Source organism: Rhinatrema bivittatum, chromosome 7 (assembly GCF_901001135.1).
Source record: "Rhinatrema bivittatum chromosome 7, aRhiBiv1.1, whole genome shotgun sequence".
NCBI classification, from domain to species: domain Eukaryota; kingdom Metazoa; phylum Chordata; class Amphibia; order Gymnophiona; family Rhinatrematidae; genus Rhinatrema; species Rhinatrema bivittatum.
In genome coordinates this window covers 107832004-108860837 of record NC_042621.1, presented here as the reverse complement: position 1 = coordinate 108860837, position 1028834 = coordinate 107832004, and the positions used below count along the sequence as shown (strand labels likewise).

Sequence of the window (1028834 nt, the reverse complement as noted above, 5' to 3'; positions counted from 1 at the left end):
GTCAAATAAATAAACAACTGGAATGGGATCAAACAGGCCGCAGCTTTATTACCCAAACACCCAGGGGCCTGAACCAAGTAATCATAACAATAAACCCCCACCGCCCATCCGCCACAGTCCAGCAAGACAGGCTTCCCAGGCTACCCACCCTGAAACAGTGACATCAATAAGGCACATCCCATGAGCCCTGCCACCATCCAGCAAGGAGTCGTACCAGCAACAACTGCACCTGGTTGTTCTGCTAGGAATCCCTGACATGACACCCGTCAAGTCAGACAGCCATTAACCAAGCTTTAACCCCCCCAATCAGCTCGGGCTACCCGCCACCCCCCAGTGTAGCTGCCACAACATAACCCTTGAACAAGAATGTGAACAAATAGGGACAGGCGGGATGTCGCGTCAATTGCAGCAATACAAAAAATAAGGAATCCACAAAGACAGGAAGTCAGTAGCAAGAACTACAAAAATACAAATCCTGAGACATGAAAGGAGTGGGAACCAAAGCTCAAAGAGACCTCATATAGAAATGCCAAAAGGCTAAGTGATTATGAGCTTATGGTAGCATTAGGATGTTGTAATCATTGGTCTCTGAGGGCTATGTATAAAGGGCGCTTCTCCATGAGGCTGCCCAGTATGCACTTTAAGTCTGTGAAGTACTTGAGGTACGGATCGCTTGAATATTAAAGCTTAAGTCTGACGATGTACTTATCTTGTGAAGTAATGTCCGTTGACTAGCCTTGGAATGATAAAAGAGTGGTAGACACCGACATAATCCCGACACTGAGTGTTTCGGAGCAGACCTCCTTCTTCAGGGAGTCGGGTGCCACTGGGACCGGCTCTGTCGTGATCCGGAGAGTGAATTGCTTATAGTGCAGAAGTAAATTATTTGTGCGGTGATGCCGATTATGTCCAAATGTAGCTCTGGTCGCCACAAGATACTGACTTATGCGATGCTGGTCTGTAGTCATTCGCTTAGCCGTGAGACATCTGTCGGCGGTGGCGGCGATTGTTTTGCGTCAATTGCAGCAGCAGGCAAGTGACGCTTGCTCGGCTGCACACCAGAAGCCCAACCCCAACTCCTCCCACTCCCAACTATACCAGCCCCCAGGGAACCAATCGGTTCCCTCAGAATCCCAGTGGTTTAAATTTAAACCACCACTACCCTACCGGCTGCCAACAGTCAACCAGCCCATGATGGACTGCATGCACGGCCCCTCCCCACCCCAACCACCCTGGACTACCTGGCTAGCAGCGAGCCTGGCACCATATTACATTGGCCAGGCAGGCACGGGGCCTGCCTGACCTCCCAGTCTGATGAGAAGGGGCCAGTCCAACCTGAGAGAAAGGAGGTAATGAAGGAGACAAGTATGCCTCCCTGCATGTTTGCCCTATCATTTGGTTTAATTTATTATTCCCTGTACGCACCCGGATCAGTCCAGACTCCTGGGTTTTGCCTCCCTTCCAGAAGATGGAGACAGAGAGGTTTTGACAGACTCTGCCTTATATCCCCAGGTGCCACCTACAGTCCGTCATTATTTCTCTGTCTCCAGCAGATGGTGGAGGTGCAAAACCTACAGTCTGTTCTGGTTACTTAGTTAAGATAATTTTTTTTGTGGTGATAAGTTAGGCAGATAGGTTGAAGTTGGTTAGCAAAAAAAAAAATAACATAGACCACAGGGTCTAAGAAGGCACTTGTTGGCCTCCCAGGGGGTTGCCAGGTTCTGAGGGGACCATCCCCACTGGATGCAGAGGCAGCTGCAGCTAAGGGCTGAGAGCTCTATTGCTGGGAGTACACAGTACTGGGTGTGATACCGGGGAGCTCGGCTCACTCATCCCAGACAGTCCAGGACCCGCAGCAGACCGGGCAAGTGCAGTTTGATTGACTTAAACTTTGGAAAAAAAAAGTTTTTCCTTTCACTTCGGGCTCTTCTTCTCCTCGCGGTCGCGGTCAGGCTTTAGTCGCTGTTTGGGCCGTCGAGGTGCTTACCATTTTCGCTGGGTATAAGGTCTGATTTTTTACTTTTTCTTTTCTGTTCCTTATACCGCGGAGGTCTGCTTGCCGTGTGTGTGGCTCTCCGCGCACGCACCTGTCCGGCAAAAGGTTGTGCTCCATCTGCCTCCCGGGGGGAAGAGGGAGCCTCCACAGCCCCCAGGAGGGTAGTAGTTCGCGTGCAGACCGTCACCGGAGCATTTGGGGAGCTAGAGCCTCCTTCGTTAGGTCAGTTCCCGCTAGGAGCAGGAACAGGCGCCATTTTGGATTTTTTCATGCCTACAACGAGGATGGTGTCACTGATGGCGGTGGGGGAGGGGAATCCTCCGCCACCATTATCACCTCATCCTGCGGCTCCTGAGGGGGGCAAATCGCTGGGAATGGCAGCTAAAACTGCGGAGGACAGCCCCGAGGGGTTTCAGACGATTCATCTGCCTCATCCTTTTCTTCAGAATTTGTGCTCTTAATGCACAAAGCTTTTACGGCCAGAAGGACAGGCAAAAAGAGGACAGCTAAATCCTTTGATTCTGAACCACTTGCTAAGCACAGCAAGAAGTCCAGGTCCCACGATAGCGCTAGGCCCGATAAGGGAGGACGTCCCTTAAGGTCAGTGGCGCCCCAGACAATCACGGAGTCGTCTTCAATGGAGTCCGACCAGGATGATCCAGACCTACCGTCTCAGCCCCCAAGAGGGGTTGAAGGAGATATAGACCAGCCACAGGGAACTGTGCGGGGGTCTCATGCTGTGGACGGAGATTGATGGTTCGGCTCTTAAGAACTGGACCCCCTTATTCCCATGATTTTAGGGGAATTGGGCATTTAGGCGTCCCCTGAGGAATCCAAGTTAGAGGCCATAGATCCAGTGTTATTGGGCCTGTGGGGCCCCCCTACTTCCTTTCCATTTCATTTTTCTGCCACTGACTTACTGTTCCGAGAGTGGGACACCCCTGATTTGGGATTAAAGGTTACCAAAGCCATGGATAAACTTTATCCTCTCCCGGAGGATGCTTTGGATCTTCTTCGAGTTCCGAAGGTGGATGCGGCGGTTTCCGCGGTCACCAAAAAGACCACCATCCCGGTTACGGGTTCAACGGCTCTCAAAGACTTGCAGGACAGGAAGCTGGAGCACCAACTTAAGAAAATTTTTGAAGTTTCCGCCCTGGGAGTCCGAGCCGCCATGTGTAGCAATTTTTCCTTAAGAGCGGGTCTTCACTGGATCCAACAGCCTCAGGCCAGTGACTCATTGTCCGAGGCAGAAGCTCTTCAGGCAGGTCGCCTGGAGGCATCGATTGCTTACAGCACCAATGCCCTTTATGACCTGTTGCGAACTTCGGCCAGGTCCATGGTGTCGGCAGTCTCGGCAACAAGGTTGTTGTGGTTAAGAAACTGGGCTGCGGATGTTCCCCCTAAGTCCCAGCTGAGTTCCCTGCCGTTTAAGGGCAAGTTGCTGTTTGGAAAAGAGCTGGAGGATTTGATTCAGTCTCTGGGTGAGAATAAGGTGCACCGGCTGCCGGCGGCTCAGCCACGGCCGCGAGCTGGTGTTTTCTTCTCGTTCGTGTTTTCGCGGAGGTAGTCGATTGCGAACATCAAGTTCGTCCTCTGCCTCTTTTCGGCAAAATCCAGGCAGACAGTAGTCCTGGTCTCAGTCCTTTCGTGGACGATGATTCTCCAAGCCTGGTGTGGCCCAGACTGCCCAAGGTACTGAGTCTTCACAATAATGTGCGGCCGGTCCATTCTTCGGTTCCACGGGTAGGGGGCAGACTGTCTCTGTTTTACGAGGAATGGACCAAGGTGACATCGGGCCATGGGTCCTGTCCATGATAAAACACGGTTACGCTTTAGATTTTGCAAGGCGTCCCCAGCATCGTTTTCTGGCCTCCCCATGCGCTTACGACATGAAGCATCGGGCAGTACAAGACACTTTGCAGTGCCTCCTCGATCTTGGCGCTATTATGCCCGTATCCCTAGCGGAACAGAGGAAGGGCGTTACTCCATTTACTTTGTGGTGCCAAAGAAGGAAGGGACCTTGCGGCCCATACTCGACTTAAAGCGATGATGGACCTTAGAGTCTTCGTATACTCCGCTTCCATATGGAGACTCTAAGGTCCATCATCGCTTCAGTTAAAAGCGGAGAGTTCCTAGCGTCGCTAGATCTAAAAAGGCGTACCTGCACATCGGCATTCGGGAAGACCATCGGAAGTTCCTAAGATTCGCCATTCTCGGACAGCATTACCAGTTCCTGTACGTACCCGGATCAGTGCAGACAGTGGGTTGAGCCTCCTTTCCAGCAGGTGGAGACAGACTAAAACTTGCAGGATGCCCTATATCAGGACAGAGCCTATCCTCTAACCCTTCAGTATTCGTCTGTCTCCAGCAGGTGCAGCATCTCCCCTTCGGTTTTCTGCTGTAGGCTAGTCAGCCTCTTCTTTCTCTTTAGGCTCAAGCAAGTACTTCTTTTGGTTCTTGTTTAAAAAAAAAAAAAAAAAAAAAAAAAAGGATCTCTGAAGGAAATTTCTGCTTTCTTTAGTGCTTTTCTGTTTTTTGTGTGGGAGACGTCCGTCTCCCAGCTCTTGCCCGGCTCAGGGGGGCTTGTCCCCTTTTGCAGGAGGGGGTTCCCTGCATAGTCCTGAGTCCGTGGACGCTTCCAGGTGTGGGGACCAACGCTCTCTGGGCCTCGTTCCCCCTCTGGCTGCCGAGAGGGTTTTGAACCTGCTGCTGCGCTCAGTAAAAAAAAAAAGGAGTTAAAAGGTGTTAAACTTTCAATAAGTTGCAGGTACTCACCTACCTCTAACTTATTTGCAGCAGTTGACCAGCTTTTTTATTTTTTTCTGGTCAGAGTAGGGCTAGAACCGGCAGTCAGAGAAGCAGAAGGCAGCAGGTGTCCCGCCTGCTCTCTCCTGCTGTGCAGGCTGTCAATCAAGCTTTTTTTCAACTTTTTTTTCTTCAGCCGAGGTTTAGCTATGTCCCGGCTGACAGCCTGTCTTTCTTGTGGGCTGTCCTCTTCGCGTTTTTCGCATCAGGGCCTCTGCACTGCTTGCCTGCCGGGTGGGGAAGGTCCCTTCTCGGCAGGACAAGCAAATTTAGCCCGGGGCTCCACTCCTCCCGGCATGGCTAGGCCTTTCCCGGGTCGGCAGAGCCCGGGAACGGCCGCCATCTTGGATTTTTCATCGGGGCCGATTTCAGTGCTCCCTGGGGCTGGGGGGGGCCAGATTTTTTTGATTTAACCCCCGATTTGGCCCCCGCGGGTCCCCAGGAGGGGGGTCCTGACCTTCCCTCCCCCCCCCCCCCCCCCCCCGGCAAATCCAGGGTCCCATTTTCCACGGATTTCGTCCTCCTCATGCACAAATCTTATCTAGCTAGCCTGCATGAGCTGCCCCCCCCCCCCGTCAAAGATCCCTCGTTCAGCGCTGTTGACCACTGGACCGGCCGCGAAGTCTCGGGGACCAGTTCGGGTGTGGGTGGTCCCAGGGGTGCCCCCCCACCCCCACCCCGGTGTCTCCCAGGTCTTCGGACCCCGCTGCTTCCTCGGATTCGGCGGATGCCCCCCCTAGAGGAGGATGACCCCAGAGCCCTTCGTCTTTTTCGTAAGGAGGAGTTAGAGCCCCTCTTCCCTTTTGTTTTGGAGGAGCTGGGTCTGGAAAGTCCCTCCGTGGATAATCTCATGGCCTCACTCCCTAAGGATATGAACCCGGTTTTGGGAGGGCTCCGGCCTCGGCCTTTCCCTTCCACCCCATGCGTAAGCTCCTTATCCTGTGGGAATGGGAGGCTCCTGAGGGTGCGCTCCGGGTGGGGCGTGCGATGGATAAGGTCTATCCCCTCCCAGAAGAGGGCTGGAGCTGTTGCGATATCCATCGGTGGATTCTTATGTTGCTGCAGTGGCCAAGCACACCACGATTCCGGTGGAAGGTTCCACGGCCTTGAAGGATTCACAAGATCGTAAGCTGGAGGCTCACCTGAAGCGCCTCTTTGACGTCCTAGCCCTCGGGGTTCGGGCGTCTTGCTGTAGCAGTCTCATGATGCGGGCGGGCCTCCAGTGGGTCCAACAGTTACTCTGCGCCCGGGAGCTTCCGCCAGGTGAGGCAGAACAAGCCGAACGTCTGGAGGCGGTAATCGCTTACGTGTCAGACGCCCTCTACGATTTTGTCCGTGTGCAGGCGAAGGCGATGGTTTCGGCAGTGGCTGCCCAGAGGCTCCTTTGGCTACGCCACTGGTCGGCTGATCAGTCCTCGAAGACCCGGCTGGGCACGCTTCCCTTCAACAGTAAGATGCTCTTTGGCGAGGACCTCGACAAGCTTATGGACTCCTTGGCTGACAACAAGGTCCATAAGCTTCCAGAGGACCGCCCTAAGTCTTCTCAGTCCTTCGCGGCCTCTCGCTTTCGCTTCAGGGGTCAGCGTCGCTCCGCTTCTCGCGGGCGGGGTGGTGCTGCGAGGGGTTCTTCTCGTGCGCGGTCCTGGTCACAGTCCTTTCGTGGCAGGCGGCCTTTTCGCGAGGGCCAGCCCGTGCGTACCACCGCTAAACCTGCCACACAATGAAGTTCAGCCTACCCATTCCTCGGTCCTTTACCTCGGCGGACGCCTCTCCCTGTTTTTCGAGGAATGGGTCAAAATCACGTCGGATCAGTGGGTCCTTGACATTTATTTTATTTATTTATTTAACATTTTTCTATACTGAACTTCATGACAAGCTTCATATCAGGCCGGTTTACATCAAACTTAGGGGTTAACTTAACAAAAACCATATAACAAGAGGGCCGAAGCGCAGATACAAATAACAGGGAGAATGAACTTGGAGGCTAGAGTAGCCAGGAAATAAAGGGCAGAAAAAACTGGAGTATGAACATAAATGAATATACAATTACTGGGTTGGACATTTAGTCTATTGAGCTAAATGAAAGCATTATTGCGATGTTGAGCTTAAGGGAAGGCTTGGACAAAAAGCCAAGTCTTGAGTTTTTTCCGACATTTTCTGACATTATCTGACATTTTCTGACATTATCAGAAACAGGTACGCTTTCGACCTCGTCAGGGAACTTCCAGATCTCTTTCTGTTCTCCCCTTGCGGCCGGGCCAAGAGGGACGCGGTGGTCCAGACTCTCTCCAAGCTTCTGGATCTGGGGGCGGTGGTCCCAGTCCCAAAAGGGGAAATTGGCGCCGGCCAGTATTCTATTTACTTCACCGTGCCAAAAAAGGACGGGTCCTTCCACCCAGTCCTGGACCTCAAGATGGTCAATCGGGCCCTCAAGATCCCCCACTTCCGCATGGAAACCCTACAGGCGGTCATTGCGGCAGTCAGTCCCGGAGAGTTCCTTGCTTCCCTCGATCTCGCAGAAGCATATTTTCATATTCCCATACCACGACTACCAGAAGTATATCCGATTCCACATTCTCAACCAGGACTTCCAGTTTCGAGCTCTCCCCTTCGGCCTCGCGACCGCTCCTCACAGCTTCACGAAGGTCATGGTAGTAGTAGCAGCGGCCTTGCGCCGGGAGGGGATTCTCGTCCATCCCTATCTGGACGATTGGCTCATCAGGGTCAAGTCGGAGACCTCTTGCCGGCGGGTGGTGGATTGCGTCTTGGAGCTCCTTGCCTCCAACTGTGTACACTGCCGGGAGAGAACATTCACATGTGGGCAGTTATTGATACATCAGGAACATTGAACAATGCGTCACACACATTTATCAGTGCATGTTACAGTGGTGCTCTATTTCCTGTGTCTGGGATGTCTAATGGTTTTCAATGCAGCACACACTGCAGTTCTGTGATGGTAAATAACAGCTACTGACTGAAGAACCCCATTTCCTGGTAGAACAGGTTTCTATCCTCTTATGCATGTGTGAAAGGTTGGCAGGCACCTATACAGCTGAACTCTTTGCTGGGTTGCGAGGCCCTGTCATACAATACCTGCTTTGCTAACATCAGATGCTGTTGTAATGCACAGATCACCTCCCTTTGTGTACATTTTGTTATTTAAAGTTTATTAAACATATTACATTAATGTAACATTGTACAAACATGTGCAGGTAATATCTTTGCCATAAGATACAGCATATTAATGTAACTAAGATACAAAACAATCAAATAACCACGGTGCGTCATACAGTACGCTTAAATTGTCTGAGTGTCATTAGCATTACTTGCCGAGGATAGAAATTGTCTCGGACCTAAAGTCACTGCAAGTGGTAATCTGCCCCTCCATTGCAGATAAGGATTCCACACCTGGGTAAAGCGAGGTATTTTGTGGTGTTGCTGAGCCGTCATCTTGTACAGAATACACATATTGTCCAATTTGTGAAGCAAAACGTCCAAAGAGGGCACCAGAGCCTGCTTCCATGTAAACGCCAATATCCATCGTGTTCCCAGACATATTTGAGTAAATAATACATTATCTCTTCTAGAGTCCTCAATTGATGCATTCAATAACGCCCTTTCAGGTAGTATAAGAATGGGTCGACCCAGAATCCTTTGTGAAATATCCGACACCTCCTTCCAGAGTCTTCCCACTTTAGGGCATTCCCACCACATATGAATAAAAGTTTCCTATTGACCACATCCTTTCCAACATAACTCATCGAGACTGATATGAGCACAATGTAGTCTATGTGGGGTAAAATTGACTTTGAATCCATTTTCCATAAGGGAAGTGGAAATAGAACATCTTTTAGTATTCCAAAATATCTGATCCCATTCATCTTTAGAGAAAGACTTCCCCAAGTCCTCCCAGGCTTGAATATAGTTCAAAACTTACAAAACCCAAAAGCAGTCCTCTCTTAATATAATCAAATACCAACAAACAGAGGCCCAAGTGTTCTCTTATGTACATGGATGTCCAATGTTACGATTCAGCCTGGTTAACGCCAAGGCAGCCTCTCACCTCCTTTTTTCCAGCTTCTTCAGCGGCCCGGAGGCTGCCGACTTCCTTTTTACACGGCTGGAGCCACCCCGGTGCTGCCTTGCAGTCAGGGGGCTGCCGATGGTGCCCCCATGCTGTCTGGAGACTGCCGACGTTCCAGCTACTACCCGGCTGCAGGGAGTAATCTGGGTGCAGCCCTGGCGACCAGGAGATCGCTGTCAGCATTCCCATGTGGCCCGGAGGCCGCTGACATTACCTTGTCCCCTCCGTGGGGAGGGGCCTTCATCTTAGGCCTTACCTGCGGCATGGAGCCGCCTTCGGTGTCTTCTCTGCAGCTTGGAAGCCGTTTCCCGCGTCAGGGCCTGTTCCGCGGCCCAGCCCTGCTTCTGCACTCAGCGGCAGGGACCCGCTCTCCAAGGTCCTGCCCACTTCCTTCCTTATGCGTGAGACCGCGCTTCTCTTCAGTACTTAAAGGGCCAGCGAGGGAGTGGTGCTCCAGATGATGTCATCGTGGGAATCTCTCTTCAGCCCTATAAAAAGGGCCTGTCTTCATTGCTTTGTTGCCTTCGCAAGGAGCCAGTCCTCCTTAGGACTTCTCTGCAATCCAGCTTCTCGTTGGCACTCTATTCCAGGTTGGAATTCCATGTCTTCATCAAGGTCTCTCGTTGGATCCTGTGGCTTGTCCGTCCAGATCCTGATGTTTCGTCCTTCAGATCCCCTGAAGTCCTGTTGTCCTATTCTTCTGATGTCTCCACGTTCTGATCTTCACACATCCAGATGTCCATTTCCTCGACAGCACAAGCCTCCTGAAGATCCCGGCTTTTAATCTTCCTTGCACTGAGTTCCGCCTCAGTGTTCTTGCTCCGAATCCCATCTCTGGGTTCTTGGCTCCGAGTCCCGTCTCCCGTCTCCGAGCTTCTTCTTATCCTGAATCCTGTCCGGGCCTTCGGAGTTCCTTGCATCTGCCTCCGTCCATAATGAATGAACTCTGCATAAACCTGTTCCGTTTCAGCGTAGTCCGCGCCTGGCCTTGACTGGCTGTGGAGAGCGTGCCTCGGAGCAGGCCTCACCGGAGTCTTTGTCCTGAACCTCCAAGCAACCTGAGTTGGGAACCACCAGCATGGTCCATGACCTGCCTTAACTGGCGTAGGGAGTGTGGTGTGGCAGTACCAATTCAGTACTCTTGATTTGTGACTCTTTCGGAGTCCTTCTTCAACCAATCTCAGACCCTCGTCAATCAATCCGAGTCCTGTCTCACCTGTTCTTCAAGCAACAGTGAGTCCTGTCTCACCTCTTCTTTAAGGAACTGTGAGCCCCGTCTCACCTCTTCTTCCAAGCAACCGTGAGTCCCTTCTCACCTCTTCTTCAAGTATCCTGAGTCCCTTCTCAGCCCTTCAAGTCTTCGTCTCAACCTTCAAGTATCCTGACTCTTCGTGTGTATCCCCCACATATCCTGAATCTTCGTCTGAGTCTGATGTCTTTGCCCTTCAGCCTCTGTCCGTCCTGTCGCATTTGCTTTCCGTACGGCAGGTCCGAAAGGGCTATCGAGTGGCCGGAGGGCTACCCCAGAGACCAACATTGATTTGCTGGGTCTCTTTTATGCGATCGGGTTCGGCAGAGGCCAGGGTTTAGCATCTCCATCCTGTGCTTGGACACTCCTCGCCTGCCTCGGCGCTTTCCGGAGCTCCTCTGCGGTTGCGCCGTGGCTGAAGGGTACATGAAATCCCAGAAATGACAGCATAAGAGAAGATCACTTCTAACTAAACAGAGCTAAGTACAAAGCAATTTAAAAATTGGCGAAATAAGGAGGCCGCATAAGAGAGTGCTATTGAAATAAGACCATTAGCAATGTTTTAAATATACACCTTAGATGAAGGTATATTTTCAAGAACAAGAGAATTATGTTGCTGAAGTTGAAATAAATATAAAATAAATAAAATAAAAACGGTATTTACACTAAAAAGGCTGTCACCTATTTGTGGTGGAGCTGATTCAGTAGTACCGGACATCCGTGTACATAAGAGAACACTTGGTCCTTTGTTGGTATTTGAATATAATTCAGCCTGCAAGGGGTCGTGTTCTGTATAAGGCCATAGATCTTAGAGAGCCTTCCCTTAACCCGATCCACTAACCCATACCACCCTTCAAACTTGCCTGCCCTGTCCTAGTTCCCCTTCTATAGCTTCCTACCATATAAAATGTCAAATTTGATGATAAGGGTATATATTTGATGGTTGTAACTGAAAAAGGTCTCGACAAAAGACACACACCCTCCCGACCCCACAACTGTCCCAGATTGATAATGCCCTTAAATTTCCATTCCCGAAACAGAGAAGTGTCCCAACCCGGAGAAAATTTCCTATTGTGAAACAGATAGGTATTGTGAAAGTAATTCCTCAAGCCAACTATTAAATGTTTCCACTGAGCCCTAATGCGAAGCATGGTGTTTAATGATAATGACATTGTGCCCTGAATCCTCCAGGTCTCGCATGGTTGCCAGAAAAGGGCCCTAAGCGGTATTGCTCCTACCGCCGTCTGTTCAATGGCAACCCAGCTGGGAGACTCCCCTTGTTTATGCGAAGCTAGTATAGCACTGAGCTGTGCTGCTGCATAGTACCCCTGAAACTTGGGAACCCCCCATACCTCCTTTTAATTTGTGCCTATAAAAGCATATTTTGGGCCACCTTGGGTGGGTCTTTGTTTCCAAATAAATGTGAATAATCTTTTCTACCAGCATTTCAACATCGCTGACGGTATATGGATCGGTAAAGACTGGAAGAGATAGTTGAATTAGGGAAGAATATTCATTTTGATTGTAGCTTTTCTATTCTCCCCGTCTACGTGATTGAATAATTCGTCCAGTTTTCCAGATCTTTGAAAATCTTAGCAAAGGGGTATAATTTAACTTGAATAGTTCTTCCAATTGACTACTGAGCAAGATACCCAAATACTTAATATGTTTCCTGGCCCATTTAAAAGGAAATTGTCTCTTCAAAGGGGCGATATGCTTGTTAGGTATGGAGATATTAAGCACTTCAGATTTGTCAAGGTTGAGTTGGAATCCTGACACCGAACTAAGAACATAAGAAATTGCCATGCTGGGTCAGACCAAGGGTCCATCAATCCCAGCATCTTGTTTCCAACAGAGGCCAAACCAGGCCACAAGAACCAGGCTACTGATGCAATTAGAAGCAGTGGCTATTACCTAAGTTAACTTGATTAACAGCCGTTAATGGACTTCTCCTCCAAGAACTTATCTAAACCTTTTTTGAACTCAGCTACACTAACTACACTAACCATATCCTCTAGCAACAAATTCCAGAGCTTTATTGTGCGTTGAGTGAAAAAAAATGTCTCCAATTAGTCTTAAATGTGCTACTTGCTAACTTCATGGAATGCCCCCTAGTCCTTCTATTATTCGAAAGTGTAAATAACCGATTCACATCTACTCGTTCAAGTCCTCTCATGATTGTAAAGACCTCTATCATATCCCTCCTCAGCCGTCTCTTCTCCAAGCTGAACAGCCCTAACCTCTTCAGCCTTTCCTCATAGGGGAGCTGTTCCATCCCCTTTATAATTTTGGTTGCCCTTCTCTGTACCTTCTCCATCGCTACTATATCTTTTTTGAGATGCGGCGACCAGAATTGTACACAGTATTCAAGGTGCGGTCTCACCTTGGAGCGATACAGAGGCATTATGACTTTTTCCATTTTATTAACCATTCCCTTCCTAATAATTCCTAACATTCTGTTTGCATTTTTGACTGTTGCAGCACACTGAACCGACGATTTTAAAGTATTATCCACTATGATGCCTAGATCTTTTTCCTGTGTGGTAGCTCCTAATATGGAACCTAACATCGTGTAACTACAGCAAGGGTTATTTTTCCCTATATGCAACACCTTGCACTTGTCCACATTAAATTTCATCTGTGATTTGGACGCCCAGTCTTCCAGTCTTGCAAGGTCCTCCTGTAATGTATCACAATCCGCTTGTGATTTAACTACTCTGAATAATTTTGTATCATCTGCAAATTTGATAACCTCACTCGTCGTATTCCTTTCCAGATCATATATATATATATTGAAAAGCACCGGTCCAAGTACAGATCCCTGAGGCACTCCACTGTTTGCCCTTTTCCACTGAGAAAATTGACCATTTAATCCTACTCTCTGTTTTCTGTCTTTTAACCAGTTTGTAATCCTCGGAAGGACATCGCCTCCTGTCCCATGACTTTTTAATTTTCTTAGAAGCCTCTCATGAGGGACTTTGTCAAACGCCTTCTGAAAATCCAAATACACTACATCTACCGGTTCACCTTTATCCACATGTTTATTAACCCCTTCAAAAAAATGAAGCAGATTTGTTAGGCAAGTCTTCCCTTGGGTAAATCTATGTTGACTGTGTTCCATTAAACCATGTCTTTCTATATGCTCTACGATTTTGATCTTGAGAATAGTTTCCACTATTTTTCCCGGCACTGAAGTCAAGCTCACTGGTCTATAGTTACCCGGATTGCCCCCTGGAGCCTTTTTTTTTTGTGTGTGTATAATTATTTTTATTGAAATAACAGTCACACTCCATTACAATATACAAAGCTTAAGATTGCAAATGAACATGGAAAAAACATTGCAAAATACAAGGACATGTCACGCTGGAGATTCGCCTCTCTGTACCCCCTTGTGTTAACAAGCCTAGCAAGGACTGGAATATTAGAGGGGTCTTGGCATACCCCGATGTCCACTTGGAAAGAGCGTGACAGTTAACCTTTTTGTTTTTATAAGTGTACCCCTACCATATCCCACACAGTCATTCCTTAATCCCCCCTTTACCCTACCTCCCACCCCTGAACCCTCCATCCCACCCACCCTACCAAGACACTGGTAAGTTATAGATCTATATTACTATGGTATGAGCTTCAATAATGGAGATGTTGTCAATGAAAAACAATGGCTTAACTCTGGGATGTATTGAACTATAAGTAAAACTGGAAGTTAATAGACATGCAGAGACGACACAGGAAAGGAATGTATTAACAAGGAAGGTTATGAAAAGGATTGCAGTGAGGCAATGCGCTTTACTCCATGTGAAGCAACATCGCGGTAGAGCAGACGTATGTTATGGCAGAAGATTAGTCTCTTCATTGGGGACAAATTTCACATAAACATCCCAAAGGTGCGTGTCTTAGTATATTGTGCCATCAGTTTATGCCTGGCAGTCAGCAGCTCCAGATGCATCAATCTGTGGAATTTGGTCTGCCAAACCTGTTTGTATAGCGGGCTGGATTCGTCCATTGGGCCAAAATAGAGTCCCTGGCAATAAGAATAATTTTCTCCAGGAGACATAGCTGTGTGTCTTCTAAAATGAGAACTTCTTCGCGGATCGTACCAAGGAGCCAGATGATAGGATCCAACGGAAGAGCATAGCCCCAAAGTTTCCGAACCAGTTGTTGCAGATATGTCCAGAAATATTGTAATGATGAGCACGACCAAAAACAATGATAGAAATCGGGATTCGAATGAGCACACCTTTATAAATCTTGTAATAGGCATGCCGCTGGGAATAAAATGCTTGGTGAAGAAATTTATACGTCTTATCTCGCAGGTTAACATTTTCCACAGTAACAGGTATTCTCTGAAAACAAGATTTGAATTCATTCCGTGAAATGGCTTGTAGGAGCAGCTTGTTCCATTTGTTAACCACATAGTCTAAAGCTGGAAAAGAGGCAAGGCCCATCAATGCCGTATAATATTGCAAGCAAGACTGCCGTTTACCGTCTTCTCCCAGCAGAAGTCCCGCAGACCCTGATAGTGAAAGAAAGTAGGGTTGACTCTCTGATCCTCAAGCATAAAATGCCTCAATTGCAGATATCCATAAAAGTCAGTAGCAGGAAGGGCGTAACGGGTTCTAAGCTCCTGGAAGCTGCAAATCCGGGGTTTGTCAGCTCCTTCATCCAGTAGTTGAAACATAAACTTCAGGCCCAGCAGATACCATTTTTGAAAAAGTACTTGAGTCATGCCCGGTTGAAACAGCCAACAGCCTCTTATGGGCAGACATGCCAATAATCCAGTCTGAGCTTTAAGTTTCCGGCATAAGAGTTTCCAAGTCAAACGAAAAGGACGAACCACCACACTACTAGTTATGTATTTGGGAAGTAGTGCATCCTTTAGTTGTAGTGCAGCCCCAGGCGTATGTGGGGATAGTCAAGTTTTATAAAGGTCCATAAGAGAATACGAGGCAGTGTTGCAAACCCAATCTCTGATATGCTGGAGGAGGCTGGCATGATTGTAACTTTCCAAGCTGGGACAGTTAAGACCTCCTTCCAGTTTTGCTTTCATGAGAATCTTTAGAGGTATGTGGGCCTGTTTACCATTCCACAAATAGGCAGTAAGTCCCTTATGAATGTCATAAATGCCCTTCTTTTTTAGCCACACAGGTAACATATAAAAAAGATACAACCATTTGGAAGTTTCCATCATTTTTAACAGTAGTATTTTGCCTGATAGAGACAGAGGCAAACCTTTACAGGCTGAGAGGTTTTTAAGCAGCTTCTGTTTCAAAGGGTTAATGTTCAAAGCATATAGTTGACTGGGGAAGCTGATATGTAAACCCCTAAATACTTAAGACTGGACCCACTTCAAAGGAAAGACACCCTGCCAGGTAGGTTTTAGGGTGCCTAGAATATCTAATGCCTCCGACTTGTCCACATTAACTTTTAACCCTGCAAATCTCCCAAAGGTGGATTGAAGATGGAGCACATGAGGCAAGGAGACAGCTGGATTACATAAGAATACTAACATATCATCTGCAAAAGCAGCCACTTTAAAATTGCCGTGTTTATAAAGCATCCCCTGAATGATGGGCATTCAACCAGCTTGCGAAGTAAGGGGTACAAGGAAAAAATATATAAAATCGGTGACAAGGGACACCCCTGGTGCACACCCCGCCTGATGAGGACCGCCTCCGAAAGAGTGTCATTTGCCACAATATGAGAAAATGGATTAATATATAAAATAGAAATGGCATTAATGACCTGGTTGGGAAACCCAAAATGCTTGAGAACTGAGAACATGTACTCACACCACACACGGTCGAAGACTTTCTCAGAATCAAACCCCACCGCCATAGACTCAACATGTAAATAGTGGGAAGTTTCAATGGCGGAGAGGAGTCTTATGACATGAGCCCCAGCATTACAGCTACCAACAAAACCAGCTTGATATGGAGATATTATTGTGGGCAAGACTGAATTCAGTCGCATGGCCAATATTCGTGCATAAAGCTTTAGGTCACAGTTTAACAGGGATATAGGGCGGTAGGAGGAGGCCTGAAGGAGGTCTTTCCCTGGTTTAGGTAAAACTGTAATGTGTGCCTTATTAAAGTGTGGGGGAAAGTGGTTAACCTCACAAGCATGGTTAAAAAAAGGACACCATGGGGCCTACAATGGAAGAACACAAGATCTTATAATACTCTGAGGTAAGACCATCAGGGCCCGGCGACTTATGATTTTTACTAGAGCAAATTACTCCTCGTATCTCCCCTTCCGTAATGGGTCTACTCAGAAGCTCCCATTGTGCTTCTGGGATCTGAGGCAACTTTAAATCTTGAAAAAAGGACTCTTCCTCGGCTTATCCCCCCAATCTATCCAAGCAGTAGAGCCCTTCATAAAATAGTCTGAATATTTCACAAATTTCCTTGAAAAAAGGACTTTTCCTCGGCTTGTCCCCCCAATCTATCCTAGCAGTAGAGCCCTTCATAAAATAGTCTGAATATTTCACAAATTTCCTTACTCGTTGTAACATGTCCCAGTATGGGTTTTAAGGCTGCCAATAAATGTTTTCTTCTGCCTAATAGCCACTAGTCTCACCAATAATTTACTGGATTTATTCCTGTGGCGAAAAAAGAAGTGCTCCAAGGCTTTAAGAGATCTTTGCGTACATATGTGGAGATGTGCATTTAAAGCATTAAGACAAGCCCTATAAGCGTCTCTGTGGGACGACGTGGGAGATGTTGCTAATAATTGTTTTGCAGCTTGAAGCTGAGTATCCAATTGTAAAATAGTGGCATTTAATTTTTTATGTTTCGCAATAGAGTAAGCTATTAATATCCCCCCAGAGCACCACCTTACCCGCCTCCCAAAACAAAGAAGGGTCATTACTATGTTGCTCATTGTTCATAGCATATTCATCCCACTTCTGTCTGATATACTGATGGAATTCCTTATCATTTAAATGTCCAGGAAAGCACCAAACCTTCTGACCTGTCCGAGGCATGGACATCCACAAGTCTACCCACACCGGGGCATGGTCAGCTATCACAATGGATTCTATATCTGCCTCATCTACGCTGGCAAATAAAGTGTCAGGTAACAAAATATAATCGATACTAGACATTGTTTAATGTGCCCTAGAGACGTGTATATTCCCGGATTTCCGGATGTAAAAGATGCCAAACATCCAAGAGTCCTAAGCATTTACAGAATTGCATAACACCAGACTCTGAGGGTGTTTTATAAATCTTGGGCGGTTGGGATTTATCCAAACTGATATTGAAAACACTTAAAATTGCCAGCCAAAAGGAGCTCACCCTGAGAGTTAGCCAATAGTAAATTAGACAAGTGGGTAACAAAAGCTTGGTCTGGCAAATTTGGGGCATAAATATATAGAAAATATATATATAAATATATAGAAAAATGTGAAATAAATAAATGTTACAAATAGTCATACTTTTCCCTGCTAATGTTCCCATCACTATGATGAATCTACCTTCGGTGTCTTTAATTTCTTGAGTAACTGTGAAGGGAGTGTTCTTGTGGATTAAAATCGCTACCCCACCCTTCTTCCCCTTGGCTGCAGAAAAATAACAAGCAGCAGCCCATTCTTGGCATAATTTCATGTTTTCTGAGTCTGTTAAATGGATTTCCTGGAGGCAGGCTATGCTAACCTGTAAACGCTGCAGATGTTGAAATTTCTTCCTCTTAACAGGTGTGCCCAGCCCATCAATATTCCAAGAAATCAACCTGCACTTACTCCCCATATTGCCATAGCATAGGCGGAATCCTGTGCATATAAGAAGAAATCTATGAGGGCAAGCTCCCAGCTAGCCTAGCCCTCACGCCCTTTACTTGTTCCCAGCAGCTAGAAGAAACACCCCGATGACCAGTATACAGAGATAAAAAATAAAACATTATAATCCCAATCAGCCAACAATACCAGTGTCTTCTCCTCCCTGTCTCCTCCTCCCTCCCCTGTTCCATCCCTAGTGAACCATCTAAACTCGAGGAGCCTGGAGTAGAGATCATTCATGAGTGATCGAGAAGCACAGAGCCCCCGCCCTCCCTCCAATAAACATAGAAACAATATTCAGGTGCCTTCCAATAAATGTCACTTATTCAAGATATCTATAAACTGAATTGCCTCTGCGACGCTCTCATAGGTTTTCCATTTTCCTGCATGATTGATGTGTAACTTAGCTGGGAATTGCATCGTAAAGTAAATATGTTTTTCAATTAGGGTACTGCATATGGGGGCGTATGCCTGACGCAGTGCAGCCACTTTCGCCGAGTAGACTGGTGCCAGGCATATAGGTGCGCCTTGGTTTTCACACTTACGTGCAGCCTGCATAAGGAGCTGTTTATGATGAAAATTGAGGATTTTTGCAATTACTATGCAGGGGCGCATTGGGTCCAGGCCCCGAGCCCCCATGCGATGCACTCGTTCAATTTCTAAAGTCACACATAACTCCTGGAGGCCTAAAGCGTCTGGCAGCCATTTTAGGAGAGTAGGTCGTAGCAGATGATCTTCTAGGGCAGTGGTTCTCAACTCTGTCCTGGGGACCCCCCCCAGCCATCGGGTTTTCATGATATCTACAATGAATATGCATGAGAGAAAATTTGCATGTTATGGAGGCAGTGTATGCAAATTTTCTCTCATGCATATTCATTGTGGATATCATGAAAACCCGACTAGCTGGGGGGTCCCCAGGACAGGGTTGAGAACCACTGTTCTAGGGTCTCTGGGATCCCTATAAAACGGATGTTCGATCTCCATGCTCTGTTTTTGAGATCATCCGCTTTATCCGCCTGTTCTTGAAGCAACTTTTCTAAGTTGGTCACCTTCCCAGTTAACTCAGACATAGCGTTCTCAAGAGAGGATGTCCGTTTTTCGACTTGAGTCAGGTGTGGGGCATAGTCTGTGAAAGCTTCTCGCAGCGCAGAGATTTGGTCTGAGATCCCCGTTAGTTTGCAGTCTAAAGCTGCAATTACCGCGTCTTTAATGTCATTAGCAGTGGGGGGTAGAGAGGAGCTAACCTGTGAGTGTTCGCTGCCCGCAGCATCAGTCGCTCCCGGCGCCATTTTGAGATCGGGCCCTCTGGGTTTTTCCTTGTTCCATTTTGCCAGTTTAGGAGGTATAATGAACCAAAAAACTGCAATCTTGCCTGTCAATCATGCCCGCAACCTTGGAGTCAAAACTGACAATGAACTTTCCTTCAAGAACCACATCACTACTAAAATCAAAGACGGATATCACAAACTCCTAACCCTACGGCGTCTAAAACCTTTCCTTTCCCCCATAGACTTCAGAGCAGTCCTTCAACTACTCATCTTCTCCAACCTGGACTACTGCAACTCCCTGCTATTCAACTTACCTCTCAACACCATCAGACCACTCCAAGTCCTCCAAAATACAGCCTCCAGAATGCTCACTGGAACTAAAAAACATGATCACATTACTCCTACACTTATATCACTACACTGGCTCCCAATAAAATTTAGGATAGAATACAAAATAATATCCATATTACACAAAATAATATACAAAAACCAAACAAACTGGCTAAGTACATCCATAAAATTGCACTCGCCAAACAGAAACCTCCGCTCAGCTAATAAAGGTCTATTAAAGATTCCACCTGCTCGTTCCAAACAACTTACCTCAACTCTGAAGAGAGCCATATCCCTAGGAAGCCGCAAACTCTGGAACACCCTCCCAATTGAACTTAGAACACAGCAAAATTTAAAAACCTTCAAAAAAGAACTAAAAACCTAGATGTTTACCAAAGCCTACCAATTCACCCAATGAATCTCAAACATCGCTTCCCTCCTTCTGACCCTAAGCAAACATGTGGAACCAATGCAAGCACGTAATATAACACATAACCAAAACTGTATAGTTTGACATCCAAACTACATCTATAAAACCTACAATATCTATGTTAACAATCACAGGAACCTTTTGGAAACTCTGTTAAACATCAAAACTTTGTAAACCGTTGTGATGGCGAAACCAAAAGACGGTATATAAAACTCGATAAATAAATAAATATTCGATGGCGATTTCGACATAAAAGACATGATCGACATATGCAGGTCCCTTTCTTGTCAGAACGAGGCATCTCAGTTTATTCTTGCAGGCAGATGGAGGCGGGAGGAGGATGTGCCATCCAAAGCAGGATCAGAAACGTCAGACTGCGCTCACCACATCACGTGATCTCCTCCCCTGGAGCCTTTTTTAAATATTGGGGTTACATTGGCCACCCTCCAGTCTTTAGGTACAATGGATGATTTTAATGATAGGTTACAAATTTTAACTAATAGATCAGAAATTTCATTTTTGAGTTCCTTCAGTACCCTAGGATGCATACCATCCGGTCCAGGTGATTCTTTTAACATGGCTATTACTCCTGCCAAAGATTGTGGGGGCTCAGACAGGGTGACATCTGCGAACAGCAATATTTTATAGTCTGTGCCCCTGACTCGGATCCCAGAGACGGAAGCTGCCCTTCTAATACTCATGGTAAACGGTTCCAAAAATAGTGCGAACAGTAATGGAAATAGCGGACATCCCTGCCTCGTAACCCTATGAATAGGAAAAGGTTCTGAATAAACACCGTTTACTTTAACTCTGGCCTTCGGGTCCTCATATAATTTAAGTAACCATTTACAAAATTTGGGGCCAAAATTCATTTTTTCTAAGATTTTAAACAGAAATTCAGACAATATCGAAGGCCTTTTCTGCATCGATCGCAAGTAGTACCCCAGGGGTGTCATGCTGTTTAGCCCACCATAAGAGATCTATAATTTTTCAGACGTTATCTGCAGCTTTCCTCCCTGGAATAAAGCCCGCCTGGTCTGGGTGGGTCAGCTTTGCCATGACCCTATTGAGGCAGTTAGCCAAGATTTTGGCTAATATTTTCAGGTCAATATTTATTAAGGATATAGGTCTATATGACCCACATTCCAGGGGGTCCCATCCTGGCTTGGCCAAAATGGTGATCCCAGCAACATTGGTTCCCAATGGCAATGAGTCGTCCGTCCCCCCTCTTTGAAGTGCATTATAGACCTCCATTAAATGGGGAACTAATTGGTCTTTGAACCTTTTATAAAAAAGACCCGTATACCCATCGAGCCCTGGGGCCTTATTAGTCTTAAGCTCTTTTATAACTTGCCTAATTTCCAGGGGAGATATACTATTTTCAAAAAACTGTTTTCCACCTCTGTTAGCTGGGGTAATTCTATTTTGTCTAAATATTGTATAATTCCTTTCTCTTGAATATTAGAATCATCTGCATATAAAGTACCATAAAACTGCTGAAATCTCTGTTGGATTTCAGCCGGCAGTACCAGCATGGAGCCATCCTTGGCCTTAATTCGTGTAATTTGATGCTGGGCTATCCATTTTTTCAACTTACAGGCCAACAACCTTCCAAGCCTTATTGCCCCACTGAAAATGTTCTTGCTTTACCATTTGAAGTTGGAAGGCAATATCGTTGGCCTGGACCTCTTTTAAAGAATTTCTAGCCTTTTGCAATTGGGCATAAATATGCGAGGATAAGGATATTTTATGCTTCTCTCTAGTTGAGAGATTTCAGCATGCAGGGCAGCTATCATTGCCTGTTTGACCTTTATTTGTAAGATGCTTGGGATATAAATCTACCCCTGAGAACTGCTTTTAAACAGTCCCAAAATAAAAATTTAGACTCTGTGGTGTCCCTGTTAAACTGCTGATATTCCTCAATCAATAATGTGTAGTTTAATCTCCAATACCTCATCCCTGACTTCATATCTTGTAATTGAATTTTTATCCAGATCAGTGCATGGTCCGACCAGGTGATGGAGCCTATATCCGTCTCCCAAACCCTTAAGCATATAGCCCCATCCACTAAAAAGAAATCAATTCTAGAGTAGGAATTATGAGGATGAGAAAAGAATGTATAGTCCCGTTTCGTGGGGTTTCTATGTCGCCATATATCCTGCAAGTCTTTCTTTAATACATTTCTTAAGGCGGGTATGCCCCAACTTGGCACCCACCCCACCTCTAGATGAATTGTCAGTTCGAGGTTGGTTAGTGATATTAAAGTCCCCTGCGATGATCAAGTGTCCCACGTCTATGCTATCCAACAGATGTCCCACAGTATCGAAGAATACCTGGTGTTCAGAACTGGGAGCATACACATTCCCGATCCAACTCCAATTCAACAGTATATAATGTCCCATGGGATCCTCCTGAGCTTTTAAAACTTGACACTGGAGGTCTTTATGTAACAGTATGCTCCCTCCTGCATAATGAAATTGAATGATAATGAAATAAGATATTATATGGACAATTTTCTCAGTGGAAGGGAGTGGGCAGTGGAGTGCCTCTGGGATCTGTATTGGGACCAGTTCTTTTCAATAATCTGGAAAGAAATACGACAAGTGAGGTAATCAGATTTGCAGATGATTAAGCGGATTGTGATAAATTTCAGGAAAACCTTGTGAGACTGGAAAATTGGGCAACCAAATGGCAGATGAAATTTAATGTGGATAAGTGCAAGGTGATACATATAGGGAAAAATAACCCTTGCTGTAGTTACACGATGTTAGGTTCCATATTAGGAGCTACTAAGAGATTTAGGCGTCATAGTGGATAACACATTGCACATTGAAATCATTGGTTCAATGTGCTGCGACAGTCAAAAAAGCAAACAGAATGTTTGGAATTATTAGAAAGGGAATGGTGAAAAAAACGGAAAATGTCATAATGCCTCTGTATCGCTCCATGGTGAGACCCCACCTTGAATATTGTGTACAATTCTAGTCGCCGCATCTCAAAAAAGATATAATTGCGATGGAGAAGGTACAGAGAAGAGCAACCAAAATTATAAAGGGGATGGAACTGCTCCCTATGAGGAAAGACTAAAGAGGTTAGGTCTTTTCAGCTTGGAGACATGACAACTATGCATGCTATTCAATAGTTACATATGGAAAGACACACCACAATCACAAAGATGGAGCTCAGTAATAGGATGTTCCACATGCCTGAGTGAGGAGTGAAGGTTGCCAAAGGTAATAACCACCCTCACCCTCAGACAGAAAGCAATGCACTGCCAAACTTATATACATGCTGTGTGTTTGACTGCATTATAGTGTACTTTCATATAAATCTTGGGTATCGTGCAAGCAGAATGTACTAATTTAAGTGCCTGTTCCATGCTTCATATCTTTACTATGAAAGGGCACATTGTTGCCTGTCACGAACATCCTCGAGGAATTCACAAGGGTCAGTGGCATAGGTCACTGTGGGTAGGCTGGACATCCTGTAAGAACAAATGCACTGTTTACACTGCTAGGTTTTGATTAATAATGCACATAGTGCTTATGGGTAGGGAACAAACAGATGTGCATAATGCAGGAAGAAATGACTATCACTGAGACCTAAAACAATATAATGTTCCTGAAACCTGCCATCTGCAGATGACACTGAACCTATGTGTGACAGGGAAGTAAAAGGTATGTTAACCCTTGGCCTCCATTATGTCAAAGGTTTAGGAGGAAAGATATGGCTGTAGTAACAGTGTTTATGAAGTGTACAGCCACAGGGCCATAGTACTGAAGACATGAAGGCAGGACAGTAGATATGCGCTTTCCTGCCTTCATTCACCTGCGAGTGCATACTCTTGGATCTTTCACAAAAAGGTGGCAGCAGCAATATAACATAATGAAAGGGAAGGCACTCAAATTTTCAGTATCCGTTGTGATATTTTTCCACGCTTTATGTACTCCAGTACATGCATGTAGGTGTTACGATTCTGTCCGCGGACGCCATCCCGCGGACAGGCTCTCACCTCCTCTCCCTGCTGGCCGGACGCTGCTACTTCTCTTCGCGGCTGTGGCCTGCTGCCGCTCTCCTCCTGCGCAACTGGAGCCTCGCCACCTACTCCTCCTACGAGGGAAGTCCCGGCCAGGATTCCCTCCTTCTTCAGGGCCCGAGTGCCGCTGTCGGATCTCCTCTTCAGTGGCAGGGAGCAGCTGCCGCCTTCTTCTCTTCTTCGGGGCTGCAGTCCAGCCGCAACGTGGCTCCTCTTTGCGGCAGGTGCCGCCTCTGGCCCCCTTCCTCTTCTTCCTTGCGGCAGGATGCCGCCGCAGGCCTGGACTCCGCCCACCTTCCTCTGGGGCTCCTTCTAGGTGCGGGCGCGCGCCTCTCTTCCTCCTTTAAAGGGCCAGAAACAGGAAGCACCCTTTGGCCCCTACAGATGACGTCCTTAGGGCACTTCCTGGACCTGCCCTATTATAAAGGCCCTGCTAGACACCACAAGAGCTGCTGCTGGTAAATTCAAATCAGCCATAAATGGCCAGACTGCAGCCTGTGTACACATATAGGGTCATTTACTACGTGTTTTTCCCATTACAGAATAATGGCAAAATGCGTTTAGTAAAAAAGCCTCAGACATTGCCATTAGAGGCAAACATTGGCCTTCATTCATTAAACATTTTTCCCATACACACAGAATGAGAAAATTGCTTTACTGAGTCAGGCACTGTGAGTAAACAAAGTACACCTCTAATGGCAAAAAAATAAATATTTTCAAATGGTAGCATATGTACTTATGTACTTTTTTTTTTGTCCCTTCTCTATTTCCACAACTCTCGAGCAGGAACGTGCCAGTCCCAGCCAGGAACGTCCAGGGACGAACCGGGATGCTGCAGATGGAGACGGAGACACAAGTAGAGATGGAGGAGGAGCAGCAGGAAGCACAGGAATCACAGGGCCTGTTTATCATGTTTATCATGCAATCTCCATCATCACGAAGTTCCCTAAATGTAGACCTGGATCTGCAAACTTTCATAGACTAGCAACATTCCCAGGAGCAGCTCCGAACCAGCACCCCAGGCGAATCAGGCACCAACCCAGCTATGCCAATATGGCAGCCTCTCAGTCCCTTATCACCAATATCTACAATATCTGCACCCTTGCGCCAGGCACCGCCAGCACCCACACCACCTCCATCAGGGCCCCCACCAGCAGACCCCACACCTGCTCCAGCAGGGCCCCCGCCAGCATCCCCCATACCGCCAGCATCACAGCCACCAGCACCAGAAGGCGTCACGTCATCCAATGGCTGGCTGTTGGCTGAAATATGGAACCTCCGCAGAACAGGTCAGCGAAGAAACTGCATCCTCCAGCAAGCTATGGCAGCCAATAACCAAAGCACTAACACCATCGTTGCAGCTATTTGTAATCTCATGAATGTTATGTCCCAGATCCTGCAGTGAATGCCAGAACTCCCTTCAGAATCATCAGCCACATCTATGGGATCAACACCCTGCAGCAGTCCAGCAGAATCACAATTGGGGGGGGGGGGTAGCCAAGCAAAACAATGCCCCTCCCCCCCCCCCCCGAACTGGAAAGGGGCATAGAAAGGGGCGTTGAAGAGCAAAGGCTTCTTTTTGCAAGGAAAGTCCATGTGCTCTTCACAGAGTTGCTGTGCCATCTAAATGGAAAAAAACTGCCTCATCGTCTACAACCAACAGAGTTCTGTGCTGTCTAGATGGAAGAAACTGCCTTTCTCCATGGTGCGGCGTGTCATCCCTTCTCATCTGCTGCAAGTGCTGGCTGCATGCTGCGAGGTGACATCTCTTCTCATCTGCTGCAAGTGCTGCTCCTTCTCGTCCTAGGCCTCCTGCCTCCAAGCTGCTCCTTCTCGTCCTAGGCCTCCTGCCTCCAAGCTGCTCTGTCTTCTGCTTCTGCAATGCTGATAGTGCTGTCTGCATTCTGACTCCTGCTGCATGCATGGTGAACAGTTTAATCATTCTCCTACTGCTGACATGTTTTACTGTTTGATGTTGGTCCTGCTGACTGCATGCTGAGCTGTACTGGCCAGGGCTTCTCTCTGTTCTCAGAGTGCACTTTTTGAACATGCTGTATGTGGGGCCTTTACTCACAAATTGCTGGTCTGGCCATTTGCCTTTCCTCTTAAAGTGCACTCTTTCAACATGCACTGTGAGGGGCCATGACTGTCATTTTGGTGTCCTGGCCTTTTGCTTGTCCTCTTTGAGTGCACTCTTTTAACATACACTTTCTTTGGTATTATCATGTACACAAATGTGTGTCATTTATGTTGCTGTGAGTTAACAGCTATGCTATAGTATTAGGGATGCCTCTTCCTCTTTTGGGGGCCTATTTACTGAAGGATTTTTCCAGGTATTTTTACATGGCAAGAATGCTTAGTAAATATTCCCCAGTGTAATAGGTTGTAATAATCATTCCGCATTAAGGATAACATGCAATACCTGTATATGTCCTGATGGTGTTTACATATATTACTGTTCAGTTTAACACAGAATGTGCAGTGAATTAAAATGTAAATTGTTCTGTGCTATGACCTAAGTTGTCTTTGCAGAATGTGGTAAAGAAAGCAAATGGCATTATTTCAAGCAGTGCACTACAAATTGTTATACCAATAAAGATTCCTGAATTTGTCAGATCTCAAAACTAAGCATAGTAACATAGTAAACAGCAGCAGATAAAAATGGTCCATCAACTCTGCTCAGCAATTTGCTTATATTGTAATTGCCACTCCATGCAGGTACTCTCCCCTTTCCCTTCCTCCATACCTTCTATTAAGAGTAGTAACTGTCTCTCTCTATGTAAATTACCCCAATCAGAAATGTTACATTTAAAGTTAGCCAAAAGTTAACCCTTTGCTTCATTTCCATCCTCTAACCATTTAGGGATCCTCTATGTTTATTCCATGACCTTTTGAATTCCATTATTGTTCTGGTCTTCACTACCTCTTCTAGAAGGGCATTCCATACATCCACCACTTTTCCTGTGAAGAAATATTTCCTGATAATGCTCCTGAGTCTACCTTCTTGGAGTTTCAGATCATAACTCCTTATTCTACAGCTTCCTTTCCATCAGAAAATGTTTTGTTCTTGTGTACCATTTATACCTTTCAAAAACCTGAAAAGTCTGTATCCTCTCCTGTCTTTCCTCTCTTTCAGGGTATGCATATTTAGGTCTACCAATCTCCTCTCATAAATCTTCTGGTACAGACTGCACACCATTTTGATTAGATTTTCTCTGGACCACTTCCATCCTCTCTCTATCTAGGTGAGGCCTCGCCAACGACCTGTACAGGAGCACTGCCACCTCTTTTTCCCTGATGGTTATGCCTATCTCTATGCAGACCAGGATCCCTCTGGCCTTCACCACCACCTTGTCTATTGCTTTGCTACCTTCAGATCATCAGACACCATTACCCTGAGGTCTCTCTCCCAAGTCCATTCACATCAATCTCTTGCCCACTATCACATACAGCTCCATTGGATTATTGTACCTCAAATTGCAATTTTTGGCATTGAATCCCAGCTAATCAACAAAATCTAAGGGACTAAGACCCTTCCAAGATGCCTTCTAGTATCATAGAGAGTATAAATACCCAAACATTTGGCTAAAACCACTTAGATATAATGATTTACCATGAGTCAGACCAGCATTAAATAGTGCTTCAATTATTTTAGTTATTTTTTATTTATTTATTGAATTTTTCCAAAACAAATTTACAGAACAACTGTTCAGAAAAACAATAATATTAATGGCAGTGTTAATCAAAAATCGAAGAAATAATACAGTTTAATCGGAAAATAAACAAAACCTACCCCATTTATACATCATAGCTTTATAGGAAACTAGGAGACAATGTATTTTTAAACAGATACATAAGAAATTATATCAAATTTACAATAATCATTGCTTGGTAATTAACCAGTGTATTCCCCCTTTAACTACTAAACCCCCTCACAAGTTAATTGGAGTGCGAATCGAGATACACACAGAGCTGTTCAGGTTCTCTAAATATATATCGAGAGTTTTGATATATGATAATACAATAGCATGGAAATCTAAGTATAAACTTAACTCCTCTTATCTAAACTTCTTCTCACATTGCTAAGAATTTCTTCCTCTTTATTTGAGATAATTTTGTTATATCAGGAAATATCTTTATTGCATACCCATAAAATTTTTGGGATTGATTTCGAAAGAAAGCTCTCAAAACTAAGTCTCTTCCCTGAGCGGTAGTAAACTGTATAAACAACGTTGCTCTTTCCTCAACAACCAAATCATGAGATTTCTCCAGAATGGACTTTAAGTCAAAGGAGTAATTTCCTTTCTCCTCTTGACTTGTGTTTTCACCCCGTTGAATTTTAGGCAAATAATAAATTTTTTCAATAGATGGAATATCTCGCTCGGGTATTTTTAAGATGTTAAGAAGGTAACTTCGGAAAAGTTCATGGTGTGCTAGTAACCTCATCTTTGGAAAATTTTATATTCTTAAGTTATTCCTTCTTAAGTGATTTTCCAAGTTTTCCATTTTCACCATTTGAATGCTTTCTGACTTAATCAAATTTACTTGAACCTTTTGCATTTCATCCATTTTCTTTTCTAGCCCATTAATATCCATTTCAATTTTCACAATTTTATTTTCTGTATTGTGATTTTTCATGATACTTTCTTTAAACCATAGAAGTCAAGGATAATATCGATCTCTCCATAGATGAAATTGCTTTTAATATTTCTTCTAAAGTCACTTTTAGAGGAATTGAATTTAGAGACTTTACATACCACATGAATATCTGCCTCTTGAACTCCTTCCTCTGAGGGTTTTTCTCCTTCTCGGGCTCGATCCTGTGCTTCACCGGAGAAGCTCCTGGAGCCCTCTAAACCTGGGCTCACTGAGGGTTGTGTACCATCTACACTCCCTCTCTGGGCATTCGCCACTTCCAAAGCGGTTTTTTCTTCCAGGAGAGCAGCTGCAAACAGCTCGGGTTCCAAGCTCCCGAGCGGCGGTTCCAGAGTGGTTGGTGCACCTGGGCTTAGCGATGTCTCCACGGCCAGAGGTCTCAGCGTCTGCTCTACGCTGACGCCCCCAACAGCCTCTCCCTCAGGCTGTTGCAGCACTGGTCTGGTAAAAACGTCTTCAATCCGGAGCTGTCTTGAGGTAATGGTTGGAGTTGAGGTAATCTCTCTAATCTTTGCTTTTTGTTTAGTATATGGCATGGTATATTGCAAAGAGAATTATTTCGAGGAAATTCAAGCAAAGTGGGAACAAATACAACCAGCTCCGGAGCTCAGCGTTTAACCATTCATTCCTCGGTGGCCATCTTGTCTCTCATATTTTTTTTAGTTATTTTTATGTAAAAAAATAATTTACTCCCAGCTTGAAGTTCCAGCAGTACGTTAGCATATCACTCTAATCATTTATAAAGGCAGCCAGATTAAGTTATCTTAGTATAACTGTACTGTAGTTCAGGTTTATGCTCCAGTTGTATTAGAAAATCTCATTGACTGCTGTTTACCTACAAATGATTTAATTTGCACAAAATAACTTAAACATTGAAGCACTTTAATGCTGGTCTGACTGAAACCACATTGGTAAATGATGATACCTAAGTGGCTTTAGCTGAATTTTTGGCTATTTACAATCTTTATGATACCAGAAGTTGTTCTTGACACGTCATAGTCCCTTAGCTTTTGCTGATTGGTTACTTGTGTAGGGACAAGATATATGGAATAAAATTATTTTGCTGGGTAATTGAATCCCAGCTGCCAAACCTTTGACCAATCCTCAAGCTTTCTTAGATCACTTCTCATTCTCTCTACTCCTACACGTGTGTTCACTGTGTTGCAGATCTTGGTGTCATCCACAATTTTAGGGGTCAATTTTCAAAAGGATTTACATGTATAAATGTAACCTGCTATTGTAGCAATTTTCAAAAGCCAACTTGTGTATTTACACATGTAACACCCATTTCAAGTATGTAAATGCTTTTGAAAACCAAGCCCTTAGCCCTCTATAGTATTGCTAATAAAGATGTTGAATAGAATAGGTCCCAGAACTACCCCTTGAGGCACTCCACTTTTCACCATTCTCTCTTCAGAATAGTTTCCATTTACCACTACTTGCTGCTGTCTGTCAGTCAACCCATTTGTAATCCATTCCACCATTTTGGGACCCATTTTATTCATGAGCCTTCTTTGTAAGACCATATTAAAAGCTTTGTTGAAAGCCAAGTAAACCACATCACGTGCTCTTCTTTGATCTAATTTTTTAGTCACCCAATTAAAAAAAATCAAATCAGGTTTGTTTAACAAAATCTTCCTCTGTCAAAACCATAGTATATACCAGCAGGAAAAGACCACATGGTCTATCCAGTCTGCCCAGCAAGTTTCTTATGGTAGTAACGGCCATTCCGTGCAGGTTATCCCTCCTTCTTTCTTTAACGGACACCATCCTGATGGGCCTTGACAAGGGACAATCTTACCTCCTAGCCCTACTCGATATTTCTGCGGCGTTTGACACGGTAAATCACGACATCCTCATCAGCCGTCTAATGGAAATAGGCATCTCTGGCTCTGCACTGCTCTGGTTTAAATCCTTTCTGAACAACAGGCACTACAAAGTTAAAATAAACGACAAAGAATCCCACCCCGTCCCATCAAAACAAGGAGTACCACAGGGCTCTTCTCTGTCCCCTACCCTGTTTAACATATACCTACTTCCTTTATGCCAGCTGCTCAATAGCCTCAACCTCACCCATTTTATATACGCAGACGATGTGCAAATCATAATCCCCATCTCGGACCCCATCTCCTCAACTCTAAATTTCTGGAACGACTGCCTACATGCCATCAACCAGCTTCTCACGAATCTCAACCTGGTCCTAAATACGTCCAAAACGGAACTCCTGGTTATCTCCCCTAGCGATAACCACCCCTTCACTAATAACACAATAACCCCACTAGCAAGCCATGTCAGAGACCTTGGGGCCACCCTTGACTCCAGAATGAATTTCAAAAAATTCATTAACGCTACAACTAAAGAATGTTTCTTCAAGCTACAGGTCCTGAAGCATCTAAGACCGCTCTTACACTTCCAGGATTTCCGTTCTGTGCTTCAAGCAATACTGTTTTCAAAGATTGACTATTGCAACGCTCTTCTACTCGGTCTCCCCGCCTCTTCGACCAAACCTCTACAGATGCTGCAAAACGCAGCAGCCAGGATCCTTACAAACACACGGCGCAAGGACCACATCACACCTATCCTAAAAATCTTACATTGGCTTCCTATTCAACATAGAATACTGTTCAAAGCTCTCACTATCATCCACAAATCGGTCTACCAACAATCCTCTCTCCAACTCACCTTCCCTCTGGAACTACTTACATCTTCAAGACCAATAAGAACTGCCTACAAAAGTAAGCTCAAGGCCCCTCCCAACAAATCATCAGTTCACAACTCCATCCACAAGCGAGCTTTTTCAACAGCAGGTCCCCTACATTGGAATTCGCTTCCTCAAGACTTACGCCAGGAACAATGCCATTTAACCTTCAGAAAAAAACTTAAAACCTGGCTGTTCACACAAGCCTATCGCTGAAGGATTCCATATTAACCAACTCTCTCTCACCCTCCAACCCACCCTTCTCCCTCCCCGCACTCCCAAACTTTTTTCACTTTTTTCCCTTTTCCACTCGCAACCTCAACCCACCCTTTTCCCTCACCCCCGCCACTCCTCCCATCTGACATAACATGTATATTCCAGCTGTATGTATTCCATATATGTATATATATATATGTGTATGTATATGGAATATATATATATATGTGTATGTGTGTATATATATATATGTGTATAATATGGAATGTGTATATATGTATATATGTGTATATGTTCCATGTGTGTATATGTTCCATGTATATATATTTCCATGTATATTTCCGCTGATTATAATCCATGTTTTCTGTATTATTAATTTATTGTTTTATGTTAATTTATAGTTTGTAATTTTGTTAACTTATTGTTCAATTACTTAATTCTGTCCTATCTTCCGACATCCATGTTTTTACTCTCCCTGTTTTAATGTAACTTCTCTTTTCCACTTATACGTTAATTGATTTTTCCCCTTGTTCTAATGTAAACCGGTACGATAAGACCTGGTCTTGAGTGTCGGTATAGTAAAAGAAGTTAAATAAATAAATAAATAAATAAATAAATGTTGCCTCAGATCCTGCAACCCACCAGACTGTAAATAGTTAACAATCCTTTCTTTGAGAAGGGGCGCCATTAATTTTCTCACAACCAAGGTAAGGCTAACTGCTGCACAGTTTATAAAATACTATGGTAAATCTCCATATATCCACTTATGCGCATAAGTGGAATCGGGAACTGATTTTTTTTTTTTAACACTTTTAAAACTGTTTGCTGACTTATATCAGGTCCTCTGTTGGGGGCATGTTGCTATAAGAACCATTCCTGCTTTAAAAAAAGGCCCTTTCTGCTAGGTCCCCCTCGCCAAATTATCAAGTAAAACTCAGATAAAAAAAACACATTTTTTTAAAATACTTTGTAGGGTGTGATATCTTACTGGACCAACATAAAAATATTATAGCTAACGTTCTTGCACATAAGCTTTCAAAACCTTGGTTTCCTTTCACCTTGAAATAAAGCAGTGTTTAGAGTCTTTTTAATAATTAACCCAGGGGGAGCCTTAGTCTCTTTGAGCTGGAATCTTTCCCTGTCTGTAGGTCAAGGATGCAGGTAGCAGGACAGAGAAACAGAAAGTTGCCATTTTATTTTAGAAAGCAAGAAACAAAAATTAACACGTTCCTCTTCTTTCTCCAGTTCCATTCAACCTGAAGGTGCATGTTGTATGCAAAAGCCAAAGTGCGACTACTGTACCCTCTTCTCTGCCTTCCATAAGTAAGCCTGGATGCGATTTATAGAGAAAATTGTTGTCCTGACACGTTAAAGTTCTGTTTAATTAAAGTACCTGCTCTTACATCCTCTGTCTTCTCAAGAGCTCTTCCTTGTGTCTCAGAGACTACTGTCTGTTTAATTAAATTCAGGTTTATTTACTTTAGATGCTTTTTATCCAATAAAAGATACATAGATTTGGAATGCTTTTCAACTTTCACTCAATTGAAATTTTATCAGCTCAATGTTATTTTCACAGGGTTGATGTTTCCTGTACATTTTGTCATCCTCATTATTTCACAAATTATTGTGCCTCCATTTGGATGGATTTAACCACTGCAGAGGTGAGGTGCAGGGTGGAAATTCTGCTCCTCTTATTTTAGAGATGCCCATTTTAGATTTCACAGAGGCAGTTACCAGATAATATATGATTCTGGACATATTTAAGACTTAATAACAATTCTGCTACACATCGACAAAGAATTAAGAATAAATAATATTTTAATTAGTTTATTAGCATGGTCTGACCATCATTTGCCTACTTTTGAGTTGGTTGGTACTTTGCGCGCACACACACTCACCCCAGACTCCCCCAGTGACTCTGTGTGTTTTTCATGGAGAGTGTAGTCTAGAGGTAAATTTGATCAAGACAGATTTTTGGATATGGTTAGGGCCATTTTCTTTAGAAATAGAAAATAAAATCAATAGCTACCATAGTGGATTTAAGTAGTGATAAATTAAGTACCGCTTTAAATAATGTTACCCCTGAAAAACTACAGAGGTTCAGAGATCAAAGCTGGCCTGTGATATACTCGAGACCTCTGTGCCTTTAAATGGAAGCATGGGGTTTGGGAAAAGAATATGAAACAATTCCCAGAATGGAACAGATAGGGTAACGGGCGTGGCCATTGTAAGATCTATAGGATGGAAGTGGAAAAGGTTAAAAGAGATTATTATGCTGTGCGTATTATGAAAGCAACACATAGCTCCCGAGAATCATTCAGGGCTGTAAAAGATTTTAGTTGTTCATCTAAATCAATTAATGAAACCAACTATCCTAGACAGTAATTTCATACAAAAGTTCAGTCAGAATCAGCTAAAGCTGGAGTCAGCCCCTAATAAAAATATGGTTATAAAGAAGCAGCATTTGTTGTCTACTCACGCCACTGTTCTGTGACTTTTAGTCAGTAGAGCTAATGCTCACTATAGAAAGATTAATCTTGTATATGAGACCTACAATTGTCTATACAACCCCTGCCCATCTTGGCTGTTGAAATCTGGGGATTGTATATCACAGTGGCAATGTTTTTTGTTTTTACTTCCCTCTTCCAAGAATGCAGTAATTCAACCAATAGTGAAGAAGTCCAATTTAAATGGAAAATTTTAGACCTGTCTCCAATTTGCCATTTCAGGGAAAATTTGTAGAATGGGTTGTAGCCAACTGTAAGTGTATTTGGAGAATAAGAACATAACATAAGAACATAAGAAGTTGCCATACTGGGTCAGACCAAGGGTCCATCAAGCCCAGCTTCCTGTTTCCAACAGTGGCCAATCCAGGCCACAAGTACCTGGCAAGTACCCAAACATTAGATAGATCCCAAGTTACCATTCCTTATTGTTTAGATTAATAGTTTATGGATATCTCCTCTAGGAACTTATCCAAACCTTTTTTAAACCCAGTTACACTAACTGCTGTAAGCACATCTTCTGAAAATGAATTCCAGAGCTTAAATATGTGCTGAGTAAAAAATAATTTTCTTCAATTTGTTTTAAATGAGCTACTTGCTAACAATGGAGTGTCCCTAGTCCTTCTATTATCTGAGAGAGTAAATAACCAATTCACATTTACCTGTTCAAGTCCTCCAAGCTGACCAGCCCTAACCTCTTTAGCCTCTCCTCATAGGGGAACTGTTCCATGCCCCTTGTAATTTTGGTCGCACTTTCTCCAGTGCAACTACTGTATATCTTTTTTGAAATGCAGTGACCAGAATTGCACACAGTATTCAAGGTGCGGTCTCATCATGGAGCGATACAGAGGCATTATGACATCCTCCGTTTTATTTGCCATTCCCTTCCTAATAATTCCTATCATTCTCTTTGCTTTTTGACTGCCACAGCACACTGGGATGACGATTTCAATGTATTAACTAACCACTACACATTTAGATCTCTTTCCTAAGATGGAACCTAACATTGTGTAACTACAGCAAGGGTTATTTTTCTCTATATGCATCACCTTGCACTTGCCCACATTAAATTTCATCTGCCATTTGGATGCCCAATCTTCCAGTTTTGCAAGGTCCTCCTGCAATTTATCACAATCCACTTGTGATTTAACTTCTCTGAATAATTTTGTATCATCTGAAAATGTGATTACCTTACTTGTCGTATTCCTTTCCAGATCATTTATAAATATATTGAAAAGCACCGGTCCAAGTACAGATCCCTGAGGCACTCCACTGTTTACCCTTTTCCACTGAGAAAATTGACCATTTAATTCTACTCTCTGTTTCCTGTCTTTTAGCCAGTTTGTAATCCACAAAAGGACATCACCTCCTATCCCATGACTTTTTTGTTTTCTTAGAGGTCCCTCATGAGGGACTTTGTCAAACGCCTTCTGAAAACCCAAATACACTACATCTACTGGTTTATCTTTATCCACATGTTTATTAACCCCTTCAAAAAAAGTGAAGCATCTTTGTGAGGCAAGTCTTCTCTTGGGTAAATCCTTGCTGACTGTTCCATTAAACCATATCTTTCTATATGCTCAGTGATTTTGATCTTTAGAATCGTTTCCACTATTTTTCCCAGCACTGAAGACAATGTAATTGGTATATAGTTTTCCAGATTGCTCCTGGAACCCTTTCTAAATATTGGGGTTACATTGGCCACCCTCCAGTCTTCAGGTTCAATGGATGATTTTAATGATAATTTACAAATTTTAACTAATAGATCTGAAATTTCATTTTTTAGTTCCTTCAGAACCCTGGGGTACATACCATCCAGTCCAGGTGATTTGCTACTTTTTAGTTTGTCAGTTTCGCCTACTACAACTTCCACATTCACAGTGATTTGGTTCAGTTCATCACCCTTGAAAACCATCTCCAGAACCAGTATCTCCCCAACATCCTCATTAGTAAACAAAGAAGCAAAGAATTAATTTAATTTTTGTGCAATGGCCTTATCTTCCCTAATAGCCCCTTTAACCCCTTGGTCACCTAATGGTCCAACCAACTCCTTCACAGGTTTCTTGCTTCGGATATATTTTTAAAAGTTTTTGTTATGAGTTTTTACCTCTATGGCCAACTTCATTTCAAATTCTCTCTTAGCCTGCCTTATCAGTGTTTTATACTTAACTTGACAATGCTTATGGTTTTTCCTATTTTCTTCAGATGGATCCTTCTTCCAGTTCCTGAAGAATGTTTTTCTGGCTAAAATAGCCTCTTTCACCTCACCTTTTAACTATTCCACCTTCCATTGACTTTTCTTAAGAGCTAATTTTAAAAGCTCTGCATGCACAAAAACTGGGAGATACGTGCGTGGCTAGGTTGCGCGGATCTTCATAGGTCCGCAGCCACGCTAAGAAAGTCCCTGTACGCTAAGAAAAATAGGTTTTTAGAAAAGGGATGGGCTGGAGACGGGGTCTTGTCAAGGTGGGACAACAGCATTAGGCACTGTCCTGCTGAAGCATGCACCAGGAGCCAACTGGCCTGTGCAAGTTGCTGTTGCTCCGGTGAGCAGGTAAATAAAAAAAAAATTGTAGGGTAGTTAGCGGGGATTTAGGGGTCAGGTTTATTAGGGGAAAAGGAAGGCAGGTTAGGTAGGGGGGTTAGGAAGTTCCCTCCCAGTCCGCTCCTTTATTGGAGCCTATCGCGTCATCATGCACATCTAACGAAATACCCCCCACTCACGCGCACATGCGTGTGCTGATATAAAATTGTGCGCACATGTCATGCGGGTAGCCGATTTTATAACATGCAATCATGTTATAAAATCACCGCGTCTATGTGCATGTGCCGTCAACCATACGCACATGGACAGCTGAGCGCGAGTTTGAACGTTACCGTCCCTATGCGTGGAATATATCTGGACTGAGCTTCTAAGATTGTATTTTTAAACAATGTCCATGCCTATTGTATACTTTTAACCTTTGCAGCTGCACCTTTTAGTTTTTTTCTAACCATTTTCCTCATTTTATCAAAGTTTCCCTTTTGAAAATTTAGTGTTAGAGCTGTAGATTTACATAATGTCTCCTTTCCAGTCATTAGTTCAAATTTAATAATGTTATTATCACTATTGCCAAGTGGCCCCACCACTGTTACCTCTCTTATCAAATCCTGTGTTCCTCTAAGAATTACATCTAAAATAGCTCCCTCTCTTGTTGGTTCCTGAAACAGTTGCTCCATGAAGCAGTCATTTATTCCATCCAGGAACTTTATGTCTCTGGCATGTCCTGAGATTACATTTATCCACTCCATATTGGGGTAATTGAAATCTCCCATTATTATTGCACTACCAAATTGGTTAGCTTCCCTGATTTCTCTTAGCATTTCATCATCTGTCTGATCATTTTGGCCAGGTGGACGGTAGTATACTCCTATCACTATACTCTTACCCAACACACATGGGATTTCTACCCATATAGATTCTACTGAGCATTTAGTCTCTTGTATGATCTTTATTCTTTTGGACTCTATACCCTTCTCCTGGACATAAAGTGCCACACCCCCACCAAGTTGATCCTCCTTATCATTGCAATATAATTTGTACCTTGATATAGCACTATCCTATTGGTTATCCTCCTTCCACCAGATCTCTGAGATGTCAATTACATCTATCTCATCATTCACTGCTATACACTCTAATTCTCCATTTTACTTCTTAGACTTCTGGCATTGGCAAACAGTCATTTCGAAGTGCATTTTTTGTTTGTATTAACAACCTGCTTTTCAGTTGATAGAGATAATGTGGAATTCTTAACTTGTGATTCTTTACTAATAGGCACAAGGGCTACTTTTGCTTTTATTGGAACCACTCTGTTGGAATTCCCCAACTTTCCTGTTTCATTAATATCCTTCAAAGATACATTCCTCTGAACCATGCACTGCTGAGTGATTGTTGGCTATCCACATTGTTCTAGTTTAAAAGGTGCTCTATCTCCTTTTTAAAAGTTAACATCCGCAGCCTGGTTCCACTCTGGTTAAGGTGGAAACTGTCCTTTCAGAAAAGTCTCCCCCTTCCCCAAAAGGTTGTCCAGTTCCTGACAAAACTGAATCCCTCTTCCCTGCATCATCTCATCCACGCATTGAGACTCTGGAGCTCTGCCTGCCTCTGGTGACCTGCACATGGAACAGGAAGCATTTCAGAGAATGCCACCCTGGAGGTTCTGGATTTCAGCTTCCTACCTAAAATCCTAAATTTGGCTTCCAGAACCTCTCTCCCACATTTTCCTATGTCATTGGTGCCCACATGTACCAAGACAGCCAGCTCCTCCAGAGCACTGTCTATAATCCTATCTAGGTGACGCATGAGGTCTGCCACCTTCACACCAGGGAGGCAAGTTACCAGGTGGTCCTCACGTCCACCAACCACCCAGCTATCTACATTTCTAATAATCGAATCACCAACTATGATGGCTGACCTTACCCTTCCCTCCTGGGTAGTAGCCCTGGGACACCTGTCCTCAATGCGAAAGGACAATACATCACCTGGAGAGCAGGTCCTTGCTGCAGGATCACTTCCTACTACACCAGGGTGATGCTCTCCAATTGGGAGACCTTTCTGATCCAAGCCAGCACCGGGGCTGCCAGACTGATTAGGGACTTGGCTACTATGTCCCTGAAGGTCTCATCAATGTACCTCTCTGTCTGCCTCAGCAACTCCATGTCTACAACTCTAACCTCCAGAGATCGGACTCACTCCCTGAGAGCCAGGAGCTCTTTGTATCGCATGCACACATACAACTTCTCACCTGCGGGTAAAAAATCATACATGTGACACTCAATGCAAAAGACTGGAAAGCCCTCCTCTTGCTCTGGACTGCTGCCTTCATCTTAATTTTGTTGAGTTTCTAGTTAAGGGAGTTGGAATTAGAGGTCTTTAAATGTATAGGTGTATTTACTAATTAATCTGCTAGTGACCTACAAGGGGATGATTAAGGGCTGGTGCAATAGTATGATTTAGATAAGAGCCTGATTGATTTTTAATGAGAAAGTGTCTCTTGCCTAAAAATCAAGGGTTGAGCTAGGGGTGGGTAGAAAGGAAAGACAGACACTAGAATTAACTCCTTCTGGCTCTTCAAACTAGCATACCCTGACTGACCCAATAACTTCGGATATTCTGTCTGCCCCCTAACAGCCCCTGAATTCTGAACCTCTCATCCCACCCTCCTGCCCCATGCCCTCACTTACTGCTCCGCTCCTCCCCCCCCCACTGGATGCCGCCTCTCACTCTTCCTCCACTTTGCTGGTATACATCCCTGCTATATATCTCCTTAGATATGCACTAACTCTTATCATTCTAGCTAACACCTCTTGTTGAACTGCGAATGTTAACCAAATATTTAACTTCCCCCTGTTTTCCTATATTGAAATGTCCCAGTTAGCTCAATCCCTGTTAGATATGACATTTATTGTAAAGCCTGTTGCTATGTTATGTTACACTGTGAACCGAGGTGATGTTACTAACATGCCGCGGTATATAAAAACCCTTAAATAAAATAAATAAATAATAAATCTCAGACACTCACAAACTCTAAAGAATATATCCCACTATTTCACCTCTCTCCAAACTTTTTTAAGTCCTAAGATTACCCAAAGCTTTACTTGCCAATCCTTTTCAACCACCATTAATTTGATCTTCATTCAAAGGATTGAGAGATTTGAGATTTGCGCGCCTAATGGTGTGCGCTTCCGGTCCTCTTCTACTGCAAAGGGTGCAGGGCCTCTGGAAGCTGGGGCTGTGGAGTTCAAAGCCTGGATTGCTCACTGTGACCTCGGGAGTTCTGTCCTGGGGGATGCTGGGAACAGGATGCAGGTGAGCCTTCCGGTCCTCTTCTAAGCAGGTTCTTACTTGTTGATTTTTACCTGTAAATAATAAAAGTCTGTAGAACAGCTGGAATCCAATTTATTCTGTTCTCCGGCAAGCCAAAGACTGCTCATGCTGTGTTACACACTTATATTGAACCTTATACATTTTAATATATGCATACTAATTATTTAATAAAGTGATATTTTTACTCATTTCTTGTATTATTTATATATATATTTTTTAAATATATTTTATATATGTTCATTTCTTGAATAGCATATTTATCTAATCACCTTTGTTCATTACTGCTCGCATCCACCCTTGTATTATATTAGTTTGCAGTTTTGTGCCTCTCTTTTTATTCCTGAGGGAATTCTGCACACAAAAATGTAAAATTCTGCATACTTTATATTAATCAAAATAATTTAAAATGTAATGCAGAAAAGTTTGTATTCAAAGATGCAGACTTTTAAATATTTTGAACAGAATTTCCCTAAAAGTACACTGTAAGAGTTTCCTTTCTGTTTCTCCTTACTCCCCTGGCCAAACCCCTTTCACTATGCCCTCACAGACACCAACTCCACTATATCTTCTGTTTCCCTCCATGCTCAACCCCTTCCACGCTAGCTCCACCCCCTAGCTCTCCACTCCCAGAATTTGACCTCTCATACAGCCCCTCCTGCAGGCTCCCTCCCTCTCTTACATAAACACACCCTCCCTCTCTTGTACACATACTCACCCACCCTCACAGAGACTACCTCTCTCACACACATGCACTCTTCCTCACACACCCAATCTCTCTCTCACACATACAGGCTTCTAATCTCTCACTTACATATACACTCATCCTCACGCGTACAGTGCCATACTTGTCTCTCACTCAGGCCTTGTTGCTTCTCCTATTTTCTTCCATGAGCAGAATGGGCTCTGCTTGCGGTCCACTTGGGCTTTCCCCAACTTCGGCCATGAGCGGGATAGGCCCCGCTCATGGCCCACAGGTCTTTCTCCAAATTGTGCTCATAAAATACAAATTCTGCACAGGAGGGGTATTCTGCGCAATTTTTGCATTCCGTTTTAGTACAGAATTCCCCCCAAATTATCTTTTTTGGTATATCTGTAATGATACTGGCTACTAGGTGCCCCCCTGCCAGAGGGGCCCACACACAATCCTGCTCTAGCTTCCACCTTGAAGGCTGCATGACACAGCAAGGTCAGACCTATATAACCCTCCCTCACTCTTAGCTTAGGGCCTCATCATTGAGTCACTTTGGCTCCTTGCTCTGACCCACCTTGTGCTTTTCTAGCCTTGCCTTGTGCTTGTTTTTCTGCTCTGTTAGGTCTCCCTGTGCCCTAATCCTTGTTCTTGTGTACTTTGCCTTGTTTTTGTCCTATCTAGATCTCCTGATGACCTTCCTTGCCTTTGTGTCCCTTGCAATGTCCTTGTTCCTATTGTGGCCTATTAAAGGCCTTCTTGTGTTCTGTCTTGTTCCTGTTTGTCTGTTTCCCTTATTCCCTGTGGGCCTCCCAGTAGCCTTCCTAATCTGTGTGTTGCTCTGTGCTGACCTGTCCGGTCCTGGCTCTCTTTTGACTTGTTCCAATTCCTGTCCCCTGGTTTGCTCCGTTTCCTGTCTAGCTCTGCCCCTGACTTGTGTTTTTTCCACAGCTGTTCTGTCTTACTTCGTTTTAACTCAACCTGTTCCAAGCTCAGCTTCTCCTAGGACTGCTTCCATTTCAGTGGCAATAAAGTCTGCCTCGGTCTTCCAGAAGCCAACACTTGCCAACCTCGAGCTTTTCCAGAAGAAAGATCCAGTCCTGCTTTTGTGCCTTTGTCTCAGCCAGCAAAAGCTGTTCCTAGCTATGAGGTTAATTTTCTGTCAGACTCTGTCTTTGTATCTGCCATACTGAATCCGGATCCATAATCCAGGTCAGGTTTTGCATCAGTCTCTGCCACAAAAGAATCTGTCCTATGGAGGCCTTAGGATCCAGATTCCAAGGCCTGCATCTGTCTCTCAAAGTGGAGTCAGACTGTGCTCCAGGTGATACATCTAGTGCAACTCCAGCTCCATAGAATCTGGTCCAAGCTAGTATCACAGTACATTTAAAGACCCTGGTCCAAGTGGTCCTGAAATTGGTCCTGAAATTCCAGCCCAGACTTCTTCTGCAGCCTTTAAGCCTCCATTCCAGCCAGTGCTTACAACAGATTTCAGAATTCATCAATCACAATGCTCAGAAAGACTCTTCTGCAGGCTGAACTCACTGCAGCAACAAGAGCTCTCCTCCAGACTGCCTCTTTAGCATTCAAATCTCCATCCCAAGCTGTGCCAGTTCCAGCACCAAGTACCTTGTTCCGATACTTCTTTTGCAATGGTACCAGAGACCTTGCTATAGGTGGTGGTGCCCACAGATCCTAAGACTTTGTTCACAATGAAGTCAACTGCCCCTGCCCAGCCATCATGGAAGTTGACAATGTCTACGATGCCTCCAGCTTCTTCTGCTATATCTTCACAGCAAGCTGAGCTTGTTCCTGCCACAACTCTGTCCCAGGCTGAGCCAGCTTTTCCTGCCATGTCTCTGCAATGTCAAGCTGAGCCAGGCGAACTCCGATCTAGCTTCTCTGCTCCAGGTGGACTCTGATCCAGTTATCCTGTTCCAGGTGGACTATGATCCTGCTACCCCTATCCTGGTTCATCCTGCAGCATGTACCAAGATCCCAGTTCAGGCTACATCTATAACAGCCAAACCTTTGTTTCTGATGGCACCTGCAGCTTCCAAGTCACAGACATTGATGAAGCCAGTGCCTGCTGCCACCACTAATCAAACCTCTGCCTTTGCTTTGGTGAATTTCAAGCCAGGTGTTCAGAGCTATACTCTGGCTCCAGGCTGCATCTGCAGCTCCTTGGCCTTTGTTTTTGGTTGCACTCACAGCATTCACGCCCTTGCCCCAGGTGGTACTTAGGGTGTTCAAGACACTGCTTCTGACAGATTTCACCCTAGTTCCAGGCACCTGGTTTCTACCTTGCTCTTCAGCAGATTTCCAAAGCCCTCCTGCTTTGGAAGGGGGGAGGGGTTCCTTGAAAGAGGGGGTACTGTATACATACTGGTTGGTAGACAATGGGCCACACTCAGTCCTGCTCTAGCCTCTGCCTTGAAGGCTGCAATGCACAGCAAGGCCAGTCCTATATAACCTCCCTCGCTCTTAGCTCAGGGCCTGATCCAGCTGGGTTTAAATGGCCTGAAGGGCCTGACATGGGGAGGTGCCGAGTCATGTTTCCTATATGAGGCGAGCCAGGATGCGAGGGCGTGCCTAAGGAGGGTGGCAGCGAGGCAGCCGAGAAGCAGCGCATTGGAATCCTCGGTGAGTGTGGCCAATTGTGGGCAGAGCCCATGACCAGCCAGACGTTACACTGGTGCCAATGACCAGCCAGACGTTACACTGGTGCCCATGACCAGCCAGACGTTACACTGGTGCCAATGACCAGCCAGACGTTACACTGGTGCCCATGACCAGCCAGACGTTACACTGGCGATGGCTCTAAAGTTCAGGACTGGAGTCTTAGGGCTTGATTTTCAAAAGCATTTACGTGCTTAAAACTGGGTTTTACATGTGTAAATTCACTTTACCCATGCCTGTGGTTTTTTTTTTTTTTAAATTGCTACAGTATTGTTACATTTACATGTGTAACTCCTTTGAAAATTCACCTTTTAGCCTTTAGAACAGCCCAGGCACCTAAAATTAGCAGAAGAGAAGTCTGTGTCAGCGAGCCCTGGAGACCATATCCCTGGCTAGGGCTCAGCTGGAAGGGTTTGCTGGGAAGCAGGACATTGTTTGCAGCAACCTGAAGGGTGACATCTGCCTTTTGCTACAGAACCTGCTACCTTTTTTTTTTATTCCATTTCAAATTAACAAAGCATAAAAACTTTGTGCAGTAACACGGGGATAAAAAAAGGAAATCTTTTTCCAACAATGCACTTATTTTATCCTTCCAGGTAAATAATCCCCTTTATGAAAGAAAACAATAAGGGGGAAGAGAGAAATTAAGGAGAATATAAGCAAAAAAAAATACAAAGAGAGAATAGCAAGCCAAAAAAGATTCCTGTGTTTAACAAAAAAAACAAGGCTACTCATCACTAACAGATACATTTTAAATTAGACAAGTGACTGGAGGAGGGGGGGGGGGAGAGAAACTCTGTTAGAGAGACAATCTGACACTCTATATATCTCTCCTAATGTAAGAGGAACACTTTCAACTCGGGGTGGGTTTTGGGAGGGGGGCGGTGTTACAAGGGTCTACAGATCCCTGCGCCCTAGGCAGACTAATGTAACATCACCCTCCCCCCCAAAACCCAGCTGAGTTGAAAGTGCTTTTAAAATCTACCTGGTAAAGGAGCAGCAGGAGATGTTAATACCCTTCTAGCATCTAAAAAAAGATTTAAGTTGCTCAGGGGATAAGAAAAGAAAGAAATCTTTAGGATATTCCAGAAAGCATTTGCAAGGATATCGTAAGGTGAGTAAAGCAGCCAAAGCCATGGTATCTTTCCTGAGAGCCAAAAAAAGCTTTTCTTCTCTCCTGTGTCAGCCTTGATAAATCTGGGAACATTCTTACTTTTTGACCAAGAAAATCTACATTTAAATTAACCTGCTCCTTTTTGAAGGTGCAGCTTATTCTTGATTCCAATTCCTGGTCTGCCAGTCAAGCTTCTGTTCCAAGCCTGCTTTATTGCGATCCTGTTTCTGACTCCAGTTTCTGGCCAGTAAAGCCAGCTTCCAAGGTAAGCCTGTTTCTGTGTGAACGGTTCCAGAGTACAGTTTTAGCCAGCAGTGCAGCTTGCTATTCAAGATCGCTACTGTTTCTGCGTGCAACCTACCGGGCACCTGACTGCTTCCAGACTGTCCTAGATAAAGTCGGAGAACCCTCAGCCCTGCTCCATGTCTGCAAATATCCGGAGGGCAGTAACCTGACAATGGACCTGCAAACTAATTTTCAAAATTCAGCCCAGTGTAAACATCAGAAGTACAGAAGTACCCATGGACTTTGGACCTGCTTCACTGCACCTATTTCCTAAGAGTACCTACCACAAATTTCAAACTGTGCTTCTAGATGTTTCTTTATTTACAGCCAAGTGATGTATAATAGTTATTTATATTTTGCTCATGCCTTTTCATTATTTAATTTTTATTTAATTTTTTTTTTATATATTTTGCTCATAACAGAAACACTATGCTAGGCGGTTTACAACAGAGCATAAAGCATTATAATATAAAATACAATAAACATGATAAAAATAAACACAATATCAATAATAACATAAAAATTAGTAGTTCAATGTGAGTTACATTTAAGTATTGTAGGTCTCCTATTCTGTGTCTATGGGAAAAATGCTTAGTAAATGAGGCCCTAAGTTGTCTGTGAAATAATGGAAGGTGAAATGACTTGCAAAAGATTACAAGAAACAAAAGTAGGTTTTAAACCCTGACTTCTGCTGCTCTAACCACTAGGCTACACCTCCACTCCACTTTGATGAGTTGATAACCTGACATCTCTAGTACATTTGGAAAAGAACAATTACAGTAATAAACCCAGAATGTTTTTTGCTTCGGTATCAAGAAATTAATATTTATATATTATAGAAAAGAAAAGAGTATTCATTATATAAACCAGCTCTGCTATATAGAAGCTCTGCTGTTCACTGTTCACAAAACAAAGGCAGAAATACAACTTACAATTCATCAGTATTCTCTTTCTCTAGGCTTCCTTCTCTCCTAGGGCCTCCTGTTCCCTCCCTGGCCTGGCTAGTTATACTTCTTAGTTATACTTCTTTCCTAGGGGCGTCTGCCCAGGACTCCTTGCTGTATTAGGTTTAAGGTGGAATGGGCAGTTGTCTGAAGCCAGTCTTAAGATGTTCTGGGGTTTTCTCCTGTATACCCCTTCTTGTCATTAAATAAAGAAGTTTATGAGAGATTTGTCAGCCTGAACCTGTTCTCTGGCTATCCCAAACACCACTCATGTTGCCATAGTGCCACACTATTATCAAAGTTACAGTAAATAATTATAATTTTCTTTTAAGAAACCTTCCCCCCTTTCAGACATTTCGCTTTGTTATATTTAAAACAATGACAGCAATCACAGTTTTCAATAGCAACCAAAAATGGACCATAGTGTAACTTGTAATAACTTACAAGTATCTACCCATCTAAATATCTTTTAACACAAAGTATTGCTTGCTTTATGAGAAACAGAAGAAATATATGTATCCCAGGTATCTTAAAAGGCTTCCCCCAATAGTCTGTTCATCTATTGTGTCATGAAGGAGGTTTAGAAATGTACAATTCTGTAAACTAGATTTTTTTTTAGGCTTTCCTAAATTCAAATATTGCAGTCTTATTAATTTAAAAAATGATGCAATCTTGGAGGTGTAATTGTCTAAGAAGGATAATATGGACACAGTTTTTAAAAAGCTTTTGGGTTTAAAATCATTGAAAAATATTAGTAAAAATCATTTGGAGGTTTTTAAACTAATCCTGGTGCCCTAGTCACCTGATCATGAGCAATTTATTGCCCAGATCAGGCATCTGAAGTTTTTCCTCCTATGTGAGCAACTCCCAGTGCGGCTGAGCATGTGTAACTGAGGGGGTTTTTTTCTACTTATTTTAATATTCACTCAGTTTTCTCTCTCTTCATTTTGAATTAACTTCTCAGTTCCACCACACCCATGCATTGAAAGGACAGGAAGACCAGTTACTTGGTACTCGTTGTCAGACCAGTTTAAGAGCACAATACTTGCTGTGAGCTTTTGGACGTGTTCAACCCTACTCTAGCCCATGGCAACAAAAGCTTGCTTGCAGAGGGTTCCCCACAAGTCGAGCTGTGGCCATATCCTTAAACTCCACAACTTTGTGTTAAAGCTAAAAATACATTTGGATCTGTGCCTGAAACATGATAATGCAGCATCCTGCTATAAACACTGCGTATTATGGTATGTTTGACTCTTGTTAGGTGGTGCGGTAACATACAATACACACTGTCAGGGCCCCATCTAAGAAGAGCCAATACTATCTCTATGATGTTGCATGTAAACTGCTCCCATACATGGAGCAAGAGGAGAAACAAACTGCAGGGCACTGACAAGTATTACCTGATATTCTTGTTGCCTGCATAATATTTCATAGGGACCAGCTATCAATATACTTTCATTCATTTCTTTATTGTTTTCCAAACACGACAAACTTTAAGGTACATGAGATTAATTTTGTATGGCTTTATTCTTCTGATGCTTTTTATACTTTCTTGACCCACTAAGTCACTTGGTATTACCAATCTTAGACCTAGTAATGTTGCCTGTGTCAGTAATCGTACTTGATCATGCTGCAATGTAACAAGCCTGTACATCAAACTAGGTAATACTACTTGAAGGGGGGGCCAAAGAAATCACTGCTGCCATCTGGCCAAAGTTTATCATCTGGGCCACTGTCTCACTCTTATTTATTTATTTAAACGCTTTTTTTATACCGGTATCCGTGGGTACATCATATCGGTTTTCAGAGAACTCAATGAAATACATATAACAGCGAGGGAGGAACACGGAACAAAAAGGGGGAAATGCAATAGGGAAAATTTGAGAAAGATAACAAGCAATAAAAAATGGCATAAAGAACAGTAACTACTGTACACTATAAGTGAGGAACAGGGTAACAAAAGATAAAAATTTGAACTACGAGGAGAAGTATACATTATACAGGGAATTAGGGTGAAATGTAAAATGTAAGGGTTCTTCCCTGAAAGAACCCTCAAGAGTTGCATGTGTGTCCATTCCATGAAATGTCGGTGAAGCCACAGAGTGGAATGACTGCATTTGCATGGGCTAGTGCTGTGCCTGGGACTAACGCTCTGAGATAAGAGGTGAAATAAAGGCAGTGATAAACCAGCAATACAGGTTAGAGCATGAGAGGAGCACAATGCTGTAGAGATGTCTTGTACCTAGTGTTAAGCATCTGCATAGGATACTGATGGGAAGAAAGAACCACAGACAATTTTTGGATTTGTGGAATATATGATTTTTTAAATAAATCCCCAGTCAATACCACATAGCCAAATGGAAGATCCCAGCTTAGAGAGAAAGGCCAGAGCTTGCAAATGGATGCTAATGCCTTGTTCAGTCCGACATAATATAAGGCGGCAATTAACTCAGAAATCCTGGCCCATGGCATGTCAAAGAGCAGTGTGACCAAGTGGTGGGCTGACCTTTATCAGATCTGGAGCTGTGACTCAGTCATGATAAATTATGTGATGTATCAGGATAGACCTGTTGAAATGTAGACCGTCAACTCTGGAGGCGTTGCAGCAGCAAACGCAATTACTACTATGTAGTGTAAGGTTGCAGAGCCACAGAAGACTATCTGAATATATTAATCACAAAATAGCACTGCTGCCATCAGAGCTCTGACATCGCAGCATGACGGGGCACTTGGGGGAAGAACTTCACCGCCTGGAAACAAAAGGTCATTCACTGGGGCAATAGCTTGTATCACATAAAGTGAGCCTGACAGATGGAAAATGCATTCTGCAACATGGAAAAGGAACAGCTTATAAAAGTAACTTCTGCTGAGCTAGAACAGCTGGCAATGCACATTAAGAAATGCCCAACAAGACCCATATTGAAACATCCGAAGACGAAAGAGCTCACATGCTGCATCAGAAAAGAGGTGCCTGGATGGAGTAGATGACTCGCTGAAGACGAGACCACTGTGGATTTAAAGTGTACTGCCATGCAAACAGCTTGCTAAATAAAAGGATGACAAGGATTTTAAAGGTATGGCAGATAATGTTGCCATTCAGACGCTTATATGCATACGCTGTCAGGATGGCAAAGTGACATAAGCACCACTGCCAGGGGCAAAACAAAGCAGAACAGGGGGCACACATATTCTTGCTGGAGATAAGCCATAACTGGGCAAGTTGCCCATTCCCTGCTGTCAGCAGCAAGCCCTAACATAACAAGTCAACCGCTAGAGCTGATCCACAATAATCTGTAGGGCCTAGTCAGAATAGTGAAATCTTCTGAGCACAGGTACCCCCAAACTTACCTTGATACTCTCTCAGAGATCCCCCATGTTTTTCCATGCTTTCTCGAATTCAGATACTTTTTTTTTTTAGCCCTCATCTCATGACCTCTCATTCCAGAGCCTCACTTCCTCCTGTCATGGAAACCCTGAAATAGGTGAGGTATGGCAGAGACATCAAATATCTCATATGTGCGTGTGCTAACTGAAAAGGCACAATGACATGTACCAGAACTTTAGGCAAGCCACAGCAGAGAAGAGATGCCCCGTGCAATAGATGATTTGCGAAGAAAAATCATAGCAGATTAGAAATTATGACCATGCCCAAAAAAGCTGATTCTCATGTACAGGCTGGGCAAGCAAAAAATACTCATCGAACCCCAATGAAGATTAAGGAGTACATGGCAGTATGTGCATTAAGCCCAATTTAACACCCCTATAGGGGTATGGGTTGGCTCCTTTATTTGCAGTATTTCTATACAACTGAACAGTGGAAGATGGCCAAACATATTCTCAGATCTCGTCAAAGAATAAAAGAACTTGTTTTACGAAGCTTCCAAAGAAAGACTTGATTATTCAACTGCAAGTTAGTACTCTTGCTGAAGATGGAAGATGTATAAAAGCTAGTACAAGCAGCAATTAGCTGGAAAGCTGTTAAAACAGATAATGTGCTTTTCTACTTGTGAAACTGAATACATTGCTCTATTTGAAACTATTAAAAAGAAAAGTGTCTATTATTACATAATTAAAAAAAAATCCTTTGTTAATTAAACCACATAATATAAAATGGGCAACTACTGCATTTAGATAAACACAATTTCACATAATCATGTTGGTACATGAACTTGGATTAAAACCAGCTGTTGTGTGTAGCTTTGCATCATTACCAAAGAACTAGGAGTGGAAAAAAATAACTCATGATAAATTAAATCAAAGCCATTAACAATTATGGGTGAGTGGATGAGTCACACTATATTACAGTAAAGGCCAAAACCCAGTGATGGTACATGTTCCTGTCCATAATTATATAGTGGGAGAACTAGGTACATGATCAAAATTAGATTTGTTGAGCATAAGAACTGTTTACATGCTGTCATGATACATGCCCCAATGGTTGATCATTGTTAAGGTAGTGTAGCATAGTTTCAAGATCTCCAATGCGGCATTATTTAATAAGGTTTTGGAATGGACATATGGATGTGATCATGAAAATGAATTCAATGGTCGAGAACAATACTGGATTTTTTCTCTCTCAATTGCATGGTGTACTTCATTTGTGATGACATATGCATGTTAGGTTTGGATGCTGATTGACTAGCCTTTGGGCTGGATTTGGAAGCTAATTGGACTGACCAGCACTGTTTGGAGGATTTTATTTTTTATATTTCTTTATTAGTTTTCAATAATCAAACTAAGAAAAGAAAATTCTTTATAACAAAAACACGTAGTATTCTACATTGATCTAAAAAAAAAAAAATGGTAATTAAAAAACCCCCCAAAATGAAAGAAACAATATACAATGGGGTAGATTTTAAAAGAAGCGCGATCAGCCTACTTTTGCTTGCGCATCAGACTCAAGCAAAAGTACGCTGGATTTTAGTAGATGCGCGCGGAGCCGCGCGTATCCACTAAAATCCTGGATCGGCGCGCGCAAGGCTATCGATTTTGTATAGCCTGCGCGCGCCGAGCCGCACTGCCTCCCCCCGTTCCCTCCAAGGCCGCTCCGAAATCGGAGCGGCCTCGGAGGGAACTTTCCTTTGCCCTCCCCTCACCTTACCCTCCCTTCCCCTACCTAACCCACCCACCCGGCCCTGTCTACACCCCCCCCTTACCTTTGTCGGGGGATTTACGCCTCCCGGAGGGAGACGTAAATCCCCGCGCGCCAGCGGGCCTGCTGCGCGCCGGGCCGCGACCTGGGGGCGGGTACGGAGGGCGCGGCCACGCCCCCGGGCCGTAGCCACGCCCCCGGACCCGCCCCCAAAACGCTGCCGACACGCCCCCGGAACGCCGCGACGACCGGGCCCGCCCCCCGACACGCCCCCCTCCGAGAACCCCGGGACTTACGCGAGTCCCGGGGCTCTGCGCGCGCCGGGAGGCCTATGTAAAATAGGCTTCCCGGCGCGCAGGGCCCTGCTCGCGTAAATCCGCCCGTTATATTATATAGTCATGATTGTACTACTACTGAGGTATAGGGGAGGAGGTTACCAGCCTAAGAGCCTCTAAAAATGATTTCAGCTGCTCAGGCTGAAAAAAAAAAAAACACTCATTGTCTTTCTTGACCACACATTTTCATGGGTAGTGGAGTATAAAGGAAAAACTAAAAGTTACAAGTGCTTGTCTTAAGGCAAGAAAACTCTTTCTCTTAATTTGAGCAGCTTGAGCAAGGTCTGGAAATATCTTAACATTTTAACCATAAAAGGGGACAGATAACTTACGGAAATAATTCCGCATCACATTATTAATATCACCAGAAGAAATGAAAAAACCCCCCCCAAAAACAATAAGGTACTTCTAGCCAAAACATCTAGAGTGGAATCTTCAAGAAAATTTGTCAAATTGGCTTGAAAGTCCATATTAGAAGAAACAGCAGGAGATCTTTTCGGAAGAAAAAAAACATACAGGCATTTGGTCTGCAGCAAAACCTAAAACCTCCTGAAAGAATCTCTTTAAAGTAACATATGGAATTTCCCCTAAAACTTTGGGGAAATTCAGATTTAAATTTAAATATCTCACACTGTTCTCCAGAAACTCAATATGCCTGGAAATAGCATTGCGATCTCACACCATGGCGGCGTCAAACTCCTGTATTGAGTGAACAGTATCTTCAGCTTTAGAAATATTAATTATTGTCACCTGTTCCTGCAAGTCTGATGATTTTTTATTACAATTAGAAGAGAAAAGATCCATCTTATCATTAAGAACTTTGAAAGAACTCCCAAACCCAGCAACCAAGTCCCAAATAGCCTCGAGAGTCACCATCTCTGGGCACGATGGAAGAGTGAAGAACTCACTGCTGTCAACACTCTGAGCCTCCTGGGGCGCACCAGACAAAGGAGACCTGACCACTGGCTCCATATTTGACCAACCAGTTGCAGCAGGGGCTAGGGAAGGACTCCTGTCTGCTTCCTCACTGACATCAATAGGAGGCCTCGAATCCAACGGCAAGGTTCAAAGGATACAACCGAAATGTCATCGCCGTGCCATGCATTTGATCATCACTCTGCACCGGGGGCCCAGAACTTTGGGGGGCAGCCTCATCCACTGGCACTCGCAGTGCTCCCTCACTGCGAGGCACATCAGGGTCTTCAGTATTTGCCGTAGCCTGTTAGTTAATAGATAATGAGACCTCATATATACTATGGCAGGGTACTGGTGAATTAGTCCCTGGGTGCCAATAGTTCAGTAATGCGGTGATAGACTCTGCGTACACCGTCACAAAGTTATAATCATAGGTCTCACTAGATGATCAGAGTACCGACAACGTGTTGTCGGTTACTAGGTATTATAGGCAGTAGAAAGGATAAACACTTATCGTAGCATGTTTGGCTGTTATTGCAGTCAGGGACTCAGTACTGGCGTGTTGGCCCGACACGGCTCGTGTTTCTGGGGAACACGCCAACACGCCAGTACTGAGTCCCTGACTGCAATAACAGCCAAACATGCTACAATAAGTGTTTATCCTTTCTACTGCCTATAATACCTAGTAACCGACAACACGTTGTCGGTACTCTGATCATCTAGTGAGACCTATCATTATAACTTTGTGACGGTGTACGCAGAGTCTATCACCGCATTACTGAACTATTGGCACCCAGGGACTAATTCACCAGTACCCTGCCATAGTATATATGAGGTCTCATTATCTAGCTAACTAACAGGCTACGGCAAATACTGATGGTATAATATGATGTTGTTTTGAATAATTGTCATAGATTACATCATACATTCAACAGTCTTTATCTACATCAGGGTCTTCGGCATCCTGAAGAGCTGCTGATGAGGTCGTATAAGCTGTGATAACTTGCTGCCCTGATAAAGAGGAGGAGTCTGGAGGGAAGATCCTCACTTTTCCCTTTCTCTTCAATGCCATTACTGAAGAAATGGGTAAATGGTATCGTAGGCAGCTCCCCTATGAGGAAAGGCTGAAGAGGTTTGGGCTGTTCAGCTTGGAGAAAAGACGTCTGAGGGGGGATATGATAGAGGTCTTTAAAATCATGAGAGGTCTTGAACGAGTAGATGTGAATCGGTTATTTACACTTTCGGATAATAGAAGGACTAAAGGGCACTCCATGAAGTTAGCAAGTAGCACATTTAAGACTAATTGGAGAAAATTATTTTTCACTCAACACACAATTAAGCTCTGGAATTTGTTGCCAGAGGATATGGTTAGCACAGTTAGTGTAGCTGGGTTCAAAAAAGGTTTGGATAAGTTCTTGGAGGAGAAGTCCATTAATGGCTATTAATCAAGTTTACTTAGGGAATAGCCACTGCTATTAATTGCATCAGTAGCATGGGATCTTCTTAGTGTTTGGGTAATTGCCAGGTTCATGCGGCCTGGTTTGGCCTCTGTTGGAAACAGGATGCTGGGCTTGATGGACCCTTGGCCTGACCCAGCATGGCAGTTTCTTAAGTTCTTAGGCAAGAGCAGCAAGCAAACATACCGCCATCTTGCCCCCACCACTGTTTTATTTATTTATTATTTATTTATTTTTAATTTTTATATACCGAAGTTCTTGTATCAGATACAAATCACTCCGGTTTACATAAAACAGTGAGATGCCCAAACGGAAGGGGCTTTACATATAACTATAAGACAACAGGCTTTACATATAACTATAAAACTATAATAACAACGTACAACTGTAACATGGTATAGAGATAGTTACAAGAGAAGGAAAAACTTTTGATATCAATATCATATTATAGTGATAAATAACAATGGGTATGGTAGATTTGAAAATAAGCTAAAATAAATAAAGGTAAAAGTAATGCATTAAAACAGTAAAAATGCGAAAGTAATAAGCGCAGTATATACAATAAAGCATATTATCTTAATGGGGGAACATGTGGAAGCGTTGATTTGATTGATAACTCGTATATTACGCGAGAATGCGAGCATCTAGGCTGCGTTAAGTGTCTGGGTAGGCTTGGCGGAAGAGCCAGGTTTTTAGTTTTTTTTTTTTAACTCCTGATGACTGGGTTCAAGTCTTAGATCTGGGGGGAGCGCGTTCCACTGGTGGGGGCCTGCTGAAGATAGTGCTCTTTTCCCTAGTAGTGTTTTTGCAGGTGGGGCATAAAGTGTGCCTTTGTAGGCGCTTCTGATGGGTCTGGTGGATGTATGAGGTTGCAGTTGTGTGCTTAGCCTGATGGGCGCGAGTTTGTTAGCCGCTTTGTGAACGATAGTGAGAACTTTGTAGAGGATCCTATATTTTATAGGAAGCCAATGAAGGTTACGGAGGATTGGAGTGATATGTTCTCTTTTGTTGGTGTTTGTAAGGATTCTGGCGGCAGCGTTCTGTACCATCTGTAGAGGTTTAATCGAATTTGTGGGGAGCCCGAGTAGCAGGGAGTTACAGTAATCTAGCTTGGAAAGTATGATGGATTGGAGTACTAGCCTGAAGTCATTGAAGTGTAGGAGGGGTTTTAGCTTTCTGAGGACTTGTAATTTGTAAAAGCAGTCCTTTGTGGTAGTGTTTATGAATTTTTTTAAGGTTTAGGTTGTTGTCAAGCCAAGCTCCTAGATCCCTGACGTCGGGGGAGAAATTGATGTTTGAGTTTGCTGGTTGAGAGGAGCTTGATGCGGTGGTGGAGGGGTCATGGGAGATAATGATCATTTCCATTTTGCTGGCATTCAAAACTAAGTTGAGACTGGAGAGTAGGTCTTTAATTGGCTGAAGGCAGTCATTCCAAAAGGTAATGGTTTTTTGCAGGGATTCAGTGATCGGGATCAGGATTTGTATGTCATCCGCATAGTGGTAATGGGTAAGCTTCAGATTTGCGAGTAGGTGGCAGAGAGGGAGGAGGTATATATTGAAAAGGGTGGGTGAAAGTGAAGATCCTTGAGGGACTCCTTGGTCTGTAGAGATGGGATGAGATTCCTTGTTGTTAATCCTGACTTTATAGAATCTGTTGTTCAGGAAGGACCGAAACCAACTGAGCGCTGAGCCTTTGATGCCTATGTTGGCTAGTTGGTCTATAAGTAAAGTGTGTTTTACCGTATCGAAAGCTGCAGACAGATCTAAGAGAACCAGCAGGTAGGATTGTTTTTTCTCCAGGTTTATGAGGATGGAGTCCGTGAGTGATAGTAGGAGAGATTCAGTGTTTTAGGGATTTGCGAAAGCCGTACTGAGCCGGAGAAAGAATGTTATGTACTTCGAGGTATTCTGACAGTTGCTTGTTGACTATTTATTTTATTGTTTGGAGGATTTAAGCTACCATTTTCTGTTTGTTTGCAGTCAGATATGCAGTAACACTGGAAAATATAAACGATGAAGTTCCTCTAATGCAGAGCTGATTGCTCGAAACACTGGTCCATGTTGGGACATTTACGATAAGATATTATCTTTCTATTCTGAATGTATTTAAAAATTCTAAAAAGATCAGACAACTTGGCCTATGATTAAATTACAGAACATGAGACAGGTTTTCATGTTTTACTGTACTTCCACTCCCCATATGAAGACATATTTAATTTCTGGAAATATACAGGGTTGTTCTTTATTGTGTGTTGTGCCGGTATCGAAGTGGTATTATTAAAATTAGGGGAAGGGGAGGAGTGTGGGTGGGGTTTGGGCAGAGTTATCTCTTGGCAGCGCTGAGGGTGATGATGTTTTTCACATTATCGCCCGCTGCACCACGGGAAATAACTACACCTTTTCCCATGGCGCTATGGGGGCGATAGTGTGCGGTGTGGCCTCACCGAGGCAGGCGAAACTGCACCGCTGCAATACAGCCTACTGCCCACTATCGCCCCCTGTCCCCTTTTTTTCTGCAAAATATTCTGCTATAAATAGCAGAAAGATGAATCTAGGGGTTTATTATATACTTGTAGCGGGGATTAGAACCTTCACAAATATTTTCCCAATGGTCATCTTGGGATTTTTGGAGGTAGACATTTTGCATATCCTGCACCTTCCCAGATTTTGGGACATCCTTTTTTTGGGATGTGTCTTGAGTATAAGTTGCCACTGAGCTACATGCAGTAGTCAGAGGGTTAGAAGTCACTGAGAGGACTGGTGGTGGCACAAAATTAGAGAGAATAAAGAGATCATCCCTGGATCTCACAGAGAGGAGAAAAGAATAAAGATGAGGTGGTTTTTTTTTTTTGGTAGATCCTCAAAGCCTAATCATTTGAGGAGGGGTTGTTTTTTTTTTTTTTTGGGGGGGGGGAGATTAAGAGTTTTTGAGAAGATTAAGAGTGATTTTTGGATCAGCTCCTGACAGAGGGAGGAACCCCTGGAAGGAAGGACTGAATCCCTGTTTTTGCATCTTGTGCCCCATTAACAGCAAGGTGACAGATGAGAGTTTTGAGATATTTGAGATTTTGAGAAGTGTTTTTGGAGCTGGGGCAAGCTTTTCTATTATCCCTGGTATATGTTGGAACTGGAGGAGAACTTACCTGTCCTTACTGGGGGAAGGCATCTTGGACCTGGACAAAATTAAGAGCAGGAGGGTCATTAAAAGAGGCGCTATGGACAGAGAAACGTAATTTTTTCTTGATTTGTATTTTCCTCATTTTATTCATGATTTTTGGAATAATCGCCCGGATATTTTTTAAGCTTTTTATTATTTGAACACCAACCTTGGACTCTGAACGTTTATTAAAATGTTTACTTTCGGATCACAACTGACCCCCTTACTGTGGGTATTGAGCAAAGAGTTTGAGTGACTGTGCAGCCTGGTTATCTTACCACAGCACCTAGGGCCCTGGAGGCTCAGACCTCCTCCCTGCCGAGAACCCCAGCACCATGGCTGGAGTTTGGTGAAAGAGTGTTTTGGAGATCCAGGAGAATAAAGACAGCCCTGAGACTTTGCTGCAGCCCCTGCATCAGGGACCTTCCACCAGAGAGGGGGGATTTACATACAGATCTCCGAAAGAACACATTACATTTCTTATATTTGAAATTAAAAGTTCATAGGGTTGATTCCTCTATTGTTTGCACATTTTTCATCATCCTTTTTTTGAACTCTATTTATGGTGGCATAGTAAGGGAAAATATCCTTGTTCAGACCAGCCAGTCATTTCACAGATTATCTTCAACCAATGCAGTATAGATTTCTTTTAATTTATAAATATTTCCATTTTATTTTAATTTTATTTTAGTCTACCCTACGAATGCCAGCTGCCTGGTTTTGAACCAGAGTAGTTATCTGTGGATCTATACCGTTTTCAGTCGTAAGTACCAACTGGATACTAAAAGCCCAGTTTCTGCGGCACTTCCTGTAAACAGATAAAGGGGTGGGAAGACAGAACCAGCAGCATAAAAAGCAGTGCTGTGGCTCCAACCCCTCTCCCTGCCCAGTGATTAGAAGCTGTGAGCAGAGGGGGCAGAACCTCAGCTAGCATAGCTCCCTGGCAGTGGGGAGGACAGGGCCATAGCTCATTCCTCCCCAGCAGTAGCTCCCAGCTGCTGTAACCTCTGCATTTCCGGCAGCCCAGCGGCCCAGTGTCCTCTGTGTGCTGCTTAAGTCAAGGTAGGGAGAAACAGAGGAGAAAAAGGGAAGGGAGGGAGGCAAGAAAAAGGGAAGGGAGGGCGAAACACAGCAAAAACAGATAATGGAGGAGAGAGAGAGGAAGGCACAGGGGCTGGAGAAGGGAGAGACACACAGAAGAGGGCACAGGAACAGGTGGCTGGAGAGAGAATCAGAGGAGGGAAAGAGACTAAAGTGCACAGGGGATGGAGAAGGGAGAGAGAGATGGAAAGGGGCAGAGGGAAGGGAAGAGAGACAATGCTGGCCCAAGGAACAGACAGGAGAGATAAAGGAGGCATGTTCAGGGCTGAGTGGCAAATAAATGTAAATTTATGTCCCAAGTCCTGGTCTGTGGAAAAAGCTGGCAATCTAGTGTCAGCCTGAAAGAGAGCATTACCTCTTATGACCAGATCAATGTGGAGAACTAATGTAACAGGAATTGACAAAACAAAATTCCTCTCTCTTGCAAAATAAGTAGTAAAAAATTCTGTGTAACTATTGAGGATCTGTAGAACTACCTTTACTGCAACCTGTACCTGAGATGATCTGTTGTTATTGGTCAGCAGTTAGGCCTAAATCCAGTACTGAAAATGAAGTAGACACTCGCAGACAAGCTCCCCCAGGCAGAGCAGATGACGAAGGGGAAACCCATGCTTAGATATTTGAGGTCCACCACAAAATAAATAATAAAGCACAGACACAAAAAATAAACAGACAATGGGATAAAAAAAATGCTAAAGAAGATGGAAAGATTCTCTGGGAAAGCACCTTATGTGAAAATAAAGCCAGAAAAGTACATATAATGGTTTTCCTGCGAGGGTTGTACTGACATTTGAGGAAATTCCAAGGTTTATGTTGGCAAGGTTGGGGACTGGCAGAGAATTTCTTTTCTGAGAGAATCATTGATGTGGAAATAATCTGCAATTGCTGCACATTCACCACCACAAATGGGATTAAACAAAGTTTCTTTACTCAATGGCCCTAATTTAAAAAAAAATATCTTGGGGTACTGCAAATATGCATCTCCTACAGTGAGCACTAGTCCTCTTCCTGCTGACCCTAAGCTAACACAGGGGGCTTGGAGGATGAGTCTACAGGGACAGTTTTAAACTGCCCACTTTGAGCCTGTGGCCTTGTGCACCTGATTTCTGTGCAGGTAGATTTTCTCTGGAAAGCGGTGCATGTACACTTGCGTTGCTTTCTCTCACTCAACACATGGCCCCCGGAAACATCCCTACTAAATATGGATAGTATTGAAGAGTATTAAGAGGGGAGAATTTTCAGACAAGTCAATTTTCACCCGTAAATGGCTTAAAAAAAACAGTTCGTTTAGGGCCGAATTTTGAAAGTCAATTACACGCATAAAACATAGTTTTATGCATGTAAATGGCTCATTAGAAAATATGCCAGTCTTTGCATGCAAAAGTATGCATGTAATTTGATTTCATGCGTTATGTGAATGCAAAATAGAGCCGATTTAAGGGTGGAGTTGGAGCACAGTTCAGATTTACATTGGATGTAAAAAAAAAAAAAAGAAGCATGCTGGTATATCCACTTGCACAAGTTATGCCAGATCAGGAGCAAGTGTAACTTTGAGCGGGGGAGTTTGTGTGCATACTTTCTGAGAATTTTCAAAGTGCAAGTATGTTGTACTTTCACTTTGAAAAATGTAAGGAAAATCTGCGGGTAAGAAGAACCTGCAGACCTTCCTATTTTTTGCAAAATTACTGCATACATCTTGCCTGTAGACTTTCCACAAATTTTTAAAGTGAAAGTAAGTGCATAGTTTCATTTTGAAAATGCTTGGAAAGTACATGCACAAACTCCCTTCACAAAGTTACACCTGCTACTGACATGACACGGTGGACCCAGTCCTAGCAGGATTTCGAACGCAGACCCGGGTTTTTCCGGTCCATGCCATGCTGCAGCAGCTGATGACCAGGGAGTGGGATGCTCCGGATGCTGGTCTGCGGGTTGGACGAGCCATGGATAAGCTTTATCCCTTAGTTGATGATTTTTTGGATCTATTGCAGACTCCTAAGGTGGATGCTTCGATTTTGGCAGTTGTCAAAAGAACCATGATCCCGGTAGCAGGCTCGATGGCTCTCAAGGACCTGCAGGACCGCAAGCTGGAAGTGCTGTTCAAACGCATTTTTTAGGTGTCGGCCCTGGGTATCCGGGCGGCGGGTGATGTGCAGCAGTTATATGCTGCATTCGAGCCTTCGTAGGGTACAGCAATTGCTCACGTCTCAGGATGATCTCCCTCCGGCGGAGTCTGAACAGGCGCAATATTTGGAAGCTGCAGTGGCATATGGGGTGGATGCACTATATGACCTGATCCGCACTTCTTCTCGTGCTCTGTCATTGGCGGTGTCGGCAAGAAGGCTTTTGTGGCTCCGGAACTGGTCAGCTGATGTTTCCTCCAAGGCCCAGCTTGGTGCTATGCCATTTAAAGGGGGCTTTTTGTTCGGGGAGGATTTGGAGCAGTTGATCAAGTCCCTGGGGGAGAACAAGGTTCACAAATTGCCAGAGGACAGACCGAAACCCTCTAGAGGTTTTCCTTCATCCTGCTCTTGGGGACAGTGAAGATTTTGGCAGAACAGGCAGCAAGCAGCCAGTCCACGGCAAGCAGTACCCAGGAACTGCTTGCCGTGCTGTCTCGGTGTAAAGCTTTACACCGAGACAGCTTTACACTGTCTCGGTGTAAAGCTGTCTTTACACCGAGACAGTGGTGTAAAGACAGCTTTACACCACTGTCTCGGGGGCATAAAGCCTTCCGAGACAGTGGTGCCTCCTCCTCTCCTGCCTCCAAGAATACACAATGAGATGGGGCTGGCCCATCCCTTGGGTAGGGGGTCGCCTGTCCCGATTTTACGAGGCGTGGGCCAACATTACTTCTGATCAGTGGGTGCTAAGCATAATCGAATGAGGCTACGCTTTGGAATTTGCTCGGCCTCTAAGAGATTTCTACCTAATATTTCCTTATGGCCCACAAGTCAAACAGCAGATTGTTCGTCAGACTCTCAAGCACCTACTGGCTCTGGGAGCGGTGAAGCCGGTCTCCCCAGGGCACTGGGGGAAAGGGAGGTACTCTATTTACTTTGAGGTTCCAAAGAAAGAGGGGTTCTTCCGGCCTATTTTGAACCTCAAGAAGGTAACATAAGAACAAGGTAACCAAGTCTTTCAAGGTGCCATACTTTCGTATGGAGTCCTTGCAATCTGTAATTGTGGCGATAAGCAAGGGGGAATTCCTGGCCTCTCTGGATCTGATGGAGGTATACTTGCACATTCCCATATGCGAAGATAATCAAAAGTTTTTTCGATTTGTGATCCTGGGAACGCATTACCAATTCTGCGCGCTACCCTTTGGGCTCGCGACCGCGCCCCAGACGTTCACCAAGGTCATGGTGGTGGTGGCAGCATTTCGCCGGAGGCAAGGCCTGCTTATTCATCCATACCTGGACGATTGGCTTATCAGGGCAAAGTCCAGGGATGGCTGTGTGGAGGTGGTCCGCAAGGTGACCACTCTTCTGGAATCCCTCGGTTGGGTCATCAATCAGGCCAGGAGCAACCTAGTTCCCTCTCAGTCATTGGAATTTCTGGGAGTCAGGTTCGACATGGCAGTCGGGGAGGTTTTTCTTCCGCCGGACCAGAGAAACAAACTGATGGACCAAGTTCAGCGCTTGTTGGATCTTCCCTTGCCCAAGGCCTAGGACTACCTTCAGATGCTCAGTTCGATGGCACTCACTCTGGAGGTGGTTCCTTGGGTTTTTGCTCATATGAGACCGTTACAACGAGCATTACTTTCCTGGTGGGATCCCAAGTCGGAGAATTTTCAGTTCCCTCTACCATTCACCAATCATGCCAAGTCCAGTCTTGGGTGGTGGCTTTGTCCGCACAACCTGTCTCGAGGAATGGATCTGGAGATTCCGAGATGGACAGTGGTGACTACGGATGCCAGCCTCTCTAGCTGGGGAGCTGTCTGCCGGATGGTCGATCAATCACCTAGAGACCAGAGCGGTTTGCTTGGCTTTGCAACAATTTTTCCCACTCTTCCGCCACCAGGCGGTTTGGATTCTCTCCGACAATGTGACAATGGTGGCCTATATCAACCGTCAAGGGAGGCACCAGAAGTCAAGCAGTAGCCGACGAGGCGGAGTTGCTCATGACTTGGGCGGAGCAGAATCTTGCGATGCTAGCAGCCTCACAGATCGCCGGGAAGGACAACATACAAGCGGACTTCTTCAGTCTGAGGCGCATAGATCCAGGAGAGTGGGAGCTCTCGGACGAGGCAATGGATCTCATCTCTCACAGGTGGGGGACTCCCCACATGGACCCGATGGCAACAAGGGACAATGCCAAGGCTCCTCGCTTCTTCAGTCGCAGAAGAGATCACAGCGCAGAGGGGGTCGATGCGCTAGTACTTCCCTGGCCAACCTCAGTTCTCCTGTATGTGTTCCCTCCTTGGCCTCTGGTGGGCAAGGTGCTTCACAGGATAGAGGGTCACCCAGGAAGGGTAATCCTAGTGGCTCCCAAGTGGCCCCGACATCTGTGGTTTGCAGATCTCATCAATCTGGCCGAGGAAGGACCGCTGCGGCTTGGGCATCTTCCACGTCTACTTCATCAAGGGCCTATATATTTTGACCAGACAGCTCGCTTCTGTCTAGCGGCTTGGCTTTTGAAAGGAGGAGATTGAGGAAGAAAGGATATTCAAAAGAGGTTATCACTTCTTTGCTACAAGCCAGAAAAACATCTACTTCCCTATCTTACATCAGGGTATGGAGAGTTTTTGAGACTTGGTGCCGGGAGAGAGAGATTCTGCACAGGCACGCTACGATTGCTCAGATGCTAAATTTTTTTTGCAAGATGGTTTGGCCAAGGGTTTGTCCTTCAATTCCCTTCGGGTACAGGTGACTGCCCTCGGTTCATTGGTTGGTAACTCGGTGGCGTTGCATCCAGATGTAGTGCGTTTCCTCAGAGGAGTATGGCATCTGAAGCCCCTGATCCATCCGGTTTGTCTTCTTGGAGTCTTAATCTGGTTCTTTGCGTATTGTGTGATCCGCCATTTGAATCCCTTAAAACGGTAACATTGAAAGACCTCACCTTGTAAACGGTGTTTTTGGTGGCTATCTGTTCAGCTTGCAGAGTTTCTGAGTTACAGGCACTCTCTGTAGGGAACATTTTTGAGGATTTTGGACTCAGGAGTTTCTCTGCATATGTTACCGTCCTTTTTACCCAAGGTGGTCTCATCTTTCCATTTACGTCAATCGTTGAGCTTCCGGCCTTTCCTGATTTGTCAAATAACGTACAGCATGCACGAGAGCTTCATCGGCTTGATGTTTGGCGTGCCTTGCTGCATTACTTGGAGGTCACTAATTCTTTCAGACTTTCAGATCATTTGTTTGTCTTATGGAGCGGTCCCAAGAAGGGGCACAAGGCGTCTAAAACAACAATTGCTCAAAGGCTAAGAGAAGCCATATCGTCTGCATACATTTGTAAAGGGAGGCCGGTTCCTGAGGACCTGAAGGCCCCTTCGGTTTGTTCGCAAGCAGCTTCATGGGCCGAATGCCATTTGGTATCGCCTCAAGAGATTTGCAGAGCTGCTACTTGGAAAATGCTACATACATTTGCTCGCCAATTCCGCTTGGACGTTCAGGCGCCCGGAGAGTTTGGCAGTGGTGTATTGCGCGTGGGCCTTACGAGGTCCCACCTGGTTTAGGGAAGCTCTGGTAACATCCCATGGGTTTGGACTGATCCGGGTATGTACAGGGAAAATAAAATTAGATCTTACCTGATAATTTTCATTCCTGTAGTACCACGGATCAGTCCAAATGCCCGCCCAAAGACTGGGAATGGGTAACAGGGTGATCTATACAGTCCACGCGTGCAAGTTTCATTTGTATTATTGCAGCATACTAAGAAAGAAAGCTACAGTGTTCATGTTTACAGTTCTGTTCTTCCTTGATTCATTGCTAGTCCTAATTCTGCTTTGATATTCAATATACTGAAGGGATGCAAGAGGCACACCGGCTTAACTGAGGGTGCCTTTGAAGTTTATCTCTGTCTCCACCTGCTGGAAGGGAGGCATAACCATGGTTTGGACTGATCCGTGGTACTACAGGAACGAAAATTATCAGGTAAGAACTAATTTTCTTATCTTCACAATGTCCATATTTTTATTTTTTAATTTATTTTTTAATTTTGTAATCCCACAGTCCATAAAGATAAGATGACAACAGCCCTTAAAGGGAAACTGAAAAAACAGTCCAACACAGCAGATGTTTCACAATCAAAATGCTTCATCAGGGGCACATTAAACCTCTTGTGAAAAAGACTGTTGCCTGCAAATATAATAATAAAATGGTTTGAAAGATTCAAGAAACAAATTATAAAAAATACTTATCTTGCAAATGGCTACCGTTTTAAACAGGACTCGGTGTCTCAACTGTCATCTCATAGGAAGTGGAGCCCGAAGCTTGAACATAGCCATCCTTTTAAAACATGATGGACATAAACGTGAAACAGTGATGTCATCAAGGATCCTACAATATGGGTAAAACTGTCTGATAAAATTGAAAATTACCATCCAAAAATAGCAATAATAGCATGTAATAGCAAAACTGTCCATATCCCCATAATTATAAATCATATTGGTTCAATATCCAGAGTCACAATAGTTCAGAAGTTTAACCTAAGAAAACATGCAAATTGAGATCAGCATTGAGACCATTGGGGGTTACAGTATTCAGTCTGTATATCCAACGCAGTTCAAGTCTTAACAGTTGTAACTCCTGATTCCCTCCATTCCAATGTTCTTTCACACAATCAATAGCTCAAAAAAGCGGATCTTCAAAACGATGGCCAAGCTGAATATAGTGGGGTACCAAAGGTTCATCTGCACAAGCATGTTTGATATTGAAACAACATTCAATCATATGGGTTTTTAACATCCGTTTAGTTTTCCCAATATATAATAGATCACAAGGACATTTAATCAAATAAACACCCATTGTCAATGTACATGTAGTAGTATGTTTGAGCCGGATATTTAATCCAGATGCAACTTGCAGCGATCCAAAAACACACATGGAAACAGAGCACACTGAACATGCCTGACACGATTGGTGAGAACCTTCATGAACCTCATCAAAATTTTGACGTCACAAAATCAGAATGTACTAAAAGATCTCTGAAATTTGTGCCTCGTGAGAAAGTAATTCGAGGAGGAATTGGAAATAAATCATGAATTTTGAAAACATGCCAGTTCCTCAAAATAGATGTTCAAATTAACTTGGTGTCAGGAGAAAATGGAAGGATACATATATAGCGAGATGAATCTTCAGCTGATTGTGGAAGAAAAAACTACTCACAATGAGCATACTTTGCTCTTAGATAGGATTTTCGAATACAAGAATGTGGATAACCTCGTTTCAAAACCCAATCAAACAAAGGTCGAGCTTGAATCTCAAAATCTCCAATGGTGGAACTGAGGCATCTTAACCGGATAAATTGACTCACAGGAATACCTGCTTTGAAAGCCTGTGGATGTGCACTTTCAAAATGCAAGTAGGTATTGGAACAGAGAGGCTTACGGTACATAGAAGTAATAAATCCATCTGCATTCATCTCTATATTAACATCTAAAAAAGATATTGATTTGTTTTGAACATTCACTGTAAATTTCAGGTGTAAATTACAGGTATTTAACCAAATAAGAAAACCATCAAATGAATTTTCTGTACCATGCCACAAAACAAAAATATTATCAATGTAGCGTTTCCAGACTACCAACTGAGCATGAAAAGGATGATCACTTAGCCATTGATCTTCAAAGGCACCTATGTATAAACTGGCCAAATCTAGGGTCATGGTTGCCCCCATAGCTGTACCACAAATTTGCTGAAAATTTTTTGAATCAAAGGCAAAAAAATTCGTCTTAAGGTTATTGCAATCCAAAATGTTTAAGCTATTAACTTTTGACAGCGAAAAATCAAACAGGTAAAAAAAAAAAAAGAGTTAATGTTGGAGATTTGACAGGACTTTATTCATTCATTGGCACCAGAAACTAGAATTTTTCTTTATAGCTTATAACTTGTAACGGGAAACTTAGCTCTCTGTATTTCTATATCTTATGTTTCATTTCCATTCATTTATTCCACATCTGTCTCATGTTTTATATATTCCATAAGTTTTCATATATGTCTTAATTCTGGTGGGATGCTCTTTACATAGAATATATTTAGTGAGACCTCTGATTTAGTCTGAAAGGCGAATTTGTTAGGTTGTTAGGATTTCTTGGGGTACTTGAAATGTTATAGATCCACAATCTTTGATGCTTGCTACATGATGGTTGAACAGAATTGGGGGGGGGGGGGAGGTAGAGGGATAAAGGGATAATGAGAAAGATGTTTGTTTGTATGTAAATCTCTATATATATATGGTCAAGTTTGTAAGATTGGCCAACTGTGTAATGTTATATTTCCTGTTCACTATAAACCCGATAAAAATTAAAAAAATATATATGACAGTGATGCGTGCGCCTGGGGGAATGAAAGGCGTGTTCTGATGATGGTCTCTTGCTGGTGGCATCTCGCTGCGTTAAGGAGTGGCATCCTGCTGCAATGCTGGCTGGCTGGTAGCATTTGCTGCGTTCGGGAGGAGTAGGAGCAGCTCAAACGGAGGAGGTGAGAGCAGCAGTCCATGAGAGCAGCTTGCGGATTGCCAAACGCAATAGTGCCCCCACCCCTTTAAGCTCCCTCCCTGAAGCTTTGGGTTTCTTGGGGTACTGATGATGGAAGTCTCAAGGAAGTTAGGTCCAGGATGACGGAGGCTGACTCCCAAGAATATTTCTGCCAGGCCGTAGCTCTTCCATGCAATTTATTCAATTCTTTTACCCCCTATGGCGAGAGTTCAAAACCTCCATGACTTCGAATACGGCATCTCCGTCAATAGCCATATCCTGTGATTCAGGTGGAGCCCTAGAGGGCCATGAAAGTACCACTGACTTGAGTAGCAACACATAGAATATATTGTGAATCTTTAACATTGGTGGTAACTTTAATTGGTATGTGACGGGTCCCAATTGCCAGAGCATGGGAAAAGGTCCGACATAATGTGTAATTAGGTGTGTGGAAAGAAGCCTCAGGCTTAAATGCCAAATACTCAGCCACACTTTCTCTCCAGTCTTGAAATGGGTAGCTGGTCTTCTATGGATATCCAAAGATATTTTAGCTCTGTCAATGGCTCTCTCAATTCAAAATGACCGACTTGAGCCCAAATGGTAAACCACATGTCAGGGACCTCCAGAGTTGAAGTGCCAAAAAAATCAGCGGGCTCATAGAGGGAGCTAATCCGTCCTGTGAGCACTCACCTGGCTTAACAATCCGAGAATGGGCCAGATACACAGGGCCATTTTCAGCTCCAGAGCACCCCACAAGCCTCACAGCATTGGGAGGCACCGGCTAACCTCTTCATCTCGCTGTGTGGCTCCCAAACGGCAATGGCGGGGCAACACAGATTCTTCCTAGAGTTGCAGGCACCCCGAGAAGGGCCGGAAAGTCAGACATGCTCACTGTCAGCAGCTGCACTACTGTCTCCTGCCACTCCCCCTGCACACACTGGCAGGCTGCTACTGGTTGGCTTTTTTTTTTTTTAAACAAAAATGTCAGGACTGCGAACAGGAGGGAGGCGAGCAGCAAGGCCCATAGCAGGTACAAACAGGAAAGGAGAACAAGAAAAACAACTCAGGAGCGGGAAAACCCACTCAAAAGCAGAGAAGAAAACTTAGCTGTGGAGCAGGATCCTGAGAGCCTGGATTCTCCACCCCTTCTCTCTTTTTTTTTTTTTTTTTATTAATTTAGTTGCTCATGTGTCAAGCTCAATCCAACACCCAAAAGGGGCTGGAATCTGGTCCTTGGGCTCATGCTGCTCGCAGAAAAACCAGTGGCTGGCTGCCCTGGGGTCTCATCACAGATCCATTGTCGAGCTGCTACACTAGCCCAGTCCTACCATCTGCTGTAGGCAGAAAATACTGGATTCTTACTGATACCACCACCTCCTAAGTAGTGAATGTGATGTCACACTGGAAAACACTGTTGCCTGCCTCCATTTGCTGGTAGGGAGAAATAACCCACTAGTCAGGGCTGGACTGGTGTAGAAGGATAAGATGGAAATTGTGGATTACCTTTACTGGAGAAATTACTTACCTGATAATTTTGTTTTCCTTAGTGTAGACAGATGGACTCAGGATCAATGGGTATAATGCACTCCTGATAGCAGGTTGGAGACGGATCAGATTTCAATCTGACGTCAGCCCTAGTACATATACCCCTGCAGGAAGTGCAGCTCTTCAATATTCTCCTCGAAAAGCAATTGTGGATATATGTATGACTGAATAATTTGAATAACTCAGATAACTTGATTAACTTTATAACTTGATTAATTTGAACTGGTTATAGCTGGAGACCGCCAATGCCTTCAACCGAGAAACATCGACACCCGGTAGGATTGGTGTCCTAGTTGGAGGAAAGCATGGCTTACTCGTGAATCACTCGCTCTCGGGGATGTCACTTGAGAATTCCATGAATAACGGCAGCCGTGGGTGGGATGCTGAGTCCATCTGTCTACACTAAGGAAAACGAAATTATCAGGCAAGTAATTTCTCCATTTCCTAGCGTGTAGCAGATGGACTCAGGACCAATGGGATGTATAAAAGCTACTCCCAAACCGGGTGGGAGGCTGTCTGTGGCTCACTTAGTACTGCCCTTGCAATTGCTGTGCCTCTCGAGCCTGAACATCCAGGCGGTAAAACCTGGAGAAGGTGTGTATGGAGGACCATGTTGCCGCCCGACAGATCTCAGCGGGTGACAGCATCTTGGTTTCCGCCCAGGACACTGCCTGGGCTCTAGTGGAATGGGCCTTGACTTGTAAAGGCGGTGGCTTGCCTGCTTCTACGTAGGCCGCCTTGATGACTTCTTTGATCCAGCAGGCTATGGTTGCTCGCGAGGCCATTTCCCCTTGCTTCTTCCCGCTGTGAAGGACGAATAGATGATCCGTCTTTCGTACGGATTCTGACCTTTCCAGGTATCGGAATAGGAGTCTGCCGATGTTGAGGTGGCAGAGAATGCGAGACTCTTCCGAATTCTTATGCTCATCTGGTGATGGTAGCGAGATGGTTTGGTTGAGATGGAAGTGAGAAACCACTCTGGGGAGGAAGGACGGGACTGTTCGTAACTGGATGGTTCCCGGGGTGAGTCTGAGGAAGACAACTCTGGCTCCGAAGCTTGGTCGGCCGACGCATCTTCCAAAATGAGACTCACAAGGATGCCCTTCAAGGGAACCCTCCTGTTCGGAAGCGAACTAGAGAAACTAGCCAACAAATGGGGTGAACCCCACTGCCACGGCTACCGGAGAATAGGAATAAGAGAAATCAGCGACCCTTCCCCTGAACTTCCAGGGGCAGAGGATCACAGCGCTTCAACCCATACAGAAGCACATATCAAGCAGCTTGCCCCGCAGGCAGGAGCCAGTCTTTTCGGAACAAGGACAACAAAAGGGGAGTCGGCTCGGGCCCAGGCCCCAGCCGCACCTCACAATGAAAATCAGCCGACCCATCCAAAGGAAGAAGCCAAAAGGGGGCAGACTTGCCCTATTCTACCAAAGATGGGTCGAGATAACTTCGGACAAGTGGATCCTAGCCATCATTTGAGAGGGATATTACCTGGATTTCCACCACCTCCCTCTGGGCAAGTTTGTGGAATCCCCCTGCCATGACCCTTCCAAGAGGATGGCAGTGGAAGCTACACTGACCAGATTGCTAGCCTTAGAGGCTATAACACTGGTGCCCACACAACAAATAAATACTGGACATTATTCCATCTATTTTATCTTTCCCAAGAAAGGAGGAGTAGTTGATTAGCCAGCCAAGAGATGTGAGTACGGCTAAAACTTTGTTTATCGCGTGCGCGCAGAGGGCAGCGGACTTGCCCCTTACCAACCAATCGTCTAGATAAGGATGGACTAAAATCCCTTCTCGTTGGAGAGCTGCCGCAACGACTACCATGATCTTGGTGAAGGTGCGGGGAGCGGTGGTGACACCGAAGGGAAGGGCCCGGAATGGAAATGCTGGTCTAGGATCTGAAAGCGAAGGAATCTTTGATGTTCCAGACAGATGGGGATGTGAAAATAAGCCTCTGTCAGATCGAGGGAAGCGAGGAACTTGCCGGGACGGACTGTGCAATCACCGCGCACAGGGTTTCCATCTTGAAACGGGGAACCTTGAGGGCCCGATTGACCCTTTTGAGATCCAGGATGTGGCAAAAGGAATCGTCCTTTTTGGGAACAATGAAGTAAATTGAATACTGGCCGGTGCCCTATTCTTGTACCGGCACCGGAAGGTTCGCCCCCAAATCCTGAAGTCTCAACAGGGTGTGACAGACCGCAGGTCGCTTGGAACGGCCGCAAGGGGACACGATATATAGATCCGGCAGGTCCCTGGCAAACTCTAACGCATAGCCGTGTTCTATCACTTCGAGGACCCAGAGATTGGATGTGATTTTGGCCCATTCCTCGAGAAACAGAGAAAGACGCCCACCTAAGTTTCGTTCGGAGGAATGGACCGGCCGAATCTCATTGGGGAGCTGACTTAGTGGTCGTATGTTGCTGATGGCCATCCCGGAAGCCTCGATGGCCGCGAAAGGAATGGGACCAAGACCGGGACCTGGAGACACCACCCCTGGGGAAGGAGCTACGAGCCCTGGTGCCGTAACGGCGGTTACCCCTAAAGCGAGTGCGAGTCAGAAAGAAAGACTTCGACTGTTTGGGATGGTCCTCTGGCAGCTTGTGGACCTTGTTCTCACCCAAGGATTTAATAAGCTGCTCCAGGTCCTCACCAAAAAGCAACTTGCCCTTGAAAGGAAGAGTGCCTAACTGAGCTTTTGAAGAAGCATCAGCAGACCAATTACGTAGCCAGAGAAGACGTCTGGCCGAGACCGCAGAAACCATAGCCTTTGCCTGGACACGAAGCAAGTCATAGAGGGCATCTGCTCCATAGGCTATAGCTCCCTCCAAGCGTTCAGCTTGCTCAGCCTCTGCAGATGGGAGGTCCTGGGTGCTGAGTAACTGTTGCATCCACCTAAGGCTTGCCCGCTGCATGAGACTGCTGCAAATAGTCGCCCGGACTCCGAGAGCCAAAACTTCAAAGATGTGTTTCAAATAAAATTCAAGCTTTGCCCACCACAGGAATGATGGTACGTTTCGTCATCGCAGTGACAGAAGAATCTACCTTAGGAATCTGTAACATGTCCAGGCAGTCCTCAGGGAGCGGGTATAGCTTATCCATAGCCCTACCAACTCGAAGCCCCGTCTCTGGGGACTCCCATTCCCGGAGGAGAAGCAAACGGTGCATTGGATGAAACGGGAAAGTACGCAGTAACGCCCTGAGTCCCGCCTGGACCGGGTCCGTGTTTGGTGTCATCGCTGCCACCACAGAATCATCTGGTGGGGCTTCTATTCCCAGTTCCTGGAGAACGAAGGGAATGAGGCTCCAGTTTCTCCCGCTGAAATAAGCGCAGGACACGGGGATCGTCGCCCTCTAGCGGGGGAGGGGGGGGCTTGAGCCGTGGTATCATCGTCCCCTAGGTCAAGCGGGTCTAAAGGAGGCTGGGGGGGGGGGGGGGGTCTGCCGGGGGAGGGGGAGCACCTGGGACTACACGAACCCTAACCGGGCCCTGAGGGTCCGGAACAACATCAGGGGACGGCACAGGAAAAAGAGCAGGTTTCGGAGAAAGGGGGTTCCACCTCCCTCTGTAAGCTGGCCAAGTAAGATTCATGCATTAAAAGGACAAAATACGAGGAAAAACAGGTCCGGGCTGAATTTTTCACGGGGGGAGGCGGGGGAGGTGAGGGGGGGTCCGAGCCACTCCCCCCCCCCCCCCCGAGAGCGAACCGGGCTCAAATCGTGGGGGCGGGAAAAAATCAGATCACCAGCCCCCGGAGAAGCAGGAAGTGTTTCATCAGAAACACCCAAAATGGCCACCAGGACGGGAAAGGCTTAGAAACACGTCGGGGAACCCTTCCCTGAGGTCTAAAATTTGGCGGTTCAAAAGAGGAGCCTTCACCCCCCGAAATACACCTGGAGCATACCCCATCGCGGGAGAGTCGGGAGGCAGACTCTCCACAAGCTAAACAAAAAGGTGGCGGCGGCATGGAGCAGGAAAGCGGCTGCAAAGCTAATTGAAAACAGCTGAGCTGGGAGCCCCTGAGGAGATGGGCGGGAGATTGAACCCCACTCCCTCCTCACAAAATAAAACTGCTGCCTTTTTTATTTAATTTTTTTTTTTTTTTTTTTTAAATAAAGACCAAAAAATTTGACAAGTAAAAAATATATTCTGTGAAAGCTTGGGAAAACAAAAACAGTTTATTCACATTAATAATTCACTGCATTCACAGAGGCAGGGGTATGATAATCCTCCCTGAAGCTCCACCGAGGCATGGGCATCTCGGGGCACGGCAGCAGATACAAACGTGGGGAGAGGGACTGGCACCACCAGTATTCACCCACACTAGTTCACCGGGAAGCGAACCTAGCCTGACAGAAATCAAGGGGCAAAGCCCCCCTAGGAACCCCAAGAGCGAGGGAGACAGAACTGTCTGCCCTGACAGAGTCAGTCAGAGAAAAAAAATCTTTTTTTTTTTAAATTAAGAAGTAAATTAAAGAGTACTTGCGTGAGCTTGCCCCAGAGAAAGTAGAGGAAAGAAACACAGAGGGCAAGCTAAACGGGGAACCAAAGGGTGAGCTGTTCCACCTGCTGGAGACAGACAAATACTGAGGGTTCCAGGGTGGGTTCCGTCCTTATATGGGCATGCCTCAGAACTCTGGTCTGTCTCCACCTGCTGGAATGAGAGCTTAACCCATGGTCTGGACTGCTCCGGGTACGTACAGGGAACAAAACATATAAAATAATTCTAGTACATATAAAACATACAAAAATAAAAGATGAAACGATTAAATCATTGTAAACTTCATATAAAATGTTTCTGGGCATGAATGAAAAGGGGTACACAAAGCAGATGAGGGGGGTAGACAGTGGGGGAAAGAGATAGGTGAGGGAGTTGAACACAGGGTAGAAAGTGAGGAGGAGAGGTGTTGCAGGCAAGGTCAGCCAGTGCCATTTTTTAGGTTGGCTGTAGCAGGGGACAAGAGAGTCATGTATTTTTTTTCTCATTTGAAGTTTTTAATGTATCATGTATGGAAAATACAACTACAGCAAACAAAATTTCACAGATACAATCAAGCTTTCTGAAGTTTTTACCCCTTTCAAGCCCCTTAACAACTCCCCTCAACCCTCCCCTTATAATCCCCAAATATAGTTACACTAATATACTGCACAATATAATAATATCGGATAACCAGAGATACAAAAGAATATTTCCCATGGACAAACCATTAGGTATGAAGGAAATAAAGAAAGGAAGCAGGAGACGAACACAACAAAGAACATCCCACGAATAAATACAGTCAAGTGAAACCCTGCCATTCCACATCTTCCTAAACCCAGTGATAGTATGACTATGAAAAGCAGTTATCTTTCCCAAATTATTCATATGCTCCAAATGTTTATAAACTACTGTTATAGGAGGACCCTCTTTCACTTTCCAATAATATACTATTTCACATCTAGCAGCCAGGAAAATTTGTTGAAGTAGAGATTGCATTGGTCGTACTTCCTGAGTAGGTATAGTCAATAAAACCTGTTTAAGTGAAGATGTCATATTCACCCCAACAATATCAGAAATTAGTTTATAAACCAGGATCCAAAATTGCCTAATAACAGGACAACCCCTCCACATATGAAAAAAAGGAACCAACCAATCCACATCCCCTCCAACATGCCTCATCATAGGAAGAATACATTTTGTGTAATTTCTCTGGTGATATATTCCACCTAAGTAGAACTTTATAGTCATTTTCCAATAATGATATTGCGATTGAACTTTTGCTGGTTGCAAGATAGGACAAATCCCACTCCTCGTTCCAAATAGTTTCCCCAATGTCTTTTTCCCCAAGTTTGAATGAGGGTAGGGGTGTTTGATAAATTTTTATTTAACAAATGATATATTTTTTAAATCGTCCCCTTAATAGCATCTGCTGAACTACAATAACCTTCAAAAAGCATTTTACCTTTCAGTAAATCCTCCTTAATTTTTACATATAAAAAATTAATTAATTGGGAATATAGAAGAAAGTTTTTAGGATCTGGTGATAACTTCACACAATGCTTTGAAACCCTTTACCCTCTTTCCCATCCCACATGTTCTATTAAGTAAATACCATTATCCAGCCATTCCTTATTTTGCGTAAGTAACCCGGGTTGGAAATCTACATGATGATACAAGGCAGAACTGTGAAAATATCTTGTATGACCCGCATTTGTAAAGTTAATGAAGTTGTGGGAGGGACACCAGGTACATTTGGGTTGCCATATCAATGCCTGCAAAGGCATTTTGTTAACTTAGGTCTGTTCTATGGATACCCAAGATTTGGTCACTTTCTGTGAACTGCCGTAATTGTGTGTGTGTGTGTGTTTTTTTTTAATAGAACGATGGTATATAAATATAAATATTGGCTATCCTTCCCATCCAAGAAAGACCCAATCTATCCCAACCAACTATAGGCTTATTAATGTTGTGAGATAAAGGGATATAATTTAAATCAAAAGGATCATTCATATTAGAACCTAAATAAATTCCCAAATATTTAATACATTTATTGGTCCATTGGAAAGAAATTTTTCCTTTAAAGAAGAAATTGAGTACGCTGGCATTGAAAGACATTCTGACTTATCTAGGTTTATTTGAAATCCTGAGACCTTACTAAATTTATAGATTTCAGACACTAATCCCACTTGTGAGGCTTCCAGATCAGGCAGAGTAAACAAAATGTCGTCAACAAACTGATATTTTATAGGAGAAAGTACTAATTTTCACCTCCTGGATGCTATTGGAAGATCGGATTTTCCTGGCAGAAGGTTCCAAAAATAGGGCAAACAACAATGGAGAGAGACATCTGGCATCCTTGGTGAGTGCCCCGTGCAAGTATAAATGTATCAGAGTAGCCTCCATTAACATAGGCCTGTTGATCATATAGTTTAGTTATCCAATTGACATAAAAATTACAAAAATTCATCTTATGCAAAGTTTTAAGCAAAAAGGGCTAGTGCACATATCAAAAGCTTTCTCCGTGTCTATGGATAGAAGTAAAGACGGGAGGCTCTCTTTTTTGACCCACCACATGAGATCGATAATCTTACACACATTATTCACTGCCATTCTCTTGGGCATACATCCTGCCTGGTCTTTAAAGATTAAAAAGGTGATAACTCTGTTCAGATGATCAGCTAGAACTTTAGCCAGTATCTTCAGACTGATAAGAGATACAGGTCCATACAAACTACATAACGATGGATCTCTTCCTGGTTTAGCAAGTACTGTGATGCTCGCAATATTAGCACCTTTGCCAAAGAACCAGCATCCCGTACATAATTGAACATCCTAGTTAATGACACTACCAAACTAGAAGCACAAGCCTTATAAAATTTAGCCATAAACCTATCCAGTCTAGATGCCTTGCCCACCTTAAGAATTTTAATGATCTGGAAAACCTCAACAGTCTGAATCTCCTGATCCAAAAACTGACCCTGCTCCTCAGTAAGTGTGGGAAGAACAATATCCTGCTGAGTCCATTATTGATGATTCTGCACTATATATGTCTTGATAAAATTGTAGAAAGCATTTCCTGATTTATACATAGAAACATAGAAATGACAGCAGAAGACGACCAAAATGCCCATCTAGTCTGCCCAGCAAGCTTTCACAGTTATTTTTCTCATACCTATCTGTTACTCTGAGCGCTGAGGTCAGGGCCCTTATTGGTAACTTTTTGGTTCTAATTTCCTTCCACCCCTGCCCATTGATGTAGAGAGCAGTGCTGGAACTGCATAAAAGTGAAGTATCAAGTCTAATTGGTTAGGGGTAGTAACCGCCGCAATAAGCAAGCTACTACCACGCATATTTGTTTACCCAGCCTGTGCAATTTAGTCCTTGTTGGTTGTCTTAATATAAATCCTCTTTTCTTCATTCCCCCTGCCATTGAAGCAGTGAGCTGCGCTCTATATGCATTCAAAGTGAAGTATCAGGCTTATTTGGTTCAGGGTAGTAACCACCACAACAAGCAAGCTACTCCCACGCTTATTTGTTTACCCAGACTATGCAATTAAGTCCTTGTTAGTAGTTGTCTGAATGTAAATCCTATCTTCATTCCCCCTTGCCGTTGAAGCAGTGGGCTGCGCTATATATGCATTCAAAGTGAAGTATCAGGCTTAATTGGTTTGGGGTAGTAACTGCCGCAACAAGCAAGCTAATGCCATGCTTATTTGTGAATGCAAATCCTTTGTCCCACATTTCCTCTTGCCGTTGAAGCATACAGCAATGTTGGAGTCATATTAACCGTGTGTATGTTTATTGAATAAGGATATTAATCACCAGGTAGTAGCCGTCATTCCCGCAAACCACCCCCATGCCTCTTCTCTTCATTCACATCCTCAAGACTTTATGGATCCACAGTGTTTATCCATTGCCCCTTTGACATCCTTCACAGTTTTAGTCTTCACCACTTCTTCTGGAAGGGCATTCCAGGCATCCAATACCCTCTCCGTGAAGAAATACTTCCTGACATTGGTTCTGAGTCTTCCTCCCTGGAGTTTTAAATCGTGACCTCTGGTTTTGCTGATTTTTTTGCAATCTTATATTTCTGGGCTACTGGTTACTATAAGATCATCCCTGCCTCTAATCTTCACAATTTGGTTTGTATAAAGCAAACTTTCAACTTTCTCACCAGCATCCTCCCCGCCTTAATTATCTCCCTCGAAATAACATTGATTCACTAATTCCAAATGAAATGCTATGGCATCTGCATCTACGGATTGAAGATCATCTTTACCCTGTTTCATTCAGCCCATATTGCCTTTGTGAGAGTTCTTTTATGTTTAGCCTCAAGTAGGGATATTTGGTTAAGGAGCAAAGCTCTCTTTTTCTTTTTCCTTCTTTTTATAGGATGCCCTGGCTTTTACAATACCCCTTATTACAGCTTTCAAGCAGTCCCAAAGCACAGTTGGCACTATCCCATCTACAGCATTGTTTTGCAAGTACTTGAAATGTCCGAATGTAACTGCAAAACAAAGTCATCATCCAACAATAAGGCATCATTCAATCTCCAGTATCTTCTCCCTGGTCTAGACTGGAGAAGGAAAGTTCAATTCAAACAGGTCAGACCACACGATTTTACCTATATCCACCCCACCAACCTGATTAATTATTGCCTTATCCACCAATAAACAATCAATTCTAGAATAAGAATTGTGTGGTGTGGAATAAAAGGTATAGTTCTTCTCCTTAGGAAAGTGGTGTCTCCAAATATCCACTAGATGCCAATTTAGCATAATATTTTTTAAGGGCAACCCTGTATCATTTAGGTACTAAACTCACTCCTGAGGAATTATCAAACCTGGGGATCAGGGTTAAATTAAAATCCCCACCCAAAATTATGTTCCTCCACCCCATGATTTAACTCCTTAGCTAAGCCCCCTTGATTTTTATGAGGAACATAAACAATGGCCAAAGGAAAAAATTTTCCCCACCTCAATTTGGAGAATGAGAAATCTGCCAAATGCATGCACAATACTCTTCTTAAGATGAAAAATAAAACTTTTTGAAAACATAATAGCAACCCCTGAATATTTCCCCATACTAGAGGCCGGTGCAAAATATCTATATGGATAGTCAGCTGATGCCAACACATGTTCATACCGTTTTTTCAGAGGATTTTCCAGAAGAAATATAATGGTGATTCTCATCCTGGTAAATTCTCTGTATAACAATTGCCTTTCAAAGGCAGTATTTAGCCCTTTTGTATTAATAGAAAAAAATCATTTCATTGGCCGTATCTTAAGAATTCACATACATATCAACAATAGTATCTGATATAAGTGCCAACTAGCCCCAATAATAGCCACACATACATTTTAAAAAATCACAAATATTGAACTTCTACTAGACTCCAACCGTTCCCTCTATCTACTCCCAAGAAATATATTACACCTTTTTTCCCATCTCATCATCTTTGCGGTAAACCTGTAAAATGACATCCCCATCCCCTACACTCCGAAATGATCTGCACAAACCTGAATGCAGATTACCACCCTTACAGGGAATACCTGGCTAATATCCCAATTCCCTTCCCTTCCCCCACCCCCGAGACTATAGTACATTAAAATTTGTCAAATGTGCTCATCACACCATGTTAGATTGAAAAAGATCCAGTACAAAACAATTGGCAATATGAACATTGAACACAGCACCCAACCTTGTAAATACACAACCAAGTAAAAGCACCAAATTGAATGTGGACAATCACCTAATTAAATAGGATGAAATGCCAAAAAGCTCTTAGTGAGAAATATGCAAAATTATCTACATTATCCTTTTCAGGTCACTGTAGCAGTTGACTTCATTGGACTCATCTGCTGCTGTAGGCATCTATCTCCTTTTTCTACTCTCTGCCAACGTGGTTGTTCATCTCTAAGAGGGGTTGCCGAAGTGGACCATGGCCCTGCAGATTTGAAGGAAAAACCCACCTCTAGAATTGCCTCTTCAGATTGGATACTTTACGAGCAGTCACAGTTTTACTATTTATGGTGATGGCAATTCCAAAGGGAAACAACCAACGGTAGTTGCACTCCTCCCTGCATAGGACTGCAGTGACTTCTTTAAACTCATCGCTTCCGGAGGGTACTCGGGGCCAGGTCAGCTAGACTCATGATCCGATGCTGATCCCTTCTCTAGGACTCCATCTTTCTGATGCAAATAAACGTGTTCCCTTCTTGAAAAGCTGTGAAAACAAACTAAGTCCCGTGGCTGATTGCCTCTTATCTGCCCCATTGCCTGATGTTTTCACTCAATTTCAATGTTAAGTTCCTTCCCCTGCGGTCCTTGTTCAAATTCAGCTAGAATATCAGCACTGGGGATCTGAATGGTCACCTTAAGGTCCAGATACGCTGGAGTTTCCAGCACCCCTCTAAAACACAAGTTGCACCTGCGAGTACAATTCTCCAGGTGTTCAATTTTTTCCCCGACATAGCCATGTTCTCCTGTTGTAACTGAGCATTTTTCATTTAAATTATCCAAAATACCAGTATGGGCCTCTAAGCGCACATCATTCTCGTCTGCTCTCCTACCGATCTCCACAATTTCCTCTCAGAGTTCTGCCATCATAGTGAGCAATTCTTGCCAATTAGCTTTAATGTCAGCCCGTATTTGGCAAAACAATTCCCTGAACTCATCTCTGGTCTGGATCTCTATTGGGTAGCTCTGCTTGGTTGTTGGTTCCTCAGATAAAAGCATCATGCTCCTTGCAGCCTGCTTTATCAGGCCCGACGGCCCTCTCGCCCAGCGCATCGTCCATTTTTGCAAATAAAAATTGTTTCAAGTCCAAGATTTTCCTCTTAATAGATGTGCCATCCATTAGTCATGCACAGTCAACTGGGTGCAATTTCTACCAGTCACGGATGCCAATGATAGTGCCAGATATTGTCTCTCAAGGATGGGAGCTGCAAAATCAAACATCCACTATAGATGATGACTGGGAGTCATGTTTTATCCTGCCCCAATCTTTGTCTGGTTCTACTCGAAAGGGTAGGATGTGGGAAGGGGGACCAACTGGGGAAGAGAAGAGGCCTGGAGGCCCCTTGGTTTCAGGGGAGGTATGGTTTATTGGGGTTGCCAAGCCCTTGTTGTTATTCTTGTCAATGGTGGAGTATGGGTATTAAGTTGGGGCTGCCAAGTCCTCATCATTGTTCTTATACCAGGGGAGTGGGGTGGGGGGTGTTATATTGGGGTCACCAGTGTATGGGGGAGGGGGCGCTGAGGCTACTGTGCCTAGAGGTACATGAAATGTAAATCCGGCCCTTTACACCAGCGCTTTACATCAGAAACACTAATTAAGTGACAAGCCTTATAGCAATGTGAAATACAAGAAATCTCTTGTCATCTATAACAGCACAAAGGAGAACATGGGTCAAACAGTTTTAAAAATCAGTCTCTTTATTTGTGGTACTCAGTCACACCTCTTTCGAGACAGTACATTTCTCAAACGTCACTATGAATCACATTTATTTTTCTCCTTTCTTGACCCTACATGTTTTATTGTACAAAACTATATTTACAACAAAAAGTTTAAAAGTAAAATGTGTACAAAATTAAAATGGCACATTGGGAAGTGTGGATTCCCCAGAAAGGCGCACAACAGAACTGTCACAGTATCCTCTAGCAGACTTGGATGAAGGCCATTGTGGTACTGCTAGTGGGATGGGGTTTTCCAAAGCACATTGCCACCTGCCATCAATCCCTTACAGCAGGCTTAAAGAACAGCAGAGCTAGGATGCACAAACCTTGCACTAATTAACAGATGAGTCTAGTTAGTCTCCACACAAGATCTGTTTTTCCATGGCTGGGAAAAGAGTAGGACATGACTCAGTCACACCCTTAAGCTGAACTTAGTGGAAGTTGCGCTGCAGCAGGAATGGGGGTGGGGATTGTTTGTCTATATTTGTTCAAATTTCTCTATGCCTTTTAAAGGTATGTGCCATATGTTTTTGAAACACATATCCAACCCTTTAGTGTGCAGAATGGAAATGAACTGGACAGACAACAAATATAATCCAGTTTGTTATATGGAGGGCTGAGTCACTTCCTCTGCCGTACCTGGAAGGATGGGGTTCCTTAAACCAAAGACATAGTATAGGACAGAATCTGTCCTATCACTATCAGGTCAGGAAGTTTAGAGACATCACTTTCTGAGGTAACTAGATATTTCTGTTGTATAAGATCTAAACTACTACAGAACCAGAAAGTTTACAAACAATCAAACTTCCCCAAATCCCCAAGCAGATAAAAAGTACATCATTAAATTTGTTTTTGGAAAGAGTCCTCTGTAAGTCAAGATTATGTTCCTGAGGATGTCGGCTCACTTCCTTCACCATCTCTCAGAAAGCATAGCGTGTACGTATGTCCTCAAGTTTTTTGGAGACCTCAGGTGGTGTCCTGTCCAGTTCTTCAGCCACGTTCTTCTGTTTGTTGGGATCCATAGAATTAAACTGTTCACAAAGGTCCCCATCGATTACATTCTGCAGTAAGTGAACAGAGAAAGGTATGAGCTCAAGACTTCAGCAATATCACATTCCTGCTTCAAGTTGGGGCTGCTAATATCAGTTCTGTAAAATTCATCACTTACACATTACTCACTCACAAAGTTAATTAACTTAATTGCTTTAATGGACCTGTAATTGTTATCAGTTTGATTGAAAGCCTGAGCGCTTTAGTAGATATGTGAAGGTGTGAACAAACAAGTGAACATAAGAACATAAGAAATTGTCATACTGGGTCAGACCAAGGGTCCATCAAGCCCAGCATCCTGTTTCCAACACTGGCCAATCCAGGCGGCAAGAATCCAAACACTAAACAGATCCCATGCTACCGATGCCAGTAATAGCAGTGGCTATTCTCTAAGACAACTTGATTAATAGCAGTTAATGGACTTCTCCTCCATGAACTTATCCAAACCTTTTTTAAACTCAGCTACACTAACTACATCCTCTGGTAACAAATTCCAGAGCTTAATTGTGCGTTGAATGAAAAAGAATTTTCTCTGATTAGTTTTAAATGTGCTACTTGCTAATTTCATGGAATGCCCCCTAATCCTTCTATTATCCAAAAGTGTAAATAACCGATTTACATCTACCCGTTCTAGACCTCTCATGATTTTAGAGTCCTCTATTAAATCCACCCTCAGCCATCTCTTCTCCAAGCTGAACAGCCCTAACCTCTTTAGCCTTTCCTCATAGGGGAGCTGTTCCATCCCCTTTATCATGTTGGTCACCATTCTCTGTACCGTCTCCATTGCAATTATATCTTTTTTGAAATGCGGCGAACAGAATTGTACACAGTACTCAAGGTGCAGTCTCATCATGGAGCGATACAGAGGCATTATGACATTTTCCTTTTTTTTTTTTTTGTTTTCTTTATTGGAGTTTGATCACAATGATAACTGTCAGAACACTTGGTAGAAACAGTAGAGAAGTTCCACTTCTCCCCCCCTTACCCCCCCTTCCCCTTCCTGCAGGCGTCGTTTTCCCAGTTGTCCCTTTAAGGCATAGAGGCTGTCGAGGCAGAGTCTCTATACGTATATTTGGTATAGTCCAGAATAAGAGTTTTCTTGAAGCATGGGAGCGTGTTCCAGAATTTATTCCAGATAGCATTACAGGTATGTTGTGCCTCCATGGATAAGGTCTTTGCTGTCATGAACTCTTGTTGCATCAAGTTGATCAGTCGAGCATGCCAGTGAGCTCCACATGGTCTCTCGGTGGTAATTCACATGGACAGAATTGTTTGTAAGGCAATAAGTAATGCCTTGCCTAAAAATAGATAATCAGGATCCGATGCAGCAGGTAGTGAGTCGCTAAAGAGTCTAAAATATAGTTGAGGTCTCGAGGAATCGTTGTGGTAAGTATCTACCCCAAACTATTTACTACTTCCTCCCAGAAGTAGACCAGCTGCTCACATTCCCAAAGACTATGATAGTAGGAGCCCCTTGCTTTCTTACATTTCAAACAAAGATCAGAATCACATAGTTTAGCCGCAAATAACCTAGTTCTAGGTATATATATATGCATTGTATTGTCTTAAATCCTGTCTCTCTCATGGCAACATTTTTAGAAAGATGACAATGATATTTTAACACTTTAACAATATCATCGATAGCCAAGTACAGATCAGCTTGTATAACCCACTGATTTTGAATACCCCTCAGAGCTGATGTCAGGAAGGGCACGTAAGGCCCTAGAAAAGGTGGAACAAGAGTACCCTTTTGAGTTTTGGGGGTGAAGAAGTCCCATAGCTCTTCCCAGAAGTTCACCAAGGGCTGTGTCCCAAATAGTACATGGATATAATGGCGTGCCTGCAAAAATGCAAAACAGTCCTTGGACGGGAGGTCATATAAGGCCTGAAGGTCCCCAAAGCAACGTAACACTCCCGTAGCTGGGTGATAAAAGTGATAGATACTCTGCAGTCCTTTACCGCTCCAGTTTTGGAAAACCAAAGTATCTAGACCGCCTGGGAATAGTGTTTCCCCGTAGAGTAAGGAATGATGTGATACTACTACCCAAATTTAGTCTGCAGGAACATAAAAAGCACCAGGCCCCTCTCCCAGAGGAAATTAAGAGAGGTTTATGGTAAGCCCTCGGAACTTCTGGAGTTGGGAGTTGCATTATATTTCCAGGGCTATAAGGGGACAACCAGGCCCTCACAAACTCCTGAGGTGTAAACCGTCCCATCCAGCCAATCTTGAATATGTTTTAATATATATGCTAGGTTATAGTCACGCCAATTTGGGCAGCCCAGACCCCCCTGGGTTTTGTGTAATTGCAGGGTCTTCAGAGCCAGCCGGGCCATACGCCTGCCCCATAAGTATTTGCAAACTATACAATTAATCCTCGCAAGTTCTTTTTTGGTTAGCCATAGCGGGAGTTGTTGCAAGACGTATAGCCACCCTGGTAGCTCCATCATTTTAAATAAAAATATCTTCCCTATCAAGGACAACAGTAGCTTGCTCCATAACTTCAACTTATTTTCCATATTTTTCATTAAAGGGCCTATATTCACCTCATGCAGCTGCCCAGGATCTCTGGTGAGTTGATTTCCCAAGTACCTCATCTCCCGTCCCACCCAAAGCAACGGGAATGGTCCGACCCAACCCACTTTTACCTGGTTCCCTATATCCATAGCCTCTGACTTTTCAACATTTATTTTCAGACCCGCAAATGCTCCAAAACATTCTTGGTGAAATAGCACTCTCCCTAGTGAGCTTTGGGGCGAGGTTAAAAAAAACAAATCATCATCAGCAAAGGCTGATATTTTAAATTCCTGTGCCCCCCACACAAAGCCCTTAACTAAGGGATCTACCTCTATTTGAGTAGGAGGGGGTCAATCGATAGGATATAAAGGAGTGGGGAAAGTGGGCACCCTTGCCTGGTTCTTCTCTGTAAGCTAAAGTCCTCTGAGACATGCCCATTTGCTAAAATCGCTGAAGAGGGATCTTTATACAACATCCTTATCTTTTGAAGGCTATCACCCGAGAATCCATACCATTGAAGAACAGAAAATATATAGTCCCAGGACACCCGATCAAACGCTTTTTCAGAATCAAATTCCACAACCAGTGCGCTGATGCTTTGTTTCTTACATGCTTCCACTGCTATTATTAATTTGGTCAAGTTTGTACTAATAGCTCGCCCCTTGACAAATCCAACCTGATTTGGTGTTATTAGTGTGGGAAAGACCACACTTAATCGGTCGGCCAAAAGTTTTGCAAACAACTTGGCTTCAAAATTTAGGAGCGATATCGGGCGGTATGGCGCTGGGGAGGACAAGTCATTTCCTGGTTTTTCAAGGACAGTAATGTAAGCCCTTGTGACTCCCTCGGGAAATTGCCCCCTCCGCTGGGCCTCTTGAAAATATTTAAGAAGGTCCCCAGTGGCCTGATTCAGGAGACACTTAAAATATTCAGTATTGAGGCCATCCGGCCCTGGTGCCTTATTGGATTTGCTTCCCTTGATGACTCCGATAAGCTCTTCTATCCGGAGGAGCATATTTAGGGATAGCAACTGGGTCTCACTCAGTTGAGGGATGCATAACCCCCTAAAAAACTCAGCCTCCTGTAGGATTCACCTTTCCTATCCTCAGTGTATAATCGTTCATAAAAAGCATGAAATCCTGCGCAGATTGCCGGACCCAGAGTGATTGGTTTGCCTGCCCCGTCTTTTAGTTTGTCTATAATCGTTTTCCCTCTGGCAGTTCGCACTTTTGTTGCGGCTTAGCTGACATCGCCGGTTAAGTCTGGTCAACAGATTTCTTTGCGGTGGTGATCACCCATGCCCTGCTCTTCTTTTCCGACAAATTTTAGCGGGTTTTCCCCGCAATTTGTTAGCTTTTAGAGGGCCAGCACCCGGAGCTCCGATGAAAGAGGATCACTGGGCTCACCGCATCACGTGACCTCTCATTTTCCATTTTATTCACCATTCCCTTCCTAATAATTCCTAACATTGTTTGCTTTTTTGACTGCTGCAGCACACTGAGCTGACAATTTCAATGTATTATCCACTATAGTGCCTAGATATTTTTCCTGGGTGGTAGCTCCTGATAATGAACCTAATATCATGAAACTACAGCATGGATTATTTTTTCCTATTTGCATCACCTTGCGCTTATCCACAATAAATTTCATCTGCCATTTGGAAGCCCAATCTTCCAGTCTCGCACGGTCCTCCTGCAATTTCTCACAATCTGCTTGTGATTTAACTACTCTGAATAATTTTGTAATATCTGCAAATTTGGTTACCTTACTTGTCGTATTCCTTTCTAGATCATTTATAAATATATTGAAAAGCACCAGTCCAAGTACAGATCCCTGAGGCACTACATTGTTTACCCTTTTCCACGAGAAAATTGACCATTTAATCCTACTCTCTGTTTCTTGTCTTTCAACCAGTTTGTAATCCACGAAAGGACACCGCCTCCTATCCCATGACTTTTTAGTTTTCTTAGAAATGTCGAGTTTCTGTAGCGCCAAAAGCATTGGGAGCCCCTGGACCGACCTCTCATAGGTGAGGGGCGCTGTAACCGCTTTCTCTTATCTTCCGGTAGCCAGGGCACAGGAGATTCACCCCTCTTACTGGCCAGCTTTTCCAATTCACTTCCGAAGAGAGGTGATCCCTTAAAGGGCATCTTTGTGAGGTCTGCCTTAGAGGTTGCGTCTTCTGACCAATTTCGCAACCGTAGCTGTCTCTTGGCCGCTACCACTGAGGCCACTCCTCTGGCCGAGGTATGGACTAGGTCAGTGCCTGCGTCAGCTAAAAATGCAGATGAGCTCCATAGGTTCTCTGGAATGTGTCCCTGAGTCATCCACCTCTTTAAAGAGGAGCAGGCATGAACGAGCTAACAGAGCACAACAGGAAGAAATCTGTAAGGTCATTGCTGTTGCATCAAAGGCTTGTTTAAGGATGGACTCCATCCGCCTGTCATGCGCTCCTCCCTCCACTGGGATAGTTGTTTGTTTCGAAATGGCACAACCAGCGCATCCACTTTAGGGAAATGCAGGAGTTCTCTCGCCGCCGGATCCAGTGGGTAAAGAGCTTCCAATTCTTGACCACCTTTAACTCAGATCTGGGGTACTACTGGTTAAGATTGTGGCTGACCCATCCTCTGAAAGGGAGGAGCCGGGCTTAGCAAAGTCCTGGGAGGCTAAATTTCCTTGGGCCTCCTCACAGTGTTGACATAAGAATCAAAGTCAGACTGTGTAGCTCTAATATGGCAAGCAGCACAGAATGGTGCTTATGTTACTTTGCTGCTGGAGCCATTAGGAATGGTAACTGCGTGGTGCTTGAAAATGTGCGTTTACAGATTTTGAGTGCCTCTGCGGGCCACGGTGACATGCGCGTACAGTCCGTGCGCCCAGCTTTACCTAAATTCTGCACCTAAGAAGATGTGCGTGTATGGATGCATGCTACTACACAAATGTGTGCACTTTTGCACGCATGTATTTGTGATGTTACACGCACAGCGCATGCGTAGAGCTGGCACACACTGCACGTACTGACGCTCTACGGTGGGTAATGGAAGACACACAAAAACATGTGCAAGATGGTGCCGCCGCGGCCTACCACATGATATGCCTATAGAGCCTACAGTGGGGCCTAGCCCACTGGGGGACTGCTCAACCCACTCAACAACCCACTTCCCCTTACCCCAACGGAATCGGAAACGTTGTTGGTATGGCACGCCGAGCAAGGAGACCAGAGGAAGTAGAAACATAGAAATGACGGCAGAAGACCAAACGGCCCATCTAGTCTGCCCAGCAAGCTACGCACTTTATCCATTTGTTTCCCCTTTTTTTCTCTCCCACCTGTTACTATTGGCTTCCAGTACCCTCCAGCCCTAATCAATTAGGGGTAGCAACCGCTGTAAGAAGCAGGCCACACCCTTACCCCATACTCTTACCCACCCCTGTTTTTATTTTATTTTATTGAGATAGCAGCCCTCCATCCTTTCGCTCCGTGAAGGTGGAACACCAACTACTGGCCACTGGCATCCTGCTCCGTGAATGCCTCTGTGGCTACTGCCGCTCCGTGCAGTGTTTGAATGCCTCTGTGTCAACTTTAAAACCTGACTCCGTCTCCATCTGCTAAGCAGGAGAGCATATAACCCATTGGTTCTAAGTCTTACTGAAACGCCTCCATCGTCTCTGAATCAGAAGGAAACCTCTTCTCTCTTTACTTACCTGGGCTCAGCGCTTACTGACTGAGTACAGAGATGGTCTCCAGCTGCGGTGTGGGGGGGGGGGGGGGGGGGGGGGGGAGGGCTTTAGCCGTCACCGCCGTGCTCAGCTTCCTGCACCCGCTGCCTTTCAGATGCTTCAGCAGCAAAGTCCACGCCAGGAACTGTCTACCAGACCAAGGCACACCGCTGAGGGATCTCTGAATTCACCTCAAGAATTCTCAACTGGGGGAGGGCCCATTAGGTATCACCCACAGGAGAGCAGGGCTCAATCTTTCTCCAATTTAAAGGTAGAATTTCTTCTTCTAAAGAGTACAGCAATCCTGATAGGGAAAGCATGTCCACATGAGGTCACTGCAGTGGTGTATCTAAGGCGACATCAACTTTAAAACCTGACTCCGTCTCCATCTGCTAAGCAGGAGAGCATATAACCCATTGGTTCTAAGTCCATCTGGCTACAAGCTATGAAAATAAATATACTAAGTTAAATTAAACTGTATGCACTATATGTATAAATATTGTAATGCCCTGCTCCATCACCTCTCCAAATCCTGTGACTGACAGCCATGATAGCTCCTGGGCTCCACAATACACCCTACCTTGACTGGGAAGTAGTAAGAGCGGAAACTTAGATGATCCCGTCCGCAGAGAGGAGGGTGCTCTGAACGTAGATGCATTTCCACATGCTGGAAAAAGTCATGATCCTAGAGAGAGAGAGACCAAGAGAACACAGAATGAATTCATTCTGACCACCTTTTCTCCCCACATCATGTTAAGAAAACAACATTATAATAAAGCATTATACAGAAAGACAAGAGATGCAATCTCTAATATACTTCAGGGTTTTACTGGCCATTCAGTCTTCCTCTCTGACAATTCTGAGGGAAAAATTACTTTGCTACATAGGACACCACCTGTGCATTGTTTTTTTTTATAATGGTCCAATAATTTCCACCCGATCCTTTTGGTTTCCAGTTCATATCAGACTGTTGTACTATGATGCCATCAGTCTTCATTCACAACTTCAAGAAAATTGGTTCTTACCTGCTAATTTTCATTCCTGTAATACCACAGATCAGTCCGGACCAGTGGGTTTATGCATCCCTACCAGCAAATGGAGGCAGACCACTAAACTTTGAGGCACTGCTACATAATCGAGCATGCCACCTGCAGTCCCTCAGTATTGACCTGTACCCAAGCCAAGATTAAAACAATTCCCCTCTTGCTGGGTGAACTACAAAACACCCGGGGTTGGAACCCCTAAACTGGAGATCCAAAAACAAAACAAAACAAAAAAACCCAAAACAACCCCCCCCCCCCCAAAAAAAAACCAAACAAACCAAAAACCAACAAAGATACTTGGGCCCTGGTAACCGCCTAATGAAATCAACTTTACTGCAGCAACTGGCAAGGACAATGCAATATTGCACCAGGAAAATCAGTCTTTCGGCCACAATACTGGGCAGGTCTCTGGACTGATCTGTGGAATTACGGGAATGAAAATTAGCAGGTAAGAACCAATTTTCCTTTCCTGAACTTACCTAGCTCAGTCCAGACCAGTGGGATGTACCAAAGCAATCCTACACCAGGTGGGAACCCGAAAGACCTGCTCTCAGCACATTTTCACCAAAATTAGTCTCCTCCATAGCCTGAACATCCAAACGGCAATGTTTGGTGAAAGTATGAAGCCAGGAGCACACAGCAGCCCAACATATCTCCTGAGGAGACACCAATTGACACTCCGCCCAAGAGGCCGCCTGCGCTCTAGTAGAATGCGCCTTAAGGCCACTCAGGACCACTTGACCCCTAGCAATATAGGCTAAAGAAATAGCTTCTTTCAACCAGTGAGCCAAAGTAGCCATCGACGCTTTCTCCCCTTTCCTGGTTCAACCGAACAAGACAAAAAGATGGCCCAACCATCTGAAAGGATTGATAAACTTCAGGTACCGCAGAAGTGCCCAAACATCCAGAAGGTGAAGATCTCTCCCCATTGTTGGGTCCCTAGACCATTCTGGGAACCCCGGCAACTCCACTGTTTGATTCACATAGAAAACAGAAACCACCTTTGGCAAAAAGGAAGGCACCGTACTCAAAGACACCTTGTCAGTAGAAATACATAAGAAAGGGTCATGACAAGAAAGAGTTTGAAGCTCCGAAATACATCTGAACAGACTGCGACCAGAAACACTGTCTTTCAACATAAGATCCTTCAAGGAGGCTCGAACAAAAGGATCCAAAATAGGCTCACAGAGAACCTTCAAGACCAAGTTGAGATTCCAGTCCGAAAAGAGCTTGCGAACCGGCGGCTTTAAATGCTTCACTGCCTTCAGGAAACGGATGACATCGGCATAAGAGGCCAACGGCCTGCCCTGCACCTTGCCCCTGAGACAATCCAGAGTTGAAACCTGAACTTGGAACAAACTATAAGCCAGGTCTTTGGACAGACTGTGTTGCAGAAAAGATAAAATCTGCGCAACAAAAGCCAGTAGAGGATCCACCTCTCTGCTGACTCAAAAACCTTCCACACTCTGATATAAACTATGGAAGTAGAGGGCCGTTAAGACTGAAGAAGAGTAGAAATAACTAACTCCAAATAACCCTTCATGTGCAGTTGCCGCCTCTCAAAAGCCAAGCCGCGAGGCAGAAGCAATCCTCCCGATCAGAAAATAAGGGACCCTGCTGCAGCAACCCCTGCAGATTAGCCAACTGGAGAGGATTGTCCTCCGCCAGATGCACCAAGTCTGCGAACCACGGACAACATGGCCTCTCCGGCACAACCAGAACCATCAACCCTGGATGCGCCTCTATGCAATGCAGCACGCACCCAATGAGCTGCCATGGAGGGAACACAAACAAGAATCCCTGTCGGCCAAAACATACCAGAGCATCTAGGCCCACTGAGCCAACTTCTCATCTGCAACTGAAAAATCGTAACGACTTCAAGTTGGCTCCCTTCACCATGAGATCCAGCTGAGAAACCCCCCATCTGGCACAAATGTGGTTCCAGCCTTCCAGGAACAGTTCCCACTCCCTGGGATCTAGTTGTTGTCGACTTAAGAAATCTGCCTGCTCGTTGTCTACTCCCGTGACATGGGAGGCCGCAATCCCTTCGATGTGAGACTCTGCCCATGCAAACAGCTGAGCTTCCCGAGCCACAGCGTGAGTCCTTGTTCCTCCTTGGTGGTTGATGTATGCTACCATCGTCGCATTGTCTGACAACACTTATATCATTCGACTCTGAACCAGGGGCAGGAACAACTCCAAAGTCCTGCGGAACGCTCTCGTTTCCAGGCTATTGATAGACAAAGTCTTCTCTGCCATCGACCAGAGACCCTGAGCTGAGCGTCCCATGCGCACTGCTCCCCAGCTTTGAGGCTGGCATCCGTGGTCAGCACCAGCCAATCCGGAACTTCGAGAGCCATGCCCTTGTCCAAATTGGGCCGAGACAGCCACCATGCCAGACTGGACCTGGCCTCCCGCATCAGAGGCAGGGGGACATAATACTCTTCTGACGGATTCCAGCAAGACAACAATGCCCTCTGTAGCGGTTGCATGTGGGCAAATGCCCATGGAACCAGGTCCAACGTCAATCCATGGATCCCAGGACATGCAGGTAATCCAAGATGTAGCAAGTGGGCAATTTGCGCCTGCAATTTCGCCACTCTGCCCGCTGTCAGAAACACCTTGCCCTGCCGGGTATCGAAAAGGGCTCTCAGATATTCGAGAGATTGAGAGGGAACCAGATGGCTTTTTGCCACATTGATCACCCGACCCAGGGAGGTCAGAAGCTGTCTCACTCGCTGCACTGAACGATTGCACTCCTCCTCCAGCTTTGCCCGGATAAGTCAATCTGTCCATGGACGGGTGAACCAACACCCCTTCACGTCTCAAGGCCACCGCTACCACCACTATCACTTTCATGAAGGTTCAAGGAGCCGTGGCGGGCCTGAAGGGAAGGGCCTGAAACTGCAAATGCTGATCCAGCATTTTGAACCGCAGAAACTTCAGGTGTTCCTTTCGGATAGGGATATGCAGATAAGCCTCAGTGAGGTCCAAGGATGCCAGGAACTTGCCCTTGCGGACGGCCACAATCACCGTATGCAGAGTCTCCATCGGAATCGTGGCACCCGCAAGCTCAAGCTCACCTTCTGCAGGTCCAGGATAGTATGGAAGGTGCCCTCCTTCTTCAGCACCACAAAGTAGATGGAATACCTTCCCTGCCCCTGCCTGGCCAGAGGAACCAGAAGGATGGCTTCCAAGCTAATCAACCTGCACAGAGTTCCTTCCACTGCGATTCGATTTCTTTGTGAAGAACAATGCGACTCCAGGAAGGCATCACTGAGTGGGCGAGAAAATTCTAAGGTGTAACTGTCCCATACCACCTCCAGAACCAATCAGTCTGAGGTAATCTTGACCCATTCCTCGAAAAAAATGGACAACCTGCCCCCTACTGCCATCAACGAGGAGTGGGTGCCCATGGCCTCATTGGGGTGATTTACCAGTTCCGACTCCCTGCCCGGAGCTGCCTCTGGAGGACCGACCAATCCCCCAAAAGCAACGTTGATGATTCAACAACTGCTTTTGCCCCGCGGAAGAGGAGCCTCTACTGCCTGAAACCTCCTCAATTCTCGAAAGCGAGGCCAAGCAGGAAAGCTCTTCTTGACGTTCTTCTATCTTCCGGTAGGCGACTGCCCTTGGTTTCTCCCAGGGACATCATGAGCTGGTCCAGGTCCTCCCCAAAACAGCAGCTTTCCCTTAAAGGGAAGGTTACACAATTGCGTCTTAGACCACAAGTCTGCTAATTGCACAACCATAAGACTTGTCAGGTCACCACCACTGAGACCATACTTCTAGCTGTGGAGCGCACCAAATCATATAAAGCATCTGTCACATAGGCCACACCCGCCTCCAGACGGACCGCCTGTGTGTGGGATAGCACACCTGTAGACGGCTGCTCCTGCGGCTTCTGGATCCAGCACAAACAAGCACGCTGCATCATACTAGCGCTCACTGCCATCCAGAAACTCAATGCCGACATCTCAAACATGCACTTCAGTTGAACCTCCAGCTTACGATCCTGGATATCCTTCAGGGTACTGCCCCCGCCATCGGAATCGTAGTCTTCTTGGTCACTGCAGATACCGCCGCATCAACCTTAGGCGTTTTAAAGCGATCCAAATGCTCCTTCAACAGGGGTACAGCTTAGCCACGGGCCCTTCCAATCTTTAAGCCCACTTCTGGGGAGTCTCATTCCTGATTAATGAGCTTCTGGATCTTCTTCGGAATGGGAAAGGCACTGGGCAGACCCTCAAGCACTGGAATAATGCCCTTGTTGTCAGACTCCTCCTGAGTCAACTTGACACCCAGGTCCTCCAACACCTGAGGAATAAGCAGCCTGAGTTCTTCCTTCTTAAACAAGCTCTCCACCAGGGGGTCAGCCCCCTCCACGCCAGCTACATCCGCGAGGTCCAGTTCATCCTTGCTCCCATCCAAACCTGGAGTCTGATTTGAATCTGGGTCTTCCTCGAGCTCCGCCGGAGAGGATGCCCCCTCATCTTGCGGTTCATCAGAGTCCTTCAGATCTCTCGGGGTCAGATCCATAAGCATGGACCAAAACCTGCGATGCTGCTCTGGCCACACCGAAGCCACCCTGCAGACGCCAGAGGTCTCTTGGAGGACCTAGAAGGCCTCTCCGTTGGCCTTTGCTTAGCTGCCTTGCTTGCCAGGAAAGCCTTGTGCCTCAGCAAAACAAACTCTGGAGAAAAACTCCCCAGGCCCTCAGTAACTCCCTCAGGGCTACTGGGCTCGGAGACCGCCCCCTCAACGCTATCCTCACAAACCTGTGCTGCAGGAGAAAGAGGTGGAGGATATTCACCAGAGACACCGGTGGTTGGCACTCCCTGGCTGCGATACTCCTCGGGAACCGCAGGGGTAGGAGTCCCCACTTTGGCCCCCACCGCAGGCCCTGCGAACCGAGAGGGCCTCCAGGTCTTAGGATCCTTAGTGAAGGGTCCCTCCCCCCGAAGCACAGCCAATGCACAGGGAAAGGAATTCAGGTGGGCAGACCAGGCACCGCAAGCCCTACAGGGCTCTACCTACGATTTCTCGGACATACCCAACCACTACGCTGAAAAACTTTGCTGCTCTGGGAAGGCCGCACCACATTGCTAAAAACTAGGCTGCGTTGTCGCATGACCCCTAAAGGTGCGTGAGAAGGTCGACAGCGGCGGGAAGCACACGCACGTGAAAGGGACTCCGAACAGACCAAAATCGTGGTCGGCCACAAGGGGAATCCCTGCCAGGGAAGCCCTCTGAAACACGTGGTCGGAGCGGAGGGTGGGCAGCAAACGAGCGGCTAAAAACAGCCACAGCCACCTGAATTAAAGATAAATTGCGGTGCACTGGTGCGATTGGGCCCCATCAGGAAATCCCCCCCACAGTATGCTAGCCAGCAGCACGCTCCTCCTCTCTCAGCAACCTGTTACTCACCCAAGTCGACTGCCCCGGTCCTGCACCGCAGGCCCTCCGCAAACAAAACCAAAGGACAAACCATTTTTTTTTTTTTAAACAAAAACCCAACCAAAAGGGGAAAAAACCCTTAAAGGGATACTTCCCTGACAGTGTCAGTGGCGGAGAGAAGGGGACCTCAGGGCATGAAGAGGGAGCCAGTCCTCTGACTATCAGGGGCCCTAGAATCCGCGGGCATCTACAGTCAGGGGTATCCAACTCCCAGTTCACACAGCTCAACTCGAGGGATGGCCCACTAAGGAACCTGGCACTTTGAGAAGCAGCTCCAAAATTTCCAACTCCAGATCAGTCAGGACTGCACCTCTATCTGCTGGAGACAGAGAATACTGAGGGACTGCAGGTGGCATGCTCGGTTATGTAGCAGTGCCCCGGTTTTGTTCTCTGCCTCCATCTGCTGCTAGGGATGCATAAACCCACTGGTCTGGACTGATCTGGGTATGTTCAGGAACTGGGGTTTTCCCTCAGTAATTTTAGATCCTCTGCCTGCCTTACTAAGCCTAGCTGTTGCAGCAACCAATACTTGTCCAGAGGCCACAAACCACAGTTCCTTCTGGAATGCGATAATGTGGACCACAAATTTGGCTATTAATTGTCACTATTGAGCAATGGGTAGGATACTACCCCCCACCTTCCTTCCCAGGGACTGTGAATGCTGTCTCTGCAGTGTCCTCACTTGACCATAGAGAGCAGAGTCCTGGACCAAGAATGAAACCTCTGCACTACAATGCAAAATCACCAGTCTTGAAATTCTAGCCCAAGCACAACACAGTTTTGAGGTTCACGGCCTCTAATTTTGTGCCCACTTCCCATAGTGAGTGTAGCAATTGCAGCCACCATATTCCAACAGGGGAATCAACAACTCCACCAGAGTGCTTTCATTGGGGCAGCTAGTTACTGCACGGTGACAACCCTATATAATACAGGCAGGACTGAGCATAATTTCAGGCCGGAGGTACTTGGGGTGTCAGGCTGGCTTTGCAATTATACTTTTCAAAGAACATGACAAAGTCAAGATCATGCTCCTGAGGACCCAGGATAAAACTAAGAACCAGTGACCAGGGAATCAGTACTAGTGGGTGATATGCCTAAGGGAATGCCAAGAGACTACACAGAAGATGACAAGATGAATAAAAAGGCAGCAGAAGGGCCCTGTGATCTGCTGCAATCCCAGGCTTGTTTTGCAACTTTCCTAATAATCTAGCATCACTAGTTTAAACCTTTCTTGCCAATAATCTATTTAATACATTTTCTGATCCTGTGCTTCTCTTTTCCTGTATCTATCTTCAGATTTTGACATAGTATAAAATAAGCTCATGCAGATGGGTTATTTTCAGTATATACAAAGCACCAACACCTTCTGGTGGTAAAGACAGGGAATGCTTACCTCATGCGATGTGAAAGGAACCAGAATGCCAATGCCTCCTGACAAGGTGGTATACACCAAGGACTCAGAGCCTCCTGGGATCAAAGTGGTTTTCTGTAAGGAAAGCACTGTCTCTCCCACGTGGTAATTCATGATCACCTCAGCCTGTAAAACAAAATATGCACTGCTATTTGTGTCTCATGTAAAGGTCTCCAAAAAGCACGATAAGGAGGACATGAGAAATTAATTACTTGCACTGATATAGCTCAGCTGAGTTTCTGTAGCCTAGCACTAATATAGCTCTCTGTATACAAACAAGACCTCTGGGTATTCTACATACACATATGAAAATACCATCATTATCATTTATTTATTTGTTACATGTTTTTCTAGGAAAGACAGTTCAAATTGAGGTATAAAGGGCTAACATAAGAACATAAGAATTGCCAAATTGGCTAAGACTGAGGATCCATCAAGTCCAGGATCCTGTGTCCAACAGTGGTCAAACCAGGTCACAAGTACCTATCAAGGTCCCAAACAGTAAATAGATCCCATGCTGCTATCGGTACAATTTCGGAGAATACAGTAGTTTGAGGGTAGCTGCTACAGAGCATCTGCTTTATGTGCTGAAACAAAGCAAAACATTGTCCAAAGGTGAAAAGGGTGAGTGTCATTTTTGCCATATGATCTGAAGATGAACATCATGGTGGAAGAGGGTATATGTAGATCTGCTGCTGACTGTAACCTTGAGAGAATTAGTTTTCCCTATTGTGTCTTACCACAGCAAACCATAATTGCATACTAACCTTATTTCAAGTTGGGACCCAGTATGAAGACTCTGAAAGCCTCACTGCATTGCTTATAAGCCTGTTAACCAATGCTAAAGAATCCTGTATTCAATTCTCACACCTAGCCTCTGAACTGTTAAGAAGACAAGAACTAGCAACTATTAAACAGGAAAGTGACCCGAGGTCAGTGCCTCAGATGACCTGAATGTTAATAGCCAGTGTAATAAAGTGGCAGAGAAAGCTAACAGCATACTCAAGTGCATAAGGAGAGGTATCACCAACAGTAAAGATAGTATTGCTACTCTATATGTAACTAGTGAGACCTCACCTCAAGTATGGTGTCATTTCTGGAGAAGAAGAAGAAGAAGAGGAAGAGGAAGAAGAAGAAGAAGAAATAGTAGTAATAGTAGTAGTAGTAGTAGTAATAATAGTAGTAGTAGTAGTTTAGGTATGGAAACAGGTATACTCCATCACCCAGAACAATAGAGGACCAAAAAGGGGTCATAAAGCAGTTGAAGACTTGCACAGTAATCTAGTGCAGCTGCTTCACAAGCTCCCAAGAAGAGGAACCATGTTGCAGGGTAGCAGGGCCTTAGTACTATGGATAAAAAGGAGAAGCAGCAATATCATGCAGGTGTGTAAAGCTTGTATGGCTAACTCCTAGGAAACATACTTAGATACAGCACTTAAGGCAGAGGAAGATGGACCAACTGTTCCTTACCTGATAGCATCTATGCTACTATGAATGCCACCCTACCCATATATACTCCAATTCAGAAACTTGGTTTCCCTTCTTATTTTTACCTTCTGGGAGGCTCCATTGAGAAGTCCCCTGTCCCACAGTGCTTTGTTCCCTGTTGGATCCTCATCTACCTCATCATTGATGTTGGGGGGCAACCTCACCTGTGTGGACAAAAAACAAGCACAAGACAGCTACAGTTAGAAAACTGGATTTCTGGTCTGTTCTCAACCTAACTACTAAATTTACACTATGTCGTAATTCAGGGAAGGCCAAAAAAAAAAAATAATTGTAAGGGTAGAGTTGGCACCAATGATCAGAGGGAAAAAAATTGCCTTCCACACCTCAAATATGGCAATTACGTGAGGTCTCTGTATCCACATTTTTCCTTAGAGTCTATATTATAGCCAATGATCTTTTTTTCTCCACAAACTTAGCTAATTTTCTTTTGAAGTGGTTTAGTGTTGCAGCAATGCCTCATCCCTGGCAAAATGTTTCATATTGCCTTCATGTAAAATAAATAAATAAATAATTCCTTAATACATTTGCCTGCAATTGTTTTTATGAAGAAAATAACCCCCATCTTTAATGCTCAACTATATGTCCTTGTATCCCCTTCATTAGCTTTATGATCCTTTCTTGTACCTTTTCTAATATCTGGATGCGCTTTCAGGAAAGGTAGGCAAAACCAAAAATGCAGCTTGACAAAATCTTTATAGTGTGGAAGATTGACATACCTATATAGCCTACTTCCAACCTCTTAAATGTATGCCGACATGGGCTCAACTTTGGCTGCTGTTTTCTGCACAAAGTCCCGAGTTTATTAATTGTTGCTTAATGTGCTTGGCATTTTTCCCTGGTTAGAGTTAGCAAGCACTGCCCCATTCAAAATATATTGCCCCTGCTCATTCTTTTCTTCTTAAATTTTCCATTTAGTTTGTGTTTTACAATTGTACCATCATACAGGAGAATATACAGCTTTCCACGCTACATATTCCATAGGTTTGTACAACTGAACTTAACAGTTTACAAAGTATTAGGAAACTATACAAGTTTACCACCAAATTATACTTGTGCGTAAGCATACATTAGATAATTTCCATTCCTATCAGGGAAAAAAAAATATAAGGAGAGAGAATTATCATCAGCCATACAGAAAGCAATTTCTAAGTTTCAGCAGCAAATTAAGCCAGTGTTTTCAGTAAAATATTGCAGAAAAGGTCACTATACATATTCATACTTAAGATACCTTTCTTTACAATCTAATAAGGATAGTAATTCCTTTTTTCCAAGGCATATCGGATATAATCCAACCAAGAGTCTATTGTTGGCCTTGGTTGGGTTTCTCTAATATTTAAATTACATTTAAATTTAGATTTCTATTGCTTTTTTGTGACTGGGCAGCCACTTCCTAGCAAATTAAAAATAGAATGGGATGTTTTACATACTGGATAGCTTTACAAGCCAAGTCAGTGAAACAGACAAATTCCACACATATTAAAGTCAGCATGACAGATAAATTAATCATACTAGATACAGTTCCTCACTACAAATAAAATAAAAAACTAAAGGCAATGTTGTGAGGAAGGCTGAAAATCAATGATTCATACCCTCGGCCATGAGCTGAGTTCATACTGTCTAGGTTTATGACTGTCTGTTGCCTTTTGTCAGTGATTGGGGCGGTGGGGGAGATGTTTTAGCCTATAATTTAACTGAAGAGCCAGGTTTTCAGTTGGCAATGGAATGTCATGTACTCTGTGGTATCTCGCAGGCCAGGAAGGGGAGAGAATTTAACAGTTCATGTGCTGTGCCTATGAATGTCCTAGATCTTTTCTTCAGCAGAATAGCTTTATGAGGCAGTGTGGTTAGATTTCTGGTGTAGTAGTAGCTTTTCACTTTCTCAGGCATGTAAGTATGAGTGATGCCTTCCTTTGCTTTGACGGCGAGGACAAGATTTTGAATTTGATGCATGAAGAGATCGGGAGCCAGTGTAGAGATGTCAGTGGAGGAGAAGCTCGTTCCTATTTTCTCCTACCTGTGATGGTGCAATCAGAAGTGTTTTGCACTGTCTATAGTCTGGAGAAGATCATGGGGGGTAAGCCAAACTGCTCATCTGTTAACAGGTGAAATGATCCAGCTGACTAAGTAAGAGAATACAAAAATATTGTTTTTTTGTCACATGGGCAGCCACTACCGCAAGACAGTTTGTAAATATTCTTGGCATTGCTACGAGTCCAAAAGGTAGAAAACATTGGCAATGTTCTTCCACTACTGTGAACCACTGGCACTTTCTATTACTCTCGTGAATGGAATATACATTTAGACATCCTTCAGATCTAAAAGTAGTTAGCCAGTTGTTAATTTTTAAATATCAAAGAATTACCTCTAGTGAGGTCATTTTGAACTTTTTATCCTTAGGTTTTGGCCAGATGCCCGAGGTCTAAGTCAGGCTGTAGACCCCGCATCTTTTCTAGAATGAGAAAATATTTTGAGTAGAATCCCTTGGTTCCCCCCCCCCCCCCCACAGTTTGGACTAGCTATATTGCCTTCACTGTCAGGAGAATTGAACGTTTGGCTTGTAGGATCTGCAACTGCTCCAGAGGAATACACTGAGTAACTAGAAGGGTGTGAAGAGAAAGATTTTTCAGAACCCAATGGTCGGTCATGATTAGGCAAGGATTTTTGTAAAGATTGCTGAGCAGCTCTTGGTTGAGCTCTTTTGTTTGTGCACTACCTGCCCTGCTGCTGCAGAAATGGTCTTTGGTACAGGTAGGGTTGGTATCTCCTGCGAAGAAAGAAGTAATGCTGTCTATATGTTTGAAGATGATACTTTTTAGTATGAGATTTGCTGGTGTAAAGTAGCTGCTGTCAGCATTTGGCTTGTAGACCAATGATCCTTTGATACTTCCACTGTCTCCTTTAATTTTCTTTGAACAAGTTATCCCCTGTGAATGGGATGTCTGCTACATTGTCATGTACATCCTCATGCAGACTAATGCCTTTAACCAAGCAATCCTCCTATAGTCTTATTACTATGACTGAAGACCTTGAAGCAGTACTGTAGAAATCATATGAGAAACATACAGTTTTGCATTCTCGTCTGCTTCATTCCTGATGTGGAGTAAAATGACCTGAGAATTGGATGGAAGCTGAGAAGAGGCATACCTCATTTTTAGTAAGATGTTGTACATGTATTGGACCATATCACAGTGATGAGCTAATATCTTTGATGTTAACATGTAGGATTGAAAAATTTTCTTTGCTGTACTATCCAGCAGTTTTGAATCTTTCCCTGGACGAGTACTGGAATACATTTTTGAACGCTTCACTTTTTGAGTACCAACTCCATCACTACAGACTCATGTGGAAGCTGAATCTTTTTATGACAGACATGGCTGCACTTTGTATTTCAGATCCAATCTCCTTGCTATTGGAAATGTAAGCAGGATTTGACACATCCATGACTCCAACTCTTGGAGAACTCTATGGAGCAGAACTGCCACTATTTGCTTTGGAGCCTGTATGTACTTTAAGACATCAAAGATACCTTCCCTCAGTTCCATCCCTTCTAGTGAGAATTGTATAGAAGTTGCCATTTTTTGAAGAAAAGCTGGGTAGGACATATCCTCAGATGGAGAAATAGTCGTGGCTGCCTCAGGGGAGGGATCTGATGGTAATCCTGTGATTTGTCTTGTGTTTGGTAAGAACAGAAGTCGTAAGATGAATGAGAAACAGAGGATAACTGGAAGATCATCAAATGAAGGTCTGTCCCTAGGAGGACAACTGTGTGATTTTTCAGTTGACACGTCTTTCCTTCTTTGGAATGGAGGGAAGGGATATTGAGATTCCAATTGATTGGCAAAAGTTTCCAGAACAAACTCTAACTGAAACTGAAGTGATGGTGCTAGTAGGGATTTTTTTTTTTTTTTAAATACTTATCCACAGACTCCAATCACAATTTCTGGATGAAAGTATGGTGATCTGGAGCAGGAAGAGGTATTACTGATGAAATATGATCAGATTCTAATATCAGAATGGGAGAAGAATCCTTATCCTGCAATGGTAGTAGAAGCTGTGTCTTTAATGATAAAGCCCCATGCCAAGAAGAGTGCGGTGCAATGCCAAAAGGAGAATGAGCAGAGGTACTTTCCACACCAAAGTGCAATAGCACAGTGACCTTTGCCACAGACACAGTTGATTTTGATGGCACTGAGGATGGTTTGATAACAATGCCTTTAGCACCAAAGAAGTGTTGATCAGGGGCTTCTTCAAACAGGCACCACACTATTTTGATGCCAAAGATTTCTTCTCCCTTTTTTTGCCCTGAGTGAGACATCGGAGAGTCTCAGTGCTGGTCTTAAGACGACTATGACCTGCTGGTTTTAGGCACTAGTCTCTTGGATGTTTTCTCTTTTTCTCTGGAGAAATGAAGAGATACTTCAATTTTAGACATCTGTAAAATAGGCCCTGAGGAGACATCTGCACTCAAGTCTCACAATTAGAGGCAGCACTAAATGGTCTTGGAGGTTGAAGCTGAACATTTTGATGTCGCATTTTGAAGTGCTCTTAAAAGGTCTTTTACCCAATATTTAAAGGGGGGAAAATTGCTTTAAAAAAAAAAGTTTTTGAGGAGGCTTGAAAAAGAAAAAAAAAAGGGTGGGATGCACTGCAGAAAAAAATTAAAACAAATTGAAAAATAATACCCTGAAAAGAGACAAGTGGCTAAAGTTTGGAGAGAGATCAAACATATCCTCTCTCTTCAGTGGAAGAGAAAAGACTTAAGATTTGTGTGGGACTACCAGCATATGCTCAGAAAGCCTTCTGGGTCTTTGTGAGCTCTGAAAGTATGTTCCATGATAGCACCATCAGATGTCATCTACTTATATGGCCAATATTGACGCTGCTTGTCCATGGAGAAATGGTGTTACAGTAGTCTGGTGTTACAGTAGTGTAGAAAGAACTACTGATTTTGAAATCAGATGGCTGTAGGAAAGGGTGTAGTAATTTTACCATGCCAAATGGCTTTTGTAGTTACTGCTGTCATCTGGTTCTCCATAGTAAGGCTGAGTCACAAATAACTACTAAACCTATAACCTCTTGTTATGGGAATAAGGTGATGATATTAAGAGTGAGTGGAAGGCTATAATTTAGCCAGATGATCTATTGTCTTATCTTTAATTGAAGTCAACTGGAAATCATCCAAGGTGTTACTATTCTGAATTATAAATTGAGAAGTGTTGTGTTATTCCAAGAGCCTTGTAGTGGGAGATGTATGTGTATATCATTGATGTAGTTATAATCTTTACATCCCAAGCTTCTGATGATAGCTGCTACGGATGGAGGTAAACACTGAAGAAGATGGGGGGACAACAGGAAGCCTTAAGGCACACCCAAAAGTAAGGGCAAAGATATGGAGGATGTTGTGCCCTAAACTGTTTCTGAAGATTGCTGGTCAAGAAAGAGTGGAATCAGTTAAGGGCGATACCCATTACGCATATTTGTGCTAATCTGGTTAGCGAGATTTGGTGATTGACTGTGTTGAAAGTGACAAAGATCAAGAGTCCAGTTCGTCCCCATTCCATCATTAGCTGCATGCTGTTAATGAGAGAGATGGTGAAATTACTGATAATTTCCTTTCCTTTAATACAATCAGACCAGGCCAGATCAGTGGGTTATGCAAGCCAACCAGCAGATGGTCACAGAGCTAACAGGCTCACTTATGTCACTGTATATATACTTCTGTCCTGATACCAGTCTGCCAGTATTCATGTACCAAGCTGACTGCAGACAAGCTTACAAACATTCATTATCAAAAACACTGGATAAAACATACCCTCATTTTGTTTTAATTCTTTTTTTTTTAACCAGTAAACATCCAGAAGAATCGGGAAACAGAAGTGAAAGAGTATTTTCAACAATGAACTTAAACACTTATTGGCATCCAGGTAAGATCATAAGAAGTTGCCATACTGGGTCAGTCAGAGGGCGATCAAGCCCAGCATCCTGTTTCCAACAGTGGCCTATCCAGGATACAAGTAGCTGGCAAGTACCCACACATTAAATAGATCCTATGCTACTAATGCCAATAATAAGCAGCGGCTATTCCGCAAATCACCTTTATGAATGAAGAAATTACTTACCTGATAATTTTGTTTTCCTTAGTGTAGACAGAAGGACTCAGGACCAATGGAGATATGCTCCCCTGCCAGCAAATGGAGACTGAGTTAGGTTGCAAAGCTAAAGTCACTGTACATATACCCAGGCAGGGACCTCAGCTCTCCAGTATTCTCTTCAAAAGCCACTGTGGACACACTAGTTAAAGGACTTAATCGAAAATATGACTAAAAAACGGATAACCGTAACTGTACTCAACCAACCATAAACACTGAATTCCAGTAAGAATATAGGTACCTCAACCTAGGGATTAGATAAACACTTACCCGTGATTCCTTGGATTCGAAGCCCATTCCAAGGGAGAACCTGGGGCGCAGATCTTGGGCAGCCAAAGGCGGGATGCCGAGTCCATCTGACTAGACTAAGGTAAACAAAATTATCAGGTAAGTAATTTCTCCATTTCCTAGCGTGTAGCCAGATGGACTCAGTACCAAAGGGATATACAAAAGCTACACCTGATCAGGGTGGGAGGCTGCCTGTGGCCCAGTCAACACCGCCCGTGCAAAGGAGGGGTCTTCTCGGGCCTGAATGTCCAGGCGATAAAACCTGGAGGTGTGCAAGGAAGACCACGTTCCCACACGGCAGATATTGATGGGAGACAACAGTCTGACCTCCATCCATGAGACCACCTGAGCCCTACTGGAATGAGATCTAATCTGAGGTGGTTATGGCTTTCCAGCATCCACATAGGCTCCTGTGATCACCTCCTTGATCCAGAGAGCTGTGGCAGCTCATGAAGCTGTTTCGCCTTTCTTCCTTCTGCCATGAAGCACAAACAGGTCTTTCAGACCGGTTCTGAAACTTCCAGATACCGCACTAGAAGTCTCTTGACATCCAAATGACAGAGGAACCTATATTCTTCCGCATCCTTGAGTTTATCTAGGGATGGTAACGAAATGGACTGGTTCAAATGAAACTCCAATACTACCTTGGGCAAGAAGGATGGAACAGTACGTAGCTATAACACTCCTGGAGTCATCCAGAGGAAGAGATCCCGACACGACAATGCCTGCAGTTCAGAGATGCAATGTGCCGAGAATATAGCCACCAGGTCAATAAATGCAAGGAAAGACTGAGCAGCAGTCGAAAGGAAGGACCTGCCAAAAAATCCAGTACTAAATTAAGATTCCATACCATAAGGGAGATTGAAGGTGCTTCACTCCCTTAAGAAAATGGATCTTATCAAAATCAGCTGACAGGGAGGCCCCATTCACCCCAATCCTGAAATAGGAGAGTCGCTACTTGTACCTTCAAGGAGTTAAGGGCTAAACTTTTATTCAAGCTATCCTGCAAAAATTCCAGAATAAGTAGGATTTTGACCGTCTGAGGTAGGACCCCGCGTTCTTCGCACCAGACCTCAAATAGTCTCCAGACCCGCACATATGCTAGGAAAGTGGAGAACATCCGAGTGCGGAGTAAGTGACAATCACCACCACAGAATATCCCCACTTCATCAGGTGAGCCCTCTCAAGAGCCAAACCATAAGACAGAATTGAGTCAGATCCTCGTAAAGGACCGGTTTCTGCTGCAACAGGTCCTTGTATGGTGGAAGGCACAGGGGGTTCCCCATCAGGAGTCTCTGCATGTCCGCATACCACGGATACGTGGGCCAATCCGGAGTTACCAGTAGGATTAGTCCCCTGTGGTATTTGATTCTGCGAATGACCCTGCCCAGCAGGTGCCATGGAGGGAAGGCGTATAGCAACTTGTCTTCCGGCCAGATCTGAATAAGTGCTTCGATTCTCAGGGACCTGGATCTCTTCTGCGACAGAAGAATCGAGGAACCTTCGTATTGTGAGATGCGGCCAGCAAGTCGACTGATGGGAGGCCCCAGCGATCTACTATCAGTTGAAATGCTTTAGTTGACAACCCCTACTCTCCTGGATCCACACTCTCCCTGCTTAGAAAGTCTGCTCTGACATTGTCTTTTCCTGCGATGTGGGAGGTTGAGATCATCTGTAGATGTCCTTCTGCCCACTTCATAAGGAGATCTATCTCCAGTGACACCTGCTGACTATTGGCTCCTCCCTGGTGGTTGATGTAGGCTACAGTCGTTGCATTGTCCAACATCGCGCAGATTGCTTGGCCATGGAGTCTGTGGCTGAACTGTAAACATGCCAATCTGACAGCTCGGCTTCCAGGCGATTGATGTTCCAGAGGGCCTCTTCTTCCGTCCAACATCCCTGGGCAGTCAGCTCCTGAGAGTGAGCTCCCCAGCCCGGAGACTTGCATCTGTCGTGTACCAGACAGTTCAGGAAGGACAGAGACAACCCCTGCTCAAATGCGCTTCCTGCAATCACCACTGGAGGCAGGAGCAGACTTCCATTGGTAAGTGGAGACAAATTACATAGTCTTGGGACTGTGGGTTCCAACATGATAGCAGAGAGCATTGAAGTGGACATGTGCGCCCTCGACCACGGCACAGGATTGCTGCCATCAAACAGATGACTGGAGATTGCGCCACACTGTCAGGCATACCGTGTTCACCAAATGACACACCTGGAACATCAACTTCTATATCTGTGTGGTCGGAATGAAGACCTTGCCCCGCCTGGTGTCGAACCAAACTCCCAAATACTCCAAGGACTGGGAAGACTTGAGGCCGCTCTTGGTAAGGTTTACTACCCAACCGAGTTCCTGTAACAAGGAGATCACCCTGTTTGTCACCAGGAGGCTCTCTTCCACGGACTTGGCCTGGATCAGCCAATCGTCCAAGTATAGGTGCACCAGGATAACATCTTTTCTCAATGCTGCCGCCACAGCCAACATAATCTTGGAAAAAGTTCTGGGGGCAGTGTTAGGCCAAAGGGCAGCGCCCAAAACTGATAATGATGACCCAGCAAAGAGTAGGAAACATTGGTGTTCCTGTCAGATTGGAATATGTACGTAGGCCTTGGATAGGTCCAGTGAGATTAGAAACTCTCCCGGTTGTACGGCCATTATCATGGAGCGCAAGGTCTCCATGTGAAAATGAGTAACTCGCAAGTGACAGTTGACATTTGAGGTCCAGGATGGGGCAAAAAGAACCTTCCCTTCTTGTGTGCAACAAAATAGATGGAATAACGCCCCGTATTTTCCTGGGATATAGGTACTGGGATCACAGCCCTCGTCCTGAAGCGTCTTAGAAGAGTAATCTCCACTACCTGCTTCTTGTGTTGGGAGTGGCAAGGAGACATCATGAATACGTCCCGAGGAGTGCTGTGGAATTCCAGATCATATCCTTCTCGAATGACTTCCAGGACCCATTTGTCCAAAGTAATCTCGACCCATAGTTGGTAAAAAGGGAGACAGACAACTCTCCCTATCTCCTCATCCCGAAGGTGGGTCGGTAAAATTTCATTGGGGGTTCGGGATGAGCCTGAACCTAAACCTCTCCTGGGCTGCTGGGTACAAAAGGGCTGGAACCTCCCAAGGGGAGGAGACATCTGAAATGGAGAATTTCTGTAGGGGTGAAAATGCTAGAAACCCCTGGAATGACCCCTGCTAGGCGAGGGGCACTGTAGTGCTTCCTCTTATCTTCCAGTAACTGGGGAACTGGAGATTCGCCCCATTTACTGGCCAGCTTTTCCACTCGCTCACGAATACATTGTTGTAAACCACTTTGGTCAAAATCTCATTGGTAAAACGGTATATAAATATGTTAAATAAATAAATAAAGGAGTGATTCTTTAAAGGGCATCTTTGTAAATCTTTGGAGGTTGCATCAGCTGACCAATTCCGCAGCAATAGCTGTCATCTGGTCACCACACTGAGGCCTCTCCTCTGGCCAAAGTATAAACTAAATCAGAGCCTGCATCTGCTAAAAAGGCGGCAGCAGTTTCCAAAACCGCTTTGGAATTCACCCCCGAGTCATCAATCTCCTGAGAGAGAAGCAAACACAAACGAGTCACCAGAGTGCAACAAGAAGCAATCTGTAAGGTCATTGCTACAGCATCAAAGGCTTGTTTAAGGATAGACTCGATCCATCTATCATGCACATCTTGTAATGCCACTCCTCCCTCCACTGGGATAGTTGTTTGTTAAGAGTCGGCACAGACCAGTGTGTCCACCTTAGGGAAATGCAAACATTCTCTTACCACTGGGTCCAGAAGGTATAGAGCTTCCAACATCCTGCCCCTTTTAAAACTTGCTTCTGGGGCATCCCATTCCAGATCAATCAACTCCTGGATGGTGCCCATCACTGGAAAGTAGCAGGAGGCTTTCTGCAGGGAAACCAGAATGGGATTCTTCTTTTGTTCTCTCATAGAATCCACCCCTGGAACTCCCACCATCTTCAGGGTCTGGGAAACCAGGGCCGGCAACTCATCTCTATGAAAGAACCGAAACATGGTCAGATATGGTTCTAACCCAGAGGGGATTTCCCCATCTTCCAAGGTATATGGATCCTTCTCTTCATTCGTGCCACCCGGTTCCCTGCCAGGGATACCCTTTGTAAGGCAAGGCATACCTCAGGGTCTACCACTAGGAATGGGAGAGGGCGGGGTCACTGGCTGAGGTTTCGTCCAGACAGGGGCAAATGAGGCAGTAGACTGCGCCTGTCTGAAGGCTTGCAGCCCCTGGAAAAACTCCACCCAGGAAAAGGCAGCCAGGTCCATGCCTAATCCAGGAGGTACTGGGGTAGGACCAGCTGAATTTCCCTCTTTAACGGATGACTCTGTTAAGGGGATACTGAAGTCTGGCGTACTTCCAGTTAAGGCAGTGACCAATCCGTCATCCGAATGGGAGAAGCCTGGCTTAGCAAAGTCCAAGGAGGCCAATTCTCCTTGGGCTTCCTCACAGTGCTGACATAAGTTGGAGTCCAGGTCAGACTGTAAGGCTCTAATATGGCAAGCATTGCAGAGAGCAAGGCGCTTAGGTTTCTTGGTTGACGGCACCACTGGCAGTGGTAGCTTCGCTCTCTCTCTCAATCTTGGCTTGCACTTAAACTTTTATGAATACAAATTTCAAGTACTCAGGTGGGGCGGGGCGCAAGGAGCCGACGCACTGCATGTACTGACGTCCTATGGAGGGCAAGATGGCACGCACACAAATGTTCGCAAGATGGCGTCACTGTGGCCTACCACGTGGTGTGCCGATCAAGTCTACAGTGGGGCCTAGCCCACCGGGGGCTCCTGAACTTGCTTGGACGCCCAATTCCCCTTACCCCCAACAAGAGCAGGAATGTCGTCTGTATGGCCTGCCAAGCACAAAGGGGAGTCCTACCGAAAATCTGTCTAATCGTCTTTGAATCAGGAGGTAAACCTTCCTTTTTTTTTTTTTTTTTCTACTTACCTGAGCTCAGAGCTGAGTACAGAGACAGTCTCCGGCTGCAGTGGGAGAGGGCTTTGGCCGTCACTACTGCACTAGGCTTCTTGCACCTGCTGTCTTTCAGCTGCCTAAGCAGCAAAGACCATGCTGGGAACCGGCTACCGGACAAAGGCACACCTCTGAGGGATCTCAGAAATCGCCTCAGGAATTCTCAACTGGGGGAGAGACCTTTAGGTATCACAGCAGGAGAGTGGGGCTCAATTTCCTTCAATTTAGAATGTAGAATTTCTCCTTCCAAAAAGTAAAGCAATCCCCATAGGGAGAGGTACATCCACCATCTGCTGGAGACAGAATACTGGAGAGCTGAGATCACTGCAGGGGTATATGTATGGTGACATCAGCTTTGCAACCTAACTCAGTCTCCATCTGCTGAATCCATCTGGCTACATGCTAGGAAACAGAAATTTATGGACTTCTCTTCCAGGAACTTGTCCAAACCTTTTTTGAAATCTAGCTAAGCTAATTACATTAACCACATCCTCTGGCAATGAATTCCAGAGCTCAGCTGCCTCTTCTCAAAGCTAAACAGCCTAATCCTCTTTTACATTTCCTCATAGGTGAGCCATTCCGTTCCCTTTACCATTTTGATCGCTCTTCTCTGTACCTTCTCCAGTGTACACATAGTTCTTCTGAAGTACTATGTCACTTTCCTATCTGCAGACAAGGTAACACGGAGTTATAAGTGCAGATTCACTCCCAAACACTAGCAGCAGAGGGAGGGTCCTGGCTGGTCTATTAAAGGAAAGGAAATTATCAGGTAAGTAGTAGTTTCACCTTCCTGTTCATCCAGTCAGACCAGGCCAGATGTACCCAAGCTACTCCCTCAAAGGGTAGGATGCTGCTGTAGCTTCCCATAGTACCACCATTACAAAGGAAGCCTCCATATGAGCCAAGACATCAAGACAATAATGCAAATAAATATATACACAAGAATGACCATGTTGCCGCCTTACAAATCTCCAAAGGAGAGACCAAAAGCAACACTTCCCAAGAAATAGCCTGCGCTCTAATAGAATGAGCCTGCAGCTGCTTTGGCAAGAGGGTGCCAGCATCCACATATGCTACTGCAATCACCTCTTTAAATCCAGTTTGTCACCAATGCCCGAGAGCCACCTCCATCTTCTGCACATCACTGTACAGAATAAAGAGATAATTAGAATGCAAGGCTTTAAGTGACTTTTAGATATGGCAAATGAGCCATCTTATGTCCAAGGGACGAAGGAGAGCATAGTCTTCAGAATCCACCTGTCTGCTAAAGGAAGGTAAGGAAATTGATTCAAATGAGACCACCTTCAGAAGGAAGGAGGTAACCATATAAACCTGACTCCTATCTTCTGAGTTCAATAAGAAAGGTTTCCTACAAGCAAGTGCCTGCAACTCAGACACCGTCTGAGCCAAACAAATAGCTACACGAAATACTGTTTTCAGTGTAAGCAGCCAAAATAAAAAGCCTTAAGATAAGCAAACTGCGGTTCCACTAGGAAAGTAAAAAATAAGTTCAAATCCAAAGGTGGAACTGACATTTGGAAAAGAGGTCTAATAGATGCAGGACTATGGGCACAATGACGCCCAGAACACTAGTCCTCAAACCTGTACATAAGTTAATGAAATGGAGAATTTTCTATCTATCTCTAAGCTAACATAGCCTGAGAGTAACTCTTCTTGACTAGTTGTGCCTTCTCAAGGGCCAAACTAAGACAAAACCGATCCGGATCCTTGTGAAACAGTGGACCCTAACAAAGTAACTCTTTAGAAGTCGGCAGATGTTTAGACGTGTCTCAAAGCAGTTGCTAGAAAATTCCTTGTAGATTTCCTGATGGCTTGTAGGAATGTCTGCAAATGTTGTAGAATTTTCTAAATGCATTTTTAGATTTGGAAAATATTTTGGCTGCTCACTTTCAAGGTCTCTTTCAAAAACCTGCAGTTTTCTCTCAAATGTTTTGATATTACAAAACATCTTTTCTGCTGTTTTCCCTACACCTTGTAATTGTTTGTTCAGTACACTGAAGTGTAGTGTAAAATCTGTAAAAAAAAAACCAAACCAAAAAACATGAGGTTGGTAAGCCAGGCCATATCAGTGAGCTTTGGATATTTCTGCCCTTTTTCATTCATAAACAACTTAATTTCATCCAAGCAGGCTACAAATCTCTCTCCAGGACTTGTCCTCTGCTCAGGCACCGGACATTATTATACATAAGTAAACAATTATACTGTGCCTGAACCTCCTCAAGAAGTGCTTGAAACTGTCAAAAATTCAGAGCACGAGCCATGATGTAATTCACCATTTTTGTGACATCTTTGAGGACATCGTCAAATTTTTTGCTGCTTTCCCTGGCACAAAGAACTTCTTGATGTATAATACAATGGAACTGAATGACTTGATGTTTTGTTTCTTTAACAAAGAAATGTATGAAACCAGATGTTGCCCCCACCATAGAAGGTGCCCCATCACTAGTAATTGAAACCACTTTTTCTGGTCTTATGTCTTGTGACAAAAAAGCTTCCATCACAGCATTGTACATATCTATCCCTTGTGTTCTTTCAGGCAAAGACACCAGTTTCATCAGCTCTTCTCTCTTAATGTCACCAACAGCATAACACAAAATTACTGCTAGCCTTGCATGATTATTTATATCTGTGCTTTCATCCAAGCACATGGAGTAACAGGCTGCCTTTTGTAAGTCAGTGGTGAGCTGCTGACTAACATCACTTGCCATGCACTGGACTCGATCTTTAACAGTATTTCTGCTAAGTGGCATCTCAGAGATGCGTTGAATAATTGTATCCTTGTTTGGAAAATCATGAAAAAGGGAAATACTCCCAGACAACTTGGCTGTTTTGATAATATCCCCATCAGAGAAGGGCTTACCATGTTTTGCTATGCACAGTGAAATTTGAAAACTGGCAGCTGTCAGATGATTTGTTCTAGAAAGATAGTTGCAAAAACTAAGATACTGGGAATGATATTTCCTCAATTTCCCTTCAAGAAACTCTTTTCTTTCAATTTTACCAAGTTTGGCAACACTTTTGTGGTTGGTGTCAAAGTGCCGTCTGACACTTGATGTGCGACACACAACACTTTTATTACACAGAATACATAATGCTTTCCCATTGCGTTCAATCACTCCAAATGACTCGGTCCAGGCCTCTTGGAATGATCTTCCACTATCTGTTTTTGCTTTTTTTGCTGTACTCATTTTTGGGTGCTTATTTTTGGGTGTTCAAGACTTGTAGTCTACAAAAACACAAAATTAAAAAAAAAATGAAGCACCCAATACAAATCTATCCCTATACCAAAAATAGCTAACACTCAGGCCGATACAGTAAAGTCTGCGGGAGAGCGGGTGAACGCCCGCTCTCCCGGCGCGAGATTCTGTATTTAAATTAGACCCGGCAGTAACTAGCACGTCCCTAGCGCCTCCTTTTTGACAGGAGCGGCGGCTGTCAGCGGGTTTCACGTCGGTTCTCGAGCCCGCTGACAGCCATGGGCTCGGAAACCGGACGCCGGCAAAATTGAGCATCCGGTTTTCGGCCCGACAGCCGCGGGCCGAATGCAATTTTTTTTTAAAAACTTTTTTTACTCTTCGGGACCTCCAACTTAAATATCATGGCAATATTAAGTCGGAGGGTGCCGGAAGAAATTAGCGCCTACCTTTGGGTCGGTGCTAATTTCTGAAAGTAAAATGTGCGGCTTGGCTGCACATTTTACTTTTTGTACCCCGCGCGCATACCTAATAGGGCCATTAACATGCATTTGCATGCTGAGGGCGCTATTAGGTGCCGCGGGTTGGACACGCGTTTTCCTCCCCTTACTGAATAAGGGGTAAGGGAAAACGCGCGTCCAAGAGCAGGCTAACAGTGCGTTCCGTTGGAGCGCACTGTACTGTATCGGCCTGACTATTAGTTAACACTAAAGAAATGGATATTCCCTGAATCAACAATCTACAACAGTGATTCTCAGCTCTTTCACACTCACTGGCTCTCTGCCCCTCACACATACCAGGCTCACACACAGGCTCTCTCTCACACTTATTAGCTCTCTCCCCCTCACTCTCTCACACACACAGTCTCTCTTACTGTTTCTCACACATACATACATAGACTCTAGGCCTCTGTTTCAGCAGCCAAAGATGTTGAAAGTCTAGTTAGGGCTCTTGATGTTGCACTGCAGACAGTTGGGGAGATGCCCATGCCCCCAGGCCTCTTTATACTGTGCCACAGGCAGGAGAACACGATGGCCTTGCCTAGCTTTTTTTATTGCGCCTTGGGCGGGAGGAAATATATATAAATGGTCCCCACGGGCATCTTTTTATTGCACCGTGGGTGGGAAGGCGAAAATGCCAACAGCCCCTTCAGACCTCTTTCTATTGCACAGCGCAGGCTGCTTCCTCCCTCCTAGCTGCCGGTATTTGAATGAGGATTGCGGCCTTGCAGCGTGGGCTGCTTCCTCCTCCTTGGCTGTTGGCACTAATGATGTCATTCAGACACCGGCAGCCAGGAGGGAGGAAGCAGCCTGCGCTGCAAGGCCGCGATCCTTCCATTCTTCAGGAGCAGGGAGGGCGAGAGAGGGGATTGTGGCAGCGCCGCCGGGGCAAGTTGCGTTAAGGAAAGCGTGTGCCGTCCCACTGCCACTAATGAGGCTTCTCCCATTGTCGGTGGACCTCTCGCTTCCGATGCCTTTGATATAAAAAGTAGCGTGGCCCCACTAGAATCATCAGTGTTGCCGGCAGGCCATGCTGCTTTTACACTTACTGAGGCCCCACACGGCGGCACCTTTGGTTGGCTCTGAAAATCCGGACAATTTCGGGATATTTCAGCCCTCCAGCTGGCTTCCGTACACTGCCTTTAAATTCTATACTGTCCGAAGAAAATCCAGACAGTTGGCAACCCTAGCAACGGCGCGCATGCCCACAGAAAGGGCTCTGAGTGCCCCCTCTAGCACGCGTGCCATAGGTTCGCCACCACTGATCTAGGTGATTTCTGTAGCACCTGGACTACTTGCTAGGAAGTGGAAATGCTCTCCTGAAAAGACTTTGCCCATATCAGCCAATCATCCAGATAAGGATGCAGCAAAATCCCCTCCTTGCGTAGGACTGCCACTACCACCACCATCACTTTGGAGAAGATTTTCGGGGCTGACCCCAGACCAAAGGGCAGCACCTGAAACTGATGACCAACTACTGCAAATCAGAGGAAATGCTGGAACATGAAGATAAGCTTCTGTCACATCCAAAGAGGTGAGAAACTCTCCCTCCTGAATTACCATTATTACTGATCTTAAAGTTTCCATCCAGAAGTGAGCTACCTTCAAAAAGTCATTTATCCTCTTGAGGGCTAGGATGGGACAAAAGGAATCTTCCTTCTTGGGAAACACAAACTAAATGGAGAAGCGATCCAGTCCTTCTTGGTCTTTTGGGACTGAACTATGGCTTTCAAATTGAGAAGCTTCTGAAATGTAGCTTTTACCACCTCTCTTTCCTTGGCCAAGTGACATGGCTAAAACATCAACTTGCATTTGCTATAACACCTAGCCAACAAGATAGAAATGACACTCAACATGATAGCGTTAAATGTTTACAATCAAACGCTTAATTGCAGCCTTATTCGATGTTACTGTATATACGTACAATGTTTTTGAGAAAACACTGTAAGGAATATTATTACAATATAAAGTTATTATTACCTCGTTTATAAGTTTACAATATAGAGACCAGACTATTAAATTACTGTATCTATTTACAATGTTACAATGCATGAGATAATACTATTAGAAATAATATGTCAATATAAAGTAGTTATTACCTCGTTTAAAATGTTAAAATTTAGAGACCATACTGTTAAATTAATAATGTTACAATGTAAAGATAATATGACCCATTGTCATACTATCACACAAGTTCCCATGTAAACCAATGTGATACCCACGGCTGAATGCCGGTATAAAAAAAGCAAATAAATAAATAAATAAATAAAATAAACAAACATGGAGAAACCATAAAAACATTTGAAATAAGAAGGGTGAATTCCAGTTCATAACCATTTTGTATTATTTCCAGGACCCATTGGTCTGATGTAATTTGGACCAACCTCTGATAGAACAAAGAGTCAACGTCCTATCTCTTGACACTGGAGATAGGGCCCCCAAGCTTTCCTTGAGTTAATCTAGAGGAGTCTGAGCCCATTGCTCCATTCTTACTTCCTTTCTTAGAACAAAAGGACTAACTTGGAAAAAGTCTACTACTTTGTCCCGAAGGATTGTGACTCTGTTTGAACCTTCAGACAGCTTTGATATCTAACGCAAGAAGAATACTCCCTAGGTGGAGCTGTAGCCCTATCCTCTGGGAGTTTGGGGACCTTAGAGTCACCCATGCTTTCGTTATCTTTTCCATTTCTTCCCTAAATAAAAGCCGCCCTTCAAAAGGCAGCTTCAAGTTAGTCTTAGAGATAGAGTCAATCAACCAACTGCGCAACCAAAGAAGATACCAAGCTGTTACAACGGCTACTACACCCCTAGCAGAGGCACGCAATAGATCGTAGCCAGCATCAGGCAAATAAGCTGCTCCCGGCTCCAAGGGCGTAGATTTCTCTCCCAGCTCATCCTGGACATCCTGTGCAGATGAAGCCCAGATCTCACCACAATACTGTAAAACGCCACCATCTGAAAAGCCATAATCATAGCCTCAAAAGCCGAACTGATTCTATCTTCCAGTTCTGCATGTCCTTAAGAGCCTCCTCACTTTCCACTGGGATGATGGTCCTTTTAGTCACCGAGTACACCAAGGCAGCTACCATGGGAAAGCAGAACTTCTCTCTCACCTGGGGATCCAATGGATACAACTCGGCCAGAGAGTAGGCCTCTTTAAATTTAGACTGCTGAGCTGCCTATTTCAAATCAATAAGACCTTGTACCACCTAGTTCAAAGGGAAAAAAGGCCAAGACTTTTGAAAGCTGACCATAATGGGATTCTCCTTGGGGAACTGAGCCTCCTCTTTCTTATCTGAAATCTGTAAGGTGTGCAAAGACTATGAAATCAGTTCATCACTATGAAAGACACAACATGAATGCATGATCTTCTCCCTCCGGAGAAACGTTGCCTACCTCCAAATCCTTGACACTGTCACTCCCATGGAAAATAAAAAACGTCAAGCGAGTCATCAGGGTGATGAATCTCCTCACCAGGCATCCCATCGCCACTTAAGTTCCTGGCCCTTTTCTTACTCTGGGTGCCTGAACCAGACGGTGCTGGAAGGGTAGGGAAAGGAATCTCAGGGCAACTGGGTGCAGAAGGCACAAAAGGTTAAGGGCAGTCCCTGGGACTATGCCTTGTCTTTGTAAAAGACCTGGATACCCTTCAAAATTTCCTGTGAGATCAAAGCCCAGAGAAAGGAGACAGGCAGCGCAGGGGAAGCTAAGCCTACTGCAGCAACAGACGGCACAGCCACGAACCCAGAGGAATATTCAGCAGCATGCGCAGGGGTAAGAGGAAGGGGGCCCTGACCTCCATTTCAGTGCCATATGGCTGTGAAATGAGCACAGAGTCAGAAGGAAGGCAGTGCAACCTCAATCAAGTCTCCCCCTCCTCCCCCACCCCGCTGTCTCAAATTCCTGTAGTACAAGCTGTCCTAGGACAAAGAACATTAGAGACAGATCAACTGAACAGCCCCGACCGGCCCCTTTTCCCACTGTCTTAAATTTCTGCAGTACAAGCTCTCCCAGGGTCAGAGAACATTTGCGATAGACCGTCTGAATAGCCCCAACTGGCACTTTTTACAGATGACATAAAAACACAGCATGGACCATCTCCTGTGTGCTCTCCGGGTGGTGCCATCTTGGATTCCTCAGGCTGCTCGCAAATGCAGCTGCAGGACAAGACCCCCAAAAAACAGCTCCCCTCTCACCAGGAAATGTGCTCTAAATGCCTCCCAAAGAAGAGTCTTGATGTTCCCTGTACGTACCAGGATCAGTCCAGACTGCTGGGTTATGCCTCCCCTCCAGCAGATGGAGTCAGAGAGAAAAATGAAAAGCACCACCCATATAACCCGGGGTGCCACCTGCGATCCCTCAGTATTTTCTCTGACTCCAGCAGATTGAGAGGCATACCCTGCGGTCCTGATCTTTGGTTTTCTTTGGGGCTGCGCCCCACCAGGTTTGAAAAAAAAGAAGCTAACAATACATGGGCTGTATGATACAGCTTCTGTACTGGTGACTGAATCATTTAAAAAAAAAAAAAAAAAAAAAGAAGAGAGAAAGAGGTTTCTTTTTCCTTAGGTTCGTGATTGAAGCAGCCAGATTCAGGCAGGCAGGGCAAGGCTCGGTCCTGTCTTCTTTCTTTCCTGGAGTTTACGGCTAGGACCCGGTGAGAAGAGGGGAAGGATTCACCGGTGGGCCGGTCACTCTCCCCCTCAGAGACGTTTCTCTGATCCCCCTAGGAGCCGTTGCCCGCGGGCTGTATGCTGTTTTGGTAAAAAAAAAAAAAAGTTAATAAAATACCTGGCATCCGGCCCGCGCCTGCCTGTTCTCCCGGGCCTCCGGAGCGGCTGGAGTCCTCCACCTGGCTGCTCTCCATGCCTCGGGGCACGGCTTGTAAGTCTTGTGGAGAGCCGGGGATCCGGCTCTCCCATGAAGGCCTCTGCTCCCGGTGTCTTCCCGGGGGCGAGGGGCCTTCACAACACGGCGTTTCGGCGGGGCAGTTTTTTCGCGGCGTCGGCAGCCGCGTGGTGACCGCGTGGCAGGAGCCTAGCTCGCTCCCGATTGATGCGGGAGCGGCGGCCATTTTGCCTGCCTCCAGCGAGGAGGAGAGTGCGTCAGACGAGGGGGAGAATCTTCCTCCTCCACTTTCCCCGCCACACAGACCCCCGTGGTTCGCCGGCAGCACCTGCCGCCTCGGCGTCTGGGGCTTCTGGGGGGCCCTTAAAGCGGCGGCAACTATTTTCTTTGAAGTTTATTTTATTACTTCATCAGGCTTACTTAGATGCTGAATCGGAGTGGGATGACAAATCTCCCACTCTAGTTAAAGTCCCGAGGGCCTCGGGAAGGAAGTTACTGCACAGGTTGCCTGATCCCGCGGACCCGGGGGAGCCCGGTTGTCCTGATCCAGTGGACCCGGTGGATCCGGGTCATCAGGATCCTTTCGCCCTGGATAAGGGCGATTCTGTATCCCAAGTGGAAGGCGATGATCCGCAGGTCCTCCGGCTATTCCACAGGGAGGAGCTTAACCCCCTAATTATGCACGAGTTGCAGGAGCTGGAGCTCCCCGTGTCTCAGGACCCGTCGGAAGCGTCTACAGGGGATGCTGCGTTGGCGGGGCTGCGTGATCCACCGCAGACCTTTCCGTTTCACCCGAAACTCTCGCAGATTGTTTCCCGGGAGTGGGAAGCCCCGGAAGCCTCCTTAAGGGTCACTAGAGCAATGGAAAAGTTATATCCACTCCCTGGTGAGACACTGGAACTCCTGAAGGTCCCTAAGGTGGATTCCGCGGATACAGCCATAGCCAAGCACACTACCATCCCGGTGATGGGGGGCACGGCCCTTAAGGACTTGCAGAATAGGAAGTTGGAAGCGTTATTTAAGCGTATATTTGAAGTATCCGCTTTGGGAATTCGAGCAGCTGTATGTAGTAGCCTTATGCAATGAGCCTTACTCCGCTGGGTTCAGCAAATGTTGACATCACAGGTCCTTCCTACGGGGGAGGCTGAACAGGCGACTCATATGGAATCGGCTGTCGCCTATACAGCGGACGCCCTATATGATCTCCTTCGGACCTCGGCTCGCACCATGTCTTCGGCAGTCTTGGCTCACCGACTGCTGTGGCTCCGGAACTGGTCCGCCGATTCCTCTTCAAAAGCTCAGCTCGGTTCCTTTTCGTTTCGGGGTAAGTTGCTGTTTGGTGACGAGCTGGAGCAGCTTATTAAAGATTTGGGGGACAACAAGGTATACAAGCTCCCTGAGGACCGGCCTTGGGCGGCCTGGGCCGCTGGTGGTTACCGAGGCTGTTTCTGGGGGCAGCGGCGTTTTCACTCCGCTAGGGGGGCATCGGGCTATGCCCCTCGGCAATCGGCTTCCAGAGCTCAGTCTTGGTCTCTTCCTTTCGAGGCAGGCGGCCTCCGCGAGCTGGGTCCCATGCCTTTGCCAACAGCAGCAAGCCTGCACAATGAAGTAGCGCCGGCCCATTCCTCCATCCCTTACATCGGGGGTCGGCTGTCTTATTTTTACGAGGAATGGGTCAAAATTACATCCAATCAGTGGGTCCTAGATATTATAAGTCACGGCTACGCTTTGGATTTTGCTTGTCCCCTCCGGGATTTTTTCCTGATGTCCCCTTGCGGGCCTCTGCGCAAGTGACAAGCGGTGCTTCAGACCCTGGAGCGGTTGAGGGCTGTGGGGGCCATTGTGCCGGTTCCTCCGTCAGAGCATAGGACCAGTCGCTACTCCATTTACTTCGTGGTTCCCAAGAAGGATGGGACCTTCCGTCCGATTTTGGATCTCAAGCAGGTCAACAAAGCGCTGAGGGTACCTCGTTTCCGTCATTGCCGCGGTCCACAAGGGCGAGTTTTTGGCCTCTTTGGATATGACGGAGGCGTATCTTCACATAGGGATACAGAGGTGGCATTAGCGTTTTCTCAGATTCATGATTATGTGGCAACATTTTCAGTTTCGCGCCCTACCTTTTGGGCTAGCAACGGCTCCTCGTGTGTTCACCAAGGTGTTGGTGGTGGTAGTGGCGAGCTTACGTCGGGAAGGAATCCTGGTACATCCCTACCTGGACGATTGGCTTATTCGGGCAAAATCGGAACAGCTCTGCCGAAAGGCGGTCAGTTCGGTGGTGAGTCGGCTACAGTCTCTAGGCTGGGTTGTCAATTTTACCAAGAGTCAGCTCATCCCGACCCAGGTACTGGAGTTTCTTGGGGCTCGCTTCGATACGTTGGCAGGCAGAGTCTCCCTTCCTCTCGATCGCATGGACAGATTTATTTAGTCAGATTTATATACCGACTTTCAAATTCATATCAAGTCGCAAGTACGCCGCTTACTCTCTCTTCCCTCCCTGGTAGTGTGGGACTATTTGCAGGTTCTTGGATATATGGCGTCTACCCTGGAGCTAGTCCCTTGGGCCTTCGCTCATTTACGACCGTTGCAAAGGGCACTGCTCTCGTGTTGGGATCCCAGGTCGGAGGCGTACCAGATCCCCTTACCACTTCTCGAACTGGCCAGGTCCAGCCTCGGCTGGTGGCTGAATCTGGACCACCTGTTGAAGGGAGTCTGTCTCGAGAGTCCTCCATGGACGGTGGTCACGACCGATGCCAGCCTGTCCGGTTGGGGAGCAGTGGGCCAGTCAAGGTCGGCCCAAGGTTTTTGGACTCTGGCCCAATCACAGTGGTCCATCAACAGATTGGAGACCAGGGCGGTTCGTCTAGCTCTACGACACTTCTTGCCGATGTTGCGCAACCAGGCGGTACGGGTTCTGTCCGACAATGCTACGGCGGTGGCCTACATAAACAGGCAAGGAGGCACCAGAAGTCGTCCCGTGGCAGACGAGGCCGACCGACTGATGAGATGGGCGGAGCGCCACCTCGACCGGATTGCTGAGTCTCATATCGCCGGTGTAGACAACGTACAAGCGGACTTTCTCAGCTGGCAGCACTTGGATCCCGGAGAATGGGAACTGTCGGAAGAAGCGATGGGCATGATATTGAGGCGGTGGGGGACCCCCCACCTGGACCTGATGGCGACTCATCAGAATGCCAAGGCTGCTCGCTTCTTCAGTCGCCGGCGAGACCACGGATCCGAAGGGGTGGATGCTCTGGTTCTCCCTTGGCCTATACACGTTATTCTTTATGTGTTTCCTCCATGGCCTCTGATAGGAAAGGTAATACGTCGCATAGAAGTTCACCGGGGTCCAGTGGTCCTGGTGGCGCCCGAGTGGGCGCGGAGGCCATGGTTCCCCGACCTGGTCAACCTAGCAGTGGACGGCCCGCTGCGCTTCAGTCACCTGCCCAACCTCCTATGTCAGGGTCCGGTATTTTTCGAACAGGCAGATCGCTTTTGTCTAGCGGCCTGGCTTATGAAAGGAGGAGGTTAAGGCGCAAGGGTTATTCGCATTCAGTCGTCTCTACCCTTCTGCGAGCCAGGAAGACTTCCACCTTGCTTACCTATGTCCGAGTTTGGAAAGATTTTGATTCCTGGTGCCAGGGGTGCAATTTGTCCCCTTGAGGGGCCACTATTGTCCACCTACTGTCTTTTTTGCAAGCCGGATTGCAGAAGGGGTTGTCCTACAGCTCGCTTCGAGTCCAGGTCTCGGCCTTGGCCAGTCTCCGTGGCAAAATTGATGGAATTTCCGTTGCGGCTCACCCGGACGTGGTGAGATTCTTGAAGGGGGCCAAGCATTTGAAGCCACCGGTGTGGGCGGTCTGTCCGTCTTGGAGTTTGAACCTGGTTCTCTGGTCTTTTTGTGGCTCACCTTTTGAGCCCCTGAAGCGAGTGGCACTTAAAGATTTGACGCTCAAGCCAGTATTTCTTGTAGCTATTTGTCGGCTCGGCGGGTCTCAGAGCTCCAAGCCCTCTCCTGTCGAGAACCTTTTCAGCGTATTTCTGATTCCGGTATATCTATTCGCACCGTACCTTCTTTCTTGCCTAAGGTAGTGTCGGCATTTCATGTCAATCAATCCGTCGAGTTACCGTTTTTTTCCCCGACGCGGATAAGGATTTGTGGCGGTTGGATGTCCGTCAGGTCCTGTTATGCTACTTAGAGGTCACTAATCCTTTTCGTCTTTCAGACCAGCTCTTCGTTTTGTGAAGCGGGCCTAGGAGAGGGGCTCAGGCTTCTAAGACTACTATCGCACGATGGTTGAAGGACGCGATTGCTTCTGCCTATATAGGTTGCGGACGCCCAGTGCCGGAGGGCCTTAAGGCACATTCTCTGCGGTCTCAGGCAGCTTCATGGGCAGAGAGTCAGTGTGTATCACCACAAGAGATTTGTCGGGCGGCTACGTGGAAATCATTACACACTTTTGCTAAACATTACCGGCTGGATGTAAGGGATCCCAGAGGGGATTCTTTTGGCGGTAGTGTTCTTCGAGCGGGACTCTCCAGGCCCCACCCCATTTAGGGCAGCTTGGGTACATCCCAGCAGTCTGGACTGATCCTGGTACGTACAGGGAAAGGAAAATTAGTTCTTACCTGTTAATTTTCATTCCTGTAGTACCAAGGATCAGTCCAGACGGCCGCCCGTACGCAGGAGAGTCCAGTCAGCCGTTCATGAATTTTTTTCCTTCACAGATGTTGCTAACGACTGTTGTGTTTTTTTCTAGAGATAAGTTGAGTTTTAACTTGATCTAGTCACTGGTTGCAAAAGCTTATTAGCTGTTTTTATATTACACGAAATTTTTTGTCTGTAGCAAGTTCATTCTGCTTTGATATCGATAATACTGAGGGATCGCAGGTGGCACCCCAGGTTATATGGGTGGTGCTTTTCAGTTTTCTCTCTGACTCCATCTGCTGGAGGAGAGGCATAACCCAGAAGTCTGGACTGATCCTTGGTACTACAGGAATGAAAATTAACAGTTAAGAACTAATTTTCCTATCCCACTGCCATGGTGAAACACCTCTGAGCAGCTATAGTGCATAGTCATTTCGCCTCCCCCCCCCCCCCAAACTTTATATAAACAGCCAGCCAAAAAGCACTTTGAAAGAAGGCACACAAAGAATACTTTGGGGTTGGGGTATGTGGGAGTGAGAGGGATATTGGGGGGAAAAGAGATGGCAAAGAAGAGAGGAGAAATCCCTTTGAAAGCCCACAGGCTCTCACCAGCTCCACAGAGTGAGTAAACAACGGCTATCACCTCTGGAGCCCCTGCATATCTTATGCCCTGCTTTTCTTGCTGATAGATGCAGGGGCTTTGGTTCAACTAAAGGAGGGAGAACTTGTCTGTTACCTCAGGGACAAGCAAGATCTTCCAATTTCAGCCAGTCAGGCTGAGCCCACAGCATGGAATGCTTGTCAACCATCTGCTAGAGACAGAGAATACCAGAGGTAGGCTGGTGTCAGCACAGAAGTATAAGCAGCGATATCAGCAAGCCTGTTGAGCTCTGTTGCCATCCGCTGGGTGACATGCATAACCCACTAGTCCGGCCTGGTCTGACTGGATGAAAAGGAAAGAGTTGCTTACCTGTAACAAGTGTTCTCCTAGGAAAATAGGATGTTAGTGCTCACACATAGGTGACATTATCAGATGAAGCACGGCACAGAAAACTTCTGTCAAAGTTTTTAGTAAAAATAAAACAAACATAGGAGAAATCCAACTCTGGGGGGTGGCAGGCAGGTTTCGTGAGGACTAACATCCTGCTGTTGAAGAACCCGCAGCACCGCCGTTTGGCAGAGGGCCTCTGACCGCTCGAATCAACCAGGTAAGGATGAACCAAGACACCTTCCTTCCAGAACCCTGCTGCCACGACAACCATCACTTTGGTTAAGATCCTGGGAGCTGTCGCGAGACCGAAAGGCAGGGCGTGAAATTGAAAATGATTGCCCAGGATTGAGAACCTCAGGTACTTCTAGTGGTCAGGCAATGTGCAAATACGCCTCTGTCAGATCCAGCGAAGCTAGGAATTCCCCTTAGTGGACCAACCGAAGAGTTTCCATTCGGAACCGAGGCACCCGGAGAGACCTGTTGACTTTTTTCAAATCATGGATGTGTCGGAACGTGCCTTCCTTCTTCGGCACTACAAAGCAAATGGAATAGCGGCCTTTTCCTCATTCCTCTGGGGGCACTCGCATGATGGCTCCTAACTTGCTGAGGTGTCTCACAGTGTCCTGCACCTCTAGACATTTTTGTTCATAAGAGCACAGGGAGGGGCGCTAGAGAGCAGCGCTGCGAGATGGCCGCCTGAAGCGTGCGCTCCTCTCCCAACAATTTATAAGAGGCTAAATTAGGCGGCAATTTTTCACGCTGAGGTGAATCACTGGTATATTCTGGTAGCTGAACCCACTAGGATGGCAGCACGAAAGCGAAATGTGGACCTAAAACAATTCTCGTTCTCCAAAAGCGCAGGCGAGCTAGCGGTCACAGAGGAGGAGCAGGCCCCGACCCCTCTGGATGATAGTGATGCCATGGTTGAAGGGGACGGGCCGCCCAATTCTATAGTCCAGGAACCCGCGGTTTCCACTTTGGATTTTCCCACCCGATCTGAGATGCGCAATTGGTTTATAGAACTACGGGCTGACCTCAAAGCGCATAAAGTTGAACTCTTGGCATCAATGGCGGAGCTAAGGGAAGATATGAACGCGCTGGGTAACCGCGTGGATGACTTGGATGTGCGGGCGGAGACTCATAGTGAAGCAATTGAGGTCCTTACTAGTCAAAACAAAGCGATTTCCTCCGAGCTGGAACTGGTACACGACAAGCTAGAGGACTTGGAGAATCGCTCACGGAGGGCGAACCTCCGCATCAGAGGAGTTCCGGAATCTGAGCAATTTCAAGACTGCAGACTCACTGCCGAGGCCATTTGCAAATTTGTGCTCTCCCAGGGCTCTTCAGACAAGAGCGCACAAGATGGCGCGCAGGCCATTGATTTGGACCGTGCGCACAGAGCCCTTGGCCCGCGACGAGACAACCAGCCGCGTGATATAATCATTAAGTTCCATAAGTTCCGGCTTAAGGAGGACGTCCTACAAAGCGCACGCTCCAAGCCACAGTGGTCCTGGCAGGGCCACTCGATTTCTATTTATAACGATCTTGCTCCGGTCACCTTGCAAAAACGCTTCAAGCTCCGGGAAGTGGCTTTAGCTCTACGCAATGAGGAGATACGCTACCGCTGGGGATTTCCCTTTGCTTTAATTTTCCAGCGTAAGGGCACCACCTACCGCATTCAGTCTATGGAGGAAGCGGCAGAGAGCTTTCAAAAGGCGGGCTTAGCGATTTCCTTCCAACTCCCACCGCCTTCCCATCGCCCCATCCCGGCGGATTCCACACCGAGATGGCAAAGGCAGGGTCCAGGCCGTGGCCGCCTTCGTCGGCAACAGTCGTGGAAGGGAGGTCTACCGGCGGAGAAGGGCTGACGTTTCACAACTAGCTATGCTCTCACTACTGCCTGTTTTCAGGCTGCTTGGGCCTCTTGGAAGTTCGTTTTCAGAACTCCTTGTCAGTTTTGCTCTTAAGCAAGTCTTCGCATAAGCCTCTTTGTTACAGGTTTTCTGTATTCTGTGCATGTTCTTTATTCTATTATATGTGTATTGCCTCACTGCGCTTATGTTAGCTGGGAGGGGGGAGACGGCGGGTTTGGGGGGGAGGATTTTGGTGTTGCTTTATATGCGTTCCCCAATATGGATTCGCGCTATGATGGCGAATCAAATATGTGAGGGGGTGGGAGGGGATGGGAATCTGCAGCTCCACAGCAGTAATGGGGGGGTAGCTTTCCTAACGTTGAGAGATCACAGCTTATTACGTGAACCGTACGTTGATTTTCTGGGTGACCCCGGGGACTGTGCTGGAGGTGTGAGGGGCTTACCTCAGGTGGTAATCTCACCAACTGCCTTTTCTCATGGTTAACATCATTTCTCTTAATGTGAAAGGGCTGAACACCTTTCACAAACGTTATTTGCTTAAAAAAGAGCTTCAACTTTACAAGACAGATATAGCTTTTATCCAGGAGACTCACCTAAAGAGACGGCACGAACATCTGGTGGCCTTCAAAGATTATCCTCATGTTTTTTTAGCAGCCAGTGGCCATCCCGCAAAATACACTGGCACGGGTATTCTGATATCTGGGCACCTGGTGTTTGAATACCTTTCTCATGTTGGGGATCCTGGTGGAAGGTATGTGCTTCTCAAACTCCGAATAGGCACTGCAGTATACACCTTCCTTAACATTTATGCCCCTAACCGAGACCAAGGGGATTTTTGGCAGGGCATCCAAGCTCTTCTGCTCAATCATGCGGAAGGCGCTCTCATCATGGGGGGCGATTTTAATGCCACATTATGCCGTGAGCTAGACAATACCTCGCTGTCCACTCCGGCTTCGACCTTGGCTAGTAAATGCTTAAAGGGGCTTATAGAAGATTGGAACCTGGTAGATGTATGGCGTGATCGAAACCCGAGATCTCGTGTGTTTACCTACTTCTCAGCGCCTCACCAAAGTTATTCGCGCATTGATTATTTTTTAGTGGACGGGGTGCTGAGTAATTGGGTCCGTTCCGCTGAACTAGAGGCCATCACGTGGTCTGATCACGCCACTATTCGGCTGACAGTCACCATGGGCAAAGGGGACACTGGGGAGCGGCCTTGGAAATTAAACGAATCTTTATTGCAAGATGCCACTTTTAGTACAGAACTGAAGTCTGCCATGCAGGAGTACTTTCAGGTCAATACTCACCCTTCTATTAGTGCAGGCACACTCTGGGAATGCTCGAAGTCAGTAGCCAGGGGGTTGTTGATCTCCAGAGCGTCGGCGTGTAAACGTCGTAGAGAGCAGGACCGACAGGACTTGCAATCGCAGATAACACTACTGACACGGGAACATATGCACACGCAATCCCCACGTTGTTATAGGAAACTGTTAGCCCTTAAAGGCAAATTGGATCACCTTAACAGTTCTCGAGTTTTACATGCCATGGATCTCACGAAGCAAGTCTATTATGAAGGCGGGGATAAAGCGGGGCGCCTATTGGCCAGACAACTTAAGTCCAGAATGGCCCAGAATAATATCTCTAAAATCCGGGACGGGGTGGGGACCATTCACACCGCTTCTGCTGACATACGATGCACGTTTTCTGACTTCTATACAACCTTGTACAGTGCCCAACCCATGATTACTGAACCGGAGATTGTAGCCTACTTGAATAGCCTGACGTTACCGGCTTTGACCTCTGCTCAATGTCAAGCACTTGACGCTCCAATCACGGAGGCGGAGGTGACTGCAGTCATTAAATCGCTTAAACTGGGCAAATCGCCCGGGCTTGACGGCTTTTCGGGGGCATATTATAAAACCTGTGTTGATACATTGGTAGGTCCATTGACTGATTATTTTAATAGCCTACGAGAGGGAGGACGTATCGAATCTCAAGCTAACACGGCGGGGGTCACCGTTTTAGCTAAGCCCGGGCGGGATCCATTGTTGTGTAGCTCCTACCGCCCAATCTCCCTCATTAATGTGGATTTAAAAATCCTAGCTCGTCTCCTAGCTGTGCGTCTTAATCAATTTCTACCGGGTTTGGTGCACTCGGACCAGGTTGGTTTTGTCCCACAGAGAATGGCGGCTGATAATATTCGTAAAGTGCTGGACCTTGTGTGGTGGGTGAAGAAGGAGCGTATTCCGGCTGTGCTCCTCTCACTAGATGCTGAAAAAGCATTTGACCTAGTGCACTGGCCGTTCTTATTTCACACCTTGGAGAAATTCTCCTTTGGGCCTTTCTTTATCAAGTGGATTCAAAAGTTGTATGATATGCCTAAAGCTAAGGTCAAGGTTAACAATGGCTATGGGTCGGCATTTAACATCGGGAGGGGCACTAGGCAGGGGTGCCCGCTTTCACCTCTCCTCTTTGCCATCTATATGGAACCCCTGACTACCAAAATTCGAGATTCCCCGGTTATTAAGGGAGTACAGCTGGGAACGTCACAATTCACTCTCTCACTTTTCGCGGACGACGTTTTGCTCACCTTGACTGACCCAGTAAGCTCGCTTCCGGGCGTAATGAGTGAAATTGCCTCCTTCAGTAGTGTCTCCGGCCTTAAAGTGAATGCTGATAAATCAGAACTGCTTAATATTAATCTCGATCCTGTCACTGTGCAATACCTCCGGGCTGGGTTCCCTTTTAAATGGGCCAAATCCAAGATTAAGTATTTGGGGGTTCAGATCTCCCCGAATTTATCGGACTTATTTGCCCTGAATTATACCCCGCTGGTGCGCAATATTACAATTGATATGAGTAGGTGGAACAAAAGATGCTTCTCCTGGCTGGGCCGGATTGCCATAGTTAAGATGAACATCCTGCCCAAGTTATTATACCTTTTTGCTTCTTTACCAGTGTATATCCCTTCACCGATTCTCCGCAACTGGCAAAAGAGAATCTTTGCTTTCCTATGGCGTAGGCGGCCGCCGCGATTAGCCAGGCAGGTGCTTTACATGCCAAAACACCAAGGCGGACTGGGGGTCCCTAATCTTTCAAAATACTACACTGCCGCTCAATTGCGGGCCATTATCGATATTCACCGTCAGCTTTCAGTGAAGCAGTGGGTCCAAGTGGAACAAGTAATGGTGGGGCCTATGGCGTTAGCAGCAATGCCCTGGCAGCCACGGGGTACATGGAGACCCCTTCGCTGTTTACCCTGGGCGTTGAAGGTCACCCTCATGGTGTGGTCCCATAGTCGTAAGGTGTTGCTAGGGGATAGACAGTTTTGTTATCAAACGTCTTTAATGCATAATATCCAATTCCCGAGTGGCTTCCAATCTGCACGGTTCCGCTATTGGCGGGAGAAAGGGATTCTTTCCATTGGGCAGCTAATCTCCCAGGGTACACTATACACCAGAGACCAGCTCTTTGAGCGATACCCTATGGATCGCCATGACTATCTAGCGTTCGCCCAAGTATCCCATTACATACAGGGGTTGCTAAAGGCTGGCTCCCTGCGGGACGGCCGCTCCCTTCTGGAGACTTATTGTAGGTACAGTGATAAACTCCGGGGAACTATCTCCAAACTGTATCGACTGCTTTCTCCCCTGTCACTTGAGAGGTGTTCCTTTATTGACAAGTGGGAAGCGGATCTGGGCAAGCAATTGGAGAAGCAGACTTGGGAAGCAGTCTTTAATAATGCAAGGAAATGTTCCATTTCGGCCAGAATGCAAGAAAATTGCTATAAAATTATATATCGGTGGTACCTTACTCCGGCTCGCTTACACCGCTTCTCCCCTTCCGTGTCAGATGCCTGTTGGAGAGAGTGTGGGCTGGGGGGAACATTTAAGCATGTGTGGTGGGACTGCCCTCTTATTATACCCCTGTGGGAAATGGTTTTTGAATGGCTGTCTAAGGTCCTGGGAATCACATTGGTGGTCAATATCGAATCCGCTCTGTTAAACATCTTTCCTGATAGTGTTGATAAAATGATGCAACGCTTTTGTATGCAACTGTTTATTGCCACGCGAAGTCAGATTGCCCTGCATTGGAAGTCCCCGCGGATCCCGAGGCTTCAAGACATTGTAAAATTGATGCATCACTATCAACAAATGGCCTACTTGACGGCTCTCAAACACAATAAACTGGCATCTTATTTTAAGACTTGGAAACCTTTCATGGACTATGAATCCCGGTAATGCTCCCTAAGGCGCTGGGGTGCTCCGACCGGGGAGGGATGGTTGAAGGACATTCGCTCACTTACAAGACCTGCATGTTCGGACTGCCTTAGGATCACTGGGCCACTGAATCACACTGCTAGCCTGTTGTACGGGTCTTTGATAATGTGCCTATGTTTTTGCTCTTTCTCTCTCTATATTTTTATTGTGCATATTTGGTTACCTCCTCAAGATGAGGGTTCTTATTGTTCTTTCTGTTTTCACTGCTTTTGGTACTTGGGCTGTGTTTTGTGGATCTCCCATACCCAGGGAGGGGGGGAGGGGGAAATTTTTGTCTATTTTGTCTATTCTGACCATGCTTTCAGATGTATGGCGCTTGCCTATATGTTCTGGTTTTTGCTGATATATGGTTGATGAAAACTAATAAAAATTTAAATTTAAAAAAAAGAGCACAGGGAAACCAGAAAATGCTCCCGGAGGGGCAGAGCAAAATCTAAAGGTAGCCATGTTTTAAGATATTTAGGACCCACTAGTCCAAAGTTAATTTGGTCCACTCCTCGTAAAACACAGCTAACTTGCCTCCTACTACCAGAACGGAGGAGTGAACCGGCCTTGCCTCATTGGGAGGACTTGACCCCTCCCGTACCCTGGGAGGCCCTGTCGCTGCCAAGGCACCAACCACAAAAAGGCTGGTTCCAGGATTGTTGCCTGCCCAAGCTGTGTCTAAGAAGAGGAGCCGGACGATCTGGAGGCCCGAAACTTTCAATTTCCTCGGAAGCGTGAGCGAGGGGGAAAGGAGCCCCACACCTTCGGCTTACCCTCCGGCAGCTTATGGACCTTGGATTTAATCGTGTCTTCCAAATCCTTTCCAAAGAGCAGTTTGCTCTTGAAAAGCAAGGAATCCAGTTGAGACTTAGAAGAAACATCCACAGACCAAGTCCTCAGCCAGAGTCGTCTGCGGGCAGAGACAGCCGGAACCATAGACCTGGCCGAAGTTCGAAGGAGATCGTACAGCACGCCCACACTGAAAGCCACCGCGGCCTCCAGCTACCCAGCTTGTATAGCCTCCGCATCCAAGAGGGATGCACCCATCTGTAATTGCTGCACCCAGCGAAGACTTGCTCTCAGTGCGAAACTGCTACACATGGCAGCTGGCACCTCAAGAGCCGATACTTCAAAGATCTCCTTAAGCTGCACCTCTAGCTTCTGATCCTGGATATCCTTAAGGACCGTAGCACCCGTCACTGGGATGGTGGACTTTATGGTAACTGCTGTCACCGCCGTATCCATTTTGGGAACTCTGAGGAGGTCCAGCACCTCCTCTGGTAGAGGGTACATCTTATCTATCACCCGACTAACCTTAAAACCTAAGTCCGGAGTGTCCCACTCCTGAAATAACAGGTCAGTGACAGACAGATGAAAAGGGAAGGACCTGGTCGGACCACGGAGACCCACCATGACCGGATCCATGGCTCCCATCCGAGAGTCCTCCTGAGGGGCCTCAATACCCAATTCTTTCAGAACTGCGGGAATAAGCGGACTCAGCTCAATCTTGTGGAACAAACTCATCCCCCTCAACCATCAGAGTGCCCGCTAATTGCTGATCTTGACTCTGGTCGCCAAGATCTGGATCTGCCCCCGCTGAGGTTCCTGCGCCTGCGGATCATCCGTCCCCGAAGCCTCCGACGATGAGTCTCCCGCAGGCTGAGATGGCACAGTCCTTAGGGGGTGCCTGGATTTCGCAACCCTCTCTCCCTCCGGGAGTCTGGGTCTCTTGGGGGCCGAAACACCCTCCTTGCCAGGAGCTGAGGGCACTTTGGCAGGCCTTGAATGAGCACCTCTAATAGAATGCCTTCTAGTTGCCTTCCTAGCTTTAAAAGCCTTGTGAAGCAGCAATACAAATTCGGAAGAGAATGAGGAGGAGTCCGAAGCTCCCCCAGGACCCTCCTCTGAAGAAATCACCGAATCAGCAGGAAAATCCCCCCCCCCCCCCCCGAGTCACCTGGCTGCGGGATAAGGGAGGAGGGAAATTCCTCTCCCCGGCCCGCACGGCAGCTCTAACAGCAGCCAAAATGGCCGCCATTCCTACGCTCAGCGGGAATGGATCTGGGCTGATGTGCCTGATTGAGCCTCCCAGGCTCCTGGCCCACATGCAAATTGCCACCTGTTGAGGGCCCCTGAGGTGCCCTCCCCACCAGCGATGCACCCGGAACAAATGCTATCGCACGGCAGGCCACACCACACAGTATTGGAGGAACCCGAAATAAAATCAACAGCAGCAGAAGGATAGCGCTGGGGGAACAAAGAAGCCCCGGTAAGCAATTGCAGCTCCTACCTGAAAGCAGAAGAAACCTCACGAGCATGCTCCCTCTTTTTTCCCCCACAACTTAAAGCTCCAAAAGCGACCCCTGATTCTGCTCTGCTCAAGGTGAGTGAGCCGGGATCCCCGGAATCACCCCAGCTGCTGCCAACAGGGCAAGCATGCAGAGTCCCCGACCCTCTACTCCACTGCCTCAAATTCCATGGGGGATGGTCCCACCAGGACCTGACAACCCCCTCTCCCTGGGAGGCTCAGAAATCTTTACTCTTTTTCTTCTTTTTTTTTTTTTGGAATTTTCTATCTGTCACAGGCTGTAGGATTTTACACCTCCACCATCTGCTGGAGACAGAGAAATACTGACGGACTTGTAGGTGGCACCTCGAGGTATAGGGCAGTGTCAAGTCAAAAACTTCTCTGTCTCCATCTGCTGGAGGGGAGGCAAAATCCAAGAGTCTGGACAGATACGGGTATGTACAAGGTGTGTGTGCTAACCAGGCTGCATATAATGAAATCCAGTACATCAGATAGATATTGAAGGAAGTGTGGAGAGAGAGACTTTTTATCTATTGGTGATCTTTTTGAATTAAAAAAATATATTGGGGTGAAGTCCTGATGTGGATATGTGATATAACTACAGTTTTAAAAATTGCCCCCTTAAAGACTAACCCATTTACTGTATTTAACATCTTACATTATTCTATATTTATGGCGGTACCATTATGGAATAACTGCCCTAGTCCTTCTACCCCATGCTTTTGGAAAACCCCTGGAGAAATCAGGATTATCCCAGATTAGGAAGTGTGATGAAGGGAAAAAGGTGAGATTGAATTTACCAGAAATCTCCTGCTGAACTCTCTGCATATGCTAAACAACCGGATATGCAGCTTGTTTTTTTCTTTCCTGCAGCTTCTGGATATCCAGAGCCATTCTACCCTCTGCCCTCATTCACATCTAGCTCTTCTAAATGAGTCCAATGTTTTACAACCTCGGCCTGCAATTATCCCTCAGAGCTGAGATGCAAGGTAATATAACTTCTAATAGCAATCACCAGGAGTTCTGAGAAGTGACCATAGAAGGTGGGAAAGGGCAATAATGGACCCAAAGAAATCTGGGACAAACAGTAGAATATCCTTCCATCCATTTTTCCTTTGTGTTTACTTTTTGTACACTGCAGAGTTTTGTCAGGCTTATTGAAAAATGTATATAAAATTATATTTTTCTTAAACTCCCCTCCTGATAAATTCTGTGGAAAGGTGGCTATGCAACACATCTGTTGTCTCTGTAAAACAGGACTTACCACGCAAATGTTGCCAAACTTGTCAGCCCCAGCCACAGTCTCATAGTCAAGGAGGCAGGCAGTGGTGACCCAGCGAGGATAAGTGTCATCAGCGAAGATGATGAGCTGGTTCTCATTCCTCTTGTAACGAACCCAGATGAAACTTTCTTGGACGTCGGATACAATCACACGGTGACCAATGGTTTGGATCCCTGAGATGTAGTTAGCCAGGTGCTGTGAAACCAAAGCAATCATAGTTACATGGCTGAACTGGAAAAGCTGAGAATGCAAGCTCCCTTTCTCCTGTCAGCACAGAAATGCTACCATCTGCGCTCAAGCCCAAAGATAATGACCGTTCTGACTTCAAGATTCTTGCACCTCACCTAGGTCACTAGTAAGTATTACCAGCTCAGCTTTCCAATGAAGAAATTACTTACCTGATAATTTTGTTTTCCTTAGGGTAGACAGATGGGTCTCAGGACCAACGGGTTAAGCTCCCCTGCCAGGAGATGGAGATGGAGTCAGATACCAAAGCTGACGTCACCCTAGATAAACCCCTGCAGTGACCTTCAATATTCTCTTCAAAAGCCACTGTGGACATATTACTGAAAACATTTGATTTAAAATATGATTAAAAACAGATATCCGTAATTGTACTCAACCAATCATAAACACACTGAACCACAGTAAGAATATAGATGCACTGATCTAGGGACTGGATGACTGCTTACCCGTAATCTCTTGGAATCAATATCCACTCCACAGGCGAATCCTTGGCACCGTTCTTGGGTAGCTGTGGGCGGGATGCTGAGTCCATCTGTCTACACTAAGGAAAACAAAATTATCAGATAAGTAATTTTTCCATTTCCTAGCGTGTAGCCAGATGGACTCAGGACCAATGGGATGTACAAAAGCTATTCCCGATCAGGGCGGGAGGCTGCCCGCGGTCCAGTTAACACCACCCTTGCAAAGGCTGAATCCTCTCAGGCCTGTACGCCCAGGAACGGTTCCCAACAGGACAATGCCTGCAGTTCAGAGATGCGATATGCCAAGCATATAGCCACTAGGAACACCGTTTTCAAGATTAACATAGAAACATAGAAATGACGGCAGAAGAAGACCAAATGCCCCATCCAGTCTGCCCAGCAAGCTTCACACATTTTTTTTTCTCATACTTATCTGTTTCTCTTGGCTCTTAGTAACCTTAGGTTCTATTTCCCTTTCACCCCCACCATTAATGTAGAGAGCAGTGATGGAGCTGCATCCAAGTGAAATATCAAGCTTGATTAGTTAGGGGTAGTAACCGCCGCAATAAGCAAGCTACAGCCATGCTTATTTGTTTTACCCAGACTATGTTATTCAGCCCTTATTGGTTGTTTTTCTTCTCCCTTGCCGTTGAAGCAGAGAGCTATGCTGGATATGCGTGAAGTATCAGTTTTTCTTCTCCCCTGCCGTTGAAGCAGAGAGCTATGCTGGTTATGCATTGAAAGTGAAGTATCAGGCTTATTTGGTTTGGGGTAGTAACCGCCGTAACAAGCCAGCTACTCCCCGCTTTGTGAGTGCAAATCCTTTTTTCCACATTTCCTCTTGCTGTTGAAGCTTAGAGCGATGTTGGAGTCACAGTAACCATGTGTATGTTTATTGAATAAGGGTATTATCTCCAGGCAGTAGCCGTCATTCTGGCGAGCCACCCACTCTTCATTGACGGCCTCTTGACTTTATGGATCCACAGTGTTTATCCCACGCCCCTTTGAAGTCCTTCACAGTTCTGGTCTTCACCACTTCCTCCGGAAGGGCATTCCAGGCATCTACCACCCTCTCCTTGAAGAAATACTTCCTGACATTGGTTCTGAATCTTCCTCCCTGGAGCTTCAAATCGTGACCCCTGGTTCTGCTGATTTTTTTCCTACGGAAAAGGTTTGTCGTTGTCTTTGGATCATTAAAAACTTTCAAGTATCTGAAAGTCTGTATCATATCACCTCTGCTCCCTCCTTTTCTCCAGGGTGTACATATTTAGATTCTTCAATCTCTCCTCATAAGTCATTTGATGAAGACCTTCCACCTTTTTGGTTGCCCTTCTCTGGACCGCCTCCATCTTGTCTCTTTGGAGATACGGTCTCCAGAACTGAACACAATACTCCAGGTGAGGTCTCACCAAGGTCCTGTACAAGGGGATAATCACTTCCCTTTTCTTACTCGATATTCCTCTCTCTATGCAGTCCAGCATTCTTCTGGCTTTAGCTATCGCCTTGTCACATTGTTTCGCCGACTTCAGATCATTAGACACCATCACCCCAAGGTCTCTCTCCTGCTCCGTGCACATCAGCCTTTCTCCCATCGAATACAGTTCATTCGGATTTCCACTCCCCATATGCATGACTCTGCATTTCTTGGCATTGAATCTCAGCTGCCATATCTTCAACCACTCTTCCAGCTTCCTTAAATCCCGTCTCATTCTCTCCACTCCTTCCGGCGTGTCCACTCTGTTGCAGATCTTAGTGTCATCCGCAAAAAGACATACCTTACCTTCTATCCCTTCCACAATGTCGCTCACAAAGATATTGAAAAGGACCGGTCCCAACACCGATCCCTGCGGTACACCGCTTAAAACCGCTCTCTCTTCAGAGAGAGTTCCATTTACCATCACACATTGTCTTCTGTCCGTCAACCAGTTTGCAATCCAGGCCACCACCTTGGCACTCACTCCTAAGCTTCTCATTTTATTCACCAGTCTCCTGTGCGGACAGTGTCAAAAGCTTTGCTGAAATCAAAAAGAGACTGGAGCCTAAATCCAGCGCCTTAGACCGCTCGGCCATGCTACCCGAAAGTCTAGTGCAGGTGACTAATGGAATAATTAATATGCTGAATGAAATAATTAATATGCTGAATGAAATGCTGAATGAAATGCAAAGAAAGACTGCGCAGCGGCCGAAAGGAGGGCCTTGCCAAAAATTCTAATACTAGATTAAGATTCCACAAGGGAACCAGCCACCATAGGGGTGGCTGGAGGTGCTTCACCCCTTCCAGAAAACAGGCCACGTCCGGATCAGCCAACACGCGGGTTCCGTTCACCTCGCCCCTGAAACAGGCGAGTCAGTATCTGGACCTTCAAAGAGGTAAGGCTCAAACCTTTATTCAAGCTGTCTACAAATGGGATTTTGAATGCCCGAGGGGGGACACCGTGTTCCTTGCATCAGGCCTCAAATACTCTCCAGACACGCACATATGCTAGGGATGTAGAGAACTTCTGAGCATGGAGTAAGGCAGCAATTACTGCCATAGAATATCCTTGCTTCATCAGGCGAGCCATCTCAAGGGCCATACCGTAAGACAGAAATAAATCGGATCCTCGTGAAGGACCGGACCCTGCTGTAGCAGTTCCTTGAGTGGTGGGAGGCACAGGGGGGGGTCTCCACTAGGAGTCTTCGCATGTCCACATACTTCGCATGTATGTGGACATACTTCGCATGTCCACATACATAATATGTCCACATATTGTTTCCTGTTTAATCTGAATCCATTACAACTTTTGTGTTTAAGTTATTGCCCTTCTTGGGCCTTCTATTCTTCTTACTTCTAAGCTGTAAAGCCTCCAAGTTTATAGTCCTTGTTTAATGTAACTTACTGCTCTCTTCTGATTATTTTGTACTGTTCCATTTCTGTTACAAGTTTTCTCTATCCCCCGTTCGATGTAAACCGATCTGATATGGTATTTAACCATGAAGTTCGGTATAGAAAAATGCTAAATAAATAAATAAATAAATACCATGGATACCTGGGTCAAACTGGAGCTACTAGTAGGATTAATCCCCTGTGGTGTGCGATTCTGCGAATGACCCTGCCCAGCAGGGGCTACGGAGGGAAGGAGTATAACAACTCTTCTTCGGGCTAGGTCTGAACAGGAGCGCTGATCCCCAGGGACCACTGATCTCTTCTGCGACTGAAGAATCGGGGAACCTTTGCATTGTGAGATGCGGCCAGCAGGTCGATGGTCGGGAGACCCCAGCGATCAACTATCAGCTGGAAGGCTTTGGCCAACAATACCCACTCTCCTGAATTCAGATTCTCCTTGCTTAAAAGTCTGCTCTGATGTCTTTTCCTGTGATGTGGGAGGTTGAGATCATGTGTAGATGTATTTCTGACCATTCCATAAGGAGATCTATGTCCTATGACACTTGCTGGCTCTTGGTTCCACCCTGGCGGCTGATGTAGGCTACCATCATTGCGTTGTCCGACATTGCACGGACCGCTTGACTCTTTAGTCTATGGCTGAATTGTAGACATGCCAATCCGACTGCCCAGGCTTCAGAGGTAGATGGTCTAGAGGGCCTCTTCCACGGTCCAATGTCCCTGGGCCATCAGTTCCTAATAATGAGCTCCCCAGCTGAGGAGGCTCACATTTGTTGTGAGGACTAGATAGTTCAGATGAGCTTCTTGTAGCTACCACTGGAGCCGAGAGCATACTCCCATCAGTAAGTGGAGGCGAATCGAATAGTCTTGAGATTGCGGGTTCCAATGTGACAGTAGTGAGCGTTGAAGTGATCGCATGGGTGCTCTCGCCCAAGGCACTACCCTCCAGAATTGCTGCCATCAAACCAAGAACTTGGAGATAGCTCCACACGGTCGGGCATATTGTGCTCATCAACTGACGCACGTGGGACATCAACTTCCTTATCCACGTGTTCGGAAGGAAGACCTTGCCCTGCTTGGTGTCGAACTGAACTCCCAGATATTCCCAGGACTGAGAGGGCTTGAGACTGCTTTTGTCCAGGTTTACGCCCCAACCAAGTTCCTGAAGCAAGGAGGTCACCCTGCTGGTCACACAGAGACTCTCTTCTACGGACTCGGCCTGGCTCAACTAGTTGTCCAAGTACAGGTGCACCAGGATTCCCTCTTTTCTCAATGCTGCTGCTATGACCACCATAATCTTGGAAAATGTTCTGGGAGTGAAGGCTAGGCTGAAGGGCAGTGCCTGGAACTGATAATGGTGACCCAGTACCGCAAAGTGTATGAAAGGTGTTTTTGACGGATTAGAATATGTAGGTAGGCTTCGGATAGGTCCAGGGAGGGTAAGAACTCTCCTGATTCTACGGCCATTATCACAGAGCATGGGGTTTTCATGCAGAAATGATTCACTTGTAGATGTCGATTGACGCTTTTGAGGTCCAGGATGAGACAAAAGGAACCTTCCTTCTTGAGTACAATGAAATAGATGGAATAACGCACCGTATATTCCTGGAGCGCAGGTAGTGGGATTATAGCCCTCATCCTGAGGAGTCTTAAAAGAGTAGTCTCCACTGCCTGCTTCTTGTGCTGTCAGTGGCAAGGGACATCATGAATATGTTCCGAGGAGTGTGTGAAATTCCAGCGCATATCCTTCTTATATGACCTCCAGTATCCATTTGTCTGAAGTGATCTCGACCCACCTATGGTAGAAGAGGGACAGTTGACCCCTTATCTCCTCGTTCTGAGGGTGAGTCGGCAAAATTTCATTGGGGGTTCGGAACGAACTTGAACCCAAGCCTGCCCCTCTCTTAGGCTGTCTACTACGAAAGGACTGAGACTTCCGAAATGTCAAGTTTCTGTAGGGGTGAAAGCGTTGGGAGCCCTTGGATTGACCCCTCAAGCCCTTGGATTGACCCCTTGCCTATGAGGGGTCAATCCAAGTGCTCCCAATGCTTTCACCCCTACAGAAACTTGACATTTCGGAAGTCTCAGTCCTTTCGTAGTAGACAGCCTAAGAGAGGGGCAGGCTTGGGTTCAAGTTCGTTCCGAACCCCCAATGAAAGGTTAACTGCTTTCTCTTATCTTCTGGTAGCTGGGGAACGGGAGATTCGCCCCATTTACTAGCCAGCTTTTCCAATTTGCTTCTGCAAAGGAGTGATCCTTTAAAGGGTATTTTTGTAAGATATGGCTTCGAGGTTGTGTCTGCTGACCAATTCCACAGACATAGCTCTCTTCTGGCCGCCACCACTGAGGCAACCCTTTTAGCCGAAGCACGGACTAGAGCTGAGACTGCGTTAGCTAAAAAGGCAGCAGCAGGTTCCATAATCGCTCTGAATTCACCCCCGAGTATTCCACCTCCTGAGAGAGGAGTAGGCACGAATGAGCTACCAGGGCACAACAAGATGCAATCTGTAAAGTCATTGCTACTGCGTCAAAGGCCTGGTTAAGGCTGGACCCCATCTGTCTATCATTTGCATCCTTTAAGGTCGCTCCTCCCTCCACTGGGATAGTTGTTCGCTTAGAGATGGCACAGACCAGTGCATCAAATTTAGGGAAACACAAAAGCTCTGTCACTGCCGGATCCAGTGGGTACAGAGCTTCTAACACTCGTCCCCCTGTAAAACCTGCTTCTGGGGCATCCCATTCCAGGTTAATCCACTCCTGGATGGCTTCTAGTAATGGAAACTAGCAAGAGGATTTCTGTAGGGAAATTAGAATGGGATTCTTCTTTGCTTCCGTCAGAGTGCACCCCAGGAACTCCCAGCATCTTCAGTGTTGGTAAACCAGGACTGGCAATTTGTCTTTATGGAAACATTTTTAACATGTTCCGATACAGTTCTAAACCAGCGGGAATTTCCCCATTTTCCATGGAATCTGTATCCTCCTCTTTGCCAGTGTCATCGAGGGTCCCTGCCAGGGATACCCTTGGTGAGGCGAGGAATGCCTTGAAGTTTGGGAAAGGGAGGCTTACCAGCTGAGGTTCCTGGAAAAATTCTACCCAAGAGAAGGCAGCCGGGTCCAAGCCTAGTTCAGGAGGTACTGGGGTTGGTGCTGCTGAATTTCCCTCTCCCATGGATGACCCAGTCCCGGGGGTACTCAGATCCCGGGTACTTCCAGTTAAGGCTATGGCTAACCCATTCTCTGAATGGGAGGAGCCGAGCTTAGCAAACTCCGGAGACGCCAACTCTCCCTGGGCTTTCTCACAGTGTTGACATAAGTTGGAATCCAGGTCAGACTGCGACGCCCTAATATGACAAGCAGCACAGAGAGAAAGGCGCTCACATTTCTTGACTGCTGGAGCCATTGGCGGTAGTAACTGTGTGTTGTCGGATCGCGCTTAAAATTTTATGCGCACAGATTTCGAGCACCTAGGTGGGGCATAGCAAGGTACACACACAGCATATGTGCCCAGATTTACCTGTATTCTGCACTTAGTAGGTTGTGCGTACTGTGCACACCGACATTCTATGGAGGGCTATACGGCACGCACAAAGACGTGCGTAAGAGGGTGCTGCCGCGGCCTACCACGCAGTGTGCCGACCAAGCCTAAAGCGGGGCCTAACCCACCGGGGTCCGCTCAGCCCGCTCGGAACCCCACTTCCCTTTACCCCAATGGGATCAGGAACGATATTGGTAAGGCATGCTGAGCAGAGCAAGGAGACTGGAGGAAGTCTTACCGAAATCTCTCCAGTGTCTCTGAACCAGGAGGAAATCCTCTTCTTTTTTTATTTATTTATTTCTTTTTTATCTGGGCTCAGTGCTTACCGGCTGAGCAGAGATGGTCTCCGGCTGCGGGGGAAACGGGCTTTGGCCGTCACCACCGCGCTCGGCTTCCTGCATCCGCTGCCTTTCAGCTGCTTAAGCAGAAATGTCCACATTGGGAACCGGATACCGGACCAAGGCACACCTCTGAGGGATCCTGGAAATTGTCTCAGGAATTCTCAACTGTGGGAGGGACATTTAGGTATCACCATAGGAGAGGGGGGCTCAATTTTTTTCTCCAATTTAAATGCTGCATTTCTCCTTCCAAAAATTACAGCAATCCCCATAGAGAGAGGTACATCCAGCATTTGCTGGAGACGAATAAATACTGAAGGGCTGAGGTCACTGCAGGGGTGTATCTAGGGTGATGTCAGCTTTGAAATCTGACTCAGTCTCCATCTGCTGGCAGGGAAGCATAACCCATTGGTTCTGAGTCCATCTGGCTACATGTTAGGAAATGCCCTTTTAAAGACTATGACCTGCTTGGCTGGACTGCTTCTTTGATGATTAACGTAGTGTGGTGCAGTATTTAAGCCCCTGGTTTAGGCGATTGCTATTACAGAAGAGTAACCTAAAGCACAGGGAAGGAAAATAATTTGTCCAGTGTCATGCACACAGTTCCTACTTCTGCCACAAACTAAGGGCTCAGAATACACTGTCCTACGCCCAAAACATAGACTTCAATCCCTTACCTTATTTTCACATTTCCTGAGCAGTTTCTTTTTTCCCAGGTCATAGACACGCAGTAGCTTCCCAACTCCAATAAGAATGCGGCCCTGAAAGGGGGCAATGGCTGCAGGGACTTCCTCCACAGGAGTCTACCCAGAAGGAAACACCATACACATGCATTGTTCAGACATGCAGTCTGTATCTCATCAAACAGACAAACTTAGCAAAATTCTACGAGAACTTTTTTATATTACTGGGGAAAAAGAATTTTTTTTTAAAGTAAATCCCTTATTTTAACCGTTTCTATATATCCCTCTTCCCCAGCTGGCATGCCTAAATGATATTCTTACAGGCCTGAGAGCTGAAAGAAAGCCTCCTCTGAGGCTAGCATTTAACATTGCCCTCTGGCCATTAAGGACTGCTGCAGTAGCGCCAGTCAACTTCAATGAGCATATCACTTCCGCAGCACATCTGAGCCCTGTTGGTCCTTTAAGACAGGAGATTTAGACAAGTTTTTGCATCACAGTGCTGCAGAGTCATAGTTCCAGTCCAACAAAGTAAATCTGTTTCAAGGAAACAAGGTTTTAATATAAATTCCCTTCTGCAGAACAGTTACTTACAAAATTAGCAAAGCTACCATGTCACAACAGCAGGTGACATGTTATTTCAACACAAACCTCAAAACTTCCCTTCCTAGTCCTTAAACATAGAAATGTAACAGCAAAAAAAAAAAAGACACCATACAGCCTATATAGTTTGCTCTACAATCCCTCAGAGATCTCTTGTGCTTTTCACATGTTTTCTTGAATTCAGAAACTGTCCTAGTCTTTACCACCTATATCCACTACACCATCATAAGTATCTCCATAGATTACTGAATCTACCCTCCTTTCACCTTCATCCCATGGCCCCCTCATTCCAGACCCTCCTTTCCATTGAAAGAGACCCACCTCCCGTGCACAGATATCTATGAGGTATTTAAATGTGTCTATCATATCTCCCCTATCCTGCCTTTCTTCTGGGGTATATATGTTTAGATCTTTAAGTTTATCTCTATATGCTTTATGAAGATCACTGATCATTTTAGTAGCCACAAGCTGGACTGACTCCATCCTGTTTATATCCTTTTGAAGGTGCAGTCTCCAGAATTGTACACAGTATTCCAAATGAGGTCTCACCACGACTTGTACGGGGGCAATATCACCTTCTTTTTCTGCTGATCATTCCTCTCCTGATGCACTCAAGCATCTTTTTGGCTTTTGCTGTCACCTTATCTATCTGCTTTGCCACCTTGAAATCATCAGATACATTTATCCCCTGATCTTGCTCATTTCATGTATAAGAATAATTTCATTCCCTATCCTTGAGATTTTGCAGTTCATAAACCTAACACACCTGCACACACACTCTCCCAACCAGTATAAACCCCAACAGCCCCTTATTACCCTGACAGTCCAAAGCAGCTCTCTGCCAGACAAAAGTCTGTAACAGAGAGCTCTCTCCTGCCATTCAGTCACTTTACCTGTCATCTCTCTCCAAAGCTTATTTCGCATAGTTCCATCCTTTAACATCAAAATGAAAGAATTCTGGGCTCTAAATGAATCACAAATGGGACTCATGAAGTAGAATAAGTATCACTAGATGATCTACTTGCTAGGGAAACCCTCTCCTGAAAAGTCACCCTCCACCCAATATTATTAAACACCCTGCCTGTTTCCCTAGGACAACCACCCAATGACAGAAAACAAGCTGCCTGTTTCTTTCATGGGCATAAAATTGATGGTAACCTTACCTTATGTAGGAACTCCAGTTTCTCACCAGCATTCACCAGTTTGTAGGTATAGATGAAGCCACCAGCAACAGAGCGGGGGTTCAAGATCAGGTCCTTGGCCACACCCACCAGCACATACCACTCATCACCAGCATTGCTAAACCTGCACACTGCCACACTGCAGGCAAAACAGAGAAGGATTGAATGCTGACAAAGGGCAAAAACATCTAGGTTTTTGGAGTGCAAACTGTCCAGCTACCCAAAGGTTAAAAGTACCCAATACAAGTTGAAGTGTGCTTCTCCAATGAAGATTTACAATACCAGATAGTATGAGACTCAAAAGTGTTCCTTCCAGAGGATGAATAGTACTAAACATCATAAGTCATGTATCAAATTCTCCCCCTGAAGAAGAATGCTATCAGAAAGCACAAAGCTTAGATTTTTCAGGACAAGATTGATCATCTTTTTATATCGCCATTTATGATGAATTACTGAACATGAAACACAAAATTAGATCTACCTGTGTTTGGATAGGCCACGGGTCATAGAGCTTGCTGCCTGCACTACCAATTACTGAGAGACTTAAGTGTACCCCTGTTTATGCTACCATGAAGTGTTAGCACACAAAGCAAACAGGAAAGAGAAAGTTTTATTTCTGTCAATTTTCCTCTCTAGAACTCTGAACGGCAGACAGGACCTGCTGGGTGTACTCGACTCAGGGATGTAATATCAGAGTCACCAGCAGTGGTTGCTATCATACAAGCCCTCGCAGCTGCTTTTCCTCTCTGTAACATGGTTTGTTTTCCTCCAGTCTGAGCATTTCTTCAATTAAACATGCAGAACTACCAAGGGGGAGCACTTGCAGAAAGGACCACTCATCCCTCTTCCACCCACCCGAAGTCACTGGAGAAAAAAAATCATTGAAAATCACCAATATCCAAAATGGGGCCCAGCCTTGGAACTCAGTGGAGAGTGCTGCGTATTGCCATGTGGAGGACCTATGTTAGATTCCTAGGCCCGGCTTACTCTTCCCAGGCTGACAATGCTGCAGAAACATACACCCGAGACTGCCAGTGGGGTAACGTCAACCTTCAGATTTAAGTCTTGCCCTTCTTAGGTTCAAGGTAGCAGGGTAACATCACAAGATAAAGGATCTGGGCAGAAGGTGGTATTGCTAGTTGCCCACTCTGTGATTAGAGAGAAATCCTAGGAAAGTGACACTTCGAAGCCAGTACTCACACACAATAAAAAATAAAGAAAAATATATCTTTCAGCATTTGGAGTTTATTATGAACCAACTTATATTCTATAGTACTACAGTATTTTGCAGCCCATGAATAGCTAATATCTCTTCTCAGAAAATGTGGGCTAAGGTTAAAAAAAACAGTCCTATCCAGGAATGAAGAAAAAGACCCCATGAAAAAATAATGCGCGTGACTGTGGCAATCGTCCTGGTCATGATCCTCTCCCCTGCCTCACCAGCAAGTTGCACTGTCCGGAAGGGTGATGGGACAGTAAAAATGACAGGGAGCCCTAATGGGTAGGATCTGTCGCCGTCATCAGCAGAGTCTGCAAGTCTCTTGCTTACATTGTCTGACACACTGCAATAAAAATCATGCATGACCTCTCGTCTGGGATAACCGTGTTCGACATGCACACAGTTGCTGGTAGTGCCTCAAGTGGAACTACACTCACAATATACAACAAATGTGGGAATTACCACCAAAGTGCCAGCATTAAACTTGCTCAGCTCACAACATCTAAGCCTTGTGGAGAAAATCTCGATAAGAATCCAGAGCCCAAAAAACCTGTTCATTTTTTAATAAAACAGAACCTCAGCGGGGATAATACAATGGCTGAAGCTCAAGCTAAGGTTAAGGAAAAAAAAAAAGAAAATACAAATAATGAAGATAAAAAATGTGACTAAAAATGAAAGCAAAAGTAAAAATAAAGATATGCAGATATCATGAGACTTCTGTAGGGCAGACATCCATCTCTGGAGAGTGCTCCTGCAGGCTCTTTGTATCACAGTTAATCAGACTGAATTATGCAATTTAAAAAAGATGGTCTTTGATAAATAGAAGTGAAAGTAAAAATAGCCCTGGGTTTATAAATTTTAAAAACCATTCTAACCATCTGATTATCCAGAAGATCCAGCTATCTGAGGTTATAGCAGATCAACCATTTGCAAAATAACTTAATCCAGCTCAGAGAGTGGAAGCCCCATCACTGTCCTACAAATATTAAAACAAAAGGAGAGCAGGGCAAACACACATTACAATGGCTTTTGAAATTAACCAATGTGCTTGTTACAACAGGAGGATCTGGAGGCTCCCCCACTACCAGCTTTAAGCAGATAACTGCTGCTGGTTTTCTTTCTCCAACTGGTGTCTGTGAATTTACTCCCACCCACAAATGTCGAGTTTTTGTATGGCCAAAAGTGTTGGGCACCCCTGGATCGACCCCTCATAGGTGAGGGGGTGCTATGACTGCTTTATCTTATCTTTTGCAGCTGGGTCATCCCACTTACTGGCCAGCTTTTCCAATTCACTTTTGAAGAAGAGTGTTCCCTTAAAGGGCGTCTTTGTGAGGATTCGCATCTACTGACCAATTTCCCAGCCACAGCTGTCTTCTGGCAGCTATCATTGAGGCCACCCTTCTGGCCGACGTACAGACTAGGTCAGAGCCTGCCTCAGCTAAAAAGGCAGTGGCAGGCTCCATAGCATCTCTGGAATACGCCCCCGAGTCATCCACCTCTCTAGAGAGGAGCAGGACCGAGCGAGCCACCAGGGCACAACAGGAAACAATCTGTAAGGTCATTGCTGTCACGTGAAAGGCTTGTTTAAGGATGGACTCCAGCTGCCTTTCATGCGCATCCTTTAAGGCCGTTCCCTCCCTTCACTGGGATAGTTGTTCGCTTCGAAACAGCACAGTCCAGTGTATCCACTTTAGGGAAGCACAGGCGTTCTCTTGCCGCTGGATCCAGTGGGTATAGAGCTTCTAATGCTCAACCACCTTTAAAATTTGCTTCAGGGGCATCCCATTCCAGGTCAATCAACTCCTGGATGGCTTGAAAATAGCAAAAGGCTTTCCGTAGGGACACCAGAATGGGATTTTTTTTAGATTCTGTCATGGAGTCTGCCCCAGGAACTCCCAGCATCTTCAGAGTCTGAGAAACCAGGGCCAGCAATTCGTCTCTAAGAAAAAAACGTAACATGGTCTGATATGGTTCTAAGCCCGGAGGGATTTCTCCATCTTCCAAGGAATCTGTCCGTGCTGTCCGGGTCCCTGCCAGGAATACCCTTGGTGAGGCGATGCATGTCTCGAGGTCTGCCAATAGGGTTGGGAAAAGGATGCCTTACAGGCTATGGTTCCAACTGGACAGGGGCAAGGGAAGCAGATTTGCCCCTGTCCGGTTGGACAGGGGCAAACCCAACCGGACTTGGGTGGCCAGGGTATCTTGCATGTCTGAGAAAAACAGCCAGCATACCTAGAGTTCCAAATTCTCCTTCGAGGTGATGCCCAAATGCCATGCATATCAAAGGAGTAACTAGCAAACTGAGCAGCAGCTGCTCTGGGTAACTGTGGGACAGAACCTACTGCACCCACTGTAGCTCCAGTAATTATCTCTGTTCAATGAGAATGTAGAATGAATGTTGTATACTGTGCAGCCCCTCCTCCAGCAGCAATAAGGGAAGTCAGCTATGCACTCTATTCAGGGCAATTGTTAGACACCAAGGAGGCAACATGGGATCCCAAAAATCTGGAAAGTAGGGGGAGAGAATGACCCACGGTCTCTAGCAAATGATAAACCACTGAAAAAAAGGTAAAAAAAATTATAGAAATGCAAAATGACCATTGATGCATTAGTATGAATATTCTCCACAGAGACCACAGCAAAAACTGGAGGGAAGCAAACCTGCCATACAGAGAGAGTGTAGAAGGAACTGAGGTACACATGATTCAGCATCCCACAGGTCTTATTATATTAAACACGCAAGAGTATACCCAACAGTCGATTAGAGGAGGAGCACAATAGAAAGATTAATTACGAGCTGTCATTACAAGACAAAATAAGATGAGCACTGCATGATCTCCCCACCAGGCTATAAATGATTTTAAGATCAGTGCCTAACCATAAACATGATATAACATATTTAAAAGTAATTCAGTAGTGTATTAACTTTTTCTTTCCTTTTTGTGACATTTATAAAGTGAATGTTTGTGCATAAGGAAGAGCCAACAGCTTCAGTCTAAATCCTCCACCCTCAAGGTGAGGTGAGGCACTCACACAGTAAACAGTTCTCAGTTTAAAACAAATAAATACATTTCTATCATGTAAAATGTTTTTAGTAGTTGAACTTTATTCTTTTTTTTCTTAAAACCACTGACGACACCACCACAAGCTCTTCCTGCACCTTACCTGAAAGCTGCCTCATTCTGCTCCAGCTGCACCATGTCCAGAGTTGTTCCCTGAATGGGATTCATCACTCGTACTACAGAGGCCCACTGCCCGTTGCCTGCTTTCGGAGAGCCAAAGATGGCCTCCGGCAGGTTCTCATTCAGGAAAGCAGCTGCCATTTCTGCGGCCAGCTCCCTCTCATCCTCTCCTGCTGCTTCCACCATTTCCTAAAATGCATGCAACAAACATAGAAGAAATAAGGGCTCAGCATCTAATTTGTTCTACAGGACCTAAAGTCTTGAAAGCTAATGCTTGAAAGCTAACCCGGACAATTCTTATGTTAAAATATTAAAATTTACAAATGTCCATTTTACATAACAAAAGACATATGGCGCATGAAGGGCACCCAAAATAACTCCTAGCACAAAACATTGCAAGGAATTCTGCAGGTGGCTCACTAGGTTATATGGCAGTGCCACTGAAACTTTCTGAGTCACCATCTGCTGGAAGGGAGGTAAAACACAGGAGTCTGGACTGATCTGGGTACAGACAGGGAACCTTTCCTCCCTGCCCCCTGACAAATGTGCCAAGCATTCAACATTCTAATTGATTCCAGTAACTCAACTATTTTTACTTGTGAGTCAGGTAAGGGAGAAGAGTAGTTTGATGCCTTAATTTTCAGGAACTCAAAGGCTGGGAGTACGGTGCTGACATAGGGTGGGAACTTTGAGGACACTGGAGAGGTTTTAGTTCTTCAAAAGAAGATGGGCAAAGGTTTAATGGAAAAGTGATAAATCATTTACTTTGGATATAGAAAGCTACAGACTAAATGAACAGACACCATTATTTTGTGAGAACTAGAAGAGGCATTCTACCAGCCTCGTCTGTCCCTCCCCAACAAGCCTCCTGTACCTCTGCCATTTGCTGTTTACGCTGGGCCTTGGTGGCCTCAGTGTAGGCATTGTGGTCAGTCTCGATGATGATTACATTATTGCTCTCAGGGTGGATGACGAACTTCCTGGGAGTGTACTGCAGAGGAAATGACACCTGATTGAACACAGCACCCAACTTCTCCAGTGCCAGAATCCTATTCAGGATGGAGAGAGGGGAAGAACAGAACATCCCAGACATTAAATTTATTTATTTATTTAGTGATTTTTTATATACCGCGGCACGTTAAAAACATCACCTCGGTTTACAATAAACTATAATTCAGCAACAGGCTTTACAGAGAAATTGAAATAACATAGACATGAAATATATCAAAAAAAATACCAACAAAATAAAGCAAATACAATAAACCAATGGTAATCATAATCCTTTGTTAATGACAAGTCTAACTGTATGGTTCTTTTCTTCGGGAGTGGCTTGTGGGGGTTGTAGTTGAAAGAGCAACGTGTGTCGACTCGGTAGTGGTCTGACCAAGGTATGGGGGTGCATAGGGGGTGGTCAGAGCGTAATAGTGAATTCGTAAATATAACATCCAGGGTGTGTCCTGCCTTGTGTGTTGGGCCCGAAACCATTTGTTTAAATCCGAGGGCATTTAGAGTAGAGAGTGTGGCTTCACATGCCGGCGTAAGTGGAGAACGGTCAAAATGGAGATTTAGATCTACTAGGATGATGGCAGGTATACTGATGTCAATGTGTTTGGTAATATATTCAGTAAGAGGAGAAGGGTTTTTTTTCCAAGACGCCGGGGGGGCCATAGATTAAACAAATTTGTAGGTCTTTTGATTTAAAGAGACCAATCTCAATCTTGTGAAGAGAAAAGGTGGGTTGCAGAGTGAGATTGTATTTCTTTTTTGCGGTTAGGAGGAGTCCACCTCCTTTCTTTTTAGGTCTTGGGATAGAGAAAATATTGTATAAATCTGTTGGTAGTTGATTTATGTAAATGTACTGAAAAATATACTGATAAATGTACTGAAAAATATAAACCAAACCCCAAAAGCCTCTCCCTTCCTTCTAGAGTAAATGAGATCAAATTCAAACTGCCAAAAGGACAAATCCTGTCATTGCTAAAGCAGAACTCTTGGGCACACTGCACCGCAGGATCAGAGTTCTGACTCCCTAGCAGTGCCTAGGGGAGATCAGTAAACGCTGATGTGCCAATCTGCATTATTACTTCTTGCCAGGTCATTCTGTACAGAGAAGTATTTGTGCCTTGGGCAAAGTGGTGTTTTGCTCCACGGTTGCAGGCTATGGCAACAGTTACTATGTAAATGAGACAGGTTGAAATCAGCCTATCAATTAGCTATAAAAGCAAATAACATTTCCCACCAGTGTTATGACTGCTGAAATGCTGCTAAAGAATAGGAGGGAGAAGCCATGACAGCTGCTGCTTTAGTGCCTCAGCCACAGATCTAACATTACTTTAAAGCTGTAATATGGATTAGGAAAGGTTTCAGTTTCAATGCCTTGTAAAAGTCTTCACATCTTGTACATTTTTTACATTCTGCTGTCTAATAAATACAAATCAAAATGCATTAAAAGCAGGAGTTTGTTTCACTGATCTACACAATATACTATATCTACACTTTCATTGTGAAAGAACAATTAAAGAAATGGAGAAATTACTTACCTGATAATTTTGTTTTCCTTAGTGTAGCCAGATGGACTCAGGACCAATGGGGAGGGTTTATGCTGCCCTGCCAGCAGATGGAGGAGGTCAGGTTTCAAAGCTGAGGACACCCTAGATCAGTGTGGTTTTCAACCTTTTTTCTATCAGGACATACCTGAGAGATGACGATCACATGAGTGACACACTGAACACGTGACCATCATGGGACCAAATATAAACATATCCTCTGCATCCACAGGAATCTCCAACTTCCTAACAATGAGTGCAGGGCAGAACTAAGACATTTCCCTGTACAAACCATACAAAAAAAGATATTCTGATTCTGGTCTCATCTCAATAACAGCATCACAAACTCCGTCTGCTACCAGGTGCATTATAAAATAATACAAACAAACCCTACTCTGTACATATCTATCAGACCTGCCATACCTCAGCAGCACTAACTCCAAGAAATAAAACAGCAATAGCCCTACCCATGAAAAGGCAGCATTTCACCCCCAGTACAATATAATATTGAGAAAATACTACAAATAAGGATGATACAAACCTCTAGTAAAGTACCTCATCTCAGTCACATACACACAGAACACAGACAGACCTGCCTTCACCAAATGTAGACTAAAAAAATCACAAATTACAAATGTGGAAACAAAACCTGGAATGGAAACCCCAAGACCACCTTTTGCATGCAGTGCAAAACTGGAGACTAGAAACAGAAATATATTTCCTCCAACACTAAGCAAAGTTCAAAGAAAGAAGAAATTCATATTCTCAAATCTGACATAGTTTCGCCCTTGTACCCAGTCACTCCCCTCCATGCTCCCATCACCTTAATCATCCCTTCACATGCTCATATCCCTGTCCAACATTCCTGACACCCTCCACTTCTGCATCTTCTTCCCTGTGCAGCCTCTCTCCCCTGCTCAACTCCCCTTCACCTCTTCCTACGCAGCAGCTCCAACCTTCTTTTCCCCAACCATTCCTACCCAGCAGACTCCCTATCTCCCAAGGTTTTCCTGCCCAGCACATTTCCCTCTCCTCCTGGTTCCCAGTCAGCATAAGCCTTCAGTCCAATCCAGAGTCTCCCTCCTGCTTTAACAGCAGCAGAGGAGAGGAAGAAACTGAGGAGATGAGGAGGAAGATGAAGCAGCAGCAGAGGAAGTCAGCAGTGGATCTACAGAGCACGCACCTCTCTTCTTCATGCTCCTGCTTTCATGTCCAGCCCCATGGGGTGAAGAGAGCAGCAGCCTCACTGCCAGGCCAGGCAGAGGCCCATATGAACGGGAGTTGGTGATATTTCACTCTGATCTGGGTGAAAGAAAAAGGAATAAACTCCCACTGGGCCAGGAAAAGGAGAAGGAAGCTAGAGCACCTTCCTCTCATACCCAATAAAGGAGAAATCAGCCAACTCCTGTCCAGACTGATGAAGAAAAAACAGTTTTCTGCTGGGTCTGCGACACACTAGTTGTCCCGACATACCTGTTGAGAACCAATGCCCTAGATATACCCCTGCAGTGACCTCAGCCGTTCAGTATTTTCTTCAAAAGCCACTGTGGACATACTATCAAAAAAACGATTAAAAACAGATAAGTGTAACTGTACTCAAACACTGAACCCTAGTAACATTATAGATGCCCTGATATAGGGACTGGATGACGGCTTACCCATAATCTTTTGGAATCTATATCCACTCAAAGGGTGAAGCCTTTGTACTGTTCTTAAGCAGCCATGGGCGGGATGCTGAGTCCATCTGTCTACACTAAGGAAAACAAAATTATCAGGTAAGTAATTTCTCCATTTCCTAGCGTGTAGCCAGATGGACTCAGGACCAATGGAATGTACAAAAGCTACTTCCGATCGGGGCAGGAGGCTGCCCACGGTCCGGTTAACACAGCACTTGCAAAGGCTGTGCCCTCCCAGGCCTGAACGACCACACCTGGAGAAAGTGTGCAAGGAGGACCATGTCGCCAATCGGCAGATGTTGACAAGAGACAGCAGTCTAGCTTCCGCCCAGAATACTGCCTGAGCCCTAGTGGAATGAGCTTTAACATAAAGAAGTAATGGCTTTCCTGCCTCTACATAGGCTCCTGCGACCACCTCCTTAATCCAGTGAGTTTTGGTAGCCCGCGAAGCTGGTTTGTCCTGCTTCCTTCTACTGTGAAGGACAAACAAATGGTCCATCTTTCGGACGGTTTCTGAAACTTCCAGATACCACACCAAAAGCCTACTGACATTCAAATGGCGGAGGAAGCAGTATTCTTCTGCATCCTTGTGCTTATCTAGGGATGGCAACAAAATGTACCGATTCAAATGAAACTCTGAAACTACCTTAGGCAAGAAGGATGGAATGGTATGAAGCTGTAACGCACCTGGAGTCATCCAGAGGAACGGTTCCCGACATGACAATGCCTATAGTTCAGAGATGTGACGTGCCGAGCATATCGCCACCAGGAACACCGTTTTCAGGGTAAATAAACGCAAGGAAAGACTGCGCAACGGCCAAAAAGACAGCTCTGCCAAAAACGCCAATACCAGATTAAGATTTCACAAGGGAACCTGCCAAAAACTCCAATACCAGATTAAGATTTCACAAGGGAACCGGCCTCCATAGGGGTGACTGGAAGTTCTTCACCCCTTTCAGAAAACGGGCCATGTCCGGATGAGCCAACAGGTGGTTTCTGTTCACCTTGCCCCTGAAACAGGAGAGAGCTGCTACCTGGACCTTCAAGGAGTTAAGGGTCAAACCTTTATTCAAGCCGCCCTGCAAAAATTCCAGAATTAGTGGAAATTTGACCATCCGAGGGGAAACACTGCAGACCCACACATACGCTAGGGAGGTAGAGAGCTTCTGCGCGCGGAGTAAGGTGGAAATTACTGCTGCTGAATATCCTCGCTTCATCAGATGAGCCTTCTCAAAAGCCAGACCATAAGACAGAATCGAGTCGGATCCTCATGAAGGACCAGTCCCTGGTGTAGCAGGTCCCTGTTTGGTGGGAGGCACAGGAGTTTCCACATGTCTGCATACCACAGACGCCTGGGCCAATGTGGAGGTATTCAAATCTGCAAATGACCCTGCCCAGGAGGGGCAACAGAGGGAAGGCGTAAAGCAACTCCTTTTCCAGCCAGGTCTGAACAAGAGCGCCGATCCCAGGGTCAACTGATCTCTTCTGCGACTGAAGAATCAGAGAACCTTCGCATTGTGAGATGCGGCCAGCAAGTAGATGGACCAAAGACACCAGAGATCTACTACCAACTGAAAGGCTTTGGCCGATAACACCCACTTTCCTGGATCCAGACTTTCCCTTCTTAGAGAGTCTGTTCTGACGTTGTCTTTCCCTGCGATGTGGGAGGTTGAGATCATCTGTAGATGTATTTCCGCCCATTCCATAAGGAGATCTATCTCCTGTGACATTTGCTGGCTTTTGGTTCCACCCTGGCAGCTGAAGTAGGCTACCACTGTTGCATGATCCGACATTATGCGGACCACTTGACCCTGGAGTATGTGGCTGAATTGTGGACACGCCAATCTGACTGCCCCGGCTTCCAGGTAATTTATGTTCCAGGGGGCCTCTTCCTTGGTCCAACACCCCGGGCCGTCAGTTCCCGACAGTGAGCTCCCCAGCCCCACAGGCTCGCGTCTGTTGTGAGGACTAGCCAGTTCGGAGGGGACAGGGGTACACTCTTGCCTAGATGAGCTTCCTGCAGCCAGCACTGGAGCTGAGAGCATACTTCAATTGGTAAGTGGAGGCAAACTGAATAGTCTTGAGACAGTGGGTTCCAATGTGACAGCAGGGAGCATTGAAGTGGTCGCATGGCACTACTTCCAGGGCTGCCGCCAACAACCCGAGGACTTGAAGATAGCTCCACACTGTCGGGCATATCGTGTTCATCAACGGACACACTTAAGAACATAAGAACATAAGAAAATGCCATACTGGGTCAGACCAAGGGTCCATCAAGCCCAGCATCCTGTTTCCAACAGTGGCCAATCCAGGCCATAAGAACCTGGCAAGTACCCAAAAACTAAGTCTATTCCATGTAACCATTGCTAATGGCAGTGGCTATTCTCTAAGTGAACTTAATAGCAGGTAATGGACTTCTCCTCCAAGAACCTATCCAATCCTTTTTTAAACACAGCTATACTAACTGGGACATCAACTTCCTTATCTGCTTGAATGGGAGGAAGACCTTGCCCTGCTTGGTGTCAAATTGGACTCCAATATATTCCAAGGACTGGGAGGGTTTGAGACTGCTTTTGTTCAGGTTTTGCGACCCAACCTAGTTCCTGAAGCAAGCAGGTCACCCTGTTGGTCACCCGGAGACTGTCTTCCACGGACTTTGCCCGGATCAACCAGTCATCCAAGTACAGGTGCACCAGGATTCCTTCTTTTCTCAATGCTGCTCTTACGACCACAATAATCTTGGAAAATGTTCTGGGGCAGTGGCCAGGAACTGATAATGGCGATTCAGTACCGCAAAGCGTAGGAAATGTTCTTGCCAGATTAAATATGTAGGTAGGCCTTGGATAGGTCCAGGGAGGTTAAGAACTCTCCTGTTTGTATGGCCATTATCACAGAGTGTAGGGTTTCCATGTCGAAATGAATCACTCATATGTCGGTTGACGCTCTTGAGGTCCAGGATGGGGTGAAGAGACACTTCCCTTCTTGGGTACAATGAAATAAATGGAAAAACGCTCAATATTTTCCTTGGGCGCAGATACTGGATTATAGCCCTCCATCATGAGGAAGCTTAACAGAATAGTCTCCACTGCCTGCTTCTTGTGCTGGGAGTGGCAAAGAGATATCATGAATATATCCCGAGGAGTGCTGCGAAATTCCAGTGCATACCCTTCTCGTATCACCTCTACCCATTTGTCCGAAGTGATCTCGACTCACCATTGGTAAAAGAGGGACAGTCGACCCCCCTATCTCCTCGTTCCGAGGTGGGTCGACAAGCCTGAACCTCTCTTGGGCTGCTGACTCCGAAAGGACTGAAACCTCTGAAAGGACTGAGACCTCTGAAATGTCGAGTTTCTGTAGGGGCGAAAACGTTGGGAGCCCCTGGATCGACTACTCATGGGTGAGGGGCATTGTAACTGCTTTCTCTTATCTTCTGGTAGCCAGGGTACTGGAGATTCGCCCCATTTACTAGCCAGCTTTCCCAATTTGCTTCTGAAGAGGAGTGATCCTTTAAAAGGGCATCTTTGTGAAATTTGCCTTGGAGATTATGTCTGCTGACCAATTACGCAGCCATAGCTGTTTTCTGGCCACCACCACTGAGGCCACTTCTCTGGTCGAGGTACGGACTAGGTCCGAGCCTGCGATAGCTAAAAAGGCGGCGGCGGGTGCCATAATCGCTCTGGAATTCACCCCCCAAGTCATCCACCTCCCGGAGAAAGGAGCAGGCACGAACGAGCTGCCAGGGCACAACAAGAAGCAATCTGTAAGGTCATTGCTACTGCATCAAAGGCCTGCTTAAGGATGGACTCCATCTGCCTATCGTGCGCATCCTTTAATGCCGCTCCTCCCTCCACTGGGATAATTGTTGGCTTAGAGATGGCACAGACCAGCGCATCCACTTTAGGAATACACAAACATTCTCTCACCGCCGGATCCAGTGGGTATAGAGCTTCTAACGCTCATCCACCTTTAAAACTTGCTTCTGCGGCATTCCAATCCAGGTCAATCAACTCCTGGATGCTTTCAGTGCTGAAAAGTAGCAAGAGGCTTTCCGTAGAGAAATCAGAATGGGATTCTTCTTTGATTCTGTCATAGAGTCCACTCCAGGAACTCCCAGCATCTTCAGGGTCTGAGAAACAGGGCCGGTAATTCGTCTCCATGGAAAAACCATAACATGGTCAGATACGGTTCTAAAATAGGAGGATTTCCCCATGTTCCAAGGAATCTGGATACTCTTCTTCATCCGTGCCATCCAGGTCCCTGCCAGAGATACCCTTGCTGAGTTGAGGCATGCCTCGAAGTCTGCTGATAGGATTGGGAGAGGGAGGGCTTACCGTCTGAGGTTCCGTCCAGACAGGGACAAGTGAGGTAGCAGACTGAGCTTGTACGAAGGCTTTGAAAGAATTCTGCCCAAGAGGAGGCGGCTGGGTCCATGCCTAGCCCAGGAGGTACTGGGGAGGTGCCGCTATATTTCCCTCTCCCATGGATGACCCAGTCCCAAGGTTACTCAGATCCGGTGTACTTCCGGTTAAGGCTGTGGCTGATCCATCCTCTGAATGGGAGGAACTGGGCTTGGCAAAGTCTGGGGAGCCCAAATCTCCCTGGGCTTCCTCACAGTGCTGACATAAGCAAGAATCCAGGTCAGACTGTGCAGCCCTAATATGACAATCAATGCAGAGAGAAAGGCGTTTGTGTTTCTTTGCTGCCGGAGCCATTGGCGACATTAACTTAGAGTTCGGATGGCTCGTGCTTAAAATTTTATGCGCACAGATTTTGGGCGCCTACGTGGCTTCAGCGAGGCACATGCACAGTCCATGCATGTATGTGCGCACGTGGCGTTATGCGCACAGTACGTGTGCAGAGCAGACATGCATTGCGCGTACCGAAGCTCTATGGTAGGCGATACAGGCACAAATAAATGCGCAAGATGGTGCTGCTGCGGTCTACCGTGTGGGTCTGCTGACCAAGCCTAAAGCAGGGCCTAGCCCACAGGGGGGCCGCTCAACCCGCTCGGAAGCCCACTTCCCCTTACCCCAATGGGATCAGGAATGATGCTGGAACTGCGCGCCGAGCAAGGAGACCGGAGGAAGTTTTACCGAAATGTCTCTGAACAGAGAGAAATCTTTTCTTCTTTTTTTTTTTTTTACTTACTTACCTGGGCTCAGTGCTTACCGGCTGAGTATAGAGACTATTTCCAGCTGCGGGGCAAGAGGGCTTTAGCTGTTACCGCCTCACTCGGCTTCCTGCACCCGCTGCTTTCAGCAGCAAAGTCAATGCCAGGAACTGGCTACCGGACCAAGGCAAACCTCTGAGGGATCTCAGAATTCACCACAGGAATTCTCAGCTAGGGAGGAACCTTTACGTATCACCGCAGGAGAGTGGGACTCAATCTCTTCTCCAATTTAAAAATAAAATTTCTTCTTCCAAAAGGTACAGCGATCCCCGTAGGGAAAGTATGTCTGCATCTGCTGGAGAAATACTGAAGGGCTGAGGTCACTGCTGGAGTGTATCTAGGGTGATGTCAGCTTTGAAGCCTGACTCCGTCTCCATCTGCTGGCAGGAGCATAAACCCATTGGTCCTGAGTCCATCTGGCTACTCGCCAGGAAAAAAGTAAAAAAAAAAATCTCCAAAAGTCTTGATGGTACAAGTCTTCATACCCTTTTTGTCACAGGAAATCCAAATTAACTCTGGTTCAAAAAATTGTCTTAATAAGGCCCATGATAAGTAAAATAGTGCCCACCTGTGTCCAATCACAGTAGTCAAACTGATTGGAATACTCCTGAATGATGAATCAAGCGGTTTCTGTTGTATGAAGTGAATTTGAATCAAAAGTCAAAACATGGAAAACAGGATGCCGCCTAAAGAACTCATTGACAATGATATTCAAAGGTATATATTAGAGGAAGCCTATGGAGAAATGTATTCTTACCTCATACTTTTCTTTCCTCAAGTCCAGCCAAACTAGTCGAGATGCCTGTGTCATGCTTACCAACCAATAGGTGCAGACAGATATTAATAGGTTTGCCGATGTCACCACACAGTATTCCATGCACCAAGCTAAAATATATATTTTGTTTGGTTACACTTGTTAATCCCCTAAGTTCCATGTAAACCGGCCTGATGTGAATTCCATTCGTGAAGTCCGGTATAGAAATATATATTAAATAAATAAATAAATAAATATACAAACCAACCCTCTCCCCTCGCCTATAACCAGAAGACTTCCAGGAGAGACATTTTATAATGAAATCTTTATGAACATAATTCATAAAACTGCAGCTAAACTGATTTTCAAATCATGGAAATCTGACCATGTGACCCCCACTACTTCACTGGCTTCCTCTGTCCCTACGCATTCAATTTAAGACCAGATGCTATAGCATTCAAGGATTTTCACTGGGGTACTCCAGCATCTCTCTCCAGCCTCCTTATTCCTTTTCTTCCCCAATGAACTGTGTGTTGTTCTTAAGAACATCAAACTAGAAACAACCAGAGATATCCACTTCACTTTCCTAGCACCAAATCTCTGGAACTCCTTCCCATTAACTGTGCGACTGGAGAAGGATTATTTGAAGTTCAGCAGAGTCCTGAAGACCTTCTTGGTTGTACAAACTTTCCCAACCAATTAGGTCATCTCATGTTACTGCTTACCCAAAATGTTTCCTGTTTCTTTCAGGTGTTCTATTTAACTTGTTTTCAATTACCCTTGAAACGCTTCTTGCACATTGCTTTATTGTAGATTATATGGCTCTCCTGATAAGCCATTTTTTATTTTATTATTGTATTTGTGTTCTTTATTTTTCATCATTTGATTATTTTATTACTGTTTATTGTGTTTCATTTCATTTATTCTGATTTTTAGTTTGATATGTTAATTTTATTGTATTGATTTATATACTTAAGATTCGCAATCAATCAAGAACTGAATAAACAAACATCAAAAGTTCTTTATGAACAAACATTATAACTCATCAAACTGAAGAAGAATCTTCTTCACATCTAAACAATGCAGTTGTTCATATTCCTCCCTCCAAGACTCGCTCCAAAATGAGAATACACCCCACCAGCTTTAGATGACATGCCAAAACCACCTTAGGAAGTGAAGGAACCATATGAATCTTCACCGTCTCCTCCAAAATCACAAAAAGGGCTCCATGCAAGCCATTGCCTGCAATACCGAAATACTTCTAATAGAACAGACTGCCATCAAGAAAACTGCCTTAATTAAGAAAGAGCAACTTGACTGAGGTCTCTCTCAATGGCTCAAAGAGAGAACTCAACAGAAATGTCAAGACCAAATTCATATTCCATAAAGACACAGAGTCTCTCACTGGAGGCCGAATATGCTTCACTTCCCTAAGGAAGCAAGACACCTCCGGATGCAACAAAGGCCTGCTCAATGAACAATTCCTGTAACAGGCAATGGCAGCCACCAATACTTTTAACAAGTTAAGGGCCAATCCCATATCCAAGCCATCTTGCAGAAATTCCAATATTTCTGGCACTGAAGCTTCCCTTGCCTGTAAATTTCTTGCCAGCATATCAATCTTCTAAAATCCTCCACACTCGCGTACACCAACGAGGTAGAAGACTTCCTGACTCTTAAGAGGTTATTCACAACTTTCTGAGAATAAATGTTTTCAGCATCTGTGCCCTCTTAAGGGCCAAACAATAAGACAAAACTGAGCTGAATCTTTGTGCCCCTCTGGATCCTGAGCCAACAGACTCTGGCTCTGGGATAACAACAAGTGCCTCCTCAACAATATCACTAGATCCACATATCAAGGGCAACTCAGCCAATTGGGAGCTACAAAAATCTTGAGTTCAATCTCCCCACTAAGGGTCATGGAGGAAACAAAGGACAATCAGATTTAAGATTTAAAAGCAGCTTCAAAAGGTGGGTTTTTAGATGGGATTTAAAAAAGGCAAGAGAGGGAGCATGATGTACCAGCTCAGGAAGTCTAATCCAAGCATATGGTGCAGTCAGGTAGAAAGCATGGAATCAGAAAAAGGCATAGATAGGAGTGACTTGTCTGATGAGCATGAGGAGGGGTGTAGAGAGAGATAAGACAGGAGAGGTAGTGAGGAACTGCAGAATGATGCACTTGTAGGAGGAGCTTGAACTGTATGTGGGAACGGGTAGGGAGCCAAACAGTGACTTCAAAAGAGGGGTTTATATGGGTGTAGTGACTTTAGCAAAAGATAAGCTGTGCAGTTGATTTTAGAACAGACTGTAGTGGAGAGAAATGGCTTTCTGGGAGACCTGTGAAAAGCACTTTGCAATAGGATAAACAGGAGGAGATATGAGAGTGGTTAAGGGTACTGGGTAATGTGTTCAGAAAAGAAGGGATAGATTTTGGTGATGTTATACAGAAAGAAACACACATTATAGCAGAATTTTGGATATGTGAAGAGAAGGGGAGAGAGAAGAGTCAAAGATGACTCCCAGGTTATGGGCCGAGGGGACTGGAAGGATGACCATGTTATCCACAGAAACAGCGAAAGAAGAAAGAGGGGAGGTTGGCTGGGGGGGGGGGGGGGGGGGGGAGGGAAGAAGGAGCTCTGTTTTGGTCATATCTATTCAAATGCCAAGCAGAATGCACCCACTGATACGATAAATCAGTGTGGCTTGCCTACAGCACCATGCCTCCCTCTTTTTACAACTATACTGGAAACAAGCAGAGGGAGAGGGGAGAGTAATTATCTCAGACCGCCTGACTGAGGCCAAATCCAGCACAGCACCATAGGAGACTGAGAGGCAGTCAAGAGAAAAGGCTGTGCTGCAAACCTTTTTTCTTTTTTAATTGTTGTCTCCCTGTAGCTTCCCAGAATAGAGAAAGATGTGCTGTCAGTAGCTCCTGCTGCTAGACCTACCAAGGAAACAAAGTCAGGGGAAGGGAGAATCAGTCCCACCAGGACCATCACCCAGAGTACCCCAAAGACTCGGCCTACACTCCACTAGGAACCTTGGCCTAAAAAGCCTTCCTGGGAGCGGCCTACACGGTAGTTGCAGGACCCGAACACATCTGCACCATCTGCTGGAGAAAGAGAATTAATGAAGAGCTGAAGGCAGCATCAGACCCTATAGGGAGAGTGAAGTCAGCTGCGAGCTTAATTTCTCTGTCTACCTGCTGGCAGGGGGACATAACTCACTTGTTTGAACTAGTCTGGCATGGATGATAAGAATATTTTTGTTTTCTTTTAGGGAGGAGTGATCATGGAAAAGGGAAGGGGGGGGGGAAGAGGAGAGGCAATTTCACAGACACAGCTGAAAAATTCTACTTCAGAAACTGGAAGCACCTGGTCCTCAAGCAATGGTCAGCCAAAGGAGGGAGTCCAAGACTATTACCCCAGGAGCCACCAAATCCAATCCATTCCTTTACCAAGCCTAACCAGACCTCAGCTCACAGCACAGGTTGCTCACCTATCATTTGTTAGAGACAGAGAATACTAGCAGGCTGAGGCCACCCCAGAAAACTATATGTGGTGACATCAGCAAACCTGTTAATCTGTCTCTTTATCTGCTGATGGCTAGCATAATTCAGTCATCTGGAGTGGTCTGGCTGAAAGAAAAGGAAACATTTCAATATTCCTTGAAGCATTGTCAGGTCTATTATTGTAAAGTAGAAACAATTTTAAACTATAAAAACGCTGTTGCAATCCGGCCATCCCTCCAAAAGTCAGCAACCGTGGATTAAGTAAACTGTTGAAGGTCCCTGTGAGGCCTAAGGTAACAATATTTAAATCTGTTTAAGAATATAATAAATACAGAAAATACAAATCATTGTATAGAAACTCAGCTCAGCAGTTGTTACTCTGAGCATATGAATATGTAAGTACAGTACAAGAAACAGAAATCCATAACCAGCAACCCCCCTCCATCTTCCCTCCCCCCCACCCAAAATAAAAATTATAATAGAAGCTAAGATTCATCAGCTGGCTACTAATTCGTTCCGTTAGAAGCAATGTCAATACGTATTCAAAACTCAACTTCTAGCCCGAGGTGGCAAGGATGATTGATTGATATATAAATCAATCTATATCTACATATAAATATACACATATATCTGTGTGTGTATATATATATATATATATATATATATATATATATATATATATAAACGTGTATGTATATATTTACATTCCTTTTAGAATGTAAATATTTTTTCCACATATCCTTTTGACTGTAAATATTTTGTCTCTATATATGGCTATATATTTCTAAATTGCTAGCTCTAAGTTATTTAAAATCTAGTCTTCACTTCTCTATAAAGCCTGTTTATTCTAAGTTATTTAAAATCTAGTTTTCAGTTCACTGTAAAGCCTGTTTGCTGCATTTTTGACCTATGTAAACCGATGTGATGTTCCCAATGAAAGCCAGTCTATAAAAATGTTTAAATAAATAAATAAATATACATCATCAAGACAAGCATATCTAGCAGGTTAACAGAATCTGATTTATGTTTGAAATGTAATGTTGCTGAGGGTACCATGGGGCATGTGTTGTGATCTCGCGAAAAAATTCAACAATTTTAGAGACTGGTATATACATGTGTTGAGAATGTTCTTTCCCTTTCTCTACCTTTTACTCCTTTGGTCGCTATCTTTGGACTTCTGCCTATAGCATGGCAATGTTCTGCTGCACAGAACTTATGGATTACAAAGTCTTTTCTTTTAGCCAAAATGACAATTTTGCATTAGTGGAGAGAGGACACTGAGCTTTCCTTTGTATATTGGAGGAATACAATTCATAACCTTTTAGTTATGGAACTCTTGGTTGGCAAGTCAAGCTCGCCTAGAGGAAAGAAGAACATAATGGACAACCAAGAGTATATAACTGTCTCCAAAATTGGAGAAATTACTTACCTAATAATTTCATTTTCCTTAGTGTAGACAGATGGACTCAGGACCAGCGGTTATGTGCTCTTCTGCTAGCAGATGGGAGACGGAGTCAGATTTCAAAGCTGACGTCATCCTAAATATACCCCTGCAGTGACCTCAGCTCCTCAGTATCCTCCTTGAAAAGCCACCTTGGATATATCTTTGCTCAATTAACTTGACTGAACTGGTTCAACTGATTCAAAACTGGAAATCGCCAGTGGACTCAACCAATTAATGCCAACACCGGACAAACTGTGGATGTCTTGTACTAGGGGTAGACAATGTCTTACCCGTAATTGATTAGTGTCGAGGTTCCTTTTTCCAAGGTCCTCCTTTTCTGGGGCAGCCGTAGGCGGGATGCTGAGTCCATCTGTCTACACTAAGGAAAACGAAATTCAGGTAAGTAATTTCTCCATTTCCTAGGCATGTAGCCAGATGGACTCAGGACCAGCTGCCTGAGGCCCACTTAGTACTGCCCTTGCGAAGGCTGCGTCTTCTCAGGTCTTAACATCCAGGCAGTAGAACCTGGAGAAGGTGTGTAGGGAGGACCACGTCGCCGCCCAACAGATCTTGGTGGGCGACAATAGCTTGGTCTCTGCCCAAGATACTGCCTGGGCCCTCATAGAATGAGCCTCAACCTGCAGTGCTAAAGGCTTTCCTGCCTCTATTTAGGCTGCCTTGATTACTTCCTTGATCCAGTGGGCTATGTTTGCCTGTGAGGCCGCTTCTCCTTGCTTCTTCCCACTGTGAAGAACGAATAGGCGATCTGTCTTGCGCACCGGTTCCGATCTTTCCAGGTATCGCACCAGGAGTCTGCAGATATTTAGATGGCGAAGAAGGCGGGAGTCTTCAGAGTCCTTATGTTCATCCGGAGATGGTAAGGAGATGGTTGGTTTAAATGAAATTTGGAAACCACTTTCGATAGGAAGGAGGGGATGGTGCGCAGCTGTATAGTTCCAGGAATGAACCTAAGGAACGGTTCCCGACAGGATAATGCCTGCAGCTTGGAGATGCGACGAGCTGAACATATTGCCACCAGGAATACAGTCTTCAATGTTAAGAGGCATAGTGACAGACCACGCATTGGTCTGAAGGAAGCCCCTGCTAGGAAGTCTAGTACTAAATTGAGATTCCATAGGGGCACCAGCCACTTTAGGGGTGGTCGGAGTTGTTTAACCCCTTTCAGGAAGCGGGAAAAATCCGGATGAGTTGATAGTCGGATACCATCCACTTCGCCTCTGAAGCAGGACAGTGCGGCTACTTGAACCTAGAGAAAGTTGAGAGACAACCCTTTTTTCATACCGTCCCGTAGAAAGTCCAGAATCATGGGGATCTTGTCCGTCCGTGGGAGTATCCCGTGGTCTTCGCACCAGGCTTCGAATATTCTCCAGATCCGTATATATGACAGGGATGTGGAGAACTTGCGTGTGCGGAGTAGGATGTTAATCACGGCCTTAGAGTAACCGCACGTCTTCAGGCGAGTCCTCTCAAGGGCCAGACTGTAAGAGAGAATCGAGACGGATCTTCGTGAAGAATCGTGCCCTGCCGGAGAAGGTCCCTGTGTGGAGGTAGGTACAAAGGGTACCCCGAAGGAGTCTTTGCATGTCTGCATACCATGGTAGTCTTGGCCAATCCGGGGCCACTAGTAGAACTAGTCCCCTGTGGCCCAGTAATGGCCATGGGGGAAGCCGTACAGTAAGACTTCCTCTGGCCAGGTCTGAACGAGAGTGTCGATCCCTTGGGAGTGTGGCTCTTGACTGTGGCTGAAGAACCTGGGGACTTGAGAACTGGGATAGGTGGCCAGTAGGTCCATGGCTGGGAGTCCCCAGCGATTTACTATCAGTTGGAAGGCTGTGGTTGACATCGCCCATTCCCCCGGATCCAGGCTCTCTCTGCTGAGAAAGTCTGCTGAGACGTTGTCTTTTCCTGCGATGTGGGAGGCCGAGATCCCTTGTAGGTTTATCTCCGCCCATGCCATGAGAGGGTCTATCTCCAGAGACATCTTCTGGCTCCTGGTTCCTCCCTGGTGGTTGATGTAAGCCACCGTTGTAGTGTTGTCAGACATCACTCGAATCATTTTGCCTCAGAGTCTGTGGCTGAATCGCAGGCACGCTAGTCTGACTGCTTGAGCTTCCAGGCGATTTATGCTCCATTCTACCTCTTCTTTGTTCCATTGTCCCTTTGCCGTCAGCTCCTGACAGTGGGCTCCCCCACCCTCGCAGGCTCGCATCTGTAGTGAGCAAGATCCAGTTTGGTGGGGATAGGCTTACTCCTTTGCTTAGGTGGTCTTCCTGTAGCCACCACTGAAGCTGAGGAAGTACCTCTGCTAGTAGTTGGAGGCGAATTGAGTAGTCCTAGGACAGTGGGTTCCATCGTGACAGTAAGGAGTGCTGGAGCGATCGTATGTGGGCCCTTGTCCACGGAATGACCTCCAGGGTTGATGCCATGAGGCCAAGGACTTGAAGATAGTCCCATACCTTTGGGCGTGCATTGGCCATCAATTGTCGTAATTGTTCCATCAGTTTCCTTCTCCTCGGGGGAGGGAAGAGACTTTGTTTTGTCTGGTGTCGAACAGGCCCCCAGGTACTCTAGAGATTGAGAGGGCTGCAGACTGCTCTTGCTCGTGTTCATGACCCGAGTTCCTGCAGTAGGCTCTTGACTCTGCTGGTCACCTGCTGGCTCTCTTCCGACGACATTGCCCTGATCAGCCAGTCGCCCAGGTAAGGGTGTACCAAGATCCCTTCCTTCCTCTGTTGCCACCATAATGACCACCATAATTTTGGAGAACGTTCTGAGGTCGGTTGCTAGGCCGAAAGGTAGCGCTCTGAACTGGTAGTGGTGACCCAGTATCGCAAAGCATAGAAAACGCTGGTGGATCTTGATGGACTGGAATGTGAAGGTAGGCTTCGGAGATGTCCAGGGAGGTCAGAAACTCTCCTGGTTGTACTGCCATTATGACTGAGCGAAGAGTCTCCATGCGGAAGTGTAGTATCCGCAGATGACGGTTGACATTCTTGAGGTGCCAGATGGGTCAGAATGATCCTTCCTTTTTGGGAACGATAAAATAGATGGAATAGCACCCCGTATTTTGTTGGAGTGTGGGAACCAGAGTTATTGCCTTCAGACTGAGTAGTCTTGTCAGGGTGGCTTCCACTGCCAGTCTCTTGGTGTGGGAGTGGCTGGGTGACATTATAAATTTGTCTTGAGGGATGCTGCGGAACCACCAGATAGTAACCTTCTCGAATGATGTTTAGTACCCATTTGTCCAACGTGATCTCGACCCATCTTTGGTAGAACAGGGCAAGTCGACCCCCTATTTTCTCTTCCTGTGGATGGGTCTGCTCATTCTCATTGTGGAGCCGGCTAGAGCCTGCCCCTGGGCCTGCTCCTCTCTTGATTTGTCGGTTCCGAAAAGGCTGGGACCTTCCGGAGGGACGAGATGCCTGGAACTGCGAGTTCCTGTAGGTTCTAAAGTGTTGCGAGCCTCAGCCCTTGGTTCTTCTGGGAGAGGGATGCTGAGATCTTTTATTCTTATCTTCTGGTAGCCGAGGCACTGGGGATTCGCCCCACTTGCAGGCTAACTTCTCCAATTCGCTTCCGAACAAGATAAATCCTTCAAGGGCATTCTTGTGAGATTTGCTTTAGAATTCGTATCAGCAGACCAATTTCGTAGCCATAGTTGTCTTCTGGCTGCCACTACTGAGGCTACGCCTCTGGCTGAGGTACGCACCAGGTCTGAGCTTGCGACCGTCAGGAAGGCTATTGCAGGTTCCATTGTCTCACCAGATTACGTTCCGGAGTTATTTGCCTCTCGAGAGGAGCAAGCAGGAACGTGCCACCAGTGCGCAGCAGGAAGCAATCTGCAGTGTCATTGCTGATGCGTTGAAGGCCTGCTTAACTATAGATTCCAATCGTCTATCCTGAGTATCCTTCAATGCAGCCCCTCCCTCAATGGGAATTGTTGTTCACTTTGAGATGGCACAGACCATAGCATCTACTTTCGGGAAATGCAGGCTTTCCTTGGTTGCTGGTTCTAGAGGGTATAGGGCTTCCAAGGCCCAACCCCTTTTGAAACTGGCCTTCGGGGCATCCCACTCCAGGTCAATCAGTTCCTGGATGGCTTCCATCATTGGAAGTTGCATGAGGCTTTACGAAGGGACACCAGGATGGGGTTCTTATTTGATTCAGCCATCAGGTCTGTGACTGGAATACCCAGAGTCTTCACGGTCTGGGAAACAAGGGCTGGTAATTCATTCTTGTGGAAGAAGTGAAGCATGGTTTGGTATGGTTCCAGGCCTGGAGGAATTTCTCCTTCTTCCATGGAGTCGCCATCATCATCTGAGGTGTCTGGGTTCGTGTCAGGGAGATTCTTGGTTAGGCGAGGCATGTCTTGAGGTATCCGAGCAGGGCTGGGAGGATCTTGTGCTTCTGGCCGGGGTTGAGCCTGGGGTACAGCCAGGGCTGATTGTGCCTGATCGAAGGCTTGTAGCCCTTGGAAAAAATTCTAACCAGGAGAAGGTCCCTGGGTCCATGTTAATCTCAGGGTGAGTCAGCGTAGGAGCCCCTGAGGTGCCCTCTTGTGGGGAAGTCATCTCAGAGATGCATAGGTCCAGGGAACTATCGTCTGTAGTAGTTCCTGACCCATCCCCAGACAGTGAGGGACCAGGCTTTGGTTCCCCCTGGGCTTCCTCACAATGCTGGCACAGGCACGACGCCAGTTCAGGCTGCGCGGCTCTGATGTGGCAGGCTGTGCAAAGAGTGCCTTCTCGCCTTCTTGGGTGCCGGTGCCATTGCCTCTAGCTTCAATGCGCGCGTATAGTTGTAAATGCGGCTGTGCGTGTAGTTGTGCATGCGGTTATGCACGCAGCTGTGCACGTGTCTATATTGGACGCGCACAAGTTAGGGACATCAGCTGCCCGGCCTGCCCCACGTGTACTGCCTTCGAGAAGGGAAGCTGACACCCCCCCACGTGCAAGATGGCGCCCCCGAGGGTCTCCACATGGACCCATGCTCCAGATTGGGGCCTAGCCCAACCAGGGCTGCTCAACCCAATTGTTGCTCCCTTTTACCTCGCTGGAAAGGAAATTGAACTGGTATGGCAATCCGAGCCTCTGAGACCTGAATTTAAAGGTTTCTGCTTACCTGGTCTCGGTGCTTACCAATTGAGTGCCGGGACAGTCTCCAGCTGCGGGGGGAGAGGGCTTTACCTTCACCGCTGCGCTCGGTTGTGCACCCGCTGCCTTTCAGCCACTCTAGGGGCTAAGTCCACACCGGGAACCAGCTACCGGACCAAGGCACACCTCTGAGAGATATCGGAAATCACCTCAGGAATTCTCAACTGAGGGAGGGACCTTTAGGTTTCACCACAGGAGAGCGGAGTTCGATCTTCTTTAAGGTACATTTTATTTTTCTTTCTTCTTTGCTGTAATTGTTAACACTATTCTAGTGTGTGGGATAGTGTCCGCATCTGCTAAGAGATGGAGAGATACTGAACAGCTAAGGTTACTTCAGGGGTATATCTAGAGTGACGTCAGCTTTTAAATCTTCTCCCATCTGCTAGCAGAAGAGCACATAGCCCACTGGTCCTGAGTCCATCTGGCTACACACTAGGAAATTATTCTTTCACAATGAAAGTGTAGAACCAGTGGTGTAGATCAATGAACCAAACTCCTACTTTAACACATTTTGATTTCTATTTTGTAGACAGCAGAATGTGAAAAATGTACAAGGATGTAAAGACTTTTATAAGGTATTGTAAATAAAAGGAGTGGAAGAAAGGAAAACAGAAAAGGGCTTGGCTCCGTGTCAGCAAGTCAATATAGTCTAAAGTATTTAAGAACTCCTTTCATCCTTCAAATACACAGCAATAAAGTACACATTTACATCCAAAGTTAACAGTGGAACATATAATGTAGGGAGCCAAGTTTACTCTGCAATGGATAGAGTTTTTAATTCCTAAGTCACCATTTATTAAAACAGCTGGCGGTCTCTTTCAGGAGGGTATACTGGCATGGCCAACAGCTGCCATCTTGCCGTCTCTGGATTTGATGGACAGTCACCCTTCTGCAGTACTATTAGTTCTAATTGTAATTTAGTAAAGGCGGCAATTTAAGGAAGGCTGAAAAGAGGTTTTCTCATGGTATTGGATGAGTGCATAAAACAAATTTTCATTTCCAATGCTACATATAGGGGGTAATTTTCAAAGGAGTTACGTGCATAAATGTAACTACTATTGTAGCAATTTTCAAAAGCCATTTACTCACGTAAAGTGCACTTATGCGAATAAATCCTATGGACGATTCAATGGCATATATTGTAGCAATTTTCAAAAGCCCACTTACTCGCGTAAAGTGCATTTACATGCGTAAAACCCAGTTTTACGCATGTAAATGCTTTTTAAAATCAGACCCATACTAAATAAAATTAGGACACAAAGTGAGGCACCGAGAGCTCAGCATGGACCTCCTTAGTTAACATGTGGCAGAAACAGAAACACTAGATGAGAGATGTTTGTAAGACCTTCAAACCTAATTTCTGCATGACTTTCTGCTGAGAAAGACAAACTCAAATTTGGGGGGGGGGGGGAGGCAGGGGGCAGAAGAGGAAGGATTGTGCAGCTTACTCATTGTACTTACCTCAGTGTGTTTGTGGAAATGGCCACAATGCCCTCAGGACACTGCTCCGAGGCAAAGCCAGATGCAAACTCTAAAGTTTCATAGGAGAGGGGTGTAAGATGAAAGCGAGATTGATAGGCATAGCTCAGCCATGAGCGGCTCGACATAGCCAGCACCTGCATTAACAGAGGGAAATGCAATATGTTCAGCAGCAGGTGCAAGAGAGGACAATGAGCAATAATATATATATATATATATATATATATATATATATATATATATATATAGGATTCAGTTACAGATTAAATAAGGATTCAACAGACAGCATGCAGGAGGAATGCAAGATCAGTTTGTGTTGTATAAATATTAACAAAACAGCACAGTAACAAACATTTCTCAAAGGCTTACAAACAGCATACTTGAAAGCTACATCTGCCTCCAGGTAAATACATCTCAATGACTTGGTCAGTAGAAAACAGGAAAACATAAGAACATGCCATACTGGGTCAGACTAAGGGTCCATCAAGCCCAGCATCCTGTTTCCAACAGTGGCCAACCTAGGCCATAAGAACCTGGCAAGTACCCAAAAACTAAGTCTATTCCATGTTATCGTTGCTAGTAATAGCGGTGGTTATTATCTAAGTCAACTCAATTAATAGCAGGTAATGGACTTCTCCTCCAAGAACTTATCCAATCCTTTTTTAAACACAGCTATACTAACTGCACTAACCACATCTTCTCGCAACAAATTCCAGAGTTTAATTGCACGTTGAGTGAAAAAGAACTTTCTCTGATTAGTTTTAAATGTGCCACATGCTAACTTCATGGAGTGCCCCCTAGTCTTTCTATTATCCGAAAGAGTAAAAAACCAATTCACATCTACCCGTTCTAGACCTTTCATGATTTTAAACACCTCTATCATATCCCCCCCTCAGCTGAAAAGTCATAACCTCTTTAGTCTTTCCTCATAAGGGAGCTGTTCCATTCCCTTTATCATTTTGGTCGCCCTTCTCTGTACCTTCTCCATCGCAATTACGGTATATCTTTTTTGAGATGCGGCGACCAGAATTGTATACAGTATTCAAGATGCGGTCTCACCATGTAGCGATAGAGGTATTATGACATTTTCCGTTTTATTCACCATTCCCTTTCTAATAATTCCCAACATTCTGTTTGCTTTTTTGACTGCCGCAGCACACTGAACCGACGATTTCAATGTGTTATCCACCATGACGCCTAGATCTCTTTCTTGGGTAGTAGCACCTAATATGGAACCTAACATTGTGTAACTATAGCATGGGTTATTTTTCCCTATATGCATCACCTTGCACTTGTCCACATTAAATTTCATCTGCCATTTGGATGCCCAATTTTCCAGCCTCACAAGGTCTTCCTACAATTTATCACAATCTTCTTGTTATTTAACTACTCTGAACAATTTTGTATCATCTGCATATTTGATTACCTCACTTGTATTTCTTTCCAGATCATTTATAAATATATTGAAAAGTAAGGGTCCCAATACAGATCCCCGAGGCACTCCACTGCCCACACCCTTCCACTGAGAAAATTGTCCATTTAATCCTACTCTTTGTTTCCTGTCTTTTAGCCAGTTTGTAATCCACGAAAGGACATCACCACTTATCCCATGACTTTTTATTTTTCCTAGAAGCCTCTCATGAGGAACTTTGTCAAATGCCTTCTGAAAATCCAAGTACACTACACATCTACAGGTTCACCTTTATCCACATGTTTATTAACTCCTTCAAAAAAGTGAAGCAGATTTGTGAAGCAAGACTTGCCTTGGGTAAAGCCATGCTGACTTTGTTTCATTAAACCATGTCTTTCTATATGTTCTGTGATTTTGATGTTTAGAATACTTTCCACTATTTTTCCTGGCACTGAAGTCAGGCTAACCTCATTCTTGAATGTTCTCTAGCTATCATTAAAAGAAAAATGGTCTCCCCTACTGTGAAATGCAAGTAATGCCAACCTCTAATCCACTCAAATGAAAAACATGACAAGAGATGATAGCCAAGATTACGAGATGCTTAAGCTTTTGTTCTACAATCTGTTTTTTACAGTACCATTTTTCCACTAGTTAACGAAAGAAATGTTTTCTGACTCTACATCTATCTTTTGGAGGGAAAAGAGAGTTTGCCTAGAATTCCGGCTCTCATCAGTGAGCCATCACTTAAGTCCTCCCGTATTTTGTTCCTTTTCCCATATGAAAAAGAAGGAAAAAACAATACAGTAGTGGGGATCCAAGATTGTGGCTGCTTGAATGGTTGTGCAAGATGCCTTTTAATGGCCAAGAGGAAAGAGAAGAATTCTTCTCTGGTGGCTGAGATACACCAATTATCTATTCTCCCCTTCTTAGTGAAGAGGAATTCTCTGGGGCTCATTTACCAGGGAAAAAGGGCATCATAGATTTTTAGTTTCTTCTCCTGATATTTTCCTAGTCTCCAGTCCTGATGTTTTTCAGCTTTCTAAACCTCCAAGGCAGGAGGTTACCTGTGTCCGAGTTGAATCTTCTATGCAGTTTTTCCAAGTAAATTCAATGTCCTGTTCTTCAGTGGTGGAATGGCATTTTTCCTTTAAGGAGTGCCTTCTAGCAGTGGAGCAGTTTTCCAAATCTGGAAAGGAGCTGAGGGAGAAGGTGGAAACTACATCTGAGGCTTTGGAGATGCTGGGATAATTTCAGCCTATGCGGTTTGCCCTTCATGAGACTCATTTCAGAGAGTGGGGATAAAGCTGGAATCACTGAAGTATTCGTGACCTGAGAGAGACAGGAAATGATAGATATGGCAGCAATGGTACAGCCAGCTGCAAGATTGCTTGCATCTGCTGCCCCAGAATTCTCTGCTGCGGCTGCAGTGGTAGCCCTGTGGCTCTGGACTGTGATGGATAGACATGGTGCAGGATCTGTAGACCTTGTGCCCTAATCTGCTTCTTCTCAAGTTCTGGGCTCATCAAATACTGCAAATTGATGTGTTGAACTCCTCTCCAACTCATTTTGGTAACTGGACTTTGATTATGGAAGAAAGTACTAAATAACCAATTGAATTAATACTCCAAGATATAACTGAGCACTTTATTGTTTATTTATTTGCTTTAAATTCCACCTTTCAGACACTTCAAAGCAGATTACATTCAGCTACTTTTAATTGCTAAAACTGAGTTATAACATGATGTAGTGGTCAAATTTGAACAATGGATTTTATAGTGGGAAGAAGCTGTTAATAATTAGTTGTTAAAATGGTCGAGTGGTCTAAGGTGCCAAACTTAAGTGTTCCTTTTTCTCTCTGCTGGTTGTTTTATAAACTGTGGATCCATAAAGGCTAGAGGATGGGAATGAAGAGTAGAGCCATGGGGGTGGCTTGCTGGAATGGTGGCTACTACCTGGTGATTACTACCCTTACTCAGTAAGCCTTCACACGGTTAATGCAACTCCAACATTGCTCTTTGCTTCCACGGCAAGGAGAAATGTGGAAAAGAGGATTTGCATTCAGACAACAACCAACAAGGACTGAACTACACAGTTTGGGTAAACAAATAAGTGTGGGGGTAGCTTGCTTATTGCGGCGGTTACTACCCTAAACCAATTAAGCCCGATACTTCACTTTGAATTCATATACAGCATTGCTCTCTGCTTCAACGGCAGAGGGAAATGTGGAAAAGAGGATTTACATTCTGACAACATCCAACAAGGCATTGATCTGTGCAGTCGGGGTAAATCAGCATCGGGATAACTTGCTTGATTTATTTATTTATTTGGAACTTTTATATACCAATATTCATGTGCAAAATTACATATCACATCGGTTTACAGCGCAACGTGAATAGCATAAAAGAATGCATTACATCGAACAAGGGATACACGTAACTGGGATCAACATTGAAGTAAATGCCACGCTCTTCCTGCGAGCAAGAGGCTAAAAAGCGCACAATATCACATTTCCAAGAAATACATAACAGGGGATCTAAGTAAACTTTGCTAGAATATGATGACGAAAGGTACAAAACATGTGAAGCTGGGTAAGAAGGGATAGTTAGGTAAATTACAAGAGGGATGGGAATGCGGCAGTTACTACCCTTACCGATTCACCTTTGATGCAACTCCAACATTACTCTCTGCATCATCGGCAGTGGGTGGCAGGAAATTCGAATCAAACAATTACCAACAAGGGCCCTGAACTTGGTGGTCGGTGAAACAGATAAGTATGGGAAAATAAGTGTGGGAGCTTGCTGGGCAGACTAGATGGGCCGTTTGGTCTTTTTCTGCCGTTATTTCTATGTATCTATATGTATCTATATATGTATAATTATACTCATGAAATATCTGCTATTGAATATAAAGTATCAGCTATTTAGAATACAATTATCACTTTGGTAAAACAAAATGTAGCTACTTGTCGTAAACTGGATAGGTTGAAAGGAGCCATCCTTTTTGGGGCAACGAAGTAGATGGAATACTGGCCGGACCCCTGTTCCTGTAGGGGGACCGGGACCATGGCTCCGAGTGCTTGAAGCCCGTTGAGAGTCTGGCACACCGCTGGATGCTTCTGAGTTCCTCAGGGAGAGATTAAGTAGAGGTCCAGGAGATCCCGAGCAAATTCTGAAGCGTAGCCTCTTTCGATTACCGAGGACCCACTGATCCGAAGTAATTTTGACCCATTCCTCGAGAAATAGGGACAGCCGACCACCTAAGTCTGGAACGGAGGAAAGGGCCGGCCGTATCTCACTGCGAGGACTTTGTGGCGGGGCCTTGGTGGGTACCATCTCAGAAGGGCCGTCGGCCCCAAAAGGAATGAGACCATGCTTGAGATCTAGTGGAGGTGTTTCGTTGGAAAGCTCCCCGCGGCTTGTGTACCTGCGCTGCCCCCGGAAGCAGACGCGTGACGGAAAAAAAAAGATCTGGACTGTTTAGGACGGTCCTCAGGCAGCTTATGAACCTTATTGTCACCTAAGGATTTGATAAGCTGGTCCAGGTCCTTGCCAAAAAGCAACTTACCCTTGAAGGGGAGAGTGCCTAACTGCGATTTAGAAGAGGAGTCTGCAGCCCAATTCCTCTGCCATAGGAGACGTCTGGCGGACACCGCTGAGACCATAGCTCTGGCCTGCACCCTGAGGAGATCGTAGAGGGCATCAGCCCCTTAAGCCACCACTGCTTCCAGCCATTCCACCTCTGCAGACAGGAGGTCCTGGGTGCTGAGTAATTGTTGAACTCACCTGAGGCTTGCCCGCTGCATGAGACTGCTACAGACTGTCGCCCGAACTCCTACAGCCAGAACCTCAAAGACCCTCTTAAGATGAAGCTCCAACTTATGATCCTGAAGATCCTTTAATGCCGTCGCCCCCACCACTGGGATGGTGGTGCATTTGGTGACTGCGGACACCAAGACATCTACCGTAGGTACCTTAAGCATCTTTAGACATTGGTCTGGCAGAGGGTAAAGCTTATCCATTGCCCTTCCCACCCGAAGACCTGATTCGGGGGACTCCCACTCCCAAAGCAGAAGCTACATCAGCATGGGGTGGAAAAGAAACGTACGTGGCGGAGCCCTCAGTCCCACCGGGACCGGGTCCACAGTGTGTATAGTTGAGGGTTCTTCCGGAGGGACCTCAATACCAAGTTCGTCCAAGACAAAAAGAATGAGTGGGTCAAGCTCTTCCCGTTGGAATAGTTGTTGGAATAGTCGTAGGACCTGTGGGTCGCCCCGTCGACTGGCAAGTTTGGAAGCGACAAATCCGTGTCTGGATCCGGATCTGGCAGAGGAGGGTCTGGAGGATCCGGTACGCCTGGTACGGTCCTGACCATAGTGGTGCCTGGTAAATCTGGGGCTCGAGGGCCCTGCCCGGTGGTGACCCGAGAGATTTTAGCCAAGGGGAGGGAGGGGCCGGGGGATCATTCTGATCCTCCAAACTAGCCAGAAAAGACCTGTGCATCGAAAGCACAAATTCCGTTGAAAAACGGTGCTCAACTTTCCTGGGCAAGGGGGTGGGGGGTGCCTACTACTGTTTGGACTGATCCGGGTACGTACAGGAAACTGGCACATCCCAAAAAATATCTATTTTTTGTTACTCATTCCCAGGCATAGCAATTGCTTTCGCTACTCTATCTGGCTAATAATATTTTAAGGACTTTCCACTAGGAACTTGTCTATATGTCTTCTAAACCCTGCTATGCTGGTTACCTTGACCATGTCTTCTGGCAACAGTTTCCACATCCTGGCCAATTCTAGAGACAGGATGCTGGGCTTAATGGACCATGGTCAGACTCTGCACAGCATTTCTAATGGTCCTTTGTCTATCTATGTGGCCAGTAATTTTGTTATGTTTAAATCTTTTTATTCATTTTCCACCATTGTCATAAACCAGAATACATAAAAACAAATGTTACTCTTATAGTACCAGCATATATACAAATTGTGAAACAGTACTTGTAACAATGTTTACAATCTAGCTCTATCTCTTCCAGAGAAACACAGAAACATGACGGCAGAAAAAGACCACATGGCCCATCTAGTCTGCCCATCTGTCCAATTTATCCAGCCCTTACAATTCCCAGCACTCCCTCAGAGATCCCCCTGTATTTATCCCATGCTTTCTTGAATTCAGATACCGTTTTTGCCTCCACCACCTCCACTGGAGGTTGTTCCATGTATCCATTACCCTTCTCCTGTTTATATCCTTTAGAAGGTGCGGTCTCCAGAAATGTACAGAGTATTCCAAATGAGGTCTCACCAGGGACTTATACAGGGGCAACATTACCTCCCATTTTCTGCTGACCATTCCTCTTCCTATGCAGCCAAGCAACTTTTATGGCTTTTGCTGTCGCTTTATCCACCTGTTTGGCCACTTAAGGTCATCAGATACAATCACCCCCAGATCCTGCTCTTCTTTGGTGCTTAGAAGAATTTCACTTTCAATACTGTACCTCTCCCTTGGGTTTTTGCACCCAAAATGCAATTAGCAGCATTAAATTTTAGCTGTTAGTTTCTAGACCATTCCTCAAGCTTCACTAGATCCTTCCTCATGTTTTCCAAACCTTCCTGGTTGTCTAACCTGTTGCAGATTTTGGTATCACTGACAAAAAGATAAACCTTTCCCGACAATCCTTCTGTTATGCTGTTCACAAAAAAGTTGAAAAGAACCGGTCCAAGGACTGATCCCTGAGGCACACCACTAGTAACATGACCCTCCTCAGAATAAACTCCATTTATCACTATCCTTTATCACCTCCCACTCACCAGTTTCTAACCCAGTCGTTCACTCTAGGTTCCATACCAAGGGTGCTCAATTTATTTATAGGTCTTCTGTGAGGAACCGTGCTAAAGGCCTTACTGAAATCTAAGTACATTAGCACTCTCTCTTGATTCAACTCTCTCATCACCCAAAGAATTTGATCGTTCTTCTGATCAGATTTACCTCTAGTAAAACCATGCTGCCTCGGATCATGAAATTTATTGGATTCCAGAAACCGCACTATCCTCTTGTTTTAGCAGTGATTCCATTAATTTGTTCACCACAGAGATCAGACTAACTGGCCTACAATTCCAAGCCTCATCTCTATTTCCAATTTTATGACTAAGAACATCTGCCCCTCTCCAGTCCTTAGGAACTACTCCTGACTCTAAAGAAGTGTTGAAAAGATCAGCTAGCGGAGCTGCCAGGACTTCAATACCCTCGGATGTATCCCATCCGGGCCAATCACCTTATCTATTTTAAATTTAATTAAGCTCCTTAAAAACTCACTTCCTTTAATCATCCTCTCAAATCCCCTCCCCTCCCCCACACCAAGAACTGTATACCTACCTTCTGTTCTCCACCCACTCCAAAACTGTCCTCAAACCAAAATTATCAATTCCTCTATACAGGTCTAACTTACCAAGCTATGCACTGAAATCTTGCATGCTATTTTAGCAATCATTCAGTACCATGCTCCTGGAGGTAAAAATTTTAGGTGCGCATCCTGTATGTCTAGAATCATTTTCCTTTTCTTTGGAAAACCACTTTTCCCCCATAATCAAAGTTTATGTAATGCATTCTTCTACTGCATGTTTAAAGAGAGTTCAATACATCTTCAATTATGTAAGATAGAGTTGTTAGCCTGCAATAATGCTTTCCTTAACCATATGTTTTTATATTTATTACCAGGAAGAACACAAGACAGCTCAAAACAAAATTGCTTCTGTTGTGTGTTGCAACTTAAACCAAAACTATGTTCTGCAAACTTTAAGCCTTTATTCCAAAACCAAATGACTTCACAGGACCAAAAAGCATGCCCCGAAGTTCCTACATCTTTACCACATTTAATATACAGCTCAAACTATATCATCTTTGCCAAATATGCATGTCTCTGCGAAATATATCTTGTGGAGAATTGATACTATGTTTCTCGCATTCTAGATTCACTGTAATAATCCGTCCTGTAAAAACATGAAATAAGTGTCTCCAACTTTAATTGAATTTTAATTCCTGATTCCCTTTTTCTAACAGAACCGCATATTTAAGCTCCATAATAAAGTACTCTGCAGTGTCAAAATTGTTTGCCTTTCTGGGTCCTCAATAGGAGAAATTACTTACCTTTCCTTAGTGCAGACAGATGTACTCAGGACCAGTTGGTTATGCTCCCCTGGCCAGCAGATAGAAACGGAGTAAGACTGGAAAATTGGGCATTGAAATGGCAGATGAAATTTAATGTGGATAAGTGCAAGGTGATGCATACAGGGAAAAATAACCCATGCTATATTTACGCAATGTTAGGTTCCATATTAGGTGCTACCACCCAAGAAAGAGCGTCATTGTGGATAACACACTGAAATTGTCGGTTCAGTGTGCTGCGGAAATCAAAAAAGCAAACAGAATGTTGGGAATTATTAGAAAGGGAATGGTGAATAAAATGGAAAATGTCATAATGCCTCTGTATCGCTCCATGGTGAGACCGCACTTTGAATACTGTGTACAATTCTGGTTGCCGCATCTCAAAAAAGATATAATTGCGATGAAGAAGATACAGAGAAGGGCGACCAAAATGATAAGGGGAATGGAACAGCTCCCCTATGAGGAAAGACTAAAGAGGTTAGGACTTTTCAGCTTGGAGAAGAGACGGCTGAGGGGGATATGATAGAAGTGTTTAAAATCATGAGAGGTCTAGAACGGGTAGATGTGAATCGGTTATTTACTCTTTCAGATAATAGAAAGACTAGGGGGCACTCCATGAAGTTAGCATGTGGCACATTTAAAACTAATCAGAGAAAGTTCTTTTTCACTCAACGTGCAATTAAACTCTGGAAATTGTTGCCAGAGGATGTGGTTAGTGCAGTTAGTATAGCTGTGTTTAAAAAAGGATTGGATAAGTTCTTGGAGGAGAAGTCCATTACCTGCTATTAAGTTCACTTAGAGAATAGCCACTGCCATTAGCAATGGTAACATGGAATAGACTTAGTTTTTGGGTACTTGCCAGGTTCTTATGGCCTGGATTGGCCACTGTTGGAAACAGGATGCTGGGCTTGATGGACCCTTGGTCTGACCCAGTATGGCATGTTCTTATGTTCTTATTGCAAAGCTGACGTCACCCTACATATACCCCTGCAGTGACCTCAACCCAGCATTTTCTTCAAAAGCCACTGTGGACATACTAGTGAAAAAGAACTTGATTAAAAATGGATAACCGTAACTGTACTCAACCAACCATAAACACTGAACTCCAGTAAGAATATAGGTGCCCTGATCTAGGGACTGGATGACCACTTACCAGTAATCTCTGGGATTCGAGACCCACTCACGGGCAAATCCTTGGCACAGTTCTCGGGCAGTCAAGGGCAGGATGCAGAGTCCATATATCTACATTAAGGAAAATGAAATTATCAGGTAAGTAATGTCTCCATTTCCTAGCGTGTAGCCAGATGGACGCAGAACCAATGAGATGTACAAACGCTACTCCTGATCGGGGAGGGAGTTTGCTCCTGCAAAGGCTACATCCTCTCAGATGATAAAACCTGGATAAGGTATGCAAGGAGGACCATGTTGCGGCTCGGCAGATATCAACAGGAGACAGCAGTCTAGCTTCCGCCCATGAGACTGCCTAAGCCCTGGTGGAATGAGCTTTAACCAGAGTAGGTAACAGCTTTCCTGTCTCCATATAGGCTCCCGTAACCAGTTCCTTAATCCAGCAAGCTATGGTAGCCCGCAATGCTGGTTCACCCTCCTTCTGTCTTTCGGACCGGTTCTGAGGCTTCCAGATACCTCACCAAAAGTCTCTTGACATTGAAATGATGGAGTCGTCGATATTCCTCCATATCCTTAAGTTTATTTAGAGATGGCAACGAAATGGACTGGTTCAAATGAAACTCCGATACTACCTTGGGCAAAAAGGATGGAACAGTATGGAGCTGTAGCACTCTTGGAGCCATCCGGAGGAACGGTTCCCGGCATGACAATGTCTGCAGTTCAGAAATGCAATGTGCTGAGCATAGAGCTACCAGAACACCGTTTTCAAAGTCAATAACCACAAGGAAAGACTGTACAGTGGTTGAAAGGAAGAACCTACCAAAACATCCAGTACTAAATTATGATTCCACAAGGAAACCGCTACTGTAAGGGAGGTTGAAAGTGCTTCACTCCCTTCAGAAAATGGCACGTCAGGATGAGCCGACAGGGAGGCCCCAATCACCTCACCCCTGAAACATGAGAGAGCCGCTACCTGGACTTTCAAGGAGTTAAGGGCCACACATTTATTTAAGCCGTACTGCAAAAATTCCAGAATAAGTGGGATTTTGGCAGCCCGAGGGGGGACACCGCGTTCTTCGCACCAGGCCTCAAATACTCTCTAGATCCGCAGATACACTAGGGACCTGGAGAACTTCCAAGTGCAGAGCAAGGTGACAATTGCCACCACTGAATATCTTTGCTTCATCAAGCGAGCCCTCTCAAGGACAGAATTGAGTTGGGTCCTCATGAAGGAATGGTCCCTATTGCAGTAGGTCCATGTGCTGTGGGAGGCATAGGGGGTTCTCCTCCCAGAGTCTCTGCAAGTCTGCATACCACGGATGCCTGGGCAAATCTGGAGCTATTAGCAGGACTAATCTCCTGTGGTGGTCGATTCTGCGAATGACCCTGCCCAGCAGGGGCCACGGAGGGAGGGCGTATAGCAACTCTTCTTCCAGTCAGGACTGAACCAGAGTGTTGACCCCCAGGGACCAAGGACCTCTTTTGCGACTAAAGAATAAGAGATGGGGCCAGTAGATCGATGGACAGGAGGCCCCAGGGGTCTACTATCAGTTGAAAGGCTTTGGCTGACAACACCACTCTCCTGGATCCAGACTCTCCCTGCTTAGAAAGTCTGCTCTGATGTTATCTTTTCCTGCGATGTGGGAGGCTGACATCTGTAGATGTGTTTCCGCTCATTCCATAATGAGCTCTATCTCCTGTGACACTTGCTGGCTCTTGATTCCTCCCTGGCGGTTGATGTAGGCTATCATCGTTACGTTGTCTGACATCACGCGGACCACTTGACCCTGGAGTCTGTGGCTGAATTGTAGACATGCCAATCTGACTTCCTGGGCTTCCAGGTGGTTGATGTTCCAGAGGGCCTCTTCTTCTGTCCAACATCCCTGGGCTGACAGTAAGCTCCCCATCCCCATAGACTCACGCTTGTTGAGAGGACCAGCCAGTTTAGGGATAACAGAGGGACACCTCTGCTCAGATGAACTTCCTGTAACCATTACTGGAAGCGAGAGCAGACTCCCATCGGTAAGTGGAGACGGATTGAATAGCCTTGAGACTGCGGGTTCCAAAGTGACAGCAGTGAGCGTTGACGCAGTTGCATGTGAGCCCTCGCCCACATCAGTACTTCCAGGGCTGCCACCAAACTGGGGCATCAACTTCCTTATCCACATGGTTGGAAGGAAGACATTGCCTGTTTGTTGTTGAACTGGAGTCCCAGATATTCCAAGGACTGGGAAGGCTTGACATTGCTCTTGTCCAGGTTTACTATCCAATCGAGTTCCTGAAGCAAGGAGGTCACCCTGTTGGTCACTCAGAGGTTCTCTTCCATGGACTTTGCCCGGATCAGCCAATCATCCAAGTACACTAGGATTCCCTCTTTCCTCAATGCTGCCGCCACAACCACCGTAATCTTGGAAAATGTTCTGGGGCAGTGGCTAGGCAAAAGGGCAGCGCCCGTAACTGATAATGGCGGCACAGTACTGCAAAGCTTAGGAAACGCTGGTGTTCTTGACGGATTGGAATTTGTAGGTAGGCCTTGGATAGGTCCAGGGAGGTTAAGAACTCTCCAGATTAAAAAGCCATTATCATGGAGGTTTCCATGCGGAAATGATTCACTCATAGATGTCAGTTAATGTTCTTGAAGTCCAGGATGGGGGCAAAAGGAACCTTTCTTCTGCTTGGGTACGATGAAATACATGGAAAAACACCCCATATTTTCCTTGGGCGCAGGTACTGGGATTATAGCATTCATCCTGAGGAACTTTAAAAGAGTAATCTCCACTGCCTGCTTCTTGGGTTTGGAGTGGCATGGGGACATTATGAATATGTCCTAAGGAGTGCTGCGAAACTCCAGTGAGTATCTTTTTTGTATGATATCCAGAATCAATTGGTCAGACATGATCTCAACCCACCGCTGGTAGAAGAGGGATAGTCGACCCCCCTATCTCCTCATTCCGTGGATGGTTGGCATAACTTCATTGGGGAGTTCAGGCTGAACCTGAATCCGAACCAGCCCCTCTCTTGGGATATCAACTACAAAAGGACTGAGACCTTCCCGAGGACTGAGACGTCTGATAAGTCGAGTTCCTGGAGGGCCGAAAGCGTCGGGAGCCCTTGGACCGATCCCTCATAGGCGAGTGGCACTGCAACCTCTTTCTCTTAACTTCTGGTAGCCGAGGTACTAGAGATTCACCCCACTTATGGCCAACTTTTGCAATTTGTTTCCGAATAGGATAGATCCCTTAAAGGGCATCTTTGTGAGGTTTGCCTTAGAGGTTGCACCTGCTGACCAATTTCACAGCCATAGCTGTCTTTATTTATTTATTTGAAAGTTTTTGTATACCGACATTCGTTAAGAAAACATCACATCGGTTTCCAAGGAACATAGAACTGTCTTCTGGCCGCCAGCACGGAGGTCACTCCTCTGGCCGAGATACGGACTAGGTCAGAGCCCGTGTCAACTAAAAAGGCAGTGGCGGGCTCCATAGCCTCTCTGGAATGCGCCCCTGAGTCATCTGCCTCTCTCTCTCTTGAGAGAGAAGCAGGCATGAGTGAACCACCAGGAAGCAATCTGTAGTGTTATTGCTGTCGCATCAAAGGCTTGTTTAAGGATGGACTCCAATCGCCTATCATGGACATCCTTTAAGGCTGCTGAGATAGTTGCTCGCCTCGAAACGGCATAGACCAGGGCATCCACTTTAGGGAAACGCAGGCATTCTCTCACTGCAAGACACAGTGAGTATAGTGCTTCTAATGTTCAACTACCTTTAAAACTGGCTTCCGGGGTATCCCATCAACTCCTGGATGGCTTCCAGTATAGGAAAATACCAAGACGTTTTCCGTAGAGACAACAGGATGGGATTCTTCTTTGTTTTCATCATAGGGTCCGAGCCAGGAACTCCCAGTCTTCAGAGTCTGGGAAACCAGGGCCGGCAATTCATCTCTATGGAAAAATCATAACATGGCTCGATATGGTTCCGAGCCTGGAGGAATTTCCCCATCCTCCAAAGAATTTTGATCCCCTTCTTCATCTGTGGTGCCTGGGTCCCTGTCAGGGATATCCTTAGTAAGAAGAAGCATGTCTCAAGGCCTGCCGATAGGGCTGGGAGAGGGAGACCTTCCCGGCTGGAGTTAGGCCCGGACAGAGGTTAAGTTTGTGGCTGACCCATCCTTTGAATGGGAGGAGCTAAGCTTAGCAAAGTTCTGGTAGGCCAACTTTCCCTGGGCCTCTCCTCACAGTGCTGACATATATAAGAATCAAGGTCAGAATAATATAGCAGGCAGCACAAAGGGAATGGCACTTATGTTTCTTTGCTGCCAGAGCCATTATGAATGGTAACTGCGTGCTCAGCTGGCTCTCTTGAAATCGTGTGCGCACATATTTTGAGCGCCTCTTGCGCTTGAGGAGTGTGCATACTGATGTGTGTAATGCTGGAGCGCACATATGCCCAAATGTATGCACAACGTTACATGCATAGTGCGTGCGACGCTTTATACTCTATGGAGAGCAATGAAGACGCACAAAAACCCGTGCAAGATAGCGCTGCCATGGCCTACCACGTGGTGTGCACACCAAGCCTGAAGCAGGGCCTAACCCACTGGGGGGCCCTCAACCCGCTTGGAAGCCCACTTCCCCTTACCTCAATGGGATCGGAAATGTTGGCAGTACAGTGCTCTGAGCAAGGAGACAGGAGGAAGACTTACCGAAGCCCGTCCAACATCTCTGAATCAGAAGAAATCCTCTCTTCTCTTTACTTACCTGGTCTCAGCGCTTACCGGCTGAGTACAGAGGGGGTCTCTGGCTGCGGGTGAGAGGGCTTTGGCCATCACCGCCGCACTCGGCTTCCTGCACCCGCTGCCTTTCAGCTGCTTCAGCAGTAAAGTCCACGCCGGGAACCGGCTACCGGACCAAGGCACACCTCTGAGGGATCTCGTAAATCTCATCAGGAATTCTCGATTGGGGGAGGAACCTTTAGGTGTCACCACAGGAGAGTGGTGCTCAATCTTTCTCCAATGTAAAGGTAAACTTTCTTCTTCTAAAGAGTACGGCGATCCCAATAGGGAAAGCATGTTCACATCTACTAGGAGACGGAGAGATAGGGGCTGAGGTCACTGCAGGGGTGTATCTAAGGTGATGTCAGCTTTGAAACCTGACTCCGTCTCCATCTACTAGCAAGGGAGCATATAATACAATGGTCCTGAGTCCATCTGGCTACATGCAAGTAAAAGATATGTTAGTGATAGAAGGAAGTGCAAAAGTGGCATTGTGATACTCAGAAGTGAAGAGGGGAACATGCAAAGGCTGAGCAGAAAAAAAGCAAAATTGCTTAACAAATATTTCTGTTTAATGTTCACCGTGGAAGGGCCTGGAGCAGGAGTACATAAAACAAACACAAATAAGAATACTATTGCTTTTCGGAACAATGTGTTCTTAGGGAGTTAATTAAAATGAACAAGGCCATGGGACCAGATGGCATGCATCCTAGGGTACTAAGGGAACTTGGAGATAGTCTGGTATCTCTGCTGGCTGAAATGCTTCTTTAGAATCAGGAGTTGTTCTGGAGGACTAGAGATGGGCGAATGTGGTTCCTATTCATAAAAGTAAGGAGGCAGCTGGGAACTACGGAACACTTAGTCTGAATTCTGTGGTGAGCAAATTAATGGAATCTCTGTTAAAATAAAGGATAGTGCATTTTTTCGAATCTAATGGCTTGCAAGAGCCGAGGCAGCATGATTTTACAAGAGGTAAATCTTATCAGATGAATCTGATCAATTTCTTTGATTAGGTAACCAGAGAGTTGGATCAAGGGAGAGACTAGATGTAATGTACTTGGATTTTGGTAAGGCCTTTGACATGGTTGCACACAGGAGACAAACTGAGTGCCCTTGGTATGGGACCTAGACTGACTGACTGGGTTAGAAACTGGTGAGTGGGAAGCGATAAAGGGTAGTGGTAAATGGAGTTCTCTCAGGGATCGATCCTTGGACTGATTCTTTTCAACATTTTCGTGAGCAACATAGCAGAACGAGTGTTGGGATAGGTTTGTTTTTCTGTTGTTGATACCAAAATTTGCAATAGGATGGACAGCCAGGAAGGTGTGCAAAACATGAGGAGTGATCTAGTGAAGCTTGAGAAATGGCCTAGGGCAGAGCTTTCCAAACTTTTCATGTTGGTGACACACTTTTTAGACAAACATAATTTCGGGACACAGTAATTCAGTCTACTAGCAAACCAGAGGTTAAAGGTTAAACGAACAAAATGTATTTCGACAATTTACGTATGTTTCCTTAAATATATACATAATAAAATGTTTCACGACACAACCTATCTTGTGAAAACCTTTCATTTATATTAAAAATATATAATATTCCAAGATTAATGTTATTGTTATAATTTATAAATAACAATAATAAAACAAAGTTATTGTGTTATTCAATTTACCTCTTTAATGAGATATATGAGCTTGATGGGATGAACACAGCTTTTGAATATTTGGTGTTAATAAAGTCCAAAGGGTCTTCTGCGTAATTTTAAAAAGCTGGCCAGTTTCACACTATAAAATTATTGATAGCCTCATTCAACTAATTCTATGTGGCTATGAGAGTGAAGTCTGGAATTTATAGGAAGAGACAGAATGTCAATATAAATCCTGCACCTCCAGTTCTGTAACTCTGTGCATCCACTGAAATTCCCCCAAACAATGGAGCTTGAATGTTTCCCTTACAGCTCATCATACTGAAAGATATTTTCAAATGCTGGTGTCACCTCACAGTAACAGCAGCACAAACACCTTCCACTGCCAGGCACATTGTGAACTAAAATAAAACCTCGTAAAAAAGACACTCAAAATCTATACTGCAATCCCATTGTAACATAACAGTAATAACACCAAGGACTCAAACAACAATAACCCTACCTGTGAAAAAGCAAGGGTAAATATTACATTGGGTCCTAGAATACCAATACACCACCTACTGAGGAAACAAAACAAACCAGATTGCTATAGATCCCTATGCTAGCAGAATCTCTCATAATGGTCACACACACAGAGCAGAGACAGACCCTCACCAAATACAGAATACAAAATAAAGGAGCACAAATTAGACAAAAACTGAAATGGAAACCCCAAGAAGCCAGACTCTGTGTATTAACAATGGAAAAATAGAACCACCATTCCTCATAAAACAAATAAAATCAAGAAACATAAAGCATCAGTTATAATAGTAAAACCATACTAATAAAAGAATATTTTAAAACTACTGATAAATAGAATTTCTATTAATTAAAATCATATACATTTTTTACAATTTCCCAAACACCAATAAAATATTTCAAAACAGCACATATATCAAATAACACCCAATAATTAAAACTAATAAGGATTTTAAAAAGCCCCTGCTGTCCATACGTGGGAGCTCTTGATTTCCAGTCACCCTGATATTGTCCAGGATTAGGAGGTTATCCTCTCTCACACATACTCACATGTCCATTCTCTCTCACACATACACTGTTACATACATACACATACATGCTCTTATACCCACCATAACCTCTCGCTCTCACAGACACTGACACATTCTCAGGCTCTCTCCCCCTCCACACACACCCCCCACACAAACTCTTACTCCCCTGGATTTTCTCATACACACTCTCTCTGGCTCCCTCACATACACACAAACACACACACCCAGGCAAGTTCCCAATCATTCTCACACAAACACACACACCCAGGCAAGCTTCCAGTCATTCTCACACACTGAAACTGACCCCCAGGCAGGCTCCCATTCATTTTCACACCACTCTCTCACCATCCCCCAGGCATGCACACATTCATTCTCACATACACAGACCCCCAGGCAGGCACCAATTCATTCTCACACACACACACATATACTACACACTGGCCAGCACCTATTCTCACACATACAAACCCCAGGAAGACACCCATACATTCTCATACACAGACACACCCTCAGGCAGGCACCCATGCATTCACACACATACACCCCTAGGCAGATTCCCATTCATACACATGTACACTAAAGGCAAACCCCCTCTCTTTCTTTTGCCAGCAACCTCAGAGCCTCTCTCATTCCTCTGCTGCCACTGTCACTGATGCCGCATGGCTATTGGGGAGGCGCTGATTGCTGCTATTGGCACTGAAGCCCATTCTGCTGCCTCCTCTGTATGGCCCCGTGGGTTTCCACTTCCTCCATGTTGATCTTGTACATTGTGAGATCCGCATAGAGAAAGTGCTACTCTTGCACATTACCAAAGATTACATGTGCCAATCAGTAAAAAGTAATTTATTTCTTTTTTTTACCTTTGCTGTCTGAACTTAGTTTTCTAATCGGTTGGTCACAGGCTTTTTTGTTCCACCTCCTCTTTCTTATTTTTTTGCCAATTCCTTTCATATTGTCTTTTTTTCTATTTCTTTTCTCTCCATCTGTCTTCTTCCCTCAAACATTGTCAGGTTCTCATTCTCACATGCTTTCTCTCTCTCTCTCTCTCACACACACAGGCTCTCACTCTCACATGCTCTCTCTCATACAATCATTCATACAGTCTCTCTCTTGCAAATGCTGTCTGACTCTCACACACCCAGGTTCTCTCTCACTCCCACATGCTGTCTTGCTCAAGCACAGGCTCTCACTGTCACATACTATCTCTCATACAATCATTCATACACAGTCTCTCTCTTGCACATGCTGTCTGACTCTCACACACCCAGGCTCTCTCTCACTCCCTCATGCTGTCTTGCTCAAGCACAGGCTCTCACTATCACATGCTGTCTCTCGCACACACATACAGGTTCTCACATGCTGTCTCTGCAAACATTCAGGTCCTCACTCCCACATCCAATCTCTCAACGCACCTCATACACGCACCCAATCTCTCAACGCACCTCATACACGCAACCCAATCTCTCAACTCACCTCATACACGCACACAATCTCTCAACTCATCTCATGCACACACTCTACGGGCCCTCAGCCTCTCTCTTACCTCTGGGCCTCCTCTTCACGGGTCGCTGCAGGACGGGCTCTGCAGCGGCCCTGATCTTCTCGGGCCGATCGCGGGGGCGGCGGCCCTGATCTTTTCAGACCGATCCGCGGTGGGGGCCTCCTCCTCTTCTCACACGCTGTAACGACGCTGCTCCTCTTCTGCACGTGGCTGATGCTCCTCCCCCTTTCTGCCCGTGCGGCTCCGGCAACATTTTCCTTCTGGGGCCGCGTGGGCAGGAAGGAGGCGGAGCATCTGCACGTTTCCACGTGACCTTGTTCTTCAGGCCGTGGTGAGGTGAGCTCCACCACGGCCATGCCGATCTTCCTGCTGTGTGTCTGCGGCACACAGCGCAGCGATTCTTTACTGCTCAGCCGCCAGTGGGATGAGGTCCACTAGCGGCCGCATTGGCTCCCACTTGCCGGTGTGTCACGTGCACCGGGCTTGCGCGACACACCGGCACACCTCAGGCGACACACTAAAGTGTCGCGACACACACTTTGGAAAGCTCTGGCCTAGGGTCTTGCAGCTAAGATTTAATGCTAAAAAATGCAGAGTAATACATTTAGAATGCAAAAACCCAAGGAGAGATATAATATTGGAGGTGAAATTCTTCTAAGCATGAAGGAAGAGCTGGATCTGAGGGTGATTGTATCTGATGATAGCCAAACTGGTGAATACAGCAACCGCAAGAGACAGGACGATGCTTGGCTGCATAGGGAGAGGAATGGTCAGCAGAAAAAGAGAGATGATATTGCCCCAGTGTACGTTCCTGGTGAGACCTCATTTGGAATACTGTGTTTAATTCTGGTGAGTGCACCTTCAAAAGGATATAAACAGGATGGAGTCTGTCCAGAGGGTGGCTACTAAAATGGTCAGTTTTCTTCTTTCTAAAGCATATGGGGATAGACAAAGATCTAAATGTGTACATCCTAGAGGAAAGGCGAGATAGGGGAGATATGACAGAGACATTTAAATATCTCAAAGGTTTCCATGGAAAGGAGGCTCTACAACAAGGGAACAAGAAATGAGGGTGAAAGGGGGTAGAATCAGGAGTAATCTTAGGAAATACTTCTTTACACAGAGGGTAGTGGAGGTAGTTGAGACAAAAACAATATTTGGACTTAAGCATAAGATAAACACAGGGGACCTCTAAGGGAGTGATGGGAATCATAAAGCTAAATTAATTGGGCAGTCATGTTTCTGTGTTTCTAACAAAAGGATGAAAATAAGAAGACTGAGGATGCTGAATTAGGGCACACCGAGAAGTGAAAGGAAAATTGGCTCTTTCCTGCTAATTTTCTTTCCTGTAGTACCACAGATCAGTCCAGACTCCTGGGTTTTGCCTCCCTTCCAGCAGATGGAGACAGAGAAAGTTTTACTGACACTGCTACTTAACCACATGTGCCACCTGCAGTTCCACAGTATTAATCTATACCCAAGCCAAGCCCAACAAAATTTCAAAAACGTCCAAACTTTCAAAACTTACAAACTATGAAAAAATACTCTGCTATAAGTATCAGAATGAGCGGATGACTCTCCCCCTCAACAGAATGGGCGGGTTCTGGACTGATCTGTGGTACTACAGGAATGAAAATTAGCAGGTAAGAACCAATTTTCCTTTCCCTGTACATATCCTACTCAGGGTAGGACATGGAGAGTCCCGCTTGCAGAACACTTCTGCCAAAAGATGGGGAGCCCCACATCCAGATGATAGTGTCTAGCAAAAGTATGTAGCGATTTCCAAGTTGCTGCTCTGCAAATCTCCTGTGGAGAAACAAACTGAGCCTCCACCCACAAGGATTGCGCAGAATGAGCACGCAATCCATCTGGAACCAGACGACCATGAATAATGTAAGTGGAACCAATAGCCTCCTTAAGCCAATGAGCAATAGAAGTCTTAGAAGCCTGAAAACCCCTCTTCAGACTGCTCCATAGAATAAAAAGGTGGTCTGACCTCCTGAAGTCATTCGTCACTTTAAGATACCTCAGCAAAGCTCTTCTCACATCTAACAACTTGAGCTCCCTCACATGAGGCCCAGACGCGTCCACTGTAGGAAAGGCTGGAAGTTCCACTGTCTGATTGACGTGAAACGCCGACACCACTTTCGGCAAAAAGGAAGGTACCGTCTTCGAGACCCCCGAATCTGAAATTTGAAGAAATGGGTCACGACATGACAGAGCCTGCAACTCCGAAATCCTCCTAGCCGAACATATGGCCACCAGAAAAACCACCTTAATTGTCAAGTCCTTCAGTGTCTCTCACCGGAGGGGTTCACAAGGAGCCTCACACAAGCCCTCAAAAACAAGATTAAAATTCCAGGATGGACAAACCTGCCGAAGCAGAGGATGCAAATTCTTTGCCCCCTAAGGAACTGAATAACGTCCAGTTGTGCAGAAATAAAAGACCCATCTACCTTGCCATGAAGACAACCTAGTGCTGCCACTTGAACTAAGAGAGCCGAGAGACAAGCCTTTGGCAAAGCTTTCTTGCAGGAAGGACAAAATGTCAGCTACTGAAGACCTGAGAGGGTGAATGCCTTTCGTGGAGCACCAGGAGTCAAATACCTTCCATACCCTTTCGTAGGAAATATTAGAAGATCTTCTCCTGGCTTGCAACAATGTAGTAATGACCACCTCTGGATAACCCCTATGTCTCAAATGCCGCCTCTCAAAAGCCATGCCACTAGACAAAAGTGAGCAGCCTGGTCAGAAAATATGGGTCCCTGACACAGAAGACCCTCCAGATGACCAAACCGAATCAGCCTGTCCACAGCCAAGTTGACCAGATCCACAAACCACGGACACAGAGGCCATTCTGGAACCACCAATACCACTTCTTCCTGATGCTTTTCCATTTGACACAACACTTTGCCCACAAGCAGCCAGGGAGGACAGACAAAGTAGGACCCTCCACGGCCAAGGCAGAACAAGAGCATCGATGCCCTCAGCCCCGTGCTCTTGCCTCTGACTGAAAAAGCAAAAAGGCCTTGGCATTCAGATAAGTCGCTATTAAGTCCTCATGGGGAGAGTCCTACCGCTTGCGAATCAGCTGCATCGCTGACTCCGACAATTCCCACGCGCCTGGATCCAACACTGTGCAAATCAAGTAATGCGCTTGAACATTTTTGACCCCGGCTATGTGGGTTCCCGCTATCCGCTCAAGGTGCTACTCTGCCCAAAGAATTAACTCTTCTGCTTCACAGGCTACTGCTTGACTCTTGGCTCTGCCCTGAAGATTGATAAAAGCACTGCCATCGCATTGCCCGAGAGAACCCTCACTGACCGGCCTCTCACCAAAGGTAGAAATTCCTGCAAGGCTGAGCGAACTGCTCTGGTCTCTAGCCAGTTGATAGAACACACAGACTCTTTCACGGATCATCCATCCTGAGCTGATTGGTGCTGACACACTGCTCCCCAACCAGAGAGACTGGCATCCGTAGTAACTACCACCCAATCCAGAACTTCGAGGTCCACACCCCGAATGAAATTGGAAGTTAGAAGCCACCAATCTCCCGTGCGACGTCCTCAAGTGGCAATAGGAGCTGAAACTCCACCGAAACCAAATTCCATAGAGCCAAAAGTGCCCTCTGCAACGGTCTCATGTGAGCAAAGGCCCACGGCACTAACTCTATGGTTGAGACCAAAGAGCTCAAACCTTACAAATAATCCCATACTTAGGACACCTGCAACTGCAGCAACCGCCAAATCTGCCCCTGCAACTTCAGAACATGCTCCTCAGAGGTACACTTTGCCGACTAGAGTATTGAACCAAGTCCCCAGGTACTTCAGGGAGTGCATCAGTAACCGGTGACTATTCGCCATATTCACTACCCAAGCTAGCGAATGGCAGATGCGAAGAACCATTTGAACCAACTGGCAATAAAGAACCTCCAACTTCGCCCTGATAAGCCAGTCGTCCAGATATGGATGAACCAAAATTCCTTCTTTCTGAAGCATCGCTGCCACCAACACCATCACCTTTGTGAAGGTACATGGCGCCGTGGCCAATCCGAAAGGAAGGGCCTGAAATTGAAAACGTTGCCCAGAATCATGAATTTCAGGAAACACACTGCGAGTCCTGATGAATGGGAATGTGCAGATAGGCCTCTGTGAGATCCAGAGATGCTAGAAACTCTCCTTTGCGAACTGCTGCAATCACCGACCTTAAGGTTTCCATTCGAAAACGCGGAACCTTTAGAGCTGCATTTACTTTCTTTAAATCTAAAATTGGTCGGAAAGTACCTTCCTTCTTTGGAACCACAAAGTAAATGGAATATCTTCCCCTGTGAACCTCTTCGCGGGGAACTGGAATCACTGTGCAGTTGGTCCAGCATCTCTTGAACTACTACCTGTTAGTCCAAGGAACCACCCAGGGAAACTAGAAACAAATCACGGACGGGATGAGCAAATTCTAAAGGGTAGCCGTCCTTTACGACACTGAGAACCACTGGTCCTGAGTAATTCTGGCCCACTCCTGTAAAACCGCAATAGGCAACCTCCTATAATAGGACAACGGAGTGGACCAGCCTCGCATCATTTTGAAGACTTAAGCCCGGATGCACCCCCCCTTGTGGCCCTTGGAAAGGTTTTCGGGCACCCTGAAAGGATTGATTCCAGGACTGTCCCCGAAGGGGAAACTGTCTCTGAAGCCCAGCCGCCGCTCTTGGAGGATGAGTCCTATCTACCTGAAAATGGGAACACACCTGAAAAATCATCTTGCCCTTGGGCTTATCCTCTGGCAAACTAAGGACCTTATTAACCCCAAGAGACTACATCAATTGCTTGAGTCCTTACCAACAAAGGTCGACCCTTGAAAGGCAGTGAGCCTATTTGCTCCTTGGAGGAGACATCCGCTGCCCAGTTACACAACCAAAGCAACCTTCTGGTGGAAATCGAAGATGCCTTAATCCAAGAGAAGGTACGAACCAAATCATACAGAGCATCCACTCCATAAGCAACCGCCGCCTCAACTCTCAGCCCTGTCTGCCTCCTCACCTGAGTTGGGCAGGCCTTCTTGCATCTGCTGGATCCAGCGGAGACAAGCACGTTGCATAAAACTGGTACAAATAGCTGCATGCAAACCCAGAGCCGAAATCTCAAAAATCCTCTTGAGGTGTACCCTCCATCCAACTTGCGATCCTGAGCGTCCTTTAACGCCGCGGAGTCTCACAGGGATGATAGTCCTCTTAGTAACCGCAGTATCAACTTTAGGGAGTGCAAATAGTTCCAGCGCCTGCTCCGGAAATGGATAAAGCTTTGTCATGGCCCTTCCCACCTTTTAATCCAGAATCGGGGACTCCCCATTCTGCTCCACCAGCTTCTTTACTGACTTGTGATACAGGAAGGCTGTCGGGGGACCCCACATCCCATCCAGGACCGGATCTGCCCCCTCCAAATCAGGGTCCTGGGGGATCTTAACCCCCAGAATCTGAAAAGCCAAAGGTAGCAAGGCATCAAGTTCTTCTCTTCTAAAAAGACGTAACTACCTTCGGGTCATCCCCTTCAGGAACTGGGTCTAATGGATCATCATCTTGACCAGCACTTCCGGCCACAGGGTCTACAGAAATATCAAGGCCCAGAACCTCCTCTGTCCCCACGGGATCCTCGCCCGACTCATCGGACCCATCTTCCCCTGGGCCAGAACCCAAGGGGAGACCCAGCAATCTCTGCACTGGAGAAACCAGTTGTCTCCCAGAGTGAATCTGTTTTGGGCCTAATGTATGCCCCTGAAATAGCTGGGCAAGCCAGGACCACAAATTCCTAGCCACACAAGCTGCTTGGCCAGATAAGCCTCATGCAACAGCAGCACAAAATTTGTAGAGAAAGGCCTAAAAACTCCAGACCCCCGCAGGGAAGAAGCAAGAACCTGGTATTCATAAGGCCTCTTTCCTCCTCAAAATGCCCCTGATCGCGGCTGGAGATCGAACGGGCCAGAGACAAGCATGGGGGAGCATCCCTCCCCCAGCAGTACGGGAACGGCAGACAGTGAATCCAAGAAGGCCGCCGTGCCCATACTACTCGGGAAAGGATCAGCACCTCGGTAAGGGCCCTGGAGCGACGCTGAAACAGGAGCAGGAAACTTCCAACGCTGCTTCGCAGGAGGAGAACAACTGGACGAACCCTCCCCACCCTCGAAGCACAGCCCAAGCAGACTAAGCCATGACTGCGTCGAGCCGCAGCCCATCGTGCTCGGATAGAAGCTGCCTGCAGCTGTGCCCGAAGCCAAAGAAAAAAGCAAGATCAAAAATTAACCTACTTCAGATGAGGAGGAAGCCGCCCGCACAGCAGAGCCGTGCACTTGCCTTCAGATCTTTGCCTTTTGTTTTTTACCTTTTTTTTTTTTAAACTATACTCAACACCCAAACTGAGGCAAACAGTCTAAAAAGAAAAGACTGCCTCAGAAACAAAGGGATATCTGGAGCCTACAGCTGCCTGAGCAGCCTCGTGAAGGGGAGGGATCTGGACCACCAGATTTATAACCAACGGGTGCACGGTACAAGCACACACAAGGGTCACCAACCCCCGGCTCGTCTGCCTCAACTGGAAAGGGAAGAACCCACCAGGATTTATAAACCCCGGGAGGAAGGCTCAAAAAGAAAAAAATTGCCTAGACTGCAGAACTGCAGGTTTTGCACCCATCTACCATCTGCTGGAGACAGAGAAATTCTGAGGAACTGCAGGTGGCACATGTGGTTAAGTAGCAGTGTCGGTAAAACTTTCTCTTTCTCTATCTGCTAGAAGGGAGGCAAAACACAGGAGTCTGGACTGATCTGGGTACGTACAGGGAAGGTAAAGTTTCAATGCCAATCAACCACACTGAAGTAAGAAACTTACATATAGTGCTAAAATACGTATCTAATGAAATGCTTGGACTGAAGAGAGACTAAGAACAGCTGAGAAGGTCAGACTTTGAAAAGAGAAGATGTGGAGAAATGTGCTTCTCAGGAGAATGAAATGCATCATCATACATGCAAAAAAAAATAAAAATTGAGGGCCACCCCCACACATGGCAGCAGCTAGGTGCAAAGTCCCATGGATGTCTATAAAAGCATTCTAGGTTATCACAGCTTTCTAGGAAATGCTCTGCTTCGTTGCTGTTGGATGATGTGACATGTGGCTGACATCTTGCATGTCCCATGGAAAATATTAGCATTGAGTGCAATATGATTTCTGTATTAATGTATGGTAGGTATATGGCCCAGTTGTTGGCATGCCGTATTATTGTAAGTGTTGCCAGGGTCTGAATCAATGGCCTCAAGATCCTGAGTTCAGGTATTAACTTACTGAACCACAGAGCTGAAGAAAAAATGTTGGCTCCAAATAGTGACTGACTTTTCCTCCAAAACCTTCAAGGAACTTTGATTGGGCCAAGAAAGAACATAACCACACTGTGGGGCTAGATATAAATCCTGCATATTCAGGGCCCTATACTGGCACAAAAAGCATCCTAGGATTTCCTCCTGTAATTCTGCCTAATTCTCAGCTTTCTCAGTGTTTGCCTTTGACATCAGTTCTTTACCTATTGCCTAGACTTTTTGCCTGGGGGTTTTCCTGGGTCTCCCTATCGCATAGATAATGTAATCTATTTAAGCCTCACCCTGGATCACTAGGCCTCAACTTGATCAGAAGCTCCTGAATGATTACATACATCTTGGACTTAAAGGTACCTGTTTGATACTTCCTTGGTTGTGTTAATGTATTCAATGTGCTTATAAAAACTCTGTTTAAAGTGAACTTAAGATAAGGCTTAGGCTTATTAGACTATGTTAGTGCTTCAGCAAAAGAAATTTTCATCTACCTTTCTAACATATTAAATTCACAGTACCCATGGTTACATCTCACCTTTGTTTCCCCATCTCATTCTGAATAAAGTTCAAATCCCTCACTACATCTCTCCAACCTGCCCACTGCAGATTTCACACTTCATGTCCTCTTCTTTTCATTAATACTCATCCCCCACATGAACAGCTTAAGATCTTTGCTCTAACAAATCACAAAAAAACATTGCTCCCTTTGACTCAAGGAGAAAAGGGAACATTTTACATTCCCATAAACATATCTTCTTTTTGGTAGTGGTGTTTGCGGTCATCTCTTTAGCTTCCATTCTTTGGTCATCATGGCTATTCAACGAACAGTCAGATCCTGTCTCTGCCGTAACTGCAGTTACTTACCGCTTCTTGGCCTTGCATTCTGACTCTGAACAGCTTCACTGGCCGTGAGCCCAAATATCGTGTTCTGGTATCAGACAGATCGCCGGTAACTGGATCCAGGACTGTTCGCAGCAACACTCCGTTCTTTACAATGGCAAGGAAGAAAAGAAGCATTGAATATTACTGTACACAATACAGGTAGAACTCAGAGTAAGAGCATGTGCAGGGAACCCATGATCTGAAGATCCACTGCAATATATCACAAGCCTTTTTGATGGTGTGTACTTTATTGGTCTCTCTTATGGTAGTATATAACCTTGTTCTGTACTATTTATAATGTTTTACTAAAGCAATACGCAACTCTTTCAAAAGGCCAATATTTCAGAATACATGCATCAAGTAAGCATTTTCCCAGTTAAAACATATGGGTAAAGTTTAGCAAAGGCATTGAAGACGACTAGCACTATAGCATTTGGGGAAAGGGCTAGGGAGGCAGGGTTGTAAGCTGGGTTTAAGATACATTTAAAAGAGATGTGTGTGGTGTGATGTCTGTGTGTGGTGGTGGTAGGGGGTGTACAATACTGAAACAGCAGGGGAATACTGCAAAAGAGTTTGTGTATAGTGATAGAACTAGGTAAAGTGAAAATTTACCCAGTCGCTGCCTACAGAGTGTATAATGTTACCATTACAGCATTCAATCTTAGGCTTTCATAAGCCCTTAAATACAGCAACTCCACTTTTAATCAACAAAACCTAAGATGCATTTTAATGAAGGAAACAACCTCTCTCACCCCCAAAATTGAATCAAATTTCCTCTGTCAATACAATAGTTTGTTGTAGTTCAAAATACTTCCATTTTTCACACACAATTAAAAAATTGCATACTAAAGGACATTTTTGTACTATATTGCATGATCAAAGCCTTTATTCTCTTCCTAGATCACATGCTGATCACATAAAGCACTTGTGTCACAAGCTGTACAAAGCTGTTTTTGTTTGAGCATTTCGTTCAGCAGGATACAGCTGTGGTACCACTCAGTGTTCTCACCCAGCAATAGCACTTTTAATAAACAGGCACATTTTAAAATGGTGCAGAAAACATTGAATCTGCGATTTGCACTTTGTGATGCAGTTTGCTGTTACCAGTGCAAAGGCTGTGGAGTCTTTCGCCAGGAGACTGATAGTGTTTGTCTAACAACTTGCAACATTGCCCCCACAATTTGGGTCTTCTCATGGAAAACACAAAATGGCTGCATGACATGCCAAGACAGATATTACATTGCTCTCAAACCAGTGAGCACAAAAGGATATGACCCTACTCCTGCAGAAATAAACCAAGGGCTCCTCTATGTTGTATTGTAGCAATTCTGTTCATCGTGGATTATCAGGAATAGGAAAATTGGTTCTTACCTGCTAATTTTCAATCTTGTAATATCACAGATCAGTCCAGACAAGTGGTTTATGCATCCCTACTAGCAGATGGAGGCAGAGAACAAAAGTCTGAGGCACTGCTACTTAAACGAGCACCTGCAGTCCCTCAGTATTGACCTATATCCCAAGCCAAAGATTAGTTCTTAAAAAACCCCTCCTAGGGCTAACAGGGAACTAGAGGTTGGGATCCCCAGAACTGGAGTATTCTTATATGTCCATTAAACACAAAAACAGTCTTGACATCAACATATGCTCAAACTGCAAAACATCCTTGAAAACATGGTACACCGGCTATCAGGAAATTAAGTCTTTCGGCAATGATGGGGTGAGCTACTGGACTAATCTGTGGTATTACAGGAACGAAAATTAGCAGGTAAGAACAACTTTTCCTTTCCTGTTCATACCCAGATCAGTCCACACAAGTGGGATGTACTCAAGCACCCCTATAACTGGGAGGAAACCCGAAAGACCTGAACGAAGAACACGCTCACCAACAGATGCCTTGTCCTGCGCCCAGATGTCCAAACGGTAAAGCTTGGTGAATGTATAAATTGAAGACCACACCATAGCTCTACAAATTTCCTGAGAAGACAACTGACTCCCTGCCCAGGAGGTTGCCCGCGCTCTCGTAGAATGCGTCTTCAGACCCACTGGAACGACCCTTACAAATATGGCCTCCTTCAACCAATGAGGACTCGAGACTTTAGAAGCCTTATCCCTTTTCTTCATGCCACCAAGCAACACCAAAAAGGTAATCTGATTGCCAAAAACTACTGGTAATCTTCAGATACTGCACAGAATCCAACAATGCAGCTTGCTATTCTGAGAGGTATCCTTAAGACCACTCCGGAAGACCTGAAGATCCACGGTCTGATGAATATGAAAAAAAACGACACCATCTTCAGTAAGAAAGAGGGGATCGTTTGCAACGATACCCCATCATTATAGTTATGAAAAAAAGGATCTCTGCAAGACAGCACTTATAGTTCTGAAATCCTTCTGGCCAAACATATGGCCACCAGAAACCCTGTCTTCAAAGTCGCTCTTCTTAAAGGTTCAAAAGGAGCATCACATAGCCCTCGCAGAACTAAACTGAAGTCCAATCCAGGCATAACTTTTGAACTGGAAGGTGCAAATGCCTAACTCCCTTCAAGACCCAAACCACCACAGGATGCAAGGCCAAAAAAGTCCCCCGCAACATGCCCCTAAGAAGAACCCAAGGCGAACACCTGAATACGGAACAAGCTATAGGTCAATGCTTAGACAACCCCTGCTGCAATAAAAAGGCGAAGATGGGAGGAATATCCCCAGCCAGAGGATCCAATCAATGTTGCAGACTCCACGACTGGGTTGGCACTAAGTGACTATTCGCTACATCTACCACCCAAGCCAGCGACCGCAAGGAGTTAAAAAGCTCATTGTAGTGACCAAAGGCGGCACTCCTGCGACTTCATCGAATGAGTCAATCATCCAGACTGCCGCAATCACCACCATTACTTTCGTGGAGATTCATGGAGTCGTGGCCAAGCTGAAAGGAAGAGCCTGGAAGCAGAAATGCTGTCCCATACCATGAAATGAAGAAATTTCTGATGGTCCTTCTGAATGGAAATCTGGAGGTACGTTTCTGTCAGCGGGACAACCAGAGAAACACTACATAGTGTAGACAGCTCCTATCATCTCCAGAACCCCCTGATCTGTCATTTTCTTGGACCACTCCTCGTAGAAAGAAGGTCAATCTCCCTCTGACAGTCTCCACGGAGAAGGTGACTAGACTGACCTCATTGCGATGCCTCATTTCCTCCGGCCCCTTGACCGGAATTATTGTGGCCAGGCCTAGGTATCCTCCAAAAGAACTGCTGCCATCCCGAGCCTTGCGAGGAAAAAGAAGCATTCCTGTGAGGACGGCATCTCCTTGCATTTCTGACATGAGCACGTGATGGAACAGTTCTCTTGCCATTCTTTCTATCTTCCAGTGTCCACAGAGCTGTGACTTAGGGCCCTCCGAGCTGTCACCGCAGAACTCATATTCCTGGTGAAGGCCTACCAAACCATACAGCTCATCTGCCACATAGGCCGCCTTGCTTTCCAAGTGGGCTGCATGCCTAGAATTGGCAGAAGAAACAGTGACTTTCTCCTGCAACTTCTGCATCCACTAAAAGCAGGCTGGATGCATCCAGCTACTGCAAATAGCCGCTGGAAGACAAGGCCACCAGCTCGAACCTCTCCAACCTCTGGTCCAAAGCATCCTTGAATGCCACTGACCCCCTTACAAGAACGGAAGTCTTCTTGGCCACTGTCGGCAGCCTCAGGAGCTCCAAGCTCTCCTCTGGAAAAGGATAAAACTTTGCCATTGCCTTCCAGAGGAGTTCACTCCCAGAGTACCAGCTTCCTCAGCATTAGTCACAGGAACACATCTCCGGGGAACCCTGCAGCCCCTCCAGGACCGGGATCCCTCTTCATTGTTAAAACCCTCATACGTGACCGTAATGCACCATTCACCCAAAACCTGAGGGATGAAAGGGGGTACACCTCTGTCCAGAACGAGCAAGCCCCTCTAGGGACATCCTTTTCCCATCAGGGTCTCCTCCAGAACAGACAGAGGTCCTGTCCGCATCTGGAACACCATTCCTCAGATACGCCCCAGTGTACCTCACAAGCACCTCCTGAGGAGCATCAGAATCCAAGGTCCCCTTCCTGTCGAAGAAGGTCCCTTCAACATTGCCTAACCCCCCCCCCCCCCCCCCCCCCCCCCCCCCCCCCCCCCCCCCCCCCAGGGCCTAAACGATGAAGAAAAAACTGCCTGACGTCCCTGTGGCTACTTCCGCTGGGTGCCAGCCTTGTGAATGAGTGGCCTTTCTTCCTCCTGCTCCCCGCCAGGCCAAACATGCCAAATGCAGGAGCAGGACAAAGGGCGCAGAGATGGACTCAGATTCCCTGGAGAAAACCAGCTACCATCTCCTCCGCCAGCTCCCACCACATGAACCTGGGCATCAGAAGAAATGTGAACCCACAGGAACCATGGAAGTGGGGAACCTCTGAACTTCCCTGAACCATTCAGTCTCCTAACACGAGGAAACCAACATGGCCACCGCTGACTCCGCATCCATGAAGCATGCAAAAATCGGAGAAATCGTCTCTCCTCAGTCTCTAAGAGCCTCCTTCGCCCCTGGAGATGCCATTGGGGTAGAGTAATGCTGCATTAAGGCACAAACGCCTTCCACACAGGCCAGAATGAATGTTTTCTGCCATCGGAGAAGAGTGAGACTGCATTAAGGCGCAAATGCCTTCCACACAGGCCAGACCAAATGTTTTCCATGGTCCACAGCCAGCATTACGCTGTCATGCGCTCCACACAAGCACGTCGCTCAAATATCACATTGCCTGACCGAGCCCTCCTGGAACCTGGGCAGAGTGCGGCTGGATTAAGGTGTGAAAGCCTTGCCCCTCAGGCCAGATAAGATGTTTGCTGCGATGTACGGTCAGCGACATGCTTCTGTGCACCCCTCCACACGCACACCACCCAAAACTTCATAGCGATCTCAACGAGCCCTCCTAGACACAGCACAGAGTACAGCTGCAAAAAGGCATGAACACCTCACCCCGCAGACCTGACAGGATGTTTGCTGCGGCCTGTGTCATGCATTTTGCGTGCTTTACACATGCATGCAGAATAGACCTCCCAGTGCCTCGCTGAGTCCTCCTGGACCCCAGGCTCAGGACCATGGGCAGCGGGTCTGCAGCCGCGGCCCCTGATGAGCTGGAAGCCCTCTTGCCCTTTGCTAATCCAGCAGAGTTCCCACCTCCGCAGCCAGTTCAGAGACAGCAAGAACAAGCCTAGCCGACCAGAGCCTGCAGGCCCTGTCCGCAGCCAATCTTGATTTCGGCGCCATCCCCAAAGCAGGAAACAACCTCGGCTCAAGCATGTGCAACCCAAATGGCGCACGGTCTAACGAAAGTCAGGCCGCAATCACGGCTGAAAATGCAGTTCCGCGCTGCTGCCCCGCCTGAGCAGCGCACAGGAAATCCTGTGGCCGCACCCGCGGCAGACACGCTGCACCCAGCCAGCCCAAACGATACCGAAAAAACAACTTCCCTTTTGATCCCCGGGACCCCAGGGAAGGGGGCAAGCAAGCAAGCAAGTTCCCCTCCGGGGAAAAAACAACAAGCTCCTCAGCTTCTTTTTCCTACTGACCCCAGCAGCACCAGCTGCCGAAATGCCATGGTTGCCAAGCCACCAAACACAGTCTCCCGATCAAGCTTCTCTCTCTTTTTTTTTTTTTAAAACTTAATTGAAAAATAACAAAAGGATTGCTTCCCTGATCCAAAGACTCTGGCTATCAAGGCCTCAGGAAGCAGCGGGTGAACACAGACAGAGGTTTCCAACCCCCCAGACACATGGCTCAACTTGAGGGATGGTCCACAAAGGTACCTAGCACCTCAGGGAGCCCAAACTCAAACTTCTCCAATTTCTTTTTTCTTTTGTCAGACTGCAGGTATGTATCTCTACCATCTGCTGGAGACAGAGAAATACTGAGGGACTGCAAGTGGCACTCTCGGTTATGGAGCAGTGCCTCAAAGTTTTGTTCTCTGCCTCCATCTGCTGGTAGGGATGCATAAAGCACTTGTTTGGACTGATCTGGGTATGAACAGGAACCAACTTTATCCCATTTCTCTTCTAGAAATTCTGCCAAAAGAAAAATGCTATTGTTTTACTTTTGTGGTTTACCAACACATGAAAACCCTTCCCAGGCCCTAATCCGCTGCTGGCTCTTCCCTCCCTTCTGGATCCTGATTTGCTGTTGACATTTCCTCATCCCTCTCTTTCAAGCTGCTGCTTCTGCCACTGCCTCCTCTCCCCCCACCCCCCCCTTACCTCCACCCCAAACTTGCCAACAGGCACCATCCTTTTTCTCCCCTGATCAATCTACAACAGCAGGCAATTTCACAATGGTGTTGGCAAATGCTGGCAATTTTGCATTCTTTGTGCTTTTGCCTGCTTGCAATAAAGCTACGTCCTTACCTTGGTTTAGCACTCTTTCATTTGATATCCTTTCACCAGGTCTCATTCCAATTATGTCTACCTCTTCAATCAGTGCTATACATTCTAATTCTCCCATCTTACTTTTTAGATTTCTGGCATTAGCATACAGACATTTCAAGGTATGCTTTTATTTGTATATAAAACTTTCCTAGCAGGGATAATTTGGAATTTTTTTTTACTTAACCTATTTTTTTGTACTTAATAGGCACATGGGTTACTTTTGTTTTTATTGGAACCTCTCTATTGGGATGCTCTAGCTCTCCTGTTATTTTAATATCCTTTGATGAGACCTCCCTCTGAACCACGCATTGCTGAGTGACTATAGCCTTCCCCCCATGTTATAGTTTAAAAGCTGCTCTCTCTCTTTTTTTTTAAAGGTTAGTGTCAGAAGCCTGGCTCCACTCTGGTTAAGGTGGAACCCATTCTTTTGGAAAAGTCTCCCTCTTCCCCAAAATGTTGCCCAATTCCTAACAAAACTAAAGGCCTCTTCCCTGCATTATCATCTCAGCCATGCAATAATACTATGGCATTCATCTTGCCATGTCATGACATGTCATGCTTTCAAAAGCATCCATCAAACATACACTGAAATTTCTTTTTAAAGGATTTGGACATTAGCCTTTTGTCAAATAAGCTGAAAGTTCAAATAGCAGCCAAATTGGCTATTTAAATAAATAGAGGAAGCATTGAGATACTATATTTTTCAAGAAGCACATGGTTTCTATTTTTCCTGTAGCAGCACTGGACTTGAATCTCATTTTAAATGCCTTAATGAGTTCTCACTTTAAGCCTTCTGGTCTCTTTAACAGTTTATATTTTTCATCTAGTCCAGTAGTTTTTTCTAGTAGTCGTCAGTTCAGCTAGAAGAATAAACAAACAAATGTACTGTGTCTGTTTACTTGATTTATCTCTCAAAGTGGCTCTTGGGTTAGTTCCTTCATTTGCTCCAAAGGTAAATTCTTCTTTTCATATCAATAGGAAAATTAGTTCTGGACTGGTCTGTGGGATTCAAGGAAAGCAAAATTACCTACCAGCAGATCGAGACAGAGAAGAATAGCTTTACTGTACAGAGTGCCACCTAAAGTCGCTCAGTATAAACTGTAACCAAGCTAAGAAAAATCAATTAACTCATTTACACTTGAAGCAGGAGATGGTAAAACTATCAGTAACCTTGTTTCCAACTGAAAAATTCCCTACAAGAGGAGGAATTTGAACACCAAAAGAAAACAATTTCCTGATACGTATACACATAAAGGCAAAAGCAGTCTTCGGGAACTGAGGGAGGGATTCTGGACTGATCTGTGGGACTCAGAAAAAAAGGTTAGCAGGTAAGAACCAATTTTCCCTTGAAATTTATTTTATTTGATTGATTTATATTCCACTTTTGTTGGCACTTCAAAGCGGACTGCATTAAAGTACCGTAGGTATTTCCCTGTCCCCAGAGGGCTCACAATCCAAGTTTGTACCTGAGGTAATGGAGGGTAAACTGACTTGCCCAAGGTCACAAGGAGCAACAATGGGATTTTAACCCTGGTTTCCCCGATTTGTAGTCATTAAACCTGCTCGCAACACACACTCAAACACTGCAGTGTCTGGAGCTTCAATATCCAGCCTATAATGCTTGGCAAAAATGTGCAAGACCACCAAAGTGGGCACCTTGCAAATCTCCTGCAGCAACATCAACTGACATTCAGTCCAAGACTCAGCCCCAAAGGTGCACTGGAACCTGTAGCCCATTGCAAATGAAGCAGAGACAATCACCTTTTAAATCCATCTGGCAAAAGATGCTTTCAATGCCTTTACCCCTCGTTGTGACCACTGAGTAATACAAAGAGATGATCCGACTTACTAAAGTCTCAAATATCTCAGGAGAGCCTTAAGAACATCCAAAACATGAAGCTCCCTGGCACAGGCTAGAGAAGATTCCAACCTCCAAAAACCAGGTGATTTCATGGATTGGCTCAAATGGAAAGAAACCACCTTTGGTAAAAAGGATGGTACCGTGATAATGGAAACCTCATCCTCCAAAAATTAAAGGTAAGGAACCCTGCACAACAAAGCCTGAGCTCCAAAATATACCACACTGAGCAAATAGGTACAAAAAATAGACTGCCTTCAGGGTAAGATCCTACAAAGATCCCTTCTCAATGGTTCTAAAGGGGCTTACACAAATGTTTTTAAAACCAAATTAAGATTCCATGGCAGAAAAACCCACCAAATTGGAGGCCGCAAATGCAGCACTCCCTTGACAAATCTCACTACAACCGGGTGCAAGGCCAACAAAGCCTTATGCATTTTTCTTCAGTAACAGGTCAATTCTGCCATTTGTACTTTAAGAGAACTCAGGGCTAGACTCTTCTGTAAACCCCTCCAGAAAGAAAAGGATCTGCAGGACCAAGACTTAAAGGGGGCAATCCCCACCTTCTGAAACCAGGACTCTAACACCTTCCAAACTTGCATATAAGCCACAGAAGTTGAAGGCTTCCTAGCTTGAAGCAAGGTTGTAATTAGTTTGCTAGATTATCACTTAAGTTTTAACCTTCCCCTCTCAAAAGCCACACTGTGAGACAAAAGCAATCCATCTGCTCCAAGAAAATTTGGATCCAGACCAAGCCTTAAGGGACTCTCTAACTTGAGATTCACCAAGTCCACAAACCAGTCACTTGGGCCACACCAGAGCCACAAGGATCACCCTGCCTCCATGTTTTTCTATGCGCCTGACTACCCTGACCATCAGAGGCCAAGGAGAAAAAACGTAAAGCAAGATTTTGGGAGGCCACGGCTGGAATAGCAAGTCAATGTCTTCCAACCCCATCTCTCGTCTTCAACTAAAGAACCACAGAGCCTTGGCATTCAGTCTGGTTCCCATCAAATTCAACTGGGGGACCCCCTAAGCAACCCTGATGAGAGATCTGCTTCTTGCATCAAATCCCACTGTCCAGGGTCCACAGTCTGACTATTCAGAAAATCTGCTTGTACATTTTCCATTCCAGCCACATGAAACGCCAACAAGACTTTCAGATGCCACTCCACACAAATGAACAATATCCCAACCTCTTGGTACTCCCACTGTCTGTCGATGAATGCAACCACAGTCGCATTGTCTCAAAAGGCCTTCCCTGCCTTATTCTGGACTAATGGAAGGAACACCACCAACACTTTCCTGATAACTGATTGACAATGAGGCTTCTGACACCAACCAAAGGAACTGGGCTTTCTGCCCCTGACAAATGGCTCCCCAGCCTTTCAGTCTGACATCTGTAGTCACTACGATACAATCCAGAATTTCCAACTCCACTTCTCTGGATAAATTGTCCTGTAAGAACCACTGGTAGAGACTCAATCTGGCTACTCCAGACAAGAGAAACCTGACCTCGAAATCCTCTTACTGGAGACTCCACCACAACAGAAGGGCACTCTACAATGGTCTCATGTGAGCAAACACCAATGAACCAGGTCTATCATAAATACCATGGAACCCAGGACCTGAAAATAATTCCAGACTCTGGAACTCCTCAGGTGCAACAAAGAGTTTCCTCCCTGCAGTTTCAGTATCTTATCAGCAGTAAGGAACACCTTGCCCACACTTGTCTTGAAACATGCCCCCAGGTATTCCAAACTCTGTGATGGAAGTAGCTTGATCTTGGAAACATTTATGACCTATCCCAAAATCTGCAACATCTGTACTACCCTGTAAAAGGACTATTAACAAATGTCCTTTAACAATGCCCAAATAAGCCAGTTGTCCAAATAGGAAAGTACTAGGATACCCTCCTTGTGCCAGGTCACAGCCACTACCTCCATTACGTTGTAAAACATGCAAAACACTATTGCCAGTGCAATACAGAATGGAATTGTATGTGCCCTCCTTTATGAGTACCACAAAATAAATGGAATATCTTTCCCAACCTTTTTCTGTCTCGAGGACAGGAATCACCACCCTCAACAGAAGAAGTCAGTCCAACTTAGATCGAACTCTGGAGTACTGTGTTCAGTTCTGGAGACCGTATCTCCAAAGAGACAGAGACAAGATGGAGGAGGAATCTGACTCCTCTCCAGTGTCTCCCTCGTCTGCTGCAGCAGCCACATTAGTGAATGGGGGGCCCCCCCCCCAAGAGGCCCCCGCCTGAGGAGATAACGCAGGCGGGGAATCCCCCTCCCTCCTCTGCGGGTCGCGCGGGAGATCGGAAAGCTGCCAAAATGGCCCCCATTCCCGCGCAGTGGGGGAAGGGATCCCACGAGGTCAGCCACGCCGGAGAGAGCCTCCCAGTCTCCCGGCATTTTGCTAATTTCTCCCCCGGCACGTTCCCTGATAGTCCTTCCGTCCTGGGGAGGCATTGGGAACAAAGCCCTCCACGCGAGAGACGCTCGTAGGCATCCTCACACGCCGTGCCGTGCAGCATTGGGGGGAGCACCACAGAGCAGCTGAGTAGAGAAAACGGCGCCAGAGACCAAAGGAAACCAGACAGAGTCACCCGCACTGGCTTTAACAGAGTGCACTGGCTCCCAAGATGAGAAAACAGAGAAACCGTTTTTTTTTTGTTTGTTTGTTTTTTAACAAAACTTTAAAGGCATACTTCCCTGGAAATGGCTACAGGCTCTGATAAGGTCCCGTAGGGTGAGTGAGCTGGGATCCCTGGTTTCACGCTTGACCGGCTGCCGGATGGAAGAGCTCACAAGGTCCCCGACCCTCTGCTCTAAAGCCTCAGATACCAGGGGGGATGGTCCCACCAGGACCTAGCAACGCCCGGGGAGGCAGTAGAAACTCTCTCTAGGCTGAATCCTTCCTCTTGTCCCTGTATCTGTTTTGTTTTTTTTTTTTTAAGACTGCAGGCTTTGCACCTCCATCATCTGCTGGAGACAGAAAAATACTGACGGACTACAGGGAACTATTGATTTCATGGTTATGTGAAACCGGTTTAGGAGAAGTGGTTCTCAAATGGTTCGTTTTTTTTTTTAAACAAAATAGAACACGATAAGTACAAATTGGCTCCTCATTCTAGTCATGGAGAGATTTATTAGTAGGGATGCCACAAGGCTTAGCCTTTTCGCCAGTTCTTTATTTTCTTTGGCATCTATTAGGATTTTGATTAAATCATTAGGGACGTCATATTACATATATGCTGATGATTTACAGGTTTTTGTTCTAGTATGGAGGATCGTACCATATCATCAGTAAAGATTCAGGATAGTTTAAATGCGAATCATGGCTGGTTTATTTTTAAATGCAGCAAAAATTAAGATATTGTGGGTGGGTAAGCACTCTCGTTTAAATGTTGTTGTTAATTTGCAGTATGATCATATGTTTTTACCTTTATTATCCTAGGTCTGTAACATAGACTCTCAGTTAACTTTCAGAGTGCATATTCAGCTTTTAGTCAAAATTTATTTCTACACATTAAAAATTCTAAGGCCACTTTGCTATATTTTACAGTCAGACCAATTTACGACTGTTGCCCAAGGGCTGGAATTAAGCAATCTAGATTACTGCTGTACGTTGTTGGTAGGTTTACCGAGCATATTAACTCGTGCCTTGCAGGTGATATAGCATGCTACTGCAAGGCTTATTACAGAAATAAAGTATTATGAACACATTATGCTAATTATGAAGTCATTACACTGGCTTCCAGTAAAGTGGCAATCTCAATTCAGAATTTTAGTACTGATCCATAAACTCTTACATTCTGATATGAAATGTGCTATGACAAGTACTTTTATTGGGTATGATCCACCTCATGTGCTCAGATCTGCAGATGCAAAATAATTAGCTTTACCGACTGCTCATAGCTATAGATTACAGAGCACTCAAGAAAGAGTATTTTCTTATGCAGGTCCCATGGCTTTACAAGCTGAAAGTAATGTCAAATTATTCAGACAAGGATTAAAGGCTTGTATATTTTTTGAAGGCTTATATGTAATTTTAGAATGCTGTTTGATAACATTTAATTTTTAAGATGCATGTTTTTATGAATGTTTTATGATTTATTGTAATCCACACTGAACACAAACCATGGAAGCTGCAGAATTTAAGTTTGTAAATAAATTAAATCAGACTACAGGTTTTGCTCCTCCACCATATGCCAGAGACAAAGAACATTGAGCGATTATGGGTGGCATACTATCTTATGTACCAACAATACAGTAAAGCTTTTCTTCTCCGTCTCCATCTGCTAACAGGGAAGAAAAATCCAAACATCTGGATCGGCCTGGTGGACAGTAAGGAACAAGAAATTGTTTTGCTTCCATGTGCCCTCAACTGGATAACCTATATAGCTACCTAATCTGTATTCACAGAACAAGAGACTTTAGGAAAAACTAATTTATAGAGGACCAGTAACAAACAAAAACAAAACACACTTCTTGGAACCTTCAGATGGATAACATTTGCAACAAAGATATACAAATCATTGGGCAAATCTCCACCTTCTTTCATAAAGGCTCATTCAAAAAGACCTGTACCAACATCCTACACAGAGAAAGTACAGACAGCTGATGAAGAAATGAGTAAAGCTGCAACTTAAAGCTCCATTCACAGTTCATAAAGCTTTACAAATAGATAAATGGTCATCTGAAAAATATGGGGGAGGGGGAGAATAAAAATAAAGTCCTCCTAGATTCTGCAGACCCATCCTCTTGCTACTTTAACACATCTATGTGCACTGGTGTTCCTTATGGCCATCTCATGCTCTGTTGGCTCTCACCAATGCATATCATCCTGTCCAAACTTATAAAAAATAATCTATTACCAAATACAATAGTTACCCATTTTATGAGTCAATAGAAAGGTGAGAAGTGCTAACATATAAAATTATTGAATACATTAATTTTGTCTCAGAGTTTTTCAGCTGTGTTTTATAGCTGTGAAAGTCCTTTTTGATTGTTGGGTAGATATGCCTTGATGTTACCAGTGGACAGAGTTGCTGAAAGAAAACAGAGGGTATAGCTGTGGCCTCTTTCAGTAGCAGAGAGGTTTCTTAACCCTTTGTGTGCACTGAAGTGAGAACTAACAGAACAAAACAAAAGAGGACAAGAAAAACTCCCACTTTGAATGTTCATGTAGTGCTTTTGGAGGGTTTAAACCATATTATCAGAACTCTTTACAACACAGAGAAGGGCGATGGTGATCAAGGAAATCTGTCATTAAGCAAACTGATTAAGTAAAAACATCTCCTCTATTTTAAGGAACCGATGATGGCGATGATATATCAACAAGGTGCTACTGGAATCTTCAACTAATCAAAATGGACTAACCCATTCCCAGCAGAGCAGATTCATTATGTCACTCGGGGTCAAAAGATGAAGTACAGAAGTTAATGAGTTCCCTCTACCCCTGCTCACCTGGAGTCCAATGTTGAGATACAGGAAACCAATGGAACCCCTCTCCCCCAGGTCATCTCGTTTCTCTACTCCACCCATCTCGACAATACACAGTGCTTCAGGTTGAGCAGGTAGTGCCTGCATACTCAGAGGCTGCAAGCAATCCTGGAGGGGGAAAATGAGGAGATGCAGTAAAGTATCTTGACACAAGGTGGATAACCAATTCTAGTAACACTTTTTTTTTTTTTTTATTATCTCCTGGGAGAGAGAATGCTTGGACATTAGACTACAGCACAAGTTTTCCACTTAACTTGCAGTAAATGCAGTCAGTACTATCATTCATTTTGCATTAATTTTATCGTGTGGAACAAAGGAGGTACAGAGCCTAGTGGTCTGAGCACTGAATTACAAATCAGAAGAAGTCCAGGAGAGTACAAGTCTATCAAGACTACAGGAACCTGGGTGAGTCATCAATCTAGTCGACATCTCCTTGTTCATTAGTCACTGATTCTGAAGGACTTTGGGAGATTCACTGTATTTCCTTGTGTCTCAATGTACCCAACTATAGATGGGTCAGTATTTCTTTTTATTTATTACAATTTATGACTTACTTCCTCAAGTAATACAGAGCTTCTTTCCTCTTCCCTTTTATAGGCCAACTACCTTTTTGAAAAAGTCTCCAATGTTTATACTTCACAAATATTCAAATATCCGTGAGGGAGAACAGAACACAAAAATAGACCTAGAGATACTACGTTCCACCTTAAAGCCGGAATTTAAACTCTATAGTCAGAAATTTTGGCTTTATGGATTCCTTTTATATTATTTCTTCACACTTGAGGATAATGTTGTACTTTTCTATAGGAGTGAGATCAACTAAGAATCTCATGAGTTGAAGCTCTCTCAAATGGACCAGGAATATATTTGTTTCTGTTCAGATGAGCTGAAAAAAAAAAAATCCAACCACACTGAGCAGAAATCACCTCCATGAGGATATCCTGAAAAAAAAAATTGAACCCAGAGGAAAAATAATTTTACAAAATGGAGTTTTTTTGTATAAATTGATGCAAAGAACTAATACAACAGCAATTGACAGATAAGCCAAAATTCCTGTTATATTATGTTCTTTAAATGAGTGTGGACATGACAGAAATACCAAAGCCATACGGTATTGGGCAGGGAAAAATGTAATATGTACTTCTAGATTTCAAAGCGTTGTGTCTGCTTAAGACACACATTAAGAAAGGTGGAAGGAGGGCAAAACGATTACCGGCATAGTTAAAAGGTGACGTGAAAGAGGCTATTTTAGCCAAAAGATCTTCATTCAAAAATTGGAAGACGGATGCAACAGAAGAAAATAGGATAAAGCTTAAGCGCTGGCAAGTTAAATGGAAGATATTGATAAGACAGGCTAAGAGAGAATTTGAAAAGAAGTTGGCCGCAGAGGCAAAAACTCACAGTAAAAATGTTTTAAAATATATCTGAAGCAGAAATCCTGCGAGGGAGTCAGTTGGACCTTTAGATGATCGAGGGGTTAAAAAGGCACTCAGAGAAGATAAAGCCATAGTGGAAAGATTAAATGATTTTTTTTTTTTTTTTTTAGTAGTGATGAATTGGTTTTATTTCTTGAGAATGATATGTCATTTGCTACGATTTCTGGTAGAGTCTGATCTTTGTATGCCTGTACACGTTCTAAATGATTTCTTTGCTTCAGTGTTTACTGAAGAGGATGTTGAGGAGATACCCGTTTCGGAGGTTTTCATGGGAAATGATTCAGATGAACTGAACCAAATCACGGTGAACATAGAAGATGTAGTAGACCTGACTGACAAACTGAAGAGTAGTAAATCACCTGGACTAGATGGTAAACACCCCAGGGTTCTGAAGGAACTAAAAAATGAAAATTCAGATCTATTAGTTAAAATTTGTAACCTATCATTAAAATCATCCATTGTTCCTGAAGCCTGGAGGGTAGCTAATGTAACCCCAATACATCTGGGAAACTATAAACCAGTTAGCCTGACTTCAGTGCCAGGAAAAATAGTGGAAAGTGTTCTAAATATCAAAATCACAGAACATATAGAAAGACATGGTTTAATGGAACAAAGTCAGCATGGCTTTACCCAAGGCAAGTCTTGCTTCACAAATCTGCTTCACCTTTTTTTTGAAGGGGTTAATAAACATGTAGATAAAGGTGAACCGGTGGATGTAGTGTATTTGGATTTTCAGAAGGCATTCAACAAAGTTCCTTAAGATAGGCTTCTAAGAAAAGTAAAAGTCATGGGACAGGAGGTGATGTCCTTTCGTGGATTACAAACTGGTTAAACAACAGGAAACAGAGTAGGATATTAAATGGATAATTTTCTCAGTGGAAGAGGGTATACAGTGGAGTGCCTCAGGGATCTGTACTAGGACCCGTGCTTTTCAATATATTTATAAATGATCTGGAAAGCGGATTGTAATAAACTGCAGGAGAACCTAGTGAGACTGGGAAATTGGGCATCCAAATGGTAGATGAAATTTAATGTGGATAAGTACAAAGTGATGCATATAGGAAAAAATAACCCATGCTGTAGTTACACGATGTTAGGTTCCATATTAGGAGCTACCGCCCAGGAAACAGATCTAGGCGTCATAGTGGATAATACTTTGAAATCATCAGCTCAGTGTGCTGAGGACGTCAAAAAAGCAAACAGAATGTTAGGAATTATTAGGAAGGGAATGGTTAATAAAACAGAGGATGTCATAATTCGAGACTGCACCTTAAATACTATGTACAATTCAGGTCGCCGCATCTCAAGAAAGATATAGTTGCGATGGAAAAGGTACAGAGAAGGGCAACCAAAATGATAAAGGGGATGGAACTACTCCCCTATGAGGAAAGACTAAAGAGGTTAGGACTGTTCAGCTTGGAGAAGAGACAGCAGAGGGGGGATATGATAAAGGTCTTTAAAATCATGAGAAGTCTAGAACGGGTAAATGTGAATCGGTTATTTACTCTTTCGTATAATAGAAGGACTAGGGGGCAACTCCATGAAGATAGCATGTAGAACATTTAAAATTAAAAATTCTTTTTCTCTCAATGCACAATTAAAGTCTGGAATTTGCTGCCAGGGGATGTGATTAGTGCAGTTAATGTAGCTGCATTTAAAAACAGGTTTGGATTAGTCCATTACCTGATATTAATCAAGTTGACTTAGAAAATAGCCACTACTATTACTAGCATCAGTAGCATGGGATGTACTTAGTTTTTGGGTACTTGCCAGGTACTTGTAGCCTGGTTTGGCCTCTGTTGGAAACAGAATGCTGGGTTTGATGGGCCCTTCGTCTGACCCAGAATAGCAATGTCTTTTGTTCTTATGACTACTTGTCTATACTATAATATAAATAGGGATCAGACAGTTACCCTTTCAAACTGTAAAAGAACTAGGAACATATGGATACAGGAGAGAAGGCAGATTTAGTGTGTTAGGATTTTCAGAAGGCATTTGACAAAGTTCGCCATGAGAGAATCCTAAGAAAATTGAAAAGTCATGAGATAGGAGGCAGTGTCCCTTTGTGGATTGCAAAAGACAGGAAACAGAATGTAGGACTAAAGGAAAATTGGTTCTTACCTGCTAATTTTTGTTCCTGTAGTACCACAGATTGGTCTAGACTCCTGGGCTTTGCCTCCCTGCCAGCAGATGAGACAGACAGTTTCACAGACACTGTACATAACCCAGTGTGCCACCTGCAGTCTTCTCAGTATTGACCTGTACCTAAGCCAAAATGACAGCAACCACCATACATTTTCTAAGCAAACTCCCTCCCCTCCAACGAGCTGGAATAAGATGAAGTTGCCCAAAAAGACATTGAAAAACTTGTTTCCCAAATTTAACATAAGCAATCAGCATTGAAAACCTCCAACTCCGCACTATGTACAAAGCAACAGTATAAGCAGCATACTCTCCCCCCCACCCCCAGTAAATGGGCGGGTCTCTGGCCTGATCTGTGGTACTACAGGAATGAAAATTAGAAGGAAAGAACCAATATTCCTTTCCCTGTACATACCCAGATCAGTCCAGATTCCTGGGATGTACCTTTAGCTCCCCTTAACTCGGGTGGGACCTGGAGAGTTAGGCTCATAGAACGCTCTCACCAAAGCACATGGAAGCCAGAACCCCGACATCTAAGTGATAATGCCTACCAAAAGTGTGCAATGACTTTCCAGTAGCTGCCCTGCAAATTTCATGCGGAGATACCTGAGGTGACTCAGCCCAGGAGGTTGCCTGAAAAACCACTGAGTGCACTCCTAAACCCCCGGCACCAGGCACCCTATAGAAACGTAAGTCGACTCGATCACTTCCTTCAGCCACCGTGCAATTGTAGCCTTAGAGGCCTTACCTCCCTTCTTTGGACCACTCCTCAGTACAAAGAACTGATCTGATCTACAAAGAGATGATCCGATCTATGGAATCATTAGTGACCTTTAGATACTTCAATAATGCACACCTCCCATCCAATAGCCTAAGCTCCCCTACATAAGGCGCAGAGGAAACCAAATCCAGAAAAGCTGGAAGCTCCACTGTCTAACTAAGATGGAAAGCTGAGTCTACCTCAGGCAGAAAAGAAGGCACTATGCATAAAGATACTCCCGAATAAGACATCTGAGGGAGGGATCTCAACACGACAGTGCCCGGAGCTCCAAAATTCTCCTAGCTGAATAAATAGCCACTAAGAAAACCCCTTTAAGAGTCAAGTCCTTAAACGCAGCCCATTTTAGTGGTTCAAATCGAACTTCACACAGTCTTCTAAGAACTAGATTCAGATTCAAAGATGGACAAATGTTTCACACCTGAGGATGTAAGTTCTTAGCTCCCCAAAGGAACTGTATAACATCCGGATGTGCAGATAGAGGATACCCTTGCACCTTATCCCGGAGACAACCCAATGTCGCTACCTGGACTCTCAGAGAAATAAAGACCAGTCCCTTGACCAGAACCTTCCTGTAGAAAAGCCAAAATATGCGACACTGTAGCTTAAATAGGCTGAGGCTGCACTCAGTCAACAGTAAACCAGGACTCAAAGACCCTCCAAATTCGCACATATGCCAAGAATGTAGAAGGTCACCTACCCTGCAATGAGGTGGAAATAACTGCTTCAGAATATCTCCTCCTTTTCTGTCATCTTCTTTCAGAAGCGAAGCTGTGAGACAGAAGTAAGCTGCCTGACCTGAAAATTTTGGAGAAGAGTCGATTGATATCTGAATCTCAGCGGCCATCTATGGCTACGTTGATCAGATATGGGAACCATGGTGGATATGGCCACTCTGGAGCTACCAGGATCATGTTGCCCGGATGTTTCTCTATCCACCGTAATCCCTTGTCCACCAGAGGTCACAGAGGGAATACAAAGAATCCCTTGAGTCCACAGCAGAACCAGAGCATCAATTCCTTCCGGACTGTGCTCCCTTCGGCGGTTGTAAAATTGTAATGCCTTGGTATTTTATTTGGTTGCCATTAAATCCATAAAGGGATACCCCCATCTTCCGTGAACGAGACACAACGCTGCCTCCGACAGCTCCCATTCCCCAGGGTCTAACTTTCTCCGACTGAGGAAATCCACCTGAACGCTGTCACTCCCAGTGATGTGAAACGCTGCCAGCCGCTCCAAGTGCTGCTCTGCCCAGAGAATCAACTCCCGGTCCTCTCGAGCCACCGCCTGTTTCTTGGTTCCGCCTTGATAGTTGATGTAGGTTACCATTGTCGCATTGTCCAATAGGATCCGTACTGGATGGCCATGTAACCATGGCAGACATGAAGCAATGCGAAACATACTGTTCTAGTTTCTAACTGATTGATAGACCACGAGGCCTCCTGTTTCGACCACTGGTCCTATGCTGACTGATCTTGACACCCCCCCCCCTCCATCCGGAAAGGCTTGCATTGGTGGTGACTGTTACCCAATTTGGAACAATCTATTCTGCAATACGCTTGAGACTGATGCGAGTAAGCCACCACAAAAGACTGTCTCTAGCTTCCCCCTCTAATGGAAGAGGAAGATGAAATTCTTCCAATAACAGTTCCAACGGGAGAGAAGAGCCCTCTGCAGTTGCCGCAAATATGAAAACACCTAATGCATTAATTCTAATCTTGATGCCACAGAACCCAGGACTTGTAAATAGTCCCAGACTCTGGGCACTGAAAGCTCTAGCAGATACCAAATCTGACTCTGCAATTTCAGCAATATCTCTTCATGACAATCACTCTCTCTACCATCATGTCGAACTGAGCTCCCAGATACTCCATAGTTTGAGGGGATGAGAGGGGACTAAATGGTTCTTTGTTAGGTTCACAAGCCACCAAGCACAGCCAAGCACTCTAAATATAATCCACACAGAAGGTGAGTGCTGAGATAGGGTTCCACAGTCCCAAAGATTCAAAACAATTTGTAAATCCAAAAGTAATTTTATTGATTATAGCGGCAACTCCACTGTGTATATATCAACATGTTCTTAAGCAAGAGGGTCCCCCGACACGGACCCGTGTTTCGCCAGGGGCTGCATGGGGGGGGACGCACAAGAAGTTTAAAGGTATTCAAATTTGAAGTGTGCAAAAACACGTAACAGGGAGCGCCTCTTTGTTAGGTTCACCAAAAATCCTTGAGACTTCAAGTGCATCGGTACCTTTTGCACTGATTGTAGACAGAGGTCCTCTGATTTCCCACGAATGTGCCAGTCGTCCAGACACAGATGCACCAACATGCCCTCCCTTTTGCATGCAGTCGCCACCGCCGCCACCACACTGATGAATGTATGCGGAGCTGTCACCAGCCGAAGGGAAGGACCATGAACCTCAGGAATCTCTGGTGCTGCGGCCTGATGGCTACGTGCAGATAAGCCTCTGTCAGGTCGAGAGATGTCAAGAACCCTCTTTTGCAAACCGCTGCTATGACAGACCTCAGAGTCTCCATGCAGAAACGGGGAATCTTGAGAGCCACATTTACATTCTTTAAATCCAATATTGGACAAAACAACTTTTTTTTTTTTCCAGAACAACGACATAAATGGAATATAGGAAAATTGGTTCTCCCTCTTTGTAAACTTGCCTTTGGGGCATTATACTAAAGGCCAATTAACTTTTAAATTCGATACAAGGGGTAAAGAAACAGGACGCTTAACTTAAATTGACCTCCGGCCACACTGAGCGTGTTCAGGGTCTGAGCCAACAAACTTAGCAAGACATCTCTGCAAAAAAGGAAAAAATCTGAGCAGGAGTCCAATGTGGTTCTAAATCAGATGTAATGTCTCCCTCTTCTAGAGTTGAGAAAACCAACTCCCCATCAGAACCTTCCAATGTCTCATGATCCACATCTCCTGAACATTACCAGTGACAGCCTCCCTGCGGCATGTGCCTTGCCATGACTGACAAATGGGAGGCCTGAGCACGCGATCCCTACATAATAGGTTGCTTCACCTTTGCTGGGTGCCCCTGAAGAAAGTTCTGCAGGCCCTAGAAACATTCCACCCAGGAGGAGGAGGATGGATCTATCACAGAGCCCAAAGGCCCAAACTAACCTCTCTTTCTTGGGGAACAGGGCCTTTGAAGCATTAGGCCTCAAGGACCGGAAGAGGAAATGTGTTATGGGCCTGCATGGACAGGAAGAAGAATGCCCAATCATTGCAGCTGGAAGGAGTGGACCCAGAAGAAAAGATAGAGGGTTACACATCGTATCACTGGCCGGGACGCATGATTGAAGAGAGGCAGCATCAGCTGGGCAGCACGGCAGAAGAGACAAACAGCAACTGACAGCCCGTGTGGTCAAGGACAGGAGCTGTATCTGCTCAACAGTGGAGGTCTCCTGATGCCACGGAAATCCAATAAAAAAAAGCTTCTGCCTACAGCTAGGAGGGAGAGAGGAAAAAAAAAAAGTGTATGCGTGTGAGCATGTGTGAGTACATAATTTTAAATTATTTATGGGGAGGTGGGGGAAGGGGGTGCCAGGCTGTAAGGTTTGGCTAGGGCGCCTAATACTTTTGCATTGGCCCTGTTGGGGAAGCTTCTGTCCTCGGGAACAAGGGAGGGGGAGAACTGACCATTGCCTCGCCTCCCACTCCACTCCTCTCCAGAGACACCATAAGCCATGGGGATGTTCCAACATGGGCAAAAGCTGGAGCATTTAAACAGCAGTGACAAAGACAGAGAGAGTGAGGACTGAATTGCTCTCAGACGGCAAGCCTCACAGATAAGGGTGCTTGGATCTGTTCATCCCCGGTGCCTAGCTCTCCTGAACTTTGGCTCTAGGCGGCCTCCTGCGCGCACACCCCTCCAGGATGCATGCATATACACATTCAAGACTAGGTTGTGGTCGTATGCACACAAGTACAAGCGCAAAGCCATGTGCAACTAGGTCGCAGTCATACGCACACAAGTAGACATGCAAATACGTGCTCAAATTTAGGTCATGGTCTTATGCGCACAAGCACCCAGGCAAATAAGCGCTCAAATACCTGCGCAAATATGCACTTAAGTCTAGGTCACAAATGTATGCACTCAAATCTAGGCTATGGTTCATTTATAAATTTTGGTAATACAGTTCCAGCATTTGCCATCATTACTCTCAACTAATATAACACGCAGAGTTTATCACCGAACTGCTAGGCCCCACACCTCCACCAGATCAGCAGGAAATATAGCAGCCCATTTTGTCTTCCTGTTATAGTATCACCACACCCCTAATCATCGTAACTCTGGTTTTAGCTTTCGGCTATGAATGACATGCATTCTGGTAGATACTCACCGATGGGTCCAGGGAAATTATTCGGACTGTGTTATCTACCAGTCCAACAGCAAGAAAGCGAGAGCGCTGTTCTCCAGGAGGAACACTTGCCAGGCTCATGCACACCACATCTGCAGACATCTCCTTCCGCTCTGTGTACTCATTCAGCTGGCCTGACTAAAGAAAAAAATACTTGCTTATTAACATAGCATCTTAATGTGTCAGGGTACTAAAGAGCTAAACTAAGCTCCAATCACTGCAAACTGAGAGCCATAAGCTCATCTGGTTTATCATCTTGGCCTGCTCCTGTCCTTTACTTTCTCCAGCTCTTGCTGAGGCACAGAGTTGGGATAAAGTAAAGAATTTAAAGGAACATTTTTGCCTTCTCTTAAGAGAAGTAAATAGCATTTTAGTCATCCCAGCCACACTCACTCAGAAGGCTAAATCACAGGAAAGCAGGTTGGAGCAAGATACAGATTAGGAAGTCAATGAGTACAGCTGTTGAAAATAACAAAGATGGACTCTCTGCTGGTTCTGTAATAAATTACTACTTTTAGAATCAAATGCACAATTAAATGAAGCAGCTTTACAGAAAATGCAAGTGATACACATGAAGTCAATCTATATATATATATTTTATATATAAAAGGCTTGGGTGGGTTGGTTGGTCGGTCAGTCAGTCATATTGCTGTGTCTGTTTGGGGCCACCAGATAGTGCCCAGAACAATGGAAGGTGTACTGTGCAAAGACAATATGGTCTGTCTGCAAAACAGCGTCACACACTTGCACCTACACAGGCTGTTATTGACCAGATAACCACAGCAATGCTGGGTAATGTTTGTTAATATGCTCTCTCTCTCACACTCACACACAGAGACAGGCAAGCTTTGGCACACACATGCACGTGTTCACAGTAGCTCACACACACACACACTACGGTAGAGGCCCCCTCACACACAGGTGAATGCACAGGCAGACACAACCATGCTCCCAGAAACAAGCTCCCCCAAACATCCACACTTGAAAGCACAGACAGGCACCCACAAACAGACAGAAGTCCCACACGGACACATGACAGGCCCTACACAGAATAAGGCACAGGAACATACAAAGGCTATTATATACCTGACTACCTAAGAATCACTGGGCACATTTTGATAGTCCATGTATAAGCAGATATTCTCAAAACAACATTTTCTATGTCCTTTTCAGGAATTGGAAATTAAGCTTAAATGTAAGCTCAAATAACTAAAAAGTTTGATCTTCAATTGATTTTTATTTCATAAAAAAGTAAAGCTGCTTACCTATAAAAAAAAAAAAAAAAAGATCGTCTCTGAAGACAAGATCAGTTAGTCATGTAAGTTGGTCACATGATCACTGTGTGCAATTATCAGAGCTTTCTAAAAAGACCAGGAAAAGTCTGAGCATGCATGTGACTTCAAACACATTAGCAGCCCTAAAACTACCTCAGTTTCCAACTAAGACAAGAGATATGTACAGAGCACAACGCCAACAAATCTGAAGTGTGCTTGTGTGGCTGACTGATCTGCTATCATCAAATAACGCTCATTACAGCTACACAACTTTGCTTTCTTTGAAGACAAGTAGATGAATAGCCACACAAATGGGACTCCTCCAAGCAAAAAAGGAGAAAAGACAAGAATGAACAGTACACAATGCACAATAGACAACAGCAAATAAAATCCAATTGTCCTATCCAGTCTGCCCAATTGGAGAAATTACTTACCTGATAATTTAATTTTCCTTAGTGTAGAGAGAGGGACTCAGGACCAATGGGTTACGTGCTCCCCTCCCAGCAGATGAAGACGGAATCAGGTTGCAAAACTGACATCACAGTACATATACCCTGCAGCGACCTCAGCTCTCCAGTATTCCTTTCAAAAGCCACTGTGGACATACTAGTGAAAAACTTGATTAAAAATATGAATAAAAACGGATAACCATATCTGTACTCAACCACAAACACTGAACTCTAGTAAGAATATAGGTACCCTAATCTAGGAACTGGATGAACACTTAGATCACTTAGATTCAAGGCCCACTCCACGGGAGGACCCGTGGCACAGTTCTTGGGCAGCCGAGGACAGGATGCTGAGTCCATCTGTCTACACTAAGGAAAACGAAATTATCAGATAAATAATTTCTCCATTTCCTAGCATGTAGCCAGATAAGACTCAGGACAAATGGGATGCACAAAAGCTACTCCCCAATGGGGCAGGAGGCTGCCCGCGGTCCAGTTACCATCGCCAATGCAAAGATTGTTTCCTCTCGGGCCTGTACGTCCAGGCAATAAAACCTGGAGAAGGTGTGCAAGGAGGACCTTGTTGCCACTCTGCAGATATCAACGGGAGACAGCAGACTAACTTCTGCCCAGGAGACCACCTGAGCCCCAGTGGAATGAGCTCTAATCTGAGAAGGTAATGGCTTTCTAGCCTCCACATAGGCTCCCATGACCACCTCCTTAATCCAGTGAGCTATGGTAGCCAACAAAGCGGATTCGCCCTGATTCCTTTCGCTGTGAAGGACAAACAGGTGCGGTCCATCTTTTGGACTAGTTCTGAGATTTCCAGATACCGCCCTAAAAGTCTCTTGATATCCAAATGTTGGAGGAGACTATATTCCTCTGTGTTCTTGAGTTTATCTAGGGATGGTGACAAAATGGACTGATTCAAATGAAACTCCTAGACTACTTTGGGCAAGAAGGATGGGACGGTACGTAGCTGTAATACCCCTGGAGTCATTCAGAGGAACGGCTCCCGGCACAAAGCCTACAGTTCAGAGATGCAACATGCCGAACATATAGCAACCAGGAACACAGTCTTCAAGGTCAATAAATTCAAGGGAAAACATTGCAGCGGTTGAATTGAAGGACCTGCCAAGAATTCCAGTACTAAATTGAAATTCCACAAGGGAACCGGTAACCATATGGGAGGTCAAAGGTGCTTCACTCCCTTCAGAAAACAGGTGATGTCGGGATGGGCTGACAGGGCGGCACCATTCATCTTACCTCTGAAACAGGAGAGAGCTGCTACCTGCACCTTCAAGGAGTTAAGGGACAAATCTTTATTCAAGCCGACCTGCAAAAATTCCAGAATAAGAGGGATTTTGACTGCTTAGAGGAGGACACCGCATACCTCGCAGCAGACCTCAAATACTCTCCAGACCCACATGTACACTAGGGCCATGGAGAACTTCCAAGTGCAGAGTAAGGTGACAACTTCCACCACCAGATATCCCCGCTTCATCAGGCGAGCCAGAGCATAAGACAGAATTGAGTCAGATCCTCGTGAAGGACCAGTCCCTGCTGCAACAGGTCCCTGCGCAGTGGTAGGTGTAGGGGATTCTCTACCAGGAGTCTCCGCATGTCCACATAGCACGGATGCCTAGGCCAATCTCAGGCCACTAGCAGGACTAGTCCCCTGTAATGTTTGATTTTGCGAACAACCCTGCCCAGCAGGGGCCATGGATGGAAGGCATATAGCAACTCGTCTTCCGGCCAAATCTGAACGATTCCCAGGGACCACGGATCTCTTCTGCAACTGAAAAAATCGAGGAACCTTTGCATTGCGAGATGAGGCCAGCAGGTCGATTGAGGGGGGACCCCAGCGATCCACTATCAGGTGAAATGCCTTGGTTGACAGTCCCCACTCTCCTGGGTCCAGACTCTCCCTGCTTAGAAAGTCTGCTCTGATGTTGTCTTTTCCTGTGATGCAGGAGGACGAGATCATCTGTAGTTGTTCTTCTGCCCATTCCATGAGGTCTATCTCCTGTGACACTTGCTGGCTTCTTGGTTCCTCCCTGGTGGTTGATGTAGGCTACCGTTGTTGCGTTATCTGACATCACAGGAACTACATGGCCCTGGAATCTGTGGTTGAACTATAAAAATGCCAATCTGACTGCTCAAGCTTCCAGATGATTCATGTTCCAGAGGGTCTCTTCTTCCATCCAAAGTCCCTGGGCTGTCAGTTCCTGACAGTGAGCTCCCCAGCCCCTGAGACTGGCATCTGTCATGAGGACCAGCCAGTTCGGGGAGGACAGGGTCACACCCCTGCTCAGATGAGCTCCCTGCAACCACGACTGGAGGCAAGAACAGACTTCCATTGGTAAGTGGAGATGAACTGAATAGTCTTGGGATTGTGGATTCCAATGTGATTGTTGAAGTGGGCACACGTGTGCCCTTGCCCACGGCACTACTTCCAGGGTTGCTGCTAGCAAACCGAGAACTTGGAGATAGCTCCACACTGTCGGGAATACCGTGTTCACCAACTGATGGACTTGGTACCTCAACTTCTGTATCTGTGTGGCCGGAAGAAAGACTTTGCCTCGCCTGTTGTCAAACCGGACTCCCAGATAATCCAAGGACTGGGAAGGCTTGAAGCTGCTTTTGGCCAGGTTTACTACCCAAATGAGTTCCTGTAGTAAAAAGATCACCCTGTTAGTCGCCAGGAGGCTCTCTTCCATGGACTTGGCCCGGATCAGCCAATCGCCCAAGTATGGGTGCACCAGAATCCCATCTTTCCTCAATGCTGCCACAGCCACCATAATCTTGGAAAATGGTCCAGGGGAGGTGGCTAGGCCAAAGGGCAGCGCACGAAACTAATAATGCAACCCAGTACCACAAAGTGTAGGAAACGTCGGTGTTCTTATCGGATTGGAATATGTAGGTAGGCCTTGGATAGGTCCAGGGAGGTTAGGAACTCTCCCGATTGTACGGCCATTATCACAGAGCGTAAAGTTTCCATGCAAAAATGAATCACTCGCAGGTGACAGTTGACATTCTTGAGGTCCAGGATGGGGCAAAAGGAGTCTTCCTTCTTGGGTATGACAAAAAAGAGATAGACAATATTTTAACAGTAGCCGAAACATCTAATTATCTGACAAGAAAAGGAATATCCTCTCTCAAAGTTGCACATCCAGTTATGCCGGTTTTATATATACTGCCAAAGATTCATAAATTTGTGACTGATCCGCCAGGCAGACCCATTATTTCTGCCAATGGTTCACTTCTAGAACCAATTTCCATATTTGTGGATAACTTTTTGCACCCTCATGTCCCGAATACACTGTCATACGTCAGAGATTCTGCCCCATGATAACCATCCTTATGGACTTAACATTAAATCACACTAGTATCATAATGGCTACATTCACTCTATACTAACATACCCCAGGACAAGGCCATAGAGATTATTGAACAGACCATTCATGGCAGAGAGACACATACCCGCATACCTACCCAATTGGTTTTAGAACTTGCCACCATCGCCTTGACTAAAAACTTTTTTTCTTTTAATCAACAAATTTATATCCAAGTTAAGGGAATTGCGATGAGGTCAGCGATGGCCCCATCCATTGCTAATCTGTAAGTAGCAAATTCTGAAAAGATACATCTCAGTGACCACAAATATAGTAAGAACAATAGACTTTGGAAACGATACACTGATGTATTTTTATTGTGGGAAGGTAGTGTTGCAGATCTTTTAGAGTTCAAGGACTGGCTAAACAGCCTAGATGCAAATTTGAACTTTAAAATGGAATATGATACAAAGGAAATAGCATTTTTGGAAATATTAATTACAAAGTACCATACTGGTTTTGTAACAGATATATATCATAAACCCTCAGATACAAATAAATTTCTTGCATATGACAGTTGTCATAATAAGTCTCTTATATGCAACCTACCATACAGCCAATTTCTTCGCTTAAAAAGATTATGCACTAACACAGAAACATTCACACAAAGATCTCTAGAGATGAAGACTCGATTTATTGAAAGGGAATACCCTAAAGAATGCATCAATAATTGCCTGTCTAGAGCAGAGAAACAGGAGCGTTCCATTCTGCTAAAACCTCGCATAAAGTCAGTCAAGAAGGATAGAATCATCTGTCCACTTACATTCACGGGTCTGTCCCATGACATAATTAAAACTATCAAAAAACATTGGCACATATTACAAATACTCCCAGTCTTTCAAGGCAAAGAGGTTATGGTGGCAAATAAACATGACAAAAATTTAAAAGAATATTTGTCACAGTCAGCTTTACCTATTGACAAACAAATAGAAAAAACACCTATAGAACACAGCCCTTGTGGCAATTGTAGTGCTTGTTCCGTTAATCTTAAAGTGCAGATTTTATCCATTGGCAACACTGGTACGGTTTTCAAATTGCAGGGTTCAACCAATTGCAAAAGTACAGGTGTCATTTACTTGGCAATTTGTCCTTTTAACAAATTATATGTAGGCAAAACAATTAGACAATTTAGCAAAAGGATCATCGAACACAGAAGTGCAATCACTAGACGTAGTGAAGGAAAACCTTTAGTTGCACACTCAGTTCAAATGGGTCACATATTCGATGACTTCAAGTTCTGTGTTGTCCAGAAACCATTTAAGAGTTGGAGAAGAGGGGATTTTGATAACACTTTATTGAGACTTGAACAAAAGTTCATATTTGATTTTAATACTATTACCCCCTTTGGTCTTAATTGTGATACAGATCTAAACAACTTGGTGTTAGAACATATTCCAATGTACAGTTTTTATAATATTTTTTGCATAATGTATTTTTTAAACAATATTTTTAATATTATTAATTGTATTTTTCATCCCGTTTTTTCCTGTTTAGTATTTATTTTTTATGAGGGTTTTTTAGCAATTCAAGCTCTTTTATGTCACCATTTAATTTATTATGATATATTTATTTTTGATTCATTTTATACAACTCATTTTTTACAAATGTACCATATTTGATTTGATAATAACTGAGTCAGTTTGTCCCCTACTCTATCCTCAAGCAGTAGACATATTGTTTACCATTCATTGTACACATTTTTAAATCATCATTACACAACAATATTGTGGGGTAACTTCATTCTTGTTTCAGTTAAATCACTATCTCTATATTTATGAATTGGTACTGAAAGAAAAGAGCTATGATTAGTAGGGTTATCGGATAGTCCTTGCGTGTTCAGTACATAGTAATTACAATTTTTTTATTTTTATTATTTTTTACGGCATCCTAACACATTAGGTATGTGAGATATGAGCCCTTTAGTTAAATAACTTACTTGGACTTAACTTTCAAACTTTTTGCAGTTTTTTTTTTTTGGTGGGCTTTTAATTCAACTACTGCGAGATTCCATTTAAATACCCCTTACTGAGATACCTCCAGACAGTCACTATCATACTCCACGGCGCGCCGCAGTTAGGCTGCTCACAATAAGCACAAATATTGATGTTGAGGCTATCGCAACACTAGGTAAAATTTTCATATATACCCCTGGGCATTGTTTGCAATCAACCCATTTTCTTCATACTTTGTTTTTGTCAGTCATGTTTGACGATTCTTTATCATTAACAACTATAAATAATATATTAGGAGTTTTAATTTTACTATGTTTCAATGGTGGTTTATTTTTTATTTTACTATTTTTACATCAGCACTATTCGTGCCGTAGCCTGCATCCACACTAAACAGTAAAGTATGTTTAGCTAAAAATGATTGTTCCAGCCGTGCAAAAGATTTCTATACTAATTTTTTATATCCTAACTCCATTCTTGGTTTAGTAAAAATTACTGTCTTTGTATTTAGATAATGGCGCCTTGATGTGGCTGAGCCCGAAGCTCATGCAGAGTGGCAAGTTGACGTTATCACCTGTACAATCAGCGAGGATGGAGATGCACGAAGACACAGCTCACAACATTTCCACTGGCTTCAAGGCTCTTGATGTCTGAAATTTGCTGGGCCTGGTATGTTGTTCAGATGCTTCAGTCATCATACAATCCGACTCTATCAAACAGTGCTGTAGACTACCATCGAGTATGTTCGGTGAGGAGGCTTGACTGCCCGAATATGAATCGCGGGAGCAATGAAGTGGAAGAAGTTTGACGATTCAAACAAACAACGTGTGTCACAGAAATACCCATTCCTGAAGAAGGATTTAGTTCGAAACTTGTGCAAGATGGGTTCGATGAAGCAGTGGACAAACATTACATCTCAATCCAGTTAAGTTTCAGTTTTGGCAGTCTGTATACAGATACAGAAAAGCCTTTTGGGCAGTTTCAAAAATGTTAAAAAATAATTTATGTCACGTTATAAGTGCACTTTAACAAAGTATGAATTTCACAGCATTTCATGCAATTCATTTAAAAAAAGAGGTGGAAGGTGGGTAGGTTTATGATTAAAACAAAAGGACGGGATAACCTGGATGGTTCCTGCCAAAAAAAATATATGAAACCACCACTTTTCACTTTATATAATTTTAATGAAGGAATTGCTCTGTGAAATTTATAAATAGTTTACATGAGGTTCTCTGTTTTTTTTTTTTTATAATTTTGTAGACAAAACTAAGGCAGGCCTCAAAGGTGACTAGATGTCCTCAGTAACTCTGAGAACTCATGAATAATTCTGACTGGCCCTTGGGAGACCATTTTGGCCTTGGAACAGAAAGCTAAAAGAGCCTCCACATGTGGCCACTTCATAATGCAAGGCAGTTCCATACCTTCTAAGCTCTTGCAGAAGGATATGCTGTCAATCCAAAGCCTCTGCTCAAGGCTTGGTGCTCACTCATTTCGGTTTGTGTCTTCCTCAAACTCGGCTTAACTTTCAGGCCTATTATCAGAGCGAATCACCAAGGAGGCTGATGACCTCTTCAATGAGTTCCTGGCAATGTGGTCAGCTTCCTGGGCCTTGTGTCAGGCCTTTGAGTCCAGCTTCTTGCTATGCTTTAACTTACTGGTTAAGAAGGCTCAAAGCCAGCATTTGCCAGGCCTGTACTGCTCCCAGTGACACCCTCAAACAGATCCTGCAGACAGAGATGTGGTAGGCCAGCTCCAGTAATTTGTAGTATTCTTTGTGATGGTTGGTTATGGACATTTTTTGAGTGCATGTACAGCACAGATTAAAACCACCAGCCTACTTCGTAAGCAAAACTGAAAAGGCAAAATCAAAGAAGAAATTTTAAAAGTATACAGACACTCAAGACAAAGAATATAGGTGGCCAGTAGATTTGCCAGCACAGCAGAGGTCCCATGTACGTGCCAAAAAGTTTCCAGGTCTTTCTACAAAGCTCTAGCAAACATTCCAGTCGACCTGACTACTGATATTTGTCTTCTGAGTAAAGCAGTACTTAAACTGGGTATTGGATTTAAGAAATAGTCCAATCAACTGGATGAATCTGAGGTTTTGCCAAGAATGAATTCACTTACTGGGTCCATCTCAAAATAGACTAGCTCTCCCCCTGTCAGTGCAATCACCACTTGGCGCTGATTCACGGCACATTTTACAATGATCTTCTTCCCTGGTGTCTTCCACTCATTCACTCTCTTGTCTGCACGGATGTGTCTGATACCGTCTGGGTACACCTGGAAATTCAAACAGAGTTGAAAGGATGAGGGACCAGACTGTGATGTGCTGATCAAAACAGAAATCAGAAATAAGTGTATGGAAGCTTAATGCCCTAAAACAGGGGTCGGGAACCCATGGCTCTTTTGAGGGCTGCATCTGGCTCGCAGACAGTCGCCACTCTTTCCCGCTGACCCAGCTGCTCCCCGGTCCTCCTCCGCCCGGGCTTAAAATGCTGTCAGCGCGGGCGGAACGCGGCAGGACAGCTGGAATCAGCGGGACCGGCGTGCTCTCTTCTTCCCCCCCCCCCCCCCGGCCCGGAAGAGGAAGTGGAGAGTATCGGGTGCCTGCACGGCAAGAAGAGGCCACGCTAGTGCGCTCGGCATCGGCCGAAGAAGACTGCAGCGCGGCTCGGAGGAAAGTGAAAAGCTTCAACCGCGGCCGATGGGACTCCGCCTCCGCGAGGGCTGAAAATGAAGAGGTCAGCGATGGGAGGAGGCTGCTGCTGCCGCGAGTTCCCAGGGTGGGGGAGAGAGAGAGAGTGAATGAGCGAGCAAACACAGCTTGCTCGCTCATTCACTCTCTCCCCCCCACCCCCACAACTCGCGGCAGCAGCAGCCTCCTCCCAACGCTAACCTCTTCATTTTCAGCCCTCGCAGAGGCGGAGTCCCATCGGCCGCGGTTGAACCTCTTCATTTTCCTCCGAGCCGCGCTGCAGTCTTCTTTTCTTCGGCCGATGCCGAGCGCACTAGCGTGGCCTCTTCTTGCCGCGCAGGCACCCGATACTCTCCACTTCCTCTTCCGGGCCGCGGGGGGGGGGGGGGGGGGGGGGCCTGTGTGAGTGTGTGTGTGTGTGTGTGTGTGAGAGATTGCATGTATGTGAATGATTGAGAACCTGTATATGTGAAGGAGAGTATGTCTGTGATTGAGAGCCTGCCTGTGAGAGAGAGAGAGCATGAATGTAAGTTTCCCATTGGGAACCTGTATGTGTAAGTTTGTGATTGAAAACCTGTTTGTATGAAAGAGTATGTGTGTATGATTGAGATCCTTTGTGTGTGAGAGAAATCATGTGTATGTATGATTAAGAGCCTGTGTGTATAAGTAAGAGAGAGATCATGTGTGTCTGTGTGTGATTGAGAGCTGATTTAGGTGAGGGAGCATGTGAGTATGTGATTGAGAGCCTGTGTGTAAATGAGAGAGAGGACATGTTTGTAAGCATGTGAATGAGAGTCTGTGTGTGAGAGAAAAAGACAGCATGTATTTATGTGATTGAAAGCCTGTGTGTGTGTGTGTAAGCGTGAAAAGATAGACAGCATGTGTGTAAATGTGTAATTAAGAGCCTATATAAGTGAGAGAGAAAAAACATGTGTATATGTGAGTACTGAGAGCATGTGTGTATAGGTGTGTCATTGAGAGCCAGTGTGAGAGAGAGCGCTGGTATGTGACTGAGAGAGGAGAAAGTTTCAAGCAAACCACCCCACCTCCTGCTAATTCAGAACAATCTCAGGACACCTGGATATCAAACATTCCCAGGTATGCAGAGCAAAAAAATGTTTGTATCCTTATTATTTTTCATTACTGGGTCTTTGTGTCTGCTATTTTGAAATATTTTGTTGGTATCTGGAAATGTTTTATATGCGTTTTTAATTATTGGATATTCCACTCATCAGCTGTTTCGAAATATGTTCTTTTTGTTAGTACAGTTTTCCTAATAGGAGATGTATTGGTGTCTTAAGGCCTGATGTAATATTTTCAGAGACTTATTGTACTTTAAAAGTGTGATCTTACATAAAATGCACACATTTACTTGTATTTAGTTTTAAACATATTGTATGGCTCTCATGGAATTACATTTTAAAATATGTGGCGTTTATGGCTCTCTCAGCCAAAAAGGTTCCTGACCCCTGCCCTAAAATGACAGTGGTAGTGGCTAAGAAAAGCTTGAAATTACACATTTCCCTAAAAGTCATCAATCCATAAGCTGCCATGAGTAGGAAGCGCATCTACTCCTAAACCCCTATGGCATAAGCCAAGAGAAAAGAAAGCATGCCCCCAGAACAGCCTCATACTATATGAGCCAACATATAAAAGCGCATATACCATCTTTTAGGCATTTTCACAAACAAGAGACATGTACATAAGAACATGCCATACTGGGTAAGACCAAGGGTCCATCAAGCCCAGCATCCTGTTTCCAACAGCGGCCAATCCAGGCCACAAGAACCTGGCAAGTACCCAAAAGCTAAGTCTAACCCATGCTTCTGTTGTTAGTAATAGCAGTGACTATTTTCTAAGTCAACTTAATTAATAGAAGGACTAATTCATATATTCAATAAAACAAAGAATAGAATATAAGACACTAACAATCATTCACAAAATTATGTACGGGGAACAAACAGATTGGTTTAACACAGCAATAAAAATACATGTAGCATAAAAAAAACCTACAATCAGCTAACAAAGGCTTCCTAACCATCCCGTCAGTGCGATCGGCCCAACTTACGCAAGTTAGAGAACGTGCAATATCCCTTGCTAGTCCGAAGATCTGGAATTCACTTCCCTCAGAATTATGTTTACAACAAAATCTAAAGACATTTAAGAAAGAAATAAAAACTTGGCTTTTCACGAAGGCTTATAATGAACCCAACTAACCTATCCTTTCTCATGAACCCCCTATGTTTTATTATTTAATGACTTTTTCAACATTATTTAACACATTTTTTAATTGTTACCTTTTTATTTCTCCACTGTTTTATTATATTGTTCTTACCTGCCACTAATTTTGATTCTAATGATTATTTTATTATGATGTTTTGTTGCCAATCTAATTTTATGTATCTTGGTTTTACTGTATTTATCTTATTGTATTTTACTGATGTAAACCATTATGATGGCTACACAGAATGGCGGTAAATAAAACCAGCAAACAAATAAATAAATAATGGGCTTCTCCTCCAGGAACTTATCCAATCCTTTTTTAAACCCAGCTACACTAACTGCACTGACCACATCCCCTGGCAACAAATTCCAGAGTTTAATTGTGCGTTGAGTGAAAAAAAACTTTCTCCGATTAGCTTTAAATGTGCCATATGCTAACTTCATGGAGTATCCCCTAGTCCTTCTATTATCTGAAAGAGTAAATAACCGATTCACATTTACTCATTCTAGACTTTCATGATTTTAAACACCTCTATCAAATCCCCCCCTCAGCCGTCTCTTTTCCAAGCTGAACAGTCCTAACCTCTTTAGTCTTTCCTCACAGGGGAGCTGTTCCATCCTCTTTATCATTTGGGTCACACCCTTCTCTGTACCTTCTCCATCGCAATTATATCTTTTTTGAGATGTGGCAACCAGAATTGTACAAAGTATTCAAGGTGTGGTCTCACCATGGAGCAATACAGAGTCATTATGACATTTTACATTTTATTCACCATTCCCTTTCTAATAATTCCCAACATTCTGTTTGTTTTTGGTACATCCACCATGGCGCCTATATCTCTTTCTTGGGTGGTAGCTCCTAATATGGAACCTAACATTGTGTAACTATAGCATGGGTTATTTTTCCCTATATGCATCACCTTGCACTTATCCACATTAAATTTCATCTGCCATTTGGATGCCCAATTTTCCAAGTCTCACAAGGTCTTCCTGCAATTTATCACAATCTGCTTGTGATTTAACTACTCTGAATAATTTTGCATCATCTGCAAATTTGATTACCTCTCTCGTCTTATTCCTTTCCAGATCATTTATAAATATATTGTAAAGCACGGGTCCCAGTACAGATTCCTGAGGCACTCCACTGCCCACTCTCCTCCACTGAGAAAATTGTCCATTTAATCCTACTCTGTTTCTTGTCTTTTAGCCAGTTTGTAAGCCACAAAAGGACATCGCCACCTATCCCATGACTTTTTACTTTTCCTAGAAGCCTCTCATGAGGAACTTTGTCAAATGCCTTCTGAAAATCCAAATACACTACATCTACAGGTTCAGCTTTATCTACATGTTTATTAACCCCTTCAAAAAAGTGAAATAGATTTGTGAGGCAAGACTTGCTCACCTGTACCAAAGCATCTTCCCCCAACAAAGAACAGGACAGGGTGGGGGTGGTACCCAAGAAGCCGGAGTCTGTCACTTCTTCTACAGTCTCTCCAATAGACAATACTAGCGTGGCATTCACGAAAGAAACAATGATATAGGCATCATACTCATCTGGAATAGGAGGAGAAAAAAAAAAAAAAAAGAGGTGGCATAGTTAAATCTACTTGCATACTTTTTTTTTTCATTCACAGAAATATATTTTGACTAAAGCAAAAATGGTAAATGCTATGTTGCATACATGTAGGTCAGAGAACCTATAAAAGATTTGACTTGTAACTGGATCTTACTTCATTCCTCACAATTTCTGGTCACATGCGTTTGTTCTTGTACTAAGCAATTTGTGAACCCCATTTCCATATTTTATCGGTCAAACTCATATACATCCAAGAGATCTTAAAGTTCCAGGTAAGTATTAAAATCCTAGTTCACTCTCTTGCCATCACAGCAATTCTTCATTATTCCATCTGACTTTGCATTCTATTTGCATTCACTGTCTCCCCATGGCAATCTCAAATTTACAGACCTCTCCCATGGAGATTTTTGTCCAAAGGCCAAATTACCAATTGTTCTCTTAACCAAAGGAAAATTGGTTCTTACCTGCTAATTTTCCTTCCTGTAGTTCCACGGATCAGTCCAGAGAGCTGGGTTTTGCCTCCCCTCCAGCAGATGGAGACAGAGAAGCTTTTGACTGACACTGCCAGTTAAGTTGAGGTGCCACCTGCAGTCTGCCAGTATTGAACTGTACCCAAGCCAGATTAATAGAAAAAAACAACAATAACTATATACAATTTCTCCCCAAACGAGCAGAGGGAAAAAGAAACCTTGTATATTGAAGAACTCTTGCCCACACAACACACCTGAGCAGGACCAGAACCTGAAACCAAACACTGATCGAACTGGACTCTCAACTGCATATTGGGCGGGAGTCTGGACTGATCCATGGTACTACAGGGATGAAAATTAGCAGGTAAGAACCAATTTTCCTTTCCCTGTATGTACCCGGATCAGTCCAGACAGCTGGGATGTACCAAAGCTTTCTCACATTGGGTGGGACCCAGAGAGACCCGCTCGAAGCACACTGTCGCCAAAACCTGAAGCCTGGACGCCCAGACGGTAATGTCTGGCAAAAATGGGCAGATTTCCAAGCTACATAACAGAGCCCGTCGCACATCTAACGGACGTAAATTTCTGGACTGAGGGGGTGGAAGGGCCTGAAATTGGGAAGGAAGGGAGCTCCACTGACTGATTCAAATGAAAAGATGACACAATCTTAGGCAAAAAGGAGGGGACAGTCCTCAAAAGACACTCTGGAATCAGAAATCCTCAAGAAGGGTTCTCTGCAGGATAAGGCCTGAAGTTCCGACACCCGACAAGCTGATGAGATAGCTACTAGGAAAATCACTTTCAAAGTTAAGATCCTTCAGCGTCGCACATTTCAAAGGCTCAAACGGTAACGTACAAATGGCCCGCAACACCAGATTGAGACTCCAGGAAGGACAGGGATTCCGGACAGGAGGACGCAGATGTTTAACTCTCCGCAGGTAGCGCATGATGTTGGGGTGCGCCGCGTACCTTATCCCGAAAACAACCCAGAGCTGCCACCTGAACCCTCAAGGAATTAAAAGGATAAGCCTTTGGTCAGACCAGCCTGCAGAAAGGCCAAGACACCGCCCATGGAGGCACGAGTGGGGACCACCTTGCGTTCCACGCACCAAGACTCAAAAGCACCCCACATCCTGACATAGGCCAGGGAGGTAGAGGTCTTTCTGGACTGTAAAAGGGTAGCAACTACCGCATCTGAATAACCCTTATTCCTTAAGCGTTCCCTCTCAAAAGCCATGCCGCTAGACAAAAGTGGAACCTTGTCGGAGATCTGGCTGGAGCGGAAACCTCAATGGACCATCTACCGCTAGGTTTACCAGGCCCACAAACCATGGCTGCCTTGGCCACTCCGGCGCTACAAGGATTACGTCCCCTCGGTGAACCTCTACTCTGCGCAACACCTTGCCGATTAGCGGCCATGGTGGAAACACATACAGCAGAACATCCAACAGCCAAGGGAGTGATAGCATCCACCCCTTCTGCGTCAGTCTCCTGATGCTGACTGAAGAACCTTGGCGCTGCAAAAGGTCACCATCAGATCCATGCAGGGGTGGTCGCACCTGCTGCATATAAGGCGAAAGACATCCTCCAACAACACCCACTCTCTGGGATCCAGGCAGTGCTGACTCAGGAAGTCCGTCTGAACTTTGTCCACGCCTGCAATATGAGACGCCGCTATCCTTTCCAGATGCAGTTCCACCCAATTGATCAATTCCAGGGCTTCTACTCTGCTCTTGGTGCCTCCCTGGCGATTTATATAAGCCACTGTTGTCGCATTGTCCAACAGGACCCTTACCTGATGGCCCTGCACCAAGAGAAGGAGAGCAAGATGCACAGCTCTGGTCTCCAACCGATTGACCACTGGCCCTGGACTGATCTGCATCGGCAGACTGCAACCCCAACCAGAAAGACTGGCATCCATGGTCACTACTACCCAAGAAGAAACTTCCAGGTCTACCCCCCTGCGAAGCCTGTCCAGGATGAGCCACCAGGTGAGACTGGACCATGCAGATTCTGTAAGCGGAAGCGGTAGCTGAAACTGCTCGGAGATTGGGTTCCCAACAGGATAGCAACGCTGACTGAAGAGGTCTCATAGGAGCAAAAGCCCACGGGACTAAGTCCAGGGTTGATGCCCTCAATCCAAGCACCTGCAGATAATCCCAGACTTTGGGAATGCACACGGTCAACAGTAAGCGAACTTGAGCCTGCAACTTGTGGATCCGCTCTCGGTGAGAAACACCTTGCCCAACCTCGTGTCGAAGAGGGCCTCCAGGAACTCCAAGGTCTGGGAGGGAACTAAATGACTCTTGGCCAAATTGGGACTACAAGAGGCACAGGACTCAATCCACCACCTCCTGACAGACTCTGATTTCCCCCGAATCAACAAGTCGTCCAAATAAGGGTGCACCAGAACTCCGTGCTTCCGAAGGGCAGCTGCCACCACCACCATTACCTTGGTAAAGGACCTGGGCGCTGATGCTAGGCTGAAAGGCAGGGTGCAAAACTGGACGTTTTCCCCCAGAATCATGAAATGAAGGAATCTTTGAAGGTCTGGCCGAATTCCTCAGTCAAGTCCAGTGAAGCGAGGAACTCTCCCCTGTGAACCACTGCGATTACCGACTGCAAGGTCTCCATGCGGAAGCACGGCACCCGAAGAGCTCTGTTCACCTTCTTCAAATCGAGGATGGGCCGGAAAGTACCTTCCTTCTTTGGTACCACAAAGTAGATGGAGTACCTGCCTGTCCTTTGTTCTTCCAGGGGGTACCGGCACTATACCCCCAGTTCTCGGAGGAGACTGACGGAGGCCTATGCGGCCAACTCTTTTTGCTTTTAAGAGCATGGGAGACGAGAAAACGATCCCTCAGAGGCCAAGCAAACTCTAAAGCGTAACCTTGACTATCAAAGACCCACTGTTCTGATATAATCTTGATCCATTCCTCGTAAAAGAGAGCCAGCGACCCCCTATTAGTGGCACCGAAGAGAGGACCGGCTTCGCCTCATTGGGAAGACTTCGCTCTGCCCAAGCCCTGGGCAGTACCTTCTCTGTCGGGCCGGCGACCTCAAAAGGGCTGACCCCAAGAGTGCTGCCTTTCTGCCAGCTATCTGGACAAAAAACCCAATGATCTAGAGGCCCGAAATCTATGATTTCCCCGAAACAGAGGACGCGAGGTAAAGGAAGGCCTCGCCTTGGGCTTATCTTTAGGCAACCTGTGAACTTTGTTCTCCCCTAAGGATTTAATCATCTCCTCCAACTCCTTACCAAGCAGCAGCTTGCTCTTAAAAGGCAGAGAGCCCAGCTGCGATTTGGAGATGTCTGCCACCCAGTTCCTCAACCAAAGGAGTCTGCGAGCAGAAACAGCAGACAACATGGTTCTACCGGAAGTCTGCAGCAGATCATAAAATGCATCCGCAGTATAGGTCACCACGGCCTCCAGCTGCTCTGCCTGGAGGGTCTCCGCTTCTGAGAGGACCTTATCCATCTGGAGCTGCTGCACCCAACAAAGGCCTGCCCACAACATAAAACTGCTACACATAGCAGCCCAAGCCCCCAGAGAACAGACTTCGAAAATCTTTTTGATGTGAACTTCTAGCTTCCTATCCTGAAGGTCCTTGAGCGCCGCGGAACTAGTGACAGGGATAGTTGTCTTCTTAGTGACGGCAGACACAGCCGCATCCACCTTTGGTATCTTGAGCAGGTCCAGCGCCTCATCCAGAAGCGGGTATAACTTCTCCAGGGCTCTGCTCACCTTTAAACCAGCATCTGGAGTGTCCCACTCCCTGAAGAGCAGGGCACTGACCGACATATGAAAGGGGAAAGCCGCAGAGGGGCCCCTAAGCCCTAACATCCCCAGATCCACAGCCCCTAGCATTGAGCTCTCTTGCGGGGCCACAATACCTAACTCCTCAAGCACGGCGGGAATTAGGGGGGCTAGTTCTTCCGTGAGAAACAAACACACCACCCTGGGGTCATCCTGCAGGCAGCACAGGCCGCACCACATGGCATGGTCCAAACCCCGGACTGAAGAAGGCAGTGCCGAAAAAGCAGGGTAGCCAAAATACAAGAGCCGGGACGCGCTGATCCTACCTGCAAAACGGCGAAAATGAAAACTTCTTTTTATTTTTTCAACACCCTTTATCGAGTGCCCAGCTGCAGGTTCCTACCATCCCCTGACAGAGTGAGTGAACCGGGCTTCCTGGTGTTAACCCTAGCGGCTACTTGAATGGGGGTGAGCGGCCAGGTCTCTGACCCTCTGCCCGGATGCCTCAACTACCAGAGGAGATGGTTCCCCCAGGACCTAGCAACCCTCTGGGAGGCTGAAGACTTCAGAGATCCAAAATCTTCCTCTTATTTTCTTCCATTTTATCTTTTTTTTTTTGGAAACTCAGACTGCTGGATTTGCACCTCCACCATCTGCTGGAGACAGAGGAAATACTGGCAGACTGCAGGTAGCACCTCAACTTAACCGGCAGTGCCAGTCAAAAACTTCTCTGTCTCCATCTGCTGGAGGAGAGGCAAAACCCAGCTGTCTGGACTGATCCGGGTGCGTACAGGAAAACCCTTTTTAAAAGCTCAGGTTTTGCTACATACAAAACCTAATCCGAACAAGGGCAAATCAGATATGGCAAGTGATACATGTAAAACAACACAGAGGCTCTCAAGGCGTTTCTAGTTTATTCCACAGTAGTTTATAGAAAAATCAGAAACTCATTATAAACAAGATCCTCCTCAAAGAAAAAAAAATCTTACTTAGGTAAAGTTATTTACTAGTTATCGTTATATTTTTAAACTAGCAACCTTGTGCATGAAGCTATACCATCTACAGTTTTCTCGGGACTCACTGCCAGGAATGGCGTGAGAGTTTATAGCTCCTGCACTTTCAACTTTTGCCAGCAGGTGGAGCTGTAAGATTATTAGTTAAAGTGCAGCCAGTGTTGACAATTTAGCAGTTTTTACTGCTACATTTGACAGCTTTTTGAACCTGTAGGAGATTTTAGAACTGTGAATGTGACAGGGAGAAGATTTAGCTATCTTTAAAAAATGTATACTACATATCTGGCAATTCACAGCTCTAAAATTTCCATCAGGTTCCCTACTGAACATGCCTGGGAGATTCAAAGTGTTTGTGTGTATGCTTTAGCAGCGCCCCATTCTCTTTTGCTTCCTCTTGGTATCATTTTTCCTCTGACCAATCCTATGTGGGAAGGGCTAAGAGTTAGTGGGCTGTGTTGGATACAGGCAGCCAATGGGAAAACTCCACAGGTGGGTGGACTTGAAAGAAAGCTTAGACATGGAAAGGGAGGGGATGAGCCAGAGGAAACTCCTGTGCCATGATATCAATGATAGGGGTCGAGCACACTGTTTAACCCGCTGTCAGATGTGGGTTAAATTGGAGAAATTACTTACCTGATAATTTCATTTTCCTTAGTGTAGACAGATGGACTCAGGACCAATGGGTATAGTGTGCTCCTGATAGCAGTTGGAGACTGAGTCACATTTCAATCTGACGTCAGCACAACATATACCCGTGCACGAGGCTCTGTTCCTCAGTTTTCTCCTCAAAAAGCAATTATGGATATATGTGTGTTTGGATAATTTTGATTAATTTGGTTAACTTGAAACTTGATTACTTGGACTGGATGATGGGGTTTCTAGCTGGAGATAGCTAGAAGCGCCGACACCTGGTAATACGGGTGTCTGAACTAGAAATAAGGGTTGGCTTACCCGTGCTTGTGTTGCACTCGGGGGAGGTTCCCCCAGGGATTCTTGATTGTGAGGCAGCCATGGGCGGGGTGCTGAGTCCATCTGTCTACACTAAGGAAAATGAAATTATCAGGTAAGTAATCTCTCCATTTCCTAGCGTGTAGCAGATGGACTCAGGACCAATGGGATGTACAAAAGCTACTCCCGAGCCGGGCAGGAGGCTGCCTGTGGCCCATTTAGTACTGCCTTTGCAAATGCTGTATCCTCCTTGGTCTGAACATCCAGGCGATAGAATCTAGAGAAGGTGTGGATGGACGACCACGTTGCTGCCTGACAGATCTCTGCAGGTGACAGCTTCTTGGTTTCTGCCAAGGACACTGCCTAGGCCCTTGTGGAATGGGCCTTGACTTGTAGAGGTGGGGGCTTGCCTGCCTCTACGTAGGCCACCTTGATTACTTCTTTGATCCAGGGGGCAATGGTTGCCCGTGAGGCCGCTTCCCCTTGCTTCTTCCTGCTGTGAAGAACGAAAAGATGGTCCATCTTTCGTACAGGTTCTGATCTTTCCAGGTATCGGACTAGGAGTCTGCAGACATTCAGGTGGCGAAGGCGGAGTGAGTCTTCTGAGTCCTTATGCTTGTCTGGAGATGGCAGCAAGATGATTTGGTTTAGATGGAAGTGAGAAACCACCTTTGGCAGAAAGGAGGGTACAGTGCACAGCTGTATGGATCCCGGCGTGAATTTGAGGAACGGCTCCCGGCATGATAGTGCTTGAATTTCAGAGATTCGACGGGCTGAGCAGATTGCCACGAGGAACGCCGTCTTCAAGGTCAGGAGCCGTAGGGACAGACCGCGAGTTGGTCTGAACGAGGCTCCCACTAGGAAGTCTAACATTAGATTGAGAAAGAGCGCACTTGGCGCAAACAACCTTCTCCAACACACAAATCAATATACAAACACACTTTATACAAATACCGTCAAGCCACCATCCAAGCCAAAAAAGACTTCTATGCGGCCAAAATCCACAACTACCAATTCAACTCAAATGCTCTCTTCTCTTATGTTGCTGAGCTCACTACACCCCCACTACCCACCTCCCAAGAAGAAAACTCTAAGGAGAGGTGCGTTGAGTTTGCTAATTTCTTCAAGAATAAAATTGACAGCATCCTCCTTCGATTCCCTACCAAGCCCTCCCCTACCTCCCCCCTACCTACTAAAACCAATGGAAGCTATCTTCAATCCTTCAACAACACGTCTACCCTGGAGATAGAAACTATACTAAAAAAGCTGAAACCCGCCTCCACACGGCCGACACCATCCCCTCCAAAACCCTCCTCACCATTCCCACTTCCATATCAAAACTCCTAGTTGATTTAATCAACTGCTCACTCACATTTGGCAAAGTCCCAGACCCCCTTAAACTTGCGATCGTCAAGCCCCTCCTTAAAAAACCCATCTTATATACCAAAGACCCCTCCAACTACCGGCCCATATCCAACCTTCCGTTTGTATCCAAAATCCTTGAAAAGGTAGTCAATACACAACTCTCTGACTACCTTGAAGACCACAACATTCTACACCCATCTCAATTTGGTTTCCGCAAAGGTCGTAACACAGAAAACCTCCTTCTAGCAATCACCAACACCATTCTTATTGGCATGGACCAAGGAAACTCCTACCTACTCGCTATCCTAGACATCTCTGCGGCTTTCGATACAGTCAACCACCAAATCCTTCTATCCCGGCTATCAGAGATAGGCATCTCTGGCACAGTACTCTCATGGTTCACCTCCTATCTCTCCAACAGACAATACCTGATCAAAATTGACAACTCAGAATCCCCACACATCCCCCTCAGCCAAGGCGTCCCCCAATGATCCTCCCTATCCTCAACCCTCTTTAACGTCTATCTCCTCCTTCTCTGCTATCTTCTTTCTGACCTAGGTCTTAATTTCTTCCTGTATGCGGATGATGTCCAGATCCTCATCCCCATTCAAAAAACCCTCAAAGACACCCTGCTTTTCTGGGAATCCTGCCTAGCTTCCATCAACGTCCTTTTAGCCAACCTCCAACTTGCACTTAACACAACCAAAACGGAAATCCTCCTCATATCCAACAATCCTGAAATCATTTCGCAGATCACATCCAACACACTCACCCCCACCCACCCCCACCTGCCTTCTGTAAGAGACCTAGGTGTTGTCTTAGATCAACGCCTCAATTTTCAACCCCATATCAAATCTCTACTAAAAGGGGGTTTCTATAAACTCCACATCCTCAAAAAACTTAAACCCCTCCTCCACGCTCAGGACTTCCGTCTAGTTTTGCAGTCTACCATCCTATCTAAATTAGATTACTGCAACTCCCTTCTCCTAGGCCTTCCTTACTCTACAATTAAACCTCTACAAATCCTGCAGAACTCCATGGCTAGAATCATCACTGACACACGCAAAAGAGAACACATCTCCCCAGCATTAAAAGATCTGCACTGGCTCCCCATCCCTTTCCAGATAAAATACAAAACCCTCACCGTTCTTCACAATGTGCTCTACAAAAACAATCCTGCATGGCTCAAGGAAATGCCACATTTCCGTGCCTCTAATCGTCCTTCCAGAACCACCCTCGCAGGAACCCTACACATTCCACCCCTCAAAACTGCACACCTCTCCCTTACCAGAGAAAGAGCATTTACCATAGCTGGCCCCACACTATGGAACTCACTCCCCATGTCTCTCCGCCTTGAACCCTCCCTACCCCACTTCAAAAAAGGCATCAAAACCTGGCTTTTCTTACAGGCCTACCCTGATGCCAATCAAACCTAAACCCCTTCATTGCTTCCAGCCCTGCTACCCTCTAATAATGATGTATCTCAAGGAAACGTTGTCTATATAATCACTGAAATGTTGTTGCCTTAATGTTTTTGAATATAGTTCCTATCTACTTTCCTTCTCTCCTTTACGCTCTGCAACCTTTATTTTTCACGCTACTTACGCGCTTGCTCTCACCCACCCCCCTTCTCTCCTTTTTCTATTCCTGCTCCCCTTTCCCCTGTCCCTGTTATTTTGTAATTTCTCTTTCCTCGCTACAAGAGTTGATTGTAAACCGGCATGATATGTCCTATGAATGTCGGTATATCAAAAGTTAATAAATAAATAAAGAGATTCCATAGGGGTATCGGCCACTTTAGAGGTGGTCGAATGTGCTTGACCCCTTTTAAGAAGTGGGAGATGTCTGGGTGGGCCGCTAGACTGCTGCCGTCCACCCTGAGTCTGAAGCTGGCCAGGGAGGCCAGTTGTACCTTGGAGTTGAGAGACAACCCTTTGCTCACGCCGTCCTGCAGAAATTCCAGGATCATGGGGATTTTGACTGTCCGTGGAAGGATGTCGCGGTCCTCGCACCAGGCTTCGAATATTCTCCATACTCGTATATATGTTAAGGAGGTGGAGAACTTGCGCGCTCGGAGCAGTGTGTCTATCATTGGTCCTAAGTATCCACTCTTTGTCAGGCGAGACCTCTCAATGGCCAGACCGTAAGCGAGAACCTCGATGGGTCTTCATGGAGGATCGGTCCTTACTGGAGTAGATCCCTGTGTGGAGGTAGGCGTAGAGGGTTTCCCGCCGGAAGTTTTTGCATGTCTGCGTACCACTGCCTTCTTGGCCAGTCCGGGGCCACTAGAAGTACCAGCCCTCTGTGGTGTTCTATCTTGCGGATGATTCCGCCCAGTAGTGGCCATGGAGGGAAGGCATACAGTAGGTACTCCTGAGGCCACGTCTGGACGAGGGCGTCGATTCCCTGGGACAGCGGTTTCCGTCTTCGGCTGAAGAACTTGGGAACCCGGGTGTTGGACCCGGTTGCCAGAAGATCCATAGCTGGTGTTCCCCAGTGGTTTACTATCTGCTGGAAGCTGTTGTCGACTGTGTCCATTCCCCTGGATCCAGACTCTCTCTGCTAAGGTAGTCTACAGTGACGTTGTCTTTTCCCGCGATGTGGGTGGCTGATATCCCTTGTAGGTTTGATTCTGCCCACGTCATTAGGGGCTCTATTTCCAGGGACACCTGCTGGCTCCTGGTTCCCCCCTGGCGGTTGATGTAGGCCACTGATGTGGCGTTGTCCGACATGACTGACTGATTTGCCCCGGAGTCTATGGCTGAACCGTAGGCAGGCTAGTCTGACTGCTCGGGCTTCCAGTCTGTTTATGTTCCATACGGACTCTTCTTCGTCCCATTGCCCTTGAGCCGTTAGCTCCTGGCAGTGGACTCCCCATCCCTGCAGGCTTGCATCCATGATGAGCAAAGTCCATTCCGGTGGGGATAGGCTTGTTCCCTCACTCAAGTGGTCTTCTTGTAGCCACCATTGTAGTTGGTTCCGAACCTTCGCTGGTAGCCGGAGGGGGTGGAGTAGTTATGAGACATTGGGTTCCACCGTGACAGTAGGGAATGTTGTAGGGGCCGCATGTGGGCCCTTGCCCACGGGACGACTTCTATGGTTGATGCCATGAGTCCGAGAACTTGGAGATAGTCCCATGCCATGGGGAGAGTGGAATTCAACAATGCTCATAGTTGTTCCATCAATCTCCTTCTCCTTGTAGGGGAAAGGGTGACTTTGTTCCCTCTGGTGTCGAACCGGACTCCCAGGTATTCCAGGCATTGGGAGGGCTGCAGGTGGCTCTTGGGTGTGTTGACGACCCACCCGAGGTTCTGCAGTAGTTCCTTGATTCTGGTGGTTGCTTGCTGGCTTTCCTCTGGCGATTTCGCTCTGATCAGCCAATCGTCCGAGTATGGATGCACGAGGATTCCCTCTTTCCTCAGTGCTGCTGCTACTACCACCATGATCTTGGTGAACGTTCGGGGAGCCATAGCCAGCCCAAACAGTAGGGCCTGGAACTGGTAGTGATGGCCCAATATCATGAAGCATAGGAAACGCTGGTGGATGCGATGGATCGGTATGTAGAGATAGGCTTCTGACAGATCCAGGGAGGACAGGAATTCTCCCGGTTGTACCGCCCTTATAACCGCACGCAGGGTTTCCATGTGGAAGTGGGGATACCTTCAGGTAGAGATTGACTGTCTTGAGGTTCAGTATGGGCTGGAATGTTCCCTCTTTCTTGGGCACGATGAAGTAGATGGAATAGTGCCCCGAATTTTGTTGGTGCGGAGGCACCGGTGTTATTGCCTTTAGGGCGAGTAGTTTTGATAGTGTGGTTTCCACTGCCTTCCTCTTGGAGGGGTCGTGGCACGGAGAAATCACAAACTTGTCCGGAGGGATGCTGTGGAAGTCCAGGTAGTATCCTTCTCGGATAATCGATAGGACCCAATTGTCCGACGTTATCTCGACCCATCTTTGGTAGAAAAGGGCAAATCTACCCACTATGACCTCTTCCTGTAGATGGGTCTGCTGATTCTCATTGCGTGTTGCGGCTGGGGCCTGATCCTGAGCCAGATCCTCTTTTGTTGTGTCTGTTCCGAAAGGACTGCCCCTTGCCAGCAGGGCGCTTGGTAAATGTTTTTGTATGGTCTATAACACTGGGATCCTCTGCCCTTGGGTGCCCAGGGAAAGGGGCATTGGTTCCTCTTGCTCCTGTCCTCCAGTAGGCGGGGTACTGGGGACTCGCCCCATGTCGGCAAGTTTGTCCAGGTCGCTTCCGAAGAGGAGTGATCCTCTAAAGGGCATTCTCGTGAGCCTCATCTCAGAGGACGCGTCGGTTGACCAGCTTCGAAGCCAGAGCTGTCTTCTGGCTGCCACTATGGACGAGAGGCTCCTGGCTGAGGTGTGCACCTGGTCTGAGGTCGCATCCGTGAGGAATGATATTGCCGGGTCTAATGCCTCGATTGGCGTAGTTGCGTCCCTGGCCATTGCCAGGCAGACGCATGATACCACGGCACAGCAAGCAGTGATCTAAAGGATCATAGCTGATACATCGTAAGACTGCTTGAGGATGGATTCCTGCTGTCTGTCATTGGCATCCTTGAGGGAAGCTCCACCCTCGACTGGTATGGTGGTGCGCTTTGTGGTGGTGCAGACCAAGGCGTAGATGTTGGGAAACCTCAGGAGTTCCTTCATCGCGGGATCCAAGGGGTAGAGAGCTTCTAGGGCTCAACCCCCCTTGAAGGTGGCCTCTGGGGCATCCCATTCTAGGTCAATCAGTTGTTGTACAGCTTGTAGCATAGGGAAATGGCGTGAGATTTGGTGCAGCCCAGCCAAGAAGGGGAATGCCTTGGATTCTGCTGTGTTGCATGTGTCCAGGATGGCCAATGCCTTCAGACGCGTGGCTACGAGATCTGATAACTCATCTTTTGGGAAGAAGCTCGTTATGGTGCGATGCAGTTCCGTTCCTGGAGGGAGTTCCCCTTCTTCCAGGGGTTCTGGTTCCTCCTCCGAATCACCTGTGTCCCCTAAGAGGAGGTATTTGTCCAGGGGCGGCTCATCTGGTGGAGGCCGGGAGGGCCCTGGGAGGTTCTGGGCCACTGGCGGGGGTTGTGGTTGTGCCACTGGTGGTCCTGTCTGTGCGTGGATGTAGGATTGTAGTTCCGCGAAGAATCCCGCCCAGGTTAAGTTGCCTGGGACCGCATTGGGTCCAGCGGCGCTCCCCGAGGGCCCCCACTGTGAAAGGGCCGAATTGGAAATAGAGAGGTCCGGGGTAGTCTCGCTGGTAGATCCGGAGTCCTCTACAGGCTGAGGGGGGACTGTCTCGGCTCCCCCCAAACTTCTTCGCACAACAGGCGCAGGGCAGAGGACACCTCGGGCTGTGCCGCTCTCAAGTGGCATGCCGGGCAGAAGACTGGGCCTTTAGCTGTCTTGGACGGCGGTGCCATGATTTGCGCGTGTAGCCTGTACAGATGCGCGTGCTGGGAGGCCTGGTTATGCGTTCCGGGTGCGCCTACGTTGTGCGCCTAGGAACGGAAGATGCGCACGTGGCTGTGCGCACAGGCCTAGTTATGCGCTCGGCACCCTTTGTGCGCGTCGCAGTGCGCACAAGTATTTTATGCACCTGGCTCGCTGCCGTGCACACGGCTCAGTTGTGTGGACAAAGCGGCTAAGGCGGGGGGAATGGTGCTGGCGACCACGCGGGCAAGATGCCCCCCCCCCCCCCGGAGGGTCTCCACGTGGGAGGACCCTTGAGCCAGATCGGGGGTCTAGCCCAGACGGGGCTGCTCAACCCGATTAGACAGACGCCGGAGGGACAATCTGTGCAGTTATCCGAGCCTCGGAAACTACAGACTTAGAGAAAAGTTTTCTACCTTACCTTGTCTCGGCGCTTCCCGGTCTCCTGCCGGGCGATCTCTGGCTGCGGGGGGAGAGGGGAATACCTTCACCACCGCACTCGGTCTTGCACCCGCTGCCTCTCAGCTGCTCCCTTCACAGGGGGCCAAGTCCACGCCGGGACCGAGGCTTACCTCTGAGGGATTTCGGAAATCACCTCAGGGATTATCGTCTGGGGGAGGGACCCTTAGGTATCACCGCAGGAGAGCGGGGCTCATCTGTAGGTAAGATTCTTTCTTTCTTTCTTTCTCTGAATTTGGAGTTTGGTTTTCTAACGCTGTGCAAGCATGTGTGAAGTCCCGAACTGCTATGGAGACGGAAAAAAACTGAGGAACAGAGCCTCATGCACGGGTTTATGTAGTGCAAAATCTGACTCCGTCTCCAACTGCTATCAGGAGCACACTATACTCATTGGTCCTGAGTCCATCTGCTACACGCTAGGAAAAGGCGCTAATACACCCCCTAATGCAATAGGGGGATTAGCGCCTATTTAACGCGCGTCCGACACGGAGTAATCAATTAGCGCTCATCACATGCAAATGCATGTGAATGTGGCTATTACTCATTCACTCCAAATGCAAAAAGATAAATGTGCGTCCCAGATAAACTCGGCAGCTGTTTTCATTACTGGCAGACAAGCAGGTTATGAAAACTGAGGCAGAGTTTACCGGCCCCCGGCTTCATAACTGGCAGCTGCGGCGGGTCACATTAGCAAGGAGGCACTAAGGTCGCGCAAGAGACCCTAGTGCCTCCATCCTAGCGTGACCCCCTAATTTACATATTGCATGGCGCCCCCCTTGTGGGCGCCATGCGTGCGTTGAAAAGTCAGCACTCACTTTCCGCGAAGATTATTGCATCGACCCCTCAAGTAAGGCATCTTGATTTACAGTATAGGGGGCACCCACTGCAAAGTATGTCTAAGTACTACCTACAGGCCGGGAAGTTAAGCTCTGGAATTCATTGCCAGAGGATGTGGTTACAGCAGTTTGTGTAACTGGTTTAAAAAAGGTTTGGATAAGTTCCTAGAGGAAAAATCCATAAACTATTAATTAATAAGCAATGGCAGCTTGAAATCTATTTAATGTTTGGGTACTTGCCATATGCTTGCGTCTTGGATTGGCCACTGTTACAAACAGGATGCTAGGCTTCATGGACCCTTGGTCTGACCCAGTATGGCATATCTTATGTTCTTATGTAATTATGGGTGTACACTGCCTGTGTGCATCTGTGTCAGAGACAGCGTGTGTGAGAATTTCCTCCCACCCCCTGCCAATATATGCCCCTCTTAGGCAACTAGAACTTTAAGGTTTCCAGTTCCAGTGCCACCAGGTACCAACATTGTTCTAGCTGTAGGTAGTACTGTAGGTAGTACTTAGACATACTTTGCAGTGGATGCCACCTATACTGTAAATCAAGTTGCCCTACTGAGGGGTCAAGGGACTTTTCACAGTGAATTTTGGAACTTTTTTTCAAGCATGAGTTGGCAACGCTGACACCAGCTCCTGGAGGTTCTCACCCTACCAGCAGGAAGAACTGTAGGGAACTGTAGGAGTACTAAGAACATAAGAAAATTGCCATGCTGGGTCAGACCAAGGGTCCATCAAGCCCAGCATCCTGTTTCCAACAGAGACCAAACCACGCCACAAGAACCTGGCAAATACCCAAACACTAAGAAGACCCCATGCTACCGATGCTAGTAATAGCAGAGGCTATTCCCTAAGTCAACTTGATTAATAGCAGTTAATGGACTTCTCCAAGAACTTATCCAAACCTTTTTTAAACCCAGCTACACTAACTGCACTAACCACATCCTCTGGCAACAAATTCCAGAGTTTAATTGTACGTTGAGTGAAAAAGAATTTTCTCAAATTAGTCTTAAATGTGCTAGTTGCTAACTTCATGGAGTGCCCCCTAGTCCTTCTATTATCTGAAAGTGTAAATAACAGATTCACATCTACTTGTTCAAGACCTCTCATGATTTTAAAGACCTCTATCATATCCCCCCCCCCCCCCCCCCCCCAGCCATCTCTTCTCCAAGCTGAACAGCCCTAATTTACTGGAGGGTAGGGAAGCTTACAACTCTTGCAAGTCATCTCCCACAGGAAAATGCAGAATGAGGAGGGAGGCTGTGGACTGTAGCAGGAGTTTGAAACAGATCTATAGCTTTATATGCCTCCAAAGTAACCCAAAAGCACTCTCCTTTCCTCTTACGGCACTGTCTAGAACTTAACAGTGAACTACAAGACACTGGACTGTAGCAAGCTTTGACTTCTGTGCAGAACAGGAAGTGACTTGCAGGAAGTTCAGCAATGTGCAAGAGCACTGGATGAAAGTCTCGTTCTAGCAAGTTCCCACGTTCCATGTATCTAATCCCAGTCCCAGAACAGCATGCTCATTATAGCTAAATTCTGTTGCGTTCCTGTATAACAAGGGATTGCTCAAGATATTTTTAGTTCTGTTTGCACCTTTGTTCCCTGAGTTTTCTTACACTTTTCCAGATATTCTTCCCTGTTCTCTTTTCGAGATTTCTTGTACTATTTGAATGCTTTTAATCAACACTTTTCCCTCCTCTTCCCCCCCGCCCTTACTTTTATTGATTTTCCTAACAAACATTTTTTATCCTTATGATGGCTCCTTTTAGTTTAGATTTGGTTAAGTACAAATGTAAGAAGTACAAATTTTGCATATGGTTACTGGGTTGTTTTTTTTTCTCCAACATTACCCTAATCAGATTCAAGTCATTTTAATAGCGTAACTTATATGACCAAGTTTCAGATGTTATCGTGCCTCTGGACAGACAATCACTGCAATAAAGCTTTTATACCTATGTGAAAAAGCTTCAATTTATCAAAAAAGCAGAATTAAAAAAAAAAGAAACCAGCACAATTGAGGATGCATATACCGTAGCACAGGAGAACATCAAACACAATTAATACTTCCCCAAGGTGCAGGTGATTTGGAGGAGTTGCCAATTGTTGTAATTTGTAACCTTCCTTTACAAACCTGAAGACCCAGCTGACTGTTACAATGTGCCAAACATTTACAAACAAACCTTCAGCCTCCCCACTACAAAAAGAGTTCTTTCAGAACAGAGACTGGGATTCTGGTTATCTTGTCTGGATTCGGTCAAAAAAAAAATAAATTCCTGGTTTTGACTGGGTGGCCATACAAGAATCAGAGATCCTTACGTCTCAATGACGAGGCCTTGAGCCTGCTGTCTAGGATGAATAGGACTTGGAAAATATTTCTTTTGAGGAAAAACTGTTTCCTAGGGAGACTATCAAGAAACATTTTGAGATATAGAGGATAGTTCGGAGATGGTAATGGATATGACCTAAAGCAGGACACTAGTGGTCTTTCATGAATCCACTCCACTGCTTCCTTGACCTCACCTCCAAAGAGATTTCCACCAAGGCTCATCTGTAAGCTTTTCCTGCATATTTTCACAAAGGCCCAAGGCCAGAAATCATGACAGCCTGCAAGCCAGAGTCAATTATTAGCTTTTAAATACTCTTAGGACCTCATTTCCCTTTTCTATAAAAACAAAAGGAGTTCCTTAGAGCTCAGTAACTAGGATTTAAGTGACTGACAGCAATCAAAGGGGCAGAGTTAGCATGCACGACCATTTTATTTACCGTAACTCATGTGCAATGCAAATAAAAATTCCTCTAGTTCATTTCAGAAATTTAGTGCCCCTGGTCTTCCTATACATCAAGTAAATCTCTACATTTGGATTTTAGACCTGTCGTTTTTAAAACCAAACCTGTAAATCACATTCACTGTGTGATAACCCAGATGTCTTAGTATGTAGATGATTAGGATGCTGCTGGGCTAGTGATAATGATAATGAGCTATTTGGTTACTAGCAGAGTAAAAAATAGCATGATTTATACAAGCTAGGTGTATTGGCTAGGTGTTTGCTCATTGCCAACATTCCCAGCAGTGACTGAAGGATAGATCCAAGCTATCATTGCTCTAGAGTTCAGCATCGCTACAGTACAATGCTCATTAGCAGATTAATGTGGATGTAACTGAACTTAGATAAATTCGCTCTGCTCATCTGTGTATCAGCCAAGCAAATTCCAAGTGCTGATGTGTATATACAGACACCAATGCTTGGAACTCCACCATACATAAAACAAAGAACGATATGACAAAATCAGTATTGCCTTGGATGAAAGCAATTTGTTCCCTAATTCATAGGGGACTGATATGTCAGAGACCAATAAAAAAATTTCCCTAGCCATTTCCTGACAGTTCTCAGGACATTTTTATTCTAGCAATAAAATTCTATCATACGATGCTCTCCAATATTCTTTGCCAGCCCTAGCAAAACATGACTTAAAAAGTTAAGACTTCAGGAGAACTTCCAGGCACCATGCATGAGGAAAATAAAATTGTCATTAGAAATTAAAAAATGTGCATGAATTATCTCAATCTGCAGAGCACCAATAAATATTTAACATATCCAGGGGTTTATAGCTCACATCATCTAGCAGAGGATAAAACAGAGATGTGAAAACAGAAAATTCACTTCAGAACCTTGCTTAGACCAACAGGGAATTCTAGTACACTAGGTCATCATCTTCAGATCACAAAACTAAAAGCTCTACGTACCAAAGATGTCCCCACTCATCCATTGCCTAGTGACCCTCACATATGTCATCTAAGTTGCTCAAGGACAATGTTATTAACAACTATATTTCTTATAAGTAGTGGCATGTTAATCCACAAGGGAGGGGGAAAATAGGCGAAGGACCCCGAGACATCCAATGTCTAGCCAGTTGCGTAATGCACCTTTTGCACTGCTGAATTTGCAGCACAGATACAGTGCAAGCCGAGTCATTCTTCTGTAGGTCCTTTATTACTAAAGTCAGCAAAGAAGTGTGTGCTTCTGGCACTGTTTAGCCTGTGAGGAGTCCCTATCAGTGGGTACACACCTGTGGGGATCAGCACTTCCACCACCAGCCACCTGTGGAAGAGAAAAAGAGGCTTGGTATTGGTAGTGTGTATCACCACGTACCAGCCAGAGTTAGTATTTGCTTTCAAGGTGGTGCAGATGGATGAACCTGTAAAACATCTCACTTCACATCTTTTTTTCTAAAACCGATGCAATGGTCAGAAATGGTTGTGCATAAAAGAGAAATCAAGCACTCCCACACACAAAGGAAAAAGTTCCAGTCTCTCCAAGTAATGACCATTAAATACAGCAAAGATGTTTAGTTCACAAATCTGGTGTCATTCTTCCAAATGGGGACCAGTTTTTATGTTACAATTGTAAAGTAATATATTAGCTATGAAATTGCAGGAGAACAGAACCACCAGTGGCCTGGATTTCCAGCAGGAAAGTCAGACAGCCTCACTTTGAACTAGCAGATTTATCTTTTTTTTACCTGAAGATAAGGAAAAAGTATTTAGAACAGCATAAGCAAAGCTGCTTACCTGTAACAGGTGTTATCCATAGACAGGACAAATAATCAGCCAAACAAGTGATGACATCGTACAGTGCTGATGCTGAGCTCTCCGAGTTCAAGTTGTGCAAGTTTTGCTGAGAGTGTGCAGGTGCTCCCATGCAGCTACCATGCAAGTCTCCTCGGTTATTCAACAAGTCAAGATTCAATTCATTGGGGAGGAGACAGACATTGTGTAGCTGATTTGTCCTGCTGACTATGGAGAACACTTGTGACAGATAAGAAACTTTGCTTTCTCTGAGAACAAGCAAAGACAAATTCAGCCACACAAGTGGGGATTCCCAAGCTGAGGGCTGTATTCAAATATTTGTCCTTTGTTGGATAAAGAGGATGGAGGGCTAATTGAAACTATTAAATAAATTGCTGAGAATTGCTCGGCCAAAATTACTATCATTGCGAGAATCAGACAATAACACTTGATTTATTTATAAAATTTTATAGCCCAAACTCAGCAGGTTACAGCATACATACACAATAAAATATAGGTAAATACATTATTGCATTATGACCTTCATAAGACAAACTAACAAATTACACATAAGCAAGATAAGGTAGTCATTTCTCCACATTGATAAACATGCGTGGCCACTTTGCAGGTGTCTTATATTGAAGCAAATTGAAGTTGTACAAATGAAGTTGCCCTTGCTTGATTAACTTTAACTTAATTTGGAAGTTGAATTCTAGCATTAGCATAACAATATGAAATGTTGTCAGAAAACCCAAGCAGAAAGGATTTGTTTCTTTACTGGTAGGCCTTGCTTAGTAGGGTCATAAGTGAGAAACAATTAAGAAGATTTTCTGTAAGGTTTGGGCCTTTCCAAGTAAAATATCAGGGCCCGATTGGGGACCAAGTTGACCCAGACATATTACAAGGGGTGTTTTACAAGGGCAAAATCTTTATCTGTCCATACTCCTCTTAATGAACTCCAGTTCAAGTTTCTCCATAGATTTTATAGCACCTCTATGAAGGCCAGTAAGTTGGGAATCTCGGACTCTGGGCAGTGCCCTAAATGTGGACATGTCAATAGTACACTGGGTCACCAGTTTTGGACAAGCCTGATGATGCGCCATTTTTGGGCTAATGTTTGTGTGTATATTACATGAGTGAATGGTGTTCTCCTTTTCTTTTCAGGTGAATACCTTTTTCTAGGATGATATGTGGGGAGTTTCCTAGGGTAGTGCTGTTATTAGCCAAGAAATGTATACTGCAGAAGTGGATAACCATCAATCCGCTGACTTTGACACAACTCAGAAATCTTGTTCATTAAATGTGTGCGCTAGATGAATAACTGAAAAAATTGAATGGTTCAAGAAAAAGAGGGATTCTGTTAATGATGGGAGGTATATTTAAACTCTTTGCCTCTTTTTGCACGTGGGTTACTTCTCAACTATTTGCCCATAGGACGATCTCAGATGGCACTCTGCTCTAACGTGAGCAAACGTGACATTACCTTTTCAATAGTTTCTGCTAAGGTTCAGGATCTTACAGGGATGGGGAGGAAGGGGTGTTAGGAGATTTGGGGATTTTCTGACTGTGTATTTCTTTTAATGTTTTTTCGCTTAAACCTGACTATTTGCAGAACCCCCCTTCTGACAGGCAATTGCTGTCTATTCCATAATTTGGAAAAGAAATGCACTGGGTTTAATAGTTACTGTACGGTTGTTATGTTGAACAGAACAGAAACAAAAAGCAAAAAGTTAATCCCATTAAATCAGTGGAATTTAATTGGACAATGATGGTAGAAGCCTTTGATGAATTCTGCCACTATCAGATGGTGAGAGATTGGAGGAGTTGCCTAGTGGTTAGAGCAGTGGGCTATAAACCAGGGGACCAGGGTTCAAGTCCCACTGTTGCTCCTTGTGACCTTGGGCAAGTCACTTTACCCTCCATTGCCTCAGGTACAAACTTAGATTGTAAACCCTCTGGGGATAGGGAAATATCTACAGTACATGAATTAATCCAAAAAGTGCAAAAAGCAGAATATGAAAATCTAAAATAAAATAAGACTGAAACCTTGGTAGTAGGCTGCAATAGCACTCAAATGTACTCTGATGGAGAGATCTAATATTGAAGTGATCCAATGGAATGGATTCTCTTTCCAAGTGGTACATCAAATAGAAAATTTTTCTATTTAACATTGCATGAGAGTCTGGTAGGCCTTCTTGCTGCTAGAATAACCTCTTTTACATCACCCACTACCCACACTACTTCACTTTCAATATTCATGCTGTAAGTACTAGAAACTAAAGATGAGGTTCATGAGGTTGAAGGCAGCAACTCGGACTGCCATTGTGTTTTCCTCGAAGACAGATCGCATTTAGATGCATCTTTCTTAAGACCATCTAATTCCATATTTTGCAAGTTTCTTGCACAGCCTTGAAGATCCTGCTCCTTGTTTATGTAGCACACGGCTACTTGATTATCTGCCTAGATTTGAACTACTGTTTGCTTTAACCATGGTTCAATGTCAAGGAGGGCTTGGAATATAACTGTTGATGGGAAATCTTCTCTCTGGTATGGTCCAAGACTCTTGTAAGCAAACTGTGTTTAGATGAGCTCTGCAGCCTCGAAGAGAGGCATATGTTAATATTTGTTTTGAAGGATAAAATGACTGACTGCAAAGGTTTGAGGGATGAGACCACCACTTCAATAAATTAATGAGAAGTCTGGCAAGACTTATTCTGTGAGACAGCAGCTGTGAATGTTAGTTCCAGCAATGCTTTTTAAGTGCCACTAAGTTTCTCATACGCAGGCATGCAAAGGATGTGACCGACTGTGGCTTTCATGCAGACAAACATTTCTATGAAGTATTTGGCTGAAACAGATTGGTGGTTGGACAAAGAGCGAACAATGTAGATTAGGGTATTCATCCTTTGGAGATTAAGTAAAGACTTTCCTTTCTGGGTAACCAAGTGTGCTCCTATGAAATCCAATTTGTAAGTTGAGGTCAAGTAGGATTACTGGAAATTCACTTTGAAACCTAGTGAAGGAAAGATATTGTCTCAATTCTTTTGAGTATCTGCTAGATATTAGCCAGTCATCTAAATATGAAAAGACTGAAATACTGCTTTTCCTGACATGGGCAGCTACAACTGCAAGGCACTTGGTGAACAGTGTCAGAGCTGCTAGGCCAAATAATAGGATGTAGTACTGAAAAGTGGTTTTCTGAGAGAAAAATTCAGGCAATTTCTGTAATCCTTGTGAACTGGAATCTGTGTGAGCATCCTTTAGGTCTAAGGCTATCAGCTAATCTCTGAATCCTATATGAGGGAGAATGGTGCCTAAGGAATTCAGTTTTCATTTTTCTCTTTTGAGGAATTTTAAATTGACTTCTTAGGGATGAGAAATAATTGGAGTAAAAACCCTTTTCTATTTCCATGGCTGGAACTGGCTCTATGGCATGTGCTGTTAACAGGAAAACCAGTTCTCTTAAAATTTGAAGTTGGTCTGAGGAAACTGAGTAGGGATGAGGAGGGTTAAAGAGAGGTAAGGACTGAAAGTTTGGCTGCATCCTGCAAGAATGATCTTCAGAATCCTATAAAGGTGAAAAATCGAAGCCCCCCCCCCCCCCCAATGGAACAGCTTATAGCAAAGAAGAGTGAAGATATATAAAATAACACCAACTTCTATAAATGGAAATCCTAGTCACTTGTAATTATAGCAAGCCTATGAAAATCCATCCACTTTGATCCATACTCCCCTAAAGTAGGAATATAAACAAAAAAATGTGTCAAGTCATCCATTTCCAGCTTCTTTTGAGGAGCTTTATCCTCTAGAATGGCATCTCAATCTTCTGCTTCCCTTTCTTACTCAGCCAACAAGGAAAATCTTCTTGCGCTCTGTTTGTGGAAGTGGGCCGGAGGGACGAGCTCTTTACATTGAATCCCGCCTCTCTAAGGATCATCTCTGCGTCAGCCATTGTTTTGATTCTAGAAGTTACTCTCTTTATTGTAAATGTCATCCCAAAGGGGAAAAGCCAGCGATAAAGGATAGTCTCCTTTCTAAGTATGGCTGTCACTTCCTTGAATTCTAGTTGCTTTCTCATGGTAATGGGAGACATACAATTATGTCTCTTGTACGATTAGCTACCTTCTGTCCCAAGGCTCGATGTGCCCTTTCTATTTCTACATTGAAGGGTTCCAATCTCTCCTTCTCTGAGTGTAATAGCATTGTGCAAATTTCCCAAACCACTTTTTTGCAATCGCTGTATTCCGAGATTTCTGGCACCCCTCTAAATCGTACATTGCACCGTCTAGAGCGGTTTTCAAGGTCTTCCAATTTTTTTGCTAAGTTCAAGGTGATCTGTTGCCAGTGTTTTGTATTGGTTCTGCAGCTTTGCAATTCTTCTGCTTGCACATCAATCCGGATGTCTTTTTCGTCCACCTGCCTGCCAATCTCTGAAATTTTTGTTCATAAAAATCAGACATCATGTTCTCTTGTTTATTACTTTTCAACTCCCTAATAAGACTGCAGAACCATTCCCTAAATTCTGACTTGGTTGGGACATCTTTTCCCTTTCTGAGAGAGAACACGTTGCCATTCCATGGGCCCATTTCTTTGGGAGTTAGGCTTGCAGCGTCTTCCTCTACGCTGCCTGCACCAGCATCAGTGACCGATTTAACATGTGAGAATTTTTTTTAAAGTAGAAATAAAAAAATGAGCTAATAAGCCCTAATCTTACCACAAGATTCACATAGCTATACAGGACCAACACTAACTAATAAAACAGGAATAAGTATCAGATTTATCTGTGCTCTCAAACTGTAATCCACAGACTCTTGCCCGCAATGGGCTTCAACTAGTATCATTTGTTTGAGCACATAGCTTCTCTCATATACTTTTTTTTCAGGTTGTTAAAACTATTCTAAACTTTATTCCAAAAACTTTTTTTACTACTACTCTTTACTTAAAAATGTTTTGCTCCTATTCAAAATTATTTACTATGTACCTTTGTTCACTAACTATATCTTCTTTTTAATCTCAAAATCATATGTTTTGACTTATATAAATGCTGCTCTTTTTTAGCCTCCGAACACAGCAATACAACTGCAGTGCTCAAATGAACTTCCCGACATTGACAATGTTTCGGCACTCCCGTGCCTGCTTCAGGGGGATGAAATAATTATTGCACTTGACCTCATTCGGTTCAGCAAACTGCTATAGGAAATGGCGAATGTGAACACGAGACATTGCCTCCGAAAAACGCAGGAAAAGGTTCCTATATGACAACGCTTGCAGCTCAGATATTTGCCTAGCTGAACAGATAGCCACCAGGAAAATAGCCTACAGGGTTAAATCCTTTAATGATGCCCTCTGCATTGGTTTGAAAGGAGGACCCCACAGCACCCAAAGAACCAAATTCAGACACCATGCTGGGCAAATCTTCCAAACCAGAGGACACAAATGTTTTGCCCCCTTTAGGAAATGAACCACATCCGGTTGAGAGGCCAATGGTCTTCCCTGAATCTTACCTCAAACAAAACCCACGACTGCTATCTGGACCCAAAGGGAATTATAGGCCAAACCCTTAGCCAAGCCGCTCTGCAAAAAGGCCAGGATCTGCGGAACGTCCACTTGCAAAGGTTGCACCTTGATCTGCAAACACCAAGATTTGAAAACCTTCCACACTTGGACATAAGCCATTGACGTGGAAGGTCTCCTTGCTTGAAGCAAAGTTGTAATCACAGGCTCCAAATAACCTTTCAAATGGAGTCACCACCTCTCAAAAGCCAAGCCGCTAGACAGAAGCATTCCTCTCGGTCTGAAAATACAGGCTCCTGCCATAGCAATCCTGAGAAATGAGTCAAGAGAATGGGATCATCCACCTCCGGATGTAGGTGGTCCGTAAACCACGGCCGGAGCAGCCACTCAATTGCCACCAGAATCACCCTGACTGGATGAAGATTGATGCTCCGCAGCACAGCACAGGATCCCTCCTGTCTCCACAGGCCTCCAAATCCCTAGCTTTCTTGGCCGCCTGGAACTTCCTGGGTAATGGTCTCTCGCACCCTACATCCTAAATAAGCCTTATGGAGGAGAAGAACAAAATCTGTGGAATATTCCTCCGGATCAGAGGAGGAGAGTCCTGACCAACAACTCCTTGAGCGTCTCCCCTTTCCCTGTCACCTGCAGGGTCCTGTTCTGCGGGAAACAGCATGGGCGGGAAGTCCCGAGGCATCAAAGCAGCAGCCTGACCTTCCTGCACGTACTGATGGCTGCCGGCTCCTCTGACCCCCCCCCCCCCCACAGGATCTCCAGAGCCGGCCCAGCTGCCATCCACTCTTGCCTCCCACCCCCGAGGCACACTCCCAGCAAAATGAGGCCGAATCGCGTTGAGTCTGCTTTAAACTGCAGCCGCAACAAACTTTGCCACATTGCACTAGAATAGGCATGCCAGCGCAGACAGGCCTAAAAATAGCCCCTGCCAACAGAAATGCTCCCTGATGCTGTCTGCTGCTAACACCACCTGGCCCCAATCAACCACGGCAATTCAGCCCGCTCCCTCCTGCCTACCTCCCAGCAGTAAAACCAGCGACTTAACCGCTGCCTCAGTCCTGCTCACTGGGCTACCGCTATCTCTCTCTTTTTTTTTTTTTTTTTTTAAAGATACAGGCCCAGCAAAGCAATAAAGAAATAGAAATACTTCCCTGCTACTGGAGGCTAATTGCTGAAGGAGCCAGGGACACAGAAGAAGTGAAGAGCTCAGAGGGGGTGAGGGTACTAGGACCCCTGGCTATCACCCCCCCTTGCCAAGAAGGGCTGAGTCAGGACAGGGGTCATAACCTCCCACTCGCCCTGCTCCACCTGAGGGATGGCCCTCAAAGGAACCTAACACCTCGGGAAGCCAAAACTCCTTACTCTTTTCCTAACTCCAGATTGCAGGTTTGCACCTCTACCATCTGCTGGAGACAGAGAAATACTGAGGGACTGCAGGTGGCACTCTCGGTTATGGAGCAGTGCCTCAAAGCTTTGTTCTCTGCCTCCATCTGCTTGTAAGGGTGCATAAACCCACTTGTACAGACTGATCCAGGATACGAACAGGAATTATAATGCTAAAGGGCAGATGGGTAGACTGGATAGGTCGTAAAGTCTTTTTCTACCATCGTGTTTCTATGCTTCTAATTTTCTAGTAGCAGCATCTATTAATTCTGCATCCTTTCCAGGAGGGGTATTAGAATGCGCCTTGGAACTCTCTTTTTTTTTTTTTTTGGAGGGCAGATTCTACCACTATGGATTCATGGGATAGTTGATCTTTCATATGGACTGGACATACCGTAGTTGAATTTTATATTTCAAATCTTTCTCTCTCACTAACAGAGTTACGGATGCCAGATTTAAGTTTGAAGATCTTGAAGAGCTTTATGAATGGGAACAGCCACAGCCTGTTCAGGCATCTGAATAAACTACAAGACATCTGGGGAGTTTTCTGTCAATTGCATGGTCTCTTCTAATTTGAAAAGAATGATTCAACTATTTTCTCAAGGAAGGCACGGTAGGATATGTGTTCCGGTGGAGTATTCTAGGTGGCTCCAACTGGATTCTAGAAATTTGCTCCCCATGCAGGTCAGATTAACCAGCCTGTAGTTCCTAGCCTCCTACTTACTTCCACTTTTGTGAGCAGGAAGCACATTCACCGGTCTCCAGTACTCCAAAACTATTCCTGATTCAAGAAGTATTGAAACGTTCAACCAGCAGAGCTGCCAGAACTTCTCTCAAGTTCTCTTAAAAATCCTTGAATGTATCAATGTTTCCCATCTGGCCCCACAGCTTTATCTACTTTTAGCTAGCTTCTCACGAACACACTTTTCTGAAAATCATTTTGAGGTTTATTTCACTTCTAATCCTCTGTGTGTTTGTTTCATGTAGTCCTGCTCCTGGCCCTTCCACAGTGAATACTGATCAGAAATATTTGTTAAGCAATTCAGTTTTTTCCTCACCAGCCTCTACATCAGGATTGTTCTATTCTGCTCCTCAAGGGCGACAAACCGGTCTAGTAGCTCTTGAGGACTGGAGTTCAACACACCTCTCTGTATATTTCTCCCCTTCACCTTTGAGTCTCACAATGACACGTTTGCACTTTCTCTTATCACTAAATACTGTACATCTAAAAATGGTCTTGTCTCTAGATTTTACTGTATTTACTATTTTTTCTTCCATTTGCATCCCTACTTTCCCAGCTTCTCTTAGCTTTTTTGGATATTGTCACCTGTCTTCCTCTTTCTACAATCTCTTGTAGTTTATTAATGCTAACCTTTACTTCCCTTACCATTTCAGCTACCTCTTTAGGAAACTACAGCGACCATTTTTTCCTCTTGCCTTTATTTACTTTCCTAACAAAGGGTTAGCTGTCCTTACAATACCTGCTTTTAGTTTTGCCCCTTGCTTTTGTACTTCCCATAGATTTTCCCACCCAGTTAACAACTTCTTGAAGTACTCCCCCATTTTAACAAAGTTAGTTTTCGCGAAGGCTAGGACCCATGCCTTTGAATGAATCTTCATTGCTTGTGCTCTAAAACTGAACCCAGAGGATAGTCCACTACAATATCTGTAGCACTGTCCCACTGGTAAGCACCAGGTCCAATACCACATCCTCCAGTGGGGTTCCACTACCAGTTGGTAAGCCCTGCAGTTAAGAACATAAGAAGTGCCATGCTGGGCAGACCAGAGGATCATCGAACCCAGCATCCTGTCTCCGACAGAGGTCACAAATACCAGTCAGATTCCAAGTAGTTGATCTATCTCTTTTATCTCAATCCCAGGAATAAACACTGGTTTTCTTAAGTCGACCTAGCTAATAACTGTTTATGGACTTTTCCTTCAGGAACTTGTCCAATCCTCTTTTGAACCCCACTATGTTAAGTGGTCTTGATCACATCTTCCAGCAATAGATTCCATAGCTTGTTTGTGCACTGATTGAAAAATCAGTTCTGACAATTTGTTTTAAATCTGCCAGTTGCTAGTATCATGGAGTGTCCCCCAGTCCTGGTGTTGGTTAAAAGGGTAAATAACCGTTCCCTATTTACCCATTCCACCCCAGTCATGATTTTACAGATTTAATCATATCCCCTCTCAGTCCTCATTTACAAGCTAAAGAGCCCTAATCCTTTTAACCTTTTTCCATACGGGAGTATTTTCCATCCTATTTTTTATGCCCTTCTCTGTACCTTTTCTATGTCCGCTATGTCTGTTACTTTATTAACTTTCACAGGTAGTGCCACTCCTTCTCTCTTTCTTCCAATCCTGTCCTTCCTTAATAGATAACTCACTATATACATTTGGGTCATGGTTTTTCTGTGTAACCCTTTTCCATGACAAACCACACTAAATCCAAGTTGGCCTCATCTATAACTGCCTTTAGATCCAGGACTTTATTTCATATATCTTGAGCTTTAATGTATACTGCTTTCCAGATATTGCCTTTTTTCCTCATTTCTATACCATGTCCCCATTTACTTACCTGGGGACTTTGTTCACTTATCCCCAACGATACTAGTTTAAAAGGCTTCTAACCAGATCTAGATGTTTTCTCCGATATGGTGGCAAAATGAGAAAAATTAAAAGTTGGAACAAAAAAAAATGGATTTTTTTTTTAGAAGACTCGAAGAAAGAAGGGAACAAAGAAGAGAAATACTAAAAAAAAAAAAATTAAAAAATCATGGGGGTAGCTAAGGAGAGCAAAATCCTCCTTGGGCTGCAATGAATGAAAAATGACTATGGAAACTTGTGCAGAAGTGGTTGCGCAGTAACCCACACATGCTCAGAAAGACCTCTAGGGCTTCCTGAAGTCAAAAACCATATTCTGTGTTGGCGCCAAACAATGTGACACACCTGTATGGCTGAATTTGCTTTGGGTTGTCCATGGAGAAATATTCTTCTACGTAATGTTTATACTCTTAACCCCCTTCTCCTACATGTTCTGTTTGCAGGAGATCAGGAAGCGGTATGGGACCTCAGGCTTCCTTATTCAACAAAAGCCAGCTACTGTGTGTACTACTGAATAGGAAAGGACTGTGGGGAGATTCTTTGATGAGAGACTGCTTTCAAAGGCTCAAGCCTCAAAGCCCGATTCAGGATTCAAACATGCCCCTCCCTTAAAATATATGCTATTTCAGTAGAGTTCACAGCATCCTAATTAACTTTGGTGTCAGGAGGCTACACAAGTATAAACTGTTATTGAGTCTCGGTGTATATACAACAAAGGACAAACTGACATCAACCGTGGGCAGAGTCCTCTTTAACACCCCCAGAATCAACATTTCACGTCATACTCAAGGTTACCAGAATCCAGGGGGTGACCTCTGCCCAACAAAGAGGATTCTAAGTAAATGTGATGCAAGTATTGTATCAGCGTTAGGAATTCACAGCAATAAGGAATCTGTTTTCATCAACTCAGTTACTATGGACAACTATGACAAATCACTTGAGCGGGAAAACAATTTGAGATCTCTTGTGCCATTTAACCTCTTCCCCTTCATTAACTGTGTGGCATCAACCTGCACTGTGTTATATTGATTAACTGTACCGTTTTTAGAAAATGCTCTACCTGCAAGGAAAAAACTATACTCTTATTTCTAGCTTACACTGAACTGTCTCTTCTATTGTAAGTGGAAATGCAGATGCATTTGACAAATAGCAAAGCACTACCACCACCTACAGAGTTTAAACATGCATTACTATTACAAATTAATGGATTAACAAATAAAAAGTTGCATTTTCTCTTATGTGCTCATTTAGGAGTTTATTTACATCTTTTGATTTGGCTACCTGCATAAATTCTTATTAAGATACTTTGATGGTATTGCATATGAAGATTTCTAAATCCACATATGTTTAAATATAAACATTGTTCTGCTGCTTCCTCTCCCTAATGTGCCAGCAGATATTTACCAGCTCTCTTCATTCCCTGACTTGCTCATGTGAATTGAAGATATTAGGAGGTGGAGGGGGGATGATGGGCTTCCTGGAGAAAGGGGAGGTGGTCTTCCAGCCCAGAAGTGACCATTTTACAGAAATCTGGAATAGAAGCATTGCAAGAAGGACCTGAAGTATTACAAACAACTTCCAAATGAGTCAGCTGATGGCAACATCATCAAACTGAACAAAGTATTTAAAAAGACTAAGAACTACCTTGCAAGAGGGAGTCATTTCATAATACTTCTGTCTAAATTAGTTAATTCAACAAGTGGCAGTGGTTCAATTTGAATTAGATTTTCCTGCTTTCATGGATGTGCTAGCCTAGAGTATAACCATTAAAGGCAGGATTTACATTGCATTCCCCCTGCTAAAAGAAAGAGCATGACCTCATGATCCCAGTACAGAAGCAAGACTTGAAGCTTTGGGAGAGGAGTTTGCATTGGTAATTAGAAGGGACCTTCCCAAGGATGCTTTCTGGTCCTGCTGCCAGAAACTCTCAAGATGTGCGTGTGCTTGCAAAGTAGAAAGATAATAAATGAATCAAGAATCTTAGGAATGATGATCCTGCTGAAGAAAGGATAGCAGCAGTCATGGAAAAGCTGTAGATGGACTTAGCTCTGGAGAGAAATAACATGGCTGGATCAGAACAAAAGCTTTCCACAGATTGGTCTTATGGAGAAGAGACATGAAGTTACATCATTTTCCAGCCTCTCCATGCCCGAATAAAGGAATTAATCCCTCCCTGGTCCCCTTTATGAGGCCCTTGGAAAGACTGCATACCTTCGATGTGCCTTCTCACGGTCCACACAGCGTTGGGGTTACCAGGCAGCTCTGACACAGCCATTTCAGAAACCTAAAGGAATAAGGTAAAGGAAAGGCCAGTCAGAACATTGAAAAAAAAAATAATCACCACATAGAGCTCAGAATGCATTCTACAGAGTACAATACATTTTATTGAATCAACATAGGAACTACCCAAAGATGTTGTGCATGAGCTTCCAAGACCACTCAGAATGACATCAGAAAAGGGCCTATCTAGTCTTGACAGAAACGATGCATTAGCAGATAAAGACCAGGCTCATTTAGTCTGCCCATTTTCCTTCCTGTTGTATGATGCAGCTTGCCTGAACTACAGTTTTTCCTTCACTTCCCCACAACTTGGGAACACATGGTGATGGTGCCTATTCCACGCTCTTATATTCCAATACTCTTTTTGTCTCATTCACCAGCCTTTCCACCAAGAAATACTTCCTTACATCACTAACAGGCAAGCTGATGCAATACCGTGCGCTGGCTGCAGCGCATAGCTCAACTCGCAATTGGACACATATCCATAACCCAAAACAGGGGTTGGCGTGTCCAATTGTGCACATTTTTACTCACCAAAATTAACTCCTGCCCCAAGCACATAATATTGTGGCAATATTAAGTTGGAGGAACTAAAAAATTAGAAATGCCCCCCCCCCAACAAAAAAAAAAGGGTGCAGATGGTTAGATTAGGAAAACGGACGCTCTACAATTGAGCGTCTGTTTTCCTAACCAGCTGACAGCCACCTCTCCCAGGCGCCTGCTGCCAAGGAGGCACTAGGGGCGCGCAATTTCCCTTAGCACCTCCTTTTTACCGCAACATCTGATTTAAATATTAAAATCAGGCGCCCGGAAGAGGTGGATCAGTGCGCATTAAGGGGGCGGATGCTCAATCTTGAGCGCCCATTTAATGCACGCAGATATTGCATCGGCCTGAAAAAGATTAGTTGTTCAGAGTCTACCCCCTTTCAGTTTTATACCATGACCTCTAGTTTTAGAACTTGCTTTCACTGAAAAATATTGATCTGAGGTATGAATGGGAAAGGACAAACATTTTTCACCATACTCTCTTTTCTGATCTAATTCTTACATTAGCCTTGAAGAACACTAGATTCTTTATGCAATACCTTTCATTAGACCTACACAAATATTAAAAAGAAGCATCAGATTTGGTGTGAACAGTGCACCAAAACCTGTGGCAGATATGCTCACATAGAGACCTACGGTCAGGGCAGGAGAGGAGGAGGATGCACCAAGCTGACGCATAGGGCCACTAATGGAAGGCAAGCAACATGGTGCCAGATGTTCATGCTGTTCAGCCCATCTCTCCCAAAACGTGGCTGCCTCTGTCTCTGAACCCAGACAGCCATCAACTGTGTGTGGAGTCTGGCCACATGGGCAATAGAATTGCTGCGAGAGCTGGTAGAAAGCCTACTCTTGCATCTACCAGCTGGTAGAAAGCCTACTCTTGCATCTACCAGCGCCTACTGCTGATTGGTTTTATTTTTTCAGGAGCAATAATCAGCTGAAAGAAGTGGGAGAAACAGCCTCGTGCTCATAAGCATTTTTTCCTGCTCCCAGAACCACCATAGGGCTGTTACCAGCATAAGCCTGGGGGGGGGGGGGGGGGGAGGTGTTATCGGAAGAGAGGCAAGAGACTAGAGTGATAGAAAAGAAGTGATTTTGAGCATGAAGGAGATGAGAGAGGGGGAGAGCAAAGAATAGGAAATGCTGGGGTTAGGGAGGTATGGAGAAGAAGCAAGGATGCACTGGCAAGGAGAGTGGGGAACAGAGAATGTCATGGCGATGCAGAGTAGAAAGCATATGAATATAAGAACTGCCATATTGGCTCAAACCAAGAGTTCATCAAGCCCAGTATCCTGTTTCCAACAGTGGCCAATCTAGATCACAAGTACCTGGCAAGATCCCAAATAGTAAATAGATTACATGATGCTTACACCCAGTGATAAGCAGTGGCTTTCCTCAAGTCAACCAATTTGTTAATAGCTTATGGACTTTTCCTTCAGGAACTTGCCAAAATGGAGAAATTACTTATCTAATAATTTTGTTTTCCTTAGTGTAGACAGATGGACTCAGCACCAATGGGCTATGTGCTCCCCTGCTAGCAGAAGGACGGAGTCAGGTTTCAAAGCTGACGTCACCTTAGATACATCCCTGCAGTGACCTCAGTCCTTAGGTATTCTCTTCAAAAGCCACTGTGAACATACTATTGAAAAACGAATAAAATTTGAATACAACTTAATAACCTAACAACTTTATTAAAAAACTGGTGACCGTAACTGTACTCGACCAAACATAAGTGCTGAATATTATGGATGCCCTGATATAGGGATAGGGCAACAGCTTACACGTAACCTCTTGGAATGGAGATTCACCTCATGGGCGATTCCTTGGCACTTTTTATGGGCAGTCGTGGGAGGGATGCAGAGTCCTTCTGTCTACAGTAAGGAAAACGAAATTATCAGGTAAGTAATTTCTCCACTTCCTAGCATGTAGCCAGATGGACTCAGGACCAATGGGATGTACAAAAGCTACTCCCAAACGGGGCGGGAGGCTGCCCGCGGTCTGGTTAGCAATGCCCTCGCAAAGGCTGCGTCCTCTTGGACCTGGATATCCAAGCGATAAAACCTGGAAAAGGTGTGCAAGGAGAACCACACATCACTGCTCAGCAGATGTCTATGGGAGATAGTAGCTTAGGTTCTGCCCAGGATATACTGCCTGGGTCACAGTGGAATGACCTTTAACCTGAAGGGGTAAAGGCTTCCCTGCCTCTAAATAAACTCCCGTAATCACTTCCTTGATCGAGTGAGCTATGGTAGCTTGCGAAGCTGCTTCGCCTTGTTTCCTTCCACTGTGAAGAACAAACAAGCGGTCCGTCTTGCGCACTGGTTCTGAACGTTTCAGATACTGTACTAAAAGCCTGCTGACGTTTAAGTGGTGTAGGAGGCGGGAGTATTCTGTGTCCTTGCGTCTATCCAAGGACGGTAAAGAAATGGACTAGTTCAGGTGAAACTCCGAGACTATATTTGGCAAGAAGGAAGGAACGGTGCGAAGCTTTACCGTTCCTAGAATAAATCAGAGAAACGGCTCCCAACATGACAGCGCCTGCAAATCAGAGATGCAAGAGCCGAGCATATCGCTACCAAGAATACAATCTTCAGCATTAATAGGCACAGAGACAGACTGCGCAGCGGCTGAAATGAAGGCTCTGCTAAAAAGTCCAATACTAGATTGAGGTTCCATAGGGGGGACCAGCCATTTTAAGGGTGGTTGGAAGTGTTTAACCCCTTTTAGGAAACAGGCCAGATCTGGATGTGTCGACAGGCGGGCTCTGTTCACTTTGCCCCTGAAACAGGAGAGAGCTGCCATCTGGACCTTCAAGGAGTTGAGGGGCAACCCTTTGTTCAGGCCGCCCTGTAAAAATTCAAGAATCATGGGGGATCTTGGTCATCTGAGGGGGCACCTCGCATTCCTTGCACCAGGCCTCAAATATTTTCCAGATCTGCACATATGTCAAGGACGTCGAGAACTTCCGCACGTGGAGCAAGGTGGCAATTATTGCCATCGAATATCCATGCTTCGTCAGGCGAGCCCACTTAAGTGCCCAACTGTAAGACAAAACAGAGTTGGGTCCTCATGAAGGATTAGACTTTGTTGGAGAAGGTCCCTGTGCAGGGGGAAGCATAGGGGGCTCTCCACCAGAAGCCTCCACTTGTCTGCATATCACGGGCATCTGGGCCAATCCGCCGCCAACAGAAGGATTAATTCTCTGTAGATTTCGATCTTGCAAATGACCTTACCCAGCAGAGGCCACAGAGGGAAGGCATACAGTAAGTCCTCCCCTGGCCAGGTCTGGACAAGGGCGTCGATCCCTTGGGAGTGCTGATCTCTTCTGCGACTGAAGAATCGGGGGACCTTTGCTTTGTGCGTTGTGGCCAGTAGGTCGATGGATGGGAGGCCCCAGCAATCTACTAGGAGCTGGAAGGCTCTGGTCGACAACGCCTATTCCCCTGGATCCAGACTCTCCCTTCTCAAAGTCTGCTCTGATGATGTCTTTTCCCGCTATGTGGAGGCTGAGATCCCTTGTAGATTTATCTCCACCCATTCCATAAGGGGGTCTATTTCCAGAGTCACTTGGCAGTTTTTGGTTCCTCCCTGACTGTTGATGTAGGCTACTGTTGTTGCATTGTCCGACATCACATGGATCGCCTGGCCCTGGAGTCTGTGGCTGAATTGCAGATACGCTAATCTGACAGCTCAGGCTTCCAGGTGGTTTATGTTCCAGCACGCCTCTTCCTTGGTCAATCACCCCTGGGTTGTCAATTCCTGACAGTGAGCTCCCCAACTTCGGAGGCTCGCGTTCATCGTGAGGACTAGCCAGTTCGGTGGGGGTAGGTTTACATCCTTACTTAGATGAACTTCCTGTAGCCACCACAAGAGCTGAGAATACTTCCATCGGTAGGTGAAGGCGAATTGAGTATTCTTGAGACAGTGAGTTCCAACTTGACAGCAGGGAGTGTTGGAGTGGCCATGTGTGCCCTCGCCCATGATACATCCTCCAGGGTTGAAGCCATCAGGCCGAGGACCTGGAGATAGCCCCATATCCTGGATCGCATTGTGTTCGTCAACAGATGCACTTAGCACATCAGCTTTCTTATCCTCGAGGGAGGGAGGAAGACTTTGTCCTGCTTGGTGTAGAACTGAACTCCCAGGTACTCTAAAGACTGGGAGGGCTTGAGGCTGCTCTTGTCCATGGTCATGATCCAACCAAGTTCCTGAAGCAGGGACCTGACCCTGCTGGTCACCTGGAGGCTCTCTTCCAACGACTTCGCCAGTTGTCTAAGTAAGGGTGCACTAGGATCCCTTCTTTCCTCAATGCCGCCACCAAAACCACCATAATTGTGGTGAATGTTCTGGGGGCAGTTGCCAGACCAAAGGGCAACACCCAGAACTGAGAATGGCGGCCCAGTACCACAAAGCGTAGGAAGCGCTGGTGGTCTTGATAGATTGGAATATGAAGGTAGGCCTCCGAGATTTCCAGGGAGGTTAAGAATTCTCCCAGTTGTACAGCCATTATGTCGGAGCGAAGAGTTTCCATGCAGAAGTGAATTATCTGCAGATGACAACTGACACTCTTGAGGTCCAGGATGGGATAAAACAAACCCTCCTTCTTGGGTACAGCATGGAATAACGCCCCATATTTTCCTGGGGTGTAGGTACTGGAGCTATAGCCCTCAAACTGACAAGCCTTATCAACGTAGATTCCACTACCAGTTTCATGTGCTGGGAGTGGCAAGATGACATCATGAACATGTCCCTGGAAGGATGCTGCGAAATTCCAGAGCGTATCCTTCTCATATGATGTTCAGTACCCATTTGTCCGATGTGATCTCGACCCACCGCTGATAGAAGAGGGATAGTTGTCACCCTATCTCCTCGCCCCGTGGATGAGTCGGCCAAACTTCATTGGGAAGTTCGGGTCGAACCTGAGCCCGAACAGTTCCTCTTTTTGGTTGTCGGCTCCGAAAGGACTGAGACCTTCCCAAGGGTCAAGATGCCTGAAATGATGAGTTTCTGTAGGGCCGAAAGCACTGGGAGCCCTTGGTCAGACCCCTCATGGGCGAGAGGTGCTGTGACCTCTTTTTCTTATCTTCCGGTAGCCGTAGCACTGGAGATACATCCCACTTACTGGCCAACTTTTCCAATTCGCTTCCAAATAGGAGGGAAACCTTAAAGGGCATCTTTGTGAGGTTTGCCTTAGAGGTTGCGTCCGCTGACCAATTTCGCAGCCATAGCTGTCTTCTGGCTGCCACCACTAAGACTACTCCTCTGGCTGAGGTATGCACTAGGTCAGAGCTTGCATCTGCTAGGAAGGCCACGGTGGGCTCCATCACCTCTCTGGAATTCGCCCCCGAGTCATCCATCTCCTGAGAGAGGACTAAGCACGAACAAGCTACCAGGGCGCAACAAGAAGCAATCTGTAAAGTCGTTGCTACTGTGTCAAAGGCCTGTTTAAGGATGGACTCCATCCGTCTATCATGCACATCTTTTAAGGCCACTCCTCTCTCCACTGGGATAGTTGTTCGCTTAGAGACGGCACAGACCAGCGCATCCACTTTAGGGAAAGGGAAATGCAAACGCTCTCTCATTGCCGGATCCAGTGGGTATATAGAGCTTCTAACACTCATCCACCTTTAAAACTTGCTTCTGGGCATCCCATTTCAGGTCAATCAACTTCTGGATAGCTTCCAGTACTTGAAAGTAGCAAGAGGCTTTCCATAGGGAAATGAGAATGGGATTCTTCTTTGGTTCCGGCGTGATACCGACACTTAGTGTTTCGGAGACAGCCTCCTTTTCTTCCTTTCTTTTAAACTTTGTCCTGAACAGAGACTCTCCAAAAAGGGAGAAAAGCCACCAATGGAGGAAAAAGAGAACAGATAGGAGAGGGAGAAAGGGACCAAAGGAGAACAGAAATCCAAGCTGCCAGGTCCAGAGCTAGCTTCACCCATATCCAGGTGGCTCCTGCTTTAAGCTCTGATTTCTGGCTTTGGTCAACCAGGGGAGAATGAGTCCTCCAAAAGAAGGGTCACCGCAGGAGCACCACAAATGTTCAGTTTGTTTTTATCTGACCTAGGCCAGGTATCAGCTCACAACATGGGATGTTTGCATTCCATATAATGCAGACAGAAAATACTGTCAGACTACAGGAGGCATGGGATCATATAAGGTGTGACATCAGTAAACCTGTTGTTCTCAGTCTCCATCTGCTGGTAGGGGAACAGAAGCCAATGCATCTGCATTGGTTTGGCTGGTTGAAGGGGAAATAATGTTAATGTACAACACAGGCAAATACATAAAGTATTTACTACATTCACCTTCTACATTTTTCAGCACTGCTCTGAAGAAAAAGGTACTAGAAATACCATTTAACATTAGTCTCTCTCTGAAACATTGCAGACCTGTGGCTGAATTCAACAAACTTGCAATGCTACTTAATGCACAAAATAAGTTTAAGATGATTTTCATAATCCTGAGTGAAGATTTTATAAATCACACAAAATACTATTTACATTTTAATCTCTGTCTGTAAAATACATTAAGGGTTATCATCTGAAATCCAGTCTCTCGCATAATTTTGGAAATAATTGTGTTTTGTACCTCAAGTCCATGCCTTAGGACGCGCAGCGATGACCGAGGTCCTCTCCCGCATGCCACGTACAACTGAGGAGTATCTTCATTAGCTAAATCAGCAATCTGCAACAAAAGACAAAGGCAATAGTAAAGATGATTTACAGATAGTGCTTATCTGTAATGTGCTCTTTAATGATAGCAGATCAAGTCACATAGAGGGGCATGCAATCTGTTGTGTGTGCTGCTGATTTCCCAGAGCTCTCTAGAAAGACAAAGACATGCATGGGGTTTTCTGAACCCTTATGGCCCCACAGGTTATTTATTTTCACATCTAACCATCCTTAATGGAGAAAAATGACATGTATTCAGAGAGAGAGAGAGAGAGCGCACAAAAGAGCGCGAGGAAAAAATCCTCCCAATAGCCACATCAGGATGGCATGGAAGGGTGCTGGGACTCAGCACTTGGAAAAAAAAATATTCCAAGTGGCAAGAAATATTTCTAAATATATAAACAGAAAAGAAGGCCCAAAAATCACAGCAAAAAAGATGAAAAATGTTCAGTCATTTCACAGACAAAACAAGATAGAGAGGGCCTGCTTACTATAGCTTCCTCTATGTCAGATAACATCACCCATTTGTGTGGCAAATTAGTCCTGCTTGACTATGGAGAATCATAGATCCCCGATGCAATCTAAATTTTTCCAAGGATATTGTTACCAGGGAATCTAATTATTTTGAAAATGTAGGTACCAAACATTTTTAGGAGGCAGAGTTCAGCTCTTTCCATGAGGCCCAGTGGTAGGGGCTACTACGGCCGCAGAATGCACAGGGTTTATCCTAGAGAAATGCAGAGGCTGGTACAACTCAGCTTGTGTGTGAGCCCGCACATTTTTTCATGCTCGGTATTGCATCAGGCTGAATGTGTAGAGAGAGACAAAGAAATGGCAGAAATATTACAAACACTTTAGTTCGGTGTTCACTAAAGATGACCCTGGAGAAGGACCGTTGCTGGTAGACAATAAGCAAGATAGTCAATGAAGAATGGGGTACATGAAACTCCGATTATGGAACAGATTGTATGGGAAAAGCTAGGCAAACAAAGTGGATAAGGCCATGGGGCCGGATGAGGTACATCCCAGGAAACTGAGGGAGCTCAGATGTGCTGGCAGATCCACTGAAAGTGCTTTACACTAGGTCCCTGGAAACAGGTGTATGCTGTGGTGGTCCCGCTTCACAAGAATGGTACCGGAGAAGAGGCTGGAAACTACAGGCCAGTTAGCCTCACATCGGTGGTAGAAAATTAATGGAGACACTGCTGAAGGAAAGTATAATGAATCATCTGGATTGCTGGACCCAAGGCAGCATGGATTCACCAGGGGAAGGTCCAGTCAGACAAATCTGATTTTTTTGATTGGGCGACTAGAGAATTTATTTATTTATTTAAGTGTTTCTATACCGCTTTTACAAAGTTTAGTCAAAACGGTTTACATAAACATAAAAAAGCATAAAAATAACTAAAAAATTACATAAATCTCATAATAATAAAATAAAAGTTAATAAATTATCAAAATCTAATTAAATCAAACATATCAAAATCAAAAATCAGGTGCCATCTTGTAGCCACTAAGTATGTATGGGAGAGGGGAATTTGAGGGTAGGGGGTGATTTTCAAATGTATATAAGACTAATGGAAAGGGAAATTTTTTTGGATTGAAATTATTGATATAAGGTATTAGTGTTTGGTTGATGTAATTTTGAATGCAATCTGAAACAGTGTGTTTTTAAAGATTTCTTGAAGTGTATTGGGTTAGATAGTAATCGCAGTGAGTCAGGTAATGCATTCCAGAGGAAGGGACCTGCTACTGAAAAAGCCCTTTTCCTTGTAATGTCTAATCTTGCTAGTCGAGGTGAAGGGATATCCAAAAGGTTTTTTGTCAGGGATCTCAGATGTCTGGTAGGTTTGTAAATATGAAGTAAAGAGCAAAGCCAGGTAGAAGAGGAGTTATAGATGAGGGAGTTAATGATGGTAAGAATTTTATATTATATTCTGAATTTTATTGGTAACCAATGAAAAGCCTGTAGAACTGGAGTGATGTGATTTCTGATGGAAGTACCTGATAAGATACGTGCTGCAGCATTCTGAACTAATTGTTAATGAATGGATGGTATTATCGGGAAGACCTAAATAGAGAGAATTACAGTAATCAAGACCCGAGAAAATAAGAGATTGAAGAACTGTACGAAAATCACAGTGAAAAAGTAGCAGACGAAGGTGTTTTAGAAGCTGTAGTTTGTAGAAAGAATTTTTTATTACTGATGAAATATGTTGCTTCATGGATAAATCTGTATTAATAATTACTCATAAATTTTTTGCATAACTAGAGATTGGACTAGATGTACCGTTTAACAGAAAATGAGAACGGGGACCAATAGAAGACTCTGAAATGGAAGCGAGATGCACAATTTCTGTTTTAGATGGATTTAATTTTAAACGATTGTGTGAAAGTCATGTGTTGATAGAATTGGATCGAGGAAGAGCGCTCGATATCATCTATAAAGGATTTCAGCAAAGCTTTCAATACGGTCCCATATAGGAGGCTTGTGAATAAAATGAGAAGCTTGGGAATGAGCGCCAAGGTAGGCCATGGATTACAAAAAACTGGTTGACCGATAGAAGACAGTGTGTGATGGTAAGTGGAACATACTCTGAAGAGAGCCGTGTTAAGCGAAGTGCCACAGGGATCGGTGTTAGGATCAGTTCTGTTCAATATTTTTGTGAGCAACATTGCAGAAGGATAGAAAGTGAAGTATGTCTATTTGTAGATGATACTAAAATTTGCAACAGAGTGGACACACCTGAAGGAGAGAATGAAAAATGATTTAAGAAAGCTGGAAGAGTGGTTGAAGATTTGGCAGCAGGGATTCAATGCCAAGAAGTACAGTCATGCATGTGGGGTGCGGTAATCCAAAAGAGCTGTATGTTATGGGGGATCAAATACTGATGTGCACAGACCAAGTGGGGGATCTTGAAGTGATAGTGTCTGGGGATCTGAAGATGGAGAAGCAATGTGAGAAGACGATACCTTTAACTGATATGCTTTGATGCTTTTAAAGCAACTGCAAAATAAACAAAAAACCCAAAAAGTGTAAGAATATTTTTATATAAATATATGAAAGATCTCACTCGCAATCCAAGGAAAGACCAAAACACTCACATTTTTGAATGACCATCACATAGCACTGGATAGGCATTCACAAGTATATGCAAAACCCATCAATTTGCTGACTTTTAGAATCATTAGTCATTGACCATCCGAATACATACATTTTTCTGAGACTTTTTTTATATTTTGCATTTGAAACTTCATAGTCCAACTAGAAATGCACTTATCTCAGTGCTGAAAAGCAGCCAGGAATAAAGTCTCACATAGGAAACATTTGTGTGTCTGAGATCCACTTGGTTTTCACCAATTTTCTTCTTAACCCGACATTGCAATGTTTTGGAAGGGAAAACTGCCTTCCCTTCTTCAGGCATTATACAGATCACACTACCAATTTATCTGAATGTCTGGGTATTTTGTTCAATGCATATCAACAGAGACACGAGAAGTAGCTTTGGTATTCTCCTGGAAGCGGACTATCCACTGCTAGGTTGATCAAATCTGCAAAGCACGGATGCCTTGGCCACTCTGGCGTGACGAGGATCACATTACCTGGATGGACCTCTATGCGTTGCAAGACCTTGCCCACCGTAGGCCAAAGCAAAACTAAGGCATCTTCTACCCTTCTGCTCCTTGTTCTCTTCTTCGACTGAAGAACCACAGGGCCTTGGCATTGTGGAAGGTCACCATTAGATCCATGCACAGCGTGTCCCATCTGCGAATGATGAGACACATCGCTTCCTCCGACAGCTTCCATTCTCCGGGTTCCAGCTGTTGACGGCTCAGAAAATCCATTTGCACGTTGTCTGTGCCTGCTATGTGAGAGGCTGCTAACAGCATTAGATATTGCTCTGCCCAGCTGATTAGGTCCTGGGTTTTCTAAGTCACTGCCCAACTCTTAGAGCCACCCTGTCAGTTGATGTAAGCCACTTTTGTCGCACTGTCCGACAAGATTCTCACCGGCTTCCCCCACCCCATGGGCAGAAACACCTATAGAGCCAAATGTACGGCTCTCGTCTCTAAGTGACTGATGGACCACAAGGCTTCCTCAGTCAACTACTGGCCCTGAATGGACTGGTCCTGATACACCACTCCCCATCCAGAGAGACTGGCTTCAGTGGTGACAATCGTCCAGACCGGGATTTCTAGGTCCACACCTCATCTCAACTTGTCCGGAATGAGCCACCATGAGAGACTGGACCTGGCAAGCTCCGTAAGTGAAACTGGCAGCTGAAAACTGCTCAGATAATGAGTCCCAGTAGGATAGTAAAGCCAACTGTAGAGGCCTCATATGAGCAAACACCCATGAAACCAACTCCAAGATGGAAGCCATAGACCAGAGAACTTGCAAGTAATCCCAGACCTTGGGTACCTGCTTCCTCAACTATCAGTGAACTTGAGCTTGCAACCTGGAAATCTGCTCTTTGGTGAGAAATACTTTTCCAAACTTGGTATTGTAACGCGCCCCAGGAATTCCAAAATCTGGGAAGGGAAAAGATGACTCTTGGACAGATTGACTATCCATCCCAATGATCTCAGGCGCCGGAGGACTAAGTCCACTGCCTCCTGGCAAAGGATTTCTGACTTTGCTCGAATCAGCCAGTCGTCCAGATGGGGTGAACCAAGAACCCATCCTTCCGGAGAGCCGCAGCCACCATGACCATAACCTTGATGAAGATCCTGGGCGCCGATAACAGACCAAAGGGCAAGGCACAAAACTGAAAATGTTCTCCCAGAACCATGAATCTCAGATATCTTTGATGATTGGGCCGGATTCCTATGTGAAAGTATGCTACGGTCAAATCCAGAGATGCCAGGTACTCCCCCCTTGTGTACCAAGGCAATCACCAAGCACAGAGTTTCCATTCAAAACAGAGGAACCTTTAGAGCCACGTTCACCATTTTTAAATCGAGGATTGAACGGAATGTGCCCTCCTTCTTGGGAACTATAAAATAAATGGAATAGCGGCCTGTCCCTGTTTCTCCAGGGGGACAAGAACGATGGCACCCAGCATGCAAAGCCAAACGGTTTCCCACATTGCCAACTTTTCCTCGTAAGTACATGGGGAGACCAAGAACAAATCTCTTAGCGGCCAGGCAAACTCTAAAGCTTAACTTTGTTTTATCTTGTTTAAGACTCACTGGTCTGACGTGATCTTGACCCACTCCTCATAGAACAGAGTCAACCTGCCTCCTACGAATGGAACCAAGGAGTGGACCAGCCTCGCATCATTGGGTGGATCTGGCTCCACCGCCACCCTGGGAGGAGCCATCTCTTCCCGAATTTCGCCCTCGAAAGGACTGATTCCAGGATGGTTGTCCTCCCCGAGGACTGTCTCTGGGTACCTCCTAACACTCCTAGAGGCCGAAACCCCCTATTCCCTCTGAAGCAGGAACAAGGAGAAAAGGACCCTTTCCCTTTCGGCTTATCTTCAGGCAATTTATGAAACTTATTCTCCCCGAGAAGCTTGATCATCTCCTCCAATCACGACCAAAGAACAACTTCCCCTTGAAAGCCAAAGCTCCCAACTGAGACTTGGATGAAACGTTGGCTGACCAATTCCTCAACCAGAGGAGTCTTCGGGCCGAAACCACAGACATTATCGTCCTGGAAGAGGTCCTAATGCGATCATATAACGCATCAGTGCCATAGACCACCACAGCTTCCAGCTGCTCCACCTGCTGCTTCTCCAATTCAGACAAGGACCTGTCTGCTTGCATCTGCTGTACCCAGCACAAGCCCACCCTCAGAATGAAACTGCTACACACAGTTGCTCAAATGCCAAGGGCAGACACCTCAAAAATCTTCTTGAGAAGCACTTCCAGCTTCCTATCCTGAAGGTCTTTCAAAGCTGTAGAACTGGCAACTGAAGAGTCATCATCTTAGTAACAGCCGAAACCGATGCATCCACCTATGGGATCTTCAGGAACTCTGGCAATGGATACAACACATTCATGGCTCTGCTGACCTTCAGAGGCCTGTCTCAGGAGCATCCCACTCCCTAAACACCAACATGCTGACAGACTTGTGAAATGGAAAAGACTTTGTTAGACCCCGGAGGCCAGCCATGAATAGGTCCACTTCTTCCAGCTGAGATTCCTCTCGCCGGATCTTTATACTCATTTCTTCCAGAACAGCAGGTATCAAGGGATCCAGCTCCTCCTTGTGAAACAACCATACCACCTTGGGATCATCACCTTCCTGGTCAGCGCCTGATCTGGATCCTGATCCGTCAAACCCGGATCTGATCCCACGGAACCTCCTCTTCTGATAGTCAGGCACTGGTAGTCAGTGCCTAGGTCCCTGGGACCCACCAGATCCTTGTAGCCCCCGCAGCCCGAGCCCTGTTTGCCAGCCTTGGGCGCACCAAAGCCCCCATGCGCAGCTCTAAGCTGGCCTGCGGCTTTCCTGGCCTTATAACTTTTATGCAGCAGGAGAACAAAATTAGAGGAAAAGGTAGAAGAGGCATCTGAGTCCTCCATGGGATCTTCCATGCCTCCTAAGTGAGGCCTCTCAGTATCTCTACCTATCCTGGAGGTCCTAACAACTGGGGATAAAGGAGGAGGGAAATCCCCACCCCCCTCCGTGGCCTGCGAGACAGCCGCGAATGTGGACAAGATGGCTGCCATTCCCACATTTACTGGAAGGAATCATCCACAGGCTACCACACTGGTGAGAGCCTCCCAGGTTCATGATGCCTAGCCAAAGTCCCTGTCACTATCCCCGAAGTGCCCTCTCCACCAGAGAGGCACCAGAAGCATTGGCCATTGCAAGCATCTCTACAAGCAGAACAACGGTATATAAGAACTGCATAAATAAATAAATAAATCGACAAACTCCCTAGCTCTAACTTTTTTTTTTTTTTTTAAATCCTAAGCAATCAGTATAGACCGTAGGTTTTGCACCTCCACCATCTGCTGGAGACAGAGAACTACTGCCGGACTGTAGGTGGCACCTTAGGATATAGTGCAGCGTCTGTTAAAAACTTCTCTGTCTCCATCTGCTGGAAGGGAGGCAAAACCCAGGAGTCTGGACTGATCTGGGTACGTACAGGGAACTGGAAGTTTCAGATCTGGTCTGAAAGACAGACTGCCTATTTTGTCCTTCACAGTGGAAGGAAGCAGGGCGAACCAGCTTCACGGGCTACCATAGCTTGCTGGATTAAGGAGGGTGGTCACAGGAGCCTACATGGAGACTGGAAAACCATTACCCCCTTCAGGTTAAAGCTCATTCCACTACGGCTCAGGCAGTCTAATGGGCAGAAGCTAGACTGCTGTCTCCCATCGAGCCGAGCTGCGACGTAGTCCTCCTTGCACATCTTCTCCAGGTTCTATCGCCTGGAGGTTCAGGCCCGGGAGGACGCCACCTTTACAAGGGTAGTGTTAACCGGACCACGAGCAGCTTTCCGCCCTGATCGGGAGTAGCTTTTGTACATCCCAGTGGTCCTGAGCCCATCTTACTACATGCTAGGAAATGGAGAAACTGATAATTTCATTTTCCTTAGAGTAGATAGATGGACTCAGCATCCTGCCCATGGAGGCCCAAGAACAGTGCCAAGGATTCGCCCATGGAGTGGATATTGAATCCAAGAGATTATGGGTAAGCCATCATCCAGTCCCCAGATCAGGGCATCTATAATCTTACTGGGGTTCAGTGTTTGTGTTTGGTTGAGTACAGTTACGATTATCCATTTTTAATCAAGTTTGTAATCAAGTTTTTTGATAGTATGATCACAGTGGCTTTTGAAGAGAATACTGAAGGGCTGAGGTCATTGCAGGGGTGTATCTAGTGTGACGTGAACGTTGAAACCTGACTCAGACTCCATCTGATGGCAAGGGAGCATAAACATATTGGTCCTGAGTCCATCTGTCTACACTAAGGAAAACGAAATTATGAGGTAAGTAATTTCTCCACTCCTATAGTACAGGTTTATTACACCAGCACTTTAATGAAACCATACTACCTAAAACTTCAATGCTACTAATTTACCTGCGCAAGACACTTAAAGATCATAACCAGCCCTTCCTCTATGGTGCACAGTTGAACAATTTTCCTACTCCACAGTGTCCTAAACTATCAGGATTCTTTTACTAGAATAACATCTTCTGCTAAATCATAGGGTCATGTTTCTTTTTTTTAAGACTGTGTACATGCTTCTCGGTCAAATTCCAAAATTTGGAGAACTGCAGTCTGGAATAGCAGAAATTATTTTGTTTTATCAACTAGACATAAGAATGTCTAAGAGAGTGTGGGTGGATAGTGAAGACAGCTGTGGATAGGGTGGTTTCATTAAAGCATAACAAAGAAAAAAACAAAATAGAAGAGACTTTTGAGAAATGCATTTTATTCCCCCACATATTTTTTCTCTGCTATAACAATCACAATTAGTTTATTGTATATATATATATATATTTGTGTTTATGTGTGTGATTATATCGTGCATTTATGTGATGCAACTCTCAAAATACTTTGGCCTAATACAAAAAAAAAAAAAAGATCCTTCTTTAAAAGTTTGCAGAACCCCAATGTCAGCTAATGAAACCTCAGTATAGTACTCAGAGGTTGAAGATAGACTTGGCAAATTAAAAAAATCCAGTCAAAAGGCTCTAAAATCCAGGCACAAAGGCAGCAGACTGATGGTACCACGATGAATGAGTACTGTACCAATTGTTTTTACAACGTATTGCTGTATTCTATTGTTCTAACTTGCCAGGAGCACCTATTTCTTTGAAGAGAAAATAAATAACTACAGACAGAGTTCCATGTACAAACTCTTCTGCTAGAGAGAAAGCCATGACATACTCACACACCTGACAGCTCAGGATAGGGGATAGACTGTCCTGTTCATCCACAAGCACCAGGTTCTTAAGTAGCCGTGGCTGGAAGAAAAAAGTGTCTCCTTCCTCCAAAGGCATAGCAGATGAGAACTCTGGCTCCTCATCGTCATCTCCCAGATGGGCAATCTGATACAGGTAACTGAAAAGCGAAAAATGAGGGAAGGGAAAGGGACAACATATTTTAAATGATATTCTGAACAATGGTTACATAAATGAGTGAAAGCTTCTTTTAAATCACATGCATCTGTAGTAGTCCCATCATGGCCCTTGCTTCTTTTAAGATTCATGGTTTCTTCTCTCTAAAATGATGAGGGCACAACATACACTTGTATAAGGACACAGCTACATAGTACCTGCTACTGCCAACCTTCTCTTCCTCTCCCCTTACCAGCTCCACAAATCTTACACTTTACCTTATTCCCTTTCTTTCCCTTCACAGTTCTAAGATCTTCATCAGGGATTTGCAACACTCAACTGCTTTCCTATTACAAAAAAAATACTACTATAGGATCAGTCTACTGAGATGCAGTATCTCATTTTTATGGATGTTTTACACTGGGTAGAGATTTTTTTCTATACAGTTTAACTTTTACAGTGGGGGGATACCAGCAGACCTGAATTTGCAGCCTTTGTTAAAACCTAAATGGATGCTGGAAGCTGAACAAATAAAGGAATGCACTTTTTTAAAATGATCCTATTCATCCTCAATTAGCAAAGTCAGTCTCAGAGGTATCACATGGAATGGTTGGATGTTAGGGTTGTAACCATGGCTGTTCTATGAATGTTACAGGAAAACTGGTTCTTACCTGCTTATTTTCATTCCTGTAATACCACAGATCAGTCCAGACAAGTGGGTTTATTCAGCCCTACCAGCAGGTGGAGCAGAAGACAAAACTTTGGGCACTGCTACATATCCGAGAATGTCACTCGCAGTCCCTCAGTATTGACCTGTACCTTAGCCAAGATAATTTAAGAACAGGGTAAACTAATCCCCTGGAATAGATACCCCTAACCAAAGTAAATACCACCTCCAGAAAAAAGTAACAATCTTAACAGATTTTAAAAAACATCTTCTTATGAGCACATAGGCCCAGCAGTAGGACAAGCAGTCTTTCGGCAAAGATATCGAGGGCAGGTTTCTGGACTGACCTCTGGTATTATAGGAACAAACATTAGCAGGTAAGAACCAATTTTCCTTTCCTAAACATACCCATATCAGTCCAGACAAGTGGGATGTACCAAAGCTCCCCTGCAATGGGCGGGAACCCGAAAGACACTCTCAGTACGCTCTCACCAAAGGATGTTGCCTACGGGGCGTCCACATCCAAATGGTAATGCCTGGCAAAAGTGTGAAGTGAGGGCCCAACCGCGACCCTACATATCTCCTGAGGAGACACCAGCTGACACTCAGCCCATGACGCCGCCTGAGTGCGAGTAGAATGAGCTTTAAGACCCACTGGCACTGCGCAGCTCTTAGAAACAAAGGCCGAGGAAACAGTTTTCTTCGATCAGTGAACTAAAGAAGCCTTAGACACTTTCTCTCCCTACTTAGGTCCACCGAACACCACAAATAGATGATCAGATTGTCCAAAAGAATTGGTGACCTTCAAATAGCGCAATAGGGCGAGCCAAACATCCAAAATATGGAGATCCCTGCCTTAGAGGGATCACAAGACCATTCCGGAAACCCCGGCAACTCCACAGTCTGATTCACATGAAAGGCAGAAACCACCTTAGGAAGGAACAAAGGTACAGTACGTAAAGAAATCTTGTCGGTGGAGATCCACAGGAAAGGATCGCGGCAAGAAAGGATTTGTAATTCTGAGACTATGGCAACCATAAAGACAGTCTTCAAGGTAAGGACCTTTAAAGATGCTCTACCCTGTGCTTCAGGCACTCATCCTATCCAAAATAGACTACGCTAACGCCATCCTACTAGGCCTTCCCAAAAATGCCACAACCCCCTTGCAGCTCCTTCTAAATGCAGCTGCGCGCATACTAACAGGCACACGTAGAAACGATCACATCACCCCCATCCTTAAGCAACTACACTGGCTCCCCATATCCTCAAGAATCATCTTTAAGACTCTAACTCTTATACACAAAGCCATCCACAACCCAAACATGCATTGGTTCTCTGACTCCCTACACCTTCGCACGACATCAAGACCAACCAGATCACCTTACCTTGCAACAATACCCACTCCTACACCCAAACTATCCCACCTCGCTTCCACCAAACAACGCTCCATCTCCTTAGCTGGTCCCAAGCTATGGAACTCAATGCCTACCAGTCTACGCCTTGAGATCTGCCCTAAGAAATTTATTTATTTATTTATTTATGGTTTTTATATACCGGAGTTCCTGTATACAATACATATCACTCCGGTTCACAGTTAACAGTAATAACTACTGCCGGGTGGCAGTTTACATGGAACAAATCTTGGAACAAACTTAAAACATGGCTTTTCATGCACGCATACTCTTAATCTGCCATCCCAGTTCCCTTCCCCCCCCCTCACCCCCTCCCCATTCCACCCCACCTCACACCCAGACTCCCTCCTCCCCCTCCACCCCTACCCCCCCCCCCACATCCCATCCCTCTCTAATCCCAGCCCCCCCACCTCTCCCTCACCTTGTATTTTGATTGTATATAATAGAATGCATATAGAATGTACATAACTCCTGCCGTTTTGTAAATAAACCCCCCAATTCCCCCCTCCTTTCCCAGCTTACCCACTTAGTTCCAACTTACTGCCCTGCCCCGTCCCTTCCCTCCCCCCCACTGTTATAATATCAGTTATAATGTAAAGCCCTGTTGGCTGAATTTGCTGTTATCTGGAAACCGATGTGATGTCTCGTGCGAATGTCGGCATAGAAAAATGTTAAATAAATAAATAAATAATACCCAAAGGTTCAAAAGAATCCTCACAGAGAACTCGCCACACCAAATTGAGATTCCACTCGAGACACGTTCCGTAGAGGGGGATGCAGACAATTAATGCCCTTCAGGAAATGCACAATGTCAGGATGGGAGACCAAAGGCTGGCCCTGGACCTTCTCTCAGAGACAATCCAGGGCCGAAACCTGGATCTTAAGCGAGCTATAAGCCAACTCCTTGGACAAGCCCTGTTGCAAAAAGGACAAAATGTGCGGTACTGAAACCAGCAGCGGGTCTAAACTCTGCTACCCACATCAGTTCTCAAAAATCTTCCACACTCTACAGTAAGTAAGGAAAGTAGCCCGGCATCTAGCCTGAAGAAGGGTAGCAATAACTGGCTCCGAAAACCCCTTCAGACGCAACTGCCGCCTCTCAAAAGCCAGGTCGCAAGACAGACATGATCTGCCCGATCCGAAAATCTGGGACCATGATGCAGCAGCCCCTGCAAATGAGCCAGCCACAGATGTTCGTCCACTGCTAGATGTACCAGATCGGCGAACCATGACATTGTGGCCACTCTGGCGCTACCAGAACCACCGAACCTGGATGAGCTTCTATCCGTCTGAGCACTCGCACTATGAGGGGCCATGGAGGGAAAACTTAAAGGAGGAGCCCAGACGGCCATGGGCACACTAGAACATCGAGGCCCGCTGTCCCGGTCTCCCGCCAGAGACTGAATAATCTCTCCATCTTGGCATTGGCCCATGTTGCCATGAGGTCCAGCTGAGGGGTCCCCCAACGGGCACAAATGTGATTCCAGGCTTCCGGGGACAGTTCCCTCTCCCCCGGATCGAACTGCTGTCGGTTGAGATAATCCATTGCAAGTTGTTCACTCCTGCGATGTGAGAGGCCGCAATGCCCTTGAGATGGAGCTCTCCCACACAAACAAGAGCTGAGCTTCGCGAACCACTGCAGGACTTTTGGCTTCCCCCCCCCCCCCCCCCCCAGTGGTTGATGTATACCACTGTTGTCACACTGGCCGAAAACACTCTCTCACCATTCGACCGCGGACCAAGGGAAGAAACACCTGAAGGGCTCTGCGTACCACCCCGCACCTCCAACCGACTGATGGACCAAGACTGTTCCGATACTGACCAAAGTCCCTGGGCCGACCTGCCCAGACACACTGCACCCCAACCCCTGAGACTGGCATCTGTAGTGACCACCATCACCCATTCCGGGACTTCAAGGGGCATTCCTTTCTCCAAATTGCTACTTGACATCCACCATGCTAGACTGGACCTGGCTTCCTTCAAAAGAGGCAGTGGAAGAAAATACCGTTCCGACAGGGGTTCCAGCAGGACAACAATGCCCTCCTGCAGCAGGCGCATATGAGCGAACGCCCAAGGCACCAGCTCCAACGTTGGGGCCATTAAGCCCAGAACCTGCAAATAGTCCCAGACCTTCGGAACAGGGAGGTGGAGCAATCGAGCTATCTGATCCTGGATCTTGACCACCCTGTCGGCAGTGAGGAAAACTCTTCCCAAGTAATCCAGCAACTGGAAAGGCACTAGGTGAAGATCCAGCCCAGCGACTCCAGTAGAGATCTCACTCGGTGCACCGAACGCGAGCATTCCTCCTGCGACTTCACCCTGATGAGCCAATCGTCCAGATAGGGGTGCACCAACACTCCATCCTTTCTCAGGGCTGCTGCAACAACCACCATCACCCTTCATGAAGGTTCGAGGAGCCGTGGCAAGGCCAAAGGGAAGGGCCCGAAACTGAAAATGCTGACCCAGTACTTTGAATAGGAGAAACCTTTGGAGGTTCTGTTGAATGGGGATGTGCAGGAAGGCCTCGGTGAGATCCAGAGATGCCAAAGACTCTCCTTTTCGGACCGCTGCAATAATGGTACACAATGTCTCCATCCAGAAGCCCGGTACCTTCAAACTCCAATTAAGCTTTTGGAGGTCCAAGATGGGTCGAAAAGTGCCTTATTTCTTTGGAACTACGAAATAAATGGAGTACCTTTCCTGTCCTTGTTCAGAAACTGGAAATGGGACTACAACTTCTAGTCTTAATAACCTTTGGAGAGTCTCCTCTATTGCTACCCATTTGGTTTGGGAAAGACAGTGCTACTCCAGAAAGACCGACTTGAGAGGGTGAGAGAACTCAAACATAACCTTCCCTGACAACCTCTAGTACCCACTAGTCGGAAGTGATCTTGGTCCACTCCTCGTAAAAGTGAGACAGCCTGCCTCCGATCGCTGAAGACGAGGAGTTGACCTGCCTGACTTCACTGGGAAGAAAATTTTCCCGAACCTTGAAAGGACTGCTGTCTACTCAAGGACTGCCAAGTCGCTGAAGTTCTAGAACCTCTGCCAGAGTGAAATAGTCTCAGCTCTCGAAACCGGGGTCAAGAGGAGAAAGGCTTTCGCGGCGGCGTCTTATCCTCCAGCAACCTGTTGCCTTTGGTCTCTCCCAAGGATTTCATAAGCTGATTGAAGTCCTCCCCAAACAAGAGCTTGACTTTAAAAGAAAGGTTACATAACTGCGATTTGGATGACAGATCCACTGACCAATTGCGCAGCCACAACAGCCGTCTTGCCACCACCACCGAAACCATGCTTCGTGCTGGCCACATAAGCGATCCCCGCCTCAATGAAGATCTTTTGGCTAAAATAGCTTCTTTCACCTCCCCTTTTAACCATGCCGGTAATCGCTTTGCCTTTTTCCACCTTTGTTAATGTGTGGAATTCATCTGGACTGTGCTTCTAGAATGGTATTTTTTAACAATGACCATGCCTCTTGGACATTTTTTACTTTGTAGCTGCTCCTTTCAGTTTTTTTCTAACAATTTTTCTCATTTTATCAAAGTTTCCCTTTTGAAAGTTTAGCACGAGAGCCGTGGATTTGCACACTGTTCCTCTTCCAGTCATTAAATCAAATTTGATCATATTATGATCACTATTGCCAAGTGGCCCCACCACCATTACCTCTCTCACCAAGTCCTGTGCTCCACTGAGAATTAGATCTAAAATTGCTCCCTCTCTCGTTGGTTCCTGAACCAATTGCTCCATAAAGCTATCATTTATTCTATCCAGGAACGTTATCTCTAGCGTGTCCCGATGATACATTTACCCAGTCAATATTGGGGTAATAGAAGTCTCCCATTATTACTGCACTACCAATTTGGTTAGCTTCCTAATTTCTCTTAGCATTTCACTGTTAGTCTCACCATCTTGACCAGGTAGACGGTAGTATACTCCTATCACTATAGTCTTCCCCGACATACAAGGGATTTCTACCCATAAAGATTCAGTTGTGCATTAAGTCTCATGCAGGATGTTTATCCTGTTCAACTTTATGCCATCCCGGACATAAAGCGCCACACCTCCTCCCGGGTGCTCCTCTCTGTTATTGCGATATAATTTGTACCCCGGTATAGCACTGTCCCATTGGTTATCCTCTTTCCACAATGTCTCTGAGATGCCAATTAAGTCTATGTTATCATTCACTGCTATATATTCTAATTCTCCCATCTTACTTCTTAGACTTCTGGCATTAGCATTCAAACATTTCAAAGTTTGTTTTTTGTTTATATATTCATTCTGCTTTTTAATTGATAGGGATAAGTTAGAATTTTTTAGCTCAGGTGAGTTTTTAGTTACAGGCACTTGGACTATTTTTCTAACTATTGGAACCTCACTGTCAGGATGCCCTAATTCTAATGCATCATTAGTATCTTTTGAAGATACCTCTCTCCGAACCATGCGCTGCTGAGCAACTGTCGGCTTTCCCCTTTGTTCTAGTTTAAAAGTTGCTCTCTTTCTTTTTTTTAAAGGTTAGCGCCAGCAGTCTGGTTCCACCCTGGTTAAGGTGGAGCCCATCCCTTCGGAAGAGACTCCCCCTTCCCCAAAAGGTTCCCAAGTTCCTAACAAAACTGAATCCCTCTTCCTTGCACCATTTTCTCATCCACGCATTGAGACTCTGGAGCTCTGCCTGCCTCTGGTGACCTGCGCGTGGAACAGGGAGCATTTCAGAGAATGCTACCCTGGAGGTTCTGGATTTAAGCTTTCTACCTAAGAGCCTAAATTTGGCTTCCAGAACCTCCCTCCCACATTTTCCTATGTCGTTGGTGCCCACATGTACCATGACAGCCGGCTCCTCCCCAGCACTGTCTAAAATCCTATCTAGGTGACGCGTGAGGTCCGCCACTGAGGGACTGCAGGTGGCACTCTCGGATATGTAGCAGTGCCCAACGTTTTGTCCTCTGCCTCCATCTGCTGGTAGGGATGATTAAACCAACTTGTCTGTACTGATCTGGGTATGTCAGGAACTCAGCCTTCTTGAAAGCATGAAGCAACTGTACCATTATTCTCTGCCTATTGGCTTGGATTCTCCCCTCTTTAGGCCTCCAATACAGGGTCTTTTAAACCTGTCCTGGGGACCCCTCACATCCATTCAGAATTTTAGGAGTCCACAATAAGTTTGTTTAACAAATCTTCAGATTTTTCATACATATTCACTGTGGACATCCAACTGACTGCAGGGCCCCAGTATAGGTTTGAGAATCCCTGCTCTAAAGTTCCATATGAGCAAACAACTGTTAAGACCCCTCCATCATTTCTTCTACATGTTAATCCTCATTTACCCTGCCTCAAGCATTTTTAAATTCTCTCATGATTTTGAAATTTCCTTTGATAATGGAGAAATTACTTACCTAATAATTTTGTTATCCTTAGTGAAGACAGATGGCCTCAGGACCAGTGGGTTATGTGCTCTTCTGCTAGCAGATGGGACACAGAGTCAGACTTCAAAGCTGACGTCACTCTAGATATACCCCTGCAGTAACCTCAGCTCTTCAGTATTCCCCTTGAAAAGTCATTTATTTATTTATTTAGGGCTTTTTTATACCGACATTCATGATACCAATCATATCATATCGGTTTACAAGAAACAATGGTGCAATAACATTAACATCAACATGAACAATAGGCGAAAAAAGAACAAAGTGAACAAAAGTTACAATAAAACAGGGGCACTTGAACTGGGAGGAGGAAGAGCCAGAGGCATGGCTAACTCAGAAATAAGTAATATCTAGTCATATACTCAGGACTATAATAATAACATGTACTCAGGACTGAATACTATCAAATATATAAATAATATCATATACTCAGGGCTGTGATAATATCATATGTTCCTGACTAAATAATATCAGTTCATAAAACTCGGAACTAATTAATATAGAGTCAGAAGCCATGTCAGGGATGGGGTACGTCGACTGGATGACCATGGCGAGTTATTGTAGTTGGGGCAGTCATAGATCAGGGAAGGCTTGTAGAAATAGCCAAGTCTTGAGTTTCTTTCTGAATGTCAGCATGCAAGGTTCTTGTCTAAGGTCTGGGGGCATGGTGTTCCAGATTGTTGGCACCGCTGTCGAGAAGGCTCGATCTTTGGTGGATAAGAGATGTGTGGATTTGGCGGGGGGGGGGGGGGGGGGGGGGGGGGGGGGGGGGGGGGTTGTAGCGAGCTCTTGTATGCTTCTCTGATGGGTCTAGAAGAGACGTGCAGCGTGAGTGGGTAGTGTATATCGATGGGTGTTCTGTTGTAAATAGCTTTATGGATGATGGTGAGACACTTGTGTAGAATTCTAAAGTTTACTGGGAGCCAATGCAGGTTTTTCAGGATGGGTGTGATGTGGTCTCTTCTGTTGGAGTTTGTTAAAATTCTAGCGGCCGAATTTTGTAGCATCTGAAGCAGTTTGGTGGAAGAGGCAGGAAGGCCTAGCAGAATTGTGGATATATCTTGTTAATTAACTTGATTAAACTTAGTTAAAACTTGATTGAACTGGTTCAACTGATTTCAAAACTGGAGACCGCCAGTGCACTCAAACAATTAAAACCGACACAGGATAACTGTGGGTGTCTTGGACTAGGGGTAGGCAGCAGCTTACCCTTATTTCCTTAGTCTCGAGGTTTGCTTTCCGAGGTTCTCCTTCTCTGGGGCAGCCGTGGGCGGGATGCTGAGTCCATCTGTCTCCACTAAGGAAAACGAAATTATCAGGCAAGTAATTTCTCCATTTCCTAGCGTGTAGCCAGATTGACTCAGGACCAGTGGGATGTACAAAAGCTACTCCCGGACAGGGAGGCTTTGCCTCAGAGTCTGTGGCTGAATCGCAGGCACGCTAGTCTGACTGCTCGAGCTTCCAAGCGGTTTATGTTCCATTCCACCTCTTCCTTGTTCTATTGTCCCTGGGTCGGCAGCTCCTGACAGTGGGCTCCCCACCCTCGCAGGCTCACATCCGTGGTGAGCAAGATCCAATTCAGTGGGGACAGGCTTACTCCTCATCTTAGGTGGTCTCCATGTAGCCACCAATGAAGCTGAGAACGTACCTCTGCTGGTAGTTGGAGGCGAATTGAGTAGTCCTGGGACAGTGGGTTCCATCGTGACAGTAAGGGGCACTGGAGCGGTCCTCATGTGGGCCCTTGCCCATGGGACGACCCCCAGGGTTGATGCCATGAGGCCGAGGACTTGAAGATAGTTCCATAACTTGGGGCATGCATTGGTCATCAATTGTCGTAATTGTTCCATCAGTTTCCTTCTCATCAGGAGAGGGAGGAAGATTTTGTTTTGTTTGGTGTCGAAATGGGCCCCCAGGTACTCTAGAGATTGAGAGGGCTGCACACTGCTCCTGCACATGTTCACGACCCAACAGAGTTCCTGCAGTAGGCTCTTGATTCTGCTGGTCACCTGCCGGCTCTCTTCCGAAGACTTTGCCCTGTTCAGCCAGTTGTCCAGATAAGGGTGTACCACGATCCCTTCCTTTCTCAGTGTTGCCGCCACAACCACCATAATTTTGGAGAATATTCTGGGGGTGGTTGCTAGGCCAAAGGGTAGCACTTGGAACCAGTAATAGTGACCCAGTATTGCAAAGCGTAGAACATGCTGGTGATCCTGATGGACTGGACCATGAAGGCAGGTTTCGGAGAGGTCCAGGGAGGTTAGAAACTCTCCTGGTTATACTGCCATTATGATGGAGCGAAGAGTCTCCATGCGGAAGTGTAGTATACGCAGATGACGGTTGACGTGCTGGAGATCCAAGATGGGTGGGAATGATTCTTCCTTTTTCGGAACGATAAAATAGATGGAATAGTGGCCCCGTATTTTGTTGGGGCGTGGGAACTAGAGTTATTGCCTTCAGACTGAGTAGTCTTTTCAGAGTGGCTTCCACTGCCAGTCTCTTGGTATGGGAATGGCAGGGTGACATAAATTTGTCTCGAGGGATGCTGCGGAATTCCAGAGACTAACCTTCTCGAATTATGTTTAGTACCCATTTGTCCAACATGATCTCGACCCATCTTTGGTAGAAGAGGGCAACTCGACTCCCTATCTACTCTTCCTGTGGATGGGTCGGCCCATTCTCATTGTGGAGCACAGCTGGAGCCTGCCCCTGGACCTGTTCCTCTCTTGGTCTGTCGGTTCCGAAAGGGCTGGGACCTTCCGGATGGACGAGGTGCCTGGAACTGTGAGTTCCTGTAGGATCTAAAGCATTGCGAGCCTCTGCCCTTGGTTCTTCTAGGGGAGGGACGCTGAGATCTTTTACTCCTATCTTCCGGTAGCCGAGGCAATGGGGATTCGCCCCATTTGCTGGCTAACTTCTCCAATTCGCTTCCAAACAAGAGAGATCCTTTAAAGGGCATTCTTGTGAGATTCACTTTAGATGTTACGTCAGCAGACCAATTCCGTAGCCATAGTTGTCTTCTGGCTGCCACTACCGAGGCTACTCCTCTGGCTGAGGTACACACCAGGTCTGAGTTTGCGTCCATCAGGAAGGCTGCTGCAGGTTCCATTTTCTCACCGGTATAACGTTCCAGAGTTATTTGCCTCTCCCGAGAGGAGTAAGCAGGAACATGTCACCAGTGCGCAGCAGGAAGTAATCTGCAGTGTCATTGCTATTGCATCGAAGGCCTGCTTAAGGATGGATTCCAATCGTCTATCCGGAGTATTCTTCAATGCAGCCCCTCCCTCAATGGGAATCGTTCGCTTTGAGACGGCACAGACCATAGCGTCCACTTTCGGGAAACGCAAGTGTTCCTTGGTCGCTGGTTCTACAGGGTATAGGGCTTCCAAGGCCCAATCCCCTTTGAAGCTGGCCTCCAGGGCATCCCACTCCAGGTCAATCAGTTCCTGGATGGCTTCCATCATTGGAAAGTAGTATGGGGCTTTATGAAGGGACACCAGGATGCGGTTATTCTTTGGTTCCACCATAGGATTCGTGCCTGGAATACCCAGCATCTTCATAGTCTGGGAAACAAGGGCTGGTAATTCATCCTTGTAGAAGAAATGAAGCATGGTTCGGTATGGTTCCATCCCTGGAGGGATTTCTCCTTCTTCCAGGGAGTCACCATCATCATCTGAGGTGTCTGGGTCCTTGTCAGGGTAGTTCTTGGTTAGGTGAGACATGTCTCAAGGCATTCGAGCAGGGCCGGGGGGATCTTGTGCTTCCGGCAGGGGTTGAACCCGGGGCGCAGCCGGGGCTGATTACGCCTGAACGAAGGCTTGCAGCCCTTGGAAAAATTCTAACCAAGGAAGGTCCCTGGGTCCATGTTAATCCCAGAGGGAGTCAGAGTAAGGGCCCCAGAGGTGCCCTCTTGTGGAGAAGCCATCTTTGAGATGCATAGATCCGGAGAGCTATCGTCGGTAGTAATTCCAGACCCATCCCCCAACAGTAAGGGATCAGGATTTGGTTCCCCCTGGGGTTCTTCGCAATGCTGACACAGGCAGGACTCCAGTTCAGGCTGCGCGGCTCTTATGTGGCAGGCTGTGCAAAGAGAGTGCCTTCTGGCCTTCTTGGGCGCTGGTGCTATTGTCTCTGTGTGTATGCACACGTGTAGTTATAAGCGCGGCTGTGCGATTAGTTATGCACACGGATGAGCTCAATTGTCCGTGTCGAGTGCGCTCAGTTGTCCGCGCAACTGTATTGGACGCGCACAAGTTAGGAGCATCGGCCGCCTGGCCTGCCCTGCGCATATCGCCAGTCGAGAAGGGAAGATGGCGCCGACGACACCCGCGCATAAGATGGCGCCCCCCCGAGAGGCTCCACGTGTGTGGACCCTTGCACCAGATCGGGGCCTAGCCCAACCAAGGCTGCTCAACCCGATCTGTGCTCCCTTGTTAACCTCGCCGGAAGACTGAATCGGTATGGCAATCCAAGCTCTGGAGACCTGAATTTAAAGATTTCTGCTTACCTGGTCTCAATGCTTACTGATTGTGTGTCGGACGGTCTCCAGCTGCAGGGGGAAGAGGGAATTACTTCACTGCCACGCTCGGTTCTGCACCCACTGCCTTTCAGCCACTCTGGGGCCTAAGTCCATGCCGGGAACTGGCTACCGGACCAAGGCACACCTCTGAGGGATATCGGAGATCACCTCAGGAATTCTCGACTGGGGGAGGGACAATCTTCTTTAAGGTAATTTTGTCTTCTTCTAATTTTCCTAACACTGTGCTAGTGTGTGGGATAGTGTCCGCATCTGCTAGGAGATGGAGAGATACTGAAGAGCTGAGGTTATTGCAGGGGTATATCTAGAGTGATGTCAGCTTTGAAATCTGACTCCGTCTCCCATCTGCTAGCAGGAGAGCACATAACACACTGGTCCTGAGTCCATCTGGCTACACGCTAGGAAATAAGCTATTCCAGGTATTTACCACTCTCTTATTACAGACGTATTTGCTTATGTTTACTCTGAATCTTCCTCCCTGTAACTTCAAATCTTCATGATTTTAATCAGAAAACAGTCAATATGAAAGATATGCCTTGGAAGATACAGAAAATGCTTATCATCTTGGAAGTTTTATTTTTATGTTGTAATATATTACCAGAGGAATCCTCCAATAGTTTATCAAAGTCATGTTCCAGCCAAACCCAAAAGTGTGCTCATTTGAATCACTAGGCTTCACTACTGTACACTACTGCCTAAGCTTAACAGAGGTTGCTCACTGCAAAAAACTAATGGCTACAGTTTCTGTCATTTGAATCCCAGACAGGAAGCATAGTACAAATCTTTGTCTTACTGGTCTGTGGAGAGATGCCAGTCTTATAGTGCTGCTATTAATCAGAAGGAAGATATCTCTCTCCAGTCTCAGTGTCAGAGAAGAGACATGAGAACACTCATCATTTCTGCAGCAAAGCATCATGTTCTAGGGATAACGTTATGCTTCTCAAACGGGAGGTAAACTTAAAATGCTGCAAAAAGCCAACAGCAGAATCTCCTATCATCCCCAGCTCAGAAATGCTTAGTAGCGAAAGAACAACTTTTAATCATGTGGGTTGTTCCTCCTCTATTTCCCCTTGTTCAAATCAGGGGCTCTGATTTGTAAAAGGCAGAAGGTTGCAATGAGCTCCACTGGATGAGAAATTTTGATATACTTACTGGTTTCCGAATTCAGAAGCCACAAAGAGGAATCCTGTTTTCAACACACACATAGCTGCAGCTACTGGAACTGTATCAAAGTATTTCAGTCTAATTTCTGTCACCTGAAAGCAAAAGAAGGAGGTGTAATTTCTAGAACAGATGCTTTCTTTACAAGTCAAGATAATCTTCTTTTTGGTGGACCCTAAGTGTCACTGCGGGGGAGGGGGGGAGTTTTAAGAGTCCTATACCCAAAATCATTTTTTTCACATACTGAGAGTTATAACTACAGAACTCTTATAAAGAGCTTGAGAACATAGAAAATACCCAACATCCTGTCTCCGACAGTGGCCAATCAAGCCACTAGTTATCTGGTAGATCCCAAAGAATAAATCCATTCCTTGTTGCTGCCACCATGTGTCCCAGAACAAAGACCTGGGGAATCCATGAATGTCTACACCATACGAGTTCCTCCACAAAGTGCTAATGCAAAGAGGCAAAATGAGATAATGAACGATTCTCATGTGTTCAGATGTACAAATATTAATCCATCATCGGGTATCCATAAATACCTGTGCCATATACGTACCTCAAAAAAGTGTGAAAAAATTTTTTTTTATGAGAAATTACGAATAATTCACAGTCTTCACGAGTATCATATTTATTCCAGTTTCCAAATGTTAATTCACCATCCGGAACTGATGTTCTCCCACGTCCCTCAGGGACAGACTCAAAATGGAATAATCTTCAGTTATAGAAGTCTTCGATAATAGGATAACATCAACGTGATCAAATTGATCATACACCTTCTTTCATCACTATAACCTTTCCAACCACTGTAAACAGGAGGAAATGTAGATGTCCTTAATTATCAAATTCATCAAACAACGAGTTGCTTCACCCTAATTCGGGTATCCATAAATGTCTACACCATACGAGTTCCTCCACAAAGTGCTAATGCAAAGATGCAAAATGAGATAACTAACGATTCTCATGTGTTCAGATGTACAAATATGAATCCATCAATACCTGCGCCATACACGTACCTCAAAAAAGTGTGAAAAAAATTCACCATCCGGAACGGACGTTCAGCCCCGGGACTTTTAAAAGCTTACAGGCCGAAATAGTAAAGTTTGCAGGAGAGCAGGCGCGCACAGGCCAGTGTCCTGTGCGCGCGATTCAGTAAACCAAAATATTTAAGTTAGGGCCAGCGGTAAAAAGAGGTGCTAGGGACACTAGCGCGCCCCTAGTGCCTCTTTTTGGACAGAAGAGGCAGCTGTCAGTGGGTTTGACAGCCGACGCTCAATTTTACCGGCGTCGGTTCTCGAGCCCGCTGACACCCATGGGTTCGGAAACCGGATGCCGGCAAAATTGAGCGTCCGGTTTTCAACCCGTGAGCAACGGCTGATTTTAAATTTATTTTTTTTTAACTTTTGGGATCTCTGACAATATCGCCATGACATTAAGTCGGAGGTGCACAGAAAAGCAGTTTACACTGCTTTTCTGTGCACTTCCCTGGCGCCGGCAGAAATTAACGCCTACCTTTGGGTAGGCGCTAATTTCTTAAAGTAAAATGTGCGGCCTGACTGCACATTTTACTTACTGTATCGCACGGGAATGACCAATAGGGCCATCAACATGCATTTGTACTGTATCGGCCTGATAGCAAGGGCGGTGTGACGTAGACTGTTTCTCTGAACCCATAGAGAGGAACTGTACCAAACCATGTTTGTCTTTGATTTGAGCAACCATATCTCTGAGTTTATCTCCAAAGTAGCGGCCTCCCCCACTAGCTTGTCATGGATACCATCCCACAAGCTACTGGCACATAACCAAGCCATCTGACAAGCTTAAAAAATTGATTGAATAAGACAGTGTACGCACTCTTCCACATCTAGAAATGGTTGTGGATATGCTGAGCCGCTATTAATTGAAGGAAGGAATGGCTTCAGTTTTTGCATGCAATCAAGTGTTTAAACTTGTAGAATTGGTGAACAGAAATCTGTGCATTGAGCATGGAGCTCTGGTACACTTTCTTACTAAAATTGTCTAATAACCTGGGATCCTTTCCTGGTGTAATATTGTACAATATTCTTGTCTTCTTAGCTCTTTTAAAAGCTGACTTCTCTATTATTGATTGATGAGGTAGTTGTAGTTCTCTGTAACCTGCAGATTTTTATACTCTATACTTGAGGTCTAATTTCCTTGCTACTGGGATACAGGAAATAAGGTTCTCCCACATTTTTGTTTTTAACCTTTGCAGAAAATCATGAATTGGAATAGCTGCTGGTTCAGATGGGGTCTCTAGAATTTAGAGGAGGCTGAAAACTTTCGCATGAGGATTCTTGTGCTTATAGGACATAGACTCCAAGCACTGTATCCAACTTGTCCAGAAATCTGGAATAAGAAAGGTCTTCAGGAGGAGGAGATGGGTGTTCTGAAGGGTCAGGTAGGGGATCGGAGGGTAACCCAGTCAAACTCTCCTCATATCTGAGGGGAGGGAATACTAATCCAGGACCCTAGCGATAAATTAAGCGACTAAGGAAGGGACCTTGGTCGCCTCGGAAGGATGTACTGCTGGTGAACCTCTTCAGGCTGGCTGGTCTCTGCTGTGAACAAGTGTGGAGGACTAGAACCACCTCATAAGGGATCTGATGGGAGTGTCCACTTGGTCAGGGGAATCTGAGACTCCTTCCCATGAGAGTAAATCTGATATCTTGCAAAGGAAAAGTTGAAGAATACCGTCATCATCCTTAAAAGTTAGAGAGATAAATTGTTCACTAAGTCTGTCACGGGCATTAGAGGTGAAACATCCTCTTCAGAATCTAGTATAGAATCTCCTTGCATCTTTTGGACTTTGTAAAATTTGCATCAAGGGCAAATTCGAAATCAAGGGAACCACACAACAGATGGACAAAGGCTTAGATCCAATAATCTCAAGGGTGACTTGTAGGGGTAAGTGTTTATCTGTTCTTGCCCCTGACAGTCCTCCTCTGTATGGAAGTGACTGGTAAGGTAGTGAACAATTGTGACCGTAGCACCACAGCCTGGTGTGTTGACAATGGAGCAGTCTGTTCTTATGCTCTAAATGTTAGCAGTGTCGAAGTTCGAGGCCTTGTGTACTCCAGGGCTTTATGCGGAGGATTTATCCATCGATGGTGTCAAGGCTTTATGCATCAACTGTACCTCATATGTTAACAGTGCTGGATCTATATGCGTCAATGACAGTGGGGCTGAATACACAAAATGAAAGTGCATCAGCTGCATTGATGGCACCGAGCGATGCTTTTTCGGCACCAGATGCATTGCCGGCTCCACAGTGTTTTTTTTTCCTGTCGCTTTGCCCGTTTTTGCTTGCTTGACTCCAAAGAGTCTGCCTGTTCTGCAATGTGGGAGACCTCTTCAAGGAGCTCCTGATGAACTCTATGCTCAAGGAGTATGCAGAGGCCCCGCTCTAGGAGGAAGGTACACTGTGGTTCCTTATGCTTCTCATGCCCTGGATTTGTGTGACCATGGTGACATGTGCCCACAATGATAGCAGTTTGCCTGCTCGCAGTCCAATCCGAGGCAGCAGTAATAGAGATCATTTCCATCCGCAATGGGCATCTTTCTAACTCAAATACAGACTCTGAAACAACTTAGTATGGGCTTTTTGGATCCAGACATTATGTGAGGAAAATCTTCTCTTCCATTTTAATAGAGCACTTAAAAGTGCTGTTTAGGGGGCTGCTGAGGCAGCAAGGCAACTAAATAACTGAAAAAAGAAGTAAAGATATGATTAAGAGGAAAACCTTTTTGAAGAGATAAGAGTACATGTCCGTGCTGAAGCTCGGCCAAAAAAAGAGAGAAGGGATCAAGAGGAAGCATAAGGCAGGAAAGAAAGGTTGTAGAGCAGACAGGAAAAGAGGGAATGAAACATTGTAAAAAGGACAAAGGAAAGGAAAAATGTAAAAATACAAATCAGATATACACAACAAAATTGGAAAAAATATTAATAAAATATTTGTAAAAATTAGTAATAAAAAATTTGCACTGCATATTAAATCTATATTAACACGTTATATAGAATAGTGTAGGTGAAACTTTTCTAATTAGACTTCCTACATTTGTGATTAGGTTTTGAAAACTGTGCTCCCATCATCTTGCACTGATCTGATGAGAGGGGGACCATACTTCTCAAAAGCTAGTGACAAATGAATTTAAAACATTGGTCCGATAAAAGTATTTATAACTTATCCACATAGACTAACCTAAAAGAATTTTGAAAAGTGTGCTGCAGAGTATATGGCTGAACCTCTGCAGGAAACCAGAGCAGGCTCTCCCGGAAACAGTTCAAAAGATAATATCAATCCCCCCCTCCTACTTACACTCCAGCACAAGGGGGAATGGCACCCCACAATCCCCCAATCAATTGAAGCAAATACTTATCAACCTATTGCCCATTAATGAACTTACCATGTCCTCATCAGTCTCCAAGGTGATTTTGAAGATATCTCCCTGCTCAGTCTGGGCCAGGAAGAAGAACATAGACTTAGTCTTGTGGGTAGCAGAGCAGACAAACACCATCCCTCTCTCGGGGTCATCCAAATCATTCTGTCGGGGCAGACAAGCATCCCAAAACAAACAAAAAAAAAAGTGGTTTTAAATCGATAAACTCAAAAGGACAAGATATTCTAGAGCCATCCAACATTCCAGACTTTGTTTCTCTCATTATTTAAAGAATATAATATGGATCATACAGGTTCAAAGTTGTACGTCCAAAAAAGATCATAGGGTTTCTGGTTTTATTTTTGCCTTCAATAAGCTGCATAAACTGGGTGCAGCTATGGTAAAAATGATCAGTAATTAAAAAACAAGCTCTGTCAAAATTGTGGTTGCCGCAATATTAATTTGTTTTTCGCAACACAGGCTTCAACCATGAGCTAATACTATAAGGTTTACAGTTTTTGATGCAGCTTTTACTCCAGTTGGGGGTGGCAAAGACTTCTAGCATTTACCAGCGGTTTAGTAATAAGAGACCAATGCATCCCTATGTTATAGGACATTTAAGGTTAGTGCACGTATAACAGTCTTCCTGTCATCTCCGCATTGCGCTGCTCAAAAGGTTTGTGGTTCATATCCACCACTAGGAAATCAGAATTTATCAGACCATGGTTGTAACACTACTTGAACTCTTTATTTAACAAGAATTAAGGGCCTTATCCGGTGATAAATCCTCATCTCACTTCTAGTCCCTCTTTACCTCAGCCATTTTTCAGATCCTGCCTCATAGCTTTCATCCTTGCTATTTAAAACAAAATCATATGTTTAAACTTGTCTATTTCTATATTGCCTTTATTATTGGCTCAGTACATCACTCATATGCAGTGATGCATTTCCTTCATAAGATACTATGTGTACAGTAACCAAAAAGTTGCCAAGAGTAGAGAAATATTTAGTAAACAAGCATTAGATAAAGGTTTCCCCCCCTCAAAAAAGGATTATTAAGGCAAGGGAGGAGGGGTTCTCTCTTTGTTCTCTTTTTCTGTTTATTTAGTTTGCTTTCCCCCCCCCCCCCCCCCCCTTATTTGCTTTTCTTTGACGTCCTCTCCACCTCTAACCCTCTAGTTCCCACCACTCAGCCTCTGCCCCCATCCTTTTCCGTCAGCCTGCCTGCCACCTCTTCTCTGCAGCAGGGTATGATAATGGCAGTGGCTTGCAGCAGTGACTTTTCTTCCCAGTCTGGCAGGCCACAGTGTCAGATGACAGGATGCAAATGTCAGACACTAGGATTTTTACAACCCTGATAGCATGGTCATTATGTCATCACAAGATCCCTTGTCACTCTGAAGACAAGTAATTCACTGAGTCACAGGAACGGCAGATCTCAATGTGCTAAGCAAACAAACACCGTCAATTCTCCAGTCCAGCTACATCTTGAAGAGTGCCAATGACACACTGGGGGAGCTGAGGATGGGGGTGGCAGTCTCATAAGGAAGCTGAAGTCCCCCATGGCACACCGAAGGCAACTATGTTGTCTGTGCCTGGGAGGTTAAGCTCATCTTCAAATGCGACCACTTCAATCAATGCAGAATCTCCTAATGTCCTAGCTTCTCAGAGCTGTGCAAGAAGATGCATCGATGCTTTGAGGCCTCTTCTTGAGACTTGGCTCCAGATTCCTTCAGCTCCTTGATCTTTTTCTCGGCTTTGTTACGTTTGCCAGCTCACTCACCCAATGCTAAGCCAGGTCTCCACCACCTCTCTGTGGGGCCAGGAACTCCACCATCACATGCTTGGCCCAGCTCATTAGGTGCACGCGTGCCAGAGAGCTTCCTTTAAATAACCTGTGGCGGGAATTTAGTCACAGCGTGTCTGGATGACAACAGCTTCAGCCCTTATAAAGGGGCCTTCCCTCTGCCAGATGCCGCCTTGACTACCTTCGCGGTACTGTGAGTTGTTGCTTCAAACTTGCCTTAGTCCTTCAATTTTGGCTTTGTCTCTCCAACCTTGTCCAGCCCTACTTTCACCTCTAGAGCCTTGTCTTCTTTGCTCCTAGCTCGGCCTGTTCTCAGACTGATTTTTGGAATTGACCTTAGCCTGTGCCCTGACTACTCTTGCCTGCCGCCTTACTCAGACCACAGCCTGGACTACAACTACCCTTGCCTGCAACTGATCTTAGCCTGGACTCACATCACCCCTGCCTGACACCAGATCTCCTCTTCCACCTGCTTCTCAGAGACTGCCACCTAAGACCTGCCGGTCCCCGGAACCCAAAGGCTCAATCAGAGGGAAAAAGGGTTGGTACAGGCAAAGCTCCAGCCCAGTCTCTGCACTGTCTGCTCCGCCAGTTGGCGGTGAGGACCTACAGGGCCATCCCTGTAGGTTGTGTCAACTTCACCCCAATACAAGAGTCCACAATCTTAACAGGCTCAAGGAAGGTAAATGAGATTTCTCTATATGCCTAGGCCTGTCCTTGAACCAATGAACTGAAGAGGTGGAGGGTCTCTTTGGCCTGGCCACCAGCAGTCAGTGCGGCTCCGTGATACTTGCATTGTGTTTTCAACACCAGTATCGAGTCACTGGCAAGAAAGGTTCAGAGCCTGTCCTTTGTGGTTTGAACCACTCTGGACATTCACGGATAACTCAGCCAGCATCACCATGGCCTTATCCCAAACACTTTTTGGCAAACCTGGTGATGATCAGTAATGGACATCTACTATTTGCACTTGGAACCTGGCCTGCTTCTCAGACATGAGAAAAATCAATGAGGACAAATTAAACAACATTTCCCTTATCAAAAGAAACGATCTAAAGAGATGTAAAGTTTTGCTGTTGTTGTATTGTTGGGGGGGGGGGGGGGGGCCAAAAAATTATTTTAACTAGGGGAAAAGAGCAGAGTTTTGGCAGAAAGCCAGAAAATGAAAAAGATCTTTTAATCAGAAATGTGCGAAGCTGCATTTCTTGGAACATGAACCAGACGACCTCAGACAGAAAGAAACTGAGGAAAGCTGCATGGCTATTACAGCATGAGAACTATGATGCATGTGCAGTGCAAGGCTTTTGCTTTCTCAGAAAGCTCTGGAAGATGAATGATTCTGTTTGGCCCAGTGTGGCCATGTGACTCATTGTATGATTTGGTTAATTGCTGGTCACCAGAGAAAGCTTAACACAGTCTCCCCACCCCCTAAATGAACTGGACGATTGCTATCAGAGTTGTTGGATCGCTCACATATCAGCATCTACTCAGAGACTTAGAATTCATCTCCATAATAAGCATCAGAGAAGAGACATGAATTGAGACTCATCACTTAGGCCAGTGAGCAATTCCAACAGTTCTACAAGTCCATGTAGAAAAAACAGTGAGAAAAAAGTCACACTTAAAGCCTTGAACTGTAGTTCAAGGGGGCATTCTACAATGTACTCCAGTTTCAGAGGTAGGCAAGCCGCAAATTCCACCAGTAGAATCTAACCAAACGGGCTTTTGCTTGATGTACTAGTGCACAACAAGCAAAAGCAGAGTCAACTAATTAATTAGAACTACAGCCCATGGACAAAATACTGCAGTACTCAATAGATTTTACCAAAAGTAAATTCAGTGATTACAGCTCCATCTGATGAACTAAAAGAGTGTAAAAAAATAGTAAGAAAAAATATCTCAATTTGGAGCCTTTCTTGCATGCAAGTACACAGGTTACTCTGATGCAATTAGACTTCTTTAAGCTACTAAAATGTTTATTTAGCGTGAGAGGACACATAATGCTGTGAAAATGAGAAGGTAATGAAAATTTGTACCCGTCTCCTGGGAATGGGACATCGAATATCAGGTTGGTCTCCAAAGTTTTTGTATGTGATATAGTTTTCAGAACATATCAGCACTCCGCTAGGGCCATCAGAGCCTCCTGGGACTAAACCAAGAAAAAAAACATTTTTAATAAAATGAACAAATAAATACCATCTCTGCATTTAAGATGAACAAAGCTTTCATTTTTCCCTTCAGTGAACTGAGCACTGGAAAAGCAAGTTTGCTTACTGTAAATTGGATTCTCCATAGATAACAGGATGAATTAGCTATGACACAAGGGGTTACATCATCAGATGGCACCAAATGGACCTTCTCTCCTATCTCACAGAGCCTTTACTCCGAGCATGCTCGGGAGCTCCCGCACAAGTGCTGTCTCATGGACCTTCAACACACTGCAGAACTTAACTATGGCATGGTAGTCAACTCTCCAGGGAGGGAGTGGGTAATTAAGAAACACAGAAATATGATTGCAGATAAAGCCCATATGACTCATCTGCCCAATTCATTTAGTTTTCTAATTCTCATCACTCTCTTAGAGATTCCCTGTATTTATCCTATGCTTTCTTGAATTCAGATACTGGTTTTCTCTCTACCACCTCCAATGAGTCTAATTCATCCTATGGAGAACTCCGTTTACAATAAGCAATATTGCTTTCTCCATCAATAAGCAGGGCTGAACTAATCATAGCACATAGGGAATCCCAAGCTGAGGATTGCATAGCAGCGCACCTACTGAAGAAACAACTTGTTTCTCCCCAGAGAGATCGGACTACTAGATGAACAAGCTATACAAAACTGCTTGCCGAAAGTTACTGTCAATTCTTAAGATTATCCAGAAGTAATGGGGTGTGAAGGTGTAAACTAATGACCAAGATGCAGCGTTGTAAAGTGTTTGATGAACACATCTTGAAAATAAGCCACTGAAGAGGCCATAGTTCTTATTTGAAGAGCCTTAAAGTGGCTGTCTGGCCTCCAGATTACTGAGAGTATAGCAATATGCAATGCAGTCTGTTAGCCAGCTGGACAACATGCATTTGGCAAATGCTAATCCAATCTACTAGAATCATATGAAGCAAAGAGTTATTAAGATCTAAGATGTGATCAAGTTCTCTTCAGAAAATAAGCCAATGCCCTCTTGCAGTCCAATGAATTCAAGACCTTCTCCCCATCATGTGCATGGGCCTGGGAAAGAACGTAGGTAACACAACAGTTTGATTCAGATAAGGACCACTCTTATTATGAAAAAACTGCATGCACTGTGAGTAATAGACCAATGATTGAAGCTCATAGACTCTTCTAGCTAACAATCGCAACAAGATATATTACCTTTCATGTGAGAAACTTCAAAGAAGTTGACTAATAGTTCATAAGAATATTTTTTGAGTTGCACCAATGCCACACTAAGATCCCATGGCACTGGTGCCTTAACTACCAGAGGTCTCATATGCCGTAAGTCTTTCATGAATTTCAACACTAAAAGATGTATGGGTATTGGTTTGCCATTCACCTGGATATAGTATGCCATTACAGAATGGAGATACACTTTGACTAATGATGTACTGAGACCTGAGGAGAAAAAGGAGAATAAAGTATTGAAGCAACTCCCTTGGGTTCACAAGCAAACAAGTCCCGTGAACTTGCTTGACACCAAGATGAAAATATTTTCCATTTAAAACTGGTAGCTCTTCTGATTGATGGCTTCCTAGCGGAAACACAATATCCTCAACTTCTTTGGATAATGATAGCAAAGTGATTAGCGAGCCGTTAACATCCTCGCTGTCAAGTTGAGAGAGGGTTCAGATGAACCTCCTCATACGTCAGTCGGATCTGATCCCAATGAAATTGGAGAACTGACTGACAACTGGATGAGGTAAGAGAACCACACATATCTGGGCCAGACTGACACAATGAGAATCAAGCATGCCCGATTTCTGAGTGCTTTCTGCACTGTTCTGGCTACTAGTGGAAATGGTGGAAAGTGTACAGTAGATCTGCATCCCATTTGAGAAAAAAGGTGTCCGGAGCAGACCTGAACTTGCTTCAAAGAATAGAACAAAATCTATTTGCCTGTTTTCCTCCAATATGAAGAAATCAACCAATGGGCAAACCCAAAGATTAAATCTGTCACTGTTTGATCTAAAAACCACTCGTGAGGACCAAACGCTCTGCTGAGGCAATCTGCCAATGTGTTGGAGATCCTGAGAAGCTAGGTTGCTTGAAGGAAGGCCTTGTGACTGCAAACCCATTCACAAATTCCTAAGGATACTCAGCAAAGGGTCCATAACCCTGTGCCTACTTGCTTGATGATATAGAATATTGTTAGTTTGGATTAGAATTCTTTCCTTGATGAAGATTTGAAAAATCCGATGGAGTTGTGGGTTCGAATCCCACTTCTGACGTGCTCATTCATCAATTTGTTGATGATCTTGGTGTTTGGGTAATTGCCAAGTTCTTGTGGCCTGGTTTGGCCTCTGTTGGAAACAGGATGCTGGGCTTGATGGACCCTTAGTCTGACCCAGCATGGCAATTTCTTATGTTCTTAAATCTAAGTCTGATTGCTCATAACTCCAGAAGATTTATCTTCTGTGTGCACATCTCATCCTCTGGTGGATGCATCCATTGCTAATGCTACTTAACAGGGTAGGAGTCTGAAGGAAGCTCCCACCATCTTGGACATCTGGGTCTAGCCACCACTAAAGTGATCCTTTTATTTCCACTGTGGCCCTCACCGAGGATGACAAGGCTGAAGTAAACACTGACCACTGACTAAAGAATTTGCATGTTAAGGTAGTCAAATGAAATACATGTACTCCTGTTTCCATATGACCCAGGAGAACCAGCATTTCCCTGGCTAAGAACTAATCCTTCTATAGAAGGCTCCAGATCAAGATTTGAAATCAGCACACTCCCTCTGCCAGAAGAAATGCTCTCTCCTCCAGAAACAGTCTATCCATGCTCCTAAAAAGTTGATTTTTTGAGTCAGGACAAGGTTCGATTTGGCGAAGTTTATAAAGAATCGCTGTGACTGAAGAAACTAGATTGTCTTCTGTAGAGAAACCAACACACCAACTTGAGAAGATACTATCGCTAGCCAGTCATCCAGGCAGGGGAAGACGCATTACTGCTAGACATTTGGTGAAGACCCTCTGGGTCACATATAGCTCGAAAAGGAGTACACTGTAGTGAGAATCCACAACAAAATGATGGTATTGCCAGTGGATGCAACGGATGGGTATATGGGCATAGACATTGTTCAGATCCAAGGCACATATGCAATCACCCACTTGAATGAAAAGTAGGATTGTCTGGAGCGAGTTCATTTCGAATTTCTCCAGCAAACTTCATAAATTCAGGATGGGCCTCATTCTCCCTCGATTTCTTGAGGATAGGAAAATAACAGGAATAGAGCCCTCCTGCCAAGTTGGGTGCCCGATGGATGAGAAGCACTAGTTTGAGACAGAGTTAGGTCAAATGAGAAGGATCCAGATTGAAGGCTAAACCACTGGGAAGTGCTGAAAGGCAGGAGAAGTGTAATCGGCAACTAGATTCCACCATCTTGGGGACCCAATGGTCCTTGGAGATCTTCCACCATTCCTCCAGGTAAAGATGGATTCTCTTCCCTATGGGAGAGATTAAGACCAGAGAGTCAAGACTGGTCAAAAACTAGGCCTAGGTTTGGGCTGACCTTATTGTGGTATCTTTGTTGCGCAAGCCAGAAGCTGTTGTTTTGGAAGCACAGTTGGTGCATGATCCCATTGAAACTGGCGAAAAGGGCATCTCTGGAAATAGGAATACTTAAAGGTGAAGTAGGATGTCTTAAAGACTGTTGCTCAGACCTGACGAGAGAGACTGGAGATACTTACAGAAGAACTGAATATTGTTCAGCATACAAATATGTCAAAATATATCAAAAGCCATACATGTAGGAAACAATCATTCAAATGCTATAGAGACCTTATATAGAGAATGGGTGGATAATTTTTGGATTCATTTATTTATGGTTTGTCATAAACTTAGACAACCACCAGGAGTGATCACACACCCATTTAGATACTATAATTATAGGTCTCATGCAAATTTTTGAACAATGTATTTATGTAGCTATAGAATCGTTAAAGAAACCAAAAGACATCTCTTTCATAATATAATATTTGCCTGCCCGACACGACTTGTATTTCGCAAGAATTCCTTCCTCAGGGACCAAAAGAGGCACATTATCAAAATGTGCCTTGGTTACAATAAACTTAAACCATTGTTTATTGTTACCAAGACATTTTGATAACGTGCCTTTTTTGAAGGAACTCTTCTGAAACATGAGATGTCTCGGGCAGGCAGGTACTTGTGATTTGGATTGGTCATTGTTGGAGACAGTATACTGGGCTTGATGGACCCTTGGTCTGACCCAGTATGGCATATCTTATGTTCTTATGAGTACAGAGCTCTGAAAAACCTTCTTCCCAAAGTTGTCCAACAGTTTAGAGGCTTTGCTTGCTGAGGTGTTGGAGAAAATCCTTGTCTTCTTTGCCCATTTAAATGTTGATTCCACTACGACCAACTGGTGCGGTAGCTGGATTATCCCAAATCATAGGGTTTGCTCAACTCTATACTTAAGATCCAGCTGTCTAGCTACTGGGAATAGGATGCTGGATTTTCCTACATTGTTTGTAAATCCCACAGAATTGACTGTAGCAGGATCACTGCAACTTCAGCTAGAATTTCCAGCTGAACCAACCAGCACAGAGTGTCAGTGATAGAGCCAGGTGTGACAGAGAGGAGTTTAACCTGAGCTATGACAGCATAGACCTTGCCACTTGCTCAAATGCATGGCACTTCTTATGTGCCTCCAAGCCCTGTGGGGCCTGTGAAGGGCTCAAGGACTCTTGCATCCAGCACTTCTGTGCTTTGTTCAACCCTGCTGAAGCGGCAGGCTCAAAGACCTGTACTACAGAAGGGGGAGCTCTTCTTAAGGAACTCCTGCTCAACTTAACACCAGAGGAGTTTGAGGAGGCTCCACTGGGGAGGAAAACAGACTGAACCTTAAGTGACATTTTTTTACTTCTCAATTTTCCAGGTTCTGGACCTCAGAGTCCTCGGAGACATAACAGTTAACTGTATCATGGTCTGAGCCTAGACATATATAGCAAATGTCGTGGCAATCAGTGATGGACATCTTTCTGTCGCACATGTAGTCCCTGAAGCCACAGAGTACAGGCTTCTTAGAGCCAGGCAAGCAATAAAAAAAATATAAATAAATATATAAAGGTAACAGCCTAACACTGAAAAGTGCTGTTGAGAGGCTGCTGAAGCAGTGAAGCAACTTCAACAATAAAGCTGGGAAGCAAAGTTAGAAAAAAATAGGTTTAAAGAGAAAGGGTGCACATCCATGCAGCATCTCGGATGAAAAAAAAAAAGACTGAAGGACTCATGAAGCAACACCTGCATGGTAACTCCCGCACATGTTCAGTACAGCAAAAGCTCTATGAGCTAGGAAAGAAGAGTCTGTTTGGCAATGTCAGATGACATCACTCCACATGTCATAGCTAATTCAGCCCTGCTTGTCAAAAGAGAATAGCCTTCCTCCATGTATCCATGGGAAGCAGCAATAGAAGCACAACCTTGCCTAACCAAATGTCTCCACAATGTGCAACCACAATATTCAGAAGGGACCATATCTGCAATAACGTATAAGTACTGCCAATTATGAAGGTGGTTTTAGATGAACATACCTAGGAACCAAGCTACTGTATCATTTAAAAATAGATAAATTTGGGTTGGTGCTATGGCTCACGTTGCAATGCACAGGAGACTCAAATGCAACATGTTTGATTTCTATGCGGGGGGGGGGGGGGGGGGGATGGAGGCCTCTCCTGGTCATATACAGCGGTGCTGATGAAAAAAGTCTTCATAGAAACATAGTAACAGTCAGCAGAAGAAGACCGAAAGGTCCATTCAATCTGCATGGCAAGCTGTATATGGTGGTGACTAACTGCCACTCGTTCAGGCCACTCCCAAGCCCTCTTGTAGCAACTGCTGCTCTGTGCAAGTTACCCCTATTCTGTTAGGTTACTAACTGCCATTTCGTGCAGGTTTCCCCAAGTCTTATGTTAAGGATAGTAACCAAGCAAGTGTCAAACCCAAAACAAAATTACTGCCAGCAACATTTTATACAGAGATTTCTCTCCAGTCTTCAGGGCTGGCAACAGTTTCTCATGTTGCCCAAGCATGTGGTTTTGGATGGGTGCGAGCAAGATTAGAGGAGGAAAAAATATTTTTTAAAAATGTGATATTTACAAGAAACAAGAAAAGATAAAGTGAAACCTGAATCCACATCAGCAGTAACCCTTCACAATCCCCAGTGTTTGCTTCCCACAAACATTCATTTCAGTTCAGTCCAGATTTGCAGCAATCTCTGCTTTTCCAATTCTGGAATTCATCTTGGTATAGAATCACAGTTCACCCACTTTCTCTAGTGCTAGTGTCCCACACATCTCAACCAAATTTGCCTTAATCCTAACACACTGTGCATCAACAGACCTCATTCTCTCTATCCAGAAATCATCAACAACCCACCATTAAGGGAACTCCTTAATACGTGGTCAAATGTGCGTGGCTACTCAGCCACCGTAATTTATTCTTCAATTATTTTATTTCAAATTACTTTTTATATATATATATATATTTTATTTTTTTTTTTTTAATTAATTTTCTGTGCTTCCTTATTCTCTCTCTCCCCACTGGCATTTTATCCGACCCACCTATTGTTTGTCATTCTTTTTTGGTATTTATCTGAAGGCTTAAGAGCTTCAGGGTCCACGGATGAAGGCGCCGCTCACATAAACGCTGTTACAGGTTGCAAACAATAATTGTTGTGCTTCATTAAAACGAGGACCCGAGTTTCGGACATATTACAATTTGCCCCCGTGGACCCTGAAGCAGGCAGTACGCTGCCGAAACATGGCCAATGTCGGGCGGGCGGATCCAGACCCAGGTGAATGGTATTAAGTGAATAGTAGCTCTTAAGCCTTCAGATAAATACCAAAAAGAATGACAAACAATAGGTGGGTCGGATAAAACACCGGTGGGGAGAGAGAGAATAAGGAAGCACAGAAAATTAATAAAAAAAAAAAAAAAATAATATATATATATATATATATATATATATATATATATATATATATCTCAAAAAGTATTTTGAAATAAAATAATTGAAGAATAAATTACGGTGGCCGAGTAATAGGACAACCACATAAAGGGTTGTCCTAGATAAAAGCCACCGCACATTTGACCACGTATTAAGGAGTTCCCTTAATAGTGGGTTGTTGTTAATCCTAACACACGGCAATCCTACTATTGCAATATGAGTTGCACATACAGTTCTACCACTATATCTCAATCTTGATTTATGTTTACACTTTTTTATATTCTGCAACTATTATTATTAGCAAGTTGTGTGGATTTCAATAAAACATTCATAAAAAAGACATTTGACAATATAATTCAACAAATCAAACAATATTAATAAAAGCCATCTTAAAATAGTGACTTTTAACCATTTTCCTAAATATTTTTATAATGGTCAATAAACGTATTTCTATAGGAAGTTCATTCCAAAGTTCATTCCAATTTATGTAGAATAACCACAACTAATTTGATATCTCCAGACTACTGGGAGCCAATGTAAAACAAAATCGGTGAAATATGCTCAAAATAAGCAATTCCACTCACCATCCTAGCCGCAGCGTTTTGAATCATCTGAAGTGCCCAAAGAAGCTTAGCGAATAAGCTACCACAATAATCTAAATTCCTTAAGATTAACGCCTGCAAAACTGCTCTAAAAAAAGGTCTGGCTTTAAAAAAAAATGTCTCAAAGGTTTGAGCATTTTTATCTTAAAGAAAAGGCATTTAACAAGATGTTTTATCTGCAATTTAAATAACTGGGAATCCAAAAGAACCCCCCAAATTACGAACCTCAGTCTGTAACAATAGCATTTCATTATGATACCTCTTCTATGTAACCAATTTTTAATTGTGTCTAAACAATTCTCCAATAACATATAAGGTAAGCTATCATCAGTTTCACAAGGAATATAAAATTGGATGTCATCAGCAAAGAAAGCATCGAATTCCTAGAGAATTCATCATCTTACCCAATGGGGCCAGAAAAATATTGAATCCAGAGTACAGACCCTCGTGGTACTCCCCTACACACAATCACCATGCTGATTATTCTGCACCATTTACTATCCATTGCCTTCTTCCTGCCAAAGAAAGACCCAAACCAGAATAATAATATACCCTAATCCCAAAACTTGCTAAATGGGAAATTAAAAGATGATGTCCAACCTCAAACTCTGATGCAATTTCCAAAATGTACTAACAAACCAGACAACCTTTTCTCCAACCTTCGACACATCATATCTGTGAGACAGAAGGTGCTCCGAAATCCAAACTGATGATCATCCAAAATTAAATTCTCTTTCCACAAATCTTTCTAGCTGCACCAAAACACATCTACGTAGAAGTTGAGAAATTGGACCATAGTTATTTAATCTGTAACACCACCTTCAATTCCAGTCCCGTGCCACTAAACTATTCTGATCAATCCTGATCCACTGAAGTCTCTGCTCTTCCAGTACTTTTGTTTTCAAATCAAAGTCTGTCTCCAAATCTTATGCATACAAAACAGAATTATAAAGTAACACAATGCAATACAATATTCAATAATGTTCAGGTTTTGTACAAATATCACTCCAATACATTTATGTTTCATTTCTCCCTTCCCCCACCTTACCTTTACCCCTACCCTCCCTTCCCCTATGAAGTCTATGTTCAGAGTTAAACGAACTAAACTCAAACAAATTTAATTCTGCATTTGAATGTAAGATCATCTTTTATTAAAATTAAATATACAAAACAGAATGTGAAAATTCATAAAGTATATAAGGATCATAAGAAACTTTTTTTAAATTATTATATAAACATCATCTAGAAGAAAACAGAGTATTGCTTCTACTAATTATCATTTAACAAAATGACATTGAGAAATACAAGATATAGGATTTCCTCTCAGTCACCCATAATGGAAATCAGCAATCCTTGATCTACGCCCACCCACATCATTTGTTTGCTTGTATGATTTTCCAATTCAAATACGCACCCCATTACAACTCAAATTTGTGGATAGTCACTTTATAGCAGTTAGCTTGTTTCAGTAAAATATTCAGTCCAATCCCTGAACCACTGCCATTAGTGGCGGCACCTTCAATTTTATCCAAAACAATGCTATTTCCCATCATGCTGCCATATTTGTCATACTAATCTCTGGTTATATTTCTCGAAATCCTCATTGGGTATGTTCGATAATGCATGTTTGGAAAAGTCACCCCGACATCCCAATAATGTCTGATCAAAGAAGAAACGTCTTCCCAAAATTTAGATATCAATCCACATTCCCACCTACTCTTCCAGTACTTATCCCCAAACAATTATGTCAGCATATCACAAAATCCTAGCCCACAGCAGTGTTCTGCCAGAAGTATTAAACATATTGGGAGTCAAATGCTCTGATAGGATCCCAATAAGTTTTTTACCTTGCAAAAATCATCACTGATATACAGGAAGGAAAACTCCATTTATTTGATAGAGAAAACAAGTTTTATTTTAAACCATGCTTTGTGCATCACTGGGCTATTTATTTTCTTAAATGTTCACATACAGTCATGCACACAGATAATGTATACCCTTTGCTAACAGTCTGAGAGGAACTCCACTATACTATTCATTTGCCATCCTAGTACTGGACCCTATGCAACTTTCAGTTCTCTTTAGTTCTGTAGCATCCATGTTTGTCCAGCTGGACTCCTGTTACCTGTGATTAAGAAGTTCCCATGCTCTTCCAGGGGCTCACTGTATTTCCTGACCACGTGATTGAGACCCAAGTCCAACTCATAAAATGTAAGAGTCTGCTGGGTGTTGGCAGCCGCCTCACCTGTTGGATCATTGTCTGCTTCCTGAAAAACAGTAAAAATGAGAACATTTACAAGGAAAATGCAAACGAACTAAATGTCAAGGCCTAGTCCACCAACTAGTCTCAATAGACCAACTGCCTCAGGCTAGGAAATTCATTACTTTCATCTCACAGATACAGGATTATGGTGACTGGAAAGACTTCCAATACACCAGAGCACATGGGGACAGTAAGCTGAAAATAATTTACCAATTAAAATAGCATTTATCTGCTAGTTAGAGGTTTTCATAGCTGAAGTTGCTAAAGTAATAAAGTCTTTATACAGCAACCTAGCTGAAATGTTTTTATTTGACTAGGAACTCAACTGGACTGCTGGACAGAAAGCACGGTATGAGAGAACAAGTGACAGGGACATGCTGTAAGATAGTAGCACATGCAACAAAATCACATGCCATCTAAAATCGATCTTAGGTTTCCATAAAAGGTTATCAAGGAACACCACTGCTCACATCATTTCAGACTCAAACATGGAGATTAGCACCACTTCTTGTTTAATGCACTTGTATAGATAATGCATTATAACCTAGTACAAACTCTCTGTATAGAATAGCTCTTCCCATTGTAATCTGCCCAAAACAGAACAAGGCAAGACCTCCCTACACACATATTGCTGGCATTAGATCATACACAGTTCGAAGACAGCAGGAGCATGCTATTACCTCATAGTCCATCTCCAGACAGGCGAACATGGGATTTTCAAAGCCCACATCAACCCCTACCACATGGTAGACCAGGGTGTTGGCCTTGTGAGCTTCAAGCGGGGAGGATATGGTCAGACGAGCCGCGGCATCTCTGTTCAAAATGTACACTAGCTTCTGCTTCTCAATTGCACCTGCAAAAAAAACAAATGAGGTCTGCTGGGCAGCAATAAGGAAGAAAACAGGAATATTAGGATAGCGCCTGCTCTTCCACTGGGCCTGTAGCCTGCCATGGTCATTAGTCCCTCATTCAAACAACTGATCTGAAAGTTTTATGAAAAACTATTAATAAAAAAAACCCTCACAAAATGAATTTGTTTTGAAGCTGATCAAAAACATTCGTATCTGTATTACTGTGAAGGAATCCTTAATTATGTCAGCTAAGGAATGAGTAGACAGGCCTATTTTATTTTATTTTTTTTATAAACTATTCTTTTTTTTATCCCAAGATTCTTCTTCCATTATCTCCTTCCCTCTATTTTCTCTTAACAGCTTAGTCACTACATTGCTAGTCCTTTGGTCAGGCCCAGTCAATCTGCAGCTGGCTTTGGACTCCAGTATGCACAGAGCCTACATACAGCTGGTCGGGTATTCTTACTGTGCTATGGCTGGGCTTCTCTCCCTCCTGGAGAGCTGTTTTGTTTTTTTTCGGTTTCTTACTTCTTGTTTGGGGAGGGGCCTTTTGACTCAGTTTTGCTTTTCTCCTCTCCCTTTCTTCAAGCCCCTTCCTCCCAATTCTGTTCAGTCGCTCTCCCCTCCCCTCCTCCCTCCCCCCCCCCCCCCCCTCCAAGCTCTTCCATTGCCCCCTTCACTATAGTTTTTTCTTTGCTGTGTGATCCTGCAGCTAGAAGCTGAACAGGGCTGTGGGCGCCACCTCCATGTAGACTGGTAACTTCAGTCAGGCTCGTTTTACACAGCAGTGGCTTCTCTCAAGCCTGGAACAGTCATAACAGCTCCAGTCCAGCCCTCAGCAGTATCAGGCACTCAATTTCAAGGACCCAAACCTTCCAGTGCCTGGAAGTTTCTCAGCTCTGACCTCTGTATAGATGGTAATTGAGACTTTATCAGGCAAGTATGTACAATTCTGAAGGCTGTACCTCTGAAAGGATGTAAACATAGTGAAGGCGGTGTAGAGAAAAGCTAACAAGATGGTGCAAAGTCTACACCAAAAGCCCTATGAGATAAGACTGAAGGACCTAAATATGTATACCCTAGTCTAGACGGCACGAAAGAGAAGATATAATCCGCAAGAAGAAAATTCTAAAGAGTAGCACATATGAGGAGATTAAAATTGCGTAGATTCAGGAGTAGCATTTTTTCACAGAAAGGGTGGTAAATGCATGGAACAGCCTCTCAACTGAAAGTAAAGGAGGGAAAGACAACAGAACTTATGGAGGCTGTGGCAAAAAAGGACCACTGCCAACATTTTTATAGGTAGAGCCAGGATTCATAACCAGGAACCTCCTAAAATTCAGGAGAGGGAGACTAAACCTAAAACCACCCTGGGATCTTGAATTATACAGGTTTAGAGCTTTGTGAAGCCCTTCGAAGATGGGTTAACCAGATTGGTTTCAGACAGGAAGTCAATATCTAGTTCATTACAAACAGGGCTCAATCTTTTCTCCAATTTAAAAGTAGAATTTCCTCTTCCAAAAGGTACAGCGATCCCCATAGGGAAAGCATGTCCGCATGTGCTGGAGACATAGAAATACTGAAGGGCTGAGGTCACTACAGGGGTGTATCTAGGGTGTCGTCAGCTTTGAAATCTGACTAAGCCTCCAACTGCTGAGTCCACCTGGCTATATGCTAGGAAAACGGGGTTAAGCAGAGTGCCACAAGAATCAGAATAGGGACCGGCTCTGTTCAATATCTTTGGAGCGACACTGCAGAAGAGATAGAAGGTAAAGTTTGTCTATTTGCGGATGATACTAAGATCTGCAACAATGGACACGCCTGAAGGAGTAGAGAGAATGAAAAGTGATTTATGAAAGTTTGAAGAGTGGTTGAAGATTTGGCAGCTGAGATTCAATGCCAAGAACTGCAGAGTCATGCATTTGGGATGGGGTAATCCTGATGTGCACAGAGCAAGAGAGGGACCTTGGAGTGACAGTGTCTAGCGATCTGAAGACAGCGAAGCAATGTCACAAGGCGATAGCTACAGCTAGACAAATTCTGGGCTGTATAGAGAGAAGAATGACTAATATGAAAAAGGAGGTGATAATGCCCTTGTACAGGTCCTTAGTGAGACCTCACCTGGAATACTGTGTTCAGTTCTGAAGCCTATTTCTCAAAAAGGATAGAGACTGGATGGATGCAGTCCAGAGAAGGGCGACCAAAATGGTTTGGGGTCACTATCCGAAGACTTATAAGGAGAGAGTGAAGGATCTAAATATGTGCACCCTGGAAGAGAGGAGGTGCAAGGGAGATATGATACAGATCTTCAGAATACCTGAAAGATTTTAATGATGCACGACTTGTCATATTTTCCATTGGAAAGTAATCGATAGAACTAAGGGTCACAAAATGAAACTCCAGGGGGGAATGACTCAGAACCAACACCAAAATATATTTCTTCATAGAGAGGGTGGTGGTTGCCTGGAATGCTCTTCCAGAGAAAGTTGTGAAGATGAAAACAGTCAAAGAATTAAAGTGATATGGGATAAACACCGTGGATCCCTGAAGGCTAGAAGATGTAAATGAAGTTAAGGATGCATGGGGTTAACTTGCTGGTGTGTGGTGGTTACTACCCTTAAACCTTGATACTTTTGATGCATCTGCAACACTGCTCTCCGCTTCAACTGCAGGGGGAAAAGGGGAGTTGGATTCAGACAGCAACCAACAAGGGCCCCGACTTTTATGGTCTGGGGGACTGATAAGCATGGGATAACCTGTACAGAGCAACAATTGTACCCTTAACAGAAGGCAAAGGATTACTACTCTATACTCAACGCAAAAAAACAATATTACAGTACTAAAATAGAAAAATTTGCAAACAACCCAAGAACACTCTTCAGCATTGTAAATAATCTCATCAATGATAAAACGGATACTCCCCAAAACTTATCAGAAAATAAATGTAATGAAATAGCCACTTTCTTCAATGAAAAAATTATGAACCTAAAAAACAAGATTCCTAACACAACCAAACAAATCATTAAAATGCAAAAACGAGATGTTAATCAATGGTCAGAATTCAATGAGATTTCGGAACTAGAAGTCGAAACCATGCTAAAAAGAATTAACACCGCCCCACATGCCGTTGACTCTATACCAACTATAGAAATAAAAAAAAGTCAACACGGTATACCTGACACTAACAAAGATTATCAATCTATCCTTGACAGAAGGAAATATGCCAGACTCACTAAAAGGGGCAATTGTAAAACCAATTTTAAAGAAAAAAAAAACAGTGATCCAAACATTCTGAACAATTATAGGCCAGTATCCAACTTACCACTAATCGCAAAATTAATAGAAAAATCCATACAAAAACAGTTTGCTGAACATTTAGAGAATAACAATATCCTATATCCATCACAACATGGCTTTCGCAAAAACTACAGTACTGAAACGCTACTGCTTGCCCTAACAGATAACATCATGAGAGGCTTTGACAGCGGGAAGCGGTACATCCTAATGATGCTTGACCTATCAGCAGCATTTGATACTGTAAATCACAACATCCTACTAAATAGATTAGAAGAAATAGGCTTAAGTAATAAAACAATCAAATGGTTCCAATCATACCTAGACAACAGATACTACCAAGTGCAGATAAAAGATGTAATGTCAAATAAAATAAAACTTCAAACTGGAGTCCCACAGGGATCAGCTTTATCGGCCACCCTATTCAACATATACCTACTACCACTTTGTCACCTTCTAGCTGGTCTAAGCATCTCACACTACATTTACGCTGATGATATCCAAATAATCTTACCCATTGACGATACAATCGAAAAGACCCTGAACATAGCTAATATGTATCTGGATATCATCAAACAATTACTAAACCAGATGGAACTAGTGATTAACGTAGAGAAAACAGAATTCCTACTCTTGGAACGCAAAAACATTGAAATCATCCAAAACCCTATCACACTCAAAAACAACCAAAAAATTAAACTAACTGAGAAAGTGAGAAACCTCGGAGTAATAATTGACACAGAACTGAACCTAAAACACCACATATCATTAAAAGTAAGGGAAGGATACGCTAAACTCATGACCCTCAGAAGACTAAAACCTCTACTGACAACAAGTAGCTTCCATTCAGTGTTACAAGCTCTTATTTTCGCAAGCACGGATTACTGTAATGCCCTCCTACTTGGTTTACCATACACAACAATTAGACCACTCCAAATAATGCAGAACACGGCCGCCAGAATTCTGACTGGTAAAAGTAAAAAAGAGACCACATCACGGAAACCCTGATGGAATTAGCAAAGAATACAGTATAAAACCCTTTGTACAATACATAAGCTAATACATTATGAAAATGCTGATTGGTTGAATACAGCCCTCCACGTACATGTCCCTAACAGAAACCTGAGATCAGCTAATAAAGCTTTACTGTCCATCCCCTCAATCAAAACAGCCAAACTAACCCAAGTAAGGGGAAAGAGCGCTATCCTTAGCAGGTCCTATGCTATGGAACTCCATGCCCATCGAGATCCGCTTACAAAGAGACATCAATACCTTCAGAAAACATTTAAAAACATGGTTATTTAAACAGGCATACAACAAAGAGAAAGGAGAGTAGAACACTGGGAAAAAGAAAAGCGATTGGCAGCACACCCTAAACACACTACCCAAATCAACACGGGTACATATTCTATTTTAATCTTAAATTTCTAGAATAAGATGACAGATTCTCTTTTGTTCCCGCTCAAAATAAACGGACATAACATAACACATCCAATTATGAGTTTTTATAACTACTTTTGTTACCGTAAAATCTTGGCACATATATAGTGATAGAATTCATAATCTGTTCCAATTTTAATATTTGTGCCTTATTGTAAACCGTTGTGATGGTACCTAACTTAATGACGGTATAGAAAAGTTTTTAAATAAATAAATAAAATAAACTACTCTTAACTAGTAAGTCTTAATGCTTCTGACGCAACTACAACATCGCTTCCTGCTCTGACAGCAATGGCGGAGAGCGGAAGAGGAATTTGATTCAGACAACAACCACATGCCCTTTTACAGTATGGGGGTACTGATATGCAAACATAAGTGAAAAAATATATGTCTGCTTCTGATGCCAAGCCCATAAGCAAAATACGACAGCACTGTCTGAATTTTCAAGAAGGTTCATTTAATAACTGCACGGAGTAGCAGTTGATTACTTTAAGAGAAACATGAGGTAACCTGCATGGCACGGCAGATGCTACCATAAGAAGCTTGCTGGGCAGACTGAAGTGACCATTTGGTCCTTTTATGCTGTCATTACTATGTTACTATAAAATAAACAGAGCAGGCTTTCACAAATTTTCCTTAAATCTAGAAGCCAGCCAGAGCTCCCCTTCCCCAAAAATCTGAAGAGCAAAGGGAGGGGATAAGGTGGCATGGGGTGTCCTGCTCTCCAACACTGGATCTCTGATCCACCATCAGATTCACTCTCAGAGCTGCTGCAGTTCCTTTTCAGCCTAATTTACTAATTGTGTCTATGAAGAAAAAAAAGCTTAGTAAAACTAAGGCCCTTGATGCACTAGAGCTTCACCTATTGCCATGGCCTCTCGCCCAATTTCTCCCTCTCAACTCCCTACTCTCATCCCAGCAGTCTCAACCCTTCACCTGCCTCCAGCCAGCCATCTTTATCCTCCCCCATAACCCTTGCTAGCTGCCACAGTACGCTCCCAGAATAGCTTTTCTTGGATCAGGGATTCAGTCAGTTTTAGGCATGAGAGTGCCTTGCAGATTTCACAGCCTCAAGTCTCATGAGGCTAAGACCAGTGCAGAAATTCAGGAGCTGCATGATGCCCGATCAAAAAGAAGAAGAGCTGTTCCCAGAGTAAACTGTGGCAGCACATTCTGGGCAGGAAAATCTGAGGAACTACAGCATAATTAGTTTAGTTCATTATTAATTTTGATTACTCGCTTCTCTTTCAATAAATCAAAGAGATGAACAATAAAAATAAAAGTTCAAGTAAGAACATTACAAAATTAAAATAAGCAAGCAATTAAACAAATAATTCAACAGAACAGAAATATAAGTTTCCAAAAAAAAAAAAAAATGAAATATCTAAAACAACATGCACATAACAGAAAGTCAAATAATTAAAAACAGCAAAGATTGTATACCGTCAAGAATTACTACAGAAGATAGCAATCATGAAAAATAATCAGTGACCTGGCACCCGGGATTTGTTAGCCCCAACAAAAAAAAGACATATGTATAAAATCATATGTAACTTACTAATCATGACAGCTCGGCCCTTGGGATCTACGGCCAAGAACTGCCCAGGGACGATTCTGCGACAGCCACTCTTGCCAAAGGTTTCCTGGTGAATCTTTTCAAACATATTCTTGGAAGGATGATACTCCAGAATAACAATCCTCCCTGAATCACTGCCAACTACAATGTAATCCTTGGTTCCGCCGGTCAGCCTGAAGGCCATGAGGGAGCGGATAATACCAAACACTTCCACTGTCAGCAAGGTATGCACCTTTCCCGTGTTGGCATCCGGTCGCAGCAACTCCAGGATCTTTCCCCGGGACACAACAATTTCCTGCAGTTTTGTTCCTAGAAAAGAACAAAACAGTGAATCCACCGAGAAGTTAAGAAGGGGAGGAGAAGCCTAGTGGAGGAGTAGCCTAGTGGTTAGAGCAGAAAGCTGAGGACCAGGGAAGCCAGGATTCAAATCCTGCCTCTCCCACTGATATTCCTTATAATCTTGGGGCAAATCATTTCACTCTTCATTGCCTCAGGTACAAATTTAGGACCTCATTTACTAAGGGTTTTTAGATTGTGTGCCGCACAGTAAATGCCCTAACACAGGGATAACAAGAAATATTTAAAATATCTCGCGTTATTCTGCCGCTGGCACCATACATATTTTAATGGGCTGATTAGCATGCATGTTCATTAATAGTTTAAATCATGAAAACCAAATAACGTGGTTTGCCCCAAAAATCACAAATCACGTTATTTGAGAAGTTAGCTACAAACTCTTAAGATGCAGCTAATTTCTCTCAGGAGCATTGGGACACAAACATGTCCCAATTCTCCTCAGGCTATATCTTAAAAGGGACCGATGTGCCCCTTGTAAATATGCCCCCCCCCCCCACCCATTCCTGGAGGCGGCCATAGTGGAAAAAAAAAAAAACAAAAACTTTTTTTTTTTGGTTAAAGGCTCTGGGACAAGCAACATTCCCTTTGAGAATTTGCTCCCCTCATACCAGTACCCACAACCTCCCACTCTAGCCCATCCACTTTACCCCTCCCTGCACTTACTATTGTAGCTCTAGCGGTGTAGTGGGGATCGAGAGCATCCCCTAAACTACAGGCCTGGCGGCAGCCATTTTTCAAAATAGTACTGGCTGCCCAGACCGTGCCTTTACCCCTATCATGTGACAGGGCAAATGGTGCCATTTTGAAAAATGACCGCCGCCAGGCCCAGAGACTAGGGGCATTACAGGCCCCCATTATAGCACCATGGCTGCACTAGTAAGTGTAGAAGGGGTGTACAGAGGGTGGGGGTCAAATTCCTTACTCAAACGGATTGGAGGTGGGGCCTGCCCCAGATCTTTTAACTGTATAAAATCTTTTTTTTTTCACTACAACCTCCTCCAAGAATGGCAGAATGGGTGTGTGTGGGGGGGGGGGGGGGGGGGGACGGGACGTGGACATGGGGCCTATAGAGACTCCTGAGGCCGGCAGCCCCACAGTCCCAGGATTGCCATCATGCATTTTTTTTTTAAGCGTTAAACACCACCACAATATTTCTCAGCTGTATTTTACCACCAGGGAAAATACCATAGGATTCACAAAGCAGCAATGTCAAGTACTGTCGCTTTGCAAGTCATGCGGCATTTTTCCCAGAGAAGAAAATACAATGGCTAAGTAAATGAGGCCCTTAAATTTTAATTCCTTTGGGATTTAGCTCACACCTTGCGCTACCAATGATTAGGTGTAAGATAAATAAAACAAAAATAAACCCATCATTCCTCAGGTATAATGCATGACATTCTTGAGTAAACCCGTTGCCTAAGGCCTGGATTTTCTATGGTCACAGACCTTAGAGAATCCAGTGGTAACGGGGAGGCGAAGCCAGCAGCGATCGCATTTCCGCAGTGCTATTGCTGCCGGCTTTCGCACCCAATAGCGCCATCGTAAAAGGTGGTGCTATTGGGCGCGCTACTGGCAGTGTAAAGAGTTACCTTTTCACTGCCAGCAAAGTTTCCGCCGCGTCCACTCCAACAACGCCCCGATTCCTCCTCTTCCGGGTTCAACTCCGCCCCGATCTAGCTATCGCATGCGAAAAGTCCCTTTTCGTGTGCAAAAGCTATTGAAAATGACCCCCTAAGTTACTTACTTATTGATTTATGGTTTCACTAAATCACGGGATGCTACTAACCTGCCTTGCTTCCCTAAGAAATCAAAGTCTAGAAGCAGGAGGGAAATTACCTGAAAAGTTGCCATGGATAGCATAGCTGATGCCAGTGGCTCTTTGTAATGTTATGTTATATAGGAACATGATGTGGTAAGAAGACGTCAATCACTTGCTCAAGTCTTTCCTCACTTTGTATCGCAGAAGCTGGAAAGAACAAAATTAATAAATATTACATATTCAGTATTTCCTTACATCTTGTTCAGCAATGAAGTACAGAATTGTTTGGTACAATTCCTTAAATATTCAATAAAGGAAAAGGGAAAACTCTCAAGGACATCAGATTTTTTTTTAAATAGCAAAAATATCTTCTCTCTGCAAGATAAATCACCAGCTTGCAAGTGTTATCTGCACCAGCTAGAGAAATAAAATGGATGCAGAGGACAACAAAGTCTACACAATCACAAAAATTACCACAAAAGTAACTGAGACCCAAGAAAGCCCAGGAGGTTGCTGCACTTGTGCAATGAATGGAAGCATCAGTCAGACACCAAGCTGAAGTAGTGCCACTCTGGTAGTAGCAAACAGAGGTTTTAAGTGGGTGCAGCCAGTCAAAAATATGCCAAGGTCTCAGGCCACAGGAGGGATTGCCTATTTATTTACCAATGTACTGACCGCTTCTCCTGGGAAGACATCAAAGCGGTTCAGAAAGAAAACAAAGATAATAAAAGCAAATTATAACAGATCAATTCAGCCAAAGATTTTCCAAAAAGACAAACGTTTATGTATAATTCAAAAAGATCAAAACATAATAAATTAAAATCTATTTGCTAATGGGTTGGGAGCCAGGACAGGCTGATTATGGTCTCACTGCTTTGCAACTGTAATCAAATGGGCTGCTGTGTTTTGAACAAGTTGAACTTTTTTTTTTAGGAGCCCTATAAACCAGACTTTATTTATTTAGTTAGTTTCTTATATTCCGCTTCTTCCTAAAATGATTAGTCCAGAGTGGATAACACCCTTTACAATCATAAAAGTCACAGAAAATAGAACATAATAAAACATTGCACACATCTCTTTAAAACTGAGTTGCTTACAAGATTAAAAACTTTCCATGGGAGGAGTTAAGATGGCCGCCGCTGTGTCGCTGCTCTACCCTTTTACCTAGCGATAATTTTCTTTTAGAAGTTAAACCATGCCGCATAAGAGGAAGGGCAAAGTAAGAGTTTTTCCTCCGGACTTACCGAGCCCTGGGCAGAGGGTTATCACTGACTTTGCAGTCCATGGCGCTCAGTTTGGGGCTTCAGTCGCCGCTGCAGAGATCTCGAAAGGAGCGGGATTCTCGCTAGGCGAGATCACCCTGAGCCCCCCAGACCCACGTGTGCCGTTATGCAGCTCTCCACTTCCCGGTGTTGGAGGGGCTGTGCCTATCGACCCCAGGTTGGCCGAGACGCTGCAGTGCGGAGGAACCACCAGCACCGAGGGAGCAGGGTCGGGAGTGCTTGACCAGCCCAACCCGGAATATAGGCAAGAGACTCTGGAGAAGGGATTCCCCGGAACAGAGGACGAAGTGCCAGGAACATCGGGTGTGAAACCACGACGGGAGGAGGTAGGAACTGTTACTCTCTTACCCTGGGAGTTTAAGAAACCAACGGACATTACATTAGAGTCCCTCTGGGATCTAATGATGGCCAATGCCCAGACCTTAAGGGAACAGTCTCAGCAGATGGGGATTATGGATAAAAAAATGGAGAAAGTGGAGAAAGATCAAAAGCAAAGTTACCAGGAACAAACTGTGGTAATTCAAGATATGGCAACTAAAGTGAAACAACTTCAAGATTCCAATATCGTCCTTATAAAAGAACGCATGATTTCCCAGAGGAGGATTGAATCAATCGAAAATCATTTAAGGAGAATGAACATAAGAGTGGTAAATTTCCCAAAAGTTGTGGGAGAACTTCCTATGCTGACTTTTAAAAGATATTTGGGGGAGATACTAAAGATACCTGTTGAATCTCAGCCAGCTATTAAGAAAGTACTATTTCTACCTTTAAGAAGAGAAGTGTCTCAGTTACCTAATGAGGGGAACACGGTGGATTTAGATAATTTAACCCAATATTTGGAGAATTCAACTTTGGAAGTAACTGAAAGAGCAGTTCTCTTTGTTTCATTCTTTACTGAACCAGATAGATCGAGAATAATGAAAGCATATTTTCAAAATATGAATACTCCTTTTATGGGAGCCACAGTAAGGATCTATCCGGATCTGTCTAGGGCTACCCAACAGAGGAGGAAAATGTTTATTATGATGCGCCCTGAGGTTTTGGCCAAGGGGGCAAGTTTCCTATTGAGACTACCTTGCAAATGTATTGTAAAATATGCTGGGAATACGTATATATTTTTTATCCCCGAACAGTTGAGGCAGTTCCTGGAGGGTGGAACATAGACCATTTAGGGGATAAGAATGTATTGTGAGGCCTAAACAGTGGCAAAATAATATATTTTTCCTATGTACTCCTTTATTTTTCTTCCTTTTCCTCTTCCCCCCACTTTTTCCAATGAATACAATTTATTTTTATTTCCTGATATATATGCATCTATGTGTATTGAGTTAAGTACACTAGTTTGTATGAAAATTTTGATGTTATATTTTCTGTTATTCCTTACAAGTATTTTCTTGTTATATTGTTTGAAAATGAATAAAAATTTAAATTTAAAAAAACACAAAAACTTTCCATTATAATCCAATTTAAGAGTACACCTCTTCCAATAGCATGGTCTTTATCAGTTTTCTAAAACTCTTTTGTTCCTGCATCTCTCTCACTTTTAATGGTAGCCCATTCCATACAGAGACAGCTGCATGTGAAAATGCTCTAGACTTCGTGCGCTCATACCTGTGAGCACTAGCTGAGGAAAATTGTTACAGGCACATTCTTTCTGAACGTAAAGACCTCAGTGGTGTATATCAACTGAGTCCTTCGCTCTCATCATACATGGTTAGTCACATTTAAGATGTTTGAAGATTATCACAGGCAATCTAAATCTGGCTCTCCATGTTACTGGTAACAAATGTAGGCCCTTTAATGCCGGAGTGATATTGCTCCATGGTGAGAGCGCACCTTGAATACTGTGTACAATTCTGGTTGCCGCATCTCAAAACAGATACAATTGCGATGGAGAAGTTACAGAGAAGGGCGACCAAAATGATAAAAGGAATGGAACAGCTCCCCTATGAGGAAAGACTAAAGAGGTTAGGACTTTTCAGCTTGGAGAAGAGACGGCTGAGGGGGGATATGATAGAGGTCTTTAAGATCATGAGAGGTCTAGAATGGGGTAGATGTGAATCGGTTATTTACTCTTTCAGATAATAGAAAGACTAGGGGGCACTCCATGAAGTTAGCATGTGGCACATTTAAAACTAATCGGAGAAAGTTCTTTTTTACTCAACGCACAATTAAACTCTGGAATTTGTTGCCAGAGGATGTGGTTAGTGCAGTTAGTATAGCGGTGTTTAAAAAAGGATTGGATAAGTTCTTGAAGGAGAAGTCCATTACCTGCTATTAAGTTCACTTAGAGCAGAGCTTTCCAAACTTTTCATGTTGGTGACACACTTTTTAGACAAACATAATTTCGGGACACAGTAATTCAGTCTACTAGCAAACCAGAGGTTAAAGGTTAAACGAACAAAATGTATTTCGACAATTTATGTATGTTTCCTTAAATATATACATAATAAAATGTTTCATGACACAACCTATCTTGTGAAAATCTTTCATTTATATTAAAAATATATAATATTCCAAGATTAATGTTATTGTTATAATTTATGAGTAACAATAATAAAACAAAGTTATTGTGTTATTCAATTTACCTCTTTAATGAGATATATGAGCTTGATGGGATGAGCACAGCTTTTGAATATTTGGTGTTAATAAGAAAGTCCAAAGGGTCTTCTGCGTAATTTTAAAAAGCTGGCCAGTTTCACACTATAAAATTATTTGATAGCCTCATTCAACTAATTCTATATGGCTATGAGAGTGAAGACTGGAATTTATAGGAAGGGCCAGAATGTCAATATAAATCCTGCACCTCCAGTTCTATAACTCTGTGCATCCACTGAAATTCCCCCAAACAATGGAGCTTGAATGTTTCCCTTACAGCTCATCATACTAAAAGATGTTTTCAAATTCTGGTGTCACCTCACAGTAACAGCAGCACAAACACCTTCCACTGCCAGGCACATTGTGAACGAAAATAAAACCTCGCAAAAAAAAAAAAAAAAGACACTCAAAATCTATACTGCAATCCCATCATAACATAACAGTAATTACACCAAGGACTCTAACAACAATAACCCTACCTGTGAAAAAGCAAGGGTAAATATTATACTGGGTCCTAGAATACCAATACACCACCTACTGAGGAAACAAAACAAACCCGATTGCTATAGATCCCTATGCTAGCGAATTTCTCATCATGGTCACACACACAGAGCAGAGACAGACCCTCTCCAAATACAGAATACAAAATAAAGGAGCACAAATTAGACAAAAACTGAAATGGAAACCCCAAGAAGCCAGACTCTGTGTATTAATAATGGAAAAACAGAACCATCATTCCTCATAAAACAAATAAAATCAAGAAACATAAAGAATCAGTTATAATAGTAAAACCATACTAATAAAAGAATATTTTAAAACTACTGATAAATAGAATTTCTATTCATTAAAATCATATACATTTTTTACAATTTCCTAAACACCAATAAAATATTTCAAAACAGCACATATATCAAATAACACCCAATAATTAAAACTAATAAGGATTTTAAAAAGCCCCTGCTGTCCATATGTGGGAGCTCTTGATTTCCAGTCACCCTGATATTGTCAAGGATTAGGAGGTTATCCCCTCTCTCTCACACACTCTCACATTTCCATTCTCTCTCACACATATACTGTCACATACATACACATTCATGCTCTTATACCCACCATAACCTCTCGCTCTCACAGACACTGACACACTCTCAAGCTCTAAGACACTCTCTCTCCCTCCACACACAAACTCTTACTTCCCTGGATTTTCTCATACATACTCTGTCTGGCTCCCTCACATACACACAAACACACACCCCCAGGCAAGCTCCCAGTCATTCTCACACACTGAAACTGACCCCCAGGCAGGCTCCCATTCAATTTCACACCACTCCTCAGGCATGCACACATTCATTCTCACACACACAGACCCCCAGGCAGGCACCAATTCATTCTCACACACACATACACCACACACAGGCCGGCACCTATTCTCACACATACAAACCCCAGGAAGACACCCATACATTCTCATACACAGACACACCCTCAGGCAGGCACACACTAAAGGCAAACCCCCTCTCTTTCTTTTGCCAGCAACCTCGGAGCCTCTCTCATGCCACTGCTGCCGCATGGCTATTGGGGAGGCGCTGATCGCTGCTATTGGCACTGAAGCCCATTCTGCTGCCTCCTCTGTGCAGGACCCGTGGGTTTCCACTTCCTCCATGTTGATCTCGTACATTGTGAAATCAGCATAGAGAAAGTGCTACTCTTGCACATTACCAAAGATTACATGTGCCAATCAGTAAAAAGTAATTTATTTCTTTTTTTTTACCTTTGCTGTCTGATCTTAGTTTTCTAATCGGTTGGTCACAAGCTTTTTTGTTCCACCTCCCCTTTCTTATTTTTTTGCCAATTCCTTTCATATTGTCTTTTTTTCTATTTCTTTTCTCGCCATCTATCTTCTTCCCTCAAACATTCAGTCAGGTTCTCATTCTCACATGCTTTCTCTCTCTCACATACTCACAGGCTCTCTCTCATACAATCATTCATACAGTCTCTCTCTTTCACATGCTGTCTGACTCTCACACACCCAGGCTCTCTCTCACACCCACATGTTGTCTTGCTCAAGCACAGGCTCTCACTGTCACATGCTCTCTCTCATACAATCATTCATATACAGTCTCTCTCTTGCACATGCTGTCTGACTCTCACACACCCAGGCTCTCTCTCACACCCACATGTTGTCTTGCTCAAGCACAGGCTCTCACTGTCACATGCTCTCTCTCATACAATCATTCATACACAGTCTCTCTCTTGCACATGCTGTCTGACTCTCACACACCCAGGCTCTCTCTCACTCCCACATGCTGTCTTGCTCAAGCACAGACTCTCACTGTCACATGCTCTCTCTCATACAATCATTCATACACACAGGCTCTGTCACATGCTGTCTCTCTCTCACACACACACACACAGGCTCTCTCACATGCTGTCTCTGCAAACATTCAGGTCCTCACTCCCACACACAATCTCTCAACTCACCTCATACACACACACAATCTCTCAACTCAGCTCACAGACGCACACAATCGCTCAACTCACCTCATTCACACACACAATCTCTCAACTCAGCTCACAGACGCATACAATCTCTCAACTCAGCTCACAGACGCACACAATCACTCAACTCACCTCATTCACACACACAATCTCTCAACTCAGCTCACAGACGCATACAATCTCTCAACTCAGCTCACAGACGCACTCTACGGGCCCTCAGCCGCTCTCTTACCTCTGGGCCTCCTCTTCACGGGTCGCTGCAGGATGGGCTCTGCAGCGGCCCTGATCTTCTCGGGCCGATCGCGGCGGCGACCCTGCTACCGGGCCTCCTCCTCCTCTTCTCTCCCCGCTGCCACAACGCTGCTGCTCCTCTTCTGGACGCGGCTGACGCTCCTCCCCCTTTCTGCCCGTGCGGCTCCGGCAACATTTTTCTTCCGGGGCCGCATGGGCAGGAAGGAGGAGGAGCACCTGCACGTCTCAACGTGACCTTTTTCTTCTTCGGGCCGTGGTGAGGTGAGCTCCACCACGGCCTTGCCGATCAGCGATATTTTACTGCTCAGCCGCCAGTGGGATGAGCTCCACCGGCGGCTGCATTGGCTCCCACTTGCCGGTGTGTCACGTGCACCGGGCTTGCGCGACACACCGGCATACCTCAGGCGACACACCAAAGTGTCGCGACACACACTTTGGAAAGCTCTGACTTAGAGAATAGCCACTGGCGTTAGCAATGGTAACATGGAATAGACTTAGTTTTTGGGTACTTGCCAGGTTCTTATGGCCTGGATTGGCCACTGTTGGAAACAGGATACTGGGCTTGATAGAACCTTGGTCTGACCCAGTATGGCATTTTCTTATGTTCTTATGGAATTCCATTGCTTATCCCTCGGATAAGCAGCAGGGAATCTATCGTACAATTTACCATACTAGGTCAGAGCAAAGGTTCATCAAGTCCAGTACCCTGTTTTCAACAGTACCCAATCCATGTTACAAGTATCTGACAGGATCCCAAAAGGTTATTCTTATGTTATTTTTTTCTGTTCACCGTTCTTGCTATTTGTTAATCAACTCTTTAGATTGTTGGCCCTGTCCTGTCATTGACTAATGACAGAGTATTTTTTTTCTGTATTTGATTTGTAGGTGCATTTAACTATGTGGCTCTTCGGTTGTGTGTCTCTAGAAGCCACTAGGGAATAGCTTGCGGGCAGGGTACTTGCCCAAAGGGAAGCCAGGATCCAGCAGATGGGTGGGACGTTGCTAGAATAGAGGCACAGGTGCAGGCAAGGCTCAAAACTCCCTCTTGTCCACAGGGTTAACCCGGAGTGTGTTAGTGTGTTATGTGACATGAATATTACAGGCAACTCTGGCAAGACATGAAAAGACCCTAAATAACACACAGAGCTGATTTTTTCATTAACAAGGGCAGAACAAACATTAAGGAAAGATTTATTCGTAGACAGAGTAGCTGACATGAACAACCATCTAATGGAGATGGGGAAAGTAAAACCACTATCAAAATTCAAGAAAATACCAGTCTAGCAGAGGATCTTCAGTTACAAAGAAGTGAGGATAAATCCATATATCAAGTAGGGCTGCAGTTTCCAACCTGTGGGTAATGAAAAACAGAGCCACATCTTTTGCTCCACACAGATATCCATTGCACCCTGCTTCCAACACCATTAACAGTTGCAGAACCAGCACCAGGCCTGTAAACTAGTTTATAACTATAGGTCCTCCCCCTCCATGGGTTTCTCATTACACAGGAAACCTGTGTGGAGGAGCCGGGACCTGTGAAGATGGACCGACTGCCATTGCCGCTACCTTTACTCCTGTTGCCATAGCCGCTTCCTGCTTCACAGATAAGGGAAGGGGAAGCGCTAGTTAGCTTCTAGCCCTGGTTGCCCAAAAGCTCTGGAGGAGTCGGGTTTTGTTTATATTTGCCGCGTCTGCTGTGTACACTCCTCCTTCCCCTTATGGCCATTTTTTCAAATTTGAAAATGCACAAAATATCCACTGGGCTAAATTTCCATGGGCGCGTCAGACAGCCAAAGTCAGTTCTAATCTTTGAAGCACAAGGAAGGTATTACTTACAACTTGTTTGTTAATCTTTAATTCTACGGCACAAGAAAAAAAGTATCACGATCCGGATATTTCCATGTCTCCGGAGTTAATATAATAGTCTATCAGGCATATGGTCACCGATCCATGAAAGATTAATATCCACAAGAATACGATGAGCTCTCAGCAAAAAGTTCCCTAGGACTTGCCGTCTGAAGACGGGTTTTGCTGCAAAACGGCAGCTAATGCAACTCCGGGACCGAACCTTACAGTTCCACTGAGCTGGTCAAAAGGCGCTGAAACGGTTTTAGCCCACAGAGACGACGCTCTTCTGAGTTCTGCAACTTCCAGACACAACTCCGGAACACTTTCACAGCAAGACTCGCCTAAGATCACAATAAGAAGCTCCCGGCGGCCCTGCTCAGAAAAAAAAAAAAGCACGGTGCAGCTCACCTTCCCTGACCACGGGCCCACTGAGACCTTCCCGCCGCAGTGCAAAGAACCAGCAGCAAACCGCCAACCAATTCCGTTCTGGCCCCGTACTCTGAGGCGCAGAGAGTAACACGAGGCACCACTTACCTAGAGGAGAGCGAGGATGGAGGCCGATATACTGCGGATGACTCCGGTTCGGAGTTACTCAGCCGCCATGGCTGTTTCTCCACACCGGAAACCCCAGGCTAGGCCTTTGTCTCATGTACGAACAGCAATGCAAATATCTGAAATCAGCCACACGGATCAGTCCACTTTGAGTATGTTTCCTCAGATGCACGCAATTTCTGAAAATTGAAACGTTTCTAAAAACGCACAAACCGGTTTAACTTCAGTCCAGAGAAAGTGCGGGCAGCCCCACCGGAAGCACTCGACTCTTAGGGCCTAAGCGGAAAAAGGAAACGGGGGGGCCTTCAGGTTCTGCCGGATGTGATGTGTAGGAAACGATGGCGGATGCTGTCTCTTCGTGTAAACCGGCGGAGGGAGGAGAACGAGGGTTCGGTGGCGAGCGGTCCCGTTCTCAGCATTCCATGGAGTTCATTCGCTCCCTAACAGACCTGCAAGAGCTGGAGGAGGTGTACGGCCGCCTGTGTGAAGAGCAAGTAAGTGAGCCCTGAGCACTTCTGCAACTGCCGGTAGGAGAGGAGTCGTGTGTGTGATTCTCCGTGCTGGGAAAGTAGAGGGTGCAGCAAAGATGAACGGGTGGAGTTAAGCGCGTGGGTGTCAGACTCTGGGTTTGGATTTGCAAGGGGTTGCAGTGCAAGGACAATTTTGTGGATAGCTGGGCGCGTGGTTTTTGTTAGAAGAGCCTATTCAGCCTATCTTAAAGTGGTTATTAGAAAACATAGTTGCTGTGCTGGGTCAGACCAAGGTCCATGGAGCCCAGCATCATTTTTTCCGACAGTGGCCAGTCCAAGACACAAGTTTCTGGCAGATCCAATAAAGTAGATGTAATTCCTGTTACCCACTTCTGGGATAACAAATAGCTTCCTTTAGTGAGTCTACCTGGCTAATGTGTTATGGGCTTTTCCTACTGGAATGTGTCCAAACCTCTTTTAAACACCACTATACTAGTGGCCTTGATCAGTACTCTGGCAATAGATTCCCCAGCTTGACAGTGTGCTGAGTGAAAAGCAAATTTGCTAACCATAAACGGTGTTTTCGTAGATAGCAGGATGAATTAGCCATGCTGTCATGGGAACTGTCCATCAGGCCCGGTAGGCGTAGCTTCTGTAGTAGAATACAGAGCTTTGCTCTGTGTGCCTGCTGAATTAACCATGCTGTCATGGGAGTACTAAGCTCCTGATCACGCTAAGAACATAAGAAAATGCCATACTGGGTCAGACCAAGGGTCCATCAAGCCCGGCATCCTCTTTCCAACAGTGGCCAATCCAGGCCTTAAGAACCTGGCAAGTACCCAAAAACAAAATCTATTCCATGTTACCATTGCTAATGGCAGTGGCTATTCTCTAAATGAACTTAATAGCAGGTAATGGACTTCTCCTCCAAGAACTTATCCAATCCTTTTTTAAACACCGCTATACTAACTGCACTAACCACATCCTCTGGCAACAAATTCCAGAGTTTAATTGTGCGTTGAGTAAAAAAGAACTTTCTCCGATTAGTTTTAAATGTGCCCCATGCTAACTTCATGGAGTGCCCCCTAGTCTTTCTACTATCCGAAAGAGTAAATAACCAATTCACATCTACCCGTTCTAGACCTCTCATGATTTTAAACACCTCTATCATATCCCCCCTCAGTCGTCTCTTCTCCAAGCTGAAAAGTCCTAACCTCTTTAGTCTTTCCTCATAGGGGAGTTGTTCCATTCCCCTTATCATTTTGGTAGCCCTTCTCTGTACCTTCTCCATCGCAATTATATCTTTTTTTGAGATGCGGCGACCAGAATTGTACACAGTATTCAAGGTGCGGTCTCACCATGGAGCGATACAGAGGCATTATGACATTTTCCGTTTTATTCACCATTCCCTTTCTAATAATTCCCAACATTCTGTTTGCTTTTTTGACTGCCGCAGCACACTGAACCGACGATTTCAATGTGTTATCCACTATGACACCTAGATCTCTTTCTTGGGTTGTAGCACCTAATTTGGAACCCAACATTGTATAATTATAGCATGGGTTATTTTTCCTATATGCATCACCTTGCACTTATCCACATTAAATTTCATCTGCCATTTGGATGCCCAATTTTCCAGTCTCACAAGGTCTTCCTGCAATTTATCACAATCTGCTTGTGATTTAACTACTCTGAACAATTTTGTGTCATCTGCAAATCTGATTATCTCACTCGTATTTCTTTCCAGATCTGTTGAAAACAGGATGCTGGGCTTGATGGACCCTTGGTCTGACCCAGTATGGCATTTTCTTATGTTCTTATGTTCTTATATTGAAAAGTAAGGGTCCCAATACAGATCCCTGAGGCACTCCACTGGCCACTCCCTTCCACTGAGAAAATTGTCCATTTAATGCTACTCTCTGTTTCCTGTCTTTTAGCCAGTTTGCAATCCATGAAAGAACATCGCCACCTATCCCATGACTTTTTACTTTTCCTAGAAGCCTCTCATGAGGAACTTTGTCAAACGCCTTCTGAAAATCCAAGTATACCATATCTACCGGTTCACCTTTATCCACATGTTTATTAACTCCTTCAAAAAAGTGAAGCAGATTTGTGAGGCAAGACTTGCCCTGGGTAAAGCCATGCTGACTTTGTTCCATTAAACCATGTCTTTCTATATGTTCTGTGATTTTGATGTTTAGAACACTTTCCACTATTTTTGCTGGCACTGAAGTCAGGCTAACCGGTCTGTAGTTTCCCGGATCGCCCCTGGAGCCCTTTTTAAATATTGGGGTTACATTTGCTATCCTCCAGTCTTCAGGTACAATAGTCTTCAGCTTCAGCTAAAAGGTACAAGAGTCTTCAGTCTTCAGCTAAAAGAGCTTTTGCCATGTTATAGTTTTGTGTTTTTTTTACGTGATCCAATTGGTGGATAGTTATAGTAATCTATGAGGTCAGAGAATGTAGGATTGCTGTTTCCACTTTGGTATCTTCTCTTTTGTTGATCTATACAATAATGTGATGTGAATGTATGTAAGGATGACCAAGTTGCTGCCTTACAAATGTCCACTGGTGGCGGAGATGCGCTATGGAGAATGCCATCGCTCGTACCTGGTGGGCGTTTGGAGTAGAATCAAGAGATACTTTCTGTTTATGGTAACAGAACTGAACGCATTGGGCAATCCAACTAGATATTGTCCGTTTTGTGACTGGAAGTCCCGGTGCATTTGGTTTAAATGAAAGGAAGAGTTGAGAGGCTCGAGAAGCCAAATGCATTCTGGTCTTATAGTATGCCAACGCTCTTTTACAGTCCAAGGAGTGCAACATTTTTTGTCAGTCATCTTGATGAGGCTTAGGAAAGAAAATTGGTAGTTCTATGGATTGGTTCAAATTAAATTGTGATACCACTTTCGGAACGAAGAAAGGATGTGTACAAAGTACTACTTTATTATGGTAGAATTGCAGGTAAGGACTAATATGAACCAATGCTTGAAGTTCGCTGACTGTTTGCGCTGACGTCACTGCAATCAAGAATACCATCTTCCATGTGAGGTATTTCATATGAGCTGACTCCATGGGTTCGAATGGAGGTAGCATCAGCTGTTCCAGTATGATATTTAGATTCCACGGAATTGGCGGTTTAAACAATGGAGGATGTAAGTGTATGAGACCTTTGAGAAATCTCCAGATGAGAGGGTGGACAGAAATTGGTTGTCCTCTGTGTGGTCTATGGTAGGCCGCAATAGCGCTGAGATGTACCCTAATTGAGGAAATTGCTAGACCTGCGATATATATTACCTGCGATATATATTACGATATATATACACCCCTTGTTATTTGTAAACCAGCATGATGTGATTGTATCATGAATGCCGGTATGGAAAAGCTCTAAATAAATAAATATAAGGAATATAGGTAGTCTAATAAAAGTTCTGGTGTACAGTCCAGGGAGTGCAATCCTTGGGAAGAGCACCAGGCCGAGTACATTCTCTATTTAAAGCCGTAGTTTCTACGTGTAGATGGTTTCCTGGAATGCAAGAGGATTTCCTGTGCTTCTACTAAAATCCCTCTTTCCGATAATAGGAGCCGTTCAATCTCCATGCTGTTAGGTGAAGGGATGCATGCATTGGGTGAAGAAGGGATCCCCCGTCCTGTGCTAGAAAGTCTTCTTGATTTGGTAGAGGCATGGGTTCTTCTATTGAAAGATTGAGAGGATAGGTGTACCATGGCTGTCTGGGCCACGCTGGCGCTATCAGAATGAGTTGAGCTGCATCTTGTATGCATTTCTGAATCGTCTTTGTAATGAGCGGTATCGGAGGGAAAGCATACATTAGTGGTTCCGTCCATGGTATTAGAAATGCATCTTGTGCGAGTCTCCGTGGACTGCTTCACACGGAGCAGAAGCGAGGAACTTTTGCATTGTCTTCTGTGGCGAAAAAGTCCATCGTTGGCCATCCCCACGTGTTGAAAATTTCTTGCACAATTGCCTGACTTAAGACCCATTCGTGAGGGTAAAAGATCTGGCTCAATCTGTCTCCTCTCGTGTTGATTACTCCTGGAAGGTAGGATGCTTGGATTGTTATGCAATGGCTATGAGCATGTTCTAGAATCTGTATCATTTCCTTGCTTGTTTAGATAGAACATATCTACCTGGTTGTCTGTATATACCATGACTCAATGGCCTCGTAGGTGAAGAAGGAACGCACGGAGTGCATTCTTCACTGCATGGAGTTCTAAGAGATTGATTTGAAGGTTTTGTTCTGGAATGGACCACCTGTGTTTGTAACTGATCCAGGTGTGCTCCCCACCCCTTGCAAGAAGCATCTGTGGTCAGGATGATATTGTGTGAAGGCGGATTGAACAACGCTCCCTTGGTGAGAGTTCTCTTTTGTAAACACCAGTCTATGTCCTTTATTATCTCGGACGTAAGGAATATCTTGGAGAATAGTGGTTGCGAATGTTGCTTCCACTCCTCTTCAAACCTAATTGTAACCTCTGCATGTACAACCTGGTGTTTGGGACCGTGAATATCGCCGCTGCCATGTGTCCCAGGACCGTGCACTTGACGTGCTGTTGGCTTTGGAGTGGACCGGCTGGATCGTAGGAGAAGGCGCATTTCCATGGCCCTGTCCCTTGGTAAGAAGGCCCTGTTCTTTAAGGTATCCAGGCGAGCTCCAATGAACTGAAATTACCTGTGTGGGTTTGAGTGTGGATTTGGTGTAGTTGACTATTAGTTCCAACTTGTCCAAACATTGAATTGTTTGTTTTAATTGTTGCTGCAGCATCTCTGGGGTGGATGCTACTAGAAGCCAATTGTCCAGATATGGGAATATGCGGATCCCCAGTTTCCTTAAATGCGCCACCACCACTGCCATACACTTTGTGAAAGCTCTGGGGGCTGCCGAATGCCCAAAGGGGAGTACCTGGTACTGGTAATGGTTGTCCTGATATTGGAAAGACAGGTAATGCCAGGACGAAGGATTGATTGGTATGTGAGTATAAGCATCCTTCAGGTCTATGGAGCACATCCAGTCATTTGGTTGAAGAAGTGGTAGGATGTTTTTTAAAGATACCATTTTGAATTTCTCTTTGAGCAGGTGTTTGTTCAACTCCCTGAGGTCCAGAATTGGTCCCTGGCCCCCTGATTTCTTGGGAATTAGGAAGTAAGGTGAATAAAACTTCCCGTGTCGGGCATAAGGTGGAATTAAACGGATTGCCCCTGGTTGATGAAGCAATAAGATTTCCTTCAATAATTGGGGTTGAAGTTTTGAAACTCTCATTGTTGGACGGTGAGAGAGGGAAGGCTTCAATGCAAACCGTATCTGGTACCCTTTCTCCACCGCTTCTAAAACCCATTCATCGGTTGTTATCAGTCTCCATTCCTGTAGACGAGATGATATCCTGCCTGGAGGATGTAATTGTAGTGGTGGTGGTGGTGTTATTAAAAAGAGAATTGCGTCTTGGTAGAAGACGAAGCTTGTTGGTTTTGCTGGCGCAGAGCCCTTGGGCGTCCCCTTCTGTTCTGTTGCTGTTGTGAGTTACGTTGTGGTTGGGTATATGTTTGGGGACGATATGAAGAGTATTGCCTAAACAGTTTATGTTGGTAAGGGGGTTTTCGCATTGGTGCAAAGAATCTCCGTTGCGGTTGGTAAATGGATGGTTGTGTAAGCGACTTAACTGCTACAGCCTGATCTTTTAGATTGGCCACCGTTTCCTGAAATTTGTCACCAAATAGATTGTCTGCTTTGCAGGGTAAATTTGTCAGTTTGGTGTGTACATCTTCTCGAATAGCGCTGGAGCGTAGCCATGCTAGCCTTCGAGCTGCAATCGCGGAGGCGGAAATGCGAGATGAAGATTCAAAACCCTCATATATTGTGCACAGGAGGTGACTGATTCCCTCCTCCAAATCTTGCACTGGTTGATTTATGTTGCACATTGGATTGTCTGCTCCCGGGGTTGCAGTCTTTATTGTTTGTAGGTAGTCAAATAAATATTGAACGATATAGAATTGAAGTTGCTGGATTCCAGCCGACAACATTGCTCTTTGAAACAATTTTTGTGCGAATTCATCCAGCAGTCTTTGTTCTCTACCATGAGGTGCTGACGCATGCAATCTATGCTTTTTGCATAGTGGACTCCACCACCAGTGATGAGTGTGGAAGTTGAGTCACTGAATAAAAAGGGGACTGCTTCATTTGAAACTTTGTCAGTTTTTCTTGCCACTGGGGGAATCGAGAATGGAGTCTCCCAAGATTTCTGCAATACTGAGTCTAAAATTTTGTGTGACGGTAAAGATGTGGGTTCAGCAGGAACATCAAATATCTTGAGCAGGTCTAGGGTTTCTACTCTTGGATCAGGTGTTTTTTGAATCTCCAAATGAAATGTGGAACCTACCTTCTCTAAAAACTTTGGATAAGATAGATCCTCCGGAGGAGAGTATGGTTGAGGGGGATCTTCCGGAGGATCAGGTGGGTATCCTGTTGAAGTGTGTGGCGAGGATTGTGGAGAATCCGTGTCCATTTGCAAAAGTGGATCTTGGGGCAGAAGCAGAGGGTCTATCGGTAAAGGAGACCGGTCTCTGGTCGGTGATGTCGCTACCTGCTCTGGAGAGGGTGGAGTTGACAAATGCTGAGATTCACTATTGCTGTCAGATGGGGCATGCGGCATTTGAAAATTGGATTGCATTACCTCAAACAATCTAGAGAGCGCCAGAGATAACTGAGTGAATGCTTCTCGTGTCTGAGGCGGCATAGGCGGTTTTCCTCCCCTTTCCGTATCTCTAGGGGGAGAAGGGTCATGCGGAATCTGAGAAGGTTGTGTTTGCAGGGCCTCGGCTACCCTTTGTCTTTTGGGAAGGGGCCTATAGCAGTAATGAAGAGGCCTCAGACAGCTTTCATGGCAGGCAGGAAGAGAGAAGGCAAAGAGGGTTTGTCCTCCCGAGCCTCTTCCTTTTATTGTACATTCATACAAAGGCAGATGATGTATCATTACATTGGCTACTTTCCCATAGCAACAGAAGAGTCATTACACCATTGGCTTTGGCTCAGGGGGTGTGCACGGATCATATCATTGGCTGCTGAAATCTATACCTCCTGACTTTGTCCTGCCTCTGACTAGGGAAAACCCAGCCCCTCCCCCAGGAATTCAGGGCCAACAGGTATCCTTTCCCAGGCAGAGACTTAAGCACAAGTGATGCTTTTATTCAGGCAAATGTCAGGGAGAAGGGAAGTTAGTGTTTAACCCTGATGTGGCTTGCTGGCAAGCGCATATTTCCCACATCTCACCCTTTCTGTTTTTGTTTAGGAAGCTCAATAAAGCTTTAGACCCTTACTGAAATCTGTTATGTCTTGGTATGGGCTGGAAATAGGGGAAGAGGGATATGAAGAGAAGAAAGCTTTAATTCGACGTGGTGAGCCAGCTGTCGATGAGCTTCTGAATCTCCATATCACCCAGAGCTGGTGCAGGTGGTGTGCCAACTCTGCAGGGCTCGTGATTCCCTATTAGGCATCTTACAAGACATCTTTGTATCCGGGCTGAGAGCAAGGTTTCAATTTGGATATGAGGGTTGGGTATGCACTGAATACAGCATCACAGGCAAATAATTAAGACAATTATGGTCATTATAATAGAAATCACCCTTTTGAGACCAGAAATAGCAGGGAGCCAGGACCATAGCCAATCCCATGGAGAAGTTGGTATTCTGTCTGAAAATGGTGCATCAGCACCCATGGTTTCTATCTGCTCTATGGTATGTGTGAGGTTTGCTTTATAAACTGATATGTACACACAGCAATGAGATCCAATTAATGCACAAACACCACCCTTTAAGGTTAAAATGGTTTCTAAGGTATAGCTGTTCTGTAATGCTACTTCTCTAATCTGAGAGACTTCTGTTGTGAGTAGTTTTAATGCAAGGACTGTCTGATTAAATATGGCAGTCGTCCAGTTAGCTAGGATGTGTAAGTCTCTGTAATTCATAGCTGTCCCCATTGGGGAAACAGGCTTCTAGCTATCTGAGTTTCTGTATACTTTTCTATGGGATTATTTATCGCCTCCCTATTGTTACAGAGCCTTGCTTTGGGTAAATTTTTTGACTGCATAGTATGAGGGGAGGATGTAGCCTAAAGGGCATCTGTCTTTCCATCTTGGGGAAATGTACATATATGCTCTACGCCCACATAACATCCATATGTTTCCTAACAGATTAGTGGACATGTCATTGGTTATCATTTGGGCTATATAACTACAAAAGGTAAATCCTTCATCCCCTCTATACTTTCTGTACCTGCTTGGGTCTCCCACTGCACATCCTGAAATCTGCCAATTGCATACATATGTGTGGTATAATTATGTAAGTGTTCAGTGATTAATACAAAAGTTCGGTTACAATATGGATATTTCCCACCTGAAGTCCCTTTCCCATCCCCTGTATCATAGTCCCAACAAAGAGCGGCAGTCTCTTGAATACAGCTACCAATGAGTAGTATGGTATTATTAACTGGAGAAGTAATGAAAACACCTCTCTGTAAAGGATAATTAGTCCATACTGTAAGGTTAAATTGTACAGCATGCATCAGTCGTTCTCCGCAGGCTTGGGTTGGCATATGTGTGCAGATCTAACAGTCTGTTCGATTCAACAGGTGTGAAAAGTTCTGATTCGAGGATGTACATGTTGTCCTGTCAGAGTCCTTGTTCTGAAATCACCATAGCTGGAGAAATAAGGCAAAGGAGGAGGATGCAGAACACAATTGTTAATGAGTTGGCATTCAGGCAAGAAAAGACGGCTAACAAGTTCTCTGGAGTTTTCTCAAGGCCTTGCTGTTCTAAGAGTTGTGCAGATTGGTTGGATAGGGCCTTGATCTGTCCCCAGGTCATGTGGCGCAGCTTTTTGCAAGGAGTCCGGTCTCTGTCCTTCTGAGGGCTGTGGAGGCTCAGGGAGAAGTTGGGGATCGGGTCCTGTAGACCTGGACACCTTTCCATCTTTCCACGGCTTGATATCTGTGGAAGCAAGCAGAGAAACATATCCTCGTTCCCCATCTTAAGGGAACGGGATCGTACCAGACATTAAATATTCTATACAAAACTGATGGCTGTGGGTGACTAACCCTAGTCCCATAATGATTACTCATGGCTGTGTTCTTATGTGAACCTGATATGTTTAGATGATTTAAAGTAAACAATACTTTGTTCAGCCAATCCTGTTTAGGGGAAAATCCAGGGGCAATCCCCCCTTTTTTCTTTTTGTTTGGTCCAGAGCTCTTAAGCGTATGGTTGGCCCTCTCCACAATGGCTTGCCCTGTGGTGATGTAGGGGATGCCAAATAAGTATTTAATGTTCAATTATTGACAAAATTCATGTAAAGGAATGGCTGCAGTAAGCAGAGCCATTTTTAGTTTTCAGAACGTAACCCCATTATCAAGAAAGTTTTTATGCAGTGATCAATTTTCATTCAGTAAAATAGCAATAAATGTAAATTAATCGTTTAAAGGAAAAGTCATTTGCAGTAAGCTGGATCACAAACAAGTATTTCAGACATTACATTAAACATATGTTACACAAGACTGACATATATTCATTCATCTTGCAAATATTAATTTACACAAAACTGACACATATTCATCCATCCTGCAAATATTTCTTGCATCAAGACAGACAACAGATAACACATAATATGAGCTAAAAATCTTATCAAAAAGTTATCAAAAACAAAATTAGATCAAGGATCAAAAGTCAAAAGGTGTTAGAAAAATGTTAAAATAAACTGCAAAGTGTTCATCTTCACATCTCTTCATGGCAGCGTCAATCTGGAAAATATTAAAAACTGGCATACAGCAAAAAATTTACTAAGGTAAGGATAAAAGTGAAATTCTTACTTTTTTAACCTTAAAGAAATCAATTCTATGATTCAATTTAATAAAATCAATTTGGATTTGCAAGAAAAGGTTTGTGAGGGATTGCTTTAGATGTAGCAATCTCTATCAGTAAAAATTATAAGGTTCAGAATTCTGTATAAATTTTGTGAAAAAGAAAATAAAACTGAAGTGTCCTTAATACAGAAGGTCTGTAGGCCTGAAAAATAAAAACTATTATACAACAGAATTATTAAAACAATAATATAATATAACTTGTAGAATAACATAGCGCCTCCTAGTGGAGACACCATCATTACTTTATAGATTGCAACTATTGTTCCAGGTTGCAATCAGTAATACTCTGAGCTTACTTTCAATGTGGAATATCAGAATAGAATTTCTTCTTATAATTATTAGAATAGGAAATTAAACACGCTGTTTGCTCAGCTCTGTCTGCTGCATGCTAAAGTGACTGTAACTACTATTAATCTGTCTGAGTTATAACATATATAAACTAGAGAGAGAAACTGCAGTACTAAGTCCAGTTTTTTTTCTTTTCAAAAGTTCTCCCTCCCTCCCCCATGAGTGGCTAGCAAGAGTTACAGAAAAGGGGGGGAGGAGCAGTGTTTCTCAAAAGAAAAGAACTGCACCCAAGGAGTTAATCCTTCAGTCAATAGAAACTTAAAGATAGCATTGTTTAACAATTGACCACAGACAATGGCTGGCCCAGGATTTGCTGATTCTTTGCAGACAGATACTATTTTTTAATTTACTTTAGGGAGAATCACAGTAAGTTCTGTACGCTAGCAATTCAAACTATAAACTTAAATCTCAGAGAAATGGAGTCATTTTAAATGTGAGCCAAATAAACTTTGCAAAAGGGAAACTTTCACATGTAATTTACACAGAATATTATTCAAATTTCAGTACAGTTTGTAACATAAGGTTCAGCATTCACTTTGTGGGGGAAAATACTCTCAAAGTATGCAGATTTTTTGTAACTGAATTTCAAATAGAAACTACTCCTTAAGTATGCAGTCCCTCTGCAACTGAACATCGAAGACCAGGAGAAACCATTTTTTCCAAATTTGTACTGTCTGCACAGTTACTTTGCCTAATCTGGTCTGCAAGAGGTCATTGAAGTGTATAATTAAATCCTTTTTTTCATAGTGATATTTTCTTTGCTTGTAATGCAGGAGTGTAGCTGCTTGGCCCAAGGTCTTACACGCTGATTTCTTTGAAGACCTGTGGGCATAGTCACTGCACATGGCACTTGCTGCCACACCCAGCTCTTTAATCCCATTTGTGGTGGGGGAAGGGGGTTGCAGGCAAGATGGAGGAAGGCTAGTTTTTCTGACCTCAGTGTTTTCTATTTCCTGGGGTCTTTTCTCTGAGGTGGATGCAGAGGAAGCCACAGGAGCCATGTGAGTGTGTGTCTCCAGATGTTCTATTTCATTTTCTGTCCCCCTTTGTTCATGGTTCTTTTCTGGGATGGGGAAGGCTTGAAGTCCTTCTAATAATTCTGTTTCTGTAAGGTTTTCTTTCTGCAGTTTCTGCTGAAATTCAATGCTAATCGCCCCACCCAGGCCAGGTGGTGGCTCTATTGTTCTCAAGGACTGCTTTTCTGAAGAAATGGGGAAGGTGTGAATTGCTTGTGCTTTGGGTGTAGGTATGGGGAGCTGAGGATACAAAGAATTTGCTGTCTCTGAGGAAGACTGAGAAGATGGGGGAAGGGTATGTCTGCCTGCTTCTAAAAGCACATGGTTTGAAACTGCTGTTTTTAAACCTTTTTTTTCTGTGCGTTCGATGGCTTCTGTACATTTTTGCCAGATTAATCTTAGCTTTATGGGAGCTCTGGGAGCCGTATGAAGATAATTGCCGATTGAAATCCAATTCTGGGTATTTAGAGTTCCAGACTCCATGGAATACCAAGGGCAACGGCAAGCTATTTCACTTATTAATTTTTCTAAGTCCCCCAGGCTGACTTGCGCTATTTTTCTTCTGGTGATGAAATAATGATTATTGATGATTTGCTGCAGCTTCCTGGCATGTAGCCTCTGCTGTATAGTCAAATCACTACCCATGCTTACGAGTGTGGGGAACAAACTTGCTGAGAAATACTTTTAAAAATTACTAAGAAGTACTTTTTTTTAAAATTATTACGATTGCAAATCTGTTGAACGGGTACGTACCTTTAAGCTATGACCAGCCGAAATAAGCATGGAGTTTATCATCACTGTCGCGGGTCACCAGATATAGCAGTAATGAAGAGGGCTCAGACAGCTTTCATGGCAGGCAGGAAGAGAGAAGGCAAAGAGGCAAAGAGGGTTTGTCCTCCCGAGCCTCTTCCTTTTATTGTACATTCATACAAAGGCAGATGATGTATCATTACATGATTGGCTACTTTCCCATAGCAACAGAAGAGTCATTACACCATTGGCTTTGGCTCAGGGGGTGTGCACGGATCATATCATTGGCTGCTGAAATCTATACCTCCTGACTTTGTCCTGCCTCTGACTAGGGAAAACCCAGCCCCTCCCCCAGGAATTCAGGGCCAACAGGTATCCTTTCCCAGGCAGAGACTTAAGCACAAGTGATGCTTTTATTCAGGCAAATGTCAGGGAGAAGGGAAGTTAGTGTTTAACCCTGATGTGGCTTGCTGGCAAGCGCATATTTCCCACAGGGCCCCAGTCCCCTGTTGCTAAGTTGTCTACGTCATGAATGATCTGAGAGAACCCTCACAGTTGAGAAGGTTTAAGGTTTATTTATCATTTATATACCGTTGTCTCAGCATAGCCTTCACAGCGGTTAACATTTCAATAAATATATAAAAGTAAGAAAATTAGAATCGGTCGTAAAAGAATTAAACAGCTAAAATAATTAAAAAATGAAAGTTACAAAAACACATTAGCTGTTAAAATAGAATATAATAAAACAAGTATTAAATCAATAAAATACTAAAGCATAAATATAGTGCTTCCAGCATTTTAAGGTTAAAAATAAAGAAAAATCAGCTGTGGGTATTAAAACTCATTTCTCATTTTCAGTGTAAGCGGCATTGAACAGCCATGTTTTAAGTTCAGCTTTTTTTTTCCTGCTGCAGCCTTAATTGAGTTGGTAGTGTATTCCACAGTTTTGATCCTGCAATTGACAGTGCTCTCTCTCTGACTTGACTGAGGTGAGCTGATTTGATTGTGGGTATTGATAAAAGTCCCTTATTGGCTGATCTTAAATTTCCCTGCGGAACATGCAGCCATAGGGCAGCATTTAGCATTTTTCTCGATAAATTGTTATGTATTATGCACGCGGCTTTATATAGTATTCTAAAATTTATTGGTAGCCGATGTAATGCTATCAATGTTGGAGTGATGTGATCAAATTTCTTTTTTCCTGTCAAGATTTGAGCCGCAGTATTCTGGAGTACCTGTAAAGGTCTCATAGTAGTCTGAGGAAGGCCAAGCAGCAAAGCATTACAATAATCTAGGTTAGCAAACAGTGGTTCCAATAATGGTTTCAGTCTTCTCAAAGTTAGCAATTTAAAGTATCCATCTTTTAATTTAGTTGCGATATGTTTTTTCAGATTCAGTTCCGAGTCCACTATCACTCCAAGATCTCTGGCAAATGGTGAAGGTACCAAATTGATATTTTCAAACTTAAACGCTGGAATATTCTGTTGTGAATATTTTCTTTCTAATAATATTTCAGTTTTCTCCATATTAAGAAGTAATTTCATTTGTAATAATAGTTTTTTTTATAGTATTCAGATAAATAGTTATTAGTTTATACGTGAAATCAATATTTTCTATGGGAACTAAAAACTGAATATCATCGGCATAAACATTAAATTTTAAACCTATCCCTGTGAGGAGATGACAGATCGGTAACAGATATTAAAAAGGGTTGCTGAGAGCGTTGACCCCTGGGGTACTCCTGTCTGAAGTGAGATTTTTCTAGATAATTCTTTATTTTGACTTGGAAAGAGCGGTTATTGAGAAATGAGGTAAACCATTTTAAAATATTATCTGTGATTCCGATTTCTTTTAAACGAGTAATTAAAATATCATGATGGACGGTATCAAAGGCCGTGGATAAATCTAAAAGAATTAAAAAATAACTTTTACCTGTATCAAAGCCTCTTAAAACTGTGTCGGTCAATGCGAGTAAAAGAGTTTCCGTATTAAAATTCTTTCTGAAACCGAATTGACTAGAAAATAAAATATCATTTGACTCTAAAAAATGATCAAGTTGAATTTTCATGATCCTAGTTCTGTATTCCTCTGTTTTATGTAATTGCACTATTTGAGGCACTGTTATTGTTATTATGTAAACCGTTTTGATTTGTAACCTGTTACAAGAAATTCGGTATATAAAACTGTTAAATAAATTAATAAATAAAGTTGAACTACTTTTTCTAAAATATTAGTAATAAAAGATAAATTAGAAATAGGTCTAAAATTACTTAGAGTGTTGTCCAAATTATGCTTTCTAAGAATAGGTTTAATGATGGCGTTTTTCAAAGTCTCGGGAACGATACCTTCCATCAATGATAAATTAACTATCGGGCTGATATAGTACAATGCGCTCCGACGGAACGCACTGTTAACCCTCCATTGGACGCGCATTTTCGATGCGCCAGCGTTACCTCTTATTCAATAAGGGACAGAAAACACGCGTCCAACCCCCCCGAACCTAATAGCGCCCGCAACATGCAAATGCATGTTGATGGCCCTATTAGGTATTCCCGCACGATTCACAAAGCAAGATGTGCAACCAAGCCGCACATTTTACTTTCAGAAATTAGCGCCTACCCATTTCTTCGGGCAACGGGAAAGTGCACAAAAAAGCAGTAAAAACTGCTTTTCTGTGCACCCTCTGACTTAATATCATGGCGATATTAAGTTGGAGGTCCCGAAAGTTACCAAAAGATAAAAAAAAAAACCAAAAAAATTTGAAGTCAGCTCGCAAGTCGAAAACCAGACGCTCAATTTTGCCGGCATCCGGTTTCTGAATCCGTGGCTGTCAGCGGGTCGAGAACCGACGCCGGCAAAATTGAGCATCGGCTGTCAAACCCGCTGCAGCCGCCGCTCAGGTCCAAAAGGAGGCACTAAGGACGCGCTAGTGTGCCTAGCGTCTCCTTTTACCTGTTTTTACCGCTGGGCCTAATTTGCATACAGAATCGCGCGCACAGGAGAGTGGCCTGTGCATGCGCCGGGAGAGCGGGCATTTGCTCGCTCTCCCGTGGACTTTACTGTATCGGCCCGTATGCTAGCAATGATTGGCGCAATTGTGTCAGCGATAGGTTTTAATGTTTTTACAGGAATGTAGTCTATTGGGTGTCTTGCTGGATTCTTTTTTTTATGAGTGATTCAATTTCAAGTACTGAGGTAGGTTCAAATTCACTCCAGTTTATTTCAGTTTTATTGGGCATCTTGATTTCTTGATTAGACTTTAAAATAATTTTGGAGTTTAATAAATCAATTTTGTTTTTAAAAAACAGAGCTATTCCATTAGTTTTTTCTTCTGGTAAATCGACATCCTTTTCACTCGGGTTTTTTGTTAAATTCTTTACAATCGAGAACAAGATCCTAGGATTATGAACAAATTTTTCAATTTTCTTTTTGAAGAAAGGACGAAACTGAAGATGAACGTGACGTTTGTCGGGCGTAATCCTCTCCTGAGTGAGAGTGGAGACTTGTGGGGAATGGCGGCTACTAGAGGCCTCCAAAGGTGTAATCTTCCTGCCTTTGCTTGTGCTCCTCACCGCATGCCTGGATGCAGGCGATTCCTGTGAATGGCTGGTTTTGAGTACCTGTCTTCGGTGGAGGCTTTTGTTTTCTTGTCTATGCCGACGCTCTGTGCGCCAATGCTGATGCTCCATGAGGCACTTTCGACTGTTTATGCATCGTCGGTGCCGAGCCAGGCAAGTCGCGTGCCTTTGTAAGCGGTCTGTGTCGGCCTCGACCCTTTGCTTGGTCGATTTGGCATGCCTCGGTCTCGACGCTGTTTTGGGGGGAGCCATTGCACTTTTGTGCAACTGGTCTCCCGTGGCTGATTTCGAATTTGAAGTTGACGCTGGTGGGAAGCGGACCTCCGGTGTACGGCTGGCTCCCTCGATATTCGTGAGGCCTTAGAATGCCTCCCCCAACCTTTTTCATCCGTGCTTCCCCCCACTTTAATTTGCTCCATCGACGATGCCCATCTTACCTTTGGGGCCTTGTCTTTCTTGGGCCCCAGAGAGGAATGGGCCTCCGAAGGAGGAGCAGAGGAGCCCTCCATTGCGAGTTTTAACTGCTGGATCCGCTGAGCTCGCTGCCGCTGAGCTCTAGGAGACATCTGGCTGCAGTGGGGGCAAGAGGCCTGCTCATGTTCGGCACCTAAGCACCGATAACAAAAATCATGTCCATCTGTTATGGACATTATTTTTCCACATGAGCAAGACTTAAATCCAGACGGTCTTGGATCCAGTTTTTTAGACATGTTTCTTCTTCTTTTGCTGAGGAGAAAGAAGCCCCCTGTGCGATCCCACGCCCGGAAAGAACAGACTGTGGAGAATCAGTTGTTCTGCGTGGGAAGGCCCGTAGAGGCGCACAGAGTAAAGCTCTGTATTCTACTATAGAAGCTCCACCTTCCGGGCCTGATGGACAGTTCCCATGACAGCATGGCTAATTCAGCCCTGCTATCGATGGGAAAAAGTTATTTCTATGATTTGTTTTGAATCTTCTGGTTGTTATTTCATGGAGTGTCCCCTTGTTTTAGTATTATTTTTTGAAAGGGTAAATAACCATCCTTTACCCATTCCATTCCACTCATGATTTCATGACTTCTATCATGTCCACTCCCAGCCATCTCTTTTTCAAGCTGAAGAGCCCTAGCCTCTGTAACCTCTCCTTATAGGCGAGATGTTCCATCCTCTTTCATTTTTGTCGCCCTCCTCTGCACCCTTCTAAATGACCATGTTGACTCTTCTCCCTTAAACCATATCTGTCTGTATGCCCAGCGATTTTATAAAGCTTAAACATACTTGCTATTATAATTATATAATATAATCTTATGCTGAGATAATTGCTAATAGATTGAAATACATAATGCCAGTGCTTGTATCCCTGGGATATATTGGCTTTATTTGTACCAGAAGATCCAGTGCGAAGATTACTCATAGCTTTTTAATCATGTTGGGACGGCTTTATAAGACCCTATGTTAGTGGCATTTGATGCTGAAAAGGCGTCTCTTGGCCATTCTTAAAATGTTTTACAATTATATGGTTTTCAGGGTAGGAGTTTTGACTATATAATAACTTTTTATATTCTAATCCAGGGTTGAGCAAACTGGGGGGGGGGGGCTTGAACATTCCTGAAGGGGGGGCACATTGGTTGCCTGATCAGGGAAGAAAAAAATGGCTACACAGTCAAATCTAAGTGCTCTGGAAGCACTGCAAGCTCAGGAGGGAGTGAGCTGTTAGAACGTAGTGACATCATTGTAAACATGCCACAGTTTAGCTACGTGTGTCTTTTGATGAGCCAGGGAGAGGAGCTTCTTCCGCTGTGGCGGGCTCAGGTGGAGAGCTGCTTAGTCTGCAGGAGACCTGCACATGGGAGCAGTCACTTCAGGCCTCAGCCCAGGAGGAGTTCCTGCTGCTGGCAGGTCCTTACCCAGGGAGAGAGATCAGATCTGTTGACTGCTGGTGGGGGAAAAAAGTGGTGAGTTTGAGAAAGGGAATGGGCAAAGAGACCAGAGACAATGAGAAGGTGGAGAAGAGAGAATAAAGGCAAGAAGTGTAAAAAAAAAAAAAAAAAAAAAAAGTTAAGTGAATCAAAATATGAGAAAATAAAGATGAACAAACTAAGCAAAATACAAAAATATAGAGAAAAACAGGAATAAATTAGGGAAAATGGTAAAAACATGTAAAAAAAAAGTTGGACAGGATGAAACAGAGTTTTTCTCTGTATTCTTATACGTGTAAATTCTTTTGAAAATTACCTCTTATGAATGTGGAGTCGTCGAGCACTAATGTACCTCAGGATGCAGCATTGAGGTTAGTTAAGACAGTACTAGATCAGAGACCTTTTCCAATGGAGAATTCCTTCTTCTTTTATTTATGGTCTTGCTATAATTATATTGTGTGAAAATTATTTCACATTTCAAACTGAAGTTTACTTTTATAGACACATGGGGTAGGAATGAGAACCCAGATTGTACTGGATATTGTGAACCTTTATGTTGACTCATTTGAGGAAGATGTATTATATCTTTTATATATGATAAAAGATTGTCGCACTATAGGCGGGAAAAGTCCATAAACCATTGTTAGCTAGGTACGTTTGGAGAAAGCCATCATTTTCTTAGCATTTGGATAGGAGGATCCATGAACAATGGGTTATGTACCTCTACCAGCAAATGGAGATGGAGCAAAGCTGACGTAACGGTATATATACTCCTGCACTGACAGCCCGCCAGCATTCTCCATCTCCAGCAGATGATGAATGTGCATCTCCCTAATAGGGATTGCGCTAAAAGTTGTTTTGTTTTTTTTAAGAGAAGGAGAAAAGAAGAAGGAAGTTTATTGCCCTGCTGTCCTGTGGTGATACCAAATGGTCCCTCCCTCAGTTAGGGGATTTCTTTGGAACCTTCCCTCAGATGAGTGCCTTGGTCCTGTAGCTGTTTTTTTGCCAGCATGGACTTAGCTGTAAAAAAAAAAAAAAAAAACAGCTGAAAGGCAAGCAGTTGAGGAAGCTGAGCGCGGCGGTGAAGGTATATGCCCTCTCCCTCTGCAGCCAGAGACCGACTCTGTACTCAACCGGGACGGGCAGAGCTCAGGTAAAGATTAATTTAAAAAATATAAGGAGGGGGGAGTTGATCTAAGGATTCCTCTTCCCTCTAATCTCTGTTTTCAGTGCGCCGATCCAACATCCATTCCCACCTCCAGAGGAGCTTCAGGATCTCGGGCAGCCTGGCAGGTTGAGCAGCCTTCTGGGCTAGGCCATATTTCTCTAAATCATATGAAAATACAGCTTCAATACTCTATCTGTATGAAAGCAATACAACAAGAACTTTCGCAACTTTAACTTTAAACCCTAAAAAGACCGAAATCATTTGACTAACGAGGTAGAAACTCGTTAGTCAAACCACCTGCTCTCAACCTGGATAATATTCAAATTAATCCCTCAAATCAAGTATAGAATTTAATATACAGTTAGAGAACTTTACAATGAAAATGCATATCGATAAATTAAGACAGGTTACGCCAAGATGCGTATCCTACATCGGTTGAAACCATTATTAACTTTTGCTGACTTCCGATCTGTATTGTAAACACTAATCTTCTCAAACCTAGACTACTGTAACTCCTTGCTTCTAGGTATACCAGCATGTCTCTTAAAACCTCTACAGCTATTAGTAACTGCGACTCTTATTAGGATCTAGGAAATATGATCATATTACACCTCACTTATGTCACTGCATTGGTTACCAGTACATGCCAGAATATACTTTTAAAGTATTAATGATTATATTCAACATCATTAATTCTGATAACTCCAGCTTGTTAGGAATAACACTACAATCCTACAATCCATAGAGATCTCTAAGATCCCAAAATAAAGGACTATTGTATATTCTCACAATAAGGAGTGCCCATCTGACACAAATAAGAGATCATGTGCTTTCCATAGCAGGTCCAAAGCTCTGGAATTCTCTGCCTGAAACGTTAAGTATTTTACCAGATGGAAAGAAATTTAAATGTGAGTTAAAAACATGGCTGTTTAAAAATGCTTATGAACTAACCTAAAAACTGCAGAATATATTGAACCGTAAAAGACATTAAGGATAAAAAAGTAATAATCAAATCAGATGAAACCAACCGAGAGAATATACGATTCTCAAACACTGATTATAATGTGAAGACTATCGTTTCGATTTAACTTGCCATACTTCTTACCTTAAAGACTAGATCAATTATTAATATACTCTAGATAACTTCATTTATTAATATTAATTCATGTCCATGAATAACAACACTGTAACCAACCTTTGAGTAATAACTATGAATGTTACTTTGTAAACCATTGTGATCTAAACATGGAATGACTGTAATTAAAATGTCCAAGTAAATTAATGAGAGAGTTGCATAAAATGGAAGTAGTGCATGCAAATCTGTCTCTTGCATTTTCATTGTGGATATCCTGAAAACCTGGCTAGGTGTGCCCAGTGGACTGGGTTAAGAAGCACTGACCTAGAGCAGCCTTCCAGAGTAGGTTATAGGAGACAAAACAGTGGCAGAATACAAGCATGAATGGAATAGACACAGAGTCCTTAGTGACAGAGAAAGGGGGAAGAGCAAGACCTGTGACAGCACAGTAGGCAGATTAGGTGGAGCAAGTAGTCCTGTTCTGTTTCTATGTAACTATATCTGCTGATTATTTATTGTGGTCATTGAAAACCAAGCTTGTTTGTGACCCAGGAGGACTAGAATTGAGAACGTTTTGACATAAAGCATTTTAAAAAATGTTGTGTGAAAGGTAGTATTCATTGAGAGATGCAAGTTGGGCAAAGGAGGAGGGTTTTAATGTGTTGTGTTGAAGTTTCTCCTTGTGTTTATGGGAGCAAGTCTGTCTTTCTTTTGACTGAACGAATGGAGCAGGTTGGAGGGTAAATCTGAGGGTTTGAATTCTGTTGCAGAAGGAGGTGGAATCGCAGCTGGAGGTGCTTGTTGGCCAGCAAAGCACTATTGAAAGTAAGATGACAGCCTTGCAGCGCATGGGGTGAGATTTTTATATTGTTTTAATAATGTATTATTTTATTTAATCTTGATCTATCATAAGCTGCTTTGAGCCGTCTCTTTTTTTTCCCCAAAAAGATGAGATAGAAATCTGCATTGTGCCACATTGCTGTGATTAATAACAATTCATTCTATAAAAAAAATCCTTGGGAACATTTGATGATGCTTTTTATTAGGCTAATGAATGTTTGAGGATGGCAAGATGCTGAAAAGCAGTATCTTAACACATTTGCAAACCTAATAAAAGCATCTTCAATACCAAATTGTGTTAGTTTTCTTACATTGTGATTTTGACTGACTTGCATTCTGTGAAACCACACAGTGTTTCGGTGCTTATGCATTTGTGCATAAATTTCCCTGCCTTTCCTCCCTGGACAACTTCTCTCCTTGTTCAGTTGCCATCAGAGAGCCATAATGTAGCACTTAGGATTTTTTTCAGTTATTTCCCATGCACTTCTGGAGCATAAAAAAACAAGCAAGTAACCCTATTCTTTTACCGGGGACTGACCAACAATCTCATTATAAAAGCTTCGAATGTCCAGCCTGCAGGTTTCATGTGGCACACTAAGAGTTCTCTTGTGGCTCTTGAGTCAAACTGCCCAGCTGCTCTGGCTGTGACACATGTGCCAAAATCCAGCTGCAGAAGGCATCTGCTCTGTGTCTGCAGCAGCCACAGAGAAGGTCGGGAAGCGCATTGTTCCTGTACCCTGGTATAGGTGGAACCCATCCTTTTGGAAAAGACTCCCCCCCCCCCCTTCCCCAAAACGTTCCCCAGGTCCTTACAAAACTGAAACTCTCTTCCTTGCACCATCATCTCATCCACGCATTGAGACTCCGGAGCTCTGCTTGCCTCTGGTGACCTGCGCGTGGAACAGGGAGCATGTCAGAGAATGCTACCCTGGAGGTTCTGATTTTCAGCTTTCTACCTAAGAGCCTAAATTTTGCTTCCAGAATCTCCCTCTTACATTTTCCTATGTGTTTGGTGCCCACATGTATCATGACAGCCAGTTCCTCCCCAGCACTGTCTAAAATATTATCTAAGTGCCGCGTGAGGTCCGCCACCTTTGCACCAGGTAGGCATGTTACCAGGCGATCCTCATGCCCACCAGCCACCCAGCTGTCTCAATTCCTAATAATCGAATCACCAGCTATGATGGCCGACCTAACCCTTCCTCCCTGGGCAGTAGCCCTGGGAGAGACATCCTCGGCGTGAGAGGACAATACATCACCTGGAGAGCAGGTCCTTGCTACAGGATTATTTCCTGCTACACCAGGTTGATGCTTTCCGACCAGTAGACCTTTTCCAAGGCAGCACCAGGGCTGCCAGACTGGAGTTGGGACTTGGCTACTATGTACCTGAAGGTCTCATCTATATACCTCTGTCTGCCTCAGCTTCTCCAGGTCTGCCACTCTAACCTCCAGAGATCTGACTCGTTCTCTGAGAGCCAGGAGCTCTTTGCATCACATGCACACATACAACTTCTCACCGTTGGGTAAAAAATCTTGCAAATGACACTCGATGCAAAAAACTGGAAGGCCCCCCCCCCCCCCCTCTTGCTGCTGGACTACTGCCTTCATCTTAATTTTATTCAGTCCCTAGTTACATTTAGTTGTTATGGGAGTTGGAATGCATACAGAGTCCTTTAAATGTATTAGTGTATTCACCGTTTATCTGGTAGTGATCTAAAATTGGGTAATTGAACTCTTGATAAGGCCTGGGGCAATTCTGAGTTTAAGTTAAAGATAAAAGGCTGATTATTATTATTATTTTTAAATTGAAAGTGTCTCCTGTCTATAAATCAAAGGATGAGCTAGGGGTGGGTGTGCAAGGGATGGGAGGGAGGAAAAACAAACACACAAAGCTCTTAGCTCTTGCCTGCTTCTGACTAACTATTTAATACAGATACAAAAGCAGAATAAAAAATATACCCCAATAGTTAATTCTCCCCAAACGTTTTAAGTTCTAATAAGTTCCCAAAGCAGTACTTACCGATTCTCTTCAGCCACCAGCAGGTGATTCTCTCCTCTCAGGACTCCCATTCCTGATGTAAGCAGTGCTTGGCTCCAGCATTTTTATCTCAATGTAAATTGTCCTTTCCCCAAATACATTTTAAATATTATATTTTTTTTTTCATCACTGTTAGGTTAATCACTCCTCAGGGTAAGCAACTGTGGATCTTATAAGTAATATTTCTTCTGAGTTAACTTTGGGGTGTAAAAATACTTTATTAAATTGTTATATGTAAAATAGTGAATGATGGCAGATAAAGACCAAAATGGTCCATCTGCCCAGCAAACCTTCTGTTAAGGGTAGTAGCAACTGCCGCACTCTGCAGGCTACCTTACCTGTCTGCCCCACGGCTTTCTGAAAAGATTTTCGTGAAGGCGTTGGAGATTTTATTTGCTAGAATAAATTGGTAGGGTTGTATAGGCCCTTTTCCTAATATTTCATGCCCCTTGTGTTTGTTTTCCCATTAACTGAGCACTTAACCTGCATGGTTTTCTTCTAGCCCTAACTTGCAGCTGATTGAAGGGGATGCTGGGCAGCTGTCTGGGATGATCAGCTTTACATGCAGCCTTGCAGAGAACGTCAGCAGCAAGGTTCGTCAGCTTGACCTTGCCAAGGTAAATACCCATGTAGAGGAACCAATCCAATGAGCACAAGCCTCTTCAGAGTGTTAAGATCTAGTATTCAAAGACAAAAAATTAAGGGGAGCTACCATAAACATGAAGAGCCTCTCCACTAGTAATTAGGCCCTTATGAAGGCACATTTATAGCACTGCCTAGATGTGGCTAAGCTGCTGCACATTCAGACAGCATGGCATTTTCCCTCGTTTCATTGGCACATCTCTCTGCTGCCCTGTACATAAACTCCAGTGGGGTTTTTTGTTTTATGTTGGCTTGTGAAAAATGGAGGTAAATGAATGTCTGGTGTGTCTGGGCAAAACCAGTAATGCTGCCGCTGTTAGCATCTGAAAGTGCTCTGAAACTCAGTAGTGCCTAAGATGGAATTTGTAACCCAGACCCCGAGTCCCTTAGCCATGGGTGATAGTTGTGAATAGACTGAGGGATTTCCTATGTCAAAATTATGAAATTCTGCAATGTTAGCAGAGAAAAAATTTCCTGTACGTAATATCACATCACTTGCATGAGCGGAAAGATTTTTTTTTTTAACCTTTGACTAGGTCATTTGGTCTCCAGATATTATCCCTAGTATGTTGGTGATGGGAAAATTTTGCTTTAACATGTTGTTTGTATGCAAATCCCCATTAAGAATAGCCTGACTAGAGCTATCCAAAGAGGTTCCATACTCATATCAAATACACACTTTCAAACATGGCTAATTTTACATCTTATTGCCTTTATCCACTTTCTCTTTTGCTGTCCTTTTAGGCCAATAGTTCCTTGGTGGGATCTCAAATTAGTTCTGAAGGTTTAGTGTCTCCTCCATTTGGGCTTTTGAAACCAGCGTCAGTTAAGGATTTGTCCTTAAAGATGTTTTTTCTGATAGCAATCTGGCTCAGCAAATCTGAGATTCAGGCTCTTTCCTATAGAGACCCCTTTGTGGTGTTTGAGTCAGATTTGGTATCTCTTTGCCCTGTACCTTCCTTTCTTCTGAAGGTATTGTCAGTGTTTTCATCACAATCAGTTTGTTTCTTGACCATTCATTTCTAAAGAGAGATGTCAGGGCAGCAATAAATCTTTGAGATTTTTGGATGGCTGAGTTTTAAGTATTTTGAACTCACTAATCCTTTCCATAGGACAGATAAATTGTTTGTTCTGTTCAGAGGTCTGGGTAAAAGTGCAGCGGCCTCTAAAGCAACTCTGGCTAGATGGATCAAGGATGCAGAATCTTCAGTGTATTTGCTTAAAGACTGTCAGGCCCCCAGGGTTTTTCAAGCTCCTTCCACTAGACCCCAGTCTTCTTCCTGTGGTGCCAGGCAGCTGCTTGGTCATCACTGCATTCTTTCACTAAGTATTACAGATAATATATTTTTGCTAAGGAGGATGCAACCTTGTGTCCTCTTTCCCAGAATAGTTGGGCTTTGATATTTCTCATTGTCTGGGCATAAATAAACGCGAATAAAGGTGAGCCAGTTGATACAGTATATCGGTATTTCCAGAAAGCATTTGACAAATTCGCTCTTGAGAGACTTCTTAGGAAATTAAAGTGTCATGGGATAGGGAGCAATGTCCCATTGTGGATTGAGAACTAGTTAAAAGATAGAAAGCAGAGAGTAGGGCTAAATGGTAAATTTTCCCAATGGAGAAAGGTGAATGGTGGCGTACCCCAGGGATTTGTTCTGGAACCATTGCTTTTTAATATATTTATAAACAACCTGGAAATAGGAACAGTGAATGAGGTGATCAAATTTGCTGATGACACCAAATTATTCAAAGTTGTTAAATTACGTCAGGATTGTAAGAAATTGAAGGAAGCCTTGCAAAACTTGGAGACTGGGCATGCAAATGGCAAATTTAAAATCTAATGTGGACAAGTGCAAAGTGAGTCCAACAGCACAAAGCGGAAGACAATCTCATGTTGCCAGGAGCAGCAATGGTAAAATGAAATCAGTCGTCTGAGATGAAGGGAATCCTTTATTGAAATTATAAAATTCAAAATTAAATTGCCCTTGCCTGACTCAGGCCAAATTTCGCCCTAATGTTGGGCTGCATCAGGGGCTTCTGGGATAAAATGAGGGTGAAAAAACAAGGACAGTGTGCGCCAATGATTACTGTATATAATTAATTACTCAGTTCATTGTTCTTGTGCCTAGCTTGGTGGCAATCATAAATAAGTGCTACTTTTCATCACTCTTTTTTAATATGCAGGAGAGAAAAAAGAAAACACCCAAACATGCTTCCCAGCAGCTTGATAAGTCCCAGCAGAGCCTTTGTTAGACCCAGCCCTACAGGGTAGGAAGAACGCTGTTAGCCAATTGGTTGCTCAAGGCAAAGTGATACACTTAGGGAAGAGTAACCAAATTACAGTTACACAATGCAGGGTTCCACATTAGGAGATACCATTCAGGAAAAGGAGCTAGGCTTCATCATAAGAACATAAGAAAATGCCATACTGGGTCAGACCAAGGGTCCATCAAGCCCAGCATCCTGTTTCCAACAGTGGCCAATCCAGGCCATAAGAACCTGGCAAGTACCCAAAAACTAAGTCTATTCCATGTAACCATTGCTAATGGCAGTGGCTATTCTCTAAGTGAACTTAATAGCAGGTAATGGACTTCTCCTCCAAGAACTTATCCAATCCTTTTTTAAACACAGCTATACTAACTGCACGAACCACATTCTCTGGCAACAAATTCCAGAGTTTAATTGTGCGTTGAGTAAAAAGAACTTTCTCCGATTAGTTTTAAATGTGCGCCATGCTAACTTCATGGAGTGTCCCCTAGTCCTTCTACTATCCGAAAGAGTAAATAACCGATTCACATCTACCCGTTCTAGACCTCTCATGATTTTAAACACCTCTATCATATCCCCCCTCAGTCGTCTCTTCTCCAAGCTGAAAAGTCCTAACCTCTTTAGTCTTTCCTCATAGGGGAGTTGTTCCATTCCCCTTATCATTTTGGTAGCCCTTCTCTGTACCTTCTCCATCGCAATTATATCTTTTTTGAGATGCGGCGATAATACATTGATAATACGTTGAAATTTTCCGTTCCCTGTACATTCCAGGGTCAGTCCAGACAGTGGGTTGGTCTCCCTTCCAGCAGATGGAGTCAGAGAAAAGCTTGAGGGTGTGCTCTTATAGCCTGGAGCGCCCTCTGCATCCCTTCAGTATTTCTCTGACTCCAGCAGATGAAGGTTGTAGAACATGCGGTTCCCCATTTCAGCTACAGCAGGATAGAAGTTTAGATTTCTCTCTCTCATTTCTTCTTAAATTCTTTCACTGTCTGGATGGGTCAAGTTTAAAAAAAAAAAAAAAAAAAAAAAAAAAAAAGGGTTTCTGGCTTCAGTCACTTCCAAACTTGCAGGCAGAATTGGTAGCAGTATTACGTGGCATTAAGATTTTGTACTTTTTCCTTCTCAGGCTTCTCTGACTTCCAGGGGTGAATGTGGGTGGTCCACCCTCTCCCCCCCTCACGTCGGCACGTTGCCCTGAAACGCCGCCTTCCTCTGGGCAGCGTTATTGTGTGCAGTTCTGGTCACCACATCTCAAAAAGATATAGCAGAATTAGAAAAGCTATAGAGAAGTGTGACCAAAATGGAATGAGACCCTTATGAGGAAAGGCTAAAGAGAGTAGGACTCTTCAGCTTGGAGAAGAGATGGCTAAGGAGCGATATGATAGAGGTTTATAAAATAATGAGTGGCGTAGAACGAGAACACGTTAATTGGTTATGTAGTCTTTCAAAAAGAACACAGACTAGGGGACACACAATGAATTTAGTAGGTGATACCCTTAAAACTAATAAGAGAAAATATTTTTTTCCCTGTACGTACCCGGATCAGTCCAGACCGTGGGTTGAGCCTCCTGTCCAGCAGATGGAGACAGACCAAAACTGAAAGGGTATCCTATATCAGGACAGAGCCTACCCTGCACCCCTTCAGTATTTGTCTGTCTCCAGCAGATGCAGGCAGCTGAACCTGCGGTTCCCCTTCTTCTTCGTCATTTCTTCTCCCTGTGGGGATCTTGTTTCTTTTTTCTCAGGATCAAGCAAGTATTAGTTAGTTTGGATTCATATTTAAAAAAAAAATAATAATAATAATAATTCAGTGTTGAAAGATTTCTCTGTTTCTTGGAGACAGCTCTGTCTCCTCGCTCTGCTGAGGGCCTAGGGGGGCTTGCCCCTTGAATTCTTCAGCCTAGGCTTCTCATTCCTGGTGACCTTTTGGGATAATACTGGTGGTCCAGTCAATCTCCCTTGGCTTGGCTGTCCGTTTTTGAAAATTGTCCTTCCTAGAGCCCGTGACAGGGAAGTTTATTCCCCTACACTTGCTGAGCTTGAAAAAAAAAAAAAGGAGTTTTAAACCTAAGCCCTACTCAGCAAGCAGTTTAAGGACAGCGGACAGCTCCAGCAGCCTGCAGGGTTCAGTCTCTGCCTCTGACCGGCAGGGCTCAGCTCAGCTGTTTTTCTCCTCCTGACATTTTTTTTTCTGCAGCTGATGCCATGTTCTAGCGTGTGTACTGCCTGCAGCGAGCCTGCCACGCAGTTCTCCTGTGGCGGACTTTGCTCCGGGTGCCTGCCAGGTGGGGAGGGTCACTCCTCGGCACCCGCAAAAACGGCGACCCGGGGTCGGCCTGCTCGCCACATGGCCAGGCCGTTCCCAACTCGGAAAACCGCGGGAATGGTGGCCATCTTGGGAGCAGCTTCAGAAGCTGGATCGGGACTACAAGATGGAGGTGAGCCAGAATTTCTGATTTTTCCCTCCGTATTTGAGCCCTGCTCATTCTCCGTGTTTGGGGGGGGGTTCTGACTTTTCCAAACACACCCCCCCCCCCCCCCGGAAGGCTAAGCCTCGTTTTTCCATGGAATTTGTGCTCCTCATGCACAAATCTTATCTCGCTAGCATGCAGGAGGAGGAGGACCTCCCCCCCAGGGCCCCCTCCAGCGAAGACCCAGCGAGTTTCATCTCTGCAGCCACCTGCAGCGCCAGAGGGTCAGGATTCCGTCCGGGTGGTGCCAGGGGTCCCGTCCCGCTGCCCCCGGACCCCCCCCCCCCCCCCCCCCCCCCCCCCCAAGCTATCACTGGTTCCTGATCCGGATACTGATTCCCTGCTTCCAAGGAACCCCCCCGCCCCCCTCAAGGGGGATGACCTACGAGTGCTTTGTCTGTTCCAACAGGAGGAGCTGGAACCTCTTATTCCCTTCATTTTAAAGGAGTTGGGAATTTATACTCCATGAGGACACCGTCACAGCCGCTAACGTGGACCCTGTCCTTGCGGGACTTAGGGTTCCTCCACGTATGTTCCCGTTTCATCCTATGCACAAGCTGATACTTCTTCGGGAATGGGAGTCTCCAGAGGCAAGACTCCAAGTGGGTAGGGCTATGGACAAGCTCTGCCATATCCCTGAGGTCTGCCTAGACATGCTTAAGATACCCAAGGTGGATTCCTCCGTCTCTGCGGTTACTAAGCACACCACAATCCTGGTGGTGGGAGCCACGGCATTGAAAGATGTCCAGGACCACAAACTTGAACTTTTATCTCAAGCGCATCTTTGAGGTCTTGTCCTTAAGAGTCTGGGCGACAGTCTGCAGCAGTCTCATGCAGCAGGCAAGCTTCAGGTGGGTTCAACAATTACTCAGCACCCAAGACCTCCCGTCTGCAGAGGCAGAGCAGGTGGACTGACTAGAAGGTGCGATTGCATATGGGGTGGATGCCCTTTACGACCTCCTTCGGCTGCAAGCCAGAGCCATGGTCTCTGCGGTCTCAGCCAGGCATCTCCTCTGGCTGAGGAATTGGATTGTGGACTCCTCTTCTAAAGCGCAGTTGGGCACTCTCCCTTTCAAGGGTCAGTTGCTTTTTGGTGAGGACCTAGAGCAGCTTATTAAATCTCTAGGGGAGAACAAGATTCATAAGCTGCCGGAGGACTGCCCGAAACAGTCTAAGTCCTTCTTTCATTCCCGCACTCGCTTCAGAGGTAAACGTGGATCTAACAGCAGAGCATGGGGTTCCTTTCTGAGAGGCAATGCTTCCAGATCCCAATCCTGGTCTCATTCCTTTTGTGGACGTCGGTCCTTCCAGGATGGTAGCCAACAACACTCGGCCACAAAGTCCTCTTCCCAATGAAATACGGCCAGCCCATTCCTCCGTTCCAAACTTAGGTGGATGGCTGTCCCTGTTTCTCGAGGAATGGGACAAGATTACGACGGATCAGTGGGTCCTAGAGGTGATGGAAAGAGGCTTGGCGTTAGAATTTGCTCGAGACCTACTGGACCTTCACCTAATCTCTCCCTGCGGAAGTCGAAAGCGACCTGCAATCGACCAGACACTGACTAGGCTGCTGGAGTTGGGTGCCATAGTTCCGGTCCTGGGCTAGGAACAAGGGTCCGGCCAATATTCCATCTACTTCATTGTCCCCAAAAAGGAAGGCTCCTTTCGTCCAATTCTGGATCTCAAGCGAGTCAACCGGGCCCTCAAGGTTCCCCATTTTCGAATGGAGACCCTGAGGGCCGTGATAGCAGCGGTTCCCTCCAGCGAATTCCTGGCATTGCTCGACTTGATGGAGGCTTACTTGCACATTCTGATTCACCTCGAACATCAGAGGTATCTCCAGTTCGAGATCCTGGGCCAGCATTTCCAGTTTCAGGCGCTCCCATTCGGCCTCGCCATGGCGCCAAGCACTTTTACAAAGGTCATGGTGGTAGTGGCAGCCTCTCTCCGTCGAGAAGGAGTTCTGGTCCATCCTTACCTAGACAATTGGCTCATCAGGGCCAAGTCGGAGTCTCTCTGCAAGCGGGCGGTCGTCAGGGTCCTGACTTGTCTGACCTCTCTTGGGTGGATAATCAACTTTTCCAAGAGCAAGCTACAGCCATCCCAGGTCCTGGAATTCCTGGGGGCACGATTCGACACGCGAGTAGGCAAAGTGTTCCTTCCAGACACACGGGCGCTCAAACTCGGAACAAGTGCACAATTTTCTTTCACTTTCTTTCACTTCAGGTCCTGGGGTCCATGGCCTCCACTATCAATCTGGTTCCTTGGGCTTTTGTGCATATGCATCCATTACAGAAAGCTTTGCTATCCCGCTGGAAACCGGTGTCGGAACAGTTTCGGATGCCTCTCTCGCTCTCAGAGTCTACCATCGCTGAGATGCAGTGGTGGCTCTCGCCTGCCCACCTTCTGAAGGGGATGCCCCTTCAGATGCCGCAGTGGATCATTGTCACGATGGATGCCAGCCTCTCCGGCTGGGGAGCAGTGTGTCAAACCTAGTCTACGCAGGGATACTGGTCCCCAGCTCAATCCCGCTGGCATATCAATCGGCTGGAAGCTCGAGCGGTCTATCTGGCGCTCATGGTTTTCCTTCCCTTACTCCATCGCAAGGCGGTGTGGGTCCTCTCGGACAACTCCACCACAGTAGACTATATCAATCGGCAGGGAGGCACCAGGAGTCGCCTGGTGGCTCTGGAAGCCAGCAAGCTCTTCACCTGGGCAGAACGTCACCTGGATCACTTAGCAGCTTCACACACAGCAGGGAAGGAGAATGTTCAAGCGAATTTCCTCAGTCACCAGTGGCTAGATCCCAGCGAGTGGGAGTTGTCCGGAGCGATGAATCTGATCGTCCGCAGGTGGGGTCCCCCCACTTAGATCTGATGGCCACAAAGAACAATGCGAAAGCTCCCATGTTCTTTAGCCGCAGAAGGGAGCATTGCGCGGAAGGAGTGGATGCGCTGGTCCTTCCCTGGCCTCGTGATGTTCTCCTGTACATGTTTCCCCCTTGGCCATTGGTGGGCAAGATACTCAGAAAAATAGAACTCCATTGAGGCCCCATCATCCTCGTGGCACCCAAGTGGCCCCGCAGTCCGTGGTTCGCGGATCTGGTGAACCTCGCGACGGATGGCCCTCTCCGACTCAGTCATCTTCCCCACCTCTTCAGCAGGGTCCCCTATTTTTCGATCAGGCGGATCGCTTTTGTCTAGCGGCCTGGCTTTTGAACGGCGGAGAATGAGAAAGAAGGGATATATCCACACTGTTGAGGGCCCGGAAGCCATCTACTTCTCTCCCTAATGTCCGGGTCTGGAAGGTTTTTGAAAATGCGGGCGCCGCAGCAGGAGTTTCGGCTCGCAAGGTTCCAGTATCCCAGGTCCTTTCCTTCCTCCAGAATGGTCTTTCCAAGGGTTTGTCATTCAGCTCCTTGCGGGTGCAGGTTTCCGCCCTTGGCTCCCTATTAGTCAACATTGACGGGTACGCGGTAGCGGTTCATCTGGATGTTGTTCGCTTCCTCAGGGGAGACAAACATTTGAATCCGCCGGTCAGGGCTACTTGTCCCTCGTAGAGTCTTAACCTGGTCCTTCGGGTGCTATGTGAGGCTCCATTCGAACCTCTGCGGCGGGCTACACTTAAGGATTTGACTCTCAAAACCGTCTTCCTGGTGTCCATTTGTTCTGCCAGAAGGGTTTCGGAACTCCAAGCTTTGTCTTGCAGGGACCCTTTCCTACATTTTTCTGATTCAGGGGTCTCCAAGACGGTACCCTCTTTTTTGCCGAAGATCGTGTTTTCTTTTCATGTCAATCAGTCAGTGGAACTCCCGGCCTTTTCTTCGGAAGACGTAACGAACTCATCTGGCGGTGATCTCTGGCGCCTGGACATAAAACTAAGACTGGAACCCTGCCTGATTACCTTCCGAAAAAAACTCAAGACTTGGCTTTTCATCCAAGTCTTCCCTTAAGCCTAACATTGCAACAGTTCTTTCATTTAGCCCACTAGACTAAATGATCGACCCAGCCACTGTATATTCATACGTTCTCATTCTCCAGTTGTTTCTGTCCTTTATTTCCTGGCTACTCTAGCCCCCAAGTTCACTCTCCCTGTTATTTGTATCTGCGCTTCGGCCTTCCTGTTATATGGTTATGTTCAGTTAACCCCTAAGTTTGATGTAAACCGGCCTGATATGAAGTTCGGTATAGAAAAAATGTTAAATAAATAAAACGGGTCTTACTGCGCTACCTCGAAGTTACTAATGAGTTCCAGGTCTCGGATCATTTGTTTGTCCTCTGGAGTGGTCCAAATAAGGGTAGCAAGGCTTCTAAGGCCACGATTGCTCATTGTCTAAAGGAAGCTATTGCGTTGGCGTATATCTGTAAGGGCCGATCTGTTCCAGAGGGCTTAAAAGCCCATTCTTTGCGTTCTTAGGCCACTTCTTGGGCAGTGAGTCAGTCGGTCTCTCCTCAGGAAATATGCAGGGCAGCTACTTTGAAGTCTCTGCACACCTTTGCTCGTCATTACCGACTCGATGTATAAGCTCCAGTTTTTGGCTCCTTTGGACAGTAGGTTCTTCGAGCAGGACTCTCTCGGTCCCACCCTATTTAGGGAAGCTTTGGTACATCCCACGGTCTGGACTGATCTGGATATGTACAGGGAAAGGAAAATTGGTTCTTACCTGTGAATTTTCGTTTCTGTAGTACCATGGATCAGTCCAGACGTCCTCCCGTGATAGATCTGTTCTGTCCACTCAAAGTTGTTTTCTTTACAGGTTCTTGAATTATCTGAATCTGTTATTATTGCTTGAAGGCACCGGAAGTATCTACCAGATGAAAAGGATTTTCTATGCATGAACGATGTTATACAGAAATCTTTAAATGGTTTGTTCAATTTATCAGTTTTTGATTGCTTGCTTGATCTTTTACGCGTTATATCTGCTTTGATAATGGTTATACTGAAGGGGTGCAAGGTAGGCTCTGTCCTGGTATAGGATACCCTTTCAGTTTTGGTCTGTCTCCATCTGCTGGACAGGAGGCTCAACCCACGGTCTGGACTGATCTGTGGTACTACAGTAATGAAAATTAGCAGGTAAGAACCAATTTTCCTTTCATAGCTAAGCTCTGGAATTCATTGCCAGAGGATGTGATGAAAGCTATTAGTATAGCTATGTTGAAAAAAATCTTTTGGACAAGTTCCTGTTGGAAAAGTCCATAAGCCATTATTATTAATGTGGAGTTGAAGAAATACACTTCTTACCTCTTGCTTAGTACTTGTGATCTGGATTGGCCATTATTGGAAAGAGAATACTGGGCTAGATGGACCTTTTGGTCTGACCCAGTATGGCAAGTATTATGTTGTTATGGGCTGGTGTAGCAGGATAAAATAGAAGGAGAAATTTTATTATCTGTTAATTCGCTTTCCATGAATGCTGTTACACCAGTCCAGGACCCTCCCAGGTAGTTGGGCCATGTAAAAGAGAGGATGAATTATCAGGTGAATGTCTTTTGTTATTTATAACAGAAAAACAGCTTTTTCCCGCTTCTCAGCCTTTAGCTACTATCTCTTGTAAGTTTATAGAAATTTGGATGTTTTTTCACGATCTATGATCTGTTTAGTGCTTTGTCATAGGAATACTGGTTTTCTCTGTGCTGCATCGCCTGTAAGTAGTGGCAATGATTTCACAAGGAAAACTGTGAGCTCTGCCTTCACTCGTTGGTAGTGGGAGATAACCCACTTGTCTACACTGGTGTAACATAATTCATGTGACGCTATACTCGACTCACTAAACGCTCTAGGATTCAAACAATCCATTGAATTCCCTACTCACAAGGCAGGCCACACTCTCGATCTCCTCTTCACTAATGCCCTCATTCAAACAGACCCTCCTTCCCACACACCCATCCCCTGGTCAGATCATCACCTCATCAATGCATCTCTCTCCCTCAAGATACCCACATGCCATGATAACATAAATAAAACTATCCATTACAGGAAAAATTGTACCAGAGATGACCTTATCTCAGCAGTTTCAAACAATCTTGATCACTTAGACCTCTCCGACGCAGACACAGCACTGGCCTCATGGCATAATATTACAAATATTATAGCCAATTCCACGTGCCCCCTACAAGCCAAACTTATCTCCTCACAAAACAACAACAAAAAGAAACCCTGGTACTCCCACGAACTAAAACACCTTAAACAACAACTTCGAAAATCCGAAAAGATTTGGCGCCATGACCCATCTCATAATCATTTGGCACAATTCAAATCCTCCCTACACCTGTACAAAGAAAAACTCAATAATACTAAACGAGATTTCTTTGCTAACAAAATACACCAATTCCAATACAATCCTAAAGTGCTATACGAGTACGTTAATTCTCTTACCAAGTCAGCAGCTTCTGACGTCCCAGATGACGTAGCCAAATCTAAATGTGAAGAACTTGCCACATTTTTCCAAACTAAAATAGACAAGTTGATATCCAAGTTCACCAATGCATCATCCACTCCCATCCAACAATCCGAACCTGACTGCAACCAAGTCAAGACTAGAAATAACACTAATATTCTATCTTCTCTAGAATGCACCTCTACACTAGAAATAGAAATTCTCATTAAAAAAGCCAAACCTTCCACCCATCCTACCGACACAATACCCACCAAACATCTTCTCGCAATACCTAACCTGATTGCTAAACCCTTAACAAATATCATCAACCTGTCCATTAACTCAGGAAAGGTACCTGTCCCTCTTAAACAGGCAATCGTCAAACCTATTCTAAAAAAACCTAAACTAGACCCCTCTGATCTAGCCAATTACCGTCCCATCTCCAATCTGCCTTTCATATCCAAACTCCTTGAAAAAACCGTTAACAAACAACTCACTGAATATCTCGATGAAAACCACATCCTTGCACCTTCTCAGTATGGTTTTCGGAAATCCCACAGCACCGAGACTCTTTTACTCTCTCTGTCAGATCATATTCTCAAAGGCTTCGAGAAAGGGCAATCTTATATCCTTGCCTTTCTTGATATCTCCTCTGCATTTGATACCATCAGCCACTCCATTCTCCTACAGCGATTATCTGAAATTGGCATCACAGGTGTTGCCCTTAATTGGTTCAACTCCTACCTCAGTAATAGAGAGTTCAAAATTCAGCTAGGAAACCATGTCTCCAAGGCCATACCCCTCAAGCAAGGTGTCCCACAAGGTTCATCCCTCTCCTCAACCCTTTTCAACATCTACCTCTTACCCCTCTGTTACCTCCTTTCTAGCCTCAACCTCCCTCATTATATATACGCTGACGATGTTCAGTTGCTCATCCCCATTACCGACTCTCTTTCAAAAACCATGGATATTTGGAATGATACCCTCCAATCCATAAACAACCTCCTTTCTTCCATCCACCTAGCCCTTAACACCACTAAAACCGAAATTATGCTTATCTCACCTCAAAACCAACTGAACCCCTCCCCGCTTTCACACATCCCATTTGCTCAACAAGTCCGAGATCTGGGCATTATTCTCGATGGTCACTTCTCACTGAAGAAATCCATCAGTAATATAATAAAGGATGGATTCTTTAAACTTCACACCCTTAAGAAACTTAAACCTCTACTTCATCCCCCTGACTTCCGTACGGTTCTACAAACTATTATCTTTGCCAAAACAGACTATTGTAATTCCCTTCTCCTCGGACTCCCCAACAATGCCATCCACCCCCTTCAAATACTACAAAATACTACAGCACGGATTTTGACCAACACACACAGACACGATCACATCACACCGGTACTAAAAGATCTACATTGGCTTCCCATAGCCTCCCGTATACAATATAAGGCTCTCTCACTCGTTCATAAGGCCTTGTACAACCCCGAAATGAATTGGTTCAATGACTCCCTCCGATTTCACCAAGCCAATAAACCCACTAGACACATTCATCTCGCCACCATGCCCACCACTTCACCTAAACTCTACAAATTAACCTCCACGAGAGCACGTGCATTATCAATCGCAGGGCCCATTCTCTGGAATACAATGCCAGTTGAACTTCGCCAAGAAGAATGCCCAAAAACTTTCAAGCGCAAGCTTAAGACCTGGCTCTTCACCAAAGCATACACTTAAATTCTCATTTCTCTCATCTATGCCCTCCCATCTCTGTCCCCCTTGACCCAGATTTTCACTAAATGCGGATGAGTCCCCCTCGAACTGGTTTCTCCCTAAGCATACATCATTCCTCCTCTCACTCCCTTCTGTATTACCCTACCCCCTCCCTACCCCTTCTTCTTCCCCCCTCTCCTCACCCCTTCCCTTCACATTTGATATTTCATGTTATTCCCTATAATTGTACATTTTGTATATACCTGCAATCTTTGCCTACACTAATTTATTAATCTAATTTCATTCTTCTGTCACTTTTCCTCCTTTTTTCTCTTTTTACCCTCTTGTATTCATGTTGTTTTAATTTTAGATTAATGCTTTATTTCCCCTACCTTTCCTTACTCTCTAATTATTATGTTTCAATATGTTCTAATTGTATTATGTTAAACTTGTTCGATGTAAAGCGCCGCCACAGGCACTAGTTTCTTGTTTCGCTGTGAACCGATGTGATATCATTGATGAATGTCGGTATATAAAACCGTTAAATAAAATAAAATAAAATAAAAATTAACAGATAATAACATTTCTCCTTTTATTAGATACATATAATACATTACAGTAACTTTGATAATTTGAGTACCTCAAATCAGTTTCACTCTATCCAGACTTGCTTGAAGAAGGAACCTAAGGAGCCCCAAAATCTTACATCCTGTAAACAAGGGTGGAAACAGGATGCTGGGCTTGATGGACCCGTGGTCTGACCCAGCATGGCAATTTCTTATGTTCTTAGGTATTGGGGTAATTTTCAAAAGGATTTAAGAGCATAAAAGTAGAATATATTGTAGCAGTTTTCAAAAACCCATTTACACATATGCATGTAAAACATTGATAGTTCAAAAGCACATATTAAACCGTTTTAAGCATATAAATCTTTTTGAAAATTACCCCCAAAGTCTCTAACTCTCTCTACATTAATGAATGATACCAGCAGACCAGTGACAAATTTATCATCTGATCTTTGGGCAGAATCGTCTGTACCAGGCCATACAGAGAGCTGATGACATCTTGGATCTGAAATTCTGCATGGATGGAGTTCAGACTGCCCTGAGAAATGAGGACTATGAGCAGGCAGCAGCCCACATTCATCGCTACCTCTCCCTAGACAAATCTGTCATTGAACTGAGCCGGCAGGGCAAGGAAGGTATGCAAAATGATAGGAGAGAAAAAAAAGTTGGGAAAGAGTGCTGAAACATAGAAATGTCAGTCTCCAGCAACAGTGAGAACATTTTGGAGAATATGTTGGAGCATGCAAGAGAGAGGAAACAAGGGATGTAAAGAAATGAGCTGTTTATACTAATATGACATCATTATTCATTTTACATAGTAGTTGCTTTATATATTTTGTAATATATTGTTACTGATGGAATATTAGTTTTTTTGAATTCTTGATATTTTTTATTTGCTGATTTGTCTGCAAATTTAATAGTCTGTTTTGTGGTCTTAGTGTTTTTTGTATTATGCAATATTTATGCTCTGTAGATTACCTTGGGCTATTTTTGGAAAAGCAATTCATAAATAAAATTACAAAGTAACAGACTTCACAAGTAAGGTCAGTGAAAAGAAAGTAAAAAACATGATAGATAAATTATAAAAAGCAAAGACATGCTGGCAAAATTCTGTAGAATATAGGTGAGAAAGGAGTCAAATCTCCTACACATTTGAAGAATCTGGTAGGCCTGATTGACAAACTGAAGAGTAGTAAATCACCTGGACCAGATGGTATACACCCCAGAGTTCTGAAGGAACTAAAAAATGAAATTTCAGACCTATTAGTAAAAATTTGTAACTTATCATTAAAATCATCCATTGTACCTGAAGACTGGAGGATAGCAAATGTAACCCCAATATTTAAAAAGGGCTCCAGGGGCGATCCGGGAAACTACAGACCGGTTAGCCTGACTTCAGTGCCAGGAAAAATAGTGGAAAGTGTTCTAAACATCAAAATCACAGAACATATAGAAAGACATGGTTTAATGGAACAAAGTCAGCATGGCTTTACCCAGGGCAAGTCTTGCCTCACAAATCTGCTTCACTTTTTTGACGGAGTTAATAAACATGTGGATAAAGGTGAACCGGTAGATATAGTATACTTGGATTTTCAGAAGGCGTTTGACAAAGTTCCTCATGAGAGGCTTCTAGGAAAAGTAAAAAGTCATTGGATAGGTGGCGATGTCCTTTCCTGGATTGCAAACTGGCTAAAAGACAGAAAACAGAGAGTAGGATTAAATGGGCAATTTTCTCAGTGGAAGGGAGTGGACAGTGGAGTGCCTCAGGGATCTGTATTGGGACCCTTACTGTTCAATATATTTATAAATGATCTGGAAAGAAATACGACGAGTGAGATAATCAAATTTGCAGATGACACAAAATTGTTCAGAGTAGTTAAATCACAAACAGATTGTGATAAATTGCAGGAAGACCTTGTGAGACTGGAAAATTGGGCATCCAAATGGCAGATGAAATTTAATGTGGATAAGTGCAAGGTGATGCATATAGGGAAAAATAACCCATGCTATAATTACACAATGTTGGGTTCCATATTAGGTGCTACAACCCAAGAAAGAGATCTAGGTGTCATAGTGGATAACACATTGAAATCATCGGTGCAGTGTGCTGCGGCAGTCAAAAAAGCAAACAGAATGTTGGGAATTATTAGAAAAGGAATGGTGAATAAAACGGAAAATGTCATAATGCCTCTGTATCGCTCCATGGTGAGACCGCACCTTGAATACTGTGTACAATTCTGGTCGCCGCATCTCAAAAAAGATATAATTGCGATGGAGAAGGTACAGAGAAGGGCTACCAAAATGATAAGGGGAATGGAACAACTCCCCTATGAGGAAAGACTAAAGAGGTTAGGACTTTTCAGCTTGGAGAAGAGACGACTGAGGGGGGATATGATAGAGGTGTTTAAAATCATGAGAGGTCTAGAACGGGTAGATGTGAATCAGTTATTTACTCTTTCGGATAGTAGAAAGACTAGGGGGCACTCCATGAAGTTAGCATGGGGCACATTTAAAACTAATCGGAGAAAGTTCTTTTTTACTCAACGCACAATTAAACTCTGGAATTTGTTGCCAGAGAATGTGGTTAGTGCAGTTAGTATAGCTGTGTTTAAAAAAGGATTGGATAAGTTCTTGGAGGAGAAGTCCATTACCTGCTATTAAGTTCACTTAGAGAATAGCCACTGCCATTAGCAATGGTTACATGGAATAGACTTAGTTTTTGGGTACTTGCCAGGTTCTTATGGCCTGGATTGGCCACTGTTGGAAACAGGATGCTGGGCTTGATGGACCCTTGGTCTGACCCAGTATGGCATTTTCTTATGTTCTTATGTTCTTAAACACTGGAGAATTTCCAGAATATTTTTGTCATTTGTATTATTCCAGTTGCCAAAACAGAGCGCAGAGATCATATATGTGCCAAGAAGTGGCGTAGCCAGAATTGATTTTTTGGGTGGGCACAAGGTAAACATGGGTGGGCTGTAGGCATGCAGGTCTGAGACCTTCTAGTTGTTTTCTTATTGATAAATAATGCCATATACTGCACCCTAGAATGGCTTTCTAAGTAATTTGCAACAGCCATTATGCATCATGCGTGAAACTTTAAAACATTTTACCTCAATTATTTCAAACACTTACCAGCATTAAAAACTTCCTGCAGGGGTACTTTGGTGGGGGGGGGGAGCGTTGCTGCTATGCACAGGACTGGTGGAAGGGTATTAGGCACCCTAGGCAAACCTTACAGCCTGGCGCCCCCACCACCCCATACACAATTTTAAATTATGCATTTATAACATATTTTACATGAAAAGTGACATTCTGAGGTAAAATTAATATACACATTGTAATAATTTCATGCACTGTTGTGATGGCAACAAGAAAACTTTGCATCTTGGACATATTTCAGCATGGTCCTCCCGTATCAACACAGTACTATCTGCCAATACTCAAAGAATAACAACCCTACCTATGAAAAAGAATACCACAGATATTACACCAGAATCTAAAATATCAGTACACCTTCTATCAGGAAAACAGAACAGGCCAAGCTACTACAGATACCTACAGAGAAACCACATGTTAAAAGAATGCTTCATCTCAGTCTTTGTATGCAGAACACAAAACGTCACCAAATACAGAATAAAGCCACATAAAGTATAAATAGAAATGTGCAGACAAAAACTGAACTGTAAAACGCATCACGCCATACTCTACACAGTGCAATAGAAAAACAAACATTTCACCATTCCTCATGAAACAATAAATAACAAGATATATAAATCATTAATCATAATTATAAAATCATACTAATAAAATAATTTCAAAACAGCTGATGAATAGAATATCCAATAATTAAAGACTCATGCAAATTTTGAAAGCTTTACCAAACACCAATAAAATATTTCAAACAGCAGACACATCACATACTACCCAATAATTAAAATGGTAATCAAGAAAAATGAACTTTAAAAGCCACCTTTACTTACCCTGTCCATCAGTTCTCCTACTCCTTTCCCTTGCAGGCCACACCAGAAGCAGCAGTAGCTGCTGATGCTGTCCTCATGGTCTCTTCCTTAGGGACCACAACCAGTCTCTTCTCTTCTCTCTCTCTCACACACACAGACCAGTCACATCCTCAGGACCAGTTTCTGTCTCACACACCAATTGTTGTCTGTCTCTCTTTCTCTGTCTGTCTCTGTCTCTCTCTCATACACACGTCACCTCTCGGGCTAGTCTCTCTCAATCACACAATGCTCTCTCTATTTCACTTACACACAAGCTCTCAATCACACACATGTTCTGTCTCTCACAGCCACAAGCCAGCCAAAAACATGCTCCATCTCTCTCTTGCACACACATTGACACACACAAGTACCCTCCCTGACTCACATATACACCACACACATACAGAAGCATCCTTCCGGTCTCACATACACATTACACGCTCACAGAAGCACCTTCCCTGTCTCACACAGAAAAGCATCATTCCTTTCTCACATACACACACAGAAGCTCCATTACTTTCTCACATACACACACACAGAAGCACCCTTCCGATCTCAAATACATATACATACAAAGGCCCCCAGATGAACAGCTCGTCTCTGGCGACGGCTAGCAGCACCAGTCTTCTTATCTTCAGCCCCTGCCGGCCTGGTCTCCGGTGGCGGCTGGCAGCGCTTATTTTCTTTTCTTCGGCCCCCACTGGCCTGGTCTCCAGCTGCGCTGATCTTCTTTTCTTCGGCCCCGCCGGCCGGGTCTCCAGCTGCGCCGATCTTAATTTCTTCAGCCCCCGCTGGTCTTTGGGAGCGGCTGGCAGCGACGCCTTGTGCTGCAGGGCTCGTCACAGCCACGCGGTGCCCTCAATGTGAGCAGGAGCAGAGGAGGCCATATGATCAGCTAGACCGGCCCACCGGGGGAAGCCCGATTTCCCCCGATAGTCCAATCCGCCCCTGGATCCCGCGATGGCCTTGCAGGTCCGGTTCTCTACTTCTGGTTCCAGTTGGGTGGGCCTGGGTCCAAATTGGGTGGGCAGCTGCCCACCCATGGCTACGCCACTGGTGCCAAGGAGATATTGTTTGCAGATCATTAAAAATAGAATTGTACTGGTGGCTGAACAGCATCCAGATGAGACATAACTAGGATTTAGAAGGGAAAAAGATGGTATTTACTTATTGTGAACAATATCTGAGAGAGTGATTCCAGCGAAGAAAGAGCTACTTCTTAGCTTCATTGACTCCACCAAAGTTTTTGCTAATGTAAATTTTAGTAAACTGGTAGAATGGATATGTAGAGTTGCTATACTGAAACACAAAATTAGGCTATTTATATTGGAGTTAACATAGAAATGACGGCAGAAGAAGACCAAACCGCCCATCCAGTCTGCCCAGCAAGCTACGCAGTTTATCCATTTTTTTCCCCTTTTTTTCTCTCCCACCTGTTACTATTGGCTTCCAGTACCCTCCAGCCCTAATTCCCCTCCACCCCACCACCAATTTAGAGAGCAGCGCCGTATCTGCTTCCAAGTGAATGTCCAGCTCAATTAGGGGTAGCAACCACTGTAACAAGCAGGCCACACCCTTACCCCATACTCTTACCCACCCCTGTTTTTATTTATTTTTTTTTTTTGGAGATAGCAGCCCTCCATCCTTCCGCTCCATGAAGGTGGAACACCAACTACTGGCCACTGGCATCCCGCTCCGTGAATGCCTCTGTGGCTACTGCCGCTCCGTGCAGTGCTTTGCTGCCTCCTCTTTATTCATGCCCTCTAGACTTGATGGATCCACAGTGTTTATCCCACACCTTTTTGAAGTCGTTCACAGTTTTAGACTTCACCACTTCCTCCGGAAGGGCATTCCAGGCATCCACCACCCTTTCTGTGAAGAAATACTTCCTGACATTGGTTCTTAGTCTTCCTCCCTGGAGCCTCAGCTCGTGACCTCTGGTTCTGCTGATTTTTTTCCTGACGGAAAAGGTTTGTCGTTGTTTTTGGATCGTTAAAGTTTTTCAAGTATCTGAAAGTCTGAATCATATCACCCCTGCTCCTCCTTTCCTCCAGGGAGTACATATTTAGATTGTTCAATCTCTCCTCGTATGTCATCCTATGAAGACCCTCCACCTTCCTGGTCGCCCTTCTCTGTACCGCTTCCATCTTGTCCTTGTCTCTTTGTAGATACGGTCTCCAGAACTGAACACAGTACTCCAGGTGAGGCCTCACCAAGGACCTGTACAAGGGGATAATCACTTCCCTTTTCTTACTCGATATTCCTCTCTCTATGCAGCCCAGCATTCTTCTGGCTTTTGCTATCGCCTTGTCGCATTGTTTTGCAGACTTCATATCGTTAGACACTATCACCCCAAGGTCTCTCTCCTGCTCCGTGCACATCAGCCCTTCTCCCCCCATCGAATACAGTTCATTTGGATTTCCACTCCCCATATGCATGACTCTGCACTTCTTGGCATTGAATCTCAGCTGCCATATCTTCAACCACTCTTCCAGCTTCCTTAAATCCCATCTCATTCTCTCCACTCCTTCCGGCGTGTCCACTCTGTTGCAGATCTTAGTGTCATCCGCAAAAAGACAAACCTTACCTTCTATCCCGTCCGCAATGTCGCTCACAAATATATTGAACAGGACCGGTCCCAACACCGATCCTTGCGGTACACCACTTAAAACCTCCCTCTCTTCAGAGAGAGCTCCATTTACCATCACACATTGTCTTCTGTCCGTCAACCAGTTTGCAATCCAGGTCACCACCTCGGCACTCACTCCTAAGCTTCTCATTTTATTCACCAGTCTCCTGTGCGGGACCGTATCAAAAGCTTTGCTGAAATCCAAGTAGATGACATCGAGTGCTCTTCCTTGATCCAATTCCTTGGTTACCCAGTCAAAAAAGTCAATCAGATTTGTCTGACAGGATCTTCCCCTGGTGAATCCATGCTGCCTCTGGTCCAGCAATTCTCCCGACTGTAGATAGTTCACTATTCTCTCTTTCAGCAGTGACTCCATTACTTTTCCCACCACTGAAGTGAGGCTAACCGGTCTGTAGTTACCAGCCTCCTCTCTGTTCCCACTCTTGTGAAGCGGAACCACCACAGCTCTTCTCCAATCACTCGGCACCACTCCTGTTTCTAGGGATCTATTGAACAGGTCACACAGCGGACCCTCCAGCACATCTCTGAGCTCCCTCAGTATCCTGGGATGAACCTCATCAGGTCCCATGGCTTTGTCTACTTTCAGTTTCCCCAGCTCTTCCCATACATTTTCTACTGTAAATGGAGTTACATCTACTCCACTCCCCTCCAGTATCTTGTTAACTAGGGACGGTCCTTCTCCAGGGTCCTCCTTAGTGAACACAGAACAGAAGTATTTGTTTAATATTTCTGCCATTTCTTCGTCTCTCTCCACACATTGATCCTTTCCATCTTTCAATTTCACTATACTACTTTGAACTTTTCTCTTTTCACTGATGTATCTGAAAAATGTTTTGTTAAATGGCTACAGCAGGAAGCACAAAAACGTGGAAGTTAAAAACAAATAGGGAAAGATGAATACTCCCCTCTTTTATTCAGTTATTTATCATATAGTAGATTTCTAATCTTTGAGGACATGGAGAAACTGACAGGCATAAATATTAAGGACATAAATCTAACACACTTCAATATGCTGCTGCTAAGGTACTAATGGCATCTAAGAAAGAAGACTTATCAGAGACGAAGCATAGATAATGCATAACCTGTAAAATCAATGGAATGAGCTTGAACACCAAGTAGACGAGAATCATGCTAAACAGCAAAAAGAATACCAACACTCTAGGAATATTTGCTGAAGAACAAAAACCAAAATATTTATTTATTTGTTTGCACATCGTATCGGTTTACAAATAACTTGTAACTTTTCGGCAGTGCCTTTACATGGAACAATAAAAAAATAAATTAAAGAATTGTAAATATTCTAGGTAGCTGGATTACAGAAGGTGGAAGATTGGTTACCAGAACTAAAATGACTAATGGGGAAAGAAAAAAAATGTTTTTTGGGACTGTGAGGAATTTCTTAGAAGAAATTTAGATCTAAAGCTAAAGTAAAGGCTTCTAATTGCATACATGACAGGAGTAGAGCATGGAAGTGAAAGGTGGTATAGCGCAGAGATTATTTTTTTAAAAATACATTCTTTTGATTTTCTGTTGATAGCAGGGCTGAATTAGCCATGCTGTCTGGGAGCATGCACGCGACCGGGAGTAGGCGGAGTTTTCCTCAGTGAGTCACAGAGCTTTGACGCTGTGCAGTCGTCTTCCAGCGCGATTCTTTACTTCTCATCAGTCTCTTTTTTTTCCGCAAGCCGTTTCGCACGCAGGGTTTTTCCTCTCACTACTTTTTCAACATTTTTGCAATCTTTTTGTGAGAATTTGCCACCGCGATGGCTCCGAAGCCATTTGGATTTAAATACTGCCAATGTGGCAAAGTTATGTCCATCATTGATGGACATAACTATTGCTACATTTGTTTGGGGCCAGATCACAACCAAGCCTCATGCAGAGACTGTGGTCGTATGTCTCCCCAGGCCCAGCATCAGCGTGCTGAAAAAAACGTCACGGCTGCGGACGGGCTTGTACACCCCAACAACATTGGTGCATTCTTTGCCGGGACCGCCGAAGAAAGGACAAAAAACGTCACTTAAGAGGGCCTCCTCCCTCAGCCCGAGAGACTCTCTCCGCGCCGATCCAGGCGCTGGGCCCAGGTTTGACAAACCTACGGTGCCTCAAAAAAGAGCCTGGGCGCTGCCTCCAGTGCCTCAGCGGGACAAAGGAGCCACACATGTGTCGATCGGGCCACAGGGACCTGTTCCTGATCGACCCTGCTCCTCTGCGCCGAAAGCGTCGAAACACTTGTCGTACCCGAAGATGCCGACACACTCAACGCAACCAACGCACGCGTCACATTCGGAGCACACGGCGAACAAAAAACACTCGGCGCATTTGACGCATTCCATGCACCCAGCGCACACCTCGACGCATGCTTCGCTGATGACGCAGCCAGGCCAGGAAGGTCATCCACCGCTTCCCAAAAAGTCACACAAGGCCCATCTACTCACTCTGGTCGCTCCACCACACCTAAACATCCATGAGAAAGTTCGGATGTAGATGTGGAGCTCCACATCTACATCCGAACTCTGTCCGAATTCTCTGTCTTTGAGGGATGCATCAAGGATGCATTTGAGGGAGGCTCCTTCTCGGATTTGTCTTCGGTATCTCGCAGCAAAAGATTATCTCCTCAGCTGCAAGTACCCCTCCATAAAAGACACAGACCATCTCCTCTTATTCCACCGAGTCCTCAACTCAGACGCACGACACCACAGGATATCTTGTCGGTGGCACTGCCTGCGAGACCTTCCTCAATGCTTGGACAATTACCCCACAGCCAGGAACTCTAGCATCCAAAGCCATGATGCAGATTTCGCGGGCATTAAGCACGTTCTTTGAGGATCTTGAGTCTGCAAAATCCAATCCACCAATGGAGTCTCCTCGCCACCTACATCTCCTAGGCCTACTGTTCCATCTGACCTTCCATTGCCATCTCCAGCTCTCCCACGCAGTCCGGATTCACAGATCTTCTCATCTTCCTCAAATTCCTCCTCTGGCATGCCTTCTGATCCACTGGAGGGCCTTGCTTGGTTAAGAGCCAGCGCAAGTCGTGAGGATGTTCACGACAAATTGGCAGATATTCCCCATCTAAAACAGCAGTCTCTCTCTTTTTCTTCTTCTCCTCCTCCTCTTCCTCCATCTTCTTCATCATCATCCAAAACTGGTCAAGATTTGAAAACAATGATGACATAGAAACAGCAGACGAACCATAGTTTCTAATCTTTGTATCAAAGATTTCGAAAGGAAAATGTCTGAAATGGAAAAGTGAATTGACCAGTGAAAGATGAGGTACTCATTACACTGTATGCCACACTGAATTATAGATAAACCTCAAAAATCACCACTGTATACAGTGATCCAATGTAATCAAAAATAAATCAAGAGCAACTAAAAACTGCTCTGTCATAAGAAAATGCCATACTGGGTCAGACCAAGGGTCCATCAAGCCCAGCATCCTGTTTCCAACAGTGGCCAATCCAGGCCATAAGAACCTGGCAAGTTCCCAAAAACTAAGTCTATTCCATGTTACCATTGCTAATGGCAGTGGCTATTCTCTAAGTGAACTTAATAGCAGGTAATGGACTTCCCCTCCAAGAACCTATCCAATCATTTTTTAAACACAGCTATACTAACTGCACTAACCACATCCTCTGGCAACAAATTCCAGAGTTTAATTGTGCGTTGAGTAAAAAAGAACTTTCTCCACTTAGTTTTAAATGTGCCCCATGCTAACTTCATGGAGTGCCCCCTAGTCTTTCTACTATCCGAAAGAGTAAATAACCGATTCAATCTACCCGTTCTAGACCTCTCATGATTTTAAACACCTCTATCATATCCCCCCTCAGTCGTCTCTTCTCCAAGCTGAAAAGTCCTAACCTCTTTAGTCTTTCCTCATAGGGAAGCTGTTCCATTCCCCTTATCATTTTGGTAGCCCTTCTCTGTACCTTCTCCATCGCAATTATATCTTTTTTGAGATGCGGCGACCAGAATTGTACACAGTATTCAAGGTGCGGTCTCACCATGGAGCGATACAGAGGCATTATGACATTTTCCGTTTTATTCACCATTCCCTTTCTAATAATTCCCAACATTCTATTTGCTTTTTTTGACTTCCGCAGCACACTGTACCGACGATTTCAATGTGTTATCCACTATGACACCTAGATCTCTTTCTTGGGTTGTAGCACCTAATATGGAACCCAACATTGTGTAATTATAGCATGGGTTATTTTTCCCTATATGCATCACCTTGCACTTATCCACATTAAATTTCATCTGCCATTTGGATGCCCAATTTTCCAGTCTCACAATGTCTTCCTGCAATTTATCACAATCTGCTTGTGATTTAACTACTCTGAACAATTTTGTGTCATCTGCAAATTTGATTATCTCACTCATCATATTTCTTTTCAGATCATTTATAAATATATTGAAAAGTAAGGGTCCCAATACAGATTCCTGAGGCACTCCACTGTCCACTCCCTTCCACTGAGAAAATTGCCCATTTAATCCTATTCTCTGTTTCCTGTCTTTTAGCCAGTTTGCAATCCACGAAAGGACATCGCCACCTATCCCATCACTTTTTACTTTTCCTAGAAGCCTCTCATGAGGAACTTTGTCAAACGCCTTCTGAAAATCCAAGTATACCATATCTACCGGTTCACCTTTATCCACATGTTTATTAACTCCTTCAAAAAAGTGAAGCAGATTTGTGAGGCAAGACTTGCCCTGGGTAAAGCCATGCTGACTTTGTTCCATTAAACCATGTCTTTCTATATGTTCTGTGATTTTGATGTTTAGAACACTTACCACTATTTTTCCTGGCACTGAAGTCAGGCTAACCAGTCTGTAGTTTCCCAGATCGCCCCTGGAGCCCTTTTTAAATATTGGGGTTACATTTGCTATCCTCCAGTCTTCAGGTACAATGGATGATTTTAATGATAAGTTACAAATTTTTACTAATAGGTCTGAAATTTCATTTTTTAGTTCCTTCAGAACTCTGGGGTGTATACCATCCGGTCCAGGTGATTTACTACTCTTCAGTTTGTCAATCAGGCCTACCACATCTTCTAGGTTCACCGTGATTTGATTCAGTCTATCTGAATCATTACCCATGAAAACCTTCTCCATTACGGGTACCTCCCCAACATCCTCTTCAGTAAACACCGAAGCAAAGAAATCATTTAATCTTTCCGCGATGGCCTTATCTTCTCTAAGTGCCCCTTTAACCCCTCTATCATCTAACGGTCCAACTGACTCCCTCACAGGCTTTCTGCTTTGGATATATTTTAAAAAGTTTTTACTGTGAGTTTTTGCCTCTACAGCCAACTTCTTTTCAAATTCTCTCTTAGCCTGTCTTATCAATGTCTTACATTTAACTTGCCAATGTTTATGCTTTATCCTATTTTCTTCTGTTGGATCCTTCTTCCAATTTTTGAATGAAGATCTTTTGGCTACAATAGCTTCTTTCACCTCCCCTTTTAACCATGCCAGTAATCGTTTTGCCTTCTTTCCACCTTTCTTAATGTATGGAATACATCTGGACTGTGCTTCTAGAATGGTATTTTTTAACAATGACCACGCCTCTTGGACATTTTTTACTTTTGTAGCATCTCCTTTCCGTTTTTTTCTAACAATTTTTCTCATTTTATCAAAGTTTCCCTTTTGAAAGTTTAGCACGAGAGCCTTGGATTTGCACACTGTTCCTTTTCCAGTCATTAAATCAAATTTGATCATATTATGATCACCATTGCCAAACTGTGTTTTACATTAAATTATTTAATGACCTTGTTTTGTGTGAATTCAAAAATTACTCAGTTAACCTACACTCTGTGGAACTAAATTTCAGAAAATTTTTTCAAAAAAAGCTAAAAAAAAATATTTTTATGGAGAGGGTGGAAGTTTCATATATAGTGTAGGTGACTCCGCACCAATGTATAATTGGTTATAATCATCAACCTGCCGCCACCTCCAAAAGAACAAAAATTTTTTTTAGAATTGAAATTGTAATCCCAAACAATTCAAAAACATCCGTGGTAATGTTGGTGTTTACCTCACCTCGCAGAGAAAACTAATATAATCTTCAAAGTTACCCTTTAATTTAAGGCGGGTACATGGCCGACTTCCCTGTAATGTTGGTAATCTTCAAGCATTGAAATCCAATCCCGACACAAACGGTTCGTGTTTCAGATGCTGATCTTTCTTCAGGGGAGTATAATGTCAAATATGAACCGACCTCAAAGGATTCTGACCTCGCCGAGGGCTATTCTTTATATCTGCTGAAAACTGAAACTTTCTGTTCGCCGCATCGTGCTGGCTGTGTTCCGCTCTGAGCCACCGGATGAATGCCTTGAAACTCACTTTTCCCTGTTAAATATGCAAACGGGGATGCCTCTGGAGCCAATCAAAAGAGACAAGGTTATGAGTAACCTATCAACAGTTTTGAACCATTGAGGGACGGTCGGTATAAACTGCCCAATGTTTGGTTTGTTTCACAAATGAAAGGCCGGTACCTGATGACGTCAGGAGCCGACCTAACTGGGAACTATTCTCCAGCTTATTCTATTGGAGCAACGGACCTGATCGAACCAATAGGACTCTAAACGTCCTCCTAAACTGCGTTGCATTTCTGTGATAATTATATACATTACAAAACTGACAAAACCTCAAACTAAAAATGAACTGTAATTAACAGACATGATGCACACTACACGTGCTCCTAGCATATTGTAAATGCCCGTGAATAACGCAAATAGATGGATTACAATAAAATATTTCAGTTTAATTCGTCATTCATGCCCCGCGGGGCAGAAGATGTTAATGTGAAAATCCAAAATGCTTCACGGTAATTAAGTAATGCTCCCATGTCGCCACCCCTTGAAGGGGGCTTAATTTGTTCTAAGATCGTCTATTTTAGTTCAGTTATGGTATGACCATGATCTTTAAGGTGGTGTGCCATGGGTGCAGTCATCTTGGCTGTGGTGAACCTAGACTTATGTTCACTCAACCTAACTCTGATGGATCGTGAAGTCCGACCTATATAGATCTTCGGGCACGGGCAAATAATGACATAAACGACATTGTTTGAATTTGGCAGCGACAGAGCAGTTTTTAGTTACACTGAATTATAGGCCAGAAATACGTGCATACACAGTATGCACTTCACTTTCTGGCTAGAAAATTAGAGGGACCACTGGAACTCTGTTTCTCTGGGACGGCAATATCTGCAATGTAGGCAGAGAATTTGGGAGGTTGAAGGGGTGATATGGAGGAGAAGAGTTGTTTGAAACCATGGATAGGCTCACTGGTTTTGCAGTTTTGGGCCTTACCCATTAACATGGCAGTGAGTCATGTAAGGGAAGGCACCAATTGGTTTGGCAGCTTAAGAGAAGGAAGTCCATCTAAAAAGATTGGGACCATAATTATGAATCAGAGGCTATGTTTTTGCCATTAATATGCTGGCTTGCTTGCTTGCAGATGTGTGTACATGTATCTGGCTATTTGATTTTGCTTGGTCTTTTTTTAATTATTATTTATTTATTTTTGTTTTTCTCACCCCGATTCTTTTTGCTTATGCTAGGTAGCATTATTGATGCCAACCTGAATCTCCTGCAGGATGCGGAGCAGCGCCTGAAGGTCATTGTTGCTGAAAAGTTCAACATAGCCACCAAGGAGGGAGACCTCCCCCAAGTGGAGCGTTTCTTCAAGATCTTTCCATTACTCGGCTTGCATGAGGAGGGGCTGAGCAAGTTCTCAGAGTACCTCTGCGAACAGGTAACCTGTGCTAGGCCCACACTTTGAGACAATGTCTTTATCACATGCTTCAAAGCCCTGCACCAATTACTATAATGTCATCTGCTAACATAGTGTGAAAAAAAAACTAATTGCTCCTTTGTGATAGCCCATTAATAAGGCTTCGGAAAAATACCTGTCTATTCCACATCTTTTTATAATTCTATATACTTTGAAGATGTGCCATGTAAAATGCATCATTGATCTGAATTTTGCCTCACTGTTGTGAATAAGAATAGCTCTACCCAGTGATAGGCTTGCAGGTCTGCATGCCAGAAGGTGAAATATGTTGATAACCAGTTTCGGGAGGCGATTTTTTTTTTTTTTCCTGTTTTTGAAACCTTTTGGTTTCTGATTTATTTTGAATTTGCTCTTTACCTTTATTATTGACTGGAGGGGTTCACAGGAGAAGAGCACCTGTGAAACTAAGAAGCAAAAGCATATGTCCAGATACCAGGAGCAGGTATGCTCCCGCATGATCCTTTCTGTATATCTTTCAGATTGCCAATAAGGCAGAAGAGAACTTAACGTTGGCACTAGGGACTGACATGAGTGACCGCAGGGCAGCGGTCATCTTTGCAGATACATTGACACTTCTGTTTGAAGGTACAGAACTTACCTTTTGTTTGCAAATTCTTTTTAGAACCTATCGGGGGGGTGGCAGTCCTGGGCTCAATTTCCAGTTCAGGTTTTCCATACCCAGGGTTGGTCAGGGCTGTGGCGGATTGCAGCCTTATTGGCCCCTTGGGATGGAAGGAAGTCTTTCATGCAGTGATGTCACCTAGTGGCTGGATTTAGAGCCCAGGATTGTAGGCTTCTAGAAGAAGCTCTGGTGCATGGTCCACTGTTAAGGATGGTCTCTACAGTGACTGGACTATAGTAAGCTGGAGGATGGGGGGGGAGGGATATAAAATAAGGGAAAAATTCCTTGGGTTGTTATGAATGAAGACTCGTGACACTAGATCCTAGCTCCGATTCCAATTGAGCTGAAAGCCCTAAAGAGCAGGAGGAAAGCTCCGGATCTAGGGAAACAAGGAATTTGTCAGGAATACCAAATGTCTAATGTAGAATAAATTCTCTCTCATGTGATTCTGTGGAAAATACAACTGCATAAGTTGATGCTCATGTGACAACTCATCTAAACAAAATGGAGAGAGAGAAACTTCCCTGAGCATACCCAGATCAGTCCAGGTTCCTGGGATTTTCCTCCCTTCCAGCAGATGGAGAAAGAGAATGTTTTGCTGACACTGCCATATAACTTGGTGTGCCATCTGCAGTCTTCATGGGGGGGAAATAAATACATTTAGGGTATAGATGACACTTACCATCCTCAAAGGTTGGTAGGTCCTGATGGGGCCATCCCTTTGGGTGGAGGAGGGGACAAGCGGAGGGGTTGGAGACCCCTGAGTCTGTCCAGATTCTGGACTCGCTGAGGAAAGAGAGAACTGGTGGGACTAGTTCCCTCTCTTCCCTCCTACAGCCAGACAGCCGGAGCCTGAAGCCTTCTTAAGTGAGGGTGCCGTTTATAAAGTTTATTAAGTTTTCAAAAAAAAAACAAAGTGCTTAATTGTTTTTAATTGGTGGTTGTGCTGGTCACGTTCTGCAGCCGGGAGAAGCAGCATGCGACTTCAGGGAGATCGGGCGCAGTGCGAGCCAATTTTGATGGGGTGTTTTCGGAAGGCAGGCTGGTACGGCAGTGTGGAGACAGGCGTGTGAATCTCCCCGCTGCTCCCGCTGCCTCTCCGGGGGAGAGGGGAGTGCAGATAAGAGCCCAGGCAGATGGCGTGCGTCCGCCGGGAGTGAGGGGGGAGTCGAGCAGCCCAAGTATGCCTTCCCAATTTTGGCAGGAACGGCAGCCATTTTGTCAACGTTTGCTGCAGCAACTGAGAGAGCCTGCAGGGATTCTGCCCTGCCCCCACCGCTATTGCCAGCAGATCAAAGGCCCTCAGAGCACCAGAGGTCCCGGGAATCTCTGTTTGAGCATGAGGCAGAAGACGACCTGGAGCAGGACCCAGAGGAACCCCGGATTTTGTGTTGCTTATGCACAAGGCCTTTTTGGCTAGGAGGGTGGCGGGATGTCGTCCTCATAAGCCAGTGGACCTACAGGAGCCTGTTACGGCTAAGAGGCCTAGAGCAGCCTCTTAGCCGTAACAGGTTGGGGTCACCAGAGTTCGAAAAGTGCTGGGCCAACCTTTGCATTCGGAGAATTTAAGCAATCTCTCAGAGGACTCTGAGGATGGTGATCCTTGGCCTGCTGATCTGCTGGAGGTGGGTCCTCTTTTGGATAGTCTGGACCCTGATAATACCCAGGATCAGATTCCCTCGGTGGAGGTAGATGATCCGAAAGTGTTCCATCTTTTCTGCCAGGAGGAATTAGGACCCTTGATTTCATATGTTCTGAAGAGGCTTGGGAGGAAGTGACGTCACCCTTAGAAATGGCAACTTAAATGCGGCTCTCCTGACCCGACCCTACAATCAGCAAGCATCCTGACACAGCTTTGGCCATTTGCAGTAGTGCTCATCCAGGAGAGCTTTCAGAGGTTCCTCAGCAAGTTCCACCTGAAGAAAAAAACAAACTTGAGGAAGTTTTCCTTTGCCAGCCGTGATGCTGCGCAGATTGTTGGCTGTGGCGAGGAGGATGATATGGCCGCTGCTAGGCGCAATCCTGAGGCAGAGAAGGTGAGTTCTGCACAGGCGATGAAGTGGAGGGGATACCTTCGTGGCTGGATTTCCACAGGACAGGACATGGGGCACATAAAGCAAGAGTTTGGCAGTCTAGTTGCGGAGCTGTGGGGCAATGTGGCTGACCTGGGAAATCATGTTACAGAGATGGAATCGCAGGCTGAGGAGCAGGCCACAGATGCAGCGACCTGCTGGAAGAAGTGGCAGGCCTCTCTCACTCAATGGAGGAGAGATGGAGGATCGCCTAGAAGACCTTGGGAACAGGTCAAGGAGGTCTAATTTGTGCTTTAGGTATGTTCCTGAATTGCCTGCCTTTAAAGATTGCTTCCAGGTAGTAACTAGCATCTGTACACACGTGCTGGATTCAGATGATGTCACTGCACCTCTTCTGCCTGCTGTTAAACTTGAGAGAGCCCTTGGTCAATCTAGAGGCAACCTCCCTCACAAAATAGTGGTTTGCTTTCATGATTTCACCTTGAAGGAGAAGGTATCTCCAGGTCCTTTGTACATTTTGTTACCCTTGAGGCTGTGCCCAAAAGGTTGTGTTGATGGGGAGCGGGGAAGTTAAGGGGGTTGTTTTTTGGGAGCAAGTTTCTTATTCTTTTGCTGATGGGGACCCTCAAGATTATGTCTCTAAATACTAAGGGTCTCAATTCTCCCACTAAACGGAAGTTTTTGTTTAAGGAGGCGGAAGCGATGGGAGCGACGTGAGATTTTGCCAAGAAATGCACCTTAGGGCTAGATTTTCTCATCTCCTGAGCCATAAATGATAATCCTCTTCAATTTTATGCGCCAGCTTCAAAGGAAAATAAATTCTGTGGGATGGGGATCTTATTTGCTCATAATTTACTTGTAGTTGTGCAATCTGTCCTTCTAGATGTCCATGGTAGGTTTTTGATTTTAAAGTTGCCCATTCACAGGGAGTTGTTTACTTTGGGGAATATATATGCTCTGAATACCCACCAAGGTGCCTTTTTCCAAACTTTACTGGATACTTTGCATGGCTGGGCAGAGGGTCACATTTTGCTTGGGGGGGGGGGGGCGATTTCATTCTTACCCGCTATCCTTTTGTGAATAACTCCTCTGGTATTGGGGGAGTGTCTCTCCCCCAGCGATGCCTTTTAAAAATGTGATCAATACCTGGGAATTGCGAGATATTTGAAGATTGCGGCATTCTTCCTCACGGGATTATACTTTCTGTTCTGCCCCCTCACTATTCCTATTCATGTATCAATTTAATTTTAGTGGACAAAATGGTGATGGGAGATGTTATCGATACGGGTATTGGTCATATTACATGGTTCGCTCAAGCACTGATCTGGGTGGAGATTCATATGGGGTGCGTGATGCCGGGTAATAGTTTTTGGAGACTCAGTGATTCTCTTCTATTTGATAAAAAGTTTTCTGCAAGTCTCCTTTGGGATATTGAGGACTATTTGCTCACTTAACGAAACAAGGTATGTTAGTGCAGTGATCTTATGAAAGGGTATAAAAGTTGTCAGGGGGAACTTACCTCTCAAGCTTCCTTTCTTAAAAAGCAGAAGGCTTGAGCGTAGGTTGCAGCTGATGCGATGTATAGGTAAATTGGAAATTAGACATAAACGGAGTAGGGATCCCCATATTAAGTTGGTCTTAGACGAGGCTTGACAAGAGCTGCGAGCTTTGGACCTGGCAGAGATTGCATCCCAAATGCTTAGGGTAAAGCAACAATTTTTTTAAATTTGGTAATAAGGTAGGACGCCTCTTGGCCCAGTGCCTTAAATATCAAAGTATACAAAATCAGATTCTTAAAATCAAGGACCAGGGGGGCGATATACTCTCTGATAAGCAGATTTTAGATTGCTTTGCCCAATTTTATAGTGAACTTTATGCGTTGGATAGTGACATCCGTGAGGCCGACATTGCGGCTTATTTGGAGTCTACATCTCTACCTTGTCTACCGGATGATGCTAGGGATCGCCTAAATGCCCCTATATGGGAGGAGGAGATCTTTACTGTCATTTCGGAGTTGAAGATGGGAAAAGCACCTGGTCTTTATGGATACTCTGCAGGTTCTACAAAGCTTGCAGGCCGGCTATTTTGAAACCTTTGGCCTCTGTATTTAACTATCTAAGGGAAGGGGGCTCATTAGTGATGGGGTGAATGTGGCAGATATTACAGTCCTGGCGAAGAAGTGGCGAGATCTCACAGTTTGTGGTTCCTTTTGCCCTATTTCCCTTATAAATTTAGATCTCAAGATTTTAGCTAAGATCTTAGCAACTCATCTGGGGCTTATTGCTTCCTTATTAATATACGGGGATCAGTCTGGTTTTCTGCTGTGCACATTAGTGGCTGATAATGTTCGGAGAGTACTTAATCTTAGTTGGTGGGTTCAGCATCATAACATCCCGGCAGTCCTCTTGGCCTTACATGCTGAGAAAGCCTTTGATCAGGTATATTGGGCATATCTCTTTCAGGTTCTTGAGAAATTTGGACTAGGATACTTCTTTCTGATGTGGGTTAGAGCGCTCTATGAGCAATCTAAAGATCGTGTCTGGGTCAATGGGAGATATTCTGGATTATGTGATGTGGGCAGAGGCACTCAACAGGGATGTCCACTATCTCCTCTTTTGTTTGCATTAACTTTGGAACCTTTTGCGTGCCAAGTCAGGAGTTTGGCCTCAGACATAGGGGTAAATGTAGCTGGGAAGTCATATAAAATGACTCCCTTTCCCGATGACTTGTTGTTCACTCTAACGGATTTGGAAAAGTCCTTTCGGGCACTTCTTGGGGATATGAGGCAAGAATGGGCTCCTCCCGTTATCCCCCCCCCCCCCCCAAATATGTTTTTTGTACTTCCTACTTTTAAGTTACAATGTAAACCGGTATGATGTTGTATACTAATGTCGGTATATAAAAGTCCTAAATAAATAAATAAATATGAGGCGTTTTGACACTATAACAGGGTTTGAGGTCAATAAGGACTAATCTGAGATTTTGAATCTATCATTAGACGGCGCTATGTTGGAGCGTTATGTCATCTTTTCACCTTTAAATGGGCCTCTAGATGTGAGAAATATTTGGGGATCCGACTGGGCTCCGATTTGTCTTCTTTATTTGCTTTAAATTATGCCCTCCTATTCCAGGCCATTCTTCAAGATCTTGAGAGGTGGGACAGATTTCCATTGTTTGGTCTTTGTTTGGTCCGATTTCTGCTATTAAGATGAATATTCTTCCACGTCTGTTATCTTTTTCAGACCTTACCAGTATCTGTCCCGTTAAGGGTACTAAAAGATTTGCAGAAAGCTCTGATGCTTTTTATATGGAAGAGACGGCCGCACAGTGTCGTGAGATCGGCGCTGTTTAGACCTAAAAGTCAGGAGGGGTTGGTTCCGCATTTGGAATGTTATTATGCAGCAACTCTAGCAGGACCAGGGTTATGGAATGCACTATCACCTGACTTGAGGCTGGAAGCAAACTCGCAAACATTTAAAAAGAAATTGAAAACATGGCTATTCCAGCAAGCATTTACATGATGACAATATATATTTTGTTCTTATGATGAAAGAATCTTAGTTTAGTTTTATTTGTTTTAAAAATGTTTCTTATTATGATCTTATGATTTTCTGTTTTCTTTTAGATATTTTATTTACAATGCTTGTTTAATTTTATCACCTTCATTTTATGTATATTTAATCTGTTATTATTTGTATACATTCTGTAAACCGGTATGAAGCTACCACTAATATCGGTATATAAAAATAAATAAATAAAAATAAAGACAATCTGGGAATGGCACCATAGAAGCAAGAGTAAGGTATAAGTAACTCTGGAGCGGGATATGTTTGGGTTACCACCTTTGGACATAGTAATGTGGCGAGCAGGGTCTTTTGAGTTTGAGTACCGTAGGGGTTCTCCCTTTATAGCCCACTCTTTGAGGGTTTGGAGGCAGTATCGTACATGATTAATGGGGGCTAAGCGTTATTGGCACTCTACCTCTTTCCTGTACTCCAGGGATTTTCCACCAGGTCAGTCATCTGCTGCAGCATCCTATTAGAAGAGCATAGGTATTGAGAGGTTGGAACATTTATCAGGTGCTGGGTCCATCATTTCTTTTGAGTCCCTGCGCCGCTCTTTTCCCCTAGAGGAGAGAGATTGATTCCGATATCTGCAATTGGCTTCTTTTGTTCAATCTAAGAATATTGTTATGGATCTTAGCTGAAGTAAATCTGTTAGAAATGTTTTGTGCCAGGGCAGATAAATTAGAAAAGATGGTCTCCAGACTTTATATTTGTTGATTGGGGATTTTGATTATAAACCAAAGCTTATCCTGCTTTGGTAGAAAAATATTTCTACAACTTTGGAAGATGAGGAGTGGGACCAGTGTTATCAAGTGCTGGAGAAGAGCTCTGTATCCTCTCTGATCCTGGAGAATGATTATAAATTACTATAGGGGTGGTACCTCACTCCGAAGAAACTAGCAAGATTGTATCCAGGTACTTCTGATCTCTGTTGGCATAGCTGTGGGGATAATGGTCATTTTTTTCATGTTTGGAGGTCCTGTTCCAAAGTCTCAGGATATTGGGATATGGAATTGGGATTTGTGGCTGAGATAACTGAAATTAATATACCAAACTCCCTGGGGTTACTCTTGCTTTCTCTAGGCCTTCTTGAAATTGACAAGTGTTTGACGTCTTATTGGATATATTATAGTGGGGGCGAGGTGTGTGTTAGCTGCTTGGTGATGGAAAAATTAGGTCCCACTTACATTATGATATCCCAAGGTTTGAAAGTACCTGAATACCTTTTATAAACTGGATGTCAATAATGGGGTCAAGATAAGGGTTCCGTGATCTGCAGGCCACTGCTTCTAAAGTGCATAATTACAAGCGATCTAATCCTGGGGAGGTGGACTAATTTCCAGGGTAGTCAAAATGTAGTTGGAGCTATTAATCTGTATTTGGCATTGTGTTTTTGATGGCCTGGTTCTGATTTGCTTTGATGTTGATGTATGTTGTATATGCTCTTACTGCTAATAAACAGTTAATTACAAAAAAAAAAAAAACCCCAGGCTGATTCGGACCATGATGGTCTGGTCATGAAGGGCTTAAGGGGGCCAGCGAAAGTGTTCCCTTTCCATAAGTCCGTGAAGAAGCTAGTGCTTCGGGAATGCTTCAGTTTCGGTGGTCACAAAGAAGACTATTCCGGTAGCAGGATCTGCTGCACTTAAGGATATGCAGAACAGAAAGTTGGAATTACATCTCAAGAGAATTTTTGAGGTGTCTGCATTGGGCATTTGGATGCGGTTTGTAGTAGTTTTATGCACTGGGAACAGCAGTTAGTCAGACAGGATGCTGTCCGCAGCGGACGCCCAACAGGCCGAGGGGCTGGAGGCCGTGGTGGTCTATGGGGTGGATGCCTTATATGATCTTAATCTGCATGTCCCCAAAATCTTTGATGTCCGCAGTCTGTGCTAGACTGTTTCTGTGGTTGAGGAACTGGTCAGTGGATGTTTGGTCTAAGTCTCAGTTGGGTTCACTGGCCTTTAAGGGGAAGTTACTTTTTGGGGAGAAACTAAAGGACACAAGCTTCCAGAGAACAGGCCGAAGTTCAGCAGAGGTTCCTCTTCGGCACAAGCTTGATTTTGATCAAATCGCCATTTCTGGTAGTCTCATACTTTGGGAAGAAGTCAGAGACTGGGATCCGGAAGACAACAGTCTTGAACTCAGTCTTTTTGAGGCAGGAGACCGATCAGGAATGGTTCCGGTCATGGGGCCTCCGGTCCCAAGTCTTCCCAATGAAGCAAGGCCGGCCTGCCTCTCAGTTAAACGAATCTGAGGTCAGTTAACGCTTTTCCCTTGAGGAGTGGGCCAAAATCATGTCGGATCAGTGGGTCCTAAACATGATAGAACACAGTTATGCTTTAGAATTTGTTCACCCATTAAGGGCTGTTTTGTAAAGTCCCCTTGCGCTTACACACAGAAAAGATGAGGCGTTCATGAGACCATGCTAATCTATGGATGCTAGGGGCCATAACCCCGTGCCTGTCAAAATACTTGGAGGTATTCCATTTATTTCATGATCTCATAGAAAGAGAGCACCTTCTGTCCAATTCTAGATTTAAAGAAGGTGAATGTAGCTCTCAAGGTTTATCATTTTCGGATGGAAATGCTGAGGTCAGTGACTACAGCGGTGCGAAAAGGAGAGTTTTTGGCGTCTCTGAATTTGACCAAGGCGTATCTTCACATTCCGATACACCCGAATCATCAAAGGGTTCCTGAGGTTCATGATTCTTGGGGATCATTACCAGTTTTGCGCCCTGCCTTTTGGATTGGCGACGGTACCATGGACCTTCACAAAGGTAATGTTCATAGTGGCAGCGGCTCTATGGCAGGAAGGAATTTTGGCTCACCCGTATTTGGTCGACTGGCTGATTCAAGCAAAGTCAGAGGACCTTTGTCGTCAAGCAGTGATAGCAGTGCTTAAGGTCACTGGGCTGGATTGTTTATCTTTCCAAGAGCCAATTGATCCCATCACAGGTTCTGGAATTCTCAGGCGCACACTTTGACACCAGACTCGGGAGAGTGTTTCTTATCTGGATGGACAGGCTTCAGGGGCAGGTTGCTGAACAGTGCGGTTCCCAAGGTATGGGATTATCTGCAGGTTCTTGGGTCTATGGCTTCCACATTGGAGTTGGTTCCTTGGGCATTTGCTCATATGCGGCCACTTCAGGCAGCCTTACTGTCCAGGTGGAATCCATTGTCCGAGCAGTTTCATCTACCACTGCTGCTTACGGAAAGTGCCAGAACAAGTCTGCAGTGGTGGTTTTGTCAGGACAATCTGGGTCACTGTGTGGCCTTGGAGGTTCCAGATTGGATAATAGTCACGACCAATGCCAGCCTGACCGGTTGGGGAGCTGAGTGTCAGATTCAAGTGGCACAAGGTCAGTGGTCTCCAGAGGAGGTGTCACGGTCCATCAACCATCTAGAGATGAAGGCGGTCCATCTGGTGTTGCTGGCCTTTCTTCTTCTGGCACAGGGCAGGCCAGTGAGAGTCTTGTTGGACAATGCAACGGCGGTGGCTTACATCAACCAACAGGAAAGTACGAAGAGTCAAGCAGTGACACGAGAGGCCCTGGAATTAGTAAATGCGCAGAAGAGCATCTGGTGATGTTGGCAGCTTCCCACATAGCCGGGTTGGACAATGTGCATGCAGATTTTCTAAGTCACTGGCAGATAGATGCCGGGGAGTGGGAGTTGATGGAAGAAGTCATGCGTCTGATTCGTCGCAGGTGAGGAGTCCCTTGTATGGATCTGATGACTACGCAGAAGAATGCCAAAGTACCACGGTTCTTCAATCTAAGAAGGGAGTGCGGAGCAGAGGGAGTCGAAGCTTTAGTTCTTCCGTGGCCAGAGGCGATTTTCCTGTATGTGTTCCCGCAGTGGCCACTGGTAGGCAAGATTCTGTGAAGGATAGAGGTCCATCCAGGGCAAGTGATTCTGGTGGTGCTGGAATGGCCTCTGTAGCTATGGTTTGCGGATTTGATCAATCTTGCGGTAGATGGACCACTATGTCTGGTGTATCATCGCAACCTGGTGCATCAAGGCCCCTATATTTCTGAACCAGGTGGATCACTTCTCTCTAATGGCTTGGCTTTTGAAACACAGCATTTGAGGGAGAAAGGTTACCCGGAGGATATTATTGCCACTTCCAGCAAGAAAGAAGCCCACTTCTTTGTCTTATGTTCAGGTGTTGAAGGTGTTCAAGTCTTGGTGCCAGGAGCACATCGTGGATCCAACTCAAGCTTTGGTAGCCCACAGTTTGGCTTTGTGCAGCGAGGTTTGCTGAAAGGGTTAGCTTTCAGCTCCTTAAGGATACGGGTGGCGGCCTTGGGGTTTGAGAGGGGCAAAATGCAAGGCTTCCTCTGGCAGCACATCCAGATGTGGTGCATTTTCTGCACTGTGTGAAGCATTTGTGTGCCCTGGTGCAAAACGTGTTCTCCGAGGAGCCTAAATTTGTTTTTTAAGGCAATGTGTGGAGTGCCATTTGAGCCATTGCTCAGGGCAACTTTGAAGGATCTTACTTTAAAGGTCGTTTTTCTGATGGCAATTTATTTGGCTGGAAGAATTTTGGAGCTGCAAGCCCTCTCTTGTAGAGATTCTTTCCTAAAGATGTCGGACTCCAGGATTTCGTTACAGGCAGTGCCTTCTTTTCTTCTGAAGGTTGTTTCGTCTTTTCACTTGAATTAGTCTGTGTTACCAGCATTTACAAATCTGGATCAGATGGTTCATTTGGATAAGGAGTTGAGGTGTCTTGATGTGATTTCAGGGTTTCCGATCAACTTTTCGTCCTCTTAAGTGGGGCGAAGAAGGGTCAGAAGGCCTCCAAAGCTACCATTGCGTGCTGGTTGAAGGAGGCCATAGCTTCAGTGTACATTTGTCAGGGCCGGTCAGTGCCTCAGGGTCTGAGAACTCACTCGACTAGATCACAAGTGATATCCTGGGTTGAATGTTAGTTACTGTCACCACAAGTGATTTGCATGTTGGCGACTTGGAAGTCATAACACACTTTCTCCAGGCATTACCGTCTGGACGTTCAGGCGCCAGAGTCCAGGAACTTTCGTGAAAGTGTGCTTTGAGCAGGACTCTTGCAGTCCCATCTGGTGTAGAGATGCTTTGGTACATCCCAGGAGTCTGGACTGATCTGGGTACGTACAGGGAAAGGAAAATTGGTTCTTAACTGCTAATTTTCGTTCCTGTAGTACCACAGATCAGTCTAGAGTCCCACTTGGGTTTACAGAGTCTGCTCGATCTGTTTGTCTTCTATATAAGCTGAAGATGTTTTCTCAAGTGTTCTTAGGGGGCTCAGGTGATGGTTATATTTTCTGTATATTATGATAAAAGGATGATTCATATTAAGTGGTTTTCCATTTCCTCCTGCTCGTTCGGCAGGAGGTGGATTGGTGAACTGACTTTGTATTATTTGGTACATTTCCATCTTGGCTTGCTACAGGTCAATACTGAAGAACTACAGGTGACATACCAGATTATGTGGCAGTGTCAGCAAAACTTTCTCTGTCTCCGACTGCTGGAATGGAAGCAAAGTCCAGGAATCTGGACTGATCTGTGGTACTACAGGAATGACAATTAGGTAAGAATCAATTTTTCTTTGGGTTCCCCTATATCAGGTTTCTCGTTCCATGAATTAAGTTAATCCTGAAGAGGGACAGTATGGAATAGATCTCTGTCTTATTCACAGGCCCTGTTTTCTTGTTTTTGGTATTCACTAAATTGTAGCAATCATTTATCTGTGAAATAAGGCTCTTCAAACTTATCATGTGCTCAGTTGATAGGAGGGGGAAATAGTTTGGGGAGTGTTGGATATTAGTTAAAGCATTTGAACTCTGATACGCATGAGCGTATATTCCTGAGAGCTATTTTGTTCAATTAACTTTCCTAGCATGTAGCCAGATGGACTCAGGACCAATGGGTTTGTGCTTCCCTGCCAGCAGATGGAGCCAGAGTCAGGTTTCAAAGCTGGCGTCACCCTAGATATACCCCTGCAGTCACCCTAGATATACCCCTGCAGTGACCTCAGTCCTTCAGTATTTCTGTCTCCAGCAGATGCGGATATGCTTTCCCTACAGGGACTGCTGTACCTTTTGGAAGAAGAAATTTTACTTTTAAATTGGTGAAACGATTGAACCCCACTCTCCTGTGGTGATAACTAAAGGTCCCTCCCCCAGTTGAGAATTCCTGAGGTGATTTCCGAGATCCCTCAAAGGTGTGCCTTGGTCTGATAGTCGGTTCCTGGCATGAACTTTGCTGCTGAAAGGCAGGAAGCCGAGCTCAGCAGTGACTGCCAAAGCCTCCCCCTCCCTCCCCCGCAGCCAGAGACCATTTCTGTACTCATCTGGTAAGCGTTGAGCCCAGGTAATTTAAAAAGAAAAAAAAAGAGGATTTCCTCCTCATTCAGAGACTCTGGAGGGATTTCAGTAAGACTTCCTCTGATCTCCTTGCTTGGTGTGACGTACTGATGTCGTTCCCAATCCCGTTCGGATAAGGGGAAGTGGGCTTCCTAGCGGGTTGAGCGGCCTCCCATTGGCCTAGGCCCCACTTTAGACTTGGTCGGCGCACTATGTGGGACGCCACCACGGCTCGATCTTGTGCACGTTTTTGCACCTGTATTGCCTGCCATAGAGCTTCGGTATGCGCGTATCGTTATGCGCATACAAACACGCACAAATTACTACACTGAGAATACAAGTAAAGCTGGATGCACGGGCTGTGCATGCGCCTTGCTGCGGCCTGCATAGGCGCCCGAAATCTCTGCGCATAAAATTTTAAGTGCGAGCCGTCTGAACACGCAGTGACCATCACCAATGGCTCTGGCAGCAAAGAAACATAAGTGCCTTTCTCTCTGCACTGCTTGTCATATTAGGGCTGCATGGTCTGACCTGGATTCTTGTTTATGTCAGCACTGTGAGGAAGCCCAGGGAGTGTTGGCCTCCATGGACTTCGCTAAGCCCGGCTCCTCCCATTCAGAGGATGGGTCAGCCACAGCCTTAACCAGAAGTACCCCAGATCTGAGTAAACCCAGGACTGTGTCATCCATGGGAGAGGAAAACTTAGCGGCACCTATCCCAGTACCTCCTGGGCTAGGCATGGACCTGGTCCTCTTCTCTTGGGTGGAATTCTTTCAAGGCCTTCAAGCCTTTGTACAGGCGCAGTCTGCTACCTCACTTGCCCCTGTCCGGTCAGAACCTTAGCCGGTAAGCCCTCCCTCTCCCAGTCCTATTGGCAGACCCCAAAGCATGCCTTGACAACACCAAGGGTATCCCTGGCAGGGACCTGGATGGCACAGACTAAGAAGAGGATCCAGATTCCTTGGAAGATGGGGAAATCCCCCCCCCCCCCCCCCAACTCTGGATTAGAACAATATCGGACCATGTTATGGTTTTTCCATAGATACAAATTGACGGCTCTGGTTTCCCAGACTCTGAAGATGCTGGGAGTTCCTGCGGCAGACTCTATGACTGAACCAAAGAAGAATCCCATTCTGATTACCCTACGGAAAGCCTCTTGCTACTTTCCAGTACTGGAAGCCATCCAGGATTTGATTGACCTGGAATGGGATATCCCAGAAGCAAGTTTTAAAGGGGAATGAGTGTTAGAAGCTCCATACCCACTGGATCCAGCAGCGAGAGAACGTTTGCGTTTCCCTAAAGTGGATGCACTGGTCTGTGCCATCTCTAAGCAAACACCTATCCCAGAGGAGGAGGGAGCAGCCTTAAAGGATGTCCACAGTAGGTGGATGAAGTTCATCTTTAAACAGGCCTTTGATGCAATAGCAATGACCTTACAGATTGTTTTTTGTTGTTCCCTGGTAGCTCGTTCGTGCCTGCTCCTATCTCAGGAAGTGGATGACTCGGGGGCGAATTCCAGAGCAGTTATATAACCCACCACCTTTTTAGCTGACGTGGGCGCGGACCTAGTTCGTACCTCAGCCAGAGGAGTAGCCTCAGTAGTGGCCACAAGCTATGACTGTGGAATTAGTTAGCAGACGCAACCTCCAAGGCAAATCTCACAAAGATGCCATTTAAAGGATCATTCCTCTTCAGAAGCAAATTGGAAAAGCTGGCCAGTAAATGGGGCAAATCTCCAGTACCCCGGCTACCAGAAGATAAGAGAAAGCAGTTTCAACGCCCCTCGCCCATGAGGGGTCGATCCAGGGGTTCCCAACACTTTCGCCCCTACAGAAACTTGACATTTAAGAGGTCTCGGTCCTTTGGGAGATCTCAGTCCTTTCAGAGTCAGCAGCCCAAGAGAGGGTCAGGTCCGTCCCGAATCCCCCAGTGCTGTTCGGACAAATGGGTATTGGAGGTCATACAAGAAGGATGTGTGCTGGAATTTCGCAGCACTCTTTGGAACATATTCGTGATATCTCCTTGCCACTCCCAGCACAAGCAGCAGGCAGTGGAGACTACCCTATTAAGGCTTCACAGGATGAGGGCTATAATCCCAGTACCTGCGCCACAGGAAAATATGGGTCATTATTCCATCTATTTCATCATATCCAAAAAGAAAGGTTCTTTTCGCCCCATGCTGGACTTCGAGTGTCAACTGACTTCCATGAATAATTCATTTCCGCATGGAAATCCTACGCTCCGTGATAATGGCCGTACAATCAGGAGAGTTCTTAACATCCCTGGACCTATCAGAGGCCTGCCTACATATTTCAATCCGGCAAGCGTTTCCTATCCTTTGCAGTACTGGGCTGCCATTATCAGTTCCAGGCACTATCCTTTGACTTGACCACTGCCCCCAGAACACTTTCCAAGATTATGGTGGTCGTAGCAGCAGTGTTGAGAAAAGAGGGAATCCTGGTGCACCCACACTTGGATGACTGGTTGATCCGGGCAAAGCCATTGGAAGAGTCTCCGGGTGACCATCAGGGTGACCTTGTTTCAGGAACTCTGTTGGGTCATAAACCTGGACAAAAGCAGTCTCAAACCCTCCCAGTCCTTGGAATATCTGGGAGTCCGGTTCGACACCAAGCAGGGCAAGGTCTTTCTCCCGACCACGCGAATAAGAAAGTTGATGTCCCAAGTGCGTTTGATGAACCCGATATGCCCGACAGTGTAGAGCTTTCTTCAAGTCCTCGGTTTGATGGTGGCAAACCTGGAAGTAGTGCCATGGGTGAGGGTACACATGCAACCACTTGAATGCTCCCTGCTGTCACATTGGAGCCCACTGTCTCAAGACTATTTGATTCGCCTCCACTTACCAATGAAAGTATGCTCTAGGCTCCAATGGGTGGCTGCAAGAGTTTCATCCTGGCAGGGGTGTACTCCTGTCCCTGCCAAACTGGCTAGTCCTCACGACAGACGCGAGCCACCGGAACTGAGGAGCTCCCTGCAGGAACTGATGGCCCAGAGGTGTTGGATCAAGGAAGAGACCTACTGGAACATAAACCGCCTGGAAGCCTAGGCAGTCAGACTGGCGTGTGTATAATTCAACTACATACTCCAGGGTCAAGCGGTCCTCATAATGTCAGACAACACAACAGTAGCCTACATCAACCGCAAGTGTCACAGGAGATAGATCTTCTTATGGAATGGGTGGAAATATCTACAGATGATCTCAGCCTTCCACATCACAGGAAAAGACTATGTCGGAGCAGACTTTCTAAACATGAGTCTGGATCCAAGAGAGTGGGCGTTGACGGCCAAAGCCTTTCAGCTGGTAGTTGATCACTGGGGTCGCCCGTCCATTGACCTTCTGGTCACATCTCACAATGCAAAGGTTCCCCGATTCTTCAGTTGCAGAAGAGATCAGTTGACCTTGGGGATCAACGCTTTTATTCAGACCTGGCCGGAAGAGAAGCTGCTATATTCCTTCCCTCCATGGCCCCTTCTGGGCAGGGTCATTCGCAGAATCGAGCACAGAGAGGATTAGTCCTACTAGTAGCTCCAGATTGGCCCAGGCTTCCGGGGTATGCGGACATGCGGAGACTCCTGGTGGAAAACCCCCTGTGCCTCCCACCGCTCAGGGACTTGCTACAGCAGGAACTGGTCCTTCATTAGGATCCAACTCTATTCTGTCTTACAGTCTGGCTCTTGAGAGGGCTCGCCTGATGAAATGAGGATATTCGGCAGCAGTAATTGCCACCTTACTATGCACACAGAAGTTTTCTGCTTCCCTAGCTTATGTGCGGATCTGAAGAGTATTTGAGGCCTGGTGCGAGGAACACGGTGTTGCCCCTCGAATGGTCAAAATCCTCCAAATCTGGAATTTTTGCAGGACAGCTTGAATAAAAATTTGACCCTTAATTCCTTGAAGGTCCAGGTAGCGGCTCTCTCCTGTTTCAGGAGTGAGGTGAATGGAACCAGCCTTTCGGCTCATCCGGACATGACCTGTTTTCTGAAAGTGGTGAAGCACCTCCAGCCACTCCTATGGTGGCCGGTTCCTTTGTGGAATCTTAATCTGGTATTGGAGTATTTGGCAGAGCCCTTCTTTTGGCCGCTGCGCAGTCTTTTCTTCCTAGTGTTTTTTAATCCTAAAAACAGTGTTCCTGGTGGCTATATGCTCGGCCTGTCGCATTTCTGAACTACAGATGTGTCGGGAACTATTCCTCCGGATGACTTCAGAAGTGTTACAGCTTCATACCATTCCATCCTTCTTGCCCAAGGTAGTCTCGGAGTTTCGTTTGAATCAGTCCATTTCATTGCCATCCCTAGATAAGCACAAGGACACAGAAGAATACCACCTCCTCCGCTATTTGAATGTCTGTAGGCTTTTAGTGCGGTATCTGGAAGTTTCAGAACCAGTCCAAAAGACAAACCGCCTGTTTGTCCTTCACGGTGGAAGGAAATAGGACGAACCAGCTTCGTGGGCTACCATAGCTCGCTGGATTAAGGAGGTGGTCACAGGAGCCTATGTGGAGGCAGGAAAGCCATTATCCCTTCAGGTTAAAGCTCATGCCACTAGGGCTCAGGCAGTGTCATGGGCGGAAGTTAGACTGCTGTCTGTCGACATCTGCTGAGCGGTGTCGTGGTCCTCCTTGCACACCTTCTCCAGGTTCTATTGCCTGGACATTCAGGCCCAGGAGGATGCAGCCTTTGCAAGGGTGATGATAGCCAGACTGCAGGAAGTCTCCGGCCCCGATCGGGAGTAGCTTTTGTACATTCCATCTGGCTACACGCTAGGAAATGGAGACATTGCTTACCTGATAATTTCATTTTCCTTAGTGTAGACAGATGGCTCAGAATCCCACCCACAGCTGCCCAAGAACAGTGCCAAGGATTCGCCCTTGGAGTGGATATCGATTCCATGAGATTATGGGTAAGCTGTTATCCAGGCCCTAGATCAGGGCATCTATAATCTTACTCAGGGCCAGTGTTTGGTTGAGTACAGTTGCGATTATCCGTTTTTAATCAGGTTTTTTCGATAGCATGTACACAGTGGCTTTTGAAGAGAATACTGAAGAACTGAGGTCATTGCAGGGGTGTATCGAGGGTGACATCAACTTTGAAACCTGACTCCATCTCCATCTGCTGGCAGGGGAGCATAAACCCATTGGTCCTGAGTCGATCTGTCTACACTAAGGAAAACAAAATTATCAGGTAAGTCATTTCTCCATTGAGGGAACAGTCTCCATAATCTTAATCTTAAGGCAGGATTGTCATCCCTACTATGATGCACCTTGATATGAACTGTCCTTAGATAGTCTATCAACAAGTAAAACTTGGTGTATTAGTCTGAAAGCATATTTAGCATTCTGAATTTATATAAAGAATGTCTATCAGAATTTCAGTTGTTTCACTATTTGTTTGCATACCATTGGTTTTGTGCGTGTACATTCTGATCACGAGTATGCATTCTCAAATGAATGAAACGAATGAAACAAATGGACTAAACAAAACAACGAATGCCCATTCCTCTTTTTATATAAAACCGACCTGATTCGATACATGTATTGAGAATGTCGGTATATAAAAATCCGAAATAAATAAATAAATAAATACAGCCTCAGACATTGACATTTTTTTTATGCTGAACACAATAAAAATATTTAATCATAAAATTTTCCTTCCATTACTTTTCATGTTACCTGTTCATACTGAAATATTCATGATACCAAGTCTAATACAATGGTCCTTATATCATTTACACTAATATAATAATTACTAGTATGATTTCACAGTTGTATGAGACAGGTAAACATTTTTTTTTTAGCACAAGCAACATGCAGTAGGATGAAGATGACTATCTTTCTCCTCAGGGATAGCACGAATTGTGGAGACTCACCAGCCGATTGTGGAGACATATTATGGCCCTGGCAGGCTGTACACGTTAATCCGTCACCTTCAAGTGGAATGTGACCGCCAGGTGGATAAAGTGGTGGACAAATTCATCCAGCAGAGGGGCTATCACCGAAAGGTGAGATGTGACAGCAGGGACTGACATTCAGGAGCAATGAACAAGCATCTTTCCTCTTCATGCAAGTAGGCTAGTCTAAGCAACTGGGTTTATGCATGCCAACCAGCAGATGCAGACAGAGATTAACAGACTCACTGATGTTACTCTCATATATGATTGTACTAACAGACTGCCAGTATTCTGTTTCTAGCAGATGGTAGACATTGGCCTATCAGGAATAGGATGGACCGGGTTGCTCCTGAGGTAACAGGGTCTCCCTTCCTCAGTTGATCTTAGCCATGTTGTAGAGGCCAATTACAGGAGGAATATTGGAGAGGTGAAGGCAAGGAACTCTCTCCCTCTGAAAGGAGCTGAAACACTTCCAGAAGGGTAAGGAAGCAGACTTTTACTCTGTCTGCTTCCTTTTTTTTCCCTTCTTTGGTCTATTATTCTCCTCCTTCCTTTGCCTTGGCTCCGCAGACATTGGGCAATCAGGAGATTTTTGTTCTTGTGCACTGCTCTTTTAAAAGTTTATGCTGGCCGTCGAACATTAAAAAAAAAAAAAAAAAAGCTTTGCTGTGTACCTGCAGTAGACCGGAGCTTGTTGGGGAAGGAGAGAGAGAAAATTTAGCAGCTTGCCGATTGCAATGTTAAAGCGTTGGGTGAGTGGAGGAGCTTGGAGGGCTGTGCTCTGTTCTGCTGTAATACGAGGTCAGCATAGGCAGGCAGTTCTTTAAACTTATGCCTCAAGTGCTTCATGGCCCGGGAAGAGGTTGCAACAAAGGAATTTGCACCAGCTAGAGGGTCTCACTCTCAGTCCAGAGAGCCGGTGGAAAAAATCCTCTACAGGGTGGGGGGGAACCATTTGAGACCTCCCTGGAAGAGGAGAGCTAAGCCCTCCCCTCCTGTTCTCTGTCCATCCATACTCAATAGAGGTATGTTCTAGCATGGCCTTGCCTGCTTCCCTGGTGCCCAGGCATGGATTTATCTGCCTTCTTATGGGTGGAGAATTTTTAAAGGCTTAGAAACATTTGAATGGGGCAGGAAGCCCAGTTTTCAGGTTCCAAAGTGCACCTCCCTCCGATTCCACCTTCCTTCCGGAGCGAGAAGCGCTCTATTCTTCCCTATTCCCCTCTGGCGCATGATAGAAGGCAGAATAGGAACCAGGAGGAAGAAGAGGATGATCCCGGTGACTCAGAGGACCCCTTGGATGGGTTTAAGACCTCACCAGCTGGAGCTGGGGAGATTGACTTAGAGGATGGAAAGATTCCTCCTGAAATAGAGAGCACAGATCTATGCTGCGTCTTTTCCATCAGGATGAGTTATCTGGTTTGACTGCCTAGTCGCTGTGTGCACTGCAGCTGGAGGAGGAGATGGATTCGTCAAAGTCTCAAAGAAAGCATCCTATTATGGTCAGTTCGTGGAATGCATCCTGATTTTTCTCTGTACATGAGGTGGTACAGGAGCTAATAGATTTGGAATGAGGTGCTCCAGAGGCAAGATTTTAAAGGCACAAACAATTAGCAGGGTATGTACCTCTGGACCCTCAAGCGAAAGAGCAAATTTGTTTTCTGAAACTGAACGCACTGTTCTCTGTAATTAATAGAACCACCATCCTAGTAGAAGGTGAGGCTGCCCTTAAAGATTCACAGGATCAGAAGATAGAGACTATGTTGAAGCAAGCCTTAAAGACTATAGTCATGAATTTGCAGAACTCCACTTGCTGCTGCACTGTGGCATGTGCAAGTTTGCATTTGACCCAGGAAGCAAAGGAGGACCTGGGAGAGAGTGGCACTTTCTTAGAGCCAGGATGTAAGGGATAGGGGGTGTGTGAGCCCTTAGTGCTGCGGCAGAGTTGACACAGCCGCGAGGGTGAACTCCCGAGACCTACTTCGGCAGCTGGTGCGCACACCCTGTAGTGGGACAGTCTGGAGCTTCACCTTTTACCTCCACAGGTTGAGCCCTTGAATTCTGGCAACTTGCAGGACTTAGGTGGCTCCCTAGGGCGGAGGTGGTACTAAAGTCCAGAGACCCAGTGTGGCTGACAGCATTGAACCTTGGATACACCGGTCTGAATTTGGATTTTGTCTGATGTGGTCATTATTGCGTGCATTAGGGTGTTATCGCACGTGATAAGGCCACATTGCGTTTTAAAGAATGACCCCCTAGGTCTTCAGATGGGGTGCTTTTGATTACGTAATTGGTCAGTTGATGTGTGGTCTAAGGTGAGATTAAGGGAGGCTGTTCTGTAAGGAGAGACTTCTTTTGGAGAGCATTAAAGAAACTGGTGAGGTATTACAGCGATTCCAAGTTACTTAAGCTGCCAAAGGACAAATCTAGATATTCTTGAAAGATGCTTCCCAGTAGACCAGAGAGCCTTGCTGCTATTGGCCAGGGAGATCATCTCTGTCCTCTATGGCTTCATATCCACATACACAGTATGGAACTAAGTCGCAGTCCTTTCACTTGGGCCGCAAAAGTGCTAGGAATGGCATCAAAAGGGGCTTGTCGAGAAGTAAAGCGCAGTGAGTGTCAATGGGGGGCCCACTCTCCATCACTGAGGATGGGGGGGGGTGTCGGTTGGCTTAATTTTAAGAATAATAGACTCATATTACAACATGCCAGTAGTACCTGTTGATTATAAGAGAAGTCTAAGCGTTAGAATTTGCTTGTCTATTGGTGAGTGTATTGTTAGTTTACCCTCTGCGCTTCCATGAAAAAGAGAGGAGGAGTATGGATGGCTCTGAACTGATTTCTCCAGTTGGCAGTGGTGCCCATGGGAGAAGAGGCTCCAGGTTGTTGCTCCATATATTTCATAGTCCCAAAGAAAGAAAGCTTTTTTAGATCTGTTTTGGACTTGCAGAAAAACAGATACATGTTTAAAGGTTCCCAATTTTCACATGGAAACTCTGCGGCCCAGTAAGGAGAATTCTGTCAACAGATCTCTGAGGCATATCTTCACATTCACATCCATAAGGTTTCTGAGGTTTGTAGTGCTGGGAAGCCATTTGAAGTTTGAGACTCTGCCTTTCAGATTTGCCACCATCCCTCAAAACTTCTCCAAGGTAACGATGGTAGTAGCAGAGGCAGCTCTCCAAAGGGTAGGAATTATCTAAACAACTGGTTGATTCAGGACAAGTTGGAGGATGAAGATTGTCAGAACACCTCCAGGTTAATTCGTGTTCTGCAGGACTTAAGTTGAATGATAAACTTTCAAAGAGCGAATTGCAGCCTGCTCAGTTCCTAGAGAATTTAGGAGCCCATTTTAACATTCTATATGGGAAGGTATTCCTCATGACAGAGTGTAAACAAGTGTCAGTTTTGCCAAGGCATGGGACTTTCTTCTGGTTCTGGGGTTGATGGCGTTGAACCTCTTCTTGGTCCTTGAGCAGTGGCTCGTATGCACCCATTGCAAAGCACTCTGTCTTGGTGGAACCCTCAGCCTGAGGAGTACAAGATTTGTTTGCCACTTCCTCCAGAGGCCAGGCGCAGTCTGGTGGGGCAGCCCATCTATTCAGAGGAATGGAGCTGAAAATTCTTGATTGGATAGTGATTATAACGGACACACATCTGTGTCCTGGGAGTGCATTGGCAGCGACGTTCTGTGTGGAGCCCCTGGAATGTGGCAGAGAAGTCAAGGTTCGTTAGTTGTCTGGGATCCAGATCAATCAGAAGAGCTTTATGGAAATTCCTGCCCTTCATACAAGGGAAAGCAGTGCAAGTACCTTTTGACAACTCGGTTGCAATAGTTTACAATAATCAGCAAGACGAGACTAGTTATCCAGCAGAGGTGGTGGAAATGAAACTCTTACTCCACTGGGTAGAATCTTGCCTATTAGCGATCTTGGCAGTGTATATTGCTGGGGTGGAGAATACTCAGGCTGATTATCTGAGCAGACACATGTTGGATCCCAGGAAGTGGGAGGTATCGGATACAACATTCTTTCAATTCAGGTCACGTGGGAGTTGACTTAATGGCTTCAGCGGTCAGTGCAAAATGTTTGTTTCTTCAGCCTCAGAAAAGAACTAAGATTGGCAGGGATGGATGCCTTGATGCAGCATTGGTCCCAGGGACAGCTCCTCCATGTCTTCCTACTTGGCCGCTCATAGGTGAGTGGTGCAAAAGATTCAGAGGCATTGAGGGCTAGTAGTGCTCATAGCCCCAGAGTTTCCCAGATGACCATGATTTGCGGATTTGATACTGGTCAGAATGCACGGGCCCCTGAGGTTCGAACCGGGACAGGTATTATTATTTCAGGGGTTGGTAATTTGTGATTCACAGGTTTGCTTTTGTCTCGCAGCTTAGCTTTGGAGAGGAGAAAGGCTAAGAGAACAGGCTTGTAGATGGTTCACCTCTTTGGCCTATGTCTGGTTCTGGAAGGATTTTGAAATTTGGTGCAAGGAAAATGGCATTGTTCTATTCCACGCCTAAGCTTTGTTAAGCGCCAGGCCATTCTTTGACGCTTATGTCCAGGGATACAAGAACACTTAGATTTTGGTAGAAAGCATAGTTTTTTATTGAACAATATAAGTATTCTTGGGAGATGCTGATGCCATTTCTCTGACAAACTGACTACCAGCATCTCATTGTATACAGGAAGAGATCCTAATTTTATAGATAACATTCAATATTGTACAGGGGTAGAAGATTCGAGTGCGTGACTGCCTTAGAGAATAATTTACATAGGTTGTCATGTCAACAGCATGATAAGATCATCCCTAGCTACCCCTGAGTATTTCTCCAAGGTGGGGCCCATTTACCATCACTCTCTTTGTTCTGTTAGAATCTTGCTGGTCAGGGCAATTAACACATCTGAAGTTGTATTTACAGATACTGCTGAGACTAGTGCCTCTTACTGTGACAGGATAGCCTGAAGTTCCGCCGTTGGTTTCTGTTTTGTGTGACCCTATGATTGGGCATCACCTTATGGAGCCAGCTTGACTGCCTGCCCAGATGTCCTAGGAATTCTGCAAGTCATTCTCAGTAAGTCACGAAGAGTTCATACAGCCAAGGCAGGCTAAGAAACCAGAGGAGTATGGGTCGGTTTCCTTTCGCCATGTTGGTTTTCTGGTCAGGCACACTCATCAGTCTCTAGCATTCTTTCCTTTTAGAAGAGAAGGCTACAGAGGGGAATGGCCATGATGTCCCTTTAAGCGCATGTGATGGCCTTGTTCCATTTCAGGGAGGCTATTCAGAGGCACTCCATAGCATATCATTTGGATGTAGCTCGTTTTCATAATAGGTCTAGCTTTGCGACCTCCGGTTTGAGGGGTGATTGGAATCTTGAATGCCTGGGTTACAGCTCCTTTTAGGCCTTTCAGGAAGGCATCAGTGAAGACTTGTTGCTGAAAGTGACCTTTTTAATGGCCATTTACTTTTCCAGGAGGGTTTTCAGAACTACATGCCTTGTCTCATCGGGTTCCTTTATTTTGGATTACCCCGGAGGTGGTTTCTATTCACACAGTACCTTCTTTTTTGCTTTAAATGGTTTCCTCCTTTCACCTGGATTAGCCGGTAGAGTTTCCAATTTTTCGGAGATCTGGTTTAGGTAGAGAGGTGGTGGGGCTGCATGCTGTACATGTGTATAGGACACTATGGCAATATCTGAAATTGATCAATCGGATCCAACTGTCAAATCATTTGTATGGTTTAGTGGACACAAGAGGCATAGGGCTTCTAAGCTACAATAGTCTAGAGCAGTGGTTCTCAAACGGTGTGTCGTGACACACCAGTGTGTCACCAAGCACACGCAGGTGTCGCCACACTTCCCAGTCCCCTGCTGACCCAGCTGCTCCCCATACCTGTGCAAGATAGGTCTTCCATCCTGGCTTAAAATTCTGACAGCCCGGGCGGAATGCGGCAGGAGAGCTAATCAGTGGCACCGGCATGCTCTCTTCTTACCACCCCCCCCCCCCCACCGCGGCCAGGAAGAGGAAGTGGTGAGCAGCAAGTGGGTGCGTGGGAAGAAAAGATCGTGTGTGTGTGTGTGTGTCAGATAGCATGTATGTGTATGTACTACCCTCCACACAACCTCTCACAAACCAAACACTCACTACAGTCAAAAACCTTGGCATCATGCTAGACAATCAACTAAACTTCATGAAACACAACAACCACCTACTAAAAGACGGATTTTACAAACTCCAAATCCTAAGAAAGCTCAAGCCACTGCCATTCCACAAGACTTCTGAACAGTTCTACAGGCTCTTCTCTAAACCTGACTACTGCAATGCCCTACTACTAGGTCTCCCAGCCTCCACCCTCAAACCCATTCAACGAACCCAGGTCACCCGTGTGGCAGGCGATAATTCTGTCACTGAACCACCAATGCCTTCTGATTTTTGGCACTCCTTAGTTTTGGAGTACAGCAGCTGAATGAAGTCCACCAACATTTTTCGGTATTTGTGTGTGGATTTAATTTACCCCTGCTCGCTGGGATCTATTGCTTTTTGAAGGTGATACTGAGATGCTGCAGGTGGCACACTGCCTTTATAAGGCTGCTTCCAGCAAAGCATCTGCTGGTAGGGGAGAAAACCCAGGCATGTGAACTGGTGTGGTAAGACTTCAGGAAAGAAAATTAGCAGGTAAAATATTTAATTTTACCATTCTCTAGGGATTTAAGATTTAAAATTCTCTTGTATTAAGTCATTCCAATAAAAAATAATCTGCAGCCTGTTGGGTGACATATCTTTATGCATATCTAATGTAGGAAACATGAGTCTGTTTTATTTATTTATTTTCTTCTAAGAACCTCATTGATGATGGTTTGGTTTGTAATTACAGTTCCAGCAAGTGCAGAGCAGCATGATGAGAATGTCTGCAACAGACAAGATTGAGCCACGGTAAAAATATGTTCATTAAATAAAGGATCCAGCACATTTATGTGTTCTTACTTTTCCACTTTCTTAACATTTTTTTTCCCTGTTTCCAGGGAGCTGGACCCCATCCTCGCTGAGGTTGCCCTGATGAGTGCCCGCAGTGAACTGTATCTGAGGTTCATTAAACGCCGAATCAACTCAGACTTTGAGGTGGGAGACTCTATGGCCTCAGAAGAGGTGAAACAAGGTAACACAACTTGAACGTGGTCTGAGCTTTGAGGGAAAGCCAGGTACAGCATTGCATTTATCCCTGAGGGAGATGCACTACTAGGTCCATAAATGTGGTCAGATACTTTAGAAGTATTAGAGGCTGCAAATAACAGTTTGCTAATGAGCACTGAAAAGAGGAGACCTATAAATGTAAGAGTGTTTGGGGGAGTCCAGGAATTTTCATGTGTATAGCTCACCATGGGGCACCAAAACATAGCACACACAGTGGACTGTAATATTGTCTGAAGGTACATCAAAAGCTGTTTTTCAACCCCTTGCCCCCAGAATATATTTATCTGTGGGTGTACCACTGTAGCAGCTGTACTGCTTTCTTTTATTTAAATACAAAGGGGAACAGGGTACCTCGGTTTTGCACAGAGCTTAGTATGGCTGACTTATGATATAAGTTCCGCCTCATAGAATGCCTTATCCAACATAGTTGGAATTGGGTTTTACACAGCACCTTTCTTCCAAACAGGATCCTTTCTCTGATCCTGAACCTATTGCTTGCACCACATCACCTTGCAGAAATACAGCAGTCCTAAGATGGATGAGTTGCATTTGGCTTGACTCTGGCACACAGAAGGTAGAGACTTGCCAGGGTCACTTTTACATCCAAACTACTTGAACCTCCATTGCCTTCTTGTCTTGCATTTTATGTCATTCTAGATGCACTCCAGTTTGGTTTCCAGCCTAGGCATACACAGTGCAGTATAGATGCACGTAAGAGAGAGTCCCTGCTCCAAAGAGCTTACACTCTACTTGAGAAACACAGATAAATGCCTCAGAGGGTGTGAGGCAAAGGAAAGGACAGATGAATGCCTCTGGGTGTGGGGGAAAGGTGTGTGGTGGGGGAGACAAAAGGAAAGGAGGTGATGCTGGGAGCCTAGAGGTTGGGGGGAGAAGATACTGTTGAATAGGTGATGATGCCAGATGAGTAGGGGGAGAGGGAAGGGAAGAAAATATGGTTATGCCAGGGGATTGGAGGAAGTTCTCTTCTTACCTCTCCCATCACACTTTTAGCGTTTCCTCTAATGGTTCCTCCTCTACTACCATTTCACTATCAATTGCTGTGCCTCAGGGCTCCGCCTTGGCCCCTCTTTTCTTCTCACTATATGCTCATTCCATTGGTGCTCTGATTTCTTCTCATGGCTTTCAATACCATTTTTATGCTGATGACTCCCAGATCTACCTTTGTACACCAGAAACTTCACCAGATATCCAGTCCCAGATCTCGGCTTGCTTGTCTAACAATGGCTGCCTGGATGGCCCACAACCAACTCAAGATAGCTAAGACGGAGCTCCTTATATTTTCCTCCAAGTCTACCTACCTTCTTCCTCCTTTCTCTGTTTATGTGGATAACAAGGTCATCAGCCTGTAACTTTAGACCACTCTCTCTCCTTCTCTACGCATATCCAAAACACTGCTAAAACTTGTCATTTCTTTCTTTATGACATTGCCAAAATCTGTCCTTTTCTTTCTGAACACAGTACCAGAACCCTTATCTACTCTCTCATCTCCTCCCGCTTAGACCTTTGCAACCTACTCCTCACAGGTCTCCCGGCAAGCCATCTCTCCCCACTGCAATCTTTCCTAAATTCAGCTGCACAACTTATCTTTCACCACGTCACTAAGCTCACATAACCCCTCTTCTGAAGTCATTGCATTGGTTCCTTATCCACTGTTACATACACTTCAAGCTCCTCTTTCTCACTTACAAATTCCTTCACTCTGCAATACCCGACTACCTCTCCTCTTTTATCTCTCTCTACACCTCTCCTTGTGCACTCCACTCGTCAGATAAGTCACGCCTATCTGTGCCCTTCTCCTCTACTGCCAATTTCTGACTCTGTGCTTTCCACCTGGCTGCATAAGGTGCTTGGAATAGTCTTCCTGAACTGGTGCATCATGCTCCCTCTCTTGCCATGTTTAAATACCATCTAAAGACACACCTTTTTGAAACCGCTTTTAAATCTTATGCCTGATTGTCTGCATTTAGTCTTCTTAACTAACTTTCTCTTCTTTTCTTATCTTTTTAACCATTGTCTTGCTTTAAGAATGAACTCCTTTTGATCTTAAGCATGAATTTGTTTACTACTAAGCCTAATAACATGTTATGTTTTTACACCCCTTGTCAACCCCTTTATCCCTATAACCTTATTTTGTAAACCGTTATGATGGCGTTATTTTGACGTTTCCAAATGACGGTATATAAAACTCGTTAAATAAGTAAATAAATAAATGAAATACCCCAAATTTCTTGTCCTATATGTTTGTCTTATTAGATTGTAAGCTCTACGAGCAGGGACTATCTTTTTGTATGTTTGTACAGCGCTGCCTATGTCATGTAGCGCTATATAAATGTATAGTAGGAGTAGTAGTGAAGGTGATGGTGTGCCAAAATGAAGTGAACCCTGTGCTGGGTGTGGCATAACATGAAAAAAGTTGGGAACCACTGGCTGGGGGCATTCAACAACTCCTTAATATCTTTCAGTGATAAGATGAAGTAATTTCTGGAGTCTTCTCCTCTGCTTGTTTTTGGCACAACGTGATCGGAATGTCTTCTTTTATATAGAGCACCAGAAAAGTTTAGATAAACTGTTGAACCACTGCCTGCTGAGCCGCACCATGCAGGAGCTGATCGGCTACTACATTACCATGGAGGAGTACTTCATGAGGGAGACAGTCAACAAGGTAAAGCAGAACAAAAGTCCCCTTATCTCCCTCTCTGCTCCTTCCTAGAAGTCAGGGGGCATCCAAGCAAAACTGGTACAGTACAAGGGAGGGAGCATATTTTCTTTACAATATCCTCCCAGCAGCTCCCGAAAGATTGACAAAGTGTGTTGGCATGCTTTCTGTATGTCTGAATCCATCATGTACTTCTCACTCCAAAGAAAGCATTTGCCCCCCTTTGAAGCTGTTGGAACAGTTATGAGGAAACAAGTGAAGCATTCCTTTTCATGATTCCCTGTACATATCCGGATCAGTCCAGACCACGGGTTATGCCTCCCTTCCAGCAGGTGGAGACAGAGAAAAACCTGAAAGGCATCCTCGCTTAAGAGAAATAGGATTAACCGACCTCACCCTACAATGGTTTGACTCATATCTCTCAAATAGATCATTTAAAGTTAAAATTAACAATATAGAGTCTGAACAACTAGCAATAAGTCATGGCATTCCCCAGGGCTTATCTCTGTCATTGACCCTTTTTAATATATATATATGTTGCCATTATGCAAGATTTTTTCAGGATTGGGACTAACCCATTTTATATACGCTGACGACGTGCAAATTTTAATTCCAATTACCAAGACACTTGAAGCAACACTAGAAGTATGGGAAATGTATTTATCTGCAATAAGACAAGTTTTAACACAAATGAGTCTTTCTCTTAACCCAAAAAAAACAGAATTTGTAGTAATTTGTGACAAACTGACGGAAACGATTGAAGGAGAAGTAACAAAGAATACAAAAAGATAACCAGTGTCATTTAAAATAAAAGATCTTGGAGTTAAACTGGACAGTGAATTAAGCCTAAAACCTTAGATCAACAACATTATTAAAGATGGCTATTTTAAACTAAATGTTTAAAAAAAAAAATGAAAGCCTCTTTTATACAAGCAAGATTTCAGGACAGTATTGCAAGCCCTCATTTTTAAAAAAAATGGACTATTGTAACATTCTACTACTGGGATTACCTGTCACCACAACAAGACCACTCCAACTCCTTCAAAATACGGCAGCCAGGATACTAACCAACACCAAGAGAATTAAGCATATTACACCAATACTTAAAGAACTTCATTGGTTACCCATTACGCACCATATACTACACAAAGCACTATCCATGATTCACAAAACTCTGTATAATAACAAAATGGAATGGCTCACCGCATCTTTACATTTTCATGTTCCACAAAGAACCACTAGGTCAGCTAACACTGGCCTCTTACCGGTACCATCCCCCAAATTGGCTCACTTAAATTCAGTGCGTGAACGGGGCACTTTCTGTTGCTGGCCCGCTGCTGTGGAATTCCCTTCCACAGGAGCTACGACTTGAGCCAAATATGCAAGCCTTTAAAAAAGGCATTAAAACTTGGCTTTTTCTACAGGCCTTCCCTTAAGAACAGTCTGACAGGTGAGATCAGAAGTTTTCTGCTTAGCAAAGTTTCTTATAACTTTAAAGATTTTAGAAATGCGGTTTATCTTTTATTCTTTCTAACAAATGTTGTATTTCTGATCTTTTACCGTTGTTTTATTTGCCTTTTATTTTTTAAGATTGAATATTATTCCTTTTAATTTGATGTTTTAAATGCCTATAACAGGGCATGATTAGTTTATACACCGATGTGATACTTAATTTTGAACACGGGTATAAAAAAATTCAATCAATAAATAAATAAATCCCTTCACTATTTCTCTGTCTCCAGCAGATGGCGGTGGTGCAAACCCTGCAGTCTTGCCCTGTTTCTGGGGTGTAGGCTATCCCTTGAAATAATGAAGAGTGAACTAGCTATATAAAGTTTTGAATCAAGCAAGTTTAAAAAAAAAAAAAAAGGCGGCTTCTGCAGCAGGGAGTGTTTCCCAATCCTCCCAGGGGGTTGTTAGATCCTGCGGGGTCATCCCCTCTGGTAGCAGGTTATTGGAGCTGGGATTGGTATTTGTAGTTCTTAAGGGATAAGAACATAAGATTTGCCATACTGAATCAGATCAAAAGTCCATCAAACCCACTATCCTGTTTACAATAGTTGCCAAACCAGGTCACAAGTATCTGGCAGGATCTCAAGAGTTAAATAGATTCCAATCTGCTTATACAAAGAAAAAGCAGTGGATTTCTGCAACTCTACCTTTAATAATGGTTATTGGATGTTTCCTGCAGAACTTGTCCAAACCTTTTTTAAATGCAGCAACACTAATAGTTTTCACCACATCCTCTAGCAATGAATTCCAGAGCTTAATTATGTGCTGAGTGAAAATATATTTCCTAGCATGTAGTCAGATGGACTCAGGATCAGAACATAAGAACATGCCATACTGGGTCAGACCAAGGGTCCATCAAGCCCAGCATCCTGTTTCCAACAGTGGCCAATCCAGGCCATAAGAACCTGGCAAGTACCCAAAAACTAAGTCTATTCCATGTTACCATTGCTAGTAATAGCAGTGGCTATTTTCTAAGTCAACTTAATTAATAGCAGGTAATGGACTTCTCCTCCAAGAACTTATCCAATCCTTTTTTAAACACAGCTATACTAACTGCACTAACCACATCCTCTGGCAACAAATTCCAAAGTTTAATTGTGCGTTGAGTAAAAAAGAACTTTCTCCGATTAATTTTAAATGTGCTACATGCTAACTTCATGGAGTGCCCCCTAGTCTTTCTATCATCTGAAAGAGTAAATAACCGTTTCACATCTACCCGATCTAGACCTCTCATGATTTTAAACACCTCTATCGTATCCCCCCCTCAGTGGATAATACTTTGAAATCATCGGTTCAGTGTGCTGCGGTTGTCAAAAAAACAAACAGAATGTTGGGAATTATTAGTAAGGGAATGGTGAATGAAATGAAAAATGTCATAATGCCTCTGTATCGCTCCATAGTGAGACCGCACCTTGAGTACTGTGTACAATTCTGGTCGCCGCATCTCAAAAAAGATATTATTGCGATGGAGAAGGTACAGAGAAGGGCAACCAAAATGATAAAGGGGATGGAACAGCTCCCCTAGCAGGAAAGACTAAAGAGGTTAGGACTGTTCAGCTTGGAGAAGAGACGGCTGAGGGGGGGGGATATGATAGAGATGTTTAAAATCATGAGAGGTCTAGAATGGGTAAATGTGAATCTGTTATTTACTCTTTCAGATAATAGAAGGACTAGAGGGCACTCCATGAAGTTAGCATGTGGCACATTTAAAGCTAATCGGAGAAAGTTATTTTTCACTCAGTGCACAATTAAACTCTGGAATTTGTTGCCAGGGGATGTTGTTAGTGCAGTTAGTGTAGCTGGGTTTAAAAAAGATTTGGATAAGTTCTTGGAGGAGAAGTCCATTACCTGCTATTAATTAAGTTGACTTAGAAAATAGCCACTGCTATTACTAGCATCAGTAGCATGGGATAGACTTAGTTTTTGGGTACTTGCCAGGATCTTATGGCCTGGAGTGGCCAATGTTGAAAACAGTAGGCTGGGCTTGATGGACCCTTGGTCTGACTCAATATGGCATATTCTTATGGTTCTTTCATAGAGATGAATTGCCAGCCCTGGTTTCTCAGACCCTGAAGATGCTGGGAGTTCCTGAGGCGGATTCTATAACGGAACCAAAGAAGAATCCCATTCTGATTTCCCTGTGGAAAGCCTCCTGCTAATTTCCAATGATAGTTGCCATCCAGGAGTTGATTGATCTGGAATGGGATGCCCCAGAAGCAAGTTTTAAAGGGGGCAGGACATTGGAAGCTCTATGCACTCTGGACCCAGCAGTAAGAGAACATTTGCGTTTCCCTAAAGTGAACGCACATGTCTGTGCCATCTCTAAGCAAACAACTATCCTAGTGGAAGAAGGAGTGGCCTTAAAAATTCGCATGATAGCCTTTGACACTGTAGCGAGAGAGCTTGCCTGAAGAAGCAAGGATATTCTGTGGTGGTAATTATCCCCTTACTCCACGCTCAGAAGTTCTCCACATCCCCATTGTATATGCGGTTCTAGAGGGTATTTGAGGCCTGGTACCATGAACGCGGTCTCTCTCCTCTGGTGATCAAAATCCCACTTCTGGAATTTTTGAAGAGGCTCTCTCCTGTTATAGGGGTGAGGTGAATGGAATCTCCCTGTCGGCTCATCTGGACGTGGCTCATTTTCTGAAGGGAGTGAAGCACCTTTGGGCTCCTGTGTGGTTGCCGGTTCCCTTGTGGAATCCTAATTTAGTGCTAGAATTTTTGGTAGGTCCTTCCTTTCGGCCACTGCACAGTCTTTCCTTGCGTTTATTGACTTTGAAAACGGTGTTCCTAATAGCTATATGCTCAATACGTCGCATCTCTGAACTGCAAGCATTGTCATGCCGGGAGCCTATGTATTGTTCCGTACTTCTTGCCCAGGGTAGTCTCGGAGTTTCATTTGAATCAGTCCATTTTGTTGCTATCCCTAGATAAACTCAAGGATGCGAAGGAATATCTGCCCCTCAGTCATTTGGATGTCAAGAGGCTTTTAATGTTGTATCAGGAAGTCTCAGAACCAGTCCAAAAGACAGACCACCTGTTTGTCCTTCACGATAGAAAGAAACAGGGAGAACCAGCTTCATGAGCTACCATAGTTCGCTGGATTAAGAAGGTGATCATGGGAGCCTGTGTGGAGGCTGGAAAGCCATTATCCTCTCAGATTAAAGCTCATTCCACGAGGGCTCAATCGGTCTTGTGGGCAGAGGTCAGACTACTGTCTCCAGTCGATATCTGCCAGAAGGCAACATAGTCCTACTTACACACCTTCTCCAGGTTTCATCGCCTGGGTGTATAGGCCCAAGAGCACACTGCCTTTGCACAGGTGGTGTTGACCAGACCGCGAGCAGCCTCCTGCCTCAATTGGGAGTAGCTTTTGTACATCCCATTGGTTCTGAATCCATCTGGCTATATACTAGGAAATGAAGAAATTACTTACCTGATAATTTCGTTTTCCTTAGTGAAGACAGATGGACTCAGCATCCTGCCCTTGGCTGGCCAAGATCTGCGCCACGAGTCCTCCTGTGGAATGGGCCACAAATCCAAGGGGTCATGGGTAAGTGTTCATCCAGTCCCTAGCTTAAGGTACCTGTATTCTTACTGGAGCTCAGTGTTTATAGTTGATTGACTACAGTTATGGTTATTCGTTTTTTAAACATGTTTTATCATATTTTTAGTCATATTTTCAATTAAGTCCCTTCACTAGTATGTCCACGGTGGCTTCACTAGTATGTCCACTGCAGGGGTATATGTATGGTGACATCGGTTTTGCAACCTGACTTCGACTCCATTTGCTGGCAAGGGAGCATAACCCATTGATCTTGAAGCCATCTGCACTAAGGAAAACAAAATTGTCAGGTAAATAATTTCTCCATTACCTAGTAACTTCATTGCATGTCCCCTGGTCTTTGTACTTTTTGAAAGAGTAAACAACTGATATTCAAACTACCCATGATCTGGATAACCCCATGGATAGTTGTTACCTTGAGGTTTGCCTCAGTAATCAAAGCAGAACCGTGTGGATTCTGCTTTGTCTATTGCCTCCTGCCCTCCCCCTCCCAAAGTATCTGCACAAATTTGCATCTGCTTTTTGTGTGGGAACGTATTAAAGGCAGAGCAACGCACATAGTTTTGAATATCCAAAACTACACTTGTAGTTATCTCCTGCAATTTAACACTGCCCTGGGAGCATCTGCAAAACTGTAAAAATATCCATGTTGTTGACATACTTGTACACTTTTACCCATGCAGAGAATGGGCAGTAATCAAACCGCTCAGCTTTTTCCCCGCAGAACGTTCCTTCATTATTGGCCTTTAAATAAAAGAAGGTAGCGCAGCTCAGCAGAGCTGTGCTTACAGATATATATATTCTGTGGGAGAGGAACTTCTACAGGAATCGAAAGCTGGAGTCCAAAATAATAAAAAAATTCAAGAAAGCATAGTATTTACATTTCAAATATTTCAAATTTTATTCCTTATATTGTTTAAAATACATAAAACATACCCTATATTTCCAAACACTCATTCATTCATCTAAACATCATGTTATACACAATGTTTTTAAACTTAACATCAAATACATCACTATTCCACATTAACATCAAACACATAAATGTTACATAAATATTGCAACAATCCCTAATTACAATGTAAACATATCTATTTAATCCAGTTACAATATAAGCAAACAAGCCGTTAAGCCCGACACAACGGGCTACATTACATTTTTGTTTTCGGTCCATTTTCGAACACAGCACCCTCCTACACTTTTTCTCCCTCATTCCCCCTTCCCCTCAGTCACTCACCCCCTTCCCACCCCTCAGTCTTACTCACCCTCTGCCTCCCACTGCCTCCCTCCCCTCACTTTCAGTCACTCCCCACCCTCTTTCAATCCCATCCCTCACTCTCATCCCCTCCAATCCCCTCTCAGCTCATCCACAACCCCTTCCCTCTCCCTCAGCCCTCTTCCACTCCCTCTTTTTCTCTGCTCCACAACTTCTTACCCTTTCCACTTACTCACATCCCTCTGTCCCTCCCCCTCATTCTCCCCCTCATTCTCCTCCCCCTCAATCTCCCCTTCCCTCTCCTCCCCTCACCATTCCCTTTCCTCCCCATTCCCTTTCCTCCCCCCACCTCCCCTCCCCATTCCCTTCCCTCCCCCCACTCACTCTCACCTCCTCCTTCCCTCCCCCACTCTCTCTCACCTCCCCCTCCCTCGCCGCTGCTCGCTGCCGCCGATACTTCGCCTCGCTGCTGCCGCCGCCGCCGATACTTCGCCTTGCCGCCGCCATGTTTTTTAAGACCTGACGCTCCTCTCTGATCGACGTGCTCGCCCGCACATGCGCGGTAGAGCTGCTCTCTACTGCGCATTTGCGGGCCGTCGGTCAGAGCCCATTTATATAAGCAAATTACTTCAAAACAATTTTTATTATAAATGTTAATTGATCTTACTTTAGCTGTAATCCCTCTTGATCTTAATTTAACAAATGTCCCGACAGGAAGCTCCTGTTTCACCTGTTGGTTTCTTCAGGGGATTATTTTTATGCTCACATCCAGAAACTTCTGAATAATGTCTTCTTAGACATATAGCTCCACACAGATTTGCCACTTCCAAATCAAAGTTTATTGGGGAACCTTAAATGAGAAATTATTACATTACAAAAAAACTACCCATTTTTATACACCCACCATCTACCTACTAACGTGTATTCCATACCTAAATATTAACCACACTCAAAAATACTCAAACCAATTTCAATTAAAAATCACCCTAGTCATTGTTACTGTCGTCATTACACTCACCTATATTTCTGTCCCTACACAAATTCCTTTCATTTCCAGTTTCTCATTCCAATTCCTCATTCCATTATTGCCATCTTTGTCTCCTTAATTACTTTTTCACTGTATAAATTCAAAAGTAAAATACCATTTACAATTAGTTCATTAACCAACTATGTTATGTATTGAATAAGCCAGCAATCAGGAAAGTTATCCAGATAGTTACCCAGATTTTCAGCAAAGCTTAAGTATTCTACTGAATCTGCTTGGCTACAGTTACCCGGATAAAGTTAGCTGGGTAATTTTTCCACTTAACTTGTTTACTCAGTATTATAGTTAACATGGGGAGCCAAACAACCCTCCCTGCAGGATCCCTCTTCCTGTCATCAAGTTTATAAAGTAATTGCAGGGGGCCTGACAACCTCCTGTGAAATCTCATCCCCTCCTTTTCTGATCAAAAGATATTTAAAAATGTGGAGCACCAGGATCCTCTCTCCTCCCAACTACGCATCTGATGTTAAACAAAAAGCTTGTGCCCCTGCTCTCCTTCCTAATCCTGCTCCCCATCCCCGCCAATATGTAAATAAAAGACTGTAGCTCTGGGCCCACGCCTGCCCCTTCTAAAAGCCCCTCAACAAGTCGGGAAGCAGTAGAAGCTTACCCTGCTCTCCGCATCCAGCGCTGCTCTGAGCAACGCTGGAAGCACACATTACCAGCGTTGCTGTCAAATCAACTTTAGAAGCTGGGACAACTTGGCTTATAGCTGTCTCGGTGGTGTCCAGATAGGGTAGGTTTTGGGAGTTACGAGTGGCTCAGGAAAGTGGAGGTGGAGGATAGGAGTGAGCTGAAGCCATTGTATTTTTTATTTAAATATCTGGGGGTGTGAGGGAGCAGGAATGGGAGTGGGACTGAACGCATGGTTTTGCCTAACATCAAAAGGATGGGCTGGAGGGAAGAGGATCCCAGTGCCCCACACTCTTTGTATTTCTTTTGGCTGGAAAAATGGGGAGGCAGGTGACTTTTGGGGCCTTTGCATTACCTTTTTAATTCAGTGAGGTGGTAAGCAATTAAGTGGATAACTTTAGGCCAGTGAGTTCTCTGCCCAGGCTTAGCTGAGTAAATTTGATCTGGCTAACCCTAAATATCAGTGCTAGCTGGGTGAACTTAAGCCCCAGTCCCAGAAGACCCTGATGCCATTGCCTTTTTATCCGGTTACATTTTAACTGGGTAATGTATTACCCAGTTAAAATTTAGACACTGATGGAGCAGTAAATTCAAAATTCAGGGGTTTGTCTGACAAATGTTAGTTGGATAAATCCTTTTGAATATTGATTTCCTTGTATCCAAGAACAAGGCAAATGTAATGGCTGCCTTAGTCCAGTAAAAACTAGAAGAAGTCTACCAGAAGAATACAAACACCTACTTTTATTTTAGGCTATTTAGGTATTCCTTCCAGGAGATCAGTTGGGAAGTACTGAATTATACTGTACCATGGCACTCAGTGACAGTGTCTGTATTTTCCTAATCTTCACTACTAACGTTTTGGGTTTTTTTTGTTCTCATTTCTAATCCTCTGTAGGCAGTGACCATGGATACGTGTGAGAAGGGACAGTTGACTTCCAGCATGGTGGATGATGCATTTTACATTGTGAAGAAGTGCATTGGCCGTGCTTTGTCAAGCTCCAGCATAGACTGTCTTTGTGCTATGATCAACCATTCCACCACAGTACTGGAGTCTGATTTCAGGTACTGGTGTGTAGTGTATGAGAGAGAAGTAATCAAACCGTCATAAAACATGAAAAAATGTGGCAGAAAATAACATGACCATCTAGTCTTCCCATTTTTCCCTTCCGGCTTCAATACAGCAGACTGTACCCAATTTCCAACTTTACCCTCTCCGGTAGAGCCCAGTCAGAGCTATTCCTCAAGATCCACTTTGGACCCCAAGGATGGCCTCAGTTCTGAAAATTCATAATGGGAAACATTAAACTGAAGTGCTGGGAAATGATCAGATTGGCAACACCAAATATGAAACCACATTAGTTATCCCATTTCCAGCACTGCCTTTGCCCCAAGACTTGTGGTGTCACCCTGATACGTTTTGGGGCATGTCATGATTAGTTGTTGTAGGAAGGCACAAAACCTGACTTGAGACTTTTCAGAATGTGTTATAACCAAACTGCTTTTATTTTGTGCCATTATTATTGTAAGATGTATTTAGAAATCATTTCATAAAAGATTTGAAAAGATTTGTACCATTTAAACTTGAGTAATTTTTCAGCCTCTATTCCCAGTTTGTCCTCTGCTGAATCTATCTAGAGTGTCAATACCACCCGTTTTAGTGTGTGTTGAGTACACGTGCCTATTAAATTTTGTCTGGCAACTACGCCTATTCATATAGTTGATCACCTCATATTTGAGAATCTCTGTGTATCTATTAATCCATAGCATCATTCAGTCCTAGAGGTGAGCAGCTCTGACAGTCCCCTAAGCCATTTGTTCCTGAGGATGAAAGGAATTTTATGCCTATAAGTAAAACCCCTTAGCCTGAAGGCAAAAGGCTCTCCACGCCAGTGTCTGTCCCAAGTCTATCCAGTCTTAGATATGGAAGTCTGTGTTACTGTGCCAGGCCTTTGTGGTATCTCGGAGTAAATTGCTTGGAGCTAAATCATATGAAAGGTTATAATTATGAAAGATTAGTCAGGAAGTAGATGCGTAAAATACAGAATTAAGCATATAAGTCAACTATATGAGCATAATGTGGGTTTCCTAGCGTGTAGCCAGATAGACTCAGGACCAATGAGTTGAGCTCCCCTGCCAGCAGATGGAGACTGAGTCAGGTTTCAAAGCTGACGTCACCTTAGATACACCCCTGCAGTGACCTCAGCCCTTCAGTATTTCTCCGTCTCCAGCAGATGTAGACATGCTTTCCCTATGGGGATCGCCGTACCTTTTGGAAGAAGAAATTCTACTTTTAAATTGGAGAAAAGATTGAGCCCCACTCTCCTGCGGTGATACCTAAAGGTCCCTCCCCCAGTTGAGAATTCCTGAGGTGATTTCCGAGATGCCTCAGAGGTGTGCCTTGGTCTGGTAGCCGGTTCCCGGTGTGGACTTTGCTGCTGAAGCAGCTGAAAGGCAGTGGGTGCAAGAAGCCGAGCGTGGCGGTGACGGCCAATACCCTCTCCCGCCACAGCCAGAGATGGTCATTGTACTCACCAGTAAGCACTGAACCCAGGTAAGTTTAAAGAAAAAAAAAAGGAAGAAGATTTACCTTCAGGGAAGAGGGGTTTCAGTAAGACTTTCTCTGGTCTCCTTGCTCGGCACACGTACCAACATCGTTCCTGATCTCGTTGGGGCATAGGGAAGTGGGCTTCAGAGCGGAGTGAGCGGCCCACTCCCTCAGTGGGTAGGCCCCACTTTAAGCTTGGTCAGCACACCACTTGGTGTGGTGTGCGGCGGCACCATTTTGCGTATGTCTTTGTGCGTCTCGTATTGCCCACCATAGGACGTCGGTACACGCCATGCGTCGGTTCTGTGTAGGCGCCGCACGCATAACGTCCTGCGCCTACTTTACACGCACAGTAAAGTAAGCACAGGATACAGGAAAAGCCAGGCGCTTGGGCTGTGCACGCGCCTTGCCGCTCAAAATTTGTGCGCATACATTTTTAAGAGCAAGCCGATCGAATAGGGTTACCACCGCCAATGGCTCTTGCAGCCAAAAAGCATAAGCGCCTTGCTCTCTGTGCTGCTTGTCATATTAGGGCTTCTCAGCCTGACCTGGGTTCCAACTTGTGTCAGTACTGTGAGGAAGCCCAAGCAGATATGGCCTGCCCGGACTTTGCTGAGCCCGACTCCTCCCATTCAGATAATGGATTGGCAACCTTAACTGAAAGTACTCCGGATCCGAGTAACCCCTTGGCTGGGTCTTCCATGGGAGAGGGAAATTCAGCTGGGCCCCCCAGTTCCCCCTGGGCTAGGCATGGACCCAGCAGCCTTTTCTTGGGTGGAATTTTTCCAGGGACTACAGGCCTTTGTACAGGTGCAGTCTACTTCCTCGCTTGCCCCTGTCCAGATGGAACCCCAGCTGGCCCCCTCTCCTATTCCTGTTGGCAGACCTCGGGAATGCCCTGCCTGACCAAGGGTGTCCCTAGTGGGGACCCTAATGGCACAGGCAAAGAGCAAGATCCCTTGGAAGAAGGGGAAATTTCCCCAGGATTAGAAATGTATCGAACCATATTACTGTTCTTTTATAGAGATGAATTGCCGGCCTTGGTTTCCCAGACCCTGAAAATGCTGAGAGTTCCTGGGGAGAAATCTGACGGAACCAAAGAATAATCCCATTCTGATTTCCTTGCGCAAAGCCTCTTGCTACTTCCCAGTACTGGAAGCCATGCAGGAGCTGATTGACCTGGAATAGGATGCCCCAGAAGCAAGTTTTAAAGGGGGCCAGGCATTAGAAGCTCTATACTCGCTGGATCCAGCAGTGAGAGAACAATTGCATTTCCCTAAAGTGGATGCACTGGTCTGTGCTGTCTCTAAGCGAGCAACTATCCTATTGAAGGGAGGAATAGCCTTAGAGGATATGCACGATAGACGGTTGAAGTCTATTCTTAAACAAGTCTTTGACACAGTAGCAATACCTTACAGATTGCTTCTTGTTGTGCCCTGGTAGCGTGTTCATGCCTACTCCTCTCTCTGGAGGTGGATGACTCGAGGGAGTGTACTCCAGAGCACCTATGGAACCCGCCGCCTCCTTTGTAGCAGACAGGGCTCAAATTTAGTCCATACTTCAGCCAGAGGAGTGGCCTTAGTGTTAGTGGCCAGAAGATAGCTATGGCTGCGTAATTGGTCAGCCAACGCAACCTCCAAGGCCAACCTTACAAAGATGCCCTTTAAAGGGTCACTGTTACTCAGAAATGAATTGGGAAAAAACTGGCCAATAAATGGGGCGAATCTCCAGTCCCCCAGCTACCAGAAGATAAGAGGAAGCAATTGCAGCACCCCTCACCTATGAGGGGCCGGTTTAGGGGCTCTCAACATTTCTGTCCCTACAGAAAAGCAACATTTCAGAGATCTTGGCCCTTTGGAAGAACTCGGTCCTTTCATAGTCGACAGCCAAAGAGAAGGGAGCAGGTTTGGGTTCAGGATCATCCCAAACCTCCCAGTGAAATTTTCCCGACCCATCTTTGGAACGAGGAGATAGGGATTCGACTGTCTCTCTTTACCAAAGGTGGGTCAAGATCACTTCGCACAAGTGGATACTGGAAGTCATATGAGAAGGATATGCGCTGGAATTTTGCAGCACTCCTTGGGATGTATTCATGATGTCTCCTTGCCACTCCCAACACAAAAAGCAGGCAGTGGAGATTACTCTACTCTTTTAAGGCTCCTCAGGATGAGGGCTGTAATCCTAGTACCTATGCCCCAAGAAAATATGGGGTGTTCTTCTATCCATTTCATCGTACCCAAGAAGGAAAGTTCCTTTCACCCCATCCTGGACATCAAAAGTGTCAATTGTCACCTACGAGTGAGTCATTTCCACATAGAAACCTTAAACTCCATGATAATGGGCCATACAACTGAGAGCGTTCCTAACCTCCCTGGACCTATCCGAGGCATATCTACATATTCCAATACAGCAAGAACACCAATGCTTCCTACACTTTGCCGTACTGGGTCGCTATTATCAGTTCCGGGCACTGCCCTTTGGTCTAGCCACCGCCCCAAGAACATTTTCCAAGATTATGGTGGTCGTGATGGCAGCATTGAGAAGAGAAGGAATCCTGGTACACTTGTTCTTGGACAACTGGTTGATCCAGGCCAAGTCCATGGAAGAAAGTCTCCAGGTGACCAACAGGGTGATCTCCTGCTTCAGGAACTCAGTTGGGTAGTAAACCTGGACAAGAGCAGTCTCAAGCCTTCCCAGTCGTTGGAGTATCTGCAAGTCTGGTTCGACACCAAGCAGGGCAAGGTCTTCCTCCCAACCACACAGATATGGTAGTTAATGTCACAGGTGCATCAGTTGATGAACACAATATTCCCAACGGTGTGGAGCTATCTCCAAGTTCTCGGATTGATGGCGGCAGCCTTGGAAGTTGTGCCATGGGCGAGAGCACACATGCGCCCACTTCAACGTGGCTGCTGTCAAGTTGGAACCCGCAGTCTCAAGACTATTTGATTCGGCTCCACTTCCCAATGGGAGTCTGCTGTCACCTCAAGTGATGGTTGCAGGAGGCTCATCTAAACATGGGGGTGTCCCTGTCCTCCCCAAACTAGCTGGTTCTTGCGACGGACTTGAGTCTTCAGGGCTGGGGAGCTCCATAGCCCAGGGGTGTTGGACAGAGGAAGAGGACCTCTAGAACATCAGTCACCTGGAAGCCCAGGCAGTGAGGCTGGCATGCTTGCAATTCAGCCAGCAAGCAGTCCGCATAATGTTGGACAAGGCAACAATGGTAGCCTACATCAATTGCCAGGGAGGAGCCAAGAGCCAGCAGGTGTCTCTGGAGATAGACCTCCTTATGAAATTGGTGGAAATAAATCTACAGGCTATCTCAGCCACATACATCGCAGGAAATGCAACATCAGAGCAGACTTTCTAAGCAGGGAGAGTCTGGATCCTGGAGAGTGGGTGGTGTCGGCCTGATAGTAGATCGCTGGGGCCTCCCAGCCTTATGGTCTGCCTCTTGAGAGGGCTTGCCTGATGAAGCGAGGATATTCTGCGGCGGTAATTGCCACCTTACTCTGCGCTCAGAAGTTCTCTATGTCCCTAGTGTATGTGCAGGTCTGGAGAATATTTGAGGCCTGATGCATGGACACGGTGATCCCCTTGGGTAGTCAAAATCCCACTTATTCTGGAATTTTTGCAGGATGGCTTGAATAAAGTTTTGACCCTTAACTCCTTAAAGGTGCAGGTAGTGGCGCTCTCTTGTTTCAGGGGCAAGGTGATCGGAACCTCCCTGTCTGCTAATCTGGATGTGGCCCGTTTTCTGAAATGGGTGAAGCACCTTCGGCCACCCCTATGGTGGTGAGTTCCCTTGTGGAATCTTAATTAGTATTGGAATTTTTGGCAGGGCCCTCCATTCGGCCACTGCGCAGTCTTTTCTAATATTTATCAACCTTGAAAACAGTGTTCCTGCTGGCTATATGCTTGGCGCATCGCATCTCTGAACTGCAGGCATTGTCGTGTGAGGACCTGTTCCACCAGATAACTCCAGGAGCATTACAGCTTCATGCCATTCCATCCTTCTTGCCCAATGTAATCTTGGAGTTTCATTTGAATCAGTCCATTTTGTTGCCTTCCCTAGAAAAGCACAGGGACGCGGAGGAATAATGCCTCCTCCATCATTTGAATGTCAGTAGATCTTTGGTGCGGTATCTGGAAGTTTCAGAACTTGTCCGAAAGACAGACCGCCTGTTTGTCCTTCACAGTAGAAGGAAGCAGGCCGCACTAGCTTTGCAGGCTACCATAGCTCGCTGGATTAAGGAGGTGGTCACAGGAGCCTGTGTGGAGGCAGGAAAGCCATTACCTTCTCAGGTTAAAGCTCATTCCACCAGGTCTCAGACAGTCTCATGGGCAGAAGTTAGACTGCTGTCCCCGTCAATATCTGCTGAATGGCAGCGTGGTCCTCCTTGCACACCTTGTCCAGGTTCTATCACCTGGACGTACAGGCCCGAGAAGACGCAGCCTTTGCAAGGGTGGTATTAACCGGACCACAGGCAGCTTTCCGACTCAATCTGGAGTAGCTTTTGTACATCCCATTGGTCCTGAGACCATCTGGCTATACGCTAGGAAATGGAGAAATTACTTACCAGATAATTTCGTTTTTCTTAGTGTAGGTAGATGGATTCAGCTTCCTGCCCCCGGCTGCCCAAGAACAGTGCTGAGGATTCGCCCATGGAGTGGATATCGATTCCAAGAGATTATGGGTAAGCCATCATCCAGTCCCTAGATCAGGGCATCTGTAATCTTACTGGGGTTCAGTGTTTGGTTGAGTACAGTTACGGTTATCCATTTTTAATCAAGTTTTTAATCAAGTTTTTTTGATTAGTATGTCCACAGTGGCTTTTGAAGAGAATACTGAAGGGCTGAGGTCACTGCAGGGGTGTATCTAGGGTGATGTCTGCTTTGAAACCTGACTCCATCTCCATCTGCTGGCAGGGGAGCACAACCCATTGGTCCTGAGTTCATCTGTCTACACTAAGGAAAACAAAATTATCAGGTAAGTAATTTCTTCATTTTCAACAGCCTCAAAATGTGTGTGTGATTTCATTTTACTCATTTTGCACACTCAGAAATGAGGCATAAAAAAAGGCGTTTGACTTGCGCACATTACGCATATAATATTTTTTAAATTTCACAGCATGCCTTTTTCATGCATCTCTTTGTGCCACATTTATTTATTTGGCCATTTTATATACTTTCATTCCAAATAAAGATCACAACGGTTTACAACATGACTTACATATTATACATTGACAAGTACAATGACTTAATGAGGTCAAACTTGCAATTTAAAAATTGTCACATTCTTGGGAATAAGCTATTTAGTTTAGGAGATAGGTTCTTAATGACTTTGTCCTTGAGGGTGCATGCTCTGTGTTCAGATGATTTTAAGTTAGGTTATATAGGCATTTTGAAATAACCAAGTTTGAAATGGGTCACTTTATGTACATGTGTGTTAAGATGCCTGTCGACCCAAGTTAACATCTACTTTTACCTTGTATCTAAAAAGCAAGGGATTTTTGTATGTACTTGACAGTACAAGTTTAAATCTGCAGTTACAAATGCTACTGAAAACGTATGTCTAATTGAATAATCACAGTAACATCAAGAGGGCACTCTTCAAACTGCTTACTTTGGGGCAAAGTCCACATATACCTTTTACCCATAGGCTTTGCACCAGTTTTGAAAGTGAAAGTACAAATGGACTTTTTCACTTTGAAAATTACTGCAGGCACAAAGCACATGCAAACAAATACATAGATCTGAAAATGCCATCTTCGTGTAACTCTTACAAGGCACATAAAATGAGAGAGGTGTCTAATGACAGTTCATGAGCTAAGCACTAATCGCTCCGTGGGTTCACTAAACAAACATTGTTGAGTGACTTTTGTAGTGGACTAGACCCAGAAGCAAGGGCAGTATAGATCAAGCTGGACATGGAACACACACACAAAAAAAAATCCTTCTTGCCCTTCTGTAAACTGCCTGACTGGTCATAGATGCTTCTCAATGAACCTGTGCCTTGAGATTAAGGAGGGTCTCATTCAAACAACTTTTCTTTTTTTTTTTTTAATTCTAGGCTTTCAGCAGTCACATTAGAGTAATAATAAAATGTATTGATATAATGAGGTTCACAGGCTCTTACAGCATTAGAACATAAGAACATAAGAAATTGCCATGCTGGGTCAGACCAAGGGTCCATCAAGCCCAGCATCCTGTTTCCAACAGAAGCCAAACCAGGCCACAAGAACCTGGCAAGTACCAAAACACTAAGAAGATCCCATGCTACTGATGCAGCCACAGCAAAACTATATTCCTTCAAGTCTTCTCTTAATTAACAAAGGCACAACAAAATATTTTAATGCCTCTTCAAGTTAAAGTTAAATGAGATTTAGCACATCACATCTACTCACAGAACTCTTTTTATCAGTGGCCATATCAGTCCCTTTATGTTTTTTCCCTTATAAAGTTTTTCCCACCTGGTGGTGACAGTCAAATATCTTCCTGGGCCATCATTTGAATGCCTCCTAGTTGCATCAGCAGGGGATCCCACTTTCCCCAATGTCAACTTTACTGAACTGAGAAGCTCTGTGATCCCTGCACAGCTTTGAAATTTCTGACCTGTGGGATTCCACTTCAGATTCCTTGGAATTCCCTTTGAGGGGGAAAGCCATTTCAGAGCCCCCTCAGTGAAAAGAGGCACTCTTGGCTCCTTCAGCTACCTGGTGGCTCCTGCTGAATCTCCCTACCTAAATCTTTGAGCAGCAATTTATATAGAACCAAACACATTCCCTTTAGAGAGGCCTTTTTCCATCTTCCCTTAAAGGGGACACACTGGAAAGATCCACCAAACACTGACTATAATGCTCTACCAAAGGAGGAATCCTACTCATTGTGTCAAATGATGTCACCATCAAATTCCCCATAACCTATAATAGACGTTAAAGAGACTCCCCTCTCAGAATCTTGGGACCAAAAATGAGGCCCCATCATATACGTGTGTACTTTTCCTTCCTCAACCTTAACATACTTTAAATCACATGGGGAGGAAGTATGTGTATTACGAAACAAGACATGGACTTTTAGCCACATTGAGGGTGGGCAATTTTATTTATGAATCATTTTTCCAAACATAAGTCAATATTACAATTTAAATCACATAATAAATTAATTTTAATGAATTAAACATGAAAATAAAACAATCACAATTAAAGTTTAAATTGGCAAAAAGTGTATAACATCATCGCACAGCCAGTTTCAAAAAGTATGGTACATAAAAGTATCTTTGCGCAACCAGTTAAATATCCTTCCTTGAATGCACCCCGATTCTTTTATTCTGTAATATTGAAAACTTGTCTGAAAAGCCAAGTCTTCAAGTCACAGCAGAATTCAGTTAGATCATGTCCTGTTCTGAGAATCTTTGGGAGGGTGTTCCATAAATGTGGGGGAAACGACAGAAAAGGACCTGTCTCGGGTCATCAGACATGTCAGATCTATAGCAGGAATTAAAAAAAAATAGGTCCTCTTCTTTTTATAAGGACCTGAGCCTGGGGGGGGGCGGGGGGCAACTTCAATCTTCAACAGCCACAAACAGGTCTGGTTTTCAGGATATCCACAATGAATAAGATAGATATACATGCACTGTCTCCATTATATATTAATCTGTCTCATGCATATTCAGTGTGGATCCCTGAAAACCAGGCTTGTTTGTGGCTGTTGAAGACCAGAGTTGGCCATCTCTGATCTACGTGATCAGGAAAGGGCACATGACATTAGTCTATCTTGTAAATACTTAGGCCCTAATACATATCTAGCTTTAAACGTTGTCATCTGTAGCTTGAATTGACAATGGTATTTGACTGGGAGCCAACACAAAGCACAGAGAACAGGAGTTATGTGCTCTCTTTAACTCTTAGTGGCTACATGCTTTGCTGCTGAGTTTTCCGTCGATAAGCAGGCTGAATTAGCCATTATATGTGGATGATGTCATCTGACAGCACCAAACAAACTAATCTCTCTTAGCTAGTAGAGCTTTGAGCTCTACTGAGAATGTGCAGGGTTTCCTGTGTGAACCTCTTCAGTATGAACACCATATATTTTCTTTCAAAATCCTTTACAATTTTTTTTTTTCATTTTCATTATTTTCTTCAGTTTTCCTACTTTTAGTTGCCTTGCAGCACTGCCGCACTTAAAATTACTGCGTGCTATCCTTGCTTCACTCCAGACCATGACCAGGCAGACTTTTATGCCTGTGACCAGATGTCCTGCATTCTCAACTAACAGTGGCTACATGCTTTGCTGCTGAGTTCTGGAATCACTGGATTCTTTTCAAACATTTCTGTAGGAGACCAATTAGAGATCATTACAGTATTCAATTTGTGAAACTAATTCTACATTAACATTGCTCAGTCTTTTTGATTCAATATATGCTGCCATCATATCTAATAAAATCATGTCATGGTGGTACCTCTATCTAATTCCCTTGAAAGACTATCTACTAATGAAACCAGGACATTAATTTCAATGTGTGCACAGTGTGCTATGCCTCCACACATACTAATATACCCATGCATGCATTGTAATAGCAGTGGGCACAATGGCACATCATCTCTGTGTGTACATATGGGATTTGTCAGCAATGTTTTGGACTTTGATTGTGCAGTTCAGCACACTGCTGAGAAACCCCAGGTTTCAAGACACAATAGGATGTGCAGCAGTGACATGGTCAGAGCCTGACCCCTCTGCCCTGCTTGCCTGGAAGGGAGGCAGTGCCAGGAGAGAGGCCAGGCTCTGGTGGCCAGGGCAGCAACAGAAGGCCAGTGCACTTTACAGGGAGGTCAGGCCCTGCTGCCCAGGACATAGCGGAAGCTGCAATAGGACCATGTAAGGATGTGCAAGAGAGATGAAGGCATAGAGAGCAGACGGGAAGTAGCATGCATCACGTCTCACCCTGTCTTTTTTTTTTTTTGACTGATTCTTCAACTAATAAATAATAGTGAAAATTTAACCAAAGAATGGCCTGACCAGAAGATGTCTAATGTGTATTTAGTCAATGTTTTGACCAGAATTTTCCTAAAAATGAAAGAGAATTAGATCCAGTATATGGCCTGCTGAGTGTGTGTGTGTGAGGGGGCAGCATTTATACTCTGGGTAAGATTTAATACACTCATCATATTCAAGAATTCTGCAGTTTATCCCTGTGTAGATTAGGTCTGCCTGAATGTTCAATTCACCTAGTATTTTAACATTAGGTGAAACTATTACCATAATCAAATCTACCATGTCAGAAATTGAATTATATATGCAGAATTAAAATTCTTTGGCTATAATGATGAAATGGAAATGATTTATGTTCTATCATGTTTGATATTCTTAGCTATATATATTGTTTGCAGTCTCAGTCTGCAGCAATGAGGGAAGGAATGCAAATTCACAGACAAACTTGTTCTTCCCCTGGAAAAGATCATTCCATATCTGATGTCTCTTAATCAGCAAGCTAATTGTTTCCCATCTTCTACGCAGAGAAGTTCTGTGCAATAAACTGAGAATGGGTTTCCCAGCTACCACATTCCAGGACTTCCAGAGAGGGGTGACGAGTGCAGTCAACATCATGCACAGCAGCTTACAGCAGGGCAAATTTGACACCAAGGGTATTGAGAGCACAGATGAGGCAAAGCTGTCTTTCCTGGTGAGTGCCTGCTATGAAAGGGCTCCAAAACCTGGGGAAGGACTAAGGAGAAGAGATCAGTCCACTGGGTAGCTCAAAACAGCGGTTTAATGCCCAACACCAAAGGACTTTCTCTTGGGAGTAACCATGTATAACACTTTATCTCAGTTACTTGTTTCAGCTTTTGTAGTATAAGACAGATGAATTAGACTTCCCAGGCGTCTTTGTAGCTGAAGATATGTACTTAAAGGGGCACAGTTTGGAAAGCAGGAAATTTCAAATTATGAACATCATTTACAACTGCAGTGCAGCAGCAAAGCAACCCAATTATGTTGCTTCTATTTTTAGATGTTGAGCGACTGCTGAGTCTTCTTTAACTTCATTTTGCATGTTTGCTGCTGCACCACAGCTGTAGTCTTGCACACTAAGGCCCTAAATCACCATTTTCAATAAAAAGGTTCTTTAAAGAAAAGTCAAGACTATGAAAGAATGCAAAGTATGATTTAACAGCATCAGATAACATTAGGAAATTGAATTCTACTTTCCTAGCATGTAGCCAGATAGATTCAGGACCAATGGGTTTATGCTCCTCTGCCAGCAGATGGAGACTGAGTCAGGTTTCAAAGCTGATGTCACCCTAGATGCACCACTGCAGTGACCTCAGCTCTTCAGTATTTCTCTGTCTCCAGCAGATGCAGACATGCTTTCCCTATGGGGATCGTTGTACCTTTTGGAAGAAGAAATTATACTTTTAAATTGGAGAAAAGATTGAGCCCCGCTCTCCTGTGGTGATACCTAAAGGTCCATCCCCCAGTTGAGAATTCCCAATGTGATTTCTGAGATCCCTCAGAGGTGTGCCTTGGTCTGGTAGCTGGTTTCTGGCAGGAACTTTGCCGCTGAAGTAGCTGAAAGACAGTAGGTACAGGAAGCCGAGCACGGCAGTAATGGCCAAAGCCCTCTCCCTCCACAGCCGGAGGCTGTCTCTGTACTCAGCTGTAAGTATTGAGCCCAGGTAAGTTAAAAAAAAAAAAAAAAAAAAAAAGAGAAGAGGATTTCCTCCCGATTCAGAGATGTTGGAGAAGTTTCGTTAAGACTTCCTCCAGTCTTCTTGCTTGGCATGCCGTACCAACATCATTCCCGATCCCATTGGGTTAAGTGGAAGTGGGCTTCCAAGCGGGTTGAGCGGCTCTCCAGAGGGCTAGGTCCCACTTTAGGCTTGGTCAGCACACCGCGTGGTAGGCCACAGCAGCGCCATCTTGCGCACATTTTTGTGTCTATATTACCCACCATAGAGCTTTGATATGTGAAGTGCCTGTCGGCTCTGCGCACGCAGTTTGTGCAACATAATGCCGTGCATAACGTCGCACGTGTACATACGTGCACAACTTATTAGGCACAGAATACAAGTAAAGCCGGGCGCACACAGTGTGCGCGCGCGTCGCAGCCCATGTACGCGCCCGAAATCTGTGCGCATAAAATTTGAAACATAAGCCATCTGAACACGCAGTTACTGTCGCCTGTGATTCCAGCAGCAAAGAAACATAAGTGCCTTTCTCTCTGCACTGCTTGTCATTTTAGGGCTGCACAGTCTGACCTGGATTCTTGCTTATGTCAGCATTGTGAGGAAGCCCAGGGAGCATTGGCCTCCCCGGACTTTGCTAAGCCTGGATCCTCCCATTAAGAGGATGGGTCAGCCACAGCCTTAACCGGAAGTACCCCGGGACTGGGTCATCATTGGGAGATGGAAATTTAGCGGTACCTTCTCCTGGGCTGGGCATGGATCTGGTCACCTTCTCTTGGGTGGAATTCTTTCAAGGCCTTCAAACCTTTGTACAGGCGCAGTCTGCTACCTCATTTGCCCCTGTCCAGACAGAACCTCAGCCGGTAAGCCCTTCTTCTCCCAGTCCTATAGGCAGACCCCGAGGCATGCCTTGACATCACCAAGGGTATCCCTGGCAGGGACCCGGACAACACAGACTAAGAAGAGGATCCAGATTCCTTGGAAGATGGGAAAATCCCCCCGCCCCCCCCCCCCCCCCCCCCCGGTTCAGAACCATATTGGACCATGTTACGGTTTTTCCATAGAGACAGTACTGGAAGCCATCCAGGAGTCAATTGACCTGGATTGGGATGCCCTAGAAGCAAGTTTTTAAGGTGGACGAGCGATAGAAGCTCTATACCCACTGGATCCGACAGCAAGAGATCACTTGCATTTCTCTAAAATGGATGCGCTGGTCTGTACCGTTTCTAAGCAAAAAACTATCCCAGTGGAGGGATGATTGGCCTTAAAGAATGCGCATGCTAGATGGATGGAGTCCATCCTTAAACAGGCCTTTACACAATAGCAGTGACCTTACAGATTGCTTCTTATTGTGCCTTGGTAGTTCGTTCGTGCCTGCTCCTCTCTCGGGAGGTGGATGACTCAGGCGAATTCCAGAGCAGTTATGGAACCAGCCGCTGCCGTTTTAGCCGAGCGGGCTCAGATCTAGTCCATACCTCAGCCAGAGGAGTGGCCTCAGTGGTGGCAGCCAGAAGACAGCTATGGCTGCGGAATTGGCCAGCAGACGCAACCTCCAAGGCAAATCTGATATAGATGCCATTTAAAGGATCATTCCTCTTCAGAAGCGAATTGGAAAAGCTGGCCAGTAATTGGGGTGAATCTCCAGTACCCCAGCTACCAGAAGATAAGAGAAAGCAGTTACAGCGCCCCTCGCCCATGATGGGTCAATCCAGGGGCTCCCAACACATTTGCCTCTACAGTAACTCAACATTTTAGAGCTCTCAGTCCTTTCAGAATCGGCAGCCCAAGACAGGATCAGGTTCGTTTTGCCAACCCACCCTCAGAACAAGGAGATAGAGGAGTCGACTGTCCCTCTTCTACCAATGGTGGGTCGAGATCACTTTGGACAAATGGGTACTGGAGGTCATATGAGAAGGATATGTGCTGGAATTTCAAAGCATTCCTCGGGACATATTCATGACATCTCCTTGCCACTCCCAGCACAAGAAGCAGGCAGTGGAGACTACCCTGTTAAAGCTCCTCAGAATGAGGGCTATAATCCCAGTACCTGTGCCCCAGGAAAATACAAGTCGTTATTCCTTCTGTTTCATTCTAACAAGAAGGAAGGTTCCTTTCGCCCCATTCTGGACCTCAAGAACATCAACTGACATCTACGTGTGATTCATTTCCACATGGAAACCGTACACTCCATGATAATGTCCATAGAATCAGGAGAGTTCTTAACCTCCCCGGACCTATCCGAGGCATACCTACATATTCCAATCTGGCAAGAATATCAATGTTTCCTATGCTTTGCAGTACCGAGTCATCATTATTAGTTCCGGGCACTGCCCTTTGGCCTGGCCACCGCCCCCAGAACATTTTCCAAGATTATGGTTGATCCGGGCAAAGTCCATGGAAGAGAGTCTCTGGGTGACTAACAGGATAACCTCCTTGCTTCAGGAACTCGGTTGGGTTGTACACCTGGATGGACAAAAGCAGTCTCAAACCCTCGCAATCCTTGGAATATCTGGGAGTCTGGTTTGACACCAAGCAGGGCAAGGTCTTCCTCCCAACCACGCTGATAAGGAAGTTGGTGTCCCAAATGCGTCTGTTGATGAGCACGATATGCCCGACTGTGTGGAGCTATCTTCATGTCCTCTGTTTGATGGCAGCAACCCTGGAAGTAGTGCCGTGGGTGAAAGCACACATGCCACCACTTCAGTGCTCCCTGCTGTCACATAGGAACCCACTGTCTCAAGACTATTTGATTCAACTCCACTTACCGATGGAAGTATGCTCTTAGCACCAGTGGTGGCTGCAGGAAGCTCATTTGGGCAGGGGTTTGTACCCCTGTCCCCTCTGAACTGGCTCGTCCTCATGACAGATGCAAGCCTCCGGGGCTGGGGAGCTCACTGGGCAGGCAGGAGCTGACTGCCCAGGGGCAATGGATCAAGGAAGAGACCCTCTGGATCATAAACCACCTGGCAGTCATAAGAACATTAGAACACGCCATACTGGGTCAGACCAGGGGTCCATCAAGCCCAGCATCCTGTTTCCAACAGTGGCCAATCCAGGCCACAAGAACCTGGCAAATACCCAAAAACTAAGTCTATTCCATGCTACTGTTGCTAGTAATAGCAGTGGCTATTTTCTAAGTCAACTTAATTAATAGCAGGTAATGGACTTCTCCTCCAAGAACTTATCCAATCCTTTTTTTAAACACAGTTACACTAATTGCATTAACCACAACCTCTGGCAACAAATTCCAGAGTTTAATTGTGCGTTGAGTGAAAAAGAACTTTCTCCGATTAGTTTTAAATGTGCCTCATGCTAACTTCATGGAGTGTCTATAATTCAGTCACATACTGCAGGGTCAAGCGATCCGCATAATATCGGACAACACAACGGCGGTAGCCTACATCAACTGCCAAGGTGGAACAAAAAGCCAGCAAGTGTCATAGGAGATAAATCTCCTTATGGAATAGATGGAACATCTACAGATGATTTCAACCTCCCATATCGCAGGAAAAGACAATGTCAGAGCAGACTTTCTAAGCAGGGAGAGTCTGGATCCAGGAGAGTGGGCGTTGTCAGCCAAAGCCTTTCAGCTGGTGATAGATCACTGGGGTCTCCTGTCCATCAACCTGCTAGCCACATCTCACAATGTGAGGGTTCCCGAATTCTTCAGTCTTAGAAGAGATCAATTGAACCTGGGGATAGACGCTCTCGTTCAGGCCTGGCCGGAAGAGAGGTTGCTATATGCCTTCCCTCCATGGCCCCTCCTGGGCAGGGTCATTCGCAGAATCAAGTGCCAGAGCAGATTAGTCCTACTTATAACTCCAGATTGGCCCAGGTGTCCCTGGTATGTGGACATGCAGAGACTCCTGGTGGAGACCCCCCCCCCCCAGGGCACGAGGATATTCGGTGGCAGTAATTGCCACCTTACTCCATGCGTCGAAGTTCTCTACATCCGTAGCATATGTGTGTTTCTGGAGAGTATTTGAGGCCTGGTGCGAGGAACGTGTGTTTTCCCCTTAGACGGTCAAAATCTCACTAATTCTGAAATATTTGCAGGATGGCTTGAATAAAGGTTTGACCTTTAGCTCCTTGAAGGTCCAAATAGCGGCTTTCTCCTCTTTCAGGGGCAAGGCGAAAGGAACCTGCTTGTCGGCTCATCCAGACATGGCCCATTTTCTGAAAGTGGTGAAGCACCTCTGGCACCCCTACGGTAGCTGGTTCCCTTGTGGAATCTATTGGAGTTTTTGGCAGGGCCGTCCTTTAGGCTGCTATATGTTCGGCACATCGCATCTCTGAACTGCAGGCATTGTGTCGGAATCCAGATGACTCCAGGAGCGTTACAGCTTCATACTGTTCCATCCTTCTTGCCCAAGGTAGTCTGACTTTCATTTGAATCGGTCCATTTCGTTTCCATCCCTGGATAAGCACAAGGGCGCAGAAGAATACAGCCTCCTCCACCATTTGAATGTCAGTAGGATTTTGGTGCAGTATCTGGAAGTTTCATGACTGGTCCGAAAGATGGACCACCTGTTCGTCCTTTACTGTGGAAGGAGGCAGGGAGAACCAGCTTCATAGACTACCATAGCTCGCTGGATTAAGGAGGTGATCCCAGGAGCCTATGTGGAGGCAGGTAAACCATTACCCCTTCAGGTTAAAGCTCATGCCACTAGGGCTCAGGCCTAGTGGCATGAGCCCTAGTGGAAGCTAGACTGATGTCTCCCGTCAACATCTGCCGAGCGGCATCCTGGTCCTCTTTGCACACCTTCTCCAGGTTTTATCGCCTGGACATTCAGGCCCGGGAGGACGCAGCCTTTGCAAGGGTGGTGTTAGCCAGATCGCGGGAAGTCTCCTGCCCCAATCGGGAGTAGCTTTTGTATATCCCATTTGTCCTGAGTCCATCTGGCTATATGCTAGGAAATGGAGAAATTACTTACTTGATAATTTTGTTTTCCTTAGTGTAGACAGATGGACTCAGCATCCCATCCACGGCTGCCCAAGAATGGTGCCAAGGATTTGCCTGAGGAGTGAATATCAATTCCAGGAGAGTATGGGTAAGCCATCATCCAGTCCCTAGATCAGGGCATCTATAATCCTGCTGGGGTTCAGTGTTTAGTTGAGTACAGTTATGGTTATCCATTTTTAATCAAGTTTTTTTCATAGTATGTCCACAGTGACTTTTGAAGAGAATATTGAAGGGCTGAGGTCAGTGCAGGGGTGTATCTAGGGTGTTGTCAGCTTTGAAACTTGACTCCATCTCCATCTGCTGGCAGAGGAGTATATAACCCATTGGTCCTGAATCCATCTGTCTACACTAAGGAAAACAAAATTGTCAGGTATGTTATTTCTCCCTTTCTAGAGTGCTTCATCTTCCTATGTATTAAACGTAATAGTGCTTCTTGAATTTATTATACTGTTGGGCTTGTAAGGAGCAGCACTGAAAGGATTTCCACCAGGAGTGATCCTAAATGGCAGCTGCAATGCTTGATCTGTTTTGTGGGGAGAAGCAGAGCAAGATATGCATAAAATATACAATGCTTCCCTATCAGAAAGAGCTCTGATTGGATAGTGGGAGGTAAGAAGTACCTCTGGGAGTGTCGCCCAAAAGTTAGTTCCTGAGCTCTGGATGAAGGTTTTGTAAGTGCTTGGCATGGGTGACACTTTCTGTCTTCATCCCCAGGTTTCCTTGAATAATGTGGAAGTATGCAGTGAGAACATTATGACACTTAAGAAAACATTAGAGGTACGATCCATGTTCTGTTATCAGAAAGGATGCTCTTGAGGCAAGTTGCGGGATCATCCATGTTCAGGTTTCTGACTAGATAATATTTGTATGTCAGTCTACTGAGATGCACCAGCTTCTTCTCAGGTAAGTCCTGTCTTCATGCTAAAGGGAAGTGATCCTAGGCTGTGGTAGTAAATAATGCATAGGTTGTATGGTAGTGCATTGTACTGACTCTGTGTACAAACTATTAGGTACACTGTGATGGTCTCATAGTCCTAGTACATGTAAAAAAAATTTTAACTAGATAATATAGGGATTCAAGCTTTGCGTGCTAGTCAAACATTGGATTTTATTATAAGCCTTGTTTTTATTATGGTACTACATCTGTGCTGTTTTTTATGATCCCACTGTCTTGGGATTTTTTAAAAACTTTTTCTGAGTCCCATTTTCAGCTGTTTATGCTGTATTCATGTACATCGAGTAGCACTATAGAAATGTTTAGAAGTAGTAGTAGTATTCATGCTTGTGTAACCCAAGCATGGTGTTCTTATGAATTTCTTTTCTTGCTGCCATGTTTTACATATATTGGTGCGATGCCTACATGGGGTTCTTGTGAAGATCAGTGCAACACTATTATGATTTTGTAGACTGAGAATTGTAGTTGCTTAATCAAAGGAGTCTTTGAAATTTTTAAACATACTTATTTTCTCATGAATGCAGTAATCAAAATAGAAAAGGGAAAATATTTTATTGATTTTTGACAGTCTCTAGTGTTTAAAACTTTTTCCGTACCCCTCTACACCCTGATCTCTTTATGCTGCCAGGCAATACTGATGACCTTGCTTGACTAAGGAATTTGGTGTCCGCGAAGGCACCACCTCCAAAGCTGGTTGATAACTGTCTTCCCTGGCCTATATGCACTATTTCTCCTAGGACAAGTAGGATGGTAGTCCTTATATGTGGGTGACATCATCAGATGGAGCCTGGCATGGAAAACTTTAGCTAAAGTTTCTAGAAACTTTGACTGGCACACTGAGCAGACCCAGCATGCCACTATCCGTGCGTCCACATGGGGTCCCTCTTCAGTTTCTTTTTTTTCCGCAAAGTGTTTGCCTTGTGGTTTGTGGAGCTCTCTTTCGAAGTGTTTTTTTGGGGGGGTTTTTTTGCTTTCCCGGTTTTCTTTTTCAACTCTTCGCCAGGTCTCTCTTCCAGTTGGTATCCCTGTCAGCAGCAGTAGTAGGTGAAATTTTTTCCTTTGTTTGCAATCTATCTCCAGTGTGACACTCCTCAGTGGCTGCTGGCCATTGACCACTCGCTGGCTATTTTTCAAGAAATCGACCGGTTTCTGCCGATGCCCCCAGTGCCCGTGGACCATATACATTACTGATCCACATGAGGTCTGTATCCTCTGCCTGGGGGGCATCACACGATGTCCGGGAGTGTCATTTTTGCGATCAGATGACCCCCAAAGGCCATCGCACCCATCTCAACAAGATGGAAAAACTCTGGCACCAAAAAGTCTGATCTATCGACTCCAGCATTGGAGTTGTTGACACCTGGAGGCCGTGTGGAACCATTGGACACGCCATCCATGTCCACCCCTCCATCGGGACCCTCTTGAGAGAGAGAGGGGCCAGGGATAGGCCGTCACCGGTGTCGTCGCATTAGACATCAGGTTTCTCTTCATCCTCGGCGCCAGGAAAAGACCAGGCCAAGTACCAAGGGAAGTCCTGCAAGCATAGATACTGGTTGCCATCAGTACATGGCATCAGGCTCAGTTCGGCACCAGCAATTGCTATGCAGCTACCAAAGTGACCCCGTGGGGAGGAGGCATCACCCTGCATCAGACCCGGGAGGTCCCAGGCATCCTCCACTGGTGATGGTGTTGGGCACTGAGCCTCCTCGAAGCGCCAAGAAAACTCTGATGCCTTCTCCTCCTCAGTTCTCAACAGATTTGCAGGAGGAGCTGGATCACAGGGTGCAGTCAGCAGTGCTTCAAGCCCTGCGGAATATCGAGCTGCCCCTGGCACTGGTCCCTATACTGGTGCCGGAACCAGCACCTTCTCTGTTGGTGTCTCTGCTAAAGCATCTAGACGTCCTGCTGGATGTACTACCGATGCAGCCAGTGCCCAGGGGGACCATCTGTTCCCCAGTGGCCACCGATGCCCCTCTCTGGAGCAATTCCCATCATGGGGTCCTTTGAGGAGGAAGAGCCAATGCGGCCACCAGCACTATTGGAGTCGTTGATCCCAGTTTCCAAGCCTTTGGGGCCGTCTATGCCCTCTGTGCCCAAACCGAGAGGCATGGGCAGGGACTCTCTGCAGCAGCCCCCAGGAGACCTTAGCAGGAAGGATATCCCATATCCATGGGAAGGATACCTCTGACTCATCCTCGGATGACTTAGGAGATCTTTTGTTGGACCTGTCTGTTCCGGATATGAGGTGCAGGTGGCAGAGAAACATGGTCAGGTCCAAGGCAAGAGGTCAAGATCCAGAGCAACAAGCCAAGAGTAGACGTGGCCATACAGAAGACACTGGATGATACAACAAAGAAAGTGAGGCAGGACAAGGCTGTACTGGAAGGCAAGACAGGACAAAGCTGGGGATGCATAAATGCTGTAGCAACACACTCTGAAAGGCAGGAGACCCATTGAGTCAAGGGGGGAAAAGTCCAGGAAACCCTTATATAGGGCTGAAGCACTGATATCATCAGTGGGCATCATGGGCATTTTGCCACCGAGGGCCCTTTTATTAGTGCATGGTCCGGGGCGCGCACACACCTAAGAAGAATCGGAGGAGCAGCGGAGATGACAGCGTCCCGTGCTGTGTGAGGGTAGCCTGGCGGCATCCTGCCATGACCTCGCGGCCAGCTGCTTGTGGCATCGGGAGTAAGTCCAGTTGCTCACAAGGCCTTCTCGCGAGCCACAAATACTAACAAAAACTGATTGAGATTCCATAGGATGAGATTCCGCAGCATATAAAGTTTTTATAATAAGATTTGAACATTTCTATAATTGCTGCTGAGGAGTCACAAGTTTTACCTGTATATTTAAGATGGATAATCAGTTCTTGACTTTGAATTCCTTACCAACTTAGCCGATAGTTTCCCACTTTTCTGCCCCATTGATAAAATTTGCATTGGAGGAATTGTAAATTTCGTTGGCCTCTCACATCTAGTACATCATTCAACTCCTTCCTTACTGTGGTAATTTGTTCCTTAACCTCAGGAGATAGTTCATGAGTTTGAATCCGTCTCAGGCATACCAACTCAGTTGGTTTCCCAGTTCTCTGTGTCTACTGGCACAACTAGTACGAAATATGTACCTAGAAAACTGCTTTTGCAGCATTCCAGAAAACCACTGGACCTACTTCTTGGGATGAATTCAATTGTGTGTAGCTCCACCCACTTCACCCTCAAATATTTTACAAAAGATTTGTATAAAAAAAAGGAGACATTCTCCAAGAAATTGTACTGTATCCCATCCAAAAAGACAACTGGACAGATATCATGGAATAATCAGAAAATGGCAATTCAAATGTTTCAGCAGAGTCCAAAAAACACTTCAGAGAGAAATAGTCTAAATTGATATATATATTATGCCCATGAGGAAAGAAATTATATGTTATTTATATGTTTGATATGCCAAGCATCAATTAAATTCAATTCTTTGCATAATAAACTAATGCTAAGGTGGGACTGATACTTTTTGAAGATTTCGCTGAGTTACAATCAAGCAACAGTTCCCTGTACGTACTCGGATCAGTCCAGACCATGGGTTGAGCCTCCTTTCCAGCAGGTGGAGACAGACCAAAACTGAAAGGGTATCCTATATGAGGACAGAGCCTACCCTGTAGCCCCCCAGTATTTGTCTGTCTCCAGCAGGTGGAACAGCTCATCCTGTGGTTCCCTGTTAACTTCTGCTTGTTCCTTCTGGGTGTTTTTTGGAGCAATTGGTTCAAGAACTGACGAGAAAGGGAGCAATTTTAGATCTAATTCTCAGTAGAGCACAGGATTTGGTGAGAGAGGTAAATTTGAATTAATGACTGGAAGGGGGACAGTGTGCAAATCCACGGCTCTTGGGCTAAACTTTCAAAAGGGAAACTTTGATAAAATGAGAAAAATAGTTAGAAAAAAACTGAAAAGAGCAGCTACAAAGGTAAAACGTGTGCAAGAGGCGTGGTCATTGTTAAAAAAAAAAAAAACCATCCTAGAAACACAGTCCAGATGTATTCCACACATTAAGAAAGCTGGACGGAAGGCAAAATGATTAGACATGGTTAAAAGATGAGGTGAAAGAAGCTATTTTAGCCAAAAGATCTTCATTCAAAAATTGGAAGAAAGATCCAACAGAAGAAAATAGGATAATGCATAAGTGTTGGCAAGTTAAATGTAAGACATTGATAAGACAGGCTAAGAGAGAATTTGAAAAGAAGTTGGCCGTAGAGGCAAAAACTCACAGTAAAAACTTTTTAAAATATATCCGAAGCAGAAAGCCTGTGAGGGAGTCAGTTGGACCACTAGATGATCGAGGGGTTAAAGGGGCACTTAGAGAAGATAAGGCCATCGCAGAAAGATTAAACGATTTCTTTGTTTCGGTGTTTACTGAAGAGGATGTTGGGGAGGTACCCATTCCGGAGAAGGTTTTCATGGGTAATGATTCAGATGGACTGAACCAGATCACGGTGAACCTAGAAGATGTGGTAGGCCTGATTGATAAACTGAAGAGTAGTAAATCACCTGGACCGGATGGTATACACCCCAGAGTTCTGAAGGAACTAAAAAATGTAATTTCAGATCTGTTAGTAGAAATTTGTAACTTATCATTAAAATTATCCATTGTACCTGAAGACTGGAGGGTGGCTAATGTAATCCCGATATTTAAAAAGGGCTCCAGGGGCGATCCGGGAAACTACAGACCAGTTAGCCTGTCTTCAGTGCCAGGAAAAATAGTGGAAAGTGTTCTAAATATCAAAATCACAGAACATATAGAAAGACATGGTTTAATGGAACAAAGTCAGCATGGCTTTACCCAAGGCAAGTCTTACTTCACAAATCTGCTTCACTTTTTTGAAGGAGTTAATAAACATATAGATAAAGGTGAACCGGTAGATGTAGTGTATTTGGATTTTTAAAAGGCGTTTGACAAAGTTCCTCATGAGAGGCTTCTAGGAAAAGTAAAAAGTCATAGGATAGGTGGTGGTGTCCTTTTGTGGTTACAAACTGGCTAAAAGACAGGAAACAGTGAGTAGGATTAAATGGACAATTTTCTCAGTGGAGGGTAGTGGGCAGTGGAGTGCCTCAGGGATCTATATTGGGACCCGTACTTTTCAATATATTTATAAATAATCTGGAAAGGAAAACGACGAGTGAGGTAATCAAATTTGCAAGTGATACAAAATTATTCAGAGTAGTTAAATCACAAGCAAATTGTAATAAATTGCAGGAAGACCTTGTGAGACTGGAAAACTGGGCATCCAAATGGCAGATGAAATTTAATGTGGATAAGTGCAAGGTGATGCATATAGGGAAAAATAACTTATGCTATAGTTACACAATGTTAGGTTCCATATTAGGAGCTACCAACCAAGAAAGAGATCTAGGCATCATAGTGGATAACACATTGAAATCGTCGGTTCAGTGTGCTGCAGCAGTCAAAAAAGCAAACAATGTTGGGAATTATTAGAAAAGGAATGGTGAGTAAAACGGAAAATGACATAATGCCTCTGTATTGCTCCATGGTGAGACCGCACCTTGAATACTGTGTACAGTTCTGGTCGCCACATCTCAAAAAAGATTTAGTTGGGATGGAGAAAGAACAGAGAAGGGTGACCAAAATGATAAAGGGACAAGAACAGCTCCTCTGTGAGGAAAGACTAAAGAGGTTAGGACTGTTCAGCTTGGAGAAGAGACGGCTGATGAGGGATATGATAGAGGTGTTTAAAATCATGAGAGGTCTAGAATGGGTAAATGTGAATCAGTTATTTACTCTTTCGGATAATAGAAGGATTAAGGGGCACTCCATGAAGTTAGGATGTAGCACATTTAAAACTAATCGGAGAAAGTTCTTTTTCACTCAACGTACAATTAAACTCTGGAATTTGTTGCCAGAAGATGTGGTTAGTGCAGTTAGTGTAGCTGGGTTTAAAAAAGGATTGGATAAGTTCTTGGAGGAGAAGTCCATTACCTGCTATTAATTAAGTTGACTTAGAAAATAGCCATTGCTATTACTAGCAACAGTAGCATGGAATAGACTTAGTTTTTGGATACTTGCCAGGTTCTTATGGCCTGGATTGGCCACTGTTGGAGACAGGATGCTGGGCTTGATGGACCCTTGGTCTGACCCAGTATGGTATGTTCTTATAATATCCCATAACAAAAGTTTGGAAATCAAATTAGCAAAGAAACTATGATTATTGATTAGGTACATACATATATATATGTATTGGCTAACAAAAATTTAATCCCACAAAGAGATCCTAATACAATTAAATCTTCCATTAACATCAGTCATTAGTCACTCCAGTTCAAAAGGAATGTTCTTGTGAACAAGAATTACAACATCCTGCTGCCTAACAGAAAAAGAAGAGACATAGCATTGCCCTAATCAATCATGTCAAAGCTTTTAATGTTCAAGATCCTCCAAGTGAGTTTTTTTAAAGAAAAGCAGTATTAGCTTTGGGCTTACAAAACACATTCAATATTTTTTTCCTCTTGATGGGGAAATATAGCCCATTTATATTTAAAGCACAAAAATTGAGATTAGCCATTATCCCTGCAATCACATTAGAAACCTGCAGATTTCAAAAGGATACTCAAAAGGAAAATTTCCCAGCCTACATCCCCCCAGGCTGTAATATATTCATGATAAATATAACTTGACTGCAAAAAAAACTCCAACATTACAAAAGACTGAATACATATATCCAAATATACATTAATCTACATATATATTCTACTTAACTCCCTCCCTCCCAACTCCCCACCTTCCTCCAAAACTGGAACACTGTCCCCTAACCCTGAAAAAGTCTCCTCCTGTGTCATCTTTTTTTTTTCAGCCACTCCCTGGTATCTCACAAATTTAAGGGTTTCTGAAAACCAGCAGCTTAATTCTGTAACCAGAAACATCTGAACAACCAAACAAACAACTAGGCAGATTAACAAAAATTGTAAAAGCCCCAATATAAAGAAAAAGTAAGAAACACATCAGTACTGTCAAATGAAACAGACAATCTGCACAATCATAAATGTCAATCATGGATTTGAATTAAAACCCCTTCGTGGCATTTGCATAAATATTTGCAGCAAATGAAAAGGCAACCTTCACATGGAGAAATTAGGTAGTCAAAGTTTTAAGCTTTGCTTTATTATTTATTTATTTAAGACACATATGCCACTCTATCCTATGTCCTGGGCGGCTTAAAGAATAAAAATCTTAAAAATAGCAAATATTAGAACTATCAGTGAACATTTTAGTTTCATCATTGTGGAAAACTTTTAGCCGAGCTGGAAATTGCAAATAAAATTTGATTCCTGTTTGGAATAATAAGGTGACATTTCTTTACCTGAGACTGATTTTTGCTGAATAATCTGGAAAGAGCAGAGGCTTATAGCTCACTTCATCTTTTTTTTATGGTAAGCATACAATAATTTCATTTTGTCCATTGTTAAGCTATTTAACAATCACTTGTCTTGGTCAGAGGGCTTTTATATCATTTGGATCCAAATGATGCACTCTCTGTACAAGAATAGGCCTGTCAGGCACCTCAACGCCCAACACTTCCAACATTCCAATCTCATACCAACAAAACAAGGCCTCACATTGTAAGCTCTCCAGAACATCCGGAATATGTAGATTGTTTCTTCAATTTTCCTTTTCGAGGTCATCAAGCTTGTCTTCAAGAGCTTAATTTTTCTGACTCAGCTGCAATAAAGAGGTGTCCACTGTGTCCAAAGACTCCATATGTTGAACAACTTTCTGATCAATAGCAATAATGACCATGTTTTCATGTAGCTTGTCCAAAGAGGATTGTAATTTTGTAACATCGTTTACTGCGGCCGAAACCACTTGGATCACTCGGCAAAGCCTCTGAAATCCCAACCACTTTGCTCATGTTTGGCACCATCTTCTCTTCCACAGCCTTAGTTGTTTTCTCCATACCAATTCTCTTTTGCCTCCCTGACATTTCAAAATTTTTATGAATAACAAAATTGCCAATGTATACTATCAAATCTGTGGTAAATTGTCCATAAATGGTTCCTAAAACAATTCAACAAACAGCAAATGATGCCAATTTCCTAGGAGAAAGAGCAAGCGATCTACGCTCAGCACAACTTCATCACCAGAAGTCAACTTCAAATTGGATCTTTTGAGTTTATTTTATTGTAGCTTTTACTGCTGTGTAATTATGTAGAACTAGAGGGTAAAAGAGATTGATGGGAAGCAAAGATGGAACTGGAATTGGAGGTTTGAAGAGGTGGTATATTTTGAGTAATGTCATTGTTTGGTCTTGGCCTGCTGGTTGAAAATATCTCTGTCCAGACTAGTGTGAATTAATGCAAAATTGCAATTATTTTCTTTCCACTTTTCAGAATGACTGTGCCAAGCTTTTTAGCCAAGGCATTGGGGGAGAGCAGGCACATGCCAAGATTGACAGCTGCCTCACAGACTTGGCTTCAGTGTCCAACAAGTTCAGAGATCTCCTTCAGGTAAGCTTTAGTCTTAGTCCATAAAATGGCAACCTGTATCTTGCTGCTGATCAGATTGTGCAGAGGGAAGGAGATTGCTTAAAATCACAGCACTTAGAGATAGATTCTAAAAACGTTGCTTGTGCGTATGTAGGCTGCGAGTGAACAGTGTAAATTTTAAGAAGCCGGGAAAGACATGCATGCATGCATGTATACTCCTTCAGAATAAGGAGGTGGAAAAGGGGCAGGTCATGGGTATTCTGGGGCGGGGCCAAGACTGACACGTGTTACCACAAATTTTGCAAAGGCAACGCGCATATGTTTCCTGTGTAACTTTGCTACTGCTCCTCATGAAGCGCAGGAGCCTGGGGGGGGAGGGAGCCTCTGTATAAAGTGAGTCTGATAATCTATATATAGAGATACCACTGTAGAGGGGCACTTTGAATCAGGAGATGGGTTGGGGTTAAGGGGGGCGTTGTTACAGTCACATTCAGAGCTATTCATAGTAAAATTGACAAACAGTAAAGAATTACAGCCCTTATAAGTGATGAAAAGGAGAAGATCTGTACAATGCAATTAGCACTGCAGTGTACAAACCAACTCCTCTTGTTAGACTTTTCATCACTTATAAGGGCTGTAATTCTTTACTGATGTCAAGGCCAAAAAAACAGCAAAAGTGAGTTCACTCACATTGCGAGGCTTATAGCTCCACGGAAAAAGAGAGATTGGAGAGGGACTCTACATGGACATGTAGTATAGGGCATGCTGCGCATGCTCAGTGGGCCTAGTCAAAGTTCTAGAAATTTTGACATAAGTTTTCCGCATCGGGGCTCTATCTGATGATGTCACCCATGTGTGAGGACTAACATCCTGCTGTCCTCTGAGAACACCTGTTACAGGTAAGCAGCTCTGCTTTATACCAGTAGAGAGTCCGCCTGCTTAGCCTCAGACAGAGATAGCGGTCTTGTAGCTGCTGTACCCAGTGTAAACTGGCCCTCTGCATGAAACTACTGCACACAGGAGCGAGAATGCCAAGGGCATTCACCTCAAAGATTCTCTTGAGGTGAAACTCCAAATTCCTGTCCTGCATATCTTTTAGCACCACTGATCCAGCTACCAGAATGGTGGTGGTCTTAGTGTTCACCGACACCAACACATCCACCTTAGGCAGTGCCAACAGCTCAAGCCTGTCCTCAGGCAAGGATACAGCTTAGCCATTGCCCGGCCTACCTTTCCCTTCCGCCACCGGTGCCTGATCCAAACTTCAATCTGGATCTTGACCATCCAGGATGTTATCAGACACCACTAGGTCCTTGTCTGTCCCAGCCAGGTCTGGAAAAGCAGGTCCCTGCGGGATTTCTCCCTCAGAATCTTCAGAGTCTACATCTGGACCACTCAAAGGTATCCTCATCCCAAGGACCCTAGGTGCCTTTCCCGGCATCGGACCCTCCAGGTCTTTTGCCCGGCCACAGTCGACCAGGCCTCCCCAATAGCCTCCCAGTGGCTTGGTGTGCCAAATACGCCTTGTGCATAAGCAAAATTAACTCTGATGAGAAAGGAGCATGGGCCTCTAATCCTTGATTGGGAGAGCATTCCTCATCGTTTGAATCAGCTTCCCTGTGGTGAACCGAGGCCTGCCCCACTGGAAACAATGGAGAAAGGTCTTCATTCCTACAACACAATCCAGGTAAGCCATTGGCACCAGATAACATGGCCGCCTTTCCTGCGCCCAGCAGAGGAGGGGGGGGGGCCGAGTTCATCAGTGCTCCCGCGCCCATGCGCTGCTTCAGATGCTGCTCAAATGTGGTGCTTGCTAGCCCCGAACCAACCTTTCTACCAGACAGGCAGCGGAAACATAATCCGGCGCAGGACAGCCACGCATGAGTTACATGCACTTCCACATGCCATTTGCAACTAGAACGCCGCTTCGCCTGCTCGGAGGCCTGACTGCATGTGAAAAACAGTTCCACCCCCATGCACGGTAAACTGCCGCACTGCCCGCTGCCGCCCAAGAACTCATCTCCAAACAACCACAGATGCTCCAAAACAGCCATTCCAGCTGCTAGTACCCTTGCCGCTAAGCACCTCTTCTCCTGCTTTCAATTAAGTTTGTTGTTTTTTTTTGTAAAACTTGTTTTTTTAAACTTTAATAAGACAGAGGAAGGAAACAAGGGGTACTTTCCTGACTGAAGAGCTGCTGGATTCCATTTGTTCTCCTGAGGGGGGAAGGAACTGGCCCCACCAACTACTCACCCCACCCCCCTGGCAGTGAAAAGCTGAGACAGAAGGATCCACGATCCCCTACTCATTCCACCCTACACCAGCAGGGGTAGCCCCACCAGGGCCTCTGAATCTCCAGGGAGGGACCTTAACACCTATCTTCGTTCTCTTCTTTTTTTTTTTTTTTCCAGACTTTAGGGATTGCTCTTCTACCATCTGCTGGATATAGAAAAATACTGTCTGCAGGTGGCACTCCGGGTTATATGCCAGTTCCAGAGAAACTTTCTCTGTCTCCATCTGCTGGAAGGGAGGCATAATCCCAGGAGTGTAGACTGATCTGGGTATGAACAGGAGCTTCCTACAACACAGCTATTTTATGTTATAGGTGTCGAATGAGTGGGATATCGGCTCATTTGGGCATGTCCCAGTTTCTTTAAGGAGTTAAGAAGTTGCAGCTCCGCCTTTAGCCTTTGGTGCCTCAGCAGGAGCTCAGTTTGGTTGTTAGGGTGTTGGTTTCACTACCCTTTGAGCCCCTCAGACGGATTTCCCTTAAGATTGATGCTTCTGGTAGCAATCTGTTCAGTTCACTGCATCTCAGAATTGCAGGCTTTGTCGTGTAGGATCCTTTTCTGGACATATCGCCTGATTCTGTGTCCGTTTGGCCTGTGCCTTCCTTTTTGCTGAAGGTAACCTTGGTGTTTCATATTAGTCTATTTTTTTACTAGCATTCTGGAAGGACAAGTGTCAAGGTAGTAACAAATCTTTGAAATATCTGGACATTCGATGAGTACGCTTTAAGTATTTGGAGATCACTAATTCCTTCTGGAAGATGGGCAAGCTGTTTGTATAATTTGGAGGTCCACGTAAAGGCTAGGCAGCTTCTAAAGCTACACTAGCTAGATGGTTCAAGGATGCTATGTCTTTGGCATATTTGCTCAAGGGCTGACAGCAGCCTGAAATCATTCATGCCCTTTTAATTAGAACACAATCTTCTTGGGTGGAAGTGGTTGCGGTCAGGCTGCTGCATGTTTGCAAGGCAACTACTTGGTCTTCTCTGCATTTGTTCATGAAGCATTAAATAATTGAATGTGTTCGCAAGAGAAGACTCAGCATTTTAGACTGGGGTTCTCAAAACATTCTTTACTTCCTCCCTTCCTGTTTAGGGGAGCATTGGTACTTCTCCCTGTGTAGATGTGGCTGGGCTGGTGTAGCAAAATGAAATAGGATAAAATTTTTGTTTCCATGAATCCTGCTACTCCAGTCCAGGATTCTTCCGGGAAGTTGATCCTCTTTCTCAGACTTAGCATATATGTATATGTGTGTATATGCTTCCAGAGGTCAGGTTCTCTCTGCTTAGCTGTTTCTTTCCTGTTCTTCCTCTATGGGTCGATATTTGTTTCTTCTCCCACATATTGGATAGGTGTATCACATAAGAGGAATTTCTCTTCAGCTGTTTGAAGTTTGTGATTCTTAATCTGAATTACTTTGTTTTTAATGCTTCATGGATTCATGGAAAGAAAATTAGGTAAAAATTTCTCCTTACTGACCACATAGACAGACATGGTTTAATGGGGGAGAGCCAGCATGGTTTCTGCAAAGGGAAGTCTTGACTTATCAATTTACTAGATTTCTTTGACCGTGTAAATAAACATGCGGATGAGTCGGTTGATGTAGTGTGTTTGGATTTTCAGAGGGCATTTGATAAAGTCCTTCATGAGAATCTCCTCCTGAAATTGAGAGATCATGGGATCGGAGACAGTGTCCTATTGTGGATTGGTAACTGGATAAAAGACAGGAAACAGAGAGTATGGCTAAATGGTTAGTTTACCAAATGGAGAAAAGTCATTAGTGGAGTGCCTCCGGGAATCTGTATTAGGACCTGTGTTATTTAACATATTCCTAAATGATCTGGAGAAAGGAACTACAAGTGAGGTGACGAGATTTGCAGATAACGCAGTTGTTTTGGGTCATTAAAACAGCAGCAGATTGTGAATAACTGCAGAATGAATTTGTGAGACTAGGAGACTGGACTTCTAAATGGCAGGTGTATTTATTTATTTAAACAATTTTATATACCGGACATTTGTGTTAACTTCACGTCGATTTACAATACTATTAAAGGTCAAACCATTATTCTTTGTCCCGTAAACATATTAATAGAATATACTAAAAATAAAATAAAACAAAACTGAATTAAAATTAAAAAACATTGCCCTTTGGAGTTGCTAAATAAAATAAATTTTAAAAAAATATCAATAAAATTAAATTATTATAGACTGCGAATTATAAAATAATAAAATACAATAATAATTAATAAAAAATGCAATATAAATGCTATAAGAATAAAATCAGTTAAAAAAGAAAAATTAAATAATAAAATTAAACTCCTTAACATGCAATTAATAATGGGAGAGTAAATAGAACAAGGGATTAACCTGGCTAGGTGTAGGCCTGTTCGAACAACCATGTTTTCAACTTTTTCTTAAATGATTGTATGTTTGCTTCTAGTCGAATGTCAAGTGGTAGAGAATTCCAAAGTTTTGGCCCTGCCAGTAAAAGGGCCCTTTCCCTGACTGAGTTTAAGTGGGCTGACTTCGATGACGGGATGGAAAGTAGTGCCTTGTCTAGAGATCTTAAGTTGCGTGGAGGAGTGTGTATATGAAGAGACGCATTTAGCCATTCTATGTTCTCGTCGTATACTGTTTTATGGATTAAGGTCAAACATTTATACTGGATTCGGAAGTGGATTGGTAACCAATGAAGGTCTATCATTATGGGGGTGATGTGGTCGAATTTCCCAGAATTAATTAATAGACGTGCTGCCGCATTTTGTAAGAGTTGCATAGGACGGATTGATGATGAGGGAAGGCCCAAAAGGAGGGCATTGCAGTAATCGAGTTTGGACAATAAAAGGGCTTGGAGGACTGTCTGGAAGTCACTGCTATGGAGCTGGGGTTTCAATTTTCTCAATGTTTGCAGTTTATAAAAATGTAATTTAATGTGGACAAGTGCAAAGTAATGCATATAGGAAAAATAATCCTAACTGCAAGTACATGATGCCAGATTCCATGTTAGGAGTTACCACTTAGGAAAAGGATCTTGGAGTCCTTGTGGACAGTACCTTGAACTCTTCAGCTCAGTATGCGGCAGCAGTCAAAAAGGCAGCTAGAATGTTGGGAATTACTTGAATAAGAGTAGAGAATAAAACAGAGAGTATCATAATGCCCTTGTATAGATCCATGGTGCAACTGCACCTTGAGTTTTGCATTCGGTTCTTATCGCCCCATGTCAAGAAAGACATAGACAAAGAAGGGCAAAAAAATGATGAAGAGGATGGAAAAGCTCCCTTATGGAGAAAGGCTAAACAGGTTAGGGCTCTTTAGCTTGGAGAAGAGATGACTGAGAGGAGATATGATTGAGATTTATAAAATCATGAGTAGAGTGGAATGGGTAAATAGGGAACAGTTATTTACCCTTTTAAACAACAGTAGGACTAGAGGACACTCCATGAAACTAGCAGCCAGCAGATTTAAAATATCGTATGAAGTATGTTTTCACTCAGTACACAATCAAATTATTAAATCTGATGAAAGCAACTAACCTAGTAGGATTTAAAAGAGGTTTGGACAAGATCCTGGAGGAAAAGTCCATAAACAGTTACTAGCCAGGTAAATTTGGGAAATTCCAATGCTTATCTGTGGGGATGAGATACAAGATGTAGATCAACTATTGGGGATCTGCCAGGTACTTGTGATGCAGACTGGCCACTGTTGGACAAAGGATATTGGGCTGGATGGATCTTGGTCTGATCCAGCATAGCACTTCTTATGTTCTTAAGTACTCTACCTAGGAAATGGCTTAGCAAAGCATCCTTTGAACCAAGTACTAGGAGGAATCTTTTTCTGATTCTGCTGTACTTCTGACATGCTTTTTGTTTCTTCCTCTTCTCTATGCCAGGAGGGACTGGGAGAACTTAATACCACAGCAGTGAAACCGCAGGTGAAACCGTGGATCAATGTCTTCCTCTCTGTCTCCCACAACATCGAGGAGGTAAGCAACACTCACACCCTGATGTGGGGGTATGTGTGATTCAGGAAAGAGTGAACTCTCCATATACATGGCCATTTCTACCAGTAAAATCAGAGTCAACGCATACAGATGCATGGAGAGTTGTTTTGAAATTCTAAGATATACCGAAAGCTAATTTTGTCTCAGCTGTTTAAAAATAAATAAATAAATAAATAAATAAAAATCAAGCAAGGTATAGCTATATGGGCAGAGTTGTATATGATATAGCCACTAAGAATCTACTAAAAATGATTGTTCTTCCAAGGTGGTGGTTCCTCTTTCTGCATGTATCTTGCTGTATTTCTGTTTGTGGATTTAAAAGCTACACTCACTAGTTTTATAAGTAACAAGAAAAAAAATCCAGAATTAAGCTGGATAATACCCTTTGGCTTCCAGTAGTGGGATTACATTTTGAAATTTTAGATTTTATTATTGGGTAGCTAGATACACTATTAGAGAACATGGATAGGAGCAGATTCCCATACAGCTCAGCTTTCACTGGAAAGATTCCAGAGTGGGGACTTGGGCCTGATAGTACTTTTAGAATTTGCATCTAACATTCTTGGCCTTGAGAGAGGCTGGGAAGCCTACCTGGAGTGGCCATGGTTACATCCCTAACCTTAGTAATGCTGTGCATTAGGCTTCTTAAGAAGGCTAGGATACATATATAGAGTATCTTGTCCCTTCTACCCCTTCTTGTCCCTTCTATCCCTTCTACCTCTTGTCCCCTCTACCCCTTCCTCTAGCCTCAACCCTAGAGCCATTGCCCTGCACAGACAGCACTACCCCTTAAAACTGTTGCTTGTTTGACCACTTACTAAGTGATTTAAAAAAATATGTTTGTTTGTTTGTTAGATGTTCACCCACTAAATCGTTCGCCTTGTTACTATTCAACTCTGCTTGTTATCCATTCTACAGTTGTCCTGAGTTCATCACCCTGTTTCATGTAACTTTTTGCTCCTATATCGTTGGTTACCCCATGTTTGATGTAAACCGGTACGATAAGATATTTTATCTTGAGTATCGGTATATTAAAAGATATTAAATAAAATAATAATAATAACCATGGCTACAATCCCAACAACAGTGATGCGATTTCATCAGACTTCCCAAAAGGCTGGAGTAACCTGTATGGAGCCATCCAGTGGTTATAACTAAGGCTCCTAGTTTCCCACAATTCTGCAGCTGCAGGAAGGGCCATAAGATCTGGTTGTTCCCAAGGAATTTGCTAGCCCCTGAGGAATTGTCGTGAGAGACCAGGGAGTTTGGTCCAGCTGGGTTGGGTCCACTGTGTTGGGAAGTTCTTCTGTCTTCAGCTGCTGCTAAACTCTTTTCTGGTTCCTTCTCTTCTCCCCATCTCCCCAATGTGCACTATTCTCATGGCAAGGAGGAGGAAAGTGGCAGCACATCAGGCTGCATCATCATCGTCCTTAGCTGCCCATGCCTGCAGTGTACGGCCCAGTGATTGAAAGCAGTAGCTGGGATCAGGCAGCAGAGGAGGAGGATACGGCCCAACCTGCTGCTGCTGCTGCTGCTCTCCTCTTCCACATGATCAGTGCCAGCAGGATGAGGGTACAGACTGGCCTGAGGTGGGGGGAGGGGACAATAAAGAAGAGATGGAAGGTATGATTGGGGGTTTGAAGCTGAAGGGGGGGCATAAGGGAAGGAGGAGATGGAGGATGTGATGGAGGGTTATGAGAGAGATTGGGGAGTTATGGAGAAAGAGGCTGGGAGATAGCATGTGTGATGGCGGGTCTAGGAGCAGGTTCCCTAATCTGCCTTGCTTCTGTGGCTATGGGAAGGACTGCAAAATCCAGCCCATCCCGCGGAGTTCAGCATTTCTGATGGAATCACAGCATGAGATCAGGGCTGGAGCCTCTCAATCAGTGTGCGTCTCCTGCTGCAGTGCAGTACATCAAGTTGTGTTCTCCCTACTCTGCATCTGGCAAAGTGTTGCACTTTGAACTACAGGGTGCTGAAGCATCCCATACAGTTCAGTGTGTCAGAAACTCTGGTAAGTATGCAGATTGAAGCACCGCACTACCGTTGTGCTACTCCAGGATGGAAGGATAAGTGAAGGGATTGAGGGGAGGGGACAAGAATGAATGAGGGAATCAGAGAAAGAGGGTAGGGGAGGGGGATTGAATAAGGGGATCAGAGAGTGTGAGGGGGAAGAGCTTAGTGAAAAGATTGGGGGGAAGAGTGAGAGAGAGGATCAGAGATACTGTGGGATGTGAGTGTATCAGGCTTTGAGTGTGGGGATCAAAAGAGCAATGGAAAGAGAACGAGGAAATCATAGGGGCTGAGGAGTATGATTGAGGATATCAGAGGAAGGGGAGCGAAGGAATCAGAGTGGCTATGGAGAAATGTGAATGAAGGGATCAGTGTCGAGAGGAGGTGTGTGAGCGAATCATCTTTCCCACTTTCCCCAGTCCAGGATTCAGACTTTCTCTCCCCTCTCCTTGATCCCATTTACTTCTCATCCACTCATTCCCTGTACGTACCTGGATCAGTCCAGACACCTGGATTCATCTCCCCCTATCAGCAGATGAAGACAGAGAAAAAAAAACCTTGCTGACACCGTATCTAAGCAACCATGCCACCTGCAGTTCGTCAATATTTCTCTGTCTCCAGCAGATGGCAGAGGCTGTTAATCCTGCAGTTCTGCAGTTGATTAATTTTTTTCAGCTAATTTTTTTCTTTTGAGCCTTCCTTCCGGGGGTTTCTTTTATTTATTTATTTGTTTATTTTTTAGAATCCTTAGGGTTCTTCCCTGTCCGATTGAAGCGGCCGAGCCGGGGGTTGGTACCCTTTTGTGTGCTTGGTCTGGGTGCCCGTGAGGTGTAAATCTGGTTGTCCATATCCCTCCCTTCACGAGGCTGCTGAGGTGGCTGCAGGCTCTTTACGATACTTTTTTTACAAGAATTTTTAGCAATTTTTCCTATTTTTCAGGACAGGCTGTTCATTTTTAACTAAAGCTAATTTAAAAAAAAACAACAAAACCTGTTTGCACCAAAACACTGCTCTATAGGCGAGCGACTTCCTCCCCTTAGGTAGGAGCTTTTTGTGGGGCTCTGGCTGTTTGTTTGGGGGACCTTTTCTTCTGTCGTGGTGAGTACCTTCAGAGAAAGGATTTTAATTATTTCTCTACCTTATGGCTCGCGCAGAGCATGCCATTCATGCGGCTCTGATTCTTCCTGGCTTAATAGATCTGGGTTATGCATTAACTGTGCCGACAATGGGGAGGGTTCATCTGTGGCTCCTTCTTCCGCTAAACAGTGTCTAGTATCATTGTCTTTTGGACCAACTGCATCTTCTTTTTTACCTCACCCGTCCAGTGCAGGAACAGCGGACATTTTGGATTTTGCCGCGTCACCGGGGGGGGGGGGGGGGGGAAGGGTCCTCCATCTTCTGTCTCCAGCCCATTCCAGGTTGGGGAATGGGCAGGGAGGGCTAGAAGGAGAGGAAAGCTCGGTTCAGGGATCCTGGTCTACGAGACAAGGCGGTTTGCTTGGCATAAGAACATGCCATACTAGGTCAGACCAAGGATCCATCAAGCCCAGCATCCTGTTTCCAACAGTAGCCAATCCAGGCCCATAAGAACCTGGCAAGCTACACTAACTGCACTAACATCCTCTGGCAACAAATTCCAGAGTTTAATTGTGCGTTGAGTGAAAAAGAACTTTCTCCGATTAGTTTTAAATGTGCCACATGCTAACTTCAAGGAGAGCCCCCTAAGGAGTGGATAGGTTCATGGAGGAGAAGTCCATTACCTGCTATTAATTAAGCTGACGTAGAAAATAGCCAAATTGGCGCAACAGTAACATGGAATAGACTTAGTTTTTGGCTACTTGCCAGGTTCTTATGGCCTGGATTGGCCACAAGATGCTGGGCTTGATGGATCCTTGGTCTGACCTAGCATGGCATATTCTTATGTTCTCACTGCATCAGTTCTAACCATTGAGGTAATATGAGGTTGATCATGTGCATATGCTTTTTGTGGAGGAAATTTGGTATATATTCTTGCTGATGATACACTCCCAGCCAAATCTGGAACCCACTTCATATAGGATGTTGAGTTGTAGGCTTGAAGCAAAGTGTCTCCTTGCATATACGTACCTGGATTGTGAACCGGTAGTAGTGCATCCATAAGCGTACGTGTGTTTGTGTGTGTGTGTGTGTTAGAACATATTCTTTAATACGCTGAACAGGATCCTCTGAGAGAACCTGATCAATCTAAATCTTCTTGCTTTCTTGTCCCGCAGCAGCTTCAAGGCTCTCCTCTCTTGATGCAGCATTTCTAGCTCTGCATGCAGCTTCGGCTTTTCTGCGTGTGGCTGCTGGGTCTATTCTACATTTCTCTTCTTCGATTCTGATTCTAGCTAACTTTATAGCAGCTTCTTGATTACTGAAGGAAGCATGTGCACATGCAACTTCTGTGTGTGCCCTGGTGGCATTCGCACTTCCTGAGGATAGGTTCAAAAACTGATTTCAGTGACCCTGGAGTCTTGGCAAAACGCTTGGAAATGCCAGAATGCTGGGACAGTTTCCTTTAAGTTTTCAGTTTTTTACTGTGTTTGTTCAATAGCATTCCTGAACATACCCAGATCAGTCCAGACAAGTGGGGTTTTGCATCCCTATCAGCAGATGGAGTCAGAGAAACAAAACTTTGAGGCACTGCTACATAACCGAGAGTGCCACCTGCAGCCTCTCCAGTATTTCTCTGACTCCAGCAGATGGCAGAGGTGCAACCCTGCAGTTTGAGAGAGAGAGAAAAAAAATTATATTAAGAAGAGAAAGCTAGTAGAAGATTCAGAAAAAGCTCCCTGAGGTGTTAGGCTCCTTGGTGGACCATCCCTCAGGTCAAGCCAGGCGTCCAGAAGGTTGGGAATGCCCTGTCAGTTGCTTGCCTGCATCGTGCCGTTGATCTCGATAGCCAGGGGAGCGGCTCCCTCAAGACTGCCAAAGCCCCTGTCTGCCAGGCCCCGGATCCTGCTTGGTTTTTTGTTGTTTTTGCTGGCAGGTAAAGTTTTGAAAAAAAAAAAAAAAACAGCTTGAGAGCTAGGGGGCAGATGGCACCTTTTTGTGCCTGTTATGTTGTGAGGGGATTGTGGGCATTTACTAAGACTTTAGCATCTCTTGCCAACACCACAATCACAAAACATTAATTAGTCTTACTTCATTACTATCGGCTACATAAGAAACCAGCAGTGTAAGGATACAGAGTTACAATCTTACCACACACACATGATCAAATGTTCTAAGTATACACAGTCCAGATGGCCAGTTCAAGCTGCATCCAGCCAAGTACTTCTTCGTTACATGGAGAAATCTAGTGTTCTTAGGTTGAGCCAAACAGGTAATGTTAGTTCTTTGTTTTACATATGAGGGGATTATCCATAGCTCAGTATTTTACCTTGTAAGAGAATATTGACAGACCATTGTTTTACACTGAGGAGATTATCTTACTTGTCTGTGCTCCTCAGCATATTGTCCTTTTCCAGCTTCATGAAGTGGCTACCACAATCTCCGTTTTTACACAAGCCAAGCGAGTCTAAGAATTATCATCTGTGAGGCTTATTAACCCCATAGGCACTACAGGGGTATTGCAGCCAAAGGATTTATCTTGCACAGCACAATGTACCCTGATGACAGTGTTATATAATCACTATTTCAATTGGGAAGAAATCATAATTTTTAATCAACATTAATAGAAAAACAATATGTTATGGTGCTACAAAATACTCCCATTATATAGTTTAGTTCAAGCAAACAATATTTGAAAAATATCACATTTTTCCCACCATTCAGGTCATTACATAAGAACATATGAACATAAGATATGCCATACTGGGTCAGACCAAGGGTCCATTAAGCCCAGCATCCCGTTTCCAACAGTGGCCAATCCAGGTCACAAGTATATGGCAAGTACCCAAACATTAAATAGATCTCAAGCTACTATTCCTTAATGATTAATAGTTTATGGACTTCTCTTCTAGAAAATTATCCAAACCTTTTTTTAAGCCCAGTTACAGTAATTGTTTTAACCACATCCTCTGACAATGAATTCCAGAGCTTAACTATGCGTTGAGTGAAAAACAATTTTCTCCAGTCTGTTTTAAATGAACTCCTTTTTAAGGCGAAGAACAAGGAACTCTCTTCTCTTGAGAGCTGTTAATTCCTCCGCTGGACCCCACCTCATTTCCATCCAGTTTCTTGTTAGTTTCTGGAGGGTAGGACTCCAAAAATGCTGCTGCCAGGTCATCACTGGTGACCAAAAACCTTTAGCATGCACCAAACATGGCAGAAGAATGTAAAGCCCAGCATGTGCACCACAGGGATCTTGAAGGCTTGCATACTCGCCATCTCTGCAGTGGTCCTGTCTCCTCTTCCTTTTCTTGCAGTGCCTGTACCGATTTCAGAAGCCAGCATTGTGAATAGAGGAGGTGGAAAGGTCACCACAGCCACATGAGTATGCATGCATGCACTTTCAAAATTCCCATGCATTCTGCTGTTTGTCCCTGAGGGAGGATGATTGAGGCTGGGGAGTGGCACTGAGGGAGGAAAGTTGAGTCTGGATGGGGCAGTGCGGAGAGAAGGAGCTGAAGGACTGGGAAGAGGAAATAAAGACTGAGAAAGATGGAGGGCTATGATTCATTAAGCTAAGAAGATGGTAGGTTGAGAATGAAAGGCTGAGATCCAAAGCGGGGGTGAGAGGAGGACTTTCTGCTGGGAGCATTGAAGATGAGCGATGGAGAGGTGAGAATACTGGGTAATCTGTTTTGATGAAGTTTACTTTATAGCTTTTGGGGGTCAGAGTTGGGTAAGGTTGAAGGTTTAGACTGAATTTGTGGATGGTAAGCGTGGGAGGAAATATATATTAAATTTTGTAAGGACTGTATTTTATCTGTTAATATTGTAACCTACCTTGTCTTGGAAAGACAGGATATCAAAGTGAAATAAATAAAAACAAGCAAGAGGTCAAAGAGGTGAAAGAGAAAGTGAGGGGGCGGAAGATGAGATAGGAGAGGAGGAGTTGAAGGGATGAGGATAGAGACTGAGAAAGGAATGGAAAGGTATGAGACAGATGAAAGGCGAAATGGGGAGAAAAGAGGTGTTGGAGAGCAGAAAGATATAGGGGTGGAGAAAAGCAAAATAAGAATTGAGATGAGAGAAATGAATGTTGGCAAGAGGGATAGAAGGGGAGGGAGGGAGAGAGAAAGAAAACCCGGTAAGAAGTCAGAAGATGGATGAAAGGAAAGCTTGCAAAACTTATGATGGGGGGAAAAAACTCCTAGACAACAAAAAAGAAGAAAACTATTTTTTTATCTTTGGCAGTAACTGGAATATTTGAAAGTTATCTTTTTGTATCTACAAGCTTCGCATGGGGTTTGAAAATTGCCCCCTAAATGTTTTTTCCATGGAAATAGCATTGTCTGTATCAGTTAGCAAAATGTCATAAATCAATCTGGTACTCATTTACTGCTTTGACTACAGCTTGAGAAAAAGTTGAATGATTAAGGGCATCTGAAAGCCCAGTATCCACCAAAAAGGAATTAACATGTCCACTGCAAGCAGGTTCTAATAGTGCAAATATTATACATGTGATGAAATTGCATTATCATCACATGATCCTTCAGAGATAATAGCACCTCCCTGATCTATCACTTCATTAAGGAACTCCATTAAGTATGTCTGACAGATTTTCCCTTTGTGAAACCATGCTGTCAGGTGTCCTGTAATCTATTTCAAGGTACTACATTATCTTTTTCTTTAATATTGTTTTATGAGTTTTGCCTGTCATTGAAATTTGTGATGAGATGTACAGTCCACACAGTCAGAAGTAAATCAGACAGACAATGAACTCAATCAGCCAGGAATATAGAGGTTCAGTGCACTGTAACTTTTTGCTAGTACAGTACAAGATTTTGGATTTAATTATTCACCTTTCCAAACTGAGCTAAAGGCAAGTTACATTCAACTACATAGGTATCAACCTAATAAATGAAGCTTGACCGACGTGCTGCAAATGCGCAGTAGAGAGCAGCTCTACTGCGCATGTGCGGGCAAGCACGTCGGTCTCTGCGAGCGTCAGCTGAATATATCAATATGGCGGCGTCGAGCAGCAGCAGCGGCGTCAAGCGGCAGTGGCGTCGAGCGGCAGCAGCAGCGGTGTCAAGCGGCAGTGGCGTCGAGCGGCAGCAGCATCGAGCGGCAGCAGTGGCGGCGGCATCGAGCGGCAGCAGCAAGCGGCGGCGTCGAGCGGCAGCAGCGGCAGCCAGGAGGGAGGGAGGAGAGAGTGGGAGGGAGGGACTGAGTGAGAGGGAGGGAGGGAGGAGTGGGTGAGTGTGTGGAAGGGAGGGAGGTAGGGGGTGGGGAAGAGTGAGGGGAGACGGAGAATGAGGGAGAATGAGGAGGAGATGAGAGACAGAGGGATGTGAGTAAGTGGAAGGGTAAGAAGTTGTGGAGCAGAGAAAAAGGGAGTGGAGGAGGGCTGAGGGAAAGGGGAAGGGATTGAGAGAGGGTGGGGAGTGACTGAGGGAAGGGGAGGGAGGTGGGAGTGAGGGGAAGGAGGGAGGTGGGAGACAGAGGGTGAGTTAGACTGAGTGGAGGGAAGGGGTGAGTGAACGAGGGGAAGGGGGGAGTGAGGGAGAAAAAGTGTAGAAGGGTGCTGTGTTCGAAAATGAACTGAAAAAAAAATTTAATGTAGCCTTAACAGCTTGTTTTTGCATAAAAGAGACCACCGGGGGAGAATAAACGAAAATAGCAAAGGGTAAGAGTGCCTTAAGAATGAATCATTTGGTGTGCAAAGGTGAGACTCTCAGCCTCTACACCCCAAGCTGCTAATACACAAGTAGGGGACAGGAAACAAGAGGTTGCTGGGAATCTGTTTAGCCTCATTGTGAGAATGCCAATAGTGAAATCCAGGTGGTAGAAGAAAGCAGAGAGAAAATACCAGAGGGAGAATCCTAGTACAATGTAAGCTCTGAGAAGGGCTTTAGAAGTGTGTAGATGGCTTAAGTGGGACCTGCTTCGTGCTGGGACCACAAATTATGTATGAATAAAGATTCTGACAGTATTGGGTTTCTTTTTCATTATCAGTCTGAGAAGGAAGTATGCTTTATAGCAGGAGTTCTCAACCCAGTCCTCGGAACACACCTACGAGGGTGGGGGGTTGTAGTAAATTAATTTGGCAGGTCTTGGGGGGCGTCAGGAGAGTAGGGGGTTGTAGTAAATTAATTTGGTAGGTCTTGGGGGTCAGGAGGGTGGGGGTTGTAGTTAGTATGGCTCTCATGGAATTACATTTTAAAATATGTGGTGTTCATGGCTCTCTCAGCCAGAAAGGTTCCCGACCCCTGATCTAGACATTTCCAGAAGTTTTGCAGTATGTGAAAATGAAAAATGTATTTAGAAGATTGCATTACCTCTTTGTTCTTTTCAGCAGTCCCAGAAATGGTGAAGCATCTTCAAAGGTATTGATAGCAAGATTAAGAAGGCCATAGGCTTGACCTGTATAGCTAAGAGTTTGTCGGTGCCTGAGGAGCCCAGGCTTTGTTATAGGCACAGTTCCATATAGTTTTTCCAGTGGAGATTTGCAAAGTGGCTCTACATGGGCCTCCTTATATTTGTTTTTGAAGCATAATTGTCTCAATATCTGAGCTAAGGAAGAGGCACCTTGAGAGCAGGCCTGGCAGGGTCCCACTCAGATCAGGGATAGTTTGTATACATCCCATGCATCTGGACTCTTCTGGCTGGATAAAAGGGAAAGAGAAATTCTTATCTGCTAACATCCTGTCCTTGAATCCAGACATATCAGTCCAGAGCCTTCCTATTCATCAGACTATCATGTATACAGAGCAGGTTGGATCCACAGTTGAGAGGCTTACATATTGGGTGGCTGCAGCTGGCTTTGTTCCACATATTGGTCTCCTCTGGTTGGGGAGTTTCATGTTGTTTGTTCTCTCTTGACAGCTTCTAGTATGGAGGGGATATAGGAACTGGTTGAATTTTTTCATAGCTTCTTACATTGAATTCTAGCAGGCCAAGGTCAACACAGGACCCTATAAGAGGTGACATCAGCAAATCTGTTCTTCTGTCTCCATCTGCTGGTAGTGGAGCATAAACCCATGTATCTGGACAGGTCTGGCTGGACTCAAAGAAATAAAATTAGCAGGTAAGACTAAATTTCTCCACAGTAAAAACAATGTCTACCTTGAGGGATATAAGCATTTCCATGGAAAAAAGGGGGAGAGGATAAGAGAATTCCATTCCGGATTGTTTTACATTGTTATACATTTCCTCAAAAACCTCTATAATTAAAATTATCTGCCTTAGCAAATATCTCCCATATCAAAATTATTTAAAATATACATATATCATTCCAGTTATCTTTATCTCCAAAACTACCCAATTTCTTAGGAGGTATCAATGTGAAAAAAAATGACTCTGCTTTTTCTTTATAGGAAGAATTCAATGACTATGAGGCTAATGACCCCTGGGTGCAGCAATTCATCATTAACCTGGAGCAACTGATGGCAGAGTTCAAGGTGAGGAAGGAAATGAGAATGTGAGGCTGCTAAAGGCAGAATATGAGTAGCTATTTTGCAGTTCAGGTTTCAAGGGAGGAGGAAGAAGGTGGTTGCATCAGAAGATTGGAGACACAGGAGTGGGGGAGCAGGTCAGGATGGAGGAAGTTGTAGTGTCAGATTAGGCCCAAGAGGAGGTGGTGGCAGCAGTAAATTGGGACCCAGGATGAGCAGGAGGTGGTGGGAGTAACTGCAGAAGCAACATTTTGGACTTCAGGAGAGAGGGAGAAGAGGCTGTAGCAGCAGCAGCAGCAGCAGATCAAGCCCAGAAAGGAGGAGTAAGTAGTGGCTAGGGAATAATCAAGCCCAAGGAGAAGTTTCTTGATAACCACAAAAAGTAAAACAAAAAAAATGCCCCTTTCCCTAGCATGTAGACAGATGGACTCTGGATCAGTGGGTTTATGCTCCCCTGCCAGAAGATGGAGATGGAGCAAGCTGATGTCACAGTATATATTACCCTGCAGTGACCCCAGCCTGCCAGTATTCTCCATCTCCAGCAGACAGTGGATGTGCATCTCCCTATGGGGATTGTTTTGAGCTTTTTGAAAGGAGAAATTTGAAATTCTAAATTCAGGAAAAGAAAGCCCCGCTCTCCTGTGGTGATACCCAAAGGTCCCTCCCCCAGATGAGAATTCCTGAGGCGATTTCATGCTCCCTCAGAGGTGTGCCTGGGTCTGGTAGCTGGGTTTCCCAATGTGGACTTAGCTGCTAGTTCAGTTGAAAGGCAGTGGGTCCAGGAGACCGAGTGCGGTGGTGATGGCAGATGCCCTCTCCCCCTGCAGCCGGAGACCGTCTCTATGCTCAGCCAGTGAGCTCTGAGCTCAGGTAAGGTTTAAAAAAAAAAAAAAAAAGAAAGTTTTACCTGAATCAGAGACAGTTAAAGGGGTTTCAGGAATTCCTCCGGTCTCCATTCTCAGCGTGCCATGCTGATTTTTGTTCCCGCTCCCATTGGAGAACTGGGCAGCCTGGCAGGTTGAGTGGCCCCCAGAGGGCTAGACCCCACACTTAGACCTTTTTCTTGCATGCCATGTGGTAGGCCACGGCAGCTGATTTTGCTCGCTCTTGTGCATATTCTGCTGCCCTCTGTAGGCTGTCAGTGTGTGCAGTGTCAGCTCTGCGCACGTGTTGTGTGCTCATTTTTTGGGCATGCTTTTTACGCGTACACATTTTTTTATGCGCTTTACTTGGTGCATAGGTTGTGCATGCGCCTTGCTGCACTTTTTTCTAGGAACTTATTTTTTAGTTACATTTAATTTTTTAGCGCAAGCTCCTCCAACTCATGTTTACCGCAGCGATGGCGTTGGTAGGCAAGAAGCCAAAACCTCTTCCTATTTGTGTTGCCTGTCATATTAGGGTTTCTCAGCCTGACCTGACTTCTAACCTGAGTCAGTGCTGCTCAGACGCTAGGGGAGAGTTGTCTTCCTCGGATTTTGCTAAGCCTGACTCTTCCCATTCTGATGATAGGTTGGTCATGGCCTTGACTGGGGGGACCCCAGAACCTGGTTCTCCCTTGACTGTCTCCTCCGCTGGCGAAGGCAGTTCTGTTGGACCAGCTCCAGTTCCTTCTGGGCTTGGTCCAGACCGGCTGCTTTTTCTTGGGTGGAATTTTTTCAAGGCTTACAAGCCTTTCTTCAGCCTTTCTTTCTTTATCTCCCCCATTTCTGTCTAGTCAGACCCTCAGCCGGTGGCTCCTCCCAATTCCAGTCCTATGCTTAAGCGCCGGGGCTTGCCTCTGCTCCCTGCGGGTGTTTCCGACAGGAATCTAGATGGCACTGATGATGAGATTGATCCTGAGTCCCTGGATGGGGAAATTCCTCTAGGGCTGGAACCATATTGAACCATGTTGCGGTTCTTTCATAGAAATGAACTGCCAGTCTTGATTTCCTAGAACTTGAAATAGCTGGGTGTCCCTAGTTCCGGTTGCTATGTCAGAGCCAAGGAAGAATCCCATTTTCGTTTCCTTATGTAAAGCCTCTTGTTTTTTTTCCCAGTGATGAATGCCATCCAGGAATTGATTGATCTGGAAGGGAAGCCCCAGAAGCAAATTTTAAAGGGGGACGGACATTGGAAGTCCTGTACCCCCCTGGATCTGGCTGTGAGAGAGCATTTGCGTTTTCCCAAAGTGGATGCTCTGGTATATGCCATGTCTAAGTGGACGACTATCCCCATAGAGGGAGGAGAGGCCTTGAAGGATGTACATGATAAAAGGATTGAGGCTATTCTTAAGCAAGCCTTTGAGGCAGTGGTGATGAATTTATAGATTGCCTCTTGTTGCGCCTTAATGGCAAGATCTTGTCTGCTTCTCTCTCAGGAGGGTGATGAGTCTGGAGGGAATTCCAGAGCGGTTATGGAGCCTGCTGCCACCTTTTTAGCAGATGCAGGCTATGATTTGGTCCGGATCTCGCCAGAGGAGTGGCTTCAGGATAGCGGTCAGGCATCAACTCTGATGGCGAAATTGGTCAGCTGACACAGCTTCCAAAGCCAATATTACCAAGATGCTCTCTTAAAGGCTCTCTCTTGTTTGGGAGCGAGCTGGAGAAACTGGCCAGTAAGGGAGCGAGTCTCCGGTGCCTCGGTTGCTAGAGGTTAAAAAATAGCTACAGCGCCTCTTTGGTATGAGGGATCATTTCTGGGGTTCTAGATGTTTTCGTCCCTACAGAGGGCCGCCCTTTTGGTAGGTCTCACTCCTTTCGTCCCCAGCAGACCAAGAGAGGAGTGGGCTCGGGTGGTGGACCTTCTCGAGCTTCCCAATGAAGGCTTGTTGACCCACCTTCCGGAACAGGAAAAAGGGGGAAGTCGCTCTCTCTCTTATTGGAGGTGGGTCGAGATCATGTCAGATCAATGGGTCCTGGAGGTGATAAGCAAAGGGCATGCACTGGAATTTCACAGTATTCCTCAGTACATGTTCATGGTGTCCCCTTGCCACTCCCCGCAGAAGAAGCAGGCAGTGGAGTTCATGCTTCAAAGTCTCCTCAGACTGAGAGTTGTAGTTCCGGTGCCCACGTCTCAGGAAAGTATGGGGCGATATTCCATTAATTTTGTTATGCCCAAGAAGGAGGGCTTCTTTCGTCCCATCTTGGCTCTCAAGAGAGTCAACCATTACTTGAAGGTGACTCATTTTCGAATGGAAACCTTATGCTCTGTAATAATGGCAGTGTAGTCTGCGTAATTTATGACCTCCTTGGATCTGTCAGAGGTTTACTTTCGTATTCCCATCCGATTGGAACACAAACGCTTTCTACGCTTTGCGGTGTTGGGGCACCATTATCAGTTTCGGATGCTGTCTTTTGGGCTAGCCACCACTTCCAGAACATTTTCCAAAATTATGGTAATGGTAGCAGCAGCCTTGCGAAAAGAAGGAATTCTGGTGCACCCATATTTGGACGACTGGCTGATTTGAGCCATGTCTCAGGAAGTGAGCCACCTGGTGACACACAAAGTGATCTCCTTATTGCAGGAGCTCGCTTGGGTGGCGAACCTGACCAAGAGCGATCTTCAACCATCCCAGTCATTGGAGTATCTGGGGGTCTGATTCAACACGGGACAGGACAGAGTTTTCCTACCGGAAGTTCAGATCCAGAGATTGATGTCTCAAGTGTCCTCTCCAGCCTGATTGGTACTCATGACAGATCCGCATCTCCATGGTTAGGGGGCTCACTATCTGGAGTTAACGGCCATGGGGCGCTGGAATACCGAAGAGTCCCACTGGAACATCAATCGCCTGGAGGCTGGGCAGTACGGCTGGCATACTTGCAGTTCAGCCACAGGCTGCAGAATCAAACAGTTCGTGTGATGTCGGATAACGTGACGACGGTGGCCTATTTCATTCACCAGGGAGGAACCAGCAAATGTCGCAGGAAATAGACCAGCTGATGAAATGGGCAGAAGGCCATCTGTAGATTATCTCAGCCTCTCACATTGCAGGAAAAGACAACATAAGAGCGGACTTTCTCAGCAGGAGAGTCTGGTCCCAGGAGAGTGTGTGTTGTCAGCCGAGGTATTTCCGCTGATTGTGGCTCGCTGGAACCTTCCGTTCCTAGACCTGCTGGCGGCTTCTCGAAATGCGAAGGTTCCTCGCTTCTGCGGTCACAGGAGAGTTCCATAGACCCTGGGAATAGATGCTCTCGTACAGGTCTGCTCGGAAGACAGATTGCTTTATGCCTTTCCTCTTTGGCCCTTGCTGGGCAGGATAATTCACAAGATCGAAGATTACAGGAAGCTAGTACTTCTGGTGGTGCCGGACTGGCCCAGGCATCTGTGGTATGCAGATTTGTGATAACTCCTGGTGGAGGCCCCCCTTCGTCTTCTGCTGCACATGGATCTTCTTCAGCAGGGACCGGTTCTTCACAAGGATCCGAGTTGATTCTGTCTTACGGTTTGGCCCCTGAGAGGGCTTGCCTGTTAAAGCGTGATTATTCCTCTGCGGTGATTGCCACTTTTCTCCGCTCTCACAGGTACTCCACTTCCTTGGCTTATTGTGGGTTTGGAGAGTTTTTGAGGCCTGTTGTAAGAAGCAAGTGTTCTTTCTCATTCAGTTAAGATTCCTCTCATTCTGGATTTTTTGCAGAATGGATTGCGTAAAGGCTTGGCCCTTAATTCCTTGAAGGTGCAGGTTGCAGCTCTTGCTTGTTGCAGAGGCCTGGTGAATGGTGTTTCCTTGCATCTTATCCTGATGTGGCCTGTTTTTTGAAGGGAGTGAAACATCTTAAGCCTCACCTGAGGTTACCGGTTCCATTGTGGAGGCTTAATATTGTGGCTGGACCTTTTGGCGGACCCTATGGTTCCAACCACTTCATAGCCTTCCTTACGGTTGTTGACTTTGAAGACTGTGTTCCTGGTGGCTATATGTTCTGCGCGTCGGATTTCTGAGCTGCAGGCCTTGTCTTGCTGGGTGCCGTTCCTTCAGGTGACTCCAGGGGTGTTACAGTTGTGTACTGTTCCATCCTTCTTATCCAAGATAGTCTCGAACTTTCATTTGAGTCAGTCCATCTCCTTGCCATCAATGGATAAGGTCAGGAGTGCAGAGGAGTTTCTCCTTTTGCGCTCCTTAGATGGTAAGCGTCTTGTCGTGCAGTATCTGGAGGTCTCTGAGTCTTTTTGAAAGACGGATCACTTGTTTGTTCTCCATTGTGGGAGTAAGCAGGGTGCTCCGGCTTCACGGGCGACCATAGTTCATTGGATTAATGAGGTGATCACAGCCACATGTGTGGATGCCAGAAAGCCATTGCCTACTCAGGTTAGGGCCAATTCCAACAGACCTCAGGCAGTGTCAGGAGCGGAGGTTAGTCTGTTGTCTCCCGTTGATATCTGCTGAGCTGCAACGTGGTCCTCCTTACACACTTTTTCCAGGTTTTATTGTCTGGATGTGCAGGCCCAGGAGGATGCAGCCTTTGCACGTGCGGTGTTGACTGGACCAAGGGCAGTCTCCCACCCTGCTGGGGAGTAGCTTTGGTACATCCCACTGGTCCTGAATCCATCTGTCTACATGCTAGGAAATGGAGAAATTACTTACCTGATAATTTAATTTTCCTTAGTGTAGACAGACTCAGCTTCCTGCCCTCGGCTGCCGCATGAGTGTGTCAATAGTCTTCCTGTGGGGCTCTGGGTCCCAAGGGATTACTGGTAAGCATTCATCCAGTCCCTAGCTTGGGGTACATAGAATCTTATGCTAGTTCAGTGTTTATGGTTGGTTGAGTACAATTCTGGTTTTCTGTTTTTAATCAAGTTTTTTGCTAATCTGTCCACTGGCAGAATGTGGTCACTGCAGGGTTAGTGGAGTGGAGGAGTAATCTACTGGTTACAACTGTGGGCTAGGAACCAGGAGACCAGGATTCAAGTCCCACTGTCCCACTGTTGCTCCACTTTACCCTCCATTGTCTCAGGTGCAAACTTAGATTGTAAGTCCTTGTAGTCCTCCCCCATCATAATGCTTGTAGTCCTCCCAGTGGGATAAAGACAATAAACAAAAAAAATCACCACCAACCAGGTATATTATCTGAAATGTCCCCTAAGCAAAACCCAGTTGTCAAAAATGGACTAGAAAAAAAACATTGTTAAAGGAAGGGTTGCTTGTTTCATATAATATATAGTCCTCCCTACAAACATTATAATGGGATGTTGCTATCATGTGCTAAGTGTTTGATAATTTACAGAGATTTAAAAAAAAATTCAAATAAAAAATACTACTACTAGGATGGATAAAGCTGTGGACCTTGGTTGACGACAGTGTAGACTCTTCCACCACAGGAAAGAAGATAGGAATTTACTCAAAATACTTCCTGATTCCAAAGAAAACAGGAGGACTTCATCCTATCCTAGACCTAAGGACCTTGAACAAGTTTCTCAAAAGAGAAAAATTCAATATGGTTTCCCTGGGCACCTTGATTTCTGTTCTTCAAAAAGGAGACTGGCTATGCCCTTTCAATCTCAAGGTTGCTTACACCCACATAGAGACCTCAGTTTCACGTGCTGCCTTTTGGCTTAGCATCAGTCCCATGTGTCTTCACCTAATGTCTTGCCATATTGGCAGCGCATCTGTGAAAAGTTCAGGTGTATTCCTAGCTGGAGAATTGGTTGATCAAGAACTCATTACAGGTGGGTACTATAGAATTGATGTATATGACCTTGCGGATATTGGAGTTACTAAGGTTCATCTATTATCCCAATTCCCACGTGCACTCACCATCTAAATTAAAGTTTATTGGAGCTCTGCTAGACACAACTCAGGCAAGAGCCTTCCTTCAACAACAGAGGGCTATCACCTTGATAACTGCAGTAGAAAGGATCCAGATGAGTCAGCAGACATCAGCATGGGACATGTTAAAGATTTTGAACCTTATGGCATCAACTGTATATGTAACTCCCTTGGAATGTCTGCATAAGAGGAAAACCTAGTGGAGCCTCAAATCATAATAGCTGCTGGCCACTTAAACAACCACTCAGGGATTCCTGTTCTCTTGGCGGGATAATTCCAATCTGACAAGAGGTATACCCTTTAAATGTCTTCAATTGAAATTGTCTCCACTACAGAAGTGTCCAACCTGGGTTGGAGAGTTTGTGTAGAGGGGCTCTGCACCCAAGGTCTCCGGGCTGCTCAGAAAAAAGCTTTATCCAATAAACGTCCTGGAGCTGAAAATAATTCAGTATGCTCTAAAGGTTTTCAGAGATTGGTTAGCCAACAAAGTAGGCCTGGTCCAAACAGACAGCTAGTTTGTGATGTTTTACATCAACTAGCAGGGAGACGTGGGATTGTACCTCCTGTGTCAGGAGAATGTCCAGTTGTGGGACTAGGCCATCTCTCAAGGGATGGTTCTCAGAGCCACATATCTGAAAATGTTCTAGGAGACAGGATGTTCTGGGAACCACACAAATGGTCCCTAAATCAGGGGATAGCAAACTAGATATTCTGTGAGTGGGGCACACCTGCCATGGATCTGTTTGCGTTCCCTCAGGATAGGAAAATTTCACTTTTCTGATGAGGAAAAGGGCACAGGACACCATTGCCCTTTATTGGGAAAGGGTCTACTGTATGTGTATCCTTCAGTACCACTGGTTACTAAGACTGCTGAGGCTAAAAGATGACCAGGGGACCATGATTCTCATAGCTCCTTTTTGGCTGACATTTGGTTCCCACTTCTCAGGGATATATATGTCTCTTCATGCCTAGGGAATTCCTCTGATCTCATCACTCAGGTCCTTGGCTTTCACTGCCTGGATTTTGAGAGGCTGATATGTAATGTGTTTTAATCTGTCAGAGGATATGTATTGGGAAGTCCTGTGGGTTGAAGTGGAATAGATTTGCCTTGGGATGTGAACAAAAGGTCCTAGATTCTTTCACAAAACTCGATTACATTCTACATTTATCCAAGTCTGGTCTCAAGATCAACTCTGTAAGAGTTCACATTGCTGCAATTGGCATTTCTCTATATAGCTTTGGTTATCCGATTCATGTGGGGCTTGCTTCATTTGAAGCCATCCTCCTCAGGCCTCTGGCCATGTCTTGTGTCTTCAACTTGGTTCTGCCCAATTTGCTCCTATGACCTGAAGTACCTGACCTGAAAGGTTGTATTTTTGATGGTGGTCACTTCAGTGCACAAAGTCAATGAGCTCTAGGCTCTAATAACTTATCCACTTTATACCAGATTTCATCATGATAGACTGCTTCTGCGCACGCATTCCTCCCCTTAGAGTTGGCTTCTCCTTATAATGCTAAAGAACAAGACTGAAGAGGCCCCCTTGTGGACACGTGATATAGTGGCATGTCCAGTGAGACACAGTTACTCTAGAAACTTCGACATAAACATTCCAGGCTGGGCTCTATCAGATGTCACCCATATGTGAGATCTGACATCCTGCTTTCCTCCAAGAGCACCTGTTAATGGTAAGCAACTCTATTTTTTTGATACCCAACTCAAGAGCCTCTGAAGAAGGCTCAGTATTTCCATCCTTCTTAGCATCAGGAGGAAGGAGAAGGGACATGAGGACATATGTTCACTTTATTTCCAGTGTAGTACTACAGTAAAGAGCTCATGAAAGGAGGGTGTGGGGGCGGGCAACATCTTCTTATTGGTTTTTATTCTGCTAAAGTTCCAAGTAGTTGTGTAGCCCTCCCTCATCCTTGTTCTACTTATTTAAATTGGGGATATTTATCAGAGGCTACCATGTGTAAAATGTTCTTTATCCACAAGCTGTAGCAAGTATGTATCTTCTGAAAGGCAGCAGTGCAGTTCTCAAAAATGTCAGAAGACTGGATTGAAATCAATTAATCAGAAGGAAACCTTAATCGATATTAAGATTCGTCATGTTCTGTCCTGCCAGACAGATGCTGAGTTTCATGGTTCCAGGATTATTTCTCTCTCTCTTGCAGGCAGGCTTGTCCTCCGTTATCTATGATAACCTCACCAGTCTCATGACCAGTTTGATTGCTATAGAGCTGGAGAAAGTGGTTTTGAAGTCCACCTTTAGCAGGGTAAGCCAGCAGCTTTTTTCTTGGGCCTCTTTCAGGAACATTGCTTTTTTTATTTTATTAGCAATAAAAGTAATAGTACAATTTCTTATGTTTATTTATTATCACATATATTAACAGTTTTATCCAGTCAATAGATTTATCATCTCAACAAACTTTTATAGAGACATGCCTCAGTATACATTTCACTTAATACCCCCTATAAAGATTTAAAACCCAACCACATACACCATATCAATATAAAAGCCACATAATCCATCCGCTTTCATTCACATTCACTTCTCCTACTCATTCACACATCTCATATAACCACATACCACCCCTTTTAAATATTTATTTTTTTTTTTTACAAAATGCAAGATATTGTATTTAAAATACATAATTTTGTAAAGTAATTATCACAAAACCCTTCTTTTAATCACTCCTTTTATTTACTACAGTATTCATGCCCCTCTTTAGACCCCAGCAAGAAGCCCTTGTTTGGCTGAGGTCCAGCTTCTTCAGGGCTCATTCTATATTGATCCCTAATGTGACAAAATCATAGGCAAAAATCATTATAATCGAAGTGGAGTTATTTCTAGTTGCTCACACTATCTCTCAGTATGTCTGTAGAGACAGGAATACCTTTGTTCCTATAACCACGCTCATTCCTCCAACTCTCAAGACCTCGCTTCAAGTGGCCATCTTTTTCCGTTTTCACTTTTATTGTAAATATGTCTATAATAAACCCTAGAACACCCATTCTCAACGACGATCAAATTAAATTTACAATATCCCCAATCTCAAAGTATATATACAATCCCATCAAGCTTCCTTATCTCACTTAAAATAACTTATTCTCTAAAATTTCACAACCTCATTATGAACAAGCATCTCTGGAATCTCTGTCTGGATAAATATCTGAAATAAATTGAAAAACACATATCTCTGAAATACTAAAAAACTTGTGACCCCATTTCTAAATACAATCTCCAGTTCTTCAGTTCTTTCAATTCTTCTTACAGTATCAATAGGGTTACCTCTAATCTTCTTGTCACTTTTTAGAATGAAAACTAGCAACTAACACCTCTATTGTTGTTCTAATTTTGGTTCTACATGTTTCCATATATCAGTTATTTTGATGGGTTTACCTCCCTATTAATAGGAAATCTGAACTGTTCAGAGTGAGCATAGTAGGTAAGATGGTTTTTCATTGGTTTAGAAGACTTTATTGTACACTGTATTTCAATGATTATATCAGGAAGTGTACCATATGTTCAACAGACTCATGAAGAACATTAGACCCTTTGCTTCTGTGCCAGTGAGCAAGAAGAAAAAGTGCATGTTGGAGAAAGACTTTGGATAAATCTGAAAGTATTATATTTAACAAGCATATCAGATATCAGTTGAATCATCAACTATTCTTCGGGATTGGATTCTGCTTCCATCTTTTCATCATGTAGCTAAGCTAGTTTATACATTTTTATTTTTAATATAAAAAGGTAGGATTTGAGGGGTCCAATGCAATAGAGCAAGAAGTCACTGCCTCTTAAGAGTTTATTGAAGAAAACAGGCTATAGAACTAAATAAGAGAAATTAGCATTTCATAGTCAAATTAAAAGAAAAAAAAACTACAAGCAGCAGGAAAATCTTTAAAAGGAAGCTTTGTTTGATAGCCTCATTATAAAGCAAAATTTTATTTTATTTTAATTTTAATATCCCCCCTTTCCAACGAATGTTCAAGGCAGCTTAAAGCATTTTGGAACCTGGTATAATAATTTCCTGCCGAAAGAGCTTATGATATACTTCAAGGATCCCCAAACTTAATCTCCAAAGACCAGAACCTAACAGAGCCCCCCCAGTGACCCACACAACAAACACAAGAACTCTGCCCACATAGAATGGAGGCAGTACAGGCAAACCTGACAAGGCCGTGGCCTTCCCAAGAACTGAGCTCAGGGGCCCTCAATCTACTTGATTACTAGCATCCTAAAGGGGATCCAGTGACCTCCCTCAGGCAACAAGGCATGATGTAGCATTTAAATTACTAACCTTTCCAAACCTATTGCCAATATTTATAGGCTTGTCTTTTCAGGGCCAGTGAAAGAGGCCGAGCCAGCCCATACTCTACTCTTAAATTCCCTGGATGTTCAGCCTCAGCTCTCTCCCCAAGTGGAGCTAGCCTGGCTGGCCCAACCTCAGCTGACCCAATACCAAGGACTCTGGTCCAGGGTCAGAAGTCAGGCCACCATTTTAATCTGGGAGTGGGTGTTAGGCCACACAGCATCATGCATGTTATGCCCTTGGCCACATTACCATGCAGCAACTTGGGGTCTATATCAGCATATTATGAAAATTTCAAAGGTGTCTCCTATTTCTCATCATCTTTCAGTTGACAGATTCATGAAAGGCCAGCTCGCCTTAAACTATTATTTAAAGATTCTCCTATACCCTGGGATCTCAATGTATTTGTAGGTCAACTCATAAAATAGCCATTTGAATCTTTGATAAAGGCAGAACAAAAGTTTCTTTTTTGAAAAGTTTTATTTTTAATAGTTATGCCTGGCCAGAGAGTAAGCGAGCTACAAGTCTTGGTATCATACTTTCCCTATAGTCAAATATTCTATAACAGAGTAGTTTTGAAAACTCATCCTAAATTGCTACCAAAACGTGTCTCTGTTTTTCATTTAAATCTATCTATTGTCTTGCCAAGACTGCACACCAGTAAGGGTGAACCGGCTCTTCATTCACTGGACTGCAGAAGAGGTGCTTTGTTCTAGTTAGAATAAAGCCCTCACAACTGTTTTGTCACCTTGAACTCAGTCAAAGTTCTTCAGTTACAAAAAAAAAAAATAAATTTCAACTTGTATTTCTTCCTGTTATAATCAGCCAGGACAGCTTCTTCAAAAGTAAAGTAAAAGCCCATCAAGTCAGGGTGACAGCGGTTTCGTTAGACCATCTTTGCTCTGCCTCCTTAGAAGATATAGGCAAACCTGCCACTTGCTCTTCTCTACATACCTGTACTGTTCATTACTGCCTAGAAAATGCTTCATGTCAAGACAGCAGTTTTGGGACTTCTTCAACGCTTTGCTCCAACCTCAGGCATGGTTACAGGTTGCATGATTCTCTAACAACATAAGGGCATAAAACACAATTTCATGCATCTCTCAGCTTGGGGATCCCCACTTGTGTGGCTGATTGCTTTCTCCATGAACAAGCAGGATAGCTAAGTTGCTCACATATAACACGTGTTCTCTGTAGACAGCAGGACAAATCAGCCACACAATCCCATCTTCCTCATCTTAGAGTTGAAGCTCATCTTGCTATAAAGACTGAGGAGACCCATGTGTTCGTGGCTACGTTAGAATGGCCATGCATGCCCTAAAACCTGGATTTTTCTGAGTTCTGAGAGAGCTTTTCTGTCTATGCACCATCAGATGACTTTACCCCTTGTGTGGCTGATTTGTTCTTCTGTCTACAGAGAGCACATGTTACAGGTAAGGATCTTTGCTTTATAGTTGATTTTCTTTGTTCTAATTACCTGTATAAAAGAGGGTCTTGTTATAATTGGATAACATGTATTTACATGATATGTGTGTCTCATTATGGTTCACAGTTAAGCAATGTATGCATTACTATAATAATTCTTTGTAAAGTTTGGTATTCTACATTATATTAAAAAATTCTCTTTCAAAGCTTCAATTTTTCAAACTAAAAAAAAAAATGAGGGTAGCATACCAGGAAGAGTAAGGGAAAAGAATCTGGTTTTACAATAGTGCTAACAATTTCTAAGTTGTAGATCTTGCTGTTTTCCAGCTTGGCGGCTTGCAGTTTGATAAGGAGCTGAGGTCTCTTATTGCTTACCTCACCACTATGACTACCTGGACTATCCGTGACAAATTTGCTCGCCTCTCACAGATGGCGACCATCCTCAATCTGGAAAGGGTATGGCACACTCTGCTTCTTTAGAGCCTATGGTTACTTGGAGTCCATGCATTAGCTAACCTGCCACCTTGCTTTAAAGGGTATATTATGGAAGTAGCAGGTTCAGAAGAGATATCTGTTGTTCTGCTTTCTGGATAGGTGTATCATATGCATATCAGGAATGGTGGTTACAAGGTTTTAGGTCCCTCTTTTTAGGTGTCATGGGAGATATTATACAACACTACCATGAAAGGTGTGTGTGACACCACCACCGCCGCCGAAAATTTGACACACTTTTCTGAAGTGCTAAACATTGGGACTAGAGGAGCTGTAAGCTTCTTCTGGAAGAGCACAGGGTTTAAAGTGTGGCCTTTTTTTTTTTTTTTTCCTTCTTTATGGTGCCATTATTCAAGGTGCTAAACACGAATTGCAAAGGGATATAGAAAGACTATTGCAGAATATTGCATGATTAATTCTGATCACAACTAAGAGACGGGCAACAGTGTTCAGGGAGGGAGAAAAAAGACTTGGGTTTTTGTTAGATGTTTTACGGTTTAAATAGTCTGGAGAATGCATATGCAAGATAATCCAGTTGTCAGGACATGCTTGAGCTGCAGTATAAAGACAACTTTTATTCAACTCAACAAGAAGCACATAACATTTCATTTGGCAGCATCTGCTCATCTGGTTATGAACTACACTCTTCCCCGCTGGGAGTCGCATATATACCACTAGCCACTCTCTGGCAGGGTCAAACAGTTAAGCATGCACCAACACCCCCCCCTCCCCCCCTCCGTCCCTGATCTGGTTGTGCATAAACTGTGCTGCCTTGGACACTGGCTACAAGGAAATAGCCAGTTCCCAGAAACAAACATCAACTGCTTGTTAACAACTACTTAACCAGAGATGTATAACCCTAGTTCTCTCAGCAACAAAGAAAATGCCTGTTTGTTCATATACAAGGGCTTGCAAAAGTATTCAGCCCCGCAAAAAGTCAGCAGATGTGTGGATTACAAATGATACTTCCACAGAATGTTCCAGCAGTATGTTTATTGCAAACCAGTATGCGCTTAAAGTAAATTTTCAAAGCCACATTCATTACTTCTCTGCATTTTTTCTAAAATAAAATTAAAAACTAAAAAATGCTGCTTGCATAAGTATTCAACCCCTTCAGACTAGTATTTTTGTTTATTTATTTATTGGTTTTTATATACCTTCATTCGGCATAGCCATCACAACGGTTGACAAAGCAGTGCATCAATCAATATCCATTCATTAAATTAAGTAATTAGTTAAAAAAAAAAGTTAAATATTTAAAATATTGCACATTAGAATAAAAAATAAACAGGAATCTTAATATAAAAGTACAATTGTTATTCATAATAAGAGCACATTAAATTTTGAAGTTACAAGAGCATAAATATCAGTAAAAGGCAGAATTAAAAAGTTAGGATTGCAGAGGCCTCTAGGGCATATTTAAAAGTAGGGTGAGTAGTTTGTTAGGCATCTTGATGTGCTATTGAGAAGAGCCAAGTCTTTAAGTCCTTTTTGAAAGTTTTGAGATTCATTTGTAATCTTAGATCAGAGGGGAGTGTGTTCCATAGTTTGGGGCATGCGAGTGATATTGCGCGCTCATGCACTTGTGAAAGTTGAGCCGATCGAACTGAGGGGATTATTAGTAGACCTTTGTTAGCTGAGCGGAGATTTCGTTGTGGAATGTGAAGTTTAATTGCTGTGTTCAACCAGTCTGTCTGTTCTTCATATATAATTTTGTGTACTATGGTAAGAATCTTGTATTCTATTCGGGATTTTATTGGAAACCAATGCAGTGATATTAAATAGGTGTAATATGTTCGTATTTTTTGGTGCTGGTTAGAATCTTTGCTGCCGAGTAGAAAGAGGTAGGCCAAGCAGGAGAGAATTACAATAATCAATGTTGGCGAATATGAGTAGTTGTAGTACGGTCCTGAAATCAGTTGTTTAAGAAGGGTTTAAGTCATCGGAGTATTAGTAGTTTGTGAAATCCGTCTTTTATTTTCGCTGGGATGTGTGTTTTGAAGTTTAATTCACTGTCAGTAATGATACCCAGGTCCCATGCATTTGTCACAGGGGAAATTTCGGACACTTGGTCTTCAAGTTTTAATGGGGGGTGGATCATTGTTAGTTTTTCTCTGTAATGGTATGATTTCTGTTTTGTCAATGTTAAGTATAAGTCTCATAAGTTAGTAGTTTGATTATTGACAGATACATAGAGGTTTTCTTGTAAGTTGAGGCTAGGGTGTTTTGAATCAGAATTAATATTTGTATGTCGTCTGCGTAGAGAAAATGAGTTAAGCCGAGACCAGCGAGTACATGGCAGAGGGGAAGCAAATAAATGTTAAATAATGTGGCGGATAGTGATGAACCTTGCGGGACACCGGTTTTGAGATGAATTTTGTCGGAGAGGGAGTTGTTCATTTTTACTTGATAGTTCCTATTTGCTAGGTAAGATGAAAACCATTGATGTGTTTTTTCTGTGAGCCCAATTTCTGTTAGACGATCAAGAAGTATGACGTGGTTTGAAGGCGGCTGATAGGTGTAGCAAGATCAACAAGTATGACGTGGTTTGAAGGCGGCTGATAGGTCTAGCAAGATCAACAAGTAACTTTGGCCATTGTCGAAGCCTCTTAAAACTGTATCGTTGAGGGAGAGAAGGAGAGTATCAGTGTTGAGATGCTTTTGGAAACCGAATTGTGATGGGAACAAAATATTGTTTTTTTTCTAAATGTTCAGTGAGTTGTGTGTGAACTACTTTTTCTATAATTTTAGCGAGGAACGGTAAATTAGAAATAGGATGATAGTTCAGAATGGGTCAAGATTGTTTTGTTTTTTTAAATAGGGTTTATTACTGCTGATTTTAGCTTATATGAGTAATTACCTTCTGACAGAGACAAGTTAACGATTTCTGTAATGGTGTTAGTGATTGTGATTTTTAATTTATTTATTTATTTATTTAAATTCTTTTCATATACCGATGCTCAAGACCAGGTCTTATCGTACCAGTTTACAATAAACTAGGGGGTAAACCATTTAAACCAGTAAAAAACATTGAGAGCGAAAGTTACATTACAACAGGGAATGTACAACAAGGCTTTAGAAGAGAAGTAAAAGGAAAGATTAACAATTTCTAATTGGAGAGCAGCGCATGTAAGCAATGACTTCAGTGTATGCGTGGGGATGCTATCTAAAGGATGACTAGCAGGGTTCATGTTACTGATTATAGATTGGATTTTAGAAGAAGAAATTAATTCGAAATCGGTCCAGTAGGAGATTTCTTTTTTTCCCATATTGATGGGTTGGGGGTTGCTATTGAAATTGTTGGTAATTAGATTCGTGACTTTATCATTAAAAAAGTGTGCACTTTCATTGCATCTGCTTTCTGATAATGGGATTTTTTTGATCAGTAGTGGATTTGGTTAATTTCTGCACAATGGAAAATAGGGTCTTTGGATTGTTTTGGAATTTTTGAATTTTATTTGAGTATAATTCTTTCTTTGCCTTGTTAATGAGTCTTTTATAGTGGGTTAATTGTGCTCTGTAGGTCGTTAAATAGGGTATGGTTTTGTGTGTTCGCCACTTTTTTCCCTGCTCCGTTTGGCCTTTCTAATATCAGGGTTATACCATTGATTATGGTGATGGGGACCTTTTAAGGTTTTTGAGAGCATGAGGTTAAGTGTGTCTGCAATAGAATTATTGATGTCAAACCATGGCTTTGTAGCATTTTCACTATTTGAGACATCTAAATTTGCTAATTCAGATTGTAGTTTTTCTTGAAGGATATCAAGTTTATATGGAGGTTGGAAGGTGATTTTCAAGGGGTCATCTTGTTTTAGCACCATCCTATTTAAGTATTTCAAAGAGGAGTGAATCAGAAAGTGGTCTGACCACGGTATTTGAGACTGTTTTATATCTAGAGTTATCCAAATGTCCATATTGATGGATCAGGTCTAGGGTGTGACCTGCCTTATGCGTTGGGCCTTTAATAATTTGTTTAAGTCCTAAAGTTGGAAGGGAATCAATGACTGTTTCACAGGTAGATGTGAAAGGGTTAACGCCTATATGGATGATAAAATCACCTAGGAATATGGTTGGTTTGTTTAGTGATAAATTGTCTATAAAAAATTCTATTAAGGGAAAAAAATTGTGGTCTAGCAGACCTGGAGGGCAATATAACAGACAAATTTGCAAATTGGTAGAATCAAATAATGCAATTTCGTAGGGAGGAAAGATATTAGTTGATAATAGTTTTAATTGTAGGTATTTTTTCGCAATCAACATTAGCCCTCCTCCTTTTTTCCTTATTCTGGGTATAGAAAAAGTTCTGTAGGTCGGATTGTCAATCTGGTTAATTAATACTGAGTCTGTATTCTTTATCCAGGTTTCTGTAATGGCAATAAAATCAGGTTTGTGGTCCTCAAGTAAGACTGAAATAATTGGGATTTTTTTTATAATTGATTGTGCATTAAATAGTAGGAAAGTCAGGAGGATGCAATTAGTATAGAGGTTGGCTCACGATTTTGCTTTGGTCTGGGACGTGCAGGCTTGCAGTACTTGTTGGTGACTTGCTCTTTTTTGAAGATTCCGTGTCCATAACAAACTAGTATTGTAATTGTTCTCCATGGTTCTAATTCCTGAAACAAAATTAGAGAGTTACAAATAGCAGACTGAAGTCCGCACAAAGGGGGAGCCCCTTTGGCGCGCGACACCCGGCACTCGCACTTATGAACCCCTCGGCGCCCTTGATGATGTTGTGCAGGGGCGTGTTCAGCAGGCGAAGAGGGAAAGCGGCACGGCAAAGACTCGGGCCAAGAGGCAGCGGTTGGGAGGCAAAGAGCAGGCAGGTAGGGCCGGTAAAAGCAGCAGAGAGAGCCTCTTGTAGTTCGAGGCAAGCAGGCAGGCAGCAATAGAGAGTACTTTATGGAACCACCTCTTGCGTCAGTAACAGCTTTGGGTGGGGGGTAAGTTTTTCTACCAGCTTTGCACGCTGTTTGGGAGTGATTTTTGCCCATTCTTCCTGGCAGACTTGCTCTAGGTTAAAGTTGGATGGACGACTCTTATGGACTGCAATTTTCAAATGGTGCCACCGATTCTCGATTGGATTGAGATCTGGACTTTGACTTGGCCATTGTAGAACATTCACCTTTTCTTTTTTTTTTTTTCATTTTTGTTCTTCTACTCCTGTGCTGCTTTGGCCTTGTGCTTGGGATCATTGTCCTGCTGAAAGGTGAACTTTCTCCCAAGTTTTACCTTTTTAGCAGACTGAAGCAGGTTGTCTTGCAGTATCTCCCTGTGTGTTGCACCATCCATCTGCCCTTCAATTTTAACAAGATGCCAAGTCCCCGCTGAGGAAAAGCATCCCCACCACATGATGATGCTATCCCTATACTTTACTGTTGGGATGGTGTTTGCTGAGGAATGAGTAGGGTTAGGTTTGCACCACACATAGTGTTGAATCATGGCCAAAAAAGCTCCATTTTTGTCTCATCTGACCACAAAACCTTATCCCACATTTTAACTCTGATGCTCTCTGGCAAACTCCCGATGTGCTTTGATGTGTATTTTCTTCAGTAATGGCTTCTTTCTAGTCCCCCTCTCATGCAGGCCAGTTGTAAGCAGAGCTCTTGATATGGTTGACTGATGCACCTCCACTCCAGTCTCAGCCTCTGAACTCTGTAGCTCCTTCAAAGTGATTGTTGGCCTCCCTGACTTCCCTCACAAGTCTCCTCCTTGACCTGATGCTGAGTTTTCAGGGACGGCCTTGTCAAGGCAGTGCCTGGGTGGTGTGATGCAGCTTCCATTTCCTCACAATTGATCCAACAGAGATATGCAAACACTTGGATATTATTTTGTAACCTTTTCCTAGCTTATGCATATCCATAACTTTCTTTAATTTCCTTAGAATGCTCTTTGGTTTTCATTTTCACAGCTTTCCTTCAGATTCACAGTCTGACCAATGATACTGGAATTAGGGGATCTTACCAGAAAAGCTGATCTCTTTTAAAAATTTACAAGTAGAGGCCAATTCTTAGGGCAGTTTCTTTTATCTGGGTAAACTTGGAGCTTCCACAGCACAAGGGTTGAATACTTATGCAAGCAGCATTTTTCAATTTTTAATTTTATTTTACAAAAAATACAGAGAAATAATGAATTATGGCTTTGAAAAATTTACTTTGAGATACTGGTTTGCAATAAACATACTGTCTAGAACAATCTGTGTAAGTGTCATTTGTAATCCACACAAATCTACGTTTTAGGGGGTTGAATACTTTTGCAAGCCATTTATTTTACATTTAACACCTGCTTCTATAAACAGCTCGTAAATGCTTATAACTTGCATAGAAATAACAAATATTTAGCATTAGACCATTACTATTTAAATATACAGATTTGTCTGTCTGTGCATATACACTTGAACAAGGAAGAGCTAGCTCTGCTGGGGTAGGGCCTGTGGCTCACAGGTTCAAATCCCAGTCTGGCTCGCTAGCCTGTACCTTAGGAGTAGGGTTTCCTGTCTTTGCAGCACTCTGAGCAGAGGGCTATATCTAACCCATACACTCTGTTATTGTTGGTCCTAAAGTGTATGTAATTCTGTACAAGCGTGGCATCACTTGCAGTGTGTAGAACTGTGTTGCGCCCTCACTCGGTGCAATAGATGTGGGTTTAGTTCAGGTCTGCTCTCAAGAATCCCATTTGCTAAATGTGGGCAGCCTTTACAGTTTTGCAGGCTAGGGGCAACCCCTGCTGCCAGGGAAAGAGACCATGGCCACAGCCCGGGGAAGCTCCTGGCCGCCACTGCAGTCCTCTGCCCTGAAAAGGAAAAGCAAGCCATTTTTGCCAGTGAGGACAGGAAGGCTGAAAGAAGGAAAGCCTGGAGGGGAGGGAAGGACACTGGAGGAAATGCAGCAAAGAAAAGCAACAAAATGATGAATAAGACTATAGGCAAAAATATTATTTTCCTTTTACTCCTTGAAAAAAGAAAGTTGGCTGGTACCCAAGTTCTTCTAAATATTTTTGCATCGCTGCAGCGATTGTCAAGGAGCAATGTGCGCTTTCTAGTATTGCAGAGGTTGGAGGGAGTGAATTCATGCTTGGGGGTGAGTAAATCATCTGTGTGAGTAAAGCTTGACCAGGACTTCCCAGACTGTATAACTGGAACCCAAATTAGGTCACAAAAGCATTAGCTAGAGTCTCAAGTGCCTCAAACAGCTGCACTCTGATGCCAGCAGCAGCAGCAGCATTAGTAGTGGAAGTCAGGGTGGGCCCACAGGCCATGCAGTGGAACTGCCCTTGCATGACTTTCTGGGGTAACAGGAAGCCCTGCACGAGGAGGGATCGGGGCTACTGCAGGGCCCATGAAGCTTGTTCTACCCACAGGGCCCATGCTGACATTAATTAGTAATGCTGCTGCCACTTCCACATCATTGCTGAGCTTGGGACCAGCTATGAGGGGGAAGGGAGGGCTGAGGGTCTATGAATCAGTGAAGATTTCCACTCTTCCTCTCTAGGAGTAGCCTAGTGGTTAGAGCAGTGGACTCTGAACCAGGGCTGTCAAGGGTGAGAGCGGGGAAGGATAGAAAATCAACTGGGAGATGTAAGAGGAGGTTGGAAGATGAGACTGGATCAGCTGGGGGGGATGTGAGAAAAGGATTGGAGGGGCGAGGGGATGGAGTGAGAATGAAGGGGATGACTAGATCCAGCTGAAGCAGCATGAAAAGGGCTGGAGTGGAGATTTAGAGGGGAAGGTAAGAAGGAGTGATGGTTTGGAGAGGGACCTCACTCCTGCTAATTTGTTTTGGTCATCTTCTGGAATCTTGTGAATTGTCGAGTGGTAAAATGGGCTCGCATTGCTAAAAGTTTGGAAAGGCCTACATTAGAAGATGTGTAGGGGAATTTTGGAGGGTTGGTTCAAGTTGTTACACTTCCTGTGCACTCAGGACTGATTTATCTCCTTGCAGGTGACAGAGATCCTGGATTACTGGGGTCCTAACTCGGGCCCACTGACCTGGCGCCTCACCCCTGCAGAGGTCCGGCAGGTTCTTGCACTTCGAATGGACTTCCGCAGTGAGGACATCAAGAGGCTTCGCTTGTAGTTCTCAGATGGATTCCTGTGCTGGCAGTCACCCTGGGAGTTTTCTGCCTTGAATGGGTGCAGAAAGGCCTGTGGAATACAAAGTCAGGCTCCAGACTCCCCTCAGTGTACCTTAAGTGGACATAAGAGTAAGACTCAAACTGGGCATTTGGGAAAGGAGGAGAAAGCTGAACTATCCCAGGACAGATAAATCTCTTCTATGGTACAGGACATTGTCAGAAAATGTCATTGGCCTCTGCCTACCAGCCACTGTATGTATATATTAGCTGATTTGTAGGACAATCTCATTAACCTCATGATACCAGGATTCTGGTTTTTAACACTTCCAGCTGAGAGTTTTGATGTACTGTCCTCCCTGGAGTTTTGGTTGGTTTCAGAGCCCAAGGCAATGAACAGCCTGGGCAGATTGCCCCATAAGATTATAATAATCTATTTATGACTTTCTTGTTAGAATGCCATCAGTGGGTTGTATCGGAGGATGCAGGGAGTAGCATTGTATAAATTTTTGTCATATTCCAGATGTTTATCCATCCGGATGTCTCTGTAGGAGGTTTAGGAAGTAGTACAGCCTATTGCACTGGGAAAGCCTCCTAACTGTGTAAAAGCATTATTCCCCAAAGCAGTTAGGAAATAATATTTTGGAGGTTAATATTTAAAGCTTAGAGATGGTGGCCATAGGTACTAAGATGCTGTTGACCACATTAACATGATGTTAGATATCCATTAGATATCTGTTGTATACTTAGGCTTTATCTCTTTGGTACCGGTGATTGTATATACAAGGCAGGTAGACAGGCCATGCTGTGAGAATAGAGCCATAGCAGGAGAAACACAAAACCATGGCCTCAGGCTAGTGCAACAGTGAATACATAAGGTGTCTTTTACTCTCTTTCATTGGGGACCTTCCTCAAAAGGCTAGATGCTTTCTGTGCCCGGGAATTGCTCCACATCGATCCCTGCCATAGAGAAGGGCCCACTTCAATTGACTTTAGGGTGGAACAAGGTCTGAAATAGGGGGCTCCTGCTTAAAGACAGCTATGCATTACTTTCCAGCATAAATAGGAATTACATTAGCCTGCATATCTAGGAAAACTGATCAACAAATATAAGGCCAGTTATTGCTATCTCTTGTGTTTGTGTTAATAAAGTTACATAACTATCCCCAAAACAGGTCCTGTCATTGCATACATTAAGTTGTGTATTGACATAGCCTTGCTTTATGTAAGAAGGGAAAATAAACGATTTTCACACCAAGAGAAAAATAAAATAGAAATTTTGAGACTTTTATTTCTAAGAAAATACAAATCAAAGTATGACGTATTATAAAAGTATCTTATAGGCAAGACCCAAAAATGGATACAAGCAGAACTGTGATATAGTCTAAGTACATTTTCTGATATATGCACTGACTTCCAGTCTTCAAGAGCCACAAATGGGTCTGATTTTCAGGATCTCCCTACTAAATATGCAGAAGATAGATTTGCATACATGGGAAACACAGGGTATGCAAATCTGTCTCATGCATATTTGTTGTGGCAATCCTGAAAACCTGACTAGATAAGTGTGCCTCCAGGGGAGGATTGGGAAACACTCTATCAGACTATATTAGGGAAGCACTAGGCTAATATGACCTTACAATACTAGCACGGCTCTTCTCATCCGTAGCTTGATCTCGATGTGGAAAGTGCTAATGCAGATATTAAAGGGGAAGGGAAAGGACAATGATTAGGTGATCTGCACCCAAATGCGATACATTCTGACAGTATCTTGTAAATTGCTGAATCAGAAAGATGTCACCACAGCCAGCGTTAGAAAGTGTTCACTGTACTCTCTCCATTGACCTCCAAGCTCAGGCATCACCTCCCAGCAGCTGAAGAGAGAATCCAGCCGTGTCCACTTCCACGGAGTGTATATGGAACTTCCCCAGGCCCTAAAGCAAAGGCATGAAAAGAAGTCAAAGCCTCAGAAACTTATCTACGAGCATAGAACAGCTCCAAGCACCTAATAATCTCAAGACAAGCATTTGATTCTCGTTTGATTCATTGCTGACCAGCATTATATTATGCAAATCCCTGCTGTGTGATTTGTCTGCTGTTGTAGTATGTGTTGGTAATCCTATATCATGCTTCTGCTCCCTAATTTACTCCTCTCTGTACTTAGTTATTTTCCCTCACCAAGGGGCCAATGTAATAAGACCTACGTTAAAACTGTTCTGAAACTAAGTGCATGGTTTCTTAATGCAAACAGTAAAAATATTTTAACTCCTACTGCAGTAAGCTAATGCATCAGGTGTTAAAGTGCACTGGCTTAAAATTATGCATTCAGCTTTTAGAATAGGCTGCATGAACATTTAACTTGGAAAAGGAACGTTTCTTACTCGAATAACACTGGGGAACACAATTTTCATTGAGTTAGATCTGACACTTGTTTTTGACTAACTTTTGACATCTGAATCCAAAAATGACCCCAGTTTTTCTCTATCACGTCAACTTTTTAAGGTACATGATACCTTCCCTTTGCCCAAAAAATCATACAAAATGTATGAAATTTTGTAAAAGAAAAAATTACCTGAATATACTGTTAGTTATTTTATTCATACAAAGACTATATATTGTTACTGTAAGTCAAATTGTGTACAAGTAGTAAAGTTCTGCTACCAAACATACATATTAAGGTAAACATTTACGCTTATAGCTTTTCTGGCAGTGTTCAATCTGTGGACAATCTCGCCTGATGCTCCAACAATAGTATCAGGGTAGATGGACATCCCATCTACCCTGATACCATGCCTCCATGACCTTCAGATCTTGGTGGAATCGTTCACCTTGCTCATCACTGACTGCACCAAGGTTTTTCGGGAAGTCAGCAAGATGGCTATGCAGAAAATGCACCTTGATGCTCATGTTGCAACGAAGCATTTTGAAGCTCTCCAAGAGTTTCTGGACAATTTCTGTGTAATTCTGTGCTCGTGTATTTCCAAGAAAGTCCTTGACAAGGTTTTTGAATGACAACCAAGCATTCTTTGGGAGTTCTGACATTGTCCCGATGAAATGTTCATCTTTAATGAGCTACCGAATCTGTGACCCTTCAAACACAGCGGCCTTTAGCTTTGCAATAAGCAGCCTATTACCATAAAACACGCCCCTTTTCCTATTGCATGCAATGTTTAGTGCATTTTGATAAATCCAGGCTCAAGGCTGTAGAGAAAAAACTTGCCTAAGGCTAAGGCTGTAGAGAAAAAACTTGCAGTTTTGAAATCAGCATGCCTATTTAAGACTAAAACAGCTGAAAAATCGAACTCAACAGGAATTATGTTAAAAATTGTTCCCCAGTGTAATACAGAAACCAATTTATGTGCAGAAAAGAGGATTTGTGCACGTAAATCCCGAATACCGAACCTCTGTACCCATACAGTATTTATTTATTGAATTTCTATTCTGCTTTTCGGGCACTTTCAGATCAGATTACAGGCAGGGCCTGGAGGTATTTCCTGTCCCCAGAGGGCTTAACTTTGATCACACAAACTTTGTTCCACCTCTACCCAGGAGTTAAATTTGGAGTGTTAAGAAAAGATGGGCTAAGCCTATGCGTCTCTCTGCATTGGGGGAGGGGGTAATAGCTAATTCCTTCTAACGTGGGATTTGCATAGATGAGTGCTAATTTCTGCACATATGCAAAACTCCTTGTGAAATTGGGTAGTAAAGTTCTGTACACAACCCCTCGCTAGCATGTGTGTACCGCCCAGTGCACCTAATTACATTGGGCCCCAAATGTGATTACTTTATTTCCTTCCACTGCCAAGAGTGACTTTAAAACCAGCTGCATTTGGAATTATAGCACATGGAGGTGGTTTTGTAATTATGTGCATAATGGGATGCTGGGTGTGTAAACACTGTGGCTCCATAGTCATTTAGTGCATGTTGATACAGTTAGCGCGCAAGCTCCATCTTCATGTATGACACAAGCCTGTCTCTCTCACCTGTGTGTTTGCCAGAACTTTCTCAAGGGTTTCCCTCTGCCTGGGCTGTTTGGTTAAGAGATAGAGGAATCCTCCGCCTCCTGCCCCAGCCAAACTCTGACCGTATGTGTGGGGCTGTAACGCATCCATCATACACCGCACTGCCAGTGGCTCACAGCCCGGGGCCATGTTCTTCTTCTGCTGCCAGTAGCGACTCAGGCATTCCCCGACTTTAAGCAGGTCACCTGGAATGGGAGAAATGTATGGACAGGTTACAGACAGAGAAGCCGGAACGGGACAAGGGTATAGGCAGGATCTGGGGTGGTTAAGTAAACTGACAGTCACTCGGTTGGGACTTCACCTTGGCTGAAGGCACAAGCACACTCCTCAGCATTGCTCACCAGGGCATCGGCATTTTGGACGATGGCAGGCAGCCTGGCATACCAGTTCCGCAGGACATCCTGCAATGGTAAAAGGATGTCTCATCATGAGGCCCTTCAGCCTGCCTGCCTGTCTGTCTCTTTTCTAGCTCCAAGGAGCACAGCTGTCCAGCACCGTAGCAGAGACTTTCTCCTTTATTACTCTTTTTTGTCCTGATCACAGGGGAACAAAGAAAATGGCTGTAGGCCCTTTGCCCAAAAGAGTTCTTGCGGGTTAGAAGACGGTAACTGAGAAAAGTGAGCACAGATTCCTGCCACTGAAAGTACCATCCCAGGGTCCTAGCCCTAAACTAAAACACACACACACCCCATCCCAAACAGAGACTTTCTTCTGTTTTTCCTATTTTCATACATTTTAAATAACATTTTTGGCAGTGGGGGAAGTGGGATTTGAATCCTGGTTCTCAGCCCGTTACAGCCTACTCCTCTGCATGGAGTTATATAAACAGTTACACAAGTCCATGCAGACTTGTGGGCCTGGTTGCTAGAGCAGTCTCGGGGTGGGGTGAGGGCCGGTTTCTTAATTTAGTGCTAGAACCCTGGGATAGGACTTCGGGGGCAGGAGGCTGTGCTCACTTTGCTGCTGCAGACTTTTTTTTCTCTCTTACTGCCATTCCTGAATTATGTGTATTTTGTTCGATATTTCTTGTGCTCTTCACCTTGGCTTTGTTTTACTCTTTATTTTCTTTACTTGTGCCATCATCTAGGGAAGATCATACAGATGTCACCATGTTGAGGGTGCCAACAGATTTCTAAGAGTAGTGGCACTTTTTATAAATATGGAAAACATCCAATCACGAGACCACACATTGCTTATGTTCAAAACAATGTAAGAATACACAGTTTTTCTACTATATTATTTTAGAAAGTGGGCATAGTTCATTAGATATTGCTGGTCATATTTAACACAACCCAAGGGCATCCTGATTTTAATTTATTTTATTATTATAATAGTCTTGGATGTGGATGTTTTCTTGAACTGAATGCTATAAAAAAAGTATTCAGTCAAACAACGTAGAGACTTAAACGTATCATAGCCTCGGGGTCCTGTTTGAAAAGGTTGAAGGCTCTTTTAGCCAGCGCTACTTCAGCTGCTAATAAGAAAGCATATCTTTCAGTACAGGTGGCATGGAATACTTTATTACACCAAAGGGCCAAAAAGAGCATTTTTTATTACAGCTTTCAGTTGTTGTAGCAGCACAGTGACAAAACAGGGAAGCTCATATCTTCCCTGATTAAATCTTCTGCTAGGCTTAGGTACATATCCCATATAAAGAGTCCAGAAAGGACTGCTCGGTCCCTATTGACTGCCTTTGAACACTACTGTGCTACTCTACACGTGCGAGGGGTTTGACAGGGGTAAGTGCCAAGAATTTTTTAGGAAATGACCTTTGTGCTTCTTTACGGATTGCCAACTGCAAAGACTGAACAGACCCCTTAGCCCTGAAGAAGAGGTTTTCAGTATCCGTTCCACCAAAGCCTTAAAGGCCCTAGGCCCAGACGGATGCTCCAGTGAATTGATAAAATCTTGGCGGACCACTCGTCACCTCTGTTCTATTAAACATTTGAGGCACTGCTTGTTAAGGGCCAATACCCCCCCGCATGTGAATAAAGCTGTAGTACTTCTCCACCTTTCACAGTTGTCTTTAACACCTCCCAGGGAAAGAGAAGCATCAACAACAACCTTTTGGCAAAGCTTTTTAGATTTGGCGATTGCCACTGTCCAGGTTGTGATGGATTTCAATAGGACCAGAGTTGACTGTCACATGAAGTTTGAGCCTGATTGGCCTACTCTAACAGATATTAACATACCCACGGACAGATAAAACAACTGAACCTCTGCATAAGCGCTTTTAGATGTTTTAAAAACTGCTAAAAAGTAGTACGTACAGTGCAAGTTCCTCCTACCCTTTAACAAATGCAGTGGGGAAATTATCAGGGTAGTTTAGAAACTGCAGCAGCCAGGAGAAAAAACGACACAGCTTCAGGAAAACAGCAGCTTCCTGAAATAGGACAGAGGGGAGCTGCTGGTGCGGGAGACCATGCACCTTCTTATGCTAATGCTGGAGACTTTTCTGACTTCACCAGCAGTAGCTTTTGTACTTTTTCATGCTAATATTGAAGAGCTTTGACCTCACCTGCAGCAAATTTCGCGCCAGCCTCGTTTTGCCTGTGTACACCAGGAGAAGATGCTCATTCAGAGTCTGAATGAAGCCTTCGGGAACAGAGACTTCCTCCACTTCTACTTTCAGTGGCAGGTGGGCCAGTGAGCGCCCGATCTTGATGCCTGGAATGAGCCCACCCACCTGGTCCTGCCATCCACCTCCTGCCAGAAAAGAACCAGTTTTGTAAGTACTAAGACCTCTCCCATCTCATTTGGCATGCACTGTCCCTGTAACCTGAAAAACCACCCTACATATGTCAGTCACAGCTCCCATCACCCACACTTCTCTGTTTCTCTCTCCTGACTCTGACTGTCCTAGTTCTCCTTTACCTGGGGTGAGAACCTGTTTCTTCCTGACCTTGCCTATGTTGAGCATCTCTCCTTGGTTCTCTTTACCTGTGGTGAGCACTTGCTCCAGGTGCAGGACTGCATGTATGAGTGACTCTGTGCCACACGATTTGCCTGCTACCCGATACAGTGCTGCCATCACTGCACCTGCCAAGATGCTGCTAGTACCTGGAACATGTAAATACAAAGTAAACAGGGGTTCACACACCCACAGTATGATAGATAGGAACAGAGTGCCCTTCCTAAGGAGGTGAAGACAAAAGCAGGTAAGGGAATTCAAAAAAGTATGGGATGAGCATCAAGCATACATAGTGTCAAAAGGATGGAAACCAAGCACATGCGGGTAACTGCACGGAGTAGCCATTACCACACAAAACAGCAGTGGTATGACTGCCACAAGGGCTCCAAAAACGCATGGGGATAACCTGCCCAGAGTGGTGGTTATAACTCTAAACAGCAACAGCAGGATTGCAGCAGGGCTGCAGCAAAGCATGAAGATGGATTTTGGCCTTGCTTGGGACAGATATGAGAAGAGGCAAGGAAGACAAGAGGGGAGTTGGTGTTGGGTTGCACTTGGGAATTGAATATGCACATCTACTGAAAAAGGATGAATCCCAACTGGGCATATTGGAATGGGCCATTTTCGTCTTTATCTCTCATCATTTAGTAATGAAAACACCTTCATACGCACCCAAGCCAGACCCATGGGGTAGGTTAGACCATGTATGCAGCTCAAATCCTCCTCTGAAGTTTTCAAGCAGCTGGGCCTGCAAGGGTTTCTCAGAAGGGTAACTTATTATCTGAGAACAGATAAAAGCAGCTTTCAGTAGTGCCCCTGAAATGGAAGAAAAAGAAACACATGGAGACATCAAGATATCCAAAGTTTGTGACTGGGGGGGGGCGGGGGGAGGGAATCAAAGACATTCAGGTTATGGAGCTGCCATATTAGTAAAAGAAATGTCACAAATAACATCACATGCTTGGTGGTCAATTACACTAAAAAGAGCCTATAGGTGGGGTCAGCAATCTATGGCAGACGATCATTTTTACAGGCACAGCAGCAGCCATGCTTCCCACCGCTGCCTATGCTACTGCTACAGACATACAGCTGGCAGCCCCAGATACTGTGAAGCTGCTGCCACCCTCTCTCATACCCTCTACTGTCTAGGTTCCAGCCCTGGCCAAAGGCTTAAATGCTGCAGTAGCAGCATTATGGGGCTAATAAAAAGGAGGCAGGTAGTGGGAGCCAATCAGAAGGAGCCAGATGGGAGCCTTAATATGAGAGGCTAATCACAGAAAGCATCTCAATCACTGCTGATAGGCGAGAGGGGTTAGGAGTACTGGAGTGAGGCTGCAGACTGAAGCTGCCTGAGGAGTCCACAGCACATGGAGGAAGGTTGGTTGCAGGTCCAAGAATTGCGCAGGCCAGTGCTGCTTGAGGTGTCTAACTGTCTATATCACTTAAGATCAGCTGCAGCCAGCGCTTTTATTTGTGGAACTCCTATTAAGGAAGATCAGCCAGAAGAGGGAAACGTGGAAAATGGATGCACACCTCTAGAAGGAGGCACACAAACTTTCTCCTCTCCCTCCCACATGTTCTCTTCCCCTCACATATATGCATGTTCTCATACACACACATAACGAGCCTTTGCTCCGACATGTTCTCACACACGCATATGTTCTGACATGCATACTCTCGCATACGCACATGGTCTCTCTTCTACATGCTCTCACACGTTTTCTTTCTCATATATATATGTGAGAGCACGTGTGTGGGAGAGAGCGCATGTGGGCGAGAGCATGCAGGATAGCGCATATGTGTGTGTGTGAGAACATGCATGTGGGGGGAGAGGAGAAAGTTTGTGTGTCCCCCTTCCCACCCCACTCAGGGTGACTAGAAATCAGAGTTCCCAGGTATGGAAAACAGAGGATTTTTAATCCTTATTAGTTTTAATTATTAAATATTTTATTGGTGTTTAAAAATTCACACTTTTTAAAAATTTCCAATATTGGATGTCATTCTATTTGTCTTCTGCTTACAAATATTTCTTGTTTTAATTGGTTTGGTTTTACTACTATGATTGATGTTTTATATTTCTTAATTTTGTTTGTTTTGTGAGGAATGAATGTTTTTTCCATTGCTGAACTGCATCTGGAGCCTGGCTTATTGCAGTTTCCAGGTCAGTTTTTGTCTGCACATTTCTATGTGTACTTTATAGTCTCTTTGTTCTGTGTTTGGTGAGGTTGTGCATGTGTGACCGAGGTGAGGTAATCTGCAGGCTGACTTGTTCTATTTTCCTAGTGGCGAGGAACGTGGAGGAAGCAAGAAATATTTTGCTCTGCTCCTTTTAAAAATGTTTTTACGTGAGGAAAAAAATATCAGTTTCAATCATTTTTACACAACTCTTGAATATTTTGACTGAAAATTAATGTTAATTAAAAGTAATATTCAAGAACTGTATTAAAAGAATCTGGCGAATCAGGGTGCCAATCGGCTTGTGGCACTCAAGGACCAGAGTTACCTACCCCCGATTTAAACCTTGGCACTCCACTTCAAAAAGATAGCCTACCCCTGCTCGAGGGAGAGATGTTAATTAAGTTCACTTAGAGAATAGCCACTGCCATTAGCAACGGTAACATGAAATAGACTTAGTTTTTGGGTACTTGCCAGGTTCTTATGGCCTGGATTGGCCACTGTTGGAAACAGGATGCTGGGCTTGATGGACCCTTGGTCTGACCCAGTATGGCATGTTCTTATGTTCTTAATCTCCCACTAGCAACATCTCTATCTCTATCCCCATCTCCTGCCTAGCATGTCCCTTTCTCTCCCTGCACATCCAATGAGAATCCCCCCCCACCCCCACCCAACAGCATTTCTCCTTGCTCGCAGTGGCTCCAGGCTTCTCCTCTCTCCTTTGGCAGCAGCTTGCTGAGGCTCCCATGCTCTGCACTTCTGATTTGGGATCAGGGACCCCACTGCAAAGAGCTTCTGCTGGTCATGGCCCACTTCAAATGCTGCATTGGTGGTACCAAGCAGCAGGCAGTTTGCTGCTTTGGTGGGACTTGAAACAGCACATCAGTGGCACTGGAAGGTGAGCATTTTTGCTGGGGTAGGGTGGGCCTTTGAAACGCTGCAGATGTTTTTGCCCGCACTGGCTTTCGACAGTTGCTGAAGGCCTTGAGATGCTGCAGCCACAGCTCTGAAGCTGCTCTTCAATCAGTCTAAAATTAGGGTGAAAAGGAAAATTGGTTCTTACCTGCTAATTTTCATTCCTGTAGTACCACAAATCAGTTCAAATTCCTTGGCTTTTGAGAGGAGGCAATTTAAGGAAGAAAGGATATCTTTTTGCCTCTCTTCTAGCAGATGAAGACAGAGAAAGTTTTGCAGCCACCGCCACATAACCTGGTGTGCCACCTGCAGTCCCTCAGTATTACTAAGTACCCAAGCTAAAACAGCAAAACTTTTAATAAACTGATTAAGTAAATATCCCCTAACCTAGCAGAGGAAAGAGGAAAACTTATAACGGATAACTCTATCCAATTTTAGAACTTTAATTGTAAGGACTAACAAGAAACCTGTGCCATTCTTCAGAATCTTTACAATAACAGATCAAGCGGACTCTCCAAATTTCTCCCCCAGTGAGCGGGACACTGGACTGACCTGTGGTTCTACAGGAACGAAAATTAGCAGGTAAGAACCAAAAATTTCCTTTCCCTGTACGTACCCAGATCAGTCCAAACTCCTGGGATGTACCAAAGCTTCCCTAACTGGGGTGGGACTGAGAGAGTCCCGCTCGAAGTACGCGTTAACCGAAACCTCCAACCGATAGTGTCTGGCAAAGGTATGCAAAGACTTCCACGCAGCCGCCCCGCAAATCTCTTACGGCGAAACTAGCTGGCATTCTGCCCAGGAGGCCACCTGGGACCCGGGTAGAATGTCCCCTTAACCCCTCTGGGATAGGATGACTGCGACAGATGTATGTGAAATCAATGGCCTCCTTCCACCAATGCGCAATCGTGGCCTTGGATGCCTTCTGCCCCTTTTTTTGCACCACTCCTTATCACAAAAAGGTGATTCGACAATCTGAAACTGTTAGTGACCTCTAGATACCATAAACAACGCCTGTCTGACATCCAAACGATTTCATTCTTTTTCTTGAGGCACACCAACCTCCAGATTTGGGAAAGTCAGAAGCTCCGTTGACTGGCTTAAGTGGAACACCAAAACTACCTTTGGCAGAAAAGACGGAACAGTCCACAAAGAGACTCCGAAATCCGCAAAAAAAGGTTCCCTCCATGACAAGGCTTGACGTTCTGATACCCTTCTAGCTGAACAAATCGCCACCAGGAAAATCACCTTCAAAGTGAGATCTTTTATGGTGGCCCTTTTAAGAGGCTCAAATGGCACCACACACGTCCCTGAGGATCAAGTTAAGGCTCCAAGAAGGGCACACCTTCCGAACAGGGGGACGCAAATGCTTCACCCCTCAGAGGAAACGTTCCACATTCAGATGTGCAGTTAGGGTTGTTCCATGAACCTTGCCTCAAATAGCCCAGGGCTGACACCTGCACTCTCAGGGAGCTGAAGGACAACCTTTCGTCAGCCCTCTCTGCAAAGAAGCCAGAATCTGCACCACCGATGCTTGCAGAGGATCAACCCCTTGTTCTGTACACCAAGACTCAAAAGATCTTCCAAACCCTACCTACGCCAAGGATGTGGAAGTCTTTTGAGCCTGCAACAGGGTAGAAATAACATCCTCAGGATATAATTTCTTCCTTAATCACCTCCTCTTTAAAAACCAAGGATTTTGGACTGATCTGGGTAGAGACAGGGAAATCGGTTTAAACCAATTGTCAATTTTGGAAAAATGTGGGAATTCATGGGTGAAAATCGGTTTAAATTGAAAAATAAGGACCCTAGCTAGAAGTTAAAGGTTGTAGGTTGGAAGCCAAGAACCATAATTTCAAGTCCTACTTCTGGCTTTGACAATCTCTGTGCCCTTGGATAACTCACTGGCTTCCTGATCAGGTACCCCTTTATTCCCAGCATTTCAGAAAAGAAATTCACCACAGCCTTCTACATTGTACAGTACCCTGATTTATGACACCATTATACCTGCTGAAATAAGTAAATACAAATTCATCTAGCAGATGCAGTGTATGATGTATTTTGAGATATTTTTTAAAGCAACTTATCTCTACCCATGAAATTTAACTTAAACCAAAGTGAAAATTGATAATACAAGTTTAACATGGGCCTGAATCTGTACCCTAACCAGCTGCAATGTTGAGTATTTCCTCTACCTGTCCTCCCTGAGGCCTGAATGTCAGGATCTCACCTGGTGCATGAGGCTGGCAGTAATCCCGCATGTCCTCCAGGCTCTGGCACAGCACCTCTGTCACCACCTCCCTACCGCGGATCCCGCTGGCGCTGACAAGCCTCAGCTTCTGCTCAGGAATACGTCGGGCCCGTGCCCCAATGGGCCGCTGCCCATCCACCAAGATAGCAATATTCACCACGGCACCACCATGCTCATATGTGATGGGGGGGGTGTCACTCCATCCACCTGGAAAACAAGCAGCTACTTAAGGGTCTACGTTTTATAGCAATGTTCTTCAGTGTAAGGCCCGGGAGCCAGCGGTGGCTCCCATCAACCTGAAGTGCAACTCCCTGACTCTCTTTCCCCCGCTACAAGTTCTGCCTCCTCCTCCTCTGAACGCCTGCTGCTGTTTCCACCTCAGGCACAACTGCTTTGTGTTCTTCTGGGCTGGTGCAGCTCTAAATGAGGCTGAGCCATACAATAAACAGACTCCTGCACTGTTCTCACCAGACAGCTCTTTTGGAGCTCAGCAGCAAGCCTCCAGCAAAGGTGAGGGCAGAATTAGCAAACATACAGGCCGATACAGTACAGTGCTATTGGACGTGGGTTTTCCCTTACCCCTTTTTCAGTAAGGGGAGGAAAACGCACGTCCAACCCACAGCATCTAATAGAGCCCTCAGCATGCAAATGCATATTGATGGCCCTATTAGGTATGCGCACGGGATACAGAAAGTAAAATGTGCAGCCAAGCCGCACATTTTACTTTCAGAAATTAGCGCCGACCTCAGACTTAATATCATGGCGATATTAAGTCGGAGGTCCCGAACAGTAAAAAAAAAAATAAAAAATTTGAATTTGGCCCGCAGCTGTCAGGCCGAAAACCGGACGCTCAATTTTGCCGGCGTCTGGTTTCCGAGCCCGTGGCTGTCAGTGGGCTCGAGAACCGACGCCGCCAAAATTGAGCGTCAGCTGTCAAACCCCCCGACAGCTGCCGCTCTGGGCTAAAAGGAGGCGCTAGGGATGCGCTAGTGTCCCTAGCGCCTCCTTTTCCCCGTTTCTACCTCACCACCTCATTTGAATACTGAATTGCGCGCACTGGCAAGGGGCCGGTGCGTGTGTCGGGAGAGTGGGCGTTCATCCGCTCTCCCGCGGACTTTACTGAATCGGGCTGAGGATTGGGGTTGAGACTGGAAAGTATGCGCGAAAGAAGAGCTGGGGGGGGGGAGGGAGAGAGGCAGTACAGAGGAACCAACCTTTTTAGTTACACAAGTATGCTCTCGGAGTGCCTGAAAAGCCAACCCAACCCATGATCAAAGGGAAACCACCCATTCCAGGCCAATTGCATTACGGGAGGGCTATACCCCTCTTGCACAGGGTGCCATTCACTTTGAACAGTGACTGTTCTCTCACACTGAAGAGTTTTAGCCAAAGCAGCACATGCTTGAAAAATAATGAAGTCTACTGCTTTAAGTGTCAACACTTGTGATATTTAACACACTTAAGGGCATTAACAGGAATTTAATACAATCCTAACACAAAAATTATTCAAATATGCAAATGTTTGCGAAACAAGTCTTGATAATTAATGCCAGTTAATGCATTAATGTGATCTGCATTACCCCTCTGGGACCTCGCAAACTTTATTACACCTCTTAAGCTGTAGTTAAGTTTGAATGGCCATCTCAGCAGAATGATACAGCTGCCGTGATGCGTGCCTATCCTGTTATCTCAACCCTAGAATGGTGAAAACATCCTGCCCACCCTGCTTTCAAATGATAAAACTGATCCCTCTATCCCCCACATCATCTGAATATCTACATGAGAATATAGCAGGAGAGGATGACCAGGCTTGGATAGGTAGGAGAAGGACTGGTGCTTTTATCACTCAGGGGAGGAGGGGTATCAAAGGCAGGACATCGGGTCTGGCATTACAATACTGCCACTGGTAACAAACACACATTGCCAATCATGATAAAAATATGCTGTTAACCAATGTACTAAAGACTTTAAGCGTTTTGTGCCTCGGGCATTAAAATAGGCAATAATGCCCTCATTAAATCAGTATCTCGACCTGCATTAATGGCCAACTTTAATGTAGCACATCTGATTGGTTGATTTTCAGACCAGACGATTCCAATCTCACACCTGACTGGCTGACGTTTGCATTAGAAAAATCTTGGTAGGGAATCTAATATGTCAGATTCATTTCAGATGCTGCGCCAGTGATCACTTCTTTCTGTTCATGGTGCCCCTGCCTCCCATGTCTTTTCCCCCACCATCATTGGGAGTTTTTAGTTTCTGAATAAATGGATGGTTTCCTTCTTCCAGGATTCCCAGCCTTAGGTGTGCTCTATCCTGTAAATGCGGATGTACACACTACATAAATCAGTAGTACTAGAGCAATAGGATATTTGATTTAGGAGTTTAAATTTGTATGTGATTTGTAAAATATTCCTGACAACCTGCTACAATGTGTTTGCAGGGATCCAGAGACAAAAGCCTTTGGAAGCCTTGTAATGATCTGCATGTATCTGTCTGACCCCTACTACTCCAACGCACAAAAGGTTGAAATTTTGGCACCCATCTAGCCAATATAATCCTAATCAATACAGAAGTAAAAACATTACAACCATTACTCATCCTTCTCCCCTGCCCCCTCTGCAGTCGTTATGGGGTGCAGCTCTTTCGCACCCTTACCTCCAGTCACCCTGATCAGCCTTCCCCACGCCACAAGCAGCAGTTCCTCCACACCAGAATCTCCTAGACCAGTAGTGCAAGAAGAAGGGACTAAAACTAAGGATTCGTTAAGCATCTCTTTTCTCCCTCCGCTCCATTCTTGTTGTCATTAGCCTGGATGATGTGAGAACAATGGGCTGACATGTGGCCCTCTTGTCCTCACAGGAGATCCTGGTGTTGGAGTGGCCTGGGGATCTCAAGCCTGCAGCCAAATTCCGACTTGGGAGTTAGGCAGAGCTAAAGTTCTCAGCTTCATATTGTGCGTGCAAAAATGTGAGGGAAGGAGAATTATCAGAGCAGAGGGAAAGGTTATGTGCATTTCTAAGCTCCTTAAACCATCATCCCATTTCCTATGGGTTTACAGATGAATGGGAAGAGCTACAACAATTAAAATGTAGAAGAGAGGCACAAGAAAAGCCTCTGCCCTGATCTTGGATGCCTCAGTCCAATGGCCTTCAAAACCTTTCCCATCTGCCTAACTTCTGCCTTGCCTTTTCATCCACTTCCAGGGATTCTCTGTATTTTATCAAAATAATTGAGTATGGATGTCCTCCTAGACTCTGATAACCCTAACACTCGGCCATTTTCATCACGAGGCTGTGGCAGCTGTTTGCCAGAAAGACATTCACTCTGTAAGTAGGAAGAACAGCAACAGCTGTTGGAAGGATATGGGATAAACTGGAGGCAAGAGAGAAGGTAGAAAAGTAAAATGAGTAATTGTTAAAACTTGCTGGTAACAATAAACTAAAGGCCCGATGCTCTCACCAGAGATGTCAATCCGGGCTGGACATTCCACCACTACCCAGTGGCCCACGGGAGGAAATTCCACCTGACCAAGAGTGACATAGTGGCATGCTGACATCACAGCCTGGCGGATCAGGATCTGCTCTGCCCCTTCATAGTGCCGGGCCGCCCTTACCAAGAGAGATGGCCTGAAATACCAAGGAACAGACAAAAACGAGAGGGGGAAATGAGCTTGGAGACCACAAGGCCAACTTCTCAGCCAAAATGCAAACCTGATGTCTTTGTAACAATAGTGCCTCATCAATCTTATGACTGCCATGAAGTGTAAAAAGGTTTCCAATGCCCGTTAAAGAAGGAAGTAATGTAAGTCATGATTATGTTATGGAAACCACTCATGCCCAAGAGGGCAGTGAAAGTAGACTCAGACTGTGCTGAGGATGTCATGAGCCACTGACTTTATGACATTGATCACATCTGACTAGTCAACTGGGAGGCCGCATCACTCTCTTACCTTCACAGACCAGGGATTATAGGGCTGGGTTGTTTTTTTTGTTTCTTTCCTTGAGGTGTTTTGGCCTGGTATTTCCTCTTGTCTCCATTTTTTTTTTCAGCTCAATTTATTTAATTATTTCATTTATATTCAGCTTTTTGGCACTTCAAAGCGGATTATCTTCAGCTACTGCTGGTATTTCCATGCCCCCAGGGCTTACAGTCGAACTGCCTGATTCACTAAGGGTTTTTTCCCATTTAGTGTCTACAGGAAAATACCTCGAGGAATCAGGCCCTAGGTTTGTACCTGCAGCAATGGAGAGTAAAGTGACTTGCCCAAAGTTACAAAGAGCAGCAGTGGGATTTGAGCCCTGCTTTCCCTGGTTCACAGCCCACTGATCTAACCACCAAGCTACTCCCCCTATTCCAACAGTAGGCCTAACGTTAACCGAACAACTGTCTGGCTAATCTCAGAACGATTATTCCAAAGCACATTTAGGCCTGGATTCACTAATGCCGCAAGGCATAGTGAATCCCAGTGGTAACGGGGGGCAGGGAGGTGAAGCGGGGGGCAGTCCTGCGCTAGCAGGCAGCGATCACACCTGAGAATAGAAGGGGCAGTGACTATCTTTAACGGTGATGCTTCATTCTAAAGTCAAAACTTCATTGTAAACAGAATTACTTGTTGAGAAGATCCAGAAGGGATTTTATTTGAAACATCCATCAGAAGCAAATTTTGCCGGAACACAATTACTTGTATAACTGTGAAATCTATCAGAGGCGATTCAGAAGAACTTATGTAGTATTCCCGTCACTGGGAGGGGTCTTAAGATTGCACTTCCCCACCAGGGGAAATGTACCTGGGCAACGACTGCATTTATCTTTCCCTGCATCCAAGACTAGCTGCTTTCTCAGACATCACTGTGAAAATGTTAAAAGTAAGTCCTATAGAGCCTATTTAGTAGAAATGGCTTTATGGAGAAGCTGCCCATCCTGTGGTGCGTCACATGCTAAGCACCTCACTTCCAGGTACTTATTAGTGGAATATTGCGTGTGCTGCTGCTCTGAAGCTTAGTTGCCACTTTTAGAAATTGATGGCTTTTTTTTTTTATTATTATTAATTTATATATATATATTTTTTTATAAAGGTGGCATTGACAGTCTACCTCTTGCCAACACTACTGGACGCAGCTACTGTGTCCATCTCTTCTATCAGCCTGTCAGCGCTGCAAAATCTTAGCAAAGCATAGCAAGTGTTAAGGCCTTGCCTATGAGGCTGACAGGTTTGGAAGGTTTATGACTCTTTTACGCCCTTGCTAGTGCTGCACCTTTTACAGAGATCTTCCTGGAAACAGAAAAAATGGGTAAGTGTTCTTGCTGCCATGCAAGCTGCCACTCTGCTGGAAACAGAACAAAAAAAAATTAAGCATAAGAATAAATCCAGGTATTTATCCAGGAGGAATCCCTCTACTGCACACATTTTGTAATGTCTCTCTGCTGCTCAAGAGATAGAAGTATCCAGATGCCGAGAGTTCAAGTGGTACATGTGAGAATGAGTATTATCACTGGTCTCCTTTTGTATTCTCTGCCTCTGCTCACTGCACCATACCTGCTCAGCCACTTCCCTCTCTCTTCTGCAAGTTTCTTCACCCCCTGTACAATGTCCCCGTTCTCCAGATGCTGGAAGGGCACAGACCACTCTAGGTTAGCAGCTGGACCACTCCTCAAACCCCCTTCTCCTTTCGCCATGCAACCCAGAACATCTGCAATACAGGCAAGAGCACGGGCACCAACTCCGGGGTCCTCGGCAGTAGAAGCCACTGCAAAACAATGAGGCAAAACTGTTGGAAAGTACCAAAATGAATCATCAACATGTCACAGATCACAGGCTGAGATTAGAGGTTGCCACACTGACAAGTTGATCCAGTTCTGGTTTTGCAGTTCCAATTTCTCTAGGAAAGGCAAGACTAAGGCCTAGATTTTCTAAGACACCGCGGCGGCGTGAATTGCACAATACAGAGGGGGCGGGCCTGCGATCGCTGCCAGCTTTCGCACCCAATAGCGCCAACATAAAAGGTGGTGCTATTGGGCGCGAAATTGGAAGCGAAAAGGCTCCTTACCTTTTCGCTGTCCGCGCTGTCTTCGCGGCATCCGCCCCGACTCCTCCCCTTCCGGTGGCTACTCCTCCCCGATCTAGCTATCGCATGCGAAAAGGGACTTTTTGCGTGCGCTAGCTTTAGAAAATAACCCCCTAAGTATGGAGGGGCAATGGGATATCAAGGTTGACCTGGGATAGTTGTCATCCCCTAGCTGAGATTCATGAAAAAGATTGCTTTTTTTCTTTATATTCTCTTTATCAAATTGTTTCAGATCATCAGTACAATAGACACACTCTCCAGCAGCAGCATACTGAGCAGGAATAAATATCAGGAGTAAGACCAATGCAGCCCGGGAATGGTCTTGAAAAGCAAACATGTGACATAAAGACACCAGCAAGCCAATCTTAAGTATTAATGTTTTAGATTTCTAATTTGCAATCCCTGCCTCAAATGAGGTCCCCCTCTGAGTCTGTTTTGCAAGTAGAACTAAAATTCCTTATATAAACCAAGTTTCTTACCTAAGACAGTTTTCCCCCAGACACATTTCATACATTCCTAGATTTATCAGATGGTTCTGGATCCTGACGAGCAATCCTGTAGCTTGGAATTTCCAGTACTGCACAGGTTTGGGGAGTCAGGGAGATAACAGGGAGATGAAATGTGAGAGAAGGCTTGAATGTTTGCTCAATCGCATGAAACTTTAGAGGGCCAAAGAGGAGAGAATACAAGCCAATGTGCCGAGGCTGGCAGTACAGCCACCTTAAGCTTCCAAGAGGGCTGGGCTGCATGGAGTAGCCATGCTTACAACCCTATCGTCAATAGGCATGGGGGTGGCCAGACAACAGCCTCACTAGCTCTGAGAGTAGTTTGGATTATTACAAAGTGTGGTGGTAAGAAACAGGAGGGGTCCCGAATGCTGGATTAAGCATGGGAATTGTGTTAATTTTCACAAGGTCTGCAGAGCTGAAAACTCCCTGGGCGGTTTTATACACAGACTTCATGCACATTTTCAAAGATAAACTGCCTGTGTTTGTTGTTTGTTGTGTTTGTTGATTTTTGGGGGGATTTTTGTTTGGGGTTTTTTTTTTTTTTTTTTTAGAATTAGTACCTGCAAAGTATGGGGCCGATGCAAAAAATCAGCATGGAAAACGAACGTTCAGTGTTGAGAGTGCCCGCTTTCCTAACATGCGCCCAGCACCTCTCCTGGGCCCAAGATTGAATATTTAAATGAGGCCAAGTAGGCGCTAGGGATAAATGTGTGCCCCTAGCACCTCCTTGCCAGCAGGCGCCCAGGAGAGGTGGCTGTCAATGGATTAGGAAAATGGATGCTCATTAATTGAACGTCCCTTTTCCTAACCTGACCACAGCACACTTTTTTCTTTTAATTTTTTTTTAAACGGTTTCGTTCCTCCGACTTAATATCGCCATGATATTAAGTTGGAGGATGTACAGAAAAGCAATTTTGTTTGCTTTTCTGTACACCTTTTTGGGTTACTCAGAAATTAATACCTGCTCTGGGCAGGCGTTAATTTCTGAGTGTAAAAATGTGTGGGTCAGGCACACATTTTTGGGGGGGATCTGGGGAGCATAGCTAATAGCCTCAACATGCATTTGCATGTGATGAGCGCTAATAGTTTCACAGGGGGCTGGACGTGCGTTTTGGGCACTCTAATCCCCTTATAGCACAAGGGATTGTGGATGCACATCGAAAACGCGTGTCCAACCACGGGTTAAACAGTGCGTTCGGCTGTTCCACTAATGCATATTTTACTATTGAACCCCTCGAGTAACAGCTATCAATTTTGCCACCTTGCTTGTAGTCTTGTGATTATGTAGAATAATGAAAACCACCACTTGGAACTATCCTTAAATCTGCAGTCATGTCTTATTTCTTAGTTAAATCAGTTTCAGCTCCAGATATGAAGTATACTAAGAAACTCCATCAACCAATCCCCCCTGGGCCTTCCTTTTTATTCTTACCGTGGTCCAGCGTGGCCAGCAAAGGCTCAGAGTAACCTTCATGGACGGCTGTCCTGATGAGCATCAGAAGGCTGCAGTCCCTGCATTCTAACAGCACCTTTTGCACCTTCCTCTGCGCCTGGCGGAAGAAGAGCGCACGGCGCAGGGCTAGAGTCACCTCCTGGTCCAGATGCATCAGCAGCTCCTCCCAGGACATGCGCCATGAGGAATGCCACTGCCTGAGCCGCTCACACCTCTCACGGTCCTCTGACTTCAGGAACCACAGCACGTCCTCCAGGCCTAGTGCCACCAACGGGTGGAAGACAGGGAAGAGGCGGGCAGTCATCAAGCAGCGTTTGTGGGGGGGAGTCTCTGATCCCCAAATATCACTCTCCCTGGAACCACAGAAATAGACCCATTACAAATGAAGACAATTCCCATGCTGCAGACGCATGATCATGAATTGTAGTCTAATTCTATATGCAATCACATTATCCGAGCAAGAAGCTGGTTAAAAAAATGTAAATCTCAGTATTTCTTGCTTTCGTAGAGTCTGATTCTTTTTAATCCAATGCAAATGGTGTAACTCAGGAGCAGGCAATTCCAGTCGTCGAGGGCCACAAACCGGTTATGCTTTCAGGCTATCTCTAATGCATATGCACAAGAGATTTGCATGCACACTACCTCGGCTGTATGCAATTCTGTTACATAGAATTTTCATATTCATTAGGGATATCCTGGAAACCCAATCGGGTTGTGACCCTCAAGGATTGGAATTGCCCATGCCTGGTGTAATTGCCTTAGGTCCCATGGCTGGAGGGCCCTTCAGTGGTTAAAGCTGAATAAACTCAAACATTTATTTTTTTATTTATTTAAAAACTCTTCTATACCGTCGTTAAGTTAGATAACCATCACCACGGTTTACAGCAAGGCACGATAATGAAAATGTGAGTGGTATAGAATACAAATTAATCATGTGCCATCATAGTGCGTTAACAATTTATTTCAATAAACTATGTGTGTAAAATAAGCTTGTCTGTTGTGAGCATATTAGGTGGATTGAATTTAACATTAATCTGCATTTGTAGGTTACAAGTAACAACTTCTAGTTTGGTGCTTCCTTCTCTTTATGGGACAAGCCATAGAAAGAATGAACTGGGTCAGGTGCGCAGGCCCCATCTCCTCCTCCCACCGTCAGAGAAACTGTTGGCAATGAGATTCAGCATTGTTGGTCTCTGTGCCTCCCCCACCCCCTAATAAGATAGGACAACAGGGAACAGAAGGTCTAAGGCACAGACCCCCTAGTTTGCTGCAGCAGCTCAGGGGTAGATTCTGGGGCAAAAATTTGAACATTCTGAAGCACAGTGACAAACATTTCCATCTTTTATTTAAAATTATAAAAATAAAGTTGTGTTCCAACTTTTCTTGTGTCTGTATAATTTATTTTCTTATTATTGGGTGAGGAACAGGGATTTCAAGTATCAGCTTAAGAAAGATGTCAGGAATGGGGAGGGGACAGGAGAGGAGAAGGAGGAGGAGGAGGAATGGGGTGAGGGGAGTGTGAGAAGGGAAAAGGACTGAAAATGGGAGGAGAGAGGGGGAGCGAGGAGGATAAACAATGGGGAAGATTGAGTAAGGGGAAAGAATGGAGGGTTCTGGTGTTGAGGATAGGTAGGAGAGTGTAGAAGGGTTGCACTATCTTGGGAGAGGTAGGAAGAAAGGGAGGTTCCAGGATCTGGGGGATAGAATCTGAGATCAAGGGAGACAGGACAGGATTTGGAGGGAGAGAAAGGCAGGCGGGTCCCTATTGTGTTCCAGACTTTATGCCCCTTGCATCCACTCTAATCACCCAGCCAATCTGACACACACACCCACACCCACCGATCCCTTCTCTCTCACTCACACAAACACTTCCCCATCTAAGGTTACAAACATGTCCATGGAGCACGGCTGGACACTTGAAGACTGGGAGGAGGGGGTGCCCCATTCCTTTCCTACATTAGCATAAATTTGCATATATGTGTCCCCTGCTACTGTTTCCTCTCTCTTCCCTCTGTTCCTTGTGCCTTGACAGTATCTTTTCCCTCCTGCTGCCCCTCATCTCTCTCCCTCCTGTCTCCTCCAGTGTCTCTTTTCCTACCTCCTCTTGGCCCTGTGCCCACTCTCTATCCTCTTATCTTCAGTGCCCTTCTGCCTCTTTCCATCCTTGTCCCCTATTGACTCTCTCCCTCCTCCATCCACATACCATCCTCTGTGTCTCTGTCTCTCTAGCTCCTGTGTCCTCCCTCTGTCTGTCTGTCTCTCTCCCTCCTTCATTCCCTCTGCCTCCTCTCTCCCCCATCCTCTTGAGATATGCAGGAAGCGCTGCTGGAACAGCCTGGAGGAGGGAAAGACTGAGCTGTTTCCCCATCCCCTCTTGCCACAGCTTACAGACACAGTAGAGAGAGGAGGTGGGGGAAGAGCCACAGGGCAGCTGCTAAGGAGAGTGCTCAGGTGAGGTCCAACCCCCACTCCCCACAACAGCCAATCACAGCAAGGGGAGAGGAGATAGCGCAGGGCTGCAGCTCCTCTCTCATGCTGCTCATGCTGCCTTAGCTTCCTCCCCTGTCTGTAAACAGAACCAAAGGGGAAAGGAGCTGCCTGCCGCAGGGAGACAGATTTTTAGAGTCAGTACTTCTGACCGGACACTGATTAGACTGACAGACAACCAGACTGTCTGGTTCAAAACCAGGCAGTTGGCAACCCTACACACCCATCCCCTCTCTCTCACACAGACACATGCCCCCTCTCATCACCTCCAATGATCCCCCCCCCCCCCCCCCCCCACACACACACACACACACACAGCCCCTTCTAACCTCCCCAAAGTGATCCCACTTTGCTCAGTCTGCTCCAGGCTCACCCCATCCTCTCCTTACCCTGAATGACAAGAGGGGCAGGGCTGGATTAGGGAGAAGAGTAGCCCTTCTTTGCTGTGTCTCCTCCAGGCTCACCCTCTTCTCTCCTGATCCCTGCATGCTGCCTGGGAGGGAATGGGAAGGGTGGGATTGGAATAGGAAGCACAAAGGAAAATTGGTTCTTAACTGCTAATTTAGTACCACAGATCAGTTCAGACTCCTGGGTTTTGCCTCCTTGCCAGCAGATGGAGACAGAGAAAGTTTCACTAACACTGTACATAACCCAGTGTGCCACCTGCAGTCCTTCAATATTGACCTGACCCAAGCCAAGATGACAGCAACAACCATAAATTTCTAAGCAAACTCGCTCCCCTCCAATGAGCCGGAAGAAGGTGAAGTTGCCCAAAAAGACAATGGAAATCTCATTTCCCAAATTTAACATAAGCGATCAGCATTGAAAACCTCCAACTCTGCACTATATACAAAGCAATAGTACGAGCGACAGACTCTCCCCCTAATAAATGGGCAGGTCTCTGGACTGATCTGTGGTACTACAGGAATGAAAATTAGCAGGTAAGAACTAATTTTCCTTTCCCTGTACGTACCCAGATCAGTCCAGACTCCTGGGTTGTACCTAAGCTCCCCTTAACTCGGGTGGGACATGGAGAGTTCTGCTCGTAAAGCACTCACTAAAGCACATGGAAGCTGGAGCAATGACTTCCCAGTAGCCACCTGATGCAACTCAGCGCAGGAAGTCACCTGAGAACATGTCAAGTTCACCCCTAAACCCCCCAACAGCAGGCACCCTTTAGAAATGTAAGTCAACTTCATCGCTTTCTTCAGCCACCGCACAATTGTAGCCTTAGACGACTTATTTCCCTTCTCTGGACCACTCCACAATACAAAGAGGTGATATGATCTACAAGAGGCGACGCAATCTATGGAAATCATAAGTGAACTTTAGATACCTCAATAATGCATGCATCCAATCTAAAAGCCTAAGCTTCACTGCATGAGGTAGAGAGAAATCCAAATCTATAAAAGCTAGAAGCTCTACTGTCTAACTAAGATGGAACACCAAGACTACCTCAGGCAGAAAAGAAGGCACCATGCATAAAGATACCCCCGAATCAGACATCTGTAGGAAGGGATCTCAACACGACAGCTCCGAAATTCTCCTGGCTGAACAAATAGAAACCAAGAAAACCACTTTAAGAGTCAAGACTTTAACCACAGCTCTTTTTAGTGGTTCAAACAGAGCCTCACACAATCCTCTAAGGACTAGATTCAGATTCCAAGATGGACAAAAGTTCCACACCTAAGGTCACAAGTTCTTAGCTCCCTGAAGAAACCACAGAACAACCAGATGTGCGGACAGAGGATTCCCTTGCACCTTACTCTGGAGACAACCCAATGTCGCTACCTGGACACTCAGAGTTAAAGACCAGTCCCTTGACCAGAACCTTTCTGTAGAAAAGCTAAAATATGCGACACTGTAGCCTGAACAGAATGAGGCAGCAGTCTGTCAACAGCAGACCAGGACTCAAAGATCCTCCAAATTCACAGATACATCAAGGATGAAGAAGGTGGAAATAACTGCTTTGGAATATCCCCTCCATCTCAGTTGTCTCCCCTCAGAAGTGAAGCTGCGAGACAGAAGTGAGCCGCTTGACCCAAAAATATTGGGCCCTGGTGGAAAACAGTCAACCTATGTCCAAACCTCAGGTGTCCTGTATATGGCCATGTTGATCCGATCTGGAAAGCCTGGTTGATGTGGCCACTTTGGAGCTACCAGGATCACATGGCCTGGATGTTTCTCTATCCACCGTAATCCCTTGTCCACCAGAGGCCACGGGAGAGAAGACAAAGAAGAATCCCTCAAGTCCACACAGCACCAGAGCTCCGATTCCTTTGTACCATGTTCTGTTCAGTGGTTGTAAAACTGCAACATCTTGGTGTTCTCTTTGGTCAGGATAAACTCTTCTTCTGTGAGACACATTGCTGCCTCCAACAGCTCTCTTTCCCCGGGATCTAACTTTCTCCGACTGATAAAATCTGCCTGAACATAGTTCACTCCAGCGATGTGAGACACTGCCAATCACTCCAAGTCCTGTTTTGCCCAGAGAATCAACTCCCGGGCCTCTCGAGCCACTGCCTGATTCTTGGCTCCACCTTGACAGTTGATGTAGTCCACTGTTGTATCATTATCTGATAGGATCCGCACTGGAAGGCCACGTAACCATGGCAGACAGACAAGCAACGCGAAGTGCACCGCTCGTCTCTAACCAACTGATAGGCCATGAGGCCTCATGTTTCGACCACTGGCCCTGCGCCAACTGATCTTGCCACACCGCCCTCCATCCAGAGAGGTTTTACATCAGTGGTGACTATTACCCAATTCAGAATCTCAAATTCCGCACCAGAGAGATCGATGTGAACAAGCATCACAAAAGACTGTCCCTGGCTTTTCCCTCTAACCGATGAGGAAGATGTGACTCTTCCAATAACGGATTCCAGCGGGAGAAGAGTCCCCTGCAGAAGTCGCATATGTGCGAACACCCAATGTATTAATTCCAATGTCGATGCCACAGAACCCAGACTTGTAAATAGTCCCAAACCCTGGGCACCGAAAGCTCTAGCAGAACTTTATCTGACTCTGCAATTTCAGCAATCTCTCTCCGTAAGAAACACTCTCTCCACCAGTGTGTTGAACTGAGCTCCCTGATACTCTAAAGTTTGTAAGAGGTCTAAATGGCTCGTTGCTAGGTTCACCACCTATGCTACAGAATCCAAGCACATCGGTACCTTTTGTACTGATTGTCAACAGAGGTCATTTGATTTCGCATGAATAAGCTAGTCATCCAGATACGGAATCACCAACACATCCTCCTTTTTCAATGCGACTGCCCCCACCATCCTTACCTTGGAGAAGGTATATGAAGCATTCACCAGCTGAAGGGAAGGACTCGAAACCGAAAATGGAATCTCTGGTGCTCCAGCCTGATGGCTATGTGCAGATATGCCTCTATCAAGGTGAGAGATGCCAACAACTCTACCTTGTGTACCACCGCTATGACAGTCTACAAAGTTGGACCTCAGAGTTTCCATGTGGAAAATGGGGAACCTTGAGAGCTGCATTTAGGAAAAGAAACAGGATGCTTAATTTAAAGTTGACCTCCAGCCACACTAAACATGTTCAGGGTCTGAGCCAAAAGACTCGGGCCACGCCGAGAGTGTTCAGGGTCTGAGCCAACAAACTCAGTAAGACATCTCTGTGAAAAAAAATAAAAATCTGAGCAGAGTCTAAAGCAGCTCTCAATGAAAGGCAATTTCTCACTCTTCTAGAAGTGAGAAAGCCAATTCCCCATCGGAATCCTCTGATATCTCATGATCCACACCCCATTGAACATTACCAGGGACAGCTGTGCCTGCTGTGACTGACAAATGGGAGGCCCGAGCAGATGATCCCTACATAGTAGGTTGCTTTGCCTTCACTGGGAACTCCTGCAGAAAGGTCTGCAGGCCCTGGAAACATTCCACCCAGGAGGAGGAGGATGGATCTATATCAGAGTCCATAGGCCCAACCTTGCTCTCTCCAACCTCTCTCGAGGAAGCCTCTACCCTCAGGAACAAGGGAGGAAAACTGACCATTGCCTCACATCCCCCTTCAGGGACCCCATTGGCCAAGGGGATGTCCCAACATGGGCAAAAGCTATAGTAGTCAAATCGCTTTGAGCATCTAAACAGCACTTATACCGAAAGAGAGTGAGGACTGAATTGCTATCAGACGACATGCCTCACAGACGGCAAGGCACTTGGACATGCTTGTCCCTGGCGCCTAGCTCTTCTGAACTTTGGATTCAGAAGGCCTCCTGTGCACACACTAATGTCACAAACGGGGCATACACGCACACCTCTCCAGGATGCATGCAAATACACACTCAAGACTAGGTCGCGGTTGTACGCGCACAAGTACATGCGCAAATACGCTCTCATATAGGCCATGGTCGTTTGCGCACAAGTAGCTGCACAAATACGTGCTCAAGTTTAGGTTGCAGTCTTATGCACACAATTACCCGTGCAAATACGTGCTCCAGTCTAGGTCGTGGCCTTACATGCAGAAGTACCCGCGCAAATATGCGCTCAAATCTAGGTCGTACATGCTCAAATCTAGGCCATGGCCTTACGTGCACAGGTCCCAGCACATACAACCTCCATGTAGTGAGAATGTGCGCACATGCCTACGCATGCGAGAAGAGAACCACTGCACTGGCCTACCATACGGCTAAGTAAAGCCTGTCTGCACCTTAAACGCATTTAGGCCCAGAGACATTTAACATCCGGCACCAAAAATCATTGGCCTGAAGAGCTTCTCAACAGCTCAGGCCTTTTGACTGACCGAGAATCCTTGGAGGCTGGGGCCAGCATCTCGCTAAACACACTTTGTGCATAAGCAAATTAAAACCGGCAGAAGACCTCTACCAGAACCAGAGACTCCTCCTCAGTGCAAGTGTCTCTCTGCCTTTCTGTGGGACAGGCAGCTGCTGGCTATAGTTGAGGAGGGGATTCCCCTGCCAACGCTGCTAGGGAACAAAAAACGGCCACCGTTTCTGCGCTGACGGGGAAAGCCTCAGTTTCTAGACCCTGTCACCCGTGAAGCTTGTGCTACCGGTGCAGTCATGCTTGACGTAGACCCCCCCAAACGCTTTTGCTGCATGCACATGCTGTTCCTCTCCGCAGCACAACCAGCACCTCAACGGCAAGCAGGGGAACAATCCCTCAGCACCATGAAGTCAACACCTGGTCTCCTCTGTAGGCAGAGAAGCTGATGAAAAACCTCATCGCTGAACTCCCCAAGCTGCTAAGGTAGCTTCCCCTCCCGGAACTTCGCTGCTGCACAGATTCCTCTATCTAGTTCCTTGTTCTCTATTTTTTACTCTCTGAGAACAAATAAAGATACATAGAAACCAATACTTTCCTTTGGTACAGAGGTTCAGGTTCCAGGAGCGCAGGCCGCATGGCAGATCAGAAAAGAGCCAGACTTACAATACCTACTCCCTAGAATGCAACACAGAGTTGCTATCAGAAAAAAAGAAAATCAGCCAAATTAAAAAAAGGGACCAACTAAAAAAAAACAAAACTAAAAACAGCTGCCCTGAGCCTGTTGCTGCCTCAGCAGCCTCATGAAGGGGAGGGATCTGGACCACCAGATTTACACCCCACAGAAGAAAGGAGCGGGTGTACAAAAGGGTCCTCAGCCCCCAGCTCGTCCACCTCAACCAGACAGGGAAGGACCCACTAAGACCCAAAAACCCACTGGGAGGAAGGCTCATAAATACAAAACAGTCTTGACTGCAGAATTGCAGGTTTTGCACCATCTACCATCTGCTGGAGACAGAAATACTAAGGTGCTGCAGGTGGCACACTGGGTTATGTACAGTGTCAGTGAAACTTTCTATGTCTCCATCTGCTGGCAGGGAGGCAAAGCCCAGGAGTCTGGACTGATCTGGGTACACACCGAGAACTGTAAGGCAGCCAGTCTGCTGCCCCCACATTTCTTTAGCCCTAGACACAGGCCTAATGTGTCTATTGACAAATCCAGGCCTCAGTGTGTGAAAGAAGCTTGTTCTGTAAATAAATCAAACACACCAGCACACCTTTCAGCTGTGCTGAATTCACCATTTTAAAGAAATGAATATATTTACCGGATCCCTGTCCTTTGAAAAAACTCAGCCCAGGGTCTGTTCAGAAAGGTTCCAGTAGTGCTCATTCCAAAAGGATCCTGAGAAGCCAGCATATTTACCAAAATTAAAATGAGTTTATGAGAGAGAGGAGGCAGGTGATGTCTAGGAGAATATCTCTTCCCCTGCTTTATTTTTTATCTTACTGAGACACTAGTTTACAGGCTTATGTCCTAAATACAGTAACACTACCACATTGCTATGGTCTACACCAGAGCTTTCCAAACTTTTCATGTTGGTGACACACTTTTTAGACAAACATAATTTCGTGACTCAGTAATTCAGTCTACCAGCAAACCAGAAGTTAAAGGTTAAACGAACAAAATGTATTTCAACAATTTATGTATGTTTCCTTAAATATATACATAAATAAAATGTTTCACAACACAACCTATCTCATAATAAATATTTGCAGGCTTCCACTTCCTCCATGCTGATCTCGTACATTGTGAGATCGGCATAGAGAAAGTGCTACTCTTGCACATTCCCAAAGATTACATGTGCCAATCACTAAAAAGTAATTTTTTTTTTTACCTTTGCTGTCTGATCTTAGTTTTCTAATCGGTTGGTCACAAGCTTTTTTTTCCACCTTTCCTTTCTTGTTTTTTTGCCAATTCCTTTTACAGGGTCTTCTTTTCTATTTCTTTTCTCTCCATCTGTCTTCCCTCAAACACACAATCAGGTTCTCATTCTCACACGCTATCTCACACATTCTCACACACACAGGCTCTCACTCACATGCAATCTCACACATCCACAGCTCTCACTCTCACATGCCTCTCTCTCATACATACATACATACTGTCTCTCTCATGCACATGCTGTCTCACTCTCACACACACAGGCTCTCTCACTCCTACATGCTCTCTTGCTCAAGCACAGGCTCTCACTGGCACATGCTGTCCCTCTGCACGGGTTGCCGAAGGATGGGCTCTTCAGAGGCCCTGATCTTCCCTGGCCGTGACATGGGATCTGCAGCGGCCATGCTATCGGGTTTCCTCCTCTTCTCAGGCTGCCGCGACATGGGATCCGCAGCGGCCCTGCTATCGGGTTTCCTCCTCTTCTCGGGCCGTCGCGACGTGGGATCCGCAACGGCCCATTAATACTGCTCTTCTTCTGTACGCAGCAGATGCTCCTCCTCCTTCCTGCCCACGCGGCTCCGGCAACGTTTTTCTTCCAGGGCTGCACAGGCAGGAAGGAGGAGGAGTGAACGTGACCCTTTTCTTCGGGCCGTGGTGATGTAAGCTCCACCACTGCCCGCCGATCTTCCTGCTATAGTTCCCTGCTTCCGCCGGCCCTGTGGACCGGGCGACACACCTCCACACTACAGGCGACACACTGTGTCCCAACACACACTTTGGAAAGCTCTAGTCTACACCCTCATGAGAACCTTAGCAACACATAACTCAATATGCAATGATGCTTCATGCAAATAGTCAATCAAACATCAAGGCGCTTCAATTACATCGTAATCATAAAACCAATTAATGCTGAGGTTGCATCAGCAGCATAACAGTGTGGGAGAACAGGACAGGAAAGTATTATACTATATATTTGATCATCTATTTGCACTGAATTCGGTGGAGTTGAAATTACTTGAATGATACAGTTGCTTGAAGATAGGTTTTTAAAAATAAACAACAGCTCAAGACTGAGCCCACCCATTTCTGTCCATAAGCCCCTGATGCAGCACTCTACGGAGTGAAACTCAGCCAGAGTCAGGCCTTTTAAATATTTTCTTTTTACTGTATACATTTGTCTCCTCAATAAATTTTTTCTTCAACTAAGACAACTGGTCTATATTTGTTGGAATAGTTTCTCTTTTTGAACATTTCCTAGTAAATATTCTCCGATTATTTGTTTGTTGACCATCCATTACTAAACAAAGCACAGCATGCAAAACTTGTAATTGTATAAATGTCACCTTGTACAAGCCAATGAACAGAAGTAATCAGACATTACCATACACCCTTATGATCACAAAGGTCCCTAAACGTATTAGCCTCATTAGACCACAAACCTTAGATAAAACCTAATTACTTTTTTTTTTTTTTTTAAGTTAGCCTTAAGTCTAGAAGTTTCTGATTATTGGCTTATGTTGAGTTTCTTATGGCAGATTATATTTTTATGTTGTTGAATAAATTATTTGAGAATATGGGCAGGGGGTAATAAGACTACTAAGTCTTTTCAATTCATGAATAAGGCACCTTCAGGTCATCTTGGCACCCAAGGAGGGTATAAACTGTAAGCGATATGTCCCTCAGTTTGATAGAGTGTCCCTGAATGATGACATCACTCAACTGGTGCCCATGCAGCGAGATAGAAGACATTACGTCCAACCCAGTGAGAAGGCAGCCTGAGGCCAGCTGAATGGGTCCCTGGAAAAGAAAAATAGAGATGAGAAAAGTGAAATGTCTAATACATTCACAGCAAAGGCTGTCCCAGGGGGCAGTGAAAAAGGAGAAAGTATCTAATATTATACACTGAAGCCTGGGTTCTATGATTATTTCCTGAAGAACCCCTACTAAAAATTAAATCTGTAATGATTTGGAGTCAACTCTGCCCCAGATGTCAAATTGCTGGGAGCAGTAACAAGAGGCATCATGGACAGATTTAAGATTTTCAATAACATAGGCAAACGTATGGGGATGTTGGGTTTCAGTACTTGAAATCCGAGAGCAACAGAGGTAGTCAGAGTTTTTGGATGCTTTCAGAATTGGTGTCCTAGGCAAGTGCCTTTGCCTGAATCTGGTCATGGGAAATCACCAGGAAATTTTTCTTCCACTAATCCAGTTTTTCTGCATGCTTCCTAGATCATCTGTACCTGTTCTTTCAAAGGTTTTGAGCAGGCTCAGAGCGAGACAACAAGCTTTATTGTTCTGGCAGAGGCCCTCATGTTGCTAAGAGTGGGTACATGTGCAACCACTGGCTGTGTAAACCATGAAGTTGAACATGGTCAGACAGCTCGGAGCATGCTTATCAGCACAACTGTAATAATCATCAAAATACAATCTAGACATAAAATGATCACAACAAAATAAAACATAGTGGTAATAAATGTACATCACACATTTTAATCAGATTAAAAGTGTGAGCCAGTTGAAGTCTGTCCTATTCTCACTTTTAATCTGATTGAAATTTCTTTGTAAGATATAATGTGATAAAAATTATCTAATAAAGTATTGTGTCTATATTGTATTTGGTTGATTATCTTCATTGGGTCTGCTTTTTAAAAACATTTACATATTTAAAAATGGGTTTCACATGTGCAAATGCACCTTACCTATGTAAGTGGGTTTTTCAAAATTTCTACAATATATATCATTGAATTGTTCAAAGGATTTACCCGGGTAAGTGCACTTTACACTGGTAAATGGCTTTTGAAGATTGCTACAATAGGAGTTACATTTACACATGTAAATCCTTTTGAAAATTACCCCATTGTTGTTACTTTTCCTTCACTCCCTTTGCAGTTTCTCTGTCACCCGTGGTATGCATTTCATATTTATCAGCATTACAATTCACAAAGATGGAAGCAATTACATGTTCTATGACACTCTCTAATTTATGTGAGGATCTTACTGTAAATCATCAATAAATTTGCCAGCCGTGGCACTCATCAGGAGTAAAATGTCAAAGCTCTGGTTTTCCTATTAACTATATTATAGTGGGGGTTATTTTTTTTCTATTTTGAGGTTATTCCTAGGTCTCCATTTTTTTTTTTTTTTTGTATACAGATACATCCGTTTTTGTGAGCTTGTGCACCCTCTTTTCATATCTCTCTGCTCCTAGAAATTCAGCTGTGCATGCTGCAGCTATACTTTCACGCCATCAGGATGCTGCTGGGTCTTCTCCCCTCAGGTCATTCTGGAGCTCTTATACTGAATTCAGACAGTCTTCATAGTAGGAGAAACTTTTTAGAAGAAGATTTTAAAACCTTTCAACTCTAAGGGGGTCATTTACTAAAGCGATCGCACGCGAAAAGTCCCTTTTCGCGTGCGATCGCTAAATGTGGGCGGCGTCAAGACAGGAAGAGGAGGAGTCGGGGTGGACGCCGCGAAGACGGCGCTGACGGCGAAACGGTAAGCTTCCGTATCGCTGCCTATTTCGCGCCGAATAACTACACCTTTTATGGTGTAGTTATTCGGCGCAACGCCAGCAGCGATCGCACCGTGGAGGTGTGATCGCTGCCGGCTATCGTAGGACCGCCCCCCCCCCCCCGGGTTTTGCCTCCCCCCGCCCCCCTGTACCACGGGATTCAGAGAGCCCGGCGGTATTAGTAAATCCAGGCCTTAGTTCACTTCAGGAATTAAGTACAATTTCAAGGAGGTTTTTTTTTTTCTAATTACTCATTTATTAACACAAATTTGTAATAGTACTGTTCCTGTGAGACCTATTTATACAAACAATAGCCTGACTGTAAGTGAAAGCAAGACTGGTATGCATGTGAGTATTTTAAAGCAAGCATGAATGTGCATGTGTGGTCCTTAGCATCTGAGTGAACAATTATACGAGATGTTCCTTGTGTTGCATTATGTGCCCAGTACCTGTAGATGGCAGTGCTGCACCACGCTGTGGGGACCAATGCAGACCTCCCCTTCCAGGAGACTATTGGTGACTGAACAGCCATCCTCCAGCAAGTGTGGGTGCTATAAACACAAAAACAGGGCAGAAAGATTAAGCCTCCTCCCACCCATCGCATTAGGCTTTGCAGAATCTGTCCATCCTATAACGAGACAAAAATCACCAGACCCTGCTGTGGATGTGACTCTGACATTCAAATAACTCAAGAGATATAAATAATATACAAGTAGCAAGCATTTTTCAATGGAAAGGAAGTTTTAGAACAAGGGGTCATGGTATGATAAATTGTAGAGTAGCATAAGATAATAATTCTTCACTGAAAGGGGTAATGAATATACGGAGTAGCCTCCCAGCGGACGCGGTGTTTGGCAAACAGTATCAGCATTAAAAAAAACCAAGGGAGAAGCCCAATGGATTAGAGGGGAAATGAGGATAAAACTGGAGACTGGGTATGGCCTGTAGTATTGCTGGAGAAAGGGAAACTGGGCAGACTTGACCTTGCTTGCATTCATTAACTCTTGCTTGCATTCATTAACTCTTCTCATATGTGCTGAGCATGGGTACAATTTCGATGACTTAAAATGGACTATAATTGAACAAGTCACTTTAAAATCTACATGGGACGATCTAGGGGCAATTCTGAATCGAAGAGAGCAGTTTTGGATTTTCAAATTAAAAACGGAGGCACCCACAGGACTGAATGATTTGATTGACTGGTCATCCCTCCTATGAGTTTGTTCCCGGAAGGAGCAGTCTTTTTTTGACAACTAGCCATGAACACAGTTACGTGATGGTCTTTCCCTTTAAATTGGGGATGCTGACAAGGAATGAATGGGTCCGCCATCTTTTTGGAGATGGAAACGGAGGGAGCAGCGCTTGGGCGAGCTCGCCAATGAATTTAAAAAAGGCTAAAATATTATACTACTTTGGACGTTATTTGAGTGGCTTCTCCTGAAGAAGATTTGTCGAAACTTGGCCTTGTTGGGGCAAGTGCCGCTGTCAAGACGGATTCCAAGGACTTTGATTGTAACAGTACCATAAGCTAAGTAACGTTTGCTCTTTAATGAATGGCGACCTGATTTCCTTGTTGCACATCGAGTGTTTCAAATATATGCTTTTGCCTACTTTTTTCGATGAAATATTAAGATCTATTAGGTCAACATCAAGATATAATATGAAAACAGGTTAGGCGAAACTCTTTTTTAAAATATTTAAAATTATAAAAAGAGGAGTTTTCTAATAAATTATTTATAAAAAACAAAAAAAAGATTGAAGTGGTGGAGGGTGGTGCTCATGATTATATCACAAAATTGAGCCAGACACCAAGGTTTGGTGTTCTGTTCACTATATGAAGCATCACCTAACACTCATACAATATTTAAAATAAAATAATAAGAATATATTTACGAATTTTTAGGTTTTGGGACACGTAGGTGTGTTTTAATAAAATTTATTAAATAAACATTTTTTTCAAAAATTTAAAGGGATTCCTTAATTTAAAATAATAATTTTGTAGTTGTGTGGGTTATTTGATTAATGATATATGGGTTACCCCCACAGTTTGTGGATAGATAGTGATAGGTTGTAAGGTTTTGTTCTGCATATTCAGAGGCAACAAAATCTTCAGCCCTTCCACAAATTCTCCAAAACAAAACAAATGCATATGGCACTTGGATCCAAATAAAACAAACTCTATTCTAAATACGAAACCCCAAAAGGGTAAAAAGCGAACTTGGCTTCTTGGTGAGGGCTAGCAGGTTACCTGAAAGCACAATTTTGAGCTTGCCTGCATCATCAAGGGAATTCAGCAAGGAAAGTGACACATTGCATGCGGCTCAGCAGTAATCCAACACATAACCAGCTCAACTGAACATTCCTGGCCTGGGCTTTCAAAGTCGACTGGTTAGTGCAATATTATTAAGCATTAACTGGCTATATTTAGCCAGGTAACCCTGACTACATAAACAGCAGGCCTAAATCTACTCGCTCAGATTTTGAGTAGATAGAATTCAGCCAGATAATCAGCCACACAGCTACGTAGCTGGGGTAAGTGGAGCCGAGTATCTGTGGAAAGAGAACAAGATAAAATGTACCGGGTTATCTCACCCAGTCAGTGGATTTTTGAATATCAATCCCATAAAGCCTGATGTATTAAAGTTTTTTTTTCCTCAGTTTGTATCTATAGGAAAATGTTTGCATAGACCCTATAATCCAGCAACAATTCTTTCTATAAATACCTTTAAATTCATTCCAGATATCTAGGTGATCAATATATAGTGAGCCTGCAACATGGTACAGGAACGTTATCCATGTAAAGTTACTCAAATAAGTGTTCTACTGAATACACAGAGTTAAAGTTATCTGGATAACTTCAGGACAGACTTACCCAGCTGACTTCATCCGGCAGCGCTATCCAGATAAAGTGAAACCACGCACCAGCAATGCCCCTAGTACCACTTTTCATCTGCTTAAATTTTATGCGGATAATGAGTTATCCAGACAAAGTTTAGCCAGGGACCATGGCGGGAGGAGGGGTAATATTTAAATCTCGGGTTTGTCTAGCTAACACCAAAAGTTAATCGGACATACCCTTTTAATATTGAGCTCTGTTCTACCGATTCTACAACTATCTCCCCAGTTAAGAATCTTGTTTAGACCATAAATTCAATACCATGACTTTTTATATTCCTAAATTAGCCTTTCAAATCAATTATTCTTAATTCCTGCACCAAATTGTTCCTTATAGAAATAATAATTAATTTAAATCTTGCATTCAATTATATAAAAAGCATTAATGAAATATAAAACAAACTTTACAGAAACGGCACATAATCAACTTCCTGATTGCTTGTAATTTTTATAGTAGATATATATCCAGTTTTAATCTAGTCCATTACTTCTCTGGCCAATGATTTTACTAGCAAAGTAATTAAATCCACCTAATATACCAGCATGTACATAATTCATTAAAATGTCTTGCAGTAGGGTATCTAATATCATTACATTTCCCAAATGTTTCCCCGATTCTCTCCTCTGCCTAATTATTCTTGCAATGTATTTTACACAACAGCAACTGCTAAAGTCCTATTATAGTCGATAAATCTCTTAATCCCAAACTTCGAATCCTCCTCCTTTAAAAAAAAAAAGTGTGTTGGCATAACATGCGGACTTGCAATGGCGCAAAAACCAAATCATTTTTGTGGTCTGATCAGCCACACTTCTATTTCCTCCAAATGCAAACGTCAACACAGCATGCCTTTGTTTTGCAGGAAAACATTACATAAGCTCAAAGTCGGATCAGTCATCACTGTTTCTATCCATTTTTAATATCCTGTAATACAGTAGATCTTAGGAGGTTATTAGCAAAGGATTCAAACTCCCAAAACTTTTGAAAAAAAAAAAAACTCTCTCAGGAGGGAGTATTAATCTGATATCTTGCCTCTAACACCCCCACCACCTTGTTACCCTCTTTGTTCTCATCCCTCCCACCTACTTGTGCAACTCTCTTATCCACTCCCTCCCACCACCCCCTTACTATCACCTTTCTCCCCTCCCTCTCGCCCTCACCTCTCACCCCCAAGCTCTCATGTGAAGGGAGAGAGTGAAAGAGAGAAAACCCAGGATGAGGGATATGAGGTGGCAGAGAGAAGGAGAGAGAGAGGACCCAGGATAGAGGGAGGAGCAGAGAGAGGGTGAGAAGATCCTTACATAAGAAAATGCCACACTGGGTCAGACCAAGGGTCCATCAAGCCCAGCATCCTGTTTCCAAGAGTGGCCAATCCAGGCCACAAGAACCTGGCAAGTACCCAAAAACTAAGTCTATTCCATAAAAACTAAGATGGGGGAAAGTGATGAAGGAGGAAATAAAATCAGAATGGATGGAGAAGGAGAAAGGATAGTATAGGGGTGAAGTTCCGATGTGCACAGAAGAAGAGAGGAACCTGAGGGTAATCATATCTGATGATCCAAAAGGTGACCACACAGGCTGATAAGGCTGCGGCAAAATCCAGAAAGATGTTTGGGTGCACAGCGTTAGGAATAAATAGCAGGAAAAAGGAGGGGATAAAGCTTCTGCATACATTTCTGGTGAAGCTTCATTTAGAATACGGTGCACCATTCTGGAGACCGCACCTTCAAAGGACAAACCGAAGAGTTGGTCCAGAGGGCAGCTTCTAAAATGGTCAGTGGTCTTCACAATAAAGCATAAGGGGACAAACTTAAAGATCTAAGCAGGTATGTCCTAGAGGTCAGAAGAGAAAAGGGAGTTATGATAGAGACATTCAAATACCTCCAAGGAATAACCACATAAGAACATGCCATACTGGGTCAGACCAAGGGTCCATCAAGCCCAGCATCCTGTTTCCAACAGTGGCCAATCCAGGCCATAAGAACCTGGCAAGTACCCAAAAACTAAGTCTATTCCATGTTACTGTTGCTAGTAATAACAGTGGCTATTTTCTAAGTCCAAGTAATGGACTTCTCCTCCATGAACTTATCCAATCTTTTTTAAACACAGCTATACTAACTGCACTAACCACGTCCTCTGGCAACAAATTCCAGAGTTTAATTGTGCGTTGAGTAAAAAAGAACTTTCTCCGATTAGTTTTAAATGTGCCACATGCTAACTTCATGGAGTGCCCCCTAGTCTTTCTGTTATCTGAAAGAGTAAAAAACCGATTCACATTTACCCGTTCTAGACCTCTCATGATTTTAAACACCTCTATCATATCCCCCCTCAGCCATCTCTTCTCCAAGCTGAAAAGTCCTAACCTCTTTAGTCTTTCCTCATAGGGGAGCTGTCCCATCCCCTCTATCATTTTGGTTGCCCTTCTCTGTACCTTCTCCATCGCAATTATATCTTTTTTAAGATGCGGTGACCAGAATTGTACACAGTATTCAAGGTGCGCTCTCACCATGGAGCGATACAGAGGCATTATGACATTTTCCGTTTTATTAAACATTCCCTTTCTAATAATTCCCAACATTCTGTTTGCTTTTTTGACTGCCGCAGCACACTGAACCGAGCCAGGGCCTCTTTTCAATGGAAAGAAAGTTCTAGAACAAGGGGGTCTTTGGGATGGAGGGTAACATGGAGAAGAATCAGAAATAATATATGGAAATATTTCTTCACAGAAAGGGTGGTAGAAGTGATGGAGACAAAAAATTTCAGAATTCAAGAAAATCTGGGAAAAGCACAGAAGATCTCCAAGGGAGGAAAAAGGGATAGTAAAGATGAACAAGATGTGAGGATGGATAGACTGGATGGATATGGATTAGGATTATAGATTTAATTATTTCCTTTTTCAAATTGTGCGTAAGGCAAGTTATAGCCACCCCCAAGGTACCAACCCCTCCCTCCACAAGGCATCCTGTCCCCACCCCCAACATTAGAAGCAGTCCCTGGCATCTAGTAGCCCCCCACCCCCCTGGACCTCCCTCATATGTTTAATGAAATCCCTGTTATCTAGTGTGGCACAGGTCATCCCTTAGGTCCCAGGCCAGTCAATGCCATTTTCCAAAATGTTGCCAACCAGACTTTGCCCCTACAGGTATGGGGGGGGCTCAGGGGATGGGCCACTAGATATCGGCGACTTTTTCAATGAAGGGAAGGTCGGGGATAGGGGGTCACTAGACACCAGAGACTACTTCTAATGTTGGGAGGAAAAGGGGGCAGGATGCCTTGTGAGGGAGGGGGGAGGGGCAATACTGGCTCTTTTAGAAGGATGGCAGCGCCGGGCGAAGAGGGCAACCATTGTGCATTTTTGCACTTCCCTGTTGTATTTTTTCTCGCAGAATTTTTCCAAGAGAAAAAATATTGTGGGGAATGTACCATGATATTTTCTCATGGGAGGGGCAAAATATTGCAGGAATGCCCCTCCCCATGATATTTAGCCCCTCCTGCAATAAATTTTCATGGCTTAGTAAATGACCCTCTAAATTAATACCTGAGGCAATGAAGGGTGAATTGACTTGCCAGAGGTCACAAGAAGTGTTAGCGGGAGAAACAGGATATGAACTCTGGCTTCCCTGGTTCTCAGCCCCTGCTCTAACCACTAGGCCATTTTTCTAAGCCTCCTTTAGAAATTATGGTCTTTATCCGCCATCATTTATGTTTCAAAAATGAGCAGGAAGCTCCTCGCAGCAAGACGTCACCACCCAGCTGCACAATTCTTGGTGCAGATTGTGTAGGAATGAAACAGAAAACCTTAGTCAGAGGTTAAGTCTTGTGAAGCTTTCCTAGAGTAGACTCCCCAAATTCTCTATAAACTGCTCATTTACAAAAAAAAACCAAACAGTTCGTCCTGTATTTTTATACCTTTATTCTTGACAGTTCTGCTTTGATCTTCCTTACATGATACTCGTGTAAAAATAGCTAAAACATGCATATGAAAGATCAATCTTCCAAGTAGTTTGACCGTTATATAATTAACCAAAAAATAATAGTTTATCGGTGTGATGCGCAATCTTGGACTTTCTTTTAGGTACAAAACACAGCAGAAATTTGGTCAGCTTGCATCTCAGATTATCAAAAACTGCAGAGTTTCTAGAAACATAATGGCAGAAAAAGACTGAATGGCCATTCCAGTCTACCCATCCGTCCAAATAATTTAGCATCACTTCTTTAGAGATCCCCTGTATTTATCCCATGCTTTCCTGACTTCAGATACTGTTTTTGTCTCCACCACCTCCACTGGGAGGCTGTTCCATGCATTCACCAACCTCTCTGTAAAGAAATATTTCCTAAGATTACTCTTGAATCTACCCTTTTCACCATCATCTCATGATCCCCTCATTCTAGAGTCTCCCTTCCATTAAAAAAAGTTCACCTCCTGTGCATGAAAATTTTGAGATATTTGAATGTCTCTATCATTTCTCCCTTATCTCACCTTTCCTCTAGGGTATAATTGCTTAAATCTTTAAGTCTATCCCCATATGCTTTAGAACAAAGACCACTGATCATTGTAGTAGCCACCCTCTAGACCGACTCTATCCTGTTTATATCTTTTTGAAGGTGCAGTCTCCGTAACTGTACACACTATTTCAAATGAGGTCGCACCAGGGAACTATACAGGGGCAATATCACCTCCCTTTTTCTGCAGATCATTCCTCTCTCTATGAAACCAAGCATCTTTCTGGCTTTTACTATCACTTTATCCACCTGTTTGGCCACCTTAAGATCATCAGATATAATTACATATATGCACAAGGGACACTCAAACTTTGCATGCATGTAAGAGAAATACATACGGTCACATGTGAGTGCGCCAGTTTGCAGTAGGTGAGGCCGTCGAGCAGAGCTGCCTGGAATGTCAAGTTGTAGATGTGATCAGCAGCAGAATTCGTCATATAGTTATAGCATCCATCGGGTATATAGGCTGCAATGAATGACAGAGACTATGTTGGTATTCTGCTACACAGTAATCAAGAACAAGAACCTCTCTCCCATATCCACCACACTCAGAGAAGGTAGAAGATTTCTTTGGCCAATGTCAACATCTCTCAGAGCTCCGGGTATCAAAGCACTGAGCTCCAATGTATACAGGAAAACAATTCTATTTACTATTCTTCCCTTGTGAGGAAACATCTCTACCTAAAGTAAAACCATCAACTCTCTGGTCCAGAGACAGCAGCTCTACCAATCAACCAAAAGTGGCCCTCCTACTAACTTCAGCTGTAGCTGTTACTCACCAAAGGCTGAGAGAGGAACTGTAACGTTAACAAGTACAATGTATAGACGCAACCAGCTTAAACCAGTAAAGGACAAAATTACCAGGAGCCTTGCAACCAAAACATTCTCAAGCAGGATGAAATCTATCTTAAATATAAATTAAAAGGGATCCTATCCAATAGGATGGCGCCAACTCTCCCCCGGAGGTTGCCATGACTCATAAGTGCTTTTTAAATTTCACATTGACTGTGTGGTACAACTGCTTTAAGACTCTTCTTTTTAAGCTTTCCAAAAACTGGAATTTTGGAAATAATTATGTAACAGATATCAGTATATCTGTCCATTTGTCTGTCTTTCTGGAAGCAAAATAGCTCTCCAAAGGTGTGGGTTTGCATATTTTGACATTAAACACACACGTTTCAGCTCTTTTGAATATTGAGTAATTCTCTGCACTTTGGGCCAAAATGGCTAGCAGCAAATGGAGTAGTGCCTTTAGTTAAACACAGGAACATATTAATACTTTAATTTATGAAATGTCGAAAGCGGAAACTAGCACAACGGAGTTAACAAACTCTACTGTTTGGTCAGAAATTTACAATTTGCATAAAAGATCAGTCAGGTTAGAATTGCATGGTCTCACGCTTATCGAGCATTGCAAAAATTAACTTATCCCGAGGAGTCTCCACATGTTCAAAGAACCAAAGTTATTTTCTAAGGATAAACAATTTGTAGAACGTGGAATAGCATTTTAAATAAATGCTCTCTTGATCTTATGGTCTTGATAATTGAAAAAACCAAGGAAGTGGGAGACACAGTGAAACAAGAGTTAGAAACCAAATTGGAGGCTGTTAAATTATCAGCAACTTTGGAAATATATACTTGGAAATAATACTTGGATCTCAAGAAAAGTATTGATAATTTCAAGAAAGATCTCAAAAGATACAAAATGAACAAGCTTTCAAGGGACACTGAAGATTATTAACATGGTTATGTCTATCCATGGATGGCGCAAAAGAAAGATCGTAAAGTCACCTTTGCAACATCGGAAGACTCCATGAGTAGTGAAGACTCCGATAGGAACATGTCATCAAAAAAAATTTTAGAGCGAGGACAGTGCTACCGAGGGAAAAGGAACAATTTTCAAAATCAGACAAGAAAAGTAAATTGGTCAAGACCCTTCACCAGATCCCAGAAGCTACCAGATCTGTAGTAGATAGTAATTTTGCTTCAAACTCTGTACTTCAAGACGAGGGGAAGGATACAGACTTAGTCTTTAATCTATCAGCAGGCAACTAACATCTTTGGAAACAGCGATTTTACAGAAAGGTCTTTCATTTGTCATGAGCAGATCATATGATTCTTTTCAAATGCGTATAGATCTAGAAAAATTCATAAGACGATTACAACTGAGAATTTTTTTGGCACTAATCCATTGGAGTACAAAGATTTGTCTATAGTCCGTTCTAAGTCAACATGGGTTCCTCCTGGCCCTTTAGACTTCATTTTATACACATTTAAAGAGTGTATGTCACAATACATTATGAAATTAGAACAGAAGAAATCTTTTACAGCATACGATTTAACTGCTATGGAGAAACAAGCATTGGACAGTCTTAAAAATGATTCCTCTTTAATCATCAAACCTGCAGACAAAGGGGGTGGGCGTTGTTGTGCTCAATAAAGATGATTATATTCAAGAAGTTAGCAGTCAACTCTCTGATGTTCAGTTTTATAGAACATTAAACTAAGATCCTACCAAGAGATTATAAATGACTATTAAAACGATCACGAATGCAGCAGTGGCCGCAGGTTTTTTGACTAAAAAAGAGTTTCATTATTTAAATGTACCATTCCCTCGTTTAGCGACTATATATATGCTACCTAAGATTCATAAGACTTTATTCAAGCCACCAGGAAGACCCATCATCTCAGCGAATGAATCTATTTTGGAGCCATTAGCTATATATGTAGACAAATTTTTGAAAATTTTTGTAGCCCAGTTACCGGCATATATACGTGATACAACACATTTCTTGAATATTCTGGATAATATTAATTTGACTGTATCTTGTACTATGGTGACACTGGATGTAAGCTCGCTTTACACCAACATCCCTCAGGAAGAAGCATTAGGAGTCATTACTAAGATATTGGATCAGAGGCCACGTCCCCATAAAGTACCTACTTCTTTTTTAGTTAAATTAGCACATTTGGCATTATGTGAACATTTTTTTGTCTTTCGGAAACAATTGTATTTACAAATAAAGGGGCAGATCTTCAAACCTGCGCATGGGCATAGATTTGTTCGTGCAACCCGGCGCGAACAAATCTACGCCCGATTTTATAACATGCGCATGTTATAAAATCCAGGGGCATGCGCAAGGGGTGCACAATTGTGCAACTTGCGCATGCTGAGCCGTGCAGGCTTCCTCCGTTCCATCCCACCTTCCCCTCCCTTCCCCTATCTAACCCACCCCCCAGCCCTATCTGAAAAACCTCCCTACTGTTATCGTTGAAGTAATGCCTGCCTCTGGGCAGGCGTAACTTTCGCGCACTGGCCAGCTGCCGGCGCGTCATCCCCCGGCACGGCGGCTGTTCCAGAGGCCTCGGTCCCACCTCTGGAATACCCCCAGGCCAGTCCTCGCCCACGGCCCCGCCCCCGGAACGCCCCTTTTTCGGAGCCCCGGGACATACGCGCATCCCGGGGCTTGCTCGTGCCGCCGAGCCTATGCAAAATAGGCTCGGTGCGCGCAGGGGCAGATTTTCTCGGGTTACGCACGTAGCCTTTGAAAATCTGCCCCAAAGGGAACAGCTATGGGCTGTACAATGACTCCATCATTGGCAAATCTTTACATGGGTGAATTTGAATCTACCTGGATAGAACAGTCTCCCTTTAAAGAAAAAATAAGATTATGGGTGAGATTTATTGATGATGTTTTCATGCTTTGGCTGGGAAATACAACTGAATTAAATAGTTTTTTTAAATGGTTAAACTCCTGCAATGACAATAAACAGTTTACTTTTAATTATAGTCATCGAGCGATTACATTTTTGGATGTCAGAATCACTATGGATAATGAAGGCAAGTTCCATACTACACTTTACCAAAAGAACACTGACAGAAATATATATCTGCATTATGGCAGTTTTCACCCACAACCTTTGAGGGACAATTTACCCTTTTCTCAATTTTTGAGAGTTAAGAGGATCTGTACCACCCTACAGGAATTCAAAGATAAATCCAGGGCTATGTCTAATGATTTTTTTAGAGAGAGGATACCCCCTCGGAGTCATTGAGAAAGCTTACAGAAGGGCATATTTTTCACCCAGAGAAAGTTTACTATCAATTAAAGATAAGACCAAACCATCACAAGATTCGAACACAAACACATCGACGTGTGTTATGAGATATAGTAGCAGATCCAGAGATATTAAAAAAAATGTTTTTTTAAATGTATCTATATTAAAATTGCATAAACAATTGAGACACTCAGAAATCAGATTTGCGTTCACAAGGAGCAAAAATCTGAAAGAGATGTTATGTCCTTCATTTTATGAGGATAAAGTTCAAATTGGCACCTCTGGTCATTTGGGACATTATGGGGTAGATTGGTTTGCGCAACCTAGTGCAAACAAATCTATGCCCGATTTTATAACATGTGCGCGCAGCCGCGAGCATGTTATAAAATCCACAATTGTGCAACTTGTCCGCGCTGAGCCACACAGCCTTCCTCCGTTCCCTCCGAGGCCGCTCTGAAATCGGAGCGGCCTCGGAGGGAACTTTCCTTCCGCCTCCCCCCACCTTCCCCTCCCTTCTCCTACCCTGTTTCCCTGAAAATAAGACAGTGTCTTATATTCATTTTTGCTACCAAAGATGCACTAGGCCTTATTTTCAGGAGATGTCTTATTTTTCCATGAAGAAGAATTCACATATATTGTTGAACAAAAAAATGAACATTTATCATATTCTGAATAGTTGTCTGGTTATGCTGGTTTGTGATGACAACTAACTGTGAATCCTGCAGGGTAAAAAAATCACAGCTGCATGCTCTGGTGTTCTGTGCGACGGGCATGCTCCCAAATAAAAACTTTGCTAGGTCTTACTTTCGGGGGAGGTCTTATATTTAGCAATTCAGCAAAACCTCTACTAGGTCTTATTTTCGGGGGATGTCTTATTTTCAGGGAAACAGGGTATCTAATCCTCCCCCCAGCCCTACCTAAATCCCCCCACTACCTTCTGTTGTCAAGGTTACGCATGCCAGCCAGCTGCCGGCGCACGAACCTCCGGCATGGCCGCTGTGCCAGATGCCCAGCACTACCGGATGTGCAAAATGTGCAATTCATGGAGTGTCACACCTGGGCAGGCGGCAGCTACGGTGGAACGGGACCACCAAACGGAGCAGTGAGAGGCCTGTGCAGCGACCGGTGGATGTTATTCTATTTGTCATCTGTTTGGCAATATTCTTTTTTATTAGTATGGTTTAGTATAATTCATTTGCATTTCTTTATTTTATTGTTTGATGATTTATGAGGACTGATGATGTTTCTGTTTTTCAATTGCTTCATTGTATATAGAGTCTGGCTTGTTGCAGTTTCCAGTTCAGTTTCTGTCTGCACATTTCTATTTGTATTTTACGGTCTCTTTATTCTGTATTTGGTCAGGGTCTGTCTGTGTTCATCTTGTGTAAGCAAGGTGAGGTATTCTGCTAGCATGAGGTCTCTATGTAGGAATTTAGGGCAGACTGGTTTGTTCTGCTTTCCTAATAGGAGGCATTTTAGAGCCTGGTATAATATTTTTGTCTTTTCATAGACAGGGTTGCTCCTGTTTGAATGCTTGCAGTTAATACTGTTGTGGTATGGAAATTTTACTATATTGTTGTCATTCAGTTTAGTCAAGGGTGTCCAAGAGCCAAACCTACACCTAACACGTGTTTCAATAGGCCTAATACTGTATGGGTTCCAATTGTCTTTTTTTTTGCACAGTTTACTGGGTGGCACCACAGCAGTGCATGTTTTTCCGTACATAAACGGATGCCAACTACAGGATCCAGCCGGCAACAATTTTATGTACCGGTAAGTGGGGAAGGAGCACCTGGAGATACTTCCTGCACAATTTAGAAATTTTGGACATGTGGATGGGGTAAAAGAGGTTTGGGGGGTGGGATGTCAGTTTTGACAGTTTGGATTGCCGGAGGGAACAGGGATATATATATATTTTTTTTTTATGGCGAAAGGGGGCCTGGGACAGAGTGTGAGACTGACAGTTTCTATTGATTGTTGGTTAATGGGGAAAACATCATAAATTTTGTGTTAAAAAAAACAGAATGCAGGGAGCAGCACAGCAATTCTTTACACAGGGCAGAAAAAAATGCAGCACAAGGCCTGTAAACAAAGTAAAACTATAGGCGTGTGACGATGGCCCTCCCATCCCCTTCCAAAGATCATCATGACTCCGGGCCCCTCCCTCGATCTTAAAACATAAAAATTAGAGTCCCGGGGAGATCACATGATGCGGTGAGCAGGGAGGACGTGTTTGCCTCACGCTCCGGATGCCTTCCCTCTCTAAGTCCCCTTGCCATCAGGATTTTGAGCTCTCCACACCCTGCAACTTTCACCGCTCTCCTCAAAACCTGAACACTGGCGCCAGTGACATTTTCGCCTACTCGAGAACCGGTATGACCACACGACAAACCAGGAACGATGAAGACAAGCAGGGCAAACCTGAGGACAAGATGGCCGCCATGTAGTCAGCTAACTCAGACAGGGCCTGGAACGATTCTGCTATAGCGATGATTACCACTGCAGTAGTGGCTGCTTTAAACTCCCGCTTCGACGAAACCGTGGCACAATTAGCCGAGATAAAAAGCTCGCTTGCAGACTATAACTCCTGTATGGATATGGTTGAAGGCTGAGCCAGCATCGTAGAAGATGATACGACCACTCTACAACTAAAAATGTCGTCTTTGGAAAAATTGGTGGCCGCACAAGAAATGAAGCTTGATGACCTGGAGAATCGCTCCTGAAGATCGAATCTTCGGTTTATGGGTTTTGCAGAGCAAATTGAAGATGCTAATCTATCCCACTTAGCTGAGAACTGGTTGCCTGCTGAATTGCGCTTACAAGACCTTGTGGGATCGCTCAAAGTGGAGCGGGCACACCTTGTTGGAGCCTTTGCTTCGGATCGGAAGTCTCCAAGAGTAGTGGTGGTTAAAATATTAAATTTTGCCCACAAAGTGAAACTTCTGCAAGCATACCATAAACTCTATTACCCTTCATCACTTCCCACTCAACCAGTTTCTAATCCAATCATTCACTTTAGGGCCCATACATAAGGCACTTGATTTGTATTTATTTATTTAATATGTTGCCCATGCAGAACTGTCTTAAAGGCTTTCCTGAAATCCAAGTACACTACATTTAATTCCCTCCCCTCATCTAACTCTGGTCACTTAGTCAAAGAAACTGATTAGATTCATCTGACAAGACCTACCTCTGGTAAAACCATGGATCTTGTAATCCACTGGATTCTGGAAACTGCACTATCCTCTGTTTTAGCAGCTATTCCATTAATTTACTGACCACAGAGAACAGACTAACTGGCCTGTATTTTCCAGCTTTCTCCTTACTCCCACTTTTGTGGAAACAAATATCTCCTTTTGGAACCAACCCTGCCTCTAAAGAAGCACTGAAAAAGTCAGAAAGTGTGGAATGGTCAGAACTTCCCTAATACTCTCAGATGCATTCCATCCGACCCCATTGCTTTATCAACGTTTAGTTTTGTAAACTCCTCGCAAACACAGTCTTCTAAAAACCGTTTTAAGGTCTAACTCACTCCCATTCCTATTTGTGGAAGCCCATGCAGGAAGAAGGGGTAGGGTCACTAGCTCAAAGGCTCCATGCCAATTTTCTCATCTCTTGCCGCCACTGCAGGTGGTGGAGAGAGAGAGATGCTGTGCTGAGCCGGGGCTGGAGAAGACACGTCAGAGGATGCTGTCCTGGAGTTGTTGCTGCCAAGAGGAGAGAGCACTATGCTGGGGTACATCGGAGGGGAGGGGAAAGAGACCATAATTCTGAATACCTGTCCCTGGCTCAGAAAAACCTAGTACTGGCCAGAAACAGTGTACCTGGCCAACTGGAAGGAATCCGGAATCTCATTTGCCATAAAGTAGGTTTAGGTATCCACCTTTGTGGAAAAGGAACACAAAGTAAGAAAAGCACTAGCATTTTACTATGAGGTTTACAATGTTCTTGTACACTGCTTTGAGCTTATAAAAAAGCTGGTAATACATTTAAATAATGCTTTCATAATTTTCAGGGAGGGTAAGTTTCGCGTGTATATGGGCACACAATAATTTACTACTTTATTTTATAACCTGCATGTAAAGCATATTCACAGGTTATAAAATACGAGTACATACTATGTATGCACATATGCTCGTGTATATATTTATATATTTCTTGACCGACTATCATCAGAGATATCATGCCGGTTTACATGTAACAGGGGGAGAACAAAAGAAGGAAGGGAGCAGTTACAAAAAACAGGGTAAGAAAGAACTGGGATGTGCAGAAGAGAGTGCACGTATTGAAGGCGATATAGCAAACTTATATACATATTCAGGCACGCAAACTTATAAACATCAAACTTAGCAGTCAAAGAAATAACATTCCTTACACACAGGCCCCATTACTGCGAGTGGCACAAGTTCGGACTTATCTAGAAAACTAGTGGTACTTAGCCAGATAAACTCTGATTTCGTGGCTAGGTAGTGGCACTTGGCCAGGAAGCGCTTTTTAGATTTCTCCAGCTAAGTAATTAGCACTTTTTCGATTTATCCAGGTATATAAGATAACCGGATAAGTCTAAAACAAAGATGATATTTATCCAGATAAGTTCAGATTTGTCCATCTAAATAGCAGAAAAGGTTCTAGTAGCCTGATAAGTCGAAATTTAACCAGATAAGGGTGCAAGGTACTTCGAATTTTAAGGGAATATGTGAACAGATTTAAGTCACATTAGACACATTTTACCCCCCCCCCCCCCCCCCCCCCCCATAAATCGACTTTTACACGTGTAAATCAGGGGATTTTATAACATGTGCGCGGCAATGAAGTTACCAGTTTTACCAATTAGTCTACCAGTTCACCCAGCCCAACTGCAGCTCGTGAAGACCCTCCTGGCTCTTCAGTCTGAATTCCCCCATTTCACCCAGATGCCTCATGCAGTCATTTTTTTCACTTTTGCGATGTTCACAATCACTTACACCAGATGTTGAGCAGGAGTAAATGTATGCAGGTAAAAGACTTGAGCGCGTCACTTTGGAAAGCTGTAAAATAGCAACTTATTCTCGTAACTGTTGGTCCCTCCCCAAAATGCCCCCCCCCCTTTTTTTTTTTAAATGTGCACGTTTACTATGCCCCTGATATACACGCATATGTTATGGTTTTTAAGATAGCAGGCAGTGCATATGTGCCATTTTACGTGCGAACGTGCTATTTTTTATGCACACAGCTTTTGAAAATTCATCACTTGCTATTTTGTGAGTGCGTTTTAATACTGCTTTAATGCAGTAATGTGGCCCGTGTGTAAAGAATTTTATTTCTTTGACTGCTAAGTTTGATGTTTATTACCTTCTCCCTCTTATGGGCAAATAGCAATAAAAGTATTATTTTCTAATTTTCTGTTTGATGAATATTCCAATATGTCCATAACAAATACAAACAGGCAAAAATGTTTTTATACAAACAGGAAATAGAGTCTAAAATGAAAAAAAAAGAAGAAACAAAACGTGATGCAAATCCAAGGGGGATCAGCAGAAAAACATTATTAACAGTGATAAAAAGAATAAAAGGAAAATGCAACATATGCTCAGTCTAACTATACTAAATAGGAGCATACAATGCCTCCTCGGATACAGTAAAATTATATTCCAGAAAGCATCCCAGCCTTTCTGTTCATTAGTTGGGGAATTCTTTAAAGGACTATGGGGCGAATTTTAAAAGCCCTGCTCGCGTAAATCCGCCCGGATTTATGCGAGCAGGGCCTTGCGCGCCGGCGCGCCTATTTTCCATAGGCCTGCAGGCGCGTGCAGAGCCCCCAGGTGACGTCACTCGTGAGCACCCGGAACACCATAAAAACAGGCACCTGTGGAGCAATAGTCGGGGGAAGGAGGAGAATACCGGCTATTGCAGGAGTCCCAGGCGAGTGCTAATCGCTGCAAAGAGAAAGAGACATTCTATCTCCTCGTCGAGGGAAAGGAGGACGCGGCTGTGGACACGCCCCCAGGTGACGTCACTCGTGAGCACCCGGAACACCATAAAAACAGGCACCTGTGGAGCAATAGTCGGGGGAAGGAGGAGAATACCGGCTATTGCAGGAGTCCCAGGCGAGTGCTAATCGCTGCAAAGAGAAAGAGACATTCTATCTCCTCGTCGAGGGAAAGGAGGACGCGGCTGTGGACACGCCCCCAGGTGACGTCACTCGTGAGCACCCGGAACACCATAAAAACAGGCATCTGTGGAGCAATAGTCGGGGGAAGGAGGAGAATACCGGCTATTGCAGGAGTCCCAGGCGAGTGCTAATCGCTGCAAAGAGAAAGAGACATTCTATCTCCTCGTCGAGGGAAAGGAGGACGCGGCTGTGGACACGCCCCCAGGTGACGTCACTCGTGAGCACCCGGAACACCATAAAAACAGGCACCTGCGGCGCACAGCCGCCGGCGCGCAGCCAAAGCCGCGCGCCAAAGGGGCGCGCCCCTGGTAAATTTTTTGTTTTACAGAGGTTTACCATGGGAAGGAAACGGAAGTCAAAGAACTGGACCTCCTCACCAACAACTCCAGTCGTAAGAAAAGGACCAATGGACAACCATATAATTCATATGGGTGAGTCCATTGTACGGGGGGATTCTGCAGGTAGCTCCTCTCTAGGGGTTACCTTGAGCCCCCGGTCCAGTCAACCCCCCCTACAACCTTTGATGGAAGGTATTGGAGAGACTCTAACATCCGAAAACTCACGGGTGAACCCCCTAGGGAATCTAGAAGGGTGTGCCACTGGAGGGAATAGGATGTATGGTTTAAATGCTGATGGGAGAACTGAAACCGCAAGTATTGATAAGGTGCCTTGTCCAATGGTATTACCAGAACTGACTGAAGAAGTAGATGAATGTAATATAGAGCCAGAAAATGTTACTCTTTCTGATGTTTGGAAATTGTCAGCAAAAATAGATAAAAAACTAACTAGATCCGTAGTACAAACACATGAATTCTCGCTTCAGGTAAAGGCAAAATTTGAAGATCTTGATAATAGGGTTATGAGAGTAGAGCAAGTGGTTGAAACGTTGGGCCCACAGGTTAATACTATTACTGCTACCAACACCTCATTTATAAAAGACAATCTAATGCTACATAATCAGATTGAGCTATTGGAGAATGAATGTAGATCATTCAATTTAAGAATGTTAAATTTTCCCAAAACTAGATTATTGTCAGCAGGTGAATTGTTTAATAAATATGCTATGGAGATTTTATCCTTTGAGAATCATAAACTACCAATACTATCAAGGTTATATTACTTACCTAGTAGAAGGATTACTCAGGTACAAGAGGAGGGGATGGACATGTTGAACAGTCCAGGGATCTCCACTTTTTTGGAGGATTCCATGGATATCATAAATACTAGAGCTACATTGTTAGTCTCTTTTTCCTTAAAGAGTGATAAAGATAGTTTTTTCTCTAAATATTTTCAGGTCAAGGATCTTAATTTTTGTGGGCATAAAGTCCAAATCTTTCCAGATGTCTCCCGTGCTACCCAAGCACATAGGAAACAATTCCTAAATTTGAGGAAACAGGCTCTTGATATAGGGGCCAGTTATTTTCTAAAATTTCCTTGCAAATGCCTAATAACTTTTCAGACTAATAAATTTATCTTTACTGACCCTACCCACCTGGAACGATTCTTAAGGGATAAAACCCCACAATAGAAAATGTTTTGTTAGGATTTAGGGTTGCATAAGGAATAAAGGCATGCAATAGCAATGGGAAGCCTCCTTCCTACCCTTGATGTGGACTAGGAATGTTATGTAATATGATATGTCTGAAATTACCTTTTTTGTTATTTAAATTTCTTTACTTTTCTTGATTATCGCACTTGTGAAAAGATGTTATAATTCAATAAAAATATTAAATTTAAAAAAAAAAAAAAAGAAAAAACAACAGTTATAGCCCTAAGTCTACTCACCTATAACCGCATGGTTTCATGTTTGTGGCTCTGATAATTAGCACAACAATACCCAGATTTAAATTAGCTTTATAGTGGTGGGATTGGTAAAAAGCTTTGAAAAGCTTTTACATCTAGCAAGGAGCATAAGAAACACAATGAAAAGGGGAGCATTAATGATTCTGTTTGCTTTGATAGGACAGTCCTTTCCTAGGACACAGATGCTGATGTCACGGACAGTACACCTGAATGCATGCAGATTGGAGCCGAACCCCTGGAAGACTCACCAATGGTTAAAGGCAGGTCTCGCAGTTCTCTCCACAGAACTGCCCGGCTGTTCCTCACGGCTGCCGCGGTCCCGCTATCTACCGCTTCTGAGCCCTTCCTTGAGAGAAAGTCCTCCTCGCCAACTCCTTGAGCCATACACAACAGGATGTCAAAGAACAGCGACAGCTACCAAAGAGCAGGGGAAGCTTGTTACATGGATGATGTCGAAACAACGTGGAACGTTAGCGGGCTCCAGCTGAGCCTTAGCCGCGTCGAGCCGATGCACCGGCCGCAGAGACATTTCCTGTGCCTGTGGCAGTGACAGACATGAGCACTGCTCTCCCACGCGAGCTCTGCCATGGCATGGCAAATAACCATGGGAGACAATCCCTTGTGCATGTAAGCATATGCGGGTGCTTCTATACCATGCATAGTCACAACTCCCTCCCCGATTCCTGCAGCAGCAAAGAGTTAGGCTCCGCAGCAAGAGCAGGAAGATTATGTGGCAATTATGCAGCACATTTGCATACATTTTAATTGTTGCATATTAAAATGTTTTGTTTTTGCATAATAAAAATAGTTTTCCAACCTTCCTTTGTACCTGCATAATTTTCTTCTTTTACAAATTTTCTGGGTGGGGGATTTCAGGTACCAATGGGGAGAACGTGAGGAAGAGGAGAGAGAGGAAGACTATCAGCATGGAGGATGGGGATAGAAGGTTTTGGGGTCTTGGCAGGATAGGGAGAGAGGACAGAGAGGAATCCCCTTCCAAGCTCCAGACCTTCTCTCCCCCTTTTCCAATCTCTCCAATCACCCCCTTTTCTTTTGCCCTCCTCTCCCCATTCCAGGTGCCCTCTCTCTCAACCCAAAAGTTAACATGCACACCTACCCATCCTCCCCCAACTCCTCTTTCACAACTGGATCCTCTAGCTCCTTTTCACAACTGGTCCCAGCCCCCTTCCCCCATCACTTCTCACGCTGACTGGGCCAGCAGGAAGAAGAGTGAGACAGCACTTGGGCCGAAACCTCCTCCTCTATCACTCCTGTTCTCCCACCCCCTCACCGTCTCCTCCTACCACCCCCCCCCCTTCTCCTGCCCTATCCACTGCCCGTCTTCCCTTACTCTCTCTCTCTTCCCCTTCTTAGGATCCCATGTCCCACTGATTAATGGTAGGAGGAGGAGAGTGGTGGTGCCTCGGCCACATCCTCCTCCTTTGTCACCTGGGCCGCTGTTTCGAACCATGCATCTGTACAAAGTCCCATGTGGTTCAAAGCAGCAGTCAGGCCCATAGCTGCAGCGGTACAGGATGAAGCCGATACATCGCTGCTCTTCTCCTGCAGCCGAACACCTGCTACCTGCCTGACCACAGGTCTCCTGAGGTAATCCTTCAGGAAAGTCCAGATTTTGTTGGAGCTATGGCCCCTGTGGCCCACCCTATTCCGACACCTATGCCCTGAGTGTGATCATTTTTCATGCTCATTTATAGCAACAGAGTTTGTCCTACCTACTGAAGCTCCACCATTTCTACCAAGCTGTGAAGGGTAATACCTGGACAGGTTGGGCCCCAGAGTCCAGACCCATATAGGTGCAGGCATCCAATGGAGGGATGACATGGGTTGCCAGAAGCCGCTCAGCTGTATCCGATGAAAAAAAGACAATTCCAGACACCTGAAAACACAAACAGAACCAGATGTAACACAAGTTCTTTCTTCCTAGACAAAAAGCAGGAAATGCCCCTTAGTATAACTGTTCCTCATACTGATGGTGGTAGGAAATGTTCAGCAAAGAATACCAGATTCTCTTGTATCTTCCTAATCATTAGGGTAACCAGATAACTCCAGCTACAGTTGTATGCAAAAGTTTAGGCACCCCTGGTCAATGAATCTCTAACAGGCCAATACAATATGGTGTGGGGAAAACAGGCGCTCATGACTGAGCGCCCACTCTCCCAACATGCACCAATCAACCTCTCTGGGGCGTCTGATTTAATATTTAAATTGGGTGTCATGGTAAAAAGGAGGCGCTAGGGGAAATTGTGCACCCCTAGCACCTCCTCGGCAGCAAGCACCCAGGAGAGGTCAGCTGTCAGCCGGTTAGGAAAATGGATGCTCAATTTTACAAGCATCCATTTTCTTCACCGGCTGCACAGCCACAAATTAGAAAAATAGATGCTCATTAATTGAGTGTCCCTTTTCCTAACCTGACCGCTGGCACTTTTTTTTTTTTAAGGATGTTCTCCTTTTTATTCCTCCGACTTAATATCACCACAATATTAAGTCGGAGGATTTACAGAAACGCAGTATTTTCTGCTTTTCTGTACACTTTTTGGGCTCCTCCAAAATTAATGCCTGCTCTGGGGCAGGCATTAATTTTGGAGAGTAAAAATGTGCATGTCGGGCACAGTTTTTTTTTTAATTGGGAGAGAATACGAACATAAGAACATGTTCTTATGAAAATGCCATACTGGGTCAGACCAAGAGTCCATCAAGCCCAGCATCCTGTTTCCAACAGTGGCCAATCCAGGCCATAAGAACCTGGCAAGTACCCAAAAACTAAGTCTATTCCATGTTACCATTGCTAATGGCAGTGGCTATTCTCTAAGCGAACTTAATAGCAGGTAATGGACTTCTCCTCCAAGAACTTATCCAATCCTTTTTTAAACACAGCTATACTAACTGCACTAACCACATTCTCTGGCAACAAATTCCAGAGTTTAATTGTGCGTTGAGTAAAAAAGAACTTTCTCCAATTAGTTTTAAATGTGCCCCATGCTAACTTCATGGAGTGCCCCCTAGTCTTTCTATTATCCGAAAGAGTAAATAACCGATTCACATCTACCCGTTCTAGACCTCTCATGATTTTAAACATCACTAATAGCCTCATCAACGTGCATTTGCCTGTGATGAGCGCTATTAGTTTCGCTGGGGGTTGAACGCGCGTTTTGGATGCACTAATCCCCTTATAGAATAAGGGGTTGTGGATGCCAGGGGCGGACTGGCCTATCGGGGGATCGGGCATCCCCCGGTGGGCCGGTCCCTCAAGTCACGTGGTCTGCCGAGCGCGGCTGTGACAGAGCCACGCTCGGCAGACCACGTGGTATCTCCTGGGCCGGCTGGGGCGACAAATCCCCGGGCCGGTTGTCATCAGGAATCCTCCCCTGGTGGATGCATCCAAAACCTACGTCCAACCAGGGGTATTGCATCGACCTGTAAGTGAACAGAATCAGACATAACCTCTATGATACAAAGTTAAACATGACATCTTTCTACAATTTTCAATGTGAAATTATTTGCTTGCCGATTTTAACAGATTGAAATTAATAAAACAGTGAAAATGGCATGTGCAAAAGTTTGGACATCCTTCCAGTTGCTTCATTACTACTTAAAAAAAAAATAAGGCCCAAAAGATTAATTGAATGTCTAATGAATCAATCGGTTGGGTAAAGACAATTCCACAACTGAACAAATACGCTGACCCATCTAACCTTTCAAGTTGTGATTGTTCTACCTCTGGTCAGCAAACATGGGGGTTCTCTAAGCAGCTATCTGAGCATTTGAAAATGAAGATCATTCACACTTACAAAAAGTGGAAGGCTAAAACAAATCACTAAGTACTTCAGCTACTAATTTTAACTGTCAGAAGTATTGTTAAGAAATGGAAGGTCTCATGGAACTGTTGCAGTCAAGGCAAGATCTGTAAGACCAAAAAAACTCTGCGATAAAACTGCCTGAAAACTGGTCAGATCTGCAAAACAAAAGCCCACCCATCACGCCAGATGCCCTGCTGAAAAGTTAAGCTGATACTGGAGTAGTTGCTCACAGGTCCACAGTATATTGTTGCTTACACAGCAATGACGAGCATAGAAGACTTGTCAGAAGAAAACCTCTTCTATGACCTAATCACAAAAATCATCATCAGAGAGGTGTTCAAAGCAATTCTTGGGGGACCCTTGGGTTTTCAGGCTCTCTCTAATGAATGAGATTTATTTATATGCATGACCTCTTATTTTTGCAAATGTTTCTCATGCATATTCATTAGAGAGAGCCTGAAAACCCAACTGGCTGAGGAGGACCAGAGGAACAGTTTGTGCACCCCTGATAAAGCATACAAAAGAAAAAAAAGTTTCAGGCTTACAAAGGTTTGGAAGAGAATGCTTAGGATTGATGAAACGAAAATTGAGCTGTTCAGCCACAAGCACACAAGATACTTTTAACAGTTGAAATTGCTAGTTGGAAGCATTTAGAGATTTTTTTTTTTCAACAGCCATGCCCTGCTTTGTAAGAGTGAATTACCTGCACTTTCTAATGCTCAAACAGCTGCTGAGAGGAGCCCATGGTTGTTGAAAGCAGACAGAATAACCACCACAACCTAAGAGGTTAAAAGGTACAAAGTATTTGTTCAAGCATGGAATTGTCTTTACCCAACTAAATGAAGGCCTTACCAATCAAATCAACTTTTTGGACCTTAACTTTTTTTTATAAAGTTCTAATTTTCTTATTATTTTCAATCTGTTAAAATCAGCCAATACACATTTCACATTACACATACATAAAGATGCGATATTTCACTCTGAATTTACACAGCCAAAAAAATGGATAAAAAATCTTATTAAAAAATGTTTTTAACAGGTGTCATACAAATGTGCAAAGGCTGTGTTATGAAATGTACCAGTGCTTCTGCACTTAAATCATAATCATCCACTTAAAAAAAAAAGTTCCAAAAATGTTTTATATAACACAGCATATAGGGATCCATGTTCAAATGCTACTTAGCCACATAAGTCAGACTTAACTGGCTAAGTGGCTGTCGCTGAATATCTGGTTGTACCACTTAGCCGGATAAGTCATTTATTCAGCTAAATAATTAACCGGATAGTCAGTGGGAGGGCAGTGGGTGTAACTGGGTAGTGCTACCTATTTGGTTAACTTAGCCGGATAAGTTATGTAAACAAAAGAAGTGTTTTTTAATTAAAATATACACAAAATACAGCAATAAAGACAAAGTGAACATGTCAAAGGTGCATAGGACAGAAGCTTTTACAATGAGTACATTAATAAGAAGTTGTATAACAAGTGAGTACAGAATTGCCCACCGGTAATAAAAAGGTCCATCCAGTAATGAAATTTATAGGTATATGGATGAGAAACCCAGATAGTAGGTCCCAATATAAGGCCAAATTTTCAAAGGCCCGCGCACGCAAAAATTAGGATTTATGCACGTGGACAGGCCTTGCGAGCATTTTAAAACTGGCTCAGCCACGCACGTAAAGCCCGCTATGTGCACAAGTGCTGGGTCTCTCTGATGGGGCGGGCTGGAGGGGTGGGGGGCAGGCCGGGACAGCGCAAAAGGGTGCTGTCCCGATGACTCGCGCACAACTTACTTCAGTTCCGGGCCTGAAGCAAATTCCAAAACAAAACAAAAAAATGGTAGATAGGAAAAAGTTAGGGGTCGGGGTAGAGAGGGGAAGAGGTAGGAAGAATAGGGTTAGAGACAGGAAAGTTCCCTCCCAGTCCGCTCCATCTAAGGAGCGGACTGGCAGAGGCTCGATTGCATCACTGCACGTAATTTACTAAAATTCAACCCCCTTGCATGTGCCACCCGCACATGCACGTGCGGATTTTAGCGCGGCCAATGGATTTTTTAATACGCGTGTGCCGACGCGCGCATATTATAAAATCAGCGCTCCTTTTAAAGTCTACCCCATAGTATTTAACATGGGAAACCTAGCATGCAGTTCTGATGTTTGAAGTCTTACCCTCAAAATTTAGAAAAGGACCCCAAATTCGTGGTACATTGTGATATTTATCCCGGTGATAAAAAAAGTGTGAATCTCCATTGAAAAAAAACCTTCCAAACGGTTTGTATCCAGAGTGTGTAAATTGGAATATCTGCAGACTTCCAATTTTGAGCAATGCTTCGTCTTGCAGCTACCAGCAGATGAATCACTGGTGACCAGTCCATCAAGGGAGGGCCGGCTGGTCCCTAAGGCAGCTTTCCCTATTAGGCAAAAAGAATACTCAGTAGGTACAGCCAGGGCCGATGCAAGGATATGTAGTACCCTAAGCAGACCAAAGTTAAACCGCACCCCCAAAAAACAAAAACAAAAGCCACCCTGAGTTGAATGTGCACCTTGCCGAGTCTCCGTCTCTCTCACATCCGAAACACCTACTTTAGCTGCCCCCTCTGACCTTAGTGCCCCAGGCAGCTGCCTAGCTCACCTAGTGGTAGAATTGTTTCACCTTTCAAGAGAACAGCATTTCCTTTCACTTCTTTTAAATATTTTCAGAATAACGACCCAAAGCTTTTGGCTTAGAAATTTTCGACTCACATCCAGTGATTGATAAACTAAGATTTCTGAGCAGTTTTTTTCTTAAGTGAATTTTTGTTTGTGGAAGTTTTTATCTTTTCTTCATGCCCATCAAGAGTGGAGAAAGAAGAGAAGTTTTCTTGGTGAACCTGGCATCATTTAGTCCATGTGATTTCCTTACCCATCCAACAAATTTAGGACGAGGAGAATGGATGCCCATCCAGAGTCCAACAAAGGGAGAGGAAGGAAGAGGAAAGAAGAGGAGATGTGGCATCCACATACAGAGGAGAGGTAAAAATGTGACTATCTGGGTGCACACGAGAAGAGAAGTGGGAAAAAAAATCAAGATTATACTTTTGAATCCCAGGTGTGTGGTCAGGAAACTAAATTGGAAAGAGGGCTCCATGTTTCACAGTTTAGTCAAGGAGCTTCATATTCTCATCAGAAATAAAGACGGGACCTTCAGGATCATGTGATCACAGAATCACAGATTTACTATTTTGAATTTTTGCACGGACATTATCTGGAAGAGACTTGTATCGAGTGCCATATTTCAAGTTTGAACTATTTAAATTATCAAATTATGCAGCTATTGTGGTTGGCAAAAATTAAGGTCTAGGATGTGTCCAGCTTTGTAAGCAGGATTGGTTAGAAATTGTGACCAGCCCATTGCTTCCATACTATCTAGAGAAATTTCACAAGTTGTTGTTCTGGGTATGCTGTCTCCAACGATTTGAATTGGTTCAGGATCTGGGAACACTTTAGTGAAAATTTTTGATTAGTGGAGAGCAGGCTTTTTGGAATGATCCAGGTGGCAATAGACCAGACCAAGGTTTATTAGTGGTGATTTTAGAATGGCCACTTTTTAGGGAGGTTTAATCTCAGCTTTGTAGGGTTTGAGATTACATTCTTTTTTACAGATTATTAGTAGTCCTCCACCTTTCCATTTTTGTCTAGGGATGTGAAAGGTATTATAGTTGGGGTTGAATTAAAAGGACATTATCATTGTCTTTCAGCCATGTTGCTGTAATGCAGAAGATGGTGGGATTTATTTCCTCTAGCACAGGGGTCGGGAACCCATGGCTCGCGAGCCAGATATGGCTCTTTTGAGGGCTGCACCTGGCTCGCAGACAAGTGTCCCCACACTTTCCCGCTGACCCAGCTGCTCCCCGGTCCTCCTCCGCCCGGGCTTAAAATGCTGTCAGCCCGGGCGGAACGCGGCAGGACAGCTGGAATCAGCGGCACCGGCGTGCTCTCTTCTTCCCGCCCCCCCCCCCCCATCCGTGGCCCGGAAGAGGAAGTGGAGAGTATAGGGTGCGTGCGCGGCAGGAAGAGGCCACGCTAGTGCGCTCGGCATCGGCCCGAAGAAAAGAAGACTGAGCAGCGCGGCTCGGAGGAAAATGAAGAGGTTCAGCCGCGGCCGATGGCACTCCGCCTCCGCGAGGGCTGAAGATGAAGGAGGTTAGCGTTGGGAGGAGGCTGCTGCTGCCGCGAGTTCCCGGGGTGGGGGAGAGAGAGAGTGAATGAGCGAGCAAACACACATGCTTGCTCGCTCATTCACTCTCTCTCTCCCCCACCCCGGGAACTCGCAGCAGCAGCAGCCTCCTCCCAACGCTAACCTCCTTCATCTTCAGCCCTCGCGGAGGCGGAGTGCCATCGGCCGCGGCTGAACCTCTTCATTTTCCTCCGAGCCGCGCTGCAGTCTTCTTTTCTTCGGGCCGATGCCGAGCGCACTAGCGTGGCCTCTGCTTGCCGCGCAGGCACCCGATAGTCTCCACTTCCTCTTCCGGGCCGCGGGGGGGGGGGGGGGGGCTGTGTGTGTGTGTGAGAGATTGCATGTATGTGAATGATTGAGAGCCTGTATGTAAGTTTACCATTGGGAACCTGTATGTGTAAGTTTGTGATTGAAAACCTGTTTGTGTGAAAGAGTATGTGTGTATGATTGAGATCCTTTGTGTGTGAGAGAGATCATGTGTATGTATGATTAAGAGCCTGTGTGTATAAGTAAGAGAGAGAGATCATGTGTGTCTGTGTGTGATTGAGAGCTGATTTAGATGAGGGCGCATGTGAGTATGTGATTGAGAGCCTGCGTGTAAATGAGAGAAAGAGAGGACATGTTTGTAAGCATGTGAATGAGAGTCTGTGTGTGAGAGAAAAAGACAGCATGTATTTATGTGATTGAAAGCCTGTGTGTGTGTAAGCGTGAAAAGATAGACAGCATGTGTGTAAATGTGTAATCAAGAGCCTATATAAGTGAGAGAGAAAAAACATGTGTATATGTGAGTACTGAGAGCATGTGTGTATAGGTGTGTCATTGAGAGCCAGTGTGAGAGAGAGAGAGCGCTGGTATGTGACTGAGAGAGGAGAAAGTTCCAAGCAAACCACCCCACCTCCTGCTAATTCAGAACAATCTCAGGACACCTGGATATCAAACGTTCCCAGGTATGCAGAGCAAAAAAAATTTTGTATCCTTATTATTTTTCATTACTGGGTCTTTGTGTCTGCTATTTTGAAATATTTTGTTGGTATGTGGAAATGTTTTATATGAGTTTTTAATTATTGGATATTCCACTCATCAGCTGTTTTGAAATATGTTCTTTTTGTTAGTACAGTTTTACTGCTGATGATTTTATATTTCTTGATTTGTTTTATAAGGATGGGTGATGTTTCTTTTTTCCTTTGTTACACTGCATACAGAGACTCTGGCTTGTTGCAGTTTCCAATTCAGTTTTTTCTGCATGCTTCTTGTTATGCGTTTTGGTCTCTTTATTCTATGTTAGGTGAGGGACAGCACGTGATTCAGGTGAGGTTTTCTGCTGGCGTGTAGTTTGTGTGTAGGACTCTATAGCAGCCTGACTTGGTCCGTTTTCCTAATAGGAGATGTATTGGTGTCTTAAGGCCTGGTGTAATATTTTCAGAGACTTATTGTACTTTAAAAGTGTGATCTTACATAAAATGCACACATTTACTTGTATTTAGTTTTAAACATATTGTATGGCTCTCATGGAATTACATTTTAAAATATGTGGCGTTTATGGCTCTCTCAGCCAAAAAGGTTCCTGACCCCTGCTCTAGCACATCATCTATCAGTGGGATTTTTTTTGACAGTGATTGAGAGGAGAGAAAACGTTAGGTTAGTAATATGTTTCAGTTTCTTGGCTTTCTGATAAATCTCCTCCTTATCTGAATTTAAAAAATCCCATTGCCAGGTCCCTGGCTTGATTGTTTGGAGGTTTCCCAAGCACGCTATGTGCTCTCTCTCAATATCAATAGGTATACCATCACTCTATCCAGTCTCTCCAGGGGCATTTTATCCATAGGGCAAATGCAGCATTTGCCTAGGGTCCAGCTTGATCCCAAAAACAATTAAAGGAAAATTAAAATGGTAAAAAAAAAAAAAAGAAAAGAAAAGGTAAAATAAGATAGCTAACAGGTCATATCATCTTCTTTAGGTCTTAACAAGGATCGACTGAGTCCATGGTTCGTAAATTGTGCAAACATTTTATATAGTGTGGAGGGGCCCATCCTAGTGAGGTTTGCCCAGGGCCTCATAGAGCAACGTTTCCCAACTGGTGTGCCGCAGCAGGTCCCCAGGTATACTGTGGCTCCAGAGCCCACCACCACTTCCATAATGCCTGACCCGCAGACGTAGGTGCACATGTGCACTGCCACTGAGGGCCATGTGGGTGCGCATGTGCAGCAGGAAGCAGACTCACGGTCGCTGAGTGTGTGAGTAGGAGGGAGGGATCAGTCTCGCAGCTCGTGGAAGGAGGGAGAGAGAACACTGTAAGAGGGAGCACTTTCAACTCAGGGTAGGTTTGAGGGGACAGTGTTACATTAGTCTGCCTAGCGCACTACAGACTCTTGCACCCACTCTGCTGCTGGCCAAGAGCAGGGCAGCACACAGTAAAGCTCAGAACCTGCACAAAAGTAAGTGAATGCTGCTAAATAGAAAGGGGGCAAGTGAGGAAACTGTTTTAAGTCTCTGCAATGTACTTGAATGGCATGAAATCCTTCCCAGTTCTCTCTCTCTCTGCCCCTCCCTCTACCAAACCCAATCTGCAGAGCTCTTCTGTTGACTTTAGTTCCATTGGCCCATCATAGCCTTCCCCTTGGTCCTTCCGTTCCATCCACGGAGGAATGGAATGGGGCAATGGAACTGAGGGCCACAGTTTAAGCAAACGTAATAAATATAAAGTAAAAAATAAAGTATATTTTTGGTTTTTATTATTAATATGCTGGGGCCAGTGAGGAGTGTGTTGTGCGGGGGGAGGGGGGATGAGGAGCAGGGGTAGGGATCTGGTGTGCCACAATTTTATTTTTTTTTGCTTACATAAGTGTGCCTTGGGCTGAAAAAGGTTGGAAAACACTGTTATAGAGGCTTAAAACAGCCCTGAGTGTCTCCAAGTACCATTTCACAAAATAATCTCTTGTACCAAATCTTCCACTGGAACCAGAGTAGCAACTTCTGGCCCACCTCTTATTCTGAGGTCCTTTCTCCTGCCTCTGTTGTCTATAATCCTCCAAGTTATAGAGGATCTCATCCTTTTTCTTTCTCAACATTATCAAGTGACAACTTATCCGGCTAAGTAGCGGTGTTTGAATATTCGGCTGCACTGAGCGACCGCCACTTAGCCAGATAAATGTGGCCGGGATAAGTTCTGATATTCGGACTTATTTAACTAAGTTAGCTGGATAAACTTATCTGGCTAACTTTAAATGTGTCCAGGTATATTCAGTGGCACAGCTGAGCCACTGAATATCCCAGATAAACTTATCTGGCTAACTTATCTATCTGGCTAGCGTTTGAATACTAAGCCCTTAAAGTTTTTATCCCTAATTAATTTTTCATGCTTAGGATACAAATGTTTCTTGCAGGAAAATCATATCTGCTTTATAACCCAGATTCCTTAAATAACTGTCACTTTCTAGGTGAATTCAAACTTTTTACATATATAGTCATTAGTTTTATCATTTTAGCAGTTCAAATAAGGCACCTTAAATGCACTGCATAATTACAGGTATGTTTCAGCTTAAACTCCCTGTAGTTAAACTTACGTATACACAAGTTTGGTTAAATCCAGTTTGGACACTTAAATTATCTCAAAGGGACATCTTCCATAAAACACACTTTCTACTCTTTGGAAAACACATTTTATCTCTTTCAGGTTACCCAGCCATGCATGAAACTGTTTTCCTTTCACTTTGAATTAGAGTAAGTGCAATCATATATATGAAATACATATAAAATAAAATTATATATGTAAATCAAATATAATTTTTCAGGAAAAATTGGCAGGGTCATACTTGCTATCAACTCACCTATCACAGATTCTAACCCAGCTATGTTGGCAAGTCCCACAAGTCCTCTCTGGAGCCATCTTCAAGTACTAAATAATTTATATGAGCAAACATAACATCAGCAGTTTAAAGCTGAGCTGAAAGTACCAGCTTGTTTTTCAGCATGCCCCTTTAAGTGCCCCAATGTAGGATCACTCCCCAGAGCCATTTCTGTTGCTCAAGAGACACCTTATAATATCTGGAAGTTCTCTTAAGAAAGAGAAAGTCAATGCAGGAGACAACTTTGATTTCTCATATCAAATTATTGGTCCTGTTTATCTCACAGTTCATCCCCCTTTTTTTTCCCCATCGAATTGCGTATCAGTCTTTCATTTTTATCTTGAGCTGTCTGCCAACAGAACACTTTTCGCTGAGCTATTTGACTGAACTAAGCCTGCATTACATAGGGCCCTCCAGGCTTCACTAACCAATCTTGCTTGAGTAGAGACTTCTGAGATCATAAAGCAGGTTTAAAAAGATAATTTTCATCTGTACTTTGTGTTCTCCTTACTTAATATTTCAGTTAAGGGCTTCATCTCCTGCCTCTAAGCCAGGGTAGTAGCTGATATCGCTTGAAAGATCTATATCTGGTTTATTTATTTAAGTGTTTTATATACCGTTGTTCCAAAAGAAGATCACAACTGTTTACAATCAATAATCATATCCTTGTTCAGTTTTCACAATCTGGGTTAGCATTCATATATTGGCCCAACAATACATCAGTAAATGGATTCAAGGTCATATTCATTCATTCGTTTCATGGGTCAACATAACATTGTGTACAAGTTCTTATTCTTCTTACATTTCACTTTATATAGCTCTATACTATACTAATTGCTTGTTATACTAATTATCTGATAGCTAATTTATCAGCTTATTGGTGTTTTATGTTAAGTCATAAGCATTTCTAAAGTGCCATGTTTTCAGTTCACATTTGAAACTCTCTCTTTCTGTTATCAGATGTAGTGACTCTGGAAGGGAGTTCCACAACTTAGGGCCTGCTATGGTAAACATTTGATCTCTTATTTGTGTCAGGTGTGTGTTCCGTGTTGTGGGTACCATTTGCAGTCCTTTATTTTGCGATCTTAGTGCTCTCTTCGGCATGTATGGTTGAAGTGTCACCCCTAATAAACTTGGATTAATGTTATTGATATTAAAGATTAGAGTTAATACTTTGTAATGAATTCTGGATTGTACTGGAAGCCAGTGCAGTGCTATTAGTGAAGGGGTGATGTGATCAAATTTTCTTGTCCCTAGTAAGAGTCTCGCAGAAGCATTTTGTAGTAATTGTAGTGGTTTTAGTAATCCCGCAGGAAGTCCTAGTAAAAGTGAGTTGCAGTAATCTAAGTTTGAAAATATTAGCGTTTGTAATACAGTGCGGAAGACCTGAATTGTTAGTAGTGGTTTCAGCCGATGTAATATTCTTAGCTTGGAGTATCTTGTTTATATATTTTTTCATTGTGAAGTTCTCATCGATTTGCAATCCTAGGTCTCTAACTTGGTCTGAGGGAGGGATGTTAAAAATTCCCAGGTCTGTTATTTGAATATCGTTGTATCTCTTCGTAGCCACAAAATTTCGGGGTTTTTTGGATTAAGCATTAGTTTCATTTGAGAAAGTTTTTGATGTATTGTCTTCATGATGGTTGACAGGATTGCCGCAGTTTTTTTCCAGTGTTTTGCCAAAAGGGATATAGAATTGTATGTTGTCTGCATAAAGGAAGAAGTTGAGTCCAAGATTTGCTAGCAGTGTACATAGGGGTAGCAAATAAATGTTGAGTAGTGTGGCTAAGAGGGCTGAACCCTGGGGGACACCCGTATCTGCTGTGAAGGTGTCAGAAACGTGATTTCTCATTTTGACTTGGAATGTTCTGTCTTCTAGGAAGGAGGAGAACCATTTGTTAACATTTCCGTCTATTCCAATTTTTCTCAGTTGATGGCAAAGTAGGGTATGGTCAACTGTGTCAAAAGCAGTTGTTAGATCAATTAGTACCAGTATATAGGATAGGTTTTTGTCAAACCCCCGCAGTACAGGGTCTGATAGTGAAATGAGTAGGGTTTCTGTTGAGTGATTTTTTCTGAAACCAATTGCTTTGGGTATAGTATGTTATTGTCTTCTAGGTGGTTCTCTAATTGTGATAATACCGCTTTTTCTAGAATTTTAGCGATGAAGGGCAGGTTGGATATTGGTCGATGATTATCCCAGTCATCAATTTTACCAGTTTTATTTTTTATAATTGGTTTTATCATGGCTTGTTTAGCCTCAGCAGGAACTCAGCCTTCTGATAGCGATTGGTTTATTGTTGTTTTTGTCAGAGTGGTTGTGCTGTGTACTGTTTTTAGGGTACTTGCAGGGACTGGGTCCAGTGAATGGGTTGCAGGTTTGATTTTTGTTATGATTTGGTTTATTTCAAGTTTACATACTGGATCAAATGTGTTTCATTTTGTTTGTCCAGTTTTTTCTTCAGGTTCTTTTGTTAGGCTGGTAGGGAACTGTGTTTTTAATTTTTTGATTTGTTTAACATTGCAGTGGAATATTCATTGCCGGAGTTCTTTGAGAACTCATGGTTGTTTGAGGTGAAGGAAGATGGGTCCTTGATTAAGTTTTTAACTGTTTTGAAGAGTAGCTTGGGGTTAAATATTACCTCATTTATCTGTTTTGCATAGTAGTCTTTTTTTGCTTTATTGATTTTTTCATGGTATTTTGTTAATGGGGATTTGTATTTTCTAGAGATTCTGTAGTTTGCTTTTTCTTCCATTGCTTTTCTGATTTTTTCAGGATCTGTTTAGAGTGTCTTAGATCTTTGCTATACCAATGATTATTTTCTTTAGCATTATTGCCTTCATTCTGGAATGTTTTTTCCTGTATTAGGCATAGGGTATCTGCTATTTCATTGATGATTTTATCCCAGGTGTCAAAAGATGAGGAGGCATTATCGAAGGCAAAATTTGTTTTAATCTTAAGTGTTTCTTCAAGTCATTTTGTTTCTATCTTTTTTTATGTATGTGAAAGACTGATTATTGTGAGAGGTTTTTTTTGCTGTGGGTTGAGGAGGGTTATCTCTGCTTTAATTAGTTGGTGATCTGACTAGGGTACTGAGCTGTCTTTTTTTTTAAATGCTCCTAGTTCTTTTTATTTTTTTCTCTACTTCAGATATATAAATATATATTTACTGTACCTACACTGCATTTAAACATAGGCAGTTTTATGAAGCTAGAAGATCCTACTCATCTTATGTTATATTTATTAAATTAAATGTCAAGAGCTATGATCAAGGCACCTAGCTGTTTTGTCATATGATTTGATGGAGTTCTCCTGACTAAACACACAGGGCGATCAGAGATTACTAGGTTGTATTCTAATTTATAAACCCTGATTTTCAACCTAGAATAAAGTGTATAAATACAGTGAAGTCCAGTCCCTTGCTGCTGTTATGCTGCGTTCAGCATAGCACGTCACGAGGTCCTGGCTCTTCTAACTCATATATGGTAAGACCATCATTCTTGATTGCTTTATTATCGTACAATGACTTGACCCAACTTAAATTAATTGATCCAACTTAGATCAATTGGTACAATTTAGATTACTTGATCTAATTTAAATTACTTTTATATATTTTGATGTGATTTGATCAATTGAAGTTAACTATATATTTTCTCATGTAAGTAAAAATGATATTCTTTTTGAGAACATTTCTCTCTCTGAATAGGAGTAGTTCTGATTTCATAAATTTAACTGAGCTTAACAAAATACAATATCCTCAGTGGCACCGAAGTACTGATTTATGTGACAAGGAATTTTTAATGTCAGGAGAATAACCTTTAAGGGTACCCCTTACTAAAGTCTCTCCCCTTAAAAATACTGATCAGAACAGAACCGGCACACTGTTTTCAGTTCTAGAGACCGTATCTCAAAAGGGACAGAGACAGGTTGGACGCGATCCAGAGAAGGGCGAACAAAATGGTGGGGGTCTCCATCAAAGGACTTATGAGGAGAGGCTGAAGGACCTAAATATATATACCCTGGAGGAGAGAAGGAGCAGAGGAGATATGATATAGACCTTCAGATACTTGAAAGGTTTTAATGACGCACGATCAACAATAAACTTTTTCCGCGGAAAGAATCCAAAAGAACTAGGGGTCATGAAATAATGAAACTCTGGGGAGGATGTCTCAAAATCAATGTCAGGAAATATTTCTTCATGGAGAGGGTGGTGGATGCCTGGAATGCCCTGCCAGAGGAGGTGGGGAGGGCAAAAATGGTGCAAGATTTCAAAAGGGCATAGGATAAACACTATGGGCCAGATTTTCAAATCTACGCCCGATTTTATAACATGCGTGCGCAGCCGCGCGCATGTTATAAAATCCGGGGTCGGCGCCCGCAAGGGGGTGCACACTTGTGCACTTTGTGCACGCTGAGCCCTAGGGGAGCCTCGATGGCTTTCCCCGTTCCCTCTGAGGCCGCTCTGAAATCTGAGCAACCTCGGAGGGAACTTTCCTTCTATTCCCCCCACCTTCCCCTCCCTTCCCCTATGTAACCCGCCCCCCAGCCTTACCTAAAGCCCCTCCCCACCTTTGTTGTCTTATTTACGCCTGCCTCTGGCAGGCGCGATCCTCCTGCATGGCAGACGTGCCGGAGGCCTCGGGCCCCCCAGACCACCCCCGGACTGGTGCGCCGCCCACGCCCCCTTCCCGTCCCTTTTTCAAATCCCCGGGACATACGCATGTCCTGGGGCTTGTGCATGTCGCCGAGCCTATGCAAAATAGGCTCGGCGCACGCAGGGGCACTTTCTCGGGAATATCTGCCCCTATGGATACCTAAAGGCAAGGGGGAAGGGAATGAAGTAAGAAGCTTGGGGGTAACTTGCTGGTGTGGCAGATACTACCCTTAACAAATAAACCTTCATACTGTTGATGCAACTCCATCATTGCTCGCTGCTTCAAGGAAGGGGGGAAAGAGGAAAAGAGGAACTGGATTCAGAAAACAACCAACAAGGAAATTGAACTGTACAGTCTGGGAAAACAAAAAAGCATGGGGGTAACTTGTTTGTTGCGGCGGTGACTACCCTTAACCAAAAAGCTTGATACTACACTTCTGATGCAACTCCAACATTGCTCTCTGCTTCAACTGCAGATGGGTAGGGAATTTAGACTCAAACAGTAACCAACAAGAGCCCTGACCTTGGTGGTCTGAGTAACTGGTAAGTATGGGAAACTGATAACTATGGGAGCTTGCTGGGCAGACTGGATAAGAACATAAGAAATTGCCATGCTGGGTCAGACCAAGGGTCCATTAAGCCCAGCTTCCTGTTTCCAACAGAGGCCAAACCAGGTCACAAGGTCCTTTTCTGCTGACACTTCTATGTTTCTCTGTTAATATAACTAGAGCGAAAGCGATATACTGTGAACACAAAGGGGTAGATTTTTAAAAAGTGAGCCTTCACGTACTTTTGTTAGCGCACCAGGCGCAAACAAAAGTACGCTGGATTTTAGTAGATATGCGCGTAGCCACGCGTATCTGCTAAAATCCAGGATCGGCGCACGCAAGGCTGCCGATTTTGTGCAGCCGGCGCGCGCCAAGCCGCGCAGCCTGCCTCCGTTCCCTCCAAGGCCGCTCCGAAATCGGAGCGGCCTCGGAAGGAACTCGCTTTCGCCCTCCCCTCACCTTCCCCTCCCTTCCTCTATCTAACCCACCCCCCCCGGCCCTATCTAAACCCCCCCCCTACCTTTGTCGGGGGATTTATGCCTCCCGGAGGGAGAAGTAAATCCCCACGCGCCAGCGGGCTGCTAGCGCGCCGAGACGCGACCTGGGGGCGGTTCCGGAGGGTGCAGCCATGCCCCCGGACCACCCCGAGCCGAAATCACGCACCCGCGCCCGCCCCCGAAACGCCGCGTCCCGCCCCCAAAACGCCGCGCCGATCGGTCCCGCCCCCGACACGCCCCCCTCGAAAAACCCCGGGACTTACGCGAGTCCCGGGGCTCTGCGCGCGCCGGCAGGCCTATGGAAAATAGGCGCGCCAGCGCGCAAGGCCCTGCTCGCGTAAATCCGGGCGGATTTACGCGAGCAGGGCTCTTAAAATCCACCCCAATAGCTGCAAACTGTTGGCATTTCAATTACAGAAAAATAAATAAGACAGAAGCATTGTTAAAACTAAGGATAAACATGGAAAGATGTCAGTTCACTCTAAGGAAATTATAGCCAGATTTACTTAATTTTTGGACACATTATATGCAACGGATATTTCTATAACACAAGCAAGCACTGAGGCTTATTTAACTTCTGTACATATGCCACGAACAGCACCAACTCAACTGGATAAGCTGGAGAAATTATAAAGGTAGTTAAATCAATTACATCTCTTAAATCTGGTAAGGCACTAGATCTTGATGGGCTCAATGCTAAATATTATAAAAGTTTTGTATTAGAAATAGAAAACTGTTTATTATTTTACTTGAGGAGCAGAACTCCCACATCCCAAAATCGATAATGGAGGCTTGGATCATGATACCTAAAGAGCACAAAGATAATAAGACTGTGCTTTCTATTGCCCAGCATGTAAATATTAAAGTTTTGGCCAATAGGTTGGCAATTATTATGCATTCCCTGACTCACTATGATCAAGTAGGCTTTATCTCTGCAAGACAAGCCTAAGATAAGGTGTGCAGAGCAGTTAATATTTATGCATTTGGCCAAAAACGTAGATGAATAATCAATGTTCTTAGCAGCAGCTGCAGAAAAAGCCTTCTATAGGCTTCATTGGGATTATTTGCATTCTTTACCAATTAGGTCCAAACTTTAGATTGTAGATTAAAAAATGATATTCATGACCAAAAACCTGTGTCAAAACAAATGATAGTAACACTGCAATTTTTTATTTTTTTTTAATTTTGCAGGGGCACAAGACAGGGCTGTCTCCTCTCACTTCTTATTTGCAGTGGCTATGAAGCCCCTGGCTATTTCACTTAAGAGAAAATCCTAATTGTACTATCATAACCGGGGGCATTTTTGCTGATGATGTGCTTCTAATACTTTTGAGGCCTCTCTGCTCTCTGCCTAACTAATGTCTTAAAAAGAATTCCTATGCTAAAGTGTCAGGATTGAAGGTAAATACTGGAAAGGCTGAAGCACTTAATATTACCATGCATCCCCCAAAGCACTGAAATCTCTTCAGGAAAAACCTTTTCTTTTAAATGGGTTTAGCAAGTGCATTAGATTCTTGGGTATTAATCTCACTGCTAACAGAAGTGCATTATATGAGTTGAATTATAAAAGTTTAATTACTAACATTAAAACAAGACTTGACAATATGGTCTAACTTAACGATTTCTTGGTTTGGCAGAATTGCTGTCATAAATATAAATACATTACCCAGACTACTACATTTAATTGAAGTACTTCCTGTTTGGGTTCCTAAAAAGGTTTTATAAGCCCTACAAAATTACTTGTTTTAAGGCCGTGTTTATTAAAATGTTCTTTTCCCTGCCTGTCTAGGGTGAATTAAATTTCAAAGGAGATAGCCCCTGGTCACATTACTATTTACAGAGGAATGCTAATAGCAAATGTTTCCATTAATAAGAAAAGTAGTCCAAGTGCCTGTAACTAAAAACTCACCTGAGCTAAAAAATTCTAACTTATCCCTATTGTTGGTTCAGTGTGCTGCGGCAGCCAAAAAAAGCAAACAGAATGTTAGGAATTATTAGAAAGGAAATGGTGAATAAAACAGAAAATGTCATAATGCCTCTGTATCGCTCCATGGTGAGATCCCACCTTGAATACTGTGTACAATTCTGGTCACCGCATCTCAAAAAAGATATAATTGTGATGGAGAAGGTACAAAGAAGAGTGACCAAAATGATAAGGGGAATGGAACAGCTCCCCTATGAGGAAAGGCTAAAGAGGTTAGGACTTTTCAGTTTGGAGAAGAGGCGGCTAAGGAGGGATATGATAGAGGTGTTTAATATCATGAGAGGTCTAGAACAGGTAAATGTGAATTGGTTATTTACCTTTCGGGATAACAGAAAGACTAGGGGGCACTCCATGAAGTTAGCATGTGGCACATTTAAAACTAATCGGAGACAGTTCTTTTTCACTCAACGCACAATTAAACTCTGGAATTTGTTGTCAGAGGATGTGGTTAGTGCAGTTAGTATAGCTGTGTTTAAAAAGGGATTGGATAAGTTCTTGGAGGAGAAGTCCATTACCTGCTATTAATTAAGTTCACTTAGAGAATAGCCACTGCTATTACTAGCAACGGTAACATGGAATGGACTTAGCTTTTGGGTACTTGCCAGGTTCTTATGGCCTGGATTGGCCACTGTTGGAAACAGGATGCTGGGCTTGATGGACCCTTGGTCCATCAAGCCCAGCATCAAGCCCATACTGGGCTGACCCATACTGGGTCAGCCCAGTATGGCATGTTCATATGTTTCCTCTGAAGCTGAGAGAAGGCATTCTCACTTCATTGTGAAGATTATTTGCATTTCCCTTTGAGAAACTAGAGATGTGAAACGTGTGATCGATCGTCTTAACGATCGATTTTGGCTGGGGGGGGAGGGAATCTGATCGTCGCGGTTTTGTTTTTTTAAAAATCGTTTAAATCGTAAATCGGGGGAGGGCGGGAAAACCGGCACACTAAAACAACCCTAAAACCTACCCCGACCCTTTAAAATAAATCCCCCACCCTCCCGAACCCCCCCAAAATGTTTTAAATTACCTGGGGTCCTGTGGGGGGGTCCCGGTGTGATCTTCCACTCTCGGGCCACGGCTGCGTTAATAGAAATGGCGCCGGCGCTACCTTTGCCCTGTCATATGACAGGGCAAAGGTAGCGCCGGCACCATTTTGGTTCCTGTCCCCCGACGTCACGAGCGCAGGAGATCGCTCCCGGACCCCCGCTGGGTCCCCCCAGGGACTTTTGGCCAGCTTGGGGGGGCCTCCTGACCCCCACAAGACTTGCCAAAAGTCCAGCGGGGGTCCGGGAGCGACCTCCTGCACTCGGGTCGTATTGCCGTATTGCAAACTACGGCAATACGGCCATATGGCCAGCGCCATTTTGCAATACGGCAATACGGCCGGCGCCATTTTGCAATACGGCAATACGACCCGAGTGCAGGAGGTCGCTCCCGGACCCCCGCTGGACTTTTGGCAAGTCTTGTGGGGGTCAGGAGGCCCCCCCAAGCTGGCCAAAAGTCCCTGGGCGTCCAGCGGGGGTCCAGGAGCGATCTCCTGCGCTCGTGACGTCGGGGGACAGGAACCAAAATGGCGCCGGCGCTACCTTTGCCCTGTCATAGACAGGGCAAAGGTAGCACCGGCGCCATTTCTATTAACGCAGCCGTGGCCCGAGAGTGGAAGATCACACCGGGACCCCCCCCCCACTGGACCCCAGGTAATTTAAAACATTTTGGGGGGATTCGGAAGGGTGGGGGATTTATTTTAAAGGGTCGGAGTGGGTTTTAGGGTTGTTTTAGTGTGCCGGTTTTCCCGCCCTCCCCCTCCCCCGATTTACGATTTTTGACGATAAATCGGGGGAATTCCTATTGTATCGTCCCTCTAACGATTTTTGACGATTTAAAATATATCGGACGATTTTTTAAATCGTCAAAAAACGATTCACATCCCTACGAAACCTTTACTTGTATTATTTGCTTGGTCAACAGAGACACCAAGTGGAGATTACTGGACAGGCAGTATCTATAAGTTATTATTAACTTTCCTTGAAATACAAAGTTATATTTGACATGACAAATGAGCTATCTTTGCATCAGAGTCTGAGTGCGCAATACCTGCCTGGAGCCAATCAGGGGCAAGGTATCGCTTGCTAATGAGCTTTCTTAAATATAAAGGATGGCTGTTCTTTGTTTAGGGAGACAAAGAGGGAGAGATAAAGGGATGTAGCCATGAAGTGAGGCTTTAATTCTATTTTCCAATTTTCTGGCTGCTGACAAAGGAAAAAAGGTCAGATGGTTGGAAGTTTTCTTGTAGTCATTATAGAAAGAAAATGACTTTCTATTAGAAATACTGAAACATGATGCCAGAAAAAGACCATCCACACAATTGCTCAGCTTTACAATCCCTACCGTTGTATCAGAGATCCTCTGTGCTTGTACCATACTTTCTGGAATTCAGATACTGTCTTTTTCTCCATTACCTCCATTGAGAGACCATTCTATGCATCTGCCACCCTTTCTGTAAAGTAACATTTTTTTAGAATATTTTTTCAGTCTTCCTCTTTTTACTTTCATCCCATGACCCTCAGTTTCTTTTTCACTGGAAAAGTCACACATCTTTTAGTTTTGCTAGGTCATCAGGATCACCAGGCCGGACTCCAGCGTGAGGCCTGGTACGCAGTGGAAGGCCCGGCGACCGCCGCCTCGGGATGCCGGGGCCTGGAAGAGCTTGCGGCTGCAGCTGGGGAGACCGGCCTGGGACCTGCTGAGGAGCTAGAGAGGTGAGCAGGCCCATGCGTGGGTCGGACGTGGACGAGGCGCTCAACATCTCTCATGTCACCCCTCAGCCATCTCTTCTCAATGTCCTAACCTCTTTAACCCTTCCTCATAGGAAAATCATTCCACCCCCTTTATTATTTTGGCAACCCTTCTCTGTACCTTTTCTAATTCTACTATATTTTGTTTGAGCTGTGGTGACCAGAAATGCATACAATATTCAAGATAAGGTCACAACATGGAGCGATACACAGGCATTATGATATTCTCTGTTTCATTCTCCATTCCTTTCCTAATAATTCCTAACATTCTATTTACTTTCTTGGCTGCTGCTGCAAACTGAGCAGAAGATTGTTATGGTTCTGACAGTGGACCCTTGGTCCGAGGTAGAGTTACCGCTACCTAGGAGAGTAAACCCTCTTAGGTCCCTACCGTCGGAAGGCGAGGCCTGATGATGTAGACGAGGAATGAAGACTTCACCTGGAAGCTCGCGATGCCCCCAGGAGAAGCCCATAGGAACCCAGCCACTGGGACTTAGGAGACTCCTTGAAGACCGAAGAAGATCTGGATGCAGGCGCCTCCTGCAGGTTGTGGAATCCAGATAGCTGGCGCCTCCAGCAAGTCGAAGTCAATTCAAGTGTTGATATCTGGAGAATGGTCCGAAGTCGGTCCGAAGGTCTAAGCCAGAAGAATGGTCGGAAGCCGGTCCAGGGGTCAAAGCCAGAAGAATGGTCGGCAGCCAGTCCAAGGGTCAAAGCCAGAAGAATGGTCGGAAGCCGGTCCAGGGATCAAAGCCAGAGGAATGGTCGGCAGCTGGTCCAAGGGTCAAAGCCAGAAGAATGGTCGGCAACTGGTCAAAGGTTCAAGGCCAGAAGAATCCGTCTAACAAGAGGAAAATCAGGAACAAGGACCAAGAAGAACAGGAACCAGACGAGCAGGCAGCAGACCAAGAACACGAGGCACAGGAACTCACAGGACCAAGAACCAAGAAACCAAGGCAAGGTCTGAGGAGCAGACCTTGCCTTAAATACCGGAAACCAGGCAGAGTCCCAGGAAGAGGCAGTGACCATTTCCTGTAATGGTCCCTTTAACTTACCCCAGCAGCCGCGCGCGTGGTTCTAGGAGGCCCAGTGGGGGTGGAGTCAACAGGAAGGAAGAGGCGGCCATCTTAGAAGCTGTCACAGCCGCGAAGAGATTTTCAGAGGCAACTGCCAGCTCCCGTGGGCTTCCCAAAAGGAGCCCGACGCCGCAGGTAAATGACCGGCCCAGGTCGCGGACCGCCGCAATCGGCAGCCATAACAAAGATTTTAACATGTTATCAACGATGATGCCTAGATCCTTTTCCTGAATGATGAATCCTAATATGGAAGCTTGCATTGTGTAGCTAGAATTTGTGTTACTGTTCCCTAAGTGCATCACATTGCCCTTGTCCACCTTAAATTTCTTTTGCATGCCCAGCCTCCCTATCTAAAATAAGTCTTGTACCCCATTTTACTATTAGCATTTTTACTTCCATTTGCGTTTTCACTCCCCTGACTACTTTCTCATCTTCTCTTAGCTTTTCCAGATATTCTTGCCTGTCTTATTCTATCTGTGATTTCTTGTAATTTAGCACTAACCTTTTTAGCAACTTCTTTAGAAAACTACAGTGGTCTCTTTTTTTCCCTCTTACCTTTATTTGCTTTTATAAAATCTCCTTTTAATTTTGCCCTCTGCTCTTCTACTTCCCCTAGATTTTCCCATTCAGTTAATGGCTCCTTGAGGTACTCACTCATTTTAAGAAAATTAGTTTTCCTGAGTTTAGAACCCTCACCACCTGTGTTCTAACACTGAACCACACCATCTAATGATCACTGGATCCCAGATGATCATCTACTATGCCATCAGAAACACTGTCCCCCATTGGTAAGCATCAGGTCCAGTATTACCCCCTCCCATGTGGATCCATTACTAGTTGCTAGAACAGTTCTCCCTGTAGACAATCCAGAATCTCCCTGGTTCTAGAAGAGACCACAGCTTCAATGTCCCCATTAACATCCAGTTGACAGCTGATTGAAATCACCTAGCAGTAGCATTCCCCTTGCAAAGCATTTTTGTGAATATCCTTCATTAAATCTCTATCAATTTCATTCTCACAGAGATGGAGTCGGGTTATATTACACCAATATAAATTGATGTTCCTTTCATTCTTTTCATTATTAACTCACAGTGCCTCCTCTTTACCTCATAAGACCTGCTACGTTAATATTTTGTATATATAGCCCCACACTCCTTCCTTCCTTCTTTCCCTGTCCTTCCTGAATAAATCGTAGCCCACTACAACTATATCCCAGTCATGGTTTTTCTGTGAACCAGTTCTCTATGACAGGCATTACATCGAAGTCAGCCTCTTCCATAACTGCCTCTAGATCCTTTATTTTCCTTCTCCTTTGCTAAAGTGATACCTAGATCTCAGGTAACAATGCAAAAGGCTGAGAGCAACTCTTCTCAGGGCCCCTGAGATCTGTGGGTTTATTTTTTTTCAATTACATTTTTATTAATCATGGAGCACAGTACAAAACATCAACCATTTGACACTGTAATTAACCAAATTAAAAACCTGCTATGAAAGATTTTCTCTATTATAACCCTCCCCCCCCCAGATGATGGCAAAGTTTCTCAATCAGTTCAGTAGGTGGACTCCGAAATTGTATCACTAGTCATTTCTAGTGCTCTGCTACTTCACAGCGAGCTGCGCACAGTGAATGATTAATCAAAAGCCTTATTTCTACTGTCCAGTAATCTGAGTATGATCTCTGAGTTTATGAAAATGAAATCATCCATGTAGTGGATAACAATACTGAATGCCTCAAATAAGTATATGATTTTGAGCAGTCTATTGGAATGCAATAGTCAAAATATTATATAGTTTCCGATCTAAATCATAAAAAATGGAATGATTCTGGATGAATGTGTTATGATTGGCGGCTCACGGGACGGCCACGCAAGCCACTTCACTTCACTCCCGATGCCACCAGACCTGTTTTGCAGCCAGGATGCCACTTCACTCCATGAACGCAGCTCAACATAGCATGAGACACCACCAGCCGCCAATGGCCCAACTCTTAAAGGGCCTGCAGTGGGAACACAGCTGTGGCACTCGCTTATGACATTACTAGCTCCTCTCTAAAAAAGGCTCTTTCTGAGGAGCAACAGACAACTCAGCAAGACAACTCAGCAACAGGTCTCCTGATATATCTTGTGCCTCAGGGTGTGTTGCCTTCATTCTGTGCTCCTCATTCCTGCGTTCCTGAGTTCCTGCCTACCCTTGCCTTGCCTCATCCGTGTCCCATTTGTCCTGTCATGCCTGTGTCTTTGGTCCTTGCCCCATCTCTCCTTGTCTGTTCTTGGCTTGACCTTCCGGATTCTGACCTCTGCTTGGACTCTGACCATTCCTTGATTACCTCCTGGCCCTGACCTTAACCTTGGACCTGACCTGTCCTCATCTACTGCCTGCCCTGACCTCTGGCCTGGTATCCACTGTCAGCTGCCTGCTCTGATCTTCACTTGGCCTTGGACTCTTATGCTCCTGAGCACTCTTGGGTCCCATTTAAGTTCTGCCAGCCACCAGAACCCAAGGTTCAACCTGCGGGGAAGGCAGCTGGTATAGGCAAAGCTCCAGCCTGTCCCACTGTAGGGTGCATTTGCCAATTGTTGGTGTGGGCCCAGTAGCTTTGCCTACTAGGCTGCATCAATTGAGCCACAGCACCAAGGGTTCATAAATACCATACCCATTACAGAATGGGGAGAACTGGAAAGTAGACTTGGTGTTGACTTTTTCCATGAGTGCCCCAGCCCCACTTTCCCAGAGCAGCACGATTGCTTGATTGAAGAATGTGTATTGCATCTTGCCAGCCTCCAATCAAGGTGATCATGGAAACCCCCACCACCACACTGGACCATGTGGTAAGAGAGATTTTGGAAAAGTCAGAACTTTTCTAGCTCCTTTTATGGGACTATTCCCAAGGGAACTATAATCAGGTTTGCAAATGGGGGCTTCCTAAAGAGACCTACTACCCACTTTATACTAATTTCCCTATCTAGCTTTTCTTGAACCACCCCAGGCAGAGGCAGTGGCAGAAGAAGTGAGGGAAGTGCCCAATAAAGAAAGAAGAACAAGGTCTCATCCCATTGGCGGCCAAAGAAAGAAAAGAGGCCTGTGCAGCTACCGGTAGGCGCCATCTTACCGGTGGCTGAAGAAAAGAGAAGCCCACACGAGAGGATCCTGCTGGGAATGGGTTTCTGTTATAGCTTACAAAAAGTTGATTTTCTTTAATTCTCCTTTCATTAGATTTTCCAAACTCATCAGCAATAAATATAACAGTATCATGATGACATAACTGCACTACTAATAACAAATGCGGTGCTATAATTAAAGGACTCTATTAGAAACTCCAGACAGTGAACAAGTCCTCTTTATTAATTTATAGCCATCAATGTAGCCATAATAATAGGCACTTCCTGCAGAGGACTACCTTCATTTGCCTTCTATTTAATCATAGGCCTGATGGTTTGTTTTTTTTATAAATTTTTGTTAGGCAAGTAAAAAATGTACTTTTCTTTACTGTGAAACATACTCCCCAAAACAACGTGTTCTGAGCGCCTACATCAGGGGCATTTCTTATCTTCTTTCATTTTTTTGCAATTAAATAGGTGTTTACCACTATCGCCCCATTATATGCTTTGGTGCTGAAAAATACATATCAGCGATAGTGGTAAAAACCTATTTCATTGCAAAAAAACAGCATTGCTACCATTCTCACCCCTACCCCCTTCTAATGTTAAGTCACCGATGCTAAAATCTGCCATTTATGTGATGTATCCTGTAGAAATGTGCATAGCTGTAAGAGCCTAGCACAACTGTAAGAGTCAAAAGAATGACTAACCCTTGTGTGGTAGGGCCTGGCCAGCTCTGTTTCACTGGAAGAAAGACACTGGTGGACAAAACATACAGGTATAAAAAATAATAGCAACATATGGAACACCAAGGAGGCCTGGAGAACATGTGCTTTGAGATAGCAGCCAGAGTGCCTCAGTAATCACTGTGGGGGACAGGATTTGAATTCTGTGCCCGGGGAAAAGTGGGGATATTAAAAAACCTAGTTTTTCCAGAAACAGCAAAACTAAAGAGCAAACTGTAGGAAAGGATATGGTCAGCAATAAAGAACCAGTATGAACAGGTTTAGGCTGGACATTGGGGAAAGTAAGAAAGACTGACTAGCGACTATGGGCTGCCTGGCATGTACTCACACAGGATAGAAGGAGCCTATAAGATGAAACTTGAGAGAAGTGCACAGAGATATCTTGCAACTTGTAGGAGCCATAGCATTCTCTCCCCAGGAAGAAAGAGCTGGCATTAAACATTAATTATTAAACACTAAGCAGGATTGATTTTGTATGCACTAAGAAATTTGCTGGCTACTGAATACATTTTACTAAATTGTAAAATTGGCTTTATGTGTTTATCTCTTCCTGTCCATCAGGTTCAGGTAAGTAAGAGGAAATTCTAATTAAAGTAAAACCTGGGGACAAGCACCTGGAAGGTTTGGCCCATATTAGCCTTCTGTTTCTTCAGCCCTAGCAGGGAGGACAGACAAAGAAGGGCCAAATAATCCCCTGTTGGAAAGAATCCCAGGTACGGACAAACGATGTAGTCCAAGTTCCTCTTTATAGCTGTCAATCTCTGCATCTGATTGTCCCCCCACATAGTCTCTTGTAGACAGATATCATACATGGAAGTTGTTTCCGTTTCCAATGAGCTGCTATCTCACATCTCACCACCAGAAATACTTGAGTAATAAACTAAAACATATACATTTGCTGGAATACCATCAACTTGAGCAGGAGGTAAATATACTGTGGGATCACAAGCAAGGTTAACTTTAGTAATATCTTCAACAAGCTTCTGTATTCTATTCCAAAAGAGACCCACCAAATATGACCCATTATGCCTATACCCCATCTCGCCAACATCTATCGGAAGGGTAAATACGCTTTAATCTAGATTTTATTTTATTTATTTATTTGGTGCTTTTCTATACCGGCATTCATGATACAATCATATCATGTCGGTTTACATGGAACGGGGGTACAATAACCTTAGATATTAACAAAGCGAAGAGAAGCAGAAGTTACAATAAAACAGGGGTGCTAGAACTGGGGGAAGAGGAAGAACAAAGCATGAGTAACTCAACGGCAAGAAGAGCAATTATTTACATTGTGCTGAATGTGCCATGTTGAATCAGTGAGTTTCTGGAAAGGCTTGTTTAAATAACCAAGTCTTAAGCCTTTTTCTAAAAGTCATCAGGCAGGGTTCTTGTCTGAGTTCGGGGGGAATAGCAATCCATATGGTTGGTCCCACTGTAGAGAAGGCCCGTTCTCTGGATGCTAGATGGTGTGTGGATTTGGTTGAGGGTTAGGAGTGTTAGGAGGGTTAGGAGTATTCAACGGTTAGGAATGTTTCAACTTGAGGAGGAGCTAATCATGCTCTACAAGTTTGCTGAAGTTTGCAAAAAAGGACAATTTCCAAGGACCAAACTTCTCACTAGAGTACAGCTGATGACACCAAAAATTGGGGTGGATTTTAAAAGGGTTACGCGCATAAGTTACATGCGTAACCCTTAAAAAAAAAACCCTACGTGCGCCGAGCCTATTTTGCATAGGCTCGGCAGCGCACGCAAGCTCCAGGACGTGCGTAAGTCCCGGGGCTTTGCTGGGGGGGGGCATGTCGGGGCGGCGCGACATTCGGGGCATTCCGGAGGGCGTGGTGCCGGCCCAGGGGCATTCCGGGGGGCATGGCTGAAGCCTCCGGACCAGCCCCCAGGTTGGGTGATGGCGCGCCAGCGGGCCACCGGCGCGCGAGTTATGTCTGCTTCGGGCAGGTGTAACTTTTGCGATAAAGGTGGGGGGGGGGGTGGGTTAGGCAGGGGAATGGAGGGGAATGGAGGGGAAGGTGGAAGAAAAATTCCCTCCAAGGCCGCTCCAATTTTGGAGCGGCCTCGGAGGGAACGGGCAGTGTGTGCAGGGCTCGGCGTGCGCAAGGTGCACAAATGTGCACTCCCTTGCGCGCCGACCCCGGATTTCAAAAGATGTGCGCGGCTATGTGCGTATCTATTGAAATCCAGCGTACCTTTGTTTGCGCCTGGTGCGCGAACAAAAGTACCCGCTCGCGCTTTTTTAAAAAATGTACCCCATTATGAATGCACATAACGTTCCATTCAGGCATCACTTGACACAGTGCTTGAATTAGTGAGAGCTAACCACAATGTTTAACAAGGTGTTTTTTTATAACCTAGTAGACTTCCAAAGAAGTAGCACCTAACATTTTAGAGGAGGAATATCAAAGAAGATTTATCTGTCCACAACAACTATAAGATCATAGTCAAAGGTCTCGAGGCACATCTATATCCTGTACCATCGTACCATCGGCTGAACAGCTGTTGACAAGAGTCTAAGGAGGGAAAATAGTTCCAAGGGTGAACTTGAGCCCAGGCCTATCTACAGCTGGAAGGTAACAAAGAATCCACTGATGCATAGATCCTAATCACATACAGAGGAGCCTTCTCTGCTAAACATTTACAGCTAAAGAATGGATATGTTTCCAGTCAGACTGAAAAAAAGTCCTTCCATACTTTGATGATGCCTTGATTGTCACGGACAAGAAGAGGTAGGTGAGCACTTTGGAGAGGTACTACATCATCTTACTGAAGCTGGATTACGTGTAAAGATGCAGAAGTGTGGTTTGGGTCTGCTCAGCATAAAGTTATTGGGTTATTGCAGTGATGAATGAGGATTCTGACAAATGGATAAGCAATCTGCGGAGCCTCTTCATCTTGTTTCTACCTAGAGTTCCAATGTTGCCTGTACGCCTTCATTTTTCATTTAATTTCTTAGATGTAACTTTCAATCCAGAAACCAAAGTACTCTCTGGCACTATATTCCTTCATGCCTAGAAGCAGGAGGCGTCTCTACAAGCGCACAAACGAGTTCACAGTCTCGCAGCAGTCCCACGCTTCCATCTTCGCCTATGCCCCGGCGCGTTGCGTGTGGGCCACGCGCCCCCTTTCTGGGGGAAAGGCCCAGATGGGGTATAATATCACCTGTAGTAAACTTTAACAGAATTCCTGGCAAGTTGAGCAGAAAACGACGTTTTTACAACTTGTCATCTTAGGTCTTCCCAGGTTTCTTCATCTGCAACCCCAAATAAGTCCCTCCTCCATTCCTTCACATGTTTAAGCTTCCTCTCCCAGAGATTAGAATTCTTTACAAAACTTCTCAAACACCAAGTCACCATTCCATACACAATGTTTGCTCACCTAGTGGACCAAATAGTGATGAATCTACAAAAATGCATAGTGATCTCCATCCACTAAAATTATATTTTTCTTTCAAGGACTCAAAATCCAATCACCTGTGCAGTGTCCAAAGCTAGCCCAATCTACATGTGTCCTTACTTTCCCAAGTGGTAAATCTGCCCTCCCTCATTCCCCATAAGGGAATCCCCATTATATTTGATGGGCCTGAGTGAAGAATAATTCCCCCAAGATAATAATTGATCCCTCGATAGATCCCAAATCCATAACAGTTATCTAGTAAATGGGTTGGTTATAATTCAAGGCAACTGCTTATCCTCCAAAACCCAGGGGTAAAACTGAATGAGGACATTGCTTAAACAATGTTGCTCAATTCTGACCCATCGCTATACAGCAAACTCCTATGCATTTCTATCATTGCTCTAAGCTGTGCCACCTTATAGTATCTAACCACACTGGAGACCCCCGACCCACCCATGTCCTTAGATAGAGACATTATAATTTGAATACTCTAGGTGGCTTCCATCACCATAAAAAAAATCTAGAAACTTCTTTTGGATTTTATTCAACATTATACTAGGAATTTATATAGGAAGATTCTGAAACATATCCCAAGCGGGGGGGAGACATTCATTTTAGCAGCTGCTATCCTTCCTAGCTAACAAACAATAGAATAATACATCCAACCTTGTAGATCTTCTGAGATTGTCTTCAGTAAGGCTTTGTAGTTCATTTGCATCAGCTGCTGGCTGTCTCTAGTGATATTGACACCAAAATATCTTAAAGAATCCTGGGCCCATTTAAACGAAAAAGCATTCTTTACCTGTTCAGCTATTTCCTCATCCAGCATATTATTTAAGATCATGGACTTATTCATATTCACCTTGATCAATCTTTCTTCTACTATAATGCCCTATGCTCTCTTTTCTATAAGGTTTAGGGATCCTTTACAAATGCTTCAAAATGCAGCGGCGCGCATCATCACCAACACGCACCGCCACGATCACATCACTCCTGTGCTTCAATCACTTCACTGGCTACCCGTAGCTTCCCGGATTATATACAAATCGATTACTCTAATTCATAAGGCCATCTATAACCAAAACATGCAATGGTTTCCTGAGCACCTGTATTTCAAAAAAACAAACCGTCCAATCAGATCCCAACATCAGGCCAGACTGCCGATCCCTTCTCCTAAACTAACCAAACTTACATCCACTAAAGAACGTTCGCTCATCATAGCAGGAATCAAAATGTGGAACAATATGCCCGCTGATCTGCGCCAAGAACCCTGCCACCGAAAATTTAAACAGAACCTAAAAACATGGCTGTCTAGAAAAGCCTTTCTTTGAAGGATGGGAATCATGCAATTACATACTTCGCTTCTCAACCTACTCCTGATTCCTCTATTCTACCTTGCCTTTCCCACTCCCCAATGACTCCCCCCTTCCTCCCTCACATGGGGAGGGGGGGGGAATAAGAGAGTCAGACCAGCAGTGCGGGTCTGACTCCCTTCCCCCCTACTATGATTCCCCCTTTCCCTTACCCTCCTTTTCCTTACTAATAACTCCCTTCAAGACAGACTTTTGTTAATATTGTTACACATATGTATTTGATATGTATACTCCTAGTTTTTCTGTTTAAATTAGCACTTTGCCTTTTCCACTTATGTTCATTGTAAAGCCTTTGGCTGAATTACTGTTTGCTGTAAACCGAGGTGATGTGCATTACGTACCGCGGTATATAAAAAAACTATAAATAAATAAATAAATAAATAAATCCTAATGAGTAATGTAAATGTGCATGCACTTATTGTTTACATTATTTGCAATAGTAATATATTGTGTATGTTACTTTATACATATTTTAATTTTCTGCTCCAGCCTCTTCTTCCCATCCCTGTGAGACCTTTTAGTTGTATGAATGTGGTACACATGCCCTAAGTCACACAGCTGAGAGGTGGAGTTATTTATGTGCTCCTCTCATAGGTGGGAGTGGAGGGGGAGGGGTTACATTATTTCAATCTAGAATTCCTAGGTCTGTATTACTCAGAGATGAGCTAAAAGGAAAACAGTGTTGTAAATATATTATATTATAGAGCATGTCAACTTTGTCCTGCTGTTGAACAGACAAAAAGCATAGACTGAGCAATCGCAAACAGGACAATATAGTTTGGGAGTGCTGCTGTGGACTCCACTGAAATAAAGATAAGATGTATGAACAAGGAGCATGTCCATATGTTGATTTTAGATTATTGATATGGGACAGTAACTTTAGCCTTTTATTGGGGATGTCCTTAATTGTGACACCAATTCTAAGTAACTTGATGTTTCATTCAGGGATACATTTTTTAAAAATCAAACAAGTGGAAAAAATAGTAGGCTGAAGGAATATGGATAGCTGGTGGATAACAAGACTTATTAGCTTCAATGAGTTTTCAGAGGTGTTCAATCTGCTACAAACACAGCAATAGTCATATATACAGCGGATGAACCATGTATAGCTGTCAATCTCTCCATCTGATAGTCACATTCCATAGTCTTTTGTAGACCAACATCATACATGTTTCTGTTTCTGATGAGCTGCTGTCGCACGTTTCACTGCCACAAATACTTCAATGATAAACAAACTTAAATGCATTTGCTGGAATACTATCAACTGGAGAAATCAAAGAAAAACTACTCAAAATATACTTTGATAGAGGAGCTATGGTTTGTCAGTCTACAAAGGGCTTGGTTTTCAGGCTTTAGGCCTTATTGAAAGGTTAAGGTATGGTTAATAATGCAAACTGGGATAGATGGAAAATTAAATGAAAAACTTGAAATATGATGAAGATCAGTAGCTACAAATTTTCTATGGCAACAAGTATACTAAAATAGATACAAAATAGTTTACAGCTTACACAGCTGGGTTCAATAGGATGTTTAGGATCACTTCCAACAAATGATGGAGGGTGTATGGGAATGTTGGCACAATGGCAGTGCCCTAAGATAACTGAGTTTTGGCAATCAATGCAGTATAAAATCAGATGAGCTATTGAACTGGATGTTCCTTGGGACTTGGGTACCTTTTTGCTGAATTTGTTTTTGGTGCAAGCAACAAGGGCATAACTAACTTACTTGTGCACTTTTTGCTGGCAGTAAGATGCACAATTGCCTTAAAATGGAAAAATCTGCAACCACCCAGTATCACAATGTGACTGAGCAAGCTGTGGGGAGCTGCACAACATGGGACTAATTACAGCTAAATGGGAAAAATAAAATACGAAAGTTCTTTAAAAAAAAAAAAAGATCCACAGAAAGATCTCACAAATTGTGCCTATAACTCGATACTGAACATGACAAGAGACTCTTGTTTATATCTATCTAAGTATATATCATTTTATTGTGAGATTGGTTCATTTATATGGTAATTTTTAAAAGGTTAAATGAATATAAAAAGAGATATAATTTATAATATGCATTTTTATAGAGAACAATGTTATATGTTTCACTGTTCTGCTTGTAATTGTATAAACTGAACATTTCTGAAATAAGCGCCTCTGTTAAATTACAAAAAAGACATGCCCATAATAAAAAAAAAAAAGTGCATACATTATATTTGAGAAAAGTATTAAAGTAAAATAGAGTAAGATTAAAAAGTTCCACTCAGAACTAATGAGTCTACTTTCTAGGGCACGTACATGTATGCATGTGTAAACCAGAATCCCAAAATAAATGCCCATCAGAATCCTTTTGCACACCCTGATATGTCCTAAAACTCTGGTGCAGATGGGGGGCACTAAAGTAAAGGTTATTAGGGAAGGACACAGACATGGTTATCTCAAAAGCCTTCTTCCCTTCAGAAAAAAAAAAAAAAAAAAAGAGAAAGAAAGGAGACCTTGGAATAAGACCAAATGAGGAAGCGAAAAGATCCATGAAATAGGAAGCTGATAATTTAAAATATCTGGAATATAGTACTGCTTTAAATAGGACCAGCTTTCTCCTGGACGCAGCTATCTGTCGTTTATTAGCCCAAGTATCTCTAATACATCCTGAGGTATCAAAGATAGCGGCAAAACTACCTCATAACATCTTCATAGATCATATACCACTAGTACATCATATACAGTGCCATAAAGGGGGCAATTTTAATTAGCCCACCTAGCTGCACAATCTATAAGGTTGTACCTGTTATTTATGTAGACAGATTTAAATGTGAAAATGGTGTTTACCTACCCTGCCTCCTCCCAGCCCCTGGCAATGCCCCCCCCCCCCCCTCGATCTGGCTAAAAGCTGCGTGCGCCGTGGGAGCCCGCCAATACTTTTAGCTGACTGAGTGTGGGCAATTTGCCAAAGTGCCCGCCTGCCTGGCCATGATGAGAGGGGTTACCTCACTCAGCCAGAAACGATCCAGAGCTAGGGAGAAAGCAGCCAGCCAGAGACACAGAGGGCACAGCAAGGGAAGCAGCAGAGGGGGAACAAGAAAGAGGAAAGACGAATCGCTGCCTGAAGAAAAAGAGTGGCAGAGAACCAGGAGGCCACGGGGAGTTATCCATCAAGCGAGAGAGAGAGACATGATCTAAAACTAGTCACAAGGGGAAAACTTAGCAGAAGAAATATGACATGAATCCAAGTGAGGTTAATTAAGAATTTACTTAAAGAGAGCAGAGGATCTCGTGGAGGAAGAGACTGCCCAAAAGGCAGAAAGATGCCAGAGAAGCAAAGGCTGTCCAGACGAGACTCAGAGCCGACACTGAAGGTGGGGAATATCCCAGAAAGGGGACTAGCAGCATGCTGCTATGGGCTTAGCTACGTGACAAGACACAGAAGGGCATTTTGACTGCTAAACAGTTTTTGCCAGCCTGTGTTTAAACACTTACAGGCTGATACAGTAAAAGTCACGTGAGAGCGGGCGAACGCCCGCTCTCTTGTGCGCGCGATTCCCTAGCGCCTCTTTTTGGACAGGGGCGGCGGCTATCAGCGGGTTTGACAGCCGATGTTCAATTTTGCCGGCGTCTGTTCTCAAACCCGCTGACAGCCACGGGTTCGGAAACCGGACGTCAGCAAAATTGAGCATCCGGTTTTCAACCCGCGAGCCGCGGGCCGATTTCAAAATTTTTTTTTTAAACTTTTTTTTTAACTTTCGGGACCTCCAATTTAATATCGCCAGTTTTTACTGCTTTTTGTCCACTTTCCCGGTGCCCAGAGAAATTAACGCCTACCTTTGGGTAGGCGCTAATTTCTGGAAGTAAAATGTGCGGCTTGGCTGCACATTTTGCTTTCTGAATCGCGCGGGAATACCTAATAGGGTCATCAATATGCATTTGCATGTTGCGGCCGCTATTAGGTTCGGGGGGGGTTGGATGCGCGTTTTTGACGCGCTATTACCCTTTACTGAATAAGGGGTAAAGCTAGCGCGTTGAAAACGCACGTCCAATCGCGGGTTAACAGTGTGCTCCACCGGAGCGCACTGTACTGCATCGGCCTGTTACTGTGCATGCCTGAGGTGCATCTGGTGCCTTAGGGGATTTTTAAAAGACAATAAAGATGCTGAGTTTGCTGCATGCATTTGGCCAGGCTGTTTTTGGGTGATCCAGAGGCAAATTGGTTCTTACCTGCTAATTTTCATTCCTGTAGTATCACACATCAGTCCAGACTCCTGGGTTTTTCCTCCCTTCCAGCAGATGGAGACAGAGAAATTTTCACAGACACCGCCTCTTAACCTGGTGTTCCACCTGCAGCTCCTCAGTATTACCAAGTACCCAAGCATAAAAAGTCCAAAAGGTTTCCAGTACTCAACACTATCAAATTCACTGGAATGAGCAGAGGGAAGAGTAAAATTTATAATGCAATTCAAAAACTACTGAAAAGATTAATGAGAAACCTGTGCCATTCCTCAGAGTTATTCAAGAACAAAAAACAGATTGAGCAGACTCTCTAAAACTTCTCTCCACCACTGGGCAGGACTCTGGACTGATCTGTGGTACTGCAGGAATGAAAATTAGCAGGTAAGAACCAAATTTCCTTTCCCTGTACAGACCCAGATCAGTCCAGACTCCTGGGATGTATCAAAGCTTCCCTAACCGGGGTGGGACTGCGAGAGTCCCACTTGAAGAACAAAGCTGTCAACGTCTGGAGCCTGGACGTCCAATCGGTAGTGCCTGGCAAAAATATGTAAAAAGACGTCAAAGCAGCCACGCAAGTAAAAACACACCTGCTTCCCTTGATTTCCTCTTGTTACTATTCTTTCTTTTTTTTTTAACTTTATAAAAGACACAAAAGGAACAATCTTATCTGAAGTGTGGCAGAAGCTTCTCCAAATCCTCCGGGAGGTGAGGGAACTGGACTACCAGCTTTCACCTCAGGTGAAATTCAGTGAGCAATCTAGGATCTCCAATCCCTGCTCGTCCACCTCTGCAACCAGGAGGGATGGTCCCACCAGGACCTGCCAACCTCCTGGGAGAGAAATCTTCACTCGGTTGAAACCTCTGCTTCTTATTTATTTTTTTCAGGTACAGAACTGCAGGTTTTGCATTTCCTCCATCTGCTGGAGACAGAGAAATACTGAGAAGCTGCAGCTGGCACACCGGGTTAAGAGGCGGTGTCAGTGAAACTCTCTCTGTCTCCATCTGCTGGAAGGGAGGCAAAATCCAGGAGTCTGGACTGATCTGGGTACGTACAGGGAAGAGGTGTTTGAAACAGATTCTTGGTAGGGGCCTGTCACACCAGGCAATCTAGCTATTTGAATGCTATATCTATTTACCTTTAAAAATTACCCTTTCAGTACCTAAAGAAATTGCAGCATAAATTTATTTCTCTGCCACCTTTTGGCTAACCAACGGCAGGATCGGAGCTATGAGAATAGGATGCCTGTTGTGGCATTTTAATTAACGAATTGTAGTTGCCATGCCAGTCCACTTGGATATGTGGATTCAAGGGTCAAACAAGTTGTAGAGGTATCTTCTTCATCAGGACAGTGAAGAAACTGTTCCATTTTCTTTAAATAAATAGTGCAGCAGCATTTAGGTCTTTGGCTGCCTGTGTATGCCATTATAGCACAGTAAAGGGAAGTGGGGGCAGGGGGCAGTGACAGCAGATAAGACAGTAAATCTTTGCAGTTGAAAGGGTAAGAAAGCCAATGTCCTTATTGAATCTTTTTGTGTTTGTTTCAAGTCTTTGATCATCCTAATTTCAAATTTTTTTTCTGCTCTTGTGTATTCCTAATGTTCCTTTAAAGTATCCAGATTGTGAGGTTGTTAAGAGAATGATGTTCGCTGTTTCTTCACAGACCTGATGAAGGGAGAATAACTGTCACAGATATATTAAGTTAGTCCAATACAAAGGCATCACCTACACATTCTTTGTTGGTCTTTTGACTGAGAATTTGTATAATATTGGGTGGGAGGGGATTAATGCCCTGCCACCCCACTTCGTTGGGGACACAACTATATAATGTTAAAGAAAGATTAAACTAGTTATTAAAAAACAGTAAACACTGAACCAAAATTCTTACTGCTGTATTCCTGCACAGATATGTGAACTATACAGTACCTGTGTATTTCCTGACAGGCATACATTCAAATTTCATTGTGAACGAGATACTGGTGAAAGCTGACAGATTGGCAGTGCCCAACTCCCAGAAAAGATACAATGAGTTCCCCCTGTGCTAAACGCAATACCCAGGTTATGATCCTGGCTGCTAGTGAAGTAACTGGATAACGTACCAGAGGCACCTTCCCATCATGCTTTGCGCACAGTTGGATCTCAGACTCGGAGCCTTGATAGATAATGTCACAGACAAATCCCTGGAAGGAGAGAAGCACACGGACCATGAATGGGTAAGGTAGGGGCTAATACAAGAAAATGGAAAGAATCAGAGAAAGATTAGGCAAGAGAACGGAGGAAAAATCCTCCCTTATTTCACATTTCCTCCTCTTCTGTTACTTTCCGCCGAGATCATTCATGTGGGAACCTGACAAGCCTCATGCTCTGCAGCCAGAGCCCCTCTACGGCTGTTCCCACTGCAATGCCTCACATTCTGCCACCAGGGATCCCTGCTGCCGTCGCTGCACCTCGCACCCCTGCCGCCGTTACTGCCGTGCCTCGCTCCACATCTTTGCTGACCCTACTGCTCCATGATTATGGGATCTCATACCTGGTGGTCGGCGAGGTACACACCGTGATGTCTGGCATAGGACACACTCCCTAGAACGGAGACCACTTTGGCACCATGGAATCCTTCCCAGTCGATTTCTGGGCAAGTGAAGGAGAAAAAAGAAAAAAAAGAGCCGTAAAAGCGCTGGAATGAGTCCCAGCTGCACAGAGAGGAAAGCGACAAAAAGCACAAATGGAGAGGGGTGGCAGGTCTAATACAAGGAACTCGGCTGTATAAAAACTATTTACAATAAATATTAATTTTATTAAATAAAGTTTGGAGAAAGGCAGGCATACAGACTGCTGGTCACCATGCATTGTAAAATTAATCAGGCAACAGTTTAAAAAAAAAAAAAAAAAAAGCAAAATTAATTTACAGTACAGACTTCTCTCACACACCACAGAGCAGCTCCGGCATGGGCAGTAGCACAGCAAGCTTCCCCGACACACTTCCCTATCGCAGTGTAATCCCACAGGGGGCTGTAGCCTGACCATGGCCCCGCCAGTCATGTACAAAGAGGTAAACCACAGGACATGCAGCCATAGAAATCTTGGGACAGTCGCTGGCTGTTGTGAGGCATAATCTTGCTATGACCAAAGCAGTGGTCTCAAAAGCATGGGTTGTTGCTGCTTTAGTTTGCATTTGAACTATGACCTTGAATAGCCACAGATGAACTATTTTTTTGTTTTGTTTTTCATATAAACAAACAGATGCAGGTTAGTGGGTGAGAAGTTTCCAGTCAGAGTTCTAATCCCTGTGATTTAATTCTTGATTAATTTTCTTCCCCCTTGCTTTTTACAAGAAATTGCTACTTTCTTACTTTGCAATATCAGAAATAAACTGTATGCGTGCCTATCGTAAAAATAAAACCGAAAGCACAAAGCTTAATCCACCACTGAAGGAGCGAGCTGGGAATTAAGAACCAAGCTGAGTTCTACAGTTCAGGGAGCTCTTGGGGACATCACCAGCCCAGAGACCCATTTTGGCACTAATTTACAAATCACAAAATGCTGCTAATTGAGGACCTGGAGCCCTAATTAGGAAATATTTAAGCTGCATCCCAGTGGGAGGGAGAGAGCAGATCACTGAGGGTGACCAGACCAGAGGGACTGAAGCACAAGATGCCTGAGCAGGTGAAACTCAACTGGAAGCCCTTTTGCCATGACGTGGCCATACACAATTCTGGTGGGGTGAGAAACACTATTGCTTTGCTATTAAGTAGGAGTAATATTTTTAATATCGTAATTCTCTTATTACTTTGCTAATGCAATTTAATCCAGCTTTAATATGGTAATGTAGGCTTGTGTGCCAAGAATGTTATTTCTTTTGCTGCTAAGTCTGACATTTATTGCCTGCTCCTTTTCATGGCAGATATTTTATTGTATATTCCATAAGGTTTGCTACTTAGCGTCTTGGTTCTGTTATGTACAAGGCTGGATTCCTTAGCAGGCAGACTAGGCACCTCCCTAAGGGTGCCTTCTGCCTGAAAGGTGCTTTGGGCCTTTAGGGGAATGGGTCCCAAGGATCTCAGTTTCCAAGGGGGGACCTTCCTCATCACTCCTGCAGCTTCAGAGTGACATCCATAGCTTCAAAGAGGGACCCTTCCTCCCCCATACCTGGTGGTATATGAGAGGGTCACAATTTGAAGCTCCAGGGAGGAAGACTCAGAACCAATGTCAGGAAGTATTTCTTCACGGAGAGGGTGGTGGATGCCTGTAACGCCCTTCCGGAAGAAGTGGTGAAGACCAGATCTGTGAAGGACTTCAAAGGGGCATGGGATAAACACTGTGGATCCATAAAGTCTAGAGGAAGTGAATGAAGAGGGGGTGGCTCGCGGGAATGACGGCTACTGCCTGGTGATAATACCCTTATTCAATAAACATACACAAGGTTAATACGACTCCAACATTGCTTAAGCTTCAATGGCAAGAGGAAACGTGGAAAAAAGGATTTGCATTCACAAAAAAGCAGGGAGTAGCTTGCTTGTTAAGGAGGTTACAACCCCAAAACAAATAAGCCTAATACTTCACTTTCAATGCATATCCAGCATAGCTCTCTGCTTCAACGCCAGGGGAGAAAGACCGATACATCACGCATATCCAGCATAACTCTCTGCTTCAACGGCAGGGGAGAAAGACCGATGCTTCACGCATATCCAGCATAGCTCTCTGCTTCAACGGCAGGGGAGAAAGACCGATGCTTCAAGCATATCCAGCATAGCTCTCTGCTTCAACGCCAGGGGAGAAAGACCGATACATCACGGATATCCAGCATAGCTCTCTGCTTCAACGGCAGGGGAGAAAGACCGATGCTTCACGCATATCCAGCATAGCTCTCTGCTTCAACGGCAGGGGAGAAAGACCGATGCTTCAAGCATATCCAGCATAGCTCTCTGCTTCAACGCCAGGGGAGAAAGACCGATACATCACGCATATCCAGCATAACTCTCTGCTTCAACGGCAGGGGAGAAAGACCGATGCTTCACGCATATCCAGCATAGCTCTCTGCTTCAACGGCAGGGGAGAAAGACCGATGCTTCACGCATATCCAACATAGCTCGCTGCTTCAACGGCAGGGGAGAAAGACCGATGCTTCACGCATATCCAGCATAGCTCTCTGCTTCAACGGCAGGGGAGAAAGACCGATGCTTCACGCATATCCAGCATAGCTCTCTGCTTCAACGGCAGAGGAGAAAGACTGATACTTCACACATATCTAGCATAGCTCTCTGCTTCAACGGCAGGGGAGAAAGTCAGATACTTCACTTTCAATGCATATCCAGCATAACTCTCTGCTTCAACGGCAGGGGGAATGAAGAAAGGTGGATCTATATACAGACAACAACCAACAAGGTCTGAATTATTTAGTCTGGCTAAACAAATAAGCATGGGTATAGCTTGCTTATTGCGGCGGTTACTACCCCTAACTAATTAAGCTAGATATTTCACTTACAGGCAATTCAAACACTGCTCTCTACATTAATGGCGGGGGTGGAAGGGAAATAGAATCAAAAGGTTACTAAGAGCCAAGAGTAACAGATAAGTATGAGAAAAAAAAAAGTGCAAAACTTGCTGGGCAGACTGGATGGGCCGTTTGGTGGTCTTCTGCCGTCATTTCTATGTTTCTATGAAAATCCAGCCCTGGTAACTTGATAGTGACATTTTTAAAAGGAATCTATTTGTAGATGCTGGAAGTGGCACCAAAGTAAAAAAAAAATCTCTTCAGTTAATAAACTGTATCTGTCTCTCTGTTCTGGTGCCAATCAGTGTTTTGTCTGTAATCTTTCTCCCTCCTACATTGGGACAATAACACCATTCAGCTTCCTTCTCTTCATACTGTAAATGGGGCTCTGCCTGTAAATTATTTTTATTCTCATCTCATCTCAAGCCTTCCAGCTCCACAAAAGGAAGAATGCCTAAAAAGCAGATCCTATTACCAAATCCAGAAAGAATATTTGCAAGAGGAATAATCCAAGAATTTGCTGTTGAGATAAAGTCTCTCATTCTGCTATTCTCTGAGTATGAGAGCTATACGTGTTTGCATAGCCCTTGACTTGGCCAATTGGGGGCTGTTTAAAATATAGTATAAGAGACAGGAGATCGCCATATCTCTATGTATAAAAGACCACCATATCTCCTGGAAATCGACAGTGCCAATATAAGATACCTTACGCATTTGCACAGGCCTAAAGGAAATCTAACATAAATCACACACACACTTGTTTAAGAAGGCATTAGTCACTGAAGCAAAATAAGGCCTATAAGCCAGGTTAGAACGCTAGCACTAAGGAGTAATATCTCACACTTCTTATATTGTATAGATTGCAGAATCAATTTTATGTTGTATTAATAATTATTTTAATGGGCTGCTTGCTTAAATCTGTTATTTTATATTTTGAATGTAATGGTGTAAACCGCTACAAACAATCCTCTAGAGAGAGCAATATATAAAAAACTTTAAATAAATAAATTATTGTGCAGACGAACTACTTATAGCAAGAGTATCCCTTGTCATACTGGTGCAGTTTGATCCCCTTGATTATAAAGGCCTAGAAGGAACTTTGGTAACAGGTACAGCATGGGCAGTTTTAATAAAGTAACAAGCCTCATTTGAAGAAGGCTGAATACTGTTTCTGTTGGAAGCATCTATTTTGTACAGCACAAAGCAGTCATGTCAGAATGAACACTGTGGGAAGCTGCAGATAAGCAGACGACACTCCTCTGTTGTTGCTGCTGCTACTGCTCGTACAAAATGGAGCTTTTACTGTACCAAGGAACCCTTAAGATAAACTAGATAACAACCTGGTTGGGCCTAAAACATCTCAGTTAGCCAAGAGATACTTCTTACCTTACTGAACAATAAACCTTCCTGAACGTTGGGTATGAGAATTCTCTCTCAAGACCAGTTCCAGATGTAGGAAATATTGTCAGTCAGAACGTCCTTATCTTTGAGAATTGTGTTAACCAATCAGAATTGCCTCTCAGATTCAAGTAGCTTCATCATCATCTTCTGAGAAATTTCAGGGATGCTGCTGCTCAATATAAACTCACCTGGTGCAGATGGAATGGACAGTATCATGTCAGTGCTGCAGACCCAAACTCCAGGAGGTGATCCTGGACCCAGCTAAAACAAAAATAAAATTAGAACTATGAGGAACACACCTGAAAAAAAAACAAAAAACTAGACATGACTTATAACACTCAACAAATAGTACTTATTCTGATATAATGTGGGCGGATTTACGCGAGCAGGGCTTTTAAAATCCGCCCCTCAGAGTGTTAGGACAGATGCTGGCATTATCGTATTATCAAAGGATAAAAGATCTTACCAGGTAACTAAAGAGCTGCCCAATCAGATCCGGGTATCTGAAAGAATTGTTCCCTGCTGAATGGGTGAATGGGTAAATATATTTACCCTTGCATAAAAACAGGTGGTCCCGTAAAGAGGTGTTAGGATAGGAAAATGCATGCATATACTTTTCAAATCTACACATTTATTTTCTAGCACACAGCTAACCCATTGTAATAGATATGCAAGGCACATAAATACTTTTGTGCCTTCATAACCTGTAACTAATTTTCAAAAGAAAAATCTATCTACATACTACTCTTTGAAAACTCAACAAAGAGGTACATGGGAACAAAAGTGGTCATGCACCTTGCCAGGTTACTGAAAATTGCCCCGAGATGGTCATGTCTGAAAATAAAACCGTAATGGGGAAAATTAAAAAAGAAGAAATCAGGGAAGCTAACCAATTTGGCAGTGCAATAATAATGGGAGATTTCAATTACCCTAATATTGACTGGGTAAATGTAAAATCAGGACTTGCTAGAGACATAAAATTCCTGGATGTAATAAATGACTGCTTCATGGAGCAATTTGTTCAGAAACCAACAAGAGAGGGAGCTATTTTAGATTAAATTCTTAGTGGAACGCAGGATTTGGTGAGAGAGATAACGGTGGTGGGGCCACTTGGCAATAGTGATCATAATATGATCAAATTTAAGCTAATAACTGGAAGGGGGACAATAAGTAAATCTGCAGCTCTAACACTAAACTTTCAAAAGGGAAACTGATAAAATGAGGAAAATAGTTAGAAAAAAACTGAAAGGTGCAGCTGCAAAGGTTAAAAGTGTTCAACAGGCATGGACATTGTTTAAAAATACAATTCTAGAGGCGCAGTCCATATGTATTCCACACATTAAGAAAGGTGGAAGGAAGACAAAACGATTACCATCATGGTTAAAAGGTGAGGTGAAGGAGGCTATTTTAGCCAAAAAAAACATCCTTCAAAAATTGGAAGAAGAATCCATCTGAAGAAAATAGGATAAAACATAAGCATTGCCAAGTTAAGTGTAAAACATTGATAAGACAGGCAAAGAGAGAATTTGAAATGAAGTTGGCCATAGAGGCAAAAACTCATAATAAAAACTTTTTTAAATATATCCGAAGCAAGAAACCTGTGAGGGAGTCGGTTGGACCATTAGATGACCGAGGGGTTAAAGGGGCTCTTAGGGACGATAAGGCCATTGCAGAAAGACTAAATGAATTCTTTGCTTCTGTATTTACTAATGAGGATGTTGGGGAGATACCAGTTCCTGAGATGGTTTTCAGGGGTGATGAGGCAGACGAACTGAACAAAATCACTGTGAACCTGGAAGATGTAGTAGGCCAGATTGACAAACTGAAGAGTGGCAAATCACCTGGACCGGATGGTATGCATCCTAGGTACTGAAGGAACTAAAAAATGAAATTTCTGATCTATTAGTTAAAATTTGTAACCTGTCATTAAAATCATCTATTGTACCTGAAGACTGGAGAGTTGCCAATGTAACCCCAATATTTAAAAAAGGCACCAGAGGTGATCCGGGTAACTATAGACCAGTGAGCCTGACTTCAGTGCCGGGAAAAATAGTGGAAACTATTCTCAAGATCAAAATCGTAGAGCATATAGAAAGACATGGTTTAATGGAACACAGTCAACATGGATTTACCCAAGGGAAGTGTTGCCTAACAAATCTGCTTCATTTTTTTGAAGGGTTTAATAAACATATGGATAAAGGTGAACCGGTAGATGTGGTGTATTTGGATTTTCAGAAGGCGTTTGACAAAGTCCTCATGAGAGGCTTCTAAGAAAACTAAAAAGTCATGGGATAGGAGGCGATGTCCTTTCATGGATTACAAACTGGTTAAAAGACAGGAAACAGAGAGTAGGATTAAATGGACAATTTTCTCAGTGGAAAAGGGTAAACAGTGGAATGCCTCAGGGATCTGTACTTGGACTGGTGCTTTTCAATATATATATAAATGATCCGGAAAGGAATACAACGAGTGAGGTTATCAAATTTGCGGATGATACAAAATTATTCTGAGTAGTTAAATCACAAGTGGACTGTGATACATTACAGGGAGACCTTGCAAGACTGGAAAATTGGGCATCCAAATGGCAGATGAAATTTAATGTGGACAAGTGCAAGGTGTTGCATATAGGGAAAAATAACTCTTGCTGTAGTTACACGATGTTAGGTTCCATTTTAGGAACTACCACCAAGGAAAAAGATCTAGGCATCATAGTGGATAATACTTTAAAATCGTCAGCTCAGTGTGCTGCAGCAATCAAAAAAGCAAACAGAATGTTAGGAAATATTAGGAAGGGAATGGTTAATAAAACGGAAAATGTCATAATGCCTCTATAATCGCTCCATGGTGAGACCGCACCTTGAATACTGTGTACAATTATGGTCGCTGCATCTCAAAAAAGATATAGTTGCGATGGAGAAGGTACAGAGAAGGGCAACCAAAATGATAAAGAGGATGGAAGAACTCCCCTATGAGGAAAGGCTGAAGAGGTTAGGGGGGTTCAGCTTGGAGAAGAGACGGCTGAGGGGGGATATGATAGAGGTCTTTAAGATCATGAGAGGTCTTAAACGAGTAGATGTGAATCGGTTATTTACACTTTCGAATAATAGAAGGACTAGGGGGCACTCCATGAAGTTAGCAAGTAGCACATTTAAGACTAATTGGAGAAAATTCTTTTTCACTCAACGCACAATAAAGCTCTGGAATTTGTTACCAGAGGATGTGTTTAGTGCAGTTAGTGTAGCTGGGTTCAAAAAAGGTTTGGATAAGTTCTTGGAGGAGAAGTCCATTAACGGCTATTAATCAAATTTACTTAGGGAATAGCCACTGCTATTAATTGCATCAGTAGCATGGGATCTTCTTAGTGTTTGGGTAATTGCCAGGTACTTGTGGCCTGATTTGGCCTCTGCTGGAAACAGGATGCTGGGCTTGATGGACCCTTGGTGTGACCCAGCATGGCAATTTCTTATGTTCTTAATGGTTCTGAAAAATATACCAAGTACAGAACTCTATTGCTAGATCTTCTGAGGTTTTCCCACTCAAATCCAAGTTAAATTACACACTAACTGGCTGCAGTTTGATGCACCATTTGCAGCAACAGAGAAGAAAAAGAAACTACAGGCATGGTTGTGTTGCTTTGACAGAATATGGGAAAAGGAGCAGATTGCAGGAAAATATCAGCCTGGGGGATTTTTTCAAACTGGCCCATAGGGTATCTGATGCCCTCATGCCCTTTCCCTGCAGCACCTGTGTCAACAGCTCCCAAAAGCATGCCAAGTCAACCCTGGAACCTAGTAGCACTGAGCCAAAATAAACTTCATCTTTCCTAAATAACTAAGACATTCTAGAAGAGGGGTAAGCAGAGCTGCAGCCCCTGTTCCATCCATGCAAACTGGTTGGGCCCCCTACATATTTGCTTATCTTTCTGTAAGAGATATATCCTTGATTCTCAATCTGGTTCTTGAACCAGCTGCAAGTAATGACACTGCCTGCCAGTGTCAGACACACACATTCAAGCACAAACTGATTTTTAGATTGCAGAAACTTTATTTCTGACACCCACAAAGACACATACTCTTTCTCAAATCCAAAAACACACCCACACACTGAGAGAGAGAGTGTGTGTGTGTGTGTGTGGGTTTCAGAGAGAAAGATACCCACACACACACTCTCTCTCTCTCACAAAGTGTGTATGGGTGTGTGTGTCTCTCTCTCACTTTCTCTGAAACAGACACACATGCACTCTCTCTGACATGCTACTTTTGTACTGCTCACACAGAGAGCGCCCCCAGTACAACACTGCTGCATCATGGTGTAAAATTCTTGCTTGCTGCCAGCCCTTCCCCATTCTGCAGCTGCCCCCTCCCTTTCCCAAACCCATTCTCTAGGACAGTGGTCCCCAACCCTGTCCTGGGGGCCCACCAGCCAGTCGGGTTTTCAGGATATCCACAATGAATATGCATGAGAGAAAATTTGCATGCACTGCCTCCATAACATGCACATTCATTGTGGATATCCTGAAAACCCGACTGGCTGGTGGGCCCCCAGGACAGGGTTGGGGACCACTGCTCTAGGAGACTCTCTGGTTCCACAGCCACCTGCTTCTCTAAGAGCTCAGTACTGTCACCTCTGACAGAAGCCTCCCCAACACTGCAGAGGCACTTCCTCCTGCCTTACCTCTTTCCTTCCTGTGCCTCCACTTCTCCACAACCCTCCCACCACTCGTGAATAACCACTGACTGCAGGCTACACAGTCTGCTGCTTTTATGGTTTCCTAGGCTCTGTTCTACATACAGACTCAAGGGGGAGAGGGGACAGAAAGCGACCAATACAGTTCCCTGGGCTTACAAAAAGGGAAAATTAAGCCCTGACCGAGCCGGGGGAGAGCCACTAACCCAAAGCAGCATAATTACAGATGGAATCCTGCTTTCTCTTGTGGAGTCAGTGCAGCCAGGGCTGGTGCAAGGTTATTAGGTACCATAGGTGAACCTTACAGCCTTGCACACACAGCTAGCCCCACCCTTCCTACACATAATTTTAAAACATGCATTTACAGTAACAGATTTTACATGAAAAAGAATATTCAGTTTTCTAAGGTAAAAAGATCACTTATAATATGAGTATTAATTACATGCAACGATGTGGTACCAACCAGAAAACTCTGCAAAAAAAAGACACCTGCAGCCATATGTATATGGGACTATTGTAAAGCATGTCGGCTGTCAGAAAGCTTTAAGTAAACTGAATTACAATATAGTAAACTTCCCATACAAAAATCGCACTAACTGTCAGCACTCAAACAATAACAACCCTATCAATGGAAAGACAACATTGCAAATATTACACCAGGCCCTAAAACACCAATACATCAAACACCTAATATTAGGAAAACAGAACAAACCAAGCTTAAGAGCCTGACACAGAAACTACCAGCTAGCAGAATACCTCACCTCAGTTACACACACAGAACACAGATAGACCCTTACCAAATACAGATTAAAGAGACAAAGTATAACTAGAAACATTCAGACAAAAACTAAATTGGAAACCGTAACAAGACGGACTCCATATGAGGTGCAACAATGGAAAACAGAAACATCACCATTCCTCATTAAACATCAAACAATAAAATCAAGATATATAAACCATCAATAAAAATAGTAAAACCATATTCCTAAAAAGAATAAATATTTCAAAGTAGCTGATAAATAGAACATCCAATGATTAAAAACATGTAACTTTTTTTTCCCCAAACATCAATAAAATATTTCAAAACAGCAGACGCATATCAAATAACAGCCAATAATTAAAACCAAAGCTAAAAAAAAATCTCCTGCTCTCCATACCTGGGAAATTTAGACTCCAGTCACCCTGAGATTGTCGTGGATTAATCAGGGATAGGAGGTATGCACAAACTTTCTCCTCTAATATATACACACACACTCTAACATACATGTTCATTCTTATACAAACTCCCTTATATTCTCTCGCAAACATGCTGACTGGCTCACAAACATGTTCACTGATTTGCTCTTGCTGGCACACATGCTCACTGGTTTAAATAGTCTTCTTGCTCACACATATTCTTATTGACTCATTCATTCTCTCTCTCAATCACTGTCTCTCTTGCTCACACACATGCTCTGGAAACCACAGCAAGCCTGACTGTATTATTATGCCGTGCAACATTGTAAAAAACAGAATCATCATTCCCCATAAAACATTAAGCAATAAAGTCAATAAAGTCAATAAATACAAAACATCATTCATAATATTAAAACCATACTAATAAAAAGAATAAATATGTCAAGCAGGCAACAGCCAATGAATATCCAGTATTTAAAATGACTCACTTTTTAAAATATTTCCCAAATACCAAATATTTCAAACAGCAGACATGAAATTTAAAATAATAGGATTCAAAATCTCCAGCTTTCCATACCTGGGATCTTCTGATTTCCAGTCACCCCCAGGTTGTTGTGGATTGGGAGAGTAGCTTAAGTGTCATTCTAATCCTCACATGGCTCACACTTTTTCAGTTGTCATTATTTACCTTTGTTTTTCATCCCTTATTCCCAGTTCCATGTCACCCTGTTCTATGTAATGCTATTTGCAGCTTTTGTGTTTTCACTGTAAACCGATATGATATGTAAATTTTCTACAAGAATGTCGGTATATAAAATTCCAAAATAAATAAACAAACAAATAAATAAATAAATAACCTTTATCCTCTCTCTCTCTCCCCACACACACATGCTGTCACACAGCTCTCTCTCATATACATGCTCTCACATACACAGGCTCTCTTACTCTCGAACACCCACACAGTCTCTCTCATTTTCACATACATACAGACATATATAGGCTCTCTTGCTCTATCATACATTCACAGTCTCTCACACATACGCAGGCTCTCTTGCTCACATGCACCACAGACATATGCAGGCTCTCTCCCTGTCTTATACACACACACACACACACACACACACAAGCTTTCACATGCACATGCAGGCTCTGGCGCAGACATGCAGGCTTGCTCTCTTTTGCACATATGAGGCTCTCACACACTACCACATGCAGGCTGACTCATACATACATGCAGGTCTCTCTCATACATACACACATAAGCATACATACCTCTAGCTTTCGGGCCTCCCCCTTTCTTCTGGGCCTTGTCTTTGCTGCTGTTACATGGCAGCACTACTACTCACTACCGGAAGGACGGTGGAAGGAGGCCACTGCTACTGTGCAGGTCCTGCAAAGTTGGGGGAAGGGGTAGGGTCATGTGGCCTTGCACGCCTTTCTTCTGCCACAGTCCTGCAGGCCTCTCTCCTGGCCCCGCATGGCTTTCTTTCAGCTGTAGCAGGATAGGCTCTATTGCAGCCTTGCAGGCCTCTCTCCCGGCCCTGCACAGCTGTCTTCCGCGGCCCGCCAGTTTCTCTTCAGGATGCAGCAGCCCCTCTTCTTCTCTTTGGCCGGGAAGTTAAAAAAAAAAAAAAAAATCACGTGATGGGAGCGACCGACCCACCGGGGGAAGCCTGATCCCCCAGATAGGGCAATCCACCCCTGTATGGGAAGTTCTGGGGGACGGATAAACTTTGCTCATTTCCATGGAGAAAAATTCTCAAATACATACCAGTATAGCAGAGCCTTTCATTGTTAATGGCACCACTTCTTTTCACCAACCTTTGACTAATATATCATACTAAGAGTTCAATATTCAAAAGGGTCCACATACCTCATTTTTAAGAATCAAGAGTCAAGACTTTTGAAATAAAAAGTTAACTGTTTTTCGAGTCCCTAAATTTAGGAGCCTTGAATCATGAGGTACCTCTGTATATAGGCTCTTTAAAAGGGGTGGGGCCAAAGCGGGCTCAGGACACAGGAATGAAGTCAGGCAAAGACAGGGAATGACTGCCCCAGATGTCAATCCCAAGGGGCATCATCAGCAGAGCTGGTTATATCTACGGGCAGAAGCACACAAGGCTCTATCCCAATAACCCTCCCCATCCAGCTGTCATGCGGGGAAGGAACAGGACAGTGAGGGAGATGAAGCCTGGAGGAAACGGAGTGCAGGGCAAAGCCCAGAACAGCCCTCTGCTCCCTAATCCAGCACCTCCTCTTCTCTTGTTTCCCCTTCCCTTCCTGTCTACAGGGAATAGGAATGGGGTGAAGGGGAAAGGGTTACGCAGGAATGGATAGCAAATCAAAGACGTATTCAGCTTTTGTCTCATGCAGGGAAGCAATGTGACAAAGCGATAACTAAAACTAGAAGAATGCTGGGCTGCGTGTACTTTTATACAAACTGAGGGGTGCCCGAGCTGGCGATGGGGGCAGATTTGGAGACTTGCACACATACTTTTGGATTTTTTTTTTTTTAATTTTCTTTTATTAAAGTTTTAGCATAGAAAACAGTACAACCCATAACTATCAATACAAAAGGTATGCAAAATTGCAATGTCGTACATGTCCCCCTCCCTCCTCTCTCCCTCCAAAAAACACATGTCAGCTCCGTCCTAAAAGGAGGTTTCTACAAACTCAGTTTCATAAAAAAGCTTAAACCCCTCCTTCACACACATGACCTCAAAACTGTCATCCAAGCCACCATATCTTCTAAACTCGACTATTGCAACTCCCTATACCTAGGCCTCCCCATCTCCACCATCAAACCACTACAGATGCTGCAAAATGCTACTGCAAGGATTATCAGTAATGCATGCAAAACCGACCATATAACCCCCATACTCAAAGAACTACATTGGCTTCCTATCTCATCCCGCATCCTCTTCAAAACACTCACTATCATACACAAATCTATCTACAAAAATAACTCCTCCTGGCTCAGTGAACCGTTCCAACTCATGCAAGCCGATCGCCCCATCAGAACAAACCTCAAATGCACTCTGCAAGTCCCTCCCCTCAAGAAGGCCAGACTCACAGCAACAAGAGACCGTGCTCTCTCAATAGCTGGCCCAACTACCTGGAACTCACTACCATGCAACCTCCGCATGGAACCATGCCCTTTTAAATTCAGGAAAATGCTAAAGACATGGCTTTTCCGCCAGGCATTTCCAGATTAACAACCCTTGCTCTCCCTGCTTACCCCTCTCCCTTTCCCTCAGCTAAATTCCTGGCATTCCCACTAGGTTTCCCCTACAGCAATTATACCTCTCCTCCTCCCCACCCCCCCACCCCCGCACGTGCCTTTCGCGCAGTTCCCTACCACTGTAAATAGTTCTTTCCCTCTAACCTTAGTTGCCTGCACTGTGTGTAGTTCCTTCTCTCATGCTCCCCATTAGAGCTGTCTTTCTATTGTTTTTTGTTATCCCTCCTCCCCCGTCCCTGTTTATTGTATTTTCTACCTTTTTTGTTACAATGTAAACCGATATGATGTGTATTTTAATGTCGGTATAGAAAAGCTGTTAAATAAATAAAATATAGCACAGGGTTACAAAATAAACAAGCAAATGAACAGTTCGGTGCATATATGGTGACCTGGGTACAATCCATATAATATGCAGGAACATAATCTCACATGGTGTGATTCCACAAAAAGCAAAGTCCGCAATGAGCTTCAGACCCTATGGATGCCAAAAGTCCGAGTCCATAACATATACAAATGGTAAGTTACAGTCGGTTAATATAGGCCATAAATGGTTGCCAAATATTATGAAAGGAAGCAAGTTTGTCATTCTTTTCAGCAGTAAGGGAAGCTAAATGATAAGCATGCAATTTAGTGATAACATCTTGAACTTGGGGTAAGGAAGTCTATTTCCATTTAAGAGCCAGCAAGCTTCTGGCAGCTATAAATATACGAGTGCATAATTTCTTAATCCCTTTGGTCATTGAGTCAGGGAAGACCTGCAGTAAGGCCATTGCTGCATTAGGGGCAATGGATATACCCAAAATGTTACTGATCCAGGTAAAAACCTCTGCCCAAAAAGGAGTGAGTTGAGGACATTCCCACCATATATGCAGGTAAGTACCACTAGCCCCGCATTCTCACCAGCAGGAGTTAGGAATATGGGGGTAGATTCTATTAAGTTTATCCAGAGTGAGATACCATCTATAAATCATCTTGTAGCAGTTCTCTTGCAACCTGGCGGAAATGGAGCACTGCCTAGCGAGGGAGATAATCTCTCCCCATGTTTTCTCGGTCAGAGGAATACCTAGGTCAGCCGCCCATTGTAGCCTATGATTGTGCTGTGCTGAGGGACTTGGGAAGAGCAATTGATAAAGTTTTGAGGTCATCCCCTTCATGGCATCACTGCTAAGGAGGTAGGATTCCAGCATTGTCCTACCTGGCCTTAAAGATTTGGAACGTTGAATGCATCGTACAAAATGGGAGGCTTGTTCATAGGCCAAAAAGTCCTGGGAATCTAGGTGGTGTAGATCAAATAACTGATCCCGTGCAATAACAAGCTACCTTGATGGAGTAGATTGCCTACCATAGTAATACCCTTTTCCTGCCATAAGTGCATGCTTTTGGATTGAAAGCCCACTGGAGACGTATATATTATGAAATAGGGAGGTTTGATAAAAATAGTCGTGGGTGCCCACCAAGGTCTGTTTATTATGGGCCCAAATTTGCAAATTAGTCTTCAGTGACCAAGGGATACATTTGACTGGGCGCCAGGTATTTCAGGGCTGCCACACTAAAGAAGTCAATGCCATTGGGCCTACTATAGTCTGCTCTATATGTGCCCATTGTTTGGCAGTCAACTGGCGATGGAAATCCAAAATCGCTCTAAGTTGACACGCACTGTAGTACCATGACAGGTTAGGTACCGCCATACCGCCCTGTATCTTTGGTTGGTATAGCACAGCTCTGGCTATCCTCGGAGGCCGTCTTCTCCATACAAGTACAGAATATGGATGAGGGTATATAAACGGGAAGTGAAGAAAATAAAGAAATTTTGGTAGGATCGTCATTTTGATTATGGCAATCCTTCCCATCCAGGAAAATGCATTCTTGTTCCATCTACTGAGGTCATTCGTTATTTTAGTGTACGAGAGGTTTATAATTGAGAGTGAACAGTTCAGATATTTTGGCCGATAGTAGGATACCCAGGTATTTTATGTGGGCTTTGGCCCACCGGAAGGGAAATTTGCGTGCTATAGTCATCTTGTCTAATGGTTTTAGGTTAATGTTAAGAAGTTCTGATTTTTCTAGATTGACTCGGAGACCCGCTACCTTGCTAAAACTAGTTAATTCCCTCATCACCCCCTACAGAGAACGGATGGGATCAGTTAAAATCATGAGAACATCGTCCACAAACAGGGATAGCTTATACTCCTGATCACCCAGCGTAACACCGGAAATATCTGTCATGTGACGGACTCTGGTCGTGAAGGGCTCTAAGTACAGGACAAATAAAAGAGGGGATAGAGGGCATCCCTGTCTTGTCCCCTGTCCTATTGCAAAGGCTGGCCCGTACCCGTTGTTGACTTTTTCTTGTGCTTGGGGATGATCGTACAATTTTTGTATCCATTTAAGAAAAAAGGGCCCCAAATTCAATTTTTGTAAAGTATGAAATAAGAATGGCCAGTGAACGAGGTCGAACGCTTTCTCAGCATCGATGGATAACAATACTGCTGGCACTTCGTTCTCGCGAACCCACCACATCAGATCAATAACCTTTCTGATATTGTCAGCTGCCATACGCTGCAGTACAAAACCGACCTGATCGGTGTGCACCAGGCCTGGTAGAACCTTATTAAGTCTGAGCGCCAGCAGGCGCACCAGGATCTTTAGGTCTACGTTTATGAGCGAAATAGGCCTATAGGAACTGCATTGAGTGGGGTCCCTTCCTGGTTTAGCAAGTACAGTTATTCCTGCCACATTAGCTTGCTGACCTATAGTCCCATCCTCCCGAAGATTGTTAAAGTATTCAGCTAAGGGAGCTGCTAAGGTAGGCATAAATTTCTTATCGTATGCACCTGAGAGACCATCAAGCCCAGGTGATTTGCCTAATTTAAGGGTTTTGACCACAGTCTCTATCTCATTAACCGTGACAGGGGCGTCCAAAATCTGTTGTTGTTCCCCAGTGAGGCTCGGTAATGTAACAGCGTTCAGATAAGATTCTATATCGGCAGAGTGGATAGAGTCCTCCGGGTTATAAAGCCTTCCATAGAAGCTCGAGAAAGCTTCCCTAATTCCAGAGGAGTCTGTAACAATCTTTCCTGAAAAATCTTTGATTTTGGAGATGTTATTTTGGGATATCTTAGCTTTTAACTGGCGAGCCAGTAGCTTACCAGCCTTATCACCCCCTTCGTAGTATAATTGTTTGGTAATATCCAGAGCATGTAGTAAGTGCTTATTGTCGAGTTGATGGAGTTCTGTTTAAAGGGCCAAGAGCTTTTGATAACCTGTCTTAGAATGCATTAACATGTGTTCTTTAGAAAGCTGGTGGATTTGACCTAAGAGGTCATTACGGACTCGTAGTCTCTGGCATTTGCACTCGGAAGCTCTAGAGATAAGGAGCCCACATGCTACTGCTTTAGAGCAGTCCCACCATGTGCTTGGGGTTACTGAAGCAGTAGCATTTAGCAAAAAATATTCTTGGAGCTGGGAGTTCAGTTCTTGGACAAACTTAGTATCATGTAACAGGGACTCATTCAACTTCCAAAAACGGGTTCCCACATCCCTATCCCTCAAGATGACCTCAATGCTGATAGGAGTGTGGTCAGACCATGTAATGGGTTCAATGTCTGTTTTATGTACTTGATTGCTTAACATTTTATCTATCTAAAAATAGTCAATACGTGAGTAGCTGTCGTGAGGGGAAGAATAGAATGTGTATGAGTGGGAATGCGGATTGCGATTTCTCCAAACATCAACTAGCTGCCAGTCATCTATGATGCCCTTCAATTGAGACTTGTGGGTAGGGCTATTACTCACTTGCTGTTTAGAACTGTCCGTTTTGCGGTTGAGAGTGAGGTTTAAATCTCCTCCCAGAATGATGGAACCTTCCGCATGGGATAATAGGAGTGACCCCACAGTGGTGAAAAAAGCTTCCTGATCTTGATTCGGAGCTTAAAGGGATATTAGAGTGTAAACTTGTGCTCCCATTCTTATTTTCAACAATAAATATCTACCGGAGTGGTCCTCAATTTGTGAAATAAATTCAAATACCAGATGTGCGGAGATTAGGATACCCGTACCAGCATATTTATGCTGAGGCCCGCTGGCAGCTGAGTAAACATGTGGGTATTCCTTGCTGGCCAATAAGTGACAATGTCTGCATTTGAGCTGCGTCTCCTGAATATATGCTATATCTGCTTGAAGATGAAGCAGTTCTTTCTTAAGAAGGAAGCGCTTCCTATAGGTGTTAAGGCCTTTAACATTTAGGGAAACAATCTTAACCATGAGAAAAATATAAAATAGCAGAGATCAAAAGAAACCATATGGATACTTTCATTAGAGAAAATACATCAATATCCGAATGACCATGTGAGAATGTAGGCGGAAATAAACATACACATTATAATACTGAGCCTTGCTGGAAAGAATCCAGTATATACACCCGCTGTTTCCCAATCCCATATCCTCTATGTTCGCGGTTGCTTTGTGAACCAAAATTTTGGGGGAACATGAAATGCAATGCTGTGACCCCTTAACATCCACCCCCCCCCCCCCCCCCATCTTAAGAATGCATCAAAAATTGAACTAAAATCGGCATTCCTCTGCAAGCTTCAAAGCAGCCCTTATTAAATCGAGTTCAGGTAGAATTCTGAAAGTAATCAAAAAAAGGAGAAAAACCTGTAAGCATTTTTTACACCAGTGTCTTTAGTAAGAGATCCAGATGCTGTAAAAGAAGAGCTTCAGCCTTGGTCCGATTGCATAACTGCATGCTGAGAATTTTGTCGTCGCAATCTTCCACGGCCCGGTCCTGGCCGGCGCCATCTTGGTGGTAACGCTGCCGTTTGGATCTGTGGCTGTTTAGATAGCGCCTTGAAGGGGACTTCGAGCCCAGCTTGTTGGAAGCAATCAACAGCGTCGGCCAGAGATTTTATGCAGTAGGTGACCCCCTTTCGCTGAAAAAGAAGAGCAAATGGAAATGCCCAATGGTATCGAATTTCTTCATTGCGAAGCGCCGTGGTCACCGCCCGGAGCTGATATCTTTTTTACAAGGTAGTGGGAGCTAAATCATGATAAATAGCAATGGAAAGATCTTGCCATTTCCAGTTAGGGTTAGCTCTCGCCATTTTGAGGACTTCTTTGTCTCTTCCTTTACCTAATTATTTTTATCCCTGTTCGATGTAAACCGTCCTGATATGGTATTTAACCATGAAGGTCGGTATAGAAAAATGTTAAATAAATAAAATAAATAAATTCTTCCTTGATTTGAAAACGATGGAACTTAACAATGATATCTCTTGGTTGGTTGTCCCTCTTCGGCCCCAAAGCCCAGTGAGCGCGTTCCAAATCGATCTCTTGTCCTCGGGTCTCTCTGGCTTGTGACGAGCCTCCGGTGGTCAGAAGTTCCTTGCAAAGAGCCTTAACTGTCGCCATACAGTCTTGGAATTGCTCTGTTTCTGGTACCCCTCTAACACGCAGGTTCTCCTGCCTCGAGCGATTTTTGAGGTCCTCAACTTTTTCAGACAGGGTTTCAAGTTCTGTTTGCAGTATAGTGTTTTAGGGACTTTTAGGGTGAGGGACTCTACGATAGCCCCCTGACCATCAGCGAGCGTGTCGAGTTCATCCACCCGATGTCCCATCCCTTCCAAGTCCTCATTCATAGCGGAAATAGAAGCCAGTAATTCCGCTTTGTGGGATTTAAGGTCTGCCCTTAATTCCATAAACCAGTTCCAGATTTCAGACCGGGCTGGAAAATCCGGCGGGGAGGCAGTAGCTATAATCTCAGAATTGTCCACAACTCCCGAGTTAGGGTCCTCCGTTTCACCCGCGTGTTCCATAGGCTTCTCGGCCTGAGCGTCGTCATCGGCAGGCACTTCTCCTACAATTTTGCTAAAGGAGAACTGCTTTAAGTCAGTATTTCTCTTCCATCCTGGGTAGTTCCCCCACACTTCTCCTTCAGTATTATTAGCTTAGGGCTAAAGCAGCTTCTAAAAATGCCTCTAAAACGCGAAGGTGGAGAGGAGCTGTGGAATCAAGCGGCCATGTTGCTGCGCTGCTCGATAGCGCCCCTCTCTACTTTTGGATTTTTAAGATGTATATGTGTAAGTTGTCACACACACACACACACATTACTCCTTGCTTGGAGGAGGTGCAAACTCTGTGCAAGGCAGTTTGTGCACACACTCAACCCATTATCCGAAGATTTTCAAAGTTCTCTTTGAAAACCCTCTGTAAACTTCCTCTCAAGATTATCCTGAAGATTTGCTTGAAATGCAACACAAATAAAAAAATATATATTAAAAACAAAAAAACTTGTGTAAATGTACATGCAGACTTTACCACTATTCATGCCGTTTAAAAATTAACCTCATAGGGAACATTGAAAGAGGAATGAGAACACTGCCCTTGGTTTTGAGATCTGGCACTCACCTTGCGGGTCATGGTCATCAGCAGGCTGTCCAGGTTACACACTGGGGCCTCTGCCACAGCAGTGGTGTCCTCCGCAGGAAGGCAGGTGAAGGCACGTCCGCAGTCGTCAAAGGGAAAATCACGGCCCTGGGAGACACAAAACCAAAAAACAACTGACACATGACAGGAAGGAAAGAGACGCAAACAGTTAGTTAAAGGAAAGAGACAGAAAAGAGGGGGATAATGTGGGGAAGAGGCGAGGAAAGAGGAAGAAAGCCAGGAAGAGGAAGGAGAAAAGTAATAAGCCCCACCCCCTGACCCCTTTGCAAGGGGATCACACTTCAGAGATTGCTGAGTACTGACCCACTTGGGGAAGTGCCTGGAAAAGCAGGGATTCGTGCTATGTGGGCTGGAATTCCACTGTAAATCCAGGGGATCACACTCAATACAAAAACTAAATAAATACATATACAGCCCACCAAAAATTCTGTTCCAAAACATTAAAAAAAGATGTCACTAAAAATTTAGGTCATCCAATAATATAAAAAAAACCAATAGCACACAGTTCTGTTCTAGGTCAGAGTATCCAAAAAGGATTCCTCATGCACCTTGATTTCCCCATCAGCAAATAGCCCACTGACCCTTAATTCCATTCTCCTCTTCAACTTAAGCCCTCCAGAATCCAGGAAATCCTCTTCTCAGTGTATACAAAAACAAATACCTGGTTTTTCCTTCAGTCTTCTTAGCGAGATGCCTTTTCCCTTTAGAAGATGCCTTTTCCCTTTAGAAGATGCCTTTTCCCTTTTGGAAGAGGAAACTTCTAGATATAGAATGCTGTGGCACTTGGGTTTTGAAGAAGGAAGAGGGTTAAGTTTTAAACTTCCCCAGTCTCCAACTCTATGTCAGATACATAAGAGAAGACAAGAGACACATCCCTATTTAGTATCCAACAGTCTGGAAAGGATTGTCTCAGTTTTGTGAGCAATTGTTTTTGGAAGGCAGTTTTTGAACTATGCCTGGCTTCAGGAGGATTGTTCCCCTGCCTGGAAGACAGGGACAGGTAGACCTGCTTTTCCTTTTTCTTATGATAAGAGGAAAGACAGCAGTGACCAGCCACAAAAAAAGTAGTCCTGGTTTGTTTGGGGTTTTTTTTAGAAGATGTGAGTGACCCTTTTTGTGTTGGGAGGGTTTTGCCGTCCTGCCTGGGAGATGGGATTGAAGGATTTGCTTGTTTGCTGTATTTTGGGACTTTCAGACTGAGAGGTCCATTTTCAACTTATGAGAGGAGAGAGGGGAGTGGAAAGGGGATTCAGTTGGAGACCTCATCCAAATCTCCACCCAGGAACAGAGAGAGGACTAGAGTGAGTTGGACTCTGGCAGAGCATAAGAAGTGCCATGCTGTGTCAGACTAAAGTCCGACACTCACCTCACTCCCAGGGATAAGTGATGGCTTTCCCAAGACCTCCTGACTAATAACTGTTTATGGACTTTTCCTTCAGGAACTCGTCCAATCCTCTTTTGAACCCCATTATCGGACCGATACAGTAAAATCGCGGGAGAGCAGGCAAGCGCTCTCCAGGCATGCGCACAGGCCACTCTCCTGTACGCGCGATACAGTATTTTAATTTATTAAAATTAGGGCCGGCGGTAAAAAGAGGCGCTAGGGACACTAGAGCGTCCCTAGCGCCTCTTTTTTGACAGGAGCGGCAGCTGTCAGCGGGTTTGACAGCCGATGCTCAATTTTGCCGGCATCGGTTCTCGAGCCCACTGACAGCCACGGGTTCGGAAACCGGACGCCAGCAAAATTGAGCGTCCGGTTTTCAACCCAAGGCCTATTTCAATTTTTTTTTCTATTTTTTTTTACTTTAACTTTTGGGACCTCCAACTTAATATTGCCATGATATTAAGTCGGAGGGTGCCCGGAGAAATTAGCGCCTACCTTTGGGTAGACGCTAATTTCTGAAAGTAAAATGTGCGGCTTGTGGCATGTGGCACATTTAAAACTAATCGGAGAAAGTTCTTTTTCACTCAACGCACAATTAAACTCTGGAATTTGTTGCCAGAGGATGTGGTTAGTGCAGTTAGTGTAGCTGTGTTTAAAAAAAGGATTGGATAAATTCTTGGAGGAGAAGTCCATTACCTGCTATTAAGTTGACTTAGAAAATAGCCACTGCTATTACTAGCAACAGTGGGATAGACTTAGTTTTTGGGTACTTGCCAGGTTCTTATGGCCTGGATTGGCCACTGTTGGAAACAGGATGCTGGGCTTGATGGACCCTTGGTCTGACCCAGTATAGGCATGTTCTTATATCAACCAGTTCACATTTATATGCATGCTTATTTACACTGTCAAAAAAATCTAGTAAACTGGTATGGCAAGACTTCCCTTTGCATAAACCATGTTGTCTCTCCCTCATTAAATCATATGTATCTATGTGGTAAGCTATTTTGTTTTTAAGAATAACTTCTACCATTTTGTCCATCATGGACATCAAGCTCACTGCTCTATAATTTCCCATATCATCCCGGAGCTCTTTTTAAAAATTGGCATCACATTGGCCACCCTCCAGTCTTCTGGTACCATGGCTGTTTTAAATGAATGGTTGCTAATCACCAGAAACAGGTCAGCAACTTCATGTTTGAGTTCAATAACTTTGGGGTGAAAACCATCCAGTTCCAGTGATTTTTTATTCTTTAGTCTGTCAATCTGATTTATTACATCCTCCAGTTTCACAGAGATTTCATTTAGTTGGCTCATAATCATCACCATTAAAAGTTTTCCCAGTGTGAGTATGACCCTGAAATCCTCCTCAGTAAAGACAGAGAAAAAATTAATTTAGTTTTTCTGCTATTTCCTTCTCCTCCCTGAGCATCTCTTTAATCCTTTGGTCATCTAGCAGCCCAACTGATTCCCTTACAGGCTTTTTTGTTTCAAATGTACTTGGGAAAAAAAAGAGTTTATATTACTTGCTTTTACCTCTATGGCAATTGTTTTTTCAAATTTGCTTAACTTGCTTACATTTTTTTATATCTATCTAACTTGTCAGTGCTTATGCTCTTTCCTATTTTCCTCATTTGAATCTGCTTTCCATATTTTGAATATGGCTTTAAGGCTTTTAGCTTTAATTGCCTCTTTCACATTACTATTAAACCACACCAGCAGTCGTTTGATTTTTCTTCACCCTTTTTTAATACATGGAATACATTTTTCTGGGCCTTGAGGACGTTAATTTTAAACAGTTTCTATGCCTCCTGCTAGTTTTTAACCTTATGAATTGCTCTTTTTAGTTTTTTTCTAACACATTTCTTCATCTTATCATAGTCTCCCTTTTTTATAATTCAATGGTGTGGTAATAGTTTCCTTAATAATCAATCTTCAGTAATTATGTCAAATTGTATTACATTATGATCCCTGTTGTCAAGTGGATCCACCACCTTTATCTCTTGTTCCACCTCTCATAGGTTCCATGACCAACTGTTGCATGAAGCAGTCATTGAAGGCATCTAGGAGTTTTACCTCTCTTGCATGTCTTGAATGTGACATTTACCCAATCAATACTTGGATAACTGAAGTCTCCCATTACTATTGTATTGCCCATTTTACTAGCCTGTTTATAAGCATCTGTGACCTTAGGTTTTTTTTATTTTTTATTTTATTTGTATGCAATTTCAAAAACAAATACAAGGAACACCTTGTCTAGAAAAATGAGGTAGACAAAAAAAAACAGAGAAAAAAAAAAGCACAAAATATCATCTAAGAAATAAATGTATAACCCCATAAATTTTAAGAAAATGAGGGGACAAGAGAAAGCGAAGCAGAGTAATCCCTGAGGTATTAAAGAAAAAGAAACACTGAGAAAAACCACCAGTTACATTGTACACGCCAAGTCTATTACAATGGGGAATCTAAAGGTCCCCGAAGTTGAAATGCTTTGAAAAAAATATAATTGGCATTATTATATCTAAACAAACATTTACAAGGAAAATGAAGTACCGGTATGAATTTACCCCCCTTGGACTGTACCTTGGGACATAATGAAATAAATTTCTTCCAGCAGAGTTGGGTAACCCTTGTTGATCATGGTAAACCCATATCTTTTGACCATAAAATAATGAAGAACGATTACGAAAAAAGGAATGTAGAACATTATCTCTATCGGAAGAAAAGGCAAATGTAACTAACAATGTCCCTAGATGTGTAATTTCAACTTCTTGAGAGTTTTGAAGAAAGTCTGTCAGATCCAATAGTGTTCCAGAAGGGAGATTATCATCATGAGCTTCCTCAGACTAAACTTGAGGGAGAAAATAAGCTTTGGTAATTACAGGCATACCCGGAATTTTGAGAATTTGGGAAACTTAGTTCCTAAACAATTCGGCAGGAGCAAGATCTTTAATAACTGGAAAGTTGAGTACCTTCAAATTTAAAGAGCGTAGAGCATTCTCAATATTCTCAATCTTATTAGAATATATTAAATCAGACTGAGTTAGATGTTACTGAACTTTTTCCATGACAGTTAGTCGAGAGTCTAAATTTGAAATCTTGGTTTCTTGAATAGAGAAAGTAGTTGAATTCTGCTTGAAAGAGTTATTAGTTTCCAATACCACAGTTGTTAATGTAGAAATAGACTTTTCCAAACTAAACAATGCTTTCCAAAGCACTTCCAGGGTAATAATAGATGGTTTAGTTAGTTTAAATTTACCAACCTGGGCAGTTATTTCATCTCCATCAGTCCAAGGAGAACTCATGCCGAGCCCAATACGGAGAGACTCCTTCGAATCAGCGGATGTGGGAGAGATCATACTAAGGTCCCCTATAGCGGGAACCTTCTCCACAGTCTGTGCTACCACAGATATCACAGATGAAATAGCAAATCCTCCTTCAGCCTCTAGCTGATAGCCCGGCTCCAATAAACTCCCTTGGATGTTCTCCAAAGTCATTGCTGGAACTGAAGATCCAAGCCTTGGAGGAGACTGTGTTACTGGTGCTCCCAGGCTAAGGGAGATCTCGTCGGCTAGGCTTCTGCTCCACGTCCTTCTCTGCAGCAGCCACATCGGGAGCAAAAACTGGTGTCGCACCGAAGAACTCTTCGATCCTCTGTTGAGTCGGGCCAGGTAAGAGAGAGCTAGAAACATTCAGTGTGCTTAGTGTGAGGCATTTTCTCTAGGTATTTTTTTTCTTCATCTTGGGAAAAGAAACCCACTGTGGATAGTGTACCCTTTGCCTTGCTAAGAGCCTATCTTCCAAACCTTGGGAGGAGAGTTTATCTTAATGCCAGCCACCTTGAGAGACTCTCGTCAAGAGAATTAGGACTGTGAATGGTGTTAATCCGGTTTTTCTTAAATAACAACTTAGGAAGTCTTCTTATAAGTAAAGAACTTTTATTATTGAGAGGAGTAAAAGAAAAAACTACAGAAGCCTTCTTTAAAAGCAAATAAAGTACAAAGAGTTCTGTAGGAACTGGCATCTAGTCTCTGCCTGCTGCCAGCAAAGCAGCAGAAAAAAAAGATGCCAGCCAAATGTTTCCCTGTGGAGCACAACTTTATACACTTATCTTTCTCACCCCAATATTCCCTCCTTGTCCTTATATGGTATTACTTCCTGTTCTTGCTTCACAGTGCTTGATATCTGCGTGTTACTTAGCATATCTAGATAGAATCTCTTGATGTGATTAGGGTTAAAAGGTTTTAGATCTGTGCATAGGAAATGATAGGAAATAGTATCAAAGGCTTTGCATACAGGCTATTTCCTGAAACCTTTGAACTATATCTTTATCTTATTCTCATTGGGATAGAGATTTGACTAGATTTGAGAACATGTACTAGTGCCAAATGATAAACCACTGGGGATTTTCTACAGTAAACTCTTTTGTTGGAACACTTCACCAGAGTATCCAGTGTAGTTACCGACAAAGAAACTGTTCAGCATTTCAGAGACAGGTTTCACAAATGATCTCCTACTTTTCTTGATTCTGAATCTTCCTTGCTTGAATAACAAACTTGTGAAGATGCTGTGATTATAGAACCACTTTGGGAGTCATTCAAATTAACATCTTTAACTGAAATTTTGACAATAATTGTGGACGCCTGGTAACTTGCCTGCCTGGTGCGAAGGTGGCAGACCTCACGCGTCACCTAGATAGGATTATAGACAGTGCTGGGGAGGAGCCAGCTGTCATGGTACATGTGGGCACCAACGACTTAGGAAAATGTGGGAGAGAGGTTCTGGAAGCCAAATTTAGGATTTTAGGTAGGAAGCTGAAATCCAGAACCTCCAGGGTGGCATTCTCTGAAATGCTTCCTGTTCCACGTGCAGGTCACCAGAGGCAGGCAGAGCTCCAGAGTCTCAATGCATGGATAAGACAATGGTGCAGGGAAGAGGGATTCAGGTTTGTAAGGAACTGGGGAACTTTTGTGGAAGGGGGGAGACTTTTCCAAAAGGATGGGCTCCACCTTAACCAGAGTGGAACCAAGCTGCTGGCACTAACTTTCAAAAAGGAGATAGAGCAGCTTTTAAACTAGAACAAGGGGGAAAGTCGACAGTCACTCAGCAGTGCATGGTTCGGAGAAATGTATCCTTGAAGGATATTAATGAAACAGGAGAGTTAGGGCATCCCAACAGAGAGGTTCCAATTAAAGCAAACGTAGCCCATGTGCCTATATGTAAAAAATCACCGTAGCTAATGATTTCCAAATTATCCCTAACAACTGAAAAGCAGGTTGTTAATACAAACAAAAAACACACTTTGAAATGTCTGTATGCCAATGCCAGAAGTCTAAGAAGTAAGATGGGAGAGTTAGAGTGAATAGCAGCAAATGATGAGATTGACATAATTGGCATCAAGGAGACTTGGTGGAAGGAGGATAACCAATGGAACAGCGGTATATCAGGGTACAAATGGATGGCCCGCGCCATCCATTGCTCCTACCATGTGACAGGGGCCGGCCAATGGCACGGATACCCTGTCACATGCTAAGGGCCATCGGCGCCATTTTGATTAGTGGCAGCCGACGGCCCAAGAGTAGGAAATCGCTCACCGGACCCCCGCTGGACCACCAGGTACTTTAAAAATTTTTTGGAGGGGGATGCGAAAGAATTAAATGTAAAGGGTCGGGGTGCTTTTTTTTTTTTTCAGCATGACACAGCTGATTAAAAACGGGTAAGAATCAGGGGAATGAAGATTTCCCGCGGTTTTTACCTGAATTCGATACCGGAAACGAGTCCGGTACCGATTCACATCCCTACTCATAACTGGAAGGGGGACAATAAGTAAATCTACAGCTCTAACACTAAACTTTCAAAAGGCAAACTGATAAAATGAGGAAAATAGTTAGAAAAAAAACTGAAAGGTGCAGCTGCAAAAGGTTAAAAGTGTTCAACAGGCATGGACATTGTTTAAAAATACAATCGTAGAGGCGCAGTCCATATGTGTTCCACGCATTAAGAAAGGTGGAAGGAAGACAAAACGATTACCATCATGGCTAAAATGTAAGTTAAAAGAGGCTATTTTAGCAAAAAAAAACATCCTTCAAAAATTGGAAGAAGGATCCATCTGAAGAAAATAGGATAAAACATAAGCATTGTCAAGTTAAGTGTAAAACATTGATAAGACAGGCGAAGAGAGAATTTGAAATGAAGTTGGCCATAGAGACAAAAACTCATAATAAAAACTTTTTTAAATATATCCGAAGCAAGAAACCTGTGAGGGAGTCGGTTGGACCATTAGATGACCGAGGGGTTAAAGGGGCTCTTAGGGAAGATAAGGCCATTGCAGAGAGACTAAATGAATTCTTTGCTTCTGAGTTTACTAATGAGGATGTTGGGGAGATACCAGTTCCGGAGATGGTTTTCAGAGGTGATGAGTCAGACGAACTGAACCAAATCACTGTGAACCTGGAAGATGTAGTAGGCCAGATTGACAAACTAAAGAGTAGCAAATCACCTGGACTGGATGGTATGCATCCTAGGGTACTGAAGGAACTAAAAAATGAAATTTCTGATCTATTAGTTAAAATTTGTAACCTATCATTAAAATCATCCATTGTACCTGAAGACTGGAGGGTGGCCAATGTAACCCCAATATTTAAAAAGGGCTTCAGGGGCTATCCGGGTAACTATAGACCAGTGAGCCTGATTTCAGTGCCAGGAATAATAGTGGAAACTATTCTCAAGATCAAAATCGTAGAGCATATAGAAAGGCATGGTTTAATGGAACACAGTCAACATGTATTTACCCAAGGGAAGTCTTGCCTAACAAATCTGCTTCATTTTTTTGAAGGGGTTAATAAACATGTGAATAAAGGTGAACCGGTAGATGTAGTGTATTTGGATTTTCAGAAGGCGCTTGACAAAGTCCCTCATGAGAGGCTTCTAAGAAAACTAAAAAGTCATGGGATAGGAGGCGATGTCTTTTCATGGATTACAAACTGGTTAAAAGACAGGAAACAGAGAGTAGGATTAAATGGTCAATTTTCTCAGTGGAAAAGGGTAAACAGTGGAGTGCCTCAGGGATCTGTACTTGGACCGGTGCTTTTCAATATATATATATATAAATGATCTGGATAGGAATACGACAAGTGAGGTTATCAAATTTGCGGATGATACAAAATTATTCAGAGTAGTTGAATCACAAGCGGATTGTGATACATTACTGGAGGACCTTGCAAGACTGGAAGATTGGGCACCCAAATGGCAGATGAAATTTAATGTGGACAAGAGCAAGGTGTTGCATATAGGGAAAAATAGCCCTTGCTGTAGTTACACGATGTTAGGTTCCATATTAGGAGCTACCACCCAGGAAAAAGATCTAGGCATCATAGTGGATAATAATTAAAATCGTCGGCTCCATGTGCTGCAGCAGTCAAAAAGGCAAACAGAATGTTAGGAATTATTAGGAAGGGAATGGTTAATAAAACGGAAAATGTCATAATGCCTCTGTATCACTCGATGGTGAGACTGCACCTTGAATACTGTGTACAGTTCTGGTCACCGCATCTCAAAAAAAGATATAGTTGCAATGGAGAAGGTACAGAGAAAGGCAACCAAAATGATAAAGGGATGGAACAGCTCCCCTATGAGGAAAGACTGAAGAGGTTAAGGCTGTTTAGCTTGGAGAAGAGATGGCTGAGGGGGGATATGATAGAGGTCTTTAAGACCATGAGAGGTCTTGAACAAGTAGATGTGAATCGGTTATTTACACTTTCAGATAATAGAAGGACTAGGGGGCATTCTATGAAGTTAGCAAGTAGCACATTTAAGACTAATCGGAGAAAATTCTGTCACTCAACGCATTATTAAGCTCTGGAATTTGTTGCCAGAGGATTTGGTTAGTGCAGTTAGTGTAGCTGGGTTCAAAAAAGGTTTGGATAAGTTCTTAGAGAAGAAGTCCATTAACTGCTATTAATCAAGTTTACTTAGGGAATAGCCACTCCTATTAATTGCAACAGTAGCATGGGATCTTCTTAGTGTTTGGGTAATTGCGAGGTACTTGTAGCCTGGATTGGCCTCTGTTGGATACAGGATGCTGGGCTTGATGGACCCTTGCTCTGACCCAGCATGGCAATTTCTTATGTTCTTAAGTGTGAAGATTAATCTCTGCTCCATGAAGCTTTATTCCAAAGCGTTGATGAAAATAACACCCTCCGATTCACTAGCTTTATAGCTAACTTAAGACTTATTTTTCTAAGCATATTTCCCATAGACACAGAATGGGAGAAATGCCTTAGTAAATCAGGCTCTTAGTTAATATTGCTTTACCAGAAGATTACCTATTTCACTGAAAACTGCCTCAGTTCGTCCCAAAAAAACAAAACAAAAAAAACCTGCATTGGGTTGCATTACACGAACGATGGAGGCTATTGTGGGGTCCAGCATAGTTTTCTCTCCACATTTATGTTTATTAAATAGATAGTAAAAGCAAGATTTATCTAAAAACGACAAAAGACTGGTCTCGCCTTTGCTGCAAACTGGGTGACTGACAAACAGCATAATTCTAGAAGACCTCCCCAGAAGTCTCTTTCTGGTGCAATAAAGTTATTGAACTTCCAACACTTGAACAGCAAACCTGAGGGGTATGAAGCTATATGAGGGGAAACTCTGGGCACTTCATGCTCTGAAACCGTAGAGCTCTTTCTCAGTTAGTATTAACCCTGTCACTGAACCTCAGCACATTTATCCTTCTCTGTCAACCCTTCTGCACTGCTGTAACAGTATTTATTTATTTATGCAGTCTTTGTAAGACATAGGCCGGGAATTGCCAATAGGCACACTAGGCTTGTGCCTAGGGCAGCAAATATCCGGGGGGGAGGGACAGCAGGCAGCTGTGCTTAATCTCACTCGGCAAAGAACAGCCTTCTGTTTCCTGCTCCAGCCCCTTCCCTCTCTGTACAGAGACGAGGAGGGGAGGGATAAGGCTGCAAGGGATGGAGCAAAGAAAAAATGATCTACTCTATTCCAGGCCCTTCCCTCTTGTCCTGTGCCGGGAGCAGGAGTGACACCAGAGCACATAACAGGGAGCAAAGGAAAGCCACTCTGCTCCCTATTTCATCCCCTCGCCTCCTGTCATTTATGGACTTGAGCGGAGGAGGTGAAGCCTAGAGCAGAGCAAAGAAAGTTATACTTCTGACCCTCTGCTCTGTCGTCCCTTGTCCAGAAGGAGGAAAAGGGGCGAGAGAGCACCAACCGTGTCTAGGGGGCAGCAAAAATCCTAAATTCCTCACTGGTAAGACATTTGTTATCCTTCTGAGGTACTGTATACCTGTGACTGTGTCCTGAATTTGCAAAATAAAAAGTTATAAATACCCCCCTTCCCTCATTAGAGCCTAAGAGTTTGGGTCATTTTCAATCCATCTCATTTCCCCTGTTTCTAAGGTCATCGAGAAGGTTGTTGTAAAAGAGCTCAATTTTACTTACAATAATTTTTTTTTTCCTGTGACGCTCAGGTTTGACTTCAGAGTTTTCTATAATACCGGAATCCTTCATATTTCCAACTCTGAAGTATTTCTCTATGGCTTTGACTCTGGCACTCCCTTCTTTTTGGTGCTTTTAGATATCACCTCTGCATTTGACGCTATATACCATTCTATCCTGCTCAAACATCTCTCTTCAAAGGCCATTTCTTCTGTGGTTCCTAATTGGTTTTCCTCTTATTTGCAGGATCGATATCAGAGTGTACGCTTGGGTTCTTCTCAATTGACTCCTCGTATTTTACAGGCTGGAGTGCCACAGGGATCTGCTCTCTCAGGTGTCCTCTTTAACATATACATTTTCCCAGTTTGTCAGGTCCTGGGCCAGCTTAGTCAGCCTCAGAATCTATGCTGATGACATTCAATTTTATTTTCCAGTGGCATTGTCTATTCAGGATGCCATGAGCAGAATTTCTAATTATCTTACAAAAATTAATAGCTGGTTAGCTGTTAGCAAGCTGGCTCGCAACCTGAGAAAAAAAAAAAAGGGCCTTCAAGTCTCAGCTTCCCTAGGCTGCCCTGCCTTCCACCTTGACATTTCATAATTCAAATATTCCAATTTCCTACCAGGCTCATAATCTGGGAGTTCTTATTTATCCATCTCTGTCTCTGGGGGCTCATTAAAAGCAGCCTATGAAAAAGTCTTTTAGGAAAGTCTGTCTCCTTCAGAATTTAAAACCTTTCCTTACTGAAGCTGACCTTTGCAAAGCTATTCAAGCGATAACCATTACACCTATTGACTATTGCAATGCCTGAAGACCCTGAAGCGGGGGAGGGGGGGGGGACTATGCTCACTACCCCACCCTTTGGAGAGTGGAACTCCTCTATTACATAATGATACCACCACCACTCTTCCAGAACCTCCCCTTACCAGGAAAGTATTAGCTGAAATCTAGAATTGAGCCTCACCAGCTCTACAGTGAACAAGAAAGATAAAGGAGCAAAAGAGACAGGAAGAGAAGGAGACTTGAAGAGTGGTGGTGGTAGGGAATGAAGGAAAAAAAAAAAAAAAAGACTGGAGCAATGGAAACAGGGGAAGTAAAACAGCAGGGTTGCCAACTGGCTCCAGATTTTCAAGACGGGCTTATCCAGTCCTGGTTTTATCCCACTGCATGCATGGATTTGTAGTGTTGAAGGCAAATTCATGCATGCAGTGGGATAAAACCAGGACTGGATAAGCCCGTCTTGAAAATCTGGAGCCAGTTGGCAACCCTGCTGTTTTACTCCCCCTGCTTCCATTGCTCCAGTCTTTTCCTCAGGAAAATCAGAACTACAAATCCTTGTCTGCTTTGGGATAAAACTAGAACTGGAATAACCTGTCCTGGAAATCTGGAGCCAGTTAGCCACCCTAACAGACAGTGAATAGAAGAGCTGTAATGCTAAATTTAAACATGACCAAATAATTACACAAACGCCAAAGTATGTTTATCCAGTCCTGGTTTTCTTAAAATTCTTTGCCAGAGGATTTTGTAAAGTTCCATAAAGTCTTCCGGATGAAACGCGAGGACCCAGGACTGGTGCTGATGGAGCTGCCTGATTACTTCTAGTGTAACAGAATAGACCAAAGTACAGTGAAAATAAAACTGGTCAGTGCACTGTGACCCTGGTTGTAAGAAATCCCGCCCAGAATATTAAAAAAAAACAACAAAAAAAACAGACTCCTCCCACACCCTCTCTGCATCCAGCTCCAGAGAAGGGCCAGGAGTCAGATCAGGCCTTCCCTCAGCCTCGCACATCAGCCTGGATGTGAATGGGACTTATGCACTGGACAGCCGCTTCACCCGCTGCCAGCCCGCTATCCTTTTTCAGGCTTCTTGGTTTACTCTCCAACTCTTCTTCCACCACGAAGTTTGTTTGCCCTTCTTGTTCTCCTGCTTCCCACCCTCCGGGGGTCTTGGCTGCTGTTGCTCATCTTCCCTCACCCTCACTGCTGCTTTGTCACACATCTCTTTTCACCCCTTTTCTCTCTCACCGCCTTCACTGCCATGGTTTTTCTAATCTCGCCCCTCTCTCCATCCTCACTGCACCATGTCTCACAGTCCCCCCTTCAGTCCTGTATCTCGTACCTCTTCTTCCTGATCCCTCCCATCCCTGAAGCCTTTTCTCCCCCTCCCCTGCAGGCTCCATCTCAAGGGGCCGATGCAATATAAAGCGCGGAAAGCGGGCGCTGACTTTTCAGCGCCTGCTTTCCTATTGCCCGCAAGGGGGGGGGGGGGGCGCCATGGAATACCCAAATTAGGGGGTCAAGCTAGCAGGTCAAGCTAGCGGTCTTCATAACTCGGCAGTCTACCGAGTTATTTTTTTTTTATTTTTTACTTAAGAAAAGAAGTACAGAAAAGCATTTTTTTTCCTGCTTTTCTGCATTTCTTTTACCTGCACTCACTATTAACGCCTGCTCCAGGCAGGCATTAATAGCTGAGCAATAAATGTGCGTCTGAGACGCACATTTATTTTTTTGCATGCGGAGTGAATGAGTAATAGCCTCAATCACACGCTTTTGCATGTGATGAGCGCTATTACAATCACTCCGCATCCGACGCGGGTTAAATAGGCGCTAATCCCCCTATTGCATTAGGGGGTGGATTAGCGCCTATTTAACCCGCCTCGGAGTGAGCGTTATACAGTGCACTTGGCTGAGCGCACTGTATTGCATCAGCCTCTCACTGTGCCTTTATCCTCCCTCCCTCCTCATCATTGTTTTTCTCTGAGTCTTTCAGACTTAGTCTCTCTATACTCTTCCTTTTGCTCTGACTCCATGCCCCTTCATCCCTTCCATTTCGTCTTTTCCGCCCATCATCCCCCATGTAAATCTTTCTACATAATCCTCCCTCTGCTGATCACTGCCTCTGTGTATATCTTTCCATTCTATCACTCAGTGTCGCTCTCTGGCTCCCCTTCTCTATCCTGACTCCTTATCTCCCCCTCTCTCTCACTCAGCTCCCTGCCAGAGCATAAAGCACAGTATGTCCACTGATGAAACACCAGATCCCCGCTAACCAGCCCATAAATCTCCTTCAGTCTGACAGCTTGCTGCTTTAACAGCATTTTTGTCCTCAGACAATAAGACTCCTTCCTCCCTGGCCCCAATCATGCCAGCAGCATCCCCTCCACTCCTAAAAGAGTGCTCGAATCCTTTTCAGCCCTCCCCACTAAAAACAAAATACTGCTCGGTTATGATGGCTCCATGTCAAAATACCATCTCGTTCAGTAAATGAGCAACCAGCCCAATATGCCGATTTTTGCACATCTGAAAGGCATGGAGTCACTGGTGCCCCAGGTAACCTCAGGCTGGAGGCTGCTCCTCTGTGGAAGTGAGAAGGTCCCTCGGTTGTGACCCGCAACACGCTTTATTCATTAAGATCCTACATATACACACACACACACACACACACATACACATACACAGCTCAATCACGCACTGAAGCATGCTGTAATATTCCAGGACTGAGACCCCCACACACACACACACACACACACACACATACACAGCTCAATCACGCACTGAAGCATGCTGTAATATTCCAGGACTGAGACCCCCACACACACAGTTCTGCTGCTGCATCTCACTCTTGATAGCATTTTTTTTTTTTTTAATACTTTTCAATATTGTAACCCAAACAAGTCTTGATAGCATTTAATTGTTCTTGGGGGCCTCAGCATCCCAAGTGGTTTGTATATTTCAGTAGCCTAAAAGCCTGTTTTCTTGAAAAGCCTGGAATAGTCAAGACAATCCAGCTATTGGACTGGCTGAGTCACATTTCCTCTCTCACCCTTTCAACCCACCATGTACACCCTGAACACTCACCATGTGCAGGATCAGAATATGAGCATTTTGCAGGACATCGGAGGAGACCACCTGGAGAGACGGAGAGGAGATCCATTAATTATCAAATATCCAAGTCAGGCTTTCCGCTGTTCAGATCCAGCAAATATCCATTCCCTCATTAATCACTTTGCGGACAGGCCCCAAGAACAACCTGCTTCTGCAAACTGTTCGAATAATTAGGTAACATGAAGTGAAATAGTCCATCAGGACAGGCAAGGGAGGCATTGGAGCTTACACTGTAAAAAATATTTGTCTATTGCACATTGCTAGGACCCAGTAAATATATGCATACCCCTAAACTATAACTCACTCCCAAAAATCCCAACACTCAGAGTTTTTAAACCTATGTGTATTCTTTCCTGAAACAGAAATCTGAAGGTCATCTTATCCAATACAATTGTATTTTTACAGGCACAAGTAGAATAGATACACACACACAAAGAGTTAAAACAGAAAAGAATTCTACATGTCCCTCTGCCTAAGAGTCTGATCTGCAGAAGGAAGTCTTTGGAACAAAAAAAATGAACATTGCATAAATGGAGACTTAGGGTCTTATCTGCTGCTAAAGCATATTATGGAATGTGCACCTACTAATACTGCTAATGTGGCATTAGTACCCTTAATTCAGCCATGTTAAAAATAATGGGATAAATTTTAATGCTAACATGGCTGTCACTTTAAATATGCAAATATTGGGGGTGTGATGAAGCAGGAGCTTCACACAGGTTAAAAGCAGCCTGAGGTGGCAGGGCAACTAGAAAACAGAGGGAGACGCAGCTGAGCCTGATTTACAGACTGCAGGGCGATCGGCCTGCAGAGCGAGGGAGCCAGAGAGAACCAGATGGGACGGCACAGGGAAAAGGCTTACCCAGACCTAGAACTATAAATACCTACAGCCTTTGCTTATTGTTTAAATCTGAAAAGGGTACTGTTGGGTAATAAAATGCTGTGAGATCCTAGGAAACTGGGCTGACATAGACCTGACTTGTAATGTCCCATTTTGGGGTAATCCTAGTGACTCAGGAGAGAAACCTGGGAATTTTGAATGCTGATAAGTGAACGACAGCTGTGTAGTTATGATTGCAGATAGCCGGCTCTGAGAAGTCCATTCCAGGAAACCGTTAGCAGATGATGCATGGCACAGCTGGGGTAATGAGCTGATTACCATGATATTTGCCAAGGTGCATTAAATTTACTTCTCAGTTGCATTGCTGTGATAAATTTAATTACATCTTTGGACAGAACATACGTGGGTAATGGCTCACTAGCAGTTACCTTGTGGAGGAAGCAGTATCCTGGGCCTTCCCTCCCCCCAAGAGATATAGCCACCACCAAGTGAAGCTCACCCATCCCCCTTCTCCCAAAGGATGGCCCAACACCCTCACCCTCCACATAAAAGTCTGTGAACCACCCACCCTTCCATAGTATTGGAGACCGTCGCACTTCCATCCCTTCCAACTCTCCCACAGGATTCTGGAAATAACGGAAGAGGGGCATGGCCAATTTTGCTCCTGCCATTTCAATCGGTCCTCACCTAAGTGGAGGCACTGCTGCCTTGTAGTATTGACCCACACATGCATGTCAAATTGCAAGGTGGCAAAAGCCATCATTCAGGTGAAGACCAGTGACAAGAGCAAGATAAGCCACTGTCCTCCTCCTGCTACTTCTGGATACTGTGTACAATTCTGGTCACCGCATCTCAAGAAAGATATAGTTGCGATGGAGAAGGTACAGAGAAGGGCGACCAACATGATAAAGGGGATGGAACAGCTCCCCTATGAGGAAAGGCTGAAGAGGTTAGGGCTGTTCAGCTTGGAGAAGAGATGGCTGAGGGGGGATATGATAGAGGTCTTTAAGATCATGAGAGGTCTAGAACGGGTAGATGTGAATCAGTTATTTACACTTTCAAATAATAGAAGGACTGGGGGTACTCCATGAAGTTAGCATGTAGCACATTTAAAACTAATCGGAGAAAGTTCTTTTTCACTCAACGCACAATTAAGCTCTGGAATTTGTTGCCAGAAGATGTAGTTAGTGCAGTTAGTGTAGCTGTGTTTAAAAAAGGTTTGAATAAATTCTTGGAGGAGAAGTCCATTACCTGCTATTAATCAAGTTGACTTAGGAAATAGTCACTGCTATTACTAGCAACAGTAGCATGGGATAGACTTAGTTTTTGGAACTTGTAGCCTGGATTGGCCACTGTTGGAAACAGGATGCTGGGCTTGATGGACCCTTGGTCTGACCCAATATGGCATGTTCTTATGTTCTTAAGGGGGGAGGATGTGGGTGGGTTGTGAAATTCCATGGGGAATGGGTGTCGGCCATCAGTTGGGAGGGGAAGGAAGGGGTCAAGTCACTAGAGATCACTGTGTTTGTGCCCCTCCTTCACCCACGCTGGGTCCCCTCCAGCCATGTTAACTGGACCAGCATCACTTGGTCAGTTAGTGCCAGGCTGCAAGAGACCATACAGATCGCAACAGTATTAAAATGGTCACGTTCCATTTAACACGGCCATTTTAACATAGACTCAATCTGCATCTCATCAGTTTCTGACACCATGTGAAGCCACCAATTTTAATGCTCTTCAGTAAATAGACCCCTTGTACTGAAAGCTCTGCCACAGAGAAGAGAGTTTTAAAGCACACAGCACTGGGGTTCCCTTTACAACAAAATATGTGGCATGTGTAAACTTCCCGTGCTCTTGTAGCCAGATTTGCCTTTCTAAAATAAAAGTATTACAGATGCTATTATCACTGATGATTTCCAGCACCCCTCACCTTCTAGCAGACGTCAGCAGAAAGCCAAGTTCTCCTACATCTGAACCAACAAGAATATCTCAGGGGCAACATTTTATGTATGTAATATTTTATAATTTGAGTGAGAGAAAAGGAAGGGCAGAGAATAAAAAACTCAGCTGCTGTGATGAGGGACAGTCAAAGAAACCTCAGTTGCAGAATGTCAGTATCTAACTTCCTGGATCAGAATTTCAGGCATCAAATCCTCACTCTCTCTATCAGGCCGATACAGAATGGTGTGCTCGGCCGAGCACAACGTTTAGCCTCCATTTGGCCAAGCCACACATTCTCAGAAATTAACATCTACCCAAAGGCAGGCGTTAATTTCAGACGGCACCAGGCAAGTGTACAGAAAAGCAGAAAAAAACTGCTTTTCTGTACAACCTCCGACTTAATATCATAGCGATATTAAGTAGGAGGCCCCAAAAATTAAAAAAAAAAAAAAAAAATCTGCCCGCGGCCTGGAAAATGAACACTTTAATTTTGCCAGCGTCCATTTTCCGAACCCGTGACTGTCAGCAGGTTTGACAACCGACGCCGGTAAAATAAAGCATCAGTTGTCAGATAGCTAACAGCCACCGCCTACTTATTAGCGCCGGCACTAATTTAAATAAAGAATCACGCGCCCAGGAGAGGTGCCTGGGCGCACGTTGGGAGAGCGGGCGCTCGCCTAGGAGCGACGGCTCTCCCGCAGTTTGTTGTTTTTTTTTTTAATCAGCCTGTATCTGAGATACTGCTACTTCAAGCACCACTGTTCCTACTGCAGAGTGGAAGCCGATAGCGGATTCACATATCACTGGAAGTACAAGATTCTTGCACTCACCGTGTAACCAGCCTTGGCACTCAGGTGCTCAGCTGCCACTAAAAGGGCATTAAGGGTGGCCCCGCCACTGCCAACATGAGCCTTGGGGTCCTCTACAGTGAGAAGGAGGGTACCTGCACCAATAGTTCCCCTCTTCTGCCGCAATTCAAGTTCTAAAGCAAAAAAAAAGAAAAATTATTCAATGCATCACTGTGTAATAGCCGATCAGCCAGATGGTGGCATCTGGTTCTAAGCATACTATAAGCATTAATAAAGCACAGGGCACTACATATCATAGACTATCCCTACGCATGAGACCGAGCAACAGAGTGAAACATCTGCACTAGCAATTATTTATTTATAAATGTTTATATACCGACATTCGTATACACATCACATCGGTTTAACAATGAAACAATGGAACGGTGAAAAGGAAGTTACATGATAACATTTGTTTAAAGCGAACAGTTTTGAAAATGAACGATTCAAACTATACATAAGAGATACAGATCAAATTATAGAGTTAGTTTGGAGATAGGAAACTGGAACAGTGGATTTTAACCAAGGGATGGGGGTAGTTGACAGGCAGTAGTAGGGGTAAGGGTTAAAAAAGAAAAACGTTTGTATCATGGCTGTTGGGGGGGGGTATAGGTTTCTGTGGAAGATCTGGAGTGGGTGGGCGCTATTGGAAGGCTTGTTTAAACAGCCATGTTTTCAGTTTGTTTTTTTTAAATTAATGTGTGTTTGATTCTAGCCTGAGATCCAGGGGCATTGCGTTCCAAATTGAGGGACCTGCTAGTGATAGTGCTCGTTCTTGGGTCGAGTTGATGTGTGTGATTTTGGGTGAGGGGATAGGTAGGGTTCAGTTGTTGGCGGATCTAGTTGACCTGCGTGGGGTTTGATAGTGTAGGGAAGGGTAGAGTCTGTAGGCGTTTTGATTGTGTCGATATTTGTGTATGGTTGTTAGGGTCTTGAAGTGTATTCTAAAATGAATGGGTAGCCAATGTAGGTCTTTTAGGATGGGGGTGATGTTTCGTAAGGATTCTAGCGGTGGCATTTTGCAGCATTTGAAGTGGTTTGAGTGTTGTGTATTTGCATGAGGCTCTTTATTCTCTGGATTGAAAAAGTAACCAGTTTTGTCTGTGGTCATTCTTGGCCACTCTAGGTGAACTACCAGTGTAATGGATTAGGCCTGTGTGTTAAAACTGGGGGATGCAGGTGGGGTTTAAGGAAATAAAGACAAAAATGTGTTCTGGTCTTACAACTGAGACGTTTTTATTGTACATTGTGGTGATTCATACAATGTTGTATATTTTTGTTCGATAAGATATTACTGTATCCCAATTTGTGAACATACAATTTTATTATTGTACAATGGTCTCTAAAATTATAAATAAAAAGAAAAACTGTAGAATCTTCCATCTTGGAGGATGCATTAAGGGGTCAGAGGTGTTTTGAAGTGTCCTCCTATCTTTTAAGATGGGGAATTATTAGGTAAGAAGGTTCAGAGGAAATACAAGGGGTGTATGTCAAAGTTGCCTGAGTGACAGGATAGTTCTTCCCCTAAAGGGGATGGAAAATCTGAGCGTATACAACTGCCTCCCTTAAGACAAAAAGAGTGGAGATTTTGAAAAAAACATTTTTTTTTTTTTTAGCATCTTTGGAGAGTTGAGGTAATTGGAATTTGGAGCTGCTACGTTCACTGGCACACAGAAGAGAGTCTGAAACAAGTTTTGGGAATTGAAGCAAGTGAACAAGAGCTGTGCCGGGAGCCGAACAGAGGCGGTGTTCCTGTCTCGGGGCTCCAGTGCAAGCCAGAATGGAAATTTCAACAGCCTGCACGAAGGAAGGGGGGAAGAAGTTTTCTTGGACCATTTTTCTGCAAACATTCAGGCTGATGCAGAAAGCTGTGCATTGAACCCATGTACTGAAATTCAGCACACAGTTTCCTCGCTGACAAGCTACTTTATTTTTTTTTTTAATTCCCAATGCAGTAAGCTAATACCATTCTAATGCATCAGGAGTTAGAAATGAGCATTCGGCACATGATGAATGAGCATTTTAACTCGGTGGGGAGGGGGGAGAGGATCACCACAGGCCTCTGATAAATGAGAAGCAATACTAGAAGATGCTGACAATTTGGCAAGGACATCGATTTTAAAATATTCAAGTTTGGAATTATGTTTTTTTTTTCTAAGTCATTTGGGTAATTGCAACTCCCAGTGCTCATCGACTGGGATTTCATTCCAAAGTCTGAGTAGAATGTTTCCTTTGGGAATCGTTTTTCAGATAGGAGTGGTGTAGCCTTAAATTTAAAGTGTTGTTGGTCCAGCATTATTTCCTCAATTTTCTTCTGACTCACTTGTTTTAAGTGTAGGTATCTGTATCCACAACTGGTATTTTTCAGCCTCCGATTGGGAAAGCAGGATCCCCTCCCCACAGAGGAGCACAAGGTCTGCAAATGGGGCATATATCAGTGGTACACGCAATGCGATTCGGGGACGGAGTGCTGGAAACCTTTTACTCCTGGACAGAGATGGAGTAGTTTCCAGCATTAACAAAACCTGCGTTAGGCCAGAGCACCTTTCTGCATCGGGACGGTACCCGCTTAATGCCCTCCATTTTGCATGGGATTTTCATGCGAGGGTGCTAAGCAGCCCGCATAGTTTTTACTCGCGTGTTTAGTGCACGTAAAACTCCTTGCTGCATCGGCAGTAAGGTATCTACAATATAAATGGGCTCTGACCGACGGCCCACAAATGCGCAGTAGAGCGCGGCTCTGCCCGATGTGCCGTGCACGCGCGGGTGAGAGAGCACGGCGGGCGGAGCACGGCGGTCAGAGCAGAGCGGCGCTGGGAGGAAATGGAGCCGTGTGAGGGCTGCGGTGAGGCGCGCACGAGAGAGAGAGAGAGAGAGAGAGAGACCCGCAGAGCACGTCGGTCAGAGCTCAATGTGCAGTACAAAGCGGCTCTGAGGGACGTGCTGCGCATGCGCGGGCGATAAAGCACGTCGGCCTCACAGTAAAGGGACTAGAAGAAGGAGGATAGTAAGAGGAAAGGGGAGGGCCACAGTAGGTGGAGGAGGAGGAGTGGAAGAATAAGGAGGAGAAGGGTGCTGGGCAGCAGGGTGAGGCGCGGTGAGTGCAAGGGGAGTGTAATGGAAGAATGAGGGGAGAGGGGGGCTGCAGGAGAGGACCAGCAGGTGATAGAATGGGAAGGGGCTGCAGGAGAGGAGCTGTGGAAGAAAGGAAAAACAGTGGGAGAATGAGAGATGAGGAGGAGCAGTGGGAAAGTGAGAGAGGGTGGAGGGGGAAGAGGATAGATGATATTGACTCTTTACAATGTCTCAATGTAAAGATAGTATGACCTGTTATCACACTATCTCACTAGATTTATGTAAACCGACGTGTTACCCTTGGGTGAATGTTGGTCTATAAAAACAAACAAACAAACAAATAAATAAATAGTAAGAGGAAAGGGAGGGCCAGAGGAGATGGAGGAGGAGGAGTGGGAGAATAAGGAAGAGAAGAGTGCTGGGCAGGGGAGGAGCAGTGAGGGAAAGGGGAGTGTAACGGAAGAATGAGGGGAGAGGGGGGCTGCAGGAGAGGAGCTGTGGAAGAAAGGAGGAACACTGGGAGAATGAGAGATGAGGAGGAGCAGTGGGAAGGTGGGAGGGGGTTGGGGAGATGGGGCAGCAGGACAGTAAGAGGGAGCATTGGGTGCAAGGGGAGTGGAACGGGAGAGAGGGTGGAGGGGGAAGAGTACACATCCTGGCACCTCCACACACAGTACTTAGCTGGCATTTGGCACAAACATCTCGCCCGCTTAACAGCTTGTTCAGGTATAAAATGTAAGCACGACTGTGCCTTCGGCTGAACGCACCTTACTGCACTGCCTGATTGTGAATAATCAGGGGAGTTTTCAAGAGATCCTCTAACTTGTTTCTGGGGCCACAGAAGACCTGGGAAGAAAGGGATGTTTGGGGGGTGACATACAGGTCGATCCTGTAAGGCCGCGGTAGAAACAGTGCGGCAGTGTCAGGCGCACCCTCGTTCCCCGCACGCACAGTTCTCTTCACTAAGTCCCCGATACTCTCTTCTAATTGCATGCAAATGCATGCCGCGGCTGTGAAGCGTTAGGGAAGGGTTATGCTCGCGTAACCCATTTTACTGTATAGGCGCTTAATACAGCGCCTATACAGTAACCTGGGTGCGCTGGTGCCTGTCATTTCAAATGTCATTTCAAATGACATTTGAAATGACATTTGAAATGACAGGCACCAGGAAGTGTAAAAAAAAACAAACCAAAAATATGTAAAAACCTGAGTGTTAAAAAAAAATAATTTTAAATACCTGTCACTTTCATGCGGTCATCCAGGAGGCGTGGGTCCAGGCGGCCGGCGGGCCGCGGCGGGAGCCGGGTGTTCGATCGAGGCCGCGGGCAGGTAGGCGCGTGTTCGATTGGGCGGGCGCGGCAGCGGGATCCGGGGGGCGGGTGGGCGCGTGTTCAAACGAGGCCGGGTCGCACAGGCGCGCATTAATTCAGGTGGAGGGAGCCGGGTGGTCGTGCATTCATCCAGGCAGAGGGAACCGTGGGCCGTTTTCACCACCGGTTCCCTCTGCCTGGATGAATGGCCGTGCGATTTCAGCGCTGAAGGCAGTCACATGCCTTCAGTCACGGCATGTGACTGCCTTCAGCGCTGAAATCGCACGGCCATTCCTTCACTGCCAGTGGCCGTGCATTCATCCAGGCAGAGGGAACCGTGGGCCGTTTTCGCCACCGGTTCCCTCTGCCTGGATGAATGGCCGTGCGAAATCGGGAGGAAGGGAGAAGGGACTGCTGTAGCAGGCCCGAGCCTTGCTACTTTTTCGTTTTTTGTTTTTTTTTGCTTCGGGAGGAGGGGACCAGACGGGCTGCAGGAGACCGGACTGGGGCTACACTGGAGACCGGACAGGCTGGACCGGAGACCGGACGGGACCAGGGCGGGTAAGCAATGTTTTTTACACTACACTACACTACACTAACTCCTACTAGGGGGAGGTGGTAAACTAACACGTTAAGGCCGCGGCAAAACAGCGGGTTACTGAGGAGATAGTATCAGCGCCCATTACAGTATCGGAGGGGAATAGCTAATTCCTTCATTATACAGCTTTTTCGTTCATTTACATGCTGGGTGCGGAAAGGGTTATGTGTCTATTTTAGGAAGCGCTAAGGACGCGTGAAACTGGAGACTGTATCGCTGGATCGCCTTACTCGTCTGTATTGTGCGCTCCCAGCACGTTACAGACGGGCAATCTTTAACTGCACGTTACTGTATCGACCTGTTACAGAGTACAAGATCTGCAGTTTGGAGGCTAAGTGAAAGCGTTTTGGACTGTAAAAAATTTGTAAGTTGAAGAAATGCTGACCTTGGACTTGTGAATATGCTGATGCCAGAACCAGTCTGGGCCAGGCACCTGGACCTGAACCCAGTGGGCAACGTGTACAAGTTGCACAAAAAGATCTTACAGTTTCAGCAATTCAAAGTTTAAATTGAGAAAGAGAATAAACAGGAAAAATGAGGCTATGTTTCTGAGTACGAAAATAAATCTGTGAAGCCAAGGACGTGCGTGCTAGGAGCTGATAAGGGGAAGAGAAACTAGGCCACAGTGACAGTTGGCATGATAAGGAAAAATGTGACCCTGAGTGTAGGTATGGAGCAATCATGAGCTGATTTAGAGCAATACACTTTCCTGCTTGCAGTGCATATTATGAAACCTAAAAAAATTGATGGAAAAGAGGAATAACTAAGCAAAGCTGTTTCTTTCATTGACCTGTGTACTTAATTGTGAGTATAGCAATAGATTAATTTTATTAATCAGTTTGATTCTTTGCTTCCTGTATAGGCCACTTGTTGCCTATCCAGTTTTATAACAAGGTATTAATATAGCATGTAACAGTTTTCAATTAATAAAATTTTTTATTTGCATTAAGAAGCTTTTGTAAATTGCAGTTTGTTCAGTGTCATTTTCTCTCACATTACAATAGTTAAATAAGGATTAAATTCAAACTGAACTGGTTTTCTTGCTGTTTTTACCTGTTCTGCTCTGGACTTTGAATTTTGCTTTCTGCTGAACTGGTTATTTTTGCCAGCAGACTTTTCTTTCGAGCATTAATTACTGTGTGGACTGCATTTTTTTTATTAGGTAACCTGTGCCCCATTGGCCTTGCAGGTCAGTCTGCCCCCAATCCACAGGGCCCAGAGACAGTACTCCCCCATCCTGGCTGAGTGAATCCAGTGCTCTCTGAGGCTGGGAAGGTGACTTCTGGCTAAGGGGGAATGGAGGGGAAGGGGGGGGGGTATGGTTACATGTTATTCACAGTCACTTTGCAACATTGTCTGGGATGCTCGCCTTCACCCTGAGAGGAAGGCAAACGAGGATGCAGTCCAAATGTGCTAATACTGCTCAAGGCCAGAGAACAAAATTATTTAAAAAAAAAAAAAGCTATTAGAAAAATAGAAATGGTGACACTAGGGCCAGAAACGCCAGAGATTTTATTTTCTGTGCACACAGGAAGAGCAGTTAATACAACTCACAAACCATGGGGAGTCATCTGCTAACAAACTCCTCTTACAAACAGAACTATTGTTGCTCATAAAGGCAAGATGTTCTAGTTTTAAAAATGTCCCTTTTCTCATTTAGAAACTCACCTACATCCTACTGCACAACCAATCCATTCTATGTTCTGTTTTTCTTCTAAAATTCTACAGGAAGAGGGTATAGGCTTTTCTATAACTTCTTAAGTAAAAACGATTACTGTGTGCAGTTCTGCTATTTAAATAATCATAATTCTTAAAAAGCTTACAATGGACTGTCAAGGAAGGATCCAAAAAACTTTACACTGAAATATAAAAAAAAAAGTCTAACAAGAAATAAAAGGAGTAGATATGAACGGAGTGATGCATTTCGGTAACTGTGGGGCGGCGGTCTTTAGAGAGGCCTTCTGGAGGCTTCAGGGTTGCCCTATGTGCAACCAGCTCTCTGGAATGAGGAGGGAGAGATGACTCAGCTCAGGATAGAACCGGACAAAATTAGAAGTGCCTCTCTCCCCACATCTGGAGTGTTGCAAATCTGCCCCCAACTCTCATAAAGGATCCGAAGGAGGAGGAGTTGGATTATGTTGGGTTCTTATAGGATAAGAACTAACAGGCTGATTCAGTAAAGTCCGCGGGAGAGCAGGCGAACGCTCGTTCTCCCAGCGAGCGCACAGGCCACTCTCCTGTGCATGCGATTCAGTATGCTAATTAGGCCCGGCGGTAAAACCAGGTAAAAGGAGGCACTAGGAACACTAGCACATCCCTAGCGCCTCCTTTTGGACCGGAGTGGCGGCTGTCAGCGGGTTTGACAACCGACGCTCAATTTTGCTGGCCTTTGGGTAGGCGCTAATTTCTGAAAGCAAAATGTGCGGCTTGGCTGCACATTTTGTTTTCTGAATTGCGCAGGAATACCTAATAGGGCCATCAACATGCATCTGCATGTTGCGGGCGCTATTAGGTTCAGGGGATTGGATGCGCGTTTTTGGCCCCTTACTGAATAAGGGGTAAGGGAAAACGCGCGTCCATTGGCGGGTTAACAGTGCGCTGCGTCGGCATGCACTATACTGTATCGGCCCATTTGTCAGCAACACATCACCCAGATGATACTGCTAAAGAATGCCTTCATGGAGTTGGCAATAAAAGAAGGCCCCTATAACAGAGACTAAGCCTTTGCTGTTAAGCCAGGCCAGGTTCTTCACTGAGCAGCCAAGAATATACAAAGCTGCCTTGAAAGCACCAACAATAAAAAGACAGGGAGTAATTTTCAATAGTATTTACACACTTAAAACTGGGTTTTACATGTATAAATGCACTTTACATGCATACGTGGGATTTTGAAAATTGCTATGCTATAATTATGCACGCAAGTCCTTTTGAAAACTGCCCCCCGTATGATACTGGTCAGGTGAAAGGATCCCTCATTAGGCAGAGGATGCAGATGCTGCTACTGCAAACCTGGTGAAGCCCTTAGTAATTGGCTTAGGCCAAGTGGAAAAACTCCCTAATTAAGGAAAAGTTGGGCAGCTTGAAAAAAAAAAAAACCAACCCAACATTTGCCGATATCCAGATTGAGGGAAAACTAAAAGAAATTACAGCACACTCCCTGTGAGAGCTGTGAGGCTCTCTATCACTCTTTATCAAGAAGAATGCTGAGGAAGTCTTGTTCCTCAAACTCCTTGTTCCCATGGCATGAAACTACAGAGCCTACTTTCCCAGAATCTAACCTTACTACTCAGAGTAAATGCTTTGTTTCTGGATTCCTGATATCATAAGGCTGCTGAAGTGAAGGGAAAACATAAGAATGTAAGATATGCAATACTGGGTCAGACCAAGGGTCCATCAAGCCCAGTATCCTGTCTCCAACAGTGGCCAATCCAAGTCACAAGTACCTGGCAAGTACCCAAACATTAAATAGATCCCATGTTACTAATGCTGGCAACAAGCAGTGGCTAATCCCTATTGATTCATAATTTATGGCCTTCTCCAGGAATTTATTCAAACCCAGCTACACTAACTGCCAAAACCACATCCTCTGGCAATGAATTCCAGAGTTTAATTGTGCGTTGAGTGAAAAAGAATTTTCTCCGATTCATTTTAAATCTGTTACTGGCGAACTTCATGGAGTGCCCCCTAGTCCTTGTATTATCTGAAAAAGTGAATAACCGATTCACATTTACCTGTTCAAGTCCTCTATCATATCCCCCCCCCCCCTCCAGCCATCTCTTCTCCAAGCTGAACAGCCCTAATCTCTTTAGCCTTTCCTCATAGGCTATCTGTAGCTGCTTGAAAGCTGCATAAACAAAACCTTGTTGTTTACTAGTTTGGCTGCGCTGTCCTGTCTACTCACTCACCTCTGCTTCCACAGTCCCAAAAATAGGGTTGACAACTGGCTCCAGATTTTGAGGACAGATTGTCCATTCCTGGTTTTACCCCATTGCATGCTGGGACTTATTCTGATTTCCCTAAGAAAAGTAAGACTATAAGTACCCTCATGCAGGAGAGTAAAACCAGGACTGGTTCAACCTGTCCTGAAAATCTACCCACAAATGTATCTGATTTGGAGATAAAGTTTAAAGAGGAGAGCTACTACAAAAGTCTGGCATAGTGTCAAGGTTTGAAAAAAAGAGAAACTTTCTGAGGTGAATTTTCAAAAGGAATTACATGCGTAAAATTAGCATGTGTGGGGATAAGTAACTTGTACTCACGCATATGCTATTTTGTAAACATCATAAATATGTGCGTATTTTTGCTTTTGCATGCACATTTATCTGCACAAAAAAGGGGGGGGGGTTGTATAGCTGTAGAGCGAGAGACATCTCTAGCAGACACATTGTGTATGTGCAGAATTGCAACTGGGTTGCTCAAGAAACATTGCCAGCAGGGAGATCTTACAACCAGACAAAAGGGACTCATGACAAGAGAGATTCATAATGCTGAAACCACAGGCACCTGGTAAGCCTGAAACTCAGACAGAAGAGAAATAAGCCGGTGGGAACAGGAAAGATAATAATATTGGGACAATAGTGGGCTAAGATGAAAAGAAACAGATCCAACTGTCATGACGTGCTGAGATGAGAGGAAACTGGTTTACAAAGAAAAATAAGTAGCTAATGTGCAGTCATAAAACTGAAGAAGTTCTGACAGTGTCTTATTTTGCATAACAAATGCTTCTAACCTGACTGCGCACAGTTTATCTGTAAACACTGGGATAAGCACTGTAAGAAGCCCTCAGGGTCTAGGGGCCATCCAGGGCTGAGAGGTACACGCATAAGTTGCTATTTTATAAGAGACTTGCCCGAGTTCATGTGGAAACCTATTCGTGCAACTTTACACCTGCTAATTATCTCATACAATTGATATCAGACTGGTCTGTTGTCAGTCACTGGTTGGGTGGGAGATCTGGGTGAACTTGGGGGGGGGGGAGGGGCGGGGGAGTTTAGGCTGAAGAATTAAGAGTGTCCTGACGACCTAGACAAGGACTGAATGAACTGGTGGAAGAATCAGAAAACTGGTGATTTCAGTTACGTGCTCATGTTTTAAAATATACTGACTTCCATGCATAAATCATTGCTTTACACAAGAAAGTTGCCATTTTTTTGAAACCTAAAATACATGTGCATATATTGACAAAAACAGAGAGAAAAGCTTGCATGTTCAATGCACTGAAATATGCACTTCCAATACATTGTACGTATTCATGCGTTACCATACATACACATTTTATAATCTGCGTGTACCTGATACATGCAGGTTATGAAATACTGTAGTAGATCTCCATTCAGCCGTGTGTGTGTATGGGGCTATATGGAGTTTGAAAGTTATCCTTTCTGCCTGGTCCACCTTAAAAACTATGGAAGGAAGAATAAGAGGGTGAGGCCCTGTGTCACCAGGAGAAGGCAGCTGTAATGTCACCAGGAGAAGGCAGCTGTAATGATTTATGCTGCTGAAAGTAAGCTGTATGCACATTGATTGCTATGATAATAAAGTTGGAAACTGTAAGAAGAAAGGCTGGGGTATTGTGTGGCTCTGTCTCCAGCCTAGTGTTTACTCAGCTAACCCCAGGGACCCAGTCAAAAAGGGCTGCAGAACAGAAAGGTATTTGCAACAACCAGAATGCTGGACTCACCTTGTTGCTTTTGGACTCTACACGCAGAATCCTGATTGCCTAGATTGTTTGCTTCAACCCTTTAATCTTTTATTACAAATTCTAGTCTTTCAGCTCCTTCCTGCAGTTCCATCAGTTATAGTCTCTACTGGTACTGATATCTGGGAACTTGAGTTGTGATCACCCTGAGATTGCTACTCATTGGTGGTGGTGGGGAACACCTTTACTTTGTCTGAAATCTTTTGGAGGTGTGGCCTACTCCAGATCAGTTCTCACTGATGAATTGTACAGAAGCTTTATCACACTGAATAACTGACTGACTAATTGATTAGTGTGACCCTTGCACATTAAACAATGTACTGGGCCGAGTTTAATGCAGCTTTCATTAATCACAATAGAACCTACTTACTAACATGTGTTAATGGGCTGGTGCCGAGTAAAAATGCAATAGCATGACAGCTCATTTGAAATTTCTCATTTCTCACAAAATTTGTTTAACTGATACTCAAAGAGTGAAATATCTGTTAACTGCATGCCTTTCCACTGATGTTCATAAGCATGGTACAATAAAAAGGGTGCAGAGCAAAGCTCAATGGAAATGCAACACAGACATACAACTGAACGGTAAAATCAATACAAGTTTAAATAAAATATGACTAACAATGATAAAGCAACAACAGTGCAAATCCACTGACAGCAGATATATATATAGATATATATATAGATATATATGTATATATAAGAAAGACCACAAAAACTTTAAGAAATACTAATATCATATACAAAAATATTTGACAAATATTTAAAAATGCGCAAATAAAACAGCCTGTCCTGGGGACTCCACAGCCAGTCGACATTTCAGGATATCCACAATTTTGAATATACATGAGATAAATTAGCATTCCAGCCAACCTATGTTAACGGGCTAGTGTCCATAAATAAATCCAATAACAGCTTACACCAATCATTATGGTGTATATTAACAAAATATATCACAGCCAATGTCAATCTTTCAGTCTTAATTGGAAGCGCATATAGTGACTTGTGCCAAAAAGCTGCGACATGTTGTTTTAATCTTAAATATTAATCATTGTCTTCAGCCCACGCCACAAGGCTGAGAAATGTTAAGAGATGTTAAACATTAGCCATTTTCTTCTGTCCCCGACAAGAAGGCCTTGATGTTTCACCACTCAGCGGCTTCAACAGGTGGAGAATGATAATGGTATGTATGCTGATGTAAAAAATCAGCACCAGATGTGGCAAATTTATATATGGGGCACTTCAAACCTGGTTATTCCTGAATCCTTTCTCACGCAATATTAAACTTTGGTGACAAGTCATTGATGATATTCTCATTATTTGGGAGGTAAAATTAATCTGATTTTGATCTTTTTATGCAATGGTTAAATTCTTGAGATAACAATTTGAGCCTTTAGATAACCTCTGCCTTTAGTTTTAATAGGTTACCCTATTTGGATAATTTTATATCTATACGAGATTCTGGTTTTGATTTTACAAACCACAGGAAACCCACAGATAGAAACTCCCTCTTGCAATTTGACAGCTGTCATCCATGTCATTTTGGCAAGAATCTTCTGGTGGGACAATTTTTCTGATTGAGGCGTTATTGTTAAGAATGACACAGGAAAAATACATATTCTGTCTGAACAGAAATTGCATAAATAGTAAACATCCCACACCAAAACAGCACCAATTTCCAGCACTTAAACAGTAACCACCTTACCTAAGAAAAGGCAACACTGAAAATATTACACCAGGCCTTAAGACACCAATACGTCTTCTATTAGGAAAACAGACCAAGCCAGGCTACTATAGAACTCTACATAGAAACTACACGCCAGCAGAGAACCTCACCTGAATCACATGTGCTGACCCTCACCTAACAAAGAATAAAGAGACCAAAACGCATAACTAGAAGCATGCAGACAAAAACTGAATTGGAAACTGCAACAAGCCAGAGTCTCTGTATGCAGTGCAACAAAGGAGCAGGCGTTAATAGCTGAGTGCATTGAAAAAAAGTACAGAAAAGCTGAAAAAAAAATGCTTTTCTGTACTTTTTTAAAAGTTAAAAAAAAAAGAAAAGAAAAAAATACCCCTCTGCGGGCCACTTTGAAGACCAACGCTAATACACTCGGCATCGGTTTTCATAAGTGGCCGGCTGCATTATGAAAACAGAAGCCAGGTTTATCAGCGTCGGTGTTCATAACCAGCAGACCGCCGGTAACCGTGGGGTTGCTTTAGCAAGGAGGTGCTAAGGTCGCGCATGCCTCCTTGCTAGCGCAAACCCTTAATTTGTTTATTGCATGGCGCCCCCCTTGCGGGCGCCATACACATGTTAAGAAAGCTGTGATATATTTTTCAGCGCCTGCTTTCCGCATTTAATATTGCATTGGCCCGTGTCTGTAGTTTGCCTCCACTTCTCCACAACCCTCCCACCACTCGTGAATAACCACTGACTGCAGGCTACACAGTCTGCTGCTTTTATGGTTTCCTAGGCTCTGTTCTGCGTACAGACTCAAGGGGGAGAGGGGACAGAAAGCGACCAATACAGTTCCCTGGGCTTACAAAAAGAGAAGATTAAGCCCTGGCTGAGACTGAAGAGAACCACTAACCCAAAACAGCACAGATCCAGATGGAATCCTGCTTTCTCTTGTGGAGTCAGTGCAGCTAGGGCTAGTGCAAGGGTCTTAGGTGTCATAGGTGAACCTTACAGCCTTGCACACACACCTAGCCCCACCCTTCCTACACATAATTTTAAAACATGCATTTACAGTAACAGATTTTACATGAAAAAGAATATTCAGTGTTCTAAGGTAAAAATATCACTTATAATATGAGTATTAATTACATGCAACGATGTGGTACCAACCAGAAAACTCTGCAAAAAAAAAAGACACCTGCAGCCATATGTATATGGGACTATTGTAAAGCATGTCGGCTGTCAGAAAGCTTTAAGTAAACTGAATTACAATATAGTAAACTTCCCATACAAAAATCGCACTAACTGTCAGCACTCAAACAATAACAACCCTATCAATGAAAAGACAACATTGCAAATATTACACCAGGCCCTAAAACACCAATACATCAAACACCTAATATTAGGAAAACAGAACAAGCCAAGCTTAAGAGTCTGACCCAAACTACATGCTAGCAAAATACCTCACCTCGGTCACACACACAGAACAGACAGATACAAATACAGAATAAAGAGAAAGTATAACTAGAAACATGCAGACAAAAACTAAGTTGGAAACAGTAACAAGACGAACTCCATATGCAGTGCAACAATGGAAAAACAGAAATAAATATCACCATTCCTCATTAAACATCAAACAATAAAATCAAGATATATAAACCATCAATCATAATAGTAAAACTATATTTATAAAAAGAATAAATATTTCAAAGTAGCTGATGATTAAAAACATATAACACTGTTTTTTTTTAATTTTCCAAACATAAATAAAATATTTCAAAACAGCAGACATATCAAATAACACCCAATAATTAAAACTAAAGCTAAAAAAAATCTCCTACTCTCCATGGCTGAGAACTTTAGACTCCAATCACTTTGAGATTGTCTTGAATTAATCAGGGATAGGAGGTGTGCACAAAATTTCTCCTCTCTCATATATGTACACACTTTCTAGCATACATGTTCATTCTTACATAAACTCCCTTATATTCTCTCACACACATGCTGACTAGCTCACGAACTCTGGCTCACACACATGCTCACTAGTTTAAACAGTCCTCTTGTTCACACATATGCTCATTGACTCACTCATTCTCACTCACACACATGCTCTGAAAACCACAGCAAGCCTGACCGTATTATGCCGTGCAACAATGGAAAAATAAACATCATCATTCCTCATAAAATATTAAACAATAAAGTTAAGAAATACAAAACATCATTCATAATATTAAAACCATACTAATAAAAAGAATAAATATATCAAGCAGGCAACAGACAATGAACATCCAGTAATTAAAATGACTCACATTTTTTAATATTTCCCAAATTCTAAATATTTTAAACAGCAGACACATGAAATTTAAAATAATAGGATTAAATCTCCAGCTTTCCATACCTGGGATCTTTTGATTTCCAATCACCCAAAGATTGTTGGTGATTGGGGAAGGGAGGTCTCACAATCTTTATCCTCTCTCCACCCCCCCCCCCCTACACACACACACACACACACACACACACACACACACACATTTGCTGCCACACACACAGGCTCTCTCTCACTCACATATAAGCTGTCACATACACAGGCTCTCTTGCTGTCACACACCCATGCAGTCTCTCTCATTTTCACATACACACATACTCTCACAGACACATGCAGGCTCTCTTGCTTTCTTATACACTTGCAGGCTCTGACACCCACATGCTTGCTCTCTCATGCAGGGTCTCACACACATGCAAGCACACTTTCTCTTACACACAAGCATACACACCACTAGCTTTCAGGGCCTTGTCTTTGCCGATCTTGGATGGCAGCACTGCACTTCACTGCCCGAAGGGAGGTGGAAGGAGGTCACTGCTACTGCACGTATCCTGCAAAGTTGGGGGGGGGAGGGTCACGTGGCCTTGCAGGCCTCTCTCCTGGCCCCCCACTGCTGTCTTCCGGCCACGGCAGGAAGGGCTCTGCTGCTGCCTTGCAGGTCTCTCTCCTGGCCCTGGAATGGCTGTCTCCCAGGCGCAGCAGGATGGGCCTTGCCGCGGCCTTGCAGGCTTCTCTCCCGACCCCACATGACTTTCTTCCAGCCGCGGCAGGATGGGCTCTGCCGAGGTCTTGCAGGCCTCTCTCCTGGCCCACGCGGCTGTCTCCTGGCCATGGCAGGGTGGGCTCTGCCGTGGTCTTGCAGGCCTCTCTCCCAGCCCTGCACAGCTGTCTGCCACAGCCCTGCAAGTTTCTCTTTGGGTCACAGCAGCCCCTCTTCTTCTCTTTGGCCGGGAAATTAAAAAAAAATCACTTGATGGGAGCGACCGGCCCACTGGGAGAAGACTGATCCCCCAATACGGCAATCCGCCCCTGGGTAGAAGTACCATTGATCCAACATTGTTTGTCTTTGGGTCACACTCTCAGATTTGACATTTTGGCTATTGAACAACCTAAGCCGAATTCACGGGGAGGAAATTTTGATTTACTTAATATATTATATAATTCTTTTTTTTTTAAACTCCATTGAACCTTGTGGGTCAAACAAAGAAATTGACTGGTCAGTTTTCTGAAAATTGTTTTCACTGGCTTTGAGACCTAGGATGTCATTACATCATTTTTGATTGGTGGCCTGTTTTCTTAAATCTGAAGTGTCTGAGAGTTTGTATTGAATTACCTGCCATTTTGTTTTGTGAGCGTTGTAGTATTAGGAAGTTTGGTAAGTGGGTGTTTGTATGGTGTGCTTTTACTATCATATCAGATACTTTTTCAATTGTTAAATTGTTTTTGTATTTGTTCTAGAATATTGATTTTGAACTCCTGAAGAAGGCATTTTATGCCGAAACATTGGCTATGTTTTGAGCTTGTTCAGTTTTACCCAAGCTAAGTATAATTTTGTGATTATTTAAAGAGTGAATAATAAACATTTTTTTTGTAGATTATTTAATTTAATAGAGAGCCAAGGTAGATGATTTAATAGTGGTGCTTTACTGATACTGTTTGAAGCGCATTGCATGCAAGAGACAGTGGATTACACTTACATAAGGTCTGATACCCGCTCTTTTGATATTAATAAGTGTAGCATGATTTTTGTATATTTTTTTTATTTTGACATTATTATCCCTACACTTCATGATTTGTGTTTAGTATATTTTTTGGGAGGTGGTTTCTCTTTTTGATGTTTGATAGTGAATATAAAACTACAGATTAGTGCGGATCTTTACAATTAAAAAAAAAAAAAAAAAAGTTTTGCATTTAGAAATTGATCTTTTGGTTGCCCTCATTTTTTTAAAAGCAAAACAGGAGGAAGGGAAATATAAGATCGGATAGACACGCTAACACAATAGGTGATTTTGTAGACTAACACCAAAACAAAGAGATTAGATAACTAGAATAGACTAGATTACATTGCAAAAACTAAAATTGGCAATTGCAGGCCCTGACCAATTTTCAGCGGGGAAGATCAGCCTCACTTGCCTTTCTGGAATGCGTAGACGCTGTCCTTGTGTTGGCAGCTGAGAACAAGGATGGTCCAGTCCACTCGGTTCATCTCCATTCTCACCAGTGGCAGTGCCCGTGACAGCCCCGGGGCTGGGTGCAGCCTGCAACAGGGCTACAAACCAGTCATATGAAGAACTCGAGATTTAATTCTCCCACATTCAAAGGGTGGGTGCTTAATATCAGTTCTGTAAAATGTTGTGGATCACTTGTAGATTAGTTCAGTACCAGAAACAGTTGAATCTTCCTGAAGTAGAAACCAAAAATGCAGATGTATTATTAAATCCTGCTATTTCAATCCTCACATTATTGCTGCTACAACATAAAAAGAAAACAAAATCAGGGGATTCAAACAGAGGCACAAAATATCAGGTTACATTTTATCTCACAAGAAGCCCAGGAATTTAATTAAATGCAACTAGAAATTGAAAGCTTTTACAGTGACTGGAGAAATGTGTTTTCAGGTAACTTTAGGGTGAAGCAGCAAAGAGATGCAAATTATTATTATTTATAAATTGATGACACAGAATTGGCTGATTCTTCTGAGCTCAGCTATCACTCCAAAACTGTATAGAAAATGTCAGTCATTGCAGTGTGATATTCCAGGGCACTATGAAGTGAACACCAAAAAACTAAAATGAAAAAAAATAAATAAATAGAAAGCATTAAGGAGATATCTAAAAATTAAAAATAGGATACAGAGTGCCTTCTTTTCTACATTTCTTTCCTGACAGATTCTCTTCAAAAAGGTGTTTTCTGCTGAGGAACCCTTTAAAAAATATATATATTGCGATGTAACTTTTTATAATTTTAGTCTCGCAAAATAGACCACTGCATTGTTTTGAGATAAAAAAAACAAAAAATTAAAATAAAAAAGGTTACATTTCTTAACAAACTAATTGCATCCTACTGGTTTTAGTGGAAATGCAACAGCCCTGGGTCTCAATTCAATTTAGTTTTGTTGAATTAGAAGTACTGAAATGACCAAGTCATAATATAATCATTGGTCATTGTGCACTTATTTTTTAAGGAAATTTTCTTTTGCAAATAAAATGTCTTCAGTTTTGTACAATGAAGAAATTACTTACCTGATAATTTTGTTTTCCTTAGTATAGACAGATGGACTCAGGACCAATGGGTATAATGTACTCCTGATAGCAGCTGGAGACGGATCAGATTTCAATCTGACGTCAGCCCTAGTACATATACCCCTGCAGAAGTGCAGCTCTTCAGTATTCTCCTCGAAAAGCATTGTGGATATATGTATGACTGAATAATTTGAATAACTTTATAACTTGGATAACTTGATTAATTTGAACTGGTTGAACTGGTTATAGCTGGAGACCGCTAGTGCCCTCAACTGAGAAATGTCGACACCCGGTAGGATGGGTGTCCTAGCTGCAGGAAAGCATGGTTTACCCATGAATCACTCGCTCTCGGGGATGTCACCCGAGAATTTCATGAGTAACAGCAGCCGTGGGTGGGATGCTGAATCCATCTGTCTACACTAAGGAAAACGAAATTCAGGTAAGTAAATTCTCCATTTCCTAGCATGTAGCAGATGACTCCTTTCAGAAAGCGGGAGACATCCAGGTGAGAGGCTATGCTGCTGCTCTTGCTTTTGGTTGCGTAGCATGACAATGCGGCCACCTGTACCTTGTTGGAGTTGAGAGACAATCCCTTCTGTAGGCCGTTCTGCAGGAATTCCAAAATCGCAGGAATTTTGACTGAGCGTGGTATGATGTTGCGGTCCCCACACCAGGCTTCGAATACTCTCCAAATCCTTATGTATGTTAGGGATGTGGAGAACTTGCATACTCAGAGTAGGGTGTCAATTACTGCCCCCGAGTATCCGCTCTTCTTCAGGTGAGTCCTCTCAATGGCCAGATTGTAAGAGAGAATCAAGCTGGATCCTCGTGGAGGATCGGTCCCTGTTGGAGCAGGTCTCTGTGTGGAGGTAGCGGGAGGGGGCTCCCTGTCAGCAGTCTTTACATGTCTGAGTACCACGGTCTTCTTGGCAAGTCCGGGGCCACTAGAAGTACTGGTCCCCTGTGGTGTTCTATCTTGTGGATGATTGCGCCCAATAGGGGCCACTGTGGGAAAGCGTATAACAGAGTCTCCTGTGGCCAAGTGTGTACCAGGGTATCGATTCCCTGGGACTGGGGTTCCCGCCTGCGGCTGAAGAACTGGGCACTTGGGCATTGGACCGCTTTGCAGGAGGTCCATGGTTAGTGTTCCCCAACGGTTTACTATCAATTGGAATGCTGTGGTCAACAGCCTCCATTCTCCTGGGTCTAGACTTTCTCTGCTGAGGTAATCCGCAGCAACGTTGTCTTTCCCAGCGATGTGGACGGCAGAGATCTCTTGAAGATTCACTTCTGCCCATGACATTAGGAGGTCTATTTCCAGAGACACCTGTTGGCTTCTGGTTCCTCCCTGATGGTTGATGTAGGCCACTGTTGTGGCATTGTCTGACATTACTCTGACTGCTTTGTCACGGACTCTGTGACCGAACCGTAGGCAGACTAGTCTGACTGCCCGAGCTTCTAGGTGATTGATGTTCCATCCTGACTCTTTTTTGTTCCATTGCCCTTGGGCGGTTAGCTCCTGGCAGTGTGCTCCCCATCCTCGTAGGCTGGCATCCGTGGTTAGCAGGATCCAGGTTGGTGAGGATAGTCTCGTTCCCTGGCTCAGATGACCTTCTTGTAACCACCATTGTAGACATACGGTGTAGTTCTGGGACAGTGGATTCCATCATGATAGTAGTGAGCGTTGTAGGGGTCTCATGTGAGCTCGTGCCCATGACACTACTTCCAGTATGGATGCCATGAGGCCGAGGACTTGAAGGTAGTCCCATGCTGTGGGGCAAAGTTCGCTCAACAGGGTTCGTAACTGGGTCATCAGTTTTGATCTCCTTGTTGGTGTCAGGATGACCTTGTCTTATTTGGTGTCAAACCGGACTCCCAAGTATTCTAGAGATTGGGAGGGCTGCAGGCAGCTCTTGTTTTTGTTGACCACCCACCCGAGGCTCTCCAGTAGAGTTTTGACTCTGTTAGTTGTTTTTTGACATCACTGGCTCTTTCAACTACCAGCAACTTCTTCAGCATAACTTTGGCAGAGTCAGAATTTGATCTCTCAGCAGATTTATTATTTTTTGCATGCTTCATTGGACCATCCTGTTGGAATGCTCTTCCCACTGATCTCCGCACAGAGCCCAGCCAGTAAAAATTTAGAAAAAGCTAAAGACCTGGCTCTTTAAGCAGGCATTCCCAGCATAGGCCTTCCAGCTTCTCTTAATTACCCTTGTTATTAATTATCAAGCTAATTTATTTTATGTCATCTCGTTGTTATCTTCCATGTGATTATTGTTATGCTAACTATTTCAAGTTTCTTTTATATTATCTTATGTTTATTACACCCCTGTTCCACCCCCCCCCCGTTCTCTGTATTTCTCTTAGTTCCATGTAAACCAATATGATGTACCCACGGATGTCGGTATAAAAAAGTTGTTAAATAAAATAAATAAATAAATAAATAAGAAGGCAACCTTCCCTCCTTGCCCCTAAGCAGCATGGCCTGGAATTGGCTCAGGGCACTCCTTCAGGACACATTTATCCCTTTAATAGGCAGGATGATCATTCTACCATGCTGTTAGGAAATAGGTACTTATTCACTTTCTCTTACTGGGGCTCCTCCAAATGGATGTGTAATTGTTTCATTTCATGGTTCCCTCCTTTTTTCCTTCACACATCCTTTCTCTGATAAGAAGACACTTTATTTAAAAAAAAAAAAAATGGCTGCCTGAGATTAGGTAGGGAGGACTCCCTCAGAATTCACAGTTTCAACCTTGCTGCCAGCCTAGCACTGGCTGTACTTAAAACACTCCACCAGAGTGGGATGAGAAAGAGAAGCCGCTCTGCCTAATTATACCTTTTTGGACACTTCAGGTTGCATCAGGTATTTCACTAGCCCCAGAGGGCTCACAATCTGTCTACCTGAGGGTGAAGTGACTTGCCCAAGATAATGTGCAGGCCGATGCCATATCTGTGTGCATTAAAAGGGCACTCATGATTCGAGCACCCGCTCTCTTATCGCGTACCGATCCAGATCTCCCGGGCGCCAGACTTAATATTTAAACCGGCTGCGGTGGTAAAAAGGAGGCACTATTGTTTCCTATTATGTTCTCCTCTTATGGATCCGCTCCCGTCCCAAGGATTTGTGGTCTAATTGTAAACATTTGGCTTTCCTTAAATATTATTCTAATACTTTTATTTTCTGTTGTTTCTGTGCAAAGCTAATATGCTTTGTAATTATGCTAACATTTAATAATAATAAATTTAAATAAAAAAAAGGCGGCACTAGCACTTCCTCGGCATTGGGCACTCAGGAGAGGTGGCTGGCAGTGGGTTAGGAAAACGGACACTCAATTTTACGAGCATCCGTTTTCCTAACCTGTGCACAGCCATAGGTTAAGGAAAATGGATGCTCGTTAATCTGGTGTCCCTTTTCCTATCTTGACTGCTGACACACTTTTTTTTTTTTTTTTTTAGGGTTCTCCTTTTTCGGTTCTTTCAACTTAATATTGCCACGATATTAAGTTGAAAGAACTATAGAAAAGCAGTATTTTCTGCTTTTCTGTAAACTTTTTTGGCACCTCAAGAACGAATGCTTGCTCCAGGCAGACGTTAATTTTTTAGAGTAAAAATGTGTGCATTGGGTGCACATTTTATTTTATTTTTTGCATCAGGGTGGGGTGGGGTGGAATAGATAATAGCCTCATCAACATGAATTTACATGTGATGAGCGCTATTAGCTACACACTCAGTTGGACACTTGTTTTGTATGCACTAAATCCTGTTTTGCATCGGGGGTTATGTATGCGCATCCAAAAGGCGCGTCCAGTTGCGTGTTGAGCCGTGCGATGCGGCCAGCGCAGTGTTGCATCAGCCTGAACGAGAGTGGGATCTGAGCTCTGGCTTCCCTGCTTTGCAGCTACTCCTTGGGGAATTCTGCGCTACTGTGGAACACAGAATTTGCGCAGAATTGCCAAATTCTGCTATTTTCTGCGCAGAATTGCCAAATTCTGCGCAGAAAATAGCAGGAGAGACCCGGCATGCTGCGAACGGAGCGCGTCCCGTGGCACATGCTCCGTTTGCGGCAAAGATGAAGGCCCAGTGCGCCGTTTGCGGCAAAAAGGGAAGGCCCCCGTGTGCCACAGGACGCGCTCCGTTCGCAGCGAAGATGAAGGCCCGGCGCGCCGTTCGCAGCACACTGGGGCCTTCCCTTTTCGCCTTGAATGGCACGCCGGGCCTTCATCTTCGCCGCGAATGGAGCGCGTCCTGCGGCATGCCGGTGAGAGAGAATGTGTGTCAGAGAGGGGAGGGGAGGGTGAGAGAGAGAGAGCAGGAGGGTGTGAGAGAGAGCATGGGGGGGGGGGGATGCCGGTGAGAGAATGTGTGTGTGAGAGAGGGGAGGGTGACAGAGAGCATGGTTGGTAAGAGGGGGGGTGGGGAGGGTGAGAGAGAGCATGAGGGTGTAAGCGAGAGCATGGGAGGTAAAAGAGTGTGGGTTTCAGAGAGAGGGAGCCTATATGAGGAGATTGTGAAGGAGTGTGTATGTGTGTGTGAGAGATTGGGAGCTCGTGTATATGAAAAAGGGATCATGTGTGAGGGTGCCTGCCTGGGTGAAGGGATTGTGTATGTGTGAGACGGAGCCTGTGTGAAGGGCTGCGTGAGAGAGAGACATAGGTAGCCTGTGTGAGGATGTATGTGTGAAAGAGAAAGGGAGCTTGTGTGGGTGTGTATGCAAGAGAGAGGGGATGTGTGTGTGCGAGAGAGTGAGGGAGCCTCTATGAGGTTGTGTGTATGTGGAAGGGACACTCTTACAGTGAATTTCTAGGGAAATTCTGCTCAAAATATTTAAAATTCTGCAACTTTAAGTAATAACTTTTTTCTGTAATAATTTAAAATGTAATTACTTAAAGACTGCCATGTAAATTGTGTTATTTTGAGCAATATAAAGTTTGCAGAATTTTCAGTATTTTTGTGCAGAATTCCCGCAGGAGTAAATTTTCAGCCTACTACTCTAACCACTAGGTTACTCTCCTCTCCCTCCCTGTCCCCTACCCCACCGAACAGCAACATTTACAGTATAAATGTATTTTGTTGGTTCTGTATTAAGGTCAACAACTGCTAAAGTATCCCATTTTCACTTGGACAAGTACAGCAAAAAAAGTGGCAACAAATAAGTATGCAAACACAGGGTCTAATAAATCAATATATAACACATTTTTGCTCTCAACCCTATCCCCAAAAGCCTGTGAACTTTGAAGGTTACTAATACAGTTATTAGCATTAGTGTCTCGTCTGTCCTCACCAGTACAAGAAAATATTTTCTAATCACTAGCAATATAAATCTCTCTCAGGTTAGAGAAACAGAAGAAACACCTCACTTGTCACTAAATAAAATGCATCTCAACTGCCTTCTTTCCCCCTACAAAACGGCTCTTGTAGGGCCCGGGGCAGAAAGGATAGGGGATTATCATGTGATAAATCTGACAAACGTCTGCTTCCGTACGTCTTTTAAACCCGGAAGTACCCCGAAGCACTACAATTATCAGACGTGAAAAAAACCAGACAAATAAAACAACAAACCATTCCCAGTTTTGCCATTCTATGGAACATGTTGTTCACATTACAACCGAATTTTAACTTTTGTCTCTTTTCCTCATTCCCAGTTCCAGCCCTCACCTTCTTCCAAGATTCGTGCACTCCTGCAGTTTGTTTAACGCGTCCCTTTAACATGTCCTTATGTCCACAGCAAGGAATACTGGGAATTGTAGTTGTCGAAAGCTCCAGGCGCCCTATTATTGTCAAACAGCGCAAACAATTTAACTCGTATCTTATTATTTAAAGAGTATTATATAATATCGGTACTTCGAGATACCAGTTTATTGGTCTTCTAATGCAGGCAAGTTAAATTACTAAATAGTCCTGACACACCAGGACTAGTATTCCCAAAATGTACTGCATTGATGATGTGTCTGACTTTCTATTCTTAAAGAAACAGAAGTAATGTATGTGGCTCCTAGTTCTATATCTCATTGAGTCCTTGCGATGCGATGGACAGATCTCCAATACACAGGAGAAGGAAAGTAAAGAGTTAAACTCATGCGGTTTTTAGCTGGCTAAAAGGACTGGCAATAGTAATTGGTATCGTTGCTTTTGTGACTTTTATGAGTAAATCCTGAATGATGCAGCTTGGAGTAACAACCTTTTCAAAGTTCTTTGAATAGTTTCTTTACAGTAGAAATAAAACTTGAGTTAAAAAAAAACCAAAATAGTAATAGCTGGTCCAGGTAAAAACCAATTAAAGCCCTGTTTAAGTACTCTTTAAGAATTTGCAATTGCAGATTGATCAGGTTAGGTCTCTAGAGGCTGCATAGTTAGTAAATGCTGCAGATAAAGACCAAAATGGTCCATCCAGTTTGCCCAGCAAAGTTATAACCGCCGCTAAGTGTAAGTTATCCCCATGCTTTCTTTGTTTTAGAGTTATAATTACCGAAATTTGACCTGCACTAGAAAAAAAATCCCCAAATAAGAATCTATATAGAATTTGAATAGCAGGCTGTAGAAAGCAGTTTTTTTTATATAACTACATATTTAAGGTTGTAGCCTGCACACATGTTTTAGTACATTTAATTGTAAACAACTTAAAAATACTCTTAAAGGAGCAACTGAAAAATAAAACGTGTGCACTTAAAACCTGTCAAAGGAGAAAGAGTCCTGACAAAATCAGGGCAGATCACTGCTTCCCTGTCGCACACATTTCTAAACAAAAGTATTTAAGAGGACAAAAAAGGTGCAAATTAATTAGGTACCAAGAGGGATGGGAAGCCGGAGCAAGCTGAGGTAACATTTCCACGCGGCACGCCCACCCTGATAGCAGGGCTCCATTTCTTGCTCGAGGCACTGGAGTACATCATTGCTCTGCATATTACTAAACCTGTAACAGCAGAATTTAGCAGAAAACGCACAAGCAGTCCCTCCAGTCTTGTCCACACAGCCAATGTTCCCTTTAATTTTCACAGGGTTGTTTGCAAGTATGCTCTGCACATCACTTTTGCAGTTGAGTGGCGGGGGGAGGGGGGGTGTATGTGTACCTCTCCCACCAGTGATCTGTTTACAACTGCTGCAGCCCTCCATCAGGGACCAACACTTTGTCTTTCTCTTTCATTTTCTCTTCATTATCATCTCTTCTCACGCCTCCCTAGTTTTTCTCACGTCTTTCAGCTCTCACCAAGCCCTCCACTCCATTTCCTCTTTCCTTCCTTTTGTCTCCCATCTCCTCCACCTCATTCCCCTCTTCCCATCTCCACATCTCCCCTCATGCCTATAAATGACTCCTTTTCCATTCTTACCCTTGCCGCTGCTATCCCTCCATTTTTCTTTCCCGAAATCTGCCCTTCTGCCCAGAGGCATACCCAGGGTCTCTGGCACCCAGGGGCCAATGCATTTATGTTGTCTCCCCTGTGCATCTCCCCCCATCCTCCTTGTAAAAAAGCTTGCAGTCACAGAAATTCATACAAATCCCGAAAAAGAAATGAGGCAAAGCTTCCCTGCCTGAAGATAGGCTGCCAAATGTTTCCTTTGCCCCTTCCCTGAGTCGTATTGCATGCAAACAAAACACAGCCTCTGATAAAGAATGAGACCAAGAGCCAAGGACTGTGATGTACATTTTCTAAAGTCTTCCAAAATTTCCCTGTCCTGTAAAAAAATAGTATTATTAAGATACCTATTCCCCAAAAACAACAGAGAAAATCTAATTCTTTCCATGTCCCATCTCAGAGAAACAGAAGCAATACGAGTCCTACTCTTCCAGTCCCCAGCAGTCTTGCTCCCGAGCCTCCTCTCCCGTCCCAGACCTCCCAGCCAGACTCATATGCAGTGCAACAATGCAAAAACAGAAACATCATCATTCCTCATAAAACGAAATCAAGAAATATAGATCAATCCTAATAGGAAACCATACTAATAAAAACAGTATTTCAAACCAGGTGACAGAGCATCTAATAAGGATAATATAGTCCAGTGCAATAAAACTAATAAGGATAACACATTTCCCCCTCTCCATACCTGGGAACTTTTTATTTTCAGTCATCCTGAATTTATATTTAAGTTAAGTTGTATTTATACTTATATTTAAGTTATATTTATAGTTATATTTATATGTGATATGTTAAGAAAATATATGTTAAGAAACGCTGTTTAATGTAACGCCTTTATTGCGACAGTTATTGTTCTATGTAAACCGACCTGATTCGATACTTGTATTGAGAATGTCGGTATATAAAAATCCGAAATAAATAAATAAATCCTGAAATAGTTGTGGAATAGTGAAAAGGATGTGTGTGTGTGTGGGGAGGGGGGGGAAGGTAAAGGAAATACAAAAACTTTCTCCTCTCTGACATACACACACAATCAACCGTTCTACCTTCTCTTCTTACTCCCCCTTCCCCTTCAGTCTCACTCACTTACCCCTCTTCCCTTCCCTCCCAGTCACTCACACCCACTCACCTTCCCTTTCTTCTCAGTAACTCACCTCCTCTCTTTCACTCATCCCTTTCCTTCCCTTTCAGTCACCCACCCTCCTGCACCTCTGCCTTTGGGCAGGATGGGATCCTCTGGTGGCCACGGGCAGGGCCGGTACTAGCATTACTATGCTAGCCCCCTCCTTGTTCCCTTTTTTTTTTTTTTTAAACACATAATGTTGATTTTTCCAGTAACCAAAACACAGTAGAAACTGTCAGTGCCACACTCTGCTGCTGAAAAAGGCCATGCTCCCTCCGGCAAGCTAAACTTTTAAAACTGACACTCCCTCTGAACCTCAATGTCAAAACTGGGCAGGAGTCATCCACTAACCAGTATGTAAAAATGGTGCCGGCTGGTCCTGTAACTGGCACCACTTCATGTACAGAAATGCATGCACTGTTGTGGTTCCAACCAGTAAACCCATATGGTACTAGGTCTATTGTAACATGTGTTGGGTATGGATTTGGCCCTCAGAAAGTCTTGAGTAAACTAAATGACAATAATGATATAGTAAACTTCCTATACTAAAACAGTACTAGCTACCAGTACTCAAAAAGGAATAACCCTATCTATGAAAAGGCAACAACACTGCAAATATTATACCAGGCCTTAAAACACTAATACACGTCCTGTGGGAAAAACAGAACAAACCAGGCTGCTATAAATCCCTACATAGAAACTACAAGCTAGCAGAATAACCCACCTCAGCTGGTCATGTGGAATACAGACTCACCCTCACTAAATACAGAATAGAAAGACCATAAAGTATAAACAGAAACATGTAGTCAGAAACTGAACTGGAAACTGCAACAAACCAGACTCTGTATGCAATGCAGCAATGGAGAAACAAACATCACCAGTCCTCATAAATCATTCATCAAACAATAAAATCAAGGAATATAAATCAATCCTATTAGTAAACCATATTAATAAAACATAATATTTCCAATGAGCTGAGGAATAGAATAACATCCAATAATTAAGATGTATTTATTTATTTATTTAAAATCTTTTCTATACCATCGTTTGGTCGGGCACCATCACAACGGTTTACAGAGTGGCACATATATTTAAAGTTCAGCTTGTGAAATGCTATTTTACAAAGTACCAATATAGATTCGGTTACATTTATCAATTATACAGTCTATATGAATGGTGACATGGAACTTTCCATATGTATGATTAGTATGGTACCCATATAAGTATAGTACTTTAAACTGTCTCTATCTAGCATTTAGAATTAATGTGTGAGAAAATAATAAACATAATAAAATATGCACGGATGCATCTATTATTTATTAACTGTTAGCAATATATACTAATTCGTTAATTTGATTAATCTGTTCAATGTAAACCGCTAAATGAAGCGATAGTTCTTGTTTCTTGTAAACCGGGGTGATATGTATATTATACAGGAACCTCCGGTATATAAACCCTATAAATAAATAAATAAATCTATGTGACTTTGTTCTGTGTGTTGATGTTCCATTGCCTGTTAGTTCATGTTTCTATTCTCATGCAAAATTTTTTTTAAATTTTCCAAATAGCAATAAAAAATTTCAAAATGGCAGACATAGACACCTAATAACTAAAACTAATAAGGATGGAAAATTCACTGCACTACATACCTGAAAACATAATTTCCAGTCACCCTGAGCATGTCGTGGATTAGTGGGGCAACACAAACTTTCTTCACACACACACAGAGGCAGGCTCACATTCACACATATACACACTTCAGACAGATTCCCATTCACACACCCACCCAATCAGGTTCCCATTCACACATACATACACCGAGGCAGATTCCTGTACACACACATACACCAACCTAGCCAGATTCCCATTCACACATACACACAGTCAGGCACCCATTCACAAACACACACACACACACACACACACACATACACTCTCCTCTTCAGGAGTAGATAGGGGAGCCTATTCTACTGCTTCTTCTTGTGTGCCAGCCCCTGAGCTAGCAAGATCAGCATAGAGTAGTGCTAGCCACCCGTGGTTTGGATACTGAACGCTGACACAGAGGAGCAGAAAAATGGGCTCCCTCCTCTTCTTCCACCACTGGAGGGATGGGGTCCACTGGCAGTTTCAATGCCCTCCTCTTCATTTCGGCCGCCAGTGGGATGGGGTCCACTGGCGGCTTTGCGGGTCTCCTCGGCCACTGATAGGATGGGGTCCACCGGCAGCCTCACTGCCCTCCTTTTCATTTTGGCCATTGATGGGATGGGGTCCATCGGTGGCCTCACAGCTCTCCTCCTCTTCTTGGCCACCGTTGCCCTCTCTAGTTGTGCACACCCTGTAGTGCCGGACCTAGCCACAGGTCTCTTCCACCTCTGCCGCTAGATGGGATGAGATCCCCTGGTGGCTGCAAGGCCTTTTCATGGCTGGGTGGGATGGGATCCCCTGCCCCCGTGTGCCCTCTATAGCATGGCGCCCAGGGGCCTTGGACCCCCTCACACCTCCTCGGTATACCACCGCTTCTACCTCTTTACCCCCTTCCCCAGCATTCACCCTCCTGCCTTCTTCCCTGCCAAAAGCATCCACTCTCCTGTCTCCTTCCCTACTTACTCTGCATCTGCTCCATCTCTTCCCTCCTTCCGCCAGCATACGTTCCCCTGACTCTTCTGTCCTGTCCAATTATGTGCCTTCCTTCTCCTTACACCTGTTCCTCAGCATTTGCAGCCTTCTTCCTCTTCCTCTCCTCCCAGCATGAATTCTCTGTCTCTCCTTTTCTTGTCTCTCTCCCTAACACAGGGCTAGGCAACTCGTGGCCTGCTGAGCAGGATGGGCGCTGCTTGCGGCCTGCCAAATGTCTGCATTTCTTGGCTGCGAGCAGGATGGGTGCTGCTCACGGCCCGCCGATTCTCTACTCCTCTCAGCCGTGAGTGGGATGGGCTCCCCTCGCGGCCCCACATGGTTGCTCTTTGCTGCCCCCTAATGGCTGGCACTCTAGGCAACCACCTGGTTCGCCTGTTGGGTTCGCACCAGCCCTGGATATTCACAGTGAACATGCAAGGGATAGATTTGCATGCATTGCCTCCATTGCATTGCCACCTGAATGTATTCTGCTTTGAAGTGCCAAAAAAGCGGAATATAAAAATAAATAAATATGCTAATCTCATGCATTATGAATTTTGAACCTGCTTGCGATGCCAGCACAGTTGGGGGAGAAGCAATCAGTATTGGCAGCATGGGGTTCCCAGTGCTCCTGCCACTTGTGAGATGTCACTCCTTATCCAGAGCAGCTGTTCACTTTCCTCCTCTGAACCTCACTATCATGGGTATATGAACAGACAAGATCCCCTATCCAGCACTTTTCCCTTCCATTGTTTAACCATCAAACTTTGTAATAATCTAAATTGCTACCAATACCTCATGAGGCTGTTGCCCAAACATCCAGCCTTCTAGGACCATTGTGCTTCTTTCCAGACAGACCTGGCATAAGCACCTCCATTTCCACTAGGACGTCTAGATATTACTGTACATGCAGCCTGCCAGACAGACCCAGCCTCTAGTTGGCTCCGACACTGCGGTTTACAGACAGACCTAGCTGCATGGTCAGAGGTTCTCAACCCAGTCCCCAGGACACAACTAGCTGGTCAGAGTTTCAGGATAGCCACCATGAATATGCAGGAGATACATGTGTATAGGATGAAGGTAGTGCCTACAGATCTATCTCCTGCATATTCATGGTGGCTATCCTGAAACCCTGACCGGCTAGGTGTGCCCCAAAGACTGCCTACAGAACCCCTGCCCCAAGGGCTTATAACACTTAATACTACCCGCCGCGCTGCTCATTCTGGCAGTCCCAACACTTGTTGCACTGTCTGAATAAGACACTTTAAACACTTGCCACTGGGTTGTGCTTCTGCTATCTCTACAATTTTTTTTTTCGCAAATAAGGATTCTCTGTGTTTATCCAATGCCTTTTTGAAGTCTGCTACTGTTTTCGCTTCCAGCACTTCCTCTCGGAGGGTATTCCATGCACCCACCGTCCTTTCTGCGCAAAAATATTTTCAAATTGATATAACAGAGGTACACTATAAGAAGGACAACTACACAATCGCTGAATAATAACCTCCCAAAGATCAAGAAATGACACCATCTATGTGGCCATCATAATAGGCACTTCCAGTACAATTTACTTTCGTTTGCCTTATATATAATCATCAGCCATGAATATTCAGAATTTTACTGGATATCGCCAAAAGAATTCTCCCACCAAATTTACAACTGCCTCATGCATCTGAAGAAAAAATGTCCTGTGCTTGCTTACAGACGTCAGGGAAAATCCAGACTTTTTGGCCTAGATAGGAAACTTCTCTCTACCTAAAATACAACCTCATTAAGAGGTCCTTATCAGCTTCAAATACACAATTATTTATTATTTACAATTATTTCTAGCCCCTTTCTTCAAGGTTCAAAGCAGATTACAATAAAAGCATTCATAAAAGTTAAAAAAAACCCCAAGAATACAAGAAATTAAAAGAGTGGCACGAAGCTTAACTTCTTCTGTAGATTGTGCCAAAAAAAGCAACCAGATAAATCAAGACTGTCTGCTGACACTGGAAGATCATCTGCCAACACATCTGCACCCTCTTCCCTTCTTTTAAACACAAGTAAAATATTGTATTCAAAGGAGCTAAAGCAATTGCAGAAATATGTAAAACGTCCAGCATGGTTCCTTAGGACCAATAGGGGGAGAACGAGGAAAATCCCCAAGCCTTCCCTGCATAGCAACACTCTCTTTAATGGTGGAGATTTTAAAATCCTGTAAAACTACACAACACTGAAACCCAGCTCCTGAGTTTTCCCCTTCAGTCCGTCAACAGATGTTCTTAAATCAGACACCTGGCACTGAACAACGTCTAGAGAAGCAGCAAAATCATCAGTCCTTGTCCTCATTGTCCTCCTGAGAGCCGTAATAGCTTGCCACATATCTTCAAGCCTGAAGAGGTCTCTCCAAAGCCAAAGTCCATGAGAAGTCAGGGGGCCGAACGGGAGTCGAGGAGATGGCATTCTTCCTTCGTGCCCCCCCCCAGCTCCCTGCTTCCATCACCAGCAGCAACCTCCTCCTGCGGGCCCCCTCTCTACCGAGGCCGCTGCCTTCAATGCAAGGTTTACTTCTAAGCTGCCGGACCCCCTTCGCAGGTTGAATGGCAGAAGACGACACTGTCGTCCCCCCCGTCCCCCCACAGCCTCGCTCAGTAGGCCACGAGACCGGGGCCAAACGTGGTGAGCGGCAGGTCCAACACCGTTTGCTCAGTGTCACGTGCAATGAGGAACTGCTCCGAGCTCAAAGGTCTGAACCCCCCTTCGGCAGCTGCGGGATAGCCTTTTCTGTGTGGTGGAAAAGGTGGCAGGAGAAAGTGGAACCCACCACGGATTCCCCTTCCTCTTCACCATTTTCATAAAAAGCAGCAGAAGAAAAAGGTTTACATAAGAGAAAGGGATCAGCGGCATCCCACTCAGGTGACAGCATCTTAGATTCTCTCCCCCCTCCCCTCATTTTTTTTTTTTTTTTGTTTTTACCTATTTTCCTATTTTAACTAAACTGGTGGGTGTGTCTTTGCAAAAGGGGATGTTTCCTAATTGGTTTAAGAAGGCGATTGTTCGCCCTGTGCTTAAGACTAGTTCTCTGCCTGTTGATGTATCATCATCCAGCTATACACTCATTTCGGCTCTTCTGTCGCTTAGAAGATTCTAGAGAACTTGATCCTGAGTCAGTTAGCTGAGTTTGTTTTATTTATTTATTTATTTATTTATTTATTTATTTATTTGGAGGATTCATAGTATTCTCAGTGATTCTCAGTATGGGTTTTGGTGCGGGCAAAGCACCAAAACACTGCCGGTATCGGTGTCTGATTTTGTTATATGCCAACTGGATTGGAAATATTCTGTAATTGTTGCTCTAGTGGGTGTCTCCACTGCCTTTCACTCTGTGTCTCATTCTCTTCTGATGCAGAGGTTGATAGAGATAGGTACTGGAGGTGTGGTGGGGCACTGGTTTGGATCTTTCCTACAAGGCAGCTCACAACAGGTTAGAGTGCGGCAGTCACCTTCTACTTGATCGCCAATTTCTTCTGGAGTACATCCAGGGTCATCCCTACCCTTTGTTTAACGTCTATTTACTGCCACTCTGTTTTCAGCTAGAAAATCTTGGGATTTTCATTCATATTTACACTGATGACATTCAGCATTTGTTTCCTTTTACTAACTCTGTGCATGACGCTACTAAAATAGTCTCTGATACCATTACCGTGGTAAACACTTGGATGGGAAATAATGGCTTATTGTTAAAAATTATTAAAACTGATCTCTCACTTGTGCTTAAATATTCTTCATCTGCCCCTGCAACTAGAAGGCTCTGATATTAGATTTTCTGATTTGGTTTGTGATTTGGGAGTATATATTGATTCTGTAGTAAAGACTGGGTTTTTAAAATTTCACAGTCTTCGGCGCTTGAAGGTTGTTCTTGGTAAGGCTGACTTTAGATCCATTGTTCAGGCATTGATTTTATCTATGATGGGCTATTGCAATGCTTTGTATATCAGCCTGCCTAAATGCCATGTGTGTGTGTTGCAAGTTTTGTTGAATGCCACTGCCCGGCTGGTGTCTGGCTGTCCTCTGCGGGACCATATTTCTCCCATTTTACAGAAATTAAATTGGCTTCCTAGTGAGCAGAGGATAAAATTCAAGGTTTTGGTTATTGGTTGAATGGCCTTGTTTATTTGAAGGAGTTATTAGTGTATTATCATTCATCCTGTAACTTGCACTCTGACAGTCAACAATTGCTAATGATACCAGCTGCTACAACAGCACTTCTCCAAGAAACTAGCCCTCATGCATTTTTGCATGCTGCTCCAATTCTTTGAAATAATCTTCCTTGTCAATTACATCAGATGTCCAATTATAAGTCTTTTTGTAAACTTTTAAAAGCACATTTATTTAAGAAAGCTTTTCATCCTGTTTAGATTTATTTCTATTATGATTTTACTGCTGTTTTATTTTTTTATTTCTGTTTTTTGTTCTATTTGTGAATTTGTGTTTGCATTGTTGATTTATTGAGCTTGTTTTGTCATGTAATCCACCTAGAACAGAAGGTAATTAGGGTGGCTATAAATCGCTGTAAATAAATAAATAACGCAATCCATAAACTAAAGCTAGAATACATTAAATCCCATGAATGATACCCCATCATCCTAAAATACATATCCCAGGGTGATCCAGAGTAATTTATTCAAAAGCTGAGGTGACTAGCCATATCTTCCTTAATTTTAAACAATTGGTCTTGCTACTGATCTCCCATGGTACCACATTCCAGACATTCGGTGCAAAACAATTAAAAGCAGTATTACATGTAACTGTGAGCTTTGCTAGCCCTACTGAAGGGGTGGTTAACAATAATTGTGTCACGGATTCCCTTGCCATGCAGCTTCTCATGCCCTGGTCTTGCCTGCTATGACTTCTTCTCAGCTGCAGAAGTTTTCAGCAAGCCTCAACACCAGCCTTGCTAAATCCCTCCTCACTGCTCTTGCGATGCCCAAGTCTCAGCCTTATGTAACCCAAACTTGCCAGTATACTTTGCCTCTTCATGGAGTCACCGTGGTTTTCTGACCTGGCCATTCTTGTCTTGAACCTTGCCTTGCAGCCTGTCTACGCCTTTCCTTGCTCCTTGCTCTGTGGCCTACTCTAGGCCTTGCCTAGTCTAGCAGCCTTCGGGCCTCTATCTTTGCTGCCTTCGGGCTTTTATGTTCTTTGTTCTGTGTTGTCTTGCCTAGTCCTTGTCCGGTCCTGTTCTGTCTGCCCGTGTTCAGTCCTATCCCTGCCTTGCCTCAGCCTCAGTTCATGCCCAGTATCCTGGCCCTGTCTCTGTCCATACTAAGCCCCAACCCTTGTTCTATGTCCAATGCCAGCCTAGCCTCATCCAGCCTTGCCTTCCAGCCTTGCTCCAGGCTGTTCGGACTCCCCACTATCATATACTGCTACTGCAAAGACCTACTGGCCCCTAGAACCCAAGGACTCAACCCATGGGGGAGGGGGCTGGCTAGGTGGAAGACCAGCCCTTGTCTAGTTCAGTGTCCTGCCTTGCACTCTGCACTGCTCCTGGGGCAGGTTACCCAGATTCCAGCAGCCGTGATAAATTGTAAAGCAGATCTCAAGGCATGAAAGGGACAATCTGTGAGTGGATCGTGCTTAGAATGCAGTCATGCTCTTGCAATTACTACTTTTAGTCATCCCTTGTTAAGGAAGGAATTGAAGTTACAGGGGAGTGTTGACTGTAAATCTATGCAAGTTGTATATGCGATTATCTGTCCCTGCAATTTAGTATGTATTGGATAAACGAAATGAGCAGTGGGCACTCATATTAAAGAACATCTTTTGTGCATCCATACGAGTAAGGAGCATTCCCCACTAGTAGATCATTGGAGAGACGCAGCACTTAGTGAGGCAGATTTAAAGTTTTTTGTAGTGAACCAAGTAATCAATGTTCATGGTGGGGATATTTCTCAAATTTTGATTTGAAGAGAACAGCAGGTAATTTTTGAATGGCATACTTTAATACCAAGAGGACTAAATAGGGAAATAGAATGGACAGCATTTCTTTGATTTCCATGTGACAAATTTGTGATTGGCTCAGAAGATGTTGAAATAGTAGGAGCAAGTGCGCAACTGTGGCGTTTTTGAGACTCATGGTGGTGAGGTTATATGAAGGAAATGTTATGTTTTCTCTGGGAACGCTTGGGAGCAATCCCAGCTGAGGGGTTTTAGTGTGCCCATGGGCCTCGGCCCGATTCCAGACGAATCTAGGACCGAACCGAGGGTTGGCGGCGTGTCCCAGCACGGACGGAGACAAGGTCTTACCCTCTGCCGGACCTGCATGTTTCCGGATTCATGACAGGAAAGAGATTGGTGAGTATGCTTGTAAACTTGGGTAAATCCGTTTAATAGTAAGATGCATAATGTTTTAAAGCTAGATTTTAATTTGTAAAGGATTTGTGCAGTTCGGATCGACAAGTGTGAGCATATCATGGGACCATGGTAATGAGAGCCTATTGATACATCAAGGTAAGAGTAGGGGTATCTGTTTGCATATTATACAGAGGAGTGATAATATAATATTTACTATAAATAAATAAAACCCATTGTTGTTCCTGTGTTGTAGAACATGATCGACAACTTAAAATTGCATCATTGAATACTAGAGCAGGATAAGCAAGTGGTAACCTTATGCAGAGGAGTGGTTAATACCCTTTTGTCAATATTTAAGTGAATATTAATTGTATGTGTCAATATATTCAAGAAGATTAGAATCAGAATGGAGGAGAAACACTTTTAATACATTCAATAGAATTTTCCCCTGAGGAAGCCAAAAAAGTGGAGAAACTTATGGGACCCTGATGTTGGGAGCATAATATATTGTGTATTAAACATGAATGATGTTGGATTAACCATTCAGTAAAAGTGTCCACTATGAAATATAAGCTATGAATATACTTGAAGAACAAGTTATATTGTATTAATTAAAAGAGTAACTTGTAAAAGCATTGTTTTTATTGTTTGTATCTGTATCCAAATAATTGTGGAGGTTTTATGTAATTGGATGATGTATGAATGTGATATGGATGTAGGATTGGGTATTTTTATAGAGGTGTAGTATATATAAAAAACTGTTGAAGATAAGATTGTTAGCCATGACTCATGGGTATTTTGTATGGGTACTGCACATTGGTTTAAAATTCAAATTGAAAATGTAACAAAACTTTGTAATATAGAACAGATTCCCTAATTTGATAGTGAATGAAAGGGATAACGCCACAATAAGGCATCAGCCAAATATCCTGGCCCCAGTCTGTGCAGGCATTTAAACACCAGCATAAGGACCTTACATTTCATCCTGTTCTGGACTGGTAACCAGCGAACTCCCTTCAGTACCAAACTGAAATCTTCCCATTTCTCCTTCCCTGTCAACAGCTGAACTGCAGTGTTCTGTTCGAGCTGTAACTGGCAACTCAGGCACCCAAAAAAAAATAAAGAGATAAACAGTAATCCTCCCGGCTCATCGCTAGAGCGTGGACCCAATCATATTATGCCAGATATGGGACTAGCTGGCGAATAGACAGTAAGTGAAGAGAAGAGGACCGGACTGCTGCAGAAATCTGATGTGTGTACACAGTTCTTAGTGGTAAATTGAAACCCCTCCATTTTAAGTTACATCTTGAGTGGTCTACCTGCCTTAGAGATCCAAAGTGCTTCAACTTTGGATGGATTTACTTTAAGTTTAAATGCTGCTAACCAACAGGCCACTGCATCTAGACAGCAATCTAGTCTAGTTGTTACCTCATGCTGGACAGCACCAAAGTATGTTATCCATTGCACTCAGTCGGAGAAGTCAGGAGGGTCATGTGCTCACTGGAAGAATAACAGTGACAGGACCCAAGCCCTGGGGGACCCCACACCGCAGCGCATGAGGGGAGAAACAGCTGGTAAAAGTGACACCAAATCTAAAAACCTAAGATATGCCTTGCACGGTCAGACCCAGGTCCATCAAACCCAGCACCTTGTCTCCAAAAGTGGCCAAACCGTGCCACAAGTAGATCCCAAAAAGTAGATCTGTGTCTCGTTACTCCCAGAGACAGTGATGGCTTTCCCTAGTCCACCTGAGTAATCACGTTTTAGGGATTTTTCCTCCAGGAACCTGACCAAACCTCTTTTAAACCTCACTAAGCTAGTTACCCTAACCACATCTTCTGGCAACAGATTGCACAGCTTGAGTGTGCACTGAGTGAAAAAAAAGACTTTCTGTGATTTGTTTTCAATCCCCTAAGTACCCCATTCAACTCCACTCATGATATTATAAACTTTAATCATGTCCCCTCCCAGCAGACTTTTTCCAAGCTGAAGAGTGCGAACCTGTTTCTCCTTTCTTCATAGGGGAGCAGTGGAGCCGATTCCATCACTTTTTCATTATTTCGTTGCCCTTGTCTGCATGTTCTATAGTTCCATTATGTTATTTTTGTGATGGGGGGTGAACATAACCGCACACAATACTCAAGGTGAGGTCTCACCGTGGATCTATACAGAGGCAACATGATCTGCTCGTTTCATTCTCCAATCCTTTTTAGATCATGCCTCTTTTTCTATTTGCTTTTTTGACCGCCACCGCACACTAAGATGAGGATTTCAATGCATTGTCTACAAAATCTCTGAGGTCCTTTTCCTGGGGGTTGATGCCTAATACAAAACTCAGCATTGTGTATCTGTAGTTGAGATTATGTTTCTCTATGTGTATCACTTTGCACTTTTCCACATTAAATTTCATCTGACATTTAGATACCTAGTTTTCCCGTCTCACAAGGTCAATCTGCAGCGCCATACAATCTGCTGCTGTTTTAACAGCTTTGAATAATTTTGTGTCCTCTGCAAATTTGATCACCTCACTCATTCTCTTTTGCAGATTATGATTATGTTAAACAGCACAGGACCCAGGAGACATCTCTGTGGTACTCCACTAATGACCTTTCTTCATTTGGAAAACTAAGGTCTTTACTGAGGAAGATTTAAGGCAGATAACAATTCTAGACATGATATTTAAAGGTGATGATTCAGAAGAACTAAAACAAATCTCAGAGACATGGAAGATGTGATAAGGCAAATTGACAAACTAAACAGTAGCAAATCACCTGGACTTCTGTTAATCAAGTTGATCACTTCTATTAATCAAAATAATTTTCCTGGCACTGAACTCAGGCTCACCAGTCTGTAGTTTCCTGGATCACCCCTGGAATCCTTTTTAAAACTGGAATTACTTTGGCTAATTTTAATGATAGTTTACAGATTACTAATATTAGGTTTGCAATTTCATTTTTCAGTTCTTTATGTTGTGCTCGGGGGTGGACCCTTGTCCTGGAGCAGTGGAGAACGGCTCCCTGGTAGGGACCAGGAAGTAACTGCCCCCAGGGGGAGGAGCACTGGAGGAGACAGAGGCTAGGATGAGCTTCACCACTGGAAGCCCGAGGTCCCCCCGGGAGGAGTCCGTATGGACCAGGGCCGCTTGGACTTAGGTGGGCCTCGCAGGGTCTCCTGGAAGTATGGAAGTCCGGCGTGCCCACAGGCAGAAGGGGAGCACGGTCAGGTTTGAGACTGGAGGTCAGATGGAACGAGGATGACCAGAAGAGCGTAGATGATGACAAGGCTAGGAACAGAGCCAGAATCTAGGGACCTGGTCAGGCAGGCAAAGGTCAGAGTCCAGGGGTCAGTCCGAGAAGTAGACAGCAAAGCAGAGGTCAGGTTCTGGAGGTCAGACGAGTTCACAGGCAGGCCGAGGTCAGAAGGCAGGCAGGAAGGTCGAGGATCAGACTGGAGTCAGAAGGCAGGCAGCAGGCAGGCAGATCAAGGATCAGACTGGAGTCAGAAGGCAGGCAGCAGGCAGGCAGATCAAGGAACAAGCCGAGGTCAGTACCAGTGAGACAGTCCAGAGGTACTACCTGGGGGGACAAACAGACGAACAGGAATAGGAGGACGCTGGAGAACTAGGAAGCAGGAACAAGGCAGGAACAGAACTGGAACAGAAGGATCCTGGAACGAGACTTGGAACAAACTGGAGCAAGATTCAAACGCAGTGACAATCTAGCACAAACGCCGACCCGATTGCCAAGGCAAGGAAGTACAAGCAGGGACTTCCTTATAACGGGGAATCAATCAGGGCGCGCCGCGGAGCTAGGACCCGCCCTTGGTCCTACAAGAGCCTGGCGGTCCACGCGAGCGGAGGAGCGTGGCCAACACAGCCGAGGACGCCGAGCTCCGTCGTGAGGCCTGGTGCGCAGTGGAAGGCCCGGCGACTGCCACCGCAGGACGCCGAGGCCTGGAAGTACTTGCAGCTGCCGCTAGGGAGGCCGACCTGGGTCCTGCTGTGGAACCATGGAGGTGAGAAGGCCCGTGTTTATGGGCCGGGCGCAGACGGGGTGCGTAACACTTTAAGCATTACTTAGGTTTGCAATTTCATTTTTCAGTTCTTTAAGTAATCTGTAAACTATCATTAAAATTAGCCAAAGTAATTCCTGTTTTAAAAAGGATTCCAGGGGTGATCCAGGAAACTACAGACTGGTGAGCCTGAGTTCAGTGCCAGGAAAATGATTGATACTATTACAAAGAACAAACATCTTCTATTATCACAGAAACATTGCCATCAAAGAACATTTTTGGTGTGGGTAGGTCCCTAATATCCTCCTTAGTAAAGAATTCATTCAGTTTTTCCTGCTATTTACTTGTCCTCCTGAGACCCATTTTACCACTTGGTTATTTAGTGGCCCAACTGACTTCCTCATAGGCTTAAGAACATAAGAACACGCCATACTGGGTCAGATCAAGGGTCCATCAAGCCCAGCATCCTGTTTCCAACAGTGGCCAATCCAGGCTACAAGTCTCTGGCAAGTACCCAAACACCAAGAAGATCCCATGCTACTGATGCCAGTAATAGCAATGGCTACTCCCTAAGTCAACTTGATTAATAGCAGTTAATGGATTTCTCCTCCAAGAACTTATCCAAACCTTTTTTAAACCCAGCTACACTAACTGCACTAACCACATCCTCTGGCAACAAATTCCAAAGTTTAATTGTGCATTGAGTGAAAAATAACTTTCTCTGATTAGTTTTAAATGTGCTACTTGCTAATTTCATGGAGTGCCCCCTAGTCCTTCTATTATCCGAAAGAGTAAATAACTGATTCACATCTACTCGTTCAAGACCTCTCATGATTTTAAAGACCTCTATCATATCCCCCCTCAGCCATCTCTTCTCCAAGCTGAACAGCCCTAACCTCTTTAGCCTTTCCTCATAGGGGAGCTATCATTTGGTTGCCCTTCTCTGTACCTTCTCCAGTGCAACTATATCATTTTTGAGATGCAGTGACCAGAATTGTACACAGTATTCAAGGTGCAGTCTCACCATGGAGCGATACAGATGCATTAAGTCATTTTCTGTTTTATTTACCATTCTCTTCCTATTAAGTCCTAACATTCTGTTTGCTTTTTTGATTACCGCAGCACACTGAGCCAAAGATTTAAATGTATTAGCCACTTTGATGCCTAGATCTTTTTCCAGGATGGTAACTCCTAATATGGATCCTTCTAAAGTTTTTTTTTTTTTTTTTTTTTTTAGATTTTAACGTTCAACGGTTTTTTATTGAGTAGCTCAGAAACAAGTGAACAGTGGCAACACCGATAATACATATGATCAATTCCAAATATCATAGCTAAACAACATTGGTCCAGTACCACGAGTGCAAACATGAACCACCAAGCATACCAACAGACAACTCATTTTTTCCCTTCCCCCCCCCCCTTTTTGTCTTCCCCCCCCACTCCTTGGTTATGTGGTCCTCCATTAGCGTGAATCACTGCAAAGTTCCCAGCCGTGTCGCGGCCATATCATTCAGTATCCGGCTGCGAATCAGGGGTGTGAGAGATTGTAAGTAAGAATCCCACACACTGAGGAAGCGGCGCTCCCGTTGAATTGAGGTGTTCGCCCACTGCTTATCCATCAAAAGGAGTCCGTGAAGTTGATTCCTCCATTGCCAATATGCTGGTGCCTCCGAAGATTGCCAGTGTAGTAAAATTATTTTCTTCCCCACAGCAAACGCCTTCCTAAGGAACAAACGTGGTCCCTGTCCTCTGATTATGTTTTGCGGAATCATTCCAAACAATATCAGAGTAATCTGAAAAGGTATCACAGCATGTAACAACCCCCCCCAAGTACTGCACCAACCGACCCCAAAATCTACGCACTCGGATACAATCCCAAAACATATGCTGTAGAGAGCCCTCAACCGCTCCACACTTCCCACAGTGCCCAGTGGGCACCAATTTATAATGTACTGCCCTAATAGGCGGGATGAAGGCCCTCCACAAAAACTTGAACTGCATCTCACGATAATAGGAATTGGAAGAGATACAAGATACTTGACCAAAGCAGCGTTGTAGGTCCCTTGCTGTTATCCCTGGTATCCCAGTCCCAGCCCATCGCTCGGCTAGGGCCTCAGTAGCTCCCACCACCCGATAACCCATAAGCTTTTTATAATATTTGGCTAGAGTGGGAGCCTTCGGAGTGGATAGGGAAAGAAATGCATCCAACTTATGAAAGGCTTGGACCTGCCTGCTGGCCAAGGGAAGCGAATTAAAATAGTGTTGTACTTGCATGTAGGGGAAAACATGCTGAAACAACAAACCATATTGCGCTATTACCTCTTTATGTGACAGGAGACAGCCGTCCTCGTCCAGCAGGTGGCCCAGATATTCTATACCGTGCGCTGCCCATTCCTGAAAACCCCGTGTTTGGGAGCCTGGTGAGAACTCGGGGTTGCCCCTTAAGGGCAAAAGATAAGCATTCTTTCTAGGTATTCCCAGTGTGCGAGTCAGCACCCTCCAGGCTCGTTTCAATGGTGCCAGTAAAGTCTCCACCAAGGGCGGATAAGACATGGTTGAGGCATCCGCCTGTAACACATAACTCAACCCCATGGGAGCCACCAGAGCCCTCTCCACTGAAAGATTCGTGTACATCGGGACGCCCTTAAGCCAATCCCGAACCAGTCTGAGATTGCCTGCCACATTATACATGTGGATATCGGGTACTCCAATCCCCCCCTGCCCCCAACGCTTTTGCAAATACCGAAGTGGGATTCGTGCCCTCCTACCCCGCCACAAAAATTGGCGCAAGGCCTTCTCCAATCGTTTCCGATCTAGAGCCTTAAGAAAAATGGGTAAATTTTGAAAAAGAAAAAGCCATTTTGGCAAAATTATCATCTTAAACAAATTTAGACGACCCAGCAACGAAACGGGGAGCGAACGCCAGGCTTCTAATTTTTCCAAGGTCTGCTGCAGAAGGGGGGCTACATTACTCGCATATAGCGACGCCAATTGTACTGGGAGTATGATTCCCAAATAGCGTATGCTAGAGGCGGCCCACATTAATGGGAAGGCCGGTCCCCACCCATCCCTTAAGGACAAAGGGAAGGGCAGTGCTTCAGACTTCTTGAGATTCAATTTAAGCCCCGCAAAGGAGCCGAACTCCTGGATCAAGGCCAACAGGGAGGTCAAGGAATTTACGGGATCAGTCAAGAAAACCAAAACATCGTCAGCAAACGCTGCATATTTAAAAGTTTCCGACTGAAACCGGATTCCTTTAATCGAACGAGTCTGCTGGATAGCAATCAGTAAAGGCTCTAGTTGTAACACAAAAAGCAAGGGTGACAAGGGGCACCCCTGTCTAGTGCCTCTACAAATGGGAAAGGTCTCAGAGCAAACATTATTTACTACGATAGTGGCTAGCGGATCCTGATATAACAACTGAATCGCCTGATAGAAAAACCCCTGGATTCCCACCAAATGGAGCACATGAAATAAATAGGGCCATTCAACCCTATCAAACGCTTTTTCAGCATCCAGACTGACTACCAAGTGGGGGAAGCCGTCATTCTGACCCAGGGTCATGGCAGCGAGAACCTTCCTAATATTGGTTATAGCGTACCGACGCCTAACAAATCCCACCTGACCCAGTCCCAGCAGATCTGGCAGCACAAGTGCCAACCGATCTGCCAGGATTTTTGCTAAAAGCTTCTGATCCACATTAAGAAGAGAGATTGGTCGGTAAGATTCCGCTTGTAAGGGGTCCTTCCCAGGCTTAGGCAACAAAGTAATAGTGGCACTATTCATATGCAGCGGATAAGAACCCCGCTGTATCAGCGCATTAAACGCATGAGTGAGGGGGCCTTGTATAGAGTCTCGCAGAGTTTTGTAAAACTCAACCGCATATCCATCAGGACCCGGGGCCTTGTTTCGCTTTGCCGTGGCAATAACTAACCGAACCTCCTCCTCAGAGATAGGTTTATTCAAGTCCTCTTGCTGGGTGGGGGTTAATTGGGGTATACGTGTACGAGTACAGAATTGTTCTTGACTGACCCCATTCACCGGCCCCTGTGAATATAGATTCGAATAAAATTCCCTAAAAGTCTGCAGAATGGATGGAGTATCCCTTACCAGACGCCCCGAGGAGGTGGAAAGAGCAGGGATATGTCGGGATGCCCTCTGTGATTTAACTAAATTGGCCAACATCCGGCCCGGTTTATTCCCAAATTGAAATAATCTGTATTGATAGTATGCCCACCCCTTTTTTGCCCTAAGGTGTAATAAAGTGTTAAGCTCAGCCTGAAGGGCTAAGTATGTGGCCCGCGTCTCGGGGCTCGGGGCTCCTTGCAGTCTCCGTCTTGCTCGCCGAAGCTGAGCCGACAATAGTACTAATTTCTGGTCCCCCAATTTCCGTCGACGGGCCATGAACGCTATCACATCGCCCCGCAACACTGCCTTGGCAGCATACCAGAGTAGCACAGGATCTGAGGTATGTGCACCGTTAAAGCGTAAGTATTCCTCCCATTTAGCATGAAGATAGTCCTGAAATCCTCGATCATCCGCCAGGAAAAGCGGATAACACCACCACCGCCTTCCCGGCTCTGTCACTGTTCTAGTGAGCTCTAAGGAGATTGGAGCATGGTCAGACACTATTATATCATCTATATCAGCCTGAGGGACAAGACTGAGCAAGTTGGAACTAATAAAAAAGTAGTCCAATCGAGCCTGTGACTGATGTGCCCTAGAAATGTGTGTAAACGTTTTCTCACCAGGATGGAATAGGCGCCAAGGATCTAATAGGTGCAGCGATCTTTCCAAAAAATGAATACCCTTACTAGGAGGCAGTGCTTGGGCCCGAACACTAATCTTGTCCACAAAGGGGTCCTTAACGGAGTTGAAATCTCCCCCAATAATGAGACGCTGCTCAATGTATGGCAATAACGCCCCATACAGCCCATGAAAAAAGGCTAAAGGGGGGTTATTAGGAGCGTACACTGCACACAATATTAACGGTTTGTGATCCAACTCCGCCTCAAGAATCAAGTACCTTCCCTGAGGGTCCCTAATCTCCTTATGGACAAGTAAAGGCACATGTTTCCTGACTAGGATTGCCACCCCTGCCGACCGAGTCGTACCTGATGCATAGTAAGCATTAGCCACCCACTGCCTCCTCAGTTTCTGATGTTCAGAGTCATTCAGGTGTGTCTCCTGAAGTAGGACCACATCTGCCGACTTTTTATTGAGAACCGATAGGATTTTTGAGCGCTTTAAGGGCGAATTAACCCCACAAACATTCCAGGAGTATATCTTAAGAGTCGGATGTGTCATGATTTAAGTAACCCCCGAGACCCAGCCAGACACATTACCAAACAAGACATTGAAATGACCGCCCGGGGACCCTCCCAGCTGGAGCCCCTGCGCTAATAATCCCGCTAACCGGGACAATGAAGGAACCCGCAACAAGACATCATGAAATACAACCCTCAACCACAAACCAAGGAGTATAACCCACGCACAACCCACCCGCCCCCCCCCCACCCCTCCCTCTCTCCCCCCTTCCCTCCATACACAGTTATCACTGCTGTCCCCCTTAAACCTCCGTCCGGAGATGAGATCACTGGTTGCTGATCGGCACCCCCACCCCCCACCCAGCCCCATCCCCCCAGCAAGCAATAGTAACAGGTTAAGTAAACAATACCCCAAACATACATTCAATGGCCTAACATTCAAACCCAAAAACCTCTGTGAAACATTCATAAAAGAACATGGGCAAAACAGTAGCCAGTGTCTAACAGACTAGGTAGCCAGAACGAGGACGCGGCTGGTATGTCCAATAAACAAATACACGCTGTACAGCCTTCCGTCTGAAACTGTCCGGGAGTATCAGGCAAGTATTATGCCCTGATCTGGCAGCTCAAGTGCCGCCATTTATCTTTATGTGGATATGAAGCCCTCCCCCGTGCAGGGGGAAGCTAAAATCGTGGCCTGAAGCAAGGCTGCCACCATTAGCAAAGAATCATGGTGCCGCTAACGCTGGCGCAACAGTCTTCCCACGTTCCTCGACAAATTTGGCAGCCACAGCCGGATCTGTGAACCAACGGGTTCCTTCACTGGTATGGACGCGCAAACGAGCCGGGTATACCAGAATCGCTTTCTCTCCCAGCGCATGCAACTTAGAACAAATTGGCGCCATTGCTCGTCGCTGCTGCGACACCGCCGCGGAAAAGTCTTGAAACACCAGAACACGTTGGTTTTCATATTGCAGGGTTTTACCCCGCCGTACCGCCATCAATATTTCATTTTTATGCACAAAATTCAATACTTTCGCGATAACAACTCTCGGGCGGGAGTCCTCTGACCTCCTCTGGCCCAAGCGATGTGCGCGCTCGATAATCAATGGACCATGCGTAACCGCCAAATCCAGCGCGGTAGGCAGCCATGTCTCCAGGACTTTAGGCAGCTCCCGATCAAGAAGAGACTCCGGCAGCCCAACTAACCGGAGATTAGACCGCCGCGAGCGGTTCTCCAGATCCTCCATGCGCTCGGTTTGTTTCAGCACGGTTTGTTTAAGCGCGGTTATCTCCTGCTGCATCGCCTGGTGGCCGTCCTGCAGGTCTGAAATTCGTTGTTCCGCCTCATCAAACCGTGTCTCAAAAGTTTGAATGGAATTATTCAGTTCTGTTAGCTTAGAGGATATGGTTAATAATTCCGGTTTTATCGTTTCCTGGATTGCAGCTTTCAGATCTGCCATATTCGCTTGTAGCAAAACTTCCGAGGGCTGCTCCTCCCCCTCAAGCATGGCCTCCGAGGGCCGCACCCGTTCTTTTTCTTTTTCACGGTCCTTCTTTGCCTGGCGTGAAAGCATGGAGCCAAAACGATCCACCCAAGATTAGCACTTCAAGGAGGCTTGGTTAGTGAGGTTTGGGGTTTCTTTAGATGCCGGATGGAGCCAGATGGTGGGCTAAGGGGCCGAGAAGAGAGAATGTGCGTCTTCTCCCTTCACAGCATCACGTGATCTCCCTTCTAAAGTTTTTAATATTTGTTTTTGCCTCTATGGCAAACTTCTCAAATGTTTTCATGATCTGCCTCACTACTGCTTCACATCTAACTTGCCAAGCTTAGGCTCTTGCCTATTTTCCTCATCAGAGTTTGCCTTCCATTTTGCTTTTAACTGCCTCTTTCACCTCACCATTACACCATGCTGGCAGGCATTTGATCTTTCTTCAACATGTTTTAATGCATGGAATATGTTTTATTTAACTTTGGCAACCTTTCCAATGAATTTCCTCATTCTATTGTAGTCTTGCTTTTTAAAGTTACATACTACTACAGTAGTTTTATGTAATGTTCCCCCTCTAGTGATTATATCAAATTTGATTACAGTATGATTGCTATTGGTAAGTGGCCCCACCACAGTAATCCCCTTGCACCAGGTCCTGCATTCCACTTTTTGTCAGTTCTAGGATTGGCTGCTTCAAGAAGCAGTCAATTTTGACATCTAGAAACTTAACCTCTTTTGCATGTCTCAATGAGACATTGACCCAATCAGTACTTGAGTAACTGAAATATCCCATTATTTTTGTGTTGCCAATTTTATTTGCCTATCTAATGTCTGTTATCATTTCAGAATTTGTTTGTTCATCTTGGCCAGGTGGATGATAGTATACCCCCATTGCTATACTTAGACCTTGGGGAATTCTGTGCTACTGCGGAGCGCAGAATTTGCGCAGAATTCCCTCCCCCCCTGCGCAGAATAGCCAAATTCTGTGCAGAAAATAGCAGAGGAGACCCCGGCATGCCACGAAGGGAGCAAAGATGAAGGCCTGGCGCACCACTCACAACAAAAAGGGAAGGCCCCTGTGTGCAGTGAATGGAGTGTGCTCCGCTCTTGGCGAAGATGGAAGGCCCCCGTATGCCACGAATGGCGCGCCCAGGCCTTCATCTTCACTGCAAACGGAGCGCATCCTGCGGCACACAGGGGCTTTCCCTTTTCGCCGCAAACGGCTCACCGGGCCTTCATCTTCGTTGCGAACGGACTGCGTCCCACAGCATGCCGGTGAGAGAGAATGTGTGTGTGTGAGAGAGGGGAGGGGAGGGTGAGAAAGAGCATGGGAGATAAGGGGAGGGGTTGCCAGTGAGAGAGAATGTGTGTGAGAGAGGGGAGGGGGTGAGAGAGAGCCTGGTTGGTAAGGCGGGGTGGGGGATGCTTGAGTGTGGGTTTCAGAGAGGGAGTCTATATGAGGGGAGGGGTGTGGGGGAGGGGAGGGTAAGAGAGAGCAGGAGGGTGTGAGAGAGAGCATGGGAGGTAAGAGGGGTGTGGGGGGATGCTTGAGTGTGGGTTTCAGAGAGGGAGCCTATATGAGGGGAGGGGTGTGGGGAAGGGTGAGAGAGCAGCAGGGTGTGAGAGAGAACAGAACATGGGAGGTAAGAGAGGGGGACGGGATGCTTGAGTGTGGGTTTCAGAGAGAGGGAGCCTATATGAGGAGATTGTGAAGGAGTGTGTATGTGTGTGAGAGATTGGGAGCTCGTGTGTATAAAAAAGGAATTGTGTGTATCTGAGGGTGCTAGTCTGTGTGTATGAGACAGAGCCTGTGTGAAGGGGTGCATGAGAGAGAAACATAGGTAGGCTGTGTGAGGATGTATGTGTGAAAGAGAAAGGGAGCTTGTGTGGGTGTATATGCAAGAGAGATGGCCCTGTATGAGGGGATGTGTGTGTGTGTGTGTGTGCGAGAGAGTGAGGGAGCCTGTATGAGGGTATGTGTATGTGTACTAGAGAGAGGGAGCATGTGTGTGAGAGAGGGAGGGAGGGACAGAGGGAGCCTGTGTGAGGGGCAGTACTGGCGATAGAGTGGAAGGGGTTGAGCCTATAGGTGGAGGGGAGAGATGCTGGCAGGTGGGCAAAGTGGCCAGGGTAGTAGGGAGAGTGAGTGGAAGGGACACTCTTACAGTGAATTTCTAGGGAAATTCTGCTCAAAATATTTAAAATTCTGCATCTTTAAGTAATAACTTTTTTCTGTATTAATTTAAAATGTAATTACTTAAAGACTGTCATGTAAATTGGGTTATTTTGACCAATATAAAGTTTGCAGAATTTTGCAGAATTTTCAGTTTTTGTGCACAGAATTTTAAATTTTTTTTTTTTTTTTTTTGCAGAATTCCCCCAGGAGTATATACTCTTCACTGTTGCATGGAATTTCAATCTATTTTGTTCCTTGCAGTACTTTTATCCTGCTTGCCTCTATGCCATCTTTTACATATAGTGTCACTACTCCAACAATTTGATCTGCTCTATCATGTGGAGATAATTTATACCCTATCACATTGTCCAACTAGTTATCCCCCTTTTATCATGTCTCTGAGAGACCTTTTATGATTATATCCTCATATAATACCATACATTCTAATTCTCCAGTCTTAATTTTAAGACTTCTAGCATTCTCATACAGATATTTTAAAGTATGGTTTTTATTTGTATTTCTAATTGTATTTGTTTTAGCAGATGATACATGCAGTTTGGAATCATTTCATATTTGTGTGCTCTTTGTATTTAAATCTCTTTATTGAAAACAAGAAAAAGATAGATAGCTAGGTGTGCAGCTTGTTACACACCAGTAAAATACAAGTATAATTTTCATTAACTGAAAGCATAGACAAATAATATCATATCTAGAATTTCTTCCATGTATTATTATAACAATATTTCATTTAACATTTAGCCCCCTTTAACATCTTACTCTGCTATCCCTTCTGCCCCTCTATCCCTCACACCTCCCTTATCCTTCAATCCATCCCTTATTACAATATTAACCATTGGTAACAATTGCATTTCTTATAAAATAAAATATTCACATTGTACCTCCATCGGCAGAGATCAGATCATCTATTTATAAATCATTTAACACAAGAATGTTTTTTCCCTCTTTATATCATCAAATTTACCTGTATATTTTTACATGACTAACAGATGACGTGAAGCATAATTGACCTCTTGCCATGCAGCTTCACTGTGCCCTGATCCAGTCTGCTCTGACACCTCCCCACCAGCAGAGGCCTTGAGTGAGCTCTGTCCCAAGCTATCTGAGCCATCTCTTCACTGGCCACCTGACTCAGCCTCTGTGCAGCTTCCTCCTCACCAGGGTTCCTCAACAAGCTCCATCTCCAGCCTTGCCAAGCTCGGCCATGCTGCTTGCACCACACCCAAACTCCAGCCCCATTTAACCCTGCCTTGCCAGAACCTAGATGCCATTTCATGGAGTCACCCTTGGCTCTCTGACCTGGCTTCTCTTACTTGTTCTATACCTTATGGCTTCTGGGCCTTCCTGTATCTTGCCCCTTGCCTTGTGGCCTACTCAGGCCTTACCTTGCCTTGTCTCCTTAGGCCTTGCTCTGTGGCTTACTCAAGCCTCTCCTTGCTCAGTGGCCTTTGGGCCTTATGCTTGTTGCGACCATCACTGCCCGACGTCTCCACTCTGCCCACCTTACCTCTTTGGCAACTCTCTCTTTGGTTGATGGAAGTTTGGCTGCCGCGGCGTCATCTTGCCGACCTTCTCCGGTGTCCCCGGACCGGCTAGATGCTGCCTTCCGCCATATTCTCCTGAGGCCTAAGGGCGCACGTGCGGCGCGGCCCCGACTCAAGTACCGGCTGTGGCGCGAACCTCAGGGGCGTCCCCCTGAGATGACGTCATCATCACCAGATATTTAAGGTCTCTTGTTTTGCTAGCTAATTGAGTTAGCAAAGGGTTTCCTACCTAGCTGCCTCCAGGTATCGCTGCGGATGGGATTCGCTCTCCACTTACCTTGCTACTCTGCCTCCTCGGACTTTACCAGGGGTACCCGCTCCTCAGGGGCCTCGCTCTCTCTCTTTTACTTTTCAGGTCGCAGTCTGGAACCGGTACTCACTCCTCAAGGGCCCACATTCCCGGACCTGCTACTGAATATAACTTCTGCCAGGAAGTCACCGCTGCGTACTATACCAGTGAGTTACCATCTCTCTCAGAGCTTTCCCTGGAACCAGGTACTCGCTCCTTGAGGGCCTATACATTCTAGCTCCTGGGCTGTTCTAAGAGACTACAGTGTGAGGGTTACCATCAAGGTTCTGTTCCTGAACTCTGCATACTCTGCCTACTCACTATCTCAGTTTCTCTACAGCTCAGCCTTCCTGGGATCGCTGTTCCAGTGCCTGAGGGACTACAGCCCAGCCGGGCTCTTCCAGCTCACTACTGCCACCTCTGATGGTTCACTATACAGTTTAATAAAAGATCTAGTGTGTGTCTATCTCCCAACTCTGAGCCTGACTGGTGGTCCCTGTCGGGATCTTCCCATGGGGGCGTGGTCATCTGCCACTGGCCCAAGGATCCACCCACAATTATCACAAATAATAACAATGCTGGCTTAAGGGCCTTCTGCGTTGCTGCCTTCAAGCCTCAGTGTTCTCTGTCCTGGGTCTGCCTTGTCTAAGTCTTGCTTCAGTCTGCCTTGTCTAGTCCTGACCTTAGCTGGTCTTGCTATACCCTGCCCAGCCCAATCCCTGCTCAGAATCCTAGTCTGTGTCTCTATCCATTCCAGTATCCTGCTACCTTCCTATCCCAGTGTCCAGTCCTTAGCTCCTTGCTTGTTTCAGTATCCAGTACTCAGCTTCTTCCCTGTACCAATACCCAGACCTCTGCTCCCAGTCTGTCTATGCTCACAACGTGCAGCCTGTGTCTGACCTCAAGTTCCAGCCTGTCCTGCCTTATCCAGCTTATCCAGTTAAGCCCTACTTGTCCCCAGAACCCAAGGGCTCAACCTGCAGGGGAGGGGACTGGCTAGGCAGAAAATAAATCCTGCCTTGTGGTCTTGCCCTGCGCCTGAGAGCTGCTTCCAGTCCCCAGCTCTCTTGACACCTCTCCATATGTGCTCTTTATTTAAATCCATATGGACTTCTTCGGTCTGTATTGAAGTCTCTGTATTATATTTACTTAAGTATTCAGACCAGGGGCGGATTGGCCTATGGGAGGATCGGGCGTGGTCATGTGTCATTTCCTCTCAGACTCCTCTGCTTTCCTTGTGGCTCAGTTGCACTAGCAGTTAGCTCCTTGTCTTTGTATGCAGACGCGCTGGACTTCAGTTTTGGAGGGAGCAAAGGCAGACTGGTGCTTGTTGCAGGTAAGCCAGCATCCCTGATGACCCCTGCCTGCTGCATATATTTAAAAAATAAATTAAACATTGCTCTGTTTTCCAGTCAGAGCCCTGCCTGCCTTTGGCTTGCCTCTCTTTGATGCTCCAGTCGGAGCTGCAGTGTCCTGGCCCCAGCCCACCTTCCGGTCTCTCCCACCTCCCTTTTTTTAAATTTTTTACTAACTGGCAGGCCGATACAGTACAGTGCGCTCCGGCAGAGCTCACTGTTAACCCACGATTGGATGCACGTTTTTGACGCGCTAGCTTTACCCCTCCGAACCTAATAGCGCCTGCAACATGCAAATGCACGTTGATGGCCCTATTAGGTATTCCCACGCGATTCAGAAAGCAAAATGTGCAGCCAAGCTGCACATTTTACTTTCAGAAATTAGCACCTACCCAAAGGTAGGCGCTAATTTCTCCAGGCACCGGGAAAGTGCACAGAAAAGCAGTAAAAACTTAATATCATGGTGATATTAAGTTGGAGGTCCCAAAAGTTAAAAAAAAGTTAAAAAAAAATTTTGAAATCGGCCCGCAAGCCGTGGGCCGAAAACTGGACGCTCAATTTTGCCAGCGTCCGGTTTCCGAACCCGTGGCTGTCAGCGGCTTTGAGAACCGATGCCGGCAAAATTGAGCGTCGGCTGTCAAACCTGCTGATCAGTCGTCGCTCCTGTCCCAAAAGGCATTAAGGACACACTAGTGTCCCTAGCACCTCTTTTTGCCATGGGCCCTCATTTGAATACAGAATTGCGCGCGCCGGGAGAGCGGACGTTTGCCCGCTTTCCCGCGACTTTTACTGTATTGGCCCGTGGATGAGCTATCAACCCCAGGGCCCTTCCTAGGGAGAAAAAAAAAAAGCAGTTTGTTGCTGGTCCCGCTGTTACAGAGCTCTGTTTCCATCTGGTTGAAACTGTACCTGTGGCCTCAGAGATGGAAGAAGGGAAACTGAGGTGCAAGCACTGGCAGGCAGCACTGTGACTGAGAACAGCACTGCCCTGGGACAAAAAACTGAGTTTTGGCCTCAGTGAATCCAGTAAAGTTGAAAAAAAAAAAAAAGCTGTGGAGGAGAGAGGGACTGGCTGGGACCATCACATTGAGCTCTCTCACTATCACCAGGACAACAAAGTGCTGCAGAGCCCAACTGCTGAATGCACCAATTGTAGCCTATAGGTAAGTTAAGGTTACCTGCGAAAAAAAAAAAAGCTGGGGTGGAGGGTTGGGGGATTAAAGCAGGAATTTGAAGATTGGGTGAAGGTAAGTGGGAAATTAGGGAAGAGGTGAGCAGCCCTGGGTGTTGGAGATTTTTTGGCTCAAGTCTGACAGTATGTGATCCAAGTCACATAATGTACCTCTCTAGGGTCAGTTTGCTGTGCTTTTGGGAGTCATTGAATCACATGGGACTGTTTTAAAAAAATCGCCCTGGCAGTTATTTTCCTACAATCTGCCCCTGATTCAGACCCTTTTTCCAGTACTTTGTTGAGGCACCTTTTGCAGTGATTACAGACTCAAGTCTTCTTGGGTATGACACTACAATCTTGGAACACCTGGATTTTGGATTTTCTCCCATTCTTCTCTGCAGATCCTCTCAAGCTCTGCCAGATATGGGTGTCCCCCAGCATGAATGCCCAGCTGGGCGGCCACCCACCCCCCCTTCCTTCTATACTTAATCTAGGCAGTACGGGGCAGCGTCCTTCATGGCGCCAGCATTGTGCTGGCATGGGGGGTGGCTTCTGGGTCAGTGCAGCAGGTCCTCTGTTGCGATGGGATGATGTAGCCTTGCCCGATTGGCCTGACGTCAAGCGCAATGAGCAAATCTGTATGCGACTCGACGCCAGGCCAACTGATTAGTTGAGCAGGTCCGCATATTGACATCAGGGGGTGGGCAGGCTGGCAGGAGATTTAAATCCTGCTGGCTAGCAGAGACCTGCCCTTTTCCTCCCGGCTCCTGCGCATACAGCATTTCCCACCCAACCCACCCTAATCAGTAGTTAGTTTAATTGTTAATGATCTTGATTTATGATTTGTTACCCATGTTGCGCGGGCAGGGTTGACTGACTCCAATGGGGTGATGTAGTGATAACGGGAGATAGCGGGAGCGGGGGAAGTGCCATTTAAAGGAATAGTGGCTAGGGCCACTCTTGTACGGAAGACAACAAGAAGGAAGATGTCAGGCTCTGGGATTGGGCCTTGACATATTCACAGCCTCGAATGAGACAGAGGAAGGGCTCTTGGTAAGCCTGCTGTGTGGCGGCATACTCGGGGCTCCTCCGGGATGTTTTTCTCACCACACCTATTGGGACTAGTGGGAACAAGACTCCAGAACATTCTGCTAGGGCGGATGTGCAAGAACGACGCTTGTGGCACCTGCCCCTGCGGGTAAACGTAGATGGGTGAGCAGGACTTGGCACCCCAATTAGATTTCCCTGTTAGGGCATCTAATAAATGGCTGCGGCCATTTGCATCCAACTCAGCATTTAATGTGTTATTTGCATTCTGTGTAGTTATTGTTATGGTAAATGTTCCTACATTCTGCATTTGGGTTATGGTTTGGTTAAAGGAGGAGTGTGGAGGAGGAGCGGTGGAAGCCCCGGGTGTCCAGCCTGTCCCAGTTATGAATGGAGATCATCAATGCACATCTATTTTCAGGTCTCTCCAGAGATGTTCGATTGGGTTCAAGTGTGGGCTCTGATTGGGCTACTCAAGGACATTCACAGATTTGTGCCGAAGCCACTCCTGTGATGTCTTAACTGTGTGCTTAGGTTCGTTGTCCTTTGGAAGGTGAATTGTCAACCCATTTGTTGCGATGCCACCGAGGGACAAGCCTGCGAGCGGCTTCTCACCTCTCTGCCAGCTGGATGCCTGCCCTGTGCACTCCCTGCGGCGTCCTAATGCCAGCATTAAAGCCGCGGCCTGAGTGCCGTTGTCGCCTGCCTCTTTGTGGCCCGAGTGCTGCCAACATTGCTGCTTCCATCTCTTTGCGGCTTGAAGTGCTGTCGCTTTCTTTTGATCTTTGCGGCCCCGAGCCGCCAGCCATGATGCCGACAATGCCTTCTCTATGCAGCCAGGATGCTGCCCAATGACGGTTTCTGCTTAAGCGTGTGCGTGCGCCTCTTCTGTTGATTTAAAGGGCCCGCGGCGGGAAAAGCCCAGCAGCCTCATTTGATGATGCCACTGCCTCATCTTGTCTTCAGCCCTATAAAAGTGCTTCCCTGCCAGTTCAGCATCACCTTCACAAGGATCTTTATGGTTGTCCATGGCTTGTCCTTCAAGGTCTTCCGTGGTCATGATGGTCTTCATGTTCTTTGTTGAATGTTTCCGGTCTCCATGTTCCAGCCTTCGCAAGGATCCTCATGATCGTCCATGGTCTCTTCGTCCTGCAAGGTCTTCCGTGGTCATGCTTCTGTCTTGATGGTCTTCATGTACCTCGTTGGATGTTCCTGGTCGCCATGTTCTTTGTGGGAGCTCCTCCATGTTCTACATTCCATGTTCCTGGTCTCTCATCAGTTCCTTGTCCAAGTCTTCTTAGTCTCCGACTTGTCCAATTCTTCTGTCAAGTTCCGGATGTTACAATCTTTGTTCCCAAGTTCTGCCCTTCAGCTTCTCTCTTGTCCTTCTTCCAGACGTGCAAGTGTCATGGTCCGTGACCAGCCCACAGCAGGTTATGTAGGGCACCTCCTGGCACAAGGCCTGTCTCCACATCCGTCTTCGCTGGGTCAAGTTCTCAGAGTCCATCCTTGTATTAGAGTTTCAAGTTCCAAGTCATGTTCCTAGTTCCAGTCTCATGGAGCTTGTCTAGCCAGCGGATCTCCTTGTTCCTTATTACAAGCCATGTTCCTCATTCCAAGGGATGTCCTGGCTCTTGTCTGAGTCCGAGTCTCAGTCCAGAGCCTGTCTTGCTCCCAGTGTAGTCTGCCACCAATCTGTGGCAGGTTGTGAAGGGCACGCAAGAGGACAGCATGGTCCGCGACCAGCCCTCGGGCTGTGTAGGGCGCGCTGCAGTGCAGTGTCCATTGAAACTGAACTCCTAACATGAATATGAGTCTTCATCCATGTTCCTTGTCTTCAGAGTCTTCGTCCAAGTTTCAAGCCTTCATTGTCTTCATCTACGTTCCTCATCATGCCATGTCCTGTCTTCAGCATTCGTCTTTCTTTGTTATTATTTGTGATAGTTGTGGGTGGATCCTTGGGCCAGTGGGATCTTCCCCCGAAGGCGTGGTCAGCTGCCGAGAGGGACCACCGGTCAGGCTCAGAGTTAGGAGACAGACACACACTTCTTTTATTAAACAGTTTTTGAGAACCACCAGAGGTGGCAGTAGTGAGCTGGAATAGCCCGGCTGGGCTGTAGTCCCTCAGGCACTGGAACAGCGATCCCAGGAAGGCTGAGCTGTAGAGAAACTTAGATAGTGAGTAGGCAGAGTATGCAGAGTTCAGGAACAGAACCTTGATGCTAAAACTCACAGGGGTAGATTTTAAAAATTTGTGCGATTGCGTACTTTTGTTCGCGCACCAGGCGCGACCAAAATTACGCTGGATTTTATAAGATACACGCGTAGCCGCGCGTATCTTATAAAATCCGGGGTCGGCGTGCGCAAGGGGGTGCACATTTGTGCAACTGTGCGCCGAGCCCAGCGCGCGCTGCCTGTTCCCTCCGAGGCCGCTCCGATTTCGGAGCAGCCTCAGAGGGAACTTTCCTTCGCCCTCCCCCCACCTTCCCCTCCCTTCCCCTACCTAACCCACTCCCCCGGCCCTATCTAAACCCCCCCCTTACCTTTGTTGCATGATTTATGCCTGCTAAAAGCAGATGTAAATCTGCGCGCACCAGCAGGCTGCTGGCGCGCCATCACCCGACCCGGGGGCTGGTCCAGAGGCCTCGACCATGCCTCCGAAACGCCGCGTCACGCCCCCGAAACGCTGCGTCATTTCGGGAACGCCCCGACACGCCCCCTCCCCGCCCCTTTTACGAAGCCCCGGGACTTACGCACGTCCCAGAGCTCTGCGCGCGCCTGCAGCCTATGCAAAATAGGCGCACCGGCGCGCGAGGGCCCTGCGCGCGTAAATCCGGCCGGATTTACGCGCGCAGGGCATTTAAAATCCGCCCCACACTATAGTCTCTTAGAATAGCCCAGGAGCTGGAATGAAGTAGGCCCTCGAGGAGCGAGTACCTGGTTCCAGGGAAAGCTCTGAGAGAGAGATGGTAACTCACTGATGTTGTAGGCAGCGGTGACTTCCTGGCAGAAGTTATATTCAGTAGCAGGTCCGGGAACGTGGGCCCTCGAGGAGCGAGTACCGGTTCCAGACTGCGACCTGAAAAATAAAAGAGAGAGCAAGGCCCCCGAGGAGCGGGTACTCCTGGTAAAGTCTGAGGAGGCAGAGTAGCAAGGTATGCGGAGAGCGAATCCCATCCGCAGCGATACCTGGAGGCAGCTAGGTAGGAAACCCTTTGCTAACTCGATTAGTTAGTGAAATGAAAGACTTTTTAAAATATCCGAAGATGATGACATCATCTCAGGGGGACGCCCCTGAGTTTCGCGCCGTTGCTGGTATTTGAGTCGGGCCGCGCAGTGTGCGCCCTTAGACCTCAGGAGAACATGGCGGAAGGCAGCGTCTAGCCGGTCCGGGAACGCCGGAGGTCGGCAGGATGATGCTGCGGCAACCAAACTTCTATCAACCCAGGAGGGAGTCGCCAAAGAGGTAAGGAGGGTGGAGTGGAGACGTTGGGCAGCGACAGTCGTAACAGTCTTGACGCACTCGCTGTTCCAAGCAGCAGGTCCAAAATGGCTATTGAATAGCTGGAGGGCTACCACTGAGACCAGAATTGTGTTGTTGGGTCTCACTCTGTGTGTACAGGTTCAGGAGATGGTATGAGTGAGCTATGCTCCAAGTCCAAGCTACATTCCAAGTCTAGCCCATGCCTGGATACGCTCGCCTCCCACAGTGCCTACCTTGGAGCCTCACCCTGAGGTTGTGCCATGATCCAAGGGCTAACTCTCTCTCAAGGTACCGCACCCCATGCTCACAACAGGTTGCGAAGGCCATGAACTTAGTGACTATGTTCCTGCAACGGACCCATGTTTTCTGGACCTTTTGTATCTTGTTTCAAGTCAAGAATTCCACTCAAGTCTGCTTCTGAATATTTTTTTCGATCTGCAGGAAGTGCCTACATCCAAGATTCATTTCAAGTTCTTCAGTCTGTTCCTGGAACTTCCTCTTACGATCTGCAGGAGGTGCCTGCAATCAATTCTGGAACTTTTTAATATGACAGGAGGTGTCTGCATTTGTTCCTGGGTTCCTTACGACCTGCAGGAGGTGCCTACACACAGGTTTTCAACTTCAATAGCTATTCAAAGTTTCCTGGTTCTCTCTCCATCAAAGTACCATCAACCCACAGGGAGCACCTATATCCAATTGTGTTCAAGTTCCACAGCTGTTCCAGGTCCTCTGCTTTTCTTTTACGACCTGCAGGAGGTGCCTGCACCCAAGGCCTTGTTTCATTTCTTTAGCTACAATCCAGCCTCTGCTTTGCACAGTCCTGGTTCAGGCCACCAGTACACCTTTAGCTATGTCATCATCTAGATGTAGTACTTGTTTCAAATCTTCTACTTGCTTCAGTGATTCATCTTATGGTGCGTACCCCGTTAGCCTTATCTCAGACATCAGTCAGTCCTAACCCAAACTTCAGCTCCTGGTTTTGGAGAACTTAAGACCAGTGGTGCCTTTGGATAATTTACCAGTGCCTATAACTCAACCAATTGGACCGCAGCCATAGAGAGTCCTAAAACTGTGATTCCATCTTTTCAAGAATACAGCAGAATATCAAACACCTTTTCCATGACGTCGATGCGGAGAGTCATATCAAAATCTGAATTTCCACTACTGCTACTCTCAAACTGCCACTCTCCAGCACCATCTTCTTGGAGCTTTTCCCAAGTTGGCGTGAATTTGAACCCTTTTGGGAGAATTCTGAATAATCTCCCAGTTCTTCTATCCTAGCAGTCGGTGCTCTCTCTGTCAGTCAATGGACTTTAACCACAGCATTTCCATCTTGTCTTGAAAGGCTAATACAGTCCTTTGCTCCCTGCATATCCCTCAAGTGGGACCCATCAGTACCAATTTTGGGATCCGTTCATCAACAACAGTTTTTCCTCCAGAAGTGTTTTGGGTTATAGCACCTTTACCCAGGGATCAAACTGAGGGTTGTTGCTGCCATCTTCTTGAGTTTTGTTTCGTCTGTGTTACGCTCGCCGCCCGTGGCAGCCTCGTGGTGCGGCCCTCTCACCTCTCTAAGCAACTCCCAGATTCCAGCTCCCTGTTGCTTGCGGCAGTGGGCCGCCGGCTCCGACCTCAGGCTCCCGCCAGCGCCTCCGGCCCTGCCTCATTTCCCGGGACTTCCAGCCAAGAACATCAGCAATTCCTTGAGGCACTGGCCTCCTCCATGAACTGTCTTCACGCCCGGGTTGATGCCTTCCTTAGCAATCTGGCTCCTTCTCCTCCACAGCCACCTCCATCGTTGCCACGAGCCTTGTTGGCTCTCCCAGCGCCTCCACGCTTCAACGGTAACTCCAAGCTCTGCAGAGGGTTTATAAACCAGTGCTATATGCAGTTTGCTCTGCAACCCTCTGTCTTCCAGGATGATTTGACAAGTCACGTTCATCTTATCTCACCTTGAAGGAAAAGCCCTGGCCTGGGCTTCTCCCCTGTGGGAACGCTCAGATTCCCTGTTGAGGGAGCTGTTTCAATTTGTGGCTTTCATCAAACGGACCTTTGATGATCCAAGGTGGCATGCTGTAGCAAGCACCAGTCTACTCTACCTTCGTCAGGGACAATGAAGTCTTTTTGATTATACAATAGAGTTCCGGACTTTTGCTACTAAACTCACTTGGCAAGAGGTTTGCCTTAGAGCCACTTACCTTGATGGTTTTTCCTCGCAGTTAAAAGATGAGTTGGCTGCTCGGCAGCTCCCTTCTTCCTTGGAGGACCTTATAGACTTGATGGGCCGAATAGATCACCGTCTTCAAGAGCGTCACCAGGAGAGTCAGATGCCCAAGAGGCCCTTGCGGGTTCGTTCCCGCTCACTACCCGTCACGAACTCCACATCTAGTGACACTAGAGTGGTCAAGGCGGAGGAACCCATGCAGTTGGGTCATGGGCAACTGACACCGGAAGAGCTCCTCTGGCGAAGACAAACTGGCTTGTGTCTGTATTGTGGAGCACCAGGCCACCATCTACAGAATTGTCCCATCTGTCCAGGAAACTCCAGGGCCCAAGTTCAGTAAGGGTCCTGAACTTGGGTGCAACTTCTCCGGCCCCTCAACTCTCAGTTCCTGTTACACTAATTTGGGACTCCCTGTCCTTCCCAGTCCTTGCTCTGTTAGATTCCGGAGCAGGAGGAAATTTTATTCTCAAAGATCTCGTGCAACTTTTGGGTATAAAAACCCGCTTGTTAGTTCCCTTCTTGTGTATTGCCTCTATATACGGAGAGCCGCTTCCCGGCCACATCTCCCTGACCACAGAATCTGTCCAGTTATACACAGGGGCCTTACATCTTGAGGAACTTGAGCTACTAGCATTGGATAAATCTATTCATCCCATAGTGCTTGGACTTCCTTGGCTACAGAAGTACTCTCTCCAGTTCAATTGGACTTCACTACAGTTGGTAGAGTGGGGTGCGGTCTGTCACCAATCCTGTCTTCAGAAAGTGACTCTGTCAGCAACGATCCCTTTGGTTACCACCTCTTCTGACATACCTGCTCCATACGCCGCCTATGAGGATGTATTTTCCAAACAGAAGGCCAACCTTCTCCCGCCTCTTCGGCAGTTCGATTGTCCAATCAATATTCTTCCTGGAACCATGTGCCCTTGTGGAAGCACCTACCCTTTGTTGCTACCTGAGACAAAAGCCATGACCGAATATATTCGAGAGAATCTGGAAAAAGGGTTTATCCGTCCCTCTATATCACCCGCTGGAGTGGGATTCTTTTTTGTGACCAAGAAAGACGGGTCACTTAGACCATGCATTGACTACCACGGTCTAAATGCTATCACCCGCAAGGATAAATATCCCTTACCATTGATTTCAGAACTTTTCGATCGTCTTCAGGGTGCTACCATCTTTACAAAGCTGGATTTAAGCGGGTCATATATTTAGTGAGAATCCGTCTCGATGACATCTGGAAGACCACCTTTAATACTAGAGACGGTCATAATAAATACTTAGTGATGCCTTTTGGCCTTTCCAATGCACCTGCTGTATTCCAGTGAATGATTAACGAAATTTTTAGAGATCTACTGTAAACCAAAGTCGTGGTTATTTGGATAATATCCTCATTTTTTCGAAAGATCTAGACACCCACCGGACTGACGTATGTATGGTACTGCAATGTCTTTGAGAAAATCATTTGTTCGCGAAACTGGACAAGTGTTTATTTGAGAGGTCCAGGTTATCGTTCCTTGGCTATATAACTTCTCCACAAGGTTTCTCAATGGACCCGGATAAATTGAGGGCAATCCGGGCTTGGCCACAGCCTGTGGGATTCAAAGCACTCCAGCGTTTCTTGGGGTTCCTTAACTATTACTGACATTTTATCCCTCATTATTCCACATGGCCGCCCCCCTGACGGCCCTGACCAGGAAGGGCCAGAACACACGAAATTGGCCACCTGAAGCCATAGCTGCCTTCTATCAGTTGAAAGAAGCCTTTCAAAGGGGATCCTGTTTACGTCACTCTGATCCGACTTGCCCGTTCCAATTTGAGGTGGTCATCTCCGCCATAGGGGCTGGGGCTGTCTTAAGCCAGCGAACTGCTTCTGGTACCATAGTTCCATGTTCATTCTATTCTCGAAAATTTTCATAGGCAGAACGAAATTACAGCATTGGGAACTGCGAACTACTCGCCATAAAATTGGCCCTAGAAGAGTGGCGCCCTTGGCTTGAGAGTGTACAGCACAAATTCACGGTGTTCACGGACCATAAAAATTTGGAACATCTAAGTCAAGCATAGCATCTTAACGCCCGCCAGGCCCGGTGGGTTTGATTTCGAGCTTCGCTACCGCCCTGCCGATAAGAACCTTCGAGCGGATGCTTTATCCCGGTCATTTGAACCCGAAGAGCCAGCTCACATCATCAACCCAGACTGTATCTCCTTGTCTGCCACCCATCCAGTTCCTACAGGAAAAACCGTGGTGTCCCGACGACTCAGAGAAAGGGTTCTCCGTTGGGCACATGATTCCAAGGTTGCCAGTCACCCAGGACAAGCACGAACCGTGGCACTGTTCCAGCTGTTTTTCTGGTGGCCTACTTTGGTCTCTGACGCAAAGGTGTATGTCGAATCCTGTAATGTTTGCACACAACAAAAACCCCTGGTCGGGCAACCATGGGGACTCTTACAACCGCTTCCAGCACCTGAAGAACCGTGGACACACTTGTCAATGGACTTCATCGTGGGTCTGCCTCCTTCTAAGGGTTATACTGTGATATGGGTTACCATAGACCGTTTTTGAAAATGGCTCATTTTGTGCCTCTTCCAGGCCTACCATCTGCACCCAAGTTGGCACGATTGTTTGTTTGTTTTTTCATCACATTTTCAGGCTGCATGGTTTACCAGTAGATATTGTCTCTGATCGAGGTCTTCAATTTGTCGCCAGGTATTGGTGCTCTCTTTGCCGAAAATTTGATATTAACATCAGCCTCACGACCGCCTATTACCCCCAAGCCAACGGGCAAGCTGAACGGATGAACCACTCCTTGAAGGCGTTCTTACATGCTTATATTAATGTCCGACAAGACAACTGGTCAGACCTCTTATCCTGGGCAGAGTTCTCCCACAACTCTCACATTGCCACAGCTACTGGAACATCTCCATTCTCAATAGTCTATGGAAAACAACCTTGACCACCATTACCCATACCTCTCTCCATGTCGTCCCCCGTTGCACAGGCTACAGAGGATACCCTTAAGACACTAAGGAAACAGACAAATCTCCGCCTGCGCTAGACGGCTTCCTGGGCCAAGAAGACTGCTGACAGTTGATGCTGCGCAGCTCCTGAATTCCTTCCTGGCCAGAAAGTCTGGTTAAGTACCAAGTATATTAGACTCTGAATTCCTTCACAGAGATTCGCTCCGAGGTTTATTATACCATTCCTGATTACCCGACGCATTGAATCCGTGACATACCAGCTCCGGCTGCTTCTTTGGGGATTCATAACACTTTCCATGTATCATTGCTCAGGCTGGTAGTATTGTCTTGGCCTTCCCGGAAGGTACCTAAGCCACATCCATTGGTGGCAGAAACCGATACAACTTATAAAGTCCATGAAGTCTTAGATGTCCACCGTAGAGACCACCAATGGGAGTACCTCCTCTCTTGGGAGGGTTACGGACCCGAGGAAAATTCTTGGGACAAGACCCTCCTCTTGAATTTCCATCATGCCCATCTAGGCAAACCCTGACCTCCAGGAGGGGGGCGAAAAGGGGGGGTACTGTTACGCTCGCCACCCGCAGCAGCCCGCGGTGCAGCCCTCTCATCTCTCTAAGCAACTCCCAGGCTCCAGCTCCCCGTCGCTTGTGGCAGTGGGCCGCCAGCTCCAACCTCGGGCTCCCGCCAGCGCATCCAGCCCTTCTCCACTTCCCAGGACTTCCAGCCAGGATGCCTCCATCCGTCGGGCCTCTCTGCGGGGTTCGTGGTGAGACGCTGCCAGCAGCGCCGTGCCCCTCTGTAAACCTTTTAAAGGGACCATGGCGGGAACCTGCCGCTGACCAGGATGCTGATGTCAGATCCTTCAGTGTATAAATACTCAGGCCTCGCACCATAGCGTTGCCTTTGCAACAGGTCTCCTCGGTTCCCTGTTTGGTTCTGAGTACTCGTTGCCTCCGTGCTTCCTTGATATGTGTTCCAGTTTGCTCCAAGTTTCTGATTCCTCGTTTGTCTCGTCTGTCCTTTGATTGACCTCCTGGTGCCAGCCTCTGCTACGTCCACCCTTGCCTGCCTTCTCCAAGCCTGACCTCTATGTCCGACCTTGCCTACCTTCTCCAAGCCTGACCTCTGCTATGTCTGACCATGCCTGCCTTCTCCAAGCCTGACCTCTGCTATGTCCGACCACACCTGCCTTCTCCGTGCCTTGACCACTGCTACGCCTGACCACACCTGCCTTCTCCGTGCCTTGACCATTGCTACGCTTGACCACGCCTGCCTTCTCCGTGCCCTGACCTTTGCTATGGATGACCATGCTATAGACTCCTTTGTGTCCAGAGTTCTACGTTGCTTGCTACACCTTCCAATTACCGCCAGCTCTCATTTAAGTTCGACAGTGACGCCTCTGTTCCTATCCTCTGGACTTGGACTCCTAAGGCTCCGGCCTTTCTTTGCTCAGCAACTTCAGTCAATCCTCATTTCTTGGTACTTGGGTTCCTGTATTGGGACCAGTCTAGGATAGAACTATGCCACCTGCTGGCTGCTGTCTCTGGGCTGAGCTACCTGCCTTTGACATCCAATCTGGAAGCCCGCCTAAGTCCTGCCGGCCCTGGCATCCAAAGGCTCAACCCGAGGGGAACATGGGCTGGTATAGGTGAAGCTCCAGTGGCATCTAGCTTCAGCCAACTCCACCTGCTGACGGTGAGGACCTGTAGGCCCTTGCCTGAGGGTTGCATCAACCCCACTTCAGTCCAAGAATCCACCTCAAGCGCAACAGTCTGCCCCTGCTTGACTGCAGCCATCTTCTGAAAGAAAACAGCCCTTTTTAATAAAAACAAAGAAGGGAGTTAAATCCTTAGTTGACAATCCACATGTTAAAGCAGGCTCATATTCTGCAATGGGTTTTGTTTTTGTAGTTGAAAACTAATCATGCCTTCATCCAGTCTATAGTTATGTCCTTCTTCAGATTGTTCTGAATTGCTCCTTGCTTCAGTTTCTGAGACCAAGCAGCTTTAGATCCTATGTTTGGACTCTCGTTTCCTCCTGATGGTATAAGGAATATACTTCATCTCTTTTGAAGCTGAAGAAAAGAGGCTTGAGGCGGGGTTTGAGGAGGGGTGCTGTTGCGATGCCGCCATGGGACAAGCCCGTGAACAACCTCTCACCTCTCTATCGGCTGGACACTGGCCTTGTGCTCTCCCTGAGGCATGGAGTCCCGACATCACCATTGAAGCCGTGGCTCGAGTGCCGCTGTTGCCTGCCTCTTCACAACCTGAGTTCCGCTGCCACTGCCACATCCGGCTCTTCGCGGCTTGAGTCGCCATCAGTCTCTTTTGATCTTTGCGGCCCCAAGCTGCCAGCCATGATGCCAACACCGCCTTCTTTATGTGGCTGGGCTTCCGCCCAATGCCAATTTCTGCTTAGGTGCGTGCGTGCCTCTTCGTTTGATTTAAAGGGCTCGAGGTGGGAAAATCTCTGCGGCCCTATTTGATTATGGCTGCCTCTTTCCTTATAGATTGAACATTCGGTAGTCGCATGGATCAACTTATCTCTGATATTAGCCCCACGTGTAGTCACGATCAATGGAGGTTCCTTGAAAACAGATTATTGAAGCAATCTGTAGCAACATCAATGATCGCAGCTTCGATTCGTCAGCATTGGCAAGTGTTAGCACTACATGATGTTTTCAAGGAACCTCCATTGATCGTGACTACACGTGGGGCTAACATCAGAGATAAGTTGATCCATGCAACTACAGAACGTTCAATCTATAAGGAAAGAGGCAGCCACAATCATTGTAGCCAATGCCCTCACTGTCAGAATAGTCTTGGTGGTGAGGTTTGGACAGAGCCCTGCACTGGATAAAAAGTGTTACGGAGATCTCAAACCACGTGTAATTCCGATCATGTTGTATATGCAATTATCTGCACCTGCCCTAAAGTGTACATTGGAAGGACCACTCGAAAAATCAAGACACGGTTGAATGAGCACAAGTCAAAATTGAACACAAAGACATTGACAGCTCCGATCATCACGCACTGTGTTCAACATGGACACTTATTTACAGATCTTAAATGGACTGTTTTGGATCATGTACAGGTATCCTTGTGAGGAGGGGATCATGGTGGGTTACTAAATAGACGCGAGGCTTATTGGATTTTTATATTACAAACACAGGCGCCACAGGGCTTGAATTAATCACTTGATTGGGGTTCATTATTATAACTATAGTACATACTGGGGTTTTGCGATTGGATACTATGATTTAGACGTGGTGACATCACAGCAGCGTAATGACGGATTGGACTATCGGCTGTCCTTTCACCAGGTTTTAAATGAAACCGGTAGTCTTAAGCATCTCAGGATTCGGCAGAGTCTTTTGACTCGGATTGAAGACAATGCACTAACTCACAAAGCAATATTTCAACACCTACCGACGGAGGATTTACAAGTACGAATTCCCTGATGAAAGGTCCCTGGGCGGACCTGAAACGCAGCTGCGTTGGTCATCCTTTTTGTTCAACATCAGATATGTCGGGATGTTGATAGAGCTTGTTTCAAGCCTTTTTAACATCAAATAATGCCGGGAGGTGGATATAGCTTGCTAAAGTTATACAAGCGTTGATTGAATGAATGATCAATTTTTGTTAACATTGATTGAGCTTACCCAAGCCTTTTTTCATATCAAACAATGCCGGGACTTTGATATCGCTTGTTTAAGTTTTATAAGCGTTGATTTCAAACACAAGCAAAAAAACTTTTTAAATGAAAGATTTATTTAGTTCACTTGGTGTATTACATGAAAACAAAAAAAAGAGGGATGGAGGAGGTCCGTTCATGATTATAACAATACAGTATCACCCGGTTGGGGTTCATGATAATATATGAAACGTTCCTCTTCTCATCAAAAATTTTTTTTCTTGGTTATAGAGATTTCAGCAAAAACCTGGTGGGTCAGATTAGATGCATTACCCGATACTGGGGTAGTTAGCCATACATATTCTGTGTAAAAGATTGTTCCAAGAGGGGTCTGTGATTTATTGATTGCTAGATTATATAAATTCCTCGAAATTATTGGGTGCCATTTAAGATTTGGGGATAAATACACAGACAGCACAAAGATATTTCATGAATGATCTTGGCGCCATTGCAGTGAGCACAACAGACTGGTAAAAAATGCAATTGTTCACCAGCATATCCACTTTGGTGTACTCGTACCTGATTCTTGTGATAGCTTTAAGATATTATGAAAGCATCACACGCTCTGGGGTAACCAATGATTATAACATATCCATCATCCACAATTGTGGAGTTGGAGTATCAGTAGCCCTTTAGGCACCATAGCCTATCAAAGGCACCATATGAGGTTTTCCCCAGATGCTTTCCAACAATCCTGGTTCATTTTTTATTTTGCTCTGACGTGCACTGTCAACTGTGGGACCTTATATAGACAGGTGTGTGCCTTTCCAAATCATGTCCAATCAATTGAAAAATACAAAAGTTGGACTCCAGTCAAGTTGGTGAAACATCTCAAAGATGATCAATAAAAACAGAATGCACCTGAGTTCAACTTTGAGTGTCATAGCAAAGGATTTGAATATTTATGTAAATGTCATATTTTGTGTTTTAATTGATTTGCACAAATTTATACAAACCTGATTTTGCTTTATCTTTATGAGGTATTGTGTGTAGAATGAGAGGGGGGGGGGGAATGCATATTATCCTTTTTAGAATAAGGCTGTAATGTAACAAAATGTGGAAAAAAAGAAAGGGGTCTGAATACTTTCTGAATGCACTGTATAAAAAATGTGACTAAGGTTGGTGGGAATCAAACACAAGTGATTACTTGTCCAGGAACCAGCTCTCACGCCTTTTCAGAGCAAACAAGGACATTGAGAATAATCTTTGGAGGGAGACGAAGATGAATTTAAAGGAGATTGGAAATAGAGAGGTATCCAAGGGACAGAGTAAGAGACATAGAAGAATCTAAGGGGATCTAGAAAGAAATGGGAAGGGTTAGATGGATCATAAGAGGAACCTGTACAGAAGGAAAGATGAGAGGAAGGAGAATGATGATACATCAGACCATCTGTATACTCCTTTTTTTAAAATTCTAAACCTGCTAATCAGACCTGAAGTTGGCCGTAGGCACCCATTATATCTGTGCCTAGGGTAGCAAACATTTAGGGGCGGCAGCTCTGGCTAAGAGCTGCCTTCCAGCTCTTCTGACTCTCATTCAGCAGAGAACAATCCTCTGCTACTCTGTAACAGACTTTTACAGGCAGCGGGGAGCTGAAAGCATCAAATGTGTCTAAGGGCGGTGAAATCCTAAATCCATCCCCGATGCCAATGTGCTTTATATATATATAATTTTATCAAATTAGTGCAGCCAGATGAAAAACAGAACATTGTGCATCCTGTTCTTGTTTAAGAGGAACATCTGGTATCCTAGTGGCCAGTGGGATGGACTCTGCCAGCCGCCACAGGTCCTGTCTGTGCCAAGCTTCAAGCCTCTTATACTTGCCCGTAAAGGAGACAATCAAATAAGACCATCGAGGCAAGGAAAAAGCCATGATACAAGCAGAAGAATCTAGCTAACCCTGATGTTTTAATCTGCTGATTAAAATGCACCGTTTTCATTCCCCCCACTTAAAACGTGGCATGGTCGGCGCTGCATTCAGCCTTGGAGGTTTCCAGGACCACCTCCTTCCCTTAGAAGAAAAAAAAAACCCAGCAGGGGAGGAGGAGGAGCGGGGTTCTATTTTTAGACTACGATCCCCACAACCCCCTGAAAAGCAGCTCGTTTTTATCTGTGGAAGAGCGATGGGTGTGGTAGTCTTTTCGCCTGACTGACGTGAGTGTGCGAGCGGGGGCATCCCTGCAGTGCAGGACTCTCTATCCCAGCAGGCACAGCGGCGGCGCAGAAAGTAACGGCAGAGCATCCCTAACCCGGGTAGCTGCGGTGGGGAATTCTAACCCACAGAGCGTGGGCGGCGGTTAGAGGAGGATGGAGAGCAGAGGGGGACTGGTGTGAGGTAAGAGCCCCGCTGGGTTTAATGGAAACGTGGCTGCCGAGGAATGCAATCTGTGGCATCGGACGACAGAGAGAAAAAGGGCAACCCTCCGGAGAGGATGGATGGAAAGGGGGTGAGAAGGGGAGGGAGCGGGAGCGTGCAGTAGGTTTGCTCCCCACAGTGGGTAAAAAGCTTCTCGGTGCAGGCTCGCCTTCCTCCACTGGCCCCTTTAGCCCACGGAAAGCGAGAGCCGTCACTCTCCGGCTCAGAGAGGAGGCTCATCCCCGCAGCGCGGAGCTGCCTTTTGTTTGCATCTACTTTCCCCTCACTGGCACATGGGCAGAATCGATGCATTCCCCCTATTGTGATGCACGGCCAGAAAGGATCTAATATGCAGCTGTAGTGACATTGCCTTGCAAGACACTGGAACCCTCGTAATGGATTTAATCTTCCTCGGCTTTTTAACTGCTGAGTTGAAGTAATACTCAAGAAAGGGGTTTAGCTTGCTATTTCTTTGTTTCTAACAACCATCCCGTGTCTTGTTCGTTCTCTTGGAAGCAGTAGCAAATGACATGTGCCAAAATTTTTTGAAAATGTCAACAAACTTTAATAGCCACTCTGCTAAAATCAAGAAGTTGTAAAGCCCATAGGGCTTGAGTTACTTTCCCAGACACAGAATAGGAAAAAAACGGTAGTAAATCCAGTCCCCATGCCTAAAATACCAATTTGCCTGTTTCATGGCTTCTTTGCTTACATGATGAACAGTTTTATTTTCCTTATTGTTATAAATAGTTTGCAATTTTAGTTGCTGAAAAGAGCATTTTTGTCTATCTGTGATCGTTTTCTGTATATTGATGTTATTTAGGTTACCGGTGTTAGGGTAGTGCTTGTTGACCATCTTTCTGCTGATGAACAGAACACCAACACCTCTTTTAATTTGGCTTAAATAGTGCTGTTTCCAAGAATAATATTCACCCAGGCATACTATAAACCTGGAGGAAAAGGGGGCTGGTTCTGATTACCAAATTACATTTTATGGAAAAAAATTAACATAATTGCATTGAAAGGATTCATTATTTTAATTTTGGAACACAGAGTTTAGGAATTACAACCTGAGCCCTAACTATAAAAAAAAATAGGATTAACCTATTTAAAAAGTTTTATATACCTCCATTCAGGTAGCGGTTTAATATGTGTTTTAAATATTGACTTGAAGCATTTTTCATGAAAATTACTGAAACTTCCAGAAAGGGTGATTCTGAAATATTTTATGGTTATCTGCTTGTCTCCTAGTTTAATGATGCAGGCAAATGCTGCCTGGAAAATGAAATAACGTTTTAAGAAGGCACGTTACTCAGCTAATTGGATGTGGGTCTTGTTAAAGTAGACCGTAGAACTGGTAGCAGACAATAAACATGGATACATAGGAGTTGCCAAGATTGGGTCAGATCAAACATCCATCATCTTGTCTGACTGTAGCAAGCAGCAGGGACTCGGAAGACATGTTTAAGAAACAGGGCATATACGGAGTTGTCCATCCACTGTTATCAGATCCCAGAAACTTTATTGGCATGAGGTTAAAACTGCTTTTAAATCTGAAACCCTTGCTGTCCTTGATTCATTGCCTTGATTGCTTTAGCTGTGTTTTTGATAATAAATAACTTTCCTGAAACCTCCTATTTGTCCTGTCACTGTGCCCTTGCTAGGTTGTAAATTCCACTAGGCAGGGACTTTCTTAAGGCTTTCTGAATAGTGCTATAGAAATGATAGGTTGTATTAGTAATGACAGTTGGTCATGCGTTGCCAAAGTCATACATAAAATGGTAAAAGGAAAAAATTACAAGGTACAGAAGAGGAATAACAAAGATAATTACAGACTTCTGGCTGTGATCAGTATTATCTCTAGTGCTATTAGATGTTTAGCTTGGTGGTGGGATTCAACACATTTTGCTACTATAGCTGCTGTTTCCCCTGTTCCCATGAAGACTGAACAGTTATTCCTGCTCATTCTTTTGTGGGAAGTCTTTGTTTTTACCTCTGTCAGCTTTTGCATCTCTGATTATCTTTGCATTTTGCACAGTACAGAGGGAAATTGTATTTGTTTTTATTTTTCCAGTGTTGCACTCCATGTCTTCCTGGGGCTTTCATTTCATTTTTTGTCTGCACATTTGTTTGTCTGATTTTGTGGTGAGAATCTGTCTAGGGTTGCATGTGTAACTGAGGCAAGGTATTCTGGCTCTGTGTAGGGGTCTGTAACAGTCCAGCTCGTTTAGTTTTCCAATCTACAGCACTTAAAAGGCTGTGTACTCTGTTCTAGCAGCTGGCGTGGCATTTGCAGTGTTGCCTTTTCATAGGTACAGTTGTTGCTGTTTGAGTTCTGGGCTCTTTCCCACCATAATGCACAAGAAAGATAACGTGCAATAACTTTGTGAAATAATAGAGTCATGGGCTTTGTTCACAATAAACATGTACCCAAGCCATAACTCTCTGGAACCCTCTTTAATAGGCGCCGATGATCTGCCCACATAGAAAGCTGGGCCAGCTTAGCTTGCTGCTGGGTTGGATGCTAACTTCTCCTCCTCCTGTGCTATCCAGACCTTTACAATGAGAGGTTGCCCTTTTCCGACATAGTGCACGCCAAGCAGTCTACTGGAGTCACCTGTGCAGCGCCAGTGACCAGCTGGGCAGAGGAATGTACACTCCAGCCACTGCATTCCCCTTCCCACCCTCCAGGCAACCACCCCCATGTAGAGAGGAAGCACCAACTGCTTGCTGCTATCTTTCCAGATACACAGGGACCTTCATTTTTCATTTGTATTTTATTTTCCCTGGGATTTTCAAACGTATAACCAAAAAAAAAAATGTAAAAATGACTGTTATTAAAAAAAAAAAAAGGAGAAAACAGAGGAGAAGTAATTTTTCCATTGATTTTTTTGTTTGTTTGTTTTATAGCTTTAAATTCCAATGAAAAACGAAATAAAAACTGAGAATAGAGGTCCCTACAGGTACATCACCCCTGGCTCAGCTATCCCATTACTGGTGCAGGGGAAGAAGGGGGATTCCCCCCACGGATAGTTATGTTCTGTAGCCTGTACATGTGTGTAGGTGTGGCTTCCTAAGGACAAGAGACAGAACATGATAAGCTTTAGTGAGGCCTTGGCCTGATCGTAGGCTTCCCTATGCAGCAGCCCCTTGACCAGGGGCTGTGCCTTTGGCAGATGGAATCAGACATGCGAACAGTGTAAAGACAGATCTAGAAGGGAAAGCATCAGAGAGAAAATATAGAAATCTGCTGAACACATGCAAGTAAGGGGAAAGCACATGCCATGATGTCTGTTCCCTAGGCTTAGTTTTCGTCGTAATTCTCATGCTTACTTTAAGTCTCAGGACTTGTGCTTGTTATCACTTTTTAATTATTGGTCCTAGTTACCCATGTTTAGTTTCAGTTTTGTTCATGGAGTGCAAAAAAAAGGTGTTTGCTTGTTACTGTAGTCAGAATGAATTTGTTCTCCATGCGTACATGCTATTTGTTATGATCCTGTCCACGGACGCCATCCCGCGGACAGACTCCTACGCGCTCCTCTTCATCGTGGCCCGGACCGCTGCTGAGCCGTGCCGCTCTTCATGGTCTTGCTGTCGCCGCTCCTGCTGCCGCTTTCTTCCTTCGTGGCAGGGAGCCGTGCCACTGACCACATCCTCGGCGGGCGGGGAGGCCCTCGCCGGGATCCCTGCCTGCGGCATGGAACCGCTGCCACTCTGCTCTTCTTCGGGGCAGGAAGCTGCCGCCGGCCTGCTCCTTCTTCCACCTCACGGCTGGACCCCGCCGCAGGCCTCAAGCTCTGCCCGCCTTCTTCAGGGCTCCCTCCAAGCATGGGTGCGCCTCTCGTCTCTACTTGAAGGGCCAGAAGCAGGAAGCACCCTTCGGCCCCACCAGATGATGTCCTCAGGGCACTTCCTGGATTTACCCTATATAAAGGCCCTGCTTCAGTTCCTCAGGGCCTTTGGACGGAGTTCAACACCATCCATGGAGTTACTACCACACCAGATTCCATGGAGCTTCTCCACCTTCCACGGAGTTCCATTGTTCCATCGTGGTCCATCTTGCTGCTCCTGTCCAGATGTTCCTCGTCTCGATGTCCGTCTCTCCGCTGTCCAGATGTTCTTCGTTCTGATGTCTGCCTATTCATTGTCCGGATGTACGGATGCTCCTCGTCCTGATCTCTGCCTCTTCCGTGTCCAGATGTCCTTTGTCTTGATGTCCATTCATCCTCTCATTGAAGACCTTCTGATCTCTCTCATCCAGAAGCCCACTCTTCCTGTTGTCAGCCTGTCCAGAAGCCCAGATGTCCAGATGTCTACTCATTCTGAGATCCAGATGTCCAGGGGTCCAGACAGCTAGCACCTGAGGTACCTTTCTCTCGTGTACTGATTTCTTCTCTCCTCATCTCGATCCAGAAGAATCCGTTAGCAGCCTTGCCGTCCCCCAGACTTCGTCTCCAGCCGACCTTCTCAGGAGTAAATCCATCTCACTCGGTGTCCGTCTTCAGGTGACTGGAATCCTCTTTCGGCTGGACTTCTCTCAAGTGCTGACCAGACCCTCTTCTCCGACTCCAAGAGCCTCGCCTCTCCCAAGTCTCCAAGAGCCCCGTCTCTTCTCCGTCCAAGTCTTCGAGTCTCGTCTCTTCTAGGTATTCAGACCTAGCTTTGTCTTACTCCGGTGTTCTTGTTCTGCCCATACTATCTCACCTCCCTCGGGGTGTGTCTTGGGTTCCCCCCTGAATCGCCTCGTGGGCCAAGGGCTCATTCTCTCGCAGGAGTAATCAATTGCGCCCCCTCGACCCTTCCCTGGGCCTGCTGGGCACGCTCGAAACACTATTATTAAAAAGAGTCTCTAACCAAAGAAGCCAGATTCCTTTTCTTTGCCTCCATCCAAGGGAACGGAGAGAGAGACCTTTGAGGCATTTTAGGGGCCCTGACACTAGCCTGGGGGCAGCCTGCAGATTTTTTTCCCCAGGATCCCCTCTAAATGAAAACATGAGCCTTGTAAAATTTAACATCCCACATACTTTGCTTCTGGTACCTCATGGAAACATTGTTGAACAAGTCCTGACCTGGGTCTGAGAGGGGCACTTCATCCAGTATGTAAAAACCCAACAGTCAGGATCCGCCCACCTACTCATAGCATGTTTGTCTGTCCCCTTAGGGGGAAGCCCATATACCTACAGGCAGATGCAATACATTGGTTTTGGATGCGGGTCCACAGCCCTTTATTCTATAAGGGGATTAGCACTTCCAAAATGCACGTCCAACCCCCATAGGCAATAATTTCTCTGCAGCCCAGAAAGTGTATAGAAATACTACTTTTCTATACTTCTTCCGACTTAATATCATGGCGATATTAAGTCAGAGGATGAAAGGACGAGAATGTTTAAAAAAAAAAATTTGTGTGCCGGCAGTCAGGTTAGGAAAAGGGACTCACAATTAACGAGCATCCATTTTCCTAACCCGCTGACAGCCACCTCTCCCGGGTGCCTGCTGCCAAGGAGGCACTATGGGGTAGATTTTAAAAGCCCTGCGCGCGTAAATCCGGCAGGCACCCGGGAGTGCATAGACCGCCGGGGTGCATAGGCTGCTGGCAAGCGCACAGCCCCGGGACACGCATAAGTCCCGGGGCTTTGATTGGGGGGCATGTCCGGGTGGCGTGGTGGCGGTCCGGGGGTGGAGACGTGACGGCGGTCCGGGGCGGGGCCGAGTGTTCCGGCACAGTGGCCTGTGTCAGGGCAGGGAGCCGACGACGCGCGCAAGTTACGCCTGCCAGAGGCAACCTGCCTGGAGAGAATGCAGGTCCTCGGATCGGACATCATCCCTCACTGGCACCCAAGATGTCAAAAGTTGTGGCATAGAGGGAGAGAGAGTCAACAAGCAGCTAGCAGGCCGATCCAATAAATCTGCGTGGAAAGCGGGTGCTCAGTGCTGAGCGCCCGTTTTCCTAACGCACGCCCAGCCACCTCTCCTGGGCGGGCAATCGAATATTTAAACGAGAGGTCACGCTAAAAAGGAGGCACTATGAACAAATGTGCGCCCATAGGGGCAGATTTTTAAAAAGTAACGTGCACGCGAACAAAAGTACACCGGATTTTAAAATCCAGGGTCGGCAGGCGTAACTCAACGAAATAAGGTAGGGGAGGGGGATTTAGTTAGGCTGGGGGGTGGGTTAGATAGGGGAAGGGAGGGAAAGGTGGGGAGGGACAAAAAAAAAAGTTCCCTCCGAGGCTGCTTCGATTTTGGAGCGGCCTTGGAGGGAACGGAGGCAGGCTGCGCAGCTCGGCGCGCACAGGCTGCCGATTTTGCGCATATCTTTTAAAAACCGGTGTACTTTTGTTCGTGCGCGCGTACTTTTTAAAAATCTGCCCCATGGGCGCACATTTGTTCATAGTGCCTTCTTTTTAGCGTGACCTCTCGTTTAAATATTCGATTGCCTGCCCAGGAGAGGTGGCTGGGCGTGCGTTAGGAAAACGGGCGCTCAGCACTGAGCACCCGCTTTCCACGCAGATTTATTGGATCGGCCTGCTAGCTGCTTGTTGACTCTCCCTCTATGCCACAACTTGTGCCAGCGAGGGACGATGTCTGATCCGAGGACCTGCATTCTCTCCAGGCAGGTTGCCAAAACCGTTAAGGTCTCTTGACCATCTGTATCAGTTGCAAGCAAAACAGGTTCCCAAGGTCATTGCCAATGTTGCTCTGTTTGTGCTTTTTCAAAAATCTTTTTTCCGAAGCATCTCTGGGACCCATTTCCATAGCGAAGTTGAAGCACCTCCCTCCTCCTCCTTGGAACGGGTGACATGGTCTGTTTTAGTCAAGGTCAGCAAACTGAAGGACCCTTTACTAATATGCAGGAAAAAAAATTATATAGCAAATTAGGCCAAGGATTGAAGTTTTTCCTTTTTAAGTATAGGAAATGTTAATTTTCTAATAGGAGGTAATATTACCACTTTGTGTGGTTTTTTTGCTTTTATGTGGTGTTTTCTCTTGACTCCTGTTTTAATTCTTCTGTTTCAGCCCATTTTTTTTTAACTCATTCTGTCTCGAGTCATAAACTGCACTCAACTGACAAGCATTGCCATGCTTTTACTTTTTTTGATGCTGTCAGCCCTCCCTTTAATTTGTCCATAAACCGAATTCTCCTGGAAATTCTCAGTGGCTTCAGCACTATATCAAGTCTAAGAATTCATCTGCAGAGTTTGTATATTGCCATTGGAAGAGCTTGGAAATAGCACAACTATCATCTTTAGTGCTAGACCAGGATATAGAATATCTTGACCATATTTCAGGGCTTCGGTTAGCTTATTGGCACAGTCCCTCTGAATGCCATTTATTACATTTAGCCCTAAATATTTAAGGCCCCCTTTAGCTTCCTAAGTGACAGAATTCCTCGTTTTCCTATCTACTTCCCAGTCTTTCAGATATTCAAAGCTATAGATTTTAGTCGCTTGAGACCAGTGACCTCAATTTTTTTTTAGCCAGTTTGGCAATGATAAATGAAGTATTGCTAAAGCCAATAAAACATCAGCCGCAAACATTGCTAATTTTACTTCCTGCACTCCCAATTGTATCCCCTTATTATAGTCACAATTTCTCTGATATCTACAACAAAGGGCCTCATCTCCAAGGGACAGAAATCGACAGCAGCCTTGCCTAGTACTTTTCCAAATGTTAAATGGATCAGTATATTCCCCCACCCATTGGCCTTTCATACAGCTTGGAGACCCATGTGTAAAAAACACCCTCCCTCACCTATCTCCTTTTATTCGCAGTCAGTAAAGAACCCCAGGCAACCTTATGCAATGCTTTTTCTTTGTCGATTGACAGGAGCATTTTGGGTGTCCCCATATCTTCAAGAGCAGATAGGATATTCAAAAATGTTCTTATACTATGACTGTCTATCTGGATTGTTTCCCATTTTATCTTCATTTATTACTTCCCTGGCAGTATTTTACTTTAAGCTACAAGAACATAAGATTTGACATACTGGATCAGTCCAAAGGTCCATCAGGTCCAGTATCCTGTTTCCAGCAGAGACCAATTCAGTTTACAGGTACCTGGCAGAATTTCATAAGGTCAATAGATTTCATGCTGCTTATGCCCAGGTGTTACATTTGGCTGGTTGTGAGGCAAACTATGAAGACTGAGAACGCCAACGCCCAGCCTCCAAACCCTCCATGCTCTCCTTAAGCACACAAGTGCATGCACTTTAAAGACCCTAAGGCAGGAAAGTCATCTGCTAGCGCGCATTGATGACGTCTGCAGTTCTTCTATTTAAGCACCCAGCTGGCGCTTCAACGATGCCTCAGCAGTGGGTCTCCAGCCTTCAGCAATGTGTGTTGCTCCTGCGTTCTTGATTGTTCCTGCGCTCTAGCCTTGTCCTGCCCCGCTGTCTCGTCCAGTGCGTCTTGTGTGTCTTTGTCCATCCTTGATCTGATCTGGTACAGACCGCTTGCTTTGGATCTGACCACAATTGCTTGCTGCCTGGACCTGACTCTTGCCTTACACCAGACTATGCTTGCTTGCCGCCTGCCCCAAACACTGGCCTGTTTCCAGTATTTTCAGTCTGTTGCCTGTCATGACCCCAGGGTGCCCTTGGATTTTTGCTTTCTCCACCTGCCAGACGCGAGAACCCAAGGGCTCAACCTGAGGGGGAGGCGGCTAGTATAGACAAAGCTCCAGTCTATTCCACCTCAGGGTGCATTCATCAGCTGTTGGCGCAGGCCTCATAGGTTTGGCTATGAGGCTGCATCAACTACGCCACAGCAACAATGGCTCACTTTCATGCCACTCATCACACTAGGGATAAGCAGTGAATTTTCCCAAGCGCACTTTAATAATGGTTTATGGACTTTTCTTCCAGGAACTTGTCCAAACATTTTTTTTTCAACTAGCTACACAAACAGCTTTTACCATGTCTTCCAGCAATGAATTCCAAAGTTTAATTATGCGTTGAGTAAAAAAAATATTTTCTCCTCTTTGTCTTAAATGCTTACCTTGTAACTTCATTGTGTATCCCCCAATCTTTGTACTTTTTGAAAGAATAAACAACAATTCGCATTTACCCACTTATTATTTGATAGATCTCTATCATATCTCCCTTCAGCTGTTTCTTCTCCAAGCTGAAGAGCCATAACCTCTTTAGCCTTTCTTCATAAGGGAAACGTTCCATTCCCTTTATCATTTTGGTCGCCTTTCTCAGTACCTTTTCTTAATTCCACTTTATCTTTTTTGAGATGTGGTGATCAGAATTGCACAGAGTACTCATGGTGCAGTCGCACCCATAGAGCTGTATAGAGGCGTTATAATATTCCTGTTTTATTCTCATTTCCTTCCTAATTAGTCCTAGCATTCTATCTGCTTTCTTGGCCGCTGCCACACACTGAACAGAGGACCTTCAACCTATTATCCGGGATGACACCTAGATCATTTTCTTGGTTGGCGACTCCCAATGTGGAACCTTGCATTGTATAGCCATAACTTGCGTTGCTGTCCCCTACGTGCTTCACTTTGACTTGACCACATTAAATTTCATCTGCCATTTGGAGGCCCAGTCTCCCAGTCTCTCAAGGTTCTCTTGTAATTTCTCACAATCCTGTTGTGATTTAACAAATCAGAATCATTTTGTATCCATAGCAAATTTGATCACCTCATTCTTTGTTCCCACCTCCTAGGTCATTTATAAATATGCTAAAAAGCAGCGGTCCTAGTACAGATCCCAGGGGCACCGCACAATTCACCTTTCTCTATTAAGAAAATTGACCATTTGGCCCTACTCCTTATTTTCTCTCTCTTAACCAGTTCCTAATCCACAATAGAACATTGCCTCCTATCCCATGACTTTTTAACTATCTGCTTAAGTGATATCAGCTCATACCAGCTACAGTCCGTTGCAGATTTATCTGATTTGGGGATAACCCTTACATCAGTTTCCTTCATTGAGTCAGAAAGTTTACCACTGGCCAACAAAATATTATTTTGATGTGTTTAGCGATCCTATTGAAAGTTTCTGTTTATTCATTTTAAGAAATGCTGTTTCCTCCCTTGCAGAATAGTTGTTTATAGAACTTCACAAACTCATGAGCGTTTTCTTTTCCATTAAATCTTTTAACCACCAGTATTATCTTGAAGAAACGTAGTTGCTCCTTTTTGCATTTGCTTTTTAATTTAATGTGCAATAAACTGTCCACTTGTTTCCTAACCATTAGAAAGTCGTACCATACTCTTTCCATGTTGATATTATTGATTTTAACTCTGACAGCTGTCAGTTCCTTCAAAATCTGCTTGTTCCCTGTTCATTTTTGGCAGTTTTCAACTGCTTTAATTGCTGCATTAACCAATCAAATTGCAGTCAAATTCCCTCTCTTAATGGCCTTCCATTCCCCTCAGCCTGTGTTTCTGGTAGTCTCTTTATTATTGTCAATAAAGAAAAGTTCTTCCGTTTGGGCTCATCTCTTGAGATTGTCTAGCTATTAAAATTCTGTCTTTTTAGACTTTAGACCCATTTTCCCTGGGTCCTGCATTACTGTAGTTTTTTCACCTCCACAGGTGCGTAGTCTCTCCATAGTCCAGTTTCCAATCTTTAACCCTGCGCTTAATTCCACAATTATCAAGATGTACTCAGTTCTTGAGGAGGTGCCATGCAGGTAGGAGTAAAGAAAGTGAAATCCCACCCCTCCCCCCCCCTGGTGATTTGATGGCACTGGTTAATGCAGCAATTAAAGCGGCTGAAAATTGTCCACGAATGAACAGGGAACAGGCAGATTTTGAAGGAATTGACAGCTGTCGGAGGGAAACTCAACAACATCCACATAGAAAGAGTATAGCATGACTTTCTAATGGTTAGGAAACAAGTGGACAGTCATTAAATTTAAAAAGCAAATACAAAAAGCAGCCACTAAATTTCTTCAAGATGATACTGGTGGTTAAAAGATTTAATAGAAAATAAACATTCGCGAGTTTGGGAAGTTCTATAAACAACTATTTTGCAGAAAACATTCCTTAAAATGAATGAACAGAAATTGGCAGCTTCCAATAGGATCGATTAAACACACTGAAACAAACAAGTCTCTCGGCGTAAATGGATTTGCCACTAAGTTGTGAGAACGGTTAGGTCACCTATTTAATATTTTGTTGGCCAGTGGTAAACTTCCTGACTCAATGAAGGAAACTGGTGTAACGGTTATCCCCAAATCAAATAAAATTGCAACAGACTGTAGTTGGTACAAGCTGTTATCCCTTAAATATCAACAGCAAATGTTTGACAAAAAGTCATGGGATAGGAGGCAATTTTCTGTTGTGGATTAAGAACTGCTTAAAAGAGAGAAAATAAGGAGTAGGGCTAAATGGTCATTTTTCTCAATGGAGAAAGATGAATAATGGAGTGCCCCAGAGATCTGTATTGTGACCACTGATTTTGAACATATTTATAAATGACCTAGGAGGTGGGAACAAAAAGTGAGGAATTCAGATTTGCTGAGGATACAAACTTATTCAAAGTTGTTAAGTCATAAGAGAATTGCGAGAAATTGCATGAGGACCTTGCGAGACTGGAAGATTGGGCCTCCAAACGGCAGATGACATTTAATGTGGACAGGTGCAAAGTGATGCGTGTAGGGAAGAGGAACCCAAATCATGGCTACACAATGCAAGTTCCCCTTTGGGAGTCACCACCCAGGGAAAGGATCTAGGCATCATTGTGGATAATATGTTAAAATGCTCTGCTCAGCAGGTGGCAGCAGCCAAAAAAAACCAAATAATTTCTAGCATTCTAGTAGGAAAGGAATGGAGAATAAAACAGAATACTGTAATGCCTTTGTATTGCTCTGTGTTGCAAACCCACCTTGAGTATTGTGTGCAATTCTGATCATCGCATCTCAAAAAAGATATAATGGAATTAGGAAAGGTACAAAGAAGGGCAACCAAAATGATAAAGTGAATGGAACGGTTCCCTTATGAGGAAAGGCTAAAGAGGTTAGGGCTCTTCAGTTTGAAGAAGAGTCAGCTGAAGGAAGATATGCTATAGGTCTATAAAATGCATGGAGTGGAACGGTTAAACATGATTCTTTTGTTTACTCTTTTTAAAAGTACAAAGACTGCAGGACACACAATGAAATTACTAGGTAATACATTTAAGACAAATAGGAGACTTTTTTTTCTTTTTACCGAATGCATAATTAAACTCTAGAATTCCTTGCCAGAGGATATGGTAAAAGATGTTAATGTTGGTTTAAAAAAAAAAAAAAAAAAAAAGGTTTGGACACGTTCCTGGCAGAAAAATCCATTAACTATTAATAAGGTGGACTTGGAGAAATCCACTTCTTATCCCTAGGATAAGCAGTAAGGAATCTGTCAATCTTTTGGTAAATTGCCAGATACTTGTGACCTGAATTGGCTACTATTGGAAATAGAATATTGGGCTTGATGGACCTTTTGGTCTGATTCAGTATGTCAAATCTTTTGTCCTTGCAGAGGTTCCTAGGCAGCCATAAACTATTAGCTTTAAAATCACGCTACAGCTTTAGAAATTGGAACAAATTGTGCCAGAATCCCTTTGAAGCATACTTCAAAATACAGCAGAAAGAAGACAATTAATGATGGCAACATTGGTACTAGAACCACAGGAGAATTTTGAAATCAATATGGTGGTAGCACCAAAGAAAGACATGTGTCCAAGCATTGAAGAAATGGTTAAAATCATGGCCCTGGTTTTTTGCAATTCTGCAGGTGCAGGAAAGGCTGCAAAATCTGGCCCTTACTGCGAAAATCATCATGAGAGACTGGAGACTGTGCCAAGAAGGACAAGGGAAACTGGCCAGTAGCACATGTGCAACTTCCTGTCTCTTTCCCTCTGCCATCTTCGTTGGCTGAGTCGCCGTCCTGCATTGATCAGGCCAGCAGTAGAAGGAGGAAAGTAGCAGCATTTCAAGCAGGGCCCTCCTGGGGCCTGACTGCCACTTTGAACCACGGGGCTCTATGAGCAGAGCCCCAAGGCTCTTGCGGTTCTGTGTTGTGGGAGAAACCGTATAATTAGCCTGTTGCTGCATAATTTACAACCTGCCACCCACACAGCAAACTAGAAGTTCCCCCACCTTCTAATTCAGTCACCTGTAGAAAACTACAGGATGCCTACCTTCATCCTCTCCCTTCACAAACAGCCTGCTGGGAACAGGAGGGAGGGGTGGACAGAAAGAAGGCAGAATATTTGATCCTTCAAAGATCTCCTAAATGAAATCAAAGATGATTTTGGTACAGTTCCTAGATGAGGTGATGTCCTTTGGAAGAATTTCATCTTCTTACAAAGGCTCTTGCACCTGTATATGTGCCCAGCCATACACTAGCTCCAAAGACCTGGATGTGTTTTGGGAATCCTGCAACTGGTGGTATCCCACAGCTGGCAGAGACTGCATATATTTCAGATTTATAGAAGCCCTGATGACTGGTACTCTGCTGACATGTTTCCAGCTCGTGCTTATTCAATCCCTTTTTTGTGTCTGTTGCTATGGGTCCAGTATTTGACATGCATCTTTTTATGTGGTTGAACAGCATGACAGACTGCTGATGCTAAGGGCATTTTCAGCACAAGTAAGCTCAGACACATGGAAAGACAAGCACGTTGGCAAGAAAAAATAAAAAGGACGGTTGTATTGTATTTCAACTGAAAATAAAAGTGACACTTAAGTTTGTAGCATATTTCTTCACTTGATAGTTGATTTTTGCACTTCTAAAAAGCTGCCACAGATTTTGCTGTTTCTATAGAATTTTGAAAAAGCTGCCGCTGGAAACCGTGGGCTCTGATTATGCGTGGCCCTCGTGGTTCAAAGTGCTAATCGGGATACGGACATGAGCAGTAGAAGAGGACCCTACCCAACGTGTCTTTGCTCACTGCCTCCCACTGCCGGCCCCATCAGAGTGGGAGAGGGGAGGGACAGGGAGGCTGGGATCATCAGGCCAAAGGACGTTGAATGAGGAGATTGTGTGAAAGGGGACCTGGGAATAGGGAGAGAGGCTATGAAAGAGGGACTGGGGGAAAATGAGTCTGTTTTCATATCAGCACTTGGGATAGGGAGAGAAGACTGGGAGTAGGGAGAGGAAGAGGTCCAGGCTGGGGAGGGTTGAGGACTAGTGGATAGAGAGAGGAGGGGTGGGGACATGAAGGGGAGCAAGGCTGGAACTGGAAGAGGGACATCTTCTATGAAAGGAAAAACATCAAAAAGGAGACATTTTATAACCAAAATCATTCAAAACTTCACTGTGTGCTTTGTGTGGCAATGATTTTATGAATGGCATCCATACCGCTAGAAATCCAGTGTCTAGGAAGGACACCGGAAATATCCCAAACAATGCAGCTTGGGAAGAAAATGGGATTTGAAGATCCAGTATCCGACCCACAAAGCGAAAAACCTTTTTCCAAAAAGACTGTATGAGTCCACAGTTCCAGAGAGAATGATCTAAGTTTGCCACTTCCACCTTGCATTTGATAAAAAGATCAGAGTCTGCAATTTTAGCCAGATACGCATGACGCTGAGAAATATAAATCTGATAGAAGAGTTTTTATATTGGGTTTCTCTCATCAGAATATTGCATGTAATCTTGGAGATGTGTGAAAAGGCAGCAATAAAAGCTGAGAGAGGAAACTGAATCTGTAATTCATGTAGTCCAGGTGGTGTCCAGTGACTTAAGTTTTTTATATTTGGTTTCCAGAGTCTTATAGAAGAAAGACAAAGAGTGATGTTTAGGTTCCTCCTTGTCCAACCATTCTAGTAAAAACTGCCAGTTCGAAGCTTGCAGTTCCTTAACCTGGAGTGTTTGAAGGTAGTGTCGCACTTGATAATAATAAAAGAAATCAGTAGGAGGCAAATTAAACCTAGTACATACATCAGGAAATGATAATATAGACCCATTAGTGTAATTAATTGTGACAGAAAAACCAACCCCTTCATTTCCCATTTCTGAAAATATGATATTCGCAGTCCTGGAGAGAAATCTTCATTACCTTGAATAGGCAGAAAAGGAGAAAGGCAAGGAGACAGGGAAGCTTGGGAAGTTAACCAGCACCAAGTTCGGTAGAGAGGAGAGAGAAGTAACATATTTATTTAACAGCTTTTTTATACCGACATTAGTAAGCACATCATATCGGTTTACATCATACAATAGATGGAAAATACAATGAACAGGGAAGGGGGAGGGGGGAGTGGGACAAAATAAGGAACATATTGCAGCAAGGTGCTGCCATAGGAGGCGGCTCTACTGGAGAGCCTGATAAAGAGAACTGGATAGTTAACAAATTAACTTACTAACTTAGAACGGCATATTAATGTACTAACTAGGAGAGGCATGGGGTTAAAGGTAAGGCGAGGAAGCTGAGGTGTAAAGGTACATAGATCTAGTCTGGATATGCCTGATGGAAGAGCCAGGTCTTTAGCATTTTCTTGAATTTAAAGGGGCAGGGCTCGAGGCGGAGATTTGTAGGTAGAGCATTCCAACGAGTGGGGCCAGCAATAGATAGGGCGCGATCCCTTGTTGAGGTGAGGCGAGCATTCTTGAGGAATGGGATATGAAGGGTACCTTTGAGGTTTGCTCTGGTTGGGCGGGAGGAGTGTGTGGGTCGGAAAGGTTCATTGAGCCATGTGGAGTAGTTTTTGTATATGGATTTGTGCATTATGGTGAGGGTCTTAAATAGATGCGAGATGGTATAGGGAGCCAGTGGAGCTCTTTGAGTATGGGGGTTATGTGGTCAGATTTGCATGCATTCATGATGGTTCTGGAGGTGGCATTCTGCAGTATTTGGAGAGATTTGATTGTGGAATAGGGAAGACCTAAATACAAAGAATTGCAGTAGTCCAGTTTGGATGAGAGGGTTGCTTTTATGACTGTTCGGAGGTCGTGAGTGTGGAGTAAGGGTTTGAGTTCTTTTATGACGTTGAGCTTGTAAAAGCCTTCTTTTAGGACGGAATTGATGTGTTTTTTTAGGTTTAGGTGTTGATCAATTAGAACACCCAGGTTTTGTACTGGAGGCTGTGAGGTGAGGGTGCTGGGACCTGGGTCATTGGCTGGGGAGAGCTTGAGGGTTTGGTGGCTGTGGATAAGGAGGAGTTCGGTCTTTGTGGAGTTGAGGGCAAGGTGAAGGTTTAGTGAGAAGGGAATTGATGGATGTGAGGCATTTCTCCCAGAATTTTAGTGTTATGGATATGGATTCTTGAATTGGTATATTGATTTGTACATCATCTGCGTAGATGTAGAATTTGAGGCCGAGTTCAGATAGAAGATGGCATAAGGGCAGGAGGTAAATATTGAATAGGGTGGAGGAGAGGGAGGAGCCTTGGGGGACTCCTTGGGAGAGGGAAAAGTGGGTGGATTCTGAGTTGCCTAGTTTGACAGAGAATTGTCTGTTGGCCAGGTAGGATTTGAACCAAAGGAGGGCTGCGCCAGAGATGCCAATGTCAGTTAGACGGGACAACAGGAGATTGTGGCTTATCGTGTCAAAGGCTGAGGAGATGTCAAGGAAGGCAATGATGAAGCTATGACCTCGGTCTAGGCCAGTGAGGAGGGTGTCAGCGAGGGAGAGTAAGAGTGTTTATACATTGAACTATCGCTGAATATTCAGCCGAAAGTGCAAATTTCAAGGATACTGGGGAGATCAACTGTGCTTCTAACATGGTATCAGAGTAGAAAGTGGTATTCATGAGCCAGTCTCCTATATGTCTTAGCTTGATGGCATGATTATAGACCTGTATGTCAGGTAACCCAAAGCGTCCCTTCGAAATAGGTTTCATCAACACCTCTAGAGCCAGCTGAGGTTTTTTGCACCTACAAAGAAAATGATTAAGTACCCCCTGAAATCTTTTAAGGTTGGAAACACATAAAGATATAGGGAGAACGTCCAACACATAGAGCCAGCATGGGAGGATAGTCATTTTTAGTGAATGAATACATCCCTTAAGAGACAGGGGCAAGTGCAGCCAAGAAAGTACCGATGTCTCGGTCTTGTCCTGTAATGTGGAAATATTTATGGAGTATAAATTAGAAATATCTCTAGGAAGCCACACTCCCAGATATTTGAGTTGGGTCCCCGCCCACTTCAAGGGAAAAGTGTCACCCCGCTCTGCAGGGTTCCAAGAGCCTATCGCCATGGCCTCTGATTTATCCAAGTTTAATTTGAAACCAGCCAAAGGCCCATAGTTTCCACTTTCAAGTAAAGCTGCATGTAGAGACTGGACAGGATCAGTGATATGAATTAACAAATGATCAGCAAATGCCGCCACCTTTAAAAATAGCCGACCCAAAATTTGTCCCACGTATATCAATGGAAGAATTCAAAATCCTTAAAAGAGGGTCCAGCGAAAGAACAAAAAATAATGGTGATAAGGGGCACCCCTGCCGGGCTCCTCTAAATAGTACAGAATCTTTAGAGAATTCCCCATTTGGTGTTGCCATTCCAGCATATAGCGCAGATTGGAACAAGACAGCCTGTACAGCCGAGTGTAGGGATCAGGCCACTAACAACAAAGATGCCCAAATCGGAAGGGCGGATTCACCACAAAAGCCGAACAAAGTGGAGAGGACCCTCGGAGAAGTCAGAGACAAGTCTGCCCTCTCTCGCACCATCACTTGGTCCCTAATTTATTTTATTTAATATGCAAAGCAAGTATTCTGCAGAATTTTCTAACTCCCTGAGCAGCCGCAAAAAACTAAGGGCCGTGGCTAAAATCATCTTAGCCAGCGTGACCAATGTCAGATTAAGCGATCCAGGGTAATATCGCATGCTAGCACAGAGATCTGTGTAATTTCAAGAAGAAAGCTTGGCAGATTTACCGCAGAGAATCAGGACTCTGGAGAAGAGTAACAAGACTCTGCAAGACAGAATAGAGGACCAGGAGAACTACAGGTGCAGGAACAACGTGCAATTTATTGGAATTCCAGGAACTGTGAAGGATAAATACCTCATTGCATTCATGGGGAGCCTGGGCTTCCAGAATAACTTGCTATGAACAGAGACAGCAGGGTTGAAGATGTGCACAGACTGCTCTTCACATGAGAACCCAGAGAGATCCAGGGCCAGCAAAGAAAACATCTGTCATACCCCAGCAAAGGTAACAATTCTGGCAGGAAACCGAGCGTGCAGCTAAAAAGCTGGGGTGTCAAGGTGGAAAGGTTTTTTGGATTTCTTTCCTGATTACTCTGCATGAGCTCTGGCCCCGAAAACGGCGTTCGCTCCCAGCTGCTCCACACTGTTGAAATTCTCTGGGTTGTAGCCTGCCAGGGGAAGAGTGCTAGTTGAAAGAGAAATTAAAATGCTCAGCACACTGGCAGAACTGAAAAGCTTTCTGGAAGACCTGAAATTGCAGAGAATTTAACAGCAGATGTGATTTTTGCTGTCTCACTTCATGTGCTAGTCTCCTGCAGAGAAAAATACTGTGGAAAGACGTGCTGGACAGCAGATTCGGCCATGTGGCAGAACAGACGGCACGTGGCATTCTTCTACTGTTACCTGCAGCGTGCAATCAAATTACTTGTTTTGTTTTTTTGCAAATAATTTTTTATTCTAATTCAAAAAATGTTACAAACATTGAAAAACCATAAAACAATCAACATTTTAAACCCCAGAAACACTCCCTCCACCCACCCCCTTTCAAAGGTGACTAGGAGCAAGTGTTTCACCACAAAACAACATAAATAAAAAAACCACTGAAACAAAAATATTAAAAGTCGTCTAGTTTAAGCTAAAAACGAAATAAGACCTTTTAAGCACTTTGCCTGCTGTGAATCAGCAGAGGTTGCGCTTCATGAACGCGTGATTCTGTTTTCTTCTTCTCTGGGAATGGTATGTTTTGGGGAACTAAGCCTAGTCTCCACTAAGTAATTTTCCAGTTTTTTTTTTCTCTTTCACTGTACATAACACAGCTTTACAAAATTTCATACAAGCCATATCATATCTTAGTTTTCCACATAAATATACTGTATGAGGAGAATTATCAGTTGAATTACTTTTACTCTTTGTTTATATGAGGGGGGTAGTGATCTGCCCTATCATTTTTAATCTGGGCTGACCTGTAATGGATCTTGGTCCCAGAATGCTTTAAGCAGAGAAGCCGAAGGTCTGTTTGAAAAGAAGGTGGTGGCCCAGACCCAGAAATAAGATGGACCTGTGAAAAGAGAGCAACCTGGAAAAGGGCATTTGGCTGTGCTGGCCAAGCTGCCCTTAGTAGCCAGGGTTTGTGAAGATTATTTGCCCTTTTTGTATGTGGTAAATTTGGACTGGGGGACTCTTTGGGGGGGCATACTGGTGCTCTGACCATTAGGCTAAATCTCCAGCACAGGGAAAGCTATGGTGCTGAAGGGAACACGAGATGGTTGCTGGGGCCAAGAACATGCCCCTGTGACTTTGGGTTTTTGGCCTTGAAAAGGGGTAGCTGGGAGCCGGGAAGCTGTCCCTGGCAAATTGAAGGCTACTTGGCCCTGCTTTTAGAACCCATAGCCTGCCTCTGCACAGAGGTGGCTTATTCTGAAATCAGATCAATACATTTAACTCCAAATATCTTGATTTAGACTGGATGGGTGACTGGTAAATTCAGCCACTATTCTATAATATTGTTGGGCAAGGCCTTGGCTGGATTGAAGTGGGAGAGGCCTAGAACTCTCTCTGGCTTTTACACCCAGGGGAGGCCCTGGGCCAGGATCCCGATAGTAAGACAGTTACATCTTGGCTTTTTAGAAATTTATTTTTGTATTTATTAGGTTTATGTACCGTTATTCTGTTTGTCAAGCTCAACGGTTTTCAAATGTAAACAATTAAAACAATCAACCAATAAAAGTAATATAACAAGTAAAAAATAATAAAATAATAGAAACAGCTTAAAATAAGGCAAATACAATCACATAATAATAGAGTGAATGAAGGGTGACTTGGCTGCTTTTGTGACATTTCAAAACAGATTACTGTACTGTAGGTATTTCCCTGTTTCCAGAAGGCTCATAATCTAACAGACTGATGCAAGTTTAATCTCCGGTTGTGTGCATGTTTTTGTGCTGAAACTTTACTACTGATATAGCTAGGAGTTGTATGCACAAAAAATGTGCACATAGAACCGTGCGTATTCCTTAGTGCCCTCTCATGCAAGTCTCATTCCAATGAAGGCATTAGCTATTCATCCCCAGTTAAGAGAGGAGCACAGGCTTACCTCATGTTTTCTTAGCGCTACCACTTAACTTCTAGTCTGAGGTGGTTTAGTCGCCCATTTTCTGGTTTGTGCGCATTTTTTTAACTCCTGATGCATTAGTATACTATTGGCTTACTGCATTTTATTTTATTTTAGAAGTTTAATATCTTTTTTTTCCTTGTGTGTCAAGAAACTGTGCTCTGAAATTCAGCACACAATCTAAATGCTCATCTTATTTGCATCGGCCCCTAAGTTTGAAGTGGCAGAGTTTGAATTCTGGCTTCCCTGGTTTGCAGCCTGCTGCTCTAACCACTAGGCTGCTACTCCACTCTGTTCTGAGATCAGCCTAAGACAGTAGATGTTTTTCCACCCGATGGTCCAGTAAGCATATTTTCAGAAGGTCCTGGCGTATAAGCGTACTGCTGCACAGAAAAGTATGCAGATACAAAGAGGACCTGTCGAGGCAGTTTCGAGAGAGCATTCTGGGGTGGAGTTTGGAAGTGCGCACACATGCATATTTTATAAACGGAATGCGCATATACATCATCAAACTTTGTGCATGAATTTTACACCTGCTAATCAAGTCATGGAAATTAAATGTGACTTGTCTTCTGTCTGCAGTTTTTGGGTGGTGGGATCTGGAGCCAAGTAGTGGAGGGTGTGAGTGAACTGGCAAAGCTCTGGGTAATCTGGTGCTTGGAAGTACACGCATAAGTTAAGTATTTTCATAAGTGAAGTACATGCATACATCAGCCCACTTTCTAAAATACTTGCCCCCCCCCTGCGCATAATCAGAGGGTTATTATGTGGATATGTTAGTTATTTAACATGTAAAATATAGGTGCATACTTTTATAAATAGGTGTATAAATTTTGCAGATCACTTAGTTAAAAAAAAGAAAAAGTGTGTGTACTGAAACACGTGTTTACTTTCGAGGTGGTGGTCCATTGTATTTTACAAACTGAGCACCTCCCGCTAAACAGTTTATAAAATACAAGTGCACTTACTTATGCATGTAAATGTTAAGTTTGTTAGGGTTGGCCAACTCAGTCCTCAAGAGCCATAAACCGGCCAGGTTTTCAGGTTATCCACAGTGAATAGACATGAGGTAGATTTGCATGCATTGCATCCATTGTATGCAAATGTATCTCATGCATATTCATTGTGGATATCCTGAAAACATGGCCTGGTTGTGGCTCTCAAGGACCAGAGTTGGCCACCCCTGGTTTATTTATTTGAAAAATATTTCTAATTTGCATTATCAACATTTCTAGGTGGCTTGCACACTATTTATTAATTATTACCTTCTACATATCAAGTATTTGTTGATTCTGTTGTGTTTTCTTTTACTTTATGTATGACTGCTATGCCATGTTTTTAGTTGTAATTGCTGGGAGCATTTTCAATCATCTAACAGGCTAAAAATTAAATGAATAAATTGGTGTTTTTATATGAGTAAGTGTGTAGCATGTCTGGTACAGGGATGCATATTTGTTTAAAATGAATGCTAAATTTGAACTGAGAAAATCCCATTTTCAGTTCCGTTCATTTGAAACAAATCAAGTGGCTGCTGCCTCCGAAAATGTTTTGGATCTGAGGGTGAAAGGGACAGGAGTGATTCTCAGTCGCAGCTAGCCCGCTGGTTCCAATTTAAAGATGGCACCAGTCTCAGGATTGGTTGGCATCAAGTTGTTTTACGGCTGTAAAGCAATGCAGCTGTAAAACTTGGATTTATTTGCAACTATCTGGGGATTTTTTTCCCTATCTTATATCCCTGCCCCCAATGTACCTAGTCTGGTCATTGCGGTGACCAGGAGCCATGCAACAGAGCCCCTTCCAGAACCTTGCAATTGTGGGTTTCCAGTCTGGCCACAAGCTATGAATGCTGCCTCCCAGCCAACCCAAGGGGGCGGAATATCTGACTCGTGGATCAAACTTGGGACCATCCACATGGCAGTGAACAGCACTTGCCACCAGGCTGGCCTATCACTGCTTTTTTAACCCTGTAGATCTGTCTCTATCCACTATCACTATCTTGTCTGGCTCACTCAATTTCACACACAAACAAATATCTTCTGTTTAAACCCACTCAGAAGAATTATTAGCCTTAATGATGTCATTTTGTATTAGATTTTTAAGTTCCTGCGAGATATCCCTTACAACAACCAATACAGTTCCCATTTCACTAGCATCATGCATCTAATTTTAACTTTATTAACGAACCCCTCTGCACTGTTAGCTATTTCAGATGTCCCAGAACGGGAATCCTCTCTGGTACAATACAGAACTTAGCTGTTACATGATATTGTTTGCTGATCAAGGACTAATTGGATTCCTTGAGCAACTTATTAGGCGCAACTCGGATGCAATAAGTGCTAAGCTAAGCATGTAAGTAGATTTGGGCAATATGGAGACTGCAGAGCCTGTGTCCAACACTGGTTCAATGTACTGAAGGGACAAACACTGTAACCGGGTCACTCGTCTACAGAAGTCTCAGTAAGATCATCCACACTTAAAAATAGTAACTTCTGGTACAGCAGTTGCAGGTTGTTGCGGTTCTGTGCTTTTGTATGTGCTAGCAAAATGTTCTTTCTTCTTGCATTGTCTATGCTGAGCCTTCCATGCCGAGCAGTCAGTGTAATTTGCAGTATGTTGCTTTTTTCTCCACAATGATAACAGATTTTTATGTATTTTGGAGTCTGCAGGTTTGTTTCCACTGACTTGATACTTATCCAAGGATCTTGCAGCTGTTTGCGGTTGCGAAGGCTTCAGAGTTTGTACTGGTTCGATCATACCTTGTATCCATTAACTTTGCTTCTGCCATGGCAGTTCCTGGGCTTTTTGCAATGCAAGAGGCGTTCCGTGATAGGGGGAAATCACTGTCTTTTTTTAAAAAATTATTAATTGATCCTGAATCATTTCCTCCGGCGTTTCCAGAACTGCAAGTAGAAACCAGTTCTCTTAAAGCAGCACTATATTGATCTGTAGTTTCCTTTTGCTTCTGTCCTTGCTGGCAAAACTGACAGTGTTCTTCCACTGTATTAACGTTAGCACAAAAATGTTCCTTTAGGGAGCAGCCAAAGTTGTTTCGTATATTTCATGTGCAACGGGGCGAATGAAAGAAATTCCTCTCTGCCGTTGCTCCTAGGCAGTACTGGTTTCCTGGCTTCTGGATATGCCTTGTTATGAACAGCCAGTACATGGATATCGAACATTCTACTCCCGGGGGATTTCTGCGCAATGCAGAATTTGCATAGAATTTTGCCTTTTATTTTTTTTTAAACTGTGCAGTATTTGATGTTTTGCAAACCAGCAAGAAAAGGAAACCAGATTTGGGCACCCCTAGGAGGGGAGGACCCGGTGCTGATGGCATCTTCTTTCTGCGCCGTGAGGCTCTCGCAGCGTGAGAAGCGCGGCCCCCAAACTCCCTTGCTCTTCTCGCGAGACTGAGAACAGCGTGAGAGTTGAGGGATTGTGCCTCGCTCGGAGAGTCTCCGGGTGCGGGAAGACGGATGTGCCGGGTTCACTGGGAGAATGGATGAGAATGGGTACAGGGAGAAGCGATCTGTTGGGGGGGGGGGGCGTGGTGGCAAGCTTGGGGGAGGGATGCGAGGGGAGGGGACAGTCAAGCAGGGGAAGGGATGCAAGAAGAGGAGTTGGAGAAAACAGGGGAAAGGTCCAGAGTTTTTTTAGGGGGCGGAAGAGGAGAGTGTGGAGGGGGACGAGAGACTCTTGGAGGGGTGAGCTGGGGGAGAAGGATAGAGAGAGTACTGCATTATAGTTAGGGCTTATGGATTTCAGGGATTTTCATTTGGCCATTGGCAGAGCCCAAGACGAGCTGCAGGCTGCAAGACTTCTATTAACTGCTGACATTTGTAGCTACAACCACCGACCCTGCTGTAAGAAGTCGGCACTGCCTGCAGCTCCAAGCATCCTTTAGACTCAGTGGATTGCTAAAGTAAAATCTCTAAGCGCCAGAAGCCCTAGATAATGGTGCAGCATTACCGCACTCCTGGGAGGATTCTGCACCAAAAACCTGACCAGTTTGCATCTTTGAGTAAGAATCTTCTTCTGTTTGGAAGTTTAAATGAATTACTACTCAAACACGGTGATTACATTGTATCATTTTGATAAATATAGTATGACGAATTTTGCAGATATTTAAATATGTGTGCAAGATTTTTTTTTTTTATGCTGAATTTTACAATTCTGTGCCCAGAATTCCTCCAAGAATAATTTTAATCCAAGCAGCAAATGAAAGTGCAGTCTTCCCGAGTCTGGAGAAAAGCTGGTGAATGAGTTGTTGCGAGTCCCGGCTGCGTTGGTGCTGCGGTCGGCCCTGCTAACCTCGCGCTGCCCTCTACCAGCTCCGGCCTTGCCGCCATCGCCGCCAGCTCCCGACGTTCTCCCCAGGCGTCCTCAGTCTCTTCCACGCCACAGGCCTCTCAGCGGAGTTCCCGTAGGGGCTCCGCGTCTTCCATCTCCTCTGCCTCGCCCCTAGGCGCACGCCCGGCCGACGTCTCTGCTTTTAAAGGGCCAAGCGCGGGAAACCCGGCTCGGACGCATCCTGATGACATCACACAGCCCTAGTATAAAAGGCGAGGCTCTGTCCCCAGAAGTTCGCCTTGGCAATCGGGTCGACACCTTGGTGTACTAGTTTGCCTGTTCCTTGTATCTGATCCTACGTTCCAGTGTCTCCTTGTTCCAGCGTCTCAGTGTTCCTGTGGTCCTCCGTGTCTTCCAGTGTCTGTCTTGTTCCTGCTCCATGTTCCCTGGTAGTACCCTTCGGACTGATTCTTGGTACTGACCCCTGCTTGCCTGACTATGACTAACCGCTGCCTGGACCCGACCTTTGCCTTACTTCTGACCATGTTGCCTGGAACTGACTTCTGCCTGCCTGACCATGTTGACCACAGCCTGGGACTGACCCTCGCTTGCCTTGACTACGCTCGGATTTGACCCTTGCTTTGGCTGACCACTTCTGGACGGATACCCTGGCTTTGACCCTTGTGCTTCCCTCGGACACACTTTTCTTGCCTTCTGTGACCACCAGACCGACCTGCTTGGACTCTGCCTGCGGCCTTCCTCCGACCAGACCCACAGGCTGCCTGTTCTGCCCGGAGAGCCTTCCTGAACTGTTACCTCCCTGAGTGTCCAGTTCAGGTCTGGCCCATCCTCTCTATATCATCCGCGCACCCTTGCTCATGGTGGGCACACCTCTCCTCTACCTCTCCGGGAGACCCTCTGAGGCCCACCTAAGTCCAGGCGGTCTGGGTACCCAAAGGCTCATCCTGTGGAAACCCCGGACTGTTATTGGCGAAGCTCCAGCTAGCCTCTGTCTCTCCTCGTGTGCTCCGCCTCCTGGTGGCAGGCGCTCTCTGGGTCCGACCAGAGGGCCGTACCAATCCTGCAACAGTCAAGGGTCCACCTCCAGCGCAACAGGAGTTAAAGGCAGAAAACCCGGTTCGCCTTTGTCATCAGTCTGTGACATTGTTAAGAACGCTCTGATTACCGAGTAACAAGCTAAAAAACAAAGTTTATTTCAGGAACCAGCTCACAAAACCTATCAGCTCATCAGCCTCTGCTTCTCCCCCTCACTTCCTTCTTTCCCGCTGCTTTCAGCATGCAAATGATCTACTACAGATTATCTGTGAATCATAGCAGAAGTAACCCCAAAAAAAGGAAGGGACCTGACTAGTGTCCCCAAATGAAAAAACTAGTACTCTTGACCTTGCAATGCTGCTGACATGTTAATTCTAATCTACTGACCCAGGCTAATGAGTTAGCTTTAACAGTCCAGCCAACATAATCGAAGCAAACCTCTTAAAAGAACCAAAAATAGGAAATATGAAAAAAAGAAATGAAAATATCCAGCCATGTGGCAAATGTTAGAAAACATTTTTTGAGGACCATGTTTAAAATCTGGAAGATTTTCAACATTTTTTTCTTATTAAGGTATAGCAATAGGCAATAGAACAGATATGCCGCAGATTCTTGAACTGTGCAGTAGGAGTTGAGGTGGGAAGATTGGTGGCAGCAGGATCAAGGTATTGGGGGAGACCTGCAGGTGAGTATGAGGAAGAATATGTGGCTGTTGGGGGGTGGGTTGCAACTAGTGTTGGAAGGAGCTGTAGCAAAGGCTTGCTGTGTGGGATGATTGATGTAGCAGCTAGCAAATTCTGTGGCAGTCGTTGCTGAATCACAGCAAATTGGGGGGAACCTTGACTAGAAGGGTGGGTTGGTATTGGAAGATATTGCCTAGGGAAGTGGTGGAATTGCTGTCATGGAGAGTTTTTTAAGAGCAGATTGGATGTTATCTCTGGGATGGTTTAGGTGCAGTGGATCCTCTCTGGATGCAGGTATATGGACTAGATGCTATAACCTCTTGCTGTCCCTTACAGTAGATCTGTCTTTATGATTTTATGACTTCCAGTAGTTATACTATGATTACATTTGGGGATATAATGGGGCTAGAAACAGGATTTATGAATATTTGTGCTAGAACCACTGATTTCCATATATACCATGCATGTTGGGAAATGTTTAGATACAGTAATGTTTGCATTAGGATTATGACATATCTGAAGAAGGGTTTCTATGTGTCATTATTGATGTAAGCACTTGCTGCAATATTATAAGCTGCACATTGATATCTTTAATGATTTAATTCATTTTTTGTATGACTTTAGTGATATTGATACATAAGAAAGTTGTTTTAGTCCAGTTGTGTAAAGGACTTTTTAAGGTATGAATGAGAGGTGTTTTGTATAAATAAAGTATTTTTGTATTGTTTTATAAGTGAGCATTCAGACTCTCATTGTTATATTATGGTATGGTTGTGGACCCTGGATCATAGTGAGAGCTGTCTCCATCGACAGGGAGGAGCCCTGTGGGGACTCACCACGATAGGCGTGGCCTCAGCTGAGACGGACACAGATAGTAACGAGACTTTATTAGACTGGAACGCAGTTGAAGTACCCACCAAGCGGGAAGGAAGACACAGTCCAGAGTAGTAAGGTTGCTCAGTGATGATATCCCTGGTAGTGGCCCGTAGCACGGGGTACGCCAAGAATCAGCACTGTCGTTGGTAAGAGAAATGCAAAAGGACAGCAGAGCTGGGTAGATGACGGTACTCACGCTGAAGTATAGAGGATGGTTTGCTGAGGTGAGCAAGGTAGTGGCCCGAGACACAGGGTACACCGGAGGTTCCGTCAGCAAGATGGTATCAACGTGAAGCGTACTCACAAGGCTGAACGAGGCTGGGTCCCAATCAAGAGTAGATGGATTTTCCAGGCAGGAAGGCCCTCAGAGGAGTGGATATCCAGAACGCGACAAAGCCCTCGAGGAGTGGGTACCTATAGCATCCAAGTCCCGGAGTTCAGGAACAGTTCAGAGTAGCGAATAACAAAGTGTCTCCAAGTGGAGTGGAATTCAGCAGGAAGGAAGTCTTTGCTAACTCGTAGGAAGCATAGGCTGGATAGCTTAAATACAATGGGGTGACGTCATGCGGAGATGATGTCCTTGAGGTTCTGCCATGACGTGTATAAGAGAGGGCCTGGCATGCGCGTCCTAGGTAATCCCTGGTTCAAGATGGCAAACAGGATCACCCATGCCATCCTGGGGACACCGGGGAAGGCGGCGTTTGCAAGTGGAGGCCGCCATTCTTCCAAGAATTGATGATGCAGGGAAAAGAGAGGTCAGCAACAGAGGTTGCAGCCGTTTGCGACTGATCTGTGCAACACTCATTCATTTCATTGATGATTTGTTCATTGATTGAGTCACATGTAATTTCACCCATTTTAGTTTGCAATTTTGTTAAACCATTTTTGGCACTCCAAAGTACTGGAATATATTGTCAGTCAAACTTAGAGGGCAGGGCTTACAGCTGCACATTTATCTCTTGTTAGGTGTGCTCTGTTGCTGTGGAAGTGGTTGAGAAGTCTCTCTTTACTTGAACAATTGTTTTTAAATGAACTCTATATCAAATATTACATATATAAAATTTGTTGGTACTTTAGGTGCTATGAATAACACTTCTTCTGCTACAAGGGACATTGGATGTTGAATTGAGTGTATAGAAGTTCTCAGCTTTGCTTCAGTCTTCTCGCTCGCTCACCAGTGGGAGAGAACCTGACATTTGACTACACCTTATAGCAGCGTCTTCAAACAGCTGACCAAAATTTGTTTTTTCTTTTTCCCCATTACTCTGTGGTATGATTGGATTCAGTGGCAAGAGAGGCCAGTTGCATTATATCAACCTGCCAGAAAGAGAAAATGCCTTTGTATGCAAAGCTAATTACCCAAGGGCAGGATGCATTTCTGCTGACCTTGGTATGAAATATTTAATATGGAATTGTACATGCTCCCCCTCCCCCTCACTTACACAAATACTGCCTCTTATCTACCCAGCATTTCTAGAATTTGCTGGCTTGTGTTGGTATCCATAAAGAGCCTGCTTTTCCCCTAGCAGCAGGCAGCCATACATTCTGCTACCTCTGGGGACACCAATGCGAAAGGATTAAAGTGCACTCACTGAAATGCTGTGGATGCATCCATTTGGTGTCCAGATGATTTTTTTTGGTTCTTCCCTGCCCCCCCTCCCTCCCCAGCTGAATGAGAGAGAGAAACCAGTGTTAGCAGCTGCTTATGGAACAGTGCTGGAGGGAAACAGTAAGCAGGTATGTGACGCAGGAAACCTTATGGAGAGCAGTTTTTCCAGATCTAGGAAATTTCCAATTAATTTGAAAGATTCAAAATGAAGTGTCACTCTAACCCCCCCCCCCCTCAAACTAAACGAGTTCAGCTTGCCAGTGCCCCGTGTCCTTAGGTGGTTTTGTAAAGACGTAGCTGAAAAGATAAGGGAGAAGAGGTTAGCATTCATAAACTACAAGAGATCGGGGAAAGTGGAATACAGGCGACAATATCTGGAAAAATTAAGAGAAGCTGGGAAGGGAGTCAGGATTGTGAAAATTCAAATAGAAGAAAAAATAGCAAAATCGGTAAAATGGGGGACAAGACTTATTTTTAGATTTGTTAGTGATAGAAGGAAGTGCCAAAGTGGCATTGTGAGACTCAGAGGTGAAGGGGAGGGATATGTAAAGGCTGATGAAAAGCCAAATTGCTTAATAAATATTTGTTTGAAGAGCCTGGGCCAGGACCACATAAAACTAACACAAATAAGATTGAAATTGAGGTAAACGTCAATCGATTTTCAGAACAGTGCGTTCATGAGGAGCTAACTAAATGTAAAGTAGATACAGCAATGACACTGGATGAGATACATCAGAGAGCACTAAGAGATGTCCTTTGAAGTACTTCTGGAGGACTGAAAAAGTGTGGATGTAGTTCCTATTCATAAAAGTGGAAGAAAGGAGGAGGCTGGGAACTACAGAACAGTTAGTCTGACCCATGTGGTGAGCAAACTAATGGAATCGCTGCTAAAACAGAGGACAGTGCATTTCGGAATCCAATGGATTTCAAGATCCAAGAAAGCATGGTTTTACCAGAGGTAAATCTTGTCAGATGAATCTGATCAATTTCTTTGATTAGGTGACCAGAGAGTTGAATCAAGGGAGATCACTAGATGTAGTGTGCTTGGATTTCAGCAAGGCCTTTGACACAGTTCCATACTTATAAATAAATTGTGTGCCCCTGGCATGGATCCTACAGTGAATGACTGGGTTAGAAACTGGCTGAGTGGGAGGTGACAAAGGGTAGTGGTAAATGGAGCTTTCTCTGTGGAGGAAGTTGTTACTGGTGGTGTGTCTCAGGGATCAGTCCTTGGACCTGTTCTTGTCAACATTTTTGTGAGTGACATAACGGAAGGGTTGTTTGGAAAGGTTTGTCATTTTGCCAATGATACCATAATCTGTAATAGGGCGGCCAGGGAGAAGTGGAAAAGACGAGAAGGTTTAACCCAAGGGGAAAGGGGTTGGTATTTAGGCGAAGCTCCTGTCCGGTCTCTCCTGAATAGCTCCACCAGCTTTTGGTGAGGACCTATGGGTCCTAGCCTGTAGGGTGGATCAACCTCACCACAGCAAGGGTCCACGAATCTTACAAGTAGTTCTTACCCAAGATTTTAGCTTTCCCTAGAACAATCATCTTCTCCCCTTATATGCAGCCTCTAACCATTGGAGCTATATCAGAAAAGAGAGAGGAAGAGGAGGGAAAAAAAGAAAACATTATGAAACCAGACCATAAAACGATTTATTTATTTATTTATTTATTTATTTTTTATTTTTTTTTATGCCCAGCACAGGTTTTCCTGTTTCTTCTTCACTTGTTTCTTAACCTAGATACTTCCACTAACACCAACAATACCACCAAAAGCAAATGCAAAAAATAAAATTTTCAACTCTCCTTCCTCTTGACACTGTTGTGGGTTCTGGACTGGTTTGTCAGGACTCAAGGAAAGGAATTTAATGGTAGCCCTATGTGTAAGCCTTCTTGCAGGATCTCCAGAATTAGAATCACCTGAGCTTGGAAAGGTGAGATATCTTTATCTCTACACCAGGCCCCAAAGGATCTCTGTACTAATAGTCAAACTTCGCTTTACTTGGCTAGGCGCCCCGCCTAATCCACAGTTCATTATGTTTTATTTAACTCCTCTATCCTTTGTTTTCCGGCTACCTTAGCCCCCAAGTTCATGTCACCTTGTTTATTGTAACTTTGCCTCTTGTTAAATGGTTGTTAAGTTATTTATTTATTTATTTATTTATTTATTTAATATACCGACGTTCGATCGCGATATCACATCGGTTTCCAGATAACTAAACGAATAGGGTAGTAACAGCCCTATTTTACATTATAACATTGTAATAAATATAATAAATTATAACATTGTAATAAATATAACAAATTATAACAGAAATAATAGGAATACATGGAACATTTGATTATAGTATATAACATATGTACATAAATAAAGTTATACCCCCTGGTTCCATGTAAACCGATATGATGTGACACTGCTCATGAATGTCGGTATAGAAAAGATTTAAATAAATAAATAATAAATAAATAATATATGCTAGGGGGGTGGATATCTTCCTGGCTTTCAGCATGGCCCCTATTACTGCTTCCGAATAACCTTACTTTCTCAACCTTCTTTCAGTAGCCAGGCTCTGCCTCAGGAGACCTCTTCTTGTTGTGAACCTGAGCGGCTCCTCCCTCCTTAGCCTAGTTAGGTCCAAGTACTAGGGGCGTTTTGCCCAATCTGGAGCTAACAGCATCCCTCATCCAGGGTGGGCTGTGATCTTTTGTAGCACTCGCTCTATCAACGGAAAGAGTGGTAACACATACAATAAATTCCCTGGTTGCCATGGTTGGGTCAGGGCATCTATGCTTTTGAACCTTCCTCCTTTTTTGACTGAAGACATTTTTGGTCTTGGTGTTCCCCTGGACTGCAGTCGGATCCTACTGTAAGTGACCCCATCTGGCCACAATCTGTGTGAAGGTTGAGTCCACTAATTCCCATTCCTCTGGATCCAGGGTATGCCACTTTGAGAAATCTGCTTTCACATTGTCTATCCCCACTATCAGGCTGATGCAATATTGGTGCTCAAAAAACGAGTGCTCATGTTTGAGCACCCTCTTTCCTAACGTGTGCCCATCCAGCTCTCCTCAGCACACGATGCAGTATGCAAATGAGCCGCTATGTTAAAAAGGACGCGCTAGGGGATATGGTGCGTCCCTAGCACCTCTTCGGCATCGGGCGCCCAGGAGAAGTGGCTGTGTGTGGGTTAGGAAAACAGATGCGCAATTTTACGAGCGTCAGTTTCCTAACCTGACCACAGGCAAGACATTAAAAAAAAATATATTTTTTTACCTTACTTCTTTTATTGGTTCCTCCGACTTAATATCGCCATGATATTAAGTCGGAGGAACTACAGAAAAGCAGTATTTTCTGCTTTTCTGTTAACTTTAGTGCGCCTCAAGACTCAACGCTGGCTCCAGGGCAGGTGTTAATTTTTGAGAGTAAAAATGTACATGGCGGGTGCACATTTATTTTTTTACATAAGTGGGTAATAGCTAATAGCTGATCAACATGAATGTGGCTTTCTAAATGAGTGCTCTATAATATTTACCCTGCAGGCTTCCCATTGTTGACCTTAAGTCAAGAGTGGAATGTATAATATAGCAACTGATTGGGGATGCTCTGGCCTTGGCCTCTCCAACCTGGGAAATTCAGGACCCCTTGATTTAAGAATGTAATGCTTTTATCACGGTGTTTATAAGCATTTTTGATGACCCAGGCCACTTGATTTCAGCTTCTTCCTCTCTTCTGCGCAAGAAGCAAGGAACTTGTACTGTGGGGTAGTACGCTATGGAGATCTGAACGGTTGCGGCAGAAACAGACTGGAATAATGAGGCCCATGTTGTGGTCTTCTGGAATGGATTAGTGGATCAGATCAAGGATAAGCTGATTTGCTGGGTGCTGCTTTTATTGCTGGATGCCTTGATCCTCTTGTGTCTATGCCTGGTCACCCATATTCATGAGCAACATCCTAGCTCCAGCCTTCCGCCACAGGCCCTGCGCCCCACACAGTTCTGCGAGCCAACCTTGTTCTGCCACTCAAGGAGCCTATGGAAGTGGGCATTATTGGCACTTGCTTTTCCCAAACTGAGAGAGACTGCAGGAGGCAGTTGGGGCTTTGCCTCTGTTGTGCTGACCTTGGGCACTTGGTCAGAAATTGCCCACATAAACTCATTTCTGGTCAGTGTTAGTCTCCAACCTCACAGAAGCAGATTCCTTTAGACCTTGTTGAGGTGTTCTTCAGTCATATGGCCCAGTATGTCTGTCTCCTTGTGTCGGCCTTTGGGATCAGCAGAGATCTTTGCCTTTATCAACTCTGGGGTAGTGGGCAATTTCATTGGTTTGTTTTTGTCCACCTAAATGGAATTCCTATTTGATCCAATCCTGCACTGTTCTCCCTTGTCACTATTGATGGTTGGGCCTTGAACCAAGGAGAGGTGCAACAGGTCACAGTGGACCTGAATCTTCTAGTGGGTACTTGGACTCTGAAACCATTTCATTCTGTGTCCTTGAATCGCCTTCTTGTATAGTTCTTCTGAGGTTACCATGGCTTCAGTTGCATATCCCACTCATTGACTGGTGTTCAGGACAAATTGTCTCTTGGTCTCCTTCTTGCTTCTCTTCTTGTGTTCCAGACCCAAAGTCTAGAGCTTAACTCTTGTGGCATCTTTGGTGGAAATACTCCCAAGCCTTTCAAAATAGTATAATGCTTTTGCAGATGTCTTTTGCAAGAAACAAGTGGAGGAACTCCCACAGCATTGGGAGATTAAATGCACCATTGAACTGCTTTCTGGAACCATGCTGTCATGTGGCTGAAGGTTTCATTCAACTATCAAAGTCCCCTGCTGGGGAAGGAGTTTTCTTCATACAAAAGAAGGATGGTTATCTTAGGCCCTGTATCAATTACTGTGACCTCAATAAGATCACAGTTAAGGACTGTTATTTCCTGCCACTGATTCCTGATCTCTTTGATAGACTTCAAGGTGCCCAGAGTTTTACAAAACTAGACTTGCAAGAGGTCTATAACCTCATTCACATCCAACAGAATGTTTTATTTATTTATTTAAAACTTCTTATATACTGTTATAGCAAATAAAATTTGATCAAAACGGTTTACAAATATTTCTAATTTAACAAAATAAAAATATAAAAATAAAATAAAGATTAAATTTTTGAATAATAAAATAAAAATAAAGTTAGAACAAAAATACAATAGGTAACATATCAATGAGTGGAAGATGGTCTTCAATACCAGAGATGGACACTACGAGTATGCAGTCATGCCATTTGGACTTTGTAATGCTCTTGCCATATTCTAAGCCTTTGTCAATGATGTTTTTTGATACCACTTCTCTCTCAGTATGTAATGATCTACCTTGATGACATCTTGATTGTTTCCCCAGCCTTGGCCACCCATAGGTGGAGGTCCTTTTTTGTCTTCAAGAGCACCCACATTTTGCCAAGTTTGAGAAATGTGTGTTTGAACAGAAGCAAGTCCACTTCTTGGGATATGTAATCTCAGCTTAAGAGTTTGAGATGGGCCCAGATAAAGTAACCGCAGTACTTAAATGGCTGGCACCTTTGAGCCTCAAGATGCCTTGTTTTCTGGGCTTTGCTAACTATTATCTGCACTTCATTCAAACCTTCTTCAAGGTAATGACTCCATTTCCTGCCCATACATGTAAAGGTGCCTCAAGGAATTCTTGAAATCCCTAAGTTCAGAGGGCGTTTGCATCAGCTACAATCCTGCATTACTCTGATCCAGCTAAGTCTTTCATCTTAAAAATAGATGCCTCCGAGATTCTTGGCACCACCTATCTGGTTACCTTTTCTGAAAGTTCTCTCCTGTGGAAAACAACTGTGATGTTGGAAACCAAGAACGTCTTGCCATTAAGTGGATCTTGGAAGAGTGGAGATACTTGTTGGAAGGAGCCACCTTTCCAATTACAATTCTTATGCATCACAAAAATGTACTTTATATTAAAGCTACGAAAGTTTGAACCCTTGGCAAGCCATGTTTTTCACTCATTTCAGTTAATTATCTCCTGTCATCCTGGTTATAAGAATGTTAAGGCTGATGTGTTACCATGACAGTTTTCTTCAAAGGAGTCTTCTGTACTTTGCAATAAAGTCCCCATTATACTAGCCTCCAGGATCATCGCAAACACAGTCAAAAATGAACTGATGAAGAAAATTAATCTAGCCTCTTCAGTCTAGGAGCCTCTTGTAGGGGTCCCTATTGGGTGTACTTTTGTTCTAGACACTTGCCTTCCAGATGTTTTCAAATGGGAGCATGATTCCAAACTCTTTGAACATCCAGAGATTAAGACAACATTTTTATTGACTTCCAGAGTTGTTTGGTGGCCCTTCCTGTGCAAGAATTGGAAGACTCATTTCATGACCTGTCCAATATATGCCAGAACCAAAGTTTCTCATGCTAAACCTGCAGGTGAATTGCACTTATTCCCAATTCCTTCTGTACTGCGGATTCACCTCTCCACAGACTTCATTGTGGACCTTTCAATTTCTTCTGACTGTATTGCCATCTTGGTGGTAGTGAACTGTTTTTCTCGAATGGTGCACTTCATTCCCATCTCTAAGCTGCCCTTGGCTCCTCAATTGGCCATCATCTTCATTAAGGAGGTGGTTCGTTACATGGAATCCTGACTACTATTGTATTGGATCCAGGTCCCCAATTCATTGCTAGATTCTGGAGGGCCTTTTGGAAAGATGTGGGTATCAATTGGCAGTTTTCATCAGGATACTATCCCCAGGCAAATGGCCTTATGGAGAGGATCAGCCAAAGATCTTGAGCAGTTTCTTATATGTTTCATCTCTATTCATCAGAATGATTGAGCCAGATTGCACCCTTGGGCTGAGTTTGCTCACATTAATCATGTTAATGAATCTACAGGGATTTCTCCATTCTTCACAGTTTACAGCTGACACCTTATTTGTTTACCTTCTGCTGCTCTGGCTTCTAAAATTCCTACAACTCATGACCTGATGCGATACTTACAGAATACCTGGGTACAGATGCACAATAGTCTGGAGAAAACTGTGACCCAACAGAAGAAATTCACTGACCATCATATGAACAGCAATAAGATCTGGCTGTCTATAAAGAATCTGTTTGAAGGGAAGGTGGCTAGCAAAGGCAGAGGGCCTTCTACCATCAGTGACCTGGATTTTATTCTTCTGATGCTAGATTGCTCATTTCTGGGGCAATCCACGGATGACAACCGTCACATTTGTCTGGTTTTATGAACATTTTCCTTCTTTTGGTATCGACTCTGGCTCCCAGATACACCAGGGACTGCGAGGGCTGTTGTCCTATAGCCCTCATTTTTCCTGCTCTCCCAGCTGCTCTTCACTATCTGCTGGAGGCACAGAATTACTGACAGCCGTTCCTGCTATCCCAGTCTAGATAGATATGCATGACGTCAGAAAAGGCTTGTGTTCAGTACCTCCATCTGCTGGTGAGGGAGTATTATTCATTTGTCTGGACTGGTCTGACAGGACGATAAGGAAGTGTATCTGTACAGCTCTGTGTGTCTAGTAGCACTTTAGAAATAAGTAGTAGTAGTAGTAGAAGATCTGGATGAGTGCCAAACAGCAAGAAACCTGGGACAGGCTTCTCACTAGGAATCTTTTTCCCCTGCAGGGATGACCCCAGAATTCTTCCCCTTCCTCTCTCCCTTTCACCAGCACTCTTTGCTCTCACCCCCTATAGATAACAGCTCCCTAATGTGTGCATCCTCTCTCTGCCCTCCGCTGAATAAATCCCAATCACAGCTACAGACTGAGTTGTCTGCTGTAGGCAGCCCCTCTCCAGTTTCTCCCCCCATGCTGCCTACAGGGTATGCTCTGGGCTCACTCCTGTTTTTTTGCAGGCTTCCTGAAAGGGGCATGACTGGAGGTATAATCAAAGAGGCCAGGTGCTTTCTAATGTTCCCCACAGAGACTCAGCAATTGATACAAATTCCTTGAGTCTCAGGTTGAAATCCAGAGAGTTCCCAAGTAGGCCCATTACATTATAATGAATTGTAATCAGTTTCTAAATCTAGCCTTTTTATATATGCAGTTTTTATATGTGCAAAGTGCTACTGTGATTCATGGAAACATAAAGATGACTTCCCAAATGTTGTACTGGAACAAAGGCAATCCATCCTCATATGGACCCAGAGAAGGGAGATGCACTCCAGAACAAACTGCAAATGTAGATCTGAGCATAAAAGTCCAAGGTCTCGTGTGACCTACATTTTGTTAACAATACGTCAGGGACCCGCTCCTCCTGTTTGAAATAGAACAAAATATATAGTTCTTTAATGCCATTCCATGCTTGCTGAAACCTGTGCAAAACAGAGTATGATTTTATTAAGCAGAGAGCAGCTTTAAACAAATATGTTTTGTTCTCATTTGCATAGGAAGTGTGGGGTCCCTGATGCAGCTGGCTCATTTGCAGCAGGAATAAAATTGTTTCCTACCTCCAGAACAGAGGCATTGCTTGGTACTTAAAAGATTTAGGGCTCAGGCACATAGGTGTGCTGCCACTGTTAGCATCTTCCTGTCCCTTCACCCCCACCCCCTAACATGTGCAACACACTCATCTGTGCTTGGTGCATCTCTTCTCCCTAAAAAATAAAAATGAACTAAGCAACACTCTTAATAATCTAAAGTGATAGCAGTGAACAGGCAGTTTATAAGGAGACCAGAGAAAAGTTTATAGTAATCTACTCTCTAAGCAGGCAATTTCCTGATACCTACAAACACATTTTGTTACCACAAAATATAAGGACCCAGTGCAAACTTTCAGGGCTGACTGGAGGATGCGTTCTGCAGAGAAGGGAATTCATGGCCTGCCAGATAAAGCCAAATCAACCAATTAAATTCAGCAGTTTTCTGCTTCATGAGATGTTTTAAATTGATTAGTTAGTTTATATTTTCTTTCAGGCAGTAAAGTAGTTTTCAACCTTTGCTATCTCTGGCTTGATTTTCTGGCCCAGCATATCTTTCTTGTCTCATTCTCTGGTAATGCCTCTTTCTTTTTCATTTTCTCTCTCTTTGGTGTCTTCCTTTCTTTTTGGTGTTTTGGATTTGTCTCATCCACTTTCTTTGTCTCCATTTCGTAGTCCTGGGGGAATTCTGCACTACTAGGAGCGCAGATTTCCTGCAGAAATTCCCCTCCTACACAGCTGTGCAGATTCTGTGCAGAATTTAGCAGGCCCTGGCATGCCATGGGCGGAGGCCATCGCGCTTGTGGCGAAGATGGAGCAGGCCCAAGTGAGAGTGAATCTCTGTGTAGGTGTGTGTGTGTGTGTAAGACTGCGAGCTTGGGGTGGAGAGAGAGAAAGCATGTGTGAGGGTGCGTAGGTGTGGGTACCAGAGAGAGGGAGCCTATGTGAGGAGCTTGTGAAGGAGTGTGAGAGATTGGGAGCTGGTGTGTATGAAAAAGGGATTGTGTGTCTGTGAGGGGGCTTAGAAGAACATAAGATATGCCATACTTGGTCACCAAGGGTTCATCAAGCCCAGTATCGTTTCCAACAGTGGCCAATCCAAGTTACAAGTACCTGACAAGTACCCAAACATTAAATAAATCTCAAGCTACTATTGCTTATTAATTAATATCAGTTTATGGATTTTTCCTCTAGGAACTTATCCAAACCTTTTGTAAACCCAGTTACACTAACTGCTGTAACCACATCCTCTGGCAATGAATTCCAAAGCTTAACTATGCCTTGAGTGAAAAAGAATTTTCTTCGATTTATTTTAAAAAAAAGCTACTTGCTAACTTCATGGACTGCTCCCTAGTCCTCCTATTATCTGAGAGAGTAAATAACCGATTTATATTAACCTGTTCAAGTCCTTTCATGATTTTGTAGACTTCTATCATATCCCCCCTCAGTCTTCTCTTCTCCAAACTGAACAGCACTAACTTCTTTAGCCTTTGTTTGTGAGAGAGGGAGCCTGTCTGAGGGTGCGAGTATGTGTAAGAAAGAGAACCTGTGTGAGAGATGTAGGTAGTCTTTGTGAGGGTGTATGCTTTTGTCGGTGTGTGTGTATGTACAAGAGAGAGAAGAGCCTGTATGAGGGGATGTGTCTGTGTGCAAGAGAGAGGGGAGCAGCGGCGGATTCACGATGTCGGACCGGTCCGGGTATTCGCTGCCCAGGCCGGCCCAGGACACATCACGTGGTCTGCCGAGCGCGGCTCTGTCACGGCCGCGCACGGCAGACCACATGACTGGAGCGATCGGCCCACCGGGGGATGCCCGATCCCCCGATAGGCCAATCCGCCCCTGGAGGGGAGACTGTATGAGGGGGTATGTGCACTAGAGAGAGGGAGCCTTTGTGTGTGAGAGAGAGAGGGATGGAGGGAGCCTGTATGAGGGGCAGTACCAAGAGAGGGCTCAAACTCTGGGAGTGGAGATAGAGTGGAAGGGGTTGAGCCTAGAGGGGGAGGGGAGAGAGTGGCAGGTGGAGGAGTTGGGGCCTGAGAGGGCAAAGTGGCCAGGGGAGTAGGGAGAGAGGGTGGAAGGGATGCTCTTACAGTGAACTTCTAGGGAAATTCTGCTCAAAATATTTTAAACTCTGCATCTTTAAGTAATAACTTTTTTCCATAGTACACTTTAAATTAATCACTGTTCATTCTATTATTTTGATCAATATAAAGTATGCAGAATTTTGCAGAATTAAAAACATTTTTTTTGCACGGAATTCCCCCAGGAGTAATTTTCCTCAGTGTATTTTTCATTATTCTTTCTTCCCCCTTCTGCTGCCTCATTTCTACCTCCTGCCCCTCTGGTTTCTTAAGTGCTCTCATCCCTCCCCTTTTCCTCTCAGTCTCCCCCCCTTCCATGTGCTTTTTCCCTGTGCACTCTGCAGGGCCAGCCTTTGGGCAGGGCAAGCTGGGCAGTAGCCCAGGGAGTCATGAGACAAAGGGGTGTCTCGGCTGCAGCCAGCATCACCCATTGAGCTGGTTAGCTGGTGGGTGGGGCAGCAGCAGCGATCATTGGTGCTCAGTATAAGACAAAGCTAGAGGAGGCTAAGCCTCCTCGAAGCCTGGTGGAGCGGGTCAGCCTCCTTGCCTCTCCTGCCATGCGTGTGCCTGGCAGGAGGGATGATGCTTTTTAGTGCATCTGCTTCCTCTACCATATTGGAGCAGTCTTGAAGTAAGAGCAGTGAGATTATGGGATCTCATGGCTCAAACCATCAGACTGGCCATGTGCAGCAGAGGTGGTTGATGTGCTATTATTTGCTTCTCCTTCTGGCTGCAGGGGTTCCATTAGAATAGCTGACAGATTACAGCTGTGGGGTCGGGGAGTGATTGAAAGTACCAGGAATTGGGGGCATTGAGCAGGAGATCTACGTCATAGGGGGCAATGGAGGGGGAGAGGGAGACCGTATATGGCGTGATGGGTTAGGGAAAAGAGACTTACGTGGAGTGGTGGTTGGGGACAGGGATATGGAGACCAACGTTGGGTGATGATGGGAAGATAGGGAGATTGTACATGGGATGGTGGGAGTGCAGGGCAAGGAAGGGAGGGCTCAGAATGGGGGCATAAGGTGGGAGAGAAAATCCAGGGTAGAGGGATTGGACGGGGAAGGGAAAGAAAGGGAAAGGGAGGACTGGGACTGGTGGCACAGAGGAGGAGGGAGGACCACATTTAAGCAGAGGAAAGACAGAAAGTGTGCTGGGGAGGGAGGGAAGAGACCACATCTGGCGATGGCAGGGCATGGGCAGAGAAAGAGAAGGAGGGCAGGGAGCTGGAGAGGGGATTAGGGATGAGAGGATGAAGAGGGAGAGAGGACCTGAGATGGCAGAAGAAAGTGCCTGGAGCCAGGGGGAGAAGGTGAGTGACGGGGAAAGAGTTTTGAGTTAGTGAGGGGATAAAAGCAGGGCTAGGGACGGGTTGAGTGCAGAGGGTGGAAATGGGGGACTAGGGAGTGGGCAAAAGACGGGGAAAATGGAGGAGGAGTGGGAACAGGAGATTGGGGAAGAAGAGCTAGAAAGGGGTTGAAACTGGGAGATAGAATGAGGGTAGGTAAGCGAGAAATGAAAATAGGAAGATTGTGAGGACGGGGAGGGACGATGGGAGTAAGAGAGGCAAAGCAATAAAAGATACGGAGGTCTGGAAAAGAAAGAGGTAAAGAGAACTTGAAGGGGGGATGACTGGAGAGAGAACCTGGGGAAGGTGGGGCGCGAGAGTCCGAAAGGAGGCAGCAGCTGGGAGGTAAGGAGGGACGGAGAGCTGCGAGCGGGCAATGGAAGAGAGAGTTAGGGAGGTGAAAAGCCGGCACCCCAAGAAGGATGGGGTGAGATCCAGCGATGAGCGGAGTGAGAGGAAAGGAAAAGATCACTCTCAGAGAGAGAGAAGGAACAGAAAAGGAAATGCGGCCTAGAAGAGGAAGGCAATGAAAGCGGTGAAAAAGACCAGGACCAACATTGTTAGAAGAACATGCGTTGTTCTAATTTTAGTGACTGGAATGTGCGAGTCTGCTGTCTTTGTATTTTGCACAGTACAGGAGGAAATGCATTTCTGCTTCTTGGGCTTTCTGGTTCAGGTTTTATCTGTATTTTTCTGTTTCTTTGTGGTTCCTTATTTTGTATTTGGTAGCGGTCTGTCCATATTCCGCGTCTGTTGCAGAGGTGAGGTAGTTTACTAGTTACTCCTGGGGGAATTCTGCGCACAAAAGCTTAAAATTCTGCAGACTTTGCATTGGTCAGAATAACACAGTTTTCATGACAGTCTCTAAGCAATTACATTTTAAATTAATACAGAAAAAAAAGCTTATATGCCGCTTATACAGTTGGTTAATTGATCCATGCGGTTTACAGTATAACATACATAAAGTTCAGATAAGACAAAAAGTAGGAGACATCAAATAATAGGCGGATCATATAGGTTAAAACAATATAGATATATACATTAAACTTAAAATAACCAAATCAATAACTATGATGGAAGAGAACATTAAAAAACAGGCTATGTGATGTTCTAAGTGATAGTGCAAAAGTAGGTTTTTAAAGCTTTTCTAAAATCCTTGGTATTGGGCATGAGACGGATGTCTTCAGGTAAGGAGTTCCATAAGACCGGACCGGTGACTGAAAAAGATGCAGAATTTCCCTAGAAATTCACTGTAAGAGTGTCCCTTTCACTCTCTCTCTCTCTACTCCCCTGGCCACTTTGCCCTCTCAGGCCCCATCTCCTCTACCTGACAGTATCTCTCCCCTCCACCTCTAGGCTCAGCCTCTTCCACTCTATTGCCAGTCCCAGAGTTTGACCCCGTTCTCAATACTGCCCCTCACACAGGCTCCCTCTCTCTAGTACACAGGCTCCCTCACTCTCTCTTGCACACACACATCCCCTCATACAGGGCCCTCTCTCTTGCATACACCCACACACAAGCTCCCTTTCTCACACATACATCCTCACACAGGCTACCTATGTGTCTCTCTCATGCACCCCTTCACACAGGCTGTCTCACACATACACAATCCCTTCACACAGGCCAGCACCCTTACATACACATGATCCCTTTTTCATACACACCAGCTCCCAATCTCACACACATACACACTCCTTCACAATCTCCTCATATAGGGTCCCTCTCTCTGGCACCCACACTCAAGCACCTCCCCCTTGCTCTCTCTAACAACCCCGTGCTACCCTCCCTGGTCTCTCTCACACACCCCTGCTCTCCCACACCCTCCTGCCCACCCCTCTTGCTCTCTCACCCCCTGCTCTTTCTCTCTCATACCCCTTCCCCCTGCTCTCTCTCACACCCCTTCCCCCTCTCATACTCCCTCCCCCACCCCTCTTCCCCTCCCCCTCCTCTCACACACACACACACACACACACACACACATACCTCTCTACACACATTCACTCTCACTGGGGCCTTCATCTTCGCCGCAGGCGGAGTGCGTCTCACGGCACGCCGGGGCCTTCATCTTCACTGCGAACAGTGCGCCGGGGCCATCATCTTTGCCACGAATGGTGCGTGCTCCGTTCGCAGCATGTTGGGGCTTTCATCTTTGCCGCGAATGGCATATGCTCCGTTTGCAGCATGCCAGGGTTTCCTCTGCCAGTTTATGCACAGAATTTGGCAATTCTGCGCAGGGGGAGAATTTTGTGCTTCTGCGCTTCGCAGTAACGCAGAATTCCCCCAGGACTAACTAGTGTTTCGTTTCTGTGTAGGGATCTGTGGCAGTCCAGCTTGTTCTTTTTTCCCAATAGGAAGTATATTGGTGTTCTAGAGCCCAGTGTAATAATTGCAGTGCTGCCGTTCCTAGGAAGGATTTTTGCTGTTTGCGTCCCGGGAGTCAGTGATGTTTTGGTATGGCAAGTTTGCTTTACAGGATTGGAATGTGTTTTTATTGGGTTTTGTGTTATTTTCAGAGTGCCTGGTAGTGGAGAGCTTGATTTGCTTTTACTGAGGTTGCTTCAGAATTTGTGTATTATGTACATTGAGAGAATGCCTGGAGGGGAGTGGAAGTGAGAGAAGGGAAAAGGGGGATCAGTACTAGGAAGGATGGAGAGTTAGGAGGAGAGGATGAAAAAATTCTCTTGGAGGTGGAAAAGGATATTTTATTTTTTATTTGTTTATTTATTTATTCAATTTTTTATACCGGTATTCATATAATATCATATCTGTTTACATCATAAAATAATCACAACCAACATATAAAACAATATAAATACAACATATCTAAGAAGCCCTAAAACAATTATAAATAATATAATTACTAAAATACTTAAAATTAACTATATATTGCTACAATAAAATTTCAATTAAGTCTAAAACTTCACATTTCGATACTTCAAAGCAGATTATATTGAGGGACTGTATGTAGGTTATTTCCCTGTCCCTAGAGGACTCATAATCTAAGTTTGTTCCTGAGGTAATGCAACTTGCCTGACGTCCCAAAGAGCAGCACTGGGCTGTGAACCCTGGGTCATAGTCCACTGCTCTAACCATTAGGCTCCGCTTGTACAGGAAGAGAGAGGGGAAATGCCTGGAAGGAAGCGAGAGGAGTGAGAATGAATGCAGGGAGGGAGGGGGGGGAGGGTGTCATTGGTAATTTTTGCTCAGGGCGCCGTTTGACCTGGAGCGGACCCTGACTCTCTGTAGACCATCCGATTCCTGCATTCTCAGCTCCCTGCGCACACTCCTCCTCCTCATACCCCCTTCCTCCTTGGCATCGTCACTGGTTCCCCCTTGCTTCCAGCACACGCACTCTCCTCCATTTGTGCTGTCCTCACCTCTGCGCTTTTTCTTACCCCTTCCTTCGGCATTATCTCCTCTCCCTCTTTCTCCAGACCTCTCTGCTACTGCATTCTCTCCCGCCCTCCTGCTGGTGTTGTCTCTCCCCCTCCCTTTTTCACTCTTCCTCTCCTCTCCACCTTTCTTCTCTGGGTGCTTTAGTCTCCCCTCCCCCTGCCACCTTGATCCCTAGTGCTCTCATGACTCTCAGCCTCCAGATTAATATTAGGTGCTTTTCCCCCCTCCCCCCCCCTCCAGCTGAGTTCCTGTGCTGCTGTGTCCCTCTGGTTCTCCCTGCCTGAGTGGGTGGTGATGGTGGGGGACAGGGATAAAGGATGACAGGAGAGGAGGGACTGGATTAGGAAGCAGACTATTTCTTCCCTGCTCTGGGCGCCCTTGCCTAGTGCTGCTTTTTGCTCCAGATATTTATGTAGTTCAGGAATTTTGCCGAATTGAGGCTGTCAGGAATATTTGAGGTCTCATGAAAGAGCAGCAATTTCTCCAGCGAGCCAGGGGGAGTCGGTGTCCAGCAGCATTCACTATGAGAGCATGCTGATCTCCTAGTTCCAGGAGATGTGAAGAGGTGGGCAGGTCAACTCCGACCTCAAGTATGCATCTTGGAGCTGGTATGGTGATTGTCTGGGAATCTGCAGGTTTGGTGGTACCCATGGGACGTCAGCAAGTCCCATCTCCCTCCTTGGAAACCAATCCAGAGTGCAGGCATTGTCAGGCGGAGCTCACGCCCCCAGGCTCAGCTGGAGCTCGCGGCTCTGAAGGGGGTGCACGGGCTCCGTTCTGCTTTGCTGGTGTGATGTTCCCCATTAAGACCTGGGTGAGCCTTTAGGTCTGCTAGAAAGAGTGCAGGGGGAGCTTACCATTCAAACGTAGCCCCTCATTTTTTGAGGGGACTGGAGTGGCTGGCTTCCTGAGAGTCTATTTAGCCCTCTCCCCGGAGAGCTCAGGAGGCAGTTCCTTTTGGTTCGCACACAATTAAAGAGACAGAAGCTTAGATTTTGTTATTTCTCGGGCCCCGTCAGAGGAGCCAAGCAAGCCCTGCTGGGTGGTCCTGACCAGGGTCGAGAGGGTTTTCCTTCAGTCTGCTCACTAGGTGGTTGGGATATCCCTCTGGGTTGTTTTTGAGGCTTTTGAGATTGTTTCTGTGGTAGGATCCTTGTAAGACACCTGGGCCTTTCTTGGACACAGGGATTGGGGAACCCTGTGTCTGGGACGCCCACGGATAGGGAAGACCTGCCCCAGAAGAGGTGGTGACCCACTGCAGGGTACAACTCTGGTATTGTCAGAAGCATTTTTGTTAGAAGATCCAGGAGGAAGGTTTGGCTGTCCTTCCTTCCTTCCTTCTTGTCTGAAGCAAGAGAGCTGCCTGTTTCAAGGAGATCCTTCCCATCAGGGATCCAGAGAGAGGAACCAAGAGACTGTGTCCAATTAAGGAGATCCTGAAGATCTGCTAACCCTGAGTAAAGGAAAGTAACATCACTGGGGATACCTAGCCAGTGTTTCGCCCCCCTGGGGGGGAGAGAGAGAGAAGATTTACTTTCAGTGCCATAGACTTTAACATTGTTATCAGCTTGGAAGAGGTTTTGGCCATCCTAAAAGACTCTGCCCATCTGGGAGCCCCTCTGTGGGTGTTTCCCTAGCCCTGATATAAGCGAGTCCTGCACAGAGAGAGGGAAGAGACCGTAGGTAATTGACAAGAGGATTCTGAGGTGCGAGTGTTATGCCATTCATCACCAGTGTTAATCAGTAAGGTTTTAATTTTGGACACTAAATCGGTGGCTCCAACATCTCTGTTTGGGTGCACAGCACCCGGGACGAGAAGTGACCTCTCTCCCAAGGAAAAGCAAGAGGAGGTTAGCCACCCCTACCCTTTCTTCCCCCGGCCCAAAGGATCCACACCCTGGGGAAGGGGCATCCCAGGGTTCCTGCCCCAAAGAACTTACCGATACTTTTATGGCCCCACCCGTGCAGGCCAGGCACACCGCGGGTAGGGTTACGCTAGATTGCATAGTGTTGGAGAAATGGTGACTGGGGGTGATTAATTACTAAAGCGGTTGTTACCTTTCTGGCTTGTTTCTTCGTGGATTAGAGATGGGCTAAACCGGAACCATTCAGAAGGAACAAGCCTTTGCTTTTTTTTTTTTTTTTCTCTCTTCTCATCACTTCCTCAATTTCCTCCCTCTCCCTTCTTTAATTTCCCTAAACATCTTCTTGCATTTTTTTCTCCCGCATTTCCGTATCCATTCCTCATGTAGGTCCTCCCTTCTTCTGGCTCCCCACAGATTCTGCTCTTCCTCCTCCTGGTCTGGCCTTCTTGTTTCGCGTTCTCTGTCAGATGGCAGGATGAGGCTGGATGATGTAAACCCAGCAGATGGTTGGTAGAGCTGCTTCCAGAGCAGTGGCCGGAGCTCTCGCATTCCCCTCTCCCTCCAATTGCTGCAGGGATGCGGGTTTCACTTTCCTGCCTAGTTGGTCCTCCTAGATAAATTAATCACGGGGCGGGGGGCTACGTTCCCTGCGGGGATAGATGGCCTGTGGAATTGCATCTCCATTCGTACTTCCTGAAGACTTTGTGTGGGTTTTTTTTTTTATTTTGTCAATTTTTGTGGCATTTCAGGGCTAGATCCAAGGGATAAAAAAAAAAAAAATGACATTGTGACTTGGAATTAATAAGCATTCTGCAAGCTTTGCCTGTAAAGAAATAAAGGCTGTTTCTGTAAACAGTTTTATGTTTTCTCTCCACAACAGTCATTATCCTATTTGATGTCTTTGCCGACACGTTTCACAATTATGTTGTCTCTTGTTCTAGCAGATTCTTTATTTAGCAGTACATATGTGGGATTCCATTACCAACTTTGAATGTAACCCAGTAAATGACGGCAGAAAAAAGACCGAATGGGTCCGTCCAGTCTGCCCAGCAAGCTTTATTTCTGTATTCTTTTAATTCATTTATTATTATTCTGTTAAGTGTAGTAACCGCCACTCCGTGCGGGTTACCTCTTATCTTCATTTCCATCCTTCAGCCACTAGGGGGGGGGGGGGGTCCTCTGTGCTTATCCCTCGCTCTTTTGAAGTCCATTACAGTTCTCCTCTTAACTACCTCTACTGGGAGGCCATTCCCCGCATGCTCCACCCTTTCTGTGAATAAATATTTCCTGATGTTGTTCCTGAGTCTACCCCCTGGGAGCTTTATATCATGACCCCTAGTAACGAGGTCATTTGGGCCTCCTGTGTCATTCCCCCCTCCCCCACCCCCCTGCACTCTTGAACAAAGCACATATTCGTATATTGGGTTAACAAAGGCTGCAATTTATTAAACCACTGATAACCCAAGCCGTACAAACTTCATAATACCTCCTCTCCAGCAATAACTCCTCCCCCCCCGCCCCATTTTAGGGACTTGCCATGCACACCACCGCGCTCCGGTGGGGTGAGGTTCAATCCCTTCCAGTCACCCCCCTACCCCAGCACAGCGGACCTCCGTCTTGTCAGGTCTTCTCGGCCACCTGCCAGCCGTAGAGGACCAGCTGCTCGAACGGTGACCACGTTGCCGTCAAGCTGCCTCGTGCAGCGGCCGCCCAGCTACCCACATCCTAGAAGTCGAGCCCCCAACCAGCTCATTCGGTTATACATTGTAAGAACTTGGCTCGGGTTTACCCCTCCCGCAAACCGCGACAATAGCACTAAACATCCTCAGAACATATCCCGTACGCAATCCAGTAAATGGCTGGGAGGAAGGGAAAAACCTTTGGGCGGCTACCACACGCGGGACTGAGGCCTAACATATAAAAGAAATCAGAACACATCACACCCGTGCTTAACAGTTTACACTGGCTACCAATTGAAAAAAAGAATTGAATTCAAAATATTAACAATTTACAAACCAGATAACACAGCGCTCGACAATGTCATACATAATAAACAGATCGCAACATACGACCAGAACAGCAAGGAAATTACAGCTAGAAATACCATCACTCCCATTAGCCAAACTATCCACCACAAGGAACAGAGCCATATCCATCGCCGGACCGAAATTATGGAACTCACTACCAGAACATTTGAGCTCACAAAGCAACACTAAATCATTTAAAAAAGAGCTCAAAACATGGATATTCAGACAAACATACAAAGATGGTATAGGTTAAGATTTCATTTCTTCTACCAATAACAATAACAATTCTAAGAACATGACACAGAACATTTTGTAACATTTTGTAGCTTGACCCTGCATGATTTCGATCACGGACATATCCTGTTATAAACGCTGAATTTGCTTGTTATATGTTGGTTTTCGATCACAGATCTATCCTGTTCTAAACATTGAAGTTTTATTTTTTCTTGTTATATGTAAATATCTTTCTGTTTTACATTTTTTAAAGTTTAATGTAACAGGTTGTTATAATTGTAAACCTCGGTATAAAAACCCCCCCAAAATGCTTAAATAAATAAATAAAAATAACAGTGCCCTTAGTACCAGCTCAGTTTCCCGCCTCCCCATACCTGGCAGGCAGTGACCAATGAAAATGTTTCATATATTTTGAAAACCACTTCCCCACACCCTCCCTACTACATCTTACCTAACAGTCCCAGCTCAAGGGTGAATGTCTGCCCCACTAACATGTTAATGGCGGCAGCTTGATTCCCGTGTATCATTTATACCCATCAAGTATTTAAATGTCTGTGTAATATCCCCCAGGGGCGGCTCAAGGCAATCTGCTGCCTGAGGCAAAGGATGAAATGGTGCTTCCCCCCTCCCCATAGGCCAGGGCAGGGGGAAGGCAATGGAGGGTGAAGGGACTTGTCCAAGGTCACAAGGAATGGCAATAGGATTTGAACCCTGGCTTCCCTTCTTTGCAGCTCACTGCTCTAATCATTCAGTTTCTGGGCCTGTTATTTTCTTTTTCTCTGTCTTTGGCATCTACACTAGGGGGCACTGGAGAAATGTTTAATGGGGCAGGTCAGCCTTTGGCCACTCCACCTCCTGGCTCCTCCAGTCCCTATTGCCTGCCTCCCACCCCTTCTCCAGGATCTGCCCCCTGGGGGTGTGAGGGGTTGGTGAATGGTGGGAGTCTGTGTGTGTGACCCACTCTCTCTTAGGGCTGATACAAGGGTATTAGATGCCCTACCTTACAGCCTTTCATTCCCCCTTCCCTCCCCTCCCCACACAATTAAAACTTATGTATTTGTTTTCATTTTAAAATGTATTAACTTCCCCAATGTAAAAAGGCAGATTGCATATGGAAAATAGACATTCAAAGAACAATCTTCTGAAGTAAAAATATCGCTTACAACATATATATTATATAGGCATACACTGCAAAAAAACCCACTTTCAATAATAAAAGTTTAATAGACTTAATAAACTACCTTTCTCATAGTAATTAAGGCGGTTTACTGGATCCCATGTGGTATTAGGCCTATGGTAAAGTGCACTGGGTGTGGACTTGGCCACAGAAAGCCAGGAATAAAATGAACTACAATTCCACTATAGTAAGCCTTCCATATCATAACTGCCAGCACTCAACCTATGAAAAAGCCCTACTGCAAATATTACATCAGGCCCTAAACAGCATTACACGTCCTATTAGGAAAACAGATTAAAGCCACGTTATTGTAAATCCCTACACAAAACTCCATGCTAGCAGAATACCTAAAGCCTCAGTCACACAAGCAGAACACAGATAGACTCTCACCAAATACAGATCATAAAATATAAATAGAAGCGTGCAGACAACAATTGAACTGGAAATCACAAGAAGCCAAACTCTGTAAGCAATGCAAACACAATCAAGAAATATAAAATATTAAACATACCAATAAAAAGAATGTCAAATCTGCTGATAAATTCAGTCAATTAAAAACATAAAAATGTTTAGAATATTACTAAACACTAATAAAATATTTCAAAGCAGCAGATACATCACATCCTATAATTAAAACTAACAAGGATAAAAAAAAAAAAAATCTCCCACTCTCCATACCTGGGAACTTTAGATTTCCAGTCCTCCTGACATTGTCAAAGATTGGAGGAGGGTGCACAAACTTTAACCTCTCTCACACACATATATACAGACACTCTCTCACACACGCACACACATGTGCGCAGGCATTCTCCTTCATAGACACACACATACACAAAAACCCTCTCATATATACACATACACACACCCACCCTCTCATATACACACACACACACATACATTCGCACATACACCCCACCACCCTCTCATATATACACATACACACACCCACCCTCTCATATACACACACACACACATACATTCGCACATACACCCCACCACCCTCTCATATATACACATACACACACCCACCCTCTCATATACACACACACACACATACATTCGCACATACACCCCACCACCCTCTCATATATACACATACACACACCCACCCTCTCATATACACACACACACACATACATTCGCACACATACCTCCTCTCATATATACAGACACACACCCCACCACCCTCTCATATGCACATACACACACATACACACAAGCAGGCTGCTCTTTCTCTCACATATATGCTCTCTCACTGTCCCACACACATGTACACATGTTCTCTCACTCTCCCACACACAAGCACACATGCTTTCACTCTCCCACACACAAGCACACGTGCTCTTACTTTCCCACACACAAGCACACATGCTGTCTCTCACTCACTTCCTCCATGACCTAGCAGGCAGCAGCAATCTCCTTCTTCAGCTCCCCTGGCCAAGGGAGCGACTTCTGGCCACGGGGTTGCGCCAGCATTGGACTATTTCCGGAAAGGGGGCTCCTCCTTCTCTGAAGCAGTGCGGCCCCGTCGAAATTGTCGGCGTGGTCAGTGCGGCCTTTGTAAATGGAAAAGCAGGGTGGCCCCACCAGAAACAACACCACTGCCAGCGGGTTCGGCCCTGCTTTTCCACTTGCTAAGGCTGCGCCGACCACGCCGTCACTTCTGACAGGGCAGCGCTGCTTTTCTTTTGCAGAGGACCTGCCAGTGGCCGGCCGCGCTGCTCTCGGCGCCTTTTCGTAGTGCTGCCTGTGGCCATGGCCATGTTGGCCATAGGCACGCTATGGCTCTATCTTCAACCGCCGGTTGCTGCTGGCTTGGGCTCCGGCGGCGGCTGCCCCTCTTCCATTTCCTTTAGCCGCCACTGGCCAGGATGGGCTCTTTCTGGGCAAGTATTTAATTATTTAAGTGTTTTATATACCATCGTTCCAAGGTAAGATCACAACGGTGTACAAGGTCAGCATCCAGCATCTGGGTCAGCATTCATATTCTTGATCAATACAACAGCGAATACATATTCTAGGGCATATTCATGCATAATCTAGTTTTTTCAGTAGTAAATACCTATTCTAGGTCAACACATCAGCATCAAGACTAAGGTGCTAGGAAGGAGGATTGTAACCTATACTTTTCATTTCATTACCATACATGCCATACTCAGTATATTGTCTTGTTACACTTTACATCGCTCAATACCTTTTGCTCAATTTCCTAATATTATCTAAAGTTCTGACAGTGACGTTATCGGCATCTTTGGTATTTTACCTTAGATTATATGCATTTGTAAAGAGCCATGCTTTCAGTTCCCGTTTGAAACTCTCTCTTTCTGTCATCAGACCCTGGAAGAGAGTTCCATAACTTGGGGCCCGCTATGGAAGACATTCGCTCTCTTATTTACGTTAGGCGTGCGCTCCCTGTTGTAGGCATCTTTAGAAGCCCTTTGTTTGGTTGAAGGGTCACACCTATTAAGCAGGGGTTAATGTTGTTGATATAAAAAAACCCAAATCCCAAGTAATAGCAGATGAGTTAACAATTTGTATTATAATACCACAGAAGTTCTATTAATGCCTGTACACTCTTGCAGAAAGTGGGTTCTGGATTGCGGCACAGTTTTGAACTCTGAAGAATGGATGACAGTGAGCAAAGCGTTTTCAGAATATTTCCATAGGAACTGAATTCAAGAATCTTCATGAATCGCCCCGCTAAAGTCGTGCTCTGACCCCCAGAACTCTGAATCCTGCTGGGGGAAACCAGTGACAAGTGGTACAGGGGAGAGAACGGACTTCCTCTAAGCTGGAGACTCTCCTGTTAAATATATGGCCTCATAAATTGCTGAGAATAAAACAGAAGAGGTTAGTTAGCATTTCACCTGGTCTTGGCTGCTAGAATTGGTTGTATTTATTTATCGCCGTATTTGTTTGGTGGCCTTATTCAGAATGCCTTCCGAGGAATTAAGTCTCTGTGTGCTCGAAATGATGAATTGAGAGAGAAGCCAATGAATTAAAAGGTGAGCTTGGAGACAGTAGTTTGTACTTGAAAGAGGACAGAGGAAGAGTTTTGGATATCAGGGAGATGATTCCAGTGATACGCTAGGAAAAAACCAAAATGCTCAGAAGCAGAGGATGAAGCCTGCTTGACATGAAGCACATTAAGCAGGAGGCGTGGAGGTTATGGATAGGGAAATAGTAGGAGATGGCAATTATTAGGTAAGCAGGAGCAAGTTAGGCAGCTAGAAGTATTTTAATGCGACTTTGTAGCTTTAGCTGGGGGCAGCTTAGTGTTGCTAGGAGCAGAGAAGCGTGCAAATAATGGGGCAAAAGAGTTCTGGAGGACTTGTAGTGTGATAGATGTCAGCAGTGTGATAGATGTCAGCTGTTCTGGTCCTCGCGGTTCTTCTCGTACCATTTTGTTTTTAGTTTTTACGCCTAAAAAGGCCCGTCATGTAAGAAAACTGGGCCTTTGTTGTTTTTTTTTTCTATCATTAAAAATCGTTGCAGTTGATATATATATCGAAGGCATCGTCCTAAAAGATTGTTAAAAAATCACACAGAACATCGGTCTTATAGAATCATTGAAAGTTTGGGCTGGAAGAGATTTCAAGAGGCCGTCTAGTGCCTCCCTCTGTCTGGGCAGAATCCATTGCATCAGACCCACTGGAGACTGATATCTGGCTACAGATATCCTGGCATGCTAAAATTATTTTCTGCGGCTGACGTCATCCACTGTGCGACGAGCGAGAAAAGTGTAACATCAGTTCTAAACTTGTTTTGAGGCAGTACACTAGCATGAAGCCCGAGACCTTTAGATGGGTGCTTGCAGTGTTATCGAGGGGATTATAGACTTCCTTGGAGGCGATGGGTCTGGTTCCTTCTAGTCTTGTGTCTTTTCTCTTGTGAGCCTTTAGAAACGGTGGCAGCTAGTTCAGAGAAGCGGTGTCCAGGAATTTAAGCCCGTTTGGAAAGCTGCCACATTTCAGAGAATTAATTTTATTTTACCATATTTCTTGAGGGAAAAGTTAGTAAGGCGATGCTGGTGTAGGGGATCGTGTGTGTGTGGGGGGGGGGGCTTTGGGGAGTCCCCCTAGTACTGTCCCAGATGCAGCCTGCAGCTGGGTTATGAATGAGTGGCTTTCTTGCACAGTCTGACAAATGCAGCTGAGGAATTTCTGAAGTGGTGGGAAATGGAAGTTTGCCTGCATTAGCATCTTCCTTAGAAATTTCTTAGTATGATGGAATGGGTGTTTGTTAGATTTTGTGAGATCTTCTTTAATAGTGTTCTGCAAGTGCACGTCAATCCAGACCTGCCAACCCCTCGTACTCTTCTAGTACCGACAATATCCCCACCCTCCCAGCCACCAAAACGCAGCTCTGATAGGATGCCTCACGACTGCTCTGTAGCACCCCCTGTCTTTCTGAGAATCCCTACCCCCCCTCCCCAGAATAGGGTGACCAGCTGCTGCTTTTCAACCACACAGTTGTACAACTGACTGGAAAACCCGGTCAAGGCAGTCGGGCCCGGGGCCAATCAGAGCGAGTGTAGCTTTGGGTCCGGTGCACCAATCAGCTAGCTACATGCTGTTAGGCGCCGGCTGCACTGCACGAGGAGCCAGCGAAAGAAGCTTGGGCGTCGGACATGGGCGGGACACAGGATCCATGGCCCGGCCCACCAAACTTTGGTCATTGAGCCTGTTGCTCAGGCCGTGGCAACCCTTCCCTGCTTGGTGCTTTCCACCCACCCTGAAGGGAGAAGAGGAAAAGGGAGAATTGGGTACTTAAGAGTAGAGGATTGGGAGCAGCGGGAAGGGATGGTGGCAGGGGACTTCTGTGCAGCTTGCTTGTGACAGAAGATGTTACGCTCAACGCAAGCAAGCCTTAAAAAGCAGCGGCAGTACTACCTACGGGCCTCTTTCAGTACCGCCAGGCTTCTTTCTCCAGCCGGGAGCTACTTTCCTTGCTGCAGTCTGCTGCCCAGGCCCCAGGACCTACATTGCCTCTCTGCCTTCACTCAGCACGGGTCACGATGGGAGGAATAAAACCGCCAGGACAGGTATGTGGAAGGTGGTGGATGGATGATGGGGAGGACTGAGAGGGCTGACAGGATATCAGGGGAGCAGGAATGGGGGCAGAAGAGAGAGAGAGAGCAAAAGGAGGGGGAGACTGGTGGGGAAAAGAGAGAACAAGAGAGTGTGAGTAGGAGAAAGGAGGAAGAGGGAGGCTGAGGAGAGAAGTGGGAAGAGGCAGAAGAAGAGAGCAAGGGTGGGGAGAGGACCGGGCAGGAGGCAAGCGCAATAGGATTGGGGAGGTGCCGAAGGGAGAAGAGGAAAAGGGAGAGTTGGGTGCTTAAGAGTAGAGGATTGGGAGCAGCGGGAAGGGATGGTGGCAGGGGACCTCTCTCCCCCAGCCTCCTCCTCTCTCCCCATCCTCCTTTTCTCTCTTCTCCTATCTCCTCCCTCTTGCTCTTGACCTGCCCTCCCCTGGCCTCTCTCCTCAGCCCCCTTCTTTCCTTGCTTTTCCCTTTCCCTCTGCTCCCACCTCTCTGCCCGCCTCCCTCCATCAGGTCTCACTCTCAAGTCTTGACCTGGCCCAGCCACTTCGGCCTCAGCAGGTAAAGAGTCGCCCTGCAGGCCGCGGCTGCTGCTGTTCTTTTGCGGGGTGGGCTGTGTTTAATTATTTCTACTGCATTTACTTCTGGTCTGCTGCATCCCCATTTCAGTTTTTGGGACTTCGTTACCCCATGCCCCAGGTAATCTGGAAGGTTCGGCTGGCCATGGAGGGGTTGGGCTGGGGCCAGGCCTCGTTGGATGACATAACCGGGCCAGAGCCTGAGGCAACGTAAAAAAAGAGTTCAGGAGTGCGGATCCCAAGTGCCCAGATGAAGCACATTTGTGCACCCCTGGCTTTCCTCCTGGCCTCAAGGTGCCCACTTACTTTCCATTGAAAAGTTGGCAAACCCTGCCCCACATCTCTTCTCATGCAGCTGAGTTCTGACCCGAAGCTCCTCGCACGTTTCTAGTGCCACGGTACAGACACGCACGCACACGCACACACACACACACACGTTTAGGAAGGAAGCCTTTCGTGTCTCTGTCAAAGCTCAGCACTGCTGATTTCCTGTGCGGGGCTGGGGGAGACATGATACTAACAAGCCTGGGACAGGATATTGGCCTAGCCTGGGGTGGGGGAGGGGGGAATACTATGAGTATGAGTGGAAAATGGAAGCTCTTAATGAGGCCTGTGATCAGTGCTTCCCTGTCCCTGTGTGAGGAGCGTATTGGGGGGGGGGGGGGTGAAAGTAATTGTTGGAACAGGCATATTACTGAATAAAGGCAGGTACCAGTGGTGAGGATCAATATTCAGATCCTGGAGGGTCCCCATAGACTTTGCCCATGACCTGATAAGAGGCTGCAGAGATTGAGGACATTCGAAGTCCCACAAGTCTGGGTTTTTGTTTTTTTTTAATTCATATTATAAAGAAAGGTTTTCTAAGTGTGCGATTTAAACATGCCACATAAGAGAGATCAATTCTGCCTTTCATTACTGAGGTTCAGTTCTGATCTATGGTCTTATTTCAATTACGATCAAGCTCAGATAAAGAAGACAGATGGCTCTAAAATGCCCTGCATTTGGCAGCCAGAAAGATCCAGCATAGTGGGGAATCCTGCACTGAAATGCAGCCTTTCTCAACTGAAATGTCATAAAAAGACACAGGACCTGTATCCAGAAAGTCACAGTAGATTCCACTGTATCTAGCACAGAAATTATTGCCTGAATTAGCCCAGTCGCAACATTTGCTGAAAGCATGCCAATCTGGTTTGTGCGCTCCCAAGGGCCATGGGAGATCTGCTGATTCTGCTAGAGACTCCAGACTTCATTGAGCCTTATTCAATAAAGATTTTTTTTTTCCATAGGCACAGGAAGGGAATGCATCTTTTTTGAATAAGCCCCATTAAGTAGATTTGCAGGTGCTGAACACGCTGCCGACTCGAGCCACTTCAGCAATTTCATTTCCCCTGTCAGAGCACCTCCTTTTGAATAGGAGTGTGGCTGTTTATTTAGTACAGACGCGATGTCCTTTGCGCTTAACAGTGCTCCAACACTGAATGGGTTAACATTTATTAAGCACGACATCCATATCTCTCTAATAAAAGTGCCTGACTTCCTGCCTGCTCTGTTACAGATGGGGATGATCCTTTCATCTTTTGTGTTGGAGACTCTGCTCGTTGTCCTGGGCTGCTTTACAAAGCTGGCTCACTCGCCTTCCAAACTGGCGTGTGATCCAACATACACAACCCTGCCCCAAGGAGGCTCGCCGCCTCTGACATCTTCCTGCTTATGCCTCACTCCCAGACCTTTACTGAGGCACTAAAAAGGTGGCTACTGGAATCTTTATGAGGCTGTAGTCTGGGGTGATCAGGGCTGTTTTCCTATGAGGAAAGGTTTACCTCCTTAAGGATATGCAAGCTTAGTATGGTTCTGATTCCTTGTGATTTTCTTTTGCCGCTGTCACTGTTCCTCTCCTTTATTTTGTTCAGTGATTGCCAGAGGTGTTGCCAGGTATGTAAAAGATCTGGGGCATGGGTCCATAAGGTCCTCTCCCCCTCCCCCCACGATTCTGATAATCAAATAACTCAACAATCACAGTCAGCAGCTTCCCTACTGAGCCATCACCCTGTAAAAACACATATTGGACATCTCAATTTTAAATATTAAGCTGTCATCAAGGAGTAATCCTACCTGACCTGTAGCTCACCAGAACTCGAGGTGCAAAGTGAACTGCTCTGTTGGTTTGGTCCCAGCGAGGATCCTGTGGCTTCCTCCACACCTGCCTCTTACCAAGTTCTGTCCATGCAGAGAGAGAATACCACCCCCTGATAAAGCAGGAGTCACTGCGCCAGATGTGCATGCTGGGTGTGAATGCCAGTGGTGTTTCTAGCCAGAAAGGTCTTCTGTGCAACAAAGAAACCCAGGCCTGCTCTGAATTATGCTACCTTTCTTTCCTGAATAAATATACTCCCGCAACTAAGATGAATGGTCTACGTTTATTGTGTCTGCTTCCTGGCTTTAATAGACCGTCTACTGTATTGTTTATGCAGATGGGACAGAACCCACAATACGCACTCTGCACCTCGAGTTCTGGACAAGGAAAATCCTGCATCCACAACCGCTCCAAATATGGGGACAGAGCAGAACCGGGACATTTTCCCTTACTGCTCACCAGACAGAAATATTCCGTTTTCCCAGTAACTGCGACCCAAACTCCCTCTGCTGCCAAGAACATTGGGAAATAATACAAAACCTTGCAAATAATGCACACAGAACCTATAGAGCAAACCTGCCGTACCGCAGCACACCAGAAACAGAAACAACCCTGCCCATGAAAAGGCAGCGCTGCAAATATTACAAGCCATGGAACATCAACACTCCTCATACTAGAAAAACAAACCAAGCTGAAATTCTATTTATTTAATGAATTTGTAGCCTGCCTAACCCAAAGTGCTTGGTGGATTACAGCAAACATACATAAAAATCACAGGAAAACTATAATACATATAAATCATCTAAAATAAAAACTTAAAAAACCTACATTAAAAACAAAAATATATAAGACAGACGTAAAAAGTCAGCAATCATGAACTAAATCAGAAATAGTCTTGAGCATGCTGCAGCTTTCATGATAAAATAGAAGTGAATGCTTGTGGAAAGTAAAATGCTTTCACTTGTCTCCTAAATGTTGAGAAACATTGGACTGGCCGCATTTTGTTAGGCAAGCTCTTCCAAAATACAGGCCATAATAAACTGGATTCCAAATGTAGCCAGGATTCATCAAACTATCACATGTGATAGGAAGAGAGGTGTATTTTATGGTAATAGCTTATTTATCACAAAGTGCACTATGAGAGAGAGAGAGAGACTAGCTATAAGGCCCTCATAGTGGTTAGGAGGCCCATCTAGTTACTCGAGATGAGGTTTAGGTATTAGTGTAGGGGTTAGGGGCCACTTTGATATTCAGAGTGAGACGTACGAACAGAAAAGTACACTATTGTGAAGATTTGATGTCCTTCGGAGTGAGGAAACTCACCCAAAGATGAGATTTGTACAATGTTCTCCCAACCTAGCTTGATAGACTCTACCTGGGTAACATCAAGCTATCCTGCCCCAAACTCCACCCCATGCAAAAAAACCCATAACGCGGCTTGGAAAATTACCCCCTGAGCTTGAAAGTTTTAATGACCAATCTTCAAAAATTAAAAAACATAGGGAACTTTTTAGATGGTGAGCTACTGAGAATTATTAATGTGGTTTCCATTGTTGAAGGGTTAGTTTGTTAGTGCACATCCTTTCACAAATGGATGTTAAATAAGGGCCTACAAAATCTAGAGCATCAGATATGGAGGAGGTAATAGGAACAAAAAACTATATATCATCTGCATAGTATCTATAGCCTACTTCCAAACTGGCACATTGGCTACAGACCGGACAAAGATAAATGTTGAACAACACACTTAATGGAATATCTCACTTGTGTTGCAGACAGACCCTCACCAAATACAGAAGAAGTGACCACAACTTAGAAATATACAGGCAAAAATTGAACTGGAAACCCCACAGTGCCAGATTCTGCATGCAGATGACACACTGGAGACATAGAAATAGAAATGCATTTCCTTCTGTAATGAGCAAAATAAAAAATATATCAGCAATGCACACTCCAAAAGCTGACATATTCCAATCCCTAAACTGAAAATAAAGCACTTTTTTCCTACATTTCTAGTCTGGATATTTTCATTTTCTAATTATGTGGTCCCAGTCTCATTTCCTCTGTCTGCCTTCTAATTCCTCTTCTAGTAGCTCATATCCATTTGTAATTTTTTTCTCTCCTGTTTTCAGTTCCTCTTAGTTTCTTTTTCTGCCTCTTTATCCACTCCTAGCTAGATTTCACCCCTCCTCTCCTCTTGTCTTGTTCTATTTTTTCATGTCTTCCTTGCCTGTCTGTCTGTTTCCAGTGGGTCTCCAGGTGGGCCTATCCTGTCTCTGTGTTCCTGGTCTTGTCCAGGCCTCCCAATGGCCTACCTATCCTGTCAATACCCAGCCTTGCACCCCTGTTCCAGTTTAGCCTTTGTTTTACCTTGCTCCTTCCTTCTCTCTCTGTGCTTCTGCTCTGCCCAGCCTTGCCTCTCCATCTAGCTTTGTTCCCTGTCCTGCTTTTGCCTTGCCTTCTCAGTCAGCCTTCCTTGGACTGATCTTCGTTGCTGACCTTGGACTGTCTCTGGCCCTAGCCTCTGTTTAGTTTCTGCCTGCCCTAACCTCTGCCTGGTCTCTGACTTCACCTGACCACTGCCTGCCCTGGCCACACCCTGCACCCTGCTTGAAAAGTCCTGCCAGCCCCAAGAACCCGTGGACCCAACCCAAGGTGTAGGTGGCTGGACAGGTGGAAAATCCTGCCCTACTTGCTATAGAACCCTATACCGGTTCTGTTGGAGGAATACCTGTATCCAGCCTGCCTGACCATGATAGTAATAAAATGTAAGTGTTTTGTGAATGACTTTTTTTTTTTTCCCATTTCTTGTATTTTTTTCTTTGGTTGTTGCCATCTTTGTACAATGCCAGACACACTGAGGCTTCCAGGGTCATCTGGCTTCAGCAATTGACAATATTTCTCCTTCTTTCTATGTTGCGCTTTGTTCTGTAAAAGGCTGGACGCTTTTTGCATGGACACAGTTAGTATTTCGAAATATTGTTTCTAGACTCTCATGAAGGTATGGTAGGATGCAGCAACCCATTCTCTGAACTGCTGATTCTCTGAATTATCCTGACTTTGGAGCTTGCTATAGGCTGGTTTTAAAATGTTGAAATATGTTAATGTAAGGCTGTCGCCAAAGAATCCCTTATTATGTGCGTCAGTCTTCATAGACCCTGGATGAATGAGGTCGGAGAGTAGCGGTTGTAACGTTCCCTGACGCTCCTCAGTGGGAGATGCCTTGCAGGGAGTGTGTGGTTTACAAACCTCAGGAGCCCACTTGGCTTGGGTTCTATTTTCCTACATCTCCTGTCCTCTGAGGGTGGCTGGGACCCAAGGGGCAGGATCCCGGGCCCTAGGACTTGGGAGGCGTTTTTGGGATCCAAGAAGGATCTTGAGATTGGAAGGGACCAAGAGGTGATCTGAAGGAAGAGGAGAGTTAGTCTCATATTCCATGGAGGATTCCAAAAAGTGGATTTTCTGGTTGGAATTAGCTTGAGTATTGGCGGACTGGTAAATCTGCCTGTAGAGTTGCTGTTGAAAGAATTTCTCAGAGACTCATCTGAAGTCGTATTGGAAGGAGTGTCCAGGAGTCTGAATCCAGCTTGCAGCTAGCATTTAAGAGAACAGCCCTTTTAAAGAATAACAACTGCTAGGGAGCGCAGATTTACCACTGGCTGTAACTGTGATTTCTTGGGGTTTTCTTTTCTGTATTGAAATTCGCAATTCCAAAGTGTACCTGCTGCGAATTTTCATCTGCAATCAAGTTACCCAGTAAAAAGATTTAGTTTTTGAACACTGCTGACTGTGTGTAGTGTTTTTGTTGTTGTTGTTGTTGTGTTGTTGTTGTTTTGTTTTGTTCCTGGAAGATAGCTGAAGCCCTCCAGACAGCCTAAGGACCTTTTACTTCCCCCCCCCCCCCCCAATGGGATAAGAACCCGGAAGCGTGGGTCAGAATGTGGTCCCAGCATTCCCAAGTGAGCCCATAAATCCCGTTAGCCAGCAGAACAGGAGCTACGTTAACAAAAGAACCAGACGCTCTTTATGGGCCAAGCAATCTGTCAAAACTAGGTGGGCTGAATGGAGAGCTGCTGCTGAAAACAAATATGCCCTTCAAATGTGCTGATCTCTGCTGAAGAGACTGGCCCAGAAATCCTGGTAACTGCTGTGGCAAGTGAAATGATTAAAAACGTGATGAACAGTCTTGCTGGCCAGATTATGATGAGTTTAGACTCCTGATTAGAAGAGATTTCAAGTAACGTTGCACATTCGTCTGTGGTGCAGGAACACTTTGACAAGCTCATTCCGACCTGCAGCTAGAGGTTTTAAGTCTAATATTCGTAAACTGGAGTCATAGTTAATTTAAGATCAAAACGATATCAGATCGCCAAGAAGCGGAAAACCGCAGTCGACAAAATAACTTATGAATTGTAAATGGTCTGGAGGGAAGAAAATGACAAGACTGTGCTTCATTTTTTGAAAACTGGACTCCTAACGTTACGGAAATAGAGCTTTAAAAATGTCTGTGGTAGGGCACATCGTGCTCTCAACCCAGTGCCCAAAGATGGTGGTAGATCCCAGGTTATAATAACTTGTGTCCACAACTTCCGGGAGAAAATCATAATACTTGTGCCTACTCAAGTGAGGATCAGGTGCTTTTTCAAACTAAAAGGTTCTTTTTTTGCACTCTCTGCTGATCTTCAGAAATGCTGGCAAAGTTTCTCAGCGAGGCCTTAAGTACATAATATATCTAGAACAACTACAAGTGGAACATGTCTGTGAAAGACTTCCGAGAAGATCAGTACAATTATGTTCTAATAACCTGATGTGATTGCTGTCTTCTGAGAATTGTTTTACTGCCTTTGACTCCATCTCAAATTATGAACACTGGTTGACAATTACTTTTTTTTTTTTTTTTTTTTAAGAATGCTTCTGGTATAATTTGGGAGTGTGGTAGGAGCAAAGAAGTCTTAGCTCTCTTGCTCTGAATCCTGTTGTCTTTTATTTGTTTTCTTGATTTTATTATTTTTTATGCTTGTGGATTGTGTGTTTGTGGCTTGTGGATTTGTGTGTTTGATTCGAGTGAGTGCTGTCTTATATTGTTTATGTTCAGTGTTCTCTGCTGGGTTGTATTTTCTGCCTGATGACCAAGTAAGAAGGTAAGTGGAGCCATGTTGGATCAGATCAATGGTCCATCAAGCCCAGCATCCTGTTTCTGTCAGTGGCCAGTCCTGGTTGCCTGAAAGTGTCCAGCAAATCCCAATATGAAAGTCTGTTTCATGTTGCGCTTCTCAAGAATTGAGAAACCAGTGTCTGTCTGGCTAATAATGGACCTGCCCTCCAGAAACTTATCCAAACCTTTTGTAACCTACACTACTAGCCTTATCCACATTCTGGCAACAAGTTCCATAGCTTCATTGTGTGTTGACTGAATGATAGTTTGCTATTATTATTTGGAGACCGATTTATAGCTGAAGATAAATGGCGATCTTGTCGGGGAAATGGCTTAATGGGAACTGCCTCTAGTACTGCATGTTGGACTCGCAGTGCATATCTGCTTGATAGTGAGTCTGATAGGCCTTGTTTATTCTTCAGTATCTTAGCTGGCTGCCTGTTCTCTTTTTTTTTCTTTCTGTATCAAATGTGATCTTTTTGCCCTGTATATGTCTTGATTAGATTGTGGTTTTGAAAAGCACTGCACATATGTCTTGCAGTGCTATATAAGCGATAAGTCATAATGGTTGTAATCTTATTAAGATGGGGAGGTTTGTACTGAAATACTTGTTTCCACCTGGTCTTACAACCAAAGACGTTTCTCATGTGGTTCTTTTCATTTTTATGCTTTCTAGCAAATGGAATATTGGACAGAATTATCTAAAAGGCATCGACATCCATCTGCCCCATAGGCACAATAACTCTCCCAAAAAACAAAGGGACCTAAATTTACCAAACTTGGCATGCCAGAAGAAAATGCAAATGTCCCAGACAAGTTTGAAAACCAGAAACATCAGATCAGCATTTTTGGAGGACTGAGACTGCAGAGAAAGCCCCCATCACTTTTCTGTGGGAAACTGTCAGAGCTGCAGAATGTTAACCACTGCTCCATTCCAAAAGCCACCCCCCCCCCCCCAGCAGGCTTCCAGCAACACAGGCAGAAGCAACTGGTCATGGGTGACACCAAAAGCTTCTTTCAAAGCCACCACCCCCCAACACACGTACGTGCGCACACGCTCACTCGCGTGCACACACATGCATGCACACACAATGTGCACATGTCCACCACATTGTGCACCCCCTTGCGCATGCAAGTTATAAAATCCAGGCTCAGCGGGCGCAAGGGGGTGCACGCCGAGCCGCGCTGCCTTCCCCCATTCCCTCCCCCCTAACCTGACCTTCCCACCCCTTCTCCTAACCTTTCCTCTCCCTACCTAGCCCTACTCTAACACACCCCCCTCCCCCAAAATTTTTATTTTACCTTTTGCGCCTGCCGGCAGCCTGCTGACACACAATCCTCCGACACAGCGGCAATGGCCCGGGCCTTCATCTTCACCGCGAACAGAGAGTGTGCCACGGGACACGCTCCGTTTGCGGCATGCCGGGGTCTCCGCTGCTATTTTCTGCTCAAAGTGAAAATGGAAGGCCCCCGTGTGCTGCGAATGGCGCGCCGGGCCTTCATTTTCGTTGTGAACGGCACGCCAGGCCTTCATCTTTGTCGCGGGTCCCGCAGCATGCCGGTAAGAGAGAATGTGTGTCAGGTAGGGGAGGGTGAGAGAGAGCAGGAGGGTGTGAGAGAGAGTATGGGGGGGGGGATGCCGGTGAGAGAGAATGTGTGTGTGAGAGAGGGGGGGTGACAGAGAGCATGCTTGGTGAGAGGGGGTGGGGAAGGTGTGAGAGCATGGGAGGTAAGAGAGGGTGGGTGGGGGGATGCTTGAGTGTGGGTTTCAGAGAGAGGGAGCCTATATGAGGGGAGGGGGATGCCGGTGAGAGCGAATGTGTGTGTGTGAGAGAGGAGAGAGGGCGTGGGGGGTGCGAGAGACAGCTTGGTTGGTAAGAGGGGGAGTGCGCGTGATGCTTGAGTGTGGGTTTCAGAGAGGGAGCCTATATGAGGAGATGTGTGTGTGTGCCAAAGAGTGAGAGAGCCTGTATGAGGGTGTGTGTATGTGGAAGGGACACTCTTTACATTGAATTTCTAGGGAAATTCTGCTCAAAACAAGAGCAGATGTGCCAATCAAAAGGCTCGCCGCCCGGGTGTAGAACAGGTAGAGTTGCTAGTTTAAGTATGTCATGTTATTTTCTCCCTGGTTAAGAGGAAAAGAATCCTCACATTTTTTTAAAATCTATACTACTTTGTACTTGTAGCTCAGTCAGAACCAAGGCTGAGATCTCATGCTATGAGTCTTCCCTCGCAACTTACCAGATATTTTTTTCCTACTTTATATCACCTTGCTCTTCCCCTTCCCCCAAACACACCTAGTTTGATCATTGCAGCGTTGGTCCTTAATCAGGGCTCTTTGTGGAGCCTGCAGTCATGGGCCCTAAATCTGGCCACTAGGTGTCGCCCTTAAGCACTGACCGTGACGTCCTCCCCACATCGACTCCGTTCCCCGCCAGGAGCTGTGAACATTGCCTCTGCAGCATCTCCCCCTCAGCTGACTGGGAAAACCCAACTAGGCACATGACACTGCAAACACCGGGCCAGCCTCACAAGAAACCTCTTAAACTTTGTATATTTGGGTGGGTCAAATTCTTTTCACTTCTCATTACTGTAAAAGTGGAGGAGTTAGCATCCAAGTTCATAAATCCCTGGCAGTCACATCATGTATAACATACTATGACCCTGACGACTTTATATTAAAACTGAAGGTTTATTAGTTACAAAACAAATTGTGATTGTTAATATTTATGCCCCTAATTCAGACCAGGCTAAGTTTTTTTAAACAAGCTGCGAATCACTTGCTTAATTTCTCTGGCAGCTCACTCCTGCTTAGTAGGGACTGGAATGTCTGTTTAAATCTGGCGATAGATAGGGCTTCTAGCCTCTTGTCTGCTGGAATTGTTCCCCAGGAATTAAGGAAAATGCTAAAACCTAGGTTGCACAATGTGGACAGAACTATGTATCTTTCTGCCAGAGAATACATATGCAGCTCAGCTGGGCATAAGTGTATAGCAGGTTTGACTTTTATTTTTTAATGTGTACATCTGATCTCCTTGCTCCTCTCATGTTACATACACTGACATAATGTTCTATTCCGTGATCACTGGATCAGTTGGATAATGTTTATTTCTCCAGATCATGGAGGCTCAGTTTATCTATTTTGGGAGGAATTCCTTTTGAGAAGATGTGCAAGAAAATTGTATTGGATTATATTGCGTTTAACCCCCACTTCCTCGCCTCACCCCCTCCCTCAGCAAATGTGATGGAATTGTTTGGTGGGGGGACTTGAATCCTGTGCTTAGAGATGCTATAATCTCATATACCTGTCAATTCAAATGAGCTAGATTGACAACAAGATCTGTCTAAAATCCATACATTATGGAACTTGCATAAAGAAACAGGCCCTAAGTCAGTATATAAATCTGTCTGACCTCATTGCTACGTGTCTCCGTGGAGACTCATGCCTCCTAGAAGGAATCTGTGGGTACTCGTATGTTAACTGTGTTCATTTTCCATATGCTAGGCCCTAATAGTAACAGAAGGGAGGCCTTAGGAGGCCTTCGCGATCTGTTATGCGCATGCAGGCTTTGGCTAGATGTAGCAAGAGATGCCATGAGCAGCTGCTGCGCGAGAATAGGAGATGTGTGACCTTGGACCTCGGTGAACCTAGAAAGGAGCTCCGGGGAAACACCAAGGCTGGTGAGACAAATCCGTGTCTGGGTCAAGACCAAGCCCAGGCCCCTGCCGACCTGCATACCTCAGTGGGACCAACCAGCCTTGGTTGGTCTCCAACTACTCCAAGCCCTTTCGGACCTGCCGCTGGAAACGGCAATAGCAGCAGGCTGGACAGGAGACGAGGGCAGACGAAGGCTCTGGAACATGAAGACTGAGACAGGAGACTTGGGGCATGCAGACTCAGACGAGAAGCTTGGGATGTGAAGACTCAGACGAGAAGCTTGAGCACGAAGACTCAGGATCAAGGTTTCGGAACAAAGTCAAGTACTGGTTTGAGGCTGCGACACAGCGCGCCATACACAGCCCACCGACACGGGCGGACCCCATGGGCTGGTCACGGTCCACGCTTGAGAGCGAAGCGGACTCCAGACGAATACGTGAAAGTAGAAGCCGGAACATGGCGAAGATTCAGTAGAAGTGTGTACCAAGGCGCGCCCTACATATCCGCCCATGGCTGGTCACGGACCATGCTGGAATGGCACAGGTTCAGTCAGAGTCTTAGGCATGGACGGAGCAGCCACCAGAACATCTGAGGGCCAAGACGATTTCCAGGGTAAGGGACTAAGACGAGACTTGGCTTCGAGCATAGTGTAGGGAGCCAAGACGAGACTTGGCTTTAGGCATGAAACATGGGACCAAGACGAGACTTGTCTTCAAATGAAAATGACCCTCCGGAGACTAGTGCTGCGAAACAAGGCAGGCCCATGCCATGAGGTGACGAGACACGACGTGACATGCCAGAGAAGGTAGCGATGAGGAACCAAGGGTCCAGGAAGCAGAAGCGGCTACGAGGCATCAGGAAGACGAGGGATAAATCAGAAGAGACTAGGAACATGAAGAACAATGAAGGATCCCACGAAGAACAGGAAATACCAGCAGGAGCAAAGACGAGAAGTCCTGGAAAGGAACTAACTCCTTGTGAAGGCAACTAAGGACTGGAAGCTGGGCCCTAATATAGGGCTGAAGATCAGGAATGCCCTGGGAGGAGTCCAGGGTGGGGCCCATGGCATTTCCGGCCATGGCCCTTTAAATCTATGCAGGAGGCGCGACTCGCGCCTTAGGAAGCAGGAAACAGGAAATGCAGCACCATGGACAGTGGCCCTGCACAGACGCTGACGACGGAGGAGCAGGGCTGGGCTGAGGAGCAGGCCCCGACGTCAGCAGCGGCTCATGCCGCTGCAGGAAGGATCGAAGGCAGCTCCAGCCGCCAGTAAAGCCCGGGGATTGCGGCCTCCAGGCCACGAGGCTGAAGAGAGCGTCGGCGGTGATTCCAGCCACGAGAAGGTCCCAGTAACAGCGGCTCCATGCCATGCTGAAGGACGCTGAAGTCCGCAGCTCCCTGCTGCGGTGAAGAGAGGCTGACTGCGGCTCTGTGCCGTGATGGCAAGTACAGTGTCATAACACTAATGCACAAATTCATTAATTAATTTAATTTATTTATTTATTTAAGGCTTTTATATACCGACTTTCTTGATACAAATCAAATCAATGGATAAATCTCTAACTCATTCCCTGTTCTGTTCTGCTTGCTCTCCCTCTTTTTATTTGATATTGCTGTTGAACATCTGGCTCAGTTGTCAGAGAGTCTTGTATCATTTCAGTTTCCATATTTGGGGAACAATGTCTACGATTTGCTATGTTAATGACATACTGCTGTTTCTGACTTCACCTAAGACATTCCTGATGTGATGAACCCTGCGGTCACGTCACCATTAAGACCTGGGTGAGCTCTTAGTTCAGCTAGAGAGAGTGCAGGTTAGTGTGAGGGGAGGTTACAATTAAAATGCAGCCCCCTCCCTTTGAGGGGGTCTGGAATGATCATCTTCCTGAGAGTCTGTTTAGCACCTCTCCACAGTGTGCACAAGAGGCAGTCCCTTTAGGTTGCTGAGAGTTAGGAGGTAGAGAAGAGCTTAGATTTTATTTCTCAGGCCCAGTCAGGAACCAAACAAGCCCTGCTTGGTGGCCCTGATCAGGTTCGGGAGGGTTTTCCTTCCAGTCTACTCACTAGATGGTTGGGATATCCCTCTGGATTGTCTTTGAGGCTCTTGAGATTTTTCATGGTAGGAGCCCTTGTGAAACACCTGGGCCTTTTTTTTTTTAACTTTATTTAAAGACACAGAAATTACAAAAACAATTAAAGTGCAACAAAGCAAATAGTATGTGAGTTCTCTAGCAAGTTAGGTAATCATTTAGTCCTCACAATAAGTTTCCAAGACCAATAAGGCTTCCAGATTGGCTCATATTTTCATATAGTATCATGAAGGGAACGGGACATACGTTCCATAATGGCTACCACCATTTTCCAATGTTCAAAATGTGGTTTTGACTTCCAAAAATAGGCAGTGGTTATCCTGGCTGCATGTAGTAGATTGTCGATAAGTCTGCGGATTCACTTATTTGGAGGAGCAACCTCCCATCGTCCCAACAAGAAGAAGGAGGCTGTAAGCTGAATCGCAAAATGAGTTATCTGCATGATAGTAGCTTGTACCTCTAACCAAAAATCTACGACTATCGGACAGCTCCACCATATACGCAAGTATGAAGTTGTCAAACCACAACCCCTCCAACATAAAGGACTTGTAGTGCTAAACTTGGTAAAAAATAAAGGATGTCTATATATTCTATGTAAAAGGCGGAACATAAGCTCCCGATTCTTGTTACACCAAGATAATTTAAAAGCAGCCCGCCAAATAGCCCCCAATCAACATCATCTAGATGCAAAGATAAATCTACATTCCATTTATTAATAAGGGTTGCACTGGTCTCCAATGTTTTGATCCCATCTTGCAAATAAATATATAGACGAAAAATCAATTTTGATTGATAAAAGGGAGGTGTTAATCGTTCCAGTCCTGTACAGGGTCATAACAAAGAGAAGGCTTCACCCCCACCCAGCAAATCTCTGCACAATTGCTCATAAATGTCCCAGGCCTTTCTTGGGCACAGGGATTGAGGAACCCTGCTTCTGGGATGCCCAGAGATAGGGAAGACCTCCCCTGAAGTGGTGGTGACCTGCTGCAAGGAACAACTCCGGAGTTTATATCAGCTTTTTGGGAAAAGATACAATTTTGTTAGAAGATCCAAGAGGAAGTTTCAGCTGCCTTTTCTTCCTGTTTTGAAGCAAGAGAATTTCTTGTTGCAAGGGGATCCTGCCCCTCAGGGATCCATGGAGAACTAAATAGACAGAGTAAGTTCAAGGAGATCCTGAAGATCTGCTAACTGTGAGTAAAGGAAAGTAGCATCACTGGGGACACCCATCCAGTGTTTCACCACCCTGGGGAGAGAACAAGAGAATTTACTCTCTCTGCCATAGACTTTAGCCAGCTTTATCAGTTTGGAAGAGGTTTTGACCACTTTTCCTAAATCCAAGAGAGTGGTTGTTTCCCTGTCCCGATACAGAGGGAAGAGATTGTAAGAAATTGGGAATTCTGTGGTGCTGCAGTTTGTGTTTGTGCCATTCATCATCAGTGTTTAACAGTATAGACTTTAATTTTAGACACCAAGCCAGTGATTCCAGAGTATTTCTTTTACACTCACTGCACCCACATTAAGGACAAGTATCCTCCCCAAGGCAACACAGAGAACCTCAGAGGATTATGTAAAAAGGTCATCCCTGTCACATTGGGCCCTGGACATGTATCTTCCCCTCCACCTACAAAGGATCCTGCCTGGAAGAAAGTGGAAATGTGAAAGAGCTAGCTGGTGAGAGGTTCCAGCCCCAAAGGGTAACATATATTTATATGGGCTCATTGGGTAGCAGTCCGCACTAGGTGATGGGGGTTACAGTGATTATTAGATGTTTTGAACAGATATGGTAACATTTCTGGGTTTTTTTCATTTCTGTAAAGAAGAGCTTTTCTAATTAGGACTTAAATTGTGTGGTCATCCTTGAGTATCTAATTTTACACTGACCAATAAAAGTTTTGTATATTTGAGAATTACAATAGTACTTCATGTTCAAGATTTCTGTAAAGTTAACAATTAACCTGTAGTTCATAAAATTGAGCTGGCTGGATCTGTGTGTCTCCTGGACTGCAAGGATTAGTCTTTAGAAATTTAACATCTGGATTAAAAAGGCATGTCAGCGTAGCAATTTTTGGGAACTGACTCTTTCCCTTCTAGAGACCCAAAAGAAAGAGAGTCCAGACTGCTTCAGGCCAACACCCACCCCAAGTGGAGCATTCTCCTCTCTGCTGTCCCCTATCCTGCGCAGATGATACCCTGCAAGATCTTGTGATGGTTATGATGGAGATTATCCTTGAATCCCCCAGGATGATTTTGGCATCCATGTGGATGAATCAAAGTTGGACTCTGCACAAGAATTTGAGGTCCTCAGATTAACCCAACAAATTGCTCAACCTGGTACTCTCTCCGCAACATCCCTTACAAGAACTATCCATTGAAAACCTGAGGTCCACCCAGTTCTCCTGGGGAGCTTTTAACCCCCATGACCTCCTCTACCCTAAAAAAAGCCACTGAGGCCAGAGCTATAAAATTTGTCCAACCAACAAATTGGATCAATCCCAAATCCCTGCCAAACAATGTTATAGGGCCCATTACTAGCTCATATCCTGCCAGAGTTGCAACACTAGTTAATCCCTAGAATAAAGACCTGAATGCTACCATCAGTGCTATTGCCCCATGTTTATTATTTGATTATGATCAGTTATCTTTTTTACAGTTCCATAATTGAGAAGATAATCAAGATGATAATGAAGATGCTGGTGTTTTAAGCTACCTTCTCTGGAGGATTGTTTTAGTCTTTTTTTTTTTTTTTGTTTTCTGCTTTTCACTCTGTTACTGTGATTAGCTATTTTTTTTCTTCCATCATTTGTATTGAAAATTTGAAGCAGTGCATGAAAGAATATTTTAACATAATAAGTCATGTTCATCAAAGAAAAGACATGTAGGTCAAAGCTATACACAGGCAAATTAATGCTCGTAAGCACATGTCAAAATATTAAACACCTTCTTGCAGCTCATAGACCTGTGTGAAACCCGCTTCATAATTACCCCCCTCCCCCCCCATCAGGTATACCAGTAAGCAGAGGACTGTCATTCAAAAGTCGATGTACTATACATAGTGGAGACAAAATTAACACTTTCGTTTCACTACTGACTTCCACCACCTGAGGCAGATAGTAAGGAAGCGTCTAACTGGGTGCAACTGTGCTCGGACGAGCATCAGGAGAGAGATATGCCTGAAAAGGTCTCCAGATGTTTAACATGGAGTGGAAACGTTTAGGTGTGTTTGAACATGCAGTGAGAAACTCAAAGGTGAATATTTTCACCATTCGTGCAAACCAGGCTTCTGGTCTAGGGAGTGAGTCGCCCTTCCAGTGGGCAAGTAGGGTTTTCTTGCCCACAGGACCCATTCTTTGCAGTAGAAGACAGGTATTTGCCTCATACTGTTTCCTAAAGCAGGCGAAGGTGCCAAATAGCCAGATGTTTGGGTTTATAGGGACCTGGATCCCTATAATTGCAGTGCAGATCTCCCCCACTTTGCACCAAAATGAGTAAATACAAGGACAAGACCAAAATACATGTGAGTAAGTTCCAACCTCAGTACCACATTTGGAATAGACATTAGAGGGGGACTGTTTTGTTTTAAATGCCTTATCCAGAGTCCAATAATATTGCCAGAGAAATTTAAATTGCAGTTCTCTTAAAATGGTATTTTCACTTAGGGATGGAATATTCAGAAAACATTCCTTAAACTCTGGAAAGGAGAGGCCAGCTTTGCCATTTCTGAAAGAGAGAAGATAATACATCCTCATATGGGACTTCTTGAAGCTCTCTATGAAATGAGGCCACCGAAAGTTTGTGTTTTATTTCCTACAGTGATTTCCCTTAACAATTTAGTAGAGTGTGAATCTTGAAAAGCATCCCCAAAAGTCTGAAGAAAATGCCTTACTTGAAGGTAGGCATAAAAATCTTTCCGGGGTACCTGGAATGTCTCCCGTAACTCCTGAAACCTGTATGGTGCTTCTGTAACACCCAAAAATAATTGGTAAACATTGGTTAGACCCCTCTCCTTCCAACCACAAAAAAATGACTGTCCCATCTCTGGAGAGAACAAGATGTTATTGCAGATAGTTAATAAGGAAGATACCTTAGTGATGTGACCAGTGAATTGGCAGAGATAGGACCAAGCTTTTCTACATGAACAAACCAATAAACGTTGCCTTAATGCGGGTGAGAGTAGTTTAGCCTCTATTTGAGGTAGAAAGTTTAAAGCTGATACCTCCAACTATTGGGTTAGATGCTCATAGGGTATTGAGAAGGAAGATCCAAGAATAGTCTCTCACACATCTCAACATACAAGCTAAGTTGTATAATTAAAAATCTGGCCAGTCCAAATCCTCTTGTTCCTGTGGTTTACAGAGGATGTCATCATGCCTTTGTATCACTCCATGGTGAGACTGCACCTTGAGTACTGTGTACAATTCTGGTCACCACATCTCAAGAAAGATATAGTTGCGATGGAGAAGGTACAGAGAAGGGCAACCAAAATGATAAAGGGGATGGAACTGCTCCCCTATGAGGAAAGACTAAAGAAGCTAAGGATGTTCAACTCGGAGAAGAGACGGCTGAGGGGGGATATGATAGAGGTCTTTAAGATCATGAGAGGTCTTGAACGAGTAGATGTGAATCGGTTATTTACTCTTTCGGATACGCACAATTAAACTCTGGAATTTGTTGCCAGGGGATGTGGTTAGTACAGTTAGTGTAGCTGGGTTTAAAAAAGGTTAGACAAGTTCTTGGAGGAGAAGTCCATTACCTGCTATTAATCAAATTGACTTAGAAAATAGCCACTGCTATTACTAGCATCAGTAGCATACTTAGTTTTTGGTTACTTGCCAGGTTCGTGTAGCCTGGATTGGCCACTGTTGGAAATAGGATGCTGAGCATGATGGACCCTTGGTCTGACCCAGTATGGTAATTTCTTATGTTCTTAATTCCTACCTTTTTATCTTTGGCCGGAGGAAAATAACACGATCCCACCTAATCCCTACATAATTTCTCACTCTCTGTTTTTGATAAATTAGTTTCCTGGATGCATGCAACAGACGCTTTACATCTCCGTAGATGTTGCAGTATCTTCTTCCTCTTAATAGGAGAGCCTAAGCCATTCACATTCCAGGAAATCACCCTGGGCATTGCGTGTAAGAGTGCTAACAATAAAGCGACATAGAAGCCCAGTAATATATATATTTAGCAGGCAAGGCTCCCAGCCGGACCTTGCCTGCTATGTACGTTACAGGAACATATAAAGGGCCCATAATGTAGAAACTAAAGAAAATACAAAGTCCCCAAAAGGCCAGGGGGCACAGGGTCAGCGTTAAGTGAATAAGCTGCTTTATCTGGTCCTGATTGCCTCGTGATGAAAAATTAAATGCCTCCAAAATAACCCAAAACCCATAGAAGAGAAATATTCTGATGTACCCCTTTACCTGGTATACTCCCCCACCCCTTCCCCATATCTTTTCCCTTTCCCTCAACATTCAACAGAACAAGTCCGTCCCCCCAACGCAATAGGGGAGTGATCTCATTAATGTGATCGGATGCCATGCCCCAAACTACTGTAAGAAAAAAATAGACCCGGCTCACCAAAAAATATCTTAATAAAGATGTACAGTAATCATTGTAAATTTAAACAACTGCAAAAACAAAAAGAGAGAAGAGTACTGTAGTCGATGGTCTAATCAGATATGATAAACATTATTCAAAGTTATCCTTCTGCACATACAGACATGCTTCCAGCCAACATGGAATCTCATGAGGGGAGATGAAAGCCCCAAGTTCCATATGGCTACCGTAATTAATCAACTCAACTTAATAAACGGATCACTCCGGGTGGGGGGTTTTGCTTTTATTGTCCACGTCTTCATTCGGGGGTGGACGTTGCAACCCTGCTACACACGCGAGCCAGATGACTCAAGCAATATAGCCACACAAAAATCAGAGGTAAATAAGTAAATACTATATCATAACTCATACTTTATTGAATACAACTATTTGCACAATGTATTTTATGTATATAATGGACCTAGCTTATCCAATAGATATATATGTATCAAAGATAAAATACACTCACGCTATAACTTAACCCTCAAATCATCACCATCATACTGTACTCTAAAATTATCACAATCATACCATACTATCCTCATTCACAATGCCCCTCACAATTAACACCCTATAAAACCAATTGCAACACCAACTCTCAAACAACCTGCTTTTTAACCATTAGTGAATTCCTTCTTACTTTACATTTTTACCTACGTAGAATGTATTTCACAAGAGAAATATAATGGATTAATATCATTAAAGTAGATCTTTCCTGTATCTCAATCCAGTGCTGTCCTTCTTTCATCTTGATCCAGTAAAGCCCTCTTAAGCCTATCGAGTCCGACGAGAGCCTCGTTTCTCCCTGTTACACAGGGCTTCTTCAGGGACTTCACTTGTAGATGTTGTTTAATAGCCGGTTTCTACTGATCAATCGATAACCTTAGGTCCATCATATAACTGCAAAATTATTAAAATCTACAATGTAATCACTACACTCATGTCAACATATCACAATATTTTTCACGATGTCTAATGATATATTTCACACATATTCAATTAATCTAGTGCTGGAAAATATAAAACTAATGTAATACATTTCATGGTATATATATTATATGTTTGATTAACATTCGGTACTGATATAAATAATATTCACAAATATATATATACTTCAGTATGGTTTAAGTATGGTATAGACAACACCGGGTATGTGTACAGAAAAGCAGAAAAAACTGCTTTTCTGTACTCCCTCCGACTTAATATCATAGCGATATTAAGTTGGAGGCCCCCCCCAAAAAACCCCCAAAACAAAACATCTTTAAAAAAAAAAAATCTGCCCACCGGTCTGCAGGTTCGAAAACGGACGCTCAATTTTGCTGGCATCCATTTTCTGAGCCCATGGCTGTCAGTGGGTTCGAAAACCTACACCAGTAAAATTAAGCGTCTGCTGTCAGACCTGCTGACAGCCACCGCTTCCGCTAATATGGAGGTGCTAGGGACGCGCTAGTGTCCCTAGCGCCTCCTTATTAGCACGGGCCCTAATTTAAATATAGAATCGCGCACCCAGGAGAGGTGCCTGGGCACGCGTCGGGAGAGTGGGCGCTCAACATGGAGCGCCGGCTCTCCCGCGGGTTGTTTTTTTTTTTTGTTTGAATCGGCCTGCTACTCAGGTACAGTTCCAAAGCTGCAGAACTCCCTACCTCTCCACATCAGACTAGCAACGAACAAGCTAGCCTTCAGAAAACTACTGAAAAGGAGGCTTTTTGAAATTGACTCCCCAATTCAAGACACAATGTAAGATTTGCGTCTCTGAACCTCAAATGCACTTTCATGAGCGTGTAAAACATCACAAACTTTATCATTGTTTCCAGCCAGTGTGTTCAAAGTGTTACAGATATAACTGTTTGTATGGTGCAGTGTCATAGTGCACACTGGCTGGCGATGGTGGGAGTGGTGCAACATTGGGAATTGAGTACAGTATGGGTATGCATAGATAGGGTCGTCATGTAGTGGTTTAAGCTGGCTAGGTGGTCGAGAGTTTTTTATAGTCCTAAGCTGCTAACAATTACACCTCACTTTTTATCTCCAGTCTCACCTCACTAATTGTGTGATTCCAGCCTCTGGAAGTCCACCCCGTGTATTACCTGCTGTAATTGCACTATAAAATACCTGCTGCATTCGTCTGCATATGCTGTCCTATTATATGTGCCTCACTGGATGCAAACCGTATTGATGCTACTATCCTGTACTAAGTTTTGTATTTATTTTTTGTTCTGTTTTGTAACTTGCTTTCAGTTTTCGTGACAGAAAAGTGTGAAATAAATGATGATGATGTTCCTTGCCATGTTCTCTCTCAAATATTTTCTAACTTAACAACAGTATGTCTACTTTCATCTGGAATAAGAATTCCCCAGAATCAAATTGATAGTTTTGCAGGGTTCTAAAAAATGTGGAGGTGTTTGCCAAACCTTAAATTATATTACTGGGCTTCCTGGCTTCAGTGTTTAAAATACTGGTTGAATTTGCTACTTGGAGGAATACCAAGATGAAAATTTACAATTGGGAATATTGCTGTTGGCTGCCCGTTTCCCTTCCAGGAAGTGGACAGATTTGTAAATCTAGTTCCATTTTAACACATTCTCGTAAAGTATGCAGGGTAGTTTGTAACTTTTGGTGACATTTCTGGAGAAATTCCCTCCCCTTTATCTCCACATAAACAAAACCCTTATATTTCCATGTGCATATTTTGTCCTACTTTGGAATTATGGCACCAGGCTGGACTTCACTAGGTGAGGCAGAGGTGGGGGGGATGAATGGGTTAAAATCTTATTTATCTTCTGAATTGGGCCCTGCCAAGCAAGACATTTTTTTTTTTTTGCATCTGTCATCTGATGCAGCTAAGACAGCCTCTTTGGACTCTTCCATATAAAGAAAAAAGGCTTAGTTGCAAGGACCCTGTTCTCAATTATCAGCAATGTTATAGCAGGGCTTGCTGTGCCTTGGAGACCTCTGCTCTACATCGCAGAGCTAATTTCTCAGTGGAATGGAGAGTTGCAGTTACATGTGGGGTACTCTACATTGGCAAGCGCATAAGTGTTGGCAAGTCAGATGTAAAACGGTAATGAAACAGGCTAAGAGATTTTGAAAAGAAACTTTCCATATAGGCAAAAACTCACAGAAATGTTTTCAAGTACATTTGAAGCAAAAAGCCTGTTGTGAGGGGAGTCTGTTGGTCTGCTATCTGACTGAAGGGCCAAAGGGGAAAGAGCAGAAAAAGGGAATGAAGTCTTTGCTTTCCTCTTTATTATAGCAGGATGTTGGGAGCTGGAAACTTTCTTTGATACGGGTTTTCCTCAGCAATTAAAAACAAATCTCTGTGATAACGGAGGGTTTAATAGATCAGAACTGACAAAGAGGAACGGACCCATGTTCCCTCAAATTTCCGAAACACCTGTCGATTTTAAAAGCCCTAGGCGCGCCGAAGGTGGGAGATACCTGCGTGAGTCGGCGTGGCGCGCGCCGTGCGGATTAAAAAACCTGCGCGAGTACATGTGTATCTCCCAGTACGCGCGCGCACAATCTTTTTGCCAAAAGGGGCGGGGCATTGGTTTAGAGGGGACAGGAGCGGGCCGGGGCTGAGGCGTGATTTCTGCATGTACCTATTTATGTGCACAAGCGCGCGCCAGGGTCCCCTACCACGCAGTTTTACTTCTGCTATGGATTTATTTATTTATTTATTTAGAGTTTTTATATACCGACATTCTTGAAAAAAATATCAAATCATATCGGTTTCCATTGAAACAGAACAATCGCGGTTATGGCGTTACATTAAAACAAACCGTCGAATAACCAGTATAGATAACAGGTATAAATAGAACGGCAAATATAAATAACAAATATAAATGACAGTATAAAACAAATATAAGTAACAAGTATAATAGAACAGCAAACGGAGCTAATAGGTCGCAAGTCGACAAATAACGAAGATAAATAGAATCGCAAAATAGTGGGGATAGGCGTTGATGGGCGTTGTATGATATAGGGCGACAAGAGGGTATCACTATGAACCTGAGAATTAGATAGGGCGAGAGCGGGGGTCCTAAAGGATAGCGGGTGACGGTGAGGAGAGAGGGAAAGGAGGAGCGGGCTGTAGAACAAGGGAGGGAAGAGGAGGAAGAGGGAAGGAGCGGGTGGCATTAAGTCAAGCTAAGGGGAACATGCTGATGGCATTTAAGTCATAAAATTGAAAAAAATAGGTTACGTAGCGAGGTTTAGGGGGGTCTGGCCTAACAGGGTAAAAGGTAGGCAAAGTAACGGGGGGAGGGGGGTAGAAAGGCTGATTAACTGGGTGAACTGGGAGCATGGGTTCTAGCATTGGCGCACATGACTTGTAAAATTTTCTCCACTTACGCGAGTAAGGCGGCTTTTGCACGCACATGCATGTGTCGGTATGAAATCGGGCGCACATGTACGCGTGAATAGCTGATTTTAAAACATGCGCATAGGTTTTAAAATCGCTGCGTCCGTGTGTGAACGTCCATGCGCGGCAGAGTTTTCTTTGTGTGCCACTTTTTATAAGCCAAGTTCAAATTTGTGCACTATGAGCCAGTAGAGTGCAAATACTATTGGGATTTCTTGTGCACGCTGTGTTTTGCTGTGTGTGCATGGGGTTCACGACCTGTGTGTCCATATGCTTTGCAGATATCTAAGTTTAGCTGTTCTATAGTTAAACGTGATTTTAGGTTGCAGGGACATTTTACGTGCAATACCGTGCAAGTTGTTTATGATGTGGTCTGTCCCTCCCTGTAACCTATTTTACAGTAAATTGGACAGACTAAATATTCTATCAGTGTTCATATTAGGGAACATCTAAGTTATTTGGTGCTTGATATCTTATGAATATGCATCTGTGTGCTTGCATGTCCCCTTACACATATATATTTTAGTGAGTTTTCTTCTTTTAATTTTTTTTTTTTTTAATTTGCTGGGTACCACTTTAACTGTGAGTGTGGTACCCTTTGAACCTTATTTAGCTGCAATTTTTTCTTTAATCTTTACAGAATCACGCATTGTCCCCATCCCCGCTTGCCAGTTCCTTGCCCGGTCCTACAGCGTCAGGTGTGTTGGCTGCTGTTTCTGCGATGGGCTTGCCAGTTCTGGCCCAAGGGCTGTGGGAGGGCCGGTGAGGCAAGGCCCGGCTCCGGGTGAAGGTTGTTGCTCTAGCAAAGCCCGCTTGGTTCCTAACGTAAGCTGATATCGTTTGGCGGGATTAAATGGTTGCACTCTGTTATTGTATCAGTGTGTACGTCCTTAGTTTGCCGAAAGATTTATGATGTAGGTTTTAACCGTAACCTGCTGTGAACTTTGAAAAGTGCAAGCTATAAATGTATTAAACATTAAACATTTATCAGTCCTCATGGTATATAACTAATTGTCCTTTATTAATGTCTAGTCAGGGTGCTTTATTATCTGTGCAATATTATTAAGTGCGAGTTTTCGTGGTCACAATGGAAAGTGGATTCTTGTTGGCCCAGGTGAAAATACTCAAGGGACATGAAGTTTTAGACTTTAGCTTACTTGAGGAAGGTCCTAAAGCTTTTCCAGTTTGTGCTGCGCTAGCGTGATCTTGCCTGTTGGTGTTGTAAGCACGGCGCCCAGCTAGGACTGCACAGAAGTGCTGCCCTTTAGAAAACCCCAAAACAGGCAGAGCACATTTCTCTCAGTACAGAAGGCAAGGTTACCCCCACTGCCATTCTGCACAGCCCTTCTCGCATTCCCCTGTGATCGCCCGTGCGGCAGGTCACTAAGAGAATGGGAAGTGAGTAATGACGGGTAATGAGAGAGTGGAAAGCCGATGCAGCCCTTCTGCAGGAGGAGTCTATTCGGAAAGCCAATTGTAATTCCCTAAAAGACGGCAAGACACACCAAAGAAACTGGAAGGTAGAGAAATTTGGTGATGGATATAGGCAACAAAAGAATTGTGAGGTGGATTTTCAAAAGGATTTAGCTTCCCAAGTACAGAGTTAGGCGGCTAGATCCAAGCTTTTAAAAATCTGTGCCCTCTCCTGCACCCTCCCCCCTCCTGGTTTCACTGGGGTCAATATTCAAAGGCATTTATCCGGATAACTCAGAAGTTACCCGGATAAAGGCCAGCTTTTGAATATTGGCGCCATGTATCCAGATGAATCTTAAGCATTTCAAGGGCAGAGTTAAGGTAGCTGAATAACTTTTTAGGCTATCTTTAGACATGTGCAGGAGGATGGTTAAAGATATCCAGGAGTATGTTCTTGGATAATTTTTAAACTTAAATGACTGTATTCGAAGGCACAAGGCCCTCAGTGGTACTTTTGGGGGTGGGGGTGGGGGGATCTGCCAGCTGGTCCGGTCTGCTTTTGTTGAAGTCGGGGGTGGGGGATCGGGCTGAGAGGCCCACTCAACTGACGTAAACTAGCACTCCTTAACTTTGAATATAGCTGGTTTAAAACGTAACCGCTGATATTCAAAGATAGCCAGTTAAGTTTTAAAGTTATCCTGGTATGATGACCCAAATATCCACAGACAACTTTAATCTGGTTAACTTTACCCGGATAAGTTATTCATTCTGGGCTTTTCTGATTATTGACCTCACCAAACTTAGTCACTCAAAAAAAATGGATGTTCCAGGAGGCGTGGTTAAGTCAGGAGAGGGGAAGGACTTACCGTAGCTGGCTGGAGGCGAAATTTCAGCGCTAGCCGACTAAGTTACACGGCTGCCCCTGTGCGCAGGGATTATAGGGAACCACGTACTTCTGACCTTGCGATCCTACCCCCGCCTTCAACCCAGCTCATGAAGAGGAAGTTTCCCCCACTCCTCCTCCCACCCCAGTCCTGTGATCCTCTCCATGTTCAACCACCATGCTGGACTTGCTAATCATGATAAGGTGCTGTGTGGGGGGGTTTTTTGGGGTTTTTTTTAGGATGAGGGGGAAGTGGCGCAGGGCAGCACGGAATCTTTTTACAAAAGATCTACCAGCCTAACCTAAGGGCCCTGGGTTACTAAGAAAAACGTTTTAAGGGCAGCTTTTTAAAAAATATGCGCGCGCTTCCATGTGCGCACGCTACCCGGCGCACGCAATTTTATAACGTGTGCGCCGGCGCGCGCATGTTATAAAACCAGTGGGCTGTGCGCACACGTGCGCTGGATTTTGTAATCCACGCACGCATGTGCAGGCGCAACGGGGGGTAGATTATAGCTAGTTTCGTGCAGCGACGCATCGCAGCTTTCCCCGGTTCCCTCCCAGTCCGCTCCAATTAAGGAGTGCCTTACCTATTTTTTTTTTTGTTTTTTAAGTTGCTGCTTCTCCGGAGCAGAAGCAACTTGCGCGCGCCGGCCGACAGCCAGCGCGCGCTTCTCCGGTACAACGGCAAATGGCCGCTGTACCAGTGCCTCCAGCCCCGCCCCTGCCCACCCTGCAGACCACTCCTCTCCGCCCCCTGGACCACCCCCTTTTAAGGCCCCAGCACTTAATCGCGTTTGAAAATTGGCCGGGCGCGCGTAAGGCCTGGCCACGCATGTAAACCCTGGATTTACGCACGCCGGGGGTTTAAAATGTACCCTTTAGTGAATAGGCCCCTTAAGGAATTATCTGGGTAGATTCTCTGTACTAGCTGGACCTTGGAGCCTGCTACATTTAGGATAACTTCAGCCCCAACCTAGCCGGCTAGTGAGCGGCAGACAATTATCATAAACATAGCCAGCTCAGAGGCCCTTCTGAAAATATATCCCATGAGCCCAGATCTGGGAAGAATGGCCCATGTCAGCTCGCCTAGATATATCCAAGTGCAAATGTACACATACAGCATTGTCCTTATTTAGTCTGTCTGTATTTAAAACCCGCCTTGAATGCCGTCCATAATGATTGAAGACCATTCAATTTGCAGTTTGAAACCAATTTCTAAACTTGCATAGAACTAGAATAAGCTGATAGCGGCCCAGTGGCTGACAGCAACCTTGGTCCTGCAGGGTTCTTTCACTGCCATGAACAACTTTTAATTTGCTTTTTTTTTTCTTTATAGTTTAAAATTTAGTTTAAGGCCAGCGCTGGCTGGAAGGCTTTTACATAGAACATGATGGTATATAAAGGCTGCAAAGTCCATCCGCTGTTTCCATTCTCCCTTTCTGCTCTAGCTTCGCATGTTCTACCTTATCCTCTGGCTTTACCCTCGTTTATCCATGATCAAGTATCCTCTGGGCCTGTCCTGCACTTTTTTCTCAATCCTGATATCAATTATGGCCTCATTACTTCATCATTTCTGTGAATAAATATTTCTTTGCTTTACTCCTGAGACTGCTCTTTCGTATATTGAAAAACCATCCTGTGCATTATTTATACCCAGGAGATGGTGGGATGTCTCCATCGTGTCCTTTCCTCTTGGGTATACGTACACATACTTAATCAAGTGAAACAGGAAGCCAGGCCAGTTTTAGCATTTCTTATCTGAGCTGCTTCCTTACATTTAATTTTCGAAACAGCCTATGAATTAACTGGTGTCATTAGTCTCTGCTTTCTCCTCTTACACAATTCCCAGTGTGCTCTCTTTATTTATTTACTATTTATAAATTTGTAATCAGGGTAAAGCTGTGCTGAAGCGCGGGTTCCTCATTTTCACATGAGTCAAAAATAAGATTAATGACAACCAGTTCCCTGGTGAATAACTGACGAATTGCTTGGAAAAAAAGTCAGTTGAACAACAGTGACATTGTCTGTCTTGTCTTGGGAAAAGGTCCAGCTTGCTTCTATTGGAAGATGTGCTGTTCCCCTTGACCTACTGCATACATTTCCCTGTAGGAGACTAGCGGTGCACAACAAGCACGTATATTTGGCAAGTGGTGGTTTCACAATGGACCAGGATTCGCTTCAGGCTTTCTCTGTGTGTATTGCCAGGGCAGTTGCTGGACAAAACGGCGCCCCCTTTTTCCCTGGCGCGGTGGCGTGCTTGTACAATCCCAGACTAACTCAAAAGGGTGATTTCATCTCCTAGGGTGGTGGGCTCTTCCCGCTCATCTCTTTCAGTGGCACAAATAGGGTCCAAGGCTTCTTGATGCAATGCACAGGGGGCATAATGAAACCATCTGGGATTGAACCCAATTTGGAGGAATGCGAAGGGGTCGAGGAGATTTTATGAGCATGGTGGTCTTGAATTGTCAAAAATAAAATTATTGGGAGCTATACACCACCGGGCCTCATTAAAGAATGGAATTCCGATTTACTGGGTACTTTGGAAACGCGCTTGGAAAGCTTCCAGGCTCGTTTCAGTATGTTCTAAGAGCCCGGAACTCATGTTTTCACCGCATGTATTTGTTTATTTTTATTTATTTAAAATGTTACCCACCCTTCCATAGTTCAGGTGGGATACAAGGAAAACGGAGTATGCTGCAGAGGGGAGCAAAGAGTGCTGTGGTTGTGCTGGGGAAGAGGGGTCAGAGTATGCTGGGGTCCGGCTGGGGAGGAGGGACGTGAATAGGGTTCTCCGGAGAATTTCACCGGCTATCTTCTAGTTATTAATAACGATATATTCCCAGAACCAGACAGTGCCTACTCTCATCATGTTAATTGTTTTATTTACTTTTTCTTTGAGATTTCTATTAACATATGGGTCCATCATAACTTATATGTTATATATGTTAGGTGACTAACGAACTGACTTTCCCCTAAGATGCGACATGACCGCCCAACTGACCGCCGTCTGACCGCCCAACTGACCCTCGCCCTCTCTATTTTCTCTCCCTACCCCAACTGGCCCTCGCCCTTTCTATTTTCTCTCCCCACCCCCCACCCTCTATAGGTTTTCTCCTCGTCTTCCCCTCCCATCTTTTACCCTGCCCTGCTAATTATCCTGATTGCTTTATTTAACTATCTTGATAAAACTAACATGAACATGTGTATATATTTCTCGTATTATCATCTCCTGCCCTGTTAACCCCTACCTGGTGATGTTTTGCAAACGTGCCTCGGTATATAAGAAACCCATAAATAAATAAATAAATAAATAAATAAATACATACATACATACATACACACACACACACACACACACACACACACGCATACACTGTAGATGGGAGGGGGTCTGGGTGTTGGACTAAGTATGGCTCTTGTAAAAACCAAAGAGACGTCCTGGAGTAGCTTACTGATGGAGGAGGTGGAGACCAGCACTGTAATGGAATTTAAACGTACTTGGGACAGATATGAAGAGTAGAGACAGGAATAGACTGAGAGGTTGTGAAAAAGACGTGAGGGCTCTGTTGTTGGTTGAAGTCTGGAAATGTACTCATGTACCCAAAATGGTAGAGATCTAAAAGGAAAGAATTTTAACTTGATAAACTGGATGGGACCATTGGTCTTTATCTGCTGTGATTTACTGCGCAACTGTACTCTATATCCATATCTTTTTTTAGAATTAAACACAATACTCCAGATGATGTCTTATCACTGATTTGTTCAGATGCAAAGGTTTGGCTGTTGGGATTCAATGCCAAGAGGTGCACAGTCGTGTATTTGGGGTGCAGAAATCCGAAGGGACAGGCAGAGTCCCACGGGAACAACTTCATAGTATCAGGGATATTTGCAGCCTCCTTACAGGACCAAAAAGCATCAGAAAGGGTCCTTGTGGGCCCTCGGGAGTAGCAGTCACATATTGAGGGGTTTGAGACATGGGGGACACACTTTCATAGCAAAATGACTATAATCACTGCATGGGTACTCATGGCTTTAAGGTGCAGGAGAGAGAGGAGGAGGAGAAGAAGACACCCTACACACAGAGTCTACAGGACAAGGACTCAGTTTTTAGAGCTGTCAGAGGAGGAAGTCCTGCCTAGGTTCAGGTTTAATAAGCAAACCCTACCGTAACTATGCAGCAGTTAGAGGTGGACCCACAACCCACCAGCCAGCGGGGACATGCCTTGCCTGTACATCTCAAGATCCCCACTGCCATAGCATTTTTTGCTACTGGCACCTTCCAAACTCCTGTTGGGGTCACAACCGGCATAAGCTAGTCCACCACCTCCATGTGTATTGATCAGGTGCTGGATGCCTTGCTAAGGAGAACATGCCAGTATATATCCTTCCCTTAGAGCAGACGGCAGCAAGAACAAATCATGCAGGATTTCTGTCAAGTGGCATGCTTTCCCTCTGTCCAGGGGGCAATCGATTGCACACACCCCCCCCCCCCATAAGGGAACCAAGAGGAGATGAGGCTTCCTACCACACCCACAAGGGCTTCCACTCCCTCAGTATGCAAGTGGTCTGTGACACTAAGGGCCTCATCCTGGACGTTGTGCCCAAGTTTCCTGCATCCACTCATGATGCCTATGTCCTCGCATTCAGGAATTCATGACCTCGTCCAGGAAGGACACATCACGGGGGGGCTGGCTTCTAGGTAAGAAACAATGCATTGATAACAGCATATCCCAGCCTCTGTGGGTGTCCCATATCTCTAGGTGGCCTGCCTGGCCTGGAGGAGAGCTCCGACCCAGCCTAACCCTTTAATGTCCAGTCCAACCTGAAAGCCTATATAACTGTTCTGCTCTGGTTTCTCCTTTGGAGGTGACAGCGGCTATCCCCTCAAAACCTGGCTCATAAGCCCTGTGGCTGGTCACCACCTTCTTCCTCTGTAGAGGAATCCTGCTGCATTTCCAGCTCTAGCTCCTCCTCCTCCTCTTGCTTGCCACATGGCTCATGCACCAGTCCCCCCATGGTTGGGCCTTCCCGACCCGCCGCCTCTTCAGATGAAGATGATCTGTCAGGGAGCTGGTGCATGAGGCACTGAGGCCTTTGTAGCCAGCTTGGCCCTGGCTGTTCTTCCTGACGGCCCACTGCAGCAGAGAAAATGGTATCATGTGTTTTAGTTGCACACCATATGTGTGTGATATTTCAGGAGTTTCCATGTGAACAATCAGTACAGGTCCGCAATCCCTCTTCCAGCATCTCAGACATTAGAGTGAAAATATCTAACGTGTATCTCTTTCAAACATAACATCCCTCCAAACACACACAGTTACTGATCCGGCCTAGCTGCTGAGGGCAGCAACTACCTGCTTACACTCTTTACAAGGGTGGCTTCTTACCCCTAGATGTGGCACCCTGCAAACTCATCTCTCGCATCCAAGTCACAGGGTGGAATAAAAACTGGAGTTAGGAACGGGTGCCCTCCATCATGATTGCAGAAGGACCTGCTTTAGGCACAGAAACTATATGTCATTTAGAAACCTATCCCTTGCAGAACAGTAGGGCAAGGTATTGTATAGACAGTGCTTACCCTGGTGCTGCTCATTTTGGGAGGTGGCCAACTCCACCCCTCCACTCACAATGGACTTCACGATGGCTGCTCTGCCGCCGTCAATGTTACTTGGCTGTCTGCCCCCCTCAGCTCGCAACCTGGCTTGCTTTCTTTTCACGGCACGCTGTAAGTCACGCCACTTGTGGCACAATTCCCCCCCCCCCCCCCCCACTTCTACTGTTTGTTTGTTTTTTTAACTTTTTATTTATTAGAAAATATTTTGTATATAACAAACAGTAGAAAAAAAAACCCAGTAAAGAAAAAAGAGAAACTACCCATCCTCCTGTTACATCGCATGAATAAGCACAGTGATCCGGGAGCACAAAGAAAATCAGACGTCGCATGTTCAAAATATGTAACAGTGTGTCATGGGTAAAAAAAAACCCAACAATATCAAGCAAAAGGAGCCTAGACATTGGGATCACCTCAAGGGACAGCTAGAGCATTCCAGTAATTCCAATAAGATGTCCAGATAGCATCATACGGTGACATAGTATGTTTGAGCAAATGGGTTACCTTCTCCATCAGTGCTATCTCATGAACCTGTTTTCTCCAGCAACCAAGGGTGGGGGTGGATTTCCACACGAGCGCAATAGTATATCTGCCTGCGTGTATCAAATGGTCCGCCAACATTCTTTGAGAGGAGGTGAGATGGTGTCGCCCCCATGGCCCAGTAAACAGAGTTCAGGACGCATGTTAATTGGTTTTCCCAGGATAGTTCAGCATGTAGATGCGACCTGTTGTCAGAAAGAAGTGACGAATGTGCAGGTCCACCAAACGTGCTCAAAAGGGCCTGCTCCACCACAACCCCACCAGTGTAAGCCAGGGGAGGTTGGACTAAATCTGGAGTAGAAAAGGGAGTAGCGATACGCCCTGTGGAGAAGTTTAACCATTGCTTCAACCCATCGAGCGCATAACGAAATTCTATGAGCTTTTTTCCATATTCTATCCTAATGATGAGTATCCCAGTCTAACTGCAAGTCCCCTATTCCAGAGCTGTGTATAAGGGCCAAAGGTAGGTCCTGTTGGATACGGTGTGACTGCAGAGCCTTGTAAAAGAGAGAAACCCCTCTGCAGGGAATACGTTCTTGAAACTTCTGCTGTTTTTGAGCACAGCGTTGATCTTACCATGAATGCGTTCCTCTATCTGCTCTTTCTGATAAGAGCCCAATCTTTTGGCTGCTGCCCCATAGCGAACACTGTGCACTCTCATCAGCTCCTTCACCAGCTTGTCAACTTCCCTAGGAAGAAAGTCGGGCTTGTGAATGTGGGCTGCGCGCTCCTGAGACATGATGGCAAAAAAAACAAGTACCTGTCCCTGGATTTATCCCCGCAAAGACACATATTATGCATATTCCTCTGTGCATTCGAGCGTAATTGGCACGTATTCCTACAGGCACATGAGCGTAATTAGCATGTGTAAGTGGCCGGGAAATTCATGGGGAAATGTTACATGCATAACTAATAAAAATAAAATGCATAGTAGCACATGAATATAGTTGCTTGTGTTATTGTGCATTCTTACGGGCATTGCCTATCTGCCTGTGTAGTGATGGAATTTAAGAACTCCTCTCTGTTCAACCCCCCTCTTCCCCAGTGCTCTTTAGGGTCTTAAGGATGATAAAGAGACAGTGCCAATGACACTTCACATCAGCCTGCAGGTGTGATGGTTGCTGTCAGGATTGGGTGTGCAGCGTATTTGGGCCTGCTGTGGCCGCAGGAATAGTTCAGAAGACTGGACCAACTTAGTTATGGTGCAGTATTTATTTACAGTGCTTCAAAGATACCAGACTCAAAATAGTAGCTCACCTTGCTTCAGGCACAACTAACAGGTAAACGTCCACTGTCTAGGTGTATCGTGAGGTCCTATCAGCTCACTGGGGCCTCCTCCAGCTCTCTAGGCCTGGGCTCTTATGGCAAGGTGAAGAGAACCTCTCTTCACCCAGAATCCCTTGCAGTCTTCTGCCTTAAGGAGACCTGGGTGTGCTCCTTAAGGTAGAATGAGGGAGTTGTCGGTACACCCCATCACAGAGTGCAGTCAGGAAACTTGGCCCCTCCTTGCATTTACCCATATATGGAAGAGCTTCAGGTGTGCAGATCGTAAGACTACTAGGGCCAGCTAATGATTGGAAACCAAACAGTTGCATGGATTGCTTGTCAAATGTGTCACTCAGGGAACACTGACTGAACTGTAGATATCTTTACTAAGACCCATGCACAGGCAACACTGTGAGACTGCTGATGCATGGGAATGATGAATGTGTTGGTTCATGGGGAGATGGACAATAAGGAGAAAGTTGTGTGTTTTCTACTGCTCCTCCTCCTCCTCCTCTAATACCTCTTCAGCATGCATCTGATTATCCAGTGGACCCTAAGTGTGGTCCCATATTCCTGGACTGCTTTTCCTTCTTTCCCTAATCTGTCTGTTTCAGCACTTCACCACTGCACTCAGTCTGGTTCCTTCCAGTCACTTCCATGACTTAAAGCAAAGAAATAACCCTACCAGGTGGTATTCTTCACATTTCCCTGTGATGCCTTATATGTTTTCCCCAACCCCCTTCCCCAGATATACTATTTTTGTTTTTTCACTCTCAACCTCATGGTCTTCAGCAACATTGGGAACATGGCCTGGTCCGATAGTTTCAAAAACATGTAGGCCACACACCCAAGATTAGATGAAGTTCTGGTGCTGACGTAGTAATTTCCTCCAAAGTTGCAGAGTAAGGTAAAAGCTATCCCTTGGTGTCTTTCATCTGTCCTTTGTCATTTGAAACACTCTATAACCGCTGGGATGTGGATGATGGCAGAAACAGCAGGCGGGAATGCAGGCCTCCCTCAGCCAGCAAAGGTTGGCCAGTCTGCACTGTGGCATCCCTAACTCCCTGGGCTAAATGGGGAAGGGGTCCTATAGTGAAGGACTCTGGGGGCTGTTGAGACCCTGAGTGCGCCTTCTGAAGGCAGAGGCACTGGACTACCATCACTGGTTCCCTTCAGGGTGCTCCTCCCCAGTGGTGGCTGCTGCTTCAGCAGGGTGTGGGGCTGGGGCCTTGCCGCTGTTGCCTGTTCCATATTTTTCCTCCTCGTCTGAGGACAACGACAACGAGGAACTGGTATCTGTGAAGACATAAGCAAGTGTGTGTCATGTTGTGTGCTTATATGTTGCAGAGTATGATGCGCAGGAAGACTGAAGCACAGAAGACTTGCCTTTGGAGGGAGAGGTGAAAGCAAAGGGAAGCATTGTTAGATATGGGACAACCCGGTCATCAGGTGCTGCCTTCCATTTTGGTAGGTGATTGGACATCCTGCCGATTGAGGGGAACATGATGCATATTGCTGGAGGCTACTGTGAGGGAAATAAATGTGCCACAGGGGTTCAAATCACCGGTAGATTTGTATGTAGCAAGACATATAGAGCTGGAATGCTACATATTGTTGAATTGGACTTGAGCCATGTTGGTTACAGGGAAACCCATGTTGGAATGGGAGTACAGTCCCTGAAAGCAGGCCAGCTAGGCTCCAGGGTGTCTTTCCTAAACACTTTCAGGAGAATGGAGCCTGTGCCACAGAGATATGTGAAGGAGAGAAGGGTGAGACCAAGTGTGTCAGAGAAGAGAGCGAGGACATAGATGGAGCTTGTTAACCATCCCGCCGAGCATGCAGCTGGTCCAGCCAGCACCTCCGCTTCAGGTGCAGCTCCCAGGCCGCCACCTTCAAATCCTCAATTTAGAAGATAACAAAATATGAGGCACATTATTAATGCATGGTGGCTGTCCATGTAGGTGCCATACTGGTATGTTACTATTAATTGTTACTCTTTCAGATGTGAGTAGCTGTACCATACTCAATACCATCCCTATTAGCCCCCCCATGAATGGCCTGATCTTTGCCATCCATGCCCCCAACCCCTCTAGACACCCCAAGCAGCCCCCCATGCATGGCCTGACCCTCCCCACACCATTAGCCCTATTCAACTTACCCCACATGGGTAGGTGGCTCTGCCCATCCTCCTCTTCCATCCCCCCTCCCTTGCCGACCCCCCCTGCTGAATCCCTATCCTCCAACCTTGTATAATTCCCACCCCTGCCTCTCTCCTCGCTCCATTGTTGCTGTCCCAAGGCTCACTCTCCCACCTGCCACACCTAGAAGAAGGAAAAAATAAATAAATTTATTTATTTATTTTTTATTTAACAGTTTTTTTATACCGACCTTCATAGTAAATAACCATATCGGATCGGTTTACAGTTTAACAAAGGGAAAAACTAGAGTAAACAAATTCAAGTAAACAAAAGATAACAATAGGTAGGAATAAGTCAAAGTTACAAATCAACAGGGGGAGAGAACTTTGAAGCTTACTACAAGCTGGAAAGAAGAAAGGCCGGTAATAAAAGTATTGTTACCATAGAGTGTACGAGTTATAAAAACTTAAAAAACTGTGCTTTACCCTGAAAGTCTCAGAGTCCATTTTTTTTTAAATAAATAAATATTATTTTTTAAAAATAAATAAATATTTTTTTAAATAAATATTTTTTTAAATAAATAAATATTATTTTTTTAAAATAAATAAAACACTCCCGCCCCGTTCCTCTCTCTACCCACTTCCTCTCCACACCCTCTACTCTTATTCAAAGATGCTACCTCTCTCCATCCCCATCATCAGACATCTCTGTCACAACCAAAAAATACCCACTATACCCATTCAAACTCAATGACCGAGATCCCTTATACCCATCATGACCTCCCCCCTCACACAACTTCACTCTTTACCCTGACGCTCTTCAATGCTCAATCCCTTGTTAAAAAAACAGACATACTCAATGACTATCTGCTAGAATCAAAGCCAGACATTTGTGCTATCGCAGAAACCTGGCTTAAACACACAGATGTGGCCTTGCTCAACCAATTACCATCACATCCCTATGACATATTCTCGCTACCCAGAACCAAAAAAAAGAGGCAGCGGCCTATTACTTGCTGCAAAAAAATAACTAGGACTAATACATCAGATTGTGAAGACCGCCCCTAAATTCAAAATCGGCCTCTTCAGATCGAATCAATTACAAATCTGCCTAATCTACACCCCGCCAGGGCTACTAGACACCGACGCCTTCCCCCCTCATTGAATTCAGCCGCTCCGAAATCGGAGTGGCCTCGGAGGGAACAGGCAGCGCACGCTGGGCTCGGCGCGCGCAGGTTGCACAAATGTGCACCCCCTTGCGCGCGCCGACCCTGGATTTTATAAGATACACGCGGCTACGCGCGTATCTTATAAAATCCAGCGTACTTTTGTTCGCACCTGCTGCGCGAACAAAAGTACGCGCTCGCGCAAGTTTTTAAAATCTGCCCCTTACTGAAGAAATCAAACCTGGATCCAGGGAATCCCTCTAACTTCCGTCCCATTTCTAACCTGCCATTTATAGCCAAACTTCTGGAGAGACTGGTTAACTCCCAACTCTCAGATTATCTTGACAAACACAAAATCCTCTACCCCGCTCGATTTGGTTTTTGTAAATCCCTTAACACAGAATTCCTCCTAATTTCTCTCACAGACACCCTTCTCTTGGGATTAGACAAAGGACAATCATACTTACTGGCACTTCTGGATATCTCATCCACGGTTGATACAGTTAATCACTCCATCCTCCTAAACCGCCTCTCTAATATAGGCATCTCAGGAACTGCCCTCAGATGGTTTGAGTCTTTCCTGAGCAACAGATGCTACAAGGTCAGAATAAGCAATAAAGAATCTCCCCCTATCAGCTCTACCTCTGGAGTCCCTCAGGGCTCTTCCCTCTCTCCCACTCTCTTCAATGTCCATCTCTTACCCCTTTGCCACCTCCTCGCAAACCTAAAACTAACTCATTTTATATATGCCGATGATGTTCAGATACTTATCCCCATAACAGAATCCCTCCCCAAATCCCTCAAACTCTGGGACAAATGCCTCCACTCCATCAACCTCCTCCTCACCGGTCTCAACCTCATCCTCAACACGGCCAAGACCGAACTCCTTCTCTGGACCACAGCAACCTTGCCCCCCCCCCCCAGCCCTCATCCACCACAGCCGCACAAGTGAGAGACCTCGGCATTGTCCTAGACAACCGACTGAACTTAAAAAAATTCGTGAACAACACTACAAAAGACTGCTTCTACAAACTCCAAATACTAAAAAAAAACAGACCCCTCCTCCACTTCTGCGATTTCCGCACAGTCCTCCAAGCTACCCTTTTCTCTAAAACGGACTACTGCAACTCTCTGCTGCTAGGCCTCCCCGCAACTACCACCAAACCCTTACAGTTGCTCCAAAATGCGGCTGCTAGAATTCTCACCAACTCCAGCCGAAAAGACCACATCACGCCCATCCTCAAGAATCTCCATTGGCTCCCGATCAGGTTTAGAATCCTTCATAAGACCCTCACAATTATTCATAAAACCATTCACAATCAGCACTCTCTCGAGTTAATTAACCCTCTACGCCTACACACCTCAAAAAGACCAATTAGAGCTGCTTATAAAGGAACCCTCCACGCTCCCTCTCACAAATTCACTCTCCACACGTCTACTAGGGAACGTGCCTTCTCCACGGCAGGGCCATCTCTTTGGAACATCTTGCTCCCAGATCTACGCCAAGAACACTGCCCCTTGACCTTTACAAAAAAAACTAAAGACTTGACTGTTCAAACAAGCCTTTCCATAACCCTCCCCTGTCTTACCCGTCTACTACCCCCCCCACCACCAATCTAGTCTATACCTTCCTATCCTTCTGCTAATACAACATCCTCACCCACCTTCAAATCACCAATGGTGCAATAGACTTCAATGCTATACTTGTATACTTACCTCATTTATGTACGATATATATTTTTTATACAATTAATGTACTATCTGTCTCCACATACGCTATAGTAGACGTGCTTTATAATTTGTACCGTTACTTTTGGTCATTTGCTATTTTTCATAACACTATTATTATATTACATAATTTATCTTATTTATTCAACTGTTCCTCTTATCATGGTTAACCTATATATATTATCAGATAGCTTATATACATTATCTCATATATATTATCCAGTGTATTCTTATATTTATTACTATGCAACTTTTCCTCTCCTTTCTCCTCCTGCTCCAAGTTTCAGGAACCCTTGTTCAATGTAACTTATCTCTCTTATCTCATCTCTTCTACCACCTTCTCCGGTAGCCTCCTAGTTACGTTTATTGTTTAGAGTTTCTCTTTAAAGTTCTCTTTACCCTTGTTCAGTGTAAACCGATATGATAAGATATCTATCTTGAATGTCGGTATAAAAAAAAAAAGGTTTAAATAAATAAATAAATGATTGAAAGAGGTGCGGAGCTCCATCCAGGCCAGCTTGTTTCTCCTGAGGTTCTGGCACACTCCAGGAACAAAAATAAATTTGCCTGATTGGCCGTCACCAGGGACGCCAGATGTTGGATATCCCTGGTGGTAAAATTGGGCCTGCGGGCAGGGCAAGGCATTCTGGTATGTACGTCCCTGTGGATCTGGAAGTAGTGTGGTGCTTAAGCAAGCATGCCACCCACACGCGCAAACGTGCATGTGACGTATGTTGCGCGCATGCCTATGTGCGCAGGATACACGCATATAAGTGTGCGCGTACTTTGGCGCGCCACTAAAAATTTTAGTTCCTCGCCCGCATACGCTCACACAAAAGCGTATATGCTCTTGTTTTAAAATTGACCTAACAAGAAGCAAGCAAAGAACTAAAATAACTATTATAAAAACATATTTTTCTCTAGCGTATAAAAACTTTGGTTGGCATTTTTGGGTTTTTTTTCTCCAGCCCTGTAAATGGCACAATCTTATTTATATCCCAAGTTTATCAGATCATTTCCATCCAATTTTGGGTTGTACCCCATTTAATTCTGTTTGGGAAACATCTTGATCATGGCTGGGGTTTTTGGATCACAATTAGATAGCAATTTTCTGGCTCATCTTTGACATTTCAAACTCTTGATTATATTTCCTTTTCTGGCTATAGGGATGCCTTTGTATTTCGAGAATGAAACTTTGAGTAAAGTATGTGTGGTGGATCTAAAAGCAAAGTCTTGAATAAAGTGCTCTGTATTTGGAAACAGCATTTCAGCAGAGATGAGAAATGTCTTCAGAGCGGTAGTAAGAGACCGGATATATGAAATGCTACAGATAAACTTAGTTTAGTTTATTGATCTTTATATATTGCCTTTCAAGGATAAATTGAAGCAATTTACAGTTATACATAAAAATGTATTAAGTATCATATCAACAAAGTAAAATTATTAAAACATAATCAAATATAATAATAAATGAAAAACAATCTAATAAATAATATAAAATCTAAATGCAATACAAAAATTCAAAACAATATAGCAACTTGTATTAAAATTAAACCTGCTTAAATAACCAGGTCTCAATACCCTTCCTAAATTTTCCATAATTGTTTTCAAAACAGATTTGCATTGGGAAGACATTCTATAATAATTTCACCTGATATGAAAACGAAGACTCTTGAGTACTCTCCAGTCTGATATCAGATAGGGCTGGTAACTTAAGAACACTGTATTTAGACAATTGCAAGGTTCTCGATGGAATATAAGAAATAAAAAAATTGCCTAGGTATTCTGGTTTATTACTGGATTTTAAATTTCAGTCTTGCTAATACCGGAAACCAATGCAATTTTTTCCAGGACTGAAGCAAGATGGTCAAATTTGTTTAAACCATAGATCAATTTGGTGATTGTATTTTGCAATAATTGAAAGACCCCACACAAGTCCCCTCTTCAGACATCAGTGTGCTTTGAAAATGTCTGTCAGCAGATGATGTAAACAAAATCATCAGGATCCCCCTTTCACAACCGGATCTTTTTTTCATTCCTGTGGAGACATTACTGTTTAAAGTCAAGATCTCTTCCTTGCAAATTTAAACCCTATAGGCACATTTAAGACTAATCGGAGAAAATTCTTTTTCACTCAACGCACAATAAAGCTCTGGAATTTGTTGCCAGAGGATGTGGTTAGTGCAGTTAGTGTAGCTGGGTTCAAAAAAGGTTTGGATAAGTTCTTGGAGGAGAAGTCTATTAACGGCTATTAATCAAGTTTACTTAGGGAATAGCCACTGCTATTAATTGCGTCAGTAGCATGGGATCTTCTTAGTGTTTGGATACTTGCCAGGTTCTTGTGACCTGGTTTGGCCTCTGTTGGAAACAGGATGCTGGGCTTGATGGACCCTTGGTCTGACCCAGCATGGTAATTTCTTAAGGTCTTATGGGTGCCCAGGGGATGTTGCTGTGTGCGCGTTAGGATACACAGGTGCTCAGTACAAGGGCCCGTTTTCAGCGCCCATCTTATTGCATCGACCCCTCTGTTTTCTGCACGGCCACAAAACTTTGTTTGATGTGCCAAAGCTAGGCTTCTTCCTGCCCAAAGACCCTGCCTCCTCATGGGAACCTCCAAGCTGGGCATGGCCCCTCGCTCCCTGCAGGACCTCCCTCCAGCGATACGATGCAATACACTGCATGGAGAGTCGGTACCGAGCCTGTATTTACAAGCCCTGTCCAGGAGGCATGACCTGTGCGTGCAGGCCTAGTCCCTGCGCTCTCTTCATGCCAGATCACGTTGGCTGGAGGAAAGGTGAGGACTGAGTAGAGGCAGTCGGATGGACTCCTATAGAAGCTTCAGCAGTGCGACACCTGCACTTCTGTGCTGTTGTCATGGTCTTTTGTGAGAAGCAAGGGAATATGGCAGCACATTGCTGCAAATTGGCCCTTCAGGAGAGGAGAGCAAGGAGGAAGGGGGATGCTAATGAACTGGGAGAGAGTGGTTGGGTTGGTGGAAGAGTGAAAAAGGGGGAGCTGCAGGGGGAGGCTAAATCTTGAAGGGGTAAGTAAGGGGGGGAGAGTGAATAATTGGGGGTTTGGGTGTGAGAGAGTTAACAGTGGGTCCTGGAGTATGTGTGAGTGTGAGCAATGGGGCTGGAGTTGAGAGAAAGAAGAAAGCAATCTGAACGAGACAAAGAGAAGAAGAAAATGATTGAAGAGCAGACTTAATAATGGGAGCAGTACTTTCATCTTTCGATCAAGCCTGGAAAGAGCTCAGGAGCAGGAAGGCTCGCCTGTCACATTAAATGGTAGGGGTGTGCACTGTGGGTTTTTTCAGTTCATTTTTCGTTTGCTTTGTTTATTTAAAATGAGAGAAATAAAACAAACATTAGATAAATAATGGTGTCAAGTCCAGAGTTCCATTTCCTTCACTCACCAACAAAATATATTACAAAAAAAAAAATCCCAGGTGCCTCTCCCGTACCACTCCGACACCCTTCGGGCCCCCTCTCCAGTATCCTGCCCCATCTTTCCGCTCCAAATGGGGCAGGAATGATCTGCAGTTGGTCCTGCCCCGCTGCTGCTGTTTTTGAAAACAGCGTTGCTGAATGAAGCATTTTTATTAGGTTTTGTTTTCAAAATGAACATCCCTTTGAAACATGAGTGAAACAACCTAATGTGTCTTTTTTAAACCATATTTGTAATTTTATACTATGTCTAAAATGCTTTACAAATAATCTTAATATCTAATTCTAGTTATTACTTGATATTAAGAGATTAAAGCTAGCAAATATTGCCTTTCATCTTTATGGGAAAAGAAGTATTTTTCTTCCGCTGGTTCCTGAGAAAAACTCAGGGAAAAAAAATGTGAAAAGCGCTAAATCTTGAGCATTTTTTTGGTTGGTCCAATTAAAGGTGATTATATAACCTACAAAAATTTCACTATTGGACAGGAAAAATATTCGGGAGATTGCAAAGCTTTAAAAGATGGATTTCGATCTCATTGCTATAACCATTTGTTTGACCTTGACCAAGTTCCTTACCATTTTGTACTCAAGTCTGCAGCCTATGAGCCCTTCAGACGTGTACCTTGTTGGTTGTACGACTTACCTCACTCTCGGGCCGATGCAATAAAGTGCACCCGGGTTTATTCCCAGTTGGACGTGCAGTCATAGTGTTGGATACAGTAAGGAGATTAGTGCGTCCATAATATGTGTCCTAACCAAAATATGTCAGACAGCGCCCATCGCATTTAAATTGCTTGAAAACAAAGACCTTAGCTATTACTGCCCGATGCAGGAAAGTGCACCCAAAGGCTGGATGCACAAAGCACGTTGTTGTACGGTGGAAAATTAACTCCAGCTCTGGAGGTGGAGAAAAGTTTACTCGCAGTTAAGGACTCACGAGAAACATAAAAAATGTGTTCCTCTGTGTTGCAATAAATGTGCCCTTTGTAGGATCGGGTTGTTTAGAGAGATTAGTATAAGATTTAGTTGTTTGGGGTTGAAGCAAAAAGTAAAAAAAAATGTATGTAGGGATTAGTGAAGCAGAGCATAATGATTAGGAGTCTTGTTGGCCACGGAGGTCCAAAGAAGGAAGCTGCTTCTGCTGGTGGGTTCGGGGCAGGAGAGAGAGAAAGAGAGAGCATGAATGAGAGGGAGAGAAGTGTGTGCACGTGGGAGTGAATATGTGTGGCCATGTGTATGTGAGTGTGTGTGTGTGGGAGAGCATGTGAGTGGGTGGAGGGGTTTGTATGTGCAAGAATGAGAGTGAAGTATGTGTTTGTGTGCAAGAATGTGAGTGAAGTGTATAAATGAGCATGTGTGAGAGAATGAGCACTGAACGATTGTGTGTGTGTGTGTGTGTGTGACAGTGAACATGTATATGTGTGTGGGTATGAGAGAGGAGAAACTTTGTGCACATACTCCCCACACCCCCCACCCCAATAATGGACTACCATCCCATGGTGACTCGACATCAAAAGTGCCCAGATATGGCTGTTAGAAAATCCCATGACTCTTCATAATATAAAATTAAATTAAGCATCAAAAGGATATCTTTACAGCTGTACAACACATACAGATCTGATGGTGTCTTTAAAAGATACAAAAATGACCACTGCTCCTTGAGGTTGTTTTTTTTTGTTTTTCCTGGCTTGTGGCAGTTTATGAAAGTGGTATCTTGCATTAATTAGTTTTTAATTTTATATTGAAATGTCTTTATTTCTTTTACTTTTAATTTCACCTTTACAGTTGCTGACTATCGGGCCGATTCAGTAATGTCCGCTCTCCCGGCGCGCGCACAGGCCACTCTCCTGTGTGCGAGAATCAGTATGGGCTAGATTTTAAAAACCCTGCGTGCGTAAATCCTGCCGGATTTACGTGTGCGCAGGTGCACCTGTTTTGCATAGGCCGCCGGCGCGTGCAAAGTCCCGGGACGCGTGTAAGTCCCGGGGCTTCATAAAAGGGGCGGGAGGGGGCGTGTCCGGGGGTATGTCGGCAGTCCGGGGGCGTGTCCTGGGGGCATGTCCAGGGGGGTCAGGGGGCGGTCTGGGGGCGTGGCAATGGTTCAGGGGCGTGCCGGGAGGGCGATCCCGAGTCCCCCGGCACTGCAGCCTGTGCCGGGGGATGCCGAGGCGGCGCGTGCAGGTAACTTGCACAACAAAAGGTAGGGGGGGCTGAGGAGTGGGGTAGATAGGGGAAGCGAGGGGAAGGTGGGGGGACGCGGAAGGAAAGTTCCCTCTGAGGCCGCTCCGATTTTGGAGCGGCCTCGGAGGGAACGGAGGCAGGCTGTGTGGCTCGGCGTGTGCAGGCTGCCGATTTTGCGCAGCCTTGCGCACGCCGACCCCGGATTTTATAAGATACGCGCGACTACTCGCGTATCTTATAAAATCCGGCTACTTTTTTAAGATCTACCTCTATGCTAATCAGGCCCAGCAGTAAAACCAGGTTAAAGGAGGCGCTAGGGACACTAGCACGCCCCTAGTGCCTCCTTTTGGACCGGAGCGGCGGCTGTCAGCGGGTTTGACAGCCGATGCTCAATTTTGCCGGCGTCGGTTTTCGAGCCCGCTGACAGCCATGGGCTTGGAAACTGGACGCCAGCAAAATTGAGCGCCCGGTTTTCGACCTGACAGCCGCTGGCCAATTTCAAATTTTTTTTTTTTTTTTTGGAAAGTTTCGGGACCTCTGACTTAATATCGCCATGATATTAAGTCGGAGGGTGCACAGAAAAGCAGTTTTTATTGCTTTTCTGTGCACTTTCCCGGTGCCCGAAGAAATTCTGAAAGCAAAACGTGCGGCTTGGCTGCACATTTTGTTTTCTGAATCGTGCAGGAATACCTAATAGCACCCGCAACATGCATTTGCATGTTGCGGGTGCATGAATTAAAAAGAAACATAACTATTGTTCGATATGTGACCCAAAGAGGCAAACCATTCCTTGCTGGGCTAAACAGCCCCCTTCCAAACTCTGCTGTCCTGCTGTTGACTCAGTGCCCCTAACAGGGAGCTTCAGTTTTAGCAGCTGCCGGTTATCTGGTACCCCTCAAAATAAACTGAGAGTGATAAAAGCACATAGAACCCCCCCGGAGTTAGCTTAGATTTGAGCTAGAAGCTTAGCTGAGGAAGAAAGTGCTAGGTCTATTTTTATTTTTTAAAGGGTGACAGCTCCTTCTTGCAGATCCATGTCCGCCTTGTCGCTGGCAGCTTATCTGCAGTCAGGGGCCAGACAGGACACAGCTGCCACTGAGCGCATCACTCCCTGTATCTCTGTCCGTCACTCTATCGCATTAATCCCTGCTAGGGGTCTGAGAGTCAGCAGCTGCTGTGGGAGGCTGAGTGGGATTGATGAGTTCTTTTTAAGCTTTTTTTTCAAAACTGCAGTATTAAGACTCTCCTTCCTTGACTCTGCAATTATTCCTGCTTTACATGTTCAGCGCGTGGGCTTCTGATTTACGTACTGATTCCTGGAAGACCTTTCAGAAGCTCTGAATAGCAATGTTTCCTCAGAATATTAAATAAAAATCAGAATGAAAAGCATTTGATAGAACTGCTGCTTTAAAGCAAACGAGAAGCCTGCGAGTTGGAGCAGGTTGAAGACAGCAGCTGAACATAGTTCAATCTTTTCCAACCCTCTTCTGCATAGGGAAACACTGAACTAAAGTTCCTGCACTGTTTGCCACAGCGACGCCTGCTGGGAGAGAGTTGAACTGCAGGAGCTGTGTGCTATCTCAAAGCTAGCACTCCTGCACTACTCCCTATATTTATTTCTGGGAGACGGAGGGTCTAGGAGTTCTGAGTTTGCTGCGGACACGCCTTGTGGCTACATATTCCGTGGTGAATGCATGCGGGAAAGCCCTGGGAAGGGGCGTAGAGGCGTGATCACTTGCTCCTGTGTGAGTGTGAGCCCCTGGTCCACGAGATAACTCAGAGAGGAGCCCCAAGATACCCCGAGGATAGGAAAGCAAGTGCAAGCTTGGACACAGTTCGACTCATGAAAGAATGGAACCGGAACAGGGGACTCCTGGTCGAAGAGTGAAGAGTCCGAGTTCATAGAAGAAGGATTCCTGGAGCTTGGACTAGATGAGGACTCCTAGACATGGATGAAGGAGAGGTGTACTCTTGAAGACGAGACTCTTGGAGAAGATGAAGAGGGATGCTCTTGAGTACGAAAACAGACAAGACGAGACTCTTGGAGACGATGAAGAGGAACACTCTTGGGTATGAAGAGACGAGGCTCTTGGAGTAGAGAAAAGATGAGGCTCTTGAAGTTAGAGTGCTATCCCACAAGGCGCCCTACACAGCCCAAGGACTGGTCACGGACCACCTTGTCCGCTGCACGCCATAGGCACAACCTGGAGGCTAGTCACGGACCACGCTAGAAGCGGGAGGAGCACCAGACAGAGAGGAGGCGGGCAGCACTCGACGAAGTCCAACAGAGAGATTCCAGTCTATCAAGCATAGACTGATTGGAGAGTCCGGGGAACGCCAAGATCTGCTGACGTGTTCTCCAGGATAATGAGGTATAGTGAAGAGAGAGGTATGTAGAGGGGCAGTACCTCAGAGAAGCCATCTGGACATCAGGGAACCTGGACATCTGAAGAGATGGACAACAGCAGGAATGGGCCTCTGCTTAGGGTAAGATCTGGAAGTCTTTGTAGAAGAAGAAGATGGACGAACATCTGGATGAAGAACATCGGGACGCCAGGACATCTGGTACTCAGAACAGGCGGACTTCTGGACGTCAGGACATCAAGACATCAGAGTGTCAGGGACATCTAAGAATAGACGAGAGATCCTGAGGTTTGTGGAAGGAAAGCCTGAAAGCAGGAGGAAAGCAGGAGGGACTGCAGCAGCAGCAGCAGGCTACGAAGGTCGGAGGTAGCGCGGCTCAATGGCAGACCGGCCGCAAAAGAAAGGTAAAGGCTCTGTCCGTGGAGCAGCTGCGGGCAGGGGCGCAACATAGTTCTCCATGGTTGGCGTTTCTGCACCAGGCGATCTCAAACCTGTCTTATTGACCCAACAGCTTGTTGGGTTTTCAGGACATCCACAATGAATATGTGCAAGATACAGTTTACGCACATTTAATTTAATATAGTATTTATATTCTGCCTTTTGCAGTTGGCTACATCAAAGTGGATTACAGGTATAAAATAAACATCTACAATCTCATACTTAAAAAATTTAAAGTGTTGCATTATGCCTATAACCCTCTTTTTGTAGCACTATTTCACCCAGGCCCTGTGCAACCAGATGGACCTACCGTGCATTTGCATGAGACATCACACACCGGGGGGGGGGGGGGGGGGCGGTGAGTCGGTGGCAGCAAGAGAGGCCACTGGCCACAGGGCTTTCAGTGGAGCCTAACCCACTGGCGGGTGAAGGAGAGAACTCAACCTGCCAGCAGCTGAAAATGAGAGGCCTGGTATTGCCTTGCTTGCATGCATGCGTGTGTGTGTGCTCACTCACAACTTTACTCATGGTCGCACACAGCTTCCCCTCCCCCCCTCCCTGCAAGCAGGAAGGCTACTGGGCAGTGGTGAAGCTTATCCCACCACGGCCCAATGACAACAGGAGGCTGTGTGTGTGAGCTTGTACGTATGTGTATGTCTGTGAGAGCCCGTGTATGTGCACATGTTTCTATATCTATGTGAGAATCTGTGTGTGTGCATGTGTATGTATGTGTGTGTGTGTGTGTGTGTGTGAGAGAGAGCCTGTATGCCTGTGAATGTGTCTGTGCGAGAGCCTGTGTGCTTGTGTGTGTTTGTGTATGTTTGTGTGCCTGTGAGAGCCTATGTGTCTCACAGGCACACAAACGTAATGTATCTGTAAGGGAGAAGGAGCCTATGTTAGAGAGAGGGAGTGTGTGAGAGAATGGATGTTATTGTGCGTGTATGTGAGAGAAATCATTTTTGCTGCCTTACCTCCCCTACTCCATGAAGATCTCAGAGTGACTGGAAGTCAAAAGATCCCAGGTATGGAGAGCAGAAAATTGTTTAGTCCTTATTAGTTTTAATTATTGGGTGTAATTTGATGTTTCTACTCTTTTTTAAATATTAAATTTTGGGGGGAATAGAACATTTTTTAATTATTGGAATTTTTATTCAACAGATGTTTTGAAATATTTTATTGGTGGTTGGTAAATTTTCGATAGTCTAGTCATTAATTGGTTTGAAATATTCTTTTTATGAATATGATTTTATTATTAAGATTGATGTTTTATATTTCTTGATTTTATTATTTAATGTTTTATGAAGAATGGTACTGACTGTTTTTCCATTCTTGCTCTGCATATAGAGGCTGGCTTGTTGTTCAGTTCTTCTCAGCACGTTTCTGTTTATACTTTCTGATCTCTTTATTCTGTATTTGGTGAGGGTCTCTCTGTGTTCTGCATATGTGACCGAGGTGAGGTATTTTGCTAGCATGTAATTTCTGTGTAGGGATCTATAGCAGCCTGGTTTCCTAATAAGAGTTTTATTGGTGTTCTAGGGCCTGGTGTAATATGTCCAGTGTTGCCTTTTCATAGATAAGGTTGTTAGGGTTGTTTTGGTATGGGAGGTTTACTATATTGTAATGGTAATTCCATTTATTCATGGCTTTCTGAGGGCCAAGCCCACACCCAGCACGCATTACAAAAAGTCTAATGCCATAGGAGCTCCAAGTGTCTTTTATGCAGAGTTTTCTGGTTGGCACCACAGCAATGCATGTAAATATAAGATGCATGTTGTGATATTTTTGCCTCAGAAGACTGTACTTTTGAATGTTGTTTTTCATGTAAGATTTGTTATAAATGCATAATTTGATTGCATGTGTCTGCAAAGGGTGTGGGAGTGTATGGGTGTGGGGGGAGGGGCGTGTGTGCAAGGCTGTAAAGTTTTCCTAGGGTACTTAATCTCCTTCCCAATCCATGGGTTCTGGGGGGGGGGGGAGGTGTGTGTGTCAGTTTTTTAAAATATACAGGTGGATTTTAAAAGCCCTATGTGCACCAAAGCCAGGACATACGCATGTATATTGGCCCAGTGTGTGCCGCGTGGATTTTAAGAGGTGCTTGGGTATGTAAGGCATGGGCAAAATCTGGGTGGGGCATGGGCGTTCCGGGATATATGAATGAAACCAGTGTGCGCCAGGGTCCCCATCCGCGTAACTTTACTTCTGCTATGGATGGCTTGTAAGTCATGAAACGAAAAAAACTAGGCTAGTCAGCGGGTTTTTAAGGGTCAGGGCTAACAAGGTAAAAAGGAGGCAAGTTAGCTAGGGGGTTTAGGAAGTCCTCTCCTTTACTGGGGAGAATTGGGAACAAACTGGGGAAACAGGTAATTGCGTTGGCACGTATAACTACTAAAATCCTCCCCCCCCCCAATACGCGATCAAGGTGGCATTTGCACGCAGAATTGCGTCAGTGTAAAATTGTGTGCACACGTTCGCACATGTAGCCGATTTTACACCATATGCATATATACGCACATATGTTACAAAATCGCCTTGTCCATGTACACAAGCCGGCAAACGCACATACATGTGCTCCTGCGCGCAGGTCTTAAAATTCATCTTATAGATTTGCAGGAGGGAGCTGGGCTTTATTTGACCGGCAGATACTGAAGGAATCGGGAGGGGTGAGGCAGCACACTAACTGTTTGCACAGGGCAGCAAGAAAGCTAAGCACCGGCCCTGATTTCACTCCGTTCGCATTTCCAGCAAACATAAAATATATACAATCAGATCAGCTCACTTACAATACCATGTTACAATAAGCCGTGGTGAATTCTCCGACCCTCCTTGATCATCCTTTGCAGAATCCCTTTTCTGGATTAACATCGCAAAATCCCTGGGCTCACCCTCCAAAAAACATGTCATCATCCCTTTTACAAAAGACAGCACAAAAAAATATTACCTCCTCACCCTCTCAGATTACCTCACAGAAATAGCAATAAAAATATCAGCCTCACATTTCATGAATTTAGTCCTCTGCTCACCAATTCCCATCTTTTGTCAATGCCTGTGTATCACTATAGTCCACTGAGATGTCAACAAATCAGAAAGGAGAGCCAGCAGCTTCTAATTGGGAGCATTAACAACTTATGATAAGGTTTACTCAATGCAGATAGGTTTTTATATGACTAGCAAATGGCAGATATTAGTCCTGGGGGAATTCCCCTCCTGCCAGCTGCGCAGATTCTGCGCATAATTTTCAGGCTCCGGAGAGCCACGAGTGGGATGGGCCTCTGCTCTTGCCGTGCCAGGGCCTGCTCCTTCTTTGCCATGAGCAGGACAGCCACTGCTCGCAGCAAAGATGAGGCATGCCCCGATGTGCCGCGAGCGGAGCCCAGCCCACTTGCAATGAAGATGAGAGTGAGTCTGTCTGTGTGTGTGTGTGTGTGTGTGTGTGTGTAAGACTGTGAGCCTGGGGGGTGAGAGAGAGAGAGAGCATGTGTGAAGGTGCGTGGGTGTGGGTGCCAGAGAGAGGGGGCCAATGTGAGGAGATTGTGAAGAAGTGTGTTTATGTATGAAAGATTGGTAGCTGGTATGTGTGAAAAAGGGATTGTGTGGATATGAAGGTGCTTGTTTGTGAGAGAGGGAGCCTGTATGATGGTGTGTGTATGTGTAAGAAAGAAAGCCTGTGTGAAGGGGGGTGTGTGTGTGTGAGAGAGAGAGAGAGAGGAAGCCTATGTGTGTGTGGGGGGAGGGTGAGCGAGAGAGGGAGCCAGTGTGCAGGGGAGTATGAGAGAGAGACATAGGTAGTTTGTGTGAGGATGTGTGTGTGAGAAAGGGGGCCTGTGTGGGTGTGTGTGCTAGAGAGAGAGGAAGCCTGTGTGAGGGTGGGGGGGGGGGGGGGTGTGCAAGAGAGTGAGGGAGGCTGTAGAGGGGGTATGAATGTGCACCAGAGAGAGGGAGAGAGGGTGAGAGAGAGCGGGACAGAGGGAGCCTATGTGAGAGGCAGTACTGAGAGAGGGGTCAAACTCTGGGAGTGGAGAGAGAGTGGACAGCATTGAGCTTGGAGGGGGAGAGGAGAGAGTGGCAGATGGAGGAGTTGGGGCCTGAGAGGGGAAAGTGAAAGGAGACTGTAGGGAGAGAGGGTAGAAGAGACACTCTTACAGTGAACTTCTAGGGAAATTCTGCTCAAAATATTTAAAACTCTGCATCTTTAATAACTTTTTTCTGTATTACATTTTAAATTAATTACTTAAAGACTCTCACGTATATTGTGCTATTTTGACCAGTATAAAGTATGCAGAATTTTACATCTTTTTTGCACAGAATTCCCCCAGGAGTAAGATGTACCAGATATAGCAAGAGATCCATAACCCCAGGGACTGCTCCTGAAAATGCTTTAACTCTGTTTAATTCTGGACACAGTCTTTAACAGATGAGTCCATCAATCGCAACTCCTGACTTGACTGTAAAGGTCAAGAGGGTTGACACTGAAAAACCTTTACCAACAGATAACTAGATCTGAGCCCCTTGACAGCACAAAAAGGCAGTGAAAGAATTGTAAAATGTAATCTTAAGGCTATTGGCAGTCAGTGAAGAGAAACTAATAAAAAGATTGCAGTTTCCCCATTGCCCACAGCCTGTCACCACCCTTGCAACTGTGTCCTGTAGCACCCGTAACTTCCCTGTCGTCCTTTTTGGGAGGCCAATGTAGATGGAATTATAATAATCTGTGTGTGACAGTACAACCTTCAGATCAGCATACCCAGGAACTTTTGAGTTGTAGTCACTCTAAGATTGCTGCCAGTTTAGTGGGATGGTGGGGAGGAATGCATCAAATTTCTCTTTTCCACACGCACGCACGCATGCACGAACTCTCACTCACACACACATTCTTTCTCTCGCTCTCTCTGCCCCAACTACCACCACTTTTCCTTTCTCCAGGGTTGACCTGAGCATTCTTCTCCTCCTCCCCTTCCTGACTCCAGCACTCTTTTTGCTCCCCCACCCGTGACAGAGCTCCCTGATTCATGCTCCCTCTCTTTAACCTCCCCTGAATCCCAAGTCCTGGAATCACAGTTGCAGACTGAGCTGTGTGTGGTGCAGCCTCTCTCTAATTTCTCCCCATATGCTGCCTATTGTGTCTCTTCCAGGTTCACCCCTTCTCTCCTGCTCCCTGCCGGCCTACTGAAGGGATGGCTGGAGCTGTGAACAGAGAGGCCAGGAGCTTTTTAGTGTTTTCCTGGAGACCTGGCAATTGATTCAAATCCCCAGAGTCTCTGGGTGAAATCCAGAGAATCCCCATGTCTGCAAATCAGAGGGACATAGAAGTGACCAAAGCTTCTTCACCAAACGTAGTCAGTGAAAGACTCTTTGAAAATGCTCTAACTTGACTTCCTAGGGTAACAGAGTCTAAAACAACTCCTAGAGTTTTAACTTGAGGATCATTTGACCACTGAGCCTCCCATTTTTATCTTTGCAATCTCATTTGGCCATGAAGTCCCCACCCACAAAATCTGTTGTCTCAGAATTGAGTTTTAATCCATTGGCTCTCATCTATCTTCCAACTGTGTCTATAAGTATATTCAGTGAACCTATTGTTTGTTCTCAAGAGAGTTCCTTTGCTAGAAGCACTTTTAGCCGAAGACTGCTTATAATTGCCCTCAAGAGATGAAACTATACATCAAATGAAACAGGCAAAAGAGGATCCTTGCGGGACCCAATAAATCAAATGCCAGGGTTTTGAAAACTTACCATCTACTTCTTTTTGGGCTCTATTGGAAAGAAAATAGGAGAACCACTCCTCCACACAGTCCCTAATACCCAGGTCCGCTAATCTCTGCAGAAGCAAGTGGTGATCAACTGTAACAAATGCTGCTGATAAATCAAGGAGTAGAAGGAAACCTGACCCTCCTTGATCCATCAGTGGTCGCATGTCATCCACCAATGAAATCAGAATAGTCTCACTGCTGAATCCAGACGGAAATCCAGATTGAGCTTGGTTCAACCCACTCAAATCCTCCAGATCAGTGTTTCCCAACTAGTGTGCCATGGCAAACCAGTGTGCCTTCAGACCTGATCAAATTGCCACAGAAAAGTCACCATTGTTTGAGGCTCAGATCCCGGCCAGCTCCTGGGCTCTGCTCTCAGCAACAGCTGACACTACTGGTGTCTCTTAAACTTGTAGGAGCTCTTTTCCGAGAGCAAGTACTATCATACATGCCTTTTCTTCTTAGCTACAGCATGAGCCCTGGGTCTTGCTTTGTGCAGTACACACATTGCACCCAGCACCTTCTCATCTTCCCTGTCTTTGAGGTCTTCTAGCCTCTGTCTTATCCCCAGGCTGAGTGAGTCAGGGAGAGCATGTAGTGGGCATTGGATGTGACTCGCAGAAGGACCGATGCAGTAAAATGGGCTCATATTGAGTGCAGATTTTCCTAACATGCTCGCAGCCACATACCCTGGGCACCCAATGCAGTATTTAAATGAGGGACTGCATAAAAAAGGACACGGTAGGGGAGAATTCTGCATCCCTAGCGTTCAACTGTATTAGGCACCCACAATTGCAACAAGTGCTCAATATAAGCATCTGTTTTTATCCCGCTTCTTCTGGCTGATTTTGCTGAGATTGCTGAAGACTCCCATTGCTAAGCACTTCTTGCTATGGGCGACTAAATTGTGCGTTCCAAAGAAATCTTTCTATTAAATCAAGCCAATATGCATTTATTTTTCAACCCTGCAAGCAGTAAATTTAAGTGTCACAATGATACTAAGTAGGAGGAACCAAAGAGGACCGTATCTTAATTTCTCAAGAGCCCTTGACTCGCGGATTGACTTTCAGCCACCTCCAGGGCTGGAGTTTAATTTGCTGCTTTAAAAAGCGTTTGTTGGGCACCCAGCATTTTTCTACATTGGGAGGTACTAGCTAATAGCCTCATCTACATGGAATTTACATGTGCTGGGCGCTATCGGCAACACATTTGGACGCACTAATCTCCTTATTGTATCGGGCGTTAGTGTAGTGCGTCCAACTGCTCGTAAACCTGTACGCTAGGCTGGGCGCACTTTATTGTATTTGAGTGTTGGGAGCAGCAGGTCTGGCAACTGCATGCCAGAGTAATTAATCGAGCAGGCTGCCTGCATGACACAGACTCCTTCCTTCTCCTGTACGTCTATAGCGAGGGACCTGACCCTTCGTGATGGATTCATGCGTGTCTTCCCCCCTTCTCGCCGCTTGTTTTACAGTTTGGAAGAGCCACTGATGTGGCTTTCGGTGCTTTTTTAGCTCTTCTTTTGGCCATGAGTCCTCTCCATGTCTGCACTTCCTGCTCTGCAGAGGTTGGTGTGCCACACACTATTTTTGTTAATGTAGGTGTGCCTTGGATATGAAAAGGTTGGGAAACACTGCTCCAGGTAGTCTTTGTGTGCTAACTATAGATTCTAGAGGAGCTTTGAAATTGGATGACAGTTATTACAAACTGTCAGATCCAGCGATGGCTTTTTAAGGAGGGGTTTATCACAGTCTGCTACAGAACATCTGGGAATTGCTCCTTTGTTAAAGATAAGTTAACTAGAGTAAGCAAAAAATTCAGGGCAACCTCTGGTAAGTTCTTTAACAGGCATCTAGGGCAAGGGTTAAGAACCCAATTACCTTTTGCCAATCGTGAGTGCCAGGTCTTTACTACCTTTACATTCACTTGGTCAAACTGTTCAAAGCGCTGGGTCCTTACAAGTCCCCTTATCTGATAAATCGCCCACTCTCTCATGGGGTGCAGCACTGCCCAAAGTCCAAGGAGTCTTGTGTGTCCATTATTTCTTTTTTTTTTTTTTTTATTAAAACATGCCAGATCCTCACAATTTGGGATGGTTTTGGAAGCATCATGTGACCCAGATGAATAATTTAAAGATTCATTGACTAATTAGAAAAGTATCTTTGAGGAATTTTTAGCCTTTAAAATGTGATTTGTAAAGTAACTTTTTGGCGTTATTTGCCGACTTCCAATAATTCATGTTGTGATCAGTGTGGTGGACCCTTGGTTCGACGATGGCCGATGGGACCACCGTCGGTAGGCGAGGCTGATCCTCTGGGTTGCAGGTGGAGAAAGAAGAAAATCTGGACGCAGGCGCCTCCTGCTGGTCGTGTAATCCAGATGCTGGCGCCTCCAGCAGGTCGAGGAACAAACCCCGCGGATCTCTTGAAGAAAGTCCGATCCAGAAGTCGAGAGCCAGAGAGATCCACAGCCAGTCCAAGGGTCAAGAGCTAGAGAGGTCCGCAGCCAGTCCAAGGGTTGAGAGCCAGAGAAGTCCGCAGCCAGTCCAAGGGTCGAGAGCCAGAAAAGTCCACAGCCAGTCCAAGGGTCGAGAGCCAGAGAAGTCCGCAGCCAGTCCAGGGATCGAGAGCCAGAGAAGGAACGTCGCCAAGTCAGGGATCAAGGAACCAGAAGGAGCGTCAGCCGGACCAGGAATCCAATCGGGAAGACAAGCAGGAACCAAGAACAAAACAAACGCAGGAGCCAAGAAGACAAGGCAAGGTCTGGAGGTCCAGACCTTGCTTAAATAGTCCCCAGCCAATAGGGAACCGCAGGAAGGAACCAGCTCATATCCGGTGAGTGTTCCTTTAATTCTGGGACCAGAGCCGCCCGCGCGGCCCTAGCTGAAGTCAGGGGGCGGAGCTAAGCCGCGCGGGGAGAGAGACCGCGGCCATCTTGGATTTGCAGCGAATGCTGCCGCTGAGAAGTCCCGCGGATCTGCCTAGTGCCGGCGGTCCGACCGGCCCCTAGGGATGGGGGTAAGTGCCGTTCGCGGCTTGCCACGGCTGGGTTTTATAACAATTCATAAATTGATTAGCTCACCTACATTCTCATTCCAAAGCTTCCTGTATGTTTTCATTGCCTTTCCAATCTACTGCAATTCCTTTTTTGTTTTGGTGCTTCTGAAAACCAGCAGAATGATTTGCTTTCTATTTGCTTACCCTTGAATGGTGCCAGCTGGCCTGCTGTTCTGGGTTCAGACCGCACACACAGCATGTACCAAGAGGCTTTACTTCGAGGCTAATCCAAACAACATAAATATTGTGGTTCAGGTAGTTAATGGTTGTTACGATCCTGCTCGCGGAGCCCATCCCGCGAGCAGGCCTCTCCACTCACTGCCATCGCCGCCACCAGGAATTCTTCATCAGCGCTGCTGCCCTGGACCGCCAGCAGATGTCTTCGCGGCCTAGGCCCGCAACTGTGCCGCTGCCGCAGATTTCCTCCTTTGAGGCCCTGAGGCTGCACCTGCTGCTTCCAACGCCGCTGGGACCTTCCGCGGCAGGCCGCCACCGCCGCCATCTTTAAGCGGCCTAGAGGCCGCGCCAGTCACCTGTTCTTGCGGTGCAGAGCCGCCGCTGGCAAGTGGCACCGCCACTTTCTTCCATCTTCGTGATGGGAGGCCGCCTGGCTCCTTCTCCCCGAGCGGCAAGGGAAGCCGCTGCCGCTCCGACGCCATCCTGCGGCCTGGAGGCCGCTCCCGATGCTTGCCTGCTTCTGTGTTCATCACGCAGCAGGGACGCCGCTGTCCATGGTGCTGTCTTGCTTCCTGGGCCCTCCTCTAGGCACCGGCCCGCACCTCTCCACTCTATTTAAAGAGGCCAGCAGCAGGAAAAGCCCGCGGCCCCACCAGAAGTCCTCTTCAGTCTACTTCCTGCTTCAGCCCTATAAAAGGGCTCAGTTCCTGTTCCTCAGGGCCTTCAGATCCAGAATCCATAGTTGTCTGTGTTCCTCTTTGGGTCAAGGTCCTCCATGGTCTTCACTTGTCTAGATGGCTCTTCGTTCCGTGTTCTTAGTCTCCTCATCCTGATGTTCCTGGTCTCGTCCTTCATCGGAGCTCCTTCGTCACCTGTTCCATGTCCTGATGTTCCATGGTTCCGTTCCTGAGTCCTGATGTTCCAGATGTTCCGTGTTCCTGATGTCTTGGTCCTGATGCCTTCGTTTTGCCTCTGCAACCAGTTCCCAGTTTCCTGCATCCACCTTTCCTGGCGTGACACCATCGTGGTCCGTGACCAGCCCATGGGGGGCTGTGTAGGGCGTTTCGTGGTACAAAGCCTTCTTCTCGTCTGCAGCGCAATTCTCCGGAAGACCCTTGCTTTTAATGTTACGAGTTCCGAGTCTTGAACCCAGAGTCTTTGTCTGAGTCCTTCCAAGTTCTAAGTCTTCGTCTGAGTCCTTCCAAGTCTTCATCTTGTTCCTGCCCTCAACCTCCATCTGGCCTCATGCACTCATCGTTCTCAAGCGGCGGGTCCAAAAGGGCTTTCAAGTGGCCGGAGAGCTACCCTTGAGACCAGCATTGCGTTGCTGGGTCTCCTTGGTGCATGTGGGTCCAGCGGAGGACTGATCCTGCTTGGTGCCTGTTCTGAGTTCCTTGCTTTAGTTCCAGTCCTGCTTTGTTCCTGCTCCGCCTGTGCTTGCATGCACTCACCTCCCACGGTGTGGCTTGGGGCCCCTCTCTGAGTCATGCTGTGGTTCAGGGGCTCACACTCTCCCATGAGCTAGCGGCCGAGCCCGTGTCAGGATCTGTAGGTCGTGGTCGCAACAATGGTAGGTTTATTTGATCAGTTTCTTAGCAACAAAATAATAATTCAAAGGAGGAATAAACATTGGAGAGTTGATTACAAATACAATAATAATCACTACTAGAAAAGCACTTAAATATATAATAAAAATAGCAAGGCTTACGTTCCTGAAGGCTGATGGGCCCAATCCGTCTATTCTGCACTTCCGGAAGTTGAAGTGTGCAGTGTTCTAATCATTTTCAGCTTTGCCTGCTTTTATACTGCTTGTGTGTGTGTGTGGCTGTGAGTTCATCAAAGTCCATAATCCCATAACACCTGCCAAGTTTTTTTAATAATTCATTCCAACTGGCAACATGCCTTTGTACTGATTCAGCAGCGAGTTTCCCCTGTCCTTCACCATTCCCTGCTGTGGTGACTGGTATGAGGAGGCTGGATTGTGAAGCGTCAGTGAGGTTCTCTCACCATTCTGTCAAAAATATATCCCTCCCCATGATTTACTAGGTTATGAGGTCACTAATCTGTGCCATTTAACTGGCTAAGTTCAAATTTAGCTGAACAAATGGCGGGATTTGAAAATTCCCACTGGCTTGACAACCTGCGAGTTAGCTGGCTAAATAATTAGCCAGCTAGAACTTAGTCAGATAGCTTTATTTATTTGCTTTAACATTTTATATACCAATAGCCATTTGCACATCTAACCAGTTTACAGATTTTTATTTATTTATTTTTTAATTTTTATATACCGGAATTCCTGTATGCAATACAAATCAGTCCGGTTTACAAGTAACGAAAAGGTTGCCCTGGTCTGGGAGGTTAGACTGGGGTTTTTTACATAGAACATAGAACAATAACAATCAACTATTGAACATTATTACAAGGAACAGTGAAAGTAACAATAGTATTTAACAAACAGATAATATTATTATAACATTATTTGTGTTCACATTTTACAAGGAACTTTAGTAGCGTATATAGTCTGCAAGTAATCGGTTAAATAGTATAATATGAGAAGGATGACTTAAATAAATAGATATTGCGAATAATCAAGTCCGTGTATGAATTTGAGTGTCAATGTGTTTGTGACACCTTGCAATGGTTGGATCTGAAAGACAGGAGGAGGTGCCTAGTTACACTCTGGGAATTGGAACGCTTGCCTGAAGAGCCAGGTTTTTAACCTTTTTTTGAACTCTGGTAGGTTGGGTTCGAGTCTTATGTCTGGTGGGAGCGCATTCCATTGATGTGGTCCCGCAGTGGATAGTGCTCTTTTTCTTAGCGTTGATTTGGCGGGAGCTGCGACTAATGTGCCTTTGTAGGCGCTTCTGATGGGTCTGGCCGATGAGTGTAGGCGAAGTTGAGTTTGTAGAGATATAGGTGCGACGTTATGAATTGTTTTATGGATAATGGTTAAGGTTTTATATATGATTCTCTGTTTGATGGGTAGCCAGTGGAGGTAGCTCAAGATGGGGGTAATATGGTCTCTTCTATTAGTGTTAGTTAGGATTCTGGCTGCGGCGTTTTGTACCATCTGTAGGGGTTTGATGCTGTTGGAGGGGAGGCCCAGTAAGATTGAGTTGCAGTAATCAAGTTTCGAAAAAATAATGGATTGAAGAACGAGGCGAAAGTCATTGAAGTGAAGGAGTGGCTTTAGTTTCTTTAGGACCTGTAGTTTAAAGAAGCAGTCCTTGGTGGTTGTGTTTATGAATTTTTTAAGGTTAAGTTGATTGTCAAGCCAAGTTCCTAAATTCCTGACGTCTGCAGAGAGCTCCATGTTTAAAGATGTGGTTTGTGCCAGACTAGGTGGGTGGTTGTTCGGGTTGTGTGAGATTAGTAGCAGCTCTGTTTTGCTGGAGTTTAGAATCAGGTTTAGGCTGGAGAGTAGTTGTTTAATTGGTTTAAGACAATTCTCCCAGTAGACGAAGGTTTTTTGAATTGATTCTGTGATGGGGATTAGGATCTGGATGTCGTCTGCATAGAGGTAATGAGTAAGCTTGAGTTGAGATAGCAAATGGCAGAGGGGGAGGAGGTAAATGCTGAACAGATAACAGATAGGAAACAGATAGGCCACTGGAAACTGGCATATCCTTTACATGGAATGCAGAACCGTAATAACTAAGCACCAGAGTGACAAAACTTTGGTTAAGCATTTAAAATTAACTAGTATAACATAAATAGATAATAAATACTGTGTATAATTAGTCTAACATATTTACACAGTAGTTATTTGAGGAATGCTCAGGGAGGAAGAGTACTATGATTTGGAGAAAAGGTGTTATACAGATTTGAAATGGGAGGGGGGGTAGAATAAAAAAAGGAGAGGAGGTGGGGACGGGGGGGAGAGAGGGGAGAAATTAGGAAAAAAGAAAAAGGAGGGGGAAATGAAAGGGGGGCTGAGTAGGAGTGTTAAAGGCATTTCAGATTATGTTAAGCTTTAAGGTTCTCCAGGGACATTTCTGGGCAGAGATAAGTTATCTGGCTTAACTCCTATATTCAGTGGTAGCCAATAATTTTTTTTTTTAATTTGTTTATTTGACAAAAACCATAAAGTACATATTATGGGCCGAATTTTAATATGTACGCACAGGCGTAGATTTGTGTGCACAACCTGGCGCGCACAAATCTACGCCCGATTTTATAACATGCGCGCGCAGCCCTAGGGGAGCGCCGAGCCCTAGGGGAGCCCCAATGGCTTTCCCTGTTCCGTCTCCCCCCAGCCTACATAACCCCCCCCCATACCTTTGTTATGCAAGTTGCGCCTGCCTTTGGGCAGGCATAGGTTGTGCGCGCCGGCCGAGAGGCCCTAAGGAGGCCGCTGGCCACGCCCCACCCCACTCCAGACCGCACCCGCACCGCCCCTTTTTTCAAGCCCCAGGACATATGCGCGCCGCCGGGCCTATGCAAAATAGGCTTGGCGCGCGTTACCCCCTACACACGTAAAGCTTTTAAAATCTGCCCCTACATGTCCAATGCCATCTGATGTAAACAATACATTTGCATTGCATACAATAGCTTGTCACCATTAAACTTCAATAAACTGTTAAACAAACAATGGAACTGTCTCTTCTGGCTTATTTAAATGTCGATTATTATTATTTTTCCCCATTCACTGCCCCCCTCCCTCTCCCAACTAAGGTCAAGTAATCTGCGTACAAATCTGTATCATCTGAGTCTAAATTCAGTCCCCAAGCAGTTGTTCTCCACCCTCACTAAAGACCCACCCTCCCACCAAAGAGACTTATCTCTGAAAACAGTTTTAAATCCCTGCAGATCATGAATCATTATTACCATTTTTCTGCTGCCATTCTATATATGGTTGCCACTGTTTCTTGAACTTGGATAGTTGTTTACGCCTAATGGAAGCAAGCCTGTTTAACTGATAGATTCGAGCTAGACTCAGCTTCCCTCTGCATAGAGGTGGAGCCGCTGGATTTTTCCAAAAACACGCTACTTCCCCACAGGCTGCTAAAATTATTTGTAGAGCTAGGAAATGCACCTCTGATGCCTGGTCCTCGACTGGTATACTTAATAGAAAAACCTTGGGTCTTTAGGAATGTTGACCCCTACTGTCTCGTGTATTAACCCCTTTATGTCATCCCAATATACTGCAATAACAGGACATTCCCACCATATATGCATAAAATTGCCTACTTTACCGCATCTTCTCCAGCATCCCTCATTCAGCTTGGGGTATAGCTTGTGAAGGCGCGCAGGAGTAAGATACCAGCGCTATAATAATTTGTAACCAGTTTCTACAATGGCTGCTGAGATCGAACACTTTTTAATGGAAATGAAACATAAGTCCCACTGCTTATTCTCCAGCGCTCCAGCCAAATCTTTCTCCCAGCTTTGAATATGTGGGGAGAGAAGAACTAGGATCTTTGTTTAACATGCAATAAATTCTAGATAAATCCAATACACTTAAGAAGGGATTATCATAAAGCCCTTCAAACAAGGAGTTTCCCTTCTACAGCCCCTCCTGCATCTTTGCCTGAGACATGAAATGCACCACTTATACATAAATATAATAGTCTGCCTTATCTAAATGAAATACTTCCTGAAGTTCTTGAAAACGTCTTATCTTCGCCCCATTCCATAAATGTTCCAATCTGCTGCAAACTTTTCCCCCCCCCCCCCCATCTTCTTGCCGCTCTCCCAGAGCAGCCAGGAAGAAACTCATTATTCATGAATATAGGGGATCTGTAGAAGTAGGATCTGTCTCCCACTAGCTCAACTTTCCACTTGTCCAAATTTTCAAAGTTAGGGCAACTGGAGGAGGGATTGGCAATTTGATGCCCCGGGCTTTGCTAGGTAGCTCTACCAGGGTATCTGGAAAGATGTTGTTTAGTAAAGCTGTTTCTAAACCCACCCACCGCTTCCCCTCACTTCTACTATGCTAATCGAAAATAAACTTCAGCTGCGCCGCGCCGCACCATAGCACCAAGTTAAGTATGGGACTCCCAACCCCCCTGTCCTTGGGTAGATATAATACAGGCCTTCCCACCCTTGGTGGACATCTTCTCCAGATAAAATGAAAGAATTTGCGTTGCCATAAGGATTGCTGGGCATCAGGAATCTCAACAGGCAAGGACTAGAAAAAATAGGTTAACTTGGGGAGTGCATTCATTTTTATGGCCGCTATTCTACCCAGCCAAGATAAGTCAAGTCTCTCCTACTTGTTTAAATCCTCCATTATTTTATCCCAGAGACCTACATAGTTTAGTTCATAAAGCTTTTCCATATTCACACCTATTTTAATTCCCAAATACTTTACTTCTGTCTTCTGAATCTTAAAAGGGAAATTTCTCTGTATTTCCAATACTGCCTCCTCGGCCATGGATATATTCAGAAATTGTGACTTTGACGCATTTAATCAAATCCCCGATACTTTACTAAAACCGGTGATTTCCTGCATCAGGAATGGGAGAGACCTCTCCAGATAAGTAACAGTAAAGAGTATATAGTCCGCGAACATGGATAATTTATATTCCTGATTATCCACTGTTAGCCCTTGAATCTCTAAATTTGCTCGAATTGTAATTGCCAGTGGTTCTAGATATAACGCAAAGAGCAATGGTGATAAGGGACAACCCTGGCATGTGCCACGGCCTATCGGAAATACTTCTTAAGTATCCACCATTAACCTTTATACAAGCACTTGGATTGCTTTACAGTTTGCCTATCCAGGTGGAGAAGTTCCCTCCCATCCCCAGTTTCTCTAACAGAATGAATAAATATTTCCAATGGACCATATCAAATGCCTTTTCAGCATCTATTGTAAGCAGAGCCATTGGAACTTGGTTGGTTTGGGCTCTCCAGATCAAATCAGTAACATAAGAACATAAGAAATTGCCATGCTGGGTCAGACCAAGGGTCCATCAAGCCCAGCATCCTGTTTCCAACAGAGGCCAAAACCAGGCCACAAGAACCTGGCAATTACCCAAACACTAAGAAGATCCCATGCTACTGATGCAATTAATAGCAGTGGTTATTCCCTAAGTAAAATTGATTAATAGCCATTAATGGACTTCTTCTCCAAGAACTTATCCAAATCTTTTTTGAACCCAGCTACACTAACTGCACTAACCACATCCTCTGGCAACAAATTCCAGAGCTTTATTGTGCGTTGAGTGAAAAAGAATTTTATCCGATTAGTCTTAAATGTGCTACTTGCTAACTTCATGGAATGCCCCCTAGTCCTTCTATTATTCGAAAGTGAAAATAACCGAGTCACGTCTACTCGTTCAAGACCTCGCATGATATTGCATGTTGATAGCCCTATTAGGTATTCACACGCAATTCAGTAAGTAAAATGTGCAGCCAAGCCGCACATTTTACTTTCAGAAATTAGCACCTACCTTTGGGTAGGCGCTAATTTCTTCAGGCACCGGGAAAGTGCACAAAACAGCAGTAAAAACTGCTTTTCTGTGCACCCTCTGACTTAATATCATGGCAATATTAAGTCGGAGGTCCCGAAGGCTAAAAAAAGTAAAAAAAAAAAAAAATTTGAAGTCGGCCGGTGGCTGTCGGGTCGAAAACCGGACGTTCAATTTTGCCGGCGTCCGGTTTCCGAGCCCGTGGCTGTCAGCAGGCTCGAGAACCGACGCCGGCAAAATTGAGCGTCGGCTGTCAAACCCACTGACAGCCGCCGCTCCTGTCAAAAAGGTCCTAGTGCCTCCTTTTGTCCGTTTCTACCACCGGGCCTAATTTAAATACTGTATCACGCGCACAGGCGAGTGGATGTTCGCCTGCTCTCCCACGGACTTTACTGAATCGGCCCGTTAGCTTGGCCAAAGCCTAGGGACCAGTCTTTCTTAATGAGTTCCTCTGAATGGATGCACCAGTAATGCTTTGCTGCCTTCAGTCTCTGAGCTGTCCTTAGCCTACAGCTCTACAGCTCTGTACTGAGTCCCATGACTACTTTCTTGATGATAGAATTCACGCGGAACTCACTGAAGAGTTGAGCTCTGTGTATGGCGGCGTTTGTACACCCTCTAAATCCATTGCCCTCATCCCATCTTTCTCCCATGCACCGTCCTTCTTTTCTCACCCTTGTTTTGCCCTCAGTACTGCAGCCTGTAGGATCTCAGATCAGATCACACATAATATGTAGCAAAATCAGTGCAGGGACTGTAAGCTGGCACATGCTGACAGGCCATGCACTGGTCCCGCTCCTGTCCATGTGAGAAGGGCTGCCGCAGGGCCTGTGAGCATGCACTGACTCACAGGCCCTGTGCTGAGTTTGTAGCTTATTGCTGCAATGCCACCTCTCAACCCTGATTAGTATTATCAAAAAGCCATTTGTATCTACTTCAGGTTGCTGACACCTGACCTTAACCATGAGCATTTGAACTCATAGCTTTTCGGGTCTCTGAGGAAGTACCAGTGCCAAATCTCAAGCAGCAGAGAAAGTTCACTGTTTTCTGCTCCAGCCCCTTCCATCCCAGGTAGGGTGCAGGAAACAGCAAGGAATGGGGGGTGAGCCTGGAGCAGACAGAGCAAAACAAAAATTGGCCACTTTGTGCTCCATAATCCAATCCCTTTCTTCCTGTCATTCAGGGACATGTGGGATGGGGGTGAAGATGGAGCAAACAATGCAGAGCAAAGAAGAGCCACTCTGTTCCATAATCCAGCTTATCTCCTTTCTATTACTGAGGGACGGCAAGGGAGGTGTGAGAATGAAGCATAAACTGCAAAGCAAAGAGCCCTTCCCTCTTCCCTCTTCTCTCCCAAAAAGGGCAGCATGAGGGGAGGTGCTGGGTCTAGAGCAGATGCCACAGCTGTCTTTGAAAATTGACCCCTATTTATGTGAGGAGGTGATAGAGCCATTTAAAAAGCTTCCATGCTCCAATCCCTCCCCAGTCCCCCATCTAATTTAAATTCTTGTCAATTTATGATCTGAACTGTTCGGCCAGGATCCTGGTACCTCTTAGGGATGTAATGTCTTTGAAAATGACATGAGAACATCATTTGTTTCATTTTGTCATTTCCAATACAAAAGGACACAAACGCTACATTTAGTGCATGCCAAAACAAAAAAAATAAGAAAATGAAACAAAGCATTTTCTGTGCACACCACCTAGAACCTTTCTCAGATGGATGTAGCCACCTTTCTGGTACAATCTTGTAGCCTTCCATGTATCACCCCAGCCCTCAAAATATACAAAACTCTCAATCAGCCATGGACTATAAAATCTGGCTCAACATAGCTTACTCTTTCCCTTACTAGACAGTGGTAATACCTCTGAAAACGCTATTGTCTTCCTTCCCCTGATTTATTAATCTTCTACTGTACTAGGCTAACTTGGCTCCCCACTTTCCTTTCCTCCTTCAGGAACAATCCTGGCAATGTGGTTTTTATCCCAGCAACCAAGGATCTCAATGAACACTTGATCTTTTGTTTCTCTACATTTCCACCCCCGGGTCAGTTCTTCAAATGTGTAATTACTTCACCAAATAGTCAAATATGGAACTTGTATTTCTCATTTTGGTAAGTTAACTCACCAAACTTACCTGAAATCTTGTACCTTTGAGTCCACCCGTTTTTTGCGGCCTTCTGGAAGGGCTATGCCCTGCACATCTTCTCTGAAGGAGCTACACCAGGGGTGGTCGACACCAGGCCTCCGGAGCCACAAACGGGCCTGGTTTTAAGGATATCCTCCTTGGATATACATGAGAAAGATGTGCAGGCACCACCTCCATTGGATGCAAATCTCTCTCATGCATATTCATGGGGACCATCCTGAAAACCAGGCCCGTTTGTGGCTCTCGAGGACCGGAGTTGGCCACCCCTGATTATGCCTTTGTGGCTTTCGTAGCAGGTCTTTCTCATCTGTGGGTCCAGTCTCATGGCATGCACAGTTTTCAGAACAGCATCAGGAAACTGACATTCTGTGTTTTAGGAAGCAACAGAAGGCCTTCTGTTTTATTTAGGGCTCTGTTAACATTTGTTCCTGAGGGCTACAAGATTGCTTGATTAGGCTGCTTTTGTCTTTATTAAATGTTCATTGTATTGTTATGAGTGCTTTGTTAAATGCAAATAAATAAACTTCCTCCTCTTTTTTTTTTTTTCTTTGTCAAGAATACAACCCAATTTGCAGGGGGACGGAGTCTTTATTGCATTTTTATTCTTCCTGTTGTACTACTAGCTCAAAGCAGATTACCAAAAACATTCACATTTAAAGTCCGTAAAGAGACAAAGAGTGACAAACATGTAACATTAATCCCATGCCTGAAAAACCCGTAAAACAAACACACACCAAAAATTATAACAAAGATTTCAGAAACCTTAAACTGAGCCATTTTACAGCCGTCTATTTGCATGCCTGCAAACAATTCCGGACAGCCTTTCTTGTTCTTTTGTATTTTGCAAAACTTGGCTGCAAGATAGCAGGTGGCCAAGACTCGTGCATGCTCGGTGTATTGAGACGGTGGAGCCCATAGGCAGGAAACTCAAATGTGGGAAGCGCTGTCTTTATCATCAGGCACACTCAGGGTTTGGCCAGAACTCAAAGTAACAGCTTGTGCCGATGAGCTTCAGAGGCTGCCGCAGCAGCAGATTTCTTTTATTCGTAGAGGGGGGCAATTTGTAGAGACTACATTTCAGGGACAAAAGTCTGCAGGTATTTTTCAACCTTGGCCCCTCAGTTTCAAAGCAGAAGCAATGTGCATCCTTTTGCTTATTGTGGATCCAGAAGGTTACCCAAGGACACTTGCATCTGCTTTTTCTGTGGTTACTTTTTTCATTGAAAATAATGTGCAAGAGTTGAAAATGCAATCCCTCTCCCTCCAGGAACAACACTTGATGGCTAGAAGAACCCGCATTGTGGGGGGGGACGGGGACGGACATTTTCAGATGCCCAGTTTACGTGCTTTGCACTTGAGCAAATTGGTTTGAAAATTGGACTATTTTGTTAACGGCCTGTATCAGTTCTGAGGCACATCCTGTCATAGCTTGTACCAATTTTCAAAGGGAATTTCGCGTGTTTCCTTTTGAAAACGAGCCACCAAAATTGCTTGCACACATTTTCACCTGCTAATTTGCATAGGTTTTTGAGGGGGCAAAAATTCTGTGTGAACTTCTGAAAATACAAAAAAGTATCGGGTGAGTTTTAAAAGGAGTTACACGTGTAAATGTAACATGGTATTTTAGCAATTTTAAAAAGCCATTTATACACGTAAAGTGCACTTACATGTAAGTATCCTATGGACAATCCAACAGTATATATTGCAGGAATTTTCAAAAGGCCACTTACACGGGTAAAGTGCATTTATACGTGTTAAGTGTATAAATGCTTTTTAAAACAAGTCCCTATGCTTGTAAGGGCAAACCCCATCCCTAGGAGTGCCACAGCTCACTGCAAGTAAAAGTAGGCACATAGAAGCCATGCGCATGAAAGTTTACTAACACATTGGGTGGTCAATTTTGTGAAAACTCATTTCCACAGGTATAACCATGTTCCACCTGTGGAAATGGCTTTGAAAATTACTCGTTATGTATTTTTCAAAAACACCCATGGAGCTCAGAAGAATGCCCTGGAAGCCGGTGTTTCAGTTGTTTCCGTTCAAGACAAGTAAAGACAGGATGAGAAAGAGGAAGCTGCAGAAAACATCATGATGAAACTGCTGCTACTGAGCAGCAGTGCCCACAGATGACTGCTGTAGGACTGGTAATCCTGAGGTCCATATTCAAAAGCATTTAGCTGGCTAACTGAGCGGTTATATAATACTGTGACAAACCAAATATATCAAAAGAAAACCACCACAGATTTCAGCGATTCTCAATAATCAAACAGAAATCAAGAGCAACTCTATCGCTGACAAGTTATCGTTTTTTAAGAAACATTTATGCAAACTTTGTGAAATTGTTGAAAACTTTCATCCACTTATACTCCGTGGGACTGTGAATTTTCTGAGAAAACCTTGCTAACTCAAAAATGTATTTATGGAGTGGGAGGAAGGTTTCATATACAGTGTAGGTGTCCCCGCACCAATACGTGATTGGTTATAACCATCAACCTGCCTCCTCCTCCGTGAACACTTTTTTTTAAAAATAAAATTTTTTTTTAATGAAAGTCCAAATAGAATATCAGATTCTTCCGTGGCACTGTAGACACTGAATTTATGTACGGAATAAATACAATTCAAGCTGTGAGGCTTGAAATAAATTTTAAAGCAGGTCCACGACCGGCTTCCCGAATTTGTTGGTCAATGGTGTCAAACCTTTAATGATCCCGACACGAACCGTTCATGTTTCAGACGTTAGTCTTTCCTCAGGGGAATGTGATGGCAATGTATAACCAACCTTATTGGGGTTCCGACCTCTCCGCACATTAATCCTTCTAGTCTGTTGAATCGGGTTTACCACCTCATGTTGATTCTGCTCAGTCATGAGCCTCCGGAAGAAAGTCATGAGCCTCGGAACCCCAATAAGGTTGGTTATACATTGCCATCACATTCCCCTGAGGAAAGACTAACGTCTGAAACATGAACGGTTCGTGTCGGATCATTAAAGGTTTGACACCATTGACCAACAAATTCAGTAAGCCGGTCGTGGACCCGCTTTAAAATTTATTTCAAGCCTCACAGCTTGAATTGTATTTATTCCGTACATAAATTCAATGTCTACAGTGCCACGGAAGAATCTGATATTCTATTTGGACTTTCATTAAAAAAAAATTTTATTTTTTAAAAAAAGTGTTCACGGAGGAGGAGGCAGGTTGATGGTTATAACCAATCACGTATTGGTGCGGGGACACCTACACTGTATATGAAACCTTCCTCCCACTCCATAAATATATTTTTGAGTTAGCAAGGTTTTCTCAGAAAATTCACAGTCCCACGGAGTATAAGTGGATGAAAGTTTTCAACAATTTCACAAAGTTTGCATAAATGTTTCTTAAAAAACGATAACTTGTCAGCGATAGAGTTGCTCTTGATTTCTGTTTAACTGAGCGGTTAGACAGCTAAATGAATATTTGTGTACAGATCCAGCTAAATTCTAGCTGGCTAATAACTAAGGCCTGGATTTTCTAAGGTCGTAGACTTTAGAAAATCCGGTGGTAATGGGGGACGAAGCGGGGGGGGGGGGGGGGGGCGGGCCTGCGAAAGCCGGCAGCCATCGCACCACTGCAGTGCGCTGGCTGCCGGCTTTCGCACCGAATAACTACATCATAAAAGGTGTAGTTATTCGGCGTGAAACTGGTGGCAATAAGGGTCCTTACCTTTCACCACCAACGATGTATCCGCAGAGTTGGCCCCGGTGTCGCCCCGACTCCTCTTCCAGGGCCGACTCTGCCCCCATTTAGTGATCGCGCGCGAAAAGGGACTTTTCGCGTGCGATCGCTTTTGAAAATGGCCCCCCTAAGGCAGCTAAAATTTAGCTGGATAAGTTAGGGGTGTTCTGGGGGCATAACTGGGAGGAGTTGAGTTAGCCGGCCAAGTTAACTGGCTAACTCTGATTTTTAGAGTTAGCCTCTGACTTAGTTGGCTAAGCCTGGTCAGGCCAAAGAGCTATCCTAAAGTTAGGTGTCTGTAGGTATCCAGCTAACTCTAAGATAGCCGGCTATATTCAGTAGTGCGGCTGTCCTATTGAATATACCTCCAAAGTTAGCCAGATAAGTTTATTTAACTATCTTATCTATAAAGACTGTGTGTGAATGTGGACCTCAAGGAAAATATCCACTTTATTGAGAAAAGAATGTGTATAACAATATATATTGGGGTAGAAAGAATATTTAGTAAACTAGGGCACCAGCCAAAAGTATTAGGAGGCAGAGTTAAAAACACAGATTGTTTTCCTTTACAATTTGTTTGGTGTTTGCTCATTTTTTTGTCTTTATTTTTTATGCTCTTTTAGCCTGCCTTTGCACTTCCCCTCCCCCTTCCCTCCACCCTTTCACCCTGCTTATTTTCCTCTTTCCCTTCCCTCCAGCTCCTTCTCCTCTTTGCCTCCTTGCTACAATGGGCAAACCCGAGCCGCGACGATGGCTTCTGTTCTGACTTGGGATCTGGGCAGCTTGGCTGCAGCAGCAGCAGTTGGCTCTCTGGTCCAGGCAGGTCATCATCCTTGACTCCGCCTGGGCAGGTGGGTGATGGTGGTTGTGACCGCTTGGGCCAGCAGCAAGCACCCCCACATTTTTTTTGTCAGCCTTAGAGGATCATTTCCAAAGGCACCTCTTCGGGTGGAGGAGCTTTATCTGCAGAAATGGCTCTTTAGAGAATTGCTTGGCCGAGACACGTGTTAAAATTCCCTGCGTACACATTGTTTGTACAAACTTTTATGCACACGGGGGAGAGACATTCCTGGGGGGTGCAACACGTGCGGGCTTGGGACTTGCATCATGCTTTTAAAAAATTGTAAATAGCAGGTAATAATCATGATTGCGCCGTTTTGTTGGGATCATTTTCAAAGTGGAATTACGTGCGCACGTCCGTTTAAGAAAATTGGTGTAACCCGTGCCCGATTGCTGGAAAAGTTAACCCCATCATATCTATAGCCCCCCCTGTCCCGATCCGGCCCTGGGCACAGGGGATCACAGGGGAGGCTCATGGCCCCGTCACTTCCCGGGGGGTTCCCTCGCAGGGGAGAAAAGATCAAACTCATCAAGGCCCCTTAGGGTTTCTCCTTATTGGGGCTCTTCCTCTCGTCACCAAAACACCCATTCAAACTCTGATTGTTATAAAAAAAATAAAATAAAAAAAAGTTCTTTTACTGCCACTGAGGATGGGAAAACACAGAGGTCAATATTCAAAAGCCATTTAGAGGTATAACTCTCAATTTTTCTGACTAAATTTACTTAACCCTATTCTGTAGACGTAAACTTTTCATGAAAACTTTTCATGAAGACTGTAATCTGTAAGCATCTGTATTTATTATAAGAATTTGTATTTACTATTTATATTTATTATTTAGCTATTAACATTGTTCTGTTACCACTTGGTACTATTTCTCTCCTTTACCTCAAACTCCAAGCTCCTACTAAGTTAGCCATGTTATTTATACCCAATTGTTGGATGTAATTGTATATTTGTTTAATTGTTCAATCTGTTTGATGTAATTTTCTGATCCTTGTTCTGTGTAAACCGAAGTGGTATGCACAAGTGCATGAACTCCGGTATATAAAAGCCTTTAAATAAATAAATAAATAAATAAATACATGGCTAATGCTGCATATTCAGCCATTTATCTGGCTAAATTATAGCCTGGTTAACTACTTCTGTGGCTATACCTTAGCCCTATATAAAAGGGGCGTTTCAGAGGTATTCTGGGGAGAGGCCTGTTCCTGCACCTCCTTTCCTCTGCCCCTCCCCACCCCCGCTGATACCTTTTTTTAAACGATCCGGAAGTGAGGGACCCTCGGCTCTGCTCCCGGCGCCACCAGCGCCAGCATTGGAAGTGTAAACTTGAATGTAAGCTTACTCTTCCAGCGCTGCCTCTGTCTGAGCAGCGCTGGCGGTGCCGGGAGCGGGGCAGAGGGTCCTGTGCTCCCAGCTTGTTTAAAAAATGGTATCGGTGCAGATGGGGGAGGGGCAAGGGAAGGGGATGCAGGAGCCAAACCTCTTCCTTGTGGGCAGGAAGGGGGGAGGTGAGCTGGTCTGGTTTTTACAGCAAAATCGGGACAGGGTCTGGTTCACAGGTCATTGCAATTCATCACTGGTTAAAAAGGTTTGGGGAGGGGGAAGGTTTGATATACCCGGGCTGATTTCTGTTATGCTTTGTGGGGGTGGGAGGGAGGGGACTGAGCAGCTTATTTTTACCTTTAGTTTAGTTTCAAGATCTCCGGTTAAGTAGCACCTTATCCAGCCACACAGTGTCGCATAGCTAAAAAGTCTACCCAGCTATATTCAAACACAGCCAGATAAGTTTTTTAAGTTATCCGTCTATGTGTAGCCGGATAACTTTAGACTGGTATATACTCAGCAGGACAAGTTATCTGGCCTACCGAATATGGACCTCACAAAGTCCAAAATACGTTTTAAGATTGTTGTTATGTTTTTATTGGTTTATTGGTTTCTGCTTGAACTGTGAATGTTTTTTGTAAATCGCCTAGGATTGTTGATAGGCGATAAAATACTTTATAAAATAAAAAAAAGAGATAAAAAAGATGTACCAGTGAACAGTGCATCACACAGCGCTGGAGCCCAAAAACAATACAAAAATAAACTCCAGCAGCATTAATCTTTTCTCAGTCAGGTCTGCTCTTATGATCAGGGAGCCTACCTCCCCTGGCAGCCATCCTCCTTTCTTTCAGCAGCTTCTTGCACTCTGAGCTTCCGGTTGAGCTCCTGTGTCAGACAGGAACCCTCACAGGACCTTTCCTCTGACGGGCAGCTTCCTTTCTCCACCAAGGACCAGTCATCTTTGGGACACACTTTTCCAAGAACTTTCCGAGGAATGGGTGCGGTATCTTGCTTGACCTCTCCTCCCAAGATACCAACTCCCAGGCATTCACTCCTCTGAATCCCAACGCTGCCCCTGGGTCCCTGGACAGGAATGATTCAGTTCCTCAGCACTCTTCTGTTGGGAGAAAGCATTCGCTTGGCCCTTCTCTTAGGAGGGACCCAGGCCCCTTTGATACATTTCTGTGGATCGATGGGCGCTGCAGACTCCAGGCTGCAGCAGACTGGCTTCTGAGCCTTCCCCAGACTCCTCCTGGTTCACCAGCACGCAGGGGTTTTACCCAAACCTGGATCCCTCCCATTGAAGGCGTGTGACACCTCCTTAAACATTTCTACTCTACACTAACCTCACTAACATGGCAGGGTCTGTTGAGACCACTGGGGGCATATGTAAGGCTGGTTGGAAGCTTGGAGCCTTGGCCCTGGAGGTATGGAGCCCTGCACAGAGATCTATTTTGACTTGATGGAAGTGAGAAAGCAATAGCACTGTTAGTTTTTCCAGGTACTGTGGGCATGGTTACGCCCATTCCGGTAGTTTTTGGCTATCAGGTAGACTCACCCTATTTAGCTTGTTTGCAAGTGCTAGCCAGAACAGAAATCTCTGCTGGCACATGTGTCATTTTGTTTGGGAACTGAGTCTGAGCAAGATCAAGCTGGAACATGCTGAATGATGCTGGATCTCCCGGTAAGGGAATTCACATTTGCCGAGCTACTTTGTTTTTTTGCGGTCTGTAAATCAAGGAACCTATGTGGTGTATGGACTTTTGTTTTGTTTTCTTTCATTAAACACCGCTGAAAAAGAGTGACTGTTGTGTTTCTTTTAAACTAGACCCTGACATAGTTTCAGTCAAGAGAAACACTTCTAGTAAGGGGCATATTTGGGGATCCCCTTATCTGTCCTTAAAGAATGTGTGCAAACTTTGCATTTCTGTATCTAGTATAAATCTCCATTGATGTTAGGTCTCCTTTCTATCTGTATAAGTGCAGTTGGCATTGTTTCCCCATTGTTTGTGCTCAGAGCTCAGTTGTCTGCACGCCTCAAAGGCAGGAAATCTCTCTTCAGTGCTTGGCCTTGTAACGGCTGCTGAGCCAGTAGTGGGTAGGAGAAACTTCTCTAGGAGGGCTCCGCACCACGGGGCCAATGTAATAAAATGCGCGGCAAAATGGGCGCTCGTATTGAGCGCACCACCGCCTCACCTGGACACGTGGTGGTATATTTTAATCAGCTACCTCGTTAAAAGGGACACGCTAGGGGAAATTGCGCGTCCCTAGCACTAAGCATCACACGCCCAGGGGAGCAATGGCTGTACAGCCCTTAAGAAAACTGGCGCTCAATATGAGCGACCGATTTCTGGCCACTCAATTTGGCTGATGAGAAAAGCTGGCACATTGTCATTGATGTCCTGTATTTTTGCAGTAGAGCCGTATAATTCCAATTCATTATTTTAGTATCCCTGTATAATTCCTTGGTATAATTATATTGGTGTCACAGTATAATTCCAGTGGATTATCTTAGTATCCAGTGCATTATTTTAATATTGCAAGGAGGAACAAAAAAGAGCAGTATTTCAGTTTTTTTTAGATGTGTCCTTGACTTGAAGTTGATTTATCACCAGCTCCAGGGCTGGCATTAGATTTCCCATGTTAAAATGGGTGTGTAAGCCGAGCAGCAGTTTTCTGCATCAGAAGCTAACAGCTAATAGCCTGATCTACATGGCATTTGCATGTGATGAGGTCCATCAGCTACGGGTGAGTTTGGACGTGCATTTTGGACGCGCTAATCCCCTTATTGCATCGGGTGTTAGCCTAGCACGTCCAAATGCGCATTGAGCTATGCGCTAGGCTGAGCGCACTCTATTGCATTGGCCTGAATGTCTGCAGAATCTTGACAGGAGATAACTACATAATTCATATTTTGTGTTACGCCCATCGGTTGCAGACGGCTGCGGCCGCAAGTGCTCACCTCCTGCACTGCCTCCCTGCCCTCCCTGGGGCTGCTCGCTGTAAGGGCTTGTCGGCAACGCCGCGCTCCACGGGACTCTCCTCGGCGGCATGGACGCTGCTGCTCTCCGCTCCGACACTGGGCCCTCCTGGGCATGCACGCGCGTTACAGGATCCGCCTATGAAGCCTCGTCGGCGGGAACCTCGGGGGCGTCCCGCTGTGATGACATCATTGGCCTGTCCCACTTAAGCGCCCCCGACGCTCCAGGAAACTGACTTGGCAACAAGTTCCGTCCTGAGACTCTACTGCTGCGGATTTTCCTGTTCGGCTGCTGTCTTCCTTGGACCCTGTCTGGCACCCGCTCCTCGGGGGTCAGTGTGCACTACCCGGGGACTTGCTCCCCTGGCCTACCCCGCTCCTCGGGCTGGCCCCTTGCCTCTTGGGCTCCATCCTGCCTGGCTACAGCTACCTGTGTCTATTGGATTTGCAGTTTTGGGAGTTCCTCCTCGGGGCTGTGTCCGCATCCACGCTATAGGCTGGCAGCGCTTGCCCGCTCCTCGGGCTACACTTACCCTACACCTTACCTAGTCCTGCCCCGCTCCTCGGGGTTGGACCCTTGCCTGTACCATCTGGTCTCCTGTCCCGATCCTCGGGCCGGCTCCAGCCTGCTCTCTGGTCACACCTCCGGGTTCCATCACCTTCAGCTGCCTGGGCCAGGACCAGACTACGTCAACCCGTGGGCGGCCTACGCTCCTGCTCTCTTCCTGCCCGCTGCAGCTGCGCCCCCTTGGGACCGACCTTCAGAACCTCCTACAGCATGCCCCCCTGCGGGGGTTAGCTACGGGTCCTCCACATCACCTGCCGAGAACTTCCTCCTGTGCCGGTATCCCGCCTCCCGACTGCGCGGACCCGTGGGGCTCCTCCCCACAGGCAGTAACAACTCGGGCCAAGGGGCCACCAACCCACAGATCGTAACCATTTGTCTTGTGAGAGAATTGTTGGAAGTGGCATGCTGATGTCAGGTGAGGGTTATTGCTTAAGGCATCGGCTCTCAGAGCTATTCTCTGGCTACCTGCCCTCTCTCGCAGGCCAATGCCATGAGACGTGCGTTAAAACGGGCGCTCGTATTGAGTTCCCGTTTTTCCTAAAGCGTGCACATCCATATCCCCCTGGGCACACGATACAAAATGTAAATGAAGGACTGCGTAAAAAGAGGGCACGCTAGGGAAGAATTGTTCGTCTTTAGCGTTCAAGTGCATCAGGCGCTCACAGTTGTAATGGGCATGCGTATCCGCTTTATCCCGCTTCAGGCTGATTTTGCCCCTTGCTGTTGTGCCTATTTATTGGGCATGTAAAGTGTGTGGCCAGAATTTATTTTTTTTTTACCACAAGCCATTACATTATGCCTTTATTTTTAAACACCACAACCGGTAGATTTAAGTGTTGCAACAATACTAAGTAGGAGGAACCACAGAGGACAGTATTTTTAAATTTCTTATGAGCCCTTGACTTGCAGATTGACTTAATGCCACCTCTGGGGCTGGAGTTAAGTTTGCCACATTAAAAAGTGTGCATTGGGGGGGGGGGGCATTTGTGGTATTTTCAGGGAAAGGAGGGTGGGTGGGGTGAAATGAGGGAAGAAACAGGTTGATCAGGGTTGTTGTGGTTTGGTTAAAGGTAAGGGGTGGCGGGGCGGCAGGAATTTTAGGGGGAAGGTTATTGTTATGGATGTTGGGGGAAATAAGTTTAAACCAAGTGTTATGTTTAAGGAAGGAAAAAGAACTAGAATTTTACAATACATTAAAAAACAGAAGGCTTCTCTGGCATTTTTGCAAGAGATGCATTTATTGCCTAAGGAGTGTGAGAAATTAAAACGGTCCTGGGTGGGTCAGGATTATGTTGCCTCCTATTCTTCCCATAGAAGAGGGGTATGTGTTTTGATACATAAAGATTGTCCATTACAGATTATCATTCTCGATTTGACCCTGAGGGCTGTTATTCCATTTTAGAGAGCAGTCTCTTTGGTCAAACAATGTTGTTTATGGCCGTGTATGGTCCTAATAGTGGGCAGTCTGAACTATGCAAACAATTATGAAAGGTACTGTTGGAATTTGATGCTATTAGATTATGTGTGGGGGAGATTGGGACATGTGTCTTAATCCATGATTGGATAGATATCGAACTGGAAAATCTAGCTGTGAAACAGGAAGGGGTCTTTCGAATTTTATACAATTGTTCAGCCTAGTGGATATGAGGAGAGAACGGTACCCTAGTAGTAGAAACTATAGCTTTTTCTCCCCTAGGCATCAAACTTATAGCCGCATTGATTACTTCTTGTGTAATGACACTTAAGTGACTACGGTTTCTAATATTTATTTATTTATTTATTTATTTATTTATTTATTTAGAATTTTTTTATATACCGACAACCGTTTGCACATCGTATTGGTTTACAAGTAACTGGGAACTTTTCGGCAATGCCTTTACAGGGAACAATAACTATAACTATGTAAAAAGGAACTTTACAGGGAACAATAACTATGTAAAAAGGAACTAAAAAACTAATAAAGAAACGGAGTAACAATTTACAAGGTTCAATGGCATATAGTCGATAAAACTGATTAGAGAGCTGGGTAGGCAAAGGAAATTTACAGGATTTTCTACAAAGCATTAGGGTAGCAAAAATAGGTTTCAGAAAGGAGTGTTAGCGGAAGGGGGGAGAATGGAGTAAAATAAGCAGTTTAACGAAGTGTTGGCCCAGGGGGGAAGTAGTAGCAGAATGTACAAGGTTATTCAAAGAAAAAAGTACTATACACAGCTCAGGGAGTCATCAGGAAGGTGGTTAACGTGGGACGGGTAGGCCTGTAGGAACAGCCAAGTTTTTAGGTTTTTTTTTAATTTGGGTGTAGAGGTTTCGGTGCGTAAGTCTGGGGGCCTGGAATTCCAAAGGGTGGGGCCAGCCAGAGAAAAGGCTCTGTTCATTGTAGAGATAAGTTTAGTAGATTTGATAGAGGAGGTGCGGAGTGTTCCTTGGAGGGCAGAGCGAGTTGGTCTAGTAGAGGTGCGAGGAAGTAGAGGGGGGTTGATCCAGTGGGTGTTTTCATTAGTGATGCTTTTATGTATGAGAGAAAGAACTTTAAAAAGGATTCAGAATTGAATTGGTAGCCAGTGGAGCTCGATAAGAGTTGGTGTGATGTGGTCACGTTTTTTTTTTTTTTTTTTTGTTATTTATAGTTTATTGGTATTTCGATTAACATAACAACAATCTTAGAAACAGAAAACATCATAATCAAAGAATTACAGCCATAAACATCAATAAACTTGTTGCAGAGTCCACAATTCTGTTTCTACTCACAGCTCAACCCCTTGATATCCGCCCCTAAGAACAAACCCCCCCTATCCCCCCCTCCCCGTCCCCTGCAGTAGAAACCCTACAGTGTTGTGGTCGTGAGCATTGGTATCGGAATACACCAACATAGCGGAAAAAAATACAGCAAAATAACGTGATAGAATACAGTCCGGGTTCGAAGTACATTACATCATAAAGCCAATGGTATTACACAGCTCCCCAAGAATGTTGAGATGTAGCAGAGGTATCCCGTCCCCCAGAGAACAGAAAGAGTAAAGCCTCACCGGTCCAACCATTTCTCCAAAGGTTTCCACACAAGTAGTTGTTGGGGATTGCTATGTCTAGCGCTAAGAATCCCCGTGTGCATGAGCCAAAGCCTTCGAATCCTGGTGGTTACTTCAAGCTCTTTGGGCATATTAACCGATCTCCACTTCAAGGCTAACTCACCCCTAGCTGCCAGGATGACTAGGTGAGCTACTTTCCATTGGGCCCGAGATATATCAACTGGTAAATTCAAAAGTACATTCTCTGGGCCCAATGCAATCTGCAGACCCAAAATTTGACTCAAAAATTGAGTGACAAGCCCCCAGTACGCTACGACTTTGGGACATGTCCACCACATGTGGTAAAAAGTGCCCAACTGCCCACAGGCCCTCCAACACCCCGCATTATTAGTGGCCGCAAACTTATGCAATCGGTCTGGAGAGTAGTACCATCGTAGGAGCAATTTATAACTGTTTTCTGCTAAAGAGGCATATTGCGAGCTTTTTTTGGTCGCCACATGAATCTCATCCCAGTCATCGTGCGTCAGGGAACGCCCTAGATCTGACTCCCAGGCCCTCATGTAGGGCAATTTAGTATTTGGATCCCTGTTCAGGAAAGAATAAATCCTTGATATAACTTTTGTCAGGGAATCAGCACCGTCGCCCCAGTGCTCGAGCTGTGATTTTCCCTTCTCGAGTTCAAAACCAATCTTCTCTACCTGAAAGAAATGACGTACTTGAAGATAAGTGAATACATCAGAACTGGGTAAGGAATATTGCTCCCGTAACTGTGAAAAGGAAACCATGGTACCATGTTGCCATAAATGCCCGAGATCACATATCCCCCGCTCAGCCCAAATAGGGAGAGCAGACTGTTGATCCCTATGGTGTAGGAGGGCGTTAGTGATTAAACCTGAATGAGAAAAATATTTTCTATCTCCTACTAGGGAATGCCTCCAGGCTCTCCAACTGTCAAGCGTGGTCCTAACAGGGAGAGGCATGTATGTCACCGGAAACCAAGTTTGCCTAGGTAGCCAAATTAGATCTTTAAGAGGCATCGTCGCCACCAACGATTGCTCAATGAGGCACCATTGCTTTTGGTCCTTTTTACGATGCCAGTCTATAATAGCTCTTAATTGGGCCGCAGCAAAATACCACCTTAAGTTTGGAACCCCTAAGCCCCCGCGCATTCTGGGCCTGTACATAATGAAATGTGACACCCTAGGCGGCCGTCGACGCCAAATAAAAGAAAAAATTCTCTGTTGCCATTTTTTCAGGAGCCGGGTCGACAAATGGATCGGCAAGGCCTGAAAGAGATATCCCAACCGTGGCAAGACGTTCATTTTAACGGAAGCGATACGCCCAAACCAAGACAGGTATAGATTAGACCAACGATCCAAATCATGGAATATTTTAGATATGAGGGGTGGATAATTTAACTGATACAACTCATTAGGATCCCTGCTGAGATACACTCCTAAATACTTAATTTTCTTAACGGACCATTTAAACGCAAGTCCCTCTTTCAGTGCTGGTAGATCAGCTTCCGGAATAGATATATTCAGTATCTCAGATTTTTCTATGTTTAATTTAAAACCGGACACGTTACTAAAGGTCTGCATCTCGGCTAGGGTCTCTCTTAAGGATTGGGACGGATTAGTAAGTGAGAACAGGACATCGTCCGCAAACATGGACATTTTGTAGTCAACGTCATTTATAAGTACTCCCCGAATCCGCGAATTGGACCGTACACTGATAGCCAGGGGTTCCAAAAACAAGGCAAATAAAAGGGGCGACAAGGGACACCCCTGTCTGGTCCCTCGTTTAATCGGAAAAGCTTCCGAATAAGTCCCATTAACCTTTACCCGTGCTTGGGGGTCTGTATAAAGTTGTTGCAGGCAATTTAAAAAGAATGGTCCAAAATTAAGCTTTCGAAGGGTGGAAAACAAAAATGGCCAGTGGACCATATCGAAAGCCTTCTCAGCGTCCACCGATAGTAAAGCCATGGGGATATCCTGCTCTCGAGCCCACCCTATCAGGTCAATTATTTTCCGAATATTGTCAGCGGCCATCCGCCCTGGTATGAAACCTGCTTGATCAGTGTGTATCAAGCGTGCAATGATAGAGTTAAGCCGTGTCGCCAAAATTTTGGCCAGCAACTTAAGATCAAGGTCAATAAGGGAGATTGGGCGATAAGACCCACATTGTAATAAGTCCCTGCCTGGTTTGCCTATAATAGTGATCCCGGCTGTATTAGCCCCTACGCCCATGGAATTTCCAGCTCGCAAGTGGTTGAAATACTTCTGCAGCGGTGCCCCAAGAACGGAGCCCAACTTTTTATAAAAAACTGAGGAGTATCCGTCAAGCCCTGGGGCTTTGTTGAGCTTAAGTCCTTTAATTGCGAGATCAATTTCTGCCTGAGAAATCTCCTTATCCATATATGCCCGATCTGCCTCTGTGAGCTGAGGTAGAGTGAGATTGCTGAGATAAGCCTGAATGCCCTCCTCAGTAATAGATGTATCATTATCATAAAGCTCCCCATAAAAATGCTGAAAACGCTGACGGATGTCCGGAGGGGAAGAAAGCAGAATCCCAGAAGGCCCGCGAATAGCGGTGATCTGGGATCGAGTCTGCAACGTTTTCAAATAGCGCGCTAGCAGCCTCCCTGTTCGATTCCCCCATTCAAATTTTTCTTGTGTCAATAGGGACAATTTAGCCCGCAGTTCCTCGTCAGCTATCTTCTGTAGTTCTTCCCTAGCTTTCTGCAATTGAGCGAATACAGATTTAGCTAAAGTTTTCCTATGCAATTCCGCCATCCGGGAAATATCCGCTCTCAGCGATTGCTTTTTACTATTTTGTTGTTTTTTGACGTGAGATCCTCGAGCGATCAGATGACCTCTCACGACGGCTTTAAGGCAACCCCAGATAACTCCCGGGTCACCTTCATTGGTGGCTAAGTAACGCTCTATCTCCTCCCCCAGGGTTTTGCAATAGGCCGGATCCCTCAGCAGAGAATCATTTAATTTCCAAGGAGAGAAGCCCTTGCCCGCATCCAAATCCCCCAGCCTGAAACCAATCAGGGCGTGATCGGACCACGTTATGGGATCTATATATACTTCGACTGCCCTTCCCATCAGCAATTTATCTATTAAGTAAAAATCGATCCTAGAATAAGATTGATGGGGTATAGAAAAGAACGTGTATTGCCGGAGCAATTGATTTTTTTGCCGCCATACATCTGACAAATCCCACTTGCGGATAAGGGACCTCAACTTTTTCCTAGATTTACTGGCTCCTCTATTACCCCCTCCCAAGTTGTCAACCTGTGGCGAGATCGTCAAATTAAAATCCCCCACTAAGATGATGTGACCCTCCCCTTCTCTATCCAGAAGCCTATCTATCAAGTCAAGGAAATCCAGTTGATTGTGGTTGGGTGCATAGATATTCAACAGTGTAAACAATTCACCTTTATATTCAAATTTAGTCAATAAGTAGCGTCCATTCTCATCCTCTACATGGGACTTGATAATGTAATCATAGCCCTGCTTAAAGAAGGTGCAGACCCCAGCATATTTATGATTTTTGGAAGCAGGCGAAAAAAAGCTATAAGCAAACATCGGCCACGCCATAAGGTGTTCATAGCGGCGTCTTAAATGCGTTTCCTGTAGACAGATAATTCCCGCCTTAGCATTAAGAACATCCTGTCTAAGGAGCTGCCGCTTCCTTGGGATATTTAGACCTTTAACATTTAAAGATATAAATTTAAGTGCCATTATGCATGAAATTTAGGCAAAACACAATTCCATTGAGTGACCAGTAAACCGGGACCCTGGCACATTTATCCACCCCCCTCCGACCCAAGCTCCACATGCCACTGTAACCGTGTATAACCCGTCCGCATTCAACTCATCCGAGCCCAAACGCCCCAGCTTGACCACAACAATAAGCTTCCCCCACCCCTCCCATATCCCAAACCCTCCCCTTCCCCCCCCCCCCCGAATCCCACTGTTAATCGCCACCAGTTCGTGACGTTCCTGCTGGAGCAGGTAAGAGAAACTGTGTGTCAGCAGGTAGAGCCCAAAACGCTCCCCCCCCTCCCCCCCAAAACTTAGAATATCACAATGCCATTTCCTAACCAATACTATGCCCTCTCTTAAACTATAAAGGAACAGTGAAAAGTCCTTGCTGCCCCAACTGCAGCCGAGCTGTCGATCCACAAAACCTGTAGAAAAGAAACACAGGTGATTTCAACTTAAAGCATGGATATGCTCACAGAACATAAAGGAAACGTCCCTTCACCCTGGACCCTCTTGACTGCCTGATCCGGGCACCTCGTCGTTTCTTCTTAATCGTCTGCCGCCTCTCTCAACCCGTTGCCACGTGGACGACTCCTGACGACTTTTATTTTCCGGCTGTGTAATCTGGTTGACCACGATACCTGCCGTTTTCAAGATGGCCGCCGCCTCATCCGGGGTAGTGACTCGGGAAGTTGCGCCCTGAACCGTGATGGCGATGCCAGTGGGATACAACCAACGATACCGAATTTTATTTTTCCGCATCGAAGAGGTAAGGGACTGATATGCTTGACGTCGCTTTAATGTTCCCGGGGCGAGATCTGCAAAAACGGACACCGTCTGCCCCTCCCACAGCCAAGATTGCTGCTTCCTTGCTACCGTGAGGACCTTCTCTTTGTCCGGGAACCGCAAATAGCAAGCGATTATGTCTCTTGGTAAATTTCCTCTTTTCGGGCCAAGGGTGCGATGGGCTCTCTCTAATTCAAACAGACATGAGGCTGCCTCTTCCCCACTCGCGCCCTCTTGGATCATAAAGAAACGGCTCAGCGATTTCACCACCGCGTGGCAGTCAGCATACGCATCTGTTTCAGGCACTCCCCGAAAACGCAGATTGCTCCTGCGGCTTCGATTTTCCAGATCCTCAATTTTTATAAGAAACTCGTCTCCTTCTTTAGCTAGAGATGCACATTGGGCTTGGACTTGCACCATTTTATGCTCCTGCGATTCCAGCCGGATATCGCATTCATCCACTCTGTGCCCGATATCTCTGATGTCTTCTTTAAGCTCTTCCATCCTCTCCAGCAATTCCTTTCTGTTATCCTTCATAACCTTTCTGAGATCGCTGAACCATTGTCTAAACTCAGTCCGTGTGGGCGCGCTGGATATCTGATCACCCTGCTCGTCGATCTGTGATTCAGCTTCAGCCCCTGAGGCGGCCGCCATGTCAGACTCTGAATCTTTCTCAGGGTCTTCTCCACTTTCTCCCGTTTTAGAGTACGCAAACCTCCGGAGATCGGTCCCTTTTTTCCTTTGCAACATTCCTTTGGTTGTTGGGGGATATTTCAATAGTTCTATGTGCTTCAATCGACAGGATGAATGGCGATTATAGCTATGGGGGTCTAATGGTGCAGAGGAGCTCGCTTCTCAAGCTGCCATTCCTCCCGCTGACGTCACAGCTCTCGTGGTCACGTTTTTTGGAGTTAGTGAGGATACGTGCTGAGGTATTCTGTAGGAGTTGTAATGGTTTGGTATATGTGGCGGGGAGGCCAATGAAGAGTGCATTACAGTAGTCTATTTTGGAAAAAATAATAGACTGTAATACTGTGCGAAGGTCAGTGAAGTATAGAAGGGGGTCTGAGTTTTTTGATAGTTTGTAATTTGAAATAGCAGTCACTTAGGATAGATTTAATGAAGGGTTTGAGCGAGAGCTGGTTGTCAATAAGGACACCCAGGCTACGGGTGTGGGCGGGGAATGACGTAGTGGAGTAAGCGAGGGGAATGGAGGGCGGTGGATGTTTGGTGGAGATGATGAGGAGTTCAGTTTTTTGGGGGTTAAGAGCAAGGTGCATGTCGGTGAGTGGTTGGGTGATAGAGGTCAGGCATGATTCCCAGTTTTGAAGAGCGGTTTGGAGGGAGTCAGTAAAGGGGAAAAGAATTTGGACGTCGACTGCGTAGATAAAATGTTTAAAGCCAAGATTGGTAAGGAGAGTGGTGAGGGGAAGCATGTAAATGTTAAATAGAGTGGAGGAGAGAGAGGAGCCCTGGGGAACACCTCGGTCAAGGCTAATTGGGTCAGATTCATTATTATCGGTGGAGACTGTGTAGTGATGATCTTGTAAGTATGATTTGATCCAGGAGACAGCGGTGCCGGAAATTCCAATGTTACTAAGGATGTTGATTAAAATAATATGATTCACAGTATCAAATGCGGCAGAGATGTCTAACATGGCAAGAAGAAAAGAGTTCCCTGTGTCGAATCCTTTGAAAATGGTGTCAGTCAGGGATAGTAGCAATTTTTCGGTGCTCAGATTTTTTCGGAAGCCGTATTGTGTGGAGGGAAGAATGTTGTGTTGTTCGAGGTAATCAGATAGGCGAGCATTGACTAATTTTTCTAAGATTTTAGATAGGAAAGGGAGATTGGAGATTGGTCTGAAATTGGCTAGGATAGAGGGGTCAAGGATGGGTTTTTTAAGGATGAGTTTGACCACAGCTTGCTTTAGAATGTTGGGGACTGTGCCTTGTTCTAAGGAACGGTTGCAGATAGATGAGAGCGGTTTGGCGATGGTTTTGGGAATAGCTAGGAGGAGTTTGGTCGGGATGGTTTCAGAGGGATGGGAGGAGGGTCTCATCTTTTTAAAGATATTTTCAATTTCAAGCGAAGAGGATGAGTCAAAGGACGAGAGGGTAGCTGAAAGATTGAAAGTAGGCAGTGTCACAGTGTTTGGGTTAGACGAGAAATGTGCAGTGAGAGAAGAGACTTTGGTTTGGAAGAAGTGTGCAAGTTCATTGCAGCGATTTTTTGAGGTGGGTGTTAGTGGTTGAGTGGGGGTAGAGTTGGTGAGATTGGAGATCATCGTGAAGAGCGCCTTGGGATTGTATTGGAAACTATGAATCTTTTTGGCGTAGTATTCTCATTTGGTCGAGAGAGTGGCTTTCCTCTATTGGTGCATGAGTTGGTAGTAGGCAGTTTTGGTTGCTGGGGAGGGATGTTTGCGCCAAAGCCTTTCTGAGGTTCTGAGGAGGGTTTTGAGATTCTTGAGTTCAATAGAATACCATGGTTTCTTATTTGGAAGGGCAGGTTTAATGGTTTTTGCAGTGATAGGGCAGAGTTTGTTTGCTATGTTAAGGGTGGTATCAATCCATGAGGTGAAGGCGTTTTCGGCTGAAGTGAGGTCAAGTTGGTTAGGGACGTCTGAGTATGCTATTGTGAGGGTGTCTAGCGTGCATGATTTACGGTATTTGAAGGATTGTGCCTGGGTTGTGGCAGGGGGGGGGGGTGGACTGTTGAAATGCAAGGGTGGTTGACATTTAATCATGTAGCATATCAGATCGTCATGCGGTTTCCATTACCATTGGTTCCCAGCAGCGACAGGGATCCTTTAGGCCTTGGAGGCTGAATTCCTCTCTACAGGGTGGAAAGTTATTTAGAGACAAAATAAAAGCAGCAGTCCTAGAGTATCAGACCCATAATCCCCCTGGAGAGTATAGTCCTACTATGAGATGGGAAGCCCTTAAGGCGGGTGATTGGGGGGGATATAATTTCTTATTCAAGTTATCTTAATCACCAAAGACAAGAGAAATAAAAGGGTTTAGAAATTCAAATAAAATCCTTGGAAAGAGAGCATAAATTGAAGGGCTCTGGGAAAATTCTTAAAGAACTGATGCCGGCTAGAGATAAATTAAAACAGCTGCAAGTATTCAAAACAGAATAGACATTACATTATTCGAAACAAAAATATTATGAACATGGGGGAAAGCAGGTTCTTTGTTAGCAAAAATGATGACACTGAGACCGGATAATTTGATCATTTATGGTATCCGTGATGGACAGGGTATGGAAGTTAATCAACAGTTTGCCTCATACTTTGTTACTTTCTATAGAGCCGGCAGGCACAGTCTTTAAGGCTTTCTTAGAGCCTTTTGAGTTTGCTTCATATTTCTCAGAAAGATGCAGAAGCTCTAATGGCACCTATTGGGGTGGATGAGGTCACCTGAGAGATGAAAACATTAACTGGAGGTAAAACCCCAGGGCCTGATGACTTTCCAATTGAGTTCTATAAGGCCTTTGCAGATTTAATCACTCCTCAGTTAAGTGAGTTGTTTAATTACTTACGTACACCTGGGGCACAAATGGGCTCTTTGACAGAGCTCCTTAGTGTCTTAATATATAAAAAAACCCAAAAGATCCTCTGGAGTGCTCGTCATATAGGCGAATCTCATTGATTAATGCAGGCGTGAAGCTTCTAGCACAGATTCTTCAACTTCGGTTGGAGGATCTTATACCAACAATTATTTAATCCAAATCAGACTGGATTTATAAAAGCCCGTATGTCAACTAATAATACGCAGTGCTTGTTTGACATGTTGCATATTAGAAATAAGAAGAAAATTGCGGGAGCCATATTATCAATGGATGCAGACAAAGGATTTGACAGGGTTGCCTGTTTTATGTTTGCAGTTTTGAACCATTTTGGGTTCCCTGAGGCATTTATGACTTGGATATGGACATTGTAGTCTGGGCTGAAATTTCGGGTGATCTCAGGAGGAATATTATCAGATCCCTTTAGTATAAATAGGGCATCCCTGCCTTGTCCCTCTATGTCCTCATTGTTATTTGCCCTAGTTATAGAACCCTTAGCTCAAGCAATATGAGCTTCTAGAAGTTTTTAATCCTTAATCCTTTAAAAAAGTATCGAGGCAATGAAGACACATCAGGCAGGATTCATGGCAGGCAGGAAAAGGGAAGGGCCACTCCCGTGGGTCCCCTTTTTATTGTGCATACATTCAATAGCATACAATGTGTCATCACATCATTGGCTCCTCTCCCCATAGCATACAGACGTGTCACTACACTATTGGCTTGGCTCAGGGGGTGTGTACGGATCATTTCATTGGCTGCTGAATCCTATACCTCCTGTCTTTATCCTGCATCTGACTAGGGGCAACTAGCCCTTCTTTCAGGCAATCAGGGTTAATTATAAGCTAGAGAAATACGTGACAGTCAGGTATCCTCTCCTAGGCAGAGAGGTTTAAGCACAAGTGTTTGCTTCATTCATGCAAAGGCCAGGGAGAAGGGAAGTTAGTGTTAAACCCTGACATGGCCTGCTGGCAAGCTCATAATTCCCACAAAATGGATTAAAAACTTGGCTATTTCAACAAGACTGTCCTTAAGCATAGTCTTTTAAATTTATTTTTAAAATTCTTATTTTTACAGCTAATTTTAGTTTCTTTTAGATTTTAATATTTAAGAGGTGTTGATCTTTTATTATTAACAAATGTTTACTGTTTTTAAATGCTTTTATGGCATTTATAATTGAGCAGTATTTCCTTTTATTGAATGTTTTTTAAATGCTTTTAACAGGGCATTTATAATTAATTTGCACACCGATGTGATATTTAATTTTGAACGTCGGCATAGAAAACCAATAAATAAATATTCAAAACTTTAAACTGGGAGGAGTGAATCATAAAATATCTTTGTATGCAGATGATTCTCGCTTCTGTTTAACTAATGTGGCCATTTCTGTAACTGCGTTGACGAATTTGGTGAATACTTATGGCTCTGTGTCCGGGTATACTATCAATTATACCAAATCGGAAATTATGTTAGTGGGTAGTTAGGAGAGGATCCCAGCGATTTTCTGCATCGAAAGGTAATAGCTAATAGCATCATCTACATGGAATTTACATGTGATGTGCACGATCAGTTACGCATTTGTTTGGGCGCACGTTTTGGACACACTAATCTCCTTATTGCATCAGTGGTTACACTGTAGAGCATTCAAAATGCGCATCCAACCATGCACAAATCTGTGCGCTAGGCTGGGCGGACTTTATTGCATCAGCCCCTCTGTCAGGTTTTCAGGCTATCTCTAATGAATATGCATGAGATCTATTTGCATGTACTAGCTCCTCTGTATGCAGAAAGAATCCATGCATATTCATTAGGTCTGTTCTGAAAAGCAGACTGGCTCTGATTGTGGGGATGGGAGTGGAGGTGATCAAGGACAGGTTTGAAAACCACTGGCTTATACAGCAGTTTATACTGAGCAGAAAGCAGCAAGTGGGGGGTAATTAATGTTTAAATATGAAGTTAAAATCTACATTCTTTTTACATGTTTATTTATTAGCTGTACCTGTTGCTGTGGCTCAGTCTGGTTAAATGGAAAAGGAAGAAAAGAGAAAGCGCACATTTTTAATATGTTTAATTTCACAATGCTTGTGGGTATACAATATTTTTTGTTGTTCCATTGTCTGTGCAGATATAGAGATTGTCTGGTTTGCCAACTCTAGAACATGCAACATGTAATTGTCCATGTGAGAAGCAATCCGTGTCTAGATGAAAACCGCATAATTCTAGAAATGAAAAAGAATGAAAAAAGAAAAACCATAAACTATACTCACTAAATGAACGGTATGGTAAACGACACAGCTCAATTCCAACGCAATGTCACACGAAATAATTAAATCAAAATGAAAATAAATCGAAATCTTTGAAAATTCAATTTAACAATGCAATCGGAAAGATTGAAATGGAATCGTAAAATATTTAGTACAAGCTGTTAAGCCCGTTAAAATGGGTGAGATTTTTGTCCCCCTCCTCCTGAGTCTTTGCTCTGCTCCGCACCTCCCTCCCCCCCCCCCCCCAGCACCATGAAGGGCCAGAGGCAGCGGCGGTGGCCGGAGCTGCAGCAGTGGCCGAGGGGGATCTCGCGAGGCGTAATGGTCCTGCCATCCCAACTCCCTCCCCCCTTCCCCGGTGGCGGAGGGACAGGCTCAGACCCCTTTCACTCTATCCTTACAGGCCCCAACTCCTTTGCTCTCCCATTCCCCTCTACACTGAACCCCTTCCACTGTAACCTATAAGTGGAGAGCTGGGGGGGGGGGGGGGGGTAGAGAACCTGTCTCTCATACAGCTCCCTACATAGGCTTCCTCTCTCTCTCTCTCTCTTGCACATACACTCTCCCTCTGTCCCTCACACACGCACGCACAATCCCTCTCCACACATACACAATCCTTCTCGTAGTCTCCCTCTCTCTCTGGCACTCACACTCGCCTTCAGCGCACATTACCACACTTCTCTGTCACACAGTTAAAACGGGCGAGATTTTTGTCCCCTCTCCACCTAAGTCTTTGCTCTGCACTCGCAAGAGCTTGCAAAGTTCCCACGGCTGTTGGGTCTGGGAGAGAGGAAAACACTCCGAACCCCCCCCCCTCGTAAAGGGCAGACGGCAGGCACTGCAACAGATTTGGGACACGTTGCCTAGCTTACTTTGCTCTTTCTGGGAGACCTGTGTCTTTAAGAAATCTGATCAGGGGCTTGAGAGGGAGGAGGGAGCAGGGCTCTGGCTTTCACTTTCATTATGGTGCTTTGCTGGGAGTGGGGGTGGAGCAATGCCCATGGCTGAGACCCATGGGCGGGTTGACAGCACTGCCTTCCCCCTCCCCCTCCCCTGCAGTTTCGGGATACTTACTTGGCTTCTCCTTATCTGCGGGACTCGGGGTAGGGGAGGAGGGCGAGCTTTTCTCTGTTCAGCTCTTTGTGCTTTGGCTGCTTTGGCTGCAGCTGCTTGTGATCTCTTCACAGCTGCTTTCTACTGTATTTGCTCTGCTCCGGCCGTCCCAACTCCCTCCCCCCCCCTTCCCCGGCGGTGGACGGACTGGCTCGGCGACTCTTCTACCCTTTCCTCCTCCTGTGTGTAACTGTCCGGCAGTCCCTACTCCCTCCCCCCTTCCCCAGCAGCGGAGGAACGGGCTGAGCCGTTTCTCAGAGCGGCAACTCGTCTGCCCTTTCCTCCTCCACTCTGTGACACCCAGCACGTAGCGCAGAGCTCTATGGTCCGCACATGCCAGGTAGAGCTGCTCTCTACTGCGCATTTGCGGGCCGTCGGTGAGAGCCCATTTATATTGTAGATAGTGTGTGTTGCTTTTACTTCCAACAGATGGCGCTGTTTTTCCAAAAATGCATGTTTTTACCTGTCACAGGTGTGACATCTATATAATATAGGTAAAAATGCGCGTATTCGAATGCAACTTTGTGTCAAAATTTCACAGCAATCAGTGTAGAACTTTCAGAGATTTAAGATTTTGAACAAACGAACATTACATTTTTATTTATATAGATTTTCTATAGCGATGTTTATTTGCACATCACATCAGTTTACATGGAACTATATAGGAACAAAAGAATGATATCAGAAAAGAAGTTACATCTCAAATTTATATATTTTTTTTTTTAACAGCTCGAGGTATATCAAACAAAAGATGAGATATAGACGGGAATCATAGGAAGTCGAAAATAAAATAACAGTAAAGTAACTTATAGAAATATCAACTCATAAAACAGTACAAGCAGTATAAGAGAATGAGTAAGACTGGCTTTTCCAGTGGATGGTGAGAGGGGATTGCATGAGGGGGAGGGCAGGTATTAGGGGTATGCATGCATGAATAGCCAGGTTTTTAATTTTTTTTTTAAAGCTGCGTGGGTTGGGGTCCAGTCTTAGTTCTTTGGGCATTGAGTTCCAGATGGAGGGGCCAGCAAGTGAAAGTGACCGATCATGGGTGGATGTGAGGTGTGCTAGTTTGGGTGAAGGTGTCGTAAGGGTTCCGTTGAAGGATGATCTGGTGGTTCTGTGTGAGGTCTGGAAATGAAGAGAGGAGTCGAGCCAATGAACATTATGATTATATAGGGTCTTGTGGATTAGAGTAAGATTCTTAAACAGTATTTTGGAAGGAATCTGGAGCCAGTGGAGTTCTTTTAGGATGGGAGTAATGTGTTCATTTCTTCGGGAGTTAGTAAGGACTCTGGCAGTGGCGTTTAGTAGGAGTTGAAGGGGTCTTAGGGTAGACGTTGGGAGACCTGATAGTATGGAGTTGCAGTAATCGATTTTGGTGAGGATTAGAGCAGTTTTGAAGTCGCAGTGGTGTAGGAGGGGCCTTAGTTTTTTCAATATGTGAAGTTTAAAGTAGCAGTCTTTGATTGTGGCATTTATGAATTTTTTTTAGGTTAAGTTCATTGTCTAATGTAACACCTAGGTTTCTTACTTCCATTGCAATTGGATATTTGAGTAAGTTAGAGGTTAAATCAGTTTGCATTTTGTCGTTTAACTTGTGGCATAGTAATAGGAGTTCAGTTTTGGAGGTGTTTAAGGTTAGGTTCATTTGGGAGAGCAATTGGTTGATGGCAGCAAAGATATACTTCCCAAAGATGAAGAGCTTTAGGTAAGGAATCTGTGATGGGGTTTAGAATTTGTACATCATCTGCATAGATGAAGTGCGTGAGTCCTAGGTCGGATAATAATTTGCAGATGGGCAGCATATATATATTGAAAAGAGTGGAAAATAGAGAAGATCCTTGGGGTACATCTTGCGTTAGTTCAATGGGATCAGAGTCATGGATGCCAAGTTTCACTTTATAATATCTGTTTTCCAGATATGATTCGAACCATTTTAGGGTGGTGCCTGTTAGGCCAATTTCAGTCAGTCTGACTAGTAGTGCTTTGTGGCTGATGGTGTCACATGCAGCAGATATATCCAACAGTACTAGAATGTAGGATTGGCCATTATCTAGTCCTCTGAGGACTGTTTAAAATAGTTTTTACAATAAATCAAAGCAGGACCTTGACAATGCAGATAAGGTTGCTGTTTGAGACACAGGGAGATAAAATGACATGCCCAGGGTCACCTGGTCAGCAGCGTGAAGCTTTAGTTCAGACTCGACCCATGTCTCCTCTTTGTGACCTTGGGGCCGGTGCTGACATTTTTGCTGCCCAGTGCTAAAAAGTGGGGTGCTTCCCCCCCCACCCACCATCCCGTTCTGTTTTGTTTTTTTTAACACAAAATTGTTGTCTTCCCCGATAACCAACACATTATAGATAGAAACAGTCTCACACTCTCTCCCAGACCCTGTTGCTGCAGGAAAAAAGCTCCATTCCCTCTGACAAGTTAAAATTGACATACTCCCATGAGCCTATTTTACCTCATCTACAAATCCAAAATTTCTAAATTGTGCAGGAATAATCCCCAGGTGCTCCTGCCCCACCTGCCGGTACATAAAATTGGTGCCTGTAGCTGGCACCAGTTTTTTGTACAGAAAAGCATGCACTGCTGTGGTGCCAACCAGTAAACCCTGCAAAAAAGGCACTTAGAACCCATATAGTATTAGGCCTATTGTAACATGTATTAGATGTTGGTTTGGCACTTGGATAGCTTTGAGTAAACTGAATGACGACAATTTAGTAAAATTCCCATAACACAACGGTGGTAACTGCAAGCACTCAAACAGGAACAACCCTAGGTAAATATAACACCAGGCCCTAAAACACCACCTATTAGGAAAGTAGAACAAACCAGTCTACTCTAAATTCCTTCATAGAGACTACATGCTACCAGAATACTTCACCTCACTTACACAAGATGAACACAGACAGACCCTGACAAATACAGAATAAAGAGACCATAAAATATAAATAGAAATGTGTAGACAGAAACTGAACTGGAAACTGCAACAAGCCAGACTCTATATATTATGAAGCAATGGAAAATCATCATAAAATATTTATCATTAGTCCTCATAAATCATCAAACAATAAAATCAAGAAATATAAATCAATCATAATAAACCATACTAATAAAAATAATATTGCCAAACAGAAGACAAATAGAAAAACATCAATAATTAAGAACTCATATAAAAAGTTTTAAAAATTTCCAAACAGCAATAAAATATTTCAAAATAGCAGATATATAAAACACCCAATAATTAAAACAAGAAGGGAAAAATCCCCCACTTTGCATACATGAAAACCTTTGATTTCCAGTCACCATGAGCTTGTGGTGGATTGGTGGGGGTGACATAAATGTTTTTAAACCCCCCTCCAAGGCAGATTTATACACACACCCACACCCATCCCTGCCCAAGCTCCCATTCACACATACAAGCAACCTCTATGGAGGCAGAGTCGACGGGTCTCTTATTCCTTTTCTGCTGCTACTGCTGCCATCTGTGCCTTACTCCTTGGGAGAGGTTAAGATTGCTTGCACTTCTGCTGAAGTCTTTCCTGCGGCTCCTCCTCATGTGTTGGCCAGACCCACGGTACTCAACGAGGGTTTAGTGCAAGGCTGGTCAGCCGGCACACAAGGAGGAGCCACGAAATGAGCTCCCTCTTCTTCAGCCGGCGTGCGGATCTCTCTCTTCTTCTGCCATCAGCATGGGCTTCTCATTGCTCCTGGTGGGCCCCATCTGCTATCCTTCTGTGTGTGCCATTCTGTGCACGTGCACGGTTTGCACACTCGGTAGCACCATAGGTGTGCCTGTGGGTGGCTGATCTTAAATACAAAAAAAGCAAAACAAACTTTTTCCCCCAGACCTCCTAAAGTTTTTCCATGTAAGAATTATTTATAGTCCATATTGCCTTTACAGGCCCAGGATAGTGGTACTCAAATTTTAGAAGGTAGTTTTCAAAGCCATTTACATGCATACATCATGAATTTATGTTTAGAAATGGTTTGTTGTAAAATTTCCCAGGGTTAGTGCACACATACATGCGTAACCTGATTTTGTGCCTACTTTTATGTGCAGAAAAAAATTGTTCACGAGGCAGGGTGCAGGCAGAGTTTGGGTTTTGTAGTGGAGGTGCAGCCTACTGGTTAGAGCAGTAAGCTGAGAGCCAGGGAAGCCAGGGTTCAAATCCCACTGCTGCTCCTTGTGACAGAGTTAAAGGTGAGTTTTAAAAGCAATGCATGCACGCAAATAGTGCTTAATCACTCTAGTGTTTATTTTATAAACCTCACACATACGTGTGCAAGTACCAGTGTGCAAATAACTTTGCTCGTGTAAAAAAGGGGCAGGGTGTTTTGGGGCAATGCCAACATTTATGTACACAAGTTGCAATTTTATAACCTGTGAATTCAGTGTGCATAGGGCTGTTTCCTGCACATATTTCCTTCTGCTATTTATCAGGTGTAAGTCAAAATAAAGCTCTTTGAGGTCGATATTCAGCCGTGGAGTGGCTGGTTAAGTTAGGTGGATGGGGATATTCAACGGCATAGCCCACCCAAGAACGCCTCCAGCTTAGGTGCCTAAATTCTAGGTGCACATGGCGCTGAAGATCCCCGGCTAGCAGTTATCTGTCTAAATTGCTTTTGAATATCGACCTCCTTATAGCCATAAACTGACTGGGTGATGGGTCTGGGTAAACTGAGGGGAGTGCAGGCTGAATAACCAGGGGAGTCTTGATGACCTAGAGACAGACTGGGCAAACTGGTGGACTCACCTCATCTTCTCGTGTATTCCACACATTAAGAAAGGTGGAAAGAAGGCAAAACGATTACCGGCATGGTTAAAAGGGGAGGTGAAAGAAGCTATTTTAGCCAAAAGATCTTCATTCAAAAATTGGAAGAAGGATCCAACAGAAGAAAATAGGATAAAGCATAAACATTGGCAAGTTAAATGTAAGACATTGATAAGACAGGCTAAGAGAGAATTTGAAAAAAAGTTGGCTGTAGAGGCAAAAACTCACAGTAAAAACTTTTTTAAATATATCCGAAGCAGAAAGCCTGTGAGGGAGTCAGTTGGACCTTTAGATGATCGAGGGGTTAAAGGGGCACTTAGAGAAGATAAGGCCATCGCGGAAAGATTAAATGATTTCTTTGCTTCGGTGTTTACTGAAGAGGATGTTGGGGAGGTACCCGTAATGGAGAAGGTTTTCATGGGTAATGATTCAGATGGACTGAATCAAATCACGGTGAACCTAGAAGATGTGGTAGGCCTGATTGACAAACTGAAGAGTAGTAAATCACCTGGACCGGATGGTATACACCCCAGAGTTCTGAAGGAACTAAAAAATGAAATTTCAGACCTATTAGTAAAAATTTGTAACTTATCATTAAAATCATCCATTGTACCTGAAGACTGGAGGATAGCAAATGTAACCCCAATATTTAAAAAGGGCTCCAGGGGCGATCCGGGAAACTACAGACCGGTTAGCCTGACTTCAGTGCCAGGAAAAATAGTGGAAAGTGTTCTAAACATCAAAATCACAGAACATATAGAAAGACATGGTTTAATGGAACACAGTCAGCATGGCTTTACCCAGGGCAAGTCTTGCCTCACAAATCTGCTTCACTTTTTTGAAGGAGTTAATAAACATGTGGATAAAGGTGAACCGGTAGATATAGTATACTTGGATTTTCAGAAGGCGTTTGACAAAGTTCCTCATGAGAGGCTTCTAGGAAAAGTAAAAAGTCATGGGATAGGTGGCGATGTCCTTTCGTGGATTGCAAACTGGCTAAAAGACAGGAAACAGAGAGTAGGATTAAATGGGCAATTTTCTCAGTGGAAGGGAGTGGACAGTGGAGTGCCTCAGGGATCTGTATTGGGACCCTTACTGTTCAATATATTTATAAATGATCTGGAAAGAAATACGACGAGTGAGATAATCAAATTTGCAGATGACACAAAATTGTGCAGAGTAGTTAAATCACAAGCAGATTGTGATAAATTGCAGGAAGACCTTGTGAGACTGGAAAATTGGGCATCCAAATGGCAGATGAAATTTAATGTGGAAAAGTGCAAGGTGATGCATATAGGGAAAAATAACCCATGCTATAATTACACGATGTTGGGTTCCATATTAGGTGCTACAACCCAAGAAAGAGATCTAGGTGTCATAGTGGATAACACATTGAAATCGTCGGTTCAGTGTGCTGCGGCAGTCAAAAAAGCAAACAGAATGTTGGGAATTATTAGAAAAGGAATGATGAATAAAACGGAAAATGTCATAATGCCTCTGTATCGCTCCATGGTGAGACCGCACCTTGAATACTGTGTACAATTCTGGTCGCCGCATCTCAAAAAAGATATAATTGCGATGGAGAAGGTACAGAGAAGGGCTACCAAAATGATAAGGGGAATGGAACAACTCCCCTATGAGGAAAGACTAAAGAGATTAGGACTTTTCAGCTTGGAGAAGAGACGACTGAGGGGGGATATGATAGAGGTGTTTAAAATCATGAGAGGTCTAGAACGGGTAGATGTGAATCGGTTATTTACTCTTTCAGATAGTAGAAGGACTAGGGGACACTCCATGAAGTTAGCATGGGGCACATTTAAAACTAATCGGAGAAAGTTCTTTTTTACTCAACGCACAATTAAACTCTGGAATTTGTTGCCAGAGAATGTGGTTCGTGCAGGTAGTATAGCTGTGTTTAAAAAAGGATTGGATAAGTTCTTGGAGGAGAAGTCCATTACCTGCTATTAGGTTCACTTAGAGAATAGCCACTGCCATTAGCAATGGTTACATGGAATAGACTTAGTTTTTGGGTACTTGCCAGGTTCTTATGGCCTGGATTGGCCACTGTTGGAAACAGGATGCTGGGCTTGATGGACCCTTGGTCTGACCCAGTATGGCATTTTCTTATGTTCTTATGTTCTTATGTTCTCCATTGGTTGCAGAAGTCGCTTGAAGGTCTGTTGCTCCTGTCTTTGGATCTTTAGCTTTCCCTGTTCTGCCAAGACCTAGGGTGGTTACGTTGGAAGGCCTCTGGGACACAATTAAAGTAGCAGTCTCTCTCTGATCAGGTTCAGGACAACCAGAGATCTATTGTTACGATTCAGCAAAAAAGCTACAGTGTCAGAAGGGACAGTCTCTGCAGTACAAGACTTGGGGGGGGGGGTTCTTTAGTGGTTAGGCATTCCCAGATCTAATCTAGGGTGGAAGTGCTGGAGAACTCTTTCAGATGAAAGAATTTATATTTAATTCATTCATTTTCCTAAACACAAATTTGTGACACCTTTGGAAATGTTCAAGTGATTTCTGCTGGAGGTTTTCAGTGTCCCGGAAAGTCTAATTCCACCAGTTTCTAGAATATACTATATGCCACCATACAAGAAGGCGAATGGTGTGGCAGTATCAGGAACTCAAACTTCGTTGGACTTTTCTCATTTAACAGCTATTCTTGAAAAGTCTAGTGAAGAAGAAATAATATCCCCAGCGCGAATTGTTAGTTTTCTTTCTGATTCATTTAGAGACTGAGGGCCGGATTTTCAAAGGGTTACGCGTCGCCGGGCCTATTTTCAAAAGGCCCGGCGACGCGCTTAAAGCCCCGGGACGCGTGTAAGTCCCAGGGCTGAAGTAGTTTTCAAACAAAAGACCAAAAAAGAAAAAGGTAGGGGGGAAAGGGCGGGGGAGGTAGGGGAAGGGAAGGTGGGGTGGGAGGTAGGGAAGTTCCCTCCGAAGCACCCCCTTTCGCGCGCACACCCCCGATTTTATAACTTGCACGCGCAAGTTATAAAATCGGGCGTACATGTGAGACGCCGGGTAGTGCGCGCACATGTACGCCTATGCACACCTTTTAACATCTGCCCCTATTTGTTGAAATTGAATTTTTGAAAGGGGAATGTTTTGTTTTGTAACTTAAAGATTGCTAATTACCCAGATGTAACTAAGGCTTCCCAGCTTAGGAGGAAGCAGTTTCTCCTTTTAAGACCTGGAGTCCAACAGATTGGTGGCCTCTTCTGGCTAAATTTTCCTTGTAAATGTGTTGTTAAACTGCTAAATATGTTTTTTTATGAACCTTCACATTTTCACAATTCATCAATGATAGATTAGTATCCAGGGGGGCTGATGTTACGTCTTCCCCACGTTTGAATATTTCTCCTTGCTATCACATTAATATAGGCGAGAGTCAGCATTATCAAGTGCCTTTATTGTATCTTACTGTATAATTTTCCTTTTGCTTGGCTTTTGGTAATTCCATCCTATCTTGCACTATAAGTAACTTTTTTTTTTTCCTTGGAACACATGACATAGCGTAATGTAATGTGTATATCTTTTGGTATGTTTAATTTACTATTCCTTTGACTGTTCTGGATTATATCAGAAAATTCTATAAATAAAAAGTAAAAAAACAAAACAAAACTGGGTTTTACACACGTAAATGCACTTTGCTCGTGTTAGTAGGCTTTTGAAAATTGCTACAGTATATGCCGTGGAATTGTCCATTGATAACCATGTGTAAGTGCTCTGTACGAGCGTAAATGGCTTTTGAAAATTGCTATGATAGTATTTGACATTTACACATGTAACTCTGTTGAAAATGACCTCTGTTACCTTTGATTATAAAAGTAGGCACCTAAATTAACATGCAGAAGTTCTGCCCTGCAAAGAGAAAACATGGCTTTGTGTGGGTGAGTTGGTGTGCATTATTTTATATAGTTTTTCAAAGCGTAAGCCCCATCTGAAAACTGGTGTAACTTGGTGCGTTTTTTGCTGATTTACCATAATTTCTGGACTATATGTCGTTCTGTTCTATTAGTCGCAGTAAGCAAAAATAGGATAAATTTGTGAAAAGTTAATATATAAGTCACTGCGGACTATAAGTCGTGATGAACGCTAGTCTCGCTTCACGATTTTCTGGCATCTAAAGATATTAAATACGTTATGGGAACAAAGATTTGCATTTTCATTGTGTGGTTTGTCATTACTGGTAAATTTAAATGCAATAAGCGATCAACAGTGAAATATCTTTCACCTGCCATATGCAACCAAAGATAACAAATATACGAGTTGTACACTATAGACTGGTAAGTAAGTATTACTAAAAAAAAATAACCAAAGACACATTTCAAACCACACAAGGACTTTTATTTGAATTGCTTATGCAGCATTCATTCATCACTGTTAGACTGTTATGTAAATGTTTGGTAAATTCAGTATATAAGCCGCTCGTTTATATAAGCCGCGCTGTTGAAAACTGTGCGACTTATAGTCCAGAAATTACGATATATGGGCTATTTTGAAAATTACCCTGCCCAAGTGACCCTATTGCCCATAGTATCCTAAAGGAGTGATGAGGTTAACAGAGAATGAAGGCTGAGAGTTAGGACCTTCCTACCCCACCCCTGTGGATAACCCTGGCATTTCTGTGAATGATAGAAAGATCCTGATTATGTTCTCTGTACTAATTAATGTTAAACTATGAGCTTTGTAAATAAACCTTAGTAATTTAGTATAACAGAAGAAGGAATGGGAGTGATAACTGCAAGATGAAGGGAAACGATAAAGATGCAAAACAAATAGGAACAGAGGAATAAAAATGAAGGACTTGGAAGCTAAACCCATGAGAACTTGGCAGCAGAAAGAACTGAAAAGGAGATGGGAAGCAGAATAAACTTGTATGAGGAATTGAGAAACAGAGGGCGCCTTGTATCTCTCTCTATCATTTCTCTGCCACAGTTGTTCTGAGCCTGGCTGTGTCTGCACTATGTGAAGAAAACTATGATCTTTTGAAGAAGCAAAAGGAATGAATGGTTTTGGTTATTATATTTGGGTGTGGTTTTGTAAGGAGGTTCTGGGAGTTCCGTGAACGGATTGCTGTTATTACGACTTTATACACCAGGCCAAACTCTGCTGCATTCAGTATACAGAGGTTTCCTGAAGCAAGAGATACCTCATTTACTCAAAAACATATACCAAGGAGATACCACACTAACAGAAGCATATGTTTAATTTTGTTTACAATTTGACTCTCTTTCTTGCTGTTATACTTATTTACTTGCTACTTGTGCCTCGGAGGCATGCTTATACTGAGGTCTGTCGGGATGGACAGGCAAGGCTGCGCTACACTCTGAAGGATGGCCAGTTTTAAGATCTTATAGTATGAAATGTCATGAGCGTTGGATCTCCTGGGTTGCTATATCATCATAGATGTCTGCCTGATGAAGTTTGGTGTTTGGGCATTTGTTCAGTTTATGAGGTGCCGTATTCACCATGCTTTTGGCTTCTGTCTCTCCCACACACATGTAGCAGAAGGCATATGCTTGGGGTACAGTCAGACTAACTCTTATCTCTGGTTTGTGATCAGGAAGAGGGTATCCACTTTGAGGCTCATGGATGCCAGTTCGGTAACCATGGATCCTGTTTCCTTTAATTATTAAAAGCACTCTTAGGCTTTGAGAGATGCACTCCTTAATTGAATATTTCATTCAGTGTGTGCCGAGGCTGTTTTGTGTTAATATAGTAGCTCTAATGTAACCGTTTAACCCAATTAATGTGTTCCAGTTTGACTACCTCCTGCGCAGGCTGCAATACTGTTTTGTAAAAGGATCCTCACAGTGGCTGACTTGAGTAGCCATGCTAATGTTTGTTTGTATGTGAATTGTATTCCCATGTCTGTCTTGAGAGTCAGGAGCAGCTCGAGGCAATCTGCTGCCTGAGGCGAAGGATGAGATGGCGCTCCCTTCACCTCTTGCCCCCCCCAAGGCACAGCGCAGGTCAAATCATCGAGACGACCAAGGGGTGTCCTCTTGGACTCTGGCCCTTTTGGTGATTTGAAATGCTGCAGAAGGGGAAAAGCAGGAGTCCCAGAGGACTGGCAGATAGCGTGTCAGTGATAATATTTTTAGGAAGCTGGCAACCCTGCCTCACTCTCAGAAACCCTATGACCTGCCTCCCATGTTTCCCCAACATTTGCCCCCTGGAGAAATGGGAGATGGGTGAATGGTGTGGATCTGTGGCGCACTCTCTCCAAGTCAGTGCAAGGGTATTAGGCGCCCTCAGTGAACCTTAGAGCCTTGTGCCCCTCCCTCCCAGGCCTCACCACATACAATTAAAAATTATGCATTTGAAATAACAAATTTTACGTGAAAAAGAACATTCATAGTCTGAAGTAAAAATATCACAATCTATATTATTACATGTGCTACTGTGGTAGCAACCAGAAAACCCTGCAAAAAGAGACATTTGGAACTCATAACTTATTAACGGGCCGATACAGTACAGTGCGCTCTGGCGGAGCGCACTGTTACCCCACAATTGGACGCGCGTTTTGGACGCGCTAGCTTTACCCCTTATTCAATAAGGGGTAATAGCGCGTCCAAAACGCGCGTCCAACCCCCCTGAACCTAATAGCGCCCGCAACATGCAAATGCATGTTGATGGCCCTATTAGGTATTCCCGCGCGATACAGAAAGTAAAATGTGCAGCCAAGCCGCACATTTTACTTTCAGAAATTAGCGCCTACCCAAAGATAGGCGCTAATTTCTCCGGGCACCAGGAAAGTGCACAGAAAAGCTGTAAAAACTGCTTTTCTGTGTACCCTCCGACTTAATATCATGGCGATATTAAGTCGGAGGTTCCGAAAGTTAAAAAAAAAGTGAAAAAAATAGAAAAAAAATTTTGAAATAGGCCCGCGGCTCGCGGGTCGAAAACCGGACGCTCAATTTTGCCGGCATCCGGTTTCCGAACCCGTGGCTGTCAGCGGGCTTGACAAGTGACGCCGGCAAAATTGAGCGTTGGCTGTCAAACCCGCTGACAGCCGCTGCTCCTGTCAAAAAAGAGGCGCTAGGGACGCGCTAGTGTCCCTAGCGCCTCTTTTTACCACCAGCCCTAATTAAAATAAATTAAAATACTGAATCGCGCGCACAGGAGAGTGGGCATTCGCCCGCTGTCCCGCGTTTTTACTGTATCGGCCCGTAAGTATATTAGAAAGTGTGTTCAGTGTGGGCTTGGCCCTCAGAAAGCCTTGTGTAAGCTGAATTACAATATAGTAAACCTCCCATACTAAAACTGCACTAACTGCCAACACTCACAGTAACAATCCTACCTATGAAAAGGCCACATTGCAAGCATTACACTGCAAGCATTAAGACCTGGTGGTCTTAACACACCAGTATTCCCCCTATTAGGAAAATAGAACAACCCAGGTTGCTATAGAGCTCTATACTAAAACTACATGCTCGCAGAATACCTCACCTCTGTCATACATGCAGAACACAAATGGACCCTTACCAAATACAGAATAAAGATCTAGCCCCTAGATTTATCAAAATGCTATAAATTTAGCGGAATTAGTGCCCACGATAAAAAAAAAAGGGGGGGGGAGGGCGTGGTTAGGCTAATTTCCCTGCTCCCGCATAGGTAATTTCCGCAAGGTGCAATACATTTATCACATCTACACTATTTTATGCTTCATGCGCTGATAAATGCAACGCAGTGTGCATTACTGGGAAAAGGTTTTTATTGCGTATGCTGTTCAAGCAGGGGGAGGGAGAGTGAGAGAGAGAGAACACCATGTCACCCTACTATTTATACCACTGTAAAAGGGTGGGGTTCGGGGGATGTTGAATGCCTTCAGAGAATCCAAATATACCACATCTACCAGTTCACCTTTGTCCTTTGTCCCTTCAAAAAATATAGTAGATTTATGATGCAAGTCTTCACTTGGGTAAATCCATGGTGGCTGTGTCCCATTAAACAATGTTTATCTAAATGTTTTGTGATTTTGTTCTTTTTAACATTTTCCACGATTTTTCCTGGCATTGAAGTCAGGCTCACCAGTCTATGGTTTCCCGGATCACCCATGGAGCCCTTTTGTCCTGATCCAGACTGATAACCAAATTGCCGTGTGATATATCAACAAGCAGGGAGGCACGGGATCGTACTTCCTGTGTCAGAAAGTGGTCCAGCTCTGGTCCTGGGCCCTGGCCCACAGGATGGTGCTCAGGGCCATGTACCTGGCCAGAACAGAGAACGTGATGGCGGACAGGCTGAACCGAGCCTTCAGACCCCATGAGAGGTCCCTGGACCAGAGGGTAGCTGATTGGATTTTCCACCTCTGGGGGAGCCCAGATGTAGATCTGTTGACATCCCCCTGCAACCGGAAAGTGCCAGGGTTCTGCTTCTTGTCCAGGTCAGATGGCAAATCTGTATTCGACGCCCTTGCCCATCATTGGGGCAGGGGTCTTCTGTATGCGTATCCTCTGATTTCCTTAGTGGTGAAGACTCTCTTGAAACTTCGTGAGGACAGGGAGACTATGATCCTCGTTGGCCGAGACAGGTCTGGTTTCCACTCCTGTGGGAGTTGTCCATACTAAACCGATCTGTCTGGGGGCTTCCCCAACCTCCAGGCCCTGTTGTTCACAGCTTGGTTGTTGAGAGATTAATCCTGAAGCCTTTTGATCTTTTTGAGGATGTGTCTCGGGTCCTTGTGTCTTCCAGAAAGCCTTCCACTAGAAAGTCCTACAGACTGAAGTGGATGAGGTTTTCTATGTGGTGTGAGCAGAAGACCCTAGATCCATTCTCCTGCCCCACACAAAAACTGCTTGACTACACCTTTCAGAGGCTGGCTTAAAACCAATTCTGTCAGGGTTCATCTTAGTGCGGTTGGCGCATACCACCATGGTGTAGATGGTAAACCCATCTCTGTACAGCCTATAGTTGTACACTTCATGCGGGGCCTGCTTCAATTGAAGTTTCCCCTAAGGCCTCCCGCTGTTTCTTGGGACCTCAACATGGTATTGGCTGAGCTGATGAAAGCTCTTTTTGAGCCGCTGTGCACCTGTGACCTGAAGTACCTGACCTGGAAGGTTATATTTTTGGTGCAGTCACTTCAGCGCACAGGGTCAGCTAGCTCCAGCCTTAGTGACTTATCCACCTTATTCTTTCATGGCAGGGAGGTCTTGCATACGCACCATAAGTTCCTGCCTAAGGTGGTGATGGATTTCCATCTTAACCAGTCAATCGTCCTGCCAGTTTTCTTTCCCAGGCTCCATTCTCACGAAGGCGAATGAGCACTGCACAGTTTGGACTGCAAGCGAGCCTTAACTTCTATCTGGAGCGGACAGAAGCCCGTAGACAGTCCACCCAACTTTTTATTTCTTTTGATAGGAATAGATTATGCATTGCCATTGTTAAACAGACACCATCCAATTGGCTAGCAAACTGCATCCCCTTCTGTTATGCCCAGGTGGGACTGCATCTTGAGAATCATGTCAAGGCTCATTCTACCAGAGCTGTGGCAGCATCTATGGCCCACTTGTGAGCAGTTCCCATGGAGGAGATCTGCAAGGCTGCAAACTGGAATTCTCTCCACACATTCACATCCCATTACTGTCTGGACAGGGATGGCTGACGCGACAGTAGGTTCAGTCAGTCTGTCTCAGGAATCTGTTCGAGGTGTAGAACCCAACTCTCTCAACCTAGAGCCCATTGTTTAGGTTCAGGCTGTCTCCCCGTTGACACCTGGTTAGTCCCCTGTTGGGGAGCAGCCTGTAACTAGGAATTCACCCATGTGTGAAGACTAGCATCCTGCTTGTTCTTGGAGAAAGCAGAGTTGCTTGCCTGTAACAGGTGTTCTCCGAGGACAGCAGGATGGTAGTCCTCACGAAACTACCTGCCACCTCGTGAAGTTGGGTTTCTCCTATTTTTTTATTGTTTTATTTTTTTTCGTAATTCTATGTTATGAGACTGGAGAGGGACCCTGGGTGGACGCATGGTATAAGGCATGCTGGGCATGCTGACTGTGCATAGACAAAGTTTCTAGAAACTTTGACATAAGTTTTCTGCATCAGGCTCCATCTGATGATGTCATCCACGTGTGAGGAGTAACATCCTGCTGTCCTTGGAAAACACCTGTTACAGGTAAGCAAATCTGCTTTAACCCCCCAAAAACCTCATTGTCTTCCTCGCCTTGATTCTACCTTTCTAAGAAGCTTCCTGGCTGGCTGCTTCTGCCCCCTGCATGGTGCCTCTTTCTTCCTTGAACCTCATGGTTGAAACTGTTTCTCAGCTGTTTGACTCACAGGGTTCTATCTTTACAAATCCCCATGTGGTTCAAACAACACCTGTTTGACTCCGCATACAAACAGCTTGAACCACATGGAGCTCTGTAGATCCAGAGCCTGCAGTCCAAACAGCAGAGCTAAAATTTCAGCCACTGGGCTAGAAGAAGAAAGAGATGCTGTGCAGGGGGTAGGAGCCGCTAGACAAGATTGGGGTGAGAAAGTTTTAGTCCACATTCTTCTTGGACTGCCAGCCTCTGCCACGGGCCAGGTATTCATAAATTGTGCCATTGAGCAAAAGCACCTGAGGCTGAGTCCATAGGCTCTAATTTAACAGTCTGAATAATTTCATCAGAAGCCATAAAATCAAAATCTTTCCAGTTGGTGGTTTATTAGCAGTTTTAATAGTCAAAGAGTTTGTTGGAAAATAAACACGAATATGAAAGATCTTCTTTTCAGAGGCCAATTAAAAAGTGTCAGAAGAGAGTGAGTTACTAGCTTGTGATTGCTCAACTTTGGAAACAGGATTAGTGTGTGTAAGTTCCTTTACAAGATGGAACAGTTCCCTAGGTTTGTTACCAGAGTTCTGAATAAATTTGTACATAATTACTTCTTGGTAGCAGCTACCTCATTCTTATAATATTCGTCAGCATGAGTCTTAAGCCAACATCTTTTAAGGCTCTGCAAACCAGATTATAGTGATTTCAAATCATTAGTAAACCAGGAGGCAAAGTGATTTCTCCTGTTAGTAACAATGCAAAGAGGGGCTATTTCATCCAGTTTGACACAGCAGATGTAATATCTACGGATCCCAAAGTATCAAGCTTTGGAATTCAGCACTTGCTAAGTTGCTCAGTATCAACGTGATGATGCATAGCTATAGAAATTTTATGCCTGGAAACATCCAAGACAAAGTCAGAAGCTTGAATAGAACATTTTAGCAAGAAATGATCAGTTGAAGGAATTCGACAGGAAGTTATCAGAAAAAAATTAATTGAAAAAAATTAAATCAAGAATATGACCCAGGCGGTGAATGGGACCAGATACAACTTGTTTCCAATTTAGCACACTGATGGCATTTTATAAAAAACCTTGCAAGATGAAGAAAAAGGGATGGAATCAGCATGGAGGTTAAAATCTCCCAACACGACAATACGATTAAGTTTCAGTTTAATATCTATTAAGTTCTTAATCAGGGGGCCATAATTATTTTCTAATATACAAAGGAGGCAATAAAAAAGACAAATGCCCTCGTATTATTGTCAAAAAAGGCTTTATAGGGTTCTTCCAGATTAAAATCAAAAAGATGTCACAGGTTTGGAAGAGTGGACCCTGGGACCACAGACTGACAGGGCCGAGGCATGGTACAGAATCGTGAGGCAGGTGGAGTCCATTCAGAAGCAGGAGACAAGCAAGGATCAGGGCAGGCAGCAGATGGAAGCACAGTCAGGAACCAGGCCAGGTCTCAAACAGTAGTCAAAATTAGGACCTGCCAGGTGTTAAGAATCGAGACCTGCTTTTCAGGCACCTGCCCAGAGGAATGAGCTTCCTTTTATGTTAGAGCAGTGCTGATGTCATCAGTCCACGCCACAGGAAATCCTGGGCACTGTCCCTGTAAAGCTTGTGAGTTGCTACGGGCCCTTACTCCCAGCAGGACTCCAGGAGTTATGCTGGGAGGCCCCAGCAGGTCGCAGGACGCAGCGCTGGGCCTGGGACCATAAGGTACAGGAGATCAACCGTGGTGCAGAATTCTGGTGGCCTGTTACAAGGAGAAAAAGCTAAAAAGGCCACCCCCGCACTTAACTGATCTTGTCAGAGTAATCATTAGGACATAACTGAAAAAACAAATCACAATTTGGTTTAAGAAGCCTTGACTCAGTAATACATAATACATCAGGCTCTCTCACTCCCACATGCTGTCTTGCTGAAGCACAGGCTCTCACTGTCACATATTCTCTGTCATACAATCATTCATACACACATAGAAACATAGAAATGACGGCAGAAGAAGACCAAACGGCCCATCCAGTCTGCCCAGCAAGCTTCACATTTTTTCTCTCATACTTATCTGTTTCTCTTAGCTCTTGGTTCTATTTCCCTTCCACCCCCACCATTGAAATATCTAGCTTGATTAGTTAGGGGTAGTAGGGGTAGTAACCGCCGCAATAAGCAAGCTACACCCATGCTTATTTGTTTACCCAGACTATGTTATTCAGTCCTTATTGGTTGTTTTTCTTCTCCCCTGCTGTTGAAGCAGGGAGCTATGCTGGAAATGCGTGATGTATCAGTCTTCTCCCATGCCGTTGAAGCAGAGAGCCATGCTGGATATGCATCGAAAGTGAAGTATCAGACACATTTGGTTTGGGGTAGTAACCGCCGTAACAAGCCAGCTACTTCCCGCTTTGTGAGTGCAAACCCTTTTTTCTTCTCCCCTGCCGTTGAAGCAGAGAACTATGCTGTATATGCATTGAAGGTGAAGTATCAGGCTTATTTGGTTTGGGGTAGTAACCACCGTAACAAGCCAGCTACTCCCCTCTTGTGAGTGTAAATCCATTTTTCCACATTTCCTCTTGCTGTTGAAGCTTAGAGCGATGTTGGAGTCACAGTAAGCATGTGTATGTTTATTGAATAAGGGTATTGTCTCCAGGCAGTAGCTGTCATTCTGGCGAGTCACCCACTCTTCATTGGCGGCCTCTTGACTTTGAAGAGTGGGTGACTCGCCAGAATGACAGCTACTGCTGTCATTCTGGCGAGTCACCCTCTTCAAAGTCTCTCACACAGACTCTCACTGTCACATGCTGTCTCTCTCATACACACAGAGGCTTTCACATGCTGTCTCTGCAGACATTCAGGTCCTCACTCCCACACACAGTCTCTCAACTCATCTCATACACGCGCGCACACACACATACCCTCTACAGACCCTCAGCCTCTCTCTCACCTCTGGGCCTCCTCTTCGTGGGTCGCCACAGGATGGGCTCTGCAGCGGCCCTGCTACCGGGCCTCTTCCTCTTCTCGGGCCGCTGCGACTTGGGATTCGCGGCGGCCTGTAAGCGCTGCTCCTCTTCTACACACGCTGATGCTCCTCCTCCTTCCTGCCTGCACAACTCCGGCAACGTTTACTTCCGGGGCCATGCAGGCAGGAAGGAGGAGGAGCATCAACGCGTTTAAACGCGATCTTTTTCTTCGGGCTGTGGTGACATGAACTCCACCACGGCCCTGCCGATCTGCCTGCTATATGCGTGTCGCTGCTCAGCCGCCAGTGGGATGAGGTCCACTGGCGGCCGCATGAGACTCCCTGCGCCCAGGGGGCATTGGCTCCCCTCGGGATACCACTGCTCGCAGCGCCCCCTAATACTCGGTGCCCTAGACCCAGGGCTAATGCTTCCACCGGCCCTAGACTCTGGACACTGATGAGGCTAACGATGCCCCTGAGGGACCTCTTGTAAAAGAAACGTGACTGGGGACCCAGTGTTAGTCACAGCAGCCTTGCAGGCATGGGGGCTGCTGCGACCAACACTAACCACGTGATTCACTGGACCGGCCCACCGGGGCATGCCCGAAGCCTCGATAGGCCAATCCGCCCCTGTGCCCACCATTTTTCCGAGGCCCCATTCTCACCAGGGCGAACAGGTTCTGCATACTTTGGATTGCAAGAGGGCCTTAGCTTTCCATCTCGAACGCACAGCAGGCCACAGACAGTGCACACAACTCTTTATATCCTTTGACAGGAACAGGCTAGGCATTGCGGTGGGCAAGTAAACTCTGTCAAATTGGCTGGCGGATTGTATCTCCTTCTGCTATGCGCAGGCAAGCCTTCAGCTTGAAGGCAGCGTGAACGCTCACTCCGTCAGGGCCATGGCGACATCGATTGCCCGCTTCCGTGCAGTCCCCATTGCCGAAATCTGCAAGGCCATAACGTGGCGTTCTCGACACACATTTGCAGCCCACTACTGCTTGGACAAGGATGGTCAACATGTCAGTAGCTTCAGCCAATCTGTCCTGTTGGTCATGGTAGCTGCTGGGAGCAGCCTGTAGCTTGGTATTCACCCATCTGTGAGGATTACCATCCTGCTTGTTCTAGGAGAAAGCGCAGTTGCTTACTTGTAACAGGTGTTCTCCTAGGACAGCAGGATGTTTGTCCTCAGGAAACCCGCCCATCACCTCGCAGAGTTGGATTCTTCTGTATTTTGTTATTTTATTTTTTCCCTTGTGAATTCTATGTTACGAGACTGAAGGGGGACCCAGTGTGGACGCGTGGATAATAGCATGCTGGGCATGCTCAGTGTGCCAGTCAAAGTTCTAGAAACTTTGACAAAAGGTTTCTGTGCCGGCTCCATCTGATGATGTCACCCATCTGTAAGAACTAACATCCTGCTGCCTTGGAGAACACCTGTTTCAGGTAAGCAACTGCGCGTCTCCTCTTTTTGGACTTTGCTTTTGAAGAAGTTTCATCCACCCTTCTTTCATTTTTTGCTGTTTTTGGAAGCCTGGATTTTTATGTTTGGTCCAGCAACTAAATTCCCCAGGGCTTAGGGAATTCAGTCACCATCATGAAGAGGAGCCTTCAGAGGTCAATCTGAAGAACGGATTTGCATGCATTCCTGGAAGGAGGAGAGAAATGTGAGAAAAGGAGAATTGTATCACCCCTCTGGTGTTAACCACCCCATATCATATCACATAGGTTGAATGAGAAGTAGTCATCTGAATTAAGGAATAATAAGTGAGACTGTATGGTATGCCATCGAAAATTAATTTAATTGTCCTGTTCCACCAATTCGGGAGGAAGCTCCAAAACTGCCCCTGCATTTGGGAAGGGATGTGGAACAGTAAAATATCAGTACAGAGTCACAGATTTATTGGAACAGAAGCTTGAATGGATTGTATTGAACAAGGAGTTGTAAATTGGCATTTATTTCACTTTTATTTAAAATCAGTTATCAGTAAAGTTATGATGGAACACATCCATCATCCAGCATGATTACTGTAAACTTTAAAAATCCGCTAAAGCAATGCTCAGGTTCTTGGAAATTATTCTCCCCCCCCCCTTCCCAAACAGGAAATCCTGGGGTTTAAGAACAATATAGGACGCTTGGATATCTTAAGCCCTTGGAAGTGTAGGTGGCCTTTGGACTTCGCATTGAGTGCTTCAGCACAGAGATTAAATAACGCATGTAGAATATAACATTTTTTTTCTCAGGATTCTCTCAGGAATTTTTTTTGTCAGAATTCCCTCAGGAATACACTTTGAGTTCTCTGTTCAGTTCTGGAGGCCACACTTTTGTAAGCACATCAAGAGGGTGAAACAGGGTGCCAAAATAGTTCAGGGCCTGCAATACAGTCTACACAGAGAGAAACTTAAGGAGCTCAAAATGTATTATCCATAGAACAAATGGGAGAGGGCGGACATATGAGGAACGTCAAACACATATCAAGTTGTAATAAAGTATAAGAAAGTGTCTATTTACATAGAAAAGAAACTCAAAAGACAAGGGGCTTGTAAAAAATGAAAGAGAGAGTCTCAGAGGAAAGTGAGGAAATACCTCATTTCTGAGAGGGTGGTGATGTCTCTGGACTAGACGAAACAGTTGATAGAATTCAAGCACGTATGGGACAGCAAGAAATGTTCCAGGCGCTGGTTCTTTCCAGCCTAGACCATTCAAACTCCTTATATCTTGGCCTACCCGATACATTACTCAAACCTCTTCAGATTGTGCAAAATTCAGCCTCGTGGGTCCTGCCTGGCACTGGACTCAGGCAAAAAAATCATACCGATTTTAGAAAAGCCTGCACTGGCTGCCAGTTAAATGCAGGATTAAATTTAAAACTGTTAAAATAATCTATAAAGCCCTGAAACTCCAGCTAAATCTAGTTTCAACTCCATTCTGCATATTTCCCATCCTGGAAGAACATTACACTCTGCCCGGTGGAAGTGCCGTCACGTCTAGGTGAAACCCGGAACTGGGCCTTCTACATTGCAGAGCCCGTTCTTCGGAACTCTCTTCCAGAGCAGATACAGTTAAAACAAGCTGCCCTAATCAATTTCGGAAGCAGCTGAACAGGTATTTATTTAAACAAGCCTACACCCCATGATGAGACACCAAATGCTGTGGACTTGTGGTCGACATTTTGGTTTATGTGTGTTGCCATAATATGTGATATCAAGCTTTACTGTGAATTTCCATCTTTTGTTAGCCGCCATGAATACACAGGTATGTGCGGGACGCAAGTTGTTTTTTTAAAAAAATAAATACATAAATAAATAAATAGAATAGAAGAGCAGAGTAGTGCAGGGCGAGAAATGAACAGTAGACAGGTTAGCATCTGCAGTGCTGGATCAGGTAGGGCAACTGGATAGGAACAAATGACACTCAGCTGCCAAAATCTGCGATGTTATGTTACCGTCATTCCTTGTCGTCTCCTTTTGTGACGCCTGCATTAATTACCCCAGTGTATCCAGTATACTTGTGCTGCGTGAGAGAGAACAATGAGCTTCTGTCAGATAGCTCGCTTTTTCAAAGTGAGATCTATTTATTTATTCATTTATTTATTAATTAAACATTTTTTTTAGCCCACCTATAGTAACCGAGTTATGCTGGGCAGGGTTACAGCAAACATTAAAATAATTACATAGAAACAAAGTCAAAAAAAAATAATTACAATAATTAGATGTTACCAATTGTAATCAACACAGTGCTTTGTGTTGCAACAGTACTTGTACATTGACACAGTGAGAAATATATCAGATGACCGAAGCATTACATCTGCAGCATCTCCCAAGCGTGTGCCCAACAAGCAGAACGAAACCGTCATCATGAACTTCCATGAACGATCAAAAAATGAGTTTGGGGCTTGAAATGTGCGCAACAAGCTTCTTGCATATTGAAATGAAGCTGATTAACTTATTTTATTGTTTAGAGTAGGGACTGGTGTAAAAGAAAGCATTAAAAAGTTGTTTTTGTTTTTCCAAGTTATTCAGGGCCTATAAGTTGTTTCTTAATCTTGGTATGCAATGTATTTCTGCTAGAAGAGTTTCCAAGTCCCGAATTTGTATGAATCAATAGCCTCATACTCTTTGTAAGTAAAACTACATTCTCCATGTAGAGTAGTCCCAGAACTAAAAGGAAACAGGAAGGGAGTGCTCCTTTTTGAGTTTGTGCTTCAGTTTTAGGTACCAGGCAATGAATGATGAAGTTCGGAGTACTACTTGGATTGGTTGATTGCAAGCAGAGGCGGAGGCTACAATGTATGGATGAACTCATTGGTGATTTTATGTGCATTGCTGTGTGATCAGTCAGAGGATGAAGATTATCGCCCTAGCACTATTTGGATTGCTTACAACCTAAGGCGGTGGTTGTCTGCCTTGACTGTAAACTATGGGTTGAATAGAAAATGTAGGAGGAGTTTCAACATTTGCTTTAAATATCCTGCCGAGTTTTCTGGAAGCACTTTTGTATAGGCACAGGCCACATTTAGCTTCTGTGGGTTTATATCACTATCTACCCCAGTGGCGTAGCCAGAATTGATTTTTTGGGTGGGCACAAGGTTAACATAGGTGGGCACAAGGCATGCAGGTCTACTAGTTGTTTTCTTACTGATAAATAATGCCATATACTGCACCCTAGAATGGCTTTCTAAGTAGTTTGCAACAGCCATTATGTGTCATGTATGAAACTTTAAAATAATTTACTTCAATTATTTCAAGTATAGAAAACAATCAAATCCAATCATATAATAAAACAAAAATTAATGTATTCTTTCATGAACCATCTTTGCGAAACCCAGAAATCTTCATAAATACAATAAAATATAATTAATCATCAGAACAGGTGCAGCGCAAAGCTGCGGCAATTCACATTACAAGTAACATGAAAAAAAAAATTCAAATTCTGGTGTAATCTCAGCAAAAAATAACCCTCCACTGCTATTTTGTGAAGTAACAAACTCTTGCAAAGAAAGAGGCATCTGGAACCTTGCCAAACAATCACAGCACTGACTCTCAGGATTCAAACAGCAACCTTATGAAAAAGCAGCAATGCAAATACTACACCAGGCCCTAGAACATTAATACATCACCTACAGGAATAACAGAACAGGCTGGACTACTACTACAGAGAAACTATATGCTAGAAATACTCATTTCTGTCACAAACAGGCAAAACTGAGACCGACCCTTACCTAATATAGAAATAAGAGACTATAAATTAGAAACAGAAACATGTAGATAAAGCCAAAATAGAAAGCCTGAGAAACTAAAATGTCTGAACAGTGGAATACTTAAGAAAGAGCAAAATACAAAAATATAAGAATGCACATTCCCAAAGATGACATATTTAAATTGCTAACATCTCTCTCTCTCTCTATATATATATATATATACATATATTTTTTTTTACCTTTGTTGTCTGATCTTTGTATTTTTCTAATCAGTTGGTCCTGGTCTCTCTTTCCCATTTTTTCCCTTGTCGCTCATTTCCTAATTCCTCTTCAGTGTCTTTTCTACTACTGTCTTCTTCCCTTCCACACACACACACACATATATACATAAATGCTTTCTCTCACAGACTCCCTCACACACTCAGGCTCTAACTCTCATATGCTCTCCGCCCCCCCCCCCCCCCCACAGCTCACATTCTCTGCAGACACACATACAAGCTCTCACTTTCTCACCCCTCCCCAGGCTTATATTCTTATGCACACACAGACGCACATCCAGGCACCCATTCTCATCCACACACACAAACCCATTCTCACCCACACATACACTCATTTAAGGTCCCATTCTCACCCACACATACACACTTTCAAGCACCCATTCTTACCCACATATTCAAGCTTCCATTCTCACCCACACACACAAACCCAGGCTCCCATTCTCACCCATATATATACACATTCAAGCTTCCATCCTCACCCACATATTCAAGCTTCCATTCTCACCCACATATTCAAGCTTCCATTCTCACCCACACACACACACAAATCCAGGCTCCCATTCTCACCCATATATACACACATTCAAGCTTCCATCCTCACCCATATATACACACATTCAAGCTTCCAACCTCACCCACATATTCAAGCTTCCATCCTCACCCACATATTCAAGCTTCCATTATCACCCACACACATTCAAGACTCCATTCTCACTCCCATACACACCCAGGGTCCGATTTTCACCCACACACACACAAGGCTCCCATTCTCATCCTCACATACACATTCAAGCCTGTGCACAGTTTCCGCTTCCTCCCCCCAGAGCAGGAAGATCAGCTGGCCTCCTGCTATCTTCGGGCCGTATGGCCGACCGATCTTCCTGTTTGGGGGGGGGGAGGAGAGCGGAAGCGCCGCGCACAGCTTCCGCTTCCTCCCCCCAGAGCAGGAAGATCAGCTGCCTCTCCTGCAGCCACTGGCCTCCTGCTATCTTCGAGCCATACGGCCGACCGATCTTCCTGCTGGGGGGGGGAAGCGGAAGCTGTGCGCGGCGCTTCCGCTCTTCTTCCCCCCCCCCCCCCCAACAGGAAGATCTGTCGGCCATACGGCCCGAAGATAGCAGGAGGCCAGTGGCTGCAGGAGAGGCCAGCTGATCTTCCTGCTCTGGGGGGAGGAAGCGGAAACTGTGCGCGGCGCTTCCGCTCTCCTCCCCCCCCCCCCCCCAAACAGGAAGATCGGTCGGCCATATGGTTGTAGGACCGCTTCCCCACGTGTGCCGTGATGGCGCGCGAAGCGTGGGTTCTCCTCTTCACTGTCGCGGGGATGGGATCCCGCGACAGCCTTGCAATTCCGGTGTTAGTTGGGTGGGCCTGGGTCTAAATTGGGTGGGCAGCTGCCCACCCAGGCCCACCCGTGGCTACGCCACTGATCTACCCTGAAGCCCACACAAGTTGAAATGTGGACTGCTTCAAAATGTGATGTATTTTGAGTGTAACCTGACTACTATTATTTATTTATTTGGTATTCCACCTTTTCCAAACTGGTCTCAAAGCAGATTACAATCAGATTTAAAGTTAATTTCTTAAATTCTTATTAAAATATTGTAACAGTTTACAGTCAGCATAAGGAATGATTAGAATAGGTCATGTAGGGTATTAGAAGGAATGGCATGGATTAGGGAGTCAGGGTAAACAAAAGATACAATAGTGCAGTTGTATTGGGAGGGCTGGAATCTAGTGACATGGGGAGAGAGTTGCTGCAGTCTCATGATCAGATTCTGGTAGTCAAAGGATAAAAGGGAGTTTTCTTTACTAACTTTGTCATAGCTTTGTCACAGTTTTAAAGATGAAATTAGGGAAGTCCTGGCTGAATAACCAGGCCTTAGCTCTTTTCCTGAAGGTGAGGTAGGAAGTGTCTTAGTGTTAGGACAGCCGGCATCTTGTTCCAGGGTTTAGGGGCAAAGCAGCTGAATACACAAAGTTTTGTGCAGATTAATCTGGCAGAAGTCAGCGGGAGAGAGGATAGAAGAGCCATCTGGGAGGAACAAAATTCTCTTGCGGTGGTGTGGGAGAATAGAAGCTGGAAGAGGCAATCAGGGCCCATTGCTCATACACCTGAAGACAAAACAGAGTTTTGACCTGAATCCTGTTTTCGACTGGGAGCCAGCGTAACTGACTTAAGATAGGTCTTGTGTGGACAGATGTTTTGGCTCCTACCAAACGTTTAGCAGTTCAAGATAGTTAGTTTGACCCAACTACTAAAAGATCTGTGATCAGTCCCGAGTCTATATGCACTATGATGGCATATCCTTTCAAAGACCAACCAACAAAAAAAACAGGTAATGTGTATGAGCATGCAGGATCCCACAGACACCTGAATAATTTCTAGCATGATCTAAGCTACAGAGAAGCCAGAGATCAGAGAAAGGCGTTCCTGTACAGAAGGAGGAGAGGGAGGATAGTTGACAGAAACCAGAGATGACCCAGAGAAGTTGACATTTTAGAGCTGGAAATAGGCTCTCTTCTTGCTCGGTGCTTGCACTTGTAAACTTTGCGTCTTCTAGCTGGCCTCCATCTGAAGTCTCCTTGGAGGCCATACTCTGTCATCAGATCATCTAGTACAGTGCTGTGTACGTTGACGCTTTCTGAAGGAGAAGAGTAGCTGGAGGCAGCACATCAGCAAACCACAAGGATGACTGCAGACACATCCTCTGCTTTCCACCCAGGAGAGCTGGCCTTGTGCTGGTGTTTTGGGCTTCCCTCCCACCCCCTGGCCCTGGGTTCCCAAGTAGGTCTTCATGTATAGTAATCTGCTAGCTCTTGCTACCCCTAGAGTTTTAGTTTTGCCTGGTAAATGAATAATTGCTGATGTCATTCTCTCACCTGGGTATGGTAAGCTGTTATTTATTTATTTATTTATTTATTTATTTATTTAACTTCTTTTACTATACCGACAATCAAGACCAGGTCTTATCGTACCGGTTTACATTAGAACATGGGGAAACCAATTAACGTATAAGTAGAAATGAGAAGTTACATTAAAACAGGGAGAGTAAAAACATGGATGTCGGAAGATAGGACAGAATTAAACTATAACAGAAATGGGAGATCGAGTAATCAAACAATAAGTTAACAAAATTACAACTATAAATTAACACAGAACAATAAATAAGTAATACAGAAACATGGATTATAATCAGCGGATATATACATGGTATGTCTGATGGGAGGAGTGGCGTGGGTGAGGGGGGGTGAGGGAAAAAGGGTGGGTTGTGGTTGAGGGGGAAAGGGAAAAGGTTGGGAGTGAGGGGAGGGAAAAGGGTGGGTTGAAGGGTGAGAGACAGAGTTGGTTGAATGGATTCCTTCAACGGTAGGCTTGTGTGAACAGCCAGGTTTTAAGTTTTTTTCTGAAGGTTAAGTGGCATTGTTCCTGGCGTAAGTCTTGAGGAAGCAAATTCCAATGTAGCGGACCTGCTGTCGAAAGTGCTCGTTTGTGAATGGAGTTGTGGATTGATGATTTGTTGGGAGGGGCCTTGAGCTTACTTTTGTAGGCAGTTCTTATTGGTCTTGAGGATGTATGTATTTCCAGAGGGAAGGTGAGTTGGAGAGTGGATTGTTGGTAGACCGATTTGTGGATGATAGTGAGAGCTTTGAACAGTATTCTATATTGAATAGGAAGCCAATGTAAGATTTTTAGGATAGGTGTGATCTGGTCCTTGCGCCGTGTATTTGTAAGGATCCTGGCCGCTGCGTTTTGCAGCATTTGTAGAGGTTTGGTCGAAGAGGCGGGGAGACCGAGTAGAAGAGCGTTGCAATAGTCTATCTTTGAGAACAGTATTGCTTGAAGCACAGAACGGAAATCCTGGAAGTGTAAAAGCGGTCTTAGATGCTTCAGGACCTGTAGCTTGAAGAAACATTCTTTAGTTGTAGCGTTAATGAATTTTTTGAAATTCATTCTAGAGTCAAGGGTGGCCCCAAGGTCTCTGACATGGCTTGCTAGTGGGGGTATTGTGTTATTGGTGAAGGGGTGGTTATCGCTAGGGGAGATAACCAGGAGTTCCGTTTTGGACGTATTTAGGACCAGGTTGAGACTCGAGAGGAGCTGGTTGATGGCATGTAGGCAGTCGTTCCAGAAATTTAGAGTTGAGGAGATGGGGTCAGAGATGGGGATTATGATTTGCACATCGTCCGCGTATATAAAATGGGTGAGGTTGAGGCTATTTAGCAGCTGGCATAAAGGAAGTAGATATATATTAAACAGGGTAGGGGAAAGGGAAGAGCTCTGTGGTTCTCCTTGTTTTGACGGGATGGGGTGGGATTCTTTGTCATTTATTTTAACTTTGTAGTGCCTGTTGTTGAGAAAGGATTTAAACCAGAGCAGTGCGGAGCCAGAGATGCCTATTTCCATTAGACGGCTGATGAGGATGTCGTGGTTTACCGTGTCAAACGCCGCAGAAATATCGAGTAGGGCTAGAAGGTATGATTGTCCCTTGTCAAGGCCCATCAGGATGGTGTCCGTTAAAGAAAGAAGGAGGGATTCTGTGTTTAGGCGTTTCCTGAATCCGAATTGAGAAGGGTATAAGATATTGTGGGAGTCCAAGTAGTCGGTGAGACGGAAGTTGACAAGTTTTTCCATTAGTTTGGCTATAAAAGGTAGGTTTGCGATGGGGCAGAAATTTGCTGGGTTGGCTGGGTCCAGATTGGGTTTTTTTAGTAAGGGTTTCAGCGAAGCAATTTTCAAGGAGTTAGGGACAGATCCTTGATTGAGGGAACAATTTATGATGTCTGCCAGAGATCTTGCAATGGTGTTAGGAATGGTGAGGAGGAGTTTGGTTGGTATTTGGTCCAAAGGGTGAGACGAGGGTTTCATTTTCTTGATAATCGATTCTATTTCCAGGGATGATGTAGGTTCAAGAGATACTAGCGTCTGTTTAAGGATAGTAGATGATGGATTTTGGCTAGGAGTTTGACTAGAGGGTTGTAAGGCTATTGATGATGTGTTGGATGTTGCCAGGGGGCCAAGTAGGTTTTTGACTTTGTTGTCAAAGAAAATCGCCAACTCTGTAGATTTGTTTTGGGCTTCTTCTTCTGAGAAGGTAAGGGAAGTGGGAGTGGTGAGGGCTGCCACATATGAGAAGAGCGTTTTAGGGTCGTATAAGAAACCGTGTATTTTTTTGGCATAAAAATCTCGTTTGGTGCGGGTGATCGATGTTCTGTAGAAGCTCATTGCTGTTTTGTAAGAAGCCAATGAGGTGGGGGAGGGGTCTTTCCGCCAGCGTAGTTCCTTGTGTTGTAGGTCTTGTTTGAGTTTTCTTAATTCCGTAGAGAACCAAGGTTTTTTGTTCGTGCGTGCTGGGTTGATAATTTTTGAGGATAAAGGGCAGATTGTGTTTGCTATTGCGTGTGTGATTGTTTGCCAGGAATTAATTGCGGTATCAGCATCAGTGAGGTCCAATTTGGATAGGTCTTTGGCAAGGCTGTTGCTGAGAGTGTCCATTGAACAAGGTTTCCTGAATTGGATGGAGGATTTGGAAGCAATAGGGGTCTGTTTTTGATTAATGGCTAGTTTTGTAACTATCAACGAGTGGTCTGACCAGGGGATGGGGGAGCAGGAAGGTGGGGAGATGGGCGAGATGGTTTCATTTGTGAATATCAGGTCAAGCGTGTGGCCTGCCTTGTGGGTGGGATTATTTATGATTTGATTGAATCCCATAGCCTGGAAGGAGGAAAGTAGGGCTTCGCAATTGGAAGATGGGGAGGGAGAATCAACATGGATGTTGAAATCTCCTAAAATGATAGCGGGTGAGATGGAGTCGATATGTTTGGCTATAATTTCGATGAGTGGAGAGGGGTCGGCTTCTAGGAGCCCTGGGGGGGCGTAAATAAGGCAAATTTGGAGTTGGGAGGATTTGAATAATCCGATTTCTAGTTTGGTCGTAGATTTGAAGGCTTGTTGAGTTAGTCTTAATTCTTTTTTTGTGATTAACATTATTCCACCCCCTCTTTGTTAGGGGAAAGCCCTTAACATTATTCCACCCCCTCTTTGTTAGGGGAAAGCCCTTAAACTCTGTGCACAGTGCTGGCTGCTTCCCCGACCCCCATAGTATTTCCTTTGTCCCCTTTGTTGTTGTATCTATTTTTTAAATCGTTTTCTCTGCTGCTTCATCTCATTGTGCTGCATTCTAAGCCCGAGAGGAATTGCTGCTAGGGCAAGGATCTATCGCACATCCTGGTTCACTTTATAGGTTTCTTGTATCCTAACGGGGCCCTGGGGAGAGGGGGGGGGGGATTTAGCTAAACCCTCTGTTTCTGTGGAAGGGGCCCCCCTGTTGAAGGGGGGTCTGCTTTCTCTGCAGGGAATGACTGCCAGATGTGTTAGGTTCAGTAAACCAAGAAGAGGCAATGAGGGGAGTTTACAAGGAAGCAGCTTACTCTGGTTCCTGCCGCATCTTCATTCCCATTTTAGTTTTAATTTAATAAACATTGCCGAGTTGTTAAGAGCAATTTTAACGTCACTTTTATCAGTGCACACATTAACTAGCAGCTGAACGGACCAGCACTGAGATGACACCTAGCGCAGTGGCATCAGGAGGGCGGTGCTGAGCGCGGTTATGGTGCTGGGCTCATGAGGGTGCTGGACTGCGTGTGGTGCCACCGGGCATTCTGCTGCTGCGGTGGTATTGAGGTGCCTCGTGTTAGCATCCGTAAATTACCGAGCAGCAGTAATTTGGCTGTCTTTAATAGCCAGGGATGCTGAGTTGAGCGGCATGGAGAGTGTTAACCACAGAGAGAGGGACAATTAGCCAAAGACTTGAGTTGCAGCTTTGGCAGAATTGCCTGGGCAAGAGGAAAGAGGGTGCTCTGATCACCAAGTACTTCCCATGACTGATAAGGAAATGGGAGGGGAGGGGAGGACGAGATGAAGCTGCCTCCCTGAGATTGGTGAAGAAGGCAGCCTTAGCGCTGAGCTCTCCCGCCAGAAGCCTGTGGCCCTGGGGGGTCCTGTTGGCTAAAATGAACCTCAGAAGAGGTAAAGCAGGTTGCAGGCATATCCCATGTGCTACCGACTCTTTTCGTTCGGTTCAGTTTCTTTGAATGGGTTATTTTGCACACACCACAATAAAATTCAACTTCAGCCTTAAGTCCAGGTTGTGTTGGGCATGATCTAAATATCTCAGATTTAATGGTCGTGCTCCATATGTGTGTTTGATTTACAGAAATGTAAATTACTGTTTTCCCAGCAGTGCTCTGTTAGTGTAACCCCCCCTCCCCCCCCCTTTTTTTTTTTTATCCCCTAGATAATGTGGGGAGAAGCTGGAAGGGCTAAAAATGCTCCTTCCCCTCCCCCCCCCCAATCCTTTCTGCAGACACATTCCCTGTTTCTGAATGCTTCAGCAGATGGTATTGGCAGCAGCTCCACCTCCATGCAGCAGTCAGAGTGCTACAATTCCTTTCCTTCCGTGGCTGCTCAGCACCTTGTGGGCTTGAGTGGGGGAGACATTTTTTAAATTTTTTTTAAGCAGGAGTTTTAATTCTCTTGCCTCAACAAGGGTTTTAACAATCGTGTCCCCTATGGGGTTGGGTGGCAGAAGCAGTGAACCTCCATCTTGTGCAGGTTCTGCCTCAGCCTCAAAGCCAAGAAAGGATGATCCTTGTCTCATAGCTCAGACACTACATTTGGATCTTTATCAAAATGAGGCCAAGAAGGTTGGAGATGATAGGCATTATGAAACTTGTTTTTCAAGTCTGCATACTTTACAATAGCAGTGAGAAAGGAGCAGTATGATAGAGATATTCAAAATACCACAGGCATTTTCCAGTGGAAGACCATGATATGAGGCTCATAGGAGTTACTCAGGACTAATGTAAAGGAAATATTTCTTCCCAGAAAAGGATGTTAAAACATTAACAGAATTCAAGAAAGCATGTGATAAACCAAGTGAAGTACACATTGGAGTGATCTGTTCTGAACTGTGAGTGCAATACCAGAGACAGCAGGGCCTGGACATTCCATCTAGACTCTTTACTGGCTGGAGTCTTGGGTGCAAAGATTTCAACCTGGACAGGCACGATGGTAGTCCTCACACATGAGAGACATCATCAGATGGAGCCCGATGTGGAAAACTTATGTCAAAGTTTCTAGAAACTTTGACTAAGAATACTGAGCATGCCTAATACCACGCGTCCATGCAGGGTCCCTCTTCAGTCTCTTTTTTTTCCGTGGAGCTGTGAGCCTCGCAGTTTCATTCAGTTCTAAGAACTTGGCTTTTTGCCTTGTGGAAAACTTCATTTTTTTGCGATCCTTTTCTTCAGTCTGTCGCTGGGTCCCTCTCGGTGCCTACCCTTAGTGCCCCCAGTCAGGGTTTTCTGCATTTCGGGTTTCTTTTCGTGGTCGGTTCCTCCCGTGGTGGCGGTGCCTCAGTGCCCGCCAGCCATTGATGCCCAATGCCATTGTTCCGTCCTTCTACCCTTCTGTTTCACCCCATCATGGCCACGTCCAGCTTTCGCCAATGCCCACAGTGCCCGATGACCATGTCAATCACTGATCCTTATGAAGTATGCATCCTCTGCCTGGGGGCATTGCATGATGTCCAAGGTAGCTTCTTATGCACACAGATAACCCCGAAGGGATGTTGATTTTGACTCAACAAAATGGATCAGCTCTTCGGGTCGAAGAAGTGCGAGGCATTGGCAGCATAGGCATCGTAGGACCTCGGAGAAGCATTAATACTTCACCATTGACATTGGTGGGACTGACTATTCTGTCAAGGTCGCTGGTGGATGGGGTGCCAGAGACCAACTGTTGCTGATGCTCGGCACTAGGGAAGGACAGGGCCAAGCATCAAGGGAAGCCTAAAAGCATTGATACTGGTCCCCGTCGATGACTGGTGCCAGGCAAGGGGGCTTTTGCTGTGATGCCCCCGAAGTGACCCATGGTGAGGAGTGCCCGTTCTCCATCATTGCCCAGGGTCTGTGACGGTCTCCACCAGTCTTGGTGTCAGTCGCCGATTTCCCCTCACTGGTCCGAGGAAGATCTGGCCACCCTTCCTTCCTCCTTGTTGGTGTTGGCATCGACAGTGTTTGAGGAGGAGCTGGAGTGTCAAGTCCAGCTGGCGGTGGAGCGGGTGCTGCAGTCCTGTGGCACTGACGGCACCGGAGCCAGTACTACTTCTGGAGATGCTCAATGTGCTTATCAGCGCGTTACCGACCCAGCTGGCATCAGTTCCTAGGCCTCCCCCTACCGAGAAGGTGGTCAGTGCCGGTTCCTCCGAGGAAGCTCCGCCGAGGCCAACAGAGTTGCCAAGGCCTATCGTCCCCCATCTAGTTCCATAGATACCCACACCTCTGGATGTAGGCCGAGCACCTAGGGCCTCATCCCCTGTGGCATACAGTAAGGATGAGGGTCCCTATGACCCCTGGGGGACGATCATTTAGAGTCCTCCTCCAAGGATTTGGATAGTCTCCCGTCAGACCCTTCTCCTCCAGATGAGCGAAGGAGGTCTCATCCTGAGGACTTAAACTTTGCAGGGTTTGTGAGAGTGATGGTTGGGGCCATCCCATTCCAGCTTTTGACAGAGGAGAATGCCAGACACAAAATGCCTGAGATTCACCAGTTTGTGGAGCCTTCTAAGAAGATTATGGTGGTCCCAGTCCAACCTTAAGGAGTTGCTGCTGAGGATTTAGGAACACCCCCTTATAGTGCCTTCCATTAATAGGAAGGCGGACGGGGTCTATCTCGCCCAAAAGGCTGCTGGATTCGATAGGCATCAGCTGCTTCCAAGTTGGTGGTCATCAAATCCGCCCTTAAGAGGGCCAAGCGCTCTCGGACCCATTCCTCAGCACCCCTGGGGAAGGACACAGAGCAATGGAAGCTCTTGGGAGGAAGGTGTTCCAAGGCTCCATGCTTCTTGCTCATTTCGCTGCCAACCAACTCTACATGAGTCGTTATTCACAGGACAACTGAAAGCAGGTGCAGGAGGTGGCTGAGCAGCTGCCTCAACAGCAGCAAGACACCCTCATGTCGCTGGTGCACAAGGGACTGGAGTGCAGGAAACAGGTCCAAGCTACCTATGATGTTTTCGAGACTGTATCGAGGATCTCTGCAGCGGGAATTGGTGCCCCCAGAATGGCATGGCTACTGGCCTCTTATCTCTGACCAGAAGTACAGGAATGACTCGCTGACCTGGCTGTGTACTGGAGAGAATTGTTTTGGAGGTAGGGTGAGGGATGCTGTGGCCCAACTCCGGGTCCGTCATGAAACCCTCCAACAACTCTCCACCAGTACTCTGGACCCGCTCTCCTTCTCCAGGAGGCCATCAAGGCTGGGGCCAATGAAGTCTTTCTTTCATGTGTAGGAGTGGAGACTGCATGTGAGAGTAGGAGCCTGTATGTGTGTAGGAGTGGAAGCCTGCTTATGAAAGAGAGTATGTGAGTGTGGGAGCTTGTGTATGGGAGCTAGTGAGTGTGGGAGCTTGTGTATGGGAGAGAGCATGTGACAGCAGGAGCTTGTGTATGTGAGAGTGTGTGTGTGTGTGTCTGTGAGAGAGAGAGAATGGGAGTCTGTGTGTGTGAGAGGGAGCCTGTGTGAAGGTGTATGTATGTGTGAGAGAGAGGTAGCCTGTGTAAGGGTGAGAGTGTGTGGGTGTGAGAGAGAGGGATCCTGTGTAAGGGTGTGGGTATGTGTGCAAGAGAGAGAGGGAGTTTGTGTGTGTATGTGTGTGTGTGTAAGAGACAGAGAGCCTGTATCAGGATGTGGGTGCGAGAGAGGGAGCCTGTGTAAGGGAATGTATGAGAAAGGGGTCAAACTGTGGGAGTGGAGGGCTGTGGGGTGGAGATAGAGTGGAAGGGGGTTGAACCTGGAGGGGGAAGGAAGAGATAGTGGAGAGCAGAAGAGTTGGGGCCTGAGAAGGCAGAATGAAAGGGATCTTGCCAGGGGAGTAGGGAGAGAGAGTGGAAGGGACACTCTTACAATGTACTTCTAGGGGAATTCTGCTCTAATTATTTAAACCTCTGCCTCTTTGAGTAATAACTTTTCTGTATTACATTTAAATTAATTACTTAAAGAATGTGATGTATATTGAGTTATTTTGAGCAATATAAAGTGTGCAGAATTTTGCAGAATTTTAAAATGTTGTGCATAAAATTTCCTCAGGAGTAAACCTAGGGGATTGCTCCTTAGAGACTCATGGGAGGATCTCATTGTGCCTAGTGTTTAGATCTGTTGTTGCTTTTTATTTTAAGGCAAGTACTAGGGCTGTAGGTAATTCATTATGGGCCCAATATTGAAATACTATTTAGCCAGATAAGTGGGAGTTATCCAGCTAAGTGTCAGCTGCTGAATATCTATGTTCTATATATCAACTAACCTCGTTGCCTTGTGCAATGACTCTGCAACACTCTACATAACAAGGACACTGCTCGTTATGAGGACATTTGTGCGGGCGCCGATCCTGAAGCAGTCTTATGTTCTGACTGCTCCCCTATGGTCGGCTCCCGTGTTTTATTCTTTATTATATATTCAAATCCGTATTTTATTTAGTTTTTATTATTTTACTAAAAAGTCCACTGCCCAATTCCCTCGACAGTCTCACCTGTGTAGCAGACCGACCCTTCACCTTAAAATTGTTTAAATGTTTATATACACTTGCTGAATGAGTTTTAACAGCTAGATCCAGTGTCCTGAACCTCACTGGATCTAGCTGTTAAAACTCATTCAGCAAGTGTATATAAACATTTAAACAATTTTAAGGTGAAGGGTCGGTCTGCTACACGGGTGAGACTGTCGAGGGAATTGGGCAGTGGACTTTTTAGTAAAATAATAAAAACTAAATAAAATACGGATTTGAATATATAATAAAGAATAAAACACGGGAGCCGACCATAGGGGAGCAGTCAGAACATAAGACTGCTTCAGGATCGGCGCCCGCACAAATGTCCTCATAACGAGCAGTGTCCTTGTTATGTAGAGTGTTGCAGAGAATATCTATGTTCAGCAAGCATCACTTAGCCGGATAAGCATTTATCCATCTAAGTAGTGTAAGGTTAGTAGACCTTGTTGCCGTGAGAAAGTTGGCTCAACCTAGAAGGAAGGCCCTGTAGGTCCTCCCCAACAGCTGGCGGCACTAGGCTGGTAGGAGACTGGCCTGGAGCTTCACCTATACCAGTCTCTTTCCACTTATGCTGAGCCCTTGGGTTCCAGGGGCCAGCAGGACTTAGGCATGAGTCTTGTTTACCCCAACCAAACTTTATCCTACTTGTGCTAATTATAATTCTGGAAAAGAGCCAATTTTAGTCAGGCTAAACCTTCCGCCCCCCAAATGTCTCCCTTTCTCTCTTACCTTCAGGGCCAGAGGAACCACTAGGTGAGCTAGGCCTGTGCCTAGGGTGCCGCGATTTAGGGGGCGCTGCGGCAGGCGGCAGAATTTTGAAAGGGCAAAAAGTGCCCTTTCAAAATTCTGCCAGCCCCCGCCTCACCGTGCCACCCTCCCGACGCCCCCCTTGTGGTCCAGCGGAGGGCCCGGGAGCGATCTGCCGCTCCCGGGGCCTCGGCTGCCACTAAGCAAAATGGCTAAAGGCCATGGTAGGGGCTAAAGGCCACCGGCCACCATTTTGCTTAGTGGCAGCCGAGGCCCCGCGAGCGGCAGATCGCTCCCGGGCCCCCATCTGGACCACCAGGTATTTTAGGTATTTTGTAAGTTTTCTTTTGGGGGGGGACGAGTCGGGGCTGCGCCTGGGGGCGGGGCTGGGGGTGGCACAAGGCTGAAGGTGCCTAGGGCGCCCAATCCCCTTGCACCGACCCTGCTTACCTTTATATATATATATATATATATATATATATATATATATATATATATATATATTAGAAAGAGGAAGACTTGTATTCAGAATTATTTATTATAATTCTTTTATTAGTAACTATGAAAATTATTACAAGTTAATTGTAATCATTTCTTTTATAAGTATAATTTGTATAATAATCATAATCTTTTGCTCAGCTATAATTATTATAATTAAAAAGCACAAAAGCAATATCCCAAAATCAGTTCTCTTATTCGTTTAGCCTGGGGAGAAGGTAAGGAGTGCCACGTAATAACATAGTCATATGCCTCAGCAAATATGCTAGCCTTCTCCCAATTCTCAGGCTTTCTGTAGCTCCTTATATACCTGATTTTTTTTTTTAATTTTTTATTTATCACCTTTTATCAATTACAAACAAAGATAACTTTGCTTAGAAAAACAAGAGTGCATATCAAAGAAAAGCTTTTTCTGAATTTATCCCATTACAGAGGTATAAATATATAGAAACACTCTCTTTCTACTTGCGGTAATACTGGGGGGAAAACACATAAGAAATATAGGGGAGAAAAAGGAAATTATAATACATAATGACATCAGGCTACCCTGACTTCCATATTATACTTCATGCACGGTTAATTGCTGTTGGGGTTTTGCTCCTTAGTACACAAAAACTGCCTAAGCTGTCCAGGGTTATAAAACACAAAGGTATTACCAGAGGATTTAACAACACACTTAGCAGGATAGCGTAGTACAAAATTTACACCCTTCGTCAAAGCTTCAGGGCACAATTGCAAAAATTCCTTGCGACGTAGTTGTGTCGCTCTGGATAAATCGGGTAAAATACGAATCTTACCCCCAAGATAGGTAATATTTATACTCTTGAAATAATACGTCATAATTACCTCTCTATCATATTCAGAATACAAGGTAACAAACAAAACAATTCTTTCTGCCACTTTAAGACCAGAACTCTCTAAATAATCAGAAAGATTATCAAAATTCCCAAGGTCTCCAATTGGCGAGATCTGAAACTGCGATTGTTTCTGTTGGAGATATATTATCTTTTTTACTGCTGGTATTTGTTCTTCTGGTATCTTAAGAATTTCTTTTAAGTACCGTTAAATGTAATCAAAGGAACTTCTCCCATTACTCGAGGAAAATTCAACAGTCTTATATTTAGATGACGCAAGTAATTTTCCACTGACTCTAATGTACGTGCTAGTATAGACTGTTCCTGCATTATAATAGCATTAGAGTCAGATATTCCTCTCATATCTTTTTTCATCTCCATTATGGCTTGGTTTTGTTCTTCTGTTTTCATATTTTTCTCAAGAGAGGTAATTTTCTGGGAGTTTTCTTCGACCCTTTAGGCCTGTTCATTGTGTCTAGCTGCTAGCCCCACAATTAAGTCCCATAAGGACTCCAGCGTTATAACAGCTGGCTTTTTATTTTCAAAGGGCTTCAAAAAGGTTTTATTTACCTCCATTCCTCCGATATTTGATGTTAATGCTGTTCCACCTACAGCTCCTCTCTCTTCCATCGTGGCGGGGGCACCATAAGACCTCTCCTGTCCCCCTATAACGGCGAACAGCCCATCTTCCTGGGTCTGCCCTGGGGACTCTTTCCCCTGTAACAGCAGTTGGTCGAAGGCGTCGGGGTGAAATGCTTCCGGCTGCAACCGCGGCTCTGGAGGACTCAACGATACATCCCCAGGGGGTGTCTGGGTTCCCCCCCCCCCTGTACCTCCAGCGGGGCTCGGCATCCTCATCTTATATACCTGATTTTTACAATCTCTTGTGTGTAATAAATCCTTGCTCCGTGACGCCAGGATACATTTTTCCTATGTCTCATTACTCATTTACTCCCACTCTTACATCACCTCATGATTATATTTTTATCATACATTTTCCAGTTTCCCCTTTTTCCCTTTGTGCAGTGATACAAAAGCTCACAGTGAACTATAAATGCCTTCATGTGTTGGTGTGCATATATTTTATTTCCCCAATCTCTTACATCAACTACGTCAGCATCTGCCTCCCCCTTTGGAATTCTCACTTCTGTCTGGTCAAAAATAAATCATCAGTGGGGGATCTGCACCAGGGTCCTCCGCATTTAGCAAAGGTTCCTGCCTTTTGCCACCCAAAGGGAATAATGAGTATTGCTTATAACTTCAGTTTTCCTGGCTAACCACAGGTTTCCTTTGCTCCTACATCTCAAAATACTATCTGCAGAGGCAGGCAGTACGGTGAGAATAGGGGCAAGGGTAAAAAGGTTAACTTTGTCCAAGGCTCAAGCCCTCCAGATGTCTCTGGAATATTCTATTAGATACACATATCCCTCTTGATGAATCCGCAAACTATTGGGAAGGATTCATCACACAAAGGTGAGTGGCAAGCAGGTGCACTAGCTAGCGGGGTCCTTCAGCAGAAAAGAAAAACCAGACAGGTGAGAAAAAATTGTGGGAAAGCAAAAATGCAGGGTAGAAGGTGCAAAGGGCATAATCAAGAGGAATGCAAATTTAAATATGTAGGCTGGTGACGAGGGGCAATGGTAACAAAATCAGAAACATGTGTAGTTGGATCAGGAACATAGTCAGAGACAGGCCTGAGTGTAACTGTAGGAGGCTCCAAATCTAGGTCTTCCATACGCAAAGAGATCTGCTGTGCAGAAGAATCTTGCAAAATCATTACTTTAGAGTAAAACAACGAAATGCAATACAAGCTAAAGAAGAAACAATAATAATAGCAACTAAAATGTATATGATAGTTTTCCAAATAGTAACTAAAGAGCCAAACCAAGAAAGGAAATCAGAAAACCAGTGAGAAACAGGTTCAGAATCTTTCACAACAGTCAGTTCAGCCATCAGATGTGCAGCATTCAGAGTAATCTGAGTAGTGTCATTCACATATGAGCAGCATTGATCATGGATGACACCACAAACACCTCCCTGAGAAAGCAGAAGGTAATCAAGAGCCATGCAGTTTCGAAGAGAAAAAGTACACAGCTTGTGTAATTCTGAAGCAGTAGCTTTAAAAGCAAGTTCATATTCATAGGCCATAACTTTTAACATTGCCTGTAAACGATGAGTCTTACCAGAGAAGAAAATAAGCAGCAACTCCAGAAATAGCAAGGGGAGGGGTAAAGCGTAAAATAGGCATGCCTATAGATTCTCCTAATGACAAGGGAGTAGTGTGATTAAGCCAAGAAGAAGCATGGTGAAGATCAGATTGTTCAGATTGTGGAAAAGAACATTTAGAACAAGGAAACCAATGACGCGAATGAGTAATATCAGAAATATTATTATGAATTTTTACAGGAGGATGGACAAAAGCAAAAAACATGAACCTACCCAGTTAGCAGGTAATTCTTTATATGCATGGTCACCACAAATAAAATATTGACCCAGAAGCACAACAACACCCTGAGGATCAAATCCTTTAGCAGCATCAAGGTAATCAGCAAAAAAAGAACAGAGATAACTAGAAAACGGAACAGGTGCATGAGAAAGACGACCAGTGACATTATAAACTACGGTTAAACAGTCTCATGGGAGGTGGTAATGACATAAATCCCAGTCATGGATAGGATCAGAGGCAGGCGACAGATGAAGGCATTGAAGTCCAGGCTGAAGTCAGAGGCAGGTGGCTGGCAAGGAGAGTCAGTTCAGGCAATGGTCAAATCCGATAGTCTGTCCAAGGGCAGGCGGGGAAGACACTAGGAAGGTTGAAGGCAACAAGGCAGGTTGAGCTAAGGGAGATATGGCAGGCAGGGCTTGGAGAGACGAGGCAGACTGGACTTAGAACGGTGGATCAGGAACTCAGGGTCAGGAATGCAGAATGCTAGGATGCAGATGACCTGTTGCTGAGGCATTGGTCTGTTGCACGGCTGGGGTTTAAATTCCCAGTCGTATGATGTCATCTGCAGGCACCGGCTGAAACAGTTCCTCCACGGGCCCTGTAAGTGTAGGCATGTGCCGCGCGCATGCCTAGAGGGAAGCCCCATGCGAATCCTGAAGGCGGCAGCCCCGCCACAATGCCGAGAGAGCCGTCAGTGGGTTTGGGTGAGTAGATAGCTGGATATCTTGGGGGCAGACAATGGGCGGATCAAGGTGGGGCAATTTACCCGGCTCTCTTAACTGGATAAGTGTCTATTTTCAGCCTTATCTGGTTAATTAACTGAATAAGTTAGACCTTTAGACCTCAATAGCAGGTCTAAAGTTATCTGGAAAAAACGTACCTGGATAACTAGAAATTACCGGTTATGTTCAGCAGCATAGTTGTGCTGCTGAATATCCCTTCTAAGTTATCCAGATCAGTTGTATCCAGATAACTGGATATCTTTGAATAGTAGGCCCTATGTGTTGAAGAAGAGGTATAATATAGAACACATTTTAGGTTGTGAGTGTTATAGGAGACGGATATGTTGATTGAATGGACGTTCTATTTTTAAGTCTGTAAATAGGAATATGGTTTAAGTACAGCCTTCCCTATCCTTCCGGAGGTGGTGGGGGTCTCTAAACGCTTTTGGAGCTGCTATTCAGCCGTGGCGCAGCTAGTTAAGTTAGCCAGATCTACCTATCCGACTAATTTAACTGGAATATTCAGCGGCGTGGGAGCACCACTCACTATACCCAGCTATCTGGTATATCTGGCTAACTTTAGATCTGCCCTACAGAGTGGCCAGAGTTATCCAAGTAGGTTATCAGGCTAACTGCAAATATCGGAGTTGGCCGGTTAACTTAACCAGCCATCTCTGCTGCTCCCCGGAACGCCTGCTTTCCGCCCACCCCGGGCATGCCCCCCACCTATCTGGCTAAATTCTAGCCGGGTGAGTCATCTAAAATAACAGCTAAGCCATTTGGATGGACAACTTTTCAGTTATCCGACTAAAGGGCTTTTAAATATCAGCCCCTTTGAGTCTTATGTGTAATTCCTCTATGGTACGAAACAAGTGGCTAAGCATCCCTGTCACGAATCAGAGGGATAAACCTAATTTGATGATAATCACTGAAATGTGGAAGCTTTCCAGCAGCTCATTATTAATTTGAACCTTAGGAATACTTCGCTGATCATCCTGGGGGACCTTAACCCTACATGTGGATGTTTTCTCTTGTACAATGGCACAAAGTTTTATCTCAGTCACATGGCAAGGAGTGAATTAGAACAACTTGTCACTGAACCCACCCCAGTGTTTCCCAACCAGTGTGCCTTCAGGCCTGATCAGATGTGCCACAGAAGCCACCACTTCCTGATGCTCAGATGTAGGCTGGCAACTGGATCTCGCAGCACCTCACTGCATCAGGAATCAACACGGTGGCTCTTAAAACATGTAGGATCTCCTTTCTGAGAACGTGTGTGATCCATGCCTGCCTCTTCTTCCCGGCTATACACGTGAGCCTGGAACGTAGCAGTTAATTGGCAGCAGGCAGGGCACAGATAGCCGAGTTCCTGCTTTTTGCAGCAAACGCATTTCGCACAGCCCTTCCTTATCTTCCTCCTTCTTGAGCCGCCTCCTTTGAGTCCTTCCAGCCTCTGTCCTATCCCCAAGCTAAGAGAGACGGGGAGAGCGAGAGCGTGCACTGAGCCTTGGATGTGACTGACTCTGCATGTTGAGTGCAAGAGCAGTGCAGAAGCTCTGGTAGCCATATGCAGCAGCCAAGGTAACTAACAGAGATAGCTCCTACCTTCTACTACACTTGTATATAGAGGAAGCTGGTCCATTGTGACAGGTTCATCTATGGCTCCGCTCCCTTTCTCCTTTGGTTTTAAAATTTGAAAAAGAGACTGACGGGGCTTTCAGTGCTTTCCTAGCTCCTCTTTTAGCCGTAATAGTCCTCTCCATATCCGCACTGCCTGCTCGGTGTAGTTTGATATGCCACACAACGTTTTGTTAATATTGGTATACCTTGGCCTTGAAACGCTTGGGGAACACTAACCTACCTATGCAAGTGCGTCATCTGCTTTTTGGGTCTAGATTGATCAGACAACTTAGAGGGCCGGTGCTATCACATTTTAACCAAGCTTCCCTAGTCGAACAATGAGATTGTGTACTTTTCATTTTTGTCCCAGCCGGAGTCTGTCAGTGGGTCCATTTGGGGAGCAAAGAATGGTGAGAGGTAAGATCAGTATTGAACTGTTGTAAGGCCTTGTGTGTGTGGCCCAGGTCTCATTTCTGGTCTCTATGTCACTAATATAACCAATAGTATTTTCCACAGCAGAAACCTAAAACCCTGAGCAGCACAAACTCCTCAACTCAGGGAATTCATTCCTAGCAAAAACCAGCACAGTTCATCAGTCAGAAATACATAACTAGTTGCACATCTGAAGCCAGGAAAAATGATGAGACTTTCCCAAGGCAAGCTGCTCTCTTTGGTGTAGTCCCCATGATGCCTCCGAGGAGCTCTTTGAAAAGAAGCAAAGCCTTGGGATAGAGTGTAAGATTCACTCCCTCCATGGAAAGATATGTTTCCCTGCATTTCTGCACCAGGAAGCCAAGCAGGGAGAAGAATGGGCACATAAAAAAAAAGTCATACCCTGACTGCAGCTCTCACCTTTTATGCCACTGCATGACACTGCCCAGGCTTGAAGGTACCAGCACCATCTTACATCATCTACCACTAGCACTGAAGCCAATGCAGACCATTACAGCCCTGTTTTGTGCTTAATAAACTTGGACATTTTTGGAACCACCAGTCCCAGGAGTGGACTGGAATTGCTTGAGGAGGTTGCCTGTGATTTCTTAACTAGTTAGAAGGAGCCAATAACCTGGGCGGGGGGGGGGGGGGTGCTGTCTATGCACAGAGGGGAGAAGGTTCCCTGTCCAGTAAAGAATCAACTCTGAGCCCATTTCCCTATACCATCTGCTTGCCCACTTTTTAGATCCTACTGCCCAGTAGGATCAGCTATAATTTTATGTACCCTAGCTGGGGTTCCGTGTGATAATATCCCATGGGCTGGATGATTCCTCTGTTTCAGTATTTGGTTATTGTGTGGTATGATGAGATATCTTCAACTCTGGCCATGGGTGCCCCATTGCATCAGGCCCACAAGAGGGATAATTAATCCTTCCCTTGGTTTACCACCAAGCTGTGAAATTTTAAAAGATCAGTCTACTGGTTAGAAAGGCGATGGGTGAAAAGTCACAGCCTACTGGATAAACTCAATGAGGAGGGCAGCATCCAACTTTGATTTTAAAAGCTAAGAAGAATTTCTTTACTGAAGCCATTGAAGGAGCTCTGATACTGTATAGTGCCACCCGTCCACTACTTTTTAGCTGGTACATGTACGTAGATCCTCTGTAGATGCTAACATGGGCTGGAAGACATCCAGTGAACTTGAGTTGGGTCTCTTGACTGGATACAAAGTTTATCAAGGCCACAAGCTCAGCAAGTCTGTGTCTGGCAGTACCAGCTAAATTGTAAGGTGAAGACAGATTGTTCCATGGAGAGCAATAGCAGGTTTCTTCTTCATGCATTTCGCATTGACATTCACATTAAAACTGCAGGGGCCATCATGTGGCTTGACTTCCATCTTGTGTTGCTAGGCTTGCACTCACTTTGGTTCGTTTGCACACTCCTTTTTAGGGTGACTGGCTTGTCCCTACATGCACCCTTGTCTATTTTAAACTCCTGTCAATGTGTGTTTTGAACTGTTAATTTAGGATCTTGGTGATCATCTCAGGCAAATGCAAGTCATCTCTACAATATAGTCTTTTATTTGTACACAAAGGACCCCAGTCCTACATAAGCACATTAATGTTAAAATCAAACTGCCTAATTTGTTTCCAACAATCAGGTTTAAGTTACACACCTAGTTTATTATTTTAAATTGTTACCGTACTATGATGGCACACGAGTAATTTGTAATCTCTACCACCCATATTTCTCTTTATCGTGCCCTTCTGTAAACCGTTGTGATGGTATTTAACTTAACGACGGTATAAAAAAATTTCTAAATAAATAAATATGCAAAATCCTGTTCTTTTCACCAGTTGTTTAGTCATATTTTGAAGATCCTGGTGTGACATAGCTTGTCCTTCCCCTTCTCTTTCAAAGGCGTTACTTCAGGAAATACTTCTGTCCTTATCCTAAGATCCTCCCCTAATGTCTTGAACTCCAGTACTACACTGATTTGGCCCCTAACCAGGTCTTTCTTCCCCAGGTGGACAACAATGATATCAAGCTCTCCTTCTCTTCTTTCTACTCCAGAAATCCTAAGAATGAGGTTTGTATCCCAAAGAGCAGAGGATTCCATTAGTCATTTGTCTCCCTCCAATTCTGCCCTCATGTCAATTCCTCTGATTTTTGAATCCCTTCTTCCCCCCCCCGAAAGACTTTTTTCCAATTTTGGGATCTTTCTATGCTTTGATTCTCTTGTATAGTGGATCTACTTTGTCTGTTTCCATTTCAGATGTTTTTTTTTTGGGGGGGGGGGTTTGTGGTCCTATCTTCTATTGCTAATGCAATGAAAGCATTCTGAAATTATCCTACAGAGAATTTGTCTCTGATACACTGGTCTTATCCTACCAGAATCCAGTGCAATCCATCTATTCCTTGTCTTTCAAATCCCTTTAGGATTTGTTGTATTCTAGATATAAGGAAAGGCATCTTTTTAAATCTGGTCAGTTCTACCCTGAGCTGAACCATCTCCCTTCTCTCTCCAGAGATCTGCAAACAGATGGGGCAACATCAAAGCTTCTAGAACAGGGGTGACCAACTCCGGTCCTCGAGAGCCACAAACAGGGCAGGTTTTCAGGATATCCACAGTGAATATGCATGAGATAGATTTGCATGCACTGCCTCCATTGTATGCAAATATATCTCATGCATATTCATTATGGATATCCAGCAAACCTGGCTTGTTTGTGGTTAAGACTGGAGTTGTCCATTCCTGCTCTAGAACAGGGGTGCCAAAACTGCTCCTTGGGGTCCCCCCAGCCAGTCACGTTTTCAGGATATCTCTAATATATATACATGAGACTTATTTGCATGTATTACCTCCTATGTATGCAGTTATTTTTCATACATATTCATTAGGGATATCCTGAAAACTCAACTGGCTGTCAGGGTCTGAGGACCAGTCTGAGCACCCCTGCTCTAGAAGTTCTTTCTAAATTCTTTTGCACTACAGGAAATTGTTCCACTTACATGAAGTTTAGCCTTTTATTTTTACTTAGGTGTATTTGAAAACTTTTAGACATATAACAACCCCTCCGACACACACACACACTTTTCCTTGCTTAATTACCGCCGGAGAGGAAATAAAGTTTAAATGCCAGAACAGAACACAGGGACCACTTTGTTTACTTGATTGACACGCTGGATAGGCCCACCTCTGTCGCTTAGAAGAGACCATATATGAAAATCTGAAACCGTAGAGGGGGGAATTTTAAGTTGAAAAGGAGAAACACTGGAAGCAATGTGAGCCTGTGTCTGTCTCAGCCTGCTGAAAGTTTTTTTATAGAACAAATTTAAGAACAGTTTCCCAGACTAGTCCTCACACTGAGTAGCTAATCACAGAAGAGCAAAAGCTTTCCCTAATAGCCCACTTCTAATCAGAAGGGACCTACGAGGTCTCAAAAGCTCATGTATCTTGTCATCTTTGAAATGAGTTGGTTCATTAAAAGGCATCACAACCTGCCAATAATCCAGTGCTCTCCAAGATCAGTGTGGCTGCTGGAACTTGGCACTACCATCCCTTTGAGAAGCTGCGTTATATATTCTGGCCTCCATATTAATTTGATCTATCCCGGGACTCCAGAGCTGAAACTCTGTATGTGACATTTACATACACTAGGGAGGACAATTTGCAAACTCTTCAGGGGGCTTGCAGCTCTGTGGCAACCGTTATACCCGCCCAGACCTGCAAGCTAATTTTCAAAAGGAAAATCCCAGTGGAGCCTTACTTTGAAAATCTGGGGCCGACAGGGACTGCAGGCACAGAATTCGCACAGTAGAGAGCCTCATCATTACTTTATTTTCCCCTCCCCTTTCATCTATGGCGAAAACTACACATGGTGTGAAACAGCTCACATATTTTAGCTACTGAGGGGGGAAGGAAGGGAGACAGGCAAACGTCAGCCTGAGGAATCTACCTGGGTAACCACTTAGCCATCTGGACACATATCTTTGTAAATTGTCTTCCGAATATACAGAGATCCATATTTAGCTGCTGGCCAGCTAGGAATGCTTGCTGGATAAACCTAGCCGGCTAACTTAGCCGGGATATTCAGTGCCGCTGCTGAATATACTCGATTGCCCGGCTAACTTTAGAACTGCTCTTTGTCTGACCTAGCCAGATGATGATGAAAATCAAGGTTAACTGGATGTCTGTGTTCTGCCCCAGAACGCCCCAAACACAGCTGGATAACTTTTAGCCATATAAGAAGTAATCCAGCTATGTCAGGGCTGGTCAGATCAGCAGGATTTGAAAATCCCAGCAATTGTCCCACAAAGTGCCAAACTTAGCTAGCCAAACGCACTAAGGACCTCCCAAGGGCTTCCTCTTGGAAGCAGTGATCAAGAATATGAAAAAACTTGGCGTACATTCGAAATTCCACAAAGCCAGATGGTTCAGCATTTTTATTGGGTTATGTGATTGGAATTTTGAATCATTTGTATCAGTTTTATTTTGTAGTCTTGTCATGAGCACACCTGGAGGTAAGGGTTGAGTTTGAATAAAAAATTCAATACAGTTGATATTTTGCTGCATCAGGATAACTGCGTATATATTTATATTTTTTTTACTGTTTAACAGTGGTCAGGCGGGAGCAATTGGAAGCTACAGAACCACTGTTCAACAGCCTTTATTTATGTATTTATTTTAAAACATTTGTTACCCGCCTTTCCTACGTTCAGGGCTGGGACGTAAAAGTAGCACATATCATAGAAATTTTCAAAAGCCCATTTATGTGTGCAGTCTTTTAAAAATTCTGTGAAATTTCAAGGGAGTTAACACGCAATAAAGTAACAATTTTCAGAAGCCCGTTTACGTGCTTAAACCTCAGTTTTATGCAAGCAAATCTTTTTGAAAATTATCTCCTATGCTTTTAGACATATATTTTGATGCAGTCAGCTTAAACTGCAGCAGAGAGAAGTTACAAACTGATACGACTGACTTTACACAGTACACTTGACAGATTTAAAACCAGAGGATACAGCAATAGTTGAGATCCAGACGTTCAATCAGATATTGCTGTTGATCTTATTACAAGCACTTGTAGCGATGACAAGATTCCTACAGAACATACAAGCACGCGGTTCTCCTCCTTGGGGATTTGGCGTTCATCCTTAGTGGGAAAACCTCATGGGAGTCATTGAGGCGTTCTTAGTAGTGATTCCTCCAGGATGGAGAGTCCACCAAAGTAGTTGGCACTGGTCTCCTTAAGAGCATTGAGTTCCTCAAGAAGGAAGCTTGGTTGCCTGTCCTGACTTCATGCCGACAAACTGTTATGAGACAACCACCCTCGCGAGCTGCTGCTCACAAGCTCCTTCTGCACAGCAGAGCCTGGAAAGCCACTAGCACAGCATTTCCTAATCGGTGGCTGCGGTGCAGGTGTGCTGAGAAAAAAGGCCGGATAGGAAGGAGTTGAGGCGCAGCTGCGGTCTTCCTTTTATTTCCTTCCTGGCCTGTAGGATGTTCTCTGCTGCTGCTGCTTTCCCTTCTGCTGGCTTTCCTCTGCAGTTAAACCTGTATGGGGCCCTGTAGTTTTGTGAGACCTGCTGCAGTTCAAACTGCAGAGGGAAACCGGCAGAGGGAGAAAGCAGCAGTGCTAGTTAAGTGCTGCTCCCAAGACTCTGCTGGTTCCAGGACATAGGAGAGAGAGGGTACAGCGAATGTGCCAAGGAGTGAGAGGGGGGAGGGAATGCTGAATGTGCCAAGGAGTGAGAGGGGGGAGGGAATGCTGAATGTGCCATGGAGTGAGAGGGGGGAGGGAATGCTGAATGTGCCATTGTTATGACTACCGGCTGTGGCAAGCCGCGACCGGGACCGGTCACTTACCCCAGCACCTGGACTGACCGCCGACACTGAGGCCAGCGTCGGGGGTTCCTTCAACGGCAGCAGCCGCTGCTGCTCCAAGATGGCCGCGGCGTCTTTCCCCGCACAGCTAAGCTCCGCCCCCTGATGTCTGCTAGGGCTGCGCGGGCGGCTATGGCCTGGGTTTTAAAGAAACACCCACAGGAAGTAGGTTGGTCCCTTCCTGCTGTCTCCAACCTGCTGGGGACTATTTAAAGCAAGGTCTGAACCCTCAGACCTTGCCTTGGCTTCTTGGCTCCTGAGTTTGTCTCTGCTCTTGGTTCCTGCTTGTTCCCTCCGTGCTTGATTCCTGGACCAGCTGCCGTATCTTCTGGATCTCGACCCCTGGATTGGCTGCGGTACTCTCTGGCTCTTGACCTCCGGACCGGCTACGATACTCCCTGGCTCTCGACCCCTGGACTGGCTGCGGAACTCTCTGGCTCTTGACCTCTGACTTGCTGCGGAACTTCCTGGTTCTTGATCACTGGACTGGCTGCAGTACCCTCTAGCCCCTGGTTCCTGGCTGGGCTACTGAGGAATCCTCGGTTTTGGCTCTTCGACCTGCTGAAGGCGTCAGCAACTGCTTTCTTGAACCGCTGGAGGCGCCAGCTATCTGGAAAACACGACCTGCAGGAGGCACCTGCATCCAGATCTTCTTCAACCCTACCTGCAATCCCGAGGACCGGCCTCGCCTACCGACGGTGGCCTAAACGGACATCGCCGGACCAAGGGTCCACACCTCTGAGCGTAACAGCCATGGAGTGAGAGGGGGGAGGGAATGCTGAATGTGCCATGGAGTGAGGGGGAGGGAATGCTGAATGTGCCATGGAGTGAGAGGAGGGAGGGAATGCTGAATGTGCCATGGAGTGAGAGGAGGGAGGGAATGCTGAATGTGCCATGGAGTGAGGGGGGAGGGAATGCTGAATGTGCCATGGAGTGAGAGGGGGGAGGGAATGCTGAATGTGCCATGGATGAGAGGGGGGAGGGAATGCTGAATGTGCCATGGGGTGAGGGGGTGAGGGGGGAGGGAATGCTGAATGTGCCATGGAGTGAGAGGGGGAGGGAATGCTGAATGTGCCATGGAGTGAGAGGGGGAGGGAATGCTGAATGTGCCATGGAGTGAGAGGAGGGAGGGAATGCTGAATGTGCCATGGAGTGAGAGGGGGGAGGGAATGCTGAATGTGCCATGGAATGAGAGGGGGGAGGGAATGCTGAATGTGCCATGGGGTGAGGGGGAGGGAATGCTGAATGTGCCATGGAATGAGAGGGGGGAGGGAATGCTGAATGTGCCATGGAGTGAGAGGAGGGAGGGAATGCTGAATGTGCCAAGGAGTGAGAGGGGGGAGGGAATGCTGAATGTGCCATGGAGTGAGAGCAGGGAATGCTGAATGTGCCAAGGAGTGAGGGGGGAGGGAATGCTGAATGTGCCATGGAGTGAGGGGGGAGGGAATGCTGAATGTGCCAAGGAGTGCGAGGGGGGAGGGAATGCTGAATGTGCCATGGAGTGAGAGGAGGGAGGGAATGCTGAATGTGCCATGGAGTGAGGGGGGAGGGAATGCTGAATGTGCCATGGAGTGAGAGGAGGGAGGGAATGCTGAATGTGCCATGGAGTGAGAGGAGGGAGGGAATGCTGAATGCCATGGAGTGAGGGGGGAGGGAATGCTGAATGTGCCATGGAGTGAGGGGGGAGGGAATGCTGAATGTGCCATGGGGTGAGAGGAGGGAGGGAATGCTGAATGCCATGGAGTGAGGGGGGAGGGAATGCTGAATGTGCCGAGGAGGGAGGGAATGCTGAATGCCATGGAGTGAGGGGGGAGGGAATGCTGAATGCCATGGAGTGAGGGGGGAGGGAATGCTGAATGTGCCGAGGAGGGAGGGAATGCTGAATGCCATGGAGTGAGGGGGGAGGGAATGCTGAATGTGCCGTGGAGTGAGGGGGGCGATGAACAGCGCAGCTCCTGGGGCTGTGAAAAGTATCAGCCTCCTCCTCTCTCTCATCACCGTGGCAGTGTGGAGCAACGTGGCTTGCGAGGGGCATTGGTCGCCTCCTTCCTCTCACCACTCTGGCAGTGAGGAGCAGCGTGGCCCATGGGGCTGCAAGAAACATCGACCTCCTCCCTCAGCCCCCTTCTGCAGTGAGAAGCAGTGCGGCCAACAAGAGAAAAAGAAGCATCAGCCTTCTCCCAACTTCACCCCCCCCCCCCCCCCCCCCAATCCTTCCAGGCAGTGAAAAGCAGCACGGCCTATGGGGTGCAAGAAGCAATGGCTCCCTCCGCATACTCCAGCCCTCCCCCCAAGACAGAAGCAGGAGCAGCAGTGCACAAATGAAGGCTAGAAGAAAGCTGAGGAATCTGATGGTCCCTGGGGGCTGAAGGAGGAGGCTGCTGCTGCCCCTTGAGCTTCTAGAGGGGGAAAACAAAGATCGTGTGTGTGTTTGTGTCTGAGCATGAGAGAGAGCCTATGCTGCGCAACTAAAAAAAGCAAACAGAATGTCAGGAATTATTAGGAGGGGAATGGTGAATAAAACGGAAAATGTCATAATGCCTCTGTATCGCTCCATGGTGAGACCACACCTTGAGTACTGTGTACAGTTCTGGTCACCGCCAGGGGCGGATTGGCCTATCGGGGGATCGGGCATCCCCCCCCCGGTGGGCTGGTTGCGCTAGTCACATGGTCTGCCGAGCGTGGCTCTGTCACGGCTGCGCTCGGCAGACCATGTGGTATTGCCTGGGCGGCGAATCCCCGGGCCGGTCTTCATCGGGAATCCACCGCTGGTCACCGCATCTCAGAAAAGATATAGTTGCGATGGAGAAGGTACAGAGAAGGGCAACCAAAATGATCAACGGGATGGAACAGCTCCCCTATGAGGAAAGGCTGAAGAGGTTAGGACTTTTCAGCTTGGAGAAGAGACGGCTGAGGGGGGATATGATAGAGGTCTTTAAGATCATGAGAGGTCTAGAAAGGGTAAATGTGAATCCGTTATTTACTCTTTCAGATAATAGAAGGCCTAGAGGCACCCCATGAAGTTAGCAAGTAGCAAATTTAAAACAAATCAGAGAAAATTATTTTTCAATCAATGCACAATAAACTGGAATTTGTTGCCAGGGGATGTGGTTAGTGCAGTTAGTGTAGCTGAGTTTAAAAAAGGTTTGGATAAGTTTCTGGAGGAGAAGTCAATTAACTGCTATTAATCATGTTGACTTAGGAAATAATCATTGCTATTACTGGCATTAGTAGCATGGGATCTACTTAATTTTTGGGTACTTGCCAGGTACTTGTAACTTGGATTGTTGGAAACAGGATGCTGGGCTTGCTGGATCCTTGATCTGACTCAGTATGGCAATGTATGTTCTTATGTTAGTGAATGAGTATGTGAGAGTGTATGAGCAATGGCGTGTGTTTGAGTACATGAGCGAGAGAGAACATATGAGCCTGTGTGTATGAGTGATCATGTGACAGAGCATATGAGCATGTGTGTATGTGCGATTGAGCATATGAGGGAGAGCATATGAGTGTATGTGTGTGATTAAGCATGTGAGAGAATGAATGAGCATGTTTGTGAATGGTTGAGCATGAGAGGGAAAGTGTATGAGTGTGTATGTGTATCTAGTTCAACATATGAAACAGGGAATGAGAATGTGTGTATGTATATAGTTGAGCATGAAATAAAGAGCAAATGAACATGTTTGTGTGTATATGATTGAGCATGTGAGAGACAACGCATGAGTGTGTGTATATTATGCTGGTGGTCCTTTGGACCAAGGGGGAGTTGACGCTACCTGTGAGGAGGAACCCCACAGGTCCCCACTGTTGGTAGGTGAGGCAGATGGAGAGCAGAGACCCTGCTGGAGCTTCACTACTTCCAGCCCACATTCTCCTTAGGTTGAGCCCTTGGGTGCCAGGGCCGGCTGGACTTATATGGGGCCTCTGCGGAGATGGAAGTCCAGGAGGAAGAGGAGATGCTGAGGTGCAGGCCAAGTTCAGGAACAGGCAGTGAAGCATGAGGTTGGGATCTAGGCAAGGATTGAGGCAAGTGGTGTATCTCGTGGTCAAGTTCCAGGCAAGGGTCATGGCAGGTGGCGTAGCTCGTGGTCAAGTACTAAGCAAAGGTCGTGGCAGGCAGCGTAGCTTGTGGTCAGGCCCAATCCAAGTCAAAGCCAAGAACAGTCTGAGGAATGAAGGCAGGAACTCAGGACGGCAAACCAGTTCGCAGGAGTGAGGAGACCTATTGCCAAGGCAAAGGCTGGAAGCAGGGTCTAGCCTTATATAGTCCCCAGGTGGTGATGTCATCAGAAAGGGCCAGTGGCACTTTCCTGCCATGGGCCATTTAAATAGCAGAGAGAGGTGCGCGTAGGAAGACACCCAGCGCAGGAGGAAGTCGATGGTGTCCCAGCTGCGGAGAAGGAGAGGTCAGCAGCGTTAGCTTGGCAGCTCGGGCCTGTGGAGTTTGCAGCGTTGGGCTGGTGGCTTGGGGCCGAAGAAGAAACACTGAGTCGGCAGCAACTCCCTGCCACTGCCAAGGAACTCAGGCCTGCTTCTATTGTAGTGTGGTGGCAGGTGAGTGAAGCCGACCACAGGGCTCTGCTGCCAGCATATGTAACAGTGAATGTGTATGGTTGATCATGTGAGAGAGAAAGAGACCATGGAGAAGGTTTGTGTGCAACAACCCCTCTCCCCACCCCACCTGCTAATTCTTGATAATCTCAGGGCATCTGGAAATCAAAAGTTTCCAGATATGGAAAGCAAGGGATTGATTTTATCCTTATAGTTCTAATTATTGAGTGTTATTTTATGTATCAGCTGTTTTGAAATATTTTATTGGCATTTTGAAAATTTTATATGAAATTTTAATTATTGAATGTTCTATCTGTCAGTACTTTTAAAAATATTTATAATTTTTATTAGCATGCTTTTAATATTATAACTTATATTTCTTGATTTTATTGTTTTATGTTTTATGAGGCATGATGTTTCTGTTTTTCCATTGTGTCACTGCATACAGAGTCTGGCTTATTGTGGTTTCCAATTCATTTTTTATCTGAATGCTTATACTTACACTGTATGATCTTTCGTTCATTATTTGGTGAGGATCTGTCTCTGTTCTGCATATGTGAACAAGGTGAGGTGTTCTGCTAGCATGTAGTTTTGTGTAGGGTCTATAGTAGCTTGGCTTGTTCTGTTTTCCTGTGAGATGGTGTTTGGGTGTTTTAGGGGCTGGTATAATATTTACAGTGTTGCCTTTTCATAAGTAGGATTGTTACTGTTTGAGTGCTGGCATGTTGTACTTTTTGGTATGGGAGGTTTATTATATTCTAATTCAGTTTACTCATGGCTTTCTGAGGACTAAGCCTATACCTAACATGCGTTACCATAGGCCTAATACTATATGAGTTCCAAATGCCTTTTTTCCTTTACATTTTTTGCAGGGTTTTCTACATGCAAATATAATATACGGTACATGTTGTAAGTGATTTTTGACCTCAGAATGTCCTTTTCATGTAAAATCTGGTATTATGCACAGCGGCGGATTCCCGATCAAGACCGGCCTGGGGATTCACTGCCCAGGCCGGCCCAGGAGATACCACGTGGTCTGCCGAGCACGGCTCTGTCACGGCCGCGCTCAGCAGACCACGTAACTAGCGCGACCGGCCCACTGGGGGATGCCCAATCCCCCGAGAGGCCAATCTGCCCCTGATTATGCATGCATAATTTTTGTTTGTGGGAAGGCATGACTGGGAGAGGGCTGACACCTGGTGGTTGGATTGGGGGCCCATGACTGCAGGGTTCTGAAGGGAGCCCTGGTGCATGGTCCCAATGCCAGGACTGACACTGTAATGATTGGCGTAAATAACTTGGGAGAGGATATAAAAATAAGGGGAAAAAAGATCCTCAGTATTTGTGAATGAAGGCTCATGGCACCAGGATCTCTGTATTGGTAAATGACTGAGCTGGAAGCCCAAAGGAGCAGGAGGAAACTGCTGGGTCAAAATAAAAACCAAAGCCCCTTACATTTAGTAGATGCTCCCCACTCGGGGTGTTGTATATGGTGTTCAGGGTGAGGGCGCACTGTTTTACTTGGCCGTAGATGCCAGATAGCCTGGCTATGGCTCTGTGATGATGCTTGGCAGGGGGGAGGGGTTTGATGGTGTGCCACAATGAATTGAAACTCTGTGCCGGGTGTCCCACCACACAAAAAAGGTTGGGAACCACTGTACTAGCAGACAGCTGCCCGCCTCAGACTGCGTCCACTCCAGCTCTCCCAACATGTTCTTGGAACATGCCTAGAGCACACACACCCTCAATGGACCATCTGTATAGTTCCAAAACAGGGTCCTACTGGAACGTTCCTCAATAGCAGCACATGGGGGCTATGTTTATGTAACTGAAGTTCATGTGCATACCACAGAGATAAAGACAAGGGATAGGAAACATGGGACTGGGAAGATGTACGCATCAGGATTGCTTACAAATGTAGATCCCTAAATTTGAATGGTGCACCCCACCCACACACTCAGATCTGATACCTTGAGTTGCCTCTGGCCTTCTTAGACTCAACAAACTCATTCCATTTTTAGGGATACTGGCTGGAATGAAATCCAGGTCTTGGAGGGGAAAATGAACAATTGTTTTCTGCCTTCCTTTCATGCAGAGTACTGAGGAACAACAAACGTAACAGGGGTGACGGCAGTAGAACATCAGTGAGAGGATGAATACTTCTAATAAATTCATTGCTGGTTGTGTTTGTAGTCGATGGTTATATTATTTGTTGCATGTGTGTCGAGGTCCGCCTTACACCTTTGACTGGATAGCTGGCTTTATAAATATAATAAATTAAAAAAGAAGGAGGAAACTAGGCATCAGGGAATGCTTGAACAAACAGAGGTTTATTTAGCCCAGGCCTGAAATGATGTCTTGTAACTCACTAGGAATTTTATAGCACAGATGAGGACTTAGCAGAGGGGAAGCATGGAAATGAAAGGTCGTCAGCTTTGTGCAGGGGATGGAGGAGGAGAATATAAGATTGTAGGCACATGGAGGAGGGAGAGTCAAATTCAATGATGCCGGATAACTAAAAGAATCTACCCCCCCCCAGACCCCCCTCCACCTCCTCCTGCTATTGTTGTAATCGTTGCGGGGAGCAAGGTAATAAGATACCCCCTCCCAGGGCTTCGGCACTGCTTCTGTCAGAATCAGTGCTGAAAGTGAAAGTTATCCACTGGATGCCTGCCCAGCATTTGTACTTCAGATCCAGGGTGGGAGAGGCCTTAATTTTAGATCCTTTATCGCAGTGCTCCCCAAACCTGTCCTGGCAGCACACCTTGCCAGTCTAGTTTTCAGGATCTCCGCCATGACTATGCAGGAGATAGCTGCATGCACTGCCTCCTCCATTGTATGCAGATCTATCTCATGCATATTCATGGTGGAGATCCTGAAGCCCTGACAGGGCTTGCTGTACGCCCAGGACTGGGTTAAGAATCACTGCTTTATAGCAATGGCAGAGGGTGGGGGGGGGCCTGGCCTGCAGACTCCAGTATTTGCTTGGGACCTTTGGAAGGGATTAGAGGGAGGGGGAGCAGTGTCCAACAGGAGCAAATCTGAAATTGGGTGGGGGAGGAGGGAGAAACTTGAGTCCTAGGCTCATTCACAGGGGTTGTTTTTTTTCATTATGACAGCACTGCTTCCCCAGATATCTTTGAAGATAATCCGGGTAAATAGCTAGTTAACCGGATCTGAAGCAGGTCGAAAGTTATTGAGCTAACTTAGCCGATTATAGTTTAAAATTGGCTAAATTCATCAGATAACTTTCCTCTTTCCGAAAAGGCCCCCAGAACTCCTCTTTTTTTTTTGTCCAGCTAGATTTTAGCCTGATAATGACTAATCCGGTTAAAATCTTGCCTGATAAGGGGTTAAATATCCCAAACCATGCCATTTAGTTGGATATCTTTATCTTTCTAAATAGTTTTTGAATAGTGACCTAGTTCTTTCTATGGATTTCTAATCTGTGATAGTTTATTATGATTATGGACTTCTGACATTGGTCTTTTATTTTATTTATTTATTTATTTAACTTTTTTATATACCAACATTCAAGACGGTGGTCCCATCATGCTGGTTCACAAGAAACAGGGGTGTAATTATAATAAACTTTTAGTTGTGTAATTATAATAAACTTTTAGTTGTATATTTGTTTTCTATATATGTAAATATTTTTAATGTATTTTAATTTGGTTTGTTTTTCTCTGTTTTATATTGCAGATGTTTATGTAATCTTTTATCCTTGTATATGTACTTATTTAATTGTTGTACATCACTTTTGAGCATTTTTGTAGAAGAGTGGTCTATAAATATGAATTAAATAAAATAATAACTGGGAGAAAATGGCATGAGGAGTAGGTAGCGCTGGAATAGTGTACAGAGGTAAATGAAACCAACCTGGGGATATATCTGAATGTGAAAACCAATAAATGTAATGGGAAACAAATGGGAAATCAGTGCAAAGAGACCAAGAAAGAAGTGATGTGGGAGTGCTGGGGCAGCTGGAAGAGGAAAGAAATGACGATTTCTGAAGGAGGAAAAGAGTCAAGATGGCCAGCGGGGAGAGAGTTCAAGTAATCTCATCAAAGGTCAGAAAAGAGAAAATCTTATGACTATTGTACAGTTGATGGCAGAGAGCAGGACAAACAAGAAATAGTGAGAGAGAGAAAGACACTGGAGAATTGTGACCTCCCAAAGTTTGTGGCGGATTCAGAGAAAGCAAGAGGAACAGAGTCAATAGTTAGAAAGCCATCGAGAAGTCAAGGAAAATCAGGAGAAACCGGAAAGCAAAGGACTTCAGTGTTGGTAGGGTTCAGCATCAGGAAGCAGGAGTGTATCCCATGGAAAATGCTGATCAACATAGCAGGTGATGGAAGAAAAAGACCAATTGACCCATACAGTCTGCCCAGTTATTCCTGTCCACACTACAAGGATAACGTTCCAGTTACAAGCCACAAAGCGTGGCCACTTTTAAGTTCTCTCCTTTTTGTCGTCTTTTTCATTTACCCCTTGCCAACTGGGATAGACAAGCATGTAAAATTCTCCTTTGAGTTCATACCCATCACCCTTCTCTTCCCATGTCCAACCACACAGCTTTTGTAATAATCCAAATAATTACCAATACTAGTGTGGCTATTGCCCAAACATCTCGCCTTCTAGGTCCTTTGCCTAGCCTGCCAGCTAAGTGGGTGCCTGCATCTGGTTCTTACTGTACATGCAGCCTGCCAGACACATCCAGCCACAAGTTTAGTTCTATTGCTGCGTCCTAATGTAAATAACTACCAGTCCGAACGTCCTGCCAGATACACCTGGCTATGTGAGTGCCAGCATTTCGGCCAGGAGTTCTAGTGATTCCCGCCAGACCTACTAGGACTTTTAACATTTCATTTTAACCCATTTTAGCTGTTCATCTAGCAGCTCCAGCTCTTGTTGCTGAATTGTTGGCTTCTAGGTCATGCATCGCCTGTCTTTCCTCTGTGCATATCCCTTGCCCTCATAATATCAATTACCGGGTTAACCTCCACTTCCTGCTCCAGGAAGTCATTCAATGCAGCCAACCCCCTTTCTGTAAAAAAAAAAAAATATATATATATATATATATTCTTGGAATTGTTCCCAAGTCTACTCCCTTTGAGCTTACCATTATCATAATCCTTTGTTCTAGATCTTCTCTTCCACTGAAGTTGGCTTACCTCCTGTGTATCATTAACGTGCCCTGGAGCTCCTGAGGGCAGGGCGGCAGCTGTGGAGTTGTGTGGGCTCCAGCCTCACTCCCTCATCTGCAGTGCGGGACCAGAGAGGGGGAAAAAAAAAAGTGACAGCGGCAGCACGGGACGTGGTGGGGTTTCTCGGGCCCCACCAGCAGAAGGAAAACCGAGGATCAGTGGTGGGCTGGTGGGGTGTCCTGGGCCTGACAGGGAGTAGCAGTGGGAGTGATGGGGTTTCCTGGGTCCTCCCCTCAGAAAGAAGCAGCCAGTGCGTGAAGGGAGGTGCGATGAGCAGTGGGGCCATCTCCGAAAATCTAAGAGGGTTTCCCAGGTCCCACAAGCAGAAGGAACCGACCTGAGGTGGGAGGGGAGAGAAGAAGGGGTAAGGAGTGATAGAGAAAAAGAGAGCATTGGGTGGGAGAGACAAGGTCAGAAAGGAGTGACAGAGTGGGATGGGGGAGGGGGAAGGAAGGGCAGAGAGGAGAGGAGGAGTGGATAAGACAGCGCTAAGGGGAGGGAGAGGGGGAAAGAGCCCTCCACACAGGACATCTCCCATACACCCAGTATCCCCCCCCACACACACACACACATCCCACTCAGTGCTGCCCCCATGCACACCCCATACTCACATCTCACCCTTCAACCCCTCATGCACCCTCTACCATGCACATACCCAGATCTCACCCATGCAGCAGCCACCTCCCTGCTACACCCACATACCCGCATGCCTCCCAAGCCACCACAGCCCCATCACACACCCATGCTGCCACCACCCCTCACATGCACATCTACATCCCACTCACGCCACCACCACCCCCTAGTGGTTAGAGCAGCAGCCTACAACCCAGGGTAACCAGCGTTCAAGTCCCGCTGCCTCTCCTTGTGACCTTGCGCAAGTCACTTTACCCTCCGTTGCCTCAGGTACAAAAACTTAGTTTGTAAGCCCTCTGGGGATAGGGAAATACCTACAGTACCTGAATGTAAACCGCTTTGATGTACCCCTTGAAGTGCCAAAAAGCAGAATATAAGAATCTAAATAAATCCCACCCCCACCATCCCTGCCACATGGACTCACCCACCCACACACAGGGGCGAGGAGAGGGGAAGAAGTTGGGGAGTGTGAGATAGATGGAGTGCTCCCGGTCATACACACCTCAAACTCATGCCCTTCTACATCACTGACACCCCCCTCCGTCACACATACGGGGATGAGAGAGGGAAGAGGGCATACACCCCACTTACTCCACTCACACTCCTGCATCTCACAACACCCCCGCCACACACAGACACACATACACCACACTACCTGCACAGTCACTTCCCTCCTCTATCCACCCCATACACATGTGCAGGTGAGGAGAGGGCGAAAGGGCACCCACACCATTACCCCCTCATCCACACTCACACACATTCTCACAGGAGGGAGAGGAGGCAGCTACAACGTGCAGAATGCAAGGGGGGACTAAATGCACACACACACATATGCAACCTAGGGCATCACTCCCCCTTCCTCTCCCCTGCACGCACACCAGAGCCCCTGCCCCCACACAGCATCTGCATCACTTCCCCCCACTCCCTTGCCCCCCCCCCCCCACCCACAAACACACACACATGGGTGGAGGGAGACAGAGAAGACTACAAAGTGGAGTTTGTGAGAGGGAAAAAGTGCTCACACCCTGTCCCTCACCATCACTTGTTCCCCACTGTACCACCACACACTCCCCCTCCCCAAATTCCCTCCCCACACACGGAGGTGAAGAGAGAAGGAAAGAGTACCTCACCCATACACGTGGGGAGGGGGGCAAAGTGGAGAATGCGGGGAGGAACACACATGCCCCACTTACACCATTAACTCCCCCTCCTACACACACACACACACATGGTGTCAGTCTGTGGTCCTTGCTCTGTAGGCCTGCAGGTGCCCGCAGGCTCCTCCCTCCCTTGGCAGGCATCGGTGTTTCAGTTCTGCTGTGTTGTGCTACCTCCTGGCACTGCTCTCCTTGTCCGTAGTGCCATGCTGATTCTAGCCGAGTCTGCATTGCTGTTCTTTGGGTGGGGAACTGTTTCCTGGCACCGGAGGAATAATAATTTCAGTGTTTTGGTCTGAGCCTCTCTTCTCTTCCCTTTCTCTGTCTTGTGCCAGCAGCAATTAATGTTGTACTGAGCCTGTGATCAACCCATTATGTCCCAGTGTCCTTGTTAGAGGACGGCTTCTTAAAAGAATTGGTGACATAATGGGTTAAAGAAAGAATTTAGCACGGGGGGGGGGAGGGGAGGGGGCCTGGTAGTAGCTGGATGCTGTTTGCTAGAAAACCTCTGGGTGGGAGAGGCAAGGAACAAGAGGGGGAGGGGTTCAGTTTAATAGGAGTTTATTCTTTAGATTTTGGCAGTCTGTAAACTGGATAGCACCTCCTGGGCTGGTAAGGACAAGTTACACACGGTCCTTCTACACAAATCTAGGCTATTGTGAAACACCTTTTCCCTGAAGAGCTGATTTATAGAAGAGCTGTCCTTGGCCCGTTCTTGTCAGTGCCAGTGTAGGATGGAGGGGCCCAGGAGCCACAGGAGACGGATAAGTACACCAGCTTTAAAGCTGTGAAGGTAAATGCAGTAATGCTGTATAGTTCTTGTGACAAGGTCCATGCTGGAGTCTCCGCTGTTGATGCCTGGAAGCCTGCAGCGCTGAACTCTACGGCATCGCTTGGCTCTGAAATTACCTCCCTCTGCTTTTTTTTTTTTTCCCATTTCCCTGCAAAGAGCTTTGTGATCAGGCCTGCGGCCCTTTTTTGCATCTGGCTGACAAAGTTTGTGTCTGGTCTGCAGCTTTCCTATCTGGCACTTTTTAAAACAAAACAAAAAAAAAATCCCCTGGAAGATCCCCCCTAACTTCATCTGCTGCGTGAGATTAACGTGGCCAGGTCTTTTTTTTTCCCCCTTTTTCCACAGTCACAACTGCTGAGCGTGTAAAGCAGGCTTTCTGTAACTGGAGTATGGCAAAAAGCAGGCCTCCCTGTAGTGTAGAGATTCCCAGCCAGTGCGCCATGGGGGAACCTGGGGTGTGCTGCGAAGCTTGCACTGCTTCAGGAGAGAAGATGAAGGTTGGTCACAGACGCTGGCAATGGTCTTCATCTCTCTTTTCCCTTCTTCTCTCCCCCCCCCCCCCCTGCCGTCAGGAGTCGGCCTTACCTGCTGCAGCTGCTGCTCCCTCTGCCTGCTTCCCTCTGGAGTCAGAACTGCAAGGGACTGGCATGTTCAGACTTAACAGGGGGAGCCGGCTGGAGGCAAACCAGAGGGAAAGGAAGTGAAGTGATGATGACAGGGGGTCGGGGGAGGGAAGGAAAAGAATGAAGGCAGGAGGTGGAGGGAAAGGATACCAGGGTGATGGAAGGGAAGGTGGGGATGCCAGGGGGGGGGCATAAAGATGACGATGCGATGTGATGATGATGCCAGGGGGAGGAGGGAAGTGAATTTAGTGCCAGGTGTGCCACGCTAATGAGCTTTTCCATAGTGTGAGGTGGCTTGAGCCAGCCCAGCTCACTTTGCCCACGGGGAGGAAGGCTCTGTGACTAATACCGACTCATGTCGGAGCTATCAGTTACTCCCTGATGAGAAATTTTAGGGATAAAACCTGACAAAATGCCATAATGTCAAGTCTTTTATTCATTTCTAGAGGAGAGCTGTGCCAAGGATGTCATCCCAGGCCGCTGATTCTGCGCTCTGTTACCGTACCCTGGCCGCATCCCTAATGATGAAACTTGAGAGCTGCACTTCTGTAATTACTTCATACTGCCTGGGTCGGATTTTCTTGATGCATGGAAGAAACCTTTTTTTTTTCTGTAAAACCTGCAGCTATGAGGCTTTTTGGCAAGTCTGGTCTCAGTGATAACTTGCAGTGCTGCAGTCCCCGGCCTCCTCGCTGCTCTGCGTGTAGCCAGCACTAGACTCAGCACTTCCTGGAACAAAAGCTGATCCTGCAGTTTCAAGGGACAGTGCTAGCAGCTGTGGAGTTTTATGGTGTCCTGATGCTGCGCTGGCAGCCGGGATGGAAAACAGCAGCGTGCATGAAAGCTGAATCAGTGGGAGTGTGGGCGGATGAATGTTGGTGGCCTCAGTGGCACTCCCCTGATGCTGTAGTATAGAGCTTGGTGGCGTTTCTCTGCAGATGATGAAACGGGATTAGCTGCTCACCCCCCAGTGTAGATCCCATCCTTCTGAGACTGAGGGGGATTCTGTCCGTGAGTTTCCTGTTCCCTGCCAGCTCGGTAGGTGTAAAACCATCTAGTGCTACAACTTGGCAGGTGAAATGGCCAATAGTGTAGTGGCCTGGCCCATGTTTGCAGTCCTGCCCTTCAGTGTCCTCTGTTTTAACATTGCCAGTAGGTCGGCCATGACTTCTCTGCTGAGACTGAGAAGAATCTGGATCCGTTTATGGATCCTGTGATGGGCACGATGCACTTATAATCCTTCGTTTTCTCTGGCCACGCAGCTTTCTGCTGCTACATTGGACTTCTAACTCAATTGGAAATAGCCTTTATTGAGGCTATGGCACTGGGAGCCTTCATTTGTGACCACCCGGGTGTGTTCCCAATTTTTAGCCATCTTCTCATGCCTGTTCAGCTCATTCATTCCAGTGAGTCCTGGCCTTGTGCCGCAAACTGGCCCTCCCTCTAAAACCCTGAGTCTGGGCAGTGACTAGGAATCGCTTTTGTGCCATAGCTGGGACTCTTATCCACCATGCTTTCTCCAAGAGACCCGACAAGCAGAAGCAGAGGGTAGGGAATGAAACCCAGATCACTTGCAGCAGTCCATTGAACTGGCCCCACTGCTCTTATAATCTTTGCTCGGGATGTTCCTTCTCTAAGACCCTCCTGGTTTTCAGGGTGAGGATCCCCAGCCAGTTGGGTTTTCAGGATATCCAAAAGGAATATATGCATGAGATAAAATTTGCATGCTGCTATGTGTATGTTGTGCGTGTATATTCTGTGCCCACATTTTCTTTTTTTTTTTTTATCGCGCCCTTCCTTTTTTTTTTGTAAATTTCATACCCCGCAAGCAGTAGGTTCTTAGTATCACAACCATACTAAGCGGGAGGAACTACTGACAGCAGGATTTTTTTCTTTTTTCTTGAGTTCTTGGCTCGTGATATGACTTAAGGCCAGTTTCGGGGCTGGTGTTTCGTTTGCCGCGTTGAGTGTGAATTGGTCACTGGGGCAATAGCTAATAGGTTCATCTACATGGCATGATAAGTGCTATAAGATCCGTTCTTGTTTCAATGCGTGCTTTGGACACGCTGATTCCCTTAATGCATCGGGAGTTATTCTAGCATGTCCAAAATGCACATGAAGCTGTGCACTAGGCTGAGCGCACTATATTGCATCGGCGTGTGAGTGCATACAGTCAAATAAAATCTGGTCTCTGTCTGTACTGGAGTGAGGTCTGGACTTCATGCGGTGTATGAATTTTGAGTATGTATAGATTGAGGCTATTAGATAAAGCCCCATGCTCAGAGGTCTTAGTTTCATCACAATAGGTATGGGGAGAAAGTAGCCAGCCAGAGAGAGAGCGTGCACTGTAAAGAGAATTCCAATCCCAGAGGTAATGCATATAGGGAAAAATAACCATTGCTGTAGTTACACGATGTTAGGTTCCATATTAGGAGCTAACTCCCAGGAAAAAGATCTAGGCATCATAGTGGATAATACTTTAAAATCGTCGGCTCAGTATGCTGCAGCAGTCAAAAAAGCAAATAGAATGTTAGGAATTATTAGGAAGGGAATGGTTAATAGAACGGAAAATGTCATAATGCCTCTGTATCGCTCCATGGTGAGACCACACCTTGAATACTGTGTACAATTCTGGTCGCCGCATCTCACAAAAGATATAGTTGCGATGGAGAAGGTACAGAGAAGGGCAACCAAAATGATACAGGGGATGAAACAGCTTCCCTATGAGGAAAGGCTGAAGAGGTTAGGGCTGTTCAGCTTGGTGAAGAGACGGCTGAGGGGAGGATATGATAGAGGTCTTTAAGATCATGAGAGGTCTTGAACGAGTAGATGTGACTCGGTTATTTTCACTTTCGAATAATAGAAGGACTAGGGGGCATTCCATGAAGTTAGCAAGTAGCACATTTAAGACTAATCGGAGAAAATTCTTTTTCACTCAACGCACAATAAAGCTCTGGAATTTGTTGCCAGAGGATGTGGTTAGTACAGTTAGTGTAGCTGGGTTCAAAAAAGGTTTGGATAAGTTCTTGGAGGAGAAGTCCATTAACGGCTATTAATCAAGTTTACTTAGGGAATAGCCACTGCTATTAATTGCATCAGTAGCATGGGATCTTCTTAGTGTTTGGGTAATTGCCAGGTTCTTGTGGCCTGGTTTTGGCCTCTGTTGGAAACAGGATGCTGGGCTTGATGGACCCTTGGTCTGACCCAGCATGGCAATTTCTTATGTTCTTATGTTTATGAGAGAGAACTAGAGGCTGCTGGGAGTTGTAGTCCCAAGAGGAGCAGAGAGCAGGAGGCTGCTAGGAGACTGTACATGTTTCTTCATGTGGAAACACACATTTCTAGGATTTTGTTTCTGTCCAGAGTGGGGCACTGCCCCACCCTGACATCTGCTGATAAAAAAAATAGAGAAGGAGGCCGCTAGGATAGTTAGTCCCAGGGAGCCTCATCCAATCAGGAGACAAGTATTGACCTCAGAGGAGCATAGTAAAATAATTGGGGATTACAGGTGAGGCTAATTTAATGAATTATTAAGAGACAGTATAGTGCTCCTTGAGGAAGGAGATTTTCAAGAAGAAGGGACCAGCTAGGGAGACACAGAGTGCTAGAGAAACAGAGGCTGGTTAAGCCAAGAGCTGCCACTCTGATAAGGAGATTGGAGTTCTGCTGCCAGGGACTAGTCACATGAGAAGTGATGACAAAAAGGGGTGTTTGATTGCTGCATGGTTTCTCAACCAGTGTTTAAATCCTTGCTGTACATGTCCGAAGTGACCTGGGGCTGCAGGCACAAGGAACTGTGCTGTTTGTGAAGAAACTGATTTGAAAAGGAAAACACAGAAGTTGTTGGGAGCCTGTGCATGGCCAGGTGAGGAAAAAGTAAAAATCAAGAATACTTTTCTGTCTCCTTCCTTGATCTCTCTGAGCTGTCCCGAGAACGAGCTGGAGTCTGTATATCCTGTGCTCAGAATGATCCAGATCTGGTTTTGGAGACTTTCTGTGATCTGTTTATGTCCACAGTTTAAGAATGAAGTTTTCATATTATGCAAGGTTGTTTTGTGGGATTTGGAGAACAAACAAAGTTTTTTTTTTACATAGGGAAACAGCGGCCTGGTAATGCCTAGGTGCAGGGGCATGAGATGAATACAGATAAACTGTAGCCTGTGGGCACACAGGATGGTGGGGTGCCCGTCATCTATAACCCATGGTGTGCTTAATATGCCAATAGATCTGTGGCTGCGTCAGATAGCATGTCGGAGAAAGTTTCGCTGGGGTGGGGGTGAGGGTTTCCGCTGCTGTGGCCTGCGTCAGGAGAGATGGCTGTGGCCTGTTGAGGTGGGGGAGGAAGTGGTAGCTGGCAAGGTGCTACCCGTGCTTGCGCTGCTCTGTGGGGTGGCAGCGCTCTCACTTAGTCCCTTACCCATCTGGTGCTCACGGGGATGATTTCTCTATTCATTCAGAGTAACCAAAATATGCAAATTAACCTGGATTTTGGATACTCATTGCGGACATCTTGAAAAGTGAGCTTGCTGGTGGGTGGCCCTTGAGGACTTGCGTTCAGATGTCTTGGTGTGAGCTTAGCGGTATAGAAACAGGATGTAAAACTGGAAGTGCCGTACCCATCTTCTCCGTCTTGTAATTAGCTCAGTCCTGGCTCTTTCCCATTTCAAACAAAATATAAAATGGTTTTATTAATGTCCTAAAACCTTCTCGCTGGAGCTGTGACTGGCACCATTTCAAAAAAGGAAAGGAAGTGACAGCTTCATGTGAGCGGTATTAACATTTCTTTTTCTTATAGTAACAAATGTGGTTTTTGGGGTTTTTTGTTTTTTTTTTACATAGATACTTCAGGAAGAGAACCTTTAACAAACTAGGACCCACTGCATGCCCAGAATGACCTGGAGTTGATTGACTTCACTGGGAACAGGATGGGAATTTTATATCCTGCTCTGGCTGCGTGCGTTGTGCGGCCTTAGAGTTCTGCCAGGAAATTCCCTTTGCTACTCTACTTTTCAGCTTTCTCAGAATTGACAAAGTATGGTATTTGAAAAGGAAATCTTTTAAACCCTTAGCTCATTAGCTGAAAACTCCCCAGCATATTTTTATGTCTTATGCAAGACTGAGTTGGCAAGATTCATTGTGCTCAGGATATGCAAATTTGTGTATTACTTGTGATTGTGTGATGGGGACTACGCCCGTCACTATCTCAGTCCCCGCCAGTTTTTCCAGCTCTGGGCAGTGGGAGTGATGTTTGAATTTTTGGAGCCTCCCCTTGCATCAATCCCATCTTTTTCTGGGATGTTTTAGTGGATACAGATGAGCATGCTTGGCGTGAGAGGGCAGGCGATAGTGGAAGAGAGAGTGGGTGGGGAGTTGGTGGAGATCCCTGTCTAGGCCCCCCTCAGGCCTAGGGAAGAGAGGGAGAGAAGTGGGAGTGGGATTGCATGGTCAGAGCCTCTCCCCTTGGGGTTTTGATCAGAAGAGAAGGACTCTGCATTAGATTTGAAGAGGATTCTTGGACTTTCACTTGACCAGCCTGGAAGGTGGGGTGCCCTCTCTTTCTGTATCCGGAAAGGCCGAGAGTCGCTGATCTTTAAGCCCACGCTGCAGTGCAAAAAGCAAGAGCAAGGAAGGCATATAGAGATTGTGATCATCGCGGACTCTATTTTTGGATTTTGAAACTTCCTATTTTCCTAGTTTATGCTGGAGATTCCCAGTACCCAGCCCTCCAATAGGAAGGGATCACTAAGCCTGGATGGTGGCGCAACAGGGAACACAAGAAACCACAGTTTTTTTTTTGACTGTTACGATTTTTATGCAGTTTAACGTTTCCATACTTTGAACACCAAGGTGGATTCTGCCCTTTCAGTTTTGCTTCTGGCACCTGTGTTTGATGTTCCCCCTGCACCTAGGTGGCACCCCAGAGTACAGAGGTTTGGAGCAGTGGAGTTTTCCTTAGATACGCCCGAGGTCCTCGAAGTTGAACCCCAGTAAATGTAGCGCCCCGGATGCAGCTGACAACCCAAACAGGGACCCCTGCTACACGAGCAAAAGCTTTTAACAGCTGTACCGGTCTCCTTACCTGAACCAGCAATCTGACTCATCTTTATTTCTGTAGTACAGAATCCTGTCTTCTGTGTAGCTGAGGGGGAAGGGGAAAGACGGCCACAAGAAATAATCAGATCTTTTCGAAAATGCTCTTTGTGAAGGGCAAGTGAAGAGTGAGACCTGTCTGCTCAGCCAGCAAGCACCGTTGATGGATCTTCTGCTGGGAAACAGGCTGCGTTTGCAGGTTTTAGCTGCGGTAGAAAATGGAGATGCCGATATTTCCTCCTGTAACTGTTGTCAGAAGCAGCCTTCCAGAGATGAAAGCCTTTGAAAACTGAATGGGCTGAGCAGCTAAATTTAGTCACCTGCGTTTCACCAAGGGGCTGTATTTTATCTGCTGGGCAGGCCTGGGGGTAGAGATTGGTGAGGGGAGAAGGTTAGGTGGGTAGCGCCGATGGGCACTGCTAGCTGTCTGACCTGGCCGGGTAAATCTAGGCATTGTCACATTGCATCCAAATTTGGTAGGCCAAATCCTCCTTCTGCTGTCCCCAATAAAGCGTATTAGCAGGGGCTGGGGCTGAGAGGGCCGATCTGCTGGCAACAGCTCCCCTCCACCCACCTGTGATTTCCCCCTTTCCTCTGTCTGGCTAGTATTAAAAAAGAGAAAAAAAAAAGTGGCACCAGGCTGCCCTCCCTATCCCCTTCCTTCCATTCCATAACTCCCCTGCAGAGTTCCCCTCACCATTTGTTAACCTCTGACCCCATGGCCCCCTAAATATTCCCCCCCCCCCTCCAGGGAGAAACAGGCCTTCAGTCCTCTTGACTCAGCATCCCACCAGCATACTTTTGGTATAGCTACTCTCCCTCCCTCCCCTCCACTAATACTATCCTGCTGGCACGCACCAATGGTGTGATCACTTCTTTTTTTATTGCCCATCAGATAGGTGGGAGGGGGAGATCATGGGGATCTGTCTGCCCGCCCTCCTCCCCTCCCACTAATGCTTTGAAGCCAGGCAAGTGGGAAAGAACATAACAGGCCCAATGTAATGTGCGGGTGAAAAATGGGCACTCACGACTGAGTGCCTGCTTTCCTAATGCCTGCCCGTCCACCTCTCCTGGGCCTGTGATGCAGTATGCTAATGAGCTGCTGCGTTAAAAAGGAGGCGCTAGGGGTACCTGTGCATCCTTAGAGCCTCCTCGGCTTCGGGCGCCCAGGAGAAGTGGCTGTGCGCAGTTTAGGGAAACAGACGCTCGAGTTTACGAGAATCCTTTTTCCCAATCCGTTCACGGAATGAGAGAAATGCCTTAGTGGGTCAGGTCCTAAGTTAGGCACGCGGCCCTTTTTGGAATATTGACTTCTCTGATTTCCAACCTCTCTTTTAAGGCCGGTGTACTGAAAGGCACTTAAGGTCATCCAAGTACACATGAAAACCTGCGTTTATCGGGTGTACTAACAGGCGATGTTAATGATGTGCAAATAAGCCCAGAAGGTAAAATACGTGAGCCCTTTACCTAAGGGCCTTCTCTCAAAAACCTTCGTTAAGCCTCTCGAGGTGCAGTTAATTTTCTCGCAAAAAAAAAAAAGCATTTTTCTTTTATCTGTGCGCAAATAGGTAATGAGGTGTTTTGCATAATTTTCTTTCTCTCTACACCTCCTTAGCATGGTTATTTATGAAAATTCACAAAAGCTAAAATATGCATGTCAAAAGCGCAGTTAGCTCGCAGCCACCTGGTTTCCACATATACTTGCGTTTGCGAGTGTTGGCCTCTCTGCTTGAACTGAGACCCACCCTGCGCTCTACCTTCCTTGGCTGTCCTCGAGTGCAGTGGGGGGGTGCTGGAGCCAGAGCTGGACCTTGGGAAAGGGAGGTGCAGATGCCGAAGAACTGCAAAGCCAGCTGTTCTCTTAAGCAACTTTTGTACAGTGCAGCGGGGACGAGCAGGACTTTATGCATGCCTCTGTGTCCTTGTCCCATTTTGAGTCGTCTTTAGACTAGGCCAGGGCTAAGAAGAAAACCCAGGTTTTGATTTTGGCTTTGACCAAGATATTTGGAGAGCCACATCACACACTTGAATATTAATACACCCCCTCCCCCACCCCCACCCACATCTGTGATTCATGTGTACACGTAGAACACAGAAATTTGCGAGCATAGAACAGAGAAATTTGCTGGTCTTTGCATGCAGAAAGCGAGCACTTAATTTTGTCTCGACTTTTGTGCACACATAGGAGCCAATGCAATGTTGGGCGCTGAGCTCAGCGTGGCTGGGCACGGGATTAGCGCGTCCATACCGGCGCGTAGAAATAGCGCTCATCACATGCAAATGCCATGTTGATGAGGCTATTAGCTAGTACGCCCCAATGTAAAAAAAAAAAAAAGTGTGCCCGACGTGCACATTTTAACCCTCAATATTTTAAATAAATAAATAGCGCCAGCCCGGAGCTGGTGTAAAGTTTTGAGGCACCCCAAGGCATGCTCAGAAGAGCAAATAAATACAGCTTTTCTGTGGTTCCTCCTATTTAATATCGTTGCAATGCTAAGCAGGAGGAACCGCAGAAAGCTGCAACATGAAAAAAAAAAATCTTGACCGGTCAGGTTAGGAAAAGGGAAGCTCAATTTACGAGCAACTGCTTTCCTAACCTGTGGCTGTGCATGGGTTAGGAAAACGGGTGCCTGGAAAATCATTTTCCTTACCAGGGCACAGCCACTCCTCCAGTGTACTCAATGCTAGGGACTCCTAATTTATCCATTGCATGTCCCTCATTTGAGTATTACTTGGAGTGCCCAGGAGAGGGGTTGTGCGCGCTTTCAAAAAACGTACATCCAGGTTGGACGCACATTTTTTGCCTGCATGGTATTGCTTCGGCCCAAAAGGCAGAGTTTGGATTTAAGTGCACACTATAGATGTTAAGAAGCATGCCCGTAAATCCGCACAAACGAGTCACGCCTTGCCAGGAGCAGGTGTAATTCTAGGTGGGGGAGTTTCATGTTCTCCAAGAATTTCCAAAGCGAATATGTGCATACGTTTTTTTTACTTTGAAAATTGTGAACCGTCTGCAGATAAAAAGTACCCGCAGACTTTCCCATCCTTGAAAATTACCCGCTCTGGGGGGCACTTGTCAAAGCCGTTTCTGCAGGCAAAGCAGTGTGTTTCCTTTTAGAAATGGGCTTTTTGAAAACTGCCCACCCTCTGTGCAGGTAACCAAAGCACTTGTGCCGCAGCGCGCATACTCTGGCCCGCACAATGCAGAGGAGTTCCCAGGGGAAGGATTCGGCCGGGCGAGGCAGCTGCACGTCGCGTGGCCTGGAAAAAGTCCCCGCAGGAAAAGGCAGCTGCAGAGCTCTGTGGCAATGATCACGGCACAGCTTGGCTTTATTGGCACAATACCTGTGGGTCAAAACTAGCTGCGGTATTTACACCATTCCCACAATGGAGCTGAATTATTGCCCCCCTAGTAGATATTTAACATAGGACAAACTAATTGTAACTGATGGAAGGGAATAAATGCCTTTCACAATAAGACATCTCTCCTATTCTATGTTTTTCTTTTTTTCACACAGACCTAGCACTCCCCCACCCCCAGCTGTCTCTCCCCTTCCTGCACAGCCTCATTGCTCTTCTCGCACAGGACCAGCACTCGCTTCCCCCCAGCCCCTGCACCGCCTCCAGCTAAGAGCTGCAGTTCTCCCAGCTCCCCCCTCCCCAGGAAAGCTCTGCGGCTCTCAGCTGCCACCTACCCCCCTCCCCCATCACCTCCGGGTACGCTCTGCTTCCCCTGCCCCCCACTCTGGCCTCGGCTGAAAGACTGTTTCTTATTGCTGTTGCAAACTGTTCTTCAGGGCGGCCTCAGAAACCGTTTCTTTGGGCGGGCAGTCACACTGCAGGCTGAAGCAACTTGTGGCGGGGTTTGCAGGAGCTGCAGCCTGCCTGCGGGACATGCCGTGGTCGCCCTATTGATCTGTGGCCGATCTTGAGCCGCAGCCCGAGACCGCGGGCGGTTTTACGGGAGAGCAGTATCGGAGCTGGCGGCTGCTCAGTACAAGATAACGGCCTGCCAAGGTCGGGGGGGGGGGGGGGGTGAAGGGTAACACAGAGCCACATGCATGTACTCGGGAGTTGGATGTGGTAAAAATGTTTTTGTATTTTAATTTTATTTCTAAGGAATGGCTCGTGTTTAGCAGCAGCCTGGGCCTGCAGTGCAACTTTCAGGGTCGTTGTAGAGGTGAGGGGATGGCTGCTTCCTTAAGATCAGCAGCGGGAACCATGGAGAGGTGGCGGCCCTGCCAGGGAGCTCCAGCGCTAGGGGGGGTTTTCGGAAGGATCAGCGCGGATGGTGGATTTGAGTTTGGTGCCTGGAAATCCGCTGCCTCGTGTGGGGTGGGGGGGGGGGGGGGGGCGTCGGTTTCGGATGCCTCGTGGCGGCTTCCCTCCCACCCTGGCATCCGTGCACGTGATGTTGTCTCTCTAGGGCAGGTGACTGGGGCCGAATGATGGTCAGAGACCCGCAGACAGGAAAGATTTGTCCGAGTTTCTTAAACTCTGAAGGATTACATTTATTTATTTTTAATTTTTATATACCGGGATTCCTGTATGAAATACAAATCAATCCGGTTTACATGAAACGAAAAGTTGCCCTGGTCTGGTAGGTCCGACCGGTGCATTTTACATGGAACATTGAACATATATGCTGAATGAGAGAGAGAGAAATGGGAAGATGCTGGCTTTTGTGCCTCCTGGACAGAATACTGCGAAGTGGGTGAAAGGAGCAGCCATGTGAAATGGAGATGACAAGGGGCAGCAGCCTTTTAAAGTATTTCCTAATGCGTTAAAGGGAGAACTTAAGTTAGTAATGACTGTCCATCTGTCTCAGACAGTAGGAGCACTGGCTGTGGGGGGAGCTTAACTGCTTCTGCGGTCCCGCTTCTTGGTGCAGGCATCACTGGCTAAATGGGGGGGGGGGGGGGTGGAAGAGGAGGAGCTCACTGCACCTGTATTCTCTGCCTTTCCCAGTGGGAGATCCTGTATGGAATCCCTAGCTATAGGGATGCTCGTGCTTCTGCAGTCCCGGCCTCTCCCAGCAGTGTAATCAATCCTGTAGATCTAGGCATTCCTGCAACATTAGAGAATGCTACAGTATGCAAAACTACTTACAGGATAAAACCAACATGTGTTTTTTTTTTTTTTAATTAATATAAGTGTTTTCTCCCAAACCACCTGCAGTCTTTGATATAATGTGTTTGCTGATTCTACATGCATATACCCTGCTAGCTCATTTTTCACAGTCTGAGCAGCTGAATTTATAAAAGCCATGTCATTTGGAAGAAAGCAGTGCAAAGGCTGCAATAAATACCCAGTGTATGAAAGGCTTACACTGGGAATCCATGTAATAAAGCTGTCTGGAGAGAGCACCTGGGGCCATACAGCCCAATGGCATAGGAAAAAGAGTGGCACGTGACTGCATCCTCTGCTTTACAGTTAATGATCTCTCTGTGACATTGGGAGAAAGGAATTCTTCAAACTAGTAGTGATCCTTCTGTCTGCGTGGCTTGCATCTTTGTTCCTCAGAGCAGAAGAGAGAGGAAAGAACTGGGAGAAGATATGAATGTAACTTTCACCTCTACTTTTCAGAGCCAAAGGATGGAACTGGAGCGATGATCTGTTGAAGGGAACTCCTGGGCAGCGCCATTGGAAGAGGTGGGTGACCTGGGGCACAAAGCTGGCGGGGGCAGTGTCATGCCATACCATGCCACGCTGCCCTTTTGAGTCAGTCTGCAGATCTGTGCGTCCATAAGGGAAAGGCGAGTGTCAGTTTGTCCAGTGACTGCCCTGTAACAGTGTGTCTCACCCAGAGAAGCAGAACTGGAGAGAGACTCTGGATAAGAAATGGATTGCACCTTGCTGGACTAGACTGTTTTGCACCACTCCTCTTCAGAGCAAGGGTAATGGACCTGGAGTAAGTGTAGTTTGTATTTCTCAGGCCCCGGGAACGAAGAGAGCGAGTGGAGCGTGCAGGAGAAAAGGGGCCTGTGCGAGAGCGATCTGCCCAGAATAAGGATGTAAATCCTTGCATTAGCTAGATTTTCTTCTTACTCTGTGCAGGGATATATGACTTCTTTGTCCGTGCCCTCTGATCTGCGCCTGACAGTGTGTGTGGGGGGTTTGGTGATATCTCTACTGTTCAAGACCCAGTTGCCTTCTTGTCCTTTACTTTATACTGACAGAGTCCTGGCAGTATTGTGCTGTTTCTGACTAAGGGGCTGATGCAAAAAGATACGCTTGGCACAACATACAGTTTAATCCACAAACTCTACTGCCGATGCAGCAAGGAGTTTGCACCTAAAAACTGTGCTCACAGCATTGTGCATTTAAGTTGGCGCCCTGGCATGGAAATCCCCATGCTAACGAAGGCATTAGGTATTAACCCCCAATGCAGAGAGGTAGGCTGGCTTGATTCCTGTTTTCTTAGTGCTGGAAACTTAACTCCTAGTCCGAGGTGGAGTCAGTTATCAGAGCTGATGTTAGTTTACAGCAGAAGCTGGAGTTCCGGTGCTGGGCCCGCAAATTGGGATTTTATATGTAGAATTCATGCTTTGTCCACACAATGTTTTCCACACATATGTGTGGAAAATGTGATTTGTGCACACAAACCATGTTTTCTGCACATAAACTTGTTCTGTGTGCGAAGTCTTTCCTGTGTGTGCATTTTGTAGTTTGTGTGCATTTTTTTAACTGTCAGTGCATTAGTGTACCATTAATTTACTGCATCAGGAGTAAAAAAAAAACAAAACCCCACAAAGATTAACTTGCATGTTAGGAAACTGCGTGCTGAATTCTAGTGCACAGTCTTGACGCTCTGCTTTTTGCATCAGCCTCCATGATAGTAAGTGCCAGGGCTCTGTAATTCTATTTCTTGTTGTGTTTGTGTTGGGGCGGGTCATTTTTCATACCCTGTCGAAGTACTGCCAGTGAGGAAATTGATCATGTCCCAGAAACAGACACCGTGCCAGAGAGGTTTCTGGGGCACAAAGGCTGAAGGAACAACAAGGTTCCCCCAGGATACCTGTGTGTGTGTGTGTGTGTGGGGGGGGATTTTGACTCCTGATCTGCCTAGCTAGTGCTTTTCAATAGGATGTGCAATCGTTTTTCCCGAATTAGGCAATGTCAATGAAATTGCCTAATTCGGAATGGTTCGGGAGAACCGAAAAACGATTTTGCAATATGGGACAGACAGTTGAGCAAGGAGATCTTAGCAGTGTTAGGAATGGGGTATTGGATTGCAGGGAGGATACTCAACATGGAGATCTGAACATCCTTCGGGATAAGTCTATGTGCATTAGAGGTATTTTTTTTGTTGTAATCCGCTTTGAGGAATTGCAGATGATCAAATAATTAAACTAAACAAACTGGCTGCCTGCTGCTGGAAATCACGTGGAGCACTGGATCTATAAATAGAGCTCTAGTAGCTGGATTGGTCCTGAAGAAAATTGAAATATCATCTGTAGGTTGTGATACCAAGTGAAAAAAAAGAATATAATCCCTGTGCTTTTGAGACATCGCAAACCTGTTCTTCACATGTTTGTGGAGGGACATCTGGAGAAGGGGCCTGTGAGGTCTTTAAAGCTGAAGTCTTGCAACATGTATTTGTCGGTCCTTTTAAAGGTGTCACAACCTGCAAAGAACTGCAGTTAAAGATATATAAAGTTTTAGAAAAATAGCATGAAAATTAGAAGACCAGCAAAACAGCAGTGGGCCAGGGCAAAACCTCCATACCTCAAGGGCGTTCTAAGCAAGTCACTCTGGCGCGTTTGTGACTGGTTTGTATCTTTTTTTTATGAAGTTAAGCATTTGCCCGTGACTTGACCTTGCCACTTCTGGGGATTTTTCTCTTGTGCACCTCTCGTCAGTCTGCTGCTCAGGATGCGTGTTAGATTCTGGGGAGGGAGATCGCCCACGCATCCACCTCCTCTCTAAAACCAAGGCCGAGCCTAAAGCTGGTCCCTGGAACTGTGGCGTGGGGAGGGGATTGGAAGATTATCCCCCTTTGACGTTATCCAGCACAGGAAATATTATACTTCTAGAACAGTGGCTCTCAACCAGTGAGTCACCCAGGGGTGGAAGGTGCGTCCCCAGAAATTTGACATAGCAAGCCCTTGCTTGGAGAGTGCACAGTAAGGAGCTGGAACTTAAAATTCTTCATCACTGCTCCCTGTTGCTGCTTTTCCCTCAACCCTGGCAATCACTGCCACCAAGCCATAAATATTGCAGGCATGCTGTATCCTGCCCCGCCATCCCACTGCACCTCCCCCTCTCGCTCATTGGAGTTTGGTTTTCTCTCTATGCTTGTTTTTAATTTATGGTCTTTTATTCTGTATTATATAAGTGTCAGTCTGCAGGCTGCATGTTTGACAGAGGTGAGGGATTCTGCTAACCAGGGTGTAGATTCTGTGTAGGGATCTAGAGCAGTCTGGCTTTGTTTTTCCAATAGTAAGAGTACTGGGTTCTGTATTTGCAGCCTTGCTTTTTCATAGGTAAGGTTGTTGCTGTTCAAGTTCTGGGTGTTAGTGCTCTTATGGCATGGCTGGTATGCTAGATAATTTCTAAATGTCTATTAGCAGGTTTTCAAGTTAATTCACAAAAGTGGTTGGCAGGGAAGGGATTTGGAAGTACTATGACTGAGGGGATATCAGAATTTGAATGTATTTTTTTGTATGGTGAGTTGAAAGGGGAAATTTCCCAACTCTGCTCGGTATAAACTCCAGAAGAGGTCAGAACTTTATGAGGTTGATAGTGAAGTGCATGAGAGTTTTACAAGATAAAACATACTTCATAAAAATTACAGTTGCATACAGCACAAAATGACCTAACCTAACAGGTCTGTTTCGAAAACCTGTGTACTGCATATGCATATCAGTCCCAGATTCTCACTGATGCGGTTAGCAAAGATTAAATGTTTGTGAAAAAAATAACATTTAATAATATTTTATAAGCAGTTATTGAAATTAAAGAATGTTATCTTTCTCCTGCATCATTTTCAACAATAAAATATCTAGGATTTTTTATTTTTTTTTGTATAGCTCTTAAATGCATTGTGCAACGTGTCTCGCACATTTGTGTCAGGTGTGTCATGATGGGGAAAAAAGGTTGAGAACCACTGTGGTAGAATAAATAAATGAATGTTTGGTGCATGAATCATCCTTCATTCTGATGTAGCAGTATGCCCGCACCCATCTTTGGGGGAATGGCATGGCATCACCCACCTGATGCTAGAACTGTAGGGCAGTGTCCAAAGGCGAGAGTGGAGAGAGAGCAGGGTAATAAGAACCATACTCCGATCATTACGAGTTCTAGACCTCAGAAAATGATTTGGTATGCTTGTTAATACTCCACTGCTTAATGCCGCTCCGCTCCTTCGTTCCCTAGCCTGGGGACATAAATATGCATAAAAGTGCTCATGCAGCACCTCTCGTTGTAGTTCTGCTCCCTGGCTGGGCCCGCTTAGATCTTCTTTCATCTGATTGTAAAAGTGGGATCCAGTGGGGCTGGACCATGGAGGAGCAGGCGGCTTTCCCCTTGGCGATTTTGCTCAGCTTCATCCTCTAGCTCCACACTCTGTGCCTCCCTAAAGCTGGCTGCTCATTCCATATGCATTTCCCTGCAGAAGTCTATGTGCGTTTAATCCTCTTTTCTGGGATGACTATTACTTATATCTGCTCTGTAAGCAAGTTTCATGGTGTGCTTTTACTGGTCTCCTTTTTAGATTTGAAAAGTATTAGTGTAGTTATTTGTTTTTTTTTCTCTCTGCTCAATTTCAGGGCCTAATCTGTTTCCTCCTGGCATGAGACCGCCCAAGGGAAGATTGCCAAGGGATTTCAAGCAGAAGCTGAAGAGGCTGGAAGAGACTGAGGTCCTAAACCTGGGCCCTGGGGAGCGGAGCGGTCCGCTCTGGTGACGAGGTGCCTGGCCCACTTGGGAATGTATCCCCCCGGGACGTGTGGAAGAGGGAGCCCGGCCGGACACGCAAGCTGACATTCCTGGGCCCTTTTTAATCTGGGAGAGTGCGTGCAGGGGGAGAGGAGCTCGGCCATCTCCTAGGCAACAGCATCTCGGAGAGGGAAAGGCAGGGAGGGAAGCAGACAAGGTTTCTGGCAAGGATGCTGGGAAGATGTGCAGCCTAACCTTCAGATAGGAAGCGCCTGGATTCCCCCTCCGCAGGAAGAGAAGGGGCTGCGAGCTCTGCGGCCTGGTCGCTGGACAGACCCCCTGTTGTAGCAGCTGCTTTTGATGGTAGGCATGGGCTTCCTAATCGGGCATAATCAGCGTGAACGGGAAGAAAGAGCCTGGAGGGTCAGCCATCCGTCTCCTTCAGTAGACCAAAGAGACACTAAAAACATGCTCGCGTCTCCAGTTTTACAGTGAAACTTTACTGGAGACACCAGAGAGGCTCTTGGGCGCGTGGGGCATGCAGGGTCAGCGGGGTCCCCTTTTCCTAAATTGAATGTCAGTGGTAGGGGACTTTCCGCCGCTGTTCTCTTAAGAGAGCTAAGGGAGGTCACCGGGGGGGGGGGGAGGTCACAGACAATAATCAAGGAATTGGATTTATTCCTTTTTAGCCAGGGAATAGATGCCCAGGGTTCGTCTGTTTCTTTTTTATGGACTCCCTGTGCCAAATGCCCTTTCTCCCACTGTGGCCAAGATAGTGAAGGAGGGCAGATTATCCTTGGCAAAGGGGCCGGCGCAGTGACCCCCAGCCCCACCCCGACCGCCAGCATGAAGTGCTCCCTGCGAGTCTGGTTCCTCTCCAGTGGCCTCCTGCTGGCCTTCGTCATGTCCCTGCTGTTCACCTACTCCAACCACAGCATTGCCAGCCTGCCCTACCTGGACCTGGACAGCGTGGGCAGCAGCCCCCGGGTCAGGCTGGTGCCCGGCTACGTGGGGCTGCAGCACCCGGGGAAGCGTGGCCGCCCCCCCTTCCGTACCTGCTCCTGCCACCGCCGCTGCGTGGGGGACCTGGGGGTCTCGGAGTGGTTCGACAGTCACTACGACGACAAGATCTCTCCGGTCTGGACCCTGGAGAACATGGACCTGACCTGGGACGTGCTGAGGTGGTGGAAGGTGAGGGAAACCCCTTTTTAATTGCATTTTCCTTACAAACACAGATCCTGACGATAGATGGAGAACCACGAGGGCCCGCACTCGGGTTTGCCCTGTTGCGACCCTTTAATTGCAGATCCTTCTCGATCTCCACTTTTGCACTGCTAAGGGGGTTTTGTGTGTTTTGTCCCATTGCTTCTCTTCTCTGGCCCATGAAGCGTCTCTGTTTTGTGCAAGTTGAGAAGAATTCAGTTCTCCCCAGAACCAAAAGACCCTGTCCCTAGTCTTCAGAGAAATTATAATGGTTTTCATTTTATTAGCCTAGCTCCCCTATAGGGGAAACTGCTCTTTTATAAGATCACTGTGCCTGTTCCCTCACTAATAACGTTTAAAGCGGGTGAGCCACAGATAGCAGAGCAGGCAGCGGGCCTCCCAGACCATGCCTTGTGTGTGCCCCAGCCTTAGAATCCCCTTCTTGTTCTTTCCTATAGGGAGATGGGCCGGCTCAGTTCAGTTCACTTGAAACCTCAGGGAGGTCAGAGGACATTGGGGCCGATGTGATAAAACCTCTGTCAAAATCGGAGTTGGGTTTTAGCACGGGTTTTACTTAGCGTGTGCATTAAAAACAGGGGTCCCTGCGGGATGCACTAAACTAATGGGATGCAAATCGAGCAGGAGTTAAAAAAAAAAAAAAAGAAATCGTGCTAAATGGAAAAAAATGCGCTAAAATGAGTTAACCTGAAAATTGCGCACTAATGCAGAAAAGCGCTTTTGAAAAGTGCTTTTGTAATAGGAGTAAGGAGGTAAGTGCTTGAAGCTGGATGGAGTGTAAGCAAATGACCTTGCATGCAAGATTGTCCCCAAGTCAGGATGCCCAGAGCCAATCTCGTATACAAGGCCATTTGGGCAGGGCATGCCAAGTGAAATCGAAGGGTAAGCTCTCTAGGGAGGCCTCCTTTGGCGCTGTGCATCCTTAATGGCTGTGGTTGCCCATGCCAGAGAGCTTGCCTTGCGATGCCGGTTGGCATGCCTTGCCAAAAGATTATGCCCAAGTTGGGATGCCTGTGTCAGTCTTGCATGCAAGGCCATTTTGGTCACACTCCTTCCAGTTTCATGCCCTTAACAAAGCACAGGAATGGGGAGGCAACACCGTATCATTTTATTTATTTTATTTTCGCAAGTTATAACCCGCTCTGTCCATAGTTTAGGCGGATAACAAGAGTACATACACAATTAATATAAAAACATTCAAGACAAATATACAAAATGACAAAAGACTAAAAAAAAAACAACACCTGAGATGGATTAAAGGATAACCTCACACTTCTGGTGGCCATGATATTCTATTGCTGTGCCCATGAGGTAGCGTCTAGCTGCTTCTACTAAACTGGGCATAGCAATATTTATGTATTGAGTTTTATATACCGTCGTTCGGTTTTGCCATCACAACAGTTTACAATTTTCGATGGGATACATTTAGTTAAGGAGTTAACATATACATTAAGAATGGAATAACAGTTAATGCAGTATATATTAGATAAGTAGTTAACATATAGATTAGGAACGGAATAACAGTTAATGCAGTAATGGGTTAGTTGTACATATTTGTTGTTAGTGTTACAATTTATGAGGGTTGCTAGGGTCTTTTAGGAGAAAGTTCATGTAGAGGGCTGTGGTACGCTTTGTTCAGTTTGATGAATGATATTATTTTCTAGGTTTGCTTGGAAGAGGGGTGAACATAGTGGGGGCCAGTGTCATGAATAGAATAATTTTAGCCACCAGAGATGTGAGTTTACTCCATGTTAGACCGAAGGAGGCGTTATATTTCCCGTGTAAGCTCACTGGGCCTTGCACCTACAGCTGAACAAAATATAAATCCTCTGAGGCAGGCACTTTCAGCTGAATAATATGCAAAGGTTTGTTGCTAATTTAACTCGTTCCTGGATCTGAGGTGGAGTGCCACACTGGGCACAGCATTAGATAACATTGGCCACCAAAAATGTGAGCTTACTCCACCTCAGACCCAGGAGATAAAGTTCCAATGTAAGCTCTCTGAGGCAGGTACCAGTTGCAGGTTTTGTTTTCCAGAATAGCTGGACAGTACGGACACAGTGCTAAGGTGTGTCCCGTTCAGCCGTTGGGGGCCCATCCAGGCAGTTGTAGGTACATGCCCAGAGAGCTGCTTATTTTATTTATACTTGCCATTCCTTGCCAAAATGATTTTGCATGAGAGAATGCGCTCCACAAGCTGGGATGCACCAGTCTCTCATACAACGTCATTTTGGCAAGAAATGTCAAGAAAAATCGAAGCCTAAGCTGGGGCAGGCACCTTTAGCTGCACAGTGTGCATTTTGGTGCTGTGCATCTGACTTTGGCATCCTGTTCAGCTGTAAGTGCCGGCCCCGAGAGTTTATGCTTTAAGCTAGTTGTAGACGGCCACCACAGAGATCTTAACGTAACATGCTATTTCTTGCCAAAATGGTCTTGGTTGAAAGAATTTGCACTCTGGAGTGGGCACTTACAGCTGGCTGACAAAATGTAAGCTCCCTGGGGTGGGCCCCTACAGTTAAACAGTATGTCAGCCAGGATGCACCGTGCCAGTGTACAGGCCTGAATTTGTCAGTAGGCGCACTAGGCCTGTGCCTAGGGTGGCAAACATCTGGGGGGAGGGGCGGCAGACTGGCTGAAGATTTATTGCCCTCCAGCTGTGCTGAATCTCACTCAGCAGAGAACTGCCCACTGCTTCCTGATCCCGTGCAGCATGCGGGGAGCAAAATGGGAGGGGTTGAGCCAGGAGCGCAGAGAGCAAAGGGGGATCCATTTTGGTAAGATTAGGAGGGACTGAATGGGGATCACTGGGGGTGAGAACAGAGGCGGAAGGATGAGTGTAGATGAGATGGGTGGGAGGGGGCAGTATTTGTGTGTGTGTGTGCCAGATTGAGAGGTTAAAGAGGAGATGTGAGCAGGACCACAGCACAGCAGGGAAGCCTCCCTCCGCTCCTTTCCCCTCCTCCACCCACTGCATTTCAGGTTCTCTCTCCCTTCATCTCAGATTGTTTCCCCCAGATCCTGGAACCTCCCTTCTTTCCCCTCTCTTCTCTCCGGATCCTGGACCCCCGCCCTCCCAACATGTCCTACTCCCTTGTCCCCCTTTCTCAAAACCAGAGCCGCCCTTCTTTGCTCTCCTTTCCTCTATCTTCCTCATCCCTCAACCTCCCTATCCCCAGTCCTTTCCACCTCTCCTCCCCCCATCCTCAATCCTCTTTCCTTCTCATATTTCTCCCTCCAATCCCCAGTCCTTTCCACCTCTCCTTCCCCCATACTCAATCCTCTTTCCTTCTCATACTCCTCCTTCCAATCACCAGTCCTTTCCACCTCTCCTCTCCTCCCCCCATCCTCAATCCTCTTTCCTTCTCATACTCCTCCCTCCAATCACCAGTCCTTTCCACCTCTCCTCTCCTCCCCCCATCCTCAATCCTCTTTCCTTCTCATACTCCTCCCTCCAATCCCCAGTCCTTTCCACCTCTCCTCTCCTCCCCCCATCCTCAATCCTCTTTCCTTCTCATACTCCTCCTTCCAATCACCAGTCCTTTCCACCTCTCCTTCCCCCATACTCAATCCTCTTTCCTTCTCCCTCCAATCCCCAGTCCTTCCTACCTCTCCTTCCCCCATCCTCATTCCTCTTTCCTTCTCACTCCAATCCCCAGTCCTTTCCACCTCTCCTCTCCTCCCCCCATCCTCAATCCTCTTTCCTTCTCATACTCCTCCATCCAATCCCCAGTCCTTTCCACCTCTCCTCTCCTCCCCCCATCCTCAATCCTCTTTCCTTCTCATACTCCTCCCTCCAATCCCCAGTCCTTTCCACCTCTCCTCACCCCATTCTCAGTCTTCCTCCTTTCTTCTTCCTATCCCTGGTTTTCTCTCCCTCTCTTTCTCTTTTGCCCACCCCTCAGATCTCAGCCCTTTACTGATACTTAAGATCCCTTTTCCTCACCAGATAAAAAATAAATTATACAGATGCAAGCAAGGGTGGAAAACTAATTTCTATAATATGAAAGATGGAAATGTTTGCCCAGGTGCTTCAGATTTTTCCAGTTTTTGCCACAGAATCTATGTCTGAGTTGCTGCAGCAAACTGTGGGACTGTGCCTTACGCTTCCTGCTCACTGGTGTCTGACCTTACCAGGGTGGGGAAGTGGGGGGCGTAACAGCTGCAACAGTGTCTAGGGGAGGCAAACTCCTACATCTGTCTCTGCCAGTATACTGTTCAGCTGTAGGTGCCCGCCCCAAGAGCTTACACTGGAAATTAAACTCCTGGGTTCCAGGTGGACTAAACTCACATTTCTGGTGGCCAAAGTTATTCTATTGCTGTGCCCAGTTTGGTAGACACGACTACACTGGGCATAGCAATAGTATAACATGGCCACCAGAACCATAAGTTAAGAATTTTATTTCTGTCCTGATCCAGACATTAAATTTCCCACGTTAAAAAAACATTTACTAAAATGTCTCCCTGCTGACATGGCTCTCTGGATTGCCTTGTAATAACTAATAGCTTTGTTTTAAATGCGATTTGCATGCACCTATGCTAAGCATACCGCAGGTTTCTTAGCGAGGGTTTTTCAGTGCTAAAACCTTATTACATACACGAATAAGGCTAGCACCAAAAAACCTGCGCTGAAACCAGAGTAAAAACCCGCTGTAAGCTCAGCGTGGCTTATTACATCGGCCTCATTATGATCTCATAGAGTATTTTTAAAGCTGCCCTGCCATTGGTTAGTACTTCTGGTTACCACCTGTCTCCATTTCTTTCCTAAATCTTTATAGGGCAAAACCATCTCTAATGTATGATGATATACTTATTTTACACAGACCCACACCAAGAAATCCATATTCAGACATTCTCCTAGGACAAGCAGGATGTTAGTCCTCACACATGGGTGACATCATCAGATGGAGCCCGGCACGGAAAACTTTTGTCCAGCATGCCACTATCCACGCGGGGTCCCCCTTCAGTCTCTTCTTTTCTGCACAGCTTTAGCCTCGCGGTTGTGGAGCTCTGCTCTCTTCAGAGTTTTTTCGGTTGTTTTTGTGATTTGTCTGCACCAGGTCCCCCTTCTTTCCCGTCGGTGCTTCTATAGGGCGACGTGGTAAGTTTTCGTTCTTTGCGGTCGATTCCAGACAGTGTCGCTCTTTGGTGGCTGGTGGTCATCGACCACTCGCCAGCTCTTTTTCATGGTGTTGTCGGGATTTCGCTGATGCCCACAGACCATGTCCATTACTGATCCGTACGAGGTCTGTATCCTCTGCCTGGGGGCATCGCATAACGTCTGGGAGTGGTGTTTTGTGATCAAATAACCCCCAAGGTTCATCGGGCCTATTTAGACAAGTTGGAGAAGCTCTTTGGATCTAGAAAATCTGATCCTTTGACTCCAGCATCGAGTGCATCTATGCCCAAGAGCCAGGGGGAACCTGATGGATGTGGATCCATCATTGTCTATTTCTCCACCGTGGCCCTCTCAGGAAAGAGGGGCTGGAGATAGGCCATCATCGGCAGCGTCGTGCTCCAGGACATTAGGATTGTCTCCATTCTCGGCACTGGGGAAAGACTGGGCGGAGCATCATGGGAAACCTCTGAAGCATCGTCACCGCTCACAGTCATCGCACGTACCGGACTTGGGTTGGCACCGGTGACCACCGTGATGCCCCCAAAGCGACCCCCATGGAGAGGAGGCATCAACCTCTATCGAACCTGGGAGTCCCAGGTGTTCCCCACCAATATCAGTGCCAGGCACTGAGCTTCTTCAGGGCTCCGAGGAAGTTCTGGTGATACCTGTTCCTCCTCCTCCATCTGTTTTGTCTTTGGCGGTTTTTGAAGAGGAACTAGACCACAGGGTGCAACAGGCAGTGCTTCAAGCCCTTCAGGGCAACGAACCACCGGCTCCACCAGTGCCTCCCCCAGTTTCGAAACACACCCCTGCGATGTTGGCATCGTTGCTGGAGCGCCTCGACATCCTTCTGGCCATCTTGCCAACGCAGCAGCTACTGGTGCCCGAGGGTCCCTTGATATGCCAGCGGCCACCAGGTCCTTCTCCCTCAGGAGTCATCCCCATTGTGGGTTCTGAGGAGGAGGACGATGTATTGAGGCTGGGGCCACCATCAGGGACCCTGGTACCATGCCTGGGTTTGCCCAGTCCAGTCCCCAGTTCCTTGGCAACCTCAGTGCCCATTGATGCCTTTGGTGCCAAAACTGAGGGGCTTGGGCAGGGATCCTCCACATGGGTCCCTGGGGACTTCAGTGAGAAGGAAGCCCCATATGATTCTTGATGACTCAGGGGATCTTCCCTCAGACCTGGTCCCTAACGGTCCCTACTGGAGGATATAACCTGGTCCCTACTGGAGGATATAACTTGTGCGGGCTATGGCAGAGGCCATTCCTTTCCAACTCCTAACGGAGGAGGATGCCCGTTACAAAATGCTGGAAGTTCTCCAGTTTGTTGACGCCCCAAAGGAGAGGTAGTGGCCGTTCCTGTCCATGATATATTTATGGAATTACTCCTTCGGATTTAGAAACACCCCATCTCTGTATCTCTGGTAAACTGGAAGGCAGATGCGTTCTACTTAGTGCAGCAGGCCTTGGGTTTTGAGAGGCATCAGCTCCTGCATCAGGCAGTGGTAGTGGAGTCTACCCTCAAGAAGGCCAAGCGTTCTCCACACCCACGCTTCTGCATCTCTGAGTCGGGAACACCAGGCCTTGAATGCCTTAGGTAGGAAGGTGTACCAGGGCACTATGCTGATCGCCTGGATTGCTTTCTACCAGCTGTACGTGACCCAATACATTTGGAACCTCTGGCAGCAGGTTCAGGAGTTGTCAGAGCACCTCCCCCAGCAACAGCAGGAAGCCGCCTTGGCAATCACCCAGCAAGGCTTGGAGTGTGGCAAACACAAGGTGCGTTCCACCTGTGATGGGTTTGAAACAGTAGCTAGGGTGGGGGTGGTGGGCATTGGCGCCCGTATAATGAAGTGGCTCCGAGTATTGGATCTCCGACTGGAGATCCAAGAGAAGCTTACGGACCTGCCCTGTACTGGCGAGAATCTGTTTGGGGACAAGTTAAGGGATGCTGTGGCTCAGTTGAAGGATAACCATGAGTCACTCCACCACCTCTCCGACCAGTACATCGGACCCACCATCCTCCGCCAGAAAGTCCTCGCGTCAGAGTTCCAGCAGGTCTTTCTACCACCAAAGGATATATTATCCTCTGGCCTCACATGCTCGTATGCCACAAATGGGTTCTAGGGATCGCTGTAGACAGCAGCGGACCCCCAGACCTCAGCAAGTGCCTCAGCAGAGCCCACCACAGGGTTTTGACTGACTGCGAGGGATCATAAGCCCCGTGACAGTATTCTTGACATTGGGGCTCCCGGTCAGAGGTTGGCCACAGTCCTATTTGGACCGCTGGCCTCAGGTCACCTCAGACCAGTTGGTCCTGTTCATCATTCATTGTGGGTATCAGTTGAATTTCCTGGGTATCCCTGTGGACTCTTCCCCCCCCCACAGCCCATTGTGGGGCCAGTCCCCGCATCAGGAAATTCTCTGGGCGGAGCTCCATCCTAGTAATGCCAGAGCAGTAAAACCCGTGCTGCTGCTGCGTCAGCAAGGGTAGAGGTTCTACTCCTGCTATTTCTTGATTCCAAAGAGAACAGGGGGACTCCGCCCCATCTTGGATCTGAGGGCCTTGAACACATTTCTGTGAAGAGAAAAGTTCAAGATGGTCTCGTTAGACATTCTGATTCCCCTCCTACACAGAGGGGACTAGCTGTGCTCCTTGAACTTCAAAGACACATACGCCCACATTGAGATCTTCCCCGGTTATAGGAAGTATCTACGATTCCTTGTCGGTGACAGCCACTTCCAGTACAGAGTGTTGCTGTTCAGCCTGGCTTCAGCCCCATGGGTCTTCATCAAATGCCTGGCAGTAGTGAGTGTGCACCTCCGCCTGCTGGGGGTACACGTGTTCCCCTACTTGAATGATTGGCAGGTCAAGAGCACCACCTAGTTGGGGGTGCTTCGCTTACTACACTTGACCATTCATGAGCTGGAGTCCCTCAGATTTGTCATAAACTACCCGAAGTCCCATTTCATTCCATCGCCTCAGTTGGACTTTATCAGTGCCAGGCTGGACACGGCTTAGGGCCGGGCCTTTCTTCCTCGCGACTGGGTGCTTGCTCTGGCGTCTCTGGCAAGTCTAGTCCTCCGAAGGTGTCAGGTGTCGGCCAGGCATCTGCTTCGCCTGCTGGGTCACATGGCCACATCTGTCCATGTTACTCCCCTAGCTTGTTTACATATGCAGTGGGATCAGTGGATCCTGTGGTTTCAGTGTCAGCAAGCCACACAGGACCTCAGTGTATGCATTCGCGTCACGTCCCCTCTCCAGACCTCCCTGTCGTGGTGGGATAGTCTGCCCAATCTGGAGTAGGGGGTTCCCTTTCAGCCCCCCCCCCCCACTCCAACCCAGGTTGTGCTCACCACAGGTACTTCCACATTGGGTTGGGGTGCGCATGTGGATGGCCTCAGTACACAAGGTCTGTGGTCTGCTCAGGAAGCTCAATACCAGACCAACTTCCTGGAGGTACACGCTGTGGGCATTCTGGGTTCGCTTGTCTAACCAAGCGGTCCTGGTACAGACTGACAACCAAGTGGCGATGTGGTACATCAACAAGCAGGGAGGTACAGGATCATTCCTCCTAGGTCAGGAAGCTGCCCATATTTGGTCCTGGGCTCATTCCCAGGGCATACTGCTTTGGGCCATATGCCTGGCCGAGATGGAGAATGTGGTGGTGGACCGGCTAAGCGTTCCAACGCCACGAGTGGTCCCTGGATCAAACAGTGGCAGATTGCATCTTCTGCCTCTGGGGGATCCCGGATGTGGACCTCTTTGCTTCCCCCTGCAGCAACAAGGTGAGTCACTTCTGCTCCCTGTTCAGGAGGGATGGAAAGTCAGCTTTGGATGTCTTTGCCTGCCATTGGGGCAAGGGCATTCTATATGCGTATCCTCCACTTCCTTTGGTTATGAAGACCCTCCTGAAGCTCCAGCAGGACTGGGGGACCATGATTCTCTTTGCCCCTCGCTGGCCAAGACAGGTCTGGTTCCTGCTCCTGCAGGATCTCTTTGTGAGAAATCAATCAGTCTGGGGACCTCCCCCGGCCTGATCTCGCAGGATCAGGGCAGGCTATGCCATCCCGACCTCAGGGCATCGTCTCTAACGACCTGGATGTTGAAAGCCTAGTTTTGCAGCCCTTTGACCTCTCTGACAGCGTTCTTGGGTTCTTGTAGCTTCCAGGAAGCCTTCCACCCCGAAGTCTTATAACCTGAAGTGGAAGAGGTTTTCTGTCTGCTGTGAAAGTCACGGCTTGGATCCGTTCTCTCGTCCCACTCTGAGGTTGCTTGACTATTTGTTGCACCTGAAGACCAACTCGGTCAGAGTACATCTTAGTTCCATCGGGGCCTACCACCAAGGTGTCAACGGTTCGCCTGTCTCCGTGCAGCCCATAGTGGGCTGCTTCATGCGGGGTCCGCTTCAGCTGAAGCCTCCCCTGCAGCCTTCTGTGTGTCCTGGGACTTCAGTGTGGTACAGGCTCGACTCATGTGAGACCCTTTCGAGCCACTACTCTCCTGAAGTACCTAACCTGGAAGGACATCTTCTTGGTTGAGGTCACTTCGGTGTATGCGCAGGCGGGCTTTCAGCTTGGAGGCCACTTTGAGGCTCACTCCGTCAGAGCCATGGCGACTTCAGTGGCCCGCTTGCAAGTGGTCCCTGTGGCCCAAGATCTGCAAGGCTGCGACATGGAGTTCTCTCCATACTTTTGCTGTCCATTACTGTTTGGACAGAGATGGCCGACACGACAGCAGCTTCGGCCAATCTGTTCTATGGAATCTCTTTCAGCTGTAAAACACAACTCTTCCTGCTTAGGACCCTTTTTCCGGGTTCAGGCTGTCTCCCTCGGTTCTCCACAGCACCACTGTTGTTGTACCCATTAGCACCAGGTTATGTGCCTGTGGATTTAGTAAAATTCGGGAACAGCTTGTAGCTACATATTCACCCATGTGTGAGGACTGCCATCCTGCTTGTACTATTGTACTAGGAGAAAGCAGAGTTGCTTACCTGTAATAGGTGTTCTCCTAGGACAGCAGGATATTAGTCCTCATGAAACCCACCTACCACCCCGTGGAGTTGGGTTTCTCCTGTTTGTTGTTTTATTTTTTTTATAATTTTATGTTATGAGACTGAAGGGGGACCCCGTGTGGACATGTGGATAGTGGCATGCTGGGCATGCTTAGTATGCCAGTCAAAGTTTCTAGAAACTTTGACAAAAGTTTTCCGTGCTGGGTTCCATCTGATGATGTCACCCAGGTGTGAGGACTAACATCCTGCTGTACTAGGAGAACACTTGTTACAGGTAAGCAATTCTGCTCAAACTAGTTAGCAAAGTTAGCTGAATAAACTTAACCAGCTAGCTTTTGAGCCATATTCAATAGTGCAGCTGCAGTACTGAATATATCTGGCTATCTTATTTAGCCAGCTAACTTTAGGGAAACTCTTTGGCCTGACCAAGACTTAGCCGGCTAAGGCCTGGATTTATCAAAATGCGGTAAGTACCGCATGCGATAGCAAAAGGGGCATGTTTTATGCTAATATAGTATTTATTGCAATTTGTGATAATTACCTGTGCAAAGAGCTAAGTTAGTGCACATTGCAATACCATTTCAGATTCTGCGATAAGTGCCAAACCTGATGTATTTACTGCATTCAACCACTGGGGGACCAGTTTTTCAATGACATATGAGAGAGAGAGAGAGAGAGAGAGAGAGAGAGAGAGAGAGAGAGAGAGAGAGAGAGAGAGACCAAGACCATAATAGCATGGCCCATAGGCAGGTATTTGTATCCCTAGGGTAGGCCCACCTAGTAACTCGAGGTGGGGATTAGGTAAGTGTGTAGGGGGTTAGGGGCCACTTTGACATGCTACGTGACACCTACGAACAGAACAGTGGTCTCTTGTGAAGATTAGCTGGCCTTCGGAGTGAGGAAACTCACTCCAAGATGAGATTTGGGCAAGGTTCTCTCAACCTAGCTTGATGTTACCCAGGTAGAGAGTCCATCAAGCTAGGTTGAGAGAACCTTGCCCAAATCTCATCTTGGAGTGAGTTTCCTCACTCCGAAGGCCAGCTAATCTTCACAAGAGACCACTGTTCTGTTCGTAGGTGTCACGTAGCATGTCAAAGTGGCCCCTAACCCCCTACACACTTACCTAATCCCCACCTCGAGTTACTAGGTGGGCCTACCCTAGGGATACAAATACCTGCCTATGGGCCATGCTATTATGGCCAGTCTCTCTCTCTCTCTCTCTCTCTCTCTCTCTCTCTCTCTCTCTCTCTCTCTCTCTCTCTCTCTCTCTCTCTCTCTCTCTCTCTCTCTCTCTCTCTCTCTCTCTCTCCTTCAATTGTCTGAAATAAGCTTTACAGGACAAATGGCAATATGGTCACCGCCACTAACACATTTCATAAGAGGTGTAGTTAAAATCTGCAATAGCTCTTCACAGACAGGCTAGCCCACACTCCTCCTATGTTTAGAATTTGCATCGCACCATACGATATGGTGCGATCACATGCGGTAAACACGTTTTCACATGCGTTAAAGGCCTATCGCATGCGAAAACGCCTTACCACATTTTGAAAAATGACCCCCTAAGTTATCTAGCTAACTCTGAATATCAGTTAGCCGGCTAACTCAGCTCCGTCTGGTTACACCCCCAGAACACCCCTAACTTATCTGGCTAATTTATTAATCAGCTAGAGTTTAGCTGGATAAATGCCCAAATATTCATTTAGCTGGTTAATATAGAAACATAGAAATGACGGCAGAAGAAGACCAAATGGCCCATCCAGTCTGCCCAGCAAGCTTCACACACTTTTTTCTCTCATACTTATCTGTTTCTCTTAGCTCTTGGTTCTATTTCCTTTCCACCCCCACCATTAATGTAGAAAGCAGTGATGGAGCTGCATCCAAGTGAATATCTAGCTGATAAGTTAGGGGTAGTAGGGGTAGTAACCGCCGCAATAAGCAAGCTACACCCATGCTTATTTGTTTTACTCAGACTATGTTATACAGCCCTTATTGGTTGTTTATCTTCTCCCCTGCCGTTGAAGCAGGGAGCTATGCTGGATATGCTTGAGGTATCAGTTTATTCTTCTCCCATGCTGTTGAAGCAGAGAGCCATGCTGGATATGCATCGAAAGTGAAGTATCAGGCACATTTGGTTTGGGGTAGTAACCGCCGTAACAAGCCAGCTACTCCCCGCTTTGTGAGTGTGAACCCTTTTTTCTTCTCTCCTGCCGTTGAAGCAGGGAGCTATGCTGGATATGCGTGAAGTATCAGTTTTTTCTTCTCCCCTGCCGTTGAAGCAGAGAACTATGCTGTATATGCATAGAAATAGAAGTAACAGGCTTATTTGGTTTGGGGTAGTAACCGCCGTAACAAGCCAGCTACTCCCCCCTTTGTGAGTGCAGATCCTTTATTCCACATTTCCTCTTGCTGTTGAAGCTAGAACGATGTTGGAGTCACAGTAAGCATGTGTACGTTTATTGAATAAGGGTATTGTCTCCAGGCAGTAGCCATCATTCTGGTGAGTCACCCACTCTTCATTGGCGGCCTCTTGACTTTATGGATCCACAGTGTTTATCCCACGCCCCTTTGATCACACTGAGTTAGCCGACTAAATGATTTTGAATATTTATTTATACAACTTTTCTATACTGTTAGACAGAGAACCATGTCTCTATCTCTACGGTTTACACATTAATAATATAAAAACAATAAAAAATAAAATAAAAATAGATTAGAATAAAAAATTACTTAAAACCAATCAATACAAATAAAATCTGACTAAAAGTATCTAAAATCATTATTTAAATAGAAACAGTAAATGGAACAATAAAAGCAAAATCATATCATTGCCTGACCATGTACAAAGTTCTGTACCAAAGAAGGAAACTAGGCATTATGAAATGTTCACATTTCTCTTTATTGGGTGGCAGTTTGAGCCATTCCAGAGTTTACTGAGCCAAATACAGTTTCTTTACTGAGCCAAATACAGTATCTAAACAAGTCAGACATTCTTGTATATATTTGTGCGGGTGAGAAACCCAGGTGTAGAGAACAAATCTCAGTAGTTAGAATGGCAGTGTACTGGGAGTCTTAAGGGCTTTCTCCAAAAGTACTCTAGCACTGTGGCTGTATGTTTCCTTCTCATCTGCTACATCCACAGCATAGGGTAACACCACAATGAGAGAGCAGCTTGAAATGCCCTTCAGCGGGCATGTGGGTATTACCATAAGCTGCTGCTTCTGTGCTTTCACATTATTTCTGCAGTACATTAAAACTGGCAGAAATCATCTGGTAAGTCCAAAAACTGCAGTTTGCTGGTCCTCGGTACAATGCATGAGCAGGCTGCAAGCCTCTATCTGGGTTGCCAGAAGGAGATCCAGGAAGCACTGCTCCACTTTAATGGTGAACCTGCAGGAGCTCATTGCCTCTTGACCTTTTGAAGACAGACTCTTTGGAGGTTGCTGGTTTCACCCCATGCTGACTCTTGTTTGTCGTCTATTCTTTTTTTACTGGGTGGCACAGGGGGAAATGTCATCTTGTCAGAAGACACTTTATGACTTGTAGGAAACTTTTGGGTTTGTCACAGCTCTCGGCAATGCTCCCCTGTTCATAGACTGTGATCATTCTTTTGATTTCTGAAACTACTGGGCCTATGCAATAAACGTTAATGGGCATGCTAAAAATAGCAAGCTACATAGGAAGGCCTTCCCATGCACATTAAAGGGGTCCTTGAGGATGTTAGCATGAGCACACAAATATTTATGAGCCCATGCATGCAAACGAAAGAACATCAAACAACTGAGCTGTTAAATGTAGCATGCTCACCTGCCACATCATTTAATGAGGGCTTTCTAACTGGGTGCTATTCAATACCTGCTAAGAGCTGATGTTAACTTATTAACGTGATCATGTTACTTAGTCAGGGTAAGCTAAATAGTGTGATCAAACTAAACTGAGCATGCTGGTAAGAGGGCTCAGCTAAGAGGGCCCAAAAAATTAAGGCCATAGACAGATGATGACCTTGTACAACTGTACTCGCTGTCCATGTGGGACAAATACACTTGACCACACTTTTTCTCTATCAAAACAAAATTCAGCTAACAGACACTTTTGACACAGATTCTTATACACGTACACACATTTATACCACAAATAGGTCTTCTCAAACAATGCAGTTTCGCAGCACAGAGACTCTTATATAACCACATAAGAAATGCCATACTGGGTCAGACCAAAGGTCCATCAAGCCCAGCATCCTGTTTCCAACAGTGGCCAATCCAGGCCATAAGAACCTGGCAAGTACCCAAAAACTAAGCCTATTCCATGTTACCACTGCTAATGGCAGTGGCTATTCTCTAAGTGAACTTAATAGCAGGTAATGGACTTCTCCTCCAAGAACTTATCCAATCCTTTTTTAAACACAGCTATACTAACTGCACTAACCACATCCTCTGGCAACAAATTCCAGAGTTTAATTGTGCGCTGAGTAAAAAAGAACTTTCTCTGATTAGTTTTAAATGTGCCCCATGCTAACTTCATGGAGTGCCCCCTAGTCTTTCTACTATCCGAAAGAGTAAACAACCGATTCACATCTACCCGTTCTAGACCTCTCATGATTTTAAACACCTCTATCATATCCCACCTCAGTCATCTCTTCTCCAAGCTGAAGAGTCCTAACCTCTTTAGTCTTTCCTTATAGGGGAGCTGTTCCATTCCCCTTATCATTTTGGTAGCCCTTCTCTGTACCTTCTCCATCGCAATTATATCTTTTTTGAGATGCGGCGACCAGAATTGTACACAGTATTCAAGGTGCGGTCTCATCATGGAGCGATACAGAGGCATTATGATATTTTCCGTTTTATTCACCATTCCCTTTCTAATAATTCCCAACATTCTGTTTGCTTTTTTGACTGCCGCAGCACACTGAACCGACGATTTCAATGTGTTATCCACTATGACACCTAGATCTCTTTCTTGGGTTGTAGCACCTAATATGGAACCCAACATTGTGTAATTATAGCATGGGTTATTTTTCCCTATATGCATCACCTTGCACTTATCCACATTTCATCTGCCATTTGGATGCCCAATTTTCCAGTCTCACAAGGTCTTCCTGCAATTTATCACAATCTGCTTGTGATTTAACTACTCTGAACAACTTTGTGTCATCTGCAAATTTGATTATCTCACTCGTCGTATTTCTTTCCAGATCATTTATAAATATATTGAACAGTAAGGGTCCCAATACAGATCCCTGAGTTACTCCACTGTCCACTCCCTTCCTCTTGAGAAAATTGTCCATTTAATCCTACTCTCTGTTTCCTGTCTTTTAGCCAGTTTGCAATCCACGAAAGGACATCACCACCTATCCCATGACTTTTTACTTTTCCTAGAAGCCTCGCATGAGGAACTTTGTCAAACGCCTTCTGAAAATCCAAGTTTACTATATCTACCGGTTCACCTTTATCCACATGTTTATTAACTCCTTCAAAAAAGTGAAGCAGATTTGTGAGGCAAGACTTGCCCTGGGTAAAGCCATGCTGACTTTGTTCCATTAAACCATGTCTTTCTATATGTTCTGTGATTTTGATGTTTAGAACACTTTCCACTATTTTTCCTGGCACTGAAGTCAGGCTAACCGGTCTGTAGTTTCCTGGATCGCCCCTGGAGCCCTTTTTAAATATTAGGGTTACATTTGCTATCCTCCAGTCTTCAGGTACAATGGATGATTTTAATGATAGGTTACAAATTTTTACTAATAGATCTGAAATTTCATTTTTTAGTTCCTTCAGAACTCTGGGGTGTATACCATCCAGTCCAGGTGATTTACTACTGTTCAGTTTGTCAATCAGGCCTACCACATCTTCTAGGTTCACCGTGAAGAAGCATTATGAGCTAGCCTAAAAAAAGATGATGCTTCCATTTACATTGGTGTGGTCTATAGGCCTCCAGTTCAGACAGAAGAGCTGGACAGAGATCTGATCAAAGACATTGAAAAGATGGGAAAGAAGGGAGAAGTATTGCTCATTGGAGATTTTAATCTGCCAGATGTAAACTGGAGTATCCCATCTGCGGAATCTTCGAGAAGTAGAGAGACAGTGGATGCCCTCCAAAGGGCTATGCTCAAACAAATGGTAATGAATCCCATGAGGGATGGTGAAATTCTGAACCTATGATAACAATTGGAGATAATGTCTATAATATCTGCAGGAGGATGTGGTTAGTGCAGTTGGTATAGCTGTGTTTGAAAGGGGATTGGATAAGTTCTTGGAGGAGAGGTCCATTACCTGCTGTTGGTTGAGTTGACTTGGAAAATGGCCACTGCTATTACTGGCAGCGGTAGCATGGAATGGACTTAGTTTTTGGGTACTTGCTGGGTTCTTGTGGCCTGGATTGGCCACTGTTGGAAACGGGATGCTGGGCTTGATGGACCCTTGGTCTGACCCAGTATGGCATGTTCTTAAGTGCCCACCTGAGTACAAGTGATCATCAGACGGTATAGTTTGATATTGCGAATAAGATACAAAGAAGTCACATGAAGACCCAAGTTTTGAATTTCAGATATATAGGCTTTGACAAAATGGGGATGTACCTGGAGGAAAAACTAGAAGACTGGGAGAAAGTGGGCGAAGTGGAACAGTGGGCTAAATTAAAAGGAGCTATTACAAAAGCTACAAATCTATGTTAGAAAAGTAAACAAAAGTTCAAGGAAAAAGAAACCCATTTGGTTCTCAACGGAGTGGCTGCAAAAATAAAGGCAAAAAGATCAGCATTCAGGAAATGTAAAGGATCCCAAAAAGAGGAACACAGGGAACAATACCTGGTGAAAATGAGGGAGACGAAGAAACAAATCAGAAAAGCAAAAGGTCAAGCAGAAAAAAGGATTGCCCACGAGATTAAGAGAGGTAACAAAACATTTTTCAGATATATAAGAGAGAAAGAAAGCCCGAATAGTGAAATTGAAAGGTGATGAGGAGCTATGTGCCGAGACAGACAAGGAAATGGCAGAAATATTAACCATATTCTTCAGTTCTGTGTTCACTAAAGAAGACCCCGGGGAAGGACCGTTGCTGGTTGACAAGACCATAGGAATGGGCTAGACACAACTACTTTTACAGAAGAGGATGTATGGGAAGAGCTAGGAAAACTGAAAGTGGACAAGTCCATGGGGTCGGATGAGGTACATCCCAGGATACTACGAGAATTCAGAGATGTCCTGGCAGGTCCACTAAATAACCTGTTCAATAGATCCCTGGAAATGGAAATGGTGCTGTGAGATTGGAGAAGAGCGGTTGTGGTCCTGCTTCATAAGAATGGTAGCAAAGAGGAGGCTGGAAACTACAGGTTGGTTAGCCTCACGTTGGTGGTGGAAAAATTAATGGAAATGCAACTGAAAGCAAGGATACTGAACTGCCTACAATCTGGTAAGTTGCTGGACCCAAGGCAGCATAGATTCATTAGAGGAAGGTCCTGTCAGACAAATCTGATTGATTGATTTTTTTGATTGGGTGATTAGAGAATTGGATCGAGGAAGAGCGCTCAATGTCATCTATTTGGATTTCAGTAAAGCTTTTGATACCGTTCCACATAGGAGGCTTGTGAACAAAATGAGAAGCTTCGGAGTGAGTGCCAAGGTGGTGGAGTGGATTACAAACTGGTTGACTGATAGCTGACAGCATGTAATGGTAAATGGAGCCTACTCTGAAGAGAGAGCTGTGTTAAGTGGAGTGCTACAGGAATTGGTATTGGGACTGGTTCTTTCAATATATTTGTGAGCGGCATTGCAGAAGAGATAGAAGGTAAAGTTTGTCTATTTGCGGATGATACCAAGATCTGCACCAGAGTGGACACTCCTGAAGGAGTAAAGAGAATGAAAAGTGATTTACGAAGGCTTGAAAAGTGGTCGAAGATTCAATGCCAAGAAGTGCAGAGTCATGCTGAAGGATATTGTCTTGTATAATTCTCAATCAAGACTCCAACATAAGTAAAATAGTAAAGGCAGAAGAGGGCAATCTTGTCGTTTGCCACGTTTTATGGGAATTCAGGTGTAGGAATGCCTTTGAGTAGGAACTGAGCTATTGGACTAGAGTACAATAAACGAATTGCATTTAAGTAAATATCAGTCAAGCCAAATCTCTCCAGCCCAAAAAAGATAATCCCAGGCTGTGCGATTGAATGCCTTCTTGGCATCAAAACTGACCAAGATCAATGAGGTATCCTGCCCTAAGCTCTTTATCATGGAAGACAGCACCCTCCGTACATTCAATACCAAATTACGTCCTCTTACAAAATCCACCTGATAGTCCAGAATGAACAAGGCCAACCGATCTGCAAAGATCTTTGTTAGCAACTTGAAATTAAAGTTCAGTAAAAAGATAAGTCTGTAAGATTCTGGCAAAAGTGGCTCTTTCCCTTTCTTGGGTAAAATAGTTATCAAGGCCTTGTTAGATCCAAATGGAAAGTGCTGTATCTCTATCGGCTGGGTAAACAATACTTATAATGATGGCGCAACCTGACAAATTAACATTTTATAAAACTCTCCCCAAAACCATTTGATCCAGGTGCCTTTTATAGGGGCACCTTCAATATTCAAAATTGAATTTCCCAACTACAAATCAGGACATTCAAAAAAATCCAACTGGATGTTCATAAGGCTGCTGGGGAGAATGACCTCCTGGAAAAACTGATCCCGGGCTCAGTCATCCCCAGCTTCACTGGAATAAAGGTGCTGGAAATAATCAAGAAGTACTGTCTAGAGGCCCTGTCTTGTATGAACCAGATTATTATCCTTGTCCCCAGCTGCAGCAATATATTTAGCACCCATCCTGCGTTTAATCATAGAAGCTAAAAGCTTGCCCAATTTGTTCCCGTACTGGAACAAGAGACATTTCTAATAGAACATAGATTTTTGTGCTCTCTGGTGAATTAAAGAATTGAGAACTGTCAAAGATGTTAAAGAATTGAGAACTGTCAAAGTTTGAGACAGAACCAACCTGTCACGGTGTACCTGGAGTTCCAGTCATAATAATCTGCTGTTACCCAGAATAAAGCTGGATCTACTTAATGTTCTTTATTCTGATGAAATTCCTTCTTCTTTTGTTCTAAATAAGCTTAGAATCCTAGATCCTTAACTAAATAGGCTGGGAAATGCCAATGTGGTCTCCTCGTCGACTCCTCTGCCCAATTTTATTTCAGCCCAGATGAGTGCCTGATCCAAAACTTCTATTGGCCCAATCCTAGCCTCCAAGTCCTGCGAAAACAATGTTTGAGAAAGAAATAAGTAATCAATGTGGGATTGAGATGCATGCACAGGTGAGACATGTGTCATCTCGTTCAGTGAGATGCAAAATCTGCCAGGCATCCAACAAATCCCGCTGTTTACATAACGTAGTTTTATTTTCAAACTGTGAATTATGTTCTTTGAGTGTGGGAATATAAATTAACGAATTTTTAGTGACAACTTCAATTTAAAAAAAATATCTATACATTGGATTGTTTGTGCTTTTGTTCTGTTTCTACCCTCTTTCAATTCTCTATTACTTTACTTCCTGTTCTTTCTTTTTCACATTTCCTTTCTTCTTTCCTTCCCTCTCTGCTCTTATCTCACCATTTCCCCACAGCCTGTCTTCACTCTGTCTCTACTTTCAGCCTTTTTTTTTTTTTTTTTTGTGCCCTCCCTTCTCAAGGCTCCCCTTTTCGTCCCTCTTCACCTCTTTTATGCATTATTCTATTCCATCTCTGCTCTGAATCCTTTCCTTCCTTACCCAGGATCTAGGGCAGCAGAATCTTCTCTCTCACGCAGTGGAGCCCAGGCTGGCTTGTTCTGGCTGCTGTTTTAAATCGGTGGCAACTCTTGCCACCGCGAGCCATGATCAATTCAGCCACAAGCTGAGCTTTACTGCTTCCCATTTGGGTGGCGTTTTCTCTTTGCCATTTACATTCAGATATCACCTCTGTATGGTTCCGTGCTGTCTTCATAATTCTGTGAAACCGAAGAGGCGCATTCAGGGTCCTGGAAAGCCAAAGGTGGTTTCTAAGCCCAGGGCTGAATATATCACCACTCTCAAATGTTTAACACATTATGACACCCGAATGCAGAAGGGTCTTCATCTGTCTGGCAAGTCTAATTGGCCATTTCAGGTTCTAAAAAATATATTTCTGGAAACCGGATGAGAGGCCCCGCTGCAGCAGCCTGTTTTCTGTTCGTCTGCTTGTATGAATCACTTTATCAGCATTACTGAGTGAGGCTCGCTCCTTGTGTTTAATGCCTGTACGAAAATAAAGATTAACAATATATATCTATCTATCAGGTGATACCTTCTTTCTTTGGACTAAATAGATTTCTTGACAGGATTGTGAGAGCTAAAACTCTTTTTCAGGTCAAAATTTGACTGAGAAAAAGCTGATTTTAGTAGGAAATATAAAGTAATATAAAGTAATGACTGCCATAAGTGAACCCTAAAAAGCAATCCAGTGATAGGGTAAAGGGGCCAGGAGGCGCAGGGTTTGATGGGTGATCAGAAGGTGCCGGGCAGTATAATTTTATGGCTCCTAATGTGATAGGAAACCTAGATCGTTGAGTCATTTTTTTTTTTTCGTTTGTTTCAGTTCCATAGCATCTGTTTATTCATTTTCACTTCAGAAGTCTGGATTGTGTTAAAGTCCCCTTTGATTATCCTGATTTTTAATATCACCGATGCAGTGGTCTGGTTCCAAAAAGTGCTCCCCACAGGAAGGTGACCGTCTGGTTTTGCACCGTGGTGCTTGATCTTGCGTCTGTGTGAACTGATTCTGGCCTTTAATGTCAAACCCGCCCCCCCCCCCTTCTCCGCCTCCCCCTATCACTGGAATGCTTTTTATGGTTCACTTAGGGCAGCCACATTACTTTTATTTTTCCTAGTAAGGTGGTCTTTTGCTCATATGAATTCTGACCTGAAGAAGAGAGGTTTTAGCTCTTGAAAGCTAGACAAGAAATGCATGGTTAGTCCAAAAAAAAAAGGTATCACCTGAAGTTTTTTGTTTTTATCTGTTTTTGTTTTTATCTGTTTATCTGTTTTTATCTATCTGTTTTGTTTTTATCTGTTTATTCTGTGCATTCAAGTGGACTAACATGGCAACCACACTTTTTTTTTTTTTTTTTAATATCACCTCTTAGATTTCAGTGGAACAGTACAGTTGCAGTTGTACACGTTCACCTTGTGCTTAAGTTTCCAAGACTCCCCCCCTTCCTTCCGCATGTTATCAGACTAGGAGCAGGCCATACAGAAGTCAGAATGCATCATTTCTCTGCATTTTATATAATGATCATTGCAACATTTCCAGCATTCTGTTACTGCACCGCCTGGTCCTTCTACCTTTAAAACCCCACTCTGATGAACTGGTTTCAACATCTGTGTCTAATTTGAGATAAGAAAAGAGAAAAGGTTTTATTTTCTCTCTCCCTGCTTTTTTCAGCGTGTCAGGAGGAAATGAAATCCGTGCTTGCTGGACTTACGCCATTGTCATCCGGCTCACTCATCACTTTTCAGACTCTGAAAAGGCAGACGTGTTGGCGCTATTTAATCTCAGATGATTGTCGGTCTGTGAGGAAGGTTACACTTTTTTTTTTTTTGAGAGGCATGGATGGCACTAGTTGTTCCAAGACAAATGAGCACTAAGTATTGTGCCTGGTAGAATTTCAGAACTCTCTAGCAGTTTAAGTAAGGCTTCTTTTCAATTGAAAAATAACTGGTGACTGTTGTAGGCTGTTGACCACTTTTTATTACATGTATAGAAAAAGAGGAGAAACACCACTACACACTAGTAGAAATGCTTATTCAAAAAAGCGTAGTAGGGATATTTTTTTTTTAGTTATGTTAGTCACTCAGTGTTTATTTCATATATCAAAAAATGCTATACGCAAAGCTATTTAATGCAAATAACTTTAAAGATGTATATATATGTATATATATATATATATATGAGAGGTGCATCAAACGAACCAATCAAAGGAACTTTTTAAACCTTTGATTTTCTGTCCTGACCATCATCATTTGCCATTAATGTCACATATTTTTTCTTTCAAAATGTTTTTAAAAACACAATCCGTGCAAAGCCCATGTGGAATAACTTTTCAAAAGGATTGATAGTGTCCCAACAACCAAGCCAACAAAACAGCTGTACAGTCTATACTTAGCTTATTTTTTTGCATGATTTTTCTCACAAGATTCTTTTCTGTCAACCAACTTGCTACATTTTTTTCAATGAAAAAAAAACATCCTGACACCGATATGTTCCACGTTGTAAAGGTGACCATCGATGTTTCGACTAGAGTTGCATCAGGGAACCTGTGACAAAACAAAGTTTGCGTGGGCTTCAAGGGCACCATTTTTTCAGAAAATAACTATCAATCAAAACCTTAGGGGCACACACATATGACCATCTCTCCATAACAAAAACCATTATTGGTTATTTCACCCCATGTAATCTGAAAGTCAAAATTAATTATGTTTTCCAAGATTCCATCTGTGGGTTAATATGTGTACCAATAAAATTTCATAGTGATCCTTATAGAATTTCATTGATCCTTATAGAGGCTCAACATGCAAGCCAATCTATTTGCATGTTTAAACCCGACGGTTTCACGGTGTCAGGTTTAAAGGTCCACTGTTGTTCAAGTCTTATTAGTTTGGCATCAACTTCACCTCTACGCATAGATTATGCTATTTGATCTATAATGCATCTCCAGAGCGCTATGATTTTTTTCAAAACAACGTATTACCATCAGCGTTTTTGTCTTCTGGCCAGTAATGCAGCTGTGATGTTCTAACATTCTCACTCGGAATTCTCTGCGGGTCTTCCCTATATATATATATATTATATATCAACCTAATAAATGAAGGTTGACCGACGTGCCGCAAATGCGCAGTAGAGAGCAGTTCTACCGCGCATGTGCGGGCGAGCACGTCGGTCTCAGCCAGCGTAAGAAAAAACAACAACATGGCGGCGTCGGGTGGCAGCGGCGGCGGCAGCGAGCAGCGGCCAGTAGCGAGGGAGGGAGGGAGGGAGAGAGAGAGAGGGAGGGACGGACTGAGGGAGAGGGAGGGAGGGAGTGGGAGGGAGGGAGTGACTGAGTGAGAGGGAGGGACTGAGGGAGGGGGAGGGACTGAGTGAGAGGGAGGGAGGAGTGGGTGAGTGTGTGGGAGGGAGGTAGGGGGTGGGGAAGAGTGAGGGGAGAGGGAGAATGAGGGAGAGGTGAGAGACAGGGATGTGAGTAAGTGGAAGGGGAGAGGGAGAATGAGGGAGAGGTGAGAGACAGGGATGTGAGTAAGTGGAAGGGTAAGAAGTTGTGGAGCAGAGAAAAAGGGAGTGGAGGAGGGCTGAGGGGGAGGGGATGGGATTGAGAGAGGGTGGGGAGTGACTGAGGGAAGGGGAGAGAGGAGGGAGTGACTGAGGGAAGGGGAGGGAGGTGAGAGTGAGGGGAAGGAGGCAGTGGGAGACAGAGGGTGAGTAAGACTGAGTGGAGGGAAGGGGAGGAGTGAACGAGGGGAAGGGGGAGAGAGGGAGAAAAAGTGTAGAAGGGTGCTGTGTTAGAAAATGGACTGAAAAAAAATGTAATGTAGCCCGTTTTAACGGGCTTAACGGCTTGTATATATATATATATATATATCAGACCACACGGACATACCACAATATATATTACACAACTCCTGAGATGTGCAATAGTTTTTCCCGAATTAGGCAATGTCAACGATATTGCCTAATTTGGACTAGTTTGGGAGAACCGAAAAACGAATGAATTTTTTCTGAAATTTCGGAAAAAATTCATTTTTGAGTTAGTGTGCGCTAACCTGAAAACTGGGGCCCCCCCAAAAAAACCCCGAACCGCGGGAAAAATGAATTTCCCGCGGGGGGGGGGGAAACGGACCCGAAACGAAGCCCAACATGAAATTTTTACCTGAAGCCAGCCTGCCTCCGTTCCCTCCGAGGCCGCTCCGAAATCGGAGCGGCCTCGGAGGGAACGCTACCTTTATTTCAAAAGTTACACCTGCCCGAGGTAGGTGTAACTTGCACGCGCCAGCGCGCCAGGTTCCAGTCTGGGGGCTGGTCCGGAGGCCACGTCCATGTCCCCAGAATGCCCCTGGGCCGGAACCACGCCTGCGACCCCGCCCCCGGAACGCCCCCCGATGACACGCTGGCCACGACACACCCCCTGACACGCCCCCCCAGGAAAGCCCCGGGACTTACGCACGTCCCAGGGCTTGCGCGCAGGGGGTGGAAGGGGCAGCTTTTCGGGGGGTACGCACGTATATTACGCTCGTACCCCTTTGAAAATCTGCCCTGAATGTGTCTGCAAAAGTAGCCAACATTCAGGTCGATCCAGTAAAGTTCAGATTTCTCGTCTGTAACGAGCTCGCTGCGCACAATTCGGACGCGTAAGGCAAACCAGCGATACAGTCTCCAATTTTGCGCATCCGTAGTGCTTCTTAAAACAGACGCGTAACCCTTCCCGCACCCGGTATGTAAATGAACGAATTAGCTGTATAATGAAGGAATTAGCTATTCCCCTCCGATACCGTAACGCGCGCTCAGGTTCTCTCATTAGTAACGCACTGTTTTGCCGCGGCCGTAACGTGTTAGTTTACCGCCTCCCCCTAGTAGGAGTTAGGACTGTGAGTCTAGTAATAAATCCATCGACACCGCTTAAGATACTCAAAAACAATAAAACACAATTTAAAAAAAAAAGCGATACAGAGATGATCGAGAAAATGTAATGATGTGGGACACATAAAACCTGTCAGAAGAAAAAATAAAAATTTTTAAATACCTGTCGGAGGGCCGCGTGGGTCCAGGCGGCCGGCGTGGGTCCAGGCGGCGGGAGCCGGGTGGTCGCGTGTTAAATCTAGGCCGCGGGCGGGTGGGCGCCTGTTCTGGGCAGCGGCGGCAGCGGCGGCTGGGGGACACGCGTTAGTTCAAGACGGCCGGCGGGCGGTCGCGTGTTAAATCTAGGCCGGGTCCACACAGGCGCGCATTCACTGCCGGTGGGGGCTGCCTCTCCCGGCAGCCCCCACCGGCAGTGAATGAATGAATGCGCGCCTGTGCGACCCCTGCGATTGGGCGCTCAAGGCGTGACGTCACGGCATGTGACTGCCTTGAGCGCCGAATCGCAGGGGTCGCACAGGCGCGCATTCATTCACTGCCGGTGGGGGCTGCCGGGAAGAGGCAGCCCCCACCGGCAGTGAATGAATTCATTCATCCAGGCGGAGGAGCCGGCTGCTTTCGCCACCGGCTCCTCCGCCTGGATGAATGAATGCGCGCCTGTGCGACCCCTGCGATTCGGCGCTCAAGGCGTGACGTCACGGCATGTGACTGCCTTGAGCGCCGAATCGCAGGGGTCGCACAGGCGCGCATTCATTCACTGCCGGTGGGGGCTGCCGGGAGAGGCAGCCCCCACCGGCAGTGAATGAATTCATTCATCCAGGCGGAGGAGCCGGCTGCTTTCGCCACCGGCTCCTCCGCCTGGATGAATGAATTCATTCACTGCCGGGAGAGGCAGCCCCCACCGGCAGTGAATGCGCGCCTGTGCGGACCCGGCCTAGATTTAACACGCGACCACCCGCCGGCCGTCTCGAACTAACGCGTGTCCCCCCGCCGCCGCTGCTGCCGCCCGGAACAGGCGCCCACCCGCCCGCGGCCTAGATTTAACATGCGACCACCCGGCTCCCGCCGCCGCCGGCCGCCTGGACCCACGCGGCCGTCTGAAACTAACGCGCGTCCACCCCCCGCCGCCCGGAACAGGCACCCACCCGCCCGCGGCCTAGATTTAACACGCGACCACCGGCCCCCCGGATCCCGCCGGCCGCCTGGACCCACGCGGCCCTCCGACAGGTATTTAAAATTTTTGATTTTTACACTTCCTGGTACCTGTCATTTCAAATGTCATTTGAAATGACAGGTACCAGCGCACCCTGGTTACTGTATAGGCGCTGTATTAAGCGCCTATACAGTAAAATGGGTTACGCGGCCATAACCCTTCCCTACCGCTTTAAAGCCGCGGCATGCATTTGCATGCGATTAGAGGAGAGTATCGGGGAGTTAGTGAAGAGAACTGTGCGTGCGGGGAGGAAGGGTGCGCCTGACACTACCGCACTGTTTCTACCGCGGCCTTACTGGATCGACCTGATTGTTTGATAACAGTGCAAACTTGTTTGTCTTGAAATGGAAACAGAAGTACACAGGTTAACCCTGGACCTTTTCTAGTCCTGTTTTTGTTGAATAATAAAGTCCTGTCTGTATACAGTGCCCTTTTAGATGCATTTCTAACAAATATATAAGGGTATCCTGTTTCAAAAAAATGCTGAGCCATGTCCTCCGATTGTTTTTTCTATTCTTTTGTAATGGAACATAGTCTTCTCAACTGCGTATTTCAAACTCTGGGGATGATTGCTGGAGTAATGTAATAAAGTATTTCGATTTCTCTTTTTCTTATGAATCGAAAAGCAAAATGAGCCACAATCTTTCCAGATAAGAGTGTCCAAAAATGGATTTTGATCATAACTCCACGTGTAAGTAAATTGCAAATTCAAATTGCGTGTGTTTATCCATTCAGAAACTCTCATTTTTTTTCTTTTCAGTTCATAAGAAGAACACAGATTGAAATGCTTTTATTACCTTTCAAGTTTGCTCAGTCTTTGTGGCACAGCAAAGCAAACTTCACACAATTCTCCCCCACCGGCAGGAGGAGAGGATCACTTTTTTACCAGTGTGTGGCTCTTGCTGCCGGCTTCAGACTGACATCTGAATGTGCAAACCCCGCTGATGCTGTGAGATGACAGGGCCCCACACATTCAGGCATTAGACTGAAGCTGGCAGAAGAGCTGCAGGCAGGTAGGAAGCACTGCTTTTCACCTCGCAGTGGGAAGGAGGGCCTGAGGTTACCAAAGGTCTGGTGGTGAATTTGGGACCCTTGTTTCCCATAATGCTAGTAGTGAGCAAGCCGTTCATTTTGGTGGGAGGAAGAAAGTCTGCTGGACTCTCCCCATGGAAAACTGTAGTAATCTCCTCACAAAAATATACCTAAAAGCGCATTCATTAAGGTTTGTTACCACAAACTATTTTTGGGTTCAGTACAATAACCTTGCTGTTGGTGGGTTATGTCCTAGTCCAAGATGATACCCCAGAAAGTAAAAAATTAGCCAACAAAATTCATCTCGTCCCACCATGTATGTTCTATGTGGGATCTTGCCCTTACAGGGCTGCAACCCTTCTCATGTTTTAGCACTGTTGAGTTGCGTCATCTACCATTCCCACGTAAGATTTTTCTTCTTTTTTTCTTTATTTCTTAACTGTGAAAAATTTATCCCAACTTTCCCAATAAAATTACTTGATTAAAAATTTTTTTACCCAACTCTTGTGTGAAATCCTATACTAAATCACTTATCTCTCTGTTTTGCGTGTGCTGCGTGTTTTTCCGATTAGCTCTTTTCACTCGCTTTCTTGCTGTCAGCTGTTCTCCCGCCGAGTAAACGACCTATTACCGTAACATTTACTTGTTCCACTCTACTCATTATTTTATAAACCTCTATCATGTCTCCCCTCAGCCGTCTCTTCTCCAAACTGAAGAGTCCAAACTTGGGTCCTCTTTCCCTCCTTATCCAGGGTCCTTTCTTCCTCTCCCTCAGTCCCTGGTCCTTTTTTTCTCTCTCCCATCCTTCCCCTGGTATGGCCCAGATTTTCCTTCCAAACCTCTCCCTGCACCTTACCCTCCACCACCCAGCAGGATCAGCAGTGCCTAAAACTATATTGGCATCCTGTCCCTCCCCGCCCCCCTCACTACCCACCCAAGCATTCACCTCTTCTCTTCTCATAACTCATTCTCATCTGGCTGCGTCTTAAGTTCCTTCAGGCCTTCCCTTTTCGCTGTGAACGGCGCGCCAGGCCTTCATCTTCGCCGCGAATGGAGCGCATCCCGCGACATACCGATGAGTGAGAATGTGTGTCGGGGTGGGGAGAGTGAGAGAGAGCAGGAGGGTGTGAGAGAGAGCATGGGGGGGGGGGGATGCCGGTGAGAGAGAATGTGTGTGTGAGAGAGGGGAGAGTGACAGAGAGCATGGTTGGTAAGAGGTGGGGTGGGGAGGGTAAGAGAGAGCAGGAGGGTGTGAGAGAGAGCATGGGAGGTAAGAGAGGATGGGTGGGGGGGATGCTTGAGTGTGGGTTTCAGAGAGAGGAAGCCTATATGAGGAGATTGTGAAGGAGTGTGTATGTGTGAGAGAGATTGGGAGCTGGTGTGTTTGAAAAAGGAATTGTGTGTATGTGAGGGTGCTGGCCTGTGTGAAGGGATTGTGTATGTGTGACACAGAGCCTGTGTGAAGGGGTGCATGAGAGAGAGACATAGGTAGCCTGTGTGAGGATGTATGTGTGAGAAAGGGAGCTTGTGTGGGTATGTATACAAGAGAGAGGGCCCTGTATGAGGGGATGTGTGTGTGCACGAGAGTGAGGGAGCCTGTATGAGGTTGTGTGTATGTGGAAGGGATACTCTTACAGTGAATTTCTAGGGAAATTCTGCTCAAAATATTTAAAATTCTGCAACTTTAAGTAATAACTTTTTTTCTGTAATAATTTAAAATGTAATTACTTAAAGACTGTCATGTAAATTGTGTTATTTTGATCAATATAAAGTTTGCAGAATTTGCAGTTTTTGTGCGCAGAATTTTAAATTTTTTTGCGCAGAATTCCCCCAGGAGTAATGAGTGCAGGGTAGAGAATCCTGCTGAGCCTGTTAGGCCGAACACTGAGGCACAGGAAGAACTCTCCCAGGGGCACCAGGGTGCAGCGGTTGAGAAGCTCTGGTTTATAGGGCAGATTCCTTCTGGGAGGCTACGTTTGTATAGAATGCGTTCTTTGCAGAGGCCTTCCTTCAGCCTCCAGAAGGAAGGCTTGCTCAAATTTTCCTTTCCACTCGGTTGGGAGCCAGTTTACTTTCATTTCAGGTGGCAACATCTACAGCGTTTGGCCTGAGCTTTAGATAATATCCTGTAAGGCCAAGAAATTCCCTTACATGCTTCTTTGTCATCAATGCTGGCTTGCACCTGCAAAATTATGAGCTTTATTTGCCCGCTCTCTGTTTTTGACTGCCACGGTACACTGAGCCGACAATTTCAAAGTAATATCCGCTATGACACCTAGATCTCTTTCCTGAGTAATAACTCCTAATGTGGAAAGTAACATCGTGTAACCACAGCAAGGATTATTTTTCCCTTTATTCTTCACCTTTATTTTATTTATTTATTTATTTTAAGTTTTTCTATACCGGCATTCGCGATGGAAATCGCATCATACCGGTTTACAATTAACAAAAGTTGAAGTTGTAAAATACCCATGTAAATGTGTAATAAAACAACAGGGAAATGTTTTTATTTTCTTTGAGGTATCTCAATTGCAAGATTTTTTGAATGCTAGGATGCAGATATCTATTAAAGATGGAGGTGTAAGTAATTAGTATATTGTTGAAACTTTCATGAATATCCAAATTATTCTATTATAAGTTTTCAAAAAAAAAAAATCTCACAAATTTTGTTCTCTTGGAATTGCCTCTATGATGTTTAGTTTTTGAACAAATATGTTTACTTCTTATTTATAAGTTGTGTGATTAGAATGTATGTTCAAAACTTTAATATTTCATTTTGCAAAGTTGATTATTACTTTGTAATAGTTTTGAAAAATTAATAAATAAATTAAAAAAAACAGAGGTCTGCCCAGTCAGAGGCTGGGGTTTTCTCTTAGTCATCTGATGGCTACATAAACAGGAAAGCGCAGGTGTTGAAGGAAATGAGTGATGCCAGAGCCAATAACCAGGCCTATGAGGAACCCGATTGAGTCTCTGACCTTGAAAAGAGGTAGATGGGAACCAGGAAGCTGTTCCTGGCAGCTTGAGGGCTGTGAGCTGTGTTCTGGATTCCGGATAAGGAAGATCCATAATCCCGTTGAACCTTTGTATCTATTTGAACCTGTGTAGCTGTGTAAAAATAACCTGGAATAAGCTGAACTGGACCAGACTGACGCTTGAGTACTGTAGATTTGATTTCTTAAAGTGACTGGAGTTGTTGAGAGCCAGCTGTTATAAAGTTATGTTTAAATTAATGAGGGTGACGACAACTTGTTACCCTTTTATTATAAATAAACCTTGCCCTGAACCAGAAGAGACCTGTGTGTTAAATCTTGTGGCTAAGAACCTGACATTAGGTCTGATTAAAACTTGGACCCTTTGCCTACTATTTGTATTCCCTATTGAATTGCACTGTTCTTTGAAAAGAGATGTTCAATCCATAAATTATTGATATTATATAAGGAGTTCAGACAAGCCAGGTCCACCGACTGGCCATACCCACATCTCCCTAGTATAAAAACTCCTTCCTTAGTCAAGGGGAATCAAGGGTAAAATTGGCAATCAGTGGGCAGAGAAAATGACAGAAAAATGGACCTTGCAGTCTTTGTCTTCCATTTCTACTCAACTTCTTTTGAGTAAGGTCAAAGTAAGGTCTGAACTGTGAGCTGAAGAATGTGCCCTTTCTTGGCTTTTGGCCAAAATTTGAGTGGTTATTAATGCTCTGCCACCTAAACCATTCTGACCCTGGCCAAACTGATGATCAAACTTGAATGTAATCCACTTTGAAGTGTCACAAAAGCGGGAATATAATTTTTTTTTTTAACCAAATATATAAACCACCTGTTGAAAAGAAAATGAATGTATTTATTTTTTTCTCTCCAAGTCATCAGTCCTTACATAATGAAACCCTGGAGGTCACTTCTGCTCGCCTGGGTCCATTCCTCTCCCACCCACTGCATCGTGTCGGCGCAGAGGGACTCTGGATGTTGCCATAATGCACCTGCTGGCATTGAACTTTGCACCTCTCTCCGACATGCACAAGCCCCCATCTCCAACCTCTCCCGTTTCCTCCTCCTTCTGCAGATGCTGCAGCCCCAGTTCAAATCTCAAAACACCCATGAAGTCTTGGAGAAGCTTTTCCAGATCGTGCCGGGTGAAAACCCCTACGGACTGCGGGAACCTGGGAAATGTTGGCGTTGCGCCGTGGTGGGGAATTCTGGGAACCTGCGAGGAACCGGCTACGGGAAGGACATTGATGGACACAACTTCATCATGAGGTGAGAAGGGGGGTGCCTGAGTGACTCGGGGGGCCACTTAGGTAACTAACTGTATGCCGTGCCACCGGAAAGAGGCGGCAAATGGAATGGGCCTGCGCTTATTGAACTTGTACCGCATCTTCCCGCTAGCATATGCTGTTTTGATTAAAATGTCTAATATCAAAAGGTCTGAAATTGGGGAGATCCCACTTCTATTCCCAGGTTAACTGGAGACTGCTTGTGCAGTGGAGAACCTTCACTGTCTTTAGGGGAGAGCCTGCAAAGTGTGTGCTGGTGAATTCGAGCATGACGTGAGCTCTGAGGCAGCCGTATCCTGTCTATTCAGCCACAGGAAGTCTCTGGGCTACCTTAGCTTTGAGCTATGGGGGAGTCGCAGAGAGGAAAGAAGAAGTAAAGATATGAATGCTGAGTAGGGGTAGGGACCTTTGTTTTTAGAATTTTTTTTTTTCCTGGGAATTTCAATGTTATAACAACAACAACAACAACAAAAACCCACTGATTTTTCTCCTGTTTGTAATAACCTGGTGGTGTAGAACTGTGTATAACCAGGCACATTACAGATACAGCACTATAATTATTATATTTCATGTATACATTTTAATGAAAATATTTATGGTCCGATTGTTAAGAGATACAGTGGAATGGAGAAGAGGGGAGGATTTGGAGGTTTTTGACCCATGATTACATTATTTTAAGCATGTTATTAAACACTGCATGCTGGATTTTGAGGTCTTTTCCTCCCTTTAAATTTTAAATTATAATTCAGCTATTGTGTGAATTTTGAGTTTTTGAAAAAAAATATGATGGAAAGAAGCGTGGTTTACATTAGTTTCCATCTGACTATAGAATTATTGATTTTAAAAATGTTGTATACCGCTTATACACGGGTTGAGGTCTAGGTGGTTTACAGGCATAAACAACATACATAATATGAAAACTAAAAAGAAGACTAAACTTTAAAGCATAAAAATATCAAATAAAGTTGATAAACATTCCCTGTGCTTGTGAAACGGGTCTGGGAGTCTTCAGTGTCCAGAGAATGGACAGGATTTCAAGTTAACATCTCCCTAACATGCTAGGCCCCTGGGGCATTAATGATTTAAAGGGAAATGAACTCCCTCTCCCCAGACTTCTGATCTACAGAATTAAACAGGAATTTGCAGTGTGAGGATAGGCCAGGTACTGGTTAACGCTGGAAACATGCTGGAATGGGGAAGGTCTCTGGTGGGGAAAATAAAATAAAAACGGAATGCAGTTGTAACATCAAATAAATTCTGATCTTGGAAGCCTGGATTAAATTGTCCTTTGTAGGTTAGTTTATGTAATTTGCTGCTAGGCACTGTGTTCTGACTTTTACATGGCCAGCTGTGGAGAACTGAGCAAATCCATTAAACAGCTCTCCTGACCTGTGCCCTAGCAGAATGAAGTGGCAGCTGCAGAGAGAGAGTGTGTGTGTGTGTGTGTGTGTGTATATGTGTTCGTTCTTCTGGCTGTGGCAGGACAGAGGGCGGCATGAAGGATGGGAGCTGCTGCCGATAGGCTCTCATCCAGGCCTGCAGCCTGACCAGTGACGGATTTAGGGTTTTGCCGCCCCCCTAGGCACTGTTGGTGCTGTCACCCCACCTCCCTGCTTCCCTCCCCCCCCCCCCCCCTCCCAAACAAGGCACAACAGAGCAGAATGTGTAAGGCACCGTCAGGCCGAGGCAGTGTTGCATGCTTTCCTAATGTGCCCAGGTGCCTGGCGGAGAGGTGGATGGGGGCGTGCGATGCAGTAGGCAAACGAGACGCTGCGTTAAAAAGAAGGCGCTAAGGGAAATTGGGCGTCCCTGGCCTCGCCTCGGCATGGGCACTCAGGAGAAGTGGCTGTGCGCAGATTAGGGAAATGGGCGTTCGTTGATTGAGCATCCATTTTCCTAACTTGACTGCCAGCAAGACTTTTTTTTTTTAATTTACTCCTTTTTTTCGGTTCCTCCGACTTAATATCGCCACGATATTAAGTCGGAGGAGCTACAGAAAAGAAGTATTTTCTGTTAACTTTAGGGGCTCCTAACACCTGCTCTGGGGCAGGCATTCATTTTTGAGAGTAAGAATGTGCGCGTCGGGCGCACATGTATTTTTTACATAAGTGGATAATAGCTAATAGCCTTGTCAACATGAATTTATATGTGCTGAGCGCTATGCACTGGCTTGGATACGCTAATCCCCTTATTGCATAAGGGGATTAGCGCGCCAGTGTGCCAGCCTGAGCGCAGGGTATTGCATTGGCCTGAGCGTTCTTTGCTCTGCTCTGTCTGCTCCAGGCTCACCTCCTCCTCCCCTCATGTCCCTGAATTGGCAAGAGGAAAGGGGCTGGATTAGGGGGCAGGGCTTTTCTTTGCTCCCTGCTGTGCATTCAGCTCTCCACCCTCTCTTCCTGTTCCCAGCACAGGATGGCTGGGGGAGGGGGGGGGAGATACTGTAATAGGGAACAGAGCTGTTTTTCTTTGCTCTGCCCCTTCTAGTCTCACACCTTCCCCTCTTGTTCTCTGCACTAGGAGGGGAGAGGCTGGAGCAGGAAGCAGAGGGCTGTTCTCTGCTGAGTGAGATTCAACATAGGTGAGAGGCAGCAAATCTTCAGCTGGCCTGTTGCACCACCCCCCCCCCCCCCCCAGAACTTTGCCGCCCTAGACCCAGGCCTAGTGTGCCTATTGGCAAATCCAGGCCTGAGCATGACTGCTGTTACTGATTAAACACTGGCAGGCATGCAGGCATACATTTGCACACATAGATGACAGCTTTTATATCTCCACAACTCATATGCCCGTGCTTGCTCACACATGGGTGTTCACCTCTTGCCACGTTACTCCATTTGGATGTAGAAATATGGTGAACAAAGAAATTGCAAGCAATCATTTTTTTTTTACTGGGCAATTAACTTATATATCTGTGATGAGCCAAGTCATCCTCCCTTTGGTTCACTGACCAACTCTCAAAAGCCAGATGTCTTAAGTTAGTCCAATATAAAGGTATTGCCTACAGCTTCTTTGTTGACCTTTACTTGTACGTGCTCTGCCAAAGTAATATATTGTGCAGTATCCGAAAAGAATTAGAACACAGAAGAGCAATAAGGAGGGTCCCAATGATTAGTCATTTACTCAGGCAGATTTTCCTGGTGGAAAGCTGGTTCTTCTCACAACAGCTAAAAGGAAACCCGAGCTTTGACCGAGCACATACTTTCAGCCAGACTAAAAAAAAAAAAAAGGCGTTTTTTTCGGAGAAAGATGGAGAGGTGTTTAGGTCAGGGTGTAAAACAACGTGCTTAGATTTGATTTTCAAAGCTATGTGAGCTGTTTAACCCCAATTGTCCACCTGAAGGATCAGCAGGTGCAGGTATGCATGGGCACTCTGTACGCCCAGACTTGCTTTCAGGGGGAAGGCTCCTGCTGAGTTTCCCTTTGAATATACGTCCGCTAGCATGAGCGCATGATATGTCATCAGCCCTGGAGAGTTTAATAGAAGTTGAAGATTTTGAACTGGTGATCAGCAGTTTACAGGATAGCAGAGGGCGAGGAGCAGCAAGAGACACAATAATAAGTGCTAGATAATATTATGGGAGCTGCCTGCTTAATCTCTAGCAGCTAAGGTGGTCAAGGCCTACAAGCAAAGACCTTAGGTGGGGTATGAAGAATGCCACCTCGACAAAGACCCCAGGGAAGATCCTGAGTAAATGTTTATGCATTATTTAATGAGAAGATGTGCTGGTTTGCCAGAAAAGGATGTATTAAAACTAAGCTGTTTTGCTGCTATAAGTGCTGTAAGCTTTTTCTTTCACTGTGGAGGTTGTGGTTATGGCGCTTTGTCTCATCTGTTTATTTATTTATTTATTTTATTCTTGTAAACAAATTGGCATTTAGGAACCACCGTCCCCTGCTTTTTTGGATTGAACTCATTTTTTTTCCAGGGTTTGGGTTCAGGCAAGATGAAGGAAGGGGAAAGATTAGCCTTGTCCAAGAAAGCCAGTGCAGGAGGGTATCTTCCTAACTATCAGGTCGATCCAGTAAAGTTCAGTTGAAGATTTCTCGTCTGTAACGAGCTCACTGCGCACAATTCGGACGCGTAAGGCAAACCAGCGATACAGTCTCCAATTTTGCGCATCCGTAGTGCTTCTTAAAACAGACGCGTAACCCTTCCCGCACCCGGCATGTAAATGAACGAATTAGCTGTATAATGAAGGAATTAGCTATTCCCCTCCGATACCGTAACGCGCGCTCAGGTTCTCTCATTAGTAACGCACTGTTTTGCCGCGGCCGTAACGTGTTAGTTTACCGCCTCCCCCTAGTAGGAGTTAGGACTGTGAGTCTAGTAATAAATCCATCGACACCGCTTAAGATACTCAAAAACAATAAAACACAATTTAAAAAAAAAGCGATACAGAGATGATCGAGAAAATGTAATGATGTGGGACACATAAAACCTGTCAGAAGAAAAAATAAAAAATTTTAAATACCTGTCGGAGGGCCGCATAGGTCCAGGCGGCCGGCGTGGGTCCAGGCGGCGGGAGCCGGGTGGTCGCGTGTTAAATCTAGGCCGCGGGTGGGCGCCTGTTCCGGGCGGCGGCGGCGGGGGGACACGCGTTAGTTCGAGACGGCCGGCGGGCAGTCGCGTGTTAAATCTAGGCCGGGTCCGCACAGGCGCGCATTCACTGCCGGTGGGGGCTGCCTCTCCCGGCAGCCCCCACCGGCAGTGAATGAATGAATGCGCGCCTGTGCGACCCCTGCGATTGGGCGCTCAAGGCGTGACGTCACGGCATGTGACTGCCTTGAGCGCCGAATCGCAGGGGTCGCACAGGCGCGCATTCATTCACTGCCGGTGGGGGCTGCCGGGAGAGGCAGCCCCCACCGGCAGTGAATGAATTCATTCATCCAGGCGGAGGAGCCGGCTGCTTTCGCCACCGGCTCCTCCGCCTGGATGAATGAATTCATTCACTGCCGGGAGAGGCAGCCCCCACCGGCAGTGAATGCGCGCCTGTGCGGACCCGGCCTAGATTTAACACGCGACCACCCGCCGGCCGTCTCGAACTAACGCGTGTCCCCCCGCCGCCGCTGCCGCCGCCCGGAACAGGCACCCACCCGCCCGCGGCCTAGATTTAACACGCGACCACCCGGCTCCCGCCGCCGCCGGCCGCCTGGACCCACGCGGCCGTCTGAAACTAACGCGCGTCCACCCCCCGCCGCCCGGAACAGGCGCCCACCCGCCCGCGGCCTAGATTTAACACGCGACCACCGGCCCCCCGGATCCCGCCGGCCGCCTGGACCCACACGGCCCTCCGACAGGTATTTAAAAATTTTGATTTTTACACTTCCTGGTACCTGTCATTTCAAATGTCATTTGAAATGACAGGTACCAGCGCACCCTGGTTACTGTATAGGCGCTGTATTAAGCGCCTATACAGTAAAATGGGTTACGCGGCCATAACCCTTCCCTACCGCTTTAAAGCCACGGCATGCATTTGCATGCGATTAGAGGAGAGTATCGGGGAGTTAGTGAAGAGAACTGTGCGTGCGGGGAGGAAGGGTGCGCCTGACACTACCTCACTGTTTCTACCGCGGCCTTACTGGATCGACCTGTATAGAGGGGGAAATTCTTCATGTCCAGTGTAAAATCACCTTGGGCCTGGCCCAAATATTACAAGTGCTTGACCATTGTATTGAGAACTCTGTAACCAGGGAGGGGTGTGGAACCCATCCACCAAGCACCAGTTACCCGCAATAGCAAAAAATGCACATTAAGAGGCAGGATGAAAAATCACTCATATTCCAGCCTTCTGATTTTATAGACTTGTTTGTGCATCCCCTATTTAAGCATACAGCCTTCTGTTTGGAAAGTGTGTGCAGGGCATCCACTATCCCATCCATTTTCAACAGAGCACTTGTTTCTTTTCGAGCCAAAGCCAACACCACCCTAAGGCTCACTAAAGATGTACCTGAAATACTGATCTCATTAGTACATCCTAGCAACAATCCCACAGGATCCAGCTGAAGTTTCATTTTGTACACTGCATTTAAATCTGATTCTACCTCTCTCCAATATCTATGAACAATGTTGCATTGCCAAACGAAAAAAGGTGCCCCCCACACATACACCTCGTGGATTACAGCTTGGCGAACCTAGCCAGCCCATTTCTGTTGTGAAATAAGTTCCATGCACAAAATGAGTGCCAGTCTCAGATTATTGTTTATTGATACCTGCCTAGGAGATTCAATTACTGTGTTCCAGTTATTGCCGGGGAGGACAACTCCATCCGTTTTTCATATTTCCGTACACAATCGCTTCCTCTAATGGTGAAAATAAGACAGCCCTGTTTACTGTCCCCATAACCTGGGCATGCCATACCGTTCGCCTGGTACAGCCGTAATTACCCCCTCCCCCCTTTATCCCTTCCCAAATAACATCATTCCATATGCAAATAAGCTTCTTTACTTCTTTATTCAGTGGCTGAAACAGCCACAGCAGCTTTAATTAACATATGTAAAATGCAAATGTAAGCACGACATACTGACCAGAGCAACATGTTCTAACCTTTCACCCTACCCCCGCCAGCAAGGGGTGGGACATGTCCCATGCAACTTGGAACTGCCTAACTAACCCCTTAACTGCTAAGGCCGGCGGCATCCCGCTTTGTGAATGCTACCGCTAAAGGGCTCTGTTTGCCTCCGCCTCACTTTTTATGGCCTTCTCCAGACCTCCCCCTACCATGGTCTGAGCAAAGAGGCGAATCTTATCATTGATAATTGCCCAGATCCTCCCTTCTATCAGGGACCTGGGTCGCTAAAGTGCCTCCCCCTCATACAATGATGCCTGGCATCGCTGTTCGAGTTGCACCCCCTGGTGAGGAGCTGCCTTGGGATGGTGATAGTAAGGGAGCCTGTTGTAACTGCAGGTAGTTGGAAAAAAATGCTTAGACGATATACCAAACTTCTCCCTAAGTTGCTCAAAAAAATGTGTGTGTTTTTTTTTTTCATTATAAATTTTGCATGTCAATACAAATATCAAACATTAAAACGTTTTAAGGATTTGTAGATCAGGAAATCTTATTGTTGCATGATAGCGGAGGTAGTTTGTGTCACTGAGGTGATACCAGAAGAGGAAAATGTAAGGGGAAATGTCCTAGTTCTGTTCCATTATTGATTGAACTTCTGTGACCACAGAGAAGCCAATTATTCAAAAGTAGCTGAGCTCCTAAATTTAGGATCTTAAATTGGGTGCTTAAGTTATGAACTTAATTTCAGCCTAAGTTGTCAGCTGAAAATACATTCGTTTGCCTAGATTTAGACTCCTCACAGGCTGAAGCAGAAACCTGAGCGTTAAAACTGTGCCCGATAATTCAGCACACAGTGCCCAAACACACAGGCTAATATTATTTTGTTTTAATTCCCGATACAGTAAGTTGATGGGATGCTAAGGCATTGGAAGTTTATAAAAAAAAAAAAATGCAGGCTGCATGTAATTGTAGATCATACAATTGTAGCCATCACTACTTAGCCGGATAAATACTGACTTATCTGGCTATCTGGTGAGATTCATCACTGCCACTTTGCTGGATGGATCAGTGCATGTCTGGCTATCTGGCATGGTTCCACTGTCAATTTGCATTAGTTTGAGAGTGAAGCCAGGGTACCAGACAGAATCAGATGTGGCGTGGACAAGTCACTTCAGCTTCCATTGCCTCAGCTACAAACTTAGGCCTGGATTTATCAAAATGCACTAAATATCGCATGCGATAGAAAAAGGGGTGTGTTTTATGGTAAATAGGCAGTTTATTGCAATAATACCTATGTGAAGTGCTAAGTTACTGCAAATTGCAATAACTTTTTCACACTTTGAGATAAGTGCCAGAATTGTGGTATTTCCTACATACAACCACTGGGGGGACCATGTTGAGAGAGAGAGAGAGAGAGACTGACTAGCCATAATGCCCTCACACTAGATAGGTATTTATACCTCTATGGGAGGCCCACCTAGTAACTTGAGGTGAGGTTTAGGTATTAGTGTAGGGGTAAGGGGCCACTTAGACATTCAAAGTGAGACGTACGAACAGAACAGTGCTGTCTTGTGAAGATTTGATGACCTTTGGAGTGGGGAAACTCACTCAAAGATGAGATTTGTACAATGTTCTCTCAACCTAGCTTGATGTTACCTAGGTAGAGAGTCCATAAGAACATAAGAACATAAGAAAATGCCATACTGGGTCAGACCAAGGGTCCATCAAGCCCAGCATCCTGTTTCCAACAGTGGCCAATCCAGGCCATAACAACCTGGCAAGTATCCAAAAACTAAGTCTATTCCATGTTACCATTGCTAATGGCAGTGGCTATTCTCTAAGTGAACTTAATAGTAGGTAATGGACTTCTCCTCCAAGAACTTATCCAATCCTTTTTTAAACACAGCTATACTAACTGCACTAACCACATCCTCTGGCAACAAATTCCAGAGTTTAATTGTGTGTTGAGTAAAAAAGAACTTTCTCCGATTAGTTTTAAATGTGCCCCATGCTAACTTCATGGAGTGCCCCCTAGTCTTTCTACTATACAAAATAGTAAATAACCGATTCACATCTACCCGTTCTAGACCTCTCATGATTTTAAACATCTCTATCATATCCCCCCTCAGTCGTCTCTTCTCCAAGCTGAAAAGTCCTAACCTCTTTAGTCTTTCCTCATAGGGGAGTTGTTCCATTCCCCTTATCATTTTGGTAGCCCTTCTCTGTACCTTCTCCATCGCAATTATATCTTTTTTGAGATGCGGCGACCAGAATTGTACACAGTATTCAAGGTGCGGTCTCACCATGGAGCGATACAGAGGCATTATGACATTTTCCGTTTTATTCACCATTCCCTTTCTAATAATCCCCAATATTCTGTTTGCTTTTTTGACTGCCGCAGCACACTGAACCGACGATTTCAATGTGTTATCCACTATGACACCTAGATCTCTTTCTTGGGTTGTAGCACCTAATATGGAACCCAACATTGTGTAATTATAGCAAGGGTTATTTTTCCCTATACGCATCACCTTGCACTTATCCACATTAAATTTCATCTGCCATTTGAATGCCCAATTTTCCAGTCTCACAAGTCCATCAAGCTAGGTTGAGAGAACATTGCACAAATCTCATCTTTGAATGAGTTTCCTCACTCCGAAGGTTATTAAATCTTCACAAGAGAGCACTGTTCTGTTCATACGTCTCACTTTGAATGTCAAATTGGCCCCTTCAGAAACAGCCAAATAGATAAGAGGATGCACTGGAAAAGTACTAGGGGAAAAAGAGAGAAAGCTAAAACTTCTAGAGAATAACGCAGTGAGTTATTCATACCAACTGAGTTAAATGCCGGTCCTGCTGAGTATAAAGTAGCAAGACGCCTACTGGCTAATTACGAGTAAGATAGTGAGGTCACATGGGAAAGTATGTCAGAGATACAAAAAAGCCAATGAGGCAAAGAGACCCAAAAGAGAACTTATTGTTATGGTTATTGGTGTTTGAGTGGATCCTTGGACACTGTGGCAGCTGACCACGCCCACAGGGGGCAGTCCCGTGAGGGACCACGGTGTCAGGCTAGACTCTGAACACACAAACACAGATTGAATCTTTATTTAAACAGTTTTGGAAATGACCAGAGGTGGCAATAGTGAAAAGATGTTGAGCCCGGCTGGGCATGTATCCCACAGCGGATCCTCTGCTTGGCTGTGCTGTAGCGGAAAGAGACTGAGGGTTATGAGTACACAGTGAGAAATATACAGAGTCCCAGGTAGAATAGGTGAAGCTCTGAGACAGGGAGAGCAGGCCCTCGAGGAGTGAGTACCTGATCCGTTAGAGCGGGGAGACTCAGTGGTATTGTACTCACACAGCGATTCCACTAGACGAGAGGTCTGGCACTGGAACAGAGGGCAGGCCCTCGAGGAGCGAGTACCTGGTTCCAGGGAAGCAGTGCTGTGGAATAGATGGTAGTTGTACTCACAGATGGAAACTGTTAGTGAAGTCTTCCAAGTAGAAAGGGTTGTAGATACAGGCAGCGACTCAGGGAACATGGGCCCTCGAGGAGCGAGTACCGGTTCCCTGATAGCACCTGAAAGAAGCAGAAGAGGCCCCTGAGGAGTGGGTACCCCGTTACCAATAAGAGTTCCAGAGAACGCTGGAGTGGCAGAGCAGCTTCGGTATGGAGAGCGAATCCCATGCGTAGTAATCCGAGTAGTTGCTAACTCGATTAGCTAGCAAATGAGAGAGGCTTAAATATCCGGGCAGCGTGACGTCATCTCAGGAGGACGCCCCTGAGGTTCGCGCAGATGAGAAAATAAGGATGAGGGCAGTGTGCGCGCGCACGCCCTTTGGTACCTTGGAGGAGCATGGCGGGAAGCAGCACCAAAGCCGGGCCAGGGACGCTGGAGAGGTCGGCAGACAGACACCGCTGCAGCCAGTCTGAGGTGAGCGGGAGGAGCCGCAAGAAGAGTAAGGTAGGCGGGGCGAAGCCGTCGCAGACCGTCGGTCACAACACTTATGGTTGAAAGTCATTAGAGGAAAGACCTAAGAGAGAACTGAACTACCCAGAGCTTGAAAATAAGACCAAAAAGAGAACTAAAACATATTGGGGAAGATTTCTAAAGAAGTGTGCACACTTCCATGTGAAATGTTTTGGTTCCATATTTCTCCTTTGTCTCTTTTTTATCTACTTTCCTCCTGAAGTTTCTTCAAAAGTCCCCTTAATTTACCGGTTTGCTTCCCTGACTCCTTTACCATCTGTACATTTTTCTTACAGTAATTGTCCCTTTACATCTGGCAACTTCGGCTTTTCATCCAGCTGATATATAACTAAGGGAGCTAGTTTTTACACGCTGAGGTAGATCTTTAAAAAGTAAGCGCGCGCGTACTTTTGTTCGCGCAACCGGCGTGAACAAAAGTACACCGGATTTTATAAGATACGCGCGTAGACACGCGTATCTTATAAAATCCGGGGTCAGCGCGCACAAAGCTGCGCAAAATCGGCAGCCTGCATGCGCCGAGCCGCACAGCCTGCCTCCGTTCCGCGTTCCCCCACCTTCCCCTCCCTTCTCCTACCTAACCCACCCCCCGGCCCCTACCTAAATTCCCCCCCCCTACCTTTGTTGGGCAAGTTACGCCTGCTTGAAGCAGGCGTAACTTGCGCGCGCCGCCTCGCATCCCCCGGCACAGGCCGCAGTGCCGGGGGACTCAGGACCGCCCTCCTGGCCCGCCTCCGAACCGTCGCCATGCCCCTGGACCCGCCCTGGACTGCCCCCTGACCCCGGACACGCCCCCCCTCCTGCCTCTTTTACGAAGCCCCGGGACTTATGCGCGTCTCGGGGCTTTGCGCGCGCCGGCGGCCTATGCAAAATAGGCGCGCCGGCGCGCGAGTGCCCTGCGCGTGTAAATCTGGGAGGATTTACGTGCGCAGGGCTTTTAAAATCTAGCCCAATATGTTTTAATTCTCTTTTTGGTCTTGTTTATTTTCAAGCTCTGGGTAGTTGAGTTCTCTCTTAGGTCTTTCCTCTAATGACTTTCAACCATAAGTTCTCTTTTGGGTCTCTTTGCCTCATTGGCTTTTTTGTAACTCTGACATACCATCCCATTGACCTCACTATCCTACTCGTGATTAGCCGACTATTTTTTGGCAGGCTTTTCCAAACTCCTCTAATACGCTTAGGTCTCTTACTACAGTAGGCATCTTGCTACTTTATACTCAGCAGGACCGGCATTTAACTCAGTTGGTATGTATAACTCACTGCGTTATTCTCTAGAAGTTTTAGCTTTCTCTCTTTTTCCCCTAGTACTTTTCCAGCGAATCCTCTTATCTGTTTGGCTGTTTCTTTGTAGGTAATACTGGATACTTTACCTGACAGTAGCCAAAGACCTGTACATTTTCAATGGTAAGCTTTTACGTTTTTATGAACATAAGAAATTGCTGGGTCAGACCAAGGGTCCATCAAGCCCAGCATCCTGTTTCCAACAGAGGCCAAACCAGGCCACAAGAACCTGGCAATTACCCAAACACTAAGAAGATCCCATGCTACTGATGCAATTAATAGCAGTGGCTATTCCCTAAGTAAACTTGATTAATAGCCGTTAATGGACTTCTCCAAGAATTTATCCAAACCTTTTTGAATCCAGCTACACTAACTGCACTAACCACAGCCTCTGGCAACAAATTCCAGAGCTTTATTGTCGTTGAGTGAAAAAGAATTTTCTCTGATTAGTCTTAAATGTGCTACTTGCTAACTTCATGGAATGCCCCCTAGTCCTTCTATTATTCGAAAGTGTAAATAACCGAGTCACATCTACTCGTTCAAGACCTCTCATGATCTTAAAGACCTCTATCATATCCCCCCCTCAGCCGTCTCTTCTCCAAGCTGAACAGCCCCAACCTCTTCAGCCTTTCCTCATAGGGGAGCTGTTCCATCCCCTTTATCATTTTGGTTGCTCTTCTCTGTACCTTCTCCATCGCAACTATATCTTTTTTGAGATGCGGCGACCAGAATTGTACACAGTATTCAAGGTGCGGTCTCACCATGGAGTGATATAGAGGCAGTATGACATTTTCCATTTTATTAACCATTCCCTTCCTAATAATTCCTAACATTCTATTTGCTTTTTTGACTGCTGCAGCACACTGAGCCGACGATTTTAAAGTATTATCCACTATGATGCCTAGATCTTTTTCCTGGGTGGTAGCTCCTAATATGGAACCTAACATTGTTAACTACAGCAAGGGTTATTTTTCCCTCTATGCAACACCTTGCACTTGTCCACATTAAATTTCATCTGCCATTTGGATGCCCAATCTTCCAGTCTTGCAAAATCCTCCTGTAATGTATCACAGTCCGCTTGTGATTTAACTACTCTGAATAATTTTGTATCGTCCACAAATTTGATAACCTCACTCGTCGTATTCCTTTTCAGATCATTTATATATATATATTGAAAAGCACGGTCCAAGTACAGATCCCTGAGGCACTCCACTGTTTACCCTTTCCCACTGAGAAAATTGTTCATTTAATCCTACTCTCTGTTTCCTGTCTTTTAACCAGTTTGTAATCCACGAAAGGACATCGCCTCCTATCCCATGACTTTTTAGTTTTCGTAGAAGCCTCTCAAGAGGGACTTTGTCAAACACCTTCTGAAAATCTAAATACACTACATCTAGCGGTTCACCTTTATCCACATCTTTATTAACCCCTTCAAAAAAATGAAGCAGATTGTTAGGCAAGACTTCCCTTGGGTAAATCCATGTTGACTGTGTCCCATTAAATCATGTCTTTCTATATGCTCTACGATTTTGATCTTGAGAATAGTTTCCACTATTTTTCCTGGGCCTGAAGTCAGGCTCACTGATCTATAGTTACCCGGATCGCCCCTGGAGCCTTTTTTAAATATTGGGGTTACATTGGCCACCCTCCAGTCTTCAGGTACAATGGATGATTTTAAAGATAGGTTACAAATTTTAACTAATAAATCAGAAATTTCATTTTTGAGTTCCTTCAGTACCCTAGGATGCATATCATCTGGTCCAGGTGATTTGCTACTCTTTAGTTTGTCAATCTGGCCTACTACATCTTCCAGGTTCACAGTGATTTTGTTCAGTTCGTCTGACTCATCACCCCTGAAAACCATCTCCGGAACTGGTATCTTCCCAACATCCTCATTTGTAAACACGGAGGCAAAGAATTCATTTAGTATTTCTGCAATGGCCTTATCTTCCCTAAGAGCCCCTTTAACCCCTCTGTCATCTAATGGTCCAACCGACTCCCTCACAGGTTTCTTGCTTTGGATATATTTTTAAAAGTTTTTATTATGAGTTTTTGCCTCTATGGCCAATTTCATTTCAAATTCTCTCTTCGCCTGTCTTATCAATGTTTTACACTTAGCTTGACAATGCTTATGTTTTATCCTATTTTCTTCAGATGGATCCTTCTTCCAGTTTTTGAAGGATGTTTTTTTGGCTAAAATAGCCTCTTTCACCTCACCTTTTAACCATGACGGTAATCGTTTTGCCTTCTTTCCACCTTTCTTAATGTGTGGAATACATATTGGCTGCGCCTCTAGGATTGCTCTGTCCTCTGCTCACATCCTCCTATTATTTTATTTTACTTTGCAGCACACTTGAAACTCGCGAATCTATAACTCGAGTACACATTTTTTATGCAGTATGTTCAAGGTTCATATTTTTTATTATTTAACTTTCTTTACAATGATTTTCTACATTGCATTTTTTTTTTTTTTTTTTGCAGGATGCCTCCCTTTTTAGAAACCTTATAAGCTGTATACTATTGGTTTGGGTATGTGTTTTGTACCCAATGCTTTTTTACTGTTAGCTGTAATATATGCCGCTTTTCTCTTAAGAATTTCTCTGTTTTTGCATAGATGGCAACTTTTGGGAATTCCCTGTGGATCCCGGCCAATGCAGCCCCTACGGCAAAACACGGCGGGGTTAGGGGACTGTACTTCTTTGATACTCCTTTAAAGCCTACAATAAAAGCTATTTTCTGAAAGATAAAAAAGACTTCACTGCACCATTACTTTGATTTATTTGGAACAGCATTATTGATTGGTTTCACACCCTACTCTTTGCTATATAATTTATGTTCTTATATGTGCACCGATCTTGTTGTTTTTCTGTCACAGCCCTGGTTTACACTGTCTCTTAGATGTAGGGCCAGCCTAGCACATGGGTTTACACGTGGTTGGACGCACGTTTTGGATGCGCTAGACTAGCGCCAGATGCATTGATTAGTGCATCCAAAATGCATGCCCTAACTAAAGTGAACCTGATAGCGCCCGCCAAATGTTAATTGCATGTAGATGAGGATATTAGCTATTACCCTTGATTTAGTAAAGCTCTGGGCACCCAACCCACACTTTTTAACACAGCGAATTTAATTCCCAGCCTCGGAGGTGGAGTAAAGTCACTTGCATCGGGTGCCCAGGGGATGTGGCTGCACGTGCATTAGGGAAATGGGTGCTTGCTATGAGCGCCTGTTTCATCGCTCACTTATTGCATCAGTCCCATAGCCTTTTCTCTTCCTCTGTTTCTCTCTCGCTCACGCACCTTTCTTTCGGGCAGATACAGTAAAAATCGCAGGAGAGCGGGCGAGTGCACAGGACACTCTCCTGTGCGCGCGATACAGTAATTTAATTTATTTAAATTAGGGCCAGCGGTAAATAGAGGCGCTAGGGACAGGAGCAGCGGCTGTCAGCGGGTTTGTCTGAAGGAGATGCTTTGTTCTTTCTGCTGTTTGAGGACTGCTCTGTAAATTGACAAGCGACGCTGTTTCCCTTCCCTAGAGTCTGCATAGATTCTCTGGATGTGCTGAAACCTCATGTACAGATTGGCAGGAGGGTGCCGAATGTCATCCCCGGAGACTGGGAACTGCGAATCCTTTCACAAGGCTGAAACCTATTCTCTGGCTTTTGTGCCATCTTTGGGGGCTGATATCTGTTCTATAGATTGGGGGTGGGGGGGGGTGTTCTATAGATCGAGCGTGGGATGCTGCTGCCTTCACAGCATCCCTCGCTCCAGCCAGCCCCTGGCATGAGTGCATTCAGCACCAGCACGGACCGTCAGGCCAGCCCTTGCCTCCTTTGAGAGTGCTCTGGCTGATTCTCTCAGCAGTTGATCTGACAGTAGCGCTGTACGAGTCCTGAGAATCATCGTCATGCCCTGGATCTCTCCTCCCATCGCTGGAAGAGTGCGGTAATGTGAAACTCACCTCGCATTTCAGTTTTACAGTCATTCTCGTTGCAGGTCACCCCCATGCGGTTTGCTGGGTTCCTTCACGCTGAATGTTTTGGCTAGGGGCAGGAAGCCTGTAATAATATGAATTGGGTGCTACAGGTCACAGTTTAACATCTTGAAACAGTTTTTAGCATCATTTCTCACTGTTACTTTGTCCTAACAGTGGTGGTTGTAACTGTTCTCGATTTACAGCCCTATATCCGGTCTTCCTTTTTCACTGTGCTTTGCAAAGCGAAATGAAAATAAATTGACTTGCAGAACGCAAAAGTACAGTTCAGTGGAATACTTGCTGATTAAGCATGTTTAAATTGTTCTCCTGCATTTTTCCTGGGCTCCTGGGAGCAGCACCCTGCTGTATGTTCTGAATTTGATTCCCAGCGCAGGCGTCTGATTTCTAGACCACATGGGACTGAGGAGGTTGCAGAGGCGGGGTTCACGACCCCCCCTCCCCCCCAGGGAAAATGGGGAGAAAGGGTGGAAGCCCCAGCCATCACTCAGTGGAGGCATCTAGTGCCCGGATTTAGGGACCATGATGGCAGTGTCCCAGAGGAAGCCACATTCTCTAGCTCACGTCTAAGGACCGTCGTTCTAGTGTCTGGACTAAGTAACTTCGGAGAGGATTTTAAAGGGCAGGGAGGGGGGAAGCTGGGTAGCTGCAAATAAAGAATCATGGCTCCGTAAGCTAAAAGAGGCTGGTTCTGACTGAGCTGGGAAAAAAATTGCCATGCCAAAATAAACAAGAAAAAAAGTATCCTAACCTCACCATGGGATCTGACTTGTGCATCTGACATATGTGAGGGTGGTTGTGATGTCACAGGTGTCAAAGAGAACTGGGTGGAAGTGCTTTGGGATGCTCTTGTCTTGCTAACATGCAGGCCGATACAGTACAATGTGCTCCGGTGGAGCGCACTGTTAACCCGCATTTGGATGTGCGTTTTTTACGTGCTAGCTTTACCCCTTATTCAGTAAGGGGTAATAGCGCGTCGAAAACGTGCGTCCAACCCCCCTGAAACTAATAGCGCCCGCAACATGCAAATGCATGTTGATGGCCCTATTAGTTATTCCCGCATGATACAGTAAGTAAAATGTGCAGCCAAGCCGCACATTTTACTTTCAGAAATTAGCTCCTACCAAAGGTAGGCGTTAATTTCTGCTGGCACCGGGAAAGTGCACAGAAAAGCAGTAAAAACTCCGATATTAAGCGATATTAAGTTGGAGGTCCCAAAAGTTAAAAATAATTTAAAAAAAAAAGTAAAATCGGCCCGCGGCTCATGGGTTGAAAACCGGACGCTCAATTTTGCCGGCGTCCGGTTTCCGAACCCATGGCTGTCAGCAGGTTTGAGAACTGACGCCGGCAAAATTGAGCGTCGGCTGTCAAACTCGCTGACAGCCGCCTCTCCTGTTGAAAAAAGAGGCACTAGGGATGCGCTAGTGTCCCTAGCGCCTCTTTTTACCGTGGGCCCTAATTTGAATATTTTACTTTAGTGAATCGCGTGCACAGGAGAGTGGCCTGTGCGCGCGCCGGATGAGCGGGCGCTTGCCCGCTCTCCTGTGAATTTTACTGTATCGGCCGGATGGTTTGTTCCTAGAAGTGAAGGAGCATTGTGGATTTAAATAGAACTCATTGACAGTAACATATTTCACCAGCACAGTGAATATTGCGGCTTGCCTTTCCTCAGGCTGGCACGCGATTTAGACACAGCGTCTCAGGGACTCATGTGGTTCACATTCTGTGCAAGTGAGCTCTCTCTAAGGCACCCCCCCCCCCCCCCCGGGCCTTATTCATTTTCTATTGCCACCATGTATCCCCTTCTTGGTGTCTGATAACCGCAGGGCACTGTCTCGAATTGCACAGTGATATCACAAACCACATTTAAGAAGTAAATAAAATCTCTCCCTTCCTGCCCAGAAGTTTCAGGTTCATTTTTAGTGAGTAAGGCATGGCTGTGTCATAGTTTGCTGATTTACGGACATTTGGTATTCACCCACCTTGTCCCACAGTTGTTCTCGAGGCAGACTACGATAAATGTAAATGAACAGAGGCATTTGAACAGCTTACAGTCAAATCATGAATTGCAACTAATGAAGCATTGGGAATCGAAGCATAGGGAAAGCCATTTGTGAATAGTTTCAGTTTGTGTCACTGTCGTGCATGACGCAGGGTGTTTTGGTATCACAGTCTCATGAAAGACAGAGAGTCCCGAATTAATCTATATTAATTCATTTTTTATCTTTCCAGTAAACGTGTGCACAGTGTAGCTGTGGTTGCCATAGTAACAGTTTTGTCAGACGTCTGTGGGGGTGGCATTAAACGGCATCTATCCTCCTCCTGCCAGTCAGAGGAAAGACTGGGTTGGCTGGCGGACGGAGAAGAATCGACGTGAGAGTGGGAATTGATGGGGAAGGGGAGGGGGAAAGAGGGGATCAGGTGGGAGAGATGGGAGAGATGGGAGAAGGAGAGAGGCTCAGATGGAAGGAAAGTTAAAGAGGTGATCAGCTTTGGAAGGGTGAGAGAGATTGACTGAGGCGATTGGTGTAGGAATGAGGGGGGGGGGGGGGGTTGCTGAGAGAGGGGAGTGATGCCAGGGGTTTATATTTGAGAGGGCACCAGTGATGGGAAATTGGAAGGGAAGGAAAGATTAGGAAATAGGAGAAGGGGTGTGTGGATCTGAGTGAGAGCAGGATATCCTCTATTTAAACAAATATCGTTGTAATAAAGAGACTTATTTGACTACAAATGTTTTGAGGACGTCTGCTAGTAATTATGTAGCCTCCCTTTCACAAGAGGCCACACCAGACATTGCAGAACACTTCCCAACTTGTTGCAGCATCTGGAAATACTGCAAGGCCCAAGGGATTACATTTGGTCACAAAAATAAAAAGAATAGTCCACATTCCAAGTTTGTGTTCTGAAACAGCATTAGTTTTACTGAAAGTAAAAGTAAGCAGTACAGAAGGCAGATATTCAGTTCAAAAATATAAAAATCAGCCTCTTAAACACTTTAAGTTGAATAATAAAGGCTGAGACCTCCCATTTCTTCTCTAGAAGCCACAAAAGGAGATAAAGTTGTCTTTTTCCACTCAAAACTGATTTCAAGTGCCTTGATACTGAATGCAGTCCAGATAATTCCCTTTCTCTGAGGACAGCAAGATGGTAGTCTTCACACATGGGTGACATCATCGGATGGAGCCCCGATGCGGAAAACTTATGTCAAAGTTTCTAGACCTTTGACTCGGCACTCTGAGCATGCCAGCATGCTCTTTACCACACGCCCATACAGGTTCCCTTTTCAGTCTCTTCATTTCCGCGGAGCTGTAGGCCTCGTGGTGTGATTGAGCTCACTTTGACTGTATTTAGCTTGTGGAAAATTTTTCTCTTTTCTCGGTTGTTCTTCTCGAGTCTGTCGCCAGATCCCCCTCGGTGCCTTCCCATAGTGTCACTAGTCAGGGTTTTCGGCATTACAGGTAAGTTTCCTTTTGCAGTCAATTTCCCCCTGAGGCGGCAGTGCATTGGTGCCTGCTGGCCACAGGCACCCGCCACCATCACTTTTGACTTTGCGGCCCATTTGATTTGTCCTGTTAAGGCCACGTCCGGTTTTCGCTGATGCCCCCAGTGCCCGAGGACCTTGTCCATCACTGATCCTCATGAAGTATGTATCCTCTGCCTGGGGGCATCACATGACGTACGAGGTTGCCGCGTATGCGCCCAAATGACTCCAAAGAGATATCTGCTTTGACTCGACAAGATGGGTCGAGGAAGTCTGAGCCATTGTTATCGATGGACCTTGGAGCCACACCGATGGACTCCGTGCCATCGACACTGGCAGGACTGTCGGTGCAATTGGCAGATAGGGGCACCCAGAGACTGACCATTTCTTATCTCCTCTGGGCCAAGGACGGGTTAATAGTCTTTGGCCTCGGCACCAAGAAAAGACTAGGCCAAGTATCGAAGAAAGCCTAAGAAACATACACTGGTCCCCATTGATACACAGTGCCGGGTGCAGGGATGCACTGGATTTTGCTGCAATGCCCCCAAATCAACCCCCATGGCAACAAGGGCCCATTCTCTGTCAGTGCCAGGGTTCCGTGATGGTCTCCACCAGTCCTGGTGCAAAGCACCGATACATCTCGCAGGTCCAAAGAAGATCTAGCCACCCCTCCTTCCTCCCAGTTAGTGTTGGCATCTGCAATGTTTGAGAAGGAGCTGGAGTGTCAGGTCCATCTGGCAGTGGATCGGGCACTGCAGGGCATTGGGCCTGTGGCACCAACACATCGGAGCCGATGCTGCCCATCATCTTACCAATGCTGAAGCTCAACATGCTCATTGGTATGTTACCGACTCGGCAGGTGCCGGTTCCTGGGATGACACTGGTGCCCAGCGAGGCACAGAGGCCTCCCCCTACCGATACAGTGATTGTTGCAGGTTCCGAGAAGGAGGAAGATCCACAAGGCCGGCAGAGACACCGAGGCATATAGTCTCCCACCCAGTTCTACTTGTGCCTGCACCTCTGGACGAAGGCCATGCATCTAGGGTCCCTATGACCCAGGGGGATGATCTGACTGAGTCTTCCTCCGAGGACTCTGATGGTCTCCCATTATTTCCTTCTCCTCCAGATGAATGAAGGAAGTCCCCATCTGAGGACTTGACCTTCACAGATTTTGTGAGGGTATTGTCGAAGGCCATCCTATTTCAACTTTTGACAGAGGAGGATGCCGACACAAAATGCTTGAATTCCTCCAGTACATGGAGCCTCCTATGGAGATCATGGCAGGGTCCTGGTACACAAGATCCTTAAGAAGTTGCTGTTGAGGATATGGGAACACCCCCTCACAGTGTCTCCCATTAATTGGAAGGCAGGGCGGGTTCTACCTCGTCCAGAAAGCTGATGGATTTGATAAGCGTCAACTGCCTCACCAGTCTGTGGTGGTCAAATCCGCCCTCAAGAGGGCCAAACGTTCTCGGACCCATTCCTCGGCACCCCCAAGGAAAGACCACAGAGCGATGGAGGCTCTTGGAGGGAAGGTGTTTCAGGGTGCCATGCTTATTGCCCGCATCACTGCCTACCAGCTCTATGTGAGCTAGTACTCGCGGGACATCTGGAAGCAGGTGCAGGAGGTGGCTGAGCAGCTGTCTCAACAGCATCAAGATACTTTCAAGTCACTCATGCACAAAGGTCTGGAGTGCGGGAAACATGAGGTCCGTGTGACCTACGATGTTTCAAGACTGCATCGAGAATCTTTGTAGTAGGAATCGGCGCCCACATAATGGCATGGCTGCTGGCTTCAGATTTCTGACCAGAGGTTCAGGAACGACTCGCTGAAGTGTCGTTTACTGGAGAGAATCTCTTCAGAGATAGAGTGAGGGATGCTGTGGCCCAACTTCAGGACCACTATGAGAACCTCCAACGATTCTCCGCCAGTACTCCGGACCCATCCTTCGCATCCAGAAGGCTGTCGAGACTAGGGCCAAGGAAGTTTCTTTCACCAAAGGAAATACTATCCTCTGCCTCCTTGCTCCCATCAACACCATCAGGACTCCCACGGCCAACCCAGGCAGCAGAGAGTTCCCAAGCCCCAGCCAACAACTCAGTCAACTCTGGGGATGAGGTTTTGACTGGGCCGCAGGGAGTGTAAGTTAGTCGCCCATACCCGAGACGATGGACCCTCCGGTCAGGGGCAGGTTGAGGTTCTGTGAGAACTAGTGGCCTAGTGTAACCTTGGACCAGTGGGTTCTGTCCATCGTCCACCAGGGGTACCAATTGAATCTATTGGATGTCCTGCCAGATTGCCCTCTGTGCCCATATTGGGGCTGGTAGTGCATCAAGAAGTTCTACTAACAGAGCTGTCCTCCCTCTTAACAGCCAGAGCAGTTGAGCCCCTACCGCTAGGGCAAAGAGGGTGAAAATTGTACTCCAAGTAATTCCTGATTCAAAAGAGAACAGGAAGACTCCGTCCCATCCTAGACCTAAGGGCCCTGAACAAGTTTCTAAAAAAAGAAAAGTTCAAGATGGTTTCTCTGGGCACCTTGATCCCCCCTTTACAAAAAGGGGACTGGCTATGCTCCCTCGACCTAAAGGTCGCATCTCTGATTCATGGTGGGAAAACAGCAGTTCAGTACTGGATGTTACCGTTCAGGCTCATGTCTGCCCCATGGGTCTTCAAATATTGCCTGGCTTTGGTGGTAGCGCACATCCACAGACTGGGAATGTATGTTTTCCTGTACCTGGACAATTGGCTGATAAAGAGCACATCTCAGGGAGGGCTATTAGGTTCATGCACTTGACTATTCAAGTTCGTTCTCAACTACCCAAAGTCCCATCTCACCACATCACCTCATTTGGACTTCATAGGAGTCCTGCTAGACACAGCTCAGGCCAAGGCCTTTCTGCCTCACCAGAGGGCCGTCGTCCTGATGACCATTGTGCCAGAGGCTCAACAAAGCTAGCAGGTGTCAGCCTGGCACATGTTGAGGCTGTTGGATCATATGGCCGCAACCATCCATGTCACTCCCTTGGCACATTTACACATGTGCAGAACCCAGTGGATCCTGAGGTCACAGTCACACCAGACCACTCAGAGCATCCAGCATTGCATGAGAGTTATTCCATCTCTCTGGGACTCATTGTCCTAGTGGTGGGTATTTTCCATTCTGGAACAGGGGATTTTCTTTTGAAGTCTTCCTGCTCAAATTGTCTAACCACGGATGCATCTACCCTGGGGTGGGGAGCTCATGTAGATGGGCTTGATACCTCGGGTCTATGGTCCGCTCAGGAACGTTCTTGGTCAGATCAACTTCCTGGAGCTCAGGGCAATCAGGTATGTGCTATGGCCTTTCAGAGATTGACTGCCAACAATGAGGTCACATTTTCAGGGTCTGAATAACAGTGATTTCAAACCTTTAAGAACATAAGAAAATGCCATACTGGGTCAGACCAAGGGTCCATCAAGCCCAGCATCCTGTTTCCAACAGTGGCCAATCCAGGCCATAAGAACCTGGCAAGTACCCAAAAACTAAGTCTATTCCATGTAACCATTGCTAATGGCAGTGGCTATTCTCTAAGTGAACTTAATAGCAGGTAAAGGACTTCTCCTCCAATAACTTATCCAATCCTTTTTTAAACACAGCTATACTAACTGCACGAACCACATTCTCTGGCAACAAATTCCAGAGTTTAATTGTGCGTTGAGTAAAAAAGAACTTTCTCCGATTAGTTTTAAATGTGCCCCATGCTAACTTCATGGAGTGTCCCCTAGTCTTTCTACTATCCGAAAGAGTAAATAACAAGATTCACATCTACCCGTTCTAGACCTCTCATGATTTTAAACACCTCTATCATATCCCCCCTCAGTCGTCTCTTCTCCAAGCTGAAAAGTCCTAACCTCTTTAGTCTTTCCTCATAGGGGAGTTGTTCCATTCCCCTTATCATTTTGGTAGCCCTTCTCTGTACCTTCTCCATCGCAATTATATCTTTTTTGAGATGCGGCGACCAGAATTGTACACAGTATTCAAGGTGCGGTCTCACCATGGAGCGATACAGAGGCATTATGACATTTTCCGTTTTATTCATCATTCCTTTTCTAATAATTCCCAACATTCTGTTTGCTTTTTTGACTGCCGCAGCACACTGAACCGACGATTTCAATGTGTTATCCACTATGACACCTAGATCTCTTTCTTGGGTTGTAGCACCTAATATGGAACCCAACATCGTGTAGTTATAGCATGGGTTATTTTTCCCTATATGCATCACCTTGCACTTATCCACATTAAATTTCATCTGCCATTTGGATGCCCAATTTTCCAGTCTCACAAGGTCTTCCTGCAATTTATCACAATCTGCTTGTGATTTAACTACTCGGAACAATTTTGTGTCATCTGCAAATTTGATTATCTCACTCGTCGTATTTCTTTCCAGATCATTTATAAATATATTGAACAGTAAGGGTCCCAATACAGATCCCTGAGGCACTCCACTGTCCACTCCCTTCCACTGAAAAAATTGCCCATTTAATCCTACTCTCTGTTTCCTGTCTTTTAGCCAGTTTGCAATCCACGAAAGGACATCGCCACCTATCCCATGACTTTTTACTTTTCCTAGAAGCCTCTCATGAGGAACTTTGTCAAACGCCTTCTGAAAATCCAAGTATACTATATCTACCGGTTCACCTTTATCCACATGTTTATTAACTCCTTCAAAAAAGTGAAGCAGATTTGTGAGGCAAGACTTGCCCTGGGTAAAGCCATGCTGACTTTGTTCCATTAAACCATGTCTTTCTACATGTTCTGTGATTTTGATGTTTAGAACACTTTCCACTATTTTTCCTGGCACTGAAGTCAGGCTAACCGGTCTGTAGTTTCCCGGATCGCCCCTGGAGCCCTTTTTAAATATTGGGGTTACATTTGCTATCCTCCAGTCTTCAGGTGCAATGGATGATTTTAATGATAAGTTACAAATTTTTACTAATAGGTCTGAAATTTCATGTTTTAGTTTCTTCAGAACTCTGGGGTGTATACCATCCGGTCCAGGTGATTTACTACTCTTCAGTTTGTCAATCAGGCCTACCACATCTTCTAGGTTCACCGTGATTTGATTCAGTCCATCTGAATCATTACCCATGAAAACCTTCTCCATTACGGGTACCTCCCCAACATCCTCTCCAGTAAACACCGAAGCAAAGAAATCATTTAATATTTCCGCGATGGCCTTATCTTCTCTAAGTGCCCCTTTAACCCCTCGATCATCTAACGGCCCAACTGACTCCCTCACAGGCTTTCTGCTTCGGATATATTTAAAAAAGTTTTTACTGTGAGTTTTTGCCTCTACAGCCAACTTCTTTTCAAATTCTCTCTTAGCCTGTCTTATCAATGTCTTATATTTAACTTGCCAATGTTTATGCTTTATCCTATTTTCTTCTGTTGGATCCTTCTTCCAATTTTTGAATGAAGATCTTTTGGCTAAAATAGCTTCTTTCACCTCCCCTTTTAACCATGCCGGTAATCGTTTTGCCTTCTTTCCACCTTTCTTAATGTGTGGAATACATCTGGACTGTGCTTCTAGAATGGTATTTTTTAACAATGACCATGCCTCTTGGACATTTTTTACTTTTGTAGCTGCTCCTTTCAGTTTTTTTCTAACAATTTTTCTCATTTTATCAAAGTTTCCCTTTTGAAAGTTTAGCACGAGAGCCTTGGATTTGCACAGATCGATGACCAGTTAGCTATGTGGTATGTCAACAAGCAGGGAGGCACAGGATCATACGTCCTGTGTCAGGAAGCAAGACAGATCTGGTTGTGGGCCCTGTCCCACGGGATGGTGGTCAGGACCATGTAACTGGCCGGGACAGAGAACATGGTAGCAGACTGGCTGAGTTGAGCCTTCAGACCCCACTAGTGGTCCCTGGACCAGGGGGTAGCAAATCGGATCTTCCGCCTTTGATAGAGCCCGGACGTAGGTCTGTTCGCATGCCCCTGTAACAGGAAGGTGCCTCTGTTCTGCTTCCTGTACAGGTCAGACTGCAAACCAGCCTCATTGGGGCAAGGGTCTTCTGTATGCATATTCTCCGATTCCCTTAGTGGCAAAGACTCCATTAAAGCTCCATGAGAACACAGGGACTATGATCCTCATAGCCCCTCAGTGGCCGAGACAGGTCTCCTGCGAGAGTTGTCCATCGGGAAAACAATCAGTCTGGGGACTACGCAAGATCAGAGCAGGCTGCGGCATCCCCAACCTCCAGGCCTTGTCGCTTGCAGCCTAGATGTTGATAGGTTAATTTTGCATCCGCTTGATCTATAGACTGAAGTGGAGAAGGTTTTCCATATAGTATGAGCAGAAGGCTCACACAAAAACTGCTTGAGTATCTTGTACACCTATCTGAGGCAGGCTTAAAAAACAAATCCATCAGAGTTCATCTTAGTGAAATTGGTTCATTCTACCACGGTGTAGGTGGTTCGCCCATCTGTGTACAGCCTATAGTTGTTCATTTCATGCTGGCCTGCTTTTATTGAAGCCTCCCCTAAGGCCTCCTGCTGTGCCTTGGGACCTCAATGTGGTGCTAACTCAGCTGAGGAAAGTTCCTTTTGAGCTGCTGTGCATCTGTGACCTGAGGTACCTGCCCTGGAAGGTCATATTTTTGGTGGTGGTCACTTCAGCATGCAGGGTCAGCGAGCTCCAGGCCTTAGTGACTTATCCACCTTATACTAATTTATATCTTGATAGGGTGATCTTGCATACGCACCTTAAGTTCCTGCCTAAGGTGGTGACAGATTTCCATCTTAACCAGTCAATTGTCCTGCCAATGTTTTTTTCTAGGCCCCATGTGCACCAAGGCGAACAAGCACTGCACAGTTTGGACTGCAAACGAGCCTTAGCCTTCTGTCTGGAAGAGACAGAAATCCATAGACAGCCAATCCAACTTTTTGTTTCTTTTGATAAGAATAGATTGGGCGTTGCCATAGCCAAACAGACACTATCCAGTTGGCTAGCAGATAGCATCTCTTTCTGTTATGCCCACGTGGGACTGCATCGTGGGGGTTATGTTAAGGTTCATTCTATCAGAGCCATGGCAGCGTCAGTGGCCCTCTTGTGAGCAGTTCCCATGGAGAAAATCTGTAATGCTGCAAATTGGAGTTCTCTCTACACATTCACATTTCATACTGTCTGGATAGGGATGGCCGACGTGACAGTAGGTTCAGCCACCTGTTTGAAGTGTAGAACTCAACTCTCCCAACCTAGGGCATGTTGTTTGGGTTCAAGCTCCCTCCTCTGTTATCAACAGCATCGTTATTGTTGAGCCCGTTAGCACCTGATTAGATGTCTGTTGGTCCCCTTCTGTGTTGGGGAGTAGCCTGTAACTAGGGATTCATCCATGTGTGAGGACTACCGTCCTGCTTGTCCTTTGAGAAAGCAGAGTTGCTTACCTATAACAGGTGTTCTCTGAGGACAGAAGGATGTTAATCCTCAGAAAACCTGCCTATCACCCCGCAAAGTTGGGTTTCTCCTATTTTTTTTATTTTTAATTGTAATTCTATGTTACGAGACTGAAGAGGGAAGCCATGTGGATGTGTGGTATAGGGCATGCTGGGCATGCTCAGTGTGCTAGTCAAAGTTCTAGAAACTTTGACATAATTTTCCACATTGGGCTCCAGCTGATGATGTCACTCGTGTGAGGACTAACATCCTGCTGTCCTTGCCGAGTATGTGCTGAGTACATACACACACACCATTCATTTTTGCGCACCCACTGTCCATTCTTCAGATACCACATATCGCTGAAACAAATCAAACAAATGGAGCAATGAATGCATATGCCTAGTTTTTAATGGCCTCTGGGCATGAAGGGGGTTAGAAATATGAAGCCTTCCTGAGTGTCTTGATTATGACTTTTACTACTCCTGTTCTCTATCCCAAGACTCAGTTGTAGGTTAGGTAGCCCTGCTGCCTCCTATAGCCATCAGGGCAATATACTGTTCTTTTCAAACCTTGTCTGGCACTCTTGGATTGGTTCTCATTAAGGCTGGTTTTGGGATTCCTGCACACGCTGTGGGGGGGAGTGGTACTACAGTTCCTGCCAACAACCTCTTTAACTGTATTTTACAGTTGATGCATACTCTATCACTTAACTAAACTGGTCTGGATAAATTACAGGTTGACTCATAGAAAGTGTAGTAAATGAGCTAATTAACTTCATTAAGATATGCTAATGATTCATTAATATTACTAAATATTTTACAGCATAAAATCTGAAAATTCAAACCAAATAATATTGCCATTTTGACAGGTGGACGCATGAATCCTGTCTCCTTGGTCCCCCATCAAACTTCAAGGACTTGCATTTTATACACATTTCTGTAACCTCCACCCATTCTGGCCCAATAGAAATCCTACTTGCTGGCGAGCCAAGACCAACATAGCAATGTCTTCAATTTCTAATCCTACAACTGGTCCTTCATCTCATTTTTCAATAAATAGTTTATCCATCTCTATTCCAAAACAAGCATCCAACCTGGGAATATTGATAAACTCTGATTTGTCAATGACACAACACATCTCTGCTGTAACAAAAACATCATTTTACAAAGTACATTTGTTAAAACAACTTCGTCCCTTGCTATTTTATCAAGATTTTCGTACAGTCCTTCAATCTCTCGTATTTTCAGGACTTGACTATTGTAGCGCACTCTATTTGGGCTTACCTGATTCTTCTACTCGTCCTCTGCAATTAGTCCAGAATGCTGCTTCCCGCATACTAAATGGTACCTCTTTAAGAAACCATTTAACTCCAATACTTTGTTCCTTTCACTGACTTCCCATAAAATTTAGAATTCAATATAAAACATTGACCATAATTCACTCATTTATATACAATCCATCCTCAGCTTGGTTATGCTCTATTTTACGAATTTATAAACCGACATGACATTTAAGATCTTTATCTAAAAACTTGCTGGATATTCCGTCAGTCCGTCTTGCAAGGCTGGACATTACACGAAAAAGAGCCTTCTCTGTTGCTTGTCCATCGATCTGGAATTCTCTGCCTAACTTTCTTCATCAAATACCAAATTCACAACAATTCAAGAAATCTTTAAAAGCACGCTTATTTCAAATTGCCTTCAAGATTCCAGTATCAGAACACACTTAAATCCATATTTCTCATTATCTTCTGTATTCCCCCGTCCCACCTTCCAAAAGCTATTTACTTTTATGTGGTTTGGTACTTGAATATTTAAATTAAATTAATTATTTATTTTTGGTAGTCTTTTATTTTTCTTATGCTTTGTTTGTTAAGTTAGTTTTTCTATCATATTGTTTAAGAATTTTTTACTATTATGTATGTTCTGTATGTAAACCGATTTGATTAATCTTTATTGTAAAAGCGGTATATAAACATTTTTAAGTAAATAAATAAATCTCTTCTGTCATCACCAAGCACTTTTCTGCTCTTGCACGTGCCCTCAGATCTGCCTCCCGCCTCATCAGCTTTTGCATTAGTCTCATAAGAACAAGAACTGTCAAGTGTGCAGGATGCTGGCCTGGTGCAGGGTTTCTGGCTGGTCCAGGATGGCTTCCTCCTTCTCCCCCAGCCAATATCATTGCTACTGATGCTTCCCCCTTCTGCTGCTGATGTCTTTCGCTACCACTGACGTTGTGCCCTCCACCCCCGCTAACCTACCCACTTTGCTCTTCAAATGTATTCTGAGCAGTGGCACGAGTACCTAGATATGAGAACTATAAGCCACTATGTGAAAATCACTGAGCATAACCTAGAAAGCTCTGAAATTGCATTGCTGGCACCCTTTCATTTATTTTGCTGAGGAATGGTGAGTTTGAGACAGGGTGATTGTTTTCAGGGTTATAGAGATCGTAATTGCTATTTGTTTGAGTAAAGCTGGTAAATGGCCTCAGCCTTTTTCAGGTAGGAGAGGCAAGGGTCAAGCTCATAAATGGTGGGCTTCGCTTTTTTCCCAGAAAACTACTCACTGATGTAGAGGTGACTGAGTCAGAACAGACAGAACTAGCACTTGGACCAACAGTGGACTCTGGAGAGACCCCGTAACTTGACACACTTCTATCTGATTCTTCACAGATCCTCATCATTTTTAGGGAAAAAATGTTGTGAAATCTTTTCTATGTAACTCAGATGGCTTAGGTAAAAGACTGTTAATTACCTGAAATAGTTTCCTTATGGAACTGGAAGCTGTATTTATTTTGAATATATTTTTATTGAGCAGAAAAGGTACATAAACATCTGGTCTGCATTTGTTCCTGATGCATACCAGGCAATCTTTACAGAACTTCAGAAGCCTTCCAACTTTAATCCAAATATCCAAGTATACCCCGTTCCTCGTCCCTCTCCCCCCCCCCCCCCCTTCCCCCCAATGAACCGTTTGAATCCTGCACCAAGTTCCCCACTATTGTTTGAGCCACCTTAACAAAATAGATGTAACACAGAAAAACTAAGTAAATCGGGTTAAGGATTAAGAATAAGGCTGTGCACACTGTGGGATAACGAATGTATGTAGGGCTCCCATACAGCCAAAAACCCTTTCCTACCTTTAGGCGAAACTCATGATATATTATTCTTCATTTGCATGGTCTTGTGAAATAAATTTCACCAGTGCCAGTATGAAGGGGCCTCAATCAACTTCCAGTAAGTCAGAATTAATCTCTTACCTACTAAACAAGCTTTCTGTATCAACATTTTTTACCCATACCATGCAAGCAAATGCTGGGAAAGCTAGCAAATAGGACAAGCCTGTAAAGAGGCCAGAGACAGTGTTCATTGTAATTTCCTCCTTTCACAGTTACTTGTAAACCGACATGATGTATCCTACGAATGCCGGTATATAAAAGCTTATAAATAAATAAATAAATAAAATTGGCACGTTCATTATTTTAGATAAATAGTGTAATATTTTACCCCAAAAGGCATAAATTGGGGGGCACTCCCAAAAGGCATGGGACAAATGGTTGACCCCCAGATGGCATTTGACACACTCAGCAGATTCTGTAATACCACTCAGCAGATTCTGTAATACCAGCCTTATATGCCACATGTTGAGATATATAAGCCCTACAGGTAAATTTATATTGCATCTCCCTATAGTCATATGTGATGAAGCAATCCAGTGGAAATTATTATGCACATCCTCAGGTTGTACAACAGTCCTGCAATGAGGTTGGCGAAGTCTTCCTTTTTGTATTTCCAAAGGGCTCTATGTAAAGAGGCCAGAGACAATTTCCGTGTACTATCAAATTGGAAAATTCCCTCATGCAAATCCAGCACTGAGGAGTGTAGTGCAGAAGCTGGGAACGATTGAATATAGTGATGGAGTTTTAATAGGGAAATATTGTTTGTAGTTGATTCCATGCATTATTTGTAATTCCGTGAATGATGAGATATGTCTGTCGTAGTCTATCACATGAAACAGCAAGCTCAGGCCTTTGTGTTGAAATACAGCAAATCCGGCGGATTCCATCCCAGGAGCAAAATCTAGGTTCCCTTGATTAGGCAAGAAAGGAAAATAGTTTGCCAACATGCCAAGTAGATGTGAAAGGGATATCCACGCTCCCTGTATAGGCTCAAGTAAAGGATGTTGCGTAATTAGGGGCGAGAGTTGCGTACCCTTGCTTGTAAAATGTAACACAAATCCAAAGGCGCTCCCAGCGCTCTTTCTTCCTGAATATTAACATAGATAGATTCACCCAATAGCCAGTCTCGAACTGTGCGCAAAATGCTAGCCAAAGAGTATGTTTCCAGGTTAGGAAGCCCCATGCCCCCTTACTTCCACCACAATTTTAGCCAAGATAATGGTATTCTAGGCTTTTACTTATTCCAAAGAAATCTCCTCAGTAAAGAATCCATTGTCTTCTGGTCTCTGGCTTGCAATGGAAACGGAAGGTGTTGAAAAACATAGAGCCACTTTGGTAGTAAAACCATCTTGAAAAGATTTATACGGTCTACCAACGAAAGTGGTTAACCTTGCCAAGTTTGCAATTTAGCAAGAGAGATCCTGAGTAAATTAGATACATTAAGATCATAAATACATGAGAGGTCTAATTTAATTTGTATCCCCAGGTATTTAAAATCGTTATCCGCAGCTTTCAATGGGAACTGCTCCTGGCACGGAGTGAATACTGAGGATGAAGACTCCAAGGCCTTGGACTTATCAATATTAAGTTTAAACCCAGAAAAGGTTTCAAAGCTGAAGAACAACTGCATCAGCAAAACAAAATAATCAATTGGGTCAGTTAGAAACACCAGGATATCGTCCGCGAAAGCTATATATTTAAACACCGTATCCCCCAAAATCTTCCCCTTCACCGAGTTAGTTGTCTGAATGCCAATCAGCAAAGGCTCCAGGGTCAGTAAAAACAAAAGGGGGGATAATGGGAATCCCTGTCTGGTGCCCCTGGTAATTGAGAATCTCTCTTATTGGGAATCGTTAGCCACAATTACTGCTTCTGGGAGAGTGTATAGTAAACGAATCGCCTGTAAAAATTCCCCTTCAAATCCCATAGACGTTAACACATAAAAGAGGTAAGACCACTCCACCCAGTCAAACGCCTTTTCGGCATCGAAGCTCACTACCATGAAGCGTTGGTTTCTGCGTTGACACAAACTAATGGTGATTAACAAGGACCGTATGTTTGTTAGTGCTGTTCGTTTCTTAACAAACCCAACTTGTCATGGTCCTATGATTGAGGGTAATAATTCAGCCAATCCGTCCACTAGAATTTTAGCAAATAGTTTTTGGTCGACATTGAGCAGTGATATGGGCCTTAGGAACCTGGAGACAGTGGATATTGACCCAGTTTGGGAAGAACCGTGATATGGGCCCTATTGATATGTGGAGGAAAAGCCCCTTAGACAATTAAGGCGTTAAATAAAGAGCATAGTGGGCCAGCAAGAAGATCTTGAAGGGTTTTAAAAAATTCTGAACTAAATCCATCTGGGCCCGGAGCCTTAAGCATCTTAGCATCCCGAAAACCTACAACAATTTCTTTCCTATTGATTGGTTGATTTAACCAGCGCACTTGGTCTGCTGTTAACTTTGGAAAATGTATCCCCTCACAGAATTTCTTACACACTTCCTCGTCCCAACTGTCAGAAGCATATAATTTTGATTAAAAATCTCGAAAACATCGCAAAATTTTATCAGTAGAGTGAATCAAACCCCCAGAGTCAGTCCGTAAAGTGGATATATATTTGGATCCCCTACTTGATTTATATAGATTGGCCATTAGCTTTCCTGTTTGATTTCCATACCGATATAGCTATAGCTGATAATACAATATGCTTTTAAAGGCTCGTTGATGCAGTAAAGAGTTCAAAGCCATCTGTATTGCCAAATAGGACTCTTTGTTACATGGGGTAATATCTTTCCCTAATTTAACTTTTGCCTTACGTAATTGTGACTCCAACTGTAAAATTTGTCTGTCCAAGGCCCTCTTTCTATGGATAACATACTGTTATGGTTTTGAGGTGTTTGAGTGGATTCTTGGGTACTGTGGAGATGACCACACCCACAGGGAGGAGCCCTGTGAGGAGCCACAGTACTAGGCTAGACTCGGGACACACAAACACAGAGATTTGTCTTTTATTATACAGCTGATGTGTTCCACCAGAGGTGGCAGTAGTGAGGTGATCCAGAGATAGCAATCCCGGGATCCTCGGCAGAGGAGACCCATCTCACAGAGATAGTGTAGGGAGATCCAGTTGCAGGTTCCCAATGCAGCAGAGCTGTAGATGAGACAGACTGACAAAGTTAGATTACTCACTAAGTTGATAGCTGTATAGGGGGCGATTCCAGCAGGCAGAAGTAGTTGGTTACAGGCACCGAGGCAGGGAGAGCAGGCCCTTGAGGAGCGAGTACCTGATCCCAGTAAGGCACCTGAAAGAAAGCAAAGAGCCCCCGAGGAGCGGGTACCCAGGTTAGAGAAATACCCCAAAGAGCAGAGAGAGCTTCCAGTGGCAGCAAGGAAGCAGCAGAGTAGCTTAGACCGGACAAGTCCAATCCTTGCTAACTCGATTAGCTAGCAAACAAGGGCAGGCTAAATACCCGGATGGCGTGATGTCACTCGAGGGGGACGCCCCCGAGGTTCCCACCATGTTGTGGATAAAGACGTGGATGGCGTGCGCGCACGCACCCTAGGAGGCCCTCAGGAGAAACATGGCGTGAGGCTTTGCCATAGCTGTTCTGGGGACACCGGAGAGGGCGGCATGCAGACGCGACGGTAGCCATCTTCCCGAGGCTAGCGGGGAGAGCAGAGTGAAAGGTGAGGCACAAAGGTCGAAGCCGTCTGAGACCGACGGAAGCAACACATACGCTATTATTTCTCCACACATGACTATTTTGGCTGTATACCAAAATAAGATTGGATTAGAGAAATACTCTTTATTATTTAGTTCATAGTGCATCATAAAAATTCCTGAAAGGATGCATCACCTGCCAAGTGGTAAGGATATCGCCAGTTGTTAAACAGTGTATCACCAGAGCGATATGTGATGTTAACTCCAACTGGGGCATGATCTGATATCACTCTTTCATCAATTTGTGCCCCCACTGTTTTAGAAAACAAATCCAGGCTAATTAAAAAATAGTCTAAGCAGGAAAATGTAGAGTAGGCCTGGGACAGATGAGTATAATCTCTTTCTGTTGGGTGAAGAACCCGCCGCACATCAATGAGTTGTAATGTATCTTCTAAAAAAGTAATACCTTTTGGGTGTGACATTTTATCCAACCTTCCTGGGTGCGATTTATCCATACTGGGATCTCTGACCAAATTAAAATCTCCTCCTACTATCATCCCTTTCCCCATAAATGGAAGTAAGTGACTATACACTTCTTTAAAAAATTTGGGATCATAGGTGTTCGGAGCTTAAATGTTGCATAAGGTTAGTGGCTTATTGTACAATGAAGCTACCAGTATATTATATACCTTTCTTTACTATCTTTGATTTATTTCTGAACAGTAAGGGGAATATTTTTATGAATTAAAATAGCTACTCCTGCTGATTTTTTTTGTGCCAAAGCGTGATATACCATCCCTACCCAGTCTCTCTGAAGCTTGAGGTGTTCTACTGCCGTGAGGTGTGTCTCTTGTAGAAAGGCTACAGAAGTCCAGTGTTTTTTAAAATATGTAAGAATTTTTGACCGATTAACCACAGAATTGATACCACAGACATTCCAGCTATAAATTGTGATGATTGGAGTTTTCTTCATTCCCTGACTCACAGTGGTTCAAATAAAAAAGAGATATCATTAATGAAGGTAACCTAGCTCTGATCTTCCCAGTTGCAAATGCCATCTGTAAGGAAACAACCTGGCTGCCTTGTGAAGACATCTATCTCTGTAAGATGACTCAAACAACATACATATATCATTCAAAATCCCCACCCCTCTCCTAAACCTTGCTATACCCATACCCCGATTGCTACTGTTATGGAGACCACTTAGAGCGTTCCTCAGCCCTCCCTACCCCCATCTGCAATAAACAGGTGAATGAAACTTTGGTTAAACAGCCCAAGATAATCAGAAAGAAATATAACACAGCTGAAGATCTTATAAACCATGTTCCAACCCAGGACCTGACTCCACAATTATTCCATGCGCTTAATCACTCAAGTATTTCGTCACTCAGGTAAATTCCATGTCGGAAGATCTTACTGTTGCAAATTGCGCTGACCATTCTTGAGCGAATGTTTGCGCTTCCGAGAGATTGGTGAACCAATGGACTACCTTTGATGTGGATACCCACAGTTTCGCTGGGTATAGAAGCATGGGACAGAGGCCCGGTTTATGTAGCTGAGAATAAACAGGTGCAAAGGATCTTCGCAGGGCTGACAGCTCTGTGGAGTAATCCAAGAATACTAATATCTTCTTCTTCTCATGTCGCAATGGATTCCCTGCTCTTATCGCATGGAGAATCTCCATCTTATGAGCAAAGTTTAACAATTTGGCAATAGCCGCACAAGGTCTTATGTCATCGGATTTCATGGGCCCTATTTGTTGAGTTTGCGCTATGCATAGTTTTCCGTGATGTTCCGTGATACCCAGCTCCTCCACGAGCTAGGATTCCAGAAAGGATGGCAATTCTTGATCGGTAAGTGTTTCGGGTAGACCAACAAACCGCAGATTATTTCGCTGAGAGCGGTTCTCAATGTCTTAAATTTTGTCAGTCTGCTTCCGCAGGATGTTTTGCAGCATAGTGATACCTGCTCGAGCAGCCGAGAGGCCATTTTGATTATCCGAGATCCTCTGTTCGGCCTCCACAACTCGCCGCTCAAATCCCGACATGGTACTTGAGATTTCATCCAGTTTGTTAAACAACTTTTGAAACTCGGGCTCCAAAGCCTTGACCACTGCAGATTGCAATTCTGTTACCGGATGTCCGTCTGTCCACCATGTTGGATTCAGGCATTTTCGCTTTGTCTCAATCTTTATTTTTTTTAGCAAATCTCATAGCCATGTCACAGAAATGATATCGTCCTGGGGTATTTCTAGCGTTGACAATGAATTATGATGCCATTTGGATCGTCAAGAGCCACAGATGTGGGTGATAAGAAGGGCTGGAGAGCCGAACAAGGAGATCACATCCTACTCCTCACAGCTTCCAGGGAGATCCCGTGAGTAGTGAATTTATTTTAATGGACTGTTATAATTAGTGAGGTTTGGGTGGACCCGTGGACACTGTGGCAGCTGACCACACCCACGGGGGGAGGTTCCGTGAGGGGCCACAGGTCAGGCTCAGCTTAGGACACACAAAACACAGAGATTGATTTTTTATTAGACAATGTGGTGAAGCCACCAGAGGTGGCAGTGGTGATCAGCAGAAGTAGCCCGGCTGGGCTAGTATCCCTCAGGCGCTGGAACAGCGACTCCTCTGGTAGCAGTGCTGTAGTGGAAGGAACTGAGAATAATGAATACAGTGGAATATGCACAAAGCTCCAGTATGGAGAACCCCAGGATAGGGCGAGCAGGCCCTCGAGGAGCGAGTACCTGATCCCTGAGAGCTAAGAGGCTTGAAGGTAATGTACTCACACAGCGGTTCCACGTAGGAGATAGTACTAGGGCTGGAACGGAGGCAGGCCCTCGAGGAGCGAGTACCTGGTTCCAGGGAACGGCTCTGAGGTGAAGATGGTAGTACTCACTGGTGTTGAAGATAGTGAATCCTTCCAGGCAGAAGAGAAGGTAGGAGCAGGCAGCGAGTCAGGGAACATGGGTCCTCAAGGAGCGAGTACCGGTTTCCTGATAGCGACCTGAAAAGAAAGTGAGGCCCCCGAGGAGCGGGTACCCCATTAGCATTAAGAGTTCAATGGAAAATTGAAGAGGCAGAGTAGCTGGGTACGGAGAGCGAATCCCATCCGTAAGAATCCCCTGCTAACTCAAAGGCTAGCAAACATCGTAGGCTTTAAATATCCGGGCAGCATGACGTCATCACAGGGGGACGCCCTTGAGGTTCGCACCAAGTAGGATATAAAAGTGAGGGCAGCGCAGCGCGCACGCCCTAAGGTACCAGTGGAGCATGGCGGAAGGCACGGCCCAAGCCGGTCTGGGGACACTGGAAAAGACGGCAGGCAGACGCCACGGCAGCCAGGCGTCCATCCATAGCGAGAGGAGGTGCAAAGAAAGAAAGGTAGGTGGAGTGAAGCCATCAGGAAGGGACGGTTGCAACATGGACAAATACACCTTTTTGGCAGAGATGGTGGCCTTGCGATATTTTAATTGATGTACATCCAACTTCAATTTCCTCCAACTTCTTGCAAGGCTACGTCCTTCCCATTTTAATTCTTGAAGCTCTTCTGTGTGCCATGGGCAGTTTGGGATTTAGGCTCAGAATAAAGTTTCATAGGAGCAATTTAATCCAGCAAGCTCCTCAGCATGTTCCATTCTTCTACTAATTCTAGCAGCATTTGCAGAGACCAAAACAGACTGAATTTTTCACTGTCAGTTTTACTTTGGCCACACTAATTTCTGCTTAATAATACGATCTTTAATAGAGAGGACACTAAATTAAATTTAAGTAATGATTTGTTTGTGATAAAAGGACTGCTTTAATTTCTGAGAGTGGATCCTCTAATGGGAGTGGCACAATTGTTAGTTTTGATTTAAATGTATACAGATATATACAGTATATATAAAGATGAAAGGGGCTGATAAAATCATTATCTTTTTCTTTTTTATAGAGTTTTATTTCAATGTTCTAGGGCATAGGAGTTGAACTAGTGCAGCCGGAGGAGGCTCTGAGGCAGATTCTGCAGAAAAGAAACATGCTACTTTTATCAGTCCAAACCGGTGTGGAGACAATGAAAAAGTAGCTTGACCGTTGCAATTTAACTTGCAGCTCACATTCTTACAGTACTAGAGAGTCTCCATGTGTCTAATGTTTAGATGTCTGATTAAAGATCAGCTAGTTGTTCATTACTAGTCACTATAGTGAGGTCTGTATTTATTTATTTATTTATTTAAGGTTTTTTTATACTGGCATTCATGAAGAGCTCACATCATTTTGAAAAGGCTTGTTCTGCTAAGTATGGGACATAGCTGGACCAACCGTAGAATCTAAAAATCCCGCTGAGTGCTCATCCTCTGAGTTACCTGGGTAAGATTTCAGATGGGTAAACCTTACCCAGATAAATCAGAGGCATGCCGGGTCATGAGTAAGTTATCCCGATAAAGCTACCCAGATAATATACAATTTTCCAGCAGGGTGGTTGAGTGTCCAGTTGAAATTAATCAGCTAAGTTTATCTGGTTAACCTACCTGGACAGCCCACAGCAAATATGCACCTCTATAATGATTTTGCTGAGTATGCATTGAACATATTTTGAATTTATTAATTTGTAAAATTTGTAAACAAAAACTTTTTTTTTAATTGAAAATATAATAATTTGGATTTAGAGAGGTCACTTTTTAGTTCCCACAGGACTTGCAAGCCAGTTTTCAAAGGGAAGTTTCCCTTAGGATATCCCTTCCCTTACAGGGACCGCAAGTGCAAAAGTAGAGTTTGCAGACACTAACTCCCTGCCAGGAAGCTAAATATAAATTGCCCTGCATGTGCCCCTGTGCCACTCCTTTTCCCTCTACTGGGAGGAGGGGAGCAATTGGGCTTTCTCTGCAGATAAATGGGAATTTGCCAGTGGAGAAAATCCTTTTGAAAATATCCTCCATGAAACGTATTTCATCCCTACAGGACACACTTTGCAGCTGAAAACATCAGAACCATGCGCACAGTCTCTTCTTGGGTGGAAGAGCTGAGAGCAAACTTCTAGTACCAGGACTGCTCTTGCTGTTTCCTAAGCACAGTTGTGCTGATAGTGGCTCATGTAGAACACCCCTCTCTTCCACCACCCCGGGATTAATTCACAGCGAAATAACGGGACGCACCATCAGCAGAGCTGAGATTAGGACTGCTTTAGTTTCAGAAGCTCTTTTGTTTCGTAGTCCCTTTCCTGCTCATTAAGGTCACACTTATGTCCCACACCTCCTTGGTGGGTTTGTGGGAATGTGACCCGCATTGGCTACTCAAGAGCTACCACCTTTGCAATTCATGCAGCAATCAAAGTAAATTCCAGTTCTTCCATGCACACCCTCTCCTCCCGTACACTGCTACTGAAGAGGGTTTGTTCTGGGACAGGGGTTGCGGGTAGAAAACCAGCGTAAAGTAGGACTTCTGCCACCCTAAGAATCACAGCCTGTGTCCCCTGCATTGCCTGCTGTGGCCTTGTCATCCCGAGGGTCTTCTAATGGGTGAAATGCAGGGACTTTCAGTATCTGAAATGGAGAAATTGTGAGGATGGTGCTATTAATAATCTCTGGAGATCAGCAATGGGGGGGAGGAGGCTGGTAGTAGCCTGCTGGTGAGAGTAGGCCGAATTGCCATGTGCCAGTACGGATGCCTGCAGGAAGCAGCGCGATGAAACTGCTATTAATATATAGATTATGAATGTTTTTAGACTTTTAATTAGACAGACATTAATTGAATCAAGGTCTGCTAGGGTCACGCTCATTTTTTTTCCGTTTTAAGGTAAGTTGGGCCTTCCGTAGACTGTTGCTGTAGCAACACATCTGCATGCATCTGAGGTTTAAATCTTGTTCATTATCAACTATGCAGGCCTTTTTATTTCTTCCTCCCCCAGTTTGCTCTTAATTGCATTTACAGGGCTTGGGATCCCCAGAGAACATTTATAGCGTAAAATAGAGATGCACCTGAGGAAGCAGTTGGCACATCCAGGACTAGAAAGAAGACTTTGTTCTTTCAATAAGTACAGAAAAGCACAGAGCAGGGCCAAGGAGTAGACCCAGCCACGGTCATTCATCAGGCTACTACCTCAGCAGCAGCCTTGTCTTATGGCACGTTTGCAATCATCCCAGAGGCCCGGCATTTGCATGGATATTTTATGATGATAGAGTGATTACTGCCCTCCTCCACCCACCACTTACCCTCATTTTATAATCTCTCTTCCTCAGCTGGCACACCTTAGCAGCACAAGATCCTTCACAAACTAAAGCTGAGCCACTTCACAAACTAAAGCTGAGCCACTTTTCTGTCCATCAAGAATCACAACAGAGTGTGTGTGTTAGACTGTTCAGGGCCTAGCTTACTACAGCTAGGGAATGCTTCATTGATCTGTGACTGGGTTAACAGCTTCTCTTGTGATTGTTTAGCGAGAGACATATCTGTTGTGTGGAATAGTGGCTGGTCTTTTGGCTTAATTGGTAGCTTTAGAAGTCCCACCTGAGTATATGCGGGTTAATCCTTATCGTTGGAGATAGAAGTGTCAGTTCCAAATGACTATTGTGTACAACATGTAGAGAGAGAGAAGATCTTCAGTTCCAAATGACTATTCTGTACAACATGTGGAGAGAGAGAAGATCTTCAAGTACCAAATGATGCAATATGAGACTAAGAAAATGTGGCAGAAAGATATGAAAATAGTCTGTCATATTGGGCACCACAGGCTTGATTAAAAAGAACTTCCAAGTGCACCTTGATATGTTTCATATGCATATTACTTCTTATGAACGCCACAAGGATGCTGTCTTTGGCACAATGCAAATATTGAGGTGAGCACTGGTAATAAATTTGAGAGATTGAGATCGTATCCAGCATAACCTGGCATATGAGTGAGGTTCATTACTGTCATGGTGTGTGCGAAACAAACCTATTTGGCGACACTGCCCCATTAGAGATAGGCTTTGGGCAAGGACTAAACTGGTACATCTCCAAGTGTTGTCCTGTTGCTGCCATAAAATACATCATCTGAAGGGTTTCTATGTCATGTGTGACAGTTCTGCTGTTATGGTGCATGTGACTTCTTATGCCAATCAGTGATGCTGCACCCTGTTCATAATTCCTTAACAACCAAAAAGTTACCAATAAAGGCCCTGACCTCAGCGGTCAGAGTAACAGATAAGTATGAGGAAAAATAAGTACGAACGCTTGCTGGGCAGACTGGAAGGGCCATTTGGTCTTCTTCTGCCATCATATCTATGTTTCTATATATGTAAGAACACTGGGCATAAAGCAAGCTGGTATTTAGTAACTCAGTAGATGACAGAAGAATGACCAGCCCTAGCAGTCTGCCCAGTTATTCTTACCATACTTGGCAGAACAATATATTTATCTCAGTATATAAGTATTACTCATCACGGTGTACCATCACCCCTCCTAATCATTTTGCAACACAAGCTTCCAAAAGCCAAATTAAAGCCAAAGACTTTAATTATCTTCCTGAAGATAAATAGTTATCTAATTTACACAAGGAAGCAAGAAGCTCATTCCAAGAATCTGGGCCCATATAAGAAAAAGCTCTCTTCCTCATACCTACCAATTTAATGTGTTTTATAATAGAACAAGGAGAGCCTCATTTAAAAAAACTAATCCTCTAACAGGAACCTAGGAGAATGGTGATGATATCTTCCTGGGAATCCGTGATAAATCACAGAGAGCACTAAAAACCAACCTAAGAACATAAGAAATGCCATACTGGGTCAGACCAAGGGTCCATCAAGCACTTTAAACTGAATATGTAAAGATTTAAGCAACTCTCTCCTTTTGCAGGATAGTCTGGGGGTTTTTTTCTTTCGCCTTGGTGTTCCACCACCTTGGATAGATGAGCACACATATCCCTTCTTAGTTCCCTCCAGCACCCCACCTTTCTCATGCCTAACCATAATAGTCAAAGTAGCCAGCAATAGTAGCATGGTCATTGCCCAAACATCCAGCCTACTAGGTCCTCTGCTTAGCCTGTCAGACACCCTGCTCTAGGAGTGCCTGTGCTTCTAGTTATTTCTATACTTGCAGCCTACCAGATAGACCTAGTTGCTAGTTTAATTCTATCATCAGCACCTGATCTAAATAGTTACCATTGCTAGAGAGACTCCTAAGTCCTTCATGTAGCCTGCTAGACAGATTTGGCTGAGTGAGTGCCTGCGTTTCTGTTCTCGCTATTACACTACTTGCAGCCTGCCAGATCGCAATTATTGACCAGCAGAATGTCCATTAAAAATGACAGGGATCTCCTCTTCTGTTGTGCTGCTGCCGGGCTGAGTGTGTGAGTTTGCCAGCGGGGAGCGGAATTACAGCTGTGAGCGCTGAAAGAGGGACAGATTGATGTCTTTGAAGGCTGCAGCGCTGTTGGGACGCTTTCCTCCCCCTGCCTGCTGCCCGCTTCAGCCGCTGTCTTTCCAGCAGGCCCACAAACACTGCAGCTGCTGCTGTAATACTTCCCACAACTACTCTCATTTATGCAACTTCTGCCGTGCCGTTTCCCCCAAGCTTGAGTCTCTCCCCCCTTCCTCTGACTAACACTGTGGCATCTCCTGCTCCTTTATCCTGCAATTTCCTCGTATGCTGCTGACTGTGCTTGGGCCAGCCATCCGATGAGGTTCCCCGTTACCCGCACTCACTCCTGCAACCCGCCTGCCTCAGTTGCAGCAGACTCTGCCAACCCTCTGGCTCTTTTCAAGGCCTAAGGTTGCTGCCGCGCATGTGGACCGACCGTGCCGGGGGCTTCTGCCTCCCGATGCCACCTCGGCCTGTTTCCTGTAGCTCCTTTCTGTCACTGGACCATCTGCTATTTCTCGGACTCGTCTAAGTGGCCTGATCTCTTGAAGGGTACCGTAGATCGGGTGAAGGGTGATGGCGTCAGCTGCTGGCAATGTAGACCGAGCAGGGCCCAGATTTTAGGGAGAGCGTGAGCGGGGTCAGCTGACGTTGCAAAGTCTGATTTGGTTTGATCAGTAGAAATTTGCCTAACTGGCTACAGCCAGAGAGGCTTTGAAGGCTTCCCTTCCCGGCCTTTGCTCTGAGCAGTAGGAAACCTCTTCCAGCGTTGCAGACAAGTGAGGAACACTGACTTTTATTGTACAGAAGACGGAACCTTCCGGCCTGCCCAGCACTATATACCTTGATCGGATCTGCCTGATAACGCGAGGCTCTTTCTCCTGAAATGCCTCCCCTCTTCTTCCTCCGTAAGTCTGCCAGGAGGAGCCCTGCTGTACAGCCGCCACGTCACATCCATGCACTGCAAGCAGTTGCTGGCTTCGCCCCTCTATAATGTCTGGGGCTGATTCCTGCTGGACAGGTGCCAGAGCGCTGGCTGTCAGATGTGGCGGAGAAATAACTGCTCGAGATCACCTCTGTCAAAGACCGGTAACTGCTTGTAGATGCCAGGCAGCACCTTAGAGTTACTGTTACTGCTCGCTGTGCTGGGAGAGTGAAGGTGACAGCACTGTCTGAATCTTTGGCATAGATAGAATGGTTGCTTGAAAGAATGAAGTGTTTGGATGGTTTATGGTTGATTTTTTTTTCTTTACAGTTGACAAGTGATATTGGAAGCTGTTACTGTGGATACACTTGTGATACCTCAGTATGAAATTGTAGTTTCGGGCAAGGATGAATCATAGGCTTGCTGAGTGCTACAAGTGCTACAAGACTGGTGTAGGTTTTCTTTATAAGAGCAACAATTTAGAGGAGAGGCACTACATATTGCCATCTCTTCCCTTGGGATGGCAATAGGGACCACTTTACGTTGCATCTTGGCTTCCTTAACTTTCCAGTGGGTATCCCAACTTTAGGCTTGAAAATGCCATCTTTCGCCACTCACTGGCAACTCCTAGCATGCCCAGGGGGCTAGTTTATTTTTGCATGATTTATATGATGCAGCTGTGGGATCTTTAGAAGCTATGGGAAGGAATTAAAAGAAGCAGAGTAAAGAGATCTCCCTGGAAATGTGCCTTTAGAAAGAAAATGTCTAGCATCTGTCAGTGGCAGCAGTCAGTAATTAAACCTCCAAGGCAAAGAAAAGGTTTCTTCTCTAGGTCTCTCTTTGATGTTAGTAATGAATGAGCTGGCTTGGATATCATAGGAACCGTATCTGTGCCAAGAGGGGAGAGTGATGTGGCTGAATTATTGCACCATATGCTCTTCTGCTCCAGTCACATTCAGATAACTTTATTGATATGACAATTTTACATGCGTTGCCAAAGTAATTATACACAGGAAGTAATTTTCAAAAGGATTTATATGTGTAAAACTGGGCTTTGGAAAATTTCCGTTTTTACAGGAGGAACTCCTTTGAAAATTCACTCCATAGGACTGAATTTTCAAAAGGTTTTATGCGTGTAGATGGGCTTTTGAAAATTGCTACCAGATATGCTATACTCCTTTGAAGATTTACTCTATAATGATGTAAGCTAAAGAGCTTCCCTGCCTCTTTTCCGCTAAGATAAAATGAAAGGTATGATTCGTGTGCTGAGTAGCTTGCCGTGGAGACAAAAACTACTAATAAAAACGTTTTCAAATATATTCTAAGCAAGAAGCCTGTGAGGGAGTCAGTTGGACTACTCGATGACTCAAGGGGGACAAGGTCATAGCAGAAAAACTAGAATTCTTTGCTTTGACCTTTACTGAGGAGGATGCTGGAGATATCCATGCCTGAACCATTGTTTGTAGGTGATGTTTTAGAGGAACTGAATGAAATCAGTGTGAATCTGAAAGATGTAATAGAACAATTTGACAAATAATCAGAACTGGCTGAAAAGACCCCCAGAGTTCTGAAAGAACTCAAATATGAAATTGCAGACCTGCTATTAGTAATTTGTAACCTATTATTCATATAGACCACAATACCTGGAGACTGGACAGTGGCCAGTGTGGTGCCAAATTTTAAAACAGCCTTCAGGGGTGATCCAGGAAAGTATGGTCCAGTGAGCCTGATGTTGATGCCAGGCAGAATTTATTCTTAAAAACAACATTACTGGCTATATGGGGTGACGTGGCTTAAATGAGAAGATTCAACATGGTTTTAGAGAAGGGAGATTTTGCCTTACCAATTTACTAGAGGTTTTTTTTGAAGGTATAAATAAGCATATGGATAAAGGTAAGATGGTGATATAATGTATTTGGATTTTCAGAAGGTGTCTGGCAAAGTCCCTCATGAGAGACTCCTCAGGAAATTTGGAGGGTAACTTTCAAAACCATTTATGCATATAAAACCAGATTTTTTTAAATTCTAAATGGATGTACTAACATACCCCAGAGCTGAGTGTCTATAAAAGCACAAATGTAATGTGGTTACATGGCTACTTCTATGTGAACTGAGCAGGTGTTCCAGGGGGGCGGAGATGGCACTCGCATGCATTCTTTTTGATTTTTAATATGTACGCATGTAAGTTACACCCTCCAAATAGAAGATGTAACTTACATGCAGGTCAATACAGTAAAGTGCGGCTGCGGTTACCCTGCTCCTAACCCGCTTTCTACTCACTTTTCGGCCGCGTTAGTCCAACCTGCGATACACAATCCCCTTTAACCCATTCTTACCGCCTCTTTAAATCCCCGGGTAACCCCTTCCGCCCACGGCATGTATATTAGATGTAAACGATCGAATTAGCTATTCCCTCCCATACAGTAACGCGCACCCCAACTATCGCTTTTTTAACCTGCCGTTTTGCCGCGCGTTTAACCTGCTAACTTATCGCCTACCCTTACCCCTGCGTTAGAGGCAGGGGTAAGGGTAGGCGGCAAACTTTCCCCCAGCCCCTGCTCACCTGCCCTGGCCGCGTCCATGGGTGCTGGTCTCCGGGGCAGCCCCAGTCCTCTCCCCTCCTCCCGAAGCAACGAAAGCGGAAAAAATCGAAAAAGGGAAAAAAAAAAAAAAGCAAAAAATAAAAGTAGCAACGCAGCGGTCGGTTCTCCTACGCTCGGGATTGCCAGTCCTCTCTCCCCTCCTCCCGCGTAAAGCAGCCTTGCTTCTGGAGGAGGGGAGAGAGGACTGGCAGTGTAAAGCAACAAAGCGACTTACTCTTCTTGCAGCCCCCCTCCGGAGACGGACATCGGCGGAGACGGACCGCGGCTCCCCTGCCTCCAGCTGCCGGCGAAGATGGATGCCTGCACGGGCGAAAGTGGCCCCTGTGCGTGCAATTGAGCCGCTCAAGGCGTGACGTCACGACGTTTGGCGTCACGGCATGTGACGTCACGTCTTGAGCGGCCCAATTGCACGCACAGGGGCCGCTTTCGCCCGTGCAGGCATCCATCTTCGCCGGCAGCTGGAGGCAGGGGAGCCGCGGTCCGTCTCTGCCGATGTCCGTCTCCGCCGATGTCCGTCTCCGGAGGGGGGCTGCAAGAAGAGTAAGTCGCTTTGTTGCTTTACACTGCCAGTCCTCTCTCCCCTCCTCCCAAAGCAAGGCTGCTTTACGCGCCTTGCTTCGGGAGGAGGGGAGAGAGGACTGGCAATCCCGAGCGTAGGATAACCGTCCACTTCCTGGTACCTGTCATTTCAAATGTCATTTGAAATGACAGATACCAGCGTGTCCGTGAAGCGTTAGGCCAGCGCACCCAGGATACTGTATAGCGCTCTATACAGTAAAATGGGTTGCGCGGGCCTAACGCTTCATGGACGCTTCTTGGACGCAGCTTGCATTTGCAAGCTATTTACATACAGTATCAAGCGGTAGATGAGCCGGACTGTGCATGCGGCAACCGCAGGTGCGCCCGGCACTAACGCAGCTCTTCCTACCGCTCCTTACTGTATCGGCCTGATGGTGCGGAGGAGTAGCCTAGTGGTTAGAGCAGTGGGATATGAACCAAGAGACCAGGGTTTGAGTCCTGCTGTCACTCCTTGGGCAAGTCACTTTACCCTCCATTGCCTCAGGTACAAACTTAGATTGTAAGCCCTCTGGGGATAGGGAAATACCCACAGTACCTGAATGTAATCCACCTTGAAGTGCTGAAAAAAGTGTGAAAAGCAGAATAAAAATAAAACCAGTGAATGTGCATCTGTACTTATACAGTTAACTGAGTATTCTTCCAAGGCATGGTGGTAGACTTTGAAAATACTTAATAAAGTCTACCACCATGCTGTTTGAAAATCACCCTGCCTAAAGTCATGGGATAGGAGGTAATGTCCCATTGTGTATTGGTAACTGATTAAAAGGCAGGAAACCAAGAGTAGGACTAAATGTTAGGAAGCGCTAGGAGAGCGGTTCTGCTTTCCAGGGGATTGTGTGTTCTTGGACCACAGCCCTACCCCAGAGGAACTCCGAAGAGGTAGCGAGGCATGCCCGAGTATGGGCTGGACTAAAGACAGACGATGGAATCCGGAGCAAGAACAAGACTGGGACGAAGGTAATGACCCTCCACCAGACCTGCATGCTTTGGGAAGACCAACAACGCAATGGTGGTCTTTTGAATGGTTCTCCGACCGTTCCAAGCCCTTTCGGACCTGCCGCTAGGTAACGGCAGGCCGGACGGAGGCCAGGAACAAGGAAGGCTCAGGTGAAGACATTTGGACAAAGACTCAGGCGCAAGGTTCTGAAGAGAAGGAGTAGGCACGAGGTTCTGAAGAGCTGGGTTGAGACTGCGACGCAGCGCACCCTACACAGCCCACCCACGGGGCTGGTCGCGGACCATGCTGGAACCAACGTAGACTCCAGATGAGATAGTGGAGCGACTGAGAGGAACATGTCTTAGAAACTGTAGAGGCCTGAACCGGGGCGTGCCCTACACAGCCGTCAGTGGCCGGTCGTGGACCATGCAGGAACGGCACAGATTCTTGCAGAGTCTTTGGCAAGGACACAGCAGGCGCAAGGAACTCCATAGACCAGGGACAAGGATTCAGGCAGAAGTCTCCCGGAGGCTTGAGCTGCGGTAGTGAGGAAGGCAATGTACCACGAGGCGCCCTACTTAGCCCGCCCATGGGGCTGGTCGCGGACCACGACATGGCATGCCAGGAAAGGTGACAACGAGGAACCTGGGGTTTAGGCTATCAGGAACAGAGGACGGACATCTGGACTGGATCACGGACTTCAGGAACAGAAGACGAACATCTGGACTGGAACGTGGACACCAGGACTAGATAGGGAGTTCCAACGAAGAACACAGGACCTTGAAGAAGCGATGGAACAGCGAGGACTCCTGCAGCGAAGGACAGGAATATCCAGGAGCATCTGACTGCTTGCAAAGTCAAAGCTGGACTGACACAAGGCCTCTTTTATAGGGTTGAAGCAAGGCAGGGCGATGACATCACTAACGAGGGCCATAGGACCTTTTCCTGCTGCTAGCCCTTTAAATGAAAAGGAGAGGCGCGCACCCGCACCTAGGAAGAAGCAGGAAGAAGACATGTTGGTGGCGTCCCCAGCCACGTGGAGGGCCCAGGATGAGCAAGGCAGGCAGCGGAAGCGGCTCCAGCTGCAAAGAAGGAAGAAGGACGCCGAATGCAGGCCCGGCAGGAGCAGGCAAGGCAAGGACGGCCTCCCAGCTGTCCTAGGACCCCGGCAGCGAAGAGGAAGCATCGGGTAGCAGGAGCGGCATTGGCCGCAAAGAGAGGTTCCCGGCGGGGCACAGCCCTGCCACGCAGGACAGAAGAAGAACGCAGCTTCCATGCTGCGGAGGATGGCAGCAGACCACCGCGCAGGGACAGCGCCAGCAGCCCAACTGGCCATGAAGGTAGGGGGCCTGCCCGCGCTCGTCGCAGGCAAGTTCACAACACTGAATGGACTAAGAACAGTACTAAATGGTCCATTTTCCCAGTGAAATGAAGTGCTACAGGGAAAAGGGATCTGGAAAAGGGAGTAACAAATGAGGTGATCATATTTGCAAATGAAACAAAATGATTTGAGGTTGTTAAAACATGAGTGGATTCTGAGGAATTAGAAGAGGACCTTGCAAGACTGGGAGACTGAGTTATCTAAATGGCAGATGAAATTGAATGTGGACAAGTGCAAGGTGATACACCCAGAGAAAATTAAACCTAACTACAGGTACATAATGCTGGGTTCTGTCGTGGAACTCACCACCCAGGAAAAGGATTTTGGGTTCACTGTGGACAGTATGTTGAACTCCTCAGCTCAATGTGCAGTGGTGGTCAAAAAGCCAATAGAGTGTTAGAAAAGATTTGGAAAGGAATGGAGAATAAAGCACAGGGTCTCATAATGCCTCTCTATTGATCTATGGTCAACCTTACCTTGAGTATTGTGTGCATTTCTGGTCACCGCATCTCAAACCAGATAGAGTGGAACAGGGAAAGGTATAGAAAATGGCAACAAAGATGATAAAGGGAATGGAACAGCCTCCTTATGAAGAAAGACTAAATAGGTCTGGTCTTTTCAGCTCGGAGAAGAAATAACTGAGAGGGGATGCAATAGAGGTTTATAGAATCATCCGTGGGATGGAACAGGTAAATAGTACTAAGACTAGGGGAAATGCCATGAAACTAACAGGTAGCAGATTTAAAACTAATTGGAGAAAGTGTTTTTTTTACAAAACGCATAATCACGCTGTGGGGTTTGTTGCCAGAGAAGGTGGTGAAAGCAGTTTAGAATAGCTGGGTTTAAATGGGGTTTGAAGAAGTTCCTGGAGCAAAAGACCATAAATCCTTATTAGCCAAGTAGACTGGGAAAGCCAGTGTTTACCTCTGGTTATGAGTTAAAATGACTGGATCCATTCTTTGGGATCTGCCTGGTACTTTGGATTTATTTATTTATTTATTTATTTATTTATTTCTTTAAGGTTTTTATATACCGGCAATCATGAGCACATATCTTGCTGGTTTACATGAAACGGGAGTGCATTAAATACATCAACTAGAACTGTGGTGATCGAAGGAGCAGTTACAAATAACAAGGGTAGCAGAACTTGGATAAGAAGGAAGAGATAGGAAAGAATAAACGGTTGAACGGTATACAAATAAATTAAATGCTATGTAAAAATGGCATGATTAATGGCTGAATATTTGAAGTCCTTGGTTTGTATCTATGACGTGATATTAGATTGTGTCTGGGAAAGCTTGCTTTAATAACCAAGTCTTAAGTCCTTTCCTGAAAGTTAAGAGGCAAGGTTCCAGTCTGAGATCTGTGGGAATGGAATTCTACAGAGAAGGGCCAGCAGTGGAGGTGGCACGATCTCTTAGAGTGATGTGTTTGGTCATTTTCGCAGGGGGAACTTTGAGGGCGCCTCGGTAGACATTTCTGGTAGGTCTTGTCGAGTTGTATACTTGGAGGGGGATTTGTAGATCGAGGGAGATGCGTTGATGAATAGTTTTGAAGATGACACAAATGGCTTTGTACATGATACGGAAGTGGACGGGTAGCCAATGTAACTCTTTCAGAATGGGGGATATGTGGTCTCTCTTTCTTGCGCCTGTTAGTAATCGAGCTGCTGAATTTTGAACCATCTGTAGTGGTTTGGAGTAGGAAGAGGGCAGACCTAGCAATAGGGAATTGCAGTAGTCTAATTTTGCAAAAATGACTGCTTGGATGATCGTTCTGAAGTCTTGGGCATGGTTTGGATGCTGGGGTTAATGGACCTTGGCCTGACCCAGCTTGGCACATCTTACAGTTCTTATGACAGTCCATTCTTGGCCTTTTTACTGAGATTGAAAACCTATGTAATAAGAGGGATTAATACTCAACCTCACTGAGGACATAAACGGGTGAATTTTCAAAGCCAGTGATATGCATACTCCCCTATGAGGAAAGAATATATGCATACTCCCCTATGAGGAAAGAATAAAGAGGTTAGGACTTTTCAGCTTGGAGAAGAGACGACTGAGGGGGGATATGATAGAGGTGTTTAAAATCATGAGAGGTCTAGAACGGGTAGATGTGAATCGGTTATTTACTCTTTCGGATAGTAGAAAGACTAGGGGGCACTCCATGAAGTGCCCCATGAAGTTAGCATGGGGCATATTTAAAACTAATCAGAGAAAGTTCTTTTTTACTCAACGCACAATTAAACTCTGGAATTTGTTGCCAGAGGCTGTGGTTAGTGCAGTTAGTATAGCTGTGTTTAAAAAAGGATTGGATAAGTTCTTGGAGGAGAAGTCCATTACCTGCTATTAAGTTCACTTAGAGAATAGCCACTGCCATTAGCAGTGGTAACATGGAATAGACTTTTTTTGGGTACTTGCCAGGTTCTTATGGCCTGGATTGGCCACTGTTGGAAACATGATGCTGGGCTTGATGGACCCTTGGTCTGACCCAGTATGGCATTTTTTTATGTTCTTATGTTCTTATAAAACTGAGTTTTATGTTCCTAAATGGTTGTACTAAACGTTTGGGACCCAGTGCATGTAAAAAGTATATGCATAACCTGGTTTCACATATATTTTTACACAAACTGAAGAGAGGTATTCCGGGGGAGGAAGGGAGTGGGAGACGTTTGCATTGATACGAGTACGCATAAATTATATACCTAAAGTTATACCTTCTAAAGAGCAGGCACAACATCATGTGTCGTAATGTGTGCACACACTTGGCCAATTACCCAAGTGTGGTAACTCGAGCATAGCAGCTTGGGGACAGCCAGTGGAAAACAGGAGGCAGACTCTGGCTGTTCCTTAGGTGCAGTTTATTTACGGTGAAACCCAACAAAAATGCAGGGCACAACAGCACAAAACAACTTAAGAAGCTCAACTTGGCTTCAAGTATCTCACAAAAAAAGGCAGGGCAAAGCAAAACAATCAGTTTAGGAAATTTTCCTTGACTTTAGGCAATGCACAGTCTTTATTTATTTATTTAGGCATTTTATATACCGTCATTCCAAAAGATCACAATGGTTTACAAAAGCAATATTCATATTCTAGGTCAACATTCATATTCTAGGTCAACACAACAAGTACATATTAACTAAGGGGCTATGACAGTAGCTTGTAATCCATAAGTTCCATTTCAGTATCTTTCACTTATTAATCAGTAGATTGTCATAATGCACTTTATATCACACTTTACTTATTGTTCATTGTACTAACATTATGAATTTTTGAAAGTCGTTATTGGCATATTGATATTTTAAGTTAAATCATATTCATTTCTGAAGAGCCATTTTTTCAGTTCACATTTGAAACTCATTCTTTCTGTTATTAGATATAACGTCTCTGGTAGAGAATTTATTTATTTATTTATTTTATTTAACATTTTTCTATACCGAACTTCATGACAAGATTCATATCAGACCGGTTTACATGGAACTTAGGGACTAACTAAACATAACCAAATAACAGGAAGGCCGAGGCGCAGTTACATATAACAGGGAGACAGAACTTGGGGGCTAGAGTAGCCTGGGAATAAAAGGATAGCAAAAAAGAGGCTGAGAACTAATGTATAAACTGTGGCTGGAGCGGGAGTCTTGCCACTTGAGAAGCGTCTGGTTGAGTTAAATTGAAATGTTCGAGCTTAGGGGAAGGCTTGGAGGAAAAGCCAGGTTTTGATTTTTTTTCGAAGGTTAGCAGGCAGGGTTCCAATCTTAGGTCTGTTGGCAGGTTGTTCCAGATGATGGGGCCCGCAGTGGAGAATGCCCGTTCTTTGGTGGAGGTTAGGCATGTGGATTTAGTTGGGGGGATGGGAAGGGTTCCTTTGTATGCTTCTCTAGTTGGTCTTGCGGATGAGTATAGTTTTAACGGGAACTGAAGGTCTAGTGGTAGTTGGTTGTGGATGGATTTGTGGATTATGGTGAGTGCTTTGTGTAGGATTCTGTATTTTATTGGTAGCCAGTGCAGGTTTTTAAGAATAGGGGTGATATGAGCTCCCTGATTGGTGTTGGTTAAGATTCTGGCTGCTGAGTTCTGGAGCATCTGTAGTGGTTTGGTGGCAGAGATCGGGAGTCCTAAAAGGAGAGTGTTACAATAGTCAGTTTTAGAGAACAGTGTTGACTGTAGGACAGTTCTGAAATCCTGGAAATGAAGAAGGGGTTTAAGTCTTTTAAGAACTTGAAGCTTGTAAAAACAGTCCTTAGTGATATTGTTGATTGATTTCTTTAAGTTCAAATGGTTATCAAGGATGACTCCCAAATCTCTAACTTGAGTGGTTTGTGGGTTAGAGACTGTCTGTTCTGAGCTGTCTGAAAGGTCGGGGGAGATAAGAAGGATTTCTGTTTTGGCTGCATTGAGGACCAAGTTTAGGCTGGAGAGTAAGTTGTTGATGGACTTAAGGCAGTTCTCCCAGTATGAAAGCGTTTTTGGAAGGGATTCTTTTATAGAGATCAAGATCTGAACGTCGTCTGCGTATAGGTAGTGAATTAGGTTAAGGTTTGTGAGTAGCTGGCAAAGGGGTAGAAGGTAGATATTGAAGAGGGTGGGGGAGAGAGAAGAGCCTTGGGGAACCCCAAGAGTAGATTTGAAATTAGGGGATTCTTTATTATTAATTGTGACCTTAAAGCTTCTGTTATTGAGGAAGGAGTTGAACCATCTGAGGGCATATCCAGATAATCCGATGTCTGATAGGCGTTTTAGAAGGATGTTATGGTTCACGGTGTCGAAAGCCGCGGAGAATTCCAGAACTTGGGGCCCGCTATGGAAAACATTCGGTCTCGGCGTTGTAGGCACAGTTAATAGTCCTTTGTTTTGCGATCTTAGGGCTCGCTGTGGTATGTATGGTTGAAGTGTCACTCCTATTAAGCAGGGGTTTATGTCAATGATATTAAAAATGTGTTAATACTTTATAATGAATTCTGGAATGTACTGGTAGCCAGTGTAGTGCTATCAGCAAGGGGGTGATGTGGTCAGATTTCCTTGTCGCTAGAAAAAGTCTTGCTGAGGCATTTTGTAATAACTGTAGTGGTTTTAATAGTCTTGAAGGTAGGCCTAGTAATAGGGAGTTGCAGTAATCTATGAAAAAAATGAGTATTTGTAAAACAGTGCGGAAGCCCTTTAAAGTTAGTAATGTTTTCAGCCGATGTAATATTCTCAGCTTGGAGTATCCTGTTTTAATGAATTTGCTTATGTTCATTTTCATTGTAAAGTTCTCATCAATCTGTATTCCTAGGTCCCGTACTTTATCTGAGGATGTAATGTTTAAACTACCTGGGTCTAGGGGTGACGGTTTGACCATAGAGGAGTTTCTCCTTAACCACACAATGTCAGTTTTTTTTGTGTTTAGTATTAGTTTCAGCTAAGATAGTTCTTGCTGTATTGCCTTCATGTATGTTGACAGAGTCTATGCAGTTTTTTCAAATGATTTGTGGAATGGGACGTAGAATTGTATGTCATCTGCGTATTAAGAAGGAGTTGATTCCTAGTTTTGCTAGTAATAAACACAGAGGCAGCATATAAATGTTGAATAGTGTTGCTGAGAGTGGGGGATACCTGTATATCAACTGGGAAGGTGTCAGATATGTGATTGCTCAGTTTGATGTGGTATATCCTACCTGCTAGGAAGGAAGAGAACCATCTGATGACATTTCTGTCTACAGTACCTAAATGTAAACCGATGTGATATCTCAGATCAAATGTCAGTATATAAAAATAATAAATAAAATAAAAATAATAAATAATAAATATTCCAGTGTTTCTCAACTGATGGCATAGCAGGGTATGGTCCACAGTGTCGAAGGCTGCCGTTAAATCAGTTGGTACCAGGATATATGATTCATCGTTGACAGGGTCTATTAAAGAAAGTTTCTGTTGAACAATACTTTCTGAATCCGAAGTGGATTGCATATAGATTATTATTTTCTTTTAGGTGGTTTTCTAATTGGGATAACACTGCTTTTTCTAGGACTTTAGCAATAAAAGGTAAGTTGGACATTGGCCGATAATTGTCCCAGTCAATTCGGCCAGTTTTATTTGTTAGGGTTGGTTTAATCGCTACTTGTTTTGCCCCAGCAGGGACCAGTCCTGATAGCGAGTGGTTGATTATGGTTGCAATTGTAGAAGTGATTACGCTGTGTACTATTTTCAGGGAACTTGCAGGGATTGGGTCCCGTGGGTGCATAGCTGGCTTAATTTTTGTAATGATTTGGTTACTTTCCAGTTTAGATACTATGTCGAATGTGGTTTTGCTTGCCCATGTTTTTCTTCAGGTTCTTTTGTTGGGGAACAGGTGGAGAATTGTGCTTTTAACCTATTGATTTTATCTAACAAAGAAGTGGCATATTCATTGCAGGAATTCTTTGAAAAGTACTAGTTATTCGAGACTGAGGAAGATGGATCCTTGATTAAGGTTTTAACTGTTTCGACGAGTAATTTGGAATTATATATGACACCATGAATCTATTTAGCATAGTAGTCTTTTTTGTTTGTTTGTTTTATTGATTTTTTTCATGGTATTTTGTTAGCTTTTGGTATTTTGTTAGCATGGGATTCAGTAGATTAGCATTTCTGCCATTGTTTTTCACATTTTCTCGGTGTTTAGAGGAGTTATGTTCTTTTTGGAACACTTTTGTCTGGACTGGGCTTAGGTTATCAGCTATTTCATTGACAATTTTATCCCAGGAGTCAAAAGCCGAGGAGGCATTATCTTGATTAATATCCATTATCTTATTTTTAATTGTTCAAGTATTTTCGGTTCTGTCTTTTTTCTGTAGGTGAAAGATTGATCATTATATGAATTTGTTTGCTTTGTGTTGAGGAGGGTTATTTCTGCTTTTATTAATTGGTGATCAGACCAGGGCAATATGTTGTGAGAAGAATTGATTAGGCAGTTATTGTAATTGGCAGATATTAAGTCAAGGATGAGTCCTGCTTTATGAGTGGGGTTGGTTACAAATTGTGACAATTAGTATAGAGTCAGGTGATGGAAATGCTTTAGTGAATATTTCAGTTAGAGGTGAGCAGTCTTTTTGGAATGTTCCAGGGGGAGCAATGGGATCTTACAACTCTTGCAACTTTATAAGAGGAGGAAAAGACCTCAGAATATGAGCAAGTCTAGTCAAAAAAACTTAAGAACTTGCTACCCACAATCCAGTCATCTGTCATAAAAATCTCCAATGCAAATCTCCAATGCAAAAAATATTTTTATGAAATGTTTCTATATCTAAGAAACTTATCTTATAAAAATGTCCATTTCAGTTCAAATTTTTCTTTGTATTGCCATCGCTGGCCAGTGTTTCGCCGTCAAGGCTTCTTCAAGGCATAAATCTAAAACAAATATTTGTATTAAAAATGTACTCATTCATATCCTAAAGACATGACATAACTCTATCTTGTACTCACTATTGTTGAAAATCCAATGGCATCTTATTCCCGGAGCAAAACTCTCTCACTCTGATTCAGTTAACTAAAAACGCCGGTGCATGTGCAGTGAATCTAAACACATTCACAGTTGACAGATTCTGTTTATTATTAATCTGTGGTTTTCAGCGTAACATTAAATGAACAATTGAGTATGTATTTGTGTCATTAGCGATAGTGCTTTTGCGCACGCTCACAACTGTGACTGTGTCTCACACACACACACACATAGGATCCCACACACATGCACACACAAACAGGCTGTTACTCATTCACATATACATACAAACTCACAAACATTGTCTCCTGTTGTCTTCGGGCTGTGGTAGGATGAGCTCCATCACCGCCCCGTGGGTCTCATGCTATCTTTGGGCCATACAGGCCACTGATCTTCCTGCTTGGGGGGGAGGGAGCAGAAGCTGTGCATGGGCCTGCATGCACACATAGCCATACACGGAAGATGGGCCTCCTTTGGTCGCCAGCGCTCTTCTTCGGCCACCGGCTGGCTAGGCTTCACCGGTGGCCCACGGCCTCTCCTGCTGCCGCCGGCCCGCTGCCTCCCCAGGTGAGCCGTCCCGTGCAAATGCACATTGTGCACAGTGCTGCCTCAGAACCATCTGCTGGCCCTGCGTTTAGATGCTTAAGTTTTCTCTTATAGGGATTTTGGAGCAAACTATACACGAGTTTGCTAGCCCTCCTCTGGACTGTCTCCATTATGTCTTTTTCCTGAGATGCCTCCTTCAGAACTGGACACAGTACTCACTACTAACTGTATAGGAGTATTATCAGCGTATTCTTCTCGGTATTCCTTGTATTCCTCTAACACACACCACTGTTGTATTACATTGTTTGCCTGCCTTAAATTCACCATCTGATCTCTCTCATGTTTGCCTTGCACTCATGTACGGCTCCTCTGTTCCCCCACCCCAAACAAAATGAGTCTGACTTATTTTTACATTAAATCTTGCCTACCACAACTTTTACCTTTCTTCTTCTTTTTCATAACCTTCCACATGTTTTTGTTTACCGTGGCGTATCGGCTCTATTGCAGATGTTCTCTGCATTAAGACCAAACTTCCTCTCTACCCTTGGCTGAAAGAGGTGAAAGGTGAAGCGCTCCTAAGATCATAACTACCTTTCTGCTGGCTTGGCAAACTTGGGTTGGTATGCTGTGCATGAAAACTGGCCTAAAAATCCAAATTTTAATGCCTTCCGTTTTGAAAGCACAACTTCTTGTCATTCCATTGCTATGGACTGGGTTTTGTTTATGTTGTGCTGCTGCCACCTAATGGCAAATAGCACAGACTGCCCCTTTGTGGTGACAAGCTTTGTTCATTGATTTAAGAGCTGTTGTATTGTGATAATTTAATAACTTAAAACCAGCTTTGGTTTTTTTCCCCTGCCATTAGATAACTTGTTTCTTAATAAATTTAGTTTGTTCATGTGTCATGGCCAGCCTGGAGAAGGAGTTTTTGGTTTTCCATTAAAAAAAAAAAAAGTTCACACACAAAAAAAGGGGGCATCACCGGCATAAGTAAAGAGGGCCAGAGATCTTGCAACAATTTATTGTCATGGTAACAAATTAACATTAAAACTAATTCTAGAGGTGGGAGAAATCAAGATGACTGCTTGCACATAGCTGTACTCAGCAGCTCCCTGAAAGGTGATTTGATTTAATCGGCAACAATGGTTAAGAGGAAAGGGAAGGTTTAACATTACGCCAATGTTTCTACTCCCGTTGTTGGCCCCACCAGCTCATTTGTGGCACCGGGAGCACAGCCTGGGGCTCCAGATGAGACGCACATAGGTTCAGCTGTGTGTGGTCTGACGTCCCCGGTTGACTCCTTAACTTCTGATAGAAAAACTCCCCCTCCTTGTCTGCTTGGTGTTGCAGCTACCAGAGACCTCCGTGCTCTGCCGGCATGGGTTGATGCCTTGGTAGCTGTGTCGACGCCTAAGGAGTCCTTGGACAACTTTGGTGTGGAGAATCTCCGAGGTGAAAGTCCCACAGCTGATCTCCAGACTCAGACTGGTAGGATTCTTGGCCCAGACCTGAGTCCATCAGAGGGGGGAAAGAATGTTGTTGAGATCAGAGTAGATGAGTTCTCTTTAATTTTGGGTATTGTCAGCTGCCCAGCCCCCATCCTGGTTAAGTTTGTCTTTGCTCCTTTATTTAACGCACTGTAAGAAGTTTCCTTGAGAAAAGTCTGGGCTCAGGTTGCGAGGATGGAAACAGCACTCACAGGCTGTGTTTCACGGCTTTGTGAGTTCACTCAGGCGGCCTCAAGTAGATTTGCCTATCAGGATAATTTGATGTCAAAATATGGTGAGAGCCTTGTAAGTTGTGAGATATTGATTTCTACTCTTCAGGGTATGAGCTCTGCTCTGATTCAAGATGATCTCACTCTGCATAATAAGGTTGATATGTTAGAAAATAATATCAGACCAAAGAATTGTGCTATTCAAACTTTCCAAAGTCTTCTGTAATATCCCCAAAAGAGAGGGTGAGGAAATATTTGTTTTTAATTTTTGAATATTCTCCTAAAGATTTTCCTTCTTTGATCAGGGACGGATTGTGGGAAAATAGTGGCCCGGGGGATTTTTCTCCATACTGGCCCATGGGTACCCAATTACACATATTATTTGGTGAGTCACCAAATACAGAATAAAGGGACCATAAAATATACACAGAAATGCACAGACAAACTAAACTGGAAATCACAACAAGTTGGAAAAACAAAAAATACCATCATTCCTCATAAAACATCAAACAATAAAATCAAGAACTATAAAACATCAATCACAATAGGAAAATCATACTAAAAATATATATTTCAAAACTGCTGATGAATAGAATCTCCAGTAATTTAACTCATATACAAATTTTTGAAAATTTCCCTAACACCAATAAAAATAATTCAAAAACAGCAGACATCAAATAATATTCAATAATTAAAACTAATAAGGATAGAAAAAAATCCCCGGTTCTCCATACCTGGGAACTTTTAATTCCAGTCACCTTGAGATGGTCATGAATTAGTTGTTCTCTAGCACACATCACCCTCATATGCTCACTCATGCATACACACAGTCTCCCTCTCTCACTGATGTGCTTGCTTGCTCTGACACAGATGCTTACTGACACACATGCTCTCACTCACGGCCTTTTGCATGCTTTCACACACATGTTGACTCATTCACTCTCCCTCACACACATGCTCACTGACACACTCGCCCTGCCACACTCACACATGTTCAGTGACACACAAACTCTGACTCATCCGTCCAGTCACACTCGTACACATGCTCAGACCTATGCACATTCACACATGCTGTCATTCTCTCCCTTGCACACATGCTCACTGACACACTTGCACTCTTAACGCTCACACATGCTGACAATCATACCCTCACTGCCTCATACATTCAGTCATGCTCACTTATGTTTGCTTTTCTCCCCCTCTGTCTGTGAATAAGTAAAAAAACATTTTTACTTACATTGGTGGTCAGGGAAAATCCAGGCAGGGCCCAAGAGAGGAGAGTCTGAGTGGGCTTTAGAGCAGTGGCTCTCAACCTTTTTTCTGTCGAGACACACCTGATAGATGGATCTCACATGCGTGACACACTGATCACATGACTGTCATGGGGCTAAATGTAAAAGTACAGTTTGCATCCACAGGAACCCCCCTGACCCACAATAATGGATGTACAGCAGAATTATGACATTCCCCGTACAACTCACCTTACAAAAAATATATTCTGGTTCTAGTGTCATCTCAGTAACAGCAACACAAACTCTACCAGGCTCAATAGTTTTACATATGAAAAGACAGCAGTTTATCACTAATGCATGTCCTCTTGAGAAAATACAACAAATAAGACTGATACAGTAAAATACCTCACCTTGGTCACATACACAGAACCGACCTAACATACTCCCAGGATCTGCAGTAATGCACATAAACTAATCTGCACACAGTTACTCTTGTATATGGAATGCACTCAAACAGTAACAACCCTACCTATAAAAAGGCAACATTTCAAATATTAAATCAGGCCTTAAACACCAATACACCTCCTATTAGGAAAACAGAACTAGCCAAGCAGCTATAGATCCCAATGCAAAAATAATTGTATAACTATACTAATAAGCAGAATAAATGTTTCACAACAACTATGAAAAGAATAATATCCACAATTAAAAACTCATAAAAATTATTTAAAATTCTCCAAACATCAATAAAATATTTTAAAACTTTCACAGAATGTAATATATGTAATTGTGTCATGATTATGTTTTGAGAAGATCTATTGTTACTACAAGCTGTGTAATATCTTTTTGAAAAATTGAAAAGTTGAATAAATATAAATTAAAAAATATATATATATTTTAAAACAGCAGACACATCACATAACATTCAGTAATTAAAATGGCAGTCAATCAAGAAAAATAAACTTAAAAAGCCACCTTTACTAACCCCCTCCAGTAGCTCGCCTACTCCTCTTCCATGCAGGCCAGTAGCACGCACCAGAAGCAGTAGTGGCTGAAGCTCTGTACTCATGGTCCTCTTCCTTAGGGCCCACAACCAATCTCTCTGTCTCTCTCACACACACACATACCAGTTACACACCATGACCAGTTTCTATCTTTCACGCACCAATCATCTCCCGACCAGTCTTTCTCTTACATACACACCATTCACCTTCCTGATCAGTCTCTCTCATGCTTACACACACACACAGGCTTCCCACTCCCATGTTCTGTCTTACATATACAGGCTTCTCACTCCCATGCTGTGTCTCACACACATCCATGTTTCTCACTCCTATGCTAGCTCTCTCCACATACACAGGCTTCTCATTCCCATAATAACTTTCTCTCTCACACACACACACTCCAGTCATCTCCCTGACCAGTTACTTCCATTGTCTCTCCTATATACACACACACACACATCACCTCTCTGACCAGTTTCTCTCAATCACACACATGCTCTCTCTCTCACACACTTTATATAGATGATCTCAATCAAATGCTCTCACTTACACACAGGCTCTCAGTCACAGTTACACATGCACATTCTCAATCACACATACAATCACCCCCTCCAGAGGTGCTTGCTCCTTGTAAATTATAGCCATCTGCCTACTCCTTGTAACTTATAGCCATATTTATTTAGTTGTTTTTGTTTTCCTTAATACCACAGTTACTGTTCAATGTAAAGGCTTCGCCTAAAGTTATTAAGTTACTTGTAAACCGATGCGATGTGCAAACGGATGTCGGTATATAAAAGGTTTTAAATAAATAAATAAATACATGCTCTCACTTACAGACAGGCTGGCTGTCTCTCTCTCTCATTTCCTGCTCCCCCTTCCCCGAGCACAAATGGTAGTTGCAGCAGCCTCCTCCTCTAGCCCCCGCAGGCCAATGAAGAAGAATCCCATCAGCCACGGGAGGCTAATTCTGCTGTCTCCTGTACCGATTTCTGGCTGCTTCTGATTTTGCTTCGGGTCCACGCTACTGCTCGGGGGCCACCGCTGCCTCTGCTACTGTTTCGTGCAGCATGGCTTTTTCTTCTTCCCGCGCACCCCACTGCACATCACTTCCTGTTCCGGGCCAGGGTGGGGGCAGGTGCGGGAAGAAGAAAAAGGCCCAGCCGCAGTTCCCAGCCTCCAACACTGCTGCCGTTCCCATCCAGGCTTGAACGTGCTGATAGCCCGGGCGGCAACGGCAGCAGTGGAAGATAGCCTGCCTCTCGCTCGGTGAAGGAAGAGGGGGGAAGAGCAGCGGGAAACCGGTAGCACGCGACACACTGGTTGAGAAGCGCTGCTTTAGAGGGAGGGGGTGGCCATTTGGTGTGGGAAGGCCCGAGGTCTGTTAAGCCACGTGAGCCCTGAAGCTGTTTGTTTTTATATATATTTTTGCTGCGGCTTGAGAATGAAATGAAAGGAGCCTGCCGCAGAGGAAAGCTGTGGGAGCCGGGAGGCAGGCATTCAGCCCGCGGTGAGGCGGCAGCAGGAAGTGTGCTGGCTGCCTCCCGCCGGCAAAAACGCAAGGGGGGCAGGCGCGAATGGAGGCGGCAGGGCCTCGGTGATGATGGGGCACGGGAGAAGTGCGGCGAATAGGCCCATGAAACCTGGGCTGGCGCCGCGGGGAAAATACAAAAGCAGCACTTAAGCAGATGGCTGCTGTTGGTCGCCGTGACCAACACCTATCACGTGATTGGGGTGACTGGCCCACTGGGGCATCCCCGAAGCCCCGACAGGCCAATCCGCCCCTGCCTTTGACTCATATTTATTACCTTCCAGTGCGATCCTCACTAGCTGCTGACAATCCTGCATATTGAGATCTCCCGGGTCCATTTTCAGACACCGTCCAGATAGCAAAGTTAGCCAGATAAACTTATTCAGCTGACTTTGGAGGTATATCCAGTAGCACAGCTGCACTAACTTTAGGACAGCTCTTTGGCCCGACCGTATTTAACCGGATAACTTAGCCAGCTAACTCAACTCCCTCCAGTTACACCCTCGGCACACTCCTAACTTATCCAGCAAAATTCTAGCCGGCTAACTTATTACCCAGCTAGAATTATTACCCAGCTAGAATTCTTGCCCAGATCTTCTTTTAGCCGGATAACGTCTGAGGTATTTGGCTGAATCCTTTTGAATACGGACCTCCCCAAGTATAATGTATCAATAAAGCCTTCATTTTTCCGGATGCTCTTCAGTTTGATCACCACCACTTGCAGCTCCATTACCTTATCCCTGAGGGATTTCGCCAGCTAATATCTCTCACAATGGATATTATCGATAAGCTGACATTCATTGGCTAGAATGTACGTGCCACATTCCCAACAAATTGTGATCAGAACCTAAGCAGAACAATATGTTTTATAGGACACTTAACTTCAGCAAGGAGTCCAAAGATGTCAGCTGTGGTGAATGGGCTTGGTGACATGGTGTCTGCTAGTCATTATGTAGTAGAGTTTTTGTAACTGAATTCTTATCAAGGTTCTTATTTGTTGGTTGGTCTGATGTCTCAGTGGCAGTGCTGTGCACTGCATTGTGAAGGGTCCCTGGTTCAGTTCCCAGATCAGGCTATCTGCACCTTCGGTCAACTGGGCCTGAGGATGCTGCAAAGGCAGCCATGGTCATTGGCAATGGCAACACCTGGTGGCCAGATTTAGAGTCCAGGATGCATGGTTCAGGAAGGAACCCTGGTGCATGGCTCCTGGCCTCTGGACCTTTGCTGCAATGACCAAATGATGAACAATGGGAGGGACGATCTAACATAAAGGAGAAAAGTCCCCCCTCCCCCAATAGTTGCCAATGAAGACTTCTGATGCCAGAATCCCAGCACTGATTCTGAATGAGCTGGAAGAAAGAGGAAGAACTACCAGGCCAAAAAAAATCCCGTGTCTTATCAGATTTAGCTGTCTTCTTAAGCTCTTGAGTGGGATTTCTCTTTAATTGTTGGTAGTGTAGCCCATGTCTCAGTTATTTACAAACCTCTGCATAGTAATCAGAGATGACTTATAACTGCCACACTACCTGCTTTGTGTTCTACCTTCCGGCCTGCTGAATCAGCATGCATGTTTATTTATTTATTTTTTAGGCATTTTATATACCGTCATTCCAAACATAAATCACAACGGTTTACAAGATTCTTATACATATTCGTGGTCAGCGATCACATACTGTGTGGTAGCATTCACCATGTGTCCTATCTCCCAGAGTAACTTTAAGTAGTTTGTGTATTTTTAAAAGTTTATCTTATTTGTATTAAATTGTAAATTATTTTGATTAAATATGTTGTGCCCGGCTTGGAGTATCATGGCATACATGAAGTGGGCTATAAATGTAGTAAACTAATAAATAAAATAATTCTAATGGACTCATATTTAAAATTATGATGCTTTCAGTCTTTGAGAATAAGAAAGTTACTGTCATCTTATATTGTTGTAAACTGATTTTATTGTTTTGTGTTTTGTAGTCCTCCCTGAATGGCTGGTCTGGGTTGGGTGGAATGTATGCATTTTACATAAATAAATAAAATACAATCCAGCAAAATACTAATTTCTTATATTAATTCTGAACTCTGGATTTTAATCAGTCAAGTGACAGAGTAAGCACTGATCTGAAGAGCAAACTCTTGTTACCTATATGGCCAGTATAATAGTCTCCATATGTTTTTTTTTTTTCCTGCTCCTGCAGAATGAATCAAGCCCCTACAGTAGGCTACGAAGCAGATGTGGGCAGCCGGACTACCCATCACTTCATGTACCCAGAGAGTGCCAAGAACCTGCCTGCAAACGTCAGCTTTGTATTGGTGCCCTTCAAGACCCTGGACCTGCAGTGGATAACCAGTGCCTTGTCTAAGGGGCAGATCCGATTGTAAGTGCTTAGGAAGGTGACGAGTTTCCGTGTCCCAGCTGTTTGTTCAGTGAGTAGCGTGCCTCTGGCCCCTCAGCCCTTCCCTCATGAGTGAACAGTAAGAATTAAACACTGCACCTCATGGAACACCACTGTATATTGGGTTCAGGTACGGTTGCAAACTGGCTCTAGGTTTTCAGGACAGTCTAGTCCAGTCCTAGTTTTACCCCTCGGCATTAGGGGGCTTGCACTCTTGCTTCTTTTGGGGAATACAGTGAGGACATCAGAACTACAACTCCATGCATGCTGTGGGGTAAAACAGGACTGGGTCGCCCTGTCCTGAAAAAATGGAACCAGTTGCCTTAACCCTAGGTTCATGGTTTATGTGACCTGCATTGTTTAGAAAGTTGTTAAATATATTTCTAATATTGCTATTTGAGCTATTTTGATGTATTTGTCTGAACCTCTATGTGATCTGATTGGTCAGAGATGGTCTGTGACATCATTGCATTCCTGTGCCAGAGCAATTGTTTTAATTTACATTTTACTGCACCTCAATCAGCAATAGTGCCTTGCTAAGCAACTGTCTAAATGCAAACAAAGAACGCATAACAGCGCATTCCTAGCATATACGTGGTACACAAAGATTTTCTAATTTCACCCCACCCCCTTCCCCGTCTGCCAGACTTCTGCAGAAAAAGGGGATTAGCTGGATTTCTCAGTCCACTTCAGAAATGGCTTCTAAATAGCCAATGAAAGGGATACCGAGCCTTTACAAAAAGCTGTGAAGTGGCACATATGACATACTGTCCATAATCATTGAATAAGTGAGGATAAAGTGTTGTGGAGCGCTAGGAGAGCGATCCCACTCCTGGGTGATATGTGTCCTTGGGCCACGGCTCGACCCCAGAGGGCTCTGAAGAGGTGCCGCGGGAGGCGTGGCATGCCCGAGCATGGGCTGGACGGGAGCAGGGCTGGAGTGACATGGAAGACAGGCCCTCCTCCGGACCTGCACGCTTCGGAAGACCCAACAACGCAATGTTGGTCTTGTGAACAGTCCTCCGACCGTTCCCAGCCCTTTCGGACCTGTCGCAGGGTACGGCACGAAGCGGCAGGCCAGATGGAGGCCAGGGCAGCGAAGACTGGAACATGGATTCAGACGAGACTCAGGAACGACGTAGACTCAGGCATAGAGGTGGACTCAGGAACGAGGTGCAGGATGCATAGACGTGGACTCAGGACGAGGTACTGGAAGACATGGGTACTGTCCCTCAGGGCGCCCTACTCAGACCACCCGCGGGACTGAGTCGCGGACCACCCTGCCTCATGCGCGCCCTACTCAGCCTTGGAAGGCTGGTCGCGGACCACGCTGAGAGCGGGAGAGCACAGGAAAGAGGAAGCAGGTTGCTGCACTCCTGGCAGCTCAAGGCAAGGATACGCTGCACTCCTGGCAGCTTCGAGGCAAGGATACGCTGCACTCCTGGCAGCTTCGAGGCAGGTTAAAGCATCAGGATCAGGAACAAGGATTAAGACAGACCTCATTGCTGGAACAAGGACATCTGGAACAGCAGGAACAACAGGACTGGAACACGGATACTGGAACAGGAGACACACCTTAGGGCTGGAACATGGACATCTGAAACAGCAGGAACATCAGGACTGGAACACGAGTACTGGATCAAAAGACAGACCTTGGGACTGGAACGGCAAGCAGACATCAGGACTGGACGAGGAGCTCCGACAGGTAACACGAAACACAGGACCTTGCAGAAGTGCTGGAACACGGACGACTTCCTGGAGCGAAGGATCTCAGGAGTGACCAACTCCTTGCGAAGGCAAAGACACACTGAAAGCTGAGCCCTTTAGTAGGGCTGAGGTGGACAACGCCCAGGGAGGGGTCAGCAGGGGGCCACACCTGGCTGGCCCTTGAAGAGGAGCAGAGAGACACGCGCCCGCGCCCTAGGGAGCTGGAGAGAAGAGCTGGAAGCTGGTGGTGTCCTCAGCCACGTGGAAGGCCAAGGAAGCAGTGGAGCAGCCCTGGGCTGGAGCTGGGTGAAGGCAGGTCAGTGGAGCAGCTCCCAGCTGCAAGGACAGAAGCAGGAAGAAGCAGAGAGAGGTAAGGCTGGCTGCAGGCACCGGCAGAGAGAACAGAGAGCTGTAAGGACTGAAGCAGGAGAAGGGCTGACTGCAGGAACGGCTCCATGCCGTGAAGACAGCCCCAGGAGGAGAGGTAAGACTGCAGGCAGAGTAGAGAGCTGTAGCAGGCTGCAGGCACTGGCAGGGACGGCTTCCCAGCCAGGCAAGGATCCGGGCGGTAGCAGGCACCAGCAGAGACGGCCTGCTGACTGAAGGGCCCGGGATCGCAGCAGCACGTCGGGGGAAGGCAGGAACAGAGAAGCCAGCCGCATGGGAACAGCTGCGGGGAGCCCCAGCTGATTCAGGGAAAAAGCATCAGCAGCCCGACTGGCTGTCTGTGAGAAGGTAAGAGCCTGCCCACGCTTCTTGCGGGCAGGAGCATAACATAAAGTTGGTAAATGATCTCCCTTCCACAAACTCATGACTTCACAACTTGCAGCACATAGAATATTTGCTATCATTCTCATTTTCTTCATAGGCCAGTCTCTTGGATATACAGATAACAACAAGTACATCTTAAAAGTCCCAGATTACAAAGATGTTAAGTATGTCCACGATTGTTAGAGACCATAGTCCAATGGTTCTCAACCTTTTTTCTGTCGGGACACACTTGACAGATGGTTCTCACATGCGTGACACTCTGAACATGTGACTGTCATGGGGCTAAATGTAAAAGTAGAATTTGCATCCACAGGAACCCTCCTGACCCACAATAATGGATGTAAAGCAGAATTATGACATTCCCCGTACAACTTACCCTACAAAAAAGATATTCTGGTTCTGATGTCATCTCAGTAACAGCAACACAAACTCCTTCTACTACCAGGCTCAATAGCCCTGCTTATGAAAACGCAGCAGTTTACCACCAACGCATGTCCTCTTGAGAAAATACAACAAATAAGACTGATACAGTAAAATATCTCACCTCAATCACATACACAGAACCGACCTAACATACTCCCAGGATCTGTAGTAATGCACATAAACTAATCTGCACACAGTTACACCTGCATTATGAAACATGCTCAAACAGTAAGAACCCTACCTATGAAAAGGCAACACTACAAATATTAAATCAGGCCCTAAACACCTATACACCTCCTATTAGGAAAACAGAACTAGCCAAGCAGCTAGCTCTTTCTTTTTCCTGCACACCCCACTGCACATCACTTCCTGTTCCGGGCCATGGGAGCAGGTACAGGAAGAAGAAACGGCCCAGCCGCAGTTGCCAGGCTCCACTAACATTGCTGCCATTCCCATTTGGGCTTGAACGTGCTGATAGCCCGGGCGGCAACGGCACAGTGGAAGATCCTCTGCCTCTCGCTCGGTGAAGGAAGAGGAGGGAAGAACAGTGGGAGACCGGTAGCACACGACACACCTGCTGTTGCCTGGCGACACACCAGTTGAGAAACGCTGCCATAGTCTACACTCCCACCATTGTCGCCAACATATATCAGAATAAAAAGAAAATATCCTGTGTAATTTAGGAGTGAGATACCATTGATATAGTATTTTCTAATTGTTCTCCATAACGGCAGAGGACAGAAAGCTCTTAGCTACCCTCCAGAAACTTGTATTCCAACTATGCTCATCTAAAGCCTCACCAATATCCTGTTCCCTTGCTAAAATGTGTTTAGCCTTACCACCCTAGGATGGAAAAAGAAAGTTGTATATCTTAGACAGTAGGCCTTTCCAATTGGCTTGTTTGGAACACAATCGCTCAAAAGAAGGTAAAGGGCAAATAACCCGACTTCTAATTGAATTTTGAGATAAACAGTGTCAAATCAAACTAATTTCTAAGAAGGTTAACAGGAGTTTTTGTAAAGGCATGGTTAAACATAAGTGCTTCTTTTAATGATTGCTTAAACAAGTTTTTATTTATATATAGTTATTCATCCTTGGTAAAGAACATAAACTGTATTGTAAAGTTATTTCATCCAATACTGTTGCCTGCCATGGTGTGCCAGAGCCATGGAAAGGGTAGACTCTATCAGGGAGCTAACGGCTTTACTTAAATGGTGTTGGAGGGGGAGTGATGCTTCTGTGGTTTTGGATGCAGACAATTTTTTGTTTTACAAATTCGTGCATGGAGCTAATATCCCAATCCAGTGTTTCCCAAACCTATCCTGCCAGTCTTGTGTTCAGTATATCCACAATGAATATATATGAGATAAATGTGCGTGCAGTGGAGGCAGTACATGCAAATCTCCCTCATGCATATTCATTGCAGATTTCCTGAAGAACTGATGGCTGGGGGTCCTCCAGGACAGGTTTGGGAGCCACTGCTCTGATCCTTTGTTGTCCCATGGGTACTAGTAGCACCTTCTGGAGGCTAATAGATAAGCGTATATAAGAGGGATGAAGTGATAAGATGAGGGCTATAACTCACTTTGGTGTTCTTTCCCATGAAGTAATGTCTTGCTTTGTTACAGCACATATGCACCTGTGAAGGCCTTCCTGAGAGTGGACAAAGACAAGGTAAGCATTTCAAACTTCACTCCTGGATTAGTCATGGGAAATGGGGAGAGGGCTGGGGGTGGGGGAGAAAGTAAGGTGTGAATATCATTAAGTGCAGCTTTTTGAAATGATTGGAGTTGCTAAATTCAACATAAATGACCTTTCCCTGGGCACACAGTGAAGGATTTTGCTCAAGATTGGGGGTGCTTGAGCACCCACAAGAGCTGGCACTTATGTATGGAGGAACCACCATGTCGCTGCTACAGACACAGCATGATGAGATATCCTTTAGTTTTTCAGGTGATACTCTATAATAAATATCCTGCAGCAGGGATCTGCTATATAAATATCACTGGTCTGACTGCCTCTGACATATATGTCATTTTTGGTTCTGTCTTCTAGTGGTCGTGGGATATATTTTCACTTCATTTCATTTTATCCACTTTCTAACCCACTTTTCATTATCCAAAGCGAGGTATAATGCCTATCACTTAATAAAAGTACAACGGTCCATCATAGTAAAAATACATCAAATAAATAAATGAGCAGAATGAATCAGTAACAATAGCAATAATTAGTCAATAAACCCTACAGAAGAACAATAGTAACAGAAATACACATCAAACAGATAACTGGGTCCAATTGAGATTTGCTAAATAAAAATGCCATCTTATAAATTAATAGTCCTGGCCAAATTTCATTTGCTTCCTAAAAGTTAGCAGATCAAAACAGGGCTGGGTCCCCTCACTGTCAAGTTGTCAGTGAGGGGATCAATTATTGTCAGAGTGCAGTGAATAATGTAATGCACTTCTTGGCCATCTACAGTTGAACGTATTAAGGGGCTGGGGGGGGGGGGGTGCAGGGGGGCAGCTGTTGTGCCATGGCTATATTTTTAATCATTTTGAGGATGGGTGGAAGGGGGCTGCTGGTCCAGGCTGGAACTATTTTAGCATATTGGGGTTATGGGAAGTTAGGGAAGGAATTGGTTGTCGGCCGCTAGTTTTTTTGTTTTTTTTGTTTTCCAGCTAACTTTTAGGACAGGAATTTTTCTGACCATGGTCAGCCAGATAACATTACCTGGCTAGTATTAATATTCAGCATTAGACAGATAATATTGAGCTGTACTCCAACACAGTCTTTTTTTAGACAGGTGTAAACCCTTTTGAATATCGACCTCTGTGTTATGCTGAGTAACATGTCTGATTTCCCTGTCACCGTGCTATCCAGAAAGTTAACTCTTTGCTTGGAGTAGTCTATTTAGAATCGGATTGAAGTTTGGAATGCAGTAAAAGAACTGTAAAATTGTTTGAAAATCTTCTCCCTTAGTCCACATCATATAAACGCCAGCAATCTAATCTGGCATCCATTCGAAAATGTCTTTCAGGTCTGCTCTGAAAAGGCTGGTACTCATAACAGTACCCTTGATCTGTAAATAGATGTCATTATTGTGCTATAGTAATTGTGGGTCAAGATGAAATGAATTTTGTGATCGTCTTCAGTATGTACTGGAGGAGGATGCCTTTAGAGGTTTTTATCATGCAGTTACATCTCTGCGAGTGGACTGTTGCAGTCTAATGATTTTACATCCACTGTGACCAGGAGCGTGTCAGGCGGCAGCTGCTAAGTGTTCTTTAACCTGCTCAGAAAGTTTGTGGTGCCTCCTACGAAGCTGTATGTGTTGTGTACTAAGGGTTTGAGAATCCTGTTTGTTCTCTGGGTGCACCAGTACTGGCTATGACTGTGGTTTCCAGATTTGCGGACCTTAGACATCATCAACAGATGGATTGGTGTGAGAGTTTCCAGTTGAGATTTTACTTGCTTTGGAAATGTGATCTTAAAATTGTTTTAGTTGTTTTATGTATTCCTGTGGATTCTTTATTAGGTTTCCTGTAGCATGTATTATATGAGAGCTGTCTGTATCCAACTTCTATGTATTTTTTTAATGTGTCCACAATCACCACAGAGCCTCCTTTGTCTGCTGGCTTGATGATAATGTCTGGTTACATTGTAGGTATTTGTTTTAATTGCAGTTCTTCCCCGTAGAAAAAGGCTGAATAGAATTTTCTTCTCTTTACTGGAAAGCAGTGTTTTATCCTGTGTCTGAAACTCTGTATGTGGTTGTTTAATATACTTTTTTCTCCACTTGCTGGGACAAAATAAATATTTTTTCCTTTGAATGTGTGAGAAATGGAAATGCACTTTGCAAAAAATGTACTTTTAGGCAGAATTTCCTAAAAAAAAAAAAAGAGGGGGGATTTTATCCACTTAGGTAGAAGGGCAGAATGTTAGAAAGTTCTGAGACCTTGTATTGTGTTAATATGGGGCCGATGCAATACAGTGCACTGTATAACCTGCACTCTGAGGCGGGTTAAATAGGCGCTAAGCCACCCCCTATTGCAATAGGGGGATTAGCGCCTATTTAATCCGCGTCTGACGCAGAGTGAATGTAATAGCGCTCATCACATGCAAATACATGTGAATGAGGCTAATTCACTCCGCATGCAAAAAAAAAAGTGCGTCTCAGACGTACATTTATCGCTCAGCTATTAACGCCTGCCTGGAGCAGGCGTTAATAGCTGAGCGCAGGTAAAAGAAATACAGAAAAGCAGAAAAAACTGCTTTTCTGTACTTCTTTTCTTAAGTAAAAAATAAAAAACTCGGCAGACCGACGCTGGTAAACTCGACGTCGGTTTTCATAACTGGCAGCCGCAGCGGGGTCGCATTAACAAGGAGGCGCTAAGGTCGCGCAAGTGACCCTAGCGCCTCCTTTCTAGCGTGACCCCCTAATTTGGGTATTGCATGGTACCTCCCTTGCGGGCGCCATGCACACATTAGGAAATCAGGCACTGACTTTTCAGCGCCTGCTTTCCGCGCTTTATATTGCATCGGCCCCATAGTTAGGGTTATGATCTCTTCAATAGATGTGGTCAGCAAAGATTTACCTCTAGGAGATCAGATGATTGCCTTGTTCTTCTGCTAGCTGAGTGTTCATGTTTTCATGTCCACATTGATCCAGTGAATGCAGGGCACTGAATGATTTATTTGTTAGTTCAGATCTTCCCCTAGTGTTCTGAGATGAGATCATTTTCTCGTGGATAAGGGAATTTAGTTTTCTTTGCTCCTTTCTGGCAGCACTGTTCTGTTTCTTAGCATGGATTCCTTTCTCCAGCTGATCTGTAAGGTTGGGATTTTGCTCCTGCATGGCTTTTATGATTTTCAAGTTTACATCCGTTTCTTTTTTTGTGTGTATAGTTGGGTGTATCAGTTCATTTCTTGGTTTCTGCCTGGTGTGCATCTGCAGATTCTTTTCTGCACAGTCATAATTTTTCAATTGAGAATACATTTAGAGAGAACTTTTTCTTACAGATTAATCTGTATCTAGAACTTGAGAGTTTGGCAGGAATAGAGGGGACTACAATCAGGCATTCCTGTCACTTGACTGGCGTTAATAGATTTTGTGCTAGCGGCAGTGGATAATGTGGTTCCTCGTGCTTTTCCAGGTGCAGATCTACAATCCAGCCTTCTTCAAGTACATCCATGACCGCTGGACGGAGCACCATGGCCGCTACCCCTCCACCGGCATGCTGGTGTTGGTGTTTGCGCTGCATGTCTGTGACGAGGTGAGAGAGCAACCGAGGAGGCAGGAGGCAGGGGTTGGGGAGAATGGAGACATCCAAGGAAAAGAAAGCTGCAGTACTCGTTAAATTCTTACTCCTTGAATTAGTTATTTCCACTTTTATTTTTGCTCTTAGGTCTTCTTTACTTTTTCCTTAATATATATTCACCTGTCCATGAAATAATAGATGTGTATTTTTTTTCATAATGGTCACTTGGCCTGTTTTTAAATATCTCCTGTTCTGGATTCACTTTTCAACTGCTCATGTTGCATTCATGCTTCCCACATATCAGTGTGCTGCCTTCATGGCGTTCTGTTAAACATCAGCATAGCAGTACCCTGATTTACTTAGATTCACAATGGCGCAAACATCTAAGTAATAGGAATTTTCTAAAATGTTAAGCCTGGATATCTCCTCACAAGTGAATTAAAACAAAACATAGACAGCTAGAGAACTGCCACAAGTTTCTGAAAGAATATTAACACAAGTGAACATTTTAGTCATGTACTATGTGATTTTGATGTGTCGTCTTTTAAAATCTGCCCCTTTCCCTTATTTTAATGTATTGTAATAATGAAACCTTGGCAATGTTGATTTTCTTAAAAAAAAAATATATATTGGTACCAGATTGGGGCCAATGACAGCTTCCAGCTGCAGTGGGGGAAAAGAAAGCAACTTGCTGCAACCTGGTGACGTGGCATGACCTAGCAGAAAATCTGTACTGGGTCTCGTCTTCTAATGTTGCTGCAGGAATGAAACTCCTGCAGTGACATCACTTGAACATACATTGATATGGAAAGCTCGAATTCCACCATTGCAATACCATATTAGTAACATAGTAAATGATGGCAGAAAAAGACCAGATTGGTCTATCCATTTCATTCATTCATTTCATTTTCATGTTATTACTCTTAGTCTCCTGCTTGTTAAACAGGTTATCCAGGCGGTGGTAAAATTTAAAAGTACATACATAAATCCAACGTAAAAATTAATTAAATATTAATAAAACAAGTAAAAATTAAATCCAGTTTTCCCTGGTGAGCTTCTCCCACTTTGGGTAGATAAGCATGCAACACTCATATGAAACCCAACACCAGTTCTGCCCCGCCTGCCTCTCCCTCATATTTTACCCGAACCTTCAACCTTTTTTACTACCACTACTCTTGGTGTCTGTCCCAAGCATGCCCAGAATCTGTTAAAGCACAGGGCTGCACCACCTCTGCTGGTAGGCCATTTCAGGCCATACTGTTGTTCTCTTTGATAAGTATAAAAAAGGTTAGGTTTTCAAATATAGTGCCATTTCCAAAATCACAGACTAAAATTGTGCAGAGGTTCAGTGGCATTATTAGTCTTGAAGAAGAAAGGAATTTCTGCAGGTCATGATACCTTTTAAAAGACCAACAAAAAGCCATTGCATGAACTTTGGAGACGGCATAGACTACATCTAAAGGTACAAACTTAGACTGTGAGGGGACAGAGAAAGATCTACAGTACCTGAATGTAATCCCCTTTGAAGTGTATAAAAAGCGAAATATAAATTACATAAGTAAATGATCTGTGTCCTCTTCAAAGCTCAAATACTACTATGCCTTTTTTTTATTGGGCCTTTAAAAGCTATCACGACCTACCTATAAAGATTTCAGTCTAATATGGTAATTAGTGACAGGATACGTTTACAATAATACTTATTAATAAATTAGTAGCAAAGAAACGAAATAATGCACCAAGGGGGTGGCTAAGGCTAAAAGGATGCTGGACTGCACAGAAAGAGGCATAACCAGCAGGAAAAAGGAGGTGATAATGCCCCTGTACAGGTCAGTGGTGAGGCCTCACCTGGAGTACTGTGTTCAGTTCTAGAAATTGTATCTCAAATAAGATCAGGGCAGGATGGAAGCCTTCCTGTAATGATCCATTGCAGTGCTTCTCCAGCCTTCAGGTGGCATTGGAACTGCCTGTCTAGTCCTCTCAGCTCTGTGCTCCTCACTTCTCCCAGCAGCTGTCTTGTTTCCAGAATAGGCCGGTACTTACACTGATGTAATCTCAGCAGTCAGTTGCTAGAGGTTAGTCCTACCTTCTGGTCCTCATGTTCTGGCTCTGCTCTGTTTCCAGAAGAATTTTGTCAGCTTCTACATCCAGTGCTCCTGTTCTCCTTCCTGGCCTCCTGGATTTTTGGTTAGTTCCTGCTCCTTTCACTGGGTCCGTCCTCTCAATCCTTGTCTGTTTCTCATGTCTCGCTAGTCACCAGCACTGGAGGGCTGAACCCGAAGGGAAGATGGCTGGCCTAGGCAGAAGTCCATCTACTATAGGTGGCCAGTATTTGACTCTCCTGGGACTAGGCTGCTCACTTCTGGGGCAACCCACAGACTATACACATCACAGGTCCAGAGAAAGGCAACCAAAATGGTATGGAGTCTGCATCAGGAAAACTTATGAAAAAAGACACAGGAACTAAATATGTATATCCTGAAGGAGAGGACAGACAGGGTAGATGTGATACAGACTTTCAAATACCTGAAAAGAATTAATAACGTACAAAACCTTTTTTCAATGGAAAGTAAATTGTAAAACTAGGGATCATAATATGAAATGCAAAGGGGAAAGTCTTAGGAACAATGTCAGGAAATATTTCTTCTCCTAGGACAAGCAGGATGGTAGTCCTCACATGTGGGTGACATCATCCAGTGGAGCCTGGCACAGAAAACTTTTGTCAAAGTTTCTAGAAGCTTTGACCAGCACACTGAGCATGCCCAGTATGCCACTATCCGCGCGTCCAAGCGAGGTCCCCCGTCAGTCTCTCTTTTTCCGCAGTGCAGTTGCTTCGCGATTCATGGAGCTCTGCTCTTTTCTTGTTTTCTTGCAAGAAAAGTCTCTTTCCTGTTTTCCATTCTCAGGTCCCCCTTTGTGGTTGATGCCTCCTCAGCGCGGAAGGTTAAAATTTCTGTTTTCCTGCTTCTTGCAGTCGATTCCCGGCTTTCACCTCCCGGTGACCGCCTGTCCTCGACCACGCGTCGGGTATTTTTTCTATGGTGTCGTCTGGTTTTTGTCGGTGTCCCGAGCGCCCAAGGACCATGTCCATCATGGATCCGCATGAGGTTTTTATACTTTGCCTGGGGGCTTCATACGACGTCTGAGGGTGGTCAGCTATGTGACCAGATGACCCCCAAGGGCTGTCATGCATGCCTGGATAAGATGGAGAAGCTTTTTGGTTCTAAAAAGTCCACTCCATCTACACCCGCTTCAGCGTCATCGACGCCGGGGGGTCGAGGGGAGCTCCTTGATATACTCCCTCTCGCCGTTCCTCTTTCCACTTCTTCAAAGGATCATGGAGACAGTGACCGATCCTCCATGATCTCACCGGTTTCCAGGACATTGGGATCCTCCACCTCCTCAGCACAAGGCCGAGCACCGTGGGAGGTCCTGTAAGCATAGACACCGGTCGCTGTCGGCGCACAGCCTGGTTCCAGTGCGGTACCAGCGGCTGCTGTACCGCCACCGAAGAGACCCCATTCCTTGGAGGCCCCATACTCCCTGGGAGTCCCAGGCATTCCCCACCGATATCGGTGTCGGGTATCATGCTGCCTCAGAGGACTGAGGACAAGCCAGTGATGCCTCGCCCCCCTCCCTCAGTCCTGGCTTCACCGGACTTTCAGGAGGAGTTGGACCGCAGGGTGCAGACCGCGGCGCTCAGAGCTCTTCGGAGCATCAAGCCGCCCATGCCACCGGTCCCCATACCAGTGCTGGAGCCTTTGCTGACTATTTTGATACCTCTGCTTGAGTGTGTGATACCTCTGCTTGAGCTGGACTTGGATGTCTTGTTAGGTGCCCTACCACACAGCTGATGCCTGAGGGACCTTAAGATTCCCCAGCGCCCACCGATGCTCCTCCTGGGAGCGATTCCTATCATTGGATCCTCCGAGGAAGAATATGCAGCTCTTGCCGCAGCCGGTGCCCGAGACCTCAGTTCCCGGAGCCATTACCCAGGTCATAAGTGCTTTAGCCCTGACAGTGTGGTTTGGAAGGGAATCCCCTGCTCCAAACTGGAGAGGTTTCCACACCAGGACAGAGATGCCGAAAGAGGTTCCGTGACTGCAAGGTCCATTGAGCATGCCGCATGCACAAACGAGTGAGAGGGTAACATGGACAGAAGCCACCATGTGGCCCAGCAAATGGAGCAGAAGGCGGGCAATCACCGGCCGGCAAGAGCCCGATCACAGGGCAAAAATGTCTTTGCCTGCATCATGTCTAGTCTGACACCTATGAAGTCCAGCTGAGAAGATGGGCAGAGGTGAGACTTTGGGTAGTTGATCACAATCCCCAAGGCTTGTTGTGCCCGTTGGCACTTTATTTGGCACCTGTTGGTCTCACTTCTTCACAGAGACAGCTTGGAGCTTGGTATTCACCCACATGTGAGGATTACCATCCTGCTTGTCCCAGGAGAAAGTGCAGTTGTTTACCTGTTCTCCTAGGACAGCAGGATGATAGTCCTAAGGAATCCTGCCCATCACCCCACGGAGTTGGGCTCTTCTTCCAGTCTGTTGTTTTATTTTTTCGCTCGTATTTTTCTATGTTACGAGACTGAAGGGGGACCTTGCGTGGATGCGCGGATAGTGGCATGCTGGCCTTGCTCAGTGTGTTTGTCAAAGCTTCTAGAAACTTTTGCAAAAGTTTTCTGTGCCGGTCTTCATCGGATGATGTCATCCACATGTGAGGACTGACATCCTGCTCTCCTAGGAGAATACCTGTTACAGGTAAGCAACTGCACTTTCACAGAAAGGGTGGTGAATGCATGGAATGCCTCCCCAGAAAGGTAGTGAAGCAAGAACAATAATGGAATTAAGGACGTGGAACAAAAACAGAGGATCCCTAGTGTCTAAAAAAATGGAAGTGAAAACATTGAGAAAGTGAGTAACCTCTGTTAAACCCAGAGTTTATATTTTTGCATAGAAGTAACTGCATGGGACAGTGTTACTACCTTTATCAGAAGGCGTGGGGGGGGTAACCTACATGGAGCATAAGAACATAAAAACTGCCATACTGTGACAGACCGAGGGTCCATCAAGCCCAGAATCCTGTTTCCAACAGTGGCCAATCCTGGTCAGAAATACCTGGAAGATCCTATACAGTAAACAGATTCCAACCTGCTAACATGCAGTGATAAGACGTGGTTATTCCCCAAGTCTACTTGTTTAATAACAGTTTATGGACTTTTCCTCCAGGAACTTATCCAAACTTTGTTTAAACCCAGATATACTAGCTGCCTTAACTACATCCTCTGGCAATGAATTAAAGAGCTTAATTGTGTGTTGAATGAAAAATAATTTTCTCTGATTTGTTTTAAATGAGCTACTTGTTAACTTCATGTAGTGCCCCTAGTCCTTGTATTATCCAAAATAGTAAATAACCGTTTCACGTTTACCCGTTCAAGTCCTTTCATGATTTTGTAGACCTCTATCGTATCCCCCCTCAGCCATCTTTTCTCCAAGCTGAACAGCCCTAACCTCTTTAGCCTTTCCTTATAAAGAGACATTTCATCCCCTTTATCATTTTGGTCGCCCTTCTCTGTACCTTTTCCAGTGCAACTATATCTTTTTTGAGATGTGGTGACCAGAATTGTACACAGTACTTCAGGTATAGCCTCACCATGGAGTGATATAGAGGCATTATGACATTCTATATTTTATTCTCCATTCCCTTCCTAATAATTCCTAACATTCTGTTTGCTTATTTGGCCACGGCAGTTACTACTCTAAGCAACTTTTGGGCAGACTGGATGGACCATTTTGGTCTTAATCTGCAATCTTGGAGCGCTGTGCCTCTCCCTCGGTGCACACGCGCGCCTCTTGTCTGTATTTCAAGGGACCGCAGCGGGAAATCCTCCCCGGCCCCTACCGATGTCATCAGTTATGTCATTGTGGTGCCTGTTGCTTCTTAGTTCCAGCCTTGTTCTTCATCCAGCTTGTCTCCAGCCTTGCCTGTTCTTGTCCTTGCCTTCCTGCCCTGCCTCTCCATCCCTTGTCCCCTCCCTCAAACAGACCTTCAACTTAACCCTTGCCTGGAACTCTGATACGCCTGACTGCCGCCTGCCTCTGACCATTGCCTTGACTGCCGCTGACCTCTGGCCATTGCCTGGATCTCAGACATGCCTCACCACCATCCGCCTACGACCCTAGCTGGTATCGGACCTACTCTTTTGTCATCAGCAGAGACCCCCACCTAAGTCCTGCCGGTCCTGGCACCCAAAGGCTCAGCCTGAGGGGAACGTGGGCTGGTGTAGGCGAAGACCCAGATTGGTCTCTGCTTTGTCCGGGTCCACCTGCCGATGGTGGGAACCTTCAGGGCTTCTCCTTACAGGCAGAGCCACTCCTGCCTTGGCCCAGGGGTACACAGTTACAGCATTCTAACAATGTAATGCTAACACTTTTCAAATTATTTAGAAATCTTTGCAAGTCTGTTGGAAATGCTTTTAGGCTGATAACAATAATGAAAACAATTCCACTTTCAATGATGCTGGAAAGTCCTTGGAGAACAGTGACAGTATCTTATTTATGGTTTTTTGGGTTTTGTTTTGTTTTTTTGTTTCAATGAATATTTAAAACAAGCCAAATCCATTAAGAGCTTTTCATTTCAATGTTTTTGTAATTCCTGACGCATTAAAGGTTTTGGGGGGGGGGGGGGAACGGGACAGGGGGATGCATCCTAGTGCTAGTCAACTAGTCCCATCCATACAGGCTGCAGTACCCATTCTCTTGTATGTAAAACGTGTTCTCTTCTATACATCTCCCCGTGTATGCAGTTATGGTAGGAAAGGTGTCTGCTGCATCAGTCCTCATGCAAGAGGGGTGGGTGATGACGCGTAGGTGGAATGTATCTCTGCTGAATTGGAGGGATTTATCTCAGCCCCACCAGTCTTCTAGGCTTCCTCATTCCTCCTCTGTGTTTTGACTGCAGGTAAACATGTACGGCTTCGGGGCAGACAGTCGGGGAAACTGGCATCATTACTGGGAGAACAATCGCTACGCTGGAGAGTTCCGAAAGACAGGCGTGCACGATGCGGACTTCGAGGCCCACATCATTGATATGCTGGCAAAGTCCAGGAAGATTCAGGTGTACCGGGGCCAGTGAGAGAATGCCAGGGGAGAGCATAAACCTATATCCAACGCTGGGCTGTCACAAGCATCTGCTGTGTAAGGCCATCAAATCGGGGGCGGGGGTACTGTGAGAGGCCCCTAATCAATGAGAAGAAAACATTATTCTGAAGGGGCCTGTGACTCTTGGCAGTCATATCAGCTGCACGTCAATCGAGGGCCTCGACTGGTTAAAGACTATGCGTGCTTGGAATTTTTTGGGGGGAGGGGCTTTTTTTTTTTTTTTAAACACATTCTGAGGTCAGAAAAAATCACACGTAAAATGTATTGAAACCACTATCCACAAGGGTGAAGCCAAAAACTGCTTTTTACTTAATTCTCTTTTCAGGGTCTCTTTAGGTTAGGCAATCACGGTCACAGGACTGGAGGGAGATGTATGCTTTTAAACAAGTCATGCTTTGAGTTGGATGCCCTCAGCCAATGATGTTCAAAAGCAATTTTTTTTTGTTTTTCAAGAGACAATCGGTCCAAGTGGACAAAGCTGTAAATTATTTTGTACAATCAGGATCAAACCGTGGACAGACTCATTATGTTCTGTGTAGGATTTTGCTTCTACTCGGTAGAGTTCAGAGGATCAGGAAACCAATGAGGGATCTCTGGCTGTAAAGGAGGACACCTGAGCAGGACCAGTACATTTTAAGCTGTCCAAACCATTAAAGACAGGGAAGGGAGCAGAAATCTGCTGCTGCTAAGGAGGCAGGAGGCTCGTCCGGTCTCCTGCATGGGTGGGCAGCAGAGGGGAGCAGTGTGTCTAAATGTAGCCTGATACTCCCCAGCTGGGTGACTGGATTGGCCAAGCATTGCATGCCCTGTCCTCCCAGCTTGTGCTCTCTTATCCAAGGGAAATCCAGTTGGACTCTTCCATGACACAGGAAGAGGAGGAGATTCATTTTTTTGTTTGAATTAGAAATTACCCAGTTCATGAGTAGCTGTAAGAGATGTGACAGTAAGATGTAAGCTAGGTGTAGCGTCAGTCTATGAGTGTGGTTTCCCGATTTATTGTTCAACTCCCTCCCCCCCCCCCTTATCGCACTGCTCCAAGAAATGTGATCCCTATGGGTCGTATAAATAACACCTGGTCCAGGAAGGCAAAGCTCTGCCTAGAAGTGTTACTGCAGAGTCCGGAGCAGTTTGGACCCTCTTTAGCACTTATTTACATCAGCCTGAACCCTGTCCCGTCCCCGTCCCCCCCCCCCCCAATGTAATCACTGGTGAGTATTGTATTGGTGCTGTTTAAACTGTACGAGCTTCACGCAGAGGGAGCAGAGGATATGTCCAGTGTGATGCATTGAGCTAGCCAGAAAGTTTGGCTACAAACAGGGCCCAGTGCTCCCCAACACCAGAGGCTGTGCTGCTTCTCCTGCTGGCCAAAGCTTTATCGAGCTGGGTTCTCATTGTACAGTGTAGGTTAAAAAGAAGCTGCCTTTCCTCCGTGGCTCCCCTCATTCTTCATTCCAGAAACCCTCATCTCTTCCATTTGCTTCCTTCCTTTTTTTTTTTTTTAAGATGGGAATGATCTAGAACCTTAGCTGAGGAAAACGTCTCGCTGCATCCTGGCAGCACTAAGAGTACGAAGCATTTTCCCACATTTCTTACAGGTCTCCCTTGGTCCTCACAGCCTTAGTTTTTGTTGTTTTTTTTTCTCCTAGGGCCTTGGTACCAAATTTAACTACTTCTGCTCCTCCACCCCCACCAAAGACTGTGAGCCTCCCTTCAGTAATAAACCCAGCTCCTAGCCCCAAATTTCCAAGATCAAACAGCACTGGAAAATATAGGTACAGCCACAGGTGACTGCAATGCTCAACCTGTCGTGGACTTAACTATGCACCTCTTTTCAGCTGTGAAGCTACCTGGGGGGGGGGGGGGCCACTGGTGCAACTACACTGGGGTCCAAGTGGTTAGGCCATGAGGATCCGAAAACCAAAGCCTGCAGAATAGAACCACATTGGCTCAAATGGAATTGAATCGCTCCAGTCGCCTGCCTCCCTCCCCTGGAAGGTGTCATCAGAGATCAGTGGGCTTTACCCTTAGATCTCTCATCACTTGCAGGGTGGCCCCCAAATGATCATTACTCCACGACTGCCTCCTTTATAAAATGAATTCATCTCTTGCACATGCACCAGTATTTTGATTTTTTTTTGTAACCGTAATCTTTGCATTTTTGATAAACATGATCATTGGCAGCTAAATGTGAGCAGAGAGCGGGTGTTGCCCTGCTGGCACAGCTCCTTTTCTGGGATGCTTTTTTTTTTTTTTTTGTCTCATCCTATAGCACTAACATATTCTGATGTGGATGTTGTGGGGAGGAGGTGGCCTTCAGTGTTTGTTAGGAAAACTGGGATCACTGCAGGAGGGCGGCCCTGCTGCCGGCTCAGGGAACGTGCTGAGTGCAAGAAGTGAACAGCCGAGAATGAAAGAACATGATGCACTGCCAGAGCAGGGTGTCTAAAGTATGCCCTAAACAGTATTGAAACGATGATTCCATGTGCACTGCAGCTGAATCATGGGATGCTGATGTGTGTGCTTGCGATGGTGAACGCCCGCAGGTGATCTGGTTATTTACAAATGTGTTGTATTGCTTACTGCTTTTTATGTCACCCTGTGAATTTTTATTTTGACTTATACATTTGATACATATGTAGCTTATGGTTATTACCTTTTTGTTGATTCTTGTCATGGTTACATTTCAGTGCCTCCAGGGGGACCTCGGGATCCAGCTAGAGCACCTTGGGTTCTCACAGGACAAGTAGGATGGTAGTCCTCACATATGGCTGACATCACAGGATGGAGCCCAATCACAGAACACTTTTGTCAAAGTTTCTAGAACTTTGACTGGCACCTACTAGGCATGCCCAGCATGGCACTAACCCTGCAGCCAGCAGGGGTCCCCCTTCAGTCTTCTTTTTTCCGCGCAGCAGTAACCACGCGGGTTAAGGAGCTCCACAGAGATTCCTGACAGGAATTTTCCTCACAGAATTACTACAAACTTTTATACCCCACAGGGGTCGCCCTCTCGAATTTTTACTTCCGCGGTACTCCGGTAAGTTTTTTACCTGGTTCCGGTCAATTCCCATCGAGTTTGGCCCTCATGGCCTACTGGCTGTCGACCTCACCGTGGCTCAATTTTTCAAAGGCCATGGTGTCTGGGTTCCGTCGGTGCCCTGACTGCGCTCGCACTATGTTCATAACAGACCCCCATAAAGTCTGTGTAATGTGCCTCGGGTGTGAGCATGATGTCCTGACTTGCACCAAATGTGCTTTAATGACACCAAAAGGTCACAAAGCCAGAATGAAGAAAATGGAACTTCTCTTCCGTTCTCAAACTCCGACGCCGTCTAGTGCTTCGATGTCTTCCCAACTGGCGCCGTCCACTTCGCACCAGCATCGGGCACCAATCGGTGACCGTCCGGCGTCGACAACCTCCCGGCCATCGACTACTACTACTCCCCTTCAGGACCGAGGGGATCGTAGAGAGAAACATCGGCTTCGACACCAAAAGCCTTGGACCTTCGATGAACGAAAGTCATCGACCTCGCCATCGTCCGAGCCGCCATCGAAGAAACTCCGTCCAGAAAAGGCATCGACCTTTCTGAGACCGGGTCACCGAGGCAACCCTCACTCGGACGGGTGTTGGGAGCCACGACTCCGCCTTTAACGGTGGTCCCTCCGGCTATGCCTCTGCCTCCTTCTTCCCTTCCAGAGCCGGGGCTGATTGCTCCAGGTCTCCAAGAAGAGCTGGACCGGATGGTTCAGGAGGCCATCGATAAGGCGATGCACAGATTACATAAGAACATAAGAAAATGCCATACTGGGTCAGACCAAGGGTCCATCAAGCCCAGCATCTTGTTTCCAACAGTGGCCAATCCAGGCCATAAGAACCTGGCAAGTACTCAAAAACTAAGTCTATTCCATGTTACCATTGCTAATGGCAGTGGCTATTCTCTAAGTGAACTTAATAGCAGGTAATGGACTTCTCCTCCAAGAACTTATCCACACAGCTATACTAACCAGCTATACTAACCAGGTTCCTTCGGCGCCAAAACCGGTGCCAATTGTGGAACTAACCACCGATCCCATTCCGGCAGCATTGGCACCGCTGCTCTCGAAGATGGAAGCGCTTCTAGCTGCTTTTCCACTGACGGATCTGGGGTCACTGATGACTCCGGTGCCTTCTCTGCTTGCTCTGTCATTGGGAGGAGAAACACCGTTCCGTCTTCCCCCATCGGGAGTCCTGCCGATGCCTCAACCATCGATGCGGCCATCGGCTCCACCGATCCATCCATTGATGCCCTCGATGCCTACATCGGTGCCTCCAGTACTTTCCTCAATGCCTTCAGAGCCTAGACCGGGACCTTCAGGAATACCTTCGTCCCGTCCCTCTCAGGTTCCTAGAGGGACAGGTGCTGATTGCTATGACACCTGGACTGACGATTCCTCTCAAGACACCAATGATTTACCATCACCACCTTCTCCTACTGAAAGCAGGAAGCGTTCTCCTCCGGAGGACTTGTCGTTCATAAATTTTGTGAAGGAAATGTCTGAGATGGTTCCCTTCCAATTACAGACTGAGCAAGATGATAGACACCAGATGATGGAGCTGTTACAATTCCTGGATGCTCCCAAGGAAATCACCTCCATCCCTATCCATCAGGTTCTTTTGGATCTTCTCAAAAAGAATTGGGAATACCCTGGTTGGGTAGCTCCAATTAACCGAAAAGCTGACACCACTTACTTGGTCCAGTCAGCTCCAGGGTTCCAAAAACCCCAACTGGATCACCAATCTGTGGTAGTAGAGTCTGCCCAAAAGAGGGCACAATGCTCAAAGCCACACTCTTTCTTCCCTCCAGGCAAGGAGCAGAAATTCCTGGATGCCATTGGCCGACGTGTCTTCCAGGGATCCATGCTCATTTCTCGGATCGCCTCATACCAGCTTTATATGACCCAGTATAATAGGGTCTTATTCAAGCAGATACAGGACTTTGCAGAGTCCCTGCCTCAGCAATTCCAGGAACAGCTAAAAACCCCGGTTCACAAAGGTTTTGAAGCGGGGAAACATGAAATAAGATCCTCTTATGACATCTTTGACACCGCTTCCAGGGTTTCAGCAACTACCATTTCTGCAAGAAGATGGGCCTGGCTTAAGTCTTTGCACTTGCGCCCTGAAGTACAAGACAGATTGTCCAATCTGTCTTGTATCAGAGACAATCTGTTTGGTGAACAGATCCAGCGGACGGTGGCAGAACTCAAGGAGCATCATGAGACCCTTCGCCAACTCTCTCTGATGCCTTCTGAGTATTCGACTAAACAACCATTTAGGAAGGACACCAAAAAGTCATTCTGTCCAAAGAAGTCCTATCCACCACCGTCTAGAGGTCGTTTTACAAGGCCTTTCCAAAAAGCCCAGTCTCGTCAACTCCGTAAACAAAAGCCGCAAGCAGCTCCTCAGCCGGGCCCTGCATCCGGTTTTTGACTCCTGTATAGAGAGCAGCAGCCAGCTTCCGCTGCCACAGGTACTGGTAGGGGGTCGATTGTGCCATTTCAACAACATATGGCACACAATCACCTCGGACCAGTGGGTCCTTGCCATAATCTCTCAAGGTTATCACCTGAACTTTCTCTCCATCCCATCAGACTCCCCACCTTGGCTGATGTGGGGAACATCAGATCATTCACTACTCCTGGTTCAGGAAGTCTCCCTCCTCCTTCAATCCAGAGCAATCGAACCAGTGCTCTACTCCCAACAGGGCCTCGGGTTCTATTCCCAGTACTTTCTAATCCCCAAAAAGTCAGGCGGCGTTCGTCCAATTCTGGACCTGCGTGCCCTCAACAAGTACCTCCAACGAGAAAAGTTCAAGATGGTAACCTTGGGTTCCCTCCTTCCTCTTCTGCAAAGAGGAGACTGGCTCTGCTCTCTAGACCTCCAGGATGCGTACACACACATTGTGATAACTCTTATCTCATCGCAGATTTCTGGTAGGCCCCAAGCACTGTCAGTACCGAGTGCTCCCGTTCGGCCTAGCATCTGCTCCACGAGTTTTCACCAAGTGTCTCGTAGTAGTAGCAGCCTTCCTCAGGATTCAAGGTGTCCATGTCTACCCCATCTCGAAGATTGGCTGATCAGAGCTCCCACTCAGCACGCTGCTCTGTCATCCCTACATCTTACCTTACATACTCTGATTTCGCTAGGATTTCTCGTCAACTACGCGAAGTCCTGCTTAGTCTCATCTCAAACTTTGTCCTTCATAGGGGCAGACTTTGACACCTTTCAAGCAAAGGCTTTTCTGCCTAGACAGTGAGCTCTGACTCTCATTTCTCTCGCACACCAGCTACAGTCTCAACACCATTCGACTGCACGAAACTTCCTCATTCTGCTGGGCCACATGGCATCCTCGGTGCAGGTTACCCCAATGGCCCGCTTGGCTATGAGAGTCATGCAGTGGACTCTAAGGTCACAATGGACTCAATCCGTTCAACCAATATCGACCGCGGTCCACATCACCGACCCACTTCGTCAGTCTCTAGCTTGGTGGAAAAATCATATCAATCTTCTCCAAGGCCTGCCCTTCCAGGCCCCAAATCCTCAAATACCTCTTACCACCGATGCTTCCAATCTCAGCTGGGGAGCCCATGTCACTGATTTGCAGACACAAGGAACTTGGTCTCCAGAGGAAACCAAGCACCAAATCAATTTCCTGGAGCTACGAGCAATAAGATATGCTCTCAGGGTGTTTCGGGATCACCTGTCCAACCAGGTCATCCTGATTCAGACGGACAACCAGGTGGCCATGTGGTACATCAACAAGCAGGGAGGGACGGGCTCTTACCTACTGTGTCAGGAAGCAGCACAGATATGGGCGGAGGTCCTTTCCCACTCGATGTACCTCAGGGCCACCTACTTGCCGGGAGTGGACGATGTGTTGGCAGACAAGCTGGGTCGCACCTTCCAGCCACACGAGTGGTCTCTCAACCCCACAGTAGCGAACTCAATATTCCAATGTTGGGGTTATCCTCAAGTAGACCTCTTTGTGTCACCTCAGAAATGCAAAGTAGAGAACTTTTGCTCTCTCACTCGCAGCCAACACTCACAACCAAGAGACGCATTCTCCCTCTCATGGGCCACCGGTCTCCTATATGCATTCCCTCCACTTCCACTTCTGTCGAAAACTCTCATGAAGTTATGTCAGGACAAGGGAACCATGATCCTCATCGCTCCTCACTGGCCATGCCAAGTGTGGTTTCCAATTCTTCAGGACCTCTCCATTCGCAGGCACATTCCCCTGGGGAAGGACCCGCTTCTGATCACCCAGAACGATGGGTGTCTACGCCACCCCAATCTTCAGGCCTTATCCCTGACTGCCTGGATGTTGAAAGGTTAATTCTTCAGCCACTCAACCTTTCGGAGCCAGTTTCCCGTGTCCTGATTGCTTCGCAGAAGCCTTCCACGAGAAAATCTTATTTTTACAAATGGAACAGGTTTAAGTCATGGTGTTCCTCACTGTCACTTGATCCTTTTACCTGTTCCACCACGAAGTTTCTAGACTATCTCTGGCACTTATCAGAGTCAGGTCTAAAAACTTCTTCCATCAAGAATCATGTCAGTGCAGTAGCCGCCTTCCATAAAGGTGTTGGGGATGTACCCATTTCTGTACAACCCCTTGTGACACACTTTTTGAAGGGCTTGCTCCACCTCAAGCCTCCACTGCGCCCTCCTTGGGACCTCAACCTGGTTTTGGGTCGACTCATGAAACCACCATTCGAGCCTCTCCAATCCTGTGATCTTCGATATCTCACATGGAAAGAGATTTTTCTTTTGACAATCACATCCGCTCGCAGAGTTAGTGAGTTACAGGCCCTAGTTACCTATCCGCCTTACACTAAACTTCTGCATGACCGGGTAGTACTCCGCACTCACCCTAAGTTTTTGCCTAAGGTACTATCGGAGTTTCACATTAATCAATCCATTATACTACCAACCTTCTTTCCCAGGCCCCATTCTAATCCAGGAGAACAGGCTCTGCATACCCTTGACTGTAAACAGGTTCTAGCATTCTATCTAGACCGTACAGCTAACCACAGGCAAAGTTCTCAATTGTTTGTTTCTTTCCATTCCACCAAATTGGGACAGCCTGTGGGTAAGCAGACTCTCTCCTCCTGGTTAGCAGACTGCATATCCTTTTGCTATCAGCAAGCAGGCATTCTACTTCAAGACCGTGTTAAAGCACACTCTGTCAGGGCCATGGCAACTTCGGTAGCTCACCTACGCTTGGTGCCACTTCCAGATATTTGTAGGGCTGCTACCTGGAGTTCTCTCCATACCTTTACAAGCCACTATTGCTTAGAAAAGGCTGGAAGACAAGATTCCATCTTTGGCCAATCTGTCTTGCGCAACCTTTTTGCAACTTGACGTACCAACACCCTTCCACCTGCCCATTAGGGTTCAGGATGCCCTCTACCAAATTCCACCCCAGTCCTTGTGCCTATTACACATCTTGGGTACACTTGGTGCATTTCTCAGACATCCTCAGCTCGGAACTCACCCATATGTGAGGACAACCATCCTGCTTGTCCTGTGAGAAAGCAAATGTTGCTTACCTGATGTAACAGGTGTTCTCACAGGACAGCAGGATGTTAGTCCTCACGAAACCCGCCCGCCACCCCGCAGTGTTAGGTTCGTCATGTTTTCTTATTTTATTTTTGGCACTTCCTGTAGCTTTAAACAAGTCTGAAGGGGGACCCCTGCTGGCTGCAGGTTTAGTGCCATGCTGGGCATTCCCAGTAGGTGCCAGTCAAAGTTCTAGAAACGTTGACAAAAGTGTCCCGTGATTGGGCTTGTGATGTCACCGTGATTGTGATGTCACCCAGAAGAACATAAGAAATTGCCATGATGGGTCAGACCAAGGGTCCATCAAGCCCAGCATCCTGTTTCCAACAGAGGACAAACCAGGCCACAAAAACCTGGCAATTACCCAAACACTAAGAAGATCCCATGCTACTGATGCAAGTAATAGCAGTGGCTATTCCCTAAGTAAACTTGATTAATAGCCATTAATGGACTTCTCCTCCAAGAACTTATCCAAACCTTTTTTGAACCCAGCTACACTAACTGCACTAACCACATCCTCTGGCAACAAATTCCAGAGCTTTATTGTGCGTTGAGTGAAAAAGAATTTTCTCTGATTAGTCTTAAATGTGCTACTTGCTAACTTCATGGAATGCCCCCTAGTCCTTCTATTATTCGAAAGTGTAAATAACCGAGTCACATTACTCATTCAAGACCTCTCATGATCTTAAAGACCTCTATCATATCCCCCCTCAGCTGTCTCTTCTCCAAGCTGAACAGCCCTAACCTCTTCAGCCTTTCCTTATAGGGGAGCTGTTCCATCCCTTTTATCATTTTGGTTGCCCTTCTCTGTACCTTCTCCATCGCAACTATATCTTTTTAGTTAGTCCCCATATGTGAGGACTAACATCCTGCTGTCCTGTGAGAACACCTGTTACAGGTAAGCAACATTTGCTTTATTTATAGTGAATGGAGCATGTGCTGGGTGCTAGAGAAGGACAATTTCCTTGTTCTCTAAGTGCTTTGTGTTTGTTTGTTGGTTTTTTTTACCTCCTGCTTCCCAGTGTCCCAGGCAGGTTTTTTCTACAGAATATTCCACCCATTCAGTAAAAGCCAGGCAAGCAGTGGCTGGGACACAGCCCCTTACCAGGCACAGGGTTGGAGCTGTGAGCACTGGTGCCACAAGCCCTTCCAGGGGTGGGGGGAAGCTGAGCAGCACCTGAGAGCTGCCTGTGTCCCCGTGAACTTTACTTACCGTTCCCTTAATAAGATGTAACAGGACTTGATTATGCTGTGCCTCGCCATAGCTGCTCCATGCCATCAAAAGCAGACATTTATCATCACAGAAATAAATGTTAGACATGTTGTCTAAAGGAAATAAACTTCACAAGACAGAAAGAACTGTATGGAGAAAGAGAAGCTGATGGCAAGACCTTGTTCCCCCTTCTAGTTCCTGTTGTAAGTTGTCATTAACCTTTAAAGTATCCCTCTAGTAAAAATGTTCTGAAAAAAATATGTATATTAATAATGATAACAATGGAGATACATACACACAAGCAAGCCCCCCAGTACCCCCTCCCCCTTGATCCTCAAGCTCTTTGTCTGTATCTTCTTCAGAACACTGTTTTTTGTTGTTTTTTGTTTTATTAACATACTCCCTTCCTAGACAGAGATAAATTACGCCAAAGCTCAGGACAGGGGGGTCCCTCTTCCAAGATCAAGGAGGCTGCATGACCTCTTCCTAAGGTCAAGGAGGATACAGGATCAGTTTCTTTATGCCATAGGAGGTAAACGGGGGGGGGGGGGGGGGGGGGGGGGGAGAGAGATTAAGAGCCTTTAGGCAGGATCCCGGAGCGAATGGCAGAGCTAGGATTTGAAGCCAAGAGTTTCTTGGGTTGCCAGTCCTGCACTCTGCTCACAGGTCCAGCACGTCCTCCTTGATGATTAAGGTTTCCAGATTATATAGGCTTGCCGAGGGGACAGGTCAGTAGGTAGCAATAGTAGTAGTAAACAGTAAAGGACTGGAGGCAGTCATTTGTATCACTTGTGATATTTCACAGAATTGCAAAACAATTTCTCACTTTTCCAGGTACAGTATTACTGTCAGTTTACCGCTCTCCTCCCACCTGGCTCATTACCTCTGTATTTTGCTATGTTTACATGTTTATCTGAATAAATGCAGAAATGTATCATTTAGCACATGAAACAAATGTTATTACTTTGTATTGTTTTCCTGCAGAAATTGCCCAAGCAGCTGCTTTTACCCTTTTCAGGAGATATCAGTATTATGTGCACTTTTCCCAAAGTATTTTTTTTTGTTTTGTTTTTCCTACTTTGTATAATAAAGGAAAAAAATGTGTTGTATAAAATAAAACTTGTATCTGCTGACTCGGTGTCTCTCTGTTAGATGTGGTTGGGCAATATTGCCTACAGACAATAACCGAGATCAATGAGGCATGGTGCGAGGTCCTTCTCTGGCCTTTATTCGGGTGTACTTCGGCATTAAGAAACTTTTTTTTTTCAAGGTATACAGCCCCAGTAAAAGTTAGGAGAGGGGCCCATACTTAATTTGAATCAGGAGAACACCATGGATTCAGATAAGATAAGTAAACACTGCAACAGAAAGAGAAATGGCACTTTAGCTCTTCAGTCTGTTCTGGTAACAAATAGAGCAGGTGTAGAATTGCTCATCGCTGTCATGTCCTTCCTCTTTCTGTCGGTTCTGTTGTAAGGATGGATTAAACCCAACATGATATCCTTGTTATTTTAAATAGCCTGTGCTTGAGTTTATGTTCCATTTACTTTTCTCTAATGGAGGAGTGGCCACCCTGCCCTTGAAACCTGTTCATGACTTTTGCCTGCTTGTTCCCATGGCAACTGGGAAGCATTGAACAGGACAGAAAGTATACACAGCTTGAAGATGCTCAAGTACCAAGAGAGGCAATTGGAGACCAAGAAAATGTGCAAGAAATTGTCCCAATTTTATTAGACACCACCAAACTGATTGAAAAGAACTTCCAAGCGTACCTTGATATATTGTCTCTCCATATTACATCCTATGAGCTCTAGAGGAAAGTACTCTATGGCATAATGCAAGTTTTAAGAAGAGAACTAGCAGTCAATTTGAGAGATTGAGAACATTCTCAACATAACCTGGCTTACAAATGATATTCATTCCTGTCAAGATATGTGCAAAATTGGAGAAATTACTTACCTGATAATTTCATTTTCCTCAGTGTAGACCGATGGACTCAGGACCAATGGGTATAGTGTACTCCTGATAGCAGTTGGAGACGGATCAGATTTCAATCTGACATCAGCCCTAGTACATATACCCCTGCAGGAAGTGCAGCTCTTCAGTATTCTCAAAAAGCATTGTGGATATATGTATGACTGACTAATTTGAATAACTTGATTAACTTTATAACTTGATTAATTTGAACTGGCTGTATTGGCTATAGCTGGAGACTGCCAGTGCCCTCAACCGAGAAACGTCGACACCCGTTAGGATGGGTGTCCTAGATGAAGGAAAGCATGGCTTACCCTTGAATCACTCGCTCCCGGGGATGTCCCCCGAGAATTCCATGAGTAACGGCAGCCGTGGGTGGGATGCTGAGTCCATCTGTCTACACTAAGGAAAACGAAATTATCAGGTAAGTAATTTCTCCATTTCCTAGCGTGTAGCAGATGGACTCAGGACCAATGGGATGTATAAAAGCTACTCCCAAACCGGGTGGGAGGCTGCCCGTGACCCACTTAGTACTGCCCTTGCAAATGCTGTGTCCTCCCAAGCCTGAACATCCAGGCGGTAAAACCTGGAGAAGGTGTGGATGGAGGACCATGTCGCTGCCCTGCAGATCTCGGGGGGTGACAGCATCTTGGTTTCCGCCCAGGACACTGCCTGGGCTCTGGTAGAATGGGCCTTGACTTGTAAAGGCGGTGGCTTGCCTGCTTCCACCTAGGCCGCCTTGATGACTTCTTTGATCCAGCAGGCTATGGTTGCTCGCGAGGCCGCTTCTCCCTGCTTCTTCCCGCTGTGAAGGACGAATAGATGGTCCATCTTTCGTACGGATTCTGACCTTTCCAGGTATTGGACTAGGAGCCTGCCGACATTGAGATGTCGTAGACTTTGAGCCTCTTCCGAATTCTTATGCTCATCTGGTGATGGTAGCGAGATGGTTTGGTTGAGATGGACGTGAGACACCACTTTGGGGAGGAACGACGGAACTGTGAGTCTGAGGAGTGGCTCCCGGCAGGACAGTGATCGTAGCTCAGATATATGACGAGCTGAACAGACTGCCAGCAGGAAGGCTGTCTTCAATGTTAATAGTCGGAGAGACAGGCTGCGGAGAGGTCTGAAGGAGGTTCCTGCTAGGAAATCTAGGACCAGGTTGAGGTTCCAAAGAGGCACCGGCCACTTTAGGGGTGGTCGGATGTGCTTGACGCCTTTCAGGAAGTGGGAGACATCTGGGTGAGAGGCTATGCTGCTGCTCTCGCTCTTGGTTTCGTAGCATGACAAGGCCGCCACCTGTACCTTGATGGAGTTGAGGGACAATCCCTTCTGTAATCCATTCTGTAGGAATTCCAAAATCGCAGGAATTTTGACTGAATGTGGTATGATGTTGTGGTCCTCACACCAGGATTCGAATACTCTCCAAATCCTTATGTATGTTAGGGATGTGGAGAACTTGTGTGCTCGGAGTAGGGTGTCAATTGCTGCCCCCAAGTATCCCTTCCTCCTTAGGCAAGTCCTCTCAATGGCCAGACCGTAAGAGAGAATCGAGCTGGATCCTCGTGGAGAATCGGTCTCTGTTGGAGCAGGTCTCTGTGTGGAGGTAGCGGCAGGGGGTTCCCTGCCAGCAGTCTTCGCATGTCTAGGTACCATAGTTTTCTTGGCCAGTCCGGGGCCACTAGAAGTACTGGCCCCCTGTGGTGTTCTATCTTCTGGATGATCGCGCCCAATAGGGGCCACGGCGGGAAGACGTATAACAGAGTTTCCTCCCAGGTCTGTACCAGGGCATTGATTCCCTAGGACTGGAGTTCCCGCCTGCAGCTGAAGAAACTGGGTACCTGGGCATTAGACCGGCTTGCCAGGAGGTCCATGGTTGGTGTTCCCCAACGGTTTACTATCAATTGGAATGCTGTGGTTGACAGTTTCCATTCTCCTGGATCTAGACTCTCTCTGCTGAGGTAGTCCGCTGCGACATTGTCTTTCCCGGCAATGTGGACAGCCGAGATCTCTTGAAGATTCATTTCCGCCCATGACATTAGGGGGTCTATTTCCAGAGACACCTGTTGGCTTCTGGTTCCTCCCTGACGGTTGAGGTAGGCCACTGTTGTGGCATTGTCCGACATTACTCTGACCGCTTTGCTTCGGAGTGTGTGACCGAACCTTAGGCAGGCTAGTCTGACTGCCCGGGCTTCTAGGCGATTGATATTCCATCCCGACTCTTCTTTGTTCCATTGCCCTTGGGCGGTTAGTTCCTGGCAGTGTGCTCCCCATCCTCATAGGCTGGCATCCGTGGTGAGTAGGATCCAGGTTGGGGAGGATAGTCTCATTCCCTGGCTCAGATGGGCTTCCTGTAGCCACCATCGTAGTTGGGTCCGAACTCTGTCCGGGAGCTGAAGCTGTACGGTGTAGTTCTGGGACAGTGGATTCCATCGTGATAGTAGTGAGTGTTGTAGGGTTCTCATGTGAGCCCGTGCCCATGGGACTTCTTCCAGTGTGGATGCCATGAGGCCGAGAACTTGTAGGTAATCCCATGCTGTGGGGCGAAGTTCGCTCAACAGGGTTCGTAACTGGGTCAGCAGTTTTGATCTCCTTGTTGGTGTCAGGATGACCTTGTCTTGTTTGGTGTCGAACTGGACTCCCAGGTATTCCAGAGATTGGGAAGGCTGCAGGCAGCTCTTGTTTGTGTTGACCACCCACCCGAGACTCTCCAGTAGAGTCTTGACTCTATTGGTTGCCTGGTGGCTTTCCTCTGGGGATTTTGCTCTGATCAGCCAATCGTCTAGATAAGGGTGCATGTGGATTCCTTCCTTCCTCAGTGTTGCTGCCACCACCACTATGATCTTGGTGAACGTCCGGGGTGCAGTGGTTAACCCGAAAGGTAGTGCCCGGAACTGGTAGTGACGGTCCAGGATCGAGAAGCATAGAAAACGCTGATGCTCTTGATAGATCGGTATGTGTAGGTCGGCTTCTGACAGATCCAGGGAGGTAAGGAACTCTCCCAGTTGTATCGCCCTTATTACCGAGCGAAGGGTTTCCATGTGGAAGCGGGGAATCTTCAGGTAACAGTGGAACGCCTTGAGGTCCAGGATAGATCTGAACATTCCTTCCTTCTTGGGAACGATAAAATAGATGGAATAATGGCCAGTATTTATTTGCTGTGGAGGCATCGGTGTTATAGCCTCTAAGGATAGTAATCTGGTCAGTGTAGTTTCCACTACCATTCTCTTGGAAGGGTCGTGGCAGGGAGATTCCACAAACTTGTCTGGAGGGGGGTGGTGGAAATCCAGGTAATATCCCTCTCGAATGAAGAATAGGACCCACTTGTCCGAAGTTTTCTCGACCCATCTTTGGTAGAATAGAGCCAGTCTGTCCCCTATGGCTTCTTCCTTTGGATAGGTCAGCTGATCTTCATTGTGGGGTGCGGCTGGGGCCTGGGCCCGAGCTGGCTCCCCTTTTATTGTGCTTGTTCCAAAAGGACTGGCTTCGGCCCGCAGGGCGGGCCGCTTGATATGAGCTTCTATATGGGTTGAAGCGCTGTGATCCTCTGCCCCTGGAGATTCGGGGGAAGGATCGCTGGTTTCTCTTATTCCTATCCTCCAGTAACTGCGACAGTGGGGACTCGCCCCACTTGTTGGCTAGTTTCTCTAGTTTGCTTCTGAACAGGAGTGTTCCCTTGAATTGCATCCTTGTGAGTCTCGTTTTGGAGGATGCGTCGGCTGACCAGTTTCGGAGCCAGATTTGTCTTCTGGCTGCCACGGCGGATGAGACTTCTCTAGCTGCTGTGCATACCAGATCCGAAGCAGCATCTGCGAGGAATGATACGGCTGGTTCCAGGGCTTCCCCAGGAGTGTTGTTCCTGGTCTGTGCTAAGCAGGCTCGTGTCACCACGGCACAGCAGGCCGCGATCTGTAAAGACATAGCGGAGATGTCAAAGGACTGTTTGAGGATAGATTCCAGAGATCTGGCTTGAGCATCCTTGAGGGCTGCTGCTCCCTCAGCTGGGATAGTAGTGCACTTTGAGACTGCGCATACCATGGCATCCACTTCCGGACATGCCAGGAGATCTTTGGCGGCAGGGTCCAGAGGGTACATGGCTGCCAGAGCCCGGCCCCCTTTGAACGTGGTTTCTGGGGCATCCCATTCCAGGTCAGTTAGTTGCTGGATGGCTTGTAATAGTGGGAAATGGTGGGAGGTCTGACAGAGTCCCTCTAGTAATGGGTTCGTCTTAGGTTCCCCCGAGGCACTTGTGCCCGGGATGGCAAGCTCTTTTAAGCTGTGCGAGACCAGGTCTGGAAGTTCGTCCTTGGTGAAGAAGCGTCTCATGGTTCGATGGGGTTCTGTCCCCGAAGGGAGTTCCCCTTCCTCCAGGGGTTCTGACTCCTCATCTGAGATGTCTGTGTCCCCCCGAAGGTGGGGCGTCTGGGCAGTGGGATCACTTCCCTGGGCATAGAGGGTCTTGGCATGTTGAGGTCCTCTGGTGGTGCCTGTGACCGCATTGTAGGAGGCCCCGGTTGCATGTGGACGAAGGTATGCAGACCTTTAAAGAGTTCCACCCAGGAGACAGAAGCTGGGTCTAGACTTGGGGGCGCTGTGTCCTTGGGGAGCCCCGTTTGAGGGGGGGTCCCGCTGTGTGATGCTAGGTCCGGTGTAATGCTCGAGGAGCTGGGGTCCGATACTGACTGGGGAGGGCCATGAGTTGGGTCCCCTAAGGCCTCTTCGCACTGTATACACAGGGCCATGGCCTCCTCATGCGTGCAGCTCTAATGTGGCATGCTGGGCAAAGGCCCTGAGCTTTGACCTTATTTTCAGGTGGAGCCATGCTTTGTGCGCGTACAATACTGTTGTGCGCTCCGGTGTGCATCGAAGATGCGCGCGTAGGTTTAGTGCACGCGTGCAGAGCGATGTGTGCGCTGTTGTGCGCACAGGTCGAAGTTATGCGCCCAGCACAGTGAGCGCATGGCTATGCGCTTTGCTTGTGCGCCCAGCACTTGTGCGTGCGACGTTGTGCGCACGGCTCGCCTCTGTGCGTACGGATCGATACGGCAGACAGGGCGGTGAACAGGGCCAAAATGGTGACGGCGACCACGCGGACAATATGGCGACCACCTTGGAGGGTCTCCACGTAGGAGGACCCTCGGATCTGACCGGGGTCTAGCCCTGCTAGGGCCGATCAACCCGGTGGCACTGGTCGCGGCTGGTGACCTGTACGTGTCCTCGAGCTTCGGAGACCGGAGACTTTTAAATAGATTTCTACCTTACCTTGTCCCGGCACTTCCCGGTTTCATTCCAGGCGGTCTCCGGCTGCGGGGGGAGAGGGAA

The 1028834-nt window shown here is 44.8% G+C and overlaps 4 protein-coding genes across 8 annotated transcripts; 2 read left to right on the top strand and 2 right to left on the bottom strand.

The window, feature by feature from the left end:
- Positions 1-79769: 79769 nt before the first annotated feature.
- SF3B3 (splicing factor 3b subunit 3) lies at positions 79770-327752 on the bottom strand. The gene is made up of 26 exons (XM_029608907.1): positions 327614-327752; positions 318680-318809; positions 316469-316795; positions 310006-310178; positions 309188-309329; positions 299310-299422; positions 295494-295631; positions 291060-291163; positions 277716-277881; positions 268771-268866; positions 261565-261637; positions 230797-230948; positions 226601-226756; positions 217389-217544; positions 208632-208775; positions 194843-194965; positions 167954-168108; positions 147092-147266; positions 146201-146406; positions 141799-141955; positions 140030-140155; positions 131871-132083; positions 96560-96658; positions 94989-95132; positions 87676-87780; positions 79770-80874 (listed from the first exon to the last, which is right to left on the bottom strand). Exons 2-26 carry the CDS (start codon positions 318747-318749, stop codon positions 80734-80736), a joined length of 3654 nt encoding a protein of 1217 aa, XP_029464767.1. The 5' UTR covers positions 318750-318809; positions 327614-327752; the 3' UTR covers positions 79770-80733.
- A 190-nt stretch (positions 327753-327942) lies between these two features.
- COG4 (component of oligomeric golgi complex 4) lies at positions 327943-482295 on the top strand. The gene is made up of 19 exons (XM_029608911.1): positions 327943-328125; positions 348628-348710; positions 351238-351352; positions 365235-365409; positions 378993-379186; positions 379705-379810; positions 397649-397806; positions 404570-404628; positions 404718-404851; positions 407451-407569; positions 416433-416599; positions 427599-427764; positions 434442-434504; positions 443076-443192; positions 449349-449441; positions 459923-460006; positions 468912-469013; positions 472806-472934; positions 480908-482295. Exons 1-19 carry the CDS (start codon positions 327970-327972, stop codon positions 481040-481042), a joined length of 2355 nt encoding a protein of 784 aa, XP_029464771.1. The 5' UTR covers positions 327943-327969; the 3' UTR covers positions 481043-482295.
- Positions 482296-482303: 8 nt separating this feature from the next.
- On the bottom strand, positions 482304-634234 carry FCSK (fucose kinase). Of its 3 annotated transcripts, none has more exons than XM_029608908.1 (24): positions 634107-634234; positions 627337-627604; positions 610501-610652; positions 606862-606912; positions 592116-592241; positions 576796-576868; positions 572246-572343; positions 571815-571895; positions 535222-535341; positions 533693-533858; positions 521770-521897; positions 514485-514586; positions 512145-512315; positions 509902-509978; positions 501321-501694; positions 498851-499061; positions 496774-496940; positions 493291-493518; positions 488643-488786; positions 488000-488119; positions 487578-487765; positions 485361-485460; positions 485021-485244; positions 482304-482971 (listed from the first exon to the last, which is right to left on the bottom strand). In XM_029608908.1, the coding sequence occupies exons 2-24, from the start codon at positions 627413-627415 to the stop codon at positions 482891-482893; spliced, it is 3261 nt and encodes a 1086-aa protein (XP_029464768.1). In that variant the 5' UTR covers positions 627416-627604; positions 634107-634234; the 3' UTR covers positions 482304-482890. The 3 variants fall into 3 exon arrangements, with proteins under 3 accessions (XP_029464768.1, XP_029464769.1, XP_029464770.1); XM_029608909.1 differs by having other exon boundaries at positions 627337-627672; positions 634107-634123; XM_029608910.1 differs by lacking the exon at positions 482304-482971 and having other exon boundaries at positions 485067-485244; positions 485401-485460.
- A 44625-nt stretch (positions 634235-678859) lies between these two features.
- On the top strand, positions 678860-1013347 carry ST3GAL2 (ST3 beta-galactoside alpha-2,3-sialyltransferase 2). Of its 3 annotated transcripts, XM_029608903.1 has the most exons (9): positions 678860-678965; positions 767947-768066; positions 895499-895564; positions 899683-900982; positions 932072-932265; positions 996210-996389; positions 1000937-1000982; positions 1004462-1004581; positions 1011527-1013347. In XM_029608903.1, exons 4-9 carry the CDS (start codon positions 900638-900640, stop codon positions 1011698-1011700), a joined length of 1059 nt encoding a protein of 352 aa, XP_029464763.1. In that variant the 5' UTR covers positions 678860-678965; positions 767947-768066; positions 895499-895564; positions 899683-900637; the 3' UTR covers positions 1011701-1013347. The 3 variants fall into 3 exon arrangements, with proteins under 3 accessions (XP_029464763.1, XP_029464765.1, XP_029464764.1); XM_029608905.1 differs by lacking the exon at positions 895499-895564; XM_029608904.1 differs by lacking the exons at positions 678860-678965; positions 767947-768066 and adding an exon at positions 887509-887687.
- Positions 1013348-1028834: the final 15487 nt, after the last annotated feature.

Coding starts and splice junctions, on each gene's coding strand:
- ST3GAL2 (XM_029608905.1), top strand. CDS start 900,638: ATGAAGTGCTCCCTGCGAGTCTGGTTCCTCTCCAGTGGCCTCCTGCTG. Junction 932,266..996,209: donor GGACACAACTTCATCATGAG/GTGAGAAGGGGG, acceptor CTGCTCCTGCAG/AATGAATCAAGCCCCTACAG. Junction 996,390..1,000,936: donor TCTAAGGGGCAGATCCGATT/GTAAGTGCTTAG, acceptor GCTTTGTTACAG/CACATATGCACCTGTGAAGG.
- FCSK (XM_029608908.1), bottom strand. CDS start 627,415: ATGGAGATGAACCGAGTGGACTGGACCATCCTTGTTCTCAGCTGCCAA. Junction 488,787..493,290: donor CTGCCAGCCTCATGCACCAG/GTGAGATCCTGA, acceptor CTTCCATTTCAG/GGGCACTACTGAAAGCTGCT. Junction 485,245..485,360: donor TGCTTGTGCCTTCAGCCAAG/GTGAAGTCCCAA, acceptor CTCCCATTCCAG/GTGACCTGCTTAAAGTCGGG.
- SF3B3 (XM_029608907.1), bottom strand. CDS start 318,749: ATGTTCCTATATAACATAACATTACAAAGAGCCACTGGCATCAGCTAT. Junction 299,423..309,187: donor TGGGAACTTCTTAATCACAG/GTAACAGGAGTC, acceptor TTCTTGGTTTAG/TCCCAGGAGGCTCTGATGGC. Junction 168,109..194,842: donor GAATGCAAGGCCAAGAAGCG/GTAAGTAACTGC, acceptor CTGTTAATGCAG/GTGCTGGCTATGTCGAGCCG.
- COG4 (XM_029608911.1), top strand. CDS start 327,970: ATGGCGGATGCTGTCTCTTCGTGTAAACCGGCGGAGGGAGGAGAACGA. Junction 443,193..449,348: donor AGTTCAGAGATCTCCTTCAG/GTAAGCTTTAGT, acceptor TCTCTATGCCAG/GAGGGACTGGGAGAACTTAA. Junction 460,007..468,911: donor AACTGATGGCAGAGTTCAAG/GTGAGGAAGGAA, acceptor TCTCTCTTGCAG/GCAGGCTTGTCCTCCGTTAT.